Source organism: Archocentrus centrarchus, chromosome 10 (assembly GCF_007364275.1).
Source record: "Archocentrus centrarchus isolate MPI-CPG fArcCen1 chromosome 10, fArcCen1, whole genome shotgun sequence".
Taxonomy (NCBI): domain Eukaryota; kingdom Metazoa; phylum Chordata; class Actinopteri; order Cichliformes; family Cichlidae; genus Archocentrus; species Archocentrus centrarchus.
In genome coordinates, this window is record NC_044355.1 from 15728549 (window position 1) to 16881981 (window position 1153433).

General features: G+C 40.7%; 52 protein-coding genes, 4 long non-coding RNA genes and 4 pseudogenes across 148 annotated transcripts; 9 read left to right on the forward strand and 51 right to left on the reverse strand.

The window, feature by feature from the left end:
- Positions 1-20067: 20067 nt before the first annotated feature.
- On the forward strand, positions 20068-92124 carry trpc7b (transient receptor potential cation channel, subfamily C, member 7b). 2 transcript variants are annotated; one of them, XM_030739293.1, is made up of 12 exons: positions 20068-20610; positions 24849-25611; positions 37851-38033; positions 45292-45456; positions 59103-59319; positions 60672-60905; positions 63504-63768; positions 81472-81667; positions 87422-87646; positions 89507-89587; positions 90522-90597; positions 91956-92124. In XM_030739293.1, the coding sequence occupies exons 1-12, from the start codon at positions 20123-20125 to the stop codon at positions 92093-92095; spliced, it is 3033 nt and encodes a 1010-aa protein (XP_030595153.1). In that variant the 5' UTR covers positions 20068-20122; the 3' UTR covers positions 92096-92124. The 2 variants fall into 2 exon arrangements, with proteins under 2 accessions (XP_030595153.1, XP_030595155.1); XM_030739295.1 differs by having other exon boundaries at positions 87422-87640.
- A 20341-nt stretch (positions 92125-112465) lies between these two features.
- On the forward strand, positions 112466-215961 carry diaph1 (diaphanous related formin 1). Of its 3 annotated transcripts, XM_030739469.1 has the most exons (29): positions 112466-113248; positions 140407-140433; positions 141838-141999; positions 142570-142671; positions 144873-145003; positions 147317-147394; positions 147481-147544; positions 148307-148446; positions 148703-148808; positions 149023-149133; positions 149373-149491; positions 151045-151161; positions 153291-153406; positions 155396-155460; positions 157204-157383; positions 159554-160087; positions 161613-161727; positions 161880-161888; positions 197528-197623; positions 197723-197817; positions 198269-198370; positions 198705-198944; positions 199445-199574; positions 199837-199961; positions 200113-200277; positions 200742-200874; positions 204954-205043; positions 213592-213787; positions 214163-215961. In XM_030739469.1, exons 1-28 carry the CDS (start codon positions 113150-113152, stop codon positions 213777-213779), a joined length of 3639 nt encoding a protein of 1212 aa, XP_030595329.1. In that variant the 5' UTR covers positions 112466-113149; the 3' UTR covers positions 213780-213787; positions 214163-215961. The 3 variants fall into 3 exon arrangements, with proteins under 3 accessions (XP_030595329.1, XP_030595328.1, XP_030595330.1); XM_030739468.1 differs by having other exon boundaries at positions 213592-215961; XM_030739470.1 differs by lacking the exons at positions 140407-140433; positions 214163-215961 and having other exon boundaries at positions 213592-213779.
- Positions 215962-231082: 15121 nt separating this feature from the next.
- Positions 231083-596154, reverse strand: LOC115786625 (protocadherin gamma-C5-like). 50 transcript variants are annotated; one of them, XM_030738900.1, is made up of 5 exons: positions 593750-596154; positions 239486-239544; positions 238411-238464; positions 235300-235397; positions 231083-233796 (listed from the first exon to the last, which is right to left on the reverse strand). In XM_030738900.1, the coding sequence occupies exons 1-5, from the start codon at positions 596132-596134 to the stop codon at positions 233513-233515; spliced, it is 2880 nt and encodes a 959-aa protein (XP_030594760.1). In that variant the 5' UTR covers positions 596135-596154; the 3' UTR covers positions 231083-233512. The 50 variants fall into 50 exon arrangements, with proteins under 50 accessions (XP_030594760.1, XP_030594757.1, XP_030594748.1 ...); XM_030738897.1 differs by lacking the exon at positions 593750-596154 and adding an exon at positions 589753-592200; XM_030738888.1 differs by lacking the exon at positions 593750-596154 and adding an exon at positions 521281-523704.
- LOC115786640 (uncharacterized) lies at positions 253948-260066 on the reverse strand. Its single transcript, XM_030738934.1, has 2 exons — positions 257394-260066; positions 253948-256434 (listed from the first exon to the last, which is right to left on the reverse strand). The coding sequence occupies exons 1-2, from the start codon at positions 259968-259970 to the stop codon at positions 253948-253950; spliced, it is 5064 nt and encodes a 1687-aa protein (XP_030594794.1). The 5' UTR covers positions 259971-260066.
- On the reverse strand, positions 268812-271467 carry LOC115787059 (protocadherin gamma-C5-like). Its single transcript, XM_030739632.1, has one exon. The coding sequence runs from the start codon at positions 271317-271319 to the stop codon at positions 268812-268814; it is 2508 nt and encodes an 835-aa protein (XP_030595492.1). The 5' UTR covers positions 271320-271467.
- LOC115786637 (protocadherin gamma-A11-like) lies at positions 283964-286400 on the reverse strand. Its single transcript, XM_030738933.1, has one exon. It carries the CDS (start codon positions 286362-286364, stop codon positions 284097-284099), a length of 2268 nt encoding a protein of 755 aa, XP_030594793.1. The 5' UTR covers positions 286365-286400; the 3' UTR covers positions 283964-284096.
- Positions 295863-298474, reverse strand: LOC115787060 (protocadherin beta-16-like). The gene has a single exon (XM_030739633.1). It carries the CDS (start codon positions 298287-298289, stop codon positions 295863-295865), a length of 2427 nt encoding a protein of 808 aa, XP_030595493.1. The 5' UTR covers positions 298290-298474.
- Positions 308598-311150, reverse strand: LOC115787061 (protocadherin beta-16-like). The gene has a single exon (XM_030739635.1). It carries the CDS (start codon positions 310998-311000, stop codon positions 308598-308600), a length of 2403 nt encoding a protein of 800 aa, XP_030595495.1. The 5' UTR covers positions 311001-311150.
- Positions 311933-314507, reverse strand: LOC115787062 (protocadherin beta-16-like). The gene has a single exon (XM_030739636.1). The coding sequence runs from the start codon at positions 314378-314380 to the stop codon at positions 311933-311935; it is 2448 nt and encodes an 815-aa protein (XP_030595496.1). The 5' UTR covers positions 314381-314507.
- LOC115786634 (protocadherin beta-16-like) lies at positions 325576-328232 on the reverse strand. Its single transcript, XM_030738929.1, has one exon. The coding sequence runs from the start codon at positions 327991-327993 to the stop codon at positions 325576-325578; it is 2418 nt and encodes an 805-aa protein (XP_030594789.1). The 5' UTR covers positions 327994-328232.
- Positions 329095-331727, reverse strand: LOC115786635 (protocadherin gamma-A2-like). Its single transcript, XM_030738931.1, has one exon. The coding sequence runs from the start codon at positions 331536-331538 to the stop codon at positions 329139-329141; it is 2400 nt and encodes a 799-aa protein (XP_030594791.1). The 5' UTR covers positions 331539-331727; the 3' UTR covers positions 329095-329138.
- On the reverse strand, positions 356912-359569 carry LOC115786636 (protocadherin beta-16-like). Its single transcript, XM_030738932.1, has one exon. The coding sequence runs from the start codon at positions 359306-359308 to the stop codon at positions 356912-356914; it is 2397 nt and encodes a 798-aa protein (XP_030594792.1). The 5' UTR covers positions 359309-359569.
- Positions 360721-363173, reverse strand: LOC115787066 (protocadherin beta-16-like). Its single transcript, XM_030739639.1, has one exon. It carries the CDS (start codon positions 363127-363129, stop codon positions 360721-360723), a length of 2409 nt encoding a protein of 802 aa, XP_030595499.1. The 5' UTR covers positions 363130-363173.
- LOC115787067 (protocadherin beta-16-like) lies at positions 364093-366780 on the reverse strand. Its single transcript, XM_030739640.1, has 2 exons — positions 364268-366780; positions 364093-364104 (listed from the first exon to the last, which is right to left on the reverse strand). Exons 1-2 carry the CDS (start codon positions 366671-366673, stop codon positions 364093-364095), a joined length of 2418 nt encoding a protein of 805 aa, XP_030595500.1. The 5' UTR covers positions 366674-366780.
- LOC115786633 (protocadherin gamma-A3-like) lies at positions 374504-377091 on the reverse strand (annotated as a pseudogene).
- LOC115787069 (protocadherin gamma-A4-like) lies at positions 382128-384569 on the reverse strand. Its single transcript, XM_030739641.1, has one exon. It carries the CDS (start codon positions 384567-384569, stop codon positions 382128-382130), a length of 2442 nt encoding a protein of 813 aa, XP_030595501.1.
- On the reverse strand, positions 407400-410017 carry LOC115786630 (protocadherin gamma-A5-like). The gene has a single exon (XM_030738927.1). The coding sequence runs from the start codon at positions 409857-409859 to the stop codon at positions 407400-407402; it is 2460 nt and encodes an 819-aa protein (XP_030594787.1). The 5' UTR covers positions 409860-410017.
- LOC115786639 (uncharacterized) lies at positions 410917-413423 on the forward strand. The gene is made up of 4 exons (XR_004020450.1): positions 410917-410979; positions 412528-412693; positions 412834-412989; positions 413303-413423. It is a non-coding gene; the product is annotated as an uncharacterized LOC115786639 (long non-coding RNA).
- Positions 413995-416526, reverse strand: LOC115787070 (protocadherin beta-16-like). The gene has a single exon (XM_030739642.1). It carries the CDS (start codon positions 416497-416499, stop codon positions 413995-413997), a length of 2505 nt encoding a protein of 834 aa, XP_030595502.1. The 5' UTR covers positions 416500-416526.
- Positions 417551-420104, reverse strand: LOC115787071 (protocadherin beta-16-like). The gene has a single exon (XM_030739643.1). The coding sequence runs from the start codon at positions 420044-420046 to the stop codon at positions 417551-417553; it is 2496 nt and encodes an 831-aa protein (XP_030595503.1). The 5' UTR covers positions 420047-420104.
- LOC115787072 (protocadherin gamma-A7-like) lies at positions 421500-423920 on the reverse strand. Its single transcript, XM_030739646.1, has one exon. The coding sequence runs from the start codon at positions 423918-423920 to the stop codon at positions 421500-421502; it is 2421 nt and encodes an 806-aa protein (XP_030595506.1).
- On the reverse strand, positions 427325-431183 carry LOC115786629 (protocadherin beta-15-like). The gene has a single exon (XM_030738926.1). The coding sequence runs from the start codon at positions 431017-431019 to the stop codon at positions 428530-428532; it is 2490 nt and encodes an 829-aa protein (XP_030594786.1). The 5' UTR covers positions 431020-431183; the 3' UTR covers positions 427325-428529.
- On the reverse strand, positions 437993-466194 carry LOC115787074 (protocadherin beta-16-like). The gene is made up of 2 exons (XM_030739648.1): positions 465115-466194; positions 437993-439306 (listed from the first exon to the last, which is right to left on the reverse strand). Exons 1-2 carry the CDS (start codon positions 466192-466194, stop codon positions 437993-437995), a joined length of 2394 nt encoding a protein of 797 aa, XP_030595508.1.
- Positions 443347-451418, forward strand: LOC115786632 (uncharacterized). Its single transcript, XM_030738928.1, has 12 exons — positions 443347-443514; positions 444285-444371; positions 444547-444911; positions 445071-445207; positions 445322-445415; positions 446454-446553; positions 446667-446924; positions 447048-447234; positions 447402-447528; positions 447949-448111; positions 448197-448324; positions 448483-451418. Exon 12 carries the CDS (start codon positions 448823-448825, stop codon positions 451268-451270), a length of 2448 nt encoding a protein of 815 aa, XP_030594788.1. The 5' UTR covers positions 443347-443514; positions 444285-444371; positions 444547-444911; positions 445071-445207; positions 445322-445415; positions 446454-446553; positions 446667-446924; positions 447048-447234; positions 447402-447528; positions 447949-448111; positions 448197-448324; positions 448483-448822; the 3' UTR covers positions 451271-451418.
- Positions 475951-478589, reverse strand: LOC115787075 (protocadherin gamma-A11-like). Its single transcript, XM_030739649.1, has 2 exons — positions 476099-478589; positions 475951-476004 (listed from the first exon to the last, which is right to left on the reverse strand). The coding sequence occupies exons 1-2, from the start codon at positions 478484-478486 to the stop codon at positions 475951-475953; spliced, it is 2442 nt and encodes an 813-aa protein (XP_030595509.1). The 5' UTR covers positions 478487-478589.
- Positions 480112-484849, reverse strand: LOC115787076 (protocadherin gamma-A11-like; annotated as a pseudogene).
- Positions 486134-488806, reverse strand: LOC115787077 (putative protocadherin beta-18). The gene is made up of 2 exons (XM_030739650.1): positions 486421-488806; positions 486134-486147 (listed from the first exon to the last, which is right to left on the reverse strand). The coding sequence occupies exons 1-2, from the start codon at positions 488804-488806 to the stop codon at positions 486134-486136; spliced, it is 2400 nt and encodes a 799-aa protein (XP_030595510.1).
- Positions 502747-515170, reverse strand: LOC115787078 (protocadherin Fat 4-like; annotated as a pseudogene).
- On the reverse strand, positions 528860-540630 carry LOC115787080 (protocadherin beta-16-like). Its single transcript, XM_030739651.1, has 4 exons — positions 538147-540630; positions 534061-534187; positions 531896-533232; positions 528860-528955 (listed from the first exon to the last, which is right to left on the reverse strand). The coding sequence occupies exons 1-4, from the start codon at positions 540538-540540 to the stop codon at positions 528860-528862; spliced, it is 3954 nt and encodes a 1317-aa protein (XP_030595511.1). The 5' UTR covers positions 540541-540630.
- Positions 553823-573685, reverse strand: LOC115787081 (cadherin-23-like). The gene is made up of 8 exons (XM_030739652.1): positions 571162-573685; positions 570782-570842; positions 567546-567577; positions 565613-565705; positions 563707-563896; positions 558244-560604; positions 554286-556612; positions 553823-553834 (listed from the first exon to the last, which is right to left on the reverse strand). Exons 1-8 carry the CDS (start codon positions 573544-573546, stop codon positions 553823-553825), a joined length of 7461 nt encoding a protein of 2486 aa, XP_030595512.1. The 5' UTR covers positions 573547-573685.
- Positions 586853-587983, reverse strand: LOC115787082 (protocadherin gamma-B4-like). The gene has a single exon (XM_030739653.1). It carries the CDS (start codon positions 587981-587983, stop codon positions 586853-586855), a length of 1131 nt encoding a protein of 376 aa, XP_030595513.1.
- A 3656-nt stretch (positions 596155-599810) lies between the features above and the next one.
- On the forward strand, positions 599811-603257 carry LOC115786638 (uncharacterized). Its single transcript, XR_004020449.1, has 4 exons — positions 599811-599906; positions 600282-600349; positions 601372-601415; positions 602756-603257. It is a non-coding gene; the product is annotated as an uncharacterized LOC115786638 (long non-coding RNA).
- A 2393-nt stretch (positions 603258-605650) lies between these two features.
- LOC115787509 (uncharacterized) lies at positions 605651-624142 on the reverse strand. Of its 6 annotated transcripts, XM_030740262.1 has the most exons (16): positions 624005-624142; positions 622936-622964; positions 622629-622672; positions 610354-610791; positions 609741-609815; positions 608777-609503; positions 608399-608631; positions 608110-608288; positions 607914-608007; positions 607468-607810; positions 607218-607335; positions 607035-607126; positions 606804-606918; positions 606444-606710; positions 606120-606296; positions 605651-606032 (listed from the first exon to the last, which is right to left on the reverse strand). In XM_030740262.1, the coding sequence occupies exons 10-16, from the start codon at positions 607597-607599 to the stop codon at positions 605830-605832; spliced, it is 1104 nt and encodes a 367-aa protein (XP_030596122.1). In that variant the 5' UTR covers positions 607600-607810; positions 607914-608007; positions 608110-608288; positions 608399-608631; positions 608777-609503; positions 609741-609815; positions 610354-610791; positions 622629-622672; positions 622936-622964; positions 624005-624142; the 3' UTR covers positions 605651-605829. The 6 variants fall into 6 exon arrangements, with proteins under 6 accessions (XP_030596122.1, XP_030596120.1, XP_030596121.1 ...); XM_030740260.1 differs by lacking the exons at positions 622629-622672; positions 622936-622964; positions 624005-624142 and adding an exon at positions 611555-611590; XM_030740261.1 differs by lacking the exons at positions 622629-622672; positions 622936-622964; positions 624005-624142 and having other exon boundaries at positions 608777-608878; positions 609139-609503; positions 610354-610982.
- LOC115787510 (uncharacterized) lies at positions 620423-622341 on the forward strand. Of its 2 annotated transcripts, none has more exons than XM_030740265.1 (2): positions 620423-621936; positions 622180-622341. In XM_030740265.1, the coding sequence occupies exon 1, from the start codon at positions 620553-620555 to the stop codon at positions 621549-621551; it is 999 nt and encodes a 332-aa protein (XP_030596125.1). In that variant the 5' UTR covers positions 620423-620552; the 3' UTR covers positions 621552-621936; positions 622180-622341. The 2 variants fall into 2 exon arrangements, with proteins under 2 accessions (XP_030596125.1, XP_030596126.1); XM_030740266.1 differs by having other exon boundaries at positions 620423-621763.
- A 3752-nt stretch (positions 624143-627894) lies between the features above and the next one.
- LOC115787293 (protocadherin alpha-C2-like) lies at positions 627895-823844 on the reverse strand. 29 transcript variants are annotated; one of them, XM_030739924.1, is made up of 5 exons: positions 646435-649256; positions 642845-642909; positions 639358-639443; positions 630794-630907; positions 627895-629027 (listed from the first exon to the last, which is right to left on the reverse strand). In XM_030739924.1, the coding sequence occupies exons 1-5, from the start codon at positions 648976-648978 to the stop codon at positions 628912-628914; spliced, it is 2925 nt and encodes a 974-aa protein (XP_030595784.1). In that variant the 5' UTR covers positions 648979-649256; the 3' UTR covers positions 627895-628911. The 29 variants fall into 29 exon arrangements, with proteins under 29 accessions (XP_030595784.1, XP_030595791.1, XP_030595804.1 ...); XM_030739931.1 differs by having other exon boundaries at positions 627895-630907; positions 646435-647089; positions 647255-649255; XM_030739944.1 differs by lacking the exon at positions 646435-649256 and adding an exon at positions 821490-823844 and having other exon boundaries at positions 627895-630907.
- LOC115787296 (protocadherin alpha-2-like) lies at positions 664546-666992 on the reverse strand. Its single transcript, XM_030739954.1, has one exon. It carries the CDS (start codon positions 666982-666984, stop codon positions 664546-664548), a length of 2439 nt encoding a protein of 812 aa, XP_030595814.1. The 5' UTR covers positions 666985-666992.
- On the reverse strand, positions 678239-680741 carry LOC115787084 (protocadherin alpha-5-like). The gene has a single exon (XM_030739656.1). It carries the CDS (start codon positions 680636-680638, stop codon positions 678239-678241), a length of 2400 nt encoding a protein of 799 aa, XP_030595516.1. The 5' UTR covers positions 680639-680741.
- Positions 681361-684455, reverse strand: LOC115787085 (protocadherin alpha-2-like). Its single transcript, XM_030739657.1, has 2 exons — positions 681989-684455; positions 681361-681393 (listed from the first exon to the last, which is right to left on the reverse strand). Exons 1-2 carry the CDS (start codon positions 684365-684367, stop codon positions 681361-681363), a joined length of 2412 nt encoding a protein of 803 aa, XP_030595517.1. The 5' UTR covers positions 684368-684455.
- Positions 716693-719306, reverse strand: LOC115787086 (protocadherin alpha-8-like). The gene is made up of 2 exons (XM_030739658.1): positions 719225-719306; positions 716693-719121 (listed from the first exon to the last, which is right to left on the reverse strand). The coding sequence occupies exons 1-2, from the start codon at positions 719304-719306 to the stop codon at positions 716693-716695; spliced, it is 2511 nt and encodes an 836-aa protein (XP_030595518.1).
- LOC115787298 (uncharacterized) lies at positions 738852-742447 on the forward strand. The gene is made up of 5 exons (XR_004020491.1): positions 738852-739094; positions 739914-739966; positions 740132-740181; positions 742171-742270; positions 742366-742447. It is a non-coding gene; the product is annotated as an uncharacterized LOC115787298 (long non-coding RNA).
- Positions 770372-772873, reverse strand: LOC115787090 (protocadherin alpha-6-like). Its single transcript, XM_030739662.1, has one exon. The coding sequence runs from the start codon at positions 772742-772744 to the stop codon at positions 770372-770374; it is 2373 nt and encodes a 790-aa protein (XP_030595522.1). The 5' UTR covers positions 772745-772873.
- LOC115787091 (protocadherin alpha-8-like) lies at positions 774307-776694 on the reverse strand. Its single transcript, XM_030739663.1, has one exon. The coding sequence runs from the start codon at positions 776692-776694 to the stop codon at positions 774307-774309; it is 2388 nt and encodes a 795-aa protein (XP_030595523.1).
- Positions 777455-779818, reverse strand: LOC115787092 (protocadherin alpha-8-like). The gene has a single exon (XM_030739665.1). The coding sequence runs from the start codon at positions 779816-779818 to the stop codon at positions 777455-777457; it is 2364 nt and encodes a 787-aa protein (XP_030595525.1).
- On the reverse strand, positions 797791-800184 carry LOC115787093 (protocadherin alpha-8-like). The gene has a single exon (XM_030739666.1). The coding sequence runs from the start codon at positions 800182-800184 to the stop codon at positions 797791-797793; it is 2394 nt and encodes a 797-aa protein (XP_030595526.1).
- LOC115787094 (protocadherin gamma-A11-like) lies at positions 801038-803416 on the reverse strand. Its single transcript, XM_030739667.1, has 2 exons — positions 802513-803416; positions 801038-801240 (listed from the first exon to the last, which is right to left on the reverse strand). The coding sequence occupies exons 1-2, from the start codon at positions 803414-803416 to the stop codon at positions 801038-801040; spliced, it is 1107 nt and encodes a 368-aa protein (XP_030595527.1).
- Positions 823845-826421: 2577 nt separating the features above from the next.
- LOC115787160 (protocadherin alpha-3-like) lies at positions 826422-829353 on the reverse strand. Its single transcript, XM_030739739.1, has 2 exons — positions 826938-829353; positions 826422-826434 (listed from the first exon to the last, which is right to left on the reverse strand). The coding sequence occupies exons 1-2, from the start codon at positions 829286-829288 to the stop codon at positions 826422-826424; spliced, it is 2364 nt and encodes a 787-aa protein (XP_030595599.1). The 5' UTR covers positions 829289-829353.
- Positions 829354-830288: 935 nt separating this feature from the next.
- Positions 830289-832658, reverse strand: LOC115787161 (protocadherin alpha-10-like). The gene has a single exon (XM_030739740.1). It carries the CDS (start codon positions 832656-832658, stop codon positions 830289-830291), a length of 2370 nt encoding a protein of 789 aa, XP_030595600.1.
- Positions 832659-833633: 975 nt separating this feature from the next.
- Positions 833634-834319, forward strand: LOC115786437 (uncharacterized). Its single transcript, XR_004020420.1, has 3 exons — positions 833634-833762; positions 833834-833906; positions 833984-834319. It is a non-coding gene; the product is annotated as an uncharacterized LOC115786437 (long non-coding RNA).
- A 396-nt stretch (positions 834320-834715) lies between these two features.
- LOC115787162 (protocadherin alpha-3-like) lies at positions 834716-837137 on the reverse strand. Its single transcript, XM_030739741.1, has one exon. It carries the CDS (start codon positions 837125-837127, stop codon positions 834716-834718), a length of 2412 nt encoding a protein of 803 aa, XP_030595601.1. The 5' UTR covers positions 837128-837137.
- A 753-nt stretch (positions 837138-837890) lies between these two features.
- LOC115787163 (protocadherin alpha-8-like) lies at positions 837891-840359 on the reverse strand. The gene has a single exon (XM_030739742.1). The coding sequence runs from the start codon at positions 840261-840263 to the stop codon at positions 837891-837893; it is 2373 nt and encodes a 790-aa protein (XP_030595602.1). The 5' UTR covers positions 840264-840359.
- A 27361-nt stretch (positions 840360-867720) lies between these two features.
- Positions 867721-873257, reverse strand: LOC115786769 (protocadherin alpha-C2-like). Of its 2 annotated transcripts, XM_030739160.1 has the most exons (3): positions 870662-873256; positions 869617-869652; positions 867721-867823 (listed from the first exon to the last, which is right to left on the reverse strand). In XM_030739160.1, the coding sequence occupies exons 1-2, from the start codon at positions 873068-873070 to the stop codon at positions 869641-869643; spliced, it is 2421 nt and encodes an 806-aa protein (XP_030595020.1). In that variant the 5' UTR covers positions 873071-873256; the 3' UTR covers positions 867721-867823; positions 869617-869640. The 2 variants fall into 2 exon arrangements, with proteins under 2 accessions (XP_030595020.1, XP_030595019.1); XM_030739159.1 differs by lacking the exon at positions 869617-869652 and having other exon boundaries at positions 867722-867823; positions 870662-873257.
- Positions 867757-884353, reverse strand: LOC115786771 (protocadherin alpha-C2-like). Its single transcript, XM_030739162.1, has 3 exons — positions 881835-884353; positions 869617-869652; positions 867757-867823 (listed from the first exon to the last, which is right to left on the reverse strand). The coding sequence occupies exons 1-2, from the start codon at positions 884238-884240 to the stop codon at positions 869641-869643; spliced, it is 2418 nt and encodes an 805-aa protein (XP_030595022.1). The 5' UTR covers positions 884241-884353; the 3' UTR covers positions 867757-867823; positions 869617-869640.
- LOC115786772 (protocadherin alpha-C2-like) lies at positions 878220-880770 on the reverse strand. Its single transcript, XM_030739163.1, has one exon. It carries the CDS (start codon positions 880632-880634, stop codon positions 878220-878222), a length of 2415 nt encoding a protein of 804 aa, XP_030595023.1. The 5' UTR covers positions 880635-880770.
- A 3700-nt stretch (positions 884354-888053) lies between the features above and the next one.
- Positions 888054-890611, reverse strand: LOC115787164 (protocadherin alpha-C2-like). The gene has a single exon (XM_030739745.1). It carries the CDS (start codon positions 890454-890456, stop codon positions 888054-888056), a length of 2403 nt encoding a protein of 800 aa, XP_030595605.1. The 5' UTR covers positions 890457-890611.
- Positions 890612-895312: 4701 nt separating this feature from the next.
- LOC115786770 (protocadherin alpha-C2-like) lies at positions 895313-897889 on the reverse strand. Its single transcript, XM_030739161.1, has one exon. The coding sequence runs from the start codon at positions 897752-897754 to the stop codon at positions 895313-895315; it is 2442 nt and encodes an 813-aa protein (XP_030595021.1). The 5' UTR covers positions 897755-897889.
- A 244-nt stretch (positions 897890-898133) lies between these two features.
- On the reverse strand, positions 898134-900543 carry LOC115787165 (protocadherin alpha-C2-like; annotated as a pseudogene).
- Positions 900544-907617: 7074 nt separating this feature from the next.
- LOC115786909 (protocadherin-10-like) lies at positions 907618-914202 on the reverse strand. 3 transcript variants are annotated; one of them, XM_030739404.1, is made up of 5 exons: positions 911688-914202; positions 911484-911597; positions 909071-909129; positions 908754-908881; positions 907618-908400 (listed from the first exon to the last, which is right to left on the reverse strand). In XM_030739404.1, the coding sequence occupies exons 1-5, from the start codon at positions 914004-914006 to the stop codon at positions 908096-908098; spliced, it is 2925 nt and encodes a 974-aa protein (XP_030595264.1). In that variant the 5' UTR covers positions 914007-914202; the 3' UTR covers positions 907618-908095. The 3 variants fall into 3 exon arrangements, with proteins under 3 accessions (XP_030595264.1, XP_030595262.1, XP_030595265.1); XM_030739402.1 differs by having other exon boundaries at positions 911484-914202; XM_030739405.1 differs by having other exon boundaries at positions 908086-908375; positions 911484-914202.
- A 40181-nt stretch (positions 914203-954383) lies between these two features.
- On the forward strand, positions 954384-962890 carry LOC115786812 (fibroblast growth factor 18-like). Of its 2 annotated transcripts, none has more exons than XM_030739247.1 (5): positions 954384-955963; positions 959380-959419; positions 959509-959689; positions 961352-961458; positions 961597-962890. In XM_030739247.1, exons 1-5 carry the CDS (start codon positions 955932-955934, stop codon positions 961867-961869), a joined length of 633 nt encoding a protein of 210 aa, XP_030595107.1. In that variant the 5' UTR covers positions 954384-955931; the 3' UTR covers positions 961870-962890. The 2 variants fall into 2 exon arrangements, with proteins under 2 accessions (XP_030595107.1, XP_030595108.1); XM_030739248.1 differs by having other exon boundaries at positions 959512-959689.
- Positions 962891-966605: 3715 nt separating this feature from the next.
- On the reverse strand, positions 966606-985041 carry LOC115786807 (F-box/WD repeat-containing protein 11). Its single transcript, XM_030739241.1, has 13 exons — positions 984873-985041; positions 979784-979852; positions 977158-977377; positions 976632-976818; positions 976314-976404; positions 975967-976104; positions 974220-974338; positions 970100-970349; positions 969783-969901; positions 968819-968929; positions 968650-968728; positions 968037-968201; positions 966606-967902 (listed from the first exon to the last, which is right to left on the reverse strand). The coding sequence occupies exons 1-12, from the start codon at positions 984909-984911 to the stop codon at positions 968040-968042; spliced, it is 1584 nt and encodes a 527-aa protein (XP_030595101.1). The 5' UTR covers positions 984912-985041; the 3' UTR covers positions 966606-967902; positions 968037-968039.
- Positions 985042-986367: 1326 nt separating this feature from the next.
- On the reverse strand, positions 986368-993459 carry LOC115787443 (eukaryotic peptide chain release factor subunit 1). Of its 3 annotated transcripts, none has more exons than XM_030740154.1 (11): positions 993293-993459; positions 992788-992898; positions 991255-991430; positions 990836-990975; positions 990555-990693; positions 990175-990365; positions 989437-989566; positions 989174-989347; positions 989011-989075; positions 988771-988918; positions 986368-987134 (listed from the first exon to the last, which is right to left on the reverse strand). In XM_030740154.1, the coding sequence occupies exons 2-11, from the start codon at positions 992871-992873 to the stop codon at positions 987052-987054; spliced, it is 1332 nt and encodes a 443-aa protein (XP_030596014.1). In that variant the 5' UTR covers positions 992874-992898; positions 993293-993459; the 3' UTR covers positions 986368-987051. The 3 variants fall into 3 exon arrangements, with proteins under 3 accessions (XP_030596014.1, XP_030596013.1, XP_030596012.1); XM_030740153.1 differs by lacking the exon at positions 993293-993459 and adding an exon at positions 993021-993239; XM_030740152.1 differs by having other exon boundaries at positions 987028-987134; positions 993289-993458.
- Positions 993460-1153433: the final 159974 nt, after the last annotated feature.

A 1153433-nucleotide genomic window follows, 5' to 3' on the forward strand; every position in this document is an offset into this window, starting at 1 on the left:
TGAAGGTGTGGTGTTTGAGTAACTCAAATGTTGCCATGGTTTGTGTCCTGATTGGCCCTTTGTGTTTTACTTGGGTGAGCAATTACAGTGAATACGTGCTCATCCTGGGAACATCTCCCCTAGTATTCCAAATAAAATAACTTAACAACAAATCACAGGCACACCAGAGCCTTTTTTTCTTGCATTAAATTAAGTGCAGTTTCCTGTGAATTGTGTGCTTCAAACCTTAGGCTGAAAGGCTATTGGCATGTCCAATTGTCTGTGAGAGCCCATGATAGCTTCGATAGCTTCATTTATTACACCTGGGGGTCTGTATTGCTATAATGTTATGCCTTTTTGTTTAAGGAATGCACCTGTGACTTTTCAGCGCCTGATGAACTTGGTGCTGGAAGATCCTGATGGTTGCACTGTCCACTTGGATGATGTGGTTGTTTATTCTGATGATTGTAATATTCTCTCCTTCTGTAGGAATTTTTCTGCAGTGGTTGCACTCCTCACCGACCCCTTGAAAGCCAAGTGTGAGTTTGTTTGGATACCAGAACATTTGAGGGTGAAGGCACTCATGTGAATCGCCTCCGTGAATCGCCACCTTATCGTGGTGGAGGGGTTTGTGTGTCCCAGTGATCCCAGGAGCTATGTTGTCTGGGGGCTTGTCCCCCTGGCAGGGTCTCCCATGGCAAACTGGTCCTGGGTGAGGGTCCAGACAAAGAGCGGTTCAGAAGACCCTTATGAGTGAAAAAACAAGGGAACAGTTTACCCTGCCCGGGATAGGGTTACCGGGGCCCCACCCTGGAGCCAGGCCTGGGGAGGGAGCTCGAGGGAGAGCGTCTGGTGGCCAGGCATTAGCCCGTGGTGCTTGGCCGGGCGCAGCCCGAAGAGGTTACATGGGCCCGCCCTCCTGCAGGCCCACCACCCGCAGGAGGTGTCGTAGGGGTCGGGTGCAATGTGTGTCGGGCGGTGGCCGAGGGCGGAGGCCCTGGCGGACTGATCCCCGGCTATCGAAACTGGCTGTTGGGACATGGAATGTCACCTCTCTGGTGGGGAAGGAGCCTGAGCTAGTGCGTGAGGTTGAGAGATACCAGCTAGACATAGTTGGGCTCACCTCAACGCATGGCCTGGGCTCTGGAACCAGTCTCCTGGAGAAGGGCTGGACTCTGTTCCAGTCTGGAGTTGCCCTCGGTGAGAGGCGGCGAGCTGGGGTGGGTATTCTTGTATCCCCCCGGCTTGCTGCCTGTACGTCGGAGTTTTCACCGGTGGACGAGAGGGTAGTTTCCCTGCGCCTTCGGGCTGGGGAACGGGTCCTGACTGTTGTTTGCGCTTATGCGCCGAATGACAGTTCAGGGTACCCACCCTTTTTGGAGTTGCTGGGTGGGGTGCTGGAGAGTGCTCCATCTGGTGACTCCATAGTCTTGCTGGGAGACTTCAACGCTCACGTGGGCAATGACAGTGAGACCTGGAGGGGCGTGATTGGGAGGAACGGCCTGCCCGATCTGAACCCGAATGGTGTTTTGTTATTGGACTTCTGTGCAAACCACAGTTTGTCCATAACAAACACCGTGTTCGAACACAAGGATGTCCATAAGTGCACATGGCACCAGGACACCCTAGGTCGCAGGTCGATGATCGATTTTGTAATCGTATCATCAGATCTGCGGCTGTATGTTCTGGACACTCGGGTGAAGAGAGGAGCTGAGCTGTCAACTGATCACCACCTGGTGGTGAGTTGGATCAGGTGGCGGGGGAAGATGCTGGACAGACCTGGCACACCTAAACGTATTGTGAGGGTGCGCTGGGAACGCCTGGCAGAAGCCCCAGTCCGGGAGATCTTCAACTCCCACCTCCGGCAGAACTTCGACAGCATTCCGAGGGAGGCTGAGGACATTGAGTCCGAATGGACCATGTTCCGCACCTCCATTGTTGAGGCTGCTGCTCAGAGCTGTGGCTGCAAGGTGGTTGGTGCCTGTCGTGGTGGTAACCCCCGAACCAGATGGCGGTCACCGGAGGTGAAGGGAGCCATCAAGCTGAAGAAAGAGTCCTATCGGGCTTGGTTAGCCTGTGGGACTCCGGAGGCAGCTGACAGGTATCGACAGGCCAAGCGGAATGCAGCTCGGGTAGTGGCCAAAGCAAAAACTCGGGGGTGGGAGGAGTTTGGTGAGGCTATGGAAAAAGACTTTCGGACGGCATCGAAGCGATTCTGGCAAACCGTCAGGCGACTCAGGAGGGGAAAGCAGTGCTTCACTCACACTGTTTATAGTGCGGGGGGGGGTGCTGCTGACTTCAACTGAGGCTATAGTCGGACGGTGGAAGGAATACTTCGAGGACCTTCTGAATCCCACTGACACGCCTTCTGTAGTGGAAGCAGAGTCTGGGGATGAGGGGGATGACTTGACCATCACTGGGGGTGAGGTCACTGAGGTAGTTAAACAACTCCTTGGTGGCAGAGCCCCTGGGGTGGACGAGATTCGCCCTGAGTTCCTGAAGGCTCTGGATGTTGTAGGGCTGTCTTGGTTGACACGCCTCTGCAACATCGCGTGGAGATCTGGGGCAGTGCCATTGGATTGGCAGACCGGGGTGGTGGTCCCCATCTTTAAGAAGGGAGACCGGAGGGTGTGCTCCAACTTTCGGGGGATCACACTCCTCAGCCTCCCCGGTAAGGTCTATGCCAGGGTGCTGGAAAGGAGGGTGCGTCCGTTAGTCGAATCTCGGATTCAGGAGGAACAATGCGGTTTTCGTCCTGGTCGTGGAACGCTGGACCAGCTCTTTATCCTCTCAAGGATATTCGAGTGTGCGTGGGAGTTTGCCCAACCAGTCTACATGTGCTTTGTGGACTTGGAGAAGGCATTCGACCGTGTTCCTCGGGGTGTTCTTTGGGAGGTTCTGCGGGAGTATGGGGTGTCTGGCCCATTGTTGCGGGCCATTCAGTCCTTGTACAACCACAGTGAGAGCTTGGTCCGTATAGCCGGTAATAAGTCGGATTTGTTTCCTGTGGGTGTTGGACTCCGTCAGGGCTGCCCTTTGTCACCGATTCTGTTCATAATTTTTATGGACAGAATTTCTAGGCGTAGCCAGGTGGCGGAAGGCTTCTTCCTTGGTGGCCTCAGAGTCTCATCTCTGCTTTTTGCAGATGATGCGGTTCTGTTGGCTTCATCAGTGGGGGGCCTCCAGCTCGCAGTGGAACGGTTCGCAGCCGAGTGTGAAGCGGCTGGCATGAGAATCAGCACCTCTAAGTCTGAGGCCATGGTCCTCAGCCGGAAAAGGGTGGAGTGCCATCTCCGGCTCAGGAACGAGTTCTTGCCTCAAGTGGAGGAGTTTAAGTATCTCGGGGTCTTGTTCACGAGTGATGGGCGAAGGGAACGGGAGATCGACAGGTGGATCGGGGCTGCTTCTGCAGTGATGCGGACGCTGCACCGGTCCGTCGTGGTGAAGAGGGAGCTTAGCGTAAAAGTGAAGCTCTCGATTTACCGGTCGATCTACGTTCCTACCCTCACCTATGGTCACGAGCTTTGGGTAGTGACCGAAAGAATAAGATCGCGAATACAAGCGGCAGAAATGAGTTTCCTTCGAAGGGTGGCTGGCCTCTCCCTTAGAGATAAGGTGAGGAGTGCGGCCATCCGGGAGGGGCTCAGAGTAGAGCCGCTGCTCCTCCACATCGAAAGGAGCCAGTTGAGGTGGCTCAGGCATCTGATTAGGATGCCTCCTGGCCGCCTCCTGGGTGAGGTGTTCCGGGCATGTCCCACCGGGAAGAGGCCCCGTGGTAGACCCAGGACACGCTGGAGAGATTATGTATCTCGGCTGGCCTGGGAACGCCTTGGGGTCCCTCCGGATGAGCTGGAGGAGGTGGCTGGGGAGAGGGAAGCTTGGGCTTCTCTGCTTAGGCTTCTGCCCCCGCGACCCGGCCCCGGATAAGCGGAAGAAAATGGATGGATGGATGGATGGCACTCATGTGAAATGTTCCTGTTTTGGGGGCTGCCCAATGGGAGGCTAGGACGCAATATTTGTGTGTGCTGTGGCTTTGTTAATGCATTCAGATGACCAGTGTATGTATTCTGGGGTTTTTTGGGGTTTTTTTTTCAAGAAAATTCAATAGACATCAGCTGAATTATTCAGTTACTGAAAAGGAAATCCTGTCATTGACCTGGGCTTTGGAGCATTTTGACGTATACAGTATGTGGGTTTAGGGCCACTTGTGGTTTTTACAGACCACAACCTGTTAACTTTTCTCAGTTCCCTGCAGTCTCCAAATTGAAGACTGATTTGTTGGGCACTTCTCCTTCAATTATCCAGCCTGGACATGCATCACATTAAGGGGAGGGACAATGTGATGGCAGAAGCATTGTTCTAGGCCCTTTTTGGTGGTTGTGCTTTCACTGCACAACTCTGACTCAGCCAGAAGACTTCTGTAGATCACAGTATGTATCACCTCCTTTAAGTAAGTCTTACATTCTTAAGTTCTTATATTCTGTCTTTCTCTGCCTTCTAGCCTCCCCTGGCCTATCTTGGAGCTCAAATAGGCTCAACCTTCACAGCATGAACTCATCCATATTTTACAGAACAACCCTGCCTGTGTCCAGGGCTCATTGAGGACAATGAGAAAGAGGAAGAGAAAGAAAGCATGCATGCTTTGGGAGTGTGATAGACAGAGGAGGCTTAAGAAGGAGAACTACAATAGAACCTGGAGAAAGAGGGAAAATGAGGTAAAGCTAAAAAGGCTGAAAAGCAATGAAGCCAAATGCAAAGCTCATTTGTCTATGTTTGTTGTTGCTTTGTCTGAATATATGTGAGAAAAGTGCTGCCCTGCCCTGATGAGCACCTGAGCCCAATATCTGGCGCATCTTGTGATTTCCTGTTTGTTTGTAGAAACACACACATAGCACTCTTTATTTTAACGCTACAAACAAGGAAAGATTTGCTGAAAAAACAAACAAACATTAAAACTGTTGGTTTCACCCCACTCACTAGACAATTTACATTTTGTCAACAAAAACTGTCAACTCAGGATATGTGCTGGAGTAACAATCACAATAACAACATTCTTTTTTTTTCCCCCCAGAGGCATTAGAATAACAATTTGAAGATTCCAGGGATTACTGTCACTCTAAAAAGTAAGTAATGATTGAATGAAAGAAAACCAAATGAATACGCGTCAGTCAGTCAGATCAAATGAGCCATATGGTCATAATCCACAGCGCTGGGGTTGTTACTTAAAAAAAACAACAACAACACAAAGCAAAGTTGTAAACCAGGCCAAAGAGACTTCAAAGCAATCACCTCCGTGATTCTACTGTAGAAACACATACAGGTAGAAATGGAGGCTACAATGCTGCAAGCCTGACTGCTCATTACTGCCTTTGTAATGTGTTGAAGCTCTGGGTCTGGCTGCTGGGCTGGGGTAGGCATTCACTCAGCTTTAACATCATTCTGGATTCTTGGCTGGCTTTGCGCTATCATGCTGTCTGTGCACATGCTTGCAAACAGCCAAAGTTGTGTTTGCAGTATTATACAGTAGTTTCTGTCCTAGAGGCAGTTTGCATTTCACCATCACACTCTCATCCTTTTGTGCAAAAAATAAATAACAGTAGTGCCCATATCTCCACTCCTCAAAACCACTCCTTCTCCCTACACACAAACTGAAATCATCTGATTGCAAAAAAAAAAGCAAAAAAAAAATATTTTGGTTATCTGCCTGGTGTGTAGATAACTGAAGAGCCTTTGTAATGCAAGTAACAACATAATCGTAACTGTAGTACAGCCACATGTTACATCCCTGTGTTACTGAAAAATAGAATGTGATTACAGTAACACATTACTTTGGAATGCATTACACCCAACAGTGCTTGTTACATCACTTTTGTATTACAACATGGTCTGAAATGCATTACTATAATCACCTTGAACGGTCACCTGACACCGATAATCAGACCTTCGTTTGCAACCAGAAGAGTCGCCTACTGCTAGCTATTACAAAGAATACTGTACAGATTTAAAACACTTTCTTTCCATATGGAAACTGCATCCATTATCATTCATGCAGTCTGCATTATTAATACAACAGTTCAAGAAACAGTGTAGAAGCCAAATATTTTGCTTTTACAGAAAGAAATTAACTTTATTTCAGACTGCCATAATAAAATGAAAATGAAGGCAAGGTTTAATTACTGTGCTGCTCCAGTGGTTACAGCACCGTGGGACATGTTTCCATGACTCAAGAGAGTCTTAGGTGCCGTTTACACGAGACCGTTTTCATTTTGAAACGGTGTCGTTTTGATGCGTTTCGGCCTTGCGTTTACACGACAACGGTGTCGTTTTGATGCGTTTCGCCCTTCTGTTTACACGACAACAGAGTGAAAACGATGTGTTTCAGAAACGGGGTCCAGAGTGGAGCGTTTCAGAAACGCACCGGCTTGCGTTTTCGTGTAAACACTTGAAACCGGGGTGATTTGAAAACGCTCGACTCGCACATGCGCACTATGGTTGCGACGGCCAGTTTTTCGCGCACGCGCAAACTGATAAACAGTACTCGCGGATTCACGAGTGTTTCTTATGCTTTTCCTGTGTTTTTACCGTTTTGTAATTCAGCGTTGTGTGCAGCAGCGATCCAACCTCATCATCTGTCCACACAAAACCTCTCACATTGGCCGTTTTGTAAGTAATGAACAATTTGCCGCACTACCTACTGTGTCACTCCACGCATGCGCGTCTTGCGTAAACAAACTGCAAAGAGAAAACCAACGCCAACTTGTGGCCTGGCATGGGAACTACATCGTTTTCATCGTTTCACATGTCCTCGTGTAAAGGCGGATCGTTTCTGAAACGCCATCGTGTAAACGAAAGGCTGAAACGCATCAAAACGACACCGTTTCCAGTGAAAACGGCTTCGTGTAAACGGCACCTTATGTGTCTTTCCACTTGAGAAGCACCTACATTGGCCTCCTATTTGATTTCTTAGTTTTTTGCATATTTCTCACATTTAACCTATTTCAGATCATCAAACTACAGTAATTTTAATATCAGACAAAGATAACCCGAGTAAATATAAAATACAGTTTTCAAATTATGATTTCATTTATTAAGGGAAAAAAATGATCCAAACCTGCTTGGCTCTATGTGAAAAAGTAAGTGCCCCCTAAACCTTATAACCTTATTGAGCCACCAGTGAAAGCAAGAACGGCAATCAAGCATTTAATTAAACTGGCAATGAATCTGCCACATCACTGTGGAGGAATTCTGACCACTTTTCTTTGCAGAATTGTTTTAATTCAGCCACACTGGAGAGTTTTTGAGTGTGAGCGTTAAAGGTCAAAGCATCTAAATCTGATTTAAGGCAAACTTTGACTAGGTCACTCTAGAGCCTTCATTTTGCTTTGGTTTTTTTGTTTTGTTTTGGGGCTTTTTAGTCATTCAGAGGTGGACTTGCTGGTGTGTTTTGGATCATTGTCCTGCTGCATAAACCAAGCGTGCTTGAGAATCAGGGCACAAACTGATGGCCGGAAATTCTCCTTCAGGATTTTCTGGTAGAGCGCAGAATTCATGGTTCCACCAATTATGACGAGTGATCCATGTCCTGAAGCAGCAAAGCAGCCCAAGACCATCACACTACCACCACCATGTTTGACTGTTGGTATTATGTTCTTTTTATGAAATGCTGTGTTAGTTTTACAGCAGAGGTAACAGGACTCAAACTTTCCAAAAAGTTCAACTTTTGTCTTATTAGTCCACAGAATATTTTCCCAAAAGTTTTGGGGATCATCAAGATGTTTCTTGGCAAATGTGAGACAATCCTTTGTGTTTGTTTTGGTCAGCAGTGGGTTGTGCCTTGGAACTCTCCAATGGATGTTATTTTTTACATAGTCTCTTTCTTATTGTTGAATCATGAACACTGAACTTCACAGGCAAGTGAGGCCAGCACATCTTTAGATGTTTTTCTAGATTCTTTTGTGACCTCCTGGATGAGTTGTCAATATGCTCTTGGAGTGATTTTGGTAGGGTAGCCACTCCTGGGTAGGTTCGCCACTGTTCCAAGTTTTCTCCATTTGTGGGTAATGGCTCTCACTGTGGTTCACTGGAGTTCGAAAGCCTTAGAAATCACTTTGCAACCTTTTCCAGACTGATCGATATCAGTGACTTTGTTTCTCATCTGTTCTTGAGTTTCTTTGATTTGTGAGATCTTTGAGATCTTTTAGCCTACTTCACTTTGCCAGAGTGCATTTTGTATTTACTTGGATTATCTTTGGCCAATATTAACATGAGTTTGATAATGTCAAATATATTAAATTAGTTTGATAATCTCAAACATGTAAGTGTGAGAAATATGCAGAAAACTAAGGAATCTAGAAGGGGGCAAGTACTTTTTTTCACATCCCTCTTATCAGATAGCAAATATAATGATAGTTACTTCAAATTAGTTTTATTGTTGACAGAGCCCAACTCAGCAAATCTCACCTAACTTTACACAAGGCTTCTTTTTTAAGGTTTAGAAGGCTTGTCTTCTGTCAGTAGCAATTGGCCTTTAAGAGTCAGCTGCTGTCTTTTGCTCCACTGATAAACCTGCAGTGCAAACACAGACTCACAGTCCTGTTTAATGAGCAGAAACAAGGCAGCAAGTTGGCAGGATAAACAATGCTGGTGTTTTATGGGGAGATGTTTACTTTGGTGAAACACATTGGGCACAGTGTGCATGTATACTGTGTTTTTACTGCCTCAGACAAAGGAGTCTTCATTATGGACTTTCACACTGTGCTCATAAAATAAGATGGGCACACACAGTACAAGCTGGCATCTACCTCTTCAGGTATATAGAATGGATTTCCCCTCTTTCACTTTTTTTTTTTTTGCCTGTCACTCGGATGCAGTAGTAAATCCCCAGAGCAGATTCTGAAACATTCATGCATTTTTTTTCTGTTTTGCTGCCATTATATTCTTGCCAGTGCTTCCATCCAGATATGTTTCAACTTTTCTATCAAATATCTATCTACCATTATGTATAAACCTAAAATGTCCTTTGTTTTTCATCTTGAATCTTTTATTTTTTTTTTTCAAATCTTTTTGATCAGATATAAAACAGCTTTATCACATATCGAACTGTGCATGGTGTTCATTTGTGAAGAAACCATTTTTTAAAATAAAAATCTTGCATCTTCAAACAGACAACACTTGACAAAAAAGACCATGTGATGGCAAAGATGCAATCAAATATTGAAATGCAATGAGCGATGAAATCCTGCCTGCATCAGCTGATGTAAATCAGTGACTGAAAAGAGCAGAAGCCTTTTTTGTCAAAACTTAGAGTATCAGCATTTTCTATAAGTATGCAATCCTTCAAAAACACAAACGTGTTACATTAGTCTCACATTTTTGGACAAGGGTGTACAGTTCTATTGTATCCGTACTTAGAGGTATCTTTTTGTCACATTTTACAGAAACATCTCTTCAAAATTTGAACCTCAGAAGAATCCAGTACTGTAGGTATAGTCTAAGAGATTATGCTGAAATCACTAAATTATTACTGTGTTTGGCAAGTAATCATATGGGTCCGCATAAGAGCATCAAATCACAACATCATTTTTAAAAAAGTGCAGAAATGCTTCAACTAAATATCATGAGAAGGACTTCATAATTGCAGACATCAATCTGCTATTTAAATAAAATCTAAAGTGTGTAATTAACAAATTCAGACGTATTCAGCTGTTCTTAGTCAGCACTATGATACAGTTGTGGTCAGATGATTATATACACTCATCATGGGCATGAATGTCACGGTAATTTGGGGCTTTCAAGGATTTCTTTGTTCTTTTTCCGGGATGGAATGATTGTACCTTTTTAAGGATGAATTCTTGATCGTGCTAGATGTGAAAAGTTAAAGCTAAAACTGTAGCATATAGAAATGTGTTTGTAATATGATCAGACAGGGTGTTCCATAGTGTCAGTTTTTGCATGTTCTATTCAATTATGAAGTATTGCCCTTCACTCTCTTTCATTAAATGCCTTGGGCTACTGATATTGTCATTAGCTGACAACTTTTCATCTCATTTAAATGCCTGAGAAAAACATGACATCTCATTTGAATTTCAGTCGTCACCACAAGCTGATTTCTTTCTGCCAGGTAGGCAGCGGAGCAGTGGTTCGTGTGTATATGAAATAATTACTGAAGCCTGACATAATAATGGGGTCTTCTCCAGAGAATACTGGCCCTACAGACTTTTCTCACCATATTGATGTATTTAAATTTGACTGTGTGTGTGTGTGTGAGTGAATTCAAATGATATAGCTTTAATATTTAAACCACTTTTAACAATTTAATAATTTAGATTGAATTGACCGTGTTGTGATTGACATGCATGCTTGACGCATTCTGCATATAAGGTATATATATACTATGCAATTTCTTCAGGAGGAGAGTGGACCAAGAGTGAGACAACAGGTGAGTTTTCCACAGGGAATGAAAGCACAGGTAACCCAGAGTGGCTTCTGGAGAAGAGAAATGGGAACATTATCACAGGTAAGCATTTCAAGAACATGTGCATCATGGACCACAATCTCACATAGAGTAGTGGGTTGAGCTGGTGCTTAAATACCGGATGCGTGATGAGCAGATGAGTAACAGGTGTGTTAGCTCAAGCATGGGAAGCAAAAGAATCCACCCAGCAGGTGGAGGCACATGGGATCTGCCCATCTCACTGAGGAAACACCAAGTGTGCAAAAACAACAAAAAAGAGAAAAAAAACCCGGCCAGCCTGGGACAATACTGTGGCATACTGTGAAGCAACAGATGTGGTTAGTTTGGCACGTGGGTACTGGTACCTATACCACTCATCAGATGAAAGGCATGGTATTCCCTGGACAGGACACCAGTCCACACACATATCCACACCAGATGTCAATTTAGATTCAGCAGTCAACCCAACAGGCATGTCTGGTAAGTGGGAAGAAACCCAGCATACAGACACACACACACACACACACACACGGCCTCCTTGCTATAACGTGATGGTGCTAACTACTGTACTGAGACACCACGTCACCTGATTCATATTTAGTTTCAGGAGAAAAAAACATTTTCCTGACTGTTGAAATGAAGAGATTATAATAAAAACAACCTTTATAGAGTTCTCATGTAATTTTTCTGAGTGATAGCTTTTCATATGCTCCAAATTTGCTAGAGATATTATCCCACTCAGTTAGTGGGGGAGATGGAAAATATTACATGAGATGTTTCCTGACAGGAGTACTGTATGTGCACTCTCTTTGCAGTTCTCCATGCAAGCTAAAGCTCTTTTAGGGATTTGTCAGAGTACAGTAAATATCAGTGAGGCAGAGGCCGGTAATAGACTGATTATTTTAATGTACCGTGGGCCACTTTTGATCACAGAGAGGGTTGAAAAAAATTATTTATAGTGAACAACTGTCAGTCAGCCCTCTGTGATTCTTACATCTAGTACAACAATATTAATGTACTAATGTGATTTTGTTCTTTATTGAATTGGTAGGTATTTCTGGATTAAAGAAACATTCAAACTGTTTAAAGTCAATTTTTATTAATTTTAATAAACACCAAGATGCATTTTCATCTGCAGATTTTCAAATGACCACAATTGCCTATCTATAACCCCACACGGCAAACTTTAGTGTAAAGCAAAAATCCACGGGCCTCCGGAAACCCACTTTTATTCATGCATGTTGTTGGCTTTAAGAATAACTCTGTCATTATTTTTGCCTCAATATATTACAAATGCACTCTAAGAGGTAAGACTAAGAAGTATGATTATGCAGCCACAGTCTGATGTAGCTTACTCTTCTGATCAGAATTGTTATCCAAAACAAATATAATGAAAAAGCCAGTCTCTTAAACTTTGCATAGTCTTTATTCTGGACCATGTCTGCAGCTGCATTAAATGTCAGAGTAGCTCTGGCAGCATCTGTGTCTATCTCTGTTGGTGTACAGTATGTTAAAAAGTAATTAATTGGCAATGCCAGTCATTTGGGTGGGACTCATATTTGTGTGTGTGTGTGTGTGTGTGTGTGTGTGTGTGTGTGTGTGTGTGTGTGTGTGTGTGTGTGTGTGTTTTATCTACTTTTAAAATTCCTTATTCATCTATTAAATGTGTTTAGTGTATTGTGAATTTTTGCAGTATAAATTGCCATAAAGTCCTCGGTCCCGTCACAGCCTTGTGTTACTTTAACTTCTTGTTTCGCAGCATAAAAAGGGAAATCTGACCAGCCACATCATTCCCTCAGGAACTTTTTCAATTTACAGCATGGATTTCCCATGGTTGTCAAAGCAGGGTGAGACTGAGTTGAAAGGCTTTGACAGAGAAACCTGATGTGTAACAAAGCACTGTAAGACTGGTGTGGGTTCACCACAGGGTTAGAGGTGGATGTACTGGGAAGCCATTTATAGTTCAGAGAGGCAGAGAAGCAGCATGCTGCTGTAAGAGGGATATGTTGTGGGGAAACACAGAGTGTTGATGTGGGCAGCTAAAGTAATTCTCCACCCAAATCTATCCTTTTAGGGGCAATTAGTCACCTTCCCACTGCTTGGATTATGCATGTATGAATACACATTGGTCTCCTGTGTTTTGAAAGCTATTTACCTGAGTCATTTATTCCTTTTCTTTCCATTTTTACATTCAGGGGAATAGCCAGGCTCTGTAGCCATTTCTCCTTGGTATAACTACATTTTTGTCATATGTATGGATATAGTGAGATGAAAATGCATCACATCAGAATATTATTCAAATTTTGTAATTAAATGTGCACATGTTTGCTATCAATAATTCTTATTTATGAAAAACAGCCTCAGTTTTTATATCCTGTCATCAATATACAGGATTTATGGAGGATGTATTTTTAGATTTTTGATGGTAGCATCAGCTTTTTTCATGTGTTTTGTTTGTACTTTTTATTAAAAATACAATGAGTTCATTTTTACTTGCACTATCACAAGTGTTAAGAATTAAAGAGGAGTTATGCTTTCTTCTCACCTACTGTATTCAAGCGTTCCCCATAGGCTTTTAGCCTCACACTGCCTTTAACACTCGCTGTGCAGTCAATAAAGATTTGAAAATTAGATTTTCACTCAAGTAGACATCAGGACATTTTCATTTAAGTTCAGCCCAGGTGATTTGTTTACTTAGTAGGGGGCCTCCTCTCACTCAAGATGACACAGTGGGTACCTTCAGCTCTCCAGCTGTTAAGCAGAGGGAGCAGACCCAATGCCAGAGACGGTGTTGATTGTCCCAGCACAGGTCACTGGTGGGGATAATTAATGGCAAGTTCCAATGATCTGCTCTGTATGAAGTAATGACACTGCTTTCCTCAATTTATACGGATTGCTAGCTAAAAAGTTATTACTCGCAACCTGAAAGCCTCATCAATCAGATCAAATGAGAACATTTCTAGTTGTTGGCACGTGATAATGTCAAGGCACATTTACTCGAGAAAAACAGATATTTGTAGATAACCTTTTTTTTTTTTTTAATCAAAGACAAAAGAGAAATACCAGGCATAGGAGAACACAGGGAGTGTCTACTGACAGCACCAAAGACCCCACGTCAACACCCAGTTTGGCCATGAGAAGGCTCTGTTTCCCTTGTTGCAGCTTAAATTATGGTTTTGTATTCAGTTCCACCATCTGCTGAATTTGAACCTCTCGAGGTCAGTTACTCACAGACACACACGTATATGCACACACACAAATTGCTAAACCACAAAACACTTGCTGTCACAATTCCATAATGACTTAGAGATGTGGATCAAGGTGGAAATGTATTAAGTGCACTGAAGCATTTAATACATTTCACACAAAGTAACACTCACTAGGTTGTAAATAAATGTATATGCCAGCTAGTTCCATATACTGTAGGCTTGTTGGGAACCATGAAGACCATTGTTTGTAAAAGATAAATAGCTATGAATGCACTCTTTATATACTGTATATGATTGAACATTCAAAATGCTTTGGTTAACAATAAGGTTATATTCCCAGTGTGTAATAACAGAAGAAACAGACTAAGAGAATGAATTATTCTTAGAGCATTTATTTGAATGGATTTGCATTTTTTTTCTGTGCTTGTGTGCATGTGTGTGCACGTAATAGCATGTGGTGTATGTGTGTGGTTCAGACAGCTGCATGCAACTGCAACTACACCGCATCTGATATCTTCAATAAAGTCTAGTTGGAAGAATATCTCATTAAATGCTCTGTCACAAGTCATTCATCAAACCTCTGCAAGCAGGCTTTATAAAAGTTTTAAACATTTCAATGGCTCTCCAGCTGCTCTGTGCAAATCAAATATGCATAGAGTATGCATTGACTCCAATATCTGCTGGCTATTAGCAAAGTCAACTGTGAAAGCTCTCACTGGTTGGAGGAAAAGGAGAAGCAAACATTCAACTGTGTCCCTGCTTGAGTGCTGCTTCCATTGATTAAACGGTGTGTTATTGATTCAGTGACCAATAAAACTACCACGAGGTCAATGGCGGGTGCAAGCAATTGGCATTTGTGCACTTCTTCCCCTGATGCTTTAACAGTGTCAGATTTTCCCAGTGAAGTCGTGAGGACAGGAAACCTGGTTGCAGTGTAGCCTTGTTTACCTGTGTCAGACAGCACTATTGTACCATATTTAGCCTCAATCAATCACATAGACAGCTCAAACAGTGAGGTTTGATTAGGGCTGATGACTTTTAATGGCAATTTCTTCTCTCTTTAATCCATAGATCCAATTTTTTATCACTTAGAGCAGAATGTTAAAGCAAAAAATAAAGGACCGTCATAAATGACTGGTGTTTGTGCCTCTTTTATTAACTAAAACTTTGATTGTTTCCTCCATGTTTTAATCACCAAAGCACCTTCACCAAAAAAAAAAAAGGCCAATAAAGACTCTAGATCAGAGACCTTACATATCTAGAAAGACTATCTGAATGCAAACCTGAAAAGTCTAGAATCTTGTGTTATGTGAAAGTTCTGCCTTCAGAGTGGATGAAATGGTGAACTGGAGTCAAGCAAAAACAGCTGAGGGTGAATGTGTTTGACAGCAAGGGAATGAGGAGATGACAGGGTGTGAAAAAAGAGGTGGCCCTTCAGTACACAGGGATGGAAAGACACTGGGACCCATTCGATGATTGATGTTTGTCATCATTTGTTCTTCTGTGTGATTTTCTTATGGTCATTTGAACTCTGCAATCATGCCTTATGACAAATACATTCACACAGAGCTAATTTGCACAAGCATATATTTAGGCTATGTTTTTAATCAACATGACAAGTTTATATTGAATGTATCTTAAAATTGGCTTGCACTGCAAAATGTTCAGATGAACTGCCTCTGCAAAACAAATTGATGGCATATTTAATTTGTATCATCTTCTGGCACGATTAACATTTAGCTGGTTTGATGCTCAGTCATCAAAAAACACTGTGAAAATATTGGGGAAACAGTATGCTCTTGCATAAATATTGAGACAGTCAGTGCTGACTTGGAAAAAATAAGTGAGAAATATCAAATCTCTGAAGTTGCTTTGCAGGCTTAAAAACGTTTGTTCAGTAGAATGCAAATCATGCTCCAAAGCAGCCACAGCTGTACTTTCAAAATAAGAGAAATTGCTGCTCTTTGTAACTATCAAACTATTTTAATGCCTAGCTGGTGGGACTACAGAGATAACTACAACTGATCCACATTCAGTGAAAGCAATTACTCTGTTATGAATTGGACATAAATGTGTGCATTTTCTTGATTTTTGTGAGCATTAGACAAATCAAAATCTATTATGCTTGAACAAATTAATAACAAATTATTTCACATTACAAAGCTGGTATGTCAATACAAATTCCTCTATGCATAAAAACACTGAAATGCTTACAGAGGCATTTATGGAGGTCTCCTGTCTGTGTTATTCATGTACTACAGTGCTGTAATAAAGTATTTGCCCCCTTCCTGATTTCTTTTTGTTATTTGGGGTTTTTTGTGTGTTTGTTTGTTTGTTTTTTTGCATATTTGTCACAGTAACATGTTTCACATCATCAAACAAATTGTAATATTAGACAAATATAACCCCACTAAATACAAATTGCAGGTTTTTTTAAATCATGATTTCATTTATTAAGGGAAAAAACTATCCAAACTTATCAAATTTAGATGCTTTGGAATAACCTTAAACATACCATTCATGCTTGAAAACCCTCCACTGTGGTTTAATTAATACAATTCTGCAAAGAAGATTTGGCCAAAATTCATCCACAGTGATGTGAAAGACTCACTGCCAGTTATTGCAGAAGTCATTCACATCTGCTACCCTCTACATACCTGAAGAGGAAGGGGATAATGATGACTTGGAGAACCTGATAGGACAGCAGGGTTGCAGCTTTCCTTCTTCAGCCAATGCTATAAGCAGCTCAGCTTCAGACTATCAACTCCTTCAATTGGACTTTCTGTCCAGATGCCAGGTGAACACCTGTCAGATGTGGAGCCTGGATGGAGAACATTTATTCTATAACTCAAACAGAGTAAGTGATGGCTGGCATCATCAAACTGGCACATCTGCCGTCTACTGTCACAAGAGGATGGTAACCGCCTGACAGCTTGGCCAACAAACTGGACTGACTTGGCTGCTGGAGGTGGTATGTGCTCTTGCTAAAAGCAGGTAGCTGCTGATGAAATAGATATAAACAGTTGAAAGTTGAGCTTATTAACATAAGGCTGTTGTGACGCCACATCTTAGCTAAGGTGTGTTTGGATAGGTGAATTTTAAGTTTGGTCACCTGACTCGCAAAGGTACTGGAAAACAGAAGTTGTTTCCTCAGACCTTATTCTCATATATGCATTTTTCTCTCAGGTTTTATAACAGAAGGAGCTGCAATCTTTAGAGTACACAATGAAATGAGAGTGTTTGGACTGCTGGAAGGAATTGGATTGGTGTTTAATATGATCATACTTAGCCTTTGTTCTGTTGCAAGATGTAATTCAATCAAACTTCTTTATTGCTGTCTGTCTGCTTTTCATCTCTCTTTGTCTGTTTATCTTGAACATTTGAGGGCACTGGATTTTACTAGGGCTGCATAAAACGATTATTTTAGTAATCGAGTATTCTATCGATTATGCCAGCGATTAATCGAGTAATCGGATAAGAAATACTTTTTTTTATTAACAGTTTATCTGCATATTTTAACTTCCGTACTGCAGTTTCTCGCCATGTGAACAAACAGCGGTGAATGGAGCAGCTACAAAGTTCTCTTTTCTTCACCTTAACACTTGCTGATCAGGTGCTTGATGAAGGACCTCCAGCTGTTTCACAGATTTAATGGTGGTTACTAAAAGAAAAAGCTGCTGTTTTGGACGCTGGAAAAACGTTTTCTTTTTCACTACTTGAGCTCACCGTCACAGCTTCGCCTCTTTGCGCTTGCGCAGTTAAAAAACTAGTGGCTGCGGGAGCCATGGCGCATGTGTGAGTAATGGTGTAATGCTTTGTATTCACAAGCATTCTCGAAAATACGTTTCTACTGCAGGTCTATATTTAGTCACTAATAAGGGATTAAAGTATAAAAAATATTTTGAAGGAGCCCCTCGGTCCTGGGGCGCGGGCCTTCCGGTACTGAACCATCGCTAGTGCTAATGGCCCGCGCTCGCTAGCAAACCAGTTCTGGTAGCTACAGCTGAAGTAAAGACAAAAATAGCAGCTGAAATTCTCAGCGAGCACAACACACACAGACACACAGAGAGCAGTGGAGGCGTGGAAATGCATGTCAGCGACAGTTGCCACCCGTCCCGTAAAGTACGGAACACGGCATGTTAGGGAGCCGTATTCCACGGAGTCCCGTAACATACGGGGTTCTGTATTTTACGAGACAGGTGGCAACTCTAGTGATGATCCACTCTGTGTTAAATGAAATCCATCGCAGCGACGGAGAGCTTTTTAGAATGGGTGCTTGTGTATACGTGAGTGATTCACACTCCAGTCCAGTAGGTGGCGGTAATGCAGTTCTATGTTGGTTTGCCAGCCCCCAATAAACCCACAAAAAAACGTCAGCACTAATGCTGCTAATGCTAGTGAGGAGCGCCGCTTACACCGAGACAGCTGAGCGCTGCAGAGTTTAAACGAAGCATCGACACAGTAAATTTGTGTCGATAAATTTTTAGAATCGATTTAATCGAGTTAATCGATGAATCGTTGCAGCCCTAGATTTTACACAAGCATTTAATGTAACGTTTAATATGGTATTGACCCATCACGATCATGAGTTTGCTTCCTTTACTCTGAAATAGGAGTTTCACTCTGAATCAAATGGAACACAAAAATGCTCTTACACAGTTACGTGACTTTTCTAAACACTCCCAATCAGTGATTTCACAGCAAGAGCTCTGCCTCTGGCAGACAATAGTCACCTGCAGTGACATAGTGATTGGGTTGAGACAGAAAATTTCAAACCCATGCAGAGGCATTACATCACGCAAAACTGATTTCCATTTTTTAAAAACCAAAGAAGATAATCCAGTGTTTACAATATGTTGAAAGAGTCTTGCATATTTATGTTTTTTCTCAAAAAGCTTGAGTGGATTATTTAAATAATGCAGTTGTGTCTCCTTGAACAACTACTGGTACTTGATACTTGCATTTTTTATACTTACTTATTAAAACACATGCTTTTTTCTTTTCTTTTTTTTTATCCTGCAGTAGCACCTTTTATACAATGTGTGTTTTGGTAGATGACAAAAGCTGCTTAGTGTAGCAGTGTTAAACACACATATATCAGTGTCACCCATGTCTAATTAATCTCTAAATTAACTATTGAATGAAACTATATAGATTAAACAGGAGCTTTATTAATGATAATGTATTATCCATAAAATGTTTTTTCATTCAAGGTCCCATGTGTAGAGCATATAGACCACCTGGTTAATACAAATAAACTACAAGGAAAAACATTTTGTTGGTATTTCCAAGAGTTCCTTGTAGCAGTTCTACAGTTTCATTAAAATATGAATTTTCATGTGTAATTAATCTTGCACGGCTGCTTCACTGGTTTCTCATTTTAATCCCATCACTCTAATGTGGGAAAGATGTGAAATGTGACATTAAAATATTTATGACTCACTTAATTTCTTAATTTTGTAGATAAGAAAGTTATGGATATATAACTTTTAATTTGGCCCTATATGACTGTCATTAGGGTGAGTCGTCTCAAACCAGTGAAAGAAACCAGTGAAACCCCGTCATGTACAGAGGTATTAATCAAAGGATGAACACATAAATCTCCAAAGTTCATCTATTAAATCAGTATATAAGTTGCTCTTATTTATATTATGTAACAAAACTCAGTAACACGTATATGCAGCAGTTATTTTAACTATTGTCACCAGAAAAGACAGCTTGTTGTGTGTGGATGTTTTTGGTGCATAAATGCAAGAATGATCAAAGATCAAAGAGCTGAGTTTGGACCGGTTAGTGTCTGTGTGGGGTTGCAGGAAGTCTCCATCGTGACTAATGTGCCTCTAATTAGAAGACCACGCACAAATGGACACAGACTGTATGTCCGTGCTCTTTATGATAGTGGTTTGCCAGACCCTTAAGAGTAAGTAAGGACTTTGCACAATAGTAAACCCGCCACTGAGACTGCATGTAAGCAAGAACTCCCTTGTTTGTTCTCTAAAGCAATAACAAGATTATGCCAGTGCCAGTAATTGGTCAAAAACAGGTGGGCATGCTAATTAACCCCTTCACATCCTAAACAAGCTCCATCTGCTCAGTCTCTCCTCTCCTAAAATTACAAAGAATTTTCAATGCACATATATTAAATCACAATTATAGCTCATTTGTATTTTCTTAGGTAGGAAATACAATCCTGAAATGTAATGGTTTGTCTTGGCCAGTGTTATGTGTGAGTTAGGCTACTTTGTGGTGTTGTTGCCACTTCTTCTTTTCCTTCCATTTTGTAAAGGGTTGGCTTTCCCCTGCGCGCGCACTCACTGCCTTCTAATTAGCGCGCGCACTCCCAGGCAAAGGTGGAGGCTTGGCTCGTCGCCACGGCGCTGCTCAGAAGAAACTTGTGCAGTGGCAACTTTGACAAACAATGTTAAATGTCTGTCACATAGCTAAAATATTTTAAAGTATATGGTATACAGAAACTCTCCCAATGTGTGACGAGGGAGAGGAAAGCGACAGCGGCGAGAGGGGGCACCTCTCCGAGTCTCCCTCTTCGCCCCTCTCTCTCAGACTTCCCCGAGGATCTCCCTCCTCTTCGCGGCCCCTGGACCTGTTCTCATCCGCCTCTCCGCTGCTTGGGGACACAGACCCACCTTACCTCGCCTCTCCGGAGTGTCTTCACCCGTCTCCAGAGTACCAGGAAGTCGGGGATTCCACACACTTCACACCGCCAAAGTTCCACCACCGCACCGGGGACACCGGCTCTCCGCTTCTTTCGTTGCCGGGTGTGCATGTAGACGCGGTCTACGACCAGTATGATGACCCGTTTCCCAAGTGTAGGGTACGAGGAGCGGCGACCGCTGAGCGCTTTCAGCACCGCGGACAGAGACTGCACCGGGCTCCGGAGCTGTCGGACTACGGGAACCACTACTCTGTTGAGCACATAGACACCGAGTTCAACTCTGAAACCAGGCAAACGTGAGTCGCCCTCATATAATTAACCCACAATTATAATTTTTTTATCCAGTGAACATTGTCTTGGCCTTGTGCAGAGCTCGTGGGCTCCTTTATAAACTATTACAACAAACCTTAATCCACCTGGAATGTCAACAAGTAGAGGTCAGTTTTGAAAAGCGTGGATGCAGGCAAGATTTTGACTAAGCAAGCTGAACCTAGCTTGTGGGTCACAGATTTACACTCAGCTACTTTTGTGGATTACATAAACAGCAGATTAACAGACTTTAAAGCAATGTTTTAAGTGAGGTTATTAGTGTCATATTTGTGCTTACTTTGCTTTTAACATAACATCCTGAGATGCGTTGTTATCTGAAATGTCAGTTCACAGTAACTGGAATTTCAAAAGCTTGCTCTTTTTTTCCACCTTCCACCTTCACCTGTATTCAGCTGTTCCTGTGAAGTTATGTATGTATAGAATGCATATGTGAGGAAGTCAAGACTGATGAATTCATGCATCCTTCCAGTAACTTTTTGGGTTGAGAGATCATTAAATGAGAAACATGGACAAAACCATGTGACACAGAGCTGGAGCAGGGTACAGAGACTGTTTTGCACAGTACAGTGTACAGAATTATATGTAGTCATCTCCTGTATAATTTCTTTCAATTACATATGTATTTAATTGCTTCACAAAAGCAAATGCTCACCATTTGGTAGATGCAGCCCACTACATTCATTTAGAAAATATCCAGAGAGAAAAAAGTGGGACATACATGGCAATACTTAATGGATATTCATGTTGCCCTGCCAGCTTAGCTATGACTATCAGATATTGAGAATGGCAGGCCTGAGAGTTGGGACTTTGATCTTCCCTGGTCTGTCGCTTTGATACACCAGTGTTCAGCTTAACAGGCCTTACATGGAAGAAGCTCTCACTGATGGCTGACTAGGCTAAATGTTGGACACCTGTGTGCTTGGGTTTTGTGTGAAAGAGCTGGTTAGAGAGGGTGAACATGTCTGTTTCTCATTATCATTAAATTATGTTGAGCAACTTGACTTTGATCTTTAAAAAAAATGGCAGTTTACTGTTTGAAGTGTGTGTGTGTGTGTGTGTGTGTGTGTGTGCGCGCGCGCGATAAAAGCAGATGGAGTGAACTTTTCTCAAATATCCTGCTTGTGTGTGTGTGTGTGTGTGTGTGCAGTGATAAAACACTAACTCATTAGTCATTTCTGTAAAATTTGATTTCAAACCTGATTAATCTTCTTTTCTTTCCTTCCTTTTCCCTGGTTCACCGGTAAATGACCTAACCTAATTGATTGCTTGCACAGATTATAAATGACTTGGTCCCTCAACCTTAGAAGGGTTCAAGTGTGACAAAGAGGACACGCAAAATTGGGCGAAAATTGATTATGCAGTTCCTTTGACTGAAAAACTCTTAGTGACAGTTATCTTATTGTTCTTTCACTCTGTGCTAAAGGGTCATTGTACATTTCCAACACATTTATTGCTGCTCTTAGAGTAAAAGGTATAAAACTCTTTACATTTGACACCTGTAAGTGATTTTGCATTTTAAATGTTACTCTCTAACATTTACATTACTACCAATCCAAGCAGGCATTTGATTTAATTATTTTTTGTAGCTAGCCATTCACTTTGAACTTGGCCTCTGGGCAAAGATCCCAACTAATTATGCTCACAGAATCTAGATTTTTAGCCAACTATAAAAATATCTGTGCACCTAAATCACCCAAACTATGATTCACCTTTTACAACCCTGTAAGCTGAACTCAAGCAAATTGAGTGTCTGAGCTATTAAAGAACTGTAGTTTGAGAAGATTTTTGAACAAGCACCACTGTTGTGTTAGAGACACTTGTAGCAATGGTGCAATTCCGCTTTTTTTCTCTTTTTTCTGTCAACTTTGTTGTTACACTACTATTCACAAAATAACCTGTTTCTCCCCACTCAGTCCTAACTTCATGATTTTGAAGCAACATCCCCTTTACACAAATTCAAAATGTATACTTAGGATGAAAATGTGGCTGGTAGATTTAATGAAGTAGTTTGAAAGGACATTGATATACTGTGAAACTCGAAGACTTTTTAGAATCATTTTAGCCAAAATTCTCAAACATCTATGCTATGACCAAGAAGACAACTGTAGTTGGATGTTGTTTGTTTTTAAAGGCAGTTTTTCATTCCCTCATCTTTTCTTAAATGGTGCAAGTTTTGTAGTCTTTATTTAAGATGAACACTATATGACATACAGTATAAGTAGTCACACATACAAGATATATAAGCAGAAATACATGTGCATGTTCTTTACTAATTTTTCTTCGTGCTCTGTACCTACCACCTAGACACAGTTTCTCTCTGCCTGTTTATCTCAATTGTCTGCCGCCTCTTGTCTGTGTGACTGCTGTTCCACATTGAAATGATGAAGGTAAATTTTATTTCAGATCCGAATTACAAACAGTCAAAGATGGATGGAGAGGGAGCTAGAGAGGGATGGAAAATGGTGATTCATTACCTGACTATAAGGTTATCTAAATGGGCTGGCAGCCAGGCTCTTCCTTCATTTATGAGAAATCCTCCCAATGTTTACAAATATGTCTGTAAGAATATTCTTTTGTATGCGCTTGTGTAGAGGTCAGAAGATATTAGGCACAACTTACAGCATACAGTAAAGCATTAAATCAACAGCACAAACCTACAGAAAAATATGCTTTTCTGTTGGAATTAGCACATGGTTTGCATATATTCTATAGATAATGTAGGTTTTGTTCACATTCTGGTGCCCTAATCTGTAATTGTGCATATGTCTGTGAGTGAGAGAGAGGGACGGATTTTACTCTCTCCTATTGATGGCAAGCCAAGGGCATACACAAATGATTGTGTAAGTCAAAAATCAAAAACTAAAGATCTTTCATACCCTTTAATCACATATGACCAGCTCCTTCTCGCTATCTTTCTCTCACCCACATACACACTCACATATACACACAAGATTTGTCTTGGTGAGCTCTCTTCATCTTCTCAGTTCCACATCCGTTGACACCCCCAGGGAATATTTCTACCTTGAACAAGTTTCCATTTTCACCATTTCTTTCAATGTCCTGCATTCTTGTGTGTTTGTGTGCACGCACACACACACACACACACACACACACACACACACACACACACACACACACACACACACACATGCGCGCACACACACACAGTTACAAATAACTCAAATTCAAAATAACCCTGCCTGGTATTTTTATTACTTCTTTTTCATTTTGTTGGCAGGTCTAAATGGGAAACTGGACCATTACAAACTGGTCATTTGTAAGGTCCCTGTATCATTTACAACCATTTAACACATAATAGCAGCATTATATTGAAAATCTTTTGACAGTCTTTTATCTGGAACATACCAACCAATTATGTTTTTTAAAAAAGAATCTCTATCTCTGCTATCTTTCTCTCTGGGGAGGTTCAAGGCTTTTTAATTATCTGGGTTTTACCGACTGTCCAATCATACAGCAGCCACAGATACTATGGTGGATTTAATTGCAGTAGGTGGAGTACAATAGTGCTGATTTGGACAATTTATAACAAAGTAGTTGGAGCACAATAGTCCTGATGAAAACTGTTTTGCTCTAACAAATGTGATTACCAGCAGTTCTATGCAATATACTGGCCCTGTATTACTGGGGATGGTTGGACAAAGACATTACAGAGAGCAGGAGGTGCATTTTTATGTCTGTATCCATGCAAGTGACAACTGATAAACTCATATTCACCAGTGGTCAAAGGGTCACTTTGAATGACCATTGTCACATAGTGCAAGTTTGTCATGTAGAAGCCAGTTAAGCTGACAGCTTCATCTCTGCCTCTTCAATCAGAGCTGCTGACCTGCCCAGCAGAGAGTTTTGACCCATTTTAGTGGTTTATTGATCTATCTGGGGGCAGATAAATCACAGGCATCTTGGTGGTGCTTTCTGTACAGTCACTGGAAAAGTTTGTGTTAAGCACAGCTGTTTGTGTTGGACATGGTGTGATATACCATAGGCAGTGTGTTGTTATTTGTTTTTCTGCATGCCGCCAACATTTACTTTGTTCCTGTCTACTTTTCTGTCACATATTCTTCATCACTTTGTTGCTTCATTCTCTGACTCTTAAATGCCTTTGTCTTCTTCCTCCATTGCCATCTCATTAATTATTGTTCTTTTCCATGATTTTAGTGTGTCTTACTGTCTTTACTGCCTCCAGGGTGGAAGCCATGCATCGCCGGCATACGACGCTGAGGGAGAAGGGGCGTCGCCAGGCAGTGCGGGGCCCAGCATATATGTTCAATGAGCGGGGCTCGCCCCTCACTGCAGAGGAGGAGCGTTTTCTGGATGCTGCTGAATATGGAAACATTCCTGTGGTCCGCAAGATGCTGGAAGAGTCCAAAACCCTTAACTTTAATTGTGTGGACTACATGGGCCAGAATGCTTTGCAGCTCGCAGTGGGTAACGAGCACCTAGAAGTGACAGAGTTGCTGCTAAAGAAGGATGGTTTGGCTAGGATTGGTGATGGCCTCCTTTTGGCCATCTCAAAAGGTTATGTTAGAATTGTTGAAGCCATTCTTGCGCATCCTGCTTTTGGCGGAGGTCTGCGGCTGGCTTTAAGCACGCTGGAGCAGGAGATGCGTGATGATGACTTTTACGCCTATGATGAAGACGGAACACGTTTTTCGCATGACATCACCCCCATTGTCCTGGCTGCTCACTGCCAGGAGTACGAGATTGTCCACATCCTTTTGACAAAGGGGGCCCGCATTGAAAGGCCTCATGACTATTTCTGTAAATGTTCAGAGTGTGTGGAGAAACAGAAGAAAGACTCCTTCAGCCACTCACGCTCCAGGATGAATGCATATAAGGCCCTGGCCAGTGCAGCTTACCTGTCACTCAGCAGTGAAGACCCTGTGCTCACTGCCCTCGAGCTCAGCAACGAACTGGCGAGACTGGCCAATATTGAGACAGAATTTAAGGTGAGGTGGTCTCTCAGCTTTTTTTTACCTCTTTTTTATATTTTACTGGTATAAAAATAAAGATTTGTTTTGTAAAGATACACATGTCATACTGCAAATGTGCATTAGTGTCATTAAGTTCAGTCCTCAGCAGGGTTATAATAGTTTTGGATTTTACATTATCGTTTAGTTTTAATTCGTTTTTACTTTTTTTTTTCTTTAATTCAGTTAGTTTTCAGAGCAGTTTTGCTCATTTTTATTAGTTTTTATTTTTGGTTTATTGCTTAGTTTTAGTTTACTTTCGTTAGTTTCAGTATTAGTTTTAGTTTTTCATACTTTGTCAGGTGCAAGATTCAAGGCACAAGAGTAACTCTTGTGTAATAAAAACTCAACAAAAGATCCTGTTTAAAGAAATATATTCAACAACCAACTGTTCACAGACAGAAGCACTACGTGCTAAATGTGTGTAATATTAAGGACACACATGAACATCAACAGGGAGAAACAAAGAAAAACATGAACTCCCAAACTCAATAAATTCTACAATAAACTACAATAAAGTTCAGCGTCAGTGCAGCAGATTAACAGCAGCTTCTGTTTTGGAGCTAGCTTGGTTCAATGCTCGATATGTGGCCGACCTCATATCGCACTCCTGCTTGTAGCTGGGTGTGTGTGTTCATTACCTTACGGTCGTGTGCTGGTGTTGTCATGTCCTGGGCCGTTGGCCCAGCGTTTTGTGTTAGTTTATTTCCTAGTGTTGTGATATGTCTGCGTCTCTGTCCTGAGTCTGTGCCTGTTCCCCGTGTTTAGTCAGTATGTTTCTTGGTTTGTCACTTCCTGTTTATTTTGACAGTCTGGTTTTCCTGTGCTTTGTGTTCAGCTTTGCTTCCCCTGTGTAATTAGTTTCATTTGCCTCACCTGTTGTTCCCTGCTGTTTCCTCTTGCCCTGATTACCCAGTGTGTACTTAAGCCCTCAGTTTTGTTTTGTTCTCTGTTGCGTCGTTGATGTTGTGTGCCCGTGTGTTCCTGTGCTCCCTGTGGTTCCCCTTCGTCTCCCTTCTGAACGGTTTTTGTATTGTTTTTTCCCGTTGAAATAAATCCCTTTTAAGTTACGCTGACTTCCGGAGTCCTTTGTGTCAGCCATTCCTCGCCTGTTTCCTCCCCGGCCATGACAGAACGACGCAACCATTACAAAACCCCCTCCGGCTCCAATTTTTTCGACGGCACTCGTCTAGCGCTGGGGGGCCCGGCGTCTTTGAACAGTCCCCGTCATCGTCACTCACCTGCCTCCCCTTTCGCTGATCCCTCCCTTCCTCGGCAGCCGCGGAGGAGAGGGAGTTCCCGGCAGCAACGGCGGAAGGCACCCCGAGACCCGAGCGGTATAACGCCGCGGACCGCTTCACCACTTCACACCCAATCCTCCGTTTCCGTGAGTAACACTGGCTTCAACGCTACTATGCCTGCGGACAATTATTCCCGTCACCCCCCTGCCTTTCCCCTCCCTGAGGTGGCAAAGCAGACCATTATCCGTTGGGTGGATTCACTGGTTATGGACCTTCTGGCTGACCCATGTGAGCAGGAACAGCAACAGCTCACGGCCCAGCTGCAAGGGCTAGTCGATGATTACCCTTGGTTATTTGGCTCTCTGCATGGGTTAGTGCAGGATTTCTTAACCTCCACCCTTCACCTACAGCAGTCCCCAGTGTCAGCTCATTCTCAGTCCCCAGTGTCAGCGCATTCTCAGTGCCCAGTGTCAGCGCATTCTCAGTGCCCGGTGTCAGCTGTGGCTCAGTCTCAGTCTCCCCAGTCAGCTGTGCCTCAGGCTGCTTCCACGCGGCCAGTTTTGACGTACTCAGGCCCCTCTAGCCTTCAGTCGGTTTCCCTAATGTCTGTTCACCCTAGCACTCTGTCAGTTCCTCCAGTGTCAGTTCCTCCAGTGTCAGTTCCTCCAGTGTCAGTTCCTCCAGTGTCAGCTCCTCCAGTGTCAGCTCCTCCAGTGTCAGCTCCTCCAGTGTCAGCTCCTCCAGTGTCAGCTCCTCCAGTGTCAGCTCCTCCTCAGTCGCAGTGTTCCCAGTCAGCTGTAGCTCCAGCTCCTCCTCAGTCGCAGTGTTCCCAGTCAGCTGTAGCTCCAGCTCCTCCTCAGTCGCAGTGTTCCCAGTCAGCTCTAGCTCCAGTCGCTCTCCCTCGCCTTCAGTCAGCTCCAGTAACTCTCCCTCGGTTCCCCGTGTCAGCTGTTTTAGTGCCCTCTCAGTCAGCTCCCTTTCAGGCCCCAGTGTCAGCTAGCTCTCACCTCTCTGTTTCCACGCAGCCAGATCTCCCTAGCCCTCAGGCTGCTCCCACGCAGCCAGCAGCGCTGTCTCGCACTCAGTCTGCTCCAGCCCCTGTGGCTCTCCCTCGCACTCAGTCTGCTCCAGCCCCTGTGGCTCTCCCTCGCACTCAGTCTGCTCCAGCCCCTGTAGCTCTCCCTCGCACTCAGTCTGCTCCAGCCCCTGTCGCTCTCCCTCGCACTCAGTCTGCTCCAGCCCCTGTCGCTCTCCCTAGCACTCAGTCTGCTCCAGCCCCTGTCGCTCCCCCTAGCACTCAGTCAGCCCCAGCCCCTGTCGCTCCCTGTCCACTCCACTCTCAGTCAGTTCCAGTAGCTCTTCCTCGGTCCCCAGTGTCAGCTAGTTCCTGGCCTGCTTCCACGCAGCCAGTCGTCTCCCGGCCTGCTTCCACGCAGCCAGTCGTCTCCCGGCCTGCTTCCACGCAGCCAGTCGTCTCCCGGCCTGCTTCCACGCAGCCAGTCGTCTCCCGGCCTGCTTCCACGCAGCCAGTCGTCTCCCGGCCTGCTTCCACGCAGCCAGTCGTCTCCCGGCCTGCTTCCACGCAGCCAGTCGTCTCCCGGCCTGCTTCCACGCAGCCAGTCGTCTCCCGGCCTGCTTCCACGCAGCCAGTCGTCTCCCGGCCTGCTTCCACGCAGCCAGTCGTCTCCCGGCCTGCTTCCACGCAGCCAGTCGTCTCCCGGCCTGCTTCCACGCAGCCAGTCGTCTCCCGGCCTGCTTCCACGCAGCCAGTCGTCTCCCGGCCTGCTTCCACGCAGCCAGTCGTCTCCCGGCCTGCTTCCACGCAGCCAGTCGTCTCCCGGCCTGCTTCCACGCAGCCAGTCGTCTCCCGGCCTGCTTCCACGCACTCAGCTTCCCCAGGGTCAGCTCCCACGCACTCAGCTTCCCCAGGGTCAGCTCCCACGCACTCAGCTTCCCCAGGGTCAGCTCCCACGCACTCAGCTTCCCCAGGGTCAGCTCCCACGCACTCAGCTTCCCCAGGGTCAGCTCCCACGCACTCAGCTTCCCCAGGGTCAGCTCCCACGCACTCAGCTTCCCCAGGGTCAGCTCCCACGCACTCAGCTTCCCCAGGGTCAGCTCCCACGCACTCAGCTTCCCCAGGGTCAGCTCCCACGCACTCAGCTTCCCCAGGGTCAGCTCCCACGCACTCAGCTTCCCCAGGGTCAGCTCCCACGCACTCAGCTTCTTTGTCTCAGCCCCGGTCTCTCCCGTCGACTGCTGTTGAGTCTCTGGTCTCTGAGTCCGAGTCCCAGTTAACTCCCATGTCGCCATCATCCTCACCGTTAGACTCACCCGCACTATGCCTTGCAAAGCAGCCCCAGCCTGCGCATCCAGTGTTCGAGCATCCGGAGAGTCCTGCTCAGTCCGAGCCGCCAGGGGGTCCCGCTCAGTCCGAGCCGATGGGGGTCTCCGCTCAGTCCGAGCCGATGGGGGTCTCCGCGCAGTCCGAGCGCTCCGCGCCAGGGGGTCCCGCTCAGTCCGAGCGCTCCGCGCCAGCGGGTCCCGCTCGGTCCGAGCCGATGGGGGTCTCCGCTCAGTCCGAGCCGATGGGGGTCTCCGCTCAGTCCGAGCGCTCCGCGCCAGAGGGTCCCGCTCAGTCCGAGCGCTCCGCGCCAGAGGGTCCCGCTCGGTCCGAGCCGATGGGGGTCTCCGCTCAGTCCGAGCGCTCCGCGCCAGGGGGTCCCGCTCAGTCCGAGCGCTCCGCGCCAGGGGGTCCCGCTCAGTCCGAGCCGATGGGGGTCTCCGCTCAGTCCGAGCCAGGGGGTCCCGCTCAGTCCGAGCGCCCCGCGCCAGAGGGCCCCGCTCAGTCCGAGCCGGTGGGGGTCTCTGCTCAGTCCGAGCGCTCCACGTCGCCCGAGGGTTCCCCACCAGAGCCCGGGGTCGCCCGTCTCCACCGCCGCATGCCCCGCGGTCGGCCTCCAGTGTCTGCTCCCCGTCGCCGCCGCCGCATGCCCCGCGGTCGGCCTCCAGTGACCCCTCCTCGTCGCCGCCGCCGCTGGGAGCGCGGTCGGCCTCCAGTGACTCCTCCTCGTCGTCGCCGCCGCCGCTGGGAGCGCGGTCGGCCTCCAGTGACTCCTCCTCGTCGTCGCCGCCGCCGCTGGGAGCGCGGTCGGCCTCCAGTGATTCCTTCTCGTCCTCGTCGCCGCCGCCGCTGGGAGCGCGGTCGGCCTCCAGTGATTCCTTCTCGTCCTCGCCGCCGCCGCCGCTGGGAGCGCGGTCGGCCTCCCTCGTTGGGACTTTGCTTTGTGGCCCCTTGGCCTCTGCGGCCTCCTGAACTGTGTGTTTTTTGTTTTGGATTTCCCACTGACTCCCCTGAACTGTGGACTGTTTTTTCCCCTGCTGTTTTTGTTTTGTCATAGCTCCTGGACTGTTCCTTGTTTCGACCCCCTGTTTTGGACTGTCTCCGGCCTTGTGCCGTCGCCTTTTGTTCTGGTCCTGTGTTTTTGTTTTCTTCCTGTACGGGTTTGATTTGTTTTGTTCACGCCCTGTGATTTCTGTTTTGCTCCCTGTCTTTGTTTTTGTTTCGGGCCCTCCCTCCTGGTCCCCCGCCTCCCGCCCTTGTCTGGTTTTGTTTTCTGGTTTTGGCCGTCGGGGGCCGGCCTTTGAGGGGGGGGTACTGTCATGTCCTGGGCCGTTGGCCCAGCGTTTTGTGTTAGTTTATTTCCTAGTGTTGTGATATGTCTGCGTCTCTGTCCTGAGTCTGTGCCTGTTCCCCGTGTTTAGTCAGTATGTTTCTTGGTTTGTCACTTCCTGTTTATTTTGACAGTCTGGTTTTCCTGTGCTTTGTGTTCAGCTTTGCTTCCCCTGTGTAATTAGTTTCATTTGCCTCACCTGTTGTTCCCTGCTGTTTCCTCTTGCCCTGATTACCCAGTGTGTACTTAAGCCCTCAGTTTTGTTTTGTTCTCTGTTGCGTCGTTGATGTTGTGTGCCCGTGTGTTCCTGTGCTCCCTGTGGTTCCCCTTCGTCTCCCTTCTGAACGGTTTTTGTATTGTTTTTTCCCGTTGAAATAAATCCCTTTTAAGTTACGCTGACTTCCGGAGTCCTTTGTGTCAGCCATTCCTCGCCTGTTTCCTCCCCGGCCATGACAGGTGTTTTATATGTGCCGGCTGGTCCTCGCTCTTTGTGCTCAGTTTTTTTGGCTGCAAACATATTTGTCCCTGTTTTTTCACTTTCTTCATTCCCTCACGTCCCTTCCGACAGTTTTAGCAGCTCCCTCCAGGAATTTGCGGACATTTGTGAGTAGGGTTGCCATCCGAAAATACGGAAATTACTGAATCGTCCCTTATTTGGTAGTTAGGAACGATTCTGTATTTTAAGGGAGGGGTAGCAACACTATTAAACAAAGCGAACAGGCAAAACGTAACCCAGAGCATTGTTTCATTCATAAGAGCCACGCACTGTTCGCTTTGTTTAATAAGGTTGCCACCCCTCCCGTAAAATACGGAATTCACAACAAGATGCGCTTCTATCTGTTTTATCGGACTCAGCATTACTTCGCGGACTGGCGGGGTGAGCACGCGCACCCACACAGCTGCCCGACGGCACTCCCAGCTTAAACTCGGAGAGCGGAAAATGATCAGTCCACGAGGCTTTTAAATAAAATGACAAACAAGAAAAGGAAGGTCATTTTATCTATAATTGAGTTAGTTTTAGTTAGTTTTTTAAACTCAATACAGTTTTAGTTAGTGATCGTTTTTTCCTTTTAATTTTAGTTTTTATTTATTTCAGTTAACGACAATGCTTTTTCAATTTCCGTTTTTGTTATTTCGTTCGTTTTCGTTAACTATAATAACCCTGGTCCTCAGCTATGAACCTTACTCTACCCACTGCTCAGTTTTGAAAAGTGCTCAATAGTGTGCAAGGGGGAGACAAAAAAGGACCGAGGATGAGGATCAGATTGTGTGAGGTAGGAACTGTTCAGTGATCCTCAGGTCAGAGAAAAATGTAGAGTGACACAGACTCACAAAGCACCTCAAATGGCTCTTTTGAGATGAGAGATTGTTCCCCTCCAGAATCCAGAAGCTGACATTAGTGTGATGGAGAACCATGGTGATTCCATGCCATATCAGCCTGAGCAGTTGGCACCAGCCCCACTAATGTTTCTCACACTCCCTCTGTCTTTCTATTGGTACCAAGGGACTGTCCTGCCATCTGCACCTGTCAAGCCATAAAAGCGACCAAAGTGAAACAATGGAGTCGAGTGTTTCTCCTACAACCACAGAAGTAAAAGTCTGAATCACTGCACCAAAACTGAAAAATGGTGGTGATGTAATGGTGTAAACTTAAATTACTTAGGGATGGGGGCAGAAGAGAGTGGCCATCCACTGGTCCCAAACTTGGATTTGCAAGCTTCAGTGTAATTTAAACATTAGGTGGTGATTTCAGCTATTCTGAATCCATTAAATGCCATTTTTTAAAATTTACTAGAAATGTCAATATTAACATAATCAGTAATGTGTTTTAGGCATCAATTATTTCCCAGTTCAGGCATATTTAAGCATGCACTGCCTCTTTAATCACCTCAAATATGCCCTCCATGAGTGGGTTCAGTAGCATTTTATCAATGTTTTATTTTAGTTGCAAGGGGAAACTCCTTGTTGAGTGCAGCTGCATGAATGCAGACAGTAAAAACAACACATTTAAAATTATTTTCAGGAATCTTATCCTGAGCCTGGCATTCTTATCCTCTTAGGTATTTTTATTGCTCCATTTTTTTTAAAGGTATGTAGAATAGGAATATGCTGGTCTAAGAAAATTCATGTATCTGTCTCTGCCCCATGCTCCTACCAATGATTTCATCTTGAATGCATTTCCCAGTGCAACATGGATTTTCATTACTCTACTGAACTACCTGTTAGTAATGCAATTTATCCTGGAGTTGTGGAGAAATAAGAGCTATAAAATGGAACATTTTACACTCTGAGAGAAAAATTCCAATCTATACTGCAGTCACTGAAACACATCTTGCTTCAATGATATAATGCAGGTGTAAAAATACTGGCATAAATACAATATAGTATTTGTATCTCTATCTTGGTGAAGACCAATTTTAATTTCTAAAGCTTAGGATTACACACTTTGCTTGTGTGTAATAGTTAATACTTAATGATGTTTCTTAAAAGTGTAAAGCTTCTATCACTAAAGCACTGCAGCCCTGAAACCTCCTGATGGAGGTGCATGTGCGAACACAAATGTTTGACGCAGTCTGACTGGACATTAAACATTCTAACGTGGCAGCTCCTTAGAGCAAAGTCCAAAGTGAGAATAGTACAGTTCATATGCCTCCTGTGTACACTACACCAGCAGTTCTCTCATCTAAATCAAAAAGAGTATTTCCAGATATAGCTGAAGCAGACTATTATCTTCTGTGTGTTAAATGTGAGGAAGGACAAGTTTGGACAATATGCTTAACTGATTTTTCGCTGACTTCTGTAACACATGTGAAATTGGTTTGATATTTCTTATTCTTTTTTTAACCAGAAATCAAACCTAAATATGTGTGCTGGCATCTCTGTTGAATCAGGCTCATTGGTTTGGACTTGCTTGCACTGACTGTCCGGGGTGAGCATGCTTTGGGTAGCAGCTTGAAGCAGAGAAGGAGCTTATTTCCCCCTACTGTGCCAGTTTTTATACCAGTCCCAAATCAGTTAGCTTTGGATGTTATGGCTACCATGCTCACTGAAAAACCAGAGAGACTCATGCATTAGGCTCAAATATTAGATACATACATTTATACTTGAGATTTATTTAAAAATTGCTGACTACTTGCTTGTTTTCCAGTCAGGTATATTAATCAAATGTTCTTAGATACTCTCATGTGCACAAACAAGAATTAGCATTACTGGCCTCTTGACATTTATAAGTGAACAATTTTTTTCAAACAAAAACTGTGAAAACTGTTTTAGGTGCAATATTGGATCAGTCTTGTCTGTAAGCTTGCTCAAACCTGTGCCAAGGAACTAGAGGGTATGTGAGTGTCAGTCGACACTGTCTTTCCCCTGAGACTGACTGCATAAGTGGGTCATGCAAGCTATTGATAATGACCTATACGTAGTTACATTTTAAAGAAATTCTAGCAGCAGTATGCATGTAAGTGCATGTAAAATGTGCACAAGTGTCATTGCCATTAGGTGGTACCGAAGTATCTGGTAAACTAGAAAAGGGCCTACCTTTGTGCACCCATGTAGTACTTGATTCTTTACCCCTAACACTCTGTTAGTATCTGTCATTATTCCTGTGGTCCTTCTGCTTTCTACCCCCATTTGTGTTTGATATTCTGTTTTCTGCTTGTCAGTCTGTTCCCTGTCTCCAGACAAGTTAATGAGAAGGGCTCACCTGAGGGACCAGAGTTATGTTGGAGCTCATCTGTCTCATTACCATCTCATTATCACCCCTCTGTCTTTTCTCTTTATTTGTTTTCTTGTCCCTCCTCACATCATCTTCTCATTAATTTAAAATATCAAATAATGGTAAGGCAGTATGCCGATAGCCCCAAGTCAGGCATGTTTTGTGGAGCATTTGGATGTGGGGGAAAAAGGTTAGGGTAAATTGTTGCTGACATAATGCTACATGTGAACAAATTAACGAATTCTTTATGCCATTAGCTGCACTTTTATGACCGCAAGACACCGAAAACAATCTGAAATATGTTATTTTCAACAACAACACCAATCTGTATGAAAAACAAGATTTTATTAATACCACATTTAAAAAAATGCAGGCAGTGGTTTAATGTCTATTTCAGCTGGATCGCTGAGTTCTTTGAGTTGAGCTGTTATCTTATATTCATACAACTCTCAGTTAAAAAGAGCAATACTCACAATCCTGAACAATTCCTTTCTCTATATTTATAAAAGATAACTTGGGCCAGTGAGTGATAATGGCATTTTTTTATATCATTTCCTTGGTGAATTATTGAAGACTTTTATGCTGCAAGTTTATATTTCTTTCATCTCTTTTTTAAAGCTGCTATCCTGAAAGAAGTTGAATCATCTAATCAGCCTGCTTGATGTACTGTACAGGTACACACAATGCGTTTTTGAGGTTTAGGCAATGACCATGTTAGCTCTTTTGTGAACCGCTATGACATACAGGCATCTGTAAACATCTTTCTTTGCATAAGTCTGTGGATTTATTCATACATATTTTAAGAGAAGCATAATTGAGAAGTACCTCTATGTCCAAGACTGAGAAGGCGGCTGCCAATCAGGAGCCTTTTCATTCAAGAAGCCTCTAAATTCACATTATTCAAATCATCAGACCCTTATTTTCCTTATTCTTTGCTTTTCTCTGTGTGTTTTCATTGTGCTTGTTTCACTTAAACATTTTAGTAGCTGAAGATTTTTCCCATCACATAAAAGAACAATAGATATTCATCCACCATCACAAACTGACTCAAAGATAAAACTGAAGCCAACTGTTTTTTTTTTTCCCTCTCTCTGCATTAGGTGTTAGCTTCAGGTATCACTTCTCTTGAAGAATAACAATTTCCTCGCTTTACAGCAGCTGTCAGTGCTACATATTGTCATGTCATTCCATTGGCCCACTACTAAGTTACAGACTGAATGTTGCATTTGCATATTGCAGTATTTATTATGTAGGGACTGCTAAGTGTACATCAGGACCTTCTTACTAACCAAACCTTTATATTCAGACACCTAAAAAAAAACCCATCAATTTGTCTTCTGAGGTTCTGTACACACATGCACAAAATCTTCAAAGACCTCTTGGAAAGACAGAGTAAGAGGATAAAATAACATAATTTGGAATATAATTTCACAACTTTTATTTATTTTAATATTGCAGTGTTGAGAGAAACTGAGACAAAAGACAACAAAAGAGAGCATGCCTCCATCTTACATTACATTACCTCCCTGCCCGCCCTCTCTCCATACACCCCTCAGTTCACTCATCTGTAACCATTCTCACTCGGTTTCACACCGCTCGGTCTCCAATTTCAATTTCACAACACTGTCCTCAATCTCAGCTGTCAAGGTAAAAACCCACACAGCTCAAACTGTGATTGGATTTTCATGCATGCGTACTATCTGCGTGTGTACATTTTTTATGTTTATTGAACAATAAAAATACAATTGATTTAAGAAAATATTTTTCTACTTCTTCAAATCTTGTTTTTGCCTGGATTTGAAGAGACTGGACATAGTAATTGATTTCTTTCTCCTAGCAGCCTGAAGGGAAAAAAGGCAGCAGACATTTCCTTCTTGTCACCACAGCGTCGGTTTCTTTTATTTATTTTTTTTAACAATAAATCCAAAGAACATGGAACAGATTTTAAAATGTATCCTTTTTTTTTTTTTTTAGCTATATGGTGTTTAAGAATGTGAACACACTGATTCTACAAAAGTTAATTCTCAGTTTTATATTCAAGACTGATACTGTCCAAGTTGCGCTAGAAAGAAACGTCCTTACTAAAAGGACCAAACTCTGAAAGAATATAAATGATGTTCTTGGGAAGTAGCTATACTAATATAAGGTACAGACTTACACTTATAAGTATGCTGCCTGCTTAAAAAGATGCTCTGAAAGAAAGTTGAGAAAGTGGAGCTGATAATTTCCAATCGCGTTAAATGCTAATTATTTTACTGAGAAGAACAATGTAAAAGCTTTTGCCTCAACACGGCGTAATGGTTTGGTTGGGCAGAGCACAAACATGGTGGTGAATGCATAATGATAATGATTCCTTAGGGACTCTAAATCTGCCAGAAGCTCGAGTCTGCTGACTGCTTCCTGCTCAACCAACTGTTGCTAAACAGTGGAAAAGTGGAGAGGGGAGGTTGATAGAATGTGGGGGCCACAGGGCAAGAGATAGAACTTGAACTATTATTGAAAGAATCAATTCAACTGATTTTATAGAAGCTGTTAATAACTGGTTTCAATTTGTAATGAACTGCGACAGAAAGATATAAAGTAGCTTCTTCAGACTATTTATTTAGTGTAATTACACGGTTATTAGGGTTTAGCAGCTCTGAGCAATTCATAAACATTTTGTGTTTTTCCTGTACTTCGACTGAGCTCATGTTGTCTGTATTTGTATTAGAACACATATCTGTCCTACTTGGTATAAATGCCACATCAGTTGAAAGTTGTTGCTAATCTGAAAAGTCTTTTTCTGTAAAGTTTTAAAGAAGATGGACGTTTAAGTAACTTTTGAAAACACTGAAAAAATACAGTATTTCCATCAGCAATCACTGTGTAACAAAGTGCACTAGTAACTTTTCTATCATTCAAGGTATATCTAGAGTTTCCTTTGCTGCTTCTCAGCTGGGGATAACATTATAGTATGTTCAATGAATGGATTTATGCTGTTCTGTTCCGTATCAGTGTTCACACTTTTTTTTTTTTTTTGTTACTTTTTAGTCTTATCTGAAACCTTGAAATATTGTGGATTTATTTATTACATTTATTTCCCTTTTTTTGGCAGAAATGTGCACAGATCAACTCAGCTGGATGGAAATGTACCGACTGAGTATTTAAAAAAAGAACACTAGAAAAGCAAAAGAGTGAAACCCTTCATTCAGTTGTTTGTGGATGTCTGTCTCTGTTAATGTATGTAATCCAATATATATATATATATATATATATATATATATATATATATATATATATATATATATATATATATATATATATATATATATTTTCATTTTTGACAAAGACAAGCTGAAGATTTGTACAAAGGCAGGAAAAACAATTTCAAGTCCACCAAAAATACACAAAAGACAGTAACAGGTTACTAACTACCTTAGAGGACACAAAAAGAAGTGGGTGATTATTATGTAGGGATGGGGATGATTCCTAGAATGGTGCATTTTCTGTATCTATCGGTGACATAAATATGTGAAAATTAAATAAAATAAAATCTTTCGTTCTTTTTCTTTTTTCTTCTGAAATATTTCCACATCCTGCTCTCGCATACAGAATGACTACCGTAAGCTGTCCATGCAGTGTAAGGATTTTGTGGTGGGTGTGTTGGACCTTTGTCGGGACACAGAGGAAGTTGAGGCGATTTTGAATGGCGATGTGGATCAGTGCCCACCGAGTCCCTACAACCGTCCCTGCCTCAGCCGTGTCAAACTGGCCATCAAGTATGAAGTCAAGAAGGTAAGACAAAAACAAGTTAGCCAATTAAAACATTTGAATTTTCTACATTCCATTAACTTGCAACATTGAAAAACTGAGCACTGTTACATCATCACTGCCTTACAAGTAGACCTTGTAGAAATAACTTTGTGATGAGTAGTTGCTCTTTTCTTTTAGAAGAGGAAAAAAGAAAGACCTCTGATTATGTTGATGAGCGGGTTTATAGAGTAAACGTTACTAAAAATCAGTTAAAGTAAATTTTAATGTCTTTTCTGTAGCATTACGATTTTTTTAAGAACTCTGAAAAAATGTTCTGTAAATAATAACTATACAAAATGTCAACATGGTACAAATGCTTGAGAGAAACACCACTGGTGGTTGTTTGTCTCAGCAGCTTTAAGCCTTGAGCATCTTTATAAGTCTCTAAGCGTGAGGTGGTTTGTCACACAGTGTGTTTTACTTTGACACCAAATATTGGGGTTCATGTACTATGTCAAATTCTGTTTCTCTTAACCTTTTCAAAAGCAAAAGGGCAATAAATCAGAGATGTCATTGGGGTTCATTTTGGAGTCTCCCCCAACCCCCAAAACACATGGAAGCAAGTATGACCACTAATCCTCTTGTTTTTTTTAGCTTTCAGTCATTTTGTTGTTTGGAAGGGGGCCATTTTGTTATATAAATAACTGACTATTTGCCCTTTTGGACTATAACAAAAATTGCCTGTTCCTTTCCACTAAGGTTAGTTTATTTTACACACACACACACACACAGCATTTCAAGCATGATCAGCACTGCCCATGTCTTTTCAGATCCACTTGGGAATTGCACATAATGTCAAAGAGGCCTGGGACCAGCAGTAATAAAATTGAACCTGACTCACCATGCTTTATTAGATACACAAATCTAGTTCCGAGTTGCACCACCTTTTGCATTCCGAACTATTTATTTGTAGTACAGATTGAACAAGGTGCTGGAGAGCACCAGAGAGTTTGATTCATATTATATGGACACAACAATACAGCTGTCTATGTTATGTTAATATGAACAGTTGCTGCAGAATTGTCAGCTAGTCATTCATGATGCAAATCTCCCATTCCACAACATCCCAGTGGGTACACTGTGATCATAAGGGGATGGACACGGTCAGCAACAATACCTAGGTAGCCTGTGGTATTTAAACAATGATCATTTACTAAGGGGAGAACATACCCCCACACTATTACACAACCATCACCAGCCTGATATTTTGATACAAGGCAGGATGGATCCATGCTTTCATGTTGTTTATGCCAACTTCAAATTTATTATTGTTGAAGCATTTATTCAAATGTTGAAGCAAAAATTCTGCATACTTCAGTTGTAACGAGTGATTATTTGAGTTTCTGTTGACTTCTTATCAGCTCAAAGCAGTCTGGTCATTCTCCCATGACCTCTGGCAAGAAGGCATTTTCAATAAAAGAACTGATACTCATTAGATAGTTTCTCTTTTTCTGACCATTTTCTGTACAACCCAGTATCATGGAAAAGCGTGTAATAGAGCAACCTGTCCACTCCAGGAAAATGGACACATACCCGAAGTTGCAGTACCTTGCACTATCACCATGGTGGGATATTTTATTTAAAGCCAACAAGCTAGATGGCTGATATGTAAGAAAAATGGCCTCCATACATCATGTTGTCTTTTGTTGTTATTAAACAATATTCACAATGTAGTATTGTTTAAATGGCTGAAAATAAACTGAAAGGTGGTAGAAAGTTGTTCACTGGAAATTAAATATTGCTGGTCAAGTGTCTTTGAATGTCACTTACTTGTTGCAGTTGTTACTGCAACTTTCAATTTCCGCATGTGTGTACATTTCACGCCCACAAGAGGCAAAGCGTGAAATGGATACAGTGGATCGCCGGCTCTATTACACACTTTGCCGTAATACCGAGTTGCTCTGTAAACCCTGGAGATGGTTGTGTGGGAAAATACCAGTAGATAAGCAGTTTCTGAAATCTTCAGACCAGCCCGTCTGGCACCAACAAGTAAGTGACATTCAAAGACACTTGAATCACCTTTCTTCCACATTTGGATGCCCAGTTTTAACAGGTAGTTGCCAGATTCACTGCCATGTGATTGGCTGATTAGATATTTGCATTAACGAGCAGTTGAACAGGTATAACTAATAAAGTCAGTGAGTGTATATAAAACACCAACTCAAACTCATACAGTTCAGGGTAGCAGTCTTGGCTCCTACAGTTTGGGTGGTTCTGTGAGGAAAAAAAAAATTCCTGTTCTCTGCCTATTTTTTTCAGTTATTATGATTCACAGATCTTAATCATGTTAAACTACAACATGAACCATTTTTCATGTAAATGATTGTTTTAATTATTTTCCCATAGAATGTAATTAAATCATATAAAATATGTGCCGATATTTGCCTTACAATATATCTTCATAGGATTACCACAGAAAACTACAATAAATGATTTTATTGCAGTTTTTAACATGTAACTTACCTCGTTTCTAACTTAGTGTCTGTGAGCCATTCATGCACATAAACAATATATTTACAATACAGTGTGCTTAAGTATTGTCATGCATGTGGACTCAGAGGACCCTTTTGTAAACAACTCACTGGCCTGTGTGTAAAAGGTAATCCCTGCTGTGAAGAGGTGCTCAGGAAAATGTCAAACCAAATCCCTTTTCCCCATTTGCCTCTGCCATTCTCTCTCATTCACACATGTTCCTGTTTGACCCTAATGTGCCTCATGTTTACTTTAATCAATTCCCAGGTGTAGGTGTGCATGCATGCAACAGCCTTTTTTTTTTTTCTCTCTTTGTGTCCTGTACAAGAGAGCATGACCAATACCAGGCAGCTAATTACACCAGGCAAGGAGAGAGGGAGGGAAAGATTACCATGGAAACCAGGTGGAGCATGATTGCGTGTAGTGCATGTAGCTGGACACAGGCATATTTCATGTCATGGATCAGTGGCTTGATGGACTTATCACTGGATACCAGTTGGTGGCTATATTAACTAAGAGTGTGGGTGAGGGGGCGAGGTGTATGTGTGATTGTGTGTGGCTTTGCACTCATATACAAATTGTATGTGTGTTTCGATCGGTGGAGGGAAGCAGAGAATGCCAATTGTCAGCTTAGATAAATGGTCCCCGAATGCAACGATCAAGGGTCACCGGTGATGTGATGGATAGGCATCGATTGACTGGGTAAACCCAATAAAGTGAACAGAAATCGAGGGAGAGTGCGTTTGACCAAAGGTGACATGTTGCTGAGATCTAAGACGTGAATAAAAAAACAATACACAAACAGCGAGTTTGATTGTTCTACTAGTTGACCACCGACTGAACATTGATTGCTTTGTTGTCCACATCCTTCCTCCAGCTGGAAGAAAAACATCCATCCTGTCCCTCCTCGTCAGACTTTTTTTTAATCACTTCTTTCTTTGGAATAAACTTCTTATTGCCTGCTTTCTTTTGCACTTTGTATATTAAATTGATTTTCCAATCTGCTTGTTGGCATTTTTCTTTTTTTATGAATCCAAGTGGCAACCACAAATATTTATGGTTGCCACTTGAATTCATTTAGATAATAATAGATTTAGATTTGAATTAAAACACAATACAAGTGCTCTAAATAGAGAATTGACAATAAGCTACTGGAGATACTTGGAAAACTAACAGTGAACCTTATCAATTTTACACTCGTGGCATTTATTAATTCAGTCGCACTGAACTACAGTGTGTAGCATGCATACTTTTCAAAATAAAAATCAGTAACTACCCATAAAGGAAGCGCAGACCGCGCAGACCACTGCACCTGATGAGAGTTTCCTGTTTGCTTCTGCTGTTGTTTATGTTTCTCCGTAGGTTGTAATCCACAAGTTTTCTTCTAACATAATGGGAGACCAGCAAGTAACCTTCCCTAAGAACGGACTGTGGTTTTGATACATTTGCTTTGTGTATATATAGTCCTGTCTTAACCTCTGTCTTTGTTAATTCAGTGTGCTATCGAACACCTGTTCCTCTTTCCTTTTCTTCTTTTCCATTTTTGTTATTTACCTGTCAGTTCATGTTATTTCCTGTGAGATACCTTCCTGTTATTCTCCATATTTGTTAAAATGTAATGTAATTATACTCTCTGTGTGCATCCATTTGGATCAGGAACTTTAATAACACTTAAAGGCTTAAAAATCATGAAAGCACCACTAAGAGCAGCATGCTTCAGTAACTCAAACCACTCATCCTACAGACAAAGCTGAAACACTGGGATTGGGAGAAGGAATTGTGTACAGCAGGACCAGATCATAGGACTGTATGGATACAAATCTTTCATCGCTTTTCAAATTATCATCTGCAGATCTGGACAAGTTTGTTGACACAGTTCCATTAAATTCTGTGTGGACATAAAAATAAAAATCACTGAATTATTTGAAAGCGCATGAACTTGAATCTGTACTGTATAACATTTATTCAGCACCCGGGCCAGAGTTGAAAGAGTTGTGAAAAGGTCAAAAACATGGCTCTGCTGGTTACAGCTGTCCACAGCAGTATCCACAGAGAGATACTGTCCACAAAGATGATGAGACTTTTAGATGACGCTTGAGAAGAATAAATTCTGTCATTCACTGTAGTTGTGCCTATTTGCTATATTATGTATGTGAGATGGAAAGTGACCACCCTGCACACTGAAATCTGGTGGCTTTCATGTTGTAAGGCTTGTAACATTGTAACACTGATGTTTTAAACTGGGTGAGGAAGTCAGGACATTTGTTGTGGACTGTTAGATGAATACTGTAGCTTTTAAGTTGCCATATTTGGTGACATTTTCAGCTACATAAGGAACTCAATCTGTCCTTCCAAGGAAAAGCAGTGACTATATTTCATGTCCACAGTAAGATGGAAGCCACACTATGGGAGAGACAGGGGGACGCTTCAGAGCAGTCCTTTGAAAATAGGTGCGAATTTCTCAGCAAAGAGGAGAGGTAGATCCTGAAGTCCCTGACAGATGTCATCGGAGAGAACCTGCAAACCCTAAGGGGCCACCTCAAGGAAGACTTCTCTATGCTCAGTGAGCAATTCAGCTTTATACAGAATCTATTTGGCCACCGTAATGGGTAGACTTCAGTTGTATGCAGCAGGACAGCCTTGTGGAATTATCTTGTGGTTCTATTTTGAAACTGATCTTTGTAATTTAGAACACACTGATCTGTCAAAAAGTCATTTATGTCTCTGTTGCCTTTTGCCATCACTGGATTTTCAGCATTTGAGGCTTTAAAGACAAAGTATAGGTATAAACCTGAACTCTGCATAAAGCTGATGTCCATTCTGTTAGGCATCAAGACACTGACAGCTGCTTTTCAGAAACATCACCCTCATTAGGTAAGTTGCAGGTGGCAGTGTCAGTGTTACCCAGATATGTGCTCTGTGTCCAGTGTAACGAGATAGACTTTCTACAGGTGCTCTCAAAGAGACTGAGTAAATCATGTCAATGTTAATTTGTGAACTTATGAAAGTAAGTGCTTTGTTTTATGATCTTAATCCTTAGATCTATGTGTTACATGGCAATTATCCCAGCTGTGATTGATTCTACTTAGTGCAAATGAATGCATGTGTCAAAAGTGGGAATTCTAATGAAGTTTTCTGGGGGGGGTTGTTTTTGTTTTTTCTGGTTGATATTAGATTACATATTGTGAAATTTTATATACAAGATTTTTTTTTTTATTGAGTATCACATAGCCCAGCCAGGCCACAGGCTTAACAATTCACTATTTCAGCTTTAGTTATTATTTATTTTTATTTATTTATTTATTACATAAAAAAAACTAAATTGCTTAACTGGTCACAAACCCCAGGGTCCATGACACAACGTACACCATGAGTGACATGGTGGTAAAATAGTAAGGCCACAGACCACATGGGCTACAGTGCCCTTAATAGCAGTCTTTCATTCTATATTTCATTAAATGCTTTCTTTCACTGTTTCTCTCTATGATGGAAATAATAAATACAGGCAAAAAAAAAAAAAAAAAAGAAGCAGCCTTTGAAAGACAGATAATTGCCATCAGTTCATGATATTGAGGTAAAAAATGTTTATCTCTCAGTGTTCCAACCACAGAATAGAAATCAGTTTCTATTCTGTGGTTCCAACCTTCCCGTCCTTCAAAACTCATCACTTGAAGCTATCTTTTTATTCCATCCATGCACGATGTGTCATACCAGGATTGGCACAGAAAATATATTAAGATCTTAAAAGACTTGTTCACAGCGGAGTGCTTTGCTGCTTTTCATGAGCTATCTTGGGACTGTAACCTGGTGCTTTACAGTCACTTTGTTAACTCTTGGATGTCCTTTTTCTCAGTGCATCTGACATTAATTTTATTGAAATTGGCTTTTGCATTTTCCCCTTTAACCAAGGGATCAGTCTTAGCCCTCTAACACTTGTGTGCACACATTTAAGCTGCTTTGGAAGAACACTTAAGGCCCTCACTTTTTGATATTTGAGATAGCATTTTTAGTATTACTCATCGTCTATGTGTGCTGATTTCTCATTCATTTAAAAAATTGTCTACAAAACCCACATTTCTATTTTTTAAAGTAAAGTTTTAGATGCGTCTGCACACATCAGTGATGTATCCTGTTTCACATCTTTCAGCATGAGACAGTCTGTCCCAGGCATAGTTTACTAGGCCATGACTGAAACTATGTAGCTATGTTTGTTTGCTAATGTAGATGCACATATTTGTGTAAATTAATCCGAGCAGGGCTTTTTAGATGACTAGTGCTACTGAGATTAAAGGAAACTACCCCTTCCACATGGGGTCTGTCTGAGGAATGTCATGTCTGAAGTTTGAGAAAAGTATCCAAGGTTTGTTTCTGGCTTAAATCAAAGAGGACCTGCCCTAATGTAACACTGCTGTGCCACTCTATACAACTTCTTGGGTGTAATATCAGTAGGAAAAATAAAAGCAGTGTTTAGTCATATTTTCTAATTAATAGTGAAGTATAAATATGTAAGTAGCTTTTTAATGTGTGTGTTTATGGTAACAATTTAAAAAATATTTATATAACACGAAGATAGGGTGAGAAAAGCAAAGTCGCATTAGTTGCTTAGTTCCTTGAAAATGCTGACATTAGCTGTTTGCTTTTAGCACCTCTCTCCTTTTCCTGTTTCAGTCTTTCTCCTCGCTCAGCCGTTCTTGCCCTGGACCCAAACTGTCTCATCTTCCTTCGGTCTCCAATGATTTAAGTTTCTTGTCTCTGTGTTACTTTTCAGTTTGTTGCTCATCCCAACTGCCAGCAGCAGCTGCTGACTATCTGGTATGAGAACCTGCCTGGCCTGAGACAGCAGTCCATTGGTGTGAAGTGCTGGACAGTGCTAGGAGTAACTGTAGGCCTCCCATTCCTGGCTATTGCCTACTGGATAATGCCATGTAGCAAGGTATGAACAGAAAACCAAATGTGCAAGCACAATTGTAAACCACAGGTAAAACACACACACACAATTTAGGGAACTTACTGTTGTTTCTATTTGCTATTCCTTCTAAGAAAAAAAGATTTTCATTTTTTATTCATGTTGTTCCACCTACTGTTTGCAGCCAGCTATAGTATTTCAGACCATACTGGAAGTCTCATCATGCAGCTTATAGGCTCATTACCCACCAGGAAACACATTTCCTGCTGCTTTTTTATATTGCTCATATGTCTTTACCACAAGTTGGGAAGAATATAAAGTTTGCCCTGAGGCTGGAACAAAAGCAAAGGCCCTGTTATTAACATAGTATGAGGTTCATTTCTCTGCTCTACATTTAGGCTCAGTTTTCATTATTCTAATCTGAGCTTCATCATCATCTGCTCAGACTGAACTGAATCTTTGAAGTCAGTCCATATGGAAAAGGAGAAGTAAAGCAGATATAGTCACGTAAAAAATTTTTTTCACATGAATAATCTGGTCCTCAGCAAGTCTTAAAATTAGGTAAATGCAACCACAGATGAACAACAACATATGAGATATTACATGGTGTCATTACTTATTTAAGAAAACCTGAGCCAAAGTGCAGAAACAGTGTGTGAAAAACTAAGTGTAGGCTTACTGTTTCCATTGGAAATAGCAGTAGCAGCCAGGTGGTGATAATCAAATGTACTTGATTAATTGATCATCAGGAAGTGTGACCACCTCTGTAAAAGCGGACGTTTTGGCAGTTTGCTGGTCTGGAGCATTATTGTGTTACACAATACCAAGGAGGAAAAACATCAGCAATCATCTTTGAGAAGCAACTACTGCTGCCCATCAATCAGAAAAGGGTCATAAGGCCATTTCTAAACAGTGAGAAAGGTTATTCACAAGTGGAAAACATAAAAGAAAGCTGCCAATCTTCCCAGGAATGGATGTCCTCGCAAATTCACCCCAAGGTCAGGCTGTGTAATCCACAGAGAAACTGAAAAAAACCCAAGAGCTACATCTCAGGGTTTAGTTAGCATGTTCAAGTTCATGACAGTATAATTAGAAAAAGACTGAACAAATACAGAATGTCATGCTTGGAAGGGTTTCTGGGAAAAATCCTCTAATCTATATAATGAATATGCTAGAACATATTCATCTGAACAAGACTTCTATAACACTCTCCTTTGGACAGATGAGACCAAAGTGAAGTTGTTTGGCCATAATTCACAGCACCGTGTTAGGTGAAAACCAAATGCAGCAAATCGGCACAGACACTTCATACCAACTGTCTAACACAGTGATGGAAGAGTGATGATTTGAGTTCGTTTTGCAGCCACAGGATCCAGGCACCTTGCAGTTGACCTTGAACTCTGTATACTAAAGCATTCTAGAATCAGATATGTTGCCATCTTTACAACAGCTAAAACTCGTGCAAATGATCCCAAACACAACAGCAAATCAACAACAGATTCACTGGGGAAAAAAAAACAAAAAAAACAGTGTTGCAATGACCCAGTCAAAGTCCAGGCATCAATCAGATTGAAATTCTGCAGCGGGGCCTTAAGAGAGCTGTGCATAAACGAATGTCTACAAACATCAATGATCTGAGGCAACGCTGTAAAGAAGAGTGGGCCATGATTCCTCCATGACAATATGAGACACTGATAAAGTCATACAGAAAACTTAGTGTTATTGCTGCTGAAAGTCATTTTACATGCACTGATTTTGCATTTTGGTTTAGCTTTTGTTTAATAAACAATGTCACGGCGTAATACGCCATGTGTTGCTGGTCATCTGAGGTTGCATTTGAATAATTTTAGAACCTGGTATGGACAGATTATTTTTATTATGTCCTGATATGTAAAACCTTAGAATTGAAAGAGGGTGTACTTTCTTTTTACCATGAGGGTAAGAATGTTTCATTCCTTTCAAAAGAAAGGGGTTATGTTTCATGTATACAGTAAGTCATAAAATATATGCCTCATAATATGATTACTCATGAGTGACCCCTTTCACATTTTCACTTATTGCTTGACTCATACTCCCTAATGCTTTATAATAAAGCACTGGTAATAAACCTTAGTAAATAGGTAATCAGGCCCTTAGCATCTTAAGCACAGTATAAGATTTTTATTAGCATATAATAAGACTACATATTTTGTAGTCTTATTATATTTGTAGTCATATGTTAAAAATAGCAATGTTATAGGTTATAGGTAGATTATCAGACATTTCTCATACTGTATATAAAAAACTTTGTTCAGATTGTCTAAGTTATAAAGTCACATGCAGATTTTTTTAGAGCCCCCATTTATAAACACCCTTCAGTCTTATAATTATTTTGAATATAAAAATAGCAAAAGTCCAGAGTTACACAGATGCATCACATACTGTATACAGATGCATATATAACATACACATTTAGCATAGTTTTAATTTTCTATTTCTTAATCAGTAGTCATCCTGATTCCATCTGACATCTGCAGTTGTAACATCTTTTCAACCATTGTTGCTACATACTATAATCCATTTCTTCTCTATTTTCATATTTTATGTGCCTAAATAATAAATATATTGGTTCTGTAAATCACACAAACCTTACAAGCTTGTTACAGTTATTACACAATTATATCTACACTAGAGGCTCTACAGAGATGGCCAAATTAATTGGCAAATTTTACATTAGTTGTCAGTATATGTAACTCTAGACCAAAGTGTAGAACAGCAGGGAAACAAATATCATATTATACAGTACCAAAAAAAATTACAGAGTTACCATTTCAAAACACAATATAATAACTCTTTGATTATAGGGCCTGGACACTTTATTGCATTTTCTTATTCTCCATCAAGCAAATGATAATTTCTAAAGTGACACAATATGACATAGGCCACACTCACACACAGGAGCTGAGCAAGCGGTTATGCAAATCTACTCATCAACCTGAATAATCCTCAACCTCATCAGCAAGTGCTGCGTGTGTGTGTGTGTGTGTGTGTGTGTGTGTGTGTGTGTGTGTGTGTGTGTGTGTGTGTGTGTGTGTGTGTGTGTGCGCGCGCGCACATGTACACTCAGGTTTGAGGACCTTTGAGCGATTCATGGTAGGTGTGACTGATGAATTAGTTATTTTGTAGACTGAGAGAGAGCGAGAGGGGGGAGAGACAGAGAGAGAGAGAGAGAGAGAGAGAGAGAGAGAGAGAGACAGAGAGAGAGAGAAAGACAGAGAGAGAGAGAGGGAGAGAGAGAGAGAGAGAGAGAGAGACGAGGAGAGAGGAGAGAGAGAGAGACAGAGAGAGAGAGAGAGAGAGACAGAGAGAGAGAGAGAGACAGAGAGAGAGAGAGAGAGAGAGAGAGAGAGAGAGAGTGCACCGGATGTCAACCATGCATGAGAAGATGGAGAGCAGTAACACTTAAAGGTTCTCCACCAATCATGAGGCACTAGTCACAAAAACACTTGTGCTATGTTAATATGTGTGCTTCTGTGTGCATGCACATGTATGTATATGTGTGCAATGTATGATTACATCTAATTATGAATCAGTCAAATCATGACACTGCACGTGACATTCTGACGTTTTCTGTCACATCTGAGAGAGCAGGGAAAAGGAAGCAGTTCGGAGAAGCAAATATGGGATGCAAAGCTTGTAGTTGGGAATTATTATTGCTGCTTTTGTTGCTGTGTCAGTTCTTGTGTTTTGATGTGTACATTGCTTTAACAGACAAGTGACATTTGAGATGCTGAAGAAGTAGAAATACAGAGGATGACATTAAAGCAGCCTAATCAAACAAATAAGCAACAGACAAAACAGATATTTATGTTTATGCTTTCTGACAATGTGACCACAGCTCATCAGAGACAAAAAGCATAATGGATTTGATAATGAAATAGATAAAGACAGAGTAAATCAGAAAAAAAAATACATTGAGACAGATGCGAAGGATCCAGAGAGAAAGCTTTGATGTGTTCTGGTTGATTATGTTTAGTGTAGCATCCTGCACCTGCAGCTAATCATGCAATTTTTCTCTTCTCATCTCATCAATTGCTTGTCTCTTACAGCCCATAATATCCCCCATTTTACAGCACCACAACACACAATTATTAAAATCCCACACCATATTACATTTCATATCAGCCTGGAGTGATAAAGTGAGGATTTTTTTTTCCTCGAACAGAAGTTGTAAGTCATTGAGGGCAGACAGAGAAAACATGGATATACTGTAATTGCTTTGAAAATCCTCTTTGGGAGAAAAATAGCAGAGATATGCTTTAAAAGTGATGAAAAACAGATGTGCGATCAGAGATAGAATGTTTCTTATTGATTGAAGAGGTTAAAATATGAAGAGTGTCATTCTTCAGCCTTCCGTGAGTAACAGAAAATAGATGAAATGTCAAAAAGAGAGAAATAACAAGTGATAGGGAGGAAAATTGCCTTGAAAACTTGATGAAACAAGTTTCAGACATTTGTATCACTAACTTTGCAGATTCATAATGAAACTGTAAAAGTATGCATAAGGAAAGTTGAAAAAATCAAAATAATTCTGAAACTGTCTAGTCCTTATTTTCACACTGCAGGCATGACGAGGCTCTTCATTGATGTAATTATATTGACTATCACAATCAATTTGGCAATGATATGCTGACATTTGCAAATGCTACATGTTGCTCCGATATTAGGTAATTATTTTTTTATTAATTACTTTTCTACAGTCCATCATCTGTTTAATTGGCTGAAATATCTTTTTCCACACTGTGTCTGGCATGGCTGCTTGAGGTTTTAAAAATTTTGAGTTTTCTTGTGATTCTTCTATAACATCAGGATCTTTTTCTCAGCCTCCTTTTGTCTACTGGGAGATTCAAGCAGAGTCAGTACAAGAAAAAAACCCTAATCAGTACACACAGTACATTTATGGAATGGCCGAATATCAGTAAACAGTGCTGCTGTGAGTCACTGTCGCCTGCGTAATGTTAGATGTGATAAAGCGAAACCCTTGTGCTTCATAACAACATTTTTTTTTTTTTACAGCTAATGTGGGTCAGGGTAAAGCAAGCAACATAGCAGACCTCATTTATTTTACCTGCAAGCATTGAGCATATTCTTTCAAATATTTACTTCAGTCCAATAAAATAACACGAGCAAGTTATTAATATTGTATGATAGAGCCATGTAGGGTTCACCAGCTGGAGGGGAATGTAGCCTGTGTTGTTGGAAATAACCCTTTAGTGTGGATTGCAGAGAGAGATGTGAAGAGAAGCAGAATCGAGACTTGAAAATGTACAGATGAGTAAAGGTCCTTTATAGTAATATAGTAAACTCAAAGCATACAGTTTATATATCTTCAGTAGGCATTAAGATCTTTGCTTATACCATAAATTGCCCCCTTGTTTAATAATGAATTAACTGTGATTAACCACATTTTTTGGAAAGTTTAATTTTACTGGCCACACTCAGGCTTGATTACAGCCAGACCTGTTGAATCAAGAAATCACTTAAATAGAGCCTGTCTGACAAAGTGAGGTTGGCCAGAAGATCTCAAAAAGCAACACCTCATACCACATAATCTAAAGAAATTCAATTACAGGCAAGAAACAAATTCATTGACATCTATCAGTCTAGAAAGAGTTGCAAAGCCATTTCTGAGGCTTTGTGACTCCTGTGCACCACGGTGAGAGCAATTATCCACAAATGGAGAAAACTTGGAGCAGTGGCAAACCCTCCTAAGAGTGGCCAGCCAATCAAAATTACTCCAAGAGTGCATCAATGACTTATCCATTAGGTCACAAAAGAACCCAGAACAACACCTAAAGAACTGCAGGCCCCACTTGCCTCAGTCAAGGTCAGTATTGATGACTCAACAATAAGAAATAAAATAAAACTGAATTGAACTGAACTGAATAAAATTACATCATCCCAACATTCAAACATGGTGGTGGTAGTGTGATGGTCTGGGGATGCTTTGCTGCTTCAGGACCTGGACAACCTGCTGTAATTGATGGAACCATGAATTCTGCTTTCTACCAAGAAATCCTGAAGAAGAATGTCCAGACATCAGTTTATCCCCTGAAGCTCAAGCTCACTTGGGTTATGCAGCATGACAATAATCCAAAACACACCAGCAAGTCCACCTCTGAATGTATCAAAGAAACAAAATGAAGGTTTTGAAGTGGCCTAGTCAAATCCAAACTTAGATTGAGATGCTTTGGCATCTTAAACAGGCCATTCATGCTCAAAAACCCTCTTATGTAGTTGAATTAAAACAATTCTGCAAAGAAGGGTGCTTTTTCACAGCACTGTATTTTTAGATCACTCAAACAAATGCAAATGCACCTCTAGTGTGTCAAAACAGTCATCTTTTGACTTAATTTTCTGTTTTTGGGAGGTGGAAAAAGTCACAGGGAGGCAAATCTAGTGAATAGGGCAGGTGGTGGGCAAAGGTTGTGTTGGTGTGGCCAAAAGGTAGATGTTAGAGTAGAGCTCTACACTGACAATATCTCCCTGGTTGGATCAATTCACGGTCCAGAACCCCAAGCATTGTGTTCAGCAGGGTTATAATAGTTTTGGATTTTACATTATAGTTTAGTTTTAGTTAGTTTTTACTTTTTTTTCTCTAATTCAGTTAGTTTTAATTAGTTTTCAGAGTGGTTTTGCTCGTTTTTATTAGTTTTTATTTTCGGTTTCATGCTTAGTTTTAGTTAGTTTCAGTTAGTTTCAGTATTAGTTTTAGTATTTTCATACCTAATCAGGTGCAAGATTCAAGGCGCAAAAGTGACTATTGTGTAATGAAAAGTTGACAAAAGATACAGTTTAAAGAAATATATTCAACAACCAGCTGTTCACAAGACATGCTAAATGTGTGTAATATTAAGGACACACATGAACATCAGCAGGGAGAAACAAAGAAAAACATGAACTCCCAAACTCAATAAATTCTACAATAAACTCCACAATAAACTTCAGCATCAGTGCAGCAGATTAATAACGCCTACATGTGGTGTTAAACAAAAACAAACTCTTTGAAGGAGTCAAAGCTCAAATCCATCTGCATCCTGATGTTCTCTCCACCTGAAGCTGCTTCTGTTTAGGAGCTAGCTTGTTTAGATGCTGCTAATTAAACCTGCAGGGTCTTTGCGGCCTCTGTACACAACCTACAGAAGTTGCCGACCTCATGTCCGCATTTATGCTTGTGTAGCTGGATTGTGTGTGTTATTACCTTGTGGTCGTGTGCAGGTGTTTGTACTCAAAGAACCTCCATACGGGACTCTGCCGCTTTCTCGGCAGACCGCAGCAATTACTTTGCGGACCAGCGCGGTGAGCGCACGCACATGTGCACTCACACAGTTGTCCTGTGGCGCTCCCAGCTTAAACTCCGAGAGCGGAAACAATGATTTCATATCAATCCACAAGGCTTAAAATGAAAGTCAGTTTATCGATAATTTCAGTTAGTTTTAGTTAGTTTTGTAAACTCACAATTCAGTTTTAATTAGTTATCGTTTTTTCCTTTTAATTATAGTTTTTATTTATTTCAGTTAACGACAGTGTTTTTTCAATTTCAGTTTTCGTTATTTCGTTCGTTTTCGTTAACTATAATAACCCTGGTGTTCAGGCATAGAACCTGTGGACTCTTTAGCTAAAACTGTTATAAATTGTTTGGTCATAGCAGGAGGTGTGTCTCTCATCACCAGCAGTGGACCATCACAGGAAATACGAAGTTAATATTTGAGCTCTATGGTGAAATCATGTGATCTAGAGAGCTTCTGCTGCACTGGAAGCTGTCTGGGTATAACCAAGATAATCTTGAATAGGATATCAGCCAAACTTAAATTAGGTAAGGTTTTGGGCTGAATTCTTTAACTTTGTGATCACACTTCCTGTTTCGGAGCACAGTGTTTTGCTGTCTGTTAGCTGTTATATCTGTATAACTCGATTTATCTGGATAATAACATATTTTAGTGTAATCTTCACCAACTTTAAATAGCATACTCTTTGCTGAATCACCTGTATTCACATTACTCACTTTATTTGTTTTTAGAAATTCGCTAGCTTAGCTCAGCTAGTAGCTTAGCCCTTAGCCGACTCACTACCAGCATGGCTTCTTCTCCTGTCTCTCCTGCACTTTCCTGCTCTGGGTGTCACATGTTTAGTTACTCCTCGGCCTCCTTTAGCAGTAACGGTACTTGTAATAAATGTAGTCTGTTTGTAGCTCTGGAGGCCAGGCTTTCTGAACTGGAGACTCGGCTCCGCACCCTGGAAAATCCTACATCTAGCCAGGCCCCTGTAGCGGGTGCGGACCATGGTAGCTTAGCCGCCGTTAGCTCCCCCCCAGCAGATCCCGAGCAGCAGGGAAAACAGGCCGGCTGGGTGACGGTGAGGAGGAAGCGTAGTCCTAAGCAGAAGCCCCGGGTACACCACCAACCTGTTCACGTCTCTAACCGTTTTTCTCCACTCGGCGACACACCCGCCGAGGAACAAACTCTGGTTATTGGCGACTCTGTTTTGAGAAACGTGAAGCTAGAGACACCGGCGACCATAGTCAAATGTCTTCCAGGGGCCAGAGCAGGCGACATTCATGGAAATTTGAAACTGCTGGCTAAGGCTAATCGTACATTTGGTAAGATCGTTATTCACGTCGGCAGTAATGACACCCGGTTACGCCAATCGGAGGTCACTAAAATTAATATTGACTCGGTGTGTAACATTGCAAAAACGATGTCGGACTCTGTAGTTTTCTCTGGGCCCCTCCCCAATCAGACCAGGAGCGACATGTTTAGCCGCATGTTCTCCTTGAATCGCTGGCTGTCTGAGTGGTGTCCAAAAAATGACTTGGGCTTCATAGATAATTGGCAAAGTTTCTGGGGAAAACCTGGTCTTGTTAGGAGAGACGGCATCCATCCCACTTTGGATGGAGCAGCTCTCATTTCTAGAAATATGGCCAAATTTATTAACCCTCCTAAAACCTGACTACCCAGGGTTGAGACCAGGAAGCAGAGTTGCAGTCTTACACGCCTCTCTGCAGCTTCTCTCCTCCTGCCATCCCCCCAAAACCCCATCCCCATAGAGTCGGTGCCTGCTCCCAGACCACCAAAAACCAAAGCTAAAATCAGCAAAAAGCTATTTAAGCATAAAAATTCAAAAACAATAAATAATACAGCTTCATCAACTGCACCAAAAAATAAAACAATTAAATGTGGATTGTTAAACATTAGGTCTCTCTCTTCCAAGTCCCTATTAGTAAATGATTTAATAATTGATCAACGTATTGATTTATTCTGCCTTACAGAAACCTGGTTACAGCAGGATGAATATGTTAGTTTAAATGAATCAACACCCCCGAGTCACAGTAACTGTCAGAATGCTCGAAGCACAGGTCGAGGAGGAGGATTAGCTGCAATCTTCAATTCCAGCTTATTAATTAATCAAAGACACAGACAAAGTTTTCATTCTTTTGAAAGCCTGACTCTTAGTCTTGTCCATCCTAATTGGGAAAATCAAAAACCTGTTTTATTTGTTATTATCTATCGTCCACCTGGTCCTTACTCAGAGTTTCTGTCTGATTTCTCAGACTTTTTATCTGATTTAGTGCTCAGTTCAGATAAAATAATTATAGTGGGTGATTTTAACATCCATGTAGATGCTGAGAATGACAGCCTCAACACTGCATTTAATCTATTGTTAGATTCAATTGGCTTCTCTCAAAATGTAAAGGAGCCCACCCACCACTTTAATCATACTCTGGATCTTGTCCTAACATATGGCATAGAAACTGAAGACTTAACAGTATTCCCTGAAAGCCCCCTCCTGTCTGATCATTTCTTAGTAACATTTACATTTACTTTAATGGATTACACAGCAGTGGGGAATAAGTTTTATTACAGTAGAAGTCTTTCTGAAAGTGCTGTAACTAAGTTTAAGGATCTAATTCCTTCATTGTTATGCTCTTCAGTGCCATGTGCCAACACAGTGCAGAGCACCTACCTAAACTCTGCTCCCAGTGAGGTCGATTATCTCGACAATAGTTTTACATCCTCACTGCGTATAACTTTGGATACTGTGGCTCCTCTGAAAAGGAAAGCTTCAAATCAGAAGTGCCTGACTCCGTGGTATAATTCACAAATGCACAGCTTAAAGCAGATAACCCGAAAGCTGGAGAGGGAATGGCGTCTCACTAAATTAGAAGATGCTCATTTAGCCTGGAAAAAGAGTTTGTTGCTCTATAAAAAAGCCCTCCGTAAAGCTAGGACATCTTACTATTCATCATTAATTGAAGAAAATAAGAACAACCCCAGGTTTCTTTTCAGCACTGTAGCCAGGCTGACAAAGAGTCAGAGCTCTGTAGAGCCGAGTATTCCTTTCACGTTAACTAGTAGTGACTTCATGGATTTCTTTACAAATAAAATTTTAGACATTAGAGAAAAAATTATTCATAACCATCTCAAAGATTATTCTTCATGTTCGGCTGCTTTCAGCACTGCTGGTATTTGTTTAGACTCTTTTGCTCCAGTTGATCTTTCTGAGTTAACTTCAATAGTTACTTCCTCCAAACCAGCAACATGTTTGTTAGATCCCATTCCTACTAGACTGTTCAAAGAAGTCTTTCCAATTATTGATGCTTCAATCTTAAAAATGATCAGTCAGTCTTTATTAGTTGGCTATGTACCACAGACCTTCAAGGTGGCTGTAATTAAACCTCTACTTAAAAAGCCATCACTTGACCCAGCTGTCTTAGCTAATTATAGGCCAATCTCCAACCTTCCTTTTCTCTCAAAGATTCTTGAAAGAGTAGTTGTAAAACAGCTAACTGATCATCTGCAGAGGAACGGTTTATTTGAAGAGTTTCAGTCAGGTTTCAGAATTCATCACAGTACAGAAACAGCATTAGTGAAGGTTACAAATGATCTTCTTAGAGCCTCTGACAGTGGACTCATCTCTGTTCTTGTCCTGTTGGACCTCAGTGCAGCTTTTGATACTGTTGACCATAACATTTTATTACAGAGATTAGAGCTTGCTATAGGTATTAAAGGTACTGCACTGCAGTGGTTTGAATCATATTTATCTCATAGACTCCAATTTGTTCATGTAAATGGGGAGTCTTCTTCACACACTAAGGTTAATTATGGAGTTCCACAGGGTTCTGTGCTAGGACCAATTTTATTTACATTATACATGCTTCCCTTAGGCAGTATTATTAGAAAGCACTGCATCAATTTTCATTGTTATGCAGATGATACTCAGCTTTACCTATCACTGAAGCCAGATGACACACATCAATTAGTTAAACTGCAGGAATGTCTTAAAGATATTAAGGCCTGGATGACCTCTAATTTCCTGCTTCTAAATTCAGATAAAACTGAAATTCTTGTTCTCGGCCCCACAAATCTTAGAAACATGGTGTCTAACCAGATACTTACTCTGGATGGCATTACTTTGGCCTCCAGTAACACTGTGAGAAATCTTGGAGTCATTTTTGACCAGGACATGTCCTTCAATGCACATATTAAACAAATATGTAGGATCGCTTTTTTGCATTTGCGCAATATTTCTAAAATTAGAAACATCCTTTCTCAGACTGGTGCTGAAAAGCTCATTCATGCATTTATTACTTCTAGGCTGGATTATTGTAATTCATTATTATCAGGCTGTCCTAAAAGCTCCCTGAAAAGCCTTCAGCTGATCCAAAATGCTGCAGCTAGAGTACTGACAGGGACTAGAAAGAGAGAGCATATTTCTCCCATATTGGCTTCTCTTCATTGGCTCCCTGTTAAATCTAGAATAGAATTTAAAATTCTTCTCCTCACATACAAGGTCTTAAATAATCAGGCACCATCTTATCTCAAAGACCTCATAGTACCATATCACCCCAACAGAGCACTTCGCTCTCAGACTGCTGGCTTACTTGTGGTTCCTAGGATACTTAAGAGTAGAATGGGAGGCAGAGCCTTCAGCTTTCAGGCGCCTCTTCTGTGGAACCAGCTTCCAGCTTGGATTCGGGAGACAGACACCCTCTCTATTTTTAAGATTAGGCTTAAAACTTTCCTTTATGATAAAGCTTATAGTTAGGGCTGGATCAGGTGACCCTGAACCATCCCTTAGTTATGCTGCTATAGGCCTAGTCTGCTGGGGGGTTCACATAATGCACTGTTTCTTCTCATTCACCTTATTTACTTTGTTTATACTCCACTCTGCATTTAATCATTAATTGATATTAATCTCTGGCTCTCTTCCACAGCATGTCTTTCTCTCCCCTCAGCCCAACCGGTCGCGGCAGATGACTGCCCCTCCCTGAGCCTGGTTCTGCTGGAGGTTTCTTCCTGTTAAAAGGGAGTTTTTCCTTTCCACTGTCGCCAAGTGCTTGCTCTTTACCCACAATACAAAGCGCCTTGAGGCGACAGTTTGTTGTGATTTGGCGCTATATAAATAAAAATTGAATTGAATTGAATTGACTTTATAAACATTAGGCATTCTCACAGGTAAAAAGATCTTAGGGAATAAGAGGAAATTGCAGATCCATCTTGGCTTTGTAAGATATTAATTTCATTCAAGGCTTCTACTTATTTAACCTGCACATATGCCTGCTGCTAGCAGCTGCCATTTTGTTCAAGGAGAGGAGACGAGCTCTTGTCACATCACACTAAAGAAACCCATGAGGTTCACTGTCATCACACAGCAGAACATCTGATCTAAGATGACCATCTTATTTAAGCTGAGGGGTGAAATGGATCAGGCTTATCAGCACAGCAGCTGGGCGGAATGAAAGAGGCAGGAGGAGGTTTAAAGGAGGCTTTCCAGAGTTAAGAATTACCAGACAACCTCTTCCCACATGGTTTAGTAGTGTGTGTGTGTGTGTGTGTGTGTGTGTGGCATAGGAAGAGCTACTGAATCTGATGTAGTATTGCTCATGCAGCGCATAGAGATATCCTGTGGGTAGTTAATATTGAACACAGCAGGTTCAACGAGTGGCAAATGTTGGGATCTCAAATGCCCGTATGGGGTTGGAAGTGTGTGCGTGTCTGTGCAACTGTGCATTTGTGTGACTTGGCACACTTTTGTGCAATTACAAAAATGCCCCTCTATGTGGTGGCTTGTTAATGCTATTTGTGCAGAACTAACTTGCATTACAGTCTCCCAAAGCAGTGCATTTCCACAGGCTCTGATAATGGTTTGGCATCTATTGCTCTGACATTATGTCTGTGTGAAAGTGATCGTGGTTGTCCACATTCATGGATTACAACAGCTGCTGTTTGTCTGCTGAAACGGTTGTGTAGTGGTGCTTTGCAGCATTTTTTATCTCAGAGGACCAAAATCTCCGGAACTCTGCAGAAAGCGTGATTTATCTCAGTAAATAAAAACAGATGTTGTGCTTGGCTGCAATTTGGACCACCTAAAAGGCACTCAAACATGTTTCTTCAGTGTAAAACAGGTTTTGTTGGCTATTGTAATCATAAATAGAAGGGAAATGTTGCTCTGTGCTTCCTTAAGGGTTCAACAGGCCACTGTTTTTGTTTTCACGCATTCTGTATAAAAAGATCAGTATATGCAAGTTTCAATTGATATTGCTAATCTGTACTCATATTAATGCATTTGTTTCTTAAAGTTTGTAAACACATCGTAACATAAATCTTATTATGAGCTCAATTTTTCACTTCCAGCTTGGTCAGATCCTGCGAAGCCCCTTCATGAAGTTTGTGGCTCATGCTGTATCCTTCACCATCTTCCTGGGTCTGCTTGTCGTCAATGCTTCCGACCGCTTTGAGGGTGTAAAAAACCTTCCCAACGAGACCATCACAGACCATCCGCGACAGGTGTTCAGGGTCAAAACCACCCAGTTCTCCTGGACAGAGATGTTGATCATGAAATGGGTATTGGGTGAGTCATCCTCTTCAATAAATCTTACACACACAGTGTGGCTCTGCACAGTTGCAGCCAATTAAAATGCACATCGATTGATTAGATTAAAATAGATTGTCCCTGTCAAAGCAAACTGTCCATCATGATAAGAAATAACCTTGATGTGCCAAGTAAGCAAGTCAAAGCTAAGTGTGTCTCTAAGGGTGTCCTTTTTAATTTTTTTTATCACTATGGATGCATTTTGTCATCTGATTAAGCATGAAAATACTTCTCCAAGGTTTACACAGTTTTCTATGCCAATCCAAAGTTTCCTTTAAAGCACTTGCACCGTAAATCAGTAAACTGCCTGGAAATAGTCAGAAAACTTTTTTGCCAGCCTTTGATATGAGGTATAATTCAAGTTTAATACAGTACCCCCACCAACCAAGTGAATGAAAGCCAAGGTTACAACAACACAGCAAATTATGCTCTTTTATCCTCCGAAGATCAAAAATAAGTTTTCTGGTTGGAACAGCAGAAGCAGTGGCCCTGCTGAGTCCTAACAATAACCTGGAGGGAAATTGGGAGGTCGACTTGGGAGGTTGTGCAGAGGAAATGTTAGAGGGAGAAATAGTATGAAAGAAAAATGGGAAGGAAAGTTGGGAGTAGTAGAGGGCAACAAAAGAAAGTAGAATAAGGTGTGTGCATGGAATATAAGAAGGCAGGCATGAGGCAACAAAGGAGATAGAAGGGGGTGACAGACAGAAAAAGACAAACTCAGTGGATAAATTGCCCATAGCAGAATCTGTCAGAGCTCAGCTGCTTCCCATCTGCTTCCGCTCATATACACACATAACAATATTACGTCTGTGGTTTGTGTATGTTGGTGCACATGTGATTCTGTTTTTATTTGTTTACGTGTAACGCCAGCGTTTATCCCATCTAGGGTAAATTTTTAGCAGCCACTGGACATGTGACTGTTTTATCTACATGAATGCGTGTATTGTGTGTGTGTGTGTGTGTGTGTGTGTGTGTGTATTGAGTGGTAGCTTAGTTAGATGTGGTAATTGTAATTCCAGTAGCATGCTTTGAAGCCCCGGTAATTGTTAGAGAGATGATACTGATCAGGGTGCTTCTCTCTAAGCAATTTTAACCATGTTTTGGCTCCGAAGATAGAATGGAGTGTGTATGTGTTTGCATCCACCTGATCTATAAGTAGCACGTCTGAGTGGTTCATTTTCAATTATAAGCTTTGTTGTCAACATCCGTGTCTGTACGTGCTTCATTTATGCATCCCCATATGTATTTATATTCATATGAATGCCTGCAAGAGCCTCTTTATATTTGTGTGCTTCCACATGTTTGTGTGTATATGTGTCTTCCTTGTTCAGGCATGATTTGGTCAGAGTGTAAGGAGATCTGGAGTGATGGACCCAGGGAGTACATCATGCATCTTTGGAATGTTCTGGATTTTGGTATGTTATCCATCTTTGTGGCATCCTTCACGGCACGCTTCATGGCTTTCCTGAAGGCATCCAAAGCCCAGCAGTATGTGGACATGCATGTGCCAGACGAAGACCTCAGCAACGCCTCGCTGCCTGATGAAGTGGCTTATTTCACTTTTGGTAAGCAGTCAATAAGAAGAAACATATAAGTCTTGTGTTTTGTTTGCTACACTTTTTTAAAGATTGCTTGACGAGACCATGAGTTCATATTCGCTGTGCCTTTTTTTTCTGGTTTGATTGACCTTTGTTGTTATTGCTATTCAGGATAACTATTCAATTATCTGAAATGTAATGAAAAATACTTGTATCTGCTTAGTTAACAATCTTAACATTTTTCCCAGAAAAGGCCAATTTGCAATAGCTGATATTATGAGGTACTTGAATCAGTGGTGTGCTACATCAGTCACTGATAAAGAGTAACAAACTAGATGAGTATGGGTGTAAAAATGTAATTTATTAAAATACCCAGACTACATGTGATATTTAGGTTTACCAATCTGCAAAAAAAAAACAAAAAAAAACTGCATCTATAAATTGTGGAGGAATTTCAGAAAAAAACGGAATATTTCATCATTTGCAGAACATAGTATCAAAAGATTCAGAGGATCTGGAAAAAATCTCTGGATTTTTCCAGGGGGGGGGGGGAATCCAAGGTGAAAATCTATATTGGATGCCCATGATCTTTGGGCCCTCAGGCAGCACTGCATTCAAACTGAGCATGGTTGTGCCATGGATATGACATGCATGGGCTCAGGAACAGTTCCAGAAATTGCTCTGCCATCCACAAATGCAGGTTAAAGCTCTATAATGCTAAGATTCCATATGTGAACATGATCCAGAAATGTGCCATCTTCTGTTCATTTAAAATGGACTGAGGCAAAGTGAAAACTGTTCTGTGGTCAGATGAAATGAAAAATGAAATTCTTTTTTGGAAAACATGAACCCCAACATTCTCTGGACTAAAGGGGAGAGGGACCATCCAGCTTGTTATCTGTGCTTAGTTCAAAAACCTGTGTCTCTGATCAAATGGGGGTGCATTAATCTATATGCAGTTGGCAGCCTGCACATCTGGAAAGGCACCATCAATGCTGAAAGATATATACAGGTTTTAGATCAACATATATACCCATCCAAACGTCTTATTTAGAGAAGCTCTGCATGCTTCAGAAAGACAATACTAAACTGCATACTATTACATCAGCATGGCTTCAGAGTAGAAGAGTCCAAGTGCTGAACTAGGTTCCCTGCAGTCTTTCACCATCTGAAAACATCTGATGCACTGTTGAGCAGCTAGAATCCTATATTAGACAAGAATGGGACAACATTCCTCTTCCAAAGGTCCCACAACTGGCCTTCTCAGTTCCCAGATGCTTATGGACTGTTAAAGGAAGAGGAGATGTTATACAGTAGCCCTGTCTCAGCTTTTTTTTTTTTTTTTTTTAAATGTGTTGCTGCCATAAAATTCAAAATGAGCTAATATTTCCCCCAAAATGGTAAATTTTCTCAGTTAAAACATTTGCTAATAGTTTTTGTTCTATTGTGAGTAGAATTTATAGTTTATGAGATTTACAAATCATTGTGTTCTGCTCTGAATGAAAGCATATATTTAGCTAAACACCAACTCAAAAACATCCCTTCACCACATCAAAACCTGCCACCGGCTGCAGCCCACTGCACTGTGCACTTGTTAGTGGCCAACTAATAGAACCTTCATCAGTGCTGTCATCTGGTGGTATGACTCTGTCATGACACATCAATAAATCGATAAAGTGTTCTATTACTGCACTCTCAGATATAATCCTCATAAACCTTTCCATATATGTCTCCATATCTCTAAAAGTGCACAAATTTTATCCAATAATATACTTTTTGTTCTAAACAGAGACTTCAATAAAATAGTGACTGGAAGTTTTTTTGCTTTTACTTGACTCATCTCTCTTGTATCTTATGTTGCCATCTAGCTACATCACAGTCTCCTTTTAAATCTCCTTTTTTTCTTGTCTCCCTCTCTCTATGTGTCCTTAGTTCTCCTTGGACACACTATCCCTTTATCCCTTCCCTTTGCCGTCCACTCAGCTCAACCTAATTTCCTTCCCTCCTCCTCTTCCTCCCCTCTCTCCTCTCTCCAAACTTTTAGTCTGACTTTCATTTTTCCATCCTCACTTAATCCATCGTCTTACTGCACCGTCTCCTCCATCAAAGCCCATGTTTCTTAAAGCTGAGATTATTCTTGGTAGAAACATCTCTTACAAACATTTGGATCCCACTCAGTGCACTGTAACCAAAAAGAACTTGAACAGCAAGCAATATGATGATGAGTGACAAACTACATGTGCACAGCAGAATTAAAGGTAGCACTACTTTAACCTCTTCTTTTCTGCTGTTGTAAGCACTATATACAGTATGTAACTAATATAATAAAATTAATATGTGACTTATAAAACACTGTTAAAGATTTGTAAGCATTAGCAACAGCTTTGAAACAAGTAACAGAAGATATTTGAATCCTGAATCCCTCCAGATGGGCTGTGTATGATTATGAATTAGAATATGAATTCAGTTTCAGCACTAATTTCAGAGTTTGCTTGACACATCAGAATTTATTTAGTGCAGTTAAGTGGGTAAAAAAAAATGAGCAAAGATCCTTTTTAATGTCTGAATTGCTAATAAAATTAAAAGATTACACAGCAACACCTCTGTGACTTATTCTCCCTCCAGCCAGAAACAAGTGGCGCCCATCAGACCCTCAGATCATCTCAGAAGGCCTGTACGCCATCGCCGTGGTTCTGAGCTTCTCTCGCATCGCCTACATCCTGCCAGCCAATGAGAGCTTTGGCCCCCTGCAGATCTCACTGGGGCGCACAGTCAAGGACATCTTCAAGTTCATGGTCATTTTCATCATGGTGTTTGTGGCCTTCATGATTGGCATGTTCAACCTATACTCATATTACCTCGGAGCCAAGTACAACCCTGCCTTCACCACGTGAGTTATACAGTACCTGATTGTGAGAGGTGTAGGATGTACTGGGAGAATGTGTGTGTGTGTGTGTGTGTGTGTGTGTGTGTGTGTGTGTGTGTGTGTGTGTGTGTGTGTGTGTGTGTGTGCGTGCGTGTGTTTGGTTAAATCTGAACACCTCTCATCATTTATACACTTCTTTTTCCATTGACTTTTACATGCATACATAGAAACTTTCAGAAATATGGTGCAGGACCTTGAAACTGCAAAGAGAAAAAGAAATCTGTTGAAGTATTTGATTTGGACCCCATGTTTTTATTACTGCAAGATGAAATCCCAAGGACAGTGTAAGACATGTCCTTTTGATTGAGGTTGTTCATTAAATCTGTGGTGTCTTATCAGTGGCAGAGATCGAACTTTAATCTACCCTCAGGCAATCAGGCCAGTTGGTTAAATATAATGAGGAGAAAGTGAATTAGATATGCCACCATTTAAATCTCAAGCGAACACTGGTGAATTGTGATTTTGATCTCATAGCTTTAACAAAATTGGAGATATGACACTAACCATTTCCCTATAACTGTTTGGTACTACTGTGACCAAAAATAAAATGAAATGAAGATGACATGACAGTGAGAGATGTCAATGTCAGATTCAATCTGAGCTCTGGGAATTGCATCAATATCGATATCATTTCAAGGCCAGTTCTGTCTGGAAGGAAAATGATACGCTGACTGCTTAATTATGAGGCCAACCATTTCGACTGACTGCTTTGAAAGATTTGAACATATCAAAGTAACAAAGGCAGCAAGGAGACCTTGCTCCATATTTGTGCCAGGCAAGACATGGTGGGGTCTATTAGTAGATGGTGTTTTATCTCTATATAGTTTCCCCTCACCATACTTAAGAAGAGAAGAATAGAAGAAACAGCCTTTATTGTCCCGCAAAGGGGAAAATAATAATAATACAATACTGTACAAGAATATAACAGAAACTCCGGTGCAGTGAGAAATAGGCATACTATAGATAGTTTTACATCTCAAAGATAGAATATCATGTAAAAGTCCTTTTTTTTTTTTGTTATTTCATTCTAAAAAGGTAAACTTTAATATACTCTTTATTCTTCACTCTTACTTATATTCAATTATATTTTTGTGCATATATTTTTTTAATCAGAAATGCAGTATCTCAAATTATTAGAAACATTTCCAAGTTCAGTTAAAACAGGATTCACAAATCAAAAATGTTTAACTTCTGAAAAGTACTCTGTTTGGGGTCCTTTACCATGAATTCCTGCATTAATGCAGCATGGCATGCAGGCAATCAGCTTGTGGCACTGCTGGGGTATTACTGATGCCCAGATAGCTTAGATAGCAGCTTTAATCTTGTCTGTATTTTTGTTTCAGGTGTTTCTCATATTCCTCTTGATAGTACCCCACACACCCTCTGCATGGTTTAGGTCAGGTGAGTTAGATTACCAGTCAAGCACAGTAATAATACAGACTGTTTGGTAGTAAGTTTGGCACTGTGGGCAGGTGCTAAGTCCTGCTGGAAAAGGAAATCTGCATTTCCGTAATTCTTGTCAGCAGATGAAAGCATGAAGGGCTCCAAAATCCCCTGGTAGATGGCTGCATTGACTTTGTACTTGATAGAACACAAGAGATGAACAGCCACCAACACCAGCAGATGGCATCACAATGTGGAAGATTCACACTAGACTTAAAACAAATTGGATTCTGTGCCTCTGTGAAATTTCACCAGACTCTAGGTCTTTGATTTCTGAATGAAATGCAAAATTTACTTTCATTTGGAAAGAGGACTTAGGACCACTAAGCAGCAGTCCAATTCTTTTCCTCCTTAGCGCAGGTAAGACACTCCTGACACTGTCTCTGGTTCAGGGCTGGCTTGATATCAGGAATGCAACAATTGTTGCCACATTCCTGTAGACGTCTGCATGTGGTGACTTGCTGTGCTGACACCAGCCTCAGTCCACTCCCTGTGAAGCTCTGTGAAGACTTTTCTTGACAGTCTCCTCAAGACTGCAGTGTTCACCTGGTGCACATTTTCCTAGCACACTTTTCCCTTCCAGTCTACATTAATGTGCTTCACTCTCTGAACAGCCAGCCTTTTTCCAGCAATTACCTCTTCTGGCTAACCCTCATGTGGAGAGTGTCAGTGATGATCGACTAGACAACTATCAAATCAGCAGTCATCCTTGTGATTGTGGTGTGTGGCATTTACCGAGCCAAACAGTACTTACATTTACAAAAACGCATAATGAAATATTCTAATAATTTGAGATACTAGATTTCTGATTTTTATAATTATCAAAATTGTAAAAAATGCTTAAAATATTTCACTTTTCATGAATATAGAATATACAAATGTTGACCTTTTGAATTAAATTATGGGGGAAAAAAAAAACCCTTTTTCACAGTATGTACATAACCTCCTGTTCACACTAACACTTTCTTTCTAGCAGTCCTCATTCTGCATTGACAAACTAACCAGGAAAAATTGTGGTGTTCCATAAGTGAAAATCATGCAGCTGAAACTGTGCTTTTTAATTGCACTTCACTTCCTTAAGTGCTGCATTTATGGTTTTATCAGGGTCATTAATCTTAAGTATAGAAGTGCACCGTTTAGCTGAGCAACTTGCACTAACAGGCTATACAATATTTTTAAAATATTTTCACTTGTTTTTAAATATCAGCCAGCACTATTATTTTACTTTATACAAATCGGTTTGTAGTATAAATCTGCTTTTAAAGCAACCGGCTGCTCCATCACATCAGTCTCAGTCTCAGTAATTCTGCCTTTTTTCTTCATTTTAGCTCCTTCATGTCTCTGCTCGCCCATCCTTTCCTATCAGCTGCGATCAGAGTGGCAGCGGATGTTTTACTGTCATTGTCGGATATTTGGAGGAAAGTTATCTATCTTAGGCTGCTGACAGCATCATTCTGTTTATCATCACTCATCTGAGAAAGAAAACACTCTCTGAGGTCTCTCTCTCTGTCACCTATCATTACTCATTTTCTGAGAGGAAGACATCCACAGATTTAAATAGATCACATTACAATATCTCTGCTCAACCCAGCAAAGCAAATAATGTCTGTGGCTGGTTAGTAATTACTCTGGTATATACTTTTCTTCTATTTACTAAAAAGAAAGGAAAATTATTTTATTGCATTTTTTTCCCTCCTAGTTGAAAGAGAGCCTGTGGTGTTTGCTGAGTTTCGCCAGATCTAATTTGTAGTTTTAGTGCAGCATGAGTTTTGCCAGCTTGTGCTGTGATCTTGTTTACTGTTGCTGGTACAGTAGTTCATCAACACAGTACAACCAGAGATGAAGAATTAAACTGCATATTGCCAGAATAACCTCAGCAGAGTATTGCTGCTGTTTTATTTTGCCCAGCTGTGCAGTGATTGTGATTCAGTTTTCTTGGCAGAATCAACCATATCAGACTGTTTGATATTCATTTGTCTGCCTGCCTTCTAATCTGCTTGTACACCTGTCGGTCCACCACCATGCTTTTAGGACAACGTGTCCACTTGGTGCAAAAGCATCAGACTACAAAATCCAAAATGAATACAGCCAAGTGCCAAAAGCAGGTAGAATTTCTGTTTGGGGAGTGAATCTCAGAAGGCTACCATCCACACTGCCAGATAAATGTTTGTACCCAAATTGTAATGTAATAGAGCAAAGTTCTGCCATGTTTTGGTGTCATTTTATAGGCACAGTGTTTTAGTTTGCTATCTGAGGCAGAGATTGACACACACACACACACACACACTTTTTTTTTCCTACTCTTCTTCAGATTGGCTATGAACCTGGTATTTTTTGTCTAACACCAAAGATTACATATAAAACCTGGCACTAGTCAGTGGTTTCTAAAAAGTCCCATTTTGAAGCTCTAACCTGATCATTTTGGTCATCAGAGTTGCGTTTTTTTAAAACTGGGCAAGACAACCTGCAGGTGATCTGACTGAGATGCCAAAGGACCCTGCATGTTCATGTTACTGACTTGTCAATCACAAAGTTGGACTGACCTAACACTTCCACAGCATCTCTTTTGTCCTGTCTCTCTCCCCTCAGCCCCAACCAGTCGTAGCAGATGGTTGCCCCTCCCTGAACCTGGTAGGTTTCTTCCTGTTAAAGGGGAGTTTTTCCTTCCCACTGTCGCCAAGTGCTTGCTCATAGGGGGTCGTTTTGACTGTTGGGTTTTCTCTGTTATTATTGTAGGGTCTTTACCTTACGGCAGCACGGTGGCATAGTGGTTAGCACTGCTGCCTCACAGTTAGAATACCATCTGGAAGGCCTGGGTTCGATTCCACCTTGGCCCAGGCCTCTCCCTCTCTCTGTGTGGAGTTTGCATGTTCTCCCCGTGCTTGCGTGGGTTTCCTCCGGGTACTCCGGTTTCCTCCCACATTCCAAAGACATGCACTTACTGGGGTTAGGTTAATTGGCTAATCTAAATTGCCCATAGGTGTGAATGAGAGCATGAATGTGAGTGTGAAAGGTCGTCTGTCCCTCTGTGTTGGCCCTGCAACAGGCTGGCGACCTGTTCAGGGTGTACCCTGCCTCTCGCCCTATGACAGCTGGGATAGGCTCCAGCCCCCCCGCGACCCTTAACAGGATGTGCTGAAGCGAATGGATGGATGGTCTTTACCTTACAATATAACGTGCCTTGAGGTGGCTGTTTGTTGTGATTTGGTGCTATATAAATAAAATTGAATTGAATTAAAGCATGCACCAGCATCTGTTTCACTCTAATTAGTACCATAATTTATAAAATTGAACATAAGGTGATAAAGACCATAAACTCATCATGAAGTGTGAGGTGAAAACCAAGAGAGATGTAGGGCTGTTTCCTTGTAGACTCCTGTATAATGTGACCACTGGAAAGAATGCAAATTTAAGGCACTTCCACACTAGCGTACTTTTTAGACCCCAAAGCTATGTCAGTCTTTTTTTATATAGTTCATGGTCTAGCTCTAACCCTCTGTTCAACCGTCTGAACATCTGATAACACAATCCAAACAAAGATTAGTCATTTAGAGGTGAAGTAGGGGGCAGATCTTGGTGGAATACCTCATTATCTCAATGCAATATAGCAAATGAGTCAAAAAGGTAGTTTTGATCAGTATTTATTTATGTGTGCATGTAAGCTTAGAGTGGACTCTGTCTATTTATACTGTTTACAATTACCATGTCAGAAAGTGATTAAATTCATCTCAACAAACTCAGACAGTGTGGTATTGTACTCACAGCTTAAAGCAGATGATGTCAAATACCAGATGCAGTGATAAGAATTGCCTGTTATTTGTTTACATCCTGTCCTCATGTCCTTATCAGCTGTGATGTATGTGCGTCCTGGGAGTAATTTCCAACATTATGGCTCAATGAGCATTTCCCTTAGATGCCTTACCTTACAGAGAATCTGTGATGATGAAAGGTGTGTGATCAGACTTCTAGTGTGAGGGCTCTGCTTTCCCATGCTGACTCACTTTACACTTCCATGCTGTGCATATACAGTAGCTCCTCTGCTGAGCCTCAGCATAGGGTCTCTTAGGCTGAGGGTTCTGCTTGGCTGCCTGCATGGAGCCAAAGATTCAGGCAACGTGATGAGGAGGCAGACAGAGCAGAGAGTTAACTGACAGAAAGGCGGATTCACCAGTAGAAACAGAGTCTAATGGAGCTGAAATGGTGAAATGTGGCCACAACCCAACAGAAGACTTCTCAAAAAGCCGAGAACAAGTGCAAAAAAGACCCTGGACCCTGTAGATGAACATGCCTTATCATTGCCATTACACAATCATTTTATTCATGTTTGTATGATCCAGCTCTGTGCATTGTCCTCTTATCACTTAGCTCCTCTGTTTTAGAGATCAACATCAAGGCTGATTTTTTTTTTTAATAAAAGATCTCTCAAATCCTACTCATTTTATCAACCTCTGACTGCATTTCTTATCCGAGTAGGTGGGTGGAAGGGAGAGAGGGGGGGTTGTCTCTGAATTCTGGACTCTAGATTGTATACTCTGCCGGGGGGGCTGCATAAAGATGCTTTTAACATGACAAAAATCTTGAATTATGTTGTTGTCAGTTTTGCCACCAGAGGTCAGTGTCACATTCTCACCTAGTCCGAAGAGCACTTGTGAGAGCAAATGCCTGACACTTTTTTGAAAATGTTCATATATGTGTGTGTTTAAAAATGTTTATAAATTAAACATTTTTGTAAAAACAAATAAACTCATAATCTACTAGTATAAAGAAATCAAAACAGGAATCACAAACCCAACCAAAAATTTTAAACTCAAACAAAACCCAAGAATCATGACAGTTTTATAGAAAAACACTAACTGGCCACTTGTTAGGTACAGTTTGCTTATATGGGTTGAACCCCCTTCACGACTGCCTTCATTCTTCATGGCATAGATTCAAAAAGGTGCTGGAAATATTACTCTGAGTTTTGGGGACATATTGACATGATAGCATCACACAGTTTCTGCAGATTTGCTGGCTGTACATCCATGATGTGAATCTCCTATTCTACTACATCCTAAGGTGCTCTATTAGACTGAGATCTGGTGAGTCAGTCTAATAGAGCACTATTTGAGTACAGTGAGCTAATTGTCATGTTGTTACAAGGTGTGTTATCCTGCTGGAAGCAGTCATCAGAAGATGGGTACACTGTGATCATAAAGGGATAGACATGATTAGCAAAAATACTCAGGTAGGCTGTTCTCTGACATTTATATAATGCTCAATATGTACTGAGGGGCCCAAAGTGTGACAAGAAAATATCTCGCACATCATTATACCACCGCCACCACCCTGAACTGTTGATACAAGGCAGGATGGATCCATGTAACCAGGCAATGCTTTTCCAGTGTTCTATTATGCAATTTTGGTGAGTCTGTGCAAATTGTAGCCTCAGTTTCCTGTTCTTAGCTGGCAGGAGTGGCAGTGGCACTCAGTGTGGTCTGCTGTTATAGCACATCTGCTTCAAGGTTCAACATGCTGTGCATTCCGAGATGGTCTTCTGCATACTTTGGTTGCACCAAGTGGGTATTTTAGTTATTGTTGCCTTCCTATCACCTTGGAGCAGTCTGACCATTTTCTTCTCACCTATCTTGATATTTTCTGCTTTTCGAACCATTCTCTGTAAATCCCAGAGAGGGCTGTCTGGGAAAATACGAGTAGATCAGCAGATTCTGAAACACCCAGACCAGTCTGTCACATTCAGTCGTTTAAATCACCTTTCTTCCCCATTCTGATGCTCAGTTTGAACTTCAACAGGTTGTCTTGACCATGTCTATGTCCCTAAATGCATTGAGTTGCTGCCATGTGGCTGATTAGATATTCACATTAATGAGCAGTTCAACAAGGGGCCCTTTAATGGATCCTTAAGAACTCCTGGACTACAGTATATCTACCTTACTCACACAGACTCAACAGAGAGTTGACAGTGACAGCATCTCCTCCACCACTTGACAAGCGACAAGGATCTCAATTGCCCTCAGAGTGACAGTGTTAGCTAACTAAAAGTTAGCTGTCATTTGTTTCAGAGCTATAGCATGAGTATCTAATCCTCAATGGGCCTCTCCACCTGTGTTGTGGAACTGCGTTTAATTTGCTAGTGGTTCTTGAAATGTGAAATAGAGCTCTTTCAGCTCTCTGCTGGCAGACACTTCTTATCACCCAGGTACTTTTTACATTTTGCTGTAATGTTATTATAGTTTCCACTTAAAAACTCTAAAATGAAGGTAGTACTTCAACTATGTAAATGCTGTTGTTTCTGCCATTTCACTGCCTGAAGTACACATGTGGCCTGACACAAATGCAAAATTGGATATCTTCCACTTTTATACAGCTACCTGCAAAGAAGCAGGAATAGAAGGGCGAATGAATCGGGTCTTTTCTTTATTGCTATCTTGTGACAACAAAAGAAACAGGAAAAAGGGACAAATATAACAGTAACAAATTGCTTATTTGAAAAAAATATCAAAGTGTTTACTTAAACGTTAAAACGAACATGTTAATTGTTCTAGTGAAAAGGTACTTTAAGTACTCTTCTACTGTCTACAGCAATGGGTGTACCACTCAAGGTGGTGGACAGTAGGAAGCATGTGAAAGGAAGAAGCAGCATATGAGAGAAGAGTGAAGCTGAGGATATCACACACACATATACTCAGTGACACTAGCAAAAACTGACATATACACATAAACACACAGCTTCATAAGGTTTAATGGGGACTGAGCTGTAATAGACCACACCCCGACCCAGTCTCCTGAGGCGTGAAGACACTTCTGACTCACACTTTAAAAAAAACAAACACTCTCACCACGTGCTCTTTGTTGAGTGCCCACACAGTTATCTTTTCAGAAGTGCAAATACATTTAAACACATGAATCTTTGCCATGTTTGTGTTTGCATACCTGGCACTTATACAGACACACAAACCATTTATGCACAAATCAGTTCACACATACACGCACACACTTTTGATTTGGGTAGTAGTGATGGAGCCCTGGACCTGTCTCTATTTTCCAGTCAGCCATGCATGACAATACTGCAGAGAGAGAGAGAGAGAGGCAAGAAGGGCAGGGAAGGTAAAAGCAGAATAAAAGGAGATGGATGGAATTAAATCTGTTCATACTTATGGGAAGAGTGAAAGAGAAAGACATAGTGGTGTGTCACGGACTTTGAGAATCAAAATCAAAATATCGATTTCATTATACTGACGCTGAAGTGAAACAGTGGAAAGAAAACTGGATAAATGTAGCAGAATCAGAGGGATGGCTAACAGCAGTGCAACAAAGTAAGTCAATGTGGAAGAGGAGGACAGAGGAAGATGGAGGGGATGAGGGATGAGAAGAGAACCATAGGGAGCGATGCAGAGGAGGGTGTTTTTGGCTTGGCTCTTTGTTCAGGCAAAATGCAGGAGACCAGCCAAAATACATAGACAAAGGAGGAAGAAGAAGGGAGAGAGAGAACAGGAGAGGATGAGAGAAGGTCATGCAGACTGAGCAACCACACAGGCTTAGCAGAGGTTCAGCATTATCATTTGACAAGGTGGGAAGAAATCAAAATGCAAGTACTGTGAAATACATTTTGTTACCTGTGTATCTTCTTTTAGCATTTGATGCTTATTACAGATTCACTTAAACGTTATGTGCCATACTGTGCTTTAAAGTCATGTCATATTAAAGTTGCTTTCAGAGGAGCATGTATTTCATTTGAAATGCAACACATAAATACAAGATGAGAGGCATCTGAAATTAAAGGTGCATATAAAGTGATAATGCATAAGGTATAATACAATGTCAATGGCCAAGAACTGGCAGTAATGAGAATCAGGCCAAAGAGGAAAGTAGAAAATAGCATTTGGATTTATATGTCTGAAGATGCAGGAGTTTGAAACTAAAGTGCAGATTGGGGCATTTTGGGGGGCAGTAAGAAAAAAACAAGGGAACCACGAACGAAGGTTTGAGGTGATAAACAGGAGTGGAGGGGTAAAGGGGTGAGCGGGATCTATGTGGAAGAAAGGGCGTCTGAATAGCGGATAGGAGGTTGTGTGAGAAGAAAAGAAAGAATTTATTAGCTCTGAAGGCAAGGCAGATGTGTCATGTTCAGCCTTTACCAGTCAAGCACATCTGAATGTCAAAATAAGAAGGGGAGACACAATTATAATTAAGGCGAGCCCAGCAGAAAGAAGAGAGGCACAAAAGTAACAGAGAAAGAATTCATTCATGTGCTGTGACCGGTGAGGGATTTGAAATGTCAGTGGCAAAGCTTTAGACTTTCTATTTTACTGTAACTTCTTCCATTATCATCACAAATTATTGTCAACCATTCAGTTTCCCTCAGGGTGAGATTGAAGCTGCCTGAAATTTTGTCATCTGACAATAATTATTTGCATTGAAATTAATTTAATTTCAGCTAAGTTAAGAAGCTCCAACTCAGGGGGCTCACACTGCATATGGTAATGGAAATACTACATTAGGCTAATGCTACAGTATAATTTCCAGATATTTACTGTTGATTTTTAAAGATGAAACCCTTTTGAATGATGAACCTGGCTGAAGTTTTAATGCTTCAAGCAGAAATTTTTTTTCAACAAATGCGCTGTAACTGGAGTCTGCAGTACACATTTGAGGAGTGCATAAAAAACATTGTACAGAAACTAATGTTCTTAGATAAAATAAATGATTGTGTTTTGTATTGTAGTTTATAGAAGGGTTTGAAAACCACTGTAATATTCTGGTAAACATCTGTAAGTCCTGTAAAGAGCAGGGCAGTTCCACAAACGTTATAATGTATATGTTATACAGTACAATGCAGGAGTTAGTTGTGGCTGTGGCTTTGTTTTACATCACCTGTAACTGGGGATGTGACAGTAGAATTTTGTAGTTGGTATCAATACCAGTAAAATAAAATGTTTCTTGATATCCAATTTGATACCACTTTGACTTTTAAAAGTCATTTTAAATCACTAACATGATGGTGGCAGACTGTTTCTTTACAATGTCATCATTATATTTTGTTGACAGGACACAGACTGAAATGACTGGCTAGTTGCCGAGTAGCCTATTAACGTTACTATGATGCATAACAGTAGTTATACTACATTAAGCGTTATATAATGTCATCCAAACATGCAAACATTTTAGCGTACATTGTTTCACAGTTATCTCAGCAGTAGCATGTTCAGTATTTTTAGTTGTATTGCATTGTTGTATTTCAGGATGACAACATGAAGTAGTTCCATTCCCAAATTTTACTGCCCAACTCTTATTGCAACACTTGCACTGGTCTCCATCTTCCACATGTAATTCTTGCAATGCCATGTGTAGTTGCTTTCATGTGCTTGTGGAAGCCCTTCTTCTTCAACATGTACTGTAAGCATAAATGCTTCAGTATGTACAATGCCTACATTAACTGCAGTACTTAAAAAAAAAAAAAAGAAAAAAATATTGTTGCATTTTTAGAATTTTGATATCAAAAGGTAATGTAAGTATCAGGTTTGGTGACATCTCTACATATAACGCTCTCCACCCAATCCCCCAACCAAAATAAGTCTTCTAATTAGGTAATGATACCCTAACTAATGACTATCAAAAATGGTGGGTTATGTTCTCTGATGAAGGAAATTAATCATCTAGAGTTGTAAAGTGATCCCAATAACTGTAATTCTTTCCTTCCAATTTTGCCCAATGCACATTTCTCAGACATGTGGAGAAACCCAAAGCTTGCCTTGTTTGCAAAGCTATGACGAGATAATTGCTGCTCTAGGGAAAGATTTAACAAATGATCAGTTCACAGTTCAACTGGTAAATGAAAATGCAAAGAAAGAACATACCTGATGTCACACATTTTCATAACCAAATGGTCCTGATGCTTATGAAAAAGTATAAACCACACACTGACATAGAGACAGAAAAACAGACAGACAGTGAGGGAACAGGCAAATTTTTAAAAAAAAGTTGATGTTGTGCTTGATTCACTATCAAAAGCTTCTTAATTGCTCATCTTGTGGTGTTGTATTCCCCACTTAATAAGATTTCTCTCACAGCTTGCCTGAAGATACACACCACAACAGCCCTGTTATGCGTTGCTCACTCTCTGCCTCATTTTGTAACCCACTGCCTGTCACACCAGTGTGAACACCATCATAAACAGACACACAAATCAGCTTTTGTTGAGTTCCCCATGCTTTTTCCCTCTGCTTTTTTGTCTGTGTATCAAAAACACCAACAAACAAACACACACACACACACGAAAATCTCTGGGGAACTGCATTCATTCATTCATTCATTTAAAGCTGAGGTGGGAATGGCCCCACCTTTTTGTCGCCATGGTGACAGCTCCAGTGGTGTAAAAGATAGAAAGTTAAACTGAATTTAATATTTAAAAATGTTTCATCTGTATTTGTCTGAGTATTTGTCTGCTTGCAGAACTAGAGACAAAAGGAGAGGAGTATTGATTGGAAAGAAGAATTTAATATTTTATTACACTGATCCTAGTGTATGTATATATGTTAATATGTTCCCTGTCTCCATCGAGTGGGCCAGTCTTGCCAACATCTTTTTGGCTTATGCAAATATTTTATATGAATCCCACATTCGTATACATTTCTACATTTGACATTCCAATTGAGCACCAAATGGAATGCCATAATACAGAATGGAATGTCAGATTAGAATGGTGTGTCACAATAAAATGTATCATAGCATCATATTATAATGATCATAGCGTATGTATGGATGTATATTTGTATGTTCCGCATGTAGCAAGGTTTGCTAGTCTGACTTAAGACTGAAGGGCAGATGGAAAGTGAGTGAGAGAGAACAGAAGGCTGCATTTACATTTATTCATTTGACCAGTGAAAATATTGCTGCAGATTAAACAACGAGGAGAAATATATGAGGAGAAAAATATTGAAAAAAGAAAAGTATACATCAAAAGAATAGATTGAGTGACAGAAATAGCTAAAAGCTGTTAGGATGAAAGATGGAAATAGTGAGTGGGAGGGAGAGAGGGCGATGTGGAGAAAGATATAAAAGCAATGGCAATGGGAATATAATGAGAAAATAGGGGAGAGCGATAGAACAGCCAAACAAGAGACGGAGATGATAGCATGAGAGAGAGGAGCTAAGACAGCGATAGTTGCAAGAGAGACAGAGAGGAAGACTGAGAGCATGTCTCTGAGGCGGGGAGGTTGATTTGGGCCTGCTGGTGATTGGGTTTGGGGCTGCTCCTGCAGAGCCGAGGTGACTCACCAGTCTCCCACACACATACCCAGGCGCACGCCAGGCTGCATGCAGGATGAATGTGGTAGAGAGAAAGGGAGTGAGAGAGACTCAGTTCCTTACTGTCAGTGTCCTACAGGGTTAACTGTAAGTGTGTGTGTGTGTGTGTGTGTGTACTTGCATTACTATATTGTGGGGACATAAATCTGATTACACGGTCACACTGCGGGGAATGAGCTGCTTTCTGGGGACAAAAACTCCAGATAACAAAATTTTAGATTGAGGACTTAATTTAAGGTTAGGGCACGTCTCCAGGATATGAGTGAAATTAAATGTAATGCAATGCCTTTTTAAAGTGATGGATACAAGTCAGAGAAGAGTGTTGGAGTGATGGAAACACTGTTTGTGTATTTGTGTGAGTGTCTATACATGTGGTGAAGCCATCATGCTGCATGCAGCCTACAGGGAGCTGCCACTCTTAATAACAGATAATAACATACAGTCCAAAGCCGTTTCCAGATGCCAACTGTCCCTGCTGACTCACTGCCTATTGTACAATGCTATTGTAAAACACACACACATACAGACACACAGGTTTGAAATGAAATAATCTGATTCTTAGGTTACTAAAAAATGTTCCATTATCCAGAGCACCAAGCATCTCATCCATCTCCACAACAGGGCATTAAATAACACACACACGACTGGAACCTTAGCTGACATTAGCGAAACACAAATTCAAATTTATCAGTGCTGTTGATCTCCAAGGATACATTTAAATTTTACATAATTGCACTTTCTCCCTGAGAGGCATCTCACACAGATTTTAGTGAATTAAATAAGCTGAAAACAAGGCAAGGAAAACAAATGAGGATGCACAGCAATACTGGCTGCCCATGCGTCAACATAATCCAGTATAAAGAAACACTACTCAGGTAAATAGTCTGCACACTGCACAAAGAAAATATTCTAACTACATAAGGGTTGATAGAAGTGAGGAGTATGTATGTAGCCATATATTTTTACATAGTTGACATAGATGATGCTTTAAGAAGGAATTCACTTTCACTGATGCTGCCAACACGTAAATATCACACACATTTTTGGACATTATATTAAACTCACAATCTGCCTAGGCGAACAGATGAACATGGAATATAAATAGTCTGCTGTGTGACGAGTGTTAGATTTTAATTGTGTGTTCCTGTGAATGTCTGTTTTAATGGGACCTTAATGTTGGCTGGAACAATGCCCTTCATCATTATCTGCACTGAATTTTAGGAACATGAAAATATAAATCGAGTGAGGATTTCACAGGGCCAGAACAGAGTCCGGGAAGAATAATTGGAAGGATAATTTGATTTCAAAGATAATTGGAATATAATATAATCAAGAGCAGATAATTGTCCTCCTTTTTGTTTTCTTTCAAATTTCAAAGCCATAGGAAAGGGTTCTTTTTTTTTAATCATGAAAGAGAGGCTTCAGATAAGTGACAAGACATTATTGAAAGAGAGAAGGATCAAAATAACAGGTTTTCAAGGGAAGTCCACCAAAATCACCTTCCTCTCCTCTCCTGATTGCACAATTGGCTTCTGGATGTGTGTGATGTGAATAGTGAGTGAAGACATGGTACTGTTGAAAACAGCCTTCCCCCTAGTCACTGGTAGTCTCACAGCAATTGGCTTTCTGATGCCTGGGGCCTTTATCATGACAACACAAAGAAGAAAAACTACCAAAGAACTGCTATAAATGCTTTTGAATGTGTTTCTGTTTACATATGCCTTCAGATATTGATGTCACTATAATATGTTGGTGCTTATACCAGTAATTTGTATTCCTCTGTATGATGCATATTTTTTTCCAAGTAATTATTAAGTAACCCGATAGGATGGGGATAGATGTTTGCATACTTGCATATTGCCCCCAAAGTGTACATTTACACTGACGATGCAGAGGAAGTTGACTTGTTGCATAGCGATATGTTCCTGCACATCTCAAAATTGTCTTTTGCTTGCTTGTATCTTAAGCCCACCTATGAAAGAAGTCAAGGACTATCCACTACAACATCATGCCCCCTTCTCAAATATAATAGGTGCCTCTTTTTGGTTGACAACTCTATAGTCCTTCATACAACTTGCTAAAAACAGTGTAATGTAAGATTGGTATTAACCATTTTCAAAACAGCTAATCTAGTTCATAGGCACAGTCAGATTCAGCTTTTGCCTGAAACTAATTGTATGAATAGAAGTTTGGATCTTTTTTTAAAACTTTGTTTAATTGTAAAATACTGGAGTGCTAAACTATGAAGATGGACTGCAGGTCAATCATCGTAATTTAACTAATACACAAACAGTAAAATAGTGAAATGCAGTAAAATACAGTACAATCACTATGTTATACATACATAAGAAATTGACTTTAGATACGCAAGATGGGGAGTGTGAGGCATAAACATCCAAAATTATAAATGTCAAGGCCAAAGAAATATAAAACAGAATAAATTATTGGACAGTCTTAACAGAGACAATAAAGTTCAGCTTTAAAAAAGACAGTAACTTCCCATAATTTTTTGATAAACACAAGTCTTCTGTGAGATGAGAGCAGACCAAAAATATACTTGTGATGAATCTCAGTGCTCCATGATAAATGGTATCCAGGTCATGTAAGCACTGCACAAATGCATAACAAAATCAGCATAACAGTGGAAATTAGCATTTATGACACTGAGCAAGACTGATGATATATTAAATAAATAGAAATGGATCTAGAGCCTTAGGTATGTTTTTAGCCTTGTTTTCTGTTCTTAACTGACAGGAGTGGCAGGTGGTGTGGGCCTCTGTTGTAGCCTATCTGCGTCAAGGTTTGACGTGATGTGTGTTCAGAGATGCTCTTCTGTATACCTTGGTATGCAGAGTGGTTATTTGAGTTATTGTTGCTTTCCTATCAGCTCGAAGCAGTCTGGCCACTCTCCTCTGACATCAACAACGCCTTTTTGACCAGAGAACTGCTGCAGTAGGTCAGCAGTTTCTGAAATACTCAGAGAAGCCCACCAGACACCAACAACCATGCCACATTCAAAGTCATTTAACTCACTTTTCTTTCCATTATTCTCATACTCAGTATGAATTTAGGCATGTCGTCTTGACCATGTCTATATGCCTAAACGCATCAAGTTGCTGCCATGCGACCAGCTGCTCATATATTTGCATCAATGAGCAGTTGAAAAGGTGCATTTAGCAAAGCAGCCGGTTATAGTATGTTGAACTTGCAACCCAAGGTTGGGTAACTTCATACATGGAAACAACATGGATAAATCAGAGAAATGTCTGTTTGAGGAATATCTGGTTATTCAGTATTTAACAGCTATTCACCTAACATTGCAAATGCACAAGACAATAGTGACTGAATGCCAATATTTAGAGGCCAGCATGATAAAGTGAGTCACTGAAGAGAAGCATTTCTAATCAGCAGCAAGAATGTGCAAGGTTGATCTATGTAAAACATAATGCATAAAGGAGATGAAAAAAAGAGAGACTGTAGCAGTTTTCCATAATATTTAAGTAATTCCAGAGTTTCTTCAGTTTATTAATCAGGAAACTGATTAATGTTTCCTGGGATTTTCAAGTAAGTATATAGGACAAGGATAGAAGATATTTTTGGATGTCTTATATCTGAGTTTAAGAGACAGAGCACAGACAAACTTACTGAGCTGGTGCTGAAGGTTAAAGAGTATGTTTGGCTTTCTTCTTGAATGGTTAGGGTTGAAGTACCCAAAGGAGTCTGTTTTTAAAGTTGTGTGTTATAGAGAAGAGAGAAAAGAATATTTGTGTGTGTTTCTGTCTGCCTCTGTCTTGGTATGCATGTGAGTGTCTTGTTTGCCACCAGCAGGTGCCATCACCCACCTTTCTCTGTGCCAATGAAGCGTCTGTGCCAATCTTCTCTTTTCAAAAGAAGATAATTTGGATGACACCCATAGCCCTCAACCAGGAACCTACAGATCTTCTATTCCACAGCCTCCTCCCACCACCAGCCCCTCCAGCAATCCAACCAGGCATCTCCCTCCTCCCCACTGAGCCCCCCTCTGTCATCTCAAGCCCATGCATACCACTCATGGAATATTTAACAGTAGACATGTTCATGAATGTCAATGTTCAGGGATCTCAGAGCTTTGTGTCTGTTTTACCTTGTTTTCTTTTCTCAGCCCTGTGGCCCTCAAACACACACTGGGTCAGTGTGAGAGAATGATCCTCCAGGCAGAGCTGAGAGATTGACTGTGGATCTCAGTAGAAAAAGCAAAGCAAACTTTAAATGAAACACTGCCCATGCTTGAGTTATCGTACTTAAATGTCAGAGGTAAAGTCAAGTGGAGCTAAGAACTGTACATTTACATCAACCACAAGAGTAGACGTATAAGTCACCATGACATTTAATGTGCAGAGCTTATACTTTACTTCTGTTATTTCTATAAATGTGTGTTTTTTAATCTTTCCAGATATAACCTTGACACCCCCAAAAAGGATCACATACACATTCATCTTAAATCAGATATTTTTTTTTTCTATTAACTGCAGAGATGTTTCTATTTTGAATAAAGGTCAACAAAGGAGCAGGCTGAGGATTTAATGATCAGAGTTTTATAAACCAATCTCTCAAACACTGGAGCTGAACCTATCCCTGCTTTTTTATTCTTGCTTTGTGTTGTAAGGTGCCATAAGGGTGTATTTGAAGATAATTGTATTTGCGTGTGTGAGAGAGAGATCTAAATGGGGTGGCAATGTGTTCAAATTGGACATGACTCACCAGGTATTTCATCAGTGCCACCTCATAAATCCCACAACATTAAAATGCATTTCATGTGTTTGCATGTGTGTGACTGAAAGAGCAATTAACTGGTAACACATTGGGCTTTTATGTGTGTAGTCACTCACATGTGCTGTTTTGCTGACTGCCACAACATCTCCCTCTCTGTCCCTGCAGGGTAGAGGAGAGTTTCAAGACTCTCTTCTGGTCAATCTTCGGGTTGTCTGAAGTGATCTCGGTGGTGCTGAAATATGACCATAAGTTCATAGAGAACATTGGCTACGTGCTGTATGGAGTCTATAATGTCACAATGGTGGTAGTTCTTCTCAACATGCTTATTGCCATGATCAACAGCTCTTACCAGGAGATAGAGGTACAAAAACAAGATAGCTGATCAATAGAAAATGGGTACGATATTGTAAATAAGTCAGTAAGGTTCATTTTGTATGATTGCCTTTGCGCCTGCAGGAGAATTGCATCGTAACTTAAAAAGCACAGAGAGATCAATACAGTGGCAACAAGCAAAAAACACCAAATGCATTATAAAAGAGTCTCATAGAAAATTTGTCAAAAAACTAAAATTACAACTGTTCTAGAATTATTTTTACATTTCTGATTCATTTTTGGCAAGCTTGTTAGGAAAATTGACATTTATTTTCTTCTATGAGCTTCTCTGAGCTGTTTGGAAAAACAATCTGAATGAGATTTGATTTTCTTCTTACTGCCTTGAGTCCATAGACAGATAGACGTTCCATTCTTTATGCCAGGTAGAAGCAAACTCAGCACAAATCATGCCATTACATATACAGTATTCTCCTAAAGAGCACTATTTTATCCTTTAATGTTTTAAAGGGGTTTTTTTGCTGTTGTTGTTTACCATTATTTTTTATTGGCTTTATAACATACGTAATAGCAATTATAGTAAATAGCTACTGAACAATATTCTAGTGCATCTCAAAAAACAGAATATCATGAAGCTCTTGAAAATCACAAATCTAGTGTCTCAAATTATTAGAATATTTCATTTTGAGTTTGAGTAATTTACTTTTCAAACTGTATACAGTGAGTGTGTCAAAACTTTTGACTGGTACTGTAAATCCTGAGGTGAGGGTCCAGACAAAGAGCGGTTCAGAAGACCCCTATGTTTGTAACAGCAAGGGAACAGTTTACCCTGCCCGGGATAGGGTTACCGGGGCCCCACCCTGGAGCCAGGCCTGGGGAGGGAACTCGAGGGAGAGTGTCTGGTGGCCGGGCATTAGCCCATGGTGCTCGGCCGGGTGCAGCCCGAAGAGGTTACATGGGCCCACCCTCCTGTAGGCCCAACACCCGCAGGAGGTGTCGTAGGGGTCGGGTGCAATGTGTGTCGGGAGGTGGCCGAGGGCGGAGGCCCTGGCGGACCGTTCCCCGGCTATCGAGACTGGCTACTGGGACATGGAATGTCACCTCTCTGGTGGGGAAGGAGCCTGAGCTAGTGCGTGAGGTTGAGAGATACCAGCTAGATATAGTTGGGCTCACCTCAACGCATGGCCTGGGCTCTGGAACCAGTCTCCTGTAGAAGGGCTGGACTCTGTTCCAGTCTGGATTTGCCCTCGGTGAGAGGCGGCGAGCTGGGGTGGGTATTCTTGTATCCCCCCAGCTTGCTGCCTGTACGTCGGAGTTTTCACCGGTGGACGAGAGGGTAGTTTCCCTGCGCCTTTGGGCTGGGGAACAGGTCCTGACTGTTGTTTGTGCTTATGCGGCGAATGACAGTTCAGAGTACCCACCCTTTTTGGAGTCGCTGGGCAGGGTGCTGGAGAGTGCTTCATCTGGTGACTCTATAGTCTTGCTGGGAGATTCAGCACTCATGTGGGCAATGACAGTGAGACCTGGAGGGGCGTGATTGGGAGGAACGGCCTGCCGGATCTGAACCCGAATGGTGTTTTGTTGTTGGACTTCTGTGCAAACCACAGTTTGTCCATAACGAACACCATGTTCGAACATAAGGATGTCCATAAGTGCACATGGCACCAGGACACCCTAGGTCACAGGTAGATGATCGATTTTGTAATCATATCATCAGATCTCCGGCCGTATGTTCTGGACACTCGGGTGAAGAGAGGAGCTGAGCTGTCAACTGATCACCACCTGGTGGTGAGTTGGTGGCGGGGGAAGATGCTGAACAGACCTGGCGCACCTAAAAGTATTGTGAGGGTGCGCTGGGAACGCCTGGCAGAAGACCCAGTCCGGGAGATTTTTAACTCCCGCCTCCGGCAGAACTTCGACAGCATTCCGAGTGAGGCTGAGGACATTGAGTCTGAATGGATCATGTTCTGCACCTCCATTGTTGAGGCTGCTGCTCAGACCTGTGGCTGCAAGGTGGTTGGTCGTGGTGGTAACCCCCGAACCAGATGGTGGTCACTGGAGGTGAAGGGAGCCATCAAGCTGAAGTAAGAGTCCTATCAGGCTTGGTTAGCCTGTGGGACTTCGGAGGCAGCTGACAGGTATCGGCAGGCCAAGCGGAATGCAGCTCGGGCAGTGGCCGAAGCCAAAACTCGGGTGTGGGAGGAGTTCGGTGAGGCTATGGAAAAAGACTTTTGGATGGCATCGAAGCGAAATTGTCAGGCGACTCAGGAGGGGAAAGTAGTGCTCCACTCACACGGTTTATAGTGCGGGTGGGGTGCTGCTGACTTCAACTGAGGCTATAGTTGGACGGTGGAAGGAATACTTCGAGGACCTCCTGAATCCCACTGACACGCCTTCTGTAGTGGAAGCAGAGTCTGGGGACGAGGGAGATGACTTGAACATCACTGGGGGTGAGGTCACTGAGGTAGTTAAACAACTCCTTGGTGGCAGGGCCCGTGGGGTGGACGAGATTCACCCTGAGTTCCCGAAGGCTCTGGATGTTGTAGGGCTGTCTTGGTTGACACGCCTCTGCAACATCGCGTGGAGATCTGGGGCAGTGCCATTGGATTGGCAGACCAGGGTGGTGGTCCCCATCTTTAAGAAGGGAGACTGGAGGGTGTGCTCCAACTTTCGGGGGATCACACTCCTCAGCCTCCCCGGAAAGGTCTATGCCAGGGTGCTGGAAAGGAGGGTCCGTCTATTAGTCGAACCTCGGATTGAGGAGGAACGATGCGGTTTTCGTCCTGGCCGCGGAACCCTGGACCAACTCTTTATCCTCTCAAGGATATTCGAGTGTGCGTGGCAGTTTGCCAGTCTACATTAGGATTTAATATTTTTCCCAAAAATGACATGAATCAAATCCCGGGAAAAGACGGGCCATTTCCCGGGAATCCCGGGAAAAAGTTTTTTTTTTTTTCTTTTAATTTTATTTAGCCTTCTGTAGCCTGTGTTGGTGTAGCGCTGTCGTGGCGACATCTGTTGCACTATATCTCCACAATGCACACCGTTCCACCAATGGAACGCTGTAATAGTCATTGAAAAGTTAACTACCATACTACACTATAATATGACATAACACAGGGCCTTGAGTAATGCACTACGACTTGGTCATTGCCATTCTGGCAACAGCAAATTTATAACGCCGTGTCTAAGGGTTAAAGTAAGTTCGTTGTGAATCGTCTTTTGAAAAAATTGGCCAATCCTTATATCCTAAAAAATATACATTTTACTCAACTCCATTTTAAAAGCGAAATATGTTAAAGTAATCTATTTCATGATACTTTCTTCACACATTAGACCCGTATCCTAATTCATGATTGTTAGTAAGTGGCTGCAAACAAGGAAAAGAAACACTCGAAGTTAAACAGATATTTCTTTATTGTTCAGGGCAGGCATATTTTATAGGCTATATAATGCAATATAACAATATATAATAATATAAAATTATATAATACAAAATACCTTAGGCTAAACACATTGCCTACCATTTCAACAAATTAAAGAGGAAAAAAGTACAACTGTGTAATACCTCTATTAAAATGCTTGAGATGAAGGCTGAAGCCAGCCTTAAACGGAGGATGAACGTGCCTGAAATGAAGAGTAATGCTTTTTGCATTAAACAAACCCTTCTCTCAATATTTCCTTAAATTTAACATTCTGAAGCTTCCTTTTCTTTTCTTTTCTTTCGCGCGACGGAGTATGGGGTGTCTGGCCCATTGTTGCGGGCCTTTCAATCTCTGTACAACCGCAGTGAGAGCTTGGTCCGTATAGCCGGTAATAAGTCGGATTCGTTTCCTGTGGGTGTTTGACTCCATCAGGGCTGCCCTTTGTCACCGATTCTGTTCATAATTTTTATGGACAGAATTTCTAGGTGTAGCCATGTGGCAGAAGGCTTCTTCCTTGGTGGCCTCAGAGTCTCATCTCTGCTCTTTGCAGATGATGCGGTCCTGTTGGCTTCATCGGGGTGGGGGGGCCTCCAGCTTACAGTGGAACGGTTCACAGCCGAGTGTGAAGCGGCCGGCATGAGAATCAGCACCTCTAAGTCTGAGACCATGTTCCTCAGCCGGAAAAGGGTGGAGTGCCCTCTCCGGCTCAGGAACGAGTTCTTGCCCCAAGTGGAGGAGTTCAAGTATCTCGCGGTCTTGTTCACGAGTGATGGGAGAAGAGAGCGGGAGATCGACAGACAGATCGGGGCTCCTTCTGCAGTGATGCGGATGCTGCACCGGTCTGTTGTGGTGAAGAGGGAGCTTAGTGTAAAAGCGAAGCTCTCGATTTACAGAAATGAGTTTCCTTCGAAGGGTGGCTGGCCTCTCCCTTAGAGATAAGGTGAGGAGTGCGGCCATCCGGGAGGGGCTCAGAGTAGAGCCGCTGCTCCTCCACGTCGAAAGGAGCCAGTTGAGGCATCTGATTAGGATGCCTCCTGGCCGCCTCTTGGGTGAGGTGTTCCGGGCATGTCCCACCGGGAAGAGGCCCCGTGGTAGATCCAGGACACACTGGAGAGATTATATCTCTCGGCTGGCCTGGGAACGCCTTGGGGTCCCTCCAGATGAGCTGGTGGAGGTGGCTGGGGAGAGGGAAGCCTGGCTTTCTCTGCTTAGGCTCCTGCCCCCGCGACCCGGCCCTGGATCAGCGGAAGAGAATGGATGGATGGATGGATGTAAATCCTGTTTATCTCTAGGCCTAGGTCAGTACAAGCAAATATAATTGTGGAGAGGACTGCTGAGCTGACAGTTGTACAGATAATTAACATCAACACTTTTCACAAGGAGGGTAAGCTACAGAAAGTCATTGCTGAAGGCCTGGTGTTCACAGGGTATATTCATGGAAAGGAAAAGTGCGGTAGGAAAAGGTGCATGGAAAATCATGAGATTATTGTTAAAAAATGTGATTCCACCATGCAAGACATCTTCAGGAAAGGGGTTGCAACCATTTCTTAACCACAGACAACATCAGAAGTGACTTACCTGCGCCAAACAGAAAAAGAATTGGACTGCTGCTCATTGGTCCAAAACACTTTTTTAAGATGAAAATAGATTTTGTATTTTATTTGGAAATCAAGGTCCTAAAGTCTGGAGGAAGAGCGGAGAGGCACCAAATGAAAGCTGTGCAGTGTGACGTTCCCACAGTCTGTGGTGATTTGGGGTGCCATATCATCTCCTGGTGTTGGTGATTGGTCCACTGTGTTTTATCCAGTCCAGTATCAACACAGACATGTACCAGGAGATTTTAGTGCACTTCATGCCTCCATCTGCTGATCAACTGCAGGGAGATGCTGATTTCATTTTCCAGCGGGAGTTAGCACCTGCCCACAGAGCCAAATCTACCATACAGAGAATGTACTGGGTATTGTTAAGAGGAAGATGAGAAACACCCAAAACTCACAAATACAGATGAGCTGAGGGTCACTATCAAAGCAACCTGGTCTTCAGCAACACCTAAGCAGGGCCACAAGTAAATCATTTTTGATTGATCTTAGTAAATATTCTAATAATTTGAGATACTGGATTCCTTACAAAAAATTAACAAATTTTTGGAGATGCGCTAGTATAGTAGATCCATCTAAACCATCTAGGATTAAGGTTGGTGTGATATCCTGTATTTTCATACCTTACAGTGTGTGGACTTCACTGTCCTTATTGACTGGAATTAAAAAAAAAAAAAACTTACAGTTCAGCAAGTTTATTCTTCATGTAATCTTCATCTATCCCCAGATATACCCTTTGCTTCTTTCTGTCTATCTCTGCAGGAGGATGCCGATGTGGAGTGGAAGTTTGCCCGAGCTAAGCTGTGGCTCTCCTACTTTGATGAGGGACGCACTTTGCCAGCCCCCTTTAACCTTGTTCCCAGCCCTAAGTCCTTCTACTATTTGGTCCTAAGGATCAAGTCCTGTTTGATTCACCTCTGCAAGGTCAACGGCCATCACCATAATGAGTTGGAGATGGGCATGCTCAACTCCCAGGCCAAGGTCAATGTCAGTAATATATTCAATTACTTTAAACACACTGGCTGACTACTGATTCATTCATTTTCTTTTAATAAAGGTCTACAGTGCTTTTTCCAGCTATATTTGTTCTGTTGACAGGATCCTTCCTGGCTAAATTGTGTTTGTTATTTTCCCACATGGATTTAGTTGAACTGTTAAAAATCAATAAAGGGGCAAAAGTCACTGATTACACCCACCACAGTCCTCAGTGACGTTGGCTATATAGGTCAACTATTTGTCTAATGATCATCAAATACTGAATCTTTATAAACTGTAATTGTAGACTGTGCTTAGGCACCACAGGGAGAATGGAGGAACTCTAAGATATTCCCACTGCAAGTCTGGAAATGCACCTGAAACCTGGTTCAGCTTCACACCTTGTTCCTCTCACCATTTCTCCTTCTAAATAAAAATCACTGCAATGAAGAGGGGGTCTTGTGTGACGAAAATAGCATAGACCATTTAATGTGCAATCAGTCTTGGTACTGGTCTTGTCTGCAGGCATTTCTTCTGCCTGATCCCTAAGCTCAAACGGCTCACCCCAGCACCCCAGCTAGGCTATTAGGCAGGCCATTAGCTTTACCCACATCTCCTCAAATGCCCAGGCAGGACAAGATGGGTTACACCTTGCTGCTTCCGTGAACACTGAAAGTTTTCTGACAGTTTCACAGCTGAGCCAAGCAGATGCAGGAAGCGATCGATACACAAGCTCGTACCGGTCCACAGTACAGTGTTGGAAAATGTCAACTGAGATTAGGAAAAGACAGCCTGCTCTTTCTGAGTCTGTATGTTCTCAGTGGATGGTGCATATTTTGTCTGCGATTTGAAAAAAGTGAAGCTAATCATGGTAGTTTCAAACAGCATATGTTCATAAATTTATGTGTATATTTGTGTTCATTCCGCAACTGTTTGTTTTGCAGTGGTGTTTGTGTTTGTGCTCATGCTCTTTGGTTAACTGTCTTTCACAGCAGTAGGGAGAGTTAATTTCAATATTAGTAAGCTGGAGGCAGCAGAAGCCCACAAAGCAGGATACTGATGGGGACTAGATCACAGAAAACACACCAAAGAGATTTCAGTTTTGTCAGTTGGCCTTTGGAAAACTTGTGCATAAAATATGTGTTTAGTAGCCGTCTGGGTGTGTGGTTCAATAAAGCAGTGAATTGTTAAAAACCTGATTAAAAAGATATTTATTAGCCTCACAATAGCATACAAAAAATGCTGTACATGATATTCCTTTAGACAACACAAGATTAGCTTCCCTGCAAAAGAAAAAACAATAAGTGTGTGTGTGTGTGTGTGTGTGTGTGTGTGTGTGTGAGAGAGAGAGAGAGAGAAGAATAAAATTATTGGAATCCACTGTGATCTGATGCTTCATGGCTTTATGTCAGTAGTTATTGGGGAGAGGAATGTTGTTTATTCTTTTTATTGCTAAACGTAGTCTTATATTGAGCATTTACTGTTTTTGATATGTTTCCTGCAGCTTTATTGCTTTTAGAGTAGGGTAGTAGCTTGTTACGTGTGTCCACACTTCAGATAAAGCGCTTTTTTTTTGCACTGCAGTGTTAAAATGACAAACATGCTACAAAGCAAGGTCATAGGCACGGAAAGCATCTAGGAGTGAGACTTTTTCTGGCAAGGGTATGCAGTCAGCTCTCTATGCTTTCTCTTTTAAAACATCTCAACACCAGATATTTATAAACACTAAGCCTTAGCCTTTCTTTTATTGCTGTTTTGACTCTATGATGCTTCATTTAACACCCTTTTCAGATGCTTCCATCTGGCATGATCCACAGCCCTAACACGTGACATTAACACTTGATTTCTTTTATCTGTTTCTTGCTGTTGTAGGATGAACACTTCAGGCCTTATGCACGGCCAGGAGAAGAGTTCACCCAAAAGAAATCTAGAAAACACCCCACCAGGTACCAGGTAAGATTGAGACAGAATTGGATGCAGAGAGAGAAGATGAGACAAAGGAGACTTGATGAGGAAATTTGATGGAGGCAAGAGAAGAATCAAATGGGAGACAAAGAGACTGCATAAGGAATATGTAACAGAACAATATCAGATGGGTGTAGAGGTATAGAGAGAGTGTGGTTCGCTGGAGTGTGATAATAGTGAGGGAGAAAGGAGATGGCAGAGGTGAGGAAATTCTGATACAAAAAACGGAGGAAAGAAGGTGTGAGGGAGACACAAAGATAGGGTAGAGATGACAGAGAGGAAGAAATTTCTCAAGTTTCAGTGGAAGGGCACTGACTGAAAGGAAGTGGTAAAAAGAGAAGGAGAGCAACAGTGAGGCTGAAAATTCCTCTAATGAGCTGTTTGAAAGAGATCGAAGGCAGGCACTCAGTAAATGAGCTCAAAGTATAAGACTGAGGAGGGGAAAGATGCTCTCCTCCTTAGTGTGTTCTTCACCCCTCCCGTGAGGGAAATCTAGCTTCTTTCATCGGCTGACTGCACTTTTGTCACAAAACCCATTTTGTGTGTTTTTTTCAGTAAACTGCACTACACACACACAACAGTGAAATGTCACTTGGTGTGACATGCATGTGTGCTGCATGTGGGGTGACAGGTACAGGACCCACATGCCTGCATGCAGGGAGTGGCTGCTCGAGGCTTGGAAGCGGCTGCGGGATATCCCTATTGGCCACATATCTATTCTCAGTGTCTCACATACTATCTCAGAGGCACAGTAGCCCTATCCTCACAATTTTGTGTTTTTGTACAATATGTGTACACACAAAAGTGGATGAGTTTCAAAATATGCAATCAGGGAAGTTTACTGGGTAAATATAGCATTCATCGTCACATTTTCCTGACACGTCCTCCTTGTCTAATCTTCATTTTCTTCTCCTTCTCATAGAAGATCATGAAGCGCCTGATTAAGCGGTATGTGCTTAAGGCTCAAGTGGACAGAGAGAGTGATGAAGTTAATGAAGGTAAAAATTCCCTCTTCATTAAAGCCCACTTTCATTGTGTCATTATGTGCTTAAGGAACAGTGTGTTCGGAAAGTATTCAGACTCTTTCAACTTTTCTGCATATTATGTGTCAGAGTCATTTTTAAATGGATTCAGTTCATTTGAAATTATAAATGGAGCTGTAACACTCCACAATGACAAAGCAAAAACTGTTTGTTTTGTTTTTGGGGGGTTGAGTGCTTTGCAAATGTATAAAATAAATAAATAAAAGGCTTAAATATTCCTTTTATATACATAATCAGAGGGTGCTACAAGGTCAGCATACCTTTATTTTGGAAGATTTCTTATCCCCTGAAACCAGGTTGGATGGGGAACCACTGTCAGGTATATCTATCTGCTAAGTCTTTGTTGAAAAACACAGCATGATGATGTCCCATCATATCTGACTGTAGGGATGGTATTAATGAGGTAATGCTCAGTGCCTGGTTTCCTGTACACACTCCACTGGGAATTTTGGCCAGTGGTTTAATCATTCTTTCATTAGGTCAGAGGAGTTTGCTTTTCATGGTCTGAGAGACATCCAGGTGCCTTTTGGCAAACCTCCCATGGGCCGTTATGTGCCTTTTAGTTAAGAATAGCTACTGTCTGGCCACTCTACCATAAAGGCCTAATTGGCGGCTGCTGCATTGAATTTGTCTTGTAAAGTTATCCCATCTTTACAAAGGAGCTCTGGATCTCATTAATGGTGATCACCGGATTCCTGGTTACGCGTTGCACCAGAGCCCTTCATCTCTGATTACTCTGTTTGGCTAAGTGGGCAGAGCTAAAGAGACTGTTGATGGGTTTAAAACTTTTTCCATTAGAGAACAATGGACACTTTCAATGCTGCAGAAATGTTCTTGGATTCTTCTGCACTTCTGTTTCTTTACACAGTCCTGTGTGATAATTAAACAGACAGTTCTCTGAACCGTGTGGCTTGGTTTTCACTATTATTATTACTATATTTCAAGGACCATTGGTAGAAGCAGGATGTGCCAGAGATTAATTTTGAGTGCCATGAAGAAAACTTTCAAATTTGATATTTCAGTCTTTGCCTTCAGAATTCGCCTGCAGACATGTTTCTGTTTTGTCACTGTGGAGTATAGTGTGTACAAAAAAAGAGGTGAATACAAGCTTTCTAAATGTGAGTATGTGAGGAACAAGATACAGGAGTTTGCTGTATTTGTGACTGTACTGTGTGTATTTGAGTGTAAAATTATGTCATCACTCACGTGTCGGCACATGTGTGCCTTTGTTCATTCATGCTAATGTGCCCTAATTGCTGTTCCATACCTCAGTTCTTCTTTTGTACCTGTGTCTGTGTGTGACTGTGTTGTAGGCGAGTTGAAGGAGATCAAGCAAGACATTTCCAGCCTCCGCTATGAACTCCTGGAGGAGAAGTCCCAGGCCGCAGGCGAGCTGGCTCTGCTCATCCAGCAACTTGGCGACAAGTTTGGCAAGAACACCATGAGACACTGAGAGAACTTACAAGAAAGGGGAGAGGAGAATGTGAGAGCGGGCGAAATCAGGAAGGGGGGAAGAGGGGGGAGCTGGGGCAGCACAGGCATTTTTAAGACCTCGATATTACGAGAGAGAGAAAAGAGACAGGGGAAGCAGGATGTTTATGAGATAGGCAGGATGAATGAAGCACAGTGGAAGAAAAGCTTGACATGAAGAAACTGGGCAGAGTGAAACAACTGATTTGGATATGCAGTGACACAATTAGGGAGGAATGTGAAAGGCAGATTGTGAATGCAAGTGAACACAAGGTTTGAGGGTCAGGGGTGAAGTGAAGTGAGTCAGAGGGGCTTTGCCCTGACAGTTCAATTCTAATTAAAGACAAAGTCTTCGAGGAGTGAGAAAGAAGAGGTAGAAAGGGCCACGTGGGCTGGGTGGGAGGCAGAGAGAGACGAATGAGGAGGAAAACACAACTACTATGAGATATGAAGAGGCACCACGGGGCATAAGACTGAGGCAGCAGTGAAAGCCCCCACATCCACTGCCAAGATGTATCAATGTATCACCAACTCGGAGAGGGAAACCCAGAGAAGGGATGACACAGAGAGAGAGGCCTGGAGGGGGGAGATGAACAAGTGAGAAAAATATCTGAAAAAATTGCCGCTATTATTTACACCAGAAAGGGTGACGTTGCTTCTTAGTCCACTATTTGTCGGGACAAGCATAGATGCCTGTGAGAATGCTGCACATACCTTTATACAGCAGGCTGTCTAATTAATGCATATCCATTCATAATGCACAACTTATGATCAGGATTCTGTGGATTCAGGAAAAATGCGCCTATTTGAAAGTCATTAAAAAAGCCGCTAAAATATTAAACATTATCCTATTATCTTAATGTCACTCAGAATCCTGTCCTCATAGCACACAGAGAGCTACGTAGGTACTGCAGCTCCACGTGAACTGTGCTAGAACAAAATGACTATATTTTTCTAAAAATCACCTCAAACAGCTTCTCTTTTACCTTATCCATGCTGCCAGATGTGTTGCAGGTAAATATTGAATAGAAAAGACAAGTAGGATATGCAGAAACTAATTTGAAACTTTCATGATACCTCCCTCACTTTATTTAAAATTGAGGTGCGATGCTTGTTTCAACAACTTTAAACCAACAAGTTAAAATATGGTCCAGGTAATTGCCTGAGATATTCTCCTCTTCAATGTGCCTTTAGAGCACTAAGTGTCTCTGTGCAACATATTTTCTAAAATAGTTACAAAAATGTGACAGGTCCTTGAGGAGTTTGTTTACAGCCGTAAATCCTGGAGGTCAGTATTTTGGTTAAGCTTGTGAAGGTAGCAAAACTGATTGTGCTCGAGGGCAGCCAGACATTTGTGAGGAGTGAAAATCTCAGAGTTGCAGAGATATATTTATGTATGCAGTCATTTGGCAGTAAAACTGGAATTGTGCTGCAGAAGCTGTGTGGAGTCATTTTATGGTCTTGTTTTTCTTTTGGAAATATATATGACACACTGCAGCTCAAACTAAAGTGTTGTGTTAGACCTAGGTTGTGGCTGAACAGTAGTTTAAACTAAAATCAAAACGTAAGTATAAGACAGTTTAATAGGTTATTAATTCGTCAATGAATTTGATCTTTTGAGTTGTCTAGAGTATTGTAGATACAAATAGGGTGCTAAAATCTGTGTTGAACTGTGGGATCAGCTACATCATCTTTCCCCTTTGTGACTGCAGCCCAGGTTTTGATTTGAAAGAAAAAAAAAGACCCAATGATTTGTTATTTGGACATCCTGAACAATATTTGAGATATTCATGGATCTAGTCAAGAAGCTTCTGTCCTTGATTCTTTTTAATGCTTGATCCTTAAACTCAAGGCTCTTTTTTGAATCCTTGAACACCATACTTCTGGGAGAAAATGTCAATATCAAATACTGGCAGAATGCCAGTCTGCATATATTTCCATATTCAACTTTGGAAACTTTGAGAAGGTTTTGGTATTCAATAATTACCAGTTCTTCCAAGGTTTTTTTTTTTCTATGAATTCAAAAAAATTAGAATATACCATTCAGTTTCATCAATCTTTCTTGGGATTAATTTGATAAAATGAATATATATTTAAGGTAAAGTAGCACCATATTAGGAGTCTATTATTGTGTGGCTGATTACAATAGTTATTAGCCCTGATATGGGTCAGGATGGGCCTATTGCACCTATCAACAACAGTGTCATTAGGTGCTTTTGGACTCCAGGATTTTTTCCATGGTTCTAGTAATTTTGCAGCTTAAGAATTAAGGTTCACCCAGCACTGTTGATTCACTAGTGAAACACATGAATGCATCAGGTAAAACATTAGCCTAGAAAACATCTCTAGCCTATGTGTGAGAGAGGGAATACAGCAGGTTTTTGAGCTGCCAGATTAAAGTATAAAAATCGTTGTTAGCAATTTCTCTTAACTTTCTACTTTGCATCCACCACAGAACAAAAGCCATGTAGACAGAAAAGAGGCTGAAAATGCTTTAAAAAAAACAAAAAACAGGTAGACAGATAGATCACAGGCAGAGCCCAGGTAGTTCCCAAAACTATCAGGTACAAAAGCAACAATTTGCTCTGATGAAATAAAATAACAAGTTACTGTTCATCTTAAATCATCCTAGACAGTAAAACGTCCAGTTGGGAATTTATATATATAATACTGTATATTTTAATTCTTACAAGTATTTAGAAGAAGCCTCAAGCTTCTTAAGTTGATGGCCTAAACTCACTAGTAGGCAAATAGGGCCAAGTATATTTCTAATTAAAATAGTAAGTATTTAATCGGAACGCTTTAAATATAATTAATATGGTGGTTTTTACAGATATGCTTTTTCTTTTGTTTCAGATACATAAAGGCTTTTCAGCCAGGTTTTTAATTTCAATTAGATAGACTTGAGCTTGTTTCTTTAGTTATTGGTATTAGGTGTGAGAGCTGCTAATTAGTTTCCTTTTTGCAGAACCATGCAAATAATCAAAAGACCCACCACCTGAAAAAGAACATTTCCTGAAATACTGTATTTTTAACCTGTACACAAGAGTTACTGATTAAATCAAAATCTTGTATGGTATATTGTCATATTTTTTGATCCTTAAATTAAAAAGAGTAATCTCTATATTGGCTGTTTTCTTTCTTTCTTTACTTCGTGTGTTTTTGCTGATGTTAATGTTTTTAATTTAATTATTCAGCATTTGTCCTTACATTTACTCATCAGTGGATGGCAGGTGCTGGAGCAAGAAAATAAACATGTGGCTGCTGTGTTGTTCTGTGCTCCAACAACACCGTTCACTGTTCTCGACATATGCTCCTGAAACAAACATTTGAACAGCTGGGAGTTCCCCAAACAGAATGTACACTTTCACTCAAGTGTATAATACACATAATATTTTTAATAAAATATATGTATAACGAAATACATGTTGTATTTGCACATGTATATACAAGGAGGTCCTCAACATTATAGTCTGCTTTTACAGTTGCCCATTATCCATTTTGTGAGCCAACCAGGGTCGCAGTAAAGCTGGAGCCTTCCCAGGTGACACCGGGTGAAAGGTGGGAACAAGTGACAGACAGGTCACCGATCCATCACAGGAATAACACACAGGCACAGGCAGCTGCTGGCACCTGGACAGTGGGGGGGAAGGGGTGACAGTGCTGACCATTAACACTATACCACCCTGCTGCTTCTACATTTTTTAATTGGTTTCATGCAGCTTAGCACACAAACTAATACATTTTTAATAGTCTTTGCCAACAATAGCAATCACTCATAATGTGATGTCATGGAAACACTAATGACATAAATTAAAATCCATCGTCCAGGTATTGGAGTTTGGATATAGTGCCAAACTGAGAACATCATAGCCTGACTTCCACCCACATGGTCCTACCACCCTCAAACCTCTGCAAATCCCCAAGTTGCTGTAATGTTTCTTTTGTAATAATGAGCTGTGCTTCAGGAGCAGTTTCTTAAAACCACAGCAAAGTCTTACTACTGTAAAAGCATTACACGAAGCTAATGCAGCCTTGATAGACAATATTTATACTGACTTTGAAGAGGGTTTAAAAGCCAAGGAGCCCCACTGTGACTGAGAAATTGGCTTTCCTGTAAGCCTGAGTGTGTGTGTGTGTGTTTGTGTGCAGCATGCTTGCACATGTGCACGCACAGCTTAGTCCTGCACCTGTGTGCTTACCTCAGCAGCACACTTTGCATGACAGACCTATGCTGAAAGCTGCCCTCTAAAATAGCATTGTAAACACTCGGCTTATACATGCGTGCAGATGTGCAGGTCTCAGTCCTTCCATACTGTTCACTCACCCCTTTCCCTGTGCTGTTTCAGGCTGTCACTTAAAGGTTTACTTTTGCTGCCTCTACTGCAATAGTAAAAATGCCAAGAAACGCCTTTAGTTTTCACTAAAACTTACCTTAAATGGTCCTCTTTGAGGTGGCAAACGTCAACCGATTTTGGTGTCTTTGTTTTTATTACAATGGAAACAAAGACACCAAATCCACTGCAAAGATGTTGGACTGGTTTGTACAGAAAATGCCATTTTAGGAGCAGAAATATTTTTAATTAAAAACTTCCATTCATTTTTCTGCCTGTCATGATCTTTGGAAAGGTTTCTGTTATATTTACTTTGTTCTTTCATTTCATTTGTGTTTTGTTCATTTTACAAGTCTCCTGTGTGTGTGTGTGTGTGTGTGTGTGTGTGTGTGTGTGTGTGTGTGTGTGTGTGTGTGTGTGTGTGTGTGTGTGTGTGTGTGTGTGTGTGTGTGAGTGAGTGAGTAAGAGAGAGAGAGAGAGAGTTCATTCTTGGTCTCCCTTAAGCCTCTTTCCCACCAACAGGGTTCCGGAGCCGGAGCCGGGAATTGAACCGTTAGGCGGGTTTTCCATCGCGGAAACACTCGGTGCTCGGCCGAAAAACGGGTTCAGTTCCGGCCCCGCAAACTAGCTGGTCTGGAACCAGGAACCCGTGCCGAAAGCGGCAGAGAGGCGTGACTCTGCCGTCTCAACATCAAGTTTTCTACCATATTACATGTGTATTACATGAGAAAAGCGAAGCGATTTTCACGGCTGTGAATTAGGTTGGGCTCTAAGGCTGAATTTGCTGCTTTGTATCGGTTCATATCACAGATAAAAGAACACAAAGTGCGTACTTGTCGTCTTGCTCTAATCGCTGTCTGTGTTTACCTCTGTGCTGCACACAGATGCTGCAGTAGTTTGGTTTGGACCCTAAAACGTATTTGCAGCACAAGAAAGGGGAGCGTGTTCTCCCACGTTTGTGCGCTTCGGCTTCCGTGTCCAGACGAGGACCCGCCCACGCTCATACGTAAAGGAGCAGTTCACAGAAACGCGGTGGGAACGCGGGCCCGTTCTTAATCGTTTCGCCGGTTCATTGGGATCGGTACGGGAACTTGCACCGGCTCCGGAAAGTAGGAAAGTAGCATTAGAGTTACTTCCTGTTTTATTTTGAAGATTAGCCCCTTAAGAGAGTTTCTGTGTTTTTATTTCCCCCCTTTTGTCTTTCTTTTTTTTGTATTTAAGCATTGCCTGTTTTTATTTTCTCCTGCTGGCTCTCTGCATTTGGATAGTATTTTATAGGTTTTTTTTTCCTGCCACACTGTAGGGCACTTAATTTGTTTATCCAGAAATTAAAGTTCCTGATTTAGATGTTTCTAACAACCTGATTGTCTGAGTTGTGTCTGCATATTGGGTCCTTTGCTAATTTGACTACTGCCTGTGACACCTTGGACTTTTCCTCTCCTTTGTGAGTCATGATGGTGTAGGCAGTGAAGAAAGTCTGTTATGTGCTCACACTGGCCATGCTACAGTTCAAAAGAAAGTTATGGTTTTACACTTAAGAGGATTTCTAAAAAGTGACCATACCTGCTACCAAAATTCCACCCCATGCTGTAGAATATTTCTGGATAATCATTTTCACAAAATGTTTCCAGTCACAACGTTAAACATGCAGGAAAAAACATCCATTACTTTGGATTATAACCTCAGACAACCCCTCATTTCATGTTTTCTGCTTTTTCCCAGTCTCTGCTGCGTCATACATGCAGACCAATAAAGCAAAAAGGCTTTTAAAAAGGCTTAATTCAATTCTGTACAGAAATGCTGCAAAGTACACAAAAACACAAACAGCAGCTGAGACCCTTACTGGACTATCTCCATAGCAACAAAGTCAGTTCAGAGGGATATATGCTTTTGGACATTCACGGGAAATTCTATTATCTGATTTCCTTCAGTGCTCTCCCTGAGACTTTTGATATGTTTTGGCCTTAAGGGTATTACTCAATAACAAACCCTGTCAGCCTGCATGTGCGTCTGTGTGTATATGTGTTTGTGTTTTAATCAGAAGGTAACATTTCATGAAAGTGTATATGTTTATGCTCAGTTGCATATGACCTATAAGCTGTCACTGGCCTATCTGCTTGCAAAAAATGACCTTAAAGATTTGTGTTTGGGTACACACATGTATGTGTGTCTTAGAGCGACACAGTATAACTGACATCTCCTCTCTGGTGTAATTTATCCCAGAGGCCCAGGGCAAGGAAGTCTTTCTAGTCTCTTCCCCTCTTTACTCCTTTTCTCCTCCTCTTCGTCCTCCCTCTCCCTCCATCCTTCTCACCTTCTCCATCAGTCCTTTTCTCTCTCCTGGCAAAGCAGTGAGTGATGCATCCTCCTGCCTCTGAAAGACAGGGATTTCAGGGATTCTTTCAGGAGACATTAGACTCTTTCAAATGTTCCCCATCGCCCTGCCTAGAAGCCCTCTTAGAAGACAAACTTAGCAGCATGCATACATATAAAAAATGCTTACGTAAACACAGACTTATATAGAAGTTTACCCTTCCTTGTATGATATAATATTAGAAGCTTGAGCACACACGTAGGTGGGCTCAAACACCATCTTTGCCAGAAATCTGCACACATTACACACACACTGAAGCGCGAATGCTCACATATGCATACACACCAGACTGTCTGCCATAAAGACTCGTGTTTAAACAATGAATGCCAACCTGTACACAAACAAAAGCTTGCACTAATATATTAATGGAAACTAGGGGTGGGACTTTAATGCGTTAATTTTGATTAATTAATTACGGGGAAAATAACGAATTAAAAATTTTAATCGCACTTTGCACCGTGGAACGTTTCTCAGTGCATGAGTTCCAGGCATACAGATTATATCGACGCACGATGTCAAAAATTCAGGGGCCGCATCCCTTGGCAGCCCACGTAGACCGCAAAGGCCGGAAGTGAGCGGCTAGCCTGCCCTCGCCTCTGCGTAGCTCATGTCGCCTAGCAACCGTGAGTGCGAAGCACAGCTGTGTAGAAGCAGCTGGTTAAACGGAGAATGAACTTTTTCTCCTTTTTGTGGTTTAATTTTAATTCTTTCATTCAAAATAAGCTGTTAAAACAAGCATGACACATTTCAACATCAAGGAATGGGTCATTCTCTGAATTCGGTGCACTTTGGGTTCTTGGGTTACTGAAAAATAAACCTCAAAAAATAGTGTTTCTGAACATCGCAACTACTAAAGAACTATTTGAACCTCTGAGAAAAGATGTTTTCCCACCTTACAAATGAAATCCCCAAAATTATTAGTTATTTCTTTGTTCCTTAGGTTGTTTTAAATTCCACCCCGTAACGGGACAGATTCATTCTTGTATGAGTATAACTCTAAAACATAATCAAACTAATTCTTCCAGTTCCTTTGTCGTCAACTGTCCCTTGTGTAAACTAACTTATTGTAAGGATATTTTATTTGATTCTAAATAATAATAATTTGACTGTCAAGTAGAATATGGCAACGTAATGTACAAGCGATGTGATTAAAATGCGATTAATTTTGATTAATTAATTACAAAGCTCCTAATTAATTAGATTAATTTTTTTAATGGAGTCCCACCCCTAATGGAAACATGAACACAGAAGGATTCTTAAACTCAAAAGTCACTCTTATGCTTAAAGACAAGTATGCGTCACACATCATTTTTTCATGATAACACACAAATACAGCATCTGTCCACGGCGTCATTCACACCCCTAGGCCATCTCACTTTCCCATCACAATTCTCATTAGAGGGAAAGCCCCTCTGGAGAGAAGCTCATCAAGAAAAGCCTTATAAACAAACCAAAGGTCAGCTGTGCAGCATGTAGCCACAGTCTAACAATCATACTCATTTATCAGATAAAAGACATCATAAGAATGTTTGGGACTTTTCTCCTGTTGCTCATCATTGGTAAAATGTGAATATGGAATTTATGGAGCTGGGGGGAATGATGGAGTAGTGAAGTAAGGGGCTATAGGGGGAGGGCCATCAGAAGGAAAGCTTCGCCAAGTGTTTACCAATTCTCCAAACCAATGCTCCACTGTTCCAAGATGGATGAGGGGAATCATATGACAACTCTGACAGGCTCTCCAGGTGGCTCAACTGGGCCTTGAGGCCGCTGAGCTGCTGCACTGAGGGATGAGCATGTCTGCAGCCACGAGTGCACTCATAATTGCAAAGTGAAGAGCATGAAACACTCTCACACAAGATAAATGTGTCAGGTGTGGGTCTTTGTAATGAGAGGATCTTTCCCTGAGAAAGACTTGTTTCTATCAACTTAATTTGAGGCTCAGGAGGGAAGTGGGTTTGCAAGGCCTCTTTTTTTAAATTAATCTGAGGGATTATTAAACTTATTTCCAGCTCCTGCCCTGACTACCTGACAGAATTTCTCTTTAAGTGCCTCCAGTCAGACGTCTTACTGGGATTTTAATTATTCTGCCCCTGAATTCTTCTAAAGTACTATAAATACCTTTTAATTGAACTATTTTCAAAGTTTTTGTAGGGGTAATATTAGAAATCTGTAAGCTTTAAAGGTTTACCAATAAAAATACAAATTTACATGTTCAAGAAGAGCCATGGTTTCTGCCCTAAAAATGTATTGATCCTGAAAGATGAAAGATTGACCCCCACCCCAGTATCACCACCATTAAAACAAATGCTCAACAGTATTGTATAGCAATATTGTATAGTTTCAAAATCTACAGGATTTTCCAGTGATCAGAGCATTTGTTAACATAGAGTCAGCAAGAGGAAGTAAAAATCTCACTCCACAGTCCACCTGATTTGTATAAATGCTGGAAATCTGACAGCAGTCACATACAGCACTGACCAGCACTTTTCCGTGGCATGACTCAGTCTATAATTATCAACATCATAAGTGTCAGCGATTCAGCAACAGACGGCTCCCGTCATTTATCCACTTTGGAATCTTTATTTCAGTGTTTCAGGTACCAGTGAACAACAGATCCAGAGTCTACTGAACCTGTTGCTACATTTTCTGCATTGCAAACATTCTCCCATTCACTTTCTGTAAGACTCGCTTGTGAGCAAGAAAAGAGACATAGAGAGGAAGTTATGTTTATAACAATCCAAGAACTGCTGGTCTTAATATACAGCAACAATTTCCCCTCAGCTTATTTATGTACCTACAACATAGTTTCCCTTTTATGGGCTTGTCATAGCTTTTGCTGCATCATTCATCTTCTGACTCACTTTTCTTTTGCTTCCCTTTGTCATTTTTATTTTTTTGTGTGTGTATTGGATCCTGTTTTTTTTTTTTTTGTTTTTTTTCCACTTACTCACCCACCCTAGTGTTTTTATTTTTCAATCTGCTGTTTGTTTGGGTCTGTTTCAGCATCTCTTTCATTCTCTGTCACTTTCTGTTTGCAGCTGTTCGCTTGTTGTTTCAGCTCATTCACATTACGTTTCATGTGACTCTTTGGTTCAGTTTTTTTCTCAACCTCAAGTTGTGAACCCAAAGACAAAGATGCTAAGAAATGAGCTTTGTTTTTTTTTTTGTTTTGCTCTTCCTCTCCTCATCCAGATCCTAACCTTCAAACTTTACTTTAAAAATTTTATGGTTAAGGGGGATTTATTTTTTCCCATATACTGTAGAAGACAAGTCCCCAGAAGGTGGCTGTGTAAACAGAGTAATACAGCATGAGTAATACCTCTGCTACATACACACACTCTCATGGTGGGATCAGAGATTATGTCCAATAAGGAACACTGGTTCTGTTATTTTCCGCTTGATCTGTTTGTTTCCTTTCTCCTCCTTTCCCTCCCATTGCACCCCTCTTCTTCACACCACACCACCTCCTCTCTTCATCCCTCTCCTCCCTCCAAATTCTTTGTGTTTCAAGTGTGGGGTGAACCTGTGTTCTGTTGCACAGATATTGGACCAGGGACCCACTTTGCACTCAAACAATCAACTTCTTACCTCAGGTGCTCCCATTCTTCTGTCCTAAAAACCTTCTTCACTGACCCTGAACACAACTTCCCAAGAATGATTCACATTTGAAATGCAGATGGAAAAGAGTGAAACAGAGGAGCTATCTGAGCATCAGCATCTTTGCATTCTTACCTTTTTACATGATTACACTTTGAAATGACCCGAAAAGGCTGAGTCAGCTTTCTTAGTGCAGGCCACTTGATCTGGACTGGAATCTGAGTCTACATGTAAAATGTTATTGTAGTTACACTGTAGACTTTTTTTTTTCCTGTAGGAAAATACTGTACAGGATTCAACTATATTTTGACCTCACAAATAGGACTAAATGTAATGTGCATATTTTTTAATATTCCCCTCGTATTGAGTATTTTAGTCCTTTAACTGTAAGAGAAGGTAAAACCATCTCTTTTAATTTCTCTCTGAAATGGGAAACAGCATTTGGTGTGCTGGCGAGATAATCAAGTGACTAATTGTGCAGTGTCTGATTTCTGTGGGGTGCGGGTGGGGGCATTTTCTCTGCTGGCAGGGAGAAATCCTATTTTGCCAGATGATTTTTCCTCAGAGGTTAAAGAGAAGATAGTTTGGAGAGAATTAATACAATTACAACAAATGAAAGCAGGGAGATGTCTGTCTGTCATGTTTTTAGCTTGTTTAAGGCCATTGTTGGAAATAAGTCAGACTGATAATGGAAGTGGAATTGACATGAGAGAATAAAGAGCCCTAACTACATGTGCAGCCATTACTGATCATATTGTCTGCTCTGTGTTTCGCTTCCCTTTCTCTGACTGTGTTTATGTAAGTGTGCAGCAGTGTGTGTATATCCCTGCTTGTGGTTTACACATGCCAGATGTCTCCTATACGTGTGTTTTAATGTTTTTGTAATCTTTCTCGCGCTGTCATTTCTGTGTTGATGTCTGGGAGCAGCACTGCTCTCAGATGCCACGTGGATCCATCTGTGTCTGTATCTGTCTTAACTCGCAAATGGATGGGGTTTTATTGCTCAGAAATATTGATCATTAATGATTTGGGGGCTTTGGTAACATTGTTTTTACACGCTAGTCTACCAGTGCAGCAGAGATGGATGGACTCCACAGACAGTATGTTTTTATGGCTGTTGGACTGCTGCCATCGCAGCAAATGACTGCACTGCGCAGCGGAGCTCATGCTGGGAGAGCAAGAAAACAATATTACTCTTTCATGAAGCAAAAATAAACAAAACTCAGCTGAGTCTATTTAGTTATTTAGCCCCTAAGGAATTAGCAGTAATAGATAAGTAAAACATTGCCGGGAGTACAGCTTACTACCTTGTTGGTTGGTGCCCTTTTCTTCAAAATCACTTGTGTTGGCATAATTAATGGTGACTGAAACTTAGTGATGTAAGACAGTGGCAGAACGCTTTGAGGAAAGACTTTCCAAAAGTTCATCTTTCCCACTGAAAATAACAGAAAATAATAACAACCCGTGAGCAGAGCCCATTCTCCAGTTAGCTGACAGTGCAAAGGAGTGTGTATCATTGCATGTTTTATCAGTGTGTGTAAACGAGAAAGAGAGAGCGGCGTGATTGGATTGTGTAGGCTACACACACATAATCCCTTTTGACTTGCTTGGTTTGCTATTTGCTTTTGGTTAGGTCTCCATCAATGGGAACATTAAGCTTCTTTTAAGCACTTTTCTTTTCTTTTCTTTTTTTTTCGTCTTCTCCTTGTAAAACAACATTAATAAAGTCAGAAAAATCCCCAAACTTTTAGTTTTCTTGTTTATCTCCATTCTGAGTTCTCAGTGTTTCATGGATGAGTTGTCTCCCCCCCTTATTTTTGTTGGATTAAAAGGATTAAGAAACAGAAAAACGATGGAGAAAGGGGGTGTGGAGAGAGAAAAAGAGTGAGGAGAGAAGTTGGGAGAAACGGACCACACAACAGAGAAATGGAAAAACGACATGAGGGAATTAGTGAGGCAAAGACAACTCAAAGTGTAGGATGTAAAAATATGATGCATGGGGGCAGTGGTGTGTTATTCAGTGTTTGTGTGTGCACACATGGCCCAAAGGGACACACGAACACCGAACACATGAACAAACACACAGAAAAAGAGGCTGTTTCATATGAAATGATCCTTATTGATGTTTATGATGGTGGAAATTCACAGTTCAACAAACCTAATGAAAACTATTTGTAATGGGTTACCGCTAATTATGAAAGACTGATAATTATTATATTAATCACAGAGTGTGGCAAAATTCAACATCTATTTTATGGTATGCCACAACTTTTGTGTCTCCCTTATCCTCCTTTCAACTAAACCACATCACCTGATTAGCAGGAGTGAGGAGGTCAGTTATCAACCTAATGACCACTTAAAAAGACTCACACAAGATAGATCACATTTCCTTTGTGCTTGCAGGGTAACATGTACATTTGTGTGTGAATGTGTGATGATGATGGGGTGGCTCATGGAGAAAAAATAAAGCATGGGTGCAGAGTGCCATGCATAAAAAAATAAGCAGGAGTCTTCTATCACAATTACTGTCCCCCCACTATATAAACAAGACTTTAGGCTGTATTTAGATTTCCCATGTGACACTAACATTCCATCAAACTCTGGTTCACTGTAATCCGCTTTATCGATGAATACAAAGTTGATGTGGGACACCAGGACACCTCTGGGTGTTTGCCTTTTATTTGTAGTTCACCTCAAATGTACGAGTGTCGGTGTGCATGAAAGTTTGTGTCAATGTGGCATCAAAGTCATTTTCTAATTTGGTGTTTGCATACGGTGTGTGTGTGTGCATGTGTGTGTGCCCCTCTGTCCTCTCTCTCGATGCCTGCCAGCCATTCTGTTGTGACAGAACAGGTGCAGATGAATATGAAACAGGTCGGTACAGCTTTTAGGGGACTGGCACTTTGCATGCACACCCATTTCAGAAACATCATGTAAGAGCAAACTGTCCCCCAATCACCATCTTTAGAACACTTTTTTTAGTATCTAGTACCAATGTCAAACATATTTCACAGAGAAACACTTCCATGTTTCAAAATAAACAAATCACGTTTGAATAAATAGATCCTTTTTTTTTTTTTTTTAACGGAAATGAACCAGCAGTGTTATTTAAATGCATTTGACATTTAACATTTTGGATGACTCAGGCATTAAGACTATAAGACAATCATAGAATAGGTGGATCTATCCTACGATTTAATAACCCCCGTGAGTTCTTACAGGCACTCTCCAACCTCACACCTTTTCCCTGTTCTCTCATCACTCCAGTGTGAGACATTCCCCACACCAGCCTAGAAATGGCACTGACTGAAATTTGTCTCATCACCAACTACGAATTATAAGGAAGAACACTACAGATAGATAGATAGATAGATAGATAGATAGATAGATAGATAGATAGATAGATAGATAGATAGATAGATAGATAGATAGATAGATAGATAGATAGATAGATAGATAGATAGATCTTCTCTGTCAATGCCAAACAGCTTGTTCTACTATTGACTCTTGTTTTGTGCCATTTATTGGATTGGATGATTGACGTGTGAAGAAACCAGATGCATTGGCAATTTAACAATTTATTAATTTCTCAAACAGGGGCTTCAGTGCAAGAACCAGAATTTGTTGCAAGTCAGCCAGTGTGGTTGTGTTGGTAACTCTGCTTTTAACAGCACAGCACAGCTGATCCCACAAGTGTTCAGTGGGGTCCCATTCCCTTCACTCCCAAATTCTGGAAGTAGCCTCTGACAAACCATGCTCTGTGGAGGCGAGCATTGTCATCTTGGAGGATAGAGTTTGGTCCCAGACTGGCGATATGGGATTGCCACTGGTTGCCAAATCTCATCTCAGTATCTCTCTGCGTTGAGATTGCCTCCAATGTTCACAAGCCAGATTGCAAGCACCTGGGGTAGCAGAAGCTCAAAACAAGAGTCAGAATAAGCTGTTTGGCATTGGTGGAGAATATTCGGCAAGTTTTTCATGGGTGCAACCCACATACTCAACTCTGCTGCTCAACTCACAAATGCACTTTACTTACAAATGTGGCACCATTTAAGGGAAATAAATAGGCTATCCAAAGGTATATGATTTATTGACAAGAAGCATTGTTACAACAAAGAAATAATCGACCAAATACAAATTTACTTTTTACTTTTTGTGCTATAAGGATAGATAGATAGATAGATAGATAGATAGATAGATAGATAGATAGATAGATAGATAGATAGATAGATAGATAGATAGATAGATAGATAGATAGATAGATAGATAGATAGATAGATAGATAGATAGATAGATAGATAGATATTGTGGCTTTCTCTTTGCAACACACGTCCTTGTCCAGTGACGTGTCTCCAGTTTTGTCCCTGCCTTCTCCTAATCTGCAATGTTCTCTCTCTCTCTCTCGCTGTCTCTCTCTCTTTCTCTCTCTCTCTCTCTCTGTCTCTCTCTCTCTCTCACACACACACACACACACACACACACATACACACAGACACACACACAAAATGGGAAGCTGTGTGCTGTTGTGTTTTGTCTCCCATTAATATCTCCTTTCATCTCATTTTAGTGACACTGGATCGATACACCTGTAAGGGCAGACAGTCTGTAGCGTGAATTCAGCAACTATCGACCCCTTACTGGATAAAAGGACAGTCAAATAGACTGCGCGCATCGCTCCTGATTCCTCTGCGCGCTATACAAGCGCAGGCGAAGTAGTTTTAACCGACTGCGCACCGCGACGTACAAGTGCGCGTGAGCGCACCAGCGATCGTCGTTGAACTTCACCACCTCTGACATAACCCAGTCATCTGGATACTGCTACAGTAGCCAGTCCTTGCTCAACCACATGCGTAGCAAGTCAGTTTGGATTTAAAAGCCAACAAGTGGAAACTAGCACTGTGTTGCTATCCTGTAGATGTCTGTTTTGCACTCACATGGATTTAAACAGTTCGGTTTGATGTGCTTTTTCTGCGCTATAATAATACCCCTCGACATATGATTTGTGGGGGCATATCTGAAACTATCGACCCGCCGCTTTTTCACGGCGCGTCCTCGGTGGCGCTGGAGCAGACAGAGCTGGGGACGCTGAGGAATGCGGAGCCGAGATTTGGTCTTCTCCAGCTCACCTGCGGAACTCTTCGCAGCTCACACCAAAGTAAGTAACGTCGCTGAGGGATTCTACAAAGAACAAAATCTCACAATGTCATACAGTATTTCGGGAAACCTGCAATGTGACTCCGGTCTGCTTTGTGGTGTTTTCATGATGGAATCACCATGTCCTGATCTGCACAGTGCGCTGTATCCGTGACCTTGTCAGACTAACAGAGTTGTTTTCAAAGCCCGTGCTGATATTCTTATCCTAAAAGACTATTCTCAAATTTGTCGCAAAGTGATCGCTCCTGATTCTTTTTATCGGCTTGTTGTGTCTCAAATAAGGCAAAAGGTCAGTAGGCTCCATAACCTTCTCCATATGTTTTCATTCACCAGCAGATCAACGCTGTCGGTGAGCCCGCGAGGCGCCATGCTGAGGCAGATCCTCCTCAACTCCACCGACACCCCAGACTTCGACCTGGTACTCATGGCACAGTCTACCACACACGCCCCCTCCTCCCTGAATGCCTCCCACGGTGGCTCGGTAAGCGTGGCCGCTCTGCTGAGACCCACCACGGGAAGAGGGGGAGGTGGACTCCGGGAAGGCGAGTTCCACAAACCGGACCTGATCACCTACATAGTCATGTGCCTACTGCTTTTCCTGTTGGTGCTGCTTATTGTGTTCTTCATCAACTGTCAGCTCCGGAACTCTTTCTTCGCCTCCATGCCATATGACAGATCATTGAGAGAGGCTCGGACCTCCTACAAGTAGGCCAGACCCCAAAGGACCAATTTCTTGGATTAATAGTATTTAGAGAGAATCCTTTCAGGGGGGGTGACCCCTGAACTGCTGCTGCTGCACATATTGGACAAATGAAGTTGTTGCCTTTGTTAGTTGTCTTGGACAAACTAAACCCCCAGTAACCTGGAATCTGTTCAGTCAGCTACTTGTTTATGGTTCCCCACATCTTTTGTTATATTACCCATGGCCCCAACTCTAAAAGATAGCAAAGAGTGTTGTAGGACTACCGCTGGTGGGAAGATAAGTGGTCCATCACTCCTGATCAAATGAGTGACCTAGAGCCTTGTATTTACTGGTAAATAATTGCTGAAACCGTCTTGCACACAAAGCGCAATCAAAACGTATTCCTTTACAGCTACGCTCCCAAGCTTGCATTACCTCATTTAACTGGCTTCAAATTTTGGCACTGACTCTGTTGAGGCGAACCTTTTTTTGTCACCATAGAAAGGGTCTATAAAGTAGTCTGTATGTAAAATATTTTGTAAGACTGTAACTTAACTGTCTTGTCTTGTGAAATGAAACAATCACCAGACGATTTCCAACCTTTTGTCCACTGTAAAATTATTAATCGACAGATTGTTGACCTATATCGTCGCATAAAGATATTCAAATGTACTCTGAAGTGGCAATATTCTTGTCTGTATTTCCTGCAAATGAATAGCGTTGCTGAAGATGATGCTGCCGCAGCCGATGTGAAAGGCCAAATGTTTATCTCCAAAGTGTCCATAGAGGCGCTTTTACGAGTACCATAGGGCTGCCGGTCTTATCGCGCACCTTCACTTTTAATTAACCTTTCTCCCACAATTTATAGCTCTAATATTCCGAAGAATGAAGACTCGAGGCTGAAGTATGACGAGTAATTTGCGATAAACCAAACTGCTGTCTGTTTCAGTGCCACCGGTGATGCGCAAATCCTCTCCAGTCTTGTTGTTGGAAAACATCTCTCACATACCAGGACAGATAGAACGAGCCTATCTCTGTAATCCTGCGCCCGCCTGCCCGCCCGCGCGCGCGTGTGTGCGTGGCTTGTGCGCGTGTAACGTGCGCACAGGTTCGTGTAAGTCTGAGACGAAGAGAAGCGCTGAATTTCAAGTGTTGGGCGTTATATCTCGAAATTAACCAAGCCAGAGAAACTTCTAAACATTTATCTTTTTAATATTCAGTCACTGTTTACTGAATTCCTCATTTGAGATGTAAAATTACATCAAAAAGAGCTAAATATGGTGACTGTGGTGCATAATTAAGCCCCGAAATCAGACAGAAGGCCACATTTGCTCAGCGCTGAATCGATGACCAAATAAATGTGCTTATTTGGAAGACACTCTGCAAAGAATTGGGTAATTATTTAGCACACTAAGAAAATGGGTTATGTTCCTTCCTCATGAAATGATTGACTGCACTTGCATTGTGTATCTATTTTCTAACCATTGCCCTGTGCCAATTGCATTTGTGTATGAAAATAAAAATAAAGAACAGTATAGAGCAGGCTACACCACAATTACTTTCTCCTGGTCAATTAACCTTGCCTGACAAGCCGTAGCCGATTGGCTCTGGTCAGCGCCTGAAGTTGATATTTTCTACCGCTAGGTGGAGCCCCAGGTCCGGCTATTTGTGTGCACAATGTGGTTACAGCCAACAGCCAACAACCCCAGGACCAAACGCGACTTCATTAACCAAATTCCTTTAGATGCAGCCTCTGGGAATAAGATGAAATGTCTGCTTACTATCAAAAAGTGTGCAGCAATAAAAGACTAAGCAAAGGGTTTTTTTTAGGTCAATCCTACAGCTTTTTTTTTTTTTTTTTTTAGAGAATACGAGTCACAGATATTTAAAAAAAATCCCTAAGTCAGAAGTCTCTGGCAATGAAAAAAGGAAAAGAGTGGCAAGGGATACCCGAGAGAACTACATAAGTATTTTGGTATAAGCATCGTTTTTTTGTTATGAAGCTTTTATGATCCATGATATTGAATAGATTTTTCTGGAGAACAAAATGCTCTTTGAAATCTCCCTTGAACTGATTTAATCCTGGACTATAAAGCTACTTGCACTCAAGAGCCACTTCATTAGGTACATCTTGCTGGTGATCAGTTGGAGCCCCTTTTGTTTTCAGAACCAAGGTGGGATGGCTCCATAGTTTCTTGTTGTTTATGCCAAACTCGGACCCTACCATCTAAATGTTGCAGCAGAAATCGAGAGTTAGACTCAGATTTAGACCAGCCAATGTTTTTCCAATGTTCTATTGCCCAATTTTGATGAGCCTGCGCAAATTGCAGCCTCAGTTTCCTGTTCTTAGCTGGCAGGAGTTGTACCCGGAATGATATTCTGCAGCTGTAGCCCATCTGCTTCAAGGTTCAAAGTGTTGTAAGATAAGATAAGATAAGATAAGATAAGATAAGATAAGATAAGATAAGATAAGATAAGATAAGATAAGATAAGAAATCCCTTTATTAGTCCCATCATGGGGTAATACAGTGTGTGCATTCAGAGATGCTTTTTTGCATACCTTGGTTATACAAAGAAGCTATTTGAGTTACTGTTGCCTTCCTATAAGCTTGAAGCAGTCTGGCCAGTCTCCCCTGACATCAACAAGGCATTTTCACCCAGACAACTGCCACTCACTGCATATTTTCTCTTTTTCAGACCATTCTCTGTAAACACCAGAGATGGTTGTGTGGGGAAAAAATCACAACAGATCAGCAGATTCTGAAATACTCAGACCAGCCTGTCTGCCACAAATAACCATGGGACATTCAAAATCACTTAAATCACCTTTCTTGTAAATTCTGATGCTTGGTTTGAACTTCAGCAGGTCATCTTGACCATGTCTACATGTCTAAATGCATTGAGTTCTGTGTGTGTGTGTGTGTGTGTGTGTGTGTGTGTGTGTGTGTGTGTGTGTGTGTGTGTGTGTGTGTGTGTGTGTGTGTGTGTGTGTGTGTGTGTGTGTGTGTGTGTGTAAATTGTGTGTAATTATTACTTTCTTGTCATTTTTGAAAGTGGTCTTGAGCAATAATGCTCCAGGTTTTCTGAAGCTTTTTCAAAGCTTTTCTTTGAAAGAGCTTTTTCTTTTTTTTGGACTCATTTTCAGTCCAGACCATTTGCAGAGGATTTTTTTAAGCCACTTAACACTGACCTAACATTCAAGCATAAAAAGGCACCTAACTCAAGGGATGAACCAGTGTTGAGTCTACACATAACAGACAACTTGGCAAAGACCCAATTTTAAATAGTATCTTTATGCATTTTATTACTAGTAGTCTGTCAGAAAACCAATAATTTGTTCCCATGTGTTTAGTTGAAAAATGCCAAAGATAACACAGTCTGACATAAAATAGTATCTTTGCAGCAACAAAGTGATTCCCAAAGAATTATTAGCCAAAAACTTGCCATGTCTAGGCATGGTGTGCACTGTATGCTTAAAAAAATTGAGGTAACTGTATAAGTGGAAGACAAGAAACATCTACAGCAGATGAACAGTACCTCAAAGTCAGGTTCCTAAGAAAGAAATCCAGCAAAGACCTGACACAGGACCTGAGAGATGCATGTGACCCTTCAGAGCCATTCTTGAGGAAACACAAGGTAAGGCTGGGGTGTGCCAAATGGAGAGGTACAACAGTGAGTGTCTACATCCATCTGTAAAACATAGTGGAGGCACTGTCATAGTTTTGGGCTGCATTTCAGCCAGTTGTGTTAGGGATCTTGTCAAAATTCTTGTAATTATGAATGTAGAAAAGTACAGTCAGATTTTGATCCACCGTGCAATACATCTGGAATGCATGTGATTGGCAGCGACTTCATTTTTTAGCGTGACAGTGATCCCAGATACACTACCAGTGCAGTAAAAGCATACCTGGACAGAGAAACACATATAATAGCCTAAATTTGCAAATACAGTACACACACACACACACCCACACACATGGAATGTAAGTTCTAGAATGTGACATTTATGACACAATAAACAGTTGTCTCTGTTTCTCCAATTTGCGTCATGTAAATATTCCACCGGCTATTCCATCTGAGTCTCAACTTGCATGGCATGCTTGAAAACTGCTGCTGCTTTTCGTTGGATCTGCTCTGGAGCCTCAGCTGCATGCTCTGGAGTTAGAGCTATCAGATAAATCCTCTCAGGTGAAGTAGCACAGCGTAGGCTCCTCCCAGTTAGCGCTGAACGGACTGTCAGAAGAACAGGAAGACGCTTCTATTGTAAAGACGTACTTGCTTCCCCTCTGTCATCCAGAGGTTAAAAAGTTATTAACTTCTAGCAGTCATGGAAACGAATTTGACCTAGGTCATTGATAACACCAATTCGATATCCGCGTTGCGGTCGTCGAAACAACTTGTCGAAGCGGAAACAGTTTTTTTTTTTTTTTTTGTTTCTCCCTTTACCTAACGTTACTGTTACAAGCTAGCCTAGCTGAAGCTAAGGTTAGCGCAGATAGTACCGCATACTTTCCGGACCTAAAAATCTTCATTGCTAAAACTTCGACTTGTGTGACATGTGGAAAGTAGCAGAGTGACCTCCTCATTTTGGATTTTATTAACGCAACAGGTTGTTTTTGTACTTTTCATCCCGAGGAGTTGGGATTGTGCTTTGAATTTCCCTCCTTTATTGATACCGAGAGGCGGCTTAACAAGGGGCTCGTTTGGTCCATTTGGCTTTCTACCAAATCATTAGCCGCATTGTGCTAATTGTAGCTAGTTAGCCAGGGCACTAGCTTAGGCCCCTGGGAATAAGGAGTTGGCCTTTTCGCCAGTTAAAAACATTAACGTTTGAAAGTTGAAAACGGGGAGATTACTTTGACACTCAATTCAAGGAAAGGATTAAAAGTCATAAATATGGATCAACAGACGGGGAATTCTGCCTCAGCTACTGGTCCCAAGAAGGACAAGAAATCAAAGAAGAACTACGAGGATGGAGATGGGAAAAAGAAATTTGTGAGTATCACACTGATTCAACTTACTGCACCTTTATCATGTAACCGTCAGTGGGGTGGGCCCCAAACTGTTGCACTAAACCGCTGATTTTCTTTCTCTCAGTTTTAAGTAAAGCTACAAAGCAGCGAGCTGCTACCTGTAATTACTTTCACCCCCTGGAGCTGGCTGCTCACAAGCTGTCAGTGCAGCTTGAAATGTTGCTCTGTAGAATAGGATTCACAACTCAGGTCAAAGTACTAGAAAGTCAGGATATGAGGAAGTAGCTGTCTCTCTAACCCAAGACATAAACTCTTCCATAAACCTTATATTATGCAGTCCTGGCGAGTTCCCAGCAGCTCAAACCAGCAACTCTTTCATTTGCACAAGCACGTGTACAGTTAATAATTATTGTGTTCTTTTCTGCAGAGGGGATTGTGTATATAGTGAGTTGCTGTGTAAAGCAAAAATCATTGAAATAGAGCAGTGCTGAATGAACTAACTTTCTGGGTAAGGTGGGGCTTAAATTTTCTCAAGGTGATTTAATAAGAATTACCTTAAGTGGTTTCTACATGGTTGTGTCAGCATGTATGATTCAACATGGTGCGTGTTTGCCAAAGAGTAACCGGTAGTGATGTCTGTCATCAGCGAACTGTTTAGTAACACAATGCTTGGTCATGTCTAGCAACAGGTGAAAACTGATACAGTGACAAACGGTAACCATAGAGGACGCATAGAAGAAGTAAACAGTTTCAGAGAGCTTTCAGTACAAATTAGAACTTCATTAAATACTTGATATTTTAGATTCAGCTGCTATGGATGGAAATTAGTTTCATACAGCAGACCAGTTTTTCGTGTCATTTGTTAACTTTTTCTTTTTATGTAATTAGTACTACTTTGACATATGCCCAGTACATATGACATGCAGTTGGACTTTGAAGTGAACTGGGCACTTTACATTGCTATGCAAAGTTGCTTGCCAACATAGTGATGTGGTGACAAGCTGTACATAATATACAGTAAAGGTTTGGTTTTGTACTTATACAACTTTGTAAAAATCAGTTTCCATTTCAAACACTAAACAAACAAGTCAATCAATTTAAACAAACTCTTGTGGCAATTAACGCCTAGTATTATAGCAGCTTTAATGGACACACAGTCTTAGGTAGGCTAGACCTACCAAAAGTAAACATGCGTCACTGAGAGAAACCAATTGTGCAATCACCTGAGATAAAAGAACATAACTGAGTCTATTTTTGACTGAGTGTGCCTGAAAGAGTTTGCCTCTGCATGCCTAGATTAACGTGTGTGTGTGTGTGTGTGTGTGTGTGTGTGTGTGTGCGTGTGTGTGTGTGTGTGTGTGAGTGAGTGTGTTTGTTTGGGGGGGGGGGGGGGGGTAATTAAATCACAGTTCAGAATTCTTTGTTGTACCTGATCTACAGTGTGACATCAGCTCTCTCAACTCACCTGTCTTAGTCATTGACCTCAACATGACCTCATCATATTCCTGTTTTACATCTTCTTAGGCATACCCGTGATATGTGATGGAGTACGTAAGACTTAGGACTAAGAATGAGAATCAAAAACTGGTTCAGTTTGAAAACAGGGTTCTGTCAGAATGCCTCCAAGCTCATCAGTTCCTTTTAGGAATGCTGGCTTGTTTTACTTTTGCACAGCTTGGTCATATGTAGGGCTGCATAAAACGATTATTTTAGTAATCGAGTATTCTATCGATTATTCCAGCGATTAATCGAGTAATCGGATAAGAAATACTTTTTTTTATTAACAGTTTATCTGCATATTTTAACTTCCGTAATGCAGTTTCTCGCCATGTGAACAAACAGCGGTGAATGGAGCAGCTACAAAGTTCTCTTTTCTTCACCTTAACACTTGCTGATCAGGTGCTTGATGAAGGACCTCCAGCTGTTTCACAGATTTAATGGTGGTTACTAAAAGAAAAAGCTGCTGTTTTGGACGCTGGAAAAACGTTTCCTTTTTCACTACTTGAGCTCACCGTCACAGCTTCGCCTCTTTGCGCTTGCGCAGTTAAAACCGCTGCCTGCTATGAGTGTTTTGAAAAACTAGTGGCTGCGGGAGCCATGGCGCATGTGTGAGTAATGGTGTAATGCTTTGTATTCACAAGCATTCTCGAAAATACGTTTCTACTGCAGGTCTATATTTAGTCACTAATAAGGGATTAAAGTATAAAAAATATTTTGAAGGAGCCCCTCAGTCCTGGGGGGCGGGCCTTCCGGTACCGAACCATCGCTAGTGCTAATGGCCCGCGCTCGCTAGCAAACCAGTTCTGGTAGCTACAGCTGAAGTAAAGACAAAAATAGCAGCTGAAATTCTCAGCGAGCACAACACACACAGAGAGCAGTGGAGGCGTGGAAATGCATGTCAGCGACAGTTGCCACCCGTTCCGTAATGTTACGGAGCCGTATTCCACGGAGTCCCGTAACATACGGGGTTCTGTATTTTACGAGACAGGTGGCAACTCTAGTGATGATCCACTCTGTGTTAAATGAAGTCCATCACAGCGACGGAGAGCTTTTTAGAATGTGTGCTTGTGTATACGTGAGTGATTCACACTCCAGTCCAGTAGGTGGCGGTAATGCAGTTCTATGTTGGTTTGCCAGCCCCCAATAAACCCACAAAAAAACATCAGCACTAATGCTGCTAATGCTAGTGAGGAGCGCCGCTTACACCGAGACAGCTGAGCGCGGCAGAGTTTAAACGAAGCATCGACACAGTAAATTTGTGTCGATAAATTTTTAGAATCGAGTTAATCGATGAATCGTTGCAGCCCTAGTCATATGTAAAGCTAGTTTCAAATGTTTCTAACACTGTTGTATGGACACTGAAAATAAGTGTAGGCCTACTTAAAAAACAAACAAACAAACAAACAAAAGGATCTGACCTGTAAGCAGAATAGTTAATTGCATTAATGTAAGTGTTTTTAATATACACTCACTGGCCACTTTGTTAGGTACCCTTGATAGTGGACCCCTTTTTATTTTCTGAACTTCCTTAATTCTTCATTCCATACATTCAAGAAGGTGCTGGAGACATTCCTCAGATATTTTGGTCAATTTTGACATAAAGGCATCACACAGTTGCTGCAGATTTGTTGACTGAACATCCATGATTCCATTCCATCATATCCAAAGGCACTGACCTATCATATATTATCAGTAGTCATCTGTTTGTGAATGCCTTTCTATTGTGTCCTGTGGGACTCAGGCTGTCAATTTAATCATAATATCTTTTGCTAGACAGTGTCACGGTTTTTGGAGGAGTCTCACGGCCTCTTTAAGCTTGTCACTGTCACTTTAACAACAGCGGCGCATGTCAAAAGTGACATTACAGTGACAGGCAGGCACCGCCCTTTGGTGCCTTTTTGTCTTGTCATTCGCCTCTTGGTCTTCTTAACCCAGTGCAGCTGGGTTGCAGACATGAGTGTACAAGCAGTTCTGCCTTTACCACCATTTCAGTGATAGGTCACTGCAGGAACTTGGAGGTTCCCAGATTACAGAGAGGGTGATGCTGGAAAACACAAAATGTTATGGTGAAAACTTTGAAAACAACTTTTTGATTGCTTTGTTCCCTGTTTCAACTTCTTCGGTTCCTATACGAGCACTAATGGAGAGACCTTTTCTGCTATCGACCTATCTCAAAATGACCTTTTATGAGTAAACGTTTAGAAAAGGTTGTTGAGAATCAATTAAGACCTTACTTATGTACATTAAAGTTTTTTGATCCTCTTCAATCTGGTTTTCAGAAACAGCATTCTACTGAGACTGCTCTTTTCAAGGTCTGTAATGATCTCCTGATGGCATCTGATGCAGGATTTTGCTCTGTCCTTGTGTTACTTGACCTCAGTGCTGCTTTTGATACCGTTGACCATCGTATTCTTATAAATAGGCTAAAAACCTGGGCTGGTATCTCTGGCACAGCTTTAGATTGGTTCTCCTCCTATTTGCTTGGAAGAACGTTTACTGTTAAGGCGGGTACATTCAGCTGTAGTGCGGCATTCCTAACCTATGGGGTTCCTCAAAGCTCCATATTGGGTCCTTTACTGTTTTCAATATATGTCCGTCCACTAGCAAGTATCATTCAGTCCTTCTCTGGGATCTCTTACCATTTTTATGCTGATGACATCCAACTGTACTTGTCTTTTAAACCTCACCAGTTAGATAGGTTATCTATCCTGGTTGACTGTTTATCCCAGATCAGTGCTTGGCTCTCTAGCAACTCTCTTGTATTAAATCCCAGTAAGACCGAGACTTTGATCATAGCTCCTCCTGATATTTACCCTAGTATCACCCAGGCGATTGCTTCCTCGTGTTCACCTGCAAAGACTGCAGTTCGAAATCTCGGAGTATTATTTGAGTCCTCCTTGGGATTTGACTCACATGTAAGATCTATTGCGCGCTCTTGTTTTTTTTCATTTTCGTAATATTTCTAAACTGAGAAACCTAGTTTCCCCTTCTGATCTGGAAAAGATTGTCCATGCATTTGTGTCATCACGCCTAGACTACTGTAATGCCCTCTTTACCAGCTTAAATAAATCATCTGTATCCAGGCTTCAAATGATACAAAATGCAGCTGCTAGACTTCTAACTCGTTCTAGCAAACAAACACACATTACTCCTATTCTGTTCTCTTTACATTGGTTTCTGGTTAATTTTAGAATTCAATTTAAGATCCTTCTGCTGACATATAGAGCTTTAAATGGACAAGTCCCTGACTATTTATCCCAGTTACTGATTAAATACATCCCTACGCGGTGCCTTCGATCAGTAGATCAAAACCTCTTAGTTCCCCCACGTACAAGATTAAGGACTAGAGGCGACAGATCTTTTCAAGCTATAGCTCCCAAGCTCTGGAACAACTTGCCCCTCGAACTTCGCCTAGCTGACTCTGTCATTTCTTTTAAAAACAGTTGAAAACTTTTTTATTCAACCAAGCTTTTCATCAATTACTCTCATTGTAATTTTTTTAATCTGTTGTTTTACTGCTCTTTCTCTTTTAATGGAAAGGTGTAATTTGTTTTTTATATTGACTGTTTTTTCAGCGCTTTGTGACTTTTCTTGTCTGTGAAAGGCGCTCTATAAATAAACTTTACCTTTACCTAGTAGTAATAGCTATCGTTGAGGAGACTGCAATGAGTCTGGCACGCTTCACGTGCTAATAAGAGTCGTTATGGGGCTATGGTGATGTCACAGTTGGCATGCACAACATCCAGTGTAGTGATCATAATCAAGAGATTGAGATAGGATGAATATTTGTGTATTTTTTTTTATGTAATATGTTGTTGGAATGGCTTCAGCTAGGATTCACATCTAAACAGAAACTGGCTGTTTAATTATGCTAAATTTCTCTACTTTGTGTCCTCAAAATAGATTTCTTGAGTCTACTCATCACAGTTGTAATGATGAACTTTATTCACTGTGCCTACAGTGATCGTATCCAAGGTGTTTTGTTTGAAAAGCAGGTCATTTTAGCTGTGCTCCCTAGAGGGCTATCTGTGTTCATGCCCAGAGAAACAGAAGGAATCAGGATTCTTGCTGTTGACATAAACATGCTTGCTCAACCCAGCAGGATGGTATGATGTGGAAGAGCCATGGATCACTGCCTTGGATAGTTGTTTGGAATACAAGGTGAATTCTAGATCACAGAGTATGTCTCTGGCTTCATCTGTTGAGTTTGGCCGTAGTTTGCATGTTGTTCTGGGGCTCATGCGATATTCCTGTGATTCTCTCAGATATTGTTTTGGAGGTAACCGGGTGCTGGGATTTAAATTGTTGCTTTAGTCAGTTTGATATTGCCATGGTTTGGATTTTAAGACATAATTACAGCACTTTACCTTTCAGAGATTTGAACCTGTGTCAGAGAATGTCTTGCACTCTATTTATAAGGTTTTCTGATCATCTTCACAAAGTATGTAATGTTTCTTACATGTATGTAATGTAACTAGTGATATTATAACAGACATGTTGATTTTTACATTTTTCCTGAAAGTGGAAGAAGACAGACCTGTTAAATTTGAAGTAAAACAATGTGTGGTAGCAGACTATACACTTAATTAGGTACACCTCACTTGTACCAGGTTGGACCCCTTTTGCCTTTGGAGCTGACTTAATTCTTGGTGGCATAGATTCAACAAGGTGCTGGAAAAAATCCTCAAAGATTTTGGTCCATATTGACATGGTGGCATCATGCAGATTTGTTGGCTGCGAATTGCCCATTTCACCACATTCCAAAACTGCTCTATTGGATTGAGATCTGGTGTCTGGGGAGGCCATTTGAGTACAGTGAACTGATTGTCATTGTTCAAGAAATCAGTTTGAGATGGTTTGAGATTTGACACGTGGTGAGTTGTCTTGCTGGAAGCAGCCAAAAGAACTTGGCTGTACTGTGGTCATAAAGAGATGGACATGGTTAGCAACAATACTCAGGTAGGCTGTGGTGTCTACACAATGCTCAGCTGGTACTAAGGTGCCCAAAGTGTGCCAAGAATATATTCCAACAACATCACACCACCAGCAACCTGAACTGTTGATACAGGGCAGAAGGGATTCATGTTTTCATGTTGTTTACGCTCAATTCTGACTCTACCATCCAAATGTTGCAGCAGAAATCAAGACTCAACAGACCAGACAACTATTTGACACTCAGTGTTAACCAGTTGTTCACGGCAGACAAATGCAGATCACAGGTGTATTGGCGGTGATTGCCCGGTGTTAAAGGAGTAAATCACCTTTCTTCCCCTTTTTGATGCTCAGTTTGTACTTGGTCATTTTGACCAGGTCTACATGCTTTAATGTACTGAGTTGTTGCCAAGTGATTGGTTGATTAGATGTTTGTGTTAAGGAGCAGTTGAACAGGTTTACCTAGTATAGTTGTTGGTTATTGTATACAGTGGTACCTTGACATACGAGTTCCATTCGTTCTGTGACTTAGCTCATAACTTAATTTGATCTTATGTCAAATCAAATTTTCCCATAGAAATGAATTGAAACGTCATTAATCTGTTCCCGTCCCCCCCAAAACCACTACAATTTTTTTTTTATGTTTATTAATAAGAAAAATGTAGAGAACTTTATAACCAAATAATGTATAAAGATAATACTGTATCGAGTATAACAAAAGAGAATGTAAAGAAATTGGTTTTAAGTGAAAGTCAGACAAAGATGTTGGCGGAGATGGAAGTGGAGGAGATGGCTACACTTAAATGCTTTTTTTTTTTTTTTTTTTCTTTTTCACTTGATCTTCTCCTCCTTCTTTTGCCTTTTTTTTTTTTTTTTTTTTTGGCGCACTCTTACCCTTGCCAAGGCAGCAAAAGGCACACCTCGCTTATGTTTTTCTATAATTTTATGCTTTATATCTATGGTCATCATTCTTTTCAGCACCAATCTTGCATTCACTTTCTTTGGACCCATGGTTTAAAAAAAGGAAATTTTCCAAAAATAAATGTGGAAAATAATCAAAGACAGCAACAACCATCGACAAAAACGAGTGCACAGCGTGAGGGGGAAAAAGAAACGAACTGAACGGGCAAATGGTTTATTTTTGCTCGCTCATAACTCAGATATTCACTCACAACATAAAGCAAAAATTCGACCAAGCGACCGACCGTGTCTCAAACTCGTTAGTTGGGGCACTCACAAATCAAGGTACCACTGTATTTCTCTCTTGATAAGTTGCTGACTTGCTCATATATGCAAACTCAACCTACCAGTTGATTTACTTGTCATGTAAATATGTTAATGGATGCAATTTTCTTGTATTTGTTAAATTTTTAGATATTACTAGTTAATAAATGTTTGACTTATGAGGATAAATGCATAGAAATAATGCCCTTAGTCTCTTATTACAAAACGGATTATTATATAGCCTCATACTGATTGTTCCATCCCTTTCACTACATTAAGACACTTGTGTTGCCCATTCCGAGGAAATCACAATACACTCAACCACTAACAGTCACAGGAAGTGCCACCAGAAACACTTGAGTGGAATAATGAGGTAGTTGTTCTCCTTTGTCTGTCTCACTTGAATGTTGTCACCACTGGGCATGAGTTAGGAGGGCTGAATGGATGTTATTTATGTTTTGTTTTTATCATTAAAAGTCTGCTCAATGGCAATGATAAGTGGATCTTTATTTTAAGCATGAGATCTTCTGCCTTTATGCAACAGTGCACTAACATCCTGGGGGAACCACCTCAGCATAACGGCACAAATTAAGCCAGTCAGGTCATGACTCTTTAGTCACACATTGAATCTGGCTTAGTGTCAAGTACAGTAGTCAAGAGTTTGTTTTGGTGCACAAAGGGTATGTTTTCTCCAAACACACACAACTGACCTTTTTTAGAAATTTATTTTTTTCATTAATCTTTCTGCATATGAACAACCTGATCAATTTAATATGAGTCATGACACTACTCCTAATAGGTCAGTCCTAGAAAAATTTGCATTTTCCCAATCACCACAACACAAGTGTCAACTAAATGCAGCCAATAAATCGGAATGCACAAGACTCCGTGTGAATGTCTCTTTGTAAGTTCTTCAGCTCATTAAAATCTTTCTTTTTTGGATGTTGCCCTTAACAGCAATAATATTGGGTGTTTGACTTCATGCATTGTATGTCCCACAATCTACTGTCCATTCGCATGCTTATAGCAAATATTGTGTCTTGCATGGATCTGTCCGTAACTGTCCTTGGTATCTAAATGATGCCCTCACTGTAATGAATTAATGAAGCCAGCAATATTGCTTATCCCATGTCTGAAACAGGCTATAGGTACACACAGATACATGGTTTCCTGTTCCATACATCTCAGGGGAAGAACAGCCTACTGTGAGCTGAAGAATGGGATGACTGAGTGCCAGCATGAAACTGGAGTGGTTAATGGACTGCTAGTGGCAGGGGCCTCTTGGCTCAGCGTGAACAGCAGTATTTCACAGAGCAAGGCTGAACAGGGAAAGCAAGTGAGCCATCAGTGAGTGGACACTGGGGGAGGCAGAAAGAGGGAGAGACAAATTGAGGAGTGAAGGGAAGAGTGAGACAAAAAAGCAAAAAGAAACCAGAAAAGTGAATGATAAGGAGATTAAACAAGACAGAACATGTTAAATGTGTGTGCAGTCAGTGATAAGTTACAGGTGGTGTGAAGCTTAAATGACTGAGTTAATTCTAATAACACAGTTAAAGGGTAAATGGGTACTGAAAATCTTGGAGCAGAAAATCTCTGCAGCCCCTCTAAATATAGCTGAAACTATTAAGTGTGTTGCACCTGTGATCACATGCTAAGTTTGATTATAAGTCATCCCAGAAAAAACTCCTGGTTTGACATAACTAATGTGATATGGGCAGAGGTGCATAATAAGTGGGGTTTTTGTGTGTATGTATTTGTATGTGTTTTGTCTGTGTGTATTTGTAAGTGTAGTCCAGAAGCTATGCAATTTATTTCTTGATGGTTTTAACAGATAAATTATAAGGTTGAATAAAGCAGAATTTAATCTGGAAAGGTTAGCATCTTCTAGAGTCAAGCTAGCATTACTAACTAGTTTTCGCCACCCAGAAAAGAATGAATGAATGAATGAATGAAGCACAGTATACACTAGGGCTGCAACGATTCATCGATTAACTCGATTAAATCGATTCTAAAAATTTATCGACACAAATTTACTGTGTCGATGCTTCGTTTAAACTCTGCAGCACTCAGCTGTCTCGGTGTAAGCGGCGCTCCTCACTAGCATTAGCAGCATTAGTGCTGACGTTTTTTTTGTGGGTTTATTGGGGGCTGGCAAACCAACATAGAACTGCATTACCGCCACCTACTGGACTGGAGTGTGAATCACTCACGTATACACAAGCACACATTCTAAAAAGCTCTCCGTCGCTGCGATGGATTTCATTTAACACAGAGTGGATCATCACTAGAGTTGCCACCTGTCTCGTAAAATACAGAACCCCGTATGTTACGGGACTCTGTGGAATACGGCTCCGTAACATGCGGGGTTCCGTACTTTACGGGACGGGTGGCAACTGTTGCTGACATGCATTTCCACGCCTCCACTGCTCTCTGTGTGTCTGTGTGTGTTGTGCTCGCTGAGAATTTCAGCTGCTATTTTTGTCTTTACTTCAGCTGTAGCTACCAGAACTGGTTTGCTAGCGAGCGCGGGCCATTAGCACTAGCGATGGTTCGGTACCGGAAGGCCCGCCCCCCAGGACCGAGGGACTCCTTCAAAATATTTTTTATACTTTAATCCCTTATTAGTGACTAAATATAGACCTGCAGTAGAAACGTATTTTCGAGAATGCTTGTGAATACAAAGCATTACAACATTACTCACACATGCGCCATGGCTAGTTTTTCAAAACACTCATAGCAGGCAGCGGTTTTAACTGCGCAAGCGCAAAGAGGCGAAGCTGTGACGGTGAGCTCAAGTAGTGAAAAAGGAAACGTTTTTCCAGCGTCCAAAACAGCAGCTTATTCTTTTAGTAACCACCATTAAATCTGTGAAACAGCTGGAGGTCCTTCATCAAGCACCTGATCAGCAAGTGTTAAGGTGAAGAAAAGAGAACTTTGTAGCTGCTCCATTCACCGCTGTTTGTTCACATGGCGAGAAACTGCATTACGGAAGTTAAAATATGCAGATAAACTGTTAATAAAAAAAAGTATTTCTTATCCGATTACTCGATTAATCGCTGGAATAATCGATAGAATACTCGATTACTAAAATAATCGTTTTATGCAGCCCTAGTATACACAACAAACCTTGGATCAACTATAATAAAGCTAGTTTCTGCTAACAAACAGATATCCACTGCATATTGATGAAGTACAAATCTTTTATAAGCAAATAAAAAAGGGCAAATTCAAAGATCATTTGCAGGACCTAAGAAAAAAGGTCCTACAAATGATCTGGCTCACGTGTCAGTAATTTTAAATGGCTCTCATCATTTACCCTGAGGCAGGCACACATCCCCTCTCACTAGCAATAGTTGCCGTTCACAACTCAACACTTAAGAAGAAATTTCCAGAGGTCCCGTTTCAGCAATGCTGAAATATTGAACCATTATCATAACTATTAACCTGACCTGCACACACATTGTTAGCCACTTAACTATTAGTAATTAACCAATAGCCAAAAACCTAGCCTCAGGTAGTGTACTCCTAGTGTCCCAATCCTGGATAACTGGTTATGTCAGGAAGTGCGTCTGGCATAAAATCTTTGTCAAATCAAACGTGTATCAATCTGCTGTGGCAACCCCTGTGGAAATGAGGGAGCAGCCAAGTGTACCTTTTATCCAGTAGCTACATTAGCCACATCACTGGAATAATCCTAAAGGGGTGCATTGTATTCCCTGTTTGCTCTGTCGATATTGTATTGCACAGATCAGAAAGCACTTGCTTTCTCTGGAGCTTGTTCTGACTGGATGCAAGAGCTGAGTTGTGTAATTTAAAAAAAAGAAAAAAAAAAGCCAGTGATTAATTTTCTGGGAAACACACACAGTGGAATGCATAGGCAGGTATACCACTGAGATACAATTACTTAGAATGCAATCTCACCTTCACTCGGGTTGTTGGGTGTGTGTGTGTGAGGCTTTTGACTTCTGATTACAGGCCACTGTTACAAAAGAAGTTTTTACTGTTAAGGAGATTTTTGCCTGAATAAATACAGGATGTAATTACAGCAAATCAAAAGAAACTGCATAGAACAAGTGTTATATGTACATACATATGGCCAAGCAAGTTTGGTTCAGCATGAGCTGGCTGATGGGTATGCCCTGTGATCAGCAGTTAGGCAGAATAGCCTATTTATTTCTTAAAAACAAACAGACAAACAAAAACCTGACATTGCACTGCAATACTGTAGCTGGGGAAAAAAAAAAAAGACTGCCCCAATATTTGTTTTATTATACAAATCTATTCCAGTATTACAAAGCAGAGTGTGTATTTGTTGCTGCTCCGAAGACACAAGGCAGATAACATTTTTAACATCTCATTTTCCAAGTTGTTGTGGGTATCTATTGTTTATTTGTTTCACTTTACAGAATTAAAGCCACTCCAGGGAATTAATACACAATGAAAATAATCTTCAGATACGACTGCATATGGTGTGATTGATCCATATTGGCCACACCAAGTAACTGGTTTCCTTTGTGAAAGCAGCCCTTAGTAACTGACTGCAAAAGATGTTGAAACACTTCTTTGCTTTTATTTGTTTATTTATTTTTTTCATGAAATGCAACAAGGACAGAGTTGTGGTTGCCAAGCTTTCTTTTTTTTTTTGCATTCTTCATAGTTCATAACAAGATGCTGAATTAGTTTTGAATGATGAAGGATGAAAAAGAGTCACAGTAAACAGAAACTGTCGTCACGACTCCATCTTGATCTTGTTAGATAGTGCAGGTTTCATTTTTGGTGTCAGCAGTGTACATTGTAGAGGAACACTCCTTCCGGTCTGCGATAGTTTAGCGGTGTGCCTGCTGCTGTACTTGTGTTTTCTGGTGTGATTGCTCAGTTTACTCTACTGGCTCTTTCTGTTTCTGTGTCATTCTTTGTCATGCTTATTTTCCCCTTACTCAGAATTGTTTTTGCTAAATGCCCATGTGCATATGCTGCTTACATCTATTGAATATTTACAACACTTTCATCCACTGCCACTTGAAGAACTTTGACTGTTCACTTGAAACTTATTAACAGGCTTCACTATTGTGGCTAGTTTTCTCTTGTCATTTACTTCAACGGCCACACCAAATTTAGACTTCACACTTATTTTGCTAGTTGTTACTTCTACTTTTTTTTTTTTTCCCTCTTCTCATTGTGTGCACATGCATGCATGCATGCTCAGTCATATACACATACGGAAATGTCAGTGTTTCCACCCTGCTATATTATTTCTCAAATTCTAAGGGTTGTGGCAGGAAGTTGTGCAAAATAGCGAACAGGATGCTTCCTTATTCGTCCCCATTATAACTTAACCTTATCTCTCTCTTTCCTCCCTTTCCATCAATTGTGCCAGAAACTACCAGTGGGCCAGTAAATATGTTGATGCTCTCTCTCAAAGGCCATGCAGATATAAAAAATGTAGAGCAGGGATTTATCAATAGAAAGAAATTGACATGTTTTACAGGCTGGAGATAGACACAAAAGAAACAATATTTCCAGAATAAATTAAGATTATTTCTGCTGTTGAGTTATAAGCCCCAGACTTTTTTAGTATTCAGAACTCTACAAAATAAATCCCATTTGGATGTGTTACGGTGGTATTGTGACTGAAGAGTGCCTCAAAATTGTGTCACATAATAAGCAAACCAAAGTGGGAGTTCTTAAAATTTAAGTCTGACATAATCTTAAATAGGATTTTCAACTAATGACTCCTTATTAAAAAAAAGTGTTATTATAACAGTGAATTTTCAGTTCTTTTTATATTGGTGAAGCTTCAGACAGAATTTTTGTGCTTTGTATCTGTGGCATGTCTATTTTTATCTGGTGTTGATGGAAGACTAAAGAGGTGTGAAAGTAGCATACTGTAGAGTTGTTAGCTGCCATTTTACTGTCAATCTATGATGTCATTTTATAGCTTGCCACACGTTTGACTTTCTGCTAGTGTGAACCAGGACCTTTTGCTGTCTTTCTTGCCTTTTAATAAGCTTCAAAACTGGTTACTTTTTTCATGTTTAGCTACTTTTAATCTTAAAGCATTTCTGTCATTTTGTGATTAGTAAACCAGTCAGGCCATGTTTACACGAGAACATTTTCAGTGGAAACTGTGTAATTTTACTGTTTTCGAAAAGTAACTCGTTCAGACATGAATGTTTCAAAACACAATTTCTGTTTACATGGAACCGAAGATGTTGAAAACACTGTAGTTCCCATTGCCAGGCCACAAGTTGGCAGTGAGGATATAGGAGTTGAAACCATAGTGTGCATGTGCCAGTACCCCGTTTTCAAAAAGTAGCCTTTTTGCTTTTTTACACGGAAATGGAGACCAGAGCATTTAGAAAACCCTTCACTCTGGAACCCATTTTCAAAAAGTATCGTTTTTATGCTGTTCCTGTGTAAACAGGAGGCTCAAACACATCAAAACTTGACCTTTTTCATCTGAAAATGTCCTGTAAATGGGGCCTCAGTCAATTAGGAATTGAATGGTTATCCCGTGTGTGTTCGTGCACGTTTGTGTGTCTGAAGTTTGTTCATGCTGTATGATAGGACTTGTTGAACTGCGAAAGAGATGCTGCTGTTTAAGCTGTCAGTATGCTTCTTCTCAATTGCCTTTTGGATTGTTGAATAGGTTGCCTGAATTCATTTTTCAGATGGTACCACTAGGCAGTGTGTTCTGGCATTTCTGACGTACACAGCTACTCTACACTAGACACATTTATTAGCAGTATGTCTCTTGGGAATTTTTTCCCCTGTATTGTAGGAGAATGCTTTTTGAGTGTGTTGAGCTGAGGGCATGGGGCTGCAAAACAAGGTCTAGTTCATTAATAGAGGCTGTTGCTGTTCCAGTGATTTATTTATTCATTTATAGGTCCATCCGGCACCGAACGATGTGCTAATGGCAGCCCCCGCTAGCAAACTGTGGTTATAGCAATCCGTTCTGGTGGCTACAGCTGAAGTAAAGAAAAAAATAACAGCTGACATTCTCTGCACAGTGACCACAACGCATCGTGCACCCACACACACACACACACTCAGCACAGAGCAGTGGGGGCGTGGAAAAAACTCGTCAACGATGATCCACTCCTGTTAAAGCCTGAAATTTTCCTCTTACTTCTCCTCGTGTTCATGCCAGCGTGCACGACCGTAGTGAGATCAAACGTGCACATTGTGAATGAAACTGTCCATGCTCTGTGGTAGATTGCAAATTGTGGTAAAATAATACAGGCGCAAGTGGTGGTAAAAGCAGCGATCTAGCCGAGGCGGAGCCCGTGGGGTGCGCTCCTGTTTGCTAAATGCAGTGACAGCAGAGTTCCGAAAATGAAGCGGTGAAATCCTCAGCCTGGCCCAAGGGTGTCTCAGCAAGGCACAGTGCCTGGCGATCAACCGCTAGCTAGAACACTGCAACTTGTACAACAGTTCCTAGTGATAGTTTGTTTTGGTCTGAAATCTCAGTAAGCTTGGCCACATGACACAGTTCTGTTTAGAGTGGCCTTCCAGTTTGAAGCAGATCTCAAAAGCAGGAAAAGGACTTCTGTGACCAGCTGCAGTCCAAGAAGTGGACTGTGTGAGACTAAAGAGGCATCTGAAATATTTTGAGGACTACCACAACATGCTTGTCTAATCAGTTTGTATTTTTGCCTTTTAGTCAGTGACAAATGATGCCATCACTAACCTCTGTATGTTTTGAGCAGCCAGGAAAGACAGGACTAGACAGTAGACTATAATACAGGTCCCTATAGATATGAATACCCTGAACTCTTGTGTGCCATACCTTTTGTTGTGTATGGGGTGGCTTAGTCAGGATTACCATCTCAATCCTCCTCCCCAGTCTTCTCCTAGAGATTATAGCTAATCTCAGACTGCTCTGTGTATCACCATGACTGTAAACAGCATGGGCCTATGTGTTGTTCTAAGAAATATGTGTGGAGGACAAAAATTTATGATGGTTTCAAGGCTTTGAGACAATCTGTGAAAACTGTTATGCTTCTTGTTATTCTGCCTTGGCACCCAAAGTCAGATTTGCACTCATTGCCTTATCAGGGGTAGAATGGCACACTGCCTTACCTACCTTACCCTGCCTTATCCACAGTATTCCTGACTTCGCGCCACTACCCATAATTCATAGCGGAAACCGGTAGTTTACTTCCGTTTGCGCTGTTTACGGTTGCGGGCTTACACATTTGCCGTTCATTTAAACATTTTGACACTGCAGTTTCTTTTACCTGGGCTAAATGGTACCACATGGGAGGTGGATACATTGCAAGGATGTTTTAAAAAGCAGCGAGGTAACAGTGCCTCACCCATCACTTGTGTAAATGACATGAAATTATGGCCTGAAGTCAGCTACATCGACATTATCAGTTACCTTGTTTTTCCAAGGCAACGTTGTTTTCCTTAAAGCAGCTGTAGAGCCGAGCCAGCGCATCGGCCATGCTAAGCGCTTAGCATGGGTCATGCTAAGGGAAAGTGGAGCGGTGGAGACAGTCAGCTGTTCCTGTATCGCTGATTAGGGAAATCATGTAGTGATGGCAGGTATTCTGTGGAAGGTATATCAATTATCTGGATATCAGTGTGTTCAGATCACTGAAACAGAAACACTGGACTGGCCGAAAGCTGTGATTGGGGAGACACGCAGCTGTCATCTTGCTAACTGCTACGTGTTTACATGAAGGCAGGCATTGTTTAAGCTTTGTGTAGGCTGTATGCTGTAGTGTCACACTATAAATAAAATAATGTAAAAAAATAAGAGGCTGTACATTAAAGGAAAACTTAAAACATAAGGAAAAAATATGGTAATAGGATGTGCAACTGGGTAGTATAATTTGGGGTAAAAGAACAAATTTACAGAATAAAATAATTTGAAAAAATGTACAGACTGATGTAGTGACAACAGCACAAGTTGAGTCCGAGCACATGTTCCAACTAATAAAGCCGCCTGTTACAGCACAAAGTAACCGAATTTTGTCATTAACTCTGGCTCTAACTTTGGGTAACTGGAAGTATAAAACGGAACAGCGGAAGTAGCAGTCTGTCATGGCAGCCTACCTATGCTCTTCCAGAAACCCGTGGATAAAACCCCAGTGCATACAATGTTCCTCTCCCTTTGGGCCATGGAGTGAGCCACATAGGCTACTATCTCCTGGGCTTTACCAATAGAGCAGCTGGACAGACGGTGTAATGTAAAAAATAAGTGTGCCTAACCTTATAGTCTGTTACTACTTACATTATAAGTTTAAAATTAAAATTCTGAATTACTATTCAAGACCCCTATGGAAACGTCAACAAGGGAACTGTTTGTCCTGCTCGGGATAGGGTTACCTGGGCCCTACCCTGGAGCCAGGCCTGGGGAGGGAGCTCCAGGGAGAACGTCTGGTGGTCAGGCATTAGCCTGTGGTGCCCGGCCAGGCGCAGCCCAAAGAGACGACATGGGCTTGCTCTCCTGCAGGCCCACTACCCGCAGGAGGTGTCGTAGGGGTCGTGTGCAGTGTGTGTCGGGTGGTGGCTAAGGGCGGAGGCATTGGTGGACTGATCCCCGGCTATCGAGACTGGCTATTGGGACATGGAATGTCAGCTCTCTGGTGGGGAAGGAGCCTGAGCTAGTGCGTGAGGTTGAGAGATACTGACTAGATATAGCCTGGGCTCTGGAACCAGTCTCCTGGAGAGGGGCTGGACTCTGTTCCAGTCTGGAGTTGTCCTCGGTGAGAGGTGGCGAGCCGGGGTGGGTATTCTTGTATCCCCTCGGCTTACTGCCTGTATGTTGCAGTTTTCACTGGTAGACGAGAGGGTTGTTTCCCTGCACCTTCAGGCCAGGGAACGGGTCCTGACTGTTGTTTGCGCTTATGCGCCGAATGACAGTTCAGAATACCCACCCTTAGAGTGGGTACTCTGGAGTGGGTGGGGTGCTCGTGGGTACTCCATTGTCTGACTCCATCGTCCTGCTGGGAGACTTCAACGCTCACGTGTGCTTTGTGGACTTGGAGAAGGCATTCGACTGTGTCTTTTGGGGTATCCTGTGGGTGGTCCTGCAGGATTATGGGGTGTCTGGGCTGCTGTTGTGGGCCATTAAGTCCATGTACAGCTGCAGCGAGAGCTTGATACATGTAGTCGGCAATAAGTCGAACTTGTTTCCTGTGGGTGTTGGACTTAGCCAGGGCTGCCCTTTGTCACTGATTCTGTTCATAATTTTTATGGACTGAATTTCTAGGCGTAGCCCTGTGGCAGAAGGCTTCCACCTTGGTAGCCTCAGAATCTCGTCTCTGCTCTTTGCGGGTGATGCGGTTCTGTTGGTTTCATCAGGTGGTGGCCTCCAGCTCGCAGTGGAACAGTTCGCAGCCGAGTGTGAAGTGGCTGACATGAGAATCAGCACCTCTAAGTCTGAGGCCATGGCCCTTACCTGGAAAAGGTTGGAGTGCCCACTCCAGCTCAGGGATGAGTTGCTGCCCCAGGTGGAGGAGTTTAAGTATCTCGGGGGCTTTTTCACGAGTGACGGGAGAAGGGAACGAGGTTGCAAATACAAGCGGCAGAAATGAGCTTCCTCTGAAGGGTGGCTCGCCTCTCCCTTAGAGATAGGGTGAGGAGTGCAATTATTTGGGAGGGGCTCAAAGTAGAGCCGCTGCTCCTCCACATTGAAAGGAGCCAGTTGAGATGGTTCGGGCATCTGAGTAGGAGGCCTCCTGGGTTCCTCTTGGATGAGGTGTTCCGGGCATGTCTTACAAGGAGGAGGCCCAGTGGCAGATGCAGGACATGCTGGAGAGATTATCTCTCGGCTGGAACGCCTTGGGGTCCCTCTGGATGAGCTGGTGGAGCTGGCTGGAGGTCTGGGCTTCTCTGCTTAGGCTGCTGCCCCCGACCCTGATAAGTGGATAAGTGTCCTATACATGGTTACATGTATAGGACAACTTTGATAAACCTCACCCCTCACACCTTGGACAATCTAAAAGGGAAAACAAAATGGTGTTGTCCCACACGATGAAGAATGAAGTTTACAGAAATCAGAAAAAGTGAAAGAGGTGACAGGTGAAGGTATTTAGTTATCTGCAGAATATGATCCAGTTTAAATCTTGACAGTAAGCAACATGGAGGCACACCTGATAACACTGCACCCTGGCAAGCCAGGTGAACTGGAGTCCAAAAAAACCCACAGACAAGGCAAACAAGATTTGCTTCTTTTTTTTTTACCTCTGTCCTCTTCATCGCAGGGCTTACAGCTACCTGCCAACTGGTGATAGACAAATAGCAGTTTCACAAGTAAACTTTATTCATTTTTTTTTTCTCTGAGGTTAATTATTTCTAAGCATGAAAGCTACCATCTGTTGGGAATCTTAAATGTTTATTGGCAGTGTTTACATGTCCTATAGCATAGTGGTTGCCAGTTGGCTTGGTGTGAGGGAAGTCAAGGTGTGTCATGGGATTTTGTGACAAACATACTTTAGTAATGCAATATACAACTATAAATTTATGTACACGCTCATTTCCCCCAAGAAGTCCTTGATAAAACCTCTGTCAAAGGCAATCTCGGTTTGTTTCTGCAAGTGCCAGATGGTGGAATTTATAAGGGCGATCAAAGGGTCTAATTCAAAGTGAGGATGTTAGTAAGGGGAAAAATAGATTGCTTTCTTGTGTGGTGCAAACCATGATTAATCACTAGTGCAGACAAGCCACCATTCAAAGAAAGTGGATAAGGAAAACTGTTAGGTAGCTTTTGCAGCCATTTCTGTTGTCTTTGGGGTTCAGGTGGAGCTAAAATGTGAACAGCTCTCAGCCTGAATATGTCATCTGTCTGGAGAAGTTGTCTAATGCTGACACATACACGTAAGCTAAAGAGGCACATATAAATATCCTTTTTGGGGGAAGAAAAAATAAATTGGCCTACATCATTTTTTTTTTTTTTTTAAATTAAATTTTTGTGAATGTGTCTGATAAGGTGATGAACCAAGTTGTATACTGTTGTATCCTAATTTAGTTGTGACCCACTAGATGTGGATGCCATAAATGGTCTGTGAAAGGGGCCTTTATCTGGCAATACAGTCAAATGTATGACGTGACGTAAAGTGAAATGTTGAAATATTGTCTTCTTTTGTTTTCTTTGGGCACAAAAAATTCTATAACCACTGCTCTAGTGGACCACAACCACAACCTTACAGGGACACTGACAATTTGATTTTCTTTCTAAAGACTGTAGAGGTATTTGAGTTTCCAAGTGTCCTGTTTCAGTAGTTGCTGAGGCATATGAAAAAAGTTTTGTCTTTAAAATAGAAGCTCAAAAATGGAATTAATTGTTTGGAACTTACATTGTACATTTCCACGTAAGCTAAAAATAGTTGAGATACAGCTATCACAGTTACTAATTTTTGTTATAAGATCAATATTAAAGTTGGAAATCTGTAAACAGTATGCGAATTAGTTTATGTGTGAGGGATGCGGTTACATGTGCTGATTGATGCTCCTCTCTTGTTGAGTTTAAATGTGTTATGTAGCAGACCATCACTTGAGACTCAGTCTGGATGTAACTATCATTTAAATTACCCTGATGGCCTAACACCTCACCAGTGTCTTTTTTTTTTTTTTTTTTTTTAAAGTCTGTACTGAAATGGCAGTGAGAAGTGTGCAGTCAGCTGGGATCCTTGAAACTTTCCGTCATGAAACAAATCAGCTTGTTTGGATGCATTCTAGCATCAGGCTAAATTACCAGTGAGCCAGTGGAAATCTTAATTGGTTCTTGAGCAGTTAATGGCTGTTACATATTGCACTTGTTCCATAAAGACTAAAGAATAACACCAACCCAACCTAATAATTATCTTAGTCTGGAATTTGAAAAGAACTAGAAGAATATGATCTGTGAAATATAAAATGTTAAACAGTGAGAAATTATTACAGTTGGCATTACTAATGGGTTGAAGCTACAGTTTGTCATGCGTGAATAGTGAGAATAAAAGAGCCTCATTCTGTAAGTGAGGATGGTGGGTGGGGATGTTGGGGTTGCTGCTAATATTGCAGGGCGATCAAGATGAGGTGGTAGTTGAGGGTTGATTGTATTATTTTAGTGGTTTTGTTTTGACCCATATGAAAGTAGAGTGCTTACCCCTACCCTCCTCCCTCTGAGGTCATAATTGAATTGTGTTCTATTAGTATCTGTGACTCAGAGTTTCTTCCTTTAAATATATTTCTCTGTAAAATCCTTGTGCTTTCCAAATTATAGGCTTAGCTTTAGTCTCTTTGTAAATGTGAGTTGTTTACTCTGCCCTCCTCCCATTGTTGCCTACATAGAGCTTTGTATGGTTACTGATGTGTGTTTTGTCTTTGTTGTATTTGCTCATGTGCATGTGTTTGGCTGTCTGCTTAGTTGAGCTCTTTTTCAAGAGCGCTCAGTAGCTACTTCCCAGATGTCATAATGGGCTTATTAATGAGAACATTAACTTAAGAAGAGTGAGATTATGTTTGCATTTGTAACTGTATGAGTTTTATCACCGGGTATATCCTTAGTTGTCGGTGTTGGAACGTTGTTGGTCGAGTGGATTAATCTTCAGCCATCTGATGCCGTTTTAATGTATAGGGGCCTGAACGTAATGTCATTTTAATTTTCTTACGACATATTGTAACCGGTGCAACATGGTGGCGTGCTGGTTAGCACCGTTGCCTCACAGCAAGAAGGTCCTGGGTTCAAATCTGTCTTGGCCTGGACTTTTCTGTGTGGAGCTTGCATGTTTTCCCTCTGTTTGCGTGGGATTCTTCTGGGTACTCCAGTTTCCTCCTGCAGTCCAAAGACATGCAGTTAGTGGGATTAGGTTAATTGGTGATATTAAATTGCCCTTAGGTGTGAGTGGTTGTGCTCTTTGTGTTAGCCATGTGTCAGGCTGACAACTGGGATAGCCCCCCCAAACCCTGAAAAGGGAAGAAAATGCATGGATGGACCAGTCCTTTGAGGTTTATAAAAATACAACATAACTGTGCATTAAAATTGAGTGGCAAACAATTACAACCAAAGAAAAAAACATTATCCATATTTAAAAGTTTGTAAATACCTCATTCTGTTTAAATCAACTAATTGCTTATCTCTCTGCTACTTTTGTAGAGTAATGGAATACAGTTTTTTTCCAGTTGGTTAAAACTGTGGCTGGTGTCTCTGTCAGTGTAATTGCCATCGAAGCAAGGAATGGGATAATTGTTGATTTGGCAAATGCATGTCTCGTTAACAGTCCCATCTGACAGCCTGTCCTCTGAGGTTTTCTGTGGTGCAGACTGGACTGTTTCTCATGCAGCAGATAAATTTGCCCTGAATGTTTTTTAAATGTTTATCAAAACTGTGTTGAATAATACTGACATTCATGTAACTTGCTTGCTGGAAAATGGGTTGGGGTGGTTGGGTTTTGTGTCTCTATTAACACAGTGGGGCAGGGATGAAAAGCAGTCATGCAGTAAACATGTCCCACTTGAACTGGCGTGCAATCATTATGTCTCTCACACATAGACCATCGGTGCACTTAAATACATCTTGAGTCAGTGAGGCGATCAGTAGCATTAAAAAGTATGCCTTAGAGAAATTCAGATATTGAAGAATTGGCTGACATCCAGTTTGGCAAGGGAGAAGTGTAAAGTCTTAACTTCACAGGTTAGGTAAAAATATTGCATTTGGGGACTTCCATTTGGTTTTCCAATTTTGGGAAAAAGTAAACTGACCTGACCTATTACACCCCCAACAACAGTGTAAATAACAAAATCCATTATATCCATCCTAACATGCAGATTATTTGATTTTCCTCTTTCTATGGATACCCATAAAGTCATGAGACCAAAGTGATTTCTGTGATAGTAGTGACTGCATTGTGCATTTGAAAGGTAGACAGAAATTACTGGGTGGAAAGCATGTATGCTATATATTGGTTAATTATGTTTTTGTTATTGAGTTTAGTATATTTCTGTCATTGGAATTCTTTTTCCTGAGTTACTTAAAAACATATATTTTTTTTTTGCCTTTATTAGATAGAAATATAGATACAGGCACATGTTAAGCTGCTGATTTCTTTTTTTTTTGCACAGGGCAAGATGTTTCATGCAAAGCCCCTTAGTTGGACTACATAAACTCAAAGGCAAGCCAGAGACACAATCAAAAAAACATCAAAAATGTGATACACTAATAGGCTGGGCTTGACAGTGATCCGTAGCTGGTGACCGCTGATAAGTAAATCATGCTGACAAAACAAAAATTCTGTAAATCCAGCTTAAGTTTCTGTTTAATGTCCTTAGGCTAATGATTTAAACACATTTTAATTGCAAAAGCTTTGCCCCAGTGCTTCAACACTTCCAGAATACTGTCTCAACCACTGGCTATTATTCTAGCTTGATAAGAAAATGTAAATGCCCCGAAATGTAATGTGCCTCACAGATTTTAATCAGTTTGCATAAGTTCAGTATGATCCATGCGGGCATCACGTCTGCATTTGCGTAGATTAATGTTCACAGTACACTGAATAGTCCTATATTGAACTAAAACTAAATTGCCTTTCAGTTGATTTATTAAAAGGAAACAATAACATACACAACATACACATCATATGCTGCATTTTTGTACACTTTGTGTTGTACATTCAATTGTAAATTGATGTAATTCATAAATCTATAAAAAATTACACATTGACAAAGTAAAACACTTTTAGAACTTCTATAAATTTCTTTAAAAAAGAACAAAAAGCTGAACCCTTTCATTTACAGAAATGTTCTGGCCCATTGTCATGGCACTTTTTCATTGTGCTTGTTTTATTTGGCTTTATTTAGAAGGGTCTAGAACTTGATTAGAGTCCACCTCTGGGAATCTGAACTGATTGGCCAGGAGATACAGTACTGTCACAGGTCTTTTTGTGCCTCCTACTAATGTAAGAAAATAGTAAAAGCTATTTTGTTTTATGCCTTCGTTTAGGTTGTAAGTATACATATATGTGTGTATCTATATTGATTTTTGCATTTAAGAAAATGTTTTCTTCAAAAAAATCAAAATAAAATCAGATTTTAATGTGGCATGTAAACACGATAAAAAGGTTTGGTTCTTTTGACAGATGTATGCAGTTAAAAAATTAAACATTAAATTTTCTAAAATGGAAACTAATTAGCAGTTCATTTTAGTGCTTTTGAATATTTTCTATTGCTCATTAATAAGTCAAAAGTATTTGTTAATAGGACTTATGATGTCAGCTACTGGTTGCTTGGTAGCTACGCTTATACTGCCTATTGTCAGAACTGAGGCAAGGAATAATTCAGCCAAATAAAGTTCTTGAGGTAAATCTGTATATTGACCCAGGACATGGGTGGCATTCACCTTTGAGTGAGAGAGTGATTCAAAGTTCACAGCCATGTTAGTGTTGGTTTTACTTCAGTGTCTGTCCTTGAACGAACCAGCCAAAGCCCATACTCAAAGTCCTTAGAACTTCTGTAGAGCGACTTAAAAAGGAAAGTTCAAAAAGGCCCCAAAGTAACTTGATAACCTTGAGATTACTTGAGATTGCCTAAGATTCCCACAAGGTTTTTTTTTTTTTTTTAAACAAAAAAGGGTATGATTGAAATCATACATTCATACCCATATCACATTTATAAAAGCTATTAAAAGACATCTCTTTATCCTTATTATCTGATCCTTCCGTCAACCTAGTGCTTCAATTTGTAGTGTCCATAAAAGTGTAAAAGTGGCCAGTCTGCTTCCCACCATTCTGCATTTGCTTGTTTTTTGTTCTTCCTCTGATTTACATAATCTTTCTCACCTCTATCAGGGCATCCTTAAATATGTATGCACAGAAAAATGCAGGTAGACAAGAAATGGCAACAGTGTGTGACTGGCTCATTATTTTTGCTGTCATAAGCAAAATGCATCTGCTGATTTGATTCTCTACAGTTGCCTGGTGTCTAAGACAGACACAGACAGAGCCATTTGCCTCTCTATTGTTGCTGCTGCCTTAAGGGCTGTATAATATGCGCTCTTTATATGTGCTGTATGTGTAAATGGTTGTGTTGGCATTTTGTAAAGGGCATTTCATTGAGGCAATTAGTGCAGCACTTGTCTTGTGTTTGGTGTATATCTCTCCTGACTTGCGACTGCTGAGTTTTAGTTTTTGATTACCATGTAATCAGACATGTAGACACCCATACACATTAAATTTGTTTTTTAAGCGAGTGTCCATATTATTACAGACAGTTTACAAAAATGTGCTTATTGGGATGTGTTTGCAGCTTAATGCTTCCTCCAGATTACAAAAGAGGAAGTCCAATATGTACTACCTCATCTAATGAGCTCACTGTAGATGTAAGATGAATCAGCTCATTTAACTAGCAGCATGTGCGCTTTTTAAAAATTTTAATAAAGCAGCTTTGTGAGTTTGCTGTTTGAGTTTCATTAGAGAAAAAAAAAACTTTTAGAACCCTAGTGGATTGAATTTCCATTATATAGATTTTCTGCTAATTGACAATCTAAAAATTTTGTAAAATTGTAGAAAATGTCCATCAAATGTCCACCTGGATACCAAGCAGATGCCTTTCGTTGGTTGTTTTGTGCAGACAGCAGAGCAAAACCTGCAGGTATTACAATAACATAAAAATATAGTAAAACAAAAATAAATAAATAAAAATAGCACAAAGTTGGTCTGTCAATTTATCAGTCATCAGGGCTGTTGCTGATTAAGATTTTGTTCATCAGTCATTTGATGACCAATCTTTTATTCATACAGATTGGGATGTATTAGAGACAACGATTAATCACACCCACTGGGAGAAAACCGTAGAGTGTAGAAGAAACTGTTCAGTAAATGCTACTATCTTAGTGGTTATGTGTTTTGTTTAATTCATTTGCCTTTTTCAGTTCTCTTTTTCTGCAGTTTTAAACAGTGAGTGGATTCATTTACAGTATTATGTTCAGGATTAGTGATGCACCAATAAGGCAGGGATAATGAATAATTTTGCTCAATATATGTTATGACTTTCTGATCCACTTACTCATATTAATATGTCAATAAATTCTTTCACATAGGTGGTCACTTATTAACGCTTACCCTGCTTAGCAAGCATCCAGTGGCTGTGACTTACTGTGTAGTCAGTCTTTGCACACACACCCAGTTGATTGTTGAGTCACCTTTTTTTTCTTTTTCTTTACTTTAACCAAACTTTGTTCAGTTTGGTGTTTCCAGGTTGGTTACGTTTTTGTTTATTTTTGTCCAGCCCACCTCTTCATGACTCTTCTGGCTCCAAAAATTGTCAGTTGTGTCTCCGTACATATTTTCCTAACTGTACTTGTGGTTTGTAAAGCGGAACTTACAGTTTGTCAAATTTAACCATGTGGTTTTTTTTGGTCTCCTCCTCCCACATATAGCTTTCTTCCTGGCTACTGTTCAGTTTCATGGCATTGTGTGTGCCTGTGTGCATGAGTTGAGGGTCTGTTATTTAAAGGCAGCTGTGAAAATGGAAACATCCTTCTCTCAATGGTTGTCCCCATAATTAGAGTGCCTTCTTATTGCCCTCCCTCTGTCTGTGTCCCTGCTCTTTACCTCTACAGAAGAATATCCGAGGAATTGGTCCTCTTTTGCTCTTTGTTTTTGTGTTTTCTAAATAAGAAGACAAAGGTTAACCTTTTGTGTGTTTGGGTTTTGGTTTCAGCTGCAGTAGTCACAATACCAAAGTTAACTTTCTTTATTTCATGCCTGACTGATCCTTGTGTCTTGTAGGTTAGCAACAGCACTTGGAGGTCCATATTGCTTTTTGTAATTTGTAAAAGCACAAGAAAGCAACATGTTATTAAATCAGAAATTTGCTACTAAGAGCTAAATATTAATATTGTCTTACTTTAATTTGGTAACATTCTTAAAAACACCCATTTAAAAACATCCATGCCTTTAGTGTTTGATATTTGGTATATGATACTGACATCAATTCACATGATCATACAGGAGGGATTTTGCTCTTACATGGACCTTGTCATTTATGGTTCACTTGATTTCCTGCAGAAACATTAATTGGTGTAGCCTGACCTCTAGTGGCAGAGACATGATGATACATTTTTCCTTTTTGATTTACAAATATGCTACTTTCTTCTGTGCACAGTCTCATTGATACCCCCTTGCTCCATCTTTGTTGATGATTTGATGAATGCCTATCACCTGCAATTACAGCCTTCCAAATGTCCTCCTTACTTCAACTTAGATTGTCATTCATTTAGATATATTAACTACTCTGTAGTGCTGAATATATATATATATATATATATATATATATATATATATATATATATATATATATATATATATATATATATATATATTTTTATGTTTCACTCTAGCTTTTTGTTAATCACCCTTGAATTCTGTAGATGATCTCCTGAAGCTGCTTCTTTCCATGAGTGATTTCTGTCTAATGGATTCTTCATTTTTCTTCTTCCTCTTCCTTCTCTTTCTCATTTCTTTTACCTGCCATCTGGTTGGTTTTTCTTCCCCTTTCTTCCCATTTTTCTCCCTCTCATCCATTCCTCCACAGACACTCAAACGGCTGTTTCCTGACGAGGTAGGTTTGTTACAGCTTGTCACTGTCAACCGTGTGCTCGACTTGTGTGTCAGATAAAACCATTGCACATTTAATGTCATGTCACTGTCTGTCACAAGCTTAATCCACCATAACACACTTGTTTGGTATCTGTGTCTTGTCCCATGCTATACTAAAGTTAAATGTGCATGTTTTCAAGATGCACATTGACAGCATGAAATGCTTGGCACATAAACTAGTGATGCCTTCATGTGCCTGCAATGAGAGTGCCAGATTTTTGAGTCATTATCTAGGGTTGCTATATTATGTGCCAAGGATACATACACCATAAAGCTGATGTTGTTTGCTTTTTTATTTTTAAAAATCTGAACTAACACTCAGTACTAATACTGAAAGTTTACCACTTAAAGTCATTAAAACCAGAAGCTGGGATGTCCGAGATTTTTGGTAAATTTGAGTCTGCTCTGCCATTGTTTACGGCATGTTGACTTTGTGTGGCAAAAACCTTTTGAGCTCTCCTTAATCATCATCTAAGGTTTTAAAAAAGTTTCTGCTCTTGTAGTCCAATAGCCCTTTTCAGACGTGGAATATGTAACATTGTTAGCTCCATCAGCCTAATAAATTGGTGTTTTTGTGTTAAATCAAGCATATGGGACTTAATTCGGCTTAATTCAGAGATGATGGGGACACATTTAGAGACAGAGCTGTGCGCTTGTAGAAAGTGGAGAGAATATGAAAGAGGGAGGAGGAAACATGACTTAACAAGTACGATTATTTTAAGTTCTGGTGATATTCATGATGATTATTAAGGCTACAAAATAAAACTATTTGTAAAATGTAATAGTAAGTCTAGTAATACATTTCAGGTTTCATTTTTTAATGTTATCTATTAGTTTTTGAAGCATTAAATAAGCATTAAATCCTCATTCTACAGCTCAATCTAAAGCATGCCAAGCATGCTTGTCCAGGCAGATGGAATGTATAAACACTGACTGATCTCAGCTACTCAGTGCTTTAAAATTGTATTTCTCATGGTGTTTTATAGATCATGAACTGGTTTTATATAAAAGACATGGATGTTTAGATTGTGTATTCCTTATACTGGATGCACAAAGAATTTTGGAATGCACTAGAGGACGTGCCTTTCCTTCACTCTCTCCATGGTAATTGCATCCTGTATGGCTGTATTTATAACTGCACAGTGGCAAGGATGTGTGTTTAGATTGAGACCAAGGAAAATTACCGTCTGATCTTTGGAAAGGGGTACATATCTGAAAAGGGCTAAATATTAAAATAAGGGAGAAATGTCTCTTGAGTACTTAACACTACATACGGTTTAATGGCTAATATTAACATAAGAGTGGTGGCTAGTCTCTGTAGTTTTCTTACCACTTTCTCAAACTCATGTTATGTTTGCTAATGCAGCTCGAGCGTTTCACCAGCATGAGGAAAAAGGACAAGGAGAAGCCTGGACCCCCGCCAGGTCACCGACACTCTTCAGCTGCCAGCTATGAGATCAGTGCTCAGAGTGCCATGCTGCATGATCTTTCTGACGACTCTGTCCTGGAACTCTTTGAACAGATGCTGGTGAGAAAAACTGTGTGTGTGTGTGTGTGTGTGTGTGTGTGTGTGTGTGTGTGTGTGTGTGTGTGTGTGTGAGAGTGTGTGTGAGAGAACTATTTGACTTTTGAGGTGTCTCATAATAATCATTATCTTGACTGTTCAGCCATAGAAACTTTTCCCTTGGAAAGCATGCGATAATGTCAGTAGACTGACTGTAGCTGTGTAAGAGTTTATTCTGTCTTGTTGCAAGTAGGATTTGACAAACATGTTAAAAGAAAAAGAAAAATAATATATCTCCTTAGATAAGCAAATTGTATCCTAAATTGAAAAGGTGTCTAAATGATATCATCCAGTGATTCTCTTCAGTATCTTAGAAATAAGAAAGCAGTGTTTAAACTGAAGATCTGTGAGTGTCTTTTAGTGTCTTGTAGCTAACTCTTAACTTGTAATTATAAAAATATATGGATTACATTTTCTTGTTTTTGTTTAAATTATTGCTTGAGTGCACAGATTTTCATCATTTGTCTCAAAATGTTTGTCTCAGTTGCACTTCATTATTTTTCTTCTTTTTTCTTTCCTTCTGTCTTTCTTCAGGTCGATATGAACCTAAATGAGGAAAAGCAGCAACCTCTGAGAGAAAAAGACATTATGATCAAACGAGAGATGGTCTCCCAGTACCTCCACACATCTAAAGCTGTCAGTACCTAAAATACCTTAAATAAATATAGCGAGTACGGGGTGCTAGGGCGAATGTGCTGGCAGTTTCAAGCAAGTCATTATTTTTTCTCTTTGGCTAGAACTAATACATTTTCTAAAGCATTTGGTCCTTTATGTGCCTTATAGGATTTTTTTGTGAAATTCTCAATAAATGGTAGCACCTTTTATAATAAGTTTTGTTAATAAATAGTAAATTAATAGTTAATTCAATTTAAAAGTTACTTAATAGGTATTTACTGTTACAAACATCAAATTAGTGAATGGTTATAGTAATGTTGCATTTGATGTTTATAATTTTTGTAAATTGTTTCTAAATTGCACTTAGAAACATTATTTGAATGGCTATTAAAAAATAAAATAAAGCATTTACTGATGTTAATAGTAGCTGTTAAGGAACATAAGGTAGGTTTAGTCATTTAGACCAGAGGTCTCCAACTCCCAGACCGTGGACCTGTACCGGTCCGTGGGTCATTTAATAACAGGCCGCACTTAAAGAATAATTAACTTTCATTATTTTCATTTTACTTATTATCTGAGTGTGTTTTATTTTGAAAAATGGGCAGATTCTCGCTGTTACATCCCTTTATGACTTCTTCTTGACGTGTCAAGATGCTTCTGTTCACGTGATAGGTCACCGCTAAAATTAAACCCAGAAGCTTCACTGTTTCCTGTGCCTGTCTAATGAAATCGGTTGCTTGACCTACATAATGCTCTTTTAAATATTTGAGTGCTGAACTAGAGTAGAAAAAATATATAAGAAGTAGTCCATTCATATTTAGCAACACCGGGGATGGCAGTGAGGTGGACCCAACCATCAAGCTGACTCTCCGGTGCTTGACACCGTGGCTCTGCAGCCACTCTCCACGTGAAATCAAAGCTTGTATTGGTGATGCCAAACCCAGCCAAACCACAAGCTAGCAAAAATGAGTAGCAGAGAAACAAGCTCAGGGCTCACACTGATTCAGCGTGTATTTTTTGGGCTTTATAGAGTAAGTCACCTGAGTTGAAGTCGCACAAATCGGGTTTTCGCTCTAGTCAGATGGCTTCTGCAGATCCCGATTTTTCCTACCGTTAATTCCAATAAGATCATCACCTAAATCAGTCGGATTTTTGCCTATCTCAGGTGAGAAATCTGGTCCCATTGTAATACATTTCCAATTAAATGTGATTGCATAAGATGAATGAATTTAGCGCTAAAGCCCTCCTCAGCTCCCGTCTACCCACTTCCATGCATCAGCTCGTCCATGCACAACTACTCACACTAACAACGCCTGGAGAAGCTTTAGTGTCTATATCATTTCACTGGAGACGGTCATGGCAGCGCAGGAGGCAAGCAAAAGATACAAACTCGCACCTACGAGCAAAAATATGAGATTATAAAATTTGCAGAAGCAAATCTAGAGATGAAGCAGAAGCAACTGCAGCGAAATGTCGGATATTTGGAAGAATCTGACTTACACTTAAGATGGATTTTTTACAAGTCGGATGAAATTCCATGTGCCATTTGAATCTGGCTGAGGCAGTTTCTACTGTAACTGTGTCTCTTATTTTGAAGGCATGTTTAAACATTACCATGGTGATCAGAGAGGATGTTATTCATGCTGTGGTGATGTTAGGAGGACGCTGCTGATAGAGTTGCATACACAGTGGATTCACGTTTATTATTATGCTTAGAAAATATCACTTTTGATTATGGTCGTATCATTTATTTGAACCTTTTTTATCCGCCACACCTTAAAGGCTGGTCTGTGGAAATATTGTCTAACACTAAACTGGGGAAACTTCCATTCGTAGAAAATGAATCTTATTGTGGATTTATGAGAACCCAGACCTTTAGAAATGATTTAGTAGTCTTTTTCTTGCTTTGAAATCCTGGCAATTCCAAAGAGTTCACAAACTCAAAGTGCTCAAAGGCCCTACATAATTATACAGATGGCTGCTAATACAGTTCATTTAACTGTAAAATAAGTCTATTAGGGGAAACATCCTACACACAGTACCCTCTAATGCCTCATATCAAAATTTCAAATTACTCTTGACTTTTGCCCTTGATGCTGTACTGTTGTGCTTTCTTGTGGAAATATCAGCAATTATATCCTGTAACAAGAAATATGTAAATGCAGAACACTAAGTGATTTTGTGTTTATGTGCCTGCTGTGTGTGTTTGTTTTGTCGATTAGGGTCAAAACCAGAAGGAGAGTTCCAAGTCAGCCATGATGTACATCCAGGAATTAAAGTCAGACTATCGAGATACACCGCTGCTGAACTGTCTCGAATCTCTACGGGTGTCACTCAATAACAACCCTGTTAGGTAATGCACATGCGCACACGGTTTAAAAAAAAAAAAATCACAAATACAAGTTCCTCTGGCTCTGTGCTTGAGTTTGAAATAAATCATACTACAATAACATGCCAAGACTCAGTGTAGGTTTACAGTGATGTTAAAAGAACTTTGTGGAAGGTGTAATCCTTTTTTAGTCTACATTTTGCGCAAACATTGGGGATTCAAAAGTCATTGGATAGGTTTTCGTGAAGCTATTGTCTCTTAAAATTTTGTGGGAAATCCTCAGCAGTCAGTAACTGCCTGAACTTCTTACCAACAGATGTCACCAGAGGCTCCCTAGTGGTGCCAATTCAGGTCCTCAGTGCAGGTGCCTTCATTTACTTTGTGTGGGTCTTACACCTTTAGTCAGGTCTTTACAAAGTTGAGTACAGCTCAATCAGAGCTTGTTCAGTCAAGGATATTGCACTGGTAAAGCCCTTTGGTTTCTTTGTTGACATGTTTAGGATGGTTATCCTGCTGAATTAATGAAATGAGCTTTGACACATTAAACTGCGTACAAAGAACATTCCTGTATATCTCTGTGGTGAATCATCAATAAATGTTAATGTGCTGGTTCCATTGTCAGCCATGCATACCCAAGCCGCAATGGAATCCTCACCATGATTGAAAGATGAGGTCGTTAACTCTTGGTTTATTTTCATTTTTTAGTGATCCATAAACCTTTGTCTTTGAATGTTTTTGTGAGTTGTTTTTGAGGCTCACTAGGGTTTAATCCTCTGAAGTTTTACTTATGAATTCTTATTTAGTGTTATTGACAAGTTAAACACTGATGCCTACATCCAGGGGAGCATTTTTGATTTGCTGTGCAATCATAAACATTTTTTTCTTCACTTTATGTCATTTTCCGCTTATCCATAACATTTGCATTTCTTTCCATTTCTCAGTCTTGTGTACACATGCTGTTTTAGAAGGTACCCATCCACTGATTGATTGTGGCAAAGCAAAGACTTGGTTTACTTAACATGGATGTTCTAGTCTTTAATGACCCACAATTTTGCCTGAATTTAAATGGGAGCTTTAGTCAGCTTTGAGCCATGCCTGAGCTTCATTGTGCATGAACATTGAAACACGAGGTTACTTAAGAAATATTTTGTAGCTAAGTGTCTCTGTACTGTTTAGCCTTTGCAATTAGGGGCCTTTGTGTAAAATATCTACTTATATTAATTTTGACATAAACCTGCTCAAATTACATCTGAGACTGCACTGGGGTTATTGATACCTGTGAGTCAGTGAGGGATCTTAAAGGATCTTTACTTTCTATTGAAACTCATTTATCATTAAGGAAAATCAGCTATAGTTTAGATTAAAAACAATTGCCAATTTGTCCAAGACTGGCTGCTCCCGAAACGTGCATGACTTTTTTGGCCAGTAGAATTCTTCAAGATCCTCAAAATTTCATCACAGGTTCTGTAGGAAGCTCTTGCAGCATGTGTTCAGAGTGAGAGAGAGGGAAAAGCCTTTGCTGTCCAGAGAGAAAAACCACAGTTTGCCGCGGAATATGTGCAACAACCAGGGGTCTCATTTATAGCCATTTTGTGTATGTTGTGCCTTCTGTGTATAGTGTTTACCTGAAGAAGGCACAGGCAAATTTGGGATATATACAAATTCACCTGTATGGACACTTGGTGGCGGGGGAACGTGGTGTCACATTTGCTGATTGGATGAAGTGTTACCACACTGTCAAAACTAAATGTACTGAATCAGTATAGTATAGTGATGCTTCAACTCACTCATGCAGTGTGCAATTTCTCCACTTTATTGTAATCATTCAAACCAGCAGTGTTTTTTGTGCCTGTGGTAGTGAGTGTTTGTGTGCACATTTAATGAAGATCCTACACAGGTTTAGAAATGAAGCCTCAGGGCTTTTGCAATATTATGCTTTCAGCTATGAATCAAAAGTCGGCTTGTCTGGCCACATTATACTAGATGTGCTTGGCACAGACAAAATGTAGCTTTTCACTAGCAAAACCTCATATCCACTGTAAAGCATGGTGGTAATGTTAGTTTGTGGTTTTTTACTGTCTGAAGGAATTGACATTTTTAAATCAACTATGACGTCATTATATCTGATAGTATTTGACTCTAATGAGCCTCGTTCACTAATGTGTTCATGAATTTGTCCTTACCACCTTGTGCATGTTGGAGAATAAAAATCATTCTAAATTCAGGAATGCTGTAACATACACTTTTCTCAGTATATGGGAACATGCTCACTTCTAGGTGGATCGTGGAAAAACATCACTCGAATGTGTACTAACGACGCAGTCTTGTCACTTTCAGCTGGGTACAGAACTTTGGTGACGAAGGGCTGGCTCTGCTTCTGAATCTGCTGAGAAAACTACAGGATGAAGAGCAGTCGTAAGTTACTTAAACCATGGAAAGTGCAACTGTATATTCTAGCAAGGTGTTTAATGTCTTATCGGTTTATCTCATTCACCATTCAGACAGATAGGAACGAAATGTCAGCACGAGATCATTCGCTGTCTAAAAGCCTTTATGAATAACAAGGTAAGGAAATTTCTGTCTTCACTGTAGCAGTTCTTCCATTAGAGGGCACTCACAATTCATTGCTGTTCAATAAAATGAAGGTTGAGAATGGTTTGAGTCTACAGTATAAGGCTGTATCCGATCTTATAAAATCATTTAAACTTGTCCAGACTCTGTAATACTTAATGTTAATTAATCTGTAACAGTGTGGCAATTAATCATTATATCTGAGAGCTTAAGTCTATCATAAAAGCTAATAATGTGAAGGTAAAGAAATAAAAGGAAGGGAAAAGACTGAAATGTTAATGAAATATTTAAATTTTGTTTAATTTTGTTCAAGCTGATTTGCATTATGTGGCTTAGGACGGGTAGTTTATTAAAGATTAGTCAGTAATAGAGCAGAGTGTAATTTGGTTATAAATAATACATTATTGGTCCAGAATAATTTTCGAATGTAATAATGGATACTGACATAATAACATTGCTTTTTCTAGTCGTTGTCCCTAATAACAGTCTGTAGTAATAATAGATGAATGGCAGTTCAGTAACTTGTGCTATTTTGCATGCCTTTCAAAGTGCCAGCTTCTGTCAGATTGTTCCACCCCTTTTGTCAGAGCAAAACGTTTGTATACAATTTCCAAAGTCATTGCAGTCGAGTACATTTCATCTAGACCAAGAGATACTATTTCTTCTGATATGAAGACTATAATCTGAAAAATGAAAGCCTTGTTGATGGGGACATCTTTACCTCAGTCTATTTTCTCTCTTTCCTTTTCTGCGTAGCATGGTCTGAAATCCATGTTGGAGTCAGCTGAGGGAATTCCTCTGCTGGTCAGATCCATCAACCCAAAGGTGCCTCATATGATGGTGGACGCTGTCAAGCTTCTTTCTGCCATTTCCATTTTGGAACATCCTGAAAACCTGTAAGCATTAGTGAAATGTTGACATTGTCTCAAAAAGCTGGATACTAGACTTGTGCTCCAATGTCATACCAACTGACAGTGATGAACTGGTCTGCGGACATCAGTAATTGCTGAAGCAACAGAATTTATTTTTCTTCTGCATGCTTTTTTCCCCTGTTTTTTTTTTTTAAATATAAAGGGTAATGTTGTATTCATGTACTGATTTATTGAATAGCATGAAGCTTTACATAATGTGCATAATTGTCTGTTTTTGCAGTCATGAGCGTGTTTTAGAGGCCATTACAGAGGAGGTGGAGAAACAAGATATTGAAAGGTTTCAGCCTCTCCTTACTGGAATGAACAATTCCAGCATTGCCCTTAAGGTACGGATTCAGATGCATACCGATATTTTACCAATTATAGGTACTCACATGGGCTTTTGTCTTGCAAATGACCCTCCACAGCTCTGTTCAGTGGGTTCTGTAGTATATAAGATACCTGACAGATACTGTTCTCTATTACAGATTTCATGCAACCAATTAGTCTGAATTATGAAACTGACTTTGTGTTATTTTATTTATTTTATTATTTTGGCAGGGTGGCTGCATGCAGCTGATCAATGCCTTGATCAGCCGTGGAGAAGAACTGGACTTCAGAATCCATATTCGCTCTGAACTGCTAAGGCTGGGACTTAGAGACCGGCTGAAGGTACAGAAAACACATTTGATCTCTCTCAAAAGTGACATCAACATCCATTTTCACAGCTTTAATGTTTGTGTCTCCTTGTCTTGATGCCTCTGTCTTCCTGATGGGCTGACACACACTCATACTGTAAAAACTTTTTCCACAAGCATTCAGACTCAAAATGTTTGACTGTCACTCTCCTCCTGCCATTCTCCATCGCACTTTTTCATCTCTCTGCCTGCATCCCATTTCTATCCCTGCAGGAGGTGCGGAACATAGAAAATGAAGAGCTGAGGGTGCAACTGATGGTGTTTGATGAGCAGGCTGAAGATGATTTTGAGGACCTCAAAGCCCGTCTGGATGACATCCGTATTGAAATGGAATATCCTTCCAATGGGCAAAATTGTCCCTTTGTGGAAGCTGTCTTGTTTGCTTTTTGTCCTTCAAAACAAAGAGGATCTGTGTGATCAAATCTGGGCCTTCTGGTAATTTTCACGTTTACAGTGTTTAGCTAGTTTCATTAGAAAGAGAGGACCTTCACTTTCTTTGCTTTTCTTAACATCCAGTCCACCAGTATATCTGTAATTATTTGTATATTTTTTCTGCATTATAAAAATGGGTTACACATCAAAAGTTTACTACTTTCTTTCCCTCAATCAATTCCTTTATTTGTCCCCATTAGGGTAGTTTGTTTTGCCTACAGTCAACCTGGTCATTTCCTTCAAAGACTTTTTTCATATGTCCATTCATCCATAAATCCATTCTCATCCGCATATCCATTGCAGGGTCTTATTATAACCTAAATGTCTACTGAGTGAACCTGACCAAGATTCTAAGCACAGGATGCACAAGATGTTTATCATTTACGTTTCACAATAATTTATGTTTTCCACTCTATTAAATATAATATTCAGGGTGGATAGGTTTGAAAAGAAATCAAACTAACACCTTACAAAATACTCTATACTTGTAATAATTGCTGTACTTCTACTTGCCATGCAGTTCTGAATTTCAACACCAGATGCCTCCTAGGGGTAACCATCGCAGTGTACACAGAACGCGGCAGTGAGGAAAGCTGCTGGGATATAGATTAAGTACAGTAATATTATAGGACAGAAATTTATATGACTTTTGAAAACATGAACATGCTGAGAACAAAATGTGTGTTACAGATAAATCCCATCCTATGCACTACTGCTCTTAAGATTAGGGTCATTCAGAAATATCCTTGTTTTTGAAGGAAAAAAAAACAAAACATTAAATTGATCAGTAACTTTGGTAATGATCATTGATGTAATTATTAAATAAATCACATACATTTTAATGAAATGTCTATGTAGGTGTACAGAGGCCCATTTTGTGTTCCAATGGCACATTGTGTTCCCTAAAGTTTATTAGAAAATTGCTTGTAATTGTCCGGGAGGGGGGGGGGGGGGGGGGGGCATTTGCAATTATGTTGGCAGAGCTGCAAACTGTTGTGCTGATTAAAGAATCAAAAAATGTCTAATTGAGTGTCTGGAGCAACAGCCTTTGTAGGTTTGATTATAGTCTCAAAAAGGCCGAAGAAAAAAAAGATTAGTAACACAATGTGCTTTTGGAATACAGCTTAATGGTGCTCTGTATGCCCATGTAGATATTCCATTAAAATTATAAGTGATTAATGATTTGTTCCATTATTCCTTGTTAGTTACAACATTTCTGATCGATTTGTTTTTAATTAAAATAACAAATGTGCTTTTCTTTCAAAGACATTTGTGTGTTCCCAGATTCTTGCCTCAGTAGCTTTGTGGAAGTAAAATTCAACTAAGGTTGGTGCAGAACAGTGTAGACTTGTTGACTGTGAACTGTTTAGATGTTGTGTATGTGAGTATCTGATATTTGTGTTAAATTCTTCTATTGATTGTGTTTGTTGAGCCTTAACTGGTTTTGCTTCAATGATGTGAGGGAAACATTTGAGGTCTTGGTCAACACTGTGAAGGACTCAAAGGCCGACAGCTACTTCCTGTCCATAATGCAGCATCTGCTACTGATCCGTAATGATTACTCGGCCAGGTAGCGCACACGCACACGTCTACTCACATGTTCTCCTGTTCACGCTTTCACACATTAAGCTGCTGTTTTCTGGCACTTGCCTATTGATGTACTTTTGTTATAAAAATAAGTCGCCATTATGGGTGATGAAAAATATAATAAGGCTATTTTTTCCCCTCCAGAATGACTGGGCTTGCTTAAATGAAGAGAAAATAAATTTCTTAGTTTTTCATTTAACACAATCAGTCCAATAAAGTCTGGACTTTTTACTCAATAAATAAATTAAAAAAAAAAAAAAAAAAAAAAAAATATATATATATATATATATATATATATATATATATATATTAACACTAATCAAAGCTAATGCATCAGTTTTCTCAGGTGGACGGTGAAAAGGTGCGAACAAATGAAGCAAAGTTTAAAAGAATGGCAAGAAAACCAAGAGAAAAAGGAACTTTTTCTCCTTTTCTCTCTTTTCACTAACATCTTACCTCCATTTAGCACTTTCCTCCATTTGCTGTTTGTTTTGTAGAGCATCCTTCCAAAGCATGAAAATTAATACATGCAAAGAAGTCCAATTCCATTTTAATAGAAATTAGCTCCATCAACTCTTATCACAAGGAGTATGCTAATGTCTCTCTGTGTGTTTTCTAAAGCTCTTGGAGTTTTAGTTAAATAAACAGAAAAAAGAAACAGAATGATGGAATGACAAGACTGGATAGAATATTGAAGACAAGTCCGGAGTTGCACTGCATTGTGTATGTCCATGTTACACTTGGTGCAAAAATGTGCAGAGATGCACCTGTTTGTCTAGTGTTTTCCTTGATGGTATCAGATAGGCAGGAAATTGTGGTTTATTTTTAACACAGGTTGGGGAATGCATTGCAAAGATGGAAAAGGTAGGCCGGCCCAAACAAATAGTCCCAGCTGGAGTCTTTTCAGCTCCCCCACCATCTCTTCCATCCTACGTTTCTCTCATGTTCAGCTTTTTCCATCCAGGTGATCTAGAGAAACACAATAGAGGTGGTCTCTAATGGACTCTTCAGAGAGACAGGAAGTGAGGGTGGGAGGGAGAGCTGTAGAGTGGCTGAAAATACAGCCTGGTAATTATAGAGTCGAAAAGAGAAGGAATGTGGAGGTTGATACAATAATCAAAAAGAAATTGAGAGTTGAGGTAAATTGCTACATGGAGAGCCTACTGCTTTTTGTTTTAAATTCTTGGTACCTTTCAATCTCAAGTGTAGCTGATTACAATTATTGTAATGAGCATACTGTGCACACAGTCCATAGGGCTTAATGTGTATTAGTTTATGTTCATTTTGGGATTTATCCAAATGTACCTTTAGGACTACCAAACAGCCTTGTCTGATTGGACCCAATTTCTAAATTTAATAAGTCTGGCCTTATGAAGAATGACAAATTTAGGATGCAGCCAAATGCAAATCTATTTCTTTTTACTGAAGCCAGTTTTAAGAAATGCCACTAGATGTCTCTCTCGCTCCATGGATAAATCTTGAGATTTAAAAAAAATCAAAAAAAAAAAAAAAATCTTTAAAGTAAAGGAGTGGAATAAGTGTTAGACAAAGGCAGAGTGACTAAGAGAGAGACCAGTGAGGGAAGGAGACAGAATAAATAAAGTATTGAGTTTTGACTCTGGCAGCATCTAATGGGGTCAGGGAATAAGACACCTCCAAAATTGAGTGTCTGTGTGAAGTTGGCTTCATCAGACATTGGGCGCTGGGCATAAACCAGCACACTCTCGCGAAAACATTTGAACACAATCAATCTTTGTGGCATGAAACTCAAACTGTCATCTGCACACAGACAGCCAATCTCAGTTGCTAAGACAAAGTGACAAAGCATGTGTGTGCGCACATTTGTCTGCACAGATGAACTTATTTGTTCTTTGTCAGTCCAGTCCTAAAAAAAAATTATGTGCCATATTTCTTATAGAGCAGCTGGTTTAAGACTTGTATCATTACCCATATACTGTACGTTTGCTGAAACTTAGGAAATATGTGTATTCTAAGTGACAATTTCTTTTTTTCCAGTCCCTGTCCTCTAATCAAATGTCATCCTCATGCCTCTCCTTTTCTTTGTCTCCTAATCAATTTGTCTGTAAACCCATCACTCCCCGTTTCCCGCAGGCCTCAATACTACAAGTTGATAGATGAGTGTATCGCGCAGATCGTGCTTCGGAGGAATGGAGCAGACCCTGACTTCAAGTGCCGTAACCTTAGCTTCAACATTGAAGGCTTGATAGGTGGGTTGTTAAACAGAATCATACATGCTTGCGCTCTAATGAATGGCACAGTTGCCCTGTAGGTATCAGTGGTCAGTGTACCAGAACCATTAATTTTTTTATAGCATATGTTACATTGTCTGTCAACATAGTTAAAGTCTCAGAAACACCACAGGGTGGAGCCAGAGAGGGAGTGTGTGTTACTGTGGGGTTAATTTTCTTACAGGTTTTAACACAGTAATTGTATAAATTTGTATGAAATTAATTTTTAAAGTGCTTTTTCAGTCTGTTATCTCTGAATTTGAATTTGGTTAGATGGTAATTTTCAGGATTTGGTTTTAAATGTTTTTAATACAACAGTCAGCTTTTTAAGTCGTGATGTTCAAACATGTTGAAAAAAGTGTTTGTACTTGATTTTTAAATGACCTCGCGTGAAGACAAACTGAAAAATTACCTTAGAGACAGGAGAGATGTGACAACATTTGATTTGCTGAGATGAGGGCACACACTTTGAGTACAGCCCAGACTTCAGGAAGAAATTCATAGTGTTGCACTCAGTTGTGACCATTGAAAGTGCTGTAAATAGCAAATCACTGTTTGAAGTGGGTATGAATGGCAGTTTGCTTGTTTTGGAAAGTAAAGTGGTGAGCACTGGTATATGTGCATTTGGATTTGCTGACTGGACTGGCGGTTGTAAACAATGACTTCAGTAACTTAAACCATAACAAAATAAAGGTGCAGGCTATGTCTCAGGAGTTCAGTGCTCTTTATGGCAGGTTTCCTTTGCTCACTGCAGGAGGCTCTAATTGCACTGCTTCTAAATGTGTCCTGAGACACACACAGGCTGGCTGGCCTCCTTTAAGGCTACCAGAGTTATTATTGGTGGAAGGCAGCCCAATTCTGCCCTGCATGCATTATTTAGTGTTTTTCTTTGAACTCTGAAATTCAGCACAGTTTTTTCCCTACATTCTGTCTCCCTTAGTACTCTCTATTCGAAGTTTGTCCCATTTAGCCTAGCCACCATTACACGCTCACCCCCTGCCCCCCACACGCAAAAATCCATTGCACACAAATGCACACTGTGTAATTTTATGTGGTTAAGTATATTATTGCGAGGTTCTTTCAACTGCAAAAATGGTCCAGTTTCATCTTGCCTGCCTTGCTTACTAGCTTATATAGATATGCAGTGTCTTCCATAAATTCAACTTTTTTTCCACAGCCTTATTTTCATTGCAGCTGAAGATTCACACTTCACATTTCCACGGTCTGTAGGGTTCATGTTTCAGTTCACATAATTTCTTCAATTTCTATTTTAGATTTCACAGCCTTCTATCTTTGCTATCTCTGCTTGATCCTCTCCCTCTTGGGCATCATGATTAGCTGTCTTTGATCCAGTGACATTGTGGCATTCATCTTCATGTTAATTAGCTCTTTTACTGCACATGCTTGTTAAGCCCTTCAGCGCTGAACCACCTGTAGACCCTGCAATTATTCTGTAAAAGTACCCTGTTGGTCAGTCTGTGTCCTTCTCACCCTGTCCTCTGCAAAATAGTCCAGAAGTAAGACATTATCAGTCTCTTATTTTATCAGTCTTGGTGACTAAGAATTCCAAGTAAAGTGTTATGTTTCACAGAGAGAAATTGATGGGCTCTGACCTTGGTCAAACAAAGGTGTATGTATTAGAGGATTAGCAGGTAATGTTGTGTAGAAGCAGCATGCATGCAAGAGAAAGCATCAGATTGTAATGAGATGCCTCCACAATCGTCGCAGATCTTAACTTTGAGTAGTGTGATAAGGGAAAAATAGGGAGACAGATGGGATTCGTGCGCTGTGTGTGCATCTGTTTGTAAATTTATGTGAACACACAGCATGTGCCAGACTGAAAGGTACGATGTCTTCACGGTCAGACACATGCAGGTGTGCTGTCAAGACCCTTATCTTATCTACCACCTCTTTTCCTGCTTATCTTTTCCTATCCTCTGTCCTTTCTTTTTTTTTGTGTGTCCTCAGACAATATGGTGGACAAGACCAAGGTGGAAACCAGCGAAGCAAAAGCGGCTGAACTGGGGAAGAAGGTGAAATACAGATTCATACACATATGCTGCCCTGCAAAAGTGAGGCAGATCCCTTTGTTTTTGCTGTAGACTGAAACCATCTGGGTTTGACTTTAAAAGATGAATATGGGACAAAAGATCAACATCTCAGCTTTTATTTCCAAGTATCTACATCTCATTCACAGTGTTGCAATTAATATTAGCGTTTCAGTCACATCGGTATATCTTAGTTTGGTGAAAGAAAGGATCTGCTTACGATCCCAAACATATCAGCTAATCTGTGAAACACATTAGGGTTAAATTCCTGAAAACAAAAGCTGAGATGTTGATTTTCTTTTTTTAATGTCAAACACAAATGTTTTCAGTCTACAGCAGAAATAAAGGGATTAGCCTCACTGTTCCAATACTTTGAGGGGAATGTACACCAATGGAATACACTCACGGATATATTAACACATCAACCCAGAGGCCTGAAAGCTATTAGAGTCATATTAGACACAAAAGAAAATCACACATTGTCAAAGCTAACATTTCCCCTCATGCATGCAAACACAGTGGGATTGTAATGAAATTCTATGCAACCACTGTTTGGCTGACAATTGATGACAAATGTTAAAAAAAATGGGCGGAACAGAGGGTGACTAAGAAAATAAGCATACACATGTCTAACAGCCACCTGACAGATAAGTATTCTTACAGGCAAGCAGAAAACATACACAGCACACATGCACTCACACAAGGGGGGGGATAAATGCTTTGATAGTGGTATGCTGCTACACTGATGTTTCTGTCTCAGTGACAGGATAATTGCAAAGAGGGAGCTCAAACTAGCCTTCATTCATGCACACATAAAGAGAGACGGTCTCACATGGGATCATATCAATTGAATGCGCCACATCCATAAAAGCATACATTACTTCAACAACATTGGAATCATTTTCATTGACCACGCACACGCACACACACACGCACACACACCACAGTTCTAGTTGTGCATGATGGGGTAATTGCAGGCAGTCTCTTTGGCAGGAATTAGGAAAAAGGATGACAGCGGGAGTAACGGATCTGCTGTCTGCAAATTAAACAGCCATGTGTGTCTGTGTGTTCATGTATTCAGCTCTTTAAATACTCTTATCCTGTTTGTCAAGTGTCCTGACTGAAAAAATCTGTGCAAATTTATATAAGGGAGAAAACTTTAAAAATGGGAAAAAAAAATTCTTTTTTTTTCTTCATGGAAGGTGAAGGGTTTGAAATAAAAGTGAGAATTGACACTAATTTGCAGTGTAAATTATACAATGAAACTGAAGGCGCTAGATTTCAAGAAATGGCTTCAACAGGTCTTTGAAATATGGACGCTGCTGCCTCTTTGTTTCGCCACAAAATCCAGGGCAGAGAAACTTGTTTTGTTAGACACTTTTTGTAGTTGCACCTAATGACTGATATTAATGGGATGTGATATATTCAAATTTTTAATTGTTAATTTTCTTAGTGTTACTGCTGTTTAAAATGAGTTGAATATGGTTGAATATGTAGTGCACATTCATATTAGGACTAGCGCTTTCACAGCAATAGTACAGTGCAATCAAGATACTAGTGAGACATTTCCAAGTGTTTTCAATGAAAACTGAGGAAACGGTTGTTTACTGCCTTGAAGATCACGACCCTTGAAATTGACCACCTCATACAAATTTTAAAGCCATCTACCCAGCACTTTTTTGGATAACGAAGACTGAGTCTGTCTCTGACCCTTTACATATGTATTAGCTGGATGCAGAGTTGACGGCACGCCACGAGTTGCAGGTGGAGCTGAAGAAATTGGAGAGCGACTATGAACAGAAGCTGCAGGACTTGAGCCAAGAGAAGGAACAGCTTGCCACTTCTAAGCAGGAGCGAGAAAAGGAGAACCAGGGACTACAGGAACAACTAAGCAACTTGAAAACACAGGTACACACACACACGCAATCTGTATCAACATTATTTTTTTTATTTTTATTTTTTTTTAAGTATAATATATTTGCATTTTAGTGTCTGTGCTTTTAGGCTGACTGTGTCAACTTCTCTCTCAAACATTTGCATATCTAAAATAATTCTAAAGTAATATTCAGTGAATTACAAATGTGTGGAACCCAGTGTCAAACTTCTCAAAATCTTTGTGGCAAATTGACTGGCACAAGCACTTCATGCAGTATTAGGACAGAATAAATAGACTGCGTTAGATAATTGAATCAGTGTAATTTAATGTCCTGGAAATCCATACACAAAACCAAAAACAACTGCTAAAGCTGCATGAAGTAAAATATTCAGGCCTTGGAAAAATACAATATTGTAAGTCTAAGCACCACAAAGTTTTGCAACATCTATGCACACCCACACAAACACAGAAGCCCCCTGGCCTCAAATGATTTTGCCAACTGGCATAAAAAGAAGTGGGGGGAAAAAAAACAAAGTATATTGTAACAGGAAGCCAAATCTTTTATAGATTAGGAATCTCAATGAAAAAAACATGGAAAGTGGGGGAATGAGAGTATAAAGAGTAACTGGGGAAAAAAAGAAAGTAGAAGAAAGGGAATTGATGGAGATGGGAAAAACATAATTTTTAAGTCCAAGATACACATGCAGAGTGTGTGTGTGTGTGTGTGTGTGTGTGTGTGTGTGTGTGTGTGTGTGTGTGTGTGTGTGTGTGTGTGTGTGTGTGTACACTCATACAGTAGGGAGGCAAAGATGAGGATTGTTTGGCTGTCAGTGTCCTGCTGCCACACCAGCTGGACTCTGCCTCAGAGTGACACCCAAACTAACAAACACACCAAGTGACCCAGAACAGTCTGCCTCTGTGCATGTGTGCTCATAACCACATGATGATGAGCCTGTGTTTGTGTGTCTGCTTGTGTTTATCTGTCAGTTAGAGACCTACACAACTTCCAAAATGAGCTTCATCCAGTGCGGCAGATGCCAGCAGAGTCATCATCTCACTACGCAAAAGCCCAAAACCCGCACACACGTACACAGTTGTCCAAAGCATTAACGGCATCACGAGCCAGGCATCAAACAAGCTTCTCATACTAAGATGGCTCACTTTGTCTGTGTTTGAGGCACTGCCCATCGAAGATTTCTTCACATGTAAAGATCTCTCACTGTGCCTCTGTGCGATGTTGTGCCCAGTTTTTCATCTGCTGCCTCACTAAGAAAGCCTGCCTCAGAACCTCTTTCTGTTACTGTCTTCCTTTCAAAGTCCGAGGGAATGACACAATTTGCACAGAGACATTCTTTCTCTCTCACACACACACACACACACACACACACACAATATACACTTGATACACCTAAGAACATATAAAGGAAATAAACTTCCCAGTACTAAATTCATATAGTATATTTCCATTCTAACCTTTATCTGCTCTTATTAGCTGCCAGCCTTAATGACTTGGGCAGTTTTCTCAAGAATTGTTGCCTCACTGATGTAAATACTGTAGTCAGTATTTCAATGTTGAAATGAAAAATAGATTTCAGCCTGACTTATAATAAAAGTTTGTCTTCTGTAAAAGTTTTTCTTTTGAATTCTTCTTTGGACTTAATTCCCTCCTGCTATGGTTTTCTCTCTGTGCCTCCGTCGTCTCCATCGCTCGTGAAGCACTGTTGTCAGCAGGCTGTGATCACCCCCCCACCCTTCTTTTTTTGTTTTCTTTCCTCTGTTTTCATGTATTTATATTGGAAATGGACCCCCCCCCCCCCCCCCCCCCCCCCCAAAAAAAAAAAAGTCAATACAAAAATTTATTCCAGGAATATAGTCAACACATTCTAATATCACTTGTCACCTGGGATACTCATCTTGCTTTGCCTCGGGGCCACTTATGCACAGTGACAGGAGATTAGGGGCCAGTCAATAAACAAACAATATTTATGTTTGAATGAATAAAGAGTCCAATAACTCATATTTTTAACTACTTTTTTCCCAACCTGACCTGAGTATTGATTACAAATGTATTCGCTGCATTAAATGGGTGTAAAAAGCTTTGATTACATTTGAAAGTGTATATAAGATTGAAAATATGTTTTGCTGTATCCAGTTGGGCATGCTCATTAATATTTATCTTAACATGTGCTTATTTCCTTCCAGATTGAAAAGTTGTCTAAGGACTTGGAAGAGGCTAAAACTAAGGTTGTCACTGTTACCGTTCCTGTGCCAACACCTGGAATTCCTCCACCTCCACCACCTCCACCTCTCCCAGGCCATGTAAATTTACCTGTTTCCCAAGCCCCACCCCCCCCTCCTTTACCCGGTCATGCAAATATTAATATTGGCATGCCACCCCCACCCCCACCCCCACCACCACCTCCACCCCTCCCTGGCATGCCACCCCCACCTCCACCTCCACCGTTGCCTGGGATGGGACCTCCACCACCTCCACCGTTGCCTGGGATGGGACCTCCACCACCTCCACCGTTACCTGGGATGGGACCTCCACCACCACCGCCACCACCTGGAGGTCCTGGTATTCCTCCTCCACCCCCAGGCCCAGGCATGCCTCCACCTCCACCATTTGGCATGGGGGGCTGGGGTGCCCCTGCACCACCTACACTGCCCTTTGGGCTCCAGCCTAAAAAGGAGTACAAGCCTGAGGTCCAGCTGAAGAGAGCCAACTGGAGTAAGGTCAGTCATACAAAAGAAAATTCACGCTTCTTTTAATATTCTGAGTAATTACCAACTCAACCATTACTTATGTAGTAATGCAAATGTTGTGGAAAATGTAATGCAGGTGCTTTTTCACACATCATTGTTAATTAGCTTGTATTTTAAGTCATCTTGATTCAATGGTGGGCAGTTCCTTCCACATATGTTTGGATGTGGCCCAAAAAAAGAAGAGGAATTGAAGAAATTGTCTTTGCTTTTGATCATGATCTTCTGTCTTGATGCCAAAAATCATGCCAATTTTCAAAATGTGTTGCTTGTCTGCTAGCATAACATACTGTTTTTCAGCTCCTCATTATCACACAAACTGCTTGAGTAAAAATGGGCAGAGAATCTAAATAATTCAGTTTGTATGTCACAGTGTGCAAAAAATGAGAAGTGGAGCTTAAACAGCGGGATCTTGACCTAAAGTGACTTGCATTCATACGTGTATCTCATGACTATGTGCCTCATGTTCTTCTCCTCCCTCTCATCTGTGATGGTTAAAACATCAAAACGGCCCTCTGTCTTTCTTTAGCCTAAAGCTACTGTTTAATGGCTTCAACAGACTTCATCAGCATTTAGCTTCTCTCTCTCGCTCGCTCGCTCTCTCTCTCTCTCTCTCTCTCTCTCTCGCTCTCTCTCGCTCTCTCTCTCTCTCTCTCTCTCTCTCTCTCTCTCTCTCTCTCTCTCTCTCTCGCACTCTCTCTCGCTCTCTCTCTCGCTCTCTCTCTCGCTCGCTCTCTCTCTCGCTCTCTCTCTGAGTGTTTGACGAGGATGTCACAGAAATTGCTTTTTAATAAGCCTTCTTCTTTTAACTGCACCACTGAAAGATAATTAAATTGCTGCTAGAAAGGACAGTATTCTTTTGTAATTTAAATTAACTTTTTTTTTTCTGGCTTGGTCTCATCCTCCTTTTTGCATGCTCTCTTGCTTTCTTTCTTGCTCCTTAAGCTCATCCCCATATCACATTTCCTTTCCTTACTCTCTATCTTTTCTGTCCTACACCCATCCTTGAGGCTTTGTTCATAATGAAAGGCCTGATATCTGTAAATTTACTACCACTTTTTCTCACTCGCTGTTTCCCTTTTCTCTTTTTCCTTTTTAATAAGAGCATTCAGAAAGTGAAGAAAATACATGCAAAGTTAATTGTGACTTGTGAGAAAGCATGATTAGGGGAGGGAAAAGTACAGGTCTTTGCATTTCAGTGCGTACGGCTCTGAAGCTAAAGATGCTTTATGGTTGAGACAGTGTGTGATGATTAGAGGAAAATGACTATTTCCTCTGTGTCTTCCTTCCTTTCTCCTCTTCTCCCTCTGTTTTCATACTGCTGCTTCTTCCTTTTCTTCTAATGAGCTTCTTTATCTGCTCATTGTTGGCAAGGTGCATAGATGACCAATTTTGGAAAATTTGATAATTTGATATCATTATTTCACATAACTCATTTATTACTCATTTAGTGGCCCTGTCTCTCACACTCTAAACATGACCTCTTGCTCTTGCTTAGATCGGACCAGAGGACCTCTCAGAGAATAGTTTCTGGATCAAGGCGAAAGAAGACAAATATGAAAATAATGAACTCTTTGCCAAACTCACCTTAACCTTTTCTTCGCAGACAAAAAGTGAGTGTGTAACTTTTCTTTTTCTGCTCACTGCTATCATATTGTGTTTTGTATTAATGAACACTGCCTTTCTTTGCGTCTCTTCTCTCACATCTGCCCCAACTCTAATGGACTTCATGTCTATTTCAATCACCCTGCTCTGCTTCCATCAGCCACTAAAGGTAAGAATAACAGAATAACACATGCGCACTTCCATTTTTTTTTTTCATCCTTTGTTCATACATCGTGTCCAGCATTTCTCACCTTTTCTTTTTCTCCTTGGAGGAAACACTGCACGTATATATTATTCATAAATGCTGTGGCAAAACAGCATCTCACATTAGTTCATGAATAAACCACCCACACCTTTATCTGTGTATGTGTTCATCTCCTCAATGTGCCCATGACTTGTTAATGCTGAGACTCACTACTTGGTGAGATGCATTGGTACTAAGGGATATAGAGGGAGACAGACAAAGGGATGAACAAGGAGAAGGTCACTGATGTCCTTTGACTTGCCACCTGCTGTCCTGGCACAAAGCGCTGACACACGGGTATACACACACCTGTCCTCTCCTATCACCTTGTCCCAGTGTCACAGAGCCTTCTGGTCTAACTCCTCCATATTCAAATCATAACCAGGACACCCGGAACGCTCAAACAGTATGTGCTGTGTATTTAATGCCATCTGACCTTCACATTCAGTCTGAGTACACATCACACGCACGCACCGCGCACGCACTCATATCATATAGATAAACAGGAGTGCCCATGCATGCATGGCTGATGCTAGCTGGTGATGTGGCTTAAATGTCAGGGCTGGCAGCTGTCCCATCTGCATCCACCTGTATGGCAAGTTTTAACGGCTGCCTGTCACTCCATAATTTGACCCCACCTTCCCTTCCCCCCAAACTCACTTTGGCCCATGTGCCCAGGCCTCCCCTTTTTATTGGCTGAGACAGCCGCCTGTTCTGGATGATGTCTAATAACCTTTTCTGAGTGCTGTGGATAAAGACACCGTGGCCTTTTCATAGCCACACACCTGTCTGTGTGTCTGCCTGTGTGAATGAGAGAGTGAGGGGTGGGAGAGTTGTTGTTGATTTCCTGGGCGTGTTTTGAATCTGTTTTGATAGTTAGGAATAAAGCATGCTTTGGCACTGAATTAAGATTTCACTGAGCTGTTGTGTAAGCATTTTTTTGTGTTTGCACTTTAATCAGTTTATTCTATGCTGTCACTTTTCTGTGTATACAGTGCTCAAAAAAACCAAAAAAAAACCACTTTGAAAACACATCCGATATTGATATGGACTGTGTAATGTGTTATGTGTTATGAACAAATTGATCGATTGTCTCGATTGGTGGAAATGAAAATCAGCATACCGACAGCTGAATTCAAAAACACCCCAAAAATCAAAGTGGGGAAAAAAAAAAATATGCGGCAGGCTATTCCATTTTGCCAAAATTTCATTGCAGCAACTCAGACTGGTACTCAGTAGTTTGTATGGCCTCCACATGCTTGTAGCCATGTCTGATGACATTGGAGCATGCTCCTAATGAGACAACAGATGGTGGCCTGGGGGATCTCCTCCCAGATCTAGACCAGGGCATCACTGAGCTGGACAGTGTGAGGTACAACCTAGCAGCGTTGGATGGATGGATGGATGGATGGATGGAAGGAAACGGTGTCCCAGAGGTGGTCTGTTGTATTTAGCTCAGGCAAGCGTGGGCACCTGTTTGCTGATATCAATTCCTTCATTTGAGAAACTGCCTACATACTCTCATTTGTTTCTGATTGTCTGGTCAGTGACATTCACACCTAGCGGCCTACTAGAGGTATTTTTATAGGGCCCTGGTGGTGCTCAACCTGTTCCTTCTTGCACAAAGGAGCAGATTCCAGTCCTGCTCATGTGTTAAGGAACTTCTACAGCCCTGTCCAGCTCCCCTTGAGTATTTGCTTGTCTCCTGGAATGTCCTCCAGGCTCTTGAGACTGTGCTGGGAGACACAGCAAAACTTCTGGCAAAGGCATGTCAATATGTGCCATCCTGGAGGAGTTGGACTACCTGTGAAAACTCTGTAGGTTCCCGGTATTACCTCATGCTACCAGTAGTGACACTGACACTAGGAAAATGAAACATGAGTGAAAAACAATAAAGATGAGGGGGAAAAAATGTCACCTGTAAAACCATTCCTGTTTTGGAAGTTGTCTCATTGTTTACCCTCTAATGCACCTGTTGTTAATTTCATTAACACCAAAGCAGCTGAGCAGTGTATGTTTGTGTATCTGTCACAGCACTTTCACAGCTGCCCATTAAGTGACCATCTTATTCAGCATATAAATAATCTTCAACCTTTGTCCTTCTTTTTCTTGGTTAAACACACCCCTTAAGGTCTAATACATTCCTCTTGACCTCACCCTTCTCCTTCTCCTTCACCTCTGAGAGTGTGTATTCACTCTTCCTCAGCTGCTTCTTTTTCCTCCTCATCCTGTGCTGCCCATTCCTCGTTAGCCACTAAAATCAGACAGACACCACACTGAGCCACTGCTGACCCTCTCTGACCCTTCTCTCCATCAGCTGCCCAGCAGCTGGATTTTGCAAGCACACAAATACCCACACAGAAAGTGTGTGTGTGTGTGTGTGTGTGTGTGTGTGTGTGTGTGTGTGTGTGTGTGGGGCGGCAGTGTGCTCAGGGCAGGGTCAGAGGTGTTGACCTCTGTTGCTTGCTCGAAGAGCAGAGAACTGATGGTGGGAGACACGCCCTCTGGCTACATACAGCTCTCATGGACACAATTCAGCACTTTCACACAGTTGTGCATCCATGGCTTCAGAGGGCATTACACGAACTAACATTCATTTCCTGGAGACTTGGTCTAGCCTTCAGCATTAGTCTTACTTGTCTAACCCTACCTGAAACCCTATCCTACATGTAACCTTAACATGTCTTCACCATAAAAATTTATGCTGTATTTTTTATGGTAACTATCTTTTTGCCCCCATGAGAAAGATGTGAGAATGTGAAATCTGTGTAAACAGATTTGGGTCCATCAAACCAGTTAAAACCCATTAATATCTGGACAGACGCACTGATGTGGAAATGCACTTTATCTTTTGCCATTTTCCCTTTCCGTTCTCTATATATCTGTTTACTCACATTGAAAACAGGGTGAAGTTCAGGAAATGGGCTTAAGCTTGTCATCCTTCTTTCTTCTGTGTCTTTAGATACTGAATGTCAGAATATATACCACAATCCCAGACGAATTTCAGAGATAACTGAAAGCTTCATTGTCTTGATCGTTTGACATGATCTTGCTTGTCCACGTTAAGCTGGATTTTGCTCCAGCATCATCAGTTATTTTACAATTTATGTGCAGCCAAGGACACAGTTAGTACTGTGCTGCTAAACATCGGCATGGTTTAAGGCTTTTAGATGCTGCAGCACCTAAAATCATATTATAGGTCAAGGTACAATTTAAGTAACTGGTGTCTTTGTTTGACTAAGATTATAATCTGCATTTTATTATCTAATTGTGGTTTTGATTTTGGGTGATCTTAGTGTGACACATCTTACTGTTGAATGTTTTGTAAGCTCTGTTTAGATTACTTACTAAAGTGTACTAAGTACACAGTATACTGCTGTGTTGGTGGATAACTTGTGCTATTTTACTGCCAGACATGTAAGAAGAAAACTGTTAGCCACCGACACCCCACTACCCAATTATTGCATGCGTAAGTGTGTAAGGGCTTGTACAAAGACCATTTGTAACTTTATACAGCTAACTTGTTTATATGACCTATGTGTGGCTTTGAAGTTGATAGTGTAGTGTAAGAGTTTTGGCAGAAGATTCCTCCTTAAGCTCCATTTCTCACTTTGAAATGTTTGTTTTTTACTTGTTTGTATCTCTTTTAATTTTTGCTTTTAATAATAACAAATACTACTGGAAGATCAGAAGAGTTTTTTTTTTAATGACTACTTTTAAAAGTGCAGGTGGACAGTGACAGTACTAGAGTTCAGACATTGTTCATCTAGTGTTGGTGTATATATAACCTGAACTGTCCTTTTTTCACTTTTGCAGACTGTGTGTTTGATAGCAGGTGCCTTTTGAAGTCGGCACCTCAGATAGCCCAATTAGCGAAAGAATGAGAGAGAGAGAGAGCGAGAGACAGAAAGGAGGAGGTGGGTGAAATAAAAGAAGCTTGAGCAGAGGGAAAGGCTGGACTAGGGGGAGCGGTGGTGATTAATTTGATTCGGGAGAGAAAAGGGCCAGGAGCATATATAGTTATTAATCCTCATAATGGGAGGATCATTTTCATATCCCAATTCTCCAGCCTTTACACCCTTACCTCTTCTGTGTCTGTCTCAGCTGCTGTGTTTCTGTGTTCTGTTGTGTTATGCTGTCCTCATTTCTCGTTTTGGTGGAGATTCTTGCACCCTAAGGAGGCCCTTTGTGATGCCATCCACTGTGTGTCACTGCATAACACACCTACACATAACAGCACCTTACTGTATCACATTCACTTTCTTTAAATTACAAAAACGTTTGTTGCAGATGAATGCATGTTTGTCAGTGCAAGGGTGCCTGTATGCTGGTGTGCTCGAGAGTGGGTGGGTGAGCTCAGCCACATTTACAGACCAATTATAATAAGCCTTTTGATCTCCCTGTGTTCTGACGAAATCAATTTCCTTCTCTGTAGGTGTGTGTGTGTATGTGTGTGTGTCTGTCTGTGTGTGTGCGCCGTAGGTGTTTGTGTGTGTGAATGTATGCACGTATTACTGAGTTTTAACTTAGGTCTACTCTGTTCACTTTTCACTTTAATGAGCCAGAAATCAGCAAGAAAGTGCCTGCTCTCTCTCTTGGTGTGCGCGCGTGTGTGTCTGTGTATGTGTCTGTATGTGCGCGCGCTTGCATGCCTGGGGCCCTCACCAGGGTTGTAGACCAATCAGTTAAAGGGATGAGAGATGTAATATATCAGCAATAAAAGACCAAGAGGCATGGAGAATGATGGTGCAGTGTTGATTAGATCATTACATCTTCTGCTAGACAGAGTTCACAACATTTGTTACTTGTTTGTGTTACAGTATACTGGCTCAAGGTCATTGCAAGTTGAAGGAAAAATTTCCATACTAATGAAATGACTTAAACAGACTCCTGCCCCTACAGCACAGTTGTTTACAACAGTCTGATTGCTGGACTGATACAAAAATGGCAACTGTTTGATTATGATTGTAACAGTTTTTTTTTTTTTTTTTTTTTTTTTTTTAATGAAGCAAAATTCAAAGACAGTATATTTGGTGGAAAAAAAATAATGGATAGTGTCTCTTCTCATTTTAAACCTTTGCTATGTGTGCATTGCTTCAGATTTGATAGGCTTGATGATTTGCAAGTTTTTGGTGAAAATCATTACAGGTGAGAAGATGGAAAACCTAGATGGATAACTTCCCCTGTGATATCCCATTCCCTCCATCCCAGTTTGGTAATAGATAGAACAGATAGGTAGTTTTATAGAAGTGCATTTTTGCACTGCTGCCTCTTCTCTAGGTCAGAGCCAAGAAATTAAACAGACACACATTTGTTCAGTGTATGTGTTTAATTGTATGTGTAATTATTTATAATTAGGCAGAGTTTTAGATAACAGTTTATGGGATGTTGCGCATAAGAGCTGCAGTCTCCTGAGACTGTTTTTTAAAAAATGTACTAATAAGCCAGTTAGATGACTCAATGAGGGCTGGATACACTGAATGAAGGCATAAAAGTGTTGGTGCATGCCTGTGTACGCCTGTGCATTTGTGCTAAATTAGTATTGGCTTTGAAAAGCTTGTGTGCAATGTGTTTTAACTTCTCTTTTGAGTATGGGTGCATCTCTGTGTGTATGTTTTTACTTGTGCAGCTTACTGCAGGCCTTGTTAATTGTGCAGTGTTCAGGCTGGGGCCACATGAAGAGAAGCGGGTTAATGCAAGGGTCACTAATGCTGTGTAAAGAGCTCAGGAAAAATATCACACCACACTTTCCTTCAGTTCCCTTATCCATTTCATTTCAGGATGTAGCCACTTCTCTAATTATATCTCTATTCTCCACCTTTTTCCTACAAATAGTTACATGATTGTATCTGTAGCTCTTTATACATCAACACATGTGAGACACATGAATCTAAACAGTTTGAATCTGTCCATTTTCTAGTCACTGGAATCCCATTAGACTCACAAATGACACTAAACATACATTTCTCTAGCAGTGTTTAAAGTGGCTCTAAGGACGTGTCCCAACTGCTGGGTCCCACCTCAGCTGTCTCCTTTTAGTGTGACGGGCAAGCAGCCCATCTTGGGAGCTCTCTACGGATCTCATTGCTCCTTACGCTATCTCCAAGGTTGAGCCCTGCAGTGTATTTGCAATCTAACCCTTTCAGTTGGCAAAAGTCTGTGTATATTGCTGCTGCTTGTTAATCTCATGCTCTAAACCTGAAACTTGGTACACTCCTCCCAACTGCTTCACACTCTGTTGCAAACATTCCAGTCTATGCTAAGGACTCATTGTGATACCAAACCACATCATTTGCGGCGACTTGAACGTATCCATGCTAATCACAGACAGAATTGTCTAAACAGCACCCATATCCCATATTTAGACCAAAATATTTGCTAGCTTTTCAATGAGCAGGTGTGATTTTTCAAATGACAGATTTGATGTTTATAAGTTGCATTTGGTGTTTAGTGTTTATGTCTACCAGTGCTTAAGTTTAAATCCGAACTATACCTCTTAAGCCCTCAACAGCAGCAGTGCATTAGATTGGCTTTGCTTGTCTCTAAGCCTCAGTGTGTATTCTCAGTTCGTCAATAGCAATCATTCCCTCATTCACACTCTTTATGGTTACGGAACAGCCGCAAAATGCAGCTTATTCATCAGGCCTTATCAGGTTCAAACACATCTGTGCGTGTTCACATTGGTTCTCACTGCCAACTGCAACAGCTCACTTGTATGCACAAACAGAAGCATACGCTTATGCATACACATGTAAGCATGCTCACACAAACACACACACACTCACAGGTTTGTCCCACTCATTCTCTTCATTTCATTCCTCTCTCCATCCCTCCCTCGTTACAGCTCTCTCCCTACTGTTTTACATGCAAATGAGCTAAGTGTACTCATGCCCTCGCATTACTGCTGTGTGTGCCTAATCTCCTTGCTGCCTTTTCTCTTTCCTGGAGATTATCCTGTTTTTAGACAAAATAGGCCTTCTACGCTTCACTCGGCTCCTCTCCCAAGCAGCCAGCCAGTTGGTCAGTTAGCCAGAAGCCAACCTGCCAGCATCCCAGTCTCACATCCCACTACCATTAGCATTTTAAATGTTCCCAGTGATATGACAACTGAGCAGCAGCCGTAAGAAACTGTGTGCACGCTTGCAGTACATTTTGTAATTTTTGTGTGTGTGTCAGTGTGTTTAATTGAAGGATTGGTGATAAGCTCAAAAGCTTGTTACAGATGCTAAGTATCCTCAGTTGTGCGATTTTTGTCTTTTTTACCTAGGCCAAGAGGAAAATAAACATGAACAGAAATGGAAGGATGCAGGGATGAAGGCATATATGTATGCACACCTACAATCCTTCCACCCACTCTTCCCTGATGTTTTCCTCCTCTTGGTCACAACAGCATACTCTTACTCTTTTCTCCCCCTCTGTTTTTCTTACATGTGTGCCTGCACATTTGGAATTTCTAAAGTGTCAACTTGAAATGCTTTAACTTTGGTGCTGATGAGCTGAGGAGGGAGGAAAGTCAAACTGTGGCTGTATCTATGATTAGAAAGCATGTTAATGGGAAAAAAGACTAAAGAGAAGAGAGAGTCAAAGAGCAGATTATGGTTGACTTCACTGTGGCAGCAGCTCTCTCTGTTTACTTTTTTTGCAATATTAGCTACCTATTCCTGAGGGCCATGGTGCACACATGCACTGACACACAGGAGAGTTAGTCTACTTTGATGTCACTGATAGCGTTCATTAAAAAAATGAAGCGGTATAGAGCAACAACTTCAAAGATAGTTGACAGGATAGGAGCATTAACCCCATCTGCCTTCTACTTCTCTTTTCTCTTCTGATTTCCTCATCCCTCTTCTCTTATCTCTGCCTCGTAAAAAGGGTTCTTATGAAATGAGACAATGAATGAGCGACGGAACAAGAAAAATGATGGAAGACTGGTTGGGGTGGAGATAAACCAAGCTGTAAAATGAGAAAAGGAAAGAGTGATTGCAGCATCAGAGGCATTTGAAAGTACCCTTTATAGTCCAAATCTCCTAAGTCAAAATTGTTTAACAGTAGCCCTAAGCTGCTGCTGCAGATTCTGTGTTAGCTAGCTAGTGAGTTATTAGGGTGCTACCAGGCTATTAAACTGTTGTGCTAATAGCTCACACCATGTCCTTGGGTTTTTTTATACAACCATACATATTAAGACTATCAATTTAACCCAAACTTTGTGTACCTTAATAAACTGCACAAATTTTATTCTTGCTTTATGTCCAGATGTAGGTGTACTTATGTGTGTGCATGTGCTTTGTTCCTGCCTACAGTATATGTAAGCTCTGAGTGTGTTGTAATCTTTGATTTACACATTTGCTGGTGTAACATGGGCCCCTTGGTTTTGAGCTGTGGAGGTTGTGTGTAATATAGATAACCCAGTGGCATTTACACCAGACAACAATGGTATTTAGAAGGCTTGGTGGGCTAGGCCATGCTCCACTTTCTGACCTTAATCTGCTACCATGTGACGATGTGTGTGGACCAAAATGTATGTTTATATGTCATGGATGTTGAGGCCAAGAAGTGAGAAATTGTATGCATAGTTTGTGTGTATGTGCTTTTTGATCATTTCCAGTTGGTTAGGTCTTGTGTTGTAGCTGCCTTGTGTGAGTATTGTTGAAGACTTTGCTCCATTACTCAGTATCTGCATATGTCATGTTCTCCGAGATGCGGGTTCTGCTTTGCCCAGCAGGCATCTTAATTTTTCACTATCCAGTGTGCTACGCTACAGTGTGCTCACCAACTCCCTCTTCCTCGCCCTTGATCTGCCTCTCCCGTCTTCATACTCCCCCACCACAACCAGCATGCTACCCTCTCCCACTCTTGTCACACACATGTGCACATCTAATCAAAGCCAGGAGCTCTCTAGATTAGCACTTGAGAAAACTCCCTAACGACATTCCCTCATTTTGGTTGTTTTCAGGTGCTCTCTTTCCTTCTCCCCCACCAGCTCCTCCTTAGCTTTGAATTTTTAACCTCCCCACTGAATAAGAGATGTGGCCATCCTCCTGGGGAAAGGAATGTTGGAGGGAGGGCAAAGATTGAAGGGAGGGGAGGGTGCGGGGGAGGCAGAAGGGAAAACGTTGTCCCTAAACACGCTTTCACATTTATCCCCTAAAAACCCTGTGCTATATGCTCAATAATGCATGGCCATCTCTCATACCCCATGCCCTCCTCCTTCTCTTGTTCCCCTCTTCCTTCATCTCCTTCATCTTCTCTTGTTGGTTCCCCCAGCAGATTAACTCCAGGGTGAAACTGAGACTGACAAATCAGGGTGATGGTAGCAGGACACTGGGGACTAACAGTTTGAAAAAAAAAAAAAAAAAAAAAAATAGAGAGAGCGTGCGAGAGAGAAGGAAAGCAGATGAGTCATTTGTCATTGTGTGAATAGAGTTACTAGTTAAAGTATTGATCTGAGTGAGTGGGCTTTGAAGTTGTACTATTTCAGAGGGACTGTAGAGCTTGACTGGGCCTCAAAATTGAAGTCAAGCTCCAACTGAAACCCCCCAAATTCCCTCTTTGCTTGAACAAAGCTGTGGAGTGTCAAAAACACGATTGAATTCTCTAATCATTTTTCAGCTTGTTTTCATTTTCATAGACAAATCCATCCCTGCCTAACCCCAAATCTGCCTGTTCCCATTTATTTGGAACATGAAAATATCAGTGTGGACACAGTACAGCCTTGAAGAGCAGTCAAAATGTACTTATTTGAAGTACTTTTTGAAGTACTCACTTAAAAAAAAAAAAAAAAGACATTTCCGTTGAGATTAATAAAAGATATATTCAGTTTTATGACAAGCGAGAAGCACATGGTGCATACAGAACATAACACTAATTTAAGTCAGATGTTTTGCCTTTTTTTTAAAAATTCCTTTTTTTTGTGTACCGTCTTTGTCTTTTGTTTTAAGCGCATTGTTCTCAGAAGTGCTTTGTCTGCCTGGAGTGGTATATTGTATATGAGTAGTGAGCAGAGTGAACCATTCAGAACTTGCGCTTTCACATGGCATCTGTTTGGGTGAATGGAGTGGTACTGGAGAGACTTCTAAAGATCTCTCCAAGATGATTTTTTTTTTAAAGCCCATTCTTGAAAGTTTTTGAACAACCCACAAAGTGTGCACTTTCTAACTTTCATGTCGACTTTTTTTTTTTTTTTTCTCTGACGTTTTTCCATCTCACTTTTCTTTGTTTTTAGCCTAAAAGAAGATGGTGGTTTAATGTTGCAAAAGCAATGGACCATAACCTCAATATAAATCAAACTGGTACTACTAATAAAATATAGATATTATAAAACCTTATTTGCTCACCTTGAAGATGATTCTGAAAGAAAGTGCATATAAAGATGAGTTTTGTGGGTTTTTTTTTTTTTTTTTTTTTTTTTAGTTTCAAGGATATTCAGTGCTATACAGCTTTCTGTCTAGAGGTACAAACATGCAGCTTTCCTTTTTTTCCAGACTCTAAAAATCATGGGTAGCTCTTGCTGCAACAGTAGTGCTTTTAAGACAGAAACTTGGTTAAAAAACATAGCTGTTTGTTGGCTCATGAGATGGCTGGCTCACCCAAGAAAGATAAAAGCTTGCCGTCAGTATGGAAAAAGTGCAAATTTTGGGAGCTGGATTAATGGAACAAGAATGCTGCTTGATTGAAGCCAGCTGAAGAAAACAAACACAGAGACTACTGCATTGTTTTACCAGAAAATAAGAAAAACACTCAGGGTTGAGGGGCTACAACTGCATTCTGAAAATTTACAATAACTATTTAGTAGCTCAGTATTTGATGTCGTAGTAAAGCTTAGTGTTAAAGCCTTATTTATTGGATAAATTGCTTCTATATAGGCTGCGTAGCATTTGTTTTACATTTGAAACCGGCATGTACAAATTAGGAAAAAATTTACCAGAGATTACTGTCAAAGGAATAGGTAGATGGAGGCTTATTAGGTCAGTAGACTAGAAGATGGATGGCAGTATTTGGGGGAAGAAGAGAGAGTTGCAGAATGAATGCGACTCAGAAGGACGAATGAAGGCAGGAGGGATCTGTATACGATTGAAGAGAGAACTGAGGAAGGGAATGAAAGAATGACAAATGATCAAAAGGTGCAGAGACATGAAGTGACTACAGTGATTGAGGAGATGGGTATTGGGGTAAAGTAAAATGAGGAAACTTGAGTCAGGTTAGCTGCGAGAGAGTGAGAAAAGGTGAAATAAGAGAGCTGGACGGAGGGTGGAGGTGTTCAGGTTGGTCATAATGACATATGCTTGTTGGCTGCTGTGATAGTTGATTGTAGCTCTGGCTTTTCAGCAGTAGGGGTGACACCAGTGCTCCTAACAAAAGGTGATTTCATCAATGTGTGTGTGTGTGTGTGTCCTAAATGCCCTTTTCTCTGTCAGCATACAGTATGTGAGAAAACATGTGATGGGCAGAGACCTTTCTCTGCCTTTTAATCTTATACTCTGTCTTTCTTTGTCTGTGCTTTTTGTCTCTGTGGGGTGGAATACATCATAGCAAGCATTTTAATGCTGCACTTCACTCCTCTAACAGTGTTTGGCTCTCCACTGAATCTCTCCACTTTCCTTCCCTCTTTCTGTTCTCCAAATAGGTTATTTGGGGCTCTGTACTTAACTGTACACAGTTAGCGGTCAGTCAGCACACCACACACAAACATACGCACACACACACTTACACACTATGCCACTGGGCCTCCTTAGAGATCATCTGCTTAATACTGCATAGCACTTAGAGGCATCAACAAGCCCCGTGGTGCTCCACTGAGGCGTAGAAGGCATGAAAGCATGCTAATTCTCCACAACGCACTCCATCTATCCCTCTGTGACCCCCCCACTATCCATCCATCACACTACTTCCACTTTCTGCCCCTCCAAATCTTCTCTGTAGCTAGCATGGTTTAATGAGCACAGAGAACTCAACACTGTGTGCACATAGTGACACACAATGCAATAAGTTGCACAGCATTAATTTATTCTCTGATCCACATGCAGCTAGTTTTTTTTCAAACTTGTAGCTAAAAATCACACAGTAGTTCCTATACACTATATGTACAGTATGTACAGTGAATACACTTAATGTCTTAAGTGCATGAAGATAAAAGGAAATGTTAGCATAGTGGGTTGACAGAGTTTTCCATTTAAGTAAATATATTGAACAGTTTGGTATGGTGTGCACTTTACATTTGCTGCTCTAGTCTCACTATAATTACCTCTGCTACTGTGAAAACCTTATATAACTACTTTACTGTACACCTGGCTCTTAAAATATGAATAACAGATTAACAGCAAATTGTTAGACCACTACAGTAGCTTGTCTGTAACAGGCTAATGGTTATAAAGTGGGTCATTGTGTTATAAAAAAAAAAAAAACTTTTTGCAAAAGTTAGTTATGTTCATGAAATTCTAAACTAATGGCAGTGCACTATAACAGGGATTTATAGCTAAATTGAGATGTGCATTTGGGGGGGTATTAGTGTTTGTTTGTTTCACCCCCTCCCCAGTATGCATTTTTCTGTCATACAAGGTTCAGGTACATTATTTCTTATGTACATTAGGATTTCCTGGAAGAAGGGGAATTGGGGTGGGCAATTAAAAAAAAATGAAAATAAATTATATCACGCTGCAAGCAGCATCACTGAGCATTTCCTAGGAATTGCTCTTTAAATTAACCAGTGTACTGTGATGGTATATAATGCATGTCTTTCATGAACAAAAGGAATGAGTGGAGCTATTTTACTTCTCAGCACATCTACAAAGCAGAATAAAACATAAAATTAATTCTCTAGTATTAGTGTCTGTAGAGTGCTCTGGTTTTATTTCAGACTGCAGTGAAATGCAGAACACATCACATGGGGACAGTTTGTGTGGCAGCTTTCAAGCCAAGTGTGTGTGTCAGGGGACCTGATTCTGTTATGTAGTAAGCACATAGGCCCTTGTGAGTCCTCACTTAAAATGTGTAAAGTAATGCTAAGAGTTCTTGCCACTCAAGCATTTCAAGACCTGTGGTCTAGGGACTCCTTGCACATTTGTGTGTGTGTGTTTTCTTGTGTATTTTCTTGACACATTGTATATGTGAGAGAGACGCTGTAAGTGAATGTGTATGTGCGCGTTTGTGTCATAGGAGACCGTAGACACTGTCAGCTTCATTTCCCAACATCATGTAACCGAGGACAGGCCAGTCTTATGAGACCTCAAGCTGAAAAGCAGCGAAAGTGACACACATACACATGCATATGCGCGCACTCATCAGGGTGAAGGGTGGAATCCTGGCCTAGTCATGCTCGGCACCATAATCCAGTTTAGAAGGATTAATTAGGAATTAAGGAGTGTAATGTTATCAGTGCGTGATCCATTCACATGCGTGCACATACACATATTTCACTCTGTTTGAGTGTGTATATAGGGCACAGATTATCCAGAACTAAGAAAGAAAAGTAAAGTATTTTTTTTTTTAACTTTATTACTTTCTCATTCGGTTTTTCACTTTTCACTTTCTCTCTGCCCTCTCTCCCTCCTTCTCTGACTGCTTTACTTATTATCCTCCTTGTTACTTATTACCCTCTCCAGCTCTTCATCCATCCTTGCACTCTTTTTCCCTTCAACTTCCTTCATTTCATATGTTCTAGGAACATCCATAAAATAACTTTTTTCCCTCTTGCCCTTGTTTTCAGCTACTCCTTTCTGCGTTCTGTGCCACCATTATGTGTAGGCTTTCATTCAGTGCTTTCATCCTTCCTGCCTAGCTTTGTCAAAGAGAGAAAGATGAGAGAGATTTCTATTGCTCTGCTACTCTTTCAAGAAGGCTACAGCATTCAGGTGTTCCTCTCTGGATGTCCATTTTGTGTCTGCCTTTCCATTTTTCATAGTTTTTTCTTTATTTCTGTAGTGAAGAGTGCGACTGGGGAACCGCACTACTTACAATTGCTTGACTCAAGTCTCAGCCTCTTTGCTGTATGAAGTAGCTCTGTTTTCAGAGAAGAGTTGAGTGGCTTACCTTTGTCCTTGAGACGATGCTTTCAGTCTTACTGTTTTTTTCCCTCCTCCAGCCATCTAGGTACCAATTTGTGAATGTATGTGCACTTCTGTGCCCATACTCTGTTTGTGCTTAAGCTTGCACACTGATTTTTAAAGAGAGATTGGTAGATTAAAGGAAATAAAGTAAGCCTGAGGACGAGGAGGAGGTAAATGGAGACAAAATAAAAAACGGAAAAACTGCAGTGAGTGATAAGGTTGTTTATGTCTGTGTTAGTGTTTCGGCGACTGTAATTTTCTGTGTATGCTTGCCTGCCAGAATCGGTGAGGTGTGTGTGTTGATACTTCCTTAGGCAGACGGTAATGATATTGTTTTTATTAATGGCTGATTAAATTTTTAGTGTCTCTCTGCTGGAACTCTTTTATAATGCTGTGCCTCAGTCTTTAAGCATCTAACTACACAAACGCAAAAACCCCCACCTCTCTAACTCTTCCCCTCTGTTTGTCCCATAACAAACAATCATTTGAATCACTCAAGCAATAGTAGACATGGTATTTATCATCCTGTAACCACTGTGCTCACCATTATCCATTATACCCATATTTTCATGCTGGTGATTTATGCTACCTCTTTGTCTCCTTTCTCTGGCTGTCTTCTATTCTCTCTATCCCCTTTTCTTTCTCACTGCCTGCCACCTTCCATCTCACTTGTTCCCTCTGGCACTATTGGCAGCACTCTGTCTCTGTCAGGTGTGTGTGAGATAGCCTTCACGCCATTGACTTGGAGGAGATAAGCTTTTGGATCTCTCAGCCTCCATTCAACTGGTTCCTTAACTCTTCCCTTTCCAGCCAATAAGCAGATAGTCACTTGTTCTACTTGCTTTCTGCTGATTTGATTATAGGTTATAAGACATTTGGAAAATCATACCTGTTATACTGCATGCTTAGCCTACTGCCAGTTTGTACCATCAATTACCACAATCTGTATTCATGTTTGTATGTTTGCTCATGTTTCTTTTAATTCTTTTTTTTTTTTTTTTTAAAGAAAACTTAAGCTAGTGTGTGCTACACATCCATATGTCCATGGCATATTAAGAGTCTGTCAGAAAACCTTGCAGACAAACAATAGGATAAGTATAATTTACAGGAAATGTAAAGTTATGAGTTAGAAAGCGTACTTCCAGTTCAAAAATCCATGACACTGACGACCATAACGTAACTTCCTTAGAGGGGAAAAAGCACGCATAATGAGGGCTGTGATGAAATATGTATCTCAAGCAAGTTTCCAGTCTTAACAACTTTCCTTTCATCCTGCACTGAATCAAAAAGTTCCTAAAACCAACTCAGAACACCAGACCTTGCTATACTGTCAACTTCAAACTCTTTGACTACAGTTGCATTTTTACACAGGCACAGACTAACATGGGCAGCTAGAACTGGATCACAGTCCTGGTTACCTGACGCACATATGCTAAACATGTACTTAACCTTTGACACTATACGACCATTCTTCTTAGGGGGAAAAAACTGTTCTAGCTTGTCACATGTTTGATAATGTTTAGCCGCTCCTTTACTTTGGCTCCACTGATACTTTGTGCTGACGAGGTAACACATAGTTGTCTTGTCAGTTTGTAAGATGGCAGAGCCGCCAACAGTTTGAAACAGAAGTTTGAAAGGGTGCAGTGAACTCAAATGAACTGAAAGCTGTAGATAGTTGTAGAATGGGTGTTTAATATCAGCTGGAAACTCATTACTTCAGATTCTTCATACACTGATCACATTATTCTATATATTAAAAAAAAAAAAAAAGAACAGTCGATATTTACCCTTTAAAGCATGCAAATCCACATTAATTATTGGGAAGGTTGATAAAATATTCTAGTGAAAAACATTGTTATTAAGAGAACAAATAATAAAACCAGTTGATACATGTTAAATATTTTAACTCAGCTGTTTCCATACATTAGTCATAGCATTATGATCTGAGGTTTGACATCCCAAAATTCTTTGGTTGTTACTGTGGCCGTGGCTCTGTTTGGGTAAAATTTGAGTGTGTGTGTGTGTGTGTGTGTGTGTGTGTGTATGTGTGTGTGTGTGTGTGTGTGAGAGAAAAGAGAGTAACAAGGCCAGCTTTGCCTCCAGGCTGTTTGGCCCCAAACTCTCATCAGCCTGCTGGTGCTGAAAGAGAGAACCTTCTGCCCCTTGCCACTATATAACCACAAACACACAGGCATGAGCACACACAACCACACAAAGAGCACTACAAATACATATCCATACATAAAAAAAAAAAACAAAAAAAACCAAAACCACTTGCATTCATAACACACAATCAAAGTTTGTGCGTAAATCATCTCCCCCATCTCTCTCTGTCATCCTCACTTGTTTTATCAGTGCATCCTATCTTCCTTTATCCACCTCCCTAATCTGTCTGTGCCTCTATCAGACACTTTCTATTCCCATATCTTGCCTCTGAGACGAGCACTCTTTTCTCGCACCCCCACTCCCTTCATGCGTATCTTGTTTCCTCACACACCCATACATGCACCAGCTTTAGATTACTTTGAGAATGTTTCTTGTCCCCCTTCTTTTCCATTTCTCTCTCTGTCTCCGTCTACCCCCCTCCTCATCTTTTTCCTCTCTTCTCTTCTCAGCGGTGGTTTTAATGCATTATGAAAATGGACTGGGGCTATGAAAGCGAAACAGGACAAGTTTGGCTGTTTAATGTGACTCCTTTCACTCCTCATCTGCCTCATTGGCAGCATGCATTTGTGTGTGTGTGCCTTCTTACTGCTGTGTGAAGTTGTGCTTTTTGTGTGCATATTGGTATGCATGTGGGCACACACATGCACATTCTTTGGTCGCTTTTTTTTGCTTTTAACGCCGAAACTCAATGTGACCAACGCATCATGTAGTAGCACATTCATGCTCTTTAACATGAACTTCCAACACTAATGCATACATGCACACTCTTTGGGCAAGCATTAAACTGCATGAATAATAAAACAGACAGGCAGACTGCATGGAACACATGTTTTTCTGAGACGTGTGAATGGAAAAGCGTGTTAGGAGGATGATGGAAGCTAGGAAGGCATGCTTATGAGACAGAGGATAAGTTCTACCCTACAGGGGGGTGTATGACCTGGTTGTAAGTCTCCACATTTCCATCTCTTTCTTTCTCACATTTATCTCAATCTCTCCTCCACTTTCCCCACTTTGTTAATTTGTGTGAAGTTAAACCTCCTCATCTCTGGAGAGAGTGATCGTCCTGTGGAGAGATGAAGCCAGATGAGCTGATTAGATGGATAAAGATGAATTTACGTTCGATGCAGAGTGGGAGGAATACAACTGAAAGAGAGGGCTTCGTATGTGATGTTTGACTATTAGATTAAGTTGGTGAATGCGCGGGTGCGATGAGGTCACTGAGCCAGCCCGTGCCGTAATGTCATCTTAGAGTTTTTAAATAGATTTGATAAAGCTGATTGTATTTGAACTAGAACTTTAATGAACTTTCCCTGTGCTACTTGAGAGAACAGTAGCATTGATTTAAAATAGCCTCAGTCTTTTCTTGTCATTTCTTTTTTACCCTTCCCAGCCTCCCCGTTTCTGCCTCTCTGCCACCTCCTCTTGCTCGCACTTTCTCTCTGATGTTGTAGAGCAAGTGTATGTGTGTGTGTCTGGCGGTGGATATTCTGAGCATTGATGGTGTATGTGTGTGCATCAGGGTTTAATTGCAGTGTGCATAGAAACGAGTGTAATTAGCCAGCGCTCGCTTCCCTGCCGCCCGGCTAACAACCAGCATCCCCTCTGTGCTTGCTCTTTCTCTCTCTGCCTTTCTTCTTTGTCTCCCTCTCTCTCTCTTGTCTCATGCCTGTTGCCACAACGACAATCCCCACTCCGCCATTGTTCCCCGCTGTTCTCCAAGAACAAAGGAGGAGGCTATTAGCTCCCTGAGAGAGGAGTGGTGGAAATGGAGGATGGGGATAGAGAAAAACAGAAAGGATTGCTGTAAGGGTGGGATCATGAGAGTGTGGGAGAGAATTGTTGAACAAGTAAGGGAAGAAGAGAGATGGGCATGGAAGAAAAGCAGGAGAAAGAAAAGAGAGAAAAGCTAGAGAAAAAATGTGAACAAGACTTTCCGAGAATTAGAGGGGAAACAGATTAGAGGAGTAGAAAGGCTTGTAGGGCAGCTCAGTTGGCTCTTTTTTTCCCCAGGAGCAAGACTAAATAATGAAATTATTTAGTGAACCTATCTACCCTTCTCTTCTCCTTTCCTTCTTTGCCCTTTATCAGTCCATTACAGCCAGAATTTGAGCATTTATGTGTTTGCTTGTGAATGACACATACACATTTTTCCCTTTTTTTTTTTTTTTTCTCCTACACTCATAGCTTTTGTGTCCTTGCTCCCCTTGCTTGTGAGTATGTGTACGTGCGTGCTCTGTGTGAGGGTTATTAGTAGCAAGTGTAGGCGGGTAATACGCTGTCTGTAATGCTGGCCATCTGAATGTTAACAGATTGTAACGCAGGACAGAAAGTGAATTTGGTTTCCTGAGGAAAATGGAGCAAATTACACTTTTATAGCTCTCTGCCACTATCCTTTGCTCCCGCCATTACTCACTGGGTGTAGCGAGAGAGAGAATGAGGGAAGTGAGAATGGGAGAACAAGTGATTGGGAAGATGTCCTTACTGTAGAAGACAGTTGAGGTGTTATGGTGAAACTCTGGTTTATGGGGAAATGCAGGGACAGCTTTTCACATAGTTGATAGCCTGCCTCTCGTTGATAGCATCTGTTTTGACCTTCTTATAGGCAGTGCAATTTGGGGGGGGGGGGGGATATTTTCTATTATCCCAGGAAAAGATTGAATAATTGTCAACATTTCTAATCCCAGATGAAATTTACAATACCAGTCCCTTAATCCAAATCGCTACATGTACTGTGTTGTCATTTTGATTAGGATATCTATGGGTTCTTCATATTCATAGGCTTTTCTTTTAAATCTAGTAAAATGTCGGCACAGTTACAAGGGAAATATGAGTGCAATGGTTATTCAGACATTTCATTTTGTAATAGTGATGTAATGGCATGCAATCCCCACATGAATAGCTGTCATTTGAATTTATTACATGTGCTATCATAGTTGACAGTGATTGAGCGATGTCAGCCAGTAATTCCACTGGCGAACTGTAGCAGTTTGAGCCTATACTCACCAGCCACATTGTTAGGTACACCTTTCTAGTGCTGGGTTGGACCCACCTTTATCTTCAGAGCTGTCCTTCTTTGTGGCATACATTCAATAAGGCGATGGAAACATTCCTCAGTCGTAATTGACATGATGGCATCACACAGTTGCTGCAGATTTGTCAGATGCACATCTATGATGTGAATCAGTGAACTTGTTGGCAAACCAGTTTGAGATGATTTGATCTTTCTGACATGGCATGTTACAGTATCCTGCTGGAAGCAGCCATCAGGAGATGAGTACATTGTGGTTAAAAAGGGATGGACATGGAAGGCAGCAACACTCTGGTAGGCTGTGGCACTTAAACAACGCTCAGCTGGTACTAAGGGCAGAAAATGTGACAAAAACCCCCAAAATATCCCCAACAGCGTTAGACTGTAACCACCATATTCTGTCTAAATGTTGCAGCAGAAACCGAGACTCTTCAGACAAGGCAATGTTTTCCAGTCTTCTGTTGTCTGATTTTGGTGAGCCCGTGGGAGCTACATCCTCAGTCATTTGTATCACCTTTCTTCCAGATTCTGATGCTTGGTTTGAACTTCAGCAGGTTGGCTTGACCGTGTCTACATGCCTAATGCACTGAGTTGCAGCCATGTGATTGGCTGATTAGATATTTCCTTTAGGAAGCAGTGGAACAGTTGTATATAACAGAGTGGTAGGTGAGCATATATGCATATGAATATGCAGAATCTGTATGCTAAGTAGTTCCTACTACCAGAAGCTTACTGCTTGTAGTCCACTTGCAGTCAAAGGTCTATTAAACGGTCACATTTGAGCAGGCTTTCTCTGTGTGCAGGTAAACAGCTTGCAAGGAGAGCAGGAGATATGCTGAATTAATGTAAACCTTCAGCTATATTTAGTTTCTATTTAATTTTGATATCTGAAAATTAAGTCTGGAAATGGGTCAATATCGAGATATCTTGGCTGGACTGAAAAAAATTGACTATTGCCAACAGAGGCTAAGTCAGCAGACTGGCTGAGTGGTTCCCAGATTGACTGTTGTATCCAATACATTTTGGTCATTTTGTGATATATTTTTTAACCTGACCTAGCATAACACAACAATGCAGGTACATATAGCTTAAAAATTACAAATCTGAGTGCACAGTTAAATGGGTCTTGTGAGGAAAAGGTTTTTTAAATAAATTGATTCAGCATGTATAGCTCTGCTCCAGGAGCAGGTATAGCTGTTTGGTGTGGCTGGTTGTCCATTATTAGAATTAGAACAACAAAAGCAGCACGTCTTTAAACAATCAGACTGCATGGATGAATTTCACTTCTGTACATCTGACTGCAATGAAATCTGTAGGTTTTACTTTTCAATAACCCTGGCTCTCCTCCATTGACCTTAGGTTAACTCAAAAGAACTGTTTAACTCATTAAATTTTGATTTCCTTTTAAGATTCACATCACTCATATTCCCCCCTGACAGAATGCATATATTATCTTAATTCACCACTGGCTTTGGCCTGGCTTTTTGACACTGTTGAGTGTTTAAATATTAAAGTTTGTAGCCAAAGTTGAGCCACCTTTAAAAGATGTGGATATATAGTCATTGTACTGAAACTGGGATTTTAAAAATTGGTCTTATTGGTAAATATTATTCTGTTACTCTATCATGAGCCTCTTATGTTTATTGGAAATGTGTACGCAGAAAGTCATGGGTTGTGTTCTGATTTTTAAATTGACATTGACATATTTTTACTTTCAATTGTTTATGATTTCTCTTTTAATGGAGAGTTAAATCCTCATTTTGTTTTTTGTTGTTGTTTTTGTTGTTAGTCTATGGAAATGATGTAAAACTACTGAAGAGTTTAAATGGAAATCTACAAGATCATTCTCAAAGGCTCAGTCTCTTTATCAAGTCATGAAGTAACACTGAAGAGAGAAAGAAACAGCTTGTGATTTGAATTAAAGCAGAGCTTAGTTGAAAGCCAATGGAACTGCAGTCAAGGTTGGCTCAAGGGCAGCATTTTACAGCCAGGCAGTTAAAGTGTAAAAGCACACAAATATATACACACACACATGTATACACTCTCACATGAGGATTCACCTGCCTGACCTGGCAGATCTGTTTCCCCTCCATTGGGAAAAGGGAAATATCTTTCCTGGCGACGTTAATTCTTAGCATCAGATAGATTGTGTTCCTTGTGGACGGGAGGAATGGTGGTGAAGTGTCTCCATCATTCCAACCCCACCTGTCTTATTGTGAATGTTTCTTTCCTTCTCTTTTTCTCTCCTCCTACTTCCTTTCCTCCTGTATCTCTCTCTCTCTCTCTCTCTCTCTCTCTGCCTCTCTTTCTTATTTTCGCTTGCTCCTGCCATCTGCTTCCCTCCCTGAGCTGACATTTGCTGTCAGGCAGCCTTATTATTTTGTTCTTCACATTTCTGATTAGAATTCTATCGTTCTCTCTCATTCTCTCCATCTTGGTCCCTCTCCCTGTCTTTGTCTCTGTCCTCCTCCTGTCCCTCCCTCCGGCCCTCCCCCACAAACATCTCAGTCCAATAATGTTTCCTTTCCTCCTCTTTTTCACTTTTTTTCATTCTTTTGCCGCATTCAATTCAGCATAATCTAATTCAGTCTATCTCCCACCATCCCATCTTCCATTACACCTCTCATTTCTCACCGTTTCTCTCGTGTCTCACTCTGTGTTTTTAAAGGTCAGTTTTCTTCCCCCCCTCTCCCTCTCCTTTTTCCCCATAAAGTTCTTGCTGCAGTTGCTCCCAAGGACTCTGTCTCTAGCTTTTAATTATACTCTGTGGGCCCTCTACCCTCTCCCTGTAGAAACCTGCACACAAGCGAGTTTGTGAACCTCTGATACGCACAGAGGCAGAACGTGCTCATGACGAGTAAACCAAAAACTCCTTCATGATTTTTTTTTTTTTTTTTTTTTTTTTTGGTTTTTTTGGTTTTTGGTTTTTTGGTTTTAAACCAAGAACCTTGTACATTTTCCTTTTCACTCTTTCAAAAACACATTTAATTTAAAATTGGTTCTTAAAAACTATGTTAGAAAGTCTTACAGTTATTTCACCTTAGATTTATTATTGGGTTGCAAAAGTAAGCAGATATTTTGTTCGTGCTGAGGTCCACTAAAGTAGCAGGAGTTCATCATACAGCTGGACAGCAAAGGAGAAAGGAAAGGGTTGTCATGGTGATATGAATCCCTTGAGGGTATATTTTCCCCCCTCATTTACTCGCTCTACAGGTCTGCATCCTGTCCACTAGCTATATATTTCTCTCTATCGTTCTTTCTCATTGCGTCTTACCATCTTTGTCTAACTCTGCCATTTCGTTACCTGCTTGTCATACTTTGTTGTTTGTTTGTTGTCTCTCTCTCTCAGGCTTTTCCGTCTGATTTCTTAATGCCTTCTTTTTGTTCTCATCTTTCTTCTCGTTTCTTCTTGTCTCTCCTTTCTTCCGTCCCTGTGGTCCTCACCTCTTGTCCAGGCGTCAAGGGAGGGAGAAGCAGAGGAAGGAAAGGAATGCTAATTTTATCACCACAGTGACGGAGTGCAAAGGAGAGACAGAAAAAGAGAGCGAGAGTAAGAAAATGTCACTCGTCTGAGGAAATGAGATGGCCATTGCACTGAGTGTGTGTGTGTGTGTGTGTCGGTGCATCTCAACAGAAAGGATCAGGCTGACAGTCTGAGTGACATTTTGTGTATTTTTCCTCCGCTTTGTCTCACTCCCCTGTTTAGTAAATGGTATATGTATATGTGTATATGTGTGCATTTGTGTTTATGTGCAGGGGCAAATCAGAATGTATGCATGGTGTGTGTTTTTCAAACCAGTGTAAGATCTGTTTTCTACCCTTTTTGTTTTTCAACACAATCATCTGTCTTTCTTACTTTTGCTTCATTCCAGTGCTCTGTCTTTACTTCTCACTCATGTCGGAAATGTAATCACGTTCAGGGGCTGCACTGAGGGAAAGAGTGGGAGCTGGGTGGGAGGGAAAGAGGGGGCCAAAAGAGAGAGTTTGAGGCGAATGTAGGGAAGAGGAAGAAAAAGCCATTGGTATGTGTACCCAATTACCACTCCAGCCAGCCCAAAGTCACCTTCGCAGACAACGGACTCACACACTCTCAAAATAGCTACTTCCATCCCGCCTCCTCTGTGCGAATGTATGTGTGTTTGTTACAGTCGTGATGAGGTAGACTGAATAATATCATGGCCTTCCTCTCATCCGTCAGCACAAGGTTTATTACGAGTGTGTCATCCTTGTGTGTAATTGTAGCTCTGTGTATGTATGTGTGTGTTTGTGTGTGTAAGAATGTGGGTGAATGTGTGGGTGTGCCCTGTGTCTGATTGCACTAGCTGATTGAGTCCTAGCCCTGCAGATTTCAACCCAGGTCCTCATCCTCTGATTAGGTGATGTGCGAGGAAAGTGTGTGTGTGCGCGCGCGCGCGCGTGTGTGTGTGTGAGAGAGAGAGAAACTTGAGCATAAGACTCTTTAACAGTGTCTATTGCTCTTTCTTTGAGTTTTGTGAGCTTATTCAGAGTTAGTTCTTGTGCGTGCGTGTGTTACTACAAATTCCTGTGCTTCTGTTTTTGTGAGGCATTCGTTGAGTTCTGGACCTTACTAGTAAGTGAGATATTTACTGTTAGACCTTTTTTTTTTTTTTTTTTCTCCCCCAAAGTGCAAATGAAGAGTTAGGATTTGGATTTATTTAGATCTAAACTTGGTCTAGATAAGTGCTAGAAGGTACAGGTTTAAGACCTGGTTAACTTTCTTACTCGGGCCTGCAGACAATGTGGGTTCTTACAAGCAAAGCAGTGCAAAGGTCTGTGTGTGTGTGCCCTTGTTAACCATGGCCTCGTTCCGCCTTGCTTCCTAATTAAGAGACCGTAGGCCTCCCAGCACTGCCTGCTATCCCACACTCCGCTGGGGCAGAAAAGGACAGGAACAGAACAAGAGAAGGAGAGCAGTAGAAAGACGAGAGAGAGAGGACAGAAAAATGAAAAAGCAATGTGTCAAAACATTAAAATGAAAGAGAGTGATACATTTAGAAAGGAGACGGAGGAAAACAAAGGGAGGATTTCTTGTGAGGGATTGAGAAGCCCGAGCTGATGAGGGAGAAAATAATAGAAAGTGTAGAAATGTGGATTTAGTGAGAAGGGATAGTGTGGACTGATAGGGCGTTAGGCCTATACACATTCTCCATTTCCCTCGCTAAATTGATGCCACTCATTTCCATAAATGTCTATGCATTGTGTGCGTGTGTGTATGTGTGTGTGTGTGTGGCTTTCAAGTGGTAATCTGTTCAATCTTATTCTTTACTTTCCATCTGTATAGGATCTTTCGCTCCATCGCTCCCCATCTTTTGCAATCACATCTGACTGACTCCTTTGAAATGAGTGTGTGCGCGCAGTGATGTGCATGTGTGTGCCCCCATATCTGTGGTTAGATACATTCTTGTATATCCTTGTATGCCTACATAACTGTTTGCCATTCTCTCTCCTGCTCTTGTCAGTGTGTGGTGAGATAGTGGGTTAAATTTTAATGGTGCTGCCATCTTTCAGTAGCTTCTGAAAGAGGGCCAATGGAGACTGACACACTCACTGAGCCGTGAGAAGAGACAAGATGGAGAGAGGAGCGATAGCTTGGTAGACATAAACACACATGCTAGGTCACAAGTCCACTGTATAAACAACAGGTAGGAGGAAGAAGCACTGCACTTTTTTGGTTTTATAATTTGCAGAGGATTCTATTAATTTCCTCTCCTTGGGTCCTATTTTTAAAGCATAACATTACATTTACTTTTGCCATTGTAAAGGCTGTGAACTCTACAGCTCTAAATAATAAAATAAAACCAATCACCTCCAGGTGACCCCTGCAGGTTGAAGCTCCCCAGTGCAGAAGATGATCTTTACATATGTTCCCTTTAGAGGATTCAAGTATTAAAAGATGCATGACGGGTGTTAAAACCCTGATTCTTTTCCTGAATGTGCTGTCCTCACCATCAATCATTTTTAGCTACAGAAGACCTAGAAAATTTCTTCACATGCAGTCCTTCTGGAATGCTTTGGCCGAGCGCTGAGGCCAAAGCCTCTGGTTGTGTGTGTGAATCTGTGAATTCGGTCAAGCAGACACTCATGCACATAAACATTCATAAACAGTCTCTGAGCCATATTGTGTGTTGTTTCTTGATTGTTTTCATTCACCCAGCCTCACATAGCTGTGTGATTGGCAACACGTCCCCTGATGGCTCACTAAGCACATAGAGGGATTAGGTGTGTACTTCTGTGAAATTTGTTTTTGTTTGTGGCGTTGTGTGCATGCATGTGTGTCTTGCATTTCGCCAGTCTCAGCTACAGCCAATTCCTGAGAGAGGCCAGCAGACAGATGTTCTAGGAGAGGATTTGCATGTCTGTCTCTCTGTTTAAATATCTATTTCTCTTGTTTTGTTTATTTTGGGGGGTTGGGGATTTTTCCTCTTTTGGGGAGGGGTTAAAACGGATTTCACAAACTGAAAACCCTGCGGCACTCCAGTGGATCTTTGGTGAGATAGACTTTTCCCCAGGTTCCCACGCAGAAGTGGAGGTTGCCAGATCATAGTTGTCATCCCCCTCCAGCTACTTAGTTTGACTCTGATCCAGTGTTTTGATGTATTTCAAACACCTGCAGTAGTTTTCCTAAAGTGTGTGCAACAAAGAAAAAGGTTCACATACACAAATGCTAATAAGTGTTCACTGCGTTCTTCACAGTATGAACTACAATAATACTTACCATTGTTTAAAAAGACTGAATAAAATACACTAAATTTAGGTCACTGTTTGGTTTATGGATTCAGAAAATATTCATACCCATTCACCTTTTGCGCACTTGGTTCTGTAGAAATTATTTGCTTTAGATTTTGTGCAGTTGACGCATTGCACATTACTACACTCAATAATCCTCAGTAGAAAAATTAAAACATGTTGCAACTTCTATAGACCTCCATAATAAAACTGCATGAGACATGGACTACAGCAAAGGCATGGATTCATTTCTGAAGGCTATGGTGTTCCCAAAAGCACAATGTCCTAGTAATTGTGAAATATACAGTTTGGAATAACCAGGAGTCTTCACAGACTTGGTCTTCCAGCCAAAGTGAGTAACAAGGAGGTGGTCAAGAACATATAGTGCTCAAGAAGTCTTTTCCGTAGAGTGGACAACCTGTCAGGACTACCTTATCAACAGAGCCAGGTCATTCAGGTCCAAAGTGGCGAGGTGAAAGCCTCTTGTTAGAGGCTTATAATACTTGAAGGTAGCCAGCTGACGTGTTGAGCATTCTGAAGAAAAAAGAGAAAAAAAGATTCTCATATGTGAATTTAAAAAAAAAAAAAGAGCCCTCCATCATTAGGCAGTGCTCATCACCTGGCTAATGCCATCCCTCCTGTGAAGGATTGTGGTGACATTTACATACTGTGGGGTTGTTTGTCAGTGACAGGGACGAGGAGACTGATCAGAACTGGAGGATGAACGCAGCCAAATACAAAGATGCCTTTGATTTGAAAACAAACAAACAAACAAACAAACAAGTCCAGTGTCCATGAGCTAAGATTGGGATTACATTTCATCTTACCACGTGACATTGGCTCAATGCAAACACCCAAGACACATCTGGAGTGGCTTCATGATAAGTCTGCCTGTAGTTCAGTATGCCATTCAAACCCCAAACTCAAGACCTAAATCCAAAATATTTATAGATGGACCTCAAAGTGCTGTTTCACAGATGATTCTTATTCTTTCTGATGGAATGAGAAGCATCTGTGAGGAAGACCCAAAGCTCTTGTTGAGGCAGAAGGTTTCACTGCTTTGTACACGAATAAGAGATCTTGTATTTACAATAAATAAGAGGAAAAAGTGATGTGTTATTGAATGTAGACTGATGGGCTAAATATCCATATGGAAATAAATCTACGGCACTATTAAGCATGCTAAAATGGGATCTGGTTACTTTCTCAATCATGCATATGGAGATGACTGTTTTTCTATTGTGTTTATCATGAGAATTGTGACAGTCTTTCTCGAACTGGGATCTTTATTCGTATTCCATTGACAATATCGCTTTTTCTCCCAATTCTTCCCTCTCATGTTTTTTTTTCTCTGCTCTTCCCCCACAGTACTGTTTCCTTTCGCAATTGCTTGACTTTGTTACTCATCTCCTTTATCTCTCCTCAAGTACTGCTGTTCACATCTTTTCCTCTTTTCATTTTCTTTACTTTCTCTCCTTGCCTCTCCTATCGTTTCCTCGGCTTGATCATGTTAATATGTTGGCTGAAAGAAATAAAAATAATAGTGACAGGCACCAGAAAACAGCCCAATCTTTTTTTGCCTCGAGACAGACACTTAAGTGTGTGTGCGTATGTGCGTTTGTCCTGCAAGCGATGGCTGACATTAGAAAAGGCAAAATTCCTTACTTCTTTCCATCTCCCTCATTGTGCCTTGCTTGAGGGATAATTAGATCTAGCAGAATGAGTCCTTGTCCTCCTCTTTGCCACATTTGTGTGCTTTTATATACATTTTTGTGTGTATGCGCTGTGTGCGTGTTTGCATGTGTGTGCCAGTCTTTCCACCATGTGGTCTAGTCACAATTACTAATCAGGCCCCCTAGGCCTTGCCTGAAGAGACCAAGAGAAAGCAAAGAGGGAAGGAAGGGTGGGTCAGTGATTGAGTGCTTTCCTTTGTCCCCATCACTGAAGCAGAGATAAAGATGAGTAAAGGGATGGATGGTTGGAGACAAGAGGACAGAAACTGAGGGATTAACAGGATGAGTGTGTGCACCAGCACAGTTATGCGCTTTTAACTGTCCTCCATGGCATGACACCATGTAGACCCCTATTTTTCTCTGTCCTCCTTTCATCTGTTTTGCTTTGCATAAGTCTGAACTGCTTGTATTCATAAAGTGCCTCTCTATCACGTACTCATGCTCTTTTTTTCTCCTTTTTTTTCTTGCTCCTTCTTGCTCCCACTCACTCTCTGTCTGCTATCTTTCCATAAGGTAATAATGAATATTTGAGTTCTGACAGGAGTGCAGTACCTAATCCTTTTTGCCCTGGGCAGAATACGCCTCATGGGGTGCATGTGTGTTAGAGTTCATCTAACTTTTTAATTGAGATAGAAACCCAATTTTTAAGTTTCCATTTCTACCACTATGCTCATTTAAATGAGACATTCTGCATGGCGGTGCATATATGATAGAAGCAGTCCAGATGGACAGAAATGCCAGTACATTAGGAAGGCCACTGGCGCTGTATAGAGAGTAACAATAAACTACAAGACCTAAGTCTAAGCTTCAGACAACATGAAGTATCCATGAGCAAGAGCCTGTGAACCCTTTCTGAGAGCAGCATAGGTTTGGGTGTAAACTATTTCTATACTGGAAATGATTTATTAAATTATTAGCGCGTCTTGATTTCTACTTAAAGACTGTATTGAGAATGAGAGGTTGTCAGACCTCCACAGATAGCTGTCTCTAGGAACACTAATCTCACCTGTCGGCTGTATGCACATGGATGTGAACAGTGACTACAAATGTCACTGCATGCCATCCACAACACTAGGAACAAGGTTGATGGTTGATTGATACCCAGCATTAGCAGCGAGCCTGTTTAATGATGTAATTCACTCTGCTCTCCGCAGAGGGAGCACTGTGCTGTGAAGGCCAGTGTAGCATCAAGGACATTCACACTGTGAATAACAAACACCAAAGCACCACGCAGGCTGCCAGAGTACCACAAAAAAAAAAACTACTTACATACCCAGTGAGTCACTCAGTCAGTCAGTCACACACAGCTGGTTTGTGAGTTTAAACAATCAAGCTTTTGTGTTTTTCCTTTGTCTTTGTACTGCATTTAAAGCCTCAGGTGTGATGGGTGGCTCAAGGTCACACATCTTTGTCCTTTAAACTTCTCTCCTGCTCTCTCATCGCCTCAGTTTTCACACCTTTATTTGCTCTCGCTCTTTTCTGATTTGATTTTCTTCTCCCCTTTACACTCTGTAGCTCCCCTACACTCCCTCTATCTCTCCTCCTTGTAATTAGCCAGTGTAATTGCAGTAGTAAATCTTTTCTGATGTCCCAAGGAGACTGGCTGATATAGGACTGATTTAATAAGCACACCATAGCAGCTCACCTCTCTCTCTCTGCGTGAGTGTGTGTGTTTGTTGGGTGGGGGTGCTCTGTCTGTGTCCTCTGTTATTTGCTATGGGGATTTATTGGCTCTTTGTGTGGTTTCAGCAACTGTGAATTTGAGTTCAAGGTAGTGCTGTGACGGTGTGTCGACTGTAGTGCACCTTATCAGCAATGCAGGGAGCATACTCTGTGTGTGTGTGTGTGTGTGTGTATGTGTGTGTGTCTCATTACGTGCCATGTGTGCGTCATCACCAAAGACCTTCATGGCCAGAAGAGCACAGAGAGGTCAGATTGGCCCTGAGAGAACAACTCTACCACACAAACCCACACGTACAGATCCAATGACCACACTCAGCCACATCTGTTTTGTACACCTTACATCACCATATACACATAAAACAAAGCAGTATGTTCTTTCTTTCAGCTTTTTCTACTTCCTTGTCCATAAACACATTCATTTGCATACACAAACACAACTTGGACAGAGTGTGAAGGTAATAAACAAGACTGTAGCCAGCTGGGTGCAGAGGTTTGCCAGCCTTTTGTCATCAAACTGTAGTTCACTATTTGCACCAATGGAGGGCACTGTTACTCCATACATAAATACTGGCCTCACTGAAGGAGCCACACTTTTTGCCTCCATGCTGTATATTACAATAAAATACAGTATGTTTAACTGATACAGTAATAAAAAAAAATACAAGTGTGATTGTTTTGAGGCAGGTAAAATGAAAATTGAGTGTTCGAGCTCTGAACACCGAACAAATTTTAAGTAAAGTTATTGTAGTTTAAAATATATTTGTTTCCTTTCGTCCTTTTGGTCTAATCATTAACAGAAAAATTAAAGTAAAAAAATGTGATTGTTGCCTTCTGTCATTCTGACAAAGACCCATATTTATTTTATCTTTGTATTAATTTGATCTTATAAAAATGTAGAAACTTAAAGGTGTTGTAAAAGTTATCAGTGTAGGTGTAACTAGTTAAAGCAATGTATAAGAAAATTACACTTTGAGCATTTATACAAATGTTTATTAGCTGGCAGGAAGTGTGTGCGTGAGTGTGTGTGTGTGTGTGCAGAACATACATTTCAATGTCCAGAAACAGACATTAATAAAATTGTGGCCACACAATTTTTTCTGTTTTTGGTTTAAAGTGTTTTATTTTGAGCCAGTGGATCATTTCTAATGTCAAAGTGTAAAATTTATCATTGGGATTTTTCTGGATATTTTAGTCATAAAAAAATAGTTTTTTATAGTGTTTCTAAAGCAAATATAACATAATATGAATTATTTTCAATAATTTTAGCTGCAGCTACACCATTCATGCACCAGGGGAGCGCAAGGGAGCACAGTCTTAGCCCCTCCCACATGCCCTCCCCCTGCATCCTGGCCCTGCCTACATCCTGCCCCACGCCACCCCTCCCCACTGCCCCACCCTGCCATCTGGTCCTTTTCACACAATTGCGCACGAACACACATACACGCACACAGTCAGGAATCTTTTCTCCTCATTTCCTTTCACAGTGGAAAAACAGGATGAAGGGGCTCTTTCAGACCCAAGGTTACCGTGGAAACCCCCTTATTCTTCTTCTGTCAAACACTCTTACATTGTAACACAGTGACAGAATGTTGGACATTTAAAGTTTAAAGGGACTATGGCTACAGCTGTCCATCTGTCTGCCATAGTTTGGGCTTCATGTTTCTTTAAACAAAGGACTTTATGCTCCTTCCTCTTTTTCCTTTTCTTCTTTGTCTCATTTGTATTTCTACTAGTTTAGCCTTACGTAACTAAACTTCTAAAGCTAAAAACACATAGTGTTCTCATTAAGTTCGCCTGTAATACATTCCGTCTTTGTTGATGTTAGAGGTTGGCAAAAGATCTGTTTTTAGTTCTTTCTCTGGAGCACATTCAGCAACTTTTTCCAACAAACTGCTCAACTCAGATGTTGATGTTGAAACTATACTCCCTCTCCTCTCTGTTCCACTTTAGACAATCTCCAGCAGCCCTGGAATGCTAAATGAGGGGAAAAAATGTTAGTTTGAAGTTATATAAAGTTAATTTTGTGTATTCCATCTATCTCACCACCAGAGGGACCATGAAAAACAGGCTTGATGCCACAAATATACAATGGAGCACATCATCTGAAGGCTTTTAGTGGGTTAAAAATAAACGGCAGCACTCCACAAACAGGGAGTGGTGATGAGAGGATGAACAGACCACATAAAAAGACTGAAAAGGCAATAGTAAAGAAAAGAGGCTGTGCTTTCTGAGAGTGGACTAAAGCTATTCTTTGAGTTCAGGCTAAAGGGCTCAAAGTGTTTTAAGTTCTTTTTTTCTTTCTTTCTTTGTTTCTCTTGATTCTGCTAAGCACGAGCCTTTCCCTTCATTTCATCTTTCCCCCCCCTCCTTTCTTACTCTGGCTACCTGACACCTTCACTACACATTTTCTCCTTTTAAGGAGAGAGGGAATAAGTCGAAGGGAATAGGAAGGGTTGGTGAAGTAGACACTGAGGTCTGCTGACTGATAACAGACTCCCCTTTGTGTAGCTCCAGTCAGACAGAGACATACACAGACACTTAGTTACATATTGACAAAGACCGCAGCATGACCTGGCTCCTCATGATCCTCAGTACCCCTTCTTTAGGTCCTCTCATCCTCTCCTCTCTGTAGTTGTCCACTCCCCCCACCCCTTTCCTCTTAATTAGAAACAGAAGTCAGAAATGGAAGAATTTCTTTTCATGGCACAATCGTGTGTTTGTACACACACACACACACACACACACACACACACACACACACACACACACACACCCTCCCCCCTTTTTTCCTCATCTCTCAGTGCCAAGCAGCTGTTGGGGAGACGAGGGGGAGGTGTTCCAGGAAAAGCTGTGTTTTTGTGTGCGTGCGTGCATGTTGTCTGTGTAGAATTGGTGGTAGTGATTTGTTTCCAGAAAAGAGGCCTTGTGTGTATTACAGTTTTAACAAAAAGTCAACTGGGACAGTAAAACATGTGGATGTTAAGATGTCGGCATTCCACATTTGCGTACATGTGGCTTATGTGTGTTTGTGTGCCTAGTCACATATGTGTTCTGCATCAGTCATCTCCTTTCCTCCCCCACAGTGACTAAGAGTAACTTGATGCAGTGCTCCATAGCAACCACTAGAGGTGCCATCAGCTCATAAATGAAAAGAGCAGGCTGTCTGTGGAAACCACAGAGCAGCCATTTTACAATCTGCACACCAGACCCCATTTTATGAATCAGCCATGATGTCAACATAGCCAGGACTGATTCTATTGGCTAGAGCGCAGCTGGCACTGGAGCACTGTAGATTTCCACATGCACAAAGACACATGCTTCCTCACTGGGTCTCTATTGCTCTGAAAAGTGCACACACTGACCTAGTGACGTGATGCTGCTTCTAGGTCATTTGTCTTTTCCCAAACTGAACTGTTGAGTTTATGTACTATCCAGAATAGATAATCATCATTGTAGTATATGCACTTGAATACCTGCTGTATAGGTCAGCAGGTCAGTATTTACATGTGCAAGGACTTAAGGGATTTGATGTTAGGCTTTAAGTGTTATCTTAATTTCTTCCATTTTTAGATGGCATATCTCAAATAAATTATTTTCTGTCACTGTCAGTTTCCTTGTTTGTGTCTCTCTAAAGATGGTTATTTATATAAGCTTCTAACTGCCTTTCTTTTTAACTGTCAAGCTGTGACTTGCTGTGTTTGTGCAAAGATAGTTGTTGTTTCCTGTCAGATGTCCGGATGGATTTTCCTATCCTTTGTGTGTCTCTGTGTGCACATGTGGTGACTGGCTTCCTGCTTTGGTTTCCTGCCCTCAGCAGGGACTAATAATGGAGTGTAGGACACATAGTAGTACTTCTGTTGGCAGTGAAACACATAATTGAATATACTGATATAATGCAAACTATATGAAAATAGTAAACATACAAAGTTGAAACCTAAGATGCAAATGATAAGTGAAAAGTTTCATAAAGCTGAAGCTGATAGTGAGTGAAACAGTGGGCCTTCTTCAGGCCACAGTCCACTGACTGTTCTGTGTGTGTGTGTGTGTGTGTGTGTGTGTGTGTGTGTGTGTGTGTGTGTGTGTGTGTGTGTGTGTGTGTGTGTGTGTGTTCTCTAAGGGAATGGCTAAACTGAGCGATGAAGAGCTCATTAGGAGCCTGGCTCGTTAACAGCTTGTTTGGCCGGTTGGCATCTCATATTGAGACAATACACTGTTTGACTGGACATATGGATGATTGGACAGATGAATGAAAGAGCTGTGAAGCTGTCATTGTTGTCTCTGTGGAGAATACTAACAGTGCTGTTGTTTGAATGAAGCTATCTTTTGCTTTTCTAACAAACTGTACTTGAATGTAAACAGACTGTAGTGAGAAATGGCAACATGATTGAGGAAATGTTAAAAAAAAACAAGGCTGCATGTACAGCAGGGGTAGGCAACTGAATTGTACTGAAAATAGATTTTTGTAAAGCTGATAATTAAGCACTCATAAGCGGGTCTCTCTCCACAACATCTCACCAGGGTTTTAAAAGGGTTACTTTTGTTTTTATATATAAAGCCTTTTCTGTTACATTGAAACCAATAACTTTAAGTTTTGATGTCACTGCATGAGGTCATTTTTAGGCGGTAGAAACAGGTGGTCTGCTGAGGATAAAGGGGATGTTTTTGATTTGTATTGTTTGTCCTATAAGGATGTACTCGCACTCCATATGCCATACCAGCACCATTGTTGACTTTTAGTATCAGGTTCTCTGTGTGTGTGTGTTCTCATGTCTAGGCTTTACAAAGATGAGGCAAGGCCACAGACAGGCTGATAAGTCTTATATTGTGACTAAAAAACTAAGCTCAGTGTTATAAACCAGCACTGGTGTTTTTCATACTTTAAGATACACAGAAAGGCAGAGAGGGATAGAAATTGGCTCAGAAAACTGTTTTTATTGCCTCTTTTGTACACTGGAATAAAATGAGTTTCTGTTACTTTTAGGGCCTTTTAAAAAATGTTCGCACTGATACACAGCCTGACTGATACTGGATTTTCTTTTTCTTTTGGGCCCCAACACTGATTTTTCTGAAGTAAAATAAAACGCCATCAATATATCTGATAAAATTCTTGATGATTGGAAAGTTAACAATGACTCGTGTGTGGGAATAAAAGTTTTCATATTGGACAGCATATAAGACTATCAATATATCTGATCAATACATAGACCAATATAATTACCTGGCTTTGCTTCTAGAGACAGACCTCTATAAAATATCAAAAATCCATCTCAAAATGACCTCAGCTCAGAAAAGTGTCTTTAGTTTATCTCACCCACAACTGAAAATACATTTAAATGATATAATAACACATACAAGTAACTTATAAATGTAAACAAGTGTTTTACGGTATTGTTCATTTTGCAATTGACAGATTCTCGAATTATTCCAGTGTGGATCATGACATGCAGTATATCAAGTACAAATGGCTAGATATTGACAGAAACAAGTGAACAGCTGTGACATCTGGATCTCTGCTGACCCTGATGTGCCTGGCTGTGTGGACAGTGGGCTGTTATGTGGTCAAACCTATGTTCATCAGTCACTCCTGATTCTAATCTAGTTCATATCCTCCCCCACCCTCTGACACATCCTTACAGTCGCAATCCTGACCTTGTCAAAGCAAGTTAATGTAAAATGTCTCGGCTGAGTGTGAGTGTGTACAACAGAATGGTGTGTTGTGAGGTGAATCCTAACTTCAAATGCCTTACAGCTAACAAATGTCTGACCATATTTAAAAGAACCCACACACTCCAGGGACATGTTTCCCCCGGTGTTGCAGCCATTTCATGTTAGTTCAGTCTTACCCTAAACCAGTGATGTGATATTGCTGACACCTTCATGACACCATACAGTTTGGGAAAAAATGAAAAAAAGCAAAAGCTATGCCAAGTCTGTCAGTTTTCATAGCCATCACATATGCCCTCTATCCATCTGTCTGATCCACTTCTGTGTTACAGCACCAACTAATTTCACTGCTGTCTTTCTTCTCAGCTTTCTTTCTGTTTAAGTGTACAAGTCATTTTAAATTATGAAATGTATCAATAAGTCAACTTTGTTACAAAGGCTCCTCTTTCTACTTTGCATATCTGACTATAAAGTTCCCCTTGTCTCTGTCCACCTCTGCAGCTAAAAAGGAGCAGGATGGTGGAGATGAAAAGCAGGTGCAGAAGAAGAAAGTGAAAGAGCTGAAGGTTCTTGACTCCAAGTCTTCACAGAACCTCTGTAAGTCGATTTTCCTGATACCACAATATTAGATTGCTTTTATGCATACAAATGGGGTATAATCAAGCAAGTCCTGCTGTTTGTGTTTACTTAATAAAGCTATTTTCCTGGGATCGTTCCGTATACCTTATGAAGAGATCAAGAATGCTATCCTGCAGGTCAATGAGAAAGTCCTCACAGAGTCCATGGTTCAGGTACAGATCTGTGTCTTAGTGTCATGCTAAGCAATGTTAGGCATCTGCTTGTTTATGTTATGAAATAAAATGAAGTGATTTGTTAAAAGGATTTTCCTTTATTGGTCTGTGTTAACTACTATACTAGATTTACAAGTTTAATATGTATTTAACTATGAGTGCTGAGTGAAAACAATAAGCAGGATGATAGTGTGAGCATCCTCTATGCTTTTATTTCAGCTAGTGCCGGTTTTGCTGACTCTCAGCAAAAGAACATTTTTATTTATTTATGATTTAACTTTCTAAACTCCTTTATTTACCCAGAAATATTCTTGAAATATTTATAGCACGACTCACTCAATCTATGTCTCTGTTTTGTGTAGAACCTTTCTTAGTGAAGGATTAGCTTGTAATGCATCTAAGTGTCTTTCCAGTATTACCAGTCATATACATTTTGCTTATTGCCACGTAGAACCTGATCAAGCAACTACCAGCACCAGAACAGCTGAGTATCCTGGCAGACATGAAAGATGAATACGATGACTTGGCTGAGTCTGAGCAGTTTGGTGTTGTGGTAAGGAAACGTATATATACACATCCAAATGAAAAACCCCAGAAAATAGACACTCATGCTTTGATAAAATGGTGATTGTATAATTGTCAGCTGACGTGAAGATGACTAACCACAAACTTGGTGTGATGTCAGATGAGTTGTAGAAAGTGTTGAGTTTGTCAGTATATTAGACACGGAATGTCCTCATGCTATTAAACACAGAGGGCTTTGTTCAAATGTAGATTTGAGTAATGGATGAACTCACTTCACTTACCAACAACTGTAACACACAAGTGCAGACAGTGTAGCAACAAACAGGGAATGGGTTTCAAATACCCCTCTCTTGTTTTTCCAGGTGTCCAGTGTGAAGCGTCTCATGCCACGGCTTCAGGCCATCTCGTTCAAGCTTCAGTTTGATGAACAGCTGAACAACATCAAGCCAGATGTGGTGTCTGTGACGGCAGCCTGTGAGGAGCTTAGGAAAAGTGAGACCTTTGCCAAGTTGCTGGAGATCATCCTCCTTGTTGGGAACTATATGAATTCTGGCTCCCGCAATGGACTGGCATTCGGCTTCTCCATATCTTACCTGTGCAAGGTGAAGGGGGGGACATATGACACACACCCACAATAACAACTGAATGAATGTACTGAAAATCTGGCTTAGAATAAACAGCAGGAAAACTGGGTTGTGCTATAAAAACAGCAAATCAGTTCACTGCCCATAACTTTGAATTTACTTATCATCAACTATACTGATCAAAAACTGAATCTGATCCTGTGCCTTATTCCATTTTGAACAGTTTGTTTAATAGCTAGTGGCTAGTGCCAGGTACTGAATGACATGTTTGTTTGTTTGTTTTTTAATGTTAGCTTCAGATATAGTATGATAACAGCTTTATTAGTACTTGACATAATAAGTCCTTCATTAAAATATTGCTACACTAAGTGTTTAAACACTGGAATTTATACTGTACTGTCTGATTTTTATAATAGCAGATAGACAATAAAGGCCCAGTCAAACTTTACATTTAGATTGGGAACAACTCATGCATATGTTGACAATGTGGTCTTTTTAAAATTCTTTCTTCCAATCAGCTCCGTGACACCAAATCAGCTGATCTGAAACAGACCCTGCTCCATTTCATTGCTGACGTGTGCCAGGAGCAGTATCCTGCTGTTATGAACTTTCCAGAGGAGCTCATTCATGTTGAAAAGGCCAGCAGAGGTACTTTGGACATCTAACCCTTATTCTGGTTTCTGATTATATATGGTATCATCCTCCTGGTTACATATATTAATTTTGTAATGCAAATCTCCTTTTAATACAGTGTGCTCACATTGTTTCAGCTGATGGCACACCATTCCCAATCTGTATTTAATGCTCTTATTCACAATATCTGTCACTTATGAAAAAAATAATCAAGAGTCCATGATGAGCTTTATGTGTGGGTGCTCAGCATTGTCAACATTTTCCTTGTCCATGGCAGTTTCTGCAGAGACAATTCAGAAGAACCTGGAAATGATGGGCCGTCAGATCAAGACCCTGGAGAAAGATCTGGAAACCTTCCCTCCTCCACAAAATGACAAAGACCTGTTTGTGGAGAAGATGTCGATATCCTTTCTGTTCAACTGTTTAATAGAATTTTTCAGGTTTCTTCAAGCCTCATTTTTTTTTTTCATTATTCATGATGGTAGTTTTTTGTGTTTTCTTGTGTTTAAATTACACAATACAGATTCTGTGTACCTTAACGCCATGTATTTACAGCTTTGTGAGCCAAGCCCAGGAACAGTATGAGAAGCTGGATCTGATGCACAAGAATATGGAAAAGCAGTACATTGATCTGGGAGAATATTTTGTCTTTGACCCCAAAAAGATGTCTATAGAGGAATTCTTTGGTGACCTCAACAACTTTAAAAACATGTTCCAGGTGCGTGCGTGCGTGCGTGCGTGTGTGTGCGTTTGTGAAAGTAAATGTGAGTGAATGACTGAAGTCAGTTATATCATAAAAACAAGGTTGTTGTGTACAAAGTTATTGTGTACAAAGGTAAACACAAGTGCAGTTATCAAAAATGTAATAGATGAAAGGCAAATAACAAAAAAAAAAACCTGACACCTGGCTGTATTGACAAAATAATGAGTCACTCTGTTATATTATAAGTTTAAACAATAACTGTAATTTTGCCATTTGTGAGGGCCCACCTTTGATAACTTGTTTTACCACTTACAGAGAATAACGGTCAGGCACTGGTTTTGAAGTTGTGTTTACACACAGACATCCATCATATTCATCATACATTTGGCTTTATCTCATTTTGCTCTTTTAATATGTATTCTTAAATTATATATGTATAGATACAGCTTGTCATGTTTTCAACTTCTTTCCCCAAACAGCAAGCGGTGAAAGAGAATCAGAAGAGGAAGGAGGCTGAAGAGAAGATCAAGAGGGCCAAGCTGGCAAGAGAGAAAGCAGAAAAGGAGAAGGAGGAGAAACTCAAGAAGAGCCAGCTACCTGACATCAACGCAGGTCACAATTGCTGCATCATATGTTTACGTACATGAAAATGAAATGGAGAGAGACAGACTCTCCTCATTTCTTCCTTTGTATTTCCCTGAGATTCCTGTTGGGGGCAGTCAGAGTCCATACATGTGTGGGACGTTTGTGTGCATGTGTGTGTGTGTGTGTGAGTGTGAAAGAGCAGCCCATCAGCATTTATTGACTGGAGTTAATCTAATGTTGATGGCCTGTTTTAAAGTAAACAAGTAACAATGAAGCTCCACATAAACAGAGGACAAAGATATGTGCAAGGAATTGCTTGACCTATTTTCACTACTCCAGTGATCAGGGGATTTTTTTTTACCCCCACCCCCCCCCACCCCCACCCCCCCCCACAAGAAAACAGAAATAACTTCAAACTCTCCTTATCAGGAAAAAAAAAACATATTTCCACTCTTCTATGCAATGCTATTATACTTAAAAATTGCTGGTAGCATTATTGTTCCCTTTAATGCACATATGGATTCTGACTCTCATCCCCATGTACACAGTAAGCACTCAAATCCTGCCTTGGAGAGACACATTTAGACACACACTTTTCCCCCTTCTCTGAGTCTGTGACCTACTTTCAGTACATTCCTTCTCTCTCTGGCTCCAGTTTGGTTCTGCAAAGCCCCTGCTCTTTCACTGTCAAAATGTGCTACAGCCTTGGTGCTCTCAAAGAGTGTGTGTGTGTGTGTGTGTGTGTGTATGTTACAAATAACTGTCATTTTGTGAATTATTTTGTTTTGCTTTGCCCGTGTGTTGAAGAAACATTATGCTGACCAAAATGTGCCTAAGGTGTGTGTGTGTCTGCTTTTTTTAAACTCTTATAAAAAGTCTTTCTGGGCTTTCTCCTAGTAGTACATGTTCCAGCTGGCTTCTGTTCTCTTCTCCCTTTCATTGCTTTTATTCCAACAGTGCCACTTTTTCCCCCTTTAGCTCCCGTTTTGTGTGCAGTTCATTTAAAGGGCAGTTCAAGGCACCAAAACTCCATTTAGAAAATTTTGCCTCAGTGTTTAAAGTATGGAACATATATTGTAGAAAAAGTTTCATGTTCAGTCTCTCGAGACATGCACACATGGAACATAATAGTGCTTCAAAGGTGTGTGTGTGTGTGTGTGTGTGTGTGTGTGTGTGTGTGTGTGTGTGTGTGTGTGTGTGTGTGTGTGTGTGTGTGTGTGTGTGTGTGTGTGTGTGTGTGTATGTCTGTGTCTGTGTACACATTAGTGGCCAGTGATCATTTACATACAGGTGGCATATTTGACTGCCCTGTACCCTGGAGTCATTCTACACCTCCCATTTGATTTTAACCACACACAAATTGGCACGCACACATCCACCTGGTCTTTGTTCTGTTTGTTTTATAACCCTAATACTGGGTGGCTGCTATACAATAGTTGTTTTCATCAGCTATGCTTTCACACGCTGACATGTTCCTGTTTTCCATCTCTTATGAATCTGCTTGCATACCCTTACTATCTCATAAATTCTCTCAATGTTCCTTTGACTTTCTATCTCTGTATCCAAAATAATCTGACTTGCTGGTTAAACTGTGGAAGGTCAGTGTGTGTTTGCAGTTTGTGGCCTTGTCATTCCATGTGAGTCACAGAGACTCAGTGGAGTCTCGGTTTGCATGCATTCTAAGCATGTGCTGGTAGTTATTTTGTATAAATCATTGTAAGATTCTTTGGTAATCATTACATGTTGCTGTTTTTAGAAAAGAGCCATTGAGAGCTTTAACTTGCCTTTCATGACTCTCATAGAACATTTAAATACAGGAATCAGTAAACTGAACTGGCAGAGTACTTTGTAACCACACCCAAAACTTGATGTTCCAAGCAAGTTATATTTTTGCTCTAATTTTATCTGTTAAATACAGTCTACTATATCCCTGGCCCATCTTTGGGCATGCTTGCTGCTGCTATTCCTTATTTCTACTGCTAGGTGTCAGTATAGTCTGTAAAAGGTTATGTGAAACTGTGTTTTTATCTATGTGGCAAAGGGTGTGTACATGTGTGGTTTTTATCCTCACATAGATGCTGGTATGGGAACTGCCACTGGGTGTGCTCGTACTCCACACAGAGAGCAAGAGTGGGAGTAATAGTGTGGGGGAGGGTAGAGGAAGGAGGATAGTAGGGCAGCAGATGCTCTGGTGGGGATTAGACTGCTGTTGTCTCTTAGAAAAGGGGGTTAGAGGAGGAGAGGAGAAAGGCACAAGCTACAAGAAGGGATGAGACAGGATAAGCCTGAGTAGCCTGATGTCTTCACTGCAGGTGACTGTGAAAAAGGGACAGAATCATGACACATTAGAAAAATAAATACATTCCCCTATCTCCACGCTCACTGTTTTTCTTTAACGTACTGTATTCCGCCTGTGTTTGCTATTATCCCCCACTACATTTACATTCTATAGTCATGTTTATTATTTGTTATTGCGTGAACATCCATTAGAGGTGCTGTTGCTCCACACAAGACATTATGCTATTTAGTGTGTGTGTGAGTGTGTGCGTGTGCACGCGCGCATTTATTGCAAATCGGATCCAAAGAGACATCTTTAAGAGTTTAGGGTCTAATGCCATTGCACTAATTAATCCACCTTATGTTCTTACATGTTTCAGTCAGTAACTTACTGTTTATGTCAAGCACTATATATGAGTGTATTTTGTGTGTGTGAATGTGCATGTTGGTTCTTTTTTTTTTTTTTAATTGACTTTCAGTACCATTTAATACCAGTGACAACTGATGTTTTGTGTTTTCCCCTTTAAGCACTGTTCCTAATCACTAACAAACTGAACTTTGTAAAGCTTCTTTTCGATATAGAGGAATAATATATAACATTACTGAATACTGTTGCTCTTGGCCACACTGCATTGTATAATACTATTGAGAGCACAAGCCCTAGGACTTTGAAGTTGTATGCTCACTAGTTCAATAATGATGTTTTATACACAGCTAGGCCATTGTTTGGTCCTTCATTGCCTTCAGCATATTGTTCCAAATCATATTTGTCAGTTGTGTGATTAGTTTAAGAGGAAATTTGCCAGAAATGTTTCCACTGAGGGGAAAAAAACACTCATTCTGATCCCAGTGTGCAGTTCTAAGACATGGACGTTAAGGGGTGCATATGAGCCATAGTAGTCTTGGGATGTGGGTAAGAGAGACTTTCTCTGACGTGACAGGCGAGACCACGGGCCATCTGCTTCATGGCTTACTGCAGGATTAAATATTGTGCGCCTGTGTGTGAGCAGAGCTATGTCCTGTTCGGTTGTGGGGGTTGGGGAACAAACAGGGTGACAGCATAAACCTTTAACCCCCAACCCTGCTGCCCCTTCCCCAGACCCCTCGGTTTCTGTTCAGGTTCAAACAAAAATAATTAAAGCCATCTGTCTGAGCGCTGAGCCATGCCACTGAATCCTGCCCACAAAATAGTCACGACAGTACTCTCTCGTACATGCAGCTTTGAGATTGGGCATCCCACTTGGCTTAGCCCACCTTCCTTTATTCATGGCCACCTGACACTAAAGCTGTGCTGAGAATGTAGATGTAAACATGAAGAGACCACCCATATAAACTGGACCTGTAAACATCCACAGATAAATGGTTAATTTAAGTACCCGTTTAACTGGAAGCCACAATTATGCATCCAATTCTGTTTATGTAGATTTGGTTTCAGTGGGTTGTTATTCCAATAGCTGTGGGCTTGTGTATATCTCCCTGAAACTGCAGTGTGTAGCCGCTAGCTGTGGAAGTAGCTGAACTAGGTCACTGCTTATCTGGGTTAATGTAGCTAATTTGCCAAAATGGCCTCATAGCTGGTGAAAATCCCCACTGTCCCCATATATAGTGTACTAAAACAGATGGGTACAACATTTTGTAAAAGCATCATTTACTCCCCTGCTAAGAAAGAATCGTACTGATTGGAAAATAATAAGGCTTTGGTAATTGAGCTGTCTGTATGTCATACATAAATGTTAAATTGCAGCATCACATATTAATGCTGATCTTTTTTTCCTTTTTTAAAAAAAATGTATTTTAATGCTGACCTTTTTTTGGTATGGTGTTTACAGAGGATGATGAAACTGGTATCATGGATGGCCTGTTGGAGGCGCTGCAGTCCGGTGCTGCTTTCAGGAGAAAGAGAGGACCCCGTCAAGCAGGTACTTACACACAAGCAGAGCCGTAAATCTTCACAAAACATACAGATGTTTCAACATTTAATGTTTTACTTGATTTATAGATTTCAGTTTCCTTCCACACAGAATGTTACATATAAGACACATTTGTTCTTTCTCCCTTTTCCATTCTGCCTCAATTTTTCTCTCAACACAGCAACAGATTTGTTTATCTTCTCTTGCTTTTGTTCCATCTGTTGCTCTGCTCAGAGGCTGAGTTGTGGTAATATTCTTTGACCATGGTTACATGGGCAAAGCCAGTGCAATCAGAGGCTGGCACAACAACAAAAGAAGAGGGAGGGTGCCAAGGGTGGGTGTGGACAGTAGGACACTTGAGAGAGAAACAACTGCTGAGGGTGTGGTGGTGGTGGAGTAGGAAAATATGATAAGTAATGAATGTAAAAAGAGGATGAACCAGCCTGTAGGCAGAAAGTTTGTTGCTGTGAATTAAGTGAGTGAATACAAAAGATGTGTAGCAACTGGCTATAGTTTGAAGGTGTCTAGCATCCCCACCTCCAAGTAAAAACATGTTTTGGTCATTGTTATTTGAAGATTTAATTTCAGCTACACAGATGGATTTATGTGTGGAGGTGCACCCACATATTGTCTTCAGTTGTTAAAAATATTTGTAGATTTAATATTTCTTAATTTTACACTAAGGTAGAGGTGTTCTTTCCCATATAGGTTTTCATACAGGCTATGTTGTTTAGTCTGTAAGCTTAAAGAGACAGACCAATAATCTAGTAGCTCCTCACTTTGTCTGTCCGACTGCCAGATCCAGTTTCATTTACTTAGTGGACACTAAAGTATTTTCTCCCTTCTTTTGTTTTGTCTGTAATCTTGCACCTTCTGTGGCTAATATGGCCTAGTAAGACCATGCAAATGAAAGTGAGTCAGTCAGAACTTAGTACAGTAACTTTGTAACACGATTCCTGGTCTTAGGCAACCTGTGTGTAGCCATGTGAGCGGGAAAGTGTCCAGTTGCCCGTTAGCTAAGAAAGAAAAATCTAGAGAGACCGTGTGTGTGTGTGTGTATGTTTAGTCACACGCACTCTTGTGTGGGTTCAGTATTCACACATAAGCGAGGTTGTGGAAGAGTTTGTGCAACTCAATCCCTCTCGCAATAGAAGCCAGATGTGAAGCAGTGGTCCAGAGTGGAGCTCAGACCCAGAGGGTAGACTGCTCTTTTCTTTCTTCTAATCTGTTTTTTTGTATAACTATTTGAATTGACAAACTTTTGGACCCCCACTTCTGACTGTAAAAGTTACTTGACCTTCAGTGTATGCTGAACCCATACATTCTTTAATTTCCTCCAAAATTTTTGTTTGTAACAAGTAGAACTAACATCCCTGAAGCTGAGCTGTTCCTTGTATAAGTCCTCCTTGCTTTCGATTGTGACTAATTCATGTCACCACAGTGCTAAACTGGCCCAGAAAAAAAAAGAAAATCTGACATTAGGCAGACCCAACCTCCCTGACTATTTGTGTTTTGCAGAAAACCTACTTAAGTAACAAGCAGCTCAGGCTCATCACCACTGAACTCACTGAGGCTGCAGTGAAAATTAAAATGAAGGGAAAGGCAGGAGCAGGGAAGAAAGAATGGGGCCCACTTGAGGGCTCAGTCATCCATAATACTGTTTGGTCACCTCAGACTTACAACAGGAAATACCTGAACATGTGTATGTGAAAGAAAGGGGGAGAAAGAACTTTCCTCCCCGCACATACTTCTGTGGTAGGATATTGTCGGAAAATATAAGTGGGTAGATGTATCACAGCTCTTCTTGGTCCCTCCTCCCTGTCTCCTCTCTTACCCCATCATGTCATTTCTGTTTTTGTTTTGCCAAAGTTCAGGCTTTTCCATGGAGTGTGTGGAGGGTGTGAAGCGCTGCTTTTTTTTTTGTTTGTTTTGTTTTTTTTGGCATTCTCAGGCATGTTAGTTTTTCTTCACTGATGTTCAAAGGCTTCTTCTCTCCACTTTGCCAGGAAGAGCCTTGAGTCTTTCACTTACACAGCGGGAAGTGTATGTTTATGTGCGTGCATGTGTGCACACATGTTTGACTGGCTGGTTGAATCAGAAGTCTTAATTTAGTGAAGTTGAAGTAGGAGGATGCATATCCTGACTCTGGCTCAACTGATACATATCTGGCACCAGTGGAGCCACGGGCAACCTTAGTCAGCAGGGAAAAACATTAATGTAAACACAGAGAGTAATATTAGTGTTTCCTACATAATGTCATTTTTTTTTTTTTTTAAATGCTGCACACAGGGCAAATTGAGATAGGATAAATACATTTAGGTCTGAGGAAAAGTAGGTTTGTTCTGTCTCTGTTACATAGTAACACACCAAGGAACCCCAGTTCTGGGAAAAGGTAATTCATAATCTTTTTGAAAATATGACAGTGGCATTGCTGTGTCAAAGGAAATCATGTGAGGTAGATCTAAAGCTGTAAGGACTCATAAAAGTGGCATCATTTACATTAGGTTTTTCATATCCCCAAACCTCTTATTTTGACATTGAGTAAATAAATGCCAGTAGGCCCTGCACCTAGTTACTTGTTTTTTCCTCATTCTAGTATTTCTTCCTTGCAGTTAAAGCACAAATAATATAATTACAGATCAGAGACCATGTGCTTGATGCAATGGTTAATACCCTTAAAAATAAAGTATTTTCTTTTAGGTAATAAAATATAGAATCACAATGTAGCCTTACACTAAAACCATAAAAAGAAGTTCCTCTATCCTCACTCTATAATTTAATCATTTTGATGAATGGAGCCAAGGCAAGTGGATTTGTAAAGTGCTTTACAGTGATGAGGCTATTTAAAGCCAGGATACATAAGGCATGATAATACAGCTGTGTGTCTACCTACCCTTATCTCAGTCTCAATACTAATTTTTTACTGTATGTTTAAATGTAATGCACAGTGAATTACCTTTGTCAGCCCTTTAAGTGGCAACACACATCATCTTTAGACTTCCAAAAATAATGATGGCAAAATGCTTAAAATAATGCATGATACATGTAGCAATTGTATAGAAGCCTTGCTCCCCTAACATTTTTACTCATTCTGTTTGAAAGTCTGTTCTAAAAAGTGCCTGAATAACTGAAACAATCAAGCTAAGCAAAAGAGATTTTTGACAGTGTATTCTTGATCAGACAGACTGCTTTAAAAGTAGAGGAAGAAGCCAGCCAGTAGGAGGACTCATGATACTGTTTAAAAAAAAAAAAAAAGGGATGACTGTACAGCCATAACTTTTTCACTCACCTTTGAACTTTGCAGGGCTCATAAAAAATGCCTCAACTGTGTGGAAAAAGAAAAGTGTCATACTTTTTCACTGATGCAGAGCTGATCTATTGCAGTGTGAAATTCACAGTATACCATGTCACCATGACAGGTGAAACTGTATAACAGTGTATTGATTTCCCTTCACAAAAAGATACAAATTATGCAATAGACTGTAAATCTATCTGGCTTGCTCAAAGTGCTAACAGAAACAAGTGTTCTGCCAGTGTAGTCTTTTGGTATTCACTCTGTATAAACTCAGCACAAAAATAAGGACATTCGTGTTAGGTTGATTTGTTTCTTGGCCATTACTAATAGTCAATGGCAGAATAAGCTTATGTTGCGATGGGCGCAACCCACACAGTTAACTCTGCTGCTCAACCCACAAATTCATTTTCCATATAAATTTGGCATAATTTAAGGAGAAACCAGACTTTCCAACTGAATAAGATTTATTGCCAAGAAGCAAGAAAGAAATGATTAACCAAACGCAAATTTCATTACTTTTTGTACTAAGTTTAGATATTCATGTGTAGACTCAATCAGTTCCTGCATCCTTACTCTCTCCTCTTGAATAAAAGTAACTGTTGCTGAAGATTTCTTAGCTTCAAGTCTAACATGATCAGCTCAGTTTCAGTCACCACTGTTTGAAGTATACAAAGAATCTCAATATAGCAGTGTAGAACCCCTACAGCCAGTGTCACGCATTTCTGTTTTGCAGTTATTAGCATGAATAGATAAAAGTTCAATTTAATTTTTGTTACTTTTTCTTAATGATGTGAAAGTTACAGTAAATGCTGGCTCATTATATCAGAGTTGTTACCTGCAGATCACATTAGAGATTACATTTTAAACTAAAAACAAATTTTGACCACAGAGTCACACTTATGCTCTTTTTATGTGTGCATTCATATCCTGATGTGAAATTATTTATAACTAGTTTAATAGCAAAGGTTCTTCAATATCCATCTTAATGTCTTATTCTTACTCTCCAAAACATACTCTGTTGCATACATGTTAAAGCTTGATTGATTTATTTTTAGGTAGACTTATTACATTGTTTTAATTTCCATCATATTCGACAGTGTGATGAATTAAGTCAAAATATTAGCATATTTTTATAGCATTCTCTTTAGTTGCTTGAATGTATGCCTATTACTTGGGTGTATACTTGTATTTCTGCTAAATGTTTTTATACACAGTGCTCAGAAATGTTATGTTGGTTTACTCTTTTCATATGTCGAGCTTTTGATTGCTATTGTGGAGACCTTCCTCCCTCTTCTCCTCCAGCTGCAGTGACTGTAGACATCACCAACTCAGTTTTAAGGCTATTGAGGACGTATTGAGTGTTTTGTCACACTCATTGTGTCACAGCATGACCGACTGTGTAGCCACGAAGCTGTGGAGGCTATATAATCCCTCACCTTTGACCTTTTCCTCAGCCCACTTTGTCCATGTGGGTGTGCTGGTTGTGTAGAATGAGCAGATTGCATGGGGGATCCTCAGCTGTCTGCACTCCGTCTGTCTAGCCCTCTCTTAAACAAAGACAAAAACACATACACGCACTCCAGATGCTCGCATGCCAACACAAAGGCGCTTATGGATGTTTGCATGCCAATACATGCACACAAACTGACAAATTTCATTCCAGAGGACAGGCAACCTTGCATACAGCACTATCACTGTTTGGGTTTGAGCCTCAGATTATTAGCTCAAGGTACAGCTGTTATTTTGCATAAATGTCAGCAGCTTGGATACATCGGGCTAATTTTGTTGTGTTCAGAGCCATTTAAGTAGAGGAATGATGTGTCTTTACACACACTAGAAACCCATCTGCTGGGTCATGACCCCTGCTAAAGCAACCAATCACAGTAGCAACTAGCTGACAAAGCACCAATCACAACAGAGAGACGGACATAAAGGGCTTAGCAACAATGGAGGCACACGCTGGCTCTGCAGACAGTCTGCTCTTACAAAAACAGAGATAAAGACCCCTTCACAGATGTTCACAAACACATGTGCACACACACTGGAGAGATCATTCAGTCCAATAGAGTGCTCATCAATATCAGTCGAGCCATAACTGGAAAGTTGGTGAGGTCACATGCATGCTTAACACCCACTGAGACAATAAAGGCCAACCACACCAGTGTGCACCAGTTGATGGTGACCTAAAATTCAATGTTATACGTCAATACTAACCCATAGACACTTGCCACTAGTGGTGCCAGATGACGTCACTTTTCCCACAGTACTTTAATGCAGAGCAGCAGTGTGTTACCCAGTGCAACCTGAGGGGGGCGATACAAGTCCCTGCTAAGTTGGGGAGACTGATGGTCCAGTCTACATCTGCAAAAACACCATCATCCTATATGTGGCGTCATGTCGTCATGTTACTGTGGATTTGCTGCAGATTCAATCCAGTAAACAAAGAGCAGAGAGACAGTTGCTTCCTTGTCATACAACATATGAATTTAAACTCATTATGTAGGGGGCAGTTAGATCTGTGACGAGAAAAGTGTAGTATTTGTACCGCAACAAAAGAGCTGAGCTAGTTCTTGTTAGGGTGTCATCTCCATCTGCCCTACACTTGCCTCTCTGCAAATTCTCTCATCACTTTTCCTGCCTGTTGCTATATTATCCCCTCATAAAGGCAGCAGCATAAACTGTACAACAAAGCATTCCTTTGTTAATCAGGTAGTCATTATTAAGACTCCTGCAGTGTAATTTGTAACAGATGATCTTTCACTACGCTTTTTGTGCCACTGATCAACTTTCTCTGTGTAAACACACTCACTCAATCTCACACCCATCAGCAAAGAGACCCAAAAACAGGCTTTGTTGTTAGTCTCTATATCTCATTTCCTGTTGTAACAACCAGGCCTCATACCACTTGCATGGATCATTTAGGCAGTATCAGATTTAGTATGTTTATGCAACACACACGCTGAAAATTTCCTGTTTGTTTTTGGTGAAGGACTGCTACATTTCAGCAATGTAGGAAGGCTTGCAAGAGACTGCTACAGTTCTGTATCTAAAAATGCTTCATTAGCTCCTTCACAGCTCCTTCCAGAGTCCCATAAGATATCTAACAGCTGTTGTCACAAGCTGAATATTATTCCATATTACAATTACACATGAAGTCAATAGTTACCTTTTTATTTGAGTCCTTATGTGATTGGTTGGGGACAATTAAATAGTTCTTTGCGTAATTCTCATCTGAAAGTTTTGAACAATAAGATTGTTTAACTATGCTAAAATGTGCAAATCTGTGCACAGTGGTCCCTTAAAAGATAAAGTTGGTAGATTTAAAAAAAAAAAAATATATATATATATATAGTTGGATGAAAGGGATAACAGAGAGCCTGTTGCACATTCGATTTGGATCATAAATGAAAATATGTTATTGCCAGCTTTTTGACTTATGTTTTACCTATATGTTGTATTTAAAAACACCTAGATTTTATTTTTCTAAACTTTAATCTGGTCATGTTTTCAGGCCTTCCAAATGTTAGTTCATGTTACCTATATTTGAATGTAGTTACTTTGAGTTTTTTCTCCATGCTTTTATCAGCAGGTTTCTGTCCCCATTCATCTTTTCCCATGCTGCTCGCAATGCAACAACTCTCTGATCCTGACTTGTATCGGCCCTTTTCTCCTCCTCTGCTCTGTCTTCTCTCTCAAGAGGAAGTGGAGGAGGATGAGAGAGGAGAGGAGCTAGGTTGACAGCCTTTGAAGAGCTTTTCTCTGCAGGCTGGAATTTTTAGGACAAGCTCAGCACAGGACACATACACCCACATTAACACACATTCTTTCTCTCAGTTTCTGGATCATTTGCATAATTTCTAATTAGTAAGTTTATAAGTAAGGGACAAAAATAGACATGGTGGAAGTATGAAAGTAGACTGAAAGAGATAAAGTGCACCCATGTACCAGTGTTTGTGGGGGGAGAAATCTGTCTCGTAGGAAAGGGTGTAAGGTGATAATTTGACACCAATTTTCTGTGCTGATCAGACCAGCTGAGACTCACAAAGAAGACGTCAACTTTGAACATGAGCCTGAATCTACAAATCCTCCCTCTCCTCTTTCTCCCCAGACTCAATTGTGTCTTTGTCACAGCTAGTTCTGGAAACCTGCTTGGTAACTTTGTGTGCTTGTTTTTGTGGTGGTGTTTTTTGTTCTCCCATGCAACAAGTCTTGATATGTTGTATGTGCTACTGTGATTCATTGGCATGTGTGTGTCTTTTGGTGTGTTAGATTAATCTGTATTTTTCGCGTCAGCATTACTTTGTTATTTATGATCACGTGTGGTTTTACTGATTGAGGATTGGAGTTTCTGAACAAACATCAAGCATAAAATAACAGCAAACACAATCTCCCACTGACCTATATAATTCAAAATGGCTGCTGCTGCTGCACAGCTGTCCTCCCACACGCGAGAGTGAGGAGTGCTAAAGGACAGAGTGAGGGAATGAGAGATAAGGCCAGGATGCTGCTGGTGCCTGTGTGGGAGGAGGACAGGAAATAAAATTAAGCAGGTAGAAGAATAAAAACAAAAGCATCCTCAGGGCACAATCTGTCACACTTGTTCTGTTTCTCTGTCTGTGCATCTAATCTCTCCTCACTCCTTCCAGTATTCCTCATGTATATAAATAATATCTATAATTTCTTATTTATGTCACTTCTAGTCATCCCCTCACAGCTTTTCCTCATATGACTCAGTTTCTTCTGCCATATTGGTCTCATTTTCATTCATCCCTGCCTCTTTAATCTTCCCACAGCATGAATCATCCTGCTCTTCATGGTGTCTTACCCCTTTACTCCCTTCCTTATTTTAATACACGCATTCTCCATTTCTGCATCTCATCATCCCACTTTCCCTTACTCCATACCCCCCACCCCCACCCCCACATTTTCTCACTGCTTAAGATCATGTTGTGTGTAATCTGACACTAGCAGTGAGTTGCTCCAAATACGACACTAATCCACATACATGCACAGCCCCACTACTCAGTTTGTGTGTGTCAGGGTTACTGTAGGTATATAATTGTGAATGTGTTTGCATCCTAGTGGCCTGGTATGTTAACTAATTAAACCTTGCTGATGTAGTAATGTATGACTTTTTGTTTTTTCCCCCTGCATACATCCAATACGTCACCTCATGGCATGCTGATGTTTGTGTGTGGACTTGTTATGATTAAACATGCTGTTTGACTTGTTATGATGTCTTTCTTTCTTTGTCTTTGCCAGCCAACCACCGACGAGCTGGGCATGCAGTGACCAGCATTCTGGCCAAAGAGTTGATGCAGGAAGATAAGCCTTCATCCGGTAAACCTTTCGCAAAAAAGTTAAAGTCAGAGGATAAAGTGGAGCCAAAACTAGAAGGAGCAGAGTCTTTAGAGGAGCTACTGGAGGCTGCGGCTTCTCGATCTAGTTAGATTCCCAGGTAGAAATTTTTTTTTTTTTTTTTTAACTCGCAGAGCTGGTTTATCTAAACTCAGATTTATCCTTATTAGGCATTCTGTGGGCCATTAATAATTTGATATTAGTTTATTGAATAGAAGCCTGCTCCCCCACAAATGTCTTAAAGGACAGTCTTTTAGGATAACATTGATTGTGTCTTTTGAGACCACAGGGAGAGGCAGAGCTTGAAGGCAGGGCTCTCACCTCAGTCTTAACCTTCACATGGTCTTCTCCAACCTTTAGAACTTTGACACTGTCATAAAGATTGGCTTGCTTTTTTTCTAGCACGTGCACATACATGTTCATATATTTTTCTTTCTGTCTTTTTTTTTTTTTTTTTAATTTCAATATCACTCAGCTCACCTGTCATTAAAAGGGCATCTGTAACCATTCCAAAGACATACTCAGGAGGAATTCACTTTTTCTTTTTTTTTTTTAATTTGCAGATTTAGACTGAGAATGTGTAGATTTTGGCAAATCCTGCAGCATCCTGTCAGGATGTTCCAGCCAACATCACTTTGCGCTGTTTCTTTTTTTTGTTGTTTTTTTTAAAGAGATGATTTTCATTGTAATTATTTGCTATTACTGTATAATACCATTTGTAATCATTTTGCTGTATTATTGAAAGTGCCAACTAATAGAAATCCAATCTTTCACTTCTGAGTTTAATCCAGTCACAGTTTGCACTGGTCCAGTCTGACACTTTATCAACAGCAGTTGTCACCTGGGTTTATATTTGAGTGTTCTTTACTGAGAAAGGGTGTCACTCACGGGTGTGCATGACTTAAAAAGGGGGATTGATTGCATAAACTTGTCTGTTACCATATGTGCCCATATCAGTTAAATGTAGAAGTGTAGAAATGCTTTCATCTATAAACATGATTATTCACATAAAGCCTAAAGGGAAGTTAGATGAGAACAAAAAATGTTCTTCTAGAGAGTCCAAGCAAAAATAACTTTTTTTCCTCTTTCTTTTCCAAAGGATGTTTCCATACAAACTGAGCATTAGCAGTTTACATGACTGTGTTTTTCCATATGCAAAAAGAGTGTGAAGTAGCTATGTTTAGTCAGTTTGTGTTTGTGCATGTAGGATTGTGTGTACTGTCATCTGTAATTACAGTATGGTACTGACCATGCTGTCATAAATGCTAGGTTTTATATACAGCTTTTTGGTCTTTCTGCTGAGGATAAAGCACACTGGAAAACTGCCCGAAAACTGCTGAGACAAGTATGTGTTTAGGTTTGTGTGTGTGTATGTGTGTTTCCCTCCCACTGAATTGCAGCAGTAGTTTCTGAATGTCTGGCCCTGTGTCTATTTGTATTCAGTAGCCATCAGCACGCATGTTGCCATGATGTTGTGGTGTACTATCTGACAGGAATCCGGCGAGATGATGTCAGCTGCACCATGCAATATTTATTACTATGCAAGCACATTATTGTAGCGTGCTCCCCAGATTTGATACCCAGCCAGTCTCAGGTTGTACAAACCGCTGGAATGACACGAACGCTCTTTAATAAACCTGCTGGTTCAAGGTCAGTGCTTCGTATCAGTAATGACTGAGGAAAATCCTTGTAGCTCCAAAACTTCAGCATTTCAAGACACCACCAGCATTGATTATGGCGTCTTCCTTTAAGAATGTGCTCTCTTTGGCAAAAGTGGCAATTACACACCATAAAGAGAAATGAGGTGAAGCACTGGAGGTACAGCAGTGCTTGTGATCAAGTGCTGGTGCTTCATTTTAATCAAGTAACACTGAGAATAATGAATAGATTGTTGCGCCTCATCTCGAGCACAAATATGTCCTAACTGTATTTAAATGGTCGACACAGTTGCTGTTTTATGTCCGCAATATTCTGCCCATTACTTCAGGTGGATACCTGTAGATGACTGTAATACATCCTGAAAAGTGAATGTTTTTGAAATTAAGGAGGATGGGAAAGGTAGAGGATAAACTATATCACTGGAATATTTTTGCTAACCTTCTTTTCATCAGTAATTCTTTTTTTTTTTTTAAGAGATCGTTTTCTATATGAATTTTAAATGGTTGATTATTTTAATGTATTTTTTTTTTCAGAGATCGCTGTATGGATACATAACGCACCCAATTGTTCCGTTTGTTACGCTGAACTATTATTAAAAATGTCTTAAGTAATTTATTGAGTTGTCTTTATTTCATCATGTTACTATTTTTATGTAAGAGTCTGTCAGTGCAATTTCCATCTTGGTTGTATTCCTGTATTTTTGCTAAAGTAAACTCTTTTTGGAGCACTTCTGCCAATTCTCCTTTATCTCCTCTGCTCCTCCCCTCTACTCCTGATGTAAACACACTGTGCAGTAAAACATCAGACAGTCACTGCACTCTGATACTGCAATTTAGTGCTAAAAAGCAGTAGAAGAATGAATAAACAGTAGACTTACTTATTTGTACAGATAAATCCCAGGATTTTCCATGGCTCCAGGGTTTCCAGAGAAATTTTCCAACAGTATTCAGCCAGGATTGCCAGTATTCAGCAAGTTCCCATCTCTGTATGCACGTGTTAAAAATGCAGAGGACAGTTGATCCCTTGCCATTTTTGTGCCTTCTCTTTCTGTTCTGAACCATCTGGTGCTGTCACTAATAGTAAGTAATGCTGCAGGAACAGAGGTATTTTTGCTCATTCACTTGTTCCAGCACAGCACAGCTTAAATGGAATAGTGTGGTCAGTCTTGAGGACTAGAAGATGTTAAGTTTACTCCTTTCTCTACATCCCTGGACTGAAGTGACCTCACATCAGTTTCCGACTTTATACAACTTTTACGTGGTGAGACTGAGGGCTGCCCAATGATGGAAGATTTTTTTATTATTTTTATTTATATATATATATATATATATATATATATATATATAATTAGTGCCAAATCACAACAGTCGCCTCAAGGTGCGTTATATTGGAAGGTAAAGACACTGCTGTAATACAGAGAAAATCCCAACAATCCAATGACACCACCACCACAATCAGCAAGCACATGGTGACATTAGGAAGTAAAAATTTCCTTTTAACAGGAAGAAACCTCTGACAGAACTAGGGTCAGGGAGGGGCAGCCATCTGCTGCGACCGGTTGGGGGTGAGGGGAGGGAGACAGGACAAAAGACTGTAGAAAAGATCCCGAGAAGAATAATGATTAAGTGGCAATTAAATGTATAAGTTCATTTAAACTCTCCAAATTTTTACCCCCCCCCCCCCCCCCTTTTTTTTTTTTAAAGTGGTAGATTTTTGCAGTCCTTTTCTAGTGCAGATAAGTGTGATCAAAACAGAAGAAAACTGTTTTCTGTTACTGTTAACTTCCAAACATCTTCACCTCTTCCATACCACCCTTACACAGGGACTTCACTTTAGACGAGTCCAATTCGCACTTTCTGGGTACAAATCAGAGGAAAGCTGTGTGCGGTCATGAGCAGAGTTGAGACAAACACTCAAATGCAAAAACACATGTTAAAATGTCAGTATCTTGGCAGCAAAACACAAACAAGGCACCTAGAATATTTAGATTTTTAAAATATACCACCTGCAGGTTATATAAAAGCAACTGCAGTGGACAAACACTAAGTATTGTCCTTAAGTGTTGCATGGCCTCTGCAAGACGAGGACTTTTGAAGATCTGTAAGCAGACTTTGATGTGCAAGATCAGTTGAGTTCCCCATTAAGATGTCACCTCTAAGTCTCCCAGAGGAAGAACACCACCTTGTATCTCCATTTCATTCTCTGTTGGCAGTACTGACTCACAAAGGTATTCTGCTGAGCTCCTCCTCTGAGTGGCCTGTTAAGGGAATAAGTTAAAAAAAAAAAAAAAGTCTGTACCATACACGATACAGATGTAGGCCTGCTAAAATAGCTGAATTAGTTTCCCATTTGTTCTGTAACATGACTTGATTATTTTCCTGGAACATGTTTCTTTCCATATCTCCTAAATATTTCACTGGCAGGATATCCTCGTTGGTTGCAGCTTGTTCAGGATGAAACCCGGGCATCTGCTTTTTATTTAAAGCAAAGAGAAAAGCCTTAGTCTTATAGTTTAGTCCCATGCTGTAAATCCACTGTTTTTTGCTTTCTGTGTATACCTCAGTATGGAGGTTGGATGGGGTTTAGTTTAAAACTTTGAGGCCTTATTGTTAAATAAAACACCACTCTAGTAAAATTGTGTAGAAGTTTATAATTAAAAAAAAAATGTAATTTTCATGCTACTCATTGTGAAAAATATCAGCATTCATCATTTGGATAAAATGAACTTGTCTTTCACTTTAAAGACATCTACTGCATCCTATGTCACAGAGACTTTGAGAAGCTAATGAGTTCTGTTTTTGGAATTAATGTCATGCTCATGTATCTGGAGGATTGAACGCTCCTGTGCTTCATGAATGGGAGCCTCTGCAGTTTAGCAAACCAGAGCTGACACTGCCGTCCTGCCATCTCATTAACTGGTTCTGTTCATTAACCAGAAAGCCTCAAATTCCTTTCATCATTTACGATTATTCTTTGGGCACGCACACACGTAGATCAGAGATCAAAAACAATTATGACTCCACAGAAAAAAAAAAATCTGTGCATCCATTTTTTGCATCTGTGTGTGTCTTGGTCACACTTCTCTTTGAACATGGAATTAGGCAGCTATTCTCCCACATCTGATCTTAATCAAACTCATACAGTTCCTTCAGTTCTCAGCTTTTCAGTAGTATTTATCTTCTTATACATACAGTATAAGGTTGTGTCTTTGGAGTGTAACTGCACTGTGGTTGTTCTAATTTGTGCTGTTCAATCCTTAAAACAGATTTCATTTAAAGAGTGTTTTGGAATAAGACGATGAAGATAAGGCTTTTAAAAGCTGGAGGAGGAATAAAATGAAGAATGTATAGAAGAGCAAGTTGTGAGACTGAAACAATGGTGATTAAGAGTCTATCAAAAGCTAAAGGTGGCTGGATTAAAAAGCCACATGCTTTGTTCACAATGACAGCACTATTGGAGCGTCTTAGAACAGACAGGCTGTGTGTTAGTGTGCGTCCTGGACTCCAGCCCACTGTGTGTGCATCTTTGTTGACTTTACTCTGACACATTTGCATCCTAGATCAGATTGGATGTACCCTTTAACTGCCATCTTATGTGGGTGTGTCTGAAAGGGTGTTGTGTTCTGTTGCACTCATGCTTGTGACTGTGTTTATGCATCACACACAGTTGTGTAAACATGTTACTGCATCCTGTTCATGTTAGCCGTGAGGATATGGAAGAACATCAACAGTGAGCTGTGTTTGACTGCAGTTTAAAGTTTTATTGCAACAGAGCAGAAAATATGTGACAGTACAGTAACACGTTTTCATAGTCTGGCCACTGTTTCATATTTGTCTGTTACAGGTTCTCCTATTCTGGCTGATTAGACTCCTTTGGTTTTGAGTTTCATTGTGAAGCTTTATTGTGTCACGGTCTTATGTCTTATCTGTTATTAGGTCATGACTTAATCCATAAAGTTATAATATCTTTATTTTTCTTTTCCATCAGTAGACTGGTGGAAAAGAAACCAGTCCGTCCCCTTATGTGGTCATAAGGGGACTGACATGGTCAGCAACAATACTGAGGTAGGCTGTGGCATTTAAACGATGTTCAGTTGATACTTAGGGACCAAAAGTGTGCTAAGACAATCTTCCCCCACACCATGACACCAGCAGCAGCCTGAATTCTTGATACAAGCCAGGATGGATCCATTCTTTCATGTTCATGCTAAATTCTGAACCTACCATCCAAATGTCTCAGCAGAAGTTGACTCTCAGGCCAGCAAACATTTTCCAATCTCCTATTGTCCAATTTTGGTGAGCCCATGTGAACTGTAGCCCTCAGTTTCCTGTTCCTGGCTGACAGGAGGTGTGGTCTTCTGCTGCCCCTACCCATTCATCTGCTTCAAGGTTCAAGCTGTTATGCAGTCAGAGATGCTCTTCTGCATACCTTGGTTGTAGCAAGCATTTCTTTGAGTTACTGTGGCTTTCACATCAGCTCGAGGCAATCTGGGCATTTTCCTCTGACCTCTGGCATCAACAAGACATTTTCACCCTGAGAACTGCTGCTCAAATTTCCTACTGAATGGTTCATTGAACTGAAATTATATCAATAATTGAAACTGCTGTTATTAGCCATCTGTATGTTTATATGTTGTGTAATTTTGTCATTACCTTTAAAAAACACATTTATATTTACTTCAGTTAAGTCATAATATTTGTATTGTTTATCTAAGAACTTTTTAATACAGTTTTGACAGTTAAGGCCAGTGTAGCGATATAAGCTTGTTTGTGGTTTGATGTATAATGATGTCTCATTATTATGAGATTCAAGTCCTCCTGATTCCCAGACTCCCTCAGGCTCTTGTTGTGACATTCTGAGGAGTCGGGGTAGATTTGCGCGTGTGTGTGTGTGTGTGTGTGTGTGTGTGTGTGTCTGTCTTTCCCTTATATGCATGAAGGGGCTATGCTGGAGAAAAGAGGTCTGAACAAAGAAAGGGGGCAGTATAATTGGCTTCAGCACTGCCAGACGACACAATGACACAGCCATTGATAGTGGAATGGTTTCCCGGGAGAAGTGGACCAATTGAGGAGCAGGAGGCTGTTTTTCACAGCCTCTGATTGGCTGGACGGCAGAGGCTGTCGGTCTCCAGGTAGCAAAATGAACCTTCGAGCATATCTGCCACCCGTCTGCCTCCTGGAGGAGAGAGCGAGGGAGGGAGTTTTACACAGAAGAGTAGATGTGACCTCAACTATGAAGAAAACAAAATAATGAATTTACATTCAGAGAGCATATTTGCTTTTATTTTCTGTATCATCTCCCCTGCTGCTTCCTCATTCCTTCTCTTCTCCTGACCTAGAAGTTTGTGTGTGTGTGTGTGTGTGTGTGTGTGTGTGTGTGTGTGTGTGTGTGTGTGTGTGTGTGTGTGTGTGTGTGTGTTTGCTTGCATATCTCTGGCTGCTACTAACATCACCATGCCAGGACTCTGAAATAAGTGTTTCATTTGTCTTTAACTTGGCTGTACACTCCACAGCTCCCCCTCTCTCTGTCTCCATTTCTGAGAACTGTTATTTAGATTGGCCATTTCTCAACTTTCCTGCTGCTTCAGGAGAGAAACACACACTACTGTGGCATTTAAACTCCACAGAAACAGTTTGACTGACTGGTGAAAAGCAAAAAAGGGCTTCATTGGTGTATGTGAATGAGTGAGCTTATAGTATATATTTGAATATGGAGTAAATGTGCATCAGTGCCTATTTGCATTGTTTTGAATATGCCTACAAGGTGATGCATAAATACACACCTTGTACGTTGCTGCCTGCTTTATTCAGTATCCCTGCACTGGACATCATATCTTAATGATATCCCCTTGATCAAATTTCTCGGCTACTTGTTTAACACTTTCCATGTGACACACAATTAGCAGACAATTAACATGGGCAAGTGGGTGTCAACCGATTGGATGTGCCATCACACCGCTGAGTGACATCTCCATCATCATGCTGCCTGTAGTTGCCCTGAAGCAAATGCAAGCAGTCTCATGCAGAAATCCCTTTCTTCCTGTTGTCTCTGATATGCTTCTTTCCTCCCATGCATTCCAAACAATGGGAATATTATTCCCCTTCAGCTTTCTACATCTATTCCTTTGTTTCTGTCTGTCCACGTGATTTTGCTCCTTGTTTTGCCTATAGTTTGTATAGCAGATTATGACATGGCTGCAAGCACTCATAAACTATTTGCTAAGCTGTAGTGAGCATTCTTTGTTTCCCAGTTTGCATCCACTTTTCCCAGTTTTACCACAGCTTGGAGAGTAAAATGAGGAGTATTTGCAGAGTAGCTGGCATTTTCCAAGTAAACTATGGGAAACTGCTTGTGACCAAAGCAATTACAAGGAGAACTCTCTTTTGTGACTGATTACATTGTGAGCCAGCAACCACAAGCCAACTGGTTGCAGAATACACATTTTTACCTCGCAACTAGTGGTTGCCAGATAGTTGCTAACCAGTCTCTAGGCCTCTGTGACTGAGGAATTACCTAGAAAGAAGTTATTTTCAGCTTAAACCTTCTAAAAATTTTTCACTTTTCTTCTTTGCTTAATATCTATTGTCTCTTTTCTCTCATTATCTTTTATTAATAACAAGGAAGCAAACTGGCTTTTTCTTCTACTGCCACGATTAAACTAGGAGTAACATTGGATACAACATGCGTGTTGTTTTTATTGGTGTGCTCCTCTCCCTAAATTTACCATGAGCCACACAATTACAGACTCAATTCACAAATGCACAAATGCTGTCACCGCCCACAATTTTCATTTCATTTTACGCTCCAAATCCACAGCATGTTGCATCCCAGTTCATCATCTCTTTGTGGATGACCCCCACTCCTGCACTCACCACCACCAGATTTAAGGAGGACTAAGAGAGAGAGAGAGAAGGGTCTGTCTGCTCTGCAGGCAGTGCTAAAGGGTGATGCAGACAGAATATCAATAAGCACCAGAGGTTACACAGCTGCATGCATTGCCTACAGTGCTCACTCTACCTTATAATTTTTCTCTATCTAACATTGCTAACAAAATTCCTTCAGCATCACTGATTGAAGCATTATGTCCTACACTTTTTATTTGGCACTCTTACAGTTTGTGTTTTAGTGACTAAAATGAAGGTGCAAAACATGAGAAACCTCATGCCGAGTTCATGCTGCATTGTGGAAATACTAGACATTTTTTGTTGATCCTACTGAATGTTTATGGTTAATAAAGAAGTAGTAATTATTCTGTAGTAGGTGCTACTCAAGATCTATAAATCCTAGTTTGTCTTCTTTTGGTTTGTGGTGTGGTTCTTTGGTTGAGATAAAGCACATCATTTTAGGGAATTTCAAAAAAACGGCCAAATCTTCCATGTTAGCGATAAGATATTTCAGACCTTTGCAATTAGAAGTCCACTGTGGTAGAGCGGTGAAAGACGGCTTAAGTTGAAACATGTTTGTATTCATGTGGAACTTCTCAGGCTGTATCTCTCTTGATCAGTCAGGGCTCTCATCACAAAGGTCTGACCTCCTGACCCATTTGATGAGATCATCCTGTTTGTTTACTGTATGTTTGTGTGCCTACACACACACACACACACACACACACACACACACACACACACACACACACACACACACACACACACACACACACACACACACACACACACACACAGTTTATTTTTTTATGCCATTCTGGTAGGCAATACCAAAATTAAGTGAGTGTATGTTTCTTGGTGAACTCTTAATGTGTTTGTGTGCACACGTGCATGCTCATCACTCCCCCCTGCCCCTGTATGTTCATACACATTGGTGGGAAGTAGATAATCTGTCAGTCAAATGACCTACATTAGCTGAGCCTGCAGCATTCTGATTTCTTCTGGTTGCAGTAACTCTGTGGGTGTGGTACGTGTGTGTGTGTTGCTCATGCATGTCTTTTATGTTAGTATTTTTTTCTGCCCATGTCTGTGAATCCCACATAAGTTATTACTCCATCTCAAGGGGTGATTATGGGCTGAAGGTGACACTCCTACATCCGCAGTGACATTTTGAGGTTCTCACAGCATTTGTGTTCCCAGTCCTCAAGATGCAGATTGATCTTTATTTAGAGATAAATCTTTGGAATGATGATTTATATTATCTTTGCTCTTGATGATGTCATTCTTTTTGATCATGTAAGTGTGCAAAATTTATGTAGATGTTCCCCTCGAAAATAATTTTATAAGGTTTTATTTATGCATGAGCTCAAACAGACACACATGCTGTTCTTTACTTTAGTGATGAAACAAGTATATTACAGACCAAACAGGTTACTGTAACAAATCAAATAATTAACTGTTGAAGAAGATTAAATAGGACACAAAGGACACAAAGTTAATTTATTCATTTCATGATGGCTCGTTTTTCTCTTGATATGAGACAAACTGCTGAGGGTGAATACACTCATGCTACCCCCCAAAAAAATCTCACATCCATGCAAAGCACCTATTAGATGCAATGACATCACTCTTTTGGCTGGTTACCATGGTTACTTTAACCTCCTGCTGGCAAAAATCAGCACCCATACCTGACTTTCCTTGAGACCCGGCCTTCCTTATATGCCATCTTCACCTATACTTCATTGTTTTCCCTTTCATGTCTCTGTCCTCTCTTTGCCCTCCTTCTTTTGCTTGTTTCAACACCCTCATTTATACATCATTATAATGATCTTTTTCCTTTGGCATATATTTCCTACAGTGCTTCTTTTCTTAAAACATGCTGAGTATTTGCTTTTTGCCTTCAAGGGCAAGGGATTGTCCTCATTTTTATCATAAAGTCAGTGCTGAAGTAGCATCACGAGAGTAAAGGGAGGGACAAAGAAGACAAAGACAAAAGCACACATAGCAAACAATGACCCACATAGAGGGAGAAAACACAGATGTGTACAAATAGCTGCAGCTGGAAAGGCATGGTATCTTAAACAGGGGCCAGTGAACACTGGATGATGCTCAGTCAGATAAATAAAAATGGGAACAGAGGTGATGAGGAGAAAAGATCAGGCCTGTAAACAACTAAACTGAGATGGGTGGACAGTTACAGTGCAGACAATATGAATCTCATATTTACTAATAATGAGGAGGACAGGTTGGATCAAGTGCTCCATTCAGCCACTACTCGAAGTGTGTTCTGCAGAACAGAAAGATTCAGAAAAGCTTAATTTTAGAAGAATCCAGTGTGAAGAAGTAACATGGGTGTAGGGGCAGTGTGCTGTATTGCCTTCCATTTTGCAGACAGGCAGGCAGGGTGGGGGGTAAAGGAGAAGTATTAGAAGCCTTTATGCAGCTGTATTATAGTAAGCAGCTTACAGCTTGTGTGCTGGGCTGCATCTTTGTGGGTGGGGGTGCAGAGAAAGGACAAAGAGAGAACACATAGAGAGGGAAGGAGTGAAGGAGAACAGGGAAACTTATCTTGGTCCCCAGTAGACAGATGTTTGTTTCTGTCTTCCAATCCACAACCATCAAACCTTGTTCTTTTTCTTCAGACTTCCACTTTCTTTTAATTTGCATTAATTATTTGTCATTTTTCCTCTTTTCTCCCCTCTCTGCTTACTTGTCTCACGTCCTAGCGAGCTATTCCCCGCCATGCTAACATCTCTCTGCCTCCTTTTGCTGCATGTTTTCAGAGGTAATCATCCCCACCGCCATCCCTGACTACCACCCCACTGAGTCAAGAGAGGAGGGGAGGGGCAGAAGGAGAATGGATGTTGGAGGTTGCCATGGAAACTGGGAGTCTTTCACACTCCGACATCATCTGTTGTTGCATGGCGCGGAACGGGCACATGAATATTTGAGCTTTATGGACACTGACAGACGAGTGACACAAACTGAACTCTCTGGACTTCCAATGCCCTCTCAAATGGAAACAGAAGAGTGGAGGGAAGCGATGGATGGATGAACGTCAGGCGGGGTCACAAACAGAGACTGACAGACCTCCATTTTATCTAGGGCAGAGAGTCTGGCAATCTGGGTTAGCAAAAGAGAGAGAAGGAAATGAATGTAGGTACAATAATAGAGAAAAAATGTGGGGAAAAATGAAAAGAATTCGAACAAGTAAATGAGGTTTGTGTGTTGTCAGAAATGCAGAGAACATGATGGGAGGTAGAGAACAAAGAGACTGAGGAAGGGAGGGAGAGAGGGATGTGGTGACGTATCATGAGAGCAGTAAATTAGGGCACTGGAACTTGTTCTCCCCCCTTTACCTTCCCTCTGTCTTCTTCCTCTTCATTTCTCAGAAAATCCTGCAGTATTTTCTAATTAATCCTCTCAGAGGTTTGTTTTCTGCCTGTTGTTGATGCACTGCATGCAAACAAGACAGTCATAATGCATGCAAATTTCCAAATGAAGCAGTGAACCATTTTGGGAAGTTTAATTGTGCACAGTCTGACTGCACTGCATCAAAAAGCAAAGAAATGAGAACAAATATTCTCATCACTGACTCCCAGCTCTTGTCTGACTTTATGATGCTCTGCTGGCACTTTTAATATATCCATATAACAGACAATGTGCTTTTCCTCAGTAGGAATGTGCTTGGATTTTCTACTGCATCTTTATCTGGTATAGGGATCACTTCAGACCTCTGGTATGTCTCGTATTTGAGTTGATTTCCCATGCTTCCAGAGTAAATTCCAAAAGTCCTCCTCTGCTTATTGGTTTAACACCTGTCCTAGAGGTCATGGCATGCAGCAGAGTGTCCCACCATCACTGATGGCATTTAGATGACTGTCAAAACATGAGATACAGCTCTTAAAACATTCCCATGATCCCAGTTGTTGATTTCATGCATTGAAGCCCAGTTTGTTTTTCCCTAGAGTTTCACAAATATGCTACATTCTCATAATTTCAATTTCTGGTGTGTGTGTGCTGTTGTGCTCCCACAGTCTAAAGCTTCTTTTTCTTTGTTGGGGATTTTGATTGTGACTGCATGTCTGCTCATTCTGCAGATGTTTGTGGGATTTCCACAAGTGAAAGCATTCAGCTCAATGACCAGTGCTTGATATTAGTGGGTGAATTTGACACTTTGCTGTTTGTTTCCCAGTCAGTTTCAGACAGAAAGCATATGGTTTCTCACCTTGTTATGACCAACAGCAATTCAAGACATGAGCAAGTTAGTGCCTGTGTGCACATTATTGCCTGCATGTGCAATGAATTTGTGGATTTGTGTGCTTCCTGAAGACCATGAGATTCTCTCTTAATTTAACATATTTTCTGAACAATACTGGAAAGGGGATAATTTGAAGGGGCAGTTCAGGGGACGGAGCAGTGCAGTGAGGAGGGGAGGGAAAGTAGAGACTTGCTAAATGATGCACGCTTATTAGCCTGAAATATCCATGCAGCAGCTGCACCATTTCCGCGGCAACACCTGTCGCCATGGCGTTGAGTTGTCGACATGCCTCTGTGTCAGTGTCTGCATGTCTGGGGGAGCTGTGCATTCACAGCATGTCTGACCTTTGAGAACACACACACACACACACACACACACACACACACACACACACACACACACACACACACACACACACACACACACACACACACACACACACACACACACACTCTCTCTTACTTACTTACTTAACTTCCTCAGCTAATGTCCTGGTATGTATAAAATCTAATACATGCTGCACAACATCCTTTACATGCAGCTGTGCCAAACCCCACATACACACACACACACACACACACACAGGCACACGCACCTCTCTATAGTAGCAGTGTTTAATGAAGCAGTAAGGATGTATGAAAGCAACAAAGAGTGAAGTGGCTTCTTTGTTGAAACCTTAAACATTAAATTTTCTGGTTTCCTCTCTGTTTCTGCTCTCATCATGGAAATCTGGAATTTTCTGTTACCATGACAACCGCAGCTGGTGGAGGCAATGAATTAGATCCTTTGCACTGTGCTGGGGGTGTGGTAGCTGCATAGGAAGACTGGGGAGGAGGGCTGCTTATGGAGCGTATGGTTGTAAAAAAGGGATTGGGGTTATGCTGGAGAGTATTATTTTTTTAATATGTTTGTTTTTGTGTGCATGTCTGCGTTAGACTGTGTAGAGACAGGGTGGGGGTAGAGAATGCCCTCAAACCACTTTGCACCAGATGGAAGCTTTTGATCTCCTAAAACACACACACACACACATGCACACACTATTCCATCCTTTTGGGGAAATTGAAACCAAACTGCACTTTCTCATTTTAGGTTGTTTGTGACCCTTGACTTGATGCAGTCCTCAGGGTGGCTGTAGCTCAGTAGGTAGAGCAGGTCACCTACTGATCGGAAGGTCAGCGGTTCGAATCCTGGCTACTCCGGGCTACATGCCAATGTATCCTTGGGCAAGATACTTAACCCCAAGTTGCTCTCCGACCGTTCTGTCGGAGTATGAATGTGTGTGAATGTTAGGTAATTAAAAGCACTTAGCTTCATAAAAATGGAAGTGCTTGTATGAATGGGAGTGCATGGGTAAATGCAAACAGGTTGTATAAGTGCTTTGAGTGCTCTGACTGAGTAGAAAAGCGCTATATAAGAACTAGTCCATTTACCATCTTATCTCTTTTCTTTTTCTCTGGCTTACAAAGCAATTAACCCAGTCTCTGTATCAGCCTAATATCAACCTTCTCTTTCCTTCAGCCTGTCTTTCCTTTCTCAATTCCTGTCTCCCCACTGTCTCATTTCCATCCTCCCAGCTGAGAAAACAGGAGCAAGAACACTTGGCAAAGAAGATGAGGGGAGAGAAAGAGAGAGAGAAGAGGAGAGAGGGGGCTTTTCAGATGAAGAGAAAAAGGGTTTGCAGCTTTGAAAGGGAGCATTGTATTCTTCCTCTACATTGCTACAGCTCCATCTCTGTGATTTAGTCAAGCCAGCAGCCATCACATTGCTGCATCTCTTTAAATCAGGATAGTGTTAGCCTTAGCAACGTTCAGGCTCCAGTGCTCCAATGCTCCTTCTCAATGGCCTCCCTTTCTTCTTTCAGCCTAAGAGCAGCAAATTCCCTGTTAACACTGCCTGATGGATGTATTCCTTTCAGCTGAAATAATAAATGAAAACAGACTCTTTGAAAATTTGTGGGATATTTGTTTTTACCAAGGCACAAAGATGAAATGTGTGTGACAAATCATTGGGGGTTATTTCTGGAGCTGGCTGAGTGTGCCATCAGAAAAAAGAACTTTCCATTCCTTTCTCTCAATTAATCTTTTATAAGGAACATTCATCCTAAAAAACAGCAGTCTCTCTCTGACTCTGCACTGCACAAGAAAAAATAACATTAATCTGCTGTTGTCTTTCAAACTTTCAGATGCAGTTTTTTAATAAGTGTGTCATTTGGATTTAGACCCTGCTTATGATGGCTCCTTGATATATGTATATATTTCATGCCAGGTTATTCCCAGCTAACGTCCAGATTAAGCAACATGTGGTGACCCTACATCTGCAGAGACAGCTGCTGGAGTGAGAGAGGGGGGCAGGGAAGGAAGAAGAGAGGAAGCCAGTGAAGGAGGATGAGGGGGAGGACTCCTTCCTTTCACTTCACTACTGTGAGGTTAAAAAAAAAAAGCAGTAAAACAGGCGCGGAAACTCACTTCCTGTCCCGCCACTAGCAACCCATTACGTCACATCCTTTTCTTTCCTCACTTTGATTAGGGCTTCCTTGGCCTGAAATGGGATCCTTGTTTACTTGTGTGGGAAGTTTCTGGCAGCTCCCACACTGAGAAGGAAGTGAGGAACCTCAGCTTTCTGTTCTAGTAATGTGATGGGAGTCAACACAAATGACAATAAATGTTATGATTATAAGAATTTTTAGGAAACTTGATTTACAGCACTTTTGCTTGGGGGTGTGTTTTGAATGTCTGGTGTGTAAGTGTCTCGGTGGGGCTGCCACATCTCTGCTTCCATGTGCATGTGTCACACGGAGGATATGACGAAGCCTGGTCTTCTGTTTTGTGTTCAGGCTGTCTGACTAATGTTGTTACCGCACAAAGGCTGGCCATTGTCAGGTTCTAGTCTGCTACTGCCATATATCACTGGTTTGAAGATTTTTGCCTGAATGTAACTGTGTGTCACTCTGTTGTGAGTATCTGTGTGTGTGTGTGTGTGTGTGTGTGTGTGTATAATCAGCAGGAATGTGTTTAATTAAGCGAGATGAGGTGGGGGACATAGAGGGGGCAACAGAACAATCTTCCCATTCTTTTTGGTCTCCCCTTGGGGAAATTTGTGACACATGGGGACAGTCAGGACAACAGGAGTCTCTATGAGTCATAGGATGACAAACATCAGCTGACAGAGAGACTATAAAGCTATTTTAAGTCCTAATTGTATATGCATTATGCATTCATATGAACAGCACTTCAGTTTCCTTCGATTGTTAACCAGAATTGGCTCTCAAATGGAAACTCATATTTTATCTCGCCAAATGGGGACAAACCCACAGTGCCTTATCACCTCTGACTCATCTACTTGTGTCTGTGTGTGGGATATTCTCCACTCGGCTCTGCCATGTTCCCTGCATATGGCTCGCTCTGTTGCCAGGTTTGACTAATTGCTGAATATGTTTATCTTTCTGCAGGTCATTCAGCTCAGCCAGGCCCCGAGCAGAGCCAACAATGGTCACTGCATAGATCTTTAATGAAAATGTGTAGAACTGAGCAAAGCATCCAGCGCTGGGGCTGGCGGTTACTGTGGCAACCATATATCACAAGAAGAAAGTGTCAAAAGGAGACAGCCATTTTGGGGATGTGAATATGCAGTGATTGATGCTGGAATGTTGCTGTGTGGAAAAGCTGGATTGCTGTTGTCATTTCAGGTATGCTTAAATAACTCTAATAGTTGTTGGTCTTCCATGATCTTCAGGCAGTAACCCTGACTCAGAAAAACCACATTAGCTGGTGTTAGAGTGGACGTCACATCTGATTCACGGACAATGATGTGAATGTAAAAGTTTATATTCTCACGTCCTCTCTATCCCTCCAACTTCTCAGTCAGGGTCTCCTTCCATCCCCTAACAACTGCAGCAGTGAGCTAAATCCTGCTCCTTTTGTTTTGCTTTTGACGTCCCATGGGCTATTTATAGAGACATGTGTTATTGTGTAAGATCTCTTGAAAGGCCCAAAGAGCATAAGCAGGCTGACATGTTCTCTACAGTGTCCCCAACTTCTGCAAGAGGAAAGATAGAAGAACATTTAGCTCTAATATCCTTGAATTGAAGAGTTTAGAGAATGAGCTCTATGCATACCTACACATTTACTTCCCCCTATGTTTAACCATTATGCTGTGATTAGATGCTTTTTATTTTTCCCTTTCTAAGTAAAAGATTACACATTATACAGCTTACATGCAATGATTTTTTTGGCAGATGCAGTTGTGAATCCTATCAAAAAAGGAGCCAAATTCATATCTTCAGTTTAACATGTTTTTGATGGAACATGTTGGTTCCTGTAAATATTTTGTAGCTTCATATTTTGTCTCTTAAAGGAACCTGAAGTTAAAGAAAAAAAAAGCTTCAGAGGTTAGATTAGTAGCGCTGCTGCCACACAGTTAAAAACACTCAGAGAAAGACTTCAATACACAGCATACTGCATCGTATAGCTTTTAATGCTTTTTTGCATGTGAGTGAAATTAATATTATTAACAGTGTAAATGATGCTCAGTTACCTCACTCATCTGTGAGAAAAATTAGACACAGTAGCATTAACACAAACACACACAAGTATTTTTTTAAATGAATCTTTTTATTTGAAATGTCAGTGTTCAAGAGAAAATAAAACAGCAATATAAATATTAGCATAAAAATAAGAGAGTAACACGGGGGTATAGCGTGGGGGCTAAGCATTTGATAAGAAAGATAATACAGCAGGATAGAGTAGGATTAATTCAGCAGCGGACGGACTTACACATATATAATATTTCTAATCATTTGTTCATATGGACAGAAAGAGAATGAGAGGCATTCTTTCACAAATGCACAAGATAAAATCACCGCAAAGGAACATTAAGAGGTTACAGAAGGATAGAAACTTTTCCATATTTTTTTTTTGTTGTTTTGTTTCTTTACAGGGTGATAAAAGATAGTAGAGAGAAAATAAACACAAAAATATGCGCAACACATACCACAAGTTAACTAGTCTACGTGTGTCACTTCTTTTACTTACCTAAAGTTATCTTTAATTCATTTATTTACACTTAAGTGTTAGTTGGCTTCCATGGTGCTTAGTTACTACATTGCAACACAAACTGCTGAAGAACATCTCAAATTTTTTATTTAATATTGTTTTTTTTTTTTTTAAACTGTGGTTTTCTTATTTTTTTTTTTTTCTGAAAAACAAAATGCAACACATTCCAGTAGTAAGCCACGCCTTGTGGAGAGGGACTTTTATTTTGAAAATGTTGGACGTGGTCCCTACTATACAAACACCTGGCTCATACCATCGACAGAACTCGTGTTTATTTACAGTGGGGAAGAGCCTCAGAGGACTAGGGAGTAGATGGGGAGAGGTGAGTGGTGGAGAGGTTGAGGTTTCCCATTGGTGTCAATGGAGAGAGATTTCAAAGGGCTTGTGAGTGGCATCTCCTCACCAACAGGGACAACCATGCTTGGCTCTGTTGACCTCTACCGCAGTCAGTGCATTTGAGTGAGTTTGGGGGGGGGTGGGCAGGTCAACAGTGGTTCCTCTGTACATTCAGCGGGTAGAGCCAAGGTTGTTTCCCACCCCCTGATCGATACAATGGTGCCACCTCAGTCTGTTTACCTCTCACCGCACCGCTTCCACTCCCCCCTAACCCAGCCTGCAAGCTCCCTTTTTTTTTTCATGCTGTTGTATCTGGCCAGGAGCCTGACAGAAGGATGGATGGCAATGTAAAGACTTCATATCTTATACAAACAGTTCCTCTATGCTATCGAATCATTATCTCCCAAAGAAAAGACATGATACTGTGTCACATCAAGACGTTTCTTCAGCACTTCAGGATAGTGAAGGAAAATACTCCATCAAGGCCCTAAAAGCCTGAAAGGTGTCTAGAATCTCCTAAGCACTTAAGTTTACCACATCTACATGTTTCCCTAAAGACTGAAGTGATTACAACCCCTACAGGATCTTTAGAATACTAACAGTGCATTTCTTTTTGTTTGGCTCTCAACATGGGGCAGTGAGTGAGGGAAGGACACGAGCTGAGTGTGAGGAGGGGAGGGCAGGGGGTGCGGGGCAGCAGGACATGTCTGTGCCCATCTGGAGGTGTTACACAAGAAGCCAGTCCCTGCTGCTGTACCACCGATATGGACAGCATGGCTCGTGACTCCACGACACAGCGCCATGCCACCCCCACCCTCTGCCAGCCCTTCCTCTGGGTGCATGCTCAGGTCATAAAAATATCAGAAGATTAAAATCTTTTTTTTTTTTTCTTAAACTATGATTACAAAAGTAATTTTCATTTTGTGTCAAGTAAATGCTACACGTGCATTATATTGACCTGCGATTGGACAGACGATAATAGATTCAAGATGTCCTCTCTTTGCTTTTGCAATGCATAGTTTGCGATTCTAAACTAGTATATGTGGTCTGAACCTTAATGAGCATGCAGAAGAGTTTGTAATACCTGTTAAACAACAGCCTTGATGGGACTTAATGCTTTAAGATCCAGCGAGGCTGACCCTATTTAGCAATCTAATGGATGGCAACTAACGTACTTTACAATAGCCGACTTTCCACCTCCAAGGAAAGTCCACAGAAAATCCAATATGAAAGACATTAACATTTCATTTCAGAATACATCACTGCGTATAGCCTTGTCATCCCAGCAAGGTTCTTACACTGAATCTCTTTGTCCAAGTTTTTATTTTGTTTTTTTGTTTTTGCCAAAAGAAAAAAAAATGGGTGGGGGACAGTAACCCTCCACACCCAGCCAAAAATATCTACCAACAAAGGTTATGTGAACAATACTAGACCTTAAGCACAGCACAGGTTAGAAACACTAACAGCTTTCAACACATTCAGATTCTTTGAGGCCCTCAGGACACTTTCAAAGAACTTTCAAAATCATCCATGTGGTCACAAGTGATTTGCTGTCAATATTTAAGATATCTAATGGTGGGGTGTGGAAGGTTAATTTCTCATCAGATCATTCCTTCACCTCTCTCTGTTCACATCTACTTCTTCTCCTTCTTGGTGGACTTCTTCTTGGAGGCTGGAGTCTGGGCAGCCTTGGGGGGCTCAGGCTGGGCCGAGGCCTGAGGAGGGGGCAGCGCCTGTTGGGTGGCCTGCTGGGCTGTGGCCTGCTGCTGCTGGGGGTTTGAGGTGAGGGTGGCCGTGCTGCCTGGGATGTAGACGTTCTGGCGATAGTCGGGCACGTGCTGCAGGGTGAACTGGGGGCTGTAGCGGGTGCTCAGGCCCATAGTGCCAGGCCCGAGGGTAGCTGTAGCCTCACTCACTTCTGGGGGGAAGAGAGACAAAGTTGGGGGAAAAGGGGTGAGGAGGAAGAGGACAGAGGGATGAAACTTGTTAGATAAGCATTTGGAGTTTGACAGAAGCGGTGCAATTAAAAGACATAAAAGAAAATTAAACAATTTTTAAAGCTTCTAGAAGAGGGTGAAGGGAAATTCAGTATGAGCATCAGGTTAAATTCAAGCATAGTAAGGCAAACATGAAGAGCCGGTGAGTGAAACTAAAAATTGAGGACATGAAGATAAAGAAATGGACAAATGAACATAAAGAAATAAATAAATACAAAAAGTGTTTTTTTTTTTCTTTTCCAGCATACTCCTCTGTTTTTGGTGTTCCTTTTAAAAAAAAAAAAAGGAAAAAGAGGCATGCCCTGTTTCTCTGTGTGTGTGCATGACGTAGAGAGAGATGACTACTCAGCCCATAATTCTCCCACAGCCCCTGCATTGCAGAGCCAGGGACACAAACCCTCCCTCCCCCATTCTCTAGTTCATCTCAGCCTCCATAAACACACGCATGCACATGACATTTGCAATGCTAAGTGTGCTGGAGCTAAAGTCATTAGAGAGGTCACTTTTTTATTACCTTCTCCTCCAAAGTGGTGCCCTAATTAAATGAATTGTTCCTGCATTGTGTTTATCAGCACAGTGACATTAAGCATAAAGGAAAGATGACCTTCAGTATTTATCACATGCTCTGTTTATTCCTTCCTCCCTGATGGCTCAAATTGTTCAGTCTGTCTGCCATGCAGGTTACCACCACATGACCATCTCGCCATTTCCTCTCCGATGGAAAAATTCCACACAGCGTTTGGAGCAGTGTCCAAGCACGTGGGGGTGGGGGGTGGGGTTGTGAAATAACACTGGAAATAATGACTTGATTCTGTTTGGCAGTAAATCTTGCTGAGTTCATCCCTCGACCATCATCCTCTCTGCATAATTTGTGTTTGCCTGTCGCTACATTTGGTCTTGGTAGCCCTGCTATTTTCTGCGTACTTTTCCATGCATTGACAAAACTTGAAGATGACTCACTGTGTGAAATCGTCTCAGTGCTGCCTAAACTGTCACTGCAGGGACAGAGGGAAAGGACAGGAGGGGGGAGGATGTATGTTGTAACATATAAGAATCTCTCAAGTGTGTGAGAAGTGTGTACAGTGGAAACATACATCTCACTGTTGTGTTGTTAAATTCAACAAATCAGCTTTACTACATCAGAGAAACGGTGAGTAGTAATACTAGGTTCACTGTCTGAATATCATCTGAGGCTCCTCTGTAGTTTTTATTAGCACACATCCACTACATGGAAATACTAGTGTGGACAGATAGAGCTTTATCAATGACTGAGTCTGGCTTGTTTGGCCTCCAACCAAACAGGAAGCTAAACAAACCACCACTTCCTACGCATCCCCGATGAGAAGAAGACAAATAACTAGGCTTGGAAAGGAGAGGATGAGCTAATAGGAAAGAGGAAAGAGATGACGAGGTATAGGACTCACCGTTGGCTGCAGCCATCAGGGCCTGGAGCTGCTCAGCTTCAGTAGGTGGCTGGGGCCAGGGGCCAGTTCCCATGGCAACCTCAGGTCCTCCAGTTGCCCTGTGGGAAAAATGAGGAAAGAACACATGTAAATAACTGCTTTCCCCTCTACAGTGCATCTATGCATGTGTGTGTTTAGCTTGACAGCATGATGTAAAGCAGAGCAGCTGATGGTGAAATACACAGCCTGAAGAGAGCTCAGCAAAAATAATACAAAAGATGTATAGAATACAAAACAGGGTGTGTCTCAAACACACAGGCACACTCTTAAACAGATTACTGTAAAGGCATGTGTAAATGCGTCTGCACACAGACACATGGTAGCATGTGTGTTCACACATTAATTGTGCAACTTTCACACACTCACCAGTATGACCCTGAGCAATGTGCCGTCTAGTAAATCTAATTAAACTTATTTAATGATCCCACCTCTTAAGGAAATGGCTGTCTGCATAGTTGCACATGCAGCGCTCAGTGAGCACTGAACATTTCCATCTGGGCAAACTTCATGTTCAAAGGCTGGTTTATTTAAAAGCTGCAATTTGCATGTGGGGGTAAAAGAGGAGAAAGCAGACCTGTATTTGAGTACGCTCACCTACTTATTTCTATTCCCATGTATGTAACACAGCTACACGAGCTCTGCAACCGAGAACTAGGTCACAGTGTTTTAGTCTGTTCCTAAAGTACTAATAAGCCTCCATCTTTGAAGCACCAGAGTTTAGTGCCGAACAACTACAGAGCGTTATCTTCATGCTACTGGTAAACTGTATCAGAAAATATAGATAAAATGTCATTTCACTTCATTAGAAGCCTTGTGCAGGAGCCATGCATCGTTTAAAACCATTATGGGAGTAGTATGGCTAATTTCTCCCTAGCACCAGATAAACAAAAAAGTAATATTTAACTACTCGCAGCCTTGTAAACTGTGGTTCAGAGTGTTGAAACAATGGCTATTTGATTGTGTGGGCTAATAAACCCCCTTAGGACACTCAGTGGAGGGCCATGGGTAAAAGATTCTATTGGTATGTGCAGCTCGAAATGACAATGACATAGTGAAACTGAGGTAGTAATTATTAATAAAGGGGGGAAAGCAAAACAGTATATCCGTATGAAAATAACATGAGTTGTAGGCCCATTTTGCATCATAACATCAACTCCAAATGCATAACCAGAGTCATAAAAAGCTGTTTTCAGCTATGCAAAACATGCTATGGCTCCGACACAGCCCTGAACAGCAAATCAGCCTGGCCTGACTTGAACAGACAGAAAATATTGAGACAACATACAGCCAAGATGCTTGTACTTAGGAGGACTGTTTCTCTTTTAAAGTGTTATTAAGCCAAATGTTGATTTAATTTAGTTTTTCATGTTTGCTTCCCTCTTTATTACATTTGAAAATGTTCAGGGCATTAGTTTTGAAAAAAAGTCACAGGTTATCTAAAACCTTTGCACAGAAGATAATGTGTTAAATGCATAGGATGTAAACAAGAAAACTCTTTTCTACTTAAAACTAACTAAAAAAAAGTCCTCTGACAAATTGGTCTGATCCAGGGAATAAAGAGAAAGTAAAAGACACATTAAGAGAAAAAGTGAAAAAGAAGTTCTAACACAAAAGCTTGGCTCTGTTTGAGCACAGGTTGCCAGATTGCACTGCCAAAACACTGAAGTGGTTTTCAGCTCAGTGCCAGAGAGAGACTGAGGAAGAGAAACATGTACGTCCTGTGCCAAGCAGCCAATGAGAAACAGACTGGATAGGAGTACCCTCAGTAAGGCCAGAGTGGCCATTTTGTGCCTTTTCATGCTAAATTAGCATTCTTCTTCTTATCATATCCTACAGTTGTTTTAAGTGTTTCCTATGGTCAGGATTATCACTTCCTGTGGGCAAGGTTGTACACTGCAGTCCAGAAAAATGTCCTTAGTCGGCCAGACTGGGCTATCATTTTCCTTCTGCTACTGTACATGATATGTTTCATCTTAATAGATGCCTTCACTTGTCACTTTTCAGGGAACCTTCAAGACATTAAAGCTGCAGTAGGAAATGCAAAAAACCCCCTCCTCGTCTTCACTTCTTTCTAATCCCCTCCAACAAAACAAGCACATAGTCAGTGGTCAATACTGAATTTTGGTTTCACACAGAATACTAACACCACTCTGTTTAACCCACTGCACGACTGTGTCCTACTTTCTGACTTTTTCACTTTTTCTCCATCACAGGCCAGATTTTATAATCCTGACAAAGGAGGCCAGAGGAGATTTAGTGGTCTATTCCCTTTAGGACCACTTGAATCACAATATACTAAAATGTTATTCTATTTTTATCTAATACCCCCCCCCCCCCCCCCCCCCCCCCCCCCCCCCCAAAAAAAAACAAACAAAAAAACAAACAAACATAAAACATGTTGCTTACTTGCACTTTAAATGTAATTTAAACCCATTCCTCAAGTCACATGGTATACATGGTAACATCTGTTATATCTGCGTGCTGACCTCTAGAGTTCAAAGTGGACTCCTGAGTACGCAATCTAGGAACTTTTCAACCTCTAAAAGGTGTTTTAAACCATCAGTCACTAGACAGATGTTCTCATTGTCCTCTGGTTAATAAGTCACATGAAAAAGCTGCATGTGGTGGTGTTGAGCTACAACCATCACAGACATACATCAAAGGCAACACTGTATGGTTAGCGAGTCTCAAACAAGGAGAGAAAAGAAGAGTTCTTGGACTATAACAACTATATGTATAGCACACATACAAGGCATAGCAAATCTACAAAACACTGCACACAAACTGAAAAAAGTGTCACAATCCTTTCTACGCCACAGCAGGCATTGTGGCCTATGCACATCAATCAACAAATCCCATCAAACTTTCAGGGAGACTAACAGAAGCTATGGGTTAGGTACAGCTACACACAGCACAGCACTCAACTGCAGTGCACTACCTAAAAGATTTTAGTCATTTTCTGCCCTTATCAGCTGATCAAGTCCCTCTTCCACTGAACAGCAGCAAATCTGATCCCTGATCAACTGCTGAGGACAGAACGTGACCATACAGGGCCTAGGTCTAAATTGGTACCTTGTCCCATTCTTCGGCGTCCATCGTATATGTGTACCGTATGGCATGTGGGGACTAAAAACACAACAAGTTATACACCCTGAAAGAACTACTGTGTATCTGACTAATGGTTGCAAAGAAAGGAAAATACGGAGATATTATTCTCTAGATCTTGGTTGGAAAATGCTGAATCAGTCACATCCATTTGAAGTACAGGACATGGAAGACATAGTTATAGAGAACTAAAATGAATTGTGTCCAATGTATCTACAGTCCCAGTGGTTTACTAAAGCTGCAGTAGCTTGTGTTTGCGTCCAACATTTTCCTGAAAACAGAGCTGTGTGTTTCAGGGACCAACCTTGACTTATAGGATGTACTGTGCAATCAGTGTTGTGAAAACTAACTGCATACACTCTATTACAGCCCACAAGACATGGGCAAATATCAATGACAAAGCAATCAACACACATACTAATTAAACCACGCAATTGACATTTAATAGGCAAATAACTGATGTCAAAAAATGTCATTTCAAGTGAGCGGTCAGTACATCCTGACATGGCAGAAAAAAATGGAGACAGTGCAAGAAAGATAAATGCACTATCCCATCCCCCCTGCTAGCTCTGGTCACCATCCCTCATCAGTAGTACTGAGCGATGGCGCACAGGCTCAGGGAGCACAGAGAGGAAAGGAACAGCAGGGAAGGGGGAGGGGGAGTGGAAGCTGCGGCAGCCATTTTATAACGCAGCCTGGAAACAGGCAGAGATGCTTTTCAGGTTCAGATTCTGTGAATCAAAACCTTACCGAGCAGAATCATGCAATCAGATGAATCGAGAAATTCATCACAACTGGATTGGAATTTAAAGTCACATTACAATGTTTGCTTGTGACTTTAATGTCATCAATATTTTACAATCAGCACCCTGCAGGCAGCGAGTTGTTATGGTTACGGCACTCACACCATCCCCCCTTTTCATTTCTCAACCTCTTCACTCTTTTTTTCTTGATAAGCAACAACATGGTCTTGATATTTTTGGGCATTTCAGTTGTGTGTGTGTGTGTGTGTGTGTGTGAGAGAGAGTCTCTGTTTACTCACCCGCTAGGTCCGGGTCTTTGTCCCTGTGTAAAGCGCCAGTCATTGTTGGGAGGCTTTTGCTGTGAAGAGAACAAAAGATGCAATATGAAATATGTGTTTTGTTGCAACAGCAGCAAGATGTTTCTAAGGTGAAATTTAGGGTTCTTAGGTACTTGGTTTGTAGTTGGCACATGTGTATGATAATGTATGTCTGTATGTATCCTTTTGCACGTCTTTTCAGTTTTTCATTGAGGCTCATCAAAAGATTACAGATGGCTGTGAATAACTGTACCTTCAGGCATCCATGTTGCCCCAAACACAGTGGGACACAAACTAGTGCAGAGGAACACGCACACGTACACACATACAAAAACTACAGGCCTGCTTAGGAAAATGAAAAGACTCAAAACTAAAATAAAAAGACAGGCATTATCAAAAAGAGAACACGATCATTTAAGTGGGCAATCAGCTTGGCACCAAAGCAGCCAGGAGCTGAACTCGATGTCCAAATGACTTACATCTGAAAGGATTGTCTCAGTGGATGACAGTGCACATAAAGATCAGTCTGAAACACTGAACTTACCAGCTCATAAGTGGAAAAATGAAGGCAAACCAAAGCTATGACACTGACAAGACCTTTGAGAGACAGAGGACAACGAGAGTCCTCATAAAATAAGTTTGATACCAAAACTTAGTAGTAATGATAAAAGCCTCTCCCATCTCTGCATGCTTCTGCTACTCTCTATTAATGTCTTCAGCCCCACTGCACTTTTGTCCATCTCTACCTCATGGACCATGTCATCATGTCTTTCTCTAGCTCTTTCCCTCTCTCTGGCTCTCTTGTTGTGCAGTGATGCGGTGAATAGACCCATGGCTTGGCTCCAGATTCTGCTGCCTAATCGACACAAGAGCTCCCCGGAGAGAGAGGCCGGCAGAATGATGTGCTGCATTATTAAAAGAGCCATCCTACCCAAGGGAATGATGGAAAGAAGCAAGAGAGAAAACTGAAAGATAGCTACACATGAAGAGCATATTGAGAATCTGTTAGAATACGGGCAAATGAAGGAATACATGTTAGTGACTACACAAGAACAAACAGGGAAGTACAGTTTGTTGAAACAGCTGCAGTCTGAGTGTTGAGTATCATGCAGACAAAACAAGTGACCATCTCAAGATACTACCGACAGAGTAGAGTAAGTGTGAATGATGAAGAAGTGATGGAACCAGTGTGAACTGATGGCTATTCAATAGTACAGTTGCTAAACAAGCTTGCAATGCATGTAGTGTTGAGTGAAAATAGCTGTCAGTGGATTCAGTTTCAGTATTATTTTCCTGCTGATGATAACAGAAAAGGAAAACAAAGTCAAATTCAGACAGCATTGCTTGGTTGTGTCCTCGTGACAAACCACAATGCCAGAACTCACAAGCTGTTTTTATTACAGCATGAAATACTTATAGTGAGTGAAAATGAGAAGGAAGGTGAAAATGAACTCTTATCCTCTTTCACAGCAGAGCTTGGTCGACATTTAAAGTCTAAAAATTGACTCAGAGATGTTTATGTGTGTGTGGGCATGTAAATCTGTCTGAGTTGTGGGGAGGGAAAAAAAAATCAGCAGTGAGTGGAAGCAAACATCCACAGAGAGAGGCCCAGCATTCCAGCTGTGTGACTTGTTCTCTCCACACACATGCACAGACAAACACTGATCATTTTCAAGGTCAAATCCCACTGTATGCATGTGGAAGGAAGGATAACAGACTGTACTGGAATGTCATCCTATATGCTTCATTATGGCAGGTCAGGTTTAAGGAGACATAAGATTAGGGTGTTTTATATGTCTGCAGTTCTTATCTGCTCGAGTTACAAAAAAAAAGTCAAACTGAAGACTTTCAACAAACTGATATGTGTTGCTAAGGTTTTAAGTTAATGTCTTTACAACAACAACAACAGTTTCCAGAGAAAACAAATCCCAACAGTAATAGCTATTAACGGCTTACGGAGATAAAATCTAATTGACTTCATCTGCAATTATCTGAACAGCTTTAGCTGTGCTTGTTTCTTTATCATTTGTTCTCTTTAATGAGTTGGTCACTACAGAAATACAAATGAAATTATCAAAAATTCACAAGCCATTTGTTTTTGAGAGCAAGTTAAATGTAAGCATGGGGAGAGAGAGAAGGTCAGACAGACTACTCAGACACACTGCCACTGAAGAGAGAGATTACAGCTCTGTGGCACAACTTCTCATCCCACAGAAAGATGATCAAACTAAACCTGGAAGATTTAAAAACTGTCAGTCTGCTTCCCTTACATCTGTGAATTGAGCCAAAGAGCTTTAAAGGATCTCCAAGTGAATTACAATCTGGCTCTGGCTGAATTTCTTAGCTACCTCACAGTAATGTGCATAAAAGCTATATATATATATATATATATATATATATATATATATATATATATATATATATATATATATATATATATATATATATATATATATATAAAGAAGAAATGGAAATAACAAGGCTGAAATCAGGATATTTAAATCTAAACTGCAGACTCCAATACTCGTTTAATTTACTATAGGCATTGCACTGTCACAACAGAAGAGGACAATGAGTAGTGTTTGACTTTGATATTCTTCTGCCTTCAACAAACAGCATGACTCAACTGAACACAAACCCTGAGGACAATTTCATGGAACTGCATGAGCCAGCATGTCGCATGCACAGGTTTATTATCCATTAAAAAAAGCATATTTATAAAAACACTTGGCCCAACTTAGGACACAAGCCAACCCGTATAAACTCACACAAGCTTGACAACTAAAATACTAACTGGTAATATTCAGATCTTGACATGAGTGACAAGAAAAGATGGCAAAAATAAGTGATAACTTTCCAGTGAGTCAAAACGCCTTGCATCCTTTAATATGCCGTAATTTGGATGCAAAGTTTCTGTGCAAGCAAATGATTGAGGAGAGTGTGCCAATACAGCACACTGCAAATGAATAAAGGATACAAAGAGGGACAGTGGGAAGGCTCTAAGACCCCAGGGTCCTGCTAAAATTACACAGTACTAGAGGGCTCCTCATGCCTGATGCTTTTTACACACAACCTCATGCATACAGGCACACAAACACCCACAGTGGTACTCTAAAGATTTATAGCCTGTGCCGTCTGTCACTGTGCCACACGTGCATAAAGCCATTTTTCCTTTCCAGTTATCTGTGTGTCTATCTCTTTTGCTCTGCTGTCCTCATTGCACACGTGTCACTAGAGCAGAGAGACAGATTGTACGCTGCTGGCCTCAGGGCCAACCTAATTCAGTCTAGTCTTTATAAAACAGAGTGGGTAGAAACATTAGTTTAAAAAAAAAAAAATTAAACAGTTAAGGGTAAACATCAAAATATCAAAGCAACATCACATAGCTATGAAATGCCACATGATGAATACTGTGGATAAATAGATTTAAGATGAAAAAATCTTTTTTGTTTTTTTAACTGAACTCCTCAGTGATCACTTTCCAAAGTGACCTCACTCATGTGAGTCCTGGATCCAATCATCAAAAGTTCAGAGGATAACAGGAAGTCAGGGGTCAGGCCACTGACCCCATGAATTCCTGTTTTTCGGCTACTGCTTTATTCTTTGGCTCTCTTCCTCCACCCTTCTTACCATTTTCTTTCCTGGCTCTTTTCCTCTCCTTCACTCCCTCTCTCATCCTGTTCCCCTCTATCTCCCAGACATTCCATCGAGCCAACTCTGCAGTACCCATTTTCATTTGGTTCTCTCCTCCATCTGTTAACAGCACTTAAGTTTTACCCCTTTCCCCTTCTTTTGTTATTCCAGCTAGCTTCTTTTTCTCTACAACTGCAGCTTTCTTCTTTGTAAATAGCAGCATTCTCTGTCACTTAACTTGCTTTAAGCCAGAGATAGTAACCACATTTCCTGGCCTTGAGTCTGATTAAATATTAAGATGTTTTTTTATGCTTCACAAACCTATCTAACAGAACAACAACACTCTCAGAGCCCTTTCACCTCATAGACAGACTGGTCCTCTTGGTAAAACAAAACAAATGGTTTAAAATATAGTAAGTGACTCAAGGCGTTTTCAATGTATAACAAAACAACGACATGTATTAGGATGTTTATGCATTTCCAGAACTCTCATGTTAATAGTGAAAAGCATATGCTCACTCTCCCACTTAACCCCTCACCTCACTGGCTGAGTTCATAAGGTACTTCTTGCTGAGTGTCATGTTGAGTGTGTTGTTGTGGCTCAGCATGGGTGATTTCATAAATACAAAGTCACTTCGGCTAGATATGGTGGAGTAGCACGGCCTATAGGTTCGTGTATGTGGCTCCTGGGGACCTCCCACAACCTCCATATATCGTATGGGTCCATCAGTATTGAGCTGCAGGTGGAGGTCTTTGCTAGGCCTCTGATGGTAGCGGCTGGACCTGTGGCGACCATAGCAGCAGCAATCAGAGTCTCCCAGCCCTGGGCCACGGTGCCTCAGGCAGCGCACCATGAGAACTACAAATGTGATAAAGGACACAGCTGACACACAGGCTAGTGAGATGATAAGGTACAAAGTGATATCTGGCATCCCGTTGCGTTGGTAGAAGGGTGTGTGGTGAGGGATTACTGGAGCATCATTGGCTGGTGCCTTCTCATCCACAGTTATTGTAATGTTCACAGAAGTGGACTTTGGTGGGTCACCGTTATCCTGAATGATGACCACAATGTCATAAGTCGAACCACTTTCCTCCTCGGTCCACTTGCGGGCTGTGCGGAGGTCCCCAGTGTGCGCCCCAATACGGAACATACCAGCATTTGGTCCAGGAGCAATTGAGTAAAACAACCATGCATTGTGCCCACTGTCTGCATCCACTGCTACCAGTTTATTTATGAGGTGCCCTGGGCTGGCAGATGGAGGCACATTGAGCTCTAATCTTTTATCTTTTGAGTAGGAGGGGTGTACAATCCCTGGTGCATTGTCATTCACATCCACAACAAACACGTGCACAGTGACGTTGGCTGTCTGTGGGGGCACTCCGGCATCCTCAGCCTGAACCTCAATACGGAAAGCTTTAAGCTGTTCATGATCCAGAGAGCGCATACTGTAGATGTGACCGCTCTTTGGGTTAATGTAGACATAAGAAGATATAGGTGAGCCCTGGACCATGCTTGGAAGGATGGAATAAGAGATGTGAGCATTTTCACCAAGGTCTGGGTCAGTGGCAGAAACAGCAGCGATGGGGGCACTGGGAGCATTGTTCTCTGGGATATCCACGGAGTATGATGCCTGAGAGAAGGTGGGGGCATTGTCATTTACATCAGACACCTTCACCACAAAGCTGATTTGTGATGAAAGGGGAGGGGAACCAGCATCAGTGGCCTTGATGACGACTGAGTACTCTGGGACAGTCTCACGGTCCAGGTTTCCAGCAGTGACTAGGCGGTAATGCATGTCAAAACTTGACATGAGTTTGAATGGCAAACCTGGTGTAATAGTTAGCTTAACATTTCCATTAAGACCAGGGTCTGGGTCTCGTGTGTTTATGAACGCTATGGCGGTCCCTGGTGCTGAGTCCTCTCTGATAGATTCCGTCAGTGACACCAGTTTCACTTCTGGTACGTTGTCATTCACGTCAATGACGTTAACAATGACGTTACAGGAGCCCTCCATAGCAGGAGAGCCACCATCTCTGGCCTGCACTGTGATGTGATATGCAGTCATTTCCTCGTAATCCACAACACCCTTTACACGGATTTCTCCGCTTTTAGAATCCACAGTGAAAAGATTGAGAACGTGCTGCGGCGTGTATTTACTAAAAATATATGATATGTCCCCGTTGCTACCTGAATCAGCGTCTGTGGCGTTTACTTTCGTTACTAAAGTGCCCAGTGCAGCATTTTCTAATAGTGTAACTTTCTTTAGAGGTTCGTCAAAGACGGGCGCATTGTCATTTACGTCCAGAACGTCAATGAGCAGAAGTGTTGAGCCAGATTTCTCTGGCTGACCCCCATCCACAGCAGTGAGCAGCAGGCGAAACAAGGCCTGTCTCTCCCTGTCCAAAGGTTTATTCACCACAAGCTCTGGAAACTTGCGGCCATCACTTTTAGTTTCCACATTCAAAGTAAAGAAGTCATTTGCTGCGAGATGATAAGTGCGTAAAGAGTTGGTACCCACGTCTGGGTCGCGTGCGCTCTCCAAACGGAACTGTGTGCCAGGCGCGGCCGCCTCAGATATCTCCAAAGAAATGTTACTGGTTGAAAATTGCGGTGCATTGTCATTCACATCCAGAACGTCCACCACGACGCGATGAATCTCTAAAGGATTGTCCATAAGTATTTGAAGGTGTAGCGAACATGCTGAGTTCAAATCACACAGACTCTCTCTGTCAATTTTTTGTTTAATAATCAAATCACCGGTCGTCTGCTTTACCTCAAAGTACTGCACTGCTGATTCGGAGACCACCCGCAGCCTCCTCTGAACAATCCGCTGAGCCGTAAGAGTCAAATCTTTAGCGATATTCCCCACGACAGAGCCTGGATTTAGTTCCTCCGATACGGAATAGCTGAGCTGAGCGGACGCACAGGAGACCCATGCTAGATAAAAGTAAACTCTCCACAGCCTCCATCCTCCGGAGTACTTTCTCTGCGTAGAGTCCATTGTACTGTGCTCCGAGGATCAGGGAACGGTAAAGTTTCTAACTTCTTTCACTGAAGCGCATCCATGATAGTATTAAAACGCGACGTCCAGACTCCTAAACATTTCCATTTTAGAAAAAGAGCGATGGGAAGTTTTGAAGTGACCATTGCGTCAACCTTTTAACGAAAAACAAAAACAAAAAATCAAAGTATTTTCTGCTTCCACTGAAACACTCGGCTCTGTCTTCTCCGCCGGAGTCCCTTCATGGGCGGGGAGATGTAACACAGGACTTCCCTCTCATTGGAAGACAGGGCTGGACCAGTGTTGTCATCTCTTTCTCTCTCTCTCTCTCTCTCTCACACACACAGAAAACTTTTCAGTGACTTCACTTCCACATATGCGTATCAACTCGAATAAAATCTCTCGTTTCAAAAGTGAGAGAAGACACCGAAAGGCAAATAACACAACACGTGAGTATGAAGAGGCTTTAAAAAGTCTAACTCAGATTGAAGTAAAAAGTCATTATACAGAGAAGAAAAAAAAAATCCTCGTGTTATCCTTAAAGTGTTATTGTCAAACCAGCAACCACATGTCGCGCAATGCTGTTTACCCCCGCATGGGGGCATGGTTTCCAAACCGGCTTTATCCTTTAGGTAAGTTTACGGTGGCACAGACGACCAAAGGTTTAAAAGGGGCTTCATTGTAAAGTTCAGTGAATCTACAAAAAAAAAAGAAGTTTTTTAAAACTCTATAAAAACGACACACGGCAGGCAATTTGAAGATACTGGCAATACGAATTAGAGAGGCTCTCTATATTTGAGACACCTCATTAACAGAAAGACCAAGAAATAATAGCTGATTATACTTATTGAAAACGATAACACAAATGAAGTATGAATGAATTGTAGTGTGTGTGCATGAGAGGGAGAGAGACAGCATGTCTATTATATATATATATATATATATATATATATATATATATATATATATATATATATATATATATATATATACACACACACACACACACACACACACACACACACACACACACACACACACACGCACGCGCGCGCAGTGGAACCTATTGTACTACACTGATCGTTAGCAATAAACAGCAAAGGAACTGCTAAATGAAAATCAAGGCAAGGTAGACATTAGCGTAATCTTACAAAATTCCCTTCTGATTTTCCGCTCACCTGCTGGCTCTCAAAGGTCCAGGTGCTGTCCGGTAAAGACGCATCCAGCACACTGATCACCTCCTTAAAGTCTGTGGTGCTGCTGGGTTTAATTAGAGTGAAATCACTGTACTCTGACATTGGAGACATACAGGACCTGAAGGACTGACTCTGAGACAACATGTCTCCTCCCAGGACCTCCACGTACTTTATAGGTCCATCAGTGTTGAGCTGAATCTGCAGGTTTCTGTTGGGGTTCTTGTAATCATCACAGTCGGTCCGTCTCATGCAGCAAGTACTGCTGCTTCTGCTGCTCCTGATGCATTTAACCGCTAAGATGAGAAAAGTCAGCAGAGACAGCACGGACACCGAGGCCAGAGAGAGAATCAAATAAAGGGTGATTCTCCCAGTTTTCTTGCTGGGCTCGGCCGCTTTATGTCGGAGGTCTAAGATGGGCTCATGGAGACCGTCCTCCAGCAAGATAGACACAGTCACTGTGGATGACTGGATCGGCTCTCCGTCGTCCTTGATCTCTATAAGCAACCTCTGAGAGGAGTCGTCCTGCTCGGACACAGCGCGTTTAGTCCTCACCTCCCCTGTGTACAGATTGACAGTGAACAGAGAGGCGTCTGTGGCCTCCGCCAGTCTGTAGGAGATCCAGGCGTTATGGCCAGAGTCAGCGTCCACGGCTGTCACCTTGGTAGCCAGGTGACCCGCTTTAGCGGAGCGGGGCATCCTCTGATGAGAGAGGGAGCCCAGAGCAGCGGAGGAGGGGTAAATAACAGCGGGGACATTGTCGTTCTGGTCCAGGATAAAAACATGTACAGTGGCATTGCTGCTGAGAGACGGAGAGCCCTGATCCTTTGCCTGAACCTGAATCTGAAACACCTTCAGTTTCTCATAGTCAAACGAGTGCATGCTGTAGATGCTGCCGTTATCTGAGTTGATGTAAACGTAAGATGAGACGGAAACGTCCTGCACTTTAGAGTCCAGTATAGAGTAAGAGATCTTTGCATTTTGACCAAAATCCAGGTCAGATGCTGATACTGAGTACAGTATAGAGCCTGGTAACCCGTTCTCTTTTAAATACACATTATAGGAGGGCTGAGAGAACACAGGAGAGTTGTCATTTACATCAGTGATGGTGACAGCTACGGTTTTCTTACTTGTCAAGGGAGGTGAGCCCGAATCAGTGGCTGTTATTTCAATATTATATTCCGAGAAACGCTCTCTGTCTAAAGCCCCACTGGTAACCAGTGCGTAATTGTTAGAAAAAGAAGGTTTTAGATCAAAGGGAGGACCCTTGGTAATTTGTAACGTTACTTTACCGTTATCAGCAGAGTCAAGGTCTCGCGCACTGATCAAAGCCACTACTGTGCCACTCGGTGCGTCTTCACGTACGGGCTTGGGCTGAGAAGTTAAAACGATTTCAGGTGCATTATCATTGAGATCAGTAATATCAACCTGCACACGGCAGTGACCCTCCATTTGTGGACTACCTTTGTCCTTTGCAGTTACATCAATATCATATGACTTGGCAGTTTCATAATCTAACTCCCCCTTCAGAGTAATTTCACCGGTTGAAGGGTTAATGTCAAAGACCGACAACACAGAATCTGGTGTCCGATAACCAAATGAGAATTCAATTTCGCCATTTAAACCTTCATCTGCGTCTGTTGCTTTAGGCTGGATAACAACAGCTCCTTTTATAGTTTTTTCACCCAGGGACACTTTGTAAAGATTCTTTTCAAAAACCGGAAAATTATCATTTATGTCAAGAACTGTTACGGTTATTTGAGTGGTTCCGGATCTTACTGGGTTTCCCCCATCTAATGCTGTTAGTAATATTTTGTGTACTGACTTTTTCTCTCGATCTAGAGGCTTTTCTAAAACAAGTTCCGGAACGGTCTTACCACCCTCAATTTCTTTAATTCTAAGGGAAAAACATTCATTTTTACTGAGTGTATATGATTTAAGTGAATTGCTTCCAACATCGGGGTCAGTTGCACTCTCCAAAGGAAAGCGCGTTCCAACTAATGCTAATTCGACTATATTTAAAGACAATTCATTTGAAAGGAAACGCGGGGAATTGTCATTAATATCTCGTATTTCCACCTCAATTCGATGTAACTGTAATGGCTCTTCAGTGACCACTTGCAAAGGCAATACACAGCTGGCGCTTTGTCCACATAAAGCTTCTCTGTCTAGTCTGTCGTTCACCACCAGCTCGCCCTTCCCCGCATCCACACTGAAATACTGCTTACCAGCCTCAGATGCAACGCGCAATTTACGATCAAAAATGTCCAATAGTCCCAAACCCAGATCTTTGGCTAGACTTCCTACAACAGAGCCCTGTTTTAATTCCTCCTGAATGCTGTAACGAGTCTGTCCGCTTACTGTAGTCCACAAGAGAAAGAAATGATGCCACCAAAGTGCCTGCCATCGCCAGTCTCGGTATTCCTTTCTCTTTGTCATCCCTGGTTCAATAAAAAACACAATATCCACAAGGAACGGAGCCCGTAAAGACAATATCCGTATTCCAAGAGCGCGTCATATCCCATTAGAATGATACGTTCTTATAGCTAAAGATAAAATTACAATTAAACCTTATAGTCCAAGTGTACGAGCCATTTACCTACTCACTATCCTCTCTGAGCATTGTGATGGCTGAAGCTGCATGGGGGAGGGAGTAGATCTCTTTGTACAGTTCTGAATGCTATTGGTGCGCAGCATCCATCTCTGACATCCAATGAGAAGGAAACTGAACAGCATCGTTAAAGACACAATAAGGCTTTTGCGCTGAGATGATAGAAGGATTGAAAACACTGTATGGAAAATCAATTTATTCTTCTCAGGAAATACATGACTATCATATAAATACACATATAAAATCAGTAAATGATAAAATATATTTATCACAACGTTCGATTTACTGAGACTGTTTTCAATTTTTAATTTAGGAAGATCAAAAAAAAAAAAAAAAAAAAAACCTAGATCAATTAAATATGTTATTTAAATGTTTACATATTTTCATTCACTCTCTAAGAAAATGCCAGAAATAGACTGTTTTAAGAATCGATTAGCGTGCCCCTGTGACTGTCACTGTCCGCTTCTGTGGTGCTGAAACGCTCAACTCGAAAACCTATTCAGTATCCCACATGCTTTGGTCAAATTATAACACCAGCCAGGAACACAAGTTATAGGAAAGAACTTATAAATTAGGTAGCAGGATTTAAAAATTTTCTAAAGTCTTTAATACTTTAAATATTTCACAAGTGATTAAAAGTTTTAAAGGATTTGTTGAGGTCTCATTATGACTGCCCACAAAGAAAGCAATAGTTTAAATACCGTTGTAGCACAATCAGTGATACTGAACATTTGTATTTGCCACTTCTTTTAGTTATCTATGCTTACCTGCTGGCTCTCAAAGGTCCAGGTGCTGTCCGGTAAAGACGCATCCAGGACACTGATCACCTCCTTAAAGTCTGTGGTGCTGCTGGGTTTAATTAGAGTGAAATCACTGTACTCTGACATTGGAGACATACAGGACCTGAAGGACTGACTCTGAGACAACATGTCTCCTCCCAGGACCTCCACGTACTTTATAGGTCCATCAGTGTTGAGCTGAATCTGCAGGTTTCTGTTGGGGTTCTTGTAATCATCACAGTCGGTCCGTCTCATGCAGCAAGTACTGCTGCTTCTGCTGCTCCTGATGCATTTAACCGCTAAGATGAGAAAAGTCAGCAGAGACAGCACGGACACCGAGGCCAGAGAGAGAATCAAATAAAGGGTGATTCTCCCAGTTTTCTTGCTGGGCTCGGCCGCTTTATGTCGGAGGTCTAAGATGGGCTCATGGAGACCGTCCTCCAGCATGATGGACACAGTTATTGTGGAGGACTGGATCGGCTCCCCGTCGTCCTTGATCTCTATAAGCAACCTCTGAGAGGAGTCGTCCTGCTCGGACACAGCACGTTTAGTCCTCACCTCCCCTGTGTACAGATTGACAGTGAACAGAGAGGCGTCTGTGGCCTCCGCCAGTCTGTAGGAGATCCAGGCGTTATGGCCCGAGTCAGCGTCCACAGCCGTCACCTTGGTAACCAGGTGACCCGCTTTAGCGGAGCGGGGCATCCTCTGATGAGAGAGGGAGCCCAGAGCAGCGGAGGAGGGGTAAATAACAGCGGGGGCATTGTCGTTCTGGTCTAGGATAAAAACATGTACAGTGGCATTGCTGCTGAGAGACGGAGAGCCCTGATCCTTTGCCTGAACCTGAATCTGAAACACCTTCAGTTTCTCATAGTCAAACGAGTGCATGCTGTAGATGCTGCCGTTATCTGAGTTAATGTAAACATAAGATGAGACAGAAACGTCCTGCACTTTAGAGTCCAGTATAGAGTAAGAGATCTTTGCGTTTTCACCCGCATCCGGATCAGTTGCTGAAACTGAGTACAGTATAGAGCCTGGCAGCCCATTCTCTTTTAAATACACATTATAGGAGGACTGAGAGAACACGGGAACATTGTCATTTACGTCCGTAACAGTGACATTAATAGTCTTCTTAGATGACAGAGAGGGAGAGCCTGAGTCAGTGGCTGTAATCTCGATATTATACTCTGAGAAAGTCTCCCGGTCTAAAGCAACGCCAGTAACCAGTGCGTAATTATTAGAAAAGGAAGGTTTCAGGTTAAACGGAGAGCCCTTTGGGAGCTTTAATGTCACTATACCATTATCACCGGAGTCAAGATCTCGAGCAATAAGCAAAGCCACTACTGTGCCACTTGGTGCATCTTCAGGTACTGGACTCGGTTTTGAAGTGAGAACAATTTCAGGAGCATTATCATTTATGTCTATTACCTCCACCTGTACACGACAATGGCCTTCCATTTCAGGAATGCCTTTATCTTTTGCACTAATATCTAATTCATGAGTTGCGAAGTTTTCATAATCTAATTTTCCTATAAGGAAAATTTCCCCAGTGACCGCGTTGATCTGAAAGATAGACCGCAATGTCTCTGGTGTATGGTCAGCAAATGAATATTCAATTTCTCCATTTACACCCTCGTCTAGGTCTGTTGCTTCTACCTTTGCAAGCATTAAGCCACTCCGACTGCTTTCAGGAACAGTAATTTTATATAAAGGTTTTTTGAAAACAGGGACATTGTCATTGTTGTCTAAAACGGTTACTGTGATCTTTGATGTTCCCGTTTTGACCGGATTCCCACCGTCTAATGCTGTTAACAATAACTGATGGATATTTTGTTTTTCTCTGTCAAGCGGTTTTTCCAGCACTAGCTCCGGTACTTTTCTCCCATTCGCAAGTTCTTTAATTTTTAAACTAAAGCATTCATCTTTGCTAAGAATGTAGGATTTTAGCGAATTACTGCCCACATCGAGATCTTGTGCTGTCTCCAAAGGGTAGCGCGCACCCACCGCTGTCAACTCCGCAATTTTCAAATGTTTTTCTTTGCTAAGAAAATTTGGTGCATTGTCATTAACGTCTCGTAGTTCCACTTCTATACGATAAAGGTGTAGTGGATTCTCTATTACTACTTGAATAGGCAATACGCAGCTGGCGCTTTGTCCACATAAAGCCTCTCTGTCTAGTTTGTCATTCACCAAAAGCTCGCCCTTCCCCGCATCCACACTGAAATACTGCTTACCAGCCTCAGAGGCGACACGCAGATTACGTTCAAAAATGTCCGAGAGTCCCAAACTCAGATCTTTTGCAAGATTTCCTACTACGGAGCCCTGTTTTAGCTCCTCCGGTATGCTGTAACGAGTCTGCCCGTTTATTGTACTCCATAAGAGAAAGAAATGATGCCACCAAAGCGCCAGCCATCTCCAATCTCGGTGTCTGATTCTCTTTGTCATCTCCGATCCGTTAGGATATGTTTTTTTCCATCGATATATTGCTCAAATAACCATCCCGACATTAATTCCAGTGCCAGAATGAACATTACCTTGGAAATTAATCCACGAATGCATGTTAATAGCAAAGGCCTAAATTTCGTGCACCTTTGCATGCGAGCATGTCCTCTCCATCTCGGAGCACTGTGCGAGTTACTGTGGTGAGTCTGAATGGGGGATGGAGTAGATCTCTTTGTACAGTTCTGTACGCCATTAGCTCACAGCATCGATCTAAACTACCCAATGACAGAGCTCTAATATCGCTGTTATGGCCACTGCACCACCTCCGTCGCAATACAAACACGACGGGAATAGTCAAGTTGGTGTTAAACAAACATGATACAGTGGGAAAACACGAACGATGCCTATATTCCAAAGCCAAAGAAAAAAATATACTGGACATACCAGTTCTTTCTTTCTTTCTTTCTTAACGATATTTTAAGGGTGCATCATACAAGTAAAATGAACTGGCTTTCATAACATGTACAATTTAATTCACTAGAAGGCGTGCGTTTTAAAGCTATTGGATCACGAGTTGAAAAGCCAAGAGTAATCAACATTAAATGATAGAAAAGGTAATATAATTTCAGAGTTGTTGTGCTGATAAAAACCCTATACATTTTATGTTGCTAAGAAAAAACAAGTATAAAAAAGGGCAGAAAAGCAACATTTTTACACCTTAACAGACACCTCTTATTTGTTAAAGTGAAATATGAATGGAAATAAGAATAATAATGACCTAAAACAGTCAAATGCACATCTGCTGTTTTCTCCTCACCTGCTGGCTCTCAAAGGTCCAGGTGCTGTCCGGTAAAGACGCATCCAGCACACTGATCACCTCCTTAAAGTCTGTGGTGCTGCTGGGTTTAATCAGAGTGAAATCACTGTACTCTGACATTGGAGACATACAAGACCTGAAGGACTGACTCTGAGACAACATGTCTCCTCCCAGGACCTCCACGTACTTTATCGGTCCATCAGTGTTGAGCTGAATCTGCAGGTTTCTGTTGGGGTTCTTGTAATCATCACAGTCGGTCCGTCTCATGCAGCAAGTACCGCTACTTCTGCTGCTCCTGATGCATTTAACCGCTAAGATGAGAAAAGTCAGCAGAGACAGCACGGACACCGAGGCCAGAGAGAGAATCAAATAAAGGGTGATTCTCCCAGTTTTCTTGCTGGGCTCGGCCGCTTTATGTCGGAGGTCTAAGATGGGCTCATGGAGACCGTCCTCCAGCATGATGGACACCGTGACAGTGGATGACTGGATCGGTTCTCCGTCGTCCTTGATCTCTATAAGCAGCCTCTGAGAGGAGTCGTCCTGCTCGGACACAGCGCGTTTAGTCCTCACCTCCCCTGTGTACAGATTGACAGTGAACAGAGAGGCGTCTGTGGCCTCCGCCAGTCTGTAGGAGATCCAGGCGTTATGGCCCGAGTCAGCGTCCACGGCCGTCACCTTGGTAACCAGGTGACCCGCTTTAGCGGAGCGGGGCATCCTCTGATGAGAGAGGGAGCCCAGGGCAGCGGAGGAGGGGTAAATAACAGCGGGGGCATTGTCGTTCTGGTCCAGGATAAAAACATGTACAGTGGCGTTGCTGCTGAGAGACGGAGAGCCCTGATCCTTTGCCTGAACCTGAATCTGAAACACCTTCAGTTTCTCATAGTCAAACGAGTGCATGCTGTAGATGCTGCCGTTATCTGAGTTAATGTAAACATAAGATGAGACAGAAACGTCCTGCACTTTAGAGTCCAGTACAGAGTAAGAGATCTTTGCATTTTCACCCGCATCAGGATCAGTCGCTGATACTGAGTACAGTATAGAGCCTGGTACTCCATTCTCTTTTAAATACACAGTATAAGAAGTCTGAACAAATACAGGAGCATTGTCATTTACATCAGTGATGGTTACGAGTATAGTTTTTTTATTGGTCAGTGGAGGGGACCCTGAATCAGTGGCTGTTATTTCAATATTATAATCCGAGAATCGTTCTCTGTCTAAAACCCCGCTTGTAATTAGGGCGTAATTGTCAGAAAAAGAGGGTTTCAAACTGAATGGAGGCCCATTTTTTAGCTGTAACTTAACCTTGCCATTATTACCAGAGTCAAGATCTCGTGCACTGATTAACGCTACAACTGTGCCTTTTGGTGCATCCTCTCGTACTGGGTTTGGTTTTGAAGTTAGCACTATTTCTGGAGCATTATCATTCATGTCTATGACAACTACTTGTACACGACAGTGACCCTCCATTTCGGGGACTCCTTTGTCTTTTGCAGTAATACTTATTTCATGCATTCTACTGCGTTCATAATCCAACGACCCTACCAAGGAAATTTCACCTGTATGTGGATTCAATTGAAAAACCGATAACAGCGACTCGGGTGTGTGATCAGCAAATGCGTATTCAATCTCTCCGTTAACACCATCGTCTGCATCTGTCGCTTCAACTTTTACAAGTACAGAGCCAACAACACTATTTTCATGTGCAGATACGTTATACAAAGGTGTTTTAAAAGCAGGAACATTGTCGTTGATGTCAAGTACAGTAACTACGATTGTTGTGGTTCCAGTTTTGACAGGATTCCCCCCGTCTAACGCTGTCAGTAATAATTGATGAACACTTTGCTTCTCTCGGTCAAGAAGTTTCTCTAGGACCAGCTCCGGAACCTGTCGGTTGCCAGACAACTCTTTCATTTTCAAACTAAAACATTCGTTTTTACTTAGTGTGTAAGATTTAACGGAATTGCTACCAACGTCCTGATCTTGCGCGGTATCTAAAGGAAAGCGTATGCCTGTGGCAGTAGATTCTGCTATCTTTAAATATCTCTCCTCTGTTATAAAAACCGGAGAATTGTCATTTATGTCTCTTATTTCTACTTCTATCCGGTGTAGCTGCAGGGGATTCTCAGTGACGATTTGCAAAGGCAACACGCAGCTGGCGCTTTGTCCACATAAAGCCTCTCTGTCTATTCTGTCATTCACCACCAACTCGCCCTTCCCCGCATCCACGCTGAAATACTGCTTACCAGTCTCAGAGGCTACACGCAGCTTACGGTCATATATTTCAGATAATCCCAAACCCAGATCTTTGGCAATATTTCCTACCACAGAGCCCTGTTTTAGCTCCTCTGGGATGCTGTACCGAGTCTGTCCGTTTATTGTACTCCACAAGAGAAAGAAATGATGCCACCAAAGAGCCAGCCATCTCCAGTCTCGGTATTCCATTCTCTTTGTCATCATTTATCGCTAGAATATGTTATTTCCCATCGAGGTATTCATCGACAGAGCCCAGTATTCAAAGCCATCACTAGAATGGGCGTTGTGTAGGCAAACCCTTAACCTATTTGTAATAAAATATATATTCCGAACGCCATTGGAAAAACGCATGTCCTCTCCTCCTCCGAGCACAGTGAGGGTTACTGTGATGAGAGTGAATGGGGGATGGAGTAGATCTCTTTGTACAGTTCTGTATGCTATTGGTTCACAGCACCCATCTTAAACAGCCAATCACAGGCAGGTAAGTCTGCTCATGAAGCCACTGCACCCTGCTAGTAGAGGAGTTGTACAAATTAAGTTTCAAGTCAGATCTGAATCATAATTTTCTTTAGAAAATCAAATATGTATTCGGGTTATTAAAAATATAAGGATTTTAATTAAAACAACACCCAAACCCAAAAGGCAACTCGTTTACAAATTATTACTACAACGAATCACGACCACATAATTAAAGGGGAAAAAAAAATCATTAACACTTTAATATAAGTTCACAAATTATTCAACTATGGTATTACGTATAAAAAATGTTTGGGTAAAAATGTAAATATCGTCTCGGTAGACGTTCTAAAAAATTATACATTGTGCTTATCAGAAACATGATTATTAGAGATTGTGCTTTAGTTAAATATATGCTTAAAATAAAATTCTTTACATAAAGGTATAGAAGATATTTGAATGTATTTCTGACAGTTTCCGCAAACCAATATTATTTTTAAATAGTGGGTTTTTAAACAACAGAATTACTTTAATGGACACACTATTGTGTCATTCAAAAGACATAGCCATAGGCAGCACAGTTTCACAGTGGCAGTGCTTTTCTAAAAATAGTAAAATCAGCTCCGAGTAATTACAATTATTACTGTTACTTCAAAACAGTTTGATGCTAAATTTTCAATTCAAATTATATTTTTATATCAGGATTAAGTAAAAATGTAGGACAATAATGACTGAAAAGTATATGCAGGCAATTTTTTCAAATTTATTCTCACCTGCTGGCTCTCAAAGGTCCAGGTGCTGTCCGGTAAAGACGCATCCAGCACACTGATCACCTCCTTAAAGTCTGTGGTGCTGCTGGGTTTAATCAGAGTGAAATCACTGTACTCTGACATTGGAGACATGCAGGACCTGAAGGACTGACTCTGAGACAACATGTCTCCTCCCAGGACCTCCACGTACTTTATAGGTCCATCAGTGTTGAGCTGAATCTGCAGGTTTCTGTTGGGGTTCTTGTAATCATCACAGTCGATCCGTCTCATGCAGCAAGTACTGCTACTTCTGCTGCTCCTGATGCATTTAACCGCTAAGATGAGAAAAGTCAGCAGAGACAGCACGGACACCGACGACAGAGAGAGAATCAAATAAAGGGTGATCCTCCCAGTCTTCTTGCTGGGCTCGGCAGCTTTATGTCGGAGGTCTAAGATGGGCTCATGGAGACCGTCCTCCAGCACGATGGACACCGTCACTGTGGATGATTGGATCGGTTCTCCGTCGTCTTTGATCTCTATAAGCAGCCTCTGAGAGGAGTCGTCCTGCTCGGACACAGCGCGTTTAGTCCTCACCTCCCCTGTGTACAGATTGACAGTGAACAGAGAGGCGTCTGTGGCCTCCGCCAGTCTGTAAGAGATCCAGGCGTTATGGCCAGAGTCAGCGTCCACGGCCGTCACCTTGGTAACCAGGTGACCCGCTTTAGCGGAGCGGGGCATCCTCTGATGAGAGAGGGAGCCCAGGGCGGCGGAGGAGGGGTAAATAACAGCGGGGACATTGTCATTCTGGTCTAGGATAAAAACATGTACAGTGGCGTTGCTGCTGAGAGACGGAGAGCCCTGATCCTTTGCCTGAACCTGAATCTGAAACACCTTCAGTTTCTCATAGTCAAACGAGTGCATGCTGTAGATGCTGCCGTTATCGGAGTTAATGTAAACATAAGATGAGACAGAAACGTCCTGCACTTTAGAGTCCAGTATAGAGTAAGAGATCTTTGCATTTTCGCCAAAATCCAGGTCAGATGCTGATACTGAGTACAGTATAGAGCCTGGTACTCCATTTTCTTTTAAATACACAGTATAGAAAGACTGAGTGAATACGGGAGGATTGTCATTCACATCAGTGATGGTTACATTAATAGTCTTTTTTGACGACAGAGGAGGGGACCCTAAATCAGTAGCTGTTATCTCAATATTATACTCTGAAGAACTCTCTCTGTCTAAAGCCCCGCCAGTAACCAGTGCATAATTATCAGAAAAAGAGGGTTTCAGGTTAAAATGAGAGCCGTTAGGGAGCGCCAGTGTCACTTTACCATTGTCAGCGGAATCCAGGTCTCTTGCGCTGATTAAAGCTACTACAGTCCCACTCGGTGCATCCTCTGGCACAGAGTTTGGTTGGGAAGTCAGAAATATATTTGGAGCATTATCGTTAACATCTAATACTTCAACATGGAGAGTGCAATGCCCTTCCATTCTCGGAGTCCCTTTGTCTCTAGCGCAAATATCTATTTCGTAATTAGCTTTTGATTCGAAATCTAAACTCCCTACTAGAGTAATTTCCCCGGTTAATAAATCAATATCAAACAAAGACAGAACGATATCTGGTGTGTGAGTCCCAAATGAATACTCTATTTCTCCATTGAGACCTTCATCAGTATCCTTTGCTATCACTTTAATGATAGATGCACCTTGTACGCTATTTTCGCTAATAGAGACTTTGTAAACGTTTTTCTCAAAAACAGGGAAATTGTCATTATTATCCAGTACATTTATGGTTATCTGGGATATCCCAGATTTCACTGGGTTTCCTCCGTCTATAGCTGTTAGTTGGAGTTCATGTGTAGGCTTTTTTTCTCTGTCGAGGGATTTAGATAGGACCAACTCTGGCACTTTCCTTCCACCAGACACATCTTTGATCTTTAAAGTAAAAAATTCGTCTTTACTCAGACTATATGACCTCACTGAATTCACTCCGACATCAAGATCTTGCGCGGTCTCCAAAGGAAAACGTGCTCCTGCCGCTGTCGACTCTGCTATCTGTAATGTTACTTCTGGCGAAGGGAATCTAGGAGAATTATCATTGATATCTTGTATTTCCACCTCCACTCGGTACAACTGTAGAGGTTTATCAATGACCATTTGCAACGTCAACACACAGCTGGTGCTTTGTCCACACAAAGCCTCTCTGTCTATTCTATCATTCACCACCAGCTCGCCCTTCCCCGCATCCACACTGAAATACTGCTCTCCAGCCTCAGAGGCGACGCGCAGCCTACGGTCAAAAATTTCAGACAGCCCCAATCCCAGATCTTTGGCAATATTTCCTACCACAGAACCCTGTTTTAGTTCCTCTGGTATGCTGTAACGAGTCTGCCCGTCTATTGTACTCCACAAGAGAAAGAAATTATGCCACCAAAGCACCTGCCATTTCCAGTCTTGGTATCCTATTGTCTTTGTCATCCCAGATCCGTTAGAATGATTTCCCAGAGAGGAAATGGAAAAAAGGAAATTTACCATCCAGTGCCATAAATAATGAATCCAAAGTAAAGATGCAAAATCAGTTCACAGAAAAAACAAAACAAAACATCGTTTTAAATCCGTTAAGAGCATCGCTTCTTCTCATCCCGCTCATTGCAACATAACTGTTCACGGTGCTGTGGCTGCACGGGGGAGGGACTAGATCTCTTTGTATGTTTCCACGTTTCATTGGTGCACAAAATTCATATCTATCGTCCAGTAAGAAGGGAGGTGCGGAGTGGTTTTAAAAAGACAGCCACACTTGGAAAAAAAAAGCGTAAACAGTTTGTGAAAAGATTGATGGGATGCTCGCATTTACTCGTTATCATTAACCCTAATGTGAATAAAATGAGCGGATTATAACAATGCCAATGTAGTCATCTTATTCAGACTCTTTGTTAAACCTTTTATTTGTGATTTGAATCAGAAAGAGATGAGAGTGCTTGCAGTAAAGGAAAGTAGTTTGTTCACGTGAAAGAGTTCTAAAGAGTCGCTTTCCAGTTTTGTGGTGCTGAAATGTCATTCATCCAAGTATGAGAGCAGCAATACCCCCCCCCCCCCCCCCCAATCTAGACCCAGTTAATGGGTTGACATCAAACACTGAGTCTGAAACTTATGTTTAATTTTTTAACTAAAAAGCAAAAAACAAACAAACCAACAACAACGACAAAACTATTAAGCAAGACGGAGCTGTAATTTTATTCACACACAGTACATAAATATTGTATGTGTTGATGGTGATGTGTTGTTGAAGTGAAGTGAACTGAAAAAAGGGAAACGAAAAAAAAAAATTCCGATGACGAATTTCTATTATTTACTTATAAACTGACATGTAAATAGCATAATATGACAAATTATTTTAACTCTTGAAAGAACACATCACAAGAACGCCAAAATGTACCCTTTAATTCAAGTAATGTAACGAGACTTTTACATCACATTTAAGAGCAAGTTAGACAACCAAAGGATACTAATAACAACAGTTTTCCGCTCACCTGCTGGCTCTCAAAGGTCCAAGTGCTGTCCGGTAAAGACGCATCCAGCACACTGATCACCTCCTTAAAGTCTGTGGTGCTGCTGGGTTTAATCAGAGTGAAATCACTGTACTCTGACATTGGAGACATGCAGGACCTGAAGGACTGACTCTGAGACAACATGTCTCCTCCCAAGACCTCCACGTACTTTATAGGTCCATCAGTGTTGAGCTGAATCTGCAGGTTTCTGTTGGGGTTCTTGTAATCATCACAGTCGGTCCGTCTCATGCAGCAAGTACTGCTGCTCCTGCTGCTCCTGATGCATTTAACCGCTAAGATGAGAAAAGTCAGCAGAGACAGCACGGACACCGAGGCCAGAGAGAGAATCAAATAAAGGGTGATTCTCCCAGTTTTCTTGCTGGGCTCAGCCGCTTTATGTCGGAGGTCTAAGATGGGCTCATGGAGACCGTCCTCCAGCAAGATAGACACAGTCACTGTGGAGGATTGGATCGGTTCTCCGTCGTCCTTGATCTCTATAAGCAACCTCTGAGAGGAGTCGTCCTGCTCGGACACAGCGCGTTTAGTCCTCACCTCTCCTGTGTACAGATTGACAGTGAACAGAGAGGCGTCTGTGGCCTCCGCCAGTCTGTAAGAGATCCAGGCGTTATGGCCCGAGTCAGCGTCCACGGCTGTCACCTTGGTAACCAGGTGACCCGCTTTAGCGGAGCGGGTCATCCTCTGATGAGAGAGGGAGCCCAGGGCGGCGGAGGAGGGGTAAATAACAGCGGGAGCATTGTCGTTCTGGTCTAGGATAAAAACATGTACAGTGGCATTGCTGCTGAGAGACGGAGAGCCCTGATCCTTTGCCTGAACCTGAATCTGAAACACCTTCAGTTTCTCATAGTCAAACGAGTGCATGCTGTAGATGCTGCCGTTATCTGCGTTAATGTAAACATAAGATGAGACAGAAACGTCCTGCACTTTAGAGTCCAGTATAGAGTAAGAGATCTTTGCGTTTTCGCCAAAATCCAGGTCAGATGCTGATACTGAGTACAGTATAGAGCCTGGTACTCCATTCTCTTTTAAATACACAGTATAGGTTCGTTGACTGAATACAGGAGCATTGTCATTCACATCGGTGATAGTGACAGGTATGATTTTCTTACTGTACAGAGGAGAAGAGCCTGAATCAGTGGCTGTTATCTCTATATTATACTCTGTAGATCTCTCTCTGTCTAAAGGACCATTGGTAACAAGCGCATAATTGTTAGAATAGGATGATTTTAGAGTGAAAGGAGAACCTTGAGGTAGTTTCAGTGTTACTTTACTGTTATTACCGGAGTCAGCGTCGCGTGCATTGAGCAAAGCCACAACTGTGCCACTAGGTGCATCTTCACGAACTGGCTTTGGTTCAGAGGTGAGAACAATTTCTGGAGTGTTGTCATTTATATCCAAAATATCTATCTGTAGACGACAGTGACTCTCCATTTCAGGAACGCCCTTATCTCTTGCTATAATTTCAACTTTGTAGGACGTGGCCTTTTCATAATCCAAGTCTCCTTTTAAATGTATTTCTCCATTTAATGGGTTGATGTCAAATACTGATAACACAGATTCGGGAGTCCGCGAACCAAAAGAGAATTCAACTTCTCCGTTTGGGCCCTCGTCAGCATCTGTCGCTGCAATTTTAATTACAAATGTATCTTTTGCAGTATTTTCTTGTAAAGAAACTTTATATGTATTTTTTTCAAACACTGGAAAATTGTCATTTACGTCTAGTACTGTGATTGTTATTTGTGAGGTACCAGACATGACTGGGTTCCCCCCGTCTAACGCAGTCAGCAGTAGCTGATGAACTGCCTTCTTCTCTCGATCAAGAGGCTTCTCTAACACTAACTCGGGCACTGCTTTGCCATCCTCAACCTCCTTCATTTTCAACGTAAAACACTCATTTCTCGTCAGTGTGTAGGATTTTACCGAATTACTTCCAACGTCTGAATCCTCTGCACCCTCTAAAACAAATCGAGTTCCCACTGCTGCGGACTCGGCAATTTTCAAAGACAGCTCCTTTGTATGAAAGCTTGGAGAATTATCATTTATATCTTTTATTTCCACCTCAACTCGATGTAAAGTTAGAGGGTTTTCAAGAATTATTTGCAAAGGCAATACACAGCTGGTGCTTTGTCCACATAAAGCCTCTCTATCTATTCTGTCATTCACCACCAGCTCGCCCTTCCCTGCATCCACACTGAAATACTGCTCTCCAGCCTCAGACGCGACACGCAGGTCACGGTCAAATATCTCAGACAGTCCCAAACCCAGATCTTTGGCAATATTTCCTACCACGGATCCCCGTTTTAGCTCCTCTGGGATACTGTAACGGGTCTGCCCGTTTATTGTACTCCACAAGAGAAAGAAATTATGCCACCAAAGAGCCAGCAATCCCCAGTCTCGGTATCCCATTCTCTTTGTCATCCCCTATTCGTTACAATATGTTCTTTTTCATAAAGAAAACCAAAGTGAATATCCAGTTCCAAGGAGCATTAGCTACATCCAGAAAAATATAACACCGACTGTTGTTCATGTCTGAAGCTTAATTTTCTGATTTTATTCTCAGCTCCGAGATATGAGCGCACCACACCGTCCTCCAGCTCGTTGTATTGTTAACGTTTACGGTGCGGAGGCTGCAAGGGGGAGGGGTTAGATCTCTTTGTACAATTCTGTACACTATTGGAGCACAGCATCTCCCAGTAACATCCAATAGGAAGAGGATTGAGCAGCGCTCTTAAAGAGACAGCTGCACTATTGATAACAATGTCATAAACCAATATGCACGGCTGATTGTGTGGCAGGTGTAACGCCAACATTATCCCTCTCCATGTGAAGTTGCGTTTAGGGCTCATTATGCCATTCATATAGTTAAAGAATTATTCGATCCACATATTTAAAGAAAACGGGCATTTGCAAAGAACAATATCCAACAAAGGAACAAAGCATAACGAAATTAAAACCCTCATTGTCCACATAAAAGGCCTGCAAGAGCGATTACAATGTCTGTAAACCGTAACTCGTTTTTGCAAAGTTCGAATGTTCTCTGCCGTCATTACATGAACACAAGCGACTGTTTCTGTTTGGTTAGGAGGATTTTGACAGATCGTGTCAACAGTTCCCTTTTTTCAAGCAATGGAGAGGTGGACATGCTCTTCAATATGTAAAACTTTCAACGATATTAAGTGTACACAAAAACAATACAGGTATCATTGCATACTTATGAGGCTCAAAAAATAAACGTGAGCATGGCAGCAATCCACTTTATACCATCAAACTATGACTAATAGAAAATAGTAAAAAATAATAAAACATCATAGAATTTCATGTTAAATGTGTAAGTTTGAAAATGAACTATTTTCTGCTCACGTGCGTCATCGTTTTTGACTTTTATAAATCGTACATGTAAAGCTACCAGTATAACAATAATGGGCTCGACACACGGGGAGCGACAAACGACAGCGACGAATGGGCCGCGTCGCCACTGGGGTGAAACCGAACACACGGGACGCGATAGCGACGGCAGCTTTGCGAATCGCGCTCTTACGTCACTCGTCTCCAAGAAATTTGATTGGCTATGAAACTGGAGGGATTTAGACATTTTAAAAGCAGTCCGTGTCAGACACGGCAATAAAGATGAGGAGTCTGAAGATTTTAATGGAACTGACAGAAATCTTGCTGTTAAGGCTCCGCTACAAAAGAAAAAGACAACCTCGGGTTCATCCTATATTAGCACAAAAGTCCTCTCTATCGGTCTGTTTAACGTTAGTCTTGCACCAACACGTTCTCATATGGCTGCCTTTTATGTGTAACTCGATAATCACTGCGTGAAGTGTCATATAATATAGGAAAGTCAAACAGCTAAAACGATGCTTTCCTTCGTGCTGAAAGTGGTTGCAGACTGCAGCGTGTAGCATACTCTTCGCTCATTGGTCAGTCAATTAAACTCTTCCTGATTGGTTTAGTGCCACGCGACAGCGACAAAAGTAGAACATTTTCCAACTTTCTTGTGTCGCGTCGCCTGGTCGCGTGTGCACGTCTACGTGTACGAGCTCGAAATTTCACATGCACGAATGTCGACGGTCGCTTAGCTGGAGGAGGGCAAGGGATTGTCGCCTCATCGCACAAGCTCCATAGGAAATGAATGGAGAGCGAGCGACGTCGCTCCCCGTGTGTCGAGCCCATAATACTAATAATCAAGTCGTATCTCTGTATTGCTCTCTTAACGTTATGGTACATAGCTCGCAATATAAAAAGAATATTCAGTAATGACCTGTAACATTTAGGTGAATGTCTGCTGTTTCCTGCTCACCTGCTGACTTTCAAAGGTCCATGTGCTGTCCGGTAAAGACGCATCCAGCACACTGATCACCTCCTTAAAGTCTGTGGTGCTGCTGGGTTTAATCAGAGTGAAATCACTGTACTCTGACATTGGAGACATGCAGGACCTGAAGGACTGACTCTGAGACAACATGTCTCCTCCCAGGACCTCCACGTACTTTATAGGTCCATCAGTGTTGAGCTGAATCTGCAGGTTTCTGTTGGGGTTCTTGTAATCATCACAGTCGGTCCGTCTCATGCAGCAAGTACTGCTGCTTCTGCTGCTCCTGATGCATTTAACCGCTAAGATGAGAAAAGTCAGCAGAGACAGCACGGACACCGAGGCCAGAGAGAGAATCAAATAAAGGGTGATTCTCCCAGTTTTCTTGCTGGGCTCGGCCGCTTTATGTCGGAGGTCTAAGATGGGCTCATGGAGACCGTCCTCCAGCAAGATAGACACAGTCACTGTGGATGATTGGATCGGTTCTCCGTCGTCCTTGATCTCTATAAGCAGCCTCTGAGAGGAGTCGTCCTGCTCGGACACAGCGCGTTTAGTCCTCACCTCCCCTGTGTACAGATTGACAGTGAACAGAGAGGCGTCTGTGGCCTCCGCCAGTCTGTAAGAGATCCAGGCGTTATGGCCCGAGTCAGCGTCCACGGCTGTCACCTTGGTAACCAGGTGACCCGCTTTAGCGGAGCGGGGCATCCTCTGATGAGAGAGGGAGCCCAGAGCAGCGGAGGAGGGGTAAATAACAGCGGGGGCATTGTCGTTCTGGTCCAGGATAAAAACATGTACAGTGGCGTTGCTGCTGAGAGACGGAGAGCCCTGATCCTTTGCCTGAACCTGAATCTGAAACACCTTCAGTTTCTCATAGTCAAACGAGTGCATGCTGTAGATGCTGCCGTTATCTGAGTTGATGTAAACATAAGATGAGACAGAAACGTCCTGCACTTTAGAGTCCAGTATAGAGTAAGAGATCTTTGCATTTTCACCCGCATCAGGATCAGTCGCTGATACTGAATACAGTATGGAGCCTGGTACTCCATTCTCTTTTAAATACACAGCATAAGTTTTCTGACTGAATACAGGAGCATTGTCATTCACATCCGTGATAGTGACAGGTATGATTTTCTTACTGGACAGAGGAGGAGAGCCCAAATCAATGGCTGTTATTTCTATATTGTACTCTGAAGATCTCTCTCGGTCTAAAGGAGCACTGGTAATCAGCGCATAATTATTTGAAAAAGAAGGTTTTAGAGTGAAAGGAAACATTTTAGGAATTTGTAAAGTGACTTTGCCATTATCGCCTGAATCAAGGTCACGAACACTGAGCAAAGCCACCACAGTCCCACTGCGAGAGTCTTCGGGTACAGAAGTTGATTTTGAAGTGAGTACAATTTCTGGTGCGTTATCATTTACATCTAGTACATCCACCTGGACAGTACAGTGACCCTCCATTTTAGGGAAGCCTTTATCAGTCGCAGTAATATCTATTCGATATGAAGACTGAATTTCGTGGTCTAGTTGTTGTTTCAAATATATATCTCCAGTTACAGTATCAATATAAAACAATAAAAGCACTGATGGCGGTGTGTGTATACCAAGCGAGTACTCAATTTCTCCATTTGGACCCTCATCTATGTCTGTTGCTTTTGTTGTAATAACAAATGAGCCGTTTACATTGCTTTCTTTAACAGCGACTTTATAAAAACTATTTTCGAATGATGGCACATTGTCATTGATATCAAGCACAGTTACAATTATTTTGGAAGTTCCTGTCTTGACAGGATTGCCCCCGTCTATAGCAGTAAGAAATAAATCGTGAGTTGATTTTTTCTCGCGATCTAAAGATTTATTCAGTATTAATTCAGGTATTTTCCCTCCATTTTCAATTTCTTTAACTTTTAGAGTGAAACACTCATCTTTACTTAGTGTGTATGTTTTTAATCCATTACTCCCTACATCAGGATCCACCGCCATCTCTAAGGGAAACTGAACACCTACAACAGTGGATTCAGCTATTTCTATTACATGATCACTTTTGAGAAAACTAGGAGCGTTGTCATTTATGTCTCTAATTTCCACTTCTATCCGGTGTAACTGTAGCGGATTCTCTATAACAACCTGCAGAGGTAACACACAGCTGGCGCTTTGTCCACATAAAGCCTCTCTGTCTATTCTGTCATTCACCAGAAGCTCGCCCTTCCCCGCGTCTACGCTGAAATACTGCTCACCAGCCTCAGAGGCGACACGCAGATTACGGTCAAAAATAGCTGACAGTCCCAAACCCAGGTCTTTGGCAAGATTCCCAACCAAGGAGCCTCTTTCTAGCTCTTCTGGGATGCTGTAGCGAGTCTGTCCGTTTACTGTACTCCACAAGAGGAACAAATAATGCCACCAAACAGTGAGCCATCTCCAGTCTCTGTATCCCATTCTCTTTGTCATCCCCAATCCGTTACAAGGCAACGTTATTTCCCATCGAATCATCATTTAGACAAAAATAAATTAGTAAGAAAATCCATCAATGACGAACTTGCAGCACGCCAAATATATCCTCGTTTATACATCTTGAGGTGTTCATTAAAAGCATATTATTTAATCCCAGTGTTGAGACGGATGTTTCTCTCATCTCGCGCTCGATGCACTGGCTACAGTAATGAGAATGGATGGGGGAGGGAGTAGATCTCTTTGTACAACCCCCTATGCTATTGGCTCACAACATCTACAATGCATCCAGTAAGACGGAGACAGAAGTATTTAAGACCCGGCAGAAAGACTGTATCACACAGCTCATTGCCGTGCTCACCGAAGAGAAATTTAATATCATTGAACAGTTTTATTGAAAAAATACACGTTTTCTTCTTATTTCAATGTGTTATTATAATTATTCTTCTTTGATTTGTATTAGTTTCTATAATAATATTAACATTAAATTGACACGTTGTCTAAAAATGAAACAGAAACAGTAACATCAAATTAAATATTCACTGTGGTAAAATGTTAGATTAAATTAAATTAAAATGTGCATCATTACCATATTTCGAAAACAAACGCACCTCATTTTGTTGAATAAGTTGTCCAATCACTTATCAGATACTGTCATACGTTCAGCATCCAGAAAGTCGTTTCAAGCCGATTCATTTCAAATAAATGTAATTTAATTAAAATGAATTGAATTTTATTTGTATGGAGACAAATCACATCAGTCGCCTCAAACTTTTCAACAACTGACTCTAAAATAAGTCAAAATCCTACGAGGATTAAAAGTCATAAGTTAAAATGCTTTCCTTTTGCTCACTCCAACACTTAGACAGCTGTTTCTAAATAATGTGCGTGTATTTCAGTCTTGCAAAGAAAAAATGCTTTGACACAAAATAAGTCAGAAAAACACGTAGCTCGGTTATATCTTCAAATCACTATGATAATATAAGCGTATGATTATGCTATAAACCACTTTATGTATCACATCAAATCAACTGCTTTGATGGTAGACAGACTTTAAATGGTGAGATAATTAAGATAATGAGAGAGAAAAAATAATTTTCTCCTCACCTGCTGGCTCTCAAAGGTCCAGGTGCTGTCCGGTAAAGACGCATCCAGCACACTGATCACCTCCTTAAAGTCTGTGGTGCTGCTGGGTTTAATCAGAGTGAAATCACTGTACTCTGACATTGGAGACATGCAGGACCTGAAGGACTGACTCTGAGACAACATGTCTCCTCCCAGGACCTCCACGTACTTTATAGGTCCATCAGTGTTGAGCTGAATCTGCAGGTTTCTGTTGGGGTTCTTGTAATCATCACAGTCGGTCCGTCTCATGCAGCAATTACCGCTGCTTCTGCTGCTCCTGATGCATTTAACCGCTAAGATGAGAAAAGTCAGCAGAGACAGCACGGACACCGAGGCCAGAGAGAGAATCAAATAAAGGGTGATTCTCCCAGTTTTCTTGCTGGGCTCGGCCGCTTTATGTCGGAGGTCTAAGATGGGCTCATGGAGACCGTCCTCCAGCACGATGGACACAGTCATTGTGGAGGACTGGATCGGTTCCCCGTCGTCCTTGATCTCTATAAGCAACCTCTGAGAGGAGTCGTCCTGCTCGGACACAGCGCGTTTAGTCCTCACCTCCCCTGTGTACAGATTGACAGTGAACAGAGAGGCGTCTGTGGCCTCCGCCAGTCTGTAGGAGATCCAGGCGTTATGGCCAGAGTCAGCGTCCACGGCCGTCACCTTGGTAACCAGGTGACCCGCTTTAGCGGAGCGGGGCATCCTCTGATGAGAGAGGGAGCCCAGGGCGGCGGCGGAGGGGTAAATAACAGCGGGGGCATTGTCGTTCTGGTCTAGGATAAAAACATGGACAGTGGCGTTGCTGCTGAGAGACGGAGAGCCCTGATCCTTTGCCTGAACCTGAATCTGAAACACCTTCAGTTTCTCATAATCAAACGAGTGCATGCTGTAGATGCTGCCGTTATCTGAGTTAATGTAAACATAAGATGAGACAGAAACGTCCTGCACTTTAGAGTCCAGTATAGAGTAAGAGATCTTTGCATTTTCGTCAATATCCAGGTCAGATGCTGATACTGAGTACAGTATAGAGCCCGGTACTCCATTCTCTTTTAAATACACAGTATAGGTTCGTTGACTGAATACAGGAGCATTGTCATTCACATCGGTGATAGTGACAGGTATGATTTTCTTACTGGACAGAGGAGGAGATCCTGAATCAGTGGCTGTTATCTCTATATTATACTCTGTAGATCTCTCTCTGTCTAAAGGACCATTGGTAACCAGCGCATAATTATTAGAATAGGATCGTTTTAGAGTGAAAGGAGAACCTTGGGGTAGTTTCAGTATTACTTTACTATTATCACCGGAGTCAGCATCACGTGCATTGAGCAAAGCCACAACTGTGCCACTAGGTGCATCTTCACGAATTGGCTTTGGTTCAGAGGTGAGAACAATTTCTGGAGTGTTGTCATTTATATCCAAAATATCTATCTGTAGACGACAGTGACTCTCCATTTCGGGAACACCCTTATCTCTTGCCATAATTTCAACTTTGTAGGACGTGGCTTTTTCATAATCTAAGTCGCCTTTCAAATGTATTTTTCCATTTAATGGGTTGATGTCAAATACTGATAACACGGATTCGGGAGTCCGCGAACCAAATGAGAATTCAACTTCTCCGTTTGGGCCCTCGTCAGCATCTGTCGCTGCAATTTTAATTACAAATGTATCTTTTGCAGTATTCTCTTGTAAAGAAACTTTATATGTATTTTTTTCAAACACTGGGAAATTATCATTATTATCAAGTACTGTGATGGTTATTTGTGAGGTACCAGACATGACTGGGTTCCCCCCGTCTAACGCAGTCAGCAGTAGCTGATGAACTGCCTTCTTCTCTCGATCAAGAGGCTTCTCTAACACTAACTCGGGCACTGCTTTGCCATCCTCAACCTCCTTCATTTTCAACGTAAAACACTCATTTCTCGTCAGTGTGTAGGATTTTACCGAATTACTTTCAACGTCTGAATCCTCTGCACTCTCCAAAACAAGACGAGTTCCCACTGCTGCGGACTCGGCAATTTTCAAAGACAGCTCCTTTGTATGAAAGCTTGGAGAATTATCATTTATATCTTTTATTTCCACCTCAATTCGATGTAAAGTTAGAGGATTTTCAAGAATTATTTGCAAAGGCAATACACAGCTGGTGCTTTGTCCACATAAAGCCTCTCTGTCTATTCTGTCATTCACCACCAGCTCGCCCTTCCCCGCATCCACACTGAAATACTGCTCTCCAGCCTCAGACGCGACACGCAGGTCACGGTCAAAAATTTCAGACAGTCCCAAACCCAGATCTTTTGCAATATTTCCTACCACGGATCCCCGTTTTAGCTCCTCTGGGATACTGTAACGAGTCTGTCCGTTTATTGTACTCCACAAGAGAAAGAAATGATGCCACCAAAGAGCCAGCCATCCCCAGTCTCGGTATCCCATTCTCTTTGTCATCCCCTATTCGTTACCATGTGTTCTTTTCCATGAAGAAAACCAAATTGAATATCCAGTTCCAAGGAGAATTATTTACATCCAGAAAAATATAACGCCCACTGTTGTTCATATCTGAAGCTTAATTTTCTCCGAGATATGAGCGCATCACTCCAACCTCCACCTCGTTGCATTGCTAACGTTTACGGTGCTGAGGCTGCAAGGGGGAGGGGGTAGATCTCTTTGTACAGTTCTGTATACTATTGGAGCACAGCATCTCCCAATAACATCCAATTGGAAGAGGACTGAGCAGCGCTCTTAAAGACACAGTTGCACTATTGAGAACGAACTCATAAACCCACACGCATTGCTGGTTCTGTGATAGGTGTAACGCCAACATTATCCTTCTCGATGTGAAGTTGCGTTTAGGGCTCATTATGCCATTCATATAGTCAAAGAATTATTGATCCATACGTTTAAACAAAACGGATATTTAAAGAGAACAGTATCCAACAAAGGAACAAAGCAAAACGAAATCAAAACCCTCATTGTCCACATCCAAGGCCTGCAAGAGAGATTACAGTGTCTGTAAACCGTAACTCAGTTTTGCAAAATTAAAATGTTCTCTGCCGTCATTACATAAACAGAAGCGACTGTTTCTGTTTAGTTAAGAGCATTTTGACAGATCTTGTCAACAGTTCCCCTTTTTCAAGGAATGGAGAGGTGACATGCTCTTCAATATATAAACTTTCGACGATATTAAATGTACACAAAACAATACAGGTATCACTGCATACTTATGAGGCTCATAAAAATTAATGTGAGCATGCCAGCAATCCATTTTATACCATCAAACTATGACTATTAGAAAATAATAAAAAATAATAAAACATCATAGAATGTCATGTTAAATGTGTAAGTCTGAAAATGAACTATTATCTGCTCACGTGCGTCATCGTTTTTCACTCTTATCAAATCCTACATGTAAAACTTCCAACATAACAATAATACTAATAATAAAAATGTACCTCTATATTGCTCTCTTAACGTTAAGAAACATAGCTCGCAATATAAAAAGGATGTTCAGTAATGACCTGTAACATTTAGGTAAATGTCTGCTGATTCCTGCTCACCTGCTGACTCTCAAAGGTCCAGGTGCTGTCCGGTAAAGACGCATCCAGCACACTGATCACCTCCTTAAAGTCTGTGGTGCTGCTGGGTTTAATCAGAGTGAAATCACTGTACTCTGACATTGGAGACATACAGGACCTGAAGGACTGACTCTGAGACAACATGTCTCCTCCCAGGACCTCCACGTACTTTATAGGTCCATCAGTGTTGAGCTGAATCTGCAGGTTTCTGTTGGGGTTCTTGTAATCATCACAGTCGGTCCGTCTCATGCAGCAAGTACTGCTGCTTCTGCTGCTCCTGATGCATTTAACCGCTAAGATGAGAAAAGTCAGCAGAGACAGCACGGACACCGAGGCCAGAGAGAGAATCAAATAAAGGGTGATTCTCCCAGTTTTCTTGCTGGGCTCAGCCGCTTTATGTCGGAGGTCTAAGATGGGCTCATGGAGACCGTCCTCCAGCATGATGGACACAGTCACTGTGGAGGACTGGATCGGCTCCCCATCGTCCTTGATCTCTATAAGCAACCTCTGAGAGGAGTCGTCCTGCTCGGACACAGCGCGTTTAGTCCTCACCTCCCCTGTGTACAGATTGACAGTGAACAGAGAGGCGTCTGTGGCCTCCGCCAGTCTGTAGGAGATCCAGGCGTTATGGCCCGAGTCAGCGTCCACGGCCGTCACCTTGGTAACCAGGTGACCCGCTTTAGCGGAGCGGGGCATCCTCTGATGAGAGAGGGAGCCCAGGGCGGCGGCGGAGGGGTAAATAACAGCGGGGGCATTGTCATTTTGGTCCAGGATAAAAACATGTACAGTGGTGTTGCTGCTGAGAGACGGAGAGCCCTGATCCTTTGCTTGAACCTGAATTTGAAACACCTTCAGTTTCTCATAGTCAAACGAGTGCATGCTGTAGATGCTGCCGTTATCTGAGTTGATGTAAACATAAGATGAGACAGAAACGTCCTGCACTTTAGAGTCGAGTATAGTGTAAGAGATCTTTGCGTTTTCACCCGCATCGGGATCAGATGCTGACACTGAGCACAAAATTTTCCCAGGAGGATGGTTTTCTTTTACATAAACAAGATAAGAGGACTGGGAGAAAACTGGTGGGTTGTCATTTACATCTGACAAGTCAACAATTATTATTTTGTCACTTGCTAATGTGGGTTTTCCTGAGTCAGAAGCACTTATTTTAACTCTATATTGGGCGTGTTTTTCACGGTCAAGTGGCCCATTCGTCACTAATAAATAATGGTTAGATAGTGAAGGGTTTAACTTAAAGGGAGATTTGGGGGATATGCTCAAGATAACTTTTCCATTGTCACCAAAATCCGGGTCTTTTGCACTTATTAATGCAATAACTGTCCCGACTGCAGAGTCCTCTGGAACAGGTGTTGTTAAAGATGTAATAATAATTTCAGGAATATTGTCGTTAATGTCAATTATTTTAATTTCGACGCCACAGTGCCCATCCATCTGAGGATTTCCTTTGTCTTTGGCCGTAATATCAAATCTATGTAAAGAGTTTGTTTCATGGTCTAAAATTCCTTTTACAACTATAGTTCCAGTGGAAGGTTCGATGGCAAACAACGATAAAATCAGATCCATTGTTTGTTCTGCGAATACATACTCAATCTCCCCATTTACTCCTTCGTCTGCATCCGTTGCCTTAACTTGCAGTATTTCAGTCCCGGGAGTTGCCTTTTCACTGACATTGGACTCATACAGCTGTCTTTCAAACTGCGGCGCATTATCGTTATTATCAAGTACTATAACTGTAATTTCAGATGTCCCTGAGCGCACCGGATCTCCACCATCTACAGCGGTGAGGATAAGGTTATGTACAGGCAGCTTTTCTCGATCAAGAGGTTTTTCTAGGAGTAGTTCGGGGATTTTCCTCCCATCCTTGTGAATTTTGATAGTCAGTTTGAAATGATCATTTTTGCTTATTAGATAAGACCGCACAGAATTGACTCCGACATCGGGATCCCGTGCACTTTCTAAAGGAAATCGCACACCTGGATTTACCAGCTCTGCAATTTTTAACACCTTTTCTTTAGTAAGAAAACTAGGAGAATTATCATTTGTGTCCTGTATTTCAATTTCGACTCTGTGTAGCTGAAGGGGATTATCTATAACTAGTTCCAAAGGCAATAAACATGATGGTTTTTGCCCACACATTTCCTCCCTATCTATCCTATCAGTAACCACCAGCTCTCCCTTCCTCAAGTCCACACTAAAATACTGCTTACCAGCTTCCGAGGTTATCCGCAATTTACGCCGATTCAGTTCAGACACAACCAAACCCAGATCTTTGGCTATATTTCCTACCACAGAGCCCTGTTTCAGTTCCTCTGGGATGCTGTAGCGAGTCTGTCCGTCTATTGTAGTCCACAAAAGAAAGAAATGATGCCACCATAAAAAAACCTGCCATGTCGGTAATCTGTTCCACATTATTCCACCTTCAGTATATCCCATATCTTTTCATTCCAAGCCCAACTTTTCAACAGATTAAGTATAGAAGGCTTATAATCCAATGTAAATGCGTCTTCAAATATAACAGTGAAAGTCATGCTTTGTGTCTGCATATGCATCCCTCCCCCTCCAGTGCAGAACATTGTAACGGTTAAACGGGTGATGCTACTCGGTGAGACAGAGTAGATCTCTTTGTACAGCTCTGGATTTCATTGGTGGAAACAGTACACCTACTTTCACCAATCATGGCATCACTGAACATCTCCAAAGCAGTGACGCAAAAACGAGAGCTATAAAAAAACTAAGTTATCATTATTAAATCTATTATCATTTATTATTAGATACTATACGTGCATCTGTCTATACATCACAGGCAATCGTTTTTAAAATGTCTTTTTGAAAGCTATAAATATAAATCTTCAGACTATTTAATGTAATTATTAATATTAATAGCTGCGGATGACAGATGACTTTGTACAGCGTCTTGTAAGGCACTCAGTGAATGATCACTGCAAGATTATTTATATAATGATTTGCATTAATCCATGTATTCTTTTGCATGTATCTCAGAATTTGTGTTAGTCATCTTGCCTCCATGTACCTGCCTAATGCTGCACATGCCTTTGTGGCAGACAAGGCTCTTCATTGCCTTCCTGTGGCCAGAAGAAGCCAGTGCAACCTGCAGTGTTACTCTCACGCCTCAGAGAAATAATTCTGACGGAAGCCAACGTAAAATACCCGTATGGAGGTCTGTAGAGCAAGTGAACGGGGAGGGGGAGCGGTGACGGCGTAGGAAGACTGTTTCTCTCTCTCTCTCTCTCTCTCTCTCTCTCTCTCTCTCTCTGTCTGTCTGTCTCTCTCTATCTATGCGCGCGCGCACACACGCACGCAGCCTGCTTTTCTGCCTCTCACATTCACTGATAGAGAGCAAGCACTGTGTACACTCGTGTCGCTGACACATTAAGCGTACGACAGATCATGTTACACTTATGCTACACTTCACAAATATTTTTATTATTTAACTCACGCACCATAATTGTGCACTTTCCCTTTACTGACAACAGGCATTATGCGCATAGACTATAACCATAAATATCAAATATTGTTCAAAGCGCCTATATTGATCAAGAAAAATTGTAAATTAATCCATTAAAAGCACCCCCAAAGTGATGTGAAAAATAAGAAAGAATAAATCTCTAGTATTCGGACTAGTCACACTCTCTAAAAAGACGTGGGCGACAGAGGGAGATGTAGAGAGTCAGTGTGAGAGAAAAGGAGAGGGAGGGGGAGCGCACTGGAGCTACTTTCAGCACCACCAGTGTGGACAGTGCCACACGGGCGGCCATCTGATGCTGCTGCATGCTGCTGAAGAGACAGACAGTCTTAAAGGCTCTCACTCAAGACAGCCTGGAAAATACAACCTCACTTTTCTTGGTGTCTTTTTTTTTCTTTCAGCGGTACATAAAAGTAAAGAGGAGTAGGCTGTGTTAGAAGCACAACCCATTAGGTTTTTGGGTCAGCTGTAAAGGCACATGTAGATAATGCCTGATAGAACAATAACATAATAAGCTCAATACTGTATGGTTAGACATTTATTTCTAACATCTGGGCCTATATGGTATTAAATGTTACACTAATATTATGGTATTTAGTCATGGAGAAATGCAAAGTTCAGATATGTTAGATAACTGCATAATTATGAAGTCAGTTCAATAAAAGTTAAATTATTGTGGTTGGTATTTAGCTGCTAGTAAAATTAAATTATTTTCAAGGCTTAAATCTTTAAGTATCAAGGAATATATCCAAAGTGGAAATCTGATTTACAATCTGGAAGGACATACCCTGTGCTTTCATGTCTTCAAGGTCAGTATAGTACACAGTACACATCTAATGTTGATCAGTGGATCAGTTTCTATACCAAACAGAGGATGGGAAGTAGGATACTCCCATATATAGTCACCATATAAAATATGGAATTATACAAACCTTTATCCCACATCTTCATACAACTATTGCTTGATGTAAAATTAGTATGGGGTTAATGCAGAGAATTAGTTAACTTTAAACTGGCAATGAAGGACTAAAGAAGGAGGAATACACATAAAGCAAGGTTAAACAAGACACTATCAACAAATTCTGCTGATCATACATTATGCATAGATTTGTTAAACTGTGGTGCATCAGGTACCTTAGTTACCAATACAACAATCCTCCAATAAGGGCAACCTGCATAAAGGATATAATATTCAGCTATTATTGATAGTGGTGACACATTATGATAACGGTACTATGAATTTATATAGAAGATTATGAATGAAAATGTTCCAACTATTTTTACATAAATTCTTATGAATTAGCTACTATGAATTTACATAAAAAATAACTAGCTTAATGCAAGAAAGTTTCAGCTTTGAATTCGGTTTAGTTAAATTTCCAAAGTTGTTCTTTTCAGTTAACTTTTTACTGGTTTAAAATATTTAGTTTCAGTTTAATTTTCAGTAGCTTCAATCTAAGTTTTAGTCTTCTGAAGTATTATAATATGGATGGTATGTAATAGAGGTGAGGTTTAAGCTGTTCAGAATAGATATTACAATAAAAACACAACAACACTTTGTGAAGGCAGTTGACTCTCAGTCATGTAGACATCCCAAGTCTCAAAAAACACAAGCATCAAAGCCTTATCAGAGTGGTTGTGATGATGAATTTCAATCAAAAGACAAAAACTAAACAAAAAGACAAAAACTAAAGACACGTACTTATTTTTTAAGTTATAAAGTCATAAAAATTTTATTTCAAGGTTGCAGTTTTTATTTTTATTTGATGACTTAAATGTTTTCATGCATAGTTTTGATTTTTGCTTACTTATAATCCACTATAAAACTTGTGATTTGTGTTTTAATTTTCAACATGTAATTTCAGATGTACAGATATCTTCATGTTATTAAAAAGTACAGTTCACCAGTAATATACGTCTATGCATTCTTCAAAGGCATTTCTTTTTGTTTAGGATGTGTTTGTCAAAGCAGTGTACTGTATGTTGTTATATATCTTGCAGAAATTCCTTTGTATTTGTAGTTGCAAACACATTCCATTAATGCCTAATATATTTCTGTCCTGTTACTTGTGCTGTACTTCATCAATCTACTGGATTGTAACATCATATTTAATCATATGTTATTATTTATATAATAATTGATGGTCCACAGCATCAATTCACTGACTAAAGTTCATGATACTGGACTGTATAATCCCCCAACTTCATTCTGGCATGAGTTACTCCAGCAGCTGGTCTTCCCTGCTAATACTTTCCTTAAACCAACAAGCCTGTTAGCAGGGAGAGCTGTCAAGCTTACACAAATATCCTGTGTAAGATGGACAGTACTTTGACACCTTTAAAACAGGGAATCTATAAAGGAGCTGACAGCTTGCTAATCTTCAGGGCAGATCTTAACTTGTGACCATATTATGAAGAGAGTAATTTAGTGTTTCACCCCAGTCAACAATCAAATTATGTTTTAAGTGTTACGCCACTCACACTGTCATGCGTGATCAGATGTCAACAAAAGCTACACCCATGGATGCCTGATTGACTCAGTTGTGTTAAATGTTTTGTAAGGTGTGCTAACGGATGTGTTGCTTGTGAAAATAAATAAATAATGTGATTATCCATTTCACTCAGTGCCACTGTGTGGTGTTTGGACACTGCAGCAAAACTTGTCATTGCTCCATTTTGTGTTTGAAGTCTGCTGTCTATGTGATTGAGATGATGTGTATCTGTGAGTGCGTCAGTGCTTGGTCCTGGTTGTAGAATCAGAAAAAACTTATGCTGTATGTGTTTGATGGCAATACTGCACAATAAGAATAAGAACTATTTCTTACCTTATTTGGGGAGTCAGGATTTAACAGAATTGAAGGAGGAATCAGGAAGAGTACAGATCAACAGGGGACACATGAAAGAGAAAAACAAAAGAGAAAAGATATCAGTTAGACTGGTGTCCTCACAGAGTCTGGCTGTGGGAAGTAGAGTAACCAGCATACTTACCATCACAAAAAACAGGGTAAAAATTTTGTGTGGTGAGTCATATAATAAGTAATTTCTATCAATAGTCTTATGATGCAGAGTGAATAAGAGTGTGTAATTTCTATTAATTTAGATAGATATATAATCTGTTGTGTGTGCACATAAACTATTATATTTCTAAAATTGTTATAGAAGAATGTCATGTATCTATGTCAGCTTTGGGTCAGGGAGGGATTAAGAGCTCATCAGAATGTACTGTAACAAAAACCAAAAGACAGGGGAAAAAAGCAAAGAAATGCAAAGCATGATGCAAGTTTTCACTTTATCATATCATCATAAAATAAAAATAAAAATAAGGGCTGTATTTTCAAAGAGTATTAAAATGGAGGCTATAACCTTAAATGATAAAAGGCTGGAACAAATTAACTGTCAATCAAGAGTATAGAGTCTGAAGTATGAAACAATAATAAGCTCCAATGTGTGTATGAGAGAGAAAGAGAGAGGATGGAAATTCACAAATTTAAGAATGATTTTTCTTTGAGAAAAATAAAAATGAAATATTTTTGGAATAACTAGGAAATAACGCTACCTTTCGATTTATATATTGACACTACACAGTCTATTGTTACAGGTAGTTTTACCAAAAATATAAATTTTCAATAGTATTCACTAAACAGTTTGTGTTTTATTACACAATTATAAAAGAAGATAGGTAAAACAATCACCTACTTCTTTTAACTGAAGCACAGACATGCTTTGATACTATGCAACCATTTTAGCCTAAATGAGAACATCAGTGTGATCATTACTGAGGGGTAATAAGGAAACAGATGACGCCAGTAGTATATGAAAAACAACCAAAATACTGCTCTGCTGCACAAACTACCACTACCCTCATAACAACAGCAGGGGGCCTCATGGCGATGCCGAGCCAAATCCATGCCATATAAATGAGATTCTTTGCACTGTGGCCCCATGTTTGTCACAGCTGATACGTGTGATGAGTGTCTTAGTGGGAGAGCTCTGAGCTTCTAAGACAAAGCAAAGCATCAGCTGCTTTTCATTAAACCATTATACATGAAACTCTACATTATATAACCTCACCCTTAAACCCATAAACACATTTTGAGTAATAACACAAGATCAGTGTTGCTCAGATAGACAAAACAGGTTAGCCAGGATGAAAAAAAAAATGACAAAAATACACCAAAATACTGTTGTTCCTTTTATAAACACACAGAAAATTTCACTGAAATAGGTCATTCTCAGTTCAATTACACTCATCAGGGACAGCAGTTTGCTGAAATAGGGGGGTGAGAAAACACAGGGCAGCATAGATTAAAACAAATATTGCAAACAGCCATGACAGCCCTCTCCCCCTCCCCTTTCACCATCATTAGCCACCCCAGGTCTGAGGATGGTGCACCTATTTTCCCAAAATAGGGGTGTTTCCTTTCCTCCTACTATCAACAAATCCAAAGAGCCAACAAGTACCAGAGGCTGCATCTGCTGCTGAACCCCTGTGGCATCATAAAAAATGGTACAGTCCTGCCAGTGAGTCAGCTTGTTGCTATGGTAACACATCCCACCTCCTTTGCTTGCATCCCACCCTGCTTCCTGCAGCCTTGCAGGGATGGCAAAAAAAGGAGCTGGAAAAACAACATGGAGGATGAAGAGGACAACTGAGGAGGACTTGAAAAATAATGCTCACACATGTGCACACGTAGACTGATAATAAGTCCAAATAAAGCACACATTTATAGACTGGGTATAAAAGAATCTAATGACAAATGGCAGAAAAGTGGGACAAAAGAGATTTTTCTTTTCGTCACAAACATGGCAGCCAAACACAGAGATGAAATGACACCCAATGGCTTTTGATTTCTTTTTATAGACAGGACAAAATGTCCTACATTGAGCAATCTTCCTCTCCCTTTCTCTGTGTGTCTTTTTTCCCCCTCTGCAGCAGAGTGGTGCAGCTGGAGAGGGGGAGGGGAGGGATGCAGAAAATGAGATCAGGAGGAAAAAGAACGAGTGCTGGAGACAGAATAACAGTGGCCATCCACCTTCAGCTACAATTTCATACCACTTTAATTACAGTTACTAAGTCAATTCGAATGATCAAAATAAATGTATATGTAATTTCTCTGGCTGGATGCCAAAAATAATCATACTTGAATTTTTAAAGAATATTCTCTAGTATCTTAGTTGTATCCTGCAAAGGTTTAAAGGTGCATACTTCTATAAAGCGACATATCAACTTTCCCAAAGGGACAGAACACACCAGGTAGTGAGAGTATTATTTACTGGAGACATGTACATGTTATTGTTTTCTCTTTAAATATCATGCTCTGTATATTAAACTGTATGCCTGCCAAAAATTAATTATGTCACACTTTAAAGTCCCCAATAACCAAGATATCTGGCATATAATGTAAACAAAAAAAATACAGTGAGAGAATTAAATATTGTGCATCATCAACTTCAAAGACAGCAGACAATGTGTTGATAGACCCACAGGCATAAACATGGGCACACAGCTGCTCACCAGACAGCTTGGCAAGGAAGTCAAGGCACTAAGAAGCAGGATCTGTGGGAATCACGAGTTTCTGCATGTGATTAAAGTTTTATGGCCAGTAACAAGTTTATCAAAGTAATGACCGGGGGCTTGTGTAGGCTTTAAAATGGCTGATGGCAACTTCAAGGTAGGGATCTTTTAAAAAAAAAAAGAGAAAGATAAAAGAACATACTGATGCGCTAAAGGGTATGAAATTGGTTGAATGATTTAAGTGGTTGCAAAGACATTACGGTGAGCTTTGACCCCTAAGGAGACAAAAGAATTTATGGAACTCAATAAAAAGCGCCACCACTATAAACTAGAAAGACATAATGATGTAAACACAGTTGAAAGCAGGTAAAGCAGACACAGATGTAGGCATATAATGGAAGACTGCTTCCAGTGGGTAGGAAGGTTAACACAATCAACCTAGGGTTCTTCGAGTTTTTGAACTTGTATTTTCACATGCACACACCCTGACCACAATATAGACTTTGCTGTAAAAGAACAAGCAAACCAACAAAAAACCTATACACCAGCCACAGAAAACAAACAATACAGATCCATAGCTTTCATTTGGAAATGGACAAAATGGAGCAAACACAACTGCTGAATCTCCTCCTGAATATCCTTAACCACGTGTTAATATTAAGTCACCACCAATGCATTAGCCATAATATTTAAAGGAAGCTTTATGGGCTCCACATCTAAAGAGAAGTCTAATTTTCACCAAATGTGGAAAAAGAAAGGAAATTATTATTTTTCCTCACCACAGGCACTATAATAATTACAGGGTTATTTGTGCCAAGTTGTACTTCAAAACACAGCACAGAGTTTTCATAGTCAGGTAATAATCCCCCCCATAGAGGGTCATGTAGGAAACAAATCTAGTCTATTACTATGTAACTTATACTGGCAGTTTATAAGATACTGAAAAATTTATTACAGATTAAGTGAACTGCTAGATTTAAATATAATCTAGGTCAGTTATCCTGTGTAATTGCAGATGTTCAAACACTTTCAGCCTCTTTCCTGATCACTAACATCCCCTTGCCATTTGTTATATAACATAACTATCTCTGCCTGTATGCATTTGCTTCATTTCTATTTATTTTCCATCAAGACATATTTCAGTCTGTGTTCTTTACAGTGCACTCAGTAAATATAGCTTGACATAATTGTTTCACACTGTTTTCACCTTATTACGGCAGACAAAGAGGGCTGCAGACTAAAATGGCTGCTGTACTTCACAAACACAAATGCTGCAAAGAGGATGGTGAGACTGTGCCGGTTACCACGTGCTTCTTCCCTTCCCCCGCTGCCTCTCTCTTCCTCTCCATCCCCTCTCATCCTCCTTAGAATAAATAGTGACTGTTCCCTGTTCACCTATAGCACATTTTAAGCCATTAATCATTACATCATCTTTTTGATCATATTTATTGATTTGAAAGAACTCATTTTGTTATATTCAAGAGGAATTCCATCCTCACTCCTTTTCTGTGTATGTGTAGCCCAAAACCCATGGCTGCAAACTGTTATGAAGGGAACTAGGTCACTGAAAAGTAGTCCACTGTGTGGTTGTGTTTCTCTATGAAAGCAATCTGTAGCAAAGCTTTAGCAGGGATGATGCCCTGAATTATTTGTCTTTTATTGTGCCTTTTTCATTTTTCTATCAAAGTGCTGACGGTCATCACAAGATTATCTCTGATACAGCACATTATATCTTCCTTTTCAAAGTAAGGGGTCTCAACGTGGAAAACACATTGTTACTTGGTTTGTTTGCACATAACATCATGTTTCACTGCAAGATGAGGCATACATTTGCCAGCAGTAGCGTATGCCCAATTAAATCAAATAATTAATGCGATGAGGAAACAGCGGAAATAAGATGTAAATGCTAATTCAGGAAGATGAATACAGTATCATAAAGCAAAGACAAAAGGTATGTGACACAGTAGACTTTACAGAACACAGTTAAAACCACACAGGTAAATACAGGCACAGCCTTTGTATTGAACATTATTCAGTAACAGTGTCAGAGGATGTGCACTAAGTATATGGTAAATTACTGATGTATTTTCAAAACAACTAAACAGTATCTGTTTAGCCTTATAAAATTTACCAGTCAAGAAATTGCTGCATGTTAAAAAAATCCACTGTGAATTCTTGTGCAAATAGAAGGTGTAGTGGGAACTAATTAATTAATGTATTCAGTACAGTCTTAAATGCCCATTTTCTGAACCATCCTACTACATGATGCAAAATTTAATTTTTATACCCCTAAACAACTATCTGTAATCACTCAGCAACAGAATATGTAGAAAATGCACATAGACACCAGCTGACCACTTTTGGCACAGTAAGGATTGAAACTGATTAGACCTTTTCATATAAATACAGTACCAGATGTATCCAAATAATAATGAGCAGTGGCTAAACTAATAAATATATGGGAATATGGATTTCCAGTAGGTCGTTATCTCACCTCTGTGGGTATATTCTCTGACTCTGTTTTATGCCTTTGAACTGTCCTGGTAGCACTTTGGTCAATACTCAGTGTGCTTTGGCTGAAGGGTCTGGAGTTCTTAATATCACTCATCCGAGAGTCAGTAGTTCCGTAGACCTCATAACTGAACCCCTGCTTCAGCGTACCGGTGCCCCCTACGTCTGCGTAAAGGGGCGGGTAATATGGAATAACAGGAAGATTCCCGCTGGATTTGTAAAAAAAACCGCTCACGTCTCCACCTGTAGACTTTCACAGATATAATAACGACTAAACACGTAATGAAAAGGAAGGAAACTACAGCCAGAGCCAAGACTAAGTAAAAAGTTAGGTTGTCATTGTACTCCTTGTCGTGTGTATAGTCAGTGAACTCCGACAGCACTTCAGGGAAGCTGTCCGCCACCGCCACGTTAACTGTGACTGTAGATGAACGAGAGGGCTGCCCGCTGTCCTCCACTGTAACAGTCAGTCTTTGTTTCATGGCATCTTTATCAGTGACTTGGCGGATAGTTCTTATTTCTCCATTCTGTAAGCCCACTTCAAACAGGGCCCTGTCTGTGGCTTTCTGCAGTTTATAGGAGAGCCAGGCGTTCTGTCCAGAGTCCACATCAACAGCCACCACTTTAGTTACCAGATAGCCCACATCTGCTGAACGAGGCACCATTTCAGCCACCAGAGAGCCACCAGTCTGGACTGGGTACAGAACCTGAGGGGCATTGTCGTTTTGATCCTGGACCATTATTTTTATAGTTACATTGCTGCTGAGTGGAGGAGAGCCTCCATCCTGCGCTTTGACGCGAAACTGGAACTCTTTTGTTTGTTCATAGTCAAAGGAACGCACAGCAAGTATCTCTCCTCTCTCTGCATTCACTGAAAAATAAGCAGAGGCTGACATGCCATTCAGTTGATTATCCTCAAGAAAATAGGAAATGCGCGCATTACTACCATAGTCCATGTCGCTAGCTTTGACAGTGAGGAGTGGCATACCAGGTGAATTATTTTCAGTGACAAAAGCGGTTAAAAATTGTTGCGGGAACGTCGGGGCGTGGTCATTTACGTCCGATATTTTTAAATTAATAGTCTTGTTTGTGGAGAAAGGTGGGAAACCCCCATCTACTGCGGTTATTGTTATATTATATTCTGGCACTGTTTCACGGTCCAAAACATCATCAGATATCAAACTATAAAAATTAGGTGCTGAGGACTTGATTTTGAAAGGCAAATTTGGGCTAATATAACACCTAACTTGACTATTTTTACCTGAGTCCAAGTCTTTGATGTTGAGCATTGCTATGACGGTATTTAGAGGCGAATCTTCCGGTATGGGATTGGAGAAGGAAATAATGCTAACTACAGGGGCATTATCATTTTGGTCGGTCACGTCAATTAACACCTTGCTTGTGTCCGTAAGCCCTCCTTTGTCTGTGGCTTCAATATCTATTTCATAATGTTTAGCTTTTTCGTAATCTAAAACACCAGTTACAGCCATTTCCCCGTTGTGGGGGTCTATAAGAAACAGGGATGATGCCCTACTGGTATGCTGTGAGAACGAAAATGTTACCTCTTCATTTGTTCCCTTATCATTATCAGTGGCGCTGACTGTTAAAATAACAGTGCCCTTCGGTGCGTTTTCAGGAACCGTAACCCTGTAAACAGACTGGCTGAATACTGGCGCATTGTCGTTTGCGTCCAGAACAATGACGTTTATTTTGACTGAACCCGATTTTTGAGGATCACCGCCGTCAAATGCTGTCAGAGTTAATTTATGCTCTTCTTGTTTTTCTCTGTCAAGAGACGTGTGAAGAACCATTTCAATATATTTTGTTCGATCAGGCAGAGATACAACGTTCAATTTGAAATTAGCTGTAGGATTGAGTTTGTATGTTTGAATGGTGTTCATTGCTACATCGGGATCACTGGCACTCTCTAAAGAATAACGAGCCCCCGGTGAGGCAGATTCAATAACCTGGAAATTGTATTCCTTCTTAGAAAAATACGGAGCGTTATCATTGATATCTAAAATCTCTACATCGATTCTGTGTAGCTCCATAGGATTTTCAAGGATTATTTGAAAATGAAGAGAACACGGAGACACTTGCTTGCACAATTCTTCTCTGTCTATCCTTTTAGCCACTACCAAAGTCCCTTTATCTGCATTCAGACCAATGTACTCACTGCCGTCCTCGGTAAATATCCTAGCCCGCCCAGATTTCAGTCGCTTAATATCCAAACCTAGATCTTGAATTATATTCCCGACAACAGATCCCATTGCCATCTCCTCTGGTATAGAATAACGGACCTGACCGACAGCCATTTCTGCGACGCTGATGCAGAGAACCAGCGGCCACAATGAAAATTTATTTTCGGTCAAATAACAAAGAACACCCATCGTGACGAACAGCTTCACAATATCCGAATGGGGTGAAAAGAAACAAACACGGTGGAAAAACTGACCAGATATTTGATCATAAGTTAACAGCTGAGTACTGGGTGTGTGGTTTGTCAGTTCAGCTCCGATTAAAACAGAGCTCGAATAAAGCACCAGACAGACGAGGGAGGACCTTGCTGAGAAAGAAGGTTTGATTATTCTCATATTAACCAACAGCGGCACTTAGGGACGTGGAAAGGAAATGCAGAAATAGATAGACAGACAGACAGACAGACAGACAGATAGATAGATAGATAGATAGTGTCTCCATCCATGGTGCTGAACATTAAAGTACTGAAATTGAAATTCCAGATAAATTCGAACCTCGAGAGGACAGTCTGGTTCATCCAGGATGCTCTTTTCACTCTGTATCTGTATTATATTGATTGTAAAATATAAAAATTTAAAGAATTTGAAACAATTTGAACTGAAAGTGACTTTTAACATATTTTTAAAAACGTCGCTATCCGAGGTTCTGAAAATAAGATGCAAGGTCATTTCTCGACAATACATTTGAACGGCTGGACAATTCTAACCTCCAGAGGAGAGTCTGGTTCATCCAGGATGCTCTTTTCACTCTGTATCCGCTGCATCGTCTCTGTAGAACTGGGGTCCATTATCAGCACGTTCTGACTAATAGCTTTTCCGAACTTACAGTCACTCTTTCTGGAGTCAGTCGTCCTGCACACCTCGTAATTGTACACATGGGGGAGAGTCCCTGTCCCCAACGTGTCTGAGTAACGTGGTGGATAATATGGAATCACAGGGAGGCTGGAGTGATACAGGATGCGAGACTGTCTCCACCTGTAGATTTTGACTGATATAATAACTACTAAACACGTGATGAAAAGGAAGGACACAACAGCCAGAGCCAAGACTAAGTAAAAAGTCAGATTATCATTGTACTCTTTGTCGTGTGTATAGTCAATGAACTCCGAAAGCACTTCAGGGAAGCTGTCCGCCACCGCCACGTTAACAGTGACTGTAGCTGAACGAGAGGGCTCCCCGTTGTCCTCCACTGTAACAGTCAGTCTTTGTTTCATGGCATCTTTATCAGTGACTTGGCGGATAGTTCTTATTTCTCCATTCTGTAAGCCCACTTCAAACAGCGCCCTGTCTGTGGCTTTCTGCAGTTTATAGGAGAGCCAGGCGTTCTGTCCATAGTCCACATCAACAGCCACCACTTTAGTCACCAAATACCCCACATCTGCTGAACGAGGCACCATTTCAGCCACCAGAGAGCCACCAGTCTGGACTGGGTACAGAACCTGGGGGGGGTTGTCGTTCTGGTCCAGAATCATTATTTTTACAGTCACATTGCTGCTAAGAGGAGGAGAACCCCCATCCTGCGCTTTGACGCGGAGCTGGAAATCTTTGATCTGCTCATAATCAAAAGCGCGCACTGCATGGATGATTCCACTATCAGCACTAACGGACACATATGAGGAGACTGGCACTCCGTTAATGGAGGAGTCCTCCAGTATGTAAGAAACGCGGGCATTCTGGTTCCAGTCAGTGTCTGTGGCTTTCACTGTGAATATAGAGAGACCTGGTGTGTTGTTTTCTACAATATAGGCCTCATATGAGATCCTCTCAAAGACAGGCGCGTTGTCATTCACATCTGCGATCTGTAAGTTGAGAGTGACGCTGCTGGAGAGGGAGGGCACGCCTTCATCAGAGCAGGTCACAGTTATATTATACTCAGAGGCGCTCTCTCTGTCTAAATCACTGTCTGTCATTAAACTATAGAAATCACTGGTTGTAGACTTCATCACAAAAGGGATATTGTCATTCATTGTGCACTGGACCTTGCCATTTTCTCCGGAGTCTGCATCCTTAATATGTATCATTGTCACAGTAGTACCGGGCTTCGCGTCTTCTGTTATCACATTTGATTTAGACATTATATGAATGTCAGGTTTATTGTCATTCATGTCAATGACATCAATCGTCACTTTACACGAGTCAACTAGTCCTCCATCATCACTTGCACGAATGTTTATCTGAAATGTTCGAGCTTTTTCATAGTCAATTTTTCCTTTAAGCCGAATTTCACCATTTTCACTGTTCACTTCAAATAAACCACGGGCATTATCTAATATACTGGAAATGGAATAAGTTATTCTACCGTTAGACCCATGATCCGCATCTGTTGCAGTAACCGTCATCACAGTGGTTCCTTCTGGCGAATTTTCTCTTATGGAAGCTTTATAAATTGACTGTGTAAAAACAGGGGCATTGTCGTTAACATCTAAAACAGTGATTAGAATCTGCATTGTTCCTGTCATCTGCGGCTCCCCCCCATCCAGCGCCGTCAGTATCAAAGACAGGTGTTCATGTTTTTCTCTGTCAAGAGGTTTGTCTAAGACCATTTCAACGTTTTTCGTCCCATCTGCTTGATCATGTAATTTAACCACAAAATGCTCTGATGGTTCAAGTTTATAGGTTTGCAACCCATTTAAGCCTACATCAAGATCGACGGCACGATCTAAAATGAATTTAGCCCCACGGACAGCGGATTCGCTAATTTTAAATTTGACGTCGTCCTTTTCAAAGGCGGGTGCGTTATCGTTTACATCTCTTATCTCAACTGTCACACTGTAAAATTCCATGGGATTCTCTAATATAATTTGAAAATGCAAAGCGCAAGGTGTTGTTTGCCCACAGAGCGCCTCTCTGTCGATCCTATTCTTGATGAGGAGCACTCCTCTGTCGTTATTCAGCTCAATATATTCGTCGGTGTCTGGAGAAAAAATACGAGCTCTACCCGATTTTAATCGCTTAACATCTAAGCCGAAATCTTTCGCTATGTTTCCAACTAGAGAGCTTTTTGCCATTTCTTCCGGAATAGAGTAGCTGACCTGTCCGAGCACCCAGCTGAGAGAGAGGACCGACAAAAAAAATAGTACTTGCCCTCCCATTGTTCTGTCTGACGATATCCCAGTGAGAACCATATGTGGATGCTATGGACGTTTCTTCCCAAATGCAAAGGTCAAAGCTGATTTTCAAACATATTCCCAATATGTAAAAGGGACACGACGTCCTGGTTGTCCAGTAAATCGTAGATGATGAGGGTTGCTTCTCTCTCTTCCTCCCTCTAGAATAAAGACATGGTGGGAGGTACAAGAGTCTGCGGTAAATCTAACACAGACTGGCCAACAGCGGCACTCTGAGTTCATAAACTTACATTGCATTTTAAACATTAAAAAATAAACCGACAACGTGAATGGCAAACATTTAGTAAGTCTGTGGCATTGGTAGAGTTTATGTTGATAAATGACACAGTAATTAATAAAAATGTTTGAAATATAAGATTGTGTCGAATGGATTGTGTGAACTGTATTGACTGTAAAATACAATCATTTAAAGAATTTGAAAGAATTCAAACTTAAAGTGACTTTTAAGATGCTAAAAAATTTTTGTCGCTATCTGAGGTGCTGAAAATCAGAGGTAAGTGCATTTCTTGACAATACATTTGAACGGCTGGAAATTTCTAACCTCTAGAGGAGAGTCTGGTTCATCCAGGATGCTCTTTTCACTCTGTATCCGCTGCATCGTCCCTGTAGAACTGGGGTCCATTATCAGCACGTTCTGACTACCAACTCTGCCGAACTTACAGTCACTCTTTCTGGAGTCAGTCGTCCTGCACACCTCGTAATTGTACACATGGGGGAGAGTCCCTGTCCCTAACGTGTCTGAGTAACGTGGTGGATAATATGGAATGACAGGGAGGTTGGAGTGATACAGGATGCGAGACTGTCTCCACCTGTATACTTTCACTGATATAATAACCACTAAACACGTGATGAAAAGGAAGGAAACTACAACCAGAGCCAAGACTAAGTAAAAAGTCAGGTTGTCATTGTACTCCTTGTCGTGTGTATAGTCAGTGAACTCCGACAGCACTTCAGGGAAGCTGTCCGCCACCGCCACGTTAACAATGACAGTAGCCGAACGAGAGGGCTGGCCGTTGTCCTCCACTATAACAGTCAGTCTTTGTTTGACGGCATCTTTATCAGTGACTTGGCGGATAGTTCTTATTTCTCCATTCTGTAAGCCCACTTCAAACAGCGCCCTGTCTGTGGCTTTCTGCAGTTTATAGGAGAGCCAGGCGTTCTGTCCAGAGTCCACATCAACAGCCACCACTTTAGTCACCAAATAGCCCACATCTGCTGAACGAGGCACCATTTCAGCCACCAGAGAGCCACCAGTCTGGACTGGATACAGAACCTGGGGGTGGTTGTCGTTCTGGTCCAGAATCATTATTTTTACTGTCACATTGCTGCTGAGTGGAGGAGAACCTCCATCCTGCGCTTTGACGCGGAACTGGAAATCTTTGATCTGCTCATAATCAAAAGAGCGCACTGCATGGATGACTCCATTGTCAGCACTAATGGACACATATGAGGAGACTGGCACTCCGTTAATGGAGGAGTCCTCCAGTATGTAAGAAACACGGGCATTCTGGTTCCAGTCAGTGTCTGTGGCTTTCACTGTGAATATAGAGAGACCTGGTGTGTTGTTTTCTACAATGTAGGCTTCATATGAGGTCTTCTCAAAGACAGGCGGGTTGTCATTCACATCTGTGATCTGTAAGGTAAGCGTGACGCTGCTGGAGAGGGAGGGCACTCCCTCATCAGAGCAGGTCACAGTGATGTTATACTCAGAGGCTCTCTCTCTGTCTACATCACTGTCTGTTATTAAGCTGTAGATTTTTTCAGATGTTGACTTCAGTAGAAAAGTATTATTGTCATTAATGTTGCATTGCACTTTTCCATTTTCAGATGAGTCTGCATCTTCTACATTTATCATTGTCACAACGGTGTTAGATTTAGCATCTTCTGAAATCACATTTGTTTTCGACATGATATGAATATCAGGGCTATTGTCATTCATGTCTATTACATCGACTATCAGTTTGCACGAACCACTTAGTCCGCCGTTGTCACTTGCGCGAATATTAATCTGAAAATTTCTGGTCTTCTCATAATCAACCTTCCCAATCAAACTGACCTCACCACTTCCTTTATTGATTTCAAATATTCCATGAGCATGATATGGCATTGCTGAAATTGAATAAGTTATTTTGCCATTAGACCCGTCATCTGCATCAGTTGCAGTCACTGTCGCTACAACAGTTCCGACTGGCGAATTTTCCTTTATGAATGCTTTATAAACAGGCTGTGTAAAAACGGGAGCATTGTCATTAGCGTCTAAAACGTTAATGTGAATCTGCATCGTTCCCGTCATCTGCGGCTCGCCTCCATCCACCGCCGTCAGAACCAGATATAGCTGTTCATTTTTCTCTCTGTCGAGAGGAGCATTCAAAACCATCTCGACGTTCTTACTACCATCTCCCTGGTTATTCATTTTAAGAGAAAATATATCGCTTGGTTTCAGAGTATATGCTTTTAAATTATTTTCGCCCACATCGAGATCGGTTGCCCTATCTAAAATGAATGCTGTGCCACTTAGCACAGACTCGCTGATATTAAAATGTCCCTCGCTCGTGATGAAGGTCGGAGGATTGTCATTTATATCTGTGATTTCAACAGTGATACTGTAATATTCCATCGGATTTTCCAATAATATCTGAAAATGCAAAGCGCAAGGCGTCATTTGTCCACACAGCGCCTCTCTGTCTATCCTTTCTTTAAGTAGGAGAATTCCCCTCTCTCTGTTTAGCTCAATGTATGCTGTGTTGTCTCGCGTAAAAACGCGAGCCCTGCCGGATTTTAGTCTTTTGACATCTAAACCTAAATCCTGAGCTATGTTGCCAACGAAAGAGCCTTTCGCCATTTCCTCAGGAATAGAGTAGCTGACCTGTCCGTAGACTGTACTGAGGGAGAGGACCGAAATGAACAATAGTACTTGCCGTCTCGTTGTTATTCCTGCCATCATCAATATGTCCGTTTGTAAACCCTTTTTCCCGTTTCCCGATAACTGAACATAAATCCTTAAGAGAAATAAAAAATTGCAGTCCAGTGTACAGGTAATTGAGTCTGGTTACAATCCCACATGCGTCTTTTATTGAATCTCTCCGTCTTGCTTCTCGATAAAATACAAAGAGAGGATAAGAGGTACTACAACACATCAGTTACGAACTGATACATCCTGGTCAACAGCGTCCCTCTGAGTTCAAAGTAAAAAATTACATAAGAATTACTTGTGAAAATTGTTAAGAGTAGTGTTTAGGCAGACATGAATTGGCTGCATAAAGACTGATTTTAATATGATAAACAAAACTTGGATGAGGGATTTCATTTACATAAATAAGAAAGTGCAATGGGTGAACCTATTTGGACAGGTGATAAAAATCAAAATCAGAACTGTTGTAATTATGCACAGATGTTTTGAACCTAGACTAGGAATAAGCAGAAGTAAGATGTTTCCATTAATAAAACTCTTTATAGTTAAATTTTATGTGTGAATTAGGTTATGGAGGCAATCTCTAGCCATGGTTCTGATTGGAGATGGAAAAAGAACCATAGCCACATTTTACTACATAGGCGTGAATATCAAATGAAATTTCCTACGGAAATCACACTCAAATAACCAACCTCTAAGGGAGAGTCTGGTTCATCCAGGATGCTCTTTTCACTCTGTATCCGCTGCATCGTCCCTGCAGAACTGGGGTCCATTATCAGCACGTTCTGACTACCAGCTCTGCCGAACTTACAGTCACTCTTTCTGGAGTCAGTCGTCCTGCACACCTCGTAATTATACACATGTGGCAGAGTTCCTGTCCCCAGAGTGTCTGAGTAACGTGGTGGATAATACGGAATGACAGGGAGGCTGGAGTGATACAGGATGCGAGACTGTCTCCACCTGTAGATTTTGACTGATATAATAACTACTAAACACGTGATGAAAAGGAAGGACACAACAGCCAGAGCCAAGACTAAGTAAAAAGTCAGATTGTCATTGTACTCCTTGTCGTTTGAAAAGTCAGTGAACTCCGAAAGCACTTCAGGGAAGCTGTCCGCCACCGCCACGTTAACAATGACAGTAGCTGAACGAGAGGGCTGCCCGTTGTCTTCCACTATAACAGTCAGTCTTTGTTTGACAGCATCTTTATCGGTGACTTGGCGAGTAGTTCTTATTTCTCCATTCTGTAAGCCCACTTCAAACAGCGCCCTGTCTGTGGCTTTCTGCAGTTTGTAGGAGAGCCAGGCGTTTTGTCCATAGTCCACATCAACAGCCACCACTTTAGTCACCAAATAGCCCACATCTGCTGAACGAGGCACCATTTCAGCCACCAGAGAGCCACCGGTCTGGACTGGGTACAGAACCTGAGGGGGGTTGTCGTTCTGATCCTTGACCATTATTTTCACAGTCACATTGCTGCTGAGTGGAGGAGAGCCTCCATCCTGCGCTTTGACGCAGAACTGGAAATCTTTGATTTGCTCGTAGTCAAAAGAGCGCACTGCATGGATGACTCCACTATCAGCACTAACGGACACATATGACGACACTGACACCCCGTTAATGGAGGAGTCCTCCAGAATGTAAGAAACACGGGCATTCTGGTTCCAGTCAGCGTCTGTGGCTTTCACTGTGAATACAGAGAGACCTGGTGTGTTGTTTTCTACAATGTAGGCCTCATATGAGGTCTTCTCAAAGACAGGCGGGTTGTCATTAACATCTGATATTATTAAAGTTAAAGTGACGCTGCTGGAGAGGGAGGGCACTCCTTCATCAGAGCAGGTCACAGTGATGTTATACTCAGAGGCTCTCTCTCTGTCCAAATCACTGTCTGTTACTAAGGTATAGAAATTATTTGATGTTGATTTTAATACAAAAGGAATAATATCACTTATGAAACACCGAACTTTACCATTTTCACCCGAGTCTGGGTCTTGGATGTTAATCATTGTAACAACTGTGTTGGGGTTTGCACTCTCTGATATAATAGTTGATTTAGACATAATTTTAATTGTTGGTTCATTGTCATTTACATCAACAACATCGACTATCACTTTACAAGAATCTGTCAGTCCTCCGTTATCCCTTGCCCGTACATTGATCTGAAAATGTCTTTTCTTTTCATAATCCAAACGCCCAATCAATCTAATTTCTCCGTTTTCCTCATTTATTTCAAACATATTTCTGACGTCATCTAAAGTGTTTGTGATTGAATATTTGATTTTACCATTCAAGCCATGATCTGCATCTGAAGCACTAACCGAAGTCACAGTCGCACCTTTTGTAGCATTTTCTGCTACTGTGCCTTTGTATATCTGTTGCGTAAAAACGGGTGGGTTGTCATTGGCATCTAACACTGTAATGAGAATCTGCATTGTTCCTGACATCTGTGGCTCTCCCCCGTCGACAGCCGTCACCACCAACGAAATAAATTCATTTTTTTCTCTGTCCAAAGGCTTTTGTAAGACCATTTCAACATTCTTTGTACTGTCAGCTTGGTTGTGCAGTTTAAGTATAAAATTATCACTTGGCTTGAGCACGTAACTCTGGAGAGTGTTGGTACCTACATCCAAATCTACAGCTCTTTCTAAATCAAATTTAGCCCCAACAACAGCAGACTCGCTAATTACAAATTTAATTTCACTTTTTTCAAAAGTTGGCGCATTATCGTTAATATCTGTTATTTCAACCGTAACACTATAAAATTCCATAGGATTCTCTAACACAATCTGAAAATGCACAGCGCACGGAGTCGTATCGCCACATAACGCCTCCCTGTCTATTCTCTCTCTGATTAGGAGGACTCCTCTCTCGGTGTTCAGCTCGATGTATTCTCTGCTATCACCGGAATAAACACGAGCGTTCCCCAATCTTAGTCTTTTATCATCTAAGCCTAAATCCTGAGCTATATTTCCAACCAAGGAACCTTTCGCCAGTTCCTCCGGAACAGAGTAACTGACCTGCCCGAAGGCATTACAAAGAGCCAGAAGTAAAATAATCAGCTGTACTTGCCGTCTCATTGTGTGAATGCGACTCGGTAAGAACCAAAGCAAGACTCCTAAATATCCGTTTGAATGGTTGACAGACAATCGCCGTGAATACGAAGAAAAGCAGTTCTCAGAACTGAAGGAAAAATAATTACAATTTGCGTCGCCTTGGCATATCCGCTCGACAAACGAAGACAATGCAGTCGGTCCTGCCGTTTCTCTCTAATACGCCAGAAAGGAGAGGTGGCACAGCTGAAAATAAACCATAACTGCAACAAAGAAGGCAACAGCGGCTCACTGAGTTCAAAAAGCAAAACTGCAGAAAATGTGTTGAGAGAAGGCAAAAGAGCAAATGGCAAGAAAATAAGTTTAATTGGTGTGCACACAATTCTTATGTAAATGCTATGTAAACATATAGAAGATTCACAAAAGATGAAAACGAGCTTAAAATAATGTAAAACATGCTCGTATTTTTTCATAATACATTCAATGATATAGTTTTAGATGTTGCTCTCCAAGGTTCTGAAAATCTAAAGACTAACGAAAATTACAATTCATAATGGGTCGTGCGTGTTGTGATAATAATTCTAACCTCTAGAGGAGAGTCTGGTTCATCCAGGATGCTCTTTTCACTCTGTATCCGCTGCATCGTCCCTGTAGAACTGGGGTCCATTATCAGCACGTTCTGACTACCACCTCTGCCGAATTTACAGTCACTCTTTCTGGAGTCAGTCGTCCTGCACACCTCGTAATTGTACACATGGGGGAGAGTCCCTGTCCCCAGAGTGTCTGAGTAACGTGGTGGATAATATGGAATGACAGGGAGGTTGGAGTGATACAGGATGCGAGACTGTCTCCACCTGTAAATTTTGACTGATATAATAACCACTAAACACGTGATGAAAAGGAAGGAAACTACAGCCAGAGCCAAAACTAAGTAAAAAGTCAGGTTGTCATTGTACTCCTTATCCTGCGTATAGTCAGTGAACTCCGACAGCACTTCAGGGAAACTGTCCGCCACCGCCACGTTAACAATGACTGTAGCTGAACGAGAGGGCTGCCCGTTGTCCTCCACTATAACAGTCAGTCTTTGTTTGACAGCATCTTTATCATTGACTTGGCGGATAGTTCGTATTTCTCCATTCTGTAAGCCCACTTCAAACAGCGCCCTGTCTGTAGCTTTCTGCAGTTTATAGGAGAGCCAGGCGTTCTGTCCAGAGTCCACATCAACAGCCACCACTTTAGTCACCAGATAGCCCACATCTGCTGAACGAGGCACCATTTCAGCCACCAGAGAGCCACCAGTCTGGACTGGATACAGAACCTGAGGGGGGTTGTCGTTCTGATCCTGGACCATTATTTTCACAGTCACATTGCTGCTGAGTGGAGAAGAGCCTCCATCCTGCGCTTTGACGCGGAACTGGAAATCTTTGATCTGCTCATAGTCAAAAGAGCGCACTGCATGGATGATTCCACTATCAGCACTAACAGACACATATGAGGAGACTGGCACTCCGTTAATGGAGGAGTCCTCCAGAATGTAAGAAACTCGGGCATTCTGGTTCCAGTCAGTGTCTGTGGCTTTCACTGTGAATATAGAGAGACCTGGTGTGTTGTTTTCTACAATGTAGGCCTCATATGAGGTCCTCTCAAAGACAGGCGCGTTGTCATTCACATCTGAGATCTGTAAGGTGAGAGTGACGCTGCTGGAGAGGGAGGGCACTCCCTCATCAGAGCAGGTCACAGTTATATTATACTCAGAAGCTCTCTCTCTGTCTAAATCACCGTCAGTTATTATGCTATAAAAATTACTTGATGTAGAAGTAATAGAGAGTGGTGTGTTTTTATTAATTGTACACCGGACTTGACCATTTACACCTGAATCGGGATCATTTACACTCATTACAGCTACCACTGTGCTGGAAGGTGAATCTTCTACTATTGAATTTGATGATGAGATAATTTTTATAACCGGACTATTGTCATTAATGTCACCTACGTCAATAATGACTTTGCTCGAATCAGACAGACCTCCTCGGTCTACTGCCTCTACGTAAATCTCATATTTTTGGGCTTTTTCGTAATCAACAGGGGCATTTAGTATAAGATGTCCGTCTTCAGTAATTTGGAATAAATTGTTTAGGCCCCTCATGCTATTTCCAATTACGTAGCTAACCTCCCCATTAGAGCCTTTGTCTGAATCGGAGGCTCTCACTTTAGTAATGAGTGTCCCCTTGACTGAGTTCTCCTTGATTTCTGCTTTGTAAACAGTTTGTGTAAAAACGGGAGCGTTATCGTTAGCGTCTAATACTGTAATATGAATTTGCATAGTCCCAGACCTTGGAGGCTCTCCTCCATCTATAGCTGTTAACAACAATGATGCATACTCTTCCTTTTCTCTGTCCAGAGGTTTCTGTAAAATCATCTCGACCTTTTTACCACCATCAGACTGACTGTTCGTTTTAAGTATAAAATTGTCATTGGGCTTCAGTGTATAGCTCTGAAGACCATTTAGTCCTATATCTGTGTCTATTGCTTTTTCCAGCATGAATTTAGAGCCGACGACTGCAGACTCGCTGATTTCAAACCGCCTCTCTTCCCTTTCAAATACCGGAGCGTTGTCATTAATGTCTGTGATTACCACAGTAACGGGAAATATTTCTATTGGATTTTCCAAAGCAATCTGAAAATGTAAAGCACAAGGCGTTGTCTGGCCACAGAGAGCTTCTCTGTCTATTTTTTCTTTGATAACGAGGAGTCCCTTGTCCTTGTTAAGCTGAATATACTCTACATTATCTCCCGTGTGGATGCGAGCTTTGCCAGCTTGTAATCGTTTAACATCCAAACCTAAATCCTGAGCTATGTTACCAACTAAAGACCCTTTGGCCATTTCTTCGGGAATAGAATAGCTGACCTGACCGAGCACATAACGTGGGAAGAAGACCGAGAAAAACAACAGTACTTGCCGTTTCATTGTTCTGTTATTCGCATCCGTCGAACAAAACTAATGTGTTCTCCCTCTATTGCAATCAGAATGACGGAGCAAAAATTAAATGTGCAGAAAGGTTTTCCTAAACCAACATCCAACGACAGTTATTCCATCAAGTTATTTCGTGCCTTCTGTTTTATCCAACACTGACTACGCCGCATGCGAACGAATCCTTCGCTCCTGTGTGAGGGTGGAGGATGTGCCGTGTTTCAAATTATTTTAACCGCGCTGGCGCTGGTCAACAGCGGCCCACTGAGTTCAAAACTCGAAAGTGCAATGTTGATTATTTAAGTCCCTCTGACACTATACCTACGATTCTTAAAGAAAATACCACATAGAACACACTAAAAGTACAGTTTTACTGAAGAAGCAAACATTAGGAAATTAGGCAATATCATTCCTAAATGACTTAATGTCATTTCAATATAAGCATAGTTAACTGAAGTATAAGTAAAAAGGAACAATGCTTCAGTAACGAAAAAGAAGGAGAAATAGTAATAAAAGCAACAATACTTTCGCTATCCAAGGTACTTAAATGATTTGGCCAGTCCATAGCAACAGAGAGGAATAAAATTGCATAAGTTTGACAGAATTTTAAGAGTCTAACCTCTAGAAGAGAGTCTGGTTCATCCAGGATGCTCTTTTCACTCTGTATCTGCTGCATCGTCCCTGTAGAACTGGGGTCCATTATCAGCACGTTCTGACTAGCAGCTCTGCCGAACTTACAGTCACTCTTTCTGGAGTCAGTCGTCCTGCACACCTCGTAATTGTACATATGGGGCAGAGTCCCTGTCCCCAACGTGTCTGAGTAACGTGGTGGATAATATGGAATGACAGGGAGGTTGGAGTGATACAGGATGCGAGACTGTCTCCACCTGTAGATTTTGACTGATATAATAACCACTAAACAGGTGATGAAGAGGAAGGAAACTACAACCAGAGCCAAGACTAAGTAAAAAGTCAGGTTGTCATTGTACTCCTTGTCATGTGAAAAGTCAGTGAAATCCGACAGCACTTCTGGGAAGCTGTCCGCCACCGCCACGTTAACAATGACTGTAGTTGAACGAGAGGGCTGTCCGTTGTCCTCCACTGTAACAGTCAGTCTTTGTTTGACAGCATCTTTATCATTGACTTGGCGGATAGTTCTTATTTCTCCATTCTGTAAGCCCACTTCAAACAGCGCCCTGTCTGTGGCTTTCTGCATTTTATAGGAGAGCCAGGCGTTCTGTCCAGAGTCCACATCAACAGCCACCACTTTAGTCACCAGATAGCCCACATCTGCTGAACGAGGCACCATTTCAGCCACCAGAGAGCCACCAGTCTGGACTGGGTACAGAATCTGAGGGGGGTTGTCGTTTTGGTCCTGGACCATTATTTTCACAGTCACATTGCTGCTGAGTGGAGGAGAGCCTCCGTCCTGCGCTTTTACGCGGAACTGGAAATCTTTGATCTGCTCATAGTCAAAAGAGCGCACTGCATGGATGACTCCACTATCAGCACTAACAGACACATATGAGGAGACTGGCACTCCGTTAATGGAGGAGTCCTCCAGAATGTAAGAAACACGGGCATTCTGGTTCCAGTCAGAGTCTGTGGCTTTCAGTGTGAATATAGAGAGACCTGGTGTGTTGTTTTCTACAATGTAGGCCTCATATGAGGTCCTCTCAAAGACAGGCGCGTTGTCATTAACATCTGAGATCTGTAAGGTGAGAGTGACGCTGCTGGAGAGGGAGGGCACTCCCTCATCAGAGCAGGTCACAATAATATTGTATTCAGATGCCTTCTCTCTGTCTAAATCACTGTCTGTTACTATACTGAAGAAATTATTTTCCGTGGATTTCAATATGAACGGAATATTTTCAGTGATTGTGCATTTGACGTTGCCATTCTCGCCGTCGTCTATATCTTGAATATTAATTATGGTTACTACAGTGTCACTTTTGATATCTTCAGATATAACATTTGTTTCAGACATTATATTAATATTGGGACTATTGTCATTGACATCTATAATGTCAACTATTACTTTGCATGTGTCCGTTAGTCCTCCGTCATCACTTGCACGCACATTTATTTGATAATTTCTTGACTTTTCGTAGTCAATATTTCCAGTCAATCTAACCTCGCCTGTGTTCTCATTTACCTCAAATAATTGTCTGACATCGTCTAAAGTATTTCTGATCGAATACCTTATTCGTCCATTTGATCCATGATCAGCATCTGATGCACTGACTGTCGTGACAACTGTGCCTCTTGGTGAATTTTCTGCAACAGTAGCTTTGTACACTGATTGAGTGAAAACTGGTGCATTATCATTAACATCTAACACCGTGATTTGAACCTGCATTGTTCCTGACAGCTGAGGTTCTCCTCCATCAACGGCCGTCAACACTAAAGAAAAATGTTCGTTTTTCTCTCTGTCAAGAGGTTGTTTTAAAACCATCTCAACATTCCGGGAGCCGTCTGCTTGATTGTGTAATTTAAGAGCAAAATTATCAGTCGGCTTGAGGATGTAGTTTTGAAGACCATTAATACCCACATCTGAATCCACCGCCCTTTCTAAATCAAATTTCGACCCGATTACTGCAGACTCGCTTATTTTAAATTTAATATCGCCTTTCTCAAAAAGGGGGGCATTATCATTTATATCTAGTATTTCAACATGTACCCTGTAAAATTCAATAGGTTGCTCTAAGATAATTTGGAACTGCAGAGCACAGGGGATCGTCTGACCGCAGAGGCTTTCTCTGTCTATTCTTTCTTTGATAAGCAGGACTCCTCTGTCTTTATTTAGCTCAAAATATTCTCTGCTATCACCAAAAAACACACGAGCCTTACGTGACTTTAGTTTCTCTACATCTAAACCCAAATCATGTGCTATCCTTCCTACTACGGAACCCACTGACATTTCCTCGTTAACGGAGTAGCTGACATGCCCAAGCACAGAGCTGGCGAAAAGGAACGAGATAAAAAACAGGACTTGCCGTCTCATTGTTCTCCTCGGTACTATGATACAGGTAGAAACACGCAGTTTCCTACTGAATAAAATACGTCAATGTTTATTCCCATGAAACGCCAGAAAGTCGATGCATATTCCTCAACAAAGAGCAAAAAAAAAAAAAAAAAAAGCATAAATAAATAACCGAGATATGTTTTAGTCTCGACTTCAACACGTCGTGTCTTCTGTCCAATGTTCGTCTCGTCGTTGGCGTTTTAAGATTGGGGAGGCACTGTTGACAACGTATTGTACGCTTGCAGAGTAACACGCTGGACTACAGCGTCCCTAAGAGTACAAATGACAAAACTGCAGGAGTAATGATAATAAAAAAAAAATAAAAAAAAAAACCTTACGTGAAACAGTCTCAAAAACATTAAAGCAACACGATTTTTATATAATAAGCTGGTATTTTAGGTTGTCAAATGTATAAAAAACTGCATTAAAGACATCGTAAGAGAAATATGTTGGTGTATGAAATTCCCCATGAGTGAAAAAAGAGACACTGATATTTATGTACACAGATGCAGAGTAATCATGCTTATTTCGACCAACTCTATCTTGGTTGTCAGCAATTCAATAATTCAATACATAGCGTGGTAAGCAAATGCAAACGAAATGGAACTCATGTGATACAGTCCCGTCGCCAGATCTCAGTCTTAAGGGGGGCTTATGAAATCCAACGGTGGGGGGCACCACTATTATTAGCTTGATTAGTGATCTGGCTTGGGTGGGCGGGCCAGGGCGGGCCCAAGGGTATCAGTGGGCGGGCACGGCCCCCTAGGGCCCGCCCATAGTGACGGGTCTGATGTGATACAACAGTCTCACCTTTACAGGAAAGCCTGGTATAACTGCACTTTTTTTAAGTCATGAAATGCTATTTTCAGGAAAGAATTCTAATATATTCTCATAATGTCCTAAAATATGTATTAATGTTGAATGAGTATTACACTATGTCTTAATTGGATTAGGAATATCGGAATAAAAATAAACTAGACCAACACACATTGCTTAGTTTTGCACAAAAAATGACAACCTGCAAGTTGCTTAATTATAGTAATAATTTTTTAAAAATATGAAATTATAAAGTAGATAAAAGAATAGAAACAACATAATGGAAGAAAATATAACTGCAGTTTTAGCTTTCCATCCCCTTTAGAATATAACAAAACAGACAGCAACAAAACGAGCAGATGCAAACGTATCATTCAAAGACGCTAACCTCTAGAGGAGAGTCTGGTTCATCCAGGATGCTCTTTTCACTCTGCATCCGCTGCATCGTCCCTGTAGAACTGGGGTCCATTATTAGCACGTTCTGACTACCAGCTCTGCCGAACTTACAGTCACTCTTTCTGGAGTCAGCCGTCCTGTACACCTCGTAATTGTACACATGGGGCAGAGTCCCTGTCCCCAAAGTGTCTGAATAACGTGGTGGATAATATGGAATGACAGGGAGGTTGGAGTGATACAGGATGCGAGACTGTCTCCACCTGTAGATTTTGACTGATATAATAACTACTAAACACGTGATGAAAAGGAAGGACACAACAGCCAGAGCCAAGACTAAGTAAAAAGTCAGGTTGTCATTGTACTCCTTTTCTTTTGAAAAGTCAGTGAACTCCGACAGCACTTCAGGGAAGCTGTCCGCCACCGCCACGTTAACAATGACTGTAGCTGAACGAGAGGGCTCCCCGTTGTCCTCCACTATAACAGTCAGTCTTTGTTTGACAGCATCTTTATCGGTGACTTGGCGGATAGTTCTTATTTCTCCATTCTGTAAGCCCACTTCAAACAGCGCCCTGTCTGTGGCTTTGTGCAGTTTATAGGAGAGCCAGGCGTTCTGTCCAGAGTCCACATCAACAGCTACCACTTTCGTCACCAGATAGCCCACATCTGCTGAACGAGGCACCATTTCAGCTACCAGTGAGCCACCAGTCTGGACTGGATACAGAACCTGAGGGGGGTTGTCGTTTTGATCCTGGACCACTATTTTCACAGTCACATTGCTGCTGAGTGGAGGAGAGCCTCCATCCTGCGCTTTGACACGGAACTGGAAATCTTTGATCTGCTCATAGTCAAAAGAGCGCACTGCATGGATGACTCCACTATCAGCACTAACAGATACATATGAGGAGACTGGCACTCCGTTAATGGAGGAGTCCTCCAGAATGTAAGAAACTCGGGCATTCTGGTTCCAGTCAGTGTCTGTGGCTTTCACTGTGAATATAGAGAGACCTGGTGTGTTGTTTTCTACAATGTAGGCCTCATATGAGGTCCTCTCAAAGACAGGCAGGTTGTCATTCACATCTGAGATCTGTAAGGTGAGAGTGACGCTGCTGGAGAGGGAGGGCACTCCCTCATCAGAGCAGGTTACAATGATGTTATACTCAGAGGCTCTCTCTCTGTCTAAATCACTGACTGTTACTAAGCTATAGAAATTATTAGATGTAAATGTAATTTCAAATGGAATATTTTCAGTTATTACGCAATTGACTTTCCCATTATTTTCAGAATCAGGATCATTTACGCTCATTAAAGCTATTACTGTCTTGTGGGCTGAATCCTCGGGTACTGAGCCTGACGTTGAAATCATATTTACAACAGGGCTATTGTCATTCACGTCAATTACATCAATTATTAGTTTACTCGAGTCAGAGAGTCCACCTTGATCGATTGCTTCTATGTCTATATTATAATTTTTTTCAATTTCGTAATCAATTGGACCATTTAATATCACATCGCCTTGGCTATTAATGTGAAATAACTTTGAAACTGTATCCATGCTATTCCCGATGACATAGGTTACCTCTCCATTTGTGCCTTTGTCTGCATCCGAAGCAGTGACCTTAGTGACATGGGTTCCTTTTACCGAGTTTTCCGTAATGCTTGCTTTATAAACAGCTTTAGTAAAAACAGGTGCATTGTCGTTTACATCTAATACGGTAACATAAATTTTCATTGTTCCTGTCATTTGCGGTTCACCTCCATCTTCCGCTGTTAAAATTAAAGATATATGTTCTTGTTTCTCTCGGTCCAATGGCTTCTGTAAAACCATTTCTACTTTCTTGGTTCCATCACTTTGGGCATGCAATTTAAGTATAAAATTATCACTCGGCTTAAGAGTGTATCTCTGCAGACCATTCTGTCCAATATCTGGGTCTATCGCTTTTTCTAGCATGAACTTAGAGCCGACGACGGCCGACTCACTTATTTCAAACACTCTTTCCTCTTTTTGGAAAACGGGAGCATTATCATTAATATCGGTAATTTCAACTGTAACGGGGAATAATTCTAATGGGTTCTCTAATGTTATTTGAAAATGTAAAGCGCAAGGCGTTGTCTGTCTGCACAGGGCTTCGCGGTCTATTTTTTCTTTAATGAGGAGGACTCCTCTTTCTGTATTCAGCTCGGCGTACTGAGCACTGTTTCCGGTGTAGAGACGAGATTTACCTGACCTAAGACGATTGACATCTAAACCTAAATCTTGTGCTATGTTTCCTACCAAAGATCCTTTTGCCATTTCCTCTGGAACTGAATAGGTAACCTGCCCGACCACATAACCGAGGTAGAAAATGGAGATTATCAGTACTTGCCGTTTCATTGTTCTGTCCGACACCGCTATCACACCACGGCTATGTTGTTTTATTCCGTTTTGTGAGTTAGGTTTCTGCCAAATATGAATCAAAGAGTAAAAAGAAATATGTTTTATTCCACCCGTTACAAAAAAAAAAAATCCGTTTTGAGCTGGCCGTCTGTATGATAAGGTCCCCTAAGCGTGCGTTCTACGTCTGAGTCTGTGGTTCAGTAATATGTCTGGATGTTGACTGGGAGGATGTACTATAAAAGAACTTCACAAACTCGACACACTGGCCAACAGCGGCGCAATGGGTTCAAAATGTGAAAGTACAGGAAGAAAACACTAAAAAGAAAAAACGAAAACCGTGCATATCTATAATGTAAGTATGAGAGATGATGGAAAAATCACACATTAGTTTCGTACCTTGAACGAAATTGGAATACATGTAACTATAAAAATTCAGTCACATTAAATGGGAAGAGAGATCATTAAAACAAACAAACAAACAAACAAACAAAAAAAAAAGCACAACAGTCATGTAAAAATATACAGAAGGCGCTTACTAAGAGAGAAAGTCGAAATGTGCCTGGTTGTCCACTGTCCAAGGTGCTGAAACGGTGTCTGACTCACGTTGTCTCACAAAATCGTGCCACAATGCATGCATAAACAATTAGTAAACCCAAATGACAAACCTCTAGAGGAGAGTCTGGCTCATCCAGGATGCTCTTTTCACTCTGTATCCGCTGCATCGTCCCTGTAGAACTGGGGTCCATTATCAGCACGTTCTGACTAGCAGCTCTACCCAACTTACAGTCACTCTTTCTGGAGTCAGTCGTCCTGCACACCTCGTAATTGTACACAAAGGGGAGAGTCCCAGTCCCCAGAGTGTCTGAATAACGTGGTGGATAATATGGAATGACAGGCAGGTTGGAGTGATACAGGATGCGAGACTGTCTCCACCTGTAGATTTTGACTGATATAATAACCACTAAACACGTAATGAAGAGGAAGGAAACTACAGCCAGAGCCAAGACTAAGTAAAAAGTCAAGTTGTCATTGTACTCCTTATCCTGCGTATAGTCAGTGAACTCCGACAGCACTTCAGGGAAGCTGTCCGCCACCGCCACGTTAACTGTGACTGTAGCTGAACGAGAGGGCTGCCCGTTGTCCTCCACTATAACAGTCAGTCTTTGTTTGACAGCATCTTTATCAGTAACTTGGCGGATAGTTCGTATTTCTCCATTCTGTAAGCCCACTTCAAACAGCGCCCTGTCTGTGGCTTTCTGCAGCTTATAGGAGAGCCAAGCATTCTGTCCATAGTCCACATCAACAGCCACCACTTTAGTCACCAGATAGCCCACATCTGCTGAACGAGGCACCATTTCAGCCACCAGAGAGCCACTAGTCTGGACTGGGTACAGAATCTGAGGGGGGTTGTCGTTCTGGTCCAGAATCATTATTTTCACAGTCACATTGCTGCTGAGTGGAGGAGAGCCTCCATCCTGCGCTTTTACGCGAAACTGGAAATCTTTGATCTGCTCGTAATCAAAAGAGCGCACTGCATGGATGACTCCACTATCAGCACTAACAGACACATATGAGGAGACTGGCACTCCGTTAATGGAGGAGTCCTCCAGAATGTAAGAAACGCGGGCATTCTGGTTCCAGTCAGCGTCTGTGGCTTTCACTGTGAATATAGAGAGACCTGGTGTGTTGTTTTCTACAATGTAGGCCTCATATGAGGTCCTCTCAAAGACAGGCGCGTTGTCATTAACATCTGAGATCTGTAAGGTGAGAGTGATGCTGCTGGAGAGGGAGGGCACTCCCTCATCAGAGCAGGTCACGGTGATATTATAATGAGACGCGACTTCTCTGTCTAAAGCAACCTCTGTCACTAAACTGTAATATCCATTCATGGTGTTTAGTATTTTAAAAGGAACGTCACCATTAATATGACACTTCACCTTTCCATTCCTGTCAGAGTCAGGGTCATTTACGGTCAGCATGGCAATTACAGTTTTCTCAGGAGAGTCTTCTAAAATGGTGTCTGACTTGGAGAGTATTTTCAACTGAGGGCTATTGTCATTGACATCAGTAATATCTAAGTGGATCTTACTGGAATCAGAGAGTCCTCCATTATCTGTTGCTTCGATATCAATTTGGAAGAGCTTCGATTTTTCATAGTCTATTTCCCCAATCAGGATAACCTCTCCAGTATTTATATCAATCTGAAATAAATCAGATAAACGACGTTTGCTATTTGAAATTGCGTATGATATTTCTCCGTTAGAGCCCCCATCTTTGTCAAATGCGCTAACAGTTATGATACTGGTTCCAGCCGGTGAATTCTCGGTTATTGTTGCTTTGTATACTGGCTTAGTGAAAACTGGTGCATTGTCGTTTGCATCCAATACCGTAACAGTGATCTGCATTGTACCTGACATACTCGGCTGTCCGCCATCCAGAGCAGTTAATAATAATGATATGTGTTGCTCATGCTCTCGATCTAGAGGCTTCTGTAGAACCATTTCTACCTTCTTACTCCCATCCGCTTGGTTCTCTAATTTCAGTGCAAAGTTGTTTGTTGGATTAAGCGAATAGCTCTGGAGACCATTCGTACCGATGTCAGCATCGATGGCTTTCTCCAGTACAAATTTAAACCCAATAACGGCTGACTCGCTGATTTCAAAGCGCTTTTCGCTCGATGCAAAGCTGGGAGCATTGTCATTAATGTCTGTTATTTCTATTGTTATTCGAAACAATTCCATGGGATTTTCCAAAATCATCTGTAAATGCAAAGCACAGGGCGTCGTTTCTCCACACAACGTTTCTCTGTCTATCCTTTCTTTTATAAGGAGGACGCCCCGGTCTCTATTCAGCTCGATATATTCGGCACTGTCTCCAGAGTGAATGCGCGCTCTACCCGATTTCAGTCTTTTAATATCTAAACCTAAATCTTGAGCCACATTAGAGACTAAAGACCCTTTCTCCATTTCCTCGGGAATGGAATAGCTGACCTGCCCGAACACCGAGGTGAGAAAGTAAACCACGAAGAACAACAGTACTTGCCGCTTCATTGTTTTGCAGGGATAATCCTGTGTCCTCTGAATACAACTGCAATCCATACGAATCCTTATAATAATTTCGATCATATCCCAAAGACAGTTTGAATAAAAAATATCAGTTCTTGATCTCCGTGAGCAGTATTTCTTTTAAAAGAGAGCAGTCGTTCCATTGTCTACCAGGTCGCAAATCTCAGGAGGAGGTACATTTGCCAGCTTTGTCGAAGACTGCCATACTTGGGCCAATAGCGGCCCTTTCTGTTCAACAGACCGAACAGCAAAAGCTGGGATGGAGATGATGATGCCCATGGAAAACAGCACAAATTATTATTGTTATTATTATTATTGTTGTTGCTACTATTAACAGTAGTAGTAGTAAATTTCAAAGCTTTTTAGCTAATCTCATCTGTTCAATTACATAACTGACTGTGTATTCCACAGCAATAACAAAATTATTAAAACTAATACCTCGTACGTCTGTGACTTTATATAAACATCTTCACTGGTGGTAAGGCTACAACTACAAAGAAAAGCGAATCTAATATAAACTGTCTGTACTGACTAACACAGAAACAAACGAACCTAGATACTGAGCAAGATTAAAGTCAGGTAATAGATCGAAAACAGCGCTATGATTCCAAAGCGTCACCTATTAAATATCAGCATGCAAGTCCAACCTCTAGAGGAGAGTCTGGTTCATCCAGGATGCTCTTTTCACTCTGTATCCGCTGCATCGTCCCTGTAGAACTGGGGTCCATTATCAGCACGTTCTGACTACCAGCTCTGCCGAACTTACAGTCACTCTTTCTGGAGTCAGTCGTCCTGCACACTTCGTAATTGTACACATGGGGCAGAGTCCCTGTCCCCAAAGTGTCTGAGTAACGTGGTGGATAATATGGAATGACAGGGAGACTGGGGTGATACAGGATGCGAGACTGTCTCCACCTGTAGATTTTGACTGATATAATAACCACTAAACACGTGATGAAGAGGAAGGAAACTACAGCCAGAGCCAAGACTAAGTAAAAAGTCAGGTTGTCATTGTACTCCTTTTCTTTTGAAAAGTCAGTGAACTCCGACAGGACTTCAGGGAAGCTGTCCGCCACCGCCACGTTAACAGTGACTGTAGTTGAACGAGAGGGCTGCCCGTTGTCCTCCACTATAACAGTCAGTCTTTGTTTGGCAGCATCTTTATCAGTGACTTGGCGGATAGTTCTTATTTCTCCATTCTGTAAGCCGACTTCAAACAGCGCCCTGTCTGTGGCTTTGTGCAGTTTATAGGAGAGCCAGGCATTCTGTCCAGAGTCCACATCAACAGCCACCACTTTGGTCACCAGATAGCCCACATCTGCTGAACGAGGCACCATTTCAGCCACCAGAGAGCCACTAGTCTGGATTGGATACAGAACCTGTGGGTGGTTGTCGTTCTGATCCTGAATCATTATTTTTACAGTCACGTTGCTGCTGAGTGGAGGAGAGCCTCCATCCTGCGCTTTGACGCGGAACTGGAAATCTTTGATCTGCTCGTAATCAAAAGAGCGCACTGCATGGATGACTCCACTATCAGCACTAACGGACACATATGAGGAGACTGGCACTCCGTTAATGGAGGAGTCCTCCAGAATGTAAGAAACGCGGGCATTCTGGTTCCAGTCAGCGTCTGTGGCTTTCACTGTGAATATAGAGAGACCTGGTGTGTTGTTTTCTACAATGTAGGCCTCATATGAGGTCCTCTCAAAGACAGGCGCGTTGTCATTAACATCTGAGATCTGTAAGGTGAGAGTGACGCTGCTGGAGAGGGAGGGCACTCCCTCATCAGAGCAGGTCACAGTGATGTTATACTCTGAAGCTCTCTCTCTGTCTAAATCACTGTCTGTCACTAAACTGTAGAAATTATTAGAAGCCGACTTAATGAACAAAGGTGTGTTATCATTGATAAAACAGTGCACTTGGCCATTTTCATTTGAATCTGGGTCTTGAACGTTCATCATCGCAACAACAGTATTCGGTTTAGAGTGTTCAGATATCACATTTGATTTTGACATTACATTAATGGTTGGTTTGTTGTCGTTTATGTCCACCACTTCAACGATAACTTTGCATGAATCTGTAAGTCCACCATCATCACTTGCACGTATGTTAATATGGTAATTTCGTGCATTTTCATAATCAATGTTTCCAATTAATCTTATTTCTCCGCTAGCTTCGTGTATCTGAAACAAAGTGTGTGCTTGATCTAAACTGTTTGTAATTGAATACTTTATTCTACCATTTGTTCCATGATCTGCATCTGACGCAATAACGCTGGTGACAACTGTCCCTTCTGGGGCATTTTCAAAAACAGTGGCTCTGTAGGTGGACTGCGTAAAAACAGGAGCATTATCATTAACATCCAATACCGTAATGAAAATGCGAATTGTACCTGACATCTGCGGGTCTCCTCCATCAAAGGCTGTTAAAACTAGCGATATTAAGTCATCCTTTTCTCTGTCAAGAGGCTTCTGTAAAATCATTTCAGCCTTTTCTGATCCACTACCTTGACTGTCCATTTTAAGGACAAAATTATCCGTAGGTTTAAGCTCATATTTCTGAAGACCATTTTTGCCAACATCAAGATCTATTGCTCTGTCCAATACAAATTTTCCTCCGATTACAGCAGATTCACTGATTTTAAAACTGACTTCATTTTTCTCGAAGGTGGGGGGGTTGTCATTTATGTCTATAATCTCCACTGTGATGCTATAAAATTCCATTGGATTCTCTAAAATGACCTGAAAATGTAAAGCACAAGGCGTAGTCTGCCTGCAGATCGCTTCTCTGTCGATTCTCTCTTTGATAAGAAGGACTCCTCGTTCTCTGTTTAGTTCAATGTATTCCACACCGTCTCCCGTATAAACGCGAGCTCTTCCCGATTTCAGTCGTTTTATATCCAAACCCAAATCCTGGGCAATATTACCGACTAAAGAGGCACTCGGCATCTCCTCAGGGATAGAATAGCTGATTTGGCCGATGACTGGACTGAGATAAAAGACCAAGGAAAACAACAGTACTTGCCGTTTCATTGTTCTGTTCGAAATGTTCCCCGTGAAAATTAAAAGGACAAATTATTAACCACAATTACCGGATGTCTGTAACAGTTGAAAAAATACAAAGATTACTCCATAATCATTCACACCGGTTACAAAAAGGGGTTCAAACGGCATCCGCTGAAGTGATCTCCGACGTTTTAACACGACGTCTGTCCTTCTCTCTGCATACCATCATGGCGAGGGAGAATTATCTTTAAATGTGCCCTGACATATCAACACATTGGCCAACAGCGGCCCTAAGAGTACACAATTATGAACTACAGAAAATGCCAGGAGAAAAAAAAAAAAAAAAACAGAAACTGCTGTACACGAAGAGCGATTGTTTTTACGTGTCCCAGGAGAAAACGGTCCATCATACACAACACATGCAAAGCTAGATAACGCGAGGTTTTCCTTCATATTCCGGTTCAACATATAACTATCATTGTAGATTATTTATGTATAACACTGAATTGAAATACTACCTCATATTGATATCTGTTAAGTTACTTTAAAATATTGTGATAGATAGATAGATAGATAGATAGATAGATAGATAGATAGATAGATAGATAGATAGATAGATAGATAGATAGATAGATAGATAGATAGATAGATAGATAGATAGATAGATAGATAGATAGATAGATAATGAACTTTAAAGCTACAGTTGTTCCCCGCAAAAAAGAAAAATATATTTAAAGCATGCCAGCAAAACGAGACAAAAACGATTTATGTAAAATATTATAACAATGAATAAACGTCAAACACTAACATATCTTTACATGTTAGCAAGAACATTTACATGTAAACAAACAGTCGTTGTGATAAGCAATGGAAAAACTCAAGTGTCTCTGTCCATGGTGCTGACAATAGAATAGCAATAACTGACTCCTAGTAAAAACCTATGTACTACAGGAAAAATGTTAACATTTCACAACTGACTTGAATCCCATATAACTGACCTCTAGAGGAGAGTCTGGTTCATCCAGGATGCTCTTTTCACTCTGTATCCGCTGCATCGTCCCTGTAGAACTGGGGTCCATTATCAGCACGTTCTGACTAGCAGCTCTGCCGAACTTACAGTCACTCTTTCTGGAGTCAGTCGTCCTGCACACCTCGTAATTGTACACATGGGGCAGAGTCCCAGTCCCCAAAGTGTCTGAGTAACGTGGTGGATAATATGGAATGACAGGGAGATTGGAGTGATACAGGATGCGAGACTGTCTCCACCTGTAAATTTTGACTGATATAATAACCACTAAACAAGTGATGAAAAGGAAGGAAACTACTGCCAGAGCCAAGACTAAGTAAAACGTTATACTATCATTGTACTCTTTGTTGTGTGTATAGTCAGTGAACTCCGACAGCACTTCAGGGAAGCTGTCCGCCACCGCCACGTTAACTGTGACTGTAGCTGAACGAGAGGGCTGCCCGTTGTCCTCCACTATAACAGTCAGTCTTTGTTTGGCAGCATCTTTATCATTGACTTGGCGGATAGTTCTGATTTCTCCATTCTGTAAGCCCACTTCAAACAGCGCCCTGTCTGTGGCTTTCTGCAGCTTATAGGAGAGCCAGGCGTTCTGTCCAGAATCCACATCAACAGCCACCACTTTAGTCACCAGATAGCCCACATCTGCTGAACGAGGCACCATTTCAGCCACCAGAGAGCCACTAGTCTGGACTGGATACAGAACCTGAGGGGGGTTGTCGTTCTGGTCCTGAATCTTTATTTTTACAGTCACATTGCTGCTAAGTGGAGGAGAACCTCCATCCTGCGCTTTGACGCGGAAGTGAAAATCTTTGATCTGTTCATAATCAAAAGAGCGCACTGCATGGATGACTCCACTATCAGCACTAACAGACACATATGAGGAGACTGGCACTCCGTTAACGGAGGAGTCCTCAAGTATATATGAAACGCGGGCATTCTGGTTCCAGTCGGCGTCTGTCGCTTTCACTGTGAATATAGAGAGACCTGGTGTGTTGTTTTCTACAATGTAGGCCTCATATGAGGTCCTCTCAAAGGCAGGTTCGTTGTCATTAACATCTGATACTTGTAAGGTGAGAGTGACGCTGCTGGAGAGGGAGGGCACTCCCTCATCAGAGCAGGTCACAGTGATACTATATTGCGATGCAATTTCTCTGTCTAAAGCAGCCTCCGTAACTACGGTATAAAACCCATTTATAGTAGTCTGTATTTTAAATGGAACATTATCGTTTATGTTACACACAACCTTTCCGTTATTCCCTGAATCTGGATCATTTATGCTTAACATAGCAATAACAGTGTTTATTGGTGAGTCCTCTGACATGGACTCTGATTTAGAAACCATATTTATTTGGGGATTATTGTCATTTACATCAAGTACATCAACTATCACCTTCGCTGAATCAGACAGCCCACCGCTGTCTACAACTTCAATATCAATCTGATAAGTGTTTGCTTTTTCATAATCTATTTCACCGACAAGGATAATTTCACCAGTCTTTGGATTGATATTAAACAGTTCAGATAAAATAAGTTTGCTTGTAGATATCATATATGATACTTCTCCGTTTGAGCCAGTGTCTTTATCAGATGCACTTACAGTTGAAACAAGAGTATTCTTAGGAGAATTTTCCCTCAGTTTTGCTCTATACATCGGTTTGGCGAATGTCGGTGCATTATCATTTACATCTAATACACTGACAAATATCTGCATTGTACCTGACATCTGCGGCTCCCCTCCATCCACAGCAGTTAGCAATAGTGACATATAATCCTTCTTTTCTCGATCTAAAGGCTTCTGTAGAAACATTTCCACCTTTTTACTTCCGTCTGCCTGACTTTCTAGTTTTAATACGAAATGATCAGTTGGAGCAAGTGAGTACTGTTGTAAACCATTCATCCCAATGTCGGAATCCACTGCTCTCTCCAAAACGAATTTCGATCCTATCACAGCGGACTCGCTAATTTCAAAACGTTTCTCTGCATTTGTAAAAGTAGGGGTATTGTCATTTATGTCGGTAACCTCTACTGTTACACGAAACAGTTCCATTGGATTTTCCAGAATTAACTGGAAATTTAAAGCGCAAGGCGTCGTCTCTCCGCATAAAGCCTCTCTGTCTATGCGCTCTTTGACAAGGAGGACCCCCCTTTCTTTATTCAGCCCGATGTATTCTACACTGCCGCCCGTGTAGACACGAGCTTTGCCTGATTTCAGCCTTTTAAGATCTAAACCTAAATCATGCGCTATGTTACCAACTAAAGAGCCTTTGGCCATTTCTTCGGGAATGGAGTAGCTGACCTGCCCGAGGACGTATTTGAGATATAGGACCGAGATAAACCACAGTACTTGCCGTCTCATTGTTCTACCCGATCTGATTTCCATTCCTTCTCCACTAAAAATAGAACCATTTGTGATGTGGAAAATGTGAAGACAGGAGAAAAAAATCAATCGCACTCCAAGTATAAGAATTTAAATCGCATGTACAGCTCTATAATTCCTCGCAGTTCTTCTTATGAAAGCAAACTGCGTTTCTGTCAGAATGTCGAATTTTTGACACGAGGGAGGGCAGAGAAAGAAAAAATCATCAAACCACATCGCAACACCCTTGCTAACAGCGACCCTTTGAGCTGAAAATACAAACTACATTTATTATTGAAAGAAATTGGTTCAGTGTAAAGCCACGCTAGAAAAAAATGATATACATTTCGAGCAGCCAAAATTTAGACATTTTAGCATATCTGTAGTTTACATCATATACAGGTTCATTATGTATTGAAACCACTTAGTAAAAAATTAAAGGATGCAACTGCAAAATCAATATATTTTGAATTATAGTTGAGATGAATAAAATAAATTAAGTCAAGAAATAATAATAATAATAAATAAAAACTGGAGTGTCGCTGTCTGTGGTGCTGAATGTACAAGTTGTGGTTGATATATATATTTCCAATGCATCAACGCTAAAAGATGCTGGTTACTATGAAATTTTAAATGTAATTGACACATATGACAAACCTCTAGAGGAGAGTCTGGTTCATCCAGGATGCTCTTTTCAATCTGTATCTGCTGCATCGTCCCTGTAGAACTGGGGTCCATTATCAGCACGTTCTGACTACCAGCTCTGCCGAACTTACAGTCACTCTTTCTGGAGTCAGTCGTCCTGCACACCTCGTAATTGTACACATGGGGGAGAGTCCCAGTCCCCAGAGTGTCTGAGTAACGTGGTGGATAATATGGAATGACAGGGAGGCTGGAGTGATACAGGATGCGAGACTGTCTCCACCTGTAGACTTTCACTGATATAATAACCACTAAACAGGTGATGAAGAGGAAGGACACAACAGCCAGAGCCAAGACTAAGTAAAAAGTCAGGTTGTCATTGTACTCCTTGTCGTGTGTATAGTCAGTGAACTCCGACAGCACTTCAGGAAAACTGTCCGCCACCGCCACGTTAATAATGACTGTAGCTGAACGAGAGGGCTGCCCGTTGTCCTCCACTATAACAGTCAGTCTTTGTTTGACAGCATCTTTATCAGTGACTTGGCGGATAGTTCTTATTTCTCCATTCTGTAAATCCACTTCAAACAGCGCCCTGTCTGTGGCTTTCTGCAGTTTATAGGAGAGCCAGGCGTTCTGTCCAGAATCCACATCAACAGCCACCACTTTGGTCACCAGATAGCCCACATCTGCTGAACGAGGCACCATTTCAGCTACCAGAGAGCCACCCGTCTGGACTGGGTACAGAACCTGAGGGGGGTTGTCGTTCTGATCCTGAATCATTATTTTTACAGTCACATTGCTGCTGAGTGGAGGAGAACCTCCGTCCTGCGCTTTGACACGGAACTGGAAATCTTTGATCTGCTCGTAATCAAAAGAGCGTAGTGCATGGATGATTCCACTATCAGCACTAACGGACACATATGAGGAGACTGGCACTCCGTTTACGACAGAGTCCTCCAGTATGTAAGAAACGCGAGCATTCTGGTTCCAGTCGGCGTCTGTGGCTTTCACTGTGAATATAGAGAGACCTGGTGTGTTGTTTTCAACAATGTAGGCCTCACATGAGTTCCTCTCAAAGACAGGCGCGTTGTCATTCACGTCTGAGATCTGTAAGGTGAGAGTGACGCTACTGGAGAGGGAGGGCACTCCCTCATCAGAGCAGGTCACAGTGATATTATACTCAGAGGCTCTCTCTCTGTCTAAATCACTGTCTGTCACCATGCTGTAAAAGCCATTTGACGTACTTTCAATATTAAAAGGTACATCGTCACTCAGAAAACATTTTACTGCTCCGTTATCATCTGAGTCAGCATCATGCACGTTCATAACTGCGACAACTGTTTTTAAGGTGGAATCTTCCGGAACTGAGTGAGTAGTTGACATCAAATCTACTACTGGTCTATTGTCATTCACATCTGTAATATCAAAAATTATCCTACACGAGTCAGTGAGTCCACCGTGATCTTTTGCTTTAATATTGAGCTGATAATGTTTAGATGTTTCATAATCTACATTGCCAATCAAACGTACCTCTCCGCTTGTCTCGTGTATTTCAAATAAATCCAGAATTCCATCAATATTATTTGATATCGAATATGTTACCAAACCATTTGCTCCTTGATCTTTATCGATGGCTGTTACCGTAATTAACAGAGTTCCTTTCGGAGAATTTTCCATTAAACTGCTTTTGTACGTTGACTGTGTAAATACGGGAGCATTGTCGTTCACATCTAATACAGTTACATGAATTTGCACTGTCCCTGACAGCTGCGGTTCACCTCCGTCGACTGCTGTTAGTGTGAGAGACAGATTATCCTCGTTCTCTCGATCAAGAGGTTTCTCCAAAACCATCTCTACTTCTGTCCCTCCATCAGTGTTGTCGTTGAGTTTCAAAGCAAAATTATCTGTTGGATTAAGGGAGTAGCTTTTAAGCCCATTAATTCCAACGTCAGAATCCAATGCTTTCTCTAATATAAATTTTGACCCCTTCACAGCGGACTCGCTTATTTCAAATAACACATTGTTCATTTTGAATATAGGGGCGTTATCGTTTATATCTTTAATTTCTACAGTAATACGATAGAACTCGATGGGATTTTCCAAAATCATTTGAAAATGTAAAGCACAGGGAGTCGTTTGTTTGCATAAAGCCTCCCTGTCTATTCTTTCTTTGATGAGAAGGAGCCCTCTTTCTTTATTCAGCTCAATGTATTCAGCGCTGTTTCCAACATGCAAGCGAGCTTTTCCCGTTTTCAGCCGTTTTAGGTCCAAACCTAAATCTTGCGCTATGTTACCGACTAACGAGCCTTTTGACATTTCCTCTGGAATAGAATAGCTAACCTGCCCGAGCACATAAAAGAGAGAGAGCATCGAGAAAAACAGTACCACTTGCCATCTCATTGTGTCGGTCCAGCAGGGTCTCTATTATCACGATGAATTGAAATAATCCAAAAACAAACAGTTGTACTCCACACACAGCTACAGCAAGAATGAAGAATTCTAAAAAAATGTCAATCAAAGTATCGACTACTCCAATGTTCGTGTAGGCTATATTATTCTCAGGAACGCGGAGTGTGCATTGTATCGACAACATTACCTCCGATCTAAATGATCTTGGAGGTGCTGCTGGATTCAGCAGTAAAACTACCACACACTGGTCAACAGCGTCCCTAAGAGTGCAAAACATGACACTACACGAAATTGTATTATTACGGAGGAAAGTCCATGGAAAGTAAAAGAAATGTTTGAGGATTGTAAAAATAGTACTGTGGAACACAATTCTTCCAGGAATATTTTAAAAAATTACTGAATCACAATGAGTTCAAAAAGGAAAAGTGATAAATACTTCAAATGAAAAGAAATGTACGTGGGCTATTCTTCACAATTTACGACATTTATGTTTCGTGGAGTAGATAAAACTGTACCACCACACAACAAAAAAATCACAAACAGGCTAAAAAAATAACTGCAGAGTGCACCAGTGTGTCATAGGAAAATAAATTACTGAGACTTGTAAATCCTGCACGCATGGCTCAGGGAGGATGTTTTATTTGATGTCTGTGGTTCTGAAAAGGATCTCCTACACTAAAATGAGGTTGAACGCAGATACGAAAATTGAGACCCCCCCCAAAACCACAAGAAATATTTATACATTAAAACAGAAGGACTAACCTCTACAGGAGAGTCTGGTTCATCCAGGATGATCTTTTCACTTTGTATCCGCTGCATCGTCCCTGTTGAACTGGGGTCCATTATCAGCACGTTCTGACTACCAGCTCTGCCGAACTTACAGTCACTCTTTCTGGAGTCAGTCGTCCTGCACACCTCGTAATTGTACACATGGGGGAGAGTCCCTGTCCCCAAAGTGTCTGAGTAACGTGGTGGATAATATGGAATGACAGGGAGGCTTGAGTGGTACAGGATGCGAGACTGTCTCCACCTGTAGACTTTGACTGATATAATAACCACTAAACAGGTGATGAAGAGAAAGGAAACTACAGCCAGAGCCAAGACTAAGAAAAAAGTCAGGTTGTCATTGTACTCCTTATCTTGTATATAGTCAGTGAACTCTGACAGCACTTCTGGGAAGCTGTCCGCCACCGCCACGTTAACAATGACCGTAGTTGAACGAGAGGGCTGCCCGTTGTCCTCCACTATAACAGTCAGTCTTTGTTTCATAGCATCTTTATCAGTGACTTGGCGGATAGTTCTTATTTCTCCATTCTGTAAGCCCACTTCAAACAGCGCCCTGTCTGTGGCTTTCTGCAGTTTATAGGAGAGCCAGGCGTTCTGTCCAGAATCCACATCAACAGCCACCACTTTCGTCACCAGATAGCCCACATCTGCTGAACGAGGCACCATTTCAGCCACCAGAGAGCCACTAGTCTGGACTGGGTACAGAACCTGAGGTGGATTGTCGTTCTGATCCTGGACCACTATTTTCACAGTCACATTACTGCTGAGTGGAGGAGAGCCTCCATCCTGCGCTTTGACGCAGAATTGGAAATCTTTGATCTGCTCGTAGTCAAAAGAGCGCACTGCATGGATGACTCCACTATCAGCACTAATGGACACATATGAGGAGACTGGCACTCCGTTAATGGAGGAGTCCTCCAGTATGTAAGAAACACGGGCATTCTGGTTCCAGTCAGTGTCTGTGGCTTTCACTGTGAATACAGAGAGACCTGGTGTGTTGTTTTCAACAATGTAGGCCTCATATGAGGTCCTCTCAAATACAGGCGCGTTGTCATTAACATCTGAGATCTGTAAGGTGAGAGTGACGCTGCTGGAGAGGGAGGGCACTCCCTCATCAGAGCAGGTCACAGTGATATTATACTCAGAGGCTCTCTCTCTATCTAAATCACTGTCTGTAACTAGGCTAAAAAATTTTTTAGATGTTGATTTGATCAGAAATGGCACGCGTTCCTCGATATTACACGCTACTTTGCCATTTTCACCAGAGTCTGGATCTTGAACATTAAATATAGTTATGACAGTTTCTGGCCTAGAATTTTCTGATATGGAATTTGTTTTAGACATTATATTAAGAGATGGGTGATTATCATTTGTATCAGTTATCTCAACAAGAATCTTAGCAGAATCTGTCAGCCCTCCATCATCACTAGCCTGTAGATGAATTTCATAGACTTGTGCCTTTTCATAATCCAGGTTCCCTGTTATGGATAACTCACCACTTTCTTCGGCAATGTGAAACATTACAGGGACATCGTCTAACGTGTTTGTTATTGAATACATAACTTTCCCATTAGAACCCTCATCTGCATCTGTAGCAGTAACAGTACATAAAACTGTACCCTTTACAGCATTCTCCATTATTGTGACCTTATAAACTTCCTGCGTAAATACTGGGGCATTGTCATTTACATCTAGCACTGAGATTTCTACTCGCATTGTTCCCGATAGCTGAGGCTCACCACCGTCAGCAGCTGTGAGAATTAAAGAGAAGTGCTCTTGCGCCTCTCTGTCTAGATGTTTCTGCAACACCATCTCCACCTTTTTACTCCCATCTTGCTGATTTTGGAGTTTTAGATTAAAACTGTCTGTAGGTTTTAAGGAATAACTCTGTAATCCGTTCACACCTACGTCTGGATCCATTGCTCTCTCTAGCACGAATTTTGCTCCTATCACAGCCGACTCACTAATCCTAAATTTCATTTCATCCTTTTTGAAGCTGGGAGCATTATCGTTAATGTCATTAATTTCGATAGTAACCGTGTAGAATTCAATCGGGTCTTCAAGCGTAATTTGAAGATGTAAAGCGCAAGGTGTCGTCTGCCCGCAGAGCGTCTCTCTGTCGATTCTTTCTTTGATAAGCAGAACGCCTCTGTCCTTATTCAGCTCGACGTATCCTCCATTGTCCTCTATATATATGCGTGCTTTACCCGACTTCAGTCTCTTTACCTCTATACCTAAATCCTTCGCTATATTACCAACTACAGAGCCTTTTGACATTTCCTCGGGAATGGAGTAAGTGACCTGTCCGAAGACTGTTCTGAGGGAAGAGATCGAGACAAACAACAATACTTGCCATCTTATTGTTCTGCCCGACATTTTATCTTCGCTAAAAGCTGGAGAAGAAAAGCCCGTTTTACTCCAAAGCGCCAAGTTATCGTGAACAAAAAAGTGTGCCACAGGAAAACTGATTATCTCCGTGTTTCTTGAGCCCGAAATAAATTTACTGCGGCGCTGACATCTCCGGTCTTTCTCAACGGCGCTTGTGCGCTGTATGTGTGTCTCTTTCTGTGTTGAATGTATCAAATGAAGGGAAATTCTCTACATTAGTCAACAGCGGCCCTGAGAGTCCAAAAATGTGCAGTGCAGAAAACTGCACGATCAACTAGGTGGTTCAAAATTAAGATATAAATAGGAGTTTGATTCATTACAGATAACAATAACGAAATATTTGCCTAGTGTAATTATAACTGAAATGGGAAAGGAAGCAGAGGAAAACCTCACCAACTGCCTTGACATCTCCCGAATGGTATATTTTTGATTATTGTAGAATGTCATCATCTTTAATAATAAAAGCACACATTTCATTGCAATATGCCATAAGATTCTAAGGCACAGTAAATCAACGGAAAGATACAGAAGCAAAATATATCCACATTAAAAGGGATTGTACAAATAATTTGACTGAAATGACTGGGTGTGTTTCTTTAGCTGTTACACTTGAGCCTTTTGAAGTCTTCCTTTCTCTGAAGTGACATCTGATATTGGTGTTGAACGTACAATAACTTAGGCCACTAAACAAGACCCAAAAATGACAATTATGAATGATGCAAAAATTTTGGATTTCAAAAGAAGTACAAAAACTGTATTTTTCTAAATATAATCCTCCAAGTGGTTTTTTTGTGATCAATGAATGCATATCAGTATCCAGGTCCTTTTAAAATGTGCCAGGCTGGAGAAAGCTTCAGAAGAAGCACAAAACAAAAAGTACTAATTATTTCATTAAGTATATATTCTGCTTTACTAAAAAATAAGAATCAGAAATAATTTCAAAGACTGCATGGCACAGGATATTTTCTGCATGGTCAAAGAAATTAAACCCAAGTGCCAGAATAACCGATGATCAGTTTTCATTTAGTATTTTAAATCTCATATATTGCCAAAAAACAAACAAACAAAAAACAAAAACAAAAACAAACAACAAGACACCAGTAGATATTATGGTGCTTATGGCAGTTTCAGCAGCTGGCAGGAGTTTTTCACCTCAGTGCTCGAAGTTTCTGTTCACTAGTTAACTTGTTGTTAACAAGGTGCTTGCAGATCTGATAGTTGCACTTTATTGCAACATAGTGGGTCCATTGCCAGTGGACCGTTAAGTAAAACAAAAGCTGAAAATACAATGTTACAAATACCTTAGATGTTTACAAATTATTGATAAATTGTGAATAAATAGCAATTCTTTCTTTCTTTCTTTCTTTCTTTCTTTCTTTCTTTCTTTCAACAGCAAAACATATTGACTAAAACGAGCTGGAGCTGGACGCTGATTATGAAGACTCTTCCTATTTAACCTTTAATCATAAATCTTTTAAAAATAAAACGAATTTTCTTACTATCACAATATCCTAGAATTTGCTAACTATTATAAACTATAGCTAAGATGTCCTTGTAAGGTTCAGATAAATTAAAGAGAGAAAAAAGATGTACAAAAATAGACATTAAATATGATAGCATGAAAAGTTGCTCCTCTTAAAGTAATGAGAAGAAGGGGCTGAACTGATAGAAAAGAGAGAAGAAAGTTATAGAAGAAATCACACGTGCATAGCGACCAAAGAATCCCCATATTAGCATACTATAAAACAGGCAGCTAAAATAATATCTTATTTCATGAGGCTAACCTCTAGAAGAGAGTCTGGTTCATCCAGGATGCTCTTTTCACTCTGCATCCGCTGCATCGTCCCTGTAGAACTGGGGTCCATTATCAGCACGTTCTGACTACCAGCTCTGCCGAACTTACAGTCACTCTTTCTGGAGTCAGTCGTCCTGCACACCTCGTAATTGTACACATGGGGGAGAGTCCCTGTCCCCAGAGTGTCTGAGTAACGTGGTGGATAATATGGAATGACAGGCAGGCTGGAGTGATACAGGATGCGAGACTGTCTCCATCTGTAGATTTTGACTGATATAATAACCACTAAACAGGTGATGAATAAGAAGGAAACTACAGCCAGAGCCAAGACTAAGTAAAAAGTGAGGTTGTCATTGTACTCCTTGTCGTGTGTATAGTCAATGAACTCCGACAGGACTTCAGGGAAGCTGTCCGCCACCGCTACATTAACAGTGACTGTAGCTGAACGAGAGGGCTGCCCGTTGTCCTCCACTACAACAGTCAGTCTTTGTTTGACAGCATCTTTATCAGTGACTTGGCGGATAGTTCTGATTTCTCCATTCTGTAAGCCCACTTCAAACAGCGCCCTGTCTGTGGCTTTCTGCAGTTTGTAGGAGAGCCAGGCGTTCTGTCCAGAGTCCACATCAACAGCCACCACTTTCGTCACCAGATAGCCCACATCTGCTGAACGAGGCACCATTTCAGCTACCAGAGAGCCACCAGTCTGGACTGGGTACAGAACCTGAGGGGGGTTGTCGTTCTGATCCTGGACCACTATTTTTACAGTCACATTACTGCTGAGTGGAGGAGAGCCTCCATCTTGCGCTTTGACGCGGAACTGGAAATCTTTGATCTGCTCATAATCAAAAGAGCGTAGTGCATGGATGACTCCACTATCAGCACTAACGGACACATATGAGGAGACGGGCACTCCGTTAATGGAGGAGTCCTCCAGAATGTAAGAAACGCGGGCATTTTGGTTCCAGTCAGTGTCTGTGGCTTTCACTGTGAAAACAGAGAGACCTGGTGTGTTGTTTTCTACAATGTAGGCCTCATATGAGGTCCTCTCAAATACAGGCGTGTTGTCATTTACATCTGAAATCTGTAAAGTGAGAGTGACGCTGCTGGAGAGGGAGGGCAGTCCCTCATCAGAGCAGGTCACAGTTATGTTATACTCAGAGGCTCTCTCTCTGTCCAAATCGCTGTCTGTTACGATGCTGTAAAAACCATTTGCCGTACTTTCAATATTAAAAGGTACATCTTCACTCAGAAAACACTTAACTACTCCGTTATCATCTGAGTCAGCATCATGCACGTTCATAACTGCGACAACTGTTTTTAAGATGGAATCTTCCAGAACTGACTGAGTAGCTGACATTAAATCTATTATTGGACTATTGTCATTCACATCTGTAATATCAAACATAATCTTACTTGAGCCACTGAGTCCACCGTGATCTTTTGCCTTAATTTTGAGCTGATAATGTTTAGATGTTTCATAATCTACATTGCCAATCAAACGTACCTCTCCGCTCGTCTCATGTATTTCAAATAAATCCAGAATTCCCTCAATATTATTTGATATCGAATATGTTACCAAACCATTTGCTCCTTGATCTTTATCGATGGCTGTTACAGTAATTAATGGAGTTCCTTTCGAAGAATTTTCCATTAAACTGCTTTTGTACGTTGACTGTGTAAATACGGGAGCATTGTCGTTCACATCTAATACAGTTATATGAATTTGCACTGTCCCTGACAGCTGTGGTTCACCTCCGTCGACTGCTGTTAGTGTGAGAGTCAAATGATCTTCTTTCTCTCGATCAAGAGATTTATCCAAAACCATCTCTATTTCTGTCCCTCCATCAGTGTTGTCGTTGAGTTTCAAAGCAAAATTATCTGTTGGATTAAGGGAGTAGCTTTTAAGCCCATTAATTCCAACGTCAGAATCCAATGCTTTCTCTAATATAAATGTTGACCCCTTCACTGCGGACTCGCTTATTTCAAATACCATATCTTTCATTTTGAATATAGGGGCGTTATCGTTTATATCTTTTATTTCTACAGTAACGCGATAGAACTCGATGGGATTCTCCAAAATCATTTGAAAATGTAAAGCACAGGGAGTCGTTTGTTTGCATAAAGCCTCCCTGTCTATTCTTTCTTTGATGAGAAGGAGCCCTCTTTCTTTATTCAGCTCAATGTATTCAGCGCTGTTTCCAACATGCAAGCGAGCTTTTCCCGTTTTCAGCCGTTTTAGGTCCAAACCTAAATCTTGCGCTATGTTACCGACTAACGAGCCTTTTGACATTTCCTCTGGAACAGAATAGCTGACCTGCCCGAGCACATAAAAGAGAGAGAGCATCGAGAAAAACAGTACCACTTGCCATCTCATTGTGTCGGTCCAGCAGGGTCTCTATTATCACGATGAAGTGAAATAATCCAAAAACAAACAGTTGTACTCCACACACAGCTACAGCAAGAATGAAGAAGCCCCACAAGAAATGTCGATGAAAATATTGTGTACTCCAATGTTCCTGAAGGGTATATTATTCTAGGGAACGCGGAGTGTGCATTGTATCGATAGCATTCCCTCCGATCTAAATTATCTGGGAGGTACTGCTGGATTCAGCAGTAAAATTACCACACACTGGCCAACAGCGTCCCTAAGAGTGCAAAACATGACACTGCACTAAATTGGAACATTACAGAGCAAAATCAATGCAAAGTTAAAGAAATGTTTGAGGATTGTAAAAATAATACTGTTAAAGATAATCCTTCGCAGATAATTCAGATAAATTGAGGAATTACAAAAAAAATAAATAAATAAAATGGAAGGAGAAATAAGGTAAATGTGTTTAAATCAAGACCGCCGTACGAGGGTTCGTCTCCACAAGGTACGTCTTTTATTATGTTTCATAGGCGGTAAAACTGCACCACTATGTCACACACACACACAGACACACAAAAAAGTCACAAACAAGGACGCTAGATAATAACTGCAAGTTATATCAAGAGTGCGCCAGTGTGCTACAGTAAAGGAAATTACTAAAATGTAATATAAATCATGCATCCATCGTTCAGGGAAGATGTGTTCCTCGCTGTCTGTGGTCCTGAAAAGCATCTATTAAACTAAAACGATTTTCAACGCAGAAACGCAAATTGAGACAAACAATTTTGGGGGATGGGGGGGAAAATAATATTATTTATTCTTTATAATTCAAGGACTGACCTCTAGAGGAGAGTCTGGTTCATCCAGGATGCTCTTTTCACTCTGTATCCGCTGCATCGTCCCTGTAGAACTGGGGTCCAATATCAGCACGTTCTGACTACCAGCTCTGCCGAACTTACAGTCACTCTTTCTGGAGTCAGTCGTCCTGCACACCTCGTAATTGTACACATGGGGGAGAGTCCCAGTCCCCAGAGTGTCTGAGTAACGTGGTGGATAATATGGAATCACAGGGAGGCTGGAGTGATACAGGATGCGAGACTGTCTCCACCTGTAGACTTTCACTGATATAATAACCACTAAACACGTGATGAAGAGGAAGGAAACTACAGCCAGAGCCAAGACTAAGTAAAACGTCAGGTTGTCATTGTACTCCTTGTCATGCGTGAAGTCAGTGAACTCCGACAGCACTTCAGGGAAGCTGTCCGCCACCGCCACATTAACAATGACTGTAGCCGAACGAGGGGGCTCCCCGTTGTCCTCCACTATAACAGTCAGTCTTTGTTTGACAGCATCTTTATCGGTGATTTGGCGGATAGTTCTTATTTCTCCATTCTGTAAGCCCACTTCAAACAGCACCCTGTCTGTGGCTTTCTGCAGTTTATAGGAGAGCCAGGCGTTCTGTCCAGAGTCCACATCAACAGCCACCACTTTCGTCACCAGATAGCCCACATCTGCTGAGCGAGGCACCATTTCAGCCACCAGAGAGCCACCAGTCTGGACTGGGTACAGAACCTGAGGTGGGTTGTCGTTCTGGTCTTGAATAATTATTTTTACAGTCACGTTGCTGCTGAGTGGAGGAGAGCCTCCGTCCTGCGCTTTGACGCGGAACTGGAAATCTTTGATCTGCTCATAGTCAAACGAGCGCACTGCATGGATGACTCCACTATCAGCACTAACGGACACATATGAGGACACTGGCACTCCGTTAATGGAGGAGTCCTCCAGTATGTAAGAAACGCGGGCATTCTGGTTCCAGTCGGCGTCTGTGGCTTTCACTGTGAATATAGAGAGACCTGGTGTGTTGTTTTCTACAATGTAGGCCTCATATGAGGTCCTCTCAAAGACAGGCGCGTTGTCATTCACATCTGAGATTTGTAAGGTTATTGTGACGCTGCTGGTGAGGGAGGGCAGTCCCTCATCAGAGCACGTAATAGTGATATTATACTGAGAGGCCCTCTCTCTGTCTAAATCGCTGTCTGTCAGTAAGTTATAAAAATTATTTGATGATGCTCTTAAACTGAAAGGTACGTTATCGTTCACAAGACACTGCACTTTTCCGTTCTCCCCCGAGTCTTTGTCTTCAGTATTTATCATTGTAACGATTGTATTGAGTTTAGCATCCTCTGATATCACAGTCGACTTTGACATTATGTTAATTTCTGGTTTGTTGTCGTTTACATCTTGCACATCGACAATTAATTTGCACGAATCCGTGAGTCCTCCCTCATCACTAGCAAGCAAATATATTTGATAGTTTCTTGATTCTTCAAAATCAATTTTTCCAGTTAGTACAACTTCCCCATTTTCCGAATTAATCTCAAATACTTTACTTTCATCATCTGCTGCATTCGTGATTGAATATGTTATTTTACTGTTAGAGCCTTGATCTGCATCTGAGGCTGTCACAGTAGTAACAACAGTTCCTGCAGGTGAATTCTCAGTGACTGTAGCTTTGTATGTTTGCTGTGTAAAAACTGGAGCATTATCATTAGCGTCTAAAACTGTAACGAGAATCTGCATTGTTCCTGACATCTGTGGCTCTCCTCCATCAACAACGGTTAACACGAGAGATATCAGCTCTTGTTTCTCTCTGTCTAAAGGCTTCTGTAAAACCATCTCAAAGTTTTTATCTCCATCTGCGTTACTGTGCATTTTCAGAGCAAAATTATCGGTCGGTTTCAATTCATATCCCTGAACACTATTTATTCCAACATCAAGATCCACAGCCCTTTCCAGGACTAACCTTGCCCCGATGTGCGTTGACTCGCTAATCTTGAATTTTTTTTCACTTTTTTTAAAAGTAGGTGCATTATCATTAATATCTGTGATTTGAACTGTAACACTGTAAAATTCCATTGGATTCTCCAAAATGATCTGAAAATGTAAAGCACACGGCGTCGTCTGTCTGCATAGCGATTCTCTGTCGATCCTCTCTTTAACGAGGAGGACTCCTCTTTCTCTGTTCAGCTCAATGTACTGGTCGTTGTCTCGGGTATAAATTTGAGCCTTACCTGAAGTCAAACGTTTGATCTTTAATCCCAAATCCTGTGCTATATTACCGACTAACGATCCTTTGGTCATTTCTTCTGGTATTGTGTAGCTGACTTGGCCTAGGACCGAGCCGACGGAGAGGATACAGATAAACAGCAGTGCTTGCCTTGCCATTGTTGTATGCGATTTTTCCATAGGCGTTCACTGTATTAACATCCCATAAAACGAATCCGTTTTTAACATTAAAAGTAATTTCGCGCCTTTATAATCCACACCTGAGAAAATGTATCACAAAGTTCGACGCGTTTTTTCCAAATGCTGTGCATGTCTGGAGTGGCCCTTCTTTGTCGTTCTGCTCTTTCTTCATTACGCCGATGTTACATGGGAGGTGTTGTTATAACCCTACTGTCAGTTCTTTACAATGTGGTCAACAGCGGCCCTAAGAGTTCATATTACAAAACTGCAAACAGCCAACATGAAGGACTTTTTTTTTCTGAAAGTCACTATGATAGTTTTATAGAAACAATGGAAACATGAACTAATTCTCAAAAAATACGGATAACATTCAATCATCTGGCTGCATGTTATAGAGACATTTTAAAGTCACTTTAACCTGAAATGCTCTCTGGACACATAAGCAGAAAAAAATAATTTAAGAGCACTGAGTAAAAAACAAAACAAAAACAAAACAAAAAACAAACAAACAAACAAAAAAAGGCAGGTTATACTGGTTATAATGTTTAAAAATATTTAATCCATGCTGAATGATGTACAAACAACACTCGCGACATGTGGAAACACTAAGGGGAGGAGGAGAAGGTGATACACTAACTGTTGCTGTCCAGCGTTCTGAAATGGACAATATCTGATTAGCGGTAGGAACCAGGAAACAAATCCTTTTAGACTGGGCGCATTCATGTGCTATAATTAAAACATAATCTATAAAATAATTACAAACGAAAGACTGATCTCCGTTACTAATGTGAAAAAAAATGAACCATAATAATTTTACTGAAAAGTCACTATGTTCTAAATCAGTAACAAAACATACAAAGGTAAGGAGAAGTGCGTACTGAAATGAATCACTAAAACTTTTCAAGAAAATACGAAGTTAAGTTAACGCATGAAAGATATGTAATTGTCCTTGGGAAAATATAAAATCAGAAAAAAGCACGTTGTCAGTGGGAAATTTGCAAGACGATCAACAGCACAGTTTGCGATGGAGACATAAGTGATTGAAACTTGAAGGTATTTAAGATCGTATGTCTATTTTTAAGTGATATTACATATGACCTGTCCTGAATACAATCTGATATTAGCATTAGAATGCAGAAACAATGTTAGGGCAGTCTAACCTCTAGAGGAGAGTCTGGTTCATCCAGGATGCTCTTTTCACTCTGTATCCGCTGCATCGTCCCTGTAGAACTGGGGTCCATTATCAGCACGTTCTGACTACCAGCTCTGCCGAACTTACAGTCACTCTTTCTGGAGTCAGTCGTCCTACACACCTCGTAATTGTACACATGGGGCAGAGTCCCTGTCCCCAAAGTGTCTGAGTAACGTGGTGGATAATATGGAATGACAGGCAGGCTGGAGTGATACAGGATGCGAGACTGTCTCCACCTGTAGACTTTCACTGATATAATAACCACTAAACAGGTGATGAAGAGGAAGGAAACTACAGCCAGAGCCAAGACTAAGTAAAACGTCAGGTTGTCATTGTACTCCTTGTCATGCGTGAAGTCAGTGAACTCCGACAGCACTTCAGGGAAGCTGTCCGCCACCGCCACGTTTACAATGACTGTAGCCGAACGAGAGGGCTGCCCGTTGTCCTCCACTATAACAGTCAGTCTTTGTTTGACAGCATCTTTATCGGTGATTTGGCGGATTGTTCTTATTTCTCCATTCTGTAAGCCCACTTCAAACAGCGCCCTGTCTGTGGCTTTCTGCAGTTTATAGTAGAGCCAGGCATTCTGTCCAGAGTCCACATCAACAGCTACCACTTTCGTCACCAGATACCCCACATCTGCTGAACGAGGCACCATTTCAGCTACCAGAGAGCCACTAGTCTGGACTGGGTACAGAACCTGAGGTGGGTTGTCATTCTCGTCTTGGACCATTATTTTCACGGTCACGTTGCTGCTGAGTGGAGGAGAGCCTCCGTCCTGCGCTTTGACGCGGAACTGGAAATCTTTGATCTGCTCATAATCAAAAGAGCGCACTGCATGGATGACTCCACTATCAGCACTAACGGACACATATGAGGACACTGGCACTCCGTTAATGGAGGAGTCCTCCAGTATGTAAGAAACTCGGGCATTCTGGTTCCAGTCAGCGTCTCTGGCTTTCACTGTGAAAACAGAGATGTCTGGTGTATTGTTTTCTATAATGTAGGCCTCATATGAGGTCCTCTCAAATACAGGCGCGTTGTCATTCACATCTGAGATCTGTAAGGTGAGAGTGACGCTACTGGAGAGGGAGGGCACTCCCTCATCAGAGCAGGTCATGGTGATATTATATTCAGAGGCTCTTTCTCTGTCTAAATCACTGTCTGTTACCAAGCTATAGAAATTACTTGTTGATGATTTTAAAATGAAAGGTACACTGTCGCTAACTGAGCAATGAACTTTTCCGCTTTCACCGGTGTCTTTGTCTTCAATGTTTATCATTGTTACAACCGTACTGAGGTTAGCATCTTCTGATATCACAGTTGACTTTGACATTATGTTAATTTCTGGTTTGTTGTCATTTACATCCTGAACATCAACAACCAACTTACAAGAGTCTGTTAGTCCTCCCTCATCACTAGCACGTAGATTTATTTGAAATTTTTGTGACTCCTCAAAGTCAATATTTCCAGTTAAAGTCACTTCACCGGTCTCCTTGTTTATTGTAAAGACGTTCCTGACGGCAACTAATTTGTTTGTGATAGAATATGTTATTTTACTGTTCGAGCCTTGATCTGCATCTGAGGCTGTAACAGTAGCAACAACAGTTCCTGCAGGTGAATTCTCAGTGACTGTAGCTTTGTATGTTTGCTGTGTAAAAACTGGAGCATTATCATTAGCGTCTAAAACTGTAATGAGAATCTGCATTGTTCCTGACCTCTGAGGCTCTCCTCCATCTACAGCGGTTAGGATGAGAGATATCTGTTCTTGTTTCTCTCTGTCTAAAGGATTCTGTAGTACCATCTCAACGTTTTTGTTTCCGTCAGCATTATTATGCATTTTAAGAACAAAATTGTCGGTTGGTTTCAGTTCGTATCTTTGAAGATCGTTCACGCCAACATCATGATCCACAGCCCTTTCTAGAACAAATTTTGCCCCAATTACCGCTGACTCACTAATTTTAAATTCAATATCGGCTTCGTCAAAGTTAGGTGCATTATCATTGATATCTGTGATCTGGACTGTAACACTGTAAAATTCCATTGGATTCTCCAAAATGATCTGAAAATGTAAAGCACACGGCGTCGTCTGTCTGCATAGCGCTTCTCTGTCGATCGTCTCTTTAACGAGGAGGACTCCTTTTTCTCTGTTCAGCTCGATGTACTGGTCGCTGTCTCGGGTATAAATTCGAGCCTTACCTGAAGTCAGACGTTTGATTTGTAAACCCAGATCCTGTGCTATATTACCGACTAACGATCCTTTGGTCATTTCTTCTGGTATTGTGTAGCTGACTTGTCCAGTTACCGAGCCAAAGGAAAGGAGAGCAAAACACAACAGCGCAGGCCCTTTCATTGTTCTACCGTAGTAGTTTTTCAGCCAGATTCTACAATCCGAATATATATCCCCTTAAATGAAAGAAATTCCAGAGTCAAACATCAACCATGTAGTTTTGCATTCTTCACAAGAGAACGAAAAGTCTCAATGATTTTTCGCTTTGTTATCTTGCATTCCACACATCCAGAATGTCCGCTTGTTGTCGGTGTGCCCTGTCCTCATTATGTGGCTGTACATGGGAGGCGCTGTGCTGCTACAGCCCTACCCTCAGCCGTCAACACTGTTCAACAGCGGCCCTAAGAGTTCATAACACAAAATTGCAGAAAACCACCAAAAAAGAAAATATTTATAAGACTTGCTATTATGAAAGTCAAACACGCAATATTTTAATGAAATAACTCTAAAAAAGTAGAAGAAGACGAAAAACATATTCCCCTTTGGAAACACGGATTCCACACGTCAATACAGTTTATGGTCAACGTTTCTTTCTTTCTTTCTTTCTTTCTTTCTTTCTTTCAATTTAATTATGAGTCAAAAAATGTTGTCACTTAAGACAAGAACCAAATTAGCAAAAAGAAATAACTACTAGTACAACAACAACAACTACTACTACTACAAGTATAAACGTGTATTAAAAAATGTATAAGTACCTAACGAGAAACATAATTAGGGATGGTGAGGATAGAAAAATATGACAATTTTTAATGTCGCTGTTCATGGTGCTGAAATAACAAAAAGGTCTTAGAGGGCAATCATTACTAAAATCATTAGCCGTGTTTCTACTACGAGAAAACAGATTAACCAAATTAAACAAAGCAAATATAATTTTTTGGTGAAACTCCTTAAGTAATTGTCAAAATAAATAAACAAATAATAATAAAATTTAAAAAAGTCAGGTGATCATTCAGTTAATGGTCATTAACGAGTCTCACACCACAACTAAAAAACATTAATGCATGAAAAGACTGATGCAGATGAAAAGAATACCTAAACATCTCAAACAGATGTGTTTTTTCGGTTTGTTTTTTTTTTTTTCGTTTTAATTGTATAGCAATATTTAATACAGAAACAATACCAGATGTCTCAGCTTCAGAACGCTTTGTGAGTAAACTGAGTTTTTGCTATGAAAAGGTTCTCGAAGCCCATATTATTGCACAAAGCAAAAACAAAAAGACAAAAAAGTGCCTTAGAAATTGTAAATTGCCGGGAAAAATATTAATATCACATAGGGATGGCATGATACCATTATTTTATGTCCGATACCGATACCGATATTTTACATTTGGATATCTGCTGATACTGATACAAATCCAATCATTAAAAAAAACAAAAACAAAAAGAACTATTGTTTTTAAATACCTGGATACATTTAGCGTAAGTCAATTCAGTTGTCCCACGTACAAGACTAAGGACCAGAGGGGACAGAGATTTTCAGGCAGTGGCGCCAAAGCTCTGGAACTGTTTACCACTCCAGCTCCATTTAGCTGACGCAGTGGCATCTTTTAAAAAACAGTTGAAAACGTTTCTGTTTAACCAGGCTTTCTGTTGATTGTATTTTTATTCTTTTTATTTTAATATGGTAATATTAATATGTTTTTAACATGGTGTTTTATCTTTTTTTTTGATATTGTGTTTTAATTATTGTACAGCGCTTTGTGCTTTTTTTTGTCTGTGAAAAGCCCAATCTAAATAAACTTTACTTACTTACAACAATCGCTCTATCACCTGAATCCTCTTGCTCCTTTGTGAGAAGGTGATGCATTGGCTTATGGTATGTTGCAAATTTCATTAGGGCTGCAACTATCGATTATTTTAGTAATCGAGTATTCTACTGATTATTCCATCGATTACCTGAGTAACTGGATAAGAAATACTTTTTTCACATTAACAGTTCATCTGCAAATTTTAACTTCTGTACTGCAGTTTTTCCCTATGTGAAATAAACAGGGTGGATGGAGCAGCTACTTTTCTTCACTTACTGATCAGGTGGTTGACAAGGACCTCCAGCTGTTTCCCAGTAAAGGTTTAATGGTGGTTAGAGGGGAAGAAGCTTCATTTAGAAAAATATTTCCTTCTGCTTCATCTGAGCTGACTGCTGTTGTTGTGTTATCAGTGTTTATGTTGAAAAACTGGTGACTGCGTGAGCTTAATCTTGTAATGCTTTATATTCACAAGCATTCTCCTAAAAACGTTTCTACTGCAGGTCTATATTTAGTCACTAATCAGGGATTAACGTATAAAAAATATTTTGATGGGGAAGGGGTCCTTCCGGTACCAGACGATCGCTAGTACTAATGGCGGCGCTCGCTAGCAAACTGCGGTTAAACTGGGAGCTGAAGTAGAGAAAAAACAAGAGCCGAAATTCTCAGCACTGGGAGCACAACACAAACACGGTAGAGAGCGGTGGAGGCGTGGAAAAACATGTCAGCGATGATCATGTCACAGGAAATCCGTGACAGTGATGAAGAACTGAGGGGGTTGTTTACCAACTCCGGATCCCCACTCCATTCCAGTAGGTGGCGGTAATGCAGCTCTAAACTAGTTTGGTCATCCTCAAACCCACAAGAAGAAGAAGATGATGGAGAACTGTAATGCAGCTAACGTGAGTGACACGCTCACATTAGCGAACGCTCACATTAGCGAACGCTCACATTAGCTGGATCAGATCGGATTTCATTTTTTATTTCTTTCCGATATCCGATCCTGTAATTTAGGTCAGGATCAGACCGATACCGATACTGAATATCGGATCGGCACATCCCTAGTATCACACGACCCGGCAGAATAAGTTAAAAAAAAAAAACAGAACCTTGAAGCCACTTACAACTGACCTCTAGAGGAGAATCTGGTTCATCCAGGATGCTCTTTTCACTCTGTATCTGCTGCATTGTCCCTGTAGAACTGGGGTCCATTATCAGCACGTTCTGACTACCAGCTATGCCAAACTTACAGTCACTCTTTCTGGAGTCAGTCGTCCTGCACACCTCGTAATTGTACACATGAGGGAGAGTCCCTGTCCCCAAAGTGCCTGAGTAACATGGTGGATAATATGGAATGACAGGGAGGTTGGAGTGATACAGGATGCGAGACTGTCTCCACCTGTAGATTTTGACTGATATAATAACCACTAAACAGGTGATGAAGAGGAAAGAAACTACAGCCAGAGCCAAGACTAAGTAAAAAGTCAGGTTGTCATTGTACTTCTTGTTTTCTGTCAAGTCAGTGAACTCCAACAGCACTTCAGGGAAGCTGTCCGCCACGCCATGTTAACAATGATTGTAGCTGAACGAGAGGGCTGCCCGTTGTCTTCCACTATAACAGTCAGTCTTTGTTTGACAGCATCTTTATCAGTACTCACCAGTGGTCACCAATACTCACCAGTGGTCTACCCCTCCCAAGTTGTAACCAACATATTTTTATTTCTACAGCGAAGCATTCAAACAAGACTAATCTCACAAGAAATCATTCTAATTTATAAATTTGAATTATCTAGTTGGAAATATATTTTTGGAAGTTTTCAGCTTTTGTCCCTTTTTCCAATAAGGCTGTGAGCTTCTGTCTGTGAGCTTCTGTCTGTGCGCCATTGTCATGGAGTTTTTTGTGAACCCTGAACTTTAGTGGACTGAGGGAGATAAACAAAGGCTATATCTTGATTTTGGTGACACCACAAGCATTATTTTCATTGAAAAGCATACTCAGTTTTCAGTCTAATTCACTGTAACAAAAAGTCTGTCACACCATCATCCTCTCCTGTGCAGTGGCTTCCCAGCTAGCATTGAACATTCAGACAACATCCCATGAACGCTGCTGTAAACGTTCAGTGAATGTTCACATGCATTAATGACATTAAAGACTACCAAGGCAGATGGAATATGAAAATGTATAAACTTTTATTTTGCTATACATGGATGTACATAAGAGATATCAGCAAAACCTTCATGAGAAAAATGTAAATGTAAAAAGGTAAATAAATAAAAAAATAAGGAAAATTTTAATGCAACAATCACCTTCTCAGTTGTCCTGCTTAAACAGACAGTGGATGTGTGAACAACACATCTTCCAGCTCATAGGGGGTCATTTTGACTGTTGGGTTTTCTCTGTATTATTGTTGGGTCTTTATCCACAATACAAAGCGCCTTGAGGCGACTGTTTGTTGTGATTTGCTGCTATATAAATAAAATTGAATTCACTTGAAATGAAATGAATTTAATTTCCGTGTGGCAGCTTCCTCGCCTGTGATTGGACAATACAGATCACCTGCGGGATCACGCTGAAGGTCTGTAGGACCAATCAGTGCCTTCCTTCTCTTCCGTTCAAACTGAATGGCGGTTTTTGTCTACGCTGCTTTCCCGGTGTTACGTCGAGCCGCGTTTCCCCATCAGATACGGTTTCCCCAGCGTCTCTGCGCCGCCCACGCGGCAAAAATCGCGCGTGCTTGTTCAGCGCTCGTAACCACACCGCCGTGCTTGAGCCGCAAGAGAACTACGGACACCGTGAAAGCTCAAACAACGTGTTTCGGCGAAGTTGTCCCACTTTTTGCAAATGCGCTCCCATCAGATACGTGCGCTCTCTCTCTCTCTCTCTATGTTTAGATGTTTATCGATAGATAGATAGATACTCCATATAGCCCATGCGGATAGCTCTATATAACCCAAAACTGGGTAAACACATCTTGATAGCCTAATAACAGCCATCAGAAACCGTTCCCCCTGTGTTAAACTGGGGGAACGCATCCTGAAGGCTCAGTGACAGCCATCAGAATGCGTTCCCCCAGTTTTACACAGGGGGAACGGTTTCTGATGGCTGTTATTAGGCTATCAAGATGTGTTTACCCAGTTTTGGGTTATATAGAGCTATCCGCATGGGCTATATGGAGTATCTATCTATCTATCGATAAACATCTAAACATAGAGAGAGAGAGAGAGCGCGCACGTATCTGATGGGAGCGCATTTGCAAAAAGTGGGACAACTTCGCCGAAACACGTTGTTTGAGCTTTCACGGTGTCCGTAGTTTTCTTGCGGCGCAAGCACGGTGCGCTGGTTACGAGCGCTGAACAAGCACGCGCGTTTTTTGCCGCGTGGGCGGCGCAGAGACGCTGGGGAAACCGTATCTGATGGGGAAACGCGGCTCGACGTAACACCGGTACGACAATGGAGGACGTCGTCTATATTTCAACACCCCAGAAGCTCCCGGTGAAAGCGGGCCTCTCTACCGGCCAGCCTCAACCAGCCCCGCTGCAGACGAGAAGACACTGCTGGCTGCAGTGAGTGGGTTATCGACTCAGTTACTCAAGTTTGTACGAGCACGACTGAAAGACAAGATGGCGTCTATTGTTTAGACTCGATGCTTTGGACTCTAACAAAGCCTCACCTACAGAAGGACTCGAGGAAAAGACGGCAGCACGATCCGAAAACTGCGGTAAGACTTGGTCGTTTCTAAAACAAAAATACTAAAAGTGGAGGAATGGTCACAGTAAGCTGACAGACGTATTGTGATTTGGTTTCTTATTTTTATTTCATCTTACAGGAAGCAGTTCGCGGCCTGCACAACTCTGAATCCAATAAAAGCTGGTATGATCCTCTGCAGAGGTAAGAATCAGAAACAAAGCAGCAGTATTCAATGTGTGGAGGAGAGAAGAACTTAAAATGTTTTTACTCTTATTTATTTTCACGTTTTTTTCCACAGACTGTTCGCCTCGCAACGCGAGTGGGTTTCTAATGCGTGGACAGTGATATAATTGTGTGTAAGTATCTTTTTTTGCCTGAATATTGTTTATGTATGCACTATGTTTACACTGTGTTTATTTACAATGTACAAAAATGTTTTTCAGCTTCTTGAAAAACCTACAGACGGTTCGCCGAACTTCCGCTACAGTCAGCCTCACGGTCCGGAAAAGGCGGCAGCCATTAAAAATCCTGCCCGGTGTCGTGCAAGAAGGAAGCCGGTAAGACGTATTGGATTGTTTTGTTGGTCTGCTGTATTTGTGTAGTTAGCTTGGAAATGCAGTTTTATTTTTGGAAAATATTACTTATTGTTTTTTTTAACTTTATATAAAATCTGGCTTCTTCTGAACAACCCAAAATGTATATAAAAAGCAGTGGCGGTCGTGCATTTCACACCTAGGCCTTCAGTAGTGATCCGCCTGAATCACTCCACCCTCAATAACTATTTTATGGCAATAAAAACATCTTTTTATGCAGAAATGCAGTAGAAAGAGCTGTTGCATCGCAGATTGAAAGCTCATGTAGCCAGAATAAAAGCATTTACCGAAGAAACAAACCCAAGGTGCACAAGTCTCCTTTTACTGCCGCTACAGCTGCGACACATATAAAAATGCATTGATAACAACCTCATAAAATTATTATTAAGAGAAACATTTTAGTCATCGTGACCCCGAAATGAAAGTTCCTGCTTGCCCCCCCCCCCAAAAAAAGCCAATCTAACAGTCTCTTTAAGATTTCCCTATTATTCTTCACCTTTACGTCGTGGAGCTCCGCTTCCCTGCGCACTTGCTCGCTCAGCTGATCCGCTCTGGTGTCCCCGAATGTTTTGCTTGTAAGTGTCCGGCAGTGCTTTGGTGTCTCGTTGCTGCCTTGGTTAGGCAAGTCAAATTTACAAACCCAGTGTGGCTCCAAACACCATGTCGATCAGTGGCAAACAACAAGCACTCCCAGCAATACAATTTGCAGTGTTCCTCGGGGCCTGTGAGCCAGTGGTACCGCTCGTAATTAGTGGACTGAAAGTGGTGGACACATCCTTTTCCCGGTTGTGACAGGCTTGCTAGCTTCGGAGTTGCCCGACCTTTCTTAATGATGTCCAGCTTTTCTTGAAAAGTCCGTCTTGGCTTTGGCAATAAGTCTGCAACCAAATCCATTTCTTCTCCTCCTTCAGCCATTGTGGGTTGACAAAATAGCTATAAAATCAACACAACCATATTTTTGCTTGTGCAGCTGGCTACAGATGCAGTTTGCTAGCTCTGGCTAGTACACTGACTATCCAATCAAAGTGTATGAATATGCTGCCGTTACCGTACGCCTGCTAGAGGGCCTCGGTGTTGCCAACTCATAATCTGATTGGTTGATCAAACGGTTTGATCGACACTTATTTTTGTACTACGGGGCCCGCAGAACTGATTATGAAGGCCTCCAGGCAGATTTCTTTGACCCTGGCAACAAATTATGGCTGAAATGTGATTGGTTAAATGCTTTAATATGAAAATACACATCTGGAAACAGCGCGACCACAGGAAAAGCTGTGAAAGGAACCGTACAAACCATTTCGAATAATTTAACAAGTATTGATGGACAGGATATAATTAACATCAGTCTGTGATTCAGATATTTTTTAGGCCAGCAGAGAAGGCCTTGCAGGCCCTGACGGCCCACCACTGTGAAAATAATTGACATTGAATGTTTATAGTTTCAGCAGCTGTAACATTTTGGGACCTAAAAGATAAAAAGCGTATAATCAGTTTAAAGGTGCCTCAAGGGTTAATGACCAAAATCACTGAAGTACTTTTATCAGTGTTAAATTTTTTCAAAGTACTTGTTCATTTGTCTTTTATTCACAGGATGCAGGAGTTGGTACTTTGTCACATAACCATTGTTTCTGATGACAAAGATTGGCTGATTAATTTTTTTTTTTTTTTGCATTCAGGGTCTTATCTGCTATGTGTACATTCAAAGTCAAGAGACTCAAACTTTCAGTGTAGTTTCCTGATTTTTCACAATATTTCATATAGTTTCATAATGACAATGTGTGCTCTGTGTCAACAGCTGCTGGAGGCGAGGACGAGTGACCTGGCAGTGAAGGAGGTTGCCTTCTGGGACGGTGTCACCACTGACCTCATGTTGGATGAGGAGGATGGCGTCTCAGAGGGCGTATCGGGCTGGATTAAGACCCCCAAGCTTCCCCAGCCAGGAGCTCAGTGACCTCTGAGCCAAACTGCAAGACAGACTAGAAGCTCACCCTAAATACAACACTGTGCACCATAAGTGTTTGTATGCTGGACCATGCTCTGAGAGAAAGCCACCACCACATGGCCCAGAAGTAGCAAAGCATTATATGTCATAATGTTTTTGTTTTCTTTATTTATATAGATCGTGTGTGTGTGTGTGTGTGTGTGTGTGTGTGTGTGTGTGTGTGTGTGTGCATATTGCTTTATAAATAAAACAAAAAAAAAATATTCAAACTTGTGCCTCACAGTTTGTTTCTCGTAATTGAATTCCTTTTAGTTGAGGTTATTAGCATGGCATGAATACAACATAACATACAAGGTATATCACAGAAATAATAATTAAAAATAATTTTTATTACTGGGTTATTATTTATTAGGGAGGGCTTACCCAGGCCTGTCTTTATAAAGGCCAATGGGGGGACAGATCTACTAACCAATCACATGTGAATACTGAATTGTGATGTCATTGTTATCATCCAATGACTGAGAAGCCACGTGGGTCTCTTGCCGCTGCTTCGGCTTGAGGCGCTGCTATTCATATGTAAAGTGGAGTCGTTAACACCTCGCGCCTGCCGGCTCCCCCCATACCTCTACCCCCCCCCCCCCCGCTGATTCTAGTGGTACGTAAACGACCATATCCGTCTCAGGCAAACGAATATGCGCTGCCCCGTATGCTGACGATAACTAGGTGCGCCCGCGTCAGTATACGGGGACGGATATGCCTCTTTTCGTGCAGTGACAAAGGAGGTGTCGCTAGGCAACGTGAGCGGAGTGACCACTAGGGGGGCAATAAAACCAACTAAACCTGGTAACATGGAGTCAGAGTTAGAGAAGCTACAGCTGGAAATTAAAGGAACGCTGTACCAACTGACCGTAGAGCAGCTGATTAAATTATGTGATGCACTTCAAATTTCAGGACCAGAAAAAGAGTGTGAGACTAATAAAACACGCAGCCAGTTAGTGTCACTTGTAGTAAAGCACCTTGAACGGGCAGAGTTGGCTACCCTAGAAGATGAAGGCATGTCAGCGCTTCTTGATATTCAGGACATTATAAGCAACATACAAATGAATAAACAACCAATTGCAAGTGAGATTCTGGATCAAACCACCCAGGAACAACAGATCATCCAGAGAGCAGTCGAGACATTAAGGTTGTTTCAACAGCCACAAGAGGGCGAAATGCATGACCCAGTGAGGAATAGCATGAATCCCACCACAATTCCTTGCACCCCAGTAAAAAACATTGTTTTGACACCCCCAAATGGCTCTATGTGGCGCAAAGACTTTAAGATATCAGGCCAAATAGGAGAGCCTGGACAATAAGATAGGCTCACATTTTCCAGTCTGGCTAGGCAAATTGAAAATGAGCTCAATAAAGGCTACCCAGAGTCAGAAATCACTGATGCTGTAATTCGTGCTATTACACCAGGCCTGCAGCTACGGAGTTATCTTGAAGGGAAAGAGAATCTAACATTGCCTGCCCTCAGGAGAATCCTCAGGTCTCACTACCAGGAGAAAAGTGCCACAGAGTTATATAAGCAACTCACCTCCGAGGTCCAGGGTAATAAAGAGACACCCCAAAATTTCCTAATCAGAGCCATGGATTTGAGACAGAAAATCCTGTTTGCAGCTCAGGAAGTCGAATTAAGTCTGAAATATTATCCAGCACTTGTTCAGAGTGTTTTCATGCATACTGTCCTGACTGGTCTTCAAAATGACGATATTAAAAGTGACCTGCAGCCTTACCTACTGCAGATAAATACGTCAGATGAGTTGTTGCTGGAGAAAGTGAATATTGCAGTCGCCAATGAGAAAGAGGCAAAACAAAAAGAAACATGCAGCTCCATCACGAGTAACAACTGTAAATACTGTCCAATCCAGCAACTCCCCAGTGGAACATAAAAGCACAGTTCAAGAAAGAGCAGCCACTGTACCCCCTGATCTCCTCTCGGAAATAAAAGAAATGCGTGCTGATATGGTGCTGCTGAAAGACTTGAGGGCCGAGGTTTCCCAGATCAGAGAAACTATTCAAAAGTCAACTCCTGCACCCCTGCAGCCTGTCACCATTGAAGCTGAACAAAATTGTATGCAGTTTTACCACCAGCAGTAGCATCGCAATACCACTCAGCACACGGGCTTAGACATGTGAGGAGAACAGCACAGTTTCAACAAAGGTTTGCACCCCAGCAATACTATCCAGCACCACGCAACCGCCCCAGGTGTTTTGCTTGTGTGCAGTCAGGTGAGGAATACTGTCAACACTGTTTTAGGTGTGGGAGCAGTGAGCATTTCCGGGAAGGTTGTAAAGCACCAAGACTGACAAAATCTACTAGAGAGAGAGAGCCATTTAAACTAAGACAGACTGCTCCTACGGGACAAGGGGCAGCCGACAGCATAGATAAGTCCCAGTTTTGTGCTAACTGTGAGGGAAGGGAAGAGAGTACGAAATTGAAATGTTGTTCTGTTTGTAAAATAACACTGTACTGCTCGAAAAAATGCCAAGAAAGGCACTGGTCAGCACACAGAAAATGTTGTAGACCAAACACATGCTCGGGCATTAAAAAACAGGAAACCCCATCAGGTCAGAAACTAAAATACAGGAAAATTGGTAATTCAGTGATGACACCCACTGTAAGGAAGTTAGTAGGAGAGAAATGTCTCATTAAGTGCTTTCTGCACAACCAAAGATATCAGGCACTTTGGGACACAGGTTCACAAATCTGTGCTATAGATGAGGCCTGGAAGCAGAGCCATTTGCCTGATGTTAAGCTGAGGGATATAGCAGAACTAGTCAATCCTCTTGAGCCACTGCAACTCGAGGCAGCTAATGGAACAGAAATGCCATATATTGGTTGGCTTGAGGTGAGTTTCAAACTTACTGCTAATGATGATGAGTTGTTAACACCCATGTTAGTATTAAAAGGCAACCAACAGTCGTGTCCCATAATTGGTTTCAATGTGATTTGGCACCTAGTGAACAATGTACAGGACCAGACGAAAGACAGAAACAAAGAGAAGCTAATGAAAACAGTAAAGGTAGCTTTCCCTCACCTTAGAAAGAATAGAACAAGAGCCTTTGTTAATGCAGTGAGGGTGGGACAGCCATGTGAGCACAGAGTAAGAACAACAAATGAGAGAGTCAGCGTGCCTAAACACAGCTCCATCCAAATCGAGTGTCGAGTGCAAGCTCCACCTTTCAAGGAAGATAAGAATCTGATCTTTGAACCTCATGAGAACCCACAGTGGCCTGAAGGACTCGAGTTTTGTGACACCCTTGTATCAGTGAAGGCCAGAATGACACCAAAAATTGTTGTCAGTGTACAAAATCCCACCAGCCATGACATCGTACTGCCAAGCAGGACTGCTATTGGAACTGTGCAGCCCATTGGATCAATATATCCTGCTAATATATTCAAAACTGACTGCCTGCCCACTGCATCAGTCCACCACGTTCAGGCTAAGAACCCCAGTGAGAGAATACCTACCACTGAACAATGGAATCCACCTGTTGATCTGACTCACCTGAATGAATATCAAAAACAAGCTGTCAGTCAGATGTTAAGAAAAGAATCACAGTCATTCTCTAGGTCTGATGATGACATAGGCTGTGTGGAAAACCTGCAAAAAATAATGACCCAGTGACACGGACATATCGCTCTGTACCAAAGCCCTTGTATCAGGAGATGAAAAACTACCTACAGGACCTGATAGCCCAGGGGTGGGTGGAAAAATCCACTTCATCTTACTCCTCCCCTGTAGTCTGTGTGAGAAAAAAAGATGGTACGCTGCGTTTATGCATTGATTACAGGGAGCTCAATAGGAAAACTCACCCAGATCGTCATCCCATCCCCAGAGTACAGGACATTATGGACAATTTGGGCGGAAACACGCTCTTTTCACTGCTGGACCAGGGTAAGGCATACCACCAGGGGTTCATGGGCAAAGACAGCAAACATCTAACAGCTTTTGTGACCCCCTGGGGGTTGTATGAATGGGTCAGAATCCCATTTGGACTGATGAACGCCCCTGCAGCATTTCAGCGCTGCATGGAGGAGTGCTTAGAGGGATTAAGGGATGAGATATGTGTGCCTTACCTTGATGATGTCCTAGTGTTCAGCAGAACATTTGAGGATCACGTTGAGGATGTCAGGAAGGTACTGCGACGACTGAGGGAGCATGGAATCAAATTAAAACCAAGGAAGTGTGACCTATTTAAAGCAGAAGTACGGTACCTTGGCAGGATTGTTTCAGCTGAGGAAAGCAGGATAGATCCAGCTGATACTGCTGCAGTCACAGCTTTGAAAAGCAAACAGCCAGGTACTATTGGTGAATTAAGAGCAATGTTAGGACTATTAAGTTATTACAGGCAATACATCAAGGATTTTGCACGGATTGCGAATCCTCTGTATGACCTGCTCAAGGGACCCGGAGACATTGACACCCAGCAAAACAAAAGACCAAAGTGGCAAATGAAACGGATTAATAGGAGTGTCTCTTCATGTACACCTATTCAGTGGACCGACTTGCATCAGTCAGCGCTGGAACAGATAATAGACTGTCTAACTCAGCCTCCTGTTTTAGGCTTTCCAGAGTTTTCACAGCCATTCGTTCTCCATACTGATGCATCAAATCAAGGACTAGGTGCTGTGCTGTACCAAAAACAGAATGGGAAGCTTCGTGTGATTGCTTATGGTTCTCGTACTTTAACTCCAGCTGAGAAAAATTACCATTTGCATTCAGGCAAGTTAGAGTTTTTAGCTCTTAAATGGGCGATCACAGAGAAATTCCGCGATTACCTATATTATGCGCCATTCTTTACAGTGTACTCCGACAATAACCCACTTACCTATGTACTATCCAGTGTCAAATTGAATGCAACAGGATGCAGATGGGTAGCATTAAATATCACCCTGGTAAGGAAAACGTGGATGCAGACAGTCTGTCCAGGATGCCTGTAGATATGGAAACATTTATGGAAGCATGCACGCAGGAAATGGCATATGATGTGATTGGAGCAGCCACACAAGCAGTGGAAGGACAGGGAGAATCCAGTGTGTCATGGTCCATGGGTGTCTCATTCAAGTGTGCAGCCATGGCCACAGATGTCTCTGTCATTCCACTCACAAAAGATCAAATCAAACAGGACCAGAGACATGATCTAACAATTGGACCTGTGATTCAGTGTAAACTAACAGAGCAAAAACCATCAAGCTCAGGGCTGAAGCAACTTAGCCCTCAGACCCTCTGTCTTCGAAGAGAATGGGACAAATTGGAGATGGGTGAGAACGGAGTTTTGCACAGGAGAACAGCAAACAGAAAACAGCTAGTCTTACCAGAAAAACACAAAAATACAGTATTAAAGGAGCTGCACAATGAAATGGGCCATCAGGGTGTAGAAAGGACAATGTCACTGATACGGGACCGGTTCTTCTGGCCCTATATGCAGCGAGAAGTAGAGGATTATGTTTCGAGGAGATGTTTTTGCATAAAACAGAAGAAACCATGTCATGAGAGCAGAGCACCACTGACTAATATTGTCACTACTCACCCATTTGAACTTGTCTCTATTGATTTCCTACACCTTGATAAGTGCAAGGGCGGTTATGAATACATCCTTGTAATTATTGACCACTTTACACGCTTTGCCCAGGCGTATGCCACAACTTCCAAATCAGGTAAAACAGCAGCGGACAAAATCTTTAATGACTATGCTCTAAGATTTGGCTTCCCGGCACGAATCCATCATGACCAGGGCGCTGAGTTTGAAAGTCAGCTGTTTGCACAACTGAAAAACTACTGTGGGATTGCTGGCTCCAGAACTACTCCCTATCATCCCCAAGGGAACAGACAAGTGGAGTGGTTTAATAGGACGCTACTCCAGATGTTAAAGACACTCTCAGAGAGACAGAAAACAAACTGGAAGGATTCACTTAACAAACTGATCTATGCCTACAACTGTACCAGGAGCGAGGTAACTGGATTTTCTCCTTTTTACTTGTTATATGGACGCTCCCCACGATTGCCAGTCGACATGCTGTTCAGTTTGACATCAGAACAAGGAGACAGCAATCACCATGACTACATGGAAAAGTGGAAACAGGGCATGGAAGAAGCATATGAGATAACCAGAGAAAACACTCACAAAACAGCCATGAGAAGCAAAAGGCATTACGACAGTAAGGTGAAAAGCTCAGTATTACAGCCAGGTGATCGTGTTTTGGTCAGGAACATGACGCCTCGAGGAGGTCCAGGCAAGCTGAGGAACCACTGGGAGGATACAGTTCACACAGTTGTCCGTCAGGTCAGCAAAGATATCCCAGTTTATGAACTCAGACCTGAGAAGGCAAAAGGATGATCAAGAATATTGCATCGCAATCTTCTCTTACCATGTGACCATTTGCCGATTGAGATAGAAGTGAGACCACAAACAAGAAAAAAAGCTGTAGAGACAAGTGAGGAGGTTGAACAGTCAGAGGAAGAGGATGACGATGATGAATACTATCCAGTGTCACCTCAACAGCCATCCCAGCCACGCCATCATCAGATGCTGAATCCTGTGAGTGCTGATGGGCCAGCTGAGCACCTCCAAGCAAAGGAGATAGTGTCTGGGACAGAGAGGCAGCAGGGAGCAGTGGACCAGTGTGAGGACTTTCCTGGCCAGGAGGGAAGTTGTGCTGGGGAAACAGAAGTGGAGGATCTTGTCCCTTCGCCTGCCCCAAGTGAATGCAGCAGGACTAGTGAGCAAGAGCCTCAGCGACCGAGCAGACAGCATAAGCCACCAAAGATCTTCACTTATGATCGGCTTGGCTCACCAGCTTGTTATAACATGAGAACACTACCACATCATTCACACTCTACGGTGCCGTGGACACGCACTTCGGAGGTATACTACCGCTACCGCTGATGGACAGAGAAAGAAACTGATCACATACAAAACACGCTACTGAACTGCGTTAATGCACATACATCTCACTCAAGTCAGAGCAAATGGACTGTTTAACACAGAATTCACATTCAAATGGACTGTTGAACATAAAGGAGATTCATACATTATGCCTTCAGCTTAACACATATGCAAAGCACACCACATGGCCACAGTCACTTAAAACTCTGTCATGGTCTTTTATCAATTGAGACTGTTGCTGCTTTAGACATGCTGCACTAACAGGACTTTGTCACAAGTCACCTGCAGACTGTTACCTGTGTCTAACTGAATGGACACTGTAATTCATGCAGACCATCAGAGAACGCTGAAAGACTCGGGTTGTTAACCCATCCTAAAAAGAATGTATGAAAAGAGTTCCAGCCTGTGAAACGATATTTGTAGAGTAATAAGGTACAACAGCAATTATAGTATACTGTGGTTTAATGCATGTTTCTTCATGCCATTGTTATAAGTAACCCCATATTTGTGTTTAAGATTAACTGTCAGGATGTTGGGGACAACATCTATTTTTGAGGGGGAATATGTAGAGGACAAGAAATTTGATTCTGTTTAGTTTTATAATTTTGTTCCGTTTACCTCACAACATTTTATTATTCTTTTGACTGTGTTGCTGTGTAGAAATGCAGAGCTGGGGAGTAAGTGTTTTGCCTGAATTGATTGTGCACTGATCCACTGGTAATGCCTTAGGATTTCAGTAGGGGAAACCGCGCGTCCCTTTCCCTCACTCAATACAGACGAGTGAAGGCAAGAGCGGCGTGTCGACCTCTTCATTTATCTGTCACTATTCCCCTTGTTTAAGGGCACAACACATGGATGACTCTACTATCAGCACTAACAGACACATATGAGGAGACGGGCACTCCGCTAATGGAGGAGTCCTCCAGTATGTAAGAAACACGGGCATTCTGGTTCAAGTCAGTGTCTGTGGCTTTCACTGTGAAAATAGAGAAACCTGGTGTGTTGTTTTCTACAATGTAGGCCTCATATGAGGTCCTCGCAAATACAGGCGCGTTGTCATTCACATCTGAAATCTGTAAGGTGAGAATGACGCTGCTGGAGAGGGAGGGCACTCCCTCATCAGAGCAGGTCACAGTGATATTATACTCAGAGGCTCTCTCTATGTCTAAATCACGGTCTGTTATTAAGTTATAAAAATTTGCTGATATTCTTAACACGAAAGGTACACTATCACTAACTGAGCAATGAACTTTTCCATTTTCGTTGTCCTCAATATTTATCATAACGACCGTACTGAGTTTAGCATTCTCTGAAATCACAGTTGACTGTCATTATTTTAATTTCAGGCTTATCATTCACATCCTGATCATCAATAACCCTACAAGAGTCAGTGAGTCCTCCCTAGCAAGCAAATTTATTTGAAAACTTCGTGACTCTTCAAAGTCAATGTTACCAATCAAAGTCACTTCTCCAGTCTCCTTGTTTATCATGAAGACATTCCTGACATTGTCTAATGTATTTGTGATTGAATATGTTATTTTATTATTAGAGCCTTGATCTGCATCTGAGGCTGTAACAGTAGCAACAACTGTTCCTTTAGGTCAGGGGTCAGCAACCTGCGCCTCGCGGAAGTAAATTAAAAGTATCCAGTTGAAGTGCATTTTATTTTTGTCAGTTAGGTTTTTGTTGTAGTTTTAAAATGGAACATCAGTTTGATCTTGAAATATTAAAATCATTTTATTTATTTTAGTTTCTCAATATATGCGTCATTCGCGGTAACCGCTACCGGCTTCCGCCAGTATTTGCGGCTTTTCCGTGTAAACCGGGTTCAAATGGCTCTTTCCAGATTACGGGTTGCTGACCCCTGCTTTAGGAGAAGCCCTGTGAATCTCAGTGACTGTAGCTTTGTATGTTTGCTGTGTAAAAACTGGAGCATTATCATTAGCGTCTAAAACTGTAACGAGAATCTGCATTGTTCCTGACATCTGAGGCTCTCCTCCATCTACAGCTGTTAGTACGAGATATATCTGTTCTTGTTTCTCTCCGTCTAAAGGCTTCTGCAGTACCATCTCAATGTTTTTATTGCCATCTGCGTTCCTGTGCAGTTTCAGGGAAAAATTCTCGGTTGGTTTCAGTTCGTACCTTTGAAGGTCATTGGTGCCATCATCAAGAACCACAGCCCTTTTCAGAACAAATTTTGCCCCAATTACCGCTGACTCACTAATTTTAAATTCTATTTCCTTTTTCTCAAAGGTGGGTGCATTATCATTAATATCTGTGATTTGAACTGTAACACTATAAAATTCCATTGGATTCTCCAAAATGATCTGAAAATGTAAGGCACACGGCATCGTCTGTCTGCATAGCGCTTCTCTGTCGATCGTCTCTTTAACGAGGGCGGCTCCTCTTTCCCTGTTCAGCTCAATGTACTGGTCGCTGTCTCGGGTATAAATTTGAGCCTTACCTGAAGTCAGACGGCTGATTTGTAAACCCAAATCCTGTGCTATTGTGACGATGTGGTCAAGGCCTTTTTTTGTTGTTTCAGTGAATTGCTGGGACAACGCCACCGGAGGGAATTTCACCCTCCGGAAAGTATTAATTTCACGTGTAGAAATAAAAACACCTTAATAAATGCACAGGTTCGAAATTATACACTGGGACAGAGATATGGTTCTGGCTTAACACAATTTCTTTATTAACAAATAAGCATAAAATCAGAAATAAAACTGCAATAGTAAGTGCTCAATCAACCTCAAAACAACAAACAAAAATAGAAGAACCAAAAAGGTAAAAGCCAAGCTAGAGTCGATACCACCACTACATCACAGTCAGTTCCAGTATAATGTGTCAAACCGGGGTGATCTACTTAATCCAGGTGGATGCAGGGCTGGACTGGGACAAAGAAAAAAAAAAAAAAAAAAAAAAAAAAAAAAAAAAAAAAAAAAAAAAATTCGGCCCTGGCATTTTTGGCTTAGCCAGGCCGCAACTATGTCTTAAAAGCATTTGACACTGTCTTACTCTTATTCAATGTGGGCATTCCTTTTGCTAATAATACTCATACTTTTTTAGTAATGCTTAAATTACAAAGCTTTTACTTATCATTTAGCTTTTTAAAAATCTGTCATTTCACCTGTTTGAGTGCTTTTTAAAAACATGTGTAACCAGCATAGAGGCTACAAATTCAAACTACTGTGCAGCCTTTCAACACACCTTTAACCTAAATATCTAAAATGCTATGATATAACCTAAAATAAACACTTGCTGCTGATCCAACACTTCTCAGCCTTGACTGTTTGCCATTTTATCAGATTAACGTGCCGTGGCTGCCAGATTTTGAGAAGTATGCAAATACCAATAATATTGATACTAATCAATCGCCATTGCTCATCATTCTCATGTAATAGCACTAACGTTACCTCCATCACCTCAAAGTCCCTGTATTATCCTAACCTTACCTGCGGACGTACTACACTTTCCCGCTCACTCTGTCCCTCAGTTTCCAAAGCCTGCATCTCTGGCTGCTCCTCTCCCTGTCCGCTGCTGGCGTCTTCACCTACAGCAGAGCCGGCCCAATCCTTGAAGGGGCCCTAAGCAACATTTGATTTGGGGCCCCCTTCGCACCACTTCATTGTCCCCTGAACTTAACCGTTATGCATCCTAAAAAAAATTAATCAACTTTAACCCTCCAGCATTACTGTTTCAGCCTTTTCAATTCAATTTATACAGCGCCAACTCAAAAAAATAGGCACCTCAAGGCACTTTATACTGTAAGGTAAAGACCCTACAACAATTACAGAGAAAACAGTCATACTAATCTTAAAAATAGAGAGGGTGTCTGTCTCCTGAATCCAAGCTGGTTCCACAGAAGGGGGACCTGAAAGCTGAAGGCTCTGCCTCCCATTCTACTCATAATTATTCTAGGAACCACAAGTAAGCCAGCAGTCTGAGAGCGAACTGCTCTGTTCAGGTGATACGGTACTATGAACCAATGAAGAGAAGCCAATATGTGAGAAATCTGCTCTTTTTAGTCCCTGTCAGTACTCTAGCTGCAGCATTTTGGATCAGCTAAAGGCTTTTCAGGGAGCTTTTAGGACAGCCTGATAATAATGAATTACTATATTCCAACTTAGAAGCAATAAATGCATGAATTAGCTTTTCAGCATCACTGAGACAGAAATATTAGAGTGTAGCCTACTCATTAGTGTTGTTACAAATGTACAAATCTGGACACTCCGAATAGTCTCTTCTTTCATTTAGGAAATTGGCATTTGTAAAAAATTAAAACAAACCAAAAAAAGTTTCATGACAAATGTGGGTGAGCTTGGGGGCCCCCTGGTGGTCAGCCGCATATGTCGCCTATGCCTCTGGCCGGCTCTGCCTATAGCTGGAGCATTGCTATTACAGAGGACGTGGAGGCTACAGCAGCGAACATGTCTGTGATCTTTACACTTTTTGTAGCATCTACAGCGACACTCTTCAATTTCATCGCATGTAACTTCTCCGCACCTCCTTTCTGCCGCTTCGGTTTCTCCTTTAACACACGCGCTCAACACTGAAACTACTAGCGGGAGTTACAGGGCACCCCGCAGAGAAAGGGTGGGGCCGCTTTCATCCTATATCCTGATTGGTTCCATCCACTGTCTATATTGAAGATGGGCCAATGGGCCACGCCTCTGAATTGTGGGCCGGTCTCTGAAAAAAAAAAAACAAAAAACAAAAAACAAAAAACAAGAAACAAAAAAAAAACAAACAAAAAAAAAAGTACAACAGCATCGGCCCCTGAGGACGATCGGCCCACCGGGCGGTACGCCCGATTACCAGTCCAGCCCTGGGTGCATGCGAGTCCGTTAGCGAGGCGTCACAACATCCGTCTCAGGGCAGAACAGGAAGCCTTCATTAAAACGGTAAGTCGCTAGGCAAAACAATCCTCATTAGGCAAAACAGCAGGCTGGCGATAGGGGAAAATCACTGCTGTCATGGATGAAGCACGCAGCAGGAATATTATAGTGCAACAGGTGCCGATAACGCGGTTTTACAAAGCCGGGAATCCTACAAGAAACAAATTATCTTGTGACCAATTATGCTGAAACCATTACCATTTTTAAGGCTGGCGTATTGCAGTTTAAGTGAGCTTACCGGAAAGGCAGGTTTGTAGATATACCACCACGCTAAAAGTCAAGGCTCCTATATCCAGCAGCTACACTGCAATTAAATGCACATCAGTAACTGCTTGAACAAACACACACAGCCACAGCAGTTTAAAGCAGCGCCTACCTGTCGTATTCACACGAGGAATTAACACCATTCGACCGGGCTGCTCTGTTACTTCCACACTTTACACTAAACAGAGGAATAATCCAACTCGCAAGCTGCATGCCTTTATCCTAAGGGACGCCACTTTGCAATCAACCACAGGTGTGGTATGACGTCACGTAGAGAGAGCAAGCAAGAGGAGAGAGAAAAAGGGAGCGATCACTCAGTCGGTCGGCCACACTATATTACCGACTAACGAACCTTTGGTCATTTCTTCTGGTATTGTGTAGCTGACTTGTCCAGTTACCGAGCCAAAGAAAAGGAGATCAAATCACAACAGCGCAGCCCCTTTCATTGTTCTGTGCCAGTGTTTTCTCAGCGAAGCTCCACAATCTGAAAATATATTCTATTAAGTTAAACCAGTTCCTGGGTATAACATCAGTCTTCTGGCTTTATACTCCTCAAAGCAGAACGTAAAGTCTAGAGATTTCCGCCTTTAAAAGAAGATATTCTACATATTCAGAAGGTCCGCTCTTTCTCGTGGCACCCTTTCCTCGTTTTGTCGATGTATATGGGAGGCGCTGTGGTTTTACAACCCTACTCTCAGCCACCGACACTCTGGTCAACAGCGGCCGTAAGACTTCATAACGCAAAACTGCAGAAAACCACCATCAGCTATTCAGAAGACTTGCAAGCAGGAATGTCTAACTCCAAAAAATGCAATAAATCAAGAATAACAATAACAGTCCTATTCTCCAGTGCGGAGTCAACATTTCAGCATAGTTTAGGTCCAAATGTAATGTTTCATCTTTCTTAAAATCATCAATCATAAAAACGATTCCGTGAAGGGGCCACAGTAGACAAAGAGCATAAAAGAAGCAAATTTCCTGAATTCAAAATCCTGCAAAAACAAACATACAACAAACAACAACAAAGAATATAATTAAGGACTGGAAGGGTACAGTTAAGTTAAATGAGGTCGCTGTCTGCGGTCCTGAAATGAATAGAGTATATTAGACGACCAAGAGGACCGGGTGACGCTACTTTCACATTAAGAAAAACAAAAATAAAAACAAAACAAGCAAGCAAGGAAGCAAGCAAGGAAACAAACAAACAAAACAGCAAATATATCAACAACGTGTAAACTTTCAGTGAAAGTTTGTGCTCTATCTGGACAATAGAGCCGTGATTTTTGACCACTGAGGATTTGGTCGAGACTCACGACAGTGTGAGACTAATGACTGAAACTACTGATACCGATCTTGAAGCAAGTTTAATACAACATATCTTAAAGGAAAACTAGATGAATAGACAGAACGGGATTACATTTAGCAATATTTGATATAAAAATGACAAAAGAATTACAATTAAAATGGTGTGCAAGAAAACGGAATTGAAGAAGTTTAACGTATAACAACATAAAGCCCACCTTCGCGCACAAAGTAACAAGGTAAAGTAACGTGCCTTTATGACTGTATAAAGTCATCCGCGATTAAAAATGTAAAATATAGATGCCATCGGTGGTTTTGTAAAATGTCGGGATAATGTCAATAACAGACCAGGCAACAAAATTATTTTGAAGCAAAATACGACAAATGCTGAAGCGAAATTTATAACTGACCTCTAGAGGAGAGTCTGGTTCATCCAGGATGCTCTTTTCAGTTTGTATCCGCTGTATCGTCCCTGTAGAACTGGGGTCCATTATCAGCACGTTCTGACTACCAGCTCTGCCGAACTTACAGTCACTCTTTCTGGAGTCAGTCGTCCTGCACACCTCGTAATTGTACACATGGGGGAGAGTCCCTGTCCCCAAAGTGTCTGAGTAACGTGGTGGATAATATGGAATGACAGGGAGGCTTGAGTGGTACAGGATGCGAGACTGTCTCCACCTGTAGACTTTCACTGATATAATAACCACTAAACACGTGATGAAAAGGAAGGAAACTACAGCCAGAGCCAAGACTAAGTAAAAAGTCAGGTTGTCATTGTACTCCTTGTCATGCGTGAAGTCAGTGAACTCCGACAGCACTTCCGGGAAGCTGTCCGCCACCGCCACGTTAACAATGACTGTAGCAGAACGAGAGGGCTCCCCGTTGTCCTCCACTATAACAGTCAGTCTTTGTTTGACAGCATCTTTATCAGTGACTTGGCGGATAGTTCTTATTTCTCCATTCTGTAAGCCCACTTCAAACAGCGCCCTGTCTGTGGCTTTCTGCAGTTTATAGGAGAGCCAGGCGTTCTGTCCAGAGTCCACATCAACAGCCACCACTTTGGTCACCAGATAGCCCACATCTGCTGAACGAGGCACCATTTCAGCCACCAGAGAGCCACCCGTCTGGACTGGGTACAGAACCTGAGGTGGGTTGTCGTTCTGATCCTGAATCATTATTTTCACAGTCACGTTGCTGCTGAGCGGAGGAGAGCCTCCATCCTGCGCTTTGACGCGGAACTGGAAATCTTTGATCTGCTCGTAATCAAAAGAGCGCACTGCATGGATGACTCCACTATCAGCACTAACGGACACATATGAGGAGACGGGCACTCCGTTAACGGAGGAGTCCTCCAGTATGTAAGAAACGCGGGCATTCTGGTTCCAGTCAGCATCTGTGGCTTTCACTATAAATATAGAGAGACCTGGTGTGTTGTTTTCTATAATGTAGGCCTCATACGAGGTCCTCTCAAATACAGGCGCGTTGTCATTAACATCTGAGATCTGTAAGGTGAGAGTGACGCTGCTGGAGAGGGAGGGCACTCCCTCATCAGAGCAGGTCACAGTGATATTATACTCGGACGCTCTCTCTCTGTCTAAATTGCTGTCTGTCATTAAGCTGTAAAAATTATTTGTTGATGATTTTAACATAAACGGAACATTTTCGCTGATAAAGCATTTCACGTTCCCGTTGTCTCCTGAATCTAAGTCCTCAGTGTTTATCATTGTAACGACCGTACTGACTTTAGCATCCTCTGATATCACAGTTGACTTTGACATTATGTTGATTTCAGGTTTATTGTCATTTACATCGAGAACATCTACAATTAATTTACATGAATTCGTGAGTCCACCCTCATCACTCGCACCTATATTTATTTGGAAGCGTTTCGACTTTTCGAAGTCAATGTTGTCCATTACGGAAACGTCGCCCTTTTCTCTGCTTACTTCAAACATTTTCCTGACATTGTCTAATGTATTGGTGATTGAATATGTTATTTTCCCGTTAGAGCCTTGATCAGCATCTGAGGCTGTCACAGTAGCAATAACAGTTCCTTTAGGTGAATTCTCAGTGACTGCAGCTTTGTATGTCTGCCGTGTAAAAACTGGAGCATTATCATTAATGTCTAAAACTGTAATGAGAATCTGCATTGTTCCTGACATCTGTGGCTCTCCTCCATCTACAGCGGTTAACACGAGAGATATCTGCTCTTGTTTCTCTCTGTCTAAAGGCTTCTGTAGTACCATCTCAACATTTTTATTTCCATCAGCGTTACTTTGCAGTTTCAGAACAAAATTATCAGTCGATGTCAGTTGATAGTTTTGAACCGCATTAATACCGACGTCAAGATCCACAGCCCTTTCTAGTAGAAATCTGGATCCGGTCGTTGCTGATTCGCTAATTTTGAATTTCATTTCACTTTTTTCAAATGTTGGTGCATTATCATTGATATCTGTGATCTGGACTGTAACAGTGTAAAATTCCATAGGATTCTCCAAAATGATCTGAAAATTTAAAGCACAAAGCGCCGTCTCTGTACACAGCGCCTCTCTGTCTATTCTCTCCTTGACGAGGAGGACTCCTCTTTCTCTGTTCAGCTCGATGTACTGGTCGCTATTTCTAGTATAGATCTTAGCTTTTCCTGATATTAAACGTTTAATTTCTAAACCTAAATCGTGGGCTATATTTCCAACTAACGAGCCTCTAGACATTTCCTCCGGAATAGAATAACTGACCTGCCCGAAACCGGAGTCAACTGAAAGGAGATAGATAAAGAGCAGTACTTGCCGATTCATTGTCCTGTCAGTTTTTCTGCACACCATGGATACCCAGTTAGTATATAGTCCACAAAACAAAAGCAACACATCAGTGTAAAAAATCAAATCTAAATTCCAGTCAATGAAAGCAAATCTGTCCCAAATAGTAATCTTCTTTTAATTATCCTCCTCGATCTGAATCGTTAGAGGTCCGTGCGTCGTGTTCCCTCTGTGTAATGTAACGTGGGAGGTTCTGCTACAAACACAGTCTGGTCAACAGCGGCCCTAAGAGTCCACACCATATAACTGCAGAATACCATCTAAAATACATCTTCAGGACAACTTCCTCTCAAATGTGTGCAAAAATATTGACATCAACCTACAAAATCCTGAGTAATATCATACAGATTTAAAAAAAATGCGCTCAGGAATTTATTGTGTTTAATCTCTAGTCTCACACTAACAGTATATTTTCCAAAAATGCAGTAACAAAGAATGTGAGATTGAGATTTTAAAGGTCAAAGAAGAGTTAGCGTGCATAAGACAAGCCAGCTGACCGACTGAAAAAGGAGTTAATCGGAAAAGCTTAAGTGTTCTTAAGTACAGGTAATTGTGGGGAACAACGTGACTATTACAAAAAAACAGAACAAAACAAAAAAAATTGTCTATACACGGTGGAAACACGACAGAATATTCAACATGTGGCCATGAGGCAATATCAACAATTATGACGACTATTGCTGTCCGTGGTTCTGAAGTGAAACTAATTAACATATGAGGTATATTAACACTCATTAGATATGTTTAAGATTTTTTTTTAAATGAAAAGTAATTTATCACGCATTAGACTGCTGTTGTGAAACCAATGCATCAGATTTTGAGGGTGGTGATAAAAAAATTACATAAACGTTAAAAGTCGGTTTGAAAAATCCAGTATAAAAACCTAGTGCCACAGTGAAACATGTCTCTTAAAACAAATAGATTTTAGCATTATATCTTACATTTAAAAACATAATGGATACAATGCAACTGTGTTAAAACGGTCTAACCTCTAGAGGAGAGTCTGGTTCATCCAGGATGCTCTTTTCACTCATGCAGCAGGTTGCAAACCATTTGTTACAATATCTTCTTAGTGCATTTTAATACAATTGCTATCTGTCCTACAGAAATTTAGCAACACTTCAAAAAGAGACTTTTAAATCCCAATCAAAGGAGCTATCCACAATATGTGGTTCTGATATTCTTTAATGAATTACTATGGGGCAGTTAAACCCATAAATATTCACAGAAATAGGTTATCATCAATATTTCAGGACCTCACCTCTAGAGGAGAGTCTGGTTCATCCAGGATGCTCTTTTCACTCTGTATCCGCTGCATCGTCCCTGTAGAACTGGGGTCCATTATCAGCACGTTCGGACTAAAAGCTCTGCCAAATTTACAGTCACTTTTTCTGGAGTCAGTCGTCCTGCACACCTCGTAATTGTACACATGGGGGAGAGTCCCTGTCCCCAGAGTGTCTGAGTAACGTGGTGGATAATATGGAATGACAGGGAGGTTGGAATGATACAGGATGCGAGACTGTCTCCACCTGTAGATTTTCACTGATATAATAACCACTAAACACGTGATGAAGAGGAAGGACACAACAGCCAGAGCCAAGACTAAGTAAAAAGTCAGGTTGTCATTGTACTCCTTGTCGTGTGTATAATCAGTGAACTCCGTCAGGACTTCAGGGAAGCTGTCCGCCACCGCCACGTTAACAATGACTGTAGCCGAACGAGAGGGCTGCCCGTTGTCCTCCACTATAACAGTCAGTCTTTGTTTCACGGCATCTTTATCAGTGACTTGGCGGATAGTTCTTATTTCTCCATTCTGTAAGCCCACTTCAAACATCGCCCTGTTTGTGGCTTTCTGCAGTTTATAGGAGAGCCAGGCGTTCTGTCCAGAGTCCACATCAACAGCCACCACTTTGGTCACCAAATAGCCCACATCTGCTGAACGAGGCACCATTTCAGCCACCAGAGAGCCACCCGTCTGGACTGGGTACAGAACCTGAGGTGGGTTGTCGTTCTGATCCAGAATCATTATTTTCACAGTCACGTTGCTGCTGAGCGGAGGAGAGCCTCCATCCTGCGCTTTGACGTGGAACTGGAAATCTTTGATCTGCTCGTAATCAAACGTGCACATTGCACTGATGATTCCACTATCAGCACTAACGGACACATATGAGGAGACTGGCACTCCGTTAATGGAGGAGTCTTCCAGTATGTAAGAAACGCGGGCATTCTGGTTCCAGTCAGTGTCTGTGGCTTTCACTGTGAATATAGAGAGACCTGGTGTGTTGTTTTCTACAATGTAGGCCTCATATGAGGTCCTCTCAAAGACAGGCGCGTTGTCATTAACATCTGAGATCTGTAAGGTGAGAATGACGCTGCTCGAGAGGGAGGGTACTCCCTCATCAGAGCAGGTCACAGTGATATTATACTCAGACGCTCTCTCTCTGTCTAAATCGCTGTCTGTCACTAAGCTGTAAAAATTACTTGTTGATGATTTTAAAATAAACGGAACATTTTCGCTGATAAAGCATTTCACGTTCCCGTTGTCTCCTGAATCTAAGTCCTCAGTGTTTATCATTGTAACGACCGTACTGACTTTAGCATCCTCTGATATCACAGTTGACTTTGACATTATGTTAATTTCAGGTTTATTGTCGTTAACATCCAGAACATCTACAATCAACTTACAAGAGTCTGTTAGTCCTCCATCGTCAGTAGCACGCAGATTTATTTGAAAATTCCGTGACATTTCGAAATCAATGCTCTCAGTTAATGAAACTTCACCCTTTTCCTCATTTATATGAAATAATTTCCTGACATTGTCTAATGTATTTGTGATTGAATATGTTATTTTATTATTAGAGCCTTGATCTGCATCTGAGGCTGTAACAGTAGCAATAACAGTTCCTTTAGGTGAATTCTCAGTGACTGTAGCTTTGTATGTCTGCTGTGTAAAAACTGGAGCATTATCATTAGCGTCTAAAACTGTAATGAGAATCTGCATTGTCCCTGACATCTGTGGCTCTCCTCCATCTACAGCGGTTAGGATGAGAGATACCTGCTCTTGTTTCTCTCTGTCTAAAGGCTTCTGTAGTACCATCTCAACGCTTTTGCGGCCATTCGTGTTACTGTGCAGTTTTAGAACAAAATTATCACTTGGTCTTAATTCGTACTTCTGGAGATCATTAATGCCAACATCAAGATCCACAGCCCTTTCTAGGTCAAATTTTGCCCCTGTACTCGCTGATTCGCTAATTTTGAATTTCATTTCACTTTTTTCAAATGTTGGTGCATTATCATTGATATCTGTGATCTGGACTGTAACAGTGTAAAATTCCATAGGATTCTCCAAAATGATCTGAATATGTAAAGCACAAAGCGCCGTCTCTGTACACAGCGCCTCTCTGTCTATTCTCTCCTTGACGAGGAGGACTCCTCTTTCTCTGTTCAGCTCGATGTACTGGTCGCCATTTCTAGTATAGATCTTAGCTTTTCCTGATATTAAACGTTTAATTTCTAAACCTAAATCGTGGGCTATATTTCCAACTAACGAGCCTCTAGACATTTCCTCCGGAATAGAATAACTGACCTGCCCGAAAACTGAACCAACAGAAAAGAGCCAGATATACAGCAATACTTGCCGATTCATTGTTCTTTCAGATTTTCCACCCAACGTGGATTCACAGTCAACTTATATTCCACAAAACAGAAGCCATAAATTCCGACGTCAAATCTCAGATTTAAATTCCACTCAGTGAAAGCGAATTTGTTACAAATAGAAATCTTTCTTCTTTTAATTGTCCTCCACGATACGAAACCTTCGATCTCTGTGCTTCGTGTTCCCGCTGTGTAATGTAACATGGGAGGTTCTGCTACAAACATGGTCTCAGTCCTCAACAGTCTGGTCAACAGCGGCCCTAAGAGTCCACATCATAAAACTGCAGAATACCATCTAAAATTCATCTTGAGGACAACTTCCTCTCAAATATGTGCAAATTCGATGACATTAACCTACAAAATCCTGAGTAAGATCATACAGATTAAAAAAATGCTGTCAAGAATTTAATGTATTTAATGTCTAGGCTCATTGTATATTAAAAAAACAAAACAAAACAGTAACAGAGTGTGATGTTGAGATCTTAAACTTGTAAGAGGATTTAGGGTGGATAAGACAATTCAGCTGACCGACATAAAAGGAGAACAAGTTTTCTTAAATATAGAACAATTGTGAAAAAAGTGAAGATGAAAAGAAGTATTTATATTGTGGTAAAAGCACTGAATATTCAACACGTGGCCATGCGACTATATCAACCATACTACTAATGTTGCTGTCGGTGGATCTGAAGTGAAGAAACTTTACATGTGAGGTATATTTTTTAGATGCGTTAATGATTTTTTTTTGTAATGAAAAGTCATATATCAGGAATATTATTGTTGTTGTTGTAAAATTAACGTATTAGGTTTAGAAGACGGTGATTAAAACAATAACTAAACTAAAAAAGTCTGCAAGGAAACCAGTCCACCGTGTGGATGCCACTCCCTGCCTGCCCTGGAATGGATACACATGCAGATACGCATGCAAGTTGCATGTTTACGAGCGGGGGGGGTATCTTATTTCAAGCCACTAAGTCATTACCACTTTGTTCTTGATTAGCAGTCACATCAACAGTGCTACATCACCAGATTATATAAGTAAAAGAAAATACGAGACAGACGACACAATAGGGGTGTGTGTGTGTGTTTGTGTGTGTCTGTGGTGGTGGGGGGTGCATAAATAATATCAGCAATCTAAGTTGTAGGTTTAAACTAAAATATGCCCCCTGCTGGTACTGCAACGTCAACATGCAACTTGTATGCTTGTCGGCATCCGCGTCCATTCCACGGCTAGGACAGGCAAATTGTGACATCCACACACTGGACCGGCGTGTCTATTACGCGCCATGGTGTGATACTGGTTTGACATACCATAGATCCACGTGGTAGCATTAATCTTTAAAAAAAAAGATTTTAGTATTACAGTATCTTTTGCACTTAAAACAGCTTTGACACACTGAAACTGTGTTAAAATGGTCTAACCTCTAGAGGAGAGTCTGGTTCATCCAGGATGCTCTTTTCACTCTGTATCCGCTGCATCGTCCCTGTTGAACTGGGGTCCATTATCAGCACGTTCTGACTACCAGCTCTGCCGAACTTAAAGTCACTCTTTCTGGAGTCAGTCGTCCTGCACACCTCGTAATTGTACACATGGGGCAGAGTCCCTGTCCCCAGAGTGTCTGAGTAACGTGGTGGATAATATGGAATAACAGGGAGGTTGGAGTGATACAGGATGCGAGACTGTCTCCACCTGTAGATTTTGACTGATATAATAACCACTAAACAGGTGATGAAGAGGAAGGAAACTACAGCCAGAGCCAAGACTAAGTAAAAAGTCAGGTTGTCATTGTACTCCTTGTCATGCGTGAAGTCAGTGAACTCCGACAGCACTTCAGGGAAGCTGTCCGCCACCGCCACATTAACAATGACTGTAGCCGAACGAGAGGGCTGCCCGTTGTCCTCCACTATAACAGTCAGTCTTTGTTTGACAGCATCTTTATCAGTGACTTGGCGGATAGTTCTTATTTCTCCATTCTGTAAGCCCACTTCAAACAGCGCCCTGTCTGTGGCTTTCTGCAGTTTATAGGAGAGCCAGGCGTTCTGTCCAGAGTCCACATCAACAGCCACCACTTTGGTCACCAGATAGCCCACATCTGCTGAACGAGGCACCATTTCAGCCACCAGAGAGCCACCAGTCTGGACTGGATACAGAATCTGAGGGGGGTTGTCGTTCTGGTCTTGAATAATTATTTTTACAGTCACGTTGTTGCTGAGTGGAGGAGAACCTCCATCCTGCGCTTTGACGCGGAACTGGAAATCTTTGATTTGCTCGTAATCAAAAGAGCGCACTGCATGGATGACTCCACTATCAGCACTAACGGACACATATGAGGAAACTGGCACTCCGTTAATGGAGAAGTCCTCAAGTAGGTACGAAACACGGGCGTTCTGGTTCCAGTCAGTGTCTGTGGCTTTCACCGTGAATATAGAGAGACCTGGTGTGTTGTTTTCTACAATGTAGGCCTCATATGAGGTCCTCTCAAATACAGGCGCGTTATCATTTACATCTGAGATCTGTAAGGTGAGAATGATGCTGCTGGAGAGGGAGGGCACTCCCTCATCAGAGCAGGTCACAGTGATATTATACTCAGAGGCTCTCTCTCTGTCTAAATCACTGTCTATTACAACAGTAAAGAAATTATTTGTCGAAGATTTAATCGTGAAAGGAAGATTTTCTTTTAAAATACACAATACCTTTCCGTTTTCATCTGAGTCTGGATCTTGTATATTGAGCATTGTTACGACCGTTCCTGGTTTCATGTTCTCAGACAATGTGTTTGATTTAGACATAATATTAATGGATGGAGGGTTATCATTTTCGTCTGTCACTTCCACAATCACTTTACATGCATCAGAGAGTCCCCCCTGATCTGACACCTGGACATCTAGCTCGTAAAGTCTCCTTTTTTCATAATCTATATTTTCCGTTAGTGTCAATACTCCACTGTCAGCATCGATTTTAAAGAGATTTGCCGCGGCGGATTTTGGAATCATGTATGTGACCTTTCTGTTATCTCCTTTATCCACGTCAGTAGCACTTACAGTAGTTATTATAGTCCCAATAGCAGCATTTTCTTTAACACTTTCTTTGTATTCCGTTTTTAAACAAACGGGTGGATTGTCATTTACGTCTAACACCGTAATGCTAATCTGCATTGTCCCTGACAGCTGTGGCTCACCGCCATCTAGAGCGGTTAGTGTTAATGACAAATGTTCATGTTTTTCTCGGTCTAACGGTTTCTGTAAAACCATTTCGACGTGTTTGATCCCCTCTCCTCGGCTGATGGTTTTCAAAACGAAATTATCACTGGGATTTAGGGTGTAGCTGTTCAAACCGTTGACACCAACGTCGTTGTCGATAGCTTTTTCTAAAACAAATCGAGCTCCAGTAAGAGCTGATTCGGGAATTTCATATTTCATCTCACTTCTCTCAAATGTTGGAGGGTTGTCATTTATATCGGTGATTTCAACCGTCACGGTGTAAAACTCCATTGGATTTTCTAGGATCAATTGAAAATGGAGAGCGCAAGGCATTGTTTGACCACAAAGCGTTTCTCTGTCTATTCTATCTTTAATAACGAGCACGCCTCTTTCTCGCTTCAGGTCTATATATTCTTCAGTGTTGCCAGTATAAATTTGAGCTTTACCGGACGTCAATCTTTCCACTCCTAATCCTAGATCATGGGCTATATTACCTACTAAGGCTCCCTTATTCATTTCCTCGGGAATAGAGTAGCTGACTTGCCCCTGTACTGCACCTAGAGATAGCACTGAGATAAACAACAGCACCTGCCATCCCATCGTTCCGATTACCATGTCTTTGAAGAAAATTTAGAAAATCATCTGTTTCTTCGACTCAGGTTCCAATTTGGACGAATAAATATAAATGTGCGGTCCCAAAAATGACAATGATCCTATTTTATCGAACAAAGGAATTCCATCGTGCAGCCCTGGCTCCTGCTCTTCGTCGCAATCCCCACTCCTAACTCTGCTACAAAAGCACACTAATTTCCAATGTAATATGCTGACGTATAGGGGAGGTTCTGCAACAAATGCACCCTCGGAAACTCAGTGGCTAACAGCGTCTCTCTCTGTTCAATGGCCTTAACTGCATGGTGTCTTTGTGCAGATTCACAATAGAGCCATTTAATATACAGAGTGTTTAAATAATAAAAACGGACTGCATGTTGTGGAATTTGAATTCCAATCGTAAACATAAATTCAGTTTTTCTACAATATTATTAAAAAAACACAAAATATAAATAAGATAATGAAGCATCCACGCAGTCCCCCCAAAACACGCGCGCTTACACGTATGCAGCTGCATATATTAAGAGGGAATACCCCCCCGCACACCTTTGGCACATAGCTTATGATCACTTGCATTCCCCATGGTGCTGGATTATCAAGCACACACCACAAAGTGGCTAATTTCAATTCCATTATGCTTTTGATTGTGAATCTGTAAAATGACAACATAATCAAACAATCTGGGTGCCTGTGAAATATAATAATTACAGCCTAAAACTTAGAAAAAAAAACTGTAATAATACAAAGAGGGAAGTGCATGAGAGAGAGAGAGAGAGAGAGAGAGAGAGAGAGAGAGAGAGGGAGAGAGAGAGAGGGGAGAGAGAGAGAGAGAGTGAGAGGGAGAGAGAGAGAGAGAGAGAGAGAGGCGAGAGGAGGAGAGAGAGAGCAGAGAGAGATAGAGAGAGGGAGAGGAGAGAGAGAGAGAGTAAGAGAGGGAGAGAGAGAGAGAGAGGTGCGCAATTTTTCAGCTCAATTTCTGACCTGGAAAAAAAAATTTTGGGGGGCAGACATTTTCACAGCAATAAAGAAGAGTGACCTGGGCCTCTCCATGGTGCTGAACGTAATATATTGTTAAATGAAAAGATGAAAAGCATAAATAAATAGACAGACAGTAACAAAGGCAAAGCAGATTATCCCAGCCAACCTCTAGAGGAGAGTCTGGTTCATCCAGGATGCTCTTTTCACTCTGTATCTGCTGCATCGTCCCTGTAGAACTGGGGTCCATTATCAGCACGTTCTGACTACCAGCTCTGCCGAACTTAAAGTCACTTTTTCTGGAGTCAGTCGTCCTGCACACCTCGTAATTGTACACATGGGGCAGAGTCCCTGTCCCCAAAGTGTCTGAGTAACGTGGTGGATAATATGGAATGACAGGGAGGCTGGAGTGATACAGGATGCGAGACTGTCTCCACCTGTAGACTTTCACTGATATAATAACCACTAAACACGTGAGGAAGAGGAAGGAAACTACAGCCAGAGCCAAGACTAAGTAAAAAGTCAGATTGTCATTGTACTCCTTATCTTGTGTATAGTCAGTGAACTCCGACAGCACTTCAGGGAAGCTGTCCGCCACCGCCACGTTAACAATGACCGTAGCTGAACGAGAGGGCTGCCCGTTGTCCTCCACTATAACAGTCAGTCTTTGTTTGACAGCATCTTTATCGGTGACTTGGCGAGTAGTTCTTATTTCTCCATTCTGTAAGCCCACTTCAAACAACGCCCTGTCTGTGGTTTTCTGCAGTTTGTAGGAGAGCCAGGCATTCTGTCCAGAGTCCACATCAACAGCCACCACTTTAGTTACCAGATAGCCCACATCTGCTGAAGGAGGCACCATTTCAGCCACCAGAGAGCCACCAGTCTGGACTGGGTACAGAACCTGAGGGGGGTTGTCGTTCTGATCCAGAATCATTATCTTCACTGTAACATTGCTGCTGAGGGGAGGAGAGCCTCCATCCTGCGCTTTGACGTGGAACTGGAAATCTTTGATCTGCTCGTAATCAAACGTGCACATTGCACTGATGATTCCACTATCAACACTAACGGACACATATGAGGAGACTGGCACTCCGTTAACAGAGGAGTCCTCCAGTATGTAAGAAACACGGGAATTCTGGTTCCAGTCAGCGTCTGTGGCTTTCACTGTGAAAACAGAGAGTCCTGGTGTGTTGTTTTCTACAATGTAGGCCTCGTATGTACTCTTCTCAAAAACAGGCGCGTTGTCATTCACGTCTGAGATTTGTAAGGTGAGAGTGACGCTGCTGGAGAGAGAGGGCACTCCCTCATCAGAGCAGGTCACAGTGATATTATACTCAGAGGCGCTCTCTCTGTCTAAATCACTGTCCGTTTCAAGGTTAAAGAAACTACTCGATGCCGGCTTTAATGAAAAAGGAATATTTTCATTAATGCCACATCGAATTTTTCCATTTTCACCGGAATCTATATCCTGAACATTTACCATTGTGACAATCGTTGTGGGTTTAGAATCCTCTGGAATTACATTTGTCTGTGACATTATATTAATAACCGGTTTGTTATCATTAATGTCAACAACTTCAACTGTAATTTTACATGAATCTGTCAGTCCTCCTTCATCACTTGCTTGCACATGTATTTGATAGTAACGCGCCTTTTCATAATCTATACTACTTTTCAAGATTAAATCGCCATTTAATTCATTAATTTCAAATATGTCTCTTACATCTGCAACGGTGTTGGAAATTGAATACATTATGTTAGAATTTGACCCTTTATCAGCATCAGAAGCGCTGACCTTGGTTATTATTGTACCTTTAACGGCATTTTCGGGTATTGAAGCTTTGTAAACTGTTTTTGTAAAAACAGGTGCATTGTCGTTTACATCGAGCACTGTAACATGTATCTGTGCTGTTCCAGACAGCTTTGGTTCCCCTCCGTCTACCGCAGTTAACACTAGAATCATCTCCTCTTGTTTTTCTCTGTCAAGAGGTTTTTGTAAAATCATTTCAACTATCCTTTCTCCGTCTGGCTGATCTTTCAGTTTCAAAACAAAATTCTCGGTTTTTGTAAGAAAATAGCTCTGCAGACTATTCATGCCGACATCCGGATCTATAGCCCTCTCTAACAAGAATTTCGATCCTATTACAGCGGATTCGCTTATTTTAAATTTCATATCAGACTTTTCAAATATTGGACTGTTATCATTTATATCTGAAATTTCTACAACAGCAGTGTAAAATTCCATCGGATTTTCTAGAATAACCTGAAAATGCAAAGCGCAGGGCATCGTCTGTCCACACAACATCTCTCTGTCGATTTTTTCCTTAACAAGGAGGACTCCCCTTTCTCTGTTCAGCTCAATGTACTCTGCGCTGTCGCCAATAAAAATCCGAGCTTTGCCCGATGCCAGTCTTTTACTGTCTAATCCTAAATCCTGAGCAATGTTACCGATTAATGACCCTTTTGCCATTTCCTCCGGAATGGAATAGCTGACCTGTCCGACAACCGATGTTAGAGACAGAACGCAGAAAAACAGTAGCACTTGCCCCCTCATTGTTCTGTCCGGCATGTCCATGTAAATAGAATCCTACAGTAGTCGTTTTTCCCTCGGAAAGAAAACCCGCTGAATGTCCGTCATATGCTCTAAAACGGAAGTAATGAGTGAATTACATGTTACCGCTGCAGTCGTTATGGATAATGACTCTTTGTTTCGTGTGTGCATTTTGTACTGCGTGTCTGCTGTCCTCCGATTTAAGAAAAGAAAATAGATCATGGGGGAGGTTCAGCTGAAACATGCCGTACAGCTAACACACACTGGTCAACAGCGGCCCTAAGAGTTGAATTTAATGTACTACACAAATCTATTAAAATAGAAAAGTACAGAAGCCTAAAAAGACAAAACGAGTAATATTTAAAACCAAAGTTAAGACGTGAAATTCATAAGGAAGAACTCCACCAGAAATCAACCATAAGCATTTTTGCCTTTCAAGAAACTGTTTTAAATGTTTGTCAAATACAAGTCAAAAGATACGTTGTTTTTCCATTTTACAAATACAAATAACGACGAATGGTTTAAAACTCTTGGATGTCCACTACTGGCGAAATGATCAGCGAAAACTACTAATGATGTTTTTAACACATTGTCCTAAATAATATATAATACCTTAGAGATTTACTGAAAGAAAATCTCTAAAATGCAGTGTAAAATAACTAAAAAAACAAAACAAAAAACTAGAACAATAGTGCCCTGTTCCTCAAAAGTAGCAGGGCATTAAAACTGCAATCAGTGGAACTGTTCATAAGTTGTGGTTCTGAAAGTACCCCGTGGAATATCAGACAGAAGCGGGTCAAAGTGGGGCTACTGTGAAAAAAACAAGAAAAAGTAAAACCACAATAATAAAAAAAATATCTTACATCTAGAGGAGAGTCTGGTTCATCCAGGATGCTCTTTTCACTCTGTATCCGCTGCATCGTCCCTGTTGAACTGGGGTCCATTATCAGCACGTTCTGACTACCAGCGCTGCCGAACTTACAGTCACTCTTTCTGGAGTCAGTCGTCCTGCACACCTCGTAATTGTACACATGGGGGAGAGTCCCTGTCCCTAACGTGTCTGAGTAACGTGGTGGATAATATGGAATGACAGGCAGGCTGGAGTGATACAGGATGCGAGACTGTCTCCACCTGTAGATTTTGACTGATATAATAACCACTAAACAAGTGATGAAGAGGAAGGAAACTACAGCCAGAGCCAAGAGTAAGTAAAAAGTCAGGTTATCATTGTACTCCTTGTCGTGTGTATAGTCAGTGAACTCCGACAGCACTTCCGGGAAGCTGTCCGCCACCGCCACGTTAACAATGACTGTCGCCGAACGAGAGGGCTGCCCGTTGTCCTCCACTATAACAGTCAGTCTTTGTTTGACAGCATCTTTATCATTGACTTGGCGGATAGTTCTTATTTCTCCATTCTGTAAGCCCACTTCAAACAGCGCCCTGTCTGTGGCTTTCTGCAGTTTATAGGAGAGCCAGGCGTTCTGTCCAGAGTCCACATCAACAGCCACCACTTTAGTCACCAGATAGCCCACATCTGCTGAACGAGGCACCATTTCAGCCACCAGAGAGCCACCAGTCTGGACTGGGTACAGAACCTGAGGGGGGTTGTCGTTCTGGTCTTGAATAATTATTTTTACAGTCACGTTGCTGCTGAGTGGAGGAGAGCCTCCATCCTGCGCTTTGACGTGGAACTGGAAATCTTTGATCTGCTCGTAATCAAAAGAGCGCACTGCATGGATGACTCCACTATCAGCACTAACGGACACATATGAGGACACTGGCACTCCGTTAACGGAGGATTCCTCCAGTATGTACGAAACACGGGCATTCTGGTTCCAGTCAACGTCTGTAGCTTTCACTGTGAAAACAGAGAGACCTGGTGTGTTGTTTTCTACAATGTAGCCCTCATATGCGCTTCTCTCAAAGACAGGCGCGTTGTCATTCACGTCTGAGATCTGTAAGGTGATTGTGACGCTGCTGGAGAGGGAGGGCACTCCCTCATCAGAGCAGGTCACAGTGATATTATACTCAGATGCTCTCTCTCTGTCTAAATCACTGTCTGTTTCTATACTGAAAAAGTCATTCGATGTGGAAGAAACTGAAAATGGAATGTTCTTGTTAATATTACACTGGACTTTTCCATTTTCGCCTGAGTCTGGATCTTGAATATTTATAATCGTCACAACAGTGCCAGGCAGAATGTCTTCTGCTATTATGGTAGACTTTGACATGATATTTATGGCAGGCACATTGTCATTTGTATCAAGTACTTCTACTACAACTTTACTAGTATCGGTTAATCCTCCTTCATCACTGGCCTGGACATGTATTTGATATTGTCGCTTCTTTTCAAAGTCGGTGCTTCCGACCAATTTAATTTCACCAGTTTCTCGGTTTACGTCAAATATTTCTGACGCATCATCCACGGAGTTTAGTATTGTAAAGGATATCTTTCCATTGGATCCTTCGTCCAAATCAGAGGCACTAACTGTCATTAGTACAGTTCCTTCGGGTGCATTTTCTCTTAAGGTGGACTTGTATATTTTTTGAGTAAAAACTGGGGCATTATCATTACTATCAAGCACATTTACATTTATCTGAACTACTCCGGAGAGCTGCGGATCACCACCGTCTACTGCTGTCAACACAAGCGACAAATGATCCTGTTTTTCTCGATCTAAAGGTTTTTGCAAAACCATTTCTACCAGCTTAGTTCCATCCGCTTGATTCTGCACCTTCAAAACGAAGTTATCAGTGGGCTTTAGCAGATAACTTTGAAGGCCATTTACACCGACATCGAGATCTATTGCTTGTTCGAGCATAAATACAGTTCCTGTAATAACTGACTCACTTATTTTGAATTTCATCTCACCTCTTTTAAAAATCGGGGCGTTGTCATTAACATCTGTCACTTCGACGGTAATGCTATAAAATTCCATTGGATTCTCTAAAATAACCTGGAAGTGTAAAGCACAGGGTCCCGTCTGCGCACAGATCGCCTCTCTGTCTATTTTGTCTTTGACGAGGAGGACTCCTCTTTCTCTGTTTAACTCAATGTACTCTGCGTTGTCTCCGGTATAAATACGAGCTCTCCCTGATTTCAGTCTTTTTATATCAAGCCCCAAATCTTGTGCAATATCACCCACGAAAGAGCCTTTCGGCATTTCTTCTGGAATGGAATAACTGACCTGCCCAGTCACTGAGCTGAAACAGAAAAGCAAGATGAAAAGCAGCACTTGCCGTCGCATTGTTCTCAACGTCATGTTCCAGCGAAATAATATTCCTGTAAAAACGGAATCCACTTCAAAATTAATCCTGCTTATATCCTCATGTTGTGTGTATATCTTTTTCAGATCGTAAATTGGAAATATAAAGTAACACCACCCGTCCAAATTAACGTTTAAATCTCTGGTCTTCGTGTTCTTTACTGCGCAATGTGTCTTTCTCTCGTTCTGTATCATAAATGATGGGGGTGGCACTGCTCATTTCGTCTCCTGAATAACACAGGATGGTCAACAGCGGCCCTAAGAGTTCTACTTGCTGAACTACAGAATACAATGAGGAAATAAAAATGATTACTAGTAGTTTCTGTGTTAAAATGACTGAATTGCTTTAAATCGTTAGTTTCTTTCATATTATTATTATTATTATTATTATTATTATTATTATTATTATTATTATTATTATTATTATTATTATTATTATATTTTATTGTAACAGAAAAATACAAATAAGCTAAACTAATAAACGTGGACTGTTTCGAATTGTGAAAGCCCCTCTAAACAACACCTGCTCATATTTCATAAACTGTCTTGAAGTAACACTGTAATTAACCGTTCCAGACGAAACGAGCAGAGGACCTCTCCTTGGTGCTGAAGAAGAAAAACTACAATTGCAACTACGGCAAAACAGGAACACACAATCCAGCCTTCCAATTTCTAAACTACTGATGAAACAGAAAACCACAAACATAAGTAGGAGTCTGAGGCCAGCAAGTCTTATTATCCGGTATTGAATTATAAAAATATTCCAAACATTACTTACTTCACTAACGAAAAACAGAAGATGGGTTATTAACTGAATTAGATTGCATTTGCATTGAAAGTATGTATAAAACAATATATAGGCAAGTAGAGCTATTACATTTGAAAAACAATGAAATACAATAGATACAACACAGACTTTTAACAGGTGGCAAAGCCCCACCGGTCAATATTAAAGAATAATGAAGGCCGTGTGTAATTCATGGATATATATTACTGTAACATTATTGTTTCTGAAAGTCTAACCTCTAGAGGAGAGTCTGGTTCATCCAGGATGCTCTTTTCACTCTGTATCCGCTTCATCGTCCCTGTAGAACTGGGGTCCATTATCAGCACGTTCTGACTACCAGCGCTGCCGAACTTACAGTCATTCTTTGTGGAGTCAGTCGTCCTGCACACCTCGTAATTATACACATGGGGGAGAGTCCCTGTCCCCAGAGTGTCTGAGTAACGTGGTGGATAATATGGAATGACAGGGAGGTTGGAGTGATACAGGATGCGAGACTGTCTCCACCTGTAGATTTTGACTGATATAATAACCACTAAAAAGGTGATGAAGAGGAAGGAAACTACAGCCAGAGCCAAGACTAAGAAAAAAGTCAGGTTGTCATTGTACTCCTTGTCGTGTGTATAGTCAATGAACTCCGACAGCACGTCAGGGAAGCTGTCCGCTACCGCCACGTTAACAATGACTGTCGCCGAACGAGAGGGCTGCCCGTTGTCCTCCACTATAACAGTCAGTCTTTGTTTGACAGGATCGTTTTCAGTGACTTGGCGGGTTGTTCTTATTTCTCCATTCTGTAAGCCCATTTCAAACAGCGCCCTGTCTGTGGCTTTCTGCAGTTTATAGGAGAGCCAGGCGTTCTGTCCAGAGTCCACATCAACAGCCACCACTTTAGTCACCAGATAGCCCACATCTGCTGAACGAGGCACCATTTCAGCCACCAGAGAGCCACCAGTCTGGACTGGGTACAGAACCTGAGGGGGGTTGTCGTTCTGATCTTGGATAATTATTTTTACAGTCACATTGCTGGCGAGGGGAGGAGAGCCTCCATCCTGCGCTTTGACGTGGAACTGGAAATCTTTGATCTGCTCATAATCAAAAGAGCGCACTGCATGGATGGCTCCATTATCAGCATTAACGGACACATATGAGGAGACTGGCACTCCGTTAACAGAGGAGTCCTCCAGTATGTAAGAAACGCGGGCATTCTGGTTCCAGTCAGCGTCTGTGGCTTTCACTGTGAAAATAGAGAGACCTGGTGTGTTGTTTTCTACAATGTAGGCCTCATATGAGCTCCTCTCAAAGACAGGCGCGTTGTCATTCACATCTGAGATCTGTAAGGTGAGAGTGACGCTGCTGGAGAGAGAGGGCACTCCCTCATCAGAGCAGGTCACAGTGATATTATACTCAGAGGCTGTCTCTCTGTCTACATCACTGTCTATTACTAAGGTAAAGACGTTATTTGATGTTGACATGATTTTAAAATGATCATGGTCACCTAGAAAGCATCGGACTTTGCCATTTTCATTTGAATCTGGATCCTGGACGTTCATCATGGTCACACCAGTGCCCTGTTTAACATTCTCAGGTATACTGGATGAAGCCGACATAATATCAATAGCTGGTGGGTTATCATTTGTATCCAGCACCTCAATCATAACCTTACATACATCGGAATTACCGCCTTCATCTGATGCTTGAACATCTATCTCAAAATGCCGAAATTTCTCATAATCAAGTTTTCCATTAATCTGAACACCCCATTCTCTTCATCTATATCGAATAAATCTAGTGCTCCCTTTGGAGCGTTTGAAATTGAGTATCGTACCTGTCCATGGGTGCCTTCATCTGCATCAGACGCGCTTACCGTGGTTAGAACGGTCCCCTTCAACGAATCTTCTCTTACATTAGTTTTATACTCCACTTGAGAACAAACAGGTGCGTTGTCGTTTGCATCCAGGACAGTCACGATAATTTGAATGGTTCCAGAAAGCTGTGGAATACCACCATCTAAAGCAGTCAACACTAAAATCACCCGGTCCTGTTTCTCTCGATCGAGTGCCCTCTTTAAAACCATTTCAAGATTTCTACTGATGCCAATCCTGTAAGGATTTAGAATGAATATGTCACTTTGACTCAGTGAATAGCCACGGAGCCCATTAATGCCCACATCATCATCATCAGCTTTTTCCAAAACGAATTTTGACCCAATTTTAGCCATCTCACTGACATCAAATTTCATTTCACTGCTTTTAAAAACGGGAGAGTTGTCATTAATATCAGTGATCTCGATAGTGATAGTGTAATGTTGCATAGGATTTTCTAAAATGATTTGAAAATCAAGAGCGCAGGGCGTCGTCTGTCCACAGAGCGCTTCTCTGTCTATTCGCTCTTTTATTAGAAGGACTCCCCTTTCTTTATCCAGCTCGATGTATTCCGTACCCTCTCCTCTATATATACGAGCTCTTCCTGATTTAAGTCGTTTAACATCTATACCTAAATCTTGTGCTATGTTACCGACCAAAGATCCTTTCGCCATTTCCTCGGGAATGGAGTAGCTGACCTGGGCAAAACCTGGGCTGAGAGAAAGAACCGAAAAAAAGAAGAGTAGACCGACTTGCCGTGTCATTGTTCAGTCAGACAATTTCCCTTCCAAACAAAGAGATATGAAATCCGTTATCCAGTAAAATGCTTGCACGCACAAACATCAGTATATAGAAATAATAATGATTCAAATGAATTCTGAAAATATGCCCGGTGTCTCCGACTTTGATAATATCTTCGTTCAAACTGTGCCTTTCTGATATTTTCCCCCTTCCTCCGTGACAAATCGAGGTGGTGGGGGAAGCACTGCTGCAACAAACCGTCAAATCTCAGCACACTGGTCATCAGCGTCCCCGTGAGCCGGATCCGCTGAACTACACCCTTCATAGACATTCCTTTTTAGCTTATGGTTTATGCGATTAATTACAATATTTGGTGAAATGTTTAAACACTGCTAAAAAAAATAACATGGTGTATAGGTCAGTGAACTGTGTTATTTGTGTTATAGGAGAACAATTGATGGCTGCGGCCGCCGACACTTCTCTCTTGTATGGGTGTTCTGGAACTTCTTTTCGTCACGTGTTTCATGTATTGACAATAAATTGAGTCTGATTTTGATTTCCTGCTGTACATCCAGATAGAAACACGAGCAAGTTACTGAAACAGATCAAAACAGGTTGGAACACAATAATGTGAAACCCCAACAATCTCTGCTGAATTTTGTTTTCTATAGCAGTCAACGGCACTGGACAGAGAGACATAAAAAAGAAGCATTTTCAATAACTGAAACAAACATCTACGTGAGTAATGATCAGTTTCAAACATTATTGTTTTCAGGTGTTTCTTTTCAAAGTAAGTAACTAAAATGTTGTAGATATCTGTTAAAGGTTTATTGTGATTTACGTCAAGTATCTGAGAGCGGGGGCAAAAAAGAATGAAGTGCACATTCACACAACTCTAAAAAACTTACATAAATACATAAAACATTTAGACCTCTACAATGTAATAGGTGCCCTAAAGATTTAAATGTAAAAATAACTGACTAAGTGCAGCAGGTTGCAAACCATTTGTTACAATATCTTCTTAGTGCATTTTAATACAATTGCTATCTGTCCTACAGAAATTTAGCAACGCTTCAAAAAGAGACTTTTAAATCCCAATCAAGGGAGCTATCCACAATATGTGGTTCTGATATTCTTTAATGAATTACTATGGGGCAGTTAAACCCATAAATATTCACAGAAATAGGTTATCATCAATATTTCAGGACCTCACCTCTAGAGGAGAGTCTGGTTCATCCAGGATGCTCTTTTCACTCTGTATCCGCTGCATCGTCCCTGTAGAACTGGGGTCCATTATCAGCACGTTCTGACTACCAGCTCTGCCGAACTTACAGTCACTCTTCTGGAGTCAGTCGTCCTGCACACCCTCGTAATTGTACACATGGGGAGAGTCCCTGTCCCCAGAGTGTCTGAGTAACGTGGTGGATAATATGGAATGACAGGGAGGTTGGAATGATACAGGATAGCGAGACTGTCTCCACCTGTAGATTTCACTGATATAATAACCACTAAACAGGTGATGAAGAGGAAGGAAACTACAGCCAGTGCCAAGACTAAGTAAAAAGTCAGGTTGTCATTGTACTCCTTGTCGTGTGTATAATCAGTGAACTCCGTCAGGACTTCAGGGAAAACTGTCCGCCACCGCCACGTTAACAATGACTGTAGCTGAACGAGAGGGCATCCCATTGTCCTCCACTATAACAGTCAGTCTTTGTTTGACAGCATCTTTATCAGTGACTTGGCGGATAGTTCTTATTTCTCCATTCTGTAAGCCCACTTCAAACAACGCCCTGTCTGTGGCTTTCTGCAGTTTGTAGGAGAGCCAGGCGTTCTGTCCAGAGTCCACATCAACAGCCACCACTTTGGTCACCAGATAGCCCATATCTGCTGAACGAGGAACCATTTCAGCCACCAGAGAGCCACCAGTATGGACTGGGTACAGAACCTGAGGGGGGTTGTCGTTTTCGTCTTGAATCAATATTATCACGGACACATTGCTACTGAGCGGAGGAGAGCCTCCATCCTGCGCTTTGACTGCGAATTTAAGCCGCTTAATCTGTTCATAATCAAAAGAGCGCACAGCGTGTATAACTCCAGTTTCAGAATTTATTGATACAAAAGAAGAAACTGGACTTCCACTGACCTCGCTATCTTCCACAAAGTATGATATTCTAGCGTTTTGATTCCAATCAGAATCTCGCGCGGTGACAGTGAATATTGACATCCCAGGGACATTATTTTCAACGACATAGGCTGAATATTTAGATTTGGTAAAGAGCGGAGCATTATCATTTACATCAGAAATTCTTAAGTATAAATTCGTCTTTGTAGAAAGTGGGGGTGACCCTGAGTCGGTTGCCGTTATTGTTATGTTGTATTCATGTTTTGTTTCACGATCAAAAACTACATCTGAGAGCAAATTGTAATAATCGGTCAAGGAAGATTGAATTTTAAATGGCAGATTAAAATCTACTGAGCATGTTATTTGGCCATTTCTTTCCGAGTCTGCATCTTTAAGATTAAAAACAGCTATAGTTGTACCCGGTGAGACATCCTCTGAAATTGTGCTCGAAAAGGACAATATATTTATAACTGGAGCATTATCGTTTATGTCAAGGACCTCAACGACAACTTTCGTTGCGTCACTCAGGCCACCCTGGTCTTTGGCGATCACTCTTATTTCATACTTCTTTTCTTTTTCAAAATCAATATGATCAAGAACAGTAATTTTTCCGGTGAGAGCTGTCAATTCAAATTTTCGGCAGATTGCCCTTTACGTTAGAAACGTGTATGTAACAAAACCATTTGAACCACTGTCTGCATCTGAAGCATTCACTGTAGTTATATAAGTGCCTATGGGCGAATTTTCTGCTACAGTAGCCTTGTAAAGTGATTGATTAAATACAGGAGGATTATCATTGGCATCAAGAACAGTGATCTCTATATTTACTGTACCAGATCGTTGTGGAGTTCCTCCGTCTACTGCAATCAGCTTTAAGGAGAGGTGTGGGTTCAACTCTCTGTCTAATGGCTTTTGTAGAATCATTACAGCGAATTTAACTCCGCCGGAATTAGAGTGTTGTTTCAAGACAAAATTATCATCAGGGGACAATACATAATTTTCCAAGCTGTGGATTCCCGAATCGGGGTCATACGCGCTTTCTAAATCAAAATGAGACCCGATTGTAGCAGATTCACTAATTTCTAGATTAATCACATTATTTTTGAAAGTCGGTGCATGGTCGTTTATGTCTAATATTTCTACTGTCACCCTGTGCAGTTCAATTGGATTTTCTAACATAATTTCAAAGCTTAAACTGCAGGGCGTTAGGTCTCCGCAAAGCTCTTCACGGTCAATTCTCTCCTTCACGACTAGAATCCCTTTGTCTGCCTTCAGCTCGGTGTACTGACTGTTTTCTCCGCTCACGATACGGGCCCGGCCGGAACGGAGCCTTCTCAGATCTAAACCAAGGTCTTGTGCTACATTACCGATAAGAGAGCCTTCCTTCATCTCCTCTGGTATTGAATAACGGATTTGGCCTCTATTGGTGGAAATCATTAAGACAAAAATGAACACTTGCCATGTCGTTGTTTCACACATCAGCCATTTTCCGAATGGGTGCTGTTGTATCCCCATGTCGTTATGAATAAAATCCAAAATCCGACTTTAAATTAAATAATTCGGCCACACACGAAAACGCAAACTACATCCCAATTCAAGAGCACTGCACTTTGAGCTATGAGAACTGTTGGATTGCTTGTAAAAAAGCATATTCACTGCGACTCTCTCCAACGTCTCCCTGAATAAAAACAGATTTTAGACCTCTCGTCTTTCTTTCCTCTCTCTCCAACAACACCCTATGTTTTCCTGACCAACAGCGTCCCTTAGAGTTCAAACGTGTAGAGAAATAAACTGCAAATGCATAAAAAAGAAAACTATGCAACGTATTGTGAGAATAGAACAACAACAAGAAATTTATTAAAAATAAAATTAATAGATGCAATATATCAGCCTAAGCTGTAATATAAAAGCACATACTGGATACCCAACAAAACCAGTCGATATAGAACAGACAAACCAGCTTTGATATATGGAACTACCAAGAAGAGTTTAGGTTCTAATAATCAAGAAAATACAAAGGTTAAATAAGAGCAGTGACTACAAGGAAGCATCAGCAATAATTTGTAGGCAACCTCTAAAGAAACATGAGAAAAACTGTCAGTTTTGATGAATAGTATGCAGATTAATTAAAAAAAAAATAGGCATAATTGTATGGATTAAATTTGTCTCAGTATTATTCAAACAAAAAAAACTAATCTTAATCAAAAAAAAAAATTGTGGTCAAAACTTTCAGAATTGTAATGAAATATTTTTTTGTAAAACTATTTTTTTGTTTAAATGACTCATTTTTTTCTCAGGAAAAAAAAATTATTTGCAAAACTTAAATTTTTATTTGCACATGTCAGAAATCTTTGGTTACGATTCTCTAACTTTTGGTTTGACGCTTCCTGTTTTTGTTTGAGGTGAGTGTTTTTTGAACGCTCTGGTTTTGATGCTCCCTTTTTTTGTGTGAGGTGAGTGTTTTTGAACTCTCGGAACGTGAACATCCAGGGGCGGGGCCAATGATGAACGATGTAACACGTGTCCCTATTGGTTAGCGCTGACTAAAGCGGCAGACTCTGATCCCTCCCACCTGCCGAGAACTGCAGGGCTTGCTTTGTTTCAGTTACAGGACATCAACACTAGAAAAGAAAGGAGGTAACACAGAAACTGAATGGTAAGTAATCCTCACAAATTTACACTGTTTAACAGCTACTAAAGTGTCCATCCTCTTTACAAAGAAGAAAGTCTTACACAACTTATGAGGACAGTGGATATTATCTTGTGTGCCGCGGCATAGGATAGCATGCTAGCATCAGGTAAAGTGCAAAACTAGGCTTGTGTAATGTTCGCCTGTCTTTATGTTGAATCCGTTAACTAGCGCACCTTTGTCGAGTTGCATTAAGCGTGGCAAAATACCAAATGTATCTGGAGGAAATATGTGTTAAACTGTTATGTAATCAATGTTCTAGCTAGTGGCTGATAGCCAGGCGCTGCACCGGCCTGAGATGCCCTGGAGTCGGGCTGACTCACTTTTGGTGCTCTGCTGTCACTGCATTTAGCAGACTCCCCCCAAATACTCAAGTTTATGTGCTCATTCAATTACACTACTGTTTATAATTGCACTACTGTTACACTTACACTACAGTCTATACTACAATACCGTTTATAATAGCATCGGCCTTAATGCACAGCACATGTCACTTTACTGTCAATATCAGGGTCTCTCTCTCTCTCTCTCTCCCTATATATATATATATATATATATATATATATATATATATATATATATATATATATATATATATATATATACTGTGTACATCTACTTTATTCATTGCATATGCCACTTATCTAGATATCAATGCCAGGACCGCTACACATGGGTGTATATACATATATACTTTTATATTTATATATTTATACTGCTGTAGTTTATATTTTACAATTAGGATGGTACCGTATTTTTCTTTTTATTTATTATGCTAATATTATTGGTTAGTTAAGTGTTTACTGTTTTTGTTGCACCATGGGTCTGAGAGTAATGGAATTTCGATCCTGTGTATGTCCTGTACATATTGCAGATTTGACAATAAAGTTGACTTTGACTTTGAAAAATAGCTCTATAATTTTAATAGCTAAAATATACAGTGCTGCAACGTTAAAAGGTTTACTTTCTATATTAATGTAAAATATCTGACATCTTCCAACACTGTTGTTAGAATAGTGTTTTAAATACTGACTTAAAAGCTATATGCCAACCCATTTCCATGTTATGTGATTCAGTTTTCTTTTTGCTTCCTTCTTGTGTCCATCTTTCTCAGCAGCAGCCCACCTAACAAGCATGGCACAGTCATCAAGACATTGCAGTGTGCGCTGCTGTTCCAATAATAAACAAAAAACTCTGTATTTGAGTTCCCATGATTTTCCAGTGGATGCAGAAATATGTCTGTTGGGGGAGAGCGATCAGGGGCCGAGTTTTAAAATCCTTTGTGGAAGTACCCACGTATGCAGTCAGCACTTTGCCCCAGAGGATCTAAAAACATCAGCCAGTGGAGAACCTGGATTAGACAAGCAGCGGTGCATCTAGATTTTGCTGGAATGAGGGTAAAGTGAGGAGGACAGTGTGTGACAGCGTCTAAAAGGAGACAAAGCAGTTCAGAGCCTCCCTGACCTTTAAACTCACACTGGATGAACATTCATTACTGCAAGCAGCTGTTAGAAATGAAATCTCTATATATCTATCCTGTGCTTTTTAAATAGCTATTAATGAATGATGTGAAGAATTCTGTAAAATCTTTTGTAAATAGCTGTCTTGAGTGATATGCATATGTACATCTTTTACATTTAAATTGCATATTTTTGTACATTTTACACATCTGGCAATGGAGCACGTGGAGGAGAAATGCTCAAATTAAAGCTTCACTTATGGAACAAAGAAACAAGGTTTGTGGCAGTTTCTTGCAAACATTTAATAATTATATTAAACACTACATGTGATCACATAATTATCACAGTTCACAATTTAGGTCCATTTTGCATTGTCAGAGAAAATGTATTTACAAATGGCATATCAAATTCATTTCAACATTAAACTAAATTCCTCAGGGTTTACAACTTAAGAAGACATCCATGTACTGTAGATGTCATGATAGAAATGATCAAGCCTCTGTCTCATTGAGAGGATAAGCTCCTCATCCCCACTTAAGTCAATTGCAGCAGCTTGTATATCCCTGGTTGTGGACGTGTGTCTTTCAGGTTCTCCCTGCTGGCCATGATGTGAGGATCTGGAAGAGGACCTGCAAAGTGAGATATGTCAATTTTAACATAGATTTCATTATGTCATGTGACCTTTCAAACTCTGACAGTCACACTAATCACCTCCCTGTACATGTTTGTAATGCAAAATAAGTCCTTTAATAATTAGTTTAAGCTGCTGCAAATCTTAATAGTAAAATTTTATGTGACATTATGTAATTTGAGTCAACCACTGCAGTTTTTCTCTGTGAAACAAACAGGATGAATGGAGCAGCTACAAAGTTCTCTGTTGTTCATGCTGCTGATCAGGTGGTTCATGAAGGACCTCCAGCTGTTTCCCAGTAAAGGTTTTAAGGTGGTTACAGGAACAAGAGCTGCTGCTTTGGACATCTTTTGCTCCACCCGAGCGCACTCTCAGTAACTGCTCCGCCTCTTTGTGCTGTGCAGACAGACTGCACATAAAACAGCTGCTGTTGTGTTTTTTGCTGAAAAACTGGTGGCTGCATGAGCTTAACGCTGTAATGCTTTTTATTCACAAGCATCCTCCAAATTACGTTTCTACTGCAGGTCTATTTTTAATCACTAATCGAGGTTAAAGCATAAAAAATATTAACCAAACGATCGCTAGCCCCCGCTAGTACTCTGTGGTTATAGTGATCGTTCTGGTGGCTACAGCTGACATCTCTGCACAGCAAGCAAAACGCGCGCGCACAGCCACACACGTTCATGCAGGTTGTCATTTTTGAGTTCTGTAGCCCACGAAATCAAGCGCGCGCACGACCGTAGGGAGATCAAACGTGCACATTGTGAACTTTCCATGCTCTGTGGTAGATTGCAAATTTGAGTGAACAAGCAGTCATAAAAGCAGTGATCTAACTGGGGCGGGCTCCTGTTTGCTAAATGCAGTGACAGCAGAGGTCCGAAGGTGAAGCGGTGAAATCCTCAGCCCGACTCCAGGGCATCTCAGCCCGGTGCAGCGCCTGGCTATCAGCCACTAGCTAGAACATTGATTACATAACAGTTTAACACATATTTCCTCCAGATACATTTGGTATTTTGCCACGCTTAATGCAACTCGACAAAGGTGCGCTAGTTAACGGATTCAACATAAAGACAGGCGAACATTACACAAGCCTAGTTTTTGCACTTTACCTGATGCTAGCATGCTATCCTATGCCGCGGCACACAAGATAATATCGACTGTCCTCATAAGTTGTGTAAGACTTTCTTCTTTGAAAAGAGGATGGACACTTTAGTAGCTGTTAAAGAGTGTAAATTTGTGAGGATTACTTACCATTCAGTTTCTGTGTTACCTCCTTTCTTTTCTAGTGTTGATGTCCTGTAACTGAAACAAAGCAAGCCCTGCAGTTCTCAGCAGGTGGGAGGGATCAGAGTCTGCCGCTTTAGTCAGCGCTAACCAATAGGGACACGTGTTACATCGTTCATCATTGGGCCCCGCCCCTGGATGTTCACGTTCCGAGAGTTCAAAAAACACTCACCTCACACAAAAAAAGGGAGCATCAAAAACCAGAGCGTTCAAAAAACACTCACCTCAAACAAAAACAGGAAGCGTCAAAACCAAAAGTTAGAGAATCGTAACCAAAGATTTCTGACATGTGCAAATAAAAATTTAAGTTTTGCAAATAATTTTTTTTTCCTGAGAAAAAAATGAGTCATTTAAACAAAAAAAAATAGTTTTACAAAAAAAATATTTCATTACAATTCTGAAAGTTTTGACCACAATTTTTTTTTTTGATTGAGATTAGTTTTTTTTGTTTGAATAATATTGAGACAAATTTAATCCCATAAATTTGTGAGTCCTACTTCACCTGGAAGTGTAATTAGAGAGATGGAGAGATAGATAGATAGATATTAATGTTATTACAGAAACTATATCAAGCGATGGAAAGTAAGGTCCTGTCCATGGTGCTGAAACCAAACAGAACGTGCGAATAAGTTAAAGCGCTTAAAGGGAACAACTAACCTCTAGAGGAGAGTCTGGTTCATCCAGGATGCTCTTTTCACTCTGTATCTGCTGCATCGTCCCTGTTGAACTGGGGTCCATTATCAGCACGTTCTGACTACCAGCTCTGCCGAACTTACAGTCACTCTTTCTGGAGTCAGTCGTCCTGCACACCTCGTAATTGTACACATGGGGGAGAGTCCCTGTCCCCAAAGTGTCTGAGTAACGTGGTGGATAATATGGAATGACAGGGAGGTTGGAGTGATACAAGATGCGAGACTGTCTCCACCTGTAGATTTTGACTGATATAATAACCACTAAACACGTGATGAAGAGGAAGGAAACTACAGCCAGAGCCAAGACTAAGTAAAAAGTCAGGCTGTCATTGTACTCCTTGTCATGCGTGAAGTCAGTGAACTCCGACAGGACTTCAGGGAAGCTGTCCGCCACCGCCACGTTTACAATGACTGTAGCTGAACGAGAGGGCTGCCCGTTGTCCTCCACTATGACAGTCAGTCTTTGTTTGACAGCATCTTTATCAGTGACTTGGCGGATAGTTCTTATTTCTCCATTCTGTAAGCCCACTTCAAACAGCGCCCTGTCTGTGGCTTTCTGCAGTTTATAGGAGAGCCAGGCGTTCTGTCCAGAGTCCACATCAACAGCCACCACTTTGGTCACCAGATAGCCCACATCTGCTGAACGAGGCACCATTTCTGCCACCAGAGAGCCAGCAGTCTGGACTGGATACAGAATCTGAGGGGGGTTGTCGTTCTGATCCTGGATCATTATTTTTACAGTCACATTGCTGCTGAGTGGAGGAGAGCCTCCATCCTGCGCTCTGACTACAAACTGGAGTTGTTTAACTTGTTCATAATCAAATGAGCGAACTGCGTGAATAGCTCCAGTTTCAGCGTTTATGGAGACGTAAGAAGAGGTTGGACTACCACTAATCTGTGTTTCTTCAAGAAAATATGATAATCTAGCATTTTGATTCCAGTCATTGTCTTTTGCACTGACGGAAAATACGGACATTCCTGGGGAATTGTTTTCTGTAAGGTAAGCAAGGTAGCTGTTTTTATCAAATAATGGTACGTTGTCATTCACATCAGAGATTCTCAGTCGTAAAACTGCCTTGCTTGATAAGGATGGCGTTCCTGAATCGGTCGCCCTTACAGTTATGTTATACTCAGGTACAAGTTCCCTGTCAAAATCTGACTCTGTTATTAATGCATAGTAATTAGTCAATGTGGATTTTATTTTAAACGGAAGAGAACTCTCTGTTGTGCAAGTAATTTGGCCATTTTGTTCTGCGTCTGCATCAATCACGTTAATTATAGCCACTGTGGTGCCGGGGGCAGAATCTTCCGGCACAGAGCTAGAGAATGACATCACGTTTATAACAGGTGGGTTATCATTGACGTCAATAATTTCAATTAGAACCTTGCTTGAATCTGTAAGGCCTCCTTGGTCCATAGCTTCAATCATAATTTCGTGTTTCTTATCTTTTTCATAATCTACTTGGCCTGCAAGTGTTATTCTTCCCGTAGCTTCATTTAAATGAAATATGTCAGACAGCTGTTCTTTCATGTTCGAAAATCTATATGTCACAAGGCCGTTTGATCCGATGTCTGCATCACTTGCATTCACTGTCGTGATGTAGGTACCTCTTAATGAATTTTCCAAGACAGCAGCCCTATAAAGAGACTGATTAAATACTGGATGATTATCATTAACATCGAGTACTGTAATATGTATATTTACTGTACCAGATCTAAGCGGAGTTCCACCGTCAATAGCGACGAGCTTCAGAGATATTTGTGGCTCACTTTCTCTATCTAACGGTTTTTGTAAGACCATCTCGGCATATTTTCGACCATCTGGGCTTGAGTGTTGCTTCAATCCAAATATATCATTTGGGTTTAATATATATTTCTGTAGACCATTACTACCCACGTCTGCGTCATCGGCACTGGGTAGTAGAAATCGCGATCCCAGTGTGGCAGATTCGCTAATTTCAAATTTAATTTCCGTCTTTCTAAATGTAGGAGAGTTGTCATTTATGTCAGTTATTTCCACTGTTATTCGGTGGAGCTCCATAGGATTCTCTAAAATCACCTCAAAGCTGAAGCTGCATGGTGTTACTTCTCCACAAAGCTGCTCTCGGTCTATTCTCTCGTTCACGACTAAAATGCCTTTGTCTGTTTTCAGCTCCGTGTACTGGATGCTTTGTCTGGTCACAGCACGGGCACGGCCAGAACGAAGCCTTTGCACATCCAGACCAAGATCTTGCGCTACGTTTCCAATAGGTGAGCCCTTTTTCAGCTCCTCTGGGATTGTATACCTGATCTGGCAAAACACGATGTGACTGAGACAACCCAAAAACAGCAGAAAGGACCACACTGACCTGTAATGCAAACGCCATTTTACACACGACTGAGTCACCATTGCACAAAAGACGAAGATAACTCAAATCCTGCTGTAAACAATCCACGAAGAACTAGGGCCGTTATATCCAGTGCCCTTTGATTTTGAAGTCCTTGTTCTACTTTGATTTGTCACCGCAGTTCTGCACACGAAGCTTAACGTTGTTAATTTCGTAGCTGACTAAACGGTAAAGAGAAGGCTCTGCCTCCACCAGTTAAACACTGAGTACTTGTTTCTCTGATCAACAGCGTCCCTTACTGTCCAATTACACGAATATCACGAACACATCGGGAAAACTCAGCTTTCAAAGCATGTTTCTATTTTACTTTTTAATCAGCGATCAGATAACTCTCTTTCAACTGCAATCACATAAAGTCTTAAATAAAGAAATACCTGTGAAACAATTGTGATAAAGGTTGATACTTAATACTCATGCCAATACAGTAATAGCTCCCTGTTCCACTGTTCAAAGTGAATTAAGCAGCTGTTTACATGGGAGAATGAACTTTCAAGCAGTAGAGCTGTCCATGAGTTGTGGTTCTGAAAACGCATTTACTGGTAACATGGGTTACCGGTAAATGCGTGCAACAAAATGTAGTATAGCATATAGTAAACTTCTAAAATTAATTAGGCTTAAAATTAATTGTCAAAGGCCTCACCTCTAGAGGAGAGTCTGGTTCATCCAGGACGCTCTTTTCACTCTGTATCCGCTGCATCGTCCCTGTTGAACTGGGGTCCATTATCAGCACGTTCTGACTACCAGCGCTGCCGAATTTACAGTCACTCTTTCTGGAGTCAGTCGTCCTGCACACCTCGTAATTGTACACATGAGGGAGAGTCCCTGTCCCCAAAGTGTCTGAGTAACGTGGTGGATAATATGGAATGACAGGGAGGTTGGAGTGATACAGGATGCGAGACTGTCTCCACCTGTAGATTTTGACTGATATAATAACCACTAAACACGTGATGAAGAGGAAGGAAACTACAGCCGAGCCAAGACTAAGTAAAAAGTCAGGTTGTCATTGTACTCCTTGTCATGTGTAAAGTCAGTGAACTCCGACAGGACTTCAGGGAGCTGTCCGCCACCGCCACGTTTACAATGACTGTCGCTGAACGGGAGGGCTGCCCGTTGTCCTCCACTATAACAGTCAGTCTTTGTTGACAGCATCTTTATCAGTGACTTGGCGGATAGTTCTTATTTCTCCATTCTGTAAGCCCACTTCAAACAGCGCCCTGTCTGTGGCTTTCTGCAGTTTATAGGAGAGCCAGGCATTCTGTCCAGAATCCACATCAACAGCCACCACTTTGGTCACCAGATAGCCACATCTGCTGAAACGAGGCACCATTTTCAGCCACCAAGAGCCAGCAGTCCTGGACTGGGTACAAACCTGAGGGGGGTTGTCGTTCTGATCCTGAATATTTAATCTTTACTGTGGTGTTGCTGCTTAAAGGCGGTGAACCGCCATCCTGTCCTTTTACAAAATATTTAGAGTTTTAATTGTTCATAGTCAAATGATCTAGTGCCTGTATAACGCCACTCTCTGGGTTTACTGATATGTAAGTAGATATGGGGTTACCATTTAACTCAGTATCAATAAGGAGTAAGACACGCGCGCGTTTCTGTCCTGAGTCAGAGTCGTGTGCTTTAACGGAAAACACAGACAATCCCGGTGAGTTATTCTCCATAACAGATGCTTCATGATGACTCTGTTCAAAAACGGGCGCATTGTCATTTACGTCAGCTACTCTAAGTGTTACTGTCTTGTGTGTTGAGAGGGGTGGGCTGCCTTCATCCACAGCCGAGAAAGTGATATTATAATCAGGATTGTGTTCCCTGTCAAGAACACCGTTTGTCACCAAAGTATAATAATTCTTTAGAGATGAGTGAATTGCGAACGGGATATTATCGTTAACTGAGCAGTGTACTTTGCCATTTTTGCCTGAATCCAGGTCTTTAACACTTATGATAGCCACAGTAGTCCCACTAGGTGAATCCTCGGCAATGGCATTAGAAAACGAGGTTAGTGTTATTAAAGGTGGATTGTCATTTACATCTATAACCTCAATTATCACATTTGTTGATGCACTTTGTCCACCCTGATCTTTTGCCTGTACCCCAATCTCATATAGTTTATTCTCTTCGTAATCAATCATACCAATTACAGTTAAATCGCCCGTATTTTCATCCAGATGAAATAATTCAACAACATTACCAGACATGCGATTAAAATGGTAAGTAACATGGCCATTTATCCCTTCATCTGCATCTGTTGCTCTCAATCTCACTATAAATGTTCCTTTTGGAACATTTTCTTTAACAGAAGCCTTAAAATTTGATTGCGTGAAAACAGGAGCATTGTCGTTTGTATCTCGCACAGTTATGTGTATTTTTAAGGTGCCTGACCGCTGTGGTTCACCCCCGTCGACAGCAGTTAGCGTGAGGAGCAGCTTTTCCTCTTTCTCTCTATCTAAAGCTTCAGAAAGATACAGCTGTGCATATTTATGACCATTTGTGCTGGACAGAACCTTAATATTAAAATGCGTTTTGGGGTGTATGGTATAGCCGCGTAAAGCGTTGATGCCAACATCAGGGTCTGTTGCACTCACTTGCAATATTTCGGTTCCTGGAACAGCAGATTCTACGATTTCTAAATGCATTTCCTTCTCCTGAAACGCAGGAGCATTGTCATTAACATCTAGTACTTCCACTACAACGCTATGTAGTTGCATTGGATTCGTCATAATCATTTCAAAATTCAAGCTGCAGGGCGATGTCTGTCCACAAAGCTGCTCTCTATCTATTCTCTCTCCCACGACCAGATTTCCTTTGTCTACATCCAGCATAATATACTCACTGCTGTCACTGCTAACAATCCGGGCACCGCCTGATTTCAGTCTTTTAGCATCGATACCTAAATCTTCAGCCACATTTCCCACAAATGAGCCCTTTCTCATCTCCTCGGGAACAGAGTAGCGGATCTGGCAGATTGCCGCCTCAATGAGAAAAACAAGGATCAACGCCAGTACTTGCAGTTTAAACCCTGCGATCCTCTCTGATAGAATGCATATTTCTGAAGCAATTCGTCCACGTCCACAAAAAAAGATGTCGAAAAACACTGCCAAATACTCCGTATTGTTCTTGTTTTATGTTCTTATTATCCACAGTGTGACACCGAACGAAACCGACTAAATCAGCGCTGAAAATAAACATCGAATTTCCTGCTCTCCCTCTTTGACGTTGAGAATAGTCCAGAGGGTGTAGCTTCATTTATAAAGCTCTACACGTGCTTTAAAGACCAACAGCGGCCCATAGAGTCCAATGTAAAAATAACAAGTGTTGTGATTAAGAAAAAAAAAAATCCAATTGCAGGAACCATTCAGAGGCGTCAAAGTTGACATGAATATGCCTGAAATGTGTGTCAAATGTAGTGTATCAATATATATATAAGTATGTATGCCTAACTGTTAACATGAAAATTAAGATGAAAAATAGATGATGCTTGAATGCTTTATGTGGCAAATAGAAGAGCAACGTGTATAACAGTCATGAGAAATACTATTAGGCTGCACTGTTAAATAACCAAAGATTAAAAATATTCCCTCATTACAACAGACACAAATTCAAAATGATTATACCCACCATTACGACCTGGTAACTTTTAAAAACACAGGAGTAGGAATTTTAGGGAGTTGACCTTCTATAGTGACTCGTGTTAATTCGAGCTAAATTACTTGGGATACAAACTAAAGAGTATTACAGGTAATCTAATATAGAATCTTGAAGTTAATAAAAGCAAAGCATAAATAAACTAACCTCAGGAGAAGAGTCTGGTTCATCCAGGATGCTCTTTTCACTCTGTATCCGCTGCATCGTCCCTGTAGAACTGGGGTCCATTAAAAGCATGTTCTGACTACCAGCTCTGCCGAACTTACAGTCACTCTTTCTGGAGTCAGTCGTCCTGCACACCTCGTAATTATACACATGTGGGAGAGTCCCTGTCCCCAAAGTGTCTGAATAACGTGGTGGATAATATGGAAGGACAGGGAGGTTGGGGTGATACAGGATGCGAGACTGTCTCCACCTGTAGATTTTGACTGATATAATAACCACTAAACAAGTGATGAAGAGGAAGGAAACTACAGCCAGAGCCAAGACTAAGTAAAAAGTTAGGTTGTCATTGTACTCCTTGTCATGTGTATAGTCAACGAACTCCGACAGCACTTCAGGGAAGCTGTCCGCCACCACCACATTAACAATGACTGTCGCTGAACGAGAGGGCTGCCCGTTGTCCTCCACTATAACAGTCAGTCTTTGTTTGACAGCATCTTTATCAGTGACTTGGCGGATTATTTCTTATTTCTCCATTCTGTAAGCCCACTTCAAACAGCGCCCTGTCTGTGGCTTCTGCAGTTTGTAGGAGAGCCAGGCGTTCTGTCCAGAGTCCACATCAACAGCCACCACTTTCGTCACTAGATAGCCCACATCTGCTGAACGAGGCACCATTTCAGCCACTAGAGAGCCACCAGTCTGGACTGGGTACAGAACCTGAGGGGGGTTGTCGTTCTGGTCTTGAATCCTTATTCTAACTGTAGCCACTGAGCTCAAATGAGGCGATCCAGCATCGCGAGCAGTTACGTTAAATTCAAACCACTTGATCTGCTCATAATCAAACGATCTCACTGCATGAATGACACCGGTTTCTGAATTTACTGACACTAATGAAGACACAGCTAGCCCATAAACTTCTTTTTCCTCCAGAAAGTAAGAAACTCGAGCGTTTTGACCCCAGTCTCCATCACTAGCACTCACAGTAAACACAGAAAGTCCAGGAGAATTGTTCTCTGGTACAGTTTTATGATATTCTGAATGATCAAATTTGGGTGGGCTGTCATTCACATCAGACACTTTTACATTGATGTTCTTACTGCTTGTCAAAGGTGGGGAGCCTTGATCAGACACAGTTATGGTGATATTATACTCAGGGATACTCTCTCTGTCTAAAAGGTCTTCCGTTACTATGGTGTAGTATCCCGTTAATGAAGACTCAATTTTAAAAGGTACGTCAGAGTTAATGGAGCACTTGACAACACCGTTACCATCAGAGTCTTCGTCATCCACGTTAAGAACAGCTATAGTAGTACCTGGTGGAGAATCCTCAGATATCGAGTTAGACAATGACATTAGCTGTATTGTAGGGATGTTGTCATTCTCATCAATTACTTGAATGATAACTTTGCATGTATCAGAAAATCCTCCGTGATCACTGGCTTGAACGTTTAGTTGATAAGTCTTAGATTTTTCAAAGTCGAGTTTACCTGCAACTTTAATCTCGCCAGTTTTTACATTTACTTCAAAAAGCTGCTTTGCCTCTTTGGCCATATGAGGGATGGAAAACGTTATGTCTCCATTGACTCCTTTGTCTGCGTCATTTGCACTGACAGTGGTTATCACTGTTCCTTCAGGGGAATTCTCCTTGACGTCTGCTTTGTAAACAGGTTGGCTGCACACTGGCGCATTATCGTTAGCATCCAGCACAGTATATGAACACGCACTGTTCCTGATCTCCGTGGCTCACCGCCATCCGAAGCAATCAGCACGAGAGCATGAGTCTCCTCTTTCTCTCGGTCTAAAGGATTTTGCAAAACCATTTCAACAAAACTCCCTCCATCTGGTTGGTTTTGTACTTCCAATTTGAAATAATCAGCTGGTTTGAGTGTGTATCTTTGAATATCATTAATTCCGACATCGGTGTCATCTGCACTCACTAGAGAGAAACGCGTTCCTGATGCAGCATTTTCAACGATTTTCAGACTGATTTCATCTTTGGGGAACGATGGACTGTTATCGTTAACGTCTGTCACCTCTACTGTAACCCGATAAAGCTGAATGGGATTTTCTAAAATCACCTCGAAGCTGAAGCTACAGGGCGTCGTCTTTCCGCACAGTTCCTCTCGGTCGATTCTCTCTTTAATAACAAGGGTGCCTTTGTCTCGGTTTAAATCCACATACTGTCGGCCTCCTTTTGTAATAATACGAGGTTTACCTGATATGAGCCTTGAAACATCCAAACCTAAATCTCCAGCAATGTTTCCAACAACCGAGCCTTCGGCCTGCTCCTCCGGTATGGAATACCGAGCCTGACCAGCCACTGTGCTCAGCTCGATGAAACAAAGAATGACAAGCAATGCTTGCCATCGGCTTCTTCCAGCCGTTATCCACACAAAAGACATCGTAAATCCACGGATGCAGACGCAGTGATCCCTTTAAATACTAAAATTGTGTAATTACATCAATAGACTAAAATATTTACGTCTTTCCAGAACATACATTCCAAAACAGATACCACACTGAAACCTTGACGCAACCGAGTAACGTCTTTCCAAGCAGCAAACACTGACTGGAGATAAACGGGGGGACCGCAGCACTGTCGATTTGGAGAGTAAGTCAGTGATGTATCAACAGCGGCACTTAGAGCCCATTCACGGTAATATATCTGGTGTACACAGAGATAGAAGGGAATTTGAATTAAATAAAGTTTTCTTTTCAAAGTAAAACATAATGAGAGAAGCACTGGACAAAACTGAGCCCAGTGCACATACTTCGGCCAGACCGGGTTTCACCAGAGTATCTTGAGTATGAGATGAAAAATATACAAGTGTTTATATATTTCATTAAACTTATATTTCCTTATGACCTCAATGGATGCTTTATATGAAGACATTGATGGTAACAGCACAATTAAGTATATAAACCAGTATGAACGTCAATTGGGGAAAAAAAGTCTAAATAATTAAAGATAGTCTGGAAAAAAAGGAAAGGGGAGGGAAAAGTTTTTCTGTATTCTCTGGTTCCCCCCACCCCCACCCACGGTTGTCTTTTGACAACTCCCCCTTTGAAATTCGTTACGTCAACATGGGTCCGCTGACCGGTTCAGCACCACAGACAGCGACACAAAGAATTTCGATGCTACTTCCCACCGCCGAGGAACTGGTTCGCGTGCCAGTGCCCATGCTGTTCCCAATGAACCGGCGAAACGCTTAAGAACGGGCCCGCGTTCCCACCGCGTTTCTGTGAACTGCTCCTTTACGTATGACTGTGGGCGGGTCCTCGTCCGGACACGGAAGCCGAAGCGCAGAAACGTGGGGAGAACACGCTCCCCTTTTTGTGCTGCAAATACGTTTTACGGTCCAAACCAAACTACTGCAGCATCTGTGTGCAACACAGAGGTAAACACAGACAGTGTGCTGTTTTCTATAAAAAACATTGTAATTTAAGCAGTGGTAATGTGACCACATTTGTACAATGCTGCCACCTAGTGGACCTTTTATTTTATTTTAATGGAATAGATTTGTAGCTAATCAGTGAAAGCAGTTGGCTACAGGGAAAGCAGCTAAGCACATGGTGCAAAAGAGTGCCCTTTCATACGCTTGTGCCTTGGACACATTGTCTGTAAGTAGTTCATGCATTAGTTCTGACTATGTTTTCTACTATTTGTTAGTCTTCTGATGTTTTATTTTGGATAATTTTATAGTTGCTATTCTTGTTAAGCTAGCCTGTTAAGTTGGGGAATGTCTACATGTATAGTTAGCTGCTTAGTAATGTGTCATGAGGAGTCCATTACAGTGTGTGTATATTAATATATGATTATGTTTCTGTATTTTTTCAGTTTTACACTGGCGACACTTCTTAATTAAACTGTGCAAAGCCAAGCAAGGACTTGTGAGTTTATGGAGTATCAAAGTGTTAACTAGCTGTCTAGCTCTGCCAGAAACGCACTGCGAGGGCAGCATAGTAAAAAGACACTTACGCAGCGGGCTCAAGCACAACAGGGAAAACTCAGGCACCATGAGTCTACGCTCAGGCAAGTCCTATGCTAAGGAATATAGTCTGGCTACCGAGCAGCAACCACATGTAGTAAGTCAAGATGTAGAAGCCTGCGATCCACCTGACAAGGAGGAGCCTCCCCATACACATGATACTAAATCACAGTATTCCAAGAAGTCTTCTAAGTCATCGCAGCGGGCCAGTGAAGCATCAAAGTCCACAGCAGCTTCAGCCACCAGAGCACGTGCTAAGGCGAAGGCAGCTCGAGCTCAGCTGGTATTTGCAGAGAAGGAAGCCAGTGTTATGAAGCAAAAAGCTGACCTCGAAGCTAGTCTCCACATTCTCCACAGCCAAAAGATTGTGGCAGCTGCAGAGGCTGAAGCTTCAGCTTATGAAGATGAGGAAGTTGAAAGCGGGGAGAAGCATTACAAACTACATGTTCCAGAAAAGCCTCTCAGCCCAGCTGAACGCACAAGCGATTATATTCAACAGCACTCAGAGTTGTTCGGCAGAGAATCATCCTCCAAACAAATGCCAGCGGACTCTGTAAAATGTAATCCAATCACTCCCCAGAAGCACAAACATCCAAGTTTGAAAGACTTTGAGACAAAGGAAAAAGAACCAGGGAAGACACCTCCATCCAACCCTTACCGTCAAAGGTCTCAGCTGGTTAGCTTGCCCAATAGGGGGTCTGAACCTGAGCCACACAGTGCACAGGAGCTTGCTCGATATCTCATGCGCAGGGAGTTTGTGACTTCGGGCTTTGGAATTTGATGACCGACCCGAACACTACTGGTCATGGAAAGCATCTTTTGTTGGTGCCACTCAGGACTTAAATCTTTCAGCCAGGGAAGAATTAGACTTGCTGGTCAAGTGGCTGGGAGCAGAGTCAGCAGAACAGGCACGGAGAATACGTTCAGTGCACATTCTCAATCCCTCAGCAGGTCTCAACATGGTGTGGCAACGTCTGGAAGAATGCTATGGGACAGCAGAAGGCATAGAAAATGCGCTGCTTAAGAAGATAGAAAATTTTCCTAAGCTAACCAATAAAGACAACGACAAACTGCGGGAACTAGGGGACATCCTTCTTGAACTGGAGTGTGCTAAAGAAGAAGGATTCCTACCCGGTCTGGCATATTAGACACTGCTCGTGGTGTAAACCCTATAGTCGAGAAAACTACCGTACAGCCTGCAAGAGAGATGGGTTACTCAAGGATCCAAATACAAAGAGGACTATGGGGTAGCATTCCCACCTTTTCTTATTTCTCACAATTTGTCCGGCAGCAGGCAAGGTTAGAAATGATCCTAGCTTTGCTTTCTCCGCTTCAACCAGTCACATACCTGCAAGGGACAGAAAAGGCCACAAAATACAGTAACAAAGCTTCCGTAAGTGTGCGCAAGACAGAGATCTCTTCCGACCACAGATTGTGGTATCCTTTCTACTGGAAAGAAAGGGATTGAGCCAGATAGAGAGTGTCCAATCCACAAAAAGCCTCACCCGCTTAAAAAATGCAGAAGCTTTAGAAGCAAGCCATTAGAAGAACGCAAGGCATATCTGAAAGAACACCGTATTTGCTTTAGATGCTGTGGATCAACACAACATATGGCTAAAGACTGCAAGGTGGCAATCACATGTTTTGAGTGTAACAGTAATGGCCATATCACAGCTCTACACCCTAGTCCACCTCCAGTGGTTAAAGGAAATACCGTGGTGGAGAAGGAGGAAAACGAGGAGCATGCAGAGAGGACATCTTCAGTCACATCTAAGTGTACAGAGGTTTGCGGGGATATGGGGAGCCCTCGTTCATGTGCTAAGATCTGTTTAGTTAAAGTATATCCAGCAGGGAAAAGAGGAGAAGCTATCAAGATGTATGCGGTGCTGGATGAGCAAAGTAACAAATCACTTGCAAGGACAGAATTCTTCCAGCTCTTTGACATCAAGGCCAGTCCACTTCCATACACATTAAAAACGTGTGCAGGAACAGTGGAGGCCTCAGGCAGAAGAGGCAACAACTTTGTGCTTGAATCAGTGGATGGAAAACTACAGCTTCCTCTCCCCACTTTAATTGAATGTGACATGGTGCCAGATGATCGATCGGAGATTCCGACCCCTGAGGTTGTGCAGCATCACCCACACCTACGGCCAGTTGCCAATAAGATTCCAGAGGTGGACCCCGACGCTCCAATCCTTCTCCTCTTGGGAAGAGATATCCTAAGGGTGCATAAGGTAAGGGAGCACATCAATGGGCCTCACAATACTCCTTATGTGCAGCGGCTTGACCTGGGCTGGGTCATCGTGGGAGAAGCTTGTCTGGGTGCAGTGCACAGACCAGAGAAAGTAAACGTGTACAAAGCAAATGTGCTACATAACGGTCGCACATCCTTCCTCAGTCCATGTCCAAATAATATTCAGATAAAGGAGGACTATGGCAACATCTTACATCAGCCCACCACTGTTAACAGTGCAGAAAAGAGAGGCCGTTCTCAGAACACAGATAGCTTTGGATGCTCAGAGTTTGAGAGGTCTAAGGATGATGACAAACCAGCATTATCGGTGGATGATAAGACCTTCCTGGACATCATGGACAAAGAAGTTTATCAGAATGAGGAGCACAGCTGGGTGGCGCCCTTACCATTTCGTACTCCTAGACAACGCCTTCCAAGCAATAGGGAGCAGGCAGTAAAACGTCTCCGTTCACTCAGGAAGACACTGGAGAGAAAGGCGGAAATGAAAACTCACTACATAGAGTTTATGCAGAAAACACTTGACAGTGAGCAAGCTGAGCTAGCACCACCTATGGAGGAAGAGAAAGAACACTGGTATCTGCCAACATTCGGTGTGTATCACCCAAGGAAACCAGAGCAGATAAGAGTCGTATTTGATTCAAGTGCTGAGTGTGAAGGCATGTCTCTGAATGATGTACTCCTCAAGGGCCCAGATTTAAACAATACTTTGTTGGGAAGTTCTTCTGCGGTTTCGCAAAGAGGCTGTAGCTATCAGTGCAGATGTGCAACAAATGTTTTATTGTTTCATTGTCAGAGAGGACCACAGAGACTATCTTCGTTACCTCTGGTACAAGGACAGTGATCTCAACACAAATATGGTAGAGTACAGGATGAAAGTGCATGTGTTTGGAAACACTCCATCCCCTGCCGTGGCCATATATTGCATGAGACGTGCTGCAGAGAAGGGTGAAAAAAGAATACGGTTCTGATGCAAGGCAGTTTGTGGAGAGGCAGTTTTATATGGATGATGGCCTTACATCAGTTTCCACACCAGAAAAGGCAATAGATCTCCTGGCAAGAACTACGCAGATGCTAGCAGCATCCAATCTGAGGCTACACAAGGTGGCATCAAACAGTGGGCAGGTGATGGAAGCCTTTCCTGTGGAAGATCGTGCAAAAGACTTGAAGGATTTGGAGCTTGGTGTGGACCCTCTTCCTCTACAACGTAGACTAGGACTCTACTGGAACCTGGAAACAGACAGCTTCACATTTCAGGTATCCCAGGAGGAGAAGCCATTTACTCGAAGAGGTGTGCTGTCCACAGTGAACAGCCTGTACGACCCTCTAGGGTTTGTGGCTCCAGTAGTAATGCAAGGAAAAGCATTAGTCCGGGAACTCTCACGTGGAAGTACTGACTGGGACACTCCGCTTCCTCCAGACAAGCAAGATGAGTGGAACACATGGAAAGACTCTCTGAAGGCCTTGAAAAACCTGTCCATAAAGAGATGCTATATTCCTGTCTCACTGTCTTCAGCACAGACAAAGGAGCTGTACATTTTCTCAGATGCTTCGATAATGGTAATAGGAGCAGTAGCCTACTTGAGAGCAAGAGATTGTAATGGGAAAAATCATGTTGGATTCGTCATGGGAAAGTCCAAGTTAGCCCCATGCCCAGCTCCTACCATTCCACGCCTTGAGCTTTGTGCAGCTGTGCTAGCTGTACAGTTGTATGAACAGATCAGAGATGAGCTTGATATCCAAATGGATACTGTGAGGTTCTTTACTGACAGCAGGATTGTACTTGGATATATTCACAACTCCAAAAGAAGATTTTACGTCTATGTGGCCAACCGGGTTGCTCGCATCAGACAATGTACCCATCCTGATCAGTGGTGCTACATCCCTACAAACCAGAATCCTGCAGACCATGCAACCAGGCGTACATCAGCAGAACAACTGCAACAGAGCAGCTGGCTGTCAGGACCCAGTTTTATAACTTGTGACAGTGCAGAGGGGGTTCCTGAACCCTGTTTTTGCTCTCTTGTGAATCCTGACACGGATGCAGAAATCCGACCTGAAGTCACAGCCATGATCACCAGAACCATTGGGGCCCAATTAGGGTCACGACGCTTTGAGCGATTCTCAAACTGGAGAAAACTCTTGTGGTGTTACAGCCAAACTGATTCATGTTGCAGCGTCCTTTAAAGAAAATCAGCAAGGAACAAAAGACAAAGGCTGGAAATGTTTCAGAGATAGGCCAACCCTGATGGAGCTCTCACAAGCCAAGATAGTGATTATACGTGCGGTGCAACAAGATGTCTTTAAAGAAGACTTAAAGTGTATCAAGGAGGGAAAGCCATGTAACAAGCAAAGCCAGCTCAGAAAGCTAAATCCTGTGACAGATGATAATGGTTTACTTCGGGTTGGAGGTCGCATATCGTGTGCAGACCTCTCAACAGAAGAAAAACATCCTCTGATCATTCCACACACTCATCACATTGCCACACTGCTTGTGAGATTCTATCATGAGCAAGTATCTCACCAAGGACGCCATATAACAGAGGGAGCAATCAGAGTGGCTGGATACTGGATTATTGGTGGGAAACGGCTCGTGTCCTCTATTATACACAAATGTGTTATTTGTCGCACGTTGCGTGGGAAATTTCAAGAACAGAGGATGGCAGATTTGCCAGTTGACAGACTCACACCCGAGCCTCCATTTACAAATGTAGGCCTTGATGTGTTTGGACCCTGGATCGTCATTGCACGTCGTACAAGAGGAGGGAGTGCGGACAGCAAGCGTTGGGCAGTACTCTTCACCTGTATGGCAACCAGAGCTGTACACATTGAGCTGATTGAGTCCATGTCAACTGACAGCTTCATTAATGCACTGAGAAGGTTTTTTGCTATCCGAGGCCCATGCAAACTCCTTCGTTCTGACAGGGGAACAAACTTTGTGGGTGCCTGTAAGGAATTGAGCATCAGCACACAAGATTCAGCAGTAAAAACCTACCTCCAAAACAAGGGATGCACATGGGTATTTAACCCACCACATTCATCACATATGGGGGGTTCATGGGAAAGGCTCATAGGTGTCGCTAGGCGCATTTTGGATGCAATGCTGCTTCAGACAGGCCAGATGCGCCTCACACATGAGGTCTTGAGCACCCTCATGGCTGAAGTCATGGCAATCATGAATTCAAGACCCCTGGTTCCTGTGTCTACTGACCCAGACATGCCTACAGTCCTCACCCCAGCAATGCTTCTGACACAAAAGACAAATCCTGTTGCGGCCCCCTCTGGAAAGTTCCAAATGGCTGACCTGCATGGTAAGCAGTGGAAGCAGGTCCAGTGTCTCGCAGACACTTTTTGGAAAAGATGGAAAGGGCAAGCAAAGTCGTAGAAAATGGATTCAAGGAAAGCCAAATATCAAAGTGGGAGATGTCGTCTTACTCAAAGACACCCAAGCTCACAGAAATAAATGGCCAGTAGGGGTGGTTGTTAAAACCCTGCCAAGCAAGGACCAGGCTATTCGCAAAGTGGAGGTGAAGATTGTGAAGGAAGGAACTGTCAAGGTTTTCCTGAGACCAGTTTCAGAACTTGTAGTCCTAATTTCTGAGGAAAATTGAACAAAAACAGAAGAGATTTCAGTTTCCTAATTAGAGACATTTCTTTAGTTTGATAGTGGCATGATAACATCATGCCAAGCGGGGAGTGTGCTGTTTTCTATAAAAAACATTGTAATTTAAGCAGTGGTAATGTGACCACATTTGTACAATGCTGCCACCTAGTGGACCTTTTATTTTATTTTTAATGGAATAGATTTGTAGCTAATCAGTGAAAGCAGTTGGCTACAGGGAAAGCAGCTAAGCACATGGTGCAAAAGAGTGCCCTTTCATACGCTTGTGCCTTGGACACATTTGTCTGTAAGTAGTTCATGCATTAGTTCTGACTATGTTTTCTACTATTTGTTAGTCTTCTGATGTTTTATTTTGGATAATTTTATAGTTGCTATTCTTGTTAAGCTAGCCTGTTAAGTTGGGGAATGTTCTACATGTATAGTTAGCTGCTTAGTAATGTGTCATGAGGAGTCCATTACAGTGTGTGTATATTAATATATGATTATGTTTCTGTATTTTTTCAGTTTTACACTGGCGACACTTCTTAATTAAACTGTGCAAAGCCAAGCAAGGACTTGTGAGTTTATTGGAGTATCAAAGTGTTAACTAGCTGTCTAGCTCTGCCAGAAACGCACTGCGAGGGCAGCATAGACAGAGATTAGAGCAAGACGACAAGTACGCACTTTGTGTCCTTTTATCTGTGATATGAACTGATACAAAGCAGCAAGTTCAGCCTTAGAGCCCAACCTAATTCACAGCCGTGAAAATCGCTTCGGTTTTCTCACGTAATACACATGTAATATGGAAGAAAACTTGATGTTGAGACGGCAGAGTCACGCCCTTCTGCCGCTTTCGTCACGCGTTCGTGGTTCGAGACCAGCTAGTTTGCGGGGAATTGAACCCGTTTTTCGGCCGAGCACCGAGTGTTTCGGCGGTGGAAAACCCGCCTAACGGTTCAAATAAAGGGACGGGCTCCGGAACCCTGTTGGTGGGAAAGAGGCCAGAGAGATCTCAAATTACGTTCACACACACACACACACACACACACACACACACACACACACCACACACACACACACACACACACACACACACACACACACACACACACACAGACAGGAAAAATCGAACGCAAAATATCAAAATATCACTCACCAGAGTAGACATTTGAGAAGAGCTGAATACTAGCTGGTTGTCAACTTGGGGTAAATCATCACCAGCTCCATCCAGACTCACTAAACTTTGACTCTTCGGTTGCATAAATTTTATGTCGCTCTTTCTGGAGTCAGTCGTCCTGCACACTTCATAATTGTAGACATGTGGGAGAGTCCCTGTCCCCAAAGTGTCTGAGTAACGTGGTGGATAAAATGGAATGACAGGCAGGCTGGAGTGATACAGGATGCGAGACTGTCTCCACCTGTAGATTTTGACTGATATAATAACCACTAAACACGTAATGAAGAGGAAGGAAACTACAGCCAGAGCCAAGACTAAGTAAAACGTCAAGTTGTCATTGTATTCCTTGTCATGCGTGAAGTCAGTGAACTCCGAAAGCACTTCAGGGAAGCTGTCCGCCACGGCCACGTTAACAATGACTGTAGCTGAGTGAGACGGCCGCCCGTTGTCCTCCACTATAACAGTCAGTCTTTGTTTGACAGCATCTTTATCAGTGACTTGGCGGATAGTTCTTATTTCTCCATTCTGTAAGCCCACTTCAAACAGCGCCCTGTCTGTGGCTTTCTGCAGTTTGTAGGAGAGCCAGGCGTTCTGTCCAGAGTCCACATCAACAGCCACCACTTTCGTCACCAGATAGCCCACATCTGCTGAACGAGGCACCATTTCAGCCACTAGAGAGCCACCAGTCTGGACTGGATACAGAACCTGAGGGGAGTTGTCGTTCTGGTCTTGAATCCTTATTCTAACTGTAGCCACTGAGCTCAAAGGAGGCGATCCAGCATCGCGAGCAGTTACGTTAAATTCAAACCACTTGATCTGCTCATAATCAAACGATCTCACTGCATGAATGACACCGGTTTCTGAATTTACTGACACTAACGAAGACACAGCTAGCCCATTAACTTCTTTTTCCTCCAGCAAGTAAGAAACCCGAGCGTTTTGACCCCAGTCTGCATCACTAGCACTCACAGTAAACACGGAAAGTCCAGGAGAATTGTTCTCTGGTACAGTTTTATGATATTCTGAATGATCAAATTTGGGTGGGCTGTCATTCACATCAGACACTCTTACATTGATGTTCTTACTGCTTGTCAAAGGTGGGGAACCTTGATCAGACACAGTTATGGTGATATTATACTCAGGGATACTCTCTCTGTCTAAAAAGTCTTCCGTTACTATGGTGTAGTATCCCGTTAATGAAGACTCAATTTTAAAAGGTACGTCAGAGTTAATGGAGCACTTGACAACACCGTTACCATCAGAGTCTTCGTCATCCACATTAAGAACAGCTATAGTAGTACCTGGTGGAGAATCCTCAGATATCGAGTTAGACAATGACATTAGCTGTATTGTAGGGATGTTGTCATTCTCATCAGTTATTTGAATGATAACTTTGCATGTATCAGAAAATCCTCCGTGATCACTAGCTTGAACGTTTAGCTGATAAATCTTAGATTTTTCAAAGTCGAGTTTACCTGCAACTTTAATCTCGCCAGTTTTTACATTTACTTCAAAAAGCTGCTTTGCCTCTTTGGCGACATGAACGATAGAAAATGTTACTTCTCCATAGACTCCTTTGTCTGCGTCATTTGCACTGACAGTGGTTATCACTGTTCCTTCAGGGGAATTCTCCTTGACGTCTGCTTTGTAAACAGGTTGGCTGCACACTGGCGCATTATCGTTAGCATCCAGCACAGTAATATGAACACGCACTGTTCCTGATCTCCGTGGCTCACCGCCATCCGAAGCAATCAGCACGAGAGCATGAGTCTCCTCTTTCTCTCGGTCTAAAGGATTTTGCAAAACCATTTCAACAAATCTGCCTCCGTCTGGTTGATTTTGTACTTCCAATTTGAAATAATCAGCTGGTTTGAGTGTGTATTTTTGAATATCATTAATTCCAACATCAGGGTCATCTGCGCTCTCAAGTGAAAACCGAGTTCCTGATGCAGCGTTTTCAGCAATTTTCAGACTGATTTCATCTTTGGGGAACGATGGACTGTTATCGTTAACGTCTGTGATCTCCACTGTCACCCGATAAAGCTGAATGGGATTTTCTAAAATCACCTCGAAGCTGAAGCTACAGGGCGTCGTCTTTCCGCACAATTCCTCTCGGTCGATTCTCTCTTTAATAACAAGGGTGCCTTTGTCTCGGTTTAAATCCACATACTGTCGGCCTCCTTTTGTAATAATGCGAGCTTACCTGATATGAGTCTCGCAATATCCAAACCTAAATCTCTAGCAATGTTTCCGACAAACGATCCGTCGGCCTGCTCCTCCGGTATGGAATACCGAGCCTGACCAGCCACTGCGCTCAGTTCGATGAGACAAAGAATGACAGCCAGTACTTGCCATCGGCTTCTTCCAGCCATTGTCCACACACAAGTCATCGTAAATCCAGACACAGTGCAGACTCAGTGATTCTTCTTAAATTCAAACAGACGCACTTAAATCCCCAAATTTAACATTTTCTTATTTCAAAATGTTTCAAGAAAGATTCTACTCTTTAAACCGTACAGGAACAGAGCACCGTCTTTCCAAGCAGGACTAGTGTGGAGATAAAGAGGAGGACCGCTGCATCTGACAGTATCTCAGTGATGTATCAACAGCGGCACTTAGAGCCCATTCACGGTAATATATCTGGTGTAGGCATGATCAGTACACACGTAAACGCTGTATGCAACACTGAAGGCCAGTTATGGTTAAGTCATTGGAAAAAATTTTTACTGAAAAATAGCCCCGTATAAATTAACAACATTGATAAAGCCTGTGCTCGTATATTAATCATCTCTTGCTACACAAATTCATCTTAAGCGCAAGATGACTTTAGAATCACATTGTTTTCATTTTCAGGTCCGCCCTATTTTTCTTTAGATCACAGCTAATGCTTCATAAAAAAGCCAAATAAAGTCAAATAAATTACAAAGTAAACAACGTGAAAGTGAAACAAAAGAAATGTCTCCCCTTCGAAGTAATGGGAGTTGCTTTCAGTAAGAGAAAAGAGTAGTGGCATTTCTGTTTTCTGCAAATTGTTTCAATTATCTTTTTTTGTTGCTGAAAGTTAAATATAGCTCAATTTCTTACTGTAAAACAATTGCTTTAAATAAGATATGAAATATATTAATTAAGGTCATAGAATACTAGAATCACAAAGTTTGAACTGGTTTAATTTTTAAAGTGTTTCATAGCATTTCTACCACTGATCAAGCTGTTACCTGTTTGGGATTTGATGCAGAACTGTGCACCTAAAACCTTTGGTCAAAAACAAGATACAGACTGTGGATATATGATTTTAACTTCAGTAGTCATTTTGTGGCGTCTGCTTGATGGATACTACTTTATATCATTTAAAACTTGTTTTTCTGTCACAGAAAAAAAAAATCCTACAAAATTCAAAAATGACTCAAAAGACTGTTTCAGCACCAGGGATAGCGACACTAACTGCAAATGAAAGACAGTAGGCCCACATGACAAAATGTAGCCAAAATTAAAAATTAAAGAATTACACACGCAGAGAGGGTGAGAGAGAGAGAGAGAGAGAGAGAGAGAGAGAGAGAGAGAGAGAGAGAGAGAGAGAGAGAGAGAGAGAGAGAGATTAAAGTATCACTCACCAAAGTAGATGTTTGAGAACAGCTGCCTGATAGTTTCTTCTAAACGTTCAGTGCATCATTTCCACATTCATCCACACTCATTAAACTCTGACTCATCGGTTGGATATATTTCATGTAAGTCTTTGTGGAGTCAGTCGTCCTGCACACCTCTTAATTGTACATATGTGGGAGGGTTCCTGTTCTGAAAGTGTCTGAGTAACGTGGTGGATAATATGGAATGACAGGGAGGCTGGAGTGATACAGGATGCGAGATCCCTTCAGTCCACAGTCAGCAATACCATGCATTTTCTTTTTCAAAGCCTAAATGATTCATTACATTTGGTGTAAGGACATTAATTCATAAATATCTCCAATGTAGTCAGCCTAAAATGTTGTTTTAAAAATAAATGTTTTACAGTACTTAATATAAGCTTAGAAGATGCCGATGAAAAACAGGATACCAACGACGAAAACTAAAGACAACAACAGTAAAAAGCTGTAACGTCAAACAAGAAGAGGACTGTAAATTGACAATGGTAGCTCATGTTGAATGGTCGCACAAAGAGGATTTTCAAAGCGAGTTTAAGCAATATTGAGACTAGTTTGTCAACTCAGTAAATTAGTAATCTAAACAAAAAATAACAAAAAATTAGAGCAAGTCTGAAATAATACAGTGCCAGAGCTTTAGAACACTAAAAACAACTTCACTGAATGAGGATAAAAAGAAGCAGCATTTTCTTGAAATTCTGAATATTGCCAGGCAGCAGGCTAATCCTGAGGTGAAGTAAAGTGAGACTCTCTCCATGGTGCTGAAAATGACTGTATGTTAATACATACAGAAATAATAACATTATCAAAGAGAGTAGAGGGGATGTCCAAACCAACCTCAATCGGAGAGTCTGGTTCACCCAGGATGCTCTTTTCACTCTGCATCTGTTGCATCGTCCCTGTGGAACTGAGGTCCATTATTAGCACGTTCTGACTACCAGCTCTGCCGAACTTACAGTCACTCTTTCTGGAGTCAGTCGTCCTGCACACCTCGTAATTGTACACATGGGGGAGAGTCCCTGTCCCCAAAGTGTCTGAGTAACGTGGTGGATAATATGGAATGACAGGGAGGTTGGAGTGATACAGGATGCGAGACTGTCTCCACCTGTAGATTTTGACTGATATAATAACCACTAAACACGTGATGAAGAGGAAGGAAACTACAGCCAGAGCCAAGACTAAGTAAAACGTCAAGTTGTCATTGTATTCCTTGTCATGCGTGAAGTCAGTGAACTCCGACAGCACTTCAGGGAAGCTGTCCGCCACGGCCACGTTAACAGTGACTGTAGCTGAACGAGAGGGCTGCCCGCTGTCCTCCACTATAACAGTCAGTCTTTGTTTGACAGCATCTTTATCAGTGACTTGGCGGATAGTTCTTATTTCTCCATTCTGTAAGCCCACTTCAAACAGCGCCCTGTCTGTGGCTTTCTGCAGTTTATAGGAGAGCCAGGCGTTCTGTCCAGAGTCAACATCAACAGCCACCACTTTGGTCACCAGATAGCCCACATCTGCTGAACGAGGCACCATTTCTGCCACCAGAGAGCCACCAGTCTGGACTGGGTACAGAACCTGAGGGGAGTTGTCGTTCTGATCCTGAATCATTATTTTCACAGTCACATTGCTGCTGAGTGGAGGAGAACCTCCATCCTGTGCTTTAACTACTAGATCAAGCTGTTTGATTTGTTCATAATCAAAGGAGCGAACGGCACTAAGAACTCCAGTTTCAGAGTTCAAAGACACATAAGTAGAAACTGGACTACCACTGACCTGTGTGTCCTCTAAGAGATATGAGATTCTGGCGTTTTGATTCCAATCAGAGTCCTGCGCGCTCAAAGCAAAAATCGAAAATCCAGGAGCGTTATTCTCTGTGATATGAGCAGTATAGCTCTTTTTATCAAATAATGGTGCGTTGTCATTAACGTCAGAGATTTTAAGATGCAATGTTGTTGAGCTAGACAGAGGGGGAGACCCAAAATCGGTGGCTGTAATTGTTATGTTATAGTCTGAGACGGATTCTCTATCAAAGTATTGATCGGACACCAAATTGTAGTAGTTTGTTAAAGATGATTCAATTTTAAAGTGAAGTTTACCATCTATTGAACATGTAATTTGCCCATTTTTTTCAGAATCTGCATCTTTTACGTTTAAAATTCCGATGGTTGTACCAGGCCGCGCATCCTCGGATAGGGTACTGGAAAATGACATTACATTTATAATTGGAGAATTATCATTAACATCAAGAACATCAAATATAATTTTACTTGTCCCAGTTAGTCCACCATAATCCTTAGCCTCTACCCTCAGTTCATATTTTCTGTCTTTCTCATAGTCTATTTGACCAGACACGTAAATTGTTCCGCTATTTTCATCAATGCTAAATGTGTCTGCTGCACTTTCCTTCATTTCTGACAAACTGTAAGTAATTAATCCATTTGTTCCACTGTCTGCGTCTGTGGCATTTACTGTAATAATAGTAGTGCCTTTTTTCGTGTTTTCTACAACTGTTGCTTTGTACACTGATTGGTTAAAAACTGGAATATTGTCGTTAGCATCTATTACAGTCACATCTATATTTACGGTACCAGACCTCTGTGGTGTCCCTCCGTCAACTGCGATTAATTTCAAAGAGAAATGTGGGTCTCGCTCTCTGTCTAAAGGTTTCTGGAGCACCATTTCAACATATTTTCTTCCGTCTGGGTTTGCATGTTTCTTCAATATAAAATTGTCGTTTGTGGATAGAATATAATCTTGCAAGGCATTTTGGCCTACATCTAGATCCTGCGCACTCTGCAGAGGGAAACGTACACCAACTGTAGATGATTCGCTTATTTCAAAGCTGATGGGTTTATCTTTGTTTGGGAAGACAGGAGCATGATCATTTATATCCAAAACCTCGACAGTTATTCGGTGTAGTTCAAGAGGATTTTCTAAAATCATTTCAAAGCTGAAACTACACGGCTTTATGTCTCCACAAAGCTGCTCTCGGTCGATTCTCTCATTCACGACTAGAATTCCTTTGTCTGTCTTCAGCTCGGTGTAGTGAACATTTTCCCCGGTCACGATACGGGCCCGCCCTGCACGGAGCCTCTTTAAATCCAAGCCCATATCCTGCGCCACATCACCAATAACAGAGCCTTTCTTCATCTCCTCGGGTATAGAATACCGAATCTGAGCACCTACCATGTTAACCTCTTGCAGCAGCAGCATAAGCAGTCCTATTAGTCGTCGCAGTCCACCAAATGATCGCCATCCTGATGATACGTAGGTTAGACATTTTACAGTCGTCATAACTCAGCGAGAAATCAAAAGATTTATCTCTTAAGGCATAAAAAATGAAAAAGGGCGGGGTATATCAGCCCCCAGGTTACATTTACAAATGTCTTCAAGTTTTAAATGGAAGCATTTGAGACTGCGCTCACACGAAACCTCGACAAAATACAGAGAGCATTCGTTACTGTACTATCGTTTAGGTGACGGTCTGAACGACAGCGTAACCCAGAAAAAATTTTACTGGCCAACAGCGTCTCTTAGAGTCTATAACGTGAAAATCATTTGATGCTTGAATCACTGTAAAAACACTCTAAGCCTTCGGGATCATTTTAAAATTACCCATATTATAATTTTTGAATCAATTAAGCAAATCTTCTCTTAAGAATTTTTATAATAAATATTGAGGGAGAGTAAAGTTGAGAACGACATGCCACAGACAGCAGAACTTCTAATTTCATTATCAAACAACTGTCCAATTGTGACGATAATAAAAAAAAGTCAGCTAAATAAAAATGTTACACTTAATGGGAAAAGGAACAGACAGATGTATAAGTCCCAGAATCGTAATAACTAGATGCTAAAATTATTCAGTGGGTGCAAAGTGTTTTGGAAACTCACGCAGAACTTGAGCACTATAAAAACAGTCAAGTAATAGAACATATCGACTGGCCATATGGAGGCTACAAAAAGTAGGAATGCTTATCAGAAATATATGCGTGACTGTTTTCTGATTCTATTTAATATTCTACGTTGTAATTTGCTCGTACTGTGTCCCTCTTTTGGGAAACATATGGAAGAATAATAATACAATGGCAGAAAATATTGCACAGACACATGGATCATGATTTGTAATAGCTTGCGCAGCACACACTTATAGGCACAAAAACAACAACAACAACAACAAAAACCTCTGAATGACTATATTGGAGAATATTATTTCAAATGCGGACTATACGGAGCCCTTAAGAGAAGGAGTCCAGGCCTGCCCAAAAACTGAGGAAAACTGAGACGCTGTACTTGGTGCTGAAAAAAGTGTAACGTTACCAAGTTTTTCATCAAAGCTATTCAATAAAGAAATCAAATACAGAAATACCCTTTAACTGACCTCTAGAGGAGAGTCTGGTTCATCCAGGATGCTCTTTTCACTCTGTATCCGCTGCATCGTCCCTGTAGAACTGGGGTCCATTATCAGCACGTTCTGACTACCAGCTCTGCCGAACTTACAGTCACTCTTTCTGGAGTCAGTCGTCCTGCACACCTCGTAATTGTACACATGGGGGAGAGTCCCTGTCCCCAAAGTGTCTGCGTAACGTGGTGGATAATATGGAATGACAGGGAGGTTAGAGTGATACAGGATGCGAGACTGTCTCCACCTGTAGATTTTGACTGAAATAATAACCACTAAACACGTGATGAAGAGGAAGGAAACTACAGCCAGAGCCAAGACTAAGTAAAAAGTCAGATTGTCATTGTACTCCTTATCTTGTGTATAGTCAGTGAACCCCGACAGAACTTCAGGGAAGCTGTCCGCCACCGCCACGTTAACAATGACCGTAGCCGAACGAGAGGGCATCCCGTTGTCCTCCACTATAACAGTCAGTCTTTGTTTGACAGCATCTTTATCGGTGACTTGGCGGATAGTTCTGATTTCTCCATTCTGTAAGCCGACTTCAAACAGCGCCCTGTCTGTGGCTTTCTGCAGTTTATAGGAGAGCCAGGCATTCTGTCCAGAATCCACATCAACAGCGACCACTTTAGTTACCAGATAGCCCACATCTGCTGAACGAGGCACCATTTCAGCCACCAGAGAGCCACCAGTCTGGACTGGATACAGAACCTGAGGGGGGTTGTCGTTCTGATCCTGAATCATTATTTTCACAGTCACATTGTTGCTGAGTGGAGGAGAACCTCCATCCTGTGCTTTAACTACTAGATCAAGCTGTTTAATTTGCTCATAATCAAAGGAGCGAACGGCACTAAGAACTCCAGTTTCAGAGTTCAAAGTCACATAAGTAGAAACTGGACTACCACTGACCTGTGTGTCCTCTAAGAGATATGAGATTCTGGCGTTTTGATTCCAATCAGAGTCCTGCGCGCTCACAGCAAAAATCGAAACTCCAGGAGCGTTATTCTCTGTGATATGAGCAATATAGCTGTTTTTATCAAATAATGGTGCATTGTCGTTAACGTCAGAGATTTTAAGATGCAATGTTGTTGAGCTAGACAGAGGGGGAGACCCAAAATCGGTGGCTGTAACTGTTATGTTATATTCTGAGACGGATTCTCTGTCAAACTGCTGAACTGATACCAAATTGTAATAATTTTTTAAAGATGCTTCAATTTTAAAGGGAAGTTTGTCACCCACTGACCATTTAATTTGCCCATTTCTCTCAGAATCTGCATCTTTTATGTTTAGAACGGCAATGGTTGTACCAGGCCGCGCATCCTCTGATAGGGGACTGGAAAATGACATTACATTTATAACTGGAGCATTGTCATTTACATCTACGACCTCGAAAATAACTTTACTTGTCCCAGTTAGTCCACCATAGTCCCTAGCCTCTACCCTCAGCTCGTATTTTCTGTCTTTCTCATAGTCTATTTGACCAGACACGTAAATGTTTCCACTATTTTCATCAATACTGAATGTGTCTGCTGCATTCCCTTTCATTTCTGACAAACTGTAAGTAATCAGTCCATTTGATCCACTGTCAGCGTCTGTGGCGTTTACTTTAATAATACTTGTCCCTGTTTTCGTGTTTTCTACAACTGTTGCTTTGTACACTGATTGGTTAAAAATTGGAATATTGTCGTTAGCATCTAAGACAGTCACATCTATATTTACAGTACCAGACCTCTGTGGTGTCCCTCCGTCAATTGCGATCAATTTCAAAGAGAAATGTGGGTCTCGCTCTCTGTCCAAAGGTTTCTGGAGCACCATTTCAACATATTTTCTCCCATCTGGGTTTGCATGTTGCTTCAATATAAAGTTGTCGTTTGTGGATAGAATATAATCTTGCAAGGCATTTTGGCCTACATCTAGATCCTGCGCACCCTGCAGAGGGAAGCGTACTCCAATTGCAGCTGATTCGCTTATTTCAAAGCTGATGGGTTTATCGTTGTTTGGGAAGACAGGAGCATGATCATTTATATCCAAAACCTCAACAGTTATTCCATGTAGTTCAATCGGGTTTTCTAAAATAATCTCAAAGCTGAAGCTACACGGCGTTATGTCTCCACAAAGCTCCTCCCGGTCGATTCTCTCATTCACAATTAGAATCCCTTTGTCTGTCTTCAGCTCGGTGTAGTGAACATTTTCCCCGGTCACGATACGGGCCCGCCCTGAACGGAGCCTCTTCAAATCCAAGCCAAGATCCTGCGCCACATTACCGATAACAGAGCCTTTCTTCATCTCCTCGGGTATAGAATATCGAATCTGAGTATCTACCATGTTAACCGCTTGAAGAAGCAACATAAGTAGTCCTATTTGTCGTCGCAGTCCATAAAATGATCGCCATTCTGTAGATATGCAGTTAAGGCATCTTACAGTCGCCATCACGCAGTTAAAAAGAAAAAAATAAATCAAAAACGTAACCTTTACCTCCTTAAGGAGTAAAACAAAGTCCTTCAGCTTTAAATGGAAGTCTGTGAGTCAACGTTCACACAACATCTCGACAAAACACAGAGAGCCTTCCTCACTGTCTGATCACTCAGGGGATGTCTGAACGACAACGTAACACAGAAAAAATTTTACTGGCCAACAGCGTCCCTTAGAGTTTACAAGGTAAAAATCATTTGAGGGTTGAAGCACTGTAACAACACTCTAAGCTCTCGGGCTCAATAACAGATTACCTTTATCATCATATCTTTTATTAATAAAATATTTTTTTCACGTAAGAATCTATATAACAAATTTTGAGGGAAAGCAACATTACGAACGACATACTACAGACAACAGAACTTCCTACTTCAATATCAAACAGCTGGCCAAGAGTGCAGCGACTAGGAGGGTGGGGGGCAAAATAAAAGTGTTACCCTAAAGGGAAAAAAGGGAACTTTTAGATGTGTAAGTCCTGGCATCGTGATAACCACATGATAAAATTACTCAGCTGTTGCAAAGTCTAATGGAGACTCACGCAGAACCTAAGCACTATAAAATAGGTTGGTGTGAAACAGTCGAGTAATAGAACATACTGGTTGGACATATGGAGGCTACAGGAAAGTAAGCCATCTTTTCAGAAATATGTGGGTGACTACTTTCTGCCTTTTTTTAAAAAGAATATTGTTTTACATTGCCAAACAATGACTTCTTGAAGTGACTTTCCTGTTCCAAGCATATGGAAAACAAATAATGAAATGGCAAAAACAAAAAAACAAAAAACAAAAACATTGCAGAGACACATGGCTATGATCATCAATGGTTTACCCAAGGCACACTGTAACGAATGGCTGTAAAAACTACAGCATGATAATACAGTAAGGCTGTATTTTGAAAATACAGCTCTTTGCTGTAAACTGAAATGCCTCTGAAAAGAATATCGAATTTAATTGGACCGCTGGATCACGTGCATAGCTGTGCTGTAAATTATGAATGTACAGTTGCATTGTGGGATATTTACCTGCTGGAGGCGAATGTTCGCGGGCTAGAGAGCGGGACCAACAAGGATTTTCACCGGGTAAGTACTTTTTTAAACATTTTTATTGCAGTTTTGTGTCTGTTAGTGGGCAAAAAAAATATTTTATGTGGTGAGCTACTCTCGCTTCTGTCACAGTCTTTTAGCTAGCAGTTGGTCGCCGGGCGCTGTGCCTTGCTGAGGCTGCAATTATTTCACCGCAGTTTACAATCTGCCACAGAGAACGGGCAGTTTCATTAACAATGTGCACATTTGATCTCACTATGGTCGTGCTGCTCTTGATTTCGCGGCTACAGAAATAGAAATGACAGCCGGTATGAACGGAGGAGAAGTAAGAGGAAAAATGAAGATCAAATGAAAATTTCAGGCTTCTAATTATAACAAAAAAAGTCCCAACATGAAAAGGTAGATAACAACCTTCATGTATTTTGATACACAAATTGAAAATTGAATACAAATTTTAGGGCTGCAACGAATAACTCAAATAGTTCTTTTATTAAAAATCCTCGACACAAATTTGTTGCTTCGATGTTTTTAACTCTGCAGCTCAGGTGTCTCCATGCGGAGCATTTCATCCACAGTAGCGACATTAAAGGACTGTCGCTGTGGCGGATTTCCATCATTTGGAAAAAACGACTCTTTACAGGAGTGGATCATCGCTGACAAGTTTTTCCACGCCCCCACTGCTCTGTGCTGTGTGTGTGCACGCGTGCGTGTTGTGCAGAGAATGTCAGTCTTTACTTCAGCTGTAGCCACCAGGATGGGTGCTATAACCACAGTTTGCTATTAGCACTAGCGATCGTTTGGTGCCGAACACCCCGCCCTTCAGTACCGAGGGGCTCGTCAAAAGGTTTTTATACTTTAAACCCTGATTAGCGACTAAAAATAGAGCTGCAGTAGAAACGTAATTTGGAGGATGCTTGTGAATAAAAAGCATTACAGCATTAAACTCATGCAGCCCCCAGTTTTTCAACAAAAACACAACAGAAACTGTTTTACGTGCAGTCTGTCTGCACACTGCGCAGCAAGCATAAAAAGGCGGAGCCGTTACTGAGACCTGAGCTCAGGTGGAGAGAAAGGAGACGTTATTCTAGTGTCCAAAGCAGCAGCACTTTTACCTGTAACCAGCTTAAAACCTTTACTGGAAAACATCTGGAGGTCCTTCATCAACCAAATGAGGAAGAATGAAAAATAAAATCCAACTGTTGTACGTTTTTTCTTAGGTAATCTTATGTTGTGATGTGCTACAGAGGTGTGCTACAGCTGCAGATCTTGAAGGAACACACAACCTGCCGCCAAGTCCGCAACTTATTGCCCTCAGTAAGTACAACATATGCACAATGTACTCTTCAGGGTGTCTCACTGTATCGCCCATCCCCCTGTCTATAGACAAATGGGTGGAAGATACAGTAGGATATTGCCATCTTACTGTATCTGCATCCCTAGGTCTATAGACAGAGGGGAGGGAGATACATCCCTCTGTCACTGAGACAGGGATGTATCTGCCTCCACTCTGTCTATAGAAATGTGTCTGTACCTGAACGTTAAATTAAAATGAAAACTAATATCAGTTAATTGTTTATTTTTCAGGAGACATTACCCTTCATCAGTGGATGATAAGCATCGAGGGTGAAATTGTTTGTGAGGGCATTCAACCTACGTTCCAGGCTGGTCTCGCAGCACTTTTTGCCACCTTCTACGGTTTTAACCTTGAGTATCCAGAGGAGGCAGCATGCACACTGGAGTTTTTTCAAAGGTGAGATCTAATTCAGTAATGCCTTTGTTAAGCATATTTGGTAATTCATAAGCATGTAATCTAAAAAAGGCAATATGTAACTTAAAGTAAAGAAAAGGGTAGTTTTGAACACTGAGCTTTATGTCTTCCATCTGTTTTAGGTGATTCACAGGCCTCAACCCTGAAAGGGGAACAAAAGCTGCAAAAGGAAAAGTAACATCAATAACGACTCGTGCAAAAGAAAAAGACAGCAGTGAACAAACATGTCTCCACTCTCCTCTGCAAGTTCATGGACTACCAGAGGAACTTCTAAAATGGTATGATTACACATTTACTGTTCTCTGTATGTGCTCTTTGCTTTTTTTCTCAGTTTGTCCTCCTGTCCATGGATGTGTCTGTCTCTCCCTCTCTTTCTCTGTCTCTCTCTCTCCCTGTCTCTCTGTATCTGTCCTATCCATTTCTAACAGACAGGAGGACAGCTACAATGACGGAAGGTCAGAGAAAGAGTGTCTGTCCACCAAATCTGTCCTCGTCTTCCTGTCTGTCTTTAACTGACATAAATATAGTTTAATGTGAAATGTGTATATTTCATGTGTTAAATAAAACATTTTTCCTTTCTTTATCTTCCAGCCACCCTTTGATGAGGCGTTCAGGACTAAGCCCCACTCAGCACTCATTCATGTTGGTTTGGTTTGGCTGTTCACTAAGTTTTAAACTAGCTCAAATGTTAAAGATTTTACTGTTAGGGTTCCTATAAAGTGTTTTCAAAAATATGTAACTTCAATATTTGACAGTGCTGGATTCCTTCCTTCAAAAGGAAGGGATACATTTTATATATATATATATGTGTGTGTGTGTGTGTGTGTGTGTGTGTGTGTGTGTGTACTACAAGTGCTAAACAGGAGTTTTGTTTTGAAAAAGCATTTTTGTGAACAGTAAAGATTATTTCTAAAGACTTTCTGATCTGCTCCTTGTGTTTTCCTTTTTTCTATACTGTGTGTAATGACTGTTCAGTGGTGTTTTTCATTTTCATTTTGATTGACTCTGCTCTGATCTGACAAAATTGTTTGCTTTTGAGCACTGTTTGAACTGTTTTGAGGCAATAGTTTGGTTTTGTGAAAGTAGTTTGAAAACTGAGTTTTGTGTTTACAGTTTAGAGACATGGAGGGATGGTTTCAAGAAATGTGTCTTGGCAATTGAGACCGTAAAGCCGTAAACCGTAAAGCGTCAAGAGAAGGTTTATCGACCTACCTACAGTATCAATGGAGAAAGACTGAGTCGCTGTCCTTGGTGCTGAATAAATTGTAACACTAAGCTTTTGATCACAGCCTTTCAATAAAGAAAGAGAACAAATACAGAAATATTCTTTGACTGACCTCTAGAGGAGAGTCTGGTTCATCCAGGATGCTCTTTTCACTCTGTATCTGCTGCATCGTCCCTGTAGAACTGGGGTCCATTATCAGCACATTCTGGCTACCAGCTCTGCCGAACTTACAGTCACTCTTTCTGGAGTCAGTCGTCCTGCACACCTCGTAATTGTACACATGGGGGAGAGTCCCTGTCCCCAAAGTGTCTGAGTAACGTGGTGGATAATATGGAATGACAGGGAGGTTGGAGTGATACAGGATGCGAGACTGTCTCCACCTGTAGACTTTCACTGATATAATAACCACTAAACACGTGATGAAGAGGAAGGAAACTACAGCCAGAGCCAAGACTAAGTAAAAAGTCAGATTGTCATTGTACTCCTTGTCGTGTGTATAGTCAGTGAACTCCGACAGCACTTCAGGGAAGCTGTCCGCCACCACTACATTAACAATGACTGTAGCTGAACGAGGGGGCTGCCCGTTGTCCTCCACTATAACAGTCAGTCTTTGTTTGACAGCATCTTTATCAGTGACCTGGCGGATAGTTCTTATTTCTCCATTCTGTAAGCCCACTTCAAACAGCGCCCTGTCTGTGGCTTTCTGCAGTTTATAGGAGAGCCAGGCATTCTGTCCAGAATCCACATCAACAGCCACCACTTTAGTTACCAGATAGCCCACATCTGCTGAACGAGGCACCATTTCAGCCACCAGAGAGCCACCAGTCTGGACTGGGTACAGAACCTGAGGGGGGTTGTCATTCTGATCCTGAATCATTATTTTCACAGTCACATTGCTGCTGAGTGGAGGAGAACCTCCATCCTGTGCTTTAACTACTAGATCAAGCTGTTTGATTTGCTCATAATCAAAGGAGCGAACGGCACTAAGAACTCCAGTTTCAGAGTTCAAAGTCACATAAGTAGAAACTGGACTACCACTGACCTGTGTGTCCTCTAAGAGATATGAGATTCTGGCGTTTTGATTCCAGTCAGAGTCCTGCGCGCTCACAGCAAAAATCGAAAATCCAGGGGAGTTATTCTCTGTGATATGAGCAGTATAGCTGTTTTTATCAAATAATGGCGCGTTGTCATTAACATCAGAGATTTTAAGATGCAATGTTGTTGAGCTAGACAGAGGGGGAGACCCAAAATCGGTGGCTGTAATTGTTATGTTATATTCTGAGATGGATTCTCTATCAAAGTATTGATCTGACATCAAATTATAATAATTTGTTAGCGATGATTCAATTTTAAAGGGAAGTTTGCCATCTATTTTACATTTAATTTGCCCATTTCTCTCAGAATCTGCATCTTTTGCATTTAAAATGGCAATGGTTGTACCAGGTGGTGCATCCTCGGATAGGGGACTAGAAAATGACATCACATTTATAATTGGAGCATTGTCATTAACATCAAGAACATCAAATATAACTTTACTTGTCCCAGTTAGTCCACCATAATCCCTAGCCTCTACCCTCAGCTCGTATTTTCTGTCTTTCTCATAGTCTATTTGACCAGAAACGTAAATTGTTCCAGTATTTTCGTCAATAATAAATATATTCGCTGCACTTCCTTTCATTTTGGACAAACTGTAAGTAATGAGTCCATTTGAACCACTGTCTGCGTCTGTGGCGTTTACTTTAATAATACTTGTCCCTGTTTTCGTGTTTTCTACCACAGTTGCTTTGTACACTGGTTGGTTAAAAACTGGATCATTATCATTGACATCTAAGACAGTCACATCTATATTTACAGTACCAGACCTCTGTGGTGTCCCTCCGTCAATTGCGATCAATTTCAAAGAGAAATGTGGGTGTCGCTCTCTGTCTAAAGGTTTCTGGAGAACCATTTCAACATATTTACTACCATCTGGGTTTGCATGTTGTTTCAGTATGAAGTTGTCGTTCGGAGATAAAATGTAATTTTGTAAAGCGTTTTGGCCTACATCTAGATCCTCTGCACTCTGCAGAGGGAAACGTACTCCAGCTACAGCTGATTCGCTTATTTCAAAACTGATGGGTTTATCTTTGTTTGGGAAGACAGGAGCGTGATCATTTATATCCAAAACCTCAACAGTTATTCTGTGTAGTTCCATCGGGTTTTCTAAAATCATTTCAAAGCTAATGCTACACGGCGTTATGTCTCCACAAAGCTCCTCTCGGTCGATTCTCTCATTCACAACCAGAATCCCTTTGTCTGTCTTCAGCTCGGTGTAGTGAACGTTTTCTCCGGTCACGATACGAGCCCGCCCTGAACGGAGCCTTTTCAAATCCAAGCCAAGATCCTGCGCCACATTACCGATAACAGAGCCTTTCTTCATCTCCTCGGGTATAGAATACCGAATCTGAGCACCTACCATGTTAACTGCCAGGAGCAGCAGCATAAGCAGCCATATTTGTCGTTGCAATCCATAAAATGATCGCCATTCTGTAGATATGCAGTTAAGGCATCTTACAGTCGCCATCACGCAGTTAAAAATAAAAAAAAAAACAAAAAAATCAAAAACGTAACCTTTACCTCCTTAAGTAGTAAAATTAAGTCCTCAAGCTTTAAATGGAAGTCTGTGAGTCCACGTTCACACAAAATCTCGACAAAACACAGAGAGCCTTTTTCACCGTATGATCACTCAGGGGATGGTCTGAACGACAACGTAACACAGAAAATATTTACTGGCCAACAGCGTCCCTTAGAGTTTACAAGGTAAAAATCATATAAGGCTGGAATCGCTGAAATAACGCTCCAAACCGGACACGAATACGTTTTATCTAGAGTGGAGATCAATACGAAATGAATTCAGAAAGACCATGCTATCGCTTTAATAAAATATTTTCACGTCAGGATATACAATCAATGTTGCAGGAAGTACAGTTGAAATAGACCAGCCAGGCTTACCAGAAAATATTTAATTATCTAACGGCCGATGCAGAGTATGCTCCGCCGCTCAAGCAAATAATCAAAACAAACAAACAAATGACTGTTTTACTTTTAAGGAAAATATACGTATACATACTAAAACCATATTAATCACCTGCTAAAGTAATTCAGTTGTTTCAAGTTCTCATGAGGACTGATGCAGAATCACTAAACAATACTTTGGCATGCGACCGTCTTGTAATGATATATGCATGGGAACTGTGTAAGGTAAATGAAAGCCAGAGTACTACTAAGATACTTGGATGTTTGGCTTCTGCTTTAGACTAATATTTTGTCTTACCAAACTATCAGTTATTGTGTCGTTAATTTCTATTGCAAGAATACATTATGGACAACAAATAAAAAAATGCCAGAAACAACTGCGCAGACACCTGAAGATGGAACACCAAAACCCAGCATGTATTTATACTTACAGTATACCAGAAACACAGGACACTATGAATGATTATTTGGAAGGTGTGTTAAAGAATGAGGTATTTCTGAGTACTTTAACAGGAATCTCACGACTACCTATCTGCTGTTACAAACTGAGAAGCTGTCCGTAGTACTTGGAATTATGGAATACTGCAAAGCTGACGCAGTTACTGCAAAAAAAAAAAAAAAAAAAGGATGAAGAACAAATAGGTCTGTAGTAATTGACTAACCTCTGGAGGAGAGTCTGGTTCATCCAGGATGCTCTTTTCACTCTGTATCCGCTGCATCGTCCCTGTCGAACTGGGGTCCATTATCAGCACGTTCTGACTACCAGCTCTGCCGAACTTACAGTCACTCTTTCTGGAGTCAGTCGTCCTACACACCTCGTAATTGTACACATGGGGGAGAGTCCCTGTCCCCAAAGTGTCTGAGTAACGTGGTGGATAATATGGAATGACAGGGAGGTTGGAGTGATACAGGATGCGAGACTGTCTCCACCTGTAGACTTTCACTGATATAATAACCACTAAACACGTGATGAAGAGGAAGGAAACTACAGCCAGAGCCAAGACTAAGTAAAAAGTCAGATTGTCATTGTACTCCTTGTCGTGTGTATAGTCAGCGAATTCCGACAGGACTTCAGGGAAGCTGTCCGCCACCGCCACGTTTACAATGACTGTCGCTGAACGGGAGGGCTGCCCGTTGTCCTCCACTATAACAGTCAGTCTTTGTTTGACAGCATCTTTATCAGTGACTTGGCGGATAGTTCTTATTTCTCCATTCTGTAAGCCCACTTCAAACAGCGCCCTGTCTGTGGCTTTCTGCAGTTTATAGGAGAGCCAGGCGTTCTGTCCAGAATCCACATCAACAGCCACCACTTTAGTCACCAGATAGCCCACATCTGCTGAACGAGGCACCATTTCAGCCACCAGAGAGCCACCAGTCTGGACTGGGTACAGAATCTGAGGGGGGTTGTCGTTCTGATCCTGAATCATTATTTTTACAGTCACATTGCTGCTGAGTGGAGGAGAACCTCCATCCTGCGCTTTGACAGTGAAATCTAGCAGTTTGATTTGCTCATAATCAAATGAGCGCACAGCATGTATCACTCCGCTTTCTGCATTTACAGAAACATATTCAGAAACTGGAGCCCCACCAATCTCACATTCTTCCAACATGAAGGAAACGCGGGCGTTTTGGTTTTCATCGGGGTCTCTAGCATTAATAGTAATGATAGAAATACCCGGAGAGTTATTCTCCGCAATCCATGCGCTGTAAAATTTTTGAGGAAATACCGGTGCATTGTCATTGACGTCGGACAACTTTAGATTAAAGATTTTTGTGGTTGAGAGCGGAGGTGAGCCTGCGTCTGATGCAATAACGGTGATGTTACACTCTGACAGATTTTCACGATCTAAGGCGGCATCAGTTATCAATGTATAATAATTTCTCACATTGGATTTAATTTTGAAAGGAACGCTACCTTCGATCGTGCACCTTACCTGTCCGTTTTCACCAGAATCAAGATCTTTCACGTTAATAATACCAATAGTGGTACCCGGAGGTGAGTCTTCTGACACAGGACTAGTGAATGACATCACGTTAATGACGGGAGCATTATCATTTACATCCATAACCTCAATTTCAACTTTGCTTGAATCTGTCAGCCCCCCTTGATCTTTCGCTTCAACCCTAAATTCAATTTTTTTGTCCTTTTCAAAATCGATTTCCTTTGCCACACATATTCGTCCAGTAGCCTCATCTATATCGAACAAATCAGCTATCCCTGCCTTTGATTTTGAAAAGTAATATGCCACTTTTCCGTTTGTACCGCTATCGACGTCGGTTGCATTCACAGTAACAACAAGGGTGCCTTTTGGAGCATTTTCAATTACTGTGGCCTTATACAAGGATTGATTAAACACAGGAGCATTATCATTGACATCTAATATGTTTACCTCTATGTGTACTGTACCAGATTTCTGTGGATTTCCACCGTCAACAGCCAACAATTTTAGAGAAAGGCGTGGCTGCGCCTCTCTGTCTAAAGGTTTCTGAAGCACCATTTCAGCATATTTACTTCCGTCCGGATTAACATGTTGTTTCAAAACAAAACTGTCGGTCGGAGTCAAAATGTAGTTCTGCAGGCCATTTTGCCCAACATCAGTGTCCTCCGCACTCTCCAAAACAAAACGGGAACCAAGCGCAGCAGATTCGCTTATTTCAAATTCCAAGTGTCTGTTCTGAAAAGTGGGAGCGTTATCATTTACATCCAATACCTCTATCGTCACAGGGTGCAGCTCCATTGGTTTTTCCAATAAAATCTCAAAGGTAAAGCTACATGGTGTCACATCTCCACAAAGCTGCTCTCGGTCTATTCTCTCATTCACAACTAAAGTCCCTTTGTCTGTGTTTAGCTCCGTGTACTGGATGTTTTCTCCGGTCACGATACGGGCCCGTCCAGAACGAAGCCTTCTCAAATCCAAACCAAGATCTTGTGCGACATTCCCAACAAGGGACCCCGTCTTCAACTCTTCTGGGATCGAATACCGGATCTGTGCCTCCACTCGATAAAGAAAAAGGACGTGAAAAATACACAGGTTCGCTGTAAGCGACATTCGCCATTTTGCACCCCGGTCTCGATCTTCCTCTCCATTTGCCATTTCAAAACAGCTCTTTCAAATCAAACCGTGAAATGGAAAGAGAATTTTAATTCAGGGAGGAGGACTCATACATCTTACGTCAATTCAGGTTACGTTAAAATAATACAGCAGGTGTGTATTCGTTTTGATCCAGCTCCTGTGAAACACTGATCATCCGCTGTTACAAAATGCTGTGATGGCGAGGAAACAGCCCTGCCTCGAAATGCATGGCAGAATAGATTTACCAGGTAACAGCGTCACTTGGAGGCTAAAATATGAAACTCAGATAACCCGACGTCCAACTTGATAACTGATATGAGACACACTTTCCCTGTAGAAATAACACATTTGCATGAAGAAACCTAATGATTGCCCTTCTAAAGCACATATGTTTGCTTCATGAATTAATCAATTGATAGAAAATACTGACTTTCATTGTTATAAAAAAATTAAAAACTCAATTTAGTAGAAAAAAATGGCAAAATATGTGTGACAAAAACAAAACAGACAAACAAACAAACAAAAAACTATCTGCAGAGTTGAGACATTTTGGGGGGGGGGGTATATTTTAAGATCTGGATTTCAAATTCAGCCTCACATGTCCCTTATGATATTAAAAAATATGCGTTGCTGAAGACAAGTATATTTGAAAGAATAACAATTAAGAACGAAGAAAAACGTGCAATCGTGATATTACCACTGCATCTGCACTGGTAATATCACGTTAACAGTGAAACTTTAAAAATTTTTTATTATTCATATGTTATAAATTATATTATAAAAAATACAACCGAGTTGTATGTTAATTTAATCATGGCCTCTTTAATATCATAGCAATCTCAAATGATTACAGCTGCATCTCAGATCAACGTACTTCAGCACCATAGACAGCGACAGAACTGTAGCGCGGAACTCACATCTTTCTTTTTTAATGCAAAAACTAAATATGTGCAATTATATAAATCCCTTAATAGGACAGGCACAAAAATAAACCCTGTGCTTGAAAACAACAACAACAACAACAAAACAATTGGTATAGTTCTCACAGATGTACAAGGCAACATAATGAATCGGAAATGTGATGTTTGCTTTCTATCTTGCAAAGTATCACTTCCTGCGTCATCCACACTAACCAGACTTTGACTTATTACACATATTTGATGTTACAAGATGGGAAACGTTTCACTGGTGACGTATCCACACAATTCCTGATATATATATCGTATTTAACTTGTCTTGTGTAGAATAATGAAAATTTATCGATCAGCTTTAAATGATGTGCTTCTGCAATGCCTTCGAATTGTTTTACAGACAGATACTTTTTAAAGAACGATAGGATAAAATGCTGGTCATGACTGTTAAGGCTGCAGTGTAGTTTCCAATTGTTCACTAACAGTGCTAGATAACGGACAACCATAAATAGACAAATAAAAATTATAAACTAACCTCAAAAAGGGATAAAGAAAAAGTGGGCCTATAGCAATTGACTGACCTCTAGAGGAGAGTCTGGTTCATCCAGGATGCTCTTTTCACTCTGTATCCGCTGCATCGTCCCTGTCGAACTGGGGTCCATTATCAGCACGTTCTGACTACCAGCTCTGCCGAACTTACAGTCACTCTTTCTGGAGTCAGTCGTCCTGCACACCTCGTAATTGTACACATGGGGGAGAGTCCCTGTCCCCAAAGTGTCTGAGTAACGTGGTGGATAATATGGAATGACAGGGAGGTTGGAATGATACAGGATGCGAGACTGTCTCCACCTGTAGATTTTGACTGATATAATAACCACTAAACACGTGATGAAGAGGAAGGAAACTACAGCCAGAGCCAAGACTAAGTAAAAAGTCAGGTTGTCATTGTACTCCTTGTCGTGTGTATAATCAGTGAACTCCGACAGCACTTCAGGGAAGCTGTCTGCCACCGCTACATTGACAGTGACTGTAGCTGAACGAGAGGGCTGCCCGTTGTCCTCCACTATAACAGTCAGTCTTTGTTTGACAGCATCTTTATCAGTGACCTGGCGGATAGTTCTTATTTCTCCATTCTGTAAGCCGACTTCAAACAGCGCCCTGTCTGTGGCTTTCTGCAGTTTATAGGAGAGCCAGGCGTTCTGTCCAGAATCCACATCAACAGCCACCACTTTAGTCACCAGATAGCCCACATCTGCTGAACGAGGCACCATTTCAGCCACCAGAGAGCCACCAGTCTGGACTGGGTACAGAACCTGAGGGGGGTTGTCGTTTTGGTCCTGTACATGCACAATAACTGAGGTGTTACTACTTTGTGGGGGTGAGCCTCCATCTTGTGCTTTAACTCTTATTTTGTACTCTTTGACTTGTTCATAGTCCAGTGAACGCAGAGACTGAATGACTCCACTTTCTGTATTCATCGAGAAATATGCGGATACCGGATTTCCATTCACCTCGTCGTCAACAAGAAAATATGATATACGTGCATTCTGGCCCTGGTCCGAATCAGTAGCACGGATCTGCAACAGAGCGACACCTGGAGAATTGTTTTCCATTACCTGTGCGCTGTAAACTCTTTGGCTAAAAACTGGAGCGTTGTCATTCATATCGCTAACTTCTAAAACGACAGATTTCATGCTTGATAAGGCTGGGAAGCCCTCATCAGTGGCAGTCAGAGTAATGTTGTACGTGGGAAGCTTCTCTCGGTCGAGATTCTGCTCAGTTATTAATGTATAATAGTTTCTAAGAGAAGATTTAATTTTGAAAGGGAGATTGTCATCTATATTTAAATGCACCTGTCCATTTTTCCCAGAATCTTTATCTTGGACACTAATCAACGCCACAACGGTGCCAGGAGGAGAATCTTCAGAAATCTTCCCCGAATATGAAGCCATTGTAATTACTGGACTGTTATCATTTACATCTACTATTTCGATCACTAACTTGCTGGCTCCGGCTACACCCCATGGATCTTTTGCTTGAAGGTTTATCTCGTAATTAGGAGAAACCTCATAATCGATATCCCTGATGAGTTTAATCTCGCCCGTGTTAGAATTTATTTCAAAAGGACAAGAGGAATCCTCTTCTAGGTGCGTGAAAGAGTATGTGACGTTACCATTGTAACCTTGGTCAGCGTCTACCGCACTGACCGTAGCAATAATTGTGCCTCGTAAAGCACTTTCCAGGACAGAGGCTTTGTATACGGACTGTGTAAAAACGGGCGCGTTGTCGTTTGCATCCAACACAGATACATTTATCTTTACTGTTCCGGACCTCTGCGGTTCCCCACCATCAACAGCCGTTAATATGAGCGTATACTTGCTTTGTTTCTCGCGGTCTAAGCCCCTCTGAAGCACCATTTCGGCATATTTACTTCCATCTGCTCGAGTATGTTGTTTGAGAACAAAATGTTCGTTTTCTTTTAAAGAATAACTCTGCAGTGAGTTTATCCCTACGTCAGGATCAGCTGCACTATCAAGCAAAAAGACAGTCCCAGCGGGCGTCGATTCGCTAATTTCCAAATTAATTTCCTTTTTGGAGAAAGCGGGAGCATGATCATTTATATCTTGTATTTCGATTGTAATGGAAAACAATTCGAGTGGATCTTCTAGGACAATTTCTAGACTAAAGCTGCACGGAGATTTCTTAGCGCATAATTTTTCTCTGTCAATTCTTTCATTGACAACGATATGTCCTTTGTTCTGGTTTAGCGCGACATATTGGTTATCATCGTCTATAACCAGTCGAGCCCGACCAAATACCAACCGTCTGACATCCAAGCCCAAATCTTTTGCAATGTCTCCGACCAAGAGTCCTTTCCTCATCTCCTCTGGTACAGAATAGCGGATTTGACCGCTGACAGTAGCAACCACATAGAAAAGAAAAATGGAGACGTTCCAGTCACGCAGGGCACCTTTGCGCTTCATATCAATTTCTTCTCAACAATATAAAGTCCAAAACAATACAGTTCCCCGTACCGGGAGGACTTCGTCTTTCTTGCGCCAACTGTATACCATATAGGCTTTGTAATTTGTATAGTCTTATTTTAAATCCATGCAAAGCCACCAAACCTTTAACGGACCATCGCCTATTTCCTTTAAAGACGGGTGGTGATTCTGTGTCTCTGATACGCATTACACACGTCTGCTTAGGCAACAGCACCACCACCAGTGATGAAGTTAAATAGCATCATCATAGGTTTGTGAATGCTAATGCTCCACTGTCTGGTTTTTCGTGACTATTGCATCCAAATTTATGAGATATGAGATGGGCCTAAAAAAAAAAAAAAAAAAAAATTCGCAGAACAGGTCCCGTTTCCTTTTCTCTCTGTTTACAGGTCAGCTTATAACCACTTAACTATAAGTAGGTCAGTTCTATGTTGTGAAGGGAGCAGGCTGACAGCAACCACAACGCTTTCTTGTACAATATAACCATTTCAACAAATCAAAATGGAAAGAGCTTGAATCCACTTAACAATCAATATGTTGAGACTGAACTGTAGATAATCATGCAAATGGTGAGTCAAACAGTACTGTCTGCAGTAATGTCTGCAGAGTGACAGGCATGCTGACAGATGGCTATATAGAGAGACAAATAAAAACAGGTATACATAGAGATGTGGATAGATATACAGATAGCTCATCCGATCTAATCTGATGAGTCCAGTGACCTACATTTGAGCAGTGGAATCAACACTCAAACCACTGCAACACTCATCGAGCATCATGACTAAATAATGACAAATTTCAAAGTAGTCTGTTTCTGTTTTGTGAAGCCAATATATATGCACAGGAAAGGCATGACTATATTTCTTGGGTCACAATACTGTCTTGCATGTTTTCCTTCTTGCAAAATATTTTGTGCACCATGATTGTGCATTATTTAGGCAAAGACTGCACAGCAGCAGCCAGGATTATTAATATTCATGTACTATAAAGCCTATGGTAGAACTACATAGCACACACAAATTAGAACAATGTTGCTGCCTGTGTTACAAAGCAGAAATTTCAGTCCTGCACCAATATGGCTTTCAATGTAGCATTTAGGAGGATATGTGTTTTATAAACACTCATAACATTATATATCTAGTGTGAGTGTAGATTGTGTGTTTTGGTGAGATAGAGTAAAAGAAAGTATATGTTTCATGTTGATTGTGGCAGTGAATTTTATTGATAAGGATGTAAAATTAACAGAGCAGTCCACGAGAGGAGATTTTTTAAAAAAAGGAAAATGAAAATTATCTTACCTATTACCCAGAATGGAAGTTTCATCCAGGACATGCACCAAGAAAAGAAAAAAGAAAAAAGATGACAGTTAGTATGTATCCTAATTAGAAAAAAAAATCTGATCTTGCCATACTATTTTATGTGCACTGGCCTTGCACATTGCTAGTGTAATAATGATCAACACAGTTGTGTGACATATTACTGCATAACTGCACTAGAAAGCTTAAAAAAAGGAAAGAAAAAACATATAATAAGATGTCTGAATCCAAGCAGAAGCCCAAAGTTATCAGTTGCACAAAACACCCAGTTTCTTGGCTTTTTTTTTTTTTTTTTAAAGGAGTACTTTGGTGGTTTGGGTTTAAAACAAACAAACAAACAAAAAAAAAGCCAAAGCTTTAATGTGCTGAGATCCACTTTGACCTTTGCTCACTCCAGAAACTGGTAAATCAAAAGTGGAGCCATGCTTTAATCTTTTGAGTCTTTCAAAGCTAACCTTTACTCAGTTCTCTTGCACCAGGCATTTCAGTTTTAATAGTCTAGTGTCTAGCATTTAATTGTACTAATTGCTCGTCAACATATTTAGAGCACACATGAATCAAACTGTGAAACAACTTTTTTTTTTTTTAATTTAGTGACAATTTATCACATAAAAAAAAAAAAATCAAACAATTCTGTGCACAGTCTATGTATTTTGTGACAGCATGGGACAACATTTAAGAAGCTGATGAAAAAGAACATTGATGTCCCCTCCGCACAAAATGATTCTGCAAAGCAAAGCAACACAAAACAAAATTACCCTCAGTATTCAGAAACATAGCACCTTCGTGGTGCTTGTATTATTTAAAATCAGCCATCATGTTAACCAGAAATCCTTTCCTATCTTACTCCAGCACTGCCAATCTCACTGCTTCAAACAGCGTTCTTGTGACCTAGATAAAATGTAAAAAAATGCACTGCACTTTCCTCCACTCCTAACACAACTGAAGTGAGGGATACAAATGGGCCTGGAGCCATGACAGAAACACACATGAATTCATAAACAAATTCTTTTCATGAAAAAAACCTCTTTGCTTCATCACCATGACAGTCAGCTGCATCCAGGAATAGGCACACTTAGGCAGTCTGTGGGGGCTTGGGCGGTCCTCGAGTGCCGGGGCCCTGGGGCCCTGCTGCCGGCCCCTACGGGGAGCTGGCCTCTGGGGGGGCTGGCTTCTCGTTGCCTCGGATTCTCTGGTGCCCTTGCTCCTTGACTGGGGGGACTCCGTCTGAGACCTCCCTCCCCCGTCTGCTGGGGTGGGTGTACGGTTGTCTTTGGAATGAGTGGCCGCGGGTCTTCATAGGTCTTGATGGGCTGCTGGTGGCCTGGGCTTCCTGGGGCTCTCTTTGCCTGCCTCTAGCTTCTGATGGGCAGAGCTGCAGCGTTCTGCCCTCATTGGTAAGTACATTTCATGACACAGACACAAACACTCACGTAATCATAATACAAAATGGCTGATTTGTGTAACCAAGCAATTTTTGTTTTCCCCACACAATTTTTAATTTTGCAAGTATTGTCAGTATCTTTTATGTTTAACAAGTGACTAATTATTTGGTTTATTTACTTGTGCTCTTTCCTATTTTTTTTTCTCTATTCTCTTTTTCCCCCCTCTCTCTTTCTCTCTCCCTTTTTCTTTTCTTCTTTTCTTTTTCCTAAGCCTGTCAGCTCTGGCAAAATTTGTCACACAGTATGCTAAAAATAACTCAAATAAAATAAAGGGTCACACACTAACAAGAGAAGCCTATAGAGAACGTATAGAGCTCACCTTGAAATAGCAAATATGTTTGGCACAACAATGCATTCAGATCACAGTTCTGTTTGCAAGATCTGCCAGACATGACAGGCTAAAAAAAAAAACTAAAAAAAAACTTGCTTTTCAAAATTTCACATTTTCAACTATGCATTTGTGACCCACAGAGGGCAACTTTTATTTTTATTGTTATTATACAGGTAACCTCACTTGTGAACAGCAGCTAAGAACTGCTTTAATGTTGTTGTTAATTGCTTTGCTCATGTCCTTGATGTGCTCATGTGGAAAAAAGTAGCTGAAGGAAAAGTAAAAGACAAGAATTTCTGAAAGTTTATTTTTCATTAAATGCACACAGTTAGTTCACATATAGTTCAATAAATGGTATGTAGTGAAAAGCTTTTATTTTGTCTCTGTCACAATATTTTGTGAAAAAAACATGACCAAAAAGATAAATAAATAACAATAATACTGGCAACCTTGCCAGGGTGTACCTGCCTTTCATTTTATGTGAGCTGGGATAGGCTTGAGCCCTGAGACCCTGTGTTGGATAAGTGGTTAAACACAATAGATGATGAACTGATGATAAAAACATTGTCAAAAGTTGGCTACAGTGAAAAATAATAAGAAAAAAAGTAAATTAAATATGGACAGTTAAAACAGTAGATTTTTTTTACTCAGCCATAAACTAATATAGCACTGACAAAGCAAAAGATGTATCCCTAAGACTACATCTCCTCAACTATATCACTCTCAGAAGATATAGTGATGAATGGAGAAGTCATAAAGGTCAGCCCTGCATTTTGAATGCAGAAAAAGAGGCATTTCAACCAATTTATTTAATCAGTTATATATGTTCTTCAATACTGAAAGATCAATATTTGTTGGTGCTTTTAAGGTAAAGAGATACTACTAATGTTATGTTGTGTCTTTTATGAACACAGATATGATAAAGAGCATCAAATATAGAATATTGTTTTTTATTAGATTAAAAACAGAATAAAATATATTAATAAGGACAAAGAAAGCAAAAATAAACTGACTAAACATACAACTGGCACAAGTAAAATATATAAAGATACAATAAATACTTTAGTTATACTTGTGTGATACTACAACTAATAATATGTCAAAGAATCACTACCTATATGTTTGAAACTGCCACCTGTGTCCAAGATCTCATTGTGGCGGTGAAGTTGAGGTCGTATACAAAAGATAACATATTCATGCACGAATACATCCACGTATAAGAAAAAAAAACATATTTTAGAACTACTGGACCACGGAGAATCATTGTGTGTACATTTTCAGTAATTACTACATATAGAACCATGAGTAAAAAGAACAATTAAAACATATATGTGAAAATGTCCATCTCAAATTCACCGTTCATATTTGATAACATATTATGGCAGACTCTTATTTGATTAATGAAAACACGCACATCTGAAAAAAAGTTCAAAAAGGGTGCAGGAACAAAAGCATGAAACTGAGCAAAAAGAAAGTCTCTCTTTTTGCTCAGACTCTTATTTGATCACATAACAGGGATGCGGTGCACCTGCCCTCACCTTCAGAGTGGCCCTGTCTGCACTGAGGCGCCTCAGTGTGTTTTTCTGATAGGCTGCACTTCTTTTCTTAAGTGTGTCGGTGTCTGTATTTGATCCGAAACGAAAATCGCCTCTCCACGACCCGGTGGTCATAAAGGAATCATATCGCTCATCATTCAGCAAAGTGCCGCAACGGCTAAAATCTGTAAAACTAGGGGGGCAATAGGTCGTGGGGAAAACAGGGAGACTTGCTGTGGTTGAACGGTAAACATAGCCACGCCGGCAGAGCTTAAAATAAAACACTCCGCTGATTAGAAGGATGAGAAGAGAAGACACGGTTGATAGAGCAATGATCAAATAGAGCGTTAAGTTATCGCTCTTTTGTGATTCATCTGCAAATTCAAAAAGTTCGCTTAAAACAGGGAGCCCGTCACCCAGCATTATGCTGACTGTCGCAGTGGCAGAGAGAGATTCGGGCCCGTTATCCGTTACTAAAACAACAAGAGCTTGTTTTGGTTCATCGTCCTCCATAAATGTTCGCGTGGTTCTGATTTCTCCTGTATGCAGATCTACCATAAACAGGTTAGGCCGTGTTGCTTTGATTATTCTGTAGGAAAGCCAGGCGTTATGACCTGAATCAGCGTCCACAGCTACCACCTTAGTAACCAGGTAGCCTCTAGGCGCTTCAGCTGGTACCATATCTTCAGCAATGTAACCGCTACTTTGGACAGGATATAAGACCACAGGTGCATTGTCATTTTGGTCCTTAATAAACACGTTTATAGTGCAGGTGGTAGAAAGTGAAGGGCCGCCCCCGTCTCTAGCGGTCACTTTAATTTGGAAATAAACTGATTGCTCGTAATCAAAGAGACGTGATGTAAAGAGCTCTCCTGTATCTGAGTTGATGGTTAAGAAAGATGACACATCTGAGTTTGTGTCCTTTGATATTTGGTATTGAATTTTAGCGTTAGATCCGTCGTCAGTGTCTTCTGCTTTGACTTTAATGACAAACGTGCCAACAGGTTGGTTTTCCAATATGTTGGCACTGTACTCGCACTGCATGAAAGTCGGGGGGTTATCATTTACATCACTAATCACGATCGGTATAACTTTTACACTAGTAAGTGGGGGAGAACCCGCATCAGTGGCAGTAACTGTGAGGTTATACTCTGGTTGCGCTTCTCTATCTAGCATTTCGTTAGTCACCAGCATGTAATAGTTTTTTACCTCCGATACTAATTTAAAAGGAACATTGTCTGAAATTACACAAGTGACCCGCCCACTGCTCCCAGTGTCCAAGTCGTATATATTAATCAGAGCAACCATAGTCCCTGGTTTTGAGTCTTCAGCCACGTTAGCAGAGGCCGACTTTATTTCTATCACGGGCTTATTGTCGTTCACGTCAATCACATCAATTATAAGTTTACAGTGTGAGGCCTGACCACCGCCATCTTTAGCCTGAGCATCGAGCTCGTGTGAGCTAGCCTCTTCATAGTCGATTATACCTGACACCCGAACTTCTCCACTTAGACGGTCAATTTCAATAACACCTCCCAACTTGTCAGATAGGTGACTGAAGGAATACGTTATATCCCCATACACCCCCTCGTCTAGGTCCGTGGCATCCAGCGTGGTTATGACAGTCCCGATGGCTGAATTCTCTGGCACAAAGGCTTTGTAGACTCGCTGGCTGAAAACCGGGACATTATCATTGGCGTCCAAAACACGGATATGGATAGAAGCAGTTCCTGATCTGGCCGGATTTCCCCCATCAATTCCACTGATTTTTAGTATATATTCAGCTTGTGCCTCCCGGTCTAATGCCTTTTTAAGAACTAGCTCAGGATAAGCATTTCCATTCATTTGGTTACTCATTTCCAGTGCAAAATTGTCATTCTGGCTCAGTGTATATTCACGGACAGAGTTCGTGCCCAGATCGGGGTCATGCGCGCTCTCTAAGGGAAAGCGCCTCCCCAGAACTGTGGATTCCACTAAATCCAGTTTTATCTCCCCAGTAGGGAACACTGGACTGTTGTCATTTATATCTGTAATATCCAAAACTATGCTGAATGCTTGAAGACGATCTTCAAGTAAAAGCTGATACTGTAAAATGCAGACAGTGGCTTGCGCGCAGAGCGCCTCTCGATCTATCCGTTGGCTGATCAAAAGACTGCCTGACGCAGTGTTCAGTTCACACAGCTTGCTTTTTCCTTCTGCAACAACACGGGCGCGACGAGCCTCCAGATCCCTCACCTCCAGTCTCAGATCCCGCGCAACGTTCCCGATCACCGAGCCTGTCTGCATCTCTTCTGGAAGAACATAACGGACTTCTCCAAACGAAGCACCAAAAAGGAGGCCAAAAAATGAAAAATGCAGCCACCACTTTAAGTTTAGCCGATGCATTATCAATAAACATTCCTTCAGAAATGGATGCACTGTCGACATTATAGCTAAATTGTTAACATACATCCAACTACCGAACTGAAAATGCAGCTGCAATTCTACGATTCCCTGCTTCTGTAGCTGAGTTAATCATGCTCTATTAAGAAAGCTGTCAGCTCGGATTCCTCTCTCTCTAACCCTTTTTCATCTCTCTCTCTAACTCCCTCACTCAAAAAGTCCCACATACAGCCTCTCTCCTTCTCTCCCCTCATACACACACGATATAAAGAGAAATCCACATGCATACACAGCCCTCGGCCCTAACCCAATACTCCAGTTCCACTGACACAGATAGAGTGAGACACGAGCATCCATGAGTCAGACTTTATAAAAGAGCGTCACCAAGAGACTGAGAGAATAACTACAGCCGTTTTTAATATCACCTTGCACAAATGCCCAAAGTAAGTTCAGAGGTAGGCAACTAAACGTTAAAAAAACAAAAGCAAAATAGATAAATAAAATCATTATGATATAGAAACAGTAAAAGCAACATCTATATAATGTAATGCAGTCCTGTATGTTATCCGAGGATCTGATGTGGTCCCTGCTCATTAGGAAGTTACTTCCTGTTTCACAGAGCAAGTAGTTGTGACCTACAACCACTGAATTGGTTCTCTGTACATTAACCATATTCTTGTTCTCGCAGGAGTTATTTCTGCACAAAATGTCATGAGAGGTAAATCATGAAATGGAGAGCAGAAGTTATTGATGATCCTCCACACTGTAGGTATTACTTGATTCAAATTAATCCCTCTAGTGGCTGCTACAGATAAATTTACATCTAAACAACTAACAGAAGAAAAGATTTTTTCCAAAACTGATGACAGTCAGAGACAGTTAAATCAGCCAAACTACTCTAGTTCCTGTTGCTTAAGGAGCAGAACTGTCCAATAACAATAAGCATGACGATAATTTGTTATATATATATATATATATATATATATATATATATATATATATATATATAATTATATAATTATCAGTTTTAAAACGATGTGAACTCATACCTCGGAGCACTCTTCCAGGTCTCCAAACGCATCAGGAAAGTCTGATGGACTTTTATTCAGAGTCTGGTCAGCAGGCAGCGTGTTGTCATTGAATGATGTCACAAACTTAAAGTCACTGGTTCTAGAACCTGTTGTCAGGTACGCGTCATAATTGTAAGTGCTGCGTAAAGTTCCTGTGCCATCAACATCTGAGTAATTAGGAGGGAGATAACCGCTGGGGATGGCAACTGCTCCGTCAAACAACAGTCTGGGCTTTCGCCTGCGACAAAACCTCAAACCCAGGATGATGATGATGAAGGTCAGAAAAAAGGTGGACACAAACACCAAAGCGATGATCAGATAAGAGGTCAGTTTCGAGTTGCTGTCACTATAAGACAGATCTTTCAGTTCTGGCACCTCTGCCAAGTTGTCAGAAATCAGTAAATACATAGAACACGTTGCAGACAGCGAGGGCTGTCCGTTATCTTTTACTGACACTATCAGGTTCTGTTTCATGCTGTCAGATTCAGAAATGTCCCGCTGTGTCCTGATCTCTCCGCTGTGGAGACCAATAGTAAAAAGTCCCGGATCAGTGGATTTGACTATATGATAGGACAGCCAGGCGTTCTGTCCGGAGTCCGCGTCCACCGCTATCACTTTGGACACCAGAGAGCCTCCGTGTGCAGCTTTGGGGACCAGCTCGGTCATGAACGAGTTGCCCTCCAGGGAGGGGTACAGGATCTGAGGAGAGTTGTCATTCACATCCGAGATGAACACACTCACGGTCACGTTGCTGCTGAGAGGAGGAGAACCGTTGTCTCTGGCCATCACGTGGACTTTAAAACTCCTGAACTGTTCATAATCAAACGACCTCACAGCGTGGATCACGCCCGTGTCGCCGTTCACAGACAGATAGGAGGACACCGGAGCACCGTTCACCTCACCAGGTAACAGAGAATAAACAACTGTACCGTTTTGTCTCCAGTCGGGGTCTCGAGCAGTAACGGAACATAAAGTGGAGCCAGGTTTGTTATTTTCACTCACATATGCACTGTACGACTGTTCCTCAAACACAGGTGGGTTGTCGTTGATGTCAGCTACAGATAACTGAACAGTTTTAGAGGAGGACAGAGGTGGAGAGCCCTCGTCAGTGGCTGTGATTGTAATGTTGTAATCAGACACTAGTTCACGATCCAGTTGTCCTGTGGTCACCAGAGAATAATAGTTTTTAATTGAAGGAACCAACTTAAAGGGGACACCCTGCTGGATGGAGCAGCGGACCTGTCGATTGTTCTCAGAGTCTCTGTCCTGCACGTTAATGATGCCCACCTCTGTACCAGGTGGGGTGTCTTCTGCTATGGGATTGGTCAGCGACTTCAGATTAACTACAGGGGCGTTATCATTCACATCTGTGATAGAAATTATTACTTTACCGTAGGATGACAGCCCCAGCCCATCTTTTGCTCTAACGCGTATTTCAAATGTTGTGGTAGTTTCATAGTCAACAGGACCGATTACTCTTATATCACCTTCTTTACGATCAATACTAAAAATCTTCTTCACTTCTTCAGTAACATGTCCAAAGTCATACGTGACATCTCCATTGACTCCATCATCTGCATCAGTAGCGCTCACTGTAGCCACTACAGTATCTAAAGGAGAGTTTTCAGGCAGACTGGCTTTATAAACGGCCTGGCTGAACACTGGGGCGTTATCATTAGCATCGAGAACGGTGACGTGTATGACCACTGTGCCTGATCTCTGAGGAGATCCACCGTCCAAAGCAGTAAGGAGTAAATTCATTTCCTGATGCTTTTCACGATCAAGCTCCTTTTCCAGAACGAGCTCTATTGTGTTTCCAGTAACAGACAGAATAAAATTTTCATTCTTTTTAAGGTTGTACTGCTGAACTGAATTTTGTCCCACATCCGCATCGTGCGCTTCTTCTATCACAAACCGAGCCCCTCTTATTGCCGACTCTCGGATTTCTAAATGTGTTCGTTCTTCGTTGAATTGTGGTGCGTTATCATTAATATCTTGAATATGAAGGCTGATACGATGGAGCTCGAGCGGATTCTCCAGCACAAGCTCGTGTTTCAGGATGCACGAAGCCTTTTCTCCACAAAGCCCCTCGCGGTCAATCCTGTCTGCAACAATCAGCTCTCCGTTATTCAGATTTATGTCACAGTAACGTTTGTCGCTCTCGTCTGTGTCAATCCGGGCTCTCCTGCTGGACAGCGCGCCCGTTTCCATCCCGAGGTCCTTGGCTATATTTCCAATAACCGATCCTCGTTTCATCTCCTCTGAGAAAGAATAGCTCATGTCTCCATGAGCGACATGGGACAAGAGAAGGAGGAAATAAAACCCGGGCGAATGAAACAAGAATATTTTCCAGTCCATCATTAACGATGAGTTATTAAAATGCTGAATAATAACGAAAAATGGAACTGAACCCAATAACACGAAGCGCAACTGCAATTCTCGGACGGTTGTCCAAATCTAGACACAAGAACGCGAGAATGCCCGTCTACACCGATGACTAGAGGAAATCAAAACTCTTATGGATGGTGTATAGCGCCACCGTAAGTTAGGTTATGCATAAACACCTAAACAGTAACTATAAGCAAACTACAGTTTTAAGTACTAGATTTTTTTTTTATCTGAATATTTAAAAAAAAAAAAAAAAAGACAGACTTTTTGGGTAAAACGAATATTTGCAACTTCAGTTATTCTTGAAGTTCACATGAAGAGAAAAGACTCTTACAGTATGAATTAAACAGATTGTCATAAAAATGTTCAGTCTGTGATTGTCCTCATTTGTCTTCACAAAATACTGACATCTTTAATGTTATGTTTTGCTACCAAGAGTATCCAGACTTAAATGTGTGCTGTGGACTCTGTTTTTCACACAGTGATCACCTAGTCACACTGTCTCATATTCACCATAAAATACACACATGCAGGTGGTTTAGATAAATCAAATCAACTCCAGTACTGTAATCCAGGTGAGGCTATTGTGATTTTTTTTTTGTTTACATTCCACATGCGATGCTAATGTGCTATTCTGAATGAATATTTTCATACTGCACACTCTGAACCTAAATGTTCAGCCTTAAGTGTTTGTATAAGACCAGTGCAGAAATATGTTCATGTGCTTTTATTGTGCCGTTTCTCCTTTTAATCAGTGTTTAACACACAGTGGAAGTGGTTCTGACTTTTTTTTTCCTCTTTTCCTTTTTTCTTCCGCAAAGTCAGTGAATGCTTGCAACCCCCCCCCCCCCCCCCCCCAAAAAAAACAAAACAAAAACAAAAAAAAGTCTTGAACCAAGGTTTCTTTGCAGGTATTCTGGGAGCCAAACTGAGAGACATTCACTTTGGTTCCCCTGTTGTTCTAAACCCTTTTATATTAAGAGGGGGGGGGGGGGCACTTGTACAGGTAGTGACATACATAATTATATGCTGATACACCAAGCATAAACTCAAAATATTGTGAAAAAATAGATCATGCAAACTACTCTTTCACTGTAGATGAAATGATACTGTGCTGAGAGTCTGCAGGACCAAACTGTTTATTAAATACTGAACTTATTAAACTGAATATATGCTTTCATTCAAGAGCATCCCAAAAACTTTGAGGAGATACATGCTGTATTGTATTAAGGTTATTATAAAAAAAAATAGTAAAAACAATTAAACAAACAAACAAACAAACAAAAAAAGGCCACTGATATTTATAACATGTATTAAGTTTACTATGACAAACTTGCATATTATAGCAGATCTGAAAAAATAATGTGGTGATTAAAAGTGATTATAACACCTTACAGCACCACGTATAGTGAAGTATGGACTTAACCACACTTTGCACTACTTTGAAGCAATGAAAAAAACTTCCTCTCACTTATTGCCAACAGAGATGCATCATGCAATATGTCACTATGAACAGGACAACACATGTGCTCTGCATTCAGCACTTACTGTAAGAATGTAATAAAACAACCATACAAAGCAGCAAAGCTTGGACACAAATAGTGAAAACCAATCAGTTGAAACCAATGTAATCCAAGAAAAACAAAACAAAACAAAAAACAAAACACAAGAGCTATTACTAAAATCACTCTACAACAGAAAAGCGATGATCAGGTAAGAGGTCAGTTATGAATTGTTGTCATTATAAGAAAGATCCTTCAGTTCTGGCACCTCAGCCAAGTTATCAGAAATAACTAAATACATGAAACTATTACTAAAATCACTCTATAACAGAAAAGCTAGTTGGATTACTTGGGAAAACCCTTTCAGTGCATCAGTTACACATTTCTAAACTATCTTTGTGAAAAATCAGGCTCAGTTTTGATAAACAATGTGTCTCCTATTCTGGTCAAATCAAAAGTTGAGGAAAAAGTGTTACTGGATAGTAGTGCAAGAGAAAGCATGAATCTACTCAATGAAAATAGAGGTCTCTATAAAATCCTCATAATTAATATTATGAGTAAAATAAAGGTTATTTCTAAAGTGCATCGCTCAGTCAGAACAATCACTACAAAGATTACCACGAGACAGTCACAGCAGTGCAAACTGAAAAGCTTCAATTAACCTGTCTGAGTCATTTTAAAATCTCTTCCTCATAATCACAGCAGGCATGGAGACCCCAGTCAGCTGTCACAAAACTTAAAATAGAGCCCAAATACACATGCTTGTTAATGAAGCAGGCCTGTTAATAGAGTGTGATGGAATCTGGTGAAATATAAAGGACTACATACAGGTGGTACTATCTGCCCAAAGAAACAGAACTGGAAAACATTGGTATACCTGCTTTGATGCATTGAGTGAATATAAATGAGTCCAAAGCTATCATCATAAAACATGTTGCTAGTCCTTATGATCAAGATCAATTGCATTCCATCATATGCAAGTTAATTCTGTCCAAAGCAAAGAATATATAATGACAGCCAGTAGAAAACAGTAACAAAAAATGTCACAAAGTTATACAGTCTGACCCACAGTAGCATAAGGCTGTAGTTGTCAGAAGCAGGGAATACATGTGTAAGTGAACTGTGTTATAGGTGCTTTTTGTGTCCATATATATATATATATATATATATATATATATATATATATATATATATATATATATATATATATATATAAATTATGTGTAAGACTAGGAGGTAGACACATTTTGGCACATGACTCTTGTGCTGAAAATGAGACGTGATAGCAAGCAATCACTGGCTCACTGGTAACACTGTGTTAAAGATAAATATGTGCTTTAGCACTCAGAGAAACTTACAGTACAAGATACAGTTGACAGATGTAGAATTTTTCAAAGGTCAGCATCAAAATTATGCATTATTACACAACCTGTTGTGCTCCAAATAATCATAGGTGTATAGCTAAACATTTTACAAACACCAATAACAATGCAAATAAAAAAGTGCATGCATTTATATAGTGTTAAAATATGGTATTAGGCAAAAGGATAACATGGAATTTTGATTACACTATAGGAAAATTATGTTCCTATAAATGAAGGTTACTGTCACAAATTCAAATGAAAAATGAATGTAGTTTAAACTAGCTTAAAATATGAATAATTAAATAATAATAAAAAAAAACCTGTACCAGCCCAACGCAGATGCAGCACTATCCGTTACATAAATGAAAACATATCGTATAAGACTGCAAAATTACCCCCAAAATAGACTCAAACTCAAAGAATAACAAAAAGAAAAAAGAAAGTATGGTTACAAACTACATCTGCATAAATGAATGTTACCGAGAGAAAGAACTAGCGACAGAGTGGGTGAAGGGGGCAGAGAGAAAGTGAAACCCTCAGTAAAACTTTAAGGAACTTAAGGAAACTTGACATTTAATGAACTACTTCTACTACCTGTCACACAAGTAAATTAAGTACAGATGAAGCTGAAAGGAAAATGAGTAGTTGTTTTTCAGCTATTGAGTGAGCACAAGTTTACAAAATAACGTGATTATTGCAAAATTACTGACACGTAAATTCATACCTCGGAGTCCCCTTCAAATTCTTCAAACGCATCAGCAAAATCTGATGGGCTTTTCTTCAGAGTCTGGTCAGCAGGCAGCGTGTTGTCATTGTATGATGTCACAAAATTAAAGTCACTGGTTCTAGAACCCGTTGTCAGGTACGCGTCATAATTGTAAGTGCTGCGCAAAGTCCCTGTGCCGTCAATATCTGCGTAATTAGGAGGGAGATAACCGCTGGGGATGGCAACTGCTCCGTCAAACAACAGTCTGGGTTTTCTCCTGCGACAAAACCTCAAACCCAGGATGATGATGATGAACGTCAGAAAAAAGGTGGACACAGAAACCAGTGCGATGATCAGGTAAGAGGTCAGTTTCGAATTGCTGTCACTATAAGAAAGATCCTTCAGTTCTGGCACCTCAGCCAAGTTATCAGAAATAACTAAATACATGGAACAGGTGGCAGACAGAGAGGGCTGTCCGTTATCTTTCACAGAGACTATCAGGTTCTGTTTCATGCTGTCAGATTCAGAAATGTCCCGCTGTGTCCTGATCTCTCCGCTGTGGAGACCAATAGTAAAAAGTCCCGGATCAGTGGATTTGACTATATGATAGGACAGCCAGGCGTTCTGTCCGGAGTCCGCGTCCACCGCTATCACTTTGGACACTAGAGAGCCTCCGTGTGTAGCTTTGGGGACCAGCTCGGTCATGAACGAGTTGCCCTCCAGGGAGGGGTACAGGATCTGAGGAGAGTTGTCATTCACATCCGAGATGAACACACTCACGGTCACGTTGCTGCTGAGAGGAGGAGAACCGTTGTCTCTGGCCATCACGTAGACTTTGAAACTCCTGAACTGTTCATAATCAAACGACCTCACAGCGTGGACCACGCCCGTGTCGCCGTTCACAGACAGATAGGAGGACACCGGAGCACCGTTCACCTCACCAGGTAACAGAGAATAAATCACTGTACCGTTTTGTCTCCAGTCGGGGTCTCGAGCACTAACGGAACATAAAGTGGAGCCAGGTTTGTTATTTTCACTCACATATGCGCTGTACGACTGTTCCTCAAACACAGGTGGGTTGTCGTTGATGTCAGCTACAGATAAGTGAACAGTTTTAGAGGAGGACAGAGGTGGAGAGCCCTCGTCAGTGACTGTGATTGTAATGTTGTAATCAGACACTAGTTCACGATCCAGTTGTCCTGTGGTCACCAGAGAATAATAGTTTTTAATTGAGGGAACCAACTTAAAGGGGACACCCTGCTGGATGGAGCAGCGGACCTGTCGATTGTTCTCAGAGTCTCTGTCCTGCACGTTAATGATGCCCACCTCTGTACCAGGTGGGGTGTCTTCTGCTATGGGATTGCTCAAGGACTTCAGATTAACTACAGGGGCGTTATCATTCACATCTGTGATAGAAATCATTACTTTAGCGTAGGATGACAGCCCCAGCCCATCTTTTGCTCTAACGCGTATTTCAAATGTTGTGGAAGTTTCATAGTCAACAGGACCGATTACTCTTATATCACCTTCTTTACGATCAATACTAAAAATCTTCTTCACTTCTTCGTTAACATGCCCAAAGTCATACGTGACATCTCCATTGATTCCCTCATCTGCATCAGTAGCGCTCACGCTAACCACTACAGTATCCAAAACAGAGTTTTCAGGCAGACTGGCTTTATAAACGGCCTGGCTGAACACTGGGGCGTTATCATTAGCATCGAGGACGGTGACGTGTATGACCACTGTGCCTGATCTTTGAGGAGATCCACCGTCCAAAGCAGTAAGGACTAAATTCATTTCCTGATGCTTTTCACGATCAAGCTCCTTTTCCAGAACGAGCTCTATCGTGTTTCCAGTAACAGACAGAATAAAATTTTCATTCTTTTTAAGGTTGTACTGCTGAACTGAATTTTGTCCCACATCCGCATCGTGCGCTTCTTCTATCACAAACCGAGCCCCTCTGTCTGCCGACTCTCGGATTTCTAATTGAATTCGTTCTTCGTTGAATTGTGGTGCGTTATCATTAATATCTTGAATATGAAGGCTGATACGATGGAGCTCGAGCGGATTCTCCAGCACAAGCTCGTGTTTCAGGATGCACGAAGCCTTTTCTCCACAAAGCCCCTCGCGGTCAATCCTGTCTGCAACAATCAGCTCTCCGTTATTCAGATTTATGTCACAGTAACGTTTGTCGCTTCCGTCCGTGTCAATCCGGGCTCTCCTGCTGGACAATGCACCCGTTTCCATCCCGAGATCCTTGGCTATATTTCCAATAACCGATCCTCGTTTCATCTCCTCTGGGAAAGAAGAGCTTATGTCTGCATGAGCGACATGGGACCAGAGAAGAAGGAAAAAAACCCTGCGCGTTCGGAAAGCAGTTATTTTCGAATCCATCGTAAACGATGAGTTATTAAACTGTTGAATAACGACAAAGTGAGCTGAACCGCATTTCACGAATCACAACTGCAATTCTAGGGCGGTTGTGCTAATCTAGTCACAAGAACGCGAGAATGCCCGTTCACACCGATGAATAGAGGAAATCAAAATTCTTAAGGCTGGTGTATAGCGCCGCCGTGAGTTAGGCTATACATTAACACCTAAACGGTTACCGTAAGCAAACGACAATTTGAAGTACTTGGTTATTTTTTTTATCTGAATATAAAAAAATAACGGTTTGGAGAAAATGAATATTTGCAACTTCAGTTATCCATGAAGTTCAAATTAGGGCAGAAGACCGTCTCCTAGGGTAAATTATATAGATCGTTATAAATAAAGTACAGTGTATGAGCTGACAATGAACGACTGTCCTCATTTGTCTTCACAAAATCTAAAAATCTTTAATCTTGTGTTTTGTTACTAAGATGATCCAGACTTGACTGTGTGCTGTGAACTCTTCTCTTCACACAGTGATCAACCAGTCACACTACCACATATTCACCACTACACATACACACATGCAGGTGGTTTTGATAAAACCGAGTCAGGTGCTGTACTGCAGGTCACACTATTGTATGTGTTTTTCTTCTTCCAGTAGGAAATCATAATCTGCTACTCTGCATGACTATTTTCATACGCACTCTGGACCTAAAAGTTCAATCTCTGGAGTATGTACAGTATAAGACTAGTGTCAAAAAGTGTTTATGTGCTTTCAGGCTAAAGTTTCTCTTGCATCTACTATTGTCTTATTGATATTGTTGGGTTCTATCCTGTAATCGCTTTTACAATCATAGTGGTCACATGAATCAGCAGTCAGCTTCCAGTTATCTCAAAATAAAGATCAAATACACACTTGTTAATGAAACATGCCTGTTAATAAAGTGTGATGGAATGTGCTGAAATTTAAAGACCTACATACAGATGGTAACAGCACCCAAAAAGAAACAGCACTTGGTAACAATGGTACTCATGAGTTCAATTATTTAGTGTATATATTGACTTTTAAAATATCATTATTAACCAAACTGATAATTGCTTATGATTAAGATCATTTGCATTCCATCATAAGACAGTCACTTCTGTCCAAAGCAAAGGACATATAATGACAGCAAATAGGTTTAAAAAGGCATTAGCAAAAACTGTCACAAAGTTATTCAGTCTGACACACAGTAGCACAGTGATTCTCACTATTTTTTTCAAAAGAGCCATATTGACTGATCAAAGTCAAGGGGAGAGCCACAATATCACCCCAAGTCACTCAAATAAACTTTCTCTGCTCATCTTGTGAGCACCGTACGTTTTTACTCGAAACACCCATCACTGATGTGCTTGTCCCGTCTCCAACATCGTCGTGTGGATTTTTGTTTTCTTCTTCAAATTCCTGGGACCTATTCCAGAAAGCAGATTTTGCTAATAACTCTGAGTTTGTTAACCCTAAAATGAGGGAAACTCGGGTTTTCAGTTCCAGAAAGAGCTAACTCCAACTCTGAGTCAGTTACCATGGTAACAGACTCTGTGACCCTAACCTGGCAGGTTTTATCCAACAAACTCTGAGTGTCTCTCTGACTCCGCCCCTCCCGCTGCACCTGAACCACCTGTCTGACACTCCCAGTCATTTCCTCCTTCATAAAGTTGCTGCAAAGCAGTCAGAGGAGCGAATTCATCTGCAGACATTTATGTTTCTACAAGCACTGAAATCCCAGTTAGACGTTAGTTCGTTATTTTTGTACGTAACATGAAGCTTTTACAGTCGTTCGCTCGTCAACAGGCTGTAAGGACGGAGACAGCGATGATGTCACGGATTTATAATGAGCGCAGCTGTCAGACTGTCAGTCAGTTCCTCTGAAACATTTACTGTAGTTACTGTAGCATCACTGTTACATCACACTGATCTGGATGAAGCTGCTGACACAGAACACACTGTGGATGGAAAAATGTCCGGATCCTGGAGATGATGTGAATGAGTGAAGATGAGGCTGAAATATTTGAAGACTTGAAAACTGAACTTAATTGATTTAAAGTGACTTAAATGATGTCATTTTGAAGGTTACGTTGTCTGAAATTCAGAGTGTGAATTTCCACATATTTTCCACTGAAAATCACCAAAATCGCTGATCATAGGCTCTATAACGCATCCGCAAACCGTGCCCGAGTCCACCCGCGCAGCAAGAGGATCCAAATGGATCAGGATCACAGATTCAGACGCGATCAGGTCCAGATCCAGTTCAGGCTCCAGTTATTTTGCAGCTCATCCAGTCTGGATCTGTTCATAATGGCTTCATCTTCCCGACACGATCTGCATTCTTTAATTAAAATGCCTCATCCTCTCAAAATGTACTGAAATATTTAAAATGTATAAAGCTGAGACATTTGTCATAGCATGTTTGCCAGCTGTTCTTGAACGGGAAACTCACAGTTGCCGATCTCAGAGTTGATCAACTCAGAGTAGGTTTATAAACTCAGAGTTTGTTGAACATGCTTTCTGGAATAGGCCCCTGATCTTCACTATTTCTCATGTATGTTTTTTGTCTGTTTGATTATAGATTGCTCCATTTTGCGCAGTGACTATATTGCGCTAGCTAGCTTGTAGAATCACCGCTGCCGTGTAGCGCTCTGCTGTCCCGGTGTGTCTGCTGCAGCGTGCTGTTGGAAACAGTGTCTATGTTGCCAGTTTCCACAGTATCCCCCATTTGTCCTTTTTTTTTTTTTTTTTTTTTGTGCTAGGTAAATTAATAAATCGGCAATTGCCAGCGTTGTTTGGTTAAATAGCTAGTAGCTGCTCTGCTTCGTTTTCCGTTAGTCCCTATTTTATTCGAGTTGCTTCTGTTTAACACAGTTTGGTTAATTTTCAATTACAATTGAGTGGCATCTCATTGTGGGCGGGATCGTTGATATCAAGACAGCCCCATAGTCATGATTTGGTTTTTAGAGAAACAGCAGCATAGGCTGCTGCTCAGTTTATGGCTGTTACCAGACTCAAAGTGAATAAAGAGAGGCAGAGAAGGTTCTGGAGACTTCGGTGAAGCACCCTGATTAAGTACAGGAGAAAGAGCGGCAGACGGAAGGATAAAGATAAGAGAACGTGTGAGGTTAAGGTAATGCTAGCTTGGAATAATGGTGCTCATATTTTATACACAATAAGCCCAGCATAAAACTGTTTTAATGTTTGAAGATATTAGTGACTGAAATATGCTTTGACTAGTGACCGGCAGTCTTCTGACATCGCGACTCGGAACTGTTGCAGCAAGCAGCTGCTAATAGTCGAGCTAGCTTTGTAGTTGACTCATTGGACTGGGCGCGCGTGGTAATTTGCGCGCGCCCCCTCGTGCCTAGCGCAATGCTTCAACTATAAACCTTGCTAAATGGTTCCACTAATGCAGGGATCCTCAAATTCAGGCCTCGAGGGCCGTGTCCTGCAACTTTTAGATGTCTCTTTTTCAACACACCTGAGTCAAATATAGAAGTCATTAGCAGGACTCTGGAGAACCTGACTGCATACTGTGGAGGTGATTCAGGTGTGTTGAATCAGGGACACATCTAAAACCTGCAGGGCACCGGCCCTCGAGGCCTGAATTTGAGCATCCCTGCACTAATGGAAAAGCCAAAAAAGAAGCCAGGGACTTGGTTAACGTTTTTAGTAGGTGCTAATGAAAAAGGGTTTTAGTAACTGTCTAACCTTGATAAGAGTATCACGAAGTCAAATTACTTTGTGCCCAAGACATTAATGTGTAAAATTTAATCATTGTAGTCTATGTAAATGGTGTGATGTAAGCTTTATTTGTTGTAAAGCAGTTGGCACATGTGTTTCAAATTGACAGCATTCCAGTATTTAAGATGTTTGACATTAAGTTATTATGTGCTGCAGGAACCATGTTGATTAAAACAAGACTTGGAGATGAACAAAAATTTGTTCGACTAACAGAGCCGGATCTGAAGGAGTTTTTGATTGCAGGTAAGAAATTGGCATTAATCAAGCTTTAAACTGGAAGCTGAGGTGCTTGTAATGTTACTTCACACATTAATGATGTTTTTTTCAAAAGTAATGTTCCAGATTATATGAATATGTGAGGATTAGAGCAAATAACCTCATAATTGTGGTTTTCACAAGCATTTGTCTTTTTCTCTAGTATTTGTGAAGTTTGGTGTGCCAGCTGTAACTGAAGGTGTGAAGGTTGTTGACAGTTCTGGGACTGAGTTGGATGAGGATGTATTTGAGGATGTTGTTAAGGATCCCTCAGCTGGAGTTCTAACAATCAAATATGAAACTGGTTTGTTTCAGCTACATCTATAATCAATGTTAGTGTTTAATGAACTTAGTTCATTGTGGTTTTTCTTCCATCTGCTTCTCTTATGGTCAGAGTTTGTCTCCATGGTGGAATCTCCAGAGCTATCTGAACCATTATCCCATGGTTCGTCTGATTCTCAAGATACACTAATTCTTTCAGAGAGTCCTTCCGTGAAACGGCAGAGGCTGGACACAGAAGCCAAGCATGTAAGAATTAACTCAAAAACTTGAAAAAAAGTGTTGTGTTTTTTTTTTTTAAATTCCCAATTTGGAAACATAATGTCATGTTTTTTTTACTAACAATTACTGGTGTGTTTTTTGGGATGTATTTTTTAAAAGCTGAATTGTTTTGCTCCTTGTTTGAAGTTGGTGGAATCCATTCTGAACAACAAACCTGGTGGGGAACGCATAATAAAGGAATATAATCGAAGCAAGTGCCTTACAGATGAAACCAGAAGGAAAATGGTGAACATACTGGCAGCTGATTTGACAGAGAAGAATGGGTAATTTTTAAATAGTTTTTAGTTAGCTCAATGTAGTGCTTAGATTAAATTCAAATCTTTGTCAAATCTAGCGCATACCATGGATAATATACCTTGACCTTTTTATTCTTGCAGGACATCACCACCCAGAGAGGTTAAAGAAATGTACGCCAGAGGAATTGTGAACTTATTCCCCCACCTCAGCGATCCGTTCTCCAGGACTGGATATGTAAGTCACATGCTATAATAAGCTGTGTTACTGTTAAATGATGCATTGAGATTTCTTTTAATTTCTATCGGAGCATGTTTTTAACTGATGGAGTTGCTTTGTGCACATGTGTTTCCTTAAGTTGCAGTTGTTTAAGTATTGCTGAGATGATTTTTCACCTTTCAACTGTGTTTTATATAAACCTTTTAAAAATATAATGAATAAGGCTACAAACACTTGAAAACCATAAATCCAGTTTTGGACATTACCTGTGCAAAGATGTATGCAGCTGACTTAATTTAAAGCAAACTTATAGACATTTTAGTGTAGACATACTAAAGTGTTTAGTTTGCCACCATCTAGAAAAGTGGGGGTTCCTAGTGTTTTTTTTTTTTTGTTTTTTTTTCCCTTTCTTTTTTTAAAAACCTGATTTTAATCAAACAAAAAATCTCCTGTGCTTGACTCCAACTGGAGCAGATTAATTGCAACGTTTACATGCAAACACTTAACATTTTCATGAGTCTAATCAAAAATCTGTCATCAAATATTTGGAACTCTAAGGTACTCAAATGTGCTCGCCATGCCACAGCTCAAAACAATTTATTTTTGAGATCAGACAGACATTACAAGCTCTACAATAAATTGGAGTTTTCACCTTCAAGATGCCAGCCTCCTGGCACCACCTGCAATCCCTCCTTGACTGGGTTGCATCACTACCATAGTAATGTGACATGCAGGTTAGTGTTGATGTGGGTGCACATCTGGGTGTGGGTGCATGTTATGGTGTAACTCCTGGGTGGATGGGACAAGTTATATTTTTAGATTCTGAGATGTCTGCTCTCAGCAGATTTGCTGGTTGTGTCGGTCAAAGCCGTGTCATCTGCTCAGCCCGAGATGTGCAATGATGTCATTTCATTGGCATTTGCTTATTTTTGGATTCACCTGCTTGTAGTTTTAACTGTTTGGTTTGCATAGAAATGCATTTTATCAGCTTTTAGCTATGACTCTGATGTTTCTGTGGCTATTAAATATGTTTTTGTCATCCTTTCAACCCCCAAGGAGCATTATTATGATGGTGCATGCGGCACTGGGTACTTGGCCTGGAGGATAAAAACTATTCAGAGATCCACTGCTCGAGACAGACGATCATCATATGGAGGTAAACCATTAACAACACTTGAGGAAGATCTGAAGCTACGGGGATGGGGTGAATTTTTTATTTTTTTTTTTTATTTTTTTTTATTTTTTTAAGTATTTTCTTATATTGTATAGCATCATCTGAAGAAGCATCTTGTGAGCATGGGCTTGGAGGACCAGCTGCCAGATGGGAATCCCACTTTGTTCCAGAGACTGTCCTGAGTGAAGAAGAGTGTAAGGAAGCCATCGCACTGATTAAACATTCAGCCGATGAAGACACAATCAAGAAGAAGTTGAAGCTCATTTGACTTCCGACGCAACATGGTCCTCGACCCACAACAGTCGAGCAACGTACTATACGTCTTTCCACGTTTCAAAGATGTCAAAGGCTTGGTAATTATTTAAATGATTGTTTTGACAATTTCACAGTTGAGCAAAAATGATGTGTATTTTTGTGACATGAATACAATTAATCTGGCTGTGAAATGTTAAAGTCCTTCTTTATCCTCACCCTAGGTGGAGCAGGATTTTGTTCTGATGTTTGGAGAAGATGTCTCTGGCAAGTTTCTGGAGAAATGGACGACCACATTCAAGAGAAAGATCATCCAACAATGCAGAAAGCTTCCACCCACTAGTGAGCTAGAAGATCTTCTCCTGGCAGCTGATACTCCAGAGGATGGCACTGAAGTGGATGATGACATTGGTAAGTATGACTCTTTCCATATTCCATTGGGTGCAGTTATCATGTGAGCCTGGCTTTGTGATGCACACATAACAATTGTTAGAAAGACTAAGGGCTGCAGCCGACAGTTCGCGCATGCGCCCAGATAACACACGACGTACTCGGTACGTTCCCCTTTTCCTTTCAAGTGCAGACAGACAGGCGCCATTAGGAGCACTCATCGCCGACTCGCCAGACAATCCAGCCTCGCAGTGCCTGTGACTGCAGAGCTGCTCACCTTGTAGCAGATGCGAGATTGTGTGTCACTGATGATCCGTGAGTGTTTCCATTGTTAATGTTGATTGATGTATGCCGATGTAGCGCGGTTAGCGCTGGCGGCTAATGTTCGTGGCTAACGTTAGCGATTAGCGTTAGCACTTAGCTGTTTGCAGTATTAGAGGCTAAGCTAGCGATTTGTTGGCTGTGCCTGCTATATATTAATCCATTTGTGATTGTTTGCATTACTGTCAGCTGACTATATTAATGAGAGCGTTTATTGAGCACAATGTTATGCAGTGGAGCACTAATTCCTTTTCAACCCACTCATAGTTAAATGGATATGTCTGACCACAAACAGGATATCAATGACAATTTACTCTACCTGCATTATTGGTGTGTTATACAGTGTTTGATAATATATGTAGTGAATGTATGCATTAGCATTACAAACCAGTGTTCATCTTATTTCTCTCTTAGACCACAAGTTGCATCTGTGATCCCTACATGCTGAGCTCTGTGTATAGCCGTGCTGCATGATCCTTATTAAAGTTTCGCCAACATCCAGACTCTCGAGGTGTTCTTACCGACACACCGGGACGGTCCCATGATACTCCGGCCCAGCCCTTACAGTCCATAAACAGTCAGTCGTCTAAACAACAATTGAAAATGCAGAATAACCAAATTTTGCTGATGGTCAATTTAACATCAAATTTCTGTTGTCACAGGTTGGGACAGTGACCTCTCATCAATTTTGCTGCTGCTACACCTGATTCCCCCCTCTGCCATGGGTCGTAAGAGACCAGGGAAGGTGTCTGCTACCCAAGCAGAGAAGCATCTTGAGGTTTTCAAGAAGGTTTGTATTTGTTGCTAATTTTGTTTCACCGAGGTAGTTTCAGTTTTAGGGTAATGGTGACACACACCTAGTTAAATGATATACACCCATGAAAGCTGTTTTTGTGTAATATTACAGCTGTGGAATTGTAATGGTATTGGTGTTTTTTCTTTTCTCAGACAGGAACCAACATCCAAGAACATCTTGATGGCATCACGACAAGCACACAACCCTATCTCCTGGCTGTAGGACGAAGGAAGAAAGCAGTCCACCAGTTATTCATCATCCTTGACAAAAATGCCATTGCTTGCAGGTCAACCTCCTCTCTTGGTGCCTTTGACGAACTGTTTAAGGCACATTATGTATTTGCCACAATATACAACCCCATGCTGTGCAACATGTTTACATTCATCCAGACCACTGTGTACAACATAGATGTTGGCAAAGTGAAGGAGAGTCCTCATGTGGCAGAAATTTGGGCTAGGTTGCTTCACTAGTACTTGAACAGATCTGTTTGGCATGAAGTGTTTTGTTTGTGAAACAGAGTTAAGTTGCACAAATGCACTTGTTCGGCATATACGAGTAGTTCATGGTTATTTAGATGGAAAATATCTTCGCCTTAAATGTGCTGTGTCTGGATGTGGCCATGTGCTTGGAACGTTTTCTGCGTTTAGGAAACATTTAAACACCAAACACACCAACAATGTTGAGCAACAAATTAACAATGTCAATTCAAGCAGAGCAGATCTTGGTGATGTGGGAGAGCTGTTGACTGCTAATATAGAAGAGACAGCCACAACATCTACTCTGTTGAAGTCCAAGAGCAGCATTTTAGATATGTGTGCTACTGCTATTGCACAACTCAGAGCAGCTGGATTAAGTCAGTCTAATGTTAAGAGATTTGTGTCATCCATGGAAGAAGTGATTTTTGAGACTCACAGTCAGGCTATGTATATAGCTTTACAGTGCTTGTCTTCAGAGGATACAGAAAATAGGAACAAAGTAGAGCAATCATTCAAAACATTGGAAAATCCATTTGAAACTTTAAATTCTGAAGCAAAGTTAAACAAACATTTAAGAGAGAAACGGGGATTTGTTGAGCCTATTGAAAAAGTGCTTGGCACAAGATTTGACAGCAGAAGAAACAAAAGTACTGGGACACATGATCAAGTCATTGTAATTGATAAGTTTGCTTATATTCCTATTTTGGAAACCCTGAAGAATATTTTACAAAAAAAAGAACTTACAGACCTGTTCAAGCCCGGGTATATTCCCAAAGAAGGTGTATATGCAGACTTGAGGGATGCCACCTATTTTAAAGAAAGTCCCCTATTTTCTATTCAAAAAGATGCCCTTCAGATTCAGCTGTTTTATGACGACTTTGAAACTGCAAATGTTTTGGGATCTAAAAAGGGTTTACATAAATTAGGTGCTATATATTTTACTCTAAGAATTTTTAATCCAATTTTTAATTCATCTTTGATTAATATTCATTTATGTGCTCTATTCCATGCACAGGACATCAAACGATACAGCTTTAATTTGATACTTGAACCTCTTGTTAATGATCTGAAACTGCTTGAGACAGAGGGACTTCAAATTCCAATTTTTGAACATGCGATTCGTGGTACTGTTGTTCAGGTCACAGGGGACAATCTTGGTTTGCATGGTCTGTTTGGCTTTGTGGAGTCGTTTGGCGCTCGCTATTGCTGTCGTTTTTGTCTCCTTGAAAAACACATTTTTCAAACTGTATTCTGTGAAGATGACCCTGAAGTTGTTTTAAGAACGGTTGATGGGCATGCACAACACTGTCAGACTGTACAAGCAGATCCTAGGCTCCCTCATGTATATGGTGTGAAACACATTTGTCTGTTGAATTCACTTCAGTATTTTAACACAGCCAAAAACTTTTCTGTAGATATCATGCATGATATTCTAGAGGGGGTTGGTCAGTTTGAGGTGAAACTGATTCTAAAATACATTCATGGCCACTTCCTAAGTGCTGAACAAGTTGCTGGTAGAATACATGCATATGACTATGGTTTCAATCAGCAGCGAAACCGTCCACCTATGTCAACAGATAAGATGCTGGATGGAAGTAATGATTTGGGTTTAACAGCCATACAATCTTGGTGCTTGTTACGCAATATGCCTCTGCTATTTGGTGATTTGATTGAGACGGATGATAAACACTGGCATGTCCTACTTTTGCTTCTACATATTGTTAGCATTGTATTTTCACCAGTCTTGTCAGAAGGCATGACAGTGTACCTCAAACATTTAATCACTGAGCATCATCGGCTGTTCAAGCAATTATTTCCTGAAATAAATCTCTTGCCAAAGCATCACTTCATGATACATTATCCTCGTAGCATAAGGCACATTGGTCCAATTTTGCATACACGGTGCATGCGTTACGAAGCCAAACATAATTTCTTCAAGCAACAACTAAAAAGCTTTAAAAACATTACAAAAACATTGGCCAAAAAGCACCAAAGTTACATGGCAATGTATCATGAATCTTTTGGCAAGGAAAGATTAACTTTAGGTCCAGGAAAGATGGTGACACTTTATAAGTTAAAAGAGGGTGCAGCGATGGCTGCAAAATTTGGGATTGTTTTATCAACCAGTGTGTTTTCTGCCAAGTGGATAAAATACTATGGTACAGAGTACCGTCCTGACTTTATTATTTGTACTCAGGTAGTATGTGAGATGCCTGTATTTTGTAAGATCAAAACTATTGCTGTAAAAGATGACAGCGTTTTACTCTGTGGAAAATTGATGGAAACCATGTGTTTTGATAACCACTACCACGCCTTTAAGGTCAAGCTGCATTCACACAATGTTCTTAAAGTTTTGCACATAAATGATCTTTTCTACTTCAAACCATTTGATGTTCAAATGAAGTATGGTATGACAGATACCGCCTTATATGTGGTTCCATATTGCCATTTTATGCAGACCTAATGGTGTCCTTATAATGTTAACTGTTTGGACTTGAGATCAGTTGCTTGGCATGGCAAGCACACTTGAAACCATTTACCGCAAAAGCTTTAGTCAACTTAAAACCCTCCAACATAGTGGGAAGTACACCATATGTTACTGTAACATTACTAATAGTTGACAATGAATCTTTTAAAAGGTGATTTTGTTCAATAAAATACATTTAAATGAATTTCTGTGGTAACCTTATTTTACTCAATTGTACATTTTAAAAGCATTAAGTTATAATGGATTGATGCAATTTAACACTACAAAAGTGTAAAAATAGCACTACATATTTATGTGCAGTGTTAGAATTTGACTAGTTTTTTCACAGCAATAGAGTAAATAATCAACACAGAGTGCTAAATTAACACTCATAGGAGTTATGAGCCTACAGTGTTAACCTTTAATAACTCAATGCAGTGTTAAATAGCATGAGAATCAGAGTTGATTTGTCACCACAGTGGAGTAACTTATTAACTCTGCTTAGAATCATATTTACACTCAGTTATTTGACTTGTAGTGTTAAGTTTTATTAACACTGTACAGTGTTAGTCAGTGTTAATTTTTAACTCTAATTTGAGTTAAATTGTACTCTGAAAATGTAACACTATGGAAAGAGTTAAATTGACACCAATTCCGATAAGGACTAAATAGACTCGGACGGGGTGTTTAACTCTAAGTGTTGATTTAACACTGCAAAATTTACTGTGTACAAGAACTTAAGTTCAGCAGAACTGCACTCTGCAGGCTGTCCGTACACTAAAAGACACATAATAACTCTTCACATTAGTTCAGAACTTGTGCTAACAAAGCATTCATTCACACTGACAGTATTCTGCACATTCATTCATCTAGTATTGCGGCAGGCTGCTGGTGGTTATTTTTTTGACCCCCTTATTAACAATTTGCTCTGTGAAGCACTGCTTCATACAATGGGTTCATGCACATCATTTAAACTGAAAACTCTGACATTTATGTTATGTTTATGTTCATGGCAGGGCATTTCTCTAACATGTCTTGTATTTCTACGTCACTCTGCCTATCTTTCCATCACTTCTGCTCATCTCCAAATATACAAACACATGTACTTCAGTTCAGTGTGGGCTGCACTCTGCAAGCTGTCCGTGCACTAAACGACAAAGGAGCCGCAAGCTGTCCCACCCCATACCTGCATAAGCTCCACTCATGGGAATCATAATTAAACTGTTAAAATTTTGTAACTGTATTGCCAGTGAGCATGATATATGCCAGTGTGAGGATAAATGCATACAATAACATTAAGCAACCCAATAACAATGATGGATGGAGGTGCCCAGAAAATGCATTCATATACGTGCAACCATACTGTGGGCCCCACAGAAACGTAAAGTATATAACGTAGTAGATATGTATGAATTGTTTCAAAGGTCAACACTGAAAATCTCCAACATTGCACCCTTTGTGCTTCAATTAAACAGAGTTGTATAGGTAAATACTAAAACGTTAGTAACAACAAAGCTTAAAAAGAATGAATAAATAAAAAAAAACTCGATGGTCACTAACTATGAAAATTACCACTGAAAGTGAAAATATTTTAACCACTACAGAGAGAGACAGAGACAGAAAGAGAGAGAGAGAGAGAGGGAGGGAGAGGGAGCGAACAAGCAAGCATTGGGAAACTTAAAGGAAATTAAGGAAACCAAATTACAGAAACTTAACCTCTTGTACCTGTCACACAACAAGAAAGTTATGTACTGATGAAGTAGAAAAAAATCTTTATATTTAGCCATGAGGTGGGATCAAGTTTAAAAAGTAACGTAGTTATTGCCAAAAGGACAAACCTCTGAGCACTCTTCCAGGTCTCCAAACGCATCAGCAAAGTCTGATGGACTTTTCTTCAGCGTCTGGTCAGCAGGCAGCGTGTTGTCATTGTATGATGTCACAAACTTAAAGTCACTGGTTCTAGAACCCGTTGTCAGGTACGCGTCATAATTGTAAGTGCTGCGTAAAGTTCCGGTGCCATCAACATCTGAGTAATTAGGAGGGAGATAACCGCTGGGGATGGCGACTGCTCCGTCAAACAACAGTCTGGGCTTTCGCCTGCGACAAAACCTCAAACCCAGGATGATGATGATGAACGTCAGAAAAAAGGTGGACACAGACACCAAAGAGATGATCAGATAAGAGGTCAGTTTCGAATTGCTGTCACTATAAGAAAGATCCTTCAGTTCTGGCACCTCAGCCAAGTTGTCAGAAATAACTAAATACATGGAACAGGTGGCAGACAGAAAGGGCTGTCCGTTATCTTTCACTGACACTATCAGGTTCTGTTTCATGCTGTCAGATTCAGAAATGTCCCGCTGTGTCCTGATCTCTCCGCTGTGGAGACCAATAGTAAAAAGTCCCGGATCAGTGGCTTTGACAATGTGATAGGAGAGCCAGGCGTTCTGTCCGGAGTCCGCGTCCACCGCTATCACTTTGGACACCAGAGAGCCTCCGTGTGCAGCTTTGGGGACCAGCTCGGTCATGAAAGAGTTGCCCTCCGGGGAGGGGTACAGGATCTGAGGAGAGTTGTCATTCACATCCGAGATGAACACACTCACGGTCACGTTGCTGCTGAGAGGAGGAGAACCGTTGTCTCTGGCCATCACGTGGACTTTAAAACTCCTGAACTGTTCATAATCAAACGACCTCACAGCGTGGATCACCCCCGTGTCGCCGTTCACAGACAGATGGGAGGACACCGGAGCACCGTTCACCTCACCAGGTAACAGAGAATAAACCACTGTACCGTTTTGTCTCCAGTCGGGGTCTCGAGCAGTAACGGAACATAAAGTGGAGCCAGGTTTGTTATTTTCACTCACATATGCGCTGTACGACTGTTCCTCAAACACAGGTGGGTTGTCGTTGATGTCAGCTACAGATAAGTGAACAGTTTTAGAGGAGGACAGAGGTGGAGAGCCCTCGTCAGTGGCTGTGATTGTAATGTTGTAATCAGACACTAGTTCACGATCCAGTTGTCCTGTGGTCACCAGAGAATAATAGTTTTTAATAGAAGGAACCAACTTAAAGGGGACACCCTGCTGGATGGAGCAGCGGACCTGTCGATTGTTCTCAGAGTCTCTGTCCTGCACGTTAATGATGCCCACCTCTGTACCAGGTGGGGTGTCTTCTGCTATGGGATTGGTCAAGGATTTCAGATTAACTACAGGGGCGTTATCATTCACATCTGTGATAGAAATTATTACTTTACCGTAGGATGACAGCCCCAGCCCATCTTTTGCTCTAACGCGTATTTCAAATGTTGTGGTAGTTTCATAGTCAACAGGACCGATTACTCTTATATCACCTTCTTTACGATCAATACTAAAAATCTTCTTCACTTTTTCGTTAACATGTCCAAAGTCATACGTGACATCTCCATTGATTCCCTCATCTGCATCAGTAGCGCTCACGCTAACCACTACAGTATCCAAAAGAGAGTTTTCAGGCAGACTGGCTTTATAAACGGCCTGGCTGAACATTGGGGCGTTATCATTAGCATCGAGGACGGTGACGTGTATGACCACTGTGCCTGATCTCTGAGGAGATCCACCGTCCAAAGCAGTAAGGAGTAAATTCATTTCCTGATGCTTTTCACGATCAAGCTCCTTTTCAAGAACGAGCTCTATCGTGTTTCCAGTAACAGACAGAATAAAATTTTCATTCTTTTTAAGGTCGTACTGCTGAACTGAATTTTGTCCCACATCCGCATCGTGCGCTTCTTCTATTACAAATCGAGCCCCTCTGTCTGCTGACTCTTGAATTTCTATATTGATAGAGTCTTCGTTGAATTGTGGTGCGTTATCATTAATATCTTGAATATGAAGGCTGATACGATGGAGCTCGAGCGGATTCTCCAGCACAAGCTCGTGTTTCAGGATGCACGAAGCCTTTTCTCCACAAAGCCCCTCGCGGTCAATCCTGTCTGCAACAATCAGCTCTCCGTTATTCAGATTTATGTCACAGTAACGTTTGTCGCTCCCCTCTGTGTCAATCCGGGCTCTCCTGCTGGACAGCGGGCCCGTTTCCATCCTGAGGTCCTTGGCTATATTTCCAATAACCGATCCTCGTTTCATCTCCTCTGAGAAAGAATAGCTCATGTCTCCATGAGCGACATGAAGTAGAAAGAGGAAACAGATGCTCCTCGACTGAAACGCGACAAAATTTGAGTCCATATTCATTGAGGAGCCTCTAATATGTTAAAACAATAACACGGCCAATATAGTTCATAATCATAACGCGAATAGGAACTGCAATTCAGCGTCACTCGGTCTATATCTAGAACAGCTAATGGATGTGCATGACAGAAGTCCACAAAGAAAAGAGGAATTAAATATTTTAGGGCTGGTGTATAGCGACACCGTGAGTTCAACAATGACACTGATCCAAACATATTAATTTAAATGGTTAAATGCACTCAATGGATATTGCAAGGTTAAACCAATTTATTATCATAGACGTTTTTGGACTAGATTATTACTTAAATGCATATGGACTAAATCCACAATGCCTGTAGGTCCTACAAATGCTGATATCGCTACATTTAATACTGGACAAAGAAACTGTGGATCTCCCCAAACCCGGTTAAACTGTTAAACTGTGAATCTGTTTGCTTGACATTCAGAAATCAACTTCATTGTATGCTGACAAAAAATTTTCTGACCAAGGATATCCTGGTTAACAAAAAATCCAAATCCATGAAACTGAATTTTAATGACTGCTTTAAAAAAAATACTAAATTAGGTGTACTGAAAAGGAAACAGTCCCTGTTTTTTTTCTTCACAGACCAAAGAAAATGTATAGATTTAATAATAATAATAATAATAATAATAATAACTGAATCAAATACAGTATACAGTCTGAAAGTGAGTATCCTTTCAAAAATAAAGTAGTTTTAGTTCAGCAACCAAGCAATTAGTCAGCAATGAGTCATATTTTTTTTAGTCGTGTCCTTTCTACTAATACATGCATTAAGGTGACATTTAGGTGGATTTTACTGACTCATCAAGGCTTGCTTCAGCAAAATTACCTGCAGCATTTTATTAATGTTATAAATATGATGCCTCCAGTTTACACCAGGCCACCATTTACTTATTGGCATTGTGATATTGAGGTATCAGAACTAAGTAAATGTGTCACAAGTCAGATTGATAATCGAAAGAAAATCCGCTTTAACAGCACTGAATCATGGCTAGACTCAAAGTTTATACAGAACAGCAAATAGTACTCAAAAACACTTTGCACAAACAAGTTAAATAAAAGGCATGATCACCACATCTGACCATACCATCAGAAGCTCAAAAATGCTAGAAAAAAAAAATTATCAGACAGAGAATTTGCTAAGTAAAATGCAAGTATATAATTAGTGAAAGCACTGTCAAAAGAAAGATCTTTGTTAAGCTCTGTGTACAGAGGGGAAACAAGGATAGACACTCGGGGGCTGTGGTTTCAAATATAAAGGCATTTTTGGACAACTGGCAAAAACTCCTATTTTCAGTGAATTCAAATCTGACATTTCTTTCAAGAACAGAAGGGTGTGAAAGTAGCCTAATACGAGAGAATAATAATGCAGTGGATCACACCTACAGTAAAACAAAGTGGTGAGAATAGGTGAGAGTAGGACACCTGTGATGAATTAACCCAACCCTGACAAAGAAAAAGTATCAATCCATTCTTCAGAGAAATGCTAAGAACTATTGCTGTCAACACACCAAAGCTTAGAAAAAGCACTAAAAGATCAAAGTCACCTGAACTCAACACAATTCAACATGTATGGGGGAATATGAAGATTCTTAAAAGCTCAGATAAGCATGGGATTATACAGATTATTCAGATTTGCACCAACTTTTGGACTCTACTGGACAAAAGTTGGCTATAGAACAAAATAATATATTTGACAGGACTGTGGTAATAAAATGAAAAAAAATAAAATAAAATATTTAGCAACAACATCATCTATGATCAGTGCTATGTGACTTCAAATATGGCCAAAGATACATTGTCTTCATCAATGACTACTGAGGAAAATGTATTATTAACAATTTTTAGAGTGTAGTAAAACTGATTACTGACTCTCTGTTACATGGTATGGTGCTTCTAAGCCCAATGAGTCTAATGAGTAGGTTCTATTGTTATCAAAGAAGCCTTTTTTTCTGTAAAGACTTGACAGCACAAGTTGTGGTACTTGATTTTATTTACTATACATGTCACTGCAATCTGTATTTTTCATTTCAATTCAACTGTATTTATAAAACGCCAAATCACAACAAATAGTAGCCTCAAGGCGCATTATATTGTAAGGTAAAGACCCTACAATAATGACAGAAAAAACCCAACAGTCAAAACAACCCTCTATGAACAAGCACTTAGCGACAGTGGGAAGGAAAAATTCCTTTTAACAGGAAGAAAACCTTTGGCAGAATCAGGCTCAGGGAGGGGAAGCCATCTGCCACGACCAGTTGGGGCTAAGGAGAGGGAGCCAGAGATTAATAATTAATGATTAAATGCTGAGTGGTGTATAAACAGAGTAAAAAGAGATGAATGAAAAGAAATACTCAGTGCATCATGGGAACCCCTCAGGAGCCTAGGTTTATAACGGCATAACTAAGGGATGGTTCGGGGTCACCTGATCCAGCCCTAACTATAAGCTTGATCAAAAAGGTAAGTTTTAAACTTAATCTTAAAAATAGAGAGGGTGTAGGTCTCCCAAATCCAAACTGGAAGCTTTCTTCCACAGAAGAAAGACCTGAAAGCTGAAAGCTCTGCCTTCTATTCTACTTTTAAATACCTTAGTAACCACAAGTAAGCCAGCAGTCTGAGAGCAAAGTGCTCTATTGGGGTGATACAGTACTATGAGGTCTTTAAGATAAGATGGAGCCTGATTATTTAAGAACTTGTATGTGAGAAGAAGGATTTTAAATTCAATTCTGGATCTAACAGCGAGCCAATGAAGAGAAGTCAATATGGGAGAAATATGCTCTCTCTTTCAAGTCCCTGGCAGTACTGCAGCTGCAGCATTTTGGATCAGCTGAGGGCTTTTCAGGAAGCTTTTTGGACAGCCTGATAGTAATGAATTACAAAAGTCCAGCTGAGAAGCAATGAATGTATGAATTAGCTTTTCAGCATCATGATGAGATAGGATTTTTCTAATTTTAGAGACATTGAGTCATAATATTTGTGTAATATGTGCATTGAAGGACATATCCTGGTCAAGAATGACTCCAAGATTCTTCACAGTTTTACTGGAGGCCAAGGTAATGCCATCCAGCGTAAGTATCTGGTGAGACACCATGTTTCTAAGGTTTGTAGAGCCGAGTACAATAACTTTATCTATCTATCTATCTATCTATCTATCTATCTATCTATCTATCTATCTATCTATCTATCTATCTATCTATCTATCTATCTATCTATCTATCTATCTATCTATCTATCTATCTATCTATCTATCTATCTATCTATCTATCTATCTATCTATCTATCTATCTATCTATCTATCTATCTATCTATCTATCTATCATCTATCTATCTAACATGGATGTTAAAATCATCCACTATTATCTGAACTGGGCACTAAATCAGATAAAAAGTCTGAGAAATCAGACAAAAACCATGAGTAAGGACCAGGTGGATGATAGATAATAAATAAAACAGATTTTTTTAATTTTCCAATTAGGGTGGGCAAGGCTAAGAGTCAGGCTATCAAATGAATTGAAACTCTGCCTGGGTCTATGGTTAATTAATAAGCTGGAGTGTAAGATTTCTGCTACTCCTCCTCCTCGACCTGTGCTTTGAGGATTCTGACATTTAGTGTGACTCTGGGGTGTTGATTCATTTAAACCAACGTATTCATCCTGCTTTAACCATGTTTCTATAAGGCAGAATAAATCAATATGTTGATCAACTATTCAATTATTCACTAACAGGGACTTAGAGAGATTAATGTTTAAAAATCCACATGTAACTGTGTTGCTCTTTGGGGCAGTTGATAATGCTATCTTGTTCTTTCTTTGTGAATTTTTTTTTTTTTAGGGCATTTTCAAGGATTTATTTGACAGTTCTTAGTGAAGGAGAGATGAGGAAGACATGCGGTAAATAGCGACCGGTCGGGACTCAAATCAGTACGGTCTGCACTGCCACGCGATATAAACATGGTCACCTGCTCACGCCTTGAGCCACCCTGGCGTCCTTTGTGAACTTTTATGCTTAACCCTTACACCCTAGGGCATTTTTGTAATTTTTTTTTTTTTTTACTTTTTTTTCCCCCTTTGGTGATCATTTTGGCTGTTATGTTTTTTTGCAGGAAAACTTCTTTTTCATTAATTTTTAGAAATCTAATGTCTTTTAGTCTTACATGTCATTTATGCCCTATTTATGCATTTTGCACCCTCTGGACAGCTCCATGGAAAAAATATACACGAACCATATAAACTGCTACTAAGCCGTCATACATCAATATATATTTTTTGATCTACTCAACACTTCCAAACAATAAAAAAATTCAGGATTTTAACTTTTTAAATGACAGTTTAATTATTTGAATTACAAATTACACAAAACTGATTATTTTCCATATAATAAGCAGTAGATGGATGGGGCACTGGTGGTGATTACAGTCTTGGATGTGTCAAAGATGCCAGGGCCTATAAGATATGCCACATCAATGTAACAGGTATAAAGCAGTAATACACGCACTCACTACTCTAGATCCTAAAGGACGAGTAAAGGTGAGATGAAATCAAACAATTCCTTGTAAGTAAACAAAGCCGGCATTTATTCAAACAACCAATAGAGTACCAAAAATTAATAATTTCTTTCTTTTCCTGTAACCCTTTGTTCAGTTCAGTTCTTGTGGTTCAGTCCTTACACTTTATATATTCGCTATGTATTGTCCTTTAAATCCCTCTTTACATTTTTTTCAGTCTTTTACTCAAGAAAAAAAAAGAGGATCCAAAAATGGATTATAAAATGTCCATAAAATAATAAAAAAAATAGCTCAGAGCTCCAAAAATACAAAACTACCCGGGTAGTATGATTTTGTGCACAATGTTTCAAGCTTATCTGTCTGTGAGGAGGGCTGGAATATGAATGGGTCCACTGTGGAGAAGTTTTAGGGCATCCGGTATGTCTGCAGCTCGCCGACACAGTCGTAGCTCCACGTTTAACCAGTCCCAACTTGAATAAGGTAAACAAAAAAAAAAACAACCTGCACAAGCAGGGGAACATTAACATCAGTGTCACTTTTTTCAGACAAAAAATTAATAACACCAGATCTGGTAAACCTCATTCACAACTGCAATAATCTATGCAGCAGCTTACAGGTTATTACACAGTGCTATCAAGAATCCACAGTGTGGCATCCTTTTCTGATCTTTTCTTTTCTCCTGCCATGATCCAGCTGATTTAGCAAAATGACAAACCTACACTGGAGGTGTTCATTGTCACGATGGAGTGATGTAGATGCCCAAGAGATTCAAGCGTAGATGGAACTTCTCATCTTGGCAAGTGGGAACTAGTTCAAAAGGGAATCTACCTGTAGTCTGTGGGAGACCAGTCTTCAGGGCCAACATGTCCCACAAATAATTTCAAATGATAAGCACCACCCTCCAGTTTAATGACAACCTGACAAGGACAAGCTTTCTGCTTTCCAGAATATTTGCGACAAGTAGAAACAGTGCTTCCCACTCCTGCTCAATCTAGGGGACGAAATCTGTTTACATGAGCACCTTGTGCCCTTCAGAAGCTGCTGCAAATTCCTGCAGTAAATGCCGGGCAAGCTATCAAAGTACAGGCTGAAAATCTGGGTCACTGGAGACGTCGCCACATCATATGCCTGCAGGTGCCAGGTATATACTGGATATGCCGCTGGTGGCGCTCCGAAGATGGGCCAGGGAAAGCGTGTCATCCTGGAGATAATTAAGGGGCTCAAGGCTGTCACACTTGTGACAATTTATTGTCTTCTGAGGAAGAAAGTGGCCCTAGTAGGGACCATCAGGGCAAACAAGCCTGAGCATCCCCCTAAATTGAAGCAGGCAAAAGGGAGAGCTGTCGCCTCACCTGATTGCATTCACAGCCACCACCACAGCAGTGAGCTACATCCCACAGCCCAGAAGATATGTCCCTCTTCTGAGCAGTGAACAGCTGCTGCTGCCATGGTGGTTGGTGGAGTTACAGACCACTGTTGCTTCCCTTGCAGAAACCACTGACACTGCCAATGCTGCCACCAGCTTGACCAGAAGGAAAGGTGTGTGGTGTTGTGCACAGGTATAAAGGAAGAGGTCTTCTAAAACCTGAACAAAGAGTAACGTGCATTTGTAGAGAGCACCAGGTCACATGCTACAGGACTGGCTGGTCTGCTGCTGGAACTGAACTAAACTAAGCTCTCTCTCTCTCTCTCTTTTTTTTTACAGTGCAGAGGGAGTATCTCGCACGACATAAAAAATGCTGATGCAATCAAAACAATTTTGTTGCTAATCTTTGACATATCCAAGGATCTTATCACCACCAATGCCCCATCCATCTGCTATTTACTATATGGAAAATAATCTTTTTTGTGTGATTTTTTGAGAATAAATAAATAGCAGTAATTCAAATAAACTATCATTTAAAGAGGTAAAATCCTTAAAATTATTTATTGTTTGTCAGTTTAGACTAGGTTTGAATTTGATTAAATGATATAATATATATGTGTAAGATGATTTATTAGCATTTTTTTTTTTTTTTTTTTTTTTTTTTTGGTGCATGTACATTTTTGCCATGAAGGTGTCCAGAGGGTGCAAAATTTGAGGAGGGGATAAGGGTTGTTTTTTGCTGGTTTTTGGTTTGTTTGGGAGCAGGCACCATCTGTGAGAATGGGGTTTTGGGGGGATGGCAGAAAGAAAGAAAATGCAGATAGAGGCATGTAAGACTGCAGCTCTGCTTCCTGGTCTCAACCCAGTGTAGTCACGTTTTGGGGGGTTTAATAAATTTAGCCAGACTTCTCGAAACAAGAGCTGCTCCATCCAAAGTGGGATGGATGCCATTTCTCCTAACAAGCCGAGGTTTTCCCCAGAAACTTCCCCAGTTATCTATAGTGGGTCCCAAAGTCAAGAGTGCTGCGGCCCACTTAAAAACCAGAAAACCCCCTCCCCAACCGCAAGTCATCCAACAGCACCAGCCTGTGAAATTTTCCTGGCTTCACTCTCATCAAAATACAAGAGAAAGTGATGTATTTCCTTGAGAATTTGATTCAGAAAACATAAACAACACAGGCTGTTGGCTATAAATTGCTAAGTCATATGTAAAGTGCTAATGTCGATATGTGACCTACTCATCACTGCAACACAAACTTTAATACAAGAGCAGTAAATTTAGGTCAGAGTAATATCACAAACTAACCACCTCCTATTGCCAGTTTTAATTCACTTTTTATATAAATGAATACATTTATATCAATATTTAACCATGCATATTTGTGTAATTTCAAACTGAGTTTCTGTTATTACTGCAGCCCACCTGCAGTACCCGACATGAATTATTATCTTACCAAATTTAGCCAACAGTTTCAAATTTCCTTCATGGTGCCTGCTGGAAGACATTCGACTATGGATGCTGGTGTCGCTAGCTTCACGTTTCTCAAAATAAAGTCGCCAATAACCATAGTTTGTTTCTCGGAGGCGGTGTCACAGAGTGGGGAAAATGGTTAGAGACGTGAATGGGTTGGTGGTGTATCCGGGGCTTTCGTTTAGGACTATGCTTCCTTCACCAAGCCACACCAAGCCAAACATTTGACACACAGAGTAGGGAAATGGCGGGAGGGACAGGAGAAGCAGCCATTCTGTTAGTCAGTCGCAAAGAGCTAAGCTAATAGCTGCGCAAAGCTAGCGAATTCCTAAAAACACACAAAGTGAATAATTTGAATATAATTTAATGGTGATTTAGCATAGAATGTGCTCTGGATAAAGTAAGTGAAGATTACACTGTGAAAAGTGTTTTCTAAATTCATCGAGCTATATCGATTGAACAGTTAACAGAAACAGCAAAATACTACTGTGCTCCGGAACCGGAACTTTTTTTTTTGTTTATTTTCTTTTTTTTTTTTTTTGGAACAGGGACTGATAGGATAACAAAGCCAGCACCTAGAGACAGCACCACCCAAGCATTTTTGTTAATGATTCAGCAGTAAAATGATAAAACTAAAGACAATTAAAAAAAGATATTATGCTTTAAAAAGTAACTGTCAATGTAAGCCAAATGAATTACAATGATTTATTCCACCATTAACGTTAGAAAACTAACCAAAAAAATTAAAAAACTATTGTGAAGAAAGAATGATTACTGATTTAAAATATCTACAAGACAATTTAATTCAAATGAAAAGTCATATAAAACAAATACAGTCAGCATTAAGATTAAAGACCTTTTTACAAGACTAACTAAATGCTCAGTGTTTGAAAGGGCTCAGTGGTTGTATGTTTGAGTTTAACTGTTTGTGACAAAAACTATGCTGTTCATACCTGCAAGGACCCCGTTAATTCTCCAAAATCATCAGCCAAGTCTGATGGACTTTTCTTCAGAGTCTGGTCAGCAGGCAGCGTGTTGTCATTGTATGATGTCACAAACTTAAAGTCACTGGTTCTAGAACCTGTTGTCAGGTACGCGTCATAATTGTAAGTGCTGCGTAAAGTTCCTGTGCCGTCAACATCTGAGTAATTAGGAGGGAGATAACCGCTGGGGATGGCAACTGCTCCGTCAAACAACAGTCTGGGCTTTCTCCTGCGACAAAACCTCAAACCCAGGATGATGATGATGAAGGTCAGAAAAAAGGTGGACACAGACACCAGAGCTATGATCAGATATGAGGTCAGTTTGGAGTTGCTGTCACTATAAGAAATATCCTTCAGTTCTGGCACCTCAGCCAAGTTGTCAGAAATAACTAAATACATGGAACAGGTGGCAGACAGAGAGGGCTGTCCGTTATCTTTCACTGACACTATCAGGTTCTGCTTCGTGCTGTCAGATTCAGAAATGTCCCGCTGTGTCCTGATCTCTCCGCTGTGGAGACCAATAGTAAAAAGTCCCGAATCAGTGGATTTGACTATATGATAGGACAGCCAGGCGTTCTGTCCGGAGTCCGCGTCCACCGCTATCACTTTGGACACCAGAGAGCCTCCGTGTGCAGCTTTGGGGACCAGCTCGGTCATGAACGAATTGACCTCCGGGGAGGGGTACAAGATCTGAGGAGAGTTGTCATTCACATCCGAGATGAACACACTCACGGTCACATTGCTGCTGAGAGGAGGAGAACCGTTGTCTCTGGCCATCACGTGGACTTTGAAACTCCTGAACTGTTCATAATCAAACGACCTCACAGCGTGGATCACCCCCGTGTCTCCGTTCACAGACAGATAGGAGGACACCGGAGCACCGTTCACCTCACCAGGTAACAGAGAATAAATCACTGTACCGTTTTGTCTCCAGTCGGGATCTCGAGCAGTAACGGAACATAAAGTGGAGCCAGGTTTGTTATTTTCACTCACATATGCGCTGTACGACTGTTCCTCAAACACAGGTGGGTTGTCATTGATGTCAGCTACAGATAAGTGAACAGTTTTAGAGGAGGACAGAGGTGGAGAGCCCTCGTCAGTGGCTGTGATTGTAATGTTGTAATCAGACACCAGTTCACGATCCAGTTGTCCTGTGGTCACCAGAGAATAATAGTTTTTAATTGAGGGAACCAACTTAAAGGGGACACCCTGCTGGATGGAGCAGCGGACCTGTCGATTATTCTCAGAGTCTCTGTCCTGCACGTTAATGATGCCCACCTCTGTACCAGGTGACGCGTTCTCCGGTATTGGGTTAGACAGTGATTTCAGATATATAACTGGGGCATTGTCGTTCATGTCAGTAACTTCAACATTTAATGTTGAATATGAAACTAGTCCCAATCCATCTTTGGCGCTTATGTGCATTTCATATGATGACACTTTTTCATAATCAATAGGTCCAGCTACACGAACTTCTCCTGTTTTGGGATTTAATGAAAACACATCGCTACTTTCACCTGAAATATGATCAAATCCATAAGTAATTTCGCTATTTAAACCTTCATCTGTATCAGTAGCACTCACTATGATTACTAATGTTTCCAGTGGAGAGTTTTCAGGCATAGTAGCTTTATAGACATTCTGACTAAACACTGGTACATTATCATTAGCGTCCAGTACAGTGACATGTATGACTACAGTGCCTGATCTCTGAGGAGAGCCTCCATCAAAGGCGGTCAGTAACAGCGCAATCTCTTTTTTGTCCTCCCTGTCGAGTTCTTTGTCTAAAACTAGTTCACAGTATTTCCGACCACCCGCATTTGTGTTTACGTTTAGTTTGAAATGATCATTCTGCTGAAGTGAATAGCTTTGAACAGCATTTTCTCCTATGTCTGCGTCGTGTGCTTCTCCCAGAAGAAAACGTTCGCCGTTATCTGCTGATTCCTGTATTTCGATCTTAAGTGTATCTTCCTTAAAAAGTGGTGAGTTATCGTTGATGTCTTGAACTCGGATATTAATGCGATGGAGTTCCAAAGGATTTTCCAGCAGCAGTTCCTGTTTCAGAACACACAATGCCTTTTTCGCACAGAGTCCTTCTCGGTCAATCCTTTCTTGTACAATTAACTCCCCTGTGTTGAGAGTCACGCTGCAGTACTTAACACTGTTATCCTCTGTATCAATACGGGCCTTTCGAGCAGACAGTCTGCCCAAATCAAGTCCCAGATCCTTAGCGATATTTCCAATTACAGATCCACGTTTCATCTCCTCTGACATAGAATAGTTCACGTCTGCAATGACGGGGCCGAGGGTAAGAAAAATAAAAGCAAAGCCGCAGTGCAGCGCAAATATGTATCCCATTGTTACTGCAAGAAAAACGAATGCTGCTTCCAGGTATGTAAAGTAGGTTCTACAATGAGGAATTTCCTGCCATACTCTAAATTAGTACATGCAGGTTATATCACTGAACATTTTGCAAACAGAATTAGAATAATACGATCGAGCTTTAAGGTCCTTGACACAGAAGGGTGGGGAATGACTGCGCCCTCTCGTTTGCTGGTACACACTGACACCATGAGTATTTCTCTAGGTATAACAGCGCAATAATATGAGTTCATATCAAACACAGGTAGGTTTAGAGATATTTTCCAATCTACACTACATTTGTTTAAAAATAAAATAAAATAAGGCAGATAACTATATAACAAGGCAGATAACTATATATATATATATATATATATATATATATATATATATATATATATATATATATATATATATATATATATATATATATATATATATATATATATAGTGAAAGAGGAGATCAACATGCCAAACTTATATTGTACAAATGTTAGAACGCACCTATGTCTTATTCATTTCCTCCTTCCTATGTTACAGCTGTATGAAGTGAAACAGAACAACTTTGTTGAATACCTCCCTTGACAGCTTGTATGGTTGCATTATTAAAACAAACACACACACACACACGCACACGCACACTTTTTATCTTATAGAGGTGAAAAATGACTTTTTATTAACGAGTTTTCTTTTTAGATTAAACCCCGCGCAATATTAATTGGTTGTTTTACACTGTAAATCATGGTTTTACATGTTCAAAACTGCACTTCTTACTCTGTTAATACACCGCAGTGAGAGGGAGTTTAATGTGAAATAAATATTGTTCAGCAAGAGATTTAACAGCGTGGAAGATGTAGAAAAATCTGTAATATATTTATATGGCAAAAAAGCAGTTTCTGTGATTGCTTGAATCTGTCCTGCAGAACAAAAATATGTCACTTACTGTTGCAATTGTCTGACAGGGGACTGTATATTTTTAGATAAAATTTAAAACCTGGTGCTGTTGCTATCTGATTTAGTTCTAATGTTTGACATACTTAAAGACAGACTGACCAATAGCCTTTATAAAACCTAAGAAAATAACACTTTTTACATGAAAACCGCAATAGCATCAAATAAGATGTTTAGTTTCACCACAAATTGCGGGATATTTTGGAAAACCTATGGAGTGGTAGTTTCTTCCTTTAAGTTAATAAAAGGCCTTCTCTCACTCTTTCCTCACCCTTCTGTGTGAGTGTGTATGTTCCCTGGACTATCACTGCCACTGAAAATTAAAGACATGACATCTGTGAAAACACGATCCAAAAACTTTCAAATTTTGTTGGGCAACATTTTTACTTGAAAAGTTAATTCATATAATGCAAAAGACATGCCTTATATGGAATGGGGCTTTGTAGTGTTTTGCATAACATGCATACATGGCATATCCAAAAAAAAACAAAAACAAAAACAAACAAACAAAAAAAGTCAAATAACTAGCAAATCATATTGAAACTGTAAAATGAGAACCAATAAAAACCATCCCGAAAAAATACTCAAGCAAAACAATCAAATTCGCTGACTTTTCTTGTGAAAAGTGCTCCGACGGTGTCCACCACATATGAGACCACCTATGCTCTTCTTATCATAACTTTAGACATTATATATATATATATATATATATACATACATATATATACACACACATACACACACACACACACACATTTATCAGAACAGATGAACATAAACAAAACTTGGCAAGCAGAAAGCGCAAAAACCTTAGGTAACTTATTACTGTGGAAGTTATATTACATAAAGGACAGTTCAGCACCTTGGACACAACAAGAATGATCTAATTTTGGAGACTTTCTCTGGTGGAGCTTAATCTAAATGAGAGCCGACAGTATTTGGAACGTGATATAAAGTCAATGATTTAAATTATTGTTAAAAAGGAAACTGAATGCTTCACTCTACGTCGTGATTTTGTTTAAAACCCCCCCCCAAAAAACACTTCTAGAACTTCGCAATAACAAAAGGCAAACGTAGTGCAACCAAAAAAGTCAAGGACAAACATTTCAAGAAACCATTGTCGGGTCACTGGAAATTAGTTTACAGTGAATAAATTTGCTCCTACCTCAGGAGAGCCATCACAGTTTCCAAACACATCAAGAAAGTCTGATGGGCTTTTCTTCAGTGTCTGGTCAGCAGGCAGCGTGTTGTCATTGTATGATGTCACAAACTTAAAGTCACTGGTTCTAGAACCTGTTGTCAGGTACGCGTCATAATTGTAAGTGCTGCGTAAAGTTCCTGTGCCGTCAACGTCTGCGTAATTAGGAGGGAGATAACCACTGGGGATGGCAACTGCTCCATCAAACAACAGTCTGGGCTTTCTCCTGCGACAAAACCTCAAACCCAGGATGATGATGATGAAGGTCAGAAAAAAGGTGGACACAGACACCAGCGCAATGATCAGATAAGAGGTCAATTTGGAATTTTTCTCATCATAAGAAATATCTTTCAGTTCTGGCACCTCAGCCAAATTGTCAGAAATCAGTAAATACATGGAACAGGTGGCAGACAGAGAGGGCTGTCCGTTATCTTTCACTGCCACTATCAGGTTCTGTTTCATGCTGTCAGATTCAGAAATGTCCCGCTGTGTCCTGATCTCTCCGCTGTGGAGACCAATAGTAAAAAGTCCCGGATCAGTGGATTTGATTATATGATAGGACAGCCAGGCGTTCTGCCCCGAGTCCGCGTCCACTGCTATCACTTTGGACACCAGAGAGCCTCCGTGTGCAGCTTTGGGGACCAGCTCGGTCATGAACGAGTTGCCCTCCGGGGAGGGGTACAGGATTTGAGGAGAGTTGTCGTTCACATCCGAGATGAACACACTCACGGTCACGTTGCTGCTGAGAGGAGGAGAACCGTTGTCTCTGGCCATCACGTGGACTTTGAAACTCCTGAACTGTTCATAATCGAACGACCTCACAGCGTGGATCACCCCCGTGTCTCCGTTCACAGACAGATAGGAGGACACCGGGGCACCGTTCACCTCACCAGGTAACAGAGAATAAATCACTGTACCGTTTTGTCTCCAGTCGGGATCTCGAGCACTAACGGAACATAAAGTGGAGCCAGGTTTGTTATTTTCACTCACATATGCGCTGTACGACTGTTCCTCAAACACAGGTGGGTTGTCATTGATGTCAGCTACAGATAACTGAACAGTTTTAGAGGAGGACAGAGGTGGAGAGCCCTCGTCAGTGGCTGTGATTGTAATGTTGTAATCAGACACTAGTTCACGGTCCAGTTGTCCTGTGGTCACCAGAGAATAATAGTTTTTAATTGAGGGAACCAACTTAAAGGGGACACCCTGCTGGATGAAGCAGCGGACCTGTCGATTATTCTCAGAGTCTCTGTCCTGCACGTTAATGATGCCCACCTCTGTATCAGGTGGCGCGTTTTCAGGTATGGGGTTAGACAGTGATTTCAGGTATATCACTGGAGCATTGTCGTTCACATCAATGATATCAATGATCACTTTTGCTTCTGAAGAAAGGCCGTAACCATCTTTGGCTTCAATAATTACTTCGTATTTCGACCCCTCTTCATAATCTATGAGACCCGTTACTAGAATTTCTCCAGTTTTCGGATCAAGTGAAAAGAGCTTTCGTGACTTATCAGGAAGTCGACTAAATTCATATGTAACCTCTCCATTGACACCCTCATCTGCATCTGATGCGCTTACTCTGATAACTGGGGTTCTCAAATCTGAGTTTTCTGGTAAACTGGCTGTATATACGGCCTCTGAAAACACGGGGGCGTTATCATTGGCATCAAGCACAATTACGTGTATGACCGCTGTCCCTGATCTCTGAGGCGAGCCACCATCCACGGCTGTCAGCAGTAATTTCATTTCCTGCTGCTCCTCTCGGTCTAACTCCTTATCTAAAACCAGCTCACCATATTTACTACCAGCACTTGTTGTCTGACTACTGAACACGAAGTGAGCGTTTTGTTGCAAAATGTAGCTTTGAACGGAGTTTTGCCCTATGTCTGCATCATGCGCTGCATTAATGCGATACCTGGCTCCTTTGTCAGCTGATTCTCTAATTTCCAGCTTTATAATATCCTTAGGAAATACTGGCGCATTGTCGTTTATGTCCTGCACCTGCACGGACAACCGGTGCAGCTCCAACGGATTCTCTAACAGCAAGTCAAATTTGAGAACACACGAAGGCCTTTCCCCACATTGCTCCTCTCGGTCTATTCTCTCAGCAACAAATAAATCTCCGCTTCTCTGGTTTATCCCACAGTACTGTCTGTCGCTTCCTTCCATATCAACACGAGGTTTGCGAGCAGATAGTTGATCCAGACCCAGCCCGAGATTTTTAGCGATATTTCCAATAACAGATCCGCGTTTCAGCTCCTCCTGCACTGAATAGCTTAGGTCTCCGTGTGCGTATTGTGCCACAACAAAGAAAAGGGCAAAGCCAAGGCTTTGAAAAATACACCGTCTCTGCAACATTCTCAAACAGCACTACACAAGTTAAAACACGGTAGTTTAAAGCTTCGAAATATGTCCCTGGATCAATATGTAAGCAACTGTCGTTGGCGTTGAACACTAGAGAATGCAGGATAATCGTTACCATTAATGGCTGGTGTGCAAAATGGGCTGAGCACTAAATCCTTGGCTGGTCTATAGTGACACCGTGAGTACAATGGATATATAACAGTTTTTGAGACTTAGTGCAAATATTCTTGATGCATTTCCCGATCTTTTGGATGAAGTGTTTGATCAAAAGCAAACCTATTTTTTTGTTTGAACTACCGTTTTTTGTTTGTTTTTGTGTGTGTTTGCTAAATCTTTAAGTCAATATTGATACTTACTGTCTGCGGTAGAAGGATTTCAGAACAATGTGTCTACCTCAGAAGAAGTCTACGTAAAGAATGTGACAGTGATAACCATGAAAGAGTAGAATGTGATATAATATTTGCCACAGCTCATTCCCTTTAGTGTTATATGCAACGTATTTTAACAATACATAGGAATTAAAATTCTCCCACTCTCTAACACACTCTCTTTCTGTCTCTCGCCGCCGTTTTTTTTTTTTTAATTTTATTTCCTGTTCTCAAAAGGTTGACGGCATTTAAGCAAATTTGCCATGACAAATGGAGAAATGGGTTTCCGACCGTGAATACCACACATTAACAGATAATATAAATGTAGGATAAGTTACAAACTAACAAAAAAGGAGGAGCACGTAGGTGTTTATGTTTCACTACCTACATGCAAAAAGCTAAAAAAAAAAAAAAAATGTTTAGATTGAATTGTTGTGGACTCTCAAAGAGTAACGCACAATTATACATATACCGCACAGAACAGACAAGTTAGGAGCAAAAAGTTAACAACAACAACGTAAATAATATAACATGCAAGTAATATTTTAATTAAATATAATAAAAAGTGAGCAGACGGAATGCAATTTTTTTTCTGTCATTCCAGTGATGTGACCTGTTCTTCTTAATATTAAAGGCTAAGCGTAATTTAAAGGCCAATTTAAGACACTAAATGAGGCACAAGTATCTCGATGGGAAATAAATTAAACTGTAATCTAAACTGTTTACAAACTGGGATTGGGTCTGTGTGTGTGTGTGTGTGTGACTGCTAATCCCACGAGCCACAAGGTTAGTTGGTTCAGCACCAAGGACAGAGAATGATGCGAGCATGGAACAGCGACATCTCTGCTCAAAAGACGACATCAGGGACAAGGAAATAACATCCTTTACTGAAGAGAAGGAAAATAATAAGAATATAACATATTTAGAAGACTGAAGCTAAAAAATAAAGACAAATATTGACACCTGTGGGGACTGTTAATGGGATTTACGCAAGACATTTTTTAAGGCATGTGAAGTTTGAATTATTTTTTTTTTAAAGCACCAAGTGAAAGACAAGCAGAGAAAGTATGCTCATGACCGCAGAGCTTGCATCACTGAATTCCAAGAAAATCACACGATATTATAACGCCTGTTCCTACCTCCGGTGAAGCATCACGATCTCCGAATACGTCAGCAAAGTCTGATGGACTTTTCTTCAGCGTCTGGTCAGCAGGGAGCGTGTTGTCATTGTATGATGTCACAAACTTAAAGTCACTGGTTCTAGAACCTGTTGTCAGGTACGCGTCATAATTGTAAGTGCTGCGTAAAGTTCCTGTGCCGTCAACGTCTGCGTAATTAGGAGGGAGATAACCGCTGGGGATGGCAACTGCTCCGTCAAACAACAGTCTGGGCTTTCGCCTGCGACAAAACCTCAAACCCAGGATGATGATGATGAAGGTCAGAAAAAAGGTGGACACAGACACCAGCGCAATGATCAGGTAAGAGGTCAGTTTGGAATTTTTGTCATCATAAGAAACGTCTTTCAGTTCTGGCACCTCAGCCAAGTTGTCAGAAATCAGTAAATACATGGAACAGGTGGCAGACAGAGAGGGCTGTCCGTTATCTTTCACTGACACTAACAGGTTCTGTTTCATGCTGTCAGATTCAGAAATGTCCCGCTGTGTCCTGATCTCTCCGCTGTGGGGACCAATAGCAAAAAGTCCCGGATCAGTGGATTTGACTATATGATAGGACAGCCAAGCGTTCTGCCCCGAGTCCGCGTCCACCGCTATGACTTTGGACACCAGTGAGCCTCCGTGTGCAGCTTTGGGGACCAGCTCGGTCATGAAGGAGTTGCCCTCCGGGGAGGGGTACAGGATCTGAGGAGAGTTGTCGTTCACATCCGAGATGAACACACTCACGGTCACGTTGCTGCTGAGAGGAGGAGAACCGTTGTCTCTGGCCATCACGTGGACTTTGAAATTTCTGATTTGTTCATAATCAAATGACCTCACAGCGTGGATCACCCCCGTGTCTCCGTTCACAGACAGATAGGAGGACACCGGAGCACCGTTCACATCACCAGGTAACAGAGAATAAATCACTGTACCGTTTTGTCTCCAGTCGGGGTCTCGAGCACTAACGGAACATAAAGTGGAGCCAGGTTTGTTATTTTCACTCACATATGCGCTGTACGACTGTTCCTCAAACACAGGTGGGTTGTCGTTGATGTCAGCTACAGATAAGTGAACAGTTTTAGAGGAGGACAGAGGTGGAGAGCCCTCGTCAGTGGCTGTGATTGTAATGTTGTAATCAGACACTAGTTCGCGGTCCAGTTGTCCTGTGGTCACCAGAGAATAATAGTTTTTAATTGAGGGAACCAACTTAAAGGGGACACCCTGCTGGATGGAGCAGCGGACCTGTCGGTTATTCTCAGAGTCTCTGTCCTGCACGTTAATGATGCCCACCTCTGTATCAGGTGGCGCGTTTTCAGGTATGGGGTTAGACAGTGATTTCAGGTATATCACTGGAGCATTGTCGTTCACATCAATGATATCAATGATCACTTTTGCTTCTGAAGAAAGGCCGTAACCATCTTTGGCTTCAATAATTACTTCGTATTTCGACCCCTCTTCATAATCTATGAGACCCGTTACTAGAATTTCTCCAGTTTTCGGATCAAGTGAAAAGAGCTTTCGTGACTTATCAGGAAGTCGACTAAATTCATATGTAACCTCTCCATTGACACCCTCATCTGCATCTGATGCGCTTATTCTTATAACTGGGGTTCTCAAATCTGAGTTTTCTGGTAAACTGGCTGTATATACGGCCTCTGAAAACACGGGGGCGTTATCATTGGCATCAAGCACAATTACGTGTATGACCGCTGTCCCTGATCTCTGAGGCGAGCCACCATCCACGGCTGTCAGCAGTAATTTCATTTCCTGCTGCTCCTCTCGGTCTAACTCCTTATCTAAAACCAGCTCACCATATTTACTACCAGCACTTGTTGTCTGACTACTGAACACGAAGTGAGCGTTTTGTTGCAAAATGTAGCTTTGAACGGAGTTTTGACCTATGTCTGCATCGTGCGCTGCATTAATGCGATACCTGGCTCCTTTCGCGGCTGATTCTGTAATTTCCAGCTTTATAATATTCTTAGGAAATACTGGTGCATTGTCGTTTATGTCCTGCACCTGCACGGACAACCGGTGCAGCTCCAACGGATTCTCTAACAGCAAGTCAAATTTGAGAATACACGAAGGCCTTTCCCCACATTGCTCCTCTCGGTCTATTCTTTCCGCAACAAATAAATCTCCGCTTCTCTGGTTTATCCCACAGTACTGTCTGTCGCTTCCTTCCATATCAACACGAGGGTTTCGAGCAGATAGTCGATCCAGATCCAGGCCGAGATTTTTAGCGATATTTCCAATAACAGATCCGCGTTTCAGCTCCTCCTGCACCGAATAGCTTAGGTCTCCGTGTGCGTATTGTGCCACAACAAAGAAAAAGACAAAGCCAAGGCTTTGAAAAATACACCGTCTCTGCAACATTCTCAAACGGCACTACACAAGTTAAAACACGTTACGTTAAAGCTTCGAAATATGTCCTTGGATCAATATGTAAGCAACTGTAGCTTGTGTTCAAGACTAGAGAATGCAGGATAGTCGTTACCATTAATGGGTGGTGTGCAAAATGGGCTGAGCACTAAATCCTTGGCTGGTCTATAGTGACACCGTGAGTACAATGGATATATAACAGTTTTTGAGATTTTTTTCAAACATTCTTAATGCATTTTCCGATTTTTTTTTCTTTTTGATAAAGCGTTTGATCAAAAACAAACTTTAATCATTTTTTTCAGCTACCGTTTTTTGTTTTTTTAGTGTGTGTTCGCTAAACATTTAAGTCAATATCGGTACTTATTGTCTGAGTAAGAAGGATTTCAAAAATAATGTGTCTACCTCAGAAGAAGTCCACGTAAAGAATGTGACAGTGATAACCATAAAAAAGTACCATATAATACTTGCCACAGCTCATTTCCTTTAGTGTTATATGTAACGTATTTTAACATCACATAGGAAATAAAAACTCTCCCACTTTCGAACACATCTCTTTCTGTCTCTCGCCGCCGTTTTTTCCTTTTCTCAAAAGTTTGAAGACATTTAAACAAATTTGCCATGACAAATGGAGAAATGTGTTTCCGACCGTGAATACCACATAATAACAGACAATATAAATGTACGGTAAGTTACAAACTGGCAAAAAAAAAAAAGAAAAAAAAGGAGGAGCACGTAGGTGTTTATGTTTCACTACTTACCTGCAAAAAACTTTAAAAAATGTTTAGATTGAATTTGCTGTGGGATCTCAAACAGAAACGGAAAGTTAGACATATACCGCACAGAACAGACAAGTTAGCAGCAAAAAGTTAACAACAACAACCTAGATATTACAACATGCAAGGAATATTTTAATTAAATATAGTGAAACGTGAGAACACCGAATACAGTTTTTTTCTGACATTCCACTAATGTGACCTGTGTTTCTTAATATTAAAGGGTAAGCGTAATTTAAAGGCCTATTTAAGACGCGAAATGAGGCACAGGTATCTCGATGAGAAATAAATTAAACTGTAATCTAAACTTTTTGCAAACTGGGATGGGAGTGTGTGATTACTGAGTGCTAATCCCACGAGCCACAAGGTCAGTTGGTTCAGCACCAAGGACAGAGAAGTGATGAGAGCATGGAACAGCGACAGCTCTGCTCAAAAGACGACATCAGGGGCAAGGAAAAAAAAAACCATTACTGAAGAGAAGAAAATAATAAGAATATCACATATTTAGAAGACTGAAGCTAAAAAATAAAGACAAATATTGACAACTGTAGGGACTGTTAATGGGATTTGCGCAAGGCATTTTTAAGGCATATGAAGTTTGAAGTTAGAATCTTAAAAAAGTGAAAGACAAGCAGAGAAAGTATGGTCACTGCCTGCATCATTGAATTCCAAGAAAATCACGCGACATGTAACGCCTGTTCCTACCTCTGGTGAAGCATCACGATCTCCGAATACGTCAGCAAAGTCTGATGGACTTTTCTTCAGCGTCTGGTCAGCAGGGAGCGTGTTGTCATTGTATGATGTCACAAACTTAAAATCACTGGTTCTAGAACCTGTTGTCAGGTACGCGTCATAATTGTAAGTGCTGCGTAAAGTCCCTGTGCCGTCAACGTCTGCGTAATTAGGAGGGAGATAACCGCTGGGGATGGCAACTGCTCCATCAAACAACAGTCTGGGCTTTCTCCTGCGACAAAACCTCAAACCCAAGATGATGATGATGAAGGTCAGAAAGAAGGTGGACACAGACACCAGCGCAATGATCAGGTAAGAGGTCAATTTGGAATTTTTGTCATCATAAGAAATATCCTTCAATTCTGGCACCTCAGCCAAATTATCAGAAATTAGTAAATACATGGAACAGGTGGCAGACAGAGAGGGCTGTCCGTTATCTTTCACAGAGACTATCAGGTTCTGTTTCATGCTGTCAGATTCAGAAATGTCCCGCTGTGTCCTGATCTCTCCGCTGTGGAGACCAACAGTAAAAAGTCCCGGATCAGTGGATTTGATTATATGATAGGACAGCCAGGCGTTCTGCCCCGAGTCCGCGTCCACTGCTATCACTTTGGACACCAGAGAGCCTCCGTGTGCAGCTTTGGGGACCAGCTCGGTCATGAAGGAGTTGCCCTCCGGGGAGGGGTACAGGATCTGAGGAGAGTTGTCGTTCACATCCGAGATAAACACACTCACGGTCACGTTGCTGCTGAGAGGAGGAGAACCGTTGTCTCTGGCCATCACGTGGACTTTGAAACTCCTGAACTGTTCGTAATCAAACGACCTCACAGCGTGGATTACCCCCGTGTCTCCATTCACAGATAGATAGGAGGACACCGGGGCACCGTTCACATCACCAGGTAACAGAGAATAAATCACTGTACCGTTTTGTCTCCAGTCGGGGTCTCGAGCAGTAACGGAACATAAAGTGGAGCCAGGTTTGTTATTTTCACTCATATATGCGCTGTACGACTGTTCCTCAAACACAGGTGGGTTGTCGTTGATGTCAGCTACAGATAAGTGAACAGTTTTAGAGGAGGACAGAGGTGGAGAGCCCTCGTCAGTGGCTGTGATTGTAATGTTGTAATCAGACACTATTTCACGATCCAGTTGTCCTGTGGTCACCAGAGAATAATAGTTTTTAATTGAGGGAATCAACTTAAAGGGGACACCCTGCTGGATGAAGCAGCGGACCTGTCGGTTATTTGCAGAGTCTCTGTCTTGCACGTTAATGATGCCCACCTCTGTACCAGGTGGCGCGTTTTCAGGTATGGAGTTAGTCAGTGATTTCAGATATATAACTGGGACGTTGTCATTTACATCCATAATCTCAATTAAGAGAGTCGCATATGATGCTAATCCCAAACCATCTTTAGCACTGATCTGCATTTCATATGACGATTCCTTTTCATAATCAATAGCTCCAGCCACTTTCACTTCTCCTGTTTTGGGGTCCAAAGAAAAGACTTGTCTTTCTTCAGAAACGTGGTCAAACCCATAATTAACTTCACCATTCACCCCTTCATCTGCATCCGTGGCGCTAACTGTGAGAACAACAGTATCCAGTGGAGAGTTTTCGGGCAGACTTGCTTTATAGACGTTCTGGCTAAACACTGGTACGTTATCATTAGCATCCAGTACAGTGACGTGTATGACCACAGTGCCTGATCTCCGAGGAGAGCCTCCATCGAAGGCAGTCAGTAACAGCACAATCTCTTTTTTGTCCTCCCTGTCGAGTTCTTTGTCCAAGACTAGTTCACCATATTTTCTCCCACCACCTTTAGATTTAATGTTTAGTTTGAAATGATCATTCTGCTGAAGTGAATAGCCCTGAACTGCATTTTCTCCGATGTCTGCATCGTGCGCTTCATCAAGGAGGAAACGTGCACCTTTGCCTGCCGATTCTCGAATTTCGAAGTTAAGTGATTCCTCCTTAAATTTTGGTGAGTTATCGTTGATGTCTTGAACGCGGATATTAATGCGATGCAGTTCTAATGGATTTTCCAGCACCAGTTCCTGTTTCAGAACACACGATGCCTTTCTCGCACAAAGCCCTTCTCGGTCAATCCTTTCTTGTGTAATTAATTCGCCAGTATTGAGATTTACGCTGCAGTACTTAACACCATTGCTCTCTTTATCTATACGGGCTTTTCTAGCGGACAGGCTGCCCAAATCAATTCCCAGATCCTTTGCGATATTTCCAATAACAGATCCATGCTTGATCTCCTCCTGGATAGAATAGCTCACGTCTCCAGTGACGGGGCCGAGGACAAGAAAAATAAAAGTAAGGCCAAGGGGAAGCCCAAATGTGCTACATCCCATGGTTAGTGGAAGAAAGAGCTTAAACAGACAAAACCTCTTGTGGTGTTAGTAAAATAAATCAACAACGCATCTAGGATTTCTTTCAACGACCAGCCATCACATTCCTGTCTTCCAGGAATCGACGTTCCCTTCTGCGGTACAGAAGCTGAATCAGGCTTTGAATTTATTGCCACAGAAGGGTGGAGATTGACCGTGCCTTCGCGTATACTGGTATATACTGACATCATGCGCATTTGTTGAGGTATAACAAGGATATGTGGTAACGTGGTGTTTATGTCAAAGATTTAGGTATAAATGGAAAATGTAACACTAACATTAAATTACAGGGGGCGTGTTTCCAAAAACCAAAAAGGACTTTAAAAAACACATTAAGTATGATGACATTGCAGGGAATGCATAGACGTCTTCTTTTTAAGAGTTATTTTTAACTCAAAGCTGCCCTGAGCGAATGGTCGCTCACTCTCTCTCGCTCTCTCTGTCTCTCTCTCTGTCTCGCTCTCTCTCTCTCTCACTCTCTCTCTTATATGCAGTCATGGTCGAAAATGTTGGCATCCCTGAAAATTTTCCAGTAAATGAAGTATTTTTCCTAGAAAATTATTTCAATCACATGTTTTGTTATGCACATGTTAATTTCCTTTGTGTGTATTGGAAACACACAAAAAAGAGGGAAATACAGCAGCTGGACGTTTAGCTAGCAGACACACTGTGTGACAAACTGCAGATACTTTTTGTGTGTTTGCTGATATTTGTTGAGCACTTACAAACGTTGCATTTAAAATGACCTGCAACAAATTGCTCCCTTTATGCTCACTGCTCTACAGTAGCGCTAGCTATGATAATGTTAGTACCACGAGCACAACTTACTGACATCTACCCTCAGTTCCGTCTACTGGAACCCCTGATTATAGCTCTATAAATATTACATAAATTATATGGGTTTGCCTCTTTAATCGCTTTGTTTGCGATAAACCCCGGTGATGGAAGATACGCCAGTGTGATTGTCTCTTATGTCTTATTGTTCTGCCATTTAGGCTCAAATTGTTTGATGCTCGACGGCGCAGTGATCGGAAATAAACAGTTCTCTCAGATGCTTCAAACCTAAAGTAACGAGTCTGTTTTGAAAATGTAAGGAGTATAAAGCACAGATATTTGTGTAAAAATGTAGGGAGTAAAAGTATAAAGTAGTCAAAAAAATAAATTCTTGAAGTACAGACACCTGAAAAATATACTTAATTACAGTAACTAAGTCTTTGTACGTCGTTACTTCCCACCTCTGTACAATAAAATAAGGGACTTATTAATTTCAACTAATCATGCAAAGTTTTTGACAATACAATATAGCTCATTGTTTTTCCTGTGTAAATGTTTTCAGAAGAAAATATTTATTTAAAGCACTGGGGGCCTTTTATTTACTAGTCAAGTTCATTCAAAGTGCACTGAACAACCTAAATCAAATCAAAGCTTTATGTTATCATTTTCTGCCTTTGAAACAGCACAGATCTATGGTACACTTGCAAGCAGTTTTTTTTTTAAACCTTAAAAACTTCTTTCTCATTCCAAGGTACTCAAAAAGTTATGAGTTAGTTTAAGTATCCTGAATTGCTTGTCAGTGTTCTTCTCAGGATTTAGACTGCATCAATTGCTTCTATCTCTGTATAATCACAGAGGGACTTCATGAAGTTGAAACCAGGATCTGTGGGGGTACAGCATTTGTGAAAGGGCTTCTATTTTTGCAGTGATCATAGTTCATTATGATTACCTCCACCAAGGAGATTATGTTCTTGGCAGTGTTTGCTTGTGTGCATGCATGCATGTCATTCTGCCTTTAAAAAAAGTAGCTCAAAAAGCTTAAAATAGATTCTGATAATACTTTGTAGAGTGTAGAGTGGGGTCATGTTAACAATCCCTTAAAATTTGGCTTATATCCACCAAGGTCTTTGAGGTCAACTTAAGGATTTATTGGTTGAAAATTGACAAACAAACTTTATAACTAAGAAGCTATGATTCTTGATGTGGTGTGTATTGTCAACATATAGAAAGTACCATATAAAGATTTAAAATATCATGTCACATTTGACCTCTGACCTCTCCTTCAAGGTCAATAGATTAATCTGAAGGTCAAAGTGAAAATAAAGCTATATAGAGCTATTTAAACTTCTGTTTCTTACTGCCATTGTTTGTATTGACAACATATAGGCATATAGGGAATGATATATGGGGTTTCTCAATATCAGGCTAAACTGGACCTCTGGCCTCCTCTCCAAGGTCAAATAAGGTCAAACTTTCATTAGGACAGGCTTTCATAAATGTCTTATCTTTAAAAACTATGCTTTAAATTTAAGTCTTTGTTTGTATTGACAACATTTAGGAAATTATACCATTATATGGGGATTCTAAATATCACATTATAGTTTGCATCCAAATATCATGTCACATTTAACGTCTGACCTCACTTTCAAATTTCACATCGGCCTTTTTTGTTTTTCAAATTAAACCCAAAATGTGTTAGATATTTTAAAAAAGTATTGTCAAGACAAATATTGAGCTACCTAGTTAGTTGGAAATATAATGTATAATAGGCTCAAGTTATTCATCTCCAGTTATTTGAAAATCAGTACCTATTATCCATTGCCTACTCTTAGATAATATTTGTGTAATCAAAGTAATCATCTGTCATGCTACCCTTATCTGATTTTTACTACACTACAAGCTTCTTAAAGTATATTTGAAAAGAGCAAAGAAAAACAACAACAACAAAAAAGTACAATATACAATATCATTCCCTTAAACGTAAATACTGCCCAGAAAGTGAACTGCCTTGCAGACATTTTTGTTCTCGGGGCACTTTTTGTTCTGTAAATTACTTGGGTTGATGCCATGCTGCAGAATGAATATGGGACTAATCACAAATTTCCCTAATTCTATTGCATCTTGGATGAAAATCTAAACATCTAAAGAGCCTAAAACTACAGCAAATTATAAATGCAATTATAACTTAAATCAAACACTGGATCCCGATGTTCATATTCAAGATGAAAATCTTTTCTGACATACATTGTGCAATTTGTTGAGAACAAAATGATTTAAAAATGCTCAGTGGAAACCAAAGCTATCAACCCTTTGAGGGCTGGATTTATATTCAGACCAAAAGCCAAAGTTAAAATTGCTTAAGCGCTCCCTTATGTTTATTAGCAAAATATTATGCATGTTAATTTTGCTTCAATCACTTCTGTATTAAGATTAAGAAAAACTAAAATTAAACAAATGTTTAATGACAAAATTTTAGACAGTTTAAAAATGTATGTAAATTTTATCTTATTTAATTTTTTATATGATTTAATTTTGAAGCTTGACAACTGCTAAGAATGGTTAATATTTAATCCATTGAAAGGAACTGCTGAAATGTATCAAACACAGCACTAGCTAATTCCAAAGATGAAATGACAGCATTGCATGCTCTTGGTCTATTGAGTTTTGTAATGTAATACCACTATTTACTGCTATATAAATCTGGCACACAAGTTTTTCAAAGGCATAAACCACTGTACAATGTAGAATTTTACATGTATATGCACAGCAAAGCAAAGCAAGTGAATCCAAATACTTAAGACTGCTCCAATAAAAATTACATTTTTATGTTAACAGTAAACTTTTAATGAATACAGATCAAGGAAAGGCTATTATAACAGTAGAAGAGCAGAGAAAAAACAGATTCATATATCAATCAAAGAAAAAAAATCAAACTATTCATACCAAATGTACAGAAGAAAGATGATGTCAGTGGCAGGGGAGGGATAACCCAAGACACTAAAGCATTCTTTAAAAATGTGCCACATTATTGAATGTAAATCAACAAAAAGATCAGCGATACAAAGAAAATTATTTCTTGGGAATTCTATGTAGAAGAAAAAACAGAACTACATTAAAGAAAACATGAAAAAAGTGAACATAAAAGGATGGGGGAGGGGAAGAAGTGCGTTGTTAGTCTGTTTAAAATAGAACCCACAGAACACAGTGAAGAAGGAAATAAACTCAACAATTTGTTGTTGAAGATGTTGAGGAAGAGTAGGATGAAAAAAAAGTGTTCCTACCTCCGGTGAAGCACGGCATTCTCCAAAAACATCTGCGAAGTCTGATGTACTTTTCTTCAGAGTCTGTTCAGCAGGCAGCGTGTTGTCATTGTATGATGTCACAAACTTAAAGTCACTGGTTCTAGAACCTGTTGTCAGGTACGCGTCATAATTGTAAGTGCTGCCTAAAGTTCCTGTGCCATCAACATCTGCGTAATTAGGAGGGAGATAACCGCTGGGGATGGCAACTGCTCCGTCAAACAGCAGCCTGGGCTTTTTCCTGTGGCAAAACCTCAAACCCAGGATGATGATGATGAAGGTCAGAAAAAAAGGTGGACACAGACACCAGCGCGATGATCAGATAAGAGGTCAATTTGAAATTCTTCTCATCATAAGAAATATCCTTCAGTTCTGGCACCTCAGCCAAGTTATCAGAAATCAGTAAATACATGGAACAGGTGGCAGACAGAGGTGGCTGTCCGTTATCTTTCACTGACACTATCAGGTTCTGTTTCATGCTGTCAGATTCAGCAATGTCCCGCTGTGTCCTGATCTCTCCGCTGTGGAGACCAATAGTAAAAAGTCCCGGATCAGTGGATTTGACTATATGATAGGACAGCCAGGCGTTCTGTCTGGAGTTCACGTCCACAGCGATCACTTTGGACACCAGAGAGCCTCCGTGTGCAGCTTTGGGGACAAGCTCGGTCATGAAAGAGTTGCCTTCTGAGGAGGGGTACAGGATCTGAGGAGAGTTGTCATTCACATCCGAGATGAACACACTCACAGTCACGTTGCTGCTGAGAGGAGGAGAACCGTTGTCTCTGGCCATCACGTGGACTTTAAAATTCCTGAACTGTTCATAATCAAACGACCTCACAGCGTGGATCACCCCCGTGTCTCCGTTCACAGACAGATAGGAGGACACCGGGGCACCGTTCACATCACCAGTTATCAGAGAATAAATCACTGTACCGTTTTGTCTCCAGTCGGGGTCTCGAGCAGTAACGGAACATAAAGTGGAGCCAGGTTTGTTATTTTCACTCACATATGCGCTGTACGACTGTTCCTCAAACACAGGTGGGTTGTCGTTGATGTCAGCTACAGATAAGTGAACAGTTTTAGAGGAGGACAGAGGTGGAGAGCCCTCGTCAGTGGCTGTGATTGTAATGTTGTAATCAGACACTAGTTCACGATCCAGTTGTCCTGTGGTCACCAGAGAATAATAGTTTTTAATAGAAGGAACCAACTTAAAAGGTACACCCTGCTGGATGGAGCAGCGGACCTGTCGATTATTCTCAGAATCTCTGTCCTGCACGTTAATAATGCCCACCTCTGTACCAGGTGTCACGTTCTCAGGTATTGGGTTAGACAGTGATTTCAGGTATATAACTGGGGCATTGTCATTTACATCAGTTACATCTATTAATACTTTGGCATAAGACGTTAGTCCTAAACCATCTTTGCCTTTTACTCTCATTTCAAAAGAATTCCTTTCTTCAAAGTCAATCTCACCGGTTACTCTAATTTCTCCTGTTTTGGGATCAATAGAAAATACATTTATATCATTATCAGCCACATGGCCGAATTGATATGTTACATCTCCATTCACTCCTTCATCTGCGTCTGTGGCACTGACTTTAATCACTATTGTATCTGGAAGAGAGTTTTCAGGCAGACTGGCTTTATAAACGGCCTGGTTGAACACTGGGGCGTTATCATTAGCATCCAGTACAGTGACGTGTATGACTACGGTACCTGATCTCTGAGGAGATCCACCATCCAAAGCAGTGAGAAGCAAATTAATCTCTTTTTGTCTCTCTCTATCAAGTTTTTTCTCCAGTACAAGTTCAACTCTGTTGCTGTCAACAGCCAGAATAAAGTTGTCGTTCTTTTGAAGGGTGTACCCTTGAACAGCATTTTGCCCTATATCTGCGTCATGGGCGTCCTCTATTGAGAAGCGTTTACCCTTCTCTGCTGACTCACGTATTTCCATTATTATCAAATTGTCGTTGAATTGCGGTGAATTGTCATTCACATCTTGTATATGAAGGCTTACATGATGAAGCTCCAAAGGATTTTCTAACACTAGATCTACTTTCAAAACACGGGCTTGACGTAAAGCTAGGGTTCCGAGATTAACACCGAGATCCTTGGCTACATTTCCAATAACAGAGTCTCGTTTCATTTCTTCTGGAATAGAATAACTCAGGTCCCCAAAAACGTGGGGCAGCATTACTACAAACAAAGCAAAACGGAGGATCAGATCGAGCCCTGAAAATCCTTTGTCTCCCATCCTGTTACAAAACGTGACACCAGCGTGCGTCTGATTCGCTTTCCGGAGCAAAAATATCAAAAATGACTCGTAAATATCTCAACAATCCAAAGTGTAATATTACTATGAAACACGGTGAAACATGTCTGCAGACGTAACTGTTCCTCAGGAAATTACAACTGACATCTGTGCAGTAGTATTGGGTGGAGTGGTGTGTGTCAGATTTCTATCAGCCAATAGCGACACCACAAGTCAGTAACTCAAAATACAGGTCATGTTTACTAATTGCTAAATTAATGCTGAATTTCTGTTTAAAAACACAAATACTATGGAAACTACTAAGTAAGGCATCAAAAGCTCGCGAAAAAATTACAATTTCACAATTTACTGAAGACAAAAAAAATACAGGTAGATCCCAAGTAGCTGTAATCAGTTCTGTACAACAAAAAATATGTCAGCATACAAAAACCTTGGCACATATGTGCTGTGTGATAAATGGTCTTTCATTTAACTGAAAAATGTAAACTATCAGCTGGCACAGCATGAAACACCTTCTCTATTCGTCGCCCCAGTCTGAGCTGACAGGCATTTGCGTTGTGGACCCGTCAGCTTTCCATGCAATGAGTCGGTATTTCTTTAGCTTACTGCCACAATTGTATATTGCGTGTAGGCAAAGATTATTATTATTATTATTATTATTATTATTATTATTATTATTATTATTATTATTATTATTATTATTATTATTATCCTTTTAAATGCTTCTACTGACAGGTAAATCTGCCAGATTTATAGATAAAACACTGTTATATGTAGGCTAATATCAAAGTGAAATATCAAACTCTATACGTGGCATCTACATATTAACACAATGATCTGAGCTAGCCTGCCAACTAACAATAATCCATCATACTCAGTACAAAATAATGATGATAATAATACTAGTCTATTATTGTTGTTAATAGTAGTAATAGCATTGGTAGCAGATGATTAGAAGAGATGGCTATCCATCTGAAACAAGACAACCCAACTAAGGCGAGAGAGAGGAAGAAAACAAAAACGCATCTAGAAATTAGTACGAGTCTGAGACCACAAGGACTGTTTCAGTACCAAGGACAGTTAACTTTAGCTTTACCAGTAGAAAGGTACAAAACATACTGATCTACGGATTTGACACGTGCTCTTCAATTCCAAAAATGTGAGGAAAATATTTTAATAAAAGCCGGCACTGATTATCATAATTAATATGTTAGCTACGAAATAAATCCATACAACTGCCTATTATGTAGTTTGCTAAAGAGCGAATTAGTTCGCTGAACCTTTATGACAAGGCCGAAGAATTAATAAATGAGAAAATGAGAAAGACCAGAAAGCAAATAGGTTACAGGGTACAGAAATCCACACGTTAAAACAGCCGATACCAAAATACACCGGATGTATTTCTGAAGAACTTCTTCTGTCGCATGTGAACATTTGATGTTCAACAGGCACTGTATTTAAAACTTTGATAGGAAAAAAAATGACTGTCATAGACACAGATATTAAAAAAAAAGAAAAAAAAAAGATAGATAAAGAAATAGATATTTGACAACCAGATAAACTGTTTGGAAGAATCCCTACCTCTGCAGATTCCTCCAGAGTTTCGAAAGGATCTACAAAGTCTGATGGACTTTTCTTCAGAGTCTGGTCAGCAGGCAGCGTGTTGTCACTGTATGATGTCACAAACTTAAAGTCACTGGTTCTAGAACCTGTTGTCAGGTACGTGTCATAATTGTAAGAGCTGTGTAAAGTTCCTGTGCCGTCAACATCTGCGTGATTAGGTGGGAGATAACCGCTGGGGATGGCAACTGCTCCATCAAACAACAGTCTGGGCTTTCTCCTGTGACAAAACCTCAAACCCAAGATGATGATGATGAAGGTCAGAAAGAAGGTGGACACAGACACCAAAGCGATGATCAGATATGAGGTCAGTTTGGAGTTGCTGTCACTGTGAGACAGATCCTTCAGATCTGGCACCTCAGCCAAGTTATCAGAAATCAGTAAATACATGGAACAGGTGGCAGACAGAGAGGGCTGACCGTTATCTTTCACTGACACTATCAGGTTCTGTTTCATGCTGTCAGATTCAGAAATGTCCCGCTGTGTCCTGATCTCCCCGCTGTGGAGACCAATAGTAAAAAGTCCTGGATCAGTGGATTTGACTATATGATAGGACAGCCAGGCGTTCTGTCCGGAGTCCGCGTCCACCGCTATCACTTTGGACACCAGAGAGCCTCCGTGTGTAGCTTTGGGGACCAGCTCGGTCATGAAAGAGTTGCCCTCCGGGGAAGGGTACAGGATCTGAGGAGAGTTGTCATTCACATCCGAGATGAACACACTCACAGTCACGTTGCTGCTGAGAGGAGGAGAACCGTTGTCTCTGGCCATTATGTGGACTTTGAAACTCCTGAACTGTTCATAATCAAACGACCTCACAGTGTGGATCACCCCCGTGTCTCCGTTCACAGACAGATATGAGGACACCGGGGCACCGTTCACCTCGCGAGGTAACAAAGAATAAGCCACTGTACCGTTTTGTCTCCAGTCGGGGTCTCGAGGTTTGTTATTTTCACTCACATATGCGCTGTATGACTGTTCCTCAAACACAGGTGGGTTGTCGTTGATGTCAGCTACAGATAACTGAACAGTTTTAGAGGAGGACAGAGGTGGAGAGCCCTCGTCAGTGACTGTGATTGTAATGTTGTAATCAGACACTATTTCACGGTCCAGTTGTCTTGTAGTCACCAGAGAATAATAGTTTTTAATTGAGGGAACCAATTTAAAGGGGACACCTTGCTGGATGGAGCAGCGGACCAGCCCGTTAGTTTCGGAGTCTCTGTCCTGCACATTAATGATGCCAACTTCTGTACGAGGTGACACGTTCTCAGGTGCTGGATTAGACAGTGATTTAAGATATATAACTGGTGCATTGTCAGTCTTATCCGTAACGTCTATTAACATTTTGGCATAAGACATTAGTCCTAAACCATCTTTAGCTTGCACTTTAATTTCAAAAGAACTTCTTTCTTCAAAGTCAATCAATCCAGACACTTGAATTTCGCCCGTTTTAGGATTAATAGAGAAAACATTAACGTCGTTATCAGATATATGGCCGAAGTCATATGTTACATCTCCATTCAGTCCTTCATCTGCGTCTGTGGCACTGACTTTAATCACTATTGTATCTGGCGGAGAGTTTTCAGGCAGACTGGCTTCATAAACAGTCTGGCTAAACACTGGGGCGTTATCATTAGCATCCAGTACAGTGACGTGTATGACTACGGTTCCTGATCTCTGAGGAGATCCACCATCCAAGGCTGTGAGAAACAAATTAATCTCTTTGTGCTTTTCTCGATCAAGTTTATTTTCCAGTACAAGGTCGGCTTTGTTGTCGTCAACTGACAAAATGAAATGGTTGTTCTTTTGAATGATGTACCTTTGAACAGCATTTTGACCTATATCTGCATCATGGGCCTCCTCTATTGAAAATCGGCTTCCCTTTTCTGCTAACTCCCTTATTTCCATTTCAATTAAATGATGTTTGAATTGTGGAGAATTGTCATTTATATCTTGAATATGAAGACTTACACAATGAAGCTCCAAAGGATTTTCCAACACTAGATCAGCTTTTAACACACAAGAAGGTTTCTTGCCACAAAGCTTCTCTCTATCAATTCTGTCCATTGCAATAAAATCTCCGGTACTCGTGTTAATGTCGCAATACATTTTACGAAATCCCTCAAAATCAACACGGGCCTGTCGTGAAGAAAAACTTCCACGGTCAAGACTGAGATCCTTCGCTATATTTCCAATAACGGACTCGCGTTTCAGCTCTTCAGGAAAAGAATAACTCAAATCCCCATTAACGAGGTGCAGTGTTACAATAAAGGAAGCAAAGGTGAATATCGGCCCAAGTGCTGAAAATCCTTTGTCTCTCATCCTGAAGCTATGCGAGCTTTCCACTTGTATAGCTGGCTATTCAGAGCCGAATAACATATGTATCCCAAAATAGTCAGTAATCCAATAGTCCACACTAGTATATACACAGCTATGTCCCAGGATTTAACTGTTTCTGATTAAAGAAATACAGAACAGATATTCATTCAGCAGATGATGAGTGGAGTGCTGTATGTTCTTCATCTTCCAGCCAACAGTGACACCATGAGTCGCTTTTTAACTTCATAATGACGGTGAAAGAAACATTCTTCACAAAAGATAAAAATGTAGACACTATTCATTTACTGAATTGTATTCTCAGTATCATATGATGAAAATTACTCAAATGCCCCAGTATATTTTAGGATCAGGAATTATAGCCATGTAACAAGAGGTATAAGGTTCAGCACCATGGACAGTGGTGGAGCAAGTATTGAGATCATTTTTTATAAAGGAAACTAAAGATTTTACAATAAACTCACAGGAAAACACACACACCATTAGAAGTAACAAGTATGTTCATCAAAATACAGATAACTGATATATCAGAAGTAGACATATTACCTATGAAAGAAACCAATGCCTAGTATACAAAACATTATTAGATTGATGCATCAGTGTCCAAGTGTCATCTTACTGTTGATGGATCTGAATATAATTAAAATACATTGCATGCATTTTTGTACATTAACTCACAGATCAACAACCTGTGGTCAACACACTTCAAAGGGTCACTAGATAAATCTGAGGGGGTGTAAGTTAAAGAACAAAATAAAATCTCTCACTCACTCACTCACTTACTCACTTACTCACTCACTCACTGACAAAAACCTATATTTGTTGTAGTGTTTTCTTTTTAAATTCTGAATGATGATACCACACTGAACACAAAAAATATGTGTAATGTCAAAGGGGAAATCTCTTTATGGTTGACCTGTAACTACACATCAACATGAAGACCAGACAGTCACTTTATTGAAACAAATTAGCAAGCAAAATGATCGGCTAGCCACTAATTTAATCTTCAATAATGCACTGCATTTTACAAGCTTCATATGGAATTCTTTAATCTGAAAAAAAAAAAATACTTAATTTAACTGGCAGATGCAGTGGGATACAAATGACATGTGCCTCTGATATATGATTATGCAAGTCCAAGTAGCAGTAAATGGAAATGTTAAAGTAAAATAAAAGTCCATCAAAACTACACCTAATTGAATAAATACACTTTCCTACTGTGAATCATGGGTCCTGAGCTATCAGTACCACAGTTTTGTGAAAACGGGACTTAAGTTTCATTTTTTTTTTTTTTTTTGCCATATGAACAATGAAATAGAGTGTGGTAGATAATTTACAACACGACACCTATTCACTTTCAGTTACTCAGTGCTGCAATTGTTAGTGCTTTTAAGCCAATTAATTTTGCTCAATGACAAATAACAGCCAACTTATCCGGATAAGTTGAATCTACTTAAAAAAAACCAAGGTAACTCGTTCCCTTAAATTTTTTAAGTAATGAAACAGTTCATTTAATTCAGCCTGTTAAGTAAGCACTACTCCATTTCCAACTGAACTAAATTGCATGTTCTAATTGACCAAACTTATCTTTTATAGTTCATGAAAAAAATAAAATGACTTTTGATCAATCAATCCCCCTATCCTTTTCATGGTTGTGTGGGGGTGGTGGGGGCTGGAGCCTATCCCAGCTGACAAGGAAGTAAGATGCAGGGTACACCCCGTACAGTTCACCACCCTTCGCAGGGCTGACACAGACAACCATTCACACCTGTGGGCAATTAGAGAGACCAATTAACCTAACCCCAGTAACAGCATGTCTTCAGATTGTGGGAGGAAACCCATACAGACACAGGGAGAACATACAAACTCCACACAGCAAGAGTCCTGGGCTAAGGTGGAATTGAACCCAGACTATCAGATAGCTATTCCAGCTGTGAGGTAGCAGTGCTAACCACCACACCACCATGCTGCCCAGTAACACAAATATTTTTTACAGTGTTGAACTGTGTCTGTTTAAAATTTGGTAAATAAACATAATAAAACTCAGCCCTGCTGAATGTTGGTACATTAACATTTACAAATAACATTTGTCCATGGAACAATAAAAAACTATACGAGAGAGGGTTGTGAACAAAAACAATAAATGTCTACTATTCCAAACAGCGAGAGGCCTGGGCCAAGCTGGAATTGAACCCAGACCTTCTAGATGGCATTCTACCTGTGAGCAGTGCACTCTAAAAAGTGTATTTGGGCTGTAGTTCATGTTATGGACTTATTTACATTAACTTCACTTAATTCTTTTCCTTTCGTTATGACAACTTACTTTCATGAGTTCAGTTAACTTAAAAGTCACACATTTTATCTCAAACGAACCTTTTACTTTGAGTCTAATTGAAACAATTAAGTTTAATGCAGCTTTACGTCTGACGTCATTATGTAAGCTTTGCCGGTGTCGTGCCAAAGTAGTTATCCCCGACATAATTTGTATCCCCACCCTCGAGAGCGCGCAGAGGAGGCGGAGCCAGTTGCCATGCCTCAAAGCAAGCTCTTACGTGGTTCTGTAAGCTACTTTTTCATAGTGTGTATTCGCTCCAATAAACCTAAAACGCTGAAAAACAAAAGTATCGTATCGTTTTGTAAGTAAATTGAATGAATTTTAATACAAATTTCAGGACATTGCAGTGTACTACTACACTCTAAAAGGTAATACCTATTCTTACTTAAATTACGTTTGTGTGCTTTACTTAAGTCTCACTATACTGTTGAGTTAACTCAAGCAATGTGAGTAATGTACATGTTTAGCCTGAGAAAGGTACAAGACTAAGTTCTAGTGTGTAAACTGGACTTGAATATTTTTGTTACTGGAGTGAATGCTGGGGTGAGTTCAGTAGTGCACATGCGCAGTACAGAAGTGCGGGAAGCTTCCAGAAACCCTGTGGACTTACACATTGGAAGAAGCTGATCTTCTCTAAAGGTGAGCTGTTCATCTTCATTATATTTTTATGTGTCATGTATGACTTTATTATTCAATGTATTGTTACAGGCTAGTTTTGCATGATGATGCATAAACGTATTTGCAGACTAATGCTAATGTTAATGTTAGCATGGGCTTATGGGGCCAATATTAGCTAAAACTGCCATGTACTGTATTTTACTTGAGAGCCTTTAATGTTTTGTCCATGATAAGAGCTCTTAACATTAATTACCTGTATTTCAAATGCAGCACGTTAGCATGTTTGTAAGCGTAAACCAGGCCTGCTAACATTCGTGTAGCCTTAATTTCACTCGGTCATGGAGGGTAATGTGACGTTCAGGAAGAAGCCTCGAGTGGAAAAACTGCTGAACGATTCAAATACTGGCACCAGAACCCCGTATGTGGAAAAGCGGCCAGTGAGAGCCGTTCTTTGTTTTTTTTACGACTTTACTTGCTTATAATGCTCTGGACATGGAAGCATGGAAGAAAAAAATACAATGCATTCCACTAAATAAGTGCTCTCAACGAGCTGAACAATTATTTTGTATCACTTATTGTGAAAAATGTGATCCATTTTCTTCAGAAGATGCTTTTGCTTACTTTTATTGTTTTTCCCTTCTTGTAGACCAGTGATGTTGTTGCCATGAGGACTGCTGTCCTGCGATGTGTCTTGGTTTTCCTCGGGGGTGATGAAAGAGACTTCTACAATGCCTCTTTTGTACGTATTGCAATTTGGTTTGTTAGAGGTTCTGCACTTGGAAATCAAGATTTTCACCCCATTCTTTTTTTTTTCTTAATATCCACAGGATTCAGATGCCGTGGCAGACTTCACCCAGGTTCCTGTGGGATTATTGCCTGTTATTCCTGAAGTCAGTCAGCAACCAGGTCCGAATGCTCTTCACCTTGAACCATCCAGCATGTTATCATTCTGGAAGGTACAATTGTCATGGTTGACACTGAACGCCACCATCAAGCTGTTTGTCTCATATTTGGGCTGATCTATGCCCTTCATATTTGGACTGATCTATGCCCTTCATATTTGGACTGATCTATACCCTTCATATTTGGACTGATCTATGCCCTTCATATTTGGACTGATCTATGCCCTCCATATTTGGACTGATCTATGCCCTCCATATTTGGACTGATCTATGCCCTCCATATTTGGACTGATCTATGCCCTTCATATTTGGACTGATCTATGCCCTCCATATTTGGACTGATCTATGCCCTTCATATTTGGACTGATCTATGCCCTCCATATTTGGACTGATCTATGCCCTTCATATTTGGACTGATCTATACCCTTCATATTTGGACTGATCTATGCCCTCCATATTTGGACTGATCTATGCCCTTCATATTTGGACTGATCTATGCCCTTCATATTTGGACTGATCTATGCCCTCCATATTTGGACTGATCTATGCCCTTCATATTTGGACTGATCTATGCCCTCCATCCTGACAGTCCTAAAAAGCACCTTTGACTTCATTCAGAGACTTTCTTTTTTTATGCCATTACTTGTATTTATATGTTTTTTCATATTGTGTATTCATTTAATATATTTTTTTAACTTACTATCATATTTTAATGAGATTTTTTTTTTTCGCACTGTATTATCAAATAAGTTGGTAAAGTTCTTATTTTGTATTTGTTGGATGCAATGTTTGGCACATGAATTACTTCATCAAGCTATTTATTTATTTCTGTTTATTGCCAAGTATGTCAGAATCTGTCCTCCATATATAACTACTTAAATCACTTTTTTAAAAAATGTTACAGTGCTAGAGTGCCTACTTGTTACAGTTCAAAATAAACTGTTTCAGTTGCTGCTCATTCAGCCTGTAAGCTGACTTAAGCATCTTTCTGGTATTACTGTTATTGAGCCCTGTGGAAGGGTAAAAACGTATTTGTATTTGTTCATGTGTGGCCACATTGGCCTTTTGTTAAGAAGCTAAGGATAGTATTTTGTTAAAAATAAAACATTGAACCTTGTGAACTTATCATGTTTTGTTGTAGTTACTTCATTCATTTAAGGCAATCGGTTTCCTAGAGTCTACTAAGTAAACTGTACTGTTCATGTAAGTTGGACTAACTTGATGTAGCTAAGTTAAGAACAGGTCAATTTACTTGCTATTTCTGAGTTGAAACAACTTCACTAAACTAAGTTAGTTTAACTTAACACGATTAAGTTGACACAACAAGGTCTTAAGTACACTGAACAAGTATATGTTAAGTAAAAAAACATAAGACTTAATAGTTATACTTACTTACATTTTTCAGGGCAATTGGTTTCCAAGATTTTCTTAAGTAAGGTCAACTTGTCAAATTTTACAGTGTAGTTTAAACTGCACTACACACACTGTGTTTCTCCGTCTGCCAACATCTGTGCCCCCCTGCTAGATAGTCACCGTGCCTGTGGTAATTTCTGGAGAAAATGTCGAGGTCGTAAACCAGTATAAATATCTGGGAACGACCCTTGACGATAAGCTGACCTTTGAAGCCCACGTAGATTTACTCTGCAAAAAGGCCCATCAGAGGATGCACTTTTATCGGAAGCTCCGTGGATTTTACATTCATGAAAATGTTTTACTTTTGTTTTATTGAGTCTGTTCTTACATTTAATCTTATCTGCTGGTTCGGATTTTCAGGAATAAGCTGCTAGGAGTTGTAAAGGTGTGTAGAAAAACTGCTGGCACAGCCTTAATCAACCTCGCTGACTTACAAAAGGTGAGGTCAGTGAAAAAGGCCAGACTGATCCTAGCAGACCCACACCACCCACTGCACCAGGAGTTTAAATTGCTTCCCTCTGGATGCAGATATCAGGTCCAAAGATGCAGGACAAATAGATTAAGAGAATCTTTTTGTTCCATCAGCAATTAGGTTTTTAAATCATTTGTTGTGATTCTATGCATTTTTATGTATGTTTTACGGTATAAATTTAATTTTATCTTTTATGTACTGCTGGCTGTGGAAATAATTGCCCCCTTGGGGATAATAAAGATCTTTGAATTGAATTGAATTGCTATAATGCACCCTTATTGTCCTACCATGACTGCTTTTAGTTGATGAATCAAGCAGAGTATGCCTAATAATCTGGGTGATTTTCAAAATGATTCCTTTGTCCTACCAAAAGCTAGAGGGGGATACACATTTTATCAGGCTGTGTGTCTCCCTCTGCCAAAATCTGTGCCCCCCCTGCTATAATGCACCCTTATTGTCCTACCATGACTGCTATTTTTTTTTTTTTTTTTTTTTTTTTTTTTAAAGCAACAAGTGAAAGACAAGCAGAGAAAGCATGGTCATGACGGCACTGCCTGTATCACTGAAATCCAAGAAGGTCACGCGATATAAACGCCTGTTCCTACCTCCGGTGAAGCATCACGATCTCCGAATACGTCAGCAAAGTCTGATGGACTTTTCTTCAGCGTCTGGTCAGCAGGCAGCGTGTTGTCATTGTATGATGTTACAAACTTAAAGTCACTGGTTCTAGAACCTGTTGTCAGGTACGCGTCATAATTGTAAGTGCTGCGTAAAGTTCCTGTACCATCAACGTCTGCGTAATTAGGTGGGAGATAACCGCTGGGGATGGCAACTGCTCCGTCAAACAACAGCCTGGGCTTTCTCCTGCGACAAAACCTCAAACCCAAGATGATGATGATGAAGGTCAGAAAAAAGGTGGACACAGACACCAGCGCTATGATGAGGTAAGAGGTCAGTTTGGAATTTTTCTCATCATAAGAAATATCCTTCAGTTCTGGCACCTCAGCCAAGTTATCAGAAATCAGTAAATACATGGAACAGGTGGCAGACAGAGAGGGCTGTCCGTTATCTTTCACTGCCACTATCAGGTTCTGCTTCATGCTGTCAGATTCAGAAATGTCCCGCTGTGTCCTGATCTCTCCGCTGTGGAGACCAATAGTAAAAAGTCCCGGATCAGTGGATTTGACTATATGATAGGACAGCCAGGCGTTCTGACCGGAGTCCGCGTCCACCGCTATCACTTTGGACACCAGAGAGCCTCCATGTGCAGCTTTGGGGACCAGCTCGGTCATGAACGAGTTGCCCTCCGGGGAGGGATACAGGATCTGAGGAGAATTGTCATTCACATCCGAGATGAACACACTCACGGTCACGTTGCTGCTGAGAGGAGGAGAACCGTTGTCTCTGGCCATCACGTGAACTTTAAAACTCCTGAACTGTTCATAATCAAACGACCTCACAGCGTGGATCACGCCCGTGTCTCCGTTCACAGACAGATAGGAGGACACCGGAGCACCGTTCACATCACCAGGTAACAGAGAATAAACAACTGTACCGTTTTGTCTCCAGTCGGGATCTCGAGCAGTAACGGAACATAAAGTGGAGCCAGGTTTGTTATTTTCACTCACATATGCGCTGTACGACTGTTCCTCAAACACAGGTGGGTTGTCGTTGATGTCAGCTACAGATAAGTGAACAGTTTTAGAGGAGGACAGAGGTGGAGAGCCCTCGTCAGTGGCTGTGATTGTAATGTTGTAATCAGACACTAGTTCACGATCCAGTTGTCCTGTGGTCACCAGAGAATAATAATTTTTAATTGAGGGAACCAGCTTGAAGGGGACACCCTGCTGGATGGAGCAGCGGACCTGTCGGTTATTCTCAGAGTCTCTGTCCTGCACGTTAATGATGCCCACCTCTGTACCAGGTGACGCGTTTTCGGGTATTGAGTTAGACAGTGATTTCAGATATATAACTGGGGCGTTGTCATTTACATCCATAATCTCAATTAAGAGAGTCGCATATGATGCTAATCCCAAACCATCTTTAGCACTGATCTGCATTTCATATGACGATTCCTTTTCATAATCAATAGCTCCAGCCACTTTAACTTCTCCTGTTTTGGGGTCCAATGAAAAGACTTGTCTTTCTTTAGAAACGTGGTCAAACCCATAATTAACTTCACCATTCACCCCTTCATCTGCATCCGTGGCGCTAACTGTGAGAACAACAGTATCCAGAGGAGAGTTTTCGGGCAGACTGGCTTTATAGACATTCTGACTAAACACTGGTACGTTATCATTAGCATCCAGTACAGTGACGTGTATGACCACAGTGCCTGATCTCCGAGGAGAGCCTCCATCGAAGGCAGTCAGTAACAGCACAATTTCTTTTTTGTCCTCCCTGTCGAGTTCTTTGTCCAAGACTAGTTCACCATATTTTCTCCCACCACCTTTAGATTTAACGTTCAGTTTGAAATGATCATTCTGCTGAAGTGAATAGCCCTGAACTGCATTTTCTCCGATGTCTGCATCGTGCGCTTCATCTAGCAGAAAACCTGTACCTTTGGCTGCCAATTCATGTATTTCAAAGTTGAGTAAATCCTCCTTAAACTCTGGTGAGTTATCGTTGATGTCTTGAACGCGGATATTAATGCGGTGCGCTTCTAAGGGATTTTCCAGCACCAGTTCCTGTTTCAGAACACACGATGTCTTTTTCGCACAGAGTCCTTCTCGGTCAATCCTTTCTTGTACAATTACCTCCCCTGTGTTGATATTTAAGCTGCAGTACTTAACACCATTATCCTCTGTATCGATACGAGCTTTTCGAGCGGACAGTCTGCCCAAATCAATTCCCAGATCCTTTGCGATATTTCCAATTAACGATCCACGTTTCAGCTCCTCCGGAATAGAGTAGCTCACGTCTCCACTGACGGAGCCGAGGGCAAGAAAAATAAAAGCAAGGCCGCAGTGCAGCGACAACAAGCCCCCTCTCATTGTTAGCGGCAGAAAAAGCACACAAAGACTAAATATATGATCTCGAAGGGAAAAAAAATATCCGCTAAGCATTAAAATTACAGTGAGACTGGTGTCATACGCGAAAGGATTCGTGCAAAATGCGTTTCAAAAGAGGACTCGGACTTTGTATTTGCTGGCACAGAAGGGTGGAGAATGATCATGTCTTCACGTCCCTGGTGCACACTGACACCATGAGTATTTGCAGAGCTATGACTACATAAATGTTTTTTTCTTCATATGTAATAAACATCGCTATTCAGGCAGTCATTCACTGATCTATATTTATCAAAGAACGAGTAAATACATCTATAAATATTCGCTTTATTAATTTATTGTTTCTTTCAGTGGCTGTTGAAATAGTTAAATATACCACATAGAAGGCAATTAAGTAATGATTCAGTTGTGATTGAAAACACAAAAATGAAATGAACTGTTTCTGTTTCCAGACAGCTTTGGTGAAACAGAAAATATAAGAGGCACAAAATCTACATTATTTCTGAGGTTGAAGAGAGAAAGTTGGTTCTCTCTTACTTTTTATTATTCCTGTTGATTTCTCTTTTATCTAAAACTTACATGTGCTTCATGAACACTTATGTCTAAAAATATCACTTCTTGATGAAATGTCTGATATCGTTGTTTTTCTGCAGTCTTTTGGTATTCTCGTTGTACTGGATGGAGAGGGTGAAAGCATGCTTAAATGTATTCGTGCAAATAACAATTGAGGCCCAATCACATCACTGACTGTTACAAACGGTAAGTCAAATTGTTGTCTTCAGTTAAACACATCAGAAGCCATTTTACAGTTACTGCACTAAAAAGCCGCCAGACTGATTTTGAACGCTGCTGCAAGAATTAAAAAAGAAATAAACAAACAAAAAATCTCGAGGTTTTAGATTTCTAACAATGGTGCGTGCTTCAACAAAACAGTGGGCTCATTAATAATTGAAAACCACCAAGGCAAGAAGATTTCTTTAGATATCTTCGCAAATTCAAGGATATGACAGTGTGATAGAAGACAGTGATGGACTGAGAGCCTGTCATAACTTTGCCTTTAAAGATGAGTAAGGGGTACATGTCCATAGCTTCTAGTTTTCAGCAAAAATAAATCCCATGAAATAAAAAAAAAGATAAAAGGGAGACCAGTGCACACCTAAAGACAAAACCCGTGTTATCAATTAGAAATGCCATTTATACGGTAATTCTAGATCGATTAAAATATTTGTTTTTAGCATGACATCACTGTGACTGCGTTTTGAAAAGGAGCAAAGAAGAAAAACAAACAATATAATTAGAAAGCACGCGAAAAAGAAAAGAAAATCTTTATGAACGCATCAAACTGACAACCAGAGTTGAGGACAGAGGACAGGGACAAAGATGCAAACTAGAAAGTGTTTAGACCACTAAGAAAAAAGAAACAATGCAAGACAGATGGACATACAAAAGTGGTGGTCAATGTATTTCTTTTTTTTTTTTAAATAGATGACGTGGGAAAAAGAACTATGGAGTTAAAAGATACGTGAACTATTTTCTAGTAAATGCCCCGTCAGAAAAACGCAATGCAGAACCAAAACAAGAAAGAAAAAAAAGAACAGAAGAAAACAGGTGGAAAAAAGGTAAATTTCAAACTACGTTCAATAGTAATAAACAACAAAAACAACGATACAAGGCAGATGAGACGATAAAATCTTTAAAATTCATTTTGAGGATTTTACCGACAAAAAACGCCTGTTCCTACCTCAGCAGAAGCATCGCAATCCCCAAACACATCAACAAAGTCTGATGGACTTTTGTTCAGAGTCTGGTCAGCGGCAAGCGTGTTATCATTGTATGACGTCACAAACTTAAAGTCACTGGTTCTAGAACCTGTTGTCAGGTAGGCGTCATAATTGTAAGTGCTGCGTAAAGTTCCTGTACCATCAACATCTGCGTAATTAGGAGGGAGATAACCGCTGGGGATGGCAACTGCTCCGTCAAACAACAGTCTGGGCTTTCTCCTGCGACAAAACCTCAAACCCAAGATGATGGTGATGAAGGTCAGAAAAAAGGTGGACACGGACACGAGCGCGATGACCAAGTAAGAGGTCAGTTTGGAATTCTTCTCATCATAAGAAATATCCTTCAGTTCTGGCACCTCAGCCAAGTTATCAGAAATCAGTAAATACATGGAACAGGTGGCAGACAGAGAGGGCTGTCCGTTATCTTTCACTGACACTATCAGGTTCTGTTTCATGCTGTCAGATTCAGAAATGTCCCGCTGTGTCCTGATCTCTCCGCTGTGGAGACCAATAGTAAAAAGTCCCGGATCAGTGGATTTGACTATATGATAGGACAACCAAGCGTTCTGTCCGGAGTCCGCGTCTACCGCTATCACTTTGGACACCAGAGAGCCTCCGTGTGCAGCTTTGGGGACCAGCTCGGTCATGAAGGAGTTGCCCTCCGGGGAGGGGTACAGGATCTGAGGAGAGTTGTCATTCACATCCGAGATGAACACACTCACGGTCACGTTGCTGCTGAGAGGAGGAGAACCGTTGTCTCTGGCCATCACGTGAACTTTAAAATTCCTGAACTGTTCATAATCAAACGACCTCACAGCGTGGATCACCCCCGTGTCTCCGTTCACAGACATATAGAAGGACACCGGAGAACCGTTCACATCACCAGGTAACAGAGAATAAATCACTGTACCGTTTTGTCTCCAGTCGGGGTCTCGAGCAGTAACGGAACATAAAGTGGAGCCGGGTTTGTTATTTTCATTCACATATGCGCTGTACGACTGTTCCTCAAACACAGGTGGGTTGTCGTTGATGTCAGCTACAGATAAGTGAACAGTTTTAGAGGAGGACAGAGGTGGAGAGCCCTCGTCAGTGGCTGTGATTGTAATGTTGTAATCAGACACTAGTTCGCGGTCCAGTTGTCCTGTGGTCACCAGAGAATAATAGTTTTTAATTGAGGGAACCAATTTAAAGGGGACACCCTGCTGGATGGAGCAGCGGACCTGTCGGTTATTCTCAGAGTCTCTGTCCTGCACGTTAATGATGCCCACCTCTGTATCAGGTGGTGCGTTTTCAGGTATGGGGTTAGACAGTGATTTCAGGTATATCACTGGAGCATTGTCGTTCACATCAATGATATCAATTATCACTTTTGCTTCTGAAGAAAGGCCGTAACCATCTTTGGCTTCAATAATTGCTTCATATTTCGATCCCTCTTCATAATCTATGAGACCCGTTACTAGAATTTCTCCAGTTTTCGGATCAAGTGAAAAGAGCTTTCGTGACTTATCAGGAATTCGACTAAATTCATATGTCACCTCTCCATTGACACCCTGATCTGCATCTGATGCACTTATTCTGATAACTGGGGTTCTCAAATCTGAGTTTTCTGGTAAACTGGCTCTATATACGGCCTCTGAAAACACGGGGGCGTTATCATTGGCATCAAGTACAATTACGTGTATGACCACTGTCCCTGATCTCTGAGGCGAGCCACCATCCACGGCTGTCAGCAGTAATTTCATTTCCTGCTGCTCCTCTCGGTCTAACTCCTTATCTAAAACCAGCTCACCATATTTACTACCAGCACTTGTCGTCTGACTACTGAACACAAAGTGAGCGTTTTGTTGCAAAATGTAGCTTTGCACGGAGTTTTGCCCTATGTCTGCATCGTGCGCTGCATTAATGCGATACCTGGCTCCTTTGTCAGCTGATTCTGTAATTTCCAGCTTTATAATATCCTTCGGAAAGACTGGCGCATTGTCGTTTATGTCCTGCACCTGCAGGGACAACCGGTGCAACTCCAACGGATTCTCTAACAGCAAGTCAAATTTGAGAACACACGAAGGCCTTTCCCCACATTGCTCCTCTCGGTCTATTCTCTCCGCAACAAATAAATCTCCGCTTCTCTGGTTTATCCCACAGTACTGTCTGTCGCTTCCTTCCATATCAACACGAGGTTTGCGAGCAGATAGTCGATCCAGATCCAGGCCGAGATTTTTAGCGATATTTCCAATAACAGATCCGCGTTTCAGCTCCTCCTGTACTGAATAGCTTAGGTCTCCGTTTGCGCATTGTGCCACAACAAAGAAAAAGACAAAGCCAAGGCTTTGAAAAATACACTGTCTCTGCAACATTCTCAAACAGCACTACACAAGTTAAAAGACGCTACGTCAAAGCTTCGAAATATGTCCCTGGATCAATATATATAAGCAACTGTAGCTGGTGCTGGAGAATGCAGGATGGTCGTTACCATTAATGGGTTTTGTGCAAAATGGGCTGAGCACTAAATCCTTGGCTGGTCTATAGTGACACCGTGAGTACAATGGATATATAACAGTTTTTGACATTTATTTAAAATATTCTTAATGCATTTTCCGATTTTATTTATTTTTTTTGATGATGAAGTGTTTCATTAAAAGCAAACTGCATTTTTTTTTTACTACCGGTTTTTGTTTGTTTGTTTTAGTGTGTGTTCGCTAAACCGTTAAGTTAATAGAGGTACTTATTGTCTGCGTAAGAAGGATTTCAAAATGATGTGTCTACCTCAGAAGAAGTCCATGTAAAGAATGTGACAGTGATAACCATGAAAAAGTAGCATATCATATAATATTTGCCACAGCTCATTTCCTTTAGTGTTATATGCATCGTATTTTAACATCACATAGGAAATAAAAACTCTCCCACTCACAAACACACTCTCTTTCTGTCTCTCGCCGCCGTTTTTTCCTTTTCTCAAAAGGTTGAAGACATTTAAACAAATTTGTCATGACAAATGGAGAAATGTGTTTTCGACCGTGAATACCACATAATAACGAATAATATAAATGTAGGGTAAGTTACAAACTGGCAAAAAAAAATAAATAAATAAATAAAATAACGAGGAACACGTAGGTGTTTATGTTTCACTACCTACATGCAAAAAACTAAGAAAAAAAAAAGTTTAGACTGAATTTGCTGTGGCATTTTAAAAAGTAACGGACAATTATCCATATACGCACAGAAAAGACAAGATAGCAGCAAAAAGTTAACAACAGAAACGTAGATAATAGAACATGCAAGTAATATTTTAGTTAAATATAGTGAAATGTGAGAACGCCGAATACAGTTTTTTTTTCTGTCATTCCTCTGATGAGACCTGTTTTTCCTAATATTAAAGGGTAAGCGTAATTTAAAGGCCTATTTAAGACGCTAAATGAGGCACAAGTATTTCGATGAGAAATAAATTAAACTGTAATCTAAACTTTATGCAAACTGGGATGAGGGTATGTGATCACTGAGTTCCAATACCACGAGCCACAAGGTCAGTTGGTTCAGCACCAAGGACAGAGAAATGATGAGAGCATGGAACAGCGACAGCTCTGCTTAAAAGACGACATCAGGGGCAAGGAAATAACATTCATTACTGACGAGAAGAAAATAATAAGAATATCACATATGTAGAAGACTGAAGCTAAAAAATAAAGACAAATATTGAAACCTGTAGGGACTGTTAATGAGATTTACGCAAGGCATTTTTAAGGCATATGAAGTTTGAAGTTAGAATTTTAAAAAAAAAAAGTGAAAGACAAGAATCATTGAATTCCAAGAAAATCACGCGATATATAACGCCTGTTCCTACCTCCGGTGAAGCATCACGATCTCCGAATACGTCAGCAAAGTCTGATGGACTTTTCTTCAGCGTCTGGTCAGCAGGCAGCGTGTTGTCATTGTATGATGTCACAAACTTAAAGTCACTGGTTCGAGAACCTGTTGTCAGGTACGCGTCATAATTGTAAGTGCTGCGTAAAGTTCCTGTACCGTCAACGTCTGCGTAATTAGGAGGGAGATAACCGCTGGGGATGGCGACTGCTCCGTCAAACAATAGTCTGGGCTTTCTCCTGCGACAAAACCTCAAACCCAAGATGATGATGATGAAGGTCAGAAAAAAGGTGGACACGGACACGAGCGCTATGATGAGGTAAGAGGTCAATTTGGAATTTTTCTCATCATAAGAAATATCCTTCAGTTCTGGCACCTCAGCCAAGTTATCAGAAATCAGTAAATACATGGAACAGGTGGCAGACAGAGAGGGCTGTCCGTTATCTTTCACTGACACTATCAGGTTCTGCTTCATGCTGTCAGATTCAGAAATGTCCCGCTGTATCTTGATCTCTCCGCTGTGGAGACCAATAGTAAAAAGTCCCGGATCAGTGGATTTGACTATATGATAGGACAGCCAGGCGTTCTGTCCGGAGTCCGCGTCCACCGCTATCACTTTGGACACCAGAGAGCCTCCGTGAGCAGCTTTGGGGACCAGCTCGGTCATGAACGAGTTGCCCTCCCGGGAGGGGTACAGGATCTGAGGACAGTTGTCATTCACATCCGAGATGAACACACTCACGGTCACGTTGCTGCTGAGAGGAGGAGAACCATTGTCTCTGGCCATCACGTGGACTTTGAAACTCCTGAACTGTTCATAATCGAACGACCTCACAGCGTGGATCACCCCCGTGTCTCCGTTCACAGACAGATAGGAGGACACCGGGGCACCGTTCACTTCCCCAGGTATCAGAGAATAAATCACTGTACCGTTTTGTCTCCAGTCGGGGTCTCGAGCAGTAACGGAACATAAAGTGGAGCCAGATTTGTTATTTTCACTCACATATGCACTGTACGACTGTTCCTCAAACACAGGTGGGTTGTCGTTGATGTCAGCTACAGATAAGTGAACAGTTTTAGAGGAGGACAGAGGTGGAGAGCCCTCGTCAGTGGCTGTGATTGTAATGTTGTAATCGGACACTAGTTCACGATCCAGTTGTCCTGTGGTCACCAGAGAATAATAGTTTTTAATTGAGGGAACCAGCTTGAAGGGGACACCCTGCTGGATGAAGCAGCGGACCTGTCGGTTATTCTCAGAGTCTCTGTCCTGCACGTTAATGATGCCCACCTCTGTACCAGGTGACGCGTTTTCGGGTATTGAGTTAGACAGTGATTTCAGATATATAACTGGGGCGTTGTCATTTACATCCATAATCTCAATTAAGAGAGTCGCATATGATGCTAATCCCAAACCATCTTTAGCACTGATCTGCATTTCATATGACGATTCCTTTTCATAATCAATAACTCCAGCCACTTTCACTTCTCCTGTTTTGGAGTCCAGAGAAAAAACTTGGATTTCTTCAGAAACGTGGTCAAACCCATAATTAACTTCACCATTCACCCCTTCATCTGCATCCGTGGCGCTAACTGTGAGAACAACAGTATCCAGAGGAGAGTTTTCGGGCAGACTGGCTTTATAGACGTTCTGGCTAAACACTGGTACGTTATCATTAGCATCCAGTACAGTAACGTGTATGACCACAGTGCCTGATCTCCGAGGAGAGCCTCCATCGAAGGCAGTCAGTAACAGCACAATCTCTTTTTTGTCCTCCCTGTCGAGTTCTTTGTCTAAGACTAGTTCACCATATTTTCTCCCACCACCTTTAGATTTAATGTTTAGTTTGAAATTATCATTCTGCCGAAGTGAATAGCCCTGAACTGCATTTTCTCCGATGTCTGCATCGTGCGCTTCATCAAGGAGGAAACGTGCACCTTTGCCTGCCGATTCTTGAATTTCGAAGTTAAGTGATTCCTCCTTAAATTTTGGTGAGTTATCGTTGATGTCTTGAACGCGGATATTAATGCGATGCAGTTCTAATGGATTTTCCAGCACCAGTTCCTGTTTCAGAACACACGATGCCTTTCTCGCACAAAGCCCTTCTCGGTCAATCCTTTCTTGTGTAATTAATTCGCCAGTATTGAGATTTACGCTGCAGTACTTAACACCATTGCCCTCTTTATCTATACGGGCTTTTCTAGCGGACAGGCTGCCCAAATCAAGTCCCAGATCCTTTGCGATATTTCCAATAACAGATCCATGCTTGATCTCCTCCTGGATAGAATAGCTCACGTCTCCACTGACGGAGCCGAGGGCAAGAAAAATAAAAGCAAGGCCAAGGGGAAGCCCAAATGTGCTACATCCCATGGTTAGTGGCAGAAAGAGTTTAAACAGACAAAACCTCTTATGGCGTTAGTAAAATAAATCAACAACGCATCTAGGATTTCTTTCAACGACCGGCCATCACATTTCTGTCATTCAGGAATCGACGTTCCCCGCTGCGTTACAGAAGCTGAATCAGGCTTTGAATTTATTGCCATAGAAGGGTGGAGATTGACCGTGCCTTCGCGTATACTGGTATATACTGACATCATGCGCATTTGTTGAGGTATAACAAGGATATGTGGAAACGTGGCGTTTATGTCAAAGATTTAGGTATAAATGGAAAATGTAACACCAACATTAAATTACGGGGGGGGGGGGTTCCAAAAACCAAAAAGGACTTTAAAAAACACATTAAGTATGATGACATTGCAGGGAATGCATAGACGTCTTCTTTTTAAGAGTTATTTTTAACTCAAAGCTGCTCTGAGCGAATGGTCGCTCACTCTCTCTCTCTCTCTGTCTCTCTCTCTCTGTCTCGCTCTCTCTCTTTCTCTCTCTCTCTCTTGTATATGCAGTCATGGCCGAAAATGTTGGCACCCCTCAAAATTTTCCAGAGAGTGAAATATTTCTCCCAGAAAATTACTTCAATCACACGTTTTGTTATGCACATGTTCATTTCCTTTGTGCGTACTGGAAAAACACACAAAAATAAGGGAAATACAGCAGCTGGACGTTTAGCTAGCAGACACACTGTTTGACAAACTGCAGATACTTTTTGTGTGTTTGCTGATATTTGTTGAGCATTTAGAAACGTTGCATTTAAAATTACCTGCAACAAGTTAATCCCTTTATGCTCGCTGCTCTTCAGTAGCGCTAGCTCAGATGGTGGAAGTACCGCGGGCACAACTTACGGACATCTGCCCTCAGTTCGGTCCACCGTAACCCCTGATTATAGCGCTATAAATATTACAAAAAGTATATGGGTTTTCCTCTTTAGTCTCTTTGTTTGCGATAAACATCGGTGATGGAGGATACGCCAGTGCGATTATCACTTATATCTTATTGTTCTGCCATTTAGGCTCAAATTGTTTGATGATTGATGGCGCAGTGACCGGAAATAAACAGTTCTGTCACACGCGTCAAACCTAAAGTAACGAGTCTGTTTTGAAAATGTAAGGAGTATAAAGCACAGATATTTGTGTAAAAATGTAGGGAGTGAAAGTATAAAGTAGTCAGAAAAATAAATACTCGAAGTACAGATACCTGAAAAATATACTTAAGTACAGTAACTAAGTATTTGTACTTCGTTACTTCCCACCTCTGTACAATAAAATAAGGGACTTATTAATTTCAACTAATCATGCAAAGATTTTGGCAATAAAATGTAGCACATTGTTTGTCCTGTGTAAATGCTTTCAAATGAAAATATTACTAGTCAAGTTCATTCAAAGTGCAGTGAACAACCTAAATCAAATCAAAGCTTTATGTTATCATTTTCTGCCTTTGAAACAGCACAGATCTATGGTACACTTGCAAGCAGGTTTTTTTAAACACCTTAAAAACTTCTTTCTCATTGCAAGGTACTCAGAAAGTTATGAGTTAGTTTAAGTATCCTGAATCGCTTGTCAGTGTTCTTCTTAGGATTTAGACTGCATCAATTGCTTCTATCTCTGTATAATCACAGAGGGACTTCATGAAGTACAAACCAGGATCTGTGGGGGGCACAGCATTTGTGAAAGGGCTTCTATTTTTGCAGTGATCATAGTTCATTATGATTACCTCCACCAAGGAGATTATGTTCTTGACAGTGTTTGCATGTGTGCATGCATGCATGTCATTCTGCCTTTAAAAAAAGTAGCTCAAAAAGCTTAAAATACATTCTGATAATACTTTGTAGAGGTTTAGAGTGGGATCATGTTAACAGTCCCTTAAAATTTGGCTTACATCCACCAAGGTCTTCAAGGTCAATTTAAGGATTTATTGGTTGAAAATTGACAAAAAAACTTTATAACTTAGAAGCTATAATTCTTGATGTGGTGTGTATTGTCAACATATAAAAAGTACCATATAAAGATTTAAAATATCACGTCACATTTGACCTCTGACCTCTCCTTCAAGGTCAATAGATTAATCTGGAGGTCAAAGTGAAAATAAAGCTATATAGAGCTATTTAAACTTGTGTTTCTTACTGCCATTTTGTTATACAACATATAGGCATATAGGGAATGATATATAGGGTTTCTAAATATCAGGTTAAGCTGGACCTCTGGTCTCCTCTCCAAGGTCAAATACGGTCAAACTTTCATTAGGTCAAGCTTTCATAGATGTCTTATTTTTAAAACTATGATTTAAATTCCACCGTCTTTGTTTGTATTGACAACATTTAGGAAATTATACCATTATATGGGGATTCTAAATATCACATTATAGTTTGCATCCAAATATCATGTCACATTTGACCTCTGACCTCACTTTCAAATTTCACATCGGCCTTTTTTGTTTTTCAAGTTAAACCCAAAATGTGTTAGCTCATTTTAAAAAAGTATTGTCAACACAAAGATTGAGCTACCTAGTTAGTTGGAAATATAATGTATAATAAGCTCAAGTTACTCATCTCCAGTTATTTGAAAATCAGTACCTATTATCCATTACCTACTCTTAGATAATATTTGTGTAATCAAAGTAAACATCTGTCATGCTACCCTTATCGGATTTTTACTGAACTACAAACTTTTTAAAGTATGTTTGAAAAGAGCAAGGAAAAACAACAACAACAAAAAAAGCAGACGTTTTTGCTCTCGGGGCACTTTTTGTTCTGTAAATGTACTTGGGTTGATGCCATGCTGCAGAATGAATATGGGACTAATCACAAATTTCCCTAATTCTATTGCATCTTGGATGAAAATCTAAACATCTGAAGAGCCTAAAACTACAGCAAATTATAAATGCAATTATAACCTAAATCATACACTGGATCCTGATGAATGAAATATTAATGATGAAAATCTTTACTGACATACATTGTGCAATTTGTTGAGAAGCGCGGCCTTATGTTTATTAGCAAAATATTATGCATGTTAATTTTGCTTCAATCACTTCTATATTAAGATAAAGAAAAAATTTAAATTAAACAAATGTTTAATGACAAAATTTTAGACAGTTTAAAAATGTATGTACTTATTTTTTTTATCTTTTATATATGATTTAATTTTGAAACTTGACAACCGCTAAGGATGTTTAATATTTAATCCACTGAAAGTAACTGCTGAAATGTATCAAACACAGCGCTATTTAATTCCAAAGATGAAACGACAGCATTACATGCTCTTGGTCTATTGAGTCTATTTACTCCTATATAAAACTGGCACATAAGTTTATCAAAGGCATAAACCACTGTACAATGTATAATTTTAGGATGAGTTTTTCATGAATGGGTATCAAAAATTATACATGTATGTGCACATTTTAGGAAAGCTAAATTTCATTAGCAAAGCAAGTGAATCCAAATACTTAAAACTGCTCCAATAAAAATGACATCTTTATGTTAATAGTAAACTTTTAATGAATACAGATCAAGGAGAGGCTCTATAACTATTCATAGCAAATGTACAGAAGAAAGATGATGTCAGTGGCAGGGGAGGCATAAACCAAGACACTAAAGCATTCTTTAAAAATGTGCCACATTATTAAATGTAAATAAACAAAAAGATCAGCGATACAAAGAAAATTATTTGGGGAATTCTGTGTTCACGAAAACACAGAAGAACTACATTAAACAAAACATGAAAAAAGTGAGCATAAAAGGATGTGGTGGGGAAGAAGTGTGTTGATAGTCTGTTTAAAAGTTGCTTTAAGACCTGTTTAAATTCAGGTAATGAACTACCTTGTTACATTTTATGAGATTAGATCACCAGAAACACAAAGGAAAAAATAATAAGTCTTAAAATCTTAGGGGTAATTATGAATTCTAAAGAGCCCACAGACCACAGTGAAGAAGGAAACAAACTCAACAATGTGTTGTTGAAGATGTTAAGGAAGAGTACGATTAAAAAAAAAAAATGTGTTCCTACCTCTGGAAAAGCATGGCATTCTCCAAAAACATCTGCAAAGTCTGATGGACTTTTCTTCAGCGTCTGGTCAGCAGGCAGCGTGTTGTCATTGTATGATGTCACAAACTTAAAGTCGCTGGTTCTAGAACCTGTTGTCAGGTACGCGTCATAATTGTAAGTGCTGCGTAAAGTTCCTGTACCATCAACGTCTGCGTAATTAGGAGGGAGATAACCGCTGGGGATGGCGACCGCTCCGTCAAACAACAGTCTGGGTTTTCTCCTGCGACAAAACCTCAAACCCAAGATGATGATGATGAAGGTCAGAAAAAAGGTGGACACAGACACCAGCGCTATGATGAGGTAAGAGGTCAGTTTGGAATTTTTCTCATCATAAGAAATATCCTTCAGTTCTGGCACCTCAGCCACGTTGTCAGAAATCAGTAAATACATGGAACAGGTGGCAGACAGAGAGGGCTGTCCGTTATCTTTCACTGACACTATCAGGTTCTGTTTCATGCTGTCAGATTCAGAAATGTCCCGCTGTGTCCTGATCTCTCCGCTGTGGAGACCAATAGTAAAAAGTCCCGGATCAGTGGATTTGACTATATGATAGGACAGCCAGGCATTCTGTCCAGAGTCCGCGTCCACCGCTATCACTTTGGACACCAGAGAGCCTCCGTGTGTAGCTTTGGGGACCAGCTCGGTCATGAAGGAGTTGCCCTCCCGGGAGGGATACAGGATTTGAGGAGAGTTGTCGTTCACATCCGAGATAAACACACTCACGGTCACGTTGCTGCTGAGAGGAGGAGAACCGTTGTCTCTGGCCATCACGTGGACTTTGAAACTCCTGAACTGTTCATAATCAAACGACCTCACAGCGTGGATCACTCCCGTGTCTCCGTTCACAGACAGATAGGAGGACACCGGAGCACCGTTCACCTCACCAGGTAACAGAGAATAAATCACTGTACCGTTTTGTCTCCAGTCGGGATCTCGGGCAGTAACGGAACATAAAGTGGAGCCAGGTTTGTTATTTTCACTCACATATGCACTGTACGACTGTTCCTCAAACACAGGTAGGTTGTCGTTGATGTCAGCTACAGATAAGTGAACAGTTTTAGAGGAGGACAGAGGTGGAGAGCCCTCGTCAGTGGCTGTGATTGTAATGTTGTAATCAGACACTAGTTCACGGTCCAGTTGTCCTGTGGTAACCAATGAATAATAGTTTTTAATTGAGGGAACCAACTTAAAGGGGACACCCTGCTGGATGGAGCAGCGGACCTGTCGGTTATTCTCAGAGTCTCTGTCCTGCACGTTAATGATGCCCACCTCTGTACCAGGTGGCACGTTCTCAGGTACGGGATTATTCAGTGATTTCAGATATATGACTGGTGCGTTATCGTTTACGTCTGTAATTTCTATTTTTAAAGTTGCATATGACGCCAATCCCAATCCATCTTTTGCACTGATCTGCAATTCATAGGATGAAGATTTTTCAAAATCGATAGGTTCGGCTACTTTCACCTCCCCCGATTTGGGGTTTAGGGAAAACACGTTGTTATTTTGACCGGAAACGCGGTTAAAACTATAGGTAACCTCACCATACAGAGCCTCATCTGCATCAGTAGCACTGATTGTGATTACTAATGTTTCCATAGGAGAGTTTTCGGGAAGAGTAGTTTTGTAGACATTCTGACTAAACACGGGTACATTATCATTAGCATCCAGTACAATGACGTGTATGACTACAGTACCTGATCTCTGAGGAGAGCCTCCATCGATTGCGGTAAGTAACAGCATAATCTCTTTTTTGTCTTCTCTATCTAATTCTTTGTCTAAGACTAGTTCACAGTATTTTCGACCCCCGTCTTTTGTGTTCACGTTTAATTTGAAATGATCATTTTGCTGAAGTGAATAGCCCTGAACAGTATTTTCTCCGATGTCTCTGTCATGTGCCTCATCCATAAGAAATCGTGCTCCCTTGTCCGCCGATTCCTGAATTTCTATCTTAAGCGAATCTTCTTGAAATTCAGGTGAGTTGTCATTGATGTCCTGAATGCGGATATTAATTCGATGCAGTTCTAAAGGATTTTCCAACACCAGTTCCTGTTTCAGAACACACGATGCTTTTTTGTCACATAGCGCATCTCTGTCAATTCTTTCTTGTACAATCAAGTCTCCGCTTTTGAAATTTAACCCACAATACTGAATACTGTTATCTTCGGAGTCGATGCGGGCGTTACGAGCGGAAAGTTTACCAAAATCAAGTCCAAAATCCTTAGCAATATTTCCTATAACTGACCCTCGTTTCATCTCCTCCGGAATGGAATAGCTTACGTCTCCATTGACGAGGTGCCAAGCAAGAGAAATAAAAGCAAGGATGGAGAAATAAAATGCAGTTTGATTGGGTCCCATTGTTAGATGGATTAAAAAAAATGAAATTGAAAAGTAGAATTCGCGATTAGACAAAATAAATCACCGATATTGTCGCGATGTCCTCCGTCAGTCAAATGTCGCTACAATGCAGTCACCGTTACCAGGCGGCCATAGACTAATGCTGCACAATACTGGAATCAGTCGTACGAATGGGTGTGGAGAGAATGTGTCTGTATTCATGTTTCTTAGTGAACACTGACCCCTTGAGTACCTTTTGAGATCTGGTACCTGAATTAAAAATGATTGCCTTTTGATAATAAAATATATGTCCCAATACATAGCAATAAGCACCTATTAAGAACTGAATAACAGTTAATCTGAAAAAATAATAAAATGTAGAGACATAAATAAATAAATGTGGACAGGACCATGGAGAGAGAAAGGAAAAGGGAACAAACAAGGGCGAATGTGTGATTTTAGTTGGAAGGAAAAACAGACCGGCATCAAGACCCTTTCAAGACTAGTTTAGTAGCCGATTGGCATCTTCTCATCCAGACGTATTTCATATTTCAGTAACACAAGCCATTTCGGAAAAGATAAGACATGACAACCAAACCTCGAAAGCTACAGACACGATTATCCAAAAGCTCAATATGTTATACAGTTACTCAAAATTTCAGATTCTAAGTTTAAGATTCACAAAAAATAAATAAAAGGAAAAAAAATAGCTATCATAAATAAGACTTAGTCCTGCCGTATTTACACGGCTTTCTGAAAATCGAAAAGAAGAAAAATCACACTGGCCTACCTCAGGAGAAGAACCATAATCTCCAAACACATCAGCAAAGTCTGATGGACTTTTCTTCAGTCTGGTCAGCAGGCAGCGTGTTGTCATTGTATGATGTAACAAATTTAAAGTCACTGGTTCTAGAACCTGTTGTCAGGTACGTGTCATAATTGTAAGTGCTAAGTAAAGTTCCTGTGCCGTCAACATCTGAGTAATTAGGGGGGAGACAACCGCTGGGGATGGAGATAACCGGTGGGGATGGCAACTGCTCCGTCAAACAACAGCCTGGGCTTTCTCCTGTGACAAAACCTCAAACCCAGGATGATGATGATGAAGGTCAGAAAAAAGGTGGACACAGACACCAGCGCTATGATCAGATAAGAGGTCAGTTTGGAGTTGCTGTCACTATAAGACAGATCTTTCAGCTCTGGCACCTCAGCCAAGTTATCAGAAATCAGTAAATACATGGAACAGGTGGCAGACAGAGAGGGCTGTCCATTATCTTTCACTGCCACTACAAGGTTCTGCTTCATGCTGTCAGATTCAGAAATGTCCCGCTGTGTCCTGATCTCTCCACTGTGGAGACCAATAGTAAAAAGACCCGGATCAGTGGATTTGACTATATGATAGGACAGCCAGGCGTTCTGTCCGGAGTCCGCGTCCACCGCTATCACTTTGGACACCAGAGAGCCTCCATGTGCAGCTTTGGGGACCAGCTCGGTCATGAACAAGTTGCCCTCCGCGGAGGGGTACAGGATATGAGGAGAATTGTCATTCACATCCGAGATGAACACACTCACAGTCATGTTGCTGCTGAGAGGAGGAGAACCGTTGTCTCTGGCCATCACGTGGACTTTGAAACTCCTGAACTGTTCATGATCAAATGACCTCACAGCGTGGATCACCCCCGTGTCTCCATTCACAGACAGATAGGAGGACACCGGGGAACCGTTCACATCACCAGGTAACAGAGAATAAATCACTGTACCTTTTTATCTCCAGTCGGGATCTCGAGCATTAACGGAACATAAAGTGGAGCCAGGTTTGTTATTTTCACTCACATATGCGCTGTACGACTGTTCCTCAAACACAGGTGGGTTGTCGTTGATGTCAGCTACAGATAACTGAACAGTTTTAGAGGAGGACAGAGGTGGAGAGCCCTCGTCAGTGGCTGTGATTGTAATGCTGTAATCAGACACTATTTCACGGTCCAGTTGTCCTGTGGCCACCAGAGAATAATAGTTTTTAATTGAGGGAAACAATTTAAAGGGGACACCCTGCTGGATGGAGCAGCGGACCTGTCAGTTATTTGCAGAGTCTCTGTCCTGCATGTTAATGATGCCCACCTCTGTCCCAGGTGGTGCGTTTTCAGGTATGGGATTATTCAGTGATTTCAGATATACCATTGTCATTCACATCAATAACATCAATTATCAGTTTTGCTTCTGAAGAAAGGCCGTAACCATCTTTGGCTTCAATAATTACTTCATATTTCGACCCCTCTTTATAATCTATGACACCTGTTACTAGAATTTCTCCTGTTTTCGGATCAAGTGAAAAAAGCTTTTGTAATTTATCAGAAGGTCGACTAAATTCATAAGTGACATCTCCATTGACACCTTCATTTGCATCTGATGTGCTTACTCTGACAACTGGGGTTCTCAAATCTGAGTTTTCTGGTAAACTGGCTCTATATACGGCCTCTGAAAATATGGGGGCATTATCATTGGCATCAAGTACAATTACGTGTATGACCACTGTCCCTGATCTCTGAGGGGAGCCACCATCCACGGCAGTGAGGAGTAATTTCATTTCCTGGTGCCCCTCTCGGTCTAACTCCTTATCTAAAACCAGCTCACCATATTTTCTACCAGCACTTGTCATCTGACTACTGAACACAAAGTTTGCGTTTTGTTGCAAAATGTAGCTTTGAATGGAGTTTTGCCCTATGTCTGCATCGTGCGCTGCATTAATGCGATACCTGGCTCCTTTGTCACCTGATTCTGTAATTTCCATCTTTATAAGATCCTTCAGAAAGACTGGTGCATGGTCATTTATGTCCTGCACCTGCACGGACAACCAGTGCATCTCCATCGGATTCTCTAACAGCAAGTCAAATTTGAGAACACACGAAGGCCTTTCCCCACATTGCTCCTCTCGGTCTATTCTCTCAGCAACAAATAAATCTCCGTTTCTCAGGTTAATTCCGAAATACTGTCTATCGCTTCCTTCCATATCAATACGACCTTTCCGAGAAGACAACAGGCCTAGTTCCAGCCCGAGATCTTTAGCAATATTTCCAATAACAGATCCGTGCTTCAGTTCCTCCTGTACAGAATAGCTCAGGTTCCCACGTGCGTATTGCAGCACAACAAAGAAAAGGACAAAGCCAAGGCTTTGAAAAAAACGCCGTCTCTGCACCATCCTCAGACTACACCATCCTCAGACTGCACTACACAAATTAAAACAAGTAATTTTAAAGCTTCAAAAATACGTCCCTAGATCAAAGTATTTGTTTTATTCTTAGCTGGTATTGTAGACTGCAGAGAACAGAATGGTGGAGGCTACTGATGGGTGGTGTGCAAACGGGGTTGAAATTCTTCTGCTTTGCTGGACTATAGTGACGCCGTGAGTACAAATTATATATAACGGGTTTACAGAAAGCAAATTAGCTTGATAAGTGAAGATATCGCTTGTCGTTTATAGTGTAATTATATTTCAAAGCTATCTATGTATCTATCTATATTTGTGTGTGTGTGTGTATATATATATATATATATATATATATATATATATATATATATATATATATATATATATATATATATATATATATATATATATATATAAATATATATATATAAATTGTCAAATAATTTGTGTGTAATGTTTTCTTGTCTTTTCTTTATGTAATAACTTCTTATATTTTAACGTTTCATTAACAGCATTCCATCTCATGTGGAAGAAAAAAACAAAAAACAAACTGCCTTTAGCTTACACAAAGATCAGTAAACACAAATTAAAAAAAAAATACAATATCAACAGGAAACAAAAAGAGATCCATGTCAGTCTTTTCAGTGTTTTAGTGATGGATGCCAGTACATGTGTTACTTCAACTTCTGTGGGATTTAAAATAAGAGGATAACAATACTTCTTTCACAGTGAAAAAGCCTTTATGAGTATGCAAAATTGCTAACAAAAGTCGAGTATAGGGTGAATTGTTACTTTTTAACCACAAACAATTTTCTCTCAATACACTTGTGATTTTTTTCTCATTTTAGTCATAGCTATGTATACATATTATATTTCAGCCAAATCCTGTTAAGAAAATGAAGCACATATGTCTCTATAAAAAACAAATTAAAGTGTGAAACTGTAATCTAAAACCTTCAAACTGTCACACATGAAACACTGTAATACTTTGCCCATGAAAAAACAGCATGAGGAAATAAGAGGTCTAGCACCAAAGACAGCACTGCTCAGGACCAAGGACAGAGACACTAGAAGGGCAAATGGAATATCTGCTCTAAAGACACAGGTAGGGTCAACAAACTACTTGTAAGTTGGAAAAGACAAAAAAAAATCAATCCCACAAGCCTATATTTGCACCTACACTGCGCAATTTTAATTCAAACATAAAGATGTTTGACCAGTTAAATAACAAAAAAAAAAAATAATAATAACAAAACTGTCTTTGTAAGGTGTTAAGTAAACATGTCAGCAGGACAGGTTCATTGCATCTTCCATACAGATTTGTGGAAGTCTACTAGTGTCAGAAAATGCAAATCTTCCAATCGATGTTCTCTTATTTATTTCTGTGATGGAACTGTAAATCTTCCGCAGAAGATCTAAGTTAAAATCTGATGACTGCAGAGGTCATGGCCATATACCATACCCTGTTGAATACTCATAAGCACCACTTATATCAGGATAAAAATAACTGTATCATAAGCTAAAGGTGATTAGACAGAATTTTATAGCATGCTTTTTTTGATGATCTTTCCTCTAAGAAAAGAAGCCCTTAGCGGCTCTTGGGAACATTTTGCCTGGCCTTGAACATAATATAAAAGAATGCGTAGCAAATTTTTTTTCATAAATAACAATTTCATACTTATGAGATACCTACTCAGAATAAGGACAAGTAAACATTTCACTTAATTTCAAACTCTTATGTTCAAGACATAGATGATAGACAGAACCCCTCTTCCAAAATAATTTAACAGCACTCATTTTTTAAAAGACGAAACTGGTATAAGAATAGCAACTATAAAAAAACAATCAAAAACAAAAAGTATTTAAGTGTATTTTAGTTGTGCAGCTGTCTACACAAGTAAAATAGTCGTTTATAAAACACATGTAAAAGAACTGTGAGAATGAATGTATTATGGAAAAGATTGCACAATATGTAACACCAGCTCTGTCCTGAGCAAAAGCATCATGGGTTCCAATCGCTTCATCAAAGCATAGCTCAAAACAACCTTATATATAGAACTGTATACGTATTGAAAATAAAAAGAGAGATAATTGCCTACCTCTGGAGACCTATCGCCATCTCCGAACACATCAGCAAAGTCTGATGGACTTTTTTTCAGTGTCTGGTCAGCAGGTAGAGTGTTGTCATTATATGATGTCACAAATTTAAAGTCACTGGTTCGAGAACCTGTTGTCAGGTAGGCGTCATAATTGTAAGTGCTGCGTAAAGTTCCTGTGCCGTCAACGTCTGCGTAATTAGGAGGGAGATAACCGCTAGGGATGGCAACTGCTCCATCAAACAACAGTCTGGGTTTTCTCCTGCGACAAAACCTCAAACCCAAGATGATGATGATGAAGGTCAGAAAAAAGGTGGACACAGACACCAGCGCAATGATCAGATAAGAGGTCAGTTTGGAATTGTTGTCACTATGAGACAGATCTTTCAGTTCTGGCACCTCAGCCAAGTTATTAGAAATCAGTAAATACATGGAACAGGTGGCAGACAGAGAGGGCTGTCCGTTATCTTTCACTGACACGATCAGGTTCTGCTTCATGCTGTCAGATTCAGAAATGTCCCGCTGTGTCCTGATCTCTCCGCTGTGGAGACCAATAGTAAAAAGTCCTGGATCAGTGGATTTGACTATATGATAGGACAGCCAGGCGTTCTGTCCGGAGTCCGCGTCCACCGCTATCACTTTGGACACCAGAGAGCCTCCGTGAGCAGCTTTGGGGATCAGATCGGTCATGAACGAATTGCCCTCCAGGGAGGGGTACAGGATCTGAGGAGAGTTGTCGTTCACATCCGAGATGAACACACTCACGGTCACGTTGCTGCTGAGAGGAGGAGAACCATTGTCTCTGGCCATCACGTGGACTTTGAAACTCCTGAACTGTTCATAATCAAACGACCTGACAGCGTGGATCACTCCCGTGTCTCCATTCACAGACAGACAGGAGGACACCGGGGCACCGTTCACATCACCAGGTAACAGAGAATAAATCACTGTACCGTTTTGTCTGCAGTCGGGGTCTCGAGCAGTGACTGAACATAAAGTGGAGCCAGGTTTGTTATTTTCACTCACATATGCGCTGTACGACTGTTCCTCGAACACAGGTGGGTTGTCGTTGATGTCAGCTACAGATAAGTGAACAGTTTTAGAGGAGGACAGAGGTGGAGAGCCCTCGTCAGTGGCTGTGATTGTAATGTTGTAATCAGACACTATTTCACGGTCCAGTTGTCCTGTGGTCAACAGAGAATAATAGTGTTTAATTGAGGGAACCAACTTAAAGGGGACACCCTGCTGGATGGAGCAGCGGACCTGTCGGTTATTCTCAGAGTCTCTATCCTGCACGTTAATGATGCCCACCTCTGTACCAGGTGACGCGTTTTCAGGTATGGGGTTATTCAGTGATTTCAGATGTATCACCGGGGCGTTGTCATTCACATCAGTAACATCTATTATGGCTTTAGCATAGGAAGTTAATCCTAGCCCATCTTTTGCAGTGATGCGCAGCTCAAACGATGCCACTGTTTCAAAATCAACAGTTGTAGTCAATTTTATATCACCCGTTTTATGATCTATGGTAAATATTGACTTAACTTCCTCTGAAACGTGCCCAAAATCATATATAACGTCTCCATTTAGTCCCTCATCTGCATCAGCTGCACTTACTGTCAGCACAATGGTGCCTGGTGAAGAGTTTTCAGATAGACTGGCTTTATAAACAGCCTGACTGAAGACTGGAACGTTATCATTAGCGTCCAACACAGTAATGTGAATGACCACAGTACCTGATCTCTGGGGAGAACCACCATCTAAAGCAGTCAGAATTAGATTGATTTCTTTTAATGTTTCACGATCAAGCTCTTTGTTAAGGACAAGTTCGACAGAATTGGTCCCAACCCCAAGAATAAAATTTTCATTTCTCTGTAGGTTGTACGAGTGAATTGAATTTTTACCTATGTCCGCATCATGTGCTTCCTCTATTGGAAAACGAGCACCCTTTGACGCGGATTCGCGAATGTCTATATGGATCAAATCTTTATTAAACTGCGGAGAGTTATCATTTATATCCTGGACATGTAGACTGATTCGATGCAATTCTAATGGATTCTCCAGCATGAGTTCTTGTTTTAAAAAGCAGGATGCTTTATCTCCACAGAGGCCCTCTCTGTCAATCCTTTCGGCAACAATCAGATCTCCGTTACGGAGGTTTATCTCACAAAAACGTTTGTCGTTTCCCTCAGTATCAATTCGAGCCTTTCGACCGGATAATGTGTTTGCATCAATGCCGAGGTCTTTTGCGATATTTCCAATCACGGACGTGCTTCGCATTTCCTCTGAAAAAGAGTAGCTTATATCGCCACCGACAAAGTCCAAACAAAAGAGGAGTAAAGCAACGACACGGATTTGTATTCCAAATCTCATGTTAGCCATCATGACGAGTAAATCTGTCCTCCCGAATGCGCAGGAATACAGCCGAGACAAAATAAGGATTTAAGCAAAAAAAACAACACAATCCAAGACCACGTCTCTGCGTCTTTTTTTTTTTTTTTTTTTTTTTTTTTTTACGATCAGCTGCAGCACATTAAGACAGTCTGCCTCGACGACAAGGTGTGGACCTTAAGTCGAGCTCTACTACAGCTAGTACACAGCGACATCGTGAGATAAATCTCGGCATTACATCGAATCAACTAGCAGCCGAGCTCTATAAAGCACATGGATGCGTTTACGAACGGAGATCACGTTAATTTAAAATTGAAATCGTATAGTGAAATGTCTTGTCAGATGCAAAGAGGGATACAAATGAAGCTGTTACACCCAAATTTCCCCTCTGTGGGACAATAAAGGCTGTTTCTTCTTCTTCTTCTTCTTCTTCTAAAACACCCAAAATGACATTAATCAAATGCGTCACTGCATATTGAACAATGTTTCTGAAGGAAACTCATACCTGACAAAGTTTAGATCATTGTCATCAAAAGTGATCCAGAAAAATGTCTAAATATTTGTGTTTCCTGAAACTGTGTGGTTATTATCCGGAAGACATTTGTTGAAAGATCTAGATAAATGGTTGTACACTGGTGGCAAAGCTTTGAAAAGTGCTGTAAACTACTGAAATAGTTTTATTTATTTATTTAATTTACTGTAAAGGATTCAAATAATCTCGGGAATATTTAAACAAGGCACTGATCTAAACTGACATTTCGGTACTGCGTAAGAGACTCAAGAAGGAAAAGCCAGAAAATTATAATGGCCACAGTTTTTCATTCGATATCTAGACCTTTATCGATGTGTTTAGTGCCTTTTTTTTTCTTTTTTTTTTTTTTTTTGCATATGCAAGTAAATATTTAAAGTATTATTTAAAAAAATACGTAAAGACCCACACTTCAACAAGTGGTTAAACATCAGCAAATGGATAAAGGTTTGCAAAGATATGGGTAACTTATTATGTAGCTTTACATATATGTAAATTTACCCATAAAAGAACAAACTAAACAGAAACTATTGAGAACACGTTACACAGTAATACTTTTCAAATCTTAAGCGCATATATGCATAAGAGGAAGCATCTATAGATGGCAAATAGCCGACAAAGCTCTTAAAAGGAGATCATGGCATGACCCACGAAATATAAAATAAGAAGGAAACGGAACGTAAAAAAAAAAAAAAAAAAAGCCTAAACACAACAATCAACACTGATAGTAATGTATATTAATATCGCTTTAAATCAATTTGTTTAAAAATCTTTTTGTTGTTATTGACCGCTCTGTCATCCTTGTAAAGACGGCGTCTTTTTGTAACAAATCTATGATGAGAGAGAATTAAACCAGGGGGAAAAATGTCAGCAACCTTAAGAAACAAATTCTTTGCAAGAACAGCGATGAAGATAATCCTTACAGTGCGTTATACAAAATGAATTGAACATATGTATTGTGGGAAAATGCTGTTGAGAAAGTTGTAAAAATTGAAAATTAACAAATGCACATTTATTGAAAAAGGGAAGACTTTTTTTCTTCTTTTTTCTGATAAATCATCGGAACAAACATTTGACGCTCTTACCTCAGGAGAACCATTACAATCTCCAAATACGTCAGCAAAGTCTGATGGACTTTTCTTCAGTGTCTGGTCAGCAGGCAGCGTGTTGTCATTGTATGATGTCACAAACTTAAAGTCACTGGTTCTAGAACCTGTTGTCAGGTAGGCATCGTAATTGTAAGTGCTGCGTAAAGTCCCTGTGCCGTCAACATCTGCATAATTAGGAGGGAGATAACCGCTGGGGATGGCAACTGCTCCGTCAAACAACAGTCTGGGCTTTCTCCTGCGACAAAACCTCAAACCCAAGATGATGATGATGAAGGTCAGAAAAAAGGTGGACACAGACACCAGAGCGATGATCAGATAAGAGGTCAGTTTAGAGTTGTTGTCATTATAAGAAATATCCTTCAGTTCTGGCACCTCAGCCAAGTTGTCAGAAATCAATAAATACATGGAACAGGTGGCAGACAGAGAGGGCTGTCCGTTATCTTTCACTGCCACTATCAGGTTCTGCTTCATGCTGTCAGAGTCAGAAATGTCCCGCTGTGTCCTGATCTCTCCGCTGTGGAGACCAATAGTAAAAAGTCCCGGATCAGTGGATTTGACTATATGATAGGACAGCCAGGCGTTCTGTCCGGAGTCCGCGTCCACCGCTATCACTTTGGACACCAGAGAGCCTCCGTGAGCAGCTTTGGGGACCAGCTCGGTCATGAACGAGTTGCCCTCCGGGGAGGGGTACAGGATTTGAGGAGAGTTGTCATTCACATCCGAGATGAACACACTCACGGTCACGTTGCTGCTGAGAGGAGGAGAACCGTTGTCTCTGGCCATCACGTGGACTTTGAAACTCCTGAACTGTTCATAATCAAACGACCTCACAGCGTGGATCACCCCCGTGTCTCCATTCACAGACAGATAGGAAGACACCAGGACACCGTTCACATCACCAGGTAACAGAGAATAAATCACTGTACCGTTTTGTCTCCAGTCGGGGTCTCGAGCACTAACGGAACATAAAGTGGAGCCAGGTTTGTTATTTTCACTCACATATGCGCTGTACGACTGTTCCTCAAAAACAGGTGGGTTGTCGTTGATGTCAGCTACAGATAAGTGAACAGTTTTAGAGGAGGACAGAGGTGGAGAGCCCTCGTCAGTGGCTGTGATTGTAATGTTGTAATCAGACACTAGTTCACGATCCAGTTGTCCTGTGGTCACCAGAGAATAATAATTTTTAATTGAGGGAACCAACTTAAAGGGGACACCCTGCTGGATGGAGCAGCGGACCTGTCGGTTATTCTCAGAGTCTCTATCCTGCACGTTAATGATGCCCACCTCTGTACCAGGTGGTGCGTTTTCAGGTATGGGATTAGACAATGATTTCAAATTGATTGCAGGTGGGTTGTCATTGACATCTGTTATATCTATAATTACTGTACAGTAAGAGGTAAGACCTGGTCCATCCTTTGCTCTTATTCGAAGCTCAGTTGAAGTCTCCGTTTCATAATCAAGTGACCCGATAACTCTTATCTCTCCTGTCTTATGATTAAGTGAAAACAAAGAAACATGGTCGTCAGAGACATGGTCGAAATAATATGTAATATCACCATTGGGCCCTGTGTCTGCATCAGTTGCGCTCACTATAACCACTACAGTATCTAAAGGAGAGTTTTCAGGCACACTGGCTTTGTAAACGGCGTGGCTGAACACTGGGGCGTTATCGTTAGCATCCAGCACAGTAATGTGAACGATCGCAGTACCTGATCTCGGAGGAGAACCACCATCGAGAGCTGTAAGCATTAATTTCAGCTCTTTCTCTTTTTCTCGGTCTAATTCTTTCAACAAAAGCAGTTCGGAATGTTTCCTTCCACCAGCTTCCGTATTTACATTAATGGTGAAATGCTCATTATTTTGTAAATTGTAGCGTTGTACAGCATTTGTGCCTATGTCGGCATCGCGGGCTTCCGTGAGTAAAAATTTTGCTCCTTTAACGGCAGATTCTCCTATTTCAAATGAAATCATGTCCTCACTAAACTCTGGAGTGTTATCATTTATATCTTGCACATGAATACTGATACGATGAAGCTCTAAAGGGTTTTCCAGGACAAGCTCCTCTCTTAAAACGCAGCTCGCCTTTTTACCACAAAGGCTTTCCCTGTCGATCCTGTCACTAACAATCAAATCTCCGGTGCTCAGATTAATATCACAATACCTTTTATCATTTCTGTCTGTGTCAATGCGGGCTTTACGCGAGGAAAGAGTTGCAATCCCAAGGCCGAGATCTTTGGCTATATTCCCCACCACAGACCCGCTTTTCATCTCCTCAGCGATAGTGTAGCTCACATCTCCATGGGCGAAATGCAGGGCCATAAAAAGGAAAACCACACAATAACGATTCATAGAAAATCCTCTGTACACCGCATTCCTCATGATCGATCAGACTTTCCTCCTTCCCTGGGCAATTTCTTTAAAGTGATTAAAGACAGCCCTCTTTGTGAATATTCCGAATAATCCTCGCGGTCGTTTGTAACGTCCTGAATCTAGACACACCGCACCACAATAAGGCTTTGCAATGGTAGAAAAGAATGGATGAAACATAGAGACCTCCTATCTTTCTTAGTGTACAGTGACACCAAGAGTTTGGTTGAGTTATAGCACTGCAAACTCAAACAACTGCAAACAAGCGGACAGTTTCAATGTATAATTCCGTTATTATTCACAAAAAAATTATGGCACTTAAAGGGCTACAGAGATATTTGAAAATGTATACAGATTTTTTCTCCTGTATTGCATTTTTCATAAACCATTTCTTTTTTTTCATAAACTATCTCTAAGCCAAGCCAAGCCAAGCCAAGCCAAATTTATTTATATAGCACTTTAAAAACAGCAAGTGCTGACCAATGTGCTTAACATTAAAACACAATAAAATATACAAACAATAAAAACAAACATAATTAAAATTGATAAGTAAAACAAATGAGTAAAAATTAATAAAAGTCAACTCTCAAGCAGTCGCCAATAAAAAAGGTGGGTTTTAAGAAGTGACTTAAAAATGGACAGTAAAGAAGCCTGTCTAATATGGAGTGGAAGTGAATTCCACAGCCTAGGTGCTGCCACAGCAAAAACTCTGTCCCTTCTGAGCTTTCGTTGTGTCCTCAGCACATCCAGGAACAGCTGATCAGCGGACCTGAGCGACCGGGAGGGCGAGTGCACATGTAGGAGCCCAGAAAGGTAAGGGGGGGGGGGCAAGACCATTTAATGACTTAAAAGCAAATAAAGAATTTTAAAATGTACTCTAAAATGAACAGGGAGCCACTGCAGTGAGGCCAAAACGGGAGAAATATGATCTCTTTTTCGTGTACCAGTTAAAAGACGAGCAGCTGCATTTTGCACCAGCTGAAGACGGGAAACCCCATAATAAAGAGAGTTACAGTAATCCAGTTGTGATGTAATGAGTGCATGGATTACGATTTCAAAGTCCTGTTTTGAGAAGATCTGTTTGACCTTAGCTAATTGTCTGAGTTTTAAAAAGCTGGACTTCACCACTGCACTGATCTGCTTATCTAGGTTAAAAACACTGTCCATTCTGACACCCAGGTTAGTAAAAGTAGGTTTTGTGTATTGTGTTACAGGCCCCAGATCTACAGGAGAGGACCCACCAGTAGTACCAGGACTAACAACCAAAACCTCTGTCTTCTTGTCGTTAAAATGAAGAAAGTTTAGTGCCATCCAGGTTTTAACCCTCCTGTTGTCCTCGGGTCAAAATGACCCGCCACTGTGTTAAACCCCCCCCCCCAAAATCCACTAAATGCTATTTTTTTAACTTGAAATTTTATGACTTTTCCTAGATTGGCCCCAACAGTAGAAAAAGTGAAATGTTGCTTTTATTCACATTTCCATGTAAGCTATACAAAAAAAGTTACAAAGGTGGTCTTCGGGTCAAAATGACCCGTGAGGCAAATAGAGTTGAAATCAAGGTCACAGAGTTATTTAGAAACCACAGAATGTTACAGTGGTTTAGTTGTGTCTCTGATCAATCAGTAGCAGAAGTAAACAAGGCAAATCAGGAGGTGTTCTCGCAGACTTCAAAAGACCACCTGTTTATTTCCAGAGGTTATAAATGTGCTGCAGATAACAGGATCCCGAATTCTGTCTGTGCTGAAGCCATGAGTGTGCGTTATAACATTGAAGAGGCTATAGAGCTGATTTTCTCAGATGTCCAGCAAGACAACTCTGATTCAGAAGAGGAAGTGGAGGATGTATCCGAAGAAGAAGATGGGGAGGAATACAACCCAGAGCATGATGAATCATCTTCAGAAGAAGAAGAAAACCCTAAAGCTGAAAGAGAGACTTTCCTTTCAAAAAATGGCAAAATAACATGGTCCTCAGCAGCATATGACCAACACGGCAGACATGCAGAACAAAATGTCATAAAGATGACCCCAGGACCGACAAGGTATGCCGTTTCTCACGCCCATGACATTGTCTCTACATTCTACCTGTTTTTCACACCAGCAACAGAAAAAAGAAACCTGGAGATGACAAATCTGGAAGGTTTTCGCAAATATGGAGACAGCTGGAAAAAGATGGATGAGACTGACCTGCAGGCCTACTTAGGGCTGCTAATCTTAGCAGGTGAATACAGGTCCCGAGGTGAGGCTGCAGCTAGTCTATGGGATGTAGAGAGTGGAAGGCCAATTTTCCAAGCCACGATGCCACTCAAACTCCTTCACACCTACTCAAGACTGCTACAATTTGATGACCGTGAATCAAGACCAGCAAGACGTGTGACAGACAAACTTGCAGCCAAAAGAGAGGTATGGGACAAGTAGGTGGAGCGGCTGCCCTACTTCTACAATCCAGGGCCTGACGTAACAGTGGATGAGCAACCGGTTCCATTTAGAGGTAATCTGTTTTCATATTTGTAATAAAAGTGACAAGCCAGCAAAATATGGGATCAAGTCATGGGTGGTTTGTGATGCCAAATCAAGCTATGCTTGGAAAATGCAAGTCTATACTAAGAAGCTGACCAGTGGATGCCCAGAGAAGAACCAGGGCATGCGAGTTGTGCTTGATGTGACAGAGGGACTGAGGGGTCACAATGTGACATGTGAAAATTTCTTCACCTCTTCACCTAATTAGTTGATTGGTTTATGTTATTTTTATATTTTTGCATTGTACATTGTCTTAAATTGTTCACTGGACAAAAAAACAGAAACTGAGTCATTGGGATGAATAAAAATGCATTCAAAACTCCTTTTTGCACATTTTTTTCTTTAGAAAGGTCATAGAAATTCAAGTGAAGAGAAATATAGAAATTCAAGTGAAGAGGGAAAACTCAGGTATTCACACATTTTGTGGTGAATGACAATATGCAAGATGAAATTTGGTGTTTAAAATTCAATTAAGCTGCTTATATTGGGATTTAGTGAAGACGGGTCATTTTGACCCGGAGGACACGGGGTGTATACAGAAAATGAGGACAACAGGAGGGTTAACTTCATCAAGGCACTTAATCAGAGATTTTACAGAGTAAGAGTCTTTTTGTTTTAAGGGGACATACACCTGACTGTCATCAGCATAAAAATGGAAAGCACATTTGTGCTTTCTAAAAATGGAACCCAAGGGGAGAAGATACAATGAGAATAGCAGTGGTCCAAGGATGGAACCCTGGGGTATCCCACACAGCAGAGGAGAGCATGAAGACTTAAAACTGTCAAGACTGACACAAAATGTTCTCTCAGCCAGGTAGAACCTCAGCCAACTAAGGGCAGCGCCATGAATGCCTGCACAATGCTCTAAATGAAAGAGTAAAATACTGTGATCCACTGTATCAAAGGCCGCTGTTAAATCCAGTAAAACTAGGATAACATAATCCCCAGAGTTTGTAGCTAAAAGAATGTCATTAAAAACCTTTAATAGTACAGATTCTGTGCTATGGAAGGGCTTAAAACCGGACTGAAAAACCTCAAAAATGTCATTTGACTCTAAAAACTCTTTTAACTGTATATAAACAATTTTTCCAAAATTTTTGAGAGAAAAGGTAGCTTGGAAATTGGTCTAAAGTTTGAAAGCACAGTAGGATCCAAGCCAGCCTTTTTAATCGGAGGTTGCACTGTTGCATGCTTCCAGTCTTTTGGAACAACACCTGAGGACAAACTGCTGTTAATAACAGCAAGAACAGATGGCCCCAAAGTGGTAACAACCTCTTTAAATAGTTGTGGAGGGACTACATCTGTAGGGGACCCAGAGGGCTTCATATGACCAACAACCTCATACAAAAAAGGTAAAGTCACAGGCTCAAACTGATAGAAAACAGCAGAGCAGGGAACAGTGAATGATGTGTCAACAGCACAGGACAATATCTGAGCTCTCACATTAGCCACCTTGTTCACAAAGAAGTTTAGAAAGTTTTCACATGTCTCAGATGAAGTTCAATGCAGACACTCTGTGGGACACCAAGAACAGCATCTACAGTTTTAAACAATATATGAGGCTTATTGCAGTTTGATCTAATGACGTTTGACAAATATTTCCTTCTAGCGTCTCTCACGGCTGCCTGATAGCAATACCAGCAGTCCTTCATGATTTGAAATGAAACCTGGAGCTTGTCTTTCTTCCACTTTCGTTCAGCTTTTCTACGCCTAATAGCACGAGTTGTTTCATCCAGCCAAGGCTCAGACTTAGGTTTTGACTGCCTAGGCTTTAATGGAGCCACGGCATCTAGTACAGACTGACAAGTGGAAAGAAACCAAGAACTGAGTGTGTCTGTATCATGGCACACAGCTTCAGGAATAACACAGTTCTGATTAAAGACAGCTGAAAAACGATCAGCAGTAGAAGGGTTGATCATGCGCGCTAGCTGAGCAGGAGTACGAGGTTTGAGAGTATTTCCAGGCAGGGAAATATCAAACAACACAGGCATGTGATCTGAAAACACTGCATCACAAATCCTCACATTAGAAACAGTCAATCCAAAAGATAGGACGAGGTCTAGAGTGTGTCCATTTTCTTGTGTGGGTCCAGCCACACACTGCATAAAATTAAAAGAGTCAATAAGGCTTTGAAAGTCCTTAGCCAAGGGTTTTCCAGGACAGCACACATGTATATTAAAATCCCCAACAATAAGGACTTGATCCTATCTAGGCATAATTTCAGCCAGAAATTCAGAGAATTCATTTAAGAAATCCTTATTGTATTTGGGTGGTCTATAGATTACTGCGCACAGTACAGGACAGGAGTGACCAAGTTAAAACAGATGAAACTCAAAGCTGGAGAAAGAGAATAGTCCTGAGAGCTGTTTACATCTGTGAACATTCTTATAGAAAGAAGCTGTTCCTCCTCCTCGGCTTGACGCCCGCCCGGAGTTGAAGTAACAGCAATCTAATGGCAAAAGTTCAAAGAAAACGCTAGACTCACCAACATTCACCCAAGTCTCCGTGATGCAGAGAAAATCTAATCTACTGGAAATGAAAAAAATCCTTAAGGATATACGTTTTGTTAGATAGCGACCTAGCATTCACCAGGCCAAATTTAAGAACAGCTGGCGGAGCCGAAACGTTGGCAGGTCCGGCGGCCCGGCAGAGAGGCCGTAAGTTATCCGGATTCACTCCGCGCTGCCGGGGGCGAGGATGACAGGGGCGGCGAAGCTGGCCAAACCAATCCGGGCAAACAACAGGTATGGGCCAGGTATCCACGGACGCTATCCGACAGTGAAATGAATGGTGAACCACTATGTTGTTATCCAGCTGATTTCGAGGGAAATGCATTAAGTAGACCTTTAATTTTACCAGCCTACCGCTGCGTTTTCCCCGGCGGCGGTGGCGTTTCTTCCTGGGAAGTGGCATCGGGGCGATGCGAAGGTAAGCAGGTATCCCCGATAGAAAGGGAGGCAAAGTTTGCTGTCCATCTTTATAAAACTCCACTTGGTTCCTGACAGAAGATCGTAGATCTAGGAGAGTTTCGCGGTCGTACACCAATAGAGAGCTGCTATTTTGAATGACAGTTAAACACAACATGAACACAAACACAAACACAGTCCTCAGCGACTGACAGCAGGCCGTATACAGTCGCGCCATTACAGTTTCCGAGGCAGGAGACAGCGGTCTCTAAGACAAATCCATGTGTAATACTGCAAAAGAAAACCCAAAACTTTAGCAGCTTCTCAGTTCCAAAAGTAAACCAGCCATCACAACTGACATCATATAAACAGAGCTTCTTATTAAGTGGAAAAAAAATAAAAATGTCTGCCATGAACCAAAACTAAATAGATTAAGGGTTAATGACAAGAACACACTATATTCAGTATACAAAGAGTTGAAGCTGTTATAGCTGCAAAGGGCGGGCCAACATCATATTAAACACTATTAAGAATGGGATGTCACTAAAGTTCATATGAGTGTGGAGGCAAATGAACGATTACTTTTGGCAATACAGTGTAAAAACACTAAGCATTAAGCAGTAAATTAATGTCTGCAGGTCAGGTGTAAGTGAAGACAACTTTTGTTTTTTCTTTGCTGTTAATAATAAAAATATTACTACTGGACAAGATATTGCTGTAACATCTTAACTTAGATGTTTATAAAAGTATTTCACAACACCAAAATATTATTTAACAAGGCCAGTCCAATTCAGGGATTTATAATTCATGTTTGCATCACTGAGCACCAAGGCAAAAACTTCTTTGATTACTCCATTAGGTGGCAACTGAGACTTTACACAAAGTCAGGTAACACCACTGATAAAGAAATGACTTTGCAAGATTCTACTCATTGCAACCTCAAAGGTCTGAACTTTTATGCAGCTGGTGTCACAAAGCTAATACTCTGCATGTAGGGGTTTTAAATTGGAAAAGCATAAAAACTAGCCATAAAAATTTACTATGAACATTAGTTATTACTACAATACTGCAACAGTATGAAGACCATTGTCAAGAAAATTCAATGTTTCTGAAGCCTATACCACAATGCTACAATACTTAAATGTATGACCCAGGCTCAGTTATATGACCACTGTTTGGTTATAAAAGTAATCCATGTGGATAGCAGAGCTCTGCCCCAAAATGGATTCTGGATGTATGTGGATGTCATTTGTAAGCAGGAAATTGAAAAAAAAAAAAAAAAAAAAAGATATATATATATATATCATCTATGCAGAAAAAGAAAAGCCCCAGATCCACAAATCATGAACAAATAACATTTAAATAATAATAGATAGACAACGGATCCATATTTGTAAAATCTTACAAAAACTTAACATGCTGTTCAGAATGCATTAAAAATACATAAAGTACAGTGAAGAATAGGAATAATCTTCACTACTAAAACTTTAATGGAGAACATTATGCCACAAAGACTCAGAATTCAAGATCAAATATCCAGTAACTTAAGAATGATTCTTCTCAGATGTGTGTCAAAGTTGCATTAGCAAACAAGACTCTAATGTGAACACATAATCAAAACATGTCTTATAAATTGTTTACTTACTGGGCAGAGAGGACAAACAAAACTTTGACAGCAAATTAATAAGCAGTGTAAATTGATACCTGAGCAATATTCAAATGAACCATTTTAAAGGTTATATGAAATGTGTATATGTATGTATGAGTTCAATTCAAAAGGGAATGCCTCGTCACCAATCACAAAAACATACAGTAATAGGGGCTTACTTCTAGGGAATCCTCTGACTAACAAAATATTTGACAAACTCTGATGGGCCTTTCCTCAGAATCTGATCAGCAGACAGCATACTGTAGGTGTAACAAATGACAAATGCAAGTGCTAATGTCAACCAAATGTCATACATCTTAGGTGAGTATGAAGCCATTCTGAATGTGATTTACATTCAGTAGTAACTTTAAAGGAGAAATCAAAAAGCAGTGTGATGTTCGCAGGCAGCACTGACAAGTTAGATGAGCATTTGGCTGTGGCTCAGGAGATAGAGTAGGTCATCTGCTAATTGGAAGGTTGGTGGTTAAATTCCTGGCTGCTCCAGTCTGCATGCCAAAGTATCTTTGGGCAAGATACTGAACCCCAAGTGACTCTCCAATGCAACCATTGGAGTGTTAATGTGTGTGAATGTTAAATAGAAAGCACATTGAAGTAGAAAACAGTGCATTTATGAGTATGTGTGAATGGGTAAATGCAAACCTGTTGTATAAAGTGTGTTGAGAGCTCAGAGTAGAAAAGCACTATGTAAGAACTAGTCCATTTACCATTTTACCATTTAGATGAGTATACATGAGGTGTTATCACAGATGCACTGCAAGCACTTCTAGACAAATGATCCTATATTTTTACAGTAGGATCCATTTGTTCTTATGTATGAAACAGTCCAGCCAGAAGGGAGACAAAATAGAAGCTGTATGTAGCTGCATGTCCCAGATTAACTTACAGACCTTTCAACAAGTTTTCAATTTTAAAAGACACTAAAAAGGGTCAATTTAGACATTTAAAATGGGTAGTTTTGAATTAAAGACTAATTTCAGAACTGTAGTGTGCCTTCATTTCAGTATTGGCCTACTCCAATAAACTGGTTATTGTCAGTGGTTTTAGAGTATGGAAACAAAGTTGAAAGAAATTGGAAAGACTAGAAGAAATGCAAACAAGAGCCTTGACTTTGGATCAAAAGCACCACTGCCTACCTCTATAGGCTCCAGAGAATCTCCAAAAGCTTCAGCAAAGTTTGATGGACTTTTCTTCAGAGTCTGGTCAGCAGGCAGCGTGTTGTCATTGTATGTTGTCACAAACTTAAAGTCACTGGTTCTAGAACCTGTTGTCAGGTAGGCATCATAATTGTAAGTGCTGCGTAAAGTTCCTATGCCATCAACGTCTGTGTAATTAGGAGGGAGATAACCACTGGGGATGGCAACTGCTCCGTCAAACAACAGCCTGGGCTGTCTCCTCCGACAGAACCTCAAACCCAGGATGATGATGATGAAGGTCAGAAAAAAGGTGGACACAGACACCAGCGTTATGATCAGATAAGAGGTCAGTTTGGAATTGTTGTCACTATGAGATAGATCCTTCAGTTCTGGCACCTCAGCCAAGTTGTCAGAAATCAGTAAATACATGGAACAGGTAGCAGACAGGGAGGGCTGCCCATTATCTTTCACTGCTATGATCAGGTTCTGTTTCATGCTGTCAGATTCAGAAATGTCCCGCTGTGTCCTGATCTCTCCGCTGTGGAGACCAATAGTAAAAAGTCCCGGATCAGTGGATTTGACTATATGATAGGACAGCCAGGCGTTCTGTCCGGAGTCCGCGTCCACCGCTATCACTTTGGACACCAGAGAGCCTCCGTGTGCAGCTTTGGGGACAAGCTCAGTCATGAAAGAGTTGCCCTCCGGGGAGGGGTACAGGATCTGAGGAGAGTTGTCGTTCACATCCGAGATGAACACACTCACGGTCACGTTGCTGCTGAGAGGAGGAGAACCGTTGTCTCTGGCCATCACGTGGACTTTAAAACTCCTGAACTGTTCATAATCAAACGACCTCACAGCGTGGATCACCCCCGTGTCTCCGTTCACAGACAGATAGGAGGACACCGGGGCACCGTTCACATCACCAGGTATCAGAGAATAAATCACTGTACCGTTTTGTCTCCAGTCGGGGTCTCGAGCAGTAACGGAACATAAAGTGGAGCCAGGTTTGTTATTTTCACTCACATATGCACTGTACGACTGTCCCTCGAACACAGGTGGGTTGTCATTTATATCAGCTAAAGATAATTGGACAGTTTTAGAGGAGGACAGAGGTGGAGAGCCCTCGTCAGTGGCTGTGATTGTAATGTTGTAATCAGGCACTAGTTCACGGTCCAGTTGTCCTGTGGTCACCAGAGAATAATAGTTTTTAATAGAAAGAACCAACTTAAAGGGGACACCCTGCTGGATGAAGGTGCGGACCTGTCCGTTACTCTCAGCGTCTCTGTCCTGCACGTTAATGATGCCAACCTCTGTACCAGGTGGCGAATTTTCTGGTACTGGATTTTTTAAGGACTTTATATACATTATGGGGGCATTATCATTGACATCTGTAATGTCAATTATTAAGGTACAAGATGAGACCAACCCAAGACCATCCTTGGCTGTAATTTGCATTTCATATGAAGGCACCTGCTCGTAATCTAGTGACCCACTTACTCTCACTTCACCGTTTGTCTGATCAAGAGAAAACATGTCATGGTTTTCATCTGAAATGTGATCAAATTCATACGTCACTTCTCCATTGACTCCTTCGTCTGCATCAGTCGCTCTTACTGTGATCACAACCGTGTCTAACGGGGAGTTTTCGGGCATACTGGCTTTATAAACTGCCTGACTGAACGCTGGAGCGTTATCATTGGCATCCAGCACGCTAACATGAATAACAGCAGTACCCGATTGCTGGGGCGTGCCCCCGTCTGTTGCAACAAGCACAATCGTTAGCTCTTGTTTTTGTTCTCTATCCAGCTCCTTTTCTAGGACTAACTCACTGTATTTTCCTCCTACACCTTTTTCAATAACATTCAATCGGAAATATTCATTTGCGTCAATACTATATCCCTGGATTGCGTTTGGTCCGATATCAGCATCATGGGCTTCATCTAAACGATACAGACTCCCTTTGCCAGCTGATTCTCTTATTTCAAATTTGATCCTATTCTTTTTAAATTGTGGCGAATTATCGTTGATATCTTGAATGTGGAAGTTAATGCGATGCAGCTCTAAAGGCTCCTCCAAAACAAGCTCTTGTTTTAAAATGCAAGTTGATTTTTTGCCACAAAGGCCCTCTCTGTCAATTCTGTCGGTAACAATCACATCTCCAGTACTCGCATGAATATCGAAATACCCTTTGCTGTTCCCGTCGACATCAATACGAGCCTTTCGAGCAGCCAGTTTTCCGATCTCAAGTCCTATGTCTTTCGCTACATTTCCAACAACCGTGCCTCGTTTAATCTCCTCGGGTAAAGAATAAGCAACATCTCCACAGACCGTTTGCAGTGCCAGTAGAAATACTCCCAAGAAGGTCATGAGACTAAACGCTGAAAATGCTTTGTTATCCATTTTCCTTTGAAACCGAAGAGGAATCCACCATAGGCAAGACTTGTAGAGTAAAAATGATCCGTTACCCGAATCTTCTTCGGACAATGCATGCAATTCTGACTAAACACGTTACCACTTCGCTGCTTTCATTATTAAGAAATAAATAAAAAATCGACTGTGATCTGGAAATGTGTACACTGTACAGGATAACAAAATGTGACGCTACCAAGTAAAGCTGGTGGACAGCGACGCTGTAAGCAAAATATTGGCATTACAAACGAATTAAAACATGCGAATACTGTCAGGAAAAAGACAGAACATATCTGTCATGGTCCTGGGCCATATGCCCACCGTTTTGTGTTTAGTTTTGTTTTCCCTAAAGTCTTGTTATTTCCCAGTTTGTTTTGGTGTTCTTGTTCCCTTTGTCCCTGTCTCCCCTGCATCTGTGGTCTTGTGTCTGTTTTGTCCTTTTGTCTTGACAGAAGGTCTTCTGTGTTTTTATATTGAGTTTTGTTCCCAGTGTTGTGACTAGTCTGCGTCTCTGTCCAATGTCTGTGTGCCAGTCCCCCGTGTCTAGTCTGCGTGTACCTTGTCTAGTCACTTCCTGTTTTATTTGGACAGTCTTGTGTTCCCTGCGCTTTGTGTTTAGTTTTGCTTCGCCTGTTATTAGTTTCATTTGATTCACCTGCTGTGCCCTGCTGTTTCCTCTTGCCCTGATTACATGATATTTAAGCCCTCAGTTTTCATCTGTTTTATGTCGCGTCGTCATCATGTCTCCTAATGCTGTGTGTCTCCCTGTTCCCATCTGTCCCCCTCTGTTTAGTTCTTGCACCAGTCCAGTCCCAGTTTAGGTTCGTTGTTGCCTTTTGTTTCTCAAATAAACCATTTTAAGTTCACTCTCTGCCTGAGTCCTGCATTTCGGGTCTAACCTCTCCAGCCACACAGCCCGACATGACACTATCCCGCCCTGCAGTTACATTTAAATCTAAAATTCACATAAACTAAAAACAGGAGGCTTCTGTTTTATATCGTAATGTATGTAAAGCATGTACTTAACTCAAAATATGAGAACATGAATATAAAAAGACTAAGTTAATTTCAGTACCATGGATAGATACCATTCAACGCCTGCAAAGGACCAGGGCCATAATTGTAGAAACTTTCATACGATATGCAACACTGCAAAATTAATATGAAAATTATCAAATAGTGGTCTTATTTGCGATTATGATATAATCATGGTCATAAAAATAACAACAGTAGTACTCCGCAGGCTTTTTGAGGGAGCCGTTGGGCGTCGGTAATAGTACTGAAGAATAACATGACGGAGAGGATATTAATAATTAAAAAAAATAAATAAAATAAATATATAGAGTTTGCATGTTCTCCCTGTGTCTGCGTGGGTTTCCTCCGGGTACTCCGGTTTCCTCCCCCAGGCCAAAGACATGCACTTACTGGGGTTAGGTTAATTGGCCACTCTAAATTGCCCATAGGTGTGAATGTGAGTGTGAAAGGTTGTTCGTCTCTCTGTGTTGGCCCTGCAACAGGCTGGCGACCTGTTCAGGGTGTACCCTGCCTCTCGCCCTATGACAGCTGGGATAGGCTCCAGCCCCCCCGCGACCCTTAACAGGATGTGCGGAAGCGAATGGATGGATGGATGGATATTTATTTTCTATCCATCCATCCATTCGCTTCCGCACATCCTGTTAAGGGTCGCGGGGGGGCTGGAGCCTATCCCAGCTGTCATAGGGCGAGAGGCAGGGTACACCCTGAACAGGTCGCCAGCCTGTTGCAGGGCCAACACAGAGAGACGAACAACCTTTCACACTCACATTCACACCTATGGGCAATTTAGAGTGGCCAATTAACCTAACCCCAGTAAATAAATATTCTGTATTTAAATAATTGCAAGGCTTACTTCATCACGCTGAAAGCATTTTATTTAGATAGAAGCTATATCTTTTCCACCGCAGACGCAAATTTTAATGTCTACCAAATATCGTACTTCTAAAGTCATTAGGAAGCAATTCTGAATCAAATATGTACAGGGGTTGGACAATGAAACTGAAACACCTGGTTTTAGACCACAATAATTTATTAATATGCTGTAGGGCCTCCTTTTGCGGCCAATACAACGTCAGTTCGTCTTGAGAATTACATATACAAGTCCTGCACAGTGGTCAGAGGGATTTTAAGCTATTCTTCTTGCAGGATAGTGGCCAGGTCACAACGTGATGCTGGTGGATGAGAACGTTTCCTGACTCGCTCCTCCAAAACACCCCAAAGTGGCTCAATAATATTTAGATCTGGGGACTGTGCAGGCCATGGGGAATGTTCAACTTCACTTTCATGTTCATCAAACCAATCTTTCACCAGTCTTGCTGTGTGTATTGGTGCACTGTCATCCTGATACACGGCACCGCCTTCAGGATACAATGTTTGAACCACTGGATGCACATGGTCCTCCAGAATGGTTCGGTAGTCCTTGGCAGTGATGCGCCCATCTAGCACAAGTATTGGGCCAAGAGAATGCCATGATATGGCAGCCCAAAGCATCACTGATCCACCCCCATGCTTCACTCTGGGCATGCAACAGTCTGGGTGGTACGCTTCTTTGGTACTTCTCCACACCGTAATTCTCCTGGATGTGGGGAAAACATTAAAGGTGGACTCATCAGAGAACAATACATGTTTCACATTGTCCACAGCCCAAGATTTGCACTCCTTGCACCATTGAAACCGACGTTTGGCATTGACACGAGTGACCAAAGGTTTGGCTATAGCAGCCCGGCCGTGTATATTGACCCTGTGGAGCTCCCGACGGACAGTTTTGGTGGAAACAGGAGAGTTGAGGTGCACATTTAATTCTGCCATGATTTGGGCAGCTGTGGTTTTATGTTTTTTGGATACAATCCAGGTTAGCACCCAAACATCCCTTTCAGACAGCTGCCTCTTGCGTCATCCTGTTGGATGTGGTTCGTTCTTCTTGGTGGTATGCTGACATTACCCTGGATACCATCTTGATACATCACAAAGACTTGCTGTCTTGGTCACAGATGCGCCCGCAAGACGTACACCAACAATTTGTCCTCTTTTGAACTCTGGTATGTCACCCATAATGTTGTGTGCATTGCAATATTTTGAGCAAAACTGTGCTCTTACCCTGCTAATTGAACCTTCACACTCTGCTCTTACTGGTGCAATGTGCAGTTAATGAAGATTGGCCACCAGGCTGGTCCAATTTAGCCATGAAACCTCCCACACTAAAATGACAGGTGTTTCAGTTTCATTGTCCAACCCCTGTATTCAGTAGTAACTTTAAGTGATAACTCAACAACAAGTGTGGCATTCAAACACAGTATTGGGAAGAATGTGGAACATTTTGATGAGCAGAAAAGGTATCTTCAATTGTCTTAAAGTGTTTTAAGAGAAATTAACCAAACAAAGCATTCTACTTTTATGACACTCTGGTTTACTCATGGTAACATCTAGCCACAAGGCACAGAATGTACCTATATTAACGCACATCCCCAAAAGTTTACAAAGCTTTATTATTATTATTATTATTATTATTATTATTATTATTATTATTATTATTATTATTATTATTATTATTATTATTATTATTATTATCCCTTTTAACGGATTTGAAAAAAGTAAAATGTTAACTTTGAAATTGGCACTTTGAATTGAAATGCCAGATTCTCGGTTAAACATCCCCCCCCCCCCCCCCCCCTTTTCTATATATCACCCATTTTTCATTAAACAGGATATTAACACTGGTATTCAAAAGTGTCAACAATACTGATCTGACATTGCTGAAGTCTAAAAAACACAAATAGGGATTCCGATTCAAAAGCACAAAACCCTACCTCGAGGGGGTCGAAAGACTCTCCGAAAGCTTCAGCAAAGTCTGATGGACTTTTCTTCAGAGTCTGGTCAGCAGGAAACGTGTTGTCATTGTATGATGTCACAAACTTAAAGTCACTGGTTCTAGAACCTGTTGTCAGGTACGCGTCATAATTGTAAGTGCTGCGTAAAGTTCCTGTGCCGTCAACGTCTGCGTAATTAGGTGGGAGATAACCGCTGGGGATGGCAACTGCTCCGTCAAACAACAGTCTGGGCTTTCTCCTGCGACAAAACCTCAAACCCAAGATGATGATGATGAAGGTCAGAAAAAAGGTGGACACAGACACCAGCGTTATGATCAGATAAGAGGTCAGTTTGGAATTGTCACTATGAGACAGATCTTTCAGTTCTGGCACCTCAGCCAAGTTGTCAGAAATCAGTAAATACATGGAACAGGTAGCAGACAGAGAGGGCTGTCCGTTATCTTTCACTGACACTATCAGGTTCTGTTTCATGCTGTCAGATTCAGAAATGTCCCGCTGTGTCCTGATCTCTCCGCTGTGGAGACCAATAGTAAAAAGTCCCGGATCAGTGGATTTGACTATATGATAGGACAGCCAGGCGTTCTGTCCGGAGTCCGCGTCCACCGCTATCACTTTGGACACCAGAGAGCCTCCGTGTGCAGCTTTGGGGACAAGCTCAGTCATGAAAGAGTTGCCCTCCGGGGAGGGGTACAGGATCTGAGGAGAGTTGTCGTTCACATCCGAGATGAACACACTCACGGTCACGTTGCTGCTGAGAGGAGGAGAACCGTTGTCTCTGGCCATCACGTGGACTTTAAAACTCCTGAACTGTTCATAATCAAACGACCTCACAGCGTGGATCACCCCCGTGTCTCCGTTCACAGACAAATAGGAAGACACGGGAGCACCGTTCACATCACCAGGTAACAGAGAATAAATCACTGTACCGTTTTGTCTCCAGTCGGGGTCTCGAGCATTAACGGAACATAAAGTGGAGCCAGGTTTGTTATTTTCACTCACATATGCGCTGTACGACTGTTCCTCAAACACAGGTGGGTTGTCGTTGATGTCAGCTACAGATAAGTGAACAGTTTTAGAGGAGGACAGAGGTGGAGAGCCCTCGTCAGTGGCTGTGATTGTAATGTTGTAATCAGACACTATTTCACGGTCCAGTTGTCCTGTGGTCACCAGAGAATAATAGTTTTTAATAGAAGGAACCAACTTAAAGGGGACACCCTGCTGGATGGAGCTCCGAACCTGTTGATTTTTCCCCGAATCTGCATCTTGCACATGAATGATGCCCACCTCTGCACCAGGTGACACGCTCTCCGGTATTGGGTTTGCCAATGAATTGATATGGATGACTGGGGCATTGTCATTCGCGTCAGTTATATCTATTACAACTTTTGTTTCCGTGGAAAGCCCGTAACCATCTTTCCCCTCAATTAGCAGTTCAAATTTTGATTCTTCTTCATAGTCAACATTTTTGGCTACTGTAATTTCTCCAGTATTTTCATTTAAAGAAAATAACTCCTTTGCTATATCAGTTATTCCGCTGAATTCGTATGTTACTTTGCCATTAACGCCTTCATCTGCATCTATAGCACTCACCGTTGCAACTACTGTATCTATAGGTGAGTTTTCAGGAAGCGTAACCTCATAGATGGGCTGCCTGAAAACTGGGGCGTTATCATTAGCATCCAGTATAGTGATTTTTATGACTGCGGTTCCTGATCTCTGAGGATTACCACCATCAACGGCTGTCAGCAAAAAAGCCACATCTTGCTGTTCTTCGCGATCTAATTCCCTATCTAAAATCAACTCGCTGTATTTTGTACCAACGGAATTTGTTTGTACAGTCAGAGAAAAATAATTGTTTCTTTGTAAAATATAATTCTGAACAGCGTTTTGTCCAATGTCTGCATCGCGTGCAGCATTTATTCTGTAGCGAGAACCTTTAGGAGCCGATTCACCTATTTCCAATTTAACGACATCCTTAACAAAAACTGGTGGATTGTCATTCACATCCTGAATTTGCAAAGATATCCTGTGCGATTCGAGTGGATCTTCGAGTACCAGTTCACATTTTAAATTACAAGAAACCTTCGCTCCGCATAGCTCCTCTCGATCAATTCTATCAGCAATGACCAGTTCTCCAGTACCAACGTTTAACTCGCTGTAACGTTTACGGTTTCCTTCGAGAATAATCCTAGCCTTCCGAGGTAAAAGACTGCTTATTTGAAGCCCAAGGTCCTTGGCTATGTTTCCAATCACTGATCCGCGTTTCATTTCCTCGGGAAAAGAATAGCTGACGTCGCCATAGCACAGCTCTACTGCGAGATGCAAAAACAGTAAGCTGCAGACAAGGTGCACTGAAAACCCAAAATATCCCATCTCTCTCAAAAAATAAGAAAAATCTAAGAGAATGAAGTGGTTAGCATTTCTCAGAAACTCAGTAAAATGTACATGTACGAGTAATTCAAGTCGCGCAGACCGTGACAAACAATAAGGATGAAAACTATGGGTGGAGACGCTCAGTTGTTTGATCTTGAGCCTATTTTACAGTTTTCAGTTGGTAGACAGCGACACTCGCTGCATGTTCTGAGGATTATAAAATACATTTAAGTTCATGAAGAACAAGCAACTTAGCTCGTGGTAAAAGATGAGACACTTTCTATTGATTAAGTCGACTCTGTTTTATCTCATGTGCTGGGGCAGCATGGTACGTTAGCAATAATGTGTTGTACTGGATTGAATTATGCTGTAGTTACAAACACGTGTAACTTGTTTATAAATGTAACTGAGCAAAATCTGATAGAAAGCGGGTACAAAAGACTGCAAACTGAAACATCTTAGCAAAATTAAGCCTAATAAAAATAGAAGAGTTGAATACATCCTTCTGCTTAGTAACTAAAGTCAAAACCTCTATAGATTTTCGCCATTATTAAATTAAATTATTGTGCTAAGGGGTTTGTTGTTCAATCACTGGGTACATCCAACTGCAGAATTTCGTTCAGTAAGTACCACATTATATTTGAAAGTAAGTGATTTAAAGACAAAACTGAAAGACATAGTACAAGTGAAGGAACTGATCTTAACGACACAAGAAGGCAAAACTTTACAGTATTTTCTGTGCCAAACCAAGGTATTTCTCAGACACGGGAGCGCACCCGCGCGCGGTGGCTTATTTATTTTTTGAGTTATTTATTATTGACTTGGGGCAATGACACGAACAAAACAAAAGCCACAGTTTAGTAGTATTAGTTGTAAAAATCTCAGTTACCGATGACGTTACTAATGGAATTCTTACCTGGGAAGAATCGTCAGATTCTCCAAAAGCCGCGAGAAAGTCTGATGGACTTTTCTCCAGAGTCTGGTCAGCAGGCAGCGTGTTGTCATTGTATGATGTCACAAACTTAAAGTCACTGGTTCTAGAACCTGTTGTCAGGTACGCGTCATAATTGTAAGTGCTGCGTAAAGTTCCTGTGCCATCAACGTCTGCGTAATTAGGAGGGAGATAACCGCTGGGGATGGCAACTGCTCCGTCAAACAACAGTCTGGGCTTTCTTCTCCGACAGAACCTCAAACCCAGGATGATGATGATGAAGGTCAGAAAAAAGGTGGAAACGGACACCAAAGCGATGATCAGGTAAGAGGTCAGTTTGGAGTTGTTGTCACTATGAGACAGATCTTTCAGCTCTGGCACCTCAGCCAAGTTGTCAGAAATCAGTAAATACATGGAACAGGTGGCAGACAGAGGTGGCTGTCCGTTATCTTTCACTGACACTATCAGGTTCTGTTTCATGCTGTCAGATTCAGAAATGTCCCGCTGTGTCCTGATCTCTCCGCTGTGGAGACCAATAGTAAAAAGTCCCGGATCAGTGAATTTGACTATATGATAGGACAGCCAGGCGTTCTGACCAGTGTCCGCGTCCACCGCTATTACTTTGGACACCAGAGAGCCTCCGTGTGCAGCTTTGGGGACCAGCTCCGTCATGAAAGAGTTGCCCTCCAGGGAGGGGTACAGGATCTGAGGACAATTGTCATTCAAATCCGAGATGAGCACACTCACGGTCACGTTGCTGCTGAGAGGAGGAGAACCATTGTCTCTGGCCATCACGTGGACTTTGAAACTCCTGAACTGTTCATAATCAAACGACCTCACAGCGTGGATCACCCCCGTGTCTCCGTTCACAGACAGATAGGAGGACACCGGAGCACCGTTCACATCACCAGGTAACAGAGAATAAATCACTGTACCGTTTTGTCTCCAATCAGGGTCTCGGGCAGTAACGGAACATAAAGTGGAGCCAGGTTTGTTATTTTCACTCACATATGCGCTGTACGACTGTTCCTCGAACACAGGTGGGTTGTCGTTGATGTCAGCTACAGATAAGTGAACAGTTTTAGAGGAGGACAGAGGTGGAGAGCCCTCGTCAGTGGCTGTGATTGTAATGTTGTAATCAGACACTAGTTCACGATCCAGCTGTCCTGTAGTCACCACAGAATAATAGTTTTTAATTGAGGGAACCAACTTAAAGGGGACACCCTGCTGGATGGAGCAGCGGACCTGTCGATTATTCTCAGAGTCTCTGTCCTGCACGTTAATGATGCCCACCTCTGTACCAGGTGACGCGTTTTCGGGTATTTGATTAGATAGTGATTTTAAATATACTACAGGGGCGTTATCATTTTCGTCAGTTAGTTCTATGTGAACTTTAGCAGACGAGCTTAATCCCAGGCCATCGTTGGCTATGACTGGCAGTTCAAAAGTATTTTTCTTCTCAAAATCTGTGGTACCAATTACTTTTATTTCGCCAGTTTTACTATCAATAGAGAACACCTTTTCATCTGTTTCTGACACATGACCAAAGTCATACGACACTTCGCCATTCACCCCATCATCCGCATCTGTAGCGCTAACTCTAACCACTACAGTATTAAAGGGAGAGTTTTCAGGTAGGCTGACTTTATAGACAGCTTGGTTGAATACTGGAGCGTTATCATTAGCATCCAGTACAGTGACATGTACCTTTACAGTGCCTGATCTCTGTGGCGAACCACCATCAACAGCTGTGAGGAGAAAATTAATCTCTCGCTGTGTCTCTCTGTCAAGTTTATGTTCAAGAATAAGTTCAACTTTGTTTGCGTCAACCATTAAAATAAAATTATCATTCTTTTGAAGATTGTATCCTTGAACTGAGTTCTTACCAATATCCGCATCGTGTGCGCCCTCTACTCTGAAACGAGTGCCCTTTTCTGCGGACTCACTTATTTCCATTTTAATTAAATCTCTTTTGAATTGTGGAGAGTTGTCATTTATGTCTTGAACGTTCAGATTTACGCGATGCAATTCCAAAGGATTTTCCAGTACAAGCTCCTGGATTAAAATGCAAGATGGTTTAGTGCCACAAAGATTTTCTCTGTCAAGGTGCCCAGCAACACTCAAACCTCCGGTTTGTAAATTAACAACACAAAATCGTTCGTTATCCCCCTCCGAATCAACACGGGCCTTGCGTGATGACAGGGTAGTAACATCCAGACCGAGATCCTTAGCGATATTTCCAAAGACAGTTCCTGGTCTCAGCTCCTCTTGGATAGAATAGCTCACCTCAGCACACACGGATTGCAGCGCAAGTAGACAGACGACAAAGCGGGTCATCAGGCCAGGCTCTGAAAATTCTTTGTATTCCATAATTGCAAAAGAGAAACATCCGCCACCAAAGAAACGATTTAAGGTGGTTAGTTTACTTCTCGAACATGTTTAAGGTGGAGAGAATTAAACAAATCCAAATGCAAAAATCAGCAACGCAATCCAATGGCTCCTGCCAATACGAAGCGTACTGTGGGAACAATGGGTGGAGACGATACGCTACACGGCGTTACGGTGCTTCAAAGTAATCTAGTAGACAGCGACACGGTGTGTTCATTTAAGATAGAGCATATTATAAAATAGCAGGTTAACAACGTAATGACGTGATACAGAGATTTCCCATATGATCTAGCACCTTAATATATTAAACGGTATTCGTTTCATTAAAGCAAGTGATTACACCCACCGTTATTGCTAGGACCAAACAGTCTGTTGAATACAATGATGTAAGCGTTTTAAACCATGTTGCAGAGACACAACATTGCTTTTAACATCAAAGAATGAAACTTTAAGTATTTACCTTCAAAATCGTGATATTGTGTCATTTAGTTTCAACTACATTTAAATTACACATGTTCTCTGAGAGTAAACTTTAGCAACATGTAAAATCTGTGCATCTACACTGCTGTGTCGACTGTGGACTTTTTTTAGTAATTTCCCTTTGGGATCAATAAAGTATTCTGATTCTGATTCTGATTGATTCTTTCCACACGTTTGCCTTCCACATGTTCAGCACCATGGACAGAGCCTTAAAAGCTTTCAACTAAAACGCTTTAGTACAAACGGTCAAGTTTGGCTAGCAGAAAAGAAAAAACAAAAACAATGTACCTGTCTTAAGTGAGAAAATTTTAAATAGAGAAAAGTAAAAGTAACAGATCAGTAAGGCTGCTGGTTATGTAGCAACACCTGTGGTCCAAAGAACAAACATTTTAGTGTTAGTTGTAATTAATACCAAAGTTTAGTAAACTTGGAACACTATATTCATTTTGAATGTAATTACTTAAGGGATAAATGTGGCTATAATGCCATTTTAATAAAACTGTCTTAAGAGATATACACTGTACTTGGGTGAATCAGTAATCCTCTTCAAAAGATATAATGACTAATATTTGAAACACCTCAAAACTGAGTAAAAGTCATTAGATGAGCTATAAATCTGTAGGAGCATTCTGTTGGCTTTTGCTATATCTGTTTATAGCCTTACAGTATATATTCCAAGTGAGTTATTGCTGCAGTTACACAGATATTTCTCTACCAAGAGTGTAACAGTGATCAATCAGAAGATGTTCAGTTGATGGTAAGGAACACTAAAGAGATAATGTCAGAAAGATGGGATGGACTGCTAAAAAGTAAAAACACTAGTAAACATTTCTATATGTCACTTGGAAAAATTTTGGGAACATAAAATATACAGTTCCACCTCCTTCTAATTCACAAATCACAACTTAAATTATTAGTTAAATCAATAACTTGATGCCAGCAGAGCAAAAACAACTAAAGCCTTTGACAGAGAAAAACAGGGATGATCACAGTGCAAGATATTTATGTTCATATGGTAATTCTATGCATCTCGGTGTGCTGTGCTACTGTTGTTGTGAATTGAGATCAGGTAAAACAAAGTATGTAGACAGATGGCAAATAGAGGACAAATTCTATGAACTAGTGATTAGACATTTCTGAATGGAATATAGTAACAATTAGATTGAAAAGACTAACTATAAAACTTAAGCTACAAAAGGCAAGGTAAGTGTCACAAAGTCAAACTTTATACAAACCTTGAAAATATATATATATGTCGAATTTTAATTACAAGATAAATATCAAACCGGAGCATAAGTTTTTATATATAATATTTAAAAATGGTTAGATATATTTTCATTTCTGATTATTAATTTCTGAATGGGATATAAAATAAATGTTTTGATATATTAAATGTCAGTTAAGAACTTTGAATCTAGTATGTTAACACAGAAGTAAAGCAAAGAAGTAGAGCCTGTATGGTAGCTCAACATTTGTATATAACCTGTAGAGTTAAATGTGACACGTTTTTCAAAAGCTAATTGTTTCACTCTTTTCTTACCTGGGAAGAATCGTCAGATTGTCCAAAAGCCTCGAGAAAGTCTGATGGACTTTTTTTCAGAGTCTGGTCAGCAGGCAGCGTGTTGTCATTGTATGATGTCACAAACTTAAAGTCACTGGTTCTAGAACCTGTTGTCAGGTACGCGTCATAATTGTAAGTGCTGCGTAAAGTTCCTGTGCCGTCAACGTCTGCGTAATTGGGAGGGAGATAACCGCTGGGGATGGCAACTGCTCCGTCAAACAACAGTCTGGGCTTTCTCCTGCGACAAAACCTCAAACCCAGGATGATGATGATGAAGGTCAGAAAAAAGGTGGACACAGAAACCAGCGCGATGATCAGATAAGAGGTCAATTTGAAATTCTTCTCATCATAAGAAATATCCTTCAGTTCTGGCACCTCAGCCAAGTTATCAGAAATCAGCAAATACATGGAACAGGTGGCAGACAGAGAGGGCTGTCCGTTATCTTTCACTGACACTATCAGGTTCTGTTTCATGCTGTCAGATTCATAAATGTCCCGCTGTGTCCTGATCTCTCCGCTGTGGAGACCAATAGTAAAAAGTCCTGGATCAGTGGATTTGACTATATGATAGGACAGCCAGGCGTTCTGTCCGGAGTCCGCGTCCACCGCTATCACTTTGGACACCAGAGAGCCTCCGTGTGCAGCTTTGGGGACCAGCTCGGTCATGAAAGAGTTGCCTTCCAGGGAGGGGTACAGGATCTGAGGAGAGTTGTCATTCACATCCGAGATGAACACACTCACAGTCACGTTGCTGCTGAGAGGAGGAGAACCGTTGTCTCTGGCCATCACGTGGACTTTAAAATTCCTGAACTGTTCATAATCAAACGACCTCACAGCGTGGATCACCCCCGTGTCTCCGTTCACAGACAGATAGGAGGACACCGGAGCACCGTTCACATCACCAGGTAACAGAGAATAAATCACTGTACCGTTTTGTCTCCAATCAGGGTCTCGGGCAGTAACGGAACATAAAGTGGAGCCAGGTTTGTTATTTTCACTCACATATGCGCTGTACGACTGTTCCTCGAACACAGGTGGGTTGTCGTTGATGTCAGCTACAGATAAGTGAACAGTTTTAGAGGAGGACAGAGGTGGAGAGCCCTCGTCAGTGGCGGTGATTGTAATGTTGTAATCAGGCACTAGTTCACGGTCCAGTTGTCCTGTGGTCACCAGAGAATAATAGTTTTTAATTGAGGGAACCAATTTAAAGGGGACACCCTGCTGGATGGAGCAGCGGACCTGCCCGTTAGTTTCGGAGTCTCTGTCCTGCACATTAATGATGCCCACCTCTGTACCAGGTGTCACACTCTCTGTTGTGGGATTCATCAGTGATTTTATATATATTATTGGAGCATTGTCATTAACATCGATAATATCAATCATTACTTTACAATCAGATGAAAGCCCATAACCATCTTTGGCCTCTATGCGCATTTCATATTTAGAATTCGTTTCAAAATCAAGCGCTCCTGTGACTTTAATCTCACCCGTTTTATTGTCCAGTGAAAAAAACATTTTAGCTCTTTCTGTAATGCGACTAAATTCATATGTCACCTCCCCATTAACACCCTCATCTGCATCAGTGGCACTTACGGTTACGACTAGAGTGTTAAGATTAGAATTTTCACGTAGACTGGCTTTGTAAACGGCCTGGTCAAACACTGGCGCGTTATCATTAGCATCCAGCACGGTAACGTGTATAATTGCAGTTCCTGACCTCTGTGGATTCCCACCATCAGCTGCAGTCAGGATCAAATTTAAATCGTGCTCCTTTTCGCGGTCTAGCTCTTTATCTAGCACCAAATCGACGTTCTTAGTCCCATCAGCATCGTCTCGAACTGATAATACAAAATGTTCATTATTTTGTAAACTGTATTGTTTGACTCCGTTTTGACCGATGTCCGCATCGTGTGCTTCGTTGATACGGTATCGGGCTCCTTTAACGGCTGATTCTGTTATTTCTAACTTAACTGTATCTTTGGGGAAAGCGGGTGAATTGTCGTTTACATCCAGAAGAAGCAGTGAAATGCGGTGCAGCTCCAAAGGACTCTCTAGGACTAATTCAAATTTAAGCATGCACGAAATCTTCTCCCCGCACAGCTCCTCTCTGTCAATCTTCTCATTCGTGACAAAATTTCCTGTCTTTAGGTCAATATTACAGTAATGTTCGTAGTTTTCCTCTGTATCAATGCGGGCTTTACGACTGAACAATTTTGCTACTTCCAGTCCGAGATCCTTGGCAACATTTCCAACAATGGATCCGGGTCTCATCTCCTCCGGAAAGGAATAGCTGAGGTCTGCAGCGGTTATGTTGACAAATAGACCAACGCCGAAGACAAAACACAGTGATGCTTGTCGTTTCAAGGCCATTGTTTCTCCCAGAAAAGATAGGGATAACCAAATGCCCCTTCCGTTGGAAATATTTCACAAAGTGATAACAAAAGTATGCCGCGCCTACAGCAATGGCAGCTCTCGTTTTAGACTATTATCTTCTTTTGCGGTGGGTGGAGAATTGAGTCTTTTTCCTATCTGCGAGTGAGCAGCGACGCTGTGAGATTATTTGGAATATTACAAATAAATATATCATAACCCAATATTAAATTCCACAGCTACAGCCACGATCGAGAGCGCATTTTTTCTTCCAGTATGAATTAGCAAAGGAAACTGCTTTGACCCCTGCAAGTTTGGAGCTTAATCATGCCTCAATATACATAATATGCAGGAAATTTCATTCAGCACCATGGACAGCGCTTGAACTGGAGAACATTTCTTAAACTATTACAGTAATATGATTGACTTATCTAAAAACACATTCCAAGAACTCTAGTCCCAAAATAAAATAAAAAAAACACAATGTGTATGACAAAATCCACAATCGCCACATAGAAAAAAAGAAGAAGAAAAAACGTATTCCAGTTTAATCATAATGCATAGAAAACAAGTGAACGTTATTTTTATAGTTTGCCAAAGAAGAAGACGGTACTGTTTTACCCAGTGTATTACTAGATGCTTAACAAAAAATATTTTGAACTGTAATAGCTTATTGGCGTGTGCGATAGATCCACAATGTCCAAAGACAAAGCAAATTGAAATTCTAAGCAATCTCCATATAAATGATAGAAGCTGCTTAGGTTTCCATAAATTAAGTTAATGTGAAATGTGATGAACGTTAACAGTCAGCACCACTTTACAACTGTTTATCTAAATACTGGAATCATTTTTATGTTTATTCTGCTACAGAGGCACAGGTTTAATCAGCTTGTAATTCTATTAATTACATCACACAAACATGCAAACTGCCTACTGCAACTTTACATTTAACGGCAAGTCAGTGACTTATTGGATATACTGAACGTCCTACTGTTCTGCAAAAAAAAAAAAAAAGATTGAAAAATTGATAAATGCTATTGAGCAGTATATCGGTAAGATTTAACGGGTCTTTCAGTTGTACTTAGACCAACTGTGTTGTATGCCCTAATCACTGCAGTGTCGTCATTTATGAACAAGAAATTTTTGACGTCTATCAGAGTCTCATCATCGGAATGATTATAAAAACAAACAAACAAACAAAACAGTAACATCTAATGGCTTTTTAAGTGGTTACAGCCAGAAAGATAAGAGGGGGAATCTGGGAACAAAACACTCACACATCAGTCACTTCAAAAGAATATGAGGTTTGTGTGTGTGTGTGTGTGGGAGGGGGGGGGGTGCTTGAATGAATTCGAGTGCTCGTAGATCAGGCAGAAAATATATATGTCCTACCTCTACTGAGTCTGGCTTGTCAAACATTTCAGCAAAGTCTGATGGACTTTTCTTCAGAGTCTGGTCAGCAGGCAGCGTGTTGTCATTGTATGATGTCACAAACTTAAAATCACTGGTTCGAGAACCTGTTGTCAGGTACGCGTCATAATTGTAAGCGCTGCGTAAAGTTCCTGTACCGTCAACATCTGCGTAATTAGGAGGGAGATAACCGCTGGGGATGGCAACTGCTCCATCAAACAACAGTCTGGGCTTTCTCCTGCGACAAAACCTCAAACCCAGGATGATGATGATGAAGGTCAGAAAAAAGGTGGACACAGACACCAGCGCAATAATCAAATAAGAAGTCAGTTTGGAGTTACTGTCACCATGAGACAGATCTTTCAGTTCTGGCACCTCAGCCAAGTTATCAGAAATCAGTAAATACATGGAACAGGTGGCAGACAGAGAGGGCTGTCCGTTATCTTTCACTGACACTATCAGGTTCTGTTTCATGCTGTCAGATTCAGAAATGTCCCGCTGTGTCCTGATCTCTCCGCTGTGGAGACCAATAGTAAAAAGTCCCGGATCAGTGGATTTGACTATATGATAGGACAGCCAGGCGTTCTGTCCGGAGTCCGCGTCCACTGCTATCACTTTGGACACCAGAGAGCCTCCGTGTGCAGCTTTGGGGACCAGCTCGGTCATGAACGAGTTGCCCTCCAGGGAGGGGTACAGGATCTGAGGAGAGTTGTCATTCACATCCGAGATGAACACACTCACGGTCACGTTGCTGCTGAGAGGAGGAGAACCGTTGTCTCTGGCCATCACGTGGACTTTAAAATTCCTGAACTGTTCATAATCAAACGACCTCACAGCGTGGATCACCCCCGTGTCTCCGTTCACAGACAGATACGAGGACATCGGGGCACCGTTCACCTCACCAGTTATCAGAGAATAAATCACTGTACCGTTTTGTCTCCAGTCAGGGTCTCGAGCAGTAACGGAACATAAAGTGGAGCCAGGTTTGTTATTTTCACTCACATATGCGCTGTACGACTGTTCCTCAAACACAGGTGGGTTGTCGTTGATGTCAGCTACAGATAAGCGAACAGTTTTAGAGGAGGACAGAGGTGGAGAGCCCTCGTCAGTGGCTGTGATTGTAATGTTGTAATCAGACACTAGTTCACGGTCCAGTTGTCCTGTGGTCACCAGAGAATAATAGTTTTTAATAGAAGGAACCAACTTAAAGGGGACACCCTGCTGGATGGAGCAGCGGACCTGTCCATTATTCTCAGAGTCTCTGTCATGTACGTTAATAATGCCCACCTCTGTACCAGGTGACACGTTCTCAGGTATTGGATTAGCCAGGGATTTCAAGTTAATCCCAGGTGGGTTGTCATTTATATCTGAGAGTTCAATTATGACTTTCGAATCTGAGGTAAGGCCATATCCGTCTTTGGCATCTACGCGCATTTCATACACTGACTCTTCCTCGAAATCCAAAGGTCCTATGACTTTAATTACTCCTGTGGTGTGATTTAAAGCAAATGTTTTTTTACCCGTTTCCGATATACGACTCAATTCATAAGTCACATCACCATTTAGACCTTCATCTGCATCAGTTGCAGCCACTTTAAGCACTACAGTATCTAAAGAAGAGTTTTCAGGAAGAGTGGCTTTATATACAGCTTGACTAAAAACCGGGGCGTTATCGTTAGCGTCCAAGACAATGACATGGACAGTTGTAGTGCCACTTCTTTTAGGACTGCCCCCATCCAACGCAGTTAGCAGTAATCGTAATTCCCGCTGTTCTTCACGGTCTAATTCTTTGGACAGCACTAGTTCTGCAAATTTGCCTCCATCTAATTTAGTCTGCATTTTTAGAACTAGATAATTGTTGGTCTGCAGTGCATAGCTTTGAACAGCGTTTTGTCCAATATCAAGATCATGCGCCTCTAAAATACGGAAGCGGGATCCCTTCATAGCCAATTCATTAATTTCTATTTTTAACTCATCTTTCGCAAAAACAGGTGGATTGTCATTAATATCTTGTATTTGTAACGAAATTCCATGCAACTCAAGTGGAGCCTCTAAGATTAATTCAGATTTGAGGATGCAAGATGCCTTTTCGCCACAGAGAGCCTCTCTGTCAATCCTCTCACCTACAATTAAATCGCCAGTGTTCACATTTATGTCACAGTGCCGTTTACGGTTTCGCTCGCTGTCAATGCGGGCCTTTCGAACAGATAATTCCGTCACGGTCAGTCCGAGGTCCCTTGCTATATTTCCTATGACAGATCCGGTTTTCATTTCCTCGGGAAAAGAATAGCTTACATCTCCATGCCCGAAGTGAAGTGTTTGAAGAAAGAAAGCAAAGCTGTACAGCAGGCCCACCGCCGAATATCTATTGTGTGCCATCTTCAGACAAAAATATAAAGAAAATCACTTGGAAACATTTAACAGTCCTAACTGCACAACTGCGAAAACATGTGCGTTCCTTATACCTCAGTTATATTCAAAAAATATTTCCAGAGAATGGTCGCCAAAAGCACATCCAAAGGGATAGTTTGACAAAGAGAAGACTGACTCAACAGTAATAAAGCAGGCACTATGGGCGGAGGTATGTTTTACTGATGGTGAACAGCGACTCTATGAGTTCGGTTTTGTCTCTGCACGTGAAATCTGTAATGCACACACACTTAGATACACACGCAATGACTATTTACCTAAACTGAATTTTATTACCGATAATTAGCGATCATTAAAAATGCATTTTTCGTTTTGGGGGAAGAAAAGTGTTTTTAACTCAAAGCGAAGCGTATCTTTAAAGGCTAGAGTACTGTAATTGTTATGTCTGCAAAAATTAACACTTGCAACGGACCTGGAAATGTGCTATTTTAGGGCTGGTCAATGCCGTTTATCATTAGCATTTTTAAAGAAAACTACTTGTCCCAGTAAAGACATCCAGTTTCCATTTCAATGAACAGTTTATACCTGAAAAACTGAAAATACCAAAATGTAGGAAATATAAATATAAGCATTGATCTTATAATGTAAGAAATATTAAAGGCAAACGTCCAATATAAGGGCTTTAATTATCATGCACAAACTAATTATATGATAAGAGAAAATATAGCTAGTGCCAATATTTACTATGGGAACTAAAAATGCTAACCTTAATCAAGCATGTGCCTTATTCATGACGGTCCATTTTTCGGAAGGTTTATGTAACATTTGCTTGGAAAGTAAATGAATATCCTTTGACTTCTATCAAGAGTTGCTTTCCGAATATCATAGTGGAAGTCTAAGTGCATCCATGCATTTTCTTCTGCTTATCTAATTCAGGGTCGCGGGGGCTGGAGCCTATCCCAGCTGCCATAGAGCGAGAGGCAGGGTACAACCTGGACAGGTCACCAGTCTGTCGCAGGGTTAACAGACAGACAGACAAACACCCACTCACACTAATCACCAGTTAACCTAACTACATGTCTTTGGAATGTAGGAGGAAAGCGGAGTACCCGGAGACAGCATGCAAACAGAAAGGCCAGCCAGATGGTGGGTTCAAACCCAGGAGCTGTTGCTGGGAGATACCAGTACTAACCACTGCGCGACCCTAAATCTAAGTCTTCAAGTATTATTGCACGGTATGTGAGTGCCTAAAGGACAGGCTGAGGGGACTTTTGCATTTTGAAGAAAGATGATATATTAAAAGGCCCAGTGAGTCTTTCTATTTTTCTTTTAATTAGTTAAATTCAGAGCCACAGAATACCAACAAACAGAAATTTGAATTTTGAACATATCAGTCACTGTTGTGATACTTGATGGGAGAAACCAGCAATATCTTCTGCACCAAAGACATTTTCTGTTTTTGTTTGTATATTTGTTCGTCACCCGCTGATCTTTGTCCCTTTTGGTATCTGTTGGTGGTTTATTTGTCCATCAACTATGCAAACTGGCGGAGTCTCTCTCTGCTAGTGTATGGTTAATACATCTGTGCCTTAGTTTTATTTGCAAAACCAAAAAGTTAATTTCTCATTCTGGCACTGTAAACAGAATAACCTTAACGATAATCGGACTTTTTTTCCGTTCTTTTATCAGTCTAATGTGAAGCCGTCTTCTCTTCTTTTCCATTCTTCCAGATCTTGCTATGATGCAATGGAGAACAATAATGAAAAAAACTGCTACAGTTCAACCTAAACAAAATAACCAAAAAAAAAAAAAAAAAAATACAAAGCCAACTCAGATCTGTCTACAATTCATATTATTGAAAGGAAATGTGGTTACAATTAAAATTAATTAATTAATTAAAGATAAAATTTAAAAAAAAAAACTTGATCAGAAAACATTGAAGAATGTCTTTGTGAAGAAAGTGTTACTCTAAACTACTAAGTATTTCATAAATGTCATAGAATATTCACAGTTAAGTGGGGAAAATTAACACACATGGTGGTGATTTCAAAGTATTTTCAAAGGCAGTATCTGATTATGGTAAACACCCTTTCAAAAATATTAAATGGAATAAAATATTTGGCAATAATAAGCTAAATAGATTTATTACACTTATGCAAGCACGTTTTTCAGTTATATAACCTTGTCAAAAAAGGAATCGGAAAAAATGATTAATTTAATTCGAAAAATTCCTACCTCTGGAGACCCATCTGGTTGCCCAAAAACATCAGCAAAGTCTGATGAACTTTTCTTCAGAGTCTGGTCAGCAGGCAGCGTGTTGTCATTGTATGATGTCACAAACTTAAAGTCACTGGTTCTAGAACCTGTTGTCAGGTACGCATCATAATTATAAGTGCTGCCTAAAGTTCCTGCACCGTCAACATCTGCGTAATTAGGAGGGAGATAACCGCTGGGGATGGCAACTGCTCCGTCAAACAACAGTCTGGGTTTTCTCCTGCGACAGAACCTCAAACCCAGGATGATGATGATGAAGGTCAGAAAAAAGGTGGACACAGACACCAGCGCTATGATCAGATAAGAGGTCAGTTTAGAGTTGTTGTCACTATGAGATAGATCCTTCAGTTCTGGCACCTCAGCCAAGTTATCAGAAATCAGTAAATACATGGAACAGGTGGCAGACAGAAAGGGCTGTCCGTTATCTTTAACTGACACTATCAGATTCTGTTTCATGCTGTCAGATTCAGAAATGTCCCGCTGTGTCCTGATCTCTCCGCTGTGGAGACCAATAGTAAAAAGTCCCGGATCAGTGGATTTGACTATATGATAGGACAACCAGGCGTTCTGTCCGGAGTCCGCGTCCACCGCTATCACTTTGGACACCAGAGAGCCTCCGTGTGCAGCTTTGGGGACAAGCTCGGTCATGAACGAGTTGCCTTCTGAGGAGGGGTACAGGATCTGAGGAGAGTTGTCATTCACATCCGAGATGAACACACTCACGGTCACGTTGCTGCTGAGAGGAGGAGAACCGTTGTCTCTGGCCATCACGTGGACTTTAAAATTCCTGAACTGTTCATAATCAAACGACCTCACAGCGTGGATCACCCCCGTGTCTCCGTTCACAGACAGATAGGAGGACACCGGGGCACCGTTCACCTCACCAGGTAACAGAGAATAAATCACTGTACCGTTTTGTCTCCAGTCGGGGTCTCGAGCATTAACGGAACATAAAGTGGAGCCAGGTTTGTTATTTTCACTCACATATGCGCTGTACGACTGTTCCTCAAACACAGGTGGGTTGTCGTTGATGTCAGCTACAGATAAGTGAACAGTTTTAGAGGAGGACAGAGGTGGAGAGCCCTCGTCAGTGGCTGTGATTGTAATGTTGTAATCAGACACTAGTTCACGGTCCAGCTGTCCTGTAGTCACCAGAGAATAATAGTTTTTAATTGAGGGAACCAACTTAAAAGGTACACCCTGCTGGATGGAGCAGCGGACCTGTCGATTATTCTCAGAATCTCTGTCCTGCACGTTAATAATGCCCACCTCTGTACCAGGTGTCACGTTCTCAGGTATTGGGTTAGACAGTGATTTCAGGTATATAACTGGGGCGTTGTCATTTACATCAGTTACATCTATTAATACTTTGGCATAAGACGTTAGTCCTAAACCATCTTTGCCTTTTACTCTCATTTCAAAAGAATTCCTTTCTTCAAAGTCAATCTCACCGGTTACTCTAATTTCTCCTGTTTTGGGGTCAATAGAAAATACATTTATATCATCATCAGCCACGTGGCCGAATTGATATGTTACATCTCCATTCACTCCTTCATCTGCGTCTGTGGCACTGACTTTAATCACTATTGTATCTGGAGGAGAGTTTTCAGGCAGACTGGCTTTATAAACGGCCTGGTTGAACACTGGGGCGTTATCATTAGCATCCAGTACAGTGACGTGTATGACTACGGTACCTGATCTCTGAGGAGATCCACCATCCAAAGCTGTGAGAAGCAAATTAATCTCTTTTTGTCTCTCTCGATCAAGTTTTTTCTCCAGTACAAGTTCAACTCTGTTGCTGTCAACAGCCAGAATAAAGTTGTCGTTCTTTTGAAGGGTGTACCCTTGAACAGCATTTTGCCCTATATCTGCGTCATGGGCCTCCTCTATTGAGAAGCGGTTACCCTTCTCTGCTGACTCACTTATTTCCATTATTATCAAATTGTCGTTGAATTGCGGTGAATTGTCATTCACATCTTGTATATGAAGGCTTACATGATGAAGCTCCAAAGGATTTTCTAACACTAGATCTACTTTCAAAACACAAGAAGGTTTCTTGCCACAAAGGATTTCTCTGTCGATTCTTTCCGATGTCATCAAATTTCCAGTTCTCAGATTAATGTCACAGTACCTTTTCCGAGTTCCTTCAAAATCAACACGGGCTTGACGTAAAGCTAGGGTTCCGAGATTAACACCGAGATCCTTGGCTACATTTCCAATAACAGAGTCTCGTTTCATTTCTTCTGGAATAGAATAACTCAGGTCCCCAAAAACGTGGGGCAGCATTACTACAAACAAAGCAAAACGGACGATCAGATCGAGCCCTGAAAATCCTTTGTCTCCCATCCTGTTACAAAACGTGACACCAGCGTGCGTCTGATTCGCTTTCCGGAGCAAAAATATCAAAAATGACTCGTAAATATCTCAACAATCCAAAGTGTAATATTACTATGAAACACGGTGAAACATGTCTGCAGACGTAACTGTTCCTCAGGAAATTACAACTGACATCTGTGCAGTAGTATTGGGTGGAGTGGTGTGTGTCAGATTTCTATCAGCCAATAGCGACACCACAAGTCAGTAACTCAAAATACAGGTCATGTTTACTAATTGCTAAATTAATGCTGAATTTCTGTTTAAAAACACAAATACTATGGAAACTACTAAGTAAGGCATCAAAAGCTCGCGAAAAAATTACTATTTCACGATTTACTGAAGACAAAAAAAATACAGGTAGATCCCAAGTAGCTGTAATCAGTTCTGTACAACAAAAAATATGTCAGCAAAAACCTTGGCACATATGTGCTGTGTGATAAATGGTCTTTCATTTAACTGAAATATGTAAACTATCAGCTGGCACAGCATGAAACACCTTCTCTATTCGTCGCCCCAGTCTGAGCTGACAGGCATTTGCGTTGTGGACCCGTCAGCTTTCCATGCAATGAGTCGGTATTTCTTTAGCTTACTGCCACAATTGTTTATTGCGTGTAGGCAAAGATTATTATTATTATTATTATTATTATTATTATTATTATTATTATTATTATTATTATTATTATTATTATTATTATTATTATCCTTTTAAATGCTTCTACTGACAGGTAAATCTGCCAGATTTATAGATAAAACACTGTTATATGTAGGCTAATATCAAAGTGAAATATCAAACTCTATACGTGGCATCTACATATTAACACAATGATCTGAGCTAGCCTGCCAACTAACAATAATCCATCATACTCAGTACAAAATAATGATGATAATAATACTAGTCTATTATTGTTGTTAATAGTAGTAATAGCATTGGTAGCAGATGATTAGAAGAGATGGCTATCCATCTGAAACAAGACAACCCAACTAAGGCGAGAGAGAGGAAGAAAACAAAAACGCATCTAGAAATTAGTACGAGTCTGAGACCACAAGGACTGTTTCAGTACCAAGGACAGTTAACTTTAGCTTTACCAGTAGAAAGGTACAAAACATACTGATCTACGGATTTGACACGTGCTCTTCAATTCCAAAAATGTGAGGAAAATATTTTAATAAAAGCCGGCACTGATTATCATAATTAATATTTTAGCTACGAAATAAATCCATACAACTGCCTATTATGTAGTTTGCTAAAGAGCGAATTAGTTCGCTGAACCTTTATGACAAGGCCGAAGAATTAATAAATGAGAAAATGAGAAAGACCAGAAAGCAAATAGGTTACAGGGTACAGAAATCCACACGTTAAAACAGCCGATATCAAAATACACCGGGTGTATTTCTGAAGAACTTTTTCTGTCGCATGTGAACATTTGATGTTCAACAGGCACTGTATTTAAAACTTTGATAGGAAAAAAAATGACTGTCATAGACACAGATATTAAAAAAAAGAGAAAAAAAAAGATTGATAAAGAAATAGATATTTGATAACCAGATAAACTGTTTGGAAGAATCCCTACCTCTGCAGATTCCTCCAGAGTTTCGAAAGGATCTACAAAGTCTGATGGACTTTTCTTCAGAGTCTGGTCAGCAGGCAGCGTGTTGTCACTGTATGATGTCACAAACTTAAAGTCACTGGTTCGAGAACCTGTTGTCAGGTACGCGTCATAATTGTAAGAGCTGTGTAAAGTTCCTGTGCCGTCAACATCTGCGTGATTAGGTGGGAGATAACCGCTGGGGATGGCAACTGCTCCATCAAACAACAGTCTGGGCTTTCTCCTGCGACAAAACCTCAAACCCAGGATGATGATGATGAAGGTCAGAAAGAAGGTGGACACAGACACCAAAGCGATGATCAGATATGAGGTCAGTTTGGAATTGCTGTCACTGTGAGACAGATCTTTCAGATCTGGCACCTCAGCCAAGTTATCAGAAATCAGTAAATACATGGAACAGGTGGCAGACAGAGAGGGCTGACCGTTATCTTTCACTGACACTATCAGGTTCTGTTTCATGCTGTCAGATTCAGAAATGTCCCGCTGTGTCCTGATCTCCCCGCTGTGGAGACCAATAGTAAAAAGTCCCGGATCAGTGGATTTGATTATATGATAGGACAGCCAGGCGTTCTGTCCGGAGTCCGCGTCCACCGCTATCACTTTGGATACCAGAGAGCCTCCGTGTGCAGCTTTGGGGACCAACTCGGTCATGAACGAGTTGCCCTCCGGGGAGGGGTACAGGATCTGAGGAGAGTTGTCATTCACATCCGAGATGAACACACTCACGGTCACGTTGCTGCTGAGAGGAGGAGAACCGTTGTCTCTGGCCATTACGTGGACTTTGAAACTCCTGAACTGTTCATAATCAAACGACCTCACAGCGTGGATCACCCCCGTGTCTCCGTTCACAGACAGATACGAGGACACCGGGGCACCGTTCACCTCGCCAGGTAACAAAGAATAAGCCACTGTACCGTTTTGTCTCCAGTCGGGGTCTCGAGCATTAACGGAACATAAAGTGGAGCCAGGTTTGTTATTTTCACTCACATATGCGCTGTACGACTGTTCCTCAAACACAGGTGGGTTGTCGTTGATGTCAGCTACAGATAAGTGAACAGTTTTAGAGGAGGACAGAGGTGGAGAGCCCTCGTCAGTGGCTGTGATTGTAATGTTGTAATCAGACACTAGTTCACGGTCCAGCTGTCCTGTAGTCACCAGAGAATAATAGTTTTTAATTGAGGGAACCAACTTAAAAGGTACACCCTGCTGGATGGAGCAGCGGACCTGTCCGTTAGTTTCGGAGTCTCTGTCCTGCACATTAATGATGCCAACTTCTGTACGAGGTGACACGTTCTCAGGTACTGGATTAGACAGTGATTTAAGATATATAACTGGTGCATTGTCATTCTTATCCGTAACGTCTATTAACATTTTGGCATAAGACGTTAGTCCTAAACCATCTTTAGCTTGCACTTTAATTTCAAAAGAACTTCTTTCTTCAAAGTCAATCAATCCAGACACTTGAATTTCTCCCGTTTTAGGATTAATAGAGAAAACATTAACGTCGTTATCAGATATATGGCCGAAGTCATATGTTACATCTCCATTCACTCCTTCATCTGCGTCTGTGGCACTGACTTTAATCACTATTGTATCTGGCGGAGAGTTTTCAGGCAGACTGGCTTCATAAACGGTCTGGCTGAACACTGGGGCGTTATCATTAGCATCCAGTACAGTGACGTGTATGACTACGGTGCCTGATCTCTGAGGAGATCCACCATCCAAGGCTGTGAGAAGCAAATTCATCTCTTTGTGCTTTTCTCGATCAAGTTTATTTTCAAGTACAAGGTCGGCTTTGTTGTCGTCAACTGACAAAATGAAATGGTTGTTCTTTTGAATGATGTACCTTTGAACAGCATTTTGACCTATATCTGCATCATGGGCCTCCTCTATTGAAAATCGGCTTCCCTTTTCTGCTAACTCACTTATTTCCATTTCAATTAAATGATGTTTGAATTGTGGAGAATTGTCATTTATATCTTGAATATGAAGACTTACACGATGAAGCTCCAAAGGATTTTCCAACACTAGATCAGCTTTTAACACACAAGAAGGTTTCTTGCCACAAAGGTTCTCTCTATCAATTCTGTCCATCGTAATAAAATCTCCGGTACTCGTGTTAATGTCGCAATACATTTTACGAAATCCCTCAAAATCAACACGGGCCTGTCGTGAAGAAAAACTTCCACGGTCAAGACCGAGATCCTTCGCTATATTTCCAATAACGGACTCGCGTTTCAGCTCTTCAGGAAAAGAATAACTCAAATCTCCATTAACGAGGTGCAGCGTTACAATAAAGGAAGCAAAGCCGAATATCGGCCCAAGTGCTGAAAATCCTTTGTCTCTCATCCTGAAGCTATGCGAGCTTTCCACTTGTATAGCTGGCTATTCAGAGCCGAATAACATATGTATCCCAAAATAGTCAGTAATCCAATAGTCCACACCAGTATATACACAGCTATGTCCCAGGATTTAACGGTTTCTGATTAAAGAAATACAGAACAGATATTCATTCAGCAGATGATGAGTGGAGTGCTGTATGTTCTTCATCTTCCAGCCAACAGTGACACCATGAGTCGCTTTTTAACTTCACAACGACGGTGAAAGAAACATTCTTCACAAAAGATATAAATGTAGACACTATTCATTTACTGAATTGTATTCTCAGTATCATATGATGGAAATTACTCAAATGTCCCAGTATATTTTAGGATCAGGAATTATAGCCATGTAACAAGAGGTATAAGGTTCAGCACCATGGACAGTGGTGGAGCAAGTATTGAGATCATTTTTTATAAAGGAAGCTAAAGATTTTACAATAAACTCACAGGAAAACACACACACCATTAGAAGTAACAAGTATGTTCTTCAAAATACAGATAACTGATATATCAGAAGTAGACATATTACCTATGAAAGAAACCAATGCCTAGTATACAAAACATTATTAGATTGATGCATCAGTGTCCAAGTGTCATCTTACTGTTGATGGATCTGAATATAATTAAAACACATTGCATGCATTTTTGTACATTAACTCACAGATCAACAACCTGTGGTCAACACACTTCAAAGGGTCACTAGATAAATCTGAGGGGGTGTAAGTTAAAGAACAAAATAAAATCTCTCACTCACTCACTCACTTACTCACTGACTCACTCACTTACTCACTCACTCCCTGACAAAAACCTATATTTGTTGTAGTGTTTTCTTTTTAAATTCTGAATGATGATACCACACTGAACACAAAAAATATGTGTAATGTTAAAGGGGAAATCTCTTTATGGTTGACCTGTAACTACACATCAACATGAAGACCAGACAGTCACTTTATTGAAACGAATTAGCAAGCAAAATGATCGGCTAGCCACTAATTTAATCTTCAATAATGCACTGCATTTTACAAGCTTCATATGGAATTCTTTAATCTGAAAAAAAAGAAAAAAAAAAAAAACTTAATTTAACTGGCAGATGCAGTGGGATACAAATAACATGTGCCTCTGATATATGATTATGCAAATCCAAGTAGCAGTAAATGGAAATGTTAAAGTAAAATAAAAGTCCATCAAAACTACACCTAATTGAATAAGTACACTTTCCTACTGTGAATCATGGGTCCTGAGCTACAACAGTACCAGTTTTGTGAAAACGGGACTTAAGTTTCATTTTTTTTTTTTTTTTTGCCATGTGAACAATGAAATACACTGAAAAAAGAAAATAGTTGATCCAAATTAATTGAATTGCTTCAATTGGTAACAAATAATTCAATTAAATTTATCCAACTTAAGTTTTTAAGTTGGTTTAACTTGACAAATTTAAGTCAGTCTTACTCAGATTTACTTTATTCCAAATAAAAAATTGAAATCATCTTCCTAATTTTATAGAAAGTCAACTCAAAATTTTAAGTTGTTCCAACTTAAAAAACTAAACTACCCCAAATTACATTATCACTCACATTATACTTAAAATATAGCTTAAATTTAAATCATTTTAAAAGTGTGTTTTAGCATGTTATTTTAGTTTTTCAAATAGGAGTAAAATACCTTTATGCTACTCAGAAATTCAACTTGGATAAAATAATAAATCTACATTGCACAAATGGAACATTTTAAATTTTATTGTGAAAACATCACAAACTTACAGGTTTTTCACAAAATACTACACAGATCTTTTGAAACGTCATAAGGGATATTGCTTTTCTGCTTAATTGGGGTTTTATTTTTGAATACTTAAATCTTTTTGGTCAGCAACCTGCTAGATCAGGGATGCCCAAGTCCAGTTCTGGAGAGCTATCATCCTGCAACTTTCAGATGCATCCCATCTCCAATACATCAATCAAATGAACTGCTCATTACCACGCCTCTGCTGAGCTGAATGTCTGCTGGTGTGCGAATTCAGAAATTTGATTCAGGTGGTATCTAAATAGGGTCCATCTTAAAGTTGCACAATGGTAGCTCTCCTGGACAAGACTTGGACACCCCTGTGTATTCCTCAGAAAAAAAATAAGGTTTTTCAGACTTAACAAGTCCTCCTAAAAAAGAAAATCCACACTCCTAAACCATAACAATTGCTAAGAACATGCTTTTGACATAAAATGTAATAACACTAGTGACTATTTGAACATCTTCTAAACCACACTGAAAATAAGAGCAATACCCAAAAAATATTTAGGCAAAAAGCTTTCAAACAAGGATGTGGAGTAATAGCTGCCTAGTTTAAACCAAGTCTGACAATTTAACTGACATCAGAAAAGAAAAGAATAGTAAACATTAATATCTGCATACATTAACCCTCATTCAAGAAACACTGCACAAATCTGGTGATTCAAATAAAAAAAATAAATAAATAAAAAAATGCAAAAAGAAAATTCTGTGAAAGTGTCCACGAACAAAACTGGAAGCCTATTACTTTCCTACTGTAATTTTTTCCTCCTTAACCTGTATTTTTTCCCCCCCACACAAAACCAAAGAGATAAACCATCTAACTTTATGAAATGTCAACAGCGAAAAAAAAAAAAAAAAAAAAAAGACAGTCCCAAAATGATAATGTTCATCAAAACCTCATCAGTAAACACCATCCAGAAATACCAGTCACAATTGTTATCCATTAAACTCTGTGCATATTAAAGCCACAAGCAATACAATGTCCCAAAAGAAGTTCAAAAAGTGCAGTTCCTTGAGGTTAAGCTTCCAAAACATGGCGCTCTTCTGTTCAAACAAAGAAGACAGAAGATAATCTGTCCTGTTGCACAACATGCCAGTGTCTTTACTGTGAGGTCTGAAGTCTTCCAAACAAATTTTGAACTTTGGGAGACATCTTGTTCTGCTCAAGTTGCATGAAGATTTTTTGGAACACTTCAAATGTAAAGTGCAGAGCCTTTGGATAAGCCAGGTTAAGGGCATATATCAAACCCAGAAGCAGGGCACATGCTGAGGCAACTGAAGTCAGGTCATGCAACATCTGCACTCCCTCAATGACGATGTCAATGTCTTCTGGGGCTTCTTTCAATCCCTCTCCATCCTTCCGAATCACAAACACTGCCATGGTGAGTTGTTTCAGTTCCATCTGGGCATCATCTCCGCTGCTGCCCTGTAGTGAGGTAAACAATATGTTAAAACTTGAAGACTAACTAATCTCTCACTACCAGGGCTTTCAAATTATGCCGGTGGCAGGCGCATTTTCCACCTACTCCACCGCTCAGCGCCATCTACTTTTTAATTTTCCTAAAAAAATAATTTTTGCACCATCCGCCGTCTCCATTTCCAGCGCCATGCGGACGGCAATATTTACGTTCTTTCAATCTGAGCCATTTGATTGGTTCACAACTGCCATGTGACTATTCATATCGTCTGCTACGGTCATGGCTTCGGTCTCGGTCATAAGGCGCCTGCTACTTTGGCATGCCCCCCTGCTATTCCAAGGGTGGAGCTCAACACAAAATGCATATTTGTGTTGCTTGTCAGATATTTTGGAGCTTGTATCAAAATAGCATGACTCTAAAACATATTCTTATTAACTTGTTTGGCATGTTGGTAAACAGGAAATGAAGTTAGAGAATGCCCTCTGCTGAACAGCAAAGCACACCATTTCTGGATTTCTCCTCTCAGCCTGGGGTGCGAGTCGAGTGAAGCAGTGATGGCGTGAGAGTGAGAGACTGTCAGCCGGGTTCATTCATTCATGCCTGTACAGTTTGGGCCTAGTTACAGCCAACAGTAACCGCTGAATTATAAATAAAGGCGACTTTTGCTGGCAGTCTCTTGCCAAACCTTTTATCCTCACGGACACTGCCATATCAAGATTAACGCGAAGTGTATGTCCTAATATTGAAAAGTTTTGCGAGATCTCGCAAAAGTAACTCAGGATCTCGCAAAACTTTTGCGAGATATGCAAAACTGACTCTTTTTTTTTTTTTCCTCCCATGTTCCACAGAATGAATCTGTGCGTCTAATAAAATTAGATGCACACAACTGATAGAACACAAAGCCAATTTCATTTATAATACTGTAAATATGGTCATTAAATCACAGTATTTGTGTGAACCCGAATCCTGATAAAAAAATAACAAAAATACGAATCTAGACAGTTTGGACAAATGTTGGTGGATGGCGCAGTGTTGCCAGATTGGGCAGCTTGTGAAACATTGGGGTGGAATATTATATAGATATTTCTATATAATTATAAAATTATATAGATATATAATTTTACAATAAAAACTTCCTAAAAACCTACCAAATATGGTGAAAAGCAGCCAAAATTTTAACAAGTTACCCAAAGCTTGTATATTTAAATATATATCACACCTGGTGCTATTAACATGAGTTTCAGTGGAGGTTTTGTTGTGTTGGGCTGGCAACTGTCAGTCAGATCTGACAACCCTGGGGATGGGCGGTGGTGGTGGCGAATTGTGGCAGATGGAAGGGAAAAGGTCAAAGCCATCAGGTGCACAGTTTAGGAAAAAGAGAAAAGAAGAAGAGGAGAAACAAGCAAAGATAAAGTTAAGCAGAAGCTGGTAATATTTCAGTTTCTTCCATGTTTTTTCAAATAAAAATTTAAAAGAAATTCTGAGTGTGCCTGTGATGGTGGGGGGACCTTCTGTTAGCAGGACACGGCCATGTTAAATTTACAATTCTGACACCAAATCTGCCCCATCTTTTCAAACAGATGTTCACAATTAGAAAAGCCAGTCCATAAATAATTTACAAAGGTAAAAACAATTGACATTGAATTTGTCCATTTGCCTGAATGGGATGAGATGCAGCTTTAAACCTTTATATAAAAAAAAAAAAAAAAAAAAAAAAAACTTACACAGTATTCCTTAATAAGGTCTTTTGCATCCTCTCCAAGAAAGGTGATGAGCCCTTTCAGAACACATTCCCTTGTAATCCCAATGTCTTCAACCTGGAGAAAAGTTATCGTTATCAATATTTCATATCTGAAGAGATATATTTGGGTAATATATTTGGGCTGTTCACAACAGCAAAGGCCTATCAGATGCCATAATGTGCAGCCCACATGTCCACTGGGTTTTAATGCTGTGCTTCAAAATTATGCATATTCCACCTCTGCCACATTTTATCCTTCAAGTCTCAATTTGTGAAACTAGACTGTATTGTTAAGGTTAAGGCTTTTTCTTAACACAATCTACCAGAACTAGTGAATATAATTTTCCATTAAAGACATCTCTTACAGCATAGAAATGATACAAGTCTAACGTTTACAAATGTTAAAATTTAAAAGCAACAGAAGCTCAAAAATTTGGCCAAATTGCACCGGTTTCTGGTAAGTTGGATAGAAAGGTGTATTTTATTGAATTCATGAAAGAACCACAATATAGACTTACTATAACAACTAAATGCAGCAGAAATACATAAGACAGGCAAACTTGCTTTTCTTCAAATGATATCAGCTTTGCACAAATAGTCTGTCAAGTATTGATAATTAAAACAATGAGTCTGAAAGTAACTAGTCACTTTAAGTTCTTTGTTTTAAATGGAAAAAAGTAAATGGCCATAGCTTAGTTCACTCAGTATCCCTATTGATAATATCCTTACCTCATCCTAAGTTCTCATGATGCCAGCCATTATTGCACGTGTTGCTCCTCCTTTGGCCTGGATGACTTTAATCAGCTGACTTGAGTGCCTGTCCAACTGGGGCAAGAAAGTCTGCTCAAGAGGGAAGAGCCATGAGCCTCTGGAACTCCACATTAATCTGAGAAACACAAAATACAACTTATTTAGTATGTTCAAAAAAAATTACTTAAATACTCACCAATCATTCCCAAAGTCTAAGTAAAAACCCTTGACATTTAACTTTAATCCAACTTTAATACCCTACTGAAAACACTCTATATTAATCAATTTCATATTACCAGTATTGCAAGTATTTTTTTTAATGCACAAATACACATTTCTTAAATCGTCCTTCTCAGTTGCACATTTCTTAGGATGGGAGTAAGCTTTTTTATTAATTACTCCATAGTATTTTTAGGTTGTAATTTTTTGTGTGCATATATATGCACACATATGTATGTGTGTTTGTGTGAATCAACTGCATGTCACTTTTTGCTGTTGCACTGGAATTTTCTTACTAAGGGACAAAAAAAAAAAAATGACAATTTCCATTCTTATTTTATATCTGTCCACTCTTTAGTGTTAGAAATTACAATAACTTTAGATATATAGATAGAAAAACAAACGCTTATTTGACTATAATCAATTCTCCACTGCTTAATCAAGCGTGGGGTTGCGAGGGCAGCTTCCCTCTCCCCAGCCACCTCCCTACCTGTGTGAATCCTGAGGACTTTGCAGGCCAGCTGAGTGACATAGTCCCTCTACAATGGCCTCCTCCTGGCAGGACATGCCCAGAAAACCTCACTACGGAGGCTTCCAGGAGGCATCCTAATCAGATGCCCGAGCCACCTCAACTGGCTCCACTGGCTGTGGAGGAGCAGCAGCTCTACTCTCAGCCTCTCCTAGATGACTGAGCTTCTGACCTCACCTCTGAGGGAGAGCCCATCAACCCTTTGGAGGAAATTCATTTCATCTTGTTCTGTCACCACCCACTTATTCCTTTTACTGTAAACTAAAATGATATTTATAGAGCCTATTATGTGAATTAGTTTAGACCACACATATTTCATATTATCAATATAGCATATTCATTTTGCATTTAAATTTTCTTTCTAAATTAGAAGCTTTATGATATTAAGCAATTCCTTTATGAAGCAAATATGGCTCACCTTATGTGGTTTGATGATCCTTGGTTCCAGGCCTGGAAAGAGAAGTGGGTAAGAGAAGTTAACACAACAGGGTTCTAGCCAGAAATGCTAATGCTAATTAGCAAGCTAATACTAACCGCTAAAAGCTGCTCCCACTTGTTAATTGAGTGAAGGTGCCTACACATGTAACCAGAAAGCACCTCTGAAGCCTAGGCAGTAATCAGTCCTTGTGAACCTGTAGTTACATTTCTCAGGGTGCATGTCATGTTAGGTTAGGTTTAGCGAGGATTTTCGGTAATGTCTGTAGGACCGACAGAATGATTGCTAGTGCTAATGACAGCCCCCGCTAGCAAACTGTGGTTATAGTGATCATTCTGGTTTCTACAGCTGATGTAAAGAAAACAGATGATTTATCTCCACAGCAGCAAAACGGCGTGTGCAGCCACACATGCACACTCAGCACAGAGCAGTGGAGGCGTGGAAAAAACTTGTCAGCAATGATCCACTCATGTTAAATTATGCCTGAAATTTTCATTTGATCTTCGTTTTCCCTCTTATTCCTCCTCGCGTTCATGCAGGCTGTCATTTCGATTTCTGTAGACGGCGAAATCAAGCCCGTGCACAACCATAGGGAGATCAAACCTGCACACTGAACTGTCCGCTGCCTGTGGTAGATTGTAAATTGCAGAGAAATAATACAGGTATAAGCAGCTATCTAGCTGGGGCGGAGTCCGTGGGGTGGGCTCCTGTTTGCTAAATGCAGTGACAGCAGAGCTCCGAAAGTGAAACGGTGAAATCCTCAGCCCCGCGCAGCGCCTGGCGATCAACCACTAGCTAGAACACTGCGCAATGTTCCTACAAACAAATTGCTTATTTTTTGCTTTTATTAGAAATGACAGCTGATGGATTCTTAGCGCTGTCAGGATATTATGCGTTTTATATCATGTCGCCAGTAAGCAACATGACAAAACTGGAAAAAAATGGCTTCACCGGCTGCAGCTCACAGTGATTAGCACAGTGGAGTTGCATCACATTAAATTAGTTTTGCATATAACACCCCCCACCTCTGTAATTTCAAGTTAAGCTTACCCATTTAAAAAAAAAAAAAAAAAAAAAAAAAAAACACTTCTCAGCAGTAGTTACCCCTATAAAGTGAAGTCTGGTCGCCACTGCAACTCATAAGCCGCTACCACACTCTGATGTAGTCTAGCGCCTTCCCACCTGAACACGCAAGCAGTCTTCTGAATAAGTGACGCCAGAACTGAAATTTCACCTGTACCTGACCAGAACGTCTCAAGTCCGACTCAAACATAATGCTACATACACGACATTCAGCTTTTAGCTCTTTAAGTTTTTAGGGTAAAAGTACACACACAAAATAAACATTCAGTCTAACTCACAGAGTAGTTATGTTAAAACATGTTGAGATTTGAACCCCGCTGAACAGCGCGGCTAATTACAACTAGCAAATGTGTTAAGAACAAATAACTGATGACACTTCGACGTTAAACACTGTTTCAAATTTAAGGTAGAAAAATATTTAAATATTTTTACACCGTTTATTAAATGTTTGGTTATGGTGGTGTAGCATACTTACTGTTTTATCTGAATCTCCTCAACAGTCGACGAAGAAATGGCGGTGGCACATGTGGTCGGTCCCAGAGATACAGGTTCTGTCTCCGGCAAAGCTTACGTAATGACGTCAGACGTAAAGCTGCATTAAACTTAATTGCTTCAATTAGACTCAAAGTAAAAAGTTCGTTTGAGATAAAATGTGTGACTTTTAAGTTAATTGAACTCATTAAAGTAAGTTGTCATAACGAAAGGAAAAGAATTAAGTGAAGTTAATGTAAATAAGTCCATAACATGAACTACAGCCCAAATACACTTTTTAGAGTGTGTGAGCAGTGCTAACCATCATGCCACCATGCAGCTGCATGTTAATCCAGTCTGTTAAAGCTGGTATAAACTAGATTTTTAGCAGGTGCAAAACTTGATATTAAGTTGTTTGAACTCAAACACATGATTACAATAAGATAGACCATCAAAAAGTACAGTCTACTCAGCATTAACAAGTAATGTTCACATTCTAGGCAATTTTAAGTAATATGAACTCAATATTTTTAAGTGGAATCAAAATCTGGGTTTACAGTGTACTTAACAAATGTGTTTTTGTCTGTTTGTTTGGTCTTTGGCTTGAAGTGTTCCGCAACGATATAAATAAACAAGTAGTGTTCGTCATCTATCAAAGACTATCAACACAACTTTGAGGACAATATTGTAACAGGTGGTGACACCGTAATGTTTACAAACATAAAAATGTGGATGTACACAATGAGACAATGAGTTAAGCACAAACAGAAAATTAAGACATTACCAAACAGCTATAAACATCAATCACTGATTTTCTAAAAGGTAGTTTCGGCTGTTCCCTTATTTCCCAAAGCGTCGTGACCGCGGATGGATCCGCTTGCGTTGATTTGGCACCGATTTTACGCCGGATGCACCTCCTGACGCAACCCTCCCATCTACACCGCGAGTTTCGGTTTGTGACTCCTCTCGAAATAGAACCGGTGTTTTACCAAAAAGTGATCCGCTGCCAGAACAGGAACGTTCTAAATAACTTGAATTAATACATCCTTCATATGTGTACGTCTTCTATTTCTTTTCCATTTGTAAAATCGTCAGCACGGCTTATGCCTTCTTCAGTAAATTAGTTGGTTGATAAAACAAACAAATAAAAAAGAATTAGCATATTTTCACTTCAGCAAGTATTAAGTATTAATTTCATATAATTAAGTATTAATTTCAAGATATTCTGCATTGTTGTAAGTGCTGGCTAGGAATCATAGCAAAAGTATATAGCTGTCAAGGGGAGTCCCACTACGCACAGCTAAAAACGTGAAGGTAACAGGCTGACAACAAAGAAAAAAGATTGCAACTGCCATAAGGCAAAAACGTTAAACGATTTTCTAATATGTTATGTTACAGGCAGAGCCTTCCCTTTAGGATTGCAGCCTTGTGGGGGATGTATTCCAAGTGGGAGGTGCCATGTTGTAGGCTTGGAGGGACCGCCCATGTGTTAGTTGTCCTCTGCGCCGCCCTGTGTTGTGTGTTGGCTAGCGCAGGAGAGGGAAAGAAAAAGTGTGTTCGGGGGCGGATGAAAAGAAATAAAGTTTTGTTGCTGAAATCGTGGGAGTTGCTGTCTTTCTACGCCTGGCGGAAGCTGACCCGCTGTGAAGAAGCAGGCTTGTTACCCACTACGAGCCGAGTGAAGAATACGCCAGGGGTCTCCTTACCACGGTTGGGAGCCGCGATCTGGTCGGTAACAGTTATACGAAAGTTTAAAACAAGTGGAATTTTTTCACCACAAACAGCAAAGGTCAAATCAAAAGAATTATATAAAAATAATTTTTTAAAGACAATGAAAAACATTTATATGTACAAACTAATTAAAGAAAAAAAAGCATCATTATATCGGAAATTCATGCAATTAACAAGAAACCTCAGACAAAATTTAGAGTAGTTATAAGGAAGAAAAATAGAAACTTTTTTAAAAAACTGTTCTAGACACAGATATTGAAACGTTGGATAAAACATTTTTCATGACCAAATTAAGGATTTTTAAGGATATTACCTCCGCAGACACATCGAGGTCTTCAAACGGATCAACAAAGTCTGATGGACTTTTCTTCAGAGTCTGGTCAGCAGGCAGCGTGTTGTCATTGTATGATGTCACAAACTTAAAGTCACTGGTTCGAGAACCTGTTGTCAGGTACGCGTCATAATTGTAAGCGCTGCGTAAAGTTCCTGCACCGTCAACATCTGCGTAATTAGGAGGGAGATAACCGCTGGGGATGGCAACTGCTCCATCAAACAACAGCCTGGGCTTTCTCCTGCGACAAAACCTCAAACCCAGGATGATGATGATGAAGGTCAGAAAAAAGGTGGACACAGACACCAGCGCAATAATCAAATAAGAAGTCAGTTTGGAGTTACTGTCACTATGAGATAGATCCTTCAGTTCTGGCACCTCAGCCAAGTTATCAGAAATCAGTAAATACATGGAACAGGTGGCAGACAGAGAGGGCTGTCCGTTGTCTTTCACTGACACTATCAGGTTCTGTTTCATGCTGTCAGATTCAGAAATGTCCCGCTGTGTCCTGATCTCTCCGCTGTGGAGACCAATAGTAAAAAGTCCCGGATCAGTGGATTTGACTATATGATAGGACAACCAGGCGTTCTGTCCGGAGTCCGCGTCCACCGCTATCACTTTGGACACCAGAGAGCCTCCGTGTGCAGCTTTGGGGACCAGCTCGGTCATGAATGAGTTGCCCTCCGGGGAAGGGTACAGGATTTGAGGAGAGTTGTCATTCACATCCGAGATGAACACACTCACGGTCACGTTACTGCTGAGAGGAGGAGAACCGTTGTCTCTGGCCATCACGTGGACTTTGAAACTCTTGAACTGTTCATAATCAAACGACCTCACAGCATGGATCACCCCCGTGTCTCCGTTCACAGACAGATAGGAGGACACCGGGGCACCGTTCACTTCCCCAGGTATCAGAGAATAAATCACTGTACCGTTTTGTCTCCAGTCGGGGTCTCGAGCAGTAACGGAACATAAAGTGGAGCCAGGTTTGTTATTTTCACTCACATATGCGCTGTACGACTGTTCCTCAAACACGGGTGGGTTGTCGTTGATGTCAGCTACAGATAACTGAACAGTTTTAGAGGAGGACAGAGGTGGAGAGCCCTCGTCAGTGGCTGTGATTGTAATGTTGTAATCAGACACTAGTTCACGGTCCAGTTGTCCTGTGGTCACCAGAGAATAATAGTTTTTAATAGAAGGAACCAACTTAAAGGGGACACCCTGCTGGATGGAGCAGCGGACTTGTCCGTTATTCTCAGAGTCGCTGTCCTGCATGTTAATGATGCCCACCTCTGTACCAGGCGTCACGCTCTCAGGTATGGGATTATACAGTGATTTAAGGTAAACCGCTGGTGCATTATCATTTATGTCAATAACGTCGACCATGACTTTTGCATATGAAGTTAGTCCCAAACCATCCTTGGCTTGCACTGACATTTCAAATGAACTTCTTTCCTCGAAGTCAACGACATCAGTTAATTTAATTTCTCCCGTTTTAGCGTTAATAGAAAACACATTCACATTATCATCAGATACGTGCCCTAAGTCATATGTTACATCTCCATTCAGTCCTTCATCTGCGTCTGTGGCACTGACTTTAATCACTATTGTGTCTGGAGGAGAGTTTTCAGGCAGACTGGCTTTATAAACGGCCTGGCTGAACACTGGGGCGTTATCATTAGCATCCAGTACAGTGACGTGTATGACTACGGTACCTGATCTCTGAGGAGATCCACCATCCAAAGCTGTGAGGAGCAAAGTAACCTCTTTTTGTTTCTCTCGATCAAGAGTATTTTCCAGTACGAGTTCAACTCTGTTGTTGTCAACAGCCAGAATGAAGTTGTCGTTCTTTTGAAGGGTGTACGTTTGAACAGCATTTTGCCCTATATCTGCGTCATGGGCCTCCTCTATTGAAAAGCGGTTACCCTTGTCAGCCGACTCTCTTATCTCCATCTCAATCAAATTTTCTCTGAATTTTGGGGAGTTGTCGTTCACATCTTGAATATGAAGACTTACATGATGAAGCTCTAAAGGATTTTCTAACACTAGATCCACTTGCACAACACATGAAGGTTTCTTGCCACAAAGGCTTTCTCTGTCGATTTTCTCCGATGTGATCAAATCCCCCGTTCTCAGATTAATGTCATAGTAACGCTTACGAGTTCCTTCCAAATCAATACGAGCCTTCCGGGATGATAAAGTCCTCATATCAAGACCGAGATCCTTGGCTATATTTCCAATAACAAAGTCTCGTTTCATCTCCTCTGGAATAGAATAACTCAGATTTCCGTAAACGACGTTCAGCGTTACAATAAAGGAAGCAAAGCAGAAGATCAGGCCGAGCTTTCCAAATCCTTTGTCTCCCATTCTGAAACGAAAAGACCCCCGTCTTGCACAAATAGAACTGTTGAGAGCAACAAAGTGAAATCTGTCCAGAAATACACAGTGGTATTTGGAGCTTTACAGCAATGTAAGTGATCCTAAAGGTTCGGAAACATATTTTTTTCCTCAACAGTCTGCAACTGATATCTAAAAAGTAGTGGGTGGAGTGGCAAGTGCTTATTTCCCGTTAGCCAACAGCGACACCATGAGTCACTTTTTTTTAACATTTATCCTAGTTTGAGATTAAATGTTTATGTATTTATGTATTAGATTCGTCTCAACGTCAGATGCAGATGTTGTCATGCCACAACAGTCATGCAAAAGTAGATTTGGTTTGTTACCTTCAAATGTGCACTGTTTGAGCCTCTAAAAACTGAAACCTTTTTGAATTTATTGCATATTTTTTGCAATATGTACAAGTTCTTGGGTTTTCCCCCTTAAACAATATGAGCTGAGGTAATTAAGTGAGTCACAACAATCCACAGTAATGAATGTTGAAATTCACACAGTATGGATCAGAGGCAAAACAAGTCTCCAGCTTTGACTACTCTAGAAATGTAGAGGAGTGTTTCAGTTTTTTTTGTACATGAAACTATACAATCAAGATACATAGTAAACATGCCAGCGTTAAATTTCCAGTGTTAGTTTAAATCGACAGATTTCCAAATCATTTAAACACTTAATCAAGCAACAGTAAAATAACGCCCCAGGAGTCGATTCCTGAAGAGTGTTTGTGTGGATTTTGGTCGATACTGTAATACTGAATGTTAAATTTGACCACAACTTAATTTCTTGTGGAAAGGCGCCTTCCAGAAACTGTGGTGGCCCATCTTTTTTATGCTGCTTTGGCAAGTATTATCCTGTTAAATTTTAAGTTTTAGATTGATATAAACACAAGTTACATGACTAATCGTGAAATAAATTGCATTTGTGTCAAAATATATCATCTTTAAGTGTCACATCTCAATTTAATAACAAAATAGTACATTTTTTTAAAACAAATTAATAGTTTTTTCTTGAGCTGGCTTCTTGCTAGCTGCAACAGTTGACATACATGTTACTTGATATTATATGTCACAGCGTTTAATAAATGTATTTCCTTTATTTTCAGTTGAAACTGCTGAAGCCTTAGATGATCATTAGAACCTGGGAACACGTAGCACCCGGCAGGCACTGTGGGTGACAGTGGAGAAAAGTTTGCGATTTTTAACAATTTTAAAAGGAGAAGTCAAATAACATTACATAATTCCTAGTAACTTGTTCAAACTTTAAGCTAAGCAATGGTTCACAGTATATATGGGTCTAGAAATCAACACAGACAGCATTAAACCAGCTTTGAAAGAAATTGTGTGGCTCAAGCACCTATAGGCAGGTGCTCTAGATTAGGGTTATTATTAAAACCAGACACTAAACGGTCTCTGCAACTCCGGGAGCAGAGGTGGGTTACATGAGCGATGAGTCTGACGTCTGTAACGTTATACCAGAAAAGCAATAACTGTGTGTCTTTATTGTTTTATTACAAATAAGATTAATAATATACAATGTGCACACAAATCTACAGTTAATCTACTACTGCATTCTGCCACAATGTACAGTAAATATTCAAGCTAATGGTATGCATTTAATGAGGCTTGCTCATTGGTGTTAAGCTGATCAAAGACCCCAAAAAGGATGGATTGAATGGTTCAAAGAATGCTTATGCAAGTAACAATATTAAGGCACATCCATGTATTCAGTGCTTTGTGAAAGTATTATACTGCTGTCTTGCTGCTGTCAAAGACAAATTATGAGGCTAATTCAGGTCAGTTTGTCATTCAGGCAGTTATATCTCACACACAAAAAAATAATAAAATAAAATAAAATTGGCAGTGTGTATCAACTGATTCATATTGATAATGGCATATCAGGCTTTTGGACATGCAGCACTGAACAGTCCAACAGTTTTCTCCAGTGATCCACACTGTGCTACAAACCCACTATTAGTAACAGTATTTGTAAATGCTAACCAATACGAAACGATAACTGACAGCAGATTAATTCATTTTACTTTTAATTGACAGGAACATTTCTATGATCACTAGAGTGGTTCAGGTTACCCAACATGGAGAATGAAAACTGCCCAGCTCTGCTGAAGAGATGAAGAAATCAAAGTCCACTTTTCAAGACAGCCCCAAAACTCTTTGCAACATGTGTTTGACTGTGAGGCAGATGTCAGATGATAAACGCAAAGAAGCTATGTCAGTGATGAGGCACTCAACTGACACAAAACATGTTCAAGCCAAAATGAAGGTAACATTTCAATACAGGCAAAAAGTAGTTCAAGACCCAGCCAGTCCCACTGTCCTGGACATTTTCCCAAGATTCCTGGATACACCAGGCTTGGTAAGGTATAAAATGATTTGCTGACAGCTTTGTAGTTCTTTCATTTGTGCACTCTCTAATATGGTGTTTTTATTCTTACATTTTGTGTTTAGGATTGACCAAGACTTCACAGTGCTCTTTGGGGAGGAAGTGTCTGATCATTTTCTTGGAAAATGGCCACATTTTTCAAACCAAATATCATCAGAGATTCCAAAAATCTGTCTCAGAGTACACATTTGGATGAGCTGCTTTTGTCTACACAGCATGAGTCTGATGAGGGTGGTAAGTGTAAATTGGAAACAGTAGTTTTCAAATGCCTTTACAGCATTTAATGAATTCTGTCTGAAATCAACACCGCATATCATTGGACCACCGGTAAAGTGCGCACAACATGTTATGGCACGTTTACTAGAAATTACATATACTAAATATTGCTGTTGTTCATTTTTTAATCACATTAGATGATTTTCCCCTATCACCAGCCTGCTGTTTTGCCTACTGAGGACTGTTTTGCCTACTGAGGACTGTTTTGCCTAGCGGCTTACCGTTTTCATGAAGGGTTTCTGTGCTGCCCTGAGACGGATGTTGCGACGCCTCGCTAACAGACTCGCACCCGCCTGGACTAAGTATATCGCTTCAGTTTGACACATTATACTGGAACTGACTGTGATGCAGTGGTGGTATCTGATTTAGCTTGGTGTCCCTTTTTAATTATTGTTAGTTAGTTGGTTTTATGTTGGCGTTTTTAAGTGTTTTTGACCCCAGTGTGCGTGTGTCATCATACCTACTGGGCATTTTAGAATTGTTTTTTTTAATTTATTTTTATCCTTTGTCAAATTATTGTTATAAGGTGCTCATTTGTGTGATTATCGCACCTCATTGTGAGTGTTTTTATTTGCTTTTGTTTATATTTCTTCTTTTCTTTGGTTTTAGGTGTGACTGGAGAACGATGAGCCAGTAGCAGTGTGGGCCCTTCTTGGTGGTGGGGTTTTGTCCAGTTTGTGGTCAAGGTTGCTGTGCTGCACTTGAGGTGAGATCGTTGCGCGTGTGTGTATTGCCGTGATTATTCGTTTTTTTTTTTTTTTGTTGTTGTTGTTTTGAAGGTCCCCTGCTACTGGTAAGTCTAGCTTGGCTTTTATCTTTTTGGTTAATTTATTTTTGTTTATTTTGAGGTTGCGTGAGCACTTACTATTGTAGTTTTATTTCTGGTTTTATGCCTATTTTTGTCAAATAAAGAAACTGTGTTAATCTAGAACCATATCTCTGCCCCAGTGTATAATTTCGAACCTGTGCAATTATTAAGGTGTTGTTTTTTTTTTTTATTTTCTACACTTAAAAGTAATACTTTCCAGAGGGTGAAATTCCCTCCGGTGGCGTTGTCGCAGCAATTTACTAAAACATCGAAAAAGGGCCTTGACCACACTGTCACACCTAGAAGATGAAGCCATGTCAGAGCTTCTTGATATTTAGGACATTATAAGCAACATACAAATGAATAAACAACCATGTGCAAGTGAGATTCTGGATCAAACCAGAAGTGAGATTCTGGATCAAACCAGCCCTCTTGTAGCTGTTTTTTCAACAGCTACAAGAGGGCGAAATGCATGACCCAGTGAGGAATAACATGAATCCCACCGCAATTATCCAAGATGGCGCCGGTGAGGTCAGCAGCCGTCGTACCTGCTCCTACGCTTTGTTTGTATATATTAGGTTTAGCTCTAATTTTTGACTTTATAATTCCGCCTGCTCTGTGTCATATCACGTATGACAGACAGACTCTTTTTAATATCAGAATACAGCACTCTGGCTGTATTCTGACACCTTTTTCTCCCGACCCGACTTGGCCTCGGGAGATCCAGCGTTTCCAGTGGGCCAGCTCAAACAAAGGACGCGGAGCACCCAGGTCACGGACAAGGCCCCGAGGGAAAAGAGCCGGCGTAAGAGAGAGGCTGAGGCGCAGAGCGCACCAAACGCCACTGCCGAGCATCCTGTTGGCTAATGTCCAGTCACTGGATAACAAGCTGGACGAACTCAGGGCCAGGATACAGTTTCAGAGGGACATAAGGGACTGCAACATCATCTGTCTCACGGAGACATGGCTGACTCCCCTCATACCGGACCACGCCGTACAGCCGTCGGAGTTCTTCAGTGTTCATCGCACGGACAGAACGAGTGAGTCTGGAAAATCAAGAGGAGGAGGTGTGTGCCTAATGATTAATAACAACTGGTGTGACAGTAGGAATGTTGTCCTTCTGAAACAATCATGTTCACCTAACCTGGAGCTCCTAACCCTGAAATGCCGTCCCCACTACCTGCCCCGCGAGTTTACGTCGGTCATCTTCAGCGCCGTCTATATTCCACCTCAGGCGGACACAAACACTGCACTATCCGAGCTATATGAGGCTATTTCCACCTATCAGGCTAACCAGCGTGATGCGGCTCTCATCGTAGCCGGGGACTTTAACAGTGCAAACTTGAAAAAGCTGATACCGGAGTTGATTCAACACATCGACTGCCCCACCAGAGGAGAGAGGACCCTAGACCACTGCTATTCTCCATTCAAAGATGGCTACAAAGCAAAGCCTCTTCCGCCTTTTGGGAAGTCTGACCACACCTCTGTGCTTCTCATGCCGAAATACAAACAACGGCTCAGGCAGGAACCCCCTGCTGTGAGAGAAGTGACACGGTGGTCTGATCAAACAGAGGCCGCTCTGCAGGGTGCGTTGGATTCAACCGACTGGGACATGTTTCGCAGCAGCGCGGGCGGAGACATCGAGGAGTTTACGGAAACTGTTGTGGGATTTATTGGGAAAGTTGTTGAAGACACTTCACTTAGGAGGACCATCAGGACTTTTCCCAACCAGAAGCCGTGGGTGGATAAATCTGTCCGCGACGCCCTGAGGTCCCGCACCGTTGCCTACAACTCCGGCCTCGCCTCTGGGAACATGGAGGACTACAAGGTTGCATCATACAACGTCCGCAGAGCGGTGAAAGAGGCAAAACATCGCTACGGCCGCAGACTGGAACAGCAACTACAACAGTCTGACCCCAGGGGACTGTGGCAGGGACTACGCACCATCACGGACTACAAAGCACCACACACACACCCGGTGAGTGCCGACGCTTCTCTGGCTGATGAACTCAACATCTTCTTTGCGCGCTTTGAGTCGGGAAGCCGACAGCCCGCTGCGCTCCCGGCCGGAGGGGCGGAGACACTCACTGTGACGGAGCGCGACGTGAGGAGGGCGTTTAGACGTGTAAACACCAGGAAAGCGGCTGGACCAGACGGTATTAGCGGACGTGTCCTTAAGACCTGCGCTGACCAGCTGGCACCTGTGTTTACACTGATATTCAACCTCTCACTGAAACTGTGTGTGATTCCCACCTGCTTTAAAAAGTCCATCATAGTCCCTGTCCCAAAGAAACCACACCCCAGCAGCCCCAATGACTTCAGGCCCATAGCACTCACCTCTGTGGTGATGAAGTGTTTTGAGAGACTCATCAAGACATTCATCACCTCCTCACTGCCCACCACCCTCGACCCACTACAGTTTGCATACCGGCCAGACAGATCCACAGATGACGCCATATCCTTCCTCCTCCACAAGACCCTTTCACACATAGACACTGGTAAGGGGAACTATGTGAGAGTGCTGTTTGTAGATTACAGCTCAGCATTCAACACCATAGTTCCCTCCAGGCTGGTCTCTAAGCTGCTGGACCTGGGCCTGGGCCCATCCCTGTGCAGGTGGGTTCACAGCTTCCTGACCAGCAGACCACAGGTGGTACGAGTGGGTCACCTCACCTCATCCTCCCTCACCCTCAACACTGGATCCCCCCAAGGCTGTGTGCTCAGCCCTCTGCTGTACTCACTGTACACCCATGACTGCGAGGCCACGTCAGAGTCCAACGTCATCATCAAGTTTGCTGACGACACTGCTGTTGTGGGACTAATCTCTCACAATGAGGAGACAGCCTACAGGAGAGAGGTCTCCCGCCTGGAGAACTGGTGCCAGGAGAACCACCTCCTGCTCAACGTCAGCAAAACAAAGGAACTGATCGTGGACTTCAGCAGGAAGCAGCAGAGGGACTACCATCCACTTGTCATCAGTGGTGCTGAGGTGGAAAGAGTGGACACCTTCAAATACCTGGGAGTGACCATCTCACAGGACCTGTCCTGGACTCATCACATAAACATCACTGTGAAGAAGGCCAGACAGCGTCTCTACCTCCTCAGGCGGCTGAGAGACTTCAAGCTCCCACTCAAGGTGCTCAGGAACTTTTACACCTGCACCATTGAGAGCATCATGCGTGGGAGCATCACCACCTGGATGGGAAACTGCACCAAGCAGGACTTCATGGCCCTAAAAAGGGTGGTTCGTTCAGCTGAACGGACCATCAGAACCACCCTCCCCAACCTGCAGGACATTTACACCAAGCAGTGCAGGCTGAGGGCCATGAAGATCCTAAAACAGCCCAGCCACCCCGGACACTCTCTCTTCTCCCTGCTCCCATCAGGCCGGCGTTACCGCTGCCTGAGGGCTAAGACTGAAAGGTTGAAGAAGAGTTTTTACCCACAAGCCATCCGTCTGCTCAACTCTGAGCCCTAACTGGACCATTATTGCACAGTGTAAATATCATAATTTAAAAAGTGTGTATAGTGTATAGTATATAGAGTATAGTGTATAGTGTGAATTACTTTTTTTTTAATTTTTATTCTTATTTATATGTGTGTGTATATAAGGTTGCAGGTACAAAATACATTTCACTGTGCATTGTACTGTGTATAACTGTGCATGTGACAAATAAACACTATCTTATCTTATCTTATCTTATCTTAATTTCTTGCACCCCAGTAAAAAACATTGTTTTGACACCACCAAATGGCTCTATGTGGCGCAAAGACTTTAAGATATCAGGCCAAATAGGGGAGCCTGGACAAAAAGATATTCCCATCTTTTCCAGTCTGGCCAGGCAAATTGAAAATGGGCTCAATAAAGGCTACCCAGAGTCAGAAATCACTGATGCTGTAATTCGTGCTATCACACCAGGCCTGCAGCTACGGAGTTATCTGGAAGGGAAGGAGAATCTGACATTGCCTGCCCTCAGGAGAATCCTCAGGTCTCACTACCAGGAGAAAAGTGCCACAGAGTTATATAAGCAACTCACCTCCAAGGTCCAGGGTAATAAAGAGACACCCCAAAATTTCTTAATCAGAGCAATGGATTTGAGACAGAAAATCCTGTTTGCATCTCAGGAAGTCGAATCAAGTCTGAAATATGATCCAGCACTTGTTCAGAGTCTTTTCATGCATACTGTCCTGACTGGTCTTCAAAATGACAATATTAAAAGTGACCTGCAGCCTTACCTACTGCAGATAAATACTTCAGATGAGTTGTTGCTGGAGAAAGTGAATATTGCAGTCGCCAATGAGAAAGAGAGGCAAGACAAAAAGAAACATGCAGCTCCATCACGAGTAACAACTGTAAATACTGTCCAATCCAGCAACTCCCCAGTGGAACATAAAAGCACAGTTCAAGAAAGAGCAGCCACTGTACCCCCTGATCTCCTCTCGGAAATAAAAGAAATGCGTGCTGATATGGTGCTGCTGAAAGACTTGAGGGCCGAGGTTTCCCAAATCAGAGAAACCATTCAAAAGTCAACTCCTGCACCCCCGCAGCCTGTCCTCATTGAGGCTGAACAAAACTGTATGCAGTTTTACCACCAGCAACCACCAGCAGTGGCACCGCAATACCACTCAGCACACGGGGAACAGCACAGTTTCAACAAAGGTTTGCACCCCAGCAATACTATCCAGCACCACGCAACCACCCCAGGTGTTTTGCTTGTGTGCAGGCTGGTGAGGAATATTGTCAACACTGTTTTAGGAAGGGAAGAGAGTAAGAAATTGAAATGTTGTTCTGTTTGTAAAATAACACTGTACTGCTCGAAAAAATGCCAAGAGAGACACTGGTCAGCACACAGAAAATGTTGTAGACCAAACACATGCTTGGGCATTAAAAAACAGGAAACCCCATCAGGTCAGAAACTAAAATACAGGAAAATTGGTAATTCAGTGATGACACCCACTGTAAGGGAGTTAGTAGGAGAGAAATGTCTCATTAAGTGCTTTCTGCACAACCAAAGATTTCAGGCACTTTGGGACACAGGTTCACAAATCTGTGCTATAGATGAGGCCTGGAAGCAGAGCCATTTACCTGATGTTAAGCTGAGGGATATAGCTGAACTAGTCAATCCTCTTGAGCCACTGCAACTCAAGGCAGCTAATGGAACAGAAATGCCATATATTGGTTGGCTTCAGGTGAGTTTCAAACTTACTGCTAATGATGATGAGTTGTTAATACCCATGTTAGTATTAAAAGGCAACCAACAGTCGTGTCCCATAATTGCTTTCAATGTGATTTGGCACCTAGTGAACAATGTACAGGACCAGACGAAAGACAGAAACAAAGAGAAGCTAATGAAAACAAGTAAAGGTAGCTTTCCCTCACCTTAGAAAGAATAGAACAAGAGCCTTTGTTAATGCAGTGAGGGTGGGACAGCCATGTGAGCACAGATTAAGAACAACAAATGAGAGAGTCAGCGTGCCTAAACACAGCTCCATCCAAATCGAGTGTCGAGTGCAAGCTCTACCTTTCAAGGAAGATAAGAATCTGATCTTTGAACCTCATGAGAACCCACAGTGGCCTGAAGGACTCGAGTTTTGTGACACCCTTGTATCAGTGAAGGCCAGAATGACACCAAAAATTCTTGTCAGTGTACAAAATCCCACCAGCCATGACATCGTACTGCCAAGTAGGACTGCTATTGGAACTGTGCAGCCCATTGGATCAATATATCCTGCTAATATATTCAAAACTGACTGCCTGCCCACTGCATCAGTCCACCATGTTCAGGCTAAGAACCCCAGTGAGAGAATACCTACCACTGAACAATGGAATCCACCTGTTGATCTGACTCACCTGAATGAATATCAAAAACAAGTTGTCAGTCAGATGTTAAGAGAAGAATCACAGTCATTCTCTAGGTCTGATGATGACATAGGCTGTGTGGAAAACCTGCAAATGAACATTTCATTGAAAAATAATGACCCAGTGACACGGACATATCGCTCTGTACCAAAGCCCTTGTATCAGGAGATGAAAAACTACCTACAGGACCTGATAGCCCAGGGGTGGGTGGAAAAATCCACTTCATCTTACTCCTCCCCTGTAGTCTGTGTGAGAAAAAAAGATGGTACGCTGCGTTTATGCATTGATTACAGGGAGCTCAATAGGAAAACTCACCCAGATCGTCATCCCATCCCCAGAGTACAGGACATTATGGACAATTTGGGCGGAAACACACTCTTTTCACTGCTGGACCAGGGTAAGGCATACCACCAGGGGTTCATGGGCAAAGACAGCAAACATCTAACAGCTTTTGTGACCCCCTGGGGGTTGTATGAATGGGTCAGAATCCCATTTGGACTGATGAACGCCCCTGCAGCATTTCAGCGCTGCATGGAGGAGTGCTTAGAGGGATTAAGGGATGAGATATGTGTGCCTTACCTTGATGATGTCCTAGTGTTCAGCAGAACATTTGAGGATCACGTTGAGGATGTCAGGAAGGTACTGCGACGACTGAGGGAGCATGGAATCAAATTAAAACCAAGGAAGTGTGACCTATTTAAAGCAGAAGTACGGTACCTTGGCAGGATTGTTTCAGCTGAGGGAAGCAGGATAGATCCAGCTGATACTGCTGCAGTCACAGCTTTGAAAAGCAAACAGCCAGGTACTATTGGTGAATTAAGAGCAATGTTAGGACTATTAAGTTATTACAGGCAATACATCAAGGATTTTGCACGGATTGCGAATCCTCTGTATGACCTGCTCAAGGGACCCGGAGACATTGACACCCAGCAAAACAAAAGACCAAAGTGGCAAATGAAACGGAATAATAGGAGTGTCCCATCCGGTACACCTATTGAGTGGACCGACTTGCATCAGTCAGCGCTGGAACAGATAATAGACTGTCTAACTCAGCCTCCTGTTTTGGGCTTTCCAGAGTTTTCGCAGCCATTCGTTCTCCACATTGATGCGTCAAATCAAGGACTAGGTGCTGTGCTGTACCAAAAACAGGATGGGAAGCTTCGTGTGATTGCTTATGGTTCTCGTACTTTAACTGCAGCTGAGAAAAATTACCATCTGCATTCAGGCAAGTTAGAGTTTTTAGCTCTTAAATGGGCAATCACAGAGAAATTCCGCGATTACTTATATTATGCGCCATTCTTTACAGTGTACACCGACAATAACCCACTTACCTATGTACTATCCAGTGCCAAATTGAATGCAACAGGATGCAGATGGGTAGCAGAACTGGCAGATTTCCACTTCAGAATTAAATATCGCCCTGGTAAGGAAAATGTGGATGCAGACAGTCTGTCCAGGATGCCTGTAGATATGGAAACATTTATGGAAGAGTGCATGCAGGAAATGGCATATGATGTGATTGGAGCAGCCACAGAAGCAGTGGAAAGACAGGGAGAATCCAGTGTGTCATGGTCCATGGGTGTCTCAGTCAAGTGTGCAGCCATGGCCGCAGATGTCTCCATCATTCCACTCACAAAAGATCAAATCAAACAAGACCAGAGACATGATCTAACAATTGGGCCTGTGATTCAGTGTAAACTAACAGAGCAAAAACCATTGAGCTCAGGGCTGAAGCAACTTACCCCTCAGACCCTCTGTCTTCGAAGAGAATGGGACAAATTGGAGATGGATGAGAATGGAGTTTTGTACAGAAGAACAGCAAACAGAAAACAGCTAGTCTTACCAGAAAAACACAAAAATACAGTATTAAAGGAGCTGCACAATGAAATGGGCCATCAGGGTGTAGAAAGGACAATGTCACTGATACGGGACCGGTTCTTCTGGCCCTATATGCAGCGAGAAGTAGAGGATTATGTTTCGAGGAGATGTTTTTGCATAAAACAGAAGAAACCATGTCATGAGAGCAGAGCACCACTGACTAATATTGTCACTACTCACCCATTTGAACTTGTCTCTATTGATTTCCTACATCTTGATAAGTGCAAGGGCAGTTATGAATACATCCTTGTAATTATTGACCACTTTACACGTTTTGCCCAGGCGTATGCCACAACTTCCAAATCAGGTAAAACAGCAGCGGACAAAATCTTTAATGACTATGCTCTATGATTTGGCTTCCCAGAACGAATCCATCATGACCAGGGTGCTGAGTTTGAAAATCAGCTGTTTGCACAACTGAAAAACTACTGTGGGATTGCTGGCTCCAGAACTACTCCCTATCATCCCCAAGGGAACAGACAAGTGGAGCGGTTTAATAGGACGCTACTCCAGATGTTAAAGACACTCTCAGAGAGACAGAAAACAAACTGGAAGGATTCACTTAACAAACTGATCTATGCCTACAACTGTACCAGGAGCGAGGTAACTGGATTTTCTCCTTTTTACTTGTTATATGGACGCTCCCCACGATTGCCAGTCGACATGCTGTTCAGTTTGACATCAGAACAAGGAGACAGCAATCACCATGACTACATGGAAAAGTGGAAACACGGCATGGAAGAAGCATATGAGATAACCAGAGAAAACACTCACAAAACAGCCATGAGAAGCAAAAGGCATTACGACAGTAAGGTGAAAAGCTCAGTATTACAGCCAGGTGATCGTGTTTTGGTCAGGAACATGATGCCTCGAGGAGGCCCAGGCAAGCTGAGGAACCACTGGGAGGATACAGTTCACACAGTTGTCCGTCAGGTCAGCAAAGATATCCCAGTTTATGAACTCAGACCTGAGAAGGCAAAAGGACGATCAAGAATATTGCATCGCAATCTTCTCTTACCATGTGACCATTTGCCAATTGAGATAGAAGTGAGACCACAAACAAGAAAAAAAGCTGTAGAGACAAGTGAGGAGGTTGAACAGTCAGAGGAAGAGGATGACGATGATGAACACTATCCAGTGTCACCTCAACAGCCATCCCAGCCACGCCATCATCAGATGCTGAATCCTGTGAGTGCTGATGGGCCAGCTGAGCACCTCCAAGCAGAGGAGATGGTGTCTGGGACAGAGAGGCAGCAGAGAGCAGTGGACCAGTGTGAGGACTTTCCTGGCCAGGAGGGAAGTCGTGCTGGGGAAACAGCAGTGGAGGATCTTGTCCCTTCACCTGCCCCAAGTGAATTCAGCAGGACCAGTGAGCAAGAGCCTCAGCGACCGAGCAGACAGCGTAAGCCACCAAAGATCTTCACCTATGATCGGCTTGGCTCACCAGCTTGTTATAACATGAGAACACTACCACATCATTCACACTCTATGGTGCCGTGGACACGCACTTCGGAGGTATACTACCGCTACCGCTGATGGACAGAGAAAGAAACTGATCACATACAAAACACGCTACTGAACTGAGTTAATGCACATACATCTCACTCAAGTCAGAGCAAATGGACTGTTTAACACAGAATTCACATTCAAATGGACTGTTGAACATAAAGGAGATTCATACATTATGCCTTCAGCTTAACACATATGCAAAGCACACCACATGGCCACAGTCACTTAAAACTCTGTCATGGTCTTTTATCAATTGAGACTGTTGCTGCTTTAGACATGCTGCACTAACAGGACTTTGTCACAAGTCACCTGCAGACTGTTACCTGTGTCTAACTGAATGGACACTGTAATTCATGCAGACCATCAGAGAACGCTGAAAGACTCGGGTTGTTAACCCATCCTAAAAAGAATGTATGAAAAGAGTTCCAGCCTGTGAAACGATATTTGTAGAGTAATAAGGTACAGCAGCAATTATAGTATACTGTGGTTTAATGCATGTTTCTTGATGCCATTGTTATAAGTAACCCCATATTTGTGTTTAAGATTAACTGTCAGGATGTTGGGGTATTCTCAGAATCACTGTCCTGCACGTTAATGATGCCCACCTCTGTACCAGGTGGGACGTTCTCGGGTATGGCGTTAGAAAGTGATTTTACGTATATAGCGGGAGCATTATCGTTTACATCTGTAATATCTATTAACAAGTTAACATAAGATGTTAGACCTAAACCGTCTTTGGTATGTACTCTCATTTCAAATAAATTCATGTCTTCAAAGTCAATCACACCGGTCACTCTAATTTCTCCAGTTTTGGGATCAATGGAAAATGCATTTATATCATCGTCAGACACATGACTTAAGTCATACGTTACATCTCCATTCACTCCTTCATCTGCGTCTGTGGCACTGACTTTAATCACTATTGTATCTGGAGAAGAGTTTTCAGGCAGACTGGCTTTGTAAACGGCTTGGCTGAACACTGGGGCGTTATTATTAGCATCCAGTACAGTGACGTGTATGACTACGGTACCTGATCTCTGAGGAGATCCACCATCCAAAGCTGTGAGAAGCAAATTAATCTCTTTTTGTTTCTCTCGATCAAGAATATTTTCCAGTACGAGTTCAAATTTGTTGTTGTCAACAGCCAGAATGAAGTTGTCGTTCTTTTGAAGCTTGTACCCTTGAACAGCATTTTGACCTATATCTGCGTCATGGGCCTCCTCTATTGAGAAGCGGTTACCCTTGACTGTCGATTCTCCTATTTCCATTTCAATCAGATTCTTTTTGAATTTTGGCGAGTTGTCGTTCACATCTTGAATATGAAGACTTACACGATGAAGCTCTAAAGGATTTTCTAACACCAGATCCACTTTGACAACACAGGAGGGTTTCTTGCCACAAAGGCTTTCTCTGTCGATTCTTTCCGATGTGATCAGATCCCCCGTTCTCAGATTAATGTCACAATAACGCTTACTACTTCCTTCAAAATCAACACGAGCCTTCCGGGAAGATAAAGTCCTCAAACCAAAACCAAGATCCTTGGCTATATTTCCAACAACTGACTCTCGTTTCATCTCTTCGGGAAAAGAATAGCTCAGGTCACAATGAACGATGTGCAGCGTTCCAAAAAAGTAAGAAAAGCAGAAGATCGGGCCTAGTGCTGAAAATCCTTTGTCTCCCATCCTGACCAAAACAGTACCCCAGCGTGCAAAGTTATACCGTTCAAGGAAACAAAGTAAAATCCATCCAAAGACACGCAGTACTAAAACAGGTTGCAGCAATGTACACTGGTTTATACATTTGGAAAGCGACCCTTCCTTTAGTCAACCTACCACTGATATATAAGTAGTAGTGGGTGGACTGGAGAGGCAGTTTTTCTGTCAGCCAACAGCGACACCATGAGTCATTTTTCACATATCACAGTAATATCTAATTAAATATTTTCTATACAAAAACGGTTTCAATCACAGTTGGAAGAGCTTCAAATATCTTTGAATTTAGTCAAAACACAAATGTGGTATCCTGGACTGCAAACAAACATATGACTTTAAAAACGCAAAGACTAGAAATTGTAATTCGCTCAGCATGAAATGTAGGTGTCGTCGGCGTCACATTGAAGTTATACTAAGTGAGATTTGGTTTGTGTAGATCCTATATGTAGTGTTTGCTTTGTTTTGTTTTTTGTTTTGTTTTTTGTTTCCCTGTTTTGTTTTGTTTTTCGAGAGGGGGTGCTTTCTAAATGGTGATATGTACTGAAAACATGCTATAAAATTAAAAAAAAAAAACTACAGTTATTTTTGAACCTCTAAAAGACTGCCACATTAACTTTAAACTGGCACTTTCAAAGTCTTGAACACTTAAATACTTCTGTAATACACAACGGTAATTGATGCTCAATATTATGACAACGAAGTGAGTCAGTTAGGCGAGACCAAAAAAAATTATACTTTTTAAATACAGCACACTTTTTATACACATATAATAATATCACAAACTTCCGGTCACATGTCTGTGGAGTAAAAATAAGTTTCCAGCTGCGGCAGTGCATGAATGCCTTAGGATTCTTTCAGCACCATAGACAGGTACCTTGAGATTTGACATTTGGTGATGCAGAGAATTTGAATGTTGTCTCCTGTTCAGTTTGGTTCACGCACTAACGTCAGCGAGAGGCATTTTAACACTAATGATTAATTTATTCTTTTTATACACTTTTTATACACATATAATAATATAACAAACTTCCGGTCACATGTCTGAGGAGTAAAAATAAGTTTCCAGCTGCGGCAGTTCATGAATGCCTTAGGATTCTTTCAGCACCATGGACAGGTACCTTGAGATTTGACATTTGGTGATGCAGAGAATTTGAGTGTTGTCTCCTGTTCAGTTTGGTTCACGCACCAACGTCAGTGAGAGGCATTTTAACACTAATGATTAATTTATTCTTACAACCGAAGAGCGAACAACCTCTACCTCAGAAACAAAAGACATATTTCTATAATTCATTAATAAAACAGGATTTGATCGTATCGCATGTGTGAAGCATTGATATTTCTTTGACGTCGTTCAAAGTAGCTAAATATTCGTATGACTGTGAAAAAAAACCGTTTTCATTGTTGCGCCTACTACCATCAAAATTTCACTTTCTCTTAAAACGTTCTAGTAAAATGCTTTTTCGAAGATGCATGGATTTTCCTACAAAGAGAATCTAGAAAATATTGGATTCTATTTATATTCCACATACATAAATACTCACACTAAAGACTAAGAGAAAAAAAAAGTAGTTTTTAATAAATGTTTCCCAATATTTTGAAGAAAGTCCACTTCACCAATATTATAAGGTGTTTTAGGTTTCTCAGTCATAACTGCATGAATGCATGATGCAGCCAGACATAAATTAAACAAACTTAGTTAACCTAAATGTACGTGGGGAGCAAAATTAATTTCACCCTACCTCTGCAGTTACTCTGATATCTTCGAACGAATCAGCAAAGTCTGATGGACTTTTCTTCAGAGTCTGGTCAGCAGGCAGCGTGTTGTCAGTGTATGATGTCACAAACTTAAAATCACTGGTTCGAGAACCTGTTGTCAGGTACGCGTCATAATTGTAAGTGCTGCGTAAAGTTCCTGTGCCGTCAACGTCTGCGTAATTGGGAGGGAGATAACCGCTGGGGATGGCAACTGCTCCGTCAAACAACAGTCTGGGCTTTCTCCTGCGACAGAACCTCAAACCCAGGATGATGATGATGAAGGTCAGAAAAAAGGTGGACACAGACACCAGAGCGATGATCAAATAAGAAGTCAGTTTAGAACTGTTGCCACTCTGAGACAGATCTTTCAGTTCTGGCACCTCAGCCAAGTTATCAGAAATCAGTAAATACATGGAACAGGTGGCAGACAGAGAGGGCTGTCCGTTATCTTTCACTGACACTATCAGGTTCTGTTTCATGCTGTCAGATTGAGAAATGTCTCGCTGTGTCCTGATCTCTCCGCTGTGGAGACCAATAGTAAAAAGTCCCGGATCAGTGGATTTGACTATATGATAGGAGAGCCAGGCGTTCTGTCCGGAGTCCGCGTCCACCGCTATCACTTTGGACACCAGAGAGCCTCCGTGTGCAGCTTTGGGGACAAGCTCGGTCATGAACGAGTTGCCCTCCGGGGACGGGTACAGGATCTGAGGAGAGTTGTCATTCACATCCGAGATGAACACACTCACGGTCACGTTGCTGCTGAGAGGAGGAGAACCGTTGTCTCTGGCCATCACCTGAACTTTAAAATTCCTGAATTGTTCATAATCAAACGACCTCACAGCGTGGATCACCCCCGTGTCTCCGTTCACAGACAGATACGAGGACACCGGGGCACCGTTCACCTCACCAGGTATCAGAGAATAAATCACTGTACCGTTTTGTCTCCAGTCGGGGTCTCGAGCAGTAACGGAACATAAAGTGGAGCCAGGTTTGTTATTTTCACTCACATATGCGCTGTACGACTGTTCCTCAAACACAGGTGGGTTGTCGTTGATGTCAGCTACAGATAACTGAACAGTTTTAGAGGAGGACAGAGGTGGAGAGCCCTCGTCAGTGGCTGTGATTGTAATGTTGTAATCAGACACTAGTTCACGGTCCAGTTGTCCTGTGGTCACCAGAGAATAATAATTTTTAATAGAAGGAACCAACTTAAAGGGGACACCCTGCTGGATGGAGCAGCGGACTTGTCCGTTATTCTCAGAGTCGCTGTCCTGCACGTTGATGATGCCTATCTCTGTACCAGGTGACACGCTCTCAGGTATAGAGTTAAATATTGAATTCATATATATAACTGGGGCGTTATCATTTACATCAGTGACATCTATTAACACTTGGGCATAAGACGTTAGTCCCAAACCATCTTTGGATATTACTCTCATTTCATAAGAATTCATATCTTCAAAGTCAATCACACCGGATACTGTAATTTCTCCCGTTTTGGGATCAATGGAAAATGCATTTATATCGTCGTCAGACACATGACTTAAGTCATATGTTACATCTCCATTCACTCCTTCATCTGCGTCTGTGGCACTGACTTTAATCACTGTTGTATCTGGAGAAGAGTTTTCAGGCAGACTGGCTTTGTAAACGGCTTGGCTGAACACTGGGGCGTTATCATTAGCATCCAGTACAGTGACGCGTATGACTACGGTACCTGATCTCTGAGGAGATCCACCATCCAAAGCAGTGAGGAGCAAATTAATCTCTTTTTGTTTCTCTCGATCAAGAGTATTTTCCAGTACGAGTTCAACTCTGTTGTTGTCAACAGCCAGAATGAAGTTGTCGTTCTTTTGAAGCTTGTACCTTTGAACAGCATTTTGACCTATATCTGCGTCATGGGCCTCCTCTATTGAGAAGCGGTTACCCTTGTCTGCCGACTCGCTTATTTCCATTTCAATCAAATTTTCTCTGAATTTTGGCGAGTTGTCGTTCACATCTTGAATATGAAGACTTACACGATGGAGCTCTAAAGGACCTTCTAGTACCAAATCTACTTTCAAAACACAGGAGGGTTTCTTGCCACAAAGGCTTTCTCTGTCGATTCTCTCCGATGTGATCAGTTCCCCCGTTCTCATATTAATATCACAATAACGTTTATGAGTCCCCTCAAAATTAACACGAGTCTTCCGGGAAGATAAAGTCCTCAGATCAAGACCGAGATCCTTTGCTATATTTCCAATAATGGAGTCTCGTTTCATCTCTTCAGGAAAAGAATAACTCAGATCTCCATAAGCGGTGTGCAGCGTTAAAATGAAGTGTGCATAGCAGAAGCTCAGGCATAGGACCGATAATCCTTTGTCTCCCATCCTGACAAAAACAGATCTCCAGTCTACGAATAAAAAATAATACTCGCTTACGCAACAAAGCAAAATCTGTCCAAAATAAACAATAATCGAATACGCTGCAACAATGTTCGCGGTTTCAAATTGGAAATGTTACAATTTCTCGTGACATATTGCATCTGATATCTATGCAACAGTGGGAGGAGTGGGGAGGCCTCCTTTTTTCCTGTCAGACAACAGCGACACCACGAGTTGCTCTTTAATCTTCACACCAGAATGAAATATGTTTTTCACAGACATCAGTCCGTATTACTGAGGTACATTTAAATTAACGGCACGTCTATCTTTAGGATTTAGAATACATGTGATATATGTAGTGTAACTGACTCAGTATGAAATGTGATTGTTGTCACGCTACAACATTTAATATAAACGAAAATTGGTTTGAGATCCTCAGATGTGTTTCCTTCGCTTTTCCTTCTAAAAGTTGTTTTAAACAGCAAATATGCAGAAAATAAAAACATGCTAATGCAGATGGTTTAAATGTTGAAAAAACATAAGTCCACCTAAGCTTTAGGTACAACAGCGATGCATATTTTTAAATACACAACGATGTTGGAGCGCTCCATTTTGAGACAGGACATTGAGGCAATCAGGTGACAACAATTCACACGTCTCATTACATGTGAAAACAATTAATATGACTGAAATTCTTAACACATGGCCAAGGCGCAAAATAACCGGAGTCTGTTCGTGAACAACAGAAGAGTGTTTCAGTACCACGAGGAACTACCGTGATATTCAGCGTGGGTAGTAGCACTTGTTCCGAAAGACTGTTAATGTCAGCGATAGTTTCACAAAAACAAAGATTATTTTTGTCTTAAACCTGAAGCGACAGCGTGCCGAAGGTCGTTTTTCACTACACTTCCTGAAAAGTTACTATCAGTTAAACTTGGCGAAGCCTTATAAAATTTTTCATATTTAACACAGTAAAAGTAAAGACTTGTTAAACTCACTGAATGTGGCTTGTGTTAATATTGTGTCTGTTTCTTTCATAATCGATTTTTTTTTTCTCAAAGGTGTACTTTTATCAGGGTTTTCTGCTCAAAAACACAAGGCTGAATCAGCTCCATTGTAATGCATTACTTTACTTAGTTATATGCACTAGTTCTTATATAGCGCTTTTCGGCTCTGAGCACTCAAAGTTCTTATACAGCACGTTTGCATTCATCCATGCACTTCCATGTGTATCTAAGCCAAGTGCTTTTACTGTCTATCATTCACACACATTCACACTCCAACGCTTGCGACGGAGAGCAACTTGGAGTTCAGTTTCTTGCCCAAGGATACTTTAGCATGCACCCGGAGCAGCAAGGAATCGAACCGCCAATCTTCCGATTAATACGTGACCTGCTCTACCTCCTAAGCCACAGCCACTCCTATACGGTCACATAAGACAATTCTAAAGAAAATGTTATAGAATCACAGTGAACCGTAATATATACATTTTGCAAAACGTCCGATCAACACCATCACAGTGCTTATTTGATTTCAGTTAATGAACACACAATACAACTAGCCAGACATTTAAAAAAAGATTCAGTAAAAATGCACTGTGAAGTGCATTGGTTCCTACCTCTTCAGATGCCACAATTTCTTCGAACGGATCAACAAAGTCTGATGGACTTTTCTTCAGAGTCTGGTCAGCAGGCAGCGTGTTGTCAGTGTATGATGTCACAAACTTAAAGTCACTGGTTCGAGAACCTGTTGTCAGGTACGCGTCATAATTGTAAGCGCTGCGTAAAGTTCCTGTGCCGTCAACGTCTGCGTAATTAGGAGGGAGATAACCGCTGGGGATGGCGACCGCTCCGTCAAACAACAGTCTGGGCTTTCTCCTGCGACAGAACCTCATACCCAGGATGATGATGATGAAGGTCAGAAAAAAGGTGGACACAGACACCAGCGCTATGACCAAGTAAGAGGTCAGTTTGGAATTTTTCTCATCATAAGAAATATCCTTCAGTTCTGGCACCTCAGCCAAGTTATCAGAAATCAGTAAATACATGGAACAGGTGGCAGACAGAGAGGGCTGTCCGTTATCTTTCACTGACACTATCAGGTTCTGTTTCATGCTGTCAGAGTCAGAAATGTCCCGCTGTGTCCTGATCTCTCCGCTGTGGAGACCAATAGTAAAAAGTCCCGGATCAGTGGATTTGACTATATGATAGGACAACCAGGCGTTCTGTCCGGAGTCCGCGTCCACCGCTATCACTTTGGACACCAGAGAGCCTCCGTGTGCAGCTTTGGGGACAAGCTCAGTCATGAAAGAGTTGCCTTCTGAGGAGGGGTACAGGATCTGAGGAGAGTTGTCATTCACATCCGAGATGAACACACTCACGGTCACGTTGCTGCTGAGAGGAGGAGAACCGTTGTCTCTGGCCATCACGTGGACTTTAAAATTCCTGAACTGTTCATAATCAAACGACCTCACAGCGTGGATCACCCCTGTGTCTCCGTTCACAGACAGATAGGAGGACACCGGGGCGCCGTTCACCTCACCAGGTAACAGAGAATAAATCACTGTACCGTTTTGTCTCCAGTCGGGGTCTCGAGCATTAACGGAACATAAAGTGGAGCCAGGTTTGTTATTTTCACTCACATATGCGCTGTACGACTGTTCCTCAAACACAGGTGGGTTGTCGTTGATGTCAGCTACAGATAACTGAACAGTTTTAGAGGAGGACAGAGGTGGAGAGCCCTCGTCAGTGGCTGTGATTGTAATGTTGTAATCAGACACTAGTTCACGATCCAGTTGTCCTGTAGTCACCAGAGAATAATAGTTTTTAACAGAAGGAACCAACTTAAAAGGGACACCCTGCTGGATGGAGCAGCGGACCTGTCCGTTAGTTTCGGAGTCGCTGTCCTGCACGTTGATGATGCCAACCTCTGTACCAGGTGACACGTTCTCAGGTATGGGATCAGTGAGTGATTTTAGATATGTAACTGGGGCGTTATCATTTAGATCAATAACATCTATTAACACTTTGGCATAAGACGTTAGTCCTAAACTATCTTTAGCTTCTGCTCTCATTTCAAATGAACTTCTTTCTTCAAAGTCAATCATACCGGATACTGTAATTTCTCCCGTTTTGGGATCAATGGAAAAAACATTTATATCGTCGTCAGACACATGACTTAAGTCATATGTTACATCTCCATTCACTCCTTCATCTGCGTCTGTGGCACTGACTTTAATCACTATTGTATCTGGAGGAGAGTTCTCAAGCAGACTGGCTTCATAAAAGGCTTGGCTGAACACTGGGGCGTTATCATTAGCATCCAGTATAGTGACGCGTATGACTACGGTACCTGATCTCTGAGGAGATCCACCATCCAAAGCAGTGAGGAGCAAATTAATCTCTTTTTGTTGTTCTCGATCAAGAGCATTTTCCAGTACGAGTTCAACTCTGTTGTTGTCAACAGCCAGAATGAAGTTGTCGTTCTTTTGAAGCTTGTACCTTTGAACAGCATTTTGACCTATATCTGCGTCATGGGCCTCCTCTATTGAGAAGCGGTTACCCTTGTCAGCCGACTCTCTTATTTCCATTTCAATCAAATTCTTTTTGAATTTTGGCGAGTTGTCGTTCACATCTTGAATATGAAGACTTACACGATGGAGCTCTAAAGGATTTTCTAACACCAGATCCACTTTGACAACACAGGAGGCTTTCTTGCCGCAAAGGCTTTCTCTGTCGATTCTCTCCGATGTGATCAAAAACCCCGCATTCAGATCAATGTCACAGTAACGCTTACGAGTCCTATCAAAATCAACACGAGCCTTCCGGGAAGATAAAGTCATTAGATTAAGACCGAGATCCTTTGCTATATTTCCAATAAATGAGTCTCGCTTCATCTCTTCGGGAAAAGAATAGCTGAGCTCTCCATATACGAAGTGCAGCGTTACAATAACGAAAGCATACCAGAAGATCAGGCCTAGCGCCGAAAATCCTTTGTTTCCCATTATCGGAAAAGAAACACTTCTGACTTGTACAAATTGCAGTCCAGAAAAATTTAAAAAAATAAAAAAAAATTTTAAATCCCAACAGCAGGAAACACGATGGAATTCGTGCAACGAATGGATTCTTTTAAACAATTACAACTGATATTAATGCAGTAAGAGTGGGTGGAGATGTTTGGGTTACTTTTGTGCTAGCCCACAGCGGCACCAAGAGTCGCTTCTATCTATTTACAATTGCATTCAATATTCTCGACACTCTCTAAAACAGCCACATTTATTCACCAGACGTAAAAATAAATAAATAGTCAAACTGCTGAATACTGAGTACTTGCAGTTGTATTATTTTATTGATGCCATAACCAATGTACAAACTTGAGTATCAGGATTAAAAGATTAAGTATGATGCCAAGCTACATGTTTCAGCACCAGTTCTAACATCACTGTGGTGCTAACATATACAAACATGTACAGAATGGGATTGCCCTGAATCATTTTGTGATTTTTTTTGATACAAGTGTTAATACCTGTGACATCTGTTAAAATTGTGCACCTGAAATGTAATATAGATGATATAGTTATAATAAAATTTTTCATACAAAAGACATGTATCTCCCATTTAAGGAATTCTACTTTTCCTTTTCCTAATCCAGTATTCATATGACTTGATATTTAAAGTTTTAAATCATTATCACTGCTAGCAGGAGCAGCATAGTACTTGTAGCAGTACCAGAACTGAGTAGAAGCAGTAATCAAAGATGAAAACAATTTCAGAAAAGAAACTTGTTGTGCTAGTTGTTTTAGGACCTCGGACAGAGACAGCAAGATGTTCACATAGAATGAGGGCAGCTTCTACTACAAAATTATCAATACTGCTTCTTCTGAATTTACATTTTGTTCCAGTCAGGGTCCTGAGCTATTACAGAATACCAAGTCCTGCAATGGAAAATGAGATATGATGCCATACATTTTAATACCTAAAATTACACCACCAAGGCAGTTTGAACAATTACAGAGAACAGTGAGTGAAATATCTCTCTCTGAGCTGGTTCAATGCTATGGCAGCTTCACTGCAACAAAACATTTCTTCTTGCTTCCAATAAATGCTCAACAACCTCAATTTCAACTTTTAAGACCAAAAAAGTCCCAGTCGGCACACCAGCATGGGACCGCAAGGTAATTAACATACACAATCCAGCTACACAAGCATAAATGGTCAGCCACTTAAGTAGGTTGTGTACAGAGGCCGTAAAGCTAGCTCTCCGAGCCAACACTCCGTACTCGTCACATATGGGCAGGGTCCCTCTGCGTCACTCCTAAACGCGCTGGGTACCCCCCTCGCGTCGTTAATCAACGCGCAGGGTGCCCTCATTGAGTGCTATAGAGTTTGTAAAGTTTAAGGAGTTTAATGCAGATCAGTGTTGCCACATTGGGTTGATGCATCAAATCTGTCCAGATGTATAATGTATACAGGTTCATTCATACTTTGATTTGTAACTTTTCAGTATTACACAGTAAATAAACAGCTGACCAAGAGCCCACTGTAAAACATCAGTGGGCAGTAAGTAGATTTAATCTAACTTGTTAAACTGCATCAAGCTTTGACAGTTTGCCAGCTGAGTGACTGGGTGTGTTCAGATCAATAAGAATTGAATGTACATATTGATTTATGCAGTTTTCCTACTTGTTGAATTTAAAAGCAGGACAAACTTGGGAAAGAACACCCAAAATCCTCTCCACCTGTCTTTGCCAGCCAATAGTCCAGAAAATCTCCCAGTGTGGCAACACCGATCAAGAGAACACTGAAAAGCAAGCTGTTTCTATTCTGAATGCTTTTTTCCCTCAACAGGTACCTCAGACACTAGTTTAATATCCTTTCCTACTTCCTGTTTGTGAAAAACACCCAAAGGCACTTTTAAGAGCCACGGCTGTCTCGTTTCTCTGTCCTCACTGCTGTCGCTGCTCTTATTTGTCAGTCCTTCTGTTGTCCCTGTCTCTGTCTTTGTTTACCTCTTCATCTTTTTTCATCTGTTTTACTTGTTTGTCAGTGGGCTGTTTAAGTCTTAAGTTGCCTATTTTTGTGTGCGTTACTCTTTGTCTCAACATGACACGCCCCAAATTCAGGCCCTGTGCATCTTGCCAGGCTCCCAATCAGGCAAGCAGAAAAACCTGCTCTGTCTGCTACGGAAGTCTGTCCACCAAACAAAAACTAAAAGAAAAGGTGGAGTCACTGGATGGTCAGTGGGGGAAAGCTGTCCTGAAAAACCGAAATGTTGGCCGGATAATTGATTGCGCCCGTATTGCAGTAAGTAAAATCCTCATCTTTCATACATTAAGTGAGGTCCATTTGTTCCATATAATCAGTACTGTGAATGAGCACAACATGATCTGGGCTTTACAAGCAAAGTCCTGCTGCTACTCGTCTTCCTACTTTGATCCGTGTATAATGGATGAGCTGTTTTAAGATGTTACTGGCATATTAGCGCAGCTCATCATACATGGTCTTCATAAATTTCACAATTTCTTATATTTTAAGTTTTTTTTTAATTATATGTCAAATAAGCTATGTCTGTTTATATTTTGCAACAGTATTTTATCTATATTTTGCTAAAGATAAACAATTATTGTGCTCTAATAAAATGGTGGGTTTAAGTAATCTGTGCCAACTGTTTTTGTTCATTTCAGGTGCGGAAACTTGAGGCTATCGGCTACAAGCCCATTTTATTTATTGGCAAAAAAGATAAGGTGTCAAATAAGTGGGTAGCAGATGTTATTACCCATCTGGGCCCCAGTTCTACTACAAGAAATTTCCTGGAGAAGATGCAGAGGGCTTATGAATTTATCTTGACTAAGGGTAAGAATAAATCTTTTTTGTGGTCACAATTCTTTCATTTCAGTTGGTTGAAGGTTGAAGAAGGTTGAAGAAGAGTTTTTACCCACAAGCCATCCGTCTGCTCAACTCTGAGCCCTAACTGGACTATTATTGCACAATGTAAATATAATCTATAATTCCATGTAAAAGTGTGTATAGTGTATAGTATATAGAGTATAGTGTATAATGTGAATTACTGACTTTATTTTTATTCTTCTTATTTATATGTGTGTGTATATATGGTTGCAGGTACAAAATACATTTCACTGTGCATTGTACTGTGTATAACTGTGCATGTGACAAATAAACACTCTTATCTTATCAGTTAAGTTTGACTTATATAACAGCATTTCACAAAAAGCTGTCTCAAGGTGCTTTATGAGCCTGTACTGACTGTTAGATATGAGCACTTTTCTTTGAGATTTACAGATTTTTATGAAAGTAAATGTGTTTCATAGGATCCTCCACACCAGTGCAACCTGACATCCCCACAGAACAGCAGTGTGTGGAGCCCAGGAATGCTGCTGAAGAGCAGCCTGAGATGACCACCAAGGAGCATTGTGCCAATGAGCAGGCAGAGACACTCATCAATAAGCATCCAGAGACCCTCACTGACAAGCAGGCAGAGAGCATCACTGAGGAGGATCCAACGATGCTGTCAGACGAGCAGGCAGAGAGTATTTTTGTACTTAATCTTGTTCCGGTCTCTCCTTCCAGTCCATGCTCCCAGTCTTTCCAAAAAAAAGAAGAGAGAGAGAAGCACTTCTCCAACAATCTCCACCACCTCTCCAAAACATGTTACAGCCACAGAGCGACCATCTTTGCAGTCTTTTCATCCACCTGCTTGCCGTGACATCTCCCAGTCTTTAAGTCAGGGTGGCCCAAGTGCAAAAAAGGGGAGAAAGGGTAAGTTTTCTTTTGCATGGTATGTCTTAACATTACATTGTTCATTCCTAAATGAACTTGCAGAAAATTAGGCGTGTCTTGGCTGTGTTTGAGAACTTACAAACCAGTACACAGTATTTTATGCACTAGTTATTCATCTGTAATTTGGTTGCCTCTCTAAAATGGTTCATGTCAATCCCTGACTTAAGTTAAGAGGACTTTGTACATCCACTGGATTTGATTGAGAAAATTAAAAACTTACTTTGAGAAAAATGCTCAAATATGCAAGTCAACTCACAAATTTTCACTTGAGTGAAATGTCTTTGTCATATTTTGTGTTCAGTATATACAGAAATCATGGCTCTTAGTTAAACTTTTCCTTTTTCATTTCTGAAGGTTGTCGAAAATGTAGCAGGCAGAAGATCTTCAAGTTTGAAGTGATCACTGGGAACAGAATAAATGAGGTAATATACAGCCGTTTTAAGTTTGTTTTTTAATTGGCTGTTTACAATACATTTGTCTCAAGTTGTTTTCACACATGCACTCCAGCCATGAACTTTGCTGGTCATCACCTGGAGGATTTGCACGTTAGAATTCAAGTGTGTTATTGAGAGCAGTGTAGGGAAATGTCCAATGTGTTTGCATTTGGAGAGTGTATTTCATGTGTATGTTGTCAAACAATTCAGCCAAAATAGGCACAGCCGTTGTGTGCCTGCATGTAAAGAGCATTTGTTGCTCTGCAGCAAAAATCTACATGGCTAACACAGAGATGGCTGTGTCTCATTGAGGGCTCATAGTTTTCTCTGTAATCAGGCTGCCCTCAGTTTGTCTTGTTGACAAACATACACACAAATATACTTTATAGATAGATGCTGACCAACTGTGTCTCAGTTTCTGTGAAAATTGATGTGGCGACTACTGTTGTTACAAGTGTGTAAATGGAGACAGCTTTTGGGATGAATCTTTATTATGTCACTGTACTGTCACTGTCTACTTCAGAGTAGAAGTTCATAATAATGTTTTGGTAAAAGCCAGATTTTTGTCCATTGTGATGTAGTATTTGTAGTTGTTAGAACACGGTGGACAAACTGCTGTAGTATGAAAAAGTTCAACTTCAAACAGTGTCATCACCTGATTCTTCTTTCACCGTCCAAAATTCATGTCTGAAAATGTGTTTTGTGATTCACTGGGTGTAGCTCAGGAGGTTAAGGAGGCCACCTGCTAATCTGGAGGTTGATTCCTGGCTGCTCCAGTCTGCATGCCAAAGTATCCTTGGGCAAGATACTGAACCCCAAGTTTCTCTCCAATGCAACTGTTGGAGTATGAATGTGTGTGAATGAGGCATGTTGTATGAAGTGCTCTGAGTGCTGAACATAAAATAGAAAAGGCTATAAGAAGCAGTCCATTTACCATTCAGAGCTTTTTAAAGACACCTAATATATGCTCACCAATGATTAAGCTAAAATTCTTCTTTTCTTCTGTCTAGGGGAAAGCAGAATTGAAAGTGCGTTGGGTCCCCTGCTCTTTTTGGTAAGAAGTAGTTGATATTGAATTCACTGATGTTGAATTCACTATTTGCATTTACAGGCTTTTCAGGGGGCAGTAATTAAAATTGGGTTTTATTTTTCCTCCCATCTAAATTTTTGGAGAAATGCGCTAAAGTATTTTGTGAAAATTTCCTCCCGTCATTGTGGAATCATAACTGTATTACACAACAAGTAATGTATTGATACACTTTTATTATGATATTGGTAGCTGAGAGTGTTTCTTGGAACTGTGGGGGAAATACCTGCAGTGTGTCACTTGGATGGAGTAGTGTTGGGAATCATTCTGGCAGGACTGTGCTGTGAGCACGAGAGCACTCAGAGCAATAATAGGAAATAAAATGAGGACTGTGGAGAGCAGATGTTCATGTCTGACAAAGATTTCTGTGTGAACACACCTGAAATGGTTAAGAAGTGGAAGTATTCAAATTCTTTATAAAAGAATTACTAATATCACACTGAAAGTTTTCAGTGGTTTACATTCTCTTTTTAGCATTATTATAGTGTGAGAACAGTGCATCTCTAAAAAGTGGAAACAAAGAGCTCAGAAAAATATCTTCTTTTTGTCTCTTTGGTGCCGTTAACAGAAAATCACTGAGGAAGCAGAATTTCGCAACATACAGCAGAACACAGGTAGCACAGTGGGGTGGTGGTTAGCACTACTGCCTCACAGTTAGAATGACATCTAGGTCTGGGTTTTATTCCACCTTGGCCCAGGCCCCTCTGTGTGGAGTTTGCATGTTCTCCCTGTGTCTGCGTGGGTTTCCTCCCACAGTCCAAAGACCTGCATTTGAGGTTAGGTCAATTGATCACCCTAAATTGCCCATAGGTGTAAATGGTTGTCTGTCTCTCTGTGTTGGCCCTGCGACAGGCTGGCGACCTGTACAGAGTGCACCCTGCCTTTCACTCTATGTGAACTAGGATAAGCTCCAGCCCCCCCCCCGACCCTGAACAGGATAAGCGGAATAGAGTGGATGGACAGCAGAACACTTCAACCTTTATAATTGTCAAAAAGAAAAAATCACATTTGGAGAAACTTTGTTTTAACTTCACAGAAAGGACATGAAGAAAAGTTAAACTGAAAAGCAGGAACTAAGGCTGTCATACAAATACTAATGAGTGCACCATTTCAGTCTGAGGTGTAGTGGAGTAGAAGTAGAAAAGAGCTATAAAATTTAAGTCATAATTTTAGTGCAGTACTTAAGTAAATCTATTTTTATTATATCCTACTGCTTGGTTTAAGCAAAATCTCTATGTGCATAAAGTAACTCCGAACCTGATTTTAAATGTCTTGGTGTTCTTTTGTTCCAAAATTATATTTTTCAGTGGCAAAATCTGGGATGACACGTGGGAGCCTGCCAGTCAGTTTCACCATCACTTTGCCGTGTCCGAAGTGCCGCCTCCTTCAGCCAGCGAACAGCTCTCTGGATGATATTTTGCTGGTAGTTTTTTCTTTTTTTCTTTTTTCATGTTACAATCAAGTTTGGATATCCATATCTGCAAACTGTATTTGTGTACTCTTTCCTGGGAACATTGTCAAAAATCTGTGGAACCAAAGATCCACACGTGTAGATACCACATTGGTTTATGCTGTTCATTGAAAAGATGCGTTCTTTTTAAGTGGTTTGATTGTTACAAATGTCTGACATGTATTTATACTTGTTTAAATGCTTTTTGTTTTATGAAAAATTCATTGTCCTCTGTGTTGGTACTGACAGTAATTTTTCTGGAATCTGATGTTAAATGCTTTAATTGTACAGCACCTTTTTTTTGTTGTGTAGCCAAGTCTTTGCAACAATAATAGGGGGGTATAATTCACAAAATGAATATCCTGTTGTGTTCAGTATGACATCAAACTAGCAACAAAGCCCATAAACTCATCACTCTGTTTCCTTTATTTCTCAAAGGAAGGTGGTATTGTAACCTTGTGTTTTGTTTGTTTGTAGTTGCATGAAGTCTGATGTGAATTGTATATTAACTATTATCACTGCAAATAAACTTTTTAAAAAGTTCATTGAGATGTGAGAACTTGAAATGTTTTTCATGCTGATGTTCAATAATTTTTCCATTATAACTTAGATTACAAATTAGGATTCCATGAGACATACCTGGAGCAGCACAGTGGTGTGGTGGTTAGCACTGTTGCCTCACAGTAGGGAGGTCCTGGGTTTGAATTCACCATCTTGCCAGTGCCTTTATGTGTGGAGTTTGCATGTTCTCCCCAAGTCCAAAGACATGCAGTTACTGGGGTTAGGTAAATTGGTGGTTCTAAATTGCCCATAAGTAAGAATGATTGTCTCTGTGTTAACCCTGTGACAAACTGGTGACCTGTACAGGTTGTACCCTGCCTCTTGTTCTATGACTGCTGGGATAGGCTCCTTCCCTGCCACAACCTTGAAAAGGAGAATGTATGAACATGGATGGAAGAAATACCTTCAGCCACATATTCTTTGGGAATGTTCTAACATTTAATAACCAATAAAAAAAATGACTTCATAGAGTTGGTGGCATTTGGATTCAATTATGAGAATGTTAGAAAATATTGTGTACAACTTGAATGACTCTATGTTAACTAGGGTCTGTGCGGTAACGGTTTTATTAATGAACTGATATAACAAAAATCAAAGCTTATTTTCAACAATATAGAAATACATCTAGGTCAAAGCTACTTTCAGCTGCTCCCTTGTCACAAGGGGTCACCACAGTGGATAGCGCTGCATGTTAGATTTGGCTTTTGTTTTTTTAACAGTAGAAACCCTTCCTGACACAACACCAAAGCAACGTACATCCTCCTAGGATCAAAAAGGGGGCCTTTTGCTTGTGAGGCAAATGTGTAAACCAATAAAGTAACAAGCTTAAATTGCAATTAGCCTGATAGTTCAACAGTCAGACGTGCAGGACTCAGAGGAAGTGGCTGTCCAGAGGTTCAATATTCAGACCAACAGCAGATGTGATCCATCACCAGCAAAGAAGCAGTTTTCTGCATGCTGTCTGTTATTTGTCAAGTACTGGATGTTCTCTTCCATTTCTGTGTGTGACTTCCTGTACTTTTCATTCACTGTCCAGCTTAATACGGTTTGTGTGGATTGTCCTGAATGGGTGTGATCAGCTCCAAATTTCATGAAAGTATTTGGACTGAAGCAAAGTGAAGAAGATTTTATGTTGAAGGATCAATCTTCCAGATGTTTTTCATTATCATGCACAACATATTCAACTTCAGATCATAATAGTGGTAGCCACTGAAGTAAATAGCTTTGAATATATAAATGTTTCTGGGGTTGACTATTGAACATTTGAAATAAAGGCCAACTCATGGCAGACAATAAATATAATTCATCCATTTGGCAAAGAAAATATTTCATTGTACCACCAGCAATTAATTTCAAGTTTGAATGTGTCTTTGTTCTATACCATTCAGAACATTTTGTCCGTTGTTATCTAGTCTGATTAGTCTGAAGTTAAATCAGTCCTCTATGGTCGAACTGTGCCTAACCCTAACCCTAACCCTGTACTGTGAGAATGGCATTTTTGGATTCTTAGTTGCTGGCTGTCAGATGACAAAGTGAATTACACTGTGTTAGAGAGATGAACTATCTTGTGTGGGCTGGAATGTTGAATAACTTATGTTTGAAAAAAATCAATGGAAAAATCCTTCTTTAACAAATTTAAGAAGTACCAGTATGTTCTGAGACTGATTTTCACATATTACATTTTCAGCTGTTTCACATTAAGTCTGTTTATCATTACATAATTTATAGATCACAGTGACTCCAAAAAAATCTCAACATGCCTTCATGCTTCAAAAAATGTCTCTAGTTTACATTTCTGTACTGCTGTGCATCAGTGTTGGCATTGCATCACCAATTAATTTAAAATTGAGGACTTTCCTGAAATGTTCACACTGCAAAGCATCCAGCAGGCAAGACTGGACCTTTTGGTGAGCCACTTTTAGGCCCTGGGCCACATGTTTGACATTTCTGAATAAAAAAATAAAATAGGAGGTTTATACTTTTATGAACAGCAGCTTTATATGAATACACACAATTTCACATAATGATGACCTCTACGAGTACTCCATGAAAACATCACAATGACCGTTCTTTTTCAGATTAATTTTATTGTTTTGATACATAATCAACAAACACATTAACATCATACAAACAAAATCACCACATTTTAGTATGAATAAAATGACAGGTTGTTCCATTACTACACCTTGTTGGCCTAGTAACCACTGGATCAATTAAGATAAATAAACAGGAACATATATGGTGGAAAAAAATATGTCCAAAAGTACATTTGTGGGTGAGGTATGTCTATACCTACCCGGGTCCCCTGCAGTACACCCACTAAGTTTGAAGTGGATGGAAGTTTGAAGACAAACATATTTCAGATGTTGATTACTGACTGTCATCAGAAAATTCAGAGTCACTATTGAACTCATCATATGAAGCATGATCAAAGGTGATGACCTCTGCTCCAGACAAAGCTTGCAGATAACACTCTCTCGCATGCAGCTTGACTTGTTTGACGTTCTCTCGCTTTCTGAGGATGATGCTCTGTAGACCGTTCACACCCTCCTCACTCAGGCCACAAGACAAACCTCAAAAGTTGAACACAAAAAAATTCACATTAGTTTCTTTACAAACAGTTAGTACTGTGTATGCTTATGCATTACTTAAATACATACCTTTCACTGTATCACTGGAAAGCAGGCAGTACAGCTCTTTCAGAGTATGATCATGAGCTGAAAGAGATTTCCAGTGATGGTCCATCTCTTTAACAAGAATCTTCTTTTCCTCCTCAAGTCTCTTTACTGCCATGATGACATCAAATGCCCTTCTCTTTGTTCGAAGACTGACAGAGTCTGAAATACATTTATAACAAAGTTATAACTACAGATCAATTCACAAAGAACCTCTGAAGTCATTTGCGGTTTTAGGCTGAAATCTGAAGCATCTGAGTTCATTCTCTGTCAGATAAGTTGGAAGTAATCAAATACTGGCATACATACCACTGTGTGGTCGCTGCCACGGCCAAGCTTTGTCACCAGACAGGATTTCTTCCAAATGCAGAGTTTCTGTGTCAGGAACCATTCTGTTGTACTTTTCCACAGCAGAAGTCAAGATGCCTTTCTCCTCTCTGATCTTGCGGCGAATCTTGGCACGGGCTTTGTTTCCATCAGTTTCTTTATATAGTCGTTGGCATCGCCTCTTGATACTCGCTACCAGCACTTCAATTCTGCTCACTAAGGCATCACCATCACCTGTGCTTGTTGTTGCTGCAGCGTAGAAAAAAGAGGTGTGTTGTACTTAACTTAAAGTAACAGCAATTTCATCTATTTCATCTATTTTTCAAACATTTTTGTGCTCACCTTCTGCCCACTCTTTTACATCACTGACCCAGTCATCCAGTTGACTGTCAGTCACTGACAACTGGACTTTTAAGGACTCCAGGTTCTGCAGCTGGCTTTGAAGAGCTTTTGTGGTCTACATCGCCAATTTGATATATTAAAGAAAAACATTAAACATGTTTAAACTACATCTCCAAATCTTTAGAACAGAGAAAAATTAAGCATCTAAAACTACATCACGGGTAGCATTACCTTCTGATATCGGTGGGTCAGAGAGGTGGCCAAGTTATCTAACTTTTGGCGATTCCAGCGCATGGCCATAAGAGTCAGCATGTCTCTCCGTCCTGAGGAAAAAAAAAAAGAGAAAATTTTATGTTTCTATTTTCCTTTATGGTAGGTGCTTAAGCTTAAGATCAAACCAGTGCATATTTTCACCTGCTTTGGACATATGCTTTGTGGTAACTGCAATCCTTGAGAGAAAAGCATTGCACTGCTCTACCTCCTCCCCTAGTGTCAAACCAGCCCCATCCTGATATGCTCCACTCCATTTCACCTGGATAAAAGTGCGAACACACACAGAGACAGACAGACAGACACACACACACATGAAATGATGAAAAGGTGTTGATGTTGCTGTGCAAGTGCTCATAAAAAGTGATTCTGTGCCTATGTCAGAATTCCTCACCTCACATTTGAAATCGTGAGCTTTGGCATGAAATACGGAAAGAAATGGCTTCATGTTTAGAAGGTGCTGAAGCTCTGGACAGCTTTTTGTTACTCTTTCAAGATACGGCCAATACTTGCAGGTCACATCCATACAAAAAAAGTGATTTGCTGATTGGCCAGCTTTTGTTGCAGGTACAAGGGATAAGCAAAAATTTCACCCCTGTACATATTTAGAGCACTGAGCAGCACTCCATGCCTACACACTGCAAGCTCCAGTTACTTTCCTCCATCTTGCTGCTGGATCTTTGGGAGGTCTCTCTGGCTGCTGACCACTCCCCTCCACAAACACCTCTTCCAGAGACCTAAATGCAATAAAATGGCTGATGACATTGGTCCACATTATCTCTTTAGTAGGGGGTTAGGGGTCACTGTAATTCTGTATGTAATTATGGTCTGTAATCTTACATGTCTGCTCGTGTTGTGTATGTAGTCCACAAATCTTGCCACGTCTTCATCCTTTGCTATGAAGATGTCTTCGAAGATGGCCTGCTCCTCAGATCTGAACAAAAGATAAGTACAGTTTATGGTGTCTCACAGTCCAAAGTTAGTCACATTTTTTTAATGATGCAAACACTGTAACAATATACATATTTTCCCATACTTAGCTGCATTCTTGAAACGGTAATGCTTGCGATTTCCATCCACTGAAACTGCAAGCATATCTGGGGTGCACGCATGACATGTGAAGGGATCCTCCTTTAAAATGTTATCTAAGTCATATCTCACAGCTTCCCACTCAAAAAAGCTTTTCTGAAAGCTGTCCGCTGAGATCTTCCCCATCTGTTTTAAAATTAACAATATCAACAGTAAAAAATATGCCATAAGTGGCTTTTGGATACCCAATAAAACAGAAGAACCATACTGTAGGATAGATAAGTAAAGGTACTCACACGACCAAAACGGACAGTTCGTTGATCCAGCATTTTTTAAAATGCTTGGCAGGAGAGTCCTGGTGCTGCCATCTTCATTTCTTCAAATGAAAAGAAGACATCTGTGGCATAAACAGTAGAAAAGTGAAGGGTAGCAGGCCAGTAATCACTTCGATTTAGTTGGTCTACTCCAGAGGTCCAAGAAGCTTGGCATGCCTCACACCTCAGTTCCGGCATGCTGAGATCGCAACGTCCTAGAAAAATGAAAAAACTCATGACTCCAGTGTAAAAGGTTATTATTTTAGGGAGAGAGCTTATTTATGCCTGACAAAATACTCAATAGTATGTGACAAACTTGTAAGAGTTTATAGGTGTGTGAATAAATAAAGTTCTACCTACCATTTATTGTGATCACAGCAACAGCCTTTCCTGGTTTGATCCTCAAAGACTCTGGTGGACATCCACAGATACTGGCTGGACTCTCCACAGGTACAAGTCTTGCTGAAGAAATTAACAAATGTGTTGTATATGAATTAACACAAGTTGTATCAACTAGGATATGTGCCTTTCTTGAGAACATTAAAACACTTAACAGCCATCATAGAGTAGACTGCTAAAAATGTACCTGAGAGCCAAGGAAGCTGAGCGACAGCCCAAATATTTAAAAAAAAACAAGAGAGTGAGGGGAATGTTTAAGCAGTAAAAATAACGAGCTTAGTCACAACCCAAAACTTACCACCATGGCAAAGAGTCTTATTTACAATGTAAGTCGTTGGAGGCAATGGCTGGAAGAATCCAGCAGTCATAGCATCTCTGTTGTGAAGGACATGTCTGGTGTGCATGATGACATCACATGTGGCACAAAAGAAGGGGAGTGGTAGACAGTCACGACAACGAAGCACAGCTGGATTGCTCCCACACTGCTGGCATGTGTGTGCTAACACGCTTTCTCGAGCCGCCATGGTATTCACCAGACGGGGTCTTTCTGCCCTCCAACTCTCTGAAAAGAGACTTTTTCGTGTGCTCCAGTTCAAGGAAGCCAGAAGAGGAGCTCTTGGTGGAGGTGTTTCATGCTGATCACTTGAAGCATCACTCAGTGAGCTCTGGAGTTCTTGTAGAAAACACTCTGTTAAACAAACAATACTTTTTTATTGTAGTTTATTTCAGTTGCAGAGTGTATTGTATAGAGTAGACGTGGAACTAAAATGTAATGGTTGAATTGATAAAAATTCTTGTAAATTTGTATTAAAATAAAAACATTAAATTTATGTCCTAGCTCAGTGTCTGATATTTTTGTACAGAAACAAGTACAAATATGTGAGCATACAGCTTTGATTTACTGGAGCCACAATAAAATACATACCAACAGTCTCTGGAGCAAAGGCCGCCTCACAGTGAGTGTTATTAACAGTAGGACTGTCCTTCTGCCTGTGGGCAGCTGTAATAAACATCAAAAGTGTATCAAAAATACAAATCAATCCACTTTCATAACACAGAGGCCCCATTCCCATTCAGTGTCTATACCTGCTTGCTATGTGATGACTGTAATGCTGTGTCAAAAAATTATAACTAATTGATGATTTAGTTTTATTTTTAAAAAATTTACAATGCTTTGAAGATGCAAAGCATCTTTGTGTTGGGAGACTTTATAAATCATCTTCAGTTATGACAGCTGGTGTGATTATTTCAAGGCATATCAATAAATTTGACCCAAAATCTTTGTGTGGCGGTAACAGTCAAGTACATTATGTCACTGCATTAACATGACAGCCACATTTGCTAAGAGAGGTGTTACCTTTCATGAGCTCATTCTGTAGTTTATGCATACTTATTTATACTTAAGTTTGGATCAAAAACTTAATTATCGTGAATTTACTTTTTGTGCCAAAACAATGAAATGACTGGTTCAAACCCTAATTTATTGATATGTGTCTACACAATCGATATCTTCCAATGATCTATGAAAAAGTACTGACCCTTATGTGGCTGGTGCCTGGTTGATCTTGGCCTCAAATACAGCTCATTTCCATCCTTGTCTCGCTTTCTCCACCTCACTGTTGGTTAGGTGTCTTCACTGGTACTGGAGCTTCCTCTTGCTTCAGTTCATCAAGCAAGTCATCAAGATGTTGAAGCTCATCAGTTATTTCATGCTGATCAGTCTCATTATCCAGGATCATTAAAGGATCTTGGATTTTCAAATCACTCATAGTGATCGACAGAAAAAGCAAATACACAAAAACATTCACAAGTAACAGAGACAGAAACAGAGACAGGGACAACAGAAGGACTGACAAATAAGAGCAGCGACAGCAGTGAGGACAGAGAAACGAGACAGCCGTGGCTCTTAAAAGTGCCTTTGGGTGTTTTTCACAAACAGGAAGTAGGAAAGGATATTAAACTAGTGTCTGAGGTACCTGTTGAGGGAAAAAAGCATTCAGAATAGAAACAGCTTGCTTTTCAGTGTTCTCTTGATCGGTGTTGCCACACTGGGAGATTTTCTGGACTATTGGCTGGCAAAGACAGGTGGAGAGGATTTTGGGTGTTCTTTCCCAAGTTTGTCCTGCTTTTAAATTCAACAAGTAGGAAAACTGCATAAATCAATATGTACATTCAATTCTTATTGATCTGAACACACCCAGTCACTCAGCTGGCAAACTGTCAAAGCTTGATGCAGTTTAACAAGTTAGATTATATCTACTTACTGCCCACTGATGTTTTACAGTGGGCTCTTGGTCAGCTGTTTATTTACTGTGTAATACTGAAAAGTTACAAATCAAAGTATGAATGAACCTGTATACATTATACATCTGGACAGATTTGATGCATCAACCCAATGTGGCAACACTGATCTGCATTAAACTCCTTAAACTTTACAAACTTTGCTGTGATGTAGGTAACGAAGCATGCATGAGCAAACCCTCCCTGTGACTGTACCTGGATGATTACCTGTAAGAAGTAAGCCAAACGTGAACTTGATAGGCTAACAGCCGCTACCTTAGCTAGCTTACCGCAAATGTACTGTGGCAAGATATATTTTTAAATGTCTTAAATTATTCACTATCCCACAAAATTGCTCCCCTTCACTCCTAAAAATGCTAACAAGAAATTTGTGAGCTGACACTTTCGGGTTCTTTTGTGTTTTATATAAAATCTCTACAGGTGTGTGTTTTCACTCACCGAGCGCTCTTGTAATGGTCGCATACGATGACGTCAGTGACACGGATTTGAAATAAAAAAAAATAAAAAAAAATACGTTAATCGGCATAATCTTAGATGAACACTGCACATGTTTTGGCCCACATTAAAGTTGTCCTTATTTATTTATTTATTAATTTTTGGTACAGCTCCAAAAGCTGGATTGTCTAAATCAGAGATGGTAAATGACTGCATAAATCCACAGGATGAAATATGTTCAAACTGAAGCGGAATGAATGAACCCGTTAGGAATTCACAGATATGCCAACCGGGAAAGTCATCGTAGCACATTTTATAGGTACTATTGAAAAATAAAGGGAGCCAGTGTCTGACATTACCCAGCATGCATCGCCTCTTCCATCAACGAAATAACAGGTACAAGCGTTATAGTCTGTAATTATATGCTGTAATTTTGCATCATTGTAGTTGTTTACATTACATAGTTTATTGTAGTCATTAGAGGCCTCTATAATGTGATTTTGGAACCATCTAAATATACGGCAAACGGGCTCTCCCTCTGTATTCTCATGTTGTCAATTATCAACGCGGGGGGAGCTCTATAGCACTCAATGAGGGCACCCTGCGCGTTGATTAACGACGCGAGGGGGGTACCCAGCGCGTTTAGGAGTGACGCAGAGGGACCCTGCCCATATGTGACGAGTACGGAGTGTTGGCTCGGAGAGCTAGCTTTACGGCCTCTGTACACAACCTACTTAAGTGGCTGACCATTTATGCTTGTGTAGCTGGATTGTGTATGTTAATTACCTTGCGGTCCCATGCTGGTGTGCCGACTGGGACTTTTTGGTCTTGAAAGTTGAAATTGAGGTTGTTGAGCATTTATTGGAACACTCTTAGAACAGATGTGTTGTTTGATGACACAAGTTTTGTGTTATTCCCACGTAGACACATATTGTGTTGTTTTCTACACAGTATGTGTTGACTGGTCTAAATGCTGGGACACACATATCATGTGTTAAACCACCGACCAATCACATTGCTTCTTTAACTCCTACTTGCCCGCCTAGTTTTCTTTTTAATTCCTTTTGAAAATGGACGCGGTAACTGTCACGGCAATTTCAACAAAGAAGGAAAACTAAGGTAAGTGTATTTTATACTTGAAATTACAGTCGCCACAAGAAAGTAAAACGACACAGGGATTGTATTTGTTGATGTGAAGCTTAATTTTTTTTTGGTTAGACAAGTTTTCACCATTACTGCTGAATGTAATGTTAGCGTTGACCACCGTTTAGGTTTTCGGTAGTTAAGCATAACTAAGAAGGAGACTTGATCATTCTGCTATACATATCATCATGCTATCACCCCATGTTACATGCATGCTCGACATGTTTAGTATGTAACGCTTATGTGAGGCCGGAGCAGCCTAGCTAATTTAACATGACAAACTTGTTTGCATATATAGATTAGCTAAGAAAAACTTAAAGGCTTAGAGAAAGTGGAAATCATGCTAACCGTTTAGTAGGCTTGGCTTTCTCTTTAAACACCCCAACAAATGCGGCTATGACTGAGCTAGTCTGGCCTACTTAACCATTCTTGAGTTACCCCAGTTATATCTTTACACTGACAGAAGGATTTGAAACTGCATGGTGACTATGCTGAAACGAAGTTGATCCCATATTTATTTTAGCTTTATTTCAGTCACATTTCTGCTGCAGCAAGTGTCTTAAAAGCTTTTTGTGAAACGATGTTGTTTTAGCAACGTGCCCAATTCAGGGGCGGGCTGGGGTTGAAATTCAACAGCGGGATGTTCGTGCCCCTGCCTCCATTCAGAATTCTGTTATTTGTGGTGTTACAGAAACCATAGGCTTGAATACTATATCTTAAATGAATCGTATGGATGCTGGAAATCCTTAAAATGCTTGGATTTTAATGTTGTATTTTCAAGGTTTGAAAAGTGCTTAAATTTTGGATATAGTAGTGCTTGAAAGTGCTTAAAATTGTAATTGCTTTTTAAAATAAAATTGACTTAATAGTTCACTTATGAAACAGAAACAAAATGCATTGGAAAGTCTAAAATTGAAATTTCTCCACCTGGTCTGCACGTCTGCATGTGACCTGTCAGTTTGTTTGTGAGCCCGCCCCTCCCCCGAAGACAGACAGCTGCCATTTTGATGAGTGTTGGCTGGAAAATTGTGGATAGATGAGTGTGGAATTATAATTAGGTCAGAAGTCACTCGTGAGAGAAAACAATATACGCAAATGTCGTTCCGCGAGCGCAGGTTTTCAACAACGTGTGTGTGCGCGCGGCTGCAGGTTCACCTTGTTGTGAGGAGCATTCAGCAGCAGTCAGCAATAGTGCTGTAAGCCCAGGGGTAAAAACCGGTATGCTGGCCATTTTTGCACCTCAGACTTTGAGGGTTTTAAACACTGAGTATCGTGGGACAGGGAAAAAGCAGCTACCTGTTGCTACAGACCCAGCTACTGTCCCTCAGGCTTGGAGTGTAACAAATCCAGTATTAATCCTGTTTTATTTTATTATTTAAAAAAACCCATTTGTACCTACAGTTATTTAACCTTTGTTTGAAAATGGGGTTAAACAATTTTATCTTAGAGGTTTCTGCACTGCAGAGTTGTTACTCCAGAGAGAAGTAGCTGTTTTAGTATACAAATTATACAGATTTATTCTATCTTTTGTCAAAATTACTGAATTTTTTTTCTCTATTTTTCAGCAAATGGATGCTACAATGAAGAAAATCCTTGCAACAATTTTTCTTGATGATAAACGGTATCTTTTGTCGAGTTATTATTACACAATAGGCACTCTTGCACCTGACAAAGTATGAAAAACTAAAACTGACGAAAACTAAACTAAAACTAAGCATAAAACCAAATATAAAAACTAATGCTCTGAAAACTACCAAAAACTCTCTCTCTCTATATATATATATCTATATATATATATATATAGAGAGAGAGAGAGAGAGAGAGTGTCCCTCCCATGACAGTTTATCATCCTTGGTCTTAATTAACTGTGTCTGAGTATTGTTCTTTTTCTGTTTGGATCATATCCATTGGGCTTTTGTTTGGACTCATCCTTCTCCCCCTCTGTGTCTATTGTATTACTGTGTCATCTGTAGGTTCTTTTTTTTTTTTGCAACCTGGTAATCTTCCTCCTTTCTTTCCTGCATTTGGATCCTCATTTTAACTGATTCTAAATCACAAAAACAATAAATTTAAATATATCATGAAGGTATAAATTCAATCAGCAATATAGCGACTGACTGCAGAAATTTGATGAACTCTATGCACTATGCACCTCAGCATGTGCTTCTGCTGACCCCAGTCTGTTATTTTATATATTTATTGTAACAAAGGGCTGATCCTAGATCAGCCTTCAATTGCACCGGAACCCAGCTGATGAGGGAGCGCTGCGCTGCGCAGCATTGTGTGAGCTGTAGCATTGTCGGGAGGAGAAGAAGAGTGGCTGGAGAGTGCTAGTATTGTGATCGCTATTGTTTGGACCTGTGTGATTGTAGGTAGTTTCTGGCTTGACATTAATCCCTGTGTGCGTTCAATAACAAGTGAGTATTCGTCCAAGTACTCTGTGTAGCTGTAGTAAGTGTTCGCATTTGTAATTAGTTAATAATCGCCTTATCGCGGCTGCATTTTTTACCGCGAGTGCAACGTAGTTTGTGTAATGGCGGACCTAGCTGTCCAGATAGCGATCACAAGTCATGTGAATATTTGTATATTTGTCAGTACTATTATTATTATTCCTGTGTCTTTGTTTGTTGCAATGTATAGAGATGGCCTTGTTCCAGCTGTTCTAATTACATGTATGGAGGCTAAAGCTGTTAATTCATTTAAGCTACACCATGCTAACCATGACTAGGCTGAATTATGTTACAAGCTAAGCTGCATGTGTGAGCTTATGTATTGTGGTGATGAGAACTTATCAGTCCATGGCTAGTTATGTTTATATTTCTGTTTCTTTCAGAACCACACACATACCCACACACTCATAGCAAATATCCTGTTGTATCATTCCATCAATCCCACAATAAATCTTCAGTGACAAAGCTCTGGACTGTGCATTCTAATCGATGCCCCTCAGTGGCCACCTCTACAGCTGAACTCAGTCAGTTAGCGAATGTCCCACAGAACATTTGGAGGCCCCAGCGAGGATTCCTTTTATTGTGGTTACTGAGGATTGCCAGAGATGTCCCAAGACCAGCAAACACATTATTATGCAGCGGGTGCCCGCCCACGACGCATGACGCGGCAACCAGCCTGGATGGAAGAATATGTAGTCTCCCTCCCAGAACAACAAGTGGCCTTCAGCCCCCCGGATGCAGCTTACCTGTCCCCGCGTCAGCCACCCTGTCGTAGCCTGAAAGGAACACCGGAGAGACCCGCCAGGATGACGCCTCTCGCCTCTTTACCAGTCGAGTATGCTGATTCGGATGCTCAGCTTGGAGCAGGCACAAACCATTGGCATGTGTCGGATGAGGCAGACCCCCTTTTCCAGAGCATGCCTATTACACCACAGCCAAAGCAGGATTCAGGAGCTACACCAGAAGTCCTTAATGCTCTTCACCAACTGATGGAGGAGAATCAGAGAATGCAAAGGCAGATGCTGCAACTGCAGCGGCGACTTGACGAGAGAGCATCACCGGTCCCGCAACCACACATGGTCTCGCTTACCTATTCTCAGCAAATAGAGCAGGCAGCTTCCCTGCTACACCCATTGCAGCAGCATGATGGCATGGACCAGATCCCACCACTGCCTCCACCTCCACCAGCAACAGCTGGAGATATGCCACCTCCGGGAGGTGACGGCATCTGGCCAAAGCCACCACCTCCAGTAACAGATGACCCACTGCCACCTCTGGGGCAAGATGTGATTACAGAACTCACAGAGCTGCTGAGGGACTTAAAGACAAAGCAACAGGTGCCACACCCAGAGCCACACCCCGTACCAAAGCCACGAACCCCCGACTACTGCCAGCCTCACGTACCAGCAGAGAGGGAGTCAGACTTCGGCATCCATCAGCGTGAGTTAGTCTACCGTGGTCCAAAACCCACTATCCCTCTATTTACTAAAGGGGACCCGAGGGAATTTGCCAGGCTCAAGGTTGCCTTGGAGAATCTGTTGCCAGAGGACGCCACAGAGCGCTTCAAGTACCAGATTCTTGTCGACCACTTGAAGTATGAGGAGGCCCTTCTCATCGCAGATTCGTACACAAGCTCCTCCTATCCTTACACAGAGACAATGGCAAGCCTTATTGAGCATTACGGGCAGCCACACCAACTTGCTCTCAAAAGGATTGCAGACCTGATGGAAGCCCCAAGTGTGGCACGGGGTGATGTCAGTGGCTTCAAGCGGTTTGCACTGAAAGTCAGAGCATTAGTGGGCATGCTGGATCAGCTGGGGGACAGTGGACAGACAGAGCTCCGCTGCGGATCCCACGTCACCCGACTCCTCTCCAAGCTGTCTCCAGACATGCGGGCAGAATTCAAGAGGTTCTTGTATCCCATGCGCATCACCATCCCCAGCCTCCTGCACTTCTCTGATTGGCTCAACTACGAGCTGAAGATCCAGGAGACAGTGTATGAGTCCCTGCATCGCGAGGACAAGAACAGCGCGGGGTCCAAGCCCGAGCGACGTCGTGATAGCAAAGGGGGAAAGAGCATCAGTGTTCTGCTTGCTGCTGATCAGCCCGAGAGTACCCCCACGGCAGCAAAGCTACCTGCTGGAGCCCAGCGAGCCAATAGAACGGCGTACTGCCCCTATTGCAACAATAATCAGCACTTTCTCGACCAATGTGCTAACTTTTCACAGCTCACAGTGGACCAGAGAACAGCGTGGATCAAGACGAACAGGAGATGCTGGCGATGCGGTCGCCTGCACCAAGCTGCTCAGTGCCGTCTGAAGATGCTGTGTGAGAAATGCAAAGGGAGACACCTGCAAGCATTGCATGAGGTGAATGCCAAGCCTCAAACGGAGAACACTGCGTGCCTTGTTAGCACAACCAATGAAATCCTATACCTTGATCGGCGATCAGGATGCAGCCAAGTACTGCTGAAGGTCAGCAAGGTGCTGCTACGCAACGGTCCCCTGGCCATTGAGACCTATGCCATCCTTGACGATGGATCAGAGCGGACCATAATCCTCCCGGAGGCAACACAAAGGCTCAAACTGAGAGGTGAAGCCGAAGACCTGGCTCTTCGGACCGTGCGGCAGGACCTTCAAGTGATACACGGCGCCGCAGTGTCGTTCTCCCTCTCACCCACTGATCAGCCAAAAAGGTCCTTCAAGATAAACAGAGCATTCACAGCGGACCAACTGGGACTGGCGGAGCACACCCACCCTGTGAAAGCCCTTCAGAGAAGGCATAAACACTTACGAGGCCTTCCCCTCCAAGCATTGAACAGGGTGCGCCCTCTACTGCTAATCGGATCTGACTACACTCATCTCATCACACCTGTGGAGCAGGTGCGCCTGGGTCCTCCAGGAGCTCCAGCTGCAGTGAAGACACGGCTTGGCTGGACCCTGCAGGGGCCAACCAAGCACATCAAGCAGCAGTCCATCACACAGCAGTGTCTGCAGCTCTCCACTCTCTCCCCGACGGCTGAGCTCCTTCACAGTGTGGAGAGACTGTGGCAATTAGATGTCCTTCCCTACAAGAATGAGCGGCTAGTCACACGTTCCAGGCAGGACCAGGACGCTGTCCACCTGCTAGAGACAAAGACTGTTCGCGTCAATGTCGACGGTATCCAGCGCTATGCCACTCCCCTTCTCAGAGTGAAGGACATGCCACAACTTAAAGCACCTAAGGAGGCAGTACTAGCCAGTCTCCGCAGCACAGAGAGACGCCTGCGGAGAGACCCTGACAAAGCCGCGGCATATTGTGCGGAGATAGACAAGCTTGAGAAAGCCGGTTATGCCAAGAAGGTGCCAGAAGAGGAGCTGGAAGGGGCAGCTGAATCCTGGTTCATCCCACACCACATGGTAACCCATAACGGGAAGAACCGGATCGTGTTTAACTGCTCCTATGTGTACAAGGGAGACAATCTTAATGAGCTGCTGTTGCCAGGCCCCCCGCTGAGTGTAAGCTTATTAGGAGTCCTCCTGCGCTTCAGGGAACACATAGTCGCGGTCAGCAGCGATATTCAAGGTATGTTTCATCAGGTGAGGTTGCTCCCTGAGGACAAGCCATTGCTCCGCTTCTTGTGGCGAAACCTGAAGACAGAGAAACCACCCAGCATGTATGTATGGCAAGTCCTTCCATTTGGCACAACCTGCAGCCCCTGTTGTGCCACATTTGCACTGCAGAAGCACGTGTTCGACCACAGCCAGCCAGGCGAGGATGTCCGCGTATCCATAGAGCGGTCATTCTATGTAGACAACTGCCTGCAGAGCTTCTGCTCTGTTGAAGAAGCCCAACACCTGGTTGACAAGCTCAAGGCATTGCTAGCGATGGGTGGATTTGTGCTGCGCCAGTGGGCCAGCAACATGCCTGCGGTCATCAGTCACCTCCCAAAGGAAGCCAGATCGGAGAGCAATGAGCTGTGGCTCACGGAGTCCGACACCGACCCTCAAGAACTGGCCCTGGGGCTTCGCTGGCTCTGTAGCTCGGACACCATGGGGTACAAGTATCGGATACCGGATCACCCCACACCTACTCTGCGGAACATCTATAGAGTCCTCGCCCGTCTGTATGACCCTCTGGGCTTTATTGTCCCTTTCACGACACGGGCCAAAGTCTTAGTACAGCGGTTGTGGGACAAACACAGAGACTGGGATGACCCCTCCCTACCTGATGATGTGCTGCAACCCTGGTTGGCATGGGAGGAGGAATTGCAGGATCTCTCCCACATTTCACTGCCCCGCTGTTACGTCAGCCCAGGAATGGACAGCCCCCGCTGTCATCGAGACCTGCACATCTTCGCAGATGCTTCAGAGAAAGCCTATGGCTCAGTAGCTTATTTGCGAGCAGAGAGCCTAGATGGCTATGTGGAAGTGGCTTTCCTGTCAGCGAGGTCTAGAGTTGCGCCAAAGAAACAGCTGTCAATGCCGAGACTTGAACTGTGTGCCGCACTAACTGCTGCTCAGTTAGCCTCACTGCTGCAGAGAGAGCTGACTGGGCCCATCCGCAACATCATTCTATGGACTGACTCCACTACAGTCCTCACATGGCTCAAGTCTGACTCCTGTCGATACAAGGTATTTATCGGCACCCGAGTTGCCGAAATCCAGGAGCTTACTGATGCCCAGGCCTGGAGGTATGTGGACTCAGCCAACAACCCAGCTGACGACATCACTCGGGGGAAGACGCTGCTAGAGCTGGCCAGTGACAGCAGGTGGAGGCATGGGCCAGCCTTCCTGCAACAGGTAACAAACCTTTGGCCGGCACAGCCTGCGGCTGTAGTAGGAGAGGCCGAGGATGTGGCGGAGCTGCGAAGGCCAACTGTCTGCTGCCTCACTACATCAGTAACAACCTCACTGGGGCCTGATACTGATCAGTGCTCCTCCTTTGGGGAATTGACTGAGGCTGTAGCTCGAGCCCTGCATGGGGCAGTTGCAGACCAGGCATGTCTGTCTGCCGAAGACTACAGGGAAGCTGAGAGAGAGGTGCTTAGAAGGGCCCAGCAGGACAGTTTCCCTGAGGAACTGGACCTACTGAGGGCTGGCAAGCCAGTGCCAGCCACCAGTAGGCTCCGCTGTCTTGCCCCAGAGTATGATGAGACAGTGCAGCTGATTCGTGTTGGAGGGCGTCTTCGCCGCAGTGACCAGCTGGACCTAGATGCCATCCACCCAGTGGTCCTAGACCCCCGGCACAGAGTGTCTCAGCTCCTCATCCATGATACTGACAGGAGCCTGCACCATCCTGGAGCAGAACGGTTGTTTGCAGAGCTACGTCGCAAATATTGGATTCTGCAGGGTCGCGAAGCAGTCAAGCGGCATCAGCGTTCCTGCCCTGACTGTCAGAGGTGGAGAGCTAATCCATCTGTGCCAAGAATGGCCGACCTGCCACCGGCGAGACTGCGGCTAATGAAACCCCCCTTCTTCTCCACAGGTGTGGACTGTTTTGGGCCCTTGACAGTGCAGGTGGGCCGTCGTCATGAGAAAAGATGGGGCATTCTGTTTAAGTGCCTAACAACACGAGCCGTGCACTTAGATGTCCTGTCTGGACTCGACACCGACTCCTTCCTTATGGCTCTTCGCAGATTCATTGCCCGAAGAGGAAAACCGGCTGAGCTCTTGTCGGACCAGGGGACAAATTTTCGCGGAGGGGAACGAGAGCTGAAAGATGCTTTCAAGGCAATGCACCCCACCCTCCAGGATCATCTGGCCAAATACCAGATCCAGTTCCAGTTCAACCCACCAAATGCACCACACTTCGGGGGCATATGGGAAAGAGAAGTAAGGTCGGTGAAGGCTGCCTTGTACGCCACCATCCGGCCTCAGCCTATCCCAGAGGAAGTCCTCCGGACAGTGCTAATTGAGATTGAGGGGATTTTAAACTCCAAACCTCTCGGCTATGTCTCCACAGATGTGGCTGATGTGGATCCTGTGACCCCCAATCTCCTCCTCATGGGGCGGCCGGACCCATCACTGCCACAGGCAGTCTACACTGACACAGAAATGCTTAGCCGCCGCCGCTGGAGACACACCCAGGTGTTGGCAGACCAGTTCTGGACCCATTTCATCCGCCACTACCTTTCTACTCTTCAGCCACGCTCCAAGTGGCACAAAGATACCTCCCAACTGAAACTAGGAACCATCGTGATGGTAGTGGATCCCCAGCTCCCTCGGGCCCTGTGGCCACTTGGCCGGGTCACAGAGGTCATCCCAGGGACAGATGGAAGAGTCAGGACAGCTGTGGTCCAGGTCAAGGACAAGACCTATACGAGGCCTGTGGCGCGCCTCATCGCCCTCCCAGACATCCCAGACATGGACCCGATCAGCCCTTTGTCAAGTGACAAATTTGATAGTACAAATTTGGGGCGGCTGTAACAAAGGGCTGATCCTAGATCAGCCTTCAATTGCACCGGAACCCAGCTGATGAGGGAGCGCTGCGCTGCGCAGCATTGTGTGAGCTGTAGCATTGTCGGGAGGAGAAGAAGAGTGGCTGGAGAGTGCTAGTATTGTGATCGCTATTGTTTGGACCTGTGTGATTGTAGGTAGTTTCTGGCTTGACATTAATCCCTGTGTGCGTTCAATAACAAGTGAGTATTCGTCCAAGTACTCTGTGTAGCTGTAGTAAGTGTTCGCATTTGTAATTAGTTAATAATCGCCTTATCGCGGCTGCATTTTTTACCGCGAGTGCAACGTAGTTTGTGTAATGGCGGACCTAGCTGTCCAGATAGCGATCACAAGTCATGTGAATATTTGTATATTTGTCAGTACTATTATTATTATTCCTGTGTCTTTGTTTGTTGCAATGTATAGAGATGGCCTTGTTCCAGCTGTTCTAATTACATGTATGGAGGCTAAAGCTGTTAATTCATTTAAGCTACACCATGCTAACCATGACTAGGCTGAATTATGTTACAAGCTAAGCTGCATGTGTGAGCTTATGTATTGTGGTGATGAGAACTTATCAGTCCATGGCTAGTTATGTTTATATTTCTGTTTCTTTCAGAACCACACACATACCCACACACTCATAGCAAATATCCTGTTGTATCATTCCATCAATCCCACAATAAATCTTCAGTGACAAAGCTCTGGACTGTGCATTCTAATCGATGCCCCTCAGTGGCCACCTCTACAGCTGAACTCAGTCAGTTAGCGAATGTCCCACAGAACATTTATCAAAACAGTTAAAGTGGTCATTAGGTTACAATGTATTACCAATCATGCAATTATAAGCCAGAGTCTTTCAAGGTTAATAGATATTAACCCAGTCAAGTTAGGGTTTGTCATAAAATACATATAAATTTGCAAACTTATTGAGTTATATTCTCACAAATGTAGCTACATTTGCTACACAAATGTAGGCTACATTTTCTATTTGGTGATGCATAACAGATTTGAACTTCATTTATTCACCAGCACAGCTGTTATGAAAGATAAGAAGGAAAATGTGACCTGCATTATCCACAAGCTGGTTTTCGTTGAGGAGGTGCAGATATCTAAGGAGGGAAAACATTTAAATGTAGAGCTTGATATTAAGCACACTGAAAACACAGCTGACAATGCATTTGTATGACATTTTAAAACTATTAGGGTACAGATTTATAGTATTCTGTTAAACTGGCATTCACACATTCAGGGACAAATTAGACTACTTGATGTTAAAAGTGCCCAGTTAGAGAAGAAGGTGGAAAGAAGGCTGGGTAAGAGGTTAAAAAGTACACTTTAAACTTCTATGCTGTCTACACAGACAGTAAGGTACCTCTCATTGATGCAGCTGTAGTGTTCCCTCTGCAGATAAACAAAAGAAATAGTCACTGACGAGCCTGGTAACTCTTGTGAACAACAAGTTAATAGAGGACAATTGGCAAATAAAAGTCCTGGAAAATGTGTTCAGTGCTACAGTAGAAGTACTTATAAAGATTTGATATGAGAATTAGCCGCTTACAGTCATACTGGTCTACACTAGTGACTACTAGGTAACATCGGGACGTTTGTTTTCTTTCAGTATGCCTGATTTAATAACTTTTCAATGTAATTTTTGGTCTCAGACTATGTACAGACTAGGTGGGGGTCCCTGAGAACTTAAGCATAACACTATGGACTTTGGATAGAAATAATATTACTAACAGGTGTTGTTCCAAAAAGTGATTGTCTGCCTAAAAGTGATTGCCAGAAAATGATTGCCCATATTTAAACTGTTGTAAATGACTTGCTGACCTATAATCTGTGAAAAATATGTCAAACATTTCTCTCGTGAATGATATCAAGTCATTTTGAGTAAGAAACAACATTTCTGTCACAAGGTAGAAGCTGCAATCAGTTTTTGGCAGCGACTTTTATATATTCTTTATTTATCAGGGTAAAAACTGCGATTGGCCAGATTTTTAAAGATATATGTGGCCAAGAGGGCAGCACAAATCAGAACAAATATGACATTACACTCTATAAAGATATTTTAAGTGACCAAAGAGAACTGGATTTATTATAATGTACATGCAATAATGCAGAGTCATAAATATACTTGAATAACAGGTCATTTCTTAATTTTATATCTAAGCCCTTCATAAATCCTATTGACTACACTCTATTCACCAATATGAGCAAATACATTACACATAAAAGCACATAGAAACATCAAAAATCACTTTCTGGCAGACGATCACTTTTTGGCACAACACCGGGATGTGTGGCTAGGTTTGATGATATTTCCAGCACAGGAAACATGCACTGACTCTTGCTACCTCTTGCTAAGTTTTTACTCATAAGTTAGCAAGAGTTAGCATGCACTGACTCTTGCTAACTTATGAGTAAAAACTTAGCTAACTTACTTTAATGTCTGTAAACGAAGCACCGATTTCTGTGGTCCCGTATGTTACCATGGCCGGTGGCCCAGTGTTTATGTTCATGTATAGTTCTGTTATTATGGTGTCTGTCTCCCCATACTGATGTGCTGTCCTTAGGTGTTTAGTCTGGGTGTCAAGTTATTTCCTGTTTTATTTTGGTAGGTTCCTGGTCTGTGTGCTTTGGGTTTAGTTTGTCTTGTACTTCCCTCCCAGCTGTTTTCCATTTGTTCATTACCTTCTGTGTATTTAAGTCTTGTGTTTCCCATGCTCCTTGTCGCGTCGTTGATGTTATTGTGCCTGCGTGTGACGTTATTGTGCCTGCGTGTGACGTTATTGTGCCTGCGTGTTCCTGTGTTCCCCGTGTCTTCCCTTCGTCTCCCTTACATAAATAAATACCTTTAAGTTATGCCTTTCTCTGGAGTCCCTCGTGTTTGCCCTTCCTCGCCTGTTTCCTCCCCGGCCATGACATAATGTTGCTGGAACTGTTGTCATTGAACAATTAAGAGTGCATTGCCAACCGCTTCCGCTCACTCGCTGGACTTCCAGCTCTTACTCTGAAATTAGACTGAGCTATAAAAATTAAAAAAAAAACCGCAAAGGAAGAGGCGGGCACAACTACGATAACTTTCACAGAGAGGGGATCATGGAGGGGATCATTTGTGTGATGGACTGGCTACTACCGGAATATTTAAATATTCAAATTGAATCTTAATTTCATATCGTAGCCTATTGGGAATCTCCCAGCATGCTCTTGGACAGTGTTTGGAGACGAGCCTTTACTAGAGAGCTGTAGAGCTTTAGCCACGAAATCGTAAATTAAACATTATTGTATGTCAAATTACATGGAAAGGAGTAAATGAAACATGCATGTATATTCCTAAAATGATATTTTCTATATTAGTAGAAATGGTATTTGATTTTACACTAACTATACTGCAAACCCTTGACTAATTTTGATCCATTGTTGCAAAGCTTGTTTGTTGTGTTTGGTACGCATACAATACGTTTATTAATGGATGGCAAACTGATCAAAGGAAAACAGCTATAATTTAGGGGGCTTATGAGTTTTCTTTTATTTAAAAAAAAAAAGAAAAGGATAACAGCAGGGTAATAATTCAAACAGTCATAATTTTTAAACCAAACTGAAATAAAACCCTTCAGTCACATGAATCTCGGTGATACTAATAATTATATTTCCATGATGGATGTCATTTTTTTTTTATAAGCTGAGTGAAATTTTAAATATTTTAAAAAATATATATATACATTTTTCTTAGCCTGTCTGGCTGTGATGTGGTTAAACGTGCTGTGACATTTTAACCAGTAGATGGCGCCTTTTACTTAGCACTTCTGCCTATAGAAAGACTGCAACAGTTATGAATGACTGGCAAATGCAGTGTCTTAATGGTGTAGTATTTCGTCACTATGTGTTCATATGTGTTTCTTTTGTCCTCATTGTAATATTTTCTGGAAAATCTAACATTGTAAAGGCACAACAGTCTAGCTCCTTTTCCTAGGTGGATTTCTGCTCAAGCATTGATGACGTTCTGCATGCACTGCATCACGGTTAATGAAATCCAACAGTTCTGTATGTGCTGTGCACATCTGTCACCGATAAATTGCTGTCTGTTTCTGCATCTAGCAGTAATTTTGATGTATCTACTCCTGGTAGTTTTTATTAGAAAGCATCTGGCTCCTTCCCTCAAAAATGGAAGGAAAGTAGAGCACAGCTGTTGGCACATTAGCCTATCATATGATCTATGGTTGTCTTGTCTAAAGGATAAATAAACACAAAATTAAAGTAAAGGGATAAGTGCTCCAAACACTGCCTATTCAGGACAAATTGGCACTCGAATGCTATAAAAGTTTCAGCTATCAGTAAGCCCTTCCAGATAATTTGTCTCAATCATTACAGGCTGAAACAAATTTACGCAGTTTTCAACCTTCTGTCTCATCCTGTTTCATTAAGTCTCTTGCACTTTGTACAGTGTAATTTGTAGCTCTGTTTTTGTCGCAGGCCAAAATTATTGTGCACGTTAACCTCACCATCTTAATTCAAGTCTCTCCATTTTGCTTCCTTGGCAGAATGATGATTTTGCTGAGTCACTGCAGCTGTAAACATAACCAGCCATCATCTGGGACAAACACATTCAGGCTTCAGTTCCAGCATACAGTGATATGGCATTACCTGTTATGTTTTAGACATTTTCTGTTCTGGCCTTCATCCATTAGTTTTCTACACGTAAGACTCACGCCCTGAACAATATTGTGTAGTCTATGTTTATTTTATATTTTAAATGGTTCACGTTTCTCTGAAAGGGACAGCGTGTAAAGAGTGTGTGGAAGTGGACCTCCATTTTTCTTATACAGCTGCCCAGCTCTCTTTGCTCTGTCATAATATATATCCATATTCATTAGCCAGAGATTCACTGCTCTGCGGACCAAACACTGCAGGCTACTTTTCTGCAACCAATCCAATTGGTTTGTTTGTTAATTTGTTTGTATATCTCAAATGAGCTAAAAAGTAGAAAAACTAGAGCATATTTTCTGAATGCTCATGGGAATATGTAACTGTAGGCATTTTGAATCTGTGGGTGCAGGTATTTGGGTTAGAGTTGTTCTTATCTGCTGTTCCTAACAATTAGCTGTTAGTAAGGAGTCTGAGATACTGTATTGAGTCATCAAATCAGTAGCTATAGTCATCTGTGAAATGCTGTCTGTGGAATATAAAAGGACACACCCTTGACACCATCCAGGGCACCCTGCTGTTTCAACCCTCCTGTGCTTGCTAAGTATATAAGACTGTTGCTATAGAGACTATTCCCCAAATAGCTGTAACCATGGAAACTGTCTTCTGGAGAGAAGGAAGTAAAGAAAGGGATGTTGCATCTTTGCAAGCATTTTTAAACATGAACTCTTGAACCTTTCATCACAGTCTCCCCTCTTTGGATGAAAACTGGAGAGACAAAGACTTTATTAACTTTGTATATTTCAAGGGCAGTTTTAGGATTTAGGAGTCATTTCATTTACTTGGGATAGAAAAGTCCTGTATTTTATTTAAATTCACACACCAGATAACAGCAAAATAGGAAATCAGATTTTTTTTTTTTTTTAGCAGTTTGAAGTAGGAAACTATTGAGCTTCCTGTCTGACTGATTCAAGTATTGATTATCAATGCTCCATTTTATCTAGGTCAGAATGACTAATATATCACTAATGTATGTGTGTTTCAACAAACTTACACATTGGGACACAATAAATCTTAGCCACTCTGTTAAACTGTGGCACATTATGGTCTATGGAACCATTTGGACCATCTGTGACCATGCTTTCAATGAGGAGAAATTAGGCATCCAAACTAAGTGCATCAATCTGCTTGTCTTTCATCTCTGCAGGGAACAAGTCTTTGTAACTGACTGAATGTCAGTCCAGAGAAAGAAGAGGGATGTAAGCATGTGTGACAGAGAAGAGCTGCCTGCAGATATTTTGTCAGCCCTGCCCTCTGTAAGGACATGCACTCCATCTTGCTGATCCATACTTTCATCCTCTTCTGGAGTTTAGCACTGACCCATTTAGGATCAAGATAAAAACATCTACTACAGTTCTGAGTTCTAATTAAAGTCTTTCATTACAAAAGGTTCCTTTAAAGAGGTATCATTAACTACACAGGATAGCACACATGAATTGGGTACTGAAAAGCAGCTTTCTTCATAAAAACCTGAACAGAATTCAGTCATAGTTTACCTTCAAATGGGGACTGGTGAAAAGCACAGGGCTGTCTCTCTCTCTCTCTCTCTCTCTCTCTCACTCACTCACTCACACACACACACACACACACACACACACAGAAATACCCTCAAGACAAAGCATTCAAGTGCATTTTTATGAAAGCAAATTTTATTAGTGATTTATAAACCAAACACATTACCACTGTATCCATTTATGTAAAATAAAAAGTCAAAGAAAATAAATGAAATTCACTACTTCACTGTCACAGTTGAGAGGGTGTACAAAAAAGGGTTTTACAACAGATCTCGGCTGATCCATTCAGGACAGCACATAGCCACCATAGTTCACCACCATACATTGGGAAAGAATGACAGCATGAACGCTCACTAAACACAAGCATACACTACATATATCCTCTTAGTTTTTACACTGGATTTTTTTTCTTTTTTTTTTTAAGAGTGAAAGGTGAAAGCTCATCATAGGATCATACATATTTCAGTTACAATAATACAGTGATAGTTAGATCATCATGTCAAAGCCAGACACAGAGTGTTTTTTTTTTCTTGCTTTATTTGTTCTCAAAAACAAAATCATATCTGGTTAAAGAAAAATAATAAACTTGCGCAGAAAGGTATCACACTATAGCATTTACAAATATCTAAAGAAGTTTAGTGGATGCCATACAACATCTGTGGAGCGTGAAGATTTTAGTACATAGATGTTTGGCAGAGACAGAAGTACATACAAATATCTCCTGTGAGTAATGAAGAAAAATGATAATACAAAAGAATAAAATCATAGCCATCTATCTATTTATATATATATTTCTCTATATAGTATGTGTTTCCTTAGAGCAGTACATGCAGCAGCCACTTAATGGAGTGACGTCATACTGAGCCGCAAAACTCTGGGGATGTGGCAACAAGTTACAGGCAGGGCAGGGAAACCAACAGAAGCAGACCTTGAGGCATGTGTGCGCCCCTTTTTCAAAACCTCCTGAGAGAGGATTGGTGGGATATAGTTCTGGGATGGGAATCCTCAGATGCCCATATTCTTATCAAATTTCAGTTTCTAATGTAGAGACAATCTAGTCTACGCTACATTTACAGCGTACATAAAAGCTAATATGTGACTCAACTATCCTAAACAATCAGCAGGAAAACTTATCTTGTAGATGGAGAGGGAGGGCCAGCCCATGGCACCTGTCTCCTCACTCTATCCCAGTCCTCCAGGGTCCCTGTAATCAGCCTCATCCCACCTGGTCCCCTCTCATTAGTGGCTATAAACAAGAAATGAACCACATAGTGTATTATTCACAAGTTAAAAGCGCTGAACCGTTTTGCACTTAAGAAACTTAAGAGTTCAGGGCATAGACCCCCTCCCCGACTGGGTTTCCCCAGGCCTCATCCACATTACTCCATGCTGCTTTCAGCAGCATACCACAATGTTCAGAACAGGCCACTCCCAGGACTGATCCTGGGCAGGGGGTTAGAATGGGGCTTAGGGTCAGTGTTTGAGGGTAAATGGTGATGGGTATGTCAAGCAAAAACCATTTAAAGCTATGAAGAAGAAAAAAAAATGAGTATGTTCTAATGAATCTCCTCAGAAAATGAATGAAAACATAACATGTTTACAAACTTCATTGTCACAAAAAAAGGCGGTTTGGACAGGAGAAGATGGCTCCTGGCAGCATGGGGCAAGTACAAGCAGGTGAGTATTTGTAAACTCAAGGTATTGGGTAAGGACTGGTTGCTACCAAACATTCAAAGCAGAAAGCATTAGGCTTTTGCTGCAGCTGGGGGAAAAGATGGTGTTATCAAAGACTCTCCTGATGAACTAAGTTTCCATCAGAGTCCACTGACTCAGCGTGGAGTCATGCGCCAGCTCCGCTGGACTCTCCCCTCGGTGATACTCAGGAAATGTGAGGTGTCTTCTCTCCATCTTTCCAGTGTTCTCTGTATTCCTCAGTTGGGGTTCTGGCAGGAGATGTGTTCTTTCAATGCAGTGAGCAAATACAGAGTGATTGCAAAGCATGCTGCATCCATCCTGAGAGAGTTGATGTGCACCTCATAGGCAACTGTGCAGGGCAAAAAGCTTGCAGTTTCTGGTTTTAAGCACTTTTCTTTTATGCAAGCTTTTTTTGCTCCCTCTCTCATAGTGTCAAGTGCTTTCTGTGTCCCCTATGTCATAGCAAGTAAGTTTGTGTTTGCATGTTTGAATGTGAGCATGCGCATGTGGTTTCATTGAGATCTCAGGAAACACTGTTGGTAATTACCAGAGGAAGCTGCAGCAGTTTCTTGTTAGCCTTAATTTAGGTGACTCTCGCCTGTGATATTTACAAGTAGAGTGTGTCCAGCTCCAGACTGCATACATCTGTCTCAGTCTTTTTTTATGTTTCTTCTTTTACTTGGCTGGCACAGCTTTTAGTTGTTCTTGTACAAGTATCTTGTCTCCTCTGAGAGAGAGTGGTTTATACACTGTAGCTTGAGTGGGGTAAGACAGAGGTGCCAACATGCCCATTGGGTTAAAGGAGTTGAAAGGATGTCGTGAGTTGACTCAGAGTGTATAGGCACACAGGGGTGTGGGGAAAACTATATAATTTTATTATTGTATTATATATTCTCTCAAGGTAAGATCAGTAATTTACCACAGTGAGGAACTGAAGGCAAAACAAGTCTTGGAAAGGCCAGGTTCACAACAGATATATTTTTAAATCAACATTAAGCTTAAAATATGAAATTAAGAACAATTTTGAATTGTTTTGACAATTTATTTTTCCCAGTGGACTTTAGTTGATACCTCTGTTTTAACAACACCCTTTTCCACTTGGTGGTTTTAATTCTCTACTCCCCTACTCATCTCCATCATCCTTTCCTTTATCCTTTTTGTCTTTCTTTTCCTTCTTCTTCTTCTTTTTCTTCTTGGCCTCCTCTTTCTTTCCAAAGGTAATGAAATCACTCTTGTCATCCTCTCCTCCCTGGTTCTGTCTGATGGATATTATGGCAGGGGAGCCAGGGATAATGAAGGCTTCTGGGGGAACCTCACCAGGCTTTAGGTGCTGTGGAGGTGCACCGGGACCACCCGGGCCATAGCGAAAGTGCCAGCTGTTGCTGTCTACGCCAGCACCCATTGGGGGTGAAACTTCTCCTCCTTCACCATCTGAAAGAAAAGCAGAGATGGAATAGGTTAGAATTTGACATGTTTTTTTGTTTTTGTGTTTTTTTTTTTTTTAAATTAACTAACCCAGTGGTGGCTGTGTGCAACTATATTAGAAGTTTACTGAGCTGCTTCTGTAATTAAACAATCATGGTATATCATCGTGGCTTCTATATTTTACAAATATACTATACATCACTGTGTGTCCTTCAAATGTTTTCATGTCATCAGATTTATATTCATGACTCCCACATTTTGATTTCTAACCAATATCAGATAAAAGTAATCCTTTGAGCTCATAGAATATGCCTACAAGAGGCAACCACTGTGTAATCTGCTACTGCAAATTAGATCAAAAGCACAGGGAAAAATCTGCCTTTCGCGTTAATATACATAAATCAGATTTACTAGGTTAAAAAAATACAAATGCAAATAAATTTCATTAATCTCCACAGCGGTCACAGTAAAAATGGTATCAGTCAGTAATTAGTAGCAAGAACAGACATGACATGATATAAAAGGTGGGAAGTGGTTGAACTTAGGGGGAGATTTTAAGGAAGACAGTGTTAAGTGGGCAATAAATCAAAATCTCCCTCCCAGTCCAAGCTCATATAAAAATTTAATTATGTTAAAAGCTGAAAAAGGTCTTGAACTGAAGCTTTGAGAGTAATTTACCCCAGAGAAACATTTTACTTTTATTAGATAAAGTATTAGTGCTTGCATGCAGCTCTTGCGTTATACACCAATCTGTTAGAGGACAGACGTGCATGCAGGAACAAACAATAAGTTAAACAAATGGTAGCATGTATATAAATAAGTGTAAATAAATAAAGTATAAATAAATAAATGTGTATGCAGACCTAACACACCATTAGTCAGTCAATGACAGATCACATCCTTCCTCATTTGTGTGGTATTTTGTCATTGCATAGAACAACATGATGCACAGTCACTTTGGTTCTTTCTTCACAGAAATGACCTACTTGCCACACTTGCCTTTCATATTCCTTATATTACTCTGACTGCTTGTCTGAATTCTTCCCAAAGAGGAGATTAACTGAACACGGCTCCATCCAACCAAAAGTAACAGAGTCTGGGAAAAGAAGCCTGACCTCATGTAGTACCCAGAGTAAAGAATATCAGCTTCAAAAATAATTTTATTCATTTATTACACATTGAGTTTTCACGTTACATACTATGTCTTACTTTTTTTTTTTTTTTTTACCTCAAGTCAAATGTCAGTCTAAATATGGACATGAAGGGCCCTGTTTTTGCTGCAGTTCTATAACCATTACAGACAGCACTCCAACTCTTTGGTAATTTCCTGACCTTTAAATTTGCTTTATGGCATTTTTGTGCCAAACACAGAGTGCATAAACAGATGGGAGGTTCAACTAAGGCACTGAAAGAAAGTTGTTGGTACTTTGGTACAAAATGTGTCTTAGACTTTGAGCTGAGAACAGACCTCTAAGAACCATAACTGTTGCAGGTGTAATATAAATCTACTGCTGAAAACTAAATATTAAGCCAGTATGATAGAAAACTTTCAAATACACTAAATATAACTTTTTACCCCTGATTATTTACTTCATGTTGCTTGTGTAGTTCAAACATAACCTTAGAAATAAAACCCATTTCTGACGGTGCTATGAATGTAATATCAGATGTGAGAAAAAGCAGAGGAGACATGCTTCAATAAATTAGGATGCCCTGGGTGAAATACCATTGATAGCAATTAAAGTGGCCATAGTGACAGAGGGATACACCTAAATTCTCCACCAGATCACATAAACAGAACATGAGGCTCATATTTATTTTATATTTAATTTATATTTAATATTTTGGTCACTCTTTAGACTTGTTCCCCCCTTTATACTTTACCATTTGCCATTACCAACTATGAGCAAGATGTATTCAGTGAAGGATTTAATAAGCAAATCCACAGCAAATATCATGTGACCTGCTTGCCATATAGTCCTAATTAGTGAGGCAGTCACTCCTCTAATACTCAGCCTTCTGTCGGGAAAATACCCAAATTGAAGCAGAAATCAGCATTTCTAAAATTTTATTTTGAAATGGGAACTAAAACACATGCACTTAAAGTCAGTTAAGAGTTTTCAGAGTCTGAATTATAGCTGAAGGTAATTTAAGAAAAATTAACAGGTAGCTATTGATAATCAGTTCATCATTTAAGTCATTTCCCAGCAACAACAATAAGAAATTTAAAGTTGTAGCTTCTCTAGTGTATACATTTGAACATTAATTTGCACTTTATAACATTTTAACTTGAGGATCTGTGTTTTGGACAGTTGGTTGGGCTTTAGGAAACAATGATGGGTTTCTTTTTATAAATGAAGCAATACACAGAAAATTATCAGCAGATTACTAAAATGGAAAACAATTGTTGGTTTGGAATGTCATCAATATATTAAATTCCCCTTAGATATATTTAACCGTAAACACAAGACAACTATAAAGTGGGTCATGTACGTATTTGCATTATTCTACATTGCTATATCCCAAAAATCTCATGTTTTCACTGACTGTGACAACACAGCTGTAACAGTTACAGAGAGAAGACAGAACTTGACAAAAAGACTGAGAAAATCAGGGCAGACAGGCCTTCTCTAAATCGAGACACAGAGACAGAAAAAGTCACATTCATTTACAAGATGAGAGTCTTTCTCCAGTGGATAAGCCCTTACCCCAATCCCCCAGAAGAAATATGAGACTGATTTTATAATCACAAAAGTAGAGCAGAAACAGAAGAAAGAAAGACTGAAACACTAAACGAAAATGCATAATACTGAAGTACTGGCAAAGCTTTGCTCTGACGTGTCTGCTCTCTTGCCTCTAAGAAACTACCTGTCTAATTCGATGTGTGAATTTGATGAGACAGCAATGCCTCCATGCAAAGTTACATTCATAAACGGAATAACACCCTGGAGAGTGATGAGTCATGCTGGGAGCAGACAGATGGGAAAGAGTAAGGCAGGGCATAGTGACTCTAATAAAAAAGACGCTGTCTTATGCAGGATTAAGGATGTGGGATCACCAGAGACTATAGTCTGGTTGTGATCAACTCAGGTGCAACTGAGACGGTAATATAACAGAATTGCAACTCTGGAAGGGTCATGCTGTAATTTTCAAAACATTCAATAGCATGTCATTTTGATGTTACTAATGACAGTGAAGAACAGTGATGTGAATTTGACCTGAGAGGGAAGCTGCACATGTGTCAGCTTTTATATTTAGCACTTTCATGTATCCTCTTATATGTCTTCAGTTGGTTTTACTCATTCTCTCTTCTTTGTGTCTCTTCCATCATGATGGTGATGACACTCATCTCACTTAACATTGATCACTATATCATTGCAACTATCTTAAATTCTGGTGGGTTTTGCAGACTAAAACTCCCCACCCTCTTTCCTCTCTTCTGTCTAGCTCTCATTTACCCTGACCTTTTAAGTAATGTAGCATGAAAATTCAGTCATCCAACTGCTGTCCCTCCAGTTAATGACAAGAGTCTTAATCAAGCCTTTCAGTGTTTATGGTAACATTAATGTGACTAGGTATTAAACAGCTTGCCCATCACTGATAACTACCAGGCACATTAGAAAAAATGATATTTATATATTTCATAGTCATGACTGTTGCCCCTCTCTGCAAACCTTCTGCCTTCTCAATGCTAGAAAGATACAAGACATTATAATAATTTTGGATTACAGGTCTGGGTGATTGTCTATGTTCTCCTGGGTTGATCTCTGTAGTCTTCAGTCCAGCTTCTCTGCATGTCCCTTTGCTCTTCTGTGCAGCCAAAGGTTTTCACAGCCACTCAAATCACCCCAGCTCCATTTTGCCACATCTACTTTATTCATCCGCTTGTCCTGCCTTACCATCAGCCAGTTGGGCAGAAGCGCAGTGGAGCGCGGTGCAGTGTTACATAACAAATTGAGGAGGAAGAGGAGGAAGAAAAGGGAACCAGAATGTGCAAGGATGCAGATATGAAACACTCACTATGAAAACGGAGGGTGGGAGCAGAGAAAAATGGATCAAAAGATCCTCAAGGTGTATTTTGTTTTCTTTTACCATACTGCAGTGGGACCACACCCTTTTCCAAAATAGCACCAGTCTCTGTTAGTGTTCTGTGCAGTGTGTGTACATTTTGATAAAAACAAAATGTGATGATGCTCTGTACCTAAAAACCTAATTCCAGTTCATGTGTCAGAGTTTTCACTGCCTTTGTCTTGATAAAAGAATGCATTTGGATACCTGAAAAATAAAGAAAAAGAAAAAAAAAAAAAAAAAAAAAAAAAAAAATCGGCATATATAATATTCCAGACTCTGCTGACAGTAAATGAAATAAGGATACAGCCAAGGGTAAAAATAAAATACAGATGTAGGTGGTTGCAGGTATTCAAGAACAAGTATGCCTTAACATACAGTATGCATGCATGTGTGTGCCTGTTTGGGTTCCATGCCAGATTGATCATCTTGCTGTTTGCTCTCAGCTAGATCATGTGGCAGATGGTGGACACAAGTAGTCCCAAGGGACAAGGGTTAAATTTAATATAAAATAACAATACATTTTGGTCTATGAGTGGACGTTTGAGTTGTTATTGATTTATATACAGCCTATGTAGCCATTCAGGTGCTAAAACAAAAAATAAAAATAAGTGGAGATTTATTCCCAAGAGCGAAAGAAAAGTAAGACAATTGGCAAGATATTTAAAGACTCAGAGAGCACAGGATGGAATAAAAGAACAGACTGACAATAAAGGAAAGCAAATATCTGAGCTGGGAATAGAAGGCAGATGGTGAGGAGAAATTCAGAAACAGCCTCACATAGCTTCTAGACTGTTCTACTTCACCTTTAATCTCACAAAAAAAAAAAAATCTCAATAGATACACCTTAAAATAGTTGTTCTCACAGTGCTATGGCATGCCACCATTCAGTTCTCCACTCTCAAGCCTAATATTTATTTTTTAAATCAAAAATCAGAAAAAAAGGAACCAAGGGTAATTTCATGGTCAGCACAATACTAACAGCAAACTTCTCAGTTTTCATATATAAATCATATTAAGTTGACTTAACTTTTTCCCACAGTTGCCCACATTACAGTTTGAGAACCACTCCCTAAACCAAAAAAAAGAAAAATATAAGACATCACCTTGAATTTGAGCATTTGTTTGCCTTTAACTCTTCTTTACCTACCACTTATCCAAATTCACAGTTCCTTTCAAATGAGGCTGACTAACAAATGGAATGTAAATTGATCATTTTATGGTCCTACGTGCTGGAGAGCAATTATAGGATTAGAGCAAGAGGCACCAAATGAGCATAATGCAGCATCTTGTCTCTCTAAACTGTCTCCCTCTCATTTCTCCTTTTTAGTTCGCCCTTTTTTTTTTTTGCTTTGCTTTTATGCCTGTTGTTGGTTACTGTTAATTCTAAAGCCTTTTTTCTGTTCCTCTGTGTATATAGGATGTTTCAGCTTGCATATAAGATCTAGCATGATACAGAAAACACTAAACCTGCATCCACCTCTGCAGTACACCACCGCCCAAATGAATGTAGGTCACTCTCCACACTCCAACTCTCACTATCTAAACATATCTCTTCCTCCTTTAACTCTGTCACTCTCCCTTTTGCTCATGAGCATGCATTTCACCTCCTGCTGTCCTTCACCTGATGCTACAGGCTGCTTTTTTCCTTTGCCCCCAGTGTCCTCTCCCGTCTTCATTGTCTTTTGTCCCACACCGTATGTGTGCACCCCCCTCCCCTAATATAACAGCTCTCCCCACCTTCCTGCCTCTCCTGACAAAATTAGTGGCCATGAATGGTTGCCATGGAAACTACATCCTCCAGTGAAGCAGTAGGACATAGGAAGGAGTCATGGTGACAGTGCTTATGGTGATAGAGAATAATGCTGGAAGCACTCTCTCTCCCTCTTTGTCTAGTCAAACCACACCCCAGCATCAAGAACCCCATATTTTTTTTCTTGCTTTCTCTCAGTAATTCTGATTCTACTTTCTTCTCCACCTTGTCCACTATTGTCTGCTGTGGTTTTTATTTCCAACCCTTTGCTTTATAACCCAACCACCTCCCTCGCTCCCATCACCCTCACAGCTCTCTGTCCCTATGAGCTCTTGGTTTAGTGACTGAGCTGTGAGACAGAAGACAAAGGCAGAGAGGGAATGGAAAAGAAGAGGGAGAGTTACACACCAAGCAGAACCCTGATTTCATTAATGTGGGTCTGTTAATCTGGGCGTGGGCTGATCTCCATCTGTCACAGCAAGAGCAGCACACAAAGCAGGCAGCCAAAACACAGCCTCACAGATGCATGTGAAAACACAAGACAACAAAATAGACACACAAATTGATACTGCCATACAAATCTCCATATACTAAATAAAAGAAGGGGGAAAAAAAAAACAGGTGTTTTCAACTGTACATCTGCATCTCACACTGAAGCACTGAAAAAGATTGTGGTAGGACAACACCCTGTACCTTCACCCCCAAAACAATTCCCTTTACAAACCACTCTAAAGCTGGCCTAACAAATATGCTGTTTTTTAATTATAAATAGTACAGCCTATGACTCATAGTGATATGACAGGCAAAGTTAAATCTCAGTTTGTCTAATTTCTGAACTATTATAAGCAAAATCAACATGAAAGTAAAAACACAAATCATTGTCAGTCTTGTCCTCCACTAAAAAAAAATGTTATTCATATTATCTGAATTATTCCTGAAACAACCCTATAGTATGACCTGAAGCTAACAAAGCCCTCAGCTAATATTTCCATTATTAACCAGGCCAACAATGAGATAAAGAAGAGACAGTTAGCCCTCCAGCAAAGCAAGATTAATGCGTAGACAATGCACTCTTTTATTTCAACTGCCACAGATTAATTAGATCACCTTAAATCCTCACCAGCTGATGTCGTTGCCACAGACCCACCCTAAAGACGTCACTATTGCCTGTTCTTTCACCCTCTTCCTCTCTTTCCATCCATCTTTTTCTCTATTCTATCTCTCAGGTTTTGAAGTGCCAGCAGGCTGCAAGTCCTCAGCCAAGGCAAGAAATCAATGGCAGAGCGGAGGAGGCTGTGTGTATGTGCATGTGGATAGGAAGAAACAGTAGTCACTGTGTGGGTAGTTTGTCTGCCTGCTGAGCCCATCGCCTCCTGTCTATAAAAGATACCAGGCCAGGCCAGCCTCACATTCTTAATTACAACAAATCACATCTTTATCTAAACCTAATTGCAATTTCATCCTTGCTACAGTCTTCTCAATGTACATACAACAGTCTCATTTGCTCGCCTGTGTTCACTTTCATTGTTTTCCACTCTCGCTATTTCACTCCTAATCCGTTTGGAACTTACTTTCCTGTGATCATGAGAAAAGTCAAGAGTTGACAGCTGAAATCTCACTGTGGAGGGTGTTAATACTGTGTATGCAGTCCTACTTTGGTCATAAATCTTAATTATGGGCAGTGGAAAAGCACCGTGGTTTGCATTACAATGCATATAAGAGATCATACATAAAAGCTGTCACGTAGCATATTTGTTATCATGCGGCCGTTTGCAGGATGTATCTAGTACCATTTCCCTATAATCTTTGCAGTATTTTATTTTAACATAAATAAGGTCTTTCTCACCTTGATGAAGGCCAGATACTAAAAGTGCACAATTTCTAGCTGCCTCATATTGTCATAACAGAATCTGACTTTATGAGTGACATAGAGGCTGAACTTGCAAGCATGTAATAATGCATAGATAACAATATGACTCTTTACCTTAATTTTAAAAGATTACAAATCTATTTAAATATTGAAAATTACTATTACATTTAGCCCATTCCCAATCCACATTTAAAGGAGGATGACTGTAATTATTTATTAGTACTCTTAATTAAAATGTTCTAATGTCTGTCCTTTGTGGCTCGGTGGCTTATGTTTCCATAAACATCTTGCTGATATTCCAATCAACTGCTGTTGCTCTCGATCCCCCTCTTTCTCTGAATTCTCTTCTCTTCCTGCTACAAGAGAGCAGAGATACTGATCTCCACCTACGTAGCAATGTCATTTCCTTTCCCTTTGGGAGTAGGAAGCAGTAGGAGAAGGTCACACAATCTTGTAGACAATATCTCTGTTTCACTCATTTTTATTACTCTTCTGTATTTGATAAGCACTGTACACAATCTTTGATAAGCTTTAAAGAATATGCTGTTGTTGGTGTATGATAAGTCTTAACTACACTGCCTGAATCTGTGTCAAGAATTGTGTGTAACACAGAATCACTGAGTACTGTTTTAGACTTTCTGAACTAAACTAGCACCATGTGCAGACTTCCTAATACATGTATTTTTTTTTCTTTTCATAATGTCTGAGCCAGAGGTTAAGTTAGCTGTATTTAATCTAGGTGATAGCAGATTAGGAGATTCTTACCAGCAGCACTGGATGCAGTGGGCCAGTTCTGAACCAGGACGCCCTGGGCTCCCTGCATTACTGAAGACTCCTCCATATGCACTGAGCTGAAAACACACACACACACACACACACACACAAAACAGTGATCAGTATATTCAACATCAGAAAAGTATTTTTGCAGACTTATTATAAACAATATCCACAAGAATAACATTGTACTATGTTAAGATTTCATGTCTGAGTTTCACAACTGAAGATATGGGATCCAAAATCTACTTTTTCCATCTCCATATGTTTCCTATAATACACACTATAATAAGAGTGGGGGTTGGCTAACGGTGCAGAAATGCCAGAAAGGCTTCATTCAGATTAGGATTAAAGTAGTTACTCTACATTTTCACAAAATTCTCTGGATTATGGATTACAGATGGCTGCGCTTACATTTTCACACCTGCTCTGTGGTACTTCAGCACCCTCCCCCTCTACTGAAAAACACCACATTCTGTGTAGTGTTAAACAGCAGCAACAGAAACGCTGCTACAAACGATGGTTCAATCTCACTGTGTCTGCCTCATCTTTAAAAGGAGAGAATTATACTGTCTAGCCCAGACATTATGGTTTTAGTAGTAAAAAAAAAAAAAAAAAAAAAAAAGAAAGAGCATTTTCTTTATGGAGGTTAAGGTTTGGTGAAACTTATATTTTTTTTAAAAAAGTGTCATAAATATCTATTATCTAAGGATGGCAGAGCCTCTCTTTCACGAAAATTGTGCAATTATATAAGCCTATCCATCATTTATTACCCCATGGCAGGTTATCACAGCATACAGATATTCTTAATTTGCTGTTCTAAAACAACCTCTGTTATTCTCAATCTCTCCTTACTTCCACTTTACTTCAATCCATCGGTCCATACATAGTTCTCAAGATTCTCAGTGTAGAAATATGTATTTTTACAGAGATTTGTGTGATCTCTTTTCTGTGATTCAGAAGGTATCAGTAACTGGGTTTTAGAACAAAAACTGTTTATAGAACAAGAGACCTTATGTCATAAATCTGCACTAAAGACAGAGTAATGAAGCTCAGTTTTGTGAGTGATTATACTATAGTTTTTTCCCCTTTAAAAAAAATGTGGGTAGTTAAAATAGTATGAAACTAGATCTAGATTATGTATGGTGCATGAAGAGAAGTAATTTAGTGATGGAGGGAATTTTAAGTGCTACTAAGAACCAGCATCATCAGGGTATACTGATTAAATATTAATGGATAGTACAGGACTGATAATACATTCTAAAGCTAATGACAGCCCCTTTTTCTCATTTGCCATGGCACCCTCTCTTACTGTCTACAACCACACACTTTATCAATATTCAGGTTTTCTCACCGACTTATTTGTTTCATTTCATAAGAACTGTGATCACAAAATTAACCCATACACAACTTTCTAAAATTAAGAAAAAAAACAAAACAAAAAAAAACAAAAAAAACAAGCAGGAGAAAAAGTGTTTCACCAGAGATTAGATCAAAAATGAAATAGGTCACTGCCATTAAAATGGTCTTTGAGTGTGGTATCCAAAACCTCTCCTATAAGCTGTGATTACACCACTGTATAAACAGATGAATATTCAGTGATGCTTAGTGATAGTCAACCTTAACACATCAGAGGGAGTGAGTCACGAGAAGGATTTAATATGTTAGACTGGTTCACTCAGACACATTAACTTCATTAATCCCTGCTGTAATTATGAGGGAATCTGTGGAACATTAATGACACTTGGATAATGCGCTGTTAATAATCTGGCCTCAGACCACACACGAGCCACTACAGAGTTGATTTTTAAATAATGAAAACAAACAAACTGCATTCAGTGTTTCAGGTTGCATCTGTGTTAAGGCAGAGGTACCACTGCAGGTGGGACAATAGCACTAGAGTACAGATAAAGACTGGCTTGGTTTAAATTAACATACACTAAGACATGCATATACATACACACATGGACCTTAGTAGACCAGTGCCTCTCAGCATGGATCTCCTAACCATCATGCATGTTTCTGGTTGTTTGGTTAAACACTTCTAATATATATATTTTTAAAGCCATATATTCTTTAAATGTGGACAGATTAATATATTTGACCAATAGATGAGACTGGTAGATGGTCATGAGCATGACCCTTGATTTTGTTCCACAGGTCTTATGGGTAATATGATCACTAGTGTGGAATGTGCAGTATTCTCCATCTTTCCATGTCTCTATCGTTCCATGTGACAACCTGCCCTTCATACATCACCAACCCCTCTCTGCTTACTCCTCCCTCCTGTCAGGTCTCCATCTGTCTGTGGTAACATAGATAGAGCAGTTCCTGATTGCATCTCTTTTCACTCTCTCTCTCTCCTCTTATATAGGATCTTCAAGACTAATTATTTCTGTTTATTTAAACAAAATTCCTTAATCAAATCTGACGTATTTGATGGCTTCTCTAAATTTACCTTATCTATGTGTTTAAAAGAAACAATGTACAGTGAAAAATGTAATTAATGGGTGATGCTATGACCCAATCCTTCCACTCCTGCTGCAAAGTATGCAGCAAAGATGATGCTTAATATCTTTACTGGAATAGGCCTATGAATTAATTGGAATACTTCACCTGGCTAGCTCTGTGGGATATAGATGGGTGAGCTTTTGAAGACACTGAAAAATTTTGCCTGGTAGCCACAGAATGGGAAAACTCTGTACCCTTTACATGTTGATGTTGTTTATTGTACTTCAGCAAAACACATCAAATTTTTTCAAAAGTTAAAATGGGATTCGCCTGTGCAATAGATCTCAATGCCAACTCATCACCATGAATAGCTATTTTTCAAAATAAACATTATTGTCCATGTACATATTTTTATACTTCAGAAGAGTAACGTTTAAGTAACAGTCTGCTCTAGGTGGCAAAATAACAGAACCCCATCAACTGTGCATCAACTGTTTCTCCAGTTTAAACAAACTTATAAAAGAGCCCCAAAGTAATTGCAGGTCTTTGTTCATTTTAAAATTACTTTAAATAAATTGCAAAAGAATGTTAGATCAATATCTTTATATGCAGACATTTAGGGGGCTCATGATGCCAGCAAAACTATTATTTTTTGGCCTCTGCTTGAGAAAGACAGCAGTCCTCTCTTGAAATGATTTTGTTTTAATGTTTTGCTTAGGTTTGCAGTGGCTTATTTTATGCTCAGATTTTACCTCTCATAGAGTATATCATAGGACACTAATACTTTTCTATATACTATCGGGGACTAAGTTACCCAAATTCCATATCTAGTGATTAGTCTTAATAAAGGTTGGGTGCTGCTTCAGATCAGTCATTTAGAAAACTGTGCAGGAATTAATTATTGGCTTAAATCTGGTAAGATCAGACAATTGTATACATATCTTTTTTTTCACCAAATATGGAAAGCAACTAGTGAGGTATGAAGAAACATTTACTGCAAAGTGACTGAATAAAATGGGATCCTTACCTCTGCATTACACCTCCTGCTCTCAGGGAGGCTGAATATCTCCAGTCTGAATTCGGTGCCTTGGGCTGCAAGAGAGAGTGAGAGAAATTTAGTCTTAAGTACAGGCGAAAGCCAATACCATCTCATTAATAAGTCATGGCAAGAACTCCTGGTGCACCACACACACATTAACACACAAGCTAAGACACACAATCATAGCAGTGCCCCTTCCTTTGCAGAAAAATGACTGACGAATCGAAGCATGTAGGTGCACTCATCTCCTCCCATCCCCACACCCTTGTTTCCTCCCCCCTCTCGCCCTACTCTCATCCATGACTTTTAGGGGAAAATGACTTTGAGAGATTTAACTCTAGCAGCCTACTAACCCTGTAGTGTTTCACATAACACCTGAAGCCACACAACAGAATGTGTCCTCTCAGACTCAACTGGGTGTCATGTGTTTGTTACCACTGAAACTCATGTTGTTTTGTGTACTAATGGTGAACTGATTTCAAAATCACAACTGTTAAACCAATGTCTCTTTCTTATTCTCCATTCTTTACCATTAGTGGGTATGTTTTTCAGCAATGCTTAATCAGGTTTTTTTTTTGTTTGTTTAAACAGCCTGCATCATCAACTAAATTTTCCTTCTCACCAAACCCCCACCCTTTCTCTATTCTGCCTCTGCATATTCACCACCTACTCGTGTGTTTTTGAGTTTTTCCTGCTATATATTTTTTTTTTACACTGATCAAAACCTTGAGTTTCACTGGCACACAGTTTGCTTGAGTGAGTCTGACACATCTCACCATGGTAACTGAAAAGCCCAGTGTGAATTTTACTCTACACCCACCTCCTCCTGTCAGTTCAGCCCAGTGAAGGTCACAGGTGGAGAAAGGAAGAGCGAGGGGAGGGCAGATATCAAATTAAGTCCCTCTGGATCTAGACTCAGAAAATTCTACAACAGTGGGACAACCCACCACCACAATCTCTGATTGTGTGTCAGTTGGGCAATTTGTTAATGATATTCTAATATGAGACTTCAGTGTTTCTGTCCTAGTAAGTTTCCTTTCAAATACACAGAGGTAAAATATCATAAATCCTGAAGAAAAAAAAAAAATGTCGTTAGAGGACTAAATGTTAGTTTGCAGCTTCGTCTCTAAGACGAGGCTCACAACACAGCAAAATGGGCTGTTCACGCCAACCACATAACCAGGGTGAAATTGCATTTTCTCAAATCTCAGCCTAAACTCCTGACAGAGATTAACCTGACCAAGGACACTAAATTCCCCCTGCCTGGCCATGCAGCTCATAAGAGACCCATTTGCAATCCCATTTCCTTTCAAATATGACAGATGTTCACTTGCTACTGAAGCTGCATTGACCTCCATGAGTCTGCACTGGACATTCATCACCCTTGAAATCCAATATTTGGTCTTAATGAGAGAAGCCTGGTATTCCTCCTGGAGTCTTTCAAACAGAGCAGAATGTCTACAGGGATATAAAGCACTTCAGCATCTTTCCATACCAGAAACTAAAGGCGAACTTAATTATATGGAGACAATTGCTCACCAAAAAGCAATCAGTGAACAGATCAGTAATTTAGACTGGAAGAAAAAATGTTAGGTTGGCATTAAATATACAGTTAACACAGGCTATGTTCCTCATTTCACTTTTTGTGCAATTCAGATAAAGAGAGTGGAAGAAGAAATAAATAAATAAATAACCCCTTCATAACAAGACCAGATTGTCCACAAATGGGACTAAATGGCTTTGGTTAATATTCACCCTGTTGCTACACAGCAGTGGCCAAAGGGAAACTGGTCTGCCTGGCCGTATGGTGTTTATAGGGGTAAACGAAATCACACACACTAGACCATACACGCATTAGACAGAAGCATCTGGAACATAAATATGTCTGTAGTTTAGTTCGTATTCCTCTCAAGGGAAAACAGACACACAAAACTAGAGCATCCGCACAGGAAATGTAAACAAAAACAAATACAACGAAGAAATAAAAACCTAAGTGAATTGGAAATCAATGCATCTTATTTCATCATTTGAGAATCCAAATTAAGTGTAGATGTTACATATACATTCCCACGACTTTTTAGTGTCTCACAGTACATGATAACTTAGGTAATAGAAAAGAAGCTTTTTGTGTCAGCCACCCATTTTCTTGCCTTTTCCTCCATTCTGTCCTCTCCTGAGTGAATACTCCTAGCATGGATACAGAGCTCACACCTCCGCCATCAACACTGTGTCCAATCACCTTTTATCCCCCGCCTCATCTGTGTGGAGGCAGCCAATCCACACACAGCACCGAGAAACCCGTGGCTGCCATTTAATTACACAGCAAGAACAAACATGACTGGCATTTAATGAGGAACACTTCAAGTGATAGTGGAGCAATTACTTTAATATTTTCTATATCCCTCTTTTTATCACTGTATTCTCTGCACTGTTCAGACAGGCTCTGGGGGAAACACTATTATTTAAAAAACAAATGTGTCCAAAATTGTACTTTTACTATAACCAGAAATGAGGCAAACAGTCCAAACTTTCACATATGGCAGAAAGAAAGAATATGAAACTATGAAATGAAGCTCTACACTAAGTGAAACTCAGACACACTCTCCGCCTAATTTCTGTCTTCTTCACCGATCCCCAGAGCCACTTTATTCAGTACCAAAGAAGTACGTGACCAGAAGAGGATATTTTGGTGCAGTGGGACTGGTGGCCCTTGGAGCTGGCAAACTGCACTATTTCCCAGATTCTTTCTCTCTTTTCTGTCTATAGACCTATTGCCCTCTGGGTCTACTGGACTTGAATATTGTGGCACAAAGATGACCTTAGAGTAATAGCACAGGCTGCATGGGATCATAGGTGAACCATCTATGCTAAATTTACTAGTTTGCTTTGAGAAGAAAATAAGTAAAGGGAAAGAAAGAGAGTGAGAGGAATATACGGTTCACCTTGTTATATAGAATCCTATTTACTGTGGAGGACAGACACACTTTGATGATTCAGGGTTAAAAACATTAAACAACTGACCTTTAGCAAATGTGACACACAAAAACAATACATATCCTACCAAATCCACAAATCAAAATGTACCCTCCCACTCACTCAAATGATCACACAATCCAGAGAGGCAACCCACACAGTCATACCAAACCAGCATCAAGATGCACACCTTAAGGTGAATAATACAACCAGTGAAGATGACAGCTGAACTATATACATTAGTTCAGCTGTATATACATACATAAAATATCACTTTCTTTATCCTAACAGACAACGATCAGAAGACTTAGCCTAACATAAGTAACCAAAGACTGGGAGTGGCACATGAGTTTTAATCATTTGGATAAAAGTGATAGAGATCTTGTTTTTCTTACCAGGAAAAAAAATTGAAAATTAGCAGCACAACATATTTTAAAACATCACAGCCCACAGCCACAAAAGTCAGCTGCAATCCTACTTCAAGAACACCTCCCAAGACCAAAGCCTTGTAGTACCTAAAAATTTTCATTTTTTTTAATGGTGTGTTTCATTTAGTGGTGTAAAGAAATCTAAAATAACAAACACAGATCAGACCAGAGACACACCTGAATGGCTGTTGCATCTGGCATACTGAGACGCCGTACAAATATCTGGCTCTGTCCACTGTGGCTGGTGACGTAGCCTGAACCCCAAGTGCCACTGTGTGGCCGTCCAGTGTTGTAGAACATAAAAGTGTCACTTCCTGATGTGGCAGTCAGGCATGTTTTATAACAGTACGTTTTGGTCAGAGACCCATTTCCCCGCACTTCAATATAATGCGGTTCCACTTTGAGGTCACGTCGGAGGGCCACATTGTTGGCTTGCTGCCCTCCACCTGCGGCTCTTGCTCCACCCCCACTGCCACCTGCTGCGGTGCCTCCTTCTGGCATGCTCTTCTTGGATACACAACATGGGCAACAAGAACCAGGCTGGGTACAGTAGGCATGGCATCGCACAATTGCCAGCACAAAGACAGTGACCAGGAATACAAAGGTTGTGGCACTCAAGGCAATGATGAGGTAGATAGTTACATTGGAAAACATGAGGGTACTGTCAGGCCTGATGATGCGTTTGGTTTCAGGTGCCAACTTTGGAGGCAACTCCATCACATGTACATAGATTGTGGCGGTGGAGGAGAGTGGGGGTAGGCCATTATCCCGCACCAGTACAGTCAGAATGAAGGAGGTGGAATTATCTTCTATGACACGCCGTGTGGTGCGGATCTCACCTGTGTACTCATGCACTTTGAACAGATCAACATCTGTGTTGGTCTGCTCCAGGGAATAAAGAAGCCAAGCGTTCTGCCCAGCATCACCATCCCATGCAATAATCTTGCTAACCAACAATCCTGCTTCAGCATTTTTCATTAGTGTTTCTGTGGTGCGGCTCCCATTGGCAGGTGGGTACACTATCCTGGGCACATGATCATTCTGATCCATAATGTAAACATAAACTGTGGCCACACGGCTGAGGGGAGGAACACCATTGTCCTGGGCCTTAATCTGAAAGTGAAACTCTCGCAGCTTCTCAAAGTCAAAGGCTCTCAGGGCATAGGCCTCACCTGTATTAGGTTTGATGCTGACATAGCTGGCTATAGGGATGCCATGGTTGTTGTCATTGAGAACGGTATAGGTGATGCGTGCATTTTCTCCAGCATCAGCATCCATGGCCTTGACAATACAGAGAGATGCATCAGGAGCATTGTTCTCTGTAATATAAACAGTATATGATGTCTGTTCAAAACGAGGAGGGTTATCATTAACATCTGCAACATCCACTTTAAAGGTCATTTGAGATGACAGGGGTGGGGTGCCTCCGTCCACAGCACTGACTGTGACATTGTAGGATGAGATGGTTTCCCGGTCCAGAAACGCTGATGTGACAATAGTATAGTGGTTGCGGAAGGACTTGATCCTAAAAGGCAAATTGGGCATGATCTCTAGAGTTACTTGTTTGTTTGTTCCAGAGTCACGGTCAATCACACTAATCAATGCTACCACTGTGTCAGCCCTGGCATCTTCACGTACAGGGCTGGAGAGTGAAGACAGCACAATCTCAGGAATGTTGTCATTAACATCCAAAACTTCTACAACTACTTTACAGTGTACTGCTGTGGGGGCTGGGCCCTTGTCCATTGCCTGTATATACATTTCATAAGAGTTTGTCTCCTCATAATCTGTGTTGTTTTTTACCCTAATTTCCCCTGTGTCCGTGTCCATAGAAAACATCTGCCTGACTCTTTCTGGCGTGTAACTGCTGAAAGAGTAAAAAACCTCCCCATTTAAGCCATCATCAGGGTCTGTTGCATTTAACTTGATTACAAGTGCACCCTTTGGAGAGTTTTCAGACAGTTTTACTTTGTACACAGAGCTGTCAAATGTAGGCGAATTGTCATTAGCATCGAGGACACGGACGTTAATTTTGGCCGTGCCAGTTCTCTGTGGTGTGCCTCCATCCATTGCTGTCAGGATAAGCTGATGAGAGGGCATCTGCTCCCTGTCAAATGACTTTTTGAGAATGAACTCAATGTGCTTATTATTTGAGAAGGCTTTAATTGAGTCTAGAGTGAGGTGGTCGTTTGGGCTCAGTCGATATTGCTTCACAGAATTGGAGCCGTCATCTGCATCCTGAGCGCCCTCGATGTGGAAACGGGACCCGGGCACAGCGGACTCGGATACCTCCAGCTGATATTCATCTCGAGGGAATTGCGGCGCGTTATCGTTCACGTCCAAAATCTCAACCTCCACGTTGTGCACCTCAAGCGGATTCTCTAATACCACCTCCAGGTTGCGTGAACAGGTGCCACTGAATTCACAAAATGTCTCTCGGTCAATGCGGTCACTCACCACCAGTTTCCCCGTTTTGTGGTTTATGGTGAAATATCTCCGTCCGCTGTCCGATGTAATTCTGATGCGTCGAGTGGAAAGTTTTCTCAGATCCAGACCCAAATCTCGGACAATGTCACCGACCAGTGCTCCGTTCTCCAGCTCCTCTGGAATGGAGTATCGAATTTGTGCATTTGTAAGGCCACTGAGTACGACGATTACCAAATAAAAAGAAAAAGGCACATTCCCCTTTACACTGTAACAGCATCGCGCCGTCACAGCCATCGCAGGCAGGCAGAATTTGCAGACGGGTTGGAGAAATCTTTCCGCCTTTTCAGCTTGCTATGGGTCCCCACCCGCCTCATTAAAAACGAGGGAATAGACCGCGCATCACTCCGACTATGTGCAGGATAAACACCGCATCTTCTCAGGTGCCTGCATAGAGGGCATTTTCCCTTGCGTATCCATATTTTTTCTTTGTCTGTCTGAATGGTGTTGTTAAATCAATCTATCCCTCTAGCAAGGCTGACTCCGTTCACAGATGCCGCCTATTGCTCTCTCTCTTTCTCCCTGCGATGTGGCGATGCTGTCTGTGGGCAAAGGGGGAGGGCGAGCTTCTCTCAAACGATGCTGACTGCATTTCAGCACCTCCGACAAAATAATCAAACACCCTCTAATAAAATTAAACCTAAAAAGACAAAATCTCCGCAGTTTTATCGATATATGTATCTGTAAAAGATAAACCTATAGCGGCTGGCGACATCTGTGTACTCATTTCGGAGAAATCATCACAATCGTTTTCCCTCTTTTTTTGTGTGTGCCACCGCCCTTTTCATTGTGCGCTTGGAAACTGATTTATGAAGCAGCCTGGAAAATAGACTTCCTCGCTGATGCCAACTCACAATAACACAAAACACTCCAGTTAAACGAAAATGCACGCAGATATGTTTTGGAATGAAAGAAACATAAATAGACAAATCGTGGAAGAGGTAAAGGTGTGACACAACGTTACGCGTATTGATCCAATTTAAAGAGGGCTTTATTAACTCCAGTTTTATATCACAACAAACCAAATGGGAATAGAATGAGGTGACGGGTGAACTGACCGCACCGTCGGACAAATAGTGCGGCGGCTCTGTCCTTCTAACCCTGTCCTGCTCACGCGTTAAGTGCTGCGAGACAGGTGACTTCTGTCAGAACAAAAACATTTATGTTCCTTCATGATACCACTCTGCCCTGCAGTGACAGCTGACGATATTTTGCACTTTAACATCAGTGCTGCAGAGCCGTTTGCACCACAGGTTCAGTCCCAAATTAAAGTCAAAGCTAGTGATATAATGACGTTGCTCACTGGTGACTATACACTAACCGGGTCACAGAAAAATGGCAGTACAGGTTACACAATTAAACTGAAGTATTCTTGAGTAACCACGTTAACATTTGCTGGAATACTTACAAGAAGGAGTCTTGCAAACATCCACGGCTTCCCCCTGTCATCAACGTTAAGTCCTTAATTAATAACAATAAGCCTGCAGCTACTAAACCATATAACCAATACGGTGGTTTCAATTTCATCTGAGAAAACGAGACACAAATGGAATTTCACAATGGCTGCCTAGAAGTTTCAACACAAAACTTTGTGACGGACTGAATTTCGCATGTGTAGCAGGTGGTAACGTTAACAGGAACGACAGCCTTCGCGGAGTGTCCTTAAATGGCTCCGGTACATGTGTACCCAACATACAAATTGATTAGATGAGACCTCCCGCCAAATGCAGTCAAGAGGACGCAAAACACTGGACACTCCTGACAAATGTTTATCAGCAGAGATTCGCGTGGAAGCGTCATGGTGAAGCTCACCAAGAATAAAAATTTATTTTCAGGAAATTCGTGATGCATTCAGTAGAGTACCGACATTAAAAAGTGTTGACGTGATCTGTTCCCACTTTTTAAACACTAATTTGTGTAAAGTTATTCGCTGTGAAGATCTGGCCTTGTGAGACCCCGAATCCTCTTCAACACGGCCACTGGGCCAAGAGGAGCGTCTACCGCCCACATAATCTTTTCTCTTTCCTGGTGCCCTGCCGCCCTTACCCACGCTCGGTCGGCCCACGGCGATGACAGCGCTTGGCATCTTCGGGAGACAAAGAGAAGACAGTGACTCACGCGTATGCCGCCAGTGAACGGATACAGAGCGATTTTTCACACCCCAAATCAACGAGAATAGGTGGCGTGATGGGGAGTTGGAAAAGCAGACGAATGTTATGTACGAAAGTCCGATGCTGTTAAAAAAAATCTGCTTTCAAATGACATCATTTGAATATTGTTTTTTGTTTTTTTTTAGTGATCCTGCGAAACCCTATAAAGGTTTCCAAATTTTATCACGAATTTATAAATCTGCATTGTCAACATTGAGAAGCAGTAGTTTCGCCACTTTTTCGTCCCCAACAGTCTCAGATGGGTTTACATAGTTCTGGCACACTAACCGTGACATTTAGCTGATTTTCCCGGTGGTACGTTTAAACCTAGGTGTTTGGCAATGATCCAAAAATTGAGAGTCCGCGTTTACCTGGTAAACAACAAACATGGACCTGGATTTACACTTGCACCTGTATTTTGCATTCCCCTCTCTATTTTCCCCATTATATTTCCGTCCAACAGCTTTCTAATACCTATTCCTTCTTCATATACGCCCATCTGTTTCAGCGTTAATTGCGTGCCTCTGAGCTCTAGATTTTTTCACTCAAGGGTGCAGCAGATAAAGTTATCAACAATATTCCACCTGCAAACAGACGCGTGTCACGCCTGAACAAATACTGATTTCAAAGCACTAATTGGCTAATTTGTGTTTACTTTTACTGTAGCTTATATTGTTTTTGAAAATCACAGGTTATCAATGATTCGACTGTTATACGTTCCTTCACTTGCCGTCAACGTTTGTTTCTTTATCCCTAAATATTGACACTTTCTCCAATCTCTAATCTGGAGTGTCTCAAGCTGCCTTGTGTCAGTCAGTCGCTGTTCCAGCTGATGGCTGGCTGAGGGACATTCTGGGTTCTTAAGTGCTTCGTGCCTTTTGCATGCAAGCTTGTGACAAAAAAAAAAAAAAAAAAAAATCAGAGTTCTCTTTGTTCCTTTTCTCAACCAGAATATTAACAGCCCCATTACATCAATTATGCAAGATGACCACGATATTAATAACATTCTCTTCAACCTCATTACTACTGTAAGCGGCCACTCTAAAACTCATTCATATCACTTCCCCTAAGTTTTTCCATATGGAATTCCTCATTTCAGTGAGTCAGACCTGACAACAGAGACCCCCATAGGAACAGGTCACAGCTGGGCTATCATTAAGCATAGCTCCTTACATCACTCCATCAGGAAATGCATACAAAGAGGTGCAAACTGAAAGGGCATTTGTGCCTGTAGGCATTTATACTAGCACCAACTGAGGGTAAGGAAAAAGTGAAAGAAAAAAAAAACTGTGATAAACATAAATGCTATTTAAGGATAAAATTATTGTGTGTGAAAGGACATCAGATCTTTTGCTGCTGTTCTGTTATTTTCAAATGCCAGGGAAGTGCCATTAACAGTGACCTGACTGCAGGAAATAGGAGCAAGCAAGCTCTTAGGCCTACTTACTGGTTCTCTGATAAAGTTCATTAAGCTCCTTAATTTAATGCAATTGTAAGAGAAAAAGTATTCTTAAAGTATTAAAATCAATGTTATTCTGGTCAAAATCCTGTGGTGTAAGACTTTTCTTTGAAACCTCTCTGTGCAGTGTGACAGCAGTCACATTGCATTAATATTAGCAGAATGAGGAAAGACACTTATACGATTTTCATTTTTCTTCATGCTTGTTAACACAGAAGGTGAGAGAAAAAATAGAGTAGCTGTCTGCCATGAATTTTTTAAATGTTCTGAAATAAATATGGCAAACAACTCATTTGAGCCATTGTCTAACAAAATAGCATTTTAAATGATTAAGACTACCTTTGGTGGGTAAATAAATTAAAAATATGCATTCTTAATACAGACGATTGGGTAAAAGAGGAATATCATAAGCATAAGGATCATCTTAAAATTTTCTCTGTTCATGTTATCTGTTCTGTTGAATTAAAAAACAAACAAATAAATAAAACAGTGTATTCGGGATTTTTTTTTTTTTTTTTTTTACATTTGCTGCCTCAGTAAAATAAAGTTTAAAAGCCAATGTCATTAGTGCTACACATTTAATCCTTCAGTGAGTTGAAGCGCCAGCCTGAGAGAACAGAGGTGGAAAAGACAGTGAAATTGGTCCCTCTGTTGGAAAAAATGAGCAGTACAAGAGTAGGACACGTGACCATTGCCCCACTTGCACATCCACAGGCTTTCTCATTAAGCCAAAGCACTAGAGGTTAATCCCATCTACGAGTGTGCGTGTGTCTGAGGGAGCGAGGGCACAGATGTCAAGCTACAGTGGCAGTCATTTTCTTTATCATCTGCAGTATAGTGACCTCAATGGTGGGGGAAGCAAGTTATAAAGGCAAGGCACCCTCCAGAGGTAAAATGAGAAAGAGCAATCCAGAGACTGTCAATGTCAGAATCTACAGTACCACTGTCTGTATTGTACAAAGATTTAATACAACATATCAATAGAAATAATAAGCTGAAATCTAACGCTTTGTCTTCAAGGTGCGAGATTAACCTCATGAATCTGTGTCACAAATAATGCACCAAAACATTCTCCAGTTTTGCTGTTGCTTATTTTGTCACCAACACGCTTTGAATAATATGACAGATCTGCAGGAAAAAAAAGTAGAAATGCAAAAATCAAAAGCAAAGGCTGATGAGTCTTACTATTGAGTATATTGGCTTATCACACTGTGACAGAGCTGAATTATCATGCCTTCTCTCCCCTGTGCTCAAGAACTTTCCCATTTTAAAATCTCCAAAACAAAAGTCCCATGATAACCCAATCCTTTTACTCAGGTGGACACGGTAAGTGGGTGTAGAAGACATTCTCTGGTATGATCCCTTGTGTACTTTTCTAAAAAAAATATAAAGGGTTTGAGAGAACTAAACACAACACAAATCCATCCCTGTGGGACCTTGCAAGGGTTCTTGGTTGTCCTGATTCAGCCTGTGCATAAATCAGACAGATTTTCCTTGTGGCACTGAACAAAGCTATCAGAAAATGCAGGCAGGCTTTGGATACTTCCCTCTCAGGATGCCCTGGCTTTATATCCTTGCCGTATGGGAGGATGGAACCCATGGTTCTGAGCATGACAAAGCTAATCTAATGACAGCGAAAAACATTCAAATGCCACTAAGAGGGAGCATGTGTGGAAGACGGGTTAGTGGAAGAGTGTGAGTGTGTGTGTGTGTGTGTGTGTGTGTGTGGGGTGGGGGTGGGGGGTGGGGGGGGGGGGGGGGGTAAGTTCTTCCTTTTATCTGTGACCAATTGTAAGCCTGTGATGTTCTCACCCAGCTGCAGGGCATGTATTTAATGTGTTTTTTTTCTTTTGTCCATCTCATCCTCACAAACTCCAGTTTCTTTTCACTATCTCATGCTCAAGGCTCTTTTCTGTGCTGTTGCATGTGACTTCCTTCAAAATCCTGTCCTATTTTGGAACAGATTCTCTAATCTCACACAATTTTCCCTCATTTGCCTTGCTCTCAGCTTTGTCTGACTAGGCATTTCTGCTGAAGATGCACTGCATCTTTGGACTGTATCTTCCTCTTTCTTTAACTCTCTGTTTCTCTCATCATATCCACCATGTTTACTTTCTGCTTGCATCTATGTAACACATGCTTGGAAGGATGTCTGGGTGGGGGTGGGTACATACTAGCAGCTCCCTGGAAACAGACTAGTTCATCATTTCATTAGGCTCAGAGCAGTCGTCATGGTAACCAGAGATGGCAGCAGTAACCTCACTCTCACACAAAGGAAACACCCTTGCAAAGGAGACAAACAGGAAGTGCTATATAAGATGTGTGTGTGAGGAAGAAAGAACAATAAAGAATCACGAATCAGTCTGTGTTGATCAGTCACCCTGTGTTATAACTGAAGTGAGGGCATCTCTATGTAATGCCTTCTGTCCAGCTGCTGAACTCGTCCAGCATGACTTGCTGACATGCTGCAACCCATAAGCACTTAGCTGTAAGCATCAACAACGATAATGTACTCTAGAATCAATAATTTAATACAGTTTTCACCACCAGCGGACATGGAGTTAGAAGCTTTTATCATATGCACACTCATCTCATGCATCCTGACACAACGCTACCTTTCAGCACTTCTTCAGTGTTGACGTTATTATAATAATTATGCCCGCAATAGAAAATTTCTGCCTCATTTAAACACGCACCATAAAAATATCCAGAAACACAGATAAGTGTTCTGATGGTTGCCAGGATAAAGCCTCTCCTCCTCATCCTCCCCTGAGCTTCTGCCCCGCCCAACCGGTTTAGCTGTGATTGACACTAGGTGTTGTCGGCCCCGCCCAACCGCAGAGCCGAGCAGGAGGGAGAGCTGAGCCGAGCGGAGCTGATACCTCGATCGGTACTGAAGCTCCCTGCCACTGCTGCCACTGCAACGAGTAGCGGAAAATTACCTGCCCCTCCCCCCATCCCTTCCTCTCTCTCATACACATTCACAGAGAGCTGCAGCATACATAACACACAAGCTACTGAACCACTTTACTGCAGAGAGACGGCTCCAGGCATTGTTTCAGGATCCACGTTATATAGTGAGTTTGTATATATAGCGGAGACTGTGTCGGACACAAAGCGACGCAATTACCAAACTCAGGTTCAGTCAGATGGCGCATGTAGCGCGCTGTCATATTTAAATCACAGGCTGACCCACTTATAAGCTGCACAGCCCATATTTGTCGTTTGCAGCATTCAAAGTGTGTTTGAGAGATTAAAGAAAAAAAAAACTATATCAGTCTTCTTAACGGTGAGACAGCCAAACGAACGGAGTTTTGACAGATCAGGCCACGTTTGCTTGTGCTGAACCACTCCCTGAAATGAGGTCATACCGTCTGAGTGACTCAAAGCATCACGGACCAGCGTTACACAGTGCACTACTAAACTCAACCTGCATTATCTGAACATATCCCACCAGTAAAGGGCAGCAGTGATATCAAATGCATACAAATGCCACGAATGTGGTTAACAGTCTGGGCTAGATTTAACCACTGCCAAATCTAATTGAACCAGAGCACAGGAAGCGCTTCTGTGCTGCTTGACACGACTTGATAAGGGCTTTGTACACACATTAGGGATGTTTATGAAAATATATTAGATCGTGTTTACAGCGCTCTAAGGCTGATGGCACACATGTCTGCAAAGATGGACTCTAATTCTCTGGTAGTTCTCTCAGCTGCTCCCCATCTCTGGGAGCCTGAAGGAAAGGGGGAGGGGAAAGATCATCTGGCAGTATGGGTAAGAGAAAAAGAAAAAGGAGCTAGCATGAATATCAAAATCATATTTGATACTGCAGAGCGATTTAAAAACACAAAAGCAAAACATAAAACACAATACAATTTTGAGGATAAGCAGATAACATTTTTTCTTTAAAAAAATCATACATTTGTGTGTTAAGCAGTTGTATTATGGAGCACACAATAATTAGTCAAAGAATGGAAGGTTTAAATTTTAAATAAAATATTACAATGGCCAGTAAAAGCATAACTGTTTTTAACAGTTCACAGGGTCCAAGTGCAGTTCCTGACAGCTATTATATTAAAACAAGGAGATATGACCTAGTAATATGAAGGCATTAACACATTGCAGACAAAATAGAAAAAAGACACGCATGATCCAAGAAGGTAAAAAACTGGATACAGAATGAAAAACAATCACAGAAAAAGAGAAGTAGAGGCTGCACACCACACATCTGGTGTGCAGACTACTTCTCTTTAACACATTGCAGACCAATGAATTAAAAAAAATAGCAATATGATTTTTTTCAAATATGTGACAAGCAATTGTACATAATGCAATGACAGTATAAGCACAAACAGTGGAGAATTTAAGGGCTGTAATGGCTGATTGAAATGTCTGCAATAACCCGAGAGAATTAAAGGCCAGGTGTTTTTACTAAATTTGTTTAAGCTCCTCTCTTGACAATGCTACCCTTGCATTCTTATAGATACTTGAACATGGTAGATTAATAGTTATTTATGAGTAACATCTCAGCTTTTGCTTCTATGACCTGTCAAAATGTTGACTGTGGAAAAGGCTGATGAATCCACTAAGGCACCAAACTCATCTGAAGTAATTCAATTCAATTTCAATTCAATTTTATTTTATTTATAAAGTGCCAAATCACAGCAAACAGTCGCCTCAAGGCACTTTAAGTAAACATCTGTGTGGATGTTTGTAGATATTTTTGAACAAAATGTGAACAAAGTACAAAGAAAGCTAAATGAATTACCTGCAGGCAAAAACAAAAATGCCCTGATTATATAGTCCTGCTGGTAAAGGCATACATTACTGATGTGATTCAGTTCTGTTTAAGGGACCTTACAGCCTTGTACCTTGCTGACATTTCTGCTCCTACCTGGCATGGCTATTTTTAGACATGTTAGCATCAGCAAAGGCAGATGTAAGACTCAGTGCTTAAACTCTGATGTCAGTGGAAATAGACATATACAGTTTTCTTCCTCTGGCAGTTAGATCTAACGACTGTCTCTTTGTTCTCACGATTTCATTTTTTCTGTGAATCATGATGCTACATGTACAAAATGAGGACACCGTAAAAGCCAAAAATACTATCTGAATGGTAATATCATGACCTGAATTCATACTTTTGCCTTTGATTTTGATGATGATAATTCCTAGTACCAGGAGTGACAGGTTCTATCCATTAACTGCCTAGCAACAAAAAAAACCAAAAAAAACAAAAGGACCACACCTCATCTGAAAAAATGCGAATTCAAACTGCACTCTCTGGGGGTAAAAATTATTTTGGGGGAGCTTCCAGTTGAGCCTGTGGATATTCAGGTTACTTCCTCTTTCTTTCACTGGTTAATGTTTAAAAATGGACAGAAAGTTTATAAGGCTAATAATAAATAATAAATTGTCATTAGGTAACAGCCACTGGTTTCATGATTCCATTTCTGTAAAAGCAGTACCCTTTTTGCTCTCCAGATGAATAGTTTATTTGCATGCAGCCTGTTCAAATATGACTGCAAAGATAAATCAGAAATCTTCCAATGCCCAAACTTTTGTTCCTTGCCTGCAGATATGGCAGATTCATATGCTGATGTCTAGAGGTTCCATAGCCAAATCTTGATTACAGAACAAATTCTATAGCTAAAAAGAACAACCATAAAACAAGACAGGGTACCTCTATGGACTCTCTATGGAAGCTAAAGCAAGTGGAATCGACATCTCATCCAAGACATATGTGTTGTCAACAATTCCTAAAGAATATGCCACAGAAAGGGAGAATCCTTCAACATGAAAAATGTTCACATTAGTCTGTAGTCTGCCAACTAGGTTTCACAGATTATGGAACTAAATCAGATCACCACATCAGGGCCAAATTCAATTCAATTCATTTAGCACCAAATCACAACAGTTACCCGAAGGGTTTTTATATTGTAAGGTAAAGACCCTACAATAATAAAGAGAAAACCGCAATAATCAAGCAATGCTCCTTTGAGCAAGCACTTGGTGATAGTGGGAAGGAAAAACTCCCTTTCAACAATTCAATTCAATTTTATTTATATAGCGCCAAATCACAATAAACAGTCGCCTCAAGGTGAAGAAATCTCGAGTAGAACCAGGCTCAGGGGTGGCCATCTGCCACAATTAGTTGGGGGTAAGGGGAGGGAGACAAGACAAAAGACACACTGTAGAAGAGAGCCAAATATTAATAATAACTAATGATTAAATGCAGAGTGGTATATAAACACAGAGTGAAAAGAGGCGAGTGAAGAAGAAACACTCAGTGCATCATGGGAAGCCCCTAGCAGCCTAGGCCTATTGCAGCATAACTGAGGGAGGTTTCAGGGTCACCTGATTCAGCCCTAACTGTAAGCTTAATCAAAAAGGAAAGTTTCAAGCATAATCTTAAAAATAGAGAGGGTGTCTGTCTCCCGAATCCTAACTGGGAGCTGGTTCTACAGAAAAAGAGCCTGAAGGCTGAAGACTCTGCCTCCTATTCCACTTTTAAATACCTTAGGAACCACAAGTAAGCCTGCAGTCTAAGAGTGAAGTGCTCTATTGGGGGTGGTATAGTACTATGAGGTCTTTAAAATAAGGTGGGGCCTGATTATTCATGTATGTGAGAAGAAGATTTTAAATTCAATTTTGGATTTAACAGGGAGCCAATGAAAAGAAGCCAGTATGGGAAAAACATGCTCTCTCTTTCTAGTCCCTGTCAGTACTTTAGATGCAGCATTTTGGACCAACTTAAGGGTTTTCAGGGTTGTTTTTATGACAACCCTGAAACTAATGAATTACAAAAGTCCAATCTAGAAGTAATAAATGCATGAACTAGTTTTTCAGCATCACTCTGAGACAAGATGTTTCTAATTTTAGAGATATTGCAGAAATGCAAGAAAGCAATCATATATAATTGTTTAATATGTGCAGTGAAGGACATATCCTGGTCAAAACTCCAAGATTCCTCAGTGTTACTGGAAGCCAAGGTAATGCCATCTAGATGAAGTACTGTACCTGGTTAGACACCATGTTTCTAAGATTTGTAGGGCTAAATACAATAACTTCAGTTTTATCTAAATTTAGAAGCAGGAAAATAGAGGTCACCCAGGACTACATATCTTTCAGACATTCTTGCAGTTTAACTAATTGGTGTGTGTCATCTGGATTTATAGATAGATAAAAATCATCTACATAACAATGAAAATGTATGCAATGCTTTCTAAAAATATTGCCTAAGGGAAGCATGTATAATGTAAATAGAATTGCTCCTAGCACATAACCCTGTGGAACAAGAAGAGGCATGTAAGACTCTGCGTACTGGTCTGAACCCTGGGTAATCATGTTTTGGGGGTTTAATAAATTTGGACAGATTTCTAGAAATGAGACCTGCTCCATCCAAAGTGGGATGGATGCCATCTCTCCTAACAAGACCAGGTTTTCCCCAGAAAGTTTCACAATTATCTATAAAGCCTACTTCGTTTTTTGGACACCACTCAGACAGACAGCAATTTAAGGAGAATACGCAGCTAAACATGTCGTTCCTGAAATGATTGGGGAGTGGCCAGCAGTTTCAGATTTCCTTCTATGTCACCTGTTCTGGCCCCTGGAAGACAATTAACTATGGTTGCTGGTGTAGCTAGCTCCACGTTTCTCAAAACAGAGTCGCCAATAACCAGTTTGTTCCTCGGCGGGTGTGTCGCTAAGTGGGGAAAAACTATTTAACGGATATGAGCAGAACCGTCCAGTTTCAAATGAGACAAGCTGACTAAACGGTAATGTAAAAGGTACACTTAAAAAATAAAACAAAAATATACAAACAAAAGAAGAAGGAGTTACTTAGCCAAACTGAGGAAATTCTGATGAGTGGATCTCGATTCTCAAACACTCGCTTCTAGTGAAATAGTTAAGCTAACAGAGTGGTTGCCATAGCACTTGAAGCCACCAGTGGCAGCACTGAGCTCAGTACAGGTCTTCTCTGCTCTGCTAACCAGGGGCTACTAAACGAAGAAGTTTTTACAAAATCTCTCAGAAGAAGACTCTTCCCGCTCATGGAGACTTTTTTTCCCCCTACTTTACATTAACTCAAAATTTCTGACGGGTTTCTGCGTCATTGAACTCCGATAGGTTATTGTTTGCCTCTTTGCTTCCGTTAGTAACTGAATAAGCCACGAACTATGACGGATTGTCAGAAGTATGTTTCAAACTTGCCACGACAGGAATTTATCACAGCCACTCCTGCAGCAAAGTCACTTTTTACACCAAGAAAGCAGCGAGTGTGTTCAAGCAGTTCTCTCTTTGGTAGCAGCGAAATCTCAATTAAGCTACGCTGGGCTGAGCTTCGACAGCGAACAAGTAGCGTGTTTTCTTAGACACTACAGGAAAAAAACAAAACAGATTCGTATTTGTGACAGGCGATTAAACGTTGGTTATGTCATGTTAGTTATTTTATAAGTTGCCTTACGTTTAAAAAGATTTTTGATCCCTTTTGCAGTGAGGCTGTTGTGACTGCCTGCCTTCTGTAAATGAGCAAACACCTTTAGCAATGCAGACTGTGAGTCATACTGACTATTGTTAAGGCGAATTCCTTTTTACTTGGTCACTATAGCAACCGATTACTAACAAAAGACTACACAGCCGAGTGTGACGTCCTTATTTCCCATATGTTTTGGTAGTAATGAGGTTCTGCTCAATTTATCCTAAAACCCCTACAAATTGCGATGAAAGTGGTATTAAAATGTGTCTGGACGGTGAACTACCCCCTGTAATTACTGAGACGGAGCAGTGCTGCCACTGAGGTTGCAGAGAGATCAATGATTCTAATTGCTGTCTTGAGAGCCCACAATCTTGACACCAACAGAAAGTATATACAGTAAAATTATATATGTAAATTAATTATTGTTTTCCATCATTATGCATCCTCAATATTCAAGCTGAACATCTCCGGCTCGACATAAGCATTTAAATTCACTGTTTCTGCAAGAATATTCACTAGATACTTTAGTGTAGGCTGTACTCTAATTGCTTCTTTTGCATATTTTATTCTAATTATCGCCATTACCTAAAAATATATATTTTTTCAAAATCCTGATTTTTGACAGCCCTACTCACCCCAGTGCAGGGTGTTGTAGTAATGTAACTAATGCGACAAAGCAGCTCTAACAGCAAGCCATGATTTTAGTACCATGGACAGTGCCGTTACCAGATTCAGACAGACAGAGCAGTAAGTGAGTGATTTTGAAACTGGAGGAGGTGGTGTATACAAAACTTCTGAACTATAATCGTAGTGTTGATGATTACATCTTACCTTCTCTTTGTTAGGTAAAGTCTGAGTTCTGGTAAAAGTATCTCCTCCGTTAATACTGATCAGCTCACCATCTACAGGCGGAAACGGGGCGGGGAAGACCACTACATCACTCTTGAGTGTGTCTGAGCTGAAACACACGTCATACTGCTGAGTAGATTTAGAGTAGGACCAGCTCCCGTCAGGGTGGGTGGTGATCACTGGCGCACTGTACCTGCTGAAACTGCCGTCTGCCCTGTGGCATCTGACAGCTATTAAACTGATGAGGCTCAGCAGAAAGATGACGGACACCGACACAATGGCAATCAACAGATATAGGTTCAAATCAGAGAAGTTGTCCTCCTTTATAGGCACGTGTCTGAACTGAGTCTGGATTTCAGCCGTGCTTTCAACCACCACCACATCAATAGACACAGTAGCTGACAGAGAGGGTTCTCCGTTATCAGAGACCAAGACCACCAGGGGGTGAGTTTTCAGGTCATTGTCACTCATTCTCCTCTTAGTCCTGATCTCCCCGGTGCTGGTTCCAATCCTGAATAGGTTGTTTCCTTTGGGCTCAGACAGGTGATAGGAAAGCAGCGCATTGTATCCAGAGTCTGCGTCTACAGCCCTGATCTTTGCCACAAAGTATCCCGCTTCAGCAGCATAGGGGATGCTCTCACTGTTAATGGAGCCGTGCTCAGAATAGGGTGCAAGGATTGTAGGATTATTATCATTTTCATCCATGATAAAAACATTGACGGTCACGTTGCTGCTGAGCGGAGGAACACCAGCGTCTGTGGCCTGAACTTTAAACTGGAACGTTTTTAACTCCTCGTAGTTAAAAGACTGCAGGCCAATTATATCTCCAGTTTCTGGGTTGACGTTAATAACTGACCCTATAACATTATTTTTGTTATTTTTAATTACTTGAAATGTTACTTTTGCATTATCGTCTACATCAGGATCATCTGCACTTATGGTATAAATAACAGCGCCAACGGGACCGTTTTCTTTGATGAAAATGTTTATCGCAGAGTCTGCGAAACGCGGTGCGTTATCATTAACATCAGAAACGTGGACCGTAACCACGCTCGTACTGAAAAGAGGCGGTAGCCCTTCATCTGTCGCCATTATTGTTACATTATACTGAGAAGCCCGTTCTCTGTCTAGAATTCCATCAACGACTAAAGAGTAATGATTCTTATATGTGTTCTTAATTTTAAAGGGCACAGGATCAACTATTATAACCAGAACGACGCCATTTTTATCTGCGTCGTAGTCTTTCACCGTTAAAAGCCCAACCATTGTGTCTAGGGGTGCATTCTCACTTACCACGTTGACTAAAGACGTAACTGAAATTTCTGGTGGATTGTCATTAACATCTGTGATTTCAACGAGAACTTTACAAATAGATGCTCTCGGGTTTGGCCCTCTGTCTTTCGCTTGGACTCGGATTTCAACTGCAGTGGTTTTTTCATGGTCCAATTCACCCTTTACTGTGATCTCCCCTGTTAATGGATTAATGGCAAATTTGTCGACGTCGTTATCGTTATCTTGGTTGATAAAAGAATACTGTATTTCTCCGTTAAGACCCTCGTCTAAATCTCGAGCATGCACGGAAATTATGCTTGCGCCGCGCGGCGTGTTTTCGACCACAGTGGTTTTGTACAAGGGCTTGTCAAATATTGGAATATTATCATTGACGTCTTGCACATTAACAGTGATGCGTAACGTGCCTGATTTAGGAGGTTTTCCTCCGTCTGTAGCCGTCAGTGTTAATTTAATAACAGACTGTTTCTCGCGGTCTAAGGTTTTATGCAGTGCCATTTCAGCGGGCTCTCCAGCATTCTGTACATCCAGTGTGAAATGCTCATTTTGGCTCAGCTTGTAGCCCTTCACAGAATAACTTCCGACGTCTGTATCGAATGCTTTTGGGAGAGCGAATTTCTCACCAGGAAACGCTGACTCGGACACGTTCAGAACAACTTCTTGTATCCGAAACGAGGGCGCATTGTCGTTTATATCCAAAATTTTAACCTCGAATCGATATAGATTCAGCGGGGAGTTAACAATGGCTTCCACTTCCAGTGAGCACTTCACATTTCGAAAGCAGAGCTCCTCTCGGTCTAGTCTGTCTTTCACCAAGAGTATTCCAGTCTTAACGTTTACTTCGAAATACCTCGTATTAGGTCCAGAAATTTTAAAACCTCTGGCTTCCAGTTCATGAACGTCTAGATGTAAATCCTTCGCCAAATTTCCCACACTGGTCCCCGGGCTCGACTCCTCCGTAACAGTATACACAATCTGCGCTGCCACTTCACCCCATATGTAAAATACAGGGGACAAATAATAAATCCATTTCCGGAAAACACTCCCTTGTAGCATTATTTTCATATCCTGCTAAATAATTAGGGGAGAAAAAAATCACTGCGGCTGCAACATTGCTCGATAATGGTAGATCCAGTCTATAGTACTTCTATAGCAGAGAGGCTCTTCTGCTACAGCTACGACAAAGAAAGAATTACGGACCCTCTGTAAAGGGAGGAGCATCGCACAGAAAACAACGTTTGATCTCTGAGCTGTTAGCGACATCTCATGGTAATTAGAGCCAAAACAAAAACAAAAAAAAAAAAGAAAAGAAAAGAAAATGTTGAAGTCAGTAAGTTTTTTTGATTGAACAAAATTAATTTTGATTTATCACCAGCTAAAAAGCCACAATGATCAACTGCAGTTCTAGCATCAGTTAACAGCCTTAATGGGCAAATTTAAAGAAGAGTACAATATGAAAAAGTTACTAGGGGTTGCATAGTTTAGCAAATGTTTCTCTTATGATTCTTAGATAAAAAGTGGAAATAGGATAATTTGGGAAGAAACAAAGCATTAAATCATTCACCGTTGTGCAGTTAAAGTGCTACCATCCTTACCTTTTCTTTATTAGGTAAAGTCTGAGTTCTGGTAAAAGTATCTCCTCCATTAATACTGATCAGTTCTGCATCTGCAGGTGGAAACGGGGCAGGGAAAACCACTACATCACTCTTGAATGTGTCTGAACTGAAACACACGTCATACTGCTGAGTAGCTTTAGAGTAAGACCAGCTCCCGTCAGGGTGGGTGGTGATCATTGGAGCGCTGTACCTGCTGAAACTGCCGTCTGTCCTGTGGCATCTGAATGCTATTAAACTGATGAGGCTCAGCAGAAAGATGATGGACACCGACACAATGGCGATCAGCAGATACAGGTTCAAATCAGAGAAGCTGTCCTCCTTCACAGGCACGTGTCGGAACTGAGTCTGGATTTCAGCCGTGCTTTCAACCACCACCACATCAATAGACACAGTAGCTGACAGGGAGGGTTCTCCGTTATCAGAAACCAAGACCACCAAGGGGTGAGTTTTCAGGTCATTGTCACTCATTCTCCTCTTAGTCCTGATCTCCCCGGTGCTGGTTCCGATCCTGAACAGGTTGTTTCCTTTGGGCTCAGACAGGTGATAGGAAAGCAATGCATTGTATCCAGAGTCTGCGTCTACAGCCCTGATCTTTGCCACAAAGTATCCTGATTCAGCAGAATAGGGGATGCTTTCACTGTTAATGGAGCCGTGCTCAGAATAAGGTGCGAGAATTGTTGGATTATTATCATTTTCATCCAGGATTAAAACGTTGACAGTCACATTGCTGCTGAGCGGAGGAACACCAGAATCTGTGGCCTGAACTTTAAACTGGAAAGTATTTAACTCCTCATAGTTAAAAGACTGCAGGCTGACTATATCTCCAGTCTCTGAATTTATGTTTACAACAGAGGTTATTGGAATATTTTTTGAAAAGTCACCTATTAGTGAATATGTTACTTTAGCATTTTCTTCCATATCAGGATCGACTGCAGTAATAATGAAGATAGTAGCTCCCACTGCACTATTCTCTTTGACATATACATTAACCACAGGCTCTGAGAATAAAGGAGCGTTGTCATTCACATCAGAAATGTGAACAGGAATCACACTTGTACTGGAAAGAGGTGGACTGCCTTCATCAGTGGCTATGATGGTTACATTATATTGAGTAATACTCTCTCTGTCAAGAGACCCATCAACTGTTAATGAATAATAATTCTTGTAGTTTACCTTGAGTTTAAAAGGCACCACCCCAAGAAGTTTGGCATTGGTGAGACCATTACTGGCCCCATCTTTGTCTGTTACAGTCACCAAAGCCACAACTGTATCTATCTCAGCATCTTCTTTAACTGGGCTCATAAGAGAAGTTACAGTGATTTCAGGTGTATTGTCATTCACATCAGTTACTTCTACTAACAGTTTCCCATGCACACTTCGTGATGGTGTACCTTTATCTCTTGCCTGTATACGAATATCATATGCTGTATTCTCTTCGTAGTCTACTTTCCCTATTACAGTTATTTCCCCTGTGTTTGGGTTTATCGAGAATACAGTTTCTGGATTGAAATTTCCCCTTTCAATGAATGAATACACTATTTCACTATTTATTCCCTCATCCAAATCTGTAGCACTTACAGTAACTATAGAGGTCTGAAACTGAGCATTTTCAGTTACTTGGGCTTGATACAGAGGCTGACTAAATACAGGAGAATTGTCATTTATATCCATAACATACACAACTATCTTTAATGTCCCTGATCGGGCAGGTTTTCCTCCGTCCAGAGCAGTTAAAACAAGGCGAATAACAGACTTTTTCTCCCTGTCTAAAGATTTTTGCAGCACTAATTCAGCAGACTCACTGTGCTGTCCGACGCTCTGCACGTCCAGTGAGAAATATTCATTTGGACTAAGCTTGTAGCTTTTTACTGAGTTGCTGCCCGTGTCTGCATCGTTTGCCATTGGGAGTAGATAACGCTCCCCTGTAAAAGAAGATTCCGATATGTTTAAAGTCTTTTCCTGTTCGCGAAAGGATGGAGCATTATCATTAATATCAGTAATCTGTACCTCTATGCGATGCAGCCGCATCGGGTTGTTCAGAATGGCTTCTATGCTCAGGGAGCATTTCGCCGTATTTGGGCAGAGCTCTTCCCGATCAATCCTATCGCAAACATTCAGAGCACCAGTTTTTAAATCCACGTCAAAATATGTCTTTGAGTTCCCGGAGACGATTCTTAAGTCCCGTTTTACTAGTTCATTTACGTTAATTTGTAAATCCTTAGCGAGATTTCCGACCACCGTTCCTTTGTCAGCCTCCTCGGAAACGGAGAACGAGAGCTGCGCTGCAGTCGCATCACACAAACAAAGCAAAACTATGATTTGTATCAAGATCGGGAGTCTTTGTCCTACACGTCCCATCGCTGTCACACAATGAACGACATAACAGTTTCTGAACATATCCACATTACAGGTGACTAAGAGAGGAAGCGCTGTCCGTCGCGTAACCACTTTTATATTTCCCGAAAAAGCACTGGTGGACTAAGGATGATTCGCACGGAGAGGAGGAGTCTGGGAAAAAAAGGATCGATAAAAACATTTGTGGTCTCCAGCGACACCAACTGTGTGGTTGGTGCAAATGTGTAAAGACAATAATATTTACCGAGCAAAGAAATAATAGTACATCTGTCGTAATTATAGCCTATTTTTTGTGAAAGGACAAAGCAGTAGAATATTTAAGTGTAAAAATTCACAAAACCTTATTGAACTCTTTGTAATACAAAAGGTTGGCAAAGAAAGTATAGTCGACCGTTCAGTACCACAGACAGCGCCCTCAGTGGTGAGCTGTTTAGAATCTCGTTTGACTCATAGCTTAACATTACCATTACCATGAAATACCATTCAGCAACAGTTTCATAAGTTGTGTGTTAAAAAGTGCTATACAAATAAATTAACTTTATTAACATTATTACTATTAAACCAAAGACCAAATCCACTTTTAGGTTTTGGTCAACTCACCTTTTCTTTGTTAGGTAAAGTCTGAGTCCTGGTAAAAGTGTCTCCTCCGTTAATACTGATCAGCTCAGCATCTACAGGTGGAAATGGTGCAGGAAAAACCACTATGTCGCTCTTGAGTGTGTCTGAGCTGAAACACATGTCATACTGCTGAGTAGCTTTAGAATAAGACCAGCTCCCGTCAGGGTGGGTGGTGATCATTGGGGCGCTGTACCTGCTGAAACTGCCGTCTGTCCTGTGGCATTTGACTGCTATTAAACTGATGAGGCTCAGCAGAAAGATGACGGATACCGACACAATGGCGATCAGCAGATACAGGTTCAAATCAGAGAAGCTGTCCTCCTTTATAGGCACGTGTCTGAACTGAGTCTGGATTTCAGCCGTGCTTTCAACCACCACCACATCAATAGACACAGTAGCTGACAGAGAGGGTTCTCCATTATCAGAAACCAAGACCACCAAGGGGTGAGTTTTCAGGTCATTGTCACTCATTCTCCTCTTAGTCCTGATCTCCCCGGTGCTGGTTCCGATCCTGAACAGGTTGTTTCCTTTGGGCTCAGACAGGTGATAAGAAAGCAATGCATTGTATCCAGAGTCTGCGTCTACAGCCCTGATCTTTGCCACAAAGTATCCCACTTCAGCAGAATAGGGGATGCTCTCACTGTTAACAGAGCCGTGCTCAGAGTAGGGTGCAAGGATTGTTGGATTATTATCATTTTCATCCAGTACTAAAACACTGACAGTAACGTTGCTGCTGAGCGGAGGAACACCAGAGTCTGTGGCCTGGACTTTAAACTGGAAAGTATTTAACTCCTCATAGTTAAAAGACTGCAGGCTGACTATATCTCCAGTCTCTGAATTTATGCTTACAAATGAATTTACTGGGATACCTTTTGAATCGCCTACTACTGAGTATGTTACTTCAGCGTTCTCATTTATATCGGGATCAACTGCTTTAATAGTATAGATACGAGCTCCAACTGGACTATTTTCTTTTACATAAACATTTATCTCGGTTTCAAGGAAACGAGGCGCATTGTCATTGACATCAGAAACTTCAACATTAATAACAATGGAGGCGGATAAAGACGGGATGCCCCCGTCATTAGCAATAATGGTGACGTTGTAAACAGAACGCTGCTCTCTATCAAGCGGTCCATCTAAAACCAAAGAATAATAATTTTTATAATTTGAATTCAGCTTAAAAAGAGTGGAACCAGCAAGTTTACCGCGAGTCTGACCGTTTTTCCCTCCATCTTTATCAGTCAGTGTTACCAAAGCGACAACGCTTCCTATTTCAGCATCTTCTCTGACAGGGTTCATGAGTGGCGTAATCACAATTTCTGGGGCATTGTCGTTCACATCAGTGATCTCTACCAATATCTTTCCATTTGCTCTCCGAGGTGACGGACTTCTGTCTGTTGCTTGAACATGAATTTCATACGCTGGCTGTGTTTCATAATCCAAATCACCCTTAACAGTGATCTCACCAGTCTCAGCATTTATAAAAAACACATCAGCTGGATTGAAGTTTGCACGTTTGACAAAAGAGTACATTACTCTCCCGTTTTCCCCTTCGTCTAAATCTGTGGCATTAAGCTGAATTACTAATGATCCGGCTGGAGCATTTTCATTTACACGTGCTTTATAAAGTGTTTTGCTAAACGACGGCGTGTTATCATTGAAATCCAGAACATGGACTATAATCTGTATACTTCCGGTGTTAGGAGGTTTACCTCCATCCACAGCGGTCAGTGTTAGTTTAATGACAGCTTGTTCTTCTCTATCCAAAGCTTTATGCAACACTAGCTCAGCAGATGCAGTGTGTTCTCCGCCTCCTTGTATATCTAGGGAGAAGTATTCATTTGTACTCAGCCTGTAAGTCTTTACTGAATTGCTGCCTGTGTCTGCATCAAGAGCCAGCGGAAGCAAGAAATGTTCGCCCGTAGGTGAAGATTCGGAAATGTTTAGTGAATATGACTTTTCTACGAAGGTAGGCGAGTTGTCGTTTAAATCAGCAATCGTGATCTCGATGCGTCGGAGTACCATAGGATTGCTCAGTATAGCTTCTAAGTTTAGTGTGCATTTTATCGCGTTTGTACAGAGCTCCTCGCGATCTATTCTCTCATTAACATAAAGATCCCCCGTTTTAAAATTAACATCGAAGTATTTCTTACTGTATCCAGACACAACATTTAGATTCCTCGTTTGCAGGTCTCGAACGTTGACGTTTAAATCCTTTGCGAGGTTCCCGACCACAGTCCCTTTGTCCACCTCCTCAGAAACAGAGTAGAATATCTGAGCGGCAGACCAGTCAGATAAAAACAGGACGATCAGCGAACACAGAATTTCATTATTCCTTCCACTGCCCATCGCTGCTTTCAAAAACAGAGGCGCGATTCAAATTATTTTCATCCTTAAAACACCACAGGACCAGCCAACGTGTTAAATCCCATCCACCTTATAGCCTTCTGCTTTTTATCGCCATTCGTGCTCCTCGCACAAAGCACGGGCATAGTGCTGACGCTTCACAAGTAAAGGAGGAGACTGAAAACACCCAGCTCTCTAAAACAAGTGGTCATTAGCGACCCCATGCGTTACAAATTAGATATAACTAAGGTTTAAAAATTGAGGCGCACTATCGGTGTATTTCATTTTTCAACTTGCATAACAGAGTATAGGTCCTACCGTTTTGATCGTCAAACAACACGTTTTAAATGGGTGGGCAACACAGAATACATTTTTGTCAGTGTCCCCTTAACAAAATGTAACTGAACTATTATCACCTAGGTAGTTCAAAGAATGAGTCATATCATAATTAACCATTTCAAATTGCAGGTGGTGGATGGTGAGGATAACAAAACAAAACAAAAAACCAAACCAAACCAAAACAAAACAAAACAAAACAAAACAAAACAAAACAAAACAAAACAAAACAAAACAAAACAAAAGAGAAGAGTGTGTTTTCAGTACCACTGAAAGCTCACTTCTGCTTGTGTAATATGTCCACCATTTTTGTTTCTTTGTTTATTTACTTATTATTTTGTTATTTTTATTATTTTGGCAGAATTTGGGAAATTCTTAGTAACCATTGTGAATTCTGTTATGGATATACCTCATTTTCACAAATGCAAGAATAGAGACTAATCATACACAGACTGTGGGAAGGATGATTTAAAAGTAAATTGCACAAGGAACGTAGCTATTTGTTTGTGTATAACTCCAAAAATATGTACTGAAAGGCTGAAACCAACTCACCTTCTCTTTGTTGGGTAAAGTCTGAGTCCTGGTAAAAGTGTCTCCTCCATTAATACTGATCAGTTCTGCATCTACAGGTGGAAATGGTGCGGGGAAAACCACTACATCACTCTTGAGCGTGTCTGAGCTGAAACACACATCATACTGCTGAGTAGCTTTAGAGTAAGACCAGCTCCCATCAGGGTGGGTGGTGATCATAGGGGCGCTGTACCTGCTGAAACTGCCGTCTGTCCTATGGCATCTGACTGCTATTAAACTGATGAGGCTCAGCAGAAAGATGACGGACACCGACACAATGGCGATCAGCAGATACAGGTTCAAATCAGAGAAGTTGTCCTCCTTTATAGGCACGTGCCTGAACTGAGTCTGGATTTCAGCCGTGCTTTCAACCACCACCACATCAATAGACACAGTAGCTGACAGGGAGGGTTCTCCGTTATCAGAGACCAAGACCACCAAGGGGTGAGTTTTCAGGTCATTGTCACTCATTCTTCTCTTAGTCCTGATCTCCCCGGTGCTGGTTCCGATCCTGAACAGGTTGTTCCCTTTGGGCTCAGACAGGTGATAAGAAAGCAGCGCATTGTATCCAGAGTCTGCGTCTACAGCCCTGATCTTTGCCACAAAGTATCCCACTTCAGCAGAATAGGGGATGCTCTCACTGTTAATGGAGCCGTGCTCAGAATAGGGTGCGAGAATTGTTGGGTTATTATCATTTTCATCCAGGATTAAAATGTTCACAGTCACATTGCTGCTGAGCGGAGGAACACCAGAGTCTGTGGCCTGAACTTTAAACTGGAAAGTATTTAACTCCTCATAGTTAAAAGACTGCAGGCTGACTATATCTCCAGTCTCAGAGTTGATGTTTAAAAACGATGAAACTGGAATGTTTCTCTGAAAACCCTCTAGTAACATGTAAATCAACTTTGCATTAACGTCTAGATCAGAGTCGAAGGCATTTACTGTATGAATAACTGAACCTATTGGACTGTTTTCTTTCACATACACATTAATAACAGGCTCCATAAATCGAGGTGCATTATCATTGACATCAGAAATGTGAACAGTAATGAGCTTGTTACTGGACAGAGGTGGAGTTCCTTCATCTGTGGCTGTAATGGTAACATTATAAACTGAAGTGGTTTCTCTGTCCAGCGGTCCATCTACAACTAAAGAATAATCATTTTTGTAGTTGGACTTCAGTTTAAACGGAACAGACCCAACTACCTTACAATTAGTTACACCATTGTTTCCTCCATCTTTATCAATGACTGTAATAAAAGCAACGATTGTCCCCTGCTCAGCGTCTTCTTTTACTGGCGTCATCAGTGACGTCACTGATATTTCTGGAGCATTATCATTCACATCAACAACCTCTATGAGCAGTTTAGCGTGCGCACTACGAGGAGAAGCGCCCTGATCCGTTGCTTGGACTCTGACTTCATAAGCAGGTGTCTCTTCATAATCTAGTTCCTCTTTAACTGTAATTTCTCCTGTTTCCGAATTCAGATCAAAAATATTTGATGGATCAATATTACCTCGTTTGATAAACGAATATAGGATTTTACTGTTTATACCTTCGTCTAAATCTGTGGCATTTAACTTGATAACAAGTTTTCCCGGAAGCGCATTTTCTTTGACACGCACTTTATAAAGCGAGCTACTGAATGCAGGGGTGTTATCATTGACATCTATAACATTAACAATTAATTGCAAAGTCCCTGATCTTGGTGGTTTGCCTCCATCTACAGCGGTCAGGATCAGTTTAATTACTGGCTGTTTTTCTCTGTCTAAAGCTTTTTGCAGCACCAATTCAGCTGACACACCGTGCTCTCCGCCGCTCTGCACATCAAGTGAGAAATGTTCATTTTGACTCAGCTTGTAGGATTTTACTGAGTTGCTTCCTATGTCACCATCCATTGCTACTGGGAGAAAATATCGCTCTCCCGGTGACAGTGATTCAGAGATATTTATTAAAAGCGACTGTTCAATGAATGAAGGCGAGTTATCATTTATATCAGCAATACTGACCTGGATGCGGTGTACATTCATTGGATTATTCAAGGCAACTTGAATTTTTATGGAGCATTTTACCACATGAGGGCAAAGCTCTTCTCTGTCGATTCGCTCGTTTACAAAGAGATTCCCGGTTCGCAAATTCACGTCAAAATACGTCTTACTAAAACTGGAAACAATACGCAGGTCCCTGTTCTCCAGTTCCTGTACATTTAGGTTTAGATCCTTTGCGATATTCCCAACTACGGTGCCTTTGTTCGCCTCCTCGGAAATCGAATAGGATAACTGCGAAACACACCGGTCACAGAGACAAAGCAGCGCAGCCAGATGAATCCAGACATATCCGTTCTGTCCTCGCACATACATCGTTGATGCAACAAAAAAAAAGAGCCCAATACAGAATTTATCCACAGTGCAAGTATGTCCTTAAACAAACAGCCTTGTTCTGTTTTAGCTCATTCTCCACTCCTGACAGCACAATCGAGTGGGCAGGAAATTATGATGGTCGACGACGGGTTCAGTTTTTCCCCGTGCATGAAGGAGGAGTTTTAGTTATACAGATCATTCATGGTCTCCATCGACATCGTGTGGTGAACGGTAGACACAGCTACTAATACTTCACCATTTAGTGTTTTTCTGAATGCAATACATATTTTCAAGTTGACTGGACTCACTTCACCAACACAAAAATCAGCTTGCAGAAAGTATACATTTATAAAGACTATTTTAAAGTATTCCAACATTTATATTAATACTCAGAAAGTGACAACCTTCAAATGATAGCTATTCTAACAGCCTAACAGGCTGGTGGACTATTTAAAATAAACACAAGGAAAAATGTAAAGCATACGCACTCATGATTTTAATGGTTTACTTTTAAAGTATTTAGATTAGCAATACTAACTTATAATAATGGTATTCAAGAGCTGTTTGCTTCAAAAGGGATATCCCATGTGCATTTTCTGACTTCAGGACCATGGAGAGAGCCATTCAGTAAACAGCTTTTTAAAATACTCTGGCTGTTTTCTGAAAATGTTAAAATTATATTAAAGACGAGAAAACTGACATCATTTACTTCAAGATAAACAGCTAGCATAAAGGCCTCTCAATATAACTTCTCAGCTGCAAGGTCCAATTAAGAGATAAAGTGACGATCTTTAAAGTATGGATTTGGGGAAACAGTTGTTGCTTGAGTCTTAACAAACTTTGATGATATTTTCAGGTATGGTAAAAAAAATTTGATATTTTCAGGTATGGTAAAAAAAAAAATGTTTTTCTCTTTTGGTTTTCGTGTACTGACGGCAAAAACAGAGTTTGGTGATTCATTGCTTACTGGACGATACACATCATCTAAAATATATGATCAGTGTGGTGTTTCAATAAAAATATTGGGGATATGACACACATCCTGACAGGCCTGATCATTCTGGAACTTATAATTAAAAAGTTTAGTTTTAGCATTGTTCATGAAATAGCTATTATAAAGGGTGGACATACAAAAGCGTTTATTTATAATAAAAAAATAAATGAATGAATAAAATGTAGAATTAATGTCGATGCCTTGGGGACTTTTTTCATGGAATAGATATCAATGCATGCTTACATAAAATACATGAAATTAGACTGACCAACAAGATATCAGTGGAAATACTTCTATTTCAATTAACGTTCTTTACAGATTGCACATATTCAAAAGTTCAATGCCAAATAAAGCCTACCTTCTCTTGGTTGGGTAAAGTCTGAGTCCTGGTAAAAGTGTCTCCTCCATTAATACTGATCAGTTCTGAATCTATAGGTGGAAATGGGGCGGGGAAAACCACTACGTCACTCTTGAGTGTGTCTGAGCTGAAACACACGTCATACTGCTGTGTAGCTTTAGAGTAAGACCAGCTCCCGTCAGGGTGGGTGGTGATCATTGGGGCGCTGTACCTGCTGAAACTGCCGTCTGTCCTGTGGCATCTGACTGCTATTAAACTGATGAGGCTCAGCAGAAAGATGACGGATACCGACACAATGGCAATCAGCAGATACAGGTTCAAATCAGAGAAGTTGTCCTCCTTTATAGGCACGTGTCTGAACTGAGTCTGGATTTCAGCTGTGCTTTCCACCACCACCACATCAATAGACACAGTAGCTGACAGGGAGGGTTCTCCGTTATCAGAGACCAAGACCACCAAAGGGTGAGTTTTCAGGTCATTGTCACTCATTCTTCTCTTAGTCCTGATCTCCCCGGTGCTGGTTCCGATCCTGAACAGGTTGTTCCCTTTGGGCTCAGACAGGTGATAAGAAAGCAGCGCATTGTATCCAGAGTCTGCGTCTACAGCCCTGATCTTTGCCACAAAGTATCCCACTTCAGCAGAATAGGGGATGCTCTCACTGTTAACAGAGCCGTGCTCAGAATAGGGCGCAAGAATTGTTGGATTATTATCATTTTCATCCAGGATTAACACGTTGACAGTCACATTGCTGCTGAGCGGAGGAACACCAGAGTCTGTGGCCTGAACTTTAAACTGGAAAGTACTTAACTCCTCATAGTTAAAAGACTGCAGGCTGATAATATCTCCAGTATCTGAATTTATATTTAAAAAAGATGAAACTGGAATGTTTCTCGGCGAACTGTCTAATAATGTGTAAATCAGCTTTGCGTGACCATCTAGATCAGAGTCGAAGGCATTTACTGTATGAATAACTGAACCTATTGGACTATTTTCTTTCACATACACATTAATAACAGGCTCCATAAATCGAGGTGCGTTATCATTGACATCAGAAACGTGAATAGTAATGAGCTTGTTATTCGACAGAGGTGGAGTTCCTTCATCTGTGGCTGTAATGGTGACATCGTAAACTGAAGTGGTTTCTCTGTCTAGCGCTCCATCAACAACTAAAGAATAATCATTTTTGTAGTTGGATTTCAGTTTAAACGGAACAGACCCAACTACCTTACAATTAGCTAAACCATTGTTTCCTCCATCTTTATCACTGACAGTAACTAAAGCAACGATTGTCCCCTGCTCAGCATCTTCTTTTACTGGCGTCATCAGTGATGTCACTGATATTTCTGGAGCATTATCATTCACATCAATTATCTCTATTAGTAATTTGGCATGTGCACTACGAGGGACAGTCCCCTGATCCGTTGCTTGGACTCTGACTTCATAAGCAGGTGTCTCTTCATAATCTAGTTCCTCTTTAACTGTAATTTCTCCTGTTTCCGAATTCAGATCAAAAATATTTGATGGATCAATATTACCTCGTTTGATAAACGAATATAGGATTTTACTGTTTATGCCTTCGTCTAAATCTGTGGCATTTAACTTGATAACAAGTTTTCCCGGAAGCGCATTTTCTTTGACACGCACTTTATAAAGCGAGCTACTGAATGCAGGGGTGTTATCATTGACATCTATAACATTAACAATTAATTGCAAAGTCCCTGATCTTGGTGGTTTGCCTCCATCTACAGCGGTCAGGATCAGTTTAATTACTGGCTGTTTTTCTCTGTCTAAAGCTTTTTGCAGCACCAATTCAGCTGACACACCGTGCTCTCCGCCGCTCTGCACATCAAGTGAGAAATGTTCATTTTGACTCAGCTTGTAGGATTTTACTGAGTTGCTTCCTATGTCACCATCCATTGCTACTGGGAGAAAATATCGCTCTCCCGGTGACAGTGATTCAGAGATATTTATTAAAAGCGACTGTTCAATGAATGAAGGCGAGTTATCATTTATATCAGCAATACTGACCTGGATGCGGTGTACATTCACTGGATTATTCAAGGCAACTTGAATTTTTATGGAGCATTTTACCACATGAGGGCAAAGCTCTTCTCTGTCGATTCGCTCGTTTACAAAGAGATTCCCGGTTCGCAAATTCACGTCAAAATACGTCTTACTAAAACTGGAAACAATACGCAGGTCCCTGTTCTCCAGTTCCTGTACATTTAGGTCTAGATCCTTTGCGATATTCCCAACTACGGTGCCTTTGTTCGCCTCCTCGGAAATCGAATAGGATAACTGCGAAACACACCGGTCACAGAGACAAAGCAGCGCAGCCAGATGAATCCAGACATATCCGTTCTGTCCTCGCACATACATCGTTGATGCAACAAAAAAAAGAGCCCAATACAGAATTTATCCACAGTGCAAGTATGTCCTTAAACAAACAACCTTGTTCTGTTTTAGCTCATTCTCCACTCCTGACAGCACAATCGAGTGGGCAGGAAATTATGATGGTCGACGACGGGTTCAGTTTTTCCCCGTGCATGAAGGAGGAGTTTTAGTTATACAGATCATTCATGGTCTCCATCGACATCGTGTGGTGAACGGTAGACACAGCTACTAATACTTCACCATTTAGTGTTTTTCTGAATGCAATACATATTTTCAAGTTGACTGGACTCACTTCACCAACACAAAAATCAGCTTGCAGAAAGTATACATTTATAAAGACTATTTTAAAGTATTCCAACATTTATATTAATACTCAGAAAGTGACAACCTTCAAATGATAGCTATTCTAGCAGCCTAACAGGCTGGTGGACTATTTAAAATAAACACAAGGAAAAATGTAAAGCATACGCACTCATGATTTTAATGGTTTACTTTTAAAGTATTTAGATTAGCAATACTAACTTATAATAATGGTATTCAAGAGCTGTTTGCTTCAAAAGGGATATCCCATGTGCATTTTCTGACTTCAGGACCATGGAGAGAGCCATTCAGTAAACAGCTTTTTAAAATACTCTGGCTGTTTTCTGAAAATGTTAAAATTATATTAAAGACGAGAAAACTGACATCATTTACTTCAAGATAAACAGCTAGCATAAAGGCCTCTCAATATAACTTCTCAGCTGCAAGGTCCAATTAAGAGATAAAGTGACGATCTTTAAAGTATGGATTTGGGGAAACAGTTGTTGCTTGAGTCTTAACAAACTTTGATGATATTTTCAGGTATGGTAAAAAAAATTTGATATTTTCAGGTATGGTAAAAAAAAAAAATGTTTTTCTCTTTTGGTTTTCGTGTACTGACGGCAAAAACAGAGTTTGGTGATTCATTGCTTACTGGACGATACACATCATCTAAAATATATGATCAGTGTGGTGTTTCAATAAAAATATTGGGGATATGACACACATCCTGACAGGCCTGATCATTCTGGAACTTATAATTAAAAAGTTTAGTTTTAGCATTGTTCATGAAATAGCTATTATAAAGGGTGGACATACAAAAGCGTTTATTTATAATAAAAAAATAAATGAATGAATAAAATGTAGAATTAATGTCGATGCCTTGGGGACTTTTTTCATGGAATAGATATCAATGCATGCTTACATAAAATACATGAAATTAGACTGACCAACAAGATATCAGTGGAAATACTTCTATTTCAATTAACGTTCTTTACAGATTGCACATATTCAAAAGTTCAATGCCAAATAAAGCCTACCTTCTCTTGGTTGGGTAAAGTCTGAGTCCTGGTAAAAGTGTCTCCTCCATTAATACTGATCAGTTCTGAATCTATAGGTGGAAATGGGGCGGGGAAAACCACTACGTCACTCTTGAGTGTGTCTGAGCTGAAACACACGTCATACTGCTGTGTAGCTTTAGAGTAAGACCAGCTCCCGTCAGGGTGGGTGGTGATCATTGGGGCGCTGTACCTGCTGAAACTGCCGTCTGTCCTGTGGCATCTGACTGCTATTAAACTGATGAGGCTCAGCAGAAAGATGACGGATACCGACACAATGGCAATCAGCAGATACAGGTTCAAATCAGAGAAGTTGTCCTCCTTTATAGGCACGTGTCTGAACTGAGTCTGGATTTCAGCTGTGCTTTCCACCACCACCACATCAATAGACACAGTAGCTGACAGGGAGGGTTCTCCGTTATCAGAGACCAAGACCACCAAAGGGTGAGTTTTCAGGTCATTGTCACTCATTCTTCTCTTAGTCCTGATCTCCCCGGTGCTGGTTCCGATCCTGAACAGGTTGTTCCCTTTGGGCTCAGACAGGTGATAAGAAAGCAGCGCATTGTATCCAGAGTCTGCGTCTACAGCCCTGATCTTTGCCACAAAGTATCCCACTTCAGCAGAATAGGGGATGCTCTCACTGTTAACAGAGCCGTGCTCAGAATAGGGCGCAAGAATTGTTGGATTATTATCATTTTCATCCAGGATTAACACGTTGACAGTCACATTGCTGCTGAGCGGAGGAACACCAGAGTCTGTGGCCTGAACTTTAAACTGGAAAGTACTTAACTCCTCATAGTTAAAAGACTGCAGGCTGATAATATCTCCAGTATCTGAATTTATATTTAAAAAAGATGAAACTGGAATGTTTCTCGGCGAACTGTCTAATAATGTGTAAATCAGCTTTGCGTGACCATCTAGATCAGAGTCGAAGGCATTTACTGTATGAATAACTGAACCTATTGGACTATTTTCTTTCACATACACATTAATAACAGGCTCCATAAATCGAGGTGCGTTATCATTGACATCAGAAACGTGAATAGTAATGAGCTTGTTATTCGACAGAGGTGGAGTTCCTTCATCTGTGGCTGTAATGGTGACATCGTAAACTGAAGTGGTTTCTCTGTCTAGCGCTCCATCAACAACTAAAGAATAATCATTTTTGTAGTTGGATTTCAGTTTAAACGGAACAGACCCAACTACCTTACAATTAGCTAAACCATTGTTTCCTCCATCTTTATCACTGACAGTAACTAAAGCAACGATTGTCCCCTGCTCAGCATCTTCTTTTACTGGCGTCATCAGTGATGTCACTGATATTTCTGGAGCATTATCATTCACATCAATTATCTCTATTAGTAATTTGGCATGTGCACTACGAGGGACAGTCCCCTGATCCGTTGCTTGGACTCTGACTTCATAAGCAGGTGTCTCTTCATAATCTAGTTCCTCTTTAACTGTAATTTCTCCTGTTTCCGAATTCAGATCAAAAATATTTGATGGATCAATATTACCTCGTTTGATAAACGAATATAGGATTTTACTGTTTATGCCTTCGTCTAAATCTGTGGCATTTAACTTGATAACAAGTTTTCCCGGAAGCGCATTTTCTTTGACACGCACTTTATAAAGCGAGCTACTGAATGCAGGGGTGTTATCATTGACATCTATAACATTAACAATTAATTGCAAAGTCCCTGATCTTGGTGGTTTGCCTCCATCTACAGCGGTCAGGATCAGTTTAATTACTGGCTGTTTTTCTCTGTCTAAAGCTTTTTGCAGCACCAATTCAGCTGACACACCGTGCTCTCCGCCGCTCTGCACATCAAGTGAGAAATGTTCATTTTGACTCAGCTTGTAGGATTTTACTGAGTTGCTTCCTATGTCACCATCCATTGCTACTGGGAGAAAATATCGCTCTCCCGGTGACAGTGATTCAGAGATATTTATTAAAAGCGACTGTTCAATGAATGAAGGCGAGTTATCATTTATATCAGCAATACTGACCTGGATGCGGTGTACATTCACTGGATTATTCAAGGCAACTTGAATTTTTATGGAGCATTTTACCACATGAGGGCAAAGCTCTTCTCTGTCGATTCGCTCGTTTACAAAGAGATTCCCGGTTCGCAAATTCACGTCAAAATACGTCTTACTAAAACTGGAAACAATACGCAGGTCCCTGTTCTCCAGTTCCTGTACATTTAGGTCTAGATCCTTTGCGATATTCCCAACTACGGTGCCTTTGTTCGCCTCCTCGGAAATCGAATAGGATAACTGCGAAACACACCGGTCACAGAGACAAAGCAGCGCAGCCAGATGAATCCAGACATATCCGTTCTGTCCTCGCACATACATCGTTGATGCAACAAAAAAAAGAGCCCAATACAGAATTTATCCACAGTGCAAGTATGTCCTTAAACAAACAACCTTGTTCTGTTTTAGCTCATTCTCCACTCCTGACAGCACAATCGAGTGGGCAGGAAATTATGATGGTCGACGACGGGTTCAGTTTTTCCCCGTGCATGAAGGAGGAGTTTTAGTTATACAGATCATTCATGGTCTCCATCGACATCGTGTGGTGAACGGTAGACACAGCTACTAATACTTCACCATTTAGTGTTTTTCTGAATGCAATACATATTTTCAAGTTGACTGGACTCACTTCACCAACACAAAAATCAGCTTGCAGAAAGTATACATTTATAAAGACTATTTTAAAGTATTCCAACATTTATATTAATACTCAGAAAGTGACAACCTTCAAATGATAGCTATTCTAGCAGCCTAACAGGCTGGTGGACTATTTAAAATAAACACAAGGAAAAATGTAAAGCATACGCACTCATGATTTTAATGGTTTATTTTTAAAGTATTTAGATAAGCAATACTAACTTATAATAATGGTATTCAAGAGCTGTTTGCTTCAAAAGGGACATCCCATGTGCATTTTCTGACTTCAGGACCATGGAGAGAGCCATTCAGTAAACAGTTTTTTAAAATACTCTGGCTGTTTTCTGAAAATGTTAAAATTATATTAAAGACGAGAAAACTGACATCATTTACTTCAAGATAAACAGCTAGCATAAAGGTCTCTCAATATAACTTCTCAGCTGCAAGGTCCAATTAAGAGATAAAGCGACGATCTTTAAAGTATGGATTTGGGGAAACAGTTGTTGCTTGAGTCTTAACAAACTTTGATGATATTTTCAGGTATGGTAAAAAAAATTTGATATTTTCAGGTATGGTAAAAAAAAAATGTTTTTCTCTTTTGGTTTTCGTGTACTGACGGCAAAAACAGAGTTTGGTGATTCATTGCTTACTGGACGATACACATCATCTAAAATACATGATCAGTGTGGTGTTTCAATAAAAATATTGGGGATATGACACACATCCTGACAGGCCTGATCATTCTGGAACTTATAATTAAAAAGTTTAGTTTTAGCATTGTTCATGAAATAGCTATTATACAGGGTGGACATACAAAAGCGTTTATTTATAATAAAAAAATAAATGAATGAATAAAATGTAGAATTAATGTCGATGCCTTGGGGACTTTTTTCATGGAATAGATATCAATGCATGCTTACATAAAACACATGAAATTAGACTGACCAACAAGATATCAGTGGAAATACTTCTATTTCAATTAACGTTCTTTACAGATTGCACATATTCAAAAGTTCAATGCCAAATAAAGCCTACCTTCTCTTGGTTGGGTAAAGTCTGAGTCCTTGTAAAAGTGTCTCCTCCATTAATACTGATCAGTTCTGAATCTATAGGTGGAAATGGGGCGGGGAAAACCACTACGTCACTCTTGAGTGTGTCTGAGCTGAAACACACGTCATACTGCTGTGTAGCTTTAGAGTAAGACCAGCTCCCGTCAGGGTGGGTGGTGATCATTGGGGCGCTGTACCTGCCGAAACTGCCGTCTGTCCTATGGCATCTGACTGCTATTAAACTGATGAGGCTCAGCAGAAAGATGACGGATACCGACACAATGGCAATCAGCAGATACAGGTTCAAATCAGAGAAGTTGTCCTCCTTTATAGGCACGTGCCTGAACTGAGTCTGGATTTCAGCTGTGCTTTCCACCACCACCACATCAATAGACACAGTAGCTGACAGGGAGGGTTCTCCATTATCAGAGACCAAGACCACCAAGGGGTGAGTTTTCAGGTCATTGTCACTCATTCTTCTCTTAGTCCTGATCTCCCCGGTGCTGGTTCCGATCCTGAACAGGTTGTTCCCTTTGGGCTCAGACAGGTGATAAGAAAGCAGCGCATTGTATCCAGAGTCTGCGTCTACAGCCCTGATCTTTGCCACAAAGTATCCCACTTCAGCAGAATAGGGGATGCTCTCACTGTTAACAGAGCCGTGCTCAGAATAGGGCGCAAGAATTGTTGGATTATTATCATTTTCATCCAGGATTAACACGTTGACAGTCACATTGCTGCTGAGCGGAGGAACACCAGAGTCTGTTGCCTGAACTTTAAACTGGAAAGTACTTAACTCCTCATAGTTAAAAGACTGCAGGCTGATAATATCTCCAGTATCTGAATTTATATTTAAAAAAGATGAAACTGGAATGTTTCTCGGCGAACTGTCTAATAATGTGTAAGTCAGCTTTGCGTGACCATCTAGATCAGAGTCGAAGGCATTTACTGTATGAATAACTGAACCTATTGGACTATTTTCTTTCACATACACATTAATAACAGGCTCCATAAATCGAGGTGCGTTATCATTGACATCAGAAACGTGAATAGTAATGAGCTTGTTACTCGACAGAGGTGGAGTTCCTTCATCTGTGGCTGTAATGGTGACATCGTAAACTGAAGTGGTTTCTCTGTCTAGCGCTCCATCAACAACTAAAGAATAATCATTTTTGTAGTTGGATTTCAGTTTAAACGGAACAGACCCAACTACCTTACAATTAGCTAAACCATTGTTTCCTCCATCTTTATCACTGACAGTAACTAAAGCAACGATTGTCCCCTGCTCAGCATCTTCTTTTACCGGCGTCATCAGTGATGTCACTGATATTTCTGGAGCATTATCATTCACATCAATTATCTCTATTAGTAATTTGGCATGTGCACTACGAGGGACAGTCCCCTGATCCGTTGCTTGGACTCTGACTTCATAAGCAGGTGTCTCTTCATAATCTAGTTCCTCTTTAACTGTAATTTCTCCTGTTTCCGAATTCAGATCAAAAATATTTGATGGATCAATATTACCTCGTTTGATAAACGAATATAGGATTTTACTGTTTATGCCTTCGTCTAAATCTGTGGCATTTAACTTGATAACAAGTGTTCCGGGAATTTCGTTTTCTTTGACACGCACTTTATAAAGTGATTTACTAAAAGTGGGAATATTATCGTTTACATCGATTACGTTTACATGCATTTGTAATGACCCCGTTCTTGGAGGTTTTCCTCCATCCATAGCGGTCAGAATTAGATTGATTACTGACTGTTTTTCTCTGTCCAGAGGTTTTTGCAGCACCAACTCAGCAGAAACACCGTGCTCTCCGCCGCTCTGCACATCAAGTGAGAAATGTTCATTTTGACTCAGCTTGTAGGTCTTCACTGAATTGCTTCCAATGTCCGCATCCACAGCTACTGGGAGAAAATATCGCTCTCCCGGTAACGATGACTCCGAAATGTTTATAGAATACGTGTTTTCAAGAAATGCAGGTGAATTGTCATTTATGTCTAAAATATTAACTTCTACGCGATGCGCAGTCATGGGATTGTTTAAAACAGCTTGTACTTTTAAGGAACACCGTGCAACATGCGGACACAGCTCCTCTCGGTCTATACGCTCCTCAACCAACAGATTTCCGCTCCGTAAATTGACGGTAAAATACGTCTTACTGTAACTTGAAACCACACGTAGATCCTTGTTCTCTAGTTCCTGCACATTGATGTTTAAATCTTTTGCGAGATTCCCCACCACTGTGCCTTTGTTCACCTCCTCGGAAATCGAATAGGATAACTGCGAGGCACACCGGTCACAAAGACAAAGAAACACAACAATGCGAATCCAGACGTGTTCCTCTTGTCGTCGAATATACATTGTTGATCCACAGAAACAACTCAACACAAGTAAACATTAATCCTCATTAGATATTTACGTCCGAATCGATGTGATGTGAGGAGCTCCTGCTCTTGTCCTCTCAGCACCTTCGGTGGGTGTGCTAATGGCCAATGAGGATTTCATTTTTTATTTATTTTTTTTTCGTGCAGGGAGGAGGAGTTTTAACTATACAAACACACTCAAGTCTATGGTCTCCTGCGACATCATGTGGAGAAAGACTATTAACAGCATATAATCAAGAGTACTACATGGGCAAATCTTTTAAACAATAGTGAATATTTCAGTTTAGTGTGGAAATAAAATATATAATATTTCTATTGTCAGGGAGAAACCTGTTGAAGGAAAAGCTCGATATTTCAGTGACTCAACAAGGGTTTTAAAGTTAAAGTAATTCAACATATCCAATAATAATAATAATTGGGATTCTAATTCTACATTTGGGTATTCTTTAACTTCATATATTTAGAATAAACCAAATTGTTTCATGGTGCACTCCTCCACAACCTCCACGTATTAAGCATGGCAACATAACGTATAGCACCACGGACAGCGAGTTTTCAAAGCCCTGGAGACCACTGTGTCGTACACCTGAGCTTCGGGTTCGGTCAACATGGCGAAGCGCCTTTATTATATAGAAAATGACGGGAAATTATGAGTAAAAGCAGGTAATCGCACGGTATCAAGTGCCATAAGCGAACAACGATTATGACAGATTAAGTGTTTATGTAAATACATGAATAAATGATTGAATCACAAAATAAGTGATTAAACCTTGTGTTTTGCATGCAGCGATTCACTTAAAAACTTGTGGCGAAATGATGAAAGTGTCTAATAAAGGTTAATTGCTTCCAACCTCAACTTGCGTCAAAGTGTAATCAAAGAATTTCGAGAAGGCGGATTTAATTTTAGTGCTTTGGCGCCTTAATCTGGTTCAACTGAAGGTATAGAATATGTACATTATGTATGTCAATATTTCAAGACAGGAAATTGCAGTATAATATTATATTAGCACTTCAGTGGAAATAGCCTACCTTCTCTTTGTTTGGTAAAGTCTGAGTCCTGGTAAAAGTGTCTCCTCCGGTAATACTGATCAGTTCTGCATCTACAGGTGGAAACGGGGCGGGGAAAACCACTACGTCACTTTTGAGTGTGTCTGAGCTGAAACACACGTCATACTGCTGAGTAGCTTTAGAGTAAGACCAGCTCCCGTCAGGGTGGGTGGTGATCATTGGGGCGCTGTACCTGCTGAAACTGCCGTCTGTCCTGTGGCATCTGACTGCTATTAAACTGATGAGGCTCAGCAGAAAGATGACGGACACCGACACAATGGCGATCAATAGATACAAGTTCAAATCAGAAAAGCTGTCCTCTTTTATAGGCACGTGTCTGAACTGAGTCTGGATTTCAGCTGTGCTTTCAACCACCACCACATCAATAGACACAGTAGCTGACAGGGAGGGTTCTCCATTATCAGAAACCAAGACCACCAAGGGGTGAGTTTTCAGGTCATTGTCACTCATTCTCCTCTTAGTCCTGATCTCGCCGGTGCTGGTTCCGATCCTGAACAGGTTGTTTCCTTTGGGCTCAGACAGGTGATAAGAAAGCAGCGCATTGTATCCAGAGTCTGCGTCTACAGCCCTGATCTTTGCCACAAAGTATCCCGATTCAGCAGAATAGGGGATGCTCTCACTGTTAACGGAGCCGTGCTCAGAATAGGGTGGGAGAATTGTTGGATTATTATCATTTTCATCCAGAATAAAAACGTTGACGGTCACGTTGCTGCCGAGCGGAGGAACACCAGAGTCTGTGGCCTGAACTTGAAACTGGAAAGTTTTTAACTCCTCATAGTTAAAAGACTGCAGGCTGATTATATTGCCAGTCTCTGAAATCATATTTAAAACTGATGAAACCTGAATGGTTCTTGGAGAACTGTCTAATAATGTGTAAGTCAACTTTGCATTAACATCTAGATCAGAGTCGAAGGCATTTACTGTATGAATAACTGAACCTATTGGACTATTTTCTTTCACATACACATTAATAACAGGCTCCATAAATCGAGGTGCGTTATCATTGACATCAGAAATGTGAACAGTAATGAGCTTGTTACTCGACAGAGGTGGAGTTCCTTCATCTGTGGCCGTAATGGTGACATTATAAACAGAAGTGGTTTCTCTGTCCAGTGGTCCATCTACTACTAAAGAATAATCATTTTTGTAGTTGGACTTCAGTTTAAAGGGAGCAGACCCAACTACCTTACAATTAGCTAAACCATTGTTTCCTCCATCTTTATCAATAACTGTAATCAAAGCAACGATTGTCCCCACTTCAGCTTCTTCTTTTACTGGTGTCATCAGTGATGTCACTGATATTTCTGGGGGATTATCATTCACATCAACAATCTCTATGAGCAGTTTGGCATGTGCACTACGAGGAGAACTACCTTGATCCTTTACTTGAACTCTGATTTCATAAGCATGCGTTTCTTCATAGTCTAGTTCACCCTTTACTGTAATTTCTCCGGTTTCTGCATCTAGATAAAAAATATCTGATGGATCACTGTTGCCTCTTTTAATAAAAGAATAAACAAGTTCACCGTTCGTGCCCTCGTCTAAATCAGTTGCATTTAATTTAACCACAAGTGTTCCGGGTGCAGAATTTTCAGTCACTCTCACCTTATAAAGGGATTTGCTAAACATCGGTGCATTATCGTTGGAATCTATTACATTTACTCTTATTTGGAGTGTTCCCGATTTGGCAGGTTTTCCTCCATCTACAGCAGTCAGAATAAGACTAAATCCCGATTGTTTTTCTCGATCTAAAGCTTTCTGCAGTACTAGTTCAGCGGAAATTGTATGCTCACCGCCGCTCTGCACATCAAGAGAAAAATGTTCATTTTGACTCAGCTTGTACGCCTTCACCGAGTTACTGCCTAAATCTGCATCTTCTGCTATAGGAAGGAGGTATCGCTCTCCAGCTGAGACAGTTTCGGAAATATTTAATGAAAAGGATTTTTCAATAAATTCTGGTGAATTATCATTTATATCCGAAACCGTCACCTCGATGTGGTGCACATTCACCGGATGACTTAAAACAGCCCGTATTCTTAGAGTACACTGAGCCGCGTTCGGACACAGCTCCTCTCGGTCAATTATGTCGTAAACAAAGAAGCTTCCAGTCTTTGAATTCACGTCCAAATATTTCTTACTGTAACTTGAAACAATACGCAGATCCCTGGATTCCAGCTCCTGCACATTGAGGTTTAAGTCCTTTGCAAGATTCCCCACCACAGTGCCTTTGTTCGCCTCCTCGTAAATGGAGTACGATAATTGCGAAGCAGACCAGTGACAGAGACAAAGAAGTGTAACGATATGAACCCATGCCCATTCCTGTTTTCCCATGGCCGAACAGTAAACACAAAAATCCGTAAATCCAGATGATTCTATGTTAGGTCTACTGTATATCCATTATGAACAGCATTATCCAGCGGCAGCAGCAGCCCTTCTCGCCACAGTACAATCCCACTGTCTCTCTAAACTGATGTCCAATGACGGCTTTAGTTTTCCCGTGCAGGGAGGAGTTATACTGTAGATATACAATTGTAGCTACGGTCTCCAACGACACCTTGTGGAAAATGACAGACGAATCAAGAGAAATTTGAGAAACACAAACCCACATGATTTGCATTATTAAAGGTGTTCAAATTAAATTCGCTGGCTTACTGGTCATTTGTTGCCCTTTTATCAGTTTAATGTATTATATTTATACATTTAAACATGTGTGTGTATAGATATAAATCTGAAATTTTCAAGAGACATGAAAAGCAATTTTTTTCCTCAGTGATGTGTATTAGGGAATTAGGGGAATTCAGTTTCATTGCATGCGATGTAGCTTTCCCAAAAAGGATCAAATAGAAACAAAACAAATAAAAATAATTAAGGAAATACCTATTTGCCAAGATATAACCTTGTACTCGTGTAACAGGTTTTAATAAAAAAAAAAAAACTGGCGCACAGAGTTCAGCAGTAACATTGCATTTCAGCACCACAGATAGCATTGTAGCTACAACCATGACCCCATGCACTGTGCCGTAAAGCCGACACGAGCTGAAAAAAAAAAAAAAAAAACACAAATATGAGCATGGCCGCTCAGTACTTGGGTCGGGAATTTATGTTAAAAAAAAAAACAATATTACAGTAAACACCCATGTTAACAGCCGTGACAAATAGAAATTTTTACTTTCATTTATTTTGAGGGTCTGATCACTTGTTAAAGTGCAGTTCAGTTAAATCTAAACTGTAAACCGAAAGCACTTAAATAAAAAAACTCAAAACCACATACCTTTTCTTTATTAGGTAAGGTCTGAGTCCTGGTAAAAGTGTCTCCTCCGGTAATACTGATCAGTTCTCCATCTACAGGTGGAAACGCGGCGGGGAAAACCACTACATCACTTTTGAGTGTGTCTGAGCTGAAACACACGTCATACTGCTGAGTAGCTTTAGAGTAAGACCAGCTCCCGTCAGGGTGGGTGGTGATCATTGGGGCGCTGTACCTGCTGAAACTGCCGTCTGTCCTGTGGCATTTGACTGCTATTAAACTGATGAGACTCAGCAGAAAGATGATGGACACGGACACAATGGTGATCAGCAGATACAGGTTCAAATCAGAGAACTTTTCCTCCTTTATAGGCACGTGCCTGAACTGGATTTCAGCCGTGCTTTCAACTACCACCATATCAATAGACACAGTAGCTGACAGGGAGGGTTCTCCGTTATCAGAGACCAAGACCACCAAGGGGTGAGTTTTCAGGTCATTGTCACTCATTCTCCTCTTAGTCCTGATCTCCCCGGTGCTGGTTCCGATCCTGAACAGGTTGTTTCCTTTGGACTCAGACAGGTGATAAGAAAGCAGCGCATTGTATCCAGAGTCTGCATCTACAGCCCTGATCTTTGCCACAAAGTATCCCGCTTCAGCAGAATAGGGGATGCTCTCACTGTTAACGGAGCCGTACTCAGAGTAGGGTGCAAGAATTGTTGGATTATTATCATTTTCATCCAGAATAAAAACGTTGACCGTCACGTTGCTGCTGAGCGGAGGAACACCAGAGTCTGTGGCCTGAACTTTAAACTGAAACGTCTTTAACTCCTCATAGTTGAAAGACTGCAGGCTGATAATATCTCCAGTCTCTGAATTCATGTTTACAACAGTTGAAATCGGAAATCCTTTCGGAAAGTTCTCAATTAAGGAATAAGTTAACTTGGCATTTTCATTTGTATCAGCATCATGTGCTGTTACTTTAGTGATCTTGTCTCCCACTTTACTGTTCTCTTTCACGTAAATATTCACATTGCCTTCTGGAAAACTGGGTGCATTATCATTAATGTCAGAAATGTACACAGTGATTACAACAGTGCTCGAAAGAGGCGGACTACCTTCATCGGTAGCAGTAATAGTCAAATTATACTGTGGTACAGTCTCCCTGTCAAGCTGACCGTCAACTATCAATGAGTAATAGTTTTTGTAATTTGACTGTAATTTAAAAGCGACCGAATCTTTAATTTTACAAGTAGTGAGACCATTTTGCCCTCCGTCTTTATCAGTTACAGTCACAAGTGCAACTACTGTTCCAATTTCAGCATTTTCCTTTACTGGGCTCATAAGTGAAGTTACTGAAATCTGTGGTGCATTGTCATTGACATCGACAACCTCTACTAGCACTTTAGAATAACCACTGCGGGGGGAAGCGCCTTGATCTGTGGCACGTACTCGAAATTCATATGCGATGTTTTCCTCGTAATTCAGGTTACCCTTCAGAATTATTTCACCGCTTTCAGGAATAACAATGAATTTTTCAGGGGAGTCTACATTTCCTCTTTTCATTAACGAATATCTGACGTCTGAGTTTGAACCCTCGTCTAAATCGGTTGCATTTAATTTAAGTATTGTTGTACCTACGGCCACATTTTCGCTGACGGTGACTTTATGAAGCGGTTTGCTAAATGAAGGCGTGTTATCATTAACATCTATCACGTTCACAAAAATCTGCATGGTGCCAGATCTCGCAGGCTTTCCTCCGTCTACGGCGGTTAATGTTAATTTAATCATGGATTGTTTCTCTCGGTCTAAAGCTTTCTGCAGCACTAACTCAGCAGACAGATGGTCCCCTCCGCTACTTACATCGATGGAGAAATGCTCGTTCGGATTTAATTTATAGGTTTTCACTGAATTGCTGCCAGTGTCTGCATCCTGAGCTGCTGGGAGCGGGTACCTCTCTCCCGTTGAAGACGATTCGGAGATATTAAACACATGGATTTGTTCAATGAATGCCGGAGCGTTATCGTTGATGTCCAAAATGCTGACTTCAATGCGACAAATATTCATGGGATGGTTTAATAATCCCTCTATATTTAAAGAACACTTTGGTAAATAAGGACAAAGCTCTTCTCGGTCTATCCTATCGGCAACAAACAAAGCTCCTGTTCGCAAATTAGCTTCAAAATATGTCTTACTGTGTCCCGATACAATCCGAAATCCTCGTTCCTCTAGTTGTTGTGTATTAATATTTAAATCCTTCGCGAGATTACCCACTACCGTGCCTTTTCCCACTTCCTCAGAAACGGAATAAGAAATCTGAGCTACACAGCAGCCAGATAAACAAAGAATAATGGCGAACCACATCCATTCGCCCTCTCTGTAGTGTCGGCGACTCATCCTGTTTAATAAAGATAATAATCCAGGTATTCATTCACAAAAGCAAACAAATACCCGAAAGACAGCCAAGCTCTCCATATGTGGGGACCATCTTTCAAGAGGACGCAATTCACAAACCTCCGCCCGGTGAAACGCACAGACTGTTTCTTATTTCCCCAACAGTGAAGGGGGAGTTTTAGCTCATAATTTACAGAAGTGAGTTTGTGGTCAAGGGTGACATCTAGTGCTTCTTTTATAGACAAAAGTGGATTCTTCAGAGATTGTTTTCTTGAATAACACACCAAAAAAAGATGATTAGCTTCCATAAAATATTACTTTCTGTATTTCAGAAAACTTAATGAACACTGAAAAAAGCCAAGTAAATTGGGACTACACAAAACAGAAGAATTTTAAGTAGAAAAGAGAAAAATATTCACATTCAGTGAATATATTATCAGTTATATGACTCACGATTTTGCGTTTGCCGGTGAACACACTAGACACTATAATTTAAAAAGGTACGGGTTATGAACCAGATGATAATTTATGAGCACATAACTTCATAATGTTACTGCCTATTATGCAAACTGGTGTGCAGGCTCACAGATGAGCTATTTCGCGTGTTATATGAGTTTATAAAGCCAAACATGAAAGACTTACAAACTGACATCAGCACCATGGAGAGCGCCTTTCCTATTGCTCCTCTGCAGACAATATGAACACTGGTCATTTATGCAACATGACACTTTTTAAATTGTTAGTTGATTAAAAAAAAGTTAATGTGGGCAATCAGACTTGCACCATTCATCTATTAAAACACAGCTATGTGATCTACTTTTCCTGTGTGAACGCACGTATTTTTCCGTTATTTAAGTCACGTGATGGATTTTAATGAATGGAACATTTTCATGCATTACAGGGAGTTCATTCAATATATTTCTCAATCACGTTATATGGATGTAAACAACAAACAGGGGTGGTGTCCCATAAAGATTGTGCAATCCCTTGAAATACATTTAGAGATTGAAAGCATCTTACCTTTTCTTTATTAGGTAAAGTTTGAGTCCTGGTAAAAGTGTCTCCTCCATTAATACTGATCAGTTCTGCATCTACAGGTGGAAACGCAGCGGGGAAAACCACGACGTCACTCTTGAGTGTGTCTGAGCTGAAACACACGTCATACTGCTGAGTAGCTTTAGAGTAAGACCAGCTCCCGTCAGGGTGGGTGGTGATCATTGGGGCGCTGTACCTGCCAAAACTGCCGTCTGTCCTGTGGCATCTGACTGCTATTAAACTGATGAGACTCAGCAGAAAGATGACGGACACCGACACAATGGCGATCAACAGATACAGGTTCAAATCAGAGAAGCTGTCCTCCTTTATAGGCACGTGTCTGAACTGAGTCTGGATTTCAGCCGTGCTTTCAACCACCACCACATCAATAGACACCGTAGCTGACAGGGAGGGTTCTCCATTATCAGACACCAAGACCACCAGGGGGTGAGTTTTCAGGTCATTGTCACTCATTCTCCTCTTAGTCCTGATCTCGCCGGTGCTGGTTCCGATCCTGAACAGGTTGTTTCCTTTGGGCTCAGACAGGTGATAAGAAAGCAGCGCATTGTATCCAGAGTCTGCGTCTACAGCCCTGATCTTTGCTACAAAGTATCCCGCTTCAGCAGAATAGGGGATGCTCTCACTGTTAACAGAGCCGTGCTCAGAATAGGGTGCGAGAATAGTGGGACTGTTGTCATTTTCATCCAGGATTAAAACGTTGACTGTGACGTTGCTGCTAAGCGGAGGAACACCAGAGTCTGTGGCCTGAACTTCAAACTGGAACGTTTTTAACTCCTCATAATTGAAAGACTGCAGGCTGACTATATCTCCAGTCTCTGAATTTATATTTACCATTGTAGACACCGGCAGTGAGTTACTGTTACTGTCTAATGAATATCTCACCTGACTATTCCGGTCAGTGTCCGCATCATGTGCAGTTACCCTTTTTATAATCGCCCCAATTTTACTGTTTTCCTTGACGTAGAGGTTTACCACAGATTCTGGGAAATGAGGCGAGTTGTCATTTATATCAGAAACGTGAACAGTAATGACAGTTGTGTTCACGAGGCGAGGACTCCCTCCATCAGTCGCTGAAACTGTGACGTTGTACTGGGATGTAATTTCTCTGTCAAGAGCCCCGTCAACAACTAAAGAATAATAGTTTTTGTAGTTGGTTTCTAGTTTAAAGGGAACATTATTTATTATTTTACATTTCACTTCCCCATTTTTACCACCATCACGGTCGAGGACGGATATAAGTGCAATCGCAGTACCCACACCTGCGTCCTCCTTTACACTACTGACAAGTGATGTTACTGTTATCTCTGGAGCGTTGTCATTTACATCTATTACTTCAACCAGCACTTTACAGTGGGCAGACATAGGTGGCTGGGCTTTATCGTTAGCTTCTGCGCGAATCTCAAATGCTGTATATTCCTCATAATCAACAGTATTTTTGACTGTGATCGCTCCCGTTACAGGATCAATATGAAAAATCTCTAATATACGAGCCTGTCCTTTACTTCTTAAGGAATACGTGATCTCAGCGTTTGTTCCCTCATCTGCGTCTGTTGCATTTAGTGTAATCACGTTTGTCCCGACTGGTGTATTCTCGAATAAACGAGTTTTGTACAAGGGGGTACTAAACACTGGTGGGTTATCATTTATATCTAAAACATGTATTATAACCTGTGACGTACCAGATCTGAACGGAGACCCTCCATCGATAGCAGTAACTGTGAGATTTATCACAGGCTGCTTCTCTCGGTCCAGCGTTTTCTGTAAGACCAATTCAGCAGACACGCTATCTTCTCCTTTGATTGTAGCGAGAGAAAAATATTCGTTTGGTGTCAGCTTAAACGCGTTAACCATATTCTTCCCTACATCTGCATCGATAGCCTCAGACAAAACAAATTTCATCCCAGGCAGAGTATTCTCTGCTATATCTATGATCTGAGACCTTTCCGTGAATAACGGGTCGTTGTCGTTAACATCGAGAATATTTATTTCTAAGCGATACAGCTTCAAAGGATTGTTTATCACAGCTTCTACACTGACTGTGCATTTTAGGGTATTCGTACAAAGCTCCTCTCTGTCTACTCTCTCATTAACGTAGAGAACACCGGTTTTTAGATTTACCTCGAAATATTTTCTTTTAGAGCCACTAACAATTTGAAACATGCGAGATTCCAATTCCTGAAGGCTGAGATTTAGATCCTTAGCGATATTTCCGACAGAAGTCCCAACATCCACTTCCTCAAACACGGAATAGGAGAGCTGCACAGACTGCGCTTCCCAACAGCACTCCAGCAGCACAAGCATCAGATATGAAACAAAAGACATCCTCATTTGCATGTGCTTAATTCCACAACGCAATCCAAACGCAGATCCAAACAAGATCATATCCACACGAATTTTAAAGTTAATAAAAATACATGTTCAGATATGCGCAAAAGTATAGTGTACATATAAAATAACAGATACACCCTCGGTCCTTTCGCGCCGTCTTTGTGACAAAATCTAAAGATCCAAATCTTCTGGTACTACTGGGAGGAGCATGAACCTACACCACATAAAATCTCAGTGTCACAGTCTATAGTGCCACCAAGTGGACATCGGCCAGAACTACCTTGATGTCGTTTTCATTAAAAGCAAAGGGATTTTTGTAAGCTAGTCTCAGTGTTTCAGATTCGTGTTAACTACTGGTAAACTATATATGTGAAATGTTAATAAAAATAATTCAATACTGTAGGTAAATCAAGTTGATAAAATGGTTGATTATATCTCACACTGAACAGGAGAAAAGTCAAAAATTGATTCGGCTACATATACAACACATATGCACACTAGTGAATCTACCGTGCTTCGTGCTTTTTGCAAACAGAGAAAAGCAAATGTCAAAAAGGGTTCCAAACTGTAGTGTGTATACTGGTTAAATTCTACAATGGAGTAATACAATTGCCAATGTTACAAATCGCTTTAACAGGTGGTCTACGTCCTTCTAAGTGTCTCCGTGAAATACAGGTGCAACTTTTGATTTTTAGTTACAGTTGCCCAAACACCTTCACAAAAGAAAACATGCCCTTACCTTTTCTTTGTTAGGTAAAGTCTGAGTCCTGGTAAAAGTGTCTTCTCCGTTAATACTGATCAGCTCACCATCTACAGGTGGAAACGGGGCGGGGAAAACCACTACGTCACTCTTGAGTGTGTCTGAGCTGAAACACACGTCATACTGCTGAGTAGCTTTAGAGTAAGACCAGCTCCCGTCAGGGTGGGTGGTGATCATTGGGGCGCTGTACCTGCCAAAACTGCCGTCTGTCCTGTGGCATCTGACTGCTATTAAACTGATGAGGCTCAGCAGAAAGATGACGGACACCGACACAATGGCGATCAGCAGATACAGGTTCAAATTAGAGAAACTGTCCTCCTTTATAGGCACGTGTCTGAACTGAGTCTGGATTTCAGCTGAGCTTTCAATCACCACCACATCAATAGACACAGTAGCTGACAGAGAGGGTTCTCCGTTATCAGAGACCAAGACCACCAGGGGGTGAGTTTTCAGGTCATTGTCACTCATTCTCCTCTTAGTCCTGATCTCGCCGGTGCTGGTTCCGATCCTGAATAGGTTGTTTCCCTTGGGCTCAGACAGGTGATAAGAAAGCAGCGCATTGTATCCAGAGTCTGCGTCTACAGCCCTGATCTTTGCCACAAAGTATCCCGCTTCAGCAGAATAAGGGATGCTCTCACTGTTAACAGAGCCGTGTTCAGAGTAGGGCGCGAGAATTGTTGGATTATTATCATTTTCATCCAGGATTAACACGTTGACAGTGACGTTGCTGCTGAGCGGAGGAACACCAGAGTCTGTTGCCTGAACTTTAAAGTGAAACGCTTTTAACTCCTCATAGTTAAAAGAGTGCATGCTGACTATATCTCCAGTCTCCGAATTAACTGTTATCATTGAAGTCGTTGGTGTGTTCTTGGGAGAACTGCTAATCAAATAATACACGGATTTTGCATTTTCATTTAAATCCAAATCTGTGGATGTCAGTTTATGAATAGTTGTCCCAATCGGACTGTTTTCTTTCACATAAAGAGTAATCGTGGAGTCCGGAAATTTAGGAGGGTTGTCATTTACATCAGAAACGTGAATAGTGATTAGACTTGTGCTGGACAGAGAGGGCGTCCCTTCATCTGTAGCTTCAATTGATATATCATACCGAGAAACACTCTCTCTGTCAAGAGGCCCGTCCACTAACAAAGAATAATAGTTTTTGTAGTTGGATTTTAATTTAAATGGCACAGAACCTGTTATCCTACAGGCGGTCATGCCATTTTTGCCCCCGTCTTTATCGGTTACAGTCACCATAGCAACAGCTGTGCCTATTTCAGCATCCTCTTTCACTGGAGTCATGAGTGAAGACACCGCTATTTCTGGAGCATTGTCATTAACGTCAATAACTTCGACTAAAACTTTGCAATGTGCACTGCGCGGAGGATTGCCTTTGTCTCGGGCCTGAACGCGGATCTCATATGCTTGGTTTTCCTCATAATCGATATTGCCTCTCACAGTAATTTCCCCGGTATTATTATTCAGGGCAAATTTGTCGTCGGGGTTTAAACGTCCCCTTTCTGTAAATGTGTACACGACCTGACCATTAATACCATCATCTAAATCAGTCGCAGTCAGTGTTAATAACGATGTGCCGATATTTGCGTTTTCAACCACTTGGACCTTGTAAAGAGATTTGCTGAAGACTGGAGAATTATCATTCACATCAAGAACATTAACTTCTATTTGTAAAATCCCCGTTTTGGGAGGTTTTCCTCCATCTATCGCAATCAGAGTGAGCTCTATAATAGCTTGTTTTTCTCGGTCCAACGCTTTCTGCAACACTAACTCAGCAGACACACTCTGATCACCAATGCTCTGTATATCCAAAGAGAAATAATCATTCGTGTTCAATTTGTATGTTTTCACTGAGTTAGCACCTACATCAGTGTCATGCGCTATCGGGAGTGGATGCCTTTCTCCGACATATGAAGACTCATACATATCAATTGTAGATTTGTCTTCCAGGAAAGACGGGGCATTGTCATTAATATCATTGATTACAACTTCAATTCGATGAAGACTCCGAGGATTACTCAATATGGCCTCTATATTTAAAGAGCACTTTACCGTATTAGGACAGAGCTCCTCCCGATCTATTCTCTCGCTAACAAAAAGTACTCCAGATTCATGATTGATATCAAAATACGTTTTTTTATACCCAGATGTAATCTGAAGACCTGCTGACTGGAGCTGCTGCACACTGAGATTTAAATCCTTCGCTAGATTTCCCACCGCGGTGCCTTTGTCCACCTCCTCTAAAATGGAATAGGATATCTGAGCCACGGACCACTCGCAGACACAAAGAAGACTGAGTAACAGACTCCAAATATTATCCCATTGTCTTCGAGCAGCCATCGCTGTTTATGCAAAAGTAATGAATCCTGATTTGTGCTTCCTTGCCAGTAACACCAAATATGAAAAATATATCTTCATGAGTCCATTGTCGCCAAGTATCCTCACTCTCCAGGACCGCGATCGTCTGTGTTCTGCTTTCACAAAGCAATGCCAGATGATGACGTTTCATCTTTTCGTCACGAAGTGAGGAGGAGTTTCCAATCACTGATGACAAGATTTTTTGTATGGTCTCTAGCGACATCTTTTGTCACTTTTGTATTCAGTGAGGTCGGCCGAAATACAAGATTTATTTTTAATTATAATAAGGTAAAACAGAAATAAATCCCGTGCTGAGTAGTCCCCGAGTTACAGTTCTTGTGTGCGAAATATAATAAATTCGATTTATTATTCATTAACATATCTATTTTTGTACACACTCCTCGTTTTCAAGTCACCAAGGACGAGACAAGGCCTATAAACTTCAATATTCAGCACAACGGACAGCACCAGAATAACATCACGGAACAGAAGAAAGCTGCGGTCAGCACCATGGACAGCCGATTGATGCAGTTTGAGTGCATGTAGTTGAATTGCTAACCACAATTAGTACCTATGAATTTATCAACAAGAAAAAAAAAAGAGCGATCAAACCATATGCCAGCAAGCTTTATGTGGCAGACAGGCAACAAATCAAAAGCATAGGATGCCCTTTAAAAGTGATAAAAGTGGATAAGAACAATTTACCTCTTAAGTTTTAAACATGAATGCTTTTAATACTTTAGGCCAAACACTTAAAGTGTGCAACCCAGATGCGTCTTCTATTTTTTTTCAACATAATATGGGTACAAAATAAAGAAAAAGCTCACTCCTTCAGAGTGACATTTCCTTACCTTTTCTTTATTAGGTAAAGTCTGAGTCCTGGTAAAAGTATCTCCTCCATTAATACTGATCAATTCAGCATCTACAGGTGGAAACGGAACGGGGAAAACCACTACGTCACTCTTGAGTGTGTCTGAGCTGAAACACACATCATACTGCTGAGTAGCTTTAGAGTAAGACCAGCTCCCGTCAGGGTGGGTGGTGATCATTGGAGCGCTGTATCTGCCGAAACTGCCGTCTGTCCTGTGGCATTTGACTGCTATTAAACTGATGAGACTCAGCAGAAAGATGACGGACACCGACACAATGGCGATCAGCAGATACAGGTTCAAATCAGAGAAGCTGTCCTCTTTTATAGGTACGTGTCTGAACTGAGTCTGGATTTCAGATGAGCTTTCAACCACCACCACATCAATAGACACAGTAGCTGACAGAGAGGGTTCTCCGTTATCGGAAACCAAGACCACCAGGGGGTGAGTTTTCAGGTCATTGTCACTCATTTTCCTCTTAGTCCTGATCTCGCCGGTGTTGGTTCCGATCCTGAACAGGTTGTTTCCTTTGGGCTCAGACAGATGATAAGAAAGCAGCGCATTGTATCCAGAGTCTGCATCTACAGCCCTGATCTTTGCCACAAAGTATCCCGCTTCAGCAGAATAGGGGATGCTTTCACTGTTAACGGAACCGTGTTCAGAATAGGGCGCAAGAATTGTTGGATTATTATCATTTTCATCCAGGATTAACACGTTGACAGTGACGTTGCTGCTGAGCGGAGGAACACCAGAGTCTGTGGCCTGGATTTTGAACTGAAACGCTTTTAACTCCTCATAGTTAAAAGATTGCAAGTTTATTATATCTCCTGTCTCTGAGTTGATGTTTACCATTGTAGGGACAGGGAGTGATTTACTATTACTGTCTAAAAGTGAATAGCTAACCTTGCCGTTGTTGCTAATGTCAATATCGACTGCAGTCACCGTTTTTATAACTGTTCCAGCTTTACTGTTTTCTTTCATATAAACATCTATCAAAGGTTCTGGAAAACATGGAGCATTATCGTTAACATCAGAAAGGTAAACAGTGATAACAGTAGTGTTGGACAAAGGAGGGCTCCCGTCATCGGTAGCTGAAATTGTGATATTGTACTGTGAGGTCTCTTCTCTGTCTAGATGTCCGTCCACAACTAAAGAATAATAATTTCTGTAATTTGTCTCCATTTTGAACGGAACCTTATTTAAGATTGCACATTCCACTTCACCATTTTTACCACTATCTCTGTCTAGAATGGAAACAAGCGCTACAGCAGTACCCATTTCAGCGTCCTCTTTCACTGCATTGAGAAGTGACGTCACGGTGATTTCCGGAGCGTTGTCATTTACATCTATTACTTCAACCAGTACTTTACTGTGAGCAGCCATGGGAGGCTGGCCTTTGTCTCTAGCTTCTGCTCTGATCTCGAAAGCTTTTCTTTCCTCATAGTCGATTTTGCCTTTTACTGAAATGACCCCTGTCTCAGGGTCAATTTTGAAAATATCCAAAATATGATCCTGATCCTTACTTCGTAGAGAGTACACTATTTCACTATTTGTTCCTTCATCAGCGTCAGTCGCATTTAAGGTGAAGATTGTAGTGCCAACCGGACTATTTTCGAGGGCTTTAATTTTGTAAAGCGTACTACTAAATATTGGTGCGTTATCATTATTGTCTAACACGTTTATTTCAATTTCTGATGTCCCCGTGTTTGGCGGAGACCCTCCGTCTACTGCTGTTAACAAAAGCTGTATATTTGCCTTTTTCTCACGATCCAAGGCTTTCTGTAGCACTAACTCCGGAGATATACTCTCGCCTCTTTTATGTGTCGCAAGACTGAAATACTCAGTCGCACTGAGCTTATACGTACTAACACCGTTTTTACCCACATCAGCGTCGCTTGCCTCTGATAATGCAAATTTAAATCCAGTTACTGTATTCTCTGCAATGTCCAGTATTTGAGATTTTGTATTAAAAGACGGAGAGTGGTCGTTAACATCTCTAATTTCTATTTCCACGCGGTAAAGCTTTAACGGGTTGTTTATCACAGCCTCTACGGTAACAGTGCATTTAGGCTCATCTGTACAAAGCGCCTCTCTATCTATCCTCTCATTGACATATAGAAATCCGGTCTTTAGATTTACCTCAAAGTGTTTCTTTTTAGATGCAACAATCTGAAACAAACGGGGCCTCAAATCCTGCACGGTGAGGTTTAGATCCTTGGCGATATTGCCGACAGTAGTACCCGGATTTACCTCCTCAGAAACGGAATAGGAGAGCTGTGCAGACGCCGCTTCCCAGTAACAAGCCAACAGCACAATTAAAAGAAATGTGACAATAGGTCTTCTGCTTTTCGGTAAATGCATATTTCCGTCGGAAAAGAACAAATACAATATCCACAAAACTGTTTCCAGCGGGGAATGGTGAGATGCGACAAAAGTCAAGGCGATTGTGATTTATTTAAAGACACTCCATTATGCCGTGCCTTCCCTTTCCTTGTCTCTTTGTAATGAAAACCCAAGCTATTCCGTTTTTTTTTGTTTTTTTTTTCTCCCCCCTCTGGGAGGAGCATCCACATTTCTGTGCTACGGTCTACAGCGTCGCTGCGTGGTAATTTGAAGAAACTGCGCACATTGTTAACTACTGTAAAATATCCCTCCTCACTTAAACATGCTTACAGTCACACAATTGCAAACTACTATGAGTTATTTTAAGTACGTTAAAAATATCAGTGTATTTCAAGTTCAGGCACCATGGACTTTGGCACTGTAGTGAAGATTCTGTTGTCCTATTTCTCTGTTGGATCATCCAAACAGCTGATAGTTTCAATAGATAATCAATAAGGTCATCATTCTCAAACAAGTGAAACACCACGTCTTTTAAGTTTAAAATCACCAAGCAGCACTGTAACAGCTAATGTTTGCACTATATTTTCAAAATAAAATAAATACTCAACTTTAAAATCTGACATCATAAATAGTATTTATGTTGAAATGGTAATGCAAAAATCAAATTTTTCCTGGTACTTAGTGGTCCCGATATAAGCATACAGGTAAACTCATCAACACTGCACAAATTAAAAACCTTGTTGACTCTTTTTGGAGTTCTTGCTAAAAAACAAAACAAAACAAAAAAAAAAAACAAAAAAAAAAACGGCAACAGCTCCACACAGTATATTACGGATATGTTATGGGGCGAGGTAAAACACACTCCCAAACTTTTGTTCAGGACCACAGACAGCGACAGCGAAGTGTGCAGCCAGCAGTCAGAAGAAAGGACACTGCAACAATACATGTCAAGCACTCTGAACAAGAACCACAACGGCTATTTAACCTGAACAAGCCCACTACAAAGAAAATATTGTAACGTTGTAAACACACTTCCACAGTCGGCGATGTTCACAACAAAGGTCATCTTTATTAGCAGAAAAACGGCTGCTGTAGGCCACAGCCACGCCAACCACAACTACAACAACGGAACAGCAACACACACACACAGGCAAGCTCTCGGTCTTTTCTCTCTCTCCATGCTGCCTTCACGAACCTCCCGAACAGTCCGAAATCCCACAACATCAACACGCTCTCTAACTAAGAGAATCGCTACAATATTTTTGCCTAAATAGTACAATGTATTAAGTGTTATCTCAGTGTTAATTATCATAATACATGGAAGGAAATAATGAGACGTAAATTAGCCATTGGCCTTACCTTTTCTTTGTTAGGTAAAGTCTGAGTTCTGGTAAAAGTGTCTCCTCCGTTAATACTGATCAGCTCACCATCTACAGGTGGAAATGCAGCGGGGAAAACCACTACGTCACTCTTGAGTGTGTCTGAGCTGAAACACACGTCATACTGCTGAGTAGCTTTAGAGTAAGACCAGCTCCCGTCAGGGTGGGTGGTGATCATTGGGGCGCTGTACCTGCCGAAACTGCCGTCTGTTCTGTGGCATCTGACTGCTATTAAAATGATGAGGCTTAGCAGAAAGATGACGGACACCGACACAATGGCGATCAGCAGATACAGGTTCAAATCAGAGAAGCTGTCCTCTTTTATAGGTACGTGTCTGAACTGAGTCTGGATTTCAGATGAGCTTTCAACCACCACCACATCAATAGACACAGTAGCTGACAGAGAGGGTTCTCCATTATCAGAAACCAAGACCACCAGGGGGTGAGTTTTCAGGTCATTGTCACTCATTTTCCTCTTAGTCCTGATCTCGCCGGTGTTGGTTCCGATCCTGAACAGGTTGTTTCCTTTGGGCTCAGACAGATGATAAGAAAGCAGCGCATTGTATCCAGAGTCTGCGTCTACAGCTCTGATCTTTGCCACAAAGTATCCCGCTTCAGCAGAATAGGGGATGCTTTCACTGTTAACGGAACCGTGTTCAGAATAGGGCGCAAGAATTGTTGGATTGTTATCATTTTCATCCAGGATTAACACATTGACAGTGACGTTGCTGCTGAGCGGAGGAACACCAGAATCTGTTGCCTGAACTTTGAACTGGAATGCTTTTAACTCCTCGTAGTTAAAAGGTTGTAGGCTGACTATATCCCCAGTCTCTGGGTTAATGCTAATCATTGTAGACAGTGTCACTGCTTTTTCACTGGCTAATGAATATCTCACCTGACCATTTTCACCAGCGTCAGCGTCAGTTGCAGATACTACTTTTAAAACTGTCCCGACTGGACTGTTTTCTACCACATACATATTAATCATAGTATCTGCAAATAAAGGTGCGTTGTCATTTACATCAGAAACCTGAATAATAACTACGTTGCTGCTAGCGAGAGGGGGGGTGCCTTCATCCGTAGCTTTAATAGTGATATTATAGTGGGAAATTAATTCCCTGTCTAGAGTGCCACCAATAACCAAAGAGTAATAATTTTTGTAATTTATCTCTAATTTAAAGGGAACCGAATTCAATATCTCGCATTTGACTTCACCGTTTTTTCCCCCGTCTTTGTCGAGAACCGAAACAAGTGCAATGGCAGTACCAGTTTCAACGTCCTCCTTAACTGTACTGAGAAGTGGCGTCACTGTGATGTCGGGGGCATTGTCATTTAGATCCACCACCTCTATGAGTACTTTACATTGTGCTGTTAGGGGAGGCTGGCCTTTGTCAGTAGCCTGCACACGAATTTCAAAAGCTGGATTTGTTTCAAAGTCAATGATGCCTCTAACTGTTATTATTCCTGTTTGCGAATTAATTTCAAAGATTTCTAATACATTATCCTGATCTTTCGAATTTAGTAAATATACAATGTCTTTGTTTGTCCCCTCATCAGCATCAGTTGCAGTCACCGTTGCTACTGTAGTGCCTAATGGTGCATTTTCTATAATATTTGTTTTATACAGTGTTTTAGAAAAGGTTGGGAAATTGTCATTGTTATCCAGAACATTAATGATGATTTCTGATGTTCCGGATTTGGGGAGTGTTCCCCCGTCTACAGCGGTCAGCGTGAGTTTAATTACATCCTGCTTTTCCCGATCTAGGACCTTGCGGAGGACTAATTCAGCAGACACAGTCTCACCTTTGTGCACCGATAATGAAAAATACTCATTCTGGTTCAGCTTGTATGTGTTAATACCATTTTTCCCCACATCAGCATCATAGGCCGACAGCACGGGAAATGTAGCTCCCGGCAACACGCTCTCTGCAATGTCGATAGTTTGAGATTTGGCAGTGAAAGACGGGGAATTATCGTTTACGTCAAGAATATTCACTTCAATACGGTAAAGTTTCAGTGGATTGTTTATCACAGCCTCCATATTTATTGTGCATTTTGTAGCTTTAGCGCAAAGCTCTTCCCTGTCTATTCTCTCACTCAAGTAGAGAAAACCTGTCTTCAAATTTACATCGAAATACCTCCTTTTTGATCCGGTAACAATCTGAAACATCCGTGACTCCAAATCCTGTACATTTAGATTCAGGTCTTTGACGAGATTTCCAACGGAAGACCCCAGGTTTACCTCCTCAGACACGGAATATGAGAGCTGCCCGGATACCGCTCCCCAGTTATACTCCAAGATAACAAGCACTAGATACAACCCGAAGGACGTCTTTCTTCTCGGCAGATGCATAATTCCATACAATGAGAACAAAGCATGGATCCTTATGTCGGTCTGTTTGTCACTTTTGGGGGCCGAAATATATTCTGTAAGACCAAGTTAAATGCCAGAGCATTTTTCTGTATCCATCCCTCTCCGTCCTGCGTCTCATTCTAACAAAGCGCAGACAAAATGATCCTTTTAATGTGGGAGGGGCCTCTACCCATCAGCGACCAGCTGGCGGTGTTACGGTCTAGACTGTCGCCTCATGGTCATTTGAAATAACTACAGTGTAATGGAATAAACACAATCAAATACTGCTTTTGTGTTTGAACTCGCCAGAATTGTAATTAATCGCGTCACCCACAGCGTCTTCCTTTGTACTGTAAGGTCTTTTAACCCAGTACAACGTAATCGCTACATATTTAAGGACCATGGAGAGAGAATCATTAAGTTGCTGCAAGCACTCATAGGATGAATACTCAGCCCTTAATTGTTTGACCTTACTGAAAACACTATACCAAGGCACATGTTCAACAACCTCGAAAACTGAGTCTGGGTTATTGCAAAACAAAATAGAATTAATACTATAAACATAGTTCATAAGTCAGCAAATACACACTGCTTCATAACAAAAATGTTGTCGCTTTTTTGGGTACTTTTTATGTTATGAACTTGTAACCACAGCTTTAGTACAGCAAAATATAATAATAATATGACTAAATAATATTGCATTTTCATTTTAATTTAAACATCGATGGATAACGTTTTTATTTAAAAAATAATAATAATAAATTACTGCCACTACTGAGAATCTTCATTATTTTGATGCAGTTAAGAGAGTTTATTTATTATTTGATACTTTTTACACTTCCCTGATTTGGCCCAAAATGGCTGGTGATTGTTGGCAAAAGTCTCCTATAAGAGGCTAGAGTTTCGGAAGACTGTAAGAACAGCCCAGAGGAAGTGACAGAGCCTCATTCCCTTACAGACCATTTGAATAACAGCTAGCTAAAAGTTTTGTTGTTTTTTTTTTTTTTTTTTTTTTTTATCTTTTTAAAATGACCATCAAAATATGTTGTCTACAGCAGGTCACAGTTTTTACCATAAGTGACTGTTATAACAAATTTTAAATGCAACACTAAAAATCCCAGACGTGAATATACTCTAAGATTAATAAATTGAAACTCAAGCAAACATTAAAAATAAAAAACTAAAGTTTAAATTATATTTTCAACTTTATGTTACAGCTCAGCTTACATTTCTACAAAGGTTTAGCCTTACCTTTTCTTTATTAGGTAAAGTCTGAGTTCTGGTAAAAGTGTCTCCTCCGTTAATACTCATCAGTTCTGCATCTACAGGTGGAAACGGGGCGGGGAAAACCACTACGTCACTTTTGAGTGTATCTGAGCTGAAACACACGTCATACTGCTGAGTAGCTTTAGAGTAAGACCAGCTCCCGTCAGGGTGGGTGGTGATCATTGGGGCGCTGTACCTGCCGAAACTGCCGTCTGTCCTGTGGCATCTGACTGCTATTAAACTGATGAGGCTCAGCAGAAAGATGACGGACACCGACACAATGGCGATCAGCAGATACAGGTTCAAATCAGAGAAGCTGTCCTCCTTTATTGGCACATGTCTGAAGTGAGTCTGGATTTCAGCCGTGCTTTCAACCACCACCACATCAATAGACACAGTAGCTGACAGGGAGGGTTCTCCATTATCAGAAACCAAGACCACCAAGGGGTGAGTTTTCAGGTCATTATCACTCAGTCTTCTCTTAGTCCTGATCTCGCCGGTGTTGGTTCCGATCCTGAACAGGTTGTTTCCTTTGGGCTCAGACAGGTGATAAGAAAGCAGCGCATTATATCCAGAGTCTGCGTCTACAGCCCTGATCTTTGCCACAAAGTATCCCGCTTCAGCAGAATAGGGGATGCTCTCACTGTTAACAGAGCCGTGCTCAGAGTAGGGCGCCAGAATCGTGGGACTGTTGTCATTTTCATCCAGGATAAAAACGTTGACAGTGACGTTGCTGCTGAGCGGAGGAACACCAGAGTCTGTGGCCTGAACTGTAAACTGAAACGTTTCTAACTCCTCATAGTTAAAAGACTGCAGGCTGACTATATCTCCAGTCTCTGAGTTGATGTTAATCATCGTAGATAACGGTACTGGGTCACTGCTACTTTGTAAAAACGAATAGGTCACGTGTCTATTTCGATCAACGTCTGCATCAGTTGCTGACACTGTTTTAATTACTGATCCTACTGGACTGTTTTCTTTCACATAGATTTTGATCACATCTTCTGTAAATTCGGGTTTGTTATCATTTACATCAGAAACATGAACAGTTATTACACTCTTGCTGGAGAGAGGTGGGCTGCCTTCATCAGTGGCAATGATGCTGATGCTGTAATGAGATACAGTCTCTCGATCAAGAGGCCCGTCCACAACTAATGAATAAGAATTCTTATAATTTAACTGTAGTTTAAAAGGAATATTGTTGGAAATCTTACAGGTCACCATCCCATTTTTGCCTCCATCTTTATCAAATACTGAAACGAGAGCAATGGCGGTGCCAACTGATGCATCCTCTTTAACAGTGTTCACCAGTGATGTGACTGAAATTTCTGGTGCATTGTCATTGATGTCTAAAACTTCAATCAATAATTTGGCGTGTGATGTCATCGGAAAAACGGCCCTATCACTGGCTTGTACTCGAAGTTCAAAAGCATTATTCTCTTCAAAGTCAATAGTCTCTTTATTTGTTACAGTACCCGTTTTTCCATCTATACTAAACAGATGAGTTTGTTTCCCTTTGTCTATTTTGATAAAAGAATATGATATCTGTCCGTTCTGATCTGCATCTAAGTCAGTAGCATTCAGGGTGATTATTGATGTCCCTATATTCACATTCTCATACACTCTGGCTTTATACAGCGTTTGACTAAAAACAGGAGGATTATCATTAATATCTAACACATTGACTATAATAGTCATACTTCCAGATTTAGCAGGGGTTCCTCCATCATTGGCAGTCAGTGTCAGTTGAATCACAGACTGTTTTTCTCTGTCTAAAACTTTCTGAAGCACCAGTTCGACCGTTATACTTTCTCCTTTATGTGTAGCCAGAGAAAAATGTTCATTTTGACTAAGCTTGTACGCATTTACTGAGTTTCTTCCAACGTCTGCATCATGAGCTCGTTTCAGTAAGAATTTCGCTCCGGCTGCTGTGTTCTCAGTAATATTAATTGTCTGGGAGGTGCTCTCAAATGATGGCGAATTATCATTCACATCCAATATATTTATGTCAATACGGTACAGTTTCAGTGGATTATTTATAACAGCTTCTACACTCAGTGAGCATCTGGGTTCCTCACCGCAAAGCTCTTCTCGATCAATTCTCTCGTTAACATAGAGGACTCCAGTCTTTAGATTTACCTCGAAATATTTTTTCTTTGATCTAGCAACGATCTGAAACACGCGAGGCTCCAAATCCTGGATACTGATGCTCAGATCTTTAGCGATATTTCCGACAATAGTCCCCAGATTCACCTCCTCTGAGACGGAGTAAGAGAGTTGCCCAGAAACCGTTTCCCAGTAACAATCCAGCAGCACGACGGCGATATATATCCACACAGAGCTCCTTCTGTGCGGTAAATCCATAATTACACACGAGACAAAGGTACACGAGGCCACCTCCGGATAATAAGTACGAAATAAAGATGAACGAATAATTATTCCAAAGCAATATTTTCCATGGTTGCAGATGAACAAGAGAACCGTTCTTTGTCGCCCGACCTCCTTTTGTAACAAAGCCCAAACGCATCATCTGCTGAATCTGGGAGGGGAGGAGCCCGAAGTCACAAAACAGAAATGTGGCGGTCTGTACTGTCCCCGTGTGGACATTTGCCCTAACTACGTTAAACATTAACAAAATCGGCGGAAATGAGTGTACTGTAGATTAAGCTTACCGTTAACGTGACGAGAAAGTTGACCATCCATCCATCAATCCATCCATTCTCTATAAATGTTAAATCTATAGGGGTTTGTTCAACCAAGTTGTCACAGTTGTGAAACATTATCTACCATTTATTAACTATGGGAAAACACATTCATAAACACTGTACATGAACCCGATAAAGACACGTACATAAATTGCGTCCAGCACCACGGAGAGCGGTGCACGAGTTAAGTCGGCTGTGAAAAATACCTGATTATGTAAGCGTCAACAGCGAGGTGCAGTACATGCTGTCGGCTTGCAAACTCATCAATCACGATTTCTTCTCGTTTTTGTTATTTTACTCACAACTAAAAAAGTGTGTAAATGCCTTGCTAAGGATTTTCTGTAGGTACCAAGGATGATTGCAATTAACAGCTACAATTAACAAATAACAAAACTGCATTATGTTTTAAATTTTTCAAACAAAAAAGTGCGGCAATAAATACCAAATTGAATCCCTCCTTACCTTTTCTTTGTTCGGTAAAGTCTGAGTCCTGGTAAAAGTGTCTCCTCCGTTAATACTGATCAGTTCACCATCTACAGGTGGAAACGGGGCGGGGAAAACCACTACGTCACTCTTGAGTGTGTCTGAGCTGAAACACACGTCATACTGCTGAGTAGCTTTAGAGTAAGACCAGCTCCCGTCAGGGTGGGTGGTGATCATTGGGGCACTGTACCTGCTGAAATTGCCGTCTGTCCTGTGGCATCTGACTGCTATTAAACTGATGAGGCTCAGCAGAAAGATGACGGACACCGACACAATGGCGATCAGCAGATACAGGTTCAAATCAGAGAAGTTGTCCTCCTTTATAGGCACGTGTCTGAACTGAGTCTGGATTTCAGCCGTGCTTTCAACCACCACCACATCAATAGACACAGTAGCTGACAGAGAGGGTTCTCCATTATCAGAAACCAAGACCACCAGGGGGTGAGTTTTCAGGTCATTGTCACTCATTCTTCTCTTAGTCCTGATCTCGCCGGTGTTGGTTCCAATCCTGAACAGGTTGTTTCCTTTGGGTTCAGACAGGTGATAAGAAAGCAGCGCATTATATCCAGAGTCTGCATCTACAGCCCTGATCTTTGCCACAAAGCATCCTGCTTCAGCAGAATAGGGGATGCTCTCACTGTTAACGGAGCCGTGCTCAGAGTAGGGTGCAAGAACTGTGGGACTGTTGTCATTTTCATCGAGGATAAAAACGTTGACAGTGACGTTGCTGCTGAGCGGAGGAACACCAGAGTCTGTGGCCTGAACTTTAAACTGAAACGTTTTTAACTCCTCATAGTTAAAAGACTGCAGGCTGACTATATCTCCAGTGTTCGAGTTGATGTTAATCATCGTAGATAACGGTACTGGATCACTGCTACTTTGTAAAAACGAATAAGTCACCTGACTATTTTGATCAATATCTGCATCAACTGCTGACACTGTTTTAATTACTGATCCTACTGGACTGTTTTCTTTCACATAGACGTTGATCACATCTTCTATAAATACAGGTTTGTTGTCATTTACATCAGAAACGTGAACGGTTGTGACACTCGTGCTGGAGAGAGGTGGGCTGCCCTCATCAGTCGCAGTGATGCTGATGTTGAAATGAGATGCAGTTTCTCGGTCAAGAGGACCGTCCACAACTAATGAATATGAATTCTTATAATTTAATTGCAGTTTAAAAGGAATATTGTTGGAAATCTTACAGGTCACCATCCCATTTTTACCTCCATCTTTATCAAATACTGAGACAAGAGCAATGGCGGTGCCAATTGTTGCGTCCTCTTTAACAGTGTTCACCAGTGATGTGACTGAAATTTCAGGTGCATTGTCATTGACGTCTAAAACTTCAATCAATAATTTGGCATGAGAAATCATTGGAAAAACGGCCCTATCACGGGCTTGTACTCGAAGTTCAAAAGCATTATTTTCTTCAAAATCGATATTTTTTTTATTTGTTACGGTCCCCGTTTGTTCATCTATAACAAACAGATCAGTGTTTTTTCCTTTACCGACTTCGCTAAATGAAAACAGCACTTGTCCATTTGGGCCTTCGTCTAAATCTGTCGCATTTAATTTTATTATTGATGTGCTAATTTCAACATTCTCATAAACTCTTGCTTTATAAAGCTTTTGGCTGAAAATAGGAGGATTGTCGTTAATATCTAACACGTTGACAATAATATTCATACTTCCAGATTTAGCAGGTGTTCCTCCATCGATTGCTGTCAGTGTGAGTTTAATCACCGTCTGTTTTTCTCTGTCTAAAACTTTATGAAGCACCAATTCAGGAGTTACGCTCTCTTCTTTATTTGTAGCCAATGAAAAATGTTCGTTTTGACTAAGCTTGTAGGTATTTAAACTATTTTTACCAACGTCTGCATCGTGAGCTTGATGTAGAGGAAACTTTGCCCCTACTGCTGTGTTCTCAGTTATGTTTATTACTTGTGATGTGCTCTGAAAAGATGGGGAATTATCATTCACATCTAAAAAGTTTATTTCAATACGGTGCAATTTAAGTGGGTTATTTATAACAGCTTCTACACTCAGTGAGCATTTGGGTTCATCGCCGCAAAGCTCTTCTCGATCTATTCTCTCGTTAACGTAGAGGACTCCAGTCTTTAGATTTACCTCGAAATATTTTTTCTTTGATCCAGCAACGATCTGAAACACGCGAGGCTCCAAATCCTGCACACTGATGCTCAAATCCTTGGCGATATTTCCGACAACAGTCCCCAGATTCACCTCCTCTGAGACGGAGTAAGAGAGCTGCCCAGAAACCGTTTCCCAGTAACAATCCACCAGCACGAAGACGAGATATATCCACACATAGCTCGATCTGCCCCGTATATTCATTATTAGATTCAACGAGAAAAGGCATACAGGTAGGCCTGGTGTGTAACGTCACTAAATATTAAAATTAAAAAGGAGTAATGTAAGACAGCAGCGTTTTCCGCACCGTTCTTTTTCGCCCTCTAAATCTCTTTGTCTCAATCGACTGAGAAACATTGTCATCCTGTATATCTAGGAGGAGCCCCGAGCCGCCAAAGAAGACGTTGAAATCTGAAGGTCTACAATGTCCCCATGTGGACACTTGCGAGAACCACACTCACCATTCAACATGTCATTAATTGTACCTCTCATGAAAAAGCTCTGAAAAATTTACCCCAGTAAAAGATGCTGCCATTTTGATATCATATGTCATTCGTTTATTCTTGTTTTTCATACAGTAAAGGCCATTTCTCTTGAAAGCTAACTTTGAAGTGAAGGAAAATGTGGAACCTCGTTATTGTGATTTAACTGATTTTTTTTTTTTTAAATGGAATAATAATCAATCATCTCAGCAAATGTTCTATATTTTGTATATGTATTTTGTATTTCTATATTTTTCTGCCTGTATAAGAGAGACCACATGTTTCCAAGCAATGTCACAACACCAGGGAGAGGGATATTCACTTTGAAAGGCAAAATTGAATTCAAATAAAAATACAAAAAAACGAAGCAGGCCTTCATTAGCATACTGTCGTTTTGGAAGTGGCATTAATGCATTTTATGTTTCCTGAATTCTTGACCTACCTTTTCTTCATTTAAATCTAAAAACGAGTTAATCTTTTTTATTTAAAATGGAAAAATAAATATGTAAGGCATGAATCTACCATGAAGAGTAGTGATTACATTTTCAACACTGTACAAGATATGTGTCAATTTACTGATCATGGTACACACATAACATGACATCGTCAAGAAAAAAGTTATTCAGACACTTGGGTTCAGGACCATGAAAACTGAACAACAGGTTACAATGACTGACAGCCACCCAGCCGTCATTTAGACGAAGAACTCACTGACAGATGTGCAGCGGGTAAAAGTATATTTTAGCCTACTGGAATACATGCATGGAATACGTTTATGCATGGAATCTATTTTAAATGACTGTTTTTTGTTGAGTTTTTAGTTATCTACTAAATGAAAAAGAAACTCAAAATAGGATACGTAAAATTGTACCATTTTATATCCAGTCACCAACACTGAAATGCTGCATGTACTTAATAAGATTGTGCTCTTACCTTTTCTTTGTTCGGTAAAGTCTGAGTCCTGGTAAAAGTATCCCCTCCATTAATACTGATCAGCTCATCATCTACAGGTGGAAACGCAGCGGGGAAAACCACTACGTCACTCTTGAGTGTGTCTGAACTGAAACACACGTCATACTGCTGAGTAGCTTTAGAGTAAGACCAGCTCCCGTCAGGGTGGGTGGTGATCATTGGGGCGCTGTACCTGCTGAAACTGCCGTCTGTCCTGTGGCATCTGACTACTATTAAACTGATGAGGCTCAGCAGAAAGATGACGGACACCGACACAATGGCGATCAGCAGATACAGGTTCAAATCAGAGAAACTGTCCTCCTTTATAGGCACGTGTCTGAAGTGAGTCTGGATTTCAGCCGTGCTTTCAACCACCACCACATCAATAGACACAGTAGCTGACAGAGAGGGTTCTCCGTTATCAGAAACCAAGACCACCAAGGGGTGAGTTTTCAGGTCATTGTCACTCATCCTCCTCTTAGTCCTGATCTCGCCGGTGCTGGTTCCAATCCTGAACAGGTTGTTTCCTTTGGGCTCAGACAGGTGATAAGAAAGCAGCGCATTGTATCCAGAGTCTGCGTCTACAGCCCTGATCTTTGCCACAAAGTATCCTGCTTCAGCAGAGTAGGGGATGCTCTCACTGTTAACAGAGCCGTATTCAGAATAGGGTGCAAGAATCGTGGGACTGTTGTCATTTTCATCGAGGATAAAAACGTTAACAGTGACGTTGCTGCTGAGCGGAGGAACACCAGAGTCTGTGGCCTGAACTTTAAATTGGAACGTTTTTAACTCCTCATTGTTAAAAGACTGCAGGCTGACTATATCTCCAGTGTTCGAGTTAATGTGAATCATCGTAGATAACGGTACTGGGTCACTGCTACTTTGTAAAAACAAATAAGTCACCTGACCATTTTGATCAATATCTGCATCAGCTGCTGACACTGTTTTAATTACTGATCCTACTGGACTGTTTTCTTTCACATAGACGTTGATCACATCTTCTGTAAATACAGGTTTGTTGTCATTTACATCAGAAACATGAACAGTTATTACACTCTTGCTGGAGAGAGGTGGGCTGCCCTCATCAGTGGCAATGATGCTGATGTTGTAATGAGATGCAGTTTCTCGGTCAAGAGGACCGTCCACAACTAATGAATATGAATTCTTATAATTTGACTCTAACTTAAAAGGAATATTGGCGGAAATCTTACAGGTCACCATCCCATTTTTGCCTCCATCTTTATCAAATACTGAGACAAGAGCAATGGCGGTGCCAATTGTTGCGTCCTCTTTAACAGTATTCACCATTGACGTGACTGAAATTTCTGGTGCATTGTCATTGACGTCTAAAACTTCAATCAATAATTTAGCATGTGAGCTCATTGGTGACGAAGCTCCGTCACTGGCTTGTACTCGAAGTTCAAAAGCATTATTTTCTTCAAAATCGAGATTCTTTTTATTTGTTACAGTTCCCGTTTGTTCATCTATAACAAACAAATCTGTTTGTTTCCCACGGCCTATTTTGCTGAACGAATATAACACCTTTCCGTTGTGGCCTTCGTCTAAATCACTCGCATTTAATGTTATTATTGACGTGCCTATTTTAACATTTTCATATACTGTGGCTTTATACAGCGTTTGGCTGAAAACAGGAGGATTGTCGTTAATATCTAACACACTGACTATAATAGTCATACTTCCAGATTTAGCAGGTGTTCCTCCATCAATGGCAGTCAGTGTGAGTTCAATCACAGTCTGTTTTTCTCTGTCTAAAACTTTCTGAAGCACCAATTCAGGAGTTACGCTCTCTCCTTTGTGTGAGGCCAGAGAAAAATGTTCATTTTGTCTAAGCTTGTAGGTATTAACGGCATTTCTTCCAACATCTGCATCGTCAGCTGGATGCAGAGGAAATCTTGTTCCTGATGCTGTGTTCTCAGAAATTTCGATTTCCTGCAAAGTACTCTCAAATGATGGTGAATTATCATTTACATCTAATATTAAAATTTCAATACGGTACAATTTCAGTGGGTTATTTATAACAGCTTCTACACTCAGTGAGCATCTTTGTTCATCACCGCAAAGCTCTTCTCGATCTATTCTCTCGTTAACGTAGAGGACTCCAGTCTTTAGATTTACCTCGAAATATTTTTTCTTTGATCCAGCAACGATCTGAAACATGCGAGGCTCCAAATCCTGCACACTGATGCTCAAATCTTTGGCGATATTTCCGACAACAGTCCCCAGATTCACCTCCTCTGAGACGGAGTAAGAGAGCTGCCCAGAAACCGTTTCCCAGTAACAATCCAGCAGCACGAAGACGAAATATATCCACACAGAGCTCGATCTGCCCGGTCCAGTCATAATTATTTTCAACGGGAAAAGGCACAAAATAGATCCGGTGTTTGACAAGGAAAAAAACAAAAAAAAAAAAAAAAAAAAAATCAAAGAAACCAAACCCAGTATGTCAAGGCATCGACCTTTATTTTGGCTGATTTCCTATAAACAGCGTTACGGTTGTGTTCCATTCTCTTCCGTCTCTCTAAATCTCTTTGTCTGCATAGCCGGAGAAAAATCATCTACCTCTCAGTCTGGGAGGAGCGACAAACCACCAAAGATAAAATTCAAATGTGATGGTCTACAGTGTCTCCATGTGGACACTTGCAAAAGCTACACTCAATTTCAGTCATGTTATTACAGTTACCCCTACATAAGTGTACCCTGAAATATTCCCCACATGCACAATATTGTAATTGTAACTTTATCTTATTTTTATTATTTATTTTTCAGTAAGATCCTTTCACATCGGAGCTAACTAAAGGAAACTGCTGAACGATTTTCGTGTGACCTACTGTAACAGCTTTTTAATCCGACGAACCTTGCTAACAGAAACGAGTATTCTACAGAGGTTTTTTTTATTTTCATTCTTTCAGTATTCTGCAAATAATCTGTTTTCTCCTGTTTTGAGGAGGTCTAGCACGCACAAAAATTCCTTCAAAACCGTGGACAAGAATACTGAATACTAACACCACAATTTCTGAATAACCTGAAGTCCCTGTGAACACGAAACACATCTATATCGACATCCTGTCATGGCCGGGGAGGAAACAGGCGAGGAATGGCTGACACAAAGGACTCCGGAAGTCAGCGTAACTTAAAAGGGATTTATTTCAACGGGAAAAAACAATACAAAAACCGTTCAGAAGGGAGACGAAGGGGAACCACAGGGAGCACAGGAACACACGGGCACACAACATCAACGACGCGACAGAGAAAAAATGAAAACTGAGGGCTTAAATACACAATGGGTAATCAGGGCAAGAGGAAACAGCAGGGAACAACAGGTGAGGCAAATGAAACTAATTACACAGGGGAAGCAAAGCTAAACACAAAGCACAAGGAAATCACATTGGCAAAATAAAACAGGAAGTGATAAACCAAGGAACACGCAGACAAGTCACAACACTGGGAACATGACAAACATACAGGGAGGACAAACTCAGGAAATAAACTATTAACACAAAACGCTGGGCCAACGGCCCAGGACATGACACATCCTTGTTCATTGAAAATTTAACTAATAATAACTTCTTCACATTTTATACCTTTCAACAAGTAATATCTACGATTACTTTCTGCTTTAAACGGTTCCGTATTAGAATTTAACTCTTGACATGTAAAAATGGATTTAAAAATTCAACTTAACGAACTGAAGGTAGAGATTTAATCTGGTATGAATACAAACGTGTTCAAGACTGCATAAGACATATGGGTCAGTATACCATGGCACACAAATCCTGAAATTTCAAAGGAAAAAACATGTTCATAAACTTGCGTTCAGCAATACGGATAGTGACCCGCACGTTAAAATACGACCCAGCGGGCAGAAGCGCTTTGAATGAGAAACCCATCTACAAGAAAACGCAGCTAGTTACGACCTACTACACTTACTGTAGTGATATATTTTAAGTCAAGCGGCAGGTGATTATTATTTTTTTCTTGTGCGGCATAACAGAAAGTCGCCTCAAATGAGATCAATAAAACTTTCCCATTTCGCCTTTAAGTCACATCACAGTAAGAAAAACGTAATGCATTCACATCCTTACCCTTTCTTTGTTAGGTAAAGTCTGAGTCCTGGTAAAAGTGTCTCCTCCGTTAATACTGATCAGCTCACCATCTACAGGTGGAAATGCAGCGGGGAAAACCACTACGTCACTCTTGAGTGTGTCTGAGCTGAAACACACGTCATACTGCTGAGTAGCTTTAGAGTAAGACCAGCTCCCGTCAGGGTGGTTGGTGATCATTGGGGCGCTGTACCTGCCGAAACTGCCGTCTGTCCTGTGGCATCTGACTGCTATTAAACTGATGAGGCTCAGCAGAAAGATGACGGACACCGACACAATGGCGATCAGCAGATACAGGTTCAAATCAGAGAAACTGTCCTCCTTTATAGGCACATGTCTGAACTGAGTCTGGATTTCAACTGAACTTTCAACCACCACCACATCAATAGACACAGTAGCTGACAGGGAGGGTTCTCCATTATCAGAAACCAAGACCACCAAAGGGTGAGTTTTCAGGTCATTGTCACTCATCCTCCTCTTAGTCCTGATCTCGCCGGTGCTGGTTCCGATCCTGAACAGGTTGTTTCCTTTGGGCTCAGACAGGTGATAAGAAAGCAGCGCATTGTATCCAGAGTCTGCGTCTACAGCCCTGATCTTTGCCACAAAGTATCCCGATTCAGCAGAATAGGGGATGCTCTCACTGTTAACAGAGCCGTGCTCAGAATAGGGTGCAAGAATTGTGGGACTGTTGTCATTCTCATCCAAGATAAAAACGTTGACAGTGGCTTTGCTACTGAGCGGAGGAAAACCAGAGTCTGTGGCCTGAACTTTGAATTGGAACTTTTTGAACTCCTCATAGTTAAAAGACTGCAGGCTGACTATATCTCCTGTCTCCGAGTTGATGTTTAAGACTGTAGACGGGGGGGCTGAGTCATTGCTACTTTCTAAAATACAGTAACTCACCTTTCCATTTTCGTCCTTATCTGCATCAATGGCGGTTACTGTTTTAAGAACTGTCCCCACGTTTCTATTCTCTTTTACATAAATGTTAAATATAGGTGAGGAGAACTGAGGGGCGTTGTCATTAACATCAGAAACTTGAATGGGGATAATACTGGCGCTGGATTGCGAGGGGTTACCTCCATCATTTGCCGTTATGGTGACGTCATATCCAGAGACGCTCTCTCGATCTAGAGGGCCTTTCACTACTAATGAGTAATAGTTTTTATAGTTTGTTTCCAATTTAAAGGGAGCATCTTCATCTACTGTACAATAAACTTCACCATTCTCACCACCATCTTTGTCTACTACCGAAACAAGTGCAACAGCGGTGCCTACTTTCGCGTCCTCCTTCACCGTGTTCAGTAGGGAAGTCACAATAATCTCAGGCGCGTTGTCATTTAGGTCCAACACTTCCACCAGCACTTTACAATGAGCAGACATCGGAGGCTGTCCTTTATCACTGGCCTGTGCACGAATCTCAAATGCGGGGTGTTCTTCAAAATCCACATTTCCTTCAACTGTGAGTGCGCCGGTGTTCGGATCGATTTTAAAAATCTGCAATACATGGTCCTGCTCCTTTGTGTTTAGTGTATATATGATTTCTTTGTTGGTTCCTTCATCTGCATCTGTAGCATTTAAAGTCAGGATAGTAGTACCAATCGGAACGTTTTCAAACACACTCGCTTTATATAGCGACTTTGTAAACACTGGCGTGTTATCATTAATGTCTAAAACATTAACGATAATATCTGATATTCCAGACTTCGGCGGACTTCCATCATCTAAGGCAGTTAACCTGAGCTTTATCAGGGGCTCCTTTTCTCTGTCCAAGGCTTTCTGTAACATTAACTCGGCCGAAATACTCTCTCCTGATTTGCTTACTGCCAATGAGAAATGTTCATTAGACGACAGCTTGTATGTGTTGATGCCATTCTTTCCGACATCTGCATCGTAGGCCTGCAGTAGGGGGAATTTTATACCGGGTAATGTGTTTTCCGGAATGTCTATATTCTGTGATTTTGCAATGAAATATGGGAAATTGTCATTGACATCAAGAATATTAATTTCTATACGGTACAGCTTTAAAGGTTCGTTTATCACAGCTTCGACAGTTACCGTACATTTCACAGCTTTCGCGCAGAGCTCCTCTCTATCTATTTTGTCATTCACGTAGAGGACCCCAGTCTTCGTATTTACCTTGAAATATTTTCTTTTAGATCCAGCAACAATCTGGAACATGCGAGATTCCAAATCCTGTATGTTTAAGTGTAAATCCTTCGTGATATTTCCAACAACTGTTCCCGAGTTTACCTCCTCTGAGACGGAATAAGAGAGCTGCCCAGACGCTTCATTCCAGCAATAATCCAGTATTAGCAGCATTAAATATATCCACAAAGAGCACTTGCGACACGGGAAAGGCATTACGTCTTTCAGCAAAAACACAGCATGGATTCCAACTTGAACGTTTTTGTTTAAAATAAATAAATAAATAAAAAGCCAAACAAAGGCAGTGCATGTATCACCGATTTTCGGACTAGACAGTCGGCTGTCGCAACGTACCCACTCCTTTTACTCTCTTTGTTTCAACGCTGTGTGAACCGTCTTTGGGAGGAGCGTTCAACAAGAAAACAGAAGTCGTCATCCTCTGGTCTATACTGTCTCCTTGTGGTGATTATAATGATCTAAATTTACTGGTTCGACTAAAAGGAAAACAGTGATATATTTTCACTTCTCTGATTCAAAGACACTCAAAACTGCAATTGCAGCTTCCAAAGAGGCAAAACCAAAGTGCTCAGTTCATTGAAAGATAGCTAAAGTAAATTTGTTCTCGTTTCAGGACCACGGAGAGCACAGTGCCTTTTCTTCAGGAGGGAAAATGTTACATACTGCGTACTTAAAGGAAAGTGTCTAAAAGAAAAAGATGTTCACTAAGTTGCAGTACAATGTAAGGTGAAATGTGTTAATGGATTAAAATGGAACAAAAAATATGTCTCACAAATTGTAGTTGCACAAATTAATAATGTTACAGCATTTCTAACCAGTTAGTTATAACTGGTTAGATGATCACATCAGTGTTCTACTAATGCCAGCATACAGACCACTGGTTAAAGTCACCAAACCAGTCTGCAAGCAGGTACGAGTATGGCCGGATGGGTATTCAGAGGCACTTCAGGACTGTTTCAACACTACGGACTGGAATATGTTTAAAGAAGCTGCTACCAAATACAACACCACAGATACTCAGGAGTACTCAGATACCATCTGTTCATACATCACCAAGTGTATTGACGATGTAACTGACCTCAAGTCCATCACTGTTTGGGCAAATCAAAAACCATGGCTGACAGGAAAGGTCTACAGACTCCTGAGAGCCAGGAACTCTGCCTTCGCAGCAGGAGATCAGGCAGGCCTGAGGATAGCTAGAAACAACCTATCCCGGGGCATTAGGAAGGCCAAGAAGCAGTATTCCAGGAAAATAGCTCATCACTTTAGTGACAGCAAGGATGCACGGAGTCTGTGGCAGGGAATACAGACCATCACAGACTACAAGCCAGCTCCAAAAACCTGTGACAGCACAACCTCTATACTGAACGAGCTGAACAACTTCTTTGCTTGGTTCGAGGCATACAATAGCACACCTGCACAGAAATCCTCCACCACTCCCAGTGAACAGGTGCTGACACTGACTCTAGACAGTGTAAGGCGATCATTCAGCAAGATCAACGCCCGGAAAGCCACTGGTCCCGATAACATACCTGGCCGTGTGCTGAGAGAGTGTGCAGGGGAACTTGCAGCTGTCTTCACGGATATCTTTAACATCTCGTCCCCACCTGCTTCAAAACTACTACCATCATCCCTGTCCCAAAGAAGGTATCACCCTCCTGCCTAAATGACTACCGTCCGGTGGCACTCGCCCCCATCCCGATGAAGTGCTTTGAACGGCTAGTCATGAAACACATCAAATCCATCCTCCCTGCCTCCCTGGACCCTTTCCAGTTTGCATATCGGCCTAATCGTTCGACCGACGATGCGATCTCCGCCGCCCTCCACACAGCCCTCACTCATCTAGACACCAAGGACTCTTATGTCAGAATGCTGTTCATTGACATCAGCTCGGCATTCAACACCATCATCCCCCAACAGCTAATTCTTAAACTTAACAGTCTAGGGCTGAACACCTCACTGTGTAACTGGCTGTTAGACTTCCTGACCGGGAGGCCACAGGCAGTACGGGTCAGCAGTAATACATCCAACACCATTACACTGAATACGGGGGCCCCCCAAGGATGTGTGCTGAGCCCCCTTCTATTCACCCTGCTGACACATGACTGCACACCATCATACAGCTCCAACTACTTCTTCAAGTTTGCAGACGATACGACTGTGCTGGGCCTCATTAACAACAACGATGAGACAGAATACAGGAATGAGGTGAGCCGCCTGGCCCTGTGGTGTGGATTCAACAATCTCTCTCTGAACGTCGAGAAGACAAAAGAGATTGTTGTGGACTTCAGGAAGATGCACACCCAGCATGCTCCTCTGACCATTAACGGCACTACTGTGGAGAGAGTGAGCAGCACCAAATTCCTGGGAGTGCACGTCTCAGAGGACCTGTCCTGGAGCAAGAACACATCATCACTGGCCAAAAAGGCTCACCAGCGCCTCTACTTTCTCCGTGAGCTGAGAAGAGCTGGAGCTCCAACCCCCATCATGTGTACCTTCTACAGAGGTGCCATCGAGAGTGTCCTGACTAGCTGCATCACAGTGTGGTTTGGCGCATGTACTGCATCCTGCCGTAAGACTCTCCAGTGCATCATTAGAGCGGCTGAAAAGATCGTCGGCACCTCTTTTCCCTCACTACATGACCTACACAGTTCCCGTCTCACTCGGAAAGCCCTCTGCATGGCGGGTGATCCTACACATCCACTACACAGCTTCTTCAGCCTGCTGCCATCAAGAAGGAGAGTGCGGAGTCTCCGGGCTCGAACTAGCAGAATGAGGGACAGCTCCATTCATCAGGCAGTCAGGATGCTTAACTCTCTGCCTGCTCTGCCCCCCTCCCTCCCTCTCTTACTGCCTTAACACACAAACTTTCACACTTTTTCACATACCATTTTTCACACTGAACTCATTAAGAACTGGTTATTCTCTCAACTCAAGTTTATGTGCTCATTCAATTACACTACTGTTCATAATCGCACTACTGTTTATAATTGCACTACTGTTACACTTACACTACTGTCTATACTACAATACCGTTTATATTAGCATCAGCCTTAATGCAGAGCACATGTCACTTTACTGTCAATATCAGGGTCTCCATATATATATATATACAGTGGTGTGAAAAAGTGTTTGCCCCCTGCCTCATTTCCTGTTTTTTTGCATGTTTGTCACACTTAAGTGTTTCGAAACATCAAACCAATTTAAACAATAGTCAAGAACAACACAAGTAAACACAAAATGCAAGTTGTAAATGAAGGTGTTTATTAGTAAAGGTGAAAAAAAATCCAAACCATCATGGCCCTGTGTGAAAAAGTGATTGCCCCCTAAACCTAATAACTGGTTGGGCCACCCTTAGCAGCAACAACTGCAACCAAGCGTTTGCGATAACTTGTAATGAGGCTTTTACAGCATTCTGGAGGAATTTCGGCCCACTCATCTTTGCAGAATTGTCCTAATTCAGTTACATTAGAGGGTTTTCGAGCATGAACGGCCTTTTTAAGGTCATACCACAACATCTCAATAGGATTCAGGTCAGGACTTTGGCTAGGCCACTCCAAAGTCTTCATTTTGTTTTTCTTCAGCCATTCAGTGGTGGACTTGCTGGTGTGTTTAGGATCATTGTCCTGCTGCAGAACCCAAGTACGTTTAAGCTTGAGAACATGAACAGATGGTCTGACATTCTCCCTCAGGATCTCTTGGTAGACAGCAGAATTCATAGTTCCATTTATCACAGCAAGTCTTCCAGGTCCTGACGCAGCAAAACAGCCCCAGACCATCACACTACCACCACCATATTTTACTGTTGGTATAATGTTCTTTTTCTGAAATGCAGTGTTCCTTTTACGCCAGATGTAATGGGACACACACCTTCCAAAGAGTTCCACTTTTGTCTCATCGGTCCACAGAATGTTGTCCCAAAAGTCTTGGGGATCATCAAGATGCGTTTTGGAAAAATTGAGACGAGCTTTAATGTTCTTTTTGCTCAGCAGTGGTTTTCTTCTTGGAACTCTGCCATGCAGGCCATTTTTGCTCAGTCTTTTTCTGATGGTGGAGGCATGAACGCTGACCTTAACTGAGGCAAGTGAAGCCTGCAGTTCTTTAGACGTTGTTGTGGGGTCTTTTGTGACCTCTTGGATGAGTCGTCGCTGCGCCCTTGGGGTAATTTTGGGCGGCCGGCCACTCCTGGGAAGGTTCACCACTGTTCCATGTCTTCGCCATTTGTGGATAATGGCTCTCACTGTGGTTCGCTGGATTCCCAAAGCTTTGGAAATGGCTTTATAACCCTTTCCAGACTGATAGATCTCAATTACTTTCTTTCTCAATTGCTCCTGAATTTCTTTGGATCTCAGCATGATGTGTAGCTTTCAAGGATCTTCTGGTGGACCTTACTGTGTCAGGCAGCTCCTATTTAAGTGATGTCTTGATTGGGAACAGGTGTGGCAATAATCAGGCCTAGGTGTGGCTAGGGAAATTGAACTCAGGTGTGAAAAACCACAGTTATAGTATGTTTTAACAAGGGGGGCAATCACTTTTTCACACAGGGCCATGATGGTTTGGATTTTTTTTCACCTTTACTAATAAACACCTTCATTTACAACTTGCATTTTGTGTTTACTTGTGTTGTCCTTGACTATATTTAAATTGGTTTGATGTTCCGAAACACTTAAGTGTGACAAACATGCAAAAAAACAGGAAATGAGGCAGGGGGCAAACACTTTTTCACACCACTGTATATATATATATATATATATATATATATATATACTGTGTACATCTACTTTATTCATTCCATATGCCACTTATCTACATATCAATGCCAGGACCGCTACACGTGGGTATATATGTATGTATATATATGTATATATATATATATGTATATATATATATATATATATATATATATGTGTGTATGTATGTGTATATATATATATATATTTTTTTTATATTTATATATTTATACTGCTATAGTTTAAATTTATACTGCTATAGTTTATATTTTACAATTAGGATGGTACCGTATTTTTCTTTTTTATTTATTATGCTAATATTATTTGTTAGTTAAATGTCTACTGTTTATTGTTGCACCATTGGGTCTGAGAGTAACGGAATTTCGATCCTGTGTATGTCCTGTACATATTGCAGATTCGACAATAAAGTTGACTTTGACTTTGACTTTGATAAAAAAAAAAAATAATAATCTAAAACACAACTCCTATTGCAATTTAATATCAGACAAAAAGAGACCATTCTTATGTGGGTTTTTGCATATTTTCTGTTAAAAACATTAACTGGAAAGAAGTCTAGACTGAGCTATAGAACACGATGCACAATAAACCAACAGTAGAGGTGTTACACATTTTAATGAACTCACCCTTTCTTTAGTAGGCAAAGTCTGAGTCCTGGTAAAAGTGTCTCCTCCGTTAATACTGATCAGCTCACCATCTACAGGTGGAAATGCAGTGGGGAAAACCACTACGTCGCTCTTGAGTGTGTCTGAACTGAAACACACGTCATACTGCTGAGTAGCTTTAGAGTAAGACCAGCTCCCATCAGGGTGGGTGGTGATCATTGGGGCGCTGTACCTGCTGAAACTGCCATCTGTCCTGTGGCATCTGACTGCTATTAAACTGATGAGGCTCAGCAGAAAGATGACGGACACTGACACAATGGCGACCAGCAGATACAGGTTCAAATCAGAGAAGTTGTCCCCCTTTATAGGCACGTGTCTGAAATGATTCTGGATTTCAGCTGAACTTTCAACCACCACCACATCAATAGACGCAGTAGCTGACAGGGAGGGTTCTCCGTTATCAGAAACCAAGACCACCAGGGGGTGAGTTTTCAGGTCATTGTCACTCATTCTCCTCTTAGTCCTGATCTCGCCGGTGCTGGTTCCGATCCTGAACAGGTTGTTCCCTTTGGGCTCAGACAGGTGATAAGAAAGCAGCGCATTGTATCCAGAGTCTGCATCTACAGCCCTGATCTTTGCCACAAAGTATCCTGCTTCAGCAGAATAGGGGATGCTCTCACTGTTAACAGAGCCGTGCTCAGAGTAGGGCGTGAGAATCGTGGGACTGTTGTCATTTTCATCCAAGATAAAAACACTGGCAGTCACGTTGCTACTGAGTGGAGGAACACCGGAGTCTGTGGCCTGAACTTTAAATTGGAAAGTTTTTAACTCCTCATAGTTAAAAGACTGCAGGCTGACTATATCTCCAGTGTTCGAGTTGATGTTTAACAATGTAGACAACTGCACTGAGTCACTGCTACTTTGTAAAAACGAATAGGTCACCTGACCATTTTGATCAATGTCTGCATCAACTGCTGACACTGTTTTAATTACTGATCCTACTGGACTGTTTTCCTTCACATAGACGTTGATCACATGTTCTGTAAATACAGGTTTGTTGTCATTTACATCTGAAACATGAACTGTTACGACACTCTTGCTGGAGAGAGGTGGGCTGCCCTCATCAGTGGCAGTGATGCTGATGTTGTAATGAGATGCACTTTCTCGGTCAAGAGGACCGTCCACAACTAATGAATATGAATCCTTGTAGTCCGTCTCTAACTTAAAAGGAATATTGTTGGAAATCTTACAGGTCACCATCCCATTTTTGCCTCCATCTTTATCAAATACTGAGACAAGAGCAATGGCGGTGCCAATTGTTGCATCCTCTTTAACAGTGTTCACCAGTGATGTGACTGAAATTTCAGGTGCATTGTCATTGACGTCTAAAACCTGAATCAATAATTTGGCATGTGAAGTGAGAGGGGAAGAGGCTCCATCACTGGCTTGTACTCGAAGTTCAAAAGCATTATTCTCTTCAAAGTCAATATTCTTTTTATTTGTTACTGTCCCAGTTTTTCCATCGATAGCAAAGAGATCTGTTTGTTTTCCTCGACCGACTCCACTCAACGAATATAGGACCTCGCCATTTTGCCCTTCATCTAAATCACTTGCATTTAATGTTATTATTGATGTGCCTATCTTAGCATTCTCATACACTCTGGCTTTGTACAAACTTTGACTAAATAATGGAGGATTATCATTAATGTCCAGTACATTTACTATTAAAGTAATACTGCCTGATTTAGCAGGTGTTCCTCCATCAATGGCAGTCAGTGTGAGTTCAATCACAGTCTGTTTTTCTCTGTCTAAAACTTTCTGAAGCACCAATTCAGGAGTAGTTACACTCTCTGCTTTATGTGTAGCCAATGAAAAATGTTCATTTTGACCAAGCTTGTAACTACTCACGGTGTTTTTACCGACGTCTGCATCGTGAGCAGGATGCAGGGGAAATCTTCCCCCCGCTGCTGTGTTCTCGCTAATGTTCATTTCGTGTGACGTGCTTAGAAATGTTGGGGAATTGTCATTTACATCTAATATTAAAATTTCAATACGGTACAGTTTCAGTGGGTTATTTATAACAGCTTGTACACTCAGTGAGCATTTGGGTTCATCACCGCAAAGCTCCTCTCGATCTATTCTCTCGTTAACGTAGAGGACTCCAGTCTTTAGATTTACCTCGAAATATTTTTTCTTTGATCCAGCAACGATCTGAAACATGCGAGGCTCCAAAGCCTGCACACTGATGCTCAGATCTTTGGCGATATTTCCGACAACAGTCCCCAGATTCACCTCCTCTGAGACGGAGTAAGAGAACTGCCCAGAAACGGTTTCCCAGTAACAATCCAGCAGCACGAAGACGAAATATATCCACACAGAGCTCGATCTGCCCGGTATATTCATTATTACATTCAACGAGAAGCGACACAAAATAGATCCGGTGTTAAACATGAAAAAAAAAAAAAAAAAACAAGCAAATCAAACCCAGTATTCCAATTGAACCAACGTTCAATTTGGTTGGTTTCCTAGAAACAACACTACTGTTGTGTTCCGTTCTCTTCCGTCTCTCTAAATCTCTTTGTCTGAATAGCCGGAGAAAAATCAACTTCCTCTCAATCTGGGAGGAGCGCCGAACCACCAAAGAAAAAACTGAAATGTGATGGTCCACAATGTCCCCATGTGGACACTTGCAAAAATTACACTCACTTCAAAAACGTTATTACAATTACCCCTACATTAATGCACCCTGACATATTTACCAAAGGCGATATATTGTATCATTATTTTTTTTTAGGACAGTCTTTTCACATCGATACTAATTAAAGGAAACAGCTGATTAATTTTTTGTGTGACGTACAGCTTTCAAATTCAAGAGAACTTCTTGACACAAATTCGCACTCCACACAGTTTTATTGTCATTTTGATTTTTTTTTTCAGTATTCTGCAAATCAACCATTTTTTCTGTCTTCGGTAGGCCTACCATGCATAAAAATCATTTCAGAACATAGACAGGGATGCTGAATCCATCAATGTCTTTATTGATTGAAAATTTTACTAATAATAACTTCAATACATTCCACAATTTTCTGCAAGTAATAAGCATTACTTACTGGTCTAAACGGTTCTCTATTAGAATTTAACTCTTGATATATAAAATGGATTTTGAAATTCAACTTAATTAACTGAAGGAAGAGATTTAATCTACTGTGAAAAATATCATGTTCAAAGCTGCATAAAGTATGCGTCAGTGTAATAAGTGTACTACATGTCCGGAAAGATCCAAGAAAAAGATTGTTCAGACATTCGCGTTCAGCACCATGGATAGTGACCCGCATGTTAAAATATTAACCCGAAGACAGCAGTGATTTAGATGAACAACGCATCTACGTAAAAGAAAATAGTGCTAGTTACACTACAATTATTTTAGTATGTTTAAAGTCAAACGGAAGCATTTTTTTTTCTTGTGCAGCATAGCAGAAAGCCCGTCACTTTAAGTTACATCCATCACATAATATGCACAGCAGGAAAAATTTAATGCATTCACATCCTTACCTTTTCTTTGTTAGGTAAAGTCTGAGTCCTGGTAAAAGTGTCTCCTCCATTAATACTGACCAGTTCTGCATCTACAGGAGGAAACGGGGCGGGGAAAACCACTACGTCACTCTTGAGTGTGTCTGAACTGAAGCACACGTCGTACTGCTGAGTAGCTTTAGAGTAAGACCAGCTCCCGTCAGGGTGGGTGGTGATCATTGGGGCGCTGTACCTGCTGAAACTGCCGTCTGTCCTGTGGCATCTGACTGCTATTAAACTGATGAGGCTCAGCAGAAAGATGACGGACACTGACACAATGGCGACCAGCAGATACAGGTTCAAATCAGAGAAGCTGTCCTCCTTTACAGGCACGTGTCTGAACTGAGTCTGGATTTCAGCCGTGCTTTCAACCACCACCACATCAATAGACACAGTAGCTGACAGAGAGGGTTCTCCATTATCAGAAACCAAGACCACCAATGGGTGAGTTTTCAGGTCATTGTCACTCATTCTCCTCTTAGTCCTGATCTCCCCAGTGCTGGTTCCAATCCTGAAAAGGTTGTTCCCTTTGGGCTCAGACAGGTGATAAGAAAGCAGCGCATTGTATCCAGAGTCTGCGTCTACAGCCCTGATCTTTGCCACAAAGTATCCCGCTTCAGCAGAATAAGGGATGCTCTCACTGTTAACAGAGCCGTGCTCAGAATAGGGTGCAAGAATCGTGGGACTGTTGTCATTTTCATCCAGGATTAAAACATTGACAGTCACGTTGCTGCTGAGCGGAGGAACACCAGAGTCTGTGGCCTGAACTTTAAATTGGAACGTTTTTAACTCCTCATAATTAAAAGACTGCAGGTTGACTATATCTCCAGTCTCTGAGTTGATGTTTAACAATGTAGACAACGGAACAGAGTCACTGCTACTTTGTAAAAACGAATAGGTCACATGGCTATTTTGATCAGTGTCTACATCAACTGCTGACACTGTTTTAATTACTGATCCTACTTGACTGTTTTCTTTCACATAGACGTTGATCACATCTTCTATAAATAGAGGTTTGTTGTCATTTACATCAGAAACGTGAACGGTTGTGACACTCGTGCTGGAGAGAGGTGGGCTGCCCTCATCAGTGGCACTGATGCTGATGTTGTAGTGAGATGCAGTCTCTCGGTCAAGAGGACCGTCCACAACTAACGAATACGAATTCTTATAATTTAACTGTAGTTTAAAAGGAACATTGGCGGAAATCTTACAGGTCACCATCCCATTTTTGCCTCCATCTTTATCAAATACTGAAACAAGAGCAATGGCGGTGCCAATTGTTGCGTCCTCTTTAACAGTGTTCACCAGTGATGTGACTGAAATTTCAGGTGCGTTGTCATTGACGTCTAAAACTTCAATCAATAATTTGGCATGTGAAGCGAGGGGGGAAGAAGCTCTGTCACTGGCTTGTACTCGAAGTTCAAAGACATTATTTTCTTCAAAGTCGATATTCTTTTTATTTATTACAGTTCCCGTTTGTTCATCTATACCAAACAAATCTGTTTGTTTTCCTCGACCGACTTCACTGAATGAATATAGCACTTTTCCGTTTTGTCCTGCGTCTAAATCACTCGCATTTAATGTTATTATTGACGTGCCTATCTTAATATTTTCAGACACACTTGTTTTGTAGAGTGTTTTGCTAAACACAGGAGCATTATCATTAATGTCCAATACATTAACTATAATGGCCATACTTCCAGATTTAGCAGGTGTTCCTCCATCAATGGCAGTCAGTGTGAGTTCAATCACAGACCGTTTTTCTCTGTCTAAAACTTTCTGAAGCACCAACTCAGGAGTTACGCTCTCTCCTTTATGTATAACCAATGAAAAATGTTCATTTTGACTAAGCTTGTAGGTATTTACAGCGTTTCTACCGACGTCTGCATCGTGAGCTTGATGAAGGGGGAACTTTGCTCCGGCTGCTGTGTTCTCACCAATGTTCATTAATTGTGATGTGCTCTGAAAAGATGGGGAATTATCATTTACATCTAAAATTACAGTTTCAATACGGTAAAATTTCAGTGGGTTATTTATAACAGCTTCTATACTCAGTGAGCATTTGGGTTCGTCACCGCAAAGCTCCTCTCGATCTATTCTCTCGTTAACGTAGAGGACTCCAGTCTTTAGATTTACCTCGAAATATTTTTTCTTTGATCCAGCAACGATCTGAAACATGCGAGGCTCCAAATCCTGCACACTGATGCTCAAATCTTTGGCGATATTTCCGACAACAGTCCCCAGATTCACCTCCTCTGAGACGGAGTAAGAGAGCTGCCCAGAAACGGTTTGACGGTTATAATCCAGCAGCACGAAGACGAAATATATCCACACAGAGCTCGATCTGCCCGGTATAAGCATTATTACATTCAAGGAGAACCGGCATAAAAATAAACCCACATACAATGTAAAAAAACAAACAAAAAAACAAACAAAAAAAAATATTAAAAAATTAAACTAGTGAAATAGCGCAAAGCATCGCCTCGACGTTTTTTTTGTAACCTCTGTCGTTGTCTTTCCCCCTCTGGTTCTCTTTGTCTGAATCGCCAGAGAAACATCGTCATCCTCTGAATCTAGGAGGAGCCCTAGTCACCAAAGAGGAAATTTAAATCTGATGGTCTACAGTGACCCCGTGTGGGTATTTTAAAGAACCTTTAGCATCAGCAAATTAAATTCTTAGTATTACCGCCACATTCTTAATTTCGCCTTCATTCTTTAGCTAAACAGTTCTGTTTTGCGGAATATTAACCACAACATGCTGTCATTTTGACTTTTTAAGTGATTTCTATATCCTTCATTGTTTTTTAAATGATTTGTGTCAAATATAAATCAGTGAACACACAGCAACATATATCACAGCATCCACCTTATTTAGACCAACAATACATTCTAAAAATATAATTTAGAAATCGACACAAAGTAAGTGCAAAGACGTTTCTTCGGAATTGTATTGAATATGCATTGTTTAAACCTAGTAACTTTTAACACAAATATCAACCAATATCAGAACACATGTTTGGTTAGACACTGTTTACAGTATAAGTACCAAGTGTTTAGTCGTTTAAAAGACATTTTCCTTTTTGTTCCGGGTTTGGATGTACTGATTCATCCATTCAACACCTTGGTGGAGCGACATGTACGTTAAAAATCAACATCTGCACATCTGTCAGTAAAGACAGATACCAGATCTTTATCAGCATTTTTAAAGGAAGCTTAACGAAATAGAGCCAAGTAATTTATTTTATTAGTTAACTTGAATTGTTTTTTCTTTCTTGGCAATTGAGTTCTTTTAATTTTTCTTTGGGTAAAACTGGATTGACTCACAATCAATTCTGGACCACAGTTTTGCGAATAAATAACATACAGATATTTAAGCCCAATATGCGCTTACCTTTTCTTTGTTCGGTAAAGTCTGAGTTCTGGTAAAAGTGTCGCCTCCGTTAATACTGATCAGCTCTGCATCTGCAGGTGGAAACGGGGCGGGGAAAACCACTACGTCGCTCTTGAGTGTGTCTGAGCTGAAACATACGTCGTACTGCTGAGTAGCTTTAGAGTAAGACCAGCTCCCGTCAGGGTGGGTGGTGATCATTGGGGCACTGTACCTGCTGAAACTGCCGTCTGTCCTGTGGCATCTGAATGCTATTAAACTGATGAGACTCAGCAGAAAGATGACGGACACCGACACAATGGCGATCAGCAGATACAGGTTCAAATCAGAGAAGCTGTCCTCCTTTATAGGCACGTGTCTGAACTGAGTCTGGATTTCAGCTGTGCTTTCAACCACCACCACATCAATAGACACAGTAGCTGACAGAGAGGGTTCTCCGTTATCAGAAACCAAGACCACCAATGGGTGAGTTTTCAGGTCATTGTCATTCATTTTCCTCTTAGTCCTGATCTCGCCGGTGCTGGTTCCAATCTTGAACAGGTTGTTTCTTTTGGGCTCAGACAGGTGATAAGAAAGCAGCGCATTATATCCAGAGTCTGCATCTACAGCCCTGATCTTTGCCACAAAGTATCCCGCTTCAGCAGAATAAGGGATGCTCTCACTGTTAACTGAGCCGTGCTCAGAATAGGGTGCAAGAATCGTGGGACTGTTGTCATTTTCATCCAGGATAAAAACGTTGACAGTGACGTTGCTGCTGAGCGGAGGAACACCAGAGTCTGTGGCCTGAACTTTAAATTGGAATGTTTTGAACTCCTCATAGTTAAAAGACTGCAGGCTGACTATGTCTCCAGTCTCTGAGTTGATATTAATCATTGTAGAAAACGGTTGTGAGTCACTGCTACCTTGTATAAACGAATAGGTCACCTGACCATTTTTATCTTTATCAGGATCAGCTGCAGTCACAGTTTTAATAACTGCTCCTACTGGACTGTTCTCTTTAACGTAAATATTAAGTAGCGGCTCTGAGAAGCGAGGCGGGTTGTCATTAACATCAGAAACATGAACACTAATTATGCTGATGCTGGAGAGAGGTGGAGACCCTTCATCAGTTGCTATTATTGTGACATTGTACTCGGCCATATTTTCTCTATCAAGTGGACCATTAACTACTAAGGAGTAGTAATTTTTATAATTTGTGTCCAGTTTGAAAGGAGTTTCATTTGTAATTACAGCTTTTACTGCTCCGTTTTCCCCACCATCTTTGTCTAAAACAGAAACAAGTGCAATGGCTGTACCTACTTCTGCGTCCTCTTTCACCGTATTCAGTAGTAATGTCACCGTGATCTCGGGAGCGTTGTCATTTAAATCCAACACTTCCACGAGCACTTTACAACGAGCAGACATCGGAGGCTGGCCTTTGTCACTTGCCTGAGCATGGATCTCAAACGCAGGACTCTCTTCATAATCGATTTCGCCTTTGACTAAAATCGCTCCGGTTTTAGAGTCAATTTGAAATAAATCCAAAATATGGTCTTGGCCTTTTTTTCTCAAAGAATATTCTATTTCTCCGTTTAAACCTTCATCCACGTCTGTTGCATTTAGCGTGATCACAGTATATCCTGTAAGCGGGTTTTCAGGAATTTTAACTTTGTATAGAGATTTACTGAAAACCGGATGGTTGTCATTGGTATCCAAAACCGTAATAATAATTTGCGAGGTTCCTGACTTCGATGGATTTCCTCCGTCTACTGCAGTGAGTGTGAGTGTTATAACAGAGTCATGCTCTCTGTCTAATGATTTCTGCAGTACTAACTCAGCAGACACGCTATCTTCTCCTTTGTGAATTTCTAATGAAAAATAATCGTTATTGCTAAGTCTATACGTATTAACATCGTTCTTACCAACATCCAAATCCGATGCCTCTATCAGTCCAAATTTGACTCCTGGCAAAGTACTTTCTGCAACGTCAAGCGATTGCAATTGCTCAGAGAAAACCGGCGCGTTGTCGTTTATATCTTTTATAGTTATCTCTAAACGATAAAGCTTCAGAGGGTCGTTGATCACGGCCTCTACGTTGACAGTACATTTTGTAGTCCTCCCACAAAGCTCCTCGCGGTCGATTCTTTCATTGACATAAAGAACACCAGTTTTTAGATTGACATCAAAATATTTTTTTTGTGATCCACTAACAATCTGAAACTTACGAGACTCTAAATCTTGGACATTGAGATTTAGATCCTTGGCGATATTTCCAACAGAAGCCCCTGGATTTACCTCCTCTGACACAGAATACGAGAGCTGTCCAGACACCGCCTCCCAGCAAGAATTCAGCAGCACGGCCACAAAATAAGCCCGGACACAATTCGTTTGGCTTGAGAAATCCATTATTAAATCCACCCCAAAGAGGCACGCATCCGGTGTCCTCCCACAACCGTCATATACTTATGAGAAAAGGATACCACAAAAATCCACTTTCTCCAATTTATACAAAGCAGTTGGATAATTTTTCGCCCTCTCTCTCTCGCCCTGCGTCTCTTTGTAACAAAGCCCAGACAAACATCATCCTCTGTTTTTGGGAGGAGTCTTGTGGCTTTATAAATAATATCTAGATACCATGGTCTTCAGTGCCTCCATGTGGTGATGTAAAATAACTGCATTTAACATCTAGGAACAGGAACAATTAAACGACTATCCATTAGTCCAAGGAGAGCAATTTCTCATTAATGATGAACATAATCATATTTCATTATATATTATGGTGGAATTTAATGGCATTAAACATAATTTCCCTTTTCCCAGTTCTTTCTTTCTTTCTTTCTTTCTTTCTTTCTTTCTTTCTTTCTTTCTTTCTTTCTTTCTTTCTTTCTTTCTTTCTTTCTTTCTTTCTTTCTTTCTTTCTTTCTTAACAGAGGTTCGCCTGTTTGTAATACTTCGGCTGAAGGTGCCCGACTTAGAATTAATGTACCTTATGGAAAACATTTTTACTCCGTAAAAATATAGCGAAAACTGCTATTAGCATATAAAATACACGTTTCCTACTTTCTAAAAGCAGAACAATGAAAGTAATTGAATGAAATGTTGAAAACCCTTCTTAAATGTGATAAAACAGCTTTCAGGTGTTGTGCCAAAAAGTGATCGTCTGCCAAAAAGTGATTGCCAGAAAATGATTGCCCATATTTAAACTGTTGTAAATGACTTGCTGACCTATAATCTGTTAAAAATATGTCAAACATATCTCTCGTGAATGATATCAAGTCATTTTGAGTAAGAAACAACATTTCTGTCACAAGGAACAAGCTGCAATCAGTTTTTGGCAGCGCCTTTTATATATTCTTTATTTATCAGGGTAAAAACTGTGATTGGCCAGATTTTAAAGAGATATCTGGACAAGAGGGCAGCACAAATCAGAACAAATATGACATTACACTGTATATAGATATTTTAAGTGACCAAAGAGGACTGGATTTATTATAATGTACGTGCAATAATGCCAAGTCATAAACATACTTGAATAACAGGTCATTTCTTCATTTTATATTTAAGCCCTTCATAAATCCTATTGACTACACTCTATTCACCAATATAAGCAAAGACATTACACATAGAAGCACATAGAAACATCAAAAATCACTTTCTGGCAGACAATCACTTTTTGGCACAACACCGGCTTTTGCTATCATAACTATCAGGAATTCTATGCAGATTTTTCGGGGAATAAATAAACTTATCTTTGTCCACAGTGGTCCCAGTGAACTGCCTTGTTGCGCCCTCCAAATGACGTAGAACACCCACCTCACTTATTTCAGCACGGTGGACAGCGACATTAACGTTCTGTCTCAACGTGATATGGACTTGGTTTATTTTGTCTTATAAGCAACTATACAGTTCAACAAAAATACAAACTGAAAGATCACATTTGTAAATACAATTTGGAAAGTTACCTCTAAGGTATTTCACTTCCTCTACAAGAACAAAAAGCGGAGATAGATTATCTAAGCGCTTAGGAGTGAAATTATATGTTATATTGTTTTTCATAATTTCTTACCTTTTCTTTGTTAGGTAACGTCTGAGTTCTGGTAAAAGTGTCGCCTCCGTTAATACTGATGAGTTCGGCGTCTGCAGGTGGAAACGGGGCGGGGAAAACCACGACATCGCTCTTGAGTGTGTCTGAGCTGAAACACACGTCGTACTGCTGAGTAGCTTTAGAGTAAGACCAGCTCCCGTCAGGGTGGGTGGTGATCATTGGGGCACTGTACCTGCTGAAACTGCCGTCTGTCCTGTGGCATCTGACTGCTATTAAACTGATGAGGCTCAGCAGAAAGATGACGGACACCGACACAATGGCGATCAGCAGATACAGGTTCAAATCAGAGAAGCTGTCCTCCTTTATAGGCACGTGTCTGAACTGAGTCTGGATTTCAGCCATGCTTTCAACCACCACCACATCAATAGACACAGTAGCTGACAGGGAGGGTTCTCCGTTATCAGAAACCAAGACCACCAAGGGGTGAGTTTTCAGGTCATTGTCACTCATTTTCCTCTTAGTTCTGATCTCGCCGGTGCTGGTTCCAATCTTGAACAGGTTGTTTCCTTTGGGCTCAGACAGGTGATAGGAAAGCAGCGCATTGTATCCAGAGTCTGCGTCTACAGCCCTGATCTTTGCCACAAAGTATCCCGCTTCAGCAGAGTAGGGGATGCTCTCACTGTTAACGGAGCCGTGCTCAGAATAGGGAGCGAGAATAGTGGGACTGTTGTCATTTTCATCCAGGATAAAAACGTTGACAGTGACGTTGCTGCTGAGCGGAGGAACACCAGAGTCTGTGGCCTGAACTTTAAATTGGAATGTTTTGAACTCCTCATAGTTAAAAGACTGCAGGTTGACTATGTCTCCAGTCTCTGAGTTGATATTAATCATTGTAGAAAACGGTTGTGAGTCACTGTTACCTTGTAAAAACGAATAGGTCACCTGACCATTTTTATCGATATCAGGATCAGCTGCAGTCACAGTTTTAATAACTGCTCCTACTGGACTGTTCTCTTTAACGTAAATATTAAGTAGCGGCTCTGAGAAGCGAGGCGGGTTGTCATTAACATCAGAAACATGAACACTAATTATGCTGATGCTGGAGAGAGGTGGAGACCCTTCATCAGTTGCTATTATTGTGACATTGTACTCGGCCATATTTTCTCTATCAAGTGGACCATTAACTACTAAGGAGTAGTAATTTTTATAATTTGTGTCCAGTTTGAAAGGAGTTTCATTTGTAATTACAGCTTTTACTGCTCCGTTTTCCCCACCATCTTTGTCTAAAACAGAAACAAGTGCAATGGCTGTACCTACTTCTGCGTCCTCTTTCACCGTATTCAGTAGTGATGTCACCGTGATCTCGGGAGCGTTGTCATTTAGATCCAGCACTTCTACCAGTATTTTACAATGAGTAGACATCGGAGGCTGGCCTTTGTCACTTGCCTCAGCATGGATCTCAAACGCAGGATTCTCTTCAAAATCGATTTCGCCTTTGACTAAAATCGCTCCGGTTTTAGAGTCAATTTGAAATAAATCCAAAATATGGTCTTGGCCTTTACTTCTCAGTGAATATTCAATTTCAGCATTTATCCCATCATCTGCGTCTGCCGCGTTTAAAACTATAACTGTCTTACCAACTTCAGTGTTCTCACATATTTGCGCCTTGAATAATGAACTAGAAAAAACTGGAGCGTTGTCATTAATATCTAATACACTAACGACGATTTGTGACGTTCCTGACTTGGATGGATTTCCTCCGTCGATAGCACTCACTGTAAGTTTTATAATAGGTTGTGTTTCTCGGTCTAGAGCTTTCTGAAGCACAAGCTCGGCAGACACACTAGCCCTTCCTTTGTGGACCTCTATAGAAAAGTAATCATTTGGACTGAGCTTGTATGTACTAACGTCATTCTTCCCAACATCGAGATCCGATGCCCCTATAAATCCAAATTTCCCCCCTGGCACAGTACTTTCCGCAATGTTAAGAGACTGCAAATTCTCAGGAAAAAGTGGTGCATTATCATTAATATCTACTACATTTACCTCTAAACGATAAAGCTTCAGTGGATTGCTAATCACGGCCTCTACATGCACAGTACATTTTGCAGCCTTCGCACAAAGCTCCTCGCGGTCAATTCTTTCACTGACATAAAGACTACCCGTTTTTAAATTTATGTCGAAATATTTTTTCTTCGATCCGCTAACAATCTGAAACATACGTGCCTCTAAGTCATGCACGTTAAGATTTAGATCTTTAGCGAGATTTCCCACAAAAGTCCCCGGGTTTACCTCCTCTGATACAGAGTAAGAGAGCTGCCCAGTCACCACTTCCCAGCAACAATCCAGAAGAACAACGAGTATATAAATCCCAAAAGGACTGCGTATTCTCCGTATCGACATATTTTAATCCAATGTGAACAGAGCATATGGATCGTCTTCAGGGTGAAAGTAGAGTACTACAATCCAGATTCTTATGTATATAGCGAGTAAAAGACAAAGCGATGATCACACAATGTATTCTCGCACTGCACCTCTTGCAACAAAGCCCTGCTAAACACCACCATCATCATCATCATCATCATCACTCTCTTAATCTGGGAGGAGCCTCGAGCAACCAAGAGTACCATGAAAATGTGATGGTCTACGATGTCCCCGTGTGGTCATTTGAAAGAAGTACATTAACACAAAACAAATAGATGCACATATTTGTTTTAGCTTTTAGAATAAATGTGACAAGATGTCACTCAGAGGATAGGAAATAGTGTCCTGTTCCCTCATGTATATGTACAGAGAAGCCTAGGATAAATAAAAACAAAAGGCAAAAAAACATTTACCTGTTTCCTTTACAGTAAATTGTACACATTTATGTAGTACAACTATCAAGAGAGAAATTCTCTAAATGTAACAAAATGTTATGCATCAATAAATTTGAAAAGGAATATGAAAACATATGAGAAAACTGAGAATCTGCTGGGTAACGTGAGAGAAACATGCGATTCACAAAGTGGGTAGATGACGTTTAACTGTTGCGACCATCCAGAAAATACATGTTACATGACTATTTCAGCACCATGGACAGCACCATAGGCGCTTTGCAGCAGTGCTCTCTGAAGGATGAATATTATTTTTCAACCCAAATACACATTTTAAACATAACACGTTTGCGATTGTGGCACCTGTAGAGTGTATTTTCTTGTGTGTTCAGATACCTGTCTGGTGTTCGTAAACAAGGTTTGCTCCATTTAGTTTAGTTTAGTCATTTATGCCATGTTTATACTTGCCAGCAGGGGACACCCTTACGAAAATTCACTATGGTTTACTATGGTTTTTATGCAGTAACCATGGTTTTACCATGGTAACTCATGGTGATTACAAGTACTATGGTCCTACCCATAGTACTACCATGGTTTATTCATAGCACTTCATGGTAGTTGTGGTATTACTATGGTTTACATATAGCAACTATGGGACTACTATGGTTATTAAAAAAAGATGCATTATCGTATCCATGTTATTACCATGCTTTCATCCAACACAGTAAATGCTACCATAGTTTTTTGTATTCAACGTACTATGGAATGATGATGGTTTGCCGTGGATACAGAGGTGGTGGTTCGGTGGGAGAAAGAACCCAGATAGCAAAAACACTTCGGGGCGGACCCGCCTTCAAGTCAGCCCGCCCCACGCTGTTTCTCAGTTTGGCTCTCCGGACAGTACCCGCCCGCTCACAGACAGCGGCTCGTCAGACAGCGGCTCGTCAAACAACGGCTCCGCTCCGGACTCACAGCAGCTCCCCTTCCCCTTTTTTCTTTTTTCAAAATGTACCGGCTGCTCTCACACAGGGAGTGGACAGCAGCGCTTCTCTACGGTAAGAACTGTAAACTGTTCTGTTAAATGTGCTTCATTCATGGCGTTACCTGTTCAGTAAACTTGTCCGGTATGAAAGTAACTGCTTTATATGTTGTTTTTATTCAGAATGTGAGATTGTGGCGGTGGAGTTAGCTTATAGCACATTAGCTACCGTCATATTAGCTAATAGCTAACATAGATGCAAGCCTTGAGTTTAAAAGTTAAAAAATCCCCTCCGGGACTTATTTACCTGGGGCAGTTTAGGTGGGTGTCTCGGTAGTTTATGTTATACCGGGACGAGCACATGAATGATTTTATTGACCTTTTCCAGGACTGACAGCAGGTAAAGTTAAGCTAGCACAGCTAATCTGGGAGCATCTGTCTTAAAGATAGGGGGGGGCATAAAAGTCATCTTGTGAATGCTTTATCACACTGAGACATGTTTGATCTGTGAAGGCTGAGACTGAGGTCTGCAAAAAATCATAAATGTTTTTTTTTATTTTACTTAAATTCACCAGCTCCTCATATTAACTGACCTTGAGCTCATCAGTGATCCAGCCTTTGCTTCCTTGTTGCTGAATGCTCCTGTCTGTACACACACACACACACACATATACATATATATATATATATATATATATATATATATATATATATATATATATATATATATATACATACATACATACATACATACATACATATTTCCCAGAGTTAAAGAACAACAATGGAGCAGAATCTGGATTTTATCTGAATGGACTCTAGGACATAGAAATGTCATCAGTTTCTTTCAGGTGAATCATCTTTTTTAATATTATACCTCTGTGTTGTGTTGCAGCTCACTGCTGATCTTATTCAGGCCGTCTCATCTCTGCACGCTGCCTAATTAAGGTAAATACAATCTGAACTTTGCTTCAGTGACTCTTTGTTCAGATGTTGTGTGAACAGGGTCTGTGTAACATCAGAAATCTATCTTAACTAATGCACCTGTAAAACATCAATTATGCAGCACTAACACTGTTGTGGTGTCTTTTCTGATGTCATGTGCTCATGCAGGTGGATGTGACCATGGAGGAGCCACAAAGGAGGAGGAGCTTTGATACCAGGTCAGTTGTGAGCCACAGAGGTCATCATCTTTTTTACTGTTTAAGTTTTAAGGTGTTGCTCCTGTGTGAACTAATCTTAAGGAGGAGCTGTCTGTAGTGAGGGCAGTGAGTCTGTGTTACCTCGCTTGTATCTTTCTGACATTTGACAAACAGAAATGTATTTCATGCTTTATTAAATTAAGCTTTTTAAAATTGCATTAACACTGCCCATTTTACTGTGTGATTGGCTGGAATATGGGTTGTTATATTTGTTTGTTTGCTTGTTATAACATAAAATAACTTTTTCAATGCTAAAACCTTTGACTGGTACTGTACAGGTGCTGGTCATGAAATTAGAATATGAAAAAGTTGATTTATTTCAGTAATACCATTCAAAAATTGAAACTTGTGTATTAAATTCATTCATTATACACAGACTGGTATATTTCAAATGTTTATTTCTTTTAATTTTGATGATTATAACTGACAACTAATGAAAACCCCAAATTCAGCATCTCAGAAAATTAGAATATTACTTAAGACCAATACAAAAAAAGGATTTTTAGAAATGTTGGCCAACTGAAAAGTATGATCATGAAAAGTATGAGCATGTACAGCACTCAGTACTTAGTTGGGCTCCTTTTGCCTGGATTACTGCAGTAATGCGGCGTGGCATGGAGTCGATCAGTCTGTGGCACTGCTCAGGTGTTATGAGAGCCCAGGTTGCTCTGATAGTGGCCTTCAGCTCTTCTGAATTGTTGGGTCTGGTGTATCACATCTTCTTCTTCACAATAGCCCATAGATTTTCTATGGGGTTAAAGGTCAGGCGAGTTTGCTGGCCAATGAAGAACAGGGATACCATGGTCCTTAAAGCAGGCACTGGTAGCTTTGGCACTGTGTGCAGGTGCCAAGTCCTGTTGGAAAATGAAATCTGCATCTCCATAAAGTTGGTCAGCAGCAGGAAGCATGAAGTGCTCTAAAACTTCCTGGGAGATGGCCGCATTGACCTTGGACCTCAGAAAACACAGCTGACCAACCGCAGCAGATGACACGGCACCCCAAACCATCACTGACTGTGGAAACTTTACACTGGACCTCAGCCAGCGTGGATTCTCTGCCTCTCCTCTCTTCTTCCAGACTCTGGGACCTTGATTTCCAAAGGAAATGCAACATTGACTTTGGTCAGAGAACATAACTTTGGAGCACTCAGCAGCAGTCCAGTCCTTTTTGTCTTTAGCCCAGGCGAGACGCTTCTGACGCCGTCTCTGTTCAAGAGCGGCTCGACACGAGGACTGCGACAGCTGAAACCATGTCTGCATACGTCTGTGTGTGGTGGTTCTTGAAGCACTGACTCCAGCTGCAGTCCACTCTTTGTGAATCTCCCCCACATTTTTGAATGGGTTTGTTCCACAATCCTCTCCAGGGTGCAGTTATCCCTGTTGTTGTACACTTTTTTCTACCACATCTTTTCCTTCCCTTCGCCTCTCTATTAATGTGCTTGGACACAGAGCTCTGTGAACAGCAGCCTCTTTAGCAATGACCTTTTGAGTTTCGCCCTCCTTGTGCAAAGTGTCAAAGGTCGTCTTTTGGACAACTGTCAAGTCAGCAGTCTTCCCCATGATTGTGTAGCCTACAGAACTAGACTGAGAGACCATTTAAAGGCCTTTGCAGGTGTTTGGAGTTAATTAGCTGATTAGAGTGTGGCACCAGGTGTCTTCAATATTGAACCTTTTCACAATATTCTAATTTTCTGAGATACTGAATTTGGGGTTTTCATTAGTTGTCAGTTATAATCATCAAAATTAAAAGAAACAAACATTTGAAATATATCAGTCTGTGTGTAATGAAAGAATATAATATACAAGTTCACTTTGTGAATGAAATTACTGAAATAAATAAACTTTTCATGATATTCTAATTTTATGACCAGCACCTGTATGTGTTTAGAATGTTGCCATGTCTTATACAGTCTGTAAACACTTGGGGTTTATTTGTCACATTACTTTGCAGATTACACTCTGCAGAAATTTCCCAACACTGACATTAAACTGCTGAGGGGAGCCGCCAGGAACAAGCTTAATAATGAAAGCAAGAATTTTGAAAATATCTGGTAAGTTTAAGTGTATTTAACATTTAACATCTAACATTTTTTTTGCAATTAATAGTGAATATCTGTCCCTCTTCCTGTTCCTCTTTCTTACACAGAGTTGGAGCTGGACCTGCCATCCCAGGAAATGAAGACTGAATTACATTCATTAATAAAAATATAAATTATATAAAGATTTAATGATTCTCCTGTTTTTGATTACTCTTATGCTGCTTTTTTTGATAGCTAGATGGAAGTATGAAGTAGGATTTTTAATTAAATTTGCTATTGCATTAGAATTGGCCTATTCATTGTTTGATGTATGTATTATTGCACTATAGTTTTGTGAAACAGATTAATGGGGCTATAGATTTAATTAAGAAAACCATAGTTTCTAAAAACCATGGTAAAGTCATGGTTTGGAAAAACCATGGTAAAATAAAACCATGGTAAAAACCATGGTAAAATAAAACCATGGTAAGAACCATGGTTTTATCATGGTTTTACTATAGTTAAACCATGATAAAACCATAGTAATAAACCATGGTTCCCATGGTACCCCAAAAACCATGACAACTATGAAAAACCAGAAACCATGGTTTTACTATGGTTATTTAACCATAGTAGAAGGAGCGGTGGGTGATGTTTGGGGGTCCAGAGTGTGGGTGATCAGAAGAAGTGTATGCCGCTGAACTTGTGGTGTCCAGCTTGCCTCTTGCAGTGTGAAGTAATAAACAAAATGTTCTCTACACCTAACATCGTCGCCGTCTGAGTGGTGTAACACGATATACATATTTGAAATAATATCGCACTTAACATGAAACATTAATATCTTACCTTTTCTTTGTTTGGTAAAGTCTGAGTTCTGGTAAAAGTGTCTCCTCCGTTAATACTGATCAGCTCTGCATCTACAGGTGGAAACGGGGCGGGGAAAACCACTACGTCGCTCTTGAGTGTGTCTGAGCTGAAACACACGTCGTACTGCTGAGTAGCTTTAGAGTAAGACCAGCTCCCGTCAGGGTGGGTGGTGATCATTGGGGCACTGTACCTGCTGAAACTGCCGTCTGTCCTGTGGCATCTGAATGCTATTAAACTGATGAGGCTCAGCAGAAAGATGACGGACACCGACACAATGGCGATCAGCAGATACAGGTTCAAATCAGAGAAGCTGTCCTCCTTCACAGGCACGTGTCTGAACTGAGTCTGGATTTCAGCCGTGCTTTCAACCACCACCACATCAATAGACACAGTAGCTGACAGGGAGGGCTCTCCGTTATCAGAAACCAAGACCACCAAGGGGTGAGTTTTCAGGTCATTGTCACTCATTTTCCTCCTAGTCCTGATCTCCCCGGTGCTGGTTCCGATCTTGAACAGGTTGTTTCCTTTGGGCTCAGACAGGTGATAAGAAAGCAATGCATTGTATCCAGAGTCTGCATCTACAGCCCTGATCTTTGCCACAAAGTATCCCGCTTCAGCAAAGTAGGGGATGCTCTCACTGTTAACAGAGCCGTGCTCAGAATAGGGAGCGAGAATTGTTGGATTATTATCATTTTCATCCAGGATAAAAATGTTGACAGTGACGTTGCTGCTGAGTGGAGGAACACCAGAGTCTGTGGCCTGAATTTTAAAGTGGAACGTTTTTAACTCTTCATAGTTAAAAGACTGCAGGCTGACTATATCTCCAGTCTCTGAGTTAATATTAATCATTGTAGAAAATGGCAGCTGATTATTCACACTTTGTAACAATGCATAGCTCACAAGGCTGTTTTGGCTTATATCAGCATCAGTTGCAGTCACTCTGTTAATCACTGTTCCCACTGGACTGTTTTCTTTCACATAAACATTAATTACCGCCTCCGGGAACAGAGGTGCATTATCATTGACATCAGAAACTTGTATGGAAACTACACTTGTGCTGGAGACTGGCGGGTTTCCTTTATCATTAGCGACTATATTGACATTGTAGTTAGAGACAGTCTCCCTGTCCAGAAGCCCATCAACTAACAAAGAATAATAATTTTTGTAGTTTGTTTCGAGTTTGAATGGCACTTGATTTTTAATTTGGATATCCACATCACCGTTTTTCCCACCATCTTTATCGAGGACTGACACAAGTGCAACTGCGGTGCCTACAGGAACATCCTCTTTTACTGTCTTATGTAATGACGTTATAGTTATCTGCGGGGCATTATCATTTAGGTCCACCACTTCTACGAGCACCTTACAGTGAGCAGACATCGGAGGCTGCCCTTTATCACTGGCCTCAACACGTATCTCAAAAGCCCTTCTCTCTTCAAAGTCTATTTTGCCTTTGACCTTAATGACCCCCGTATGAGGTTCAATTTCAAACATATCAAGTACGCGATCTTGATCCTTGCTTCTTAGCGAATATACAATCTCACTGTTTAAACCCTCATCTGCGTCGGTGGCGTTCACTGTGATTACTTTTGTGCCCAGGGGAGTGTTCTCTGGAATTTTTGTTTTATATAAGGATTCACTAAAAATCGGAATGTTGTCATTATTGTCTAATACATTAATAACGAGCTGCGAGGTGCCCGATTTCGGTGGACTCCCTCCATCTACAGCCGTCAGTGTCATTGTGATCACAGGCTGTTTTTCTCGGTCTAAGACTTTCTGCAGCACCAACTCAGCAGAGACACGGTCAGCAGCTTTGTGCACGGCCAACGAAAAATGTTCATTTTGGCTTAATTTGTAAGTGCTTACTCCGTTTTTCCCCACATCTGCATCAATTGCTTCGGATAATGCGAATTTCACTCCAGGCAAGGTGCTCTCTGCAATATACAGATTTTGCAGTTTGGTTGTAAACAATGGGGTATTGTCGTTTACATCTAAGATCTCAACTTCAATACGATAAAGCTTCAACGGGTTATTTATTACAGCTTCTACATTTACTGGGCATGTAAGTTCCTCCGAGCAGAGATCCTCTCTGTCTATTCTCTCACTGACATACAGAACACCAGTCTTAAGATTTACCTCGAAGAATTTTCTCTTTGATCCCGTAACGATCTGAAACATACGAGATTCCAACTCTTGCGAATTCAGATTTAGCTCCTTAGCGATATTCCCAACAGGGGTCCCCGGCTTTACCTCCTCTGAGACGGAATAGGAGAACTGCCCAGCCACAGTCTGCCAGTAACCATCCAGTATAAAAAGCCATAAATATATCCCGAAATAGCTCCATTTATAAGGTGACATTTCTATCCACAATGAACAAAGTGTAAATTTGAGTTCCAGTCGCATTCAGATATTTTGGAAAGTATGGACGATTAGCGAGGTTTTTGATTTTAATATTCTGTGTTTGTCCCACCGTCCTTTATAACAAAGACTGAGAAAATGTTCACATCGCCTGAAAACGGGAGGGGCCAAGTTCTATTAAACAGCAGGGCTGTAGCTTATGGATCAACAGCGACGCCACGTGGTGAAAGGAGCGCAATGCAAAAAGCAGTGTAAACAATGTTGCCTTTCCAGCAACCATTAGGTCACAACAAAAATATTTATCATTATATGCGCCTTTGACAAGCTTAACTGACATCAGAGATCTGAACAACTTTTCCCAGCACCATGGACAACACCCAAGTGAGTGTCCTTGTAGTTAATTTTTCCCTGTCAGCCTTGTGGGCAATAAATAGATTTAAACGAACCTAGCTATTCTTCCAAACATAGGAACACAGAAGGGATATCTGTCTATTGTGTTGTATCTTTGGTGCATTTTAGTGTTTCTCCACATTTTCACAGAAACAGTAGTCATGAGCTTATGAACGTTCTGTTGTTTGTAATCCCAAGATTAAGCCCTAGATTCAGAAATTCCTGTCCTATTTCCATTCTGCAGGAAACATGATTTGATTTGAAAATATTAATAACCATCCCACAGCTACAATCATTTGTTAACCCCACAGACAATCTTAATAATCATAATGGATCACATAGGATGATCTGTGTGCTCATTTTCCTAATTTATATAATAGAAAACAGTAAGTACAATATAGAAGACTGAGAATAGTGCACCTATAATTATTTTGCATACATACATATGAGCATATGCACACAAATCCACCATCAGAATTAGACAACCGATGATGAAATTCAATTATTCATGATTTATTTTATGCCACAGACTACACTACACTGACCTCACAGGGCCTCTATCTGGATTATCATTCTCATAAAGTCAACATGACACACATATGGATGTTGCATAAATGTCACCAGGTATTCTTTGTGGCCTGGTGATGGCATGACCTTTTTTATTTCCTTCAGACTGTAGCCCTGAATCCATCTTGAGAGTAGTGGTGTATTATTGAGATACAGCCCCTCAGGGAAACATACTGGATGCTCAGTTACTCAAAACATTCCTGTGTAAACACTAATGCAAGAACAATTTATTTTGAACAGCTATACACCTAGACAGGTGTATGTGCATTGTATTCATTGCTATTATTTAGTCAATTAAATTAAAAAGCCCTTAGGAAAACAATGTTTATATTTTGCGTTTAAAGCCCTGCATGCATGCACTGATAAAAGTCACTTTTCCCATGGGTATGATAATTGAAACTTCTGAATAATTAATTAATAGTGATTAAAGAGTGTTTAGCAAAATTCATAGTATTTGCTCCTTGAACTAGGGGTGCTGTGCAAAATAAATCTAGTGGTTATGTACACATGTGCTTGTTAATCTGCGTCTCACTCTGTGGTTTGCCCATCACATGATACAGTTAGAGGTGAAATTAGAATCACCACCGGCAGTGTGTTCAAAGGGTCAGATGGAGCAGCAAGTGGTAGGTGAAAGGAGGGTGTGGAAACAGTCGTCAGCAGCAGCATTTTAGGTGTGTTCACTGCATTATTAAAGGGCTACTACCACACACAGTATTGCCACCACATTAGCTTCTATACAGGCTTCATCTAATTATCTCATGCCTTTGCATAGCCATCAGTTTTCTGTGTGTGCTTGTGAGCAAGTGTGTGTGTTATAAGGATGCATACTGTACTGTTGATCTGTGTGTGAATAGATGGGGGAAGGGTGTGATCTAAACATGCTTCGAGGCGAGTCCTCCCCCCACTTTTCCTCTCTCTCTCTGCACAGCTCTGGTCTCCATAGCAACGCCATCTTGGGCACAGGCATATGTGCACGCACACACACCCACTCACTAATGCAGAAATCTGTGGGTTTAGCTTTCAAAATGTATCAGATAGTAAAAAAGTAACAAATTGGATTTTGTACCTACTTCCACATTCTGTCTGCTGCTGCTCACTTTCATGAAGCTCTTTGATCTCACTAAATGAATCTGATCATATCATAAAGATGGGTGTAGCACACACACACGTACACACACACACACACACACACACACACACACACACACACACACACACACACACACACACACACACACACACACACACACACACACACACACACACAAAGTCACCCAAGCAAACACAAACCATACCTTTGAGCATACACAACCAGACTGTGCAGAGTTGCAGTCTGGCTTCTCATATATTGGTAATGTAGCACTGCAGCAGGATATTCACTGTCACAGCACTTTTGCAGCAGTGTCTGTTCCTCTTTCCACCCCCACAGCCCCTCAGAGAGCCTGACCTTTGATTCAGCCATGCCCAACCTTCTCTGGGCCAGGCCTCTGGAGACCTCACACACACACACACCTACTTCCTCCTGCCGTTTGTACACTGCATTCTCTTCGTATGATCAGATACTGATGATTGAGTTTTTATGTGGAGTATATCTCAACATGACACAAGAGGGCAACCTACTCCTTGTGCAAATGTCCTTATCACTTCTAGTATTATATTATGCTTATTTTTCAGATCTATTCACTTTTTCTTTGTTTTCATGTCCTGAGCACATTTCATATGCCCTGTCTGCTTATTTTCAGATAAGCAGGTATGATATGATTTATCTAGCAATTGATTATCGCAACAGTGTAACTAAAACCACACCCCAAAAAAAATAGCTGATAGTGCAACATTATGGCAGAGATCTGATATAATAAATGCTAATACTTACAAAACACAAGGAAATTATAATGGAGACTGGGTTCCCATATATAAATAAACAAGAGGAGAAAAAAAGAACAGTTGGAAGACAAATAAATCTAAAAAATAGAGAAGATGGTACTTGCTTATTCACAAGAGTTTTCTTAAAGGAAACATCCTCTTTTTGTCTACTATTTGCATTTTAACTGTCATGTGCAGATGCAATTTAATTATATAGAATGATATCCACTTACTAGACAACTGTGCATGCAATCAGGTGCATATGAGCTTAAATATATAATAATATCTATTTACTGGACAGTTGTGCATGCAGTCGGGTGTATTTCAACTTATACACAATGATGTTATCTGTGAAATAATTAATGAAAGCTATAAATAGAGGTAAGGATGCAGAGAAAGATGAATCACTTCTAGTGTTAAAACTAACTACACTTAATCATTTATTTCCAAATCTGTGCTCGCCTCCATTGGTTTCTGGAGTAAGTAGGACAGGGGCGGGTCCGCGGAAACATGAGCCGGAACAAGATCAAAACCAGGACACAGCAATATGGAGCATGCCCAAATACACAAATGTACACACCAACACAATGGAACACAGTGTTCACTCATTTGGAAAACAATGGCACAATGCCTAAATATCACATAATTAGTTACTCTACTGTAAAACAACAGACAGCAGCAACATCCCGTCACAGTGTGATTGTTCCAGTGAGTGTCCTGAGCTGCCATAGCCCAGCTGGGAAGTTACAACAGTATAGTGATCAATCAACAAAGTAAATGCTCAACATATACTAAGTATTTAGAAAATATTTTCTATATAGTGCTGTGTATTTTCATTAAAATTGTAAAAAAAAAACAAAAAAAAAAAAACCTTTACTTATTATTTTATTTTTTAATGTCTTCAGTTTACACTAGCAATGTTTCCATTTTGTGAAAGAACCTCTGAAAATTTTATCAGTTAAGAAATAATCAGCAGTGTGCAGAGCAGTGCCTGCCATATATGTTGTGTTACTGAATCTGTAATGGTGAATCTAATTAGTAACAAAGATCTGCACAGCATGAATGAGAGCATCGCAGTTTAGAGTTCAAACGGAGGAAGCACTGATCAGTCTCAATGTGGTTTATGTGGTTTTTGTGAGAGTGAGAAATATAAAAGGTGTGAGAGACAGCATGAATTTTATTCACACATAGTTCAGCGTTGTGACTCTAAATTTAAAATGCATAATCCATCTTCTCTGTGCAAGCAGAGAAGCAGCCATGGATTACTTTGCAACAACAGACCACCAATCAAAGCTGCCAATAAACAGGAGCTTTAACAGGCTTTGGTAACAGCAAAGGTAGCACAGAAATCTGATTGGTCACTGTGACTGATATGGACACTCTGATTGGCTCAGTATTGCGCCTAGCGACAAAGGCAGTGTCGTAGAAAGCACCCACAGTTGATTCACTATCTCCCTTCTGGTACCCATGGTGACGCAGATGCAGCCCCTGTCTTCACCCCACCCTGCCTCCCTCCCCCTCTACCACACCCTTCTTTATGAGTACACTCAGTACATATGCCAAGGACAGGAAATTTGTTTTTCCTTAAACACAACCATACAAATACATATGAACTTTTTTTTTAATTATGTTTCAATAAAAATCATATATTTTCCAAATTGTGCACACTGACCCATTAAATTCAAACATTTAATGTAACACAGTGCACAGACAGCATCCTGTACAGTCTGTCTCTCTCATCTCCTCCTCTCTCCGTTTTTTGTCCCTGACTCACACACTGAAATAGCTTGAATCAAACAATTCTCTGTGGGATTAAGAATAAATCTAGCTTTATATGTACGGATAACCTAGATTTTTCAATCAAACAGTTCGTTGTGGAATAGGTCATGTGCTGTTTTTATCTATGACTGGAAAATGGGACAGACGTGCTATCTGTAGATCAATAATGAATGAGAAACTCAGTAAACATACTAGTCAATATACTACCAAATACAGAGTGGTAACACGTTAAATACATTGATGCACAAACACGCTGGTAATTGCCACTTGTTGCCACAAGAGGGAGCTTTTTAAAAATCACTTTCTTTGTTCTCCACTGCAGTTTCCATATCCACAGATAGACACAGGATGATGTCAGAGGCAGGCAAAGTTATAAAGCCTTATATTAGATTAGCACCCTCACACACTTGTATTGTGTGTATCACTGCTAAAGATACACTTGCAGGCTGGGTGTCTACTACACATTTCCTCTGCCTGCGGAAATTAAAATGTCAACTGTCCCACATGGAAGGCAGATGCAGATGTCAGCTACTGCATCTAATAATACCTGTACATTCTCATGCAGCTTGATAAAGTACATATCAAAACAAAGGGAAGGGAGGAAAGACAGAGAGCTACTTCTATCAGCTGCAAATGAAGATTATGCAGAATATATAGCGAGCGTTACAAATTTCTAGTGTACATAATTTAAACACGGAGTGCTGTAAAGCATAGTTTATCTGCACTTAGCTGTGTCAGTTATATTGTACATGCACATTACACCTGTATGCATCAATGCAGCTTGTGTAATATCTATTTTTACATTCTTATTAGTCATGAAGTGTGGAACATGCATCAGGCAGTGCTGCATTTAAAATGCATTGCAAGTGCAGGGCTGCTGTGCAAGGACATGGACTACTTCATAGGAAAAAAAAAAAGAATGAATTATAGAAGAGAGTGCTGGCCTGCGGAGAATCTGACACTGAGAAATAACTGTGATAGTTCTGTTAGGTTGCCCCACTTTCCACAGAAATGAAGATAACTATTTATAAAATAATAACTTGCCTACAAATCATTATTATAAAAAGTGGCAGCATAAGAGCCTGTGCTCCTATGCTTTCTGACAATGGCACACACCAAATTCCACTTTTATTAGCACCAAAACTTAATCATCTACTTGGGCATTACCTCACCATGTGTAGCAACAGAAACATGCTACTTCTTAAGCTGTGATCCTCATTACAGCTTAAGAAGTAAGCTGTAATAAGGATCCTAATGATATACTCGAAGTGTAATATATTGTGTGAGTGCCCATGTTAGTTTGCATGCATGTGGACTGTTGGTTGAGGAGTGTGTTGAATAGTGAATAAAAACCTATTGCCACTTGCCAGTTTAATGTTTACCCACATCTTTTCGGTCTAAGGCTCACTGATGCAAGACTCCTGCAATAAATCCCATCCTCATTATGGTTATGGCATTCAGTTTTAGTGTTATTCAATTCAGTTACCCTTTTGAGGCTATGTTTTGCATAGGTGTTCAATATATTTTGCTAATGTGTTTTTAATATTATGCCTGGTCCTTTTTTTGTCAGAGTAAATATCAGAAACATGTCTCCATATTGTTCAGCACAATCTAACAGCACCACAGTCTGCAGCTTCCTATAGACTGTAAAGTTGAATTCACAGTTCTCTCACACCATATGTTTATCATAGATTATATGTAGTTTAAAAAATGAATTTAAGGTGACAGTTTTTTTTTTGTTTGTTTTGTTTTTTTTTAAGTAGATATCATTTCAAAATTGAAATGCTGCTGTGAGTGCAAAATTAAAAGTCAAGGACAAAGCAAATACATAACAAAAGAATGCGAACACAAAATAAAAATAAAAAAATGCTGTCTGGACATTAGCCTGAAATTTGGGTAAGTGACATCTTAGGTTACTCCATGCACTCCAGCCTTTTAAACCTACTCTTCATGGCATCACTAAGATGATTCCACCTAATCGTATTAGAGGAGCAACATAGTAGAACTGTCTCTTTGCACACTTTACAGACAGCCTAATCCAGCACAACTTGGGATAGTGACAGTGGTGGCAGAACAAAGAATGCTTGGATACAAATTCTCTTTTTAAAACACCTGAAGGAACAGTAGCAGTGTTTTGGCACTTTTAAACATATGGCATAATAAATTACTGCCTTTTATATAGTGCACTGAGATATAATCTGATGCTTTCACAAAGGTTGCAGGTTACTGCTCACTGAGTACTGAGCATTTATATGCCATTTCACATATATATCTTTATTCCATAGGAAGCATTATCAGTATAATTAATTCCTTCAGTTGTCTATTAGAGGACAAAGCAAAGTGAGTGAGGATTAGGACAAACATCAGGCAGTAAAGGGCTTAGGGAGCAATTACACTATAGTCTTATCACAAGCACCTCATTTACAGTAGTCTGTTAACAAGCAGACTAAACTTCTTGTTATTTTGGTATCATGTTTTTTTTAGCACCTTTTTTTGTTGCTGTGCAACTTTGCTCCCCTTACTCCCATTAAGCAGATTCTCACTTCATTATCTGTAATGTGATGCATAGATTATCTGGCCCAGTATATGCTGTGGACAAATTAGTTTTGGTGTGCATGAAAGATTTAGTTCATTTGTGTGGTAAATCCCTTGCAATGCACTAAGACCTGGGCTGTATGGTGATGTACATGAAGGAGAGGTACAAACACAGAGTGACACACTTTTTGCAACTAGAGGTACATTTCAATTACATGGTTCTGCAATTAAAATATATAAGAAATGAATTACACTAAACATTTACAGCTGCTGTTGCTCAACTTGTGAGATTGATGTTAAAAAAGTCCTAAGGCTATGCATTGTAAGTTACGCTCCCTGAATGAGTGACATGTGCTTGCATGACTAAAACAAAAATAATGTGAATAGCAATTTATGAAAAAACACAACTATGCAAATCATTTTTGATAAAATATAAAGAGCAACAGCATACATGAATACAAAAGGAAAAAAATGAAAGGAAAAAATTAAATTAAATAAATTCTTATACTCATTTTCCTTTAAATTGGATAGCTGTAAGATTATGAACCCCAAAGTAATAAAACAAGGTTAAAACACATTATTATAAAATGTTGTACTGTTTCCTGATTCATTTATTCATGATTACTGGGATAAATAGTGATCGTGATGAACATAAACATTATTTGTACAGTTCTTTAACAAACCGAAGAAATAATACTTTTACCAAAATATCCCGTAACATTAACCAAAACAGAGATTTTCTTTGTGATTTGTAGCTACATAGAGAGAAACAAACTTGAGTTATTGAATTTTCTTATCTTTAGTTATATATTATGCTCCATAGGTAGGCTATTTCACTGTGACAACATGTTAATACATTTACAAGGCAAATGCACACATAAAGGTAGCAACTGCAAAGGCTGGGAACAGTATTCATGTAATTCCTCTGTCTTCTAATTCTGTATATGGAGTGTTTAAGTCAAGTCAACAGCAAGAAGAAAAAAATAGTTACTTTGGATTAATTTACATGGCAAAATTCTTTTTTTTTTTTGTGCTCCAAGCCCTCAGGTTTATAAAACCAGCTCTATGTTTGATTATGCTTCACATGTCCCTGCTGCAGCCATAAGGGAGAGAAACAAAAAGGTGCTCTAAGAAACTCAGCCATAGTCACAGCTCCAGTTTATAGAGAAAGAAGAGATAGAGTTAAGAAAAAAAGGCCACCTGTTTTCTCAGAGGCAAGGAAGGATGGTATAACATCAATAAAGCTTTATAATAGCACTTAGCAACCAAGTCAAACCAAAAAGAACACCAGAGTGAATGAAAAAACAGATAACAAAGGAGAGAGGCAACTAGCTTAAAAAATGTGTCAGCCATTTTCTGTGAGCTTGCAGTTACACAAAGTGACAGGAGAGGGCATAAGAAGGAGTACCAGCAAAGGGAAATCAGGATGCGTAGGAAGAGGAGGAGACGATTCTTTGTGTAAGAAATGACAATGAAAAGATATGAAGACAAAGACACTGACTGAAGAACTGAGCTAGAAAATGGAAAGGATATGTGGAAAAGATGAAGATGAGAAGGAAACCAGATGCAGCTGAGAAAAGTGGGGTAATTGTAAGGAGAACAAAGGCAGGGGAAAAGAGAGAGGAGAGTGCAAGAAGAGTGTGTCGTATGAGCCATCATCGCTGATCTTCCACACCCCTGTCTCATTATGTTATTCATATGGTACTACATAGGATGGTGGGCAACACAGACAAATGTTTAGCTATGAAGAGACATGTAAACACACAAACACAAGTGTGTGTTTGTGTGTGTGTGGCTAGAGGGAATGACATAGCCTATAATCTTTCTAATAGCATGTTAAAATAATACTAGCACCAACCCTAAATGCCCACATTCCTGATTCATTTTTTATGACAGATGGTTCATCCAAAAATAAACCCAGCAGACCAACTTCATAAAATGAAAAGCTACATGTGGGATGAGATGACTCACGACCTGAATAGAAGAGCTCACTGCCTCATACTAAGAAAAATCACCCAGAGGAGCTAAATGTCCATTTCAAAAATACAAAGAATTCAAGGATGCTTTTTTCACACTATAGCTTTAATCACTGTTAAAAATGGGCTTTCTCACTGTGTCTGCATAATTGTATCAATGTCATGTGATCACACACACACACATACACACACACACACACACACTTGACTCACTGTGCATCTTTTCAGATACCACAGATTAATGTATCATACATCTGCACCCACACAGGCTGCGTGGTATGTGGCATATTTTTAATTGTAGCAAAACAAATACTACATATCAGGTGAAACTTAAAGTCCCAACTTTTAAAGAAAATAATAAGCAGTCTTGTTTGAGTTTGTGTTATTGCTTTTCTTTGGCGTAAATTTTAATAATTAAACTAATAAAACCTATTGTCACAGGACAATAGCTTGTGCCTGTGGTTTGTGTTGCATTAAACAATGTATAATTTTTGTTTTAAGAGAAAGTAGACAGGGAATATGGAGAGTGAAAGAGGGGTGTGACATGCAATGAAAAGCTTTCCCAGATCCCAGATTTCCCAGGTTGGCTCTCACTGCGGTATTGTATCACTTCCTGTTCCTGTTTCGGAGCACAGTGTTTTGCTGTCTGTTAGCTGTTATATCTGTATAACTCGATTTATCTGTATAATAACATATTTTAGTGTAATCTTCACCTACTTTAAATAGCATACTCTTTGCTGAATCACCTGTATTCACATTACTCACTTTATTTGTTTTTAGAAATTCGCTAGCTTAGCTCAGCTAGTAGCTTAGCCCTTAGCCGACTCACTACCAGCATGGCTTCTTCTCCTGTCTCTCCTGCACTTTCCTGCTCTGGGTGTCACATGTTTAGTTACTCCTCGGCCTCCTTTAGCAGTAACGGTACTTGTAATAAATGTAGTCTGTTCGTAGCTCTGGAGGCCAGGCTTTCTGAACTGGAGACTCGGCTCCGCACCCTGGAAAATCCTACATCTAGCCAGGCCCCTGTAGCGGGTGCGGACCATGGTAGCTTAGCCGCCGTTAGCTCCCCCCCAGCATGTCTGTGTAGATTCTCAGTCATCCAGGTCATAGTAGTCTCTGGAGCTTGAAAAAGGCGACTGGACTTCTTTTGTTTCTTGTAGACGTTTCACCTCTCATCCGAAGATGAGAGGTGAAACGTCTTCAAGAAACAAAAAGAAGTCTTTTTCAAGCTCCAGAGCTCCCCAGCAGATCCCGAGCAGCAGGGAAAACAGGCCGGCTGGGTGACGGTGAGGAGGAAGCGTAGTCCTAAGCAGAAGCCCCGGGTACACCACCAACCTGTTCACGTCTCTAACCGTTTTTCTCCACTCGGCGACACACCCGCCGAGGAACAAACTCTGGTTATTGGCGACTCTGTTTTGAGAAACGTGAAGCTAGAGACACCGGCGACCATAGTCAAATGTCTTCCAGGGGCCAGAGCAGGCGACATTCATGGAAATTTGAAACTGCTGGCTAAGGCTAATCGTAGATTTGGTAAGATCGTTATTCACGTCGGCAGTAATGACACCCGGTTACGCCAATCGGAGGTCACTAAAATTAATATTGACTCGGTGTGTAACTTTGCAAAAACAATGTCGGACTCTGTAGTTTTCTCTGGGCCCCTCCCCAATCAGACCAGGAGCGACATGTTTAGCCGCATGTTCTCCTTGAATCGCTGGCTGTCTGAGTGGTGTCCAAAAAATGACGTGGGCTTCATAGATAATTGGCAAAGTTTCTGGGGAAAACCTGGTCTTGTTAGGAGAGACGGCATCCATCCCACTTTGGATGGAGCAGCTCTCATTTCTAGAAATATGGCCAAATTTATTAACCCTCCTAAAAACTGACTACCCAGGGTTGAGACCAGGAAGCAGAGTTGCAGTCTTACACGCCTCTCTGCAGCTTCTCTCCTCCTGCCATCCCCCCAAAACCCCATCCCCATAGAGTCGGTGCCTGCTCCCAGACCACCAAAAACCAAAGCTAAAATCAGCAAAAAGCTATTTAAGCATAAAAATTCAAAAACAATAAATAATACAGCTTCATCAACTGCACCAAAAATAAAACAATTAAATGTGGATTGTTAAACATTAGGTCTCTCTCTTCCAAGTCCCTATTAGTAAATGATTTAATAATTGATCAACGTATTGATTTATTCTGCCTTACAGAAACCTGGTTACAGCAGGATGAATATGTTAGTTTAAATGAATCAACACCCCCGAGTCACAGTAACTGTCAGAATGCTCGAAGCACAGGTCGAGGAGGAGGATTAGCTGCAATCTTCAATTCCAGCTTATTAATTAATCAAAGACCCAGACAAAGTTTTCATTCTTTTGAAAGCCTGACTCTTAGTCTCGTCCATCCTAATTGGGAAAATCAAAAACCTGTTTTATTTGTTATTATCTATCGTCCACCTGGTCCTTACTCAGAGTTTCTGTCTGATTTCTCAGACTTTTTATCTGATTTAGTGCTCAGTTCAGATAAAATAATTATAGTGGGTGATTTTAACATCCATGTAGATGCTGAGAATGACAGCCTCAACACTGCATTTAATCTATTGTTAGATTCAATTGGCTTCTCTCAAAATGTAAAGGAGCCCACCCACCACTTTAATCATACTCTGGATCTTGTCCTAACATATGGCATAGAAACTGAAGACTTAACAGTATTCCCTGAAAGCCCCCTCCTGTCTGATCATTTCTTAGTAACATTTACATTTACTTTAATGGATTACACAGCAGTGGGGAATAAGTTTTATTACAGTAGAAGTCTTTCTGAAAGTGCTGTAACTAAGTTTAAGGATCTAATTCCTTCATTGTTATGCTCTTCAGTGCCATGTGCCAACACAGTGCAGAGCAGCTACCTAAACTCTGCTCCCAGTGAGGTCGATTATCTCGTCAATAGTTTTACATCCTCACTGCGTATAACTTTGGATACTGTGGCTCCTCTGAAAAGGAAAGCTTCAAATCAGAAGTGCCTGACTCCGTGGTATAATTCACAAACGCACAGCTTAAAGCAGATAACCCGAAAGCTGGAGAGGGAATGGCGTCTCACTAAATTAGAAGATGCTCATTTAGCCTGGAAAAAAGTTTGTTGCTCTATAAAAAAGCCCTCCGTAAAGCTAGGACATCTTGCTATTCATCATTAATTGAAGAAAATAAGAACAACCCCAGGTTTCTTTTCAGCACTGTAGCCAGGCTGACAAAGAGTCAGAGCTCTGTAGAGCCGAGTATTCCTTTCATTTTAACTAGTAGTGACTTCATGGATTTCTTTACAAATAAAATTTTAGACATTAGAGAAAAAATTATTCATAACCATCTCAAAGATTATTCTTCATGTTCGGCTGCTTTCAGCACTGCTGGTATTTGTTTAGACTCTTTTGCTCCAGTTGATCTTTCAGAGTTAACTTCAATAGTTACTTCCTCCAAACCAGCAACATGTTTGTTAGATCCCATTCCTACTAGACTGTTCAAAGAAGTCTTTCCAATTATTGATGCTTCAATCTTAAAAATGATCAATCAGTCTTTATTAGTTGGCTATGTACCACAGACCTTCAAGGTGGCTGTAATTAAACCTCTACTTAAAAAGCCATCACTTGACCCAGCTGTCTTAGCTAATTATAGGCCAATCTCCAACCTTCCTTTTCTCTCAAAGATTCTTGAAAGAGTAGTTGTAAAACAGCTAAACTGATCATCTGCTGAGGAACGGTTTATTTGAAGAGTTTCAGTCAGGTTTCAGAATTCATCACAGTACAGAAACAGCATTAGTGAAGGTTACAAATGATCTTCTTAGAGCCTCTGACAGTGGACTCATCTCTGTTTTTGTCCTGTTGGACCTCAGTGCAGCTTTTGATACTGTTGACCATAACATTTTATTACAGAGATTAGAGCTTGCTATAGGTATTAAAGGTACTGCACTGCAGTGGTTTGAATCATATTTATCTCATAGACTCCAATTTGTTCATGTAAATGGGGAGTCTTCTTCACACACTAAGGTTAATTATGGAGTTCCACAGGGTTCTGTGCTAGGACCAATTTTATTTACATTATACATGCTTCCCTTAGGCAGTATTATTAGAAAGCACTGCATCAATTTTCATTGTTATGCAGATGATACTCAGCTTTACCTATCACTGAAGCCAGATGACACACATCAATTAGTTAAACTGCAGGAATGTCTTAAAGATATTAAGGCCTGGATGACCTCTAATTTCCTGCTTCTAAATTCAGATAAAACTGAAATTCTTGTTCTCGGCCCCACAAATCTTAGAAACATGGTTGTATAAGCGCTTTGAGTGCTCTGATTGAGTAGAAAAGCGCTATATAAGAACTAGTCCATTTACCATTTACCATTTAACCAGATACTTACTCTGGATGGCATTACTTTGGCCTCCAGTAACACTGTGAGAAATCTTGGAGTCATTTTTGACCAGGATATGTCCTTCAATGCACATATTAAACAAATATGCAGGACCGCTTTTTTGCATTTGCGCAATATTTCTAAAATTAGAAATATCCTTTCTCAGAGTGATGCTGAAAAGCTCATTCATGCATTTATTACTTCTAGGGTGGACTATTGTAATTCATTATTATCAGGCTGTCCTAAAAGCTCCCCGAAAAGCCTTCAGCTGATCCAAAATGCTGCAGCTAGAGTACTGACAGGGACTAGAAAGAGAGAGCATATTTCTCCCATATTGGCTTCTCTTCATTGGCTCCCTTTAAATCTAGAATAGAATTTAAAATTCTTCTCCTCACCTACAAGGTCTTGAATGATCAGGCACCATCTTATCTCAAAGACCTCATAGTACCATATCACCCCAACAGAGCACTTCGCTCTCAGACTGCTGGCTTACTTGTGGTTCCTAGGATACTTAAGAGTAGAATGGGAGGCAGAGCCTTCAGCTTTCAGGTGCCTCTTCTGTGGAACCAGCTTCCAGCTTGGATTCGGGAGACAGACACCCTCTCTATTTTTAAGATTAGGCTTAAAACTTTATGATAAAGCTTATAGTTAGGACTGGATCAGGTGACCCTGAACCATCCCTTAGTTATGCTGCTATAGGCCTAGTCTGCTGGGGGGTTCACATAATGCACTGTTTCTCATTCACCTTATTTACTTTGTTTATACTCCACTCTGCATTTAATCATTAATTGATATTAATCTCTGGCTCTCTTCCACAGCATGTCTTTCTCTCCCCTCAGCCCAACCGGTCGCAGCAGATGACTGCCCCTCCCTGAGCCTGGTTCTGCTGGAGGTTTCTTCCTGTTAAAAGGGAGTTTTTCCTTTCCACTGTCGCCAAGTGCTTGCTCATAGGGGGTCGTTTTGACTGTTGGGTTTTCTCTGTATTATTGTAGGGTCTTTACCCACAATACAAAGCGCCTTGAGGCGACAGTTTGTTGTGATTTGGCGCTATATAATTAAAATTGAATTGAATTGAATTGAATCTACATTTTTAAGGTGGAAAAAAAAAAGAGTTGGATTCTGGTTATGTTAAATAATCCATTAGCACATATAAAGCTGGAATATTGAATATTGAATATTCAGAGAGAAATAAGAATACACAAGGTACTGACTTTAGCTAAGATGTTTAGTGAGGGAACTAGGCAAGGCAAATAGCCACACGGGGAAGAGGAACCCTGCAGCTAAAGATTGAACATTCAACATCTGATTCCATCCATGTGTGGCAACAAATAAGCACAGCATACGGTATTAATTAGACAAGTATATGTCATATGTGACTGTATACCCCATTTACCCCATTTACCCCACAGTGAGCAGTGCAAGGATAAGAAGACAATCCTCTTAGCAAGGCTGCATCCAATATTGAAACAGCCGATTCTGGATTTTCCTCATCCATTCATGCTTTTTCTCACAATTCACATCCCCCATTCCCTAAATCTAGATCTAAGGACACTTCATTATCCTGTTTTTAGGTTTGGTACAGGATCAATTTAAAGTGGCTTTTAAGCCAGCTGTGTCTTCACTAGTTTTCTGCTTAATGGCTGGCTGTCTTGCATGTATCCTTGCCCTGACCTGTCAGTCAGTTCAATCCTCCGAGCATGCCATGATGACCTAAGCACAGCAGCAGATGTTCTGGCTGTATGAGCACTGATGCCAAACAACAGCAGCACAGACCAGCATCTGTTCTGATTTCTGTTGATTCAGGAAAAAAGAGGAACAAACAACTTGTAAACACAGCACATGGCTAAGTGCACTTAACAAAGCTACCAAGCACTCTGCATTACAAGAAGCAGACATATACAGATAGACTTAAGTACTGTTCAGCATTATGGGTGTATTAAAATAACTATTGTTAGCAAAGTAAATCATTGTTAAGAGACTCTGACAGAGAGCAAATCATCAAAATGCAATGCTAAGTTCATGTTGTTAAGAAAGAAGCTCAAGGGAAATATAGAGATAGTGTATGCAGTGTATTTTAGTGTTTTATTCATTTTTGGTTTTTAGGGTAATGTTTTTAATGCTTAAAGAAGCTGACCCAGCTAAAACCCTGGAGAAAGGCCCCAGTGCATTGATTCAGCTGCAGCAGAGTGATTCTAAAATAAGAGTAGCAAGGTCCAACTTATGGGACTCATCCACAGAGGCGAGTCATGAGTCAATGGACTGAGAGATAATGAAACTGATGGCTTATATAACCAAGTGGTAGAAAGGAAAAAAGGTCAGACCTTTTCACGCAGTAGGAATGAAATACATAGGAGTGATGAAGACTTTTTTTTTTTTTTTTGCGCTAGTTGTCTTTATGATTTGCTGTGACTGAATGGTCAGATTTGCTGGACATGCAGATAAATTTGATTTGCAAGTCCCTTTATCAACGCTAAAGAAAGTCTGACCCAAATACTGAAGAGTATCAACTAGCTTGCACCAATTCACATTAAAGCTACACATGGCTCATCATGTTCTACAAATGACGAGCTAAAGGAGCTGTGCCAAGGAGTCTTGCCCCACAGTTGTGAATGCAGCCTGCAATTAATTTTTTCCCCCACTGACTCTGATTTTGCCCTGTTAGCCCAGAGGCAACTGAAAAAAAATCCAGGACATCTGCTTCTCAGGTTTCTAGTTGAATTATTGTGATTTTTATATAGTCTCCATCAAATAAGGTTATGAGTGGCTGAGTGGTTGAAACTGCAGTGAGTGTCATGTATTAAACATATGAAAAAGCAGGATTTAAAATTTCATAAACAAGACTCAAAGTTAGAGTTAAATAATTGAGTTTGAGTTGACATAGAAAGAGATGTCGCATCATTGTTCAGCCCTTCTCTGCCACTCTATGTTCAAAGTGCAGCACTACACAGAGATGAACAAACAGCTTATTGACAAAGAACGCTAAAAGCTGCACTGCAGCAGTGCTTGCTGACATGAACAACAGCAAACTCTTGACTTATCAACACCATATCACCTAAATGTCTGCAAAGAAGAAATACTGATATGAACACAAGCACTCACCAGTGCCACAAACACACAGGAAAAGTACATATAGTATTAGCCCAGGTACCAAATTGTTCAGCAACCTCTGGAAGACGTGCACATTATGTACCTCAGTTCAAGACTAATAGTTAAAGTGTTAATTCAGTTTCTCCACAGAGCCACATCAATTATTCTGTTGTGAAAAAATAAATCTCAGTCAACTGTAAGTGACTGCACTTTAAAAATAAAAATAAAATCAATGAATCAAAAAACAAATGACAAAAAGTAATGACACTCTGAATCTACTCAGTATTGTCAGCAAAAAATATAATTAAAAACATGCGAGGTGTAAGGGCTTATGTAAGGACTTTCAACTACAGGGGAAATGAAACAAAGTTAAGCAACATTAGCAGGAGTTGCAGTGAATAAAACTCAAGATGTAGCATTAAGAGAAACAAAGTAAGTAGAGATTTTGCAAAGTTTGCAGAGCAGTGTTGTATTTTTAAAGTGCCTTTTCCTCTAATAAAAAGCATTCCATTGCCTTTATCCCTTTCTTGTATGTTTTCGCCTGCTGGTGTATGTGTGTTTTCCACTGAGGACTGCAGAATCACAGATGTGTTGAGTTGCTTAACAGGAAGAAGGTCTTTGCTCAGCCAAGACATCTTGACCTTGCTCCACTGAGAAATAAAGCATACTGACTGCAAATGAAAATAATGAATTTGGGTGAATTCCCCTGGACATGGGACATTTAGTTAAAACAACCAGATTGATTCTACCAGCTATAGGATGTTTATGTGATAAGATTCCTGTACAAAAAGTATGCCTCCAGTCATTTTGGGCCTGCTGAAGACTGATGCCTTGCTTCTCTGTAATAAAGGCCTACTGTTAAGAAAGTTCTGTCTGCTGCAATATGACTTTCTACAACAGCAGCATCGGAGAAAAGGCTAAAGTCAGAAAAAACAGAATAAAAAAACAATATCTGTTCTTATAAAATAAAAATAAAGCATTCATTTTATGTACTACATGGTATCCTGAACAAGAAAAAAGTGATACAGTCACTAAAATTAGTCCTACTGTTAAACAATGAAACAAAAAACTTTAACATTAAAAGCACAGACAGGTATAATGAGTAATATTGTTCACTTTGTTACACTGCTGCTCAGACACCTTGGGTTATGGCATTCATGTGAATGTAACGTTACCTATAGCACCCACCTTAACATCAATACAGAGCAAGCACACCCCCTGATGTCAGTAACACCCCCAGAGGTTGCAGCCTGCCCCAGCAGGACAATGGACCCCACCACTGTGCAAAAACTGCTTAGTGATTGTGGGAAGAACGTCACAAAGAGCCCAAGGTGTTGATCCACCCTACAAACTCCCCCAGTCCTTGTCTGCTCCTTTATTTCCTGAATCAGGGTATGTAATCTGTACAAAGGAACACAGGGTGAGATCATATGCATGTTGTAAGCTGTCATCTGTACCAGTTGCATCCCTGTGGTGAACATTTAGTCTGGAGCTCTTAGGGACAATTTTCTAGTTTATGAAACACATGAGAGTTTACTTGGAAGAAACTTATAAATCACTAAAACAAGCCATTGAAATATTGCAAATAATTTTTACTCAGTGCAGGGCATCTGATATTTGATGCAGGACATCTGGTATTTGGTTTTCAGCTTGACATAATGGTCTCACAGTTGGTTTACCTATGTTTCTCTCTGTCAGTCACCAAGGGAGTGTGTTCTCCTTATGCTCTGTTTTCTTGTTCTTTACTTCTCTCATTATCCATACACCCCCCCATCCCATTTTTCTGTGAAAATGCTTTTCATTGAAGAGGATTAGGCATAGTATGTGAAAACCTGCGTTATGATGTTGCATGTGTGTCTATGGGCACAAGTGTGCATGTGTGAAGTGTGAACATAAAGATGGTAGCTGTTTTTGCTGTACTGCACTATGTGTGCAAATTAGATTACCATCACTGCTGTTGACCTCGATGCGAGTGGCGGCATCCTCATACAAAGCTGGAGCAATAAGGGAGAATGTGCCCTACTGACACACAACAGCACATGCAGCATCCACTGCCATGACCCTACAGGCATGAAACACAGCAGCACACAGCTTAAGAGCATGTGGCATAACCAGAGATGAGAAAGATTGCAGAAAGCAAGTCAGAGAACGACCGGGACATAAAGAAGTGCACCGTATGAAGGAGGAGAGGAAGGTCAGAAAGAAGAAAGTGGGAAAAGGAGGCCAAGAGAGGGAAGGGGGAAGGGAACAACCGAGAGCTGTAGCAGTATGAAAGGGGAAAGAACGAGAGAGTGAGAGCAAGACCAAGAGATAGATAGAGAGAGAGAGAGAGAGAGAGAGAGAGAGAGAGAGAGCAGCTGCAAAAACAGAGGCAGGATAAGCAGTCTTCAGAGCAGAGGCAGAATGGGGAGTACTGCATAGAATTATATAGCAGTTGAACACACATGTTACTGTATCTAACAAAAGAAGGCCAAATACAACAAATGGAATGTGAAACAAAACAGACGGGGTTTTTTTTTTAACTGTTTTCATAAAATGTAAATGAGGGGATACTGTAGGTGCAGAAAAAGAAAGAAATCAAAGACAAGGACAGTGAAGTGTGAGATGACTGCTGAGTTGTCAGCATTTTATGTGTAAATGCAGAAGAGAAGCCACAAAAAATAAGGTAAATTATCTCAAGCTGCTGAAATGACTACACAGAATAAATAACTCCTGCTGTACACAATTGCTTTCTTACAGCTTTCCCTATTACAATGAATACAGTTTAATGAGGAACATACTCTCACCTATTTTATAAATGCAACATACACACTGAGGTCATTGCACTGTGGATGATATTTTGTGGAGACACTCAGCATGTAAACACAATTGCACAGACCTGCTGAGCTAGCCAAGCAAACAGACAAAGCCACTGGAGCAAGCAGCCACACCCCCACAGAAGAGAGCATACAGAATGAAAACTGCATACAGTTTACAGTCTCCTTGATCCTGCTGATTTTAATGAAAATTAAAATTAGCAAGATCAAACAGTAGAAGTACATTTTTTTCAGCTGTTGTTGCAATAGTAATACACACATTAACATGTGTTGATTTATCATATAACCAAGGTGCATCCCACATGCTTGCATTATAGTAACTGCAGCACATCTTCTCCTCTTTCCATCTATTTGTTATTAAATTATTAAAAAGCAAACTATCATGGCACAGAAAAAAAAGACTATAATTCTTTAAAATACATGCAATCAGCTCACAGTCTGTGCGTTCCAATGACATTTCCATGCACTTGTTAGTTTTAATGAGATGCACTCATTTTTAATTGCATCTTTTCTGGGCATCTGCTGTCCAGGCACAGCTTAGCACTACTACCGTACTGCAACACACACAATGCCTGAATTCAGTCTCTCTCACACCCACACACGGACACAAGCACATAAAATATTCATTCACGCACACATACATAGAGAGGGCGAAATAGAGCTAAATAAATCTGGACACATGAACTGCAGAGAAAGTGTGTCTACCCTCTCTTACTCAGAATCTGAACTGATCATTTGCCTCCTTGTATTTATACACTCCTCTAGCTTGCTGCTTTATATCACATGCTGCTCAGTGGGTTATACCATATACCATCAGCTTTCAGCACAGACATATTTATTGATACTTCAAATATGCTTTTTTTTGTGTGATTTGTTTCCGAGGTAGGAAATCTAAAGTTGACCTAGTTATTTGGGAGAATAGATTGTCCCCCATACTACAAAGTATCTAATTAAAAGCTATTTTAAGCTTTATTCCCACCTTCACTATTTCTTCAATATCTGCACCATCTGCTGCTTGGTTTACAGTGATGAATCCAGCATCATAATCTACATGTTTGTTTATAAATAAACCAATTCTCATTAAATATTGTGAGGTTTCTACAGACGAGCTGTACAAAAGCCACATCCCCTCCCCCTACTCTGTTCTACTCATTTCCACATCCCTCCCTCATTCATCCTCTTCCACTGCTGTTGCTAAGACCACTGAGTGCATGTTAGTCTGTGGAAACCAGTAGAGTCTGAGAGGTGGATCTCCCAGTGTGTTGCTATGGGCAACACAGTGTTCAAAGGAGAATCAGCCCGGAAGTCTAGCTTGCAGACCTTCACACATGTGATAAAATATGACCTATTTTTTGTGAGTCAAAAGGGATCATGCATTCTGAAGCTTGTAGTGTGCTGGATATATATTCTTCTATATCACTATTTTTCAAGTCCAAAGCACAACAAGCCAATCAAATAAAAGATATCAAAAATGAATACTGCTTGCTTTTCAGTGCTGGAATGAAATCAGATTCTTGCTGAAGCAACCCCACCTGACTGGCTGCACATTGTGATGCACTGCACACCCGCCTCAGGCTCTCTCAGCTCCTCTCTGGCTTAACTCCAACCGTTCTTGGCCCACTGAATCACCTCAACAGCATCAGCAGGCACAGACCTCAAGAAATCTCCTAGCCAATCATTCACTTTAAACACATGTAACATCTCTCATAGACAGGATAGATATATAGATGCAATATAAGAAGAGGGGAAAAAACAAGCATGTGCAACGCAAAGGTTGCAGTTTCTCTAAACTCAGACATAAGTACATGTGAAACACACTAGTGTGTGTTTTTCAAGTGACTACCTGGATATTTGTGCATTACAAACATTACCGAAAGCCAGATGAGGTAGCTCAAATATTGAATATTTAAAAAACAAAACAAGCTTTAACACTTTATGTAGGAGCAACCATTCCTGTATATATTTGTTTCAAATCACATTTGATGTTTTCAGAATAAGCTAAAACAGAAGGTCAGCGGTTACTGATATGAACCATTTTTAAAAATGGAGTCCAATTTTTTTCACTACTCTAGAGTGGGTTAGATGTCATTACATACAGCAGCATCTCCTGTTCATGACAAATTTGATGAGCTAAAAGTACACAGCATTAAAAGGAATAAAATAAAGGCTTTAGTATTTTCTTGAGATTGATTAGATGTTAAACTTTAAAAGGACAGTATTAAGGTATGGATGTGACATACTGCAGGTAAATTTGGTTATCAGTGAACAGTCTGGACTGTGTGAGAACCTACAGTGCAACCACATGTAAACCAGAAACTAAACCCGGCTCCTCATTTCATACAGGGATTCATTTCATGTGCTTATCAATTTCTGTCCAGTAGCTTATTCAGACGTATTTTAGTGGGATCAATTTCTCATCCCTTGTTAGCATTAATACCATAAATACCTTGAAATAAAGTTGTCTTTCTTACCTCTTCAGATGTACGTCTCCTATCAGGAAGCACAAGGGTATTTGCATGACTACCCGGAACTATAGTAGATCCTATACTCATTCTGGGTCCAACTAACATGTAACGTTTCTCTCCTGATCTGTACTGGATGCTGTGACATAGTGTCCCATCATAATTAGTCTCTGGCAGATATTTAGAACTATAGTCTGTTGATTTAGAGCACTGCATTGCAATCAGCACGACAACACTGACGAGAAAAAGCACAGAAACTGAGCCCAAAGTTATCATGAGGTAAAGGGTTACATTATTGTCCTCATCATCTTTTGTTGCACTTTTAACATCAGAAGCTGCAAAAGCCTCTTTGGGCTCCACAAGTTTGACAATCACAGTAGCTGTTGCTGAGAGAGAAACGTTGCCATTGTCTTTGACCAGTATGACCAGTTTATGCTCAGCCTCGTCTGTCTCTGTGAATGAGCGAAGTGTTCTGATCTGTCCTGTATAGCGGTCCAAACCAAAGAGACTGTGGTCAGTAACTTGCTGCAGTGAAAAGAGCAACCAGCCGTTATATCCTATATCAGCGTCATAGGCTCTGACTTTAGTCACCAAGTGTCCTGCATTGACATTGCGGGGAATCTCTTCCACACCTTCAGCAGAACCATTGGAGCTGAGTGGATACAGGATGACTGGAGCGTTGTCGTTCTGATCCAGAATGAACACGTTGACTGTGACGTTGTTGCAGAGTGATGGAGTTCCAGAATCTGTGGCAACAACTTGGAACTGGAACATTTTCAGTGTTTCAAAATCAAAACTTGTCAGTGCCACAATCTCTCCATTTTCAGAGTTTATGTTTAGAAATGATGTTAATTTTTCATACCCACGTCTCACAATATTGTATGATATACGAGCATTATCTCTGTCATCATCATCATGAGCACTGACAGAAAATAAAGAGCCTCCAGCAGAATTATTCTCAGTAACATAAAAAATATATGGGTTTGTTGAAAATTCTGGACTGTTGTCATTCACATCTGATATTGTCACAGTTATTGACCTGTGAGATGACAAAGGCTGTTCCCCAGCATCTTTTGCAACTATTGTTACATGATACTTGGACTGATGCTCTCTATCCAGCAATGATTTGGTGACTAAAGAGTACATATTTTCTTGTAATGAAGGTGTTAATGTGAAAGGTACATCCTGACTTACAGAACAGATCACTTTTCCATTTACACCTGAATCCTTATCATTCACACTTATCAATGCTACTGTTGTTCCAGGCTTGGAGTCCTCAGGGACTGCACTTGAAAATGATGTCACCTCAATTTCAGGTGTGTTGTCATTTAAGTCCACAATAGTTATTTTAACACTTTTTTCTGTTGCCAAGGGGACTGGTCCTTTATCTGAAGCTTTAATGTCAATTTGATATCTATCCTTTGCTTCAAAGTCTATGAGCCCTTTGACAAAAATTTCACCTGTACTGCTATCAACTTCAAAAAGCTGACGTAATTTGTCATTTACATTGTTCCCAAATGAATAAATAACTTCGCCATTTAAACCATCATCTAAATCTGTGGCATTTACTTGTATGATAGTTGTGCCAATAGGTGAATTTTCATCAAGTACAGCAGTGTATGTCTCTCTGGCAAAAACTGGCATATTATCATTCACATCCAAAACATTAACAGTAATTTCCATCGTTCCTGATCTAGCGGGCTTTCCTCCATCAACTGCTGTTAGGAGTAATCTGTGAATTCGCGCAGCCTCTTTGTCGAGCGCTTTGTGTAAAAACAAAACCGGTATTTTGCCATCCTCTTCTCTATCTTTAACTTCCAAACGAAAATGGTCATTTTGGCTGAGTTTATACTGTTGAATAGAAAACATGTCGCTATCTGGATCGCGGGCGCCTTGTAGCTGAAATCGCGCCCCAGGTAAAGCAGATTCTGATATCTCTAAATGCGTCTCGTTGATGCTGAAAGTGGGAGAGTGGTCATTCGCATCTAAAACCTCAATGCCGACGTAGTGTACCTCTAAAGGATTCTCCAGCACAGTCTTTATGTTTAGAATACAGGTGGCTATCCGTTCACACACCTCTTCTCTGTCTATTTTTCGGTTAACGTGTAAAATCCCATTATTGTTGAGTTGAAACAGGGGTTCAGTTGATCCAGAAACGATGCGAAATCCTCTAGCATGCAAAGCAGTGTGATCCAGCCCTAAATCTTTAGCGACATTCCCAACAACAGAACCCACGGTAAGCTCTTCAGGGATGGAGTATCGCAGCTGTGCGGAAGAAGAATTCAAAATAAGAGCCAAAGACACAATAAAGATGACCAGGCGCTCCAACAATGCCCCGCGTCCTCGTCGTGCCATGCCGAATTCAAAGATAAAGCAAAATAAAAGGAATAGGACGGTTAAACATTTAAATATGGAATTACACCGAAAAGCCGGAACTGATGAAAGCCAAAGATTCCAGGATACCAAAACATAATGTTGCGGATGGATCAAAGATTTAAAGCCATCGCCCTAAAGCACAAGTGCATCCTGGCCCAAAATACTGTAGCACTACACTACTGACGTAGAGGACGTACAGTCGGGAGTCGTTCATTTTCACACGCAGTGACACCAAGCGAGCTGATGTTACAGTGCAAATAAATTCTTAGTGATAAATCTTATCTTTTGCCGCGTTTATAGTGTTTAAACGCTTCAGTTGCCTGATGAGTAGACAAGCAAAAACATGGGAAAAGTGCACTCCACATCAATTCAAAATACACTTTCCATTAAATTAAATTCAAATCCATTTTATTTAGATAGCGCCAAACCACACGCATCAAGGCGGCTGAAATGCACAATTATACAGATTGAACACCGGTGTTGTGCCAAAAAGTGATCATCTGCCAAAAAGTGATTGCCAGAAAATGATTGCCTGTACTTAAACTGTTGTAAATGACTTGCTGACCTATAATCTGTGAAAAATATGTCAAACATATCGCTCGTGAATGATATTAAGTAATTTTGAGTGAGGAGTACTAATATTAATTTTACTTAATGGGATATTGCAATTCAGAGAAACATTCTTACCTCCCCAGATGCCCCTCTCCGGTCAGGAAGCACAAGGGTATTTGCATGGCTACCCGGAACTATAGTAGATCCTATACTCATTCTGGGTCCAACTAACATGTACCGCTTCTCTCCTGATCTGTACTGGATGCTGTGACACAGTGTCCCATCATAATTAGTCTCTGGCAGATATTTAGAAGTATAGTCTGTGGATTTGGAGCACTGCATTGCAATCAGCACTATGATGCTGACGAGAAAAAGCACAGAAACTGAGCCCAAAGTTATCATGAGGTAGAAAGTCACATTATTGTCCTCATCATCTTTTGCTGTACTTTTAACATCAGAAGCTGCAAAAGCCTCTTTGGGCTCCACAAGTTTGACAATCACAGTAGCTGTTGCTGAGAGAGAAACGTTGCCATTGTCTTTGACCAGTATGACCAGTTTATGCTCAGCCTCGTCTGTCTCTGTGAATGAGCGAAGTGTTCTGATCTGTCCTGTGTAGCGGTCCAAACCAAAGAGACTGTGGTCAGTAACTTGCTGCAGTGAAAAGAGCAACCAGCCGTTATATCCGATATCAGCATCATAGGCTCTGACTTTAGTCACCAATTGTCCTGTGTTGACATTGCGAGGAACCTCCTCCACACCTTCAGCAGAGCCGTTGGAGCTGAGTGGATAGAGGATGACTGGAGCGTTGTCGTTCTGATCCAGAATGAACACTTTGACTGTGACGTTGCTGCTGAGCGACGGAGTTCCAGAATCTGAGGCGACAACTTGGAACTGGAAAGTTTTCAGTGTTTCAAAATCAAAACTTTTTAACGCCATAATAGCGCCACTTTCTGAGTTAATATTTAAAAGCAAACCAATGCTTCCTTCACTGTTGTCTCGATGAATGTGATATGAAATACGGGCATTATCACTTTCATCAGAATCAGAAGCCTTAACTGAAAATAATAGTGCCGTTAAATCATTATTTTCGGTAATGTAAAATATATAGGGACTCAGTGAAAACTGAGGCCTGTTGTCGTTCACATCTGATATCGCCACAGTTATTGTCTTTTCACTTGAAAGTGATGGGACACCAGCATCCTTCGCAACAACTGTAAGTTCATAAAAAGACTTTTCTTCTCTGTCCAGTAGTGAGGTGGTCACTATAGCGTTCATATTATCTTGCAAGGATGGCGAAATAGCAAAAGGAACATCGTCCAGTATGAAGCAGGAAACTTTCCCATTGGAGCCTGAATCTAAATCATTCACGCTGATCAAAGCTACTGTTGTTCCAATCCTACAGTCCTCGGGAACTGACTTGGAAAACGATGTAACTTCAATCTCAGGGGGGTTATCGTTCAGGTCGATTACTCTTATAATCACACTTTTGTCTGTTGATAAAGGGATATTGCCTTTATCGGAGGCTCGTATATCAATTTCATAGCGTTTATTTTCTTCATAATCAATTTCACCGGTAACTTTAATTTCGCCCGTGCTCGAGTCTATGTTAAATAATTTTTGCAGTTTGATTGCCACTTCCTTACCAAACGAGTAAACAATTTCACTGTTTCCGCCCATATCTAAATCTGTCGCATTAACCTGAAGAACCAGCGTGCCAGGCGCTGCATTTTCATTTAACGTAACGGAGTATGCATCCTGTGTAAAAACAGGTGCGTTGTCATTAACATCGAGTACCTCAATTAGTATTTCTGTTGTTCCAGACCTGGCCGGCCTCCCACCATCAATGGCTGTAAGGAGAAGCTTGTGTTCTCTCGCAGCCTCTCTATCTAACTGCTTCTGTAAAACCAGAAAGGGCATTTTACCTTGATCTCTCTCCTTAACCTCCAAACGAAAGTGATCACTGTGACTTAGTTTATACTGCTGAACAGAGAACTGGCTACCGTCTGGGTCACGTGCAGGTTGCAGCTGAAATCTTGCACCCGGTAATGTCGATTCAAATATTTCAAGTCGTTTCTCTTTCTCTGGAAAGACGGGAGAGTGGTCGTTTACATCCAACACTTCTATGACCACATAATGGATTTCAAGAGGATTTTCTAGAACTGTTTTCAGGTTTATTACACAATCGCTGCTTCGTTCACAAATCTCTTCCCTGTCCACTTTCCTACTGACATACAGGAGACCGTCGTCTTGATTCAAATGAAAAAGGGGTTCAGTTGAACTGCCAACAATGCGGTACTTTCTCTCTTTCAGCGTAACCTTATCAATCCCCACGTCTTTCGCAATGTTCCCAACAACATTTCCTTCTTTTACCTCTTCAGAGATCGAATACCTGATCTGAGCCGAGGCTTCGCTCCAAAGCATTACCAAAGCCCCCATGCAGACTATGTATCTCCATCGTTCGATCCACGCCGGGCGTCCTCTTTGTTCCATTATGTACAGGATAAAATTATGACTGCAGGTTCTAATATTGTGTCGTTTACAACCAAAATGCAGTCGGATTAATTTCCCAACTGAGCTCCATCCCTTAAACGTTCGTGTACACGACACCGGAAAACAAAGATCTAGTTTCGTGTTCAAGCCCTTTGCATGGAATGCCAAACTACAGGGTTGGGCTAACTGGTGACGACAAAAAAACACTAGACAACATCTGTAATTACACCGACACCATGCGATGCGCAACGTTATTGCAGCACCATCCATCTAAAAATATAGTAAAATCAACAAAATACACACACACACAAAAGATACATTTGGCAACTGAGACAGGGAAGCCATTGGTATGCTAAGAATGAGATATGTTAACAATGAATACCTGATTTGCCCGCGTGTCTTCCCCTGTATCTTTCCCCCATTACCTGTCTCTCTCCACTGTCTACAAAAGCCGCTGTGGCCAAAAACGCAACAAAAAAAATAAAAATTATTATTATTTGTAAGGTTCCTTCTTCAGCGATCTATATAGCTTATTTCTGCATTATTTCTAATAAAACGGCTCCCAATGATAGAACTTTCAGCACTACGGACAGCAACATTTCCGACCACAGGCAGGCGCGCAGTGACAAACTGATACAACTGAAGCGCACTTAAATGTTAAGGAAAGTGAATTAACATGCTCTATATATCTTTAATTGTCCAACAACATTATGTGAATTTAAAGAATGTGTCAGTTCGCGGTAATATATTTTAAACATCAAAAATCAAAACGCCATGATTATAAAAAAAAAAAAAAAAAAAGAAACTGCTTTGACCACGTTCATCATTCTAAAAGATCACCACTGTGGTTTCTTTATTATTAAAATAAAAGCCAATAAGTTCAGTGCTACAATTCAGTTCCGCACTAGTCCTTTACACCTGCTACGCCTACTGTTCACGGACATCCTCCTGAAAAGTGCCCAGTTCTCCAAAGTGTTTTAAGTGTTATAGGTCATAAAATATAATTATTTATTACTTTTTAAAAATTAAATCTGTCATAATCATATGAAATACTTGCTCTTTCTGATTTATTAGATAATTTCACTTTCAAGTGCAAAATGGATCAACATTAAGATAAAACAGCACAATAACAGCAGTTTAATGTGGGATTTTAACAAATCACCCCTTTACCAGGTGGCCAACAAACTAAAGCAAGAATCTCATCAACACACAACACCCTAGATTCTGTGCGTGATGAATACACAGCACACACGTTTGTTCTATTACTATTTAGCTGCAATGAAGAGGCAATTCGATTCGGTACTTTAATCATACTTATATCAAAATAATCTGTATTTAATACTCTGTGTGTGTGTGTGTGTGTGTGTGTGTGTGTGTGTGTGTGTGTGTGTGTGTGTGTGTGTGTGTGTGTGTGTGTGTGTGTCTGTGTCTGTGTGTCTGTGTGTCTGTGTGTGTGTGTGTGTGTGTCTGTGTGTGTGTGTGTGTGTGTGTGTGTTCTGTCAATATCTGTTGGTATGTCTGAGAACTGTGAAATACTCTCAAAAAAATTAACCAATTCACAACTACCTTTTAAATAAAGTTGTCTTTCTTACCTCTTCAGATGTACGTCTCCGATCAGGAAGCACAAGTGTATTTGCATGACTACCCGGAACTATAGTAGATCCTATGCTCATTCTGGGTCCAACTAGCATGTACCGCTTCTCTCCTGATCTGTACTGGATGCTGTGACATAGTGTCCCATCATAATTTGTCTCTGGCAGATATTTAGAAGTATAGTCTTTGGATTTGGAGCACTGCATTGCAATCAGCACGATAATACTGACCAGAAAAAGCACAGAAACTGAGCCCAAAGTTATCATGAGGTAAAGGGTTACATTATTGTCCTCATCATCTTTTGCTGTACTTTTAACATCAGAAGCTGCAAAAGCCTCTTTGGGCTCCACAAGTTTGACAATCACAGTAGCTGTTGCTGAGAGAGAAACGTTGCCATTGTCTTTGACCAGTATGACCAGTTTATGCTCAGCCTCGTCTGTCTCTGTGAATGAGCGAAGTGTTCTGATCTGTCCTGTATAGCGGTCCAAACCAAAGAGACTGTGGTCAGTAATTTGCTGCAGTGAAAAGAGCAACCAGCCGTTATATCCGATATCAGCGTCATAGGCTCTGACTTTAGTCACCAAGTGTCCTGCGTTGGCATTGCGAGGAATCTCCTCCACACCTTCAGCAGAACCGTTGGAGCTGAGTGGATAGAGGATGACTGGAGCGTTGTCGTTCTGATCCAGAATGAACACTTTGACTGTGACGTTGCTGCTGAGTGACGGAGTTCCAGAATCTGAGGCAACAACTTGGAACTGGAAAGTTTTCAGCGTTTCAAAATCAAAACTTTTAAGCGCAAAAATCTCCCCATTTTCAGAGTTTATGTTTAGAAATGAAGTCACTTTATTATCTTCACTTACAGCTCTGACAATACTATAAGAAATACGCGCATTCTCATTCTCATCATGATCAGAGGCTTTAACAGAAAATACTGAATTGCCTGGATCATTACCCTCAGTAACATAGAAAGTATATGGGCTCAGTGAAAACTCTGGGCTGTTGTCATTCACATCTGAGACCACAACACTTATTGTGTTTTCAGACGATAGTGATGGTTGGCCAGCATCTTTTGCAACTACTATTATCATATATTGTGACTCTTTCTCTCTGTCCAGAGGGGATTTGGTTACTAATGAATACATTTTGTCCTGTAAAGATGGTGATAAAATGAAAGGGACATCATCATTTACACTGCAGATAACTTTTCCATTGACACCAGAGTCCAAATCATTTACACTGATAAGAGCTACTGTAGTTCCTGGTCTGGAATCTTCAGGGATGGAGCTGGAAAATGAGGTAACTTCAATCTTAGGTGCATTATCATTCAGGTCACTTATCTTAATAATGACGTTTTTTTGTGCAGCCATTGGAGGCAGACCCTTGTCTGATGCTTGAATTTCAATTTCATATCTGTCCTTTTCCTCATAATCTAGTAAACCTTTTACGATTATCTCACCTGTTGTTGGATTAATTTCAAAAAATTTAAAGAATTTACGATTCACACTATTGCTAAACGAATAAACTACATCTCCGTTAGGCCCATCGTCTAAATCTGTTGCATTTACCTGAATAACTGTGGTATCTATCGGAGCATTTTCATCAAGCATCACTGAGTAAAAATCTTTTGAAAAGACGGGACCATTATCATTTACATCTAAGACATTTACCAGAATATTCATATTACCCGATTTTGGAGGTTTACCTCCATCCACGGCCGTCAGTATAAGCGAGTGACTTCCTGCTGTCTCTCTGTCTAAAGGTTTTTGAACAATCATTACGGGTATTTTCCCGTCGTCTCCCGAATCTTTAACTTCTAAACGAAAGTGGTCATTAGAGCTAAGTTTATACAGCTGAAGAGAGAATGGGCCGCTGTCTGGATCTCGTGCAGGTTGCAGCGGAACCCGCACCCCCGGTAGCACAGACTCGAAAATTTCTAATGTTGTTTCTTTCTCAGGGAAAGTGGGAGAATGGTCGTTTAAATCCAACACTTCTACAGCAACATAATGGACTTCTAGTGGGTTTTCTAGCACCGTTTTCAGATTTATTATACAAGTACTGCTCCCCTCGCAAACCTCTTCCCTGTCGATGTTTCGGCTCACGTACAGGTTCCCATCGTTTTGATTCACATAAAAAAGACGATCTGTAGCACTGGTAACAATCCGGTACTTCCTGCCTTTTAATGTGCTTTTCTCTAATCCCAGATCTTTTGCTATATTTCCAACCACAGTTCCTTCTTTTACTTCCTCAGAAACTGAATATCTCAGTTGCGCTGAGGTCACACTGCACAAAAGCACAGCGATCAAGCACACAACCCTCCGTCCTTTCGCCCATGTCCGTCCGCATCCTCTTTGTCCCATGATTAAAACAAAATCCATCAATCCCTCGCGGTGTATTTCACAGTGTCGTAAGAAAGTAGTCCAATAGGTGTGTACAAACGAGTTGCTTATTTCAAAAGACGAAAGAAATCTGGACCGCAGCACGGTAGCAACTTATTGTCTGTGGTGAACTGAGAGCATAATAAAGAGATCGAACCTAAATGCAAAGAAGACAAGCTAAAGTCGGTATTTTGCCAGCACACTGACACCAAGCGAACTCGCTGCTAACTACAAGGGAAAACAAGGCTTCTGCAGCCGTTTCCATCAGAACGGTAAATTTTCATGTTTATTTAACTGGACTTTTTACGACGTTTTTGACAGGCTTACAGGGATCTGAAATGAAGTTTTCTTCTTTGGCTAAATATCTTTAAAAATGGCAACAGTAGAATCAGACTGCAAGACATTAGATGGGTCCACATATTAACGTTTAACGCTAGCAATTTGATATTTATATACAAAAGATTTATATTATCTTATAATAATAAATCGGGATATGAAAGCAAAACATTGTCAGCACCAGGGATTGTGAATAACGGCCGATAAAAATACTTTCCTCTAATGTTACAAAAGATAGAACAGGTATATGAAATTAAAGATCTGTTTGAAAGCGCAGAAGTGTTTTTTGTCATATCAACTGCAATTGAAAACGGCAGGTTAGCAGTCAGTTTTAAACAAAGAGTAACTGAATAAATTGGCAAAAAGCATGCCACTAAAAACCATTTAATTTCTCCATAAATATGCCTTACTGTACCTCTTCAGATGCCCCTCTCCGATCAGGAAGCACGAGCGTATTTGCATGACCCGGAAATATAGTAGATCCTGTGCTCATTCTGGGTCCAACTAGCATGTACCGCTTCTCTCCTGATCTGTACTGGATACTGTGACACAGTGTCCCATCATAATTTGTCTCTGGCAGATATTTAGAAGTATAGTCTGTGGATTTGGAGCACTGTATTGCAATCAGCACAACGATACTGACGAGTAAAAGCACAGAAACAGAGCCCAAAGTTATCATAAGGTAAAAAGTCACATTATTGTCCTCATCATCTTTTGCTGTACTTTTAACATCAGAAGCTGCAAAAGCCTCTTTGGGCTCCACAAGTTTGACAATCACAGTAGCTGTTGCTGAGAGAGAAACGTTGCCATTGTCTTTGACCAGTATGACCAGTTTATGCTCAGCCTCGTCTGTCTCTGTGAATGAGCGAAGTGTTCTGATCTGTCCTGTATAGCGGTCCAAACCAAAGAGACTGTGGTCAGTAACTTGCTGCAGTGAAAAGAGCAACCAGCCGTTATATCCGATATCAGCATCATAGGCTCTGACTTTGGTCACCAAGTGTCCTGCGTTAGCATTGCGAGGAATCTCCTCCACACCTTCAGCAGAACCGTTGGAGCTGAGTGGATACAGGATGACTGGAGCGTTGTCGTTCTGATCCAGAATGAACACTTTGACTGTGACGTTGCTGCTGAGCGACGGAGTTCCAGAATCTGAGGCAACAACTTGGAACTGGAAAGTTTTCAGCGTTTCAAAATCAAAACTTTTAAGCGCAAAAATCTCCCCATTTTCAGAGTTTATGTTTAGAAATGAAGTCACTTTATTATCTTCACTTACAGCTCTGACAATACTATAAGAAATACGCGCATTCTCATTCTCATCATGATCAGAGGCTTTAACAGAAAATACTGAAGTGCCTGGATCATTACCCTCAGTCACATAGAAAGTATATGGGCTCAGTGAAAATTCTGGACTGTTGTCATTCACGTCTGAGACCACAACGCTTATTGTCTTTTCAGATGATAACGAAGGTTGACCCGCGTCTTTTGCGGTTATTGTCAATTCATATTGTGACTGTATTTCTCTGTCCAGAGGCGATTTGGTCACTAATGAAAACATTTTTTCTTGTACAGATGGTGTTAAAGCAAACGGAACATCCTTTCCTATGGAGCAAATAACTTTTCCATTAAGACCAGAGTCCAAATCATCTACACTGATAAGAGCTACTGTAGTTCCAGTTCTGGAATCTTCTGGGATGGAGCTGGAAAATGAGGTAAGCTCAATCTCTGGTGCGTTATCATTCACGTCAACAATCTCAATAATCACACTGTTTTCCGTAGTCAACGGAGCAAAACTTTTATCGGAGGCCTGAATTTCAATTTCATATTTATCCTTTTGCTCGTAATCTATCAGACCTTTGACAGTTATCTTTCCTGTTGATTGGTCGATACCAAAAAGATTAAACAAATTATTACTCACACTGTTACCAAATGAGTAAACTACCTCTCCGTTCTGACCGTCATCTAAATCCGTTGCATTCACTTGGATTACTTCTGTTCCTACTGGAGCATTTTCATAGAGCATAACCGAGTAAAGATCCTTTGAGAAAATGGGCGTGTTATCATTTACATCTAAAACATTTACTAAAATATTCATGTTTCCAGATTTCGGAGGCTTCCCCCCATCCAGTGCGGTCAGCACCAAGGAGTGACTTCGCGCTGCTTCCCTATCCAGTGCTTTTTGTAAAACCAATATAGGTATTTTACCATCATCTCCTTTATCCCTCACTTCCAAGCGGAAGTGTTCGTTGTGATTAAGTTTATATTGCTGCACAGAAAACTGACCACTGTCTAAATCCCGTGACGGTTTTAGCTGAAATCGTGCTCCGGGCAAAACGGATTCTGAAATCTCCAGCATTTTCTCATACTCTGGAAAAACCGGAGAATGGTCATTTATATCCACCACATCTACTCCCACGTAATGGACTTCCAGTGGGTTTTCTAGCACAGTTTTCACATTTATCACACACGTACTGCTCTGCGCGCACACCTCTTCCCTGTCAATTTTCCGGCTCACGTACAGGTTGCCATCGTTCTGATTTACATGGAAAAGGGGCTCGGCGCCGCTAGAAACAATCCTGTACTTCCTTGCTTTAAGTGTGCGTTTATCTAATCCCAGGTCCTTTGCTATATTTCCAACCACAGTTCCCTCGTTAGTTTCCTCTGAGATCGAATATCTCAGTTGCGCTGAGGCCAGGCTCCATAAAAACATGACAACAAAGCCGCTGGCAACGCATCCTTTACCAATTCCTTTCTCCTGTCTTCTTTGTTCCATGGTTATACTCGAAATAATCAGTGTCACGGGCAAGCGTAAAATAGCGCTGCAATGATTAAATACAAAACGTCCACGTGTAAAGAATAATCACCCTTTTCCTAAGACAGACATTAGCACGATCACTGTATTCCAAGCTGAGAAACGACTGTAGTAATATCCGAATAGGGACGGTACCAAGAGGCTAAACCAAAACGCAATAACAGGAAGCACGTTTAATGCTGCCTCTTTCAATTATACTGACACTTTGTGACCAGAACCTTCACTACAGAAAATTTTGAAGCCTGTGAAAGAGTAATAGAAAGTTGAAATTAATGTGTTATTCTTATTTGGATGCAGTCACCATAAATAGATGGGTAGTTGGAAATAAGTGATGAGGCAGAACACTCTTTAAAAAAAAAAAAAAAAAACTGCAAGAAAAAATGAAAATATTTGAAAGTATGGAGAAGATTCCCTTAACACATCAGGAAAATAAATGTTTGCTTCATGTGATTAAGTTATATTAATATGTCATATCAATTACAGCTAATAAACACCTACTGGGAGTGCTGACTGGGAATTGAGCATAAACGTGCTCAGCACCATGGACAGCATATGCCACTAATTTATGTATGTCTAGTTAGATTTTGTGATGTTACACTTCATACCCCCTTCTCAGAAGAATTTTCACTTTTTATAGTCTATTGCTACTGGACATTCAGTCATATTTTGTTTGTAGAATGATGTGCTCATCTGCTAATACAAGAGAAAATACGGTACTCTGGGCTTACACATACATTCTTTAGGTAATCTTCAAGAAAAGGACATGAAGTTGGCAAGCCACTATGAAAACAAAAAAAAAACCTTGTCATTTTTTTGTTGTCCATATCCAGCAGTTCAGACCTAATGATCCCTCTATAATAAAGGACAATGTAATGAAACAACATACAAAGTTTGCAAGAGAAAATTAAGGACTACCTCCTTTTTGAAAAAGCATACTAAGGCCTCAGCATAAACTATAGAGTATGTGTTATTAAAAAAAAAAAGCTATCATGCAGACAAGATTTCTAAGTTCTGTGTAACAACAGCAAATTTATATCATGCTGCCATCAAAGGTGTTTTTTTTTTTTTTTTTTAACATGATAAAAATATGCCCATTATTCTAACAAGAATATTGTCTGTTGGAATAATAATTTCTGTTTTCTCATATATATATATATATATATATATATATATATAGCTCACAAACAAGAGGATTTCCACAAAACAATTCAGCTTTTACCTGATGCTTTTATATGAATTTAGATATTTTGGGGTAAAGGGTGTTTTAAATATGCCTTACCTCAGATGCCTTCCTCCTGTCGGGAAGCACAAGTGTATTTGCATGGCTGCTAGGAACTATAGTAGATCCTATACTCATTCTGGGACCAACTAACATGTACCGCTTCTCTCCTGATCTGTACTGAATGCTGTGACACAGTGTCCCATCATAATTAGTCTCTGGCAGATATTTAGAAGTATAGTCTGTGGATTTGGAGCACTGCATTGCAATCAGCACAATGATACTGACAAGGAAAAGCACAGAAACTGAGCCCAAAGTTATCATGAGGTAAAAAGTCACATTATTGTCCTCATCATCTTTTGCTGTACTTTTAACATCAGATGCTGCAAAAGCCTCTTTGGGCTCCACAAGTTTGACAATCACAGTAGCTGTTGCTGAGAGAGAAACGTTGCCATTGTCTTTGACCAGTATGACCAGTTTATGCTCAGCCTCGTCTGTCTCTGTGAATGAGCGAAGTGTTCTGATCTGTCCTGTATAGCGGTCCAAACCAAAGAGACTGTGGTCAGTAACTTGCTGCAGTGAAAAGAGCAACCAGCCGTTATATCCGATATCAGCGTCATAGGCTCTGACTTTAGTCACCAAGTGTCCTGCGTTGGCATTGCGAGGAATCTCCTCCACACCTTCAGCAGAACCGTTGGAGCTGAGTGGATAGAGGATGACTGGAGTGTTGTCGTTCTGATCCAGAATGAACACGTTGACTGTGACGTTGCTGCTGAGCGACGGAGTTCCAGAATCTGAGGCAACAATTTGGAACTGGAAAGTTTTCAGTGTTTCAAAATCCAAACTTTTCAGCACAAAAATCTCCCCATTTTCAGAGTTTATGTTTAGAAATGAAGTCACTTTATTATCTACGTTTCCATCTCTGATAATATGATAGGAAATGCGTGCATTGTCATTCTCATCATTATCAGAGGCTTTAACAGAAAACACTGAAGCTCCAGGAACATTACCTTCAGTAACATAGAAAGTATATGGGCTCAGTGAAAATTCTGGACTGTTGTCATTCACGTCTGAGACCACAATGCTTATAGTCTTTTCAGATGATAACGAAGGATGACCTGCATCTTTTGCAGTTATCGTCAACTCATATTGTGGCTCTTTCTCTTTGTCCAAAGGCGATTTGGTCACTAATGAAAACATTTTGTCTTGTAAAGATGGTGATAACGTAAAAGGAACATCCTTTCCTATGGAGCAAATAACTTTTCCATTAAGACCAGAGTCCAAATCATTTACACTGATCAGAGCTACTGTAGTTCCAGGTCTGGAATCTTCTGGAATGGAGCTGGAAAATGAGGTAACCTCAATCTCTGGTGCGTTATCATTCACATCAACTATCTTAACAATCACACTCTTTTGTGTTGAGAGGGGAGCCAGACCCTTATCTGATGCTTGAATTTCAATTTCGTATTTGTCCTTCTCTTCATAGTCTATGTGACTTTTTACAGTTATCTCACCTGTCGTTGGGTTTATGTCAAAAAGCTTCAGTAATCTGGAATTAACAATACTGCTAAATGAATAAACCACATCTCCATTTGGGCCATGGTCTAAATCCGTTGCATTCACGTGTACTATGATTGTACCTACTGGAGCGTTTTCGTCGAGTGTCACAGAATAAACATCTTCGGAGAAAACAGGTGCGTTATCATTAATGTCCAAAACATTTATCAAAATTGTCATCTCTCCAGATTTAACAGGTTTTCCACCGTCTAAGGCGGTTAGTACTAATGAGTGGCTTCCCGCTGCTTCCCTATCCAAAGATTGCTGCACAATTAATATAGGTATTTTACCATCTTCTCCCTTATCTTTTACTTCTAAACGAAAGTGGTCGTTTGAGCCAAGCTTATACTGCTGAATTGTAAAAGGACCACCGTCTGGATCTCGTGCCGGCTGTAGCGGTATGCGTACTCCAGGTAATACGGACTCCGAAATTTCCAGCGTTTTTTCTTTCTCTGGAAAACTAGGAGAGTGGTCATTTATATCCAGCACCTCCACTCCCACGTAATGGACCTCAAGCGGGTTTTCTAGTACGGTTTTTAGGTTTATTAAACACGAACTGCTCTGCTCGCACACCTCTTCCCTGTCAATCTTCCGGCTCACGTACAAGATGCCATCATTTGTATTTACATGGAAAAGGGAATCTGCAGCACTAGTAACAATCCGATACTTTCTGTCTTTCAATGTGCTTTTATCTATTCCCAGATCTTTTGCAATGTTTCCTACCACAGTCCCTTCGTTAACCTCCTCCGAGATTGAATATCTCATATGCGCCGAAGCCACAGTCCACAAAAGCACAGCAGCCACGCAGCCAATGAAAGATCCTTTCCCGCTTCGTCTCTCGTATCTTCTTTGTTCCATGGTTAAACCTCAGATTAGAAGTATCGCTTCACATAAACGATAACTGTGACATAATGACAAAATCAAACGTGCCTTATATGAAAATATTCATCCTCTGTCTACAATAACGGACATAATCCCAAAGAAAGACAGAAGTACGGCTCAACAGCGACTGCGATCAAAGGGGTGGAACCAAAATGCCCTGATGGCAACCTCATACAAAGCTTCCTGTTTATATTACACTGACACCACGCGATCTACTTTCTCACTACAGGGAAGACTATTATAATAAACATGTTTCCCATGTCTTGAAACTAAAAAAAAAGAAAAAAAAAAGTGACGCAACTCTCAAAAATGTCAAAAAGGTTTGCATAATCATGAAAAGAGAGATTACTACATGACAAAGTCAAAGTGGTGTGAATCACAACGTGGAGTTAACCTCATGATGTTCACTCAAGGCTTATTTTTATTTTCATTGTTTATGTATTTATTTTTAACACAATGGGAACACAGAGTCCCTTTTCGGCAGTATGAACGCAAAAAACTGCTTTCGTTTAGCACATTTTTTTTACACTGCACTTTTTATAATATGGCGGTTGCTTTTAATACCATTATTATAATGTTTTTAAAGATAAAATGCATAGGGAACTCGTGTTCATTTTTTCTTTTTTTTTTATAAAGTAAGCAAGTGACAAGCTTAAACAACCTTGTCGACGTCTGTTTCTTTAATAATATATATATATATATATATATATATATATATATATATATATATATATATATATATATATATATATATATATATTAATTTGACTGCAGACGGCTACTAAGACAATGAATGTAAATAACGATTTAGATGTAGGAAAATGTGATCCAAATACCTTACCTCTTCAGATGTTCTCCTCCTGTCTGGCATCACCAGAGTATTTGCATGACTACCTGGGACTATAGTAGATCCTATACTCATTCTGGGTCCAACTAACATGTACTGCTTCTCTCCTGATCTGTACTGGATGCTGTGACACAGTGTCCCATCATAATTAGTCTCTGGCAGATATTTAGAAGTATAGTCTGTGGATTTGGAGCACTGCATTGCAATCAGCACGATGATGCTGACCAGAAAAAGCACAGAAACTGAGCCCAAAGTTATCATGAGATAAAAAGTCACATTATTGTCCTCATCATCTTTTGCTGCACTTTTAATATCAGAAGCTGCAAAAGCCTCTTTGGGCTCCACAAGTTTGACAATCACAGTAGCTGTTGCTGAGAGAGAAATGTTGCCATTGTCTTTGACCAGTATGACCAGTTTATGCTCAGCCTCGTCTGTCTCAGTGAATGAGCGAAGTGTTCTGATCTGTCCTGTATAGCGGTCCAAACCAAAGAGACTGTGGTCAGTAACTTGCTGCAGTGAAAAGAGCAACCAGCCGTTATATCCGATATCAGCGTCATAGGCTCTGACTTTAGTCACCAAGAGTCCTGCATTGGCATTGCGGGGAATTTCCTCCACACCTTCAGCAGAACCGTTGGAGCTGAGTGGATACAGGATGACTGGAGCGTTGTCGTTCTGATCCAAAATGAACACTTTGACTGTGACGTTGCTGCTGAGTGATGGAGTTCCAGAATCTGAGGCAACAACTTGGAACTGGAAAGTTTTCAGCGTTTCAAAATCAAAACTTCTCAGCGCAAAAATCTCCCCATTTTCAGAGTTTATGTTTAGAAATGAAGTCACTTTATTATCTTCGCTTCCATCTCTGATAATATGATAGGAAATGTGTGCATTGTCATTCTCATCATTATCAGAGGCTTCAACAGAAAACACTGAAGCTCCAGGAACATTACCCTCAGTAAGATAGAAAGTATACGGGCTCAGTGAAAATTCTGGACTGTTGTCATTCACATCTGACACCACAACGCTTATAGTCTTTTCAGATGATAACGCAGGATGACCCGCATCTTTTGCGGTTATTGTCAACTCATATTGTGACTGTTTCTCTCTGTCTAGAGGGGATTTGGTAACTAATGAAAACATTTTATCTTTTAATGATGGTGATAGGTTGAACGGTACATCTTCATTTATCGTGCAAATAACTTTTCCATTAAGACCAGAGTCCAAATCATTTACACTGATAAGAGCTACTGTAGTTCCAGGTCTGGAATCTTCTGGGATGGAACTGGAAAATGAGGTTACCTCAATCTCTGGGGCGTTATCATTCACGTCAAATATCTTAATATTTATACTTTTTTCTGTGGTTAGAGGAGCAAAACCTTTATCTGATGCCCGAATTTCTATTTCATATCCGTCCTGCTCCTCATAGTCTATTAAACCTTTAACAGTTAACTCACCTGTCAATGGGTTAATATCTATAAGATTAAATATGTTTTGATTCATGCTGTTGCTGAATGAGTAAACCACATCTCCGTTTGTACCATCATCCAAATCTGTAGCATTTACCTGAATGATTAATGTTCCTACTGGAACGTTTTCATTTAGCGTCACTGAATAAACATCTTTAGAAAAAACAGGTGCATTGTCATTAACATCCAAAACATTTACTAGAATGCTCATGTTACCGGATTTCGGAGGTTTACCCCCATCCAGGGCCGTCAGTATTAATGAGTGGCTTCTTGCAGTTTCCCTGTCTAAAGATTTTTGAACAACGAGTATCGGAATCTTTACATCATCCCTTTTCTCCTTAACTTCTAAACGGAAATTATCATTGCTGCTCAATTTATACTGCTGCACGGAAAACTGACCACTGTCCCGATCGCGTGCGGCTTTCAGCTGAAATCGCGTGCCGGGCAACACTGACTCTGAGATCTCGAGTGTAGAATTTTTTTCCGTAAAAATAGGTGAATGGTCATTTATATCCAGAACTTCCACTTCAACATAATGGACCTCCAGCGGGTTTTCTAGCACAGTTTTTACGTTTATTATACACGCACTGCTCTGCGCACACACCCCCTCCCTGTCAATCTTTCGGCTCATATATAGGACGCCATCGTTTGTATTCACATAAAAAACGGGCTCCGCATTATTTGAAACAATCCGGTACTTTCGGTCTTTCAGTGTATTTTTATCTAACCCCAGATCTCTTGCTATGTTTCCAACCACAGTTCCTTCGTTAACTTCCTCTGGTATCGAATATCGTAATTGCGCTGAGGCTACACTCCACAGAAGCACAGCAGCTACACAACCGACCAAATATACTCTCCTTTCCGACTGGCGTTTTCTTTGTTCCATTGTCATATCCAAAATCACCAGTAATCCATCACAAATAATTCTTTTGTTATAAAAACAAACTCCAAGGTTTCCTGATTGTAAATATCCCCTTTGTTAAATAGGTCAAACGAAGCAAACACAGACAAGAATGAGAATCGAAAAGCCGGCGATAAGGTTGTACTGAAAATGTTATAAGGGGGTCGAACCACACTGCTATGACGACAACTCCATACCCTCCTGACTTTTGATATCGCACTGACACCTTGCGACCAGATGTCTCTCGGCAGAAAATTCGTTCAGGTATTATCACATTTGCCAAATCCTAAATTGTTTCGTAGCCGACTACAAACCACTGATCATCAGATCAACTGTTGGAGTGAGACAAAGAGGTGGTCTCCAGAGTTAAGCAGGGAACTCAATGTCGTCTTAAAATTAAGATAAAAAACATAAACCCACAGAACCTTATCTTAGGTTCTCCTTGCAGTCAGCACTGCTGATTAAATTGCCAACAAATGATAATTTTGTGTTTTTCTATTTGTTATAGTTCAGAAACAGACATAGTAGTGGAATCACTTTGAGCACCATGGACAGTGATTACAAACCACACTGAAAAATCTGTTGTTTAAAAATATTGTCTGTCCTGCCCCCAGATTTATTAAATAAATAATGTAGCGTAATTTCTGTGTTACACATTGAATGACAATTCTTCTTGGTAACAGCTCAGATTATGTGTTGTTTATAGCATTGTATGGCATAGGTTTTAAAGGTTGCCTGCAGGTCATTTAAAGCCAGGAGGACATAGATTGAACGTTACATTGCATGCATGGATTGCTTTTTTTTTTTTTTTTTTTTAATTTATCTTTAAATTGTATCTTTAAACTGTCAAATAAACTACTTAGAATCATGGGGAACAATTGACAAAAACCTCACAATTGCCCAGGCATACTTTGTGATGGTATTATATTTAAAGTTTGATGAATACACAACATCAATATTTAACACCATCAATATTTAACTATGTAACTATTTCAGAGTTGTTGTACCTTTTTCTGTAGTGGGGGTTGCATTTTCTGTTGTCTATTTCTAGATTAGTATATTAGGTACACACGTCATTAAAATCAGTCAATTACTATTTGAAGAATGATACTCAGAGAACAATGACAGAGACAACATGGGTGCACAAGGTGTCATATCCACATATTTCAAAATGTTTCCAAGCCCCAAAAGGAAAAGAAGCTGGAAAGTATGAAAAATATGGCAGAATGTCACACTAAATGTTCCAAGAAATAAAACTTTGCAGATATTGTCGGATACTCATTAATATTTTGCAATAATTGTTTGTTATGAACATGCAAGCTTCCACAAACCATTACAAATCCATCCATCCATCCACCCATGCATTTCTTCAGCTATCCTATTCAGGGGAGCTGGAGCCTATCCCAGCTGCCAAAGGGGAAGAGGCAGGGTACACCCTATAGAGGTTACCAGCTTTTCGCATGGCTAACTCGAGACAGACTCACATTTCCACCTATGGGCAATTTAGAATCACCAATTAACCAAACACCACTAACTGCACATCTTGGACGGTGGAGGAAGCCAGACTACCCTGAGAGAATTCCACACAGAAAAGCCCCAACCAGATGGTGAATCCAGGATGTTTTTGCTGTGAGGCAACAGTGGTAACCACCGTGCTGCAGAACCCATTATTACATAAATAAAAATATACTTACTTTATAAAACAAGACAAATAACTTAATATGCCTTACCTCTTCAGATGCCCTCCTCCTATCAGGAAGCATTAATGTGTTTGCATGACTGCCTGGAACTATAGTAGATCCTATACTCATTCTGGGTCCAACTAACATGTATCGCTTCTCTCCTGATCTGTACTGGATACTGTGACACAGTGTCCCATCATAATTAGTCTCTGGCAGATATTTAGAAGTATAGTCTGTGGACTTTGAGCACTGCATTACAATCAGAACGATGATACTGAAGAGAAAAAGCACAGAAACAGAGCCCAAAGTTATCATGAGGTAAAAAGTCACATTATTGTCCTCATCATCTTTTGCTGCACTTTTAACATCAGAAGCTGCAAAAGCCTCTTTGGGCTCCACAAGTTTGACAATCACAGTAGCTGTTGCTGAGAGAGAAACGTTGCCATTGTCTTTGACCAGTATGACCAGTTTATGCTCAGCCTCGTCTGTCTCAGTGAATGAGCGAAGTGTTCTGATCTGTCCTGTATAGCGGTCCAAACCAAAGAGACTGTGGTCAGTAACTTGCTGCAGTGAAAAGAGCAACCACCCGTTATATCCTATATCAGCGTCATAGGCTCTGACTTTAGTCACCAAGTGTCCTGCGTTGGCATTGCGAGGAATCTCCTCCACACCTTCAGCAGAACCGTTGGAGCTGAGTGGATAGAGGATGACTGGAGCGTTGTCGTTCTGATCCAGAATGAACACTTTGACTGTGACGTTGCTGCTGAGTGATGGAGTTCCAGAATCTGAGGCAACAACTTGGAACTGGAAAGTTTTCAGCGTTTCAAAATCAAAACTCTTTAGTGCTAAAATCTCTCCATTTTCAGAATTTATGTTTAGAACTGAAGTCAGTTTATTATCTTCACTGCCATGTCTGGTAATATGATAGGAAATGCGTCCGTTCTCATTCTCATCACCGTCAAAGGCTTTAACAGAAAACATTGAAACTCCAGGATCGTTACCTTCAGTAACATAGAAAGTATACGGGCTCAGCGAAAACTCTGGACTGTTGTCATTCACATCTGAGACCACTACGCTTATTTTCTTTTCAGATGATAGCGGAGGTTGACCCGTGTCTTTTGCAGTTATTGTCAACTCATATTTTGAGTTTTTTTCCCTGTCGAGAAGCGATTTGGTAACCAATGTAAACAATTTGTCTTTTAAAGATGGTGATAGGGTGAACGGTATATCGTCATCTACACTGCAGATCACTTTTCCATTAAGACCAGAGTCCAGATCATTAACACTGATCAGAGCTACTGTAGTTCCAGGTCTGGAATCTTCTGGGATGGAGCTGGAAAATGACGTAACCTCAATCTCAGGTGCATTATCATTCACGTCAACTATTTTGATTATGACGCTTTTTTCTGTCGCAAGAGGAGCAAGACCTTTATCTGATGCCTGAATTTCAATTTCATATTTGTCCCTTTCCTCGTAATCTAGTAAACCGTTAACAGTTAACTCCCCTGTTAATGGATTGATGTCAAATAGATTTAATATGTTTTGGTTCATACTGTTGCTAAATGAGTAAACTACATATCCATTTGGACCATCATCTAAATCCGTTGCATTTACTTGTATGACTTTTGTACCAAGTGGAGCATTTTCACTGAGCATAACAGAATAATAATTTTTAGAGAAAACAGGTGCATTATCATTAATATCCAAAACATTTACTAGAATATTCATGTTACCAGATTTCGGAGGTTTACCCCCATCCAGGGCCGTCAGTATTAGTGAGTGAATTGCTGTATTTTCTCTGTCTAAAGATTTTTGAACAACCAAAATAGGTATTTTCCCGTCGTCTCCTTTATCCTTAATTTCCAAACGGAAATGATCGCTGTTGCTAAGTTTATACTGCTGCACGGAAAACTGACCGACGTCTCGATCACGTGCGGCTTTCAGCTGAATTCGTGCTCCTGGCAACACGGACTCTGAAATCTCCAGTTTCTTCTCTTTTTCGGGAAAAATGGGTGTATGGTCATTTATATCCACAACTTCTACTTCCACGTAATGGACCTCCAGGGGGTTTTCTAGCACGGTTTTTACGTTTATTACACACGCAGTGCTCTGCGCGCACACCTCCTCTCTGTCAGTCTTTCGACTCACATACAGGATGCCATCGTTTGGATTCACATAGAAAAGGGGATCCGCATTACTTGACACAATCCGGTACTTTCGGTCTTTCAGCGTGTTTTTATCTAATCCCAGATCTCTTGCGATGTTTCCAACCACAGTTCCTTCGTTAACTTCCTCAAAGATCGAATATCGTAATTGCGCTGAGGCTACACTCCACAAAAGAACAGCAGCTACACAACCGACCAGATATCCTCTCCTCTTCTCTGTCTGGCATTTTCTTTGTTCCATGGTCTTATCCGTAATGTTCAGTAATCCATTACAAAGATATCACGACGTTGTAACAATAGAACCCAGTAGCTTCCCGATTGTAAATACTCGTGATCTTCCTACATTTATAAAAAATTATACCAAACACAGCAAGGATAAAAACACAAGAGTCTGCACTACTGTTGAATGTAGAACGTTATCAAGAGGAGGAACCACAATACAATGAGAAGACGTCACACACTGCTGACTTGTGATATTGTACTGACACCAGGCGACCAAGTGTTTTGCTGTGGAATATGAAATGAGGTATGGCTGCACCAGTTAATGGAAATCTGTCCGTGCCTGTGCGCTTAAATTACGAGTCTAGTCATCTAGAACACACAAACTCTTACCGACCTCTAATTACATGATCATAATAAATACCAGTGAACCAAAATACAACAACAAACAACTAATGCTGACTTTTCTTCCATTATATTGACACCACATGACCAAAATACTCACCGCAGACTACACACTAGTAGTACATTAGTTATATCTAAATAATATGAGCTGGGGCTCTTTATCTCAAAACAGGACCCAAGTCGAGGGGCAATGACAAAAAAATTAATAAATAAAAGACTTTTCACTCACAGCTCAGTACTTCTATTGTTTATGAACGGAACAAAAGGCTTTTTCAAATTGTTGAGAAAATTCTTCTTACATATATTGAAATTTTAAAAATTTACTACATCATTACAGTTTTTCTAAAGAACAAGTTCAAAATCCAAACTACTGAAATCGTGCTTGAAATAGGAGGCTCAGCACCATGGATAGCGATAGTCACAAACTTCTACTTTGTAGAGTTAAATTTTGTGTTACTATATTTTATATATGTTGAAAAAGCAAATATGAAAAACACTTCTAAAAACATTATGTTTCAGTGCTGTAATACATTCCTCTGCAGCTGGGAAAGTTACCTCTTTTTATGGTGGCATTTATTATATTAAACATGCTGTTATATCTAAAACTCAGTAATCTCTTGGTTTTTCAATTCAATACTGAGCGAGAGAGAGAAAGAGAGAGAGAAGAAGCTTCTTGCAAGTAAAGACTTTGCAGATATTGTCTGCTATTGCTCAAGTTGTTGAGACAAGGATTTGTTGTAAACACAAGTTTCTACAACCTCTTCCCAGTGCACTAATGTTCTTTTCTTTTCTTTTGATTTCTTTTCTCTTTTTGGAAGAACAAGACAAAACGCTGAATATGCCTTACCTCTAAAGACATTCTCCTCCTGTCAGGAAGCACAAGTGTATTTGAATGACTTCCAGGGACTATAGTAGATCCTATGCTCATTCTGGGTCCAACCAACATGTACCGCTTCTCTCCTGATCTGTACTGGATGCTGTGACATAGTGTGCCATCATAATTTGTCTCTGGCAGATATTTAGAAGTATAGTCTGTGGATTTGGAGCACTGCATTACAATCAGCACGATGACACTGACAAGAAAAAGCACAGAAACTGAGCCCAAAGTTATCATGAGGTAAAAAGTCACATTATTGTCCTCATCATCTTTTGCTGCACTTTTAATATCAGATGCTGCAAAAGCCTCTTTGGGCTCCACAAGTTTGACAATCACAGTAGCTGTTGCTGAGAGAGAAACGTTGCCATTGTCTTTGACCAGTATGATGAGTTTATGCTCAGCGTCGTCTGTCTCAGTGAATGAGCGAAGTGTTCTGATCTGTCCTGTATAGCGGTCCAAACCAAAGAGACTGTGGTCAGTAACTTGCTGCAGTGAAAAGAGCAACCAGCCGTTATATCCAATATCAGCGTCATAGGCTCTGACTTTAGTCACCAAGTGTCCTGCGTTAGCATTGCGAGGAATCTCCTCCACACCTTCAGCAGAACCGTTGGAGCTGAGTGGATACAGGATGACTGGAGCATTGTCGTTCTGATCCAAAATGAACACTTTGACTGTGACGTTGCTGCTGAGTGATGGAGTTCCAGAATCTGAGGCGACAACTTGGAACTGGAAAGTTTTCAGCGTTTCAAAATCAAAACTTTTCAGCGCAACAATATCCCCATTTTCAGAATTTATGTTCAGAAAGGATGTTACTTTGTTATCTTCGATTCCATCTCTCATAATATGATAGGAAATAAGAGCATTCTCATTCTCATCATGATCAGAAGCTTTAACAGTAAACACTGAAGCTCCAGGACCATTACCCTCAGTCACATAGAAAGAATATGGACTCACTTCAAACTCTGGACTGTTGTCATTCACATCTGACACCACAACGCTTATTGACTTTTCAGATGATAGCGGAGGTTGACCTGCATCTTTTGCAGTTATTGTCAACTTATATTGTGACTGTTTCTCTCTGTCCAAAGGTAATTTGGTCACTAATGAAAACATTTTTTCTTGTAAAGATGGTGTTAAAGCAAACGGAACATCCTTTCCTATGGAGCAAATAAATTTTCCATTAAGACCAGAGTCCAAATCATTTACACTGATCAGAGCTACTGTAGTTCCAGGTCTGGAATCTTCTGGGATGGAGCTGGAAAATGACGTAACTTCAATCTCAGGGACGTTATCATTCACGTCAACTATCTTAATATTTATACTTTTTTCTGTGGTTAGAGGAGCAAGACCTTTATCTGATGCCTGGATTTCTATTTCATATCCGTCTTGTTTTTCATAATCTATTAAACCTCTAACAGTTAACTCCCCTGTTACTGGATTAATGTCAAAAATATTTAGTATATTTTGATTCACACTCTTACTAAATGAGTAAACGACATCTCCGTTTGGACCATCGTCTAAATCCGTTGCATTTACTTGTATGACTATTGTACCAAGTGGAGCGTTTTCATTGAGCATTATAGAATAATCATCTTTAGAGAAAACAGGTGCATTATCATTAACATCCAAAACGTTGATTAGAACAGTCATATTGCCAGATTTCGGAGGTTTACCCCCATCCAGGGCCATCAATGACAGTGCGTGGCTCGTTGCAGCTTCCCTGTCTAAAGACTTTTGAACAACCAAAATAGGTATTTTACCATCATCTCGTTTGTCCCTAACTTCTAAACGGAAGTGATCGTTGTTGCTGAGTTTGTATTGCTGCACTGAAAACTGTCCGCTGTCTTGATCCCGTGCAGCTTTCAACTGAAATCGTGTGCCGGCCAATACGGACTCTGAAATCGCAAGGATTGTCTCGTTCTCTTGGAAGCTGGGTGTATGATCATTTATATCCAGCACTTCTACTGTAACGTAATGGACCTCCAGGGGGGTTTCTAGCACAGTTTTCACATTTATCACACACGCACTGCTCTGTGCACACACCTCCTCCCTGTCAATCTTTCGGCTCACATATAGGATGCCATCGTTTGGATTCACATAGAAAAGGGGGTCCACATTACTTGAAACAATCCGATATTTCCGGTCTTTCAATGTGTTTTTATCTAATCCCAGATCTCTTGCTATGTTTCCAACCACAGTTCCTTCGTTAACTTCTTCAGAGATCGAATATCGTAATTGCGCTGAGGCTACACGCCACAAAAGCACAGCAAATACGCATCTGATCAAGTATCCTCTCCTTCCTGGCTCGCGTTTTCTTTCTTCCATGGTGAAACCCAAATCATCAATAATCCATCATAATCATAATTCCGGTTCAAATACAGAAAGCAATAATCTATTTTTTGCAAATAGTCATATGATTTCTATACATGAAGAAAATAGTGTAAGCCGACATTGTACACGGAGCGAGCGTCAAAACGGTCCTCCCATTGTTGATGTGAAAATGATTAGAGGTGGAACCACAAAGCAGTGACGATAAGCTTGTGTATGGAAGATTTTCTATATCACACTGACACCACGCGACATTACTTCTCATTGCAGAAACACTGGCTGCACATTGTGTTATTAGAGCAGTTGGTCCAAATTGTGAAACGAGATCAAGAGATTTATTGGTCTTCACAAGGGCACAGCAAGTACTTCAAAGCCAGCAAAAAACTAAATTAATATATTCTAACACGAGCGAATATTTTACATTTCATTGGTAAATACAACATGAATTAATGCACTACCAATCATGCTGCACAAGGAAAGACACCGAACATTTTTCAGGATCAAGTACAGTTATGTGTTTTTCAAATTCTTTTCATTAACACATTCCCGCAGCTTTTGTCCTGTCCACTAATTGATGCATACCTGTCATGTCAGCTGTGTGGCTGGAGGGGTTAGACCCAAAATGCAGGACTCAGCAGGGGTTAACTTAAAGTGGTTTATTATGATGATGAGACAGAAAACTAAAACAAACCTACACTGGGACCAAAGCGAGATCGAAACTGGGGAGGAACAGGTAGAGACACAGAATAGGGAGCAATGATGACAACACTACAACGGACAGATGAAAACTGAGGGCTTAAATACACAATAGGTAATCAGGGCAAGAGGAGACAGCAGGGCACAGCAGGTGAAGCAAATGAGACTAACAACATAGGGGAAGCAAAACTAAACACAAAGCACAGGGAACAGAAGACTGGAAAGATAAAACAGGAAGTGACTAACCAAGGTACACGCAGACTACATACGGGGGACTGGCACACAGACATGGGACAGAGACGCAGACAGGGGTGGACTGGCAATCGGGCTTACCGGGCATTTGCCCGGTGGGCCGACAGTCCTCAGGGGCCGATGCTGTTGGGTTTTTTTTTTTCTTTCCTTTTTTTTCCTAAGAGACCAGCCCACAATTTAGAGGGGGCGGCCCATTGGCCCATCTTCAATATAGACAGTGGACAGAACCAATCAGGATATAGGATGAAAACGGCCCCACCCTTTCTCTGCGTGGTGCAGAACACTGAAACTACTCCCGCTAGTGTCTGTGTAGATTCTCAGTTATCCAGGTCATAGTAGTCTCTGGAGCTTGAAAAAGGCGACTGGACTTCTTTTTGTTTCTTGAAGAAGAAACAAAAAGAAGTAGTTTCAGTGTTGAGCGCGTGTGTTAAAGGAGAGGCAATATGGAGAAATCGAAGCGGCAGAAAGGGGGTGCGGAGAAGTTACGTGCGAAGAAATTGAAGAGTGTCGCTGTAGATGCTACAAAATGTGTAAAGATCTCAGACACGGTCGCTGCTGTAGCCTCCACGTCCTCTGTAACAGTAATGCTGCAGCAACAGCAGCTGTAGGCAGAGCCGGCCAGAGGCATAGGCGACATATGCGGCTGCATAGGGCCCACTGACCACCAGGGGCCCCCCAAGCTCGCCCACATTTGTCATGAAACTTTTTTGGTTTGTTTTAATTTTTTACAAATGCCAATTTCCTAAAAGAAAGAAGAGACTATTCTAACTGTCCAGATTTGTACACTTGTAACAACACTAATTTAATGAGTAGGCTACACTCTAATAATCTCTAATCTGTCTCAGACTGATGCTAAAAAGCTAATTCATGCATCTGTTACTTCTTGGCTGGACTATTGTAATTCATTATTATCAGGCTGTCCTAAAAGGTCCCTGAAAAGCCTTCAGCTGATCCAAAATGCTGCAGCTAGAGTACTGAGAGGGACTAGAAAGAGAGAGCAGATTTCTCCCATATTGGCTTCTTTTCATTGGCTCATAGTCCCGTATCACCCCAGTAGAGCACTTCGCTCTCAGACTGCTGGCTTACTTGTGGTTCCTCCCATTCTACATAAGAGTAGAACGGGAGGCAGAGCCTTCAGCTTTCAGGCCCCTCTTCTGTGGAACCAGCTCCCAGATTGGATTCAGGAGACAGACACCCTCTCTATTTTTAAGATTAGGATGAACGATGGGTTTTCTCTGTAATTATTGTGGGGTCTTTACCTTACACTATAAAGTGCCTTGAGATGTCTGTTTGTTTTGAGTTGGCACTGTATAAATAAAATGTAATTGAATTGAAAAATTGAATTGAAAAGGCTGAAACTGTAATATATCCTAAAAAAAAAAAAAAAATCAACTTTAACCCTCCAGCATTAATAACAGTTAAGTTCAGGGGACAATGAAGTGGTATGAAGGGGGCCCCAAATCAAATAGTGCTTAGGTCCCCTTCAAGGCTTGGGCAGACTCTGCTGTAGGTGAAGACAACAGCAGTGTGATGAGCAATGGCCATTGATTAATATCAAAATTTATTTACATTTCCATACTTCCCCAAATCTGGCAGCCATGGCACCTTAAATCTGATAAAATAGCAAACGGTCAACGCCGAGAAGTGTTGGATGAGCAGCAAGTGTTCATTTTAGGCTGCATCATAGCATTTTAGATATTTATGTTAAAGGTGTGTTGAAAGGCTGCACAGTAGTTTGAATTTGTAGCCTCTGTGCTGGTTAAACATGTTTTGAAAAGCCCTCAAGCAGGTGAAATAACAGATTTAAAAAACTAAATGATACGTCAAAGCTTTGCAATTTAAGCATTACTAAAGTAAGTTAAAAAAAAAAAAAAAAAGACATAGTTGCGGGCCGGTCTAAACCAAAAATGCCAGGGCCGATTTTTTGTCCCAGTCCAGCCCTGAACGCAGACTAGTCACAACACTAGGAAAAACTCAACATGAAAACACAGGAGGTCAGGGTCAAGACAAAATGACAAAACAGACAAGACCACGGAAGCAGGGGAGACAGGGACAAAGGGAACAAAAGAATCAAAACAAACTGGGAAACAACAAAACTCAGGGAAACTAAAACTAAACACAAAACGCTGGGCAGACGGCCCAGGACCATGACACATACCTAACTAAGCACACTCGCATAAATTAATCAAATTTAATTTGGTCGTACATGGTTCCAGAATAACAAGCTGTTATTAAAAAAAAAAAAAAAACGAGCTAGAAAGTACAAGTGTTTAATCTCAATGCCACCAAAATACTGTAGTCACTTTTTAACATGCACCAAGAGAGAGTTCAAAATATCAGGTTGCTCTGGAAAAGGTAAGAAAAAATAAATAATTAAATAAAAAAAGACATTTACAAAGTACATTTGTGTGTGGCCAAAAGTAAAACATGACTGTGCATCTTAGTGGAAAACCGTACTTTTTAAACCGATGTGACTTACCTCTTCAGATGCCTTCCTCCTATCAGGAAGCACAAGCGTGTTTGCATGGCTTCCTGGGACTATAGTAGATCCTATACTCATTCTGGGTCCAACTAGCATGTAACGTTTCTCTCCTGATCTGTACTGGATGCTGTGACACAGTGTCCCATCATAATTAGTCTCTGGCAGATATTTAGAAGTATAGTCTGTGGATTTGGAGCACTGCATTGCAATCAGCACGATGATGCTGACCAGAAAAAGCACAGAAACTGAGCCCAAAGTTATCATGAGATAAAAAGTCACATTATTGTCCTCATCATCTTTTGCTGCACTTTTAACATCAGATGCTGCAAAAGCCTCTTTGGGCTCTACAAGTTTGACAATCACAGTAGCTGTTGCTGAGAGAGAAACGTTGCCATTGTCTTTGACCAGTATGACCAGTTTATGCTCAGCCTCGTCTGTCTCAGTGAATGAGCGAAGTGTTCTGATCTGTCCTGTATAGCGGTCCAAACCAAAGAGACTGTGGTCAGTAACTTGCTGCAGTGAAAAGAGCAACCAGCCGTTATATCCGATATCAGCATCATAGGCTCTGACTTTAGTCACCAAGTGTCCTGCGTTGAAATTGCGGGGAATCTCCTCCACACCTTCAGCAGAACCGTTGGAGCTGAGTGGATACAGGATGACTGGAGCGTTGTCGTTCTGATCCAGGATGAACACTTTGACTGTGACGTTGCTGCTGAGTGATGGAGTTCCAGAATCTGAGGCGACAACTTGGAACTGGAAAGTTTTCAGTGTTTCAAAATCAAAACTTTTAAGCGCAAAAATCTCCCCATTTTCAGAGTTTATGTTTAGAAACGACGTAACTTTGTTATCTTCGATTCCATCTCTGAAAATATGATAGGAAATAAGAGCATTCTCGTTCTCATCATTATCAGAAGCTTTAACAGAAAACACTGAAGCTCCAGGAACATTACCCTCAGTAACATAGAAAGCATATGGGCTCAGTGAAAATTCTGGACTGTTGTCATTCACATCTGACACCACAACGCTTATTATCTTTTCAGATGATAACGGAGGTTGACCCGTGTCTTTTGCAGTAATCGTCAGCTCATATTTTACCTTTTTCTCTCTGTCCAAAGGTGACTTGGTCACTAATGAAAACATTTTATCTTGTAAAGATGGTGTTAAAGCAAACGGAACATCCTTTCCTATGGAGCATATAACTTTTCCATTAAGACCAGAGTCCAAATCATTTACACTGATCAGAGCTACTGTAGTTCCAGGTCTGGAATCTTCTGGGATGGAGCTGGAAAATGAGGTAACCTCAATCTCAGGCGCATTATCATTCACGTCAACTATTTTAATATTTATACTTTTTTCTGTGGTTAGTGGAGCAAAACCTTTATCAGATGCCTGAATTTCAATTTCATATTTGTCTTTCTCCTCATAATCTATTAAGCCTTTAACAGTTAATTCTCCTGTTATTGGATTAATGTAAAAAAGATTTAAGGTATTTTGATTCACACTCTTGCTAAATGAGTAAACGACGTTTCCGTTTGTACCATCGTCTAAATCTGTAGCATTCACCTGTATGACTGTTGTTCCCACTGGAACATTTTCATTTAGTGTTACCGAATATTCGTCTTTGGTGAAAAAAGGTGCGTTATCATTAACATCCAGTACATTTATTAAAATATTCATATTACCCGATTGGGGAGGTTTCCCCCCATCCAGGGCAGTCAGTATTAATGAATGGATTCTTGCAGTTTCTCTGTCTAAAGACTTTTGAATAACCAAAGATGGAATTTTACCATCGTCTCCTTTATCCCTAACTTGTAAACGGAAGTGATCGTTGTTGCTGAGTTTGTATTGCTGCACTGAAAACTGTCCGCTGTCTTGATCCCGTGCAGCTTTCAACTGAAATCGTGTGCCGGGCAATACGGACTCTGAGATCTCAAGGATTGTCTCGTTCTCTTGGAAGCTGGGTGTATGATCATTTATATCCAGCACTTCTACTGTAACGTAATGGACCTCCAGGGGGGTTTCTAGCACAGTTTTCACATTTATCACACACGCACTGCTCTGTGCACACACCTCCTCCCTGTCAATCTTTCGGCTCACATATAGGATGCCATCGTTTGGATTCACATAGAAAAGGGGGTCCACATTACTTGAAACAATCCGATATTTCCGGTCTTTCAATGTGTTTTTATCTAATCCCAGATCTCTTGCTATGTTTCCAACCACAGCTCCTTCGTTAACTTCTTCAGAGATCGAATATCGTAATTGCGCTGAGGCTACACGCCACAAAAGCACAGCAAATACGCATCTGATCAAGTATCCTCTCCTTCCTGGCTCGCGTTTTCTTTCTTCCATGGTGAAACCCAAAGCATCAATACTCCTTCATAAATTCGGTTCAAATGCAGAAATCAACAAACTATTTTTTGCAAATAGTAATATGATTTCTATACAAGAAGAAAAGGGTGTAAACCGACATTGTACACGGAGCGAGCGTCAAAACGGTCCTCCCATTGTCGATGTGAAAATGATTAGAGGTGGAACCACAAAGCAGTGACGGTAAGCTTGTGTATGGAAGATTTTCTATATCACGCTGACACCACGCGACATTACTTCTCATTGCAGAAACACTGGCTGCACATTGTGTTATTAGAGCAGTTGGTCCAATTTGTGAAACGAGATCAAGAGATTTCTTGGTCTACACAAGGGAATTACACCTATTTCAAAACTAATAAAAAGTAAATAAATAAAATTCCAATATTTAAAACAACCCACAAGCACGTATTTAAAAAATTTTCATGGTTATTATCGTATTGGGCGTATTTTAGAACAGTAAGCCAAACACTTTTCAGCACCAAGGACAACGAAGTCGTTCGCAAGTTCTTCTCGTTAAGATATTCCTGCACTTTTTCTATTTAAAAAAAGACGGATACCTACCGAAAAAAACTCCGTTGTCTGAAAATAAATTAGTTTCAATTGTTTTTGTCTATAATTTCATAATCACAATCTATTATAAAGAATGTGGTAAGAGTGCAGCAATATGTGATCACATTTTAAGACAAAACAAAATATCACAGGCAAACCTCATCATGGCCCAAGAAAGAGTTCGAAATATGAGACTTGCTCTGTAAGTGGTGTGGAAGATGTAGACAAGATACTTTTCCGTGTGACCAAACATTTAATATGAATCTTATTGGGAAAACGTACTTGTTTAAATGAGAGACTTTACCTCTTCAGATGCCTTTCTCCTGCCAGGTAGCACTAGGGTATTTGCATGGCTTCCCGGAACTATAGTAGATCCTATACTCATTCTGGGTCCAACTAGCATGTACCGCTTCTCTCCTGATCTGTACTGGATGCTGTGACACAGTGTGCCATCATAATTTGTCTCTGGCAGATATTTAGAAGTATAGTCTGTGGATTTGGAGCACTGCATTGCAATCAGCACAATGATACTGACCAGAAAAAGCACAGAAACTGAGCCCAAAGTTATCATGAGATAAAAAGTCACATTATTGTCCTCATCATCTTTTGCTGCACTTTTAATATCAGATGCTGCAAAAGCCTCTTTGGGCTCTACAAGTTTGACAATCACAGTAGCTGTTGCTGAGAGAGAAACGTTGCCATTGTCTTTGACCAGTATGACCAGTTTATGCTCAGCCTCGTCTGTCTCAGTGAATGAGCGAAGTGTTCTGATCTGTCCTGTATAGCGGTCCAAACCAAAGAGACTGTGGTCAGTAACTTGCTGCAGTGAAAAGAGCAACCAGCCGTTATATCCGATATCAGCGTCATAGGCTCTGACTTTAGTCACCAAGTGTCCTGTGTTGGCATTGCGGGGAATCTCCTCCACACCTTCAGCAGAGCCGTTGGAGCTGAGTGGATACAGGATGACTGGAGCGTTGTCGTTCTGATCCAGAATGAACACTTTGACTGTGACGTTGCTGCTCAGTGACGGCGTTCCAGAATCTGAGGCGACAACTTGGAACTGGAAAGTTTTCAGCGTTTCAAAATCAAAACTTTTTAATGACAAAATTTCCCCACTCTCAGCATTAATGTTCAAAAACGAGGATAATTTGCTGTCTCCGCCTGCATTTCTGATAATATGATAGGATATGCGTGCGTTGTCACTATCGTCAAGATCAGAGGCTTTCACCGAAAACACGGAGGCTCCAGGGCTGTTATTTTCCGTGATATAAAAGGTATAAGGACTTGTTAAAAACTCCGGACTGTTGTCGTTCACATCTGATACAACGATGCTTATAGTCTTTTCAGTTAAATAGGAAGGATTCCCCGAATCCTTCGCAATAATTGTGACATCATATTGAGAAGTAATTTCTCTGTCCAACTGTGAGCTACTTACAATAGCGTACATATTTTCTTGCAATGAAGGAGATAAAGTAAAAGGAACGTTTTGTTTGATTGTGCAAATGACCTTGCCGTTTATTCCTGAGTCTAAATCACTGACACTAATGAGGGCCACTGTAGTTCCTATCTTTGAATCTTCCTTGATAGAACTAGAAAATGATGTCACTTCTATCTCAGGTGCATTGTCATTCACATCAATAACAGTTATCATAACACTTTTGCCTGTTGTTAAAGGAACTTGTGCCTTATCTGACGCCTGAACGTAAATTTCGTAACTTTTACTTTTCTCAAAATCTATCTGACCTATTACATAAATTTCACCAGTATTTGCGTCTATATTAAAGAGCCCCATTATTTTTGGATCGACTTCGTTACCGAATGAATATATTATTTCACCGTTTGCACCCTGATCCAAATCTGTTGCATTTACTTGAATGGCTACAGTACCAGTGGGGGTGTTTTCAGTAAGTGTAGCAGAATACAGCTCTTTTGTGAACACTGGGGAATTATCATTAACATCAAGTACATCCACAATGATTTCTATATCGCCTGACTTCGCCGGTTTCCCTCCATCAACGGCTGTTAGACGCAGCTTGTGCTTGCCGCTTGTTTCTCTGTCTAACTGCTTTTGCAGAACTAAAAATGGTACTTTACGGTCTTCGCCCCGATCCTTTACTTCTACTCTAAAATATTCATTATGGCTGAGTTTATATTGCTGAATGGCGAATTGGCCTACATCAGGGTCTCGTGCAGCCTGTAGCTGAAATCTCGCTCCTGGTAGAGCAGACTCGGAAATTTCAAGCCTTTTCTCTTTCTCAGGAAAAACGGGCGAATGATCATTTATATCCAGTATTTCCACTGCCACATAGTGAATTTCAAGTGGGTTTTCTAGCAAGGTTTTTAGGTTGATCAAGCATGTACTGCTCCGTTCGCACACGCCTTCCCTATCTATTCTTCTTGCCACATACAGGATGCCATCGTTTTGATTCACCTGAAACAGGGGTTCCGTTGAGCCTGTTACAATGCGGTATCCCCTGTCTTTGAGTGCGCTCTTATCAAGTCCCAAATCTTTAGCTATATTCCCGACCACTGTTCCATCTTGAACCTCTTCGGATATGGAATATCTGATCTGTGCAAAAGCTCCGCTCCGTAAAATATCCAAAACAACAAAGAAGACCAACCAAAACCGCCGCTCCTTCCAAGCTATTCCTTCTCTTTGTTCCATGACAAAGATGACAGAGACTAGTCCATTAAATTTCTACGTGTAAAGCCACTCAGTGCCTGATGGCCTTGTCCGTTACCCACTCTCTGTTTTGGGTCAATGCCCTAAAATTAAAAGACTCGTTGTCGTGAATCGCGGTTATACCCTCAAGTGTGCTGTTTGATAAAAAAAAAAATGCAAGGGCTCGGTTGAAATACCACTCGTGACGTAAGGTGCTGCCAGATGCAGAGAACCGCTAAACTACACTGACATCAAGCGTTAAGATTTGTTATTTACACAGACTGCAGATTTTTAGCAACATTAAAACAATGTAAACGGAACCAGAAGCGATATATTTTCATACTGATGTAAACGGGTCTTCTTTGACCGAGGGGAAGGGATGTGGCACATAATCCAACCTTGGACACTCTTTACGTTTGACGCGAAACAAAAAAATCCCGTCAGTTTATACACTTGAAAATATATACTGTGCTGTACTGCAATTGTTTAGTATATATTAAAAATATATATATATATCAGCACAAAATACCATACTAACAACTGAAAAAGTATGAAGCCGACAGGTGGGGGAGTTTAAAACATTTAGTAATGCGGAGTTGAAGACAACACATTTCAAATCACCAGTGTTGCATATGTATATTTATACGGACTCTAAACTTAATCTTACGGGTGTTTACAATAAGCCCCACATTTATGGCGCCCATAACAAGTCAGTCCCATGGAGAATGAACGCGGAGTCCTACGGAGTAGAAATATTTCTTTTAAGAAGTATAATAAAAATGCAACCAAGAAACAATTTGAATTAAACCAAACTCTTCAATATAACATTCAGAAAACTTAATTACCTCTTCCGGCGTACGTCTCCTGTCAGGAAGAACTAGTGTATTTGCATGGCTGCCCGGAACTATAGTAGATCCTATGCTCATTCTGGGTCCAACTAGCATGTACCGCTTCTCTCCTGATCTGTACTGGATGCTGTGACACAGTGTCCCATCATAATTAGTCTCTGGCAGATATTTAGAAGTATAGTCTGTGGATTTGGAACACTGCATTGCAATCAGCACGATGATACTGATGAGAAAAAGCACAGAAACTGAGCTCAAAGTTATCATGAGGTAAAGGGTCACATTATTCTCGTCCACATCTTGTGTTGCACTTTTAACATCAGAAGCTGCGAACGCCTCTTTGGGCTCTACAAGTTTGACAATCACAGTAGCTGTTGCTGAGAGAGAAACGTTGCCGTTGTCTTTGACCAGTATGATCAGTTTGTGCTCAGCCTCGTCTGTCTCTGTGAATGAGCGAAGTGTTCTGATCTGTCCTGTATAGCGGTCCAAACCAAAGAGACTGTGGTCAGTAACTTGCTGCAGTGAAAAGAGCAACCACCCGTTATATCCGATATCAGCGTCATAGGCTCTGACTTTAGTCACCAAGTGTCCTGTGTTGGCATTGCGGGGAATCTCCTCCACACCTTCAGCAGAACCGTTGGAGCTGAGTGGATACAGGATGACTGGAGCGTTGTCGTTCTGATCCAGAATGAACACTTTGACTGTGACGTTGCTGCTGAGTGACGGAGTTCCAGAATCTGAGGCAACAACTTGGAACTGGAAAGTTTTCAGCGTTTCAAAATCAAAACTTTTAAGCGCAAAAATCTCCCCATTTTCAGAGTTTATGTTTAGAAAGGAAGTAAGCAGGTTTTCTCCTCCCCCTTCCCTTAAGATTGCATATGAAATAACGGCATTGAAACCCTCATCATGATCACGGGCCGTCACTGAGAAAACGGGCGCCCCTGGGCTGTTATTCTCAGTTATATAGAAAGTGTATGGGTTCTGTAAGAACTCTGGGCTGTTATCATTCACATCTGAAACGGAAATAGTTATAGTTTTCTCCGACGATAAGCAAGGTGCACCTGCGTCTTTAGCAACTATTAGAACATTGTATTGGGACTGCTGTTCCCGGTCCAAAACCTTTTTCGTTACTAGAGAATACATGTTACTTTGTAAAGAAGGATTGAGTAAAAAGGGGGCATCCTGGCTTAAGTAGCATACTACTTTTCCGTTTAGATCAGAGTCGGAGTCTTTGACACTAATTAATGCCACTGTAGTTCCTGGTTTCGAGTCTTCTGGCAGTGCATGCGAAAAAGATGTCACTTCAATCTCTGGTGCATTGTCATTTACGTCAACAATACTAATAATAACAATTTTGTCTGTAGTCATTGTAGCCGCTCCTTTGTCGGATGCCTGAATATCGATTTCATACCTTGTGCTCTCTTCAAAGTCTATGACTCCCGCCACCAAAATTTCTCCATTAACCGGATTTAAGTCAAAACGTTCACGTACTCGTGCATCCACATCATTTCCAAATGAATATACAACCTCACCGTTTGATCCTTCGTCCAGATCTGTTGCATTAACCTGGATTACAGTCGTACTAATAGGAGAATTTTCTTTGAGATGAACAATGTACGAATCCTGATTAAAAACCGGAGGGTTATCATTAACATCAGAAACATTAACAATTATTGTCATATTACCAGACCTAGGAGGTTTCCCTCCATCAAAGGCTGTCAGAAGTAACACGTGGCTTTTAACAGATTCTCTATCCAGTGATTTTTGAAGAACTAAACTAGGTGTTTTACGGTCCTCGCCGCGGTCTTTCACTTCTAAACGAAAATGTTCATTGTGACTCAGTTTATAATGTTGAACAGACAGCGAACCACTATCAGCATCACGCGCAGCTTGCAACTGAAATCTTGTTCCTGGTAATGCAGATTCAAAAATTTCTAACGTCTTTTCATTTTCGGGGAAGGTCGGTGCGTGGTCGTTTACATCCAGAATCTCAACTGAGACGTAGTGCACCTCCAGCGGGTTTTCTAACACTGTTTTCAGGTCGATAAGACAAACTTTAATTCGGTCACACACTTCCTCTCTGTCAAGTTTTCGGTTCACATACAAGATGCCATCATCTGGATTTACTCGGAAAGGAGGCTCTGTCGAGCTGGAGACAATGCGGTACCCCCTCTCTTTCAGTGTGGTCTTATCAAGACCTAAATCCTTCGCGATATTTCCAACAACAGTTCCTTCTTTAACTTCCTCTGAAATTGAATATCTAAATTGTCCTGAAGCGTTCCTCCAAATTGGAACTAAAATCAAAATGTATACAATCCATGTTGTCTGCGCTCTCCATGTTAAGAATCGCCTTTGTTCCATGATGTGAAGACGAAGGAGTAGCTTGAAACGCCCGTTAAAGGGTTACACGCACACTCAAACAAAATCCCTCTAAGACATCCGTTATCATAATCCAACCATTTTCCAGCACAGAAATTCCTTACCGTTAAATTTTGTATTTGAGCCCTGAGCGTAAAGAAACGGTCTCGAGCCGATGATTCTAGAGGAAGGGGATGGATATAGTGAATATAACTGAAACCTTGTGGAAGTATTAGCTGTCATTACACTGACACCAAGTGACAAAGAATGACACTGCAGCATTCTGTCTAAGGGAACGGTGACAAATATTCACGATACGGGGGATTAGCGAGAAAGGGGTATTTTTTAAAAATATATAGAGAAAGTTACCACAAATAATACCGTCCAAAACACAGATTAACAAAGGTTGTGCGCCGAGTTTCATCTGACATACAGTCTATGTATATACTCTTTGTTTACATTGCTAAGTTACCTATTGTAATGTGATTGCTGAAGTCAAAAGGGCAGGTACATGTCTAAGAATATTTCAGCACCGCGGACAGCTACAATCTGAGCTGGAAGGCACACTTTCGGGCATACAACAGCCAGTGATAAATCAGCTTGAAACAGTAACAATATTTAGACTGGCATATTCAGCACGAAGAAAAATCGAGTTGTTCAGGCTCTGACATCTGAAGCTGCGACGCAGGTAAAGTTTCAGCATGTATATTTTACCTGAAATTGAATCTATCCAGTAAATCTCCACGATGCACATAAATGGCCCTTAATTGGCCTTTGTCGTAAGTGCATTCATTGCGTATAAAATGATGTAATAATTTAAAAAAAAAAATCGATGCTATCTCCATAACGGTGGACATTATTCCGTTCAATTCCACAAGTATAAACCACAAAATATGACCTTAGATTATATTAACAGTAAAATCTTTTAACTCTGAGCCGGTGACAGCAATATCATATTCGTCTAAAAATACAGCGGAGATAAACTGTTCATCTTACCTCTTCAGACGCCCTCCTCCTGTCAGGAAGAACAAGTGTGTTTGCGTGGCTTCCTGGAACTATGGTAGATCCTATACTCATTCTGGGTCCAACTAACATGTACCGCTTCTCTCCTGATCTGTACTGAATGCTGTGACACAGTGTGCCATCATAATTAGGCTCTGGCAGATATTTAGAAGCATAGTCTGTTGATTTGGAGCACTGCATTGCAATCAGCACGATGATACTGACGAGAAAAAGCACAGAAACTGAGCCCAAAGTTATCATGAGGTAAAAAGTCACATTATTGTCCTCATCATCTTTTGCTGCATTTTTAACATCAGAAGCTGCAAAAGCCTCTTTGGGCTCTACAAGTTTGACAATCACAGTAGCTGTTGCTGAGAGAGAAACGTTGCCATTGTCTTTGACCAGTATGATCAGTTTATGCTCAGCCTCGTCTGTCTCTGTGAATGAGCGAAGTGTTCTGATCTGTCCTGTGTAGCGATCCAAACCAAAGAGACTGTGGTCAGTAACTTGCTGCAGTGAAAAGAGCAACCAGCCGTTATATCCAATATCAGCGTCATGGGCTCTGACTTTAGTCACCAAGTGCCCTGCGTTGGCATTGCGGGGAATCTCCTCCACACCTTCAGCAGAACCGTTGGAGCTGAGTGGATACAGGATGACTGGAGCGTTGTCGTTCTGATCCAGAATGAACACTTTGACTGTGACGTTGCTGCTGAGTGACGGCGTTCCAGAATCTGAGGCGACAACTTGGAACTGGAAAGTTTTCAACGTTTCAAAATCAAAACTTTTTAACGCCAAAATGTCCCCGTTTTCAGAATTAATATTGAGACTGAATGAAATAAATTTATTATTCTCTTTTTCGTTTCTTAAAATATGATATGAAATTTGGGAATTTTTGCCCTCGTCACGGTCTGATGCCCTCACAGAAAATAGTGAAGCTCCTGGGGAGTTGTTCTCAGTAACATAAAAAATGTAAGGGTTCGCGGAAAACTCCGGACTGTTATCATTCACATCAGATACAATAATAGTAATTCTTTTTTCAGAAGTCAGCGAGGCTGTGCCTGCATCTTTTGCAACAATTGTTACATCATATATGGCTTGCTTTTCTCTGTCCAGGGGTGATTTTGTAATTATCGAAAACATGTTGTCTTGCATTGAAGGTGACAATGTAAAAGGAACATCTTCTATAAATGAGCAAATAACTTTCCCGTTAAGACCGGAGTCTTTATCTGTAACACTAATTAATGCCACAGTAGTTCCCAGTCTTGCATCCTCAGGCATTGCCTTTGACAACGAAGTAACCTCTATCTGAGGGGCATTATCATTCAAATCAACAATGTTCACCAACACACTTTTGTCTGTCCTTAAAGGAGCCGGTCCTTTATCAGATGCTTGTATATCAATTTCATAACTTTCCTCTACTTCAAAGTCTATCAGATCTTTAACAATAATTTCGCCAGTATTTGGATCTACACGAAAAAGTTCACGTATCCTGCTATTTACATTTTTCCCTAATGAATACACAATTTCACCGTTAGATCCTTCATCTAAATCAGAAGCATTTACTTTTATAATTGTTGTCCCAATGGGAGCGTTTTCTTCTAGAAATAAGGAGTATGCGTCTTCGTTGAAAACTGGCATATTGTCATTTATGTCCAAGACATCAACAGTTATTTCAGCTGTTCCAGATTTGCTTGGTTTCCCTCCGTCTATAGCTCTAAGAAGTAGTTTATGGCTTTTCGTTGTTTCCCTGTCTAGCGTCTTGAGTAAAACTAAAATAGGTATCTTTCCATCTTTTCCGCGATCTTTTACTTCTAATCGAAAGTGATTATTGGGACTAAGTTTATATTCCTGGACCGAAAACTGACCAACATCAGGGTCGTGGGCTGCCTGCAGCTGAAGGCGCAAGCCTGGTAAAGCCGACTCTGAAATTTCAAGACGTGGCTCTTTGACTGAGAAGCTAGGAGAATGATCGTTCACATCCAAAATTTCCACAGTCACATAATGAATTTCAAGAGGGTTTTCAAGTACTGTTTTTAGGTTGATCAAGCACACTACGCTTCTCTCACAAACCTTTTCCCTGTCAATTATACGGTCGACATATAATATTCCATCGTTCTCGTCCACGCGAAAAAAGGACTCCGATGAACCCTCAACAATGCGGCATCCTCTCTCTTTCAGTGTGTTCTTCTCTAATCCCAAGTCCTTCGCTATATTCCCAACAACAGTTCCTTCATTGACTTCCTCAGCAATGAAATATCTTATCTGCGCCGAAGCGCTGCTCCACACTAAAATTACTGCAACAATAAAGGCTATCCACCGCCATTCGTTTTTTGATACTCCGGGCCGCGTTTGCTCCATAACTAGGAGATAAAAACGTTCCCCGGTGACTTAGAATACTAACCTTTCTACCAGACCAAAAAATATATATATATATTAGGTAGATTCCGTTGCCTTATCAGGTTCATATAAGCGGAACATTTGCTCTGAAAAAACAGGAGGTATCAAGTCCTGACGTAAAATCCTATCCGACAAAGAGGAGGACCCACACCGCTAATAAAGGGCTCATTTTAAACAGTTTTCTGCTCGTACAGTGACACCAAGTGATCACCAAAGAGTTTGTTCCTATTTAAAGTATACATTTTAAAGTCTGCAATCTTTAAGATGATTTTTGCAATTGTATTAAGACGCACACACCACAGGGTATGCCTTTAGATAAAAAGAGGAAAATGAAGCAAAAAAAAAAAAAAAAAAAAAAAACAGCGCCAAATGTGGGTTCACCACCACGGATAGAATTCAACAAAATCACTAAATGGCGAATTAACACGAGTGTATTCTGTGCACCAAAACCAAAACCAGATTTTTGGCCATTTAAAGCATCTTACCTCTTCAGATGTCCTTCTTCTGTCGGGAAGAACAAGTGTATTCGCATGGCTGCTTGGCAATAGAGTAGAGCCTATACTCATTCTTGGTCCAACTAACATGTAACGTTTCTCTCCGGATCTATACTGGATGCTGTGACACAGTGTCCCATCATAATTCGTCTCTGGCAGATATTTAGAAGTATAGTCTGTTGATTTGGAGCACTGCATTGCAATCAGCACGATGATACTGATGAGAAAAAGCACAGAAACTGAGCCCAAAGTTATCATGAGGTAAAAAGTCACATTATTGTCCTCATCATGTTTTGCTGCACTTTTAACATCAGAAGCTGCAAAAGCCTCTTTGGGCTCCACAAGTTTGACAATCACAGTAGCTGTTGCTGAGAGAGAAACGTTGCCATTGTCTTTGACCAGTATGATCAGTTTATGCTCAGCCTCGTCTGTCTCAGTGAATGAGCGAAGTGTTCTGATCTGTCCTGTATAGCGGTCCAAACCAAAGAGACTGTGGTCAGTAACTTGCTGCAGTGAAAAGAGCAACCAGCCGTTATATCCGATATCAGCGTCATAGGCTCTGACTTTAGTCACCAAGTGTCCTGCGTTGGCATTGCGAGGAATCTCCTCCACACCTTCAGCAGAACCGTTGGAGCTGAGTGGATACAGGATGACTGGAGCGTTGTCGTTCTGATCCAGAATGAACACTTTGACTGTGACGTTGCTGCTGAGCGACGGAGTTCCAGAATCTGAGGCAACAACTTGGAACTGGAAAGTTTTCAGCGTTTCAAAATCAAAACTTTTCAGCGCAGTAATGTGTCCGTTATCAGGATTCACATTTAGAAAAACTGTTACATCATTTTCACCACCCGTTCTAAGAAGGTGATATGAAATAGCCGCGTTTTCATTTGCATCATTGTCCGTTGCGCTTACAGAAAATATTGACCTGCCAGCAAAGTTATTTTCTAGCATATAACACTGTAGTGGGTTTTGTGGGAATTGTGGACTGTTGTCATTTACATCTGCTATCTGAATGCTAAGCGTTTTAAAACTGGATAATGGTGGGTCACCACAGTCGGCTGCTTCTATTGTAATATCATAATGTGACATCAGCTCTCTATCCAGAAACCCGCTAGAAACAACTGAGTATGTGTTTTCCTTATAGGACGGTTTTAATTCAAATGGAACGCCCTGGGTAATACGTGAAATAATTTTTCCATTAACACCAGAGTCTTTATCCGTTACACTAATAAGTGAAATAACCGTACCAGGCTTTGAGTCTTCAGGTACAGTGTTTGACAGTGATGTGACGTCTATTTCAGGTGGATTGTCATTGACATCTTTAATTTTAACAATGACTCTACACTTGCTTGTTAAAGGAGGCGTTCCTTTGTCTGACGCCTGCACATCTAGTTTATACATCTCAGAATCCTCAAAATTCAACCCTTTCTTTAGCGTAATTTCTCCACTTACACTATCCAGGTCAAACATTTCGTAAACTTTACGAGCTAATGTTTTACTAAGGCTGTACTCTATTTCCCCGTTAGTCCCTTCATCTGGATCTGTTGCATTTACTCGCGCAACAGTCGTACCAACTGAGACGTTTTCAAATATTTCTATTTGATAAGTATCCTGTTTAAACGTCGGGAGATTATCATTAATATCAAGAACAGTAATGGAAACATTAAGCGTTCCAGATCTCGGCGGTTTACCTCCATCAACTGCGGTCACAAACAGGAAATGTTTATTATTTTTTTCTCTGTCTAAGGACTTCTTCAGCACCAGAAATGGTATTTTGTCCTCATCACTCTGACTGACCTCTATATCAAAGTGATCATTTGAAGATAATGTATATCTGCGGATGGAGTTTATTCCAGTGTCAGGATCACGGGCCGCGTGCAGTTCCAGTCGTGTTCCCGGAGATGACTGTTCTGCTATTTCAAATGTCTGTTCCTTTTCAGAAAAACTGGGGGTATGATCATTTACATCAGTAATTTCTACAACTACATAGTGGATTTCCAGGGGGTTTTCAACAAGCATTTTTAGCTCAATCAGGCATGCACCATTTCCCTGGCACAGTTCCTCTCTGTCGGTTTTCTTACGAACCTGTAAAGAACCACTGTCCGGATTTACCTCGAAATATGCGTCCTTAGATCCAGAAACAACACGGAATCGTCGATCAGTCAAAGAGGTTTTGTCAAGACCAAGATCCTTTGCAACATTTCCAACAATAGTCCCTTCTTTCATCTCCTCTGGAATAGAGTATCTTAGTTCAGCGAAAGCCTGTTCTCCGAAAAACAGCAGTAAAGAAAAATGAAAAGCAAACCAACCCCGGTTGCTCGATCCTCTTCGTTTTCTCTCCCCCATCATTCTCAAACAACACATTTAGCACAAGACCGTCTTTCTGCAGGAACCTCAGTTTATATATCCAAGGCTTTTCATATCGTCTATCAGAAAACATATGACAGCGTCTTCTCCGACTCACATCAGCTTTGCTGTGCGGTATCAAACAAAAGCCTTCTTAGGGGAGGACCTAATTCCTTTATAGCCTGTCCGGTGTAACAGTGACGCCAAGAGGACAATATTTTAGACGATTTTTTAATCTAAAAGGTTTCCATATATCTTAGTAATAAAATGCACATCAAGATAAGGCAACAGGAGGATAAGAAGTCAAGTTGCGAAAAATACAGTGTTGTGCTTTGAGTTGGTCTCAACCAGCCTCAAATCTATATACTTTTTATTAGTCTTTTTTGCTACGAAGTGAAGAAACGGTGTTTATTAGTGCACAGTAACAATTTAACATCTGAATGATATGAATGAAGGATCAGAGAAAAATGATGCACAATTTTATCTTCTTATTATTGTTATTTTCTTTAGTAGCAGTATTAAGAAGATGTATATATTTTTTAACTGTTAATCTATACTGTCCACAAACCAGTTTATTTTAGCACCTTAGATAGCGACAGGAACACTGGATTTTTTTTCTTTTATATCTTAATTGTGTCTTGACAATTATTTATTTTCCTTAGTTATGATCATTTCTACCAAAACATCTGGTTAATGACATATTAGCATAAAATCATATGCTATATAATATAAAATATAATAGAATACTGTGTTATAAAGCATTTTTAATATACACAATGGAAGACGGGTATTTTTATTTTAGAGAAAAAGTTATCATACTCGTAATGGTTTAGAGTTTGTAGGCATTTTTGTACTGATACAAGTACAAGCGACTCCATTAATACGATGCCAATAATAAGCAGAAGTTTAAAAAGTATGTGTCTCAAAAATATCATCACAAGGTTTAAACTTGCCAAAAAAAAAAAAAAAAACAGCTCAGACTCATCAGAGAGAAAACCAAAAACATCTGCTACATATTAGTCTTACCCAGGGGTGAAAGTAAGCCGGTACGGTCCGGTACTGCATACCATTAAAAGATTCTGCGCCGGTACGCATACCGGCAAAAGTTGGAGCGGCTGTCTGCTGTAAACCCGTCATTCAGAACCGGTTACGGCTGTACTTTGGGTCAGAATAAATCTGCTAGCAATAATCAGTCTAAAACACGACTTAATCAGTTAATAAATTGCTTTTTTTTCTCATTTCAAATTGTTTCTGAACTGTTCGTGCTATGCAGCCGCCTCAAATCTCCAGCTTCTCTCCCCTCAGAAATCGAAGACAGCCACATCCCGTCAGCAGAACGGACGCAGTGCATTTTATATGGCAGGCTAGACACTCCTATTTTGATTGACACCTCGTTCGGCCAGTCAGGTAATTGGCTGCACCAAAATCAACCGAAAAGCTACGTGACACCCCCTGGTTATTATTGGCTCTTGTAAAACCTATTTCTTAATATGACTGGCCGAATGAGGTGTCAATCAAAATGGGAGGGTCTAGCCTTTCATATAAAATGTACTACCTCCCGGAGGACAGCAACGATAGGGGTTTTTCCAGAGCCAATAATAACCAGAGGGCGTAGTTTTTTCAGGTGATTTTGGTTCGGCCAGTTAACAGGTTAAAACGTTCACCGCTACATTTAATGTCGGTCTGATTTTAACAAACTCTCTCAATTAAAAGCAAATAGAGATTAACTAATTTCAACAACACAGCACAGCTCAAAAACACTGCTTATGACCGGCGATTTCATTTACGCTACATGAGAGCGCATTCAGCTCCAAAACACAGTGGTTGCCAAGAGGATTGAGCTTTACGAATGTTTGGTGGTTACATCTGTCCAGAAGTTTTGTATTGTGGACAGAGCCAGAATGCATGGAGGTGGTCATCAACTGTGTTAAGTGTGCATTGTGTGCAAACATCTCAGTTCCTTAACAACAAAAATATATTCCACATTGTCAACTTCCTTATCCAGGCAGGCTATATATATATATATATATATGTGTGTGTGTGTGTGTGTGTGTGTGTGTGTGTGTGTGTGTGTGTGTGTGTGTGTGTGTGTGTGTGTGTGTGTGTGTGTGTGTGTGTGTGCTTGTCATAGTACCGGCAAGAATTTAAAACTACTTTCACCCCTGGTCTTACCTCTTCAGATGTTCTTCTCCTGTCTGGCATCACAAGTGTATTCGCATGGCTGCTTGGCAAAAGAGTGGAGCCTATACTCATTCTTGGTCCAACTAACATGTAACGTTTCTCTCCGGATCTATACTGGATGCTGTGACACAGTGTCCCATCATAATTCGTCTCTGGCAGATATTTAGAAGTACAGTCTGTTGATTTGGAGCACTGCATTGCAATCAGCACGATAATACTGACGAGAAAAAGCACAGAAACTGAGCCCAAAGTTATCATGAGGTAAAAAGTCACATTATTGTCCTCATCATCTTTTGCTGCACTTTTAACATCAGAAGCTGCAAAAGCCTCTTTGGGCTCCACAAGTTTGACAATCACAGTAGCTGTTGCTGAAAGAGAAACGTTGCCGTTGTCTTTGACCAGTATGATCAGTTTATGCTCAGCCTCGTCTGTCTCTGTGAATGAGCGAAGTGTTCTGATCTGTCCTGTATAGCGGTCCAAACCAAAGAGACTGTGGTCAGTAACTTGCTGCAGTGAAAAGAGCAACCAGCCGTTATATCCGATATCAGCGTCATAGGCTCTGACTTTAGTCACCAAGTGTCCTGTGTTGGCGTTGCGGGGAATCTCCTCCACACCTTCAGCAGAACCGTTGGAGCTGAGTGGATAGAGGATGACTGGAGCGTTGTCGTTCTGATCCAGGATGAACACTTTGACTGTGACGTTGCTGCTGAGTGATGGAGTTCCAGAATCTGAGGCGACAACTTGGAACTGGAAACTTTTTACTGTTTCAAAGTCAAAACTTTTCAGTGCAGTGATATATCCGCTGTCGGAATGTATATTCAGAAAAGTTGCCATATCATTGTGTCCACTTTCTCCTCTGAGTATACGATAGGACACTGCTGCATTTTCACTGGAGTCTTTATCAAATGCACTAACAGAGAATATTGATGTGCCAGCAGCGTTATTTTCCGTCAAATATAGTTCCAGTGGATTGTGTGAGAACTCTGGGGAGTTATCATTCACATCTGACACCTGAATGCTCAGAGTTTTAAATGTGGAAAGAGGCGGCTCGCCATAGTCTGTAGCTGTTATTGAAATGTCATAATGTGACACAGTTTCCCTGTCCAATGGTTCTTTTGTCACTAATGAGTACATGTTTTCTTTAAATGACGGTTTTAATTCAAATGGTACATTTTCCGTCAGATGACATATGACTTTGCCATTTAAACCAGAATCAGTGTCTGTTACACTAATGAGAGCGACCACGGTTCCATGTTTTGAATCTTCTCGGACCATGCTGGATATTGATGTCACTTCTATTTCTGGCTTATTGTCATTGACATCTTGAATCTTTATTATGACTCTACAATCAGTTGTCATCGGCGGCTGACCTTTGTCAGAGGCTTGGACGTCTAACTTATAAACACTGGCTGTTTCGTAATCAGTTTCTCCAATAACTCGAATTTCTCCCGTGTGAATGTCTAAACTAAATAGTTGTAACACATTGGAAGTAATATCACCTCCAAAAGCATACTCGACTTCCCCATTAGTTCCCTCATCTAGATCTGTTGCTTTGACTTTTATTATACTCGTATCTAGTGCGGCGTTTTCTTGTAATGTAACGGAATAAACCTCTTGGGAAAATATTGGTCTGTTATCATTGTTATCAAGAACCCTTATGATAAGACTCAGATTTGCGGATTTTGGCGGCGCCCCCCCATCTATAGCGCTTAAAATCAAGCTATGGTTTGTTTTCTGCTCTCTGTCCAAGTTTCTCTGCAGTACTAGGAAAGGGATTTTATCCTCTCCACTGTCTCGAATTTCAAGATGAAAATGGTCGTTCTGACTGAGTTTATAACGCTGCACGGAATTTACGCCAACATCTCGGTCACGGGCGCCTGGTAGCTGAAATCGTGCGCCAGGCAGTGTGGTCTCTGCTATTTCTATGACCTTTTCTTTCTCAGCAAAACTTGGTGCATTGTCGTTAGCATCCATTATTTCCACAGTGACATAGTGCACTTCAAGCGGGTTTTCAACAAAGATTTTTAGATCTGTTAAACACGCAACATTTCTATTGCACAGCTGTTCCCTGTCGACATTTTCGTGAATATACAACACCCCATTGTTCGGGTTTACCTCAAATAGCGTTCCCTGGGCGCCCGATACAATGCGAAAACGCCTGTATTTCAGTGTGCCGACATCGAGGCCCAGATCCTTAGCAACATTTCCAATAACAGCTCCCACTTTAACGTCCTCTGGAATTGAGTATTTCATTTGAGCTAAAATCAGCTCCATACAGTGGAAGAGCACAGCGAAAACCAGAAGACGCGAGTAAGTCATTATTCTGCCTCCTTGTCCTTTGTCTTCTTTGGCAAAATTCCTCTACAATAAAATCCACGAATACGTTCCACTTAATATGTGTCCATTTTTCCTGAGATCTTCCTTCAGACATCCATGTTCGCGAAATGGGCCGAAACCGAAACACTGGTATTCTTTGTGGTTGAGGTGAAAAAAAAAAACACATTGCAAAGGGCTGAAGCTATAGCACTTCCTTCTAGTAATACTGACACCCGGAGGATCATTCAGTGCTTACATTTAGTTTAAAGGGGAAAGAAGAAAACAAATCAAGATTTGAACAGAAATTTGAACAGAAAACAGAAATTTTCGAGTTTTTACTCACCGAGGGTTTCACAATATACTGAAAGTTTTTATGACAAGGCGAAAATGTCACTGTGCAGCAACTGAAGCAATGCGTTTATAATTGTAATAATTCAAGAGCTTACTTATCCAGTGCTTCCTACGACCTGTGGGAGTAGTCGAACATAAAATGCCTTAATAAGCACCATGGACAGCGCAATATTTTAAAAATCACATTATTCATCAATGGCTACACTTGAGACCCTCTCTCTTCCATGATCAGTAACTACGTCGTTATCAGCAACGGTACAAAATATGTTTAGTAGCAACAGTGCTATACTGAATAGATTTTTACATAATTAAAAATACCAAGAGAAGGACATCGCTTAACACGGAAAAGAATTATAACTAAAACCACTTGAGAACAGGTCAGTTACTTTCCGAAAAGAAAAAAAACGACGGGAGTCATAGAAATTATACAGTGGATGAGGCAAAATTCAGCAATCGCATTAAAATTACGCATTAGCTGTTAAGATCATGAATTTAGCCTACCTCTTCAGATGGACGTGTCCTGTCAGGAAGAACAAGTGTATTTGCGTGGCTTCCAGGGACCATAGTAGATCCGATACTCATTCTGGGTCCAACTAACATGTATTTCCTGTCTCCTGATCTGTACTGGATGCTGTGACACAGTGTGCCATCATAATTCGTCTCTGGCAGATATTTAGAAGTATAGTCTGTGGATTTGGAGCACTGCAATGCAATTAGCACGATGATGCTAACGAGAAAAAGCACAGAGACTGAGCCCAAAGTTATCATGAGATACAAGGTCACATTATTCCCGTCCTCAACTTTTGCTGCACTTTTTACATCAGAAGCTGCAAAAGCCTCTTTGGGCTCCACAAGTTTGACAATCACAGTAGCTGTTGCTGAGAGAGAAACGTTGCCATTGTCTTTGACCAGTACGACCAGTTTATGCTCAGCCTCGTCTGTCTCTGTGAATGAGCGAAGTGTTCTGATCTGTCCTGTATAGCGGTCCAAACCAAAGAGACTGTGGTCAGTAACTTGCTGCAGTGAAAAGAGCAACCAGCCGTTATATCCGATATCAGCATCATAGGCTCTGACTTTAGTCACCAAGTGTCCTGCGTTGGCATTGCGGGGAATCTCCTCCACACCTTCAGCAGAACCGTTGGAGCTGAGTGGATACAGGATGACTGGAGCGTTGTCGTTCTGATCCAGGATGAACACTTTGACTGTGACGTTGCTGCTGAGCGACGGAGTTCCAGAATCTGAGGCAACAACTTTGAACTGGAAAGTTTTCAGTGTTTCAAAGTCAAAACTTTTTAAGGCGGTTATTTGTCCGTTTTCAGAATTCACACTTAGAAAAGCTGTTACGTCATTTTCACCACCTGCTCTAAGAATATGATATGAAATACCTGCGTTTTCATCTGCATCGCTGTCTACTGCGTTTACAAAAAATATTGATGCGCCAGCGAAATTATTTTCTAGCATATAACAATGTAATGGGTTTTGTAGGAATTGTGGACTGTTATCATTTACATCTGCTATCTGAATGCTAAGAGTTTTAAAACTGGATAAAGGAGGCTCACCACCATCAGTAGCTTTTATTTCTATTTCGTATCCTGGTACCTTTTCTCTATCCAAATAATCCTTCGTGACAATAGAATATATATTTTCCTTATAAGAAGGTTTTAATTCGAAAGGTAGGTCCTCGGTCATGTGTATAATTATTTTACCATTAACACCCGAGTCTTTATCCGTTACACTAATAAGTGAAATAACCGTGCCAGGCTTTGAATCTTCAGACACTGTATTTGACAGTGACGTAACTTCTATTTCCGGTGCATTATCATTAACATCTTGTATCTTTATTATTACTCTACACCTTCCGAGTAATGGAGGTTGCCCTTTATCAGATGCTTGAACGTCAATCTTGTAAATCTCAGACTCTTCAAAATCCAACTCTGCTCTTATAGTAATTTGCCCGCTTACACTATCCATGCCAAATGTCTGATAAACTTTACGTGTTGATGTTTTGATCAGGCTGTACTCTGTTTCTCCGTTAGTGCCTTCATCTGGGTCTATAGCAGTTACACTTGCAACAACAGTACCAACGGAGATGTTTTCTTTTATTTCAATTTGGTAAATCTCCTGACTAAATGTTGGGCGATTATCATTAATATCAAGAACAGTAATGGAAACATTGAGCGTGCCTGATTTTGGAGGTTTACCTCCATCAACTGCGGTCAAAAACAGCAAGTGTTTATTCTTTTGTTCTCTGTCTAAGGACTTCTTCAGCACCAGAAATGGTGTTTTTTCCTCGTCACTTTGACTAATCTCTAGGTCAAAATGATCATTTGACATCAATGTATATGTGCGGATGGAGTTTATTCCAGCATCAGGATCACGGGCGGCGTGAAGCTGAAATCGTGTTCCTGGAGACGTATGCTCTGCTATTTCAAATGTCTGTTCCTTTTCAGAGAAACTGGGGGAATGATCATTTACATCAGTAATTTCTACAACGATATGATGCATTTCAAGAGGGTTTTCAACAAGGATTTTTAGCTCAATTAGACATGAACCGCTACCGTGACAAAGCTCTTCTCTGTCGATTTTTTTACAGACCTGCAACACACCATTGTCCGAATTTACATCGAAAAACACGTCCTTAGAACCAGAAACAACACGAAACCGACGATCAGCCAAAGACGTTTTGTCAAGACCAAGATCCTTGGCAACATTTCCAACAATAGTTCCTTCTTTCACCTCCTCTGGAATAGAGTACCTCAAATCAGCAAAAGCAGACTTTCCAAAAACCAGGAGCATTGTCAAATATAATGCAATCCAAAAGCAGTTACTGTGTCGAAACGGTCGTTCACTCGCCATTGTTTTTCCGTGTTCAACGCTGACAACTGAATCTCTTTTTGTAACAACTTATTTTTGTGAATGCGTTCACCTCACGCTCCCATCTGCCTCCCGTTCTTAGCTTATATGCACCCTTTGCTGTGAACCACCAGACAAAAGCTTTGTTAGGGGAGGGACGGTGTTTTTAAGGCTCTTTGTGTTGCAGTGACACCAAGAGGAGAACCTACTGTGTGAAATTGTATAAGTAAGTACTATCACAGATTTTTATTTTGTCAGAAAATCTCAACACTAATAGGGACAGTAGCGAAGAAAGAGTTTTGTCCACATACTTAAAGATGCTTTACGTATCTCTTCGCTCACATGCTTTCACAAGTGGAATCTTCTTTCAACATTTCTGAGCAATAGTAAAGTTTTCTGCTTTTAAATAACAGTATATTAACCTGTCACATTATTTTGTGTGGGAGCAATAAAGACAAGATAGTTCAGCACCACAGACAGCGACAGCTACTTGTCAGGTGGCTGCCCTGCTTTCCAAAGACATCTGCAATCATAGCACCAACAACAAGCAGAGGCTGTCGGTAAGTTTAATTGGCATTTAGGTGTCAAAACTTGGTCTCTAATTGCCATGAAAATCTGGTTAATGCAGCTTATTTATTATATTGGTAATAGTAATGGTTATTGAAACTGTCTCATAAGTGTATAAAAAACAACAATGGAAAATGCAAATGGAAACATACTTTCAAGCACTGCATTTTGAAAATCATCACAATACATAACCGAACAAGCATTATGTAGTAATGCTTCAAATTACCAGTCAACTGTTCTGCTACACTGTGATGTCAGACAAACGGTAACACAAATAGGGAATCAGTGACTGAAATAATAACAAGATGGATAAGTGAGTAACAGTGCTACTGAAAATAAACCAGAGTTTACACAAAAATGCCTTACCTCTTCAGATGCCCTGCTCCTGTCAGGCAGAGCTAGTGTATTTGCGTGGCTACCTGGGACTATAGTAGATCCTATACTCATTCTCGGTCCAACTAACATGTACCGCTTCTCTCCTGATCTGTACTGGATGCTGTGACACAGTGTCCCATCATAATTCGTCTCTGGCAGATATTTAGAAGTATAGTCTGTGGATTTGGAGCACTGCATTGCAATCAGCACCATGATACTGAGGAGAAAAAGCACAGAAACTGAGCCCAAAGTTATCATAAGGTAAAAAGTCACATTATTCTCGTCTTCAGCTTTTGCTGCACTTTTAACATCAGAAGCTGCGAACGCCTCTTTGGGCTCCACAAGTTTGACAATCACGGTAGCTGTTGCTGAGAGAGAAACGTTGCCGTTGTCTTTGACCAGTATGACCAGTTTATGCTCAGCCTCGTCTGTCTCTGTGAATGAGCGAAGTGTTCTGATCTGTCCTGTATAGCGGTCCAAACCAAAGAGACTGTGGTCAGTAACTTGCTGCAGTGAAAAGAGCAACCAGCCGTTATATCCGATATCAGCGTCATAGGCTCTGACTTTAGTCACCAAGTGTCCTGCGTTGAAATTGCGGGGAATCTCCTCCACACCTTCAGCAGAACCGTTGGTGCTGAGTGGATACAGGATGACTGGAGCGTTGTCGTTCTGATCCAGGATGAACACGTTGACTGTGACGTTGCTGCTGAGTGACGGAGTTCCAGAATCTGAGGCGACAACTTGGAACTGGAAAGTTTTCAGTGTTTCAAAATCAAAACTTTTCAGTGCGGTGATTTGTCCGTTACCAGAATTCACATTTAGGAAAGACAATATGTCATTTGTCCTCCCTTCTCTCACAATGTGATACGAAATGGCTGCATTATCGTTCACGTCTTTATCCGTCGCGCTAACAGAAAATACTGACTTCCCAGCATCATTGTTTTCTGACAGGTAAAACTGTAAGGGATTTTGGGTGAATTGTGGTCTGTTATCGTTTACATCAGATATCTGAATACTGAGGGTTTTAAATGTAGATAAGGCAGGGTCACCGCAGTCGGTGGCTTTTATTGTTATTTCATAATGAGACACTTGTTCTCGATCCAAAGGTGCCTTAGTTGCAACTGAATATATATTTTCCTTATATGACGGTTTTAATTCAAAGGGCAAGTCTGAGGTTATGCTTGTAATAATATTTCCATTCACTCCAGAATCTTTGTCCGTTACACTAAGTAGTGAAATAACTGTACCAGGCTTGGAGTCCTCAGATACTGAATTTGACAGTGACGTGATTTCTATTTCTGGTGGATTGTCATTAATGTCTGTGATTTTTACGATGACTCTACACTCACCCGTCAGTGGGGGTGTTCCTTTATCGGACGCCTCAATATCGAGTTTATAAACGTCGTTTTCTTCGTAGTCAATCGTTCCTTTTACTATAATTTCTCCAGTTAATTTGTCCAGTTCAAAGGTATCATAGACTTTTTTCTTTAGAGTTTTTCCAAGGCTGTATTCAATTGCTCCATTCACGTTTTCATCTGGATCTGTGGCATTAATTTTAAATATGTTGGTGCCAACTAAAACATTTTCTGGGATTGCAATTTCGTAAATCTCCTGGCTAAATATCGGACGATTGTCATTAGTGTCCAGAACAATAACGGAGACATTTAGGGCCCCTGATCTGGGAGGTTTACCCCCATCAACTGCTGTAACCACTAGTGAATGATTGCATTTTTGCTCTCTGTCTAGCGACTTTTTTAATACTAAAAATGGTATTTTGTCCTCGTCACTTTGGCGGATGTCTATTTCAAAATGATCATTAGGCGTTAAAGTGTAGGTACGAATAGAGTTAATTCCTGCATCAGGGTCACGAGCGGTGTGCAGCTGGAACCGTCTTCCTGGCAACGTATGTTCGGCTATTTCAAATTTTTGACTTCTTTCGGAGAAATTAGGGGCGTGATCATTTACATCAGTAATTTCCACAAGTACATAATGCATTTCCAAGGGGTTTTCAACAAGAATTTTGAGCTCCAGTAAGCATGCGCCACTTCCTTGACAGAGCACCTCTCTGTCGATTTTGCTGTGAACATAGAGAGCTCCATTCTCCTGGTTTACCTCAAAAAATGCTTCCTTATTTCCAGAAACAACGCGAAAACATCGATCAATCAAAGAAGTGATGTCAAGCCCCAGGTCTTTCGCAACATTTCCAACAACAGTTCCGTCTTTAACCTCCTCTGGAACGGTGTACCTTATTTGAGAAAAGGCCTGCTTCCCGAAAAGCAGCAGTACGGCCATATGAAAAGCAAACCAGTAGCAGTTCATCGTTCGGGCTCTTGCAGCGGTCTCCATTTTTATCCAACAGCATCCACATACATACAAGCTCCCGTGGACGATTTATGTGCAACCCACTGAATTTCGCATTTCTCGAAAAATCATAACGTCCGTCGACTGGTGTGTTTGACTCAAATAGACGATGTGCCCTGCTCGATAGGAAACAATAGCCTCCAAAAAAGGAGGGACGGAGTCGATTATGGTCTTTCGATGTAATACTGACACCCAGAGGTAAATACTAAAATAAATTAGAATGTCACGAAACTCAATTCGTATTTTAATTCCTGTATTATTAATATATGTTCGCTTCTCCACTTGCTAATTAAAGAGACAGTAATTTATTTTAATTTAATTTTAATTTATTTATTGTTGCTTTTAAATTTTCTTTTACTATCATATAATACAGAAGAAGAAGAACTTTCAGGAAACATGAATCTGTTAGTACTGAGTATATGCATTTCGATTTGACCTACTTCCATCTGTATGGGCATCAAGTAGTTGCACAGACTTTCCATAACGAAAATATTTATGTGTTAAAACAACAACGTTAATGCATACTGCTTGTAAGTAGACTAATTCTAAGATTAAAGCTGGGAACGTCTTAGACCCACTATCACAAATGTATATCATCATCATCATCATCATCATCAAGCTTTATTTATCAAGCACTTTAAAAAGCCACAGCAAATACAAAGTGCTGTACACTAAAATATATATATATAGATAGATATATATATATATAGATATATATATAGATATATATAGATATATATAGATATATATATATATATATATATATATATATATATATATATATATATATATATATATATATATATATATATATATATATATATATATATATATATATATATATATATATATATATATATATAGATATATATATATATATATATATATATATATATATATATACACACATACACACATATATATACATATATTAAAAGAAGAAAACAAACAATTAAAAATAAATAATTAAATAATAAAGTAAAACATTAAAATAGATAAGATCAATTTCTCATGCTGGGTTGAAGGCCAGAGAGTATAAATAAGTTTTAAGATGAGTTTTAAAAATAGACAGTGAAGGCGATTGTCTAACGTGCGAAGGCAGTTCATTCCACAACTTAGGGGCAATAATGGAAAAAGCTCGGTCCCCTCTCAGCTTCCGCTTAGATCTCTGTATGCGTAACAGCATCTGATCAGATGACCTGAGATTTCGGACAGGAGTATAGGAGCAAAGCAGTTCAGAAAGGTAAGGAGGAGCAAGGCCATTTAAGGATTTAAAAACAAATACAAGGACCTTGAAATGGATTCTAAATTGAACAGGCAGCCAGTGGAGTGAAGCCAGGACAGGTGTAATATGATGTCTTTTACGTGTTCCAGTCAGGAGACGTGCAGCGGCATTTTGAACCAACTGGAGACGTGAAAGAGAAGACTGGCTGACTCCAACATGAAGTGCATTACAGTAATCAAGCCGAGATGTAATAAAGGCATGTATCACTGTTTCTAGATGCTGCCTAGAAAGGATAGGTTTTACCTTCGTCAATTGCCTTAAGTGAAAGAAGCTAGACTTCACTACTGCACTGATTTGTCTGTCCAATTTAAAATCACTGTCCATTATAAAGCCCAGATTTGTAATTAAGGGCTTAACATATGAGGCCAAAGGGCCCAAGTCAACCTGGGGCGGAGGCTCACAAGAGCTACTGGGTCTAAGCACCAACACTTCAGTCTTTTTTTCATTAAAATGTAGAAAATTTAGGGCCATCCAAGCTTTAATGTCATCAAGACATGCAAGAAGAGATTTAATTTGGAATCCATCCTTCTTCTTTAATGGGACATAGATTTGGCTATCATCAGCGTAGCAGTGAAAGGCGATTCCATGTTTTCTAAGGATGGATCCCAGTGGAAGCAGATAAAGTGAAAAAAGCAAGGGCCCCAAAATTGAGCCCTGTGGAACCCCACATAAAAGGGGGGCAGAGGAGGAATCAGAGCCAGCAAAGCTAACCGAGATAGTTCTGTCAGCTAGATAAGATTTGAACCATTTCAGAGCAGTGCCGCGAATACCCACCAGATACTGTAAACTGGATATTAAAATATCATGGTCAACTGTATCAAAAGCCGCACTTAAATCAAGCAGAACAAGAACTACATAGTCACCAGAATCAGATGCCAGGAGAATATCGTTAAAGACCCTTAACAGTGCTGATTCTGTACTATGGAGGGCTTAAAATCCAGATTGGAAAACCTCCAAAATATTATGGTTTTCCAGAAAAGACTTCAACTGAGTGTAGACAATCTTCTCTAAAATTTTAGAAATAAAAGGCAGCTTAGAGATGGGCCTAAAGTTAGCAAGCACTGATTGATCAAGGCCAGATTTCTTAGTTAAAGGTTGCACGACAGAATGTTTAAAGTTTACAGGGACCACACCGAAAGACAAACTGCTATTAATGATGGCAAGGACTGATTGTCCTATACTAGGAAAAGCCTCTTTAAGAAATCGAGGAGGAGCAACATCACAGGGAGAACATGAGGGCTTAATATGATGAACCACATCCTCTAAGAATGCCAGAGTCACAGGCTCAAACTGGTTAAAAACAGCAGAACATGGGAACAGAGGCAGAAGGGTCAGAGACAGGGGCCGGAATGAGGGCCCTTATAGTGGCAACCTTATCAAATAAAAAGTGTAAAAAGGTATTGCACATATCAGAAGAGGTTTCAAAGCAGGCAGACTGCGAAACATTCAGGAGAGAGTTAATAGTTTTAAATAACAGGCGTGAGTTATGGGAGTTGGATGCAATGATATTTGACAAGTATTCTCTTTTAGCCTCTTTAACAGTGTTCTGATAATAGCGCCAACAGGCCTTTACAATTTGACGTGACACCTGCAGCCTGTCTTTCTTCCACTTGCGTTCAGCTAGTATATTTACCTCACGTTTATTTATTGTGTATAGCGATACCCTATAATGGATATGTTCCTGCATTCTGTATGTGAGGATATGTTCCTGCATTCTGTAGGTTATTTCGGGGCTTGTATTTGTGCAAAAATTAGAGAAATTGAATAAAAGAAATTTAAATAATAAGCAATGCCTTACCTCTTCAGATGGTTGTCTCCTGTCAGGAAGAACTAGTGTATTTGCATGGCTCCCCGGAACTATAGTAGATCCTATACTCATTCTGGGTCCAACTAACATGTACCGTTTCTCTCCTGATCTGTACTGGATGCTGTGACACAGTGTCCCATCATAATTAGTCTCTGGCAGATATTTAGAAGTATAGTCTGTGGATTTAGAGCACTGCATTGCAATCAGCACCATGATACTGACAAAAAACAGCACAGAAACTGAGCCCAAAGTTATTATGAGATAAAACGTCACATTACTGTCCTCATCATCTTTTGCTGCACTTTTAACATCAGAAGCTGCAAACGCCTCTTTGGGCTCCACAAGTTTGACAATCACAGTAGCTGTTGCTGAGAGAGAAACGTTGCCATTGTCTTTGACCAGTATGACCAGTTTATGCTCAGCTTCGTCTGTCTCTGTGAATGAGCGAAGTGTTCTGATCTGTCCTGTATAGCGGTCCAAACCAAAGAGACTGTGGTCAGTAACTTGCTGCAGTGAAAAGAGCAACCAGCCGTTATATCCTATATCAGCGTCATAGGCTCTGACTTTAGTCACCAAATGTCCTGCGTTGGCATTGCGAGGAATCTCCTCCACACCTTCAGCAGAACCGTTGGAGCTGAGTGGATACAGGATGACTGGAGCGTTGTCGTTCTGATCCAGAATGAACACTTTGACTGTGACGTTGCTGCTCAGTGACGGCGTTCCAGAATCTGAGGCGACAACTTGGAACTGGAAAGTTTTCAGCGTTTCAAAATCAAAACTTTTCAAAGCTGAAATGTGTCCATTATCACTGTTTATACTTAGGAATGACATAATGTCATTTTGACTCCCCTCTCTCACAATTTGATATGAAATTGCTGCGTTGTCATTCAGATCTTCGTCGGATGCGCTTATGGAAAATAGTGACTTCCCAGCAACGTTATTTTCTCCCAGATAAAACTCCAAAGAGTTTTGGTCGAAATGTGGACTGTTGTCATTTATGTCTGATATCTCAACGCGTAGAGTTTTAAAAGTAGATAAGGGAGGCTCACCGCAGTCGGTGGCTTTTATTGTTATTTCATAATGAGACACTTGTTCTCGATCCAAAGGTGCCTTAGTGACCACTGAATATGTATTTTCCTTATAGGAAGGTTTTAATTCAAAAGGTACTTCATTAGTAATGCTCGATATTATTTTTGCATTTACACCGGCGTCTTTATCTTTCACACTAAGAAGTGAAATAACTGTGCCAGGTTTTGAGTCTTCCGGCAGCGTGTTTGAAAGTGATGTAACTTCTATTTCGGGCGGGTTATCGTTGACGTCTATAATTTTTATATGTAGCCTACACTCACCCGTTAATGGAGGTGTTCCTTTATCAGATACCTCAACGTCCAGTTCATATACTTCGTTCTCCTCATAATCCACTACTCCTTTGACTGTAATTTCTCCACTTATTTTGTCCAGTTCAAAAATATCATAGACTTTCTGCCGTAAGGTTTTCCCGAGGCTGTATTGTACCTCTCCATTAGTACCGTCATCGTAATCTGTCGCATTCATTGTAAACACTGAAGTGCCGACAGGTATGTTTTCTTTTATTAGCAACTGATAAATCTCTTGGCTACATACTGGACGATTGTCGTTACTGTCCAGAACAATAATGGTGATATTTAGTGTGCCTGATCTCGGAGGTTTTCCTCCATCAACTGCTGTAACCACTAATGTGTGTTCATTTTTTTGTTCTCTGTCCAGTGATTTCTTAAGCACCAGAAAAGGTATCTTTCCTGCATCACTTTGACGGATATTTACCTCAAAGTGTTCATTTGAGGTCATAGTATATGTACGAATAGAGTTAATTCCAGCATCTGGATCGCGAGCAGTGTGCAGCTGAAATCTCTTCCCTGGGAGTGTTTGTTCAGCTATTTCAAATGTCTGCTGTCTTGCAGGAAAACTGGGAGAATGATCATTTACATCATTAATTTCTACAATTACATAGTGTATTTCCAAAGGGTTCTCTACAAGAATTTTTAGCTCCATTAGGCAGGCACCACTGCTCTGACAGAGCTCCTCTCTGTCGATATGATTACTGACATACAATGCCCCACTTTTCTGGTTTACCTCAAAAATGCCCTCCGTACTTCCAGACACAACACGAAACCGTCGGTCAGGCAAAGAATTTATATCAAGCCCAATATCCTTCGCAACATTTCCAACAACAGTCCCATCTTCTACCTCCTCTGCAACAGAATACCGTATCTGAGCCAAAGCCTCTCTTCCAGAAAACAGCAAGAGCGCCAAATAAAAGGCAAACCGGGAGCAGCGACTTGTTCGACTCTCCATCATTTTTCAACAAAAAATAATTTCACAGGAGCTGTTAATACCACGAGCAATAATGAAAATCCAGTAATCGCCGCATATTTACACACGAACAACAGGGATTTATCGATGTATTTGGTCCAAGTGATTTCCTCAGCTCAGACAAAGGGTTTGCAAAGGGGTGGGACAACTTCCTTTAAGGTTTTCTGAAATCATAGTGACACCCAGAGGCGGTGCTAAAAACAAACCACATTTTTTTTCCTTGATGGAATACTCTTACAAACTAGAGAACTGAACTGAAGTTAATGGGTTGAGAACAGCCATCAGAATTTCAGTATTTTGACATTGTTCTAGCCTCGCCTCGAGCTCTTCTGTCTGTTTGTCTGTTTACCCCATAAAACTGAATTTGGTGACTTGCTGCTAAAGAAAATTAATAAATCATTAGTATAATAGTTCATATTGTGTTTCTGTGACATTCCGTCACTGGATAGTCTATTTTCTTTCAGAACCATGGACAGCAATAACGGGCTGCTCCACAGACCTTAATTAATTACTACAGCGATTCAATACATGAACAACTCCGACAAGAGACGCCAGTTAAGCCTCCACACATATTTAAATAAAAAATAAAGTCAGCACCAGTGGCAGCGAGTCTGAATTAGTCGCGACAATCGTGCTCTTTACAAAGTAAGAGCAATTTTATGGAGTTACAACTGATCAGTGCATATGATCGAAAAAGAAGCAGTGGGAGAACAACTGGAGTTTACAGTGAATAGAGTGGCTCTGGAAGCACGCACACTAGACCCATACAGCCAAACCCAAACTTTATTGCTCTGAAACGACAGGGCGAACCACTGCGCTACCATGCCATCTGCTGTCAGTGTAGCTGATATTATCAGGCAAGCTGAGCGAAATTTAAACACATATAAGAAATAATCACATTGTAAGAGCAGTTTCAGTGACAAAATTATAAAGAAAATAAACTTTGAGCCAAAACTGAAGCGTAACATACTTTTACAAAATGTTGTTAAGGTCTTACCTCTTCCGTAGTACCTCTCCTGTCAGGAAGCACAAGTGTATTTGCATGACTTCCAGGGACTATAGTAGATCCTATACTCATTCTCGGTCCAACTAACATGTACCGTTTCTCTCCTGATCTGTACTGGATGCTGTGACACAGTGTCCCATCATAATTAGTCTCTGGCAGATATTTAGAAGTATAGTCTGTGGATTTGGAGCACTGCATTGCAATCAGCACGATGATACTGACGAGGAAAAGCACAGAAACTGAGCCCAAAGTTATCAAGAGGTAAAAAGTCACATTATTGCCATCATCATCTTTTGCTGCACTTTTAACATCAGAAGCTGCGAACGCCTCTTTGGGCTCCACAAGTTTGACAATCACAGTAGCTGTTGCTGAGAGAGAAACGTTGCCGTTGTCTTTGACCAGTATGACCAGTTTATGCTCAGCCTCGTCTGTCTCTGTGAATGAGCGAAGTGTTCTGATCTGTCCTGTATAGCGGTCCAAACCAAAGAGACTGTGGTCAGTAACTTGCTGCAGTGAAAAGAGCAACCAGCCGTTATATCCTATATCAGCGTCATAGGCTCTGACTTTAGTCACCAAATGTCCTGCATTGACATTGCGGGGAATCTCCTCCACACCTTCAGCAGAACCATTGGTGCTGAGTGGATACAGGATGACTGGAGCGTTGTCGTTCTGATCCAGGATGAACACGTTGACTGTGACGTTGCTGCTGAGTGACGGAGTTCCAGAATCTGAGGCAACAACTTGGAACTGGAAAGTTTTCAGCGTTTCAAAATCAAAACTTTTTAGTGCAGTGATTTCTCCATTATCTGAATTGATGTTTAAAAATATTGCATTTTTTTGTTGCCTGCTTTCCTCTCTAATTATACGATAATTTAATGCCGCGTTTTCATTCAAGTCTTTATCTGAGGCAGAAATTGAAAATATTGGCTTTCCAGGCACGTTGTTTTCTACCAGGTAAAGTTCAACTGGATTCTGTGCAAATTCTGGTACGTTATCATTCACGTCTGATACATCAATACTCAGAGTTCTGGATATGGACAGAGGAGGCACGCCACAGTCTGTAGCTGTTATTGTGACGTCATAATGGGAAACTGATTCTCGGTCCAGTTTATGTTTTAAGACTAAAGAGTACATATTATCTTGAAATGATGGTTTTAAATCGAATGGTACATTGTCTGAAAGACTACATATTACTTTACCGTTTAAACCTGAGTCTTGGTCTGTAATACTGATTAAAGCCACCACAGTCCCAGGTTTTGAATCTTCTGATATCAGCTTTGACAACGATGTCACCTCTATCTCAGGTTTATTGTCGTTTACGTCCAGCACCTTGATGATTACCCTGCAATCGGTACTCATCGGAGGTTGTCCTTTGTCTGTTGCGTGGACGTCCAACTTGTATACCTCAATATTCTCAAAGTCAATTTCGCCCTTTACTCGTATTTCACCAGTGTCTTTATCTAAGGTAAACGTATCATACAACTTAGGTTCATGTTCCTCACCAAAGAAGTATTCAATTTCTCCATTTACTCCATCGTCCAGATCAGTCGCCTTTACCATAATTACACTTCTATCCACGTCTACATGTTCCGGTATCGTTACTGAATAAACTTCTTGGCTAAATGTAGGATGGTTATCATTTGAATCGAGGACTATAACAGTGACATTAAGAGTTCCTGATCTCGGTGGATTTCCACCGTCAACTGCTGTCACAATTAGTTTGTGCTCCTGCTCCTTTTCCCGATCCAGAGACTTTTGTAAAACTAAGAATGGTATCTTGTCCTCTCCCCTCTCCCGAATTTGCAAACTAAAGTGATCGTTAGGGTTTAATTTGTACATACGCACTGTATTAGTAACAACATCTGGATCCCGCGCAGCTGGCAACTGGAAATGTTTTCCTTGGACAGTGGATTCTGGAATTTCTAATATTTTTTCCTCATCTGGAAAGCTCGGTGAATTATCATTTACGTCTATGATTTCGACTCCTACATAATGTATTTCCATTGGGTTATCAGCTACAAATTTTAGGTTTATCAAACATGGGGAAATGCTTTCACAGAGCTCCTCTCGGTCGATATTTTCATGAACGTGCAAAAGGCCATTGTTCGGATTTACTTTAAACTGCGCATTATCAGCTCCAGAGACAATGCGAAACCGTCGTTCCTCCAGTGAGCTGATTTCCAATCCCAGATCCTTGGCAACATTTCCGACAGCAGACCCCAATTTTACTTCCTCTGGAATTGAATATTTTATCTGAGCTGAAACCCACTCCACACAGCTGAGCATCACGGAAAAGCTGAGCGCTATGCACCAAGACTGTTTTCCTCGTCTTTGTCCTCCTGCCTCCATCTTTCGTTTAGATAACAAACACCGTATCCAGTCACAGGTCTTTACATCAAAGAAAGTAGTCTAAATAACAAAACATCCTGTCTAAAATATACCCCATTTTTCAAACGTGCCAATGTATTAATCACGGCTGCACTTGTTTCTGTTCAAAGTACCGTCTCCTCTCCGTCGACAAGAACAAAACCTCTGGGGGCAGGGCCAGCGTTGTAATATTAAAAAGTGGATGCTGATATGGCACTGACACCGTGTGGACTCGAGACATTATGACATTTTTTTTTTAAGTACTCTTTGGTCTTTTTAGCCCAGGGGTCTCAAACTCCAGGCCTCGAGGGCCGGTGTCCTGCAGGTTTTAACTGTGTCTCTGATCCAACACACCTGAATCAAATGGCTGAATTACCTCCTCAGTATGCAGTCAAGTTCTCCAGAGCCCTGCTAATGACTTCTATATTAAACTCAGGTGTGTTAAAGAAGAGACACATCTAAAACCTGCTGGACACCGGCCCTCGAGGCCTGGAGTTTGAGACCCCTGGTCTAAACTAAAAAAAAAAAAAAAAAAAATCGCTACAGGATTCGGCATTTATCCTTCAATGAAACACGTAGAGTATTAAAACAAATCCGATTATGCTTTAAAAAAAAACAAAAAAAACACAATTTTTACCGAACTTAACCATTTTACAGGACCATGGACAGTGCTACCAAATACGCTGCTGTTCATGTATAACATTCCTCCTTGACTAGCAAAACCTTTTTTCTTTGAATTCTATTTCTAAATAAAGTAAATTCTTTCCTATTCTAAATTGAAAATCGTCACAGTCTTTACAATACCACTATACTGCACTTCGACACTGTGGAGAACCAAATGAAGTATGATTGTGTGGCCGGGCTGGCTTGCTCTTTTGTGATCTCTTTCTATCTCCCCCTCTTGTTGCTCGCCCTTATTATGCTTTGTCTCGGCACACCGGAAGTTAATTGCGAGCTGGTGTCGGCGGCAGGATAAAAACGCTTAGAGTGTGAGTTGGGTGATCCTTCTCCCTTGCCTTTCCTGGCGTAAATGGTGTGAAATAGTGGCAGCTTTTGGGCTACGTCAAAATTGTGCGATCACGATAGGTAAGCGCTGTTAGCCAGGTGAGGTGCCGCTGGTGTATGCGTAACAACTACTTACTCCTGTTTGTTTGTAGCACGGCAGGCTAGCTGTTACACGCAGGAGCAGTCATTAATAGATCGGCAGTGCGACCGTGGCTGTTCATCGCGGTGAGTAAATCTAAAGACCTATGCTTCCTCTGTCCTCAATTTGTTATTTGTGTTACTAATTAAGTTTGTATGTTTAGGACTCCTGTGTCGGTTGGTTGAGCGTGCCACACTTCTTTAAAGCCCAGCCGTATTGGCGTTGGCCACCCCGACCGTGGGATTAGTTCCCTGTGGGACAGTTCTGTTGTTTTGCCTTGAGAGGAATTGAAGTGTACTCTGGAACATCGTTGTCAAACACTTGAGCGTGGTGTGCCATTATAACGTTAAGTTAGCCACCCCAAGAATCAGCAGTGTTGGACTTGTGGCATGATTCTGGAATATTGGACTTCTTTTTAACTGATTTTATTGTGTTTATGTTCTTGTAGTGTGTGTATGTGTGTGTGTGTGTGTGTGTGTGTGTGTGTGTGTGTGTGTGTCTGGGTGGGTTTTTTTTTTTCTTTTTTTTTTCTTTTATTTTTAAGTAAAATACTGCTCAGAACTCTCTGGCCCTGGTGTATTTTTCGGACCTGTAAAATTTTAGATATTGATATCAATTTATTAATATTCCGGAAGGGTGACGTCTCCTCCCCCTTCCGGTGGCGTTGTCGACTAAATGCTAGTAAATTATTGTAAGGGAAAAGACCGCACCGTCACAACTGCATGTTACTAGCCTGCGCACACAGCCTCAAAAGGGACGAACACTGAAGCTTACAGGAACCCATTTGCTTCATATTGTAATCTTCGATTACATGTGTTGCTTCTAAAGACAATCCTAGCTGATAGGAAGAAACTTTATTTTCATCCCCGAAATATCTTCAATTAAAACTAAAACGTCAACTTACCTCTTCAGAAGGACGTCTCCTGTCAGGCAACGCTAGTGTATTTGCATGGCTACCCGACACTATGGTTGATCCTATACTCATTCTGGGTCCAACTAACATGTACCGTTTTTCTCCTGATCTGTACTGGATGCTGTGACACAGTGTCCCATCATAATTAGTCTCTGGCAGATATTTAGAAGTATAGTCTGTGGATTTGGAGCACTGCATTGCAATCAGCACGATGATGCTGACGAGAAAAAGCACAGAAACTGAGCCCAAAGTTATCATGAGGTAAAAAGTCACATTATTGTCCTCATCATCTTTTGCTGCATTTTTAACATCAGAAGCTGCAAAAGCCTCTTTGGGCTCCACAAGTTTGACAATCACAGTAGCTGTTGCTGAGAGAGAAACGTTGCCGTTGTCTTTGACCAGTATGACCAGTTTATGCTCAGCCTCGTCTGTCTCAGTGAATGAGCGAAGTGTTCTGATCTGTCCTGTATAGCGGTCCAAACCAAAGAGACTGTGGTCAGTAACTTGCTGCAGTGAAAAGAGCAACCAGCCGTTATATCCGATATCAGCGTCATAGGCTCTGACTTTAGTCACCAAGTGTCCTGCGTTGACGTTGCGGGGAATCTCCTCCACACCTTCAGCAGAGCCGTTGGAGCTGAGTGGATACAGGATGACTGGAGCGTTGTCGTTCTGATCCAGAATGAACAGTTTGACTGTGACGTTGCTGCTGAGTGACGGAGTTCCAGAATCTGAGGCAACAACTTGGAACTGGAAAGTTTTCAGTGTTTCAAAGTCAAACCTTTTTAGAGCGGATATTCGTCCGTTTTCCGAATTTACATTTAGAAAAGATGTCATATCTTCCTGCAGCCCATCACCTCTCACAATGTGATACGTTACTGCTGCATTTTCATTAAGATCATTATCAGCAGCGCTTACAGAAAATATTGATGTACCCGGGGGGGTGTTTTCTGTCAAATATAGCTCCAATGGATTCTGACTGAAAACTGGCATGTTGTCATTTACATCCAACACCTGAACACTCACTGTTTTTACTGTGTAAAGTTGAGGTTCACCGCAGTCAGTTGCTGTTATTGTGATATCATAACGGGGCACGGTTTCTCTGTCTAAACGACCCTTTGTAAGGAGAGAGTACATGTTTTCCTCAAGTGATGGCGTCAGATCAAATGGAACATTATCCGATATTTTACAAATAACTTTCCCATTAACGTCTGAGTCTCTGTCCACCACGCTGATGAGAGCGATAACAGTGCCGGGCTTTGAATCCTCTGGGATTAAGTTGGACAGTGACGTTACTTCGATATCTGGTTTATTGTCGTTCACGTCTTTTATTTTAATGATAACTCTACTTTCGACAGTCCAAGGTGGCTGACCTTTATCTGAAGCCTGTAAATCTAGTCTGTACAGCTCCGTTTCCTCAAAGTCTACTTTTCCTTTTACTCGAATCTCACCGGTGATACTATCTAATTCAAAGGTGTCGTGTACGTTTTTCTTTTGTGTTTTTCCAAAGTTGTATTCAATCTCACTATTCAGACCTTCATCCAAATCTGTAGCGTTTAATTTTATTACAAGTGTCCCTATTGGTGCATTTTCATCCAATGAGACAGTATATACGTCTTTGCTGAACACAGGTCGGTTATCATTTACATCTAGCACGGTGATGGTTAAATTAAGGCTTCCTGATTTCGCCGGACTCCCCCCATCTGCAGCTGTTAACAGTAAACGATGCTCTGCCTTTTGCTCTCTATCCAAAGCTTTTTTCAGTACTAAAAAAGGTATATTGTCCTCTTCGCTGTCTCTGACGTCAATATAAAAAAAATCAGTGTGACTCAGTGTATATTTTCGAACTGACTGTGTACCAAAATCAGGGTCTCGAGCGGCATGAATTTGAAAACGAGTACTTGGAGGAGCGTTCTCTGCTATTTCCAGTCGCTGCTCGCTTTCTGGAAAGGTGGGTGAATTGTCATTAATATCGGTTATTTCAACTCCAACATAATGTATTTCCAGTGGGCTTTCAACAACAATTTTCAGGTTTATCAAACAAACCTTGTTTCCATCACAGAGCTCTTCCCGGTCCATCTTTTTTCCAACATACAACACTCCATTGTTCTGATTTAACTGAAACAGAGCATGATTTGGACCCGAAACGATACGAAATTTCCTGCCAGCTAAACTGCTGATGTCAAGTCCTAAATCCTTGGCCACATTTCCAACAGAAGATCCCACCTGAACTTCTTCTGGAACAGAGTATCTTAGCTGGGCCAAAATTCTCTCCGCAAAGCACAGCAACAAAATCCCAGCGACCCACGAGCAATTGACACGGTGCCTTTGTCCTCTTTTCCCCATCCCGAGGTAAATATATGAAAGCTTACTTGGAGGCAAATGCAGTGATCCCATCGTTTATCGAGTCACTCCCATTTGAACATTTTCACGGTTCTCTAATAGACGGAATTCCATTCATAAATATTAACTGCTATTCATTTTATTTGATATGTAGCCTGCGCTGCACACTCCGTGCGTACACCAGCTGCACAGATAGTTACCAGAGATGGGCAGGGCCTGCACAGAATCAAGAACACAACCATTCTCTAGGCCACACCGACACCAAGTGGTCACTACAGTGTGATAGCAAAGCACAACATTTCATCTCTTCCCTTTTTCTGCGACTTTACTTCTGACTTTTCGGAGTCTGACTCTTTGGAGGAAGCAGATGTCTGCCCCCCACGGCTGGTCACCTAAATGTCTGATATTTTCAGCAACTCCCAAATATGAGTCAGATGTCTGGTTATGGGAGAGTAAATGGGACCAGCAATAACAACATGGTGGAAAACACATTTAAATTACATGTAAATCCGTCAACTTCAGATTTTCTCACAGTGATGTAATTAAGCCAAGACAGACAGGAGAGATACACTGTAAATGTGCTCCACAGAAGCTGGGCCTAAGAATACTTACTGAACTGGAAATTCACACTTTAATCAAATCGGCAGGTGGAGGGATTATTGACTTAAGTGTTTGATGTGTATATATAATTAATGTGTCACTAACCCTTTCTGTAACACACATGACAAAGTACAGATAAGAAAAAACTGTGCAAAAATGAAACACATGTAAGAAAAAAGCACATTGTAACAGGACATGCTCATACAAAACTTTGGCTTTAAGGTCTTACCTCTTCAGTAGCACCTCTTCTGTCAGGGAGCACAAGTGTATTTGCATGGCTTCCAGGAACTATAGTAGATCCTATACTCATTCTGGGTCCTACTAACATATACCGTTTCTCTCCTGATCTGTACTGGATGCTGTGACACAGTGTCCCATCATAATTAGTCTCTGGCAGATATTTAGAAGTACAGTCTGTGGATTTGGAGCACTGCATTGCAATCAGCACTATAATACTGACAAGAAAAAGTACAGAAACTGAGCCCAAAGTTATCATGAGGTAAAAAGTCACATTATTGTCCTCATCATCTTTTGCCGTACTTTTAACATCAGAAGCTGCAAAAGCCTCTTTGGGCTCCACAAGTTTGACAATCACAGTAGCTGTTGCTGAGAGAGAAACGTTACCATTGTCTTTGACCAGTATGACCAGTTTATGCTCAGCCTCGTCTGTCTCTGTGAATGAGCGAAGTGTTCTGATCTGTCCTGTATAGCGGTCCAAACCAAAGAGACTGTGGTCAGTAACTTGCTGCAGTGAAAAGAGCAACCAGCCGTTATATCCGATATCAGCGTCATAGGCTCTGACTTTAGTCACCAAGTGTCCTGCGTTGACATTGCGGGGAATCTCCTCCACACCTTCAACAGAACCGTTGGAGCTGAGTGGATACAGGATGACTGGAGCGTTGTCGTTCTGATCCAGAATGAACACTTTGACTGTGACGTTGCTGCTGAGTGATGGAGTTCCAGAATCTGAGGCAACAACTTGGAACTGGAAAGTTTTCAGCGTTTCAAAATCAAAACTTTTTAAAGCTGAAATCTCCCCATTTGCTTCGTTTATATTTAAAAATGAGGTTATAGTGAGCCCCGGACTCTTACGATCGAGTGAATATGTGACTTCCGCGTTTTCACCTCCATCAGCATCAGTCGCCCTCACTGAAAAAACTGACATTCCTGCCTTGTTATTTTCAGGGACATAAAAAGTATACGGGCTTTCAGTGAAAAGAGGACTGTTATCGTTAACGTCTTGCAGCTCTACCTGTATTACCTTCGTTGATGACATGGTTGGGGTTCCTAAATCCTTTGCTGTAACTGTGATGCTATACATATGCACTGTTTCCTTATCCAGGTAATCTTTGGTAACCAAAGAGTATGACTGACCGTCAGGGGAAGGCTTTAAGTCAAAAGGTAAATCAACTGGCACGCTGCAAACCACTTGTCCGTTCACACCTGAGTCAAGATCATTCACATCCATCAATGCCACTACAGTCCCAGGAGGCGCATCCTCTGGAATCCGACTTGAAAGAGATGTGATTTCTATTTCTGGTTGATTATCATTCACGTCTTCCACTCTAATAACCACGTTGCAGAGTGTGGACAGAGACACAGCACCTTTGTCCGCAGCCAGTACTTTAATCTCGTAGACTTCCCTTTCCTCGTAATCAAGGCGTCCTTTCACAGTTAGTCTCCCAGTTTTACTATTCAAATCAAAAGGCTCAGATGAGAGTCCTCGAAGTTTACTTCTTAAAGAATATTCAATCTCACCGTTCTCCCCCTCGTCTGAGTCAGATGCATTTACTGTCAGCAGAAATGTTCCTGGAGGTGCGTTTTCTTTTATTGTTACGGTGTATTTTTGTTTTTCACACACGGGTGAGTTGTCATTAATGTCAGATACAATAACAGTAATATTCACAGTTCCAGATTTTGATGGTTTTCCGCCATCTGTAGCTGTTAATAGCAACCAGTGTCGAGCTACGTTTTCTCTATCCAAAGGTCTTTGTAATACAAGGAACGGAATCTTCCCATCGTCCCCAAATTCCTCTGTTTCCAAACGAAAATACTGGTTATGATTTAGCTTATATGAATGTAAGGAATTCAAACCGACGTCCAGATCATGAGCTCCTTCCAACTGAAATCGAGATCCAACTACGGCAGACTCGAGCACCTCTAACGTGTAATTTTCTTCATGAAATTTCGGCGAATTGTCATTTACATCGAGTATTTCAACTATTACCTGGTGCATTTCGAGAGGATTTTCTACAAGTGCTTTCAGATTCGTGACACATGGGACAGTTTTTGCACACAGCTCCTCTCTGTCTAATCTCTGGTTCACTAACAGAACTCCATCTCTTGGATTTACTTGGAACAGATCTCGCTTTGTTCCTTGCACAACACGAAAATTCCTATCCGCCAGTCTCCCGAGATCCAACCCGAGGTCTTTGGCTACATTTCCAACCGCTGTCCCTGGTTTTAATTCTTCCTGAATGGAATACCTTATTTGAGCAGATATTCCTTCTAATTTATTCACAATCAGCAGCGCCAGACAAAAAGAAACCCACACATCCTTCCACTGTGCTTTCACGTCCGATATCTCCATTGTTTGATTAAAAACCTTTCAGTCGGCGGTGAAAAAAACCTTCAACAAGCCTTGGAATTTTCAATTTCCTCCAACGAAAAATAAATAAAAGTCTGTGTAAACCATCATTTTAGCAGTAGGGCGCCTGTTAGGTCGTTTTTTTCACCCGTCTCTTTGGTTGCTACTGAATGTACAAACAGAAAAAAACGATACCCAGTCATACGCCATCAGCATAGTGATGTATAGTGTGATAGCACCACCCACTGTCACTGTAACGATGCTGCACTGACCTTATAACCAACCTTTTTCAGTTTAGCCCGTGTAATTTTGCTGAAACACTAACCCACATCAACTACAATAGACACTAAATAGAAATTATGAGAAATTAGAACAATAAATATTTTTTGTGTACTTTTTATTTTTAATATCGTTACAAGCTGATTCTGAAACACATATTGGAGAGAGAAGCTCATTTGTTCAAAATGTCAATTCGTGTTTATTTTTTTCACACAGTTCTTAACAATGGAAAATTTTACTCTCCATAACTACTGAATATGCATTTCAGCTGACCAGCATGCAGTGACCAACAGTCTTACTTGTTTTTACTTGTTGTTTAACTGTTCTCAATAAATGGAAAGTTGAGTTCTTGGTATTCTGCGTTGTTTTTTTCTCATTTACATTTCTGACAAACTACATCTTTTGGGGAGGAAAATCTTCATGCAAATAACAGGAAAACATTATAAAATGACTGACATATAAAACAAGGTTTTAACTAGTTTTGCTATGTTATTGCTAAAGCTCATCACATTCTCTGTGCTTGCACTGTATCTGTATGCCGTCTTTCAGCACACACCCACAGTCTTCAGCCTATTTCAGATGTGAGCAGTGTCCTCGTCTGGATTAAACCTGCAAGTGCTGCTATGAGTCCACTTGTTTGGTACACATTGTTCTTATGTGATTATAACACATTCCCCTTACAGCAACCTTGCTACTCTACTGTAGTGCATGGAGAAATGCATGGTGAATTATAAAAGAGAGAAAAACACTACGATCATCCTAACAATAATTAGAAAAGAAAGTGACCTACATATAGCCTCAAATACTTGCACCCCTCCCACTTGCAACTGCTACGTATTGGTTCTGGATTTACGCCAAATATATACGTGCGCGTGCACGAGCGCTACAGCATTCTGCATCAAATCCTCGCCTTTTCAACCTCTATCGTCCCCTCCTTCCTGCAGCAGTGGCATAGACTATTGCAAAGCACATATTTTCTATTACTGTAAACCGTTGCTAGATAAAGGTAGCCGTGCTATTTTCACAGAGAAGGTGGCGAGCAGGGAATGCTAAAGTGGAGGGGGTGGTGCGCTCGTCCGCATATTAAATTACAGGCACCTTCAGAACTCCAGTGAGCAGAGCACGTCGCCATGACAACGCAGCTCTTAGGTGGGTCTCTGTCCATGGTGCTGACGGGAAGCAGGCACACTCTAGAGAAGAGGGGGAGGGGTGCGGGAGCTGTGAATTCTGCAAACAAATAAGCTGCATCCATGTGCACTAATACTCTTAATTCTCTCAAATATGTAAGACAGATATTCCCCATTCAAAGTGATTATGATTTAGCGTCAATTAGACAATCACACGCGCGCGCGCGTGCACGCACGCACGCACGCACACACACACACACACACACACTTTTTTCTTTGAAGTACAGAGACAGTCATGTGCTTGTAGCCAGGATAGGGTGTTTGTGGTGTATATACAGCACTCAGTCTATTCTGGGGAAAAAAAAAAAAAAGGTAAATTATCATTTCTAAGATACTATTTCTATCCTCAGTATTATAAAACTGATGCCTGGCAAGTGAGACACCAGACATAAATAAAATACACTGATGTGTGGTGTGCATGTGTTAACCTACTAGTGCCAGCTGGTGATTGTTCAAATGCTTTGTTACACACTGTTCACTGCTGTGTTATGCATCACTGTGCTAGTATGATAATGGAGCAGAACAGCTGAAAACAGGCACAGAATCCCTTGCCAGGGTCACTGTTGATGAGAAAGAGGCCACGAAATTTTTTTTTTTTCAAACTGTTTCTTACTTCAGTTTGTTCTAACAAAGTTTAATCATATCTAGAGTTCATTTAGAAGCCTTTGTTCTTGTTTTGTTTTAAAAGACATTTATAGAGACTAGATGCTAAACTGTGATATTAAAATTAGAGTGTGAATAGAGGATCCATCCATCCATCCATTTTCTTCCACGTAACCAATTCAGGGTCATGGAGCGCCTGGAGCCTATCCTTGCTGCCATAGGGCGAGAGGTAGGGTACACCTGGGACAGGTTGCCAGTCTGTCGCAGGGTTAACACAGAGAGACAGACAACCATTCCTACTTACATTCACACCTACTGGCAATTTAGAATCACCAGTTAACCTAACCCCACTAACTGCATGTCTTTGGGAGGAAGCTGGAGTACCCACAGAGAACCCATGCAGACACCAGAAGAACATGCAGAAATGCCTTGGCCAGATGGTGGATTCAAACCCAGGACCTTCTTGCTGTCAGGCAACAGTGCTAACCTTCTGTGCCATGCTGCCTATGAATAGAGGATGTTAAATCAAAATAACTGGTGCTGTTGGCCTGAATACTATTCTTACCTCCTCACATATGACCTCATCTCTCTTGGGAGATGAGGTCACATCTGCACACAAAGAGTCGAAAAGAGAGACAGCCTCACTCTTTCAGCCACCTACTGAATGAAATACTACATACACTCAATCTTTAAAGCAATGTTCATAATTAACCAAACATTTTGCATTGTAATAAAATGTATCTAATTTAAATGTCACGTATTTATTCATTGAGCTACACATCCTGTGGCCTTTAGCATGACTCATAAAGCTTTGTTTCAAACTTCATATACTGAAGATTCATAATGTGATTGCTCTTTTCCTATGAATGTTTCTTTGGCCATATGTCAACAGTGTCTATATGCTCAATGAAGGCAGCACAGAAGAGACACTTAGCTGGAGCCATTCCAGATGCCATGACAGAGGTATCCTCATTGAGTTTCTGAAATGCTTACCTGTCAAAATGTTGCTCTTGCGTTCACTCGCACATGTTGTACTCGTGAAATATCTAAAGCTTTGTTCCCCCAGTCTGGATTAAATTAAAGGAAGATGTTTAGAATGAAAAAAAAAAAAAAAAAACCCAGCAAGATCAAAGTACACTGAAGCATTTATTTAATTAAAGACATTTCAAGCTTTTCAGTAGTTTATTTTTTTAAATTTAGAACTACAATGAAATGCTCTGTCATTGTATCTGTAGCATACATCTGTGTCCCATATTGTGAAGGGTTTGTTTTGTGTTAAGCACATATCGAGCATATTGATTGTGTGATTGATAATTCATTTAATTTGGCAGTACTGCCTCAATAGTTTCAAGATAAGATATCCACATAGATGCAAAAACTGTTGAGTAGAACTTAATATGCAGTAGTAATGTTTTTGTCAGTTATTTATGCAAAAATTAAGTTCCCCTTAGTCTTTTTTGTAAAGTAAAAGCATCACTGCACTAGTGCAGCTGTCACCACCACACCCAAAAGTGATACCAAGTGTATTATTCAGTGTTTTTTTTTGTTTGTTTTTTAGTTTTTGGAACAAGACCTAAAACTAATTTATTATATTGCTGGAAGCACTGCAGAAAAATCTAACATATAGATTATACTGAATTCTTTTTTACTGGAATTACCTTGTCGTTGTTTTATTGCACTTTGAAAGCAACACTGATGTAGCAATTAAGTCCACTGAATTAAATTAATTCATTTCAGTGATGAGAAAGCACAGACCAGTAATTAACATGCAATATTCAGAATTTGATATCATCACTACACAATATGATATATAGTATATTCCCATTTACATTTATTGTTTGTTTTGTAGAACTTAAATATAACATAACATAATTTTCATTTGAATCAATACTTACATTCCAGTGGTGGAAACTTCAGTTCTTGAAACAGTATGGCTATAGAAGACAGATCTTTGTGGGGAAAATAGGTATGCTTTACATTGTTCTGTTTTTTTTTTTCTTTTCCCTTTGTTACTTAAGTTCAATGTTCATGTTTTTGTTTACTGTGTCCATATCACACAGAAACAACTAGATAAAAACAAAAACCAGGTTTCAACAACCTGCAGAAATGTCTGTTTACAACAATAACAGCACTTTGTGCTGTAAGCAAACCTCACCATCCTTTTGTAGTTTGTGTGGATTACAAGCACTCAGCAGTAGCATTTGAAACTGAATTGCAAGTAAATGATAGTGACAGTGAATGAATGAGTGCACAAAATTATCTATAGAACATCGTCCCACATTCTCTTGTGAAAAGAGAGTTTTGTTAATAACCCTTTCTTAATACTCCAGTGGTGAAGAAAGAAAAGGAAGTTAAACAACAAACATACACTGCACGAAAAGAGACATATCCGTCCCCGTCCCACTGACGCGGACGCACCTAGTTATCGTCAGCTTTCGTCAGCATACGGGGCAGCGCATATTCGTTCGCCTGAGACGGATATGGTCGTTTACGTACCACTAGAATCAGCGGGGGGTAGAGGTACGGGGGGAGCCGGCAGGCGCGAGGTGTTAACGACTCCCCTTTACATATGAATAGCAGCGCCTCAAGCCGAAGCAGCGGCAAGAGACCCACGTGGCTTCTCAGTCATTGGATGATAAAAATGACTTCACAATTCAGCACTCACATGTGATTGGTTGGTAGATCTGTCCCCCCCCATTGGCCTTTATAAAGACAGGCCTGGGTAAGCCCCTCCCTAATAAATAACCCAGTAATAAAAATTATTTTTAATTATTTCTGTGATATACCTATTCATGCCATGCTAATAACCTCAACTAAAAGGAATTCAATTAAGAGAAAAATTCTGAGGCACAAGTTTGAATATTTTTTTTTTTTGTTTTATTTATAAAGCAATATGCACACACGCGCACACACACACACACACACATCATATAATCTATATATATAAAAAAAACAAAAACATTATGACATATAATGCTTTGCTACTTCTGGGCCATGTGGTAGTGGCTTTCTCTCAGAGCATGGTCCAGCATACAAACACTTATGGTGCACAGTGTTGTATTTAGGGTGAGCTTCTAGTCTGTCTTGCAGTTTGGCTCAGAGGTCACTGAGCTCCTGGCTGGGGAAGCTTGGGGGTCTTAATCCAGCCCGATACGCCCTCTGAGACGCCATCCTCCTCATCCAACATGAGGTCAGTGGTGACACCGTCCCAGAAGGCAACCTCCTTCACTGCCAGGACACTCTCCCTCACCTCCAGCAGCTGTTGACACAGAGCACACATTAAGTCATTATGAAACTATATGAAATATTGTGAAAAATCAGGAAACTACACTGAAAGTTTGAGTCTCTTGACTTTGAATGTACACATAGCAGATAAGACCCTGAATGCAAAAAAAAAAAAAAAAAATTAATCAGCCCATCTTTGTCATCAGAAACAATGGTTATGTGACAAAGTACCAACTCCTGCATCCTGTGACTAAAAGACAAATGAACAAGTACTTTGAAAAAATTTAACACTGATGAAAGTACTTCAGTGATTTTGGTCATTAACCCTTGAGGCACCTTTAAACTGATTATACACTTTTTATCTTTTAGGTCCCAAAATGTTACAGCTGCTGAAACTATAAACATTCAATGTTAATTATTTTCACCTGCACTGCATCACCTTTTTATTAAAAAGGTGATGCAGTGCAGTGGTGGGCTGTCAGGGCCTGCAAGGCCTTCTCTGCTGGCCTAAAAAATATCTGAATCACAGACTGATGTTAATTATATCCTGTCCATCAATACTTGTTAAATTATTCGAAATGGTTTGTATGGTTCCTTTCACAGCTTTTCCTGTGGTCGCGCTGTTTCCAGACGTGTATTTTCATATTAAAGCATTTAACCAATCACATTTCAGCCATCATTTGTTGCCAGGGTCAAAGAAATCTGCCTGGAGGCCTTCATAATCAGTTCTGCGGGCCCCGTAGTACAAAAATAAGTGTCGATCAAACAGTTTGATCAACCAATCAGATTATGAGTTGGCAACACCGAGGCCCTCTAGCAGGCGTACGGTAACGTCAGTGTGACCCACAAAAGATGTGGTCACATTATTTTTTTTATGTCATTACATACTATAAGGGTCAATAGTTTCAGGATAATTATTCCAGCTCTCGCTGAGATATGTATATAATAAAAAGCCTTAAGGGACTTTGATTTAGTCTTTATGGACTTTTCTGTGGGGCAATACCAAAAAACCGTCAGTAGGTGGCAGTTGGACATCAGGCGGCTGTCTGATACACTGTTTTGCTCTCGCGCTATTCTGCTACGAGAGAGCGATGCAGCAACAGCCAAACCTTGTCTTGTCTGCTCATTTATTCCGCTATATCAGATAACTGTTGTGTGGTCGCACACCTGAGACCTGCAACAGATTTATGGGGGCTCATCCGGGATTGACCCCACCAACACACCAGGGGCCGTCAGTCCAGTGATAACTGAACCTGTGGACCACCAGAGACACACAGTCGGAGCTGCGAGGCAACACCAGTACAGGACGTCTGACAATGGCCAGAGTGAGGGGCTTGGTGTTCCTAGAGCGTCTGACCACTGCGAATCATGGCATCCAACGCAAGAAAAGAACTGGTTTGGTCAATTAAGAAGGGACTCCTGCACCTTTCAGCTGAGCAGATCTTCCAGATTGCAGGGGACCTTTCAGCACTGCCTCATCAGGATCCAGCCCAGTTGCATCAGCAGGATGAAGGAGAGTGTTTTGACTATATTTGCTCATATATGTCTTCCAGAACCCTGCTGGAGTTAGAGGATGAGGATTTATCTCAATTATTATGTCTGAAAGATGAAATTGATAAGATGATTACAGGTTACACATGTGTTGAGTCTGTAAGAAAAGATGCAGAGGTTACAGTTGTCCCTACACAGTCAACTTTAAACTCTAAAGGTACCTTTGTTGCTGACATACAGGCTGACCCTGGCCCATTGTCTCATGGTGCCACACCCATGAGTGCTACTGCTAAGCTAAATTTCTATAGTGAACATAGCCCTCCACTTACCTCACATATTGATGACCAGCAGACAACTGCAGGGATATATGATCAGCCCACCAGCACACATGTCACCCAGTCAGCTCACTCAATCTTTGTACAACCACCGCCTCAGAGGAGTGAAGGCTTAGTAGCCCTCAGAGACTTGGCCCTTTTCCATAGAAAAGAGTTCAAGATACATGGTGGACAAATAGGTGATTGTGTAGCAGACATCAGTTACAGTAATATCTGCAAACAGATTGATGAGGGGCTAAAAGAACAACACACCGAGAGTGAGGTGATCCGAGCTGTCTTGAGGATTACAAAGCCAGGCCCCTTCAAAGACATGTTGATCAGTAGAGATGAAATGACAGTAACTGAGTTAAAGAGTTTCCTGTGGTCCCACATGGGGGAAAAAAGTACAACTGAACTCTTTCAAGAACTGATCACAGCCAAACAACATGAACATGAAACACCACAACAATTTCTGTAAAGAATGGTTGGCCTCAAACAAAAAGTTATTCTAAAATCAAGGCAAACTGACATTGAAATTAAATATGAGGCTCAGACTGTACAGAATGTGTTCATGAGCACAGTTTACCAGGGACAAAGCGACAAACATGATGATATCAGGAGAGAGTTAAAGCCACTTCTTTCTGATCCATCTGTCACAGATGAAGCTCTACTGAGATAAGTCATCAAAACGACCAGCGAAGAGAGTGAGAGGAGACGTCGCCTGGGCCGTAAGAACCGCACCAAAGTCATCGATGCCCAGAGTGGTCAGGTAAATTCAGATAAGTTAGGGAACGGTAAGGAGGACTCTCACCCTAAAGGTAAAGATGAGGAATTGCAAAAATTGAGCGCACAAGTACAAGCATTAACTCAAATGGTGGAGGCTTTGAAACATTCAAAGCTGCAGTCTGATAATCAGTCCCCACATCCATCTCAACAGTCATGTCACTGTGCTAGTTATCAGACCAAACCACAATCACAGTGGAAGGGGAGGTCACGTGGCTGCCCATCCTGCACTGAACAGAACCTGCCAAATTGCCAACATTGTTTTGCATGCGGTGCAGAGGGCCATCGTGCAGTTGGATGTCTGAGGAGGAGTAAGCCGGCAGGAAACCAGCAGTGGTCACAGCCGAGGGACGACCTGCGACCAGCAGCACCACTCAGTCCCAGCCAAATGGTAACAACACAGAGCAAGAACCACACTGCCATCAGTCTACACTCCCTCCCCAGCAATCAGCCAATTGCAAATCCACATCTGAGAGAGTTGCACAGCTAATTGGAAGAAAATGTCTATTGAAATGCAATATGAGTGGTTATGCAGTGACTGCTTTGTTTGACACAGGGGCCCAGGTCAGTCTAATAGACCGAACCTGGAGGCAGAAATACTTACCTCACCAAGAGATCCACCCCTTAAGTGAACTGATGGAAGACTATGATCTCAAAGTCTTTGCTGCCAATGGGGAAGCAATCCCTTATGATGGATGGATGGAAGTGATTGTCAACCTACCTGGTAATGATGACCCAAATTTTTCCATTACAGTTCCATTCTATTTTTACCAGCATTTTTAACCAGTCCCTGAGCCAGGCTGCTGTCCCTTCCTGCCTGAAGTCCTCCATTATCGTCCCCATCCCCAAGAAGAACACTATCAGAGGTTTGAATGACTACAGGCCAGTAGCACTAACACCAATTGTTATGAAGTGCTTTGAAAAGCTTGTCCGGGCTCACGTCATCTCCAGTCTCTCTCCCAGACTAGACCCCCACCAGTTTGCCTACAGAGCCAACCGGTCCACAGAGGACGCCATTGCCACGGCCCTCCACTCTGCCTTCTCTCACCTGGAGCAGGGGGGGAACTACGCTCGGCTGCTCTTTGTGGACTTCAGCTCGGTGTTTAACACCATCCTTCCTGGCAGACTGGTGACTAAACTGTCAGATCTGGGGATACCACGCTCCACCTGTCTTTGGATCAAGGACTTCCTGACAGACCGTTCCCAGAGGGTAAGAGTAGGTCCCCACCTCTCTTCAGCCATCAGCCTCAGCACCGGCTCTCCACAGGGCTGTGTGCTGAGTCCCCTACTCTTCACCCTCTACACACATGACTGCACCTCCATACATGCCAGTAACAGCATCATTAAGTTTGCGGATGACACCACTGTGGTGGGGCTCATATCAGGCGGGGATGAGTCAGCATACCGGGACGAGGTGCAGCGGCTGTCAAGGTGGTGCAGTGAGAATAACTTGATCCTGAACACCACTAAGACAAAGGAGATGGTAGTAGACTTTAGGAGGACAACACGTCATTCAACCTCTGTTCATCGAGGGGGATGAAGTGGAGCTGGTTTCAGATTTTAGGTTCCTGGGAGTACATCTGCAGGATGATTTGACCTGGAGTATCAATACGACCAGCATTTACAGGAAGGCCCAACAGAGACTGCATTTCCTGAGGGTTCTTAGGAGCAACTATCTGACCCAGAATCTGCTGGTGTCCTTCTACCGTTGCTGTGTAGAGAGCATCCTGACCTACTGTCTGTGCGTGTGGTTCAACAGCTGCACAGCAGCAGACAGGAAAACACTCCAGCGAATCATCAACACGGCTCAAAAGATCATAGGCTGTCCCCTGCCCTCCCTCCAGGAACTGTTCAATGCCCGCTGCCAGAGGAGGGCACAGAACATCCTCCAGGACCCCTCACACCCTGGACACTCCTTGTTTCAGCTACTGCCATCAGGCAGACGTTTCAGGAAAATGAAGGCCAGAACAAACAGACTGAGGAACAGCTTTTATGCCAGGGCTATCATTGAACTGAACTCTGTGTGGTTTGGACAGTGATGTGGGGTGGTAGTGCTGACTGTGTGCGTGCATTGGTGTGTGTATTGGGGCTAGATTCATCTTAATTTACTATTGTGCACTGTATTTTAGTAATCATTTTTATCACTCATATTTTTATTATTTTATTATTTATTGTCTGAGGCACCTAGAAAGGAATGCATTTTAAATTTCGTTGTGCAACTTCTGTGTACAATGACAATAAAGATTCTGATTCTGATTCTGATTCTGATTCCTAGTGAGCCAAGTAGACCTCCAGCAACCATTGCTGGGCTTTAATGTAATTGAGCAAATAATCCTGGGACAGGGAAATGCTGGAGCAGCCTTGCCTGCCATTTGCAGCCTGCTTAAAGGGGCCATGCAAATTGAAACTGCGAAAGCTGAAGCTGTTGTAAATTTTATCCAGACAGAAAAAAAAGCTAACAAGAGTGAGCAAATGTCTATAAAAGTGGGCCATCGTGACATTGTTGTCCATCCAGGACAGGTTGCCCATATTAAGTTCCCAGTACCAGCTAGTTTCACTGAAACCGTTGCCTTATTTGAACTCTACACAGACAATCCCAAGCTTGAACAGTTGGATATGGGGGATGGTCTGGTTGGAGTGCACCTTACTGAAAGACCATATGTTGAAATCCCTGTGGGCAACACAACCAAACATGACATTATTCTGGCTAGCCGCACAGAATTGGGCAGCATACAACCCATTGATAGAATAGTTGAAACGGAGCAAATAAACAGCGTGCAAGTAAATGAGGTTGGGACATCCTCCCCCACCAGTGAGGGTAACAATGCAAATCCAGAAACGCTATGGCATCCACCAGTAAACATCAGTCACCTGGGTGAGAAAGAACAGGCGGTAGTGAAACAGCTACTGTATGAAGAGTCTAATGCCTTTGCACGTGACAATGACGACCTTGGCTGCATCCAAAATCTTCAAATGACCATCACAGTGAAGGATGACATCCCTGTGCAACGTTCCTATGCAGCCATACCCAAACCGCTTTATAAGGAGGTGAAGGAGTATATTCAAGACTTGCTTGCCAGAAAGTGGATAGTGAAATCCAAGTCACCTTATGCTGCCCCGGTGGTATGTGTGCGTAAAAAGGATGGGACTTTGAGGCTCTGTATTGATTACCGGCTCCTAAATCGCAAAACCATCCCAGACAGGCACCCACTCCCACGCATCCAGGACCTCATGAACACACTTGGAGGGTATCGCTGGTTCTCCATATTGGATCAAGGGAAAGCATACCACCAAGGTTACATCGCAGAGGGATCCAGACATCTTACAGCATTCATCACCCCCTGGGGCCTGTATGAGTGGGTCCGTATCCCCTTTGGCCTTTCAAATGCCCCAGCTGCATTCCAGAGATGTATGGAGGAGGTGTTGGATTCCCTGCGAGATGAATACTGCATCCCTTACCTCGATGACATACTCTGCTATGCTAAGACATTTGAGGACCATGTGGAGGGGTTGAGGCGGGTCTTGAGGGCTCTTCAACATCATGGCATCAAACTCAGGTCCGCCAAGTGTGAGCTGTTCAAGGAGGAGGTGCGCTATGTTGGGAGGCTTGTTTCTGCAGATGGAGTCCGTGTTGACGCCAAAGACATAGCAGCTATCCAGGCATTGAGGGAAAGAACCCCAAACACTGCTGGTGACGTCAGAAGACTGCTGGGATTTCTAAGCTACTATCCTGCACATAAGCCCTGTGCAGGACTTCGCCAGAATTGCAAAGCCACTCTATGACCTCCTGCAAGTGAAAGGCAACCCTGCAGCCCCCTCTCAGATCAAAACTAGTAAGGAAAAAAAGGGCCAGCTGTCCTCGGAGGCTCCAATAGAGTGGACTTGGAAACATCGAGGAGTCCTTGAGCGACTAATAAACATCTTGTCTAGTCCACCAGTGTTGGCCTACCCCAACTTTGACCTGCCATTTGTGTTGCACACAGATGCATCAGCAAAAGGCCTTGGAGCGGTGTTGTACCAGCGCCAGGAGGGAAAACTAAGGGTTATTGCCTATGGATCACTGTCACCTGCAGAGAAAAATTATCACATGCACTCAGGAAAGCTAGAGTTCCTAGCTCTGAAGTGGGCTGTGTGTGAGAAATTTCGGGACTATCTGTACTACGCCCCCCATTTTACAGTGTATACAGATAACAACCCTCTGATTTATGTAATGAGCACTGCCAAATTAAATGCAGTGGGCCACAGGTGGGTGGGGGAGTTGGCAGACTTTCATTTTGACATCAGGTACAGGCTTGGTAAAGCCAACACTGATGCCGACACCCTTTCCAGACTGCCACTTGATATCGCTGAGTATGTTACTGCCTGCACAGAGGAACTTTCAAAAGACACAATCAAGGCAACATGGGAAGGTAGCCAGGCTGCCAAGGAGAATGATGTGGCCTATGTTGCTGTCTTAAACTTGGCACAGGAAAGCTCTACGTCCTGTGCACACCGACCACTGTCAACCCTAAGCCATGAAGAGCTTGAACAAGCACAGAGAGAGGATGTGGTAATAAGTGAAGTAATCCGACTAAAGGAAAAAAACACCAGCCTAACAAGTCACATCAGAAAAAGTGCCAGCAGCCCAGTGAGGAGACTCCTGCATGAGTGGGAAAGGCTTCAGCTTGAGAATGGGCTACTTTACAGAAAAACAATGCAGAGACGACAACTAGCCTTACCCGAAAGGTTCAGATCCATTGCACTGAAGTATCTTCATGATGAAATGGGTCATGTAGGCACAGAGAGGGTCATCAGTTTGGCTCGAGACAGATTCTATTGGCCTTACATGAAGAAAGAAATTGAAGCCTATGTGATAAGGAAATGTTCGTGCATCAAACGCAAGAAACCTGTGTCTCATGTACGAGCACCAATGGAGTCTATTACCACCACAGCACCCCTTGAACTGGTTTCGATTGATTATATGCATTTGGAGCCAAGCGCGGGAGGTTTTGAGTATATCTTGGTTGTTGTGGACCATTTTACTCGGTTTGCCCAAGCCTATCCCACCAGGAATAAATCAGGGAAAACAGCTGCAGAGAAGCTGTTTGATGATTTTATTCCCCGGTTTGGCTACCCAAAGAAACTCCATCACGACCAGGGCCGTGAGTTTGAAAATAGCGTTTTCCAGACCTTACAACAACTCTCTGGAGTTAGACACTCCCGAACTACACCCTACCATCCTCAGGGAAACCCAGCAGAAAGGTTCAATAGAACCCTCTTGCAACTACTTTGAACCCTGACGGATAAGGAAAAGAGAAAGTGGAAAGAGCACTTGCCCCAGATGGTCCATGCCTACAATTGTACAAGGCATGAGGCAACGGGTTATTCACCATTCTACTTACTGTATGGACGCCATCCTCGGTTGCCTGTAGATCTTCTATTTGGCTTGGCAGAGGAGGAAGAACCCATGTCTCCAAGGGGATATGCAGAAAAGTGGGCAGCAAGGATGAAAGAGGCATACAAGCTTGCTTCCAAGAACAGCTGTCATTCAAGCGCTAGAGGAAAACAATACTATGATCGTCATGTGAAAGGAGTTAATCTTCAGCCAGGTGACCGTGTGCTAGTCCGTAACCTGAGTGAGAGGGGAGGCCCAGGAAAACTAAGATCTTATTGGGAAGACACTATCTACATCGTTAAGGAGCAGGTGAATAGTGGACCCGTGTACAAAGTGTGTCGAGAAAGTGGAGATAGCAGAACCCGCACCCTACATCGGAACCTGTTACATCTAGTTAATGACTTACCTTTCAACTTACCTGCAAATGAAGGAAACCTCTCTCTCCACTCACCTGCACCAACTGACATCAGTTTACCTGAAAAGAAAAAAAACACAAGGTACAAATGATCAAACAATGGTCATCAGACTGAGTTGTTTGCAGACAGCGATTCTTCAGGAACGGATGATGATGGATACTGGCTCCAGGTACCAGTCAGGAGAGGCTCCATCCATAATCCTCTAAGACCAGAACCAGAGGAAGATCCATTCATTTCTCTACAGGACGTCCAGGAGGACTTAGCATATGGCCCCGTGCCAGTGCCTGCGATAGAGTCTGCCCCAGAATTTGAGGAAATGGAGTTGCTGGAGGAGGATAGGCCTCTCATGCCCTCATCACCTAGTACCCAGGCAGGGTATATGCCTAGTCCTGTAGCACCTCAAACAGAATGTATCCTGTCAGGTCATCAGGCTGGGATCCAGCAGTCAGTCGAATGCAGTAGTGCAACCAGAAAATCCAGTCGTGAGAGGAAACCTGCTCAAATGTTAACATATGAGTCTTTAGGTGAACCCTCTTATCAGCCAAAACCCACAGTGAATACTATAGGGGCCTATGGGGTAGTGCACACGCCAGTATGGGGAATACAACCACCCCAGTTTCACTCAAACTTGATCCCTTATCAATCGCCCCATTTTGCTTTACCATGCCAGTATTGCCCTGTGTTCCCTGTATGCTGTATGTAACTCCTACACAGGTGTATTGAGGGGAATGTAAACTGTTGTATTTAGTGTTTATGCGTCAGCTGAGTGTCAAATGTTTGCAAGTATGGAATTGGTTATGTGCAATGTCAGGAGCCATTTTTCTTTGAGGGGGAGTGTGTGACCAACAAAAGATGTGGTCACATTATTTTTTTTATGTCATTACATACTATAAGGGTCAATAGTTTCAGGATAATTATTCCAGCTCTCGCTGAGATATGTATATAATAAAAAGCCTTAAGGGACTTTGATTTAGTCTTTATGGACTTTTCTGTGGGGCAATACCAAAAAACCGTCAGTAGGTGGCAGTTGGACATCAGGCGGCTGTCTGATACGCTGTTTTGCTCTCGCGCTATTCTGCTACGAGAGAGCGATGCAGCAACAGCCAAACCATGTCTTGTCTGCTCATTTATTCCGTTATATCAGATAACTGTTGTGTGGTCGCACACCTGGGACCTGCAACATCAGCAATATTCATACACTTTGATTGGATAGTCAGTGTACTAGCCAGAGCTAGCAAACTGCATCTGTAGGGAGCTACACAAGCAAAAATATAGTTGTGTTGATTTTATAGCTGTTTGTCAACCCACAATGGCTGAAGGAGGAGAAGAAATGGATTTGGTTGCAGATTTATTGTCAAAGCCATTTTCAAGACGGACTTTTCAAGAAAAGCTGGACATCATTAAGAAAGGTCGGGCAACTCCGAAGCTAGCAAGCCTGTCACAACCGGGAAAAGGATGTGTCCACCACTTTCAGTCCACTAATTACGAGCGGTACCACTGGCTCACAGGCCCCGAGGAACACTGCAAATTGTATTGCTGGGAGTGCTTGTTGTTTGCCACTGATCGACATGGTGTTTGGAGCCACACTGGGTTTGTAAATTTGACTGGCCTAACCGAGGCCGCAACGAGACACCAAAGCACTGCCGGACACTTACAAGCAAAACATTCGGGGACACCAGAGCGGATCAGCTGAGCGAGCAAGTGCGCAGGGAAGCGGAGCTCCACGACGTAAAGGTGAAAAATAATAGGGAAATCTTAAAGAGACTGTTAGATTGGCTTTTTTTTTGGGGGGGGGGGGGGGGGGGGGGCAAGCAGGAACTTTCATTTCGGGGTCACGATGACTAAAATGTTTCTCTCAATAATAATTTTATGAGGTTGTTATCAATGCATTTTTATATGTGTCGCAGCTGTAGCGGCAGTAAAAGGAGACTTGTGCACCTTGGGTTTGTTTCTTCGGTAAATGCTTTTATTCTGGCTACATGAGCTCTCTATCTGCGATGCAACAGCTCTTTCTACTGCATTTCTGCATAAAAAGATGTTTTTATTGCCATAAAATAGTTATTGAGGGTGGAGTGATTCAGGCAGATCACTACTGAAGGCCTAGGTGTGAAATGCACGACCGCCACTGCTTTTTATGTACATTTTGGGTTGTTCAGAAGAAGCCAGATTTTATATAAAGTTAAAAAAACAATAAGTAATATTTTCCAAAAATAAAACTGCATTTCCAAGCTAACTACACAAATACAGCAGACCAACAAAACAATCCAATACGTCTTACCGGCTTCCTTCTTGCACGACACCGGGCAGAATTTTTAATGGCTGCCGCCTTTTCCGGACCGTGAGGCTGACTGTAGCGGAAGTTCGGCGAACCGTCTGTAGGTTTTTCAAGAAGCTGAAAAACATTTTTGTACATTGTAAATAAACACAGTGTAAACACAGTGCATACATAAACAATATTCAGGCAAAAAAGATACTTACACACAATTATATCACTGTCCACGCATTAGAAACCCACTCGCGTTGCGAGGCGAACAGTCTGTGGAAAAAAACGTGAAAATAAATAAGAGTAAAAACATTTTAAGTTCTTCTCTCCTCCACACATTGAATACTGCTGCTTTGTTTCTGATTCTTACCTCTGCAGAGGATCATACCAGCTTTTATTGGATTCAGAGTTGTGCAGGCCGCGAACTGCTTCCTGTAAGATGAAATAAAAATAAGAAACCAAATCACAATACGTCTGTCAGCTTACTGTGACCATTCCTCCACTTTTAGTATTTTTGTTTTAGAAACGACCAAGTCTTACCGCAGTTTTCGGATCGTGCTGCCGTCTTTTCCTCGAGTCCTTCTGTAGGTGAGGCTTTGTTAGAGTCCAAAGCATCGAGTCTAAACAATAGTCGCCATGTTTAAGATTTAAGATAGTGTTTATTTGTCACATGCACAGTTATACACAGTACAATGCACAGTGAAATGTATTTTGTACCTGCAACCATATATACACACACATATAAATAAGAAGAAGAATAAAAATAACAAAAGTAATTCACACTATACACTATACTCTATATACTATACACTATACACACTTTTATAAATTATAATATTTACATTGTGCAATAATGGTCCAGTTAGGGCTCAGAGTTGAGCAGACGGATGGCTTGTGGGTAAAAACTCTTCTTCAACCTTTCAGTCTTAGTCCTCAGGCAGCGGTAACGCCGGCCTGATGGGAGCAGGGAGAAGAGAGAGTGTCCGGGGTGGCTGGGCTGTTTTAGGATCTTCATGGCCCTCAGCCTGCACTGCTTGGTGTAAATGTCCTGCAGGTTGGGGAGGGTGGTTCTGATGGTCCGTTCAGCTGAACGAACCACCCTTTTTAGGGCCATGAAGTCCTGCTTGGTGCAGTTTCCCATCCAGGTGGTGATGCTCCCACGCATGATGCTCTCGATGGTGCAGGTGTAAAAGTTCCTGAGCACCTTGAGTGGGAGCTTGAAGTCTCTCAGCCGCCTGAGGAGGTAGAGACGCTGTCTGGCCTTCTTCACAGTGATGTTTATGTGATGAGTCCAGGACAGGTCCTGTGAGATGGTCACTCCCAGGTATTTGAAAGTGTCCACTCTTTCCACCTCAGCACCACTGATGACAAGTGGATGGTAGTCCCTCTGCTGCTTCCTGCTGAAGTCCACAATCAGTTCCTTCGTTTTGCTGACGTTGAGCAGGAGGTGGTTTTCCTGGCACCAGTTCTCCAGGCGGGAGACCTCTCTCCTGTAGGCTGTCTCCTCATTGTGAGAGATTAGTCCCACAACAGCAGTGTCGTCAGCAAACTTGATGATGACGTTGGACTCTGACGTGGCCTCGCAGTCATGGGTGTACAGTGAGTACAGCAGAGGGCTGAGCACACAGCCTTGGGGGGATCCAGTGTTGAGGGTGAGGGAGGATGAGGTGAGGTGACCCACTCGTACCACCTGTGGTCTGCTGGTCAGGAAGCTGTGAACCCACCTGCACAGGGATGGGCCCAGGCCCAGGTCCAGCAGCTTAGAGTTCAGCCTGGAGGGAACTATGGTGTTGAATGCTGAGCTGTAATCTACAAACAGCACTCTCACATAGTTCCCCTTACCAGTGTCTATGTGTGAAAGGGTCTTGTGGAGGAGGAAGGATATGGCGTCATCTGTGGATCTGTCTGGCCGGTATGCAAACTGTAGTGGGTCGAGGGTGGTGGGCAGTGAGGAGGTGATGAATGTCTTGATGAGTCTCTCAAAACACTTCATCACCACAGAGGTGAGCGCTATGGGCCTGAAGTCATTGGGGCTGCTGGGGTGTGGTTTCTTTGGGACAGGGACTATGATGGACTTTTTAAAGCAGGTGGGAATCACACACAGTTTCAGTGAGAGGTTGAATATCAGTGTAAACACAGGTGCCAGCTGGTCAGCGCAGGTCTTAAGGACACGTCCACTAATACCGTCTGGTCCAGCCGCTTTCCTAGTGTTTACACGTCTAAACGCCCTCCTCACGTCGCACTCCGTCACAGTGAGTGTCTCCGCCCCTCCGGCCGGGAGCGCAGCGGGCTGTCGGCTTCCCGACTCAAAGCGCGCAAAGAAGATGTTGAGTTCATCAGCCAGAGAAGCGTCGGCACTCACCGGGTGTGTGTGTGGTGCTTTGTAGTCCGTGATGGTGCGTAGTCCCTGCCACAGTCCCCTGGAGTCAGACTGTTGTAGTTTCTGTTCCAGTCTGCGGCCGTAGCGATGTTTAGCCTCTTTCACCGCTCTGCGAACGTTGTATGATGCAACCTTGTAGTCCTCCATGTTCCCAGAGGCGAGGCCGGAGTTGTAGGCAACGGTGCGGGACCTCAGGGCGTCGCGGACAGATTTATCCACCCACGGCTTCTGGTTGGGAAAAGTCCTGATGGTCCTCCTAAGTGAAGTGTCTTCATTTGTTGTTGTCTTTCAGTCTTTCAAACTTGAGTAACTGAGTCGATAACCCACTCACTGCAGCCAGCAGCGTCTTCTCGTCTGCAGCGGGGCTGGTTGAGGCTGGCCGGTAGAGAGGCCCGCTTTCACCGGGAGCTTCTGGGGTGTTGAAATATAGACGACGTCCTCCATTGTCGTACCGGGAAAGCAGCGTAGACAAAAACCGCCATTCAGTTTGAAAGGAAGAGAAGGAAGGCAGTGATTGGTCCTACAGACCTTCAGCGTGATCCCGCATGTGATCTGTATTGTCCAATCACAGGCGAGGAAGCTGCCACACGGAAATTAAATTCATTTCATTTCAAGTGAATTCAATTTTATTTATATAGCAGCATTTCACAACAAACAGTCGCCTCAAGGCGCTTTGTATTGTGGATAAAGACCCTACAATAATACAGAGAAAACCCAACAGTCAAAATGACCCCCTATGAGCTGGAAGATGTGTTGTTCACACATCCACTGTCTGTTTAAGCAGGACAACTGAGAAGGTGATTGTTGCATTAAAATTTTCCTTATTTTTTTTTTTTATTTACCTTTTTACATTTACATTTTTCTCATGAAGGTTTTGCTGTGGAGGAATGGTCACAGTAAGCAGTAAGTGGAGGAATGGTCACAGTAAGCAGTAAGTGGAGGAATGGTCACAGTAAGCTGACAGACGTATTGTGATTTGGTTTCTTATTTTTATTTCTTATTTTTATTTCATCTTATAGGAAGCAGTTCGCGGCCTGCACAACTCTGAATCCAATAATGATCCTCTGCAGAGGTAAGAATCAGAAACAAAGCAGCAGTATTCAATGTGTGGAGGAGAGAAGAACTTAAAATGTTTTTACTCTTATTTTTTTTCATGTTTTTTTTCCACAGACTGTTCGCCTCACAACGCGAGTGGGTTTCTAATGCGTGGACAGTGATATAATTGTGTGTAAGTGTCTATTGGTGTTGTATGTTTGTGTGTGTGTTTTTTTGCCTGAATATTGTTTATGTATGCACTGTGTTTACACTGTGTTTATTTACAATGTACAAAAGTGTTTTCCAGCTTCTTGAAAAACCTACAGACGGTTCGCCGAACTTCCGCTACAGTCAGCGTCACGGTCCGGAAAAGGCGGCAGCCATTAAAAATCCTGCCCGGTGTCGTGCAGGAAGGAAGCCGGTAAGACGTATTGGATTGTTTTGTTGGTCTGCTGTATTTGTGTAGTTAGCTTGGAAATGCAGTTTTATTTTTGGAAAATATTACTTATTGTTTTTTTTTTACTTTATATAAAACCTGGCTTCTTCTGAACAACCCAAAATGTACATAAAAAGCAGTGGCGGTCGTGCATTTCACACCTAGGCCTTCAGTAGTGATCCGCCTGAATCACTCCACCCTCAATAACTATTTTATGGCAATAAAAACATCATTTTGTGCAGAAATGCAGTAGAAAGAGCTGTTGCATCACAGATTGAGAGCTCATGTAGCCAGAATAAAAGCATTTACCGTAGAAACAAACCCAAGGTGCACAAGTCTCCTTTTACTGCCGCTACAGCTGCGACACATATAAAAATGCATTGATAACAACCTCATAAAATTATTATTAAGAGAGAAACATTTTAGTCATCGTGACCCCGAAATGAAAGTTCCTGCTTGCCCCCCCCCCCCTCAAAAAAAGCCAATCTAACAGTCTCTTTAAGATTTCCCTATTATTCTTCACCTTTACGTCGTGGAGCTCCGCTTCCCTGCGCACTTGCTCGCTCAGCTGATCCGCTCTGGTGTCCCCGAATGTTTTGGAAAGCACCGTTGCTTGTAAGTGTCCGGCAGTGCTTTGGTGTCTCGTTGCGGCCTCGGTTAGGCCAGTCAAATTTACAAACCCAGTGTGGCTCCAAACACCATGTCGATCAGTGGCAAACAACAAGCACTCCCAGCAATACAATTTGCAGTGTTCCTCGGGGCCTGTGAGCCAGTGGTACCGCTCGTAATTAGTGGACTGAAAGTGGTGGACACATCCTTTTCCCGGTTGTGACAGGCTTGCTAGCTTCGGAGTTGCCCGACCTTTCTTAATGATGTCCAGCTTTTCTTGAAAAGTCCGTCTTGAAAATGGCTTTGACAATAAATCTGCAACCAAATCCATTTCTTCTCCTCCTTCAGCCATTGTGGGTTGACAAACAGCTATAAAATCAACACAACTATATTTTTGCTTGTGTAGCTCCCTACAGATGCAGTTTGCTAGCTCTGGCTAGTACACTGACTATCCAATCAAAGTGTATGAATATGCTGCCGTTACCGTACGCCTGCTAGAGGGCCTCGGTGTTGCCAACTCATAATCTGATTGGTTGATCAAACTGTTTGATCGACGATATTTTTGTGCTACAGGGCCCGCAGAACTGATTATGAAGGCCTCCAGGCAGATTTCTTTGACCCTGGCAACAAATGATGGCTGAAATGTGATTGGTTAAATGCTTTAATATGAAAATACACGTCTGGAAACAGCGCGACCACAGGAAAAGCTGTGAAAGGAACCGTACAAACCATTTCGAATAATTTCACAAGTATTGATGGACAAGATATAATTAACATCAGTCTGTGATTCAGATATTTTTTAGGCCAGCAGAGAAGGCCTTGCAGGCCCTGACGGCCCACCACTGCACTGCATCACCTTTTTAATAAAAAGGTGATGCAGTGCAGGTGAAAATAATTAACATTGAATGTTTATAGTTTCAGCAGCTGTAACATTTGGGACCTAAAGATAAAAAATGTATAATCAGTTTAAAGGTGCCTCAAGGGTTAATGACCAAAATCACTGAAGTACTTTTATCAGTGTTAAATGTTTTCAAAGTACTTGTTCATTTGTCTTTTATTCACAGGATGCAGGAGTTGGTACTTTGTCACATAACCATTGTTTCTGATGACAAAGATGGGCTGATTAATTTTTTTTTTTTTTTGCATTCAGGGTCTTATCTGCTATGTGTACATTCAAAGTCAAGAGACTCAAACTTTCAGTGTAGTTTCCTGATTTTTCACAATATTTCATATAGTTTCATAATGACTTAATGTGTGCTCTGTGTCAACAGCTGCTGGAGGCGAGGGAGAGTGTCCTGGCAGTGAAGGAGGTTGCCTTCTGGGACGGTGTCACCACTGACCTCATGTTGGATGAGGAGGATGGCGTCTCAGAGGGCGTATCGGGCTGGATTAAGACCCCCAAGCTTCCCCAGCCAGGAGCTCAGTGACCTCTGATATATAGATTATATGGGATTATTATAGGAGCATCACCACCTGGATGGGAAACTGCACCAAGCAGGACTTCATGGCCCTAAAAAGGGTGGTTCGTTCAGCTGAACGGACCATCAGAACCACCCTCCCCAACCTGCAGGACATTTACACCAAGCAGTGCAGGCTGAGGGCCATGAAGATCCTAAAACAGCCCAGCCACCCCGGACACTCTCTCTTCTCCCTGCTCCCATCAGGCCGGCGTTACCGCTGCCTGAGGGCTAAGACTGAAAGGTTGAAGAAGAGTTTTTACCCACAAGCCATCCGTCTGCTCAACTCTGAGCCCTAACTGGACCATTATTGCACAATGTAAATATTATAATTTATAATCTATAATTTATAATCTATAATTCCACGTAAAAGTGTGCATAGTGTATAGTATATAGAGTATAGTGTATAGTGTGAATTACTTTTTTTATTTTTATTCTTCTTCTTATTTATATGTGTGTGTATATATGGTTGCAGGTACAAAATACATTTCACTGTGCATTGTACTGTGTATAACTGTGCATGGTCCCCTGCAATCTGGAAGATCTGCTCAGCTGAAAGGTGCAGGAGTCCCTTCTTAATTGACCAAACCAGTTCTTTTCTTGCGTTGGATGCCATGATTCGCAGTGGTCAGACGCTCTAGGAACACCAAGCCCCTCACTCTGGCCATTGTCAGACGTCCTGTACTGGTGTTGCCTCGCAGCTCCGACTGTGTGTCTCTGGTGGTCCACAGGTTCAGTTATCACTGGACTGACGGCCCCTGGTGTGTTGGTGGCGTCAATCCCGGATGAGCCCCCATAAATCTGTTGCAGGTCTCAGGTGTGCGACCACACAACAGTTATCTGATATAGCGGAATAAATGAGCAGACAAGACAAGGTTTGGCTGTTGCTGCATCGCTCTCTCGTAGCAGAATAGCGCGAGAGCAAAACAGTGTATCAGACAGCCGCCTGATGTCCAACTGCCACCTACTGACGGTTTTTTGGTATTGCCCCACAGAAAAGTCCATAAAGACTAAATCAAAGTCCCTTAAGGCTTTTTATTATATACATATCTCAGCGAGAGCTGGAATAATTATCCTGAAACTATTGACCCTTATAGTATGTAATGACATAAAAAAAATAATGTGACCACATCTTTTGTGGGTCACACTGACGTTACCGTACGCCTGCTAGAGGGCCTCGGTGTTGCCAACTCATAATCTGATTGGTTGATCAAACTGTTTGATCGACACTTATTTTTGTACTACGGGGCCCGCAGAACTGATTATGAAGGCCTCCAGGCAGATTTCTTTGACCCTGGCAACAAATGATGGCTGAAATGTGATTGGTTAAATGCTTTAATATGAAAATACACGTCTGGAAACAGCGCGACCACAGGAAAAGCTGTGAAAGGAACCATACAAACCATTTCGAATAATTTAACAAGTATTGATGGACAGGATATAATTAACATCAGTCTGTGATTCAGATATTTTTTAGGCCAGCAGAGAAGGCCTTGCAGGCTCTGACGGCCCACCACTGCACTGCATCACCTTTTTAATAAAAAGGTGATGCAGTGCAGGTGAAAATAATTAACATTGAATGTTTATAGTTTCAGCAGCTGTAACATTTTGGGACCTAAAAGATAAAAAGTGTATAATCAGTTTAAAGGTGCCTCAAGGGTTAATGACCAAAATCACTGAAGTACTTTCATCAGTGTTAAATTTTTTCAAAGTACTTGTTCATTTGTCTTTTAGTCACAGGATGCAGGAGTTGGTACTTTGTCACATAACCATTGTTTCTGATGACAAAGATGGGCTGATTAATTTTTTTTTTTTTTTTTTGCATTCAGGGTCTTATCTGCTATGTGTACATTCAAAGTCAAGAGACTCAAACTTTCAGTGTAGTTTCCTGATTTTTCACAATATTTCATATAGTTTCATAATGACTTAATGTGTGCTCTGTGTCAACAGCTGCTGGAGGCGAGGGAGAGTGTCCTGGCAGTGAAGGAGGTTGCCTTCTGGGACGGTGTCACCACTGACCTCATGTTGGATGAGGAGGATGGCGTCTCAGAGGGCGTATCAGGCTGGATTAAGACCCCAAAGCTTCCCCAGCCAGGAGCTCAGTGACCTCTGAGCCAAACTGCAAGACTGACTAGAAGCTCACCCTAAATACAACACTGTGCACCATAAGTGTTTGTATGCTGGACCATGCTCTGAGAGAAAGCCACCACCACATGGCCCAGAAGTAGCAAAGCATTATATGTCATAATGTTTTTGTTTTCTTTATATATATAGATTATATGGGATTATTATGGGAGCATCACCACCTGGATGGGAAACTGCACCAAGCAGGACTTCATGGCCCTAAAAAGGGTGGTTCGTTCAGCTGAACGGACCATCAGAACCACCCTCCCCAACCTGCAGGACATTTACACCAAGCAGTGCAGGCTGAGGGCCATGAAGATCCTAAAACAGCCCAGCCACCCCGGACACTCTCTCTTCTCCCTGCTCCCATCAGGCCGGCGTTACCGCTGCTGTCTGAATGTTCAATGCTAGCTGGGAAGCCACTGCACATGAGAGGATGATGGTGTGACAGACTTTTTGTTACAGTGAATTAGACTGAAAACTGAGTACGCTTTTCAGTGAAAATAATGCTTGTGGTGTCACCAAAATCAAGATATAGCCTTTGTTTATCTCCCTCAGTCCACTAAAGTTCAGGGTTCACAAAAAACTCCATGACAAAGGCTCACAGACAGAAGCTCACAGACAGAAGCTCACAGCCTTATTGGAAAAAGGGACAAAAGCTGAAAACTTCCAAAAATATATTTCCAACTAGATAATTCAAATTTATAAATTAGAATGATTTCTTGTGAGATTAGTCTTGTTTGAATGTTTCGCTGTAGAAATAAAAATATGTTGGTTACAACTGTTGGGAGGGGTAGACCACTGGTGAGTACTTGATTTGCATTTGTATGACTCACAGAAACCTCCTTTACATATGAGACCCTGCCCTAGACCTGAGGAGAGGGGGGAGCTGAGGGAGCACTGACACAGAGAGTCCATGGCAGTTTCCCTACAGTTTACTGTTCTGACCAAAGCCTCCTGCTGAGAGCCCTAAAACTCAAGGCGCGCGTCAATATTACATACAAGAAACTGTCGAAAAACCCACTTTTCATGCAGTGATATAACAAATAGATTAAATAAACAGAGCAGTTTATAGCTAAATAAAACAGAATGTATGACAGAACAAATATCTTAGTAAACAAATCTGAAATCAAAATGACTCCAATTAAGTAAAATAAGCATATATGTAAATACAAATATTATGTAAATATAGTTTAATACATTGAAAGAAAGAGGTAATTTGGCATTTTAAAGATTTGTATAGATGATCCCTGCCTATAGACACATTACGCCTGACTTAAAACAAGGTGTACCTTGTTTAGAGAATGTCCATTAAATTGCTGTACAGTGCCCCTTAAACAACTCACTATGTGAGCCACACTATCAGCTAATGTTTATTTCTTGTTTATCTTTCAAGGAACAGGGAGTCACAGCACTGCAATTTTAATAATCTGCACTGCCCTATAAAGTGATTCAAATGAAGACACTGTACAGATAAATCTGACACTAATACTACTCTTAGGTCAGAGGAACATGTAAAGTGTTGCAGAAATGAGACATTGTGACATACCAACTAAGTAGGTTCTACTGAAGAGGAAATTAAGCAAGTTTGTTAACAAGTTTACAAGGATGGGACAGGAATTACACGTAAGGTAACTTGAACTTTGAGATTTGAATCTATTTCACAATAAATGTAGTTTGACTTTATCGCTTGATCTTATTCATTAATATGGCTAAACAACTACTCTTTAAATTATGCTACTACTGAAACCATTTTTAAATAATACAGTTATCCAAACTGGGTAGTAAATGTCACTTAGTTTATTCTATTTTGTATTTAATGGATCATACAGACCAGACCACAGATCACAGTTAGCTCACATTACACACATTACTATATATTGCACCATAAAAGTATCACTGTACCAAGGCCCTTACTGTATTTTGTTGTAACATATTTGAGCTTCTTACAAGTAATACTTTATGAGCTGTGCTAAACATACCAGTTGGGTCATAAATCTTATGGCACAGAAGTTCCACTTTTTTTCACATTAAAAGTTGCAAAAGCACTGGTACTGAAAATGAAAGGCATATTCATAGATATATACAAATGATATACTGTATATACTGTATCCTAGTTTAGGCATCACATATGCATATCTATATACATAGATAGTCAGTAATAAACATAAGCACAGCTTTCATTAAGTGAAATTAACCACACCATTGTTTCAGAATTGTAATGTAAGAATTAAACATGTTTGCTTCTTTAGTTTTAAACATGTTAAATACAACTGCAGAAGACATTAAAATGAAGGAACACCCAGAACCTGGACTTCGAAATAAAAAGGTGACTGTACATGTTTATGTTTGTGGTGTGTATACAACACTCGGTCTATTCTAAAAGGCTCACTGCATTCACTTCTGTTGAGTTTAAAATCAAAGGCGCATTCTCAAGTATTGTCCAAGTGGACAAAAAATATATAATAATAAAAACTGTACATTTTAATTTAGGCTTTGAGGAGACACAATTTTCTGAATCCAAAGAAATGTCATTGTGCTACCAGCTGTTTTGGTTATGACTTTGCTAAGCCTTCAACATCTTCTGAACTTCTCAGGACTTCTTGATTACATTACAGTGATGTACTGTCATTATGGTCCCATTAATATGTTTTCTTCCATTGGCAAAATGAAGTGAGACAGTGATACTTAACTGGAAAAAAATGACTTTGCTTAATATCATAAAATACCTAAAGCTATCAAAGTACTTGAATTCTTCCATGCAAAAACAACTGAAAGGCATAATGGCTAAAGGCCTTGATCTCATCCATTTTGTACACTTGTTGATTTAATCTCTCAGCACTCTCAATCATACAGTATCTTGAGGCCTAGCTCACATATAAAGCGCAAAGTCAAGTACAAAACACACAAGTACCAAAAGTGACCACATTTACAAATTTTCCTCTTATTTCATACTTTAACACTGTAAGTTGGTGCTTTTCTGATATTTAGTTAATTGTGCTGTTTGGCATCTTAGTTACCCAATGTATCACACAACAAAGCTGTAATGGAGCAAAACAAAGCAGGGAGTTTTAAAAAATTATATCTGATGTGTTTCTTTTTTTTAGAGAGAGAAAAAAAAAAGTCTTTTCAAGGCATTTCAATATTCCCATGTTCACTCTTTGACTCTTTGTTGTGGCTTCTGTAAATATCCACTGGCACAGTTTTTCAGATAGTCCATTTCTTTGTATCTCCTCTTGAAATTTTCTTTTTAGTTTGACAGTTGAAGTGTGGTTGAAGCCATGCTGTCTTATCATGCATATTGAATGTTGACTGGCTTATCATGGGCTCTAAGAAAGAGTGGGGTGGGCCACGTTTCTGATCAGTCACTATAGTTGACTGGTGTTATGGAATCACAGATACACATTATTTAAGGAAGAAGAACCAGACTGAGCAGGACAGGTCTTGTGGTGGGGAACGGGGGAGGGGGGAGTGGGGAGCGGGGGGGGGGGGGGGGGGGGGTCTTCTTTCTTCTATGAAGCTATTCTTGTCGGTACACTGCAGGAGGGGGCTTCTTATGTGGAACTGCTGCTACTGGTGGTGGATGCCTGCCAACGAGACAAGAATTAGACAAATTTCAAAAGAGGACCAGAGCACTTAGAGCCTTGTGACTGGGCAAACTGACACATCTCATGCAGCCGATGTCTGTCGCTTAGACGGGGCTTCAGGCAGAGGACAGACTGGGTTGAGGGATTGGGCAGATCCTTGAACATGTAGTGGGGAGGTGGCAGGTCTATCAATGAATACCATGCTGCAAAATTATGTGAAGGAGAGTGGTTGCTAGGTAACTGGGTGACCGGTTTCTCTTTGCGCCTCTCCTGCACAAAGATTTAGGTCACAATTCAGTCTACAAAAGACAGTGTCATTAATGTTCATGTTCAAGCGTGTCATTCTGTGAAGTCAGAAACATTTAGTAGTATTACAGGTTTAACAGTCCCAATCACGCAGAAACAGCACAGCCTAATTCCACTTACAGACATTCAAAAATAGGAAACAGTCCTACTATATTAGTGATGGCTCATTACAGGGGATGAACAGGCATGCACACCATTCTTTTGAGAACACAGTGATTCAATTAAAGGCATATAAGTTGTTTTTTTTTCCTGGCTTTTATTACAGTTTTTCTCAGCTGCTTTGACTCAGCTCCTGAATCAGTTAAAGTTGTCAAAACAATATACAGAATCCTTCACAACATCGTGTTGCTTGTGCACAAAAACAGCATTTTCCATTATTCTTTCAAGTTGTAAATGTTTCAGCAGATCTATGCAATTTGAATGCTCCTGGCTTGTATTTTTCTTTGTCATCAATACAGATAAAGCATTTTCTCAGTGGAATAGTTTTCATCTTGAAAACATATTTTAATGTATAAGTCATCACATGCAGAATAGTCAGATTCATTTTCTAACTCTATAGAACACACAGGGGTGTGTTACAAGTATGAAAGCTGTAAAATAAATAAATAAAATTGCGCTGAAAACTCACAAAACACCCTGGTTTACAAAATTCATATTGGTGTCCGGGATTTAAAGGATTTAAAGGTTTTGAGTGAGTTACGGCCTGTGGCAGATTAACTGTAGTTTTTTTGCTGCATGTGTGAGCTGCTCTGGGAAATGAATCTTCAGTGCAGAGAACTTTAAAAAATTTGAGGAAATTTGCCAAAGTAACTGAGAAAAACCAAAAACACCAAAGACCACACTGTGAAAAAGCTAAGCCAGCAAATGACAACAGTGCTGGTTAAAATTCAGATTTTTTCTTCCAGACCCTGGGATACAGATTTTTGGCTTGGGTACTTTTCTTAGTGATTGTCACTTTGTTCACCAAAAGCAATGACTACTACAGGAATACTAGTTAAATACTACATAATCTGGATCAGCATATTAGCTGGATTGTAAGTAAGACCATAAACAACTTGTCAGCCATTATGATTATTTTTGTTTACCATATTGCTTGTCTGAGGTCAGTAAAGGCCATGATAGTAATATTTTTGTGTGTGTCAAATAAAAGAAAAGCATTAAGGGAAAAAGCACAGTATTGAAATATATTAGCATGCTGTTAATTACTGTGCTGGTCAGATTATATAAGAAGCGTTCATTAGAATTTATGGATGAGACAACATTAGCGCTAACACAAAAAGTGTGGCAAACTGCATGTAATGTCAAGTGAAGTAATCCTTGGCCAATAAAAAAAAAAACAGCCCCTTCTCCAAAATAAATTAAAAAAAAAGACAAGTAATAAAAACGTACACTGAGAACAAACCAACACAAAAACAATTCAAACACTAAGTTCTGTAATGTAAGTAATAAAAGGTTATCCGGGGCGGGGGAGTGAGACTCCTGCATACCTCCAACTGCAGAGTGGACTTCCTTCATTTAGGGTACTTTAGAGTGGGGAGAAAAAAAAAACAAACAAGCAATTCAGTAGTCAGGTCATTGCAAGCACAGAAGAAGGATTCTTTGCGTATGTGTGTATGCAACCAATGATCACAGGGTTGGGACTCTAAATTGAAAGCTGTCATTTAAAAATAGCACAAAATAAGCATGGTTAGTGTGAACCTTTAAAACACATATTGCAGCATGTTACAGTGTGTGCTACAGAAGTAGGTCACACTAGCCACAGTAGGTCAGTTTTACATTTAGCTTGCATAGATGGATGGATGGATGGATAGATGGATAGATGGATGGATGGATAGATAGATAGATAGATAGATAGATAGATAGATAGATAGATAGATAGATAGATAGATAGATAGATAGATAGATAGATAGATAGATAGATAGATAGATAGATAGATAGATAGATAGATAGATAGATAGATAGATAGATAGAGTTGCAGTCATATTGCAAAGTTCAGCCTGAAGTTGTTCTGAAGACCTGCAATCTCATATTCTGGGTCTTATCCATGTAGAAAGGAAACACCAACGGGCAAAAACAACTATGCCAGATGTCAGCACAGTTTTTTTAACTCACAAATGTTGTCACACTCCACTCTGACCTCACAATGATTTCTCTACCTTAGATAACAAAATTAAAAATAAAAAACAATATAGTTGGACTGTGGCATCTGCTTTGCTGATATGCCTGTGACTCCTTAGCATAAAACTAAACACAAAACATCAGAGCAAAACCATATTTGGGTTTACACTATATGAAATATTAATGTTGATTTTTTTTTCCTTTTAATCTATACCCATTTTCTCAGTGTTGCAATGTCTCCCAAGCAAAAAGCAAAACATTTGCATGAAACACATTGCAAGAATACCAAAGGGTGACATTAAAAAAGATATTTGACTATTAAGTACATTAAACAAGCTATTGTAATAAATAGCACAAATCCTTTGCTAAAGTGAGTTTATTTAAACTGCAACAACATTAATGACAATCTATACCTGTAGAGTAGAAGCTGCTGAGTCACTAGTCTCTGTCAGGCCTGTCCCTCTCGGGATGCTGGACACAATGTATCTGGAGCCCTTTGGCAGAGGCTGTCTAACCACCAGCTTTCCTTTCCTGGTCTCTGCTAGAAACAGACTGTACCAGTAGGCATCGTTGGAGACCAGAGTGGAGTCTGCAATGGTGGAGTTCCTCTCACTGATCACACTGTTCCTGGAGGGAGGAGCTGCTTTGCTGGACTTGGGTTTCTGACACTTGATCACGATGGTGACCAATATGGTGATGAGCAGCAGAAATGACACCGAGCCCAGACCGATGACCAAATACAGGTTTATGTCTGAGAAGATGTCATATTCCAGAGGCTCCTCAGTCATGTCAGAGTAGGCTTTAACAGCAGTCTCCATTGTGGTCAGCTTGATGGTGACTGTAGCAGAGAGAGCAGGATCACCGTTGTCCTTTGCAACAACAACCAGTCTCTGATGGCGTGGATCTCTGTAACTGAACATCCTCATAGTGCGGATCTCTCCATTGTATTGGTCCAGACTGAACAAGGTGGTGTCAGTCACCTGTAGAAACTGGTAGGTGATCCGAGAGTTGTGAACAGAGTCTGTGTCTAAAGCTATCACCTTGGCAACCAGGGAGCCTTTATCAGTGGATCTGGGGATCTTTTCCTCCACCACTGAGCCGTGTGCACGCCACGGAGACACAATAACCGGAGCATTGTCGTTCTGATCAACAATAATGATGTGGACAGTCACATTACTGCTGAGAGGAGGAGAGCCAGAGTCTCTGGCCTCGATGTGGAACAGAAACTCCTTCTCGATCTCATAGTCAAAAGTTTTTAGTGCATAAAGATTACCGTTCTCTGGATTAATGGAGAACAGCATGGACATGGAGGTGTTGGCTATCTCCTTCTCTATTATGAAATAAACTAGATACTGGTTTTCATGGAGGTCAGGGTCAAAGGCAGTGAGGGAGCTGAGCAAGGCTCCAGGTGCATTATTCTCCATGACTCGTATAGTATAAAATGACTGGGGGAACTGTGGGACATTGTCATTAACATCCAGCAGCTCTAAGGTCATAGTTTCATTGTCAGATAAAGGAGGAGAACCTCTGTCTGTCACAGTGAAAGTGATGTCATATTCTGGGACCTTCTCACGGTCTAACGGCTCCGACACTAATAATTCATAATAGTTATCAGAGGACTCCCTCAGTTTGAAAGGCATATTATCTGCAATATGAAGATCAACTATTCCATTATCACCTGAATCTTTGTCACTCACACTAATTACAGCTATCACTGTGTCTGTGGGTGTATTTTCTTTTATCGGACTTTGAAATGATTTGATGGAAATTTCTGGGTGATTGTCATTCATATCTGTCACCTGTATTGTAAGTTTACACTGTCCAGATAAGGAGTTAGGCCCCTTATCGCTGGCTATAACTTCCATTTCATAAAGTTTTAAATCTTCATAATTTATCATCTCTTTCACTCTGATTTCACCATTTTCTTGATTCAGGTTAAACATCTTTTGGGTCCTTTCTGATGTATACAAACTATATGAATAAACAATCTCAGAATTGGACCCTTCATCTAAATCAGTGGCATTCAGTTTAATTACTAGACTGCCAATTGGAGAGTTTTCCATCACATTTACGACATATTTTGCTTTGTCAAATGAAGGGGCGTTGTCGTTCACATCAAGTACACGAATAATAATGCTGGCTGTACCTGTGCGCGTGGGCACTCCACCGTCCACAGCAGTGAGTATTAGATTATGGACAGTCTGCTGCTCTCTGTCTAAAGATTTTTTCAAAATCAAGTCTGCAAACTTTGTCCCGTCTCTCCCGGTCTGAATTTCAAGTGCAAAATGTTCACTTGTGCTCAGGTGGTAAGTTTTTACAGAATTTGTTCCAACATCTGGATCTGCAGCATTATTCAGTGAGAATCTCTCTCCAACTGGACTTGATTCTGAAATGTCCAAATGCATCGTTCCCCTCCGGAAATGTGGAGCATTATCGTTAATGTCTGTTATTTCCACCTCAATATTAAACATTCGTACTGGATTTTCAATGGTAGCGTCTAATTTGAGAACGCAGTATGACGTTGTTTTCGATGGGCATAGAGACTCTCGGTCAATTCTTTCTAAAATGAACAACTCCCCCGTTTCCTTATTAATGTCAAGATATTTCTTGTTAGCTACAACATCTAGCCGCATTTTTCTTTCATTCAGTGTCTTAACGTCTAACCCTAGATCAGTTGCTAAATTTGCAACGACAGATCCTTGCTCCATTTCTTCGGGAACAGAATAATGGATGATTGAAGACACCGTATTAGTGATGGCAGAAAGAAAGATAATCAGAGAAACGTACCCTACCCCGCGTAACTGTTCGAGATAATGCGTCATCGTGAAAATTCCGTAGCAGTGAAACACCTTGAAATATACAGAAAAGTGGATAAATCGTCCTCTTGTTGACTCGAGACGTGAAACGGAGATCTTCAGAGAAAATGTTTTTTTTTCACCAGCAGTGACGTAAGTTTTAAATGGTACCACCTACTCTCCTTCCTCCAATAAATAAACGGGAAATTGATGACCTCACCAATGAGTTTTTTTTTTTTTTCGTGGAAAACAGCGACGAAAACAATTGTGCAACTTTTGTAACTTTTCAAAAGACGTGAATAAAATGAAGTTGTTGTTGTTGTTTTTGTTTTTAAATGGCCACAGCGTGAGATAATCGTAACCCCTCTTTAAGAAGTTCGTGATGTGGACTGAGACGTGGATTAGTGATTTCATGCAAAGTGATTCTTGGGTTTCCTTATCTTTGCCTTTCTCCATCCACTTTATTATTATTTGTCAAACAAAAACGGAATTATCATGAAGACAATGAGTTTTTAACATAGTATCCCGTTAGCTTCGTAGACTGGCAGTTTAATGCGCATCTCATTGTGTAAAAACAGTGCTACAAATAAGGACATCAAATCTATCTGTGCGTATTATAGTTATTCTGTGATTACGTGCTACCGATCTTCCCCGCTTCAGGACTCTTTTTTTCCCCCACTGCATAACAAATGAAGATAATTATTTTCATTTGTTATGCAGTGGGGGAAAACAGTGGGCGCTAAAGTTATATTATTAATTGTTTCCTGTCATTAAAATATTCGGCAATTTAATTAAAAACTAGATGCTAGCAAGTTTAAAAAAAAAAAAAAAAAAACCCTCTCTTACACGTTGTTAATTACAGGAATGCATTTGTTCTTGCGATCCATAGTTTATTTTGTGTTTATTGATTTATAGTACAAAATACGTTACCTGTTGTGAAATTCAGCAGCGATATTACTTTAGAAAGAAAGAAAGAAAGAAAGAAAGAAAGAAAGAAAGAAAGAAAGAAAGAAAGAAAGAAAGAGAAGAGAAGAGAAGAGAAGAGAAGAGAAGAGAAGAGAAGAGAAGAGAAGAGAAGAGAAGAGAAGAGAAGAGAAGAGAAGAGGGAACTCTCAGAAATCATACATCAGGCGGGTCTTTGACACACTCACCTGCAAATTTAGCAACGGATGTGGGATTAGATATCAGAAATCTGAGCAACAGAAAAATGCGCGTAGACGTTGTCGGTAATAAAAAATATCTTGAGATCAACAAAGACACAGGAGAGCTGTTTATTCTAGAAAGGATAGATAGGGAGTTTTTATGCCCCCTAAAGACAGCCACGTCATGCTGTCTTAAATTAGACGCTTCCGTTGAGTACCCAGTACGAATGTTTAATATTGAGGTAGAAATTGTGGATATAACTCAGTGTTCAGATAGGTTCAAATATAAGCCTCGGTTTTTTTCCTTTTTTTTTCTTTTTTTTTTTTTTTTTTTTTTTGTATTGATACTCTAGATAAATTTCCTCCTAAACATCAAAGTAGACAAGTTGCAGAATTACGTGTGTTGCTATATGGTAAGGAAAGCTATAATAGTCAAACAAAGATTAAGTATCACATTTATGACACATTTATTATCCTTAAAACATTGTTCTCTTTTGCACATCCTCAGTATAGTTACAGATAAAGTTTCTCTCTCAGTCTCACTTCAAAATTAAAATATGGACAATAGATTCCTACCTGCAGAGTAGAAGCTGCTGAGTCACTAGTCTCTGTCAGTCCTGTCCCTCTTGGGATGCTGGACACAATGTATCTGGAGCCCTTTGGCAGAGGCTGTCTAACCACCAGCTTTCCTTTCCTGGTCTCTGCTAGAAACAGACTGTACCAGTAGGCATCGTTGGAGACCAGAGTGGAGTCTGCAATGGTGGAGTTCCTCTCACTGATCACACTGTTCCTGGAGGGAGGAGCTGCTTTGCTGGACTTGGGTTTCTGACACTTGATCACGATGGTGACCAATATGGTGATGAGCAGCAGAAATGACACAGAGCCCAAACCAATGACCAAATACAGGTTTATGTCTGAGAAGATGTCATATTCCAGAGGCTCCTCAGTCATGTCAGAGTAGGCTTTAACAGCAGTCTCCATCGTGGTCAGCTTGATGGTGACTGTAGCAGAGAGAGCAGGTTCTCCGTTGTCCTTGGCAACAACAACTAGTCTCTGATGGCGTGGATCTCTGTAACTGAACATCCTCATAGTGCGGATCTCTCCATTGTATTGGTCCAGACTGAACAAGGTGGTGTCAGTCATCTGTAGAAACTGGTAGGTGATCCGAGAGTTGTGCACAGAGTCCGTGTCTAAAGCTATCACCTTGGCAATCAGGGATCCCTTATCAGTGGATCTGGGGATGTTTTCCTCCACCACTGAGCCGTGTGCACGCCACGGAGACACAATAACAGGAGCATTGTCGTTCTGATCCACAATAATGATGTGGACAGTCACATTACTGCTGAGAGGAGGAGAGCCAGAGTCTCTGGCCTCCATGTGGAACAAAAACTCCTTCTCGATCTCATAATCAAAAGTTTTTAGTGCATAAAGATTACCGTTCTCTGGATTGATGGAGAACAGCATGGACATGGAGGTGTTGGCTATCTGCTTCTCTATTATGAAATAAACTAGATACTGGTTTTCATGGAGGTCAGGGTCAAAGGCAGTGAGGGAGGTGAGCAAGGCCCCAGGTGCATTATTCTCCATGACTCGTATAGTATAAAATGACTGGGGGAACTGTGGGACATTGTCATTAACATCCAGCAGCTCTAAGGTCATAGTTTCATTGTCAGATAAAGGAGGAGAACCTCTGTCTGTCACAGTGAAAGTGATGTCATATTCTGGGACCTTCTCACGGTCTAACGGCTCCGACACTAATAATTCATAATAGTTATCAGAGGACTCCCTCAGTTTGAAAGGCATATTATCTGCAATATGAAGATCAACTATTCCATTATCACCTGAATCTTTGTCACTTACACTAATTACAGCTATCACTGTGTCTGTGGGTGTATTTTCTTTTATCGGACTTTGAAATGATTTGATGGAAATTTCTGGGTGATTGTCATTCATATCTGTCACCTGTATTGTAAGTTTACACTGTCCAGATAAGGAGTTAGGCCCCTTATCGCTGGCTATAACTTCCATTTCATAAAGTTTTAAATCTTCATAATTTATCATCTCTTTCACTCTGATTTCACCATTTTCTTGATTCAGGTTAAACATCTTTTGGGTCCTTTCTGATGTATACAAACTATATGAATAAACAATCTCAGAATTGGACCCTTCATCTAAATCAGTGGCATTCAGTTTAATTACTAGACTGCCAATTGGAGAGTTTTCCATCACATCTACGACATATTTTGCTTTGTCAAATGAAGGGGCGTTGTCGTTCACATCAAGTACACGAATAATAATGCTGGCTGTACCTGTGCGCGTGGGCACTCCACCGTCCACAGCAGTGAGTATTAGATTATGGACAGTCTGCTGCTCTCTGTCTAAAGATTTTTTCAAAATCAAGTCTGCAAACTTTGTCCCGTCTCTCCCGGTCTGAATTTCAAGTGCAAAATGTTCACTTGTGCTCAGATGGTAAGTTTTTACAGAATTTGTTCCAACATCTGGATCTGCAGCATTATTCAGTGAGAATCTCTCTCCAACTGGACTTGATTCTGAAATGTCCAAATGCATCGTTCCCCTCCGGAAATGTGGAGCATTATCGTTAATGTCTGTTATTTCCACCTCAATATTAAACATTCGTACTGGATTCTCAATGGAAGCGTCTAATTTAAGAAAGCATGACGTGGTTGTTTTCAGGGGGCATAAAAACTCCCTATCTATCCTTTCCAGAATAAACAGCTCTCCTGTGTCTTTGTTGATCTCAAGATATTTTTTATTACCGACAACGTCTACGCGCATTTTTCTGTTGCTCAGACTTCTTATATCTAATCCCAAATCCGTTGCTAAATTTGCAACGACAGATCCTTCGTCCATTTCTTCGGGAACCGAATAATGGGTGACTGTCGATACCGGACTCATGGTGGCAAAAAGAAAAAGAAATATTAAGACATACCGTTTTCGGGAATACCGGAGATTACGGGGAGCCATTGAGAAAAAAACGACCATTTAAAACGTTGAATTTGGTTGTATTCTGATGCAAGATGAAGCGATCCCCAAATATCTCACGAAAGGCAACGATGTTGTTGAAGGGAAAAACCAGTCTTTATGCCGTTATCAGTCGACCCTCCCGTGAAATATGTCTGGTTTGACAGCCTCCAATGAAGCATCGTGAGAATTTTGACGTCACATGTGATTTTATTTTTCTGAAGAACAGCGACATCAACAGTAGTTCACAATTATAACCAACTCCTAAACAGCTGGGAATTTATACTCTATTCAAAGATGAAGTATTTCGAAATGTTTTAACGATGCTTTTGCCTGGTTTAAGATTTTGAATTTCCTACTGGGAAGATATTGCCTTTTTAATACCTTTTTTTTCACAGTGATGATTTGCTTTGTTTAATGGATGTTGGGTTATAGTTATCTTTTGTTTCATTTACACATACAGTGCTAGTCAAAGGTTTGGTCACTGTGTAAACTCTTGATTGCCACTGTATGCTAAATTTTATCACATAAAAAACTACTGACACAGAGAGTGAATTTGTGGTTGACTTTTAGGCACTGACTATTTAATAAAACAATCCCAGCAATGTAAAGTAAGTTTGTGTTGTAAGTGATGCTGCTCCATCAACTTCAGTCAGTTGAAATCTGAGAAATTCATAAAATCCACTCGTATCTAAATGCCATATCCCACCAAAGACAATGTAAAAATTAGGAATATCAAGTCTGAATCAGAAAATCTAGATAATGCTTCAACTAAATCTAAATGTTAACTTTGACCAGAATCACAGTGAGAACAGTATGCTACTGTGCCATTTTTTAAACCACAAAAAAAGAGTAAAATTTAGTTATTTCTACATGTGATTTATGCACCTTTGGGCACTGAAAACAATATATCCCAAGATCTTCATTATTTCAAAATCCAAAGAACAACTTTTATGAAATTTTGTATTTCACATGATTCATTATAACTATATTTCATACATATGCTCCAATGAGATACATATCTGTGCAGTGTGTTTTCAGAAACATGAATTTCATACCTGCAGAGTAGAAGCTGCTGAGTCACTAGTCTCTGTCAGTCCTGTCCCTCTCGGGATGCTGGACACAATGTATCTGGAGCCCTTTGGCAGAGGCTGTCTAACCACCAGCTTTCCTTTCCTGGTCTCTGCTAGAAACAGACTGTACCAGTATGCATCATTGGAGACCAGAGTGGAGTCTGCAATGGTGGAGTTCCTCTCACTGATCACACTGTTCCTGGAGGGAGGAGCTGCTTTGCTGGACTTGGGTTTCTGACACTTGATCACGATGGTGACCAATATGGTGATGAGCAGCAGAAATGACACCGAGCCCAGACCGATGACCAAATACAGGTTTATGTCTGAGAAGATGTCATATTCCAGAGGCTCCTCAGTCATGTCAGAGTAGGCTTTAACAGCAGTCTCCATTGTGGTCAGCTTGATGGTGACTGTAGCAGAGAGAGCAGGCTCTCCATTGTCCTTGGCAACAACAACCAGTCTCTGATGGCGTGGATCTCTGTAACTGAACATCCTCATAGTGCGGATCTCTCCATTGTATTGGTCCAGACTGAACAAGGTGGTGTCAGTCACCTGTAGAAACTGGTAGGTGATCCGAGAGTTGTGCACAGAGTCCGTGTCTAAAGCTATCACCTTGGCAATCAGGGATCCCTTATCAGTGGATCTGGGGATCTTTTCCTCCACCACTGAGCCGTGTGCACGCCACGGAGACACAATAACAGGAGCATTGTCATTCTGATCCACAATAATGATGTGGACAGTCACATTACTGCTGAGAGGAGGAGAGCCAGAGTCTCTGGCCTCCATGTGGAACAAAAACTCCTTCTCGATCTCATAATCAAAAGTTTTTAGTGCATAAAGATTACCGTTCTCTGGATTAATGGAGAACAGCATGGACATGGAGGTGTTGGCTATCTCCTTCTCTATTATGAAATAAACTAGATACTGGTTTTCATGGAGGTCAGGGTCAAAGGCAGTGAGGGAGCTGAGCAAGGCTCCAGGTGCATTATTCTCCATGACTCGTATAGTATAAAATGACTGGGGGAACTGTGGGACATTGTCATTAACATCCAGCAGCTCTAAGGTCATAGTTTCATTGTCAGATAAAGGAGGAGAACCTCTGTCTGTCACAGTGAAAGTGATGTCATATTCTGGGACCTTCTCACGGTCTAACGGCTCCGACACTAATAATTCATAATAGTTATCGGAGGACTCCCTCAGTTTGAAAGGCATATTATCTGGAATATGAAGATCAACTATTCCATTATCACCTGAATCTTTGTCACTCACACTAATTACAGCTATCACTGTGTCTGTGGGTGTATTTTCTTTTATCGGACTTTGAAATGATTTGATTGATATTTCTGGGTGATTGTCATTCATATCTGTCACCTGTATTGTAAGTTTACACTGTCCAGATAAGGAGTTAGGCCCCTTATCGCTGGCTATAACTTCCATTTCATAAAGTTTAAAATCTTCATAATTTATCATCTCTTTCACTCTGATTTCACCATTTTCTTGATTCAGGTTAAACATCTTTTGGGTCCTTTCTGATGTATACAAACTATATGAATAAACAATCTCAGAATTGGACCCTTCATCTAAATCAGTGGCATTCAGTTTAATTACTAGACTGCCAATTGGAGAGTTTTCCATCACATCTACAACATATTTTGTTTTGTCAAATGAAGGGGCGTTGTCATTCACATCAAGTACACGAATAATAATGCTGGCTGTACCTGTGCGCGTGGGCACTCCACCGTCCACAGCAGTGAGTATTAGATTATGGACAGTCTGCTGCTCTCTGTCTAAAGATTTTTTCAAAATCAAGTCTGCAAACTTTGTCCCGTCTCTCCCGGTCTGAATTTCAATTGAGAAATGTTCACTTGAGCTCAGATGATAATTCTTTACAGAATTTGTTCCAACATCTGGATCTGCAGCATTATTCAGTGAGAATCTCTCTCCAACTGGACTTGATTCTGAAATGTCCAAAGGCATCGTTCCCCTCCGGAAATGTGGAGCATTATCGTTAATGTCTGTTATTTCCACCTCAATATTAAACATTCGTACTGGATTCTCAATGGAAGCGTCTAATTTAAGAAAGCATGACGTGGCTGTCTTTAGGGGGCATAAAAACTCCCTATCTATCCTTTCCAGAATAAACAGCTCTCCTGTGTCTTTGTTGATCTCAAGATATTTTTTATTACCGACAACGTCTACGCGCATTTTTCTGTTGCTCAGACTTCTTATATCTAATCCCAAATCCGTTGCTAAATTTGCAACGACAGATCCTTCGTCCATTTCTTCGGGAACCGAATAATGGGTGACTGTCGATACCGGACTCATGGTGGCAAAAAGAAAAAGAAATATTAAGACATACCGTTTTCGGGAATGCCGGAGATTACGGTGAGCCATTGAGAAAAAAAAAAAAGCGACAATTTTTTAAAACTTTGAATTTGGTTGTATGTTGATGCAAGATGAAGTGATCGCCAAATATCTCACGAAAGGCAACGATGTTGTTGAAGGGAAAAACCAGTCTTTATGCCGTTATCAGTCGACCCTCCCGTGAAATATGTCTGGTTTGACAGCCTCCAATGAAGTACCGTGAAAATTTTGACGTCACACAGGAATGCATTTTTCTGAGGAGCAGCGACATCAACAGTAGTTCACAATTATTTTCAACTCCTAAACAACTGGGAATTTATATTCTATTTAAAGATGAAGTATTTCGGAATAGTTTAATGATGTTGTTGCCTGGTTTAAGATTTTGAATTTCCTACTGGGAAGATATTGCCTGTTTAATACCTTTTTTTTCACAGTGATGTTTTGCTTTGTTTAATGGATGTTGGGTTATAGTGATCTTTTGTTTCATTTACACATACAGTGCTAGTCAAAGGTTTGGTCACTGTGTAAACTCTTGATTGCCACTGTATGCTAAATTTTATCACGTAAAAATCTAATGACACACAGAGTGAATTTGTGGTTGACTTTTAGGCATTGACTAATTAATAAAACAATCCCAACAATGTAAAGTACGTTCGTGTTTTAAGTGATGCCACTCCATCGAGCTCAGTCAGTTGAAGTCTGAGAAATTCTTAAAATCCAGCCATATCTAAATGCCATATTCCACCAAAGACAATGTAAAGATTATGAATATCATGTCTGAATAAAAAATCTAGATAATGCTTCAACTAAATCTAAATGTTAACTTTGACCAGAATCACAATAAGACCATTTTTTCAACCACAAAAAAAGAGAATGTTAGAGCTGCTTTTTTTTTTTTCCATTTTTGGCCACAGTGGCTTTTATCCACAGTAGAGAGAGAGGAAAGGGGGGAAAAACACACGGGCAAGCTGGCGACAGGCCAGGACTCGAACCTGGTTACCAGCTTCACCACTAAGCCACACGGGCGCCTGGGGCTTTTTCTAAATGTGATTTATGCATATTTGGACACTGAAAAAAATACATCCCAGGATCTTCCACATTTCTAAAGTCCCAGGAACAGCTTTTATGAAATTTTGTATTTCACATGATTCATTATAACTATATTTCATACATATACTCCATTGAGATACATATCTGTGCAGTGTGTTTTCAAAAACATTAATTTCATACCTGCAGAGTAGAAGCTGCTGAGTCACTAGTCTCTGTCAGGCCTGTCCCTCTCGGGATGCTGGACACAATGTATCTGGAGCCCTTTGGCAGAGGCTGTCTAACCACCAGCTTTCCTTTCCTGGTCTCTGCTAGAAACAGACTGTACCAGTAGGCATCGTTGGAGACCAGAGTGGAGTCTGCAATGGTGGAGTTCCTCTCACTGATCACACTGTTCCTGGAGGGAGGAGCTGCTTTGCTGGACTTGGGTTTCTGACACTTGATCACGATGGTGACCAATATGGTGATGAGCAGCAGAAATGACACCGAGCCCAAACCGATGACCAAATACAGATTTATGTCTGAGAAGATGTCATATTCCAGAGGCTCCTCAGTCATGTCAGAGTAGGCTTTAACAGCAGTCTCCATTGTGGTCAGCTTGATGGTGACTGTAGCAGAGAGAGCAGGCTCTCCGTTGTCCTTGGCAACAACAACCAGTCTCTGATGGCGTGGATCTCTGTAACTGAACATCCTCATAGTGCGGATCTCTCCATTGTATTGGTCCAGACTGAACAAGGTGGTGTCAGTCACCTGTAGAAACTGGTAGGTGATCCGAGAGTTGTGCACTGAGTCCGTGTCTAAAGCTATCACCTTGGCAACCAGGGAACCTTTATCAGTGGATCTGGGGATCTTTTCCTCCACCACTGAGCCGTGTGCACGCCACGGAGACACAATAACAGGAGCATTGTCGTTCTGATCCACAATAATGATGTGGACAGTCACATTACTGCTGAGAGGAGGAGAGCCAGAGTCTCTGGCCTCAATGTGGAACAGAAACTCCTTCTCGATCTCATAGTCAAAAGTTTTTAGTGCATAAAGATTACCGTTCTCTGGATTGATGGAGAACAGCATGGACATGGAGGTGTTGGCTATCTCCTTCTCTATTATGAAATAAACTAGATACTGGTTTTCATGGAGGTCAGGGTCAAAGGCAGTGAGGGAGCTGAGCAAGGCCCCGGGTGCATTATTCTCCATGACTCGTATAGTATAAAATGACTGGGGGAACTGTGGGACATTGTCATTAACATCCAGCAGCTCTAAGGTCATAGTTTCATTGTCAGATAAAGGAGGAGAACCTCTGTCTGTCACAGTGAAAGTGATGTCATATTCTGGGACCTTCTCACGGTCTAACGGCTCCGACACTAATAATTCATAATAGTTATCAGAGGACTCCCTCAGTTTGAAAGGCATATTATCTGGAATATGAAGATCAACTATTCCATTATCACCTGAATCTTTGTCACTCACACTAATTACAGCTATCACTGTGTCTGTGGGTGTATTTTCTTTTATCGGACTTTGAAATGATTTGATGGATATTTCTGGGTGATTGTCATTCATATCTGTCACCTGTATTGTAAGTTTACACTGTCCAGATAAGGAGTTAGGCCCCTTATCGCTGGCTATAACTTCCATTTCATAAAGTTTTAAATCTTCATAATTTATCATCTCTTTCACTCTGATTTCACCATTTTCTCGATTCAGGTTAAACATCTTTTGGGTCCTTTCTGATGTATACAAACTATATGAATAAACAATCTCAGAATTGGACCCTTCATCTAAATCAGTGGCATTCAGTTTAATTACTAGACTGCCAATTGGAGAGTTTTCCATCACATCTACGACATATTTTGCTTTGTCAAATGAAGGGGCGTTGTCGTTCATATCAAGCACGCTAACAATGACACTGGCTGTACCTGTGCGCGTGGGCACTCCACCGTCCACAGCAGTGAGTATTAGATTATGGACAGCCTGCTGCTCTCTGTCTAAAGATTTTTTCAAAATCAAGTCTGCAAACTTTGAGCCGTCTCTCCCGGTCTGAATTTCAAGTATAAAATATTCACTTTCACTAAGATGGTAATTTTTTACTGAATTTGAACCGAAATCCGGATCCACAGAATTAGTTAGAGAAAAGCGTTCCCCTGGAGATGTTGATTCGGATATGTCTAAGTACATGGTGTCTCTACGAAAATAAGGTGCATTGTCATTGATGTCTATTATTTCAACCTCAATGTTGAACAGACGAATGGGGTTTTCAATCGTTACATCCATTTTAAGAAAACACGATGGATTCTTGCTGTTACATATATGTTCGCGGTCAATCGTTTCAGAAACAAATAGGTCTCCCGTGTCTTTATTGATCTCAAGATACCGCTTATTCGCGATGACATCCAAACGCATGTTCCGTCTACGCAAGGTTTTTGCATCCAGACCCAAATCCAGGGCTAGATTTGCGACCACGGAACCTTGCTCCATCTCTTCGGGAATTGAGTAGTGCGTAACTGCAGCTATATCGGAGACTGTGACACAGAAAAATATTAGCAGCAAGACATACCTTTTCCAAATCCGTTGACATGATTTGAAAGCCATTATTATTAATTTCTGTTTTTCGTGTCTGGGGATGGTCAAAATTGATGTCTCGGTTTCAAAGCACGCCTTTGTGAAAATACACAAAGAGGTGATATTTAATGATCTCGGGCTTCTTGAAGGAGGAAGCGTCTAACAATGGAGGTTCTGTTTCTTTGCTCAACTGTATGGAAGGCAGCGTCACGTGAACCATATTTTTTCGTGGTAAAGAGCGACACTTTGTGTTGTGTTTTACTTAAACTGAATTCGAAAATCTGATGCTGAAATGCTTTCTTTAAAAAATATTTGCAACTGTTCTAATTAATAGTAATGCTGTTGTCGTCCTAATTTACATAAAAAAATAGTTAATTTGTGCATTCACTCACCTTTATTATATACCAAGAAACGCTGAGCAAAATGCACGCACTGATTATAGAACACACGTGATTTTTTTTGTCGGTATTTGGTAGTGCGTTTTGACAAAATAAATTCACAGTGACGATTAAGCAGGACAATAAAAATATAAAGTGATAAAATCTCACTAACGGTTTCACAATACCTGTAGAGTAGATGCTGCTGAGTCACTGGTCTCTGTCAGGCCTGTCCCTCTCGGGATGCTGGACACAATGTATCTGGAGCCCTTTGGCAGAGGCTGTCTAACCACCAGCTTTCCTTTCCTGGTCTCTGCTAGAAACAGACTGTACCAGTATGCATCGTTGGAGACCAGAGTGGAGTCTGCAATGGTGGAGTTCCTCTCACTGATCACACTGTTCCTGGAGGGAGGAGCTGCTTTGCTGGACTTGGGTTTCTGACACTTGATCACGATGGTGACCAATATGGTGATGAGCAGCAGAAATGACACTGAGCCCAAACCAATGACCAAATACAGGTTTATGTCTGAGAAGATGTCATATTCCAGAGGCTCCTCAGTCATGTCAGAGTAGGCTTTAACAGCAGTCTCCATTGTGGTCAGCTTGATGGTGACTGTAGCAGAGAGAGCAGGCTCTCCGTTGTCCTTGGCAACAACAACCAGTCTCTGGTGGCGTGGATCTCTGTAACTGAACATCCTCATAGTGCGGATCTCTCCATTGTATTGGTCCAGACTGAACAAGGTGGTGTCAGTCACCTGTAGAAACTGGTAGGTGATCCGAGAGTTGTGCACTGAGTCCGTGTCTAAAGCTATCACCTTGGCAATCAGGGATCCCTGATCAGTGGATCTGGGGATCTTTTCCTCCACCACTGAGCCGTGTGCACGCCACGGAGACACAATAACAGGAGCATTGTCGTTCTGATCCACAATAATGATGTGGACAGTCACATTACTGCTGAGAGACGGAGAGCCAGAGTCTCTGGCCTCGATGTGGAACAGAAACTCCTTCTCGATCTCATAGTCAAAAGTTTTTAGTGCATAAAGATTACCGTTCTCTGGATTGATGGAGAACAGCATGGACATGGAGGTGTTGGCTATCTCCTTCTCTGTTATGAAATAAACTAGATACTGGTTTTCATGGAGGTCAGGGTCAAAGGCAGTGAGGGAGCTGAGCAAGGCTCCAGGTGCATTATTCTCCATGACTCGTATAGTATAAAATGACTGGGGGAACTGTGGGACATTGTCATTAACATCCAGCAGCTCTAAGGTCATAGTTTCATTGTCAGATAAAGGAGGAGAACCTCTGTCTGTCACAGTGAAAGTGATGTCATATTCTGGGACCTTCTCACGGTCTAACGGCTCTGACACTACTAATTCATAATAATTATCAGAGGACTCCCTCAGTTTGAAAGGCATATTATCTGGAATATGAAGATCAACTTTTCCATTATTACCTGAATCTTTGTCACTGACACTAACTACAGCTATCACTGTGTCTAACTCTATGTTTTCATTGATTGGAGTATGAAACGACTTGATAGAAATGTGAGGATGATTATCATTCATGTCCTCTACAGTAATTTTAATTTTACATTGCCCTGACAATGCATTAACCCCTTTATCGGTTGCTATAACTTCCATGTCATAAATCCTGAAATCTTCATAATTTAACACTCCTTTTACAGTAATCTCACCGGTCGTAGGGTTTAGATTAAACGTTTCTTGTGTTTTTTCCGATGTATACAGACTATATGAATATACTATATCTGAATTTGAGCCTTCGTCTAAATCTGTAGCATTAAGATGAATAACAATACTTCCAATTGGAGAGTTTTCCAATACACTGACCTGGTAACTGTCCTCGTCAAATGTAGGGGCGTTGTCATTTGTATCTAAAACATGAACAATGACGCTAGCGGTTCCTGAACGAGGAGGTATACCGCCATCTACAGCTGTAAGTATTAAATTATGAACAGCTCTTTCCTCTCGGTTTAGTGTTTTTGTCAGAATCAAATCAGCAAATTTTGACCCATCTCGTCCTGTCTGAATTTCGATAGTGAAATAATCATTCTCGCTCAAGTGGTAAGCTTTCACGGAGTTTGAGCCAACGTCCGGATCCACTGCATTGCTGGCAGAAAAGCGCTCTCCAGCCTCCGTAGCTTCTGAAATGTCTAAATCTATGGTGTCTCTTCTAAAATGGGGCGCGTTGTCATTTATGTCGAGTATCTCCAATTCTATATAAAATATTCTTTTGGGGTTTTCGATTATTGCCTCCATTTTCAGATAACATGATGTCTTGGCGGGGCAGAGAGATTCTCTGTCAATTCGTTCAACAATGTATAGCTCCCCTGTTTCTTTGTTCACATCCAGATATTTTCTATTGGCAATGATCTCTAAGCGCATTTTCCGCTCGACCAACATCTTCAAATCTAGTCCCAAATCTCCGACTAAATTTGCCACAACAGAGCCTTCTTCCAGTTCCTCGGGAACAGAGTAGTGCGTTACACCTGAAGTGTATATTGAAGTGGAAGCGAAAAGAATAAATATCAACACATACCTTCCCCAGTGTCCAAAGCAGACAAATCCCGTCATCTTTACCCCGGATCTTTGCTTTCTTGAGCAATTTAAAATCCTTCCACGGTGTTTTTTAAACAGCTGTGAATCTTCGTTTAAATTCTCCCCCAAAAATACAAGTACAGCCTCTGAAAATCCTTGAAATCCAGATTCACCCGGAGCTGTTCATTTGCCGTTCTCTCCCTTTCACTTAAATTTTGACTGTTATGGCGATCGTGATGTCACTAGTGTCCTGTAAGTTAGATTGCGGAAGAGCTCCTCTGCGTGAAATAAAACGACCGTCACATAATTGTTTCTTGCATGGAAAACTAATTTGATGTTTTGCCTCGTCATTAAAACTTAAAAATAATAAATGCATAGAAAATTTATTAGAAATCATTTCATTTTGCTGGTGTGGAGGCTGGCTTTTAGTTTATTTCTTTTAGGTTCTGGTTCTCACTTGAACGGGTTTTTTGGACACAGTGGAATAACTATAATTAAAATATGCTGTGTACAAGATCATGTTAGGCCTCCGTGCATTTTAACTAATTTTCATTATTCATTGTTATGCTGAGTAACCACTGACAAAACCTCGAAAATCGGACTGAACATAAAAGGCATGAAATGAAAATATGTGTTACACTCTAACATAATATATTTGTTCAGGTTCCTTTCTATATCTGCTATCAAGTAAATCTTAACATAATGACTCTGACATAAATCATCTTTGAACTTTGCTGCATTTAAATGGCTAACAGGAGAGTGAATCATACAGATGAAATTTGTGTCAAATTTGAATCTTGAACTAAAGCAGCAATTTTCAATGAATGTTTAGAAATAAGGCTATATTTTTCCTGTACTGTTTTCTGAAATCAAAATTTTATGTATGGAATTACACCCTATAATGGTGTGGATCAACAAAACTGCCTCACCTGTAGAGTAGAAGCTGCTGAGTCACTAGTCTCTGTCAGTCCTGTCCCTCTCGGGATGCTGGACACAATGTATCTGGAGCCCTTTGGCAGAGGCTGTCTAACCACCAGCTTTCCTTTCCTGGTCTCTGCTAGAAACAGACTGTACCAGTAGGCATCATTGGAGACCAGAGTGGAGTCTGCAATGGTGGAGTTCCTCTCACTGATCACACTGTTCCTGGAGGGAGGAGCTGCTTTGCTGGACTTGGGTTTCTGACACTTGATCACGATGGTGACCAATATGGTGATGAGCAGCAGAAATGACACCGAGCCCAAACCGATGACCAAATACAGGTTTATGTCTGAGAAGATGTCATATTCCAGAGGCTCCTCAGTCATGTCAGAGTAGGCTTTAACAGCAGTCTCCATTGTGGTCAGCTTGATGGTGACTGTAGCAGAGAGAGCAGGCTCTCCGTTGTCCTTGGCAACAACAACCAGTCTCTGGTGGCGTGGATCTCTGTAACTGAACATCCTCATAGTGCGGATCTCTCCATTGTATTGGTCCAGACTGAACAAGGTGGTGTCAGTCACCTGTAGAAACTGGTAGGTGATCCGAGAGTTGTGAACAGAGTCTGTGTCTAAAGCTATCACCTTGGCAATCAGGGATCCCTTATCAGTGGATCTGGGGATCTTTTCCTCCACCACTGAGCCGTGTGCACGCCACGGAGACACAATAACCGGAGCATTGTCATTCTGATCAACAATAATGATGTGGACAGTCACATTACTGCTGAGAGGAGGTGAGCCAGAGTCTCTGGCCTCCATGTGGAACAAAAACTCCTTCTCGATCTCATAATCAAAAGTTTTTAGTGCATAAAGATTACCATTCTCTGGATTGATGGAGAACAGCATGGACATGGAGGTGTTGGCTATCTGCTTCTCTATTATGAAATAAACTAGATACTGGTTTTCATGGAGGTCAGGGTCAAAGGCAGTCAGGGAGCTGAGCAAGGCTCCAGGTGCATTATTCTCCATGACTCGTATAGTATAAAATGACTGGGGGAACTGTGGGACATTGTCATTAACATCCAGCAGCTCTAAGGTCATAGTTTCATTGTCAGATAAAGGAGGAGAACCTCTGTCTGTCACAGTGAAAGTGATGTCATATTCTGGGACCTTCTCACGATCTAACGGCTCTGACACTACTAATTCATAATAATTATCAGAGGACTCCCTCAGTTTGAAAGGCATATTATCTGGAATATGAAGATCAACTTTTCCATTATCACCTGAATCTTTGTCACTGACACTAACTACAGCTATCACTGTGTCTAACTCTATGTTTTCATTGACTGGACTCTGAAATGATTTGATGGATATTTCTGGGTGATTATCATTCATGTCTTCAACTAGAATCTTTATGGTACATTGTCCTGATAAACTGCTGGCTCCTTTATCAGTAGCTATAACTTCCATGTCATAAATCCTGAAATCTTCATAGTTCAGCATTCCCTTAACTGTAATTTCACCAGTGGCAGGATTCAGATTAAATGTCTCTTGGGTTTTTTCTGATGTATATAAACTGTATGAATATGTTATATCTGAATTTGAACCCTCATCTGAGTCTGTTGCATTCAGATGAATAACAAGACTTCCAATTGGAGAATTTTCCATTATTTTTACGTTGTAAAATGAATTGTCAAAGGTAGGTGCGTTGTCATTAGTATCCAAAACTCGAACTATGACACTGGCAGTGCCAGAACGAGCAGGTGTTCCTCCATCTACAGCTGTGAGTATCAAATTATGAACAGCCTGCTGCTCCCGGTCTAATGTCTTTTTTAAGATCAAATCCGCAAACTTTGACCCATCTCTTCCAGTTTGCACCTCTATAGTAAAATATTCACTTTCACTCAGATGGTATGTTTTCACCGAATTGGATCCAACATCAGGATCGACTGCATTACTCAGAGAAAATCTGTCTCCTCTTGCAGTCGCTTCAGATATGTCTAAATGTATTGTGTCTCTGCGAAATTGCGGGGCGTTGTCGTTCATGTCAAGAATATCTAATTCTATATTAAAAATTCGCACTGGGTTATCCAGTATTACCTCTAGTTTTAGATAGCAAGACGACTTAGTATAGCAAATGTACTCCCTGTCAATCTTCTCAACAACATAAAGCTCCCCAGTCTCTTTGTTCACATCCAAATATTTTTTGTTCGCGATAATATCAAGACGCATCTTCCTCTGATTCAGTGTTTTTACATCCAGGATGAGATCGGTGGCAAGGTTTGCGACAACAGATCCTTCTTTCATTTCTTCGGGTATGGAATAATGAGTCACTGATGTCGATATGTGACGAACGAAAGTAAAAATAATAGCAAGCAGCCCGTACCTCTTACAAGACTCCATTGTTCTGGAAACCCGTCTTCTTTGAGTGTTCACCGCGCTAAACGATCAAATGTATGTTTCTAGTAATATTCAGTTGTGTTATCCCGTCTTTGATCCCGAGCAAACAAAAATGTTCAATCATGACACTTTTTCGTTGTCAAATGACCACCAGCGCGTCACGTAGCGGACTTTCAGCGCCACGGAGCTGTCCGCTTGTTTATCCGAAGCGCCCAGACGATCACGGTACTCTCTAGTTATGTCCGTGTGTTGGGATTTTACTAACAGAATAGCGCCACCCCTATGAGCTTCCCAGATCCTTTGAACTAATCTGAGCATGATACATCTAAAAATATTTTTTTATTTATTATTTTATATGTCTCTGTGCGGAGCGGACCCCAGACAGACGGGCATTGCTTTATAGAGTATCACTAAAGGGGCAGTTTCGGTTAAATAAAGTTCGTTTATTAGTTTAAGTGGTTTTAAAATGAGCTTTGTTGACAACAACATTCAAATTTAACATACAATTCATGAGTCTAAATGGTGGAGCTTGATCGCATCAAAAATTCAGCACCTGACAACAGATGTCATTGAGCATAGAGTAGACGACTTATAAATATAGAGCACTTCTGCTTTTTAATTTCTACACTTATTATTCTTAATTCTAAATGTTATGATTTTCTAAACATGTCGTTGTGAATTATTCATGTTACTAGCCCCTGAGATAAAGTAATGACTGTGTCCTGCTTACCAAGTAATAAATAATACAACAAAAATTATATTGAACTAATATACTAATAACTATTGAAACATGGTGAGTGAATTACCTTATCTGTTGCAGTTATTAATCTCTTGAATATACTAGATTATGCCAGTGATACTGGTACCACAAGAAAGTTTTTGAAGTTTTACATTAATTCACTGAAGCGTTACTATACATGAACTTGACAAAAAAAATATTAATTAATTTGAAAGGATATAGAGTATAGGTTTAAATACCATGTTTGTACAACAGATTCCTACCTGCAGAGTAGAAGCTGCTGAGTCACTAGTCTCTGTCAGGCCTGTCCCTCTCGGGATGCTGGACACAATGTATCTGGAGCCCTTTGGCAGAGGCTGTCTAACCACCAGCTTTCCTTTCCTGGTCTCTGCTAGAAACAGACTGTACCAGTAGGCATCGTTGGAGACCAGAGTGGAGTCTGCAATGGTGGAGTTCCTCTCACTGATCACACTGTTCCTGGAGGGAGGAGCTGCTTTGCTGGGCTTGGGTTTCTGACACTTGATCACGATGGTGACCAATATGGTGATGAGCAGCAGAAATGACACCGAGCCCAGACCAATGACCAAATACAGATTTATGTCTGAGAAGATGTCATATTCCAGAGGCTCCTCAGTCATGTCAGAGTAGGCTTTAACAGCAGTCTCCATTGTGGTCAGCTTGATGGTGACTGTAGCAGAGAGAGCAGGCTCTCCATTGTCCTTGGCAACAACAACCAGTCTCTGATGGCGTGGATCTCTGTAACTGAACATCCTCATAGTGCGAATCTCTCCATTGTATTGGTCCAGACTGAACAAGGTGGCGTCAGTCACCTGTAGAAACTGGTAGGTGATCCGAGAGTTGTGAACAGAGTCTGTGTCTAAAGCTATCACCTTGGCAATCAGGGATCCCTTATCAGTGGATCTGGGGATCTTTTCCTCCACCACCGAGCCGTGTGCACGCCACGGAGACACAATAACAGGAGCATTGTCGTTCTGATCCACAATAATGATGTGGACAGTCACATTACTGCTGAGAGGAGGAGAGCCAGAGTCTCTGGCCTCAATGTGGAACAGAAACTCCTTCTCGATCTCATAATCAAAAGTTTTTAGTGCATAAAGATTACCGTTCTCTGGATTGATGGAGAACAGCATGGACATGGAGGTATTGGCTATCTGCTTCTCTATTATGAAATAAACTAGATACTGGTTTTCATGGAGGTCAGGGTCAAAGGCAGTCAGGGACTTGAGCAAGGCTCCAGGTGCATTATTCTCCATGACTCGTATAGTGTAAAATGACTGCGGGAACTGTGGGACATTGTCATTAATATCCAGCAGCTCTAAGGTCATAGTTTCATTGTCAGATAAAGGAGGAGAACCTCTGTCTGTCACAGTGAAAGTGATGTCATATTCTGGGACCTTCTCACGATCTAACGGCTCCGACACTACTAATTCATAATAGTTGTCAGAGGACTCCCTCAGTTTGAAAGGCATATTATCTGGAATATGAAGATCAACTTTTCCATTATCACCTGAATCTTTGTCATTGACACTAACTACAGCTATCACTGTGTCTAACTCTATGTTTTCATTGACTGGACTCTGAAATGATTTGATTGATATTTCTGGGTGATTATCATTCATGTCTTCAACTAGAATCTTTACGGTACATTGTCCTGATAAACTGCTGGCTCCTTTATCAGTAGCTATAACTTCCATGTCATAAATCCTGAAATCTTCATAGTTCAGCATTCCCTTAACTGTAATTTCACCAGTGGCAGGATTCAGATTAAATGTCTCTTGGGTTTTTTCTGATGTATATAAACTGTATGAATATGTTATATCTGAATTTGAACGTTCATCTGAGTCTGTTGCATTCAGATGAATAACAAGACTTCCAATTGGAGAATTTTCCATTATTTTTACGTTGTAAAGTGAATTGTCAAAGGTAGGTGCGTTGTCATTAGTATCCAAAACTCGAACTATGACACTGGCCGTGCCAGAACGAGCAGGTGTTCCTCCATCTACAGCTGTGAGTATCAAATTATGAACAGCCTGCTGCTCCCGGTCTAATGTCTTTTTTAAGATCAAATCCGCAAACTTTGACCCATCTCTTCCAGTTTGCACCTCTATAGTAAAATATTCACTTTCACTCAGATGGTATGTTTTCACTGAATTGGATCCAACATCAGGATCGACTGCATTACTCAGAGAAAATCTGTCTCCTCTTGCCGTCGCTTCAGATATATCTAAATGTATGGCGTCTCTCCGAAATTGCGGGGCGTTGTCATTCATATCAAGAATTTCTACTTCTATATTAAAAATTCGCACTGGTTTGTCCAGTGTAACCTCTAGTTTTAGATAGCAAGATGCTGACGACTTGGTAGTGCAAATATGTTCCCTGTCAATCTTCTCAACAACATACAGGTCCCCAGTCTCTTTGTTCACATCCAAATATTTCTTGTTCGCGATAATATCAAGTCGCATCTTCCTCTGATTCAGTGTTTTCACATCCAGGCTGAGATCCGTGGCAAGATTAGCTATGACCGATCCTTCTTTCATTTCTTCGGGTATGGAATAATGAGTTACTGAGGCTGATATGTAGCGAACGAAATAAATAATAACAGCGAGCATCCCGTACCTTTTACAAGAATCCATTGTTCTGGAAGGACGTCTTGTGTGAGATTTCATCGCACTTCAAACGATCAAATTTATATTTCCTTCAACGCTCAGTTTTGATGTCCCATCTTTTTCCCCAGCCAAACATACGTGAGGTGAATCTCAAAGCTTATCCGAACCTAAAACCAGGCCGGGGCTTTTCGCAGTAGAGTTTCAGCACCACAGCGCTTTCCCCCTGCTTCTAAAAGTGCCCAGACGAACACGGGTTTCTGCTATTATGCTCTCGGGTTTCCATTTTACTAATAGAATAGCGCCACCCCAGAGATTTTGTCAGATTCTTCGTACCGCGAACAACAACATACATCTAGAAATTGTTTTTGATTTCTGTTATTTTATGCATATATTTATGTTTTTAAATACAGACCCAGGTACCGCCAGTGGGGATCTTAAAAAAACAAACGAAATTGGTTTATTGCTTTGAAAGAATTTAAATTGAGTTTACTGAGAAGAACATTCAGTTTTAAGACACAATTCATGACTCAAAGTGATCACGCTTAGTCACGTCAACATTTCTCAATTTTAAAACGAGAATACTTTTAGTATTCTGCATATGATTTTCAAATATGTTATCATTTTAAACTATCATTAATTTATAAACATATTGTGATTCATTCTAAATGTAATGATTGTCAAAGGATATCTTCATGATCATGGCTCTTCAGATAAATTAGTCATCTAGTCCCTTTTTATGACTATTGAATACCGTATAATTCAAGATAAGAAAATATTAATTATATTCTTCGTAAATACATGGGTTGTCAGTGTTACATATACGGAATGCACAGGGAAAGAAAGTGAAAAAACATAATGTTACATTTTATTTTGACAAAAGCAAGAACAAAGAGAACTATCTTGTAAGCCTGCCCAGACGCAGATAATTTTGATTTTTACTTTTCAAAAAATATGGACATAACTGTACAATTGAAATTGCTTGTATAAAATAATAATAATAATAATAATAATAATAATAATAAGAAGAAGAAGAAGAAGAAGAAGAAGAAGAAGAAGAAGAAGAAGAAGAAGAAGAAGAATAGTAATAATAATAGTAATAATAAATAATAATGACATTTTTTTAAAGTTATCTAGATATCAATAAACATGGTTAAGTCGTGAAGATGTTTAGCACTGTTCATCCTGAATGCAACATGTGGAACTTAATTTGCTGCTATTACTGCTCAGTTTTTTAGACAGTTCTGTGAACTGCTAGCTTGACTTTTGACTACAAGACCTGAAGACAATTAAAAGCTCCTGAATCATAATTATTGATTATTAGTTTGTTGGTTATGTATTAAGTTATAGATATCATACTAGTTGGTCATGATAATTTATGAAGCTTTCCTTTAATTCACTGAAATTTTGTTGTAAAGCAGAATAAATAGATAATACTAAAAATGGTATTTATCTCATGTGTATTAATTATGTAGATGAAATACCATAACTGTAGACTAGATGCCTACCTGCAGAGTAGAAGCTGCTGAGTCACTAGTCTCTGTCAGTCCTGTTCCTCTCGGGATGCTGGACACAATGTATCTGGAGCCCTTTGGCAGAGGCTGTCTAACCACCAGCTTTCCTTTCCTGGTCTCTGCTAGAAACAGACTGTACCAGTAGGCATCATTGGAGACCAGAGTGGAGTCTGCAATGGTGGAGTTCCTCTCACTGATCACACTGTTCCTGGAGGGAGGAGCTGCTTTGCTGGGTTTCTGACACTTGATCACGATGGTGACCAATATGGTGATGAGCAGCAGAAATGACACCGAGCCCAAACCAATGACCAAATACAGGTTTATGTCTGAGAAGATGTCATATTCCAGAGGCTCCTCAGTCATGTCAGAGTAGGCTTTAACAGTAGTCTCCATTGTGGTCAGTTTGATGGTGACTGTAGCAGAGAGAGCAGGCTCTCCGTTGTCCTTGGCAACAACAACCAGTCTGTGATGGCGTGGATCTCTGTAACTGAACATCCTCATAGTGCGGATCTCTCCATTGTATTGGTCCAGACTGAACAAGGTGGCGTCAGTCACCTGTAGAAACTGGTAGGTGATCCGAGAGTTGTGAACAGAGTCCGTGTCTAAAGCTATCACCTTGGCAATCAGGGATCCCTTATCAGTGGATCTGGGGATCTTTTCCTCCACCACTGAGCCGTGTGCACGCCACGGAGAAACAACAACCGGAGCATTGTCGTTCTGATCCACAATAATGATGTGGACAGTCACATTACTGCTGAGAGGAGGTGAGCCAGAGTCTCTGGCCTCAATGTGGAACAAAAACTCCTTCTCGATTTCATAATCAAAAGTTTTTAGTGCATAAAGATTACCGTTCTCTGGATTGATGGAGAACAGCATGGACATGGAGGTGTTGGCTATCTCCTTCTCTATTATAAAATAAACTAGATACTGGTTTTCATGGAGGTCAGGGTCAAAGGCAGTGAGGGAGCTGAGCAAGGCTCCAGGTGCATTATTCTCCATGACTCGTATAGTGTAAAATGACTGGGGGAACTGTGGGACATTGTCATTAATATCCAGCAGCTCTAAGGTCATAGTTTCATTGTCAGATAAAGGAGGAGAGCCTCTGTCTGTCACAGTGAAAGTGATGTCATATTCTGGGACCTTCTCACGATCTAACGGCTCCGACACTAATAATTCATAATAGTTATCAGAGGACTCCCTCAGTTTGAAAGGCATATTATCTGGAATATGAAGATCAACTTTTCCATTATCACCTGAATCTTTGTCACTGACACTAACTACAGCTATCACTGTGTCTAATTCTATATTTTCATTGACTGGACTCTGAAATGATTTGATTGATATTTCTGGGTGATTATCATTCATGTCTTCAACTAGAATCTTTATGGTACATTGTCCTGATAAACTGCTGGTTCCTTTATCAGTAGCTATAACTTCCATATCATAAATTCTGAAATCTTCATAGTTCAGCATTCCCTTAACTGTAATTTCACCAGTGGCAGGATTCAGATTAAATGTCTCTTGGGTTTTTTCTGACGTATATAAACTGTATGAATATGTTATATCTGAATTTGAACCCTCATCTAAGTCTGTTGCACTGAGATCAACAACAAGACTTCCAATTGGGGAATTTTCCATTACTTTTACACTCACATTGTCCTTGTCAAAGGTAGGTCGATTGTCATTTGTGTCCAAAACATGAACTATGACACTGGCCGTACCAGAACGAGCAGGTGTTCCTCCATCTACAGCTGTGAGTATCAGATTATGAACAGCCTGCTCCTCTCGGTCCAATGTCTTTTTTAAGATCAAATCCGCAAATTTTGTCCCATCTCTTCCGGTTTGCACCTCTATGTTGAAATATTCACTTTCACTCAGGTGATATGTTTTCACTGAATTTGATCCAACATCATGATCGACTGCATTACTCAGGAAAAATCGTTCTCCTTTTGCCGTCGCTTCAGATATATCTAAATGAATGGCGTCTCTCCGAAATTGTGGGGCGTTGTCATTCATATCAAGAATTTCTACTTCTATATTAAATGTTCGTAAGGGGTTTTCTAGTATGACCTCGAGCCTGAGATAGCAAGACGCCAACGACTTGGTATTGCAAATATGTTCCCTGTCAATCTTCTCAACAACATACAGCTCACCAGTCTCTTTGTTCACATCCAAATATTTCTTGTTCGCGATAATATCAAGACGCATCTTCCTCTGATTCAGTGTTTTAACATCCAGGCTGAGATCCGTAGCAAGGTTGGCAACAACTGATCCTTCTTTCATTTCTTCGGGTATGGAATAATGAGTCACTGAAGCCGATGTTTGATATATGATCGAAAACAGAATAACAATGAGCAGCACGTACCTTTTCCACGACTCCATTGTTACGAAAGGTTCCCTTTGTTTTTTATGGAGATGCAACATTTCACTTGGTATAATTTACATCTCCGAAATTATTGAATTTCTCTGTAACTTCGTTGGCCAGAAATATTGTTAGACAGAATTTTATCTCGCTGATTTTTCCGTACTAAAATAGACGGGCGCGTTATCGCAGCGCAGTTTCAGCACCACGGATCTGTCTGCTCGTTTCCTGTTGTAGTCAGACTTCCACAGTTCACTGTGACCACGCTCATAGGCTGGCGTTTCACTGACTGAACAGCGCCACCGATAATATTTTGCTAGCGTTTAAACTGTGGTAAAAATCATAAATCCATAAAATGTATTTATTTGTTCATTTTGGCTGCTTTAAATTGAGTATTGCTTAAAACAATAAATAATCTCATTTATTGACAGTGTTTATATGTCATACTCGAATAAAATAATTCACATAGTACTTAAATAAATGCATAAATTGATTCTGGATTCCTACCTGCAGAGTAGAAGCTGCTGAGTCACTAGTCTCTGTCAGTCCTGTTCCTCTCGGGATGCTGGACACAATGTATCTGGAGCCCTTTGGCAGAGGCTGTCTAACCACCAGCTTTCCTTTCCTGGTCTCTGCTAGAAACAGACTGTACCAGTAGGCATCGTTGGAGACCAGAGTGGAGTCTGCAATGGTGGAGTTCCTCTCACTGATCACACTGTTCCTGGAGGGAGGAGCTGCTTTGCTGGACTTGGGTTTCTGACACTTGATCACGATGGTGACCAATATGGTGATGAGCAGCAGAAATGACACTGAGCCCAAACCAATGACCAAATACAGGTTTATGTCGGAGAAGATGTCATATTCCAGAGGCTCCTCAGTCATGTCAGAGTAGGCTTTAACAGCAGTCTCCATTGTGGTCAGCTTGATGGTGACTGTAGCAGAGAGAGCAGGCTCTCCGTTGTCCTTGGCAACAACAACCAGTCTCTGGTGGCGTGGATCTCTGTAACTGAACATCCTCATAGTGCGGATCTCTCCATTGTATTGGTCCAGACTGAACAAGGTGGCATCAGTCACCTGTAGAAACTGGTAGGTGATCCGAGAGTTGTGCACAGAGTCCGTGTCTAAGGCTATCACCTTGGCAACCAGGGATCCCTTATCAGTGGATCTGGGGATCTTTTCCTCCACCACTGAGCCGTGTGCACGCCACGGAGACACAATAACAGGAGCATTGTCGTTCTGATCCACAATAATGATGTGGACAGTCACATTACTGCTGAGAGGAGGTGAGCCAGAGTCTCTGGCCTCGATGTGGAACAAAAACTCCTTCTCGATCTCATAATCAAAAGTTTTTAGTGCATAAAGATTACCATTCTCTGGATTGATGGAGAACAGCATGGACATGGAGGTGTTGTCTATCTCCTTTTCTATTATGAAATAAACTAGATACTGGTTTTCATGGAGATCAGGGTCAAAGGCAGTAAGGGAGCTGAGCAAGGCCCCGGGTGCATTATTCTCCATGACTCGTATAGTATAAAATGACTGGGGGAACTGTGGCGCGTTGTCATTAACATCCAATAGATGGACAGTTATTGTTTCATTGTCAGATAAAGGTGGCGTCCCCGCATCTGTTACAATCAGCATTATTTCATATTCATGCACTGTTTCGCGATCTAAAGGTTCGGACACGATGAGCTTGTAATGCATGGGTCTTTCTGATGATTTATTAATAATAAAGGGCGTGGCTTCACGTATAGTTAAGCTTACTTTTCCATTATCACCGGTGTCTCTGTCACTTATATCTACAAGTGCAATGACACTTCCCAGTGCTATGTTCTCCTCGACTGTGTTTTTAACCGACTGTATGGTGATCTCTGGATAATTGTCATTCATGTCCATCACGTGGACGACCACTTTACAGTGACCAAGCAAGGGGTGCGTCCCTTTATCTTTGGCCTCAACGTGCATCTCATAGATTTTCATATCTTCATAGTCTATAGTTCCTTTCACAGTTATCTCTCCAGTGTTAGGATTCAGTGCAAATACTTCTTGTGTTTTTTCTGACGTGTAAAGGGTGAATGAGTACACAATCTCTGAATTCAAACCCTCGTCAAGGTCTGTAGCGTTGAGCATCATGGCTAAAGTTCCTATTGGGGTGTTTTCTGTCATGTTAATAGTGTAAGTCTGCTTATCAAACCTTGGAGGATTATCGTTTGTGTCCTGTACTCGTACAATAATATTGGCAGTGCCGGAGAGCACAGGGACACCTCCATCCACAGCAGTCAGTATTAAATTGTGAACAGCAGTCTGTTCTCTATCCAAAGATTTGGTCAACACCAAGTCTACGTATTGAGTCCCGTCACTACCTGTCTGAATTTCGATTGTGAAGTGCTCACTGACACTGAGTGTATACGTTTTAATTGTATTTATGCCAACATCTGGATCCACGCCGTTGGGCAAGGAGAACCTCTCTCCCGGTGTCGCTGATTCTGAAACATCGAGCTCCACTCTGTCTCGTCGAAAATGTGGTGCGTTATCGTTTATGTCCGTTATTCCCAGCTCGATGTTGAAGATACGTAAGGGGCTTTCTATGATCATATCAAGCTTTAAAAAACACGACGTGGGTTTCGCCGGACAAAGATATTCCCTGTCTATTTTTTCTACGATGTATAGTTCCCCCGTCTTTTTGTTAAAATCTAGGTATTTTTTGTTGGAGAAAATATCAAGCTTTACCTCTCGTTGTGCCAAACCTCCAGGTTCAAGTCCTAGATCTGCAGCGAGATTTGCCACAATAGATCCCCTTTCCATCTCCTCCGGTATGGAATACCGTGTCACTGACAAAGCAGGTGGCCATACTGCACACAAGACAAAGACGGCAATGCAAAATGTCATCCTTTCCTTTGCAGGAAAAAATAACCCAAATCCTTAAAGCGTTGTCTTTGATTCTTAAGATTCGACAGAATTTCTTGGCAAAAATTCAGAAAAAACAGAACTAAATTAATTATGGTTCTGTGTATAAATAAATATTAAAAAGCGCCTATTCAAGAAAGCTGTGTGTCCTCAGCCTTTATAAATGGGTGTGTCACGACTTCAGAGAAAGAGACGTAGTGTGCTTTAGTGGTCAACAGTGACACCATGTGATAGAACCTGAGCACATTGGCACATTAATTTTTTTTCAGCTCTGAAATGGCCTTTGTGGTCTCACATACCAGCATAACATTGATTTCAAATAATGTCTGACTGTGGTGCTCTATTAATAAGGGAATAAATCATGGAGAAAAAAGTCTATAAAGGCATTCCATAAGTTAAATTGTCTTTTTTTTATTTGCATGTTCACACTATGTTATTAAAAACACCCATATATAGCAGCTCCTGCCTCACTGAGGTATTTGTTTGTATTATGAAGATGTGCTTTTCTAGCTTCTCTTCTTTCTCTTTGTCTGCATCTGCTAAGCTTCAGTCTCAGTTATATGCTCTGTGCATTTATACACAAGCTTGTTGATGCTGTTATTACTTGATGCCAGTCCACTACTACCTGTTCTAAGCAAGCTGGTAAATGACCTGTACTTGAAAAAGTCAGGAATCCTGGCCTGCATAGAGTTGGTCTCTCTACAAGTGAGTAGTTGAAATGTAGGGAAGTAGAAGTAAATATTGCACTAAAACAAATATGTGACATGCAGTTAACTCAGTACTACAGTAGTACTGTAGCAAATAGTCTTCAATCTAAGGAGACTCAAATAAAAGAAAGGCTTTTAGAGTAAAAAATGACTCAACATGCACAATAAGTGCAAGATGAAGTATATGTGGAGTCTTTGTCACTGAAGCTTACTTTAAAGGGGTTGTGTTTACTGGATTTCATGACATAATCTCCACCAGTCTAGACCCTGGGTGTGGTGCAGCAGCAGTGAAGAACGATGATGAAGTTGTGGACAAATGTGATGTGCTTGATGGGAGGACACTGTGATGAAGCCTGGAGGTGAATTGTGTGGAGGACATTGGCATCTGCCCTTGATCGGACACTGAAATGACAGCTGGCAGCAGCAGAGAAAGGTCATTTTAAACCAGAAGAATTGTTGACTCACAGACAGGTAGTGGCAAAGTCTGACTTCTCAGTCAGATGATATGATGACCTAATAGAGACAGAGAGATAGAGAGAAAGAGAAATTTCTCATGCAAGGTTATGTTGTTGCTGTCATTCTGACTGCTCAGTTCTACTGCTAGCCAGAGTACAGGCTGTGATTCACAGGCAGGTCTCACTCACACTGATGTTCAACATGCAAAGCATCTAAAGGTTGTTACAACACCTTGTTGTTACAACTGTAGTTTCTGCACAGTGCAGACCACAGTGTAGTGTACTTTACTATTGTGAATCTTAAAATCATCAGGTATCTCTTCTAACTGGAGTCTCTGCTTCAAGTGGTATTGTGCACTATCAAATAATCATTATGCACAACAGATCTGCAGGATATATTTTGTGTATTGAGCTTTTGCAAAATTACAGAAACAGAATCATTTGCACTTATCTACGCTTTGCATTTTATGTAACTTGTGGCTTTCTTTTGTTATCCCCATTTCTGCTGCACTGTATTTATCATTTCCATGTTCCAATCTTTTCCACTTACACTGAATATAGCCCATCATGTTCACAAAAAAGAGTGCGCTATTATATGGGCCTTAGCACCGACATGTCCAAAGTGAAGATAAATTTTTAAAACAGAGTGAGATACACATTGCCAGCTCCTGGGTTTATAATTGACCTTCTGTGTTCATTCTGGAATTACATCAGAGTTAACAATAAGTTTCCATTGAAGCACTAAACTGCCAGTTTGTCATGATGAGGAGAGCTCTGTGTTTAAATGAGGTAAAGTGCCAATGAGTATCACCATCCCTAACACCCTAACCGCACTTATATGATTATGTATTCTTTTTCTGTTGCCACAAGTGCACTAGGTGATTCTGGCCTATAACTATAGATGCACTTAGGCCCACTCATGGTGCAACATTCAGTTGTAATCTGCACAGGTTAGGATTTCATGAAAATATAGCCATGTGCCTATTTCACTGCAGAGCTGTCCTTCACTTTTGTAGCTTTTTGTGTTAATATGACATGCATTGTTTTCTAATGAATCACTTCTTGAACATGACTTTCTTTAATGCATAATCTTAGTCAAAATAATGTTTAGATTTTCAGAAGCTGAAACCAATTAGAAAATAGCACTGTAATGTGAATGAGTCTGATTCCTCTGATTTAAAAACAAATGCTTCATGGTTTAGAATAGGGATGCGCCGATCCGATTTTCAGTATCGGTATCGGTCCGATCCTGACGTAAATTACTGGATCGGATATCGGAAAGAAATAAAAAATGCAATCCGATCCGATCCGACCCACATTTGAGGGATTACAGGTCTCTGTCATCGTCTTCTTCTTGTGGGTTTGCGGTTGACCAAACCAGCTTAGAGCTGCATTACCGCCACCTACTGGAATGGAGTGGATCAGGAGTTAAAAAAAAAACCCTCAGATTCTAAAAAGTTCTCCCTCGCTGCGACGGATTCACTTTAACATCGTGGATCATCGCTGACATGTTTTTCCATGGCTCCACCGCTCTCTGCTGTGTTTGTGTGTTGTGCTGGTTGTGCTGAGAATTTCAGCTGTTATTTTTTTCTCTATTTCAGCTCCCAGTTTGCTAGCGAGCGCAGCTGTTAGCACTAGCGATCGTTCGGCACCGGAAGGACGACTTCCCCGTCAAAATATTTTTTATACTTTAATCCCTGATTAGTGACTAAATCTTGGCCTGCAGCAGAAACGTATTTAGGAGAATGCTTGTGAATACAAAGCATTGCAACATCACACTCACACAGCCCCCAGTTTTTCAACATAAACACTGATGACGCAACAGCAGCAGTCAGCTGTTTTACGTGCAGTCTGTCTGCCCGAGCGGAAAGAGGCGGAGCCGGTGAGCTCACATGGAGTGGACTAAATGTTTTTCTAGCGTCCGAAAGAAGCTTTTTTCCACTGAAAGCACCATTAAACCTTTACTGGGAAACAGCTGGAGGTCCTTCATCAACCAACTGATCAGTAAGTGAAGAAAAGAGAACTTTGTAGCTGCTCCATCCACCCTGTTTGTTTCAGACAGGGAAAAACTGCAGTACGGAAGTTAAAATATGCAGATGAACTGTTAATACGAAAAAAGTATTTCTTATCCAGTTACTTGGGTAATCTATGGAATAATCGATAGAATAGTTGATTACTAAAATAACTGATAGTTGTAGCCCTAATGAAATTTGCAACATGCCATAAGCCAATGCATCACCTTCTCACATAGGAGCAACAGGATTGAGGTGATAGGGCGATTGTTTTAAGTAAAGTTTATTTATATAGCGCTTTACACAGACAACAAGTCACATAGCGCTGTGCAATAATTAAAACACAATATCAAACAAAACAAAACATATAAAACACCATGTTAAAAACATATTCACATTACCATATTTAAAGAATAAAAATAAAGTCAACAGAAAGCCTGGTTAAACAGAAAAGTTTTCCAACTGTTTTTTAAAAGATGCCACAGAGTCAGCTAAATGGAGCTGGAGTGGTAAACAGTTCCAGAGCCTTGGCACCACTGCCTGAAAAGCTCTGTCCCCCCTGGTCCTTAGTATTGTATGTGGGAAAACTAAAATATTTTTTATTTTGTTGTGTGAGAGACTTTTGACTTGCATCCAGGCATTTAAAAACAATCGCTTTGTTTTTTTAAAAAAAGATCGGAGTTGTATCAGTATCGACAGATATCCAAATCTAAAATATCGGTATCGGTATCGGACATAAAAAAGTGGTATTGCGTCATCCCTAGTTTAGAATGTTTTATTTAAAGTATTTTATTATTCTAAACAACACCTTTACACTTTAAAAATGCATGTGCACTTGATATAAAAGGTCAGATTTGATGAAAATAAATTGGGGGGTATTGTTACATTTATTTATTTATTTTCTAGCCCCCCTCTCTTAGTTGTCTTTTTTCATAAATGCATTTAGCCTGTTTTTGTTTGTTTTGCTTTATTTGTTTTTTGTTTTTGATGTTCTATATTAAGTCATATGTACGTGTTCAGCCCCACACCTACTGGTTTTACAAAAATATTGTCTGTTCCAACACTTTTTGCTTGAAGTGGAATGATTCTCCCTGGGTTGGAGGAGTGTTTAACAAAGTGTATGGATCAAATAATTCTTACTCAATGATGCCCTCTGCTGGGAATCTATAATGTGAAAAAAAAAAAAAGAGTGTGCTACTGCTCAGTAATAATGTATTTCTTGTGACTATGCAGTGATCATAAATTAATACACTGTCAGTATCCGGTATTTGACTACCAAACTCGCTCCACGGGAAACTGGGGGAGTTGTCATTTACATCTAAAATCTCCACTTCAACTCTGTACAGTTCTAAGTCTGTAAAGTTATGTATTAAAGTTATTGTATTTTAATGGAGATGATTATTCTGATACAATTTTAATAAAATGCCTGCATAATATGTCACAGTAAAATAGTATTGGAATAAATTACTCTGTTTTTTTTTTGTTTTGTTTTGTTTTGTTTTGTTTTGTTTCTGGGATTGTTTGTTTTTTGTTTTTTGGGTGGGGGACTTTTGTTAATTTTTGTTTTTTAAAGGTTTTGCATAATACTAAAAAAACAGGATCAGAGTACTTACATCTGATACTGTTATTCTATAATTTCATATGCAGGCAGGCCAAATGATCAGAGCCAAGTTGCTCCAGCCGTAGTAATGGAATTTAGCTGAAGTACATTTTCTAAAGTATTATTTGCGAGGGACTTGTACATTATTTGAGTATTTCCATTTAAACCGTTTCATCTATGTTTCTTTGTGTAATGTTGTGGTTTTGCTCCACTATATTTATTTAATTTATTTGACAACCGTAGTTACTTGTTAGTTTACAGAATAAGATGTAATTATAAAAAAAATTACTTCGTGAAATATGAAGATTTGACAGAGAATAATGTAATCAACAGTATTTAAAATAGTTTAAACATTAGCTCTTTACCACAGCAAGCTGCAAGCAGCATCTTACACTTTAATACATTTTTAGCATTAAGGAATGCAAGGTTGTGGTAACAGTGTTTTTGTCTGTTTTACATTGTTGTATTATTTGTATTATTTAGATAAACACACCACTGACTTTAAAGTGGGGGAAATAGAAAATATGTCTGTTTGGTTTTTTTGTTTGTTTCTTTTGTTTTGTTTTGTTTGTTTGTTTGGTTTTTTTGGGGGGGGGGTGCATTTTATGGGAATAATTTAAATCTATTGGCTTTTTTTTTTTACCACTGCTTAGAAAATTAAAAAAAAAAAAAAGAAGGTGTTAAGGTGACATGATTTATGTATGTTTGATAGGGTGCAGTGAGAACATCAAATCCAACCGGCTGCACCCATACCCGACGCGCCCTCTGGTGGATAACACAAAACATTGCAGCTGGAATTAAAAGAAGCACTGGTCAAAGCAATTTCAGCACTATGACAATGGACAGCTCCCAGTATGACTGACAGTAATGGTTAAGTGATGTGAGATTTGAAATGAGTTTCTCTGTGTTACAAGTGCTCTGAGGCTGTTAGAGAAGATACTTTTAGATTTTAGATTTTATCCAGCCACATTCTTATCATTTCAGTACAATTTCACCAGCTGCTGTCTTTCAAAGTTGAAATGTATGCAGTATAGTTTATATTTGTGAATTTGGTGTTTCTGAATGTGTTTTTAGGGCAGCACGGTGGCGCAGTGGTTAGCACTGCTGCCTCACAGTTAGAATAACCCCTGGAATGTCTGGGTTCGATTCCACCTGGGCCCAGGCCCCTCCCTCCCTCTCTGTCTGTGTGGAGTTTGCATGTTCTCCCTGTGCTTGCATGTGTTTCCTCCAGGTACTCCGGTTTCCTCCCACATTCCAAAGACATGCACTATGCCTTATGACAGCTGGGATAGGCTCCAGCCCCCCCCCCCCCCCCCCCCCCCCCCCCCCCCCCCCCCCCACAACCCTGAACAGGATGAGCGGAAGCAGATGGATGACTTATAACTTTGTGGCTCTTCTTGTAAAGTAAAAGAAGAACAACGTCCAACTTCTCCAAGATCAACACCTGAAAATGAGCCAAGCTGCATCTAAATATGGCTGCCCCTTCCATCGTCCCTGTGGATCACCTTACTACAGAGAAGGTTAGTCTGCTCCCCTCCACACTCTCTATGGACACCCATTTCCTTATTAACGACATTATTTTCAATCTGAGCCATAGGACAACCTAATTACCCTGCTCATTTCTGGCCTGTGGCCAGCTCCCATCTGTTGATGGTATGAACTAATTCCCAGAGAAGAAAGAAATAAAAGGGCATATAGAGAGACAAGCCACAGGCCCCCCTTGCTCACATTCAGGTGTGGCATTTGGAGTTGAGAGCCTTCGCTTCCCCCCCTTCCTTTCCCTCCCTTGTATTCGTGTCCGTGGTCTTAATTAAAGTGATATTTCGAGAGAGGAGGTTCTGTTTGTTCAGTTAATGAACCCCACTATTCTCTGCGGGCAAATGGAAATGCAAGCACTCCAATTAGCATATGTTAGCATTTTACTATGTTTATTCCTCACCGTGGAAAACAGCTTACTAAGGCGAAAAGCTTTTCACCCTTGTAAGAGTAGCTCTGGAACTTTTTCACCTCGAAATAATTAACTGAAGCTAATTAAACATAGATCTGGAAAACTTACATCTAAATCATTTATGCCTTCACATCGACTTAATCTGCGTCTGCATGCAGGGGTTGTGTTTTATGAATTACAACATGTCACAAACATGTGCTTGAGAGAAAACAGAAAGCCCATATGAAAAAAATACTTTATTTTCATAAATGTATACAGTACATGTGTAGGGACCCCCCCCCCCAACCCTCCTCCGTTACAGTAGTCTGCTTCATGGCGCAGGTTGCATATACATTAACATACTGTCATACTCACACAAGCTCTGTTAGCAAACAAAGATAGAAAAGGAAAAGCACATTTTGTTTTCATATAACCAAAAAATATAAATTCAGGTGCAAAAATATTGTCCACGAATGCTTTTCAGAAACCATTTTGGATGTAACTGCTGCTCCAGTTTGATTGTCTAAATAATAATAATAATAATGATAATAATAATAATAACAGACACATATGTTGACAATGTTGCAGTGGCATGTCACATGAATAGCCATCTGACCTCATTTTCCTCCTGCATTTTAGCCAAAACAGATTGTCCATTCATTATTCCTCTTTCCCTTTCTGTTTTCATACCACTTATAAATCATATATTCATTAATTTATGAACTGAATGGTCTCTACCTCTGTTTTCATATGAGGTTATCCATCTTGTTAATCATCCAGGTAGTTATTGAAAAGTCAATCATTGTACAGGTCATTATTTATGATCGCAGCCTCTCCCTGGGGCGACATCTGGAGACGTCGCTTCTTGCCAAAAGTAGAGAAAGAATTGTGGACGTCCAGGTCACTTCGCTGTGCAGCGGGCCTCAGGGTGCAAAACCCTGATGGTGTCCCAGGAATGTACACATTGTGGTGGTAGTCAGGTGGTGGGTGTGGGTGTGGGTGGGAGGGGATGGAAGGCTGCTGCTGTTGGGGAGGAGGTGTACACCGAGGAGTCCAGGGGCGAGAAGGGATCCCACTGGGAGAAGGAGACATCTTATAATCTATAACATGAGGTGGAAGGAAAGAAAAAACAACTACTTATGAATTCCAATAATGACTTAGGTCTGTAGAGCTTTTGGGAAATTTGTTGTGAGGACAGTAAACAATTAAACACTGTAAACAAAGCGATGAGCAGAAAAAGCACAAAAAATAACATCATCTTGCTTATTAGTGGGGATGAGGTAAGCCTTCAGCAACAAGTGAGTTAAGAGAACAACCAAAAAGAAAAATGTTAAAACATTAAAGGATGAGGTGTGCTATGTATAGAATACTGATGTAGTGTAGATGAAATACTGTATATGCATACATGAACAGGAATGTGTGCTTTTCATGCACCACATTTGGCCTCTCTCACCTTTCATGCCTCTCATGTGAGTACCCCAGGTCCAGTACTGTCCAGGTGCCATGGAGGTGACATAGTTTTCTGGGTCTGCATGCATGGCTTTTCGCATGAGGGTGCCATCCATGTTTATAGAATTGTAACTACAAACAAAATACGTATGCGTTACAACACACCTGACTCATATTTATGAAAATGCAAATCATATTAACATGAGTTCTTTTATGCAGACTGTCTGCTTCAGATCATTATTGAGCACATACTTGAATATTGAGGCAAAAAGAAAATGGTAATACTGCTTTACAGAAGTCTGCCAAAGGTCAAAATGATACCTTTTGATAGAGGAGTTCTGGTTCTTCGTGAGAGTCCAGTCTGTATTTGGCTGCTTCAGCTGCAGAAAAAAGATGGCAGTTAATGGAAAGCTGTTCGTGTTAAACGATCGTATGGGTCTGTTTTATCTAAACGATGTCTATTCACTTCACTCTCTTAAATCGTAGAGGTCACTGATAACTGACAGGAGCAGACTTTCATAGAGTCGCTCTTGAAATGATTCTTTTCAGACGGATCGTGACTGCCGCCCTGTGGATGTTTGGCAGAACAGGCTCATTTCAAGAGTGGAGGTGGTGATGCCTCCAGCTACGATTCGCCTGTCACTTAGTTTTGCTTTTATCCTCTGTGTCGCAGCGGGAAGGGTGATGGAGAGCACCCGAGTGATATTTATTCCAGTTTGATTCTCATAGTATGAATTCCACGCTCTATCAATTCACCTAAAGTTGTTAACGAGGAGAATGAGACGTAAGCTATTATTAGAATCGGTATTCAAAATACTCTCCTCGCCAACTATGCACAAAACCAATTAGAACCCCACCGGGATGAAACGAAACATGATTTTAATCTTCAAAGGGAACCGTGCCAGGGAGGAAATTAAGAAAATTACACACGTCATTGTTTTGTGGATTTTATGCATCATTTTACATTAATATTTGCCTGATGCTCCTCGAGCAAGGTTTTTAATTAAAAGTCTCACAGAGAGCCTTGAAAAGTTTGCGGCCCTTGCAGCTGTAAGCGCGCAACCCAACACAGCGCGGCACACAGGCATACCGTGGCACACATTCACCTACCTGTCCTGTGTGTTGTACACGCTTGGATGTGTATTTAATCCTTTTCACCTTCGGTTCATCAACTTAAGCGGGGCTATGCACTTGCTTAGTGTAATGCTCAAATAGTTTCGGCGTGATTCGTCTTCGACGTGATAGAGACGACCTCACTATGACTCACGTGAGCATGCTGAGGGACACCACCGGGTGAATTAGTGGAACCAATTAATAACACGAAGGACACTTTCTCCTGAAGGAGTTTAGCTACAGGCAGCACATTCACCGTGACCTCGAATTCCCTCTTGTCGCTAGAGGTGTATGTGTCAGTGACCGAGCTGACATTTCTCAGTCTGCCTGGTGGAGTCTGGTATCAAGGCCCCGACTCTTTGTCCCTCTGCGTTTTGATAAACAGGAGGAGACGAGAATCAGCGTTACGCACACATTTATGGTCTGCTGCTCCGTCTATTAGGATTAGAAAACACCGGTGTAGACACCCTGCCTCTGTAAACTCCCCCTCTCCTCGTCTCCTTCCTCCCTTCGCCTTCTATTTCACCCCCTCCTCTTCCCCACCCATGCTCAACAAATATGAAACCACATCTCTTTCTCTCCTCACATTCAGAGGACAGCGCCGGGGCCGATCTACAGGCTGTCCACGTCTCAGTCCAGCCATGTCCTTGCGCCCCCTCCTTCTCCTTGCCCCCTCCCCTCTCGATGTCCTCCCCTGTCTCCCCAAAACCGACCATTTGCCATTTTTCATCAATAATGGACAGCCCCCTCTTGCGAATACGCCACATTGTGTCTAGTATAATGGTTCGGTCGTCCTTGTGCCCTTGAGGCATAGTTAGTGAGGTTTATTTGTCCTGTATTGTTAGTTTGAAAACAAGAAGGCGTGTCATAAACCCGAGTGGCCGCGACATGGATTGCCTGAACCCAAGGCAGACAATTCCAAACAACTGCCATTCACCTTCATGTTTATAACCTTGACTTTTTGTTCAGGTAGTTATGCTGGAAGCAGGTGTATGCATGCGCTATATTACTGCATGAAACTATGTGGCAATGACACTGGGTGATATAGACATTATTCTCGCAGGTCACAATATTTATAATTAGTTCATGAATTATTATTAAATGCTTGAATTGCTACCAAGACTGAACAGGGGAATCAGCTTGAACTACATCTCATCTTCCTCTCACACAGTAATTGACATCTCACTTCATTCTGAGACACGGGTTTTGCACAGCATATGGTTCTCGCAAGATGGGACTTTACACTTTCATTAACATGTCAATTAAAATGTAATCTCACGTCGTCTCATTTCATTTCCCGGGCGCAAAACATTAACATGGGCAACACAATTAGAATTCATTATTGCCACAATTATATTAAAAAGCCGTCAAGACGACACGCTGTGCAAAAACACTAACAAGAGGGTGATAGAAGAAAAGCGTGACTTTGCTGAGGTTTGCTCAAGTTGAGTACAAACCTGTCTGGCATGCGTGATTTGACCTTCATGGGAGAATGTCACATTCTAGATTTTTATCTGATGGAAACTGAATTGATAGATGTTATTGTGACAGTGAGTGGAATGGCTGGAATTAAATGAGCAACTCGCTCTTCTTTTGTTTTATACTGCTGATTTCACTCTACCTCACTGGGAGTAGTTGCTCCGTTGTTCACAGATGCGCTCCGGCTTTGCGCGTTCCACGAGTTTTCTGCGCTCTTTGCTTCGTTGTTCCTCGGTGTGCTGCTCGGGCTGCACGGCTTCAGAAACATAAAGTCACTTTTGGCTGATTCGGGGGTTAGACACACTTTATAACAATATGAGTGAGAGAGACTGCTATTTCCATTCACCTCCATGCAGTTCGTGGGCACTTTGGCGGCGGATGAAATCTGAAGGTTGAGGTTGGATTTTTTGAAGATCTCCGGGGGCGGCTCTGGCTGAAACCCCCCGCAGCAGCAGCAGGATAAGGGGGGCAGGTTGTACCCGCTGAGAGTCTCGCTATCCTTGTAGCACTTTACTGCAGCCAGCACGATGATAGCCACCAGGAATATTAAAGATATTGTGCTCAGTGACACGATCAAGTAGAGAGCGAGGTTTGAGGGAGGCTGAGGGCTGAGTGTGAGGTCCCCGAAATCTGACAGGGATTCGGGCACGCTGTCTACCACTGTGAGGACAATGGAGACAGTGGCGGAAAGCGGTGGCTGCCCATTGTCCTTGACTAATATTACCAGTCTCTGTCTTGTTGCGTCTTTTTCTACTAATCGACGAATAGTCCTGATTTCGCCCGTGTACAAAGCTACACTGAACAGCCCCGGGTCTGTAGCCTGTAACACCTGATAAGACAACCGGGAGTTCTGTCCTGCGTCTGCGTCTATTGCTGTTATTTTGGTAACCAGGTAGCCAGCGTCTACTGACCGCGGAACCACCTCTGTGGCCACGGTACCGTTTTTAGGCAGCGGAGATACAATAACAGGTGCGTTGTCGTTCTGGTCCAAGACAAAGACGTTAACTGTGACATTACTGGCGAGAGGGGGGAAGCCTGCGTCCTGTGCCTGTACCAGAATCTGAAAGTTTCTTAATTGTTCATAATCAAAGGAGCGCAGTGCGTAGATATTGCCGTTGTCAGAGTTGATTGAGACATAAGTGGACACGGGCATGCCCTGAATCTGACCCTCCAGTATAGAATAAGACAGATAGGCGTTCTGGTTTGAATCGGGGTCGAATGCAGTTACAGAGCAAATGGAAGCGCCCGGGGCATTATTCTCAGTCACATAAACTGTGTATGAAGGTTGAGAGAACCGTGGGGGGTTGTCGTTAATGTCAGACACTTGAACGAGGATGTTCTTTCTGGTGGAGAGAGAAGGGGAGCCCAGGTCTCGCGCTGTGAGGGTGATGTTGTACTCGGACACCGTTTCTCTGTCCAGAAACTCGCTTGTCACTAGAGTGTAATAGTTTTTAAAAGATGAGTGGAGCTGAAAGGGAACGTTGTTTGGAATTTGGCAGTCAACGTTTCCGTTCTCTCCCGAGTCCCGGTCCATAACACTGATAACCGCTATCACCGTACCTGGTGGTGCGTCTTCCTGAACAGGAGTGGACACTGATGTGAGGATGACTTCGGGCGCGTTGTCATTTACATCCAGGATGTCTACCAGCACTTTACCGTGTACGGCCACGGCCGAGGGTCCCCTGTCTTTTGCTTGCACATACAGCTCATATACACTTGCTTTCTCATAGTCCACAATGCCCTTCACTCGAATTTCACCCATGTACGGGTCCACGCTGAACAGTTCACGCACCTTGAGCGGTGCGTGTCCGCTGAACGCATAAGTAACCTCCCCGTTCGAGCCCTCGTCCAGATCTGTTGCGTTCAGTTTCAGCACCAGCGTCCCTCTCGGTGCGTTCTCCACCAGGCTCGCGCGGTAAACTGCGCGGTCAAATACCGGCACGTTATCGTTGGCATCTAAAACTGTAATAGTTATCAACGCTGTCCCGGAGCGTTCCGGCGACCCTCCGTCGTAAGCAGTTAGAACCATTTCGTGCTTTTTCTGCTGTTCCCGGTCCAGTGGGGTGTCTAGCACGAGCTCAGCAAACTTGCTCCCATCATTGCGCGTCTGGATATTCAGTACGAAGTGCTCGTTTGCGCTCAGCTGGTAGGAGCGCAAAGAGTTGGTGCCAACGTCCTGGTCCTGTGCGCTCTCCAACGGGAAACGAGAGCCGGGTGCGGCGGACTCTGTGATGTCAAGATTAAACTCGCTCCACGGGAAACTGGGGGAGTTGTCATTTACATCTAAAATCTCCACTTCAACTCTGTACAGTTCTAACGGGTTTTCAATTACCACTTGTAAGTGCAAAAAACAGTTTGGGCTTCGTTCACAAAGCTCCTCTCTGTCTATCTTTTCGTTGACGAAGAGAATGCCATTCTCCAAGTTCACTTCTAAGTACTGTTTCTTTGCGCCAGAAACGATACGAAACCGACGGGCTGACAGCTTTGCCACATCCAAACCCAGGTCTTCGGCGATGTTGCCCACAAAAGCTCCGTGCTCCAGCTCTTCTGGGATGGAGTATCGAATTTGCGCAAGAACCAAGTCCACTACACACGCACACAGAAGCAGACATATAACCAGGCCAGTGACCGGCACCCAGCTGCCTCTGGAGATTCTGTGATCCATTTCAGCCCCGTGCGTAAAAGCACCTCACTCAGACATCTTTCGCCTCATAAAGACATTCAGTTGTACATAATACAGAAAGAAAGCCTGTTAAGAAGTTAGTCACATCTATCTGTGTGAATAACTTTGCCGAATACTTAGAATGAGCGAACGAGAGAAGAGTGAAAGCACCTCTCTCAGTGTTGTGCTCCACGCGCAACACCGGTATGAACGGGGAAGGCTCGCGCTTTGATTTTACAGTGTATTAGGCACTTGGAGGAGCCGGTGGGGAGGTGTGTGTGTGTGTGTGTGTGTGTGTGTGTGTGTGTGTGTGTGTGTGTGTGTGTGTGTGTGTGTGTGTGTGTGTGTGTGTGTGTGTGTGTGAGAGAGAAAGAAAGAGAGAGAGAGAGAGAGAGAGAGATGGAGGGAGAGATGGAGGGGGTGGACGTGGCTTCTCGCAGCTCCGTATTGGAGGACGCCGACGCGAAATGCGACTCTAATTACTGTAGACGTTTAACCCTTTAACATCCGCGAGTCTGTTCGTCTGACCCATTAAAGAAAGGACAGGGCGTAAGTTTGATACCAGACGTCAGAGCCAGATTTGGATTAGGAGTCAAAGTGTGTCACGGGTGTCCTTTCCTAGGCGAGGGTTTACTAGATGAGGGTGAATAATGATTTATCTTGGTGTTCACACTGCCTTACAGCACCAGGGCCGTGATGATAGCCAACATTGTTTTACCGTTTTATGCAATCCCCATTACAGCTTCAGAAAATAATAAACTATTCTTCTGGGCTCCCACGACTACATGTTGAAATACAGTAAACAAAACACACAAGCTTAAGCACTCACTCGCTTTGCTTCAATTGGCCCAGTGGCCACTAACAGTAGGCTCCTGGGACTCCATAATGCTTTTTAATTAGAGCCCTTTGAAGATGAATGCCCACACTGCAAAACAGTCCCATTCATTAATCATCACACACGAAATTGGGTTTTACAAAAAGAATCTTTGATAGGTCAAAATATTCATTTTTAATCAATATTTAAATGAGTGTGAGCTACACGTTTTGGAGCTTAAAATGATTACTTTGAGAATCATAAACGGACAAAACACCCATACAAATACGCATGACATGCCTTTAATTCACTTAAGTGGGTCTGAACATGTATCAACATAATCAACATAAAAGCAATGTCATAAAGCCTCAATAATATTTGTCTCTAATCAGGTATTATGGTTAGGATTAGATAAATATCTCATAGGTGACTTGTTTACAGACTGATAAAAACAGAAAAGGCGCGCATGAATACTGGCTCGGCGTACCATTACAGTTTTGTGATAAAGACGACAATTCTTTAGAGCACCGCACATGTTTGTTCACATCTAATCTATTTCCTGTAAATCCTGGTCAGTTAGACAACTACTGAGCGACAGAGAGCGTTAAAGACAGCGTTAGTGAGCAACCAAAGGATGCCTTTGTGAATTCAGGTTCGTCTCCAGACAGACACGACTAGCATCCTAATGCACAAACGGTGGAAATCTGAAAGTCTCTTCTTGGGACTGACGACACAGCCTTGGCCCCCGGGCAGCGTTGGGCTTGTTAGCAACTAAAAAGGAAAAGAAGCGAGAGGGAGATGAGAGAGAAAGAACAAGAAACAAATATTTCTGCTTCTTAGGGGCAGCATTTTCTTTTACACTAGACGCTGCATTTTTGTATAAATTGCCCCCAACAACCTGAGGACTGAATCCTCTGTGGAAAATTGTGTTGATGGTTGGTCCACTTTGAGGGTGATCAGGGAAACAAAGTCTAATGTTGCTGTGATCTTTTCACTTTTAAAACAAATCAAACAAGGCCAAAGGGAATACTTCCACTTGAAGACAATAGTTGTTTCTGACATTTCTCTCATAAGTAACTAAGAGAATAACGCTCCCTCTTTATGTTCAGTTGAGTTTTTTAAAGGGAGGTAACAAAGGTCACTGCTTAATTTTGAATAAAACCGCAATGCTATCAAACCATAAATCCTCATCTTGGAGGAAGATGTCGCACAAAAAGCATTACTTTTACTTCCCCAGGGAACAAAAGTTGTTGCAGTCCTGTCTCTCCAACAAGCAACACTGGCATGCATTTCCCCTCCCCTTTTCAGGAAAACCTAAAATCCCCAGGTTTAAATAAGCAGAAAATACAATCTGCTTTTAGACTTAACCTCAAGCAGATGGTTAAGCTTCTCCAGAAATGATTACATTTCTGGAAAAGAAAAAAAAAAAGAAAATCACCACCACCAGTTCCATTGCTTTCCCCTTCTTTTTAATTAACGGAGTGAAGGATTAGTGTGCAGCTATCCGGGATCAACCGTTCTCCGACGGAAGAATACAAATGTTTTGTGATAAATAATCCCACAGCACTCGGGCCGGCGGTCCCTCGGTGCCTGTAACATTAACATGCATTACACGCAGCATTAAGCCGGTCTCATCCGCCCCATCGCCTCGCTCACCCAGTTGTCCGACAGAAAGACTACTTTCTCTGAACTACCGCTCAAAAGCCACCTCACCGTGACCCGTTACTCCCCAAGGAGTGCCACAGAATGAAGAAGTGCTGGTGGGTAGATCAAGGATGATAACGCGGTTAGAAACCCATTTGTTCTTTGAGACACCTAAAATAAGGAGGCTTATTCACTCTATAACTGCTTTCAGTTCAACATTATTGCAGTTTACCTTTTATTTGGCCATAATTTCCACATGTAAAGACAGTTAAAACTTTTTTTTTTTTTCATTCGTGATCTTGTGGCGCCATCTATGGGAATATATCCGATACCACAATAAATGTTTGGGAACCTATGAAAATTTATTGTGTGCAGGAAAAAAAAACCTTTGTTTCTCTTTGACAACATTTGATAATTTTTTGAAGAGGTTATGTGTAGTTCTGCACCAAACCGAAGGAGAAACATAAGTAAGCCTAAACATTAGTTCTGTAGAACATAATGTGTTTGATCTTAAAGTGCTCATCTTTGCTCGCAGTGTTATCGCAGGTTTAGATGTATTAAAATTGAGCTGTTACCAGCATTTACTCCATAACAATTTTGCTGTGCTATCTAAGAGCATTAGCTGTTTGAAATAAAAATTAATTATGCATCTTTCACCCTAAAGCATAAAACGCTATTTCTTCATCTTGAGTTTTCAGCTAATGGTGACCCCTAAACCACCCTTTGAAACGTGAGGATTCGTGACTAAAGCACGACAAGACCTTTGAACCGATTTTGCTTCAATCATCAAAGCCATCTGTGCTTCAGGCATAAAGATCATGCCACATTAATAAGTTGGCTCAGTAAACAGCAGTTCATGATTTGAACCAGAGTTTATTAATGAAACTAATGTGTTTCAGCCTGTATTCCCCCCCGACTAATGTAAACGTCTTAAAGGGGGAATTAGAAAAAAAAAATACATCTCAAACAACAAAAGATACCTAAATGAGTTAAACTGTGTTTCTTTATTGTAGGCCAAGAATGAGAGAATGTTTTCCTGAAGCTGAATGCGACAACTAGTCACCACTGAAGGTTAGGTGAGATTATGAGAATGAACAGATTACAAAAGTTTCTGCAGATGTTACTTTGTTCCCCACCGGGAGCCGTTATTTCCTGGCTTGAGAATTTGGCTTTTATCTTTGATCTTAGGATGCCATCTACCGGATACTGATCGTCATAACAGTCAGAGAAACAGAAAAAAGAGCCCCAAACTGTCTGTTTATACACCTAATATTCCATTATCACATTTATTATGTGATTCGGTGACCCGTGTGCGTGAAAGCAATTTTATAAATCGTTTCTAGGTTGCATTTTTAACCACTGTATTCCTATTATCGTTAACTGTAATGTTATGCCAGGCTGTTCTATGATGCATGGTGTAATTGCGATGTTTATGATTTCTATTTGTAGTCGAAGCTAACGGTATAAGATCTGTTTTTTATGTCACAGTTACACATTTAATGGAATTTTATTGTATTTACAAAGAGAAGCTAAACCGCACGAGCGCAAAGGAAGGTACGACAAAAAAATAAATAAATAAAAAAAAAATGCTCACCTGTCATCCATCCATCCATCCATCCATCCACCCATTTATTTTCTCTTTGCGATGATACATCTCAATCGGAGCGGTGGGGATGTGTTTTAATTTCTGTGTTGAATTTCCCCATTGTGGGACTAATAAAGGGATTTCTAATCTTTTTTATCTTACAGAAGTCAGGTGGTGTGAGTTTACCCGCCTATTCTACAATACAATAACATGGTTATAGTATTTTTGGTCATAAATAGAGGATTGTATCCTGTAGGTCTGATATAAAATCACCTTACTGAAGTGGAAAAATGAAAACATCTGAGAACGTCTGTGGTCGAGCCCTGTTGCCACCGAACACATCAGCGCGACTGACTTATGAGTACAACTTCTTTATTTGTTTGAGCACGTTGCTGCTTGTGTCATGGCTGGTTTGAATTCATTTTCGGGTTTAATGCCAGAAGCAACCAATAGAACAAGAACCACGTGTTGATTATTAGCACAGTAAATGTACAAAAAATAATAACTTATAAAATCGTGTAAAATCCTTAGTTAAAGTTCACAAAGTAGGACTAACGCCACCGAAGTAAGGACAGGTGCTTCTCTTCATGAAGAGGTACCACTGATCACGTGCGGTAACTGAGAGCTTACAAACGGCTTAGCGTTTTGGTTGAACTGATTTACTGGCTGCTAGCGCATCATTCAGAGCATCACAATGATCAACAAACCGCATTATTTTTCTCTTCCCGCTTTCCTTTCACACGTCAACTGCCAGTTTCTTTTAAGGTGAAACCGGGTGAGTGATGACATATCACAAGTGGGCTTTAAATGACGTCTTCGTTTTCAGAAAATAAGTGGACGACGCAGAATATCCACTAGGAGGAGCCAAAGACCAATATAATACACGCCAAAGCACATTTTCCACATTCTGTCTCCCAAACTGATATACACACGTGAAGTAAGGCCAACACATATCATATTTGCACATCTTACTATAAATCGTTTGTGTGTTGGCGTGCGCGAGCACGTGGAGAGAGAGAGAGGTTATTTTGATTACTTAAGCAGATGTTACTCACCAAGTGTCAGCACGTGTTTTGGGGGGGAAAGGGAAGTGGGTGAGTCAGGAGACAAAATACGGCGATGTGATGAAAGGGAGGATGACTTCCACCTGCAGTTAGCTTCACCTCATCACTCTGCAGTTCCCATAATAACCTGCTGAACAATGTCTGATGCATCTCCATAATATCTGTCAGAGAAGACTAACAGAAAAGTGCAGATGTAAAGGTGACAGGAAAGGTGGGAGGTCATGCAAGATGGAGAGATATGAGTATGAAATCATGAGGGAGGAAGACAGGTGAGAAGAGACAAGCGAGGACAAAGAGATCAGACAAATGTTAAAGACACATGGTCGCATAACCAAGCAGTGAAGTGATGGGAAATTGAAGAGCAGGGATAGGGGAAAGGAGAGGCAGGAAAAAGAGGGAAAGAGAGAGAATAGAGGTTTTCGTACACATGCTCCTCAGCTGTGTAAACTGAAGGTCTCTACTGCTTCTCGGATTCCCCCGAAGAAGGGGGATATTTATAGGAGGCTGGCAGTGGTAGTGAATGGACCCTTGCTCTGTCACACCCACTAATATTATTATTATTACTTTATATGCGCAAAAATGGAAAATGTCAGCAACCTGAGAGGCCTACAGAGACAGACATGTGTGCATGTATTCTGTCTCACTCCTCGTCAGTGTCTGTGTGCGTCTGCTGTGTGTGTGTGTGTGTGTGTGTGTGTGTGTGTGTGTGTGTGTGTGTGTGTGTGTGTGTGTGTGTGTGTGTGTGTGTGTGTGTGTGTGTGTGTGTGTTCGTGAGAAGCTGTCTTTTGGTGAGACAGAGAATTTATATGAAAAGGCAAAAGAAAGAAGACCAAATTAGAGAAAACAGACAAAAAAAAGGGGAGAAGCTGGCATGTTGTATCAAGGGGTGTAACCTGATCTACCAAACTTATTAGAGCTGTCAAGGAGTGCGAGTAAGAGAAAGAGCGAGGTGGAGCAAGGCTAGACAGACACAGACATGAGCACATATTCCAGTTCCAGATTATAAGATTCCCGCAAGTTGTAGACGTGTTGAAACAAACTACACACACATATGCATGCACACACACACACACATGCGCACAAACTGGCATACAGGTCCATAACCACTTGGTAACAGATGCAAACTCAGGCACACATGCAGAAACACAAACAGTCTAATAGACATAACAGACGTGCACACGCATGCACACATGCTCGGAAGAGAGGAAATTCCACAGGGAACAGGTGGGAGTGGTGATACCAATCTATTAGGATGACTTTGATCTTCCCCATGCCTCTGTCACCACCATTGAAGTATAGCGGATGGATCAGGACAGTCTAATCATATTGCATATCTATGCCAAGATGTACATCACCCCACCAAAATACTTGCACAGTAAAAATGTAGCTTTTGTGGAGTGAGTACACATCAGAATGTGCAAGCTGAAAAAGTGGAGATGCATTCTTTTTATACTGTGCTTAATGTTTTTCTACCCAGTCTTCCCTGTGTTTTCTTGCCAAAGTAAATCAGAGGCTTGAGAACTTTTTTCAGTAAGAGAAAATTGTCTGAGGGGGGCAGTGTTGAGAGAACCTAAAGGGAGTTGAGTTGGGTTACACCTGAAACATTACAAATACCTTAATGGGAATGTAATAGGTGAAAAAAAACAGCAGTGTTGACACAGTCACCTTTGATCATTTAATGTTTATATTTTTCTCAAGATTGTCAACAAGATGATCTGAGTCTGGAGGGAGGGAAGAAAAACACGAGGAAGGAAACAAGGAAGAGACAGAGAGGAGACAGAGACATGGAGCTGGCACAAATGCAATGTCTACTGAGGACAGAAGCCAAAGGTTAAGCATGTGCGTGTTTGTTCCCATTTATGTGTGTGTTCTCAGGGTGACCTGAACTTAACGACTTATTTAAAAAAAAAATCATTCAGTACAATGTTTCATCACAAAACAAAAATTCCAGAATCTCCATTACATCAGCCAAGTGTCTGTGTGCGTCTGCTGTGTGTGTGTGTGTGTGTGTGTGTGTGTGTGTGTGTGTGTGTGTGTGTGTGTGTGTGTGTGTGTGTGTGTGTGTGTGTGTGTGTGTGTTGATGCGCGTGGATGGGTGAGTGCCAAGGCAGAGAAGAGAGTGGAGAGCCCCCGCCTTAGGGGCAACAAAGACAGTTGATTGACAAGCCTCATGAACATGAATGTGCCTGTGTAACCCTCTCTGTACTAAATTCTCGTATTCACACCACCTTTCCTCTTTTGTCCTTCCACTCCACCTGTCCCTACTTAAAAACTCCCCTCTTTCCACTCCGAATCATTTTATACCCTCTTACTCCCGACTGTCCCTCGTTTGACCACCTCTCTACTTCCTCTCAGCCTGCTTTACTGGGAGGTGGGTGTATATTAATGATCCCCATGGTAATTAGCTACTTTAAAGCATTAAAAAGCATGAATGGAGACTTAGCCATGAACAGTTTTGCACATAAACACATTGGTCAGCTCACAGAGTGTGCTGCATGGCCAAAACATGCACAGCAATCGAGAAAACATGCAAGGAAGGAAAAAACTAAATTGTGACGGAAACTGTTTGCAGAAATTATTCATTTCCCTCCTTTTTTATGTTTTCCTTATGCTGACTCTAAACCCCTCCCTTTCCCAAGTCTCCCTCTTTCACTCTCACTCTTTTCCTCTTGCACATTCCACTCCATTTTGCATATCTCTGACTCCCCCCTCCACTATACCTCACCACTTCTTAAAACAACTTGCCTTCCCCCCTCTCATTCTCCCTTTTTCTCTTTCTATCCATCTCATTCCTGCCCTCCCCTCACTACCTGACATTGTGGCTTGATGCCCAATGAGTCACACCTCTGCTAAAATCATCAGAGATGGAGGGAGAGAGGAGGGAGCAAAAGAAAGAAATCGTCAGGGAGAGAGAAAAAGCAGGAGAGAATGACAGAGAGAAAAATATAGAAAATAAAAATGGGAGGAGAGAAAGTTAGAGAGGCAGAAAGAGGGAGCCTCCGGGGAGAGAAAAGAGCATAGAGTGCATTTAACTTTTTGACTCCAGTAGTCAGTGTGTGCTTGTCAGTAACAGTTAGCCTGTAGACAACAACACTTTCCACATTCTGCTCAGGCACACACATGCATGCAGAAATTCAAATGCACGTACAACCATACACAAACACAGCCACTCAGTGACATCGTGCATGAGCCCACCTGCAGCCTCTACAGACACACACATGTATACAGCAATCAGACATGCAAAACAAACCAGAGTAGAACGTGTGGCTGCAGCCCTGCCTCTCTGCTTCAGCCTCCCCCACCCTCACTAGCCGTTGCCTTTAGAAACTACACAAACACTCCCTGTTGGGCAACATCGGGAGTCAGGAGGGGACGTACATTGGTCACACACCTCCCCAAGCACCACAAATTTGAAAGCAGTTGCAAGTGTGAATGTATGGATTTTGTGCATTATGCGTCTGCTTTACATTGTAGTGTTTTTGCATTACTCGTTCTAGAAGAGTGTTCATACACAAAAAAGTGAAATCAGTGCTTATTTTACAAAATGGTGTGTGAACTAAGAGCGATGAATGTAGCATAGCAGTGTGAGAACTGTCCAAAAAAACTAAAGATCTAAGAGGGAAAAGGCACACCAAGTGCAGAAATCTGGCATGATGATATATTCACAGCAGGAAAATCCCAAATAGAAGGATTAGTGGTAGGACTGACAAGTAGTGTTTACTACAGCAAGCCTCCCTTGTCCTCTGATTTTACTCATGGCGACCCTTATCCCTCAACTGTGAACTTGGCTTGCTTGTCACATTGGGGGCGCTGGCTTTAACAAGGCTTGTGTTTTATGAACCCCGAGGGATCGCAACAAGCTGTGTGGATGTTGCACTGTGCCACGTGCCTGTCATCATTCAGCAGTGTTGTTTTTGAACATTTTTGTGGCTCAGTCAAACATGTTCCTGCCAAACAGACTGTTTCTGTGGATGAATCAATAGATTCGCTGAAAAATCACCCCAGCCATCAATCAATTGGATTTTCTGCCTTTAAGATCCCAGGTTGACTTATCTCTTCATGTCCAGATGGATGAAAACCAAGCTGGTTTCATGTTTCCTTTATCTTGGTTTTTGCACTAAGGGATTCATTTAGATTTTAGGGAAAGTGAAAGACTACAGCGGAAGACTCTTTTGTACCTCTATGGCTCACTCTATTCTGCTTTGATAGGGTCAATCCTAACTGAAGCCCTCCGCTTAGGAAGCGGAACAGGCCTCTACCCTTAGATGTAATGTTTTTAAAGCCATACCAGCCAGCCACAAAGCTCCTTTGCCCTTTATACAGAAACACACTAGACAAAACCTTGGAAGCCATCCACTGCAAAGCACATTCCCAAAGTATTTCTCTTCTTTTTACAAGTGTGGGATGGGGTCGAACAACAATTACGGTAAAATGTGACTAATATGTCACAGACATGCTGGTGTGTTTTTTTCTGACCTGCTGTTTCTTTTTTTCTCTTTTCCATCCATCCTCTTCTCTCTTCTTAAAAATTATTCCCTTTCACTTCAAACCCCTGTAATTACAAACAAAAGCGCTGACTCTTCTCCAGCTGAAACAATGATAATGATGGAGAGTAGTATGTGTGTGTGCGCGTGTGTGTCTTCATCAAAGCGGCATTGACGTTGATGGGTGTAGAGAAATGTGTGGCGGACAGAGAGGATTAACACAATCTGGGCATGAAGCCCTACAACTTAGAGAGTAGTGTGTGTGTACATATGTTGACTCTGTCTTGATAGCAGCAATCCAACACACAGCTGCACTCTGAGCTTGGCATTTCAATGAGGCAAACAGACACTTGAAGCAAATGGAATACAGACAGAGGCGGTGACAACACAGACAGATCGAAGAGATTTGAGGAGCAGCAGCAGACTCAAGAGCAGGTTGAACTTGAGTAAACAAGAAAACAGTGATGTGCATGTAGCGTTTGAGATGTAGAAGGGTGACGTGACCTGGGATAAAATGTTCTTTTTTTCTTCTTGTCACCTCTTAACTTCACACTGTCATACCAAAATTCAAATGCACATCTAAAAATTATAGGTTTAACACAGAAAATGTGCATTGCAGTAGTATGCAGGCCACATGTATGCATGGTTGTGAGGTAAAGAGACTGTTCTGCCTGGTTGTGTTTGGAGCAGGCCCAGGCCAGAGGAGCTCAAAGCACTGAATGTCATCATCAGAGTTGTCGGGGAGCCAAGCAGTAATCACACCCAGATCACCTACACGCTCACGCCAACTTACAACACCAGTCACTCCAGAGTGGTGTGTGTATGTGTGTCTGTCTAAGAAAAAAGGGCAGACTGAGATTGAGAGAGGGAAAGAAAAACGAAATACAAGAAGTATATGCAGAAAGTATGCATCCTCTGTTACTGTAAAAAGTGTGTGTGCACAGACAAGCATGTGGTGAGTGAATGAAGGTTAGGGATGTGTGTGCTGGAGAAGAGTGTGTATTTTTCTCTACTCTTTCTTCTTCCCTCTCTTCATGTCAGTCTTTTATCCCACCCCTCTATTTTCCATTTTTACATGCAGCTCCAGATGTGAAGGCAATGAAATATTAAATTACAGAAATTGGCTTGTTTCTAGACAATGGCTACATCTAAAACAACCCAGCCTCTGCTCTTTCTTGACCTGCCACACACAAATTCACACTTTTTGATAACAGCATTTGAAAATATGCGTGACTATTCACTGCAGGTAGAAAGAGCAAAGTATACTAACGCATGTGAGCTGAGCCCTTTCTCATTTGTTTGAAATCAGAGCTTTGACTATATATTCAAGTTTGTATTTAGCTTAGAACTCACATTTAGCTTAGAATCAGAGACGAGCCGCAGCCACCACATGGATTTTGGAGTTGCAAAAGTACACTGAAGTGCAGTCCCTCTATATGCCAGTTCCATGAAAGCGCTTACTAAACTGAAGTCAAGTGACCATTTCATCATTGCAAGTTTGGAACAACAACATGAAGTGAACCATTGTTTATCCCCCTTTGGTAACAAAACAGGAATTTTAGTAGAAAAAAATTAACCTTCTGCCTACATAATGTTTTTAGGTAAGAGAGTTCAGAAAATAATATTACAGTATAATATATTACTATAGAAAGTGGTGTACACAATTGTATAAGAGTTGACCAAAGGGGTTATTTCCAGAACTGAGAGGTTCTGGAAATAAAGTTAGGTCTAAAATAAAGTTAGGTCTAAAACTGTGTGTTTCAGGGCAATTCATTTCAAATGAAATTGTATATGGGGATAGGTGACCAATTGATGGAAAAAAATCAATATATAGTGTGTTTGCAAAGTTTTGGGCCACCAGAACAGCTTCACTGAGCCTTCATATTGATTCTTCAAGTCTCTAGAACACAACTTTAGACATCAAACACGAGTTATCTCAAAGATATACCCTCATTAGGAATCATCAAAAGTATTCCTTCAGTGGGAATCATCAAAGATATTCCCTCACTGGAAAATTTTTCAATGATTAGATGCTGGAGTGGAGAGCACTAGCTCACACATCAGTCCAAAAACTCTTATAGGTGTTCAGCTGGGTTGGGATGTTACTGGGAAGGCCATGGCATATGTTGTTCTGGAACTTAAATCAGAAGAAAAGAGTTCCATCATAGGATAAATAATCCATTCAAACTGCCTCTCTAAGAGGACAAGCAGACTCAAACCATTCCAGCAAAAATACTCCCAGACAGCATACTATAGGTAATAGATCCATCACCTCACTAGGTTTTTCTTTTCATTTCTAACTATCCATTTTCTTGTGCTTATCCAATTCAGGGATCATAAGAGGGCTAGAGCCTATCACAGCTGTCACAGGACAAGAGGGGTACACCCTGCACAGTCTATCACAGGACTAGCACAGATAGACAGACAACCATTCATGCTCACATTTACATCTATGGCCAAATTAGAATCACTAAATAATCTGATATGGATATCTTTGGACTATAAGAGTACTACCTGGAGAGAGCTCGTGCAGGCATGGTGGAAAACATGCAAACGCCACACAGAAAGGCCCTAGCCAGCCAATGGATTCAAACCTAGGACCCTCATGTTATGACGCAACCGTGCTAACCACTGAACCACCAAGCCATGTGTAACCAGTCTGTATATGGAAGTAGTAATTATCTCGGTGTCTAGGCTTCTTCATTAATTTCTTCCTTTATATTTTATTTACAGCTGTAGCTTGAAGGAGCCATTTCTAAATAACTGCAGATTCCAAGATCATCACAGTTCAAACAATTGCACATAAGTACAAATTATTTAGATGTCTCACCACTTTTCCAAGGTCTGGAAGAAGACCCAAAGAAAATTGGTTAGGATGTTCAGGAACAACCCAGGAACCACCAAGGCTCAAGCCTGTCATGAACTGGAAACTGCTGGCACAAAAGTGTCACTGTCCACAGTGAGGCAAGTTTTAAGTTTTACATTGCCATGGACTGAGGGTGCTGACCAAAAAAGAAACCCCAGTTCCGAAACTGACACCTCCAAGCTCAACTGAAATTTGCAACTACCCACACGGACACGCCAAATGTCTCCTGGAGAAAAGTTTTATGGTCAGATGAGACTGTCATGGATTGCTGTGTGACTGGCAGGTCAAAACCAGAAACAAAAATCAACACAGAGAGCCAGGAAAAAACAGTCAAAGGCAGGGGTTAAACAGTTTGGGAGACTGACTACGTGGCCAGCGGTGACAATGAAGAAACTCATGGGGCCAGTCACGTGACCAGTGACAAAGATAGAAGATCTCTGAAGGCTAGCCGCATGGCCAGTGGTGAAGACAAAGACACCCAGGGGACCGGCCACATAGCCAGGCGCAGTGGTGAAGAGACTTTGGGGCCTGGCTGCAAGGCCAGTGGTAGAGGAGATTCACTGGGTACCGACTTTGATGGGAAACCTCTGCGTGTCAACAAGGATTGAGACCCATGGACACAGGCAGCTCGGAACCTGTGAGCTCAGGTTAAGGCTCAAATGAAGCGTGACACTGAAGACTTGGAAGACTGAAGATGAGCTGGCCTTGCGGTCTCTGAAGGCTGATGAGGTGCTGGAGCTGCAGACGCTGAAAAGGCACTGGAGCTGCAGAAGCTGAAGAATGAAGGGAACCTGCACTCTGAAGACTGGAGAGAAGCTGCAGACACTGAAGACTGAAGAGATGCTGAAGGCTGGGATGACTGTAGAGGTGGGGCTGAAGGCTGGGATGACTGTGCAGATTCAGATGATTGTGGCAACTCTGCATGGCATGCAGCCACCTCCTTTGGTGACTGGGGCTGCTTTGTTGGGCATACTGTTGTTTCCTGAGGCTGAAGTGGTGGTAGAGACCTAGCCGTCCTCAACCTAGGGAAAGGAATGAGTGCAGGAATGGGCCAGACCTTGGCCATCCCCACCCAAGGAACAGGTACGGGTGCAGGGACTAGCCATGCTCTGCACGCCCCTAGCCTGGGAACAAGTTTGGGTTGTAGGATGCTCAGGCACAGAGGAATCCTCAGCAGAAGCAATAGTTTCTGGGGTACAACACACAGGTGCATAGAACATAGTCTTAGAAGTCTTTTTCATAGCTGGCTCAAACACACAACACAAAATGTCTTTTTTGTTCTTAGCAAGCTCAAGCACATGACAAGAAAAATCACCTCTCATGGCTGGCTCAAAAACAGAACATGAAATATTGTCTCTTTTTTTACAGGGAGTCAGAAACAAAATCTTCAGTCTTAAATGTGAAAACAAAACAGTCTCACTCATGGAGGGAAAGTTCTCCAATGCCAGTACACATGGACTAGAAAAGCAGGAGTGAGCTGAGGCTGCACAGGGCACACAGCACTGGCAGGCTGGGGCTATGTAGACCTCAGTGTGGCTGGAGCTACCAATTTCACCGTTGCAAACCACGCTTCCTCCTGTGTGGAGCTGGCTGTAGCGGCGGTGAAGAGGATTAATTCTGGAGACTTAGTTTTTGCTGTGAAACATCTTGCAACAAAATTGAGGAGGCTGTAAACTCCGAGATCTGGGGCTTGGAGGAGAGATAGTGCTCAAGGAAAATAAATTGCAGTAGCTTTCTAAATTTATCCTTGGTGTGGAATGCACGCTGGAGCTCCTCGGAGACAGAACTTCAGTCTGCAGGGTCCATTGTATGGTTGCGTCATTCTGTCATGATTGCTGTGTGACTGGCAGGAAGTGGACCCAATATGCAGACTCCAGAGACAGGACTTAAGGCACAGCTTTATTGCTGGAACACACTAAATAAACAAACATAGAGCAGACCAGGAACTAAATACACAGAGAATTCCAACTAGGAGAAGGATCATTGGGGAACACACAGCGAGGGAAGCTGACGACAATGACGCAACAGAGAACTGAAGGAAACACAGATATTAAATACACAAAAGGTAATCAAGGAGACAGGACATACCAGGGAGCACAGATAAACAGAATCAAATCAACAGGAGAAGGAAGCAAAGCTGACAAGGCAAACGACACAGAGACAGCCAAAGTAAAATAGAAAGAAACAACAGAGCTGCTGTGCTCTGCTGCCGCAGCGGACAGCCCATTCACATCATCGCCCCCACAGCAGAATATTCCATCCACATCACTGCTGCTACAACCTGCTTTGCAGAGGAGGAAGTGTGGCTGTCGACATCGGAATCAACAGTGCCAGTGGCTCCCACTCCGTCCAGGCCAGCACCACTGGCAGTGGCAGTGGGTCACACTCCGTCCCGGCCAGGGGGGGTCCCTTGTTTTGTGCGTTATACATTTAGTTTTTTCCATTGTTATGGGCCATTCAGTCCCTTTACAACTACGGCCAGAGCTTGGTCCACATTGTCGGCAATAAGTCAGACTCATTTCTGTTTAATCTTTGTCACATATGGACAGAATTTCTAGGCATAGCCAATTGGCAGAGGGCTTCTGCCTTGGTGGCCTCAGGCCCCGTTTACTTGTCATTTCCAAAAAGTGAGGTGTTTACACGAAGACATTTCAGAAACAATCTCTGTTTACACAGAAACACAAAATGCTGAAAATGCTGCAGTTCCTATTGCCAGGCCACCAGTTGGCGGTGTGGATATAGAAGCCACAACCATAGTGCACATGTGCGAGTGTCCCCGTTTCCAAAAAGCATTGTTTCCATCCGTTTACAAGGAAATGGAGGCCGGAGCATTCCAGAAACGCTCCACTCTGGAGCCTGTTTCCAAAAAGTATCGTTGTCACTCTGTTCTCATCAAATGGGAGGCCGAAACGCATCAAAACTGTCGTTTTCATTTTTAAACAGTGTTGTGTAAACAGAGTCTCAGAATCTCATTTCTGCTTCTTGCAGATGATGTGGCCCTGTTGACTTCATCAGGTGGTGGCCTCCAGCTCACACTGGAGCAGTTCATAGCCAAGTGTGAAGCAGTAGGTATGATAATTAGCACCTTTCAAGAGATAGGGTGAAGAGTGCAGTCATTCAAGAGGGGCTCAGAGTAGAACCACTACTCCTCCACATTGAAATGAGCCAGCTGAGGTGGTTCAGGCATCTGACTAAGGCCCCATTTATAGGACATTTCAAAATGAAAACGGCCCAGTTTTGATGCGTTTCAGCCTCCTGTTTACACGAGAACGGAGTGAAAACAATACTTTTTGGAAACAGGCTCCAGAGGGGAGAGTTTCTGAAATGTTCTGGCCCCCGTTTCCTTGTAAACAGATGAAAATGCTGCTTTTTGGAAATGCAGCACTCACATATGCGCACTATGGTTGCGACTCCTAGATCCACACCACCAACTTGTGGTCTGCAGAGTTTTCAGTGTTTTGTGTTTCCGTGTAAATGGAGATCATTTCTGAAATGTTTCTGTGTAAACGCATCACTTTTTGTGGCTATTTTCGGAAACAACAACAGCAAAACGACACAGCTTCCACTGGAATCATTATCATGTAAACGGGGCCTAAGATGCCCCCTGGGTGCCTACTGGGTGTAGTGTTCTAGGTATGTCCTACCAGGAGAAGACCCGTGACATGCTGTAGAGATTATATCTCTCGGCTGGCTGGGAATGCTTTGGTGTTAGCTGTAGGAAGTGGCTAGGGAGAGGAAGGTCTCTCCTTAGACCACTGCCCCATAGCTCACTGCTCCGGATAAGTGAAGGAAAATGGACAGATGGATTGTTTTATTAGCAAACAGGGACAATAGTTTAAAAATGAGACCACCAACTCACTTACTCCACTTGGCTTCCTTCTGGGAAGGCTGTTGCTCTGGAGGTAGAGTGGGCTGTTCAGTAATCAGAAGGTCAGTGGTTAAACATCTAGGTCCTTAAGTCCACATGTCAGTGACCTTGGACAAGATAGCGAACTCCACAAAACTCTCTCAGCTGTGTGATCAGTGTTTGAAAGAGAAAGCACTATATGCAAATAAAATTTAAAAAAAAACACTCCGCGAATGACCGAGTGTAGCTTGTAGTGTACAGCTTTTTATGGCCAAGAAGACAAAAAAGTGCTATATCAATTCACTTGAATACCTAGCAAGGAGGAAATACTGAAATGAAATTATTTCATGGAACTGAATTCTTCAGATGTGAATGTACTGTGACATCATAGATGCCTTTGGTTACTGTCATAAATATACACAAAGCAATGATTCATATACAAATATATTTATTTAGGCATGCTCATCTACACAGCCAGAAAACTATTATAAAAATGTGTTTAGTAATTGTTCCTGCACCAAAATCAAATCCTTTGGATGTTTTACTTTGCTCAAAAGTTATTGTTGGGTTTTTGTTTGTTTCTTTGATTGCTTGAGTGTTTTTCAATCTTGCTGTCAGTGTGCTTGACAAAAACAAAAACAAAGTACAATGAAAAAAAATTAGCAACTTAATTTCTCATCACCCAGAGAAAACAAAATAAAATACTTTTTTTTTTTTGCCTCTCTATCAGGAGAAAAAAAAATTAATAAAAGGTTTCACACATTTACAATGACCAATACTGATTTTTAATAATATGCATAATGGTTAGTTTGGCCAGTCTAAGTACAAATCTTCACTGGCACAGCACTACTCGGCACTACTACTCTATTGACATTTTTTTGTAATAGATATAGAAATATGATATCATCAGCATATCAGCTGACTAATATGACCATAGGGTTAGCAATCTAGAACAAGTAAGATCTACTGACCAATTGCTAATATAAACAAACAACACATTCATGGATACTCCTTTCCCACCCTCTTCTTTCTAAAATAAGGAGCTTCTGAATGTAATTTTTTTTTTTTAAAAAAAAGGTAGATATGGTAACAGAAGATTGAATTTTAATGATGCCTCTAGGTAGTGAACATGGGTTTTTTGTTGTTGTTGTTCACTGTGCTGTGTTGATTGTAGTTGCTAGGTTATGAGGAAAACAGGAAAGTGCAGTGTGGTGCAACAGTATAAAACGTGTAGCTTCCAGGTCGAAAAAATGAAGCCAGTGCTGAAGTGCCTAAAAACCTGTATTCTATCTGATGGATATCAGATGTGGATAGCTGTGGTTGCAAAGAGACTTCCGATGCTATGGAAATGGCTTTGTGTCTTGATCTCTGTAAACACTTTCCTGCTGAGTTTATGGGCTCACTCACTTGTTTTGGAATATACTGAATAAAAATTTAGATCTGTTTTGTAAATCTTGGTCATTCCATGTTTCAAAATGGAGGATTATCTGTGGTAAGAACCTGCACACTCATTGGCTAATAAGATGTCAATCATATCATTAGGCAATGAGCTTGCCAAAGGTGGCCAAAGTACTGACATTCTGTACTTAAGTAGAAGTACAAGTACTTGTGTTAAAAACTACTCTGGTAAAATTTGAAGTACTGGTTCAACTTATGTACTCAAGTAAAAGTAAAAAAGTACAGGCTCTGAAATCTACTCAATGTAAGAAAGTAAAAGTAGCTCCTTGGAGGACGTTTCTACCTCTTTCTTACATCTTCTTCCATCTGAGTGAAGTTGTCGCTCATTGTTTGCTCTCCCTTAAAATACAGCAGCTGTTCTTTTAGCTAGCAGACACACTGTGTGACAAACTGCAGACACTTTTTTTTGTCCTTTACGTTTTCTGTCACTTATTTTCCTCACTGTTCCGTCGTGTAGCCTCTACGTAAAGCGCAACTTTCTCTGGCTCTTTCCGGTCTCCGAGCGAGCATTGCAGGAGCCTCTCCCTCTATCGTGTGGGATGTTGTTGTTCCGGCTTCCAAGAAAAAGAACCGCTTGCAATCAGGAGCCGGTCCCGCACTGACCGGAAATGCAAACGTTTCTCAGACGTGTTAAATCTAAAGTAACGAGCTTGTTTTGAAAATGTAAGATGTAGAAAGTACAGATACTTGTGTAAAAATGTAGGGAGTAAAAGTAAAATGTTGTCAGAAAAATAAATACTCAAGTAAAGTACAGATACCTGAAAAATCTACTTAAGTATAGTAACAAAGTATTTGTACTTCGTTACTTCCCACCTCTGGAGCTTGCAATATCCCAGACCCGTCCTTCTTCATCACATCCATTTTTTTGTTTGTTTGTTTGTTTTTGTTTTTGTTTTGTTTTTACAACCAAACCTGAATTTGAAGAAAACGGATGGATGGATGGATGGATGGATCAACTTGAGGTTTCAAAACGGGACTTCAGAAACCAGTGTGAGGGTAGCTACATCAATCCTTTATACTGTGTTAGAATCAGTATAGGGCTAACATTTATCTATTCCAGGTTTAATGGAGATGCCATCAGTTTCCAGCAAATTGCCAAATCTCACTTATTGAGGTCTCTCGTGATGTCATGTTGCATGTGGCATGTTACCCAAAAAGATGTTATACAACCACCGGTTGCATGGCAGTTATTCATGGAGATTGCTGGCTCTTGCTGGGTGAAATCAGTTGCAAAGAAGCTGGTGCACCAAAAATCTCCTAGGTATTGCTTTGGTTGCTAGCATATTGCCACGTTTGCCTATATTTTTTTCATGTTTGCCTCCAAATACTTGCTAACTACTAGCTGAGCTGCAGTCAAATTTGAAAAAGTACAACACAAACCAGAAATGGAGATCTACCTTCAGGCCATGACCAGGGAGTCACTGACCACTCTGTAGGTCTGCGTGACTGGGACTTTAATTATTTTCCCAATGACTGCCATCAACCTCCAGCAACCACTTGCAGCCAGTTGAGGAATACTCAATTTTCCCTCATGTGGTTGCCAGACTAGTCACAGACTAGTCTCTAGGTCTGTGCGACTGAGTTTTAATCCAATTTCATTACACAAAAAAGTTAAACAATTATTTCCATAGTGGTACTGATTAGACAAAGAGTAAAATAATAGAGTTTCAAGCCAAACAGTACAATTTAAAAACAGAAAGCAGGGGGAAAAAAAAACTGAATGACATCCTTGACCAATTCACAACCATTTATTTATTTTAAACCACTCTCAGTTTCCAGTTGCTTCAAGGACACTGTAGTTACTCAATATAACCTGCATGATGTTTCTTTCTTTGCATTTTTGTTTACTAGTACAGTGCTTGTTGCCACATGCATGTTAGTATCAGCAAAGGTAAAAAACGTAGCCAGTGGAGGCTTATTCATGAACAATGTTATCTGAATTCATTATCACGAGTTACATAGAAATGTGACCTCATCTGTTTTGACGATGATGAAGCCTAGGAACAGGAAGGAGACCCCAAAAATGAGACTACCCCTTAGCCAAATGACCTCAGTCACAACACTGCACATGCTTGGGTCCCCACTCAATGTAGGAGATTAGTTATACGATTGCCACTGTGATTGAAGAATAGGCAGACAGTAAGACACAGACTCCATCTGTTAGTGAGGTATTTAGTAATGAAAGTCGAATATGTGTAATGCACTACTGATGAGGGTGTTCAATAAAGAAAAAAATTTTCTGCCATAGCAGAGAACATGCTAACGTCAAAGACTGTGCTATGATATTCAAAACTAACATAGCATAACTGGCAAGAATTGCAATGTTACAACATCCCTCAAAATCTATGGTTTTCCATCTACACATATGATTCTGAAAGCGTAGACCTCTTGCTCACCTCTGCCATAAACCCTGAGAAATCCTGGGGATACACATGACTCAATGACTGAGTGAAGACAACCTGATAGGAGTTTAGGATCACAGTAGAGTTAACACACTGTTAAATGCCAAGCAATGAGCACCTCGGCAAGGAACAGATAAGAGTAACATGTGAGCGCATGCTGGGCGTGTGTGTCTGTGTATAGTATATGTAAGTGGTGAGCATGAAATGAGTGTGTCTCTTGTGTGAGTGTGTGTGGGAGTGAAGTGTGTGTATATGTCTGTTTGTGTGTGTGAGGGCTACCCTGCTCAGAGCATTGACTGAATTGTTTCCACATGTGTCTTAATGCAGAGTTCTGGGCGGCTTTGGAGGACAAGCGAGGAGAGGGGCTGCTATAGTTGGTGTGTAAGTGAGTGTGTGTGCGTTGGGTGGGGGGTGGGGGTGGGGGGGGTCAGATTTCACAGTACCATGCATTACATGGGCTGCAAGGGCTGATTGAAAGTTCCCACAATTGAAAACACATAGCCTACACTCACATGCATCTACACACACCTTGATAAACCACTATTAGTACACAAACATCTGTGATGTGTAAGCAGTCAGCATGTGCACATCCTCCGCCATAAACACCACTGCAACACACAACATACATGCACACACACTCAGCTACAACACACTTTGAACAACCACTTACATAGTTCCTCATTTATGCAACTGCTGCTTATTGCCCTGTTGCGTTTTAACCCTTGTTTCTCAAACGCTTAAGATCCACACTATCATGTTTGCCCACACATACACACACACACACACACACACACTCAAACACCACTTCTTCCCTGGCACAGCTGTCCCAAATGCTGCGGGCACACAGGCGTTTCACTGGCACGACACATGGAAGGAAAATCTGAATCTGTTCTCACTAATCAGTCCCCTATTCCGCCCAAAAAGAGAGCGAGAGAGCAATGTGGAGGACTAAAGGAAGAGGACAGACCAGCACGGGGACTGCATGACCTGTATAGCAGGTGTTGAAAGGTGAGGAGGCAGGACACAATGCAAGTGTCAGGGTGAAAATTTAAGTAGAAAGAGAGAGTGACAGAGCGAGATAAAAGCAGGTTAGAGGTGAATGGCTCAGAAGGGTGGGCGGGAGAGAGAGAGAAAGACGAAGTGAGATGGGATAAATGGGGGCATGCCAGTTCTATAAATGTTTAATTGCCAGCAGGTTTATACATGTTAAGAAAGAGAGAGAGCAGAAGAAAGAGAGAGCTTAAACAGCACAAAATCTGTCTAGAGCCCCCAAATCTAATTTACACAACAAACAGAGAGAGGAGAGAAGAGAGGGCAAAAACGGAGGGGATAAGGGGGAGAAAGAGAAGAGGGAGAAAAATGCTAATTGGCTACAGTTGGGCATGTCTGGCCTGAGATGAAAGAGGACACAGAATGAGGGAGTAGGAGGGGGGGAGTGTAGAAAGAGGAGTAAAGGAGAAATGGATGGATGGATGGATGGATGGATGGATGGATGGATGGATGGATGGATGGATGGATGGATGGATGGATGGATGGATGGATTTGGACACACATATAATAAGTCATCTGCAAAGCACATAGTGTGTTCTAGTAATTACTGTAGTTTCCTTTCTGTTTTCCCTGTCTTTTTTACCCAAGCCAAACAAATAAATTAATGAAAGACCAAAAGATGTTGCTGCTTTTGTTTCACATCACTAGGCTTAACCATCAAAATAGATGAGAAGAGAATATGAGCTGCATAGTGCTGCATTTCAGTATTCCAACTTTATTTGCACTGCAGCACTATTTCTCCATCTGTAGATGCATAGAATTTGAATGAAGTCCACAAATGAGTCAGATTGGACTTTCCCAGCTGTGCAGAGCTTTGGCATTGTCTGTTGTACTGGTGCAGGAGTACTGGAACTGTTTTGGAGAGTCCTTCCTGAATTGAAAGAACTCATAACCTCAACTGCAGCACAAAAGGCTTAAAATTCTATCAGTACCTCATACTCCCTCTGTATGACAGAACACTGCCTCATCCCAACCCATTTTGACTCTCACTCTGTATATCTCTCCCTTTGTGTTTCTTCTCATCTCCTCTTTCATCACATTTTACACCATCTCCTTCTCTCCACCTCCCCTGTGTTTTCACTTAAGCCTATTCCTGTAATACTCTCCGCCCCCACCCCCCCATGAGCTACATGTGGAGCGCACAGCCCAAATGTCACAAACAAAACATGATACCAGTTTAATAGGTCAGCCTGATCCCAAGAAAGGTCAGGGTTTTTTTTTTCGTTTCTGTGGGGTGGGGGCTTGGCCAGCCTTTGGCCGTGGCTAGATGAGGCAGTGTGTTTTGTAGCTAAATGAAAGGTAGGACATTCTTAAAAAGTTTGTCTCCTTGTCTTTCTCCTTCTGTAAAACAGACCTATGTCTTCAGGCTAACGCAGCATCTGTGCTTTGTTAAACATATTACTGTTACGCAAGAATCTGGGGGAAAAAACAACAACACTTGCTAAATATGTTGTTTATTGAAGTTAAAAATGCATTCAATTGCGGTCATGAATTCTTGTTGAGAGCGCTACACTCTGATTAATCATGAAAACAAAACAGCATTTGAAAGGTAAATAAAGGGAGGCCGCTAGTGGAGAATTCGCCTTTGGTGTGTACCTGACTGGACTTAGGCCAAAACCAGGCCGGGAAAGCAGGTCAGGGGGTGCTGTTCAGCGGGAGATCTGCTTAGAGTCTCCGCTGTATATGTTTTTATGTTTAGCACGGTTTAGTCAGTCTCAGATTTACAAACATTTAAGGCCCTGCTGCTGTGCTCTTTCATTTTTCATTTAGTTGCAGCCCAAGGCCATGTCCCAGATTGGAGGCTGCTCCACAGCACTCTGCTGCACTCTGCACCACACCAAGCTGCTCCCCTCCTCATTGTCTGGTCTGGTCTGAGTAGATGAGGACCTGCCGGTGACCCCATCGGCTGAAACACACATTCTTGTACATTTCTATATGCACGCTCATGCACGTACATATGCAGTTTGCAGACATATTCCTCCTTGGCTACACAAACACACAAAAGTGAGCTAAGGAAACACAGCCAGATCACACACACGCAGACAACATGCAGAACAAGCCGTCTAATTCCACTAATGCGAAAAGATCTGTGGAGACAGACAGGTATAACCTAGCAGCCATTACAAACACAGAGGGAGACATTACACACACTCTAGTACGCAGTCCTGTGTTTAGTGAGGTTTAAGTCTACACATACGTAGGTGCACATGCAGACAGCTATGCACACATACACAGAAACACCTGATAACTAGTCACATCTAAACTATACAGTCCCAAATCAAGGCACACACACACACACACACACACACACACACACACACTACAAATAAAAATGTCTAAAATGTCTAAACACAAACAGATGCATGATAACCACATTTGAATCTGCTCACAGAAAACAGAAATATGTGCACACGGACATTTTACACACACACACACCCATATGGTAGATGCAAGTGTCTGTGCACAAACACACACCTGTGGTTTCAGGCCAGCACACAGAGAACTCTTTAGTCTTTGAGCTGTCTGTCCCACTTAAAGTGAACGGAGCTTGTGAAGAGGACCTGACAGACGGAGAAAACAGACACATACATACACACACACATACACACACATACACTGATGAGTACACTGCTGGAGCAGAAGACCTGACTAAGCTGAATTTCCCCCTGCTCCCCTTTCCTATTTTCCATCTGCCTCAGCGTAGGGGAACCTGCATAGGGAAAAATAATGCCCACCATACACACGCCACGCTTCACTTTCTCTTCCTTTGCTGTGACACTTCTTTAAACACATACACACACACCACAACACACTGCTAATCCAGTCTGTCAATCTCTGCAGTTTCCTTCTGCTCTATTCACTGATTTCTTTTCATGCAGCCTCTCAGTATTCTGTCCCAACTCATTCTACCAGTTTCTTTTCGGTAGCCTATCTCCTTCAACTCTCCATCTCTTTGTCATTTCTGTGGTGCTGTGGGGTTGACCAACAGCCAGGGAGAGACAAGTGCAAGAGTTCTGGCCAGACTTGCCTGCCTCACTGCCCAAATTACATGGGACAGTCCCAATTACCCTGTGGCCAACCAAAGCATTTCCTGGGTTAGCACTGGTGACGCGTGCCCCCACCCCCCACCCCCACTGTGGTTACAGGGGGTGTCATTAGATGCTTGTTTTACTGTAACCCCAAGAACGTGCCCGCCAGCCGCATCCACGCCACGGGAAGCACAACTGCAACGTTCCAATAACTTTGCTGGGCCTGATGGATGACAAATGGGAGAGCCAGAGGGGTAACACTGGAGCTAGCAGTAAATTCCTGTTGGCCAAGAGGGAGATGCAAAGGGAATGTTGCTGTGAAAATAAGAAATTCTAGACAGACTGCTGTGCAGAAAATAACTGTGAGCTGTGATATTTTGTGAGAATAAAAAACACTGTGATTAAATAAGCTATCGAACAGGTTGACACCATGACTATGAAAGGTGTTATTTTCAAAAAGTTTGGTTTTAACAAAAATGCTACATGCAACAAAACATTCAACCAGGGCAAAATCATAAGAGAGTGGGTTATAGAGGCAAATCAATGTTACAAATACATTGGCCAGGGGGCTATATTGTAAATACACTGATTTTTATCCATTTAGAAAGATCCAAGCAGTCCATTCAAGTACAGTACTTCAGTACAATGTACTTGCTCTTCTCTGTATTAATTTATTTTACCACTGTAAACCGATAAGAGTAATCTTACTTTTAAATAGCAATTCATTTATTTAACAGCTGCATTCACTGATTGGTTTTAAGGACATGTTTTTATTTAAAATATAGTACACAGTCCAAAAATGTATAGAAAGTAGTTAAAATTGTTTCAGTTAGTTGCAGTATTGAACTGCTGCCTACTACCATTATAGTACATCAGCACTTTTTTTACTGGTAATGCCTTTGGTTTTAAGCCAAATTTCCTTTTTTTAAACGTAGCACCAAACAAAGGAAAGTGTGAGTAGGGAAAGAAGAGGAAGAGAGAGAAAGAGATGGATGTTGGAGAGGAAAGTAGGAAAACAGAAAAGGAAAAGAGCTAGCGGCTGACGCACAGAGCAGGGCGAGGACTCGGGGGGGTGTTCTGGCGTGAGGTAGAGTGAAGTAATGGATGTGAGAGGAGAGGGATTAGCTGAGTGACAGAGATGAAGGGATGCTCTTTTTTGTCACCCGTCCTCATTTTCACTCTGTCCATCATTCACTGGGAGCATCATGGGGCGAGTGTGCAGAAGCTGTGCACACCAGCTGTGTGCAAGTGAACTGCTTGCATACATTTCAAAGTCTGTTTATGAACTTGTGTGTATTGTAGGTATTCATTTTTTTTTCCAGTCTCTCTGTCAGCATTAATATGCACAGTGTTTCTGTGGACGCTCTATGTCTTTTGTGTGTATGCAGTGTGTATGTGATGTGTGAATCTACATGTGTCTACCTCAAGTTGCCCATCTGGAGCTTCTATACTGCGCTCCTCAGCCAGCACTGTAATAGCTCCAACAAGCCTGTGGTGGTTCATACACACACACACACACACACACACACACACACACACACACACACACACACACACACTTATATAAGTATGCACACTACCACACGACCACTGAAAACTACTTAGAAATATTGTTGATTTTGAGTGAAACACACATTTGTTTTTAATTAAAATAACATAAAACTGATCAGACATGTACATGGCAATTAATGATTAATGACATAATTATTTATAAATCATTTATAATTTTTAATGGAATATCTATGTAGCTGTACAATGGCCCATTTTCAGCAACCACTGCTTCTGTGTTCCAATGGCACACTGTGTTACCTAATACAAATTTATCATGTTAAAAGGCTAATTGATCATTAGAAAACCCCTTTTCAACAATGTTAGCACAGCTGAAAACTTTTGTGCTCATTAAAGAAGAAATGCATCTGGCTATTTGAGAGCATTAGCCTTTATGGGTTTGATTATAGTGTCAAAATAGCCAAAAGAATTTTCTTTTGGGAAAACTGTCAGAGTGATCTTGTGCAAGCATATAGAAAGAAAGACAGAAAGACTCAAAGAGTAGAGCAGAGGAGAGGGTAGGAAGGCCAAAGGTAGGCTAAAAACAGAAGAGGACAGAGGGAGGAGCAGTGGACAAACAAGAAAAGAATGAACCCCAGAGAGCTACAGGTTGAGAGAGACAGAGAGAGTTTGCTGGTGGATGTTAAGTAGTGAGCTGTGGTTTGGTCCAGTGCAGCATTTGGTTGTGTTACAGTCTGGCTGTGGCTTGTGTGGGTTGGGCTGCACTGAGCAGGAAAAAAAAAAATCCGGGCAAAAAAGTAGGTGAATTTGCTCAGAAAACACATACAACAAGTGCTTAATAAACTTATCTTCCAAGTGATTTTCAGCCATGTTGAGGTTGTGTAAGTGTCTTGATGAGGCAAATTAAGGTTCACCTCAAGCAGTTCAAATATTTTGAATCATATTTATGTTTGTACAGGTCTGCTGGAATGAGCATTCTGTCCTACCCAGCTTGCTCCTGGCCCAGCTGTTGAGGCTCCGTTCAGTAGCTGAGTGTCTTTCCAGCTAGCAGGGCCACACTCGGTCCAGGTCCAACAAACTGAGAACTTATTTACATTTGGGGGAAAATACGCCTTTTCAAATATGCCTTACAAGTCATTTCTAGCCAGAGAAATATTTCTACACGTGTAAACAGCACAAATTGTCAACTTAACTTTGACGTGATTCTCCTGGATGTGGTGGATTACGCTCAGATTCAAAGCTAGGTTGTTCCAGTTTATCCAACAAAACAGGTCTCTCTTCAACTAGATGTTTATTTGAATCCCACTGGGAAAAGCCAGGTGTTGCCAGTGTACACAGGCCTAATGTGGTTTAGGGAGTTTACCTCAGAGTGCAGACTACAGGTGGTTGTAGGAGTGTGCTTAAATGCTTCGAAGATAAGATGCTGGGATGGGAGGAGAGCATCTGTTCCAAAATGCATTAATGTTTAACAGATAGTCAAGCTGATTGACAGATTGACAGATACACACAAAAATTGCCTGTCTTCTCTAAAGGCCAACTTTGCCACAGTTACCTGCTCCGTCTTTCTGTTCTTCTGCTCTTTTTCATCACTCTCTCTCCCTCCCTCGCTCGTCTTCTGTTAATCTGTTCCAGAGCATTGTGATCACATGGAAAAAAAACATAGCAAGTGCACATATTTCCCCCTTAGCCAAGAGTGAAAAAGCACACACAGGGGTGGGGTAGGGTGCAGGGGAGGCGGTGTTGGGGGAGTGTGATGGAGAGGGAAAAAAAGCGAAATAAACTGTTTATTCAAAGGCAGCGCTGAGCTCTTTTGTTGTGGTGGGGACCTGTCTTTTATTAGCAGCCTGAAAAGCCTTCAAAGGTTGGAAAGACAGAGGACATGCCAACAGACGAGTGTATACAAGGCAGAGTGGAGGAGGAGGAGGGGATAGGTGGGGTGAGGTGGCAACGGAAGGGGGACGGTGAAGGGGACAGGGCGAAAAGGACATGAATGGGTAGAAAGGTTTCATGGAGGAGCTGATGCCGGGTTAAGAACTTGAAATTGTGCCACTGGCATTGAGGACAGAGAGCAAAGACCAGCGCAGAAAGCAAAAGGGGGGTGCTGGGACAACTCCAGATGGATCACAATATGGGGAAACTGTTCAGGCCTGTTCTCATGTGTTTGCAGGTTTTACACTGGCAGGACTTTCAGAGAGCCTTGTAACTGATTTTGTCAATGCATGTGTTTGCGTTCTTGTGTGTGTGTGTGTGTGTGTGTGTGTGTGTGTGTGTGTGTGTGTGTGTGTGTGTGTGTGTGTGTGTGTGTGTGTGTGTGTGTGTGTGTGTGTGTGTGTGTGTGATGAGGAGGTTAAGAGGAGAATGATGTTTTGTATCAAATCTTGATAGTATAAAAAAAATAGTTCTGGCAAACTGTTTGGTGTGTGTGCCTGTATGTACGTAAATCTGCACACACTTGTGAGATTTAATTTGTCTACGTGCAGTGTGGTAGCTGTTTGTGTGCATAAACTTGCATGTGTGAAGGAGATGGATGTATTTGGGGATGGCTTGGAGAAGCAAAGGAGACATTCCCTCATTGCGTAACTTCATCTCTCTTATCTCGACTCTCAAAGCAAACTGTCAATGCTGCATTCCCACCTCTCTCTTCTTATCTTTCTCTCTCTTTGTCAGAATCAAGTCTTCAAGGGCAGACCTTTTTTGCTCTCCGTCCCTCTCACCCTGCTTTCCATCTCATCTCCTAAGCATTCAGTCTGTTTGTCTACTTTGGAAAAGTGCTTTGAAAGTGATGTGGCCACTATGATCCAACATTAAGGTACTTTGTGTGTCCACGTGTGTGCGCTCACTCAAAATATGCTGATGGTATGAACCAACACAGGCGTACATGCATAATCTATTTTAGTTTTGGTGTATTGTGTGTATGCATGTGCATTCCTTTGCACTGTGACTGTTCTTGAAGCTGAATCAAATTGCTCTGCTTTCAATAAGAGTCACAATCAGCAAAGTGGCAGCAAGCAATGACATCACTGCAGCTGGGTCCCCAGCTGGAGCACAGAAAAGACTTTGGCAAGTGAGTGTATGTGAGTGAGTGTGTGTGGACATATATGAGTAACCAGTCTATGCATAGTTTATTTGTAATATGCATATTTCATGCAGTTCGTAAACTCTGTGGCAGAACAAAATGCAAGCAAGTTCATGCCAATCGAGACTTTCCTCTGGGTTTATGAGTATGTGTGTGAGTGTTTGTATGTATATGTATGGTGACTGAACGTATAAGTGAGATTTCCAACCTCAGTCCTCCCCATCAGCCTCTCTGCACATTCTGCGCCTTGTTTCTATTGGAGCAGACAGTGCTGCGGTGAGAAAAACAAAAAAAATTTTCATCTGTCATTGATTAAGCCCATTAACGGTGGTGTCTGATGTCTTTTACACTCATTCCACACACACCAACATGCAGCTGCACTCACAAATACACAAAGTTACACATACACACACACACACACACACACACACACACACGGTAATGCTGTGGATCTTGATGATATTCCATGTTGTGTCCGTTACTGTATGGTAGTCTTGGTAGCGGTGCTTTGTGGGGGGAGTCAGTGTGTGTGTGTGTGTGTGTGTGTGTGTGTGTGTGTGTGTGTGTGTGTGTGTGTTTGTGTTGGGTGTGAATGGATTTTCACACGCTAAGTCATGCAAGCCGGAAAATACTGATCATAAACTTCCAACCAGCATGAAAAACCGACAACCCCACAGAGAGCCAACACACACACACACACACACACACGCCCGCACACACACACACACACACACACACACACACACACACACACACACACACACACACACACACACACCATGCTACTGGATGCACAAGCTACTGACTCAATTAACAAACATGCACACACACTCATTATAAGGTGCACTCATACGAACAAACCATGCTTTCACACACACACACACAGACCACAGCCACTGAAAACACTCTGCTACTGAGCATACTGTGCAACCAGACACTCCAAACTCACTAAACAAACGTCTGATGTTGTCACTCTGGTATTTACCATTCCACCACTGTCATTTTATAAGCCAGTCACACTACTTTGAATACACAAGCATTGTGATTTTTAGCTGTATGCTGAAAGTACTGCTCACATAATGGGACAGTTATTGGTTGGAAACAGAGCTGCAGTGCTACATCTCTATTTCACTGCAGAAAAAAAAATGAAAAGCTTCATGTATTATCTATATGAGGGAATGAATTGTGAGACAGAACACAACTCATAAACTGATGCCACACTAATGTATATTTTTTGTCTTATTTTATGTGAAAAGACGATTCAATCTACTGCAGCCCAAATACTAGAATTGTGAACTGAAAACAGGTGTTCTGGGTCCATTTACTAGTTTTTTGTTTGTTTTTTTTTACACTAAGAGTATACAAAAGATGGACATAGCCACTGTGATATAGACCAGTGGTTTAGGAGCTCCTGATAACAGGAGGAATTGCGATATTTTCAGCAATGACTAGCAAGCTCCAAAAAGACTCCAAAAGGCAGCAATACTTGAAAGACTGAGATGTTCAGTTCAGTGAATTACCATAGGTGAAATCTAACTGACAGTAGACTGCCTGTGTCAACACCACCTGTCAGTCAAAGCAGCCAATTTAAATAATAATATATTATATAATATGTTACATAAAAATATATCCTTTGTGTATTTGTCGTGAATGAGGAAATTAGCTATAGTGACATTTATTTGTGCCAGTTTGTAATCATGTCTATCTATGCTTAGAAGCTGTTCACAGCAGTTTTTTTAAATAGAATTCAACCATGTCATCTGTATATACAGTCATGTAAAAAAAGAAAGACTCTGTGCAGTTCTGTGAAAAACTAAGTACCCCCTTACTGCTTCCATAGGAATTAAGAGGGTAAATACCAGGCAGGTGCTGCTAATCCACACTTGATTAAACTGATCATCAGCAAGCGTGAGCACCATAAAAACCGAAGTTTTGGTAATTTGCTTGTCTGGAGTATTCAGGTGCATTAACACACAGATGTTAACACACACCTGAATTCCCAGGAGTGAATGTCCCAGCAAATTCATCCCAATGTCAGACATAAAATCTGTGCAAAAAAATTGCAAAAAACCCAAAGGATACACTATAGAGACAAAATTATTGGGCCACTTACACATTACATGTTTAGGAGCTGTTCAGCCATGGAAGCCCTGCCATGAAGCTCCCGGTACAGTTTTTGTGCTGATGTTCATGCCAGAGGAGGTTTGGAGCACTGCAGTTAATGAGTTGGCAGAGCGTTGACAACTTTATTCACTATGTGCCTCCATGTTCAACAACCCCCCACTCTGTAACTTTACATGGTCTGCCACTTTGTGGCTGAGTTTCTGTAGTTCCTAAATGCTTCCACTCTGCAATAAGATGACTTACAGTCAACATGGAATATCTACAAGGGAAGTAATTTCACAGACTGACTGGTGTCAACAATGGCACGAATTTAAGTGTGGTACTGTAGTACCACACTTAAATTCAGTGAGCTCTTCAGAGTAACTCATTCTTTCACAAATGTTTATAAAGGCTGACTGCATGGCTAGGTGTTTGATTTTATACACCTTTGGAAAGAGACTGAAAACATCTGAATTGAAAGATTATTTTTGTCTATATAGTGTACGTCACAGACTCTACAGGCCTCAGCATGTTAAATGACTTGTTTAGAAGGATTGCCAGGAGAAATCCCTTTCTCTCTGAAAAGAATATGACACAATTGTTTAGGTTTGCAAAGTTGCATCTCAACAAACCACAAGACTTCTGGAACAATGTCCACTGGGGACATCAAGACCAAAGTGGAGATGTGTAGCACCGTGCTACATTTGGAGAAAATTAATCACAGCATATAGGCACAAACAGTTGGCTGACATTGGGTCATGCAACAGGACAGTCATCCCAAGCATACCAGCAAAAAGTAAATAATCAAGGTGTTGCAACAGCCCAAAGTTTCAACTCAACTGTAATGCCTTGGTTGGACCATAAGAGAGCCATGCATAAATGAATGCCTACAACCCTCAATGAACAGAAGCAACATTGTGAAGAAGAGTGAGCCAAAATTCTTCCACAAGGATGTGGGAGACTGATAAAGTCAAATAGAATTTTTTTTCCATATTTTTATTGTGCTTTTATTTTTATATACAAAAATAACAACAACACAACACCAAAATACAAACAAGCAAACAAAACGAACCTAACAACCATGGCAAAAAAAAAAAGAAAATCATTAAGTGTGCTTATTGGACATGTGCAGAGGAGGGATAGTGGATATATTGAGCAAAGAATGATGAAGATGGAGTTCACAGGCAGGAGGAAAAGAGTAAGACCACAGAGAAGATTCATGGATGTAATGAAGGAGGACATGCAGAAGGTTGGTGTGACAGAAGAGGATGCTAGGCTTAGGGTGAGATGGAGGCAGATCATCTGCTGTGGTTACCCTTAAAAGAAGCAGCTGAAAGAAGAAGAAGCATAGAGTCCTGTAAAAACTTTCTTTTACACATGGCTGTGTACAGTTTCTTACAGGTTATGTCATTCTCATTTTTCATTTTCTTTTGGAAACAGTAGTGACAAGGTACCCCATTCCACCAAAGCCTCCCAAATGTGTTCATCGGGTTGTGATCTAATAACTACAAAGGCCATGATTTTCATACTATGAACCTCAGGATTTATATAACAGCATCTATTTGTTCGATTCTTTAGCATTTGAAGGCTGTGTGGGAATGTTTTCTTGGCTTTGGTTGATAGCCAGCCTAAGAATTTATATCTGAACAAGTCAGTTTGTTGTGTTTATTATGAGTTTCTCTGTTGTTTTTCATTTTCAGTATTTCCTCCAATATGTAGCTGTTTGGGTATTTATAGCCTCTGAAGTTTCCTTTCACTTGGGTCAGCTCAGTTCTCACAGGATCATTAGGGTCCAAAATAGTCCCTTCATAATAAAAATGATTTTCCTCCAACTCAGATGAATACAGGCTATTCAGCTGAAGAGAATAATTTAACCTAATGGTTGTCTACCAGCTGTCACTACTTGATTCATTCATCCTTTTATTACAGAAGCAAATTAGACCCATGGCTTGCATGATAGAAAAATAGAGCTTTAAAAACTCAGTTTATTGTGACTGCAGTTTAATCCTACATCAGTCCTACTTGGCATTTCAATCCAGTCAAAGATAATAAAATATCATTTATAACAAAGTACACTTTAAGCAGTAGAATAGAATAGAATAGAATAGAATAGAATAGAATAGAGCTTAACACAAAGCATACAGCAGCATAGCAGAACAGGAGATTTAAGCCAACAACAGAAACCTGAGGGAAAAGAGCAGTGATGAGGGATGGCTACCAGAGACACCCAGCAAGTCACATGGGTGTGTGCAAGGCAATGCTAGTGCACTTGAGCCATAAAGAGCATGCATGGTTACATACACACTCGGGCGATGGTCAGTATGTTTAAGTATGTGCACACCTAAGACAACACACTCTGTTTCAGAACACACTGAACACATAAACTCCTGCGTATTGTCATGGATCTCTTCTTTATCTGCATGTTTCTTTTACTTTTTTCTCTATTGTTCTTCCTCACGTAAATTCCAGAGATCCATCACATTCCATGTTTCCATCACAGGAGACAGCTCCACAGCCCTGCCGCTCTCCAGAAGTCCATACTCTGTCCAACACACTCGTCTCACTCCAGAATCCTGTCATGCGCTATAATTTAGCTCTCTCCAGAACACTTTCCTTTCCCTGTGACTGTCACTTCCCATACATCACCGTCATTCAACTCATTTGTCGGGGGTCTAGGAAAAAGGGCTGTGGGTGACTGAGCCAAGGTGTCATCAAAATCCTGTCTCAGTTTTTCTTGGTTGCTTCCGCTGATTCTAACGCACACATGGGCATACATCAAACCTATGTCTGAATGGCGAAAGGCAGGTGGGCCTAAATGGAGTGAAAGGATGAGGAGGGAATGGGAGAAAGTGACAGAAGCAGCAGAGAGAGTGTTAGTGAGGGGAGAGAGCGTGAGAGAAAGAGGAAGAATGAGAAGAAAAGAGAGAATAAAACAACAGGCAAAGTGGGAGAGAAAAGGAGAGGGGAGAAATCCTCTGGAGTGCTTTTTCGCTCCAACGGGACAAAAGGTTACAGCATGACGGGGGTAGGTGTCAGGTGATGTGTGACAAGTCCAAATTAAAGATGACATAATGGCGGGGGCCCGGATGGGGTCCAAACTGGGGGCTGCCTGAGAATGAGGGTGGGGGCAGACTGTGGCAACCGAGTTGAGCTGGGCCATGCTGGGCTGGGCTGGGCTGGGTCTGGGCAGCAGGGGGCTACCCTGCAGGCTCCTCCATATGGAATGTGTTAGCCTAGCGATTGCTAATGAAATGCAGGCTGACGTCAGGCAGACACCCACCCATTGTTTTGCTGTTCAATTTGTTATAATATTTGTCTTACAAATGATGATTTTGCCAGGACAGAGGAAGACTAAGCGGCTACAGCCAATAATAAAAAGGTGTGCAAAGGGTATTATAGTAAGAGCTTAAAAAGAGCTTTAATGTTCAAATTAAAGTTAGGGCAAAGCTTGGGGTTTTAGCATACATGCTAACACAAGAAAGGCCAGGGCCTCAGCTGTCTAAGTGGGAGGTATAGTGACCGGAGGACAAGTATGGGTGGGTGCCCTGGAAAGGGAGGGACTGCTGTAAGACTATGTGTTAATTACATATGGAAGTTTTTAGCATAAACAAACATTTCTGCATTACTCACAACAATTAGTTTCTGGAATGCATCATTCATGCCTACTTCTGCAGCTGCCTGCCTGTTTTATGCGTCCTCATTTACACTCCTACAGTAAGTGTTATTTTTTATAATTTGCTCTCTCCTCCTCCTCTCCTTCTTGCCCATTCACTCTGTTTCCAATACGCAGAGGCGTCTTCCTAAAACCAGCTTAGTAGAGGAAGTTTAAAATTATTTTCCTTTTATTATTATTATTATTCCAAAAGGAGTTGTGCTGTAATTGCCCACCACCTGGGCATCTGGAAGAAGTCACAGATAACCAGAGTGAAGGGGATGCAGACAGAGAGGAAGGAGCTGTGGATGGAAAGAATGAAAGAAATGACAAAACAAAGATGTACAAATGGAGACTGCGGAAAGACAAAAAAAAGTAGAAACAGAGAAAGAGGGCAAATGGTGGAAAGTGTGTGCTATGCCCCCCTCTCTCTTTCTCTCCGACTCTGACATGTCAATTTGGAGGTGCTTTATTGGCATGAGTAATGATGGGAGGTGTTGCCAGGGTAATTACATAGCACATTAAAGGGTTTCATAAACATTACAGTTCCTCCTCTGCCCAGTGGCAAGGCTAAAGGTGCAGGGAAAGGGAAAAAACAGAATGGGAGAAATGGACCCACTGAGCAGGAGCTGAAGCAGAACAAAGGAGAGCAGAGCAGAGGAGAAAGGAAGAGTAAAGGGCACTTACTGAAAATGAGGGGGAGGAAGAGAAAAGGGAGGAGTGTGGAAGACATGAACAGAAAAAGATGACAGGAGTGAAGGTTACCATGCTCATGGATTCCATCACTGAGCATCTGAACATGAAACGGGAAGAAAAAAAAGAAACAACACACCAGATCAGCGTCCAACACAAACCACAGCTGCAATTCACATCACAGAGAATGGGAAGCATTCTCTCTTACACACACTTCAGCTATGAGACGTACAACTTTGTGCATACTCTTGTTGACACAATCTTTTCATATAACCAGTAACCATTCACACTATAGCCACAAACCCCACACACTCAGCTGTGTACAGTCTGTAACTGAGGGTCATGGCACACTCCCTCAACCAAACACACACAACCACAAGGACCATAATTAAACAAACATCCACCCAGTTGCATATTTATGTACAACCTCATTGGTCAAAAGCAATTAACTTGTACATCCTCACAAAGCACACAAAACAGCCTCAGCTGTGTCGCAGTGCACAGTGCCACTCCTGCTGTACATCTCTATCACACAGTTAACATTAAATGCTCAGCTGTTCCTTATCGTTGATGAAATTCATTTCAGTCTCCAGTTTAATTTTGTTGGGATGGTCAAACGTTTCTGAGTAGTTGGCCCCTGTTATGAGGTTCTGTCATGAGTTCCTTATGATATTGATATATGATCCAGGTGCATAAAGATGGCGCCTTCCAAGTTTGATGTCTTCATGTTTTTTTTTTACATACCACTTCATCAATGCAAAATATCCAAACTTCAACAAGTGGTCTTGCCAGATGGCACAGAGGCAAAGATGAGACAGTCCTGCTGCTGGATTTAATATGTTTTTGGATATAGTGTAAAGGCAGTGTTATGCTCTTTGTTAATCAAGGTACAGATGTTTTGTATTATTAAGTACTTTAGTAAACCTTGCTCAAAATAATAATATAAAAAAATAAATAATTTGCATAATTACAATTGTACTTAAGTCCAGAATGCAGGTGCTGACTACCTGGGCACAAGTCACTCTGTAAAACTGGGACTTGGCTTAACAATGACAAGATCTATTGCATGAATAATTATCCTGACACCAGTCCAAAGCAGCATCAAACCCTCCAACTTGAAAGTGTCAAAGTAAAGTTATTCCAGTGCCTCAGCTGGGCTACGTATAGCGACAACAGCTGCAATGGATTCTGAGATGGAGCAGAGTAAACGTTCATATTCACTGGATTAATCTTACTAAGCAAGAGAAGGGAGCAGGCTGTGCACCACCAACATCGCTGCTAATAAAAACAATATTTTGCTCTCCTCTTCATCTCAACCATGGCTCGCTATTGCTCTCCACTAATTAATTCCTGCTCTTACTTAGTTGCAGCTGTCGATTCTCTCATCTTGCAGACGCGGACAAGTGGCGAACAGGTTCTCATTTCAAAGCCCGGCACACTGTACGCATTCCTTGACTTTGCATGGGCCCCCTGTCATCAAAGGGCCTTTATTAAGTGTCTCATACATTTACACATTGGGGAACAGTTTAAACTTGGCCCATGATTAACAGAGTAAGGATATCTGTACCAGAAACCAATGTTAGGCTGACATCTCAACATCTGATGTGAAGTTTAGGGTCCATGTCTGCAGGTATTAATCAAAGCCACAAGCCTTCTTCTCCCTTAAGAGATCCCACATACACACAGGCCTGATCCCTCTTCACATGCTAACATATACAGTCCGTATCTTATAGACAAAGTTAATTGGACACAATCCACTGCACTTGACACATCTGAAAATTCCAAGTCTGCGCAGTATGTCACCCGAATGATGGATTGCATTTATACTGTTCAAAGTTTTCAAAATGTCTAACGCTTTAGAATAAACAGCGGGGGGGCAATATTCCATGCCTGCCAACTTGTCTTTGCCTATATCTAAACCAAACCCTCTGACTCCTTCTCCACACCTCTGCACATGCATGCACAACTGCAGTAATGAGTCAACAACTGGCCTGCAGCTCAGAACCCTCTTAGCTCTGAATTAGGTTGTACTCCAGTCACCCATAACATTGAATCCTGCATGATGACCTTGGGGTCAGGCCAGAATGCCCTCATATAATGAGAGTGCTGTTTGGGGATTTGTTGGACTGTGATAGAGAAAGGGCGAGCGCACGCAATGCACCCTGGGTCTTTGTCTGGGTGCTGACGGTATTGACGAGCACTGATCGATGTTAATTGCTTGACAGAATGGCCATATTGACCAGCCTCCCTGGAAGAAGCCTGCAGGCCCAGTCAAAGAGAAAGAGAGAAATACGAAGAGAGAGCTGGGCCCAGACCTACAGCAGCTACAGGGCCCCAGACTCACACCAATACAAACACACACACACGGGTCTCATTCACTTTAATGAGTCACGAGAGGAGCACAAAGGCATAACGTCCATCAATGCCAAGTCTATTCAATACAACAGAGGGTATATGCAAAAAATATCTGGTGTCCTGGTGAGCGCCGCTTTGGTTGTGTTTATGCACATGGGAGCACATGCACATGTACATGTATGAATAGTATGTGTGGCAAAGCTAGGCTGAGTTCAAGTAAGATGAGTTTTGGCTATGGGCAAACGAGAAGGGTACATCAGTAGTAGTCTGAGGATGTTTGTGCATACAAGTTTGTGTGTGTGTGTCTTAGTTAAGGATCAATAAGCAGGAGCAGCAGAGGCAAAGACATGGGCAATCAATACGCTGGCTGCAAACAGAGGGACAGAGCGAGCAGATAAAAAACAGCCAGGGAGATTAAAGAGACAGATAGGGCAGACAGAAAATGAATGGCCAAAAGAGAGGTGACAGAAGGAGAGAGGAGCAAAGGAAAAGGTCTGGGTGGCTTCACATGAGGTTTTCTTTAACTTTGTTATTTTAAAGTTACTGCATATAAAAGTTTTTTTTCCAATACTAAGCAGAAGTAGCACATGTCTATTTAATTGCTCATTATGAAGAATGGCATTATTATTTTCTTAAAGCACCTAATAGTGCAGGAAGGCCCTAACAGTATCAATGTAGGTTAAAGCCTGTTGCATAAAACACAATGCAAATAAAATCAAGTGAAATTAAGACAATGAAAGGTTCTGGCCAAAGGCTAGCTTTAAAAGGTGGATTTTGAGTAATAACTAAAATTGTCCTTGGATGTCAAAAGAGAGAAAGGTCTAAAGTTTGGGAGCCTGGAATCCCTTGGTCACCAACTGGAGAGGGAAACTGACAGCTTCCCAGTGTCAGATGAGCGAAGGTATCAGATCTATACAGTCAATCAGAAAAAACGAGAGTGAGAAAACTGGGTAACATACCACAGATTTGCCTTATAGGGAGTGGGCCTACAGTTTTTCACTTATCTTTTGTTTTCGTCTTGCTCTTCAACCTCAGTTCATTTTGCGGCCCTGATATACATTAGTGCTTATTTCCCAAAAGATCCTTTGTGTAGCACAAATTTCATTTCATAATGAGATTCTTTTGGAAAATCTATTACATACAAATCTACTTCTACTGTTAAGCCAAAAGCCTACAACTATCAGGCTTTTTTTTTTTTTTTTTTTAGAATAGAACTGAGTTATTCTGCCCACTTTTTCTTACTTCAAGATGTGCTATAGTTCCTGTTCTGAACCCTTCCATCTGAGCTTAAGAGTACCAGACGGGCCCATACCTCATCACCAAAATGTGGTTCAAATCCCTCTCCACAACATTTACACTCGTGTCCCTTGCAGCATTGTGGTGAGTGGTGAAAAAGAGCCCAGACACAGGTGCAAAGACAGAGAGCGCCAGTAGTAGGAAAGAAGGCCAGAGGCTTGTCTATGGAGCATGACTGGAAAGGCATTCAACCACAGTCAACCCCTACCCAGCCCAGCTCAACTCTGTCCAGTTGCAGAAGTCTCTGCATGTGTGTGTGATTTGAAAGTAGCCTACAACGTTGAAAAGAATAAGCCTGCTTTTGGAGCCAAGATAACTGTCCCTGATGTATAAAGCCAACACCCACCAACCTCTGTTACACACACACATACAGACACACACACGGATAAATTTACTCTGTCTCTCTATTATTTCCCTGTGAGTGTGTACGTGCGCGCGTGTGTGTGTGAGTGAAAGGTATGGCAGGAGTGTTGTGTTGGCTTGGCTGACCGTCTGCGGTTGTGCGGCGGTGAGAGGGAGTTTTGGGAGCGCAGAGCGGGCGTTGCTGCCGAAATCCCTGAGAAATGTTCGTTTTGGATCCGTGTCCGTGCTTACATACCGCCCTCCCGACTGTCTCTCATTCTCCGTTTCATTTTTCCTTCTTAAGGTTTAACTTAAAAGTTATGAAATGGAGAGTCAGAATACATCACTTGAAAGCGCTGCGACTCTGAAGGGTGTGTGCGCGTGTTTGAGCGAGAATAAAAGAGAGAGAGCGAGCACTGCCCTCCACCTTCCACCCTTTATCCAAAATCCGGGGCCACCGAGGCTGCGGGGGTGATGTTATCTTTTGGAGAGATAATGGAGGGCAAGAAGTCCGCTTGGTGCTCAGAGATTTGTTCGCCTGGATAAGGCAGGTGTTTGTGTTACGAGAATTTTTTTTAATGCATTTTTGTTACTTTATTTTTGGCCAGAGACACTTTCACAAGTCCATTTGTTTTGAAATTGACTTTTTCTTTTCTTCTGGAAAGTGCATTACTCCCGGTACCATGACATCATTCTAATTGTTTCCAATGCATTTGACTTGTTTCAAGAATTGCCACAAACAAATATTAGCCGAAACAAGGCAGAGTAAACGCAGAGAAAGTAAGAAGGAAAAGTGCCTGATTCGAGAAAATTATTGAAACAAGACGGTTTGCACTGTAAACAAGTGAAATTATCTCACCTCATTACCAGATGTTTTCACATGGAACGGAACACTTGTTAAAATGGATATTTTTGCAGTGTAAGTTTGGTCGGCAGGGCATAGCGACTAATCCCATTTTGATCCAATAAGTGTGTGCGCGCGCCCGTGTGTGTGTGTGTGTGTGAAGAAGAGAGAGAGAGAGAGAGGGGGAGAGAGAGAGAGGTGGGAGGGAGGGAGGATTGATCCGCGTCAGTTAAAATCTTGTTCTGGTTTTTCTTGGAGTGAGGTCTGTGCCTGCCGACGCGCCTCTCCTGTGCAGCCCCCCTCAAGAAGAGCTTTTTTTAAATGAAAAGAAACATTGGAATTTTTGAAAGAGAGAAGAATCGACATAATACCAGTGAAGTTGATAAAAGCGCACGGCTGGATTCTTTTTTGCGTTCACTCTTTCGTTTCCTCCTCTGGTGACTGAATGAAACAGGGAGACAGATATATGGAGGTGCAGGTTTTGCACTGGGAGTCGATCTGTCAGTGAGGTTTTGCGTAAACATGTTTCCTGCGGGATCGCTTTAACTTTTATTTCTTCTGAAACTGGTGAACTCGACTCCTCTCCTCCACCGCGGAGTTGGTTTTTCTCGGAACGAGGAGACTTTGGTGTTTTTCCCCCTTCAGAGAAACTGCTTAAACTTTCTGCGTTTGAAAAAATAAATAAATAAATAAAAAGATCGGATTGCATTTTCCCCCTTCAAACATTTTGGAGGTGATGTCATCGTGCTGTGCTTTGGCAGGTATTGTGTCGAGAGGGCGCAGGGAGGACTACTGCAGCCAGGCGGTAACCAGCGGCTGAGGAAAGCGGGGAAGTACGGAAAATCAGGTGCAAAGTGCGGCTGTCATTTCCTCGCTGTGTCGCGGGTGGCTGAGTCCGCCACCCAGTCACAGCTGTTCCCATCATCTCCAGCCACCCCTCCCTCCCTCATCTTTCTTTCCCCTTTATTTTCCCCTCCCATTCTCATTCAGCACACTCCATATACCCCTCTGAGCTGGACCGCTCCGGGACCTTGTCACCCACTTTGTCAAACACTGTTGGTCGGTGTCACCTGAGCCACAGACCAGTTGAGTCAGCGTGGGGGCGCAGACATGATCGTGCCCACCTTGCATTACGCTGCGCCAGCAGAGCAACCTTCTCCAGGTCGCAGTTTGATCCACCAGCACGCCCAGGTACCCCACCTTCAACAGCATCTGACCCTGCTCTACTGGGACTAAACCTGCTTCCGTCTGTGAGGTGGCAAACAACGCTTTCTCATCTCAACAACTACATAACTCATTTGGGAGTCCAGGAGCCCCTTGCTACGCTGAAACGTTACGCATTGGATTACACAAAAGATTACGCACGCTCCGCATCTGTTCACTCAGCCAAGCATCACTTTGAGGGTCAACGGGGTCGATTGGAATTGGCTATCTCTAACGCGTGAGCGCGCTTTCACCTGTTCCTCTCCGTGTCGGGTACGCGCAGCCAGCGTTTAAAATCCTAACCCATTGCTCCCCCGCCCATCCGTTCCTCCCCCTGTCTGGACAGCTGTTAGAGGTTGCCCGGCGGTCACAGTGGCACAGTTAACCCAGCTTCACATCCCAACTTGCCCGTGCCCGCACGTTTACTTACGCCGGGGCAACCAGGGCACAACGCCGCCGATGCCAACGGGAGTGCCCGCTCACTCTTTGACTCTGCACAACATCCACCGGATTCAAAACACAGAGGGGGGCTCTGAGCCACTCTGTCGGACTGGCTCAGACCGAGCGAGGAGACTGTCTCTGGGACAAGTTCCATAGTGGAGGGGGGAAGCAATGTGGTCCCTTCTTTCCACGCTGACCGTCTTGTAAGTCACTTATATCCCTTTATCATGAAATATTCTTGTTTCACTCCTCAGGTTCTATATTCGTTTCAGCAGTTTAAACTAGTTTCTGGATAGGCTTTGCTTCAGATGAAGACGATGGAGAGGAAGGTTGAAGTGTCTAACGATTACATCACTCCTAATCAGTCCCTATATAAAACATGCCATAGAAGGCCCTGTTTTGATAGGCTGACAGTTCAGGGTCACTGGGTCAAAGTCAGGGCCATGTTACTCATAAAAGCTGTCATAAACATCTCCATCACCATCTGCAGTTACTTCAGGGATGGTCAGGCTAGCTTAGAAAAGATCATTTCTCATCTCCAAGAAAATGTTTTTTTCCTATTGAAAATATTTCAGAAGTTGAGTCAAATAACACAAGCTTTATCTAGTAGGATAGGAAAATGATAAAGTGCCAGGAGCAAATCTAAGGGAGGAGGGTATGGGCTCAGGAGGCTTGAGTTTGCCCATTGGAGGTGTGTCTTGTTAAAAGCCAAGGGATTTATTTTTCTTTCTTTGTGTCGGCTGTGTTCTCCCAGATGGCAGTCATCTCCAGATACCTCTCATTCCTCGCAAAACCTGGACAGGGTGTGTGCTGCTGCTGTTGGTGTCTTCCTGATTTTCTTTCTCTTTGTGTATCTCCTTCACCCTCTCTCCACCTACCCCTCAAACTGCCTACATCTGTCTTGCTGTCTTGCCTATAACACTTTTTCCATAGATACTTGCTCAGATTTAAAAAAAAAAAAAAAGTATGAATTAATAACTGATGAATGATGACGCCCCTGGCAGAGTCTGAAGATGAGCAGTCTCACTGTTTAGTCTACTGGTTTTAGTTTAGGTCTCCGTGAGCCAATCATCTCTCCACTCATCTCTGTCTCACCTATCATTTTTACCACAGCTCCATTTCTTCATCCACATGCTGTTTAACCAACTTCATCATAATTCTTCAGCCAGTGAGAAAAGCCAAGGGCATTTAACCACAACAACCTGTTACTGCTCTTCTCCTAAAGCCACAGAACAATGTCTGGGCCCTCTGGTTTTCTTACTATTGCTGCACTGTAAGTCCAGATACTGCTAATACCACTCACACACCCACTAGCTGAATCAGTATTCTTGACTAAGGCCTGCCGCAGAACATCTGAAACTCTTTGCACTGTGCTGAAGCCCACTGCTCCAGTATTGGCCTACCACGTTAACCACTGTTACACACAGCTGAAACCGCTGCTCTGTGCTAAGTCCCACCAGGTTGACCACTCTCACTCCACGCTGGTGCCCAGTCCTCGATGCTGAGGCCTGCTCGTCTAACCACAGCCTCCATATGGTAGATCTGCTGGGACGCAGGTTTATGATGTCAGATCATTGCTTGCATTGGCAACTGGCCAAAGTGCACCGGGCTTTCCCTCTCTCCATAACGCCTTCTGTCTTTACTCTCCCCAATTTTTACTCCACACTCTCCTATTCTCTCCTTTTCTCATCCCTCCCCCACTCCTGGCCGATCCTGTCTCCCTCTTTCCTCTCTGCTTCTTTTTCTCTCTGTGGCTGGCATAATATGGAGTGTCTGTGGTTTTTGTGGGAGCGGGAGAATCCAGTGCTGAGGCACTTTTCCTACAGTGTCCTCGGCAGCAGTGCAGCCTTGGTGTTTTAACAGCTGAGAGTCCTCACAATGCACAGGCTCTCAGGTTTTTTCGCCTGCGCAGGCAAAATGTGAGGGCCAATGCTGTACTGCATTTCCCAGGATGTCTGCATCCATTAGAATGACTCAGAAGCCAACGCAAGGCAATGTTGAGAAATAACGGAAAAGAGAAAGGAAACAACAGGGTTGTGATGGTGTTATGTATATACATGTGCATGTGGCAGGAGGCAGTGACGCATTAACCATGTGCATGAGCTGAACACCTCTCTTCTTTCCCATTATTTATCTTTTTGTCTACTTCTCACATCAGTCTGCACTGTGGTTACACGTCTGTCTCTCATTTTGAGATGAATGACCTTGTGTTTTTTTTTTACGTGTCTTCTCCACTTCACATCTGTACATCTGCCCATTCTTTCTGATTTTATCTCCCACCTCTTTTATTCTCTGTCAGCCTTCTTTGGCTTTGTCTCTCTTTTATTCAATCTAAGTCCACCTTCCTCTCTCCTGCTCTCTTCATCTGCCTTCTTGTACCTCTCTCTGTCATCTCCTTGCTCTCTCCCTTTCTCAGCAGAGTGGATGCCTTTTGCTTTGGCCCAGCTGTCAGCTGCCTGCTTCTTCTGTACACACACATACACCATGCACACATCTGCACATCTGTGTGCATGCCCATGACAGTGTGGAGGAGGCACCTCGCTAACCCTAAACATAAAGGAAGATAGGAGGCAGGCAAGGATAGGAATAGGTAGGGTGAGCAGAGAAACCATGAAGTGAGAGATAAGTTTGAAGAAAGACAGTGAGGAGAGAAAGTAAGAGAAAGAGAGAAGAGTCATGCAGAGAGATAGCACAAGATGAAGTGGGGAAAGACAAAATTCGTAGAATTGCTTTTCAGCCCACACACTTGGTTCTGAACTTCATCAAGTCTTCAGCCACTAATTTACAGCAGTTCAAGGACTGCCAAAGTAGACTTTGCGCAACACAATCACTCCCTTTCTAAGGCTGTAAATAACATTCAATACATGCAAGGTCAAGGTCTAGTCTTCAATTAAGCAATGTGATAAAGTGAGAAGAATTATAATTGTACATCCAAGTGTTTAAATCAAAACATCACCAAAAGTTTAGCAAGAGGGATAACTAATAAGAAATAATAAACAAAAGCATACTTCTACATGTTAACTCTGCCTGCTGCATCACTGCCAGTTGATTCCTTCATAATTTATCTTTCCACGTGCTTTGGTTGCTCTTGCTCTCATTTATTCATTTCTAAATTTAACCACAGTTCACGGCTCTCAAAAGCCACATCACAGTAGAGCGTACACCTGTAGTCCAACTCAGCTGTCTACATACACAGAGCAGCCAAATATGCCAGCCCACTCCCTTAGATGTCCAAACCAAAACATGTTCTAGTTGTCTTGGCATGTTTGCCATTTTTTGCTACGCTCCAATCAGGTCATTTGCAGGCCAGATTTTGGTGTGGCAAAAGTCACAGACAGGTCAGAAATTGGGTTCGGGCAGAAGACTGGTAGCGTTACAATAAATACTGCTCTGGGTGTTGTCTGTCTCCTGATCCTTGGACATCTGCCTGTCTGTATGTCAAGTTGCTGTGCCAGCAGCACACCCAGCACTGTGAGTAATGACCCAATAAGGAAATGAGATGTTGAACAGAAAGAATGGCAGAGAAGAAAGAGATGGAAATGATGGTGTCATGCCTGACTCTTCGAGCATTCAATGTTGCTTACATTCTTCTAAGCTCATCTGTTTTATATTATTTCAGATGTATCCAGATGTTGCTGGTGATGTGCAATCCATTGCAGGTGAGAGACAGCCGGCATGACAAAGAGTGATTGTGTGGCATAAATGCTGCATATTGATCTTTACTCGTGGGTGGGTTTGGATGTTCCAGCAGGTACTTGGTATGGATGGAGTCAACTTCAGTGTGCATGTGGAGAACCAGACACAGGTGCGAGACACCATGAGTCGGCGACACCACCGAGTATACCAGCTCTACAGCCGAACCAGCGGCAAACACGTCCAGGTGCTGGGACGCAGAATCAGTGCCCGAGGGGAAGATGGAGACAAATATGGTAATACACACACTCACACACAAAGACATTGCCACAGTGTACACCAGACAAATGTTATATGTGTGAATGCACACCGGGAAAGATGCTCACTTGCACATATGCACGCTCACACTATCTAACGGCTGCAAGTACAAAGACTTAAAGGTTGACCAAGTGCATGCATGAATGGAGACAGAATGCAACTGTGCAGGCACACTCACAAAAGCACACACACACATCTCCCCAGGCTTTGAAAGAGGGGCAGTGGAGCTTGTCTTGGGAGTACAAAGACCTCATCGACTGGCTGCTGACTCAATGATTCACTAGAGAGAACAAGAAAGTTAGAGAGAGGGAGAAAGAGAGAGAGAGAGAGAGAGAGAGAGAAAGTGGTGTTGTGTGAAATAAAGTGTGAGTTAGACGGAGAAGCCTAGCAGGTAGAGTGACAGACCGAGTGTTAGAAACTCATCTCCTTCATCGATCCCTCCATTGATTTTGCATCCTCACTGTTATCTCTTCTGGATTTAAAACAGCACCCCCCCCCCCACCCCCCCCAATCCATCCATCCTCTAACACTGTCCCTCTCCATCCCCCACTTCCTCCTCTTTCTGTAATGATGGCTAACCCATTCTTAAACCACACTGAATCAATGGGAAGAAGAAAGCCAAGCCATAAAACGGGAGTTCACATTTCTGCATGTGGTTCAGCAGCACATCCTATCCATTAATAAGCATGGCAGATTGCAAACACACTATTGAAGCTAGGGATTGGACCGCAGATGCAGGAAACAGTAGGTAGTAAGTTTTTTGTTTGCTTGTTTGTTTTTGGTTGGTTGCTTGCTTGCTTTTTTGTTTGTTTGTTTTTTGACAAATACTGCCTGAAAAACAGAAAATCCCCCTAAAACTGACCAACTATGGCATCAAGGTGTTACACATGGGAACCAAGTGCAGAGAGAGAAGATATAAAGCAAGTGCATGAAAGTCTAAACATTACGTGAAAGAACAGAAGGGAGATGAGAAGAGAGTTGGGGGAAGAGAGGCGAAGGGGGCAAGAGGGAGGGAGGTATTGATTTCTCTTGACCCCTTTGTTGACTAAGGTCATGTAGGAACCGTTTTAGGGATTTTATTTTTAAACAAGCGCAAACGCTCTTTAAAGATGTGTAGTTAGTGAAGCGATGTTGCCTGGAAGGATGAAGGATAAATGCACATGCACCTGCACACACACACAGGCAGAAGAGCACATGCACACACCTTAAAACAACAATATCACAGACATTCAGTCTGAGTGTTTTCCCACTGCTCTCTGCTCACAGTGCTCCATCTACTCTTGGCTCTTATCTTTTTTACAAGGCCCATTTGTGGTCAGCGGCCTCACATCCATGTGTGTGACCAACCTTATCTGACAACCATCTGTCCAGCTAGAGACATTTACATCTGTCTGTGATTTATCAGTGTGTTTAATAGCAACTATGAATCCTAAAACTGTGATTCAGTTTGAATGCCTTATCTGGTTTAAAGGGCTGGTTTAGATTTAATGGTGGCCAGTAATCTGTGGTGCTTGGCAGCAGGTCTGTCAGTGTCAGTTTGAATGCTGCTCTTAGCTAGGCTGATACACAGTCCTAAATAATGACTCCATAATACCTGTGGCGCTAATGTCTGTCTGTCCCTTTGTATGTCCCTTCACAAGCCCAGCTCGTAGTGGAGGCAGATACCTTTGGTAGCCAGGTGAGAATCAGAGGCAAAGAAACCAATTTCTACCTGTGCATGAACCGCCGTGGGAAGCTGGTAGGAAAGGTGAGACTTCCTCTTTTAGAAACATGTAAATCCACAATATCTTCATACTTGTTTCTGACCAGCACTTTTCTTTGTGTGTATCTCTCTCTCTCTCTCTCTCTCTCCCTGTATATACCCATGGTTTCTCTGCTCTCTCAGAAGGCCAGTAACAGAAGTGCGGACTGCGTCTTTGTGGAGAAGGTTCTAGAAAACCACTACACAGCTCTGATGTCAGCACGCTACACAGGCTGGTATGTTGGCTTTACTAAAAGAGGGCGTCCTCGCCGTGGCCCCCACACGCTCCCCAACCAGCAGGATGTACACTTCATGAAACGCTTCCCACCTGGAGAGCAGCCTGACCTCACCACTCCCTTTCGCTTCACCACCGTCAGCAAGCGGGGCAAGAAGGTGCGCGCTACTGGGCCCCGCTAGTTGTGGCTAACTCTAGCACCCACTGTCTTGTCATCCAAAGCCTTGACCTGAGCCTGCCAATAGCTAACCCTTTCATTCCTTCTGTCACACACGACTGAACACATCCCTTTGTTGGGACAAACATTGACCAGAATATTAATGAATCATTCCTGGGGTTTAGCTCTACACCTAATTTGCCACTACAGCCTGCCTAGTTAATAATCATTCCTCTCAGTTTTAGTTCCCTAACTGGACCAACTGGACCAATAATTGGTCCAATGCTGGAAGCTCTTTGGACCTGGTCTGCTTCCCTTCATTGTCCAGATACACTGACAGAGAACCTGAAGGGCAGCCAGAGTCCTAGGGTCTACAAAGGCCTTTATTCCAAAACCACAAAAACCACAAGGCCTTTGTGTCTCCAGTTCTGGACCAGATGGACAATGTCAAGTGTGGGATTACAACTGGACCATACAAAGCGAACAAGGGTGGGAAAGAGTGACTGAACAAGAGAGTGGGTGCTTAGCCTGCAGATAAAGGGAAAGAATGAAGGAGAAGACATGAAAATGGTGGAATGGACAAAAGGGATATAGTGATCTGCTCAGATCAAATGTACCTGTAATGGACTGTTGACATGTGTCGCACTTATTTGTCTCACTGCTAAATTAGTGGGATCCTGTGAGGATATTGGGTGAATGGCAGGATGAGTGATGAAATGATTGAGGGAATGTTTGAGTGAGTGACTTACGTAATAATTGCATATTTGCAAGAAGTCAATGAGAAAATGTATGTTAGAGTGTGTGTGTCAGTGAGTGAGTGCAACAACCATGAGTGAAGCTGGATCACGGGGGACTCTGGAAAGGGACCATGTAGTCTCTTGCATGAACCTGTGACAACTCACCGCAGGGACTGAAGCTTTAGGAACTGGAATGTATAAAAAAAAAAAAAATCAAACTACACCAAAAACAGCCAGCAAAATCACAGCAAACCAAACTAACAACTGACCAAAGACAACTGGAAACAACCTTCTTTATGAATCCGCCCCGTGCCCTGCCCTGCCCTCCCTCCCCCCATCTCCCACCCCACCCAGGACACAACATCCTCAGCCTTTAGGTGCAGAAGGTGATGAGCGCAGGGACGAGCCCGCCGGGGAGGGTGCCTTTTCTTTTAGCATCGCTATAGAAACGACCCAGGGGATGATGCTCCTGCGCGATACCGTGGATACAGAGTGCTGCTACCAGGACATTCAGTGGAACAAACCAAAGTCTCATGCATAAACACAGGAGAAAAAAATATTAAAGGGAACAATTTATTGAAAGTTTTATATATATATATATATATATATATATATATATATATATATATATATATATATATATATATATATATATATATATATATATATATATAAGAAGACAGAAACCCTAAATAAGCAATCTTACTATGATGGTTACTATAATTATTATGATAAAATTATTTCATTTATTTATTTCAGCTCTGTGTGCAGCAGTCTTTCTTGACTCAGTAAACCTTACAGAAACATTTCCTCTGTCTCCCATCCTCATTGAACTGCTTCTTCACCTGCTCTTGTGCCTGTAGGTAGATTTGGTCTGCAGTAAGTGACTCATTCATCCCCACATGCACATTTTCAAAACAAACAAACAGACAGACAGCAGATAAGCATAATACAACATATTAGAGAGATAATAATAAATAATAAAACACAGTATCATGTAGGAGCAAAATTATGATTTTGTCATCCAAGTGATGGCTGCTGGAACAAAGGTGTTTTTTTGTTGTTCTGCACTTTGGGATTAGAAGCCTTCCTCAGGAAGCAAGAAACTCACTATGCAAAGAGTGCAACTCTTCAAGAAACGCAGAACCAGCCAACGGCTCTGTCTGTCTAGTCTACATGGATGCTGGGTTCAGCCTTTTAGACAATCTAATAATTTGATTGAGTAAGAGTTCTGTTCTTTACAGATAAATATCCACACCATGTGACTAAGAAAAGGACAGAATGGTCTCAGTAACAGCACAATAAAATAAAATCATCATGGATTTCTGGATCACCTATGACTGAGAAACTTTAACAAGCATTAGGTTTGAGCAATGTGAGCTCCTTTCAGCTGCGCCCCTACTTACAAGGGGTCACCACAGCGGGTAGCTCCACGTTTGATTTGGCAGATTTTTATGTCTGATGCAAGCCCCAAATTTGTTTATCCTCCCAGAATCAAATCAGCTATCTTTCACTTGCTGGGAAATGTGTGAACCACGACACTATGGAGCCGCATAGTGATAGAATATAAATTTGGCCACCATCAGTTTCTCCAGTATTACTACTTTTTCATGTTCATGGTAGGTCTCATGTCCTGAGAGTCTGGGCAGAGCAGGGTTTGCAGTATGTAATTTAATATTTTAAGCATTTAATTTGCTAGTTATTCCACCCACTTGCAGGAGATAAACTTCATCACGATATTTGTAAGTATTTTGATGTAAAATTATAACCTACAAAAACCAGTCTTATCCATGTTGCCCAATCCTAACTATATCTTAACTATATATTTTTTTTTTTAATTTTTACACTTATAACAACACACTGATTGCAAATTAAAATTCCTTGATTGTACCCCTATTGTTTTTCTTTCCCCCAAACTGCATAAAAGATTTGAAAGGTTCTCTGAGCAAATACCAGAGGCCATTTGCAGAATGCTGTGCAAGAAGAACTTGCCTCTTTTTCACAAGCCAAGTTTGGGAGGTACTGTGAAGTTCATATCCAAGTTGAAATACAACAATACACTGTCCAAACTAGAAGTTCTTTTACTCACAGTTTTCTAACAGAATCAAGGTGCAGGAACTTACAAGCCTCGACAGAACAGGTTCTCAGGTTTTCATAGACAGTATGGGCTGAATTAGTCTCTGTAGCTCAGACATTATAAAATACATCTCGAAGATTTACCAGCCTAACACAAGAAAACGCTTTTAAAAAAAACAAAAAAAAAAACTGCTGAGCATCAGCTGCTGTGCAGAAACCAGCAGTCACTTCCATGCTGTGAAGTTTTGCCATCAGTTTATAGCGCGAAGGATCAAACAAGCAGTAGTGAGATACAGTTTCATAGTTGTGTCTCTGCTCATCTTACCCCCCATCCCTCCCCTTCCTTCCCTATCCTAGCAGGAGGTCAGTGAAAAGATGTCATTGCCAAATGACCCAATCATGTCTGCAGACACAAACAGCTGACTCAGGGGGGAAAGGGTTGTACCAGAGGATTCCTGTTGCAAAGCAACAGGAATCTGTGCTGGGGGGAGGGGGCGTGTATAAGGAGAAGACAGTGAGGAGGGAGGGAAAGAGATAGCATAAAGACAAGTGAGTAGGGGGTGTCGGTGGCGGGGCGAGCTGTTCATTTCTGGAACGTTGCTCCAGTTCCACTCGGGAATGATGGAAATATTCCGCATAGCCAAACCCGGAGTGGAAGGTGTATGGTAATCATGTCGAGGAAGGAATGCCAAATATGTGCGTGAGAACGGAGCTGTGACCTGAGAGCTGCAGGAATTATGGGCCAAAATCCCACAGACCCAGAGGAAGCACACACACCCATATCCAACACATACACACATCATATATTAATGGTGCTCCACCAAGCACAAATCCATCCCACATAACTTATTCCCAGAATTTGAAACATTCTACTATAATGAACTAGACCCAGAAATGGAGAAAACCAACCCCCTCAGCAGGCCACCTCCCCTCCTTCTCCTAGAGAAAACACACTGCACAATAACAAATGTATTATAGAACTCAACTACACTACCCAGAGCTTTTTCTAGAAATGCTCCACAGTAAGCATTTTAAAGTATACATCCCTCCTTCACAGTTACTGTTTACAACACTGGGTATGTGATCTGCTGTAACAGGTTGTTTAGACTCCAAACCTGACTACCCAACAGTCAGAGGGACAGTCTCATAAACAGATCACCCTGTAGAGGAAAAGTGAGTTTATACTCCCACCTGGTGGCCGTACGCAATACTTGAACAGTGTCAACACTGAATACAGTATCTCTTCCATAATTAATGAAAAAATATGTATGAAAATATATTGGCATACCTGCAAGTCTGCAGGAAAACTTACTTGGTGTCCACAAATTTTCCTGAATGAACAAAATGAGTGCAAGTGGTCACTTTTATGCAGAATTGATGGTTTCTCCAGGTGTAGAACATTAACTACTTGTATTACCCAAACTTTGGTGGTAACAAATTTAGATTTTCAGGAGACTGCTCACCTTGATTTATAAAATGTGATGGGGCAAAAGATAACCACCTGCCAAAGGGCTACGTTTCATGCTGATAACCAAAGTTGATGCACAGCGTTTACATGCAGCTTTCATCCACAGATTCGCACGCAACTGCAGATAGTGTTCTGCAGCAAAGTTCCAAACATTTATGACATCACAATCCATCAGTTCTTCAATGGTTTTTCACTTATCAAAATTCAGTGAGTGACTGCATGTGTAAGGGCACTTCTGGTCCATTTTCTTCTAGATATTTGAGACAAATGTCAAAATTATGTGTGTGACAGACAGCAGCGACTTCCTTGCTGTCTGGTTTATTTACTTCAGATAAAGGCCAAAGGAAAAAAAAACAAAAAACAAAAAAACCTCAAGATGGAGAGGCAGTCTAACGCACGTGCACAAACACACACACACACACACACGAACAGATAGACAACTAGACACTCATTCATGTTACAGTTGGCTCAACACTCCACCACTGTCAAGTACTTTATTCACAATAAGGTCATTTTCTTCTTTAAAAAATCATTTTTAATATACAACACAATTTTTAACAAGACAACTCCGTTTACAGCTAAATTTGAGCTCTTGAATTCCAGCTTCTCTCATAACCAAAGCAAGCACGATGATGATGTAAGGAGAGAAATATGGTGTGAAATGGACAGATGGACAAGGGGTCAAGATTAGAAGAAAGAATGAGGAAGACAGAAAGAGAGCGAGAGGGTGGGGAGAAAGAGGACTACGCTTAGTATGATTTTTTTTTTTGTACTAAGAACCAAAAATACTCAAATAAAATTAGAAAATAACAGTAATAAAAAACAATAAGAAAGTAAGAGTTAAAGAGGAAAAAAAAACAAAACAAAAACAAAAAAGCAGAGGTGTACCGGGATGCTGTATCCAAGGCACCCTCGCATGCATGTCTGTGACGCTTCTGCTCCGTTCTGCCGTTTCACAAGTCCACATACACACACTCGTGCAAACTTGAGTGTGTGTGTGCACCCCCATATTCCAAACGAGTGTGCATCTCTGGAGGTCGGGGGAAGGAAGCGGGGGAGGGGTGGTGTGGGTGGGGGGAGAAAGAGAGAGACATAAGAGAGAGAGAGTGAGAGGGAGGAAGGGAAGTACTCCCAAACACTTCTCCCTCATTCACTCACTCCGGCTCCCATCCTTCCCTTCTTTCCTAGAGCTGAGTAAAGAGTCTCTGTCTCCCGCATCACAGCTCTGGTCATCCTCTGTCCAACTGTGCCACTGTGTGTATGTGTGTGCATTTGTGTGTGTGTCTGTGTAATATATATATATATATATATAGATTTATAAATATATATCTATAAGCGATTCCATATCGGTGGAAACCAGTTTTGGCTGGGACTGAAAACTGAGGAGCAGAAGCTGCTTTAAGTTTGTATCAAGGGGACAAAACGGGGAGCTTGTGACTTATATAAGGTCTACGTTAATACTGTCATTAGTGTACTTTACAAAACATAAATTAGTAGTAGAAGGTGAGCTTCTTGGGAGCGCTGCATTGGTTTTGTAGTAGGGAATCCTCATCAGTGTTGACCTGTGTGTGTATGTCACTTTACTGGCAGGCAATGGGCACAAGCTTAGAGTCTGTCAGAACGGGCAGGGAGGGGGAGGTGGTGGGGTCTGGGTAGGAGATGGACAGAGAGATGACAAGGAGGAACGAGAAGAGATGGGCTCCTTTCCATGACGGATGCACCCATCAACCAATCAGCCCTGGGTTCCTCCAAGAAAGGGTACGGTTGATGATGACACCTGAGTGAGAAAGCCAGAGTGTCATATATGGGTCTGCACCACAAAAGGTAAACATAACTACGTACATTCCCACAAGTAACAAAGAATGATGCATTTTTATAGAAAAGTTTTAAAAGCCACATGTATCTGTGTACCTGCTATCTAGAAATGTACGTGTAGGTACGGGAAGGAGACCGTCCCTCTGACTGGCCGTTGGTTGAGACGTTCAGGAAGTCCCAGATCAGAATGGTGTCGTCGTGAGAACTGCTGATGATCTGAAACTCATCAAACTGCAGACGGAACACACGACCAGAATGCTCCTGAAAACACACACACAAAAAAAAATTGTGACAATGTGTTAACAAATTGAGCGCAGAGCTAGATCGTTAATAGCTACACTGTTTCCCATAAATCATACACGTCAAACCACAGGCTGACCACCACACTCATGCAAGGATAGGATTTACATTTAGTAGAAAATTGTATTCAAGAGCATTAATTTTGTACATTTTTGTTAGGTGAATTTACAAACTAATATCTGTGTGGTCATCACTTTTCATATCTCCAAAGAGGCACATTACAGTGAAATACATTTTTATTGGTTGTTAAAACTGTGAAACACAAAATTCCTTTCTATTTTAAGTAAGACGTTCAGACATCGTTTAGGATACTGTACACTTTGAGGCACACATCCTGATTCTTTTAGAGAAGCTGTACTCACTTTATTAGTCAGCTACTTAGGAAAATGCTAAATCCGCTGTTACTCACCACTAGAGTGCGCAGACATAATGTGCTGGCTGGGGCTCGTGGGTCGAGGGCTGCCTGCAGGTCCCATACCTTAATCTTGCTGCAAAGCAAAACACAGCATAAGCAAAATGTCAAAACAAACCCAAAACAAAAGTCTGTGCACAAAATGCTGTGTATTTAGAGGACTCACCCGTCGTAGGCGCCACTGACAATCCTTTTGTTGTCAAAGCGAATGCAGCGCACCAATTCCTCATGACCTTCCAGCACTCGCAAACATGCCCCGCACTCTATGTCCCATAACCTGCAGAAATAGAAGCCTTAGTAAACAGACACCAAGACCCAGATCCTACAATATTTACACAGCAATCTATTGCCAAAATATAATATCAAGCATTGACAATTCACAGTGGGACTCTCCTTTCAGACTTTCAACTCACTATTTGAGAGTAAAAGAAAGTGCCATTCCTTGGGAAAGTGTTACATGTACAATTCCATTAAAATGTTAGAATGTTTAAACCTGACAGATTTTAAATGGACAACAGCTCTTTAACTCCTCATGTTTAAGTCAGTCATGAAGGTTTCAGCTGCATGTCTGTTTAGGTATAATCTAGTTGCCAAATTCACCAACACTACAGTAACTGACCCTATGACCCAAGGATCAAAGTTATTCAATATTTAGCCATTTGCCATAATGTGAACTCAGTGTCTGTTGAGTCTGTATTCTGTTTAAAAAAAAATTTTTTTTTTTTTTTTTAAAATCAGCAAACAAAACTTGATCTGTTGTCATCACTAACCGATGCCATCAGATTAACTGTGCTAGAAATCTTCAAACAAAAGCTGAGCACAAGCAAACTAACTCAGGGATCCTCATCACACCAGCTATCCACTGCACTCATGCAGTCATCTGACGGTGAAGGCAAATAAAACATAATTGAATATCAGATTCTCTTAGCCGTTTCAAATTTGAAGCCCAAACATTTCAGTGGACAGACATCTTTCATTTATTTATTAGGGTTTTATTGTAAAGCATTGGCATGTATCCTATGTGTGACAAAATCTGACTCCATCCACTACCAAAGGTTCTGGGTTTAACTTTACCCTGTGGGTAAGTGTGTCCAAACTTTTGACTGGTACTGTAAAGCTCTCACACATACCGGATTGTGTTATCAGATGAGCCGCTGACCACCAGACGATCTCTGTACTGTAGACAGGCAATTCCCCTCTTGTGACCATTTAGAGTGCGCACAAACTCACAGGTGCTGGTGCTCCATACCTACAGAGGAGGAAACACAGAAAGCTTGTAACATTCAAGGAGGCAAGCTTTCAGTCAGAGGATTTGTATTCATGAGTATTTGTAGTATAGATAGAGAAAACTAAAACTCTACCATCACATTCAACCAAATTTTATCTGATGGATAATATTTGAAAAAAATAGAGAAATGTCGCTTTAGAAATCACTCCATTAGCACACCTTTATAGTGCGGTCCCCTGAGGCAGACACAATATATTTGTCGTCAAAGTCAACCACATTGACGGCAGCCCGATGTCCCACCAGGACACGACGTAGACTGATGTCAGTAGGCGAGGCCATGTCCCAGACTGCAATTGAACGGTCCTTGGAGCAGGTGACCATCAACCCATTTGCAAAACGCAGATGAAGAACTGCCTCATTGTGGTGGATCAGTGTGTTCAGGACCTCACCCGTCGTTACCTCCCACACCCTGCAGAGTGCAACAGAGGGGTCAGAGGGAAATGGTGGAGAGGCACAAAGCAGGAGTGGAGGGAGATGTCAGTAGAGTCGAATGTTACAGACAAAGGTGACAGAAAGCGGAAGAAGATAGAACAGGGCAAGAAAGAAAAATAGAAATGTCAATGAATAGGGTGTAAAAAAAAAAAAGAAAGAAGAAATGACAAAGTGGAAAATGATAGGAGGAAAGAAAATTAGATGGGGCAACAGGAAGAGAGGTCAAAACGGAGATGGAAAGGACATTCAAGCAAAGCAATGGAAAAGAAAAACAGACAAGAGATTTTCATTTTTTGGATCTGTAATAGAGAACAGCTCAGACTTCACACATGTACACACAATGAGCTGTGAAAAACATGTAACTGAGCTGCACTGCTGGGCGCTAAGAGTCAAAAGCAAAACACTCTGGAAAAGCTGACAACTTAGCCCACAAACAAAGATGCCTGTCAAACTGTTGCTAAGGAAGTGAAGTCACATTTTCCTTGGATACCGCCCAGCAAGTACGCCTGAAGTGTGAAGTAATAAGAAGAAATAATGTTGAGCTTCTGTGTGCAGTAGCCAAGCAAGTGTCAGCCTATACATCACAAGCCAAGTCTTTCAATATCTGCAATGAAACATATCCAACTATCTCCAGTAATGACAGTAAATCTAACTCATTTTGACAGAATATGCGCCAATGTTTTTATATTCAATTTCTTATATGTATGTAGGTGGGAACTTATTGTTGTTAAGCTGCCAGTTTACAGACATCACTAAGTATTTTGGTTATGACTGGATCCAGAACAGACCATAAGCATTATGTATGTATTTAGGAATCCTAATGTATTTTGAGCATTGTAAGCTTTTACAAGATGGACGGAATGTGGTTAGAAAAGTAAATTTAACTGAAACACATTACTTAATGATGTCAAATTAAAAAATAATCTCCAGGTGCTCCCATTTCCTCTCGCAGTCCAAAGACATGCATGTTAAGTTAGTCAGCAATCCCAAACTGGCTGTACATGTGAATCTGAGATAAGCATTTAAAGCTTATAGAATAAATTGCTGTGTGGATGCGAGAATGGTGTAAAGCATTTTGAGGTCAGTAAGACTAGAAAAGTCCCACTACCAGCTAGGGAGTGGCATATACATGACCAGGAAAACATTTCTGATCATCATATGTAATGCTTTATGCAATAATTTTTGCATACATTACTGTTTTGATTTAGGGCCAGGCCAACCAGTAACGGAGGGACACTTCTGCTGTGTTTTGGTCTAGCACCATCGTGCCATCAAAGGCTGAATAAAATAACTGGTATTATATAAAGGCCACCTTAGAGTGTTAACTGGGGGGAAAAAATGTAGGGGTCAATCATTTTTAGGGGGCAACATTACAAAAACAAGGCAGTAATAGAGGGACAAGAAATTAATGTCTAAATTTCCCATGTTTTTCAAACACTGATAATACACAGTTTCAAAGTTGAAAAGGGTTTCTTTCCTCTTTCAAACTGCAGCAAAACCTCCTGAATGCAACCTTGCAAAGTGGCAAACTTGTAGTGTCACTCATTTGTAGCACTTTTTTAAAAGTTTTTTTGGTCTGTCATGGTAACGGAGGGACAAACTTACTTTTTTCACTTGAGTACTCTGGTGAACTTTTTACATCATGTCTATTTATGTCAGTTAGTCCATTCAAAGGTAATCTGGCAATAGAAGAGCATTTTTTACTCAGATTTAAGAGTTTTAAGCAGCCTTCAACATGAGCTGGCATCAATTTCAAAATGAGTAAATGAGAATCTAATGAAAAAAAGTGCTCCAAAGTAGCCTGAAATCTTCAAAACTAAACATCTATTTTTCACACACAATATTATTTGTAAACTCAGTAAAAAATTGCATTTTGAGCAAAAAATGCAGGTATTAAGGACTGCTCGGACAGAGCCCAGAAGTGGCGCTGTGTGTGGATTTCACCACAGGATTTTCATGCCGTGCTGCTTTCCACACTGTGTCTGAACAGGCCTCTAATGGTAGTTGCTTGTAAACCCAACCTTGATATGCTCAGACCAACACAGAAATTGAAGATGAATTGTTCCATACAACAAATTCCAAAAATCAAAATTCACGTTACACTTGTTTCTAATTTTTGTCAATTTTGATACTGCTGTCTAGGATTAGGAAGTCCCTTATGCTTCATAACTTATTCACTCTTACTTTCAGTGGTACTCATTTTTGGTTGTTTGTTTTGTTGTTTTGCTTATCCTTGAAAACCATTACAAGTGCTTTATTCTTTACTGAAAACCTATCCAAGCACAAATGAAGCTGTTACATGAAAGATAAGATTTCTGGGAAAAGAAGACGTGTTGCTCAAAACAGGTGTTTAAATGTGACGCCATGTGTGACCTGTGGAAAATACAACAAATAAGAAGCTGTCCTATGCACCTAGAACATTATTTTAAACCATCTAGGGCAGTAAAAATATATTCTGTATCAACCATATCCAAAATTTAACCAGTCTTTATTTTTGTCCCTCCGTTACCGGTAACAGAGGGACAATATCTAAAAATCATAATCGAAATAACTGATTTTTCAAAGCTGGTTTTACTACATTAAAGTGTATCCATATTAGCTTTCTTTTAGAAAATTTCACCTCCATAAGTTAAAAAATAAATAAACAAATAAATGTTTTGAGGTAATGTGGTCCAGGCTAAAATGGGAATTAAAAAAAAAAAAAAAAAAAAACACCCAAAAAAATCCAACAACAACAAAAATAAATTGTGACTTTTTATCAAAAACTATTAATTTTAGATGCCTACTCATACCATCATTAGATAAACATAATATCTATCCATAATTTTCCTTAAAACAGTTGTTGAATTAGACTTTTATAACTTGACTGAATTAGGAATAAAATGCAATCAGCCAGTTTTCCAACTTGGATTGACTAAAAACCCCCACAACCTTTTTTCTAGTAAAGATATTTAAATCTTTGTTTTTCTGTGTACCTCATAATGTAATCTTTAAAGACCAAGCATATAAGAAATCATCTCAATCAGTTTGAAATTTTGCACCTGATGCTGACCTCCCCTTGGCCTGGCCCTTTAGTCCTGTTTATAGCATCCTTGCAACTCTCCACTCCTGCTAGTCCCAGCTACCTTTACACATACCAACATCAGCAAAAGTAAATGTTTAAACTCTGTACATGCACAAAATATTCCTAGTTTTAGTTGTTATTCAACAACACTAACTCTGACATCTTGTGCAGTGACAGTGTCATCACTGACATTTACTTTTCTTCTTCCTGATCAAATCCGAGCCCTCTATAGATCTCCATCTATCCCCCTCTCTCTATAGCTCTCAAAGTACAAGGTCATGGTCTTGAGGCCCAAACTGCTTCAACAGAGCTGAACTATTACATTTTACTTGGGATGCATCAGTAACCGATCTAAAAGAAAAAGCGGGCAGAATGCCCTGTACCACATAGGATGTGCTACTTGGTTTGAAACCATGAACGCCTTCTAATTTTTAACACAGATGTCCATGTCAGAGGATTGTCACTATGTAATTTAGAGATACTAGCCCGCATTTTGAGACAGTTTTTAATGTTACACTTTTGTGTGTTAAAACTGAAAATGCAAATGTAGAACTGAAGAGGAAAAAAAAAAAAAAAAAAGACAAGACGCAAATGTAGTGATACTATGTAGTCATACCGAGCGGTGCCCTCTGCTTTAGTCAGATTTCCAGTAACCAACACTGAGGAACCAACTTTCTCTTCAGTAATTTGAACCTTTTTTTTTTTTTTCTCTTCATCTTGCTGATGTAGCTTTGTCCTACTCCAAAACACACTGTGTTCCTTCTGTAAAAAGATGTGTCGTACCTGACAGTTGAGTCAGAAGACCCGGTCACGATGACTCTCTCATCATATTGGAGACACAATACTGAGCCTGTGTGACCAGTCAGTATTTTCAGACACTCCAGAGTCTGTTTATCCCAGATCTAAAAGAAACAGAAGAAAAATGGAAGAGATGAGTGAAGCTCAGGAAGATTCTGACTAGGAAATAAATGGTTTTCAACAGAATGCAGATTTGGGTCATGCTAAGAATGGCCTATTCTCACAGCAGTATTCACACACTGTTCATGCCCCATTTCCCTACTGTTGCACTGAGCTGTACATGTACACATAATAGCCATTCAGCTCTTCCCTGGCTGTGTGTCAGCCTCCTCCATAACAATAAGATGACAAATCTGCTCTTCTCCTCCATCTATCCACCTCATCCTCTTGCAGGCCTCTCACAGGCCAGTGGAACACACAGTGGGTCTGGAGTTGAGCCCTTTTATCCTATAATTCACTGGTGCTCTGTCTTAGAGTCTGCTGGTTCAGCCTAGCACCACACATAAAATAAGATTGTAAGCCATAAAAAAAATTTTCAATTCATACATTCATGCACACATACGCACACACAGGCTGAAAGAAAACAATCACACAATGAATCTCTCTCTCTCTCTCTCTCATAGCCAGTAACTTTTGGCCATCTCTGCTGCTGGTGTTTAAACACAGAATGGGATCAATATTAATTACTTCTACATGCCAATTTTATGCCAGCAGGACAGACTTTTAAATGCGTTCTGTATATTTACAGCTTCAGATGCTGGGGGAGGAAAAAAAAAAAAAAAAAAGAAGTTGTAAGACTTAAATATATTCTGAACAATGTAAATGTCTAATTTATGATAACATTTACATGTGTCACTAGTAGCTGTGTAGTGATACTGATATTTGCAGCCATAAATCCAAGTCAAGACATGTTAAAAAAAAAATATATTGTAATACTATTAGTCTGACATGGAAAGCAATAGGCTGCCTCTACAGTATACACTTACTAAGCTTATACTAGCTTTAGTGTTACATGCATGTTCATTTTTCATACAAACTGAAACTGTTTTATTCCTTCAAACAGTGAGAAAGCTCTATAAACTCTTCCCATAGATTTGTTCTAAATAACTAGTTTCCTTTGCTCTTTAAAAAAAAAAAAAAAAAAAAAAATCCCCCAAAAAAAATGTATTCAGTTGATTTCGGGGTGGCTGTAGCTCAGTAGGTAGAGCAGGTCACCTACTGATCGGAAGGCCAGCGGTTCGAATCCTGGCTACTCCAGGCTACATGCCAATGTATCCTTGGGCAAGATACTTAACCCCAAGTTGCTCTCCGACCGTTCTGTGGGAGTATGAATGCGTGTGAATGTTAGTTAATTAAAAGCACTTAGCTTCGTAAAAATGGAAGTGCTTCTATGAATGGGAGTGCATGGGTGAATGCAAACAGGTTGTATAAGCGCTTTGAGTGCTCATACTGAGTAGAAAAGCGCTATATAAGAACTAGTCCATTTTAACAAGATTTGTGCAGTTCTGATATTTTTTTCCCACCTCTTTCTGGATTGCACATTGTACTCTGTATGATCTTAGGAGGACGCTCATTGATAGGGAGTGTTTCTGAATTTCTTCCATTTATATACAAAATGGTTTATTGTGGACTGAATGAACGTCAAAGTCTTTAGAAATCCTTTTGTAGCCTTTTTTTTTTTTTTAACATTTGTGGATCTCTATAATGCCATGTAACTGTAAATCTCACATACCTTGATAGAATTGTCCCTAAGGCCACTAATGATCTTATCATCATCATACTGGAGACAGTAAACCCCTTTACTGTTTTCTGAACGACACTGAATCCTCTGCAAGTTGTGTCTGCCACATCTCCAATTAGCCTCAATAGTCTGCAGGGAAAGAGAAATAAGTAAGACTGCATTTCAACACAGAGACAATGGAGGAAATGATATTGTGACGTCCTCTTATTTGTTTAGTTTTATAGAGTTATTACCTATTTAAGTCCATATTTTCACCAGTGAAGATAAATTACATCTGATACAATACAAAGTGATCAAAAGTTATAAAAATAATAACTGCATTAAGTGTTTTGTCTTACCTCTATATCTTGAATGATCTTGGGATAGAGGGAGTGATAGTAGGAGTTGGGTGGGATTTCTGAGGTGCGGTTCTTGAACAGATATTTTTCCCTGGGGAAGAAAAATATGAATATGATTTTGTGCACTGGGAATTCCTGCACGTGAAGCAGAAACTATAGCCCAACCAAGAATAACCTTACGTCATGCTTTCCTTCTTGCAAAATTAACCATTTAACTCTTTTCCCCATATTCTAAAACAAACACTTCTTCCAAAGTGTTTTTTTGGGGGGGGATTTTCATATAAACTTCTGTCTTCAAGTGTCTGCATACTTTCTTACCACTGGTGTCTCTCGGACAGGCCTTTCCAAAGCGGATCAGTTCGGACCATGCGTTCAATGAGCTTCTTCCACAGCATACCCTCAGAGATGACCCTCTGCCACTCCTTACACACCAGCTCTGCCGCACACAGCGATCGTGCATCCAGGAAAGACAGGATGTTCTCCGCTATGTGATCCAAGCCTTGGGCTAGACAGAGGAGGGTGAGAAGGAGGTGAGTAAGTGCATGCAGCAAAATTATTTGGACCTCACCTCGTTAGTTTACCTGTGCCTAGCGCTTATTTATTCAATCTATTTCTTAAAAATGCTTTTAAAAATGTTTTTAAAAGAAAATCACTATCAAAAACACTGTAGCAAACAATTTGTAATACATACCTTCAATTACTTTAAAAATAAAAAAATATTCCATAATAAATAATAAAAATTGAAACTTCTGCCCACCCAACTGTATTGACACATGATTCAGCTAGGGAAGATGGACATCACACTAAACCTGTGGGTAACAAATATCTGCTAATCTGTTTGTACCTGGCAGCGCAGTAATGAAATCCCTCTGCAGCATTGGTTTGAGGTAGGAATTGATGTGGCCGTGCTGGTAGTGGCACATACGGGAAATCAGGCGCTCAACAAACTCCACCTGCTCGGCTTCCGACCACTGGTCAAACAGGGCGATGCAATGTTCTTTCTCCTTCTCATAGTTCCCCTCTGACGGGCGCTTGCGAGATCCCACAACAGGACCGTTACTAAGCTGTAAAGATGAGCAACACATAAAGATGTATTAAACGTCTACATGAGTTAGACTGAGAAGAGAATGATTTATAATCATATGAAGCGCATCCTGTCGGTTAAATCTTTTGGGCTCCGCTTGTCACATAGGAAATCGTTTCAGCTGTATACCAAAATTTGATGAGCAGCAGGTCATTTTTGTATAAAGAGAAAACACTGAGTGGGAGTATCACCTGTGGAGTGCTGAATTTACTTGAAATCCTTCAGTGCAGAGTTAGTTTGACAGCTCATGCCATGACGTGAAAAATATGATTCAAACACAAATGTAGTTATTAAAGAAAGGCAACATGTTACTTTAAACTGTTTTATTTTTCATGTCTAAAAGCTCTCAAATTACAAAAATAAAAGAAGGGGGGAGGGGGACTGAAGCTCAAAGTTGCTGTGCTTATCGAAACCCATATATAGTGAATGAAGCATTAATGAAGCTGATTAATGTTGCAGAATTTTTTATTAGGGCCTGAGCACGAAATGTGCGAAGGCCCTATTGTATCTGCTTTAACATGCTCAAAAACTCATGAAACTTTGGACATGCATCACACCTGGTGTAAATTTAAGTATTTTAATGGTTTCGGGCAAGGGCCATCCAAAATGGCTCTCTAGTGACCCCCTAAAGTGGAGCCCCAAATTTGGTGACTTGCACCCTTCAGACTTTCTCTAATAACTCAAAGGGTTTGGATGGTATCAACTTCATATTTGGTTTGTCTAATCTACACACCAAGGGGAAACTAAATTTTAAAAATGGTGAGTTTTCACCAGAGGGCATGGCCGTGATACCACAGTGAATTTTGATCATCCACCATGAAATTTTGATTGGCTCTCATTCATACCTACATAATCCAATCTGATTAAAACTTCCTCAGTAGGAGGAGGGTCCGCCCCTGAACACATACATATTTTAATATTTAATTACAGTCGCAGCGCCACCTAGTGGGAACAGGAAATGTCATGTTTTACACTTTGAGGTCCAGCTCCAAGGTGGTTGAGCAGAACCATCTCAAATTTCCCCTGGAAAGCCTTAAAGAGTTGGCCTTACACTGTTTTCAAAACTTTGAGTTTTCGCCAGAGGGCGTGACCCTGGCGGCATGGCAAGTTTTGATGTTTCACCATGAAGACAAAAATGGTAGTAACTCAAAGCCACATTGCCCAATCTGCATCAAGCTTTAGTAGTTTGATAAGCCTCCCACCCTGAACACATTGATATGCATAAAGTCCTTAAACGTTAGAGCACCACCTAATGGGACCTGGAAATATCATGAAATACCATGTTTTTTGCATAGCCCTGGAGCTATATTTTATCTACATATCTGAAATTGTGCAAGCTCATGTAACATCCTAAGATGTGCAAAAAAGTCTCTTGGACCCATACCCACAACCCTACAAGAAGTCAGCCATCTTCAAAGTAAGGTGTCAACTTTTGCTATTTTCAGGGCTGCTATTTGAATCATCTCCTCCAAGACCATTTGATCCAGTGAGACCAAAATGGCTCCAGATCATCTACACAAGTAGGGCATCAAAATTTGTCGAAGGTTTTGTAGAACAGTCAATGGCCTTGTCACACCAGGCCGATGAAGTTGGCCTTCATTTTTCTCTCTCACCACAAAATTGTTTGTGTACTCGTTCACACATGCTTTGGCCGATCAGCCTAAAAATGTAATCGCTCATGTACAGACCCAGGCTGAACCCACAACTATGGATTCAAGGCTATAAATGCAATAGTGCCCCCTACAAGAGCAAATGAAATTTTGTATGGCAGTCCACAGAATTAGTTTATCTGAAATGCATGAAACATTCTTGACATCATCCTGATCAAAAAAGTCAAACAGACCCATGCCACATTTTGCACACCGCAGCCGTGACCACACCCCAAATACTGCATTGGGTGCATATGGAGGGCAAAAGATTTAGTTTCCCAGAAATGTATGAAATTGGTTACAGACATTCTGTTCACATCGCAATCAAAAAAGTCAATCAGACCCATGCCCCATTTTGCATGCTGCAGCTGTGACCCCCCCCAAATACTGCATTGGGTTTATATGGAGAGCAAAAGATGTAGTTTCCCTTAAATGTATGAAATTGGGTAAAGATATTCTTATTTTTTACTGCTAAGCAATACAGTTGCGCACACTTTTTTTTTTGGGGGGGGGGGGGGGGGGGGGGGCTTAAAATTCAATGGCAGGAACAAAATATCTAATGTAAATATCAAATCTCACAGTATGTCAGGAATCCTGATTGGTCTTTTATAGACATAGGTGCTTTGTCCAAATTGAGGTGTTAAAGCCAGCTGAAGTTTTAACAAGAGTTCAAACAATTCTTAAATAAACGTTCCAATGCTGCGTATGCATTTTCAAAATACTGTGATAACACACACCTTGAGAACTGTATTCTTCTTTGGTGACAGATCGTCCACAAGGTTCTGTGACTCCATCCCTGATGTGTTCTGTGGATAAAGAACAAAACAAAGACACACCACAGGTTAGCATTTCATTCTCACTCAGTCTGTGTTTAAAGTCACTTTGAGAGCTGGGGCAGCAGTGTGGATAGCGCTTGACGCAAGAATGCCACAAACACAGCCAAGGAGGGGTAACCATCAAGATTTCTGAGGCGTGCACGCACAAACAGCCGTGCATGCACACACGGGGTGGGAAGAAAAAAAAAAAAAAAAAAAAAAAAACCTAAGCACTGCAACAAAGAATCTATCTGCTTGCTTGTCTGTGATGTGGGTCAAGTAGTCTGGACAGGAAATTAAAGGGCAAAATCTTGGGTATGTCACTGGCACCAGCTCAGGCATGACTGTGATGAAAGAGATCGTGGTCTTAAAGATACAAATGATAGAAAGAAAATAATATCCCAGCTATTTCTAGCATTTGACCCCTTTGCAAGTGGCCTGCAAGCATGCTATAGAGACTTTAATAAAAACATAGTTATGCCACAATGCACTACTGTACTGTACTGACAATGAAAGCAAAAGACTCAATAGTAGATAAATAATTAATATTCACCATCATCTTGTAAATAAATCCAACTAAAAATATCAGTTTCTTTAGAGTATGTATATTTATTTAGATGCCAAGGACAAACATGACTTTTCATTCCTCATTAGATACATCTAACAAAAACAGACCAACTGCACTCTTGCACACTTTACTATTTAGAGTTGTTAAAAACATAATTTAAACTGCTGATGTTAAGGGGAAACCTTATACTCTGTAATATTAATTTTTAAATGATAACAGCATATCTCTGAACTACTGGGCTCTCAAAACAAACTGCACACTCAGCTGAAATAAAATGGCCAAAAAAAACAAAACAAAACAACAACAAAAAACAAAAAACAAACAAACAAAAAAAAACAGACAAATCATATCTACATTCAAAACACACCAATTCATCAATATCATTTGTAGGCTTACTCACATCCTTTTTAACAGTATATACACATTTTCCTGTTTGGGAACTAACTTGGAAACACACTGGGTCTTTACTTCAGAGAAGGTCAGACCTATTGTATACATGTGTGGGTGATGAATGAGCCATGAGTATCTTCTGAAAACAGCTATGTTGGGGGAAAAAATATATCTACAGCGGGGTTGTGCTGTTCCATATATTGTAATAATAATAATAATAATAATGTCTATTAAGGGTTTTTCAGTAGCTGAAAAGTTGTCTTCGGCAGTATAAATATGCTCTATGCTAAAAGCTACTTGATTATGTACATACTGTCATTTTGCTTTTATATATTTCAAGTGTGAGCTGTTGCAGGTTTGTTCAGTGCAGATAATCATCTTTTGGTGATGCTGCTACAGGAAAAGCTTGAGCAAAAATCAACAGAACTAAGAGGCTGCAATCAGTGCAACCACATAAACAAAAAGATTCAAGTACCAAGACCAAAGCAGACAGGACAAGAAGCTATCATGGTCTTGCTGGTATTAATGATCATGCAGAGCAGAAAAGTTAAAGCAAGAAGAAATAGCAAAAAAAAAAAAAAAAAAAAAAAAAAAGACTACATTTGGCTAGGCATGCAAGCAAGCAAGTAGCCTCTCAGAGCTTGAAGGAGGACCCCCACCTCGTCCCTCACACCCCCAGGTAGAAGGGGAGAAAACAATACTCCTCAATGCATGGTTATTCTCTGGTACCCCCTGCATCCTTTCTCCATCCATACCAAAGTATTCCAAAAGTAGCTAGTAGTAGTAGTAACTTATCTGACTATAAAAGTATCCAGAATAATAAAAAAAATTTTTAAAAAAATAAATAAAAAAACATGACAAAGCACTGTCAACTTTTCTTGACAGTGCTTTTCTTTTCAGTGTTCTAGGAAGAGTGATTTAACAAAATTTGAAATAACTCTGTTATACTTTGTACAGCTAAAAGCTAAGAGAGTTTGAGGAGGCACCAAAGAAGAACCTGAGAGCAGAGTGCTTCTAACAGGGAGGACAGGACAACGGAAGGTGAGGAGGTAAGAGGGTGAAGGGGTGAGTGGGTGCTGTCTGCACCAAGGTGGTATGAGGAACTGTGTGGAGTGGGCGAAGAAAAAGTGAGGGGTGAGGAGATGGCGAGGGAGGAGGGGAAAGGAGAAGGAGCAGCAGAATTAAGAGGAGAGAGGCAGAACCTGGTTGTGAGCCCGGGTGGAGGGGATGCTCTGCAGGCACCTGAGTGCACACAAACTCTCAGCCACCGAGGAGCAGCCCAGCCAGAGAGAGCGAGGCACAGAGCACTGTGTGAAAGAGAGAGAGTAAGGGAGGAGGAGAACGAAGTGGACAGGGTGAGGGAGGAAGAGAAAGGGAAGAGCGAAAGACGTGGGAAGTAGGGGGGGGATGAGGGAAGTTGGGAGGTGGAAACCAAAAGGGTGAGTGAATAGATGGATCAATGAATGGACAGATGAATGAAAGATGTGGGGAGTTAGTGAGGAGCAGGACAAGTGGAGTGTGGATGTGTGTGTAACGGGACAAAAATAATAATGGATAAATAAATATGGTTTGAAATTGAGAGGAAGTGAGTGTGTAACCATCAAAAAAGGTGAAGAGAGAAGAGGAGGAGAGGAGGTGGGGGATAGTGAGGGGGAAAAACCAGTATTAGAGCTACACACATTGGCACAGTGAGCGCAGGAACACACACACACCCACACACCTTCACGCACAGAGATACAGACTGATAAACATACACACTGAAGCATTATTAGACATGAACTGGGTGGGGATAGGTAGAGGAGAGGGAGGGGCAATGGGATCAATTGTCACTCTGGCTTTGGCATGAGCCCCACCCACTGTTCTGCCATCCCCACTCTCATGAGAGGTTAGTGAATAACACTGGGACAAAAAATAAACTCAAATTAAATTCACGGACACAACCCAGACAAAAGTCAAAATTTTCTGTGTGTACACAATTTTGTGCTCCAAATTCTATTATCCTTTTAGTGTCACTTACTTTAAATGCATGTTAATTGAAATCCATGGGCTAAATATACAATCTCCTCAAATAAATTGCTTTTATGCTTATATTTTTTCCCCAACAATTGTTTCTTGTTCTATTGCTGTTTAAGCACTTACATAAATTCTGTTTCAAGTTTTATTATTTAGTTCAACTAAAAGGCCAATATAATACTCAAACCATACAAATATATTTCTTTCCTGTTTCCCGCATTGCAATTTGCACCAATGTTTGGGTGTGATAAACTTTTAAACCCCTTAATAAAGTCTGGTGGGGTAACCAACTGAAGCAAATTGACTCTTAATTATTCTTAAGGATGGTTAAGGTTATTCACCCGTGTTGTGCCAAACAGTGATCATCTGCCAAAAAATGATTGCTGGTATTTAAGCTGTTGTAAATAACTAGTTGGCCTATTCTCTGTCAAACATCTCTCTCATGTATGCTATTAAGCCATTTTGAGCCAGAAAGAATATTTCTGTCAGAAGGTAGAAACTGCAATCAGTTTTTGGCAAAGTGATTTTTATATATCTGTTAAGAAGTCTCACTCACATTAAAAATCTCTTTTTCAAAAGACATCTGGCCAAGAAGGCAACAGAAATTACAACAAATATAGCATACCAGCTCTATGAAAATATTTTTAACTGGAAAAACGTACTAAACCGATTATAATGTAGAACACTGAGTAGATACAATAACGCAGTTATAAGTATACTTACAAAGCCGGTAACTTCTTTATTTTATATATAGCCCCTTCGTAAATCTTGTTGACTACATCCTATTTACCAAGGATATTAGACTTAAAAAACAGAAACAAAAAAAACAAATACAAACATTGGGAATCACTTTTTGGCAGACACCGGCTATAAACACCTATAATGCTTAAGCAAATTACTCTTTCACTAAACTTCTGTCCAATTTGACAAGACAGGTCCTTATTATCTACTAAACAATATAAGATATTTATTACTAGGCCCCGCTTCCTGTCTTCAAATCGTACAGCAACACCATGAGAAACTCACAGATCTCCTATACATGTGTAAACTGTGATTCTTTAAAGTTAAATTTTGCTGACATAATAGAGCGTCTTGTCTTAAATGACGTCTTCCCCACCACCACTTTGACCCCACACTATAAATGTTATCGATCAGTAAGCTAAAGTTAGCCTAGCTTTCTAGCTTATCGAGGCAGTAAACTATTTTACAATTAAACCAATACTTTTGCCTGAGTCTGATTGACTAAATGTGGAAATAAGGCTGCGGTCATAGTTTATGTTTGTGGTCACGAAAAGAACTTGTCTGGACTTCGCTGTTTGTTTGTTTTTTAATGTATAAATAGCTGACAAGTAGCGTATTTAGCATGCTAGCTTTTAAGCTAACTGCTAATGCTCGCTAGACGAGGTAACGCTGTGTGAATGAAAAAGCAATACACTTCCTTCTACGCACTTCAAAAATATAAACAGACAAGCAGCGTATCGTTATGATTTTATCTACGCTCGGTTAAAATGTGAAAATCGAGTGACACATAATTTACCAAGCAGGCTGTCTAACCGTAAAACGACATAATATAACATCGCGTTGCCCGTAAATTTACGTAGTTCATGGCATTCTAGCCAGCGTTAGCATGTCAGCTAGCTAAAAATCAGACAGGGCCCAGTTAAAGTGGCGCAGCGTCACCGCAGTAAACGCTACCCCAAGTATTCTTGTCTGTCTTCGACCGACGACTGCACATCAACCAATTAATTTCCCCATTATTTACAAACTGTACCCAAATCAACACGTTTTAATTTATCAGAGGGACATGTGTGGAACTTGTTAATAGATCCGACCAGTATGTGTAGCATTCGTAGCAAAATGTATCGATAATTTCAGGCCCTTCCCTCTGATTTCTGGTTCCCCCTCCTTTCTCCTCCACCTCTCCCGACAATTCGCTTCAGCCCGTTCCTACCGTCGAATCGAGCCTCGGCGATTTTCCCAATAAAGGACTGACAGTGATCCCTTCGGGGGCTCATAATGCCATATAGAAACATATCTTACCACCAGTTCCACCGTTTTGTCCTCCATCTCCTGCTCCATGTTGACGATCCCCCCCGAAACTCGCTATGAAAATGGAAACCCAGCCCTGCGTCGGCGGCCCGCAAATTCAGAGACGTCATCCACTTCGCTCAGCCACACGGCTTTGGTAGAGCAGTGTCAAAAGGGGTGGGGGTGGGGTGGAGGGGTGGGTGCGGGAAGGCACATGCACTTTAGTAACACGCTGATTGGACAGATTTTGGCTAAGCGGGCGTGGTTTCACCACTTTGCCGTTTGTCGATTGGTCTGCCGTGCTAGAAAGCCTTCTCCCGTGACTCCCCCCACCAAAAAAAAAAGCAAACTGATGAAGATGCTGTTGCTATCCTGAAGAGGAATACACCAAGGCAAAATCAATCATCCGCATAGCTTTTCTCTGAGATGCTGCAGGATGTTGACTATTTTAAATATGCGGCATGATAGAAATATTTTATGGAGCTGAATTTAAAATTTTCAAATACACATTTTTGCAAACAAAAGGATTGTGCAAAAGGTAAAATGAATGCAACTAAATAATGAGCTCTAATCAAAAGTGGTCAAACTGTAACAACCATTATTACTAAGAAAATGTGTTAACTTTGCAGATTAAAACCTGAAACTCCATGAACACATACAGATGTAGGAAAGCCTGTTCCAGGCTTTTTTCAGCCAAGTAATCCTGACAACACAATATAAACCAGGATCTCCAACATAACTCCACTTATCATCCTTCACCTTAGTCTAACTTTTTTGCTTTCCTGTGAATCCCTCAGGCTGAAGTGCATGTTTTTGAATTACATCCCACATCCCTCTTTCGATACTACAATAAAACAGGTCGTTTTGTTACCCTTCTCAGCACTCAAGAGCTGGAAAATTCATCAGTGTAGGTTTACCTCCTCAGCTTGCTATATTTATAATTTAAGGCAAAAATGCATTTAACAAGGTCATTCTTTACAAATCTTTAGGGAATGCATGTCTTCACCAGTTCTGCTCCATGCATTATAGATGAAATCCTGGCCATCATCTCCCACCTTTGTTCCCCTATTAGACAAGCAAACATCAAAACTCATCAAAACACATCCTATAAAAACTGTATCTGCAGGGATGCAGTGACAAAGTTAGCTTTTTAATTCATTTAGAATTATAAAAAGCTGTCAGATAAACTTACAAATGCAATCAGATGTGTACATGGGATACTTCCAAGTTCACTTAAAGAGATGATTGCATGTAAATGCCAGGGTTTCTAATGAATACCTATGTTCAAGAAGTAATGTTAGTGCTTCTTGCAATTTAAAATGAATCAAATTTCAACATTAGTTGGCAAATCTGATGATCGAATAAGACAACTAAATCCTCTAAAAGTCATGCACACTTCACCCACAAAAGGACCATTTCAACATGTTACCTTGACAGGAAAAAAGTCAGTCTTTTAAGTAAATAACATGGCACAGGAGTGAGACCACAGCAGATGAGGAGGTAGCAATGGTTTTCAGCAGTTCAAATTTAATACTTTGTCCCCCTTTCTCTACAGAAACCCAGGTAAAAAAAATCCCCCACTCTCATAAAATACAACAGCAGCAGTTACCAGTAAAAAAATGAAATGCAAAAAAAAAAAAAAAAAAAAAAAAGAGAGAGAGAGAAAGCATAGAAGGGAGGGAGGGAGAGAGAGGGAGAGAGAGAGAGGATAAGGACAATGATGAGGCAATAAAGGAAAATATATTTTCTATATGTGAGGAGTGAATCCGAAGTTCATCTTCAGACCGAGGTTAGCGGCAACGAGGAATCTGGAAACTCGCTGTTGTGTTCATTCAAAATGAAGGGGAGGAAAAAAAAAAAAAAAAAAAAAATAGAACGAAAATGAGTCAAGTCCAATCCAACTAGGGGAAGGAACCAGCACTCTAAGGCAGGGATTTATTCAGGAAGGGCTTTCTCCCTCTCTGGATGAAAGAAAATCTCACTCCTCTTCGGCCTGTGTGATGCATTTTGTTGTGTGTGTACAGATGTATGTGCACATTTGTGTATGCAACAGGTGAACTGGAAGGTGTGTCTGTCATATATATGGTCAACACAGTTGCACCTCTCGCTTGCTGCAAGAGAGGTGGCATTTTTCTTTCCTTATTTCTTCATTCATTCTCTTTTTTTTCTCCCAATATCAGTCCAAGACTACCTAGTAGTCATCCAAATCAAAGAACTCATCGTCCTCTCCTTGGTACTCCATGCCCTGGAAATCCACCCTGTACCGCAAGATACCTGAGGAACACAAATATGACAAATTACCCACTGTGGTATGGTGGCAACTTGTTTTTGCTAAATGGTGACAGAGGGAAAAAAAATGAGAGAAAAAAAAAAACAACAAACAAACAAAAAAACATAACGTAACTCTTAAAATACAGATCATCTCATATTTCATGACTTTACCTAAAACAGGTTTACTCATCACATCTGTGGCCCCCTTAGAAATTAATGAAATTAATGTGAAAATGAGCTCAGCCACATATTGTTTACACACATTTTAATATGAAGGTTGCCATAACATGAGTCAGAGCTGGCTAGATGTGAATGATCAATTACTCTAGGGCTGAACAGGTTGCGGATGGTATATGGAGCTTGTACGGTACGTGACAGGAATGCGTGGAGAACTGGGTAGGTTTGCTGGCTGCGAAGATCAGTGGTTGAACCACAGCTGAACTAAGAGTCCAGAATGTGGAGCTGATCAGAGCTAATAAAGAGTGAAATCCGGAGCAGAGCAGCCGAATTGGACAGGTCTCAGGCCTGAGATGGAGCAGAGCTGAGCAGGACTCCAGCCTGAGATGGAGTGGTGTGGACAATGGATGAGAGAGATGTAGCTGCATTGTGATAAACTGTCATAATCCTACTTTCACACAAAAAAAAAAAAATTATTATTTTGTTGCAGCCAAATGTGAGGTCAGCTTTAAAATGTAGGCTACTTGTTTCACAGTGAGTGCTGTTTTTTGGTTTGGAATGCCTTCCTTATTTAGCATAACTAATACCATCACTTGAGGATTCTAAAATATATTTTACCTTTATTATCTATAATAAAATAACCTAAATAATGTGTTAAACTAATAAACCCCCTAAAATTGAAATCATTAGTTTGTCTAATTTTACTTATAATTTGAAAAATTAGATGAAAATTAACTTCTCCAAGAAATGAAGAAATTGAGTTGTTAAATGACTTCTTTGCTATTACTGCTTTTGTTGTAGGACGAGGTTAAAATGGCTCTAAGTGGGTTTGGAATTATGGTTTTAGTGTGAAAAGCATGAAGTCCTGAAAACCTCTTAAGCTCTTCATTAAAATGTGTTATGCCACTGGATCAATTAAAAACTAAAATTTAAATAACTAGCTCTCCATTTTAGAGAACCAAGAATTTAACAATAGTTCTGCTTCAATCATCTTATTTTACATGATGAAGCCCTTTGTTATACAAATTTCTAGTGGACAACATCTATGAGGTCTTACCTGAAGCAAGAAACCAGTTTAACCTCATGCTGAGCTGTCTGAATTATTATGGCAATATTCAAACCCTTGATAAAGAGGAAACACTATGAAATTTATTTGATCCCAGAAATAATTTTCAGGGCCTGGCATGCCTTGAAAGGGCAATTACAGCACAGCTACATTAGAATTTCAGGATTTCTACTTTGCCTTCACAACTGCTAACTTTAATGTATCCTCAAATGTATAATATACATTAATTATGCTGAAGCATATATGATTTGACTCAGCGCCTTCCAGCTAAAGGTCAGTACTACTAAAGCTACATAACACAGCGAAAAAGTAACCGCTGAGCCATATATAATCACACATATTCCTAACTTCATTTTGAACAAATGTTCAACTGTTATTAAACAAGAGTGCGCTCACCTCCAATGCCTCCAAAGCCCTTGACAAACTGGGACCCCTCCTGACTCTTGTCTGTTACTATCTCCAGCGTGGCTCCAAATTTCTTGTAGTTGTTAGCAAACCACTCCAGCAGTGGCATGCTCTCAATCAGCTCATGTTCCTGCCCCGTCTAGAAACACAATCAGTGTTAATAAGGCATTACATCACAAAAATAGGTCTGACTTAACTCACAGAGCTCAGTTCCTCCTGTGTAGCACGCACCTCTTTGTCTGTGAAGTGAGACTTGTCTTTCTCCTGCTCTGGCGTTAAGTACAAAGTCTTCTCATCTGAAAACCAAAGAAGATGAATTGTACGATCGCAATCGGAACATATTTGCTGCATTTTAACTCAGCTACAGCAGACAATGCTACAGTGCTTTATGTACCGTTCTCTGCTCCGTTGCTCTCTGCCCCATGCACACGAAGAACATAACGCATGGTGTCTAAGTTCTCATAGACTATGAGAATCTCCACAGCTCCCATTTCAAGGGCTTTGAGTGTGTCCTCTACACCAAAGCAGTACTTCCCTGTATCCTGACTGATCTCATCAAAGTACCGCCCTGTAGAGAGAACAATCATCAGGAAAATCTTTACTACAACACAAGATTTTGAAGATTTTACCTGTAAGAGCATCAAAAGGACAACTCACCTATGAGCTTCTTCTCTTGGATGAACTTCACATTTGACAGGACTTCTGCTGAAAGCTCAATAGCCTGATTGAAACCATTCTCTCCTCCATAGGAGATGTCCACTAGCTTCAGAACCTTGGCCTGTAACCTCTGCAGAAATCAAACACACTTATGAATAACTTTCCCACCAAAGCCAACAATGTGGGAAATAAATATTAGTAACCAACTAGGTTTGCTGACAAAGGAGAAAAAATTAAAAAAAAAAATAATGGAGAAAACTATCACAAGAGATACGCAGACAATAATGATGGACTATGCTGCTGGTTACGTCCCCTGACGCCTTGGAAAACTTCCTTAAAATCGTTAACTGCTAACCAAAGCTCCCAGTAACATCTGGGATTTGCAGATTTTCAAATGCATCCGTTTCTTTACTGCTTGCATAACCCTACTCCATTATTGGTTATAAAGACAAAATTTAGCTATGTGAGTGGTTTGCAGACAATATAAAAAGGTACTTTCAATTTATAGTATGGCTGCACACACATGCTAATTTTAAAAAGCAAGTTAGTATTTGAAATAAACCGCTACAAGAGCAACACACACTCAAAAAGTTGATCTAACTGCATTATTGCATAATACATGAGAAAATGAAAAAAAGAAGACCTACAGAGATTTCCCTACAGTCACATGAATTAAGTACAGATACACAGAGGTAGTCAATCATTATTTGGTATTGTGTTTCATCACAGCATACTTACTGGATCAAACATGTCAGACTGGCTGAGTTCAGTCTTGAAATCAGCAGAGCCAGCCAAGACCATTCCTGCCACGTTAACTTTGTCATTGGACACAAAGAGCTGAACAGCTGTCTCAGCTACTTTTCTCACATAGTTGTGTCTCTTCTCCATTCTCAGTCGAGCAAAACGCAGAGCAGACTGTCCTCCTCTGCCTGAAAGCACAGCAATGATTAAGGAAAAAACAAAAAACATCAAGTTTTAAAGGTAAACCTGAAATATACAAATTGATATTGAATAATATTTTATACATTTTCTATTAAAAAAAAAAAACAAAAAAAACGCTGCCATTAATTTGAGAACATCAAGAGAATATTTCTTTTCTGAGCATTCTGGTTCAGTACCGTGCTTCTTGGGTAGGTCCACAGTGAACTTGTGCAGCACCTCCCTGGTGTTGCCCTGCAGTGTGCCAAAGAGTGCCCCACTCCCGTCGATCACAATGAAGCCAAACTTGCTGTCATCTGAGAGCAGGGCTGTCAATGCCTGTGTTTGGAGGGTAGGATGGATCATGAGAATGTGAAAGCAAGCAAGAATAATAAAGATACCAAGGTAAGGTTTACATATAAAACTTCTCTAAACAAAAAATATTGCATGTGCATGAAAAATTCTAAGCAAAATCTCTCACCTCAGTGTGGAACTTGTTGTCACAGAGGTACAGGGAGGTGTTGATTGGTTTAAAAGGCTCGAAGTCAATATTGACTTTCTTCTCCTTGCCTTCCTCTGTCACAATGGTGCCACAATACACAACCAAACCATTGGGTGGCACTGGGAAGAGTCAGAAACCAAATTAGTCAAATATTAACCATCTGCATGTGTGTGGTACAGTGCAGTATGCGGAGAAGCACTGTAGCTCAATGTTTTGAAAAGGTAAATACATTCTGTGACATGCCCCCCCCAGGAGTGATCATCTGTTACAATGGTTAACAATATAACAATGCATTTTATACAATGATGTGCTAATATGAATTAATTCTTTTGTGTTGCCCCTGAGAACTACAATCCCACAAGAAAATAGTTGAAAATAGTTTTTTTAACAACACATACCCTTGTTGTAGAGTTTTAGTCTTTGTTGTACAGAGGTGATGGCCCCGAGTACAGAGAGCCTGTTGACTCGACTCTTAATGTTGGAAGCAGTGCCAAACTCATCAGCCAACATCTTGGCCACTCTGGATATCTGGTCCTTTGGAGGGATGATCAGTGAGATCATGCTGGTGCCATTGCTATACAAAGAATGAGGATGTAATGTTAGTGCATACATCAACATTTGGACACAGCCAAGATGTTATGGGATGTGATGTCCAAAATATCACTAAATAAGATTATTACACTGGAACAGGCCAACTAATGCAACTATGCCACTATATCACAATGACACTGGCCTGATCTGGTATCCACAATATATAATAATTAACTTTGATTATTACAAGCCAGTTGAGCTGTTTATTTCATTACCTCCAGGATAGCTCAATTGCTTTCTCTTATTTTATTTAATAAACACACAACATTTCTTGGCAAAATATCACCTTGACAAGGTCTGCCAGGTTGAGGGACAAATGGTGTGGGCTTTCAGTTACACAGTACACAATCATTGCCCTTGAAACAAGGACCGAGTTTCTGCCTTGCTGCTTTACATTGTTATCCCTTCATTTACAACCTATGAAAACATGCATCATAGGCTGACACTGGGCCCACGCACACAGCCAGGTAGAAGAGGCTGGATAAATGTAGGGCAAACAGTCAAATGAGTGTGTGACATGGCAGGCAGGGGAGCACAGGACAGCAAATTCTGCGCAACACTAGACGTCAAACTGTCGCAGAGCAAGCTACAAGCCAGTGGAGCAACACCCACATTCACATGCCTTGTTTGATCATTCAAGAGGCCCACAATGTCCCTGCCAGCCGATCTTGAATTTTTTTTGACCTGAGCATTCGGTAATGCTTTAATGAACCGTCAAGCTGTTCAGCTGCCATGAAGTGACTAACTTAGTGGACTCTTGAGGAAAATAGGAAGCTCTGTCGTATGATTTACGCGTGAAAAGAGCAGACAAACGTTTTTTAGAGTAGTGAAATTTGTCTACCATAGCATTTGAAACTGCAACTACAAGTTAGCCGGCCTTCCTTTCCTCATCAACTTGTGTTTTTTTGTTAAAGACATCCATGCCGGCCTCTTTCCAAAGATGACGTCTGTTAGCGGTTCTCAGTACCACCAAAGCTAGCATCACCCCTACTAGTTTGTACCCATTGTGAGACTGCAGACAAAAGTCTTCGTAATGTCAGCCATAACACATAAACGCGGACAAAAACAAAATCGTTTTATCCTAAATTAACAGTGTTTCCAACTTCCAGGGAGATTAAACACGACATCCGTTAGCACCTAGCAATTTGGTAACTAGAGACCAGCAGACGCTAAGGTTAGCTAAGTTAGCTATGCTAAGCTAACCACTCCCAAATTCGGCCCCATTTATACGATTTCCAGCTGCTGCGGCGGTACACAGTAACACAATCACCCGAAGCCTTAAACATTTGTACTGCCGGGTAGACAGTTACTTCGAAAAGCACCTAAAATGGTTTACTTACCCGCGGGCAGCTTCCAAACTTTTGATCAGCTTCTTGATTTTCCATATCTCCACGTTCCTATCCGCCGCGCTGGGGTCGTCCGCCATCTTTCTGCTGCGATCGCTTCAGCACCTGAAAGACGTGAAAAAAGAAGAGCTAAACATATGCGCTGAACCCGCCAGTTAACAAACTGACCATTATTCATGGTGTTGTCGGGCAGATTAATTTATGATCAAATTCGCTCAACTGTTTACCTCTCCAAACTAGTGGCGCGGTGTCCGTTAAGGCACCTGGCCAGTACTGGCAGCTGGACTGACCGTAAAGGAAAGACTCTAACCGGGCTGTGTCTGTCAGTGCAGAGCGCGGGGGAAGCCAGGCCTACAGTCTACCAGGCCCTAGCGTCCACCCTGTTCTTACCTAATGCGACCTACTTTCCTCGTGTTCCCCTGGAAACCATATGGAAACCAACTGCCAGGTTTTTAGACCTTATGTATATCGGCATATACGGGGCTGGTACTTTACCTGCCTCGGACAACGCGGCTCCGCTCCGCTCTCTGTCTGCTGCGCTACGTCAAGTCGGTGGTCCGAGGAATGACGTTGCCTTCCCGACCGGTTTCTCTCTCCTCTACACGCAGCGCGTGGTGCTAACGACGGGCGCTCACATGCAGGAGGTGGTTAGATCTGTGGCGTTCACTTCCTGGAAACCACATAGAAACCAATGACATGCCTTAGCTGCCCTGTCAATCGTATGAATCTCAACAACAATTGGACGGAACCAAAAAATATCGCCAAAGTTGGGAGGGGTTGAATTATGGGGCTTGTAGTTAGTGTCGTTTGACCCGAGGACTACAGTTGCAGTTGTCAGTTTTGCTTGTTTTGCAAAACAAGAGACCTTATTTTGCAAAACTACAATTAAGTCTATAAGTTTTTGAACAATGACACTTTTTGTAATTTTGCTTCCATATATCACCACAGTGGATTTGAAATCAAACAATCAAGAATTAATTGAAATGGAGACTTTCAACTTTAATTCGGTGGGTTTAGCAAAAACATTGCATTGACCGTTTAGAAATTACGGTAATTTTATACGTTGTCCTCCATTTTCAGAGGCTTACAAGTAAACAGACATATAAGAATTTTTTTTAATAACTGAATTAACATTTTTGCAGTTCATTCACTAGAACCCATGGATATCACCAGACACTATATTTCCTCTCTTGAGATGTACTGCCATGCCTTTACTGCAGCCACCTTCAGCTGCTGTTTGTTTGTGGGTCTCTGCCTTCAGTTTTGCCTTCTGTAAGTTAAAAAAATGACACTTTATTGGGATTAGATCAAGTGGCTGACTTGGCCATTGAAGAATTTCCCATTAGAGTATAGCCCTGTACACTTAAGGAGTGTACAGCATTCACAGCTTCAATAAACACCGGACTCGGTTCCACTGGATTCCATACATTCTCATGCCATAACATTGCCTCCAGTATGTCTGAGCTGTTCCTTTCCTTCTCCATGCCTTTCTCTTCCCATCATTCTGCAACAAGTAAATCTTGGGTTCATCTGTTCAAAGATTTTTTTATTTATTTATTTTTTCCAGAACTGCCTCTTTTACATGTTTTCTAATGTGGTTCCACAGTTCGGTGCAGTTGGTTAATTTCTTCTATACAAGTGCTTATGAGTATTATGTCTGTAAAATATGCTAAGCTGGTCTGAGGTCATTGATTAAAAAAAAAAAAAAAAAAGCCATTTAAACACTGTCAGGAGCTAGCTTGCCTGAAAGCATGCAAAACCAGAAAGCTAATGTGCATACTGTCAACACGAACGTTAGTAAGGACAGTAGGTTTCTTCCTTCATAACAAACTATTAAAATGATAATGTGAGTTCTTTCCTGTATTTGTTTATTGAAAAGGGTGTATTTTTTTGTTCATTTATATTAACCATATCTTTCTCATGTTCATACTGCTGATTGATGGTGAATTGATGGAAAACAGACAATTGTGGTTAAATTAAGCAACAAAAGAAGCAAAGACTTTTGCTTGTGCTTGTGTAATAAATTCTGGCAAGACTGATGAGGCAGCACGTTTTCTCTGTACATTATTTCTCTTGTTTTACGAGACTAATCTGTCTTCATGCCCACTGTAACAGGGCCTGTTACAGAAGCTCTCCTGCTGTATTCTTGCCTAGTGGAGAAACGGAGAGAAATTTAATTTATTTGGTTACTGGCACATGTGGGTAAACATGGGTAAATCAAATGGCACTTAAATGAGACAAAGTGGAAGTAGAGGTGGCACATAGTAAACTGGAAGCAAATGCACTAATAGTATTAAAAATAAAAAAGGAAATGGCAGCACAGGTGGGACATAGGGACAAATACAGAATTCAGCAAAAATTGGATCAGGTCAAGACAGTAAGGAGAAAACAAAAGGAAGATTTGGGGGTTAAGAAAAGGTCACACAGGATTAAACTCTACTATGCAGCTTGTAGGAAAACAATACAGAGCAGTAGAAAAAATGTCAAGAGAGGGAAACATGTTTTACTAAAATGTAGTGGATACAGAGGAGAGGAGAGAAAATCTTAAACTAAGATACAGAAGCAAGGCTGTGCAAGAACTAAGTTTAGATGTATTATTGAAGGGAGTTATCAATGGTGTCATAAAAGCCCTTATTTTTTAAGGGAAATGAGAATTCTGCATAAAATCTAGGGCTGAAAGATTAAAAAGTACTATTGGTGTGTGGAAATTAGCTCACAAAGTTTCTGTGGGATGGGAACCTCCCATCCCTTGCATTTTAGAGTCTCATCTCACCGTTCCAGCTGAGTTTGCCAGATGTGGCAAGTTTTTCATGGGCGCAACCCACATACTCAACTCTGCTGCTCAACCCACAAATGCATTTTGCTCACAAATGTGACACCATTTAAGGGAAAATAAACAGGCTTTCCAACTGTGTAAGATTAATTGCCAGAAGCATCTTTGAAATGAATCGGCCAAACAACAGTTTCCTTACTTTTTGTGCTAAGTTTAGATGTAGCAGCAGGAAATGTAGTACTTCCACATAACAAATGAAAACATCTTGAAAACAACTCCACCTGGATACTCGAGTTAGGGTGTGGCCACTTTGATTAGTGTCCCAATACAGGCAGCTGGAGCGCATCTGTCTGCTGGGCAACATCCACTACTGTGAGTCATTAAACTGGACCTCTGGTATCCACTGTGTGCTGCTGGTGCCTTTCGAGGCGTTTTTAATGGATTAGCTGATAAACATTATGGCTTGGTGTGTGGTATGATTTTCGACTTTATTCTCGAAATTTTGACTTTATTCTCAAAATGCACAATTATTTTTTTCTCAATGGGGCCCCAATACTCCTTCGTACTTATTGGTGATTGAAATTATAGTATTTTATTAGTCTGCCATTTAACACTAATTAGGCAACGTGTTTCACCCGTACAGTTTAAGAATCCAGCTAATGTTAGCCAGAGGTGAGAAAAGTTTGCATTTCCGGTCACTGAGCCATCAAGCATCAAACCGATCTGACCCTAAATGGAGGAACAATAACACATTAAGGGACAATCGTACTGGCGTATCCTCCATTACTGGAGCTTATACAAAGAGATTAAAGAGGCAAAACCATATAATTTATGCATCATTTATAGCGCTATAATCAGGGGTTACAGTGGACCAGACTGAGGGCAGATGCCCAAAAATTGTGCTCGCGGTACTTCCAGCATCTTAGCTAGCGCCACTGAAGAGGAGGGAAAATAAAGGCAGTAACGTGTGGCAGGTAATTTTAAATACAATGTTTCTAAATGCTCAACAAATATCAGCACACAAAGTATCTGCAGTTTGTCACACAGTGTGTCTGCTAGCTAAAAGAACAGCTGCTGTATTTCCAGGGAGAGAAAATGAGCGATACCTTCACTCAGATGGAGAAAGATGTAAGAAAGAGGACAGGAGAGGAAGAAGGGAGGTTAGATTTAAAGGTAAGGACTGCAAAACAACTGAGGTATGCCAACTTTGTGTAATTCAAAGATTATATGAAAATACAGTTTAGTGTGTGATAAACAGGTCAGTTTGCTGTACTGTATTTACAGTAAAGCTCTGTGCTGGACTGGTGCACAGTGTTTGTGTTCATGGTCAGAGGTTAAAGGAAGTGTAGCAGTGATTAATTTCAATTCAATTCAGCTTTATTTGTATAGCGCCAAATCACAACAAACAGTTGCCTCAAGGTGCTTTTTATTGTAGGTAAAGACCCTACAATAATACAGAGAAAACCCAACATTCAAAACAACCCCCTATGAACAAGCATTTGGCGACAGTGGGAAGGAAAAATTCCCTTTTAACAGGAAGAAATCTCCAGCAGAACCAGGCTCAGGGAGGGACAGTCATCTGCTGCGATGGTTTGGGCTGAGGAGAGAGAGACAGGACAAAAGACATACTGTGGAAGAGAGCCAGAGATTAATAATAACTAATGATTAAATGCAGAGTGAAGTATAAACAGAGTAAAAAGAGGTAAATAAAAAGAAACAGTGCATTATGGGAACCCCCCAGCAGCCAAGACCTATAGCAGCATAACTAAGGGATGGTTCAGGGTCACCTGATCCAGCCCTAACTATAAGATCTCTCATAAAGGAAAGTTTTAAGCCTAATCTTAAAAATAGAGGGTGTCTGTCTCCCGAATCCAAATTGGGAGCTGGTTCCACAGAAGAGGGGCCTGAAAGCTGAAGGCTCTGCCTCCCATTCTACGCTTAAGTATTCTAGGAACCACAAGTAAGCCAGCAGTCTGAGAGCAAAGTGCTCTATTGGGGTGATATGATACTATGAGGTCTTTAAGATGGGGCCTGATTATTCAAGAACTTGTATGTGAGAAGATGGATTTTAAATTCTATTCTGGATTTAGGCAAGGCAAAGTTTATTTTTATAGCACATTAAAATAACTTCCATTGACCAAAGTGCTGTATAGATCATCAAAACATGCAATAGTCCTTAAAACAATAAATACCATCAAAAATCAAATATTAACTGGTAAGACCCTAGATAAAATCACAGATATATAAAAACTAAGATACCATAATAAAGCCAGGATACTCCACTCAACTAGTCTCAAATGCAAGGGAATAAAAGTATGTCTTAAGAAGTCCTTTAAAATGATTAAGCGAATGAGCTTCTCTTATATGAGAAGGTAAGTTATTCCAAAGCTTAGGTGCCACCACTGCAAAGGCTCTATCACCTCTGCTTTTCAGCTTGGATCTAGGTCTACTCAATAACTGATGGTCTGTAGACCTCAGGGCCCTAGAAGGAATATAAGGTGTCAAAAGATCCATTAAGTAGCCAGGCATCAAACCATTAAGACCCTTAAAAACCAGTAGTAAAATTAGTAGATTTGACAGGGAGCCAATGAAGAGAAGCCAATATGGGAGAAATCTGCTCTCTCTTTCTAGTCCCTGTCAGTACTCTAGCTGCAGCATTTTGGATCAGCTGAAGGCTTTTCAGGGAGCTTTTAAGACAGCCTGATAATAATGAATTACAATAGTCCAGCCTAGAAGTAATAAATGCATGAAGTAGCTTTTCAGCATCACTCTGAGAAAGGATGTTTCTAATTTTAGAAATCTTGCACAAATGCAAAAAAGCGGTCCTACATATTTGTTTAATATGTGCATTGAATTTGAATCAAAGCTGCTGAAGCTTAGATTCATTCACTGAATTCAACATTTACACAACCTGTATGCTGTCAGTGTAGGGTACTTTTTTACTTTTACTTGAGTAAAGAAGTTGAACCAGCACTTCAATTTTTACCAGAGTCGTTTTTAACACAAGTACTTGTACTTAAGTACAGAATGTCTATACTTTTGCCACCTCTGGTGTTAGCTGATAATCTAGCACTCCACCCTTTCATCCAGATAAGCTAACTTCTGGCACCAAGTAACAGAGGTGGCAGTAGCATAAATGGTAACGCTGAAGCTTTAAATTGTAGAGTCCAAAATCACATCAAGGTGGCTACGTCCATCCTTTATACTGTCTATGCACTTTCCTGGTGAGTTTGTGGTCTCAATCACTAGTTTTAAGTCTCACTAATCATGTTTATTTTATGTGGTCCCCATTAGTGTCACAGTTAGGCTGTGTGGCAGGCAGGGGTGGACCCAAATGCAGGACACATGAGGCAGAGCTAAACTCAAACAGCTTTTATTGCTGGAGGGTCACAAAAATACAAAAAATCAAAATACAACAAAAAAATCTCAGCAAAGGCTTAACTATAAACAAAATAACAAGCCTGAGAGAAAGCAGGAAAACCACTAAACAGGGGAACACAAAGCTAGGGGAGAAACACAAACAACAACATAACAAGGACCAAGGCGAAATGGGGACAATAAATACACAAATGGATAATGAGGGAACAGGCAACAGGTGAGGAGCACAGCTGAACATAATTATACAAACGGGTTAAGGGGAAGCAAAACTAAACACAAGCACAAAGGACAAAGGACTGTCAAAATAAAACAGGAAGTAACCAAACAAGGTACACGCCGACTAGACACATAGAGGGAACCTAAACTTGACCAAAACCTAAACACAACACTTCAGGGAAACACTGACCAAACACAAGGACATGGGAATAAAAACATGACACAGACTAGACACCAGAGGGATAACACAAACACCTGAATACAGACCACGGGAAAGACAACATGAGGGAAAACAGGTACTAACGTAGATAACTAAACAGAAAACAGAGGCAAACTAAAATCCTAATACATAACTTAAAAACACAGCTCAAAGAAACATAAGGCACACTGGGCGAACGGCCCAGGATCGTGACAATCAGAGTCAAAAAGGATGATAAAGGATTTAAAGGTAACCCCCTGTGATCAGCATAGCGTTCCTTGGCTTTTCTGCCAGATCCAAATGGTGATGGCCAAAGCACTCTGACTAAAAGATCACAGGGGAACTTTACCAGTCAATGGTTTATGCATCATTGGCTAGGTCTATCTTTTACATACAGTCTGTGGATCTTTCTCGCTCCTTCCTACCCTGTTTGCGTTTGTATAGTAAGCGGATAGCTACATTGAATGACATACCCTTTGGCTAGTTATTGCTAGAGCAGGATTAACAGTAGCTGTTTTTTGCCTAGCACCACTTGTCATGTCTTTAAGTAGGCACTTGGTTTTGAGCAATGTAAACTTCATCAACAGATGGTGGGCATAGTGCTTTGTGTGGACATCTGCGCATGCGTCTTTCAGGCTGACTTGAAGTGGACTTGGGGGGAAAAAGAGTATAACAGGAATCACGGCTCGTTTGTGGTGCCTGCAGCGGTCCGTGTCCAGCACCTTCATCCTATTCTGCTTTGTTCCTGGTTATTGTTAAGAAACGAAAGCTTTGACTCCAGAGTGGCCACTGCACCCCCTTGTTGAGTTAAGTATTCTACATATTACACCTTTAACCATAATCATTAGATTTTGCCAGTCAGAAAATGACATAACACACCACATAACCTACATTTATCTCTCCGGCTGGGGTGTTTAAAGGATAGGATAGGTTTTCACCTAAAACCTTATTATAAAATGTTTGGCTTTGCTAAGCACAAGCCTTCTGATGACCTTAGCTCTGAGGAACTGTACTTGGATTAAACAGAAAAGTACAGTAGTACTATTCAGTAGGGCTTGAAACTCCTACTATATAGTGCAACTGTATTCTACTGTCAGAGGTCCTTTTTTGTGTTTTATAAGACTGATGCTTAAAAACGAACTAAAGCAATTACATTTATATTCACTTTCTTCTAAAAGAAAAGCTTATTATCATTCTTCAGATGGCAGTGGATAATTTAACACCACATGCTTCATAACAGGATTGTCAATATATGCTGTTCATCAGTGCTTAAGTTAGTCACTTTGATACATTCATAGGTAATACAGTTAATGAACAGCAGAAATCTTTTCATTGTCTTCAGTCCCAGTGCTAATGCTCATCAACCAGATATCATGTTTAACTGCCACTTTGGGTTGAAATAACCCCCTCAGCAACTTTGCAGCCACACTGTCCCATATGGATAATGTCCCATATAGATAATGACTCGTATTGCATCCATCAGAGGAAGGTTGGCTTTCAGTTTGTGTGACTGGCGGTACAGAAGAGTTTTCCAGAAAATATATTTTAAAAAATAGTGTCAAGTCAGAAACCTAATCTGGTTCTGCTGTTTCAGCTTATGACGCAGATCGAGGCTACCGGGTGAGCCGTGTGTAAGCCTAAAATTGTAGTGTGAATGCAGAGTAACCATTGTGTAGTTAGGTCAACACAATGATTAATGACTGAGCCCAGCAGGTTCATATTCAATAAAAACATCTGACTTTGTCAGTTTCTAACTTACACATAAACATAAGATAGGAAGCACCAGTTCACACTTGATTTTATAACATGAGATATTATCATAACAACAGAGTTATGTTAATGTTGTGTGTGTGTATGTGTGTGTGTGTGTGTGTGTATAAAAATATTCTGCAACCAGTATTTTTACTATTTCTGAAAATACCAGAACTGAGATGATCAGTTTTTCTAAAGAGATTGTATTACAGTAAAAGAACATTTACAGAAAATATGTATGAAAATTGAGCATCAGTAAGAGCCCAAAAGGAAGCTCAAGTGACTAATATATAAATGCATAAATTTGTGCATGACAGTTAATCTGAAGTTTTTCCTTCATCAGTACAAGAGCTACACAGAAAAAACAAACAAACAATAGTTTCCCTTTACATAGAGCAGTTAAGGAATACTCAGGCCTAAACAGATTTAGACCACTAGATGACAGCATTGGTTAATAGATAAATGAATGCCTTCCACACTGTCTCACTTATTCTTGCTAACTGGTGAACTACATAACATCCCTAGAGCTTTGCATTTCTCAGTGGGATGAGGTCAGGTCTTGTGTGTTTGTATTATCAATGTGGCATGCAGTTTGTTAGACATTATTAGGTTGCCATATGGTGGATGTTATTCAGTGTCTTTAGTGAATTGTGACTGTTTCTGTCTGAAGAAACATCTGTTTGTGCATCAAATAACAAGCTCAAGGATGATCCCTTCAGTATTACTAATCTCTGGGGAGCTTGGGGAGTGGGAGGAGGTTTGTGGAGTTTCCGACATCATATGGCACCCTTCAGATGGCAACATCATTGAGAAAGTGTGATAAAGCAGTTCGTGCAACTGACTGCCTCTAAAATTGTCCAGCACTGGTATCAGCGCCAATTCATCACCATCTGTCGACCATCAGAGCTGTAATGATCTGTCACTTGGAAATGGATGGTGCTTGCTGTGAATGGGAGCTCTCCTGGCCAGCTTGGCTAGTCCTCTCTTCACCTGCTCATCACACACAAGCATTAAGATGAGGACAGAAGGCCGATAAGTTGATAATTCCCTGTATTTTAGCTAAATTGTTTAAAAAATTGATTTTTAAAATCATAATAGTAGTGGTAAATTCAGCCAGCATATTCAGTTTGTCAAACCGTTTTCTCCTGTGCTATACTTTTTAGGTTTTATCATTAGGTTTGACCAGTCAAAAAGTTACATAATGACACATGCAATCATTTTTAGGTAATTCCAAATCTGTTATATATATTATTAAGTCATAAGTATGTATTTTAGGGGATGTGGAAAGCCCCATACTGACTGAATAAATGGAAATATTTCAAACACATATTGTTTGTAGTTCCTTTAATTATTTAATTATTCAATTAAATAATTAAAACATGAATCAACAGGAAACAGATTGTGGCATTGATCAGGATTGTTTTGCAAGCTTGAGACTTGAATGATCACAGCTTAATTATCTCCTTAAATTATATACTAAAGAAAGTTTACACATACAGTTAATTGTACTTGGTATTCAGTGCATTACATAAAAGGACAAAGCAGAAAAAAATACTGCAAGAAGCATAAGCATAGGTATGACGAGAACAACCTACAATATGAAATCAATGTGCAAAATTTTTATCTAGTATATAAAAATATGTCCATTTCTTCTTATGGCTTCTCCCATTAGGGGTTGCCACAGTGGATCATTTGGTTCCATCGCACCCTGTCCCTAGCATCCTCTTCTTTCACAGCAACCCTCTGGATGTCCTCCTTCACTACATTCATGAATCTTCTCTGTGATCTCCCTCTCTTCCTCCTGCCTGACAGCTCCATATTCAGCATCCTTCGTACCTACCCAACACCTCCTCATCACCCCTGTTCTCTTCACCTACGTGTCCATTGAAGTCTGTGGTGATTTCTACCACTTCATCCAGCTTACTTCAGAATTCTGTTCTCTTCTAACTTACATCCAATGCACTGACAAAATTCAGTATCACCCCTTTGATTTCCCGACTCCATTTCTCTCCCCATTTATCAGGGCCTGGGACCAGCACTAAGAGTACACTGACTTGTGGCCCCCCTGTGGTTGAGATGTATAGTGCATCACAGTGATGTGAAAAATATAAGTGTGCCAATGTCCACACTATTAAGTATAATTTATTCAGGGAAGAAATATATATATATATACACACACACACACAAAATTTATATGTCTTATGTTTTTATCTTGATGCTTATAATTTTTCTGACGTATTGTTAGGTTTTATATCCAGAGCCTGAATGAATAATTTGTTCTCTCTTAAATTATTAAAAGAACACTGTATATAGCTTTAAAGTTGTAAATTAAAACCCATAGTGAAAATTTTAAGCACCATGGATGATCAGTCATTTATTGCCCTCAGATATTCAGCTTCATCAGTTATCATTTACTATACAGTATGTAGTGGTTTTAATTTTTCACATAGAACCAGAGTCTTCCAGAATATAAGACTTAAGTTATTGTATCTACAGCAAGCTTTACACTATACAGGTAATGATGCCATAAAGGGAGTGACTTTGCGTTCTCATAGTGACATCTGTGCATTCAATAGTGACCAATAGTGAGCAGTGTAAGAAGGCATAAGTAGGGATGAGTTACAGTTGTGGTAAAAAAGAAAGCACACCCTTTCCCAGTTTTAAAGTTTTATGTATCAGGACATCCATCCATCCATCCATCCATCCATTCATCCATTCATCCATCCATTATCTTTCACTTATCCTGTTCAGGGTTGCGGGGGCTGGAGTGTATCGCATCTGTTATTAACAGGTAAATTGGAAGTTTGCAGGCATTCATTTATGCACAGTTCTCTTAAGGTCCCACCACAGGGTTTCATCGCAGGAGGTTGAGGTCTGGACTTTGATTCTTTTCCTTTTCTGCCATTCTGTTAGATATGCTGGTGTTCTTGGGTTCATTGTCCGGCTACACGACCAAATTTTGACCTAGAATACTTTGGTATAAAGAGGAGTTCATGGTCAACTCAATAACTACAGGTACCCAGGTCCTGTGGCTGCAAAATAACCCCATCTCCCCTTTCCCCACCCCCACCCTGATATTCTGTGCTTGGTTTTCAAATGTGGTGCTGCATTATTGCCAAACATCTCTGCTTTGGTCTCATCTGTCTAAAGGATGTTGTTCCAGAATTCTTGTGGTATGTTGTGGTTTGCATTGCACAGTCTGACCGTGGGGTAAATTTGCTGGGACGTCCACTCCTGGGAAGACTGGCAGCTGTCTTAAATGTTTTCCACTTATGAATAATCTTTCTCACTGAATGAATGATGGACTTCATAGTGTTTGGAAATGGCCTCATAACCCTTCCCAGATTGACGGGCAGCAACAGTTGCTTCTCGAAGATCATTTCTGATGTCTTTATTCCTTGATATTGTATTAACACACTTCTGAATGTTAAAGACCTGTAAAAATTTCTGCATTTATAGACTCACACTTGCTGATGACTGTGTCAAGTACATTTGATTAGCAGCACCTGACTGCTACTTACCCTCTGAATCCCTTTTAAAGCAGTAAGGATGTCTTTAATTTTTGGCATACTGCTTCTGCATTTTGGCTTAGTTATAGTTAAAATAAATGATGACATGGTATAATATGTTATGTGCCATTGTTCATCTGCAGTTTTATTTACCTAATTACCAGACCAGATCATTTTCAGTTATGTCCTGATATATAAAACCTTAGAATTGAAGGAGGGTGTACTTTCTTTTTACCAGGACTGCAACCTAAAATAGATGCAGCAAGGTTTATTGGGGCTTTATTTCCCATCTGTGGCCATCTGCTTCAATTGAGTTGAAGGGAAAAAGGAATGAGTGATGGTGGGAGGAGGGAATCTCGGAGGTATTCAAGGACACACACTTGCTTGTCATCATTAAGGGATGTGAGTGGGGTGCAAATACAGTAGGAGCGAGGATGCATCAAAATCAGGCACTCGTAGAACGAGGCAGGCAGTTACATAATAAGACTTAAAAGAAACTTTCTGAATCATAGAACAAATCAAAGCACTGTGACACCTGTTTCTATGACTCCTGCAACCTTGCTGTCACTGAAATGTAAAAGAGTTGATGCTTCTCCACCCATAAAAACATTTGCTCCTCCACTGAGTGCATTGCAGCTCACAACAGACAGAAACCTCTGAACTCTTCACAGGGAATTAAGCAGCACTTATGACTAGCTAATCTGTGACTCAGTATGTGTCTGTCTCTCAGGCACTCTTTCTCTGTTCTCCATAGTGAAAGAGAGGATCATGATCATCAGCACTTCAATAGCTTGCTTATGACTTAAACCAATCTTCTTAGGAAGTGCTGCATGGGTATGGGGATATATACTGGTGTCTGCCAGCCATCTGCCGTGCCTCTGTGAGTTTTTGGTTCTGAGACAAGCACAAAGATTTGGGACTGCAATACAAGGGGTGTTTGGGTGCATGTGTGTCTTTTCTGGTTTTACAAATCTTTGCGTTGACATTTTTGTCACATCCTTAGCTCTCTTACATTCCACCACAGAGGGAGAAGGAGATTTACGGATCTGCGTTCTCATATTAAGTGGATTAATCGGAATGGAGAGTCAAGGTTGTCATAAATATAAATGAGGTCTTTTAAGGCATAGGGCGAGACATGCTTCATGTCCACATAGTGTAGGCTATTAGAAGTTTATCAGCACAGTGAATTAAGGCCAATAACCTCAATTTAGAGGCCAGGACACACAGTCAGTCTTAATGATGCATTGGGAAGGGGTTAAGCCCAAAGGTAATATGGACCAGCTGGCCTGCCTTCACCACTCATTGACCCAGGGTATAATCCAATAGTCTTTCACACCTCAGGGAGCGGGAATTTTGGTGTGGTTTGTAGTTTAAATTAGACTCTTATTTTTGTTTTTATAATGTACACTGATAAACATTAAAGAAAGTTGGAATTGCTAGAGCAAACAAAAGCCTGGATGCTACTCCCAAAGGAGAGCTTACCAGATCCTCTCATGAATTATTTTAGCTTTTCTATAGCCTGATGGTATGTCCATGTTTACCAGCAGTCTAGATTGCAAAAGGGAATGTACACATTTGGACAGTCATTAAAACACATATAAGTGCATGCAAAAATGCACTCAGTGCAGCTATTTTGGAAAATCTGTTTTATAAATATCTGCTATGTACAAAAATATAGCTTTTTGTGCAGTGCAAGGATTTCTTTATCTCTTAGCACAATAGATACAAGAAGATGAGTGAAATTATGTTAAATTGTTATTGCAACATTTGCGATCAGTGCACACCACAAAGAGAACCATTTTTATCTATTGCAACGGCATTTCTGGTGTTACAGAGAGTGAGGGCCTCGTTCTAACTCCCCAGGAAAATCAAGTTTTCATGTCAGTGAGTTTGGTACATACAGTAATCCATGCCCTCACTCATGCAGTGCAGCTTTAAACCAGTCTGAAATCATTATACTGGAGCCACCACCATGACAACCTCACAGATAGACTGATAGGGAATGGGAGATAGGAGGAGGGGATGAAACAGGGGAAAAAAATGGTGGAAAATTGATTTTCTTTGAGCTGCATTAATCAAATTGACTACAGAAAAGGCATTATCAGTTCAAAGGATTTAATACAGTGCACTGAATGAAGACAAAGGCGTGTCTTGTGAGGAAAACTTACTTTGAAAGATGATGATGGGAATGATCAAAAGTTAATGCCATTTGGGGAACATTCATATATCATAGTTACAAATTATTTGTACAATATTCACCTAAAATATTCCTCACATTCATTATATCCTGACTAAAAAAATATAGAATTTTGAACTGTAGGTGTTGTGCATGTGTGACTGCTGTTGGCACATACGTATATGCAACTCTTGCTGAAATAAGTAGACTGAAGAGAAAGTATAGCTCAAGTAGACTTACATTTATTGTGTTTCTGTGGAAAGAAGAGAATCTTGGTGCTATAGTAAAGTCAGTGAGCAAGTGTGAGAAGTTTGATGGGTCTAGCTTGAACAGTATGCATCTATTCTGTTAATTTGAACGTCTAAGGTGAGATTGTTCTCGAGTTATGGCCAAAGTTTTTGTGGAAATGGACCTCTGACCTTTACCTTCAGAGCAAGGTTACTGAGATTTGAACTCATCTGAGATTTTTAGTAGATGCATCTATGATTCTTGAGTTAAAGTTAAACGTTAAAGTTTTTGTGGAACACCACCGCCACCGAGACCAAGGCTATGACAATATTTAAAATTTTTCTTTGAAAGTGCCTAGCTAAAAACTAACCAACACTGGATGGTTCAATTTGTATTTGCAGTTTATATAATAAAATATTTGGTGACCCTGTGTTGAAAGTTGCAGGGAGCCAACTATCAAGGATCCCGCATATTGGCATAATGTATCTGTGGCAAAGAGGCAGCAACTTAAAGTCCATAGACAAAACGTGGCTAGGATCAGCTAGGATCAGCAAGGACAGACTCATCTGTATAAATCATAACCTTATACAAATGAGAAAAGTCATTAAAGATCAAAATTTCTATTTTTCTGCACACTTTAGCCATAACTTTCAATCTGTTTTTATTTTTCAGGTTAAGCTGACGAAAGAGAATGTGTGGACAGATTCAATAAAAGAGTAATACAGTATAAAGGTGTTGTCAGTGTAGAAAAGTACATGAGCTGGTAAGTTTTTCTACAGACAGCATTCACCTGACGCTCACTGGCAAGTAGGTTTAGTGGGGAACAGAGACTGTCCAGCGTGCTGTGAGTGGGCAAACAATGACAGCTAGCACATGCAACACCTATAGTTTTAAAAATTATTTTACTTTTTTGGATGTCATTTAATGCATGACAAGCAAAATACTGTACAAATTAAATCTGGCTGAAAAAGTGTATTATTTATAAGCAGTCACATTGCAGCTTTCCAGCCCATGGCATTATTAGATTGGTTCTACATTCCAGGTCAAGTAGCCTTATCAGTATTGTATTCCAGATTTTCTTTGGGAACTGTGTATTGTCAGTGATGAAGATACCCAGTTTCATGTTAAGGTTTAAGGTGATAGTAAGTTGTTCATATTGCGAAATACCTTTTGAAAATCAAAAATACATAGCAACAAATATGGTCTGTTGACAGCTCATAGAGGTGATGGCATCAAAGCCGACTTAAATGACAATCAGAACAGACAAACCAAATAATCTTGTCAAGTATGTCTGTTATTCACTTGTCTCAGCAACCACACATCCAAATCTACTTTCAACTAGTACAATTTGTGGGTGTTATGTGACCATAATGGTAAAAAGAAATCACCTTATTAATATTACTAGATATTTAAAAAATTATGAGCTAGGCAATAGTGCTCTCAATTGGCTGTATGTTTTTAATTATACTCTAAATAAATGAAAAGGGAGGTAGAGAGAGAGAGGTAGTGTGTATCTCTATGAGAGCAATACAAGAAGAACTATTACACAATGATTTAGGGCATGAGTGTTATTATCATGATATTTACATTTACATTAAATTTAATAGTTTTAATTTAAATACTGATAGTGATAACCCTGATGCTGAATTTTTTCGACTATTTTCGTTTGAGATGACAACTATCTGAAAACTGAATTGTCAAAGCGTAGGCCATAGGTGCACCCTCTAAACCTATTTGGAGGCATACACCAATCATAGCAGATACAAAGTGCACAAGACCAACTATATAAAAAGCAATTAGCTTACCTTTTTTAAACAAACAGTTAGAAAAGTGAGCTTAAAGTTTCAAAAGGCTATCTTTACATTCCAGCATCAAGCAAAAGCATCAAAAAACTTCACACACAAAAATACAATTAAGTTAAATGTGTCTATTTTTTTTGGGGGGGGGGGGGTTCCAAGTGATTTCACTGCCCTGACCATCTATCTTTTGACCATTTATTAGCAACTCATCTAACATCATGTGTAGTGTTCGAGAGTAAGGGTGTGAGGGTGGGGCTGACTGCATGCTCACATCAATGTGTATTTTGGGGTGTGCACTCATGCCCTGTGAATGCTGTGATGGGAGTATAAAGGGTGATGTGTTGATTCTGAGAGTTCTATCAAATCATAATTGCTCGTTGTTTTTTTTTTTTTTTAAATATTGTGACTCAACCTGATAGTTTGAGGCCAAAATGATCCTCTGGGCAACTGGGAAATGTCATGGTGCTTCCACCACTGTGCATAGCAATAGTAACCATGAATCACAGCTGATGATGTCACAGAAAGACATGTCAGAATTAGAATTTTTGAATCAAACATTATGCAACTACTAAATGAAGATCTTTGTTCATGCAGGCATCAAATTCTAAAACATTTACTGCTGTACTGAGCAGGAGTGGAGGTGAAGCAATGCACAGATATGCAATGTTCCCATATCAAAACTGTAGTGTCACATATGCCTATGCCAGTAGGAAGTGCTTTGGAAAAACGATGACTATTGGATTATATAATTGGCCAGGAAATAGGGGCCAAGATCAACAATACTGTGAGACCCTAGAAGTCCAATGTTGAAATATAGAGTGAATGTCTCATGGAAAGACAGCCAGTATAAATCAGCATTTGGCCTTTGTGAAACATAAAGAAACATACATTTATAACTGTCCATAGAGAAGGATAATATTTATGGCTTAGACCAGGGGTGCCCACACTTTTTCAGCTTGCGAGCTACTTGAAAGATGACCAAGCCAAAAGGATCTACCCACAATAAAAATGCAAAACGCATATTTATTTTATATTATTTAAATTATTATTATTGCATATTTTGTACTTTTAGGATAAAGTATATTTTAATTGAATTTAAATTTCATCTATAACACATATTAGTTTGTCTTGCATAACTGCATTAACCCACATTGCACAATTCAACTGTGTACATTCATTTTTGTTACCTTAGTCCAATGAGTAAAGTCAATGTCATAGTTTTTGTGGACAGTCCGAAAATGCCGCTCTACGTTTCCCTTCTTTGGAATAGCAATGGCGCTCTGACAGATGAGGCAAACGCACTTCAAACATGACATTGTGAGAAAAAAAAAAATCCTCCTCCCATTCCGTATGGCAGTGGTAAGTTTTGGGTTTCTTATTTGGACCGGCTATGGAACTCATTTTTATAGCCTTTCCTTTCTTCAGTTTTGTTTAAAACAAACTGGAGGCTAGCTTTGCGACACGGCAGCTTGTTAAAGTGGTTAAAGCAAATCTAGCGTGGTTAAATGCACATGCGTAGGGTGCCGTGCGATCTACATTTTTTCCCCAACTTCACTGGGAGCTCCATGCGATCTACCTGCACTCCTCTTGCGATCAACCAGTAGATCGCGATCGACGTATTGGGCACCCCTGGCTTAGACTAACACCAGAAGATCTGTCCATGATGCACAGCCAAACAGAGAATAAAAGAGAAAAAATGTATAAACGTGATAGAAAAGAGCAGGCCCTTGTCATACTTCCTTTTGGATTTCAACAGGCATAAGAGGTAAGACATAACAGGTCAGAGTTTGGTGAAAGTTACAAGTGTTTGTCAAGGATAAAAGGAGCTTGTTTAGAGCGAAAATGCAAATGCTAGCATGTTAATGTGAAACTAAGATGGAGGACGTGACAGACATTGCTTATCATCAACATGCAAGTGTTAGCATGCGACTGTGTCAGCATACTGATATTTATGTGTTAGTAAAGCTTAACAGTTATTAGAGTGGCCAGGGAATTCTAATGGCTTTCTGTAATGTGAACATGCTAATTCAGCCAACCTCAGAGTCGACATGCAAGTACGCAGCTTTATGCAATGTCAGTACATTGCCTCTGTGTGCTGTTTTCTGTAGCATATGCTAAATTTAAAAAAATGGAGCAGAGTTCTACATACACAGAATGACACCATGCAAAACTAAAGTGAAGAGACCCAGTGGGATTTCTTCTTTTGAGCAGCTAGCAGGACAGGTGCAGTGAAGCGTGCTTAATACTGGAGCAATACCAGACACTTTAATTTGTTAGCGCTTTATAATTCTACACTTGACTCAAATGTGTTTTAATAACCTGGTAATTATACCAGGTTTCATTCCTGTCTGTCTTGTTTTTCCAATCCCCTTTTACTGGATTATGTATTTACTTTTCCACCATAACTCTTTCTGCATCCTGCTGTAGGAGGCAGTTCAACCAACTGGTGAGAGTCCACAGACAATGTTTTAATTTTGGAGGATTTTAGGGTGCAAAATCACCACTGCACCTTAAAACAATTTCAGGTTGTTGCTGCTATAGTAGAATGATGCTATACCTGTTTTAGTTTAGTTTTTTCTTATTCTATTTTACTTCTGCTAGTTTATTTACTTATTTCTTTTATTTAAATTCTATTTTATTTATTATTTTAATTCTATGTTTGACCACCCACATACACCAAGACCTGAGAAAGTATATTTTGTTCACATTGTGTCCCATAGTCTGAATGACAATAAAGCAGAGTCTGTTCAAAATTCATTTAGTTTGATTTCCTCTTAACTTAGCTCTCCACCTCCCAACCTCATCATTCTTTCTGTGAGACTTCATCAGGCTTATGAAAACTAACACCACACATCCCTGGTTTCTGGAAACATTATCACACCTTGTTATTGACAGCTTTCCATCCTTGAAAGAGTTAAAAAAAGCGTCTTTATGCCCAAGGTTGTTTAGGTAATGGCACTTTGAATGGTTCAGCTGCCAATACTAGGTTAAACAAACATATTGTAGGATGCAGCTGTGCTTTTGTGCTGTTTGCAGGGAGCTCAACTGATTATTCTGTTATATAAAATGACATTTTATCCAGCCCAAATTAAGGCTGAAGGAACAAATCGCAATAATACACAATAAGCTTTTGTTTTCCAAAAGGGACAGTTCTGCATTACCTGCTTTATTGACTTCAGACTGTTTTGCCTTCATTAAGTCAATCTCCCTGCCACAAGAGAACAATGTATTTGAGTAAGAGATTCACCAGAATAACATTTTCAGTATTTTCCATTTTCCCTGTTTTACTTTATCAAATAACTGTTCCTAAATGTGACTGGACTAACCCAGCTGCTCAATCTGTCAACAGAAAACCAATACAGTCTTGAATGTTACCATAGGAACACAATTGAACTCCCTCTGTCCCTCTCTCTCATACAGTGTGTGTGTGTGTGTGTGTGTGTGTGTGTGTGTGTGTGTGTGTGTGTGTGTGTGTGTGTGTGTGTGTGTGTGAGTGTGTGTGTCTCTGTAACACAATGACAATTGTACAGCTTATTAGCTGAGATGCCAGGGTTGAGATAATGCTTGCAAATACAGCAAATAGGTGAGGATCCAATATTCCCATCACTAAACAACCAAGCAGCCATTTGAAGGTCCACTGCGAAGTAAGAATACCCAAAATGTCCACAGTTTCCTTAAATGTCTTCACTCTTAAGGTCCAAACTGAAAGTGGTCCTTACAAAGGTATGCACACTATTGTTCTCAGAAGCACTGATGTAGGGCCTGTCTTGCCTGGCAGTTTTTGCAATCAGAATTATGATCTGAATGCACTTTTGTGCCAAATATTTGCTTTTCCAAGATGAGCTCTATAGATTCTCTATAGGCTCCTATTGTTAGTTTTTCTTCTGATTTTATTTATTCATTTGTTATTGTTCACATAAGTGTATATGTATTGTCGCAATAGCAGAGTTGACAGGTGGGGAAAAAAGCAAGAAAGGAAAAAGATAAAGTAGAAAAACACAATGGTTCACTGCTGCACCTGTAAAAAAAAAAAAAAAAAGAAGAATAAAAAAGAACACCTACAAAAAAGCAAAGAGTATCTGGAAAAAAAGCACACATGTATATGAGGAAAACATGGTTACACATACCAACAATGCTGTTGTGTTGTGGTGTGTTTGTTTGCGTAAGTGAGTAAGAGAATGTGAATGTCTGTGTCTCTGTTATGAAACGCAGGATGCAATCTGAGAGGCCATCAATTTAAAGTTTCTGAGGTTGGCAACTCGTGTATTGGATCTCAATTTGAATACTTCCAGACACTTTCCTGTAGACTCTATTGATATTTGAACACTAACCACACGGTGTTGTATTTGTCTACCATCTTGGATGAGTGGCAATCACAGTGACAATGTAGGATCAAGTGAATAAGGCCTCAGTCACACAAGCCTAGAGACCAGTCACAACCGTCTGGGAACCACCGATGAAGGGGGGAAAAAGGAACAATTCCCAACTGGTTGTAGGAGGTTGCTAGCAGTTCCTGGGATTGGAGACTGTTTCCCCTTAAAATAAAAGTTGCAGCTTATGAAACATGTTGGCAGTACAGTCATCTTGCCTGTGGTTATTTCTGGCGAAGATGTCAAGGTTGTGAACCAGTACAAATACCTGGGAACAATCCTTGATGACAGCCTGACTTTTGATGTCCACATAGATTAACTATGCAAAAATACTCATCAGAGAATGCATTTTTATTGGAAACTCTGAGGTTTTAATGTGGAGTTTACTTTTATATGAATTTTTTTACTCTTGTTTTATCAAGTCTTTACTTACTTTTAACTTCATTTGCTGGTTTGCTGGAATAGGAACAAACTGTTGGGAATTAAGGTGAATTAAGGTTAAGGTGTGGAGAAAAATTGCTGGCACAGCCCTAAGCAAGATCACTGACTGAGGTCTGATCCATCCATCCATCCATCCATCCATCCATCCATCCATCTTCTTCCGCCTATCCTTTTCAGAGTCACATGGGGCTGGAGCCTACCCAAGGCTGTCTCCATTATGGTAGGGTCTTTACCTTATAATATAAAGTGCCTTGAGATGGCTGTTGTTGTTATTTGGTGCTATATAAATAACATTTATTTGAACTGTTCAACATGGCAGATAATTTTTGAGTAATGTGCGCATGATATCATGTGAGAAACCTCTATGTACACCACAAACTTACATGTCTGGTACATGAAATTCATGAGGATAGTGTTGTCTCAATTTGAATATGTTTGCAATATTTTACATCAATTGTAGCACCAGCTATTGTGTTTTCATGGGATGGGCATGGTTTTTGAATAATTTCAATCATCAATATAAAAAAAAATTATTGAAGAATAGTTATAAGGCTGCACCAATTCCTCAAGCAACTTCAATAATTTGATTATAAAAAAAATCCATCCATCCATCCATTTTCTTCCGCTTATCCGGGGCCGGGTCGCGGGGGCAGAAGCCTAAGCAGAGAAGCCCAAGCTTCCCTCTCCCCAGCCACCTCCTCCAGCCCATCCGGAGGGACCCCAAGGCGTTCCCAGGCCAGCCGAGATACACAATCTCTCCAGCGTGTCCTGGGTCTACCACGGGGCCTCCTCCCGGTGGGACATGCCCGGAACACCTCACCCAGGAGGCGGCCAGGAGGCATCCTAATCAGATGCCCGAGCCACCTCAACTGGCTCCTTTCGATGTGGAGGAGCAGCGGCTCTACTCCGAGCCCCTCCCGGATGGCCGCACTCCTCACCTTATCTCTAAGGGAGAGGCCAGCCACCCTTCGAAGGAAACTCATTTCTGCCGCTTGTATTCGCGATCTTATTCTTTCGGTCACTACCCAAAGCTCGTGACCATAGGTGAGGGTAGGAACGTAGATCGACCGGTAAATCAGGAGCCTCGCTTTTACGCTAAGCTCCCTCTTCACCACGACGGACCGGTGCAGCGTCCGCATCACTGCAGAAGCAGCCCCGATCCGCCTGTCGATCTCCCGTTCCCTTCTCCCATCACTCGTGAACAAGACCCCGAGATACTTAAACTCCTCCACTTGAGGCAAGAACTCGTTCCTGAGCCGGAGATGGCACTCCACCCTTTTCCGGCTGAGGACCATGGCCTCAGACTTAGAGGTGCTGATTCTCATGCCAGCCGCTTCACACTCGGCTGCGAACCGTTCCACTGCGAGCTGGAGGCCCCCCCGTGATGAAGCCAACAGAACCGCATCATCTGCAAAAAGCAGAGATGTGACTCTGAGGCCACCAAGGAAGAAGCCTTCCGCCACCTGGCTACGCCTAGAAATTCTGTCCATAAAAATTATGAACAGAATCGGTGACAAAGGGCAGCCCTGACGGAGTCCAACACCCACAGGAAACAAATCCGACTTATTACCGGCTATACGGACCAAGCTCTCACTGTGGTTGTACAAGGACTGAATGGCCCGCAACAATGGGCCAGACACCCCATACTCCCGCAGAACCTCCCAAAGAACACCCCGAGGAACACGGTCGAATGCCTTCTCCAAGTCCACAAAGCACATGTAGACTGGTTGGGCAAACTCCCACGCACACTCGAATATCCTTGAGAGGATAAAGAGCTGGTCCAGCGTTCCACGACCAGGACGAAAACCGCATTGTTCCTCCTGAATCCGAGGTTCGACTAACGGATGCACCCTCCTTTCCAGCACCCTGGCATAGACCTTACCGGGGAGGCTGAGGAGTGTGATCCCCCGAAAGTTGGAGCACACCCTCCGGTCTCCCTTCTTAAAGATGGGGACCACCACCCCGGTCTGCCAATTCAATGGCACTGCCCCAGATCTCCACGCGATGTTGCAGAGGCGTGTCAACCAAGACAGCCCTACAACATCCAGAGCCTTCAGGAACTCAGGGCGAATCTCGTCCACCCCAGGGGCTCTGCCACCAAGGAAAAAAAATCCTCAACACAAATTTGTTGCTTGTTGCTCCATTACTAAAATAATCAATAGTTGCAGCTCTAGTTATAAAGTTCACAGTGAAAAACAAATAGTGTTTTTGCCTGAAATGTACATTCCTACTTGTCATGTTTCTGACACATGCATAATACTAAATTCAGTGAAGAAAACAGTTGAACATACATTAACTATGAGCAACACCACAAGACATGAAAAGTGTGTGGTTGTAAAAAAAAAATCTGTTGCTGATAGTTTGCTAGCTATTATTGGCATCATCATCAGTACTGATGCCATTTCGTCATTCTACTGGCAGAAAATTGTTTGGCAGCCCCTCCTTCTCTGTAATGGAGCCAAGATGGCAACCATACAGGACCAGAAGTGTACAGTTGTCCACACTCAACTTTATGATCATTATAAGTATCCAGATGGTCTACTTATAGGACATTTTGTAGCTGTTCTTGATGTGAATGAACTTATGCAGTAAAAATACAGAGTGGAAGACGTCGAAGTGTGGACTTGTGTGATCTGAAACCAAGAATCGTTTTTTTTTTCCTTGAGTGGTCCCCGTGAGAGTTAGTTAGCTCACTTTTTTTGGGACTACTGATCTTTTAAAGTTCTTAAAATTGTATGGACCGGGGCGCCAGGGTGGCTCAGTGGTGGAGCAGGCGACCATATACATGCCGTAATGCAAAAGCTGGCAGCGCAGTTTCAAGTCTCAGCCTGTGCCCTTTACTACATGTCTTCCCCCATCTGCTTTCCTGTCATAACCTACACTGTCAGTAAAGCTGCTGTGGCCAAAAAATGATATGGACTGTCTCACCTTCATCATGTCTTGAGGTAATGATGGACTGTTGTGCCACATGAACCTGAAAATATAATTTAAACATAAATCAGACCCATTTTTTACTGAATCAAAAACCAGGGTATCTGTCTTTCTCACTTTAAAATTCCCTGTCACTCTTTTCCATGCTCTCATTTTCACAGACTTAGGTGTTTGATAACTAATATAACTTGTTCACTTTTGTGCTCTACTCTTTCCTTCTTTCATTCTCAGCTGTTGTCTCCCTCTCTCCACTTGTGCCTCTCTCTCTATTTTTGGGTTTCTGCTGTGGTCCAGTGTGAATTGGAAGAAAAAAAAAATCTTTTTTTTTCAGTTTCACTTGTTGTGACCTAAATTGTTGTGGACAGAGACAATGCTGCTGCCTGTGATGGAAGTGATTTTGCTTGGCAGTGAGGAGGAAAGCTGGAGCAAAAAGACTGTTGCACATTGGAATGCACACAAAGCAACACAATATAAAGAGACAAAATGTCCCGTTAGGTGTTTTTTATTTTCTTTCGGAAACACCGCAGGCTCAGGTTCACTTAAGTATCAGCCAGACACATAACTAATGTTGACGCTGTTCTGCCAGGAATACATGGAAACACTTCAGAGCACAAGGGGCTTAGTGATTTCCTTCAGTAGATGTCCATGTGAAAGGAAGTATTTACCCAGCTGAAGTCCTCTTGAATTTGGCACTCTGTCTCATCTTTCACTCTGTGGACAGAGCAAAAAGAACATATATGTACATATATACTATATTGCCAAAGGTATTCACACACCCATCCAAATCAATGAATTCGGGCATTCAATCACTTCGATGGCCACAGGTGTATAAACCAAGCACCTAGGCATGTAGACTGCATCTACAAAGCGTGCTATCCTATCACAGCATGGTACTGTGATAGGATAGCACCTGTGCAACAAGTCCAGTCATGAAATTTCCTCGCTACTAAATATTCCGCAGTCAATTGTTAGTGGTATTATAAAAGTGGAAGTGATTGGGAGCGACAGCAACTCAGCCGCAAAGTGGTAGGCCACGTAAAATGACAGAGTGGGGTCAGCGGATGTCGAGGAGCATAGTTGCCAGCTTTCTGCAGAGTCAGTCGCAACCGACCTCTAAACTTCATGTAGCCTTCAGATTAGTGGAAAAGCAGTGCGTGGATTGCTTCATGGAATGGATTTCCATGGCTGAGCAACTGCGTCCAAGGATTAAGAATGGGATGTCATTAAAGTTCATATGTGTGTGAAGGTAACTGAGTGAATATTTTTGGCAATATACTGTATTTGATTATAGATCAGCAAGCAAAAGATTGACCTAAAATGGAAAGTGTCCAAATTGTGTCAGACATATTTTAATTTCAATTTTATATAATGTTCCATAAAATAAGCTGCTGGCTTTTCAGTTCTCCTTTTAATAAATGATGTGAGAATTGTGCATCACATAATATAATTAATTTACCCTAAAGTATGGCATGGTCTTGCAGTGGTCAGCACTGTAGCCTCACAGCAAGAATGTTCCTGGTTTGAACCTCCTGGTTGTCTGGGCCCTTTCTGTCTTTCTGTGTGAACATTTGTATTTCGTCCCTCTTCCTGTCTGGGTTTCCTTTCGGTACTCAGGCTTCCTCCTCCACTCTAAAGATGTGTGTCATGTTTATGGAATGAAATTAATGTCAGGATGTTTAATGTTCTTCTTCTGCAGAAGCAAATGTGAGCAAATATATCACTGTCATTCATTGCATGTACAATATCATAGGATACACATACTAGAAAATCCTGTGTTGGACAGTCACTGTGATTGATACATATGTACATGTATACCTACTTGTATTTTTCTTGGCTGTATAAATCAACTAACAGTTACAGATTTCTTTTTAAACCTTTGTATATAATGTCTGGTAACCTTTAGCACTCTGAAAGCTCTACTGTGCTGACATTAAAGCAAAAGACAAAAGAGAGCAAACATTGTATTTGAAGGAGCTTTCATAAAACAGGACAAGAGCGATTTGGTAAGGCTGGTGATTCATCTTTACAGTCAAGATGTGTAGGTCATCCATCTGGCCTTTACGCAGAAGTGTCACGATGAAAAATAAGAATGCAGCAGAAAAAGAGAGGGCAAAATGCCATGGAGCAGTAGAAGTATAGAGGGAGAGGAAAATGAGGTAGTGAGAATTAAACAACTATAGGTACAGAGTAATGAATCTGATCCCAAGTACATATGCTTATTGAACTAATTTTTAATTGAGACTGTAGAAACCGTGACCTTCACAGGATTTTGGTGATATCAACAGAATGGTTTCAGGCAGTGACTCAATTCTAATGTCCACACTCACAGACTCTTACTTTGAGGCACATTCCCACTAAGTCCATTAGGGCTGTTCCACTGTCAAACTGTCCAGTGCATGAGGCCACTTGGAGCCATGTATGCACTTCTTTAAGTCTGCATTTCTGCAGACCCTTATTAAATATTTTAGCATTGAATACAAATAATATTGTATGCCCCCATAGCTCTGATTGTAGAGTGTGAGATCCTCATGCCGAGGCACAGTCCTTACCGCACTGGCCCATGTTTGTGTCCGCCCTGGTCCCTTTGCTGCAATGTCATCACCTCTTCCTGTAACACTTTATTTGAAGGAGTGTACATAAGACTGACATGACACTGAAATGACACTTTTAATGCAAAGTTGACTTTTAAACAATTTAAAATTTGCATTAAAAGTCAAAAGTGTCATAATTTACCAAATGACACTTAATGGCAACAGTCATAAACAGTCATGAAGACTCCTTCATGTTCATGACAGGTGTTATGTCATGTTTATAACAGTGTTATGTCAGTCTTATGTACACCTTTTCAAATAAAGTGTTACCCCTCTTCCTGTCTCTCTGTGACTTTCCCTGTCCAATCAGATAGCCCAAAAATGACACATAGTGTATGTCTTAGGCCTTAACTATAACTATTTTCACACATGCACCGTAGCCATGAACTTTTCCAGACATCAAACGAAGAAGATGCATGTGAAAACCCAAATGTCCGGCACAGCCCCCTATTACAAAGTCTGTGTGATGTCTGATTGCACTGATGTGTGCTGATGTGAAAATAGTGCCAGGAATAGTCCAGTATATTCACAGCTAGCTGAGTGGGATTCCTGTGTCGTGACTTCTTCTAGCCCTTATCAGGCAGCTCCTTTACCTAAACTAAACAGAATGTTTCCAGAAGGGAGAAAGCAGCTGATGAGGACTATTACCTGCTGTGTCCTACATATGAGGAACAAAAAATATGAACCTGATTCTCCCGACATGGTTGAGTTCATGTGTGAAAATGGTTTATGAGACGTAAATATAACTGTGAACTAGATAACCCAGACCTGATCTGACCTGACCTAATCCTGTCCTAAACCCTAAATTGCAGTTAATGTAATGATGGCGTCAGAACCACCCTAAGAGTCTAAGCGTAGAATGATAAAAAGCATGGCTGACATCAGTTGTGTTTCATATAGAAGCATTCATTGGGGAGCTGTGAATTTGTCACAAAATAAAAAGACAAACAGGCCACACTTGGCCACGAAGCCACTTATCCATGTGAAAATGGTAGGACTGCATATTGTTACGCCCCTCTGCAACACCTACTCTTTGTAGTGGCAGTGAGAGTTTCAGCTGCTGCCTTGGTTAATTGCTGATCGCCTACACCTGATACAACGTCTGTAATTCATAAATTGATATTACTGCAGTGACGCATCGAGGCAAAGTTATGGAAATGATATCACTTACCAAATACTTATGGGGCCAATTTTATAGACTGTTTATGGACTGAGTAGTAAATATGGCTTTAGTCATTTTTTGTGTGGCAGCTAGGAGGAAGCTGTAGTAAATAGGCTCGAAGGCTGTGTGTTTCTCATCAAACATAAAATATTGATTTTAGCCACAAGTTAAAACACTGGATCATAGTGTGGAATTACCCTACTGCCTTTGCATTCTTCTCTCTTCTCTCTTCTCTCCATCGCCCTCTCTCTTCTGTCTCTTCTCTTTCTAGCAGTTTTGTTTACTTGGGTTTATAGGGAATCACATCAAACAAAGCAAAGAAAACATGTTACGCTGCTCAATCACTGACACAACCTGACTCATGTTGGTTTTGATCACTTTTGAGAGCTCTGTGTTGACTCAGATTGAGGCTCAATAAAATTCATGCTCCACAGACCTCATTTTTTATCTTTTATTTTTACCATTAGCAATAAAAAAAAACAAGAGCAAGTTGAATGTTAGAAAAATGAGAGTGCAAAAAAACGCTTGCTTATTTTCCCTTAAGAAAATCATGATTATACATGGACTGATACATACTGTAGTACCTTTCTACTCAGTTAAGCACTCAAAGCATTTTCTACTACAAGTGTCATTCACCCAATCAAAGATGCATGCATGCAGTGCTTTTATCTATGACTAAGTATTTTCTTACACACTGATGGATGTATCAGGGGCAACTTGGGGTTCAGTATCTACTTCGGCATATGGACTGGAGGAATTGAGGAAAAAGAACAATATACCAGTTTTTTGTCTCAAGCATCTTCTGCACATATTTGTAGTGATATATAAAAAGGTATTGGTCATTAGGCAGCCAGACTGGAAAATTGCTCAAATGCTGAGTTTTCAGATTCAGACTTAAACTAGAGACTAGCTTGTAATGAAATTGCCAACGGATGCAGTGTTAATTTTAATGCAAACTACACATACATAAAATTTCATGATTGCACGGGTGTGATTTTGTTGACAAAATATAATATAAACCTGTTTGTTAGACAACCAGTCATATAAGCATCTAACACAGTACTCAAAACCCCATCTGCAGAGTTTTCGCTACAGTAGGTGTGTCCAAAAACAGGTGCGTGCATGCACACATGCGCACATTTGGTAATTAGCAATACCTGTGTTTAAATAAGCATGTCACTAGGTTAATAGTACAAATGAAATTTAACAGAAATATTTAGCAGTTTCTCTGTTTTGTGTGAATGCAGTCCTTCACTAAACTGAGATTGTCCTCAGAGAAAGGAAGCTCGGCAAATCCAGCTTTAAGTGTAAAAACATGTGCAGCCATGGCCCAAAGCTTAATATGTGCATTATAACAATTTTTAGCTAAAGGCAAAGCAGCTCTATACACATGGAAGTCCTCACAGACTGAGGACTAGAGAAAGATTGATAGGATTATCTTTGATAAACAGATGCGTCCATTATGCAGCCATGGAGACACATCATTTGACACGGAGATACCCAGTGACATGCTATTATTCACCGCCGCTCATATGCAATGAGAAAAAAAAAAAATCCTTTTACACATTCAAGGAAGAGAAAAAAAAGGAGCTTGTTTATGCAAATTTTGGTAGTGAAGTGATGCTGACAAGTTTTACCAGTATTAAACTAAGACATTTTTACACAAATATGCATGATAAAGGCATACTTCTGAACAGATAGTACTTTCAGTTCCAAAAAAATCTAATTGAAATCTACGGTTTAAACCCCCTTTTCACTCGTTACTACTCAATTGCTGCTTAATGACATTTCTTGACAAGAGGAAGGCATTTTGAAATCTCAGTTTTGAAAGCAAGAAGGCGACAGGAAACCCAAGAGACAGAGGACCTCCTCCCCTCACTGTCAGCATGCTGCAACATCTGAAGCGCTGTTTTCAAGCCTTTCTTTGTGGGCTTGGACTGATGTTTTGACACCCCTTTATTTTATGTGAAAACAGAGACTTTTTCACTGTATGCATGCTTGGTGTATGCGTGTGTGTGGTAAAGATGAAAGTACTGTCCTCAATTCCTTATTTTTTTTGTCACTGAAGGTGTAGGCAGAGAGGGACAGTGAAGACCAAAGCGAGACCAAAGAATGAAGAGAACTATTTTCTTCACAGCAGAAAGTGAGAATATTATTTTTAAATATTTCAGCAATAAAAGTTGAAATTACACGCAAAAAACAAAACGAATGAAAGATAAAATGAATTAAAGGCCTTTGGGGAGTGAGCGTGGCCATCAGATCCACACACTGAACCACAGCTTTAAAAAAGCCTACATTTCCAATGCAAACTGGCTGTTCGTTGTCTCAGTGTGAGGCCAAGGAAAGCTAGCCTCAGCCATAAAACTTGACTCTGTAACAACAACGATCTGTTCTTGCTAAGTTTGAGCCATCGTTGAACTTTCCAGCAGGGGGCAGAGAGAAGCCAAGATCAATACTGCTTAGTGTAGCTTTAAAAGCACAATTCATCATCCACAAGGAAATGAAAAATCTGCAGCTATATTACTTCTGCACTGATGTGACAGATCTTTGATAACGCATGTACAACAGTAGAAACTGAGCCAAATGTTGAAAAGTATGATGATTTAGGCAAAAATAAACTTTTTGTTAAAAAAATTACTTAGGCCATTATTTTAGGAGTTTGATTATATTATTTATGCATGCTGGAGATTTTATGTAATGCTCTGCAGATTTTCTTTTCCCTTGTCTGCTCCTGGACAAAGTCAGGCTGATGTTTGTTTTTGGATTTCCTTTTTCCATGTACTGTCAGTTTTGTCATCATCAGCAGGATGACTGCTCCTGAGTGGAAGAAATGGCTGTCTGGTCATTATGGATGACACAAGCCTTGAAGAGGGTGGCAGATCTTTATATATGACTCTTCATGCCATTTGGACATACAGATGATAAGATGCCAGGCATAACTATAAAACAAAACTTGCAGAATAAAAATGCAAAACCCAACCTAATAATGAGCGTTTCCGGTTTATATCCTCATATTCCAGCATCTAAGGATCAACCTATCAAAAGATTTTAAAAAATGCCCCCAAAGACTGTTGACTACATGGCTGTACCCATGTAACAATCAGTTGTGTTTTTCTTTGAAATTATTTTTGATAAATTTTCCACCTGGCTGATCCTTAACAACCCATAAACTTTATTTTTTCATTCTACAAAACTACAGGACTTTGTTTAGAGCACGTTCTTCCACAGAAATGATGATCTCATTCTGGCTCTGAGGCACAGCTTGCTGATTTAAGAGGGGACAGAGCAGAGGTCAGTGACTAGACTGTGCACATTTTGCTTCTTCACTAGACTAACAGCACAGACCCACTTTCAGGTAACATACAGTAAACAAATGAAGGTGAAAGAACTTTTAGAAGAAGACAGCAGCAGTAAAACAGTGACAATATTGGGGATGAAATCGAGATGTAGCTGTTAACAGTGCACAACGCCAAGGTGTAATAGCTACAACACAAGACCATAGAGTAAGATGTACTATCAGCTTACCAGAGAGGAACCCAAAGTACAACCCTATATATTAGCACAGTGGTGTAAACTGTCACGGAGCAACACTTTGCAGCTTTAGGATTTCGTAGAAGAAATTCTGTAGTATGTTTAAGACTTGCTAATTCTCTAAGGAAAGACTTGGTCTGATCAGTCACATCTGTTTTAGTTGCCCTGCAAAGAATGACCTCAAATATCAAAACAGAATACATCCTACTGACCTTGTTACAATGAAACAAAAGGGAAACTTAATTTTCGTGGTGGTTAGCACTGCTGTCTCACAGCTAGAAGGACATCTAGAAGGTCTGTGTTCGAATCCACCTTGGCCTGGACCTTTCTGTGTGGAGTTTGCATGTTTTCCCCGTGTCTGCGTGGGTTTTCTCCAGGTACTCTGGTTTCCTCCCATAGTCCAAAGACATGCAGTTACTGGGGTTAGGTTAATTGGTGACTCTAAATTGCCCAAAGGTGTGAATGTGAGTGTGAATGGTTGTCTGTCTCTCTGTGCGACAGACTGGCAACCTGTACACGGTGTACCCTGCCTCTCGCCATATGACAGCTGGGATAGGCTCCAGCACCCCCGCGACCCTGAACGGGATAAGTGGAAGAGAATGGATGGATGGATGGATGGATGGAAACATAATTTATTTCTACCCACATACACAATCAGGTGTCAGTAATATGTATGTTAATATCAAATCAAATTTATTTCCCCACAGTTTACAAAGAAGATAAAAGGACCTTAGAGTCTTCATGCACAGTTGAGATGTTTGTGGTTTATAAGGGGAGACTCTACACATGGATAGTTTAAAAAGCACCATCGGCATAAACTTTCCCAGTTGATTGCTTATTCATTAGTGTCAAATATTTTTAGACAGGAGATTTTGGAAATCCCTTTTTGCCCTCTATAAATCATAAAGGGTTGGGGTTAGGGTACTGTCAACAGCCAGAAAAAGTCTTTTCCACTGTTTTAGCCAAGAATAAAATCAGCTATAAATCAGCTACATGTCTGAATCTGGATCCCACTGCAAAAACCTGAGATTGCAAAAAGGAATGAAACTAGAAAATCTGGTGTATGTCACTTCTGCTAATCTGGCTCAAAATAGAGACCAGAATATTGTTGAGAAATGGATAAGTGGAAGAAAATGGATGGATGGATGGATGGATGGAGAGATGTCCTTTAAAGATAATGAAATTCCATGTATTTTTTCTGGAAAGCACTATTTATTTAAGTATTAAATACTACCGTGATCCAGTTAATTATGTTGAAGCAATGGTTTTTAATTGGAAAACCTTCTTAAACTTTATTTCTAATAATGCTTACAGCTTATATCTCATTAAACATGGTTTAATTTGCACACGTCTAATGGAGCAAGTGTAGTAAGATAAAAAGTAAATCCTACATATATATTTGGATTTTTGGATTTTCTTTCATTTTCTTTCAAATATGTTATGTAAACAAAATAGGCAAAATCTCATAAATGGTCAGTGGACGAAAAAAAACAAACATGTTTTTGCCTGTAAGGTACTTCTTGAGATTAAGTCACTGTGTACAGATCATTAGCATGTGGCTGTGAACTCTGCAAGAAGAGAGCGGTCTTGTCTCCATTAGGTGCCTCATAGGTTGTTTTTTTAATATTTGAACCACAGTTGGTGTCTGCTGCAAGCATCAGCTAATTCCTGACCTGATCACACCCTGTGCAGCTGTTTACATGAAAAAGTTATTCCTATTTAATTGCACACATTTTCTTTCTGATCCTGTTAGAAAAACCACATCATCCCTTGTCACCCTTTTTGAACTCTAACCCTGACAAAATGACACGATTTATAAATACACAAATGTAGACTACATAAATGATTTGAAATTGATGTGTATTTGTGAAAATTTGTCACAAAATATCTTGCCATGATGATTCCAGAAATTTCTGAAGTAATCAACTCCAAAAGTTTATCATTTCTAAGTTGGATCAAGCCCATCTCCATCAAAGTTCACATGCAAATTCATTTTGTGTATTTTCTTCAGTAATTCAGCTAACAAAGAAAATAAACAAACAGACACAACCTCCTTGGTGGAGATAATTAACATGCATCATTGAGCAAAAGCCTGCACATGCATAATGTTTTTAAATTACAGCTTTACTTAGTTGTGTTTATGTCTGGTCAGTAGATATTGAAAAATAAAGATACAAAAAGTGTTGATGAGTAGAAAACGAAACCCACACAAATTTGGTGTCAAATCTTATTTATAAATCACCAATAACAAAGAAATATTCTATACATTTGTGACGTGCTGTGAAAACTGCCAAATCACACTTTCAAATCTTTTGATTTATGAATTTGGGGTTTGGCTCAGTGCTCAATGTAATCTAAGCAATGTCACTTTCCCTGACAGAAAATAAAAGGGGAATGGGAGGATAGGTATCATATTTAAAGGCAATTTAAGATGGGCATGCATCAAGTCACACCTGCACAGTCTCAGAGACAAATGCCAAAATAATCAAAAGAGATTCAGGGAAATTGTGAATGCAAAATGTCACCTTACACCTCAGACTGAATTATAGAGTTACTCTGAATAAAAGAAAGCTGAGAGGAAGAAATGACTGCATGACTTAATCACAAAAGTGAGATGAGAAGAAAGATGCAGCAACTGACGAGGAAAAAAGATGACAGGAGAGGTCAGAAGAGAAGAAGAAAGGAAATGGAAGAAGTTCCTTTGAAGAATGATAGAAGCAAAGAGTTTGATCCATTCGGAACTAAAGTGAGCAGCCCTGACTTAGTAATTAACCAATCAATTGTAATTCAAGGATCACTCCGGCAATCTGCCACATCACACTTCCAGCAACTCCACACTTCTTTTCACTCATCTTCCATTCATCCTGGAACAGAAAACACTCGGGTTGTTAAAAGTTTTGTGGTCTTCCAATCTCCATGTCAGCATATTCAATGTAAAATGCAAAAATGAGTATTACATTAAAATAATAAGCCAGGATAGGAACAGTTAAGGTAGACTTTTTTTTACTGATATGGTACTGATATGGCTGAGTATATGGCTACTGTGTACAGTAACTGTAGTACAGTAACTGGACAGATCCACATGAAATGCTTAACAAAACCTTCAAGTTAAATTCTTTGCAGTCAGTGATTGCCTAAAGTGTTTGACTCATAGCTAATAGAAGACTTTTGCATTTTGATTTAATGGTGATTTTCTTGCACATTCAGCTTTTGTATGGTGTGAGGTCTCACTGGTGTTCAGGTGAACCAATCAGATTGAGCTCAAATGGCTGACTCATTTAAAGATATTCCACTTTTTCATCATAAAAACCCTCTCTTGTTACTTTGGTTAAAAGTCTGGCTCAATGCTGATGTTCAGTATACTTAACTGTCCATTATAGACTGCAGGCTAAAGGGACCCAAATGCAGACTCAGACTGACAGAAGTAAAAAAAAAAAAGGCTGTTGCAAAATCCAAAGAAATCTAAAAGTCCATAGATGAAGGCAAAATGAATCAACTATGGGTAGGGCACACACAAGGTTATATAGAAAGTTATATAGATAAAAATGGAAAACAAATTAAATAAAAATAAAAATTTACACTACATGGCAGAGTTATAACTTCCTCTTTCACTAATTTAGGAGATTTTACTCACATGGTAGTGACTGGGGCTTGTGCACGACTATATTAACTTCTTGTACTGGTCACATTTAGAGTGTAACAAGAAGGAATATATAAAGTGATTTCAGCTGAAGTGTAGCGTGCTGACAACAGAACTGCATACAGTAAGTGACAGCAGAAAAGGAAAAAAGGGAAACAAGTGTATTTGATGGGAATTTTGTTCAGCTCCACAAAAACTGCAACGCAAACAAAAATACCAGCATGCAATAACTGCTATTTTTCAAATGATTATTTCTGTTGTTCAGGAGCTTTCTGGTTGATTACTTATTTTTGCTGACATTAAGCAGCTCACAGCAAACCCTGTTCAACGTATTATTATTGAATCTGCCAATCATGTGGTTTTCTATATGGCAGGGAATAAAACAGTAATTTGAATCAGATTTTTTTCACCATAGTTATTAAATCATAATGTAACGCAATGTGGATGACAGACATTCCTGGCAGTAATGTATCTAGAAGTGCAATTGTGGTGTTAACAAACCTCTATTCAAGCTCCACAGGGGCCTAGTCTCACTGCTTTTAGTGACAACACTTCTAACTGGGTTTCTAAAAAAAAAATAAAGCCCCAAACTAAAAAATCTGCCACAGGAAAGATTAAATGTGAAATATATTTCCCCTCCTGGAAAATGCAGTCATAATAAAGATAATCAGAGTGTCATAGAACCAACAAATCTATACATATATAAATATTTTTTGCACACATGTATACATTGCACTTTTATCTTCATAATAAGCAATTTTAGTTTGAAAGATTCAGAGTGAGGGCATCATGGTAATCTCAGGTCATTTTGGCAGTCTTTAGTTTACCTATGTTTTTGTTGTGTTCCCCAACTCCTGAGATAAAATGTTGTCATACCTGAAACTAGTTGGTGGAACTGGGCTCAAATGAACAGTGAACTGCAGATTGCAGTCAAACGATATGCTGCTTTAAATCACCTTGAAGCTTTGCTATTATGATTATTGTGGCTGTGGTTATTAATTCCTTACTTAATCTACTGTTTTATTGTTGTTTTGTTGTGCTGATTGTGTTCTTACGAATCGCAGGTCTGCTCTTGAAAATTAGATTTTAATCTCAATTAAAGCGATTACATAAAAATGAACTAAAAGAAAAAAGAACAATGCTAAATAAACAGGTGGTTTAACCACTATTCTCACAGGATGTATTTGTTTAGTCTTAGTTTTGTTTATTTATTTAAATAAAATTAGCATTACGTCCAGGGTATGATAAATTAAAACGGTGTTTTCTTTCCTTTGGCTTTGGAGGCTAGACAAAATGGACAAAGAATTAAAAGTGAAAGAGACAGAGGGAAAGCCTCAAAGAAAAGCAGATCAGGAGGAGATAAATTCTCCTTCACTGAAGCCAGCGTTGTCAGAGGGGAATGATAAAGGGATGACATAACAGAGACGGCCTCTGGGAAGATAATGTGATAGCACCAGTTTAATGTCCGGCAAATTAACTATTGAACATGATCACATGCTGTTTTCATTCCTGTGGCTACAAAACGTGTCAAATATCAGACTGGATGGAAATGATGCATTTTTTTCAGAGCTGATAAAGGAATAAACGTCTATTATGTGTTTTTGAAATGAGCTTTTTAATCAGATGATCACTCTAAGTAACAAAGCCCCTCTGTTTCATCCATAAAACAAAAGTGTTGACAGTTAGAAAGAAGATAAGGAGAAAGCTTTGTACAGGATCAAATTATCACTAATGCATAAAAGGTGCATCCATCTACCCTCTTATATTTGCCATCAATCTTAATCCACTCTCCTTTCCAATACATAATAATATCAGTGGTACTAAAGCAGATATGAAGAGCATAAGCATCTTTTATTATTGATCTCAAGCTGCCCGCAAATTGCTGTTCCAGCAATGTGTTCTATAATCAATAAATTCTTATTTTACACATCCAGCAACAAAATCAGCTAAACTAAAGCTATGCCAATGTCTTAATCAATAATTGTCCTCAAAGAGTTGGGATCATCTGGCTGTTTAAACATGTTCCTTCAAGCGTGGTATTAAGGTCACAGCGGACACTAAGAAAAATACCTTTTTCAACCTTTGACCTTAATGCAGAATCATTCATAATATTAAAATAAATACAGTACTCAAAACATTTAATGTTCACCTATATATTGTATTTACATATTAAAAATTACACACACTGACCACTTTGCTTGGTACACCCATTCAAATGCCTTTTAGCACAAATACAGAGGTGCAGTGCTTCTGGAGGGCAATGGAGCAACACTTCACGACTTTTGCTCCAAGTGAGGAAATAAAATATTCACTGTTGGCCTTAATTTGCTGAAATTCAATTATCACTTTAACCTCATTTTATGCAAGTAAGCCAATAAAGAAAAAGTGAGTGGTCCAAGCTGTCACCATGATATTTAGGGCCAGATTTGCAGTTTGCACCTGCGTAAAACCCTCTTTTGGCATCAAAAAGCTGCTCTTGAGAATTACCAAAGAGGCAGAGTGTCAGTTTTGTGACAGAAAGCCACAGGGCAAATTAGCATGATGATGCATTCACAAAAATGTGCCAGTGGGAGTGGAAAGTTCTTTGGTTGATCTGCTAACAGTGTGCTAATGTATATACAGAGATGGAATCAGTTCATTTCAGTAATGACCTACCAAAAGCAGTGCGAATTAGTGGCTTAAAAATAAACACACCCGATGAAGGAGTGCAAGTGATGTCCTAACAAAAAGAATACAGTGTGAGCTCAGGTTTTGCATGCGTTTCTCTCTGAAAACAACGTGGCAATTAAGATAAATGGGTGGCGGCTGAAGGAGAATCAATACATTTCTGAAATCTCTTTTGATAGAAATTGCTGGGGACTGTGTGTGATCCTGAGGACTGAGGCTCAGTGGGGGCACAGGGTTGGTCCAGAGGAGAGCTGCATTATTAGAAACTATGCCACCATATAAAAGCTGAAGTTTATGTGTAACAGCCAACCTGTATGATGTGTGGAAAAACACACCAGTTTGCCACATGGGTAAATTTCCACATCACTCTTTTTTTCTATAAGCTGTGTGAGGCTGCAGGTACTTATTAATGCATACATAGTTTAAGATTTAGATATTAATCTAACACACTAGCATAGTTCCATTACCAGCTGCATTTTGAGAGATTTCTATATTATACGTATTTATGTCTCTGACAGAGGAGAGCAGGACAGAAACCACATAAAAATCTCTGTGAGCAGAGTTGTTTTAATTATGTACCAATCTCCATGTAAAAACCTGAAACACGGATCAGTTCAGTTCAGTTCTGCATGGTTTCAATAAAAACCTGGTGTTATTATTGAGGAGCAGCAAATGAACACTCCATCACAAATCCCATTAACAATCACAACCACAATTTTCTGTATTAAATTTAATTTTATTCTCCTCCCAAATTTTCATATTCTTAAAGGAAAATGACAAATACATATGCAATAAGGCTAGTCACAGAAATACCTGTGTTCATGCCTCTCAGTTGCAAAACTTACGCTGTGCCTCTTTATTAAATCCCAACAGCAGCATTTTAACACCAAAAGAGGGCTTTGCTGTGAAACAACATTGATTATGATGTTGTAGGAACAACACAAACACAGGGATATCTGACTGTTAGTGTGACCCCTATTTGGTAATTCACTTTTAACTGTTTGCCCTTCTTGTTGAACTTACCTGCTCACACTGTTCTCTGTATAAATAATATCAGTCTGACTTTTTATATTTTTGGAGGCATTTTACCCAATACTACACTCTGTTACTAAAACAAATAACACTACACTGCTACACAAATCATCCAATCACATGGCAGCAACTAAATGCATTTAGGCATGTAGACATGGTCGAGACAAGCGGCTGAAGTTCAAACTGGCATCAAAGTGGCAAATAAAGGTGCGATTTTGTCTTGGTTGTTTCGGAGTATTTCAGAAACAGCTGGTCTACACACAGCCATCTCTTGAACCTTGAAGCAGATGGGCCACAGCAGCAGAAGGCCTCACCAGGTGCTACTACTGTTAGCTAACAACAAGAAACTAAAGCCATAATAGTAAATAAAATAAACGACTGGAAAAACATTGTCTGGGCTGATAAGTCTCAATTTCTGCTGCAACATTCAGATGGCAGAGTCAGAATTTGGCATTAACAACATGGATCCATCTTGTCTCGTATCAGTAGTTCAGGCTGGTGGTGGTGGTGTAGTGGTGCGGGGGCCCCTGCGTATGAACTGACCATTATTTAAATGCCACAGCCTACCTGAGTATTGTTGCTGATCATGTTTGTTCCTTTATGACCATAGTGTTCCCATCTTCTGATGGCTGTTTCCAGCCATCTCACAAAGCTTTGTATTTTTTATATTATAAGCCAAGGTATTTCTTTTTGTTTTCTTATTCATTTCACCTCAATCATTCAGTTTTATGACTGTGAAACAAGATTAGAGTGAGACGATTCAAGATGGAACATGGGACCCCACAAATTAAGCCTCCAATTGTGATCTTTGCCTAAATCTGTTAAGATCTGCAACTAGAATGTACTAAATTAGTAGTTTTGGCACTCGTGAGAGATAGTGAATAAATGTCAAGTTCTCATCCACCCCGTTCCTCACCTTTTACCAGCCTTTTACAACAATTATTAAATTAAATTAGATGCTCACTGTTCTATTGCAAAATTACTGTAGCAGGTTTTTCTTTCTCTTTTTTCTTACATTTTCTTTCTTTTACCTTTAGTTATAGCACAGTAATAAAGTTAATGTGGCCTAACAGTTAGTTGGTTGGTTAAAAAGAAGAAATCACTCCAAACAATGTTTAAAGTAGCCTCACATAATTAGGCACACACACTGAAATCAAACTCTTACACCTTCCAGCATGGATTGAGAGCTCTTATAAAAATCAAAACCCTTGTGTTTCAACCACTCAAGTTCAGAAAGAAGGATTCCAAACCTCATCATAGACCAACTGGTAAGTACTCTGTAATATCTTGGAAAAAAAAAAAAGTAAAGTTAAGAGGGGGCTCTTCCATAAAACAGGAGGCCTGTCAAGGTTGACCATTTAAAAGATTTATAAAAAGACATGAGTTGAACTTGTGGGTCTATGTAGTATGTGTGGTAAGCTTGAAACTAATGCCTAAGGCAGGGAATAACTTGGTGCATTTGACAGTGTGTTTGTATGCGTGTGCTCATGCATGGAAGAGAGTAGAAGATTTATATCATTTTATCAGTCAGCTTTGATATCAGCTATATTCCAAAATCCCAGAGTGACTACACTGACTTCAGAGGGAAAGAGCTCACTCTCAGCTGCTGACAGAGAAGATGGAAGTGTTACTTTGACTTTTTGTTCAGTGACAATGAAAAATTCAATGACCAAATACAAAAAAAGGGATGCAGATCATCAGATCGGATCATGCAAATTGCTGCTGTATTTTCCATCTTAGCCCATAACTTGCTAATATGTGGCTGTTTCTCAAACTTGATGATAAACTCACAGGGTGTCACAGTAGTGCGTGGATTATACTGTGGAGGTGGCAGACCCAAATACAGAATACTGCAGGCAGAATAGTCAACAAAAGGTGAGAGTTTATGGAGGCTGATAATGCCCACACTTGATACAAAAAGCCCAACAAAACGAAAAATCCAGTGAACTGGGAAATGTGAGGGAGAAGAAGAAGATATGCTAAGGATTACATAACAGAAACCATGACAAAAGACACAGGGAGGATTGGTTAGGGTTCAGGTACAGATGGGAGGATGAGACAGAAGTTCAGACATTCAGGATAGACAGGAAGCAAGACACTGGACAAAACCATCCATCAAAATAAATTAGGAAACAGTCATTCATTTAGGAAGTACTAAAACCATGAACTATCAAAATGGACATCCAAAATTAAAAGCAAACTAGATAGAAATCAGGTGTATACTACATAATGTCCTTCTATTTATGTGATCTACACCAGGGGTGCCCAAACTCCTGACCCGCAGGCCACTTCTGGCTCCGCCTCTACTTCCGATCTGTGAATTGATGTCAAAAATAACATACAATTTTGCCCTTTAAGTTACTTTTTTGATATTTCGTAACTCTCTTAATTGGAGGGGAAGGCAAAATGTCAAAAAATTACTACACAGCTGTTCAGTCCCAATCCCTTGGGTTCCCTTCACACTGTGTGTATGGAAATGCTCTTACTTTCACTATTAAACATAGCCCTGAGTGCTACTGTTGTTTTTCTTTGATTTGATTTCACCAAACGTTTAAGTGATCGCCGATCATGATCATTCAGGAGTTTTTTCCGGCCACATTTCTTACTTGAAGACGATGGGTACCCACTATCCTTCCAGTTTTTAATAATGTGTTGGACAGTTCTTAACCCAATTTTAGTAGTTTCTGCAATCTCCTTAGATGTTTTCTCTGCTTGATGCATGCCAATGATTTGACCCTTCTCAAGCAGACTGACATCTTTTCCACGACCACGCGATGTGTCTTTCGACATGGTTGTTTAAGAAATGAGAAGCAACTCATTGCACCAGTTGTGGTGAAATAACTTGTTGCCAGCTGAAAGATAATCACCCATGCAGTAATTATCCAATAGGAGGCTCGAACCTATTTGCTTAGTTAAATCCAGGTGGTGACTTTTTTTTTTTTGACCAGGCAGTGTACAATGCAAACTTACAAGCAATTCACATCATATTATACTGGTGTGCACCAGAATATTACTACATAATGCACCCATTACTACATAATCTGTTGATATCAATGTATTATGTATAACATAACTATAATCATAAGGCAACCATGTACAAAACACAATGCAACCATGTTGTTAATTTGTTTATATTTGAGCAATATTACTGAGCAGTAGGTATGGTTTTAATATTGCCCAATGATGAGTCATAGCCTGTACTAATTATGGCCATGAGTCATAAGCTCAATTAGAAATTGTTTCTTATGAACTGGTGTAGGCTATCCCAGAGATTGCTTCCAGCCCCCAGACTTACTTGAGTTTTTAAGCCCGCTCCGGTGAAGACTATTTGTTCTTTTTCTGAGCCTGCATCTCTTAAGACTGTATTTTGCTATGTCTTTGCACCCTGCACCCATTCCTGTTCTGAAGGTGAGGGTGGCTAGGGCTCAGCCTATCCCTGCACCTGTACCTGTTCCCAGGGTGGGGGTGGTTAGGGCCCAGCCTCAGATTTGGCCCATGGAGTCAGGTGTGAGCCTACGCAGCCCCAGCCATCAGAGGAGTCAGCTGTGAGACCGCACAGCCCCAGCCAGTGCAACCTGAGTAAGCTGAGCAAACTGCGTCAGAGCCTTAGCAGCCCCAATGTCCTGAGGAGCCTGTGCATTCTGCTGGGTAGTTCCAGCCTCTGGGATTATCAATGGAGACTCTGAGTCCTGAGCAATCTGTGCAGCCTGTGAGTCCTGAGCCAGAACTGCAGGAGCCCAGGTCATCAGTGGAGGATTCTGTGTATCCCGTTGAGCAGCCCCAATCATCAGATTCTGTGGGTTCCAAGCCAGTCTGGTCCATCCCAAGTGTTCAGATAATCCAGAGTGTCCTGTCAGATGGTTGCCAGAGTCCTAGTCATCAGTGACTTCAATGGGCCCTGATGAGCAGCCTCCACCAGAGCCTGAACCTGTGCGTCCTCTGTCTTCTGTGGTTTTCCGCCTCCTCCTTCATTGCCAGTTATCTGGCAACTCTTCTGAGGGTCCTCATTGCAGTCATTGGTTCCCAGCCACCACCTCCAGCAATGTCAACCTTATCCTTTGTTTCCACCTTCACTGGCCTCCAGAGGAAGTTTCTGTCTCTTCTTCCACCATCGGCCACCAGCCAAACCTCCTGATGGGCTTTATCTTCTTTAGTTTGTATTTAGTAATGCTCAGCAATAAAGCTGCCTTGAGTTTACGCCTTGCCTTCTGAGTCCTGCATTTTGGGTCCACCTCCTGCCAGCCACACAACCAAATGGAACTAGCTATTAGAATAATGAAATTATTAAATCAGGATTCCAAAACTTTAAACGTACTTAGTGACTCAAGATCACAAGGAGGATAATGCGATCAAAACAGGAATCAAAACTTCAACCTAACAATAATGAAAACATTAAAGCACTAGAACCCAAAAACTCCAAAGCAACTCAAAAAACAGGGACACGACATAGCAATTATTAATGTTATCCTGCCGTAGTAAAATGTGTTTAAGTAGTATAAGTAGTTTCCTTATGTAAAGATATTAAAGAGTTAAGAGATTTAAAAAGTGTTGTATAAATAAAGATAATAAGCTTCATTAATGCTGTGACATATGGGCACTATGTCTTCCTTTGGACCATTCCTATATTGCCATCCTTTATCATTCATTAATATTGCTCTAGATTCTTATAGACCTTGTTTTAATAAAGGCAGTAATTAAACAGGACCTTCTTTTTAAATGGAAGAGAAAATGTGTGTGGGTTATCCTATGTTCCACTGTTGTCCAAGTTTATATATCCGACATGAAACAACAGAGCAAGAAGGTGCATGGTGCTACTTTGTGAACTCTCATTGAACTCACATTATGCCAGGAATAGAGCTGTCTGCCCTTAATATAACAAAATTGCAACATATCCTCCTCATTAATTATATAATCTTTTGGTCTTTAAAGTTTTTAGAGAATATTAAAAACGAATCCATGGAGATGTCTTCCAGTATCTTGAGTTCAAGAACATTTAATTAGCAGCTATATTAAAACTTAGAAATGAGCTGTAGCCATTAAATGCTAGAACTAATACATTTGGAATTCATGACAGAGTACCTTGTTTCATTGTTTATCAATAATTTGATTAAATAATATTGATTAATTAAGTGGCTGCATTGGCTTTGATCAAAGTTGAATGACACTTGGGGTCTTTATGCCTATTTGAGATCAACATTGCCCCTGTCTTTGTCTCTGAGTTGTCCAGCTTCAATAGTCTGCAGAGCAGCCTTGATTAAAAAAATTCTAATCAGGAGGAAGCACAGTGCCAATGGGTTGAAAAATTGATTTTTTGGCACAGACATTATTCCCCTTTTGCTGTAGAAGGTGAGCACACCATGCTTTAACTCAGCCCTGTGCTAATTAAAGCACAACAGTGTGGCTGGGGAGGCATTCTAGCTTCAGGCTCTATATTTCCTCCAGAGAAGGAATGCATGGCTTTAGGGCTGGCCTCCAAAATCAGACACCTGACTGAAAATCTGTCACAACCTGGCTAATGTCCTTCCCACAGTCATGAATGAGCATTCTGTTCTGTGTTTGTGTGTTATTTACCTCTATAAATGTCCAGTTCAGCACCGTTTACACACCACACATTCATACACATCAACTGATTCATAGCGTATTGTTGTAGGATTTGGCACTGCTTGAAAACTATTTGTGCATATTAGGAAATTTCAACTGCATCAGCAGCTTCACTGTCTCTTCTCTAGCGCTTGCTCCATCCCATCTACTCCCTTGATTATCATCAATACACACACACACACACACACACACACACACACACACACACACACATTCCTACCTTGCCAAAATCTAATGCATGGTATCCTTTTGGTTTGATGAGAATTTAATTGACTTTATCTCCCTTGAGCAGTCTGCTTGCTCACTCCTCAGTGCAGTATTGCCTCTTTTTCCCTGCTCTGCATTGATTTAATGTGTGTCTCAGTAGACTCTGCCTCTTTGATTATAGTATGTAGGACTGGATGATGTGATGTCTGTGAGAGCTTGTGTCTGGCTTTGTTTTTGTGGTACCAATAGATTTCTGTAACAAAACACACCTGTTCTTCAGGTGACTATTTAAGGATTATTTTTGTGCATGTTCAGTTCACAGGGGTGAACCCACGCAGACATGGGGAGAACATGCAGATGATGGATTCAAACCCGGGACCTTCTTGCTGTGAGGCAACAGTGCTAACCACTGTGCCAGCATGCTGGCCTAAATGCTTTCTATCTAACATTCACATACATAATCACACTGATCACCCATCAGAAGCAACTTGGGGTTCAGTATCTTGCCCAAGGATACTTTGGCATGCAACCTGGAGCAGCCAGGGATTGAACCACCAGCGTTCTAATTAGTAGATGACCTGCTCTACCTCCTGAGCCACAGACTCCCCACTATTAGACTATTTTTGAGCAACCTAACAAAGTTATTACACATTACTGGTGTATTGGGATTATTATTGAGATTCCTTATGTGACATCATGCGGATATTACTCAAGAGCTGTCTGCCATATTGGATGTGATACAACCACTGCTTGGTAGGGACGCGTGTTTGCATGTTCCTGGATGTTGCTGGCTCTAACTGGGGAAAAACTGGTTGCAAAGATGGTACAAAATTTAAGTGCCACATAATCATAAATATTCTACAGTAGCGTAGTTACATGTGACTGGAATTATCTACACCTATTACTAATGTTGATGGGCTCATTCACACATAACAGGCTGTATCATCTTCATTATAAGGCCGAAATATGTTTTGAGGTTCCATCCATTTTTTTTTTTTTTTCAAAAATCATTCAAAAATGGCTCTTTGGATAGTAAAGGTTGCCATCCCCTGCACCAGGCAGCAACATCTTATTGAAAATGCAGCTTGTGTGGAGAATGAGGTGACTCACAAAGCATAAACTCTATGCTTAGCAGTGGCTGCAGTCAGACGTCTTTCTCTGTTCGAATTTCTGTATAGTGTGCATTCTGGTTGTGTCTCCTTGCCAGTCTGACTCTCATGTGCTCCTCTGGATGGCCCACGATAATGGGACACTGTCTGCTGCTTGCAATCTTCATGTTGGCTGCCTTCACCAGATAATGCATTACAATCACAAACTCATAAATCTGCTGGGCACGCTGAGTGAAATTTGCCTTGCTGACAGCTCCACTCTTATCTGCTTCAAAGGAGTCTTCCTCACCTCGCCTCTTTCTGTCTGTTTATTTAGGGTTAAAGACCTTTTCAGGGCAACTCTCCAGCAATTACTGTTGGGACAGAGCAGAAAATAATGCGGATGATGAAAACATAATTTGACTTTGAAAGAAGCTTATAGAGGACATTTGAAGCTGGACACTCGAATCCACACGGCACTGAACGGAAAGAAAACAGAACAAGTAACTTTTTAAAATGTCCTTGCATATTTCTCTCATTTCTTTGCAGCGGGCGTAGCAGATTTTTTTTTTTTTTTGAGAATGTTTTTCTCTTTTCTCCTAAATGGGAAAGGAAGTAAATGTCAAGAAACAACTGACATTTTAATGACTACAAGGTGGCTGCTCCAACCTGAATTACAGCAGTCAGTCACACCCGCGGAGCAGAGAGCAAGGGCACCCACTTTGATATTTGGTGTAGGTTTGTGTTAAGTGTGTGTTTGTGTGTGCAGGCTTTGTGCAACAATAAGCATGCGTTAAGTTGCGACTGTGTATAACTGCTGCCTACACGTCCATGTAAAGTATTTGGTCTCATTGCTTGGACCAATACCTCCTCTGTTATGTGACCTTTCTTATAAAGCACAGTGACAGTCTGCCCTGCTACTGATCTGATCCATCTTGTGATAACAAAGTTATGGCTAGGAATTGAAGACCTTATCTGATAACAGTTTCTTACACAAAAACTGAAGCACCAACTTCAATTCAAGGCCTCATCGCTCTCTCTCTCTCTCTCTCTCTCTCTCTCTCTCTCTCTCTCTCTCTCTCTCTCTCTCTCTCTCTCTCTCTCTCACTCTTCTCTCTGTATGCACATGGTCTACACATGCTTGCCAGAGCCACCCCGTCCCTAAGTGTGAAGTATTACATTCATTAAACAGACTGTCAAACCCACACACAGTCACACACAAAAGACCAGCTGTAGTTGCTACAGGCACCTTCAGCTGAATGTCAAATAAAATCTGCTGACACGCAGACCATCACCATGGCAACACAATGGTATTAAACAGTGGCATCGTTATATTTATCATATCACAGAGAATGTACGCGAATGCAAATAGTTCAAGGTTTCAAAGGTCCTGTAACAAAGTTCTGCAACTGTTTAAACATATGTATGCATAAGAAAAAATAACAACTTTTCATCAAACATTCAGTTTATAGGTCACCGTGCGGCTGTATTGTTTCTGATGGCAACAATGCCCACAAACACAAACACCACTTCACAGAAAAATACTTAAATTAAATAGTCACAGTGTGTGGTCACACATTGTAATTATAAAAAATAAAATGCAGCTGGTAGAAGAATATTTACCACAGTTACAAACATGTGGAAAAAAAATTCAGCGACAACATTTTTTACCATCATGCAAAACAACATAATCTTCCGCAGCTTATTCGTGGCACATGATGGAGTCTGTTGCTTGTCCAGCCGAGTAATTGCTGATCTTTGTTTTGGTCTTGACTCTTAACTTGGTTGTACTAAAAAGCAAACACGTTCAGTTTGGAAGTTGACATTTTTATATCAAAACAATGCACAGAAGTTAGGTTCATTCTACATATTAATAATGAGCTCCATATCAGTGTAGGAAGACTTTATCCTGCCTCATAAAAAAAAAAACTTCATCTTGCAGTTAAATTTACAGTTGAAAGAAGCTCTACCATCTACTACAAACATACCAGTATATCTCAACTGTGTTTTCAGCATAGAGTTTAGGAAAAAAAAACAGATTCTCAGATTATTCATAGATATTCAGCCAAAAACTCCATAAATATGCATACTCATTGTGTTTGGACCTGAATTCAAATGAGGAAATGAGAAACTGGGCAGATGGTTGCAGCACTTGTTTGCTCTAATGAAGATTCAAACAAGTGCATATGAAACAAAAGAGCGATGAGATAATAATGAGCAAGCCATTTTGTTCAAGTAGGTGTGAAATACATGCAAATAATTAACAGCTAAACCCAACAGGTCTTAACTATGTTGATTCACAATTGTCCTTCTACTGGAAAAGGAAAAAAAAAACTGGATGTACCTCAAAGAAAAGAAGACAAATTGAAACACAGTGCAGAGTGGAGGATAATAAGCCAGACAAGAGCGAGTGACTGAATTAAAGCAAATAACAGTCGCAGGAGAAGCGATAATTAGATACAGGAAAAAAGTGATGGAAAAAAATTATGCAAAGGAACAGCAGTGTGTGCTGGATAAACCAATTTGTTGCTTTGTCACTACTTTTACTTTTAATCATTTCCAAAAGACATACCTGCTCTCAAATTTGGGGAAAATAATAATCTACTGACCAAACACATTTGCTTTTACTTTACTAAAACAAAAACAGATATCATTAAAGCCACCTACATAACACGAGGTCTGATGAAAACTTTTTGGAACACCACCGATAAAATGCAATAACCTTGTGATTTAACCAACAATTTCATTGGTACTGCTACTTTTAGATCACTCCGAGGACGTCCTGTTCTGAACTTGTGCACTTGGGAATCTGCAAGTTTTACTAAAAAATTCAGTTTGTCTCAAACTAGTTATATTTTTTTATGTTGCAAATCTTCACCACTAAGACCCTGTGACCAAAACTGCAGTATTCAGTGAAACAGTCTGTAGTTTCCAAGCCTGCAGGTAGCACGTCAGATTAGGATCACAACCAGGAACATGCTTAGATTGTTTTTTTCTTTTATTCACTGGATTGTGCCCTGTCAATTGTTCCCACTCGGTCAGAGTGTCAGTGGCGGCTTCTGAGGGAGGTCATTTGGCACAAATGGCATAAACTGTAACACGTGACATTGTGCCATCATGGACCTACTCAGAGAATTTTTGGCTACTATACTATGAAAAATCAAAGATGTTCAAATTAGTACCAATGATGACCAAGGGTAGTGTATGAATTCACCAGCAAAAACATTTTTCTATGTGAAAAGTTACATTACTGTTAAACTTGCCATTATAGCGACCACTACAAAGACTTAACTGATGAGAGAGGCTTTCTTTGTGATGTATCTGAACTATAAACACGACTGAAGGAGTAAAACTTGTCTTAAGTACTAACCTCACTTAAACTATTCAGGTGACTCATGGCATATTCCTTAAGCTGCCAGAACCTTCAAAAGTGCTCAAAAAACTTTACACTGTAATCAATACAGTCTCCTCCTCCTGGCTTAATGTGAGGCCCTTCTCATCAAATTACTTATTTTGTTTTATTCTTTGGCCTCATTTTTTAGAAGAATTACTTCTTTAAAGTTATTTGTGAAGTTTCACAAAAAGAATCATTGCTTGTGGTGGACTGTGACTCTGATCATGTAAACCGGAACATTATTGATGTGACAGGTGGACATGAGTTAACCTGCAGAGCCATCTGGGACAGCTTCCCTCTGTGTTTAAAAAAAAACAGCAGGTGCATAAGGTTACCTTTTGTTTTCTCCATAACTTACATCTTCCCAGATTTTCAGCGTGTTATTTTGGTTTGCTGGCTAACAGAAGTTTCCCATAAGCATACATGAAATGAAATAAGAAGAAGAAGAAAAAAAAGACGGAATTTGTCTAGGAATTTGTGCGGAGACAGGCAGCAAAAATCTGTATTGACCTGTACAGTTAAATGTGTGCATGCCTGCGAAACTGATTATTTTCAGGTTATATATATTTGTCACTGAGCTACGGAGAATAATGATAAAAAAAATTTTCCTTTGAAATGATCCAATTTCTCTTTTAGTCTCTTACTGTGACTAAAATGCAAATATTCGAGGAGCCTTAAGGACTGCAATTTTTCAAGAAGCAGAGTATTTATTCACCTAAAATCCTTTTTTTTTTGTAATGCAAATCACACCACAAAACAAAATAGATGCCAGGTGGCATTAGTGTTACCAGTTCAAAACACGATGGGAGTGTGCATAAGACTGCACACATAAGATCACTCAAACCAGCAAAAAGCGTCATCCTACGTAGCACAATGTTTTTCGCGGCGTATAGTCATTTAATTTGCCTGACTGAGGTGGCTTGAACTAGGGGGAAAAAAAATAATCTGTGATGCAGCATGTAGTTATTTTGCGCTGCTCTCATCAGTAATCAGCTTGGCTTATCAGGTCCAGCTGTTCAACAAGAATTCAGAGACAGACTACAGTGATTTGTTCACCTGATTATCTCCCCTCCCCAGACCACTGATCTGTCCCATTGAGATGAGAAAAATCACAGAGAATTAGCCTCCAATTACACTCTGCAAGCCAGCTAGCCTCTCTTCATCTGTCATCCTCAATTAGCCACACAAGCAAATGTTTGAAGTTAAATACTGATTAGAGGGCTGTACTCTGAAAATGATTCCCCCCTCTCCACCCACCTACACAGCAATGCTCTATGTAATGTAGCTTTTAATGCTTTTTTCCCCTTCTCCTAGGGCAGAGTGTTAACGTAATTATAGTCAAATTGGTGTGTGATCAAAGTAGTCACGTCAGCACCAAAATAATTCTAATAAATCACAGTTTCATATTGCATGCGCTACAGATGGGATTTTGGCAAACAGATATATGATGTGTGGCGATGAGCTGCAGAGGATTAAGACTATTTATCCATCGTCGGGTTTTAGTTGCACTGAGCCATGCTATGAAAAGCTGCAATCAATGGAGTCCACTGATTCTTCACTGGAAGGCATCATCAAACTGTTTCAATGAATTGCTAATGAAGGGCGTGAATGGTTGTCTGTTTCTCTGAGTTAGCCCTGCGACAAACTGGCGACCTGTCCAGAGTGTCCCCTGCCCTATGGCAGCTGGGATAGGCTCCAGCCCCCCCGTGACCCTGAATTGGATATGTGAAAGAAGATGGATGGATAGATGGATAGATGGATGGATGATAAAGCTATTATTATTTCCTGTGATTTTCTCACAATAAAAGCTTTATCTAAAATAGTACCAATTTTGCTGAAAAGCATCAATTTATTTTTCCTCTACTTATCCAATTCGTATTCACGAGGGGGCTGGAGCCTCTGTAAAGGATCAATAAACAGTAAAATAATCCTGATATCTGGAACTGCCAGCATGAACACAGGAGCGAAGCAAGAACATTTAGGTAGAGAGGTTCAGCAAAGCAGAGGATACCAATAAAAACCTGTAACACACAGCAGCACAACTTGGCATGCCTGTTTCCTGCTTTGAGGCTGTAGTGGAAATGAAAGTCACAACTTGGCTTGAAAATTATGTTTGGTTATTAACAAAAATATTGAAAGAAGAGGTTAATGTCAGAGAAGACAACTTCAGTCAAAAAATGCTCACATTTAGTATTAAATCTAAATAAAGTTGATTGTCTGTGTATGTGCTGAATAAAACACTTTGAGAGGACTTTTGTGTCGAAATCCAAAGTGAGTGTGTTGTCAAAGCTGCCAGGCACACGCTTTACTGGAGAAACTGCTTCATCACCCACACTTGATCCAAATCGTAACCCACAGCTAAAGTCCTCCTACTTTATCAAAGTGGCTCAGCTGGTTGGAGCTTCATGAAAAAGCTTTCCCTCTGAGACACACAGCAGCTTAGTCAGTCCCCCCTTCTGATTTTCCAAAGCTTCAGTCCTTCTTCAGCTGATTCTTTTGTCAACATCAATCTATCTCTGTCCACCTCTCTCTTTGAGGCGTTATTTTGTTTTTGTCTTGCCTTAAACATTTCCTACAAAGCTCCACATGTACATTTGTACTGATATTATGAGTCTGCTTATGAGCAGGGACAACCTCTGACAGGATCTATACTTAGCTGAGGAATGTCATTGTGCACTGGCTCAACATGGTTTAGATTTTTGTTTCTCTCATGCGATCTTTCTTTTTATTTAAACATCAGATAGCTATTGTCTGCTTTACTTTACAACAATAAAAGTGCTGGAGTTGCTGTATTAGCCAGCTGCTAATGCAACTTAATAATTTTTTTCTGATGTTGAGGGTCACAAAAGCCTCAACCTTAGACAACAAATAGGACTAGAAGTCAATAAAATTCAAGAGCAAAAAGAGATAAGATGAAGAAAATGAGCTGAACAAATGAAAAACTGCTGATACAAAGTGCAGTTTTATCATAATAAACCTTTATGGTAAAACAAGTGCCATTGTACCAGATTATGGTCAGTGTTACTTATGGTAGTAAATCCACCAATATCTGACTATTTATTGTAGATATCACATAAAGTATATCTGTACCAGGCGGTGTTTCTGTTTATAGTAGTATATTTCTCTCTCTTTTTTTTTCATTTTTTAAACAGCAAATAAAAACACCTAAAGAGAGAGAATGCCTAAAAAAATAAGGGGAAAGATGGATTAATTAGTGAGTTAGAGATTACATGAACAAACAAAAGCAGCTGAGACTGGTTCAATATGTGGGAAGCTTTTCAGGAATAATGGGGATGAAACAGGAAAATTGGTTTTATTTGAAAGGCAAAGATTTAACATAACAAATATTAATAACTTTTGTTTTTGCACAGCACTTTTTAAAACACACACAAAGCGCTTCACAGTTTGGATAAACCCACAAATTAAAAATAAGTGTAATGTAATAATGGATGAAAAGTTAAGAAAAAGCTAACATAAAAATTAGTTTTTATGTCACTTGGTGTTGGCTCTCACTGCGGTATTGTATCACTTCCTGTTCCTGTTTTGGAGCACAGTGTTTTGCTGTCTGTTAGCTGTTATATCTGTATAACTCGATTTATCTGGATAATAACATATTTTAGTGTAATCTTCACCTACTTTAAATAGCATACTCTTTGCTGAATCACCTGTATTCACATTACTCACTTTATTTGTTTTTAGAAATTCGCTAGCTTAGCTCAGCTAGTAGCTTAGCCCTTAGCCGACTCACTACCAGCATGGCTTCTTCTCCTGTCTCTCCTGCACTTTCCTACTCTGGGTGTCACATGTTTAGTTACTCCTCGGCCTCCTTTAGCAGTAACGGTACTTGTAATAAATGTAGTCTGTTTGTAGCTCTGGAGGCCAGGCTTTCTGAACTGGAGACTCGGCTCCGCACCCTGGAAAATCCTGCATCTAGCCAGGCCCCTGTAGCGGGTGCGGACCATGGTAGCTTAGCCGCCGTTAGCTCCCCCCCAGCAGATCCCGAGCAGCAGGGAAAACAGGCCAGCTGGGTGACGGTGAGGAGGAAGCGTAGTCCTAAGCACAAGCCCCGGGTACACCACCAACCTGTTCACGTCTCTAACCGTTTTTCTCCACTCGGCGACACACCCGCCGAGGAACAAACTCTGGTTATTGGTGACTCTGTTTTGAGAAACGTGAAGCTAGAGACACCGGCGACCATAGTCAAATGTCTTCCAGGGGCCAGAGCAGGCGACATTCATGGAAATTTGAAACTGCTGGCTAAGGCTAATCGTAGATTTGGTAAGATCGTTATTCACGTCGGCAGTAATGACACCCGGTTACGCCAATCGGAGGTCACTAAAATTAATATTGACTCGGTGTGTAACTTTGCAAAAACGATGTCGGATTCTGTAGTTTTCTCTGGGCCCCTCTCCAATCAGACCAGGAGCGACATGTTTAGCCGCATGTTCTCCTTGAATCGCTGGCTGTCTGAGTGGTGTCCAAAAAATGACTTGGGCTTCATAGATAATTGGCAAAGTTTCTGGGGAAAACCTGGTCTTGTTAGGAGAGACGGCATCCATCCCACTTTGGATGGAGCAGCTCTCATTTCTAGAAATCTGGCCAAATTTATTAACCCTCCTAAAACCTGACTACCCAGGGTTGAGACCAGGAAGCAGAGTTGCAGTCTTACACGCCTCTCTGCAGCTTCTCTCCTCCTGCCATCCCCCCAAAACCCCATCCCCATAGAGTTGGTGCCTGCTCCCAGACCACCAAAAACCAAAGCTAAAATCAGCAAAAAGCTATTTAAGCATAAAAATTCAAAAACAATAAATAATACAGCTTCATCAACTGCACCAAAAAATAAAACAATTAAATGTGGATTGTTAAACATTAGGTCTCTCTCTTCCAAGTCCCTATTAGTAAATGATTTAATAATTGATCAAAGTATTGATTTATTCTGCCTTACAGAAACCTGGTTACAGCAGGATGAATATGTTAGTTTAAATGAATCAACACCCCCGAGTCACAGTAACTGTCAGAATGCTCGAAGCACAGGTCGAGGAGGAGGATTAGCTGCAATCTTCAATTCCAGCTTATTAATTAATCAAAGACCCAGACAAAGTTTTCATTCTTTTGAAAGCCTGACTCTTAGTCTTGTCCATCCTAATTGGGAAAATCAAAAACCTGTTTTATTTGTTATTATCTATCGTCCACCTGGTCCCTACTCAGAGTTTCTGTCTGATTTCTCAGACTTTTTATCTGATTTAGTGCTCAGTTCAGATAAAATAATTATAGTGGGTGATTTTAACATCCATGTAGATGCTGAGAATGACAGCCTCAACACTGCATTTAATCTATTGTTAGATTCAATTGGCTTCTCTCAAAATGTAAAGGAGCCCACCCACCACTTTAATCATACTCTGGATCTTGTCCTAACATATGGCATAGAAACTGAAGACTTAACAGTATTCCCTGAAAGCCCCCTCCTGTCTGATCATTTCTTAGTAACATTTACATTTACTTTAATGGATTACACAGCAGTGGGGAATAAGTTTAATTACAGTAGAAGTCTTTCTGAAAGTGCTGTAACTAAGTTTAAGGATCTAATTCCTTCATTGTTATGCTCTTCAGTGCCATGTGCCAACACAGTGCAGAGCAGCTACCTAAACTCTGCTCCCAGTGAGGTCGATTATCTCGTCAATAGTTTTACATCCTCACTGCGTATAACTTTGGATACTGTGGCTCCTCTGAAAAGGAAAGCCTCAAATCAGAAGAGCCTGACTCCGTGGTATAATTCACAAACGCACAGCTTAAAGCAGATAACCCGAAAGCTGGAGAGGGAATGGCGTCTCACTAAATTAGAAGATGCTCATTTAGCCTGGAAAAAGAGTTTGTTGCTCTATAAAAAAGCCCTCCGTAAAGCTAGGACATCTTACTATTCATCATTAATTGAAGAAAATAAGAACAACCCCAGGTTTCTTTTCAGCACTGTAGCCAGGCTGACAAAGAGTCAGAGCTCTGTAGAGCCGAGTATTCCTTTCACGTTAACTAGTAGTGACTTCATGGATTTCTTTACAAATAAAATTTTAGACATTAGAGAAAAAATTATTCATAACCATCTCAAAGATTATTCTTCATGTTCGGCTGCTTTCAGCACTGCTGGTATTTGTTTAGACTCTTTTGCTCCAGTTGATCTTTCTGAGTTAACTTCAAATGTTACTTCCTCCAAACCAGCAACATGTTTATTAGATCCCATTCCTACTAGACTGTTCAAAGAAGTCTTTCCAATTATTGATGCTTCAATCTTAAAAATGATCAATCAGTCTTTATTAGTTGGCTATATACCACAGACCTTCAAGGTGGCTGTAATTAAACCTCTATTTAAAAAGCCATCACTTGACCCAGCTGTCTTAGCTAATTATAGGCCAATCTCCAACCTTCCTTTTCTCTCAAAGATTCTTGAAAGAGTAGTTGTAAAACAGCTAACTGATCATCTGCAGAGGAACGGTTTATTTGAAGAGTTTCAGTCAGGTTTCAGAATTCATCATAGTACAGAAACAGCATTAGTGAAGGTTACAAATGATCTTCTTAGAGCCTCTGACAGTGGACTCATCTCTGTTCTTGTCCTGTTGGACCTCAGTGCAGCTTTTGATACTGTTGACCATAACATTTTTTTACAGAGATTAGAGCTTGCTACAGGTATTAAAGGTACTGCGCTGCAGTGGTTTGAATCATGTTTATCTCATAGACTCCAATTTGTTCATGTAAATGGGGAGTCTTCTTCACACACTAAGGTTAATTATGGAGTTCCACAGGGTTCTGTGCTAGGACCAATTTTATTTACATTATACATGCTTCCCTTAGGCAGTATTATTAGAAAGCACTGCATCAATTTTCATTGTTATGCAGATGATACTCAGCTTTACCTATCAATGAAGCCAGATGACACACATCAATTAGTTAAACTGCAGGAATGTCTTAAAGACATTAAGGCCTGGATGACCTCTAATTTCCTGCTTCTAAATTCAGATAAAACTGAAATTCTTGTTCTCGGCCCCACAAATCTTAGAAACATGGTGTCTAACCAGATACTTACTCTGGATGGCATTACTTTGGCCTCCAGTAACACTGTGAGAAATCTTGGAGTCATTTTTGACCAGGATATGTCCTTCAATGCACATATTAAACAAATATGTAGGACCGCTTTTTTGCATTTGCGCAATATTTCTAAAATTAGAAACATCCTTTCTCAGAGTGATGCTGGAAAGCTCATTCATGCATTTATTACTTCTAGGCTGGATTATTGTAATTCATTATTATCAGGCTGTCCTAAAAGCTCCCTGAAAAGCCTTCAGCTGATCCAAAATGCTGCAGCTAGAGTACTGACAGGGACTAGAAAGAGAGAGCAGATTTCTCCCATATTGGCTTCTCTTCATTGGCTCCCTGTTAAATCTAGAATAGAATTTAAAATTCTTCTCCTCACATACAAGGTCTTGAATAATCAGGCACCATCTTATCTCAAAGACCTCATAGTACCATATCACCCCAACAGAGCACTTCGCTCTCAGACTGCTGGCTTACTTGTGGTTCCTAGGATACTTAAGAGTAGAATGGGAGGCAGAGCCTTCAGCTTTCAGGCGCCTCTTCTGTGGAACCAGCTTCCAGCTTGGATTCGGGAGACAGACACCCTCTCTATTTTTAAGATTAGGCTTAAAACTTTCCTTTATGATAAAGCTTATAGTTAGGGCTGGATCAGGTGACCCTGAACCATCCCTTAGTTATGCTGCTATAGGCCTAGTCTGCTGGGGGGTTCACATAATGCACTGTTTCTCATTCACCTTATTTTCACCTATACTTTGTTTATACTCCACTCTGCATTTAATCATTAATTGATATTAATCTCTGGCTCTCTTCCACAGCATGTCTTTCTCTCCCCTCAGCCCAACCGGTCGCGGCAGATGACTGCCCCTCCCTGAGCCTGGTTCTGCTGGAGGTTTCTTCCTGTTAAAAGGGAGTTTTTCCTTTCCACTGTCGCCAAGTGCTGCTCATAGGGGGTCGTTTTGACTGTTGGGTTTTCTCTGTATTATTGTAGGGTCTTTACCCACAATACAAAGCGCCTTGAGGCGACAGTTTGTTGTGATTTGGCGCTATATAAATAAAATTGAATTGAATTGAATTGAATTGAATTTTCAGCAACTATTTAAAATCAAACCACTGAATCAGCCAACCTAATATTCTGAGAAAGACTGATTTAAAGTTTAGGAGCTAAAACCTCAAAAACATGGTTGCCTGTTTTTAAAATAAGAGCGTGAAACATTCAATAGAACCTGATCAGATGATTGGTGTAGCCAACTTTCAGCAGCTCTGCTACATACACAAGAACCTGGCCATCTGCTTGAGGGCTTTACAGTATATGCTATTAATAACTTTTTTAATTAATATTGAATTTCACTGGAAGCCAGTAAAGGGGGCAAGCATAGGGGTGAGCACTGACTAGTTTTTGTAAGCAGCAGCTACTGTGTTGTGAACCAATTAAAGACAGGCTAAGTAGGACCGAGAAATGCGCATGAAAAGTGAGTTGCAATAATGAAAATGGGAGAAAATTCAAGTGTGTACTAAAAGTTTTAAATTATTGACAGTAGAGGCTTGAATTTTGTGATGCTTCCTAGATGAAAGAAAGAAGACAGATTTGACTCAAAATTCAAATGTTTAAAAATAATACCAAGGGTCTTAGCAGATGATTTGATATTGCTGGTGGGGGGCCGATGTAATGACTGACCTCCTTAGAGAAGCTGTCTGGGTCAAAACACAAGACTTTCCTTTTTTATTAGGATTGCAGATTGGAGGAAATGTGAAGACATCCACTTAGTAATGGCAGTCAAACATTACTGAGAAAGGGAAGGCTATTGAGGTTGTAATGCTTGAGCAAAGTACAGCTGTGTATCATCGGCATAGAAATGGTGGTGACCCTGGGGTAACATAGTGAAAACAGAATTGGTCCCAGGATTGAACCTTGAGGGACTCCACACATGAGGGGCTCAGATGAGGACATATAGCTATTATTGGGAATTCTGAAATGTCTGTCAGATAAGTGTGATGAGAATCATTTGAGAGCAGTGCCAGAGATGCCAAACCAGCTTCTTAATCTCTCAATCAGAATAGTATGATCAGTCGTGTCAGATGCTGCAGGTAAGTTAAGTAAAACTAAAATGGAATATTGACTTAGGTTTTATCATGATTAGTGCAGTTTGTATAACCCTCTTTGCTCTATAATGGTAGTAGTCAGCAGTCTGTGGGTGGGCAGCAATTTTCTGCTATTGTCTATGTAATACTTGTATAGAGACATTTGTGCACACTCTACATTTTAACATTTCAAATAATATCAAAATTTAATAATAAATCAGGAATAAAAAATGAATATGTGTCACTTAAATGTTTTGCAATAGTTTACAATTAACCCCTGAGTTACCTGAAATCCTCTGGCCAGCATTCATCAGTTGTAAATAGGTTGACAGTAGCCTGTCAGTCCACTCTTTATCTCAGGTGTCAGCATGACTGGTGTGAAGCATCCACGTTTAATTACTCTTGGGGAGGCTTTAAAACTTTGTGAAAGGAATCTGATATGAGTAGATGAATCAATGAAGCTCCCTTTGGCCATGTGTAGTTTGAAAGAGCGATCTGTGATCTTTAAAAACACACACACAAACACCCACACACACAGTAAAATTTAAGTGTTTAGAGTCATCATTTCTGATTTCTCAGGAATCTGCAACATTCTAATAGAATTCTAGTGGAGTGTAGATCGATAAAGTTACCAATTCACAGCATAATCTTTGGACAGTACTGTCATGTTACTTTTAGTGTTTAACTTTTCCACTATACGTGTTTGGTGTTGCTGCCATTGTGAATGTGATAGTGGGGTTTATTGACTTACTCTCAAAAATGCTCTCTCCTGCACATCATTTTACTAAAACAATTATTGCTGCTGAGACCTAACAGAAGACACCACTGGGAATAATGTAATATAATTTTAATATACACTATTACAAGTCATTTTTGTGTGATTTAGTGACCTCTTAAATTCTAAACAGCTAAGTCCCACAGTGGTGTCAAATATGGAAACAAACATTATGCAGTAATGTGCACTACCTCACCCACTATGAAAATGTGGGACATATTCTTTTTTTCAAATATTTATCAGGCACGCTGCCCAAGCGTAGGTCTGCATATGAGAAATTCAAAGTGTCAATACTCAGTAGCTTTCACTGAGAAATGCAGTGTGTGCAACAGACAACACGTGTGTGCAGGTCCATGAGATGTGTCAAAGTCCAATCTATAAAAAATTAACTGAGGTTACAAAAAGTGGATTTTTCATAGCATCATATTTTAAATATTTCTACTTCCTTGATAGTCCAACAGAGAAGTACAGTATTTATGAAATATGCACTTAATGCTGGGCAACTCTGCATTAAGAGTAACAGAAACTCTCCAACATAAATATAAATACCCTGCTTCCATTAAAGGGATGCTGTAAGGATGAAGGCCACATATATGCATATACATATATATACATATATGTGCAAGAAAGCTCAGAGCTTATGATATAGTGTATATTGTAGACTGTAGTATTTTTTCTGAACATTTAAGTCAAACTGGGGAAACATGTAATAGACATTGAGTGGTAGCTGTGAAACTATAATGCTGGTACATACACACAAAGACACACATAAACAAACAGTCATGCTCCCGTCACTTTAGAGGACAGCAATGCAGGTTATCCCCCCAAACAGAGTAATAGCCCCATAATGTAAGTCGTACAAGTACACATGCACGAGCGCGTGCGCACACACACACACACACACACACACACACACACACACACACACACACACACACACACACACACACACACACACACACACACACACACACACAAAAGCTGCAGAAGCCAGATAGTGTTATTTGATGTGACACATGATTCCAAGCACAGCAAGGGTGGAGAGAGTGATAAACATAGAAAAAGTGAGAGATAAATTCCAGGACAGAAGAAGCAGTTTCTCATCCTGCCCTCACCTATTCCTCTGGCTACATTATGTCCTTACTGGGGAATAACACAGAGCTATGATCATGGCCCATTATGCAAATTAAGAGGCTCTTTAAAGGTAACTTACTATGAATAATTGATGGCATGTCTGTGCATATTTTCAATAATGAGACTTAACTTTGTTAAACCGGCCTGATTTTCGATGACGTGTGCTGTATCAGGGGATTGCAAAGCTGTTGGCAAGTTCTCTTTAAACCAATAGCGCTTACAAGGGCAATGCAGTGAATTGGCAATGGATTTCTTTCAAGATGAGGGACTCACAACAGTTAGCAGCTGCAAGCACATAACTGTCCATGTGGAACAAAATTATACTGCACACGTCATGATATACAGTGCTTAAATGTATTAGTCTACCTGTCATAAAAACAAGAAAATAAATATTTTAGAAATTTGTCAAAAACCTCTTTGAAACAAAAAAAAAAATTATTCATTAGGCAAATAAACTGAATTCACATTTTGATACTCAGAGCAGGCACACTGGACTTGTCTGAGAAATCAGAAATCAATTAAAGCATAACATTCAACCACCACATGTTTCTGTTCAGGAATGCAAGTAAATAACTGCAATTTGGCATCTTAATAAAAAAAAAAATTATTTGCTGTATTTTTTTCCTGCTGCTTTGTAAAACAGTAAAATTTAAAATACACAGATTTTAACATTAAAAATATTTCAGTCTAATAAATCTGTTGAGCATTGTACATTTCACATCCTCTGTCATGGATAATTGCTTGATGTATGGTTTAACTGATGTAACATAAGCTGAGATATGCTGACATTTAATACCAAATGTAAAGATGGATGTCCAAAAACTCTCATTAAGATAATATAGGATGGTAAAAAGATCATTAGGAGTTTTCTCATGAGCTCCCAGAGCCAGAGATAATACACAACAGTTTTCATAGGTTGATGTTTAGTCATTATGAGCTGAATATGGTACACAAAGTAAACTGAGCAGAGAATCAGTTACCATCTACTACTGTCATCTAATACAGGATTGCCGCAATGCTTCTACAGTTTGACTTACTGTGCCAGCTTAGCTGTCACAACGCTAGTGGTTGCTATGATGATAATAGGGTTTAAGTCTGAGGAAGGAATATTTTTAAGCAAGAACCTCATTAATATTTACATATGCTCTTTTCAAAAGCATTAACTCTTCCCATGTCACCTTGATGTCACTTAAACCCTTTAGGGTGATTTAAAGAACATAAAACTGTCTTTTGTGATCTCATCATCTTTTTATTGCTCCTGCCTGTTTCCTCTCTCACAGCTAATGGTTAAAAGAGTTATGCGAGTATGTTTCATCCCACTGTCTCCAAAGCCTGGACAGTTGCAAGTCAGATTTAGAAGACCATCAAAATGAACGATGCAATTTCTATCTGATGTTACATCTCATTGGTAAAAGAAAAAAAAAAAAAGGTATAAATACAAGACAGACATTTGCACTTAGAAGCATTTGGATGCTTCCTTGCAGTCTTTGGTGTAAATGTTATGGAAATTAATGCACCGAGAACGTACCTGGCAAAGGAAAGTGTGTAAAATAATGTTAATGAAGTATTAGTGTAATTGCGCACCCCTATTCCTGGCATAGTGAGACCAGGCAGGGATAAATAACAGATGTCAGACAGGTTTTTTTTTTAATTCACTGAGTCACTTATGCTTGAATAAAAATAAATTAGACTACAAAATGCTCTTGACTGCTATATGATTGGTGAAAATACTATTTAAAGCATTTTGCCAACTTTTCAAAGCTGAGTGAAAATCATTTGAGAAAGAGAGCTGATAGTAAGCCTGTGATGAATTTATTAAACACCAAGTATACCCTGTGTTTGCACAGTCACGAGGCACAAACCATTGAGTTGTGCCACTGATTTCTATAAGCCAGGTGGCCCAGGTGACATCCGTTTGGTGTTTGTGCCGGTTACATGCATCCGTCGCACTCTGATAACAGCTGCTGCATCAGCTGGACAGGGTGTCCTGGGATACTGTGGAGAATATTCCAGTCCTCTGTATCTATTAGGTGATAGACTGGTGTGGGCCATTTGGGAGTAGCTCATTTGCTGTCTTCATGGTACAGTTAATAGGCAGATTTGATTTGCAGATGCGACAGCATGGATTTTGTAAGACAGATGACTGGATTTCACAGTGTCTGGCTTGCACAGCTGCAGAGATGCTGGATTAAATTTTGATCTCTTCAAAAGGACATTTTGTTAACCTTAGAAATTCTGTTTTTACAACACTGTCACCAACCCAGCACTGAACAAAGAGACTTGTAATAATTATTTACATGAAATGACATAATTTACAGATGCTAGAGATAAAATGCTAAATCATCTTTACAAAACAGCCTGAATTGATAAGTGAATATTTTGAGTTCTTTTATGATACCTGTATATGTCCAAATATCATTGGTTTAACTTGGTTGTGTCTCTTTCATTGTGGCAGAGTGAGGGAAAAAAAACAAACTGTGAAAATGTGGGTGTTGCTGTGTTGGAAGTTTGCATTGCTTTTAGGAGTAGATGATTATGACACACACACACACACACACACACACACACACACACACACACACACACACACACACACACACACACACACACACACACACACACACGCAGAGTCACGCTGACACTCCTTAGCTTAAGGAGGCCACTGGGGAGACATTACAGTGAGCTATAACTTCCACTAAGTAGGTTACGTACCCTGCAACACAGTACAAATTAGGTCTCTGACAAGTGATGTAATCACATGTTCATGTTCAAATATAAACACTGTAGTCAGACTTTGAGGAGCAAGAGATATATCACTACAGGGCAAAAAATAGAACTTAATAAAATCTGAAAATCCAATTTGGCAGCAAAATAGTTTTGACTTTTAAAATGGTTTAGACCTTTCAATTGTGGAGACTTGCCTACATTTGGGAACACAATAATATAAAACATTATGTTTTATTTTAGGAAAATAATAAGTAGATTTTTTTTTAACTTCTAGACAACTGAGCTTCTTTTCTGCCACCAAAGGAGTCACCACCTGCTTGCCATTATGCTGGTTTAAGGCATTTTCATGTTGGCTTCACTTTTTAGACCCAGAGGCTACATCCATGATTTATGTGCAATCCATGGCTCATATGCATGATTTGTGACCTCACAGCTGATGTCACACTCCTCTAATACCTTTAATACCACGGTGTCTGTGACTGTGATTTTTTGCTGTTGAACATCGGTGACAGCAGGAACTGAAGAAACAGAAAATAATGGAGTGGGACCTCAAGTAATAATTTAACACCAAACAAAAAATGTTTGTTTCCTTTGGAGTGGCACATGTGTTTGCAGTATTGCAGTATTTATCAGTTTTCTTCAGCTGTGTACTGAAGCCAAAGTCTGCCCTAAGAATTTCTTTTTTTTTTTTTTTTTAATTTACGAGTAGTTCCACCATCTAGAATGACTTCATTCTTTGTTTTTCCAACACTGAGCAGTCCTCATTGTCTGTCAAAGTCTGGTACTCCCACAGTGGATGAGCCTGTTCTGAGTCGGGCTTAGTGTTACTCAGTTCTGTTGGTACACCATGTGGACAAAAATCAAGCACCTAGTTATGCAGTCTACCTTTGCAAACATTTGTGAAAGAATGGGTTGTTCTAAAGAGCACACTGAATTGGAGTGTGGCGCTGTAATACGATGCCACCCTGGCAAGAATTCAGTTTGTGACATTTCTTTTCTCCTAGATATTCCACGATCAGCTGTAAGTAGTAGTACTGTGAAGTGTTAGGTGAAAGTGAAACAGATAAATGACTGCAGTCCAAATACAAGGCAAACTGCATTTTACAGTTTACAGTTTTCCTCTTTAGTCTATAAAAAAAACCTTTAATTAAGATTTGGTTTAAGGCCAAAATACATTTGGAAGGACAGCACTGCTAAATAGAAAAACAGAGCTCTTACAGTGTCAGAATACTATACCATTTGTCTTGCTAAAAACACGAAAACTGAATAAGAAAATTAAACCCATCTTTGGGATGACTGGACAAAGTGGGGGGAAAGACTGGAAAGTGACAGAAAGATGAGCGAGGTTTAAAAAAAAACAGATAATTAGAACAAAATAAAATGGAGTAGGAATATCTTAGCAACTGGCAGACTGCTGCTTCAAAACAATGGCAGCAAATAATGAGGTTAGACAGATAAATGATATAATTTCTCATTTTTCAAGTTAATTAACCAAAAAGTTGTGGCAAGATTACTTCACTGCCAAAAGTGTGACTGAAACTTGTGCAGTTTAGAAAATAATGAGAATGAAGTGCGAGAAAAGTGATGCAGAGTGCTAATCTCTTGACCTATACATTTCACTTGTTATGTGCCAGCTATGCCATTTCTAATTAAATAGGTTACATCTTTTATTCCTATTTAGATTAATTATGATTCTAAAATAAGGTAAATATTACATTGTGGTACACAAAAAATGAGTACATATATCAGGGATGCACTACTTTTTGATATCAAAGTACATCACATTTGCAATCATTCATCCAAACTCAGTTTGGCCTAGCTCACATGAGGACTGAACTACTAATGTTAACAAGTAAAATCTAGAATACATGTGTGAGGCGATCTCTAACAACTGATCTCTAAATGAATCCTTCTTTTTGAATTTTATTGGCTTTTATGGGCGTGCTGCTGAGGTGGTTTGACACAACTGCCAACAGTCGCAGCTCTCTGCTCCAGTTTTCACACATTGCTCTCACAGATAACCTGTTCGTGGTGTGAAAACAAAGATCTTGCTGCTTATTCACTGCTCAGCTTATTCTGAGCAGTTCAGTTTTACTCTCTTCTCTGCTGTGACCTGTGTTGTATACCATCACACTAGATTATAATATAATTATAACCTGTTAACTGCCCACCTGTTGCCTCAGAGTGTGATATGTGCAGATGAGAGTGAATGAGAAAATGCGCGAGGAACACAAAGAAAGTTTATGTGCATTTGACCTGATGTGACTGTGTGTTAGACTTTCCCAAGCAGATTAAAGAAAGGCAGATATACAAAATATCCCAGGCCATGAACAATGTCAGTTTAAACTCCTTACAGAGATTTTTCCTTGTTATTGAAAAAGGAGCAGAAAAGAAATAGGATTTTTTTTTTTTTATGCGTAGGCTTTCCTGGAAGTCAGAAAAATACATCTGCAGTAAATGCTGAGATCAGCCTCAATCCTACTGCCCTAAGTTTGCTTTCCTTCAGGAAGCCATTAATAAATTATTTTATTATTGATGTAACCTACAATACTTTTGATGAACAATCTTAGGACTTTGAAAAAAACAAATGCTGAATCAGCTCTATAAATCCTTCTTCTTGAATTTTATTGGCTCTAGACTTTAACAGTAACAGAAAAAAGTTATGAATATAAAATATTTGCTGATTAATGTAATTGTTGCATATAAAGAATATAATGAAGAAAATATATATTTGCAATATATACAACCTCAATTCTAAAAAAGCTGGGATGCTGTGGAAAATAGCATAAACCCATATTTTATTCACAATTGAGCATAGAAAGCATATCACGTGTTTAAATTGAGAAAATCGTTCAGTTTAAAAAATCTATTAGCTCATTTTGAGTTTCATGACAGCAGCATGTCTCAAAAAAGTTGGGAGTGGGCCGTGTTAACAGTCTATAAACATGTGGGAACTGAGGAGATAGCACCACTGTTTCAGCATCCAAAAGAAAAATGAAGAGGATTCAGAGCACAACTTTGTCAGATTGTAGTACCAGGTGTTCACCACATGCTGATGCTCCACATCAGAATTCCCTTCAAAAGTGAGATTTGTGGCTTCTTATTTCAATGTGTTGAATTGCAGTCATGGACTCGGGCTGCTATCTTTGACATCCTGCTAGAGACCCTTGCTATGAAGGGCATCTCTGAAGAAATGTTATGGGCATGGTTTGTTTGCTTTTCAGCTGATGGTACAACAGCTGTAATGGGCTGATACAGAGGAGCAGTCACACTCCTGTGTGAAAAGATCAACACTAACATGACTGCCATTTACTGCATCAACAAGTCAGAACCTGTGGTGTATGATGGTGTGGAACACAGAGCTGGGTCATTTTCACATATTTATTGACTCTCACACTGTGAAAGTCTGCTGTTGAGTTCCATAAATAGAGCAGGAGTTTTCTCCTTTGCTGTCCAGAGATTTGCACAGATCTGAGTAAAAGAGGCTGAAATGCCACAGATGACAGCAGGTAAGCAGAAAAAAAAAATCATCATCAAGCAGATATATATATATATTTTTTTGAGAAATCTACTGCATTTATTTTAGCTTCTATGGCGTTTTGGGTACAAGTCTAGATTTCTTTACTGCTATAGTGTTAACTGAATAAAGCCTTATTCCTATTTTGAGTTTGTAATCTTTGGTGTGTTTAGTATCCTCAGTGCATCCTTATCCCCCCCCCCCCCGTTCTGTGTTCATGCCTCAGTCCCTTTGAGTTTTCTTGGCTATTTCTCATTGTCAAGTGTTTTGTATTCAGGTTGGCATTATTACTTCCTGTTTTACTCTAAAGGTTTCTTTTCTTTCATGCCCTGCGTCAGACTTGCTTCCTTTCTGGATTCCCTGATTGTTCCCATCTGTTTAAGTGTGTTCACCTGTGTTCCCTTCCTTTCTGTTTCCCATCAGTAATCAGCTGCTTGTGTATAAATAGTCCAGTCCTCCTTGTTGGATTGTTTGATATTTGTCACATCTGTGCCTTATGAGTTTCTTTATATTTACTTTTAAGTCACCTTTTGGATTATTTGCCTGATGCTGCCTTTTCATGGACTTTGCAATAAATCTTGCCTTTCATATTACTCTGTATCCAGGTCTGCATTTGGGTCTGCATTCAACCCACACTGTGACACATAATTATTCTATAAATGCTACAGTGACAGCAGTAATAAATGAAAAGCAGCATATAGGCTCACTGTGGTGCATGACTTATTTTTGTGGAGGAAGAAAAAATCCCAACCCTCTTTTTTTCACAAATCATCCTGCATTTAATATCTAATATACATATTGAAATTAGTTTGCACTAACATAATGACAAATTAACACCAATGTTATTATCCATCCATCCATTTTCTTCCATTTATCCAGGGATGGATAGATGGAATAATGTTATTAATTATTAATAAATATTATAATATTGTTTAATAGTAAAATGCATATTTAATAAAGCTTAATTAACTTTTTCAGTTTTAAGTTTATCTCTGATGGTTATTACAAAATGTAACCCACTTACAAACAGGTCAGAAATAGTTATATTAAAATACAAAGTAACATCCTCATCAGTAGGTCAGTTTCTTATATATCTGTGATGTACCCTCACTGTTTACTATAAAGATGGAAAGTAACTCAAAAAAACTGTGGAGATTAAGAAAAAGTTGCAGCATAACAACCCTACATAGGCATGGCCCATCATCCCTCCTGTGACATATCCACTAATGACGCTTCTTGAACATATTCAATATGACTTTGACACTCCATTCACCACAGGCACATTCAGTTCAACTGCTTGATACTTATGATACTTACAGCCATGCTCACTCTGAAGAACTGACCAATTTAGTTGGTTCTTGTCTCTCTGTGCCTCAGGACTGTTAACTAGCTGGAGGCTGCTGATGGCTTTCTTTGAGCCTTCAACTGTTCCACAACTGTTCCTCACTCTCAGCTACATGCTATCAATTTGCCTCAGTCACCACTCTGCAACACACAGACATTCCCAGTAGTAAGATGCAGTAAATTTGCTCCGTGTCCTGCTTTTGGGTCCTGCTTTTCAAAAGTCCTTATTTTTGAATTACAAAGATGGCCACATTGAGATCTGGCAAAATATTACTTGTTTTAGAAACATTTTTCCAAAGCCAGAAAGCAGGGAAGAACATGACATGTAAATCGAATCCTTCAACTCACTTAAAAGAAGAATACCAGAAGCCCTGTTTTAAACAGCTATCCATTTCCTCCCTCAGCTCTCACTGTCAATCAAAAGCTAAACACCGCTGAGGTGCTAATGAATTCTGCTGGGATGCAGCTTTCCCATAGGGGATCTGAAGGGAAGTATTGTTCTGCCAAGCAGAGTGCAAGTGCAGTAAGGTATGGAGGTGTCATGAATGGCTGTTACTATAGGAACTGCTACTCAGCAAAATTCTTTTTGCAATGTCATACAGAATCTTTCATCTTCTGCACATGAGCAGAAATTCTACACCGAGGAAGCCTCTTTATATAACCCCATTCTCTCTTACTAGATTTTCATGCATGCATGTTTGCTACCCTACAGTGCCCTGACATTAATTACAACAGGTCTGGAAAATGCAACAGGCCTGAAAACACTGTTTCATTAAGGTAAACTCATCACTTATATGGAGATAAAATATTGTTTAGCTCCCTGCTATATTAAAAGTGTGAGTTAACTGATGTTGAATAATTAGTTCACTCCTGAGTTTCTTGAATTTTAAGATCTGATTGAACTAAAGTTGAGAAAATAACTTCAATATCTTAAATCAGTTGAAAATAAAAATGCACTTACGATTTTAGTCATGCATAGAACTGTGTGCATTTGATTCTTTTTACTTTGAGTCTATTTAAAGAGTTCTGCATCTGACAGGAAAACAAACTTTTAATTCAACACGTGAGACAACATGTGAGCGTGATTCCAAAGTGCATAAAGGAGAAAATTCAGTTCATGAATGCTCATGAAGTTAGTGACTTCATTGTTATGTAAAGAAACAGCCATGCCAACAGTCCATTTACCATGTATTAAATGGACATAGAAGTTGGAGAAGAGGAACTAAATGGATTTGTGTAGGTTGACGACCCAACCACTCATCACAATGGGTTCAAGTAAGGCATGCATTCTTCACTTGTTAAGTCATAGCTCAGCAATTAAGTGCTATTTGCCTGTCAGTAGCAGGTGTGGCCATACGAGTTAGCTGTAATTAAACTACACTAGACCAAGCAACAAATTATTTTTGCATTACCACCCACGTTTCATAGAAAACAATATCACTGATGCATGTTTCCTGGTTTGGTCCAGAGAGTAAAATCAACAGCTACTGCATGATAATTAATTTCAATTGATGCTAAAATATAGAAACCCTGGAGGACTAAACTTTATTACGTCAAGCTAAAATGTGGCACAGTCCATTTGGATTTATGATCATTTAGTGATATTCTGGATTTTCAGCTTTTCCTCAAATATTGTTTACTGTGAGATTAATAAAAACTAGCAAAGAAAATCTCATCTTTTAGTCTGATGCAAGCTACATTAGACATGTTTGAGTCTGAAATCATGGACTCTTATTTTGCTTTATTATTAAAAACATTATGTGTAAATCAATTATCTGTAAGGTGATGCTAAATATATGCATCCAAACGTTTCCCTTGTCTGCAGAGGAGCAGCAGAATTTGTCTGTTTCTGTATCTACACTAGAGCCATTCAGGCGGAAGACTAAACAGCTTGCATCGTGGAAGTGCTCAAAACACAATCAATGTAGTTATGCACTCAAAATGCAGGAAAATAGTCTTGAAGCATAAAAATGTGTTCCAGGTCTCATTTATACACTGTGTATACGCAGCATTACTATTCAGCACACACACATGCTCTCTGACAGTGAAACATAAGTCACTTTATAAAGCAATGTTTGAACAAAGAAGAAAGGACTGCATGAAGTCATTTTTTCCTTCCAATTTATTAGATAAACAGCAGCCCACCTTCTTGCATGGTTTTCTTTTCACATTCTTCAGGCTTTCTTTTCTTTCCTCATCATACAGCACACTTCACTTCTTTGTTTCTTTTACTCTCCCCATCCATTATCTTCTCTGCAGCGGGTTAAGAGTATGGCACTGAAATATATGTAGCACAATGGAGAAAAAAAAAAAAAGTAGTTTTTTTTTTTTAAGTGAATGTATGGTGCATTGTGTGCAATAAATAATCAACAGGGTGATTTAAAAGGCATAAAACTAATCATGTGGAAGCAGGATAGTTTGTCTTTTCACAACAATATCTTGTTACCATTTGTAACACAGTCACACTGCACTGCAGATATTAATGACATCAGTACAATCTGAGGTTTCTCTGCAGTTAAATGAAAATGGAAGAACTGAAAAGGTAGGTAAAATCAGTCTCCCGCCTAGCTGTATCATTCTAGTCTGGCTCAGCAGGCACAAACAGCAGAAGTGATATTTTAACTGCATAATTATAGATATAAACTCAGTAGCCTCAACCTCTGGTCCTGTGAAAGCAGTGAAATATAGTGCATTTAATACTTGAGTGACAGATTTAGTCCCCTGTAGTTTGGTTAACACACATGCAAACAAAGTCTGAATAACGATGAACTGTTTGGATCAGATAAATTTCTGCCATTTCTTCAGTAAACAAGACATACAAAACTCTGTGCTGATCTTATAGTGCATAGCAAGTATCAGTATCTATCCATTTTCTTCAGCTTATTCCTTTCAGGGTTGAGGGAGCCTGTCCCAGCTGTCACAGGGCAAAAGGCAGGGTTCAACCTGCTGCCAGTCTATTGCAAGGATAACACAGAGAGACAGACATTGACGTACGGACAATTTAGAATCACCAATTAACCTAACCCCATGAATGTACCCAGAAAGAACCCATGCAAACACAGGGAGAACATATAAACTCCACACAGAAAGGTCCCAGGCAGCTGATGGATTCAAACCCAGGACCTTCTTGCTGTCAGGCAGTGTTAACCACTGCACCATAGACATCGCGAGAACTGACACCCAGACTACTGCAGGTGGCAGTTCTCGCAAGGTTAGTGAGAGAATTCAGTTTGGAGCGGCACAGGAATGCTTTTTAAAAATGATTATATTAAAATACAGGAAATTTATGGGAAAATAATAATACAGGAGGACGGTGGGACAGAGGGGTAAAATACGGGAGTATCCCAGCCAAAACGGGAGACTTGACAGGAATGCACTCGTCTGCGAACTGCTCCAGTGTAAGCTAGAGGCCACCACCTGATGAGGCCTACAAGACCGCATCATCTGCAAAAAGCAGAGATGGGATTCTGAGGCCAATGGGGCTTTGCTACTGTACACCTAGAAATTCTGTCCATAAAAATTATGAACAGAATCTGTGACAAAGGGCAGCCCCTGGCAATGCAGACCAAAGCTTATGCTGCAGTTGTAAAGGGACTGAATTGGCTTTTAACAACAGGTCAGAAACCCTACTCTCCCACTGCACCCCTCACCTGGACATGACCGAATGCCTTCGCCAGGTCCACAAAACACATGTAGACTGGAAGGGCAAACGCCCTCCACCAGGTGGTGATCAGTTGACAGCTCAGGGTGGGGCACCGGTGACCCTATCCTGGGCAGGGTAAACTGTTGCCTTGATCTTTCTTGCTCTTCGTCTGGCCCCTCACCCAGAATCAATTTGCCCTGAAAGACCGTACCGTGGACAGCACACAGACAAACTCTTCCACAGTGATAAGGTGACTTCTCACAGAGGGGCAGTTATTCATGGTATTCTGATTAATAGTGCAGTGATGACAGTTACAATTATATAAACCTTTCTGACTTGCAGCATTAGTAGGCAGTCGTAAAGGGGTGTGACTATAAGGCCACAAACTGTGATGATCATAGAAGTACCCCAAAAATGAATCAAATGCTTTATTCAAAAGCAGAACTATAAGACCCCTTAGACTGCTAAGAACTTGTTGCTACCCAACTCAAGATCTGGCTTTAGTCATTTTATGATGGTACAAATCCTAAATCACACTAACTTTAAACAAACCAATCACACAAAGAGGAGCTGTATTTTTACCTCAGCATAGAAACTATGAAAGTGTGACTCTGACTCCACTTGGACAGAGCCAATGGGAAGGACAAATAGTCATTTAAGATAAAAGAAAAATAACTAGTTTGTTTTTTGTGTATTTTTTTTAATTTATTTTTGTTTGTTTTGTCTTAGTCAGAAAAAAAAACATTTTGAAAAATCGTTCACCTAACAACTGAAAGCTTCCTGGTTTGATCCCGGGAGGAGACTTAAATCCCCTTGGGACATCGTCACGAAGGGCATCCAGTGTAAAAAGCTGCCAAATCAAACATGTGGAGCTACCCACTGTGGCATCCCATTGTGAATAAAGGAACAGCCAAAAGTAACTGATGCCATTTAAAGTCAAAGCTGAAAATTGGAACAAAACAAACAATTAAAAAGTGTGAATGAATAAAAATTTTATAGCTTTCTTTAAGTGATTGTTTTGTTCCAGTCTTTTATTTTATTATAGAGCTAGGTTTGTAAATATGCACTGTTAATGTCCTAAAACAATAAAACAATTTAGAAAGTGATAGGTATATTAAAAACATATTTTGTTAAGAGCGTTTTCATTACTATTATTTTTTTTTTTTTACATTCTGAATTTTGGGGCTAAAACAACTCATTGTTTTGTCTTTACATAAATATTCGTTATAATTACTATATTGTTAAATTATTATTCTAGTTATACAATGACGATTGTACTGTTAAAAAACAGAAGTGAACATTTAAAGACAGGTAGGAAATTTCAGGAAGTACATAAAAATATTTTCTACACTACTTTGTGAAAATCGAAGACCAAAAAAAAATGCCTTAGATTCATATTTTAAATCAATACATATTTAAATTCTAAAAATAGCTTTATAGGTATAATGTAAATACAGTGTCACACTTAAAAGTTTTGATGAGTGAAGAAATTATAATTATATTCTTTTTATTTTATTATTAATCTAACAGTCTTAGCAGCAGTGAGAATAGCAGCAGAAGATCACACATAAGTGTGTGCAAAGTCGCTCACAGGCAGAGAGGCCTTGCTCTGTGGCAGACAGGTGTTTCTGAATCCTGTTATTATTAGTTATAGTTATTGTATTTATTGTATTGTATTCCTGTTTCCCTTTGTTCTTCTTCTCCTCCCCGGGTCTCAGTGTTCCAGTGTCTATTTTGCCTCTCTGTGCCATCGTCTCTTGTTCTATATTTAGTTGTATTCCCCGTGCTGTGTCAAGACTGCGTTTGTATCATGTTTGGTCTCTTCCTGTTTTATTTTGACAGTCTCCTGTTCCCTGTGTGTTGTGTTTAGTTTTGCTTCCCCTGTCTCGTTAGTGTTATTCAGTCCACCTCTCCTTCCCAGCTGTTTCCTCTTGTCTCGTTACCTCGTGTGTGTGTGTGTTTATTTTCTGCGTTTCCCCTGTCCTTTATTGCTTTGTCATTAGTGTTCCCTTGATTCTGTGTATGTGTTTTTTTCCTTTTTGTTTTCCAAGGCTGTTGCGTTACGGTCTAATGACTTTCCTTGAATTTGGGATTTTTGTATTTTGTGTTTTTGAACATTGGCAAAAGACTCAGCATTAAAGCTCTGTAGAATTCAGCTCTGTTCCACACGTCCTGTATTTGGATCCTGCCCTGCCTGCCACACAGCCGACACATAACACCTTCTGCAAGAACACCCCCCCCCCAACTGAAATCAGTGGTGTACACTGGATTCTGGTGCACCCATCTACAGTTCAATGAAGTGTGGTCAGTACTCACTTTTAGCTAAAACACAATTCCTTTGCAGTCAAAATGAAGCCAAACAAGCATCACAAGAACTGAGGTGCAGGAAAATGACAGCAGGTGCCTTTGTTGGTGAAGCAAAAACTTAAAATATCTGGCACCAACAGAAGTTCATTTTGTTTGCCAAAGGACTGAAGTGTGTTACAAGAGCGAGTGTTCTCCTTTATTACCAACAGGCACAGGCTGAATAATATCCCTCCATCATACTGTCACTGACACACATACATAAAGCTTAAGTCAAACAGAACTATTTTCAGCCATATAAAGAACAAAGAGTCCTGCAGCTGATGGTATGGCCCCCCCAGCACCTTGATTGCAGCTACATGAGATCAGCCTGGAATCACACAGAGACAGAAGAAAGTGGGGCAGCCTTAGAAGAGCAAAGTACTTTGAAAAACTGTACAAATGTAGCTCTGAATTTAATTTGTGTTGTTTTAAAGCACCACATGCTGATTTGATCAAGGTTTTTCTGCCCACTGCTCCGGGGTTTACTGATAAATAAAAAGTAATATTTTTGAACGAACTGTACAGTATTGTTTGCTTTTATGCATAAACTCTGGAAGCTAATGCTAAAATGATTGAGCTTACTCTGTGTGTGTGCTTTCTGTATTCACCAGGTGAACACGGGTGCAACTATATTGGTCTATTATTGTGCAAATACACATTTAATTAAGGCGTCACTCTACATACTGTCTTTAACACACATATACGTTAATCATTGGACCTGCTTCTTCCAAAACAAATGCTACAGGAATGCATTATGGAAAGTATCCCTCTAGCCCTGAAACAATGACTGTTTCTAACCAGAGAGTAAAAAAATCACCAGTGACATTCAGGCTCCAGGCCAAACAGCTAATAGGCTTCACCCCCTTATCAGTACACTGCACTGTCTGCCAGCCCCCACACACACAGGAGGCCTCCCTTCTTTTTTTGCCTCCCAGTCCTGGATGAACCTCCCTCTCCTGTTTAGAGCTGAGAGCTTTACAATTTAAGCCAGTTAAGTGCCGTATTGTTGCTGATAAGGAGGCAGATGAAGGGGCTGAGAGGAAAAGGTCTGCGCCATATATTAAGCAAAGCCAATTCAGGACTCAGTCATAAATTTGTATGCATGTGTGAATATTCCCACTCAGAACCTGAATGCTTGGATAAGCTGCAAAAATCTGTTCAAAAATGCAATTACACAGCAATTCAAAACTCCACCTGTGAACCTGAGCCTGCATAAATACAAACAGCACCTGCATGTGTGTGTCTGACTGTGTTTACTCTGTGAAGAAGAGGGCAGAAAAATAATTGTGCAAGTCTCTATAATTTTGTCTTTGTATTATTCACAAGAACGCAAGAAAAATGGTAAAGTAAACAAAGTTCCTCTATGGTACGTGCACAGTGCACGTGACAATTTTGTCAGATTAAGTTCAGACACTAATGTGCATGTACTTGTGTCTTTAAACTGGAGCATGATTATTTCTTTAAACTAAGACTGTTATTCTTAACTCTGCTTTGCTGAAACAGAAGATTCTGTCAAAAGGGCTCTGGCTTTTAATAAATGGAAATCTGCTGCTGTGGTGAAAGGTGGCATTTTGTTCACATTTGAAGGAGTTGGTCTTGCCTCACTTCTGAGAGCATACTACCTCGCAGCTGTCAACTCTGTTTTCATGTTTCTTTCTTTACTGTTGTCATCTTAAACTAAACTGACAGAAATTTAACTAGGCTACTTGCCCCCCAACCTCCCTACACTACAGTCTATTGTTATTTGGGCTGTCATCTGAGGCTTTCTGTATATTTGAACCATCTCAACAATGAGACAACACTTCAGGTAATGCTTAAGAGGAGCTTTCATTTTGTTGTTTTTACTATATAATAAAAAATGTCACTGGTTTAACAAATGTCATGAAGGCTTAAAAAAGACTGTCTATGCTGTCAACATTAAAAAAAAGACAAGTATAATCAAGAATTTTTTAAAATTATGTTAAAAGCAGTTATAAATGAGCTAAATGGGCACAAAATTATTAATTTTGTATTTCAGTCACTTTAGAGCTTAATCATTGTGATTTATTAGCATCACAATTATAATCCAGTTGTTGGTGACAATGTCTTGCAGCCTCCTTGCTTTCTGCTCCTCTTGTAATCTGGGTGCACTTTAAACCCAGATAACTTCAGAGTACTCTTGGAAACCGATTCCCTCAAAATATTTTAGTTGACTTACTTAAGTTATTATGCAAAAATGATCAGTTATTCATACTTTAAATTGTTTTATTTACATGTTTTATTAATTTTAAGTGCACTGTACTTAAAATTATTTTTTAAATCAATAATTTTTATCAGTTCATCAAACACAATCATTTTGATGCAGAAGTACTAATTTGAAAAGAACTGTACCAACTCAAAAGATATAAACATTGCAATAACTTATTTAAGTACAAAAAACTAAAAAGTAAAGTGCACCTGTAAAATTTACATTTATTATGTCATACATTTTAAAACATATTTGGTCATGTGACAATATTTTTTCAATTACTCTAGCTAACAGGTGTCTTGTATTACATGCAGAATCAAGTGTATTCAGATTCTCTTTCCACCAAAGACTTGAGACAGAGATTAGTCCTGCACAGGAAACCTGCACATGCACAGCATAAGTAAGCACCTCTGCACTCACAAACAGAACTCCAGACAATAGTAAAACTGCTATTTATGGCTGTGTATAAAAGTGTATGTCTGGCTGTGTGTGTGTGTGTGTGTGTGTGTGTGTGTGTGTGTGTGTGTGTGTGTGTGTGTGTGTGTGTGTGTGTGTGTGTGTGTGTGTGTGACTGAGTATGTGTACATGCTGAACACAGGAGACCCAGTAACTGAACATTCTGTAATGCTTATGTAACGTTTGCAACTTTAACACTTTGTAAAGTACAGGTGAAAAGAGCTTCTCTCATGTGCGCTCAGCTTGGACCAATCAGAAGAGGTAGGTACTCTCAGGGAGGATAGATGGAACATGGACACAAAATTTATTAGTAAAACTGCCACATTTAAAAGTCTGAAATGAAATATTTCAGCAATGACTGAATCTCTTACTGTATCACTGTATTACTGTCTGATTTTAGTTTTAGTCTTATTTGTGTTGAGTGTTGCGATGGTCAACCTTTTTCCCAGACGAAAAACCCGCCAAAATCACACTCTCCATGCATGTAGGCCTGCGTTCTGCTCTGCGTTTCGCTGATCCCTGCTCTGGCAGCATAGCCTTCTTAGCTGTATTACATCTCCTATGAGACAGAAGTAGCTATGCTTACATAGAAAATTTAACAGAAAAAATAAACAGATACTCAACACAATATACTCAATCTGACTCGACTGGTTTTTCTTTTTCGTACCATTACAGAAGCCTTATGACACATAATGAAAATATATATTTAAAGAATAAAATAACAATTAGCCACAATGGCGCCAACTAGCTTGTTATGCTAGAGCTGTTAGTGTTTCACTCACCGGAGTTTTCACTGGACAAAGTACAAATCCAACAAGACGATGCCTGTCAATGTAGCTCACTCACGGTATGAAAATCCTGCAAACAATACTCAGAACAAAATGTGAATTTATCAACTTCACCATTGGTTATGAAACTTAACAAAACAACAGAACAAACTCTCCCCCTCTCTGTCTTATGTTTGCTCTGGTCTGCTTGACTGATTGAGATAAAGCGGGAGAAAAAAAAGAAATCAGCATAGCTCTCACTGTGAGTGTGGGGTTAATGCCCACCTTGTTGGTGAAAATAAGAATTGCATGAGGGTTACACTATAGCTCTAAACTCTGTTGAGCAGGAAAAATCTAGGGATTATTAGTGTAACTAATGGGCGTTACACTTAATATAAAATGCGTGATCTGTTTGTGTAAATTATATTGAGCCAGACGATCAACATCAACCTGAAAATGAGACTGAAAAAAACTTGATAAAAATAAGTGAATAAATAAATATATAATACCTCACCAATCAATTTCATTTATGAAGTTACAGACCACTATGTTCTTGTAGAAACTGTACACATTTCAGCCAAGTTCAGCTTTGGAGGGCAAGCCATATTAACAGCCTTAAGTTTCAAATGTAAACGGTTTCACTAAAGTCACTTCATAATGATACATTCAACAAACTGTCAAGTTATGGAACGTGAAACCACAAACAAATTTGTCAGAAACAGTTCATTTTTTGAGATTGAGAAGGTTTCAGTTTATTACCATTATCAAAACCCATCAGGATTTTCTGAATGAAGGTAAACGTGTGAACAAGTTTCCTTGGGTAGTATAATTCAAGGGTGCACATCAACCCAAACAACAATGCAAATGCATCAGGGCACATGGGGATATCACTTATTACAAGATCATCTTCCACCACAGTGGCAGTGCTTGCAGGACTGAACTGAACTGGACTTGTAGTACTCTCATTCATCACTGTGACAAGCACAACAGGAATGTTGACGGTGTCTTGATCATCTGACTCCTCCACCTCAAACCTGCATACAAGCAGAAGGTCCAACTGTGACGTCTTAAAGGCAGATATTACACATGAATATTTAACAGGTCATTACAAATAATGTAACTACGGCATATAAACAGATAAAGCAAATATATCACTCATTAATAAATAATACTCAATAATAAAATACACCTAGCTGGGTAGGTATGCATGCACTATGTACTGTATCTGTGACATGATGTGTATATGTATCCATATACACCTACGGCCATATAATCTAATTTCATGCACACATGCATACACACCCTACACACAGGGTTTACGTGGTTGTTAGAAATACTAGCATTTCTGTCAAACTATTGATACTTAGGGTCCAAGTCATGAAGAACTGCGGGTTCTCTTCATGCAGGTATACAGGGAGGGCACACAAAGGGCTGCCATTCATTTAATACTGACATCTGAAAACTGCTGGAAAGAAAAGCAAAATGTAACATGACAAAAAGCTTTCATGCTTTTGGACAAAATGAGAGGTTGTGCCATGCTGAGGCCTTGTTTTGCCAGTGGGGCCAAAAAAACAGTAAATTATTGTTCTGTGTGACAGAATGTGACTTAAAATGAGTCAGCATATTTTGAATAATTATATTGTATACAATTATTTTGATGATGGTACCAAACTAACAAATTTAGACACAGCTATTCTTAAAAGCTTAATTAGAATAAAGTCATCTGTTAACTCACCTGGAGGTCATAAGTCTTTAAAATACCACCTTTCTGTACAAAACCATCATTCTGGGTGTATGTCTGTAAAGCTCAGCACAGAAAACACGTGTAAAGAAGGAGAAAACATTTTTTTTATGTGTTTTACCTGTGATTCGATCTGAAGGGCTGGCTACTTCTGCAGGAAGTCTTTCACCAATTAATCTGCTTGAATGATCTCCTGGGGACGGAGGGCAAAGGTCATCTGCACAAGTGTTTTTATTAATTGAAGGTTTGGGCACTTTTCAACTTCTGTAGTCTCATTTTTTCCAAGCTGGTCTGGTTTTCTCCTTGGGGAAAGTTGGGAAGAAGAGTTCACTTTAGCTCATCTGGCTCTTTTATCTTGAAGCGGGGATGTGCTTTGTCAGGGTTGTTTATGCTTCTTCTGCTTGAACAGACACCTCCACACATCCAGAAGCTTCCATACCAAGCTGGCCAGCTTGGTATGGAAATTTTCCATTTTAAACTTTATACTTCCATCCATACCATACACTCACACTTCTGGGCTCTTTAAGACATGGCTGAGCTGTGATGTGAGCTTCTGCTGCCATACCCACATCCCTGTGACTTGGGGAAGGTCTGAAGCTATACATCACTGCAGCCATGGTCTCTAAGATGTTGTGCTTCTGTGCTCTGGTTGATTTCAGCATCTTTCCAGATCTCTCAAAAACACTGTTTCCCTCTTCAAGCACATGCTCCACTTTATATGAAAAACTAGGCACAGGGAAAACATTCTATGAATTACTTAAAAAGAGGGAAAAAAACATTTAGCAAAGGCACCATTTGTTGAACACTAATACTTTTACTATAACTTTATTATATCTTTTACTCAAGCTATTGCTTCAAGTGATTGCTAGTAAACTGGCTCATTCTCTGAGACACTGCTGCGCTACAGCTGTCTTCCTAACCATGGTGATTCAAAAAAAAAAATCAATAGACTCTGCTTCAATTACAAAAATATACATTTTTACTACGCCATCTTCTTGGTCAGCACTGAACTTTCCATAAGCAGAATTGAATTAAAGGCAAATTAAGACATTGTCTTTTTATTAGAAAACCTAAATCACCTTATGTTATTGATCTTCTTAACAGGACAGCATGTCATTTGTGCCTCTACACACATGCGTGAGCACACTTCCACCAGCGGACAGAGAGTCATAGATAATTATCATAAAATATAATATTCTGATGTTTGCTCGCGTCGGTGTCTGTCTGCCAACCCCACCCAAAACTGCACATCATGGGGAAACACTGCGTGTTATATTGTGAGAGTGCAGCATGACACGATACAGCTCTAGGCAGCTACTGAGAGGCTGTGATAGCATGAACCAAGGATGTGTGTACACTGTCGGGAAGTGTTGCTGGTGAAATTCAAAAAAAGTGTTCCAAACACCGCATTCGACCGTTCGAACGTTTCCTGAAAATCTGATGATATAGTGGAAAAGCACAACCATCTACTGTTTAGTGCACCAACAACAAAAGTTACAAGCCTCTCGCCTAACATTTAAACACCAGATAACCAGAAAATGAGACGAAGACTGTAAACAGTGGACTACATCACTAAATTTAATGGCAAATGCAAAAACCTGCTTCTCCAGGTGCGGTCGCCTGCTGCTTGCAGGTATAGCCATATTGACAGAATTTTTCTGAGCCACAGGATAGTGACGAGTTGCCGTCTGTGTATGTCGCGCACACTTAAAAATAGGGCTGCACAATATATCGAAAAAATATCGTCATCGCGATATTGGCACGTGCGATAGGCATATCTAAAAAATGCGCGATAATTTCTAATTATTTAATGTATAAATTACGTCTTTCTTTATGTCCGCACTTTGACCAATCCCGCGCGACCTTAAATGTGAAGGTGCCGCGTTGCTATTGGCCAGAGTGAGCACATGCTCTCAGCGGCGGAGGGAGCACACACACAGAAGGAAAACAAGCATGGCGGGAATTGAAGAGACGAGTCGAGACGAAAACAGAGAGCAACTTTTTCCTAAAAGACACTGCACCTCCGGAATTTGGGACGACTACGGTTTTTCCACACAGGACGAGTCACAGACACAAGTTCTTTGCAAGTCATGCCGAAAAATCGTGGCTATGTCAAGAGAAAACACGACAAACCTCCTTCAATACAACCACAAGGAACTTTACAACGTATATTTAACATCTAAAAACCCACAGCCTACTCCGGTAAAGTCAAGCAAACGAAAGGCAAGTTCACAAACTAACATAAATGATAGTTTCGCTTCTGCCGCTCCTTATGAGAAGGCAGAGCTCAGTGAAGTGGAAGTTTTATGCTAGCACTACTGACTTGTGGTCCAGTCGAACCACTGAGCCATACATGAGTTTTACCGTGCACTTTTTGACATGCAAATTTGAGCTCATTACACGCTGCCTATAAGTAGCATACTTCCCCGAGACACACACTGGTGAAAACATTGCTGCTGCCCTGCGGGATGTTTTGAACAACTGGAACTTGCCCGAACACAAACAAGTGGCCATCACAACAGATAACGGAGCGAACGTGGTGAAGGCTGCTGAGGTCAACAACTGGTTCAGAGTGCAGTGCTTTGGCCATCGCCTGCATCTGGCAATTGGTAAGTGTTAAAGATAAAAAATTACTCTCAAGACATATAGCCCTAATGTACTATAACATTTAAATGAAAAAACAAACAAACATGTGAACATGTTTGTTTATATGTTAAATAAATGCAACATTTGAAATGCATATTTGTTGTTGGTATACATTTTATAGATTTTTTTTCTTATTGGTCATGTATATTGCATTTTTAGGTAAAAAGAAAAAATATCACGACAATATCGTTATCGCAATACTAGACCTCCATATCGCATATCGCACTAATTTCCAATATCGTGCAGCCCTACTTAAAAATGTTAATTTAACTAGCGATGTTCACTCATAAATACTGATCCACCACTAGGCAGCTTCCACATGCTTGTGATTCTCTTGGTTTGTTAAGGTTTCTTTTTTTTTGAGAAAGACTGTAGTGAAGGAGGACATGCACAGGGTTGGTGTGACAGAGGAGGATGCTACGGATAGGGTGAGATGGAGGCAACTGATTTGCTGTGGTGGCCCCAAAACGGAGCAGACAAAAAAGAAGGTGGAGTTCTTTCAGCCTTACCTAACACTCTTACATGTTTTCAATCATCTCTACACTCCTTGCACTAGTCATGTCTTACACTACACTTTTACTGCTCATTTTTGTGAAATTGAAAGCCTTTTGTGTGTGGATTCTCCTTGTTTCTTATTAGCCTGAGCCAAATTGGTAAGAAATTGGGGATTTGAAGCTGGGACTGCTCACACTGGAGACAGTGGAAAGGACTTCACAATTGATTTATTATGACTGTAACATATAATAACTGCTTTTCCGGCTGAGAGATCCGTTTAACACTTTCTCATTGGATAGAACAGCAGTGTGTTTATGAACCTCAAAACACCAGCAAAGTCAAACAAGGCAAGCATCACGTTTTTGCAAGACTCTGCTGCACTTCCTCTGGGGGCAAAGAAGACCTTGTTTGCAGTTTAACATGTAGTGCAACTGCAATTCATGGTTTGTATTCTTTGCTTGGTTAAATGATGATTAAATGATAGTTCTAAATTGGAGATGGCAACAATTGCGACAAGAGAGGAAAGGACACAGCATAAGAGTTACTCTCTGTAGGTAAGATACCAAGGGGAAACAGAAATAGAGTTCTTCTCACTAAAATGCAAATAATTGCATCCATTGTGGTAATGATGCAGAGAGAGGACACATTGGAAAAGACCTAGACATTATTCCCTCTCTGTCCCTCACACACTTAAATTGCCATTCATAAAAACACACATAGCTGTTGAATGGCATTGTGTTTGAGGCCTGAGATCAACACCATGTCTGTCATTATGCAGTAAGACTCATTTCTAGCACTAATGACTTACTGGCTAGTAATGCATAATAGAGCTGTAATTTTCTACACTCAGGGAAAGGAAAAATAACCATTATCACCTCCACTCTTTACAAATTAAGATGGCATTCTAATAGGATTTAATGTTTGAGCATTAAAGTCTACTCTTGACCTTGGTAACAGTTGGGTTGAAAAAGAAAATCTGTAATCAAAGCATTTCTGATTTTCATTTGTAGTCAGCTTGTAGTCTGTATAACACTGAGAAATCATATTTGAGCAGGCTTTCATTTCATTCAAATAAACAGTTAATGTAATGCAATGGCAAAAACAATGGTAATCATTTAAGGACAATATAGCGTCTTTTTTTTCTTTTTTAAATTGGTCTTTAGCCTTAAAATGTATCTACATTTCTAAACAAGTTTTCTAAAAGTGGATATCAGCCAGCCACAGCAGATGCCCCCAAAATGGTTATCATTCCCAGAGGCTAAGCCAGTAGTTAATGAATTCCCAGACTAGAATATGAGCTGGACACCCTGGTGACAGCCTCTCCCAGTAAATGTCAATACAGTTACAGCATACTTATACAAATCTTGTAAAAATCCATAAAACTAGCAGTAATAAAAAAAAGTAACATGCTAAGTAACAGATTATGTTAACACTGCACTAAGATAACTGTAACAACGTGGGAGTAGAAAACACCATTCAAAATAAAATGCTACAGATTTGGTTAGCATTTTCTTGTACGGTATGGTAACATGGTGGAAATAAGAAGGTAATAACATGGAAATAACAAGTTATTATTACTAAATTACTGAAGGAATATCCATTGTTACCTTAAAACAAAGAAGAATGCTGGGGACATAAGGTATGCTTAATTATAATATGGTAATCAGATCCTAATATGTTAAAATATCAGCCAAAATTACCTTATTATTATAAAATTACTAATACTTTACTAACAAGTCAGTATATAAAACATTCAAATATACAGTTATTAACATTTTGTTGCAGGTTATCATATTGTTACCAAAATATTATTATACTGTTACTAAGTGGTTTTGCCTCATATGCATACATTCACATTACTACCCCTAGTTTCTGACCCCTTATTACCTAGATACATACACTTCAATGTAATATTATTTGCTTACTGTTACTTGGTTTTTAGTTAGATATGACTTTGGTAATTAAGTGCTAGTAACTTGCTATTTTCACATTATTACTGCCTTGTTTCTACCTTATTACTCCCCATATTACCACACATTATTGCCAAACTATAATAGAAAGTGTTACAGAGATTTGGAATGTTTTAGGAAACTGGTGGCTATAGTATAAGAAATTAAAACTTGTGTAGATTATGCATATGCAGATAACAAATCAAGGTGAAAGAAATAAGTGAACTCTAACTAAAACAAAAACACTATGACCACCAGCTGGGAAACACACAGATAAGCACACACACAGATGTGTATACTCTTTAGTTCACTTCCAAAAAAGATGCAACCCTCCCCATTTTACAAACAAATCTGTCTTGTGTTTGTCCTTGTGAAAAAATAAACCATTCATCAAACTGCCAGGTAGTAGCAGCATCTCTAGGCCACTGCTGTCCATCAATCAAACCACTGTCCAGCTGTCCTCTGGAAGGCAGAGTGACAGCAGTGACCCTGCCCACCTGGTCGACTAGGTGACCTTTGATTTATCACGACAAGGTGATGGATATCCTGGAAATGAAACATTCCCTCTCCATCCTGCAGGTAAGCCAGTAAAAGCCACACAAGTCTTTACATATCTGCAGAGATGAAACATTTACAGAGATGTAAGAAATGTTAAAAAAAAACAAACCCTTTGAAAAGTTGTCTGCGACAAAGGAAATATACTAAAACAGCAATAAGTAAAATATTATTGATAATTAACTGAAATAAGAAATTTTTGACCGAAGAAACCTATAAGGCTGTTAGATATTGTGATTTAGGACCCAAATGTCTAAATGCAGGACTTACTGTAAAGCTATACAGACACTGTGACAAAGACTAAGAAGAATGACAGGGACTATTTATACACATCGGGTAATCAGGGAAGAGAAGGTAGTTGAGGTAACATGGCAGACTGGCAAAAATTAAGAGTCATGGGGAAGGAAGTCAGACTCAAAGTCCAACACAGGAGCCACAACTTTCAAAGTAAAATGAAAAATAGAAAGAACCCAGTCAAATATAGAAGTGAGACAGCTCATGCAGAACATAAAACAAAGAAAAAATGTTAGGCTATAATAATAAAGAAACCAAATCCAAAATCCAAAGTAATCCAAAAATACAAGAATCCAAAAATCTAAACTATAAACACCAGAAACAAGCAGGAAAAACCAAAGCAGACTCTTAAACTCAGATATTCACTAGGAAATGTATGAAAACCACAGACTCCACCAGTTTCTGGCTTCAGCTGCAAATTTTGCAGTATTTTCCTCCATGTCCAATTCCTCCACCAATTGTTTGGGATATTTTCTTAGTGGACTTTGTTGATCAAAGTCATTCCATTATATTCCATTTCATTGATAGGATCATTATCGTGTTGAGAGTTCTCCTTCTGGTTCACATTCAACTTTCAGTGAAGGCCTGACATCATCATCAAGCAGCCTTTGATATGATGCAAAATTTATAGTTGAATTAATGATTAAAAGCTCCCCATTTCCTGTGGCCTGGTTTGTTCATGGTTTGAACTAAAATGCACCTTTTCACAATGTTAAATACACGTTAGAAAGCTCAACTTTTAGGTTGCCATGGTATTGACTGCAATACCATTTAAAGGTGGCAATGCCAGTGCATATTTTAAGTCTATTCATCTGTCAAAGCTAAAAGTCATTTAATGCCATGTGTAGGTCCATCTAGACACCTGGATCACATGTTATCAGCTCTCTACGTGGCTGTTATTAATATGCATGGGTCTCATCCCATTCGAATTTCTAATTAGTAGGCTATTAACAACAGTTGTAATCAGCGATCAGTGAACAGAACGCAATAGAGTTTAGGTAGACTTCTAGTGTTTTACTTTGAAGAAGATGAGCGCATCAGGTCTTTGGTTGTAATGTCATAGTAACCTGGCAAATGCAGCTTTTTAATGCACATTAAGTTATATTTTTATGGTGCATTATAACCCAAACCATAACCTTTTCCTAATTTCTTTTCACAAAACCTGCGCTTCCTAGGTACATAAACCCAAACAGCTTGTGAAAAGGAAAGAAATGTTGTAACACATTGAAAGTCCAAAACACGCATCTCAGAGTCATGTGCCACATTTGAGAGTTGAGTAGATTCAGCCACAACCAGCCTTTTAGCCTCTGAAAGTAGAATTTTGTTACTATTTTATCCTGAATAAAACCTGGACTACTTCTGTTCAGCCGGGTGAAACACCTCTGCTGAATCAGGAGATAATGACCTCGCAAAGGTAAGAAGATTTGTGTGCAAACGCTATTCTGCTTTCATGTTTTCTTTTCTATAAAGATATAACACCATTAAAGTGTTAAAACCTCTTATCAGAAAATAAATACACTCATACACAGTACAGTGGCACAGAAACTTGAGAAAACATAACCTAATAAAGAAAACATCACCACAGCATAGGACAAAAAAAAAAAAATGGAAAGGAAGAAAATTAATGAACAAACCTGCACTAGGCTGCACTTGGTTACGGTCCAATAAAAAAATTCAAAGAAATGACAGTTAATAATATTATTCATTGGTTTGATGTTTAGAAAACACAATTTATTTAAGTTTAATTAGCTATTATATTACCATCTGCTAATGATGGTTCCTATAAAGAGATTAAGCGATTACCTCCAGTGTCTTTTACTTATCCTTTTACCTTGATTGAAAACATTATGAGCTGAAGATGTGAAGGTCTGTGATGTAATGTCTCTGACACAGTTTTGTTCTGTCCTTCGCACTGCTTTCAATTCATATAATATGGCAGATATTTGCTAATACCTTTGTTATATTTAGTCTAGCATTTCAAATAATCCCTGTAAATATAGAGAGCCGGCTACAGGCTTTATTAGTTGACTTTAACCTTGTTAATTTAAGGTACTGCAAAAGAGAAAAAAAATCAGCTAGAGACAACATGATTCATAAAATTAGACATATTGTACTTTGCCTAGTTATTATTTTTTTTGTCAAATTGCTACTATGTTACTGTAACATAGACAAAGATTCTGTAACTTTAAATGTTGTTTGAGCTGCTCCCAACACTACTGAGAACAACAGCCATTTAGTACAGACACACACACGCACACGCACGCACGCTAAAACTGCAGCGTCAGGTATCTGCGGTCTCTTCTCTGCTTGGCAAGAGACATGTTTTTCAGCCTCATCAATTATTTTCTACCCTCAAGTCTCTCTCTGTCTCTCTCTCACACATGCAAAAAAGCATCTCTTTTGTTTGCAAAGTTTCTTCATTGAAGTGAAAAAGTGTCTTTTAAAAAGTTCATCATCAGAGATTTGAAAAATCAGTGGCACTGCAAAGTAACTATGTGTCAATCTTAAAGCACACAATACCAGTCAGGTGTCCACATGAAGAGTTTCTGCAATGACAAATTTTTGCAGCAGTTTTCAAAGCATTTTGCCCTTATGTGACAGTCAGTCATGAGGATAAATCACAGAGCGCTACTGTACACATGTAGCCATGGTCTGACAAGAAGAGTGTCGACATCTCAAAAATTCACCACCACTGCAAAATTACCTTTCAAAGTGTACCTGGTAACAAATTGAGGCCTAGCGTGGTGAATTAATCAAATCCAGTGGATAATTTCCAAAGACTGTCTGAGGAAACATAAAGGGGATTTTTTCTTAGAATCTGGAAGATAATGGCTTGATTTGACAATTAAGACAGGCAATTCCCGATGCTCCCTTCAGCAATACCGAAGAGTACAGAGTGAGGACTGTGAATTTAGCCTCTTGTCTCTTCTACTCAGACTACATTAAAATCTCCTATGGCCACTATAAACAGAGTGAAACTTCTCATTGTTCACATGGGCACTTAACTATTGTTTTCAGATAGACCTCAAAAAATTGCAAAGTAATTCTTTAGGAGTATTTATTGCTTAATTTCAAGCCTCTTTCATTAAGCACAAAAGAATGGGTAAATGATGAATGTAATAAAGCACAGCTGTAGCTCTGGACATTTAACAACCTTTAAATGTTGGCTTCAACTTGAAAAATTTCAGTATGAGTGGCATCAAAAAATTTATACAGCAGCAGTATCAAACACCATCTGTTTCAGGCCTAGATCTGTTGCCAGCAACTCACTCTCTCTCACACACACGCACATACTCATGAAAACAAACAGGGCTGGAAGGTCAGCCAGAAACATGACATCCAGCCAGCCATTTAAGTGGAGGAGGGGTTGATTAAAAAGATTATGGTAAGCAGGATAAAAACTGTGAATAGTGAAATCAGCAAACTCACCGAGAGATGATGTGTTATGGTGAGAGGGGACATTAAATAATGGTATCTTTCTTTGTGTTTGTCTACAGACTGTCACAGGATGTTTTAAGCTACAACGCAATAAACACCAGTCTTTAGTTAGGCAAACTGTTCTATAACCAGACTGCTTACTATGAAAATAAATTCGAACATTATTTGTAGATCAGAGCTGCTAAACAGAAGAAATTGGTGGGGTTGTCTCTCTAATAGCGTATGGTCTTAAAGGCAGCTTTCTTGTCATTTCTTTAACTCATCTTCAGGAATAGTTCTCCAGGCTTCTTGAAGGACATCCCAAAGGTCTTCTTTGGATGTTGCCTGCCGTTTGTTTTAGGACCGAGTCTTCACCATATTTTGATTATGGCTGTAAACTCTCACTGCATGAGACCTGTTGCAACTTATTTTTAGTCCAGATCTTGTGTAATTGGGCAGACTTTTCTCCCAGCTTCCTGTCCTTGAGAATGTCTTTTTTGACAGCACCCCCTTCCACTGAGACCATTTCTGATGAGGCTTCAGTGAACAGTAGTAGTAGTAGTAGTAGTAGTACTAGTATCAGCTGAAGGGCCAGTTGCATCTCTCAGGTCCTGTGTCAGATCTTTGCTGGATTTTTTCTTCTTTCTTAAAGACATGACTTTCAGATACTTCTCATCTGCTGTGGACAGTTTTTAGGCCTGCCACTTCTTTGTTTGTCCTCTGCTCGTTCAATATCCCAAAGTTTTTTTTAAGGACAATGCACACAATGCTGAGATATGCCACATTTTTTGGCTTCTAGTTCCTTGGGAATCACCTTGTAGGTGCAAAAATACTTTGCACCTACAAAGTTCTTTGCTAAGTTTTCTGTTACATGTAGACACAACAGAATCATATTAGGTGTCCTTTTACGCTTGAATTTTCAGGTAAAGGACTGGACTAAAAATGAATGTGTATGTGTGTGGTGTGTGTGTGGTGTGTGGGGGGGGGGGGGGGGGGCTTTTTAACAGTACTGTATGCACACAGACACACACATGCACAGAGATTAAATCAAGGCTCTAATCAAGGACTGAGGCTAGGTAATTTTTCATTTTTCTAATTACTTATGCATGACTCTAAATTTTTTCACCCCAGGAACCTTGGGGTGGTTTAAATAACTACATGTGCATGTATTTGTGTGTCTTGAGATGAGAGGCACCTCCACCAGCCTGCTCACAGCACAGAAACACACATGCGGGTGTCTCTGTCTCTGAGTTAAGGAAAGATGAATAAGGAAATGAATAGGAGGCAGGAAAGAGTTAATGATAAATAATCCAGCACTAAGGTGTCTTTACTGGCCAGCAGCAACTGAAGATTTCAGTGAAAAGGGGGAAAGTTTCTGTCTGTTCTGACTGGATGGTTATATCACCCAAAGAGACAAGGCTGTGCTCCAGGAAAAACAATTAGGAGATCTGGGAGTAAAACAATGTTAAAAGTTGGTAAAAATAGACCATAAAAGATGAGGCAAATAATAGCAAACAATAGCAAAAAATTATTTAGACATACTGTGCACAATCTTGTTTCTATTCATAAGTGCTGCAGTGATGCATTACAGTTAAAATAAAAAAAGGGAAATCAAAGACATTTTTACCATCAGATGGAGTCACACAGGTAGAAGGAACGGTAAAAGGACAAGCTTTACAGGAGAACAGCATGAGTAGGAAGAAACCACAAAAATAGCTTGTCCACCTATTGTGTATCAAATCACTTTTACTTGTTCAGGAACAATAGATCCTTTGTTCACCATTTCCACAGAGAACAGCAGCACGGATTTCAATAATATCAGCAAACTCTGGGTCCAAATGTCCTGCAGTCACTCAAGTAACTAAAATTGAAAAGAGACCGATTTCTACAACAGGATAATGATCCACAGCATAAATCAAAATGTGAAAAAAAGTACTTCAATAAAAGCAAACTGAAGCTTTGAAGTGGCCCACATGGCTACCTGACTTAATATTTTCAGCATTCTCGAACATGTGTGGGTAGCTCTTACTTCACACTAACTTTGGACAAACTTCAGAAAAACATGACCTACAGAAAAATTAAGGTGAAATAAAGAAGGTGTTTTTTTTCCCAACTTCTTTTTTTAAAAGGTCAAACCAAAAATGTGCATGTGATGCAGAAACTCTAAGAAAGCACCTTCCTTCCATTCAAGATTATTCCGTTACGCAGGTAGTTTCTAAAACAGCACACAACAACTTCTCAGAACATTTTTCCATAATTAGCAGTAATTACGATTTGAACATCTTCAAGTGTGTGGCCGTGGCTGCCTCACCAACCTCTGTCAAGAACATGACAAAAAATTTTTTTAAAAGGGCAGAGCTAAAAGGGATTACAGTAAATGTAAACAGTGACGCACTGGTAAAATAAAACAACATTAGTTTTACTAGTGTGATGGAAATTTTTAAGATTTTGACCTGCTCTGTTTTGTTATTCTGGCAGGGTGGAAGACTCCTTAGTATCATGTTTTTGTCTTCATGTAATCCTCTGTTACAAGATATACTCATATAAGTTATCCTTTGCACACAATGTTCTAATTGTATTCTGTGACCATAGCAGATAAATAACTTGTTCCTATAAATGTTTCTTTGTTAAAGACCCTGCAGACTGATGCTGTACTCTGTATTGTTGTTTGACCTCTTCGCAAAAGCAAATTAAAATCTCTCAAAGGCAACTTGTTTGTGTAGATCGACTTATTTCAGAGTTCCAGAACAATTTGATGTCAGAAGTGGGACTCCTTGACAGATTCTGGACTTGAAATGGGGGTGTCTGATTATCCTGTAATGTAGTCTTTCCAGCCTCTCACCTCACTATTTGAGAAAGGAAAGGGTGGGCCATTTAGACCCCAAATTATCTCCACTGGGATATCTAGGAACAGACCACATTATCCTTAGACAATGAGAGATATAAAATAAATGATTAGAGTAAAGATCAGTGCTATGTGTACCAGCATTAAATATAGTTGGTTAAAATCTTCTGGGTTTCCACAAGAAGGAGCGTTTAGCATGAGAGCTAATTGAAGAGAAAATAGATTCCAAAATAAAAGAAAAAATGAAACAAGAGGAGTTTTGTTGAAAAGAAACCTGAAGCATTAACATCTGGAAACATGAGGCAAAATCCAGGGACAGAAAAAAAATGCTCAGGAAAAACCCCCCATAAATGCTCTAAAATTGAACTAAGTAACTAATCTGAGCTATGCAGTTACTATGCACTACTGCAAGCCATAGTTTATAGTTTAGTATTCTCCACCACTGACTGTGATAAATATACAGTACCAAGCTCATCTTGCTGCAAACTGTGCGATAGGCTGCAATAATACATTCTGGCACAGTCCCACGTTAGTAACTAAAAACTTCAAATGTGAAGATGTGACAAATTACCAAAGCTTAAGTGACAAATTACAAGCAATGTAGTGCAACTTAGAACCAGTGTGGATGTAACTCTGCTCTCGCCTCATCAGACCTTATTTATGGTGCTGTATCTTTTGTAAAATGAAAGCTGCAGCACCATCTTTTGTAAAATAAGAGACAAAGCATAAAAAGACAGAAACAGACTTAAGCAATCACATCTTTTTTGTTTTCCTAGTTTGTGTCACTCATGTAATTTGATTACATTTACCCCATCTTGTGTTTACATCCTCTCCCTCTCCCTCTCTTAGTCTTACTCTGCTCTCTTTTTATTTTGCTTATCTTCTCTCTCTCCCTTGCTAAGGTGCACCAGGTTGGAGTGATTGCTGATTGGTCTGACCTCTAATGAAGGATGGGAGCGTGTGCATGTCCCTCCTCCAGCTTTTCCGACCCATGATTCTATCAAGAACTTATTTGTATTTTATTTGGGGTTTTTGTTTTCTCTTTCCCCTTGGGATAGATGCTTTGGTAGTCGGATTTTTTTTTAAAGTGAGTTGTTGAGGATATGCTAAACTTTTCAATCACTAAGTGCTGCTGTTTTTGCTGCTGTTAGCTACTATTAGCCTCTGTTAGTTGTTGTAAGCTGGCATTAGGTCCACTTCAAAAGTAATTTTACTAACATTGGATGTCTGATGCTTAGTGAATAAACCCTTATACGATGTGAGAATGTAATCTATCAGTTGAAGAGTGGGATTTTTAGGACCCTGGAGCCTAATATTAGCTGACAAAATGTTAGCTTAAAACATTGCTGTTTTTTTTAGCTGGCTTGTCAGGTGTCTGGAGACTCGCATGTCTAATCTGCTGACAATAAGAGAGGAGGAAGAGGATATTTTATTAAGATGCCAGTTGCACTGTCTCTTTTCTTTGCGTTTTTGCTTCTTTGGTGAAGGGGACCCCTTCTCCGATGATAAAACTTACATATGGTCTTTCATATCTTGAGTCTGAAGGTGCAGGCATTAATTTAAATGCCCCTCCATAGCACACAAACACCTATGAGTTCTCATGTCATCCACCTTTAGTGTACTGTGTACATGTCTGGTATTAAAATACAATTAGTTGGAAGGGAAATGTCCTTGCTGGCCACTTTATTCAAATACGGTGGGGGAACATGGTGTGTTCAACAAATCAAATGTATTTTTAATAGATTAATAAGTTTATAATAATGCATCAATTTGTTGGAGGATATAATTCCATACTACCTTAGTACCTTATCTGGCTGTACCTTTAATTTGTTCTCTGTTTATGATAAAATAATTTGTATCTGTAAACTTTATATATATATATATATATATATATATATATATATATATATATATATATATATATATATATTAGGGTTGGGACTTTAATTCCGATTAATTAATTACGGGGAAAATAACGAATTAAAAGTTTTAACGCATTTGAATCGCACTTTGCACCGTGGAACGTTTCTCAGTGCACGAGTTCCAGGCATACAGATTATATCGACGCACAATGTCCAAATTCAGGGGCCGCATCGTTCGAAGGACCCAGCCCACGTCATTCGCAGCCCACGTAGATGGCAAAGACTGGAAGTGAGCAGCTAGCCTTCATATCAGCGTCGCCTGCCCTCACCTCTGCATAGCTCATGTCACCTAGCAACGTGAGTACGAAGCACAGCTGTGTAAAAGCAGCTGGTTAAACGGAGAAATAACTTTTTCTCCTTTTTGTGGTTTCATTTTAATTCTTTTATTCAAAATAAGCTGTTAAAACAAGCATGACACATTTCAACATCAAGGACCCAGCTAGCAAGCGAAGGTTCAGAAGACGTTCACTGAACGTCCCCTGAAAGTCTTATGTTCAATGTTCAGCACATGACGTTCAGTGAACGTTCATTCATCATGGAAATTTTTTTGCTGTGTTTTTATTTCATCGGTTGTTATATTTTTTACATCTGCAGTGTTGTTAACAATACTTTTTCACCAAATTTCCATTTTTTGTCTTGGTGCACCCCTGACGTTCTCTGAATGTCCTGTGAACATTTGGAAATAATGTCTGTTTATGTAAAATGTGGCTTAGGTAACTGTTAGCATGTAATATTCTTAAAATATGTAAGATATACGCAGAAATATATGCACAAATTTATAAAATAAAACAGTCATTACAATTACAAGTACATTAAAATACAACTAAAATACAACTGTACAACTAAAGAATAATCAGGTGACACAATAAGATACCACACAAATTATTTGTGCTGCTCCAAAGAAGATTTTCTGTCCATCCCACGGCAATGCAAAACATCACCAGTCTTTCACCTGTCCCTTAGCAACCAAATACCGTACGTTGCCATATAATTTCGTGATTGGCTGTTGTGCTCCATTTTTCCATCCAATAGGGAACAAGATCGTGTTTTTTGTTTTGTGTGTGTTTATTTTTGCTACCAAGAACTTCCTGCCCTTCTCCTGCACACAAACGCGAGGATAATATACAGGAAAAGGCATGGCATGATTTAAAAATTGGTACGTAGTTTGAAGTCTGCATTTTCAACTCTAATTGAAATCAGCGAATCAGTGTCCTGCTGTTACGTCATCTGAAGTCGACGATATCATAAATTGATGCGTCGGCACCTCTGTAGGGGTTAACTAAATATAAAACACATCAATTTATCTGTACTTTTCCTGTTTTTTTTTCTGTACCTCAGTTACCAGGTTTGAATTTTGCGCGTAACAAACAACACGATTACGTAGGAAGTTACGTGGTATCAGATGCCAACCACCATCAGACCCACAAGAATGAGATCAAAAAATGCCATTCCTTCGCACGACTACCAGTGAAGGTCCAACAATTACGAGCTTCAGAAATATTCCTTTATTTCAGCTGATACCGACCAAAACTAAAGTGTTAAGTAAGTTTATTTATCACTGTTTGTATTTTGATCAAAAACATAGTTATTAGGACGTAAAGTAAAATTTATTATGGTAAATACCATCTTTGTTTGAAAACGATGGCCACCGTGGCTGAGCCACGTTGTAAATAGTACTCATACATGTATGTCCATACGGTTTACAACCTGAATTTTGACTTAATCATGCATGTAATTCGTGCATTGATGCTTAGTCAGGCTTAGAGACTTTTAAATTTTGTGCTTGAATCTTTATTTTATAGCACATGTCCTGTTGTGTTATTTGATCTTTTCACGTGATATAGAAAAGTGTGGCTTATTACCATTAGGCTATCACTAAGAATGGCAAACAAATCTGATTCATTCTCAAGATGAACTCTTTGGAGGCAGGCTTGCCGTGCTGCAAAAAGAAAATTTGAGTGTGTAGATGATTACAGTGAAATTGATGAATATCCTGAACATCTGGTTGATAATACTGCATTTCAGCATGACAGCCTCGGCATACTTGGTGATTCAGTTGTAAGTTCCGATTCTAGTAACAATGATGATGGCATGCTCAATGAAGGTGACACTAAAAGTATACCTGTAAATGTATCGCTGCTTGGGACATTTGCAGATAATGAACCTGGCACTGACTTTTTTGACCAACATGATATCCATCATCCTTCTGACTTACCATCTGAATCATTTGTTCACATTGAAAATAGCTCTGAATCAGAACCGGAGTGGATACTGAGAGTGAGGAGGACATTTGCTTGGGTGATGAGCTCTCAGACTGGGCAGTCAAATTTCAAATAAAACAGGTTGCTCTCTGCAGTTCCAGCACAAACAAACCATCGATGGCAAGGAGCAACTTACAACAGAGGTTGACATTGTGGCTTCTTCATGGATCCACGGCAATGATAAGCTCTGCTGATGGCCAGGTAGCCATTACACAAGTACAATGGCTGAAAAGGTGGCTAAAAACAAAGTGGAAGTCAGTGATCCATCTGAGTGGAATGCATATGAAATCAAGATTCTGTACCACCATGGTAAGTAGTGCTATTCAAAAATCAAAATATTTTGATAATTGATTGCTTTGTTCTTTAACCATGACAACATTTCTCCTTCTTGAATGTTAATGAGTTTACCTTCTACATTGGCCTAGCCGAGCATCACAGTATCCTGCTCGTCTCCGCTGGCAGCCCCTCCCCTACCCACCCTAGTGCTCTCCAGGCTTTAATTGTGCTGCTGCTTTGCTGAGGTGTTTTTTTGGAACCTTGTAAGGTGTTCATAATGAACACAGTACGAGATTATTTTTTATAACCTACCTATCCCAGTGTATCTCTTTCTGTTGTCCTGCTAAAGGTAGCGCCGGCAAAATGGCTGCATGACCTCAGACACCTGTCCCCCCTGTTTGTTTGTTTGTATCTCTCTTGGATGGGTGTTCTGGAACACCCACCCATTTCATTATATGTTTACATATAATGACAATAAAGTCTTCTTGAATCTTGAATCTTGAATTTCTTTGGAAAATGTGACAAATAAACGAATGATTACTTTTTATTTAAATTATCTTTCAGATGACTACCTGAAAGCACGACAAAAGTGTCACTTGGCCGAAGATGTTTCAAACCTAGAAACAGAAACGGAACCAGAAGCCCAGGAGGGTAGGGGTAAAAGAAAAAGAAAGTAGGTACTATATATAGCAGTCCTTATGTGAACTAATTTGAAAAAACATTACTGTATCTACTATAATAAACCTCTTTTAATTACAGCTAATATTAACATGGTTCGCTGCTATGAAGATACTGATTTGTGATGTCCTTGAGCTGGATTTAAAAAAAAAAACCTGCATTTACTACACGTAACGAACATGTGACTATCAAAGGTGGTTCTTTCTGAGAACTCCAGCATCATTATAGCCATGACGGTCCCCGACCCTCACCACTCACTACAAATATAGTATTTAATGATGATTAAGGTGTGAACCATTCACTTTAAAAGAGTAAAAGTCTACTCAATTATTCATTGTGAAACCAGACAATGGTCATGCATGTTTGCCTTGTCGTAATAATGACATGTGTCATATGGAGCCATTTAAACCTCTCATGACTTTAAAGAAGTTGTAGTAATTTCTTATGGAATGTTTCTTTCTTATAGGCGAATTAACATTGATTTTGAGAGTGAGGACGAGGAAAGACAGTCGAGGAAAAAGCTTCCTAAGCCACCAGCTCCCCCTAAACCACCTGCGGTGCCCATCATCAGAAGTCACCAAGTGACATCATCCACCACCAGCAGCCATTTTCATAACACATCAAACACAGTTACCATCGCCACCTGCCACCCATCTGCACCTATCGGGCATATCATTCATCCATTAGCTACGCCCACCAACTCCATCCAAAGTGAAACAGGATCTGGAACGAGAACTCCTCTATCAGGTAAATGTGACAAAGTACACACAAGAAGTGAGGACACTTCTAGTGAGTGCTATCATGTCATCTAATACATTATAAATATATAGCATTTCTGTAAATAAATTTCAAAATGGTAGGGCAATGGTGAATTAATTGTGTGCTTTTAAACAGAAACATGATTCCTTGTTGCCTAATTGAAACTAGGTAATAATTACTTACCAACTGATATTTTACGTTTCTCTGATCTTTTATTATTCTTTTCAGAATACAACTTTCAGCCTAAAGTTTTTAGGGCCATAGAGGAGGTCAAGGCAATAGCCCTGAACAATGCCAAGAGGCTGCAAGCACTTCTGACCCAACAGGCTGCTAATAATTCTGTGGAAGAGCTGGACCCATTGGATGAGCTCGTGCTTCCAGCCTCCAGCTCAGAAGACTTAGAAACTCTGAACCGGGCACTTGAGTCCGGAGCAGTCATAAAAACAGTGGTAGCATAATTTATTGACATCTGTCTTGGACAATAAGTTCAATAAAGCTGGATACTGTATGGCAGTCAAAATGAGCCTTTACCTTCTGTGTAAACAGTGACTTTTACGTTTTTTGTATTGTTTCACATTTTAGGTGCATCATCTGGCAGTCATTGGAGGAAGGGATCTGAGAGCTGCTGTTTATAATATTTTGCCAAAAATCGTCACAAACCTCCTTGCAGAACAATACAGCCTCTATGGACGGAAAGGCAAAAAAAATTTCTCTGCTCACAAGCACTTGGTGGCTGTGATATTTAGTAAGTACTAAAAGGTCAGAATTTAGACTGAAGCTTTAGCCATTGTGCACTTTTCTCTATAGCCCATGAAAATCATATTGTCTTGCCTCCTGACACCAACCACGGTACTCCAATTCACACTTCCAATTTCTTTTTTGTCTATTTTTCAGGGGCTGTACGAAAGAACCAAGGGTCAGATACTCTGAGTGATACTGAGATCCAAGCTGTGTTGGGAGATTGGCTGAAACATGCGAAGTGTCGTAAAGACAAGTCGACCAATCGAGGACAGGACAGGAATGATGAGGAGAACGAACCCTAAATCGGGACTATGCAGCTGCAGCATTGCTAGTTTGACCTGTTTCTCTGTACTAACAAGTCTTCTACTGTAGAGTAGAAGACTTGAGTTTTTGTTTAGTGGTGTTTAGTGGTGATCCAAAAACATTGTTTAAACATACTAGAAAATGTACATGTATATAGTAAAAACAAAATTAAAGCATAATTGTTTGCCAAATCATTGCATTGCCTTGGTAGTTATTAATGCTTTGATCTTATCTAGTCCTGCACTTCACACTAGTTTCAGGCAAACATGTAGGGTCAAACATGGAAAACATTTGCTAGTATTTTGCAGTCTTGAATTATGCAGTTAAAATATTTTAACATTGATTTTTCTTTAAATGGAATCATAGATCATTACAAATTGAACTGTGCACATGAATCTAAAAATTTTGTGGGAAATGGCTTATTCTGCAAAAAAAAAAAATAAAACTGCAGCAAAATTCTTCCCTACCGGTTAAATTACATTGTTCTTTGCTTAGTGTAAATTTTAAGTGGCTGGAATCTATATTCACGTTTGATACAAGTGCGGATGATTCTCACTGGAAAATAGAGGACATATGTTCACAGGCAAACCTTAAAAATACATTCAACATGCCATGTTGGAAATATCAAAAGTATAACGGTCACTGAACATCCTCACAGACGTTCATTGAACGTTCGGTGCACGTTGTCAGTGAACGTTCACCAGACGTTCAAGGCGACGTTCACTGAACGTTGTCTGAACGTTCATTGCTAGCTGGGGAATACAGCTGAGAGAATGATTAATTTCCAGCTATATTAAGTGAGACATTAATGTTGAATAAAACTATCCAGTTATGATGATTAACTTTAATTTCAGGAGTTTGCTTATCACAGAGCACTTCCACCCTTCGTTGGTCTGTGTAGTAGACTGGTGGGAAAATAAACAAAAGTTTAAGCTTATGTATATTGATTCATTCATCAACCAAACTTAAATTAATATTTATCATAGTAAATATTTAAATGTGATTAAAATAATTTCGATTTCTTAATTACAAAGCTTCTAATTAATTCGATTAATTTTTTTTAATCAAGTCCCACCCCTAATATATAAAATAGACCTCAAAGACTCTTAATAACTGGATAAAAAAAAAAAAAGAGATTCCAGCCCCTGGAGGATTAAAAAAAAAAGTCTTTTAATTGTTTTCCAAGCTGTTTGCTTCTCAATCAAAATAAAGATGGCAGACTGCAGGCTACAGCCATGGAAAACAACTATCGTAACTTTGGAAATTGGTGCCTGCTCACCTAGTTATTTTTCTCCACTGTTGGTTCAGTACCTTTGCCCTTTGTGTGTTACACAATCTTTAACCATCAGGCTCCTATAGAAAATAACTATGGCAATACTTTTCTCACAAATTGTGGACAAAAATAAAGAATTCTAAACTTCTCCCAGGTGGTATTTTATTGCATGGTTTTTGGATTAAACTGCATTCTAATGCAGGCTGAAGGCTCTCATTAATCCTGCAGCTACATGCAGTTAATGCTTGTATGAAATGGTCTCACTGTTTCAGTCACATGGTCAGAACTCGCAGCTGGCTCAAGACCTGGCTACATGAATAATTCATCTGCCCTGTGTGGGTAAACCAAAGGAGTCTTCTATTTTTTTTTTTTTTTCACACCAAGGCAGCAAATGTGATAAAAGTTCTGGGAGATGGAAACAGATGTTTTTGAGAATTAAATAAATAATATCTAAATAATGTGACATTTAACACAGAATTTTGTCATTCAGCATAATGAATACTTCTGCTTTAGATATTTTAGGTGTATAATTAATAATGGCATGTTACAAAATGTTACTATTCTTGAAAAAAAAAAGAAAGCATTAATATACACCACAATGGAAGCTAAAAATAAACAAGGTTCTCTCCTGTATAACTGATTTTTTTTTAAAGAGTTTTTAAAGCATTCTTAAAAGTATACACTTTTTTAAAAATGTAATTTTGAAGGACGACTGTTCCATTCCTGAATACCAGTGTAAAGGAAACTAGAATTACCAAAAGACTTGACCCTGGGTATCTGCAAGGATGATGCACTTGCTCTTGTATTGATTGAATGGAGTTTATTTGCAAAAATTAAAGCCATAGGTCAAAATATTTGGTGCAGTACCATTTCAAATTTTAAAAACAAGATTGAGCTCCAACTGGGCAATGTGCATATTCATTGGTAACATATTGGCCTGCTTAAATTTCTCAGTAATAACATTATTTCTGGCTGCTGCATTCAAGATATACTGAATTAATTTGTTCTGAGATACCTATACTCTATTTTGAAACTTTTTCGATAACCCAGAATACCATGAAATGTGGGTGTGGTCATAATGACTTTGAATAAGTCGATGCTGATACAAGCATTTTCTTTGTTTTTCGCATCACATGATTTGCTTGCCAACAGAGGAACTTTAAATTAGCACTGGATTTTTAAAACTATTTTATCCAAGGTTCTTTCTCTATTCAGATACTGATCTAAAATTAAGCCCAAGTACTTGACATGTTAGCTACATGTTTCCCACCGGTACATTTAAACTCAATGGAATTTATTTTGTCACATTTTCTTTTTGATACAATGAGAACTGACTCAGTTTTGATGATATATAGGGAGAGCCTATTGTCAATCAGCCATTTTCTGATCAATTACATTTTTCTTGAGAGCCTATACTGGATACCCTCAAGACTCTTGTCTGCCACAATAAGGGCTGAGTCATCCACATATAAAAGCATCTTACAAGTAACAGCTGAGGCAATATCAGAACAATTTCAGGATAATGTTCCTCAAAGTAAATTTATGAAGACTTTGAATATCTCCTCATAATATTATAATTACAGTACACGATATCATCAAAATATCATTCAGAAAATCTGGATAAATCTCTGTACACAATCCAAAAAAATCAATATTGGGTGCGTATGATCTTTGGGCCCTCAGGCAGCATTGCATTAACAAAATAAAGGTCCTACCACAAGGTTCAGTGCTAGGACCAATTTTATTGACACTTTACGTCCTTCCCTTAGATAGAATTATTAGAAAGCATTGCATACGTTTTCATTGCTATGCAGATGATACCTTGCTTTATCTATCCATCAAGCCAGACTACACACCAATTAGTTAAACTGCAGGAATGTCATAAAGACATAAAGGCCTGGATGACCTGTAATTTCCTGCATCTAAATTCAGATAAAACTGTAGTTATTGTACTCAGCCCTACAAATCTTAGAACCATGGTGTCTAACCAGATAGTCTGGATGGCATTACCTTGGCCTCCAGTAACATTGTGAGAAATCTTGGAGTCATTTTTTGACCAGGATATGTCCTTCAGTGCACATATTAAACAAATATGTAGGACTGACATTTCTGTAATATCTCTAAAATTAGAAGCATCTTGTCTCAGAGTGTTGCTGAAAAACTAGTTCATGCATTTATTACTTCTAGGCTGGAGCATTGTAATTCATTACTATCAATTGTCCTAAAAGCTCCCTAAAATGCTTTCAGCTGATCCAAAGCGAGAGTACTAACGGGGGACTAGAAAGACAGAAGATATTTCTCCCATATTGACTTCTTTTCATTGGCTCCCCGTTAAGTCCAGAATTAAATTTAAAATCCTTCCTCTCACATACAAGACCTTGAATAATCAGGCCCCATTTTATCTTAAAGACCTCATAGAATGGGAAGCAGACTTTAAGCTTTCAGACCACTATTCTGTGGAACCAGCTCCCAGTTTGGATTTGGGAGACAGAGACCCTCTCTACTGAGATTAATATTAGGCTTAAAACTTTCCTTTTTGATCAGGGTTATAGTTAGGGCTGGACCAGGTGACCCTGAACCATCCCTTAGTTATGCTGCAATAAAAAAAATCAAAGCTCCTATGATCCAATGAGTATTTCTTTTTATTCACCTCTTTTCACTCTCTGTTTGTACCACTATGGATTTAGTCATTATTATTAATTTTTGGCTCTCTTCCACAGCATGTCTTTTGTACTGTCTCCCCCCTCTTACCCCCAAACAGCTGCAGCAGATGACTGTCCCTCCCTGAGCCTGGTTCTGCCAGAGGTTTATTCCTGTTAAAAGGAAGTTTTTCCTTCCCACTGTCGCCAAGTGCTGGCTCGAAGGGGGTCATTCTGATTGTTGGGTTTTCTCTGTAATTATTGTAGGGGCTTTACCTTACAATATAAAGCGCCTTGTGGCAACTGTTTGTTGTGATTTGGTGCTACATAAATAAAATAGAATTGAACTGAAATAAAAACATGCCCGATTCTGTTATGGAAATCACTGCATGTCTGTGAACACAGTTCACCAAACCATCCACAAATGCAGGTTAAAGCTCTGTTATGCAACGAAGCCATATATTAACATGATCCAGAAACGTCACTCTCTTCTCTGGGCCAGGTGCCAAACTAGCCTACCAGCCAGCATTTCTGGAATTGGCGTTGTACTTCTTTTCTGTTATTTTCACCCTTGTCACACTCTTAATACATGTTTATTTCTTATAGGCTATATTAACCATGTTTCATGTTATAGAAAATACTAGAATCCTATTAATACAGTTGATACTCTAATCTTTTTATAACTGTAACTGAGCAGATATTTTAAATATATTTATACTTTAACCTATGTTACGAGTGTTTCCAGCTTACAAACAAAAGATTGAGCCCACATAGGCACACTGAGCATTAACTGGCTTATTTACAAAAGAAGGTTCAGGTAAATCAGTTAATCAGTGTGCTTGGATGAGGGCAGGAGGGTCACCATACCTGTGTATTGAAGATGTTTGGTACAGCACCAATGCAAGAAAGGAGGTATTTAAACAAGAAATGCTGCTATAAACAAAACTAAGCGAGTTAGTTAATATTAATCTTCATATGCACATTCAAGAAAAAATGATAGATTCAACTTTAAGAGGTCACCAACTGAGGTTCACAGGGCTCAGACACCTAACTCTTCTACAAACCCTTATTAAGATTTAATATGCTCTCAGGCAGTCAGCCACTGCTGCTTTTATGTACCCATTTTTTTTCCAAAGTGAAGAGATAAGAGCATTGCTGTGGTTTCCCTTTATGCTTGTGTCTGTCTTCAGAAGGGAGCAGCTTTGCCAAGATTTAAAGAAGGTCAGAGTAATTAAGATCCCTTTGTATTTTTGACAGTCTTGACAGATAATAGCATTAGATGAGGATATTACACAATATGCTCAAAATAAAGCCACAAATAGCCCCTTAGATTATACATAATAAATAAATTATATGGTGCATGAAAAGATTCCAAAAACATGGTTGCACTGGTTAAACAACTGTGCATCTGCTTGCTGTCACTTAGTAAATCCAAGTAATTGGTGTTTCAACCCTAAAAGCTACAACATCTATTTTTTTTTTCATGGTTTAATGTGTTAAATAGGATGGCTGGGCTTAAGAAAGCAGAAGGTGGTAAAGGATGCAGGCCAGTGGAGAAAACTGTTTGAGCTATAGGTGGAAAAGAGTGCAGGGTACAGAGCCAAACACATTTTTGTGCAAAAGAATTTTAAGAAACAAAAAATCAAAATAAAAAGGCAATAAAATACTGTTTTGTGAGAGTGATGTGCGTCACAAATCCAAGAAGATAATCATCACATATTCTATGTCCACCCAAAATATAATAGTGTAAGGATTGTGTCAGTCAGACAGTGCACTTGTTACTATGATGTTCCACAGATTTCAAAATTAAAGAAGTGTACTTTGGGCTGTCTCCAGCAGCTCAGATTACGTAGGCAGAGAAAAGACAATCGCACAGCAGCCCAACTAGATCAAAGTGCTAACGCTGAAAGACAGCCAGACAAATGGGAGCCTGTGTAGCCAAACACACACACACACACACACACACACACACACACACACACACACACACACACACACACACACACACACACACACACACACACACACACCACCAACAACAAAGGCAAACCCTTCCAGACCAGATGGTGTAGAAAAGAGCTTGATTTGTGGTCAGTCTCCTTGCCATATTTGTCTGCACTCAAACAATGACCAATGCTGCTAGAAAGAGAAAGAAAATGCAAAGAAGCACAAGCGGGAACACAAGCAGGGCCTGAAGGCTAGTAGGAGACAATCTGAGACATAAAAAACCCCAAAACATCAGAACAGAGAGAAAAACACAGGACTACAAAACTAAAAGCCTTTGTGTTTTACGGCTGGATGTGGTAAACACCACTTATGATTCTCTGCTGTTATGATGTCACACAGTCCAACAGCCATTTGAAAAGTGTCTTGAAATTTTATCTAATGACTTGGGTTCATGGACACAAACTTTCCATTTTTTATGTACATGGGCAAAGAAATGTCTGCAGCACAGTCTGAAGGAAAATAGTCAAAATTTTATTCATTCTTTTTCACTGAAATGAACTGCAGTGCTTCCTGTTTTCTTTTTTCTGATGCTAGAGATCAAATCCCTCATAGGGCCAATGTTTTTACATTTTAATTTGTATTATTTTTAACCCTTCAATCACTCTTCACTTTCATTTTCTCATGTTCTTTTATTATGTTTTAGCAGTTAATATATACAGCTCAAAAAAATCAAAGAAACAATATTTGAGTGTAACATCAAGTCAGTTAAACCTTTGGGATATTGACCTGGTGAAGTTTTGCATGTGGCTAGCGGACCACTTTGGTGGTGGATCAATGATGGTCTGGGGAGGCATATCCACAGAGGGACACACAGAACTCTACAGGCTAATCTGCCTACCATTATGTATCGGAATGAAATCCTTGGACCCATTGTCAAATGTTATGCTGGTGCAGTGGGTCCTGGGTTCCTCCTTGTGCACAACAATGCCTGTCGTTATGTGGCGAGAGTGTGCAAGCAGTTCCTAGAGGATGAATGAATTGATTCCACTGACTGGCCGCCACGCTCACCTGACCTAAATCCAATAGAAAAACTCTGGGACATTATGATGCCGTCAGGTTGCACCTCAGACTGTCCAGAAGCTTAGTGAAGCCCTGGTCCAGATCTGGGAGGAGATCTCCCAGGACACCATCTGTCGTCTCAATAGAAGCACGCCTCGACATTGTCAGGCATGCATACAAGCACACAGGGAACATGCAAACTACCAAGTCTTGCACATACTTTTTCACTTTGATTTTTGGGGTGCTTTTGAATTGAGCCCTCAGTATGTTGATAATTTTCATTTCCATCAAATGATGTGGCATCCTTTCATTCCTAACACAGTACTCAGTCCCTATCAGTATAGATATCCAGCATGATTTTTTTTTCCCCATTGAAATTTCATGTGTTTTCAAAGTGTTCCTTTAATTTTTCTGAGCAGTGTACTTTGTTAGATTTGGAGTAAAATTAAACTTTGACCACATTTTCAAAGCTTTATTTTTTAGATTGCCTTGGTCCTGCCAGAGGTGTCCCAAAAATTGCAGTGCAGGCATAAAACATTCTTTGAAATGAAATTAGTTTCAAAGACATACTGCCTATTTCGAAAGAGGATAACTCTAGCCTATATACATGGACAAATAGGTCACATTTCATGAGTACTTCACAATTAGCCATGGCATTGGGATGGATTATTGTTCAAGTATAAAGCTAGACACATTTTTGTTCCTTTTTTATTTTGTGTGTGTCTGTAATGCAGTTGCTTTGGTCTAAATTATAAAAGCATAAAGTCAATATGGGTGTCTGTAAACAGCAGTTAAGCCACTCAACCTGACTGAGCTATCAAGACTTTTCCAGTGACCCTGAATGAGACTCATCTAATTTTGACAAACAAGAAGGTTGGAGAATTTATGCCTTAAAGCCACTACAACACCCTGTTCAGTGTACATCCAACCTCCATCAATCTTAAAAGCTCCCTTCTCTCGCCCTCTTTTCTTCATTCCCTTGTTTTTACATGCCCTCATCTCTTCTGTCATTTCCCTTTCCTTTCTTTCTTATATTCCTCCATCTCCACCTCTTTGAACATCAGTGTTTGAAAAACTGGAGTGCAACATGAATTCCACGAATTTGACCTGCACTCATATCGTCTGTCTGGCCTTAATTTTTCATCTTACCATCCCTCCCTTGTCACTTGCTGGAGGCAACACATGTCTGGTTTTCAGTTATCTCTCTCTTCTTTACTCAACTTGTCCTCCCTTGATCTCACCTCTCCTTCCTTACCCCCAGGTCTTTTGACTCAGTACCACCACTTGAAGAGTTTGCCATTCTTGAAGTAGTCCAAGTGGACAACACAGCAGGAGGTTAAAGTTTAGCTTTAGCCTGTTGATTCTGCACCTTGGTGAGTTTTTAGAGGCAGGCAGGATCTTGTAGATGAACACTGGAGGGATAAAAGATAAAGATGCGCAAAAGTGGATCAAATGAAAATGCAAAACACAGGAAGGCAGCTCAAATGAAAACAGGGAGGAGCTGTTTACCAGAAAATGACTTTTAGACATTGATGTGACGTCAGGCAGTGTGGGTCACTCTCATTTTCCAATAAAAATACCCACACACTGGTGAGGAAATATTACTAACACTGAAAAATTATACTGCCAATGAAAAAATGTGTAAAACAGCTTGGAAATTGAGAGGTACATCCAGGAGAGACATGGTGTAGAAAGACAACTAAAGGGCAGCACATGGACACAAATATGTTTGTGATGGACTAAACAACTTCTCAGCTACCAGAGGAGTTGTATTAAATTTAACCAATAATATTACTAAAAAAAAAAATGAAAGATCATCACAATAATTTAAACTCGTCTGAAATGTAACTTTCTCTTTCTTTCTTTGCGACGAGGTGATGGATGTGGCCGGCGAGGTCTTTCCTGTTGCTGTTTTTTGAGAAGGTCATAACAAAGTTATGAGCAAAAACTGTTTTCTCGGACTCCAACTGCGACAACAAAAACTCAATATTCTTGGCAAATCATACAGATAGCAGTATGTTAATATTCCACAAGGCTGTTTGTGTAGGAGGGGGTATGCTGCAGTATCCCTGCCCATTCAAATATTAGTCTTTTGGATGTGCTGCGTAAGAACAAAAAAGATTTTAAATTTGAAAAAACAGTTTTCTTCCAACATGCAAGTCCCTTTACTCAAGCACCCACACACACACACACACACGCAACCAAACAAAAACATAAAAACAGAGAAGCACAACCACATTCAAGCTATAATTAAATGCATTAAAGTTAAAGTCACTTAATTTTGGCTGCTGTAAAATAATGGAGTCCAGATAAAACACTGTATCTGAGAAGGCGAAAAAAAGAAGAAAGAACTGAATTATGGTTTATGATCCAAATTAATCATTTTTCTCAAACCAAAGGCAGTTTGTGTGTATGTGTGCTCACATCCACATGTGCATGTGTGTCTGTGTGTGAATGTCTATTCTTGTATAGACCAATTAAAATAAATATTGAAGGCACGTCTGCATCGTCTGTGCTTTGTCTGCAAAAAGATAGAAAGACAGGATTGCGTGTGTGTGTGTGTGTGTGTGTGTGTGTGTGAGAGAGAGAGAGAGAGAGAGAGAGACAGTCCTTCGACCAGTGTGGACAGATAACATTTCAGAGTTCCTCATTTCCATAGGTCTGGTGCAGAGAGGGAGAGAGAGCAGGATCCTTATCTGCCTTCACCTTCTAAATATCATTCTTCCTCAGGCTGAAGTGAATCTGTAACGTGGTGCCCTTTTCCGGATACAAACCTCTGGAAATTCCATCACTTTTTTTTCATTTATCTGTCTCTCCTTCTTTCTCACTCTCTCTCAGTGTTTTTTCCCTGTCTGTCATTTCACTCACTCTGAGCTTTTTTTCATTCCATTGCTGCCTTTGAGAACATTCATTTCTCTATATTGCTTGTCCTCTCTCAATTTCTCTCCGCATGAACTGTCAATCTCCCGTCAGTCAATAGATCCCACTTATCCCAATGATACCTTTCTCTTAGATCATTACACCATCTGCCGAGTGCTCTCTCTCTCTTTTATGTCTTCTTTTGTTGATTCAAGGTTGATCTGAGTGGTTCCTTTCTTATTTCTGTTCCTCCCTATAACTTTAAAGTGTTAAAATATATTTCTTGTTGATACTCACTTCCTCCACTATCCAAGTTTTCCTTCTCCTGACTCCCACTCCTTTCTATTTGGAATGTGCTCCAAGGCCCTTAAACTATTATGGCCAGGTTTATCTCTTTGACATACCATACAAATGCCAAGTATGTTAAATTTCTTACATAAAATACAGTAGAGGAAAACAAGCAATGAGTAATAATCATGGTTTATTATAGTTGAGCAAAATTTTATGTAATGTTCTATATTTCTGCATAAATATGACCTAAAAACATTTTCACACAAATCCTACGGGAACCCAATTAAACAAATGCAATGGAAAATATATACACTTGGTCATTTTATTAAGAAATATAATCCAATATTACATATCTCTAAGGGAGAAAGTATGTGAACTGCTTTCACTGTCTTGTGTGATCCCTTTGCACAGCAATAACTGAAAGTAATTGTTTGCAGCCTTGACTCAGGGTTGTTGGAGGATTTTTTTCATATGAACTGCTCGCTTGAGGTCATTCCACAACTTTTTGGCTGTATTACTGTGACGACTTTGAATTGGCCATTCCAAAACAGTATCTTTCTTCTTCTGCGACCAGTCTTTGGTAGATTGTCTTGTGTGCTGAGAGTTGTTTTGCTGCATGACCCACTTTCTCTTTAGATTCCCTCCACAGACAGATGTTTGGATATTTTCCTTTAGAATTTGCTGGTACAATTCAGACTTTGCATTAGTGATAGCAACCTGTCGTGGCCTAAAAGCAAGCCAAAACTAGGCCACCACCATGTTTCTTAGATGATATGAGGTTGATACTAGAATACAGTGTTTTCCTTTCTCCAAGCATAAAACATTTTACTTTGGTCCGATTTATCCACAAAACATTGTTCCAGCAGCCTTCTGGTTTGTCCACACAATTTCTACTAAACTGCAGACAGGCAGCAGTGTTACTTTTTGTTATTTTTGGAGAGCAGTACTTTCTCTTTCCAGCCCTGCAATGCACACCATTGTTCATTGAGTATTCTCAGGTGGACTCACGGACATTAACATTAGGTATTCTGTGAAACATCTTTAGTTTCTTAGAAGTTACCCAGAGTTCCTTTGAGACCTCTAAGTCTATTACATGCCTTGCTTTTGGAGTGATTTGTGTTGGTTGCCCACTCCAGTGAAGGGTAACAATGGTCTTCAGTTTTCTCCATTTGTGTCGACTGTGGATTTTCAGAGATGGTTTTGTAATTTTTTCTAGCCCGATGAGCATCAACAACTCTTTTTGTGAAGTCCTTAAATATCACAGTTGTCCATGCAGGTATCAAGTCAATAAATGTGTTGTAAAGACCAAAATGTGATGGATCTTTGTTCTTTAAAGAAAGAAAACAGGTTAACTGCAGGACTGTAGATTCAGATGATATTTGCAGAAATACAGAAAATCGTAAAAGGTTCACTTTTTTTTGTAATATTAAAAACTAGTAACAATGGACATCTGTTATACTCAAATTGCAGGGCAACTTCACTGTGAGTCTAACCCTTCATGAAACACTATGTTCAATAAAAAGAGGTCTTCAAGTCAGTGGATACGACTATGGTAGAGCGCGATTTTATGTGAACCCTAATCAGTGATACTGTTGGGAATGTTTTTATTGTTATGGTAGTAGTAGTTGTAGTATCCATTTACAGTATACTTTATTAGTAGTAATATGTGATGGATTGATGTACACTGTGATGTGAGGCTAGTAGTTTAGGGCTGAGGGCTGTCATATTTACATTTATACTATGCTTGAGGTTTTGTATTCAGTTTGTAGCCAGCTACTCGAGCACTCAAAGCGCTACAAGATGCCTCATTCACCCATTCATACAAGCATTCATTAACATTCACACTCCAGTGAACACATTGGAAAGCAACTTGGGTACAGTATCTTGTCCAAGGATGCTTTCACATACAAGAATCGAACCACCAACCTTCTGATTAGTAGAAGCTCTACTTCCTGCTACAGCCACCCCAAAGATAAGTGGGCTGAGTTAGTGTCTTCAGTTTCTCTATAAGGAAACGGTAGTGAGAGGCTTTCTCTCTTCTCCTTCTGTCTCTGTTCCTGTCTCTTTCCTTTTCTTTTGCTCTTTCTTCTTTTCCTCTTTTTTTATATATGTATCCATGTCCTGTTTTTGTTATTGCCTGTGTCTGTGTCCTGGTCTTTGTCTCTGTGTGATTTTTGTTTAACCTGCATATGCCATGGCATTTTTTTGTTTGTTTGTTTGTTTTTGGTGTTTGTATTCTGTTTAACCTGTGTGTCTAATAAACAGCCTGCATTGAATCCTGCTCTTCCTAGTGATTTTCTTTTTTTGGGGGAAACTTTGGTTTAATTGAGTTTTATAAAGGATTGAATCCACTCCATTTTTGCCAGAGGGAAAATTAGGAATCCTTAAAATTACAACCCAACAATACTGCTGCTGCCACTGGAGAACCAGCAAAAAACAATTACTTATGGTTGGGGGAAAAAAAAAAACATATTTACCTTTGGATCAAAAAGATTCCATAATAGATGCTCAAATGTTTACAATGTGACTTAAAGAGACAATGTGAGGGAAGGGGCAAACAAGATACCCCTCTGTCAGGATGTGTTATGAACTGTAAATCTCCTGTGTCTTAGATTTAGAGCTAGTGATAAACTCTGCCTCAGGCTCTGAGCAGGATTTTCTAGTCTGTTATCACACACTGAGAAATGAGTTTTCTGTAAACACATATACAAACACACACAGAGAGACCATCAGCAAAAGGGATTACCAACAAACACCTCAGATTACATAGATGCAAACAAACACATTGATGCTTGCACTGGACAAAGTCAGAAATCAATAGGCCATCTTTTGTTATAGAAGAAATCGCTGCACGACAATCAGTGTGCTTTTTTTTTTTTTTTGTGAATCTCAAACACTGCTCTAATATTAGCACAAAGTGGAATCCTCAGCTGTAAATGTTGTACTCTATTCATTTTGTTCCTTTTTCACTCTGTTGGACAAACCCCATTACAGAAAGAAGGGAAAGAGACAAAGTAAAAGATAACCAGACCTTGAGGTGACAGGTTGACCCCTTATCAACTTCTAGGTAGTCTTCACGATGATGTATATGGCTAGAAGAATACAGAAGTTCCAAAGTCACACTGAAATGTTAAGCTGGATTTATGTTTAATGCAGGAGATTAACAGGAGTCCTGCTGTAGATACCCCTGGTATGGATTTAGCTTTATAGTTCAGTGACTGCACACCATGATCACAGCTAGACCAGTGTCAAAATGGGCTATATTTTTGCTTTAATTGAATTTCCCTCCATATATTCTGTACTTTTCGTCTAATAAAACTAATTTCTAATTTCTTATCAGAAGGACTGCAGTAAAAAATGACTTTTTCTTTTTCTTAAATCAGCGATCCCATTGCGCTGCTTAGTCAGTAGATGTTTTGTGAACAACATATTGACCACATTTCAGCCTTGTGATGGGCATGGCAACTTGTCCAGGATGTACCCCATCTGGTGTCCATTGTCAGCTACAGTAGGATAGACACTGCAACCCCGTGACCTCAAATTGGATAAGCAGTTTGAAGATGTTGAGCAGTCCTGAGTACTGAGATGTGGAATGAAATGGACAAGGGCATGTACACAGAAAGAGACTAACAGCAATCTGGTCACTGAACACCATGCAATGTCATTGTAATTAGGTGACCCATGCCGATGAAAGGTGTAATAACTATTTGTGAGAGCAGGTACAGTGTTAAAATGAAGGTGTGAAATATATACTGCTCAAAGAAAATTAAAGGAACACTTCTTAATCAGAGTCAATCAAAGTCAATTACATTTCTGGGATACTGATCTGGTCAGTTAAGTAGCAGAAGGGGAGCAAGCGGTGCAATAATGAGACAACCCCCAAAACAGGAATGGTTTTACAGGTGGAGGACACTGACATTTCCTCCCCTGCTCTTTTCTCACTGTTTTTTTCACTAGTTTTGCATTTGGCCAGGGTCAGTGTCACTGCTGGTAGATAGGTTTTGATGAGCCATCCTGGAATAATTGAACTACCTGTACAACCTCTGTCAGGTCCAGGTAGTCCAACTCCTCCAGGATGGCACATCTGTACATGCTATTACCAGAAGGTTTGTTGTTCTCCCAGTACAGTCTCAAGAGCATGGAAGAAATTCCAGGAGAGAGGCGTTTACTCTTGGAGAGCTGGGTAGGGCAATAGAAGGTCCTTAACCCATCAGCAGGACCAGTATCTGCTCCTTTGTGCATAGAAGAACAGGATGAACACTGCCACAGCACTACAAAATGACCTCCAGCATGACTAAACAACCAGAAATAGATGGCCTGAGGGCCCGGCGTCCTCTAGTGGGCCCTGTGCTCACTGCCCGGCACCATGGAGACCGTTTGGCATTTGCCATAGAATAACAGAATTGGCAGGTCCACCACTGGTGCCCTGTGCTTTTCATAGGTGAGAGCACAAAGAGAAAGGGTCTGGCGAAGCCATGGAGAACGTTATGCTGCCTGTAACATTGATCAGCATGGCCCGTTTGGTGGTGGATCAGTGATGGTCTGAGGAGGCATATACATGGAGGGACCTCTACAGGCTAAGCAACAGCACCCTGACTGCCATTAGGTATTGGGATGAACCCAATACCTGGACCCATTGTCAGACGTTATGCTGGTGCAGTGGGTCCTGGGTTCCTCCTTCTACACAGCAATGCTTGGTCTTATATGGCAAGAGTATGCAGGCAGTTCCTGGAGGATGAATAAATTGAAACCACTGACTGGCCCCCATTCATGCCTGACCTAAATCCAATAGAACACCTCTGGGACATTATGTTTTGGTCCATCTGATGCCATCAGGCTGTACCTCAGACTGTCCAGGAGCTCACTGATGCCCTGGTCCAGATCTGGGAGGAGATCTCCCAGGACACAGTCCATTGTCTCATGTCCCAACATTTTCAGGCATGCAAACAAGCATATGGGAGCCATACACACTACTGAGTTCCATTTGGAGTTGCTGCAATATAATTTTGTCTATCAGCTACAGACATTGATGATGAGCACAGTGCTTTTTTTGTGAAGGGGGCTTATGAGTTTAATAAGGAGCCTAGTTCACCCTGAAGAAAGAGCTTTTACAATATCTGGGTTTTGTTACTATAACCTCCCCGGACCATAAATGTACTGGAATCATGAAATATCTTGTAAGACAGCTGACATTTGAGACTTGAAGTGGCAAAAAGGGAAAACAAATGAAAAATATAAATCAAACTTGAGGGTTCATCCTCAAAGGAGCATTTCTTTAAACCCCCCCTTGTAGTTATGTGAAAAATTTGGTGTTATTATGGCCTCCAAAGGTAAAATCAAGTATTTGTTTACTGACAATCTGAATGAAATTGCTAGCAATTCAGCAAGTCAGTTTTGTCAACTAAATTATAAGTTAAGGCTAATATTTGAATAAGGCTAACCATGAATTTTATCCATACAGCCAAGACTTCATGTCTCAGCTTTATAAGACATACAGAACATAGTGATTTGCAACTGTAACCTGGGGTGCAAATGTATTTATACTTTGACAGGAGTGACTGAGTTTTCATGTTGTGTAGTTTTTGTATACCTGTTTTTACAACTGAACCAGATTTTGCAGATTTGCTTCCATATATAATTACAGTTGGGGGAATGTGTTTCGTACTACCTACTGTACCTAGGAATGGCAGGCGGTGAGCCTTTCATAGGAAATTCTATCAATCAGCTGCAGGTTAGATATGAAAGACTGCTTTGTTTACATTGTTTTCGTTCTCTGCTTCCTGTCTCGCTCCTTCCACCCGTCTCCCATACTCCCTCACTCCCCAAGTCTTTCATGTCTGCAGTCTCAGATCGATACAGACTCCTGGGGAACAAAACCTAGCAGCTCGCTCTTTCCCAACACACATTAGGTCAAATATACTCATGAATATACATGCATTGATTCACTGAATGTCTCCTTCAAGTAAATTGGTGGCTACCCAGTCATAAAAACAAACATCAATAGAAGATGGTAAAAGGCAACTTATAGGGTTTGATAAACAAATTAACACACAAACAGAGAGAAGAGACAGACAGACAGAGAGCGAGAGAGAGAACAATAAAATAAAATACTATAAAATAAAATATTATATAATGATATATAAATTATAAAATATAAAATATTTGCCTATTGCACTGTATGGTATTAAAGGTGCATTTGTTCATTCATAAAGGTGCATTCAGCTATACCTGTTAGGTTAAATACTCAACAGAATCTCTACATGCAGAGTTCTGATAATTAACATTCAAAAGAGAGCACTCAATTTTTTTAATCACCTTAAATCCAGCCCCCAAGACATCCTCCACTCAAAAGCCTTCCAAACTCAAGAGCTGAGCCCAGAAAAGAGTCTCCTGTGTCATTTGGTGCTATTAACTGCCTCCTGTCAAACACACCCTGATCAGTCTCATAACAAAGCTGTTTTCTGAACCAAAATATAACACAGTGCAAAGAAACTTATGTGAGACACAGGAAATAAGAAACTAAATGCCAAAGCAGATTAGAATGTTATCTAGTTCAATTTAATTCAGTTTTATTTATATAGCCTCAAAATGCTTTATATTGCAAGGTAAAGACTGTACAATCATACAGAGAAAACCACAACAATCAGATGACCCCCTCATAAGCAAGAACTTGGTGACAGCGAGAAGGAAAAACTCCCTTTTAACAGGAAGAACCAATAGAACCAAGCTCAGGGAGGGGCAGTCATCTGCTGTGACCGATTAGGGGTGAGGGAAGGGAGACAAAACAAGACATGCTGTGGAAGAGAGCCAGAGACCAATACTGATTAAATGCAGAGTGAAGTATAAACAGAAAGAGAGTGAATAGAGGTGAATGAAGAAGAAATACTAATTCATCACGGGAAGCCCCCAGCAGCTTAGGCCTAAAGCAGCACAACTAATGGAGAGTTCAGGGTCACCTGATCCAGCCCTAACTATAAGCTTAATCAAAAAGGAAAGTTTTAATCTCAATCTTAAAAATAGAGAGCATGTCTGTCTCCCAAATCCAAAGTGGTTTCAAATCCAAGCTGGTTCCACGGAACAGGGGCCTGAAAGCTGAAGGCTCTGCTTCCCATTCTACTTGTAAATATCCTAGGAACCACAAGTGGGGTGATATAGTACTATGAGGTCTTTAAGACAGGATGTTTCTAATTTTAGAGATATTACACAAATGCAAGCAGGCAGTCATGCACATTTATTTAATGTACGCACTGAAGGATGTATCCTGGTAAAAAGTGACTCCAAGCAAGATTCCTTGGAGTGTTACTGGAGGACAATGCCATCCAGAATAAGTATCTGGTTAGACACCATGTTTCCATTACAATAACCTCAGTTTTATCTGAATTTAGAAGCAGAAAATTAGTGGTCATCTGGGACTTCATTCTTTAAGACATTCTTGCAGGTAGCCCTTTAACGCCGGGCGATCGCAGCTGAAGCGCCTGTTACTTGCCCTCAATAGCGCCGAACAGCTGATTGAAAAATGGCATATCAGCTGATCAAAGGAACATTGATCAACTGGCTTTTTACCCTAACTCTGCAACCGTTTGTCCTATCGAAAAAATGCCATCAGTTCCTGAAAGCCCAGAAATTGCACGTCACAGCCATATAGGGGTATTATGGTATTTGTTGCCGGAAGTTCGCAAACGGCGGCACTTTTGAAGTATGTTGTGTCATGGCCGATGCATTCGGAGTATTGGTGTGTGTCATCTGGCTTCATGGATAGATGAAGCTGGGTATTATATGCATAGCAATGAAAATGTATGCTAAGCCTTCTAATAATACTACCTAAGGGCAGCATGTATAACACGGTCCTAGCACAGAACCCTGTGGAACTCCATAATTAACCTTATGTGTGAAGAACAATCCCCATTTACATGAACAAGTTGGATTAGATAAATATGATTCAAAGCACTGCAGCACAGAATCTTTAATACCTAAGGTATACTCTAATCTCTGTAATAAAATATTATGTTCAACAGTATCGAACACTGCACTGAGGTCTAGCAGGACAAGCAGAGAGATGAGGCCAATGTCAGAAGCCATAAGAAGATCATTTCTAACCTTCACTTAATTTGTTTCTGTACTATGAAGAATTCTGAATCCTGACTGAAACTCTTCAAATAAACCATTCCTCTGGAGGTGATCAGTTAGCTGTTTTACAAACACTCTTTCAAGAAATTTTGAGATAAAAAGAAGGTTGGCAATAGGCCTATTGTGTCTGTGAGTTATACCAGGGGGTCAAGCACTTCTGATTTGAGGCTCTCTTTTTCAGCAGAGCCACAGTATCCAGAGTCATACACAGTGAAGATGTAACACAATTAAGATAATTGACCTCTGTCGGAGTTTAGGTAGCTGCTCTGCATTCTGGTGGCACATGGCATTGAAGAAGCTAATAGTGGAGGAATTATATCCTTAAACTTAGATGTCTTTCTGAAAGTGCAGTAACTATCTGTAATGAAATTTATTCCCCACTGATGTATAATCCATTATTCTTAATTTAAACGTTATTAAGAAATGATCAGACGCAGGAGGGTTTTCAGGGAATACTGTTAAGTGTTCAGTTTCTATTGCATATGTCAGAACAAGATCCAGAGTGTGATTAAAGTGGTGGGTGGGCTCATTTACAATTTGAGTGAAGCCAATTGAATCTAATAATAGATTAAATCCCAAATTAGGGTGGACAAGGCTAAGAGTCAGGCTTTCAAATGAATTTAAACTGTCTGAGTCTTTGGTTAATAAGGTTATAAGCACTGTTTTTTGGCCACTACTCAGATAGCCAGAAATTCAAGGAGAATATGCCGCTAAACATGTCACTCCTGGTCCGACTGGAGAGGGGCCCAGAGAAAAATTGTTTTGGCAAAGTTAAACATCAATTCAATATTAACTTTAGTTATCTTGAATTAACATAACTGGATGTCATTACTGCCGATGTGAATTATTATTTTACAAAATCAACATTTAGCCTTAGCCAGTAGTTTTAGGGTTCCTTCTATGTCTCCTGCTCTGGCCCCTGTAACACAGTCAACAATGGTTGCTGGTGTTGCTATCGTCACATTTCTCAAAACAGTCACCAATAACCAGCTAGTGTGTCGCCAAGTTGGGAAAAAATAGTTCAAAATGTGAATGGGTTGGTGGTGTAATGGAGGCATCTGTTTAAGGCTACACTTCCTCCTCACAGTCACCCAGCCAGCCTGATTTCCTGGCTGCTTGGGACAATCTGCTGGGGGAGAGCTAACGGTTGCTATGCTATTTTTATCCACACCAACTACAGGGGTCTGGCTAGTTACAGGATTTTCCAGGGTGTGGAGCAACAGGCTACATTTATTAGAAGTACTGCTTTTAGTAAAGGAGGCCAAAGAGCGGCTAAACATTTGACACACTGAGCAGAAAAGTGCAGGAGGGACAGATGAAGATGCCATGCTCTTAGTGACTTGGCTAAGAGCTAAGCTAATAGCTGCACTAACTAGCAAATCCCTAAAGACACAATACTGTAAGTCAATATTATGAATATAATTTGGAGGTGATTCAGCAGAGAGTGTGATTTGTATAAAGCACATTAAGATTACACTATAAAATAAGTTGTTACCTAAAGGTTTGTAAGTAAAGACGCTACACAGCTAAACACCCCTGTATCTTGTAACAGGAGCAGGAATTGATAGAATACTGCTGTGAGAGCGCCACCAAGAGCTAGTGTTACCCAACTAAGTACAGGCTCAGTGACCACTTGCAGTCAAATAACAGACACAAAAAGTCAGAATATGTGATCCCTGTTAGACAGGTGAGGTTGAAACAGAAATGCATTTTTTCCTAAAATCTAAATCATGCATGGGTAAACACAAGAACAAGATGCACGCACCAGAATGACATGAACTAAAAGTGCAAACAGAGGTCATGTGTCTATAATAACTCGCTTGTATGATTCAGCAGGTCTGGATGTGCTGCTGTGTTGTTCTCAGACAGATTACCAGCATCGCCGGGGGTTTCTGACACCTAGATGTGAAGGATGAGGATGTGGCAGCTATTGTCAGGGGAACACAGAGGATCAAGATTGTCACATACATCTTTCAGAGTGGCAACATCCATCCGTTTCACAAGCTCTTCATTTAGTGGAATTCCCTCTTGTGTCTTCACTCCTCTTCTTCCTACTCTCTTGCCTCGTCAGTTACGTGAGTATACTCTGTAAGTAAACAAAACATAAAAATTGTAATATTCATTTACAAAACTGCAGTTATTAAGAGGCGCAGTTATATCAATGAATTATTTGCAGATGCTGAGTAACAATATTCTACTGAATTTTTTATTTTTTTTTGAAAGGCAATCCTTTCTCATAATTTTTTTTTTTAAAATGAAGGGCCCATTATGGTGAACACATTGGTTGTGTTACCAGCCAACTGTGATGTCACCACACAATTGTGGCATTTTCCCCAGAAAGGCTCATCTTTTCAAGCTGTTGCAGCATTTCCCCTGTATAATCTGGGAACCTCTGAGTTTCTTCACTGATATATCATTGCAATAGCTGTAAAAACTGACACTCATATAAACCCGTCTTCAACCCAGCCGCAGTGCCCGCACAAGGTTACTAAAATTGAGAGGTGCACATCTGAAACAATACTAAAGCAAGGCTTGAGCCAACAGATGTGCAGTCGCTTTTGGTTTGCTCCAACAACGATTGGGCAACAACAGTGGCAATGGTGGGTAATGGGCCTTCAGGTATTTAAGGTGTTTCTTAGTTATGGAGGTGTTTCTCAGGTAACTAAGGTCATTTGGTGTCATGTATGTGTTATGTGCATGCATTTAGTTACAAGTTACTGTAGTAGTTAATGATGACCTGCATTCACTCTATGATGACATGTATGCGCTTAATTCTAGTGAACATTGTTATGCTTGGTGTTTTTTTCCCTTTATTATTCCAGTCCATTTATGTGGCCCACCCCAGTTATCCTCTTGTATCGTGATATGAGCAGCAAACTATTAAATAAAAAGCTTTTCAAACTACTGTCATGTAGCATGAATCAAATTTCTGAAATCAGCTTGTAGACCGCTAAAATTCAAACTTGGCTTCTTGAATTTTGATAAACTGAAATAATTTAAAAGGTTATTTTGAAGAGTTTTTAATGGCACTGTAACAATATTTTGCCGGTCTTAAAGAATGTCTCATAAGAGGATGTTCATAGTGATTGTGTGCGTGTTCACAATGATGGGCATGCCCCTACAGCAGTTGAGACGAATGTTTAATAACACGGGTTCAAAGACACTCCATTATAGGAGAGCAGAGAGAATGGAGGGGAGGAAAAGGAGCGGAGAGCAGGAACATAATCCGTCCTCCTGTGAGCTCTGCGTGGCTGTCAGACAATGTTGCAAGGACAAATTTAATTTAGTCAGGGGATTTAGCCTATTCGGTCGCTGCTTTTTGCTTTGTGAATGTCTAGTTTTACTTGGCTGCTGTGTGCTGATGAAGAACCAGAGTTAACTGATCCAAACCTATTTACCTTTGTGGCTTCAGTCTGAACATCCCATTAACTTTAAAAAGGGAAAAGACTTTCATGGCATAATTAGTTCATATTAGCCCCAGTGACAATTTGGAGGATTAAAACATTGTTGCACATTTTACTGCAGTAATTACACCCATTTTTTACATGCTGAAATACTGAATTATTACTAACATAGGAGGCCTATATGTATTTTTCTTTTTCCTGTGACAGATAATATATAAACACCAGCCAGTGATTATATAAGGTTTCCACTTTCTGAATAAAACTGAGCATCTGGTTCAGTTCACAATAACTACAAAATTATTCTTTGGAAAAAATCTGTGAAGAATGAAACAGCCGATACCTTCTTTCTTGTAAAGCACAGATATCTCTCTTGTGTGTAGATATATTTGGGGGTGAAGAGGGCATACCTTCACAAACAATACTGTCTATCTCCCTCCACCCACCATAACCGCAGAGATGGTCCCATTGCACTGAGGTAACAGGTGCAAAGGTTTAAGAGAGTTTTACTACTGCAGTGTTATCCCAGCATGCATCAGTCCATCCCCATATGGGTAGAGGAAGACAGCTAAGAAAAAAAAATACTGAAGGAAGTTTTCTGCATTGAAAAATACAAGTGAGTGATAGAACAAGCATCTCACTGCAGTGCATATGGGCCTTATTTGCCTGGCTGTCAGTCATTCCAAATGGTGTTTTGTCAAAGCACGGAGAGTGGGCAGCGCGAGTAATGGAAGAGCCTCATCATCTTTCTACCTCCACATCACGATGAAGAAAAATGACAAAAACACAAAGACTAGCTGGTGAGAAGAGAGAGAGTGTTAGTGGTTAAATGTCGGATTAGATTACTGCAAAATGTGGGGAATAAAAGTCTGCGTCTGTAAAGTTTATTTCATCAGGCATTGAATGAGTGAGAAAAGAGAGAATGAATGCTCAGACTAATTAGTGGGAATGTTGTGACTAGAGCTTGGATATTAAAGACAGCTGCCAGGGAGAAAAAAAAAGAAAAGAAAGTCTTGGGATTGATGTGAAAGAACGAGCAGAGAAGACTTTTGACTTAATGAGTTTAGTTCTGCTCATCGAGCTCATCTGCCTTGATATCAACACATGTCCTTTTACTTATGAAATTAATATCTGAAGTACTGACTGTTATTTTTCAAGAGAGAGACAGAATGGAAAGCACACAGATAAGAGTCGAAGTAGAGCGTCACGCAACATAATGCTATTTACACAGTTCAAGACCTGGGAATAGATCATCTTTTGGAAAAATTCACTTTCTCAAGCTCTGAGCAAACTGAATAGTTTCCACTGATCAAATACAGAGACAAATTAATTAGGCAGCCGACTTCTGAAGATGACAAGACTTCTAAGTAAGTTCTAAGTATTACTCTGTCCCTTTAGTCTTTATTTTGTGGGTTTTTTTTTTTTTTTTTGTATCATGGATTGTATTTTTTAATACTTTTGGAATGTGTAATCTCTCCATTTAAACATGGCTAAAACATACTAAAAGTCTTGATTTTTTTCTTGGTGTGTGTGTGTGGGGGTGGGGGTGGGGGGTCAAGTGTACTTTTCTCTCAAAGCAGACAGGAAATAGAGATTAAAGAATTTAAACAAATTGTTTCAAAGGCTAGAGGAAGATTCGATAGCTAAATTCTTACCGTTTCTCCTTACCACCCTCTCAGAAAGAGCATAAATCAATTGAAGACAAATTATCCTGTCTAGTTTGTGAATAATATGAGAATCACAAGAAATGGAGGACATAAAATACAGAGCAATTTGAAGTTGATCTCTGTGAAATAAATCGGATATTGTACTGGCTCATTTATGAGCCAACCAAGTGTTTTGTGTTTTTAATTCTCTAAGTGTAATACTTCTGCAAATGTAATATAAAAAAAGAGTGCACTGAAGTGTTTTTTTTTTTTTTTTGGATCTGTTTCAGACAAATGAAGATCAATGTGTTAAGAGAAAAAATAAAAGTTTTTAAGACCCTAAAAATTTGGATGGTTCTGAGATGGAAGAAAAGTATGGTCAGGTATGGATTGGTCCTCCCAAAAGCACAATATTTCAGCTACTGTAAAAACACAACAGCTCTGCCATTCCTGTAAATTGGAGGGCATAGTGCAGCCACCGCTTTCACAGGGAATAGCAGGCCATCTTCAAGATTGAACCTAACAGAAAACTACAGTAGGAGAGCAATTGGAATAGCCTATTTCCCAATTTTCAGGAAAGACATGTGGATAATCTTGCAGACAGACAAACAAACTGAAACTTAAAAAATACCTCCAGTTATGCTCGTTGTAGAGAAGGAACACTAGTAGAACTTAGAAAAATAGTAGTAGTAGAGAAAATGCCATCACGAAACGCACAAACTTAGCTGGAGCACAATGCGTTCAATAATTATTAACCGTCAACTTCCTTCTGTTTTAATGTGGAAAATGTGTCTGTGGGTCTGAGTGTCAAGTCAATAACAGCCCAATAATCAGACTCAACAGCTATTTCTTTTCCACTCTCACTATAGAAAAAAAGGTAGAATGTTGAGATTTAGAGGTCTGAAAAAGGCTTGAGATCAATGAATATCAAATGTCACTGGAAGGTATAGAGCCAGTGTCTGCACACAGTGATGACATTGGTTGTATACAAAAAAAAAACTTTAGAAAGGTTTTCCAAAAAGCAATGTTCTTCGTAGACAAACATATCTGTGTGATGGCTTGATAATCCAATGATGGCAAGAGTTAGTGCATTTTATTCTCACTTAATCATATTAATTAGAATCATTGGTTTGATGTTGTCAGAAAAAATTCTATCTCAACAGCATTCAAGAACCAGTTTGGCAGTGATTCCAAAAAAAGTGGAGTAAAACATACCTTCTGTGCATTCTTTATTAAATGTGCAGAAGTATTATATTTAGAGACTTAAAGACCCAAAACCCGTAGTTTGGAGGAAGCAAGTTTGCAGCAACAATCCATCCATTCTGTGCTGCTCCCTTTAGATTACATTTCTCCTTCAGAATCTCTCCATCCATCTGCTGAAATCCTATTTTCATGACAAACAATAAGACAGGCACACTCACTCCATCTCTTCTGCCTGTAGCTGCCAGGGAATGGGACGAACAAGGAATGGAGCAGAATTACAAATCACAAGGTTGGAGGAGGCAAGCAATTTTGGTTCTCATATAATGTTGCTAATAAATTTTTTAAAAAGCTTCTCTATGTCTGTCTGTCACTTTGCTTATCTCAACAATTGTTCATGTGGTCTACTTCAAACTTTGCAGATGTATTGCTGGAGACCAGAGTAAATACAGTGTTGAATGTAAGGTTGTTTTCAGGGGTTGTACAACACATTCTCATCCCAGTGAGTCGAAGACTGCCTTATTGTCTTGAGCTGCTGGAGTCACAGAGACATGCTCAAAGCGTGCTTCAGTCACAGTGCCTTGACAAACCAGCTGCAACAAACCTGCATGCCAGGAGTGACATCCTGTTTTAAAAGCCGACACAGGGATAGATAAATTTCTCAGCGAGCCAAGCATGTTTCAAGTCCCATTTGGGAAATTTGGCTTTTCCATTGCCTTATTTGTTCTCACTTGCTGATTAGTTCTGTTTTCACTCTCTTTTTGCTTTTGCTTTTAGTTGCTTTGATTCGGTTTAGGCACCAGAAATATTTAGGTAAGATTTGAGGAAATTTCTTATTTAGGGTAAAATATACTCCTTCAAAGCATTATCCTGGAAGTTGAAAAAATGATGCCTGAAGGTACCCACTATGTTTAAATGTGACACCACGGGTTTTCACCCATCTGACCATGAGCATGACCAAGCATCACATCACAGACACCAAATGATGCCTTGTGCACATCTCTGAGATGCCAGACACTTTGATAAAAATGACAGTATTTGACACCCCAGGAATGAGGCAGATGGATACATTTTATAACTAAACCACCAACTGTAAATACCAAATGAATCTCTACACAAAGTCCACTTTTCTGAGTAATATTGCTTGTTGAGAAGACATAACTGTATCTTCATGAATCTTTAGAGTAAAGATAAAAGCCACTGACTGTGACATCTAATTTAGTTTGCGCATACCTGAAATCTTATATAAAATATTCCCTACAGCAGCACTCAGTTTTATATCCAGATAATGTGGGTTAAAATTAATTGATGAATGAAACTAATCCTCACCACCAACAAATAATTAGTATTTTAATGGCGTAATAACATTTGGTTTTTAATTTGGTTATTAATAAACATAATTACTTTTTGTTATGACAACAAATTGCACTGGAGTGCCTTTAGTTCAATACAACTAATGTAGCAATGTTTATGTTAAATGCCAAGTCCTGTTAATATAGCTGTACGCTAATTTATTGGGCAAATTGTTTCGCGCATTTAGAATCTTGCTGTTCTTTGAAAATGTGTGTGATTATATTAGCACATGGACCGTGTGCTTTATTGAAAAGGGCCACTATATCCAAAAATGTTCACGGATTTTTTATTTTTTTTAAAAAGGCTTAAACTCTGACTAAACCGGTGACTTTGAAGATTTGAGCTGCTGCTCTGTTAGCAAGATAGACCCAAAGTTTGCTTCGGGGAACAGAAAATCCTGGGCGTTTTCCAAACTGTCAACAAACTCAGCTTTAACTCAGTTATCCGCATACAGGGAATGGGACCCAGATGTGAAGTCAGCATGTGCTGTCACAACACCCCTGTCCTCAAACATCAAAGTGAGCTGAAGCGGATGCTGTGGGAGCAATCATTCGACAATCAGTGCTATCGCTCACAGCAACAACTCACCGAGGAATAAACCTTCTCATCGCAACTCTGACTGACCTACTCTGCACAGTATCAGATGTTCGGGTTTTCTGCAGCCCTGTGATGCAGCAACTGAGCTGCTCTGATTGCAAGACAGAAGTAATATTTAAAGCCTGACTCATATTTATCATTATCTATCATTTTTGATTCTTGGTCTCAAAGTTAAGATTTAGAGATAATTATTACCTCTCAATCAGGGTAGCCTTTCATAAAACTAAACCAAAGGTGCCAGTTAATCAAACCATTTACATTGCCTGAGACTTTGAGGCGCTGATTCTCATCTCAACTGCTTTACAACAGCAGCACACAAACAAAAGGACCGGCAAAGTACATTTTGTGTGTACACGTGAAAAACGCAGGGTATCTCAGTTCTGTCCAGGAGCAATTTTACAGATCTGGTAACTGAGCCAAGAGATGAGCCTAGCAATATCTACTGTAGGTGGCACTTTTCACATCACATACAGTGGCTCTTCAACCTACAGATATGCATTTAATGACTGAACAGCCACTTCTAATAACCAGGATAATCACGCCAAGGCACATTTTCCCACAGCTGGGACAAAGCAAATCATCTGCTTCAGAATGCAGTTTATTAGGATCACTCCCCCCGAAACCACCACTGAGTATGAAATCACAAGGTGACCTCAATAGAATTAATTGGAACTTTAGTTATGTAAAATCTTGCCTGTAAGAGGCTGAAGACAAGTGTTGTTAGTATGACACCACATGGCATGCACACCATCACTTTCCTCCCATGGGTTTTATCACATTCTAATTCAAATCTCTTTCTTTCCTGTCACGTCTCTCATAGTGCAGCTAATGTTGTTTAATAAAATTATGCAAAAGAACACCTCTTTGTCCTGGCCTGAACATATTGAATTATCTGGCTGAGCCGGGAGAGGAAGAATGAGAGAAAACCCAGGAGACAGATGACCTCTTGAAGTCACTACCACATCTCTCTCTTTCTTTCCCTCTGAGGGGGTTACTATGGTCTTGATGAAACCCTGTTCCTACAACAGTTTATGTAATGGTGAAAAAAATGAGTGAGAAGTGATGGAGGGATCCAGTGTCAGTGTTTAATATCAATGAAATATGACCACAAATGAGAAAAGTAGAACTTGATCTGTAATAACAACATAGAACACCAACTGAGCCAGGTTCTTGCATAAACCAGGGGATTCATTACTTTACCAGTTACTCAAATCCTTTGAAATGTTAAGCAGTTTTCTGGAGTAGCTATGGGTCTGTCTCTGTGCATTGATATGGTTTTGATACACTGTTTTAACGCTGCATGAACAGAAAATTGACGGGAGAGCAAGCGAACGATGACAGTTGCTAAGGGGTTCAATCTGGAGCTGCTCCACTTAACTGGAGGATGAAGAGAAGCGAGCCAAGGAGAGATGATGATTTAAGAGAACTGAGGAGTAATGTACTATACTCAGTGGGCTGCAGTCTCTTCAGTGACGAGAACATTGTCATATTAATGGGATCTTGTATTCGTTTGTATGAGTGGATGTACAATTTATACTGGGAAAAAAATGATAGAGCAGGAGTGATAAGATAAAGATAAAATGAGGCAGGAAGAAAGAGAAGACAAAATAAAAGAACATCGGGAGATAATGAGTTGGAAGAAGCTGGAATTAAATAAAAGAGATTAAGGTAAATTTAATTTAGGTAAAATGGCAAAAGAGAATGACTAAAGTTTTCATGTAAAAATATTAAATGGAAGTGACCCTCGTTATCCTCTAAGAAACTTGAATTTACAGAGTATTATCACTCAGGTAGGAATACCAATTCAGGATAGCCCATTGTGAAAGCAGTAACATTCATTGGGGTCTGATACCAAGAAGGAAAAAAATAAGTAGACATATTGACCAAGAGTATGGTCTTCAGATCCTGAAGATAATCCTGAATCAGCAAGTATTTATGCTTAAACTGTCAGCTCATCTTGCCAGGTAAAGATTCAACCTTCAACCAGATAGTAAAAGTGTCATTTCAGACTAAGATTAAGCTTCTCATCAAGGAGGTCACTGGATCAGTTTCATTTTTCAGGGAGGATAAAGAGAACTACTTTAAGCAAAGAAATCTGCCAAAGAGGGTGGAAAGTGTTTGGGCCATATAATAAAAAAATTCTGGGAGACTTAGGAAGAACTTTTTAGTCATTTCCAGTGTTATTTTCATCACGTCTTATGTTATATAAAGGAGTGGTTCTGCAGGTGGGGACCACAGACCACTTCTCAGTACCTATGCTTTCTGCCTGATGTTTTGGTCACTTTTGAATGTTGGTGGTGCTTTCACACTTGTGGTAGCATCAGACGGACTCTACAACCCACACAAGTGGCTCAGGTAGTGCAGCTCATCCAGGATGGCACATCAATGCGAGCTGTGGCAAGAAGGTTTGCTGTGTCTGTCAGCGTAGTGTCCAGAGGCTGGAGGCGCTACCAGGAGACAGGCCAGAAAAACAGTAGACGTGGAGGAGGCCATAGGAGGGCAACAACCAAGCAGCAGGACCGCTACCTCCACCTTTGTGCAAGGAGGAACAGGAGGCGCACTGGCAGAGTCCTGCAAAATGACCTCCAGCAGGCCACAAATGTGCATGTGTCTGCACAAACGGTTAGAAACCGACTCCATGAGGATGGTATGAGGGCCCAACGTCCACAGATGGGGTTTGTGCTCACAGCCCAACACCGTGCAGGACGCTTGGCATTTGCCAGAGAACACCAGGATTGGCAAATTCGCCACTGGCTCCCTGTGCTCTTCACAGATGAAAGCAGGTTCACACTGAGCACATGTGACAGACGTGACAGAGTCTGGAAACGCCATGGAGAGCGATCTGCTGCCTGCAACATCCTTTAGCATGACCGGTTTGGCAGTGGGTCAGTAATGGTGTGGGGTGGCATTTCTTTGGAGGGCCGCACAGCCCTCCATGTGCTCGCCAGAGGTAGCATGACTGCCATTAGGTACTGAGATGAGATCCTCAAACCCCTTGTGAGACCATATGCTGGTGTGGTTGGCCCTGGGTTCTTCCTAATGCAGGACAATGCTAGACCTCATGTGGCTGGAGTGTGTCAGCAGTTCCTGCAAGATGAAGGCATTGAAGCTATGGACTGGCCCGCCCGTTCCCCACACCTGAATCCGATTGAGCACATCTGGGACATCATGTCTCGCTCCATCCACCAACGTCACGTTGCACCACAGACTTTCCAGGAGTTGGCAGATGCTTTAGTCGAGGTCTGGGAGGAGATCCCTCAGGATACCATCCACCACCTCATCAGGAGCATGCCCAGGCATTGTAGGGAGGTCATACAGGCACGTGGAGGCCACACACAATACTGAGCTTCATTTTGACTTGTTTTAAGGACATTACATCAAAGTTGGATCAGCCTGTAGTGTGTTTTTCCACTTTAATTTTGTGTGACTCCAAATCCAGGCCTCCATTGGTTAATAAATTTGATTTCCATTGATGATTTTTATGTGATTTTGTTGTACATTCAACTTTGTACAGAACAAAGTCTTCAATGAGAATATCTCATTCATTCAGATCTAGGATAAGTTATTTGAGTGTTCCCTTTATTTTTGTGAGCAGTGTGTATATGTATATATATATATATATATATATAAATATATATATATATATATATATATATATATATAGCTGGATATTGTTGTGGTAACATTACCATCTCTTGGGGGTCCGAATCCAGGCCATGCATCCAGTAAGGGCCCCCAGTACCCTAGTAGGGCTGCAACGATTCCTCAAATAACTCGAATGATTCAATTAAAAAAAATTCTCAACACAAATTTGTTGCTACAATGCTTCCTTTAAACTCTGCAGCTCAGGTGTCACTGTGTAAGCAGAGTGTTTCATCCACATTAGCAGCATTAAAGTTCTCTGTTGCTGTGACGGATTTTCGTCATTTGGAAAAACGACCCTTCAACACCAACTGCTGATCTCTACACCTGTGTATATATGTGTGTGTGTGCGTGTGTGTGTTGTGCTTGCTGGACTGAGTATTTCAACTGTTAGATACCGGAACGAATCGCTATCACCACAGTTTGCCAAGGGGCACCACTATTGGCACTAGTGATAGTTCAGTAACAACAGGAAACCCCCCCAGGTCACCCGTTCGGTACAGAGAGGCTCCGTCAACATATTTTTATACTTTAATCCCTGATTAAACCTGACTAAAAATTGACCTGCAATAGAAACAACTTTAGGAGTAAGCATGCGAATACAAACATGTGCATGCAGCCCCCATTTTTTCAACAAAAACACTGATAACACAGCAGCAGCAGTTGTTTTATGTGCAGTCTGTACACAGCTGCAAGTGTAAAGAGGCAGAGACAGTGAGCTCAGGTGGAGTGAAAGGAAACATTTTTCTAGTGTCCAAAGCAGCAGCGATCCTGTAACTATCATTAAAACCACCAGATTAGCAAGTGCCAACATGAAGAAAAGAGAACTTTTCAGCTGCTCCATTCACCACTGTTTGTTTCACAGGGAGAAAAATCTGCAGTAAATCTGTTAAAATATACAGATGAACTGTTAATAAAAAAAAAGTATTTCTTATCTGATTACTCGATTAATCAATGAAATAATCGATAGGGGTTATATGAAGAGGATGTAGAACTTATGGATTCTTCGACACCAAACTAATTGAAACAACTAGTAGCTCAGTGTTCCAACATTTGCAAAAAGCAACTGCTATCACAACTAGAGATTGACGAGGTACAACACAAATTCTATGGCAAGGAGGAGCCAGGAAGACAGGTCACGGGGGAGCTATCATCATCCCCACACTTTGAGATTGGGTACCAAGCCCCATAAACAACTGGTACGCTGAAAGAGCAGCTGGCCTGAAAGATAAGACTGTGACTAAGCTGGAAACCTGGACCCACTGAGGCTGATTACCAAGTCTACGTTAAGTACCCTCTGAAAGTCTACTAGAAGATGTGAATGAAGCACTCTGGCCAATCCCTACTGCAACCATCACTGAAACCAATCAGTTAATCTATACTGCAGCAACAGTGATCCTTGAGGTCCTATAAGATGAACAGCCACAAGAGGCAGTACCCTCCATGGAAAAAACATTTAGAGGTTAAGATAAAGGCAGCACGAAGGGAAGTTAGCCAGCTATCAGATCTGCAGAAAAGTGTGATGAAGACGGGATGCCAAAGAAGTACAACAAACTGTCCATACTTGAGGCCTTAGAAACTGCCAACCAAAGACTCACAGTCTTGGATAATGACCTGAAGAGGTATACCAGAGATAGAAGCCAGAAAAATAAACCAGATGTTCTCCACTGAACCATAAAAGGTGTATTCTCAGTGGCAGGGGAACAATATGAGAACAGCACCCCCACCACCTGTGGCATCCCACAGGCAAATGGGAACCATGAAGATGCCACTAGGAAAGCTGCAACCATTAAGTATCTCCCGAGAGTGAGGCAAGTCCTGAAGAGTCAGCTGAATGAGAAGAACAAGATCCGGGCAATCAACACCTACCTCCTGCCAGTTGTCAGATACCCTGCTCAGCACCCTGAGAATGTACACTAAGCAGAAGGGAGGAAGCTGATGACCAGTGAGTGTCAGAACTACTATCCTACATTAAACAACAAAGATCCATGAGAACGTCAGGAAGATGGCCAAAAAGGATTACATGTTTAGTGAACACTCAGGCAGCAGAAACCCGAGAAAGAACAGGAACTTGGTACCCAATCTGTAGGGAGTGTAGGGATGAGATCTCCCCCCTGCCTTTCACTCTCTCACTCATATTCCAAGGTTGGGTAGCATGGGGGGACCTTTACTGGATGCATGCCCTGGCTGGGATTTGACCCCCCCAGCCTACTGTTTGGGGGTAGTTTTGTCACTTCACTATCCAACATTTCACCACTTTATTATACACTGCAGAGTTTTAAGACATATTAACCCACATGCGAGTCCCTGTACCAGGACCAGACTGTTAGGCTTTTTCAAGGTTCAAGGTTTCTTTATTGTCATTTTATATTGTATATGCAGTGAAATGTTGGTGCACCCTGGGATAAGGCAGCACAGTGACTTGTATAAAAGTTTCCCATATAAAAATAAATAAGTATAAAAATTATAAATAATTTTAATACGCTCACTCCACAGGTAGATTTCATATAGAAGACTGAGGTTGGACATTTTTTGGAACAATCTGCATGGGAAAATGCAAATAAATGCCGAACTGTAATCCACAAATAACAGCAGAGCATAGTTTCCAGGCTGCTCCAGATAGTACACTATAGAAAGCAGTGGAGATGGCATCATCCGTTGACCTGTTTGCTTTATATACATATTGATGGGGGTCCAAGAACTGATTTTTGGTATTTGCCAAAAAATGATTTGCTATATTTAAATTGGTTCCCGAAGCCTGAAGAGAGGATGCTTGAGTAGAGATACAGAATTGGGCATTCTCAAATTCATGTACAATACATTTCCTCAAATAATCCCTCTGATTCTGATTGTAATCTAAAATGTATTTTTTTAAAAAGTCTGACTTTATTCTGACTTTTTTCCTTTTTTTTCAGAATTCTGACTTTCTTCATAGTTCTGTGGAAAAGAATGGAGATTAAAGTCACAGTTCTGAGAAAAAAAGTCAGACTTTTTATCTCAGAATTTTGACTTGTTTTTCCCTAAAAGTTAGAATTATTTCTTAGAATTCTGATTGGGACTAAAATCAGAATTCTGACATTTTTGATTTGTGGTATTTTTGACAGTGTACAAAATTCTGATTAAAGTCTGAATTCTAATTTTTTTTTTCCCCCCTCTATTTTTCAGTGGCCCTAATCCAGTTCCATGACATGAATTTTGACTTGTTTTTTTCTAAAAGCTGTATTGTTTGACAGTGTATGAAATTATAAAATAATGGTGTAGTGGCTACTAGGGTTTAATCCCGGGATCCGGGATTCCCGGGAAATGCGATCAGAACCATTTCCCGTTTCCTGGGAAACGTTAGACGGGAAACCGGGAAAAAAGTCGCGCGCGTCGATTTGACTTTCAGAAAGAAAAGAAAGCTTCAGAATGTTAAATTTAAGGAAATATTGAGAGAAGGGTTCGTTTAATGCGAAAAGCATTACTCTTCATTTCAGGCACGTTCAGCCTCCGTTTAAGGCTTCAGCCTTCATCTCAAGCGTTTTAATAGAGGTATTACACAGTTGTACTTTTTTCCTCTTTAATTTGTTGAAATCGTAGGCAATGTGTTTACCCTAAGGTATTTTGTATTATATAATTTTATATTATTATATATTGTTATATTGCATTATATAGCCTATAAAATATGCCTGCCCTGAACAATAAAGAAATATCTTATATATGTTTCTTTTCCTCGTTTGCAGACGCTTACTAACAATCATGAATTAGGATACGGGCCTAATGTGTGAAGAAATTATCATGAAATAGATTGCTTTAACATATTTCACTTTTAAAATGGAGTTGAGTAAAATGTATATTTTTTAGGCTATAAGGATTGGCCAGTTTTTCAATAGACGATTCACAGCGAACCTACTTTAACCCTCAGACACGGTGTTATAAATTTGCTGTTGCCAGAATGGCAATGACCAAGTCGTAGTGCATTACTCAAGGCCCTGTGTTATGCCATATTATAGTGTAGTACGGTAGTTAACTTTTCAATGACTATTACAGCGTTCCACTGGTGGAGATATAGCGCAACAGATGTCGCCACGACAGCGTGGCTGAGCCTTTATCAATGCTGTGGAGATGAACCGTATTGTTTTGCACCAGCAGTTGTAAAATATCTTGGTATAATTCCATGTACAATGGAGGAATATTCGAATTATATTTGTTAAGGGAGTGTTGAGGAACGATACAACACCGCATAGCTCGAGCACTCCAATGCAGAGATGTAGGTTTTATTGCATTAATCAAGCCAACGTTGCCCCCTACTGGGCATAACAGGACATAGCTGGAAAGCTACCTCTACAATATCACAATAGGTTAAGGCCAACACAGGCTACAGAAGGCCTAATTAAAATAAAAAAATAAATAAACTTTTTCCCGGGATTCCCGGGAAATGGCTCGTCGTTTCCCGGGATTTGATTCATGTCATTTTCGGGAAAAATATTAAACCCTAGTGGCTACCACATTTGCTTGGCAAGTGAAAGGTCAGTTTCAGCCAGACCCCTTTGGAGTTATGTTAGGAAGAGCATCCGATGTAAAATCTGCCAAATTTAACATGTGAAGTGACCTCTTGTAGCAAGGGTGAAAGTATATTTTTTAATAAACTTTTACACTTATGGAACAAAAGTAAATAAAAATAATCATCAGATACACTCTATTGTGTATCTAAAAGGGACAAACTTTGTTTTGAACTTACATTAGCCCTAGAGAAACAAAAAAAAATGACAGTTGTTAGAAAAACAACCATGAACTGTGAGCAGTTTCTGCTTAGTAGCACTTGAAGTTACACATTCAGGAGGATCAGCATCAAAATGGGAGCTTATCCTCTTTTAATTGCACAATTAATTCAATGTTGATGAGGAGAGAAGCACAATTTGGGGTGTTGGAAGACATACCTTTATGTATTATTATTATTATTTTTTTTAGTCATCTGCTTTGTTAGGGTTGTTGAGGGCATATTCTATAAAGATGTGTGGAAGAGGCTGGTTATTACTGGTGATTACAGGTTTAGACATAATAACTGGTACTGCAGTGTGTGGGAGGAAATCATTTCATCCCTAAATATCAGAACAATTGACTCTTGTTTTAAAATGAAGAAAAGTTCTCTGTAAGTTCTCTTTGCTCACTTGCCCATGCTTTTGCTGACTATATTCACGAACCTCATTCATGCAACTACAGCTGAAATTCTTTTTTATTTTTCAAGTAACAATGACCTTTATTTTGCACAAATTTAACAAAACCACATAGAATAACGGGTTATTTTCCTGGCTGAAATGTTCTTTCACGTTCTTTATGAATCTATAGCTCTTAATGAAATCGTTAAATAACGATATGAAATACAAATTCAGAAATTCATCCACATATAGTGACGTAGTTGATAAAATAGTAGCAAAATTGCAAAATGACACAGGCCATCAGCAACCTTGCTTTTATATAGAAATATTGCCATAATGCAACCAGATAGCAACCAGTTGAGTTCCCTATTACTAACAGATGGATGACAAACGAGTTGCACTCTTTGGCACAGACTGACTCAGATCGATTAAAACGTGCTGACAATCTATCTGCATTTATAAATTAGAAGGCAGTTATTTGCAAACCTTCACCAACCTGTCTTGCAGGCAGTCTAAGTGGGACCATGATTGTTTGGAGAAAGGTTGCTTCCCACCAGGCAACCTGTGCAATCACCTCACAATTGTGTATAGGTTGAGGATGTTGCATGCTCAACTGCCGGGAGACCAGTTGGTTGCCACAAATACTTGCAATCAGTCTCAGACAAATATAGAAACAACATTTAGTTACAGATGGCACCTATGCCAAACTTGAAAAGAATCTCTTCACCAACAAAATCCCATTTGATAAAAAATATCTGATCTGATAAAAAAAAAAAATTGACATTACTTGTTTTGTTACTAAGCAGCCTTATTTATTTATTTTTTTAAGTATAACAAACTGCTGTTCATTGGTATTTTGATATAATATCATATTTAACTGCCTTCAAGTGACAAAGAGACAAAAAACAGAAAAGGAAAAAAGGAATGAGAAGCTTACTGAGACATAACTGCCTCAAAGGGAAGCTAAGAGATTAAAGGCTTTTGAACTATCTCACACTCATTTCCAATAAAAACCCAGAAACATGGCCATTCATTCACACTGAAGATGATTCAGACTTTAGTTAATCTTTGATAAACATGATTATTATGTAGATCAAAGTACAGTGTGTACAAGATTGTGTCCATTTGGGGTTCATGGGTCTGATCACATCAGATTACACAGTTTACAAAGGTGATTACACAGCATTAATGTTCAGTCTGTCAGATATCCTCTAAGAGTAAACACAGAAACAACTGTAAGGAGGGTGGAATAGATGCAAATATTTTTCATCCACCACAGAATCAACTTCCCTCTCAACCAGACATTACTGGAGACACATGGCAATCACAAGATCCTGAATAAAAATCCTTAAGACAATGGCAAAGATGGTAGTTGCAACCACAGAGCCAATCAACAGTTGTACTTGTACAGTAAATATGAGCAAGTCATGCTTTTGTACTGATGCACACACACACACACACACACACACACACACACACACTGTAGAGGTTCAAAGCAGTCTCAAATGTGTAATGGTGGGTGTATCTACTTGTTTTTTAGGTAAAGATGTAAGCAAGTATACTTTTTTGGCTACCCATAATGTGGGCTAACATGGTATTTGTTCAAGTGTTGTGCTGGGTTGAGCCCGAGAAACTGATAATGAACGCACTCTGGATTTAACTGTTAATGAAGCCATACCTCCTATGAGTTTCTCCAGATGTCAGCTTTTGGTTTTTAATTACACACATTACACATTTTCTTCATCTTCTTATTCTAGATAGGGGTCTTTTAAAAAGGACCAAAAGGACTTGGAACTGTCACCAAGTTTGTTGCCAAGAGGTGAGACTTGCTTCTAGAAGGACGGCTAATCAACCATCTCATTTAAGCAAGCTCTTTCTTCCATTACTAAGGATTTCTAAACTTTGTTGCTTGTGCTCAAGGTTCAAGCTGTTTGTTCATTTGAAGCACACTAAAGCACACTCAATGTTTACAGCCTAGTATCATCTAAAACAAGAATGCAGAATGATCCTCAGTGCTATGCCAGTGATTGCTGTTTGTGTGTGTCTGCTAAAAGGACAGCAGTAGCTTGCACCAAATACCTGTGTTATCACATTAATTGTTTGCTTTCAAAGGTGGTTTTAGGAGAAGATTAAACAAAGGAGACTTTTGGGGTTTGTTTGGTGCACAATTAAAAGGTATTCTACTCAAGCAATCGAGGGAATAGAAGAAAGCAAAGTACAAAACAAGATGCAATTAGCTCTTCTTAAAATATTCCCCAAAATGTGACTCTAGCCTTTAAGCGTGGAGGGATAATAGTAAGTAAGGAACAGAAGTGAGGAAAGATGTACTGATTAAAAAAGTAAAGATAATTGTATATTTAAGTTAGAAGATTAAGATACAGGGGAATTCTTTGAGACCTTGTGGACTAATTTGCTGTCTTGAGATTAGAACATTTTACCCACACATAAACAATTCAGTTTTCTTTCAGGCATGTCTGAGGTCCTCTTAATAAATGCAGAGGTTAAATTCTTGACTTAGTTTCTTACCATTAAGCAAATCTGTTGCTTTCACATTTGAGCAGGTGGGTTTCCCATTTTCTGCATTTTTTTCTTTTTAACTTATATTAAGAAAGGCATTTTTGATGTAGCCATTGTCCTTCAGTTTTTAAAAATCCCCAGTTTTTGAAAAAAGCTGTGCTTTAACCTCAGGAGAAAAACAAAACACCCACTGGCTGCTGACTTACAATTTATTCTTTATCCTCTGATTGAAATCCACAGAAAATTGCAGTACAGCCAGACAAACTACCAGTAGTTTGTACGTCTACATGAACAGTCATTTCAAATTACATAAACTCAATTCAACTCTGTTCATAGAAGTAAGTTTTCAAATTTTTCAACACCACGTATATAGTATCTACTTTGTAAATCATGAGCCATCATTTGAGGAAGTATCATTTTGTGCGAGTGTGTGTGTGTGTTTTATTATTTGTTAAAGTAGCATCCACATTAATGTCAGAATCCAAGGTTTTCTAGCACATCATTTTATTATAATTAAAAAATACAGCCATGTGAAAAAAGTACAACCTCTCTCAATTCTAAGGTTTTAGGTATCAGGATGTAATAAAAAAAAATCATTTGGCTCTTAGCGGTTCAACAACAACATATGACATATTACATCGTGTCATTATTTATTTAACAAAAACTAAGTCAAAATGCAGAAGCAGCTGCTTCTGCATTTTGACTTATGATAATGTAAATTTGATTATATATATCTCAAAATAAAAATATATTACAACTGTTGGGAGGGGTAGACCTCTGGTGAGTACTGGTGACCACTGGTGAGTACTTGATTTGCATTTGTATGACTCACAGAAACCTCCTTTACATATGAGAGCCTGCCCTAGACCTGAGGAGAGGGGGGGAGCTCAGGGAGCACTGACACAGAGAGTCCACGGCAGTTTCCCTACAGTTTACTGTTCTGGCCAAAGCCTCCTGCTGAGAGCCCTAAAGCTCAAGGCGCGCGTCAATATTACATACAAGAAACTGTCGAAAAACCCACTTTTCATGCAGTGCAGTGTGTGAAAAACTAAGTGCAACCTTACTGCCTCCACAGGAATTAAGAAGTTAAGAAATTGCCACCTGCTGCTAATCAAATGTACTTGATTGACTGACCATCAGCAAGTGTGACAACCTTTATACTATCTGAGCATTCAGGTGTCTGTTAATGTGATGCCAAAGAGGAGAAACATCAGCAATGATCATAGAAAGGTAACCACTGCTCCCCATCCATCTGGGAAGGGATTGAATGATTCTTATATAGTGTGTTTCTACACTACTTTGAGCATTCAAAGCACTTTATACAGCATGCCTCATTCACCCACATTCACTCACATTCATACAAGCACTTCTTTCTACACCTCAGTGCTTACTATCTAACATTCACACTCCACACTGCATCAGAGAGCAACTTGAGGTTTAGTATCTTGTCCAACAATACTTTGGCATGCAGACTGGAGGAGCCAGGAATCAAACCACCAACGATTACTAAATTACCCACTCTACCTCCTGAGCTACAGCCACTCCAGCTTAGTTATATTTGAAGTCCATCATTGTACAGTAAGGAAGAATATTCATATATGGAAAACATTCCATGCTGCTGCCACTCTTCCCAGCAGTGAATATCCCAGCAAATTCACCTCAAGGTCAGATTGTAAAAAAACCCATGAGCTGCATGTCAGACTTTGCAGGCTTCAGTTAGCTTGTTAAGTGTTAAAGTTCATAACAGTAAAATTAGAAAAAGACTGAACACACTTGGCTTGTTGGAAAGTAGAAAATAGAACAGGGCAGCACAACTTAGGGTTGCAAAGTTGAATCTGAACAAACCACAAGGCTTCTGGAACCGATCTGTTCAAAGGATAAAGTAGAGATGTTTGGGCATAACATGTTAGTCAAAAACACAGAGGGCATCTGTATGATGGGTAAACCGTGACCCGAACTGGGTCATGCAAATATGCAACAATCCTAAGCACAACAGCAATTCAACAACAGAATGGCCAAAAATGGAAAGAATCTGGGTGTTGCGATGGCTCAGTCATAGTCCAGACCTCAACCCGATTGAATGCTCGCATACCTTAAAGTAGGTATCCTAGCATAGCTACAGTGAAGCAACATGGTAAAGAACAGTGGGCCAAAATTCTTCCACAAAGATGTAAGAGACTGATAAAGTCATACATAAAACAATTACTTCAAGTTATTGCTGCTAAAGGTGGTTCTACAAGCAACTTTCTTATTCATATGTCTGTATGTACCACTTATATGCTGCTCTCTTTCCTGGTCCAGCCACGTTCACTGACTATATTGGAAGTACAATATTTCAGCTCCATCAATGTTGCCACTGGGTGAGACTTCGCTATCATATTTGTGAGTCAAGCAGAAAATAACCTGCAGCACAAGGTGAACTAGATAGACAAATTTAATTGAGTGAATTAAGTATCATAATTTTGTCTGCCAAGAGAGATAACTAAATGTTGTTTCAGTTGGACGTAAGAGTTAAATGTGTTTTAACTTGAGTCATCATGACAACTCCTCCCTTCCCCTGAACTTTCTGTCTCACTCTAATCGTGTCCCTCTGCATTGAATCCTGAAGTAGTGAAATGCTAATAAGCTGCAGACATACCAGAGGGCTGGTGGACTTATGCCAAAAGGGGCCAGTTGAGTATAACCAATAAATTTTCTATTGGTGTCACAGTGAGGCTCTGTCTACTGTGTTCTCTTGTTAATGGAGGAACAGCGGAGTGAATGTGAGACCACTCTGCCTCAAGGCCACATAATGCCGCTGCAGACTGTGAAAAATTACAGCCAGTAGAGCTAAAAAAAACAAATAAATTAATTAAGATATAAAAATTGGAACTTGGTGACAGTGCTTAAATTATTTTAGAAACATGCCCTGCCCTGGATTGAATTCACTGTTAGAAGCAATTATTGTGACTATTTTATGTAGATCACATGATCAGCCATCAGCAACCATTAAACCTACCACATGTAGGCTTGTTTGCATGTATAACATCACTGGGCCCTCTGTATTACCTCCAAAAAGATTTCATGTTGGCCAGTGTTCAAACAATGGCAGACGCAAAATCTTTTGTTCAAAGGTTTTTATAAAGTTAAGGCCTAGAGCAATATCAGTTACAGGTTTAACAGCGGTTGTCCTTTAGTCCGCTTTTTTCTGCTTAAAGTGCAATGATAGCACAGTTGCCCTCAAGAGGTTATTGCTCTGCGACAGACACTGCATTACTAAGTTGGGATAAAAGACTAGATTGAAGTCTAAATATTGAATGACTGACCTTTCCTTCCACAATGTGTCACACACGCTTGCTGTGTTTCCCTCCAGGCACAACATCGACAACTGCGACAACTGCGATCACTGAGGAAAGATTTTATGTGAGTTTTTGGTACTAATGTCTTTTAATACAAGTTGCCCCCAGAAGTCTGTTTTCCAGTATGAAAACTCTGGCTCAGAGCAACTGCTGAGCTTCTGTCTCAGGCTGTATACTTCAGTGTAAGGATGTGGTGGTTGTTTTTTACTTTTTTATTTATTTTTTTAGATTTAGATAGAAGCTACAATGGCCTGTGAGGTCAGGGTTCAGTAGTTTGTAAATTATAACACAGACCTGTGAACACAATAGCATTTTAAAACCATTTTCCTTGTTGAATGTCAGAACCTTGGAATAATGCGTGTAGAATGCAGTGTGACATTGTCTTGCTGCAACAAGCAAGGCTTTTCTTATTGCAAAACACTTTTGCAGTATTTTGTTCCCACTGTTCCAGCTTTTTTTAAAAACGTGTTGCTAGCAATAAAACCAACATAAACATACTGTTATTTATTTTTTTTAAGAACAAAGTTTCTCAGCTTCTTTTAACTAATTTAATTAGCATTCAGATGATTTGCAATTCATTTGATTTTGTTTTTACTATGGACAGAATGACAGTTTTTTTTTTTTGTTTTTTTTTGGGAAATGGGGCTGTATTGGAGTCGATATTCAGCAGCCAAAATTTGCCAAAAGCATGGATCTATCCTGGCTTGTACGTGCTGTTCAGGCTTCTGGTGGTGTAATGGTGTAAGGGATATATTTTTGGAACACATTTGACCTCTTAGCTTCATTTAAATGCCTGTGTTGTTGCTGACCATGTCCATCCCTTCATATTCATCTTGTGATGGTTGCTTCCAGCAGGATAACGCACCATGTCATAAAGCTCTAATCATCTCAAACTGGTTCACTGCAGTCAAATGGCCTCCACAGTCACCAGATCTCAAGGACCTTTGGGACATGGTGGAATGGGAGGATTGCATCATTGATGTGCAGCCAACAAATGTGCAGCAACTCTGTGATGCTATCATGTCACTATGGACCAAAATCTCAGAAGAACGTTTCCAGCACCTTATTCAATGTATGCCACGAAGAATTATGGCAATTCTTTAAGACAAAAGGGGGGTTCAGCCCAATAGTAGCAAGATGTACCTAAGTAAGTGGTCAGTGAGTCCATAAATTGCTTTGTTTTTTTGCAGCTGAGAAAACACCCCAACGCTGTGGGTCTCTGTTCAGACTGATAATCACACATTCATCACACAAGCAGCCAGCAGGTAGTTAATTTCACTGGTTCTCTCTCTCAGGCACACAAAGACACACACACAGCTGTTAAATTGTAACACACACACACACACACACACACACACACGGCCTGCAGGTAATGCCAGTGGTGGCCAGAATTCATCTCATTTGTATCTCATCTATGCTACTGAATCATAATAGCAATGAGAAACAGAGGCAAAAGCAGGAAAACAAATGGGGGAAACCATCGAACCATTTGGTCATATTAAATAAGGTGAATGCAAAATTCAGAAAAGGGCAGCTTTTCTTTTCTAACAATCTTTTTTGTTCCTGGCACAGCACCCAGAACACTCATTAGCTGAACAAATATCTCATCATTGTACAATGTAGAAACAATCTTGAGATTTCATTTTGAAAAGTATGAGCAAAACAAATTTGTTTTGAAATCCCTAGTTAATGGGATGTTACTATGGGAATTTCAGTGAGTACACTGAGGCATTTATTAGATTATATAGATTTGATATTACTGCAAATTCAAGTCTGTATAATGGTCAATGAGCAAGAAATGCAAAGTACACAAATATCTGCCCAAGACTGAGAAACTATAATCACATGTGACACAGAAGAAGGCAAGTTAGCTTTCATAATTAAAGGCAAACAGCATATTTGTATGCTGTTTTTGCAAAGAATGATCTTCAATCTGCATTAACAGTGTTGCTAGAGCTTTGATGTTAGCATAAAATAACAGACCATGATGTTAGATTTGAAGCTAACCCTAGAAATAGCTTCATGTTACCATAGTGCCGAGCTTTGATCCTTCTGTGTACATTAGCTATGGTTCTATCTGGTTGAAATGACAGGCTGTAGGCTTGGTTATATATTTTTTTTTACATCCTGGCAACTCTGCATATTTTTGACACATTTGATACTTACACTAAATACTACATTGGAATATTGGGGCCACTGTAGGTGTTCTTGCACTGGACAATCTAGTTGTCAATCAAGCAAATTTAAATTCAAAGTTTAATAAAAATGAATTAATCCATCAAATCTATATAACAGTGAATTAAAAAAATGTGAACACCGTGAAGAAGTTCTCTGGTTAAATATAACTTAAATATATTCTTTACTCATTACTGAGTACATACAAAAAGTGAAATAAGACTTTTTTGTTTTAATTTTGGTGATTATGGCTTAGAGCTCATGAAAATTAAAATTCCATTAACTCAAATTATTAGGGTTAGGGGTTCAAACAATATAAATATTGTGTATCTCTCAGTCTAATACATAACCACAATCATGGGAAAGACTGCTGACTTGACAGCTGTCCAGCTGACCATCACTGACACCCTCCACAAGGACGGCAAGTCACAGGAGGTCATTGCTGGAAAGCCCAGCTGTTCACAGAGTGCAGTATCAAAACATGTTAATGGAAAGTTGAATGGAACGGTGCACAAGCAGCAGGGGTGACTGCAGCCTTGAGAGGCTTGTCAAGAAACACTGACTCAAGAACCTGGGATAGTTTGATGAGGAGTGGAATGAGCCTGGTGTCAGTGCATGAAGAGCTACATCACATAGATGTCAATGTCATAGAAAGTCAATGCACCCATCTACCAGGAGATTTTAGAGCACTTTCACTTTTTCCAGTAGCACTCGGCACCTGCCCACAGAGCCAAAACTACTACCAAATGTTTTACTGACCATGTTATAACTGTGCTTGATTGGCCAGTCAACACATCTGACCTGAACCCCACAGAGCAAAGTATTGTCAAGAGCAAGATGAGAAACAACCCATAAACACAGATGAGGTTAAGGTCACTATTAAAGCAATCTGAGCTTCATATTACCTCAGCAGTGCCACACCACACTGATGCAGTAATATGTGGTAAAGGAGCCCTTATAAAGTATTTAGTGCACAAATTAACATACTTTTCAGAAGCTGGACATTTCTGCATCTTAAATATCGGTATCGAATGAATGACTGGGGGTGTGGGTCCCCCCTCGGTACTGACCGAATGTACTGAACAACCGCTTGCTAATGCTAATGGCCACAGTGCTAGCTAACTGTTACTGTTCTGGTAGCAAACTGCTTAAATTCTCTGCAAGCCGCAGTGTCACACGATCAACGGCTGGCAGCAACCCTGCAAGCTCAGTAGCATTAGCTTGGTAATATAGCAATAAATCTCTATGACCAGTCATACTGCATACAGTTAACAGTGGTGTCAGCTAACTATTAAACCAACGCTTTCTTCTCATGCTGTTGAGAGGAGAGTCGGCTTGCTAGCAACGCTACTGACTGAGATGACCTGCACACAATAGTTAACATTCAGTACACACTGGATTTAGACAGATTTGTCTCTTCTTGCTTTTCTTTCTCTCACCAGATTCATTATATGGCTTGTTAGTGTCACCATAAACATTTTAAGGATGTTCAGAAATTATACTCATCATACCTGTGATGTTTCTGTGAAAACCCTAAAAGGTTTTCTATACATCATGACAGGCTACACAAAAATGTGGCACATTACCAATATGCATGTTGTACAGCAGGTTGCAAGTCTCACTTCAAAAATTACAATGCTTTCAAATGTCACCACCAGCTTTTATCTTCTCTGTCACAATGTGAGACTTTGTACTTTTCATATGGCTCCCTGCAAAGTTAATGTAGTCCTGATTATAGACTTTAAATTGTTCCCTCAGTGTTCCCTCCGTGTGGTCTTTCAGTGTAACTTATTCTGTAAAGATATTATGGAAGCCGAGAGCGGCCATGGTACGTATAAACTTTTTTCTGATGGTTTTCTCGAGATAACGAGTTATTTAACTCGTTATCTCGAGAAAACGGTAATTTTTTTTTTTTTTTTTTTATCTCGAGAAAACGAACTTTGTTTTCTCGTGATAACAAGTTAATTTACCGATGGTTTTCTCGAGATCACGAGATGATTATCTTTTCTTTAATGCTCATGATCAGTTTCTCAGGGTTCTTAAAAACCTTTACAAGAACGGACTCAGACTGGTGTGACAGGCATTTGAAGAAAGGAATTTGAAGAAAGGAATCTGGTTTAACACACACCAGGTTTAACACACACTAATCATCCTGTTACAAAGTTCGTTTTCTCGTGATAACGAGTTATTTATCTCGTTATCACGAGAAAACGATTACCGTTTTCTTGAGATAACAATTACCGTTTTCTCGAGATAACGAGTTATTTATCTCATTATCACGAGATAACGATTACCGTTTTCTCGTTATCTCGAGAAAACCATCAGAAAATAGTTTATACGTACAATGGCTGCTCTCGGCTTCCGTAATGCATACCCCTGTTTCAAATTATAATTTCTATCTCCCTGCTTTATTTTTCAAGTAATTTGTCTCCTGTGTCTTGCATTCAGTTTCACTTCCTTTGTGTCACTGTCTTGAACAGTTTCAGTTGTGCTTTGTTCTCCAGCTGTGTCCACTTCCCTTAATTCCCTTGAGTGTATTTATAGTCTCTTTCCTTTGTTCTTTTTCAGGTCATTTAACCTCCCCTCGCACTCCCTGTCTCTGAAGAAGATTGGATGTTGCTGTTTATTTTTCCCTCTCACTGTTGCCAACTCCTCAGTAAGGAAAGTAGCTATTGGCTGTCCTAAAAGTTGCTAGAAGTCGCTATATGACATCATCACCATATTTGCATAATTGGGTATTTGCATGTAGTTGCAATCGAGGATGTAGGAGAGAAGAATAACATCTTTAGAGAGACAAAAAGTGAAGAAAAACACCCTAAATATGTTTAGAAATACTAGGGCTGGGCAATATGGACCAAAATAATATCTCATTATTTTTTACCTGAGTGGTGATATACGAAATATATCTTGATATTTTTTCTTTACAAAGATATAAACAAAAAGGCACTTCTGAGTCAAAGCTACATGTCCCAAATGTCATACAGACACTTATTAACATTAAGCTGTAGCTGTATATGTACATGAGAAATTGCTCAAAAATAAACCACTGGCATTTAAATAATAAATCAAATAAATAATGCTTTTTTTTTCCTTCATAAAAAAAGACTTGCAGCTGTGCTATTAAAATGTAAACAGAAAAGATCCAGAGCAAAAAATAGCAAAAGGCTGACTGATTCTTTTAAAAGCCAGTCTGCAGTGAAGTACACTTCGCCAAAGTGCTTCCTCCTGTGTAAGATAACAAACATGTAAACAGACTGAATGAACAAACTTCCATTCTTCAGTCAGCAGGATTTGTAAATCCATAAACATATATGCTGGCGTATCACAGCAACGGCCCCACCCGCTCAATGCGGTGTTGTATCCGCCGCCTGCATCACGAGGACACGAACAGACCCACTTCCACTATTAAGGTCACGTGACTTATGGTACATTCCAACAGCCAGGTACGCTTCAGTGTTGCCAAGTCCGCTTATTATAAGCGACTTTGGGCTTGTTTTTTTCTAGAGTTGCTTGCAAATCTCGTGAGTCATGGGTTGCGGTTTTTTGGGCTTGTTTTTGAACGTAGAGTTGCTTATTTGGGCTTGATATTCTTTCCGAGTGAAACTCCTTGAATATCTCTCGGCGCCCTATAATAAAGCAAAAGACGCGTGGTAGGTAGTTTGTTCCTTCCAAGCCCCCGTTTCCTGTTTATCGCTCCTGCCCAAGTTGACCGGGTGTACACCCAGACAAACACTCATAACAGCCCAGAGTGAGGCGGCATCGCAAGAATGAGCTCCAGTAAGTGGGGAAAATATAGAAAAAATATAATAGAGTGGGAAAAAGAGAGAGCACTTAAAGAATGGATCCGAGCTCAGATGAGAGACAGTGGCGCTAAAAGTGGATATACACTATATGCAATGCATAGGGGCGCCAAAACGATGCGGCGAAATTATTTCTCTAGTCGCATTTTCTGTATTTAACAGCTGTGCATATGAAATGATCAGTAACAGGAATGGGGCTGATTAGGCACCCCTGTGCTCCTTCACCTGCCCCCCCCCCCCAAAAGAAAAAAAAACTGTGTCTGCATACAGCTCTGAAAGTAGTTGCGGTCCTAATGGGAGACGTACCAAAGGCATTCCCCAGATTTTGCAAGTGTGAAATATGTGCTCACCATGCTGATTTAGTTCAACATGCTAATACAGAGAAGCACACACACACACACAAAAACTGTGCACCCTTCTCTTCTATGAGGCTAAGAAGCATGGATTTTACTGCTTTAAAACACAATGAGACAAAACAAAGAAATAAGCTATACTACTATAGAGCTATACTGTTTAAAATCGGCCTCAGTTTTACACAATGTTGTGGGTTGCCAGTTGGGCTTCTTTTGGGCTTGTTTTCATAGAGCTGGTTGCTTGTTTCTGTCACAAGATCTGGCAACACTGGTACTCTTGGGGCTGAACGGATGCAGTACGAAGGTTGTATGTACACAAAACCCGGTGACAGCGGAGGATTTCAGGTTAACAAAAAACTCTCCAAAAGTCGCCGATGTCACCGGGAAAACTTGCTAAATTTGTCGCTAGTCGCTTTTTGGAAAAAAACTGGCTAGGGGGGTCTGAAAATCCGCTAAATCTAGTGACAAAGTCGCAAAGTTGGCAACAGTGTTCCCTCTGTGGTTAGGCTAGTTTTCAGTTTAACCTGCTGTTTCTGAGCACTTCGTTTGCATTCCTCTCACTCCAGACTTCGTGACAGATCACAAAATGCAAATGCAAAAGCTGTTATACAGGTCATTCTCTGAATTCAGTGCACTTTGTGTCTCCCAGGTTTACCTCAAAGATTTTCATATAAAGTAAACCACAACATTTCTTTAAAAACAAGAAATAGAAATACCCATGTGTCTTTAAATATAAAACACAAATTCTTTTTTAAAAATTATTTTTAAAAAATTTTTATGGATTGCCGAGATACAGAGGTCAGCCAAATGAGCATGTCCCCACTGATCAACATTTTATTCTTTCACTGAATATAAAACAAATAAAAATAGCCACTAACCACAAGTTATTTCTACTAATATAAAAATTTGCCGGTTTTCTTTAACCTAAAAAAAAGAAGTACTTGTTAATCATGTCCCCCAGTTTTGTTCAACCCCGTAACAGCATGCCAATTCCCCCCTTTTTAAAAATAATGGTTCAGCTCAACTTCCTCAGAACCCAAGGAAGTGACATCACTCAAGTCTTTTCCCGCTCACGCTGTAAAGACTGGTAAGTGTTAGCATACTTTCTTACCAATATTTCATTGTTTTTATCTACAGACTAATATCGTCAAGCTCAACCTTTCAACACTGTTACATGCATAAATTATATTTACTATTTTTTGGGAAAAAGCTAAGAGTTGTCTTGGAAAAATATATTAATTTCTTGTTTTCCTCATGCCATATGCTGCTTCATGCCCTATCTAATGTGGACTTATGGCTACTTTTAGCGGAAATCTGCAACCCCGTAACATTCAATCCCTTTACAAACCCCACTGTTACGGGGTTGAGGGTTGGACTGTTCTTAAGTCAGGTAGCCCCTTTTCTCTAAATGTTATTTCATGATTATTATTTTCAGATTGCAGCTATCAGATGGCTAAGTCAAATGAAGAGAGAAAGGTGTATTTTCATGTTCTTATTGATAATTCTGGGAATCAAGTTTTGACTTGTACTAGGAGGAGGTTTTACAAGTAATTGCTGGCTAATATGGCTCCATCAGCCTTTTTCCTTTGCAGATTCATAATCTTTGTCAAATTCCCTTCATTTTGATATACTACTTGCTATATTTCAGACATGACTAAATTTTTACAGTCATGACGTTGAAGGTTAAAGGTCAAGATTAAGTGCTAATGCCAGGATCATAACGTAAATGTAATCCCAAATCGAATAGGTACCTATACAATTGCTAAGAAAGTGACTGAAAGCCTGTTTGAAGATGTACTGCATTTTATTTCAAAGTCAGAGAATAAAATCAGTTTTTTCACTGTTTTACCATTAAAATAAATTAACGACTTGCCCCCAAATTTGCTGGATTCAAATCCCTCTAGAATGTGAACCCCTGCTCTGATTTTCAAAAACTAAACTGTTCTGTAATCTGTGTGAACAGTTCTATCAATTTAGCTTAGAATTTAAATCAAACTGACAACTTTCAAAATTTATCCAAGTACCTATTATTAGTTCAGAGTTTAGCTAACGCTCAATTGCCATTTTTAAGAGCTGACAACAATGCACTTTTTAAAACTGCAGATAGCACAAATGGCAGATTCAAACACATATACAATTATTTTAATATTAACATTTATAGTTAAGAGTGTAACTGTGTTGTGATGTCAGTAGTTGCATTGTTAAACTGATTACAGTGAAACAGATTTTGTATACAGTATTCAGTCTATGCTGGCCTTCATTTCTGTCTTCGCACAAGACAGATCCGTTCAATCTAAATGTGATGTTATTTTAAAATAATGTTAAATATTATATATCTAGTGTTATGTTTCTTTCCTCTTGTTTGTTTTAATGACTTAAAGTCAATTTCAACTTGATTAAATGTCATTTATTCAACCCTGTTACAGTGTGTTCAACCCTGTTACTTGATACGTTGTTATGCATTTTTTGATAGTAATAACAAATATTAGACTGTTGAACTGTATGCAAAGTATAGAGGACGAGTAGAAAGCATAAAAAAGTCTGATCTAATGTTTATGCTAAAGTGTATTTTCATGATTTATGAAGACTGCTTGTACATTAAGTTGCCATATTCTACTTGACATTCAAATTATTATTATTTAGAATCAAATAAAATATACTTACAATAAGTTAGTTTACACAAGGGACAGGTGACGACAAAGGAACTGGAAGAATTAGTTTATGTTTTAGAGTTATATTAATACAAGAATGAAATTGTCCTGTTATGGGGTGGAATTTAAAACAACCTAAGGAACAAAGAAATAACTAATAATTTGGGGGATTTAATTTATAAGGTGGGAAAACATCTTTTCTCAGAGATTCAAATAGTTCTTCAGTAGTTGCAATGTTCAGAAACACTATTTTTTGAGGTTTATTTTTCAGTATCCTGAGAACCCAAAGTGCACCGAATTCAGAGAATGACCCATACAATAAAATTCGCAATCAATACATAGATTATTCATTTTTAATTATTAAAAATGTAATAATTTTGAGTTACCACTTAACCTAACCTGTTTGGACATCCACACTACTTTGCTGAAGTAATAACATGCAGGACAACCACCGCAAACATGCTCTTTGCAATTTCCCATTATTTTGCTGTTTTAATTGGTAATATAAAAAAGTATATTACAAAAGTTGAAAAAGGGAAGAAGAAGACTTGGAGCAGGTGGCTGGTTGTCATCTTACCCTTAAAGTGGATGAACCTGTTCTCATCTGTGAAGAGAACGGGATGCCAGACCAGCCAGTTTTCGTATTCTCTGGGGAATTCCAATCAGTTTGCGTGGTGCTGGGCTCTGAGCACAAGTTCCACTATAGGAGTGGCAGTGTTTGTTCTCTTCTTCCTTGCACAAAGAAACAGACATTGGTCCTGCAGCTCCGTTGATGCCCTTCAACAGTCCTGTCCAACTCTACTCTTGTAACAGCCTTTCTCCTGGTAGCTCTACCAGACTCTTGAGACTTTGCTTGGAGACACAGCAAAATGTCTAGCAATTGTACCTATGGATATGCCATCCTGGTTGAGCTAGACTACTGGTGCAATGGTCTAAATGGACTATTTGTACTGTCTCATGAGAAAACTGGTCTTTGGCCACCTTTCCTTGAGGGTGGGCAACTGTTTTATTGTGTTTCACCTGAAATGTAACTGTTTTCAACTGCATCTGGATTGAAACACAGCTTTTCTGTCTACAGTACGGTGTCCAAACATCTTTAGGTGTCTACAGCATTAGGGAAACATGCAGTGTACAGTGTGACTCTAAATATAGGCTAAATATAGGGTGTCCTTGGTTTAATTGTTAGATGTTTTTAATTTTTACTCTGCTTTGTTTGTATGGCTCATTAAAAGCCATTTGGAGTACTTTTATAACAAATTGTTAGGAGTTTTCTGTTGTGGTCTATTGGTTTACAGAATACAATGTTTAGGCACAGGAAGTAAGTGTGTACTGTTGAAGAGTTGTCCTTGTAAAAAAAAAAAATCTCATCCTTCTATTATTTATGTCGTTAATCCACACTGTCATTTTAAGTAAGTGAAAAATTATATAAGTTGATAAAATGGTCTTAAAGCAGCAGTACATTTATTTTATTTTAAATTTTTTAAGGATAAATATAACAAAATAAACTGCAGTAATGTCATATTACAGCAGTATTATGACATTTTTATAGAAAGTAAAGCTAATATTTTATTAAATGCATCTCTTTTAATGTTCATGTCCATTAAATCATTTTCTAGATATTTTTAAAAAGGTAAATCCATTAACTTTATGTTGGAATACACATAAAAACCCATTTTACAGTTGTTATGATAAAAAAAAAAGAACATTAGATTGTTATGATTATAAACCCAATTACTAGCTTAACAACAGTATTTTGGCTTTTTTTTTAAATGAGTGATTATATCTTTTTATTAAATTAATTATGGAATAAATGTTTTTTTTTTTAACATAAAATGACATAAAACCAAACTAATAACAGTGCTTCTCTGCTATTTTAAGCCTGATGAATTGTATAACAACAGTGTTTGACCATGTATTAGGTAATTTCATTGTTTTCACACATGTAAATACTTCTTATTTAGTATTTAATAAAACAGCAAAAATACACAATATTTTATGAGAATTAAAACATAAAAGAATTTATCTTCACGTTAAAATACAGAAATTTTCTTTACATGATGGTAAATTTCCATTATTTTATGATATATTTCAGGTACTCCAGTTCCAAGAATATTACTTTTTTTTTTTTTTTTTTTTTTTACAGTGTAGTGAGGTGATGGCAAAGCCTGAGGGAGGGAGCAAAGCGGCCAAACACTCAGAGTGTTTCATGTTTGTCTGTAGGCAATGGCATTAACAGCCCAACATGATTTAACTTCCTAATTTATCCACCTTTTTTATTTATGAGCCAGCAAGGCTTTTTAGCAAACACTGATGGATCTCTTTTAGTCTTTGGTCTCCACCCTGAGGACTTGGTAGTGGCATAAAAACTAAGATGGAAGGAAAAATGGGTTCTGAGAAGAGAGTAACAAAATAACATTAGAGAAATGTGATGGGGTCATGTTTTGTTGATAAGACATGCAGGAAAATGAATTTTATTTTTTAAAAGGCCACAATTTCTTTCTAGTTCCAAGCAGCTTTCTGTATTCTGTATCCAACCCTTCTTCTGATTATCAAGTGTTTCTCTCTGCTGTGATATTCACTTCCAACTTTCTACTTGTCATATTACACGTCATAATCCAACATCTACACACATTTAAGTGACTTAAAAACTATTATTGATTTTCTAGATATGATGCTGAGTGTACATATTCCATTCAGTTTGGTAACATTTAGAAACAAGAGTTATGGTAAAACTACTTTTCAGCTGTTCTCTTGCCACGAGGGCACCTGCTGCCTTTGCTTAGTCGCTTTTATAATGTGCCCAACAAGCTATTATAAACACTGAGTAGAGAACACCCACAGAGAAAGCTGCAAACCTGTGGAATATTACAATTATATGTAGCAATTAAATTTATTCTTGTTCTTCTTAATATGGTACATTGTACTTTTTTTGTTAGGGTCACAAAACTTGCTGTAGCTCTTGTGATGTGTGGAGGCTGTGTGATCTGTGTAACACTTGAAACCATAATTGTGTAAGTCATTTTCTAAAACATGTACTGTAGCAGTAAAGTGCAAATTGTAAGTAGGACTAGATATTATCTAAGGAGTGCGATGTCAAAGAGAAATTTATGCAGTGTTATGCAATCTGCAATGTACAATCACAGGATAGGGATGTTTGTCCACACTGAATCAAAGAGGAATTCTTTTCTTTTCCAGAATTAGATGAATGGTTCAGTTTCTTAGGGATTACGCACAGATTTTAGTAAGACTTGCCATAACAGACATAAAACTAATCATTTTAATATTAACTTAATCAATTAGTAACTATTCTAGTGAGCCACAGTACAACTACAAAAGCATTTCACTTACCAAAATCTATAAAACATGCAATAATCCAGGCTTGTGTCTCTAAAAGGTGCGCCAATTAACAGTACAATATGACTCAACTGTTTGCTATGTCAAGTGTGGCCAAAAATGCTGCAGGTATAATTTATTACTTAACAGTACAGTAGAATCCAAACCATAATCAATCTGTTGGAAATGCTGAAAGTAACACTCCATCCAGCAGCTTGTTTTGTGCCATATTCTACAGTGCACCTTTAGAGATCTGCCAAAAATACCCCATTTCAAGGTGGAGTAGTTTTGGCAACAACAGCACATCAGGCACTGGAGGTCATGGTCAGTGTGTGGGAGTATTTAATGATAATACAGAACAAGCTTAATAGACAAAGTTTCCTGCACATATACAGTATATATTACCAAAAATCAGTCATGAAATGCTTGTGGTTAAAATAAAAAGTGTTTAAAGAAAAGATAATTATTGCAAAATCACTTTTCCTCATTACAAATATGAGACCTGGTCAATATAAAGTCGATAGAATTCCATCCATGTTTTGACGGACAACACAAATGGAATAGTTAGTTATTGGACTAACAATCATATGGTTGGAACAGTTAGAGCCACTTCAGGAACAGCCCCGGCAGCAGCATGTGCTAATGTTTGGGCTACTGCCAGTATGTTAGGAGCGTGAGTAAGATGAAAGACAAAATGATAACAGAAAATGTTAAGGAAAACTTGAGCGACGGTATCACAAAATGATACTGGGCCAAAGGACACTGTTGAAAAGAAGGGTCAGAGGAATACCCTAGCATGGTGATATTTGGGCTATTTTAAAGTCTGACAAAGAAGCAATATACTTCAAACTGTATCGAAAGCATGTAACACCACAAATCTTTTTTACCATCTGAAGCAGTGTCATCGTTTAGAGCACACACAAGATTTTACATTCGCACAGAGTTTCTCCAGAGCCATTCTTTACAACAGAAAATGAAGAGAGAAAGTGAAATCACATGTGCAAGAGCTTACTTTATTGTAAAATATATAATTGCACTAAGCACAGCCATGTATGTCGTATTTAAGCAGCTGGCTAAAGTAAATGACCCTTATTAACCTTATATCTTCACTTGAGAATACAAAGGAACCTTTAAGCTGACAGAAATAATCATTTGATTAATATCGTGATATATATAGATATCGACCGATATGAAAAATATATATTGTGGTAAGATATTTTTCCATATTGCCCAGCCCGAGGTCAAAATTATCACTGCATGGGCCCTTGGATCCACAGACAAAAAATTTTATTTTCACTTAATATTTTAATATGAATGTGAGAAATCTGTAGAATATGTAAGTGGAAAACCAGAGGCAACAAGTCCCCTTTAATCCTCTCACTGACTCACAAATCTGTTTGGTATGCTGTAGCTTGCAAACTCCCTGAACTCCAATTTCCAATCATTGTTTAAAAGGAAATGCTCATGGTGAGGGAGACAGTACAATCACCAAACCTTTAAGACCTGATCTGATATCAGCCTCTGGCACAAAAGCTACATCTCTTATTCTATCGTATGTTATGAAAATCTTGGCTTGCTGATCGAGGTCAGCTGAGGGGAGTGGTATCTGACATGACGCCCTGCAGGATCTGATGTGAGTTCAGCAGATGTCTGGTTAAACCACCTACAGGGCAAGCAAGCCTGTCTGCAAGATACGGCCAAAATGACCTCTGAGCTGCCTGTCACCTTATCTCTCTCCACAGGAACACACACACACACACATACACACACACAGCTTATTTCCATTTGTGCTTTCACAACGAGCACCTCCATTTAGACTTTCTGTCTATGATCTTTGTATCCAGCTGTTGTAAGCTAAACAGTGGACTGACCTTCACCTATTAGATCAAAAACATCTCAAACAAGCAGTAAAAGTAGCGAAAAAGACTGAAAAATAACTTCACAAATCACTCCAAAAAGGCGCAGAAATAAAATAGAGAAGAAATGAATCAAATAGGACATCTTGATTTCATAATATATTTTGTTCTTTAAATAAAAAGCCTTTTTACAGCTCTGACTCACCTCTGTGAGCCAGACTGAATGGATTGTTCTTGTATTTTAAAGTAAAGAAGAAGTGAAGCTAAATAAGAAAGCAAAGAACAAAGCAGGCCTGACCATGAATTATTTACACTTCATAATCTGTATAGCTTTAGGCTATTTTAGTTTAGAAGAAGACCAAATTATAGAATTGAAATAACCTGAAGATAAAAAAACACTACATCGTAGGTGAGCTGTAGAAGCTATATCATAGGTCAACCAGGAGATGACAATGGCTAGCTGATTTTAGTGAGATTTGTGTAGTAGCACTGCAGAGTTGCCCGGGAAAAAGGTGAAACTTGATGTACTCTTAATGTACATGAGAGTAAGCTGTCTTGACAATCAAAATGACTGTGGCACACATTAGGAATGGGGCATCAAGTCTACTGTTTACGGCACATTTCTTCAAACAGAGGATAAAATAATAGTTCCCTTGACAATCAGGTCAATAATCCAGAATCATATTATTAAGTCTCTTTTGTTAAAATGACAAGCAAATGCTAAATCTTTCAAGGACTTCACTAACATTTAAATTATGCCTTTTCAATAATATCAAAGCATAGAAGTGTTCTGATAAAATGCTCAAAGGCAGCATTACAATAGGAAAAATTGGGCATCAGTTTTTAAATGACCGAAAAAGAAATAGAACAAATGCTAGTATTTAGTGCAGGGCAATACAACTTATTGATGAATAAACTGAAGCCATAAGAGAAAAATTAGAAATCTTGAACTTCTTTAATATGAATAAGAAGGTATAAAAGGTTTTGACAGGCAATTGACGCAGGCTGTTATTGTGTCTACGTACAGTATCACTGTAGTATGATTAACCACTCCCTGTAATGTGTATGCAATAATGTCATTTCATTTTTTTTTTTTTTTTAAATCTGATTATGTCAAATCGTAGGCTGTGCAGGCACAAAAGAGATAAAGAATTTGGGTGAGGGGTGGGGCAGTCATAAGTAAAAAGAATGCAGTGGTCAGAAAATAAGAAATGGAAAGTGGAAACGTGTGTGTGTGTGTGTGTGTGTGTGTGTGTGTGTGTGTGTGTGTGTGTGTGTGTGTGTGTGTGTGTGTGTGTGTGTGTGTATGTGTGTGTGTTGGGGAAGGAGGGTGGTAGTTAATAATGTAGAAAATGAGGAGGAACAAAAGAAGATGGACTATGAGGGGAAACAACAGATGAGAGAGGCCACAGGCCTAATGCAGTGTCCTTTTTCTGTAACAAAGCAAACTACACAAATAAGCTCTTGTAACTAAGGTAATGCCCATTTAATAAATTACCCACCCTGAAAAGAACACAATACAATGCTTGCAAATGCAATCCACATTAACAAAACACTGGATGGGAGTAAAGTAATTAAACAGGCTACACAAACAAGACAGAGACTGATTCTTTTATAAAATAAACAGGAGCCCATGCAAAGAGATTTCCCCATTTAAACATCTGCTGTGGTCTGAAACACTTCATGGACATTTTGTTTAATGTTCTTACAAACAAAAGTAAATATAGAGTTAAGGAAAGTCAGCATTACAAAAAAGAAACAAAAAAACAATGAAAGGGTAACAGTATGCAGAAAAATATGCATGGGATATTTATGAATTTAGAAATAGTGTCAAATAGTTTGTCCAGCAAAACAAAGCAGCTCTGACTCCATTATTTACAATGCTCCCAGCACTCTCTAGTTCAGTTCACTTCAATTTTATTTATATAGCACCAAATCACAACAAGTAGTCACCTCAAGCACATAAAGTTATATCTAGTAAGGTTATGTCTTCACAGTAAGTTGTGCTTGTGAACTGTATTGTAGGAAATATATTTATTAATAAAAGAAAAAATATCCCATTATTTAACACACTGTTTGTATTAACACTAGAATTCCCAAGGTGCTCATTTTGACCTTTTTTTTTTTACATTTTGCAGTGTAATATCTTTGCTGCTATAAACCCCATGTAACTGTAGGACCCTGACTTTTCCTAAATATGTGTATATTGTATTTTAACATTGTCATTTTATTAAAATTACAAGACGCAAAAGAGTTATGAGTGTTTCTACCTAGAACTTCCACAGGTGGTCATTTTGACCACAATACATAATTTACATAAATTTATAATAAATAAATATGATATGTATAAATATAACTTGGAATCAATAAAAGATCAAAGAATACATGGATCTGTAATGTGATCCTTGATAGCTACCTCCTGCTGCCTACTGTTGGGCAAAGTGTCATTCCTGGTGTTCTCAAGAACTTCAAAAAAAGTTGACTGGACTTTTATTTAAGGCCTAGTGGGGCTTTTCCTCTTTGGAGGTGGTTCTTGACCCATTGTTATTCATCATCACATGAGCCAAGGTGTGAAAAAAACGTTTAGGTCATGACCACAAAGGGAGACCTGTGAGACCTTGTCACTTCAGGTGGCTTCAATAGGTCACCTGAAATAAGGTGTGAGTGGGGTTTGAGGCACCTGGAAGAGATCTCTAGGCTGTATTGTAGGAAGCTGACAGCTGGTGTCATAAGCCACCACCTCTGTTCAGTGATGGTTGTTCACAGTACACATAGATGGCCTCTTTCACTCCTCTTTCAAACCATTTTTTGTTCTTGGTCCAAAATGTGAACAGTGGCATCCTCAAAAGACATGTGGTTATCCCAACTGGGCCTTCGTCAAATCAGTGAAGATGCACAGGAAAGAAAGTCAGACACCAACTCGGGAGAAAGAGAATACAAATGGAGCAACATCTCTCACTTAGCAGGTTTGTCAGAAATGCAGGAGAATTTTCTCCAAGCATGACATCCCAGTTGCACTCTAAAACAAAAACTGGTCCCAAGGACAAAACTCCCAAACACAAACAGAGCAACATAGTGTATGCCGTGCAGTGCAGCGATCAGTGCTCGGACCTCTACATTGGAGAAACTAAACAGCAGCTCCACAAAGCCATAGCATAATATAGAAGATCCACTTCAGCATGACAAGACTCAGCTGTACTCCTACACCTAAAGGATGACAGACACTCTTTGAGGACGTCAGTGTTCACATTTTGGACCGGGAAGGCAGCACCAGTTGTCAGCTATCTACAGTGCAGTCTTGAGATCCTTCCACAGGTACCTCCACCCCCACTCACACTTTACTTTTTTTGGGGGGGTGGAGGGTCACAAAGTGGTTCCACGTGAAAAACCTGGTGGTAATGAGCCATACCTTTTTTTTTTAATGCCTTAGCTTATGTACAAGAGCACATGGATAGTAACGGGTCAGTGATAACTCCCACAAGGGTTTTAATACCTGGGGTTCTCCACAAAAAGGTGGTGAAGCCTGAAGAAGCTTCTTGGATAAGAGGGGAAGCAAATAATGTATGGTGGCCAGAATGACCACCTGTGGGAGTTCTGCTGTTAAAAATAGTACAAGTACTGTAATCTTATAGCAGTCAATTTGCACTCACTCTAGTAGATGCAACATGTAAACAATGAAGTGGGAAAAAGGCAATTAAAAGCATATTTCCTCTATAATTATTTATTCAGACTTATGGTTTGCAGTTATGTTCAAATCACCACTGACACAATAACGAGTCACAATCCTGTCTGTAGATACTTAAACAACAAAGACATTTTGGTTAAGCTGGGGCAGACTGATAGCCACTGTGACATCACTCACTGGGAGGTTAAAATGAGCATTTTGGCTTCTGGTATGTTGTTTGTTTGGAGCCAGACTTTTACAAACTTAGAGGAGAAGGTGAAGTGTTAACTCATCAGCTAAAGAGAGCAAGCTGTATTCATAACAAAACAAAATAAGCTATTTGAATTTCACTCACCAGAACCAAAGCACCAAATTCTCAGATGGGCTCTACATTAATTAAGGCCATATTTTTGTTACATAATTCTACTGAAAAGCTATGGTTGTGCATCTTGATACTCTAAAAGGTACCAAGATGCACAATCACAGCTCAGAGACTCAGTTTAATAACTTGAATAAGCATAGGTGAGGCATAGCAAACAGCTATCAGCTACAGCTGCCTGTGTCATCTGCCAATATATTTTGCAAGACTGGATATTCTGGTAGACTGCAGACAAAATAGTTCTATAGATATTTTACTGCTCTGTTACAGTTAATATAAACATTTGCAGCTTGGTAATTATATTTCTCGTACATTAAGCAGAAAAAGAAGAGCATTCCCATGCAGACACAGAAATAGGCTGGTAAAGCAAACAATTGTGAACAGCGAGAAATGAAATGAATGAATGAGTCCAAATGCAAAACTCAGGGTACAGAAACATGCTGGAAAGCATCAAGACAGACAAAAGGAAGAGCTATAAATAAACTAAGAGCTAATTAAAAGGAAGATGCAGGTGAAACTAATAAAGGCAGAACAGGCCAGCCTAAAAAGGAAGAAAAAATATAGGAAGCAAAGTAATAGTAACACACAAAGTGAGAGATTACCAAAAAAAAAAAAGTAACTATGATTCAGAGAAAAAAAACACACATAAAGTGAAATTAAGAATAAAAACTGCAGGAGACAAGATGAAAATGCAGACACCAAAAACAAAAACTTATGATTTCCTCATAGCATTAATGGAAAGTGTAGTTTGGTCAGCATTATGAATCCTTCAGAATGTATTTACTGCTGAAAATTAGCTGAATATAAGCACAATTTCTTGGAGACAGTGTTGATCCTGGTACCTTATTCCATCAGCAGTTGCATATTAAAATGTTCTGATTCCTTCTGGGAAAAAAAGAAGCAAGTAAATATAATCTGCTTACCCACTATATTACTTATCAAAATGTAACTGGGAAACTAAATTAGCTGAACATAAAGACAGTTTCTAGGAAGCAGTTGCAAATGGATGAACTCTCTAAACCATAAATGAATGTTATTATGCAGATCTGTTCTTTTGTCATTAGTCCACAGATGAGTTTAGTGTACTGCCATGTGCTATGAATATAACAGGTAAGGTGTTAAAAGGAAAGTCACCCTAATTAAATACAACAGTATAAGTAATGTACAGTCTAGTTATTAAGACGCTGAGACAAGGTAGCAAGTAGAGGATCACACAAGATTCAGTTTTGCCATCAGTTTTTTTTTTATTCAAAGCCTTTATATTATCAAAAAAGAAAAAAACAACCTGTACTTAAAGGCATCTACACATTTATTGAAAGAAATGCCCACTGTAGGCAATAACTAACACTGAGAGCTTATTGCAAAAATGCAGTCTCACACACACACACACACACACACACACACACACACACACACACACACACACACACAGCAAAATATTATTTTCGTATTTAAAGAAGAAATATACAAAAAATATGCTTCTGTGACTTTTCATTTTTTCCTCCATGATATTAAATGTTTTATACTTTTCTCATTATTACTGCGCTCTCTTTCTGCCTTGTGCTTGCAGTAATGTTTGCCCTAAATTTCATGAAAACAGAGCCTGTCTCCTTTTTTTATACCAAACAAAAAAGACCACAAGGGAATCAGAAAAATATTGTCCCCATTTCTTTTTCTGTTTTTCTGCCTTTTTTTTTTTTTAACCATTTCAATCTGTCTAATTATGAGAGATATAACGAATAAAAAGGAATGCGAATGGAATGATGGACAGGTACATGTAGAAAAACCCAGTTGTAAGGGTAGGATATAGTGACCTTAGTGCCCAGCTTGACTAAGCAGAAACTCTTTAAAAAAATAGACCTAGAAAAACACACTAAACTCTACCTTGTCCATATACATGCAAACCTCAAACTTCATGAAGATCTTACATCACTCTTTTTCTTCTCACTGTCTTTTTTATTTTCACACTGCTTTTCTCCATCTCATGTAATTCTCCTCTGACTGAGCTAGACTTAATTAACCTTTATGAAAATGTGAAGTGCAATATTATCAAGACATTATAGTCAGATTCAATTAGAGTTTTCACTGAAGTTTCACTAAAGCAAATACGCTGCCAGTTAAGGAAGCGAAAGACAATTATTCTAGAAACCTGTTCAAACTTGTAAGCATTTATGGAGTTGATCGACTTTGCTAGTCTGGTGAGGAAAATATTTCTTGACAGAAAAATAATTCACATTTTCATATGACCTGCATTATCTCAAAAGTGGCAGACAAAATAAACTCACACTTATTAACGAAGTGCGGTTCTGCAAACAATTAATGGCTGATTTCAAGATCATTTTGGACTATGCAGTACCATAATGCGCCTGACTGGCAGCAGCTTTTTTTTTTTTAGCATGGTAATGATCCCAAACACATGGCCAATGCAGTAAAAACACACCTGGATAGAAAAACGCACAGTGGAACACTTTCAGTCATGGATTGGCCTCCCCAAAGGCTGGACCTCAACATTATTGAAGCAGTGTAGGATCATTTTGACAGAACAAAAAAAAAAGGCAGCCAACATTCAAAGAAGAGCTTTGAATGTCCTTCAGGAAGTCTGGAGAACTATTCCTGAAGCTTATTTAAAGAAACTACAAGCTTGCCTAAGAGATTTCAGGCTGTGTTGAAGGATAAAGGTGGTCATACCAACCAAATATTGACTTTAAAGCTCATTAGAATTGTACAGACTCTGTTTTTGCCTTACATGCTGTATTTTCATGAATGTTTGCAGATGTTTCAATGAATCTCTGCACCCATTTCCCACTTTCCTACCAAAATATAAAGAAAATATAAAGGGACCGCTCAAAATTTTTGTACTGTAGCTTTTCTGGGATATGAAGCAAAACCTAAAACATTGACAATCAGTGGAGTAGATTTCAAATAACAGTATAACTTCTCTATCCAATAACATGTCTTGAGGCAGCTGAAAAGCTATTATCTCCCAAACTGAGAATTAATTATTTTAAGGGGTAGAGAATAATTATAGATATTCAGTCAGTTACAAAATTGGCCATTTTGTGGCATGTTGGCAGGGGAGCATTTAACCATGAGCAATCATTAAATGTTTTATGTTTTATCTGATACATTTTATATTGTAATTCAGAATTGTAAGACTTCACAGCAATAATGATAGTGCTGCTGAACAGATACACCATATTCATGATTATTGACAAGAGGGTTCTTTTTTTCCTCCTTTGGCCGTGTGATATTTTGATAATGTGTAGCAAGCTGTTTAAAATGATAATATCTGGCTGCCCACCAACACCTGCTGTGCATTTAAATCAACTACAGGTCTGAAGCTCTGCACAAATCCCTTGTGACAACATCCCCACTGGAGAGAAGAATTAGGTTCGGCAGGATCCTGCAGTGAATTTTAACATACTTATCAAAGCATAACAATAGTGAATTAATAACTTAACTGCACATACTTTAAATAATTGTTAAGGACAGATGAGAGAGATGGGGGGAATAAAGAGGAGGAAAAGAAGTAAAGGTCACTGGTAATGGTGTATTTGATGTACATCAAATCTGATTAAGGTGCTGAGTTTTTTCTTCTGAATACAGAATTGATGCAAGGAAGTCATTTAACAGCCAATTCACTGCTCTGTGATGCACACAAGAATAAAGTGATGCGTTACCTCATGATGGAGGGAGAGACTGAGGGGGCAGAAAGGGAAGAAAAAGTTTCATAGGAA

Bases quoted from the DNA above. Each gene is read 5' to 3' on its own strand.
- trpc7b (XM_030739293.1), top strand. From the start codon at position 20,123: ATGTGTGACGAGGGAGAGGAAAGCGACAGCGGCGAGAGGGGGCACCTC. The intron at 60,906-63,503 runs GTAAGCAGTCAA...TTCTCCCTCCAG, and splicing joins AGTGGCTTATTTCACTTTTG to CCAGAAACAAGTGGCGCCCA. The intron at 63,769-81,471 runs GTGAGTTATACA...CTGTCCCTGCAG, and splicing joins TACAACCCTGCCTTCACCAC to GGTAGAGGAGAGTTTCAAGA.
- diaph1 (XM_030739468.1), top strand. From the start codon at position 113,150: ATGGATCAACAGACGGGGAATTCTGCCTCAGCTACTGGTCCCAAGAAG. The intron at 198,945-199,444 runs GTGAAGGGGGGG...TCTTCCAATCAG, and splicing joins CCATATCTTACCTGTGCAAG to CTCCGTGACACCAAATCAGC. The intron at 205,044-213,591 runs GTACTTACACAC...TGTCTTTGCCAG, and splicing joins GAGAGGACCCCGTCAAGCAG to CCAACCACCGACGAGCTGGG.
- LOC115786640 (XM_030738934.1), bottom strand. From the start codon at position 259,970: ATGGTAAATTTCCTTTTTTCCATTTCCTCTCTGGGAAATCATTCTAAC. The intron at 256,435-257,393 runs TAATCCTGATAT...TTCTAGCGATAA, and splicing joins TATTGTCCTACATTTTTACT to ATGATGACAAAGAGAATGGA.
- LOC115787059 (XM_030739632.1), bottom strand. From the start codon at position 271,319: ATGACAAAGAGAATGGGATACCGAGACTGGGGATGGCTGGCTCTTTGG.
- LOC115786625 (XM_030738872.1), bottom strand. From the start codon at position 274,897: ATGGGATATACTGAAGGTGGAATAATGTGGAACAGATTACCGACATGG. The intron at 239,545-272,428 runs GTGAGCAGGAAT...TTCTCTTCACAG, and splicing joins GGACCTTTGAGAGTCAGCAG to CAAAAGCCTCCCAACAATGA. The intron at 235,398-238,410 runs GTACCAATTTAG...TTTTTCCCACAG, and splicing joins ACGCCGAAGAATGGGACAAG to GGCAACTGGAGGACCTGAGG.
- LOC115786637 (XM_030738933.1), bottom strand. From the start codon at position 286,364: ATGGGTGTTCTTTGTTATTTGACCGAAAATAAATTTTCATTGTGGCCG.
- LOC115787060 (XM_030739633.1), bottom strand. From the start codon at position 298,289: ATGAAACGGCAAGTACTGTTGTTTTTCTCGGTCTTCTTCCCACGTTAT.
- LOC115787061 (XM_030739635.1), bottom strand. From the start codon at position 311,000: ATGAAACGGCAAGTACTGTTGTTTTCCTTGGTCTTTTATCTCAGTCCA.
- LOC115787062 (XM_030739636.1), bottom strand. From the start codon at position 314,380: ATGGAAATCAGATCGGGTAGAACAATGAGACGGCAAGTACTGTGGTTT.
- LOC115786634 (XM_030738929.1), bottom strand. From the start codon at position 327,993: ATGGAAAAATCGCATACAACAATGGCAAGGCAAGCACTGCTGTTTATC.
- LOC115786635 (XM_030738931.1), bottom strand. From the start codon at position 331,538: ATGAAAGGGCCTGCGCTGTTGTGTTTTGCTCTCCTTTCCTTTGGCTCG.
- LOC115786636 (XM_030738932.1), bottom strand. From the start codon at position 359,308: ATGAATCGGCAAGTATTGCTGTATATCTGGCTCTTTTCTGTTGGTTCA.
- LOC115787066 (XM_030739639.1), bottom strand. From the start codon at position 363,129: ATGGTAATCGGAACGATGGGATGGCAGGTGCTGTTGTTTATCTCAGTG.
- LOC115787067 (XM_030739640.1), bottom strand. From the start codon at position 366,673: ATGGACATGCCGGACAGAACAATGAGGGGGCAAGTGCTACTGTTTTTC.
- LOC115787069 (XM_030739641.1), bottom strand. From the start codon at position 384,569: ATGGTGACTCAGTCGTGTGTAAAATGGCGTTTGCATTACAGGTCAGTG.
- LOC115786630 (XM_030738927.1), bottom strand. From the start codon at position 409,859: ATGGCGACTGTAAGATGCCTTAACTGCATATCTACAGAATGGCGATCA.
- LOC115787070 (XM_030739642.1), bottom strand. From the start codon at position 416,499: ATGGCGACTGTAAGATGCCTTAACTGCATATCTACAGAATGGCGATCA.
- LOC115787071 (XM_030739643.1), bottom strand. From the start codon at position 420,046: ATGGCAAATGGAGAGGAAGATCGAGACCGGGGTGCAAAATGGCGAATG.
- LOC115787072 (XM_030739646.1), bottom strand. From the start codon at position 423,920: ATGAAGCGCAAAGGTGCCCTGCGTGACTGGAACGTCTCCATTTTTCTT.
- LOC115786629 (XM_030738926.1), bottom strand. From the start codon at position 431,019: ATGTATGTTAACAATTTAGCTATAATGTCGACAGTGCATCCATTTCTG.
- LOC115786632 (XM_030738928.1), top strand. From the start codon at position 448,823: ATGAAGTGTTTTGTTTGTGAAACAGAGTTAAGTTGCACAAATGCACTT.
- LOC115787074 (XM_030739648.1), bottom strand. From the start codon at position 466,194: ATGGGATACATATTTGCGCTGCACTGCGGCTTTGCTTTTATTTTTCTT. The intron at 439,307-465,114 runs GTGGGCATCATT...CCTGGTACAGAG, and splicing joins ACGCGTCACCTGGTACAGAG to GTGGGCATCATTAACGTGCA.
- LOC115787075 (XM_030739649.1), bottom strand. From the start codon at position 478,486: ATGGGATGTAGCACATTTGGGCTTCCCCTTGGCCTTACTTTTATTTTT. The intron at 476,005-476,098 runs GTAGGAACAGGC...CACTTTTTTAAG, and splicing joins ATCGTGATGCTTCACCAGAG to ATTCTAACTTCAAACTTCAT.
- LOC115787077 (XM_030739650.1), bottom strand. From the start codon at position 488,806: ATGAGAGACAAAGGATTTTCAGCACTTGGGCCGATATTCACCTTTGCT.
- LOC115787080 (XM_030739651.1), bottom strand. From the start codon at position 540,540: ATGGGATATTTTGGGTTTTCAGTGCACCTTGTCTGCAGCTTACTGTTT. The intron at 534,188-538,146 runs GTAGGGTTTTGT...TTACCCGAGGAG, and splicing joins AGTCTTTCGACCCCCTCGAG to ATTAAACGAGGCACGGTTGT. The intron at 533,233-534,060 runs GTACTGGAGATG...TAAAAAATCCAG, and splicing joins GTATTTCGATATTCATGCGA to TACCAGAAAATTCGCCACCT.
- LOC115787081 (XM_030739652.1), bottom strand. From the start codon at position 573,546: ATGGGAGACAAAGGATTTGGAAAGCTCGGCCTGATCTTCTGCTTTGCT. The intron at 567,578-570,781 runs GTAACAAGCCTG...TTCTCTTTCCAG, and splicing joins CTTCACTCGGCTCGTAGTGG to GCCTGGAACCAAGGATCATC. The intron at 560,605-563,706 runs CCCTTAACCTGG...GCTTTGCTTCCT, and splicing joins GCTTCTGGGTTTGATATATG to TTATTGTAACGCTGCACCTC.
- LOC115787082 (XM_030739653.1), bottom strand. From the start codon at position 587,983: ATGGGAGACAAAGGATTTTCAGCACTAGGCCCGATCTTCTGCTTTTCT.
- LOC115787509 (XM_030740262.1), bottom strand. From the start codon at position 607,599: ATGGATGTGACCTGCAAGTATTGGCCGTATCTTGAAAGAGTAACAAAA. The intron at 607,336-607,467 runs GTGAGGAATTCT...ACTTTTATCCAG, and splicing joins CTCACGATTTCAAATGTGAG to GTGAAATGGAGTGGAGCATA. The intron at 606,919-607,034 runs GTAATGCTACCC...TTGGCGATGTAG, and splicing joins TGACCCACCGATATCAGAAG to ACCACAAAAGCTCTTCAAAG.
- LOC115787510 (XM_030740265.1), top strand. From the start codon at position 620,553: ATGGCCGACCTGCCACCGGCGAGACTGCGGCTAATGAAACCCCCCTTC.
- LOC115787293 (XM_030739922.1), bottom strand. From the start codon at position 648,978: ATGGCTGTGACGGCGCGATGCTGTTACAGTGTAAAGGGGAATGTGCCT. The intron at 639,444-642,844 runs GTAAGGATCCCA...GTGTGTTTTCAG, and splicing joins GCAGGAGGTGTAATGCAGAG to CTCAGTGCATATGGAGGAGT. The intron at 630,908-639,357 runs GTAAGAATCTCC...CTTTTCTTTCAG, and splicing joins CACTGCATCCAGTGCTGCTG to ATGGTGAAGGAGGAGAAGTT.
- LOC115787296 (XM_030739954.1), bottom strand. From the start codon at position 666,984: ATGTTCAGAAACTGTTATGTCGTTCATTGTGTGACAGCGATGGGACGT.
- LOC115787084 (XM_030739656.1), bottom strand. From the start codon at position 680,638: ATGTATGTGCGAGGACAGAACGGATATGTCTGGATTCATCTGGCTGCG.
- LOC115787085 (XM_030739657.1), bottom strand. From the start codon at position 684,367: ATGTATATTCGACGACAAGAGGAACACGTCTGGATTCGCATTGTTGTG. The intron at 681,394-681,988 runs GTAGGCTTTATT...TGGACCTTGCAG, and splicing joins CTTTACCCAACCAAGAGAAG to CTGAGAAGTTATATTGAGAG.
- LOC115787086 (XM_030739658.1), bottom strand. From the start codon at position 719,306: ATGACGACTTCTGTTTTCTTGTTGAACGCTCCTCCCAAAGACGGTTCA. The intron at 719,122-719,224 runs GTACGTTGCGAC...AAAACGTTCAAG, and splicing joins AAAGAGAGTAAAAGGAGTGG to TTGGAATCCATGCTGTGTTT.
- LOC115787090 (XM_030739662.1), bottom strand. From the start codon at position 772,744: ATGGAACAAAGAGGACGCCCGGCGTGGATCGAACGATGGAGATACATA.
- LOC115787091 (XM_030739663.1), bottom strand. From the start codon at position 776,694: ATGGGACAAAGAGGATGCGGACGGACATGGGCGAAAGGACGGAGGGTT.
- LOC115787092 (XM_030739665.1), bottom strand. From the start codon at position 779,818: ATGGAACAAAGAAGACAGGAGAAAGGAATTGGTAAAGGATGCGTTGCC.
- LOC115787093 (XM_030739666.1), bottom strand. From the start codon at position 800,184: ATGGAAGAAAGAAAACGCGAGCCAGGAAGGAGAGGATACTTGATCAGA.
- LOC115787094 (XM_030739667.1), bottom strand. From the start codon at position 803,416: ATGGAACAAAGAGAAGGAATAGCTTGGAAGGAGCGGCGGTTTTGGTTG. The intron at 801,241-802,512 runs GTGAAATTTATG...CCAAATCCACAG, and splicing joins TAATATAGACGCAAATACTG to ACTATACTTCTAAATATCTG.
- LOC115787160 (XM_030739739.1), bottom strand. From the start codon at position 829,288: ATGATGGAGAGTCGAACAAGTCGCTGCTCCCGGTTTGCCTTTTATTTG.
- LOC115787161 (XM_030739740.1), bottom strand. From the start codon at position 832,658: ATGGAGGCAGGAGGACAAAGACGAGGAAAACAGTCTTGGTGCATAGCG.
- LOC115787162 (XM_030739741.1), bottom strand. From the start codon at position 837,127: ATGGGATCACTGCATTTGCCTCCAAGTAAGCTTTCATATATTTACCTC.
- LOC115787163 (XM_030739742.1), bottom strand. From the start codon at position 840,263: ATGGAGATATCGGACGTGAAAGCACAGTGGAAGGATGTGTGGGTTTCT.
- LOC115786769 (XM_030739159.1), bottom strand. From the start codon at position 873,070: ATGACGCATTATCTCGAACAGTTACGCGGGGTAGGGTACGTTTCTCTG. The intron at 867,824-870,661 runs GTATAGATTGTC...TCTCGTTGGCAG, and splicing joins CAGCAGCTTCTACTCTACAG to GCATCCACCACCAGTAGCAG.
- LOC115786772 (XM_030739163.1), bottom strand. From the start codon at position 880,634: ATGGCTCACCGTAATCTCCGGCATTCCCGAAAACGGTATGTCTTAATA.
- LOC115786771 (XM_030739162.1), bottom strand. From the start codon at position 884,240: ATGGCTTTCAAATCATGTCAACGGATTTGGAAAAGGTATGTCTTGCTG.
- LOC115787164 (XM_030739745.1), bottom strand. From the start codon at position 890,456: ATGGAGTCTTGTAAGAGGTACGGGCTGCTTGCTATTATTTTTACTTTC.
- LOC115786770 (XM_030739161.1), bottom strand. From the start codon at position 897,754: ATGTTGCATCTCCATAAAAAACAAAGGGAACCTTTCGTAACAATGGAG.
- LOC115786909 (XM_030739402.1), bottom strand. From the start codon at position 914,006: ATGGATCACAGAATCTCCAGAGGCAGCTGGGTGCCGGTCACTGGCCTG. The intron at 908,882-909,070 runs GTATCATTTTGA...TTTTGTTTGTAG, and splicing joins CAGAACTCCTCTATCAAAAG to TTACAATTCTATAAACATGG. The intron at 908,401-908,753 runs GTGAGAGAGGCC...CTCATGTTATAG, and splicing joins TCACATGAGAGGCATGAAAG to ATTATAAGATGTCTCCTTCT.
- LOC115786812 (XM_030739247.1), top strand. From the start codon at position 955,932: ATGTGGTCCCTTCTTTCCACGCTGACCGTCTT. The intron at 959,420-959,508 runs GTGAGAGACAGC...TGGATGTTCCAG, and splicing joins TGATGTGCAATCCATTGCAG to CAGGTACTTGGTATGGATGG. The intron at 961,459-961,596 runs GTGAGACTTCCT...CTGCTCTCTCAG, and splicing joins GTGGGAAGCTGGTAGGAAAG to AAGGCCAGTAACAGAAGTGC.
- LOC115786807 (XM_030739241.1), bottom strand. From the start codon at position 984,911: ATGGAGCAGGAGATGGAGGACAAAACGGTGGAACTGGTG. The intron at 976,819-977,157 runs GTACAAACAGAT...TCCTCTGTCTAG, and splicing joins TTTCATTACTGCGCTGCCAG to CCCAAGGCTTGGATCACATA. The intron at 974,339-975,966 runs GTATGTGAGATT...TGTTTCTTTTAG, and splicing joins TTAGGGACAATTCTATCAAG to ATCTGGGATAAACAGACTCT.
- LOC115787443 (XM_030740154.1), bottom strand. From the start codon at position 992,873: ATGGCGGACGACCCCAGCGCGGCGGATAGGAACGTGGAGATATGGAAA. The intron at 990,366-990,554 runs GTACTGAACCAG...CTGTGCTTTCAG, and splicing joins GGACCTACCCAAGAAGCACG to GCAGAGGAGGACAGTCTGCT. The intron at 989,076-989,173 runs GTACATAAAGCA...TTTGGTTTTCAG, and splicing joins GAGCAACGGAGCAGAGAACG to ATGAGAAGACTTTGTACTTA.